The 1,153,433-nt window shown below is 36.8% G+C and overlaps 2 protein-coding genes, 2 non-coding genes and 4 pseudogenes across 5 annotated transcripts; 2 read left to right on the top strand and 6 right to left on the bottom strand.

Moving 5' to 3' along the window:
- Positions 1-68,377: 68,377 nt before the first annotated feature.
- WDR72 (WD repeat domain 72) lies at positions 68,378-271,977 on the bottom strand. Its single transcript, XM_047074452.1, has 19 exons — positions 271,825-271,977; positions 267,625-267,731; positions 261,699-261,777; positions 260,402-260,576; positions 259,652-259,728; positions 258,456-258,575; positions 257,460-257,605; positions 256,981-257,077; positions 251,777-251,918; positions 243,046-243,273; positions 240,528-240,748; positions 236,918-237,113; positions 206,135-206,337; positions 158,618-159,444; positions 155,910-156,001; positions 151,661-151,740; positions 145,972-146,170; positions 73,965-74,069; positions 68,378-68,433 (listed from the first exon to the last, which is right to left on the bottom strand). The coding sequence occupies exons 1-19, from the start codon at positions 271,975-271,977 to the stop codon at positions 68,378-68,380; spliced, it is 3,303 nt and encodes a 1,100-aa protein (XP_046930408.1).
- A 32,124-nt stretch (positions 271,978-304,101) lies between these two features.
- Positions 304,102-304,524, bottom strand: LOC124508235 (ATP synthase subunit d, mitochondrial-like; annotated as a pseudogene).
- A 21,665-nt stretch (positions 304,525-326,189) lies between these two features.
- LOC124508334 (epithelial cell adhesion molecule-like) lies at positions 326,190-327,132 on the bottom strand (annotated as a pseudogene).
- Positions 327,133-330,450: 3,318 nt separating this feature from the next.
- Positions 330,451-330,612, bottom strand: LOC124509059 (uncharacterized; annotated as a pseudogene).
- Positions 330,613-524,044: 193,432 nt separating this feature from the next.
- UNC13C (unc-13 homolog C) lies at positions 524,045-1,109,973 on the top strand. Of its 2 annotated transcripts, XM_047074451.1 has the most exons (32): positions 524,045-527,039; positions 641,743-641,765; positions 642,340-642,404; positions 732,276-732,354; positions 733,490-733,495; positions 734,629-734,700; positions 752,586-752,805; positions 764,368-764,595; positions 765,761-765,902; positions 798,622-798,791; positions 802,592-802,707; positions 804,557-804,720; positions 820,215-820,371; positions 833,130-833,198; positions 834,837-834,926; positions 838,879-839,007; positions 888,709-888,842; positions 918,656-918,741; positions 966,441-966,567; positions 975,346-975,442; positions 976,092-976,235; positions 982,543-982,620; positions 988,076-988,153; positions 1,001,928-1,002,016; positions 1,009,750-1,009,899; positions 1,014,550-1,014,673; positions 1,024,087-1,024,143; positions 1,029,799-1,029,879; positions 1,043,601-1,043,748; positions 1,102,333-1,102,425; positions 1,104,848-1,105,007; positions 1,108,136-1,109,973. In XM_047074451.1, the coding sequence occupies exons 1-32, from the start codon at positions 524,048-524,050 to the stop codon at positions 1,108,419-1,108,421; spliced, it is 6,654 nt and encodes a 2,217-aa protein (XP_046930407.1). In that variant the 5' UTR covers positions 524,045-524,047; the 3' UTR covers positions 1,108,422-1,109,973. The 2 variants fall into 2 exon arrangements, with proteins under 2 accessions (XP_046930407.1, XP_046930405.1); XM_047074449.1 differs by lacking the exon at positions 733,490-733,495 and having other exon boundaries at positions 524,048-527,039.
- On the bottom strand, positions 615,514-618,385 carry LOC124508941 (transcription elongation factor A protein-like 8; annotated as a pseudogene).
- On the bottom strand, positions 623,455-623,560 carry LOC124508996 (U6 spliceosomal RNA). Its single transcript, XR_006961362.1, has one exon. It is a non-coding gene; the product is annotated as a U6 spliceosomal RNA (small nuclear RNA).
- LOC124508983 (U6 spliceosomal RNA) lies at positions 791,356-791,462 on the top strand. The gene has a single exon (XR_006961350.1). It is a non-coding gene; the product is annotated as a U6 spliceosomal RNA (small nuclear RNA).
- Positions 1,109,974-1,153,433: the final 43,460 nt, after the last annotated feature.

The following is a 1,153,433-nucleotide window of genomic DNA, read 5'->3' as shown; positions in this document are numbered from 1 at the left end:
TCTATACATGTTATCCTTAATTATCTGCCATAGTAATATTTTCAAGATTATAATGATTTCTTTCCAGCTTAATCCAAAGCATGTCATTTGACCTTTATGTCTTTTCTTTGCAATTCTTAATATTATTCACCATTCTTTTCAATCTTGTGAAAAAATTTTCCCTAGTAAATGGTTTCCCTGTTTTTTTCCCCACCTCTCTGATTTTTTTTTCTCCTCATGTGGGGACATCAGTTTTGGGTTTGTTTTGTTTGTTTGTTTGTTTGTAAATAATTACTCAAATGTGGAGCATCCAGGTACCAGGACATATATGAAATCATACAGGGCTCTTCTTAGGCCTTGACACATAATGAAATTTGACATGCAAGATTTTAAATTTGCCTGGGGTCAGTGATACCTGTATTCCTTTTAATTTCTCCCTTTTGGAATGGTGATATCTATCTCATACCTGTCCACTTTGGAAGCAGAAATTTTTTGTTTCTAAAAAGTTTGTTACTAAGATGGATAGAGGAGATTTTTTTGCTTCAGAATGATCCATACCTAGAATTTTACCCTGCCTTAATTTAGATGATGAGACTGGGGACTTTTGAGCTTATGGTATTTAGGTAAGGTTTTTGAACATAAAATTAATGCTTTAAAAGCTTGAGACTTTGGGAGATTTTTGTATTGGGTGAATATGTTTTGCATGTGGGATGGATTTTAATTTGGGATGGCCAGTGAGAGGATTTCATTGTGTTTAATGGCGGCTCCCCAAAAATGCGCTCACGTGAAACCTATGAACATAGCCTTATTTGGAAAAAGTTTTTACAGATCTTATTAAATCTGATTAAATTATTTTTAGATAATATCATCCCATATTATGTGGCTGGGTCTAAATCCAATGACAAGTGTTCTTATAAGCAAAAATCATGAAGATATTTGAGAGACAGTGAGTAGAAGGCTTTGTGAAGAAGGAGGCAGCTTGAGAGCGCCTGGGTGGCTCAGTTGGTTGAGCATCCAACTTGGTTGAGCTCAGGTCATGATCTCACAGGCTGTGGATTCGAGACCCACATCGGACTTGCTGCTGTTAGCATGGAGCCCACTTCTGATCCTCTGTACCCCCTCTCTCTCTGCCCCTCCCCTACTCACAGCTCTCTCTCTGTTTCTCAAAAATGTATAAACATTAAAAAAAAAAAAGGAGGCAGCATGAAGTTATGTATTGCAGGAGCCAAGTATTGCCTGGAGCCTCTAAAAATCTGGATGAGGAAAGAAAGGATTCTCCACTAGAGACTTTGGAGAGAGTGTGGGCCCTGCCAACAACTTGATTTCAGATTTCTGACCTCCGAACTTTGAAAGAATCAATCTCCACTAGTTTTTTGTTTTTTGTAATTTTAAATTTTTATTATTGAAATATAATTGATATACAATGTCATATTAGTTTTAGGTGTACACCATAGGTTCAACAATTCTTTATGTTAAGCAATGCTCATCACAATGAGTGTAGTTATGATCTGGGGGACCTCAGTTCTTCCTCTTTTTTTTTTTTTTTTTTAGAAAGAAAGAGGGAGCACAAGCTGTAAAGGGAGATAGAATCTTAATCAGGCTTTGTGCCCAATGCGGAGCTTGATGCAGGGCTCAATCTCACAACCCTGAGACCATGACCTGGCCCAAAACCAACGGTCGAACACTTAACTGACTGAGTCACCCAAGTGCCCTGGGACCTCAGTTCTTGCTTATCAGCTTTAATTTCTCCAGAATCTCACCCTGAGATTTGGGAGTTTTGTACCATTGCTGTGTAGATGACTTTGTAATCTGCTTCTCCAACTTAGTTCTGTAGCCTTTATCCTGCTGTTTTCTTAACATCAGCATATACCAAATGTAACCCATCATTTCTCCACCCAGATTTTTGTTTTTGTTTAGATTTGTCCATTTCTTTTTTTTTTTTATGTTTATTTCTGAGAGGGGGCAGGGCAAAGAGAGTAGCAGTCTCTGTGTGAGAGCTCAAACTCATGAACGCTGAGATAATGACCTGAGCTGAAGTTGGATGCTTAACCAACTAAGCCACCCAGGCACCCCTTGATTTGTCCATTTCTGAGAAAAATTAAGATTAAAATTTAGGTTAATGTGGACTGATATGGTAGCTGACAAAATTAGAAGAAAGGAATGTACTTGCAAGAATTTTCCAAGGAATAAATGTAGGATTTAATGACTGGTGAGATATAAGGAATGATTCAAAGATAAAGACATTATTAGTAGCCTAAGCATCTCTTCAGTGTCCTGGAAATAGGCTCCACATCACTTTTGACTCCATAGTTTGTTCACACCTTACCTCCTTTCCCCAACCAGCCAATGTACTTTTAAAAAACAGCTCTGTTTTATTTTTATCTTCTACCAAGCCATCATAGCTGTAGAATTTTGTTAAAAGAATGAGTAAATGCAATGAATTGATCTCACTTTCAACTTTTCCTGAGGAGATTGATGTGAACTTCCAGTGGCTGCCAGCAGCTTTGAAAGCTCATTCTCTCAATTCAGGTCTCTGCTGACAACTTTTGGAGGCCATTGTTTCCAATTTGTGGTGAGAATATAAAATGCACATGATTCTTTCAGCAGCCCCCCATCTATATCAGAATGTTTGGAAACACAAACATTCCAGGTCTTGGTTAACCCCTGCTGAGAGGTCTGACCCTCTTCTGCCATTTCTAGCTCTGTTCATCCCTTCTTCACCAGGGGCACTATGTGGCCCCTGTGGTGGGCATAAACACAGCCCCCCAAAGATGTCTACACTCTCATCCCAGTAACCTGTGAATATTATAGGTTACATGGCAAAAAGACTTTGAAGATATGATTAATCCTTTGTTGTGGGAAATATCCTGGATTAACCAGGGTACCTAGTATAAGCACAAGTGTCTTTATAAGGGAAGAGGAAAGCACAAGAGTCAAAGGAGGAGATGTGATAATGGAAGCAGACAGCGGTCAGAATGGTATTGCTGGAAGGAGACCACAAGCCAAAGAATAAGGCCAAGCTTCTAGAATCTGGAAAAGGTAAGAAACAGATTTCCCACTGGAGCTTATGGGAGACATGTAGCCCTGTAAGACTGGTTTTTGGATTTCTGAAATCCAGAACTGTAAGATAATAAATTTGTGCTGTTTTAAGCCTGTAAGTTTGTGATAACTTGTTATAGCAGCTGTAAGAATCTACTAATCCCCTAAACCAATATTCTTCAGCACTGTTATCCTAGTCATTGCTTAAGACTCACCCTTCTGTTTATCCATTTTCCTTCAGACTCTCATCCTTTCACATTGCTTTGTACTTCCTCTGCTCATCTAACCTCCCACTGATTCTCTTCTTCTCAAAACTTTTCAAATCCTGTAAATTCTCTAGACTTTCTGTTATGTTGCACAAAACCTCCCCTGTGTTCTCAGGCTCTCCACCAAATATGTTCCCTAACTGCTAGCTTTAACTGTGAAATGCTCTTTCCTGAGGACACCAACATCCCTGAAATTCCCTCAAGAAGATGCCTTTATCTTTCTTACATTTCCAAGTATCTCACTTCCAAAAATGTATAGCTTGTCAAACATTACACTTCTATTCCGTGTAAAAATCCCTGGTCCTTTCAGACTACTCATGATATTTGGCCACATCACTCTTGATTTCTTGTCATTCTCATTTTCTAGCCTCATGGTTACTTCCTCCTCATTTATTGAAGATTTTAACCCTGGGTCAGTGAATTGTATCTCTGTCCCAAGCTCTGTTGTCATCTTGGGGATTTGAGAATTCTTAAGAACAATGTAGCCTCACCAATCCATTTCTTGATCTCTTATACTCCAGTAACCTTCATCTCCACTCTAGCCATTAATTTCCAAGGGCATATTCTGGGCCTTTTCATCACTTAGAATTTCTCCTCCTCTGAAATCCTGCATTCAAATATAGTACAAAAAACTAAGTCAAAAAATTAAACATACAAATAACCAGAATGTATTATCTAGCCCCACGACACCCCACCTCAAAGGAAATATCTGTTCTTCTCATGATGCCTGGTTTAGTAAATGGTAACACCCTTCACACATGTGTCTAAGATAGCACCTGGGTACTGTCTTTAATTCTTTTTAAGTGTATTTCTTTATTTTGAGAGAGAGAGAGTGAGCCAGCAGGGGAGAGGCAGAGAGAGAGAGGGAGAGAGAGAATCTCAAGCAGCCTCTCTGTGCTGTCAGCAAGGAGCCCGATGTGGGACTCCAACTCACGAATCATGAGATCATGACCTGAACCAAAACCAAGAGTTGAACGCTTAACTGACTGAGCCCCCCAAGCACCCAGGTACTGTCTTTAAGTCCACCTCTGTCTCCCAATTTTCACATCCAGTCAGTCACTATAAACTCCTACAGAGTTTAACTTTATCTCTGAAGCCTGTCCTTTAATCTCCAGCCCCATCATCATTACACTAAATAAACTTTCTTCTGGATCACTGCTGATTTCTAATTGTTCTCTCTCCAACTGACTCTCAATACCCCTTAAACTCAATTCTTTACAGAATTTGGGTGATCTTTCTGAAATATGTTACAGTCATGTTACTTCTCTGCTTAAAATGTTTCAAGAGTTTCCCATTGCCTTTGTAATAAAGTTCATCTTAATGTAGCTTTAATGACTGACTGCTGCTTACCCAGGTAGCTTCACCTGGTGTACCTGCCACGTACTGTCTTTTCTCCCCTACCACCCTTAAACAAAGTCATTCTAAAGTGGTGAATTACTTTAAGTTTACCAAACTAATGTTGCTGTTGGTGTCACTTTCAAGCTTTTCTACATGCTGTTCTCTCTAGCAATAACTCTGTTTCACACCTTTACTTATCTGATTGCATCATATGTCCTTTGGATCTTAGAGAGCCAGTTGCTTTTTCTGAAAAGCCTTACTTTATTTCACATCCGGCCTCCTCATCTCATCATTGAAAAAGGCTCCTTTTTCATGGAGCAACCTGTACATATATCTGCTGTAGCACTTGTCATTCTCTACAACAACTCTCTCTTGAATTATCTCTCCAACTAGTTCATAAACTTGAGGAAGCACTGTGTCCTTTTTGGTCATGAAGCCTCAATGCATGACATAGACAATCCGTAATTTTTACTGAAGTAACAGATTAACTAAGTATAGATTTGTGTTCCTAGATACACTATCTCTTATTTTCTTTATTAATTTGGGGCTTCTTGTATTTATCCTAATTGGAGCTAAACTTTACATCTAGATTAAATAATGTCTTTTTAAAAACTTTTTTTTTAATGTTTATTTATTCCTGAGAGACAGAGAGACAGAGCATGAGCAGAGGGGGAGCAGAGAGAGAGAGAGAGAGAGAGAGAGAGAGAGAGAGAGAGAATGTGAAGCAGTCTCCAGGCTCGGAGCTGTCAGCACAGAGCCTGATGCAGGACTCAAACTTGTGACTTGTGAGCAGTGAAGTCATGACCTGAGCTGAAGTCTGACACTTAACCAACTGATCCATCCAGGCACCCCCATTAGTGCTTTAAAATAAATTCATCACGGGCACCTAGGTTGCTCACTTGGTTAAGTATCTGGCTTCAGCTCAGGTCATGATCTCATAGTTCATGAGTTTGAGCCTGTGTCGGGCTCTGTGCTGACAGCTCAGAGTCTGGAGCCTGCTTCTGTCTCTCTCTCTCTCTCTCTCTCTCCCTCTGCCCCTCCCCAACTTGTGTTTTCTCTCAATCTCTCTCTCTCAAAAATAAATAAGATAAACATTTAAATAAACATTTAAATAAATAAATAAATACATAAACAAATTTATTCATTATTAGTCACAGGATCAATTTACCTGATTTTTGAAAAATTAGAGTACATACATTTGTAAGATATGTGAACACATAAACTTGCAATAACTGTAGTATCTTCTAGACTTGAGAACTGCTCATAGTTTGAGAACCTTTTGATAATCATTAAGATCCATTCTACCATTAACAGTCTCTGGTTTTATTAGTTTAGGTAATTTCCATTCACTAGTTAGACAAGAGCTTCTCCCTCTCCTTAATTCAGCATTTCCTAAATTTTGTACCATGGAAATCTAATGGTTGATTGAAAAAGGTATTTCAGAATAAGCAGTTTTTAGAAATGCACATTACATTAAATAAGCATTAAATTTTTTAATGTTTATTTATTTTTGAGAGAGAGAGAGAGAGATAGAGACAGAATGTGAGTGGGAGAGAGATAGAGAGAGAGGGAGACAAAGAATCCGAAGCAGCTTCCAGGCTCTGAGCTGTCAGCACAGAGTCTGACACGGTGCTTGAACTCACGAAATGTAAGATCATGACCTGAGTCAAAGTTGGACACTTAACTGACTGAGCCACCCAGGCGCCCTGGGAAATGCACATAGTATTATCCTCTTAGAGATGCTTCATGTGTATAAAGGCTCTGAAAAATACTACAGTAAAGAAATTTTTTACATGATTCAATCCAGCATTTCCCAATGTTATTTGTCAATGGAGCAGTTTTTTTCCCCAATGGAACACTATTAACATATCATATCTTGGAGCACTGATTTGAGAAAACATGATTTGCTACATGTTACATGTTACTACTGGGTGGGGCACTCTCGGCCAAGGGGACAAGAGATCCAAGAGCACCACATCCCACTGGTTTTTGTAGGCATTATGTATTTATCATCAGCTGGGGACCAATGCTGAGTAGATGTGCATGGCAGTATGAAAGATTTTGATCTGGAGACGTGGCCACCCATGCAAATCACATACTCACTGAACCAAATTCGGGGCATTGTAGAAATACTGAAAAATCCATTTGACCTCCCAGTGTAGTTGCAAGTCTTTCTGTCCTAAAGATATAACCATGCTTTGCAGTTTCTCAGATGCTGACCCTTAAGAAGTGCAGTTTGCACGAGGAGGCTGATTCTATGCCAGCAGAAAAACACTACTTTCCATGTGATGTGATGAGTTTTCTGCACAGATACCTCCGTAGTCTTTGGCATTCCAGCATGTACTAATCCACCACGTTTGCCAGAATAAGTGCAAAGGATCTCAGTAATGTCCCTGGTTCAGCACAGACATACTTAGTATCCAAGGCAGGCTCGAGAAGAGATGAGGAAATTCTTCTGGGCGTAGCCCTAAGGTCAACAAATTGGAAAAAGCCACAACTCACCCTTGGGAAGGATTAAATACGCTGACATCCTCCAAATTGATTTACCTAGATCAGACCACATGTTAATGAGGCAGGCAAGTTACTCTAATTCATCGTTACTATTCTAAATGCAGAGACCTTTTCACATTAAAGGGGTGGGACCACGGATTCAAATGAGCATTGCTTACTTAGGGCTTGTCACTCACCCTGCCTGGACCAGTGTCCTCAGAGCCATTTACAATCTTTGTCCTCTGAACTGCACCAAAAAGAACTGGACATTCAAAGAGCACAGCTCCCAAGAAGTGAAGTGCGTTTTCCTCCTCTGTTATCTGCACCTCTGAATAGAGATACATGAATGCTCTTAGCCAGCAAAGTGTGAGCATTTAGATTTCCTCTGGGTGCAGACATTTCTAAGTGCTCTCAGAATTTCTGTTATTTGAAGGATCCCTTGAAAATGTCTCAGTCACTTTTCAAGACTGATTCCTCAATGGCACTGAAACACTATTTATACCACAGATGCAATGTCTACAGATCTCAACTTTGTCCAAATTGTGAGTTGGGAAGGAAGGATTTCTTCATGGCTTCACACCTATCACTGAGCTTTATCCTCACAAAAAGGTAAAGTTCCTGCCTATATGACAGCAATATTTATCAGTATGTTATAATTCATACACATACAGTACTTTGGAAACTTAATAAATTATTAAGTTTCCCTAATAGGTAAATAAATACATAAGTTGAAGAGCCACGTAGTAAATATTTCAGGCCCTGTGCTCTATTGCAACTTTTCAACTCTGCTGTTAATAGTGTGAAAGCCACCATAAACAGTGTGTAAACAAATGTGTGTCACTATATTCCACTAAATTTTTATTTATGGACAACAATGAAATTGGATCTTTGTATTTTTTTATCTCAGAAAATATGATTCTTTAAAAAAATTTTATTCAGTGTGCCTTAGTGGCTCAGTTGGTTGAACGATTCGGTTTGGCTCAGGTCACGATCTCACAGTCTCTGCGTTTGAGCCCCTGTGTCAGGCTCTGTGCTGACAGCTTGGAGCCTGGAGCCTGATTCAGATTCTGTGTCTCCCTCTCTTTCTGCCCCTCTCCCTCTCTCTCTCTCTCTCTCTCTCTCTCTCTCAAAAATAAATAAATATTAAAAAAAAGAAAAGAAATTAAAAATATTTTTCAACAATTAAATAGTGTAAAAACCATTCTTTGCTAGTGGGGTCATACTAAAACAGGTGGCAGGCTTCATTTGGCCCATAATTTATTGAACCCTGCTTTAACCCATAGCTTTGAAAATAAATCATAAAACCTCTTTGCTTATGTTTCCTTCTTAAGTTTTTTATCAACATTAACTCATCCTACTTGATTTGGAGAGAAAATCAGTGGAACTATGAAAACACATACAGAACAATTATTGCAGCATATAAATATGAGGAATTTCACATTTTACTTTTACAGAGTTATAAAAGTAGTGAGAAGACAAAAAATCAAGAGACATCAAGACAATTTTCCTTGCAATATGTACTTTGAGAAAAATTGCTATAATTATTCATTTACTTTCACTACTTTTTGACTTATTTTTTTCCTAGAAAAATGTACTCCTAGATTCATAATGGATTGTGAATTTTGCTTTCTAACAAATGACTGTTCATTATTCATAGTCATAGAAAACCCCACAATAAAAATTACTTTTTCTGATTACAAAAGCTATATTTGTTTATTTTAGATTACATGGAAAATGCACAAGAGCACAGTTTACTTCTAGTTCAAAAAAGATGGGGTTTAAAATCAAGAGATTAAAAAAAATCTTTTCTCATGTGTCGATAGCCATTATATAAAAGTTTTTCTGTTGGCAAATCAAATGTCAAAACACTTGGGTAGGAGGCTTATAGTTTAACCCTGCGCCTAGACCCAGGGTGAAGCAAAGGTCTCTAATTCTAAATATTTGTTGGTAAATGTTGCTCCACTAGCTACTTGGAAATCAGTTTCCATCAGATTAGGTAAAGCCTGCTAACCAAACAAAGCAGCAGTTGTAACTGCAGTCAGAAAACAGCCTGTTTTTCTTCTTCCTGTGCCTATGCTGCATCAGTTTGTCCCTGGCCTCAGTCCTCTCCCCTCCACCTTCTTTGGTATAAAATGTCTTTGGCTTGCAAAGCAATATCAGTGAGTTTATTAGTACATTTTATGACAGGCTCACTATGAGCTGTGTGAGGCACAGGTGTTCATTCTTTCAGAAGGCCCCATCTGTGTGACTGGGCCTTCTTTGAGTAGGCTTACTTGTTGGCAGGTAGCTCAAAGCAACACCCCTGTAGCTTCCCTTTAATGGGAATATGAACATTGAGAGGGAAGCTGTGGACTTACAGGGCTTTCTTGAAGCAAATTCAGCTCTTTAAAGAAAAATAACAACAATTCTTTGCCTGCAAACCCCTCTTCCCTGCCCCCAGTGCACACCCCCAAATCAGACAGGCCAGATGTTTATGAAAACTGCAGTTTCCGCAATCAAAAGTACAACATTTACCATAGCTTTTATCAAAGATTTCAATTCCCCTCATCTTAAGGAAAATGACCCTTTTATTTTGTTGTGGACATAAAATTATGGCCCTGGGAAAATTGGAAGCATTTCTGTTGAGGGAAATCAATTTTCTCACTGCCATATATGATCAACATGTCACAGCCATCACCCAGATAATAATAGTAAAGTACAAGTAAAATGGCTGGTAATACTGGCTATAAAGATAGCAAAAGATAGAAGCAAGATAACACCCCCACCCTCCCCTACCCCTACCCTTTTTTAAAGCATGTTTGCAGAAAGGAAAGAAGAAGACGAAGATAAGCCTCTAAGGGTTATTTTTGTTCCCTAATTTTCTTCCTTCCCACCCCACTTTCTTCCTTTTGCTAGCGCTTTCTAGAGTGTAAGTATTTTATTTTGTGTACTAATCGGCCAAAGCATTAATGAAACTGTAGAGATATGTGTTCTTCCTGGAAAAGAGTAAGCACTTTATGTGTAAACCACTCTGGCTGCTTTTCAATCATCCTGTTAATGGGTGGCTAATTGTCAAAAGATGTGACCAGAGCGGGATGACCCAAGAGTGTGTTTAGGGGGGAGGCAATAGGGAAAGTACAGAAGCAGCTTCTTAATTTGGATCCAGCAAACAAAAGGAAACATCAAATCTGACCTCGCTGCTGGAGTGTTAATGGCTTTCTCCCATCGCGCCCCCTGCCACTTAGCATCTTTTGTGCCCCACCCTGGGAAGCTTCCCGGCAGAAGTGTGCATTAGCAGAACTCTACAGTTACAAAATGCTGCTTACTACAGACAAGGGAAAAAAAACCTTCAGAGTGATTAAATGTTCTTTGGACAAACACATCCATAGCTATAAAAGTACCATTTTTATTTCAGGCAAGCCTCTCAGTGATGTCCCTGCTGTGGCCACCAGCACAAAGGAGTGTTTTACCTAGAACGTCAGTGAAACCCTTCAAAGAAGATCCAGGTACTATCTCTCTTTATAGAAAAGTTGGCCCCACACATGAATATGGGAAGATAAAACTTCATTAATTCAGGCCAAGACCATAACTGAGAAAACAGCAGACAAGGTTTTAGCAAAACTCCAAATATTTTAAATAACTTAACCATTTACAAACAAAAAAGAATGAACAAAAATAATCATAAACAAATAAGCAATAGCAAAGACAAAAACCTAACTGCTTATTTTGGAATGAAAATGAGAATGGGAAGTAAGAATGAAAGGGAAAAATAATGACATCTAAGCTCAGGGAATCTCACCGATATAGTAAATATGTCTGCACAAAGATGTTCTTAGAAGTATTATTTAGAATTGAAAATAACCTATATGACTAGCAATAAAGAATTTAGAAAGACAAAGTGTGGCATATACATTGGATAACATGTTTCGCAGCTATTAGAAATATTGGTTTTGGAAAAAATAATACTTCAAAAAATATGAAAAAGCATATACTATAGTTTTAAGTAAAAAATAGTAAGTTATAGCCATTGGAAAAAAATGCAAGCTCAGGAAAACATACCAGAAGGATGTTATGGTTGTGTTAGGATGGTAGTATTATGGGTGAAATATGGTTCCCTTCTATTCCAATTGGTAATGATTTGGATATTGTATTGATTAAAAACGAAACAAAAGCACAGAAAAAAAAAAGCCCCAAGAAACTCTTTGATGGGGAAGAACATCATTCAAAAAGGAGCATTCTTTTTTCTCCACATTTTATTAGAATTTTTCCTGTTTTTAGGTGGTAAATTGAGAACAAATTGACACTTCAGGCTCTTTCTAGCCTAGAAGAAGCCATGTCACTCTGCTTCTAACAGCAAAGGCTCCAATGCCCTCCCAACTCAGACTTTAGAACGTCATATGCTTCTGTACTGCTGATTCCAGATGTGACAAGGAATTTGGAGATTTTAGACAATGCCTAATGTTAAATGACATTTAAGTAGATAATGTCTGTACTCCAAAATCAGCTTTTTCCCCCCATTTATTTTATACCATTTCCTCCAAAACCTGTTTTTCCTTATACAGTGAATGTGTGAATAGTTCATCTGAAAGTTTGTTTCTAGCTAAATCTCTTCTTTTTAAAAGACTAAGAGTTGGGGCACCTGAGTGGCTCAGTTGGTTGACTGTCCAATTCTTGATTTTGGCTCAGGTCATGATCTCATGATTCATGAGTTGGAGCCCTGCGTTGGGCTCTATGCTGACAGTGTGTAGCCTGCCTGGGATTCTCTCTCTCTGCCCCTCCCTGCTTGCATGCTCTATCTCCCTCTCAAAATAAATAAATAAACTAAAAAAAATAAATAAAATAAAAGACCAAGGCTTATCTGAGGTATCCATATCCCAGTCCATTTCCTGTTCACACTTCCACAAACGGGTGGACTATCTTCAGGTCACGATGCAAGTTCTGCATCAGGAAGCTACCGTCCTAATGGAGGAGACTGGTTGCCTGTTGGCCCACTTATCACTGTGGCTGGTCAGGCTCTCAACTCTCCAGACAGTGGGTGGACCATGTGTTGGAAAAGATCAAACTCAGTGGCTTATTGGAGTGGAATGGTTGGGAGAGAGGTGTTCAAAGAACACTTCCTGTCAGTTAGTAAAAGCACATCAATAAAAATAAATCAATGCCTACTTGTTTTCTAGGAATCTGCTTCATATTCAGCAAAGGCTCCCATTATGCTGCATTTCTAATCACGTAGCCTAGAAAAGATGTGGTTTAAGCTAGAGTAAAATATCCTGAAGAAAAGCATTACTCAGATGCTGAATCTTGCTTTGTGCACCAAAATATAAAGCAAAGATAGACTCAACGAAAAACAAATGAAAATGTTCTGTGACATATTTGGGAAATGGATTGTGAAAGAATTGCATTGGACTGGATAATTTAGGTTTGATTCCTGACTTGTTAATTTACCTTCTGTGTGGCTTTGATTCTTTCTTCCCCTCTTAGGGTGTTAGTTTTATTAATTGTAAAGCAAAAGGACTGAACTAGATCAGGGGACTCTAGGTGGAACATACACCACCACTCACCTTTGCAACACTTATAACAGACATTGTTAGTCAATTGTGGCTCTTTCTTGCTGAGCCAAGCTGAGGCCTCAGAATCCATTTGATGGTGCTCTTGGAAGCCATTACTAATCACTAAGTTTAGATATGATGGATAAAACTTTCCAATTACAGACAAAAATGAGTTCCTGAGTCTCTGACCCTCCATTACTCTATATATTTTTTCTCAGTCCTTAACAGAACAGAATTAAGATCTCCTCTTTTAGATATCTAGACCACAAGTACACTGACACTCTGTAGGCTGCAGATCAACAGTGGTCCCAATTTACATGCAAGTGGTACTGTGTTTCAAGAATAACTGTGCTAAAAGCATCAGTTTGTCCAAATTCTGTTTCCCTTTCTAGTAGCCAATTTGTACCAATGGCAGATAGCTAGTGTTTCTTTGTCTGGCTTGAGTTCCCTGGCAATCCATACTCCTACTATGTTATGTAGTACAGTAAAAAAGCAGCATTATTAATTCTTATAAGTGCAGGGTGATATTCATTCATAATTTTAATAGTTGACTTAAAATGTTATATATAATTTTATTTTCTTCCCAATCCATAAAAAAACAGAGCAATATTGACCCCTTATATAGATCAGCTGTTATGTGTTTCAGAATCCAGCTGAACTGTCACATTATATGCTCATGCTATGAAAATACTACCATGTCCCTTCTCCAAAACCTGAGCTTGCTCCACTGATTCATTGGGTCCAGACTCATGCTTTGTTCTTTGTAGCCTGTTATTAGTTGGATTTATCACTGTGCCCTCATGTCTCATTATTTATCTTTACAATGTTACTCTGGGCTTGCTGTCTCCTTTCACTGGCCTGGGATCAGGGTGAGGCAAGTGAGGAGATGAGGGTGCAAAATCTAAAAAAGCAAGATATCAGAGTTGTGCCTTCTTAAATTTTGCACCCTAGACAGGTCATGTGCCTTATTGTAGCTCTGGCCTCGCCTTGTGTGATCAATTAAAAATAGCAATTTTTATTTCTTTACTGGTTTTCAGCTCTTTAAAGTCAATTCACATGTGTGATCTGATTTTATTCTCTCAGTCCCTAAAAAGGCCAATGTAATTGATTTCCCCCATTCTACAAGGATACACATATTTTAGTTTGAGAAAAGTTAAAAGTCAGGAAGTATTAGAACTCACTATCATGTGTTCTGAATCTGAGCAGAATATTCTTTCTAGCAGAATGAAACTTCACCTCCTTTTCTGTGTTCTGTGACAGGGCATGCCTTTCTCTTCCTTCAAAATCCACACTTTCACTAACTTTTCAGTTCTAATTACTTCATTTATTCCAAGATTTTTCCCATTCCCATGTATTATTGTTCATTTGTTTTGCAAATGTGTATTATGTATTATTACCTCTTACCTTTTTGGAGGCATCCTCTTTCCTTAATAGGTTGAATATTTTTTGAGATGTGAATAATGTGTAATACATAAAATCCTTTATTTCTATAAAGTGTGAACTTGTAAATGGACTCTGTGAAGGATAGAAAGATTTGTATTTATAGTCAAGTTTTATAGATGAGGAAACTGAGTGATAAGGAAGGATGAGGACAGCTAGCAGTTATTAAGGACATCGATGTTGCAAGGACTGTGCTTAACAGTTAACATACAACATTTTCATGGATTTCACAAACCAATGAGGTAGTTGTTGGTATTCACATTTTAAAGATGAAAAAACAAAGCTTTAGAGAAAATAGCCAACTGCATACAATCATAGCACTTATAAATTCAGTGCCAGAATTCAATCCCAGGTCTGGCTCTATAATCCATGCATTTGAATGATCAGTCCAGGGCTGCAGAACCAGTGATGGTCAAGTTGGAATTTGGGCCTGAGACTTAGTTCCTTTTTTATTGCCATAGTCTGCTTCTGATTTTCTCAAAAGAGTATAGATATTTAATGCCTTTTTATTGTAAGTGAACTGATATTATATTAATTTTAGCTTATCTTTACTTTAATAATTTAAATGTCCCGTTACTCAAAATGAAAGCCTAAATAGAAACATTACCAATGTCTACATCTGCTACTTGGTTATGGGATGGATACAATGTCTTTGGAGAATGCAAATATAAAGATGGCTCAGTAGGATGTAGGCTTCATGTCTGTGTCTTGCAGGTTAAGAAGCATAAGAAAGTTTGTGATTATTAAGCACAGGTGGATCCCTAAAGGCATAAGAGAAGTGGGTTGTGGGAACAGTATGGCACAGGGATGGCAAATAAGCGGCATGACTAATCTATCCCAGCCTTCTTTCCAAAGGGGCTCTGCAGTGCCTTGCAATCCATCTCTGTACAGAACTCCAGGCAGCCACTACCCATAGACCAGGGCTGACTCTAGAAAGAAAAGTCAACTGTGAGGTGAAAGAGACTTAGTTACCAATCCAAAAATGCTACTTATTGGCTGAGTAGCCCTGGGCAGGTTATTTAACCTTGAAGATCCTCCATCATCTCATTATTAAGTAGAGGTAATGGTAGTACCTTCTTCCCCAGGTTGCTGGCAGGGTTAAAATGAGATACATATAGCACAGGCCCTGAACAGACATTAAAGAAAATAGAGAAAATGCCTCTTTTAACTTTCCTTTCTAATAGCAAGTAATCCACAAAATAAAAAAATAATAATGCAATATCTGGCCCCATCTTTTTTTGTTTTTTGATTTCTGAGCTTAATCAGAGTCATTTTGAGTTTTCATGATTTTTTTTGTTCCTTTTTAAAGGTGTAATGCCATGAGTTCATGGAATTTAGAGTCAGCCAGACCTAGGTTTGAGTTACAATTCTGTCATTGACTTGGAAACTAGGGATAAATTGCTAAACTTACCAAGCATCTGTCTCCTCATCTATAAAACAGGAATGACATTACCTATACCACAAAGCTATTGTGAGATTAAAAAAGACAAAACACATAAGCCATAAATCACTTGGTAAATATTCTTTGTACTCATTCCTGCAAGGCAGGTCTCTAAGGGGCACCTGTGCCCATTCCAGTGAAAGGAGCCATCTGGCCATGACACTGCACTTTGAGCTTGTCCTGTTTAGTGCGACCATTGTGCTAACTGCTGTTTACCCAACTCTGATGAAGTTACTCAGTTCTCGTCCTTGGCTGCTTCCTGGCCTTTGTGCAATATCTCCTGATTTGAGGCTGGATCCCTGCAGATCATATGACCTGGTCACAGCAGAGATGGTTACGCTTTAACTTGCGTTAGTAACCAGTGTTATGAACTATCAAGTGGAAAGAGACTGAAGGTGCTGGGGATCAGAGTTGGGGAATATCAAGGATGCTGTTCTACCTAATCGTTTGCATCTGATTCAATAATTATTGATTGCCTACCATGCACCAGGCTCCGAGGATATAAACAGGACATGGCCCTGCCTTGGGGAGCTCAGAGCCTGGTGAGATGCAGCAAGAATAAATTTTCCTTTATATGAACAGTTACACAAAAAGTAAGTTGGGTATAATAAGGTTCCTTCAAGAAATATGTGTAAGAGTACACATGCCCACTTCAAAGAGGGTACATTTCTTAAAAGATCCCTTTGAGATTGAAAGAAAGAGAATGCATATTTCTTTAAAGAAAAATAGAACTAAAAGCTACCAAGACATACGCAGACTTCAATGTATATGTATAATTTTTGTGGAATATATATTAAAAATGATATAATACATATAATATATAATAACTTTAAAACTCAGTGAACTTTCACAAACTGGACACACTTAAGTAAACAATAAGCAGACTGAGAAACAGAACCTTACCAGCACCCTAGAATCTGCCCCATCATGTCCTTTCTGATAGCATCAAATATAGTTTTGTATCTGTGCACCTTATATAAATAGAATCATATAGTATAGTATGCATATTTTAAGAACATTTTCCCATCAAATTTAAATGTATTATTTGATGCTTTCTTCATTAAATTAAACCAGGAAAGGTTGATTTACTGTGTAGCATAGGCTTGAAATAAAGTATTCTCAGGCTTACATAAACATTTCCAACTGTTTCTGCCCAGGATGATGTCTTAGTACCTGAATGTTCTGATTCTGGAGGTTACACTTCAGAATGTGAACTCATTCATTAGAAAAAGCTTTATTTGATGGAGGGCCAGGTACCTGCTTCCCAGCAACACAGCTTAAGTAAATGCCCAACTCAGACAGTCAACATTACTGTCTCAAAAATCTTTCATTCTGACATATTATCACACATTTGTCATTAGGGAACTGCATACTCACATATGTCCATAAATATTTGGTCTTAGTAGACCCAGGTTGACCTGCTTGAGAATCAGAACAGGGAAAAATCTTATCTCTGTCCTTGGAAAACATACAATTAAATGAAGGGAAAGTTTGAATGTGGCCTCTGAGAGACTCTGTTTCCCTGAAAACAAAATCATTTTGCTCTAGTCAATCAATAACTACATGGTAAATGTGAATCTTAGGCTCAGAAAGAGGTTATCGGCCACAACATTTCTTAACACTTTCATAATGTTATCAGGAATTAAAAGGTAACATTTATCAAATATTTACAAGTTGCGTGGGACACAGCACAGTGTAAACATATGAATCTGATAATATCCAAGCTACAGTTTTAAAACAGATCCAAAAAAATCTCAAAAATGTTTGCTCTTCAATGATACATTCTCCATCATGTAAAAATTTAACCATTGAGATGCTCTAATGACATGTGGAATGGGTCACACCAGGAAGAATGTATCTCAGGTGAAAGGTCAATATCAACAGAGATGAAAGAGATTGCATTAGGCAGGTTATGCCAACCAGGAAGGACAAACATTTTCTACATGAATGTAGGAAAAAACCTATTATATAATGGAAAATGTGAGGCAAATATTATTTTATTTCAGTTGATTACATATGAAAGGTGTGTGCTAAAGTACACAAAAAAGAAATAGTCCTGTCTTCCTGTGGTTAACTCCATTCTGTCTTTTGCTGTATGTGGTGGCATTTGTCCATATTTTGGGTGGACAGAAACCTCATTTATCTTTCTCCTTCCCCAGTCCCTTGACCACTTTGCCTCTGTATTAGGGCTTTGCCCAGTCCAGAGCCTCCATCACCACTTCCATTGTGGTGCATCTTTTATTGCATTAATTAGAGATGGTCTAGAAAAGTAAGGGGAGGAAAAGGAGCAGGAAGAGTGGAACATAAGCTGGTAGACAACAATCTTTAGAAAATATAAGATCATTAGCTGGAAAAAAAATAGAGTCACATAGCCCCAATACCTCAATCTCCGCACCCCCATCCTCCTAATGAACTTGAATGATTCAGGACATTGCTGTTCAGTTTGTACCTCGTATACTGCTGCCGTCTCTGTTGTGTTTCACCTCAGGGCCATGTGTGATGGCCACAGCTCAGACAGAAGTGGAGTGGGCCTGACTAGAGAGTAAGGTATATAGCTATAGTGCTCTGAAAGATTTAGGACAGTGAAATAACACTTTCCAGAAAAGAAAATTTCCTAAAGTAGATTTTATTGGTGGAGCATTTGTTTCTTTGCTTTCAGAGTTGAAAGTGCTTACATTGTGAATTTCTTAGCCTTTAAATCTGAGAAGTGTGTTAAGCTTTACAATGATGGTGGATGGCAGCTAGAAATTCAAGGTTGTATTACAATGGTAATTGGAAATAAGGCCCAAATGGCCTTGTAGAAATAAAACAACAACAACAACAACAACAACAACAACAACAACAACAAAATGTTTCTTTCTAAAACACAATAAGTGAAGATTTTTATCAAATATGGGAAGAGAAACTGGGGACAAAGAGAACCAGAACTTAAATATCATGAAACATTGGGCAACTACAGAACAGGCATACATACATACATTTTTTTTTATTTCAGCATTTTGCTGTGAATGAAATACTGCAAACTATAAAAGGTAATAATTTATTTTTATTTACATGCATGTAATCATAAGCTTTTTAAATTGGGCAATATAATGTAAACCAGACACCAGTTCATTAAATTGGAACTCTAATGGATATTCACCCTGTGTAAATATGGGTGGGAAAAAGGAGAGCTTTAGAACTAATTGACTTCCTGCCCCAGGCACCCAAACATCTTTCTGCAACTCTGGATTTGTCCCTCCAGGATACTACTGCCAAAATGATCAACACAAGGTCCCAAAATAACAATTTATTCTGCCCAAAGGACATTGTGCCCTCAGTCTCCTGGCCAGATGAATTGGCACAATTACATCCTTCTCTCTTGCTTTCCCCCTCAGGATATCCTAGGTGTCAGGGCTTTACATGTTGCGATGATTCAGAGCAAAAAGTCTGCTAAGAGGAAAGACGGTGCTACAAGCGTCTTCTTAGATTCTTAGGTCCAAACTAATGGAGCGAAACACAAATCCTCCAATGGTCTGTTTCCTTCAAAACTTCGCTGCCCCTCAGGCACATCCACAGATCAAGTGGAAAGTTAATCCTTTCCTGACTCCTGACACAAATATGTTGGCGTTAACCAACAACAGCCCCAAATTAGCCGATTTTAAGTCTTCTTTCCCTTCACCAAGAATTAGCAACTTAAAGACCATTGTGCAAATGCCAGTTAATCTGCTGATCTCCAGTTCTCTGTCTGAAGGAATCCAACAGAAAAATATACATTCATATCTGCTTTTGAAAAAAATTTTTTTTAACGTTTATTTATTTTTGAGACAGAGAGAGACAGAGCATGAACGGGGGAGGGGCAGAGAGAGAGGGAGACACAGAACCGGAAGCAGGCTCCAGGCTCTGAGCCATCAGCCCAGAGCCCGACGCGGGGCTCAAACTCACGGACCGCGAGATCGTGACCTGAGCTGAAGTCGGACGCTTAACCGACTGAGCCACCCAGGCGCCCCTCATATCTGCTTTTGGAAAGAAAACTCTGTTCAACATGGTTTTTGGATCATTTCCTCTTATTTGCTTTGCCTCTTTTGCCTTAAAACTCTCTTCTATCAGCACATTCTTTGGACAGAGCTGTGTTTTGGGGGGGGGGGGAAGTTCCTTTACTCATTTTTCTTTCTGAGTCAGACTCACTGAGCTCTGCATGAACAGACCCTTTCATGAGGAAACCCCACAGCTCACTCTCAGGTGTTCAGGAACAGGTGTGTGTCTGCTGAAAAAGCTTTTCTCAGTATAAATAAGCTCAAGGTAGGGTTCTTAACAAAGAGCTGGGAAGTTGGAAGAAGGTGGTCATTTCCTCAGAGGCTCAACATCTGACCCCACTGAGGTCCTCACTTTCAAGTATTAGGATGAGTGATTCTAAAACCCACACACAGGTGGGCACTTGAGCAGTGTTTTTGACCCTGAAGAGCTGCCTGCTAGGGAATTACTCACCAGCATTATTTCACTGCCATTTAAAGAAAATGGTTTGGTTACTTCCTAAAGTGAGGGATAGGGAGAAGAAAAGGGCCAGGTAGATTGTTCCCAGTGAAAATGAAAAAAGAGGAGACATTTACATAAGTCCTTAGTAGTTCTTTAAGACTAAACTCTTACTTATAAAAATTTTTTAACAAATTTAGAAGTAGATGGGATTCTTACCAAGAGGGACATAGCTTTCTATTGACTTTTCATTTTAATGAGGATTAGTTTGAAGGATCACCTTCATTCTCCATTTATTTGCTTATTTGTTCATTCATTCAGTCAATATTAATTATTAAGTGCCTACTTATGCCAGGTATGGTGGCAGGTATGGGGATACAACAGTGAGCCCAACTGGTCACCTCTACCTCTCCATGTAGGGGAAAAACAAGAAATGGATCAACTAATCACACAAATAAACATGAAATTACTTAGCTCTCCAAGGGCAGGGACATGGGACTATGCAAACCCATAAGAGTGTTGTTCATCCTAGTTAGGAAGGTCAGGAAATACTTACCAGAGGAAGTTATAATTGAGTCTGGATGTGGAGGGGGAGTAGTACTCAAAGAACTGAAGGTATGGCTGGACTGGGGAGAGCGAGGATGAATGGGAGATAAGATAGAACAGAAACAGACCTTTAGGGATGGGATCATGCAGGCTCTCATTACCGGCAATGTGAAGGCTTGGACGTTATCCTAAGAGCAATGGAAAGCTATCAGGGGGTTTTACACAGGAGAAATGATAGGATATGATCCAAGATGACATGACGTGACATAATACTATTAGGTTGGATTTCTGTGCCTGCAGCATGTTGGTGGTGGTAAGAACAGAAGGGCAGGCAGGCTATCAATAGACTGAAAGAGACCAGAAAGGTGAGTGGTACAGGTTATTTAATTTAGAAATCTTTACACATTAATTAAATCAATCTGATACAAGGTAAATCAGATTTCTTTTTTTTTTTTTTTTTTTTTTTGTCTAACACCTCATAAAATTCTTCTTTGGGACCTACTTACATTTTTCCACTCTCTTCCTAAGAGATCCTTCCCTCTGTTTATTCAACAGAAGATTTGCTTCTGCCATTTTATAAGCCAAAATCACTTAGCCAAACTGTCTAAGAATCTTTATTTGTAAAAGGGCTAATTATAGTCTCCAGGCTTTCCTTATGGAGTGAGTTATTATGAGTGTAATCTGCAGTTATAGGTATGAAAGTTACCTGTACACTAGAATACATGAGATCAATGTAGGTTGGCATTATTGCAATGCTTCTAATTATGTGTGATGTCTACCTTCTCTGGGAGTTAATGGAATGTTGATATGAATATTCTGGCAGGAAAAATAAGTTTAGGTGCTTTAATTATGATACTCATCAGATTCCTAGATAAGGCAACAATTAGTTCAGAATTAATGGAGCAAAACAGAGACAGACCCAGAGAGCAAATTGGGGCAACTTTGTAGCCACAGCCTCAGGTCTCTGGATATTATGAGACTATACTCCAACCCATTTACCATGGTGAAAAGGCATGTTTAATCCAGTAGGTGGCAACTGTGTCCTCAGAATGCATCCATTCACAACTGTGAGGAGTTGGAAAGGCTCTAAGAACTGAGAAATGAGGGTTGCCTGGGTGACTCAGCTGGTTAAGTGTCCGACTTCAGCTCAAGTCATGATCTCATGGTCCATGAGTTTGAGCCCCATGTCAGGCTCTGTGCTGACAGCTCAGAGCCTGGAACCTGCTTCGTATTCTGTGTCTCCCTCTCTGTCTTCTCCTCCCCCTGCTTACACTCTGTCTCAAAAATAAATAGACATTTTTAAAAAAGATTAAAAAAGAATGTAGAAATGATATCATTGTTGTCTTTGGGGGGCACTGGTAGAGAAGAGCCTCTGGTCTCCCCAGAAGAACAAATAGCTATGCTTAATTAACCTCCACCTTCTGTTTGTGTAAGCAGGCTTAGGATTTGATCAAACAAATCTACTTTAACAAGGGGGGGGGCACATCTCAGGGAGGGGAATAGGTAGCAGAACAGTCATAGGAGAGAAGAAAATAAAAACATATCAAACTTATTATAGAGCTTTCTATCCAAATTCCATGGAGGCTAAGCTACTGCAGGAATCTGGGTCTCTCAGATACTTCTGTTCTCTGTCCTCTTGCCCCTTTTTCATTAAATTTTGGCATAATCTCTGATGACTTTCAGAATAGAAAGAGCCTGTTCATTTTCCAGGGATGCACTAGGCAGTCATGAACTTGATTGTGTAGAGGAGGGCAGAAAAAAGAACTAAGGTGTTGGGGGCATCCTCTTCATCTGTGAGCATCACCTTCCACACATTGAGAATCAATTCTAACTTTATAACCTTCTGTGTTTCTCCTAAGGTCATCTCAAATTGTATTAGAAAAGTACTCCCCAAACTGAAGCAGTGAATTCTAATGTACGATAACCTTGTCTAGATATTTCTACTCTGTTTTGGTAAAGTAGTACTCCTTGGGGAAAGTTGTGAAGAGGTGCTGAAGAAATCCAAACCAGGCCTTATGAGATGTTTCCATTTGAGAGCAGAGAGGGCTCTTAGGGTCTGAGGAGGTAAGACCCTGAGAATCCCACTTCCTGTTCCTTAAGGAGCCTTTGGGATGCTATGTTGGTGACTATGTGTGTCTGTGTGTGCAGCAGAAAGTAGAGGAGTTGCACATTTACCTTTGTAAGAGATAGCGAATATAAAGGGGAGCCGAAGAATCTTCTGGAAGTTAGGATGGTCTATCAAATCTAATAAACGCTTACTAACATGAATGCAGTTTGAGATGCTCTTGAAGATGGGTAGGACTTAGGAGGCTGAGGTAGGTTGGGAATTGGCAAGACATTGCAAGTAGAAGAAATAGGTGGAACAAGGAAAATAAAATATGAAATGTAGGACTTAGACAAAAAAAAATATCTAGTCAGTCAATATAGCTATACATTTCTGAGTTGATTAGAAAGGGAAATAAGGCTGGAAAGCTTAAGTATGGTCAAATTATAGAGAGCTTGGAAAGCCAGTCAGAAAGGTGGGAGGACCATTGATTCAATCACTCTGAAATATTTATGTAGTGTGACTGTGCCAAACACAATTCCAGGTGCTTGAGATACACTGGGAAGCAAAAAAAAAAAAAAAAAAAAAAAAGAATGTTTCTGCTGTTACAGGATTTACATTCTAGGAATGACAATCTGCTATTTATCTGCCTTTCATTCAGAATGTCCATGAACTAAATTCATCTCTACAACAACCCTATATGGTTGGTATTATTAACCTGCTTTAAAGATGGGAAACTGAGAGACAGGGAGGTTAAACATATTGCCCAAGGTCACACAGTTGGTAAATGTCTAGAGTGGCTCTTAACAACTGCATAATACTAGTTGTAAGAGCTGAAGGAAGAGAATTTCAAGGTGGTATGTTTCACAAAAGGGGTAAGTGCAAGATTATACTGTAATAAAATACCATAGACGGACTAGGTGACTTAAACAACAGACATTTATTTCTCTCAGTTTTGCAAGGAAGCCTGAGATCCAGGTGCTAATATGGTCAGATTCTGGTGAGAGCTCTCTTCCTGGCTCACAGGCAACCACCTTCTTGCTGTGTGTTTACATGTCCTTTCCTTTGTGCTTGTGCTGTTCTTCTTCTTTCTTTTTTTAACCACTCTGTCATGGTGTGATTGACCACAAAGAGCTGTGCATATATGTACTAAATGTATACAACTTGATCGGTTTGGAAATAAGTATGCACCCATTAAACCACTACCACAATCTATACCATAAATCTGTTCATCACATCTAAAAGTTTCCTCCTGTTCTATTTATTATTATTGTTATTATTATGTATGTATGTATAATAAGAACTCTTAATTAAAATAGTCAAACTCAGAAGCAAAGAGTAGAATGGTGGTTGCCAGGACCTAGGAGGAGGGAGAATCAGGGAGGTATTAGTCAAAAGGTTTTAAGTTTCAGTTATGCAAGACAAAAAAGTCCTAGAGTTTTACCATCAGCATAGTGCCTATAGTTAACAATATCATATTGTATACTTAAACATTTCTAAGACAATAGATCTTATATTAAGTGTTTCCTTCCTCTTCTTACAAGGCCCCCAATCCTATAGGAGTAGGATCCTACTATTATGATCTTATTTAGCCTTAATTACTCCTAAAAGCTGTATCTCCAAATACAGTCACACTGGGTTGGGACTTCAGTATTTGAATTTGGGGGAGGGACACAATTCAGTCCATAGTACCAGGCAATACTAAGATTTTAAAAATCACCTAGTATTTGTCCAGGCTTACTGTCTACCTATGTTTTCTCATTTAATCCTAGTCATAACCCTAGGAAGTAGACAATATTCTTCCCATTTTACAGATTGTGGAAATATATAGTTACAAGAATTTAAAGAAGTTTTTTAACCACTTGTACATCTATTGATGGCCCCTGACCTAAAACCCCTAGTTCACTTTCTCTGTACCACACTCCACTGCTCAGCTGCCGGCCACAATTCTTACTCAGTGCATGGCTGGGTCCTAAAGGCTTTGTGACCACTGGAAAGGAAGCACTCATTTTACACAAGAGGCTTCTGCTGTGCACGGAAGCCCAATGGCTGCCGAGAACCTGGCAGAGCTTCCTGGGTACTCTGGGAAACAACTCTCTGCCCCAGGGAACCTAGTGTGGAGAGGAGATGCAGAAAAAGAGGGTTTGGATAGTGAATTTATCTGAGTCAGTTTAAGAAAAATGATTTTTTAAAAAGATTGTTTTATTTTTTTAAGGAGCTTTCAGAGGGAAAAATGGTACAACATTTCACAGGGTAGAATGACTTAATTTAGGGACTGGGGGAAATTAAAATGTGTTTTCTGCAAAAGGAAATCTGAACCTCCTTTTTTTATAGCCACCTTTCATGGACTTTCTTTTTTAAATGTCTTCATTTTCTCATTCATTTCTACATGGTTTGCTATTCGCATGGCTCTATGTAAGGCTGCCATGAAAAAGGAACCTGTGGCTAAAACCATGAGAAAGACATTAGTGAAATAGTTTGTTAATTTTCCCAAGACATCTATCTGATCTTCTAGGTAGAACCATGAAGAGTTGGGATGTCTAGAAACTGACTTGCCCCTCAGGTGATAAGAAGTGAGTATTAACGGCATTCTATCACTTGGATATTTTGTACCAATAGGTCTGTGGGAAAGGTAAATCAAAATAGGAGCTAAATTCAACAGCTTATATTTGAACAAGTTACTGTGTTTTCTCATAAACTCATAATAAGTAACATAGATACATGGGTTTCATACCAGATGTCTTCTATTAGTGAGCTAATATTTATCTCCTGAAATTCTGATAGCTCATCTTTGCTTTCAAACACTCTCAGATCCTACATTTAATTGAATAGTTGCTCTACCCTTGGAGAATTCACATATGTTAAATGATTTAATCTTCACAATGACCTACTGAAATGTGGCTATTTCCATGTTACAAGAGAGGAAACTGAGTGATGCCTGCCAGTTTTAGCTCCTGTAAGTTCACTGAGGACTGTGCCTGTTCATCATATATCCAGGCTCACACAAATATCTGCCACATGGTAGTGGTCAGTATTTATGAAATTCCTGAAGAAAAACATAGCCAATTTCAAACTCAGATTTTAGGCTCTTAACAGCAGTAAGAGTGACTTTTGACATCAGAATGACTTGTATGGTAATCCTCATAGAGAATTATTTTCCTAAGTATTGCAACATTATAGACACACTCTGCAAATACCCATTTCAATTTACTACTCTTTTTAATAATGTAAGGAACATATGTTTACTGTATAAGAATTCTGGAATACAAATGATCAGTAAGAACAACAAACAGGGCGCCTGGGTGGCTCAGTGAGTGAAGTGTCCGATTTCAGCTCAGGTCATGATCTTGTAGTTTGTGGGTTTGAGCCCTGCATCAGGCTCCATACTTTTTAGTGCAGAGCCTCTTGGGATTTTCTCTCTCTCTGCCCCTGCCTGACTCATACTCTCTTCTCTATCTCAAAATAAATAAAAGTTAAACAACAACAGCAAACAAATTTAAATCACTTGATACCAGGCCACTTAGAACACCTGCCTCTGTCTTGCAGCATCCTGTGCTCTGATAAAAATCTGTACCCTTTTTTTCAATTTTTTATTATTACTGAAGTATAGTTAATATATTAGTTTCAGGTTTATAACACTGTAATTCAAAAATTCTATACATTACTCCGTGCTCACTGTTGTAAGTATAATCACCATCTATCACCTTACAGCACTATTACAATATTATTGGCTATATTCCCTATGCTGTACTTTTCATTTCTGTGACTTATGCATTTTATAACTGGAAGTTTGTATCTGTTAGTCCCTGCACCTAGTTCACCCATCCTGCCTCCCCTTCTCCTTTGCCAACCGCCAGTTCTCTTGTATTTATGAGTCTGTTCCTGTTTTCCTGCTTATTTGTCATTTGTTTTGGTTTTGAGATTTCACACATTAGTGAAATCATATGGTATTTGTTTTTCTCTGACTTATTTTACTTAACATAATACCCTCTAGGTCTATCTATGTTGTCACAAATAACAAGATTTCATCCTATTTTAATGGCTGAGTAATATTCCATTGCATTCACATACCACATCTTCTTTATCTGTATTTTCTTTCTTAACAAAAGGAGTGTTCTGTTCTTCCCATCTACCTTCCTGAGTTCTCCTTGGAGTCAAAGACAAGATGGGTTCTCTCTTTATGATCACCCAACAGGATCTAATAGGACCATCCCTTAGGGCTGTGGACCAGAAACGGGGATAACAAAGCTCCCATTTCAAACAGTTTTATCCAATTGCTATCAGTTAAAAACAAGCACCAGGGACAGCCTGAAAAGAGCAATGACTTTGTCCTCAATCTCAGTTGCTCAGTGTAAAGAACAAATTTAGGTGATTTGGTATTAAATCCCCAGATAAAATCCAGATCTGTCATAGCGATTCTATCTCCCAGATCCTAGCTAGTGAGCTACCCACTATAACAAGCCTTTTGGTTTTCCAAATTCTTTTCTCCTGCAATCTAGGACTTAGACACATTGAATTATATATACTTGACTAACTAAAATGTATCCTTGGTTCTCTGACTTCATTTCACATAAGTGATAACTAAAAGGCTGATATGATTGGTAAGTATAAGGAAGAAGCTGCCTATTCCAGTAAAATTTGTTTAGCACTGTGAAACAGAGCTTTGTTTTTCCCTCAGCTCATACTTCTCCTTGGTTCCCTAAAGTCAGTGTGCTCAGCCTGACTGTGTCAGGTCCCTCTTTTCCAAGGTTTTTGCTAAAGGTATTGCCATCACTCTGACTCCACAAGAGTTTTCATTTCTTATTCTTTTATTATGATTTTTAAGATGTAAGTCTTGATTTTTGTGAGAGGTCAGGGAAGACTGGCAAATGTAGAGGGGAGAAAAAAGAGTAACATGATATTTTCTATAGAAAAATGCATTTTGGGTGTCAGGAGCTGACAGGGGAAAAACACACAGACATTCATGGCAAAATTGTTGATGGAAGCTTAGGGGACTAATCCTGATGCTTACTTTATTTTCTTTTTAATGGGATGTCAGTTCTGAAGAATAAACAGTCTTTCCTGAATCCAGAGTTATAAGCACTTATTTGTCTAGATAAAGTACAGAAAAGAAATATTGTGTGCTGTGGCCCATAAGTCATTTTCATGGCCTTTCAGGTAAACTACCAAGGATTTTTACTGTTCAACTCAGTGGAACACAAATTGGTAAACTGAGAGCTAACTGATCACAGCCATTGAAGCAGTTCATAGCTGACACCCAAAATTTCATCTTAATCTGAAGTGGCAACATCAATTACCTAAAAACGTGCCACGGTAGGGAATGCCCACATCCCCTATTATGGGCAAAAGGAGAAAGGAGCATGTATCAGATGCCTCAAAAAAAGGCCTATTTTATTCTGAGACTTCTTCCAAGTGTTCCCTACCAGAGGAGTAGAGTGTGGTCACCCTGCCCCTCATTCCCAACACTCCATAAGGCAGCACCTGTACAGAAATGTGGATCACAAAATACAAAGATGCAAAATGGGATTGTAGCACACGACAAACACAGAAATAAGGTTACTGTAGTCAGTATGTTTAACAGCCTGTCCCTCTGTTCTAGTATCATGAATTGTGGAGGCAGGAACACTAGCAGTCAGAGTGTGAATAGCTAAAAATCAATTTAAAATCTGAACGAGGCACAATTGCTGAAGGAAGGCTGAGAATTCTCTGCAATTGCTCTGAAAAGCTAATGACAAGAGGAAGCTGTAAGTGAAGTGCAGAATGGCATGAAGCAAAATCAAAGAGCATGTAACAAGCAGGCAATGTAAAACCTTAATGACAAAAGAAAATGTGAAATGATCTCACCAGGTTCTTACTGAGGAATGTTGGAAAGTTAATACCAGAGCCATATTATCCATTATAACATTAGAATACATTTAATTCCAATAGAGTTTCCTTCCTTGCAAATGGTTTACATAGTCCTTAAATTTGAACAATGGTGGTATAATGGGAAAACACTTGGAACCCAGAGCTGGCTCAAGCCCTACCTGAGCCTATTGCTAACTGCTCATTTAGTCCACTCAGTCATTCCAAGAAAACTTTTTGAAAACCTATATATTTTACACTCCATTTGTGTTGAAGCAACTGTCTAATACTTTTGGAACTCAGATTACACATATGGAAACAGGGATGGTAATTCATATACTGACAACCTTGTAAGGTCTACAGAGAATCAGATGAGAGAGTGTTAAAATTAACTGGACTATGGCTGTAACTTTTCCTTTTTTTTCTAGACAATTCTAGCTAATAAATAAGCTCATTTAAGTTATTTAAACCTGGTCTAAATAATGTGGTAATTAAGTTGGCACTATGACTGCAGAAACTATCTTTTGGTCTTCTGAGCTACCACTGAACCTCTAGACAGCACTGAGGCATCATTCTGAATGCTTTTAGCACTCCATATGTGGTTCAATTTTACTAGAAAACTGTCAAATATCAATTGGATTAATAAGATTCCATTGGTCTCTACACCTGGTTAGATAGAAAATATCGGATTTAGAAACTATCACATAAAAAAAAATAGTCCTCTGTTGTTCATAAACAGGTTGAGAAGTTAGTAGAGAAGACTTGAGTGAGCTGCAGCTTGGCACAGACACCTCCTCTTGTCTTCCAGAAAGCCTTCCCTTGTCAATTTGTGCTCAGGTCGATTCAAAGGACACATTGTACTGGTGCCAACATTCAACATGCTTATGCAAATGCCTCTCCATTCTTTCCTGTTTCCACAGAGGCTTGTCTTTAAAATGGCCCTGCTGAGTGTTGGTAAAGTCAATTGATAGAGTAGCCAGAACATTAGCATATGTATCTCTCTAGCTCAGGAATGGAAGAAAAGTTGGTTTCTCTTACTTTACTTTTATGTGGTTGCTCAATGAATGAGAGTTTAGACATAAAGCTTCTCCTTCTTTTCCGGCTTATTTTCTTACCAATGATCAAGCTTCTTCTGGTATGCAAATGGGCCATTTAAAAGGCAGAAAACAAAATCCTGTAATTATGTGGAGTAATTTTGACCTTATTACCAGGCTTTTAGTGTATATGTAAAGTCAGAAAAAGAACAAACGTCTCTCAAGACCTGCGCTAGGTAATGGTCAGCAATGTTACCAAATAGAGAACTTTTCCCCTGCCCGTAACCGTAAGAACACCATTGTAGCTGTCCCTGCTCTTCCTCTTGCATGGGGCGTGTTTGTCTGCATTGAGCTTTAGATTCCACACAGCATTGTCCCTGACACTCTCTAATTTCATAATCACAAGTCGGCAAAGTTTATTATCTCCAATTTATAGAGAATAATTCCAAAGTATGAATTGATCTTCAGGGCTTCAGTGAACTTGACTGAAATTCAGGTCTTCTGACTATAGGACTTTGCTGGTGAGTTTCTAAAACAGCTTGTATGCCTAGGAAAGGAGAACTAGCACTGGGTGAAAGACAGATTGTCACCATGTCTTAGGTCCTTTATGTGAGTCACCTTAATACCAATTTGTATACAAAAATTCACAAAGAAATTCAAACTTCACAATTTATGTTTTTACTACCCTAATCATTTTAGCATTCTGTCTACTTTGATAGGATGCACTACATATGTAGGTATGTTGTAAAACTTCTTCCATGTTCTCTTAACCCATCATATTAAAAACCATGCCTTCATACTCCTAGCATTTAACAGTGTAATGGGGCTGTTTTAAAAATAATGTATTTTGAGGCTGCATTGATAGAAATACACTATTTGGAATGTACAAGGGGATAGCACCATTCTGTGCTAGGTCGGGTCACATCTCAAACACAACTTTCAGTTCAGCACATTGATAAAATTAATATTGTGTATGTCCAGAGGATCATGCCTCCACCACCGGGAACTAGGGATTTGGGCCTGGGGATGAAAAAATGTAGGGTGAACATGATTGCTGTCTTCACATTTGCAAAGGCTGTCAGGGGAAGACAGATTAGACTCACTCCATGCCGCCCTCCAGGGCTGAACGAGATTCAGTGTGTGGCAGCCACAGGGTGGCTGATTGAGGCTCAATGGAAGGAAGAGTTTTCTAAATTATTAGATCAGTTCACATTGGACTGAGTTGCCTCAAGCTATAGGTTGCTCCCAGGTACCAGAAATGTGCTCACAAAGGCTGAGCCATCCTTTGGCAGAATTGCCAATGCAGGTATTCAAGAACTGGAAAGGGATGTAAGGAAATATCTCAGATACCTTGTATTCCAGATATTCTTGGGTCCTAGGATCCATGGCGAAGCAGCATGCTCAGAGCCTTCTCTCTTGTTTTCAGACCATTGAAACTAGTTTTGTTAGAAACACTTCCACCAACAGGAAAACAGGAATTTGTTGGTTTTGTATATCCCTTTGGGTTTATTCTCAATTCTTCCTTATTTTCTCTCATTTAGGGAGAAGATTTTATTCCGTAGTGGAAATATAGATATCATTGAATTTCTTTTTTTTTAATTAATTTGTTATTTTGAGAGAGGAAGAGACAATGCAAGTGGTGGAGGGGCAGAGAAAGAGCAGAGCGAGAATCCCAAGCAGGCTTCATGCTGCTAGCACAGAGCCTGATGCAGGGCTTGAACTCATGAAACCACAATATCATGACCTGAGCTGAAACCAAAAGCCAGACACTTAACTGACTGAGCCACTTAGGCACCCCAACATCATTGAATTTCTTATAAACTCCTGAAATTTAAAATAAATTGTCAATGTTTTTCTTTTCTAAAGACTTTGTGTTTTTAGAGCAGTTTTAGGTTCACAGCAAAATTAAGAGGAAGTACAGAGATTTCCTATATACCTTCTGCCCCTAAATATGCATAGCCCCTCCCATTATCAACATCCCCCACCAGAATGGTACATTTGTTATAATTGATGAACCTACATTGACACGTGATTATCAGCCGAAGTCCACAGCCTACATTAGGGTTCTCTCCTGGTAATGTACATTCAGTGGGTTTGGATGAATGTATAATGGCATGCATCAATCATTATATTTTTTCTATATTCATTTTCTGTGAAAGCATGGTTATCACTTGGTGGGGGATATTGATGATGGGGGAGGCTATGCATGGATGGGAACAGAGGATATATGAGAAATCTCTGTATCTTCCTCTCAATTTTGCACAAACCTAAAACTTTTATTAAACATGAAGTCTATATTTTTTAAAAGTTTGTGCTAAAGGACCTTGAGCCTGCCACATTTCTGAGAATGTGATTGTACTACTAGTTCATGAGCCCTCTGGTCTTTTTATCGGCAAGAAAGAAAAGGCACATTCAAACTTCATAATTGAGTTGAGTGTAGTATAGAAATGTTTCAAAGATAGAATGGGGCTTAGAAAAATAAATTGTACAGGACCTAGGGTCTAATAATAGTGGGCACAGTTACTACTCTGAAAAAGTAACAGGGAAGAACAGTTTCAAAAACCCACTGAGGGTCTCTGTGTAGAAAGAATTACTGTCTGGTATAGAGACTAGGCCAGCCCACCATGACCTGGCAGGGGTGGAGCTGAGAGAAAGCTCTCTCATTTTTATTTCTTCCCACCCTCTGTCAACTGCTAGTGCCTCTTATTGGTAGAACCAACTGAAAGCCTGTGGGCAAGGGCACCTGTCAGTGCTGTCCACATGTATCAGCCTTACAGGGCAGAGTAGGATAGGAGAAGAACTCAGAGTGGACATGGAGAGGTCAGAAGGAAATGATCAACACTGTCCTCTCTCATAGCACTCACTGAGTTGGTCATTTCCTATCTGCTGTCTTTGTAGCCTGGAATATACCTGTCAGCAGAGCCTATTTAATTGACTAAGACTTAGAATTGGCTTTAAAATAAGATTAAAAGCAGTCATTGTTTTAAAAGAAATGTTCTATCTTCGGATTATGAGAACTAAGTAATTTAACAATAAATATTTCAGTGTAAACCAAATATTTGGGTTCATTTAAGAAAGGGTTTTATAGTAGGAGATTTATAAAAATCCCATACTTCCCAAAATGCTTTATTGGAATTGAAATGCTCCTTCTCCCAAACTAGCCACGCTTCTTACTGTCTTTTCCTTCCAAAGCCATCTGGTATGGTCTTTGATGGGAAATCTGTGATATACCTTCTAATTTCATTCTAAACATTCATATTCAATACAACAGTGTATCATCATGTTTAGATAATTGAAATATTCAATATTTTTAGCTAGGTTAAATGAAAGGAAGATCATTTAAACATTACTCTTTGTTGTATGGCCTGTAACAACTTGCCAATAGAAGATACACATACTACTTATGGCATATAAAATGCCATAGTGTTGGGGAAATCAATAAGGTTATGACTGGAGAAAGAGGGATGGGCTAAATGGTCATCCCAGATTCCACGCACACATTTCCCTCTCTTCATCTATAAGGAATTATCAGAAAGCAAGTGAGTCTGGTATTTAAACATAAATTCATCTGTAATTTGGTGCTTTTCAATGGAGGTTTTCAGAGCTCAATTTCAGTTTCATCTCAAAGTGGAATTTCAGAGTTACTTGACAATAACAGGTTTGCTCTTGAAAAATGAAAGTGGAAAGTGAAGTCTGGACTCCCCACTCCCACTTACCATGTCATAGACTTTCACCTTCTTCCAGAGTGAAGAGCATGCTCAGTGTTGATGGAAACACAGTGAGCTACCTTGTGGGAACTACTTTAGTGCAGCTAAATGTTTACTGTAGCAGAAATGTTCAAATCTTGTTGAGAAATTCATAGCGCTAAAAGCAAAAGCGTTTCATAGCCTTATAGGTCTAGATATGTTATATCCTGTGAAATCTAATATGAATTTGGACTCCAATAAAATATATGCAAAAGGCCCATATTTTGATCCTGAATTCCTCTAGTTTTTCATATAGGAGAGTTTTCTATGTGATGCATCCAACTGGAGGAACCGATAAGATAATCAAGAACAAAGGTCTGTTGTGCTGCCCCAAGGAGTAGATCCAGGTGGTCTCCTGAAGAGAAATTGTCCCCTAACAATTACCATCTTTTGCTTTGGGGACCAGGTAGGAAGGAGGTGTTTAAGCTGAGTATTTGTACATATTCTTTGGAACTGTTTAGATTCTGATGAGGATGCAAGAGGTATTAGAAGTGTCTCAGATATAAAAACTATGGCTAATAAAAGCTAAAAATCAAATCTTCTGTTTAATACTTTGGAATTATTTCTGTTTAAATTTGGTAGAAAAACTATCAAACTATTAGTAGAATTTCTAAAAACTGGTGTAAATGATGGAAAGACAAAATATATATATAATTCATTGCCAGGAATTAGATTTAAGGGTATTAGCAAATTTGTTAACTTGTGGTCTGAGTTTAAAATTAGCAGGTTCTTAGGTAGCACTGCTCAATTACACCAGATATATTCTTAAGGATATAATAGGACTCCATTTAGGTCATTAATATGTGACTCTCTTAATAATTTACTTTTTGATAAATATTGTCCAAGTGAAAATTTTTTTCAGATTCAACATGTTGCTTTTCCTAGAAAAATACCCAAAGCAGATGACTTTCCTAAGTAAAGCTGAAACTTGTAGAAATTAATCAAAAGGACATATTTGTTCAAATAATTGGGGTTGGGCAGAGGGAGAACCCAGAACACACTGCATGTTATCCGAACCCTTGCACAAATATATCTTGGGAGACCAAGCTGGCTAGCTTGGTTCTTTTGCAATAGAGTTGGTTTAGAAAGCAACATAAAATCTTCACTATCTCATGTGTATTTAGTATACTTTACAGTGTTTTGGTAATAGAAATATTAGAAGAGTTTGTCAGAGTGTGAAAATGACAAGTGATTACATATAAATTTTGTCTTATGTTTCAGGTGGGAATAGAGGCAAAGAATGGTGTACAGTGGTCATACTTTTTCTTGAATGTTTGTACCATTTAACAAATAAGATCAGAAAGTGCTCTACCTACTGCCTTTTTCAAAAGTTATCCCTCACTGGAAGAAGAAAAAAAAAAGCAATAATATAGTTAGCAATTATCAAGAAGTAAGAAATGATTGCTGTGTTTAGGCCAATGGTAGAATAAAGCATTTTCTTTCAAAATCCTGCAGAAGTCCATAGAGAAGTGAGTGGCAATTGCTAAGCATTATTTGTTCCCAAGATCATATTTTCTTACATGGGTGACCTTGGACAAAACATTAAAACTTCATTATGTGTCAAGACACTCACTGCTCTATCATTCCTCAGCAGTTCCCCATCGTTTGAGGATGACGTTGTGACTACTCTGAATGGCATAAAAGATTCTTCACAACCTAACCCTTGGCTGCCTCTTCAATCTCATGTCCTAACACTCATACATCCCCCCAACACCACAAATGTATCACAATTAATTATTGTAGATCTTAAGTGGACTGTGTCTGCAAGCCCCCTTGCCTTCCTTTACTTATTTAATAAATATTTTGGGGGTATATACTGTGTGTCAGACACTGAGCCAAGGGCTAATAATAAATGGTGAGCAAGGCAACATGATCCAAGGCCTCATGCAATTAATGGTAGAGTGGGGATAACAAAAAAACAGAACACCCCCCCACACACACCAACAACAACAATAAATAAATAAATATAAATAAAATAATTATAGATTGTGATAGGTGCTGGGAAGGGAAAATAAACAGAGGGTTAACATAGAGACAAAAGGGAATGATGAGTGTGAGGTGGTGAAATTTGGTATGTGCCAGGTGAAGACCTGGGACAAAGACTTCCAGACCAAGAAAAAAACATATACAAGTTCTAAGTATGGAAGATTTTCTAAAGTTCGGTGAGTTAATAAAGGCCAGTGTGGCTGGAGTATGGTGTGGAGGACATAGCATGAGGTGAAGGTGAAGAGGTAGCTTCAGATCAAGCAGTCCTATAGCTCATAGCAAGGAGTTTTATTCCAAGTGCAATCAAAAGTTATCGGTTAGATTTAAGCAAAGTTGTAACATGGCTTAATTTATGTTTTAAAAAGATTGTTCTGGCTTTGTGTGATGAATGAATAAAAGAAAGACAATAGAGAAAGTGGGTGGAACTTAGGCTATTCTGGCAGACCAAAAAAAAGGGATAATAGCTGATGCATTCAAGAGATATAGGGGGGAAGAATTAGCAATGCAATTGAATTTTTCTGTTTTCTGACTTATTTCTATTACCTTAAAGTCCCAAGCCAAGCATCCCTTACAAAACTAAGCTACTTTGAAAGCCTCTTAATCCCACAGGGTTAGAGAACCCCTCTTGTTCTCTAAGCAGCCTGTCACATGGCTCTACAATGTGACATACCATAATATTGACTTCCTTGCCTGCCTTCTGTAAGACTGTGAACTATTTTTAGAATAATGGCTGTGTCTTGTCCATTTCTGTATCCTTGGCCTGAGAACAGAGCCCAGTGTGTAAGAGGTGCTCAGTAGATGTCAAATGTGTGTGTGAATCTTGCCTTCTAGATTGTTGGAGAGCTCTTCACATGACTTGCAACACTGAACGGAAGCCAGATCTAGGCACTTGGGATTGATTCTGATATTGAAAGGATTGTGGAAGAGCTTCTGCATACCAAAGACACCTACATGTATTAGAAGTGACCAACACATCCCAGACAGGAAGCCAAATTGATTTTCCAAAGCCACTTTGGGGGGAAGAGTTCTTGACTAAGGTAGACTTTCTCAAAAGTGTTTTGAGTTCCATTTCTAAACCTTGCTGTGACATTTACAGTTCAGAAAAGCTTGCAGCACATAGCTTACCAGACACTGTCATTTTTGACAAGGAGTTTGCATTTATCAGTCGTGTGTCTGGGAACTGTTGGGCAGAATCATAACCAAGCTGTCACCAGGGCCTCCTATTACCTTCAAGCAGATTCATTTTAATTCACCTCCATAAAGATTTAAGTGCCTAACATGAAACTTAAGGTGTTGTGCCTGGCTGTTAAAATAGAGATTGATGTCAGAATATTTCTAAAAGATCTCTATTCATAAGGAACTCACAGCCCTGTGGGGCAAACAACTGAACAGGCATTGCTGTTGAGGACGATAAGAAGTTACAGTGTGTACATATAACATTATATGTATGCACGTAGTAAGAGAAAACATAATAATTTATGTTTTCTTCTGGAAGGAGGAGTAGAATGTATATTTGGTCAAAAGGAGCTTAACTTGAACTGGATTAGTAGTTTACCTGTCTCTCTCTGTCAGCTTCCCAGATGCAGGGAAGCCAAAGACTTAAAGGCATTGGCTTCAGAGCTAGACTGTCTGGGTTCAAATCAATTACTTTATGCCCTGTATAACCTCTACCAAGTTATTCAACAATTATTCACCCCAGCTTACTCAACTGTTAAATGGGATAATAATAGTACATACCCTGTAGTGTTGCTATGAGGATTAAGTAAGTTTGTACGTAAGAACATGATAATGTCATTCCAGGCAGTGAAAATAGTATGACCAGAAGCAATGGGTGTCCATGGAATGTCAAGGAATTGCAAATCTCTGTGAACAGAGTATATGGTATATTTGAAGAGGGAGGTTGGAGAAGAGATTGGAAACACAGTCTGTGGCCCAGATCCTGAAGTGTTTGTAAAACATTTTAAGAAATTTGGATTTGATGCTATAGGTAATGAGGAGCTGCCAATGGTTTCAAACAAGGAAGTGGTGTGACCAGATCTATGTCTTAGAAAGACTCTTTTGTCAAGAGTAGAAGGATTGGACCAGAAAGGGAAAGAATGAAAGGCAGAGAGTCTTTCTCAGGTATTTTGACCATAGGATTCTTCTTTCCTTATATAATATTCCAAGAATTCCTCAGGATTCAGTTTGGGAATGCTAGCTTAACACCTGCTAATTAAAAAAATTTTTTTTTAATTTGCTCCCTTTACATTTTTCTGCATCTCAGATTTGCTATTCCTAGCACCCAGCAGGGAATCATGATCACAGACAGAGCTACTTGTACATTATCTGACATGGACAAGTTAGCAGATCAACGAATGAGCAAGTGTTTCATGGAAGCTGAGTTTATGCTGAGATCTTTGGATTTGCACATCAGCCAGTCCTCTGCCATAATGTTCTCTTCCCTTTGCCAGAGAAGCTTTGTGAGGAGAATAGTGTGATAAAAGTTGTATTTGAGGAATATTAATCTGTTGTTGGCCTATTTGGGGTGGTATAATGCTCTGGAAGCTTAGAATTCCCTTTCCAATGCATTTGGTGCAGTTCTCTCTGAATATAAAAATAACAAATCCTTAGAATGTGCTAGGTATACTTACCTATAGCAGTAATCCGTGAGAGATTATTCAAAACCCAGAATGGGGTATGAACAGTAGGGAATGCTAACCTGCTCAGTTTAAGGTTTCTCAGATTATTTTGACCATAGGATTCTAAGTGCTACATACTTGGACAATACACACACACACACACACACACACGCACATTTATTCTTCATGATAACCCTATAAGGCAGAACTGATATTTTCCCTATTTTATGGATGTGCTGAGTCACAGAGAAAGCCAAAATCACATCTAGTAAAAGGTAAAACAAGGAGTGTCAGTGGCAACAGCTGGTGTGTGAAAGAATGTGTGAGTGAATGAGTGAGGGAGTGAACAGAGTAAAAGAACAACAGATTATTAGTAAGCATTAGAAAAGTAAGAAGAAATTAAGGACAGTTTAAGGACAACATTAGAAGCCAAAACGGGAAAAGAGGCCCCTGGTTAACCTGGGCAGTATTCCAAAGAAATTACTCTTCAAATGAGAGAGTTTGAAGTAGTGGTAGTAAAGAAAAAAAAAGTGAAATTCACTCAAGATTACAGTAAATAGGGCACATTGGGAAAGTTAACACATTTCTCTGCTGTCAAGATCAAGCTCTTGTATTATTATTGGCTTCTATAAGTGGCATTTGAAACAGATACCATTTCAACTGCAAAGAGTTTACTGAGTAAGACCCAAGAAATGTTTTCAATTTGCTGGATTCCGTGACCTCGAGAATAGAAATGGCATCTGTGTATCTAGAAAGAGGTGCAGAATATGTCCTATGGAAGGCTTGCTGACACAGTTCTAAACAAGACATCAGTCCCTACCTGAACCTATCCATAAGCATGTACCTAGCCCTGTGTTAGGTGTTGTCAGGGACAAAAGCATAAATATTATCAATCAATAAACATTCCCAAAGTATACACTAGGTCTAAATGGATAAGATATAATCCCTAATCGCAAAAACCTCCTAATCAACTAGGAGAGAAATGGTACAAACACAGCGATACATTTAGATGACAGGTTTATAAAGACTCCTGTCCCAATAAAACATACCTAGTAAAGTGTACTATGAAAATAAAGTACAGAGTTATATAATAAGACCAAAACCACAAAATAAATTTAAATAAGAATGGCTCAATAAGGATTCAAGACAGGAGAAGGAATTTCAGGTGGGTCTAGGTTATTAAATAAATGATGATGAGGAGGAGAAAAATGTTTCAAGAAGGAAAGAGAGCAGCAGTACTTAATGCTGATTACAAATCAGGGACACTGAAATGGTTAAAAATATAATAATCATAATCATAACCATAATGTCTTTGGGCTTCCTCATTGAAGAAAGATTTCACTGACCTTATGACTTATATGCTCTCCAAAGCATATAATGCTAACTGCAAACGGTTATTTCTCCTGAAAGCAAGGTCCATTCTTGGATGTTTCTGATTTCACTCTCCCCATCTTTCTACATTGGGCTTTTGGTCTTCAGAGTCCTATAGACCTTCTCTAACACTTTCAATTCTTGTGTTTCCAAGGTTGGCATCAATAGGCATTATGAGTCATTTGTTCACACAACATAGAAATTCTGCCTTCTTACTAGTTTAGAATTCTGTCCTTCTCTGACCCGTCCTTGACCCCAAAAGAGGCACAGCTGAGCACTTATCCAATTAGGCTCATCCTTATGCTAAAGAGGTATGCCCAGGCCAGTATCATCTACACACTGTACTTTTATATGAGTGCACAGCTTATGTGTCATAGCAGGCAACCTGGTGCTGACATACAGCAAACCCTGATTACCATCAATCTGCTCCCAGAACCATGTACCCAACCATCACAAGATATCACTTTGGGGCTGACATCTTTGGGGCCTAGTCCCAGCCAGGATATGTGAGTCACCTAGGAATGACAGTCTGATCAAAATGCATGATGGATAGGGCCTAACCATCATCCCATCACTCATGAGCAAGGAGGCAAAAATTGTCAAGGTAGGGGTGTCAGGTGTGGGGAAGGTAATTTCTGACAGGTGATTAATGCCAGGAGCTAGCAATCATCCAGGTACTGCCAAGAGAAATGGGCAGTTGTATATATTTTTCTCTATGACAGTGCCTCCCTTCCCCCACTCTTGACCTCTGGTTTTACAATGTTGCAGAAAAGCCTCACAGATGATTTTTTTTCTTTCCCAAATTCTAAATATTCATGCCACTCAAAATCTAGAGCTTATATACCTTCTACATGCACACCTACCCCAATGTAATTGTAGTTAAGATTTGATAGCCCCATTGTCTTTTGAAAATCAACTGATATCTCCCTAGTTAATGTTACTCTGATGGTTATTAAGGAAGCGATAGGTCAGTCTGCCTTGGGCCAAATCTTGGTTTTGTCTAAGGCCCTGAGAAAATGATTGTACTTGTCTTTGTCTCAGCCTTCTCACCCTATAAAATAAGATTGATTTGAGGATTAAAGGAGGATCTCTCACCTTTATGGTTTATGATAAATGCTTAATAAATACTATGTACTATGGTTACTGTCCCTCTGCTGTGCTTGTTATGTATGAGAAAATTTTCAAAAACTGCATATTTTGTGAAACATGGGATACCTGAAGGAGACAGAAGGGTAGAGGGTACTTGGACACTTGAATTAAACCAAAATGAGTGTGGGTCCTTTGAGATAGGAATTAGAACAAAATAGCAAAAGACAGAGAAGAGAAGCCATGCTTGAAACTGCTGAGATCTGGTCCTTCTCTCCACTGAGCCCCAGATAGCGAAACCATCAGCTTATTCAATATGTGGAGGATTCTGTGGAGGTGGTACAGAACCAGAGGTGTTAATTACCCCAGGACTCATTGGTGCAGCAAGTGGTGAGGAGAAATCCCGTCTGAGGTCACAGCAGGAACAGGTGTAGATATGCTGAGCATGAACAGCTTCACCCAGGCTCCAGGCAAGAGACAGAAGCCACACTGGCTATTTTAACAGAGAGAATTTGATATAAAGGTTTGTTAGGTTTTGAAAAACTGAAAAGGCAAAGAAACTCTGAGGTATTACGAAGGTAGCAACTGCAAAGAGCAGCTTCAAGCCCTTTGGTCGAGGGAACCAAGGGGAGAGGCTATAATTATTCCAACTTAGAAGCTTGGAGCCCTGTGGAGCTGAGAGTCAGACCTCTGAGGAGGGGGTGCTACTCAGCTGAAGCCGGGGATTTTGAAAGATGTCATGTGCTGGTTTTTCGAGTATGGGAAAAACTAACAGGATTCAGCTGCTGTTACCAGAATATGGATGCTTACTGGGGTGAAGAAATGAGGCTGAGGGGCCACTGACAAGAACAGGAAACCTATAGGAAGGAAGGAGCAAGTCCCTTCTCTCCACAGCAGCCTTGCAGTCTCCCTCTGGCAACTGCTATTGGATGCACCCAGGAAGGAGCCACTGGCAAAGCAGAAATACGTCGTTTGCACCCTTCCACCCCACAGGGACCCAAAGTAGGGTAGAGAAGGGTGGATGTGGTGCTGAGAAACAGTAACTTACTAACTGGCACACTGTCTATGCCACCCATCCAGATGCAGGATAAACATGCCTACCATGTGCCAAAGACTAGAGACTAAGATGTACTATGTTACCCTCCAGGGACTCAGGCAAAGGAAGGAAAAAAAAAACAAAACAAAGAGAATATGACTTGGAAACATGACTAAGAAATGTAAACCAGTGTGGGGGAGAGAGGAAGGATGGGAAAGAAACTGCCCAGAGCGGCAAGTTAAAAATGAGATCTGCTGGATGAAGACAAAGAAAGTAGGTAGACACTGATATATGGAAGAACAAATCAGGAAGGGTCTTATATGCCACATATGGAATTGAGATTTTTTTTTCCTGAAGGCAATGAAAAAATAGTTTTCATCTGATGCAATAGGTTTATGTTTTGATCAAAAAGTTTTTGAAAGTGGTTAGGATGGCAGCAGACTGGTTGGATTTTAAAAATTGCAATAGTCTAGAAATAAATGTTTAATTGAGGTTTTTAAATAATTAATACATTTACAAAATAAAAATGATATGAAAGGCAGATATTAAGAAATCTCCCCTATAGATAACCATTTTCTTTTTTGTTCAACCTTTTGATGTTACTTTATCTAAATACAAGTGAACATGAACATGTATTTCACTTTTTCTCCCTGTCTTGCACAATCTTTTCTTATTTCAAGCAATGCCAGAATGAGAGTCTCCAAAGTAAGATTTCTGGTTCAGTGGGTAAATGCTTTTGTAATTTTGGTAGACATTGCCAAACGCAGTGAAGATTTTCCTTTTCTAGATGTATCATTCTGTACTCCCACCAGCATGACAGGAGAGCCCCTCTTTTCTCACGGTCTGGCCAACAATGTGTGCTGTGAACACTTTTGGAATTTTGGCCATATGGTAGTTGAGAGATAGAATGTCAATGTAGTCTCTCTAAGTGAAATCGTGCTCTTGTTTCATGCTTAGGGACCATTTGTATTTCTTCTTTTTCTTTTTTTTTGGGGGGGTCTCTATTTAGGTCTTTTAGCTGTTTTTCTTTTGGGTTCTTTGGAAATGTTACTCATTCCCCACCCCCACCCCCCATTTTCTAAGGGTTGCAAATGTTTTTCCCAGTTGCTGATTTCTTTTTGAATTGGCTTCTGGCTTTTGTTTTGTTTGCCATGCAAGACATAGTTTCCTAATCTCGGTTTATGAAAGAATTCACACATTCATTCTATAAATACGTTTATTATTTTATTTTTACATTTAAAATATTTCAGTGCAGGGAGCCTGGGTGGCTCAGTCGCTTAACTGTCCAAGTTTGGCACACGTCATGATCTTGCAGTCTGTGAGTTCGAGCCCCACATCAGGCTTGTGCTGGCAGCTCAGAGCCTGGAGCCTGCTTCTGATTCTGTGTCTCCCTCTCTCTCTGTCCCTCCCCTGCTCATACTCTGTCTTTCTCTGTCTCTCTCTCTCTCACTCTCAAAAATAAATAAACATTAAAAAAATTAAAATACTTCAGTACATTCAGAGTTTATACTGATATACAATATGAGGCACAGATAGAATATTATCTTTCCTAAATGGCTACCCAGTGATGCTAATGCCTTTTATTAAAATGTCCATTTTCACCTCACTGATTTGAGATATCATTATTATCATATTTTAAATCTCCCTATATACCTAGGCTTTCTTCTGGAGATTTGTTCCATTCCATTGATCAGTTTGTCTCATCCTGAGTCAATACCACCCTGTTTTAATTATTGATGCTTTAAAATATATAATATATGTTTTAGCTTGGTAAACATCAAGATGCCTCTTTTAGCTATTTTTTCAGCACTTGGATTTTTCTTTTCAATATGTGAAGTTTATTGTCAAATTGGTTTCCATACAACACCCAGTGCTCATCCCAAAAGGTGCCCTCCTCAATACCCATCACCCACCTTCCCCTCCCTCCCACCCCCCATCAACCCTCAGTTCTCAGTTTTTTTTTTTTTAATTTTTTTTTCAACGTTTATTTATTTTTGGGACAGAGAGAGACAGAGCATGAACGGGGGAGGGGCAGAGAGAGAGGGAGACACAGAATCGGAAACAGGCTCCAGGCTCTGAGCCATCAGCCCAGAGCCTGACGCGGGGCTCGAACTCACGGACTGCGAGATCGTGACCTGGCTGAAGTCGGACACTTAACCGACTGCGCCACCCAGGCGCCCCTGTTCTCAGTTTTTAAGAGTCTCTTATGCTTTGGCTCTCTTCCACTCTAACCTCTTTTTTTTTTTCCTTCCCCTCCCCCATGGGTTTCTGTCAAGTTTCTCAGGATCCACATAAAAGTGAAACCATATGGTATCTGTCTTTCTCTGTATGGCTTATTTCACTTAGCATAACACTCTCCAGTTCCTTCCATGTCGCTACAAAGGGCCATATTTCATTCTTTCTCATTGCCACGTAGTACTCCATTGTGTATATAAGCCACAATTTCTTTATTGATTCATCAGTTGATGGACATTTAGGCTCTTTCCATAATTTGGCTATTGTTGAGAGTGCTGCTATAAACATTGGGGTACAAGTGCCCCTATCAGCACTTGGATTTTTTAGAGGAGTTTTAGTTTTACAACAAAATTGAAAGGAAGGTCCATAGGTTTCCCATATATCCTCTGCCCTGACACAAACATAGCCTCCACTATCATCAGCATCCCCCACCAGAGTGGTACATTTGTTACAACTGATGGACCTGCACTGAGACATCATAATTACCAAGGTCCACATTTACCTTATGGTTCACTCTTGATGTTGTACATTTGGAAAAATGTATAATGACATGTATCCATTACTACAGTATCATACACAGAATTTTCTTTGTCCCACCAAATCCTCTATTTCTTGCCCACCCCACTACCCCTCCTTCTCCTGGCAATCACTGATTTTTTGTATTATTTCTATAGTTTTGCTTTTACCAGAATGTCATATAGTTGGAATCATATAGTAAGTCCCCTTTTCAGATTGGCTTCATTCACTTAGTGATACGCATTTAAGGTTCCTTATGTATTTTCATGGTTTGATAGTTCATTTCTTTCTAGCACTAAGTAATATTCCTTTGTTGGATATACCACAGTTTATCCATTCACCTACTGAAGGACTTCTTGATCATTTCCACGTTTTGGCAGACATCCTTGTGCAGCTATAGAGCTGCTATGAACATCTTTGCCCAGGTTTTTGTGTGGACCTTCAACTCCTTTGGCTAATACCAAGGAGGGTAACTGCTGGATAGTATGTTAAGAATTTGTTTAGTTTTGTAAGAAACTACCAAACTATCTTCCAAAGTGACTATTCCATTTTGCATTCCCAAAACCCATGAGTGAGAGTTCCTGTTATCAGTGTTCCAGATTTTGACCATTCTAATAGGTGTTTATAGTGGTTCCTTATTATTGTTTTAATTTTCATTTACCTGATCACCTATGATATGGAACATCTCTTCATGTGCTTATTTTTCATCTACATACCTTCCTTGGTGAGGTGTCTTGTTAATGTCTTTGGCCCATTTTCTAATAGCATTGTTTGTTTTCTTATTGTTGAGTTTTAAGAGATTTTGGTTTTTTTGTTCTTATATTTTTTTGGATAACAGTCCTTTACCAAATATGTCTTTTACAAATATTTACTCCCAGTCTATGGCTTGTCTTCTTACTCTCTTAATACTGTCTTTCATAGAGCAGACACTTTTAATTTTAATGAAGTCCAGCTTTACAATTATTTATTTCACAGATCTTATCTTTATTGTTGAATCTATACAGATATCATCATACCCAAAGTCGTGCAGATTTTCTCCTATGTTATCTTCTAGGAGTTTTATAGGTTTGCATTTTATATTTAGGTCTATGACCCATTTCAAGCTAGTTTTAGTGAATGCTGTAAGGTTTGTGTCTACATTCCCTTTTTTGCATGTGGATGTCCAGTTGTTCCAACACCATTTGTTGAAGACACTGCATTTGCTTCATTGTATTGCCTCTGGTTTTTTGTCAAAGATCAGTTGACTATGTTTATGTGGGTCTATATTTTGGGTCTTTTTCTTCTCTAGATTCAGTGTCTTATGTGTACTTTGTGCCTGTCTCCCTATGTCCTGCCCTATGCCACCACCAGCATCGTACCCCATTTCACTCTACCACCAACTCTAATTTTAAATACTGGGGCCTGTATCAGCTCACAGCAGAAGCCCAATATTTGCTGCCTTTGTACATTCTTAAGAAATGTGAATTTGAGAACTAATTATAATTAAACCTGCTGAATCTGATTACCTACTCTTCCAAAAGCACAATGAGTGGGTGAAAAGTCTCTAGACTGCAATACTTCGAGGAGTGGCTTAGTCCTACTGTCTCAGATGGCTGGGATGCTTGTCCTCTTCTGGGTGTATTCTAATGGCACTTAGGAATTACCTCTACGTTTACTCTCAATTTCCATGTACTACATACTAGGGCACTGGGCCCTGGGGAGAAACCTTATAATATAGATCACTTCTCCTTTGTCCAACACTCCTTAAATTAGCCAGATTTTTCTTCTATTCTGCAACCTTTTTCACTGTGGTTACACAAGACACAATCCACTGAGCCTGCTCCCTCCTTATACATTGACTCCCTTCCAGGTTAGACTCCACTGCACTCCCTCTGGCTCCTGGCTGCTTCCCTGGGCCTCCCTGTCCTCCCAAAGCAGACCTTTGGCTACCAGTTGTCTCACAGCCTCTCTACCTACCATCTGCCCCATGGGAGATATTGCATTGTTACATCTTTCTCTTTCTCACTCTCTATATCATAAAAGAATTATTTACTTGAATAGAAGCCCCATTCCCCAAGGAGACAGACCAGAAATTTTTTTCTATGGTTCTTCAGGTTTTCTCATTTTCCCTTTAGTAAAGCAGCAGGATCCTGAGGCTGGGTTTTAAACATGTCACTCTCCATATGAGTTTCCCTGGCCCTACTGGCCTCTGTTTTGACTCTTTCTTCTTTTTTTTTTCTTCCTTTTTTTTCCTGTTCTTCCTTCATGGCAGAGTAGCAAATATCACTAATATTGTTGCACTTTCCAGCAGCAATACCCTTATTTCTAAGCTTCATGTCTTAATAATAATGGACTTCAATTTTTGATCACCAGCAGTACCAAGATTTTTTCTGGATTTTATGTTCTGTTCTCACCCTCTAGGATTCAGATCTGTTCTGAACTTCACTTTAGAAGATGTAGTTTTCTTTTTATTTTCAATCAACCTAACAGCAATTAAATTAGTTTAGCTGACAAAACCACTTTTGACTGATAGAAACATGGATGAAAGCATAGATGATAGATAGATAGATGGATAGATAGATGGATAGATTCTTTTCTCTAAATCAGAGTTTCTTGACCTTGGGACTATTGACATTTGGGGCTGGATAATTCTTTATTGTGGAAGGCTGTCCTGTTTATTGCAGGATGTTTAACAGCATCCCTGGCCGTTTTCTATCTGCTAGACAGTAGTCTCCCTCCACCTCCCCAAGTTCTACAACTGAAAATATCTTCAGATATCACCAAAAGTCCTTAGGGGACAAAATCATCCCCCATTGGGAGTCCCTGCTTTAAATCCATTATGTTTCTAATTATTTGTACATAATAATGACAATATTTTATAGTATTTTTAAAGTTAATATACATTGTGTGAATACTGTAGGCCAAGCCAGACTTTCACATATAAATTTATCCTGTGCTTAAAACATCTCTGCAAATTAAGTATAAGGAAACAGAATTTAGAGAAAGTCAAATAGCTAATAAATAGTGAGGCTGTCTTTTAAGCAATTAGCCAATTTCAAAGCTCATGCTTTTTTACAATTATGTCATACATTTTACATCTTGCCTTGTATGACATAGCTGTATCTATCTATGGAAATCTTTTCTTTGAGGATGAAGTGCTTTGTTTTCTTTCCTTTTTTTTTTTTCCTTTTAGCTTATTAGTTCTAAATCTAAGCATGGTACTTGGCTCATAGCAGATATCAAGGAATATTAGTTGAGCTGAATATCTTTTAGTTTGGTCCGAGAATGAAATATTGCCATACTTTGCACATAATAGGTTCTTAATAAATATTTGCTTAATGAATATGCTACATAGTCTAGGAAAAGTAGGTGGCTTACCTTCTATTGGTTTTCTACATCCTTCTGAACTTTTACAGTGAGGGTAGGGAAGAGATGGGGATAATTTCAAGATAGGATATGTACTTCTTTTCATCTGTGACTTTAATATAACCTTTCTATTTTTTTAAAGTTTATTCTTTATTTTGGGAGAGAAAGAGAGTGTGTGCATGTGTGCGGGGGAAGGGGCAGAGAGAGAGGGGGGTGGTGAGAGAATCCTAAGCAGGCTCTGCGCTAACATGGGGCTCATCTCACAAACCAAAAGATCATGACCTGAGCCGAGATCAAGAGTCAGCTTAACTGACTGAGCAACCCCTGTGCTCCAATATAACCTTTCTAAATCTTTTCCTTTCTACTCATTAGTTCTTTCAAATCTGGTCTTGGTCAACAATCCTAATCAGAGTAATGTTGTGTTGTCTTTCCATGGCACCATTTTCTGAGGAAGAAGAGCTGTGTTGCAAACAGTATTCAATTTATCCTAAGTCTTCAGTGAGGAGAGTAGGGGATATTATGTTTTTCTTTTAAGTAGACAGAGTTATTTGGAGGCATCAAATAACTGACACAGCCAAAGATTATTAAATCAAATTCCTGACTCCTAATCTGTAGTATTACCATTACTAAAGTTAACTTTTTAAGAAATAATAGAGGGGCGCCTGGGTGGCGCAGTCGGTTAAGCGTCCGACTTCAGCCAGGTCACGATCTCGCGGTCCGTGAGTTCGAGCCCCGCATCAGGCTCTGGGCTGATGGCTCAGAGCCTGGAGCCTGTTTCCGATTCTGTGTCTCCCTCTCTCTCTGCCCCTCCCCCGTTCATGCTCTGTCTCTCTCTGTCCCTAAAATGAACGTTGAAAAAAAGAAATTAAAAAAAAAAAAGAAATAATAGAAACTTTGCTCTCTTTAACCCCCATGATTTAATCAGCAAACTTGGAATGTTTCCTATGGATATACATTGTGGAAATGAAGAAGACGACTTTTATTGTGTGCCTACACTATCCTGACTACTCTGACAGTCACTTTAAATTTGTAAGCTCATTTTGGAGTAGGTATTAGCATCTGCATTTTTAAAAATGAGGCTGAGAGAAATTAAGAAACTTTCCCCAAATCTACAGCTGGAAGTAACAGAAACTGGCATCAAACTGGCTCAGGCTTCAAACTATTTCTAATATTCTACTATTTCTACAATTGTTCTGTTTTAATTAATTTCCACAAACTCTGCTATAAATAAGGAGCAGTCAAAACAAATCTGCACTTACAAAAGGTTTCCTTAGGTCCCCAAGGTTTTCAAGAGTCAGCCTTCCCACTTTTTCCCACAGAAAAAGTAGAAATGGAGGAGTTTATCTCTGGGTCCACATGTTGTGCAAATGAAGCAAGAGTGTAAGGCATGTTGGTCTGGAGGGGCTAGAAGTGTAAAACATATGTACTCTTGCCATCTCCCCAAACCAAGACTGGGACCATTATGTGTATGGAAAGGTTGCTGCTTTGTACTCCAGAGATTGTTGTATTTCTCTAGTAGATGAAGTGATTCCAGGATACTCCACATGGCACTTTGGGATTCTTACAGATGAAAGGTGCTATATACATGTCAGGTATTACTATACAGCACTTATAAAAAGTGTTTCCACTTATTGGTGTGGACTCATTGTTGAAAAGCTTAGAGATGATAGTTATTGCTGGTAATAGCAGTCAGAATAGCAGTGTAAATGGCCTTTTTTGCTATAATTTGCTCCATATCTTACTGGGGGTTTTTTTTTGTGTGTGTTTTTTTTCTCCATAATCCAGGGTGGCCTAGAACAAAAGAGGAAGATATTTGCTGACAAGGCTTAAAAATAGAAGGATGACTGTTTTTCGTATTGTGATCAAGGTCAACAGCAAGGAAGAAATTTACATGAGTGCATCATAAATGAAGGTAGACCACAAGAAGTAGTTTTTAATTTTTTTTTTCAACGTTTATTTATTTTTGGGACAGAGAGAGACAGAGCATGAACGGGGGAGGGGCAGAGAGAGAAGGAGACACAGAATCGGAAACAGGCTCCAGGCTCTGAGCCATCAGCCCAGAGCCTGACGCGGGGCTCGAACTCACGGACCGCGAGATCGTGACCTGGCTGAAGTCGGACGCTTAACCGACTGTGCCACCCAGGCGCCCCAAGAAGTAGTTTTTAAAATTACTATATGTGACATTATTGCTTTTAAAACTCATAGTCTAAATGTTATTACCTTCTGACAGTGCATCCACTATAATTGGGAATTGTACACATTTTATTTGTAGAAAAGACAATATAATTTAATGTCTTTATATTTAGAAACTAATTTTAAAATATCCTTAGGCAGTCATCTAGGCTCTGCATCATTTGCTTGGCCAATTTTACTACCAACATGTGTCCATTGGCTTCCTATCTATTCTTTAACCATCTATAAGAAGCCACTACAGAGATATGCCCATCACCTTACCCTCGTGTCCCTGAACTCTTCACAGTCAGCTATTGTTCAGTCAAACAAATAGTGCTGTCTTGGGAAGCAAAACATCCCAATTTTTTTTTTATTTAATCTCCATTTGGCCTCAAATATCCACTTATATATCCACTTTAGTGCCAGGAAAACTTCAAAATGGCAGAGAAATGAGACTTTCCTTTGTCTTTTCTCTGAGACTTGACAAAACTACTCTTCATATTTATTATGCACTGGCTACAACTTTTGGATCACAAACCATTGTCATATACATTTGCTTATATAATTCTCAAGATTTCTTTTTAAATGTCTTTTATTTTTTCTTTCATTTTTTGAGGGAAGAGTGGAAGAGGGAGAGGGAGGGAGAGAATCTTAAGCAAGCCCCACGCCCAGCTCAAAGCCCAATGTACAGGCTCAGTCTCATGCCCATGAGATCATGACCTGGGCTGAAATCAGGAGTTGGGCTCAACTGACTGAGTCACCCAGGCACCCCTCAAAATTTCTTGAATTAGGCATGATTCTTACTTTTCAGAGAAGGAAACTGAATTTGGAAAGGTTAAATGAAATGCCCCAGAGTATACAACCACTAAATCTAGTCAGAATTAGATTTCAAATTCAGGTCTCTTGATTTCAAATTCTAAGAGTTTTCCTTTAGATGAGGGGTTGAGACACTTTCTATAAGGGGTTAGATAGTAAATATTTTCAGCTTTTCAGGTTATAGGATTTCTGTTGCAACTGTTTAGTTTTGCCTGTGTAGAGAGAAAGCAGTCACGGAAAAAAAAAAAGGTAAATAAGTGGCTGTGTTCCAATAAAACTTTATTTACAAACCAGGCAGCAGTTGGGCTGTAGTTTGCCAACCTCTGCTTTATAGTATGCTTCTCCTATAATTGTACTCCATTTGTGATTTATTTATGGAATCTCTTCTGATTAAGTTTTCACAAAGTTTATTTATAACAATTAGAAGAGAAAATAATAGTGCTGTCTCCTACCCTAAGCTGCTATGCTGACAAAATTTACTAGTTTAATATTCGATTAGTAGAGTAGAAATAGCACTGGACTTAGAGTAAAACACTTGGATTAGAAAATGGGCTCAGGGCATCTGGGTGGCTAAGTCAGTTGAGCAACCTACTCTTGATTTCAGCTCAGGTCATGATCCCAGAGGTGTGGGATCCAGCCCCGTGTCAGGTTCTGTGCTGAGCATGGAGCCTCTGCTCCTCTCCCCTGCTCAAACTCTCTCTCTCTCTCTCAAAAAAAAAAAAAAAAAAAAAAAAAGTAAATGGGCTCCATATAACCTCAAACAGGAATCACTAACTTCTTTAAGACCCAAGCTATTAGGGACATGATTTTAACAGTCATTTCAATTAGCTGAACCTGTTGTGGTCATTGTTTCACAATGTATATAAATCAAACCATCGTCCTGTTTGTCTTAAATTTATAGTGATGTATATCAATTATTTCTAAATAAAACTTGAAAAACTAAGTAAATTAATTACATTTAAAAATTTAAAAAAATCAAGGTTGAAAAAAAAAACAAAAAACAGTCCTTCCACTGGGTAGCCATAAAGATCAAACGTGGTACATGTGGCAATGACTAAACCAGTACCTGCTGCATACTAAGCCCTCAATAAAGACTTGTCAGATCTCTGGTTTAACATAACTAGAGCTTTCTTTCTTATAATTCTGGGGTTTGGGTTAAGAAATAGCAGCATGTCATTTCATGTGTGTTTGTTGAGCCATTAGTTTATTACATCAAAATGGAGTTTGGGGCTAAAAAAAAGACAGCTTTCTATAGAATTCTCGTGTTGTGAATATAACTATATTTTCACTATAATTGGTTTTTCAGCTATTCAGTTTAATCAGAGTTGTGGTAGCCATTGGTCTCCCCTTCCCAAATCCAATCTACTTTCAAATAAATCATCTAGAATTCTGTTAATCTTATTTATCTTGTTGGCGATTGGTTTTGGAATATGCATGTTTCCAGTCCCAGTCATTGAAACAAGAGAATTATTCTGTTTAGAAGCTTCTCAAAAAAGTTTACTCCCTCCTACAAAGGAGACATGAAAAGAGACAGTGCCTTTCACCCTTAACACATCTTTCTCACTGGAGATTTTGTCTGGAATTAATACAGCTAGCTTGAAACCATGAGGGGCCAGCTGAGGGCAAAGCTGCCACATAGAAGATGGCAGAGCAGAAAGGATGGAAAGAACTGGAACTTTTGATGACCCTGTGGAGCCTCTGAAGCAACCAAGGTAGGAATCTTGTTATGTTAGGTAACAAGATTATCTAAGATATTGTTTAAGCTCATTTGATTGGAGTATTTGATTGCTTGAAGCTATGATATAGCTTCCTATCATATATTGTTCTTTTAAAATTTTTATTTAATGGCTAATGATGAAAATAAGAAATTTTGGGTTGCTGTCTTCTTTCTGCCAGTCTGATTAACTGAATGATTTCCACATAATCATTTTACTTCTATGAGTTTTAGTTTTTTTATTTGTGTAATGGAGTCAAATCAAAGGATTAAACTTCAAATAAATTTACCTGTTCTAATAATCTCTAAATCCATGATAATGCACAAATGCCTCCTTAATTCTTTTTCATACGTGTTTTGGTCTAGATCTGCTCTGTCCTGTATGTTAGCCATTAGCCACATATAGCTAGTCCATATTGAGATGTCCCATACATGTAAAATATGAATAGACTTTTGAAGATTTGGTATGAAAAAAAGGACTATAAAATATCTCATACATTATTTTTATATAACTTACATGTTGCAATGATATTTTGGATTCATAGGGTTAAATAAAATTTATTATTAAAATTAATTTTACTTCTTTTTTTAGTGCTAAAATCTACTTTTTTTTTTTAACTGAAATCTGAAGGAAAGGGCAACAGACTGATAAGTCAGGCAGGGCTCTTATATTGCAGTCTTGAGAAGAATTCCTTCTCTTTCAGGAAATAGGTCTTCAACTGAAGAGTTGGTGCTCCCCCACATTATAGAGGGTAATAGGATTTACTCAAGGTCTACTGATTTAAATATCAATCACACCTAAACAATACCTTCACAGCAACACTGGTGTTTGACCAAATAACTGGTCACCATTGCCTAACCAAGGTGACATGTAAAATCAACCATCACAATTCCCATATTATTTTCCTCTGCTCTAAAATTCGTTTGCCTTCTGTAATTGAAAACATAATATGTTTTTATACTCATCAATAATTTGAGTTGTATTACTCTCTAGTTTCTTATACATTTTGCTCCCCCCCCCCCTTATTGCCAGCAGCATTTATTATGTTAGGAGAAAGATGACAAGACACACAAGCAAAGAAAATACCTTTGAGCTTCAGTAAGATTTGCATCTAGTGTATAATGTTTATTTCACAAACAACAGATCTGAGAAAATAGACAAGTTGGGCTATCTCACTGCAGAGGGGTAAAGAGTGCATGGGGAGGGCAAAGAGAAGACAAATAACTTAGATGTAGGTGGATTCCTAAAAAGCAATCCTGTGTCTCATCCACAGTCTGTTTCCTAGTTGGGGGTTGGGTGCACAATAGAAACTTGAGATAAAATTCAGAATTCAAGAACTCTGGATAACTCCATCTGGATTTTGAGGTAGAGCTCATGAGGATTGCAAGCTCGACAGAAGTTTCCTGCATGCAGTACAACGTAGACACGATTGAGTAGAAATGCCTGAGACAGTCACGTTCCATGTCAGTGAAGTGCAGGAGATTCAGGTCATTTTTGTCCATCTCCCTCAGTTTGGAGGGACCTGAAAGTGAGCCAGACAAGAGATGCCTATTGCTAGAAAAGAGGGTGGAAACAGCTGAGATACGTATGGACAGATGACAAAAGACCAGATAGGAATGAGGCAGAACATTTTTCCCCTCTGGACATTGTTGTATCCGGATATAATATTATCTGTCATCTAGTATAGACAGATGATTACTGAATAGTTCACAGATTCCAACAACCCTCAACTACTAGACCTACCTTACCTAAGTTGAAGGTGACCATATATCTCCATTTTTCTAGGATCTCCTTGATTTATATTAGTTGCCTCATGCAAAACTCTTAAATAGTGGTTCTTCTCACTAAAGAAATTAAAACTAAAAAACTAAAAATTATGTGGTCACCCAACTAAGCTCTCAAAACTTAGGTGTGATATATGGGAAAAAGTAGAAAGCCTGAACCAGTTGAGATTATGTTTCTTCTACCTGGAAAAATGAGGAGGAAAATGTAAAATAGAAATTAAATTCATTTATGGGGAAAATAAAATTGAGTTTTTGGCAGGCCTGAGAGTATGTGCTGAAATTCACCTTTTCTAATGTAAAAGGCACCTAAAGGAGCTTACATCTTCAAGTCCATTACACTATGCACAAACCATTACTTCAATATGATGGGATATATAATACATTTTATGTATTTAGTTTCTGGCTCAAGTTCTCAGAATGCCTTTATCCTAGCAGCAAATGGAATCCTCACTAATTTATTATAATAAGATGGTAGAAAGCAAGGGATGCTTTATAAAGGGCTTCACCAGCCCAGCTAAGGGGATTTGGACTGTATTTAAAGGAATAAAAGAATGAGATTTGTATTTTAGAGTGTTGGCTTGGGCAACAATGCAGATGATGGACTGGAGGAGGACTAGCCAGAAGGCTCCTGTGGCAATTTTAATGGTAAATAAGTCTGAGCTAACAGTGAGGATACCAGAAAACAGATAGGGAAGCCATTTAAAAAATCATAGAAAAAAAATATTTGGACATCAACTTTACACTGGGAATGAGAAACAAAGAGAACATTTGTAGAGGTGGAAAATGAGTTCAGTGTTGGACACATTGTCTTAAGTTTCCTTTGGGATGTTCAGGAGGAGATGGTGGTTTTTCAGGTGAATTTTTGGGTTTGGAGTTGACATGAAGTTGTGTATGAGGAACATGTGATTTGGAGGTACCAGCTTATAAGAGGGTAAGTAGTAAGCACTGAAAAAAAGAGAGAAAGAGAGAGAGAAAAGAGGAAAAAAATATAGTGGTTACTTTCTCTTAGTCTTTTAGTATATGTAAAAATAACCCAAGTAAATTTTATGTCAAAATCAGGCTAGAAGGTATTTTTCTGAAATAAAAATAAAGCTCAATAACATACTTTACGAACTTTTTGTTGGGAATTTCATAGGAAGAATTTTACCTTTGACCAGTGTTTCTCTACTGGGGGTATGTTGTCCCATAGGGGACATCTAACAATGTCTAGAAATGGGTTGTTATAACTACAGGGGGTCATGGGAAGGGACTGTTACTGGCATCTGGTGGTAGAGGCCAGGGATGCTACTAAATATCCTACAATTCACAAGACAGCCCTCACCAAACAAAGAATTAGCCAGCTCAAAATGTCAATAGTGCTGAGGTTGAGAAACCTCTGCCTTAGACAATTGAGCTAAGAATTTTGTTGAAAGAGCTGAAATCACCCTTAAATTGGTTTTCTGATCAAGAAACACCACAGAGAGACTTTGATGTAATGCATGAAAGTACCTTGATATCCTGGCTGAGAAGTCCATTCCAGTTAGCTTTTGTAACTCAAAAGGCCACTTACCTGCTCAAAAGCTCTTGTGTGCACAAGAGCACACTGGGTGCACGTCACATTGAGGGCTCCAAGGAAGTACAGAATTTTTACCTGTGGATCCCTCCAACATAGGTTAGCAGTTGATGCAAAGTTAAGTTCTATATGGGAGTGGATGGGAAAGCACATGCCACTAAAGACACCTAAAAAATAGAAGGTTGAAAATGGCCGCTAATTTTGGCTATTGCATTGTCATATATGAGGATAAAAGGTGGTGGAAGTGGTCAGCAATATAAGATAGTGGTTAAGAGCATGGGTTGCTGAATCCAGCTCTCTGAGCTTGCAAGACTCTTGGTCCTATAATTCACTAGTTGTATGAGCTCAAGCAAATTACTTATCCTCTCATTTGCTGCTCTCTTTTTCATCTGTAAAATAGGGATAAGATTAATACTTGCCTCAAAGAATTGTGTTTGAGAGTAAATCAAATATCATTCTTAGAGCTTAGTCAAGTGATTGAGGCCTCATGGGCTCTCAGTAAATGCCATCTACATGGCTTGAGGAGCCTAGCAAAGAGGGTCTTATCAATGGAGCAAAAGACGACCTAGCTCTAGCCTACTGCTTTGAAGCCCTTTCTCTAAGGGCTCTTAGGTAACTGACGCAAAGGTACTTGTAGTATTAATGCTGTGATTATGACAATACTTCTTGTTTCTTTTTAATCAAATTAACAATGTGCTGGTCAATATATTTTTTTTTATTTTTTTTTTAACGTTTATTTATTTTTGAGACAGAGAGAGACAGAGCATGAACGGGGGAGGGTCAGAGAGAGGGAGACACAGAATCTGAAATAGGCTCCAGGCTCTGAGCTGTCAGCCCAGAGCCCGACGCGGGGCTCGAACTCACGGACCGCGAGATCATGACCTGAGCCGAAGTCGGCCGCTTAACTGACTGAGCCACCCAGGCGCCCTGGTCAATATTTTTTAAAAGTGGTAACATTCTTGCTCTTGATTCAACTAGTTTTTACCATAATGAATGGAAGTAGATAAAATAGATTCATGCTTTTCAAATTGTAGTTCTCATAAGCCTAATGAAAAACTTGGGAACCACAGATAAGACAGGCAGTTATAAAAGACTCTAAATGATTCCAGGGTCTGAATGCAGTACCTGTGTGCATACAAACTACAGTGTCATATTTAGACACTTTTGTCACTGCTTATGAGCTGTGTGATCTTTGGGAAATTACTTAGCCCTTCTGTGTTTTTCCCCACCTATAAAATGAGCATTGAAACTATCCCATGAAATGGATGTGAAGATTGAGTGAGAAACAATATGTAAACTATTAGGCATAGCACACACAGAAAATGTTCAGTAAATGTTAGCTGTTAATATTTTATGTAATTAGCAAACACAAAAGTAAACGTGTACAAAATTCAAATGACTCTTTAAAGATAAACTTTGAGATGCCAGAGAAATTTCACATTTGCAGTGTGGTATTTTAAGGCCACTTTGTAAACTAGTTAGCTTTTCTTCTAAGAAGCCTGTAGTAAATTTTTGACAAGCATAGATGCAGAAGGTGACCTTCTAGTCCACTGGATAACTATGTAGCATAGAATATTTTGACCAATGTTCTTAGATGCTATCCAAAAAAAAAAAAAAACAAACAAACAAACAACAAACCTTATGAATAGCTACCTACTCAATATTATTTTCAGCTGTTTAAAGTTTCACTATCTCACACTCATTAATCACACATTACGCTCATTAATCATATTACAAAGGAGGATCATTAACAATTATGGCCAGATGTGCAGGAAAATCCCCTGCCTGGAAGCCATGCCTGCTGGGTCGCTCTGCAGACTGAGTCACAGCCAACTGTCAGAGAACTTGGAATGGGGGACATGGCTAGGGTTTACAAGAACTGTACAATCTGGGTAATTTCTTGAGCTATGATCCTAAACAACCAGAGAGATGCAAAGATAGAACTGCATATAGGGCAAGCAGAGGTAAGACACTCCAAGATTACAGATAACTCTTCTTGTTAATAAATTCAATATACAATCATTTGAATCTGTGAAGTGAGAATTTACCCACTCTTTCAGATTAATTGAATTCTCAGTTTTAGTGATTCCTTGGCTATTCTCCTCTTTCTCTGACTCTCTCCCTCTTTCTCTCATTAGAATAATAATTACTTTGTAATAATCATTATTGGTATTATTCACAATTGGACCATGTAATATACTATGATTACATTTCATCTCTTCTTTTGCTTAGTTTTCTGTCATACAAAATCCCTGTCACTAACTGATTACCAAGCTCATCAATAGAACCCTAAAATTGCTCTCCGTTTAGTAAGGCTTACTGGCGTTGTTATGGAGCCCTCCTTACTAGCGTCCGCACTTTCTGCTACAACTGGTGGGTTGCTTTCTAGGCCTGTATACAGCAGTTCACATGCCATTTATCTTCACCATCCTTTGGGGGTTTCGTCTTTCCTATGTTCCATGTGCTGCTCATTCTTGGTTTACTCCATTTTGTAGGTGAATTATATCCTCCAGTAATTGTATGAGAAACGGTGCATAGGATAGATGGAGTGGCTAAATACCAAATTCCAGGATGGAAATGGTTTTCGTGGGGATATTAAGGCACTGCCCATTTTCTTCTAGCATCTGGAATTGCATTTGAGAAGTCTAATGCCATTCTGATTGCCTATCATTCACATTGGGCTAAAGTTCTCTTCCTTTTTCTAAAGTTTTTGAAATCATCCCTTTGCCTCCAGTGTTCTGAACTTTCACTAGAATATGCTTTCAGGTGAATCATTTTCATTAATTTTTGAGGAGCACACTATGGATTCTTTCAATCTGGAATTTGTTTCATCATTTCTGGAAAATTAGCATGATTTTATTTTCCATGATTTTCTTCCCTCTAATTTCTCTGTTTACCTTTTCTGGATCTCTCATTAATATTTTTAATATTGGACCTCTAATTGAATTAATCTGTACATTTTTTAACTGTTTTTTCCTAGTTTCTTCCTGGGAGGTCTCCCCAATTATATCTTTTTTTTTTAATGTTTATTTATTTCTGAGAGAGAAAGACAGAGCGTGAGTGGGGGAGGGGCAGAAAGAGAGGAGGACACAGAATCTGAAGCAGGCTCCAGGCTCTGAGCTGTCAGCACAGAACCCGACACGGGGCTTGAACCCACTAACCGTGAGATCATGACCCCCGCCAAAGTCAGATGCTCAACCGACTGAGCCACCCAGGCGCCCCTCCCCAATTATATCTTGCAAACATTTTTTAGAGAAAAAAAAAGTGCTATCTTTTGAATGTGCATATGTATGTTTTATTTACTGCGGCATTCACAATGGCTAGAACAGTGCCTGGCACATAGTAGAAATTGGGGGAAAAAGGTGTGTTGAATTGAATAAGTCAATGGTACCACATATTTTTAAATTCTTGAATGTTCTTTTTTTATAGTCTCCTTTTTGTTTCTTTTTTTTTATTTTTTTAAACATTTATTTATTTTTGAGAGACAGAGAGAGAGAGAGCAGGAACAGGGGAGGGGCAGAGAGAGAGGGAGACACAGAATCCGAAACAGGCTCCAGGCTCTGAGCTGCCGGCACAGAGCCCGATGCGGGGCTCGAACTCACGAACTGTGAGATCATGACCTGAGGCGAAGTCACATGCTTAACCAACTGAGCCACCCAGGCGCCCCTCCTTTTTGTTTCTTGAAGGTAATTTCCTCACTTATCTCTCTGATTACATTAATTATAGATATTTTGGGATTTTTTTTTTACATTACCCTCTATCACCTGTTTCTCCTCTTTCTGCATGTTTGTTTTGGTTTCTCTCTTTTGAATTAAAAGCTTTATTCATATATTTGGTGATCTTTGGCTTTCCAGCTAGTGAAGCACAAAAATACTTTGTGTTTGGGAATAGGTCAGAGTGCTAGTCTTCCCTATGAGGTTTTCTGGTTATGATGTTTCACTGGAAGAGCCTGAGTAGTCAGCATCTGTAGGTCTTTTGTTCTCAGGCTGTATTTTTTTTTTTAATTTTTAGAATTGTGGTAAAATATACATAATATAAATTTTACCATTTTAACTATTTTTAAGTGTATACTTGAGTAGTGTTAAGTATATTCACATTGTTGTGCTGCCAATCTCTAGAACTCTTTCCTCTTGCAAAACTAAAACTCTATACCCATTAAACAACAACTCCTCAGTCCTCCCTTCCCTCCTTCTCTTCCCCCTCCCAGTAACCTCTCTTTTTCTTTCTGTCTGTATAATTTTACCCTAGTTTCCTCAGTAAGTGGAATTACACAGTATTTGTCATTTTATTGGACATTTTACCAGATTATTTCACTTAGGATAATGTCTTTAAGGTTAATCCATGTTGTAGCATGCATAAGATTTTCTTTCCTTTTTGAAGATGAACAATATTCTATTGTATGTATATACATCTTATCATTCATTCGTTGATGGACAGTTGAGTTGCTTCCACCGTTTTTGGCTATCATGAATAATGCTGCTGTGAACATGGGTGTACAAATATAATTTTGAGATCCTGCTTTTAGATATTCTTTTGGACATATATCCACTAGTAGAATTGCTGGATTATATTGGAATTCTATTATACATTTTTTGAGGCACTGCTATACTGTTTACCACAGCAGCTGCACCATTTGACATTCCCACCAATGTAGCACAAGAGTTCCAATTTCTCAGCATCCTCATCAATACTTGTCATTTTGCGTTTTTGTTTTGTTTTTTGATAGTAGCCATTCTAATGGGTGTGAGGTGGTAACTCATTGTGGGTTTGATTTACACTTCCCTAATGATTAGTGATGTTGAGCATCTTTTCAAGTGCTTATTGGACTCAGGCTTGTTATTTTATCATAAAAGAGTCATCTGTCTCTTGTCTAGTGTTAAGAAGAATGGTTATCAGCATCTTTGGAGCAAAACAGAAGGGAGCTAGGGTGAGGGTGTGGTCATCAGGGTACAGATTTTTACCCATCCTTTTTTTTTCAGGATGATGTCCTTGCTCTCAGCTAGTCTTACTGTCCTGAACCATAATCGTTCCTGTTCAGCCTAACCAGGGAGGGAACCCCCAGGTATTAACTGGGGTAAGAAGTCAGAGTGAGAATCAAGGTGATTAACTTTCTTTGAAACAGTTTTCCTGTCCCCCCACAAAAGTCACAGCTGACTCCGATTTTTGAGCCATTAGGACCCCTGCAACACCAAGCAGCTCATTTCTTGGCATCATCTTCTGTGGCATTTATTTGCTTTCTGGCTTTTAAAAATTTGCTGTTGTTATTCCTTTCCCCATTCTCTATTTTTTTGTTGGGTTCTTGTATTTTATCCCATTATTCCAGTGAAGCTTTAGGAGAGGATGGAGATAATTGTGTCTTTAATTTGCCATTTTAGTTGAAAATCCTCCTGGTCATTTTATTATTATTCCTGACCAACACCCTTTTTTTCCACTTAGAGAAGAGGGTGGAAGGGAACAGAAGTAATGAAATGTTGTAAGATGTTTCACCAAACGTTATTAAAGTAAAAATAAGGATGAGTATCCTTCTCTAGGTACATTCTTATGTTTGATGCTTCTGATGCCACTTCTGGTCAGCCCCACTTTAACCCTTCCTTGACTCAGGTTTTTTGATCTATTCATCAATTTTCAGATTTTTGCCTCATGGGAGAAATTTCTAATATATACCAACCTTAGCAGGAAGGTAGAATTTAATATATGCTGTTTGGTTATACCCATGATCTTTCAGGGGTTCATTGACTTTCTAAGTTGTGGTATACTTCTTTACAAGTACTTACATGTTTAGGTTTGGTCCATTCATCACATTCATGTAAAGCTATAGAAACATGTTTGCTAGTGTCATCTGATAATATGAAGACTGATAGAAGAGAAAAGCTACCTGTCATTTTATACAACCTTAGATGGACCATGGCCTATCCTACTCTGACACAAAACATTCTCAGAGGATTATCTTTCAGGACCCAGAAGAAAAACTATGAGCTATTTACTATTTATTATTATCCACTGAGCTTGGGAAAGCCTTGACCTTTAAATAAATTGTCAAAAACTGAAATTAGCCCTTGATCCTGGGAGTGCTAGTTAACATGAAACATTTTAAAAGAAGAAATTTTCATTAAACCAACCTGTTTAGCTTGTTTATGCCAAAATGCTCTCCCAATCTGAGTAAAAAGCTTGTTCAAGCATTATAGTGCCATGATGGTTGATGATAATTAATATTATTATAAAAATAGGCATTTTTGGCATGTGTACTGATTTCAATTATTTGTAATACTACATTCAATAATAACAATACGGGCATATGGTACCTGAGAAATTGAAATTATTAGTCTTAATGCAGAGTTAAGAGAACTGAGCTTCTGAGTATTATATAAATTACTTTTCTAATGTCACTCAGCTAGTAAGAAAGTGAAGGGGCTGAGACACAATGCCAGTACTTCACATTCCACGTTCAATGCCTGGTATAATGAAAAATACTTGCTTTGAATTACATAGATATTTGCAGAAAGTGATCAAGGTTATGAAGGACAAGAGAAGTTAGAAGTGATATTAATGAGATTGAAAAGTATTAGATACAGAACCCTTTCCTCACCTTCCTCAAACCCTTCAATGACCTCCTTATAGCCTGGGAATTTAATTATTATGAGCTTTATCTGAGCCTGGAGTTGTATATATGGATGGTACTTTGGACATGTTGACCAACCCTACATAAAAAGAACACTCTAAAGATTCCTTCACAAAAGCTACCAATATTTGCTATAACAGGTACTAATTTTTGCAAAATGCTAGAAATTGAAGAAATTCTTCCTGATAATCAGTTTCCAATACTAAAGAAGAACAGACTTATTAACATAGACATGGGCATCCTTGTTTCATTTCTGCCTAGGTACAGGAGCCACTGCCTTTCTCAAGGCAATGATCCATATCCATGCAATGACTCAACACCCTCACTGTTAGCCTGTAAATCCTGTTTGTCTTCTGGCCCCACATTCAGGTGCCATGGGCCTCTCTGCTTGGACATAGCCTTCATTTGATTTGCACACACCTAACTTGAATGCAATCTCCTCTATTTAGAATAATCAGAGGAAATAGCTTCATATGGAAGATGAAAGGAAAATCCACAATTACTAAATTCCCTGGCTTCATAGATGTTTACAAAGAATGAAAGGAGAGGCTTTTGCTATTTCCCAGAAAAGCCTAGGTGGTCATGGAATAAACCAGTTTTCTTCCTTTTTCTTGAGAGAAAAGCTTTAGCTTGAGAGAAGGTAAAGAATTAAGATCCTAGTAAATAAAGAAACAAAAGCCTAATACTACCAACATGTACGAGAGCAGAATATGACTTCTGTATTAAGGGAAATGATGAATGTTTTCACATTATGGGAACCGCTTTAGCACAAACTTAAAATAGTGTTTTAGAGATATGTGAGGACATAGAGAAATTTGTCTCTACACTTTAAACCTTTTCTCTTCCACAAGGGTTTTTAGTAAAAATGTGGTTTAGACTAGAGCTTGGAGAATGTGAAAGAAAATTTCTAGCCTTGAGTGTTGCTGCCACCTACATGGCAGGAAGCCTACAAACAAAACCTCATACCTTTGCAGACAGGAATCAACTGAAATATACTTTCTATGGAATCACACTTCAGAAATCCCCAAATTTGTTTCTTGACTATCTGAAAGACAACTGAAATGATAATATTTTATATATTTGCCTCACTTCCTGTCTGAAATTCTTCCATAAATTGGACCAGATGGTTTTGCTTAGATTGGCGAAAATACACTGATCATTTGAAATAGAGGCTGATCCAAGGAAATCTTCCTTATCATTAAAACGGTCCTAAGTGCAACCTGGTCCCTGTGGCTATGATTGTTTTAGGGACAGGATGAAGGCTCTTAATCTCACTGTTATAGGTTTGATCTTTCTTTCCTTCCCTCCCCTCCCTGGAACCCTCTAAAATACAAAAAGAAAAATTTAAATACTATTTCTCTTTTGATTATGATTGTAAATTGAAATAGAGATAACATAGATGGAAGAAGTCTTTTCATATAGATAAGAGAGTTTATTTCTGATAGGAAATGTAGTTGCCACTGCACAATTAACAGAAAATCTCTTTAAAAGTCTAGAGGAAACTTGTGATGTGTCAAGAACACGTCATAGACCGTCCTTTTATCTTAGATGGCATCATTCTAGGACATGATGCTCTGTTACGGAGGCTGTGTGAAAACACCTCCTCCCCTGAAAATACACATGCAAGATCGAAAAGCCAAGTGATGACTTTACAGATAATTGCAATTAAAATAATTGCTAAGTGAATAAATGATAGGTTTGCAAGCATGTACCAACCAATTATTCCTATTGCATAATGCTATGGATACTGGTGTTTTGCTGGCATTTGGCACTTTGCAGATTTAGGCAGGGCTATACTAAACAGGTACAAATTATCTTTGGTGTTAAAAACCTTGGATCCTTGAATGAAAAATTACTGCTACCTTTCCAATTAGTAGTGTGTTGACGACAGAAAGGATCCTTAAAATTGATGATAGGAAAACATGCTCTGTGCAATGAAAAAAAGGCATTTGGAGAAACATTGTCAAAAGGAAGAACCATAGGTGCCCAATATTTCCCCCTGTACACCACTAGAAGTAAGCCATTTCAAACATTCTCAATGGTTTATGGCTTTAGTTTTCACAGGGTTTGTATCATTATAATCTTTCTCACAGTGATGTGATTGTTCCAGTCTATTTACCTGTGGTATACTTTTTGGGATAAAGGTGTATCTATCCAGATTTAATAAACAGGGCCTAAGACTAGGGGGGTGGCAAAAGAACTCAGTACTCGGGATGAATGTATTTTAATACAAAATTTTAAAAAGTCAGATTAATGCCCCAAATCCATGATATCAAAATTTAAAATAAAATGGGATCTGAGAAAGTTGGTTGAAGGGTGGCAGGAGCGAAGGAATTGTGGCAAGGCAGTCTGTGCCCTGCCAATGAGATGAGATGAGGTGACACACGATGTCTTCCAGGGTTTCAGGCTGGATGGACCCCACCCCCCACCCCCACTGTGGTATGCGCACACTGAGAGACCTGTTCATTTCTTGTTTGCATGTTTCTCATACATGCCATCTGTAAGGTCCTTGATGAAATCACAGCACAAAGTGTCTTCGGGACAAGGCCACATAACTTCATCAGAAAGCAAGCCATTCCAGAAAGCTTTAACTTGGCAACTTTTTTAGTTGTGCTGTTTTGAAATTATTTTACGATGCTAACTACGTACATGTTTACAAAGCAAGGACTTTCATATTTAATTAGATACAACTTTGGGTCCTTGACATGTACAAAAAGACTTCATGGAGAATCACAGCATATATAGTACTGCTTTTAAATAACTGTATAATCAAATGTATGCAATATAAAATTTTAAAAATTATATGAATAAGTCCATTCTGTGAAAATAAGACTTCAGAATCAATTGGCATTAATGTACTCTGAGCCTTCATTTTAAACACATGGCATAACACAATTCTTGTTGTTTTTTTTTTAAACATTTATTTATTATTGATAGAGACAGAGCATGAGAATGGGAGGGGTAGAGAGAGGGGAAGACACAGAATCTGAAGCAGGCTCCGGGCTCTGAGCTGTCAGCACAGAGCCCGATGTGGGGCTGGAACCCACAAACCGTGAGATCATGACCTGAGCCCAAGTTGGATGCTTAACCGACTGAGCCACCCAGGTGCCCCGTCAATTCTTAAAATTTCAATTCTTGCATGTCCTCTAAAGATTGAAGAGAAACACTATCTTTTCTAAAATGTTCACTTGAATAATTATAAAAGTTTTTTTTTTTTTAAATACAGAACATCAGAGGAGAATGTGCAAGGAGGGAAATAAAAATCACCTCAAGTACTACTATCTAGGGATAGAATGTTAATTAATATTCAGCAAAATGTTTTCCTATCATTTTTCTAATAGTGACACATTCAAAGCAGCCTTAACTAGTTTCTAATACAGCAACAGAATGTTTCAGGTCTGAGGCCACCTCTCTAATTGTGTGTTTAGAATATTATAAATTTTACCTTATATTTGAAGTGTTTTACAGTGTTCAGATTGCTTTCCAGAGACCATCTTGTGGACTGCCTTTGCCCAAGCCTTGAGGGGATGTTCTCCACATCCAGGGGGAAGCAAGGCTCTCTGACAAGTACAGCAAAGACAAGCTACCTGAACATATGGTGGTGAGGCCTGGGCCCTTAAACTTTTCCCCAGCAATAGAGTAGCCTGTATGTAATTCCACAATTAGTAACAGAATCCCCACTTGGAAATTTGAAAATATGATACTCCTTGGAGGGAAATAGATAATCCTAAATATCACCAAGATTAACGACAAAAAAGAAACACAAGATGATTTTTTAATTAATTATTTATGACAACAACAAGGAAGACACTGGATACAAACAAATTAGCTGCTTGCTAATACAATTACTTCCCTTGCTAGGCCAACAAAGGATAAGCACCTATTCAAGAAGCAAAGAATTTTGAGTTTTTAGCTGTGGTACCAAGGGATTAGGGTCACCATGTGGCTGATCCAGTTAACTGGGTGGCAACTTGCTATTTCAAGTTCTCCTTATGAGAAACATTGCTGAAACATGCTGAACATAAGTCAATATAAGGAAATCATTTTTTAAAAATTTTTTTTAACGTTTATTTATTTTTGAGACAGAGAGAGACAAAGCATGAACGGGGGAGGGTCAGAGAGAGGGAGACACAGAATCCGAAGCAAGCTCCAGGCTCTGAGCCATCAGCACAGAGCCCGATGCGGGGCTCGAACTCACGGACCGTGAGATCATGACCTGAGCCGAAGTCGGCCGCTCAACCGACTGAGCCACCCAGGCGCCCCAGGAAATCATTTTTAAACAGACGGGTGGACTTGCCCACATTTGCACCTGGATATTGGAGAATGCTATTTAAATGTCTTTCTCTAAAACTTCATTTTTAGGAATTAAAAGCTTTAATAGTTAATGGTGTTGGCCTCCAGAATTCATATCGATAAAAGAAGATTATAATTAGTCATTTAATACAAATTATTAAATTTTAGCAACTGCAAAATGTGATTCCAAAAAATCTTAAAAACCTCATTTAGTAATGTCAGCGTTATGCCAATTCTAATTTCCTATATCTGGTGACATCATAAAATATTTATCAAGGATTCAATATTGGTTTCCTTAGTCCCGGAAAATGCTAAATATGGCAACTGCTTAAATTTATTTTTATTCTTCATTGAAAAGGGAATAATAGGACATAGCTATAAAAACAAAGCTTATTTTTAATAAATATAACAGAACTTAAGCATTCAAATAAGTTTTAACTATTAAAATTGCCCTCTTGAGAGAATATATACATATTTGAAAGTGCCATCATAAAAATATTTTTGGTAGACCTTCTTGTAATGACCTACAGAGCCAGGGCACAGCATGTAAGAAAATGGTTTCCATTGCCTAGCTTGCTACCTTCCTTTATTTTGAAACTTATTCCAAGTAGCTGTGGACTATTTCAATGTGTGTGTTTGGGGGGGGGGGAGTGTGTATATATGTTGATTTTCAAAAGATGACAATTTTCCATGATTATTCATATTGATAATATGTTACTCTTTGTGAAGTACAACTCAAAAACAATTTCAAGCAATGATGTCATATTACTAGGAGACAAAAAAATGAACACAGGTTTATGTCTGCTTTAAAGGAGTCACACTCATTGGATGTCTATGTTTTGGTATATTCATCCAGGTCAGTCATTACTTATAAGTTCCTTAAAGGTAGAGACCATTATATATAGCTATTCCAATATATAGTTCTCTTCTCTAATCTCCCACTGCATCCCAGCATAGGACCAGATGCCTGCCCTCAAGAATGTTTGTTGAATTGAAGTAACTGGAACTTCCCTATTAGATAGATAAATAGATAGACAGGTAGGTAGATAGGTAGGTAGGTAGGTAGGTAGATAATATCTTTAACATTTTTAACATTTTATTTCCATTTTTATGGATTAGGCAATATTTGTATTTATATGCACACTACTTTTCAATGATTTTCTATCAATCCAGGAATTATACAATATAAGGCACAGCAAATAAATCAGATCCCTAAGGGCTTTAATAGATGAGAACTTTGTTCCTATTTATATTGCTTTCATATTTTATTTTAAAAATTCCTGCTAGTCAAGCTTCTTTCTGGGAAAAGAACTACAAGAGTTTATACTTAATAAGGATCAATTGTGATGTGCCGTAAGTAGATGTATAGTTTACATGTGTATGGCCAACAAAATCAACCTTTGGCTGAAGACATTAGCTTCTATATCATTAGAAGTCCAAATGAACCTGACCACATAAGATTGGTCCCTGTTATACTGTCTATCACTTATTTGGGCTAATTGATGACTAAATGGAACTCACTATTTGTTGACAACATTTCATGCTTTGATGAGATTTACTGCAGGGTGACTGAGCCATATTAAAGCATATACTAAAACAAAATGTCCTAACCTAGCCAATCAAATAAATTTAGTAAAGTTTTAGATTAAATACATTGAAGCATCATTAAATTTAGAAGCATTGTATCTTATTTAAAAGCAATGTGGTTTTAATGTTGCCTGTATCATTTAGGAACTGAAAAGATAGAAGAAAATCTAAAACAGTGTTAAAATTTGTGTCTGCAGACTGGCATTGCTTGTTGTAAATTTTAAAGGAAAATAAGAAGCAAGAATATAGAATGATTTCCACAATGTTTTTCAAAAATTAGATCAATTTGGATATTTTTAATCAGTAATTACATTTTCAATACACTCTTTCTAAGGCATTAGCAAATCTACTTACAATCTAATAATGACCAATAACAGCATAGTTTTTAATACAACAATAAACAAATGGCATGTTTGGGTTTCATAGTTTGTCCAAATCCAATTCCTATAGATAAGATTCCATTTAGCACAGTTTACAGGAGCACACCTTTGCTATCCATGAATGATGCCTTGGCTTACCTAGAAAGGAAACAGATTATCAGGTTATATAGTAAATAAAGAAAGAAGTAAGAAAGAAGAAAGGAGGAAGAAGGTAAGAGGGGAATGCAAAAACAGGGAAGGATGAAAAGAAGGAAGGAATGAGAAAGGAAGTGAAGGAAGGAAAGAATTACCTATAATTTCTATATTTCTTTTCTATGCTATAATACAATATGTTACTATAATAAAAATATTTTTATAAACTAGGCTTCAGGCAAATGGATTGTACACATTATTATGACAGGTTGCAAGTTGTTTTTTTCTTTTAATTGCCAAGAAAGATGACAGTTTTCAACAAGATGAGTTGGATTTGAAATTAATGAATTTGCATAAATTTCAAGTAGGTCAGTTTCTCTCAAGGAAACCCACAACTGCAGTTTTAGGATCAAGTGTTACAAATGGTAGTTTATAAACTGGTTTGAATTCAAGAATCAAAAGAGCATTTATTTTTCAAACTACTTAGATGCTTGTCATTGTAGCCTAAAAACTATCACTTGTTTTAAATTATTTTGACTATCAAACATACTGGAGCATTGTGCCTTAGTTAACTATTTCTAAATACATTTATATTAATGACATGACCATGCAAACATAATAACTCCTACACCTACTGGCAAAGACTCAAAAAACTGGTTATTTGGCTTAGTTAAATATATATTATACATTTATATATATAGCTACATGTATAATTATGTGTGTGTGTGTGTGTTTATGTCTAGAATTTTATATCTTTTAAAAATTATTAGCTTAATGCTTAAATTTTTCCATTTGGGTAACTTTTTAAAAATGTTCATATTGTTAAACTCAACTAGAAGAAAGGGCTTATGTGTTTTTACTACTGAAATTGTTCTTACTTCTAGAACATTTTTTTTTTAGCACTAACCCTAAGAAGTGTGTTCTCGATAGCTATGATTGATGGGCTGCTCACACATTCCACATTTTTTCTGCTTCATGCATCATCATCAGCCATCTCCAACACTCCAGTCCTGAATCTGTCCTACTTTCTGTTACCTGATTTTTGCTGTTGATTCATGAGCTAGAATAGTAAAAGAAAAAAAAAAACCCTCCATCTTGGCTTTTCACAATGTAGTATCCCCTGGAAACTGTGAGAAACCTAGTTTTGTTCATCAGATTCATGCAAATGCAATATTGATTGACAATGATGTATATAGATCTATACACATAACGTGCTATATAAAAACCACTAAAATGTTCTATTAATGGCAGAATGCATAGTGATTATAAACTACTTCAGAATGACGTGAAAATGCTGATCTGAATGCCTTTTTTTGTACTTTCAAGCTCTCTCTTGTCACTGCTATTTTTCAGTTGAAGCTATGTTTAAGTGCCCTGTCCCTAGTGCACTAGGAAGTAAAATCCTTAATTTTCCAAGCCAATAAGGTGATAAAAGCTCAAGGTCTCTCATTAACACTTGGATAAAAATTGTGAATGTCACACTAAATTTTTTATCATCATGAGTGCAAAGATGAGGGACAAGGAACGCTTTTTATTATATTCTGGAGAATAGGAATTGAGCTTTAATCATTGTGTATGAAGCAGTCAACAAGAAGTTAACCAGCAAAAGACTGCACTAAACTATTTTTGTGATAGCATCTTTCAGATTCAGAAGTGATGGGGCTTTAAAGAGCCAAAGAAAGAAAGCCGTTATAATGGCCCTAAAATCTGAAAACAAAGGGAGCTGTAAGTTCACAACGTTATCTCAGTGCTTCTATTACTAGACATCAAGTTATTCCCACAGGTTTTGGGAATGTATAAATGCCAGTGAAGAAGCAAGTAGACTTCACAGAGTCTAAGCCAGAAACTTCAATCTGGGATTCACCTGTGAGTCAAAACTCTTTGCTAATGAATTATTCCAAAGGAAAGACACTGCTGAGGGAGACCTTAACCTAACAGACAAGACCTCCAGGTTCACTGACAGGGTCAGAGCAGTAAGAATGCTCTGGTCTAAAGTTGCTTTGCCAACCTTAATGGACTGCAGGCACTCACCTGGGTATACAGCATGAACCAATAAAGAGATCACAACGGCATGATGAATAGGTAGAGTGCTCCAGAGACCAGGTGAACAACCACTTCACCAGTCCTCTAAATTGTGACCTGTATGCACACTCCGGCCCATTTACAAATGGGTCATCCTAGTCACTTCACTCCTGAAGAAGCAGTGATGTCAGTGGGAAAGTAAACAATCTTCTGACTGAGTTCAAAACCCTTTGCGTTCAAAGATAATCAATTCATAAAGTCAATCTTATTTTTTACATAAATTAAAAAAATCGATTTTACCAATGGAATTTTAAAATATTATATCAATGTTTAAGAAACTTTGACTTTACCTTAAAGAATAAACTATTATAGTTTTTCTGTGCTTCAATATCCCTTTCCTCTCTGCAAATGCAAATGAATTGGTATCACAAATATGAAACTCTAAGGTTTAAAGTAAAATTATGTTTAGAGGATTTGCAAAGAAAAGACTTTATTTGGAAAGAACAATATATGAGGCAATATTCTTGAACTATGCTTGGATGGAAAAATGATTTTTGTTTTCATTTTATATGTGCTGTTTGAACAACTGGTTTGTTCATTAAAAATGATGTAATAAATATATTAGTCATTTAGAGTTGCATAGATAAAACCATGTAAGGTCAATATCCATTAAAGCTAGAAGGCTGACCACATTCAACTTTGTAACGGGGGGATTTTGCATGTACATGTATATTAGAAGGACTTTTAAATGAATGATGATATGCCAGGTGAAAACCGGTGAGAATGATGCATTCAGATTTAAATGCACTCCTTTCCATATAGGGAATAATGAATATACCAATGCAGTTATAAGCTTAGCTATGGAAGCACCTCTCTTGATTTGACAGCACCTTCCCAAAGCTTATCACTTAAAACCCCCAAATTTTGCCTTTTCTTCTAACAAAAGTGGTTAAATATACTTTCCAGAAGAACACCATTCATACGTGGTAAAAAGAGGTACCCAAACCACCAAAGTGATGTTTATAGTTTTGGAGCCCCTCCATCTGAATGCCTTGCTATTTTTTTAGTTAATTGTGGGACACTGAGAAGTGGACAGTCATATTTTCACAGTTCGAGGAAGTCCCTCTATGCCACCAATTTCTCATATCTTCCTTCGTGCTCAGTTTTAGGAATTTTCCCTCTCAAATGCTCATACTTCAAGGAAATGCACTCTCTCATCAAAATCTTTCTTACTAAACAAGCACCTCTGTCAGAAGTGTCTTAATTTCTTATCACAGAATTTTATCCACACAAGGAGCAATAAATAATTCATGTCATTGCCTCTTTGTTGTGTGTCCCTGAACTGCACAGAGCTGGAAGGCTGACAGCTGTGTCAGGACAAGCACCAAAGATCTGACATGACAAGTGACTAACAAGTTTCTTTCAGTTCATAGTGAAAGAAGACAATGGCCCAAAGTACAGAAAGAAATCCTGAAACAAAATAAAACTGCTTCTTTCTTTTTACCTAAGTGTTTGCTATGAGCTTATTTCCAACCCACAAGCCCTGGTCATTTTATAGGACTGCCCAGCCCCCTTTATTCCTCACACTCGCTTGGCCATTTACGCCTGGCCACGGATCAATATGAGCAATTCTTGGAGAAATACGATGTCTCCATGACAACCAAGCCACAAATTCTCAGTGGAAGGCAGTGAGACCAGTAGTGAACTCTCCAGAGGTTTCTAGGCCTATAAGGCAAGATGTCTTAAAATGCAGGAATGGACAGAGGAAAAAGCCAGAGTAATTCATTCTTTATTACCCGTTTAATGATGTCCGATGTATAGAACAGTACTCACTTTTTAAGTTAAGATTCTTTATCAGTACCTCTCTTTACTAATTAATCTTTGTTTTGATATATGCTTTTGTTTATATCAATCAGATGAACTATGTTATATTTGAATTTTACTACAATTCCACTCGTATTGAGGGATGACCGAAATTTATACTACTTTTGAAATGACATAAAGCCAATCTATTCTTGCCCAAAACAGTGAACAGTTGACACAAGTAAAAACTTGACTCATGGATTTAACTGCTTAGGGTTTATAGGAAACTATGTATTAAGACAGTTTAAAAATCTAGTCACTATTAGGCAATCTTTGTCAAAACTAAAAGCAATTTATAAATAATTTAATAGAAATTTAATGCTACCACTACTCTCTCCCTGTTAGAGTGGGACTAACCTGCATTTGTTTTTTTAGATACTGTGGCAGGGGGTGGGATTAACGTTCTGATTAAAATTTTCTGTCGTTGTGAAAGGTGCCATTTGTCAGTTCCACGGGATGCTAAAGCAGAAGTGTGGTTGAGAACAGACACACTGCAGCAGTTCATCTTTTGAGGAATCTTGGTGTAGTGGAGGGAACTGAAATACAATGCCATCGCCACTGGGCCTATTGGGGTTCCGAGATGACTTAGGGGACCTGACATAGATTGCAGGCTGCACCTTTCACTGAAAATTAAATCTCAGTAGCTCTCCTCGGGGAAGGATCAGGGGACTGTTTGCAGCTGCCCCCTGTCAGCGAAGGCTACAAGATTTGGAAATCTCTTAACTAAGCTGACAGGCCACAGAGAGGATGAATCAAAAATCTGATACAAGGATCAGCACACAAAGATGCAAGAGGGTCGAGGGTACCCAGCAGCCAGAGAAAACAGGGAAGAAAAACTGTTCGGTGGGGGGAGATAGTTAACTCTTTCACTCATGGTAATAAGGTACCTTCTAGCACCTTAAGGCTTTGCAGTGATCCAGGAATGTCATTCAACCTCCACAGGATTTTTTTTTCCTTTTAATTAGTTATCTGTTAAAGACTAGGCATGTTTTGAAACAAGACAGAAGCAGAAACAAAAATCCATGCATAAGTGTTTCTGGCTCTATCCTTCCAGTATATTTCTGTCTATTCTTTCTACAAAGAAAATACAAACATAAGCAACTTGGGATGTAGCACGAGGAAGGGTTATTACTTTCTTTTGTTCTGTTTGTTCCAAACAGTTGACATGTCCATGAGTCCATTACTGTTATGCTAAAATCGTCCAGATTAGAGCACTTTCGTCCAGGTGAGAGCATTGTTTGTATTTAGAAAGATAAATAGATTGTAATGGTGGCAATCTGTGTCTCTTTTGTCTCTAACTCTCTCCTTCCGCTTGATCCCATTATTTGAAATATTTAAAATGCTGCCACTTCTCCAGTTTTCAATCTCGGCCTCTATTCTCCAGTTTAGCTTAAAATTGATGATAATGAACTAATAGTGTCAGCTTCCCTTCTCAGTCATAAAGCCTTTGTACTTCCTCCAACTGAATTCCTGATGAAAGAGGAAAAGGTAACAGCTCCACACTGTGACCCCTGGAGGTGACCATTAATTTGACAGTGCAGCTGCTAAGAGAAAACAGCATTACAATGTCCTCCCCGCCACCCCCTTCCAAGGACCCCAAAGCTGTGTCAAATTTATCATTTTATACTTGACTATTTTTAAATGGCTTTCACCTGGACTCTCAGACTCTTCCAAGACACATCTGTCAGGCATGTCCTCAGTGTCTTGGAACTTTGCCGAGTTTGAGTCGCTGTCATGCTTGACCGGACTGACTGGAGCTATTAAAAGGGGAGAGAGAGAGAGAGAGAGAGAAGAAAGAGAGAACAGTGAAAAAGTAGTAATAAACACCACTGAAACATTTCCTTTAAGTTCCACAGATATTTCCAGGGACACACTATGTAAACACAAATAATAAATTGAAATAAAATGTATCCTCTAAGTATGTATTGGCAGACATGTAATTAGTTGCAAAATCTATAGATGAGACTTTATCTTACAAGAAAAATAAGTTCATGGCATCAGCTTAAAAGCTACAAAGTAACAAAGTGATCCCTTCAAAGTAGAAATCGTATTTTTAATGCATAAATCTAAAACGATATAGTCAATTAACAGCCACAGGACACAGACGGAACGTTGGGCTGGTTAGTTAGAAAGACAAGCTCTGTGTGGATGCAATGGTTCCTTTTGTCGCACAAATAATAGCTGGTGAACATTTTTTATGCATTTTGTTTCTCCTTCATCAAATTAAAAACTCTAAACACACAAAAAATAAAAGCCTTATACAAATAAAATTTAAAATAGAGAATAAATACTTCGCAAATGTTTAATAAGAAGGACTAATGTTTGAACGGTGATTTCACACAACTTGTCTCCAAACAACTTGTCATTATTATCTGGGTAGGAATTATGAACAGAAATAGAAATGAGCACAGAAATCTAAAATTTCTATAAACACATTATACCACTAGTTCATTAGAGAAACAGTCTCAAGTTTCCACATTTTTGCACAAGTTGTAATACTTGGTTTAACTTGTCTCCCTGAGTAATGTATTTCCATGTTATATTTGTTCAAGGAATCCCTTGTCAGGAAGAGTGGATATTGGCTTCATGAAAAAAACTCTGTGAATAACAAAACAGAGCAATTCCCCAATAATATAAATTGTCATACTTACTTGTTTGAAGCCAAACTACATAAATATGTATATTATTGACTACTGCTAATTTTATCTATCACAAATTGCTGCAATAAACACTACTACGGTCTCTTCAGATCTTGATAACACACACGACATATTATTTATAGGCCATAAAAACAAAAAAGAAAATATATAAGCCATTCATGAAATAATATGTTTGTTGGCACAGTGAGTAGGCCTGGCCACTGTTCCTAAACCTCCATTAGGAAATGATAGAGCAAACACAGAGGCTGGAGGCTGTGTCACTTCACACACATACTCAGTAAGTGACACAAAGGAACACAACCCAAGGTCTAAAGCAGCATGAGCAGAACTCACACCACCCACACTCCTCATCTTCTTTCCATGGAGTTTTTATTGCATTGGTGATCGTAACCTGAGGCCTACTGTATACACACCTTAAAGGAGACTAGTAACATAATTCTGATCCAAATATTCTCTTGAGTTTCACCAACCTCTCAGAACACAGTTCTCCTCTGTTCTGTCAAAGTGTGAGCATAGAGTTTGAGTCCAGTGCTTCTCTAAAACCTTTTATTAGAGAACAAAATATGGGAAACGTATGAAATTCTGGCATTTAAGTTTTCAAAAAAAATATGGAAGTACATAGCATGTCTGTTTTATTCATCTCTGTATGCCATGGGCCATCAGAGGTATTCTTAAAGGATTTGTGGAATGAATGAGTGAACAAATGAATGAAACAGAGGTACCATGCTAGATGTCCTCCTGGCCCACGAGGGTATGTGCTTTGAATTATCTTCAACTAGATCCATTCAGTTTCTTGTTTAGGCCCACTTGAGACAAAGGTTGCATATTTATAGAATGGCGGTGGGGTAGTGTGTAATTTGGAGGGGAGACACATATGGCCTAAGTAGTTATTGGTGTAATTCCCTTTAATTTAATTTTTCTCGGTTTAGATCATATTTACAGATTATTTTTTAACCCATCAATTTTTGTAATATGTTTAAGCAGATAATTAAATGTATCAAAGTTGCAGAAAACTATTACACTCGTCAAGATTTACTAGACTGTTTTAATTTTTTTATCCCTAAATATCTTGTTAATTTTCTGAAATATTTACATTGGTGTTTCTAATAGGGGATTACTAGGGGATTCATCATACAGCTAAATCTATTATTAACAGCCAATGAGTTAGCACCTGTGTTTATTTGGGCAAATGCATTCCACTTGTCATCCCATACATTGTTCTTTCATAATTTAAAACTTTCATTCATTGATTCATTCATTTATTCTTCCAGTAAGACTCTTTTCTAGATGTAAGGACTTCAAGGAGGAGAGCATGGTATTAGAACCACATAGCAAATGCCAGTAACAATTTTTAGTGACAATAAAGTGGTCCCAGGTTGAACTGACATCCCAAACCTCTCAAGAAAGTCAGAAAGTTAGGTATAGTTGTAGCTGCATGATCTTCATTAAACTCACACTAGTAGGTACCCTGCAGCTATTTTTGTCTCTACCTCTGATTCTGAAGGGTGTCTTTGTGAAGGGGTAGGAGAGTAGAAAGGGTATTATTCTTCAGATATTTTGCTTAATTACATTTCAGCTTCCAAATTTGAGATGGAACATGATTTGTCATTTTTACTGGCTAATTTATAGAGTACCTGGTTAAATTTACTATATAGGAAATACCTTCATTCTGTCAGTTGGGAACAGCAGACATTGGAGAAGTTAATTATTGCGATTTCACTTTTTTTTTTTTTTTGATAGGCTAATCTTTGCAATTGTTCTTTTGGGTGTTTTCTGTGATGTTTCATCATTAAACTCTGACATGATGTGTGACCAGAGCTTCCCTAATGAATCATTTCAAAAACAATGAAATCAACAAATATTGATCTAGCCCTTATTATGGGTAGAACTCTGTGCTAGACCATGGGAGGGGTAAAAAGAAAATAAAGGCATTTCAAATGTGCCCTCATACAACTTGTGATCTAGTTGAGGTATAATGAAAAGTAACTAGTAGGAGCATTAGAGACAATATTCCAAGAGTGACATACTTTTTAGGAATGCAGCAGTAATTCTCCTGTAATAGGAGGATTGGGGAGTGAATTTTGAATTCCTTGAAAAGGAGTATGGGTAGCCCAAAGGGAGCTCATTCAAGGCAAAAGAAAAAAAGGTGTGAACCCAGGCATGGTCAAAAAATACATTAGCCTAGTGTCACAAATGTATTTAACAGAATGTTGCTGCCTACTTTTATATGCATTTTTAATGAATTCTCTTAACATATCTCTTTGAGCTTTCCCTAAATTGCTGCTGTGGCTAATTCTTCTCACCTGTAGAAGTTAGCTATAGACAGGTTTTTCCTTGCCCTAGATAGTCAATAATTTGATCTTTACTGATGGTGGGCCCATTTATCACAGTAAGTTGTCCTTTCACTATACATATTGACTTTTATTTATCAATACCCAAGTCCATTTGTAGCTCATCACTAAAGTTCTCGGATATTTTCAGTAGTTTTTGAAGATGCATTTTAAAGCTTGTTAGAGAGATACTTTTGACATCAATATAGTGCAAATGATTGTTAGGTTCATCCTTAACTTAAAATCAACTGTTTATTTCCTCTGTAATGGATTCTGAAACAGTCCACATTTGGGGGAAGTGGGGCAAAAAAGACAAACTCTTCTTGACAGTTCTACCACCGAAAGATGTAAGGCTATTCCATTTACTCATCATGTACCTCAAAATGTTGACAGCGGAAACACCAGTGTTCTAAATATCTTTGTAATGTCTTTGGTAGTGAAACAGAGAAATCCATGTACTTTGTATGGATGTGTTTGACTATAATGTGTTTAACTATGAATATAATTCTAGATATTAAAGAAATGAATAGTTCAATGGTAGAAGAAACTCAGAAGATTGTATGACAAAGACACTATAGAAGGATTTACCATAAGACCATGTGGTGACAGGGTCACCGTGTGGTGACAGTGGTTATTGGTTATGCTCCTCCATCTCCCTCTATACTCTATTTTGGTTTCAGTTAACCTCCAAAAATTCCCTCCTTCCCTTTGCCATCATTTGCAGAAAGATGGTATTAGCTTTTAAAGGTGGCTAACTCTAGGCAGCAAATAATTCCAAGAATTATTCTCCCCACCCCCCAGTAAGACAAGAGAGTGACCACTGGAAAAATCTCCATTCATCTCCACTAACAGCAGCTGGTTCTTCCAAGCTAGGCCAGTTCTGTAGACTAAATAGAGCCCCTGTTAAAAATCCATGTCATTTACAATGTGAATAAAATCTGCACTACAAATAGTGTTTTCAATACAATGACTTATGAATGATTTAAAAATAGATCCCATCCATCATATGTATGGACTTTTTGGAAGTATTGAGGATATTTATAGAAAACCATTAATAAAAAGATATAACAGTTTGAAATGTTGGTCTGAGTAGAATAAACCACTGTAGTAGCAGATAAAACTCAGAAAAAATCTTAATGACATCTTACTCAAGGGGACAAAAATAATGTAAAGGTTGCAGAAGTCAGGAAAGACTAAAAGACCACTCAGATTTGTGGAATGAGCAGTGGAGAAGTCAAAGACCTGAGTTCAGATCTACTAGCTCAATATGGTGGCTAAGAGTTGATCACTTTCTTGGTTGATCGTTTAGGTCTCTTGGCAATCTTAAGGCATCCCTATGAATCAACTAAACAAACAAACAAACCACTTTCTGCAGGCTTAGAAGAAAGAAAAACTACGTTAAATTCAAGAAGTAAATACTAATGCAACAGTCACAGATCACCAAAGACTGTTATATATTTTAAATTAGAGGGAGACATAATCAGTGAAAAGATTTGAAGTGCTAACACCAAATTTGTAAACAAAGAGGATGCCATTTGAATAGACCCCTAATTCACTTTACAAAGTGGTTCTCTCAGGACAGATGTCCCATCAGGAAAACATATTTAGCTAAAGAACTATGTACTTATTACCCCTACTTTAAGAGTATCTACTGAGATAATCAAGTGATAGGACCTTTTAATTATATTTGCATAATAATAGCTTATTTTTACTGCATCCTGCATCAGGCTTCAGGCTTATTTTTGTCAGTGTGGACTGGAAACTGGGGAAAAAATCAGATAAAGATGCCCAGAATTAAATAAAATATCTAATGCTTCTTTATAACTAAGTAATAACTGTTTTATGGACAAGTTCAGTTAACATTAAACTTAGGTGTTTTTGCTATCTCTCTGAAATTCTAATCTGACATGGAATATTTTCTGGATGACATTTTCTAGTATGAATTGCTTTAAGGATGACATTTTCAACTGGTAGAAAAATGAATTTTCTAAAATGCTGGGAAGGGTAACTATTATTTTGGTATCTTTACTAGATGTATAGAATTAAAATTATATTTAATTTAAATATTTTGAATGTATGTATATTACACACACACACACACACACACACACACACACAGAGGATCAGATTTTTGACTACTTAGTCTAAGAGGAAAAAAAATCTCTCTATAGCTGACTTCTACAAGTGAAATGCATGAGTGGAACAGCCAACTAATTTGGAGGAAGGAAAATGTGAATGCTAAAAAAGACAATCAATTAATGAATCTTTTTAAACAATGCTTTATTCCTTTCAGATACAGAAATTCCTCTGTCATCCAAATGTTTGGGCAGTGGGATGCTTTGGTAAGGCTGATAAATAAGCACATACGTCTCTAGCCCTATGCGAGGCACAAGGCACATACTTAGAGTACTTATTAAATGACTGAGTGAAACTGCTAATGAGCTTTCCTAAAAATTGAAAACCAAAGGTTAATTTCACTTATAGTTTAAGGGGAAAATCTCAAGGTCAGGCCTAGAGTTTACAGCTCAAACATACCCAAACAACCCTGCAATCTATTATTAATGTCAATAGGCAGCCTGCATAAAGAAGGAGGCTCTATCTTCCTTATTTCTGAGTGCAAAATGAAATTCCTCATTTTTTGGCATCCAAATATATATATGAATTGGAACAAAAATGAGTATCAACAATTTCATTATAGGGATGAAATTCTGAGTTCCCGGGGAGATATAATATGTTGCACTGGACAAAAGTGAAATTAATAGGATTCAGAAGATCTGTTTTTTAATTCCACCTCTGGTCCTAATAGTGTGACCTTGTGATTTTGAGTATGTCATTTTATTCTCCTAGACTCAGGTCCTTTTATTAATAAAATAAGAGAAATGGACCGGACAACTTCCTTGACATCTTCTGGCTCGGAAACTCAAACACTCCTCCAGTTAACAATTCAAGACAATCAACTACTCAGTGTGTCATTGAACAAGATACCAAGATGGTAAATGGCTACTACATGAGCCTTAGAAATAATGACTTCTAAAGCTCTTTCAGAATTAAGTAAGATTGGTATTTTTCTGCAAGTGGCAATGTCCAGTCTGACTGAGGACATCAAGGCAGCTTCAGAGGGATACTTGGGTAGTTGCAATGCTAGGGTCAGGCAGCCCTATGGAAAGATGACCGAGAAATAACTGAGGCTGCACCATGGCTACTAGTGAGAACAAACAAGGTGACTCCTTGGCATAGAAAAGCATCTGTCAGATGTTTACCAATGGTGCAAAACACATCTTTAAAAACAAACCTTGAAAAAAAAATCAGTTATATCTTACCCTTCTTCGAATCGTACTTATTCAGTTCATTTATTTAAACAATCCCTCTCTTTATCAATCAATTTGGCAAATATGAACTTTGGTGCAAGATAAATCATCCTAAACTAACTTAACTGGGTCCATGTAATAATTGCAAGAAGCACAGATACAGCAGATGAGCCCTGGTCTGGATGTTACACGGTCTAAGTTAGGTTAGGCTTCATATGTGCTGGACTCCTCTGAGGCCTGGGTCCATCTTGGCTTTCAGGCCTTAGGCATGATGAGCTTCTCAGTTATTATTTGTGAAATGAATGCAGAGGTGTGGTGTTCTTGTGGAATTAATTGTGTTTTCCTCAAGTCAAATCTCTTAAAGGGCAACTATTTCTATTCCTTTTATATGTAAGGATGGGGCCAATGAAGTCATTTGTCTTAGTCAAGCCTGACATAAAAACCAACTCTAATCAAATTATCTAGACTCTCAGACTGAAACAGACTACAGAGACAGATTGGAGGTAGAGTGGGAGGGTATGACAAAGGAAATGTGTAAGGTAAGTTGGGAATTGGAAAGGAGCATAACAGGTAATGATGCAACTCTTTCTTCTCTTTCTGCTGTGTTTCCTCAGCCCCCAAAAGAGTAATTCTTGAGTTACCAGTGAGGGTTTTGCCTGAATTTCTTTATGTACTCCTTTATAGTACCATTTCCTTGGCAAGCAGTGCTCCCAGGAGAGAGGGGGTGAGCAGGTGAGCAGGCACCATTTTGAAAAACATCAAATCAAAATAATTTGCTCAACTTTGGTTCCTGAACATTAATGAATAAATTCAGAGTGGCAATAACTCAAGGAAACATTATTTGTTATTATTTTTTATATTTATGTATCATCATTGGGTAAAGAAGATAATTTCTAGATGCAAGAAATAAACTGGTCAAATCAGCAAGCTCAATCCCAGCTTGCCATGTTTTACTGAGAGATAATTATTCAAGACAAAGAGACTCAGGAACATCTTATCTGAAAGGACTCTGTCCTCACTAAAAGGAACTATAGGTGATGGATGGATTCTAAGAATATATAGAAATTAACTCACACTCTTCATGCCATTTTAGGTTCTGCAAAATTCATTTAACTTTTCTAGTAAGGACCACCAAATCCTATGGTAAATGCACAAATGCATTCATTTTGCTGTTCAGAAGTTCAAGAAGTTGAAAGCAGGAATAGATTTCAAAGCTGAAAACAAATATATCCCTACATATTGATAAATTGAAGAACAGTCAGTAAAGGAAGAATTATAGAGGAGATTTATAGTCAACTTCCCAGCTTGAATTTGAAAATTTAAAAGAAGGTCAGGAAAACAAAAGATACCCTTCAATCAAAAGAGCATCAAGCTAGCATTTGAGACTAGAGATAAATGTGATTTATATATGAACTTAAGATAAGGATTCCCAGCATAGGGCAATTTAAAACAGCAAAGTCTACAGTTATCCATGAGGAAAAATGCCAAAAACATTTTTCCTCTTGAATTGGTGGGAGAAGAAACTGTCAAATGGCCCGACCATTGGAATTCATAAGAGCAGCAACCCTTCCATAGGCTGAACCTAAGACGACACCATCAGCATGGGGAGGATAGTTGGCAGGCAGTCTCAAATTCCCAGCTGATAGTCATCTCTATCTCAGGGGAGAACGTTTGTCTCAGATGGTTAATCAAGTGTCAGAGCTCTTTCATCTCCTAGATAGGAAATGGAAAATAAGGAAATCAAATTATCTAGACTATGCCTTAGTTTTCTACTCCTTTGTCAACATTAAGAAGGATGCAAGGAAGAAAAGGTCTAAGTTACTGCATTTTGTATCATTAGGCTTCATTACTCTGAAGGTGATTTATTTTTATTTAAATGACATCAAATGCTATGTTAGTGGACTTGAGAACTTACTGAAATTGAATGTAAGATATGCTTGGATGCTAATAATGTGCTTAACCACTGTATTATAATACAATCAGTGGCAAGCATCACTCTCTTATACATGCCCTCATACCAGGCAGAGAAAGCATAGGTAGTCTGTTGGCATTGATTGTTTCTTATGGTTATGCATATAAAATGTAGCCACTCATTTCAAAATATTAATTTTGCTGGGGGATAAATCATTGAAGGATGCCTTCTCAAATCCTCAAGCTGAGTCACTGCATAACATCCAGTATTTGTACTAATATGTCTAAGAGATGGTTGTCCAAAATGTAGAAATGAGCTTGATAAGTAATACAAACTCTCATTTTCATACTAAGCAAGCCAGCGGCATCGCCAAATAAAGGGTAAGAGAAACATACCTAAAGAAAGTAACATTTTAAAGAGCAAACATGCATATGGATAAAGGGAAGCCAGTACCTATAATCTAGTGAGACTTTGAAAAAACTATGTTCAATACAAAAAAGATGTTTTTATAATGAAAGAACTAAGTAATAGGTAACAAAAGGTAAGGGACAGATATTTCTAGGTAAGACAGTATAAAACAGTGTCCTAGATCACTGTAAAATATCCCTCCTCCTAAATTTTTACAAATTGTTTGGAAGAATACATAGTAAATCTCTAGGACTATAGACCACACTAAGAGTTCCTGAGTTGTGAAATGTGAGACTAATTAGATTAGCTATGGAAAACAATTGTGAGGCTGAATCACTGGGAACACATGCTGTGTACACATTTCAGTATAGTAAATTCTGGGAACTATTTAAAGGAAACATGATCCAAGTAACAAGTATAAATAACAAGGACATGGCTCTGAGCTATCATTGACTATGACTCAAGGATATTAGGCCAATGTAAAAATGTAGGCAAATGGTTAACTAAAGGCTGGCACTTTAGGAAGGGGACAGCCAACACACACACAAAAAAAAAAACCATCCAGGGGCGCCTGGATGGCTCAGTTGTTTGAGAGTCTGACTTCAGTTCAGGTCGTGATTTCACTGCTTGTGAGTTCAAGCCCCATGTCAAGCTCTGTGCTGACAGCTCAGAGCCTGGAGCCTGCTTTGGATCCTGTGTCTCCCTCTCTCTCTGCCCCTCTCCTGCTTGTGCTCTCTCCTGCTTGTGCTCCTTGTTAAGGAAAAAAAATAAACCAACCACAAGAAAACCAACAAGTGAGCCCAGGAAGCCCCTGGATCTGAAACCCTGTATGTGCCTCCAGAGATTGTAGCCAATATAGCATATGGTGGAATTTAAAAAGCCAACCAAAGGTCTGGGAAGAATTATGAGGGAGGAGAGTCTATATCATATCAGAATATCTCAAGAAGAAATTAGGAGGACCAAAGACTCCAGCATGGAAGTAAATGTGAAGAAGGTGACTGATATTTGTAAACTTCCCAAGAAATTATATATGCCTACTACTGCCATTTTCTCTCCTCTAGTTCCTCCAACCCCTCAAGATGATTATGCTCTCACCCTACTTTCCAGTTCCAGGGTCATTCCTCTATTTTAATAGCCTGGTAAGAGATGTCTCTCCCTCCAGTAACTCTTTAAATTGAAGTGAGTCATATCCCTAAAACCAGGGTCTGATCATGTGGCTTCTGTGTAGAAAAACCTGCAAGCACTTCTGTTCAGTCAGCAATGAGGAATTCTAGAGCCATGGATTGAAGACCTTTCATAATACAGCCTCAATTCAAACTTAGAGGTTTCTCACTGGGTGCTGGCCTCCTCCGCTCCTCCCTATCTTAGACTCTGATATCATATATTATAGCTGAATGAGGCCACTCATTGTCCCATGGGTATGCCATTTATTTTCTACATCAGTGCCTGTGTGAAGATCCCCAACTTGAGATATCTTCTGTCACCCCATATGCAATTCCCCACTTGACAAAATGCTCCCCCCTTATTCAAGACTCAGTTCAAATGCAACCTTTTCCATGAAGTCTTTATCAACCTACCAGATAACATTAATTTTTCTCCCTTCTTCTGTGTTTCTTAGCACTGTATTTGGCCTGTGTTATTCTTCTTATCCCACTCATTGCTTATGTCTGACTACCTCACTGCATTACATTTAATAAGGAAGAAAGATATATAGACACATCTTAAAATTTTGAGACTGATGTCGTGAGAACAACTGTGCTTCTCTAGTGAGTTCAAGTGCTGCAATCAGAAGCCTGGGCCAGAAGAATTACAGGCCTGATTCAGTGTGCCTTTTTCTGTCCTCCATAGCTTGTCCCAGACAGCTGGATATTCATAGATTGTATTCTTGTTCCACAAATATTATGAGTCCAATGCATCCATTGGCAGTGAATGCTGAGTAAGTCACCTTGCTCTGTATGGAATAAGGCTATGTAGACAATGGGTGGACTATGTTGAGGGAGATCTCTAGTCAAAAGCATGATTTTTTTAAAATCTGTTTTTATTTTTACATTTATTTATTTTTGAAAGACAGAGCGTGAGCAGGGGAGGGGCAGAAAGAGAGGGAGACACAGAATCTGAAGCAGGCTCCAGACTCTGAGCTGTTACCACAGAGCCCGATGCGGGGCTCGAACCCACGAACTGTGAGTTCGTGACCTGAGCCAAGGTTGGACACTCAACCGACTGAGCCACCCAGGCGCTCCAAGCATGATTTTTACAATGGTCACTTCCCTTACCTTCAAAGAGCTTTATAAAGTAAAAGTCATCCATTGCAAAATATTGTACCTAGCTCCTACAACAGAAGGAAAATTCACCGATTTCCACTCTCTTTTCCTCACTCTCATAAATCATACAGTTAAATTTACACTAGGGATTTCATTTCTCTGAACTCAATGTACAGGCATAAAACAAATTTTGTTCTCACAGGACATCCCATTTTTGTTTCATTAGTTCAAGGAAAGGGTCACTCAATTTTTAAAGCATTTAGTTTGATCTTTGCTATGATTCATGCTATCTAACATCCACAGACACACTCTATATACTGAAATGTATCTTATATATGGAATGTGTCTCTATGGACCCCATAATGGTGGTACCTTCACATAAAGTACTCAAAAGCTACCTTACAGATACATGAGTCTGGGAAAGGTGACCAGAAGAAGAAAATACCAAAGAAAAAGAAAATTATTTGTTGAATATGTAAATAGTTTTTGTTTTACCCAAGTTATTATTCCAAGGTAATTTTGTCTCTCTCTCTCTGAAAGGCAAAATGCTTCCCTGGAGATGGAGGAGGGAAAGCTTTAAAAAATATTCCCCAAATATAAGGCCTAAATTTATTCTCATTCTATTTCATACGTTTGCATTCTACGATTAACCATCTCACTGATTCTACAGAGAGAAAGGTGATAAAAAATTTTATTAATATAATAAAGAAAAAAGAAATAAAGATGATTTGTCATAATTTAGCTAGATAAAATGAATTCTTGTGATCTTAATGTAAGAACAGACTATGATCTCTAAAGCAATACTGAATTATGGAAACATGATTTTTACATAATAGAACCATTTATACTTACCACTTAATCATATTAAATAATAATTCTTATGACTCTATTGGTTCATATGCTTTTTGTCTCTAAATTCTTCCCATGGAACAGTTAAGATATTTTAAAAGGTTTTCTCATTCTATTGCTATTAAGAGGCTTTCTCCCCCTCCTCTAATGGTGAAAATTTGATTTTCCATGCTGATTATCTACAGGGAACCATGATCATCAGGCTTTGCATAGAACCTCCCTTTCTTCATGAATTAAAGATCACATAGATTTATTCCTCAAAAGGCGAATAGGGAGAGGAGATTTGGATTAAACTCATTTTGCCAAATTATAGTTATTATTTTGTTTTAAAACCTAAAGATCTCAGATAGGAGGTTTGACCAACCAAGCACAGCACAGTTGGAGTCTGCAAAATGGCAGCTCGAACAGGGAGGCAGCTGTTCTCTCCAGGGCATTTCTCTCATATTTCCTATGGTAAAGAAGTCCAACTTAAAGACATTCGGTACAGTAAGAGTAGGGAGGTAAACACAAATGCTTCAGAGGTCCATTTCATTGACAAATCTATACACAGATCAAATTGGCCCTTCCAAGAATAAACAGCCCCGCATCCCCACTGCCCACCTTCCCCCATCCTGAGGAACAGAATCTCAGAGATTCCAACCCACATATGGCAGAAGACCCTGGCCTCCAGTCAGCCAGCTAGTTATCCATGGAAGTGGCTCAAGGCTGACACCCAGATTGACTGGTTCACACTAATTTACTTCACACAGATTCCATTTATCTCCTAGAAGATCCCCTGGCAGCAGCTTATAATGGCATATCCTAGGATGCCTGCCTACATGAGTTTTTAAAGCGGCAGCGCTTGATGAATCTGAGTCCAGAAAACAGTTCACAGATTGAGGAGTAGGTGCAATCAGAAAACATTAAGAGGCACAGCTGGGACTTGGTAGCTTGCTTGACTGGTCTGAGCAGCTGAGCATTAACTGTGTCTGCTTTTCTGCTGGCTGCTCACCGCCACTGGGGCAAATCAGAGAGCCACTCCCTTTTTCCTTTACTACTCACGCTCCAAAGGAAAAGAGGAAAGAAAGTGCATGACCATCCAAGTAGCATGTGCAGCTATAGGGAAAGCTAATTTGACCATTTAACCTTTACTCTTTAAATACTATGATATTGCTGATCTAGATAAAACTAGAGCTGATAGTTCTAAGATGCTGGATATTTGCACTAGGCAAAATGTTGCTAGGAAAAAAAAAAAAGTAAAAGAGAACTCCAAATTATTTTCTTTACTTTCAACACTGTGGAGCTAGTTGGTTACCATCTCAAAGCCTGCTCTCCTGTGTCTATGGTAGAGCTTGGGGAAAAGACACAAAAGGGTTAGATATTTATCAAAAGAATAAATGGGTGGGTAAATGTATGAGCAAACAAGTCACTATTATCGATTTGATAGTTTAGAAGTGTGGCGAACCACTGACTATTTTTAAATTAAGGCATAAAATGCTGAGAATCCTAATGGTAACATGGTCAGTTTCCAAAAGCAGAGAACTGAGAAGATGTTTTAATGGCAGTGAAGCTAACAGCATTAAACAATAACAATTCCGTGGCAAATCTAAAGCAGTGACAGAGCACATTTAGTACTTAGAAGGTTAAACACTGGGTTGCAGTAGCTGCTTGGTGGAAAAAAAGTAGGATTAAGGCTTTTGCATGAGCTTTGACATGATTGTGTTGTCTGCCTGCTGCCTTAAGCTTTGAAAAACAGCTGGGATCATCTTCTTATAAGCTCCAACCCAAAGATGTTTAAGCAGTCCCCAATCCAATTAAACAGTGGTAAATAGAAGAAAGAATTTTACTGAGCACCATCATCACATTTTTTCCTTAATGAAAAACAGCATAATTGCGGGTTACACAGATCCTTAATCTCACATTAAATCTAATAGATTGCTGATTTCTACAGAGCATGGCAGTCCCTGCTTTCTATGTTGGTGTGCTTAATTTTAGGTCATTATCCTTTATTATGTGACTTGTAATCCCTAAAGCCCATGATTGTGTCTGGATATTTGGCAAGGATTGTACTTGGCAATACAGGGATTCTACTTCTAAGAGTGATGATTTAATTGAAAGATATAGTATGATTAGATGTTGAAAGAATTACATATATTGCTTTTCTTTTGTAATTGCCTAGCTTTATAAGTGTTTCCAGTATTTAAGATCACCCTTCAGTTTTGGGACTCTGCTAAAAAAGACAGCTTTCACAACTGAAAGACAAGTAGCTTATTGTTATGGAAATGTATCCATATGCTGTTAAAATAGCCAATTCAAATAAAATCCTGGCTCATCCACAAACTGGGTAATTAGGCAAGTTGCTTAATCTTTCTATGTCTCAGTTTCCTCATCTACAAAATAGTAGTAGTAGTAATATGATTAACAGTAATAATTCTACCAGAAGTATAGATTTGTTGTTACAATTAAATGAGTTAAAACATGCAAAGTGATTGGACTAGTGGCTAGAAAGCAGAAACCTAAATTAATCCAATATTATTACTATTTCTAAATATGTCCTTGCTCAGAAATGTGTGTAAATGGCAGTAAGATATTCTTTCTTTCAGATCAAGGTTCTTTATTATACTAGCAATATAGTAATATTTAATTTCTCTGACCTAATAATAAAAGAAATATTTTAAATAGTTATATAATCTTGAACCTCACTTAGAATTGCAGAAACAAGAAGATAATGTTAGTGGCCCATTAAAAAAAAAAACATTTAAAGAGCATGTGGGTTTGTATCCATTTGATGATATCTATAACCAAATGAAATTCTGCTGAAGTCATCTGTAATTCTCCTTTTTCCTATCAAGAGTGCAGAATATGATAGAAGTAAAACTGGCTTCTGATAATGCAAGCAAACTAAACAGTCTTTCACCATCACTTATGTATGATCCTGGATTGCCAGTCTTTTTACTGGTTTCCATTCACATATAATATTTTAGGAATGTGCTAGGATTGAAATTGAAAGTCTAATCCAGCTCAGCCCCATCAAGACAAAAGCGTTCCTGAAGGGTGGTCATTGGATGGAGCACAAAACAAAAGATAGAAATAGTGGCTTACTTGTTACTGACTGACATTCCCTTTCTCATTCATTTCTAGGGTAGATCGCACCATATCAAATAATAACAATAAAACAATTCTTTTCCTTGGACATCAGGTTAAACCAAGAAAAAAAAAACATGTTTACATCTAAATTAATCACAAATTTGAAAAAAATTATATATTTCTGTTCATCATTATGTTTCATAAACATAAATCATACAGGTTTGTTTTTAGCCATGGCTAAAAACATGTCCAGTTTGATCCAGATATTTTTACTGCTGTTCCTCCTGTCTCCGTACATGTAGTTGGTCACAAAAATGGTCAGATCCCTACATGATTGATTCCTCTGTAAAAGCAGCTCAAATAACTGGATCAGAGTCTTAGTGATTGGCAAGCTGTTAGCAAGTACATTTAGGTATTAAGTAAGTATTGCCTTGCTTTTGGTCTTTTATACTCCATGAAATCCCATCAATATGAATTTATTAACAAGAGCAGTATCACAAACTTAAAATTCAAAATATAAACAGAATAAGAGGTGGGTCATATTACTCCTAAGAGAAAGAAAATCAGATTGTCCTAAGATTTTGATGAGAATTCTTTACCCCAGAAAATGGAATAACATGGTTTAAAAATCCAAGGAAGGAAAAATTTGAGCTAAGATTTTCTATCCAGCAAAACTGACCCTTAACCATAAAGGCTGTAAGCTGAGATGAGCATGCAATAGTTTAAGGAATTTTATTCAAATAATCCTTTGCTAAAGGATCTACTAGAGAATGAGTTCTAGACAACCAGCATAACGGAACAGACATCAGAGGTAAGGTAAAACATCAGAGCAGTAGGTAATCACCAAATATACATGTGTACCTATAAAACTAAGACTGAGTGCTTGTTTTAGAAATGACTATGTTCTGACAATGCAGGGATAGATCAACCATGAAAATAGAGAGAATTGGAAGGATAAGGAGAGTGCATAAAAAGCAAGATAAACTCACTGATTACATTATGGGTATTACCTGAGAGTTAAAGAATATTACTTCTTTTATTATTAAAGTATGTTTGACATATAATAGTATCTTAGTTTCAGGTATACAACATAGTGACATGACAGTTACATACATTACTAAATGCTAACCACAATAAGTGTGGTTACCATCTGTCACCATACAAAGTTATTACAATATTATTGACTATATTCCCTGTGCTGTACTTTTCATCCCATGACTTATTTAGTTTATAACTGGAAATTTGTACGTCTTATTCCTGTTCACCTATTTCATACATCCTCCCAACATCCCTCCATCTGTGGCAACCACCACTTTGTTCTCTGTATTTATGAGTCTGTTTCTGTTTCTGTTTGTTTGTTTAATTTAAAAGAATATTATTTCAAATTAGATGCTGGGAGAGAAGGAGCGGGCATGTTATTAGCAAAGTTATTTCAATATTGCTCATAGTTGAGAACCAATCAATAATGGCAAAATAAAAAAGTATTATATAAAGGTATTAGCATAAAGGTAAACATTGGAACAAAAAAATAAACTTTCCCAAATATTATCCCTGACCCTCCCCCCAACGAAAAAGCAGAGAGGGGAGAGATTTTGAAGAAAATAAAATGAAACAGACCATATAGTGATAGAATATGTACAATTTCATCTATTTGTGTATATGCACAAATTTACCAACATCATCAATAGATATTAATGGAGTTAATTAATCTGTCAGAAGAAAAGATGATCAGACTGGTTAACAAAGTAAAATCTAACACTGTGTTATATAAGAGAGACATACTAAAAACAGAGATTAGGAGAGATTAAAAATAAAAGGATGGACAGGATATAAACAAATTAAAAACAAAAAGTAGCAGTCATAGTTTTATTGAACACGATACATTGTAAACCAGAGCTCATTATATAAGGACACAAAGAAGGATATTTTATGATACTAAAAACTACAATTTACAATGAAGTTATTTCAATTACTAATATATGTGCACATAATAACCCAGCTACTTTAATAAAACGGAGACTACAGGAAGTACAAAGCAAAACAAAAACTAGTAACAGATAACTTTAACACATTTCTCCCAATCTAAGACAGACAATGGAGACAAAATATTGACAAGTATATAGAAAACTTACACAACTAAATCAATATGGTAGGTCTAATAATCAAACTCTGAATGCTAATAATAGACAGAATACCTGTTCTTAAGTGCACATAAATCATTCATGAAAATTGGCCACATTTTAAACTCCAAAGTAACTTCCCAATATTCCAAGGAATAGAACTAGCACAGACAATATTCTCTGATCATGATACATTGAAATTGGAAATTAATAAGTATCAAAAAAAGAAAACAAAAAATCTTTCCACCCAGAAATTTTTTTTTTTAAAAATTCTTTTTTTTTCAACGTTTATTTATTTTTGGGACAGAGAGAGACAGAGCATGAACGGGGGAGGGGCAGAGAGAGAGGGAGACACAGAACCGGAAGCAGGCTCCAGGCTCTGAGCCATCAGCCCAGAGCCCGACGCGGGGCTCGAACTCCCGGACCGCGAGATCGTGACCTGGCTGAAGTCGGACGCTTAACCGACTGCGCCACCCAGGCGCCCCCCACCCAGAAATTTAAAAAAGTATTAGTGAATAACTTTTGGCTCAAAATGGAAATCCAATACAAGTTGAATAACTTTTTCAAAATTACAGTAATTAACATAACATAAAACTTAACAGAATCTATGAAATTAATGCACAATTAATCCTGTTGTGAAAGGACATTTTATAGCATTAAAGAGCCAATTAATAAGAGTGAAAATGAATTAAATATCCAATTCAAAAAGGTACATAAAGAAAAATATGGTAAACCAAAAGAAACCAAAATGAAACAATTACTAAAGATACTGAGTTAGAGAAAAATAAAACAGAAAAACCAAGAAAGAAATCCAAAAGTTGTTTTTTAAAAAATAATCATAAAATAAGCACTAACAAATTTAACCAAGAAATATAGGGAAATTCATGATCACCCAATATAAATAATGAAAAAGGGGAAATAGCTATCAATAGAGAGGGAATTTTAAAAAGTCCTAAGAGATAAGAGGGTGCTCAACCCTATACAAATTATTTTAAAATCTAGATTAAGTAATTTTATGGAAAAGTTGTTACTGGTCAAAATGTCAAATAGACAACCACCAGAGCAGAAATGGGGAAAGAAAACTTACTTGATAAAATTTAATACTTATTTGTGTGAAAAAAACATAATAAAATATGGTTGTTGGCTATTTCCTTGATATGATAAAATATATATGCCTCAGCCCCAAAGCCAGCATCCTACTTACTAAAGAAAAACCACTGACTTTCCCACAAAAGTAAGGGAAACAACAGAATACTTACTTTTTCCATATAACATGTTAGCAATATTCATCAATGCAATTGGCCAAACAAAAACAATTGGAAACATAGTAACTGGAAATGGAGTTGTACACCCAATTTTTATTAGAAGATACAATTTCATATTTGGAAGCCCCAGAGAATCTATGAAAAAACTCCTTTGAGAAAAGAAAAAAAGAATTTAGTTAAGTAGTATGATATATATATTGATACTTTTCAAAAACGCAAACAAAACCAGTTAGAAGATATAACGAAAAAGATCTATTTATAATAATTAAAAAATAATAAGAAATATCCAAAATTTATATGACAAAACTTTTAATCACTCTTAAAAGACACAAAAGTAGATTTGAAGAAATAGAGTTGAATAAGATACAATTATTCTTGTAAGAAAAAGCTTTGAGCCAGTAATTGAATTATTTAACTATGTAAATCTAGTCCTATGGCATATTATTTAAAAAAATGTTCAGAGATGTTAAGTCACAGAGATGCTATTTTAGTGGAAGAGCATAGCCTTAGATCTGAATTTATAATTTGGTGTTTAATTGACTACACTCAGTTTCCTAAGAATTGTAATCAAAATATGAGAAAATATCCAAAAACATTTTTTTTAGAGAGAGAGTGCACATGCACAAGTGGGGGAGGGGCAAAGGGAGAAGGAAAGAGAATCTCAAGTAGGCTCTATGCCCAGCAGAGAGGCCAATGTGGGGCTCGATCTCATGACCCTGAGATCATGACCTAAGCTGAAATCAAGAATCAGCTGCTTAACTGACTAAACTGCCCAGGAGCCACCCAAAACAATTTTTAATTTTTTTTTAATCTTTCTATTTATTTTTGAGACAGAGAGAGGCAGAGCATGAGCAGGGGAGGGGCAGAGAGAGAGGGAGACACAGCATCCGAAGCAGGCTCCAGGCTCTGCGCTGTCAGCACAGAGCCCGACGCGGGGCTCGAACTCACGGACTGTGAGATCATGACCTGAGCCGAAGCTGGACGCTTAACCGACTGAGCCACCCAGGCGCCCCCCAAAACAATTTTTAAGCTTATTTATTTATTTTTGAGAGACGGTGGGGGGGGAGGTGGCGGGGGAGGGGCAGACCAAGAGGGAGAGAGAGAATCCCAAGCAGGCTCCACACTGTCAGTGCAAAGCCTGACACGGGGCTTGATCTCACGAACTGTGAGATCATGACCTGAGCCAAAATGAAAAGTCGGGTGCCTAACCTACTGCGCCACCCAGGTACCCCTGCAAAACCAATACTATAAAGATTTTAAACATAAAATTTAAACAAATAGAGTGAATATTTTTATCAAAATTTCTGGAAATGATTTCTGTTTGAAATGAATTGCATGAGTATTTCATGCTGTACTATTGCTGAGTGCCTAAAGCACTATTATAACATCATTAATTCTATGAACAGTAAGCACTGACTGGGTGCCAGGAACTGTGTGAGGAGTTGGGGTACCCAATGGTGATCAATCTCTGTATTTCATTGGTAATCTTTATATTTCAGATGTCATGATTCTACACAATAACCATCAACCGTTTGCTATACTCAATATAGGGTAAAAGGCAGACCAAGAAAACAGCCCAGAGTAGACAGGAACAGGGAACGCCCAAAATCTCCTCCTCACAAGAACTGTATTAGTCTCCACTGGATGTCATGCTTGGAATGAATGGTTTTCATCCATGTATTCTGTTCTTGCCTCGCCCAGCTTAAATTTCTGAGACTCAGAAGATTAACTGGTTGGTTGATCTACAGGCAACTGCCCACCCCTTGTCCATGCTGTAGTAATGGTAGAAGAACTGATCTGCCAGTAGGTGCTTCAGGCATGCTTATGCCATCTGAAGTGGGGGTACAAATGACTATGTTGTCTCTGCAGCAATGCACAAAGAAAATGGGGTGTTCTCATGGCAGCAATTAGTGTTGGGAAACAACAACAACAAAAAAACCCCACAAATGTCACTGATTTCAAAAGGCTGATATGATAAGCTGCATGACTGTGCAGTTGACCACTTGAATTTGTCTGCTGTATTAAGTCCATGCTGAATGTGAGACAGCCTTATTGAATGAAAAATGACACGTATAAAATTGATCATAGGGCATCCATCCACTCTGCTGAATCCCAACAGTAGTTTAGAGTTATGTGCTGATCACCTCCTACTTGAAACTTCCTTCCTTTAGGTAAAGTAGTGCATGCTAGCATTGTGTCATATTCCAGACCTTCCATCTAAATGTACCCATTGTACATGTCTTTCGGAGATAAGACTTTGCAAAGAGAAGAGGGAGGTGCAGCACCACCCTCCCCTATAGAGTAAACAGAGCGGGCCTGATTGAGGGTGTGAACACTACCTTGCTGCATGGTTTGTCTCCACCACACACTGGGCTTGAAATTCCTGTTGGGCATCTGCACCTTGTACAGAATTGTGGCCGACTTCAAAGAGAGTGATTTTGAGGAAAGAGAGTTAGCCACCAAAAGGAGAAAGGTAGGCATTAATCTTTAATAAGCTCCATTTACTAATTTATAGAGGCAACAGGAATTGGGGTGAGGAGAAAAAAGTAAGCACTGAGGGAACTCTCTGTAGTGAATGCTAATGATTTTCTGACCATGCCATGAACTGTGCTTTTGTGTGTGTGTGTGGGGGGGGGATGTATAGCTCGATTGTATAATATTACATATAGCTTTGTAGTTTAAAAGTGATTACAAGATTTTAAAAACCAGCTCCAGCCACGTAAAAATGGAAGAGCCATTTGCCAGATGGGGCTTGTAGGTCGTTAAGTAGTTAAGAAGACATTTTTAGAACACAGTCAACAGAGACAGATTAGTATAACCAGTAGTGCAAATAGTGCTCACATTTTTGTGGTCATCTTCTTAATGCCAATATAGAAAAGGTTGGGAATGACAGACAAGAAGCTTTAGAAACATCTTGGGGAAACTTAAAGGAGAGAAAGAACTAATACCTGTGCCCTGAGTATAAAGAATACAAACTTCTAAGTAAGAAGAGTTTGCATCAGTTAAGTATGGACAGCATTATGTATTCTTACAGATTTTTATTTCATTCAACAACCTTTTATTTATTCAACATTTTATTAATTCAACAACAAACATATTTTGGGGACCCTAATAAATCAGATACTGTCCAAGGTGAAGGCAAAGTAATACAAATAAAGGAAAAGCATAGTTGATGCCCTTATAGATCTCACAGTTTGACAAGGAAGGGATATTGGGCAAGGAATTACAATCACATGTGATGAATGTCATGTAAGGTGACCACAGAGTGCTTTTGGAATATGCAGCAAGGGGACATTAGACTATTTTGTTTCTTGAGAGAACTAGAAGGTAGAAAACTCTTTAAACTTTATTTATTTATTTATTTAAATTGAGACAAAGAGACAGTGTTTGAGCAGGGCAGGGACAGAGAAAGAGGGAGAGAGAGAATCCCAAGCAGGCTCTGCAGTGTCAGCGTAGTGCCAGAGGCAGGGCTCAATCCCACAAACCATGAGATCATGACCTGAGCCAAAACCAGAATCAAAAGCTTAACCAATTGAGCCACCCAGGTGCCCCAATAAACTCTTTAAAAATTAAGTCAGTCTTCAGAAGCTTTTGTTATTGAAGCTATTGTATATGTATATATATTTACACACTTCATGCCCTTTAATACTTAAAACAACCCTGCCAAGTAGATATATATTTCCCCATTTATCAATGAGGAAATTTAAACTCAAGGTAGTTAAAGTAATGTGTCCTACTCACACACATTTGGCTTCAAAAACAAGCCAATTTGAAGAGGTTTTTGTTGTTTATGTTAAAGGCATGAAGTACATAGACTGCAAAGAAAGGTCATCTTTGACAAGAGCACCTTAATGGTTAAGAAGTCCATTATTAAGGTGAAGTTTTACTCTTAAATTTGCCTAGGCTTTGGTTTTATAATCAGCAGTTTCCACCTTGCATGTGATGCCTTTCCTACCAAAGGAAATTATCTTGTCAGTATTCATGTTAGCCTGTTGCTCCTAGTAATGCAAGCCCCACAAGCAGGGAATGGCACAGCCCATCTGTCTTGTGGGGTGGTGATCATATGCTCCTATTCTAGCTGTGGCCTGGACTGAAATCAGGAGACCTCAGAACAAGCATGTATTTCATGTGGTTAGTGGGAAGGGATGAGATGGGGAAGGAGGCCCATCCAAGCCTTCATTGCTTTCACAGACTTCAGCACTCATCTTCAATGTGTAATCTCTGGACCAGCAGCATCAGCGTCACTGGGGGAACTTGTTAGACTTGCAGATCTCAAGTCTGATCCCAGACCTACTGACTCAACAACTGAGTGTGGGCACAGGAATATATTTTAACAAGTCTTTTAGGTGATTCTGACACATACTTGAATCTGAGAACCATTGAACCACACTACCCTCTTCCTTTGAACCATTTTTAACTGCTCATCTAGCTTTGTGCCTACAAGTATAAAGAGATATGAAGGCGGAGATCATTTAAAAGACTGATTTGTGCTTTCTTTCCACATAGAACAACATTTGAAGGATCAAGTTGTCTGCATTTCTCTCTTACCATGACGGATACTGAGTTAGGAAAAGGTAGTGTCTTGCACCCAAGGGAATTAAATAAGAGGTTAAGAGATATTCTGGAATGACTGCTTTTATAATTGAGTTGAATTGAATGACAAAGCTCTGATTACTCTGTTAAGGCCACATGAGTTCTGGTCTGAGGTCCCGACATACCCTTTATCTCCCTAGCTTCTCTCTTTCCTCCACAGTAAATGTTGGGGTCTCCACAGAAGCAGTGGCAAGAATCATACACATCAGGCAGAGGCTGCAAACCTGGCTCTACATTAGGATCACCTAGAACGATTTATGAACATACCTACAACTAGCCCAATTCAAAGCAATTAAATCAGAATCTTGAAGTGGGTGGGGGAGGGGAGTGAAGCCCAGGTGATTCCAATTAGCCCAGGTGATTCCAGCAATGGGAACTATTGACTGTAGCAAATTCATCTCTACTAAATTAGATAAACTACTTAGAGCGCCTTCGTCAGTACCAGGCATATACCACAAGTGTTTAATAAATGTCCCGTCCTTTATCTATTTCCCTTACTCTAAAAAAATGTTGTGGAAAGTAAAAGTACCAATTAACATATTTTTCTAAGCAGTTTGAGTCTATGTGCCTCCCTACTTCTTAATTTCTCATAATACTTTGCCTTTGCTAAAGAGTTTCTAAAACTCATTATATTTCATATTTTAATGTCTAAATGTTTCTTCCTTGTACGTCTTTTTTTTCTCAACCCAGATGTAAATTCCTTGAATGCAGGGAGTCTCCTGTTATAAGTTTCAGAATCCCTTTCCTTACAGGACCTGATGTTCATGATCATTCTGTCCTCTTATTGCTACTTCTCAACATCTACAATAGGTAACCACAGGGCTCCTGATGTAGAAGCCAGTTTGTTTCTCCTGACTGTGTTTTACCCTTGAACCATGATCTATTGCCCAGATTTTTGCCTTGTTCTTGTGCCCAACTCCATAATACATTTCAAAATTCAAGTATTTAAGCCCCAGATTTAGGTCTAGGATTTCCCACTTATCTCTGCCATCTGTCATTATTTGCTTTCCTTTTCATTCACATAGGTACTTTTCATTCATGAAGATACATAGTAATCTTCCTGGGTGAACCATTGGTGTCTTTCTTAGTAATACAAGTTCCACAAATCAGAAGTTCAGTTAAGCTAGAAAAATCTAAGTTTAATTAAATTCAATCACTATTTATGGAATACTCCTTGGTGACAAGTACTGTGAAAAGTATTGAGAAAATAGACATGATGAGCCATAATCTATGTTCTACAGTTGCTTCCCCCTGTCATGGGTCTTGTCCAGGGATCAACAAACTTTTCTTAAAGGGACAGATAGTAAGTAGTTTAGACTTGTGGCTATACATTCCCTATTCTAACTATTCAACTTTGCAGTTGTAGCACAAAAGCAGCCACAGCAAATACGTGAACTAATGGGTGTAGTTGTACTCCAATAACACCTTATTTACAAAAACAGACAGCAGGCTAGACTTGGAGTACAGGTTATCATTTGCAGACTCATGGTCTTGAACATTTCTGGTTGGCTCATCAAGCCCCAGTTGAGTTTCCACAGCATAATGATGGCAGTAATGTTAATTGAGAGCTCATCAGATCCTCTAAACCTAGGACTATAACATAGAATTCCCTCCATCCTTACACGTATTAAGCATTAAATTAAACATAAAAATTACTTTGTCTTCCCATTCAAAGCCCCATCCAACCACCACCAGGGTCCAGCAGAGAAAAAGATGTGTTTTGGTTTCTTCCATAGGAAATGGTTAGGGAAATGGTCAGTGACTTTCTGTAAATATATTGTCTCCCAGATAAATAGGACTCCATTCTAGAAGTGCTATAAATCAAGAAGAAGAGAGAATGAAAGCACCATTAATTCAAGGAATATTTACTGAGCACTGGCTATGTGACAGGTCCTGGAATATAGGTGTTGGGGATGGAGTGGCATATAAAACACGCATGATCTCCATCATCTATAAAGCTTAGAATCTTGCTAGGAGACCTACAATAAATATATAAATATAAAACAATGTAAATAGTCACTAATTACACATGAAAGCAAGTGATTTGAAAGACAATCACAGGGTGCTGTGAGAATGAATAATGAAGTGATAGGGAAGGCAGCAGCAGATACCTGTGCAGTGAGACCTGAAATGAGTAGAAATTACATGAAGAGTACCTGATGGGAAAGATCACAGGCTGAATGAGTGCCTTACAGAAGTTTGTGAAAGCCCTGAGGCAGGAAAGAGCTTGGTCCAGTCTGGGGACTGGAAGGCTATGTGGCTGGAGTCCAGAAAATGGGGAAGCAGCTGGCAGGGACTAAAGCTGGAGACACAGAAGGATCAGACCATAAACTTAATAGAACTCGTTAAGAATTTTGTACTGTATCCTAAATGCAATGAGAAGACACTGGAATAACTTATGCAGGGAGGGGCACGATTAGACTTTGACTTTTAAAAGAATATTGTGACTGCTGTGTAAAAAAAAAAAAAATGTCTTGGAAGGGAAATTTGATCAAGCCCATTCTCCACCTTCCTCCTTCCAGCACCTTCTCTGGAGGAAGTGCCTTTATGCATTTTAAGTACCGAGTAAGGGGATGGGTAAAGAGAGAAAGTCATCTCTTCCTTCCCCAGGGTATAAACTGGACACACTTATTACCATAAATTTGCTTCCCTGTGCTAACACACAATTACAATGCTATCTACAAATCAAATAAGAAAATCAGAATCCCACTTATGAATCATAAAGTCACCATATAAAACAATTTCACTTTAAGATTCAAACATTATGGTCTGGACAAAAAGCAGGGAACCAGGGACAAACACTCACTTGAAGAGGATTCTGCTAATGAAAGGCATCAAAGAAATAGTAAAAAGAGATGTAGAGGGATGACTCAGGTGTAGAAGATTTAGAATACACACACATGCACACACACACAGATGTGCATGCACATACACATGAGCATGCACACACAATCTGCTGAGCAGGAAGCTTCTGACCCTATCTAGCAGTTGGTCTCCATTTGGTATCAGAGTCCTGTAAGATCAGGGTCAGTGAGGGAGGAAGTGGAGTGACCACTTGGCCATCTGCTGCTGAGCATATGCAGAGAAAGGACAGAATGTGGTTGTTTGGAATGCCCCATAAGTGTCACCTGACATTTTTAGATTATCCCCAAATGAATTGTTTTACATTTGTGTGTGTGTGTGCGTGTGTGCATGTATATACTATTATGTATAAATACACAAAGACACAGATTCAGTGTCAGGTAATTTCATATTGGTAACAAAACCATATATCCATGATTAGAGTTGTAATGTTAGCTGTATGGTATATTAATGCCTCACTAGGCTCATGAATGCCACATAGTTTCCACTACTTGTTTACTAGCTTGTCAGAGTTATTCATCATATGCAGTGTCACAAAGCACATGGTCACATCTCATATGTCTGCTTCAAGGGCAGGACCAATGTGACCTTTGACTTTTTATTTTCCAAAAGATAAAATCATTCCTTAGGAAGATTGTCTATTTGCACAGCTATGCAATCTGCTATCGAAGGAGTCTCAATCTTTTGTAGTATTGCTTGTTAAATGTTTATAAATAATTTTCTATTATGAAGATGTCTGAATATTTTCAAATCTATTCTCTACTGGAATGGGTCTTAAACTGCTTCTCTTTCCTTATGTTTTATGATAAGAAACATAGAAAATAACAAGGTGGTTCAGAAAAGTCTTTTTATTGGATGATGAAAAATGTGTTTAATAAAAAGAATGCTCCCAAACATATTATATTATATCTTGTCATATTATATATTGGAGGACATATTATATGTTTATCACTTATTTCTCTTATTGAAGCAAATATTAACCAGTAAAATCTAATGCCATTTGAGTCCATCCTCTTTTGCCTTAGAAACCTATGACTACTGAAAGTCAGAGTCAGCATGGTGAGTATTAGTTTATGTGAAGTTCAGAAGACCTACAGGAAGTGGGCTGAAAGATTAAAATTATAGCCAAGAAAATCATTTCAACCATTGTCAACAGTCAATATCATTTAAATCTCTAGAACTCTTATAAAAAAAAATAAAGGAGAAATAAAGACTAATGCCTTTCTTTTGAGGATCTTTCCATAGCCAATGCTTCAGAATATTACATTTTTAGATAGGGGAGGAGAAAATAATAATGCCTGTAGAAAGGAGAAGTAATTTTATTATCTGGCAAGATAGTGGCTTCATCATTAAAAAATTCAACCAACTAGAATACACCGTCCTTTGACCTAGTAGATAAGAGGTCAGAAAGCAATTTTGAATAATAAATGAGACCTGTTGACCTCATGACCCAAATCTGGCAGGGTCAGTGTTTCCCCTTTCACCAGATGCTGATGGCAGACACACACACACAGACAGCTCAGCTAATGAGCTGCCTCAACCCAGGTTGTAGGTGCTGTAGTATTTTAGTGTTATGTAGCACAAGAGAGAAAAGGTTTTTAAAGCGGTTATGCTATGTAAAGAGATATTTATAGAAATATTTCTGTTCTCTTATGGAGGCTCCTTTCTTGCTTCTTAAATGTTTCTATTTAGTTGGTAAATTTAATGGAAACCTAAGGGTTGGCCAAGATCTTTCTTCTAATGCTGATTTCTTTTATTATTTTAGCATTGGCAAAAAGTAAAAATTTCTTTTGCTATATTTATTTCATTTATATGATGATGTTTATAAGGTGATGTTTATAAGAATTTTCCGAATACGGAAATGAACCTACTTATCTCTAAAGGTGTGACTTTTGCCCTTCATTTGACTGCAAATAGTCCTTGTATTTAGATAAGGGATTTAGATGTACATAGTATTAAGCTATATGGATATTTCTGATATAGTAATTAGTTAAAATGTTTAACCTTATTTGAATTACACAGTAATCTAATCTAGAATTTTTAATTTTCACTAAAACCAAAAACAGAAATACAGTTAAACTAAAGTATCTATCCTTACAATTTTAATCTTTAAAATTTTCATTATTGCTTTTGGGGAAAATCAGCTGTTGTAAAGCCAGTTTGGTAAATATTTTTAGTATTTTAATAAATATCTTTTAATATGTCTCATTTTGACATCTTTGATTAAGAATAGTACATTTAATTTGTGTTTTCTTGGTATTCTTTTAAATAAAAAATGTCAGGAGTCTGGCAAAATTCCAGTGTAGCTAATTACATTTATCTTATTAGGTCTCCTTTTAGCTTTCAACTGAAAATGATATTCTTTTTCACTCTTCACATTAAACTCTTGACAATTTGTGAATTGCAGAAGGACCACTTAGAAAAATAACATTATCTCCCCTTACAATAATATAACACATTTGAGTAGGGAATGTTTTGAACAAACTGTTTGTTGTGTACCGCAAACTGGGAAACAAAAAAAAGCTAACAGTGGAGGATTCGGAGAAAATGGCACCACCACACATTCATCACAATTTCCCATATCTGCCAAAATGAGAAAAGCAAAATGGCAGCCAAAGGTGGTTGTTCAACTGGTTTCAAGCTTATTCAACTTGATTCAACTAAATAAATATATATTGAACTTTTGGTGTGCAGGGTCTTGGTGAGTGTCATTTTGTTATATGAAAACATTGTGTCCTATGCATATTGAACTTTTCTACAAAGTCACAAGTTTTCAAAGTAAATGCACTTGACTTAGATTTATGGTAAGGTTACACTCTCCTTAATAATATGGAATTCTCCTGCTGTATTCACATATACCAGCTGAACTGTGAGACAGGAAAATAAAGAAAGTGAATTTACAGGCTTTAAGGAGAATAAAATGATACCTGACTGTGGGTACTGTGGAGCATTTCTTAGTCCGTTTTAAGTACTTCACATTTCCTTTCATTTTTATCTCATTATGACCTTAGTTGTTTGCTGGGGATTATTTAACAATCTGCACTAAGAAAAACAAAAACAAAACCCCTAAACCCTAATTTGAACTATTTGCTGATTTTCTTGGTATGAATTCTTCCACCATAACTAACTTCAAGCTACCAAGTGACATCCCTGAACATGGAACTGGGCAGAGAGGCATACAATTGGCTCTCATGAGGCAGTGCTAGCTGGCTCCATCATACCACTGGACAAAAGGCAGATATTAGTGTCTTCATTTTGGAGTTGGAAAACTGATATGGAGAGATTAGGGGACTGACCTTAGATGAAGAGGTAAGGAATAGTAGGGTTGAAACTAGATACCTTTTACTACCAGGTTCTAGGTTTTCTTCCCCTTTCTGTACTGTAAAGCCAGAAGGAGCACTGGAGATGGAACAAGAGGGCCTTACAGTAAAGAATAAAGCCAGCTGCCCCAGACATCGTTTTCCCTAAACCCCTTTGACTAGGTTTGCTTCTTTTTCCTAAATGAAGACTATTTTGCCCTTATGTAAGCAGGTGCTCATAAAAATGTATAGGCTGAGGATGCATTGGTCTCTCTCTGCATTTAAGTACTTTTACATTCCTGACCATCCAGTGGTAGGTGGTGGCCAGTAACAGTAAATAAACAGTAAATGAAGTCTGTTCTTTTCTGGAATCCTTTCTCATAATGTTCATCTGGGGTTATACACCAAATGAACCATTTTGGGGAGGGGGTAGGGGAGGGGAGGCAAATGTTCCAGTCCATTCACTCAAAAACAAAGCAAAATAAAACTAGTTTAACACGACAATAATTAAATTTGTTTTCATCTGGCAGAACTGTGAGACAAATCTGGTCCAAGGCTTTATTTAGTAGATTTTGAACTACTAAACAGAGCTCTGTTTAGATTTTGAAGACTAATGAAAAAACAAAAATCCATATCAAATATCTAGAGCAGGGGTGAGGAACCTCTGGTCTTTTTACTTCATTTCATCTAGGCAATAAGGCAGATTAAAGGCAATACCCTGATTTATTCTTATAAATAGTAAAAGGCAACATGTAATTGAGGGTCTTCAGCTATAATCTATTAAAATGTCACAAGTTGGGGCTATCATTCTTAACATTTTCATCTTATTAGTTTTTCTCCTGTTTGTTCATGTGCTTCTTTCTCACTTTTATCCCTTCTATCCATTATGCTGTAAAAATGTATTTATTTTTTTTTTGAATTTTTTATAACTTAAAAAAAATTAAGTTTATTTATTTTGAGAATGAGACAGCACAAGTGGGGGAGGGGCAGAGAGAGAGGGAGGGAGAGAGAATCCCAAGTAGGCTCCACACTGCAGCACAGAGCCTGACCTGGAGGCTTGAACCCATGAAGCTACAAGATCATGACCTGAGTGATACCAAGAGTCGGTCACTTAACTGAGCGACCCAGGCACTCCAAGTCTATTTCTTATTTGTGGTCTTCTTTGCCGTTTTCCAATCCCTATTAATGTAACAACAAACAATCTACTGTGTCATATTTCTCTCAACTCATCTGCCCCTCCCCTATCACCCACACTGCAAAGTAAATTAAAATGAGGTTTGGTTTATTTCTTTTAAATTAGGAGCACTTATTTGATTATTTTGCTGGATATATAGCTTGCAATGAAAAAAAAAAGTTTCCCAGCCCTGCATGATAGTATGGCCTTGCAAAGAATACAGTAGGTCTTACATCCATTACCTAAAAAGTCTTATAGTACTCCTTCAGAAAGGGGGGGCTATTATTTTCATTTTACAAAATAAAGATAGACGAAAGAAATGAGGTAATGTTTTTAAGCAAATAGCAAAATGAACTGACACTTGAATCTGTGTTTCTGCATTATTATTCTATGACATTTTCTACTATCCTACAGTATTCAAAATCAAAATATACACTAAATTTTTAAACACCTTTTCCTTGAAGATAAATGTTTGGGTGAAAATATATTCCAACATTTCCTTATGGAGAAAACAAGTAATAATGATCTCCTTTACTTGCCAATGTAAATGTTTAACCGACATAATGAAAAGGTAAATGTATAAATGGAGCTCATACAATATCCATCCCTTGGAGAAAACATGTTATCAGCAATTAAATAATGAGATTGAGTAAATTAACAGAGTATGAAGATATATGATGATGAAAACCATTTAAGATTTTCAACATAAGAAAAAATGATAAAGTATTGTGTTAAAAACTAAGGATTAGGGTTCCCTTCATTTTTAGTTTTCATTATGTTGCAAAGAAGTCACTTTTTTTCTAATCTGTTACCTCACAGAATTCACATAAGTGTTTCTAGAATCACTGCCTCTCGTAGGGTCTGGAAATCAGCAGGGTGACATCCAGCAGTGTTCCTGTACATGGATGGATGGAACTGACTTATCAACTGTCACCTATATCACCCAATCATCCATGTGAAGAAGGCTGACTTGGCACCGAGCTGGCAATTATCTGGTGAACCCAGCCCAGTGAACTGCCTAGACTGATAAAAGTTCAAAGAATAAATATAATTGCACTGGGAAATCATCAAGAATCCTTTCTGATGATTCAAAAATGCAATATCTTGACTAGATGCAATTTACAATAGCAGCCCAACCAAACCATCAAAAATAAGACAAAAAATACAGACTGCTATCACGGGTATTTTATAACCTAGTTCAAAGCATAACATAAATCTAGTCTTACAAAAATATAAAGTATATTATAAAACATGCCAAGTACATGTAGAAGTTACTAATGTCATACAACACACATTACACATACAACACAATACATCCACATACATTGCATATACGCATACAATAACTTGAATGAAGAATTCAGGTTATTAGAGCACCAATGAAAAGGTGTTTCATTCTGAATAGGTAAAAAAGAAAAGAGGAAAAAAGGTTTATTGACAACAGTAGGAATCTGTCTTCAACAATTAAACGATGGATACTTCCAGGGTTGCCTTGGCTAGAATAAGAAACTGCACTTTAAAAGGTAATTTACTTTATGAGCTCTTAATATATCAGGCTATCCAGAGAGCTTAGATACCAAGAGGCAGTGCCACAGCAGTCAGGACAAAGTGAATAGTTACAGTGTCATTACACTTAGTGATATAAGGTTAGGACGTTCTTTCCTGTTTTCTAAGTGAAGGGAGACGTTTGTATTCAGCATTTATTCAATTTTCTTGAACTGTCAGATAATCTTGTAGAAACAAGTTGACTGATGCCTTTAATACAGTAATAAGAGTACCAAGGTAAGGAGCACTATATGTAAACTTTTGTGTGAACTTCAGGGTCCCTTGGACATTAATATGGCTAAGAGTTTCATCTGACATGCCACATCCAAAGCAATTATACTAACTGCTAGCAAGAATATGTCCAGAAGATCTCTAATGCTTTATGTGGACCCAACAAGAAATAGTGCCTTGATTGATGAGCAATGTCTGCCATAAGCTAGGAATGAAGATGAAGAAACTCTCATGGTGCCTTTTGTGATCTTGTGTAATGAGATCTGGGCTGAGGTCAAGAGACACCCAACCAATGAACTTGGGAAAATGACCATCAAACATCGTGAGACTTAGTTCCTTTACCTTTAAATAAGGGGGGAGGCTACTACATAATTTCCAAGGTTCCTATTAGCCGTAAGATTATTTACTAACACCTAATATTTGTACAGTGAAATTAAAATTCAAAAAAATGTTTTACGTATGTAAATTTCTTGTATAATTACTATTAATTTATAGATAAAGAAACTAAAGCTCAAGGAGGCTAACCAAGGTGACACATACAGTGGTGCTAGAATTAAAACAGTTTTCATCCAACTAACACAATGCCTCACACATATACAAATGTACATTTTTAAAAACATGCCAACTATATTTCCTACTTTAGCACCTACCAAATTGTCAAGTGCCAATTCCCTGACTCCTCCCTCCTGGGATTCCCATATCTTGACCACAGTAGAGATTACTATTCTCTCTGAGCCCTGACATAGTATGAGACTCCTCAACACATCACTGCTAGAGCCACTACCAGTTGATGGGTCTCTCACAGGAGCAACTAGTCCCCTGGACTTCCTCCACAATGAAAAAGGTTTCCAGCTAGAGTCAACCCTTGAGGCCCAGAAGAGAGTGAAACAACAGATACTTTCCTCCTCCAGATCTTGCTATCTGCTTTGTGGGTCATGAAAACAAATGAGCCATAATGTTGTCCATGAAAAGCACTGGGGAAAGCTGTTTAGTACGTTTGCTGATATTGACTTGAAAAAAATCAACAACCCTGTTATACAAATCTGAAGAAAGAAAATGCTTCTAGTATCTTAACTGCTATATCTAGGTTATATGGAAAAGTGGGTAAAGAATGGCCTCTATTGTCAATGTCGAAATAGTAGCAATCATGGAACCATGGAGAGTGGGGTAGAGCTCAGGACAGGAGCCCAATCCTCTGTCTTTCCAGACATTGATTAACACAACTCCACTGCTACCGTAAATGTGTTTTGGAATCCAGCACTCATTTCATAATAGGAATTTATAGCCTCCAATATTAATTTTAATGTCTTATCCAATCTTAATAGCAAACAATTATCCTGTAATAGTATACCCTTAGTTGCCACATTTAAAACATTATCCTTGACATATTTGATTCCAGAGTACCTCTTCCTATCACCTAGCAGTTTTTTGGGGGATTGCTCCGGTAGATCACCTGTTCAAGACAAACTAAATTACAAGTCTAGCATCAGGTAGTCCTGATATTTTTTTTTAATGTTTATTTATTTTTGAGACAGAGAGAGACAGAGCATGAACGGGGGAGGGTCAGAGAGAGAGGGAGACACAGAATCCGAAGCAGGCTCCAGGCTCTGAGCTGTCAGCACAGAGCCTGACGCGGGGCTCGAACTCACGGACCGTGAGATCATGACCTGAGCCGAAGTCGGACGCTTAACCGACTGAGCCACCCAGGCGCCCCCTGATATTTTTTAAAAATGAGAAAAAAATTCTATGTATCAAATTTCATTAGATGAAACTTCATTAAATATTATTCTGTAGATACTACCCTCTGTCTTCGGTCTTTAGAGAAATGACTTAGGGGTGGAGTGAAGGAGGTACAAGGATTATTTGATTACCTCACAATGATGATTTAGCAACTCAACATTCCATTAAAGTATGTTTGATGCAATGTTGAATTGATTTCCTAATTTATAAATTCAAAAATTAAACTCCACCCATTAGGTTGCTATGTAAGAGAGTACCCTATATTGTATTCCAAAACATTATGTTAAGGATTTCTTGATTTTATGTGCAACTTCTTCCTTCAAATTGAGCCAACGAGTGAGGCTGGCTTATTCTGATTCACAACAGTAAATGGCACCTACCTTTTGTTTCCATTTGCTTGATAGGAGTTTTTATACGGACACAAGAAAACAGCCTTAGAATAAAAATCTCATAATGAAACTTTTCCTTTTTTTTTTCTTGGCTTTTCAAACAATGGGGCACTGTACTTTTTAACTTACTCTATTTGTATACTTAAAATGTGGATTTTAAAAATCAAATCCGCTTTCTTGGAGAGTAAAATCTCGGGCAGTTATCTCTTCAGATATCTTCAGGTATGAAGCAGAGCCAGCATTTAGTCAACAGAAAAAAAAAATCAAAAAGGAATAGCAACCTTAAATGGGTTACTTGTAACTTGGTATGGTGTTTTTCTGCTTGAGGTTTTTTTTGTTTGTTTTGTTTTGTTTTGTTTTGTTTTAATTGAAAGACATGGACTCTGCTACTGCCATAGTATTTTCACTTTCTTGTAGCCAGGGCTAGAAGAGATACTCTTCATTCTCAATACGAATGACATTTAATGTGTTAAATGTATGGATTCGTGGGATTTATTTTTCCCCAATACAATGAAAGTTTAAGAAAAAGCATGCAGATTTTCTTTTCATTTTAAAAAATATGTTTTTAAAGATTATGTGAAGATCAGCCTCCCCAATAGACTCTTATTTTCTCTTACAGTATCTGTAGGAAAACCTCATTTGCAGACAGCTGCAATATGAGCTTCCTTTTCTTGCCCTGTCATTGACCTCCAACCTGATCTGAAAGAACCACCTTCTTTCAAAGTGAGAAGTTATTCATTTACCATAATAGCTCTATTCCAGGCCTCCTTAGCAGAAACTGACAATTGTGCCCAAATAAGAAGGTTTTGTGATCCTGACTACTGTTCTTACACAAGAGGACAAAACCACTACGAAATTTCCGTTCTGACAGCCACAGTAGGTGGCCATAAAGTTGCTGTTTAAAACTATGGCTGATGTGCGGCGATCACAAAAAGAGAAAGAAAAAATCATTAGGAGTTTGCACTTGCTCGGACTATATACTGGGGTTTGCCAATTATGTTCTCTTAACTTGACAGCTTATTCATTGAGCAAAAGCTGCTACATTAGAAGTTAGCTGACAGTCTGCTGTATGCAACTTTAAAATAAAACCACTTCATGAAGAGAAGTGAGAAACATAAATGATAAGCCTATTGGATAATCATTACAAATAAATAAAAAGCCTTTGATACAAGCAATTAGTCACAAGCATTACAAGCTGAAATGCAGTCCAGTGTTAAAGAGACAGTTTAGAAGCACATGGCACATTTATCACAGCTCCACAGACAAGTTATTGAGCTGTCTGTGAAAAAACAGAGCCAAACAGGAAAGCTTTCAGCAGCGAGCAGCAGTTGAGGTCCTTGATTGATAGAGCTAGATGATGCAAAGCTGTCCAATGGCTTTCTGCAAAATAAAGTGAAGGAACTCAAGGTCTTTCATGGCGCTCTCTGACCACAGATGAACAGCTACTTTATTACGACCCAGATTGAGGTTGCGCTTTGCTCCATATTCTGCCACTTTCTGATGCACACGGTTGACTTGACCAACCAGCCATTGTGTTTAACATAAGGACCTGACATCCTCACATTGTTTTTTAAAGGTTTACTATAAAGGACTGAAGATCACACTGGTTAAAAGCTCAGATTCTTTACTTGTCCTTACCAGCAACTGTTTTAACTGCCATGAATTGTGTTATGGCAGGCTTCCCATGCTGATCCACTTCTTTCTTCCTGCCCATCTTGTAACTCCAAAGACTCCAAGCAAGGATGGTCAGTACCATGACCCTAATATGTAAGGTAGTTTTCCCCCAAGAGTCAAGGTGCTGTATTGATTCATATTTTAAGTTTGTGCTTTAAAATAGTGAATGAGTTTTAGATAGGGCAAGGACACTGTTCTGAGTATTGTTTAAGAAAACGCCATCAACTTTTCAGTTGCTTTTAGTAGGTTTCAAAAACTGAAATTTGTCTTGTTATGGAGTTTAACAGGAAATAATAAAATGCATTGATCATTTCTAGAGTTAATAAATTCTAACCAAATTTATTAATCTCAAAATAACCATGTTCCATTCTTCTTAAGTTATTCTTATGTGCCCTCTAAAGAAAGAGAGAGAGAGAGAAAGAGAGAGAGAGAATAAATGAGAAAGAAGAGAAAGACTTGCTTTAGAATCATTTTTAAAGGTTACAGTCTTCCATACTATCTTTTTATACATCATTTCCAAACAGAGCTCACGCTGTAAAAATATTCTTACCTTAATCCTTTGTGTGAGATTAGAAGATTAGAAATCTTCAAGTTCTACTCCTTTATTGACATTTTAGGGCCAAACATTTTACTGACCTTTAGACTATTTTATTTTGAGTATCATAAATTGCATTGTTCAGAACACTTGGATTTCTATCTTTCATAAATGAGTAAACTGATGTAGCACTTTGAACAAAAGGATTTCATCTTAAATTAATTATGATAAGGATATATTTATTTCTAAAACTTAAGTGTGTAACCGAAACCTAATATTAGACCTCCTCTCCCCCGCTACCAAAAAAATAGGAATTTTCTTCTATTTTTCAATTTCTTGAGAAGGAAACAAAGCTATTTAAAGCTATTAATCTGTCCAGAACCTATATTCATCTCCTGAATGTAGAAATATAAAGCAAAGTAGTTATAAAAAACATAGTCAAAGTATGACAGTTTTACTTTGTTCAAGCAATGAGAATATTCCTCTCCATAAAACAAGTACATGCCTTGCTGCATTTGGGCTCTATTTCTTTTCACAGCTGAAAAGGGGAAAATGGTTTGCTTCTCTCTAGGAACTCACATATTTCTCAATACCTCAGTTTCTTGCTAACTGAAGTAACTGGCACTTACTGGATTCTTAGACTTTTTAAGACCTCACCCCACAAAAGTAAGAACTCTGCATTTTACCAGGATCCCAGATGATTCATATAAATAATCAGGTTTGAAAAGCTCTGCTTTAATGAGGTAGTGCTTAGTCCTGCCTGTGTTTAGGTTCACCTGAGGACCTCTTTATTTTTTTAATATAATTTATTGTCAAATTGGTTTCCATACAACACCCAGTGCTCATCCCAACAAGTGCCCTCCTCAATGTGCATCACTCACTTTCCCCTCTCCCCCACCCCGCATTAACCCTCAGTTTGTTCTCAGTATTTAAGAGTCTCTTATGGTTTGCCTCCCTCCCTCTATGTAACTTTTTCCCCCCTCCCCTCCCCTCCATGGTCTTCTATTAAGTCTCTGAAGATCCACATATGAGTGAAAACATATGATATCTGTCTTTCTCTGACTGACTTATTTCACTTAGCATAATATCCTCCAGTTCCATCCACATTGCTGCAAATGGCCAGATTTCATTCTTTCTCATTGCCAAGTAGTATTCCATTGTATATATAAACCACATCTTCTTTATCCATTCGTCAGTTGATGGACATTTAGGTTCTTTCCATAATTTGGCTATTGTTGAAAGTGCTGCTATAAACATTGGGGTACATGTGCCCCTATGCATCAGCACTCCTGTATCCCTTGGGTAAATTTCTACCATTGCTATTGTTTGTTTTTAAAGCTCCCACGTGATTCGTATGTGCAACTGGAGGTAGGTACCACCATTCTGATCAAAGCTATGGATCCTGTTGTGTTTGTCTTTTTCCAGCAGCTGCTAGGAAGCTCAACTAGTCATATGTATCTTTTAGGTAGATTATAATATATACATATTTAAATTCCAGCTTTATTGAGGTATACTTGACAAGTAATAACAGAAAGATATTTAAAGTGTACATTGTAGTGGTTTGATATATGTATGCATTATGAAAGGACCCCCCCCCCATCTAGTTAATTGACACATCCATTACCTCACATATTTGTTTTTCCTTTTTTTCTTTTTTGAGAACATTTCAGTTCTACTTTCTTAGCAAGTTTCAATTATACAATACAGTGTTAGTAATTGTACTCACTGTGTTTTACATTAGGTCCTCAGACCTGATTCATCTTGTAGCTGAAAATCTGTAGGTACCCTTTTATCACCCTCTCCTCATTTTCCCGCTCCCACCACCAGCCCCTGGCAAACACTGCTACTCTGTTTTTATGAGTTTAATTTTTTTAAAGACTTCATATAAGCAATACCATGCAGTTTTGTATTTCTCTCTCTGGCTTATTTCATTTAGCACATGCCCTCAAGTTTCACTTGTGTTGTTCACAAATGGTGTAAATTATATTAATTACCATTTTATATTAAGAGCAACAAACAGTAAGTTAAAAACTAATATACATATATCTCATGCTAGTCATTGCACTAAATTTTTTTAATGTTTGTTTTTCTTGAGAGAGAGAGCCCACAAGCAGTTTGTGGGGCAGAGGGCGAGAGAGAGAGAGAGAGAGGGAGGGAGGGAGGGAGGGAGAGAGAGAGAGACAGAGAGAGAGAGAGAATCCCAAGCAAGCTCCATGCTCAGTGCAGAGCCCAACGCGGGATTCCATCTTATGACCAAGAGATCATGACCTAAGCCAAAATCAAAACTCAGATGCTTAACCACCTGAGCCACCCAGGAACTCTTAAATTTTTCTTACGTATTTTTTTCATTTAACCCTCAGAGGAATATTACCTTTCCTATTTTACATATCAGCCAACTGAGACTATGAGGGGTTGAATACACTGATCAAAGTCAGATAGCTTATTAGTAACAGAACACCCAGGAATCAAAAGCATTTGTGTCTGACTATAAACTTACACTTTTATATCTCTGTGTATTCAATTGTTACAGCTTCTTTCCACCTGTGAAATAATTTTCTCTAAATTTCTACCTCTATTCCTGACATACACATGTGCACGCGCGCGCACACACACACACACACACACACACACACACACACACTAATTTTTCAGTTCCTAGGTTTGGTTTAGATTCTGAAGTTATAGGTGGACCTCAAACTTTAGCATGGATTAGAATCACCTGGGTTTGTTTTTTTTTTTTTTTTTGGTTTTGGTTTTTTTAAACACAGGTCACTGATTCTAGGTCTTGGGTGGGCCCCAAGAATTTTTATTTCTGAAGAGATCCCAGGTGATGCTCAAACTGCTGGACTATGCTTTAAGAATCACTGGGCTGGATTAACTGTAATGGATGTTATTATATTAGCGGTCTTTATTATGAGTTTCCTCAAATCACTTATGTAAATAAGGTGCATATAAATACAAATAGGAAAGAAGGATGATGATATATAAACTATGTTCATTAGAACTAACATTAAAATAAAGCTTCAAATAAGAAGTGATTTCCTATGCACTGCTGCAACCCCTTCCTGAGAGATCAATGGACTTCAAAAGTCTCTTTTCTACAAAGCTAAAATTAGACCTGGTGTGGGTGGCAGGCAATGCCAGTACTTGAAAAGTCAAAGAAACTTACATTATGATATTGTTTATTTAGAAAATAAATTAGCAATTATGAACAATTTTAAGGTCTTCTATGCTTTGTGTTCCCTAAGTTACTTAAATCATATCAAGATACATCTAATTATTCCACGAAATGTTTTGCTTGAAGTTATAAATTATAGTACCTGAAACAATAAAAGCAACGGAATATTGTTGAGTTTATCTCAGTGATTTATGCTCTTAGTGCAAAATTGACAATTTAAGATATTCACTTGGTTTTTCTTCATCACTTTTGAAAAGAAATTTCCCACAAAACAGAATAGTAGCTAGGAAGATGCCCCTAATTATTTGTGTTAGATATTGGTCAGATAAGATTCAGAAAATAGTATTTGTATCCATCTCAGCAAAGGCAAATCTTTGCAACTTTATCATTAGAAGTTAACAAGACTGATTTATTACACTGGAAATCAGGCATAGAAAATATGAAACTATTTTAACAGCCTCTTTCTCTTCCTGGCCTGTGTCAAGTTTAAAAGAAACCAATATGTATCTTTTACTGATAACTTCAGTGGCACATGTACTTCGAGCTGTTAAGAAAAGCAAGATCTATGTGTTGTAACAAAGGAGTTTTGAAAATACTCATTAACACCCACATTTGAGGCGAAGCCGTTTGATCTAGTAATAGGAATGTCAGCTGGAACACAATTCTTAAGGTTTTTTTTTTTTTAATGTGAAATACTGTTCCTGCCGAAAGTTGGTTAAAGAGCATGGGCTTGCCTATCACACTGATTACTTGATGTAATAGTAAGCAAGCTTCAGTGAACTGTGTGTCTTCCATCTTCCCAATCACTTAGGGATGGGCATCAGAGCTTGCCATCCATCATCCCTGGCCTGAAACATAGGGTGCATCAGCAATCTTGGGCTGACCTAAATGATAGTAAATGCTGCTATGCTGTTCACAATAAGAAATTGTTGTCCACTGAATTACAGGTTTGTGATTAGATTGCTAACATGGCCAGCTTGATGTATAAGTGAAGTGTCCAGGGAAGATATTCTTTAGGATCTTCTGAAGATTAATTTATACCCTTGAAATGTAGACCAATCACAGAGTCAAAAAATATGTCAAGGTATTTTTCTTGTAACCAAGAAAGCCCAGCTGTTATAACAGTCATTAATTTATTTCCGGCACCTTTATCTGCAACAGAATTTAATAAACAAGTTGTCTAATGGCTATCACCTTGACATGTCTAAAATTACCCAATATGATAATTAATTTCTTTGAAGTCAAATTCACATGGGAGCAATGGTTATATACTATTAGATATATCAACCTGAAATCTTGCTTACAATTTAAATTTACACATTTAAAAATGTTTAAATATGTCCAAATTCCTATCTGAGATTTCTGGTTGTGTGCTGTGCTCTCATACCTCAAACTTTGTCTAAAGATATCATGTAAATTACTTGGTAGACATGCTATGTATTATTTCCTTTGCTTCCTTTCCTAAGATTAAAATAGGTGGAATTAAAAATTGAACATTAAAGAAATTCTCTCCAGGTCAACCACACAGCCCTAAAAGAAGAGTGGTTCAGGAAATTGGAGGCCTGGCTTTGACTCTGGGTTTTCTGTCTGAATTTGCTGTATCGCCTTAGATAAGCCACTTGACTGCTCTCACCATCAGCATCCACATTCAGCATCAAAAAATGATATTTGCTAGTCTAGCCAAAGTCTTATTCAGAAGGCTGGCATTCATTTCTTCAACATTTACTGAACACCCCTATTTTTCAGTCACATTGCTAAATACATGAAATGAGGAAGGCATAAGTCCAGCTGATAGCCTAGTGGAAAGGGACAGACTAGAAAACAGGCAAGTACAGTGGAAAGCTTAGTGTGCAGAAAAGCCAGCCAGGAACTTATGAAAAATGAAAATTCTGAGGATCCACAAGCCCAGATTCTGAGTCAACAAATCTAGCTTGGCTCAGATATATAACGTTTTAATTTGCATTCCAGATGATTCTAACAGATAACCAGTGGTCTACAAGATAATTTCCTAAGTGCAAAGAGTAAGTGTGGGTGCTTCTGAGTATATAGGAAAAACAACTGATCAATCTTAAAAGCCCAGAAAAGGTTTTGGAAAAAGGTAGTAGAGAAATGGAAACTTCACAGGCCTCATCTGGGCACAGTGGAAGGAAGAGAGGGGAAAGCGTTCCAAGCAAGGAAATTGCATGAGAAGGAGAGTTCTTGGGGACTTGAGATAGCTGAGTCAGAAGGCAAGAGGCAAAGAGAAGACAGCCATTTGAAGGAGTTGGAAGGAGCCTATCATGAAGGACATCTGTTTCTCTTTTTAATAATTTATTTTTTGAACACATGTGCATTGAACGAGATGTGTAAAAAGGATATACAATTAAAAATTCTTCTTCCATCCTTTCTCTGCCTACCCATTTCTCTTTCTGGAAGGAAAACATCATTAACAATATTATAGGTATTAAATGCATACACAATAATGTATTAACATATATTTCTAACACCCTGTCCCAAGAAATTAAAGAATAACCTATATTATGCATAGTTCTGTACCTTGCATTTTTGGCATGATAATATGTTGGAGATTGAACCACATCTTACTCTCTATAAACACTGCATATAGTATATGGTATATACATATAGCATGATTTATTTTGCCTTTCATCTGCTGGTAGACAATTAGCTTGTTTCCAATCTTTGGCTGTTACAATACTATAAAGAATAAACTTGTACCTAAGTCATTTCAAACATTTGCATTTACCTAAACTCCAAGAAACAGAATTTTGGAGTCAAGGGGTATTAGCACTTAACATGTTGGTATATTTTGCCAAATTGTTCTCCATGAGGCTGTACCAATCTGCAATCCCATTGGCAAGGTATGAGAGGATTGTTTCCTTATTCTCCATAAAGAAGTTTGACCTTTGTCTTGAGGGCACAGTGGGGTACATAGAGTTTTAAGAGGAAGAATGACCTGAGTAGGCTTATATTTTAGAAAGATACCCCTCACTGCAATGTGAAGAACGGATGCATTGGAGTAGGTAAGATAGGAAGAAAGAAGGGTGGTTAGAAGCTCAGCAGTTAGCCAAGAAGAGATAACCTGCTATGGATTAGGTGAACAGACAAGGATTTTCATCGAGTGTATATTATACGCCAGACTCTGTGCTGAGCATGTAAACTACTATCACATTTATTACTTACAACAACACTGATGGGTAGCTATTGTTATTTCTAGTTTCAGACACAGAAAAAATAAACAAACAAAACAAAGCTGCAGCTCATAAATTAATTAGTGGTCTATGTTTCTGCAGGTAGCTCATGGCAAAACTGGGACTGAAATCCACTGAAGTATGGTTCAGAGCAAGTACTTTGAACCACGATAATATCCTGTTTATGATGGAAAAAAGTAGATTCATTTGGGACTTACCAAAGAGGTAGAATTGACAGAATTTGGCAATTGATTATACACAGAAGATAAGGAAAAGGAATTGATCACTATTATCTGCCAAAACTGGGAACCCATAAAGATTTACAATTGGGAAGCAAGGGAGAGATGTAAGGGGAGAAATTGATTTTTCGTCTGCGGTGCCAGTGGGAGGTGAAGTCAAGAATGTCTCTACTGTCTGAGAACCAGGAGAGTGGTCTGGTCTGGAGATACAGTTGGGGGCATATGGCCACTGTGCTGGGGAGTCACGAGCATGGATGAGCTCACCCCGGGAGCAACATTAAAGGAACAGATGAGGAGAACATGAAAGAAACTAAGAATAAACCAGAGGTAAGAAAAAAGGTAAGAAAACCAGAAGAAAATGTTATCCCCAAGCCAAATAAAAACAAACTGAAACAAAAACACTTTGAATTACTTTACAAAGAAATTCTTAATAACTCTTTTTTTTTCATGTCTCAGATCTCTCATGTATTATGAAAGTAATGTTCGTAAAATGTTCCCTGAACACAAGGGAAAAATAGGTTACTAACACATCTCCACCAGTACCGTCTTGCGGAGGTGATAGTCCAGGGGAAAATCGCTTTCCCTAAGCTGGCTGAGAGTCCTGATACATTTCTTTAAAGCTCTAATAACCATGCAGAAAAGTGTCAAATTGAGGATTTAAAGGCAACGGCTGTAGTCTCGGGAGAATGTCTGGGAGTGATTCCTATGTACCTGACATAACTCAGAAGCAGGAGAGTCGTACTCAATGGCTAGGAGAATTCTCCTGCACCACCTCATATAAATCTACGGAGGGCTACCCGAAGGTTTATGTGAGCTGTGTGTCCAACATGTGTTAGAAAATCAGTCTCGTTATATTTTCCCTGTAAATCCTTCCAGGAGTCTTCGAGGTTTAAGGGGGACCTTCACATTTGGAATCGAGAAATGAGTATAGATTTTCTGAGACTGCCTGGATTGTGTAATATGCAGTTCATACGATATATTTGGGGGGAAGAATATGTAGGTGCTGTCAGTCAGTTGATGGATTCAGTCTCAAGAAGTTCCAACCTGCCTGCTCTCCCCAGTTCCCTTCTAAGAAAACAAAGCAAGACAAAACAAAACAAAATGAAACAAAAAAACAAAAAACCTCTTCTCAAAGGGAATACATTGTGTCTGAAAGTGGCTTGAACAATCTCAGTAGCATAACTAGTGTGTGGCATGACCTGGAGAGATGAGAATGATTTTCTTGTTTAACAGTTTATACAATCTATCTTGTAAATTACAAATAATATTCTCTTTGTTAGCAAATCACCTTCCACTCCTGAATACACCAAAGTTGAAAATTTAGGATTAGACTGAAATGCAGAATACACATTTTTTATGTGCCTAAACTGATTGTTTTAGGAACAGAAGCCCTGAAAATTATATAAATAAAATTGTGGTATTAGTAAATGATTCTAAAAAAACAAGTATCTAATATATACTGTTAATATTTAAATAAAATTAATAGCAAGATTTTTAATAAACGATTTTAAATTATTAGACCAGATTTTCTATTTTATAAGTAGAAAAAAAACCTGAAATAATTCTTTCTAAGCTTTATTAGAAATATCTTAAAATTAAAATTCCTCCATTCTATAAAATTTTATCTTCAAAGTCAATTGCTCATTATCCCAGACATAACAAACATAGTTGCCTTAAACAGAAAAAGAAAAAAATATTGTTTACTTAGAGTGTTCCAAATCAAGCTTTGATTTTAGACACTTTTTTCTCCTAAGTTTGTTTTCTTTAAGCAAACTCTACATATAATTCTAAATATTAGGCAATAAATAGCTGATTTTTGAACACAGGTGGGCGTATTTACATCAAATGTGAAAGAATTATTTACTGTTTAATATGTGAATCACATATGTGTGAATCACACATTTATGTAAACATTTAGAAGCAGCAGCTTTCTTTCTTTTCTTTCTTTTCTTTCTTTCCTTTCTTTCTTTCTTTCTTTCTTTCTTTCTTTCTTTCTTTCTTTCTTTCTTTTCAGTGCTGATACCCTGAAATAAACAGCTTTCAAGGGCATTTCCTCTTAAACACATAAACCTTTGTTTTTGCAGACTCTTAACATGTTCAGAAAAGTGAAATCAATTCCTATGCAGTAGAAAATAGGGATTTTCTAACCAATCTTGTACTCAAAGCAGTAACTCCGACTTCTTGATTGGCACTGTTTGAACAGTAACAGTGAGCTCATTACACCAGGAGGCCGACCAGTTCATCATTCAACAACAGATCTACATCGGAATATTTTTCCCTGAATACTGTACACAAACCTCCCTACATGTCTAGCAATGGTCCTTGCTCTGGCTTCTGGAACAATCCCAACAGACCTCCCTGCTTTCACTAGGGTGCTTACTAGTCATGTCCCTCGTACTAAGATTTTATCTTTTGAAGTAAATCATTCCTATTTGTCTAGTCAGTATTCCACTTCATAGTTTAGAAAGTTCTCCTCACTTCCTGCTCTAAAAGCGCTAACAATCCTCTCTAGCAGGACTATAGACCATCTCACTCAAATATCACACAATATTTAGGGTTATTATTTCCCAGAAGTTGGGCACTTAGCTTCTATCAAGGCAACTGATGTTATAAGCATATATAACTCAAAGATACTGTTGACACATACAAATTTCCATTGTCTTTGGGTTCTAGCGCAGAGTAGAGGACATTTTTAATTAAGATATAGTTAAATTATAAAATAATATTCAATTTACCAATTTGTCTGAGGGTAATTAGAAAAATTGGAAGAACTCAGAGTATTTCAGCACAGTAAGGAGTTCACTGAAACATACACACAAGTCCAAGGTTTTCCCTCCTCCTTACAGGACTTACAGTCCGCTCCTTTCTGCGCACGTGATCATTCCTCTTTCTCTCTGCAGATGAGGCTTCTATGCTTTGAATTCCTATAGCCATCCCATCCCTGCCTTTATGTGGTCATTCTGATTTATATCAAATAGAAGCCGTACTGGGCTTCTACATTCCCAGCTTCCAATTTTGGGGGCAGAAAAATTTCATTTTGTCCCAGATCTCTAGCCACTACTGGTCCAATTAGAGATAAGTGGGGTCATAAGGTTACATGACCAGTAAGTAGCTCATGTATCTGCACTGTAGGTGCAGGTTCTCTGAAAGGTCACAGGCAGGCTGTAAAGAAAAGGAAGCATCCACAGGCATCCTGAGTGTTGTCTACTATAATGCTATTGAAGCATGTGTCTGTTGGCTAAAACTCAGTATTAAACAGACAGCCAAGATTGATTTATCATCATAGAATAGTCAAACTTTTCTTGGGAAAGAATTTTTTAAAGTTTTTATTCACTTATTTGTTTAGAGAGAAAGAGAGTGTGTGCACAATGCATGCACACATCGGGGAGGAGCAGAGAGAGAGGGAGAGAGAGAATCCCAACCAGGCTCTGCACTGTCGGCACCAGAGTCCAATGTAGGGCTTGAACTCATGAACTGTAAGATCATGACCTCAGCTGAAATCAGGAGTCAAAAACTTAACTGACTGAGCCACCCAGGTGGCCCAAATAGTCACACTCTTAATCACCCTCTCAAGTCATGAGAATTTCATATGTCAGGAATTCCATTAAATATCTGCACTGGCTTATGAGGCATTTATTTGCATTCACCAGACCAATGTAGAATGTGAGTCCAAGGAATAAGCCACCTGGATATCCTAAAGAAATATAGTTGCTGTAGCTTTAATTAAGCCCCTCCTCACAGAGTACTCAGGTCTGCTCTCACAAGAGTAATGATCTCATTTATCATGTGCCCCATGCCCCAGGATGACATTATGTGAGTGAGTGAATATAATTGGTGCTGTTCCAGATGCCTTTACTTTTTTTGTTTTGGTTTACTTGTTTATCTTTATAGTAATGATTAATTAACCAAAAATGAACCAAAAAAGAAAAAAAAACAAACAATGAACATTTAAAGTAGGTAGACTTTCTGGTCTTCAGTAAAAGGTGTGCAAAGGTGATTCATACTCAATAATACAGTAGATATGAGTTGGTCTTCCACCAAGGACAATGCTTTTGTAGGTACATACTATCTCACTTTTTCTTTTTTTCTTATGATTTCTTTCTCTCACACTGAAGGATTATATTTTTTAAAAACTTTTTAATAAAAAAAAAACAAGAGACAATTTTTAGGATCTAGGGCTAGGCAGAATTTCTGTTAGCCTTGACTCCAAAAGTACAACCTCTCAAAGAAAATAATGATAAAATGGACTTCATCAAGATAAAAAAAAAATCTCTGCAGGAGAGAATGGGAGCACTTCTGCCAGAAACTCTTGACCTTTCTCTAGAAACTGTCCTCAGCCAGATAAGCCAACTTGACTAGAGATTCCCAGGAAGTTGCATGTCCCTCTGCGTAACAATGACTGATACTGGGGTAAAGAAAAGCCTTGGGTCTTTTATCACTATCCATGCTGTGCTCCCGGTATTGCTCTTTTGGAAATGCTCCTGACCTTCATCAGCATCCAGTAGCAAGTAGGGCTGTCCCTTCTGGACAAGCACATCTTTATCATTTCACCACAAATACTAATTTTCCACAATGACTGGAGTTGTTTTTTTTTTTTTTTTTTTTTTTTTTTTATTAATTGGAAATCCAACGAAAGGACAGCAGTATTATGTTGCTATATGGAATACCAGGGCTCATCGACTTGGGGCAGGTGGCAAAGTTTTGATCAGAGACTTTCTCCCATAGTTCATGGATTCCAAACAGTGAAAACCAACTCTGAGAACAAATGTTGTGCTAGAAAACTGTTTATTTTGGGGGTGCCTGGGTGGCTCAGTTGGTTAAGCGTCCTACTTTGGCTCAGGTCATGATCTCATAGTTCGTGGGTTCGAGCCCTGCGGTAGGCTCTGTGCTGACAGCTCAGAGCCTGGAGCCTGCCTGCTTCAGATTCTATGTCTCCCTCTCTCTCTGTCCTCCCCTGCTCACGCTCTATCTCTCTCCCTCTCTCTTAAAAATAAATAAAAAAATTTTAAAAATTTTAAAAAAGAAAACTTTATTTTTTCTTTCTGTGACATTCAAACATTAACTGAGTTAACTTTGTTCTTCATTTGCTAAGTACCTTATTTTGTCCCAAATGATATCCCCAAATGTGTTATGTGAATGTGTATGTATATTTCCTTTATAGTAAGATGCCATCAATTCCAAATGTGTCATGAATTGTATAACCCTTGTTAGGCTGAAAGAAATTCTACATTTACTGTCCACATTTTGTATCTCACAATGGCATGCTATTCTTATAATACAATTCCCTTTCTTTTCCAATATCCTAATAATGTTAGAGTCTAATACTGTGTGTGTTCAGAGGCTAGGATTTTTCTGATTCACTCTTGGCTGTTGTCTTTCCGTACAATATCATTTGATAAACTGCTTTTCACTATTCTTGCTTGCAATATTCACTGCTTTATCAATTTGGACATCAGTTATTTCACTTGCATTTCCTTTGTGTTAATGTCACAGTTTTTTATTTCTAAAATATTTTTAATTAAGTGACCTTTCCCAGGTATTAAGCAGATCCTCTTGAACACCATCTGGAAACTTCTTAGCCCTTTATAATGAGTGAGTCGATTGTAAGGATAGCTCCAGATTGAAAATTTGATGGTCTCTTATAAAAGATTTACCTATTTCTACTGTCTTCAATCATATCTCTTGGTGTGACAGGCATTCTTCTGTATATAAGGGCATTGCATTTCGGTTTTACATCAAAGTGTAATGCTTCTGAAGATACTTTAAGTGACAGTTAAAAATCCAAACTTACTTTAAAATTTAGCCAAAAGTAGTGCTGCTAATGCAAATAATTCAGCCAAGGTGAAAACTACATGAGGAGATCCCTTCTACACATGGCTAATTTCATGCATAGGCAATGACCTTAATTCTGTAGGTGACTGGTAACTGTCTTTAACTTAGATTCATGTATTCATTCAACAAATATTTATTTACAGCCTAATGTTGACAAGTGTTGACATAGGTATGAGGGAAATAGAATTAACAAACATAGATAAAATCTTTATTTTCATTGAACTTATGTTCTAAGATTTATAAGAGGCACCAGATTTCTGAAATGATAAAATGTGGAGAAAATGTATGAAATATGCCTCTCAGAATAGAGAAGAAAAAATTATGTTGCTTTAGTGTCTTTAAAATTAGATTTCTTATTCAACTGTTTCTAGCACCTTTAATCTTATTAAAACTTCTCCAAGAGTCTACTTTCATATTCACATATTTTCCTTGAAAAAAATTCTTTCATTATATAACTTGTAAACCAAAATATTAGTTTTATATAATAAATAAAACAAAACCCAGAACTTTTTCTCCTCCTTTTTTTATTTCTATAAAACAAATTAACAGAAAATTTCCATAGGATATATTCCAATTATTTTTTCTGTACTCAGATATGGAAATGTATATATGGAGAGGGAGATGGAGAACATAGGTATCCATGATGGCAGTGCTGCGTAGGATTTAAAATAACTCATACATTAGGCCCTCACTTCAATGCAAGGAAAACTTCCATTGGATACTGTCCTAGAATGTGTCTAACCAAGCTGCTGAAAATTAAACATAATATTGTACGTATGTATTTAAATTTATATGTACATATGTGTGTATATAATTTATGTATATATGGTATGCTTTGATACCTACATATTTCAAAAGCAATATAAAGAAATAAGTGGTAGTTTTTTTGTTTTGTTTTGTTTTGTTTTGATGTGAGTAGTAACGTGTTCCAAACTCAACAGGAGTATCACTACTAGCTGTATCGAAGTGAACATGCACTTCCATGTGTAAATGTGTTTTTTTGCTGTGCTTGTCTGTTTGTTTTTTGAGAGAGAGAGAGAGCGTAGAGCAGAGGAGAGGGGCAGAAGGAGAGAGAGAGAGAGAGAGAGAGAGAGAGAGAGAGAAAGAGAGCTAGTGAGAGAACCTTAGGCAGGCTCCACGCCCCTCACAGAGCTCTATACGTGACTTCATCTCACCGCCTTGAGATCATGACCTGAACTGAAATCAGGTGTCAGAGGCTTAACCAACTAAGCCACGCAGGCACCCAAAGATGTAAATGTTAACTTAATCTTTGATGTTCCTGGGAAGTGATTCGTGGCCAGTTTCTACAATATGCCAAGGAGGTGCCTTATATCTGGGTACTGACACTTTATGTATTAGGCTATAATCAATAGTACTTGTTACATGCTCTTTCAGTGAAATAAACTGTGCTTGTTCTACAAATAAAGTTTTAATTACTAACACAAACATCCTCATTTTGAAATCTAGTAGCCCTGTATATTCCCTAACACAGCTTCATTACCAGGTGTAAAAATTAACCTAGGGTTTAAAAGTCTTAAATGTTGATATTTTAAAAGTATAGCCTGAGCCTGTGTGTTGCTTTTTTTATGCAAAAAGATCTCTTATAAGGGAGACTGAACTCAGTTTTCTCATCTATAAAATGGAGATGATAGTTCTAGCTCACAAAGTGGTTATCGGAATCAAATTAGATAATGTGTGCAAAGCACAAAGAATTTTTGGGCTGCTACTAAAGTTGGGGAATGGTAAAAATTTGAATTTGAACATTGAGGCCCATAATTGGATTAATGTTAACCCTTTGCATTTTAATAGCTGCTGTAAATGCTCATGAGACACAGATATTTAATTACTAATGTTAAGCCTACACAATCATTTAGCCCATTCAACTATCTCAGAGGGTAGAACTGACAGCCAATAACTTCAGCAGGTTGGAAAAAGACATCTCCAGAGCCCAATGAGACAACTAGTCTCCCTGCTTTAGCCCCTTCAATCTTTGATCCATCTACCGTACTCAGAAATAACTAAATCATAAGCCTGACAACTTCCTACAGTATAACATACAAAACCATTCACAAACTGGCTCCACCCCAACATTAAGCCTGCTCCATTCACCCATGAGATTACATTGTAATTACACCCCTCAGATAGCTCTTAAGACATTGTGTAATTGTTAATTTGTCAGATTTTGCACCAAGGGCTGTACCTCAAATACAGTAGTTTGGCTAGGGTCAAGTCAATCAGTGCATGCCTCTCCACATCTCCCAAGATAATCACACTTGAAAGGAATCCCCATTGTTAGCATTTTTCACAGATTCCTTGAGATATCAGTAAGATAAACATTTTGAAATGAAAATTTAAGGTTATTCAGAAAAGAGAAGTAAGTAACTCTCCATAAGCAGGTGGGTTCAGGGCAGCCATTCCTAGTGACTTAAGCAAAGAACACACTTAATGTACTTCATGTCTCATTGCTTTTTGTATGTATGATAACTTGTGCAGTGCCCATTACTTATTAGGTGAAATTTAGATGCCCATTAAATGATGATTCCCTTCTTCTTCCCTTCCTCCTCTAACCCTACCAATGCATACACACACAGAATTTTTCAAGCTAACGCTGCCTCTTCATGGTATTGAGCAAGGCAAAAACTCAGTTCCTGTGAGAACCTAGTGAAAACTGAATACAGCAGTTTGGTGGGGACTGAGATGACCTGGAGCGCACACTCATTTGGAAAAGGTTGTTTCTTGGGGTGCCTAGGTGGCTCAGTCGGTTAAGCATTTGATTTTGGCTCAGGTCATGATCTTATGGTTCGTGGGTTCAAGCCCTGCATCAGGCTCTGTGCTAACAGCTCGGAGCCTCGACCCTGCTTTAGATTCTGTGTCTCCTTCTCTCTCTGCCCCTCCCTTGCTCATGGTCTCTCTCTGTCTCAAAAATAAGTAAACATTAAAAAAAAAATTAAAGGAAAGGTTGTTTCTCCTAGCCCTCTGCTACTCCTCTCCAACTTAACATCATCACGCTAAAATGACAACTCGATATGGCCTTTCTTGCTATTTTTCATGGGAAGCCCAGAAATCCAAAATATTTTGTGAAATCTCCTGGTTTTTAAATGTTGTCAATTAAATTATTTTTCTTTACCCCCACGAAGCACTGTGTAAATTAAACAAAATACACATACAGGGAAGCAGTTTGGACTTGTACTACAGATCTTGAAGACTTGGCAGTCTAGAAGTACTACTATATGCATGTGAGCATGAAAGATCCACTGTTCTTTCCAAAAGACTAGGATGTTACTTGTAAGCACCCAGGCTGTTCATGGCTGGGTTCCAATGTGCTGTCTTCTCTTATGTAAGGACTTTGGTCAGTACCTGACTCACAAAATTATGGCTCTCAGTTTAATCAGCAAGGAAGAATTTCTGCACTGTAAAATCTTATTAAGGGAATTTGATTGCAAATTGAATGTAGTCCAGCACCTCTCCAAAGCTCATTTAAGATATTTGATATTTGAAAGAAAAAGCCTAAATGGGCATGTTAACTATCCATTGACCTATACTATTCCAAATTCTATCCTGCACTCTCAGACCATCAGAATATAATGTCTTAGACTACATTATCTCAGTCAATCAAAGATATGGTTTCTGAGCTATGACTCAATATCATGTTCTTTGATTTTATAGATGGCTGATATAATAAATTACCATATTTGAGAGCATTTTTTCATAACTTTTGGAAAACTGGAGGTATATTCTACTGTGTGATGTAATACTACCTTATATTGGAATTCATGTGATAAATTCCAGGAAAAATAGTTCCAGGAAAGGATGTTTATCCTCACAGTTGCATCTGTATATGATTTCTTAATGGAAAATAATTTCTTTTCTTTAGTTGCCAAACCAAACTTCAAAGACATTAAGTGAAAATAAGAATCCTAGGCTTGTTTCTGAATTTTTGAAGCCCTTGTTGACCACTTTATTTTCCACTAATGTTAACATTGGCTTTAGATTTTAGAATAACCCAGTTATAATAGTTTGCTTTATTTTATTTGATTTGATTCTCAGTGGCCAACGTTAAAAAATATATTTGCTAAATTTTCTATATTATTCCTTTTCTTTTTAATTCATAAATACAATTTCTTGAAATAAAGATATTCCATATATATAACAGATTTTGGTGAGTATCTGCTTCCAAAATGTGTTCTTCAGTACTTATAACAGGCCTGAATTTTTTATTTTAGAAGTACATTATTTGTGGATTTAAATGCATATTGTATTTCTAGAATTCCTAGAATTTTCACATCTGCTTATCAAATATTTATTAAGAATCTGAAAAAAAAATCTGTTAAATGCCTTCCACTGACCTAAGCATTGGAAATATAATGGTGAGCACGTTATATTCTTTTCCAATCATGGAGCTCATAGTCTCATGGGAAGTAGACCAGAAACCAGGCAATGACAACTACAGGGCAGTCAGTGCAGTGACAGAAGTATAGGGTAGGCCACCCAACCTATTTCGGGGGAAGATAGAGTGCATCTCAGAGAATGTAATATTCCATTTGGAACATGAAGTTCTCAGGCAACAGTGGGAGAGGGGAAAGACTTTCAGGGAGGGGCTGTAGACTCCACAAGGCTGTCCTTTTCACCGTTGTATCCTCAGAGGCTTGCTCAATGCTTGGCTCATGAGAGGCACTGAAAAAATTTTTAAGTAAATAAATGAGTGATGAAATAGCATGTGTGAAGCCCGAGAGCCAAGTGGGGACAGGTCCTTTAGAGGAACCAAAAGGGCTTGGTTTGGCTACATTGTAAAGTTTGAGGTGGGTGGGAGTGCACAAGGTAGGACTAGAGAGGTATCCAGCAGCCAGGTAAAAATTATCCTTGTGAATCATTTAAATAATATGCACTTTACCCTAAAAGAAAAGGGAAGCCATGTGGGTTTAAAGAATTTTTTTAAGGATGCCTGGGTGGGTCAATAGGTTAAGCGTGCAGGTCATGATCTCATGGTATATGGGTTCGAGCCTCTTGTCAAGCTCTGTGCTGACAGCTCAGAGCTTGGAGCCTGCTTCCAATTCTGTGTCTCCTGCTCTCTCTGCCCCTCCCCAACTCATTCTCTCTCTCTGTCTCTCTCTGTCTCTGTCTCTGTCTCTCAAAAATAAACATTAAAAAAAGACTTTTTTAAAACACCACAAAAAAGTTTAAAAATAATAAAATAAATATATTTTTTTCCTTTTCTGCATAAGAACTTGACCTTTGGTTAGCTCTAGCTGAATTCCCTTGGCAACTTGATAAAGGTTGAATGTTAATTACATCTCAGGGTGACATTACTGATCATAAAACTGGCCCCTTATTGGTAAACTGTATCTGGACTATGAGGGACTATACATGAACCATAGAAGTGTTCATTATGATAACTTGAGGCTTCCCTGAGAGTGAACTTGGCAAGCCATGCCTAAGGAATTATTGCCAGAGTTATAAAGCTGTTTTGTGGGGTGACTCCCACAGGTGAGCCTCTGGACAACTGCAAGGAACCCCAGATGAGGAAGGCCCATTGCTGCCCTGAAGACAGCGGTGGTTCTTGATCTTTGTCCCTCTTAGTACACAAGGTGAGGTGTGGTGCATCATCCTCTTGTGAGTCTGAATGTTTGGTTGAGCCTAGAGAAGAAGGAGGGCACTAAACAACTGTAGGGTTGTAAATAGGAGAGTTAATATGAACAGATTTGTTTTTTATAGGACCACTTTAGCTGTTGGAAGCAATTTCCTCTAGGACATGTTACTCTAAGAATACATTGGCCAAAATTAGTTATAGTCTTGCTGAAATAAGATGGAAGCTTACAAGAAGGGAGAAAAGAGAAAAAAGTTCCATCCTGTAAGTTTCATCTAGACCTTGATGCTCTAAAGCCCACTAATTGGGATTTATAGGAATGCAAACTAGTTTCCATATCTTTTGTGTGTGTGGCTCCTCTACCACTTATTGGGGAAATATCAAACTTGACTGGCAAATGAGAGCATCTGGAGGGAAAGAGAAAACACTAAATGGCACCATTTAAAAAAAAATCAACAAATAATTGGGAAGAGTTAGGTTTGAATACTGTCTCACTCCTTAACTAGCTGTGTGACCTTAAGTAAGTCACTGGGCCTCTTTGATCTTCAAGTTTCTGGGCAGAAAAACAAAGGGCTTAGACTAAGTGACCTACAAAGAATCTTGACTCAAAGGTCCTGTGACTCCTATTATCTGAGTACCACTCATATGCTTTGTACTATACTAATCTCTAATCCCCTCCTTCCACCAAAAAAGACATTCAAAATCAAGTAAACACCAGATCCCTGTAACAGAAAGATCAAGGAGTAAGGGCCAGCAGCCGCAGTCAGTTCTTAGTCCAAAATAGAGTTGAGGACTCTGTTATTTTTCTACACCTGAATTTTACTCTGTGTAGCATGATGATCACCTCTATAGCTGAAGACCATTATTATGTGCTTTAGACTAAGACTGTGCTCTTTAGCCATCTTGAAGAAAGACATAAAAATCCAGTATAATTTAAGCCTGACATCTAAAGCAGATACGAAGTGAAAATAATTAATTTTAAAAAGCGCATCTCCAAGAGATCTAAGCACTTCCATATCTTAAGGGGACACTAAAATGTACTGACATATGGTTATGTGACATTAAAAATGCAAGGGAAATCTCCGTTTTTACAAAAAGTTTCAAATTAGGAATTTTAGTGAAAAGCATTGCGTTGTACTTCTAGGAAATCTCATCATGATCTCAGTGTAATAACCATTTGTAAAAGAACCCTTCACGGGGTCCATGCCAGGGAGCATTATTGGAAAATGGCCCGCTCCGACGACTTCCTGGAATTCGTCTCTGTGCAAGTCAGCAGCTTGCTTGGCACCAACTGGGCACTAAACTGAGACAGGAGAAGTGTAAGGGCACACTCCTAGGTGACAAAGTTTGTGGTTTATAGCTTGAGTCTTGAAACAAGGCAGCTAGACAACAGCTGAGGCTCTTCAAGCCACGAGGTCAGTCTTTATTTTTAATAAAACATAAAACTAAAAGTAGCCATTGAAAAAACAGAACAGGGGTCATTAGGCAAGTATGTGGCATTGCCACGCTGCAACATACTAGGTGCAGGGTGTACAGAAGAAATGACATAGCCTCTCCACATGATAGTGTCCAGCGGTTTCCAACCTGCATTTCATAGAATCTCAGCATTTCTCAGAGGGAACTACATAATCATCGGATTCAAACCATCTTTTAAAATAAGTACCCTAGCTATTATTAAAGAATTGTGATTTTAAAAGGCAAATTTTATACTAATTTTTAATACACTTTGAAACGATAAACACATTGATTTATGCTGCCAAATAACGGTTTCTGTGCAGATCCAAGATTTATCTATGTACTTATATTTAAATTTATAAACGCACCATTGATTAAAGAGGTTGCATGTGTGTTTCCATGTTTGTAGTAGGCAGTTTTACTCATGTAAAAACACACAAACAAGTGCTATTGAAGTACTAATCTGCTTACCAGGATGAATCATCATTTTTCACTATAGTGTATCCAAAGCAATATACCTAATAAATTGGATGGGGAGACAAAAATTTTATATGACTATCCTCTACCCATCTTAATTTCAAATCTCATAATTCATTGAAATATCCTTGAACTAAGTGTTTAACTTTGTAATATGTAAATTATTATAAATTAAACTAATAAGATAACATTTGTCTATTTGATTGATTGCTTTATATTTACAAAAGATTCAGATGCTTATGAAAGCTTTTAAACACCAACTTAGATCTTTTCTCAACAACAAGAAACTAGTCATTGATAAAAATCTTTACATATGTTCATGCTTTACATAGGAGATAGGAGCTTATTAGTGAAGCTTGGCTTTATTTTTCTAATATTTTGCCAAGTTTTAATTACAGATAATTGCATATAAAGATCAAAAGAATATAATTTTCTTTATAGTGTAGAAATTACTTTGTAGTAACTCTGTGATATTTCAACAACTATGTATATGGGGAGAGCGTATTTTCTCTTTCTCCAGGAATCAAAAATGGAATATTTTGGAAATTGTGTTTTAAAAAAGCACTTCATACTAGAAAAAGCCTATGGAGTTTTAATTGACTTTTTCATATCTGATTTGATAAAATGAATGAATAATTTTGAATTTCTGCTGTACATTAAAAGAATAGATTAAAAACACTAAAATGTATAATTATGGCTTGTAAATTTGGGAAAATGAAGATTGGGCATGGAGGAGACAGGGAAAATGAGACTACAGGCAATACCACGAGGAAGGGAAACCTGCCAGTTGTAATAAATAAGATGACTTATGATGCCTTCACCCTCTTCATATAGTTATAACTGGAGCATCTAAGTGCTTTATACCATTAGTCACTACTATATCAGTTTCATTTTTACATTTTTTCAATGCCTTTTATACGTATGATTTATGCCTACAGAATAACTACAGAAACCATACATCCCTTACATACAGATTCCAGAAGAAGACAGAACCCAGCTAAGTAAACTTTTAAGTCCAGTCTGTAATGGTGTTATAAGACACATGGTTTTCCAGGAAAACATACTCCTGTAGCTTCCCCTTTTCACGTATGGACTTCGTCCAGGGCGCTACCGCTTTCTTAAGCTATATTATGGTGGAATCTTATCCTTTATAATGTTTTGGAGAAAGCTGAGGGTGGCGCCTGCACAATTTGATTTGGTGTAAAAATACACACCAAATCTGATTTCTGTTACATTAAGGCGTTCTCTGACAAAATACACAGAACAAGAAATGAAGTGAATTGTGTTTTAGAAATATCTTGCAAGCTTGTTTCCCCGAATACCTGACCACTAATTTTTAAAAATGGATCAAAACCCACTTTAATTGAATATTTAATAGATGATTTAATGGTCAAGTTAAGATACATTTTAAATGCTAAATATAAAAATGATTTGTGTTTGCTTACTGGAAATATTTGTAATACAAGTAAACATATATAATAAACTAATATTTAAAGCAAATTTACTATGGAAGAAATGAAATGACTATCTTTAATTTATAAATATACTACATTCATCAAACTATATTTTTGACTAATAGTTGGCTTTTATAATATGAATATCATAACAGTAGATTACCATTAACGGTAGAAATAATTTAACTCATTTTTTAAAATGTGCAATATATTTTCCTCTAAAATGAGCCATTGGAAATATAAAAATGGTAATGTTCTCCTAGGGAAAGGCCTGAATTAATAAGCTAGAGGGAAACATATCAATTTTCATAAATAAATGAGCTTACTCTTTTATAAATTCCATTTCCACATGATGACCCATGATGTAGTACGATTTATAGAGAAGAATCTGAGATGTGCAAATTGGAGAATGTGATCTGGTCTAAGGCTGTTTTCTAATGAGTCATAACAACATAGCAAAGGTACTTAAGTCTGTCATGCTCTGGTTTTCCTCTCACTGAAATGGTCAAAGGCTCACCTCATTTGACATCTGCTAAGAGAAATAAAAATACATGCCAAAACCTTTTGAAAAACGTAAGGTGTTATTTAAGTCTAGGAAAATCATGCTAATAGTTTGAAAATAATCCAGCTAATTTTTTTTGTTTCTAAAAATAATGTTCAAATAGATATTTGGGGGGTCCTGAAATGGCCATTTATTCACAGTACAATGTAAATAGACTTTAGCTAATTTAGAGAGCTTGAAATGTGTGATCCCTAAGAAAATTCTAAAAACTCCTTTGTATCTCTCAATATTAAACACAGACACCTTATGTTATCTGAGTTGTACTATTACATAGATTCCCCTGACATCTTTACTACAGAAAAAAAGGACAATTAAAACTTTCTATTCCCTTCCGATATTACAAGAACAGACAAATGTTAACAGGTATGTTACTGATTCACACAGGTGTGAGTAGGCAGTGCTGTACTGTGTTACAGGTATTTTGCCATTACCTTCTGAAACACTGTTTCATAGTGCAGGGTATGTCATATAAAAAATAAATGATACTTCCCAATCTCAGCAGTTTGAAAGAAACATAAATCAATGGTGTAAGGGAAGCAGGTGATGTAATGACTCTAGACTTAAGTAGATGGCTTGAAGAGATGGATCATGAAGCTTAACCTGCGAAATTATTCATTGGATATTAATATAAACACATGGAAAAGCACATTTCAAAGTTACCTTGCTTTGCTAAAATTCTATTCATTAAATCAAGAGTTTTTAAATGGTAAAGAGAAATAACACATCCTATTCCTGGAAACTGTCTAATAGCAAACACTTAATAAGCCTGGTCTTACTTAATGTTTTAGTTAAGGATGTTTGTAGAAAAGGAGGTCAATAATGTCTACATAAATCCACATACACGAAAAAAAAATGGATGGTGAAACCCAAACTTGTCAATAAATGGTAATGATACAAATGCATCCAAAAGAGATGAGAAATCAGACCAAATTTTAATGCATAAAAATTGGGGAAAAAATAAGAACTGATTTAAGGAGGGTGGAGATTGAGATAATGGTCATATATAAAGGAAGATAAATACCTTTAAATTAGCAACAAGAACGATAGCAACTCAGGAGGTGTTACTGATGGGATCTGGACTCTGATGATCCTGATTGACATTTAGTGTTTGGTGTAAAAGCAGGGAGGCAAAATTTCCCTTTGTAATGTGAACATACCCTCTTTCTCCCTGTGAGACATGAAGCACTCATGTTCCACCTCAGTAACCTAGCTTCGTGAAGAGGCAATAAAAAGTTAAGAAAAGTAAGTTCTGCTTTACAAATAAAATTCTAAACAGAAACACGGGCTTTCTTTCTATCTCCTGCTTTACTCACTCTCTACACTAAACCATCTCACTTCTCCTCTTAAAAGCATTCTTAATGCTTCCCTTTATCTTTGAGGAAAAAGCCCCATACCAGAACCTTTACATTCTAGGTGCCTCAGCTTCCGAATCCAAACCAGAGCATCCTCATTTCCTGTTATCTTGCGAACACCAAATTTATCCCCATTTCCTCTGTGTTGTCCTCATGTTAAATATTTTGCCTGAGATATCCTCCACCAAGCTTCTTCTCAATGGTGTTACTTGGGTCCTTCCAGAAGCAGATGTTAAGATGGAGTTAGGAATGCAAAAGGTTTATTGGAGATTAAGACTTGTGAAAGAAAAAAAAGGGGGAGAGGCAAAAGCAGAATTGGGCAAGGAGCTCTCTATTCACTATGCAGATCTGACAAAAGTCTCCTTCATCCCAGTGGAAACTCCAAAGCAAAGACTGGCTGTTAGAGGAGGTCTGTATGGACTAAAAATAGCTAGGCTCTTGTACCACTACCTTCCTCAGTCATTGTCCCAAGAAGATTACCACGTCTGTTCCAAAACGGGGATGGATCCTGGAGATGCCAATAGCTGGAAGCTGTCAACTAGCCACATTCTTCACAGCTGGACAAGTAGACCTTTCTAGTAGAGTGATCTAAGCAGTTCATCTCTCCATGTCTGCAACACTGCTATTCTCCAAAGTACATGTGAATGTCTACTCCTGTGCAAAACCTACAAAAAAATCATTCTCAGGCACCTGGCGGCTCTCCATGCTTGCACAATAATGGGAACTTTAGTATCTCACACCACATCATGGTCTCACTATGTTTACAGGGCTTTGCCTTTTGGAAAGTAGAAACTGCATCATAGTCTGCTCAGATTCCTAGTAGATAGCTTGAGAAACACAATTCCTATCATATAACATATTCAAAAGAGACAGATCAAATTGATGAATGGATGGATGGACTGATCCAATTGGTTATTCCCTACTTTGGTGCAGAGACACCAAGGGATATATCTTGTATATATCAAGAGATATGAGCATTTCAAAATATAATTTTAATATACTTTAAGTATTAATGGCATGGATGAGACACATTAAAAATTAGTATATTCTAAGCCAAGGTTTTGGAATTATGTTCCTTATCATTTAAATGAACTTATGTATCTTTTTTCAACCATTTTTCTCATTTCCAGTTTTCTCAATTTACAAATTAGTAAATAGTTCATTTAGTTTAGTTTAGTTTAGTTTTTTTTTTTTAATTTTTAAGTAGCCTCTGTGCCCAATATGGATGGGGCTTGAACTCATGACCCCGAGATCAAGAGTCATATGCTCCACTGACTGAGCCAGCCAGGTGCTTCCAGTTTATCGAATTATTAAATTCTAAGATAAACCAGTTTTATTCTGTATTGTAAAATAATTTCAATTGAAAATTTTGGATTTTTCTTCGATGACTTCCATGGAGTATGCTTAGTAGCTTAGTAAGACACATTTTTCATTTAATCAGCCAACAAATTGACTCTATGCCAGGCCTGGAACTAAGCTTGTAGGACATATAGATAAAAGTGAAAAAATAGGACAAGAAAATCTTTTTCTAATGGAAGAGACAATTGCAATAAGATAATTTACTACATAGCCTGGGAAGTGCTATGACAGAAGTGTACACAAAGTGGGTGGAGCACAGAGGAAGTAACAAACACGAGAGATCCAAGAAAGGAACTCCTTGAATTAGTTGGAGGTTACTAATTAGATTTTTATCTCTCTGTGCATAAAAGAGGGGAGGGGCAGAAACAAGGAAAGCCTCAGAATGTAGAAGAATCAATCCCTTTCTTGAAGTCAGTAGTTCTCAGCAGGGTTGGTACTGCTCCCCTGGGGGAAGGCTTTGGAAACTGCTGGGCCAAGGAACACCAGTTTTCCCCAATGATTATGGAGACACTGGCATTTAGTGGTCAGGGACTAGAAATGCCAGATGCCTTGCAGTGTTCAGGATAGTCCTTCACAGTGAAAAATTGTCCTGACATTTCACATGTTTTTCACATATTCCAATGGACATTTATGAAAGTAAAAGCCCTGTGTATAATTTCCTGAGCCCAGAATCTAACTAGTTTACACAGACCTTTCAAAGTTTTAATATACCCCCAAATTTTTAAGAAGGCCTTTAACCCTGTATAAGAAGTGGCCAAATTTTTCTGCTGCTGTTGTCCATATCTTTGCCAATAAAATCCATTTGAACACCCACGTCACTGACAACACTACCACATGTGTGTGGGAGTCTGCATTAACAGCAATGGGATGTGTCCAGGCCAGCATTTTTATTATATATTTTAGTGTGGTCATGCCCAAACTTTTACCTACTGAGATCCATATTATTTCATTATAAATTACTTATTCTTTTGATTTTTCCTGTAAACTGTAGAGCAGTCATATTACTTAAGAACTTCATTTAGGCTTATAAGGGGACATCACATACTATTGGCTATGTAGTCTGTGCTAGGATTGAGAGAGTTGAAAACCATAATACTTAAACTTTTTCTAAGATTCCAAAACAGACCTCATTCAGATGAAAAGAAACATAGGAGGCTGGAAAAATGTCCACCATTACCATGCTCTTACGTATATTCCGCTAGGGAGTGCTTTTATGTTGCCCCCAGATAAGCAGGGCTGCCTGGCTGGCAGACAGGTGTTCCAGAATAGATATAAAAGGCCCATGTTCACCTGTAATGGGTAAAATATTTTTTTAAAAAAGGTAACAACTCTTCTTTGAACTGTCTCCATTTCTTGTAGCTTATTATTGAAAATGAAGTACTCTGCCTTGTTTTTTTTGTTTGTTTGTTTGCCTTCAGACATCTGTCAGCATTAATTTTTTTTTCTGGTGGCTCTCTAGACAGATAAATTACTCTTAAACTGAATAGATAAATTTGAAGAAATGCCTCTGAATTAACACTTTAGGAAAAAAAATCATCCCTATAATGATCTTTTCCATTCTCTTCCTACCTAGAGACCATTAACATATTGTTTAGCATTTCTTCCATTCTGCCTTATAGACTAGTTCTTTAATACATGTCTGCCACTGTCATTTATCATTCATCTGCTCACTCAGGCAACAAACATTTAATGAGCACCCATCATGCCCCACGTGGTGCATTAGCAGCTAGGAGCACAAGATTAATAAGTTCCAACTTTTGCCCTCAAGGAGTTTAGAGAGGTGGGAAAGAAAGCAAATAACAAACAATTAGAGTGCCAGATGATATACACTATTTTAGAAGGATATACAAGAAGTGTAAAAAGTGATGTAATTGAAAATTCCAGTACCTTCCATTGAACTTTAGATATAATAAGTACTAAATGAGAGATTTTGTGTGAAATTAATTCAAATTGTTCCAAGACTAAAAATTGGACAGATGCACTGATGAGTTAAAATGGAAAATAAAGCTCCTGCCAGAATGTCACAATGACATTCTTATTGAATGGGATATTCCAATGGCATGTGGAGATGAATGGATAATTTTTTTTTTCTTCAGCCACCATTCTTCAGCCAGATTGTCTTGGCATGTGCCAGACACTGTGCTATCTGCTGAGAATACAAAGCTGAATAAATCCCTGCTTTTTATCTCAAGGAGTTTAGTTGTACCAAAATTTCTAGAACTAGGGATGCACATCCATATTGGCTAAAGGGATTGGATTTGATGGAGGAACTAATATCACACCAAGTCCCAGGCTCAGGGATCAAATCAATGGGGAGGAGGCTGACCCGGTTGAGTAGGTTGTAAATAGAATTCCTAGTTAGCAGCATAAGGGCTACCGGCTACAAGAGATCACGAATGATCTAGAAGTCCAAAGAGAGGCAGATAAGTCAGAACCCAGCCTGTGAATCCAAATACTGAGGAAATAGTGTTTGATGCAGCAGTTCCTTAAATAGTCTCATGGAGAAGGTGTAGCAGCATGAGGAATAAGAAGACAAGTTTTAGGGGCGCCTGGGTGGCGCAGTCGGTTAAGCGTCCGACTTCAGCCAGGTCACGATCTCGCGGTCCGTGAGTTCGAGCCCCGCGTCGGGCTCTGGGCTGATGGCTCAGAGCCTGGAGCCTGTTTCCGATTCTGTGTCTCCCTCTCTCTCTGCCCCTCCCCCGTTCATGCTCTGTCTCTCTCTGTCTCAAAAATAAAATAAAAACGTTAAAAAAAAAAATTTAAAAAAGAAGACAAGTTTTAGGCAAGGCTTGGGGCTCTCTAAAAATGTCAGATGATTGAAATTAGATCATGACAAAATGACTAGTGACGAGCCAAACAATAAGCCATAAGGAAAGAGAAGATTTCTGGATGGTTACAAACTAGATCCATTCATGTGTCTATTTTTAAATTTTTGCAACCTGCTGTGTATAACATACGGTCCTAGGATGATGATGCTTAGAAAACACAATTTCAGTGAATATTCAAGACTATGTATATCTGGCTGCTAAAGAAATGCAATCAGCTGATTTTCCTTGTTTCCTCTTTCTGTCACTAATTAGGAGTTGGCTGAATCTTTAGTGCAAGCTTTTCCATGGCCCATCCATTTATCCATCCACTCAATAAATACTTATTACCAGCTACTAGGTAAAGGACCATCCAAGGGGATGGGAGGAAAAAAGATAAATAGACCCGACCTCTGTCCTTGAGGGGTCAGCGTTGGGAGACCAGTCTGAGCTCCGGAGAACAATAGTACAAAACACGTCGATTTCAGCGACAGAATCTAGATCACTTTTTCTTTGTCAATAAATTTAAATGGGTATGCAGACAATAATCAATAAAGTGGTGCCTGCACAACTGTTACCAAGGAAATATTTAAGTCAATTCCTTGATGCTACTGTCTCTGTGCAGTCGGGCCAGGTTGGCATTCTGATTGCTCATGAGGAAAAAAGACGATGAAATACTCTAGTTCATATGCCAAGATGAAAATCATCAATCTCAATCTCTGTGAAAGATGAAACTACTTTTGGAAAAAGAACAGTGAACTCTATCAGTCTTTCTAAGGCAATGCAATCTTTAAGATGATACAGAGAGGGCAGACACAGTGGAGAAGTTCATAAGAATTTATATGGGGGAAAAGGGAAGTGATGAAATTTCTCCATCAATTTTACAGGAAGCTAAAAATAATACAGGACATATATTAAACCCAAATGACAACCATGTTTTTTGAAAGGTATGTAATGTATTCTAGGTGCTAAATAATTTAATCGCTTATCACAAATAAATTCATCTTCATCTAACATATGAATACCTTGATATTTATGTAAGATTTTCTATTACATAATTCAAATTAATCTATAAAAATGAAATTTTATATTTCCTCTTCTCCTCCTCCCCTAACTGCCAACCCATACCCCTTTCAACTAATATGTTTATGCCAATTTTTTAAAAAATATTTTACTTTTAAGTAATCGCTACACCCAACGTGGGGCTTGAACTACAACCCCAAGATCAAGAGTTGCATGTTCTACTGACTGAGCCAGCCAGGAGTCCCTGTATATGCTAATTTTTTTTCTAGCATTTACCAGTTGGCATTTCTAGTTCCCAGATATAAAACCTTCTGTTTTTTAACCACTAAAACTTATGTAAATTTATATTCCAAATGAAAGTCTTTAGCATTAAGTATGTCTTTAATGGAATAGCTTAGAGTGCCATACCCAAAGGTTAGTAGAAATTAGGTGTTTTATATTTTCTGATGAATTTCTTCATGAGATTCTTCCCGTGTTGTTTTGCCAAATATCTGCCCCAACCCAGGTAATACCTATCTCTATAACTGTCCTACAGGAAGCACTTGGTAAATACTTGCCAAGTTTAGAGGCGGTGAAGGAGAATTGTGGTTAATTGGGACAAAGAGCCTACATTTTGAAACCAGACTGCTTGGTTTTGACTCCTGGTTCTGTCATTTGTTGGTAATGAGAACTTGGGCAAGATATTTAACTTCTTTATATATTTTTTTCATCAGTAAAATGGGGATAATGATACTACTTCTCCCCACAGAACTGTTGCCTGGATCAGATAATTTAAGGTATGTGAACACAGTAAGCTATTAATGTTAGTTGTTCGTCATGTCATTATTATTGTCCTTATTCTGGAAGGCTGAGACTTAGAAAAGGAAGGCATTGGCACAGTGTGATTCAAAGAGGACACAGATGTTTTCCAAAGCAGAAATTAAAGGCCTGTGGGTTTCTCTCTGATGTCCAGGCTCCTCATTCACACATGTATTAATCAGATGATTCTTGGGAGGAAGAAAAAGGCATACGTGTCTCTAGTACTCTTAGCAAACAGCTACCATCTCCCACTTCAACTTTTGACTTGGTTAAATCATGTTCATCTTTCAGGTCTTGGATTAGGCATCTTTTTTTTTCTAAGAAGCCTTTAAAACCTCAAAGACTGGGTTTGAGGCCTCTCTGATGTGCTCCTGCAGGCTCCTGTGGCCTTGGCTACCCTGATGTTAGTTTGTGTCTTCAACTGGAGATTTTCAATTGATTCACTGTGGCACCCCTTACTCTTGGATCGGTACATAGAGGCATAGAGGAGTGATACAGAGGAGATATGCATGGAAGCTTTATTCAAAGTTTTGGAGACAGCACAGTGTGCCATGTGGAATATCAGGTTACCCACCCTGAATAAGCAAAAGCTTATCACATCTGCCTTCTTCGCTTAATCCACCCAAGGGCTATGGTTGGGGTACTTTCATGAAGAAAATAACAAGGAGGATCTCTGAAGCATTTATTTAGTATATTAAATAAATATATTATATATGCATATATATATGCTTTTTATTATATATGCACACATATGCTTGTTTATGAATAATATACATGCTATTAGTATATCAACATTATGTGTATTATACGAAATACACAAAACTATAAATTTCAAAAAGAAGTCTTTAACACACACACAGCACACACACACACACACACACACACACACACACACACCTCCTGATAGAGCTTAAGATAAACTTGGCAATGCCACTTACATCTTATTTGCTTAAGCTTGCACTACCAGTATTATCTTCAGTCCATGGTTTCTTGGCAAGAAATTCTTGTCCATTTTCTGAGGGTTAGTTTAGTTAATACTAGAAAATAAAATCTGTGGGTCATCTAGGCAGGGACACTTGAAACTGAACACAGTAGGGACAGCCTTCTGTAAAGTAGGTCTTCCACTCTTCCTTCAGCACACCTGGAATACCACTTGTGAGTGACACTGCACTACCTGACATAAGAGTCAAGTCAGGATACCCAAGTCAACCCATATATCAAATATTTTTTGTTTGAAAAAAACGTAAGTATAGACTTTCATGATCTTATTCATCTGTATCTAACCCATCAGCAAATACTGTAAGTTATACTTCAATATACATTCATAATCTGATCACTTCTTCATCCAAGCCACCATATTTGTTCCAAGCTGCCATCATCTAGGTTATCATAATGGCCTCCCAACTGGTCTCCTTGCTTCTCTCCTTGGTCCTTGAACTGGAGACAACGTTAAAATATGTGTCCTTTGTTTGCTCAAATTGTTTCCTATCTCTCTCAGAGAGAAAGCCTAAGACCTTACTATGACACTCAAGGCCTTCAATGATATATCTCCCATTACATTTCTGCTTCTTGCTTATGCTCATCACACAGACCTATCCTAAATGGCTTCTGTAGCCTTAAAGAGGAATGCATTGGCCTTCTCACTGAGCCTGGGGAGTTCACAGAGGGTGGAAGTTGCATTTGCTATTAATAAAGATAGTCAAGAGGTGCCTGGGTGGCTCAGTTGGTTTGAGCATCAGACTTTGGCTCAGGTCATGATCTTATGGTTCGTGGGGTCAAGCCTGGCATCTGGTTCTGTGCTGACAGCTTAGAGCCTGGAGCCTGTGTCTCCCTCTTTCTCTGCCCTTCCCCCACTCATGCTCTGTCTCTTTGTCTCAAAAATAAATATTAAAAAAAATTTAATAAAATAAAATAAAGAAAGTCAAGAAAGTTTCCCTGTGAGGTAGTCAACTCTATTTCAAAGCCTTTCCACCACTAGACAGATTTCCTTCTGCGAAATTCAAAAGGCAGAAGGAAACCTGTCCTGATCCAGTCCTTTTGCTGATGGCCACCAGGACTAGAAAACTTTTCTGTTGAATTTATTTACCTTTATTTACCACAAATGCATGGTTTTATTTAAACAAAGAGCACATTTTCATTATTTAATTTTGTAGATAAGTCTTTGAAAATGATGCATGTAGTAAAGATTATTTGCAATACCCATATTTGATGCATCATTTTCACAACCACACAGTTTAACATGAATTTAAATTCAGCCAATAATTTCCAAGTGGCAGTTTTATCTACAAAGCCTCCATTTCTATTTCAACCAATTTATTTGATGGAACAATTTAGAGCACTTGTTTCAACTGATCCAGATAACATTAAAAACAATAAAAGGAAATAACTTTCAAATGCATTTTAATAATAGAAACCATTGCTGTTTTTAAAGCAATGAATCTTAGTTTCAAATGTGAGTGTTAATTCTGCGAATTCCTATTAAACAGATTAAGGAGGAGAGCAATGTAACTGTTGTAAAATGTAAACCCAGATAAAATCCAGCACTCTCCCATAAAATACTGATACACAAATATTAATATCTCAAATAAAATACCTGCTGTGAAATATAACAAGTGAAAACACTGAAAATAAATAAGATACAAAATTGTAAAGTTCAAACACACATTATACTTCAGTTCTCACTTCACTTGATTTCCATTGCTTTGTAGATGCATCTCATGTTCAAATAGTTCAAGAAACCTGGTGATTTTCTTTATTATGAGGGCTGAGATGGCAATGATTGAACACTCTGCATTTTCTTTGGTAATAGAAAGTATGATTTATGAGAGGAGAATAAAAATCTAAGAAAACCATTCAATAAATTATTTAATTTTCAGATCATGCTGATTTAGAGCAAATTTCCTTCATGCTGCCAGTATGGAAAATGCAGTTGACTGGATTAGAACACAGTGTTTAAGAGAATATCTGGGTTTGCCTCCCCATTTTTATTTTGTGATTCTAGACAAGGCACATAAACTCTTTTAAGCCCCACTTCATTCAGTTTTGAACAATGGGATCATAATATGAACAATGTCTCAAAGTACAAGATACACACCACCAGTGGCATTCAAGAAAGCTGGCATAGTGATAGACTTTTTTACAAATACTATTTATTTTAATGTATCTGCGAAAGATACATAATTAATATGTCATGAAACATACAGAGGTAATTTTTCAAGATAAGCTTAGGTAGCACCATGGGAATCTCTCTTTTTCAGTGAGTAGTTTCTTTTCAGAGCTACTCAGAAACTTCATTTCCCTGAACATGGACACTTAAAAAAAATGTAAAACTGTTTACATAAATGACTCAAATGTTGGAAAGAGAGACAGGGTTCATGTGAATTAGGTGAGAATTAAAGGAAAAAGTGAGTTAACATTCATAAAGTACTTAGCATAGTGTTGGAGTGTATTAAGAAAACAATAATTGGGGGCGCCTGGGTGGCGCAGTCGGTTAAGCGTCCGACTTCAGCCAGGTCACGATCTCGCGGTCCGTGAGTTCGAGCCCCGTGTCAGGCTCTGGGCTGATGGCTCAGAGCCTGGAGCCTGTTTCCGATTCTGTGTCTCCCTCTCTCTCTGCCCCTCCCCCATTCATGCTCTGTCTCTCTGTCCCAAAAATAAATAAACGTTGAAAAAAAATTAAAAAAAAAAAAGAAAACAATAATTGTTGCTATTTTTCCTTATAATATATTATTGCCATATTGCTATAATGCTAATAAACCCAATATACCCCACTTTGGCATAAAAGAAGTTTATGAGTATCTGTTCATAAGAAGGGCTTCATCTGTTAATTTCCAAATGATTTACAAATAAGATGCATTAAGAAATCAAGAAACCAAGAAAGAATAAAAGAAATTGGGGGGAGGGGGGTGGGCAGGTGGATGGGAGCTCACAGAGGACAAATGAGCAAGGACCTGAAAATAAAACAACATAAATCATTTATCATAAGAATATTTGGTGATAGGTGTGGTGACACTGGGTCAAAGTAAATCTGCCTATAAAATTCGAGGAATAATCACACCTGGTGAGTAGTTCCTACATCATTTCCTTAACCTTTGAATTAGAATATCTGAAATAAATAAAATAGCTTTTTCCTTACCTATTTTAAAAATTCCAACAAGTAATATATTATATACCACACAATAAAGGTCCAAAACTTTTCTTGTAATGTGACTAAGTTCCTCTGAATATTTTAAAACATAGGTGTTTTGTTTTGTTTTGTTTTGTTTTGTTCCAAAAAGAGAGAAAGAAAGGGAATGTTAATACCCAACATAATATTGCTTGGAAATGTTCCTCTTCAATGCATGTTATATGTTTCCATTAATTTCAATTATGGTTAGTATTTTCCAACAGACCCTATTTCCCAAGAAGATACATGCTCAGCATTTTGGGAATGTCTTATTTCTTTTAAATAAAACTTCCAAATTTCATCCACCAATTATCACGAACTAACTCTAATTTTTTTTAACATTGGCAAAGGATCATTCAATAATGATCAATAATATCTTAGATATTAAGATAATTATCTAACTTAAATTCCAGATGTCTTCAGTCATAATAAGACTAAATTCCACCGTATATTTCCAATACCCAAGAATTAGTTGGGGACAGAACAGGGCCCAATCTAGTGAAATTTCAAATAATGGATAAGCTATGTGACAGCAAAACTTATCAAAAGTTTGACCTTGATAACCTGCCATGAATTTCTCAACAAGAAAAGAGGGCTATGGGCCAAAGGATAAGTTAGACAGTCAAACTTAGGGACAAAGCATATAAATGCCACATAATGACAGTTAACACATGATGAATGATACTAGCTGTCTTTGGGGAGTTGGAAGAAGTGTATTAATGACCCTGTGGGTGCTTGCCGAATGAATCAAGAACCCACATGCACTCACTGAAAATTAATTTAGAAAGGAATTTTTCTCTTCTTGCTTGAAAGGTGTAATACAACTACAATTATGTGATATGATCAAAAAGGAGCTCCTGCAACTGGGTGAATTTATCAGATAATTAAAACTAATTTCTGGACAACAGACAAACAAATGACTTGAAATTGCCATTGAGCTTTATCAAATTGCTTATTGAATTGACCATCCTCAGTGCCTGTCTTGGCATTAGGAAATATTCTATCTATTTTGATATTTGGCCTTCCAGAAGAAGCCTCTCTCTGCTACATATCCTCTCTCACTACATAATGCTATCCAATCAGTAATCTTATAAAAATAATAAGAACTAAATGTAATATATTTTTAAGAATGTCACCTGTCCTAGGATTTAACATTTTAAATATGGTACCATTTCTCTGAGTCCCAAATGAATAAAAAGAAAATCTCTTTTTGAAAGCTAAAAGAAATACCTAATAATTTTTAATAACCTGTTTGTAACGTGTTTTCCCTGAAAAAATATATATATTTGATCATAAATTAATTTGTTAAGCAAAAGCTTACTGAGTTTGAAAATTATAATTATATTTTAAATTATACTTTTACTTTTAAAAATTGTTTTTTTTAATTTATTTTTTTAAGTCACAGTTAATGGACTGAAAAATCAGGTAACATTTTGCAGCAGAAATTGAGATTCAATTGCTATCCATGAACCATACACATTATCATCATGAAGTTACAATGACAAAATTTGTTATAAAATCAAGTGGTCCACCTATCAATGAGTTTAATTTCAGTTTGTACTACATTTCTTATTTTCTAAAAAGGAAAAGAAACCAGGCACATGGCTATTATCAAGGTATCAAATGAAAACAAATTTAGGATCCATTACTATCAAGGTATTCTTAAAATGTATATCCCATTAAGCCAATAGTGTTAATCCTGTTTTCATTTTTAATTACTTCATTTAAAAACATTTTAATAAACAATATAAATTTTTGTTCTGGGAAGTATTTATTGATTATAACAGAATTTAGAAATTTTTTAGAAACCTGAGAATTATAAGAAGAAATTGATAGCAGAATAGGTCAGAAGCAGGGCACTTGGCTCGGTCTTTGCAGAAATGATATATTGTGAACTCATATTCTCAATGCGCTCTAAGTAGTAGAAAAGTTCTGATGAAAGTGCATGTCCATAAATTTTGCACTTACTTTGCAGAGGCAAGGTGTCTGTAGTACAGTGTAACTCTACCTCCTCCCGGGTCCATTCCGTCTCCTGCAGAATCTGTCTCATCTCACAGTGAACATCCTCTATCATGGACACTGGTTGACTGTTGCCTGCTCTCTTACTCAAGGTCTTCATGTGCTGTTGAACTTCTGCCAAGAGAACAGCTTGTATTGCTTCAGTTACCTATAAAGATTTTTTTTAAATATATTTTTTAATATTATTACAAATGCTTGGAGTCTTATATAAAACTGACTTAAATAGGTTTCACATAAATTGTAATGCTCCATTCCACTACAATTAGCCTCTGAAACCATTGAAATGCAGATACTAAGCACTGGAACCGAAACCGTCACCCTTCAGCAAACATAAGAGATTCTGGATCCTGAGAAACTTAACAGAAGACCATGGGGGAGGGGAAGGGGGGGTATAGAGTTATAGAGAGGGAGGGAGGCAAACCATAAGAGACTCTTAAATACTGAGAACAAACTGAGGGCTGATGGGGGTGGGGGAAAGGGGAAAGTGGGTGATGGGCATTGAGGAGGGCGCCTGTTGGGATGAGCAATGGGTGTTGTATGGAAACCAATTTGACAATAAATTATATTTAATATAAAAAAATAAAAATAAATTTTTTACACATTGTGAAAAAAATAAATTGCACAGATTTTTAATGGGAAAAAAAAGAGATTCTGAAAGGAAAAGTTGGAAGCAGTTCTTTGTTCTTTCTCCTAAGGTATTTTCATTTCCACCAGAAGGCAAAGAAAATTAATGTGAATGTATTATACTGTTCTTAAAGACAAGTTTAGCTCCTCAAATAATGTCTAGCTCTAAAGCACTGTTTAGCTAAAAACACTTTAACTAGGTTTAATACAGAAAGCTAAAGGCAAGATTTTAAGAATAAATCTCACTAAACTGTGTATATGTGCACATGGTTTTGCACAGTTTAAAATTACTGCAAAGCTTGCCTTCCAGTTACTGTACATGTCCAGCGAAGGATCTGTGATTGGGTGAACCAGGAGGGGAATGCTTGTCACAGGGCATCTAATCCAATGTCTTCATTTTTTTCAATGAAAACCCTGAGACATGACATCCCAAGTTCCACAAAGATATGGTGGACAGGTCTTCTGACCCCTAATTCTGCATCCTTTGTAGTATATGTCCTCCCAAGGTTCTATACTCTCACTCCTCAGTAAAAAGCCAGTGACAATGTACCTTGGCCTCTTCCTGGCAAGATAGGTGACAAGGTCCAGCAGTTAGGTAGAACTCAAGGAAAGCCAAGAGCTGAGTCAGTGAGAGAATAGGAAGGACATCGTTGACCTAGGTGACCCTGGGACACTTTCCCATTATCTTCCTCTGGCTGACGGTTAAACCTTTCCTACAGCCACACCCCAATGCCTGCTCCTCTTCACCTCAAAAGCCTGACCTCTGTCAAGATTACTCATCCACCATTGCCACTGTCCCCTCTGCATTATCCCCAGTCTACCCACAGGATGCCTAGAGCTAGGGCTTTGGGACAGCACCAACTGAGCCTACTGATCTGGAGATGCCGACACCAAAAGCAGAAAAGGCATTCATCTAAATATTTGTTCAGTCTCTTGTAAGTGCTGTGGTAGCACGTGCTATCTCCAGGCTCCAGGGACACTCAGAGAACTTATGCTGATGGCACATGTTCACCGAACTGCCAGGGCAGGATAAAGGCACTTGACTTTTAAATATAGGGAGCTACACAAAAGTCTCAGGGCAGCTTCCTGATCCCTGACCACCCCCCCTGTTCTTGTCTCCTCAAATGCTCATACTCAAATGCTTGGTCAGGTTGTGGAAAAAAAGGCTAATGACAGATGTGATTTTACTATTGCCTATCAAGGCTACTAATACTGCAGTAACTCCTGTCACAGTATAGCCTGTGACATGATGCTTGCTCATGCACATCATGTGACGAAATACTCAACATGGTGATAGCCATTGCACACCATGGTTTCAGCATGCAGTTCTGTATATCACAATACTGGTGAGCCATGGCTGTTAATATCTACCGTGTGATGAGATATATATTAACTATTAGATATGATATTTACTAACATATTATTCCATATTATATTAAGAGAACCATGCTTATTAGGTATGTCATCTGATGGGACAGACAATTATTGATGAACAGTTTTACATCACTGAATTTTTTTCGTTTTAACTCTGTCACACATTTTATTTGATAGCACTGCCTCCAAGATGTGGCAGAAAGAGCTCTGAATCAGAAATGAGAAAGCTCGAGTTTCTGATCCAACTATGACAATTATCACAAAGGCAACTTTTGCCAAGTCATGTACTACTCTGGGACTTCATGTGCTCACTTATAAAACAAAGACTGTGATGGTGGGTGAGGCTATGATGAGAGCTTTCAATCACTGAAACCTGTATGGAATTTGCTTCTGTCTCCACCTATGAATCAGGAGGATACTGAAGGATATCCTGGAATAGATCTGGATTGTGGTCTATCCTTCAAAATGGGCAGTTTGGCCACATGCTCCCATGGGATCATGTCTCCCTTCTCACACTGGGATTACCATACCTGAGGAGCACTTACAATTGCAGTTAGAATGTCCTATACACTGGATATAATATCCTATCACAACTTGGGTCAATATTCTTTCCTAAAAATATACAGGGATGTATGCAATTTCACTGAATGTTCCTAATTACTTTATATAGATTTATATATCATGACCATATTTTTTAACTATTTAATTTGGGGGCTTTTTGACATATTTGTCACTACCAATGCATATTGCAAGAGTAAAGAGTATGAGTATCATTGAATAATAAGAGGAAGCATAAATAATCGAATAAAACATATTAAACCATAATCAGTAGGATACTCAGAACCATAAAACTTAAAAGTGAATACTGAATGGTGTACACCCAATTAGAAACAAACTCAAACACACACTTTGTGCTCAGTGTGAAATCAATACTCAGCATGCCTCCAATCCACAGACAGATGGTACATCTTATAAGCATGTAATAATGTTATCACAGTGGTGATATCTGTGTGTATCTGGTGTATATCTGGTATATCTGTGTGTATCTGGTGTATATCTGGTATACAGTGGGTACTAAATAAATGCCAATGGAATTGAAATAGATTCTGTATTCAAAAGTAGAAAGTGTGGAAAGTAGGCTTTATTGATAATTTCTGACTATCAATACTTAAATCCCTCTAGTATATAAATATAGTAGATACATTTTATAAATAGTAAAGACAGAATTTATTCCAACAAAATATAAAATTTTTAAACAACATTTTATGTAACTTTTTGATTTAAGTAATGAGAGAATTGAAAGCACTATGACTATAAAGCTGTCTTCTAAATGCATATAAATAATTTTCTCTGAAAAGACAGCTATGCAAAGTATTACACCTTTATGTACAGAGGTTTAAGAGAAGGTTTACAAATCCACTGGCTGGAAAGAGACAACCACAAATCTGGGCCACATACTTATTTCTAGAAATACTACTACGCCATAGGCAAGGTAAAAAATTTAATGGTTTTCTACTAAAACTTTGACTCAGTGAAGTTCTGTAAAATAGCAGAGCATCATGAAGACTCGTAAGAGCCCTTGTGTCCTGCTTATGGTTCCAATGTCCAGATTTTCCAGTAGAAAACCATTTTCTCAACACTCAGGTTGACACTGATTTTTCATGTGTTTGCAGCAGCTCCTGGAAAAGCAATACTCCCCAGAGGCCTGGATGTCATGATTTCCCCACTGGTGTTAGATTATAAAATCCAGAGAATTTAGAGAATATCAGCAAATTAGCAACTCTAAAACCTAACTGTTGCTTTTCCAGGATTTCTTTCTTTTTTAACAAAATTTTTAAATTTAATTATTTTATTTGAGAGAGAGAGAGAACATGAGTGGGATAAAGGGGCAGGGGGAAATAGAGAGAGAGAGAGAGAGAGAGAGAGAGAGAGAGAAAGAGAATCTCAAGCATAAAATAAATAATCAACAATTAAACCTATATCCCCGGGTTATTTATCAGGTTAGTGGCAGAGTCAAGAGGAGAGCTTTGAAGCTTAGACTTCCTATAGAGTGAGTAATAAATGTTCTAGTAACATTTGTCGCACTGCCAAACTTTTACACAAGGTCATAGAATCATAGAACCTTAAAGGTCCATTAGTCCAAACTTGTCCAAACCCTATTAAAATTTACTTGAAGGTCAAATGAGCTATTACAAAATATCTTTAGTTAGAGCAATTCAGGATAAATTTTCTGTTAAATTCTTTTCCTTAAGGTTTTTTTCCCCTTGTTGAGGAATTGTTAGGCTGGGGGTAGGAGTGGAAATCTCATCTTTAACAGAGACTCTTAGTGTGGTTACTAATATGCTGGTAAAGTCAACATGTACTAATGTTTATTTGATTGTCACAGAGGCTTTTTGAATAGCTATCCATTCATTCGTTAACTATTATTGACAGGCTGCTGTGACTACTGCTTTTCTGGGTATTGGTGAAGGAGGGGTGAGTGGGACACACCAAGTCCCTGCTCTCAGCAAGTTTCTAGAACAGCAAGAAGACAGAAGGTAAGCAAGCAAAAAAGCAAAGGGTATAATTTCCATTAAAAGCAATTGCAACAAAGAAAGTAAAACTGGGTAATGTGATGGTGACTGGAGGGAAGCATGGGTGGGGAGGGTATGGTGACATTTGGTGGGTAATCAGGGAGGACTTCTCTGAGCAGTTGGCTTTTGAGCAAAGACCTGAATAATGAATGAAAAAATGAGAATTGCTGCCCAAGAGAACAGGCTTGAGGTGGGAATGAGCTTTCTGTATTTTTAAAATAAAATGGTCAATGTGGCTACTTAGAGCATCGGGGGAATGATGAGCAAAGAGGTTAGGTTAGTGGCAAATCATGTATAAACCTGTAGGCCACGGTAAGAAGTTTCAATAGCCATTCCAACTGTGTTTATTTGGTTTTGTGGTGTCAATTCCACAGTGTGTTCTGAGTAACTTACTTGGTTTCCTATAACTAAGAATAAACACTTGTAATTGGAATTATTGCTATGCTTGTTTTGCAAATTTGACATTTCTTAAACTCATGAAGAATAAAGTTCCAATAAATATTCATCTAATCAATGCTCAGATTAGATTTATTGTACAATGTACAAAGCCACTTGGTAAGCTCTTAGGATCCCCAAAAGCCTTATAAGAGATGGAAGGGCTTAAATTGGGCCATGAGGAAGCCAGCTCTCTAAAGCAGCTTACAGATGAGGTACTCTCAAGATAGAAAAATGATTCCTAAGTACACACACCAAATTCTCAAGCTGAGGGACTTTTTTGTCATGGTACAGTTTGAAATCAAATAATAGACAATTCTGCCACAATATGACACTTCAATAGGCATTAAGTTACCTGTAACAACAGGAACATCCCCTCCTCAGGCCCCTCTATTCATACCTCCTAACCTGGTGCATCCTTGCATATGTCTTTTTCCACTTTTTCCCTCAATTATTAGTCTCTGTGTTAGTCCTGTTAAATGAAATGCCTGGGAGGAAATATTTTGTGAGGAGAGCAGTACCCATTTACTGGTTCTCTCAGGTTAAGAGGAGTATGAATGAACCACTCATTGGATAGAAAGGAATAGCAAAGAACTCTTCTAATAACTTCAGGAACATGCACTATATCATACCTGCACAGACTGGTCTCTCCAACAGGAAATTAGCTTCAAAAGTGAAATGTCAGCTTCAGGTATATGGGATTCACTTTTACCTAGAAATACATAGAATACATTTTATAGCTTGAGAGTATTAAAAAATGGATGCTACCCAATGATCTTCAATCCTGGCTGCATGTTAGAATCACCTGGGAAGCATTTTTTTCCACAAACACCAATGTCCAGGTTCCATCTTTCAGAGATTCTGATTTTAGGTCCCAGGGGGGAGAGAAGGGCAAGCATTGGTACTTTGTAAAAGTACCTCAGATGATTTTCATGTATAACCAGAGTCAAGAACCATTTATTAATTTATATGTATTTCTAATGATTATACTAATACATATTCATATCAAATCAAATTCATCTTTATACCTTAAACCCATCTTTGTAGTTTTTGCCAGCAGAATGCAATGACTAATACTCCCACCCAAAACAGATTGCCAAATTTTTACAATTCCTTTCTCATGCAAATAGGTCCTGAAATACTACCTTGCTATGAATCAGTATCTATCACACAGAAATCGTATAAAAGATTTCCTTTGATTTGTCCTTACCCAGTTATACTACTCTGATCAATAGATATAGCACTTATGTTTTAATTTGACTCATTTTGTTATGTATTGTTTCTTTTAAGTTTGCCCTTTTGAATGTCCTTTCTATCTATTTGCCTTAATGTTCAGTGTGAAATTTTAAGAGTGAGCTAGAGCTTGGTTTATTTAAATTGATCGGTAGAGTGTCCAGCAGCCCCCTACACAAAAGAGCACTTAATAAGTGCCTTTTCATTAATTGAAAATGTACATATTATCATCCAAATGAAAAATTGATCAATTAAGGCTTTCTGATGGCTAAAGTATATTATCTAGGTGCCAGATCCTAGGAGTGAGATAAGGAAAAATGATGATGGCTTGCATTGGAGGGAAAATTACTGTAATTGTCTATTTAAATTAATGTATTAATATGTGTTTGAAATTCTGGTATTAACTGTTTAAGTTAGTATTATTCCAGTATGGTTTTCATAGAATCACCATTTTACATATTAATATATGTGTCTGTGTATGTACAAATATCTAATTTATAAATATTTTGTATTTTATATATATTTTATATATCATATTAGTGGTCAATGGAAATGTGATAGAAAATATTGAACATATTTCTATCTTCAGTCAACTGAGAATATTAAAAAAATATATAAGAAACTTCTGACTCATTATTATCATTATTTTTCCCTAAAGGAACATATGATGTGAATTTTAAATGACCAAGATGGGCGCATAAAACATGTAAGTATGATAGAACACTATGATTTTGAAGTCATATTCTCCATTTCTTCAGGAGCACAGCAGGTAAGAGAAAATTTTCTTTTGATCTCTCTCCTTCCCCACCCCCCCTTATTCTGTTGACCTTGTGACTCCACCATCAAAGCTAAGTATGGGTCTCAACTGTAACTACTTACTGGCATCATGGGGTACTTCACAGTGCACTTTAATGTGATGTTAAAATTTTAATATGAGGTAGAAATGAGAGCCAACTTTTCTTGCCAATGTCAGTAAGCTAAAGAATTAATTGCAACATCAGGGGGAAAGATAAAAAGAAAACACCCCAGGCTTACCAATATTACTGAGTCACCATTTTTGCTGACAGAAGTGGGTATTGGTTCCTGTCAACCCTTTAGAATGAGCACCTCAAAGTATTATTTTATTCTCCAGGCTTTGACTGTATTGAATTAATAGCATAAAATGAATCCCTCCTTTCCCTTCACCTCCCATATTCCAGTTATTAAAACACAAAACCATGTTTCCTTAGGACCTAGGTGAATCTTAAATGCTATAAATACGACCTCTAAACACGAGGGAGATTATTTAATAATGACACTAGTTGCTCTTGGCTTTGGCTGGGGCACCTGGAGCCTCCATGGCTCTGGTTAGCAATTCTCTTGGTCTCTGCAGAAACCACTCATATTATGCCTTGAATTCTAATCCCTTTATTAATGTCATAAAAAATTAAAATGAGGATAAATGTCCTGTTAAGGGCTACAGTTTAAGGAGAAGGCAGGCAATCCAGACTGGGACCATTTGAAGGGGACACTGGTTGTAATCATAACTGAGAAGTATACTGACATAATGGAAAGAGCAAGTCATTGGGGTCAGAGTCCTGGCCTCTCTGCTGAACAGCTGTTTGCCTCTGAGTGAGTCATCTAACTTCCCTGAGCCCCAATTTTCCTGAGGGTAAAACAGAGATAGTCCCTCCTACTGTGTGAGATTGTTTATATATTGAGATAATATGTGTAAAATCATTAGCATAATTCTTTGAATATACTAGTTACTCAAAAATTGGAAGCTATTAATAAACTCTCACTTTAAAATATTCAAAATGTTCTTTTCAATAGATTTGAGAGGGCCCCTATGTACCATTGTTCAGGGCATCTTAATGTACTGATCATATACTGTACAACTTTGGAGGCAGAGTGCATGTCAAGTCCAGAATCTCATTCCCATTTTGCAAATGTAGCAAATAAACTTTTAAGGGAGTAAAAGAAATGCCCCAAATTGCATAAGTAGTAAGTGGCAGAACTAGATCTTAAACTTCAAGCATCTATTTTCAAAACCATTGTTCTATTTACTATTTACCCATGAATCCAAAGGTATTTAATTCCTTGAAGGCATTGCTCTGGGAACTGGAGACACAGCAGTGAAAAAAACTGTCATAAATAAATAATAACCCCCATGGAGCTTTCATTTTAGTAGCAGGATGTAGATGGCAAGTGAAAAAAAAAAATATATATATTACATCAGAAAATGAAAAGAATTTTGGAAAACAGTAAAATAGGGAATGGGGTAGAGTGTGCTGGGGAAAAAGGAGGGCACCTTTGTCGATGAGATGGCATTTGAGCAAGAAGGAAGGATGTAAGGTGGAGGTGGGGGGCAGCAGGTTGACCTCTGGAATCTGAGAAAAGAACATTCTAGGGAGTGGAAATAGCCAGTGCAAAGGCCCTATGTTTGGGTAAGAGTAAAAAGTCCAGTGTAGCTGGAGCACGCTCAGCAAGGGGAACCCCAAAGAGATGAAGTCAGGTGAGGGTGTGTGTGCAATGACAGAGGCAGAACAGCCAGGTTATATTGGGCCTTGTCTGCTGTCCTAGAGACTGGCTTTTATTCAGAGTGAAACAGAAGCCACTGAAATGTGTTGAACAAAAGCATGAGGTTCTGACTTAGTTTCTGATAGGTCGTTTTTGCTGCTTGATTGTGAACAGTGTGTGACGCAGGAATAGGAGCACAAGGGTGGTTAGGAGGCTTCTGTTACTGTAGTCCAGGCAGGAGGGGATGAAGTCTCAGGGGTGGTCATGCAGGTAGAGAGAAAGAGAATCTGGAATATATTCTGAAGGTAGAACTAACATGTTTATTATTAAAAGATTGGAATGTGGGGTATGAGAAAAAGGGGAAAGTCAAAACGACACCAAAGTTCTTGGCCTGAACAACTAGACGGGCAGATTTGCCACTTACTGAGATGTCAAAAATTTAGATGTGGCACGTGGGTGGCTCAGTAGGTTAAATGTTCAACTTCAGTTTAGGTTATGATCTCACAGTCTGTGGGTTCAAGCTCCATGTTGGGCTCTGTGCTGACAGCTCAGAGCCTAGGTTCTGCTTCTGATTCTGTGTCTTCCTCTCTCTATGCCCCTATCCCACCCCTGTCTCTCAAAAATAAATAAGCATTAAAATTTTTTTTTAATTTAGAAAAGCAGATTTTGAGGATAAATTAGCGATTTGGCATCAAAAGAAAATATAAGCACTAAGACTATTTCTCAGAAGAATTCGAAGACCACTATAACCTTCTGAAAAAGCTATAAAATTCTCTAATATAATAATCACTTATTTGCTAATAAAGATACTGATGTAATAATCTTTCCCATAAATCACATGTGACCTTAATTTAATAACCAAATATTTCTTTTGCTGAAAAGTTTCAGATTTTCAGGCATTTCAAAGATCATTTGATGAAATTCATCACACTGCATGTCTTATAATGTTATTTATTTTAACAAAAAATCATGTATATTTAAAATACAGGCAGAATATAAAAGTATAGCCATGTGAAATGAAGACTAAATCAAACAATAAATACACGTAATGCTCCTTCTAAATTGTTGAGTGCTATCCAGTTATGGATAGGCAAGTTATTTTATTTCATAGAAGAAAAAAAAATGAGGCTATATCTGTAACTCCCTTACCATTTCGTAAGTAACCATAGAAACTTGAAATATTCGAAATCTCATTCCCGGGAATTCTTGCCTTGTTGTGCACAGATTCCATTTTGAAAGACCTGTGGGGGAAAAAAACAAAGGATATTATTAAAGATGTATGAAAAGTATTTTTAGAAATCAATTGAAGAGTGCACGACCACTTCAAAAAATTCAGGAACTGAACACAGATTATTTTTACCAATGTTGTCCACATTAATGTCTTTGGTAAATCTTTATTTCCCCACTTTGTTCCTACCCGGAACCTTAATCCCTATTGAATTGTGAACCTTAGTTTATACCAGAATTACCTTGTGACTCACTTTTGTAGGAGTCCCACTATGTTAAATCCTGTAATTTGTGGCTAATGCAATGAATTTTTCAATCCTAAAATGTTGATATCTGCCAAAGAGTTCTCCCCAGGTACAGTAAGGACCTGATGGAGGCAGGCTTTACACTAGTGCCAGTGATTTAATCATAGGAACTTTGAGATACTCTTCAGGAATACTCTCATAGGCAGATGGCTCTTTCCTTAAAATGCATTTACGTCATGTACCCAGTTGTTAAGTACACAAGGATTTTCTCAACCTTTACAACCACAGTGAAATGTTAGCGAAACGGCCAAATCTGTTGGAAGGATTTGGTGTGACAAATCCAATACACGTTATTTTGATTTCCTAAAAAATGACATACAGTCCCTGACAGCAGATCAAAGTTGAAGTGACTATTTTACGGAGGCAGTCTCTAATCCTGACACCTCTACTCAATGATTTTTTTCTTAATGAAGAATTTTGTAAAGAATGAACTAATGTATGACAACAATTTTAAGGCCATTTAGTGGAAAGCATGCTGAAAGCCCTTAATTTCCCTTTAGGACACCAGACATATCCTCTACATTCTGTACTTCTTATCAGGAGCAAACTCAGAATGAAAACTTCCAGCAAACAGTAACTCATCAACTTAGTGGGGTCATGATTAAGCAAATATAATTTGTTAGCAGCCTAGTTTTTTAAGAATTTGAAGAAATCTTAGTAGTCACCTATCCCATCCACTTCATATCCTACATGAGGAAAGCCAGGCCCAGAGGGGCTAAGTGACTTGTCCAAAGCGACATGGCTAGTTAAACAACAAAACCAGGATTTATTCCCAGGTTTTCTGGCTTCAGGCTGACGGGATTTTTGTTAACCATATTTAAGTGCTTTGTAATTTTCTTAGTACTAGAAGGGAAAATAAAAGAAGCCTATTTGAAATTTAAATGTGTGTGTATATATTTATAAACAGAAAAAAAGAAAAGAGGAAAATTAAGTATGCAAATCACAGAAATTTACCAATCTGTTTCCTCCCTCTTAAGGCCACAGAACAGAAAATGGGAAATGCTATAGTATAGAATCATTATAATGGAAGGAAGCATAACACTGAATCCTATGTAATCCACATACACTTGCTACCCAACTTGCTAGGTCTACTGAGGGCAGAAACTGTGCCTATTATATAGTGCCTGGCACAGATACATGTTGAACTGAGCTCCTATCACATAACAGAAATGTCAAGGACCATTTACCACCATGTAGTAGGCACTTCAGACAATGTCTCTTCTGTGAAGGCTTTCTGTTGGTTTCATCTCACACTAATTATTCTCTTTACTCTGGCCACCAAAATACTTATCTATACTACAAATATTTTTCTTCATTCCTTTGCCCTACTTCAGTGTTTCTATTTATTTCATGTGTATTATTTGTATCATTTGAATTAGTTCCTATCCAAATAAGACATTTATTTATACTTCCTCTGTAGGCTAGTGCTAAGGATATATTCAGTAAGCACCTGAATTCAATCCTCTAACATCATACAATGAAAAGCTATACTAATTTTAGCAGTGGAAGAGGGTAAACACACAGAGTTAAGTTTAGTAATTAATGCGGCTCTGGAATTAGAATGGAGCTCTGCTTTGAATCAGCCTCTAAGGAGGTGAATTTGTCTTGAAGATAAATTCTCAAGACTCAATGCCCTCATCTTTACAAGGAGCAAATTAATAATACCTATATGCCAGCTTTGCATATTAAATGAAATCATGTAAGTGCTTACATGGTGACTAATAGATATTAAACATGCAAAAAACAATAGCTATTTTTACTAAACTGTACTTTTTGTAAATGAATTACTGATAGCTTCCTCTAGTTTAATACACCAAAGTATAAATTAAATGGTGGGATTTCAGGTATGAAATTTTAAAACTTTTTCTGATGATATATGAAATACATTATTATTGGCATTTACTTAAATGTTCTTTGTTCATATTTAATTCACAGCAAGTAAAATGGATTTCAACGTGTGTATGAATCAATCTATCTATCATCCACCTTTCTATCTACCTATCTATTATTTCATTCATCATCCAACACTATGATTTTACTGGCACATATTATGAAAGCAATATATATTTGTTGAATGAATAAATTTTAAAATATATAGATTTATTGCCAAGATTATCCTCTAATATCAATGAATTAATAGCAAGATTTTTCTTAAATGTGTTTTAAGCTAAAGGAGTTGCTGCATATTTAGTCTTCACTTAGGAGACTAAAAGAAAGGAGGATGGAAAGGAGGGCGGGAGGTTAGAGAGATGAATGAATACAGCAAATAATGATAATTTTTAATGTCCCAAATAACAATAGTCAAAATCTTTATGCATGTCTTACCTGTCAATTCCACATGCCAACTCTAAAGGTGTGTTAACTAACTTATTAACTGCAAATAGTCTGTTCAATAAATAAACTATAGTGTTTAGGGTGTTTGACTCTTGCGAAGAATCACAATTATTTTCCAGTCCTCTTGGCATCCCAACTTGGTTTGGAAGAGTGGATGTGTATTTATTTGACAAGTCCAAAACTTTTTTGGAAAATAAATTTACTTTTGAATAGTCTTTTTTCATTTCGGCATTGCATAAATCCCAACCCGGCAGCATCAATGAGAAGTGATCTTCATTTGAGGCAAGTCCTAAAGAAACAGAACCCTGAAGCTTTGAAATATCTAGATGCTTAATGCACAGATTATCAAATTCTTTATCTACTCCCCACGGCAAAAAGCAAGAGAGGAACAATTTAGCCGTGTCTATCGTGATGTTGGCATCCACTTTTCTTGATGGCTTGGGGTGCATCTTTTTGGAGTTCTTTATTTTCTTTTGCCTTTTAATGCCTTCATTATCTCCTAAGGATTTGGCAGTATTCTCTCCCTGGGCTGGGTTCTCACTGACAGGCTTGGCTTGTGCCTCTGCTGAGAGAGAACCAGAGGCAGTTTTATTTCTTTTCAGAGTCAGTGTTTTCTTCTCAACTGTGCTTTTGGCTCTTCTCAGGATCTCACTACCATAGAATGAATTGGAAGGGTCAACGTCACAGACTGGAGTTGGCAGCAAAAGTTCAACAAGGTTTTCCAGATCAAATAGAAGGATATGAAAGCCAATGTCACTCCATCTTGTCTTCACAGGCAAGACATTAAAAGGTCCTGAGAAAGGCTTGACATCAGCAACCTAAAGGAGATTTAAAAAAATATATGTGTGTCAAAGTTCTTATTTTTAAGTGATTTTATTAAAGTGTCTATGATATTAAAATGGCATAAAAAGAAAGTATTAAGTAGCAGTACAACTAAAGGCAAGTCATTTCAATTTTTTTTGTCTTAGCTCTAAACATTCCCCTCTAAATTAAACATTCTATATTCTAATATTTCATAAAAAGTTATTTTTTCTTCCTAAGACTTTTATTTTTCCTCTTAAAAAATGTGAATTAGGCCTATGGAGTAAGATGGCATCAGATTTATGTCCTCTAATATATGATTTCATGTTTTCTATCAGCATAGCCATGAATATACAACAGGGAAAAAGTGGGTTTGAAAATTAAGGAGAAAAATAGAACATCTGCAAGAATTTAGGAAGTCTTGACAAGAATTTTCTCACCAAATTTGTTTAAAATTTTAAATATTTGGAAGTAACCTAAATGTTAACCAACATCATATAACTATTTTTTTGTAAGCTTTGCCTAACAAACTTGCATTTATTATTTCTCTGCCTAAAATGATTTTGCCCAAAATATTGGCATGGTGGGCTCTCATACTTCAGTTATGTTTCTGTTCATTAAGAGGCCTTCCTTGAGTGCCCTCTCCCCTCACACCCATTAGTCTCCATCCTCTTCCTTGTTTTTTTTCTTCCTAGTACCTCTGGTTACCTTGTATAACATAAAATATTATTTGTTTACTGTATATTTTCCCCAGTAGCATTCAGACTCCACCTTTGCAGGAATTCTGTGCATTGTTTTGCCCCCAAGGCCTATAAAATGATGCTGCTATACAGTTACTAAGGGACTCAGTCAGTATGTGTTGAATGAATGATTAACGTATGTATGCAATGGAATACCATTAAAATATTTTAAATGTTTAAAAATTTTTATTTTAGAGAGAGAGAGAGAGAAAACAAATGGGGAGAGGGGAAGAGAGAGAGAGAGAGAGAGAGAGAGAGAGAGAGAGTATTAAGTAGGCTCTGCACTGAGCAGGGAGCCCAAAGTGGGGCTCTGTCTCACTACTGTGAGATCATGACCTGAAATCAAGAGTCGGATGCTTAACTGACTGAGCCACCCAAGTGCCTCAACATTAAAATATTTTAAAATGATGATGTAAAACTTTATTTATTGAGGAAAAAATGTGCTGTGTGCTCTGTTAAGCAGAAAAAATAATCCTCCTTTTGTAAAACTACGTGTGTGTGACTATATAATTGTATATATTGATATAAATATACATAAGTATATGTATATATACACATATATTTAAAACATATTTATATATTTTATATAATATATAAATAAATGTATGCATACATTATGTACAGTTAATATATATAGTCAACATATATATAATATGTAGTCACACACACGCTATATATATAAAATATATGTTTTATATACAGTCATAAAAGGCATGAACCAAAATTAACAATAGTTAATTGGAAAGAGAGAATTAAAAGGGTTTTTATACCTTAGGGGTTTTTTGCAATTTTTTGCAGTGATATCTTTAATTTATGACCATAAAAAAGAAAGCTTAAAAAACCAACCATTAAAACAATTTAAAGGTGAAAAAAATGGGACAAATTAAAAAAAATAAATGTATTTCCATTAATAAGTACAAAGTTTAGTATAATTATTAATAAACGATTTTTGCAAATCAAAATATAGTACCATACAGTTTGAAAAATGAGCAAGTAACATCAATAGCAATTCACAAAAATAACATCCAAATTAAAGTAGAAAAAGAAAAAAAAGATAAAACGTTTACTACCAGTAGTAACCAAAATGTGAAACTAAAATAGTAATAGCATTCATTACCTACTAATTTGGCAAAGAAGGCTTCTTACATTATTTATTATTATGTAATGTTTAGTACATACAAAATAACATGTAAGCCATTAATTTAGTTCTTTTAGGACCTAACATCAATGTTGTATATGAAGAAACATGGGCATAGCTATATAGCATCATTATTCATAATTGCCCCAGACTAGAAGCAACCTAAATGCCCACCGACAATGGAATGAATAGAGACATTGTGATGTATCCAGGCAATGAAAAAATAAGCAACAGTGAAAATGACAAAACTATAGACATTCAACAACGTGGAGAATGTGTGATTCTACCAGCATAATGTTGACCAAAGAAGCCAGACACAAAATAATTAACCGTATGACTTTATTCATGTTAAGTTTGAAGAAAACAGGGGCAGGGGCACCTGGGTGGCTCAGTCATTTAAGCAACCTACTTTTGATTTAGGCGCAGATCATGATCTGGAGACTGGTCATGAGATGAAGCCCCAAGTTGGGCTCCATGCTGGGCATGGAACTTGCTTAAGATTCTTTCTTTTGCCCCTCTGTCCACTGCCCCTCCCCCACTCTCTCAATAAACAAACAAAAAAAAATAGAGGAAAAACACCCTAGGGTTTAAGGATGTATGCACAGATATTAAATCTATAAGGATAGTAGTTACTTTTTGAGGATAAGAAGGACATAGTTTCTACAGTGCTGAATATTTTATTACTTAATCTACGTAGTGATTTACGTAGTGATTATGTAGGTGTCTGCTTTGAGGTAATTCATTGTGCTACATTTTTGTCCTATGTTATTTTTTCTATAGTTTATACGTTGCATAGTAAATAATGCTTATGAAATATTAAAGGAATGTTAACAAAGTGCCCCCATCCAACTAAAAAATAGAACCAGACCTGATTCTATACCCTTGACTACTTTCAGAGGTAACCAATATCTTGAATTTCATGTTTATGATTTCTTTGGTTTTATTTATTTATTCATTCATTCATTCATTCATTTATTTAATGTCTATTTATTTTTGAGAGAGGGGAGAGGTGGAGAGAGAGGAAGGCACAGAATCTGAAGCAGGCTCCAGGTTCTGAGCTGTCAACACAGAGCTAGATGCGGGGCTTGAACTCCCGGACCTTGAGATCATAACCTGAGCTGAAGTTGGACACTTAACCAACTGAGCCCCCCAGGCGTCCCTCTTTGGTTTCATTTAATGTCTTAACCTTAAATAGTCCAACTGACTATTTTTTTTTGGTTTTTTGAATTTTGATATAAATATTAACATTTTTTCCAATTTGCTTTATTATGCTGAAATTTATATTTCTAGGATTTGATGATTATAGCTGTAGTTCTTTCATTTTTGCTGCTGTAAAATATTATGCTATATGATAATACAGTTTATGTATCTATTGTTTTTAAGTGGCCATTTAAATTATTTGCAAGATTTACTATTGCAAAAAGAAAAAAAAAGCTACAGTGTGAATATTCTTCTGGTAAAGACTTCTGGTTCACATTTGCAAAAATTTCTAGAGTGACAGTGATAATTCATAAGACATGCACTTCTTTAACTAGGAGATTATCCCAAATTCTTCTTCCAAGTGATTTGTACCAATCTGTGAATCTCAGTACCATTGTATGATGAGTTTCCCTATGCCACATCATCATTAATACAGGATCTTATTTTTGTCAATATAGGGGGTATAATTTGGTATCCCTTGTAGTTTTAATTTTCATTTCTTTAATTATTACCATTAACTGAGTATCAAGGCAATAGTTCATTGGCCTTTTCATGATTGTTCTATAAAGTATCTACCTATGGCTTTTGTAAACCTTCTATTTATCATTTTCTTATTGATTTTAGGGTTATGTATTTATTCCAGAAGTTATCTTTTGCTGGTTATGTGATCCACATACCTTCTATTTGTGGCTTGTCTTTACATTATTTTTTAAAAGTGTTCTCTGATAAACATTGAGTTCCTATTTTACTACTGTCAAACTTAGGAAACATTTACTTTAAAGATTTTACTTTCTGTGTCTTCTTTACAAAGAAAAATGAAAACTTTCCCTATTCAGAGGAAATAAAAACATTCGCATATACTTATCCCAAAATTTAAAGTTTCACACACTTTTTGATTCTTTAATACTTTTTCATTTTTGTGGTGTGCTTACTCTAGGAAATTATTTTCATACTTTTTACCTTGATATCCAATATTCCAATATCATTTGTGAATCTCTTCTTTTCTCACTGATCTGCTGCCTGGGACTTGAATCAATTTACCTAGGACTCAGGACATTCCATAGTATCCATAGCTTTACAAAAAGACTTCAGATCGGGTGGATAGGTTCTCCTATCTTGTTCTTCCTATGATCTTTTATTCTTTCATATAAATTTGAGGATGCTTGTCAAGTTCCAGATTGTATCTCACGCTTACTTAGACCATGCTTAATTTCTTTTGCTCGTTTAATGATTGTTCAGAGGGATGTTTATATTATTTGCTTATCATTTTTTTAAAACTTTCTGTAGCTATGGGTCTGTTTTCATTTCTGATATTAGTTTGTTGCTTCTGTTGTTTTTTTTCTTGCCAGAAGTTTGTCAATTTTTTTTTGTTTTTTAAATATGAAATTTATAGTCAAATTGGTTTCCATACAACACCCAGTGCTCATCCCAACAGGTGCCCTCCTCAATGCTCATTGCCCACCCTCCCCTCCCTCCCACCCCCGTCAACCGTCAGTTTGTTCTCAGTTTTTAAGAGTCTCTTATGTTTTAGCTTCCTCCCTCTCTGACCTCTTTTTTTTTTTCCTTCCCCTCCCCCATGGTCTTCTGTTAGTTTCTCAGGATCCACAAAGAAGTTTGTCAATTTTGATATTCTTTTCAAAGAATCAAATTTTGACTTTGTAGATCATCTCAATGGAATAATGTTTTTCTTGGAAGGTCACTTCACTGAGTATACTATTTTAATTGGACTTGTTTTCTCACAGCATTTTTGAAGGCATTATTCTGTAGTCTTTTGGTTTCCTTTGATGCGGTTGAGGTGTCAGCTGGTAGTCACTCCATCTGTCTTTTCTCTGCTGCTTTTTAGATCTTTTTGTCTTTAATATTCTGCATAGAGTCATGGAATCACTAGAATTCTTTTTAGGTGGGGATGCTTTCCCCCAATCCTACATTGTATCTGAGTATTCCTATCTTTAATTTTGTTAAGTTCTCAGACTTACCTTTTTGCATATTTTTTCTATCCATCCCGTGAACTCTGTACAGGACTTTGATGAGCTGGCTGTTTGTCAGACACTCTATCTTTTTTCATTTTTTTTTAAATCTCTGTGTCTTTCTGTGCCACATGCTGAGCATCACTTCAGAATTCTCTTTTATCTTGCCTATTTTCTTCTTACCTGTCTCTACTATCACATTTAATTCCCCCTTGAGTTTTTAATTTTGATTTTTGCATTTTAATCTCTATAAGTTCTATTTGGTCCCTTTAAAAAACACATTTTTACAGTTATTTCTTACTCATATTTTTAAACCTTTATTTTTATTAATTTATTTTTTAATGTTTATTTCTTTATTTATTTTGAGAGAGAAAGAGAGAGAGAGAGCAAGCAGGGGAGGGGCAGAGAGAGAGGAAGAGAATCCCAAGCAGGCTCCACACTTTGTGTGGAGCCTGATGTGGGGCTCAAACCCACCAACTGTGAGATCATGACCTGAGCCGAAACCAAGAGTCGGACACTTAACAGAGCCACCCAGGAGCCCTGCTTTTTTTTTTTTTTTTTAAGTACTTATTTTTGTATGGTGTATCTGTAATTCCTATTTTTAAAATCTTTGTGTGACTCTGCTTTTTGATTTTGCTGGTGCTTTTCTGTTTCCTTATATTTTGTAACTGTGTGTATGCATGCGTGAAACGTTATCAGTGAGAATCCTTTGAGTCATGGGTTGAAGATGCATTCTTCAAAAGAGATTCTGTATCTGTGACTGTCAGATACCCAGGGAGTATAAATGTTTATTAGCCCCACTGATAGATAAAAATTGGGTTTGTAAATAGTGTCAAAAAATAAAATTCAGTAGCTCCTCCTTATCCATAGTGTATATGTTCCAAAGACTCCTAGTAGATGCCTGAAATCACAGATTGCACTGAAACCTGTATTTACTGTTTCCCTATGCATACATACCTATGATAAAGTTTAATTTGTAAGTTAGGCACAGGAAGAGATTAATGGTAATAACTAATAATAAAATAGAACTTTAGAAGAATATATTGCAATAAAAGTTATGTGAATGTGGTCCCTCTCTGAAAATCTCTTATTGTACAGTACTCACCCTACTTCTTGTGATAATGTGAAATGATAAAATGCCTAGAGAGGAAGTAAAATGAGGCAAATGACATAGGCACTGTGGCATAGTTTGAGGTTACCGTTGACTTTCTGATAATATGTCAGGAGAAGGATCATCTGCTTCTGAACCATGGGTAAGTGAAACCACGGATGAGGGAGGAAGTACTGTATTTCGTTTCAATAAGCAATAGAGAAAATGGGTGCTCTGTTACATTATACAATGGGTGTAAGTTGGTACCTCTTTTATGAAAGGCAATTGGTGCAGTGTATCAACAACTTTAAAATATATATACCATTTGGAGCACCTGGGTCCCTCAGTTGGTTAAGCATCTGACTCTTGATTTTGGCTCATGATCTCATGGTTCATGAGATCGAACTCTGTATCCAGCTATTTGCTGACACCATGGAGCTTGCTTGGGATTCTCTCTCTCCCTCTCTCTCTGACCCTCCCCTGCTCTTCTGTGTGCATGCATGCATGATCTCTCTTTCTCTCTCTCTCTCTCTCTCTCAAAATAAATAAACTTTTAAAAAACATATTATATACCACTGAATATAGAAATTCTTTTAAAAATGATTTATTCTAAGTGTCAAATTACAAAGATACACAAAATTACATGAGAAAGAATATTCATTGTAGAACTTTCTATAGCAATAAGCTGAAAATAAATGTCCCATAGTATAGATTTGGCTAAATATATTATGATATCTGCACACATTAAAATACTAAGCAGCTCTTAAAAAGAGTTTTTGTATATAATGCCATGGCAAGAAATTCACATATATTTTCTATGGAAAAATACCTAGATTTAAAAGGCACAATTCCATTTTTAATAAAATTGCAGAGATTTCTTAACATCTCCTTTTAATTTGTCTATTTTTTTAAAGATTTTATTTTTAAGTAATCTCTACACCCAACATGGGGCTTGAACTCACAACCTCGAGATTAAGAGCTGTATGCTCTACCAACTGAGCTAGCCAGGTGCCCCTTGATTATATAGATTTTTCAAATTTCTACAAAAACCTGCATTTTTACCATACTAAACAAAATTATATTTGAAAAGTAATAAGGCTACCTAGATGTTTTTAACATTGTGCTTTACTCCCCCCAAAATACATTAACCAGATTAAATTTAGAAGCGTAAGAAGATTTACTAGATAAATAATCAAAGGTTAATATTTTAGGTATATAAACAACTCATAAAAATTAATAGTAAAATACTAATATTTCAAGAAATAAAATGAGCAATAAAACCAAAAATATCACAGCGGGGCATAGTATTTAAGCCATTTGTCTCAATAAAAAGGAAACAAGTAGGGGCGCCTGGGTGGCGCAGTCGGTTAAGCGTCCGACTTCAGCCAGGTCACGATCTCGCGGTCCGTGAGTTCGAGCCCCGCGTCGGGCTCTGGGCTGATGGCTCGGAGCCTGGAGCCTGTTTCCGATTCTGTGTCTCCCTCTCCCTCTGCCCCTCCCCCGTTCATGCTCTGTCTCTCTCTGTCCCAAAAATAAATAAACGTTAAAAAAAATTTAAAAAAAAAAAAAAAAAAAAAAAAGGAAACAAGTATAAAATTTTACATATTATACTGGTTTTGAACCCTTAAATTTGCTAAAATTTTCTCAAACTTATAACAAACCAAAAGCAGAGTATCCCATGCTGTTCAGTGTTCATTTTAACAGGACTCTGATGACATCTAGATGGCCTTCTTCTTTTTCCAAAACATGATGACATGTATCAAGAGTCTTAAAAACATTCAGTATCATTTTCTCTAACTGAGATGCACGTGTTCTTGGAGGCTACCATTCCCAGATCCATGTTTTGGGTTTATTTCTGTTTCTGTTCATTCAGCAGACATTCAGGAGGTTCTTGCTGGGTGCCTACTGAGTAGAACCTGGTATGAGTAGCTGTCCACAGAATACAGAACAAGACTCAGCATCTGCAAAGATGCAGCTCCCACTTTTTACACTCAGAGGGGAGAGAGGTAGGTCCCAGCAAGAACGACATAGCTAGGATAAGGACAAAGTAAGGACAAATGTAGGAAACTACGAAGGTCTGGAGCAGGTACCTCACATCCGGCCTTGATAACACAAGGAGTCTAAGCAGAAGTGACAACAGACTGCAATCTGAAAGATTCAGAAGAAATGAACTAAAGAAAAATGCAAGACCAGGTACTCTAGGCAAAGAGAAAAACATGAGAGGACCCCTGGAGTGATGGCTGGAGGAGGGGTGAGGATACGTGTAGAGAGCATGCACTGTGGCAATTTTAGTACTCCTGGAGAGCAGAATGTGGGAGTGGTGGATGAGCCAGACAGGACAGGAGCCAGATTACATTAAAGCCTTGCAAACTCTGTTGAGTCTCAGATTTATTCTAATCGCAGTTATGAGCCTCAAAGGGGTGTTTAAGCGAAGAAGTCACCTATTAACAAACTGTAGCTATGATTACTTATGAATTATGGGTTAATCAAGCATGTGGAAGACAGACTGCCACACTCCTATGTAGCTCCACTTCCCCAAAGCTATAATCTCTGGCCAGTGTCTAGACTCCTCAATTACTAGGACAATCAAAATCGTAGCCATGATTCTAGCAATATGACATGTTCCCTGGTCTGGTCTTCTCCTTGTATTTTGTGATCCATACAGCCAAAATAGACCAATTGCACTGCTGTAAACAAAGATCCTACATTTCTGTCCCTAAATATGATCACCTTAAGCCTCAGAAGCAACTGGACACTTTAGAAAATTTTCAAATCATAAACATTATTCCAATTTTTTTTAACATACAACAAAGTTGGTTTTCATTTGGAAACAAGTCAATTTTGGGGCGCCTGGGTGGCGCAGTCGGTTAAGCGTCCGACTTCAGCCAGGTCACGATCTCGCGGTCCGTGAGTTCGAGCCCCGCGTCAGGCTCTGGGCTGATGGCTCAGAGCCTGGAGCCTGTTTCCGATTCTGTGTCTCCCTCTCTCTCTGCCCCTCCCCCGTTCATGCTCTGTCTCTCTCTGTCCCAAAAATAAATAAAAAAAAAAAACAAAAAAAAACCGTTGGAAACAAGTCAATTTAGATTATAAGTATAAAACGTTGCTATATTTTAAATTATTGAATATTATAATTCTATAATTATAATTCTATAATCATCATTGTTTAAAAATTTTTAAACCTTGGGGCACCTGGGCGGTTCATTCGGTTAAGTGTCCCAACTCCTGATTTCTGCTCAGGTCATGATCTCATGGTCCATGAGTTGGAGCCCCACATCTGGCTTCGCACTGTCAGTGCTTGGAATTCTCTCTCCCCCTCTGCCCCCTCCCCTGCTCATGCTGTCTCTCACTGCCTCAAAGTCATGTCACCAAAGGACTTTAAAAACAATATTAGCATCATTTTGAACCTAAGTAATATGGAGTGACAACAAATGCCAATAATAATAATTCTTGTTTTCACATTAATAGATTGGACATGCACAATTTTTAGTAATGTTTAGCAAAGGCTATAAAAAATGTTAACCTTATTTATATTCGTATTTGTATGGTAGTATATATACTATATATTCCACAAATGCAGATTCTATTCAAAGTAGAATGCTAAATCATGACTGAATATTGTGCAAAAATATAATTATGTTACTTTTAGAATGATAAAGTCTATATAAACTATCATTTTAACAGAACTGTTTTAGAGACATTCATCAGTCTGATTACAATTAAAAAGTCTAGAGCAAGTAACTACATATGAAAAGTATTTCATTCAATCTATGGCGCTGCAAAAATGTACGGGCTAAATATAAATTTTAAGTTATTAGTTCATGTATTGTTTATAGAATGCCTTGTGATTGCCTGACAGTTTCCCAAAATGTGTTGTCCAGGCTTTGCACACATGGAGAAGGTGCTAGTATTTTCCCAAACATCCCATCGCTTTTTGTTCCACTGTTTGAAGTTCCAGGTTGAAGCAGGACAGGTGTTGTTAACAATCAGGACAGTGAGAGGGTAGTACTAAGGGACAATGGTCCATTCCAACCTCTGAACTTTGTGAGCCTGGGGAGTAAAATGGTATTGATATATCTACATGTGAATGCTCTAAACAGCAGGTGGGGAGTAGGAAGAGGCACACAGAGCCCAGCTCTTTGTTTGAGTACACAGACTTTGGGAAAAGCTACTGAGTCAGAAAGTCTGCAAGTAGAATCCCAGATGGCCAGCGGAACACAAATTATTCTTCCACTACCCGCAAGAACCCAAATAAATGACAAGTAAAACTAAGGTCAACAACACAAATTCAAACTCTCAACAACCTAATATACACATAAAAAGGAGAAGCAAAAAGACCCAAAAGTTTAGGGGGAAAAAATGTAATAAATGTTAAGGTATAAGTCTAACATCTTTATTTTAAAAAGTCTACTCATTTATTTATTTTTTTTCCTGTGTCCTGCTGTGTTCAGCTTGTGCCTCATCTTTTTCTATCTGATTCAGAAAGACAAAATGGTTAAACAAGACTGGTTTTACCCCCTGCCTTTGAAGGTGGAAATGCACTGTCTGACAACATGTTCTGATAAAACTTCTCTCTGAAAACATATTGGATCCCCCACTGAGTTTGTTGTGAAAGAATCTGACCTGCCCAACCTACCACAACCACAAAATAAGTTTGGTAAAACTGATGCTTAGAACCACCTTCATCTTCTCACTTTTGTGACTTTGTGCAATAGTAATTAATTTAAATATTTAAACACTATGTGAAAAAACATATAGATGATAGCTGCAAAAATATTCTTGGAATCTGGCTGTGTTAGAGCCGGAAGAATTTAGAAATTATCTGATCTGAAACAAAGGGAAAATGAGGAATAGAGAAGTAAAGTGAGTTGCTCAGTTAACCTTTTGCTAAATAGCCAAGTCAGGGTTTCCAAGTACATATTTTCCCCCTGACTATTCTTCTGATGATATTATATGACTGAATTTCCCCAAGAATAGAATAATGTTTCTTATTTATGATTTCTAAGATGTACAAAGGGGTCTCATTAGCTAAGCATTCATCGTATGAAACACCATATTCATTGAAATGTATAAAAATGAAAAAGCCATCATTACATAAAAACATTCCCTAATGAACTGATCACTTATAAAACCAGGACCCAAACACGGCCTCCTTTCTAACATAAAGTCCCACCTCCACCCATTAGTCAGGCTGTCACTGATTATCAAATGATGCAATCCAATCACAGAGTAGATGGCAAATGCTGTTAAAAATCAAAGTAAATGATCCGGTTGCCTCAGTCGGTTAAGCCGTCTGACTTCAGCTCAGGTCATGATCTCACCATTCCTGGGTTGGAGCCCCACATTGGGATCTGTGCTGACAGCTTGGAGCCTGGAGCCTGCTTCAGATTGTGTCTCCCTCTATCTCTGCCCCTACCCTGCCCATGCTCGCTCTCTCTCTCTCTCTCTCAAAGATAAATAAACATTAAAAAAATTAAAAATAATAGAAATAAAAACAAAAATGAATGATTACACTGCATGCAAACAGGGAGGCCAGAACTATCTGCGTCACACCCAATGCCACTGACAAGGATGCAGCAGAGGAGACCAGTTAACAACTGAAGAAGAGAAAATTAATTCAGATGCTTCAAATGACAAATCTTTTAATATAAAGTATATAAGAGAGGCCTGTGGGAAACTTATCTTTTCAATACTTTTTATAAAATAACTCTATATTATGAAATTCAAAAATGAAGGGTGACATATTGTGTGCCATACAATTAAATTAGAAAAAAACATTACACAAGACAAATCACACAATTTGTTCTATAGTCATTTAAAGAATTAGTGTGTGGGGCACCTCAGTGGCTCATTCGGTTAAGCATCCGACTCTTGGTTTCAGCTTAGGTCATGATCTCACAGGTTTATGAGATTGAGCCCTGCTTCATTCAGGCTCTGTGCTGGGCAGTAAGGAATCTGCTTGGGATTCTCTCTCTCCCTCTCTCTTGCCCTCCACCTGTCCTCCTACACTCTCTTTCTCTCTCAAAAATAAATAAATTAATTAAAAAAAAAGAATTAGTGTATAATTGTAATCATAATCTAAACTTAGTTAATATAAAATAAATTACATTACTTTAACAATTTAATTTCATTTTTAAAGTTAAAAATAAAATTCTTTTTTAATTTTAATAGTTAACTCATCAGATGAACTTGTCATTTTCAATTCCTCTGACTACTGATAACGTTCTACTTTCTGTGTGCTAATCACAGGAACTAGAATATTTACTTTTCAGTAATTTCACCTCTTCTTGTTCTCAACCCTCTTTTCCCAGGTGTACTTATAACTTTAATTGCATATTTTAATAAGTTATGTAAACATTGAAGCACTCTGCATGTAAAATATAGTACCTAAAAAAAATAAAGTGTGGTAATCTGAAAGACTCTATGGTGAGGGGTTACTCTAAAAACTACTGGCTAATGAGATATGGATGAAGCCACTTTAATATATTTGAACCTAATCATAAAAATATATACAAGTACTCTGCTAGTTGCTCTGAAAATTTCTAAATTATTTCTATTCATCAAATAAACAAAAATTGGAAGTCACAGTTGATGTATTACAGGTGTAGCTTATGCAAGAAAAAAATATTAGGAATTTTACAAAATGTGTCTATCCTCAAGGGAAAGTATCCACATCAAAAGATTTATGACAATAAAAGTTTTTCAATAAAAGATGATAAAAGTTTTACTGAAAAGGTAACGTAATTTCCTGAAGTAGAAAATTTTCTGAGAAATAATTTTACAGTGTAGATGAATATATAATCTAACATATAAGAAGTTATCTTCAAAACTTATGCCACAAAAAGCAGAGGACATGGTACCTCTATAAAAAAAGAAATTATGCTACCTGCCTACATCTTTGCTACTAAAAATTTCAGGTAGTTTTTTTGCTTTTGCTTTATGAAAAAATGTAGAGGTTTTAAAAATATAAGTTGACTTTTTAAAAATAATTTATTGTCATTAGCTAACATACAGTGTATAGAGTGTAGTCTTGGCTTCGGAAGTTGATTCCCATGATTCATCACTCAATGTTCATCCCAGCAAGTGCCCTCCTCAATGCCCGTCACCCATTTTCCTCACCCTCCCAACCCCCCACCCCTATCAACCCTCAGTTTGTTCTCTGTATTTAAGAGTCTCTTATGGTTTGTCTCCCTGTTTGTAACTTATTTTTCCTTCCCTTCCCCCATGTTCTTCTGTTAAGTTTCTCAAATTCCACATATGAGTGAAAACATATGATATCTGTCTTTTTCTGACTGACTTATTTCACTTAGCGTAATACCCTCCAGTTCCATCCACGTTGTCGCAAATGGCCAGATTTCATTCTTTTTCATTGCCTAGCAGTATTCCAGTGTGTGTGTGTGTGTGTGTGTGTGTGTGTGTGTGTGTGTGTATAGAATTTGAAGCAAACTGTTTCTTCCAAAGGTATACCAATAATAGATGAAATATTTTTTTTAAAAGACACACAAGAAGGGTTAGCCAAGCTCAAAAAGAAAGTAAACATCTCTGAGGACCAAACACAGAACAGGAACACAAAATGCTGAATAGAGCTAAAGTCGTAGGTCTGCTAAGATCAGATCTACAAGCCGGTGATTGGGCTTTAGAATTTGACTCCTAAGGATAATGTCAGGTCTGGGGGCAGGGGTGGATGACCTAGAAAAATTGTGATATCACTTGTATCTGAATCAACCCAAAAGCTAGTTCAGTGATTAGACAGACATACACCCACTATCAGTATAGTTCAGGCCTCATTCTGAACTCAGGACCTTGAGGAAGTAGACAAAAGCAACAGTAAAACCAACAGAGACTATCAGCTGAGCACAGAGGGAGAGAGAGAAAAATAAAAAACATCAAAACACACAAAAAAAATCTCCTCTAGATATTAGCTTGTAAACCAAAATATCAAAGTGTAGGAAAACTAATAATCAGAAAGACAGCTAAAAAATAAAAGCTGCGACATATATCTACTCTAGGTGAAATCAATGCCATAGAATAAACTGACAAAAATGAACAAAAAAAATTAAAGAATTAATACAAAAATGAACAAGAAGATATGAAAGAAAAAAAGCAAAAGTAAAATGAATAAATGAAAAAGAATTTATTAGAAATATTAAGAAAATATGATAACTATATTAAAAATGCTGTAAAGGCAGATTATGAAACAGTTATGAATAATAAATATGCCAACAGTTTGTGAAACAACTATACCTATAAGACTATTTTTCAACTCAGATCTCAGCTTATGGAGCAAACTCAGGTAGATCCCTTCACTTAAGAAAATGTTAAATTAATGGTACCTTGGGGCAAGTTTTACCTAACCCTCTATAGCCCTACGTCCACACAGACAGGAAGGAAGTTTAATGAGCTGGCCTAGAAATTGAACACCCTTGATGCCATTGTTGCCTTTTTTTTTTTTTTGTAGAAAAAATGCAGTCAAAGCTCCAAGCAACCAATTTATAAACTTTGGGAATATAATCCATCCTCATGTTCAGGCTGCTTGCTTATTTCTTTTTTATTGTTTCAATGCATCCATTGATGTGGCCTGGCTTTAAGTTATGCTTTATTATTACTTAATTCGTATAAAAATTAAAGCCTCACATGCAGCACCATGGCATTTTAACTCCAAACTCATGTTTTAACAATCCCTTTTGTCTTTCTTAACACCTTTATTGAAGTGCTATATGCATACCATAAAATTCATCATTGTAAGTGTTCAATAATCTTTAGTAAATTTACAGAGCTGTGCCACCATTACCACAATCCAGTTCTAAAACATCTCCATTACCCCAAAAAGATCCCTTGGGACTATTTGCTGCCACAACCCATTCCTATCCCTTCTCCCAGGCAGCCGTTGATACACTTTCTGCCTCCAGAAAGGACTTTTCCTTTTCTGGACATGTTATGTGAATGGAATCATTCGATATGTGGACTTTTGCATCTGGCTTCTTTCACATTAGCATAATGCTGTGAGATTCATTCCTGTTGTAGTACGTATAAATACTGTACTCTTTTTTATTGCTGCATCCTTATTAGTTTTATACTGGACAAATTATCTTATAATTGAGGAGAAATAAAAGTGTTTTTACATGTCCATCTGAGATCTTCTTTATACTAATGAAAACGTGTTCTCTGCACAACATTTCTCTCCTTCCACATCTTTACCATATGAGTCTATGGACCTTCATCATTTTACGTGGCCTTTTCCCAGAACATCTTTACTTGTAGCCTGCCTCAAACCCAGCCTGCACAGCACTGCTGCAGTAATTCAGGGTAAACATAAATGAATAATAAAAAATAAAGAAAAGGAAAATTCTTGGAGCATATTAGTTTCAGAGTCTCAAAAGCTCCCAAATGCCTGTAGAATTAAGTCCAAACTCACTGGGTTGGTACACCCAGATTTCCAGTCAAGCCCTTTTCTCCCTCTCTTGTGAACCTTTGCTACCCCTCCTCCTTCAATTGGTCCCATTTCTCTGACTGATCCTCCTGCACGTTTGACTTATTTCTACACGTGAGAAAGAGAAGGGGAGGGGCAGAGACAGAGAGAATCTCAAGCAGGCTCTGAGCTGCTAGTGCAGAGCCCAACGTGGGGCTCAAACTCAGTAACTGTGAGATCATGACCTGAGCCAAAAACGAGAGTTGGATGCTTAAGCTCCTAAGCCACCCAGGCGCCCCTCTGCTTGTTCTTCAGTGGTGATCCTTGTCCTCTTCTTGAGCTCTACACCAAATCCTACCTCCCTCAGTGTTGTATCCTTGCTCACTGCAGCCCCATATTCTCTCTCTCCTCCCTCAACTCTTGAGCCATCACTCTCTGTACCACACTTTTTAAAAACAAATTTTTTTTGGTGTTTGTTTATTTTTGAGACAGAGAGAGACAGAGCATGAAAGGGGGAGGGGCAGAGTGGGAGGGAGACACAGAATTTGAACCAGGCTCCAGGCTCTGAGCTGTCAGCACAGAACCTGACACAGGGCTCGAACTCACAAACTGTGAGATCATGACCTGAGCCAAAGTCAGACGCTTAACCAACTGAGCCACCAGGCGCCCCTCTGTACCACGCTTTTATCCTCAGACAGTAGTCACAAAGTGTTCATGTGTGGAAGCTTAATTTTCCCCCCAAAGTGAAGCTCCTTGAACCCCAGAAACTGTATTTTCTGGTGTGAGCTATTTGAGAGCAGGATTCATGTCAGATTCTTCTTTTCCTTCTCTTTCTTCTTTCCTCTTCCTCCTTTTCCTACTTTGCAAATCAATATTTTGCAAATAGTATTCAAGAATATTCATCGAATGAAAAAATTATGTCTCTTACACAACCAGGAAAATGAATGCATGAAATAGTACTAACTGATCAATGAAAGCAGTTGGTTTCTCTTTCACTCTCAGACAAGAAGTGAACAAAAATTCAATTTTACTGTCAGGACTTCACCAACAAAGAGCCAGAGAAAGATCACAGGATAGGTGTGTGCAGTCTCTCACTGGAACATGAGACAGAGTCTTTTTTTCAGGGATGAGGGAAAAAGCCAAGTGCCACTTTGGTGGGTGCCCTCTAAAGGCAGGTCTGTCCCTGCCAAATATTCTTGGTGCTTTAGCAAAGTCAGAGATGCTCAGGTTTGCTTTCAATCTAGCAGAGCTTTGATTTCCTTTCAAGCAGACAACAGAGGATTACCCTGGGATAGAAAAATCACACCAGAAAGAACAATGACAGATTTCTACTCCACAGCAACATGGCAAAGGTTTATTTAAACATGGTCCTGGAAGTAAAAAAAAAAAAAAAAAAAAAAAAAAAAGACATTTGGTGAGTGGTATTTTTTTTATTTATTTACTTTTGAGAGAGAGGGAGAGAGAGAGAGGGTGAGAGAGAGTGTGGAGAGGAGGGGCAGAGAGAGGGGGAGAGAGAGAATCCCAAGCAGGCTCCACACTGTCAGTGCAAAGCCTGACTTGGGGCTTGAACTCACAAACTGTGAGATCATGATCTGAGCCGAAGTTGGACACTTAACCGACTGAACTACCCAGGTGCCCTTAGTGGTATTTTAACAAATGAAATACCCTTCTAGATTTGTAATCAAGGTTGTATACTTCCTCCTAATCACATTCTTTGGCATACACATTTCACCAAGTTTCAGGGAAGCATACTGAAAAGTCAGAAACTGTTTCTAACTTTAAAATATCACGGAGGTATTATTTGTTATCTAAAACATGTATTAAACCATAGTTCCTGCAACACCAGCCTCCTCAATAAAGAAAGTTGGCTTCATCTCCTGAACACGCTGGTGGCAACGTTCTTCTGCTGAACCAGGCTTTACATCAGAATACCATCTTTTCCTTCTCTTCTCTTAAATCCTCTCTTTCTTCAGTGTCTCTCACACTGTGTCCCCTCATTCATTTATTCATGTACCCATCAACTCTTCACTAAGCATGTACTGTGTGCCAGGCACTGGGCCATGTGAAGACTCAATGGTGAGCAGGACAGACACGGTCCTTGAAGCATGCACTTGAAGTCTGAGTGACCTCACTCAGATCCCTTCCAGCCTCCTCTTCTAATTGTGATGGGCACATGCCACTGCTGCCTGATTCTGCTGCTATTAATCATTTGTCTTGGCCTTTCAGTCTTTTCTGATTTCTCTGCCTCCGTGTGTCCTTATGCTGAAAATGCCCCAGTAGTCATCTACAGAAAATCTACTCCCAAAGAAAACTCACCTCCCTAAGAGACTTCCCCTTTTCTAATCTCCTTTTTTAATTGTAATCTTGCTTTCCTTCGGTGTTTCATGATGCTGTTATTTCTTTTACATCACACACACATACACACACACACACACACATCACTATTTTCATCCATTCCAATCTCTAAAAAAGCTGACCATGCCTCAGCCTCAGTGCATTCCACCAGCAGGAATTGGTTCTGTTAAGCATCATAAAACCTGAGATATTTTACAGAATACTTCACTGTACCTAAAAGAGTCAGACAAGCTGAGTCATATAACCGTGGAGGGTAAATGTACTGACTCCATGGCATTCTCCTTCTAGTAAATATTCAATACTGAAAAATAATACTTGAAAGTTTTATTCCAGGTCTTTTTGAAAAAAAGCAAAATCCAGAACATAAAAAAAATACATTAAGGATGCTTTTGTTTAGGGTAACTTGGGATTCAGCCCTTGGGTGTTAGTGATGCACGTTTCCATAAACCCATCTCTAACCTTTGTGTGACCAGAGAAATTCACTTAAGAAACTGTCGCCTAAGTGAAAAATAAGTGCCTCACAACACTAGCCCATTTAAGCACCTAATTACAGGGTCAGTCAAGAGTCAACCTGCCCCATAACAGATTGCCTTCGTCAGTGGGTTCCTGTCTACCCAGAGCTTCTGTTAGTGTGCCTCCACTCCTGGCTCCTGGTATACTTGGATGTCATTGCCCTGACTTTGGACTATAACTCTTCAAAAATTTTACTGATGCAGAATTTGGGGTAATTTGGAAAAGGACAAATGTGTTCCTTGAGTAAGCCATTTCCCTATAGATTACAAATGAAAACCACGGTTTTCTTTCACTTCTCTGAACATGTTTGTGCTTAAAGTCATAGAACGCTTTTCTAGGTCTTTTTATAAGTCTTTGAAATGAAATTTCAGATGGAAAACTATTTAAATTGTCGGTTAAATTCTTAGACTATGCTCCAGCAAGATTGTTTCAAAACATACTTTAACCAAAAGTGAATGTATCTAAGTTATTTTGTCATACCATTAAAGACTTTAGCACTTCTTTTAATATTTATTAATATGATAGGAAATTTGTATTGATGTTTTTCAGTGAGAAAAACTTAACGACTATTGGTATTTTTCTGTAGTTTAAGTGTTAATATTTGGCCTGTTTCCTAATTTACATTTATCTTTTCCTTATCAATTTGTAAGAGACCTTTTGTATGTAAAGATACTAATCCTCAAATATATTTAAATATTTTCAAGTCTCATTAGGCTTTAAATTTATAGATTTTGAGAATTTCCACAATTAAAAAAATGTAAATAGTAAAAACTACAACTTTTATTTCATGTATCTTTTGCGAATTTTGCTACTCTTAGGACCTTCACAATGCAATTACTAAAAATATCATTACCTATTTTCTCCTGGTAATCTATCTTCCTATATTAAAACTTTTATTCATCTGAAGTTTATTTTTGTGAAAGGTAGACAGTAGGGATATCACTCTATATTTTATCCAAGAATTACACTCAATTGTACAAAAGCTACTTATTAACTTTACACTTTTAAGTGGCACTTTTCCCAAAGGTCAGCTTATGATTTATATACATGCTTATTCCTAGACTTTTTTTTTCTTTCCCATTTATCTTTTGCTTGTTCTTGAGTTACTTCTGAACTCTACTGCAGATGATAGGTAGATAGATGGATAGATGATAGATAGATGTACTTAATATCTGAGAAGGAAACCCCATGCCCATCATTCCTTTTTTGCTAATTTTTCTTACCTCATTTTATACATTTATTCTTCCAGAAGAATTCTATAATCAAATCATTAAGGTCCTAAAAATTCACCAAGGAGATTTTGAAAGTTATTGTTATTAAATTTACAGATTTGTGACTATGGAAATCGTTAAAATACTGAGGTTTCCCTCTGGTATTCCACAATGTTATTGAATCAAGACTTTTTTTTGTCTTTGGGTGATTTTTAAAACATGTGTTCATATGGTTCTTACATATTTCTTATGAAATTTATCCCTGTTACTTTTTTTATTGCTATATCAATGGAATTTTTATATTCATTGTTATTTTCTAACTTTTGCTTTTTGTATTAGCACATAAATTTTGTTTCGGCACTATCATGCTTAACTTTATTTCTTGTTTCATTAGATTTTCTGTTCTATTCATTTTTATATTTTAAAAGTTTATTTATTTATTTATATATATATTTTTTAACATTTATTCATTTTTGAGAGTGAGAGAGACAGAGCATGAGCAAGGGAGGGGCAGAGAGAGAGGGAGACACAGAATTGGAAACAGGCTCCAGGCTCTGAGCTGTCTGCACAGAGCCGGATACCAGGCTCGAACTCCTGGAGTGTGAGATCATGACCTGAGCCGAAGTCGGATGCTCAACCGACTGAGCCACCCAGGTGCCCCTATTTATTTATTTTTGAGAGATAGAGAGAAAGTAGGGGAGAGGGAGACAAAGAATCAATCCCAAGCAGGCTCCACCCTGCCAGCTCAGAGCCTGAGGCGGGGCTGAAACTCACGAACTGTGAGATCACAACAAAATCAAGTCAGATGCTTAAGCGACTGAGCCACCCAGGCATTCCTGTTCTATTCATGTTTTATATAGATTATCCGCTATTATATTTGAATGAAGAGGATTCGTTTCATTCTTTCCATTCCTATTTTTTCTTTTTCTTTACCTGTGATATTTGCTAATATTGTCAGAAAAAAAGAAACACGTTAATAATAGTAGGGATGGCATATTATTATAAATTAAATTGGTATTATTATTGCTTTTTTTTTTTGAGACAGAGAGAGAGAAAGAGAGAGAGAGAGCATATGCACGCATGAATGGGGGAGGGACACTGGGAGAGGGAGAGAGAGAATCTTAAGCATGCTCCACCCCAGCCCAGAGCCTGACCAAGGGCTTGATCTCACAACTATGAGATCATGACCTGAGCCGAAATCAAAAGTTCGACTCTTAGCCAACTGAGCCACCCAGGCGCCCCTGAGTAACCACCCCACACTAATCCCTGTCTTTTAAATGTAATTTATGCCATAATAACAGATAATTGAAAAAAATACTGGGTCTGTTTTAACAACATAAACTAGTAAAGAGTGCACATTAATTTATAACCCTCAGTAGTTTTCCTCATCAAATAGTTTCTGAGAGAAAAAACTAAAATAGGATTTATCGGAGGGTCAGTAAAAATCTAACCAGGTCTGTATGTACATACTAATATAGGAGAATGTCTGCCAAATATTTTTGACATAATAAAGCAACTTGTAGAATAGTCTCTAATATAATTTCATATCTATGTGAAAGAGCAATTTATACACACAGACATACACACATGTTTCTGTTTTACGATCTAGAAAGGAGCAAAACAGCAGCATCATAATATGGAAGCTAACACAAGGGCTGTGGTTTGAAGAGTGAGAGAGGTTTCTTCACTATCCATAAATGTCAGGGTCCTCCCTGGACTGTCAAGCACTCATTTCCTAAAATTCAGCCTTGATCCATTAGTGATACATGAAAACCAATACTGCTACATTGTTTTTTGGAAAGTTTTAAATTACAACACAAACCATACCTGAAAAAGTCAAATTACCGTATATATTACTGACATGATATCCAGGAAAAAAAATGGTTTTATTTGTTCTCCCCCTCTCAAATATATCAAGACATGCCATCTACTTTAACTGATTTAATACACATTACCACATAAAAATTTCATGGAAAGTACAACTTAAATGCTATTTTACCTATGTTCTTGTCTCTGAGGCTGTTTACCATTGGGATTCAACTTATTCTGGGAACTCTGCTACCTCCCTTAATATACACATTTCCATTAGCTGATGGAGAGTCCCACATTGGTTTACCCTCTTTCCTAACATACTAGTTATTTTCCTAATAAGACACACATTCCTGATGAATGGGCTCCTCCCTGTGCCTGCTGCCTTGTCCTTAATTTGATTCGAAGGTGGAAAATACAAGTTAGAAAGAAAAATAAAGGAATTGTTTAATAAGTGTAATGATAAATTATCATTTATCCAGTATCAAAAGCTTTCACACATTTTCACTTTAGAAATACTTGGTGTAAAAAATTGAATTCAGAGCTAACCTCGATATGGACTTAGGACATTTTTTGGTTTATGAATCCGTAAGACATGGAGCATGATGAGTGCCTGGTCTCCATACCAGCAGCAAATTAATTACTTAATGTAATAATAACTTAGTGCTTATTGAGTAGAAGACTTTAATTTAGCAAGTCAAATCATCCTTCAAAGTGCAGAAACAGGATATTAGAATTATTTTTTTCCCCGAAATGCCTTCCTCGGGCCTTGAAAAGGTGGTAAAGCTCCATTCTAGCCTTCAAAGCTGAAGCTCCTAGTTCTTTCGAAGCACAAAGCATTTTGGTTTCTAAAATAGGTAGGAGCTGGCTTAGGGCATGCTTCCCATTAAATTGCCTTTGGGGCAGTCGAATACAGTGCTGAGAACCTGGTCAAAATAAAAGCAGCTGGTGGAGGACAGCCTGAATCTGGTCTGGAGCTTTCTAACTGCTCATGTGTCTAGTTTTAATTCAGAATAATCCTCAATAGTGTTTGCTTAAATTAAAAGCTGAAATGTGTATGTTTGCGTGTAGAAAGAAAGAAAAGAACACTTCAACAATTTAGTAATTTCCATGATCTAACCTAAAATGTCTAAACTTTAATTGAAAAGAAAGTTTCATGGAGAATTATAATAACATGCTGTTTAATTTTATACATGGAAGATAAATGTGGGAAAGACTACTTTATCCATTAAAAATATACACGGTAACAAACTTTTAATGCACTTACTTGGACCTTCAGTTATAAAAACATAATCAAGTTTAAGTGTTGTGTTTAACTTTAAATGTTAAGTTAATATTGCTTTCTATATAATTATTCCTGGAAGAAATTTTCTATCATAACCTGAGGAAAATGGGGTATATCTCAGTCATAAAATTAAGTGATCCTTGAAGTAAAATCAAGTATTTGAGGGAGGTAAGAGTATCCATATGCTTACTGATTTTTATTCATTCAATAAGGGTGAAGTAGACACTTTAAAGCAGACACAAAAAAAACAAACTAAAATACAAACTGCATCTCCCATATACAACTGGAAATGTGAGATAAGATTTATTTTATTATGTTTGTGCCTGCAATTAGAAATTTTTCTCCTTTAATCTATCTTTTCTCGATGCTATATATAGTTTATCTTAAGATATTTTTAAGGAAAAAAATCTAGATGTTCAAAAGAGCTCATTTATATTTCTCCATGGGAATTTTATCTTCATTGACAGAAACCAGTAACTATTTTTAAAAGGATTTTTTTATTGATTGACTAAATGAAAAAGATCTACACGGGGCTTTGCTCATATTGCACCAAACACATTTCAACGGTTATAACAAATGACTTCATTTTACAGAAAACCATAAGCAGGTAGGGATATACCAGTTACAAAATGCATAGATCTTACAAAAGTATGCAGAACCATTGGTGGAACAATAGGAAAGAACAAGCAACCCAACAACGCATAAATCAAACAACAAGGTGTAAATGAAAGTGCCAGCCATTCATTTTTAGATCCTTTGAGCCCTTGGTTGCTGGAGATAGTTGGTAGTAAAAACTGTCTCCCTCCAAAGGGTCGTGGAGAGCAGAGTGATTGGCAGCACAAATAGAAGACAAAGGAGAAAGCCTTCAATCTGCAGCTGATGCACAGGAAGAACATGGGGAGCTGAGTTTACAATAGAGCCAACATTACCAAGCTAATGGCATGGGCAATCATGGGGCCACCACACATCCCGGGTATCAGCAGGGCATCCATTTTCAGCTAAGTGTTAGAGTACCTTTTTGCTTTCTCTCACCACTGCAGGGGTAAAACAACCTGGTGGGGGAAACACACTGACTGGTAATAAATTACTATATTGGATACTTTTTGTTTTCTTTCAGCAATGACTTTACTGTGTATTCTTGCTATCATTACCAATTAAAGTGGAGCCTGCTTTAGCGAACTGTATCTAACGGTATATCAGTCCCGATGCTCCAATTGCTTTGGCAAGTATCACAGGGTCAAGAGGCTCTTTTGACCTTTATCATCTAAGTCTTTCTGACCACTCACTATTTGAAGCAATCTCAGCTGAACAGATGGACACTTTCTGCGACACTATAAAGCTTAGAATATAAAGATAAATGAAATTGTGTTTCAGGCTTCAAACTGGTTTATGAGTGTAAAATACTGTTAGTGTATCCTACAAAATCTCCAGGTTTAAAGTGCACACTCTGACTCTGGCTAATGGATAAAATTGCTTGCTTCTTTTTTAATTGTAGATTTTGTTTTTTCATCTGAGGAAGAGCAGAATTCTATAAGGGTGACTTGGTTATATTTTAATTAGTATCATAATAGCCTATTTAAAATGCAGGGTGTACTTTTCATTACTGTGCAATGGTATTACTACATGTTTTCTATTTTAAATTAATGATGCATCAAAACAATTATACCATACACAGAAAAAACTAAGACATAAGTGCTGCATGAAGTAAAAATGCAGATTTTAATTTGCCTTAGACATAATTTTTCTCTCTTTACATCATTCACTTGCTGGAAGAAGAGTCTAGTATTTTTACATATCTGGAGGTGGAAGAAAAATGATTAAGCAACAGCTTTATATTTCATCAGTCTGTTCATGTTAGCATATCATTATGGTTATTTGAATATTTGAAAATTTTTAGTTTAACCTAAAGTAGCAGATGTAGAAAATTTTCTTCACTTAAACAGAAGCCTAGTCTCCTTTACAAGTGACCATATAATTTATAGTTTATACCAAGCCACTTTTGAGAGTGAAAAGGTACACTATTAATTACATTGGAAAAATAAGCATGTACTAGAATGTCTCAGTGAAACTGGATGTGTGGTAATACTATCTTAAAGGAAACTGGCAACGGATATTTTTATTTTTTAAAAATCTATATTTCTGTATCATTCTTGAAATGTCATTATTTTTCTGTAAATCACAATTATAACTCTATAAGTCAACTTTTAAATTACTAAAAAAAAAGAAATGTTTTTGTTTTTGCTTTTTAACTTTCATGTTCAATTTATTAGTGCCAGCTCTTAAAAACTTCTAATTGTATGGGTAGCCTGGCTGGCTTAGTCAGTACAGCATGCAACTCTTCATCTTGGGGTTGTAAGTTTGAGCCCCACATTGAGTGCAGAGCTTACTTAAAAATAATAAAATCTTTAAAAAAATCCTTCTAACTGTAGTAAACAAACAAACAAAAAAATGACCAAAGCCCCAGTCATAAGAATATTACTGAATTCTTTAAAGCTTTTATTTCTGGGGCACCTGGGTAGCTCAGCCAGTTAAGCATCTGACTCTTGATCTTGGCTCAGGTCATGATCTCACAATCCTGAGACTGAGTCCCACGTTGGGCTCTGTGCTGACAGTGCAGATTCTGCTTGGGATTCTCTCTCTCCCTCTTCTGTATATCTCCCCTGCTCATGCTCTCTCTCTTTCCCTCTCTCTCTCACTCAAAATAAATAAACATTAGAAAGAAAGCTTTTTATTTCTATATTTTGTGCTTCTAAAGTCCATAAAGCTATTATTTTGTTATAGTATTTCCAAAATAACCTCTAAGCAATCAAATAAATTTCTGTAAGGTAAACAGATTTGGTTGCTGGCAAGTGAGAAATAATAGGTATACTTGATTTAGAGTTAAACCACCCAGCACTTTTGAAGAGCTAACAAGTTCAGGGAGAGAAGGAGTGATAGAGAAAGAAAAAGAAGATAAACAAAATCACCTGGGTGGGGGGTCAGAAAAAATGTTTCAGGGCACCCTAGATTGGGAACAGACTAACATAATAGAGACAAATATCAGGGACAAATGCATCCTCCCTACAAGGAACCACAATCACAGGTGTGTCCTCACCCTCTGAAAAGGGATAAAAACCAAATACGAGCTTTGAAGTTTCAGGGTTTTATAAGTAATTCTGAAAAGCAAATGCACAACACAATCGCCTTTCTAAACAGTGAAATACTTTAGTAACAGAAATCAACTTCCAGAAAGACTCTTAGAGAATTCAGGAAAAAAAAAAAAAGGCAAGATGAGGTATGGCCACATAGGAATTATGGAAACTAATTCACATAATCAAATGCTCTGGATTGAATATGTCACCCCAAAATTCATATGTTGAAATGCTAATTCAATACTATGGTATTGGGAGGTGGGGATGTTGACAGTAATTAGGTCATGAGGGTAGAGGGCTCGTGTATGGGATTAGTGCCCTTACAAGAACAGATCAGAGAGCCAGTTAGCTCTCTTTCCCCCACATGAGAATACAACAAAAAGAGAGCCATCTACAACCAGGAAGAGGGTTCTCACCAAAAATCGTATCAGCTGGTACCTTGACCTTGGACTTCCCAGCCTCCAGAACTATGAAAAATAAACTTCTGTTTTTGGCTTGTGTTTTTCACAAGCCACCCAGTCTATGGTATTTTGTGAGAGCAGCTCAAGCTAAGATATTAAATCAAAATCAAAAACAAAATCTAGAGATAATTAAGGGTCTTAGCTGATAAACCTATTTAATATTCTATTGAAGCCCCCAAATTCCCCTAAAATATAGAGCATCACATTATTAGAGACAAAATAGAAAGAATTGTTTATATTGGTGCAAAACTATAGCGAGGACTCGATTAGAATGCTGATAAATCTGACCAGATCCCAGGAACAAAATGTGAAGGAGCAGAATCATTTCTGCACACAAAAAGACTAAAAATAACATGACTCAGTCTGGAAACTTGAAAAGATATGTGTCACTATTATAAAATCATAATAATACAGAATATATCAAATGTTGACTCAGACATCAAATTCTGAATTACTGAAGAGGCTAAAGATATTTACATATATTCATAGATTTAAAAAATTAGTAAAATAAGGGTCATTCGAATAAGAACTTAACTGTGGAAAAATAACTTTTGCTATTCATATGACGTCACTCATATGAGGACTTTAAGACATAGAATAGATGAACACAGTGGAGGGAAACCAAAATAATATAAAAACAGGGAGGGGTACAAACCATAAGACACTCTGAAATATGGAGAACAAACAGGGGTTGCTGGAGGAATAGTGGGAGGGGGGATGGGCTAAATGGGTAAGGGGCACTAAGGATTCTACTCCTGAAATCATTGTTGCACTATATGCTAACTAACTTTGATGTAAATTTAAAAAATAAAAAAAAAAGAAATTCAACTTTTGCTATATTGTTTCTGCCTTTAATAAACAACAGTAATACTACTTACACAGTATTAAAAATACAGGTAAACAAAAAGAAAATTAACCTTATCCATAATCATAACATCCAAGGAGATTCTTAACTTTTTGAAGTATAAATCTGAAAAGAAACTGGTCTTTTCCATTCCATGCTCATGGATTAGAAAAACAAATATTGGTAAAATCTCTATCTACCCAAGCAGACTACACATTTAATGCAATCCCTATCAAATCCCTATCCCAGCATTTTTCATGAAGTACAACAAACAATCCTAAAATTTTTATGGAACTACAAAAGGCCCCAAAAAGCCAAAGCAATCTTGACAAAGAAAAGTAAAGCTGGCATAATTCCAGATTTGAAATTATATTACAAAACTGTAGTGATCAGAACAGTAGGGTACCAGCACAAAAATGGAAAAGACTAGAAAACCCAGAAATGGACCCACCTCTGTATGGTCAACTGATCTTCCACAAAGCCAGAAATACTATCCAATGGGAAAAAGACAGTCTCTTCAACAAATAGTGTTGGGAAAACTGGACAACAACATGCAGAAGAATGAAACTGGACCACTTTCTTACACCATACACAAAAATAAATTCAAAATGGATGAAAGACCTATATATGAGACAGGACACCATCAAAATCCTAGAGAACACAGGAAGCAGCCTCTTTGACCTCTTTGACCTCAGCCATAGCAACTTCTTACTAGACACGTGTCCTGAGGCCAGGGAAACAAAAGCAAAAATAAACAATTGGGACTTCATCAAAATAAAAAGCTTCTATACAGTGAAGGAAACAATCAACAAAACTAAAAGGTAACCTATGGAAAGGGAGAAGATATTTGCAAATGACAAAGGGTTAGTACACAAAATCTATAAAGAACTTATTAAACTCAACCCCCTAAAAACCAAATAATTCAGTTAAGAAATGGGCAGGAGACATGAATAGACATTTTTCCAAAGAAGACATCCAGATGGCTAACAGATACATGAAAAGAGGCCCAACATCACTCATTATCAGGGAAATACAAAACAAAACTACAATGGGATACCACCTCACACCTCTCAGAATGGCTAAAATTAATAACACAAGAAACAAGTGTTGACAAGGATGCAGAGAAAGAGGAACCCCCCCTGTACTACTGATAGGAATGCAAACTGATGCAGCCATGCTGGAGAATAGTATGGAGGTTCCTCAAAAAGTTAAGATAGAACTACCCTATGATCCAGCAATTGTACTACTAGGCATTTACCCAACGGATACAAAAATACTGATTTGAAGGGACACATGTACCCCAATGTTTATATCAGCACTATCAATAATAGCCAAATTATGAGAAGAGCCCAAATGTTTTATCGACTAAAGAAGATGTGAATTTTTGAAATAATGAAATTTTGCCATTTTTAATGACATGAATGGAGCTAGAGAGTATTATGCTAAGCAAAAAATAAGTCATTCAGAAAAAGATAAATGCCATATGATTTCACGTATATGTAGAATTTAAGAAACAAAACAGTGAACATAGAAGGGAAAAAGAGAGAGGCAAACCAGGAAATGGACTCTATATAGAGTGTGATGAGCATGTGATGAGCACTGGGTGTAGTATATGTCAGTGATGAATCATCACTGAATTCTATACCTGAAATTAATATTACACTGTAAGTTAAATAACTGGAATTTAAATAAAAAATTGAAAAAAAAAAGGAACTAGGCATTTCCACAAAACTTCTTATAATTTTACAGATAAAAGTGTCTTAGAAGTTAGCATCTGTGTAGCCATTAGTATAACTATTAAATAATTCAGTTATCTGTCTTTCCCAGTACATGGCTTCTGCTTCATTAGTTTGGTTATGACCATGAAGAGCAGAGAGACCCCCTTCTGATTTCAGATTGGTACATGGAGTAAATGAAGAAATAAACTTGGGTTGTTTTTAGCTAATGAGATTTGGGGCATTGTTGTTAGCCTATGTTGATTTAGACTGTATGCAACTTGATTTATTAATAGATGAATGAATAGATAGGTAACTACAAAGGAAAAACACTATCGTGTTTCTTCTCTACTCTTTTCTCTGCTACTATCATACTCAAACTTCTGTACTTTCAATAGTTCTGACACCCGATGTGTGAGAAGCTTTACCCATACCAAGCAATTCTCAGACACCAGATGGGACATGTGTCTTATAATTTAGTTCAATTTTGATACTACCTATCTGCACATAACATCACTATAAGTTAAGGGCTTGGTCCCACAAGACTGCCCCGCTTCAGATATCAATTAAAAATCCAGGTTGTCACTTGTATTTCTGACCAACCAGCTATCAACAGAGAGTTTTAATGACCATCCCTTCAAGTTTGATCATTTGCCAGTATAGCTCACAGAACTCAGGAAAACAGTTTACTTACTAGATTGCCAGTTTGTTATAAAGGATATTAAAGGATACAAATGAGGTGTCAAGTTGAAGAGCTATATAAGGACAAGATATGTAGGAAGGAGCAGGGTGCTTCCACTCCCTCTTTAAGAGCATCCGGCTCCCATATCTGTGTTCAACAATCCAGAAGTTCTCTGAAATCTGACCTTTAGGTTTTTATGGAGACAACATCGCATGGGCATGGTTGATTAAATCATTGACCGTTGGTGATTAATTCAACCTTCAACCTCTCTCCCTGTCCTGAGGTCATTGGGTGGGGCTGAAAATTCCAACCATCTAAGCACCTGCCTGGTTCCTGGCAACCAGCCCCCATCCAGGGCCTTTCCAAAACTGACCTCATTAACATAAACTCAGGTGTGTTTGAAAGGCTTGTTATGAATAACAAAAGACAGTTTTAGGACTCTCATTGCAGGAAACTCCATGGGTTTTGGGAGCTCTGTGCCAGGAACCTTGTAATCAACACAACTACTGAAGTGCCAAAGTTGAAATTAGAACACAAATTGACTATTCCACTCTGGTGCTCTTTCCGCCCTATAAAATGTGATCTCATTTGCTTATGTGCTGTATGCTTTTCTTAGAAACTACTAGAAGACATAAAACCATCCCTTAGCCCCCATTTCTGAAAGGTGTTCACAACTGTTTGAATAAATCCTTCATAATTCAACTTTGGTTTAATCTGCATCCTAGAAAAAAATTCAATGACACTGATTGAAAAAAAAAAAAAGTACTCAGTATTGAATTTAAAAGCAATTTAAGCAATTTCATTAAAAAGCTAAAATATATGAGGCAGGAAAAATATGCTCCCATATGTCCTATATGTTCTCTTTAAATAGCAATTGTTTCCTTCAATTTTTGTACCTCTCTCTGTATATAACTGTCAATTAAGACAACAAGTACGTGTTGCTAAATTACTCTGTACTTACCCCCTAGAGATGAAAACTAATTAAAAGAGATGTGCTGTAGATGTGCTGATTTGACTTACTCCAAACACCTTTGCTTCCCAACTATGACATGTAAGTCAGTGCTACCATGCTGATGCTTTCCAAACATCATGCTAATAAGCTTATTATTGGCCAAAAGGTCAGAAAAGGATGTAGGTTGAAGGAAACATAACTTAATCAGAATTGGTTTACCACTAAGTAGACCAAAGGGGGAAAAAGTGCTTCCTCTATTTGGAATGATTCTTATGTGTATTTACATAAAGAATAAATAACCAGTCGAACACTTATTTTAGGTGTATATCTCTGTGTGACCACTAGCTATTTTAGTCAATTCAATTTAACATATACTTATTAAATTGAAATCAATACCTACAGAATACACTCACTCAGAAATATATAATTTAAAGTTTATGGAAAAGAGTTCTTTCAAATGACCATTTCGCAATAAATAACTGCATTTCTAGTAATTGATTGACAAGATCAAATTTGTAGACTACCTTGAAGAAATAAGCATTAGGGGAAATACGACAAAAATGTTCAAAAAGCCAAAATGGATTTCACCACCCAGGGTTCCAAAATTGATTTAAAACTGTTATAACTTTTAGCAAAGAGGGAGCATTGTAAGAATATTTGTTAATGACAATAACCAAATACCGTTTTTCCAGTGGAAAGCTTCCATTTCTCTTCTTGTAGCCTATTACACTGAATTATAATAGAATCTAATCACAATATTGCCTACCGCAGGGGTTAGAAAATCATGACCAACAGGTCAAATATTGCCTACCACCTCTTTTTTGTAAATAAAATATAATTGGAACTCAAAAATAGTCATTCGTTTACGTATCCTATGTGGCTGTTTTAGTGTTGCAGAAGCACAGTTGTGTAGTTATGACAAACTCTAGGGCTCACAAAGATTTAACTATCTGGTCCTTTAAGAAAAAGTTTGCCTTGGGGCGCCTGGGTGGCGCAGTCTGTTAAGCGTCCGACTTCAGCCAGGTCACGATCTCGCGGTCCGTAAGTTCGAGCCCCGCGTCAGGCTCTGGGCTGATGGCTCAGAGCCTGAAGCCCGTTTCCGATTCTGTGTCTCCCTCTCTCTCTGCCCCTCCCCCGTTCATGCTCTGTCTCTCTCTGTCCCAAAAATAAATAAACGTTGAAAAAAAAATTTAAAAAAAAAAAAAAAAAAAAAAAGAAAAAGTTTGCCTGTCCCCGGACTATTCAAAATTTACAGGAATTTTAAATAGATAAAAAATATTTTTTGTAGGCAGTATGACGATATAAATATAAAGCAGGCAATTTAAGTTGTTAAATATCCTCAGTTCAGGTTAAGTTATACTTTAACAGAGGATTCTAAAGCTTGTATTGGTTGTTTTATGGGATTTTCCACTCCAAATATAAGTTGTTCTCAGAAGTCCAAGGCCAGGTTCAAAGACTTCTTTTTCTTTTCCTTCAGGACTCGAAGATACAGTCATCTTCCACCATTTCCTACTATGTATTCTATGTCCAGTCATGTCATTTCTCATCAGTCCCCTGTTCACCACCCCTCTTTATATTTTGGGGTTTGGATCTGCTGTTCCCCACAGCAAAATCTTATTCATCCATCAAGATTTAGAACTAATATCGCTTCCACATTCTGTGGCTAGCATTGGTCTCGCCATATAGAGAGGCTCCGGTAGCACTTTGGGCTGTAGGTGTACAAAACACACATGCTGTATCATGGCTTTTTCCCATTTGATGTTCAGAAACTCAGCGCTCATTAGTAATTTCCTTCTCTTGCTGCACCTATACAATAGTTTTCTCTTCTCTAAACCCCTATCCTCTAATCCAATTTTCCCCAAAGCAACCAAAGTGATCTATTCAAAACACAAATCAGAAGTGCCATGACAACCAGGACTTTGTTGAAAATTCCTAGTATCAGGAAAAGTGTCTGGCACGTGGTAGGTGTTCAATGAATATTTGCTGAATAAATATTTTCTTCTGTATTCTATGCTACAAAATTTAAGTTAACATACAAAGTAGTTCTTTGTTTTTAAGGATCTTAAGGCCTAATTGAGAAGCTAAGAAAAACAAATAGTTGCAAAATAACTAGGTAATCCATAGTTCATTTACAGGTGTTTAACTGGTAGGTGCATATTAAATAGTGCATGTATATGTTGTGCTATGGGTAGGATTTGACTAGGTAGAGAGAAGAACATCTCTTATACATGAGATAAGGCACATGGAGAGTGGAGTCAGCCAGGCAGCCATGTGGAGGGGAACTGGCTTGTCTGCATTTACTGACACGCTTTCCTCCCTGGAGGAAAGGAGACAGGGAAGAAGAGCAAATCTTAGGAGGCTTGGCATCTCTTGGGACTGCTAATCCAGCACGCTACCCCATGTTCCCACAAAAAAGAGTTAACCAAAAGCACTGACTGTCATACACATCACAGAGTGGAATCATCCCCCCTCACCAACCTCTCAGAGAGAGGGTTCAGCAATTTGCAAATAATCTAGGCAAGTAGGAAGCAATGTGTACCACTTGAAGGATGCAAGGTTGTGCCAGAGACTCTGCATCTGGGAAATGAAACATAAATCAGGCCTCTTCATATTTATTACACTTACATTTCTAAAAGTTATTACAAACCTGTTGATTAGATTGTTGTTGGCTTCAGGGGTTTTGTATTGAGGGGAGGGCTTAGCAAAGTAATTATTTGAGGGAAGCAGAGGGCCTATGATATACGCTACAATCCTCAGGCTATTTTTGAGTGCTTATTTTAGATAACTTTGTTACTAGAAAAAAGAGTCTGAGATTTAAGGGCAAGTGAACAGGGCAATAATATAAACTTTGGTGGTGTAAGAAACCATTTAACCACACTGCCTTTTAATCTTTCTGAATCTATATCAGCTCACCATTGTGCCCATCTTACCCACAGTGAATCATTCCTCCCAATGTGCTACACATCCTAAATTTCATCACCAGTATTTAATAAATCTTTTCTTATAAACTTTTGAATTGATTTGGACTGGTCTAAATATCAATATGCCTTATAAACTTTTGAATTGATTGGGGCTGGTGTTTAAATATTGGTGGGGTAGCTGTTGTGTTTCCACAGCCTCTTTCCTATGTTGTTATTGACAATTTTTTTTTGCTAGGTCAAATAATACGTAAGATCAAATAATACGTAAACCCAATTTGGACTTAAAGCAATTGTCTAGCAAAATAAATACATATTATATTTCTAGAAGTCATTTAAACTTTTTTTCTCTTACAATTCAAAAAAGGCTGTATCTTCCACCTTCTTACCATCTATTTTTCATGTTTATACTTTATCAGCTGTCAGTCCAGGTGTTCATTCAACAAATATTTCTGAATGCCTGCCTTGTGTTAGGTGATGAGGATACTGTACTAAACTAGCAGAGCAGGTCACCGCCCTTTTTGAGCTTATACTGTCGGGGGGCAGGGGTGGTGGTGCAGAAGACACAAAATGAAATAAGAAGGATGCTGAGAAAGAAAATAATGGAACGTGGGCTGATACTTACTTTAAAGGAAGTGATATTGAAGCTTACACTTCAAGGTAAAGAACCAGAGAGAAAAGATTCTGGCAGTTAACTAGCTGTCAGGGAAACAGGAACTGGGTGTTTTTGTTTGTTTGTTTGTTTGTTTGTTTGTTTTTCTTAAATAAGGCCAAGTAGCTTGCAATTAAATATTTGTGTTATGGTCCCAAATCTACAGGTGACATTTTTCAATATAATTTTGGATTTTATTCTGAGGATGAATATAACTGAGATTAATAATAATTGAATGTCCATTTCCAAAGCTCTTTTCTTCTCAAGGCTCTTGTTTTCCAAGACAAGGGTCAAAATCAAATTTAAAACTCAGAAGGTATTCTTGGCTAAGAAAAGAAAATATATAGTTCCCACCTTAAGAGATACAAGAAAAATTACATAATAATAACACTGATTAGCAGTGTGAATTCTATGAACATTTTGAAATGTTAAAGGGGATATTTTATAGGTTTTAATTATGTCCAGAATTTGGACACAAAATTTGGAAACAAAGTCACCAGAGGATAGCAAAAACTCGATTTAAATTCTTTCCCGAGTATCACTCAAGAACTACTGACTATACCTGCTCTAATTTTCAAGCAAGTGAAGTAAGTTTTGTTTTGTTTTGTTTTTTTCTTTTTAGGAGACTTTTAATTATAATATGGTGTTGAATGTTTACCCTTAATGAAAGTCAGCATATCCTGAAAATGGCAATTAAAAGCAATCATATTAAATGATTTATTAAAAAGACATCAGGAAACTGTAAGAGGGCTGTAAAAGTTTTAAAGGGGCATAATATATCATTTCTACATAATGAAGTACTGAATATCTTGTAGATTATATTGTTTAGTTCTGATATATTTCATGCTTTGCCTATGAATTAAGCACCATTTATAATTGTTTCTTTTCAGATAGATAAAATAAGGGCCAAAAATCCTCAGGCTTAATTAATTCATGAATTCTTATTCTGATAAAGAATTAGAACATATATTTTAAAATTCAAGAGCTTAGTCCTAGAATCAGTGGATATAGAATATTAGGTTAAGGCAAAAACCCATCAAGCTGTAGTCCCATAACTGGGCGGGAAGAACAGTGATGCAAACCATCATGTGGGTGCTGTTCATTATCTGCAAACTCATTTCTGGTGTAACTCATGAAATCTGTTCTATCTGATCCCAACTGTTTCCTTGAGTACCACAGAGGGGTTATCATTTAAGTCAGGTGTGTATTTCATGGCAGAATTTATCATGAATAAAAGAATTACCATAATAAGGAAAATTAAATTTTTGAATGTAATATACTCAAAACTGGTAGTTTTCTGCTACTGTCCTACTAATTCTAGGCATCCTTGATAACACCAGAAATTTAATACCTAAGGTAAAAAAATGTTCTAAAGATTGGTTAAGCTGATTATTAACATAGCTAAACATCAAAGGCAAAAAGGAAAATAATGCTTAAGAGACTGTAAAGACAACTTGTTATCATCTATAAATTTAATAGAGGACCAAGATAGGCCCTTGGTAATTAAAGATGTTAGACTGCTAATCATATGATAACAAATTTTGTGAAAATCTTCTTAGATTCAGAGAGTCATACCCACTGACAAATTATTTTCTTGTTTAAGCCTCATGATATAATCTTGTAGAAAGAGACAGGACCCATGTTATTCTCTCCATACTCTGCTGTATGATCACATGATCTCTGCCATGCTATGGTTTTGGTAAAACAGGGTTTGGCTTAAGAGACAGAAGAGACAGATCTCCTATAGCACAGGCCAACTCCCTGAAGGAACAGACAGGATGAAGAGGTCCTAAGAGTCTTGATTCAAATTTCAGAAATGATTAGTAATAGGACAGCTAATCAGGGCACTTAGGCAGGGGTTAAATGTTTCAGAATGAGGAGAAGGTAATAGTCCTAAAACAGCACCCACCCTGGGGCACCTGGGTGGCTCAGTTGATTGAGTGTCTGACTCTTGGGGTCGTGGGAATGAGCCCTGCATCAGGCTTCATGGAGCCTGCTTAAGGTTCTTTCTGTTTTTCCCTCTGTCCCTCTCCCCAGCTTGCGTGCGCTCTCTCTCTCTCTCTCTCTCTCTCTCTCTCTTTCTCTCTCATTCAAATGAATAAAATGAAAAAAGAAAATTTAAGCAAAAACAAAAACAGAAACAGCAGCCACCCTGAGTTAGAATTACTTTCCTTCTATAAGCAGAATTGTAAGACTGACCCCAAGATTCTCAGCACCTCATAAAATATACCTTCTTCCAGTTATTCAACCAAACACAAATCTAGGTACTGTTGTGAAGGGATTGTGCTGATGTAATTAAGGTTCCAAATCAGTTGACTTTAAAATAGGGAGATTATATGAGTCACCCTGATTTAATAACATAGATTTTTTGAAAGCAGAGAGGTTATTTTTGGCTGCTGGCAGAGGGAGAAGTAAGAGATTCAGACTATAAGGGGACTTGATACAAAACAATTTCTCCACTGTTGACTTCAAGATTAAGGGGGCAATCTGGCAAGGTATGTGTGGTCCCTGTTGACAGCCAGCAAGAAAACAGGGACCCAGTCCGACAACCACAAGGAACTGAATTCTTCCAATAACCTGAATGAGCTTGGAAGAGGGCCCCCAGCCTCAGGTGGCAGAGCAACCCCAGGTCACACCTAGATTTCAGCCATGGGAGACCCTGCACAGAGAATCCAACCAGGCCATGCCAGACTCCTGGGACATGGTAAATGTGTATGACTCTGAGCCTCTACGATTGTAGTAATTTGTTCCATGGCAATAGGAAACTAAAATGCCATCATTTTGAAGAGTTCAGGCAGAAGCCGGAGTGGTCATCTGTGAGAGCCGAGCCTGAGGTTTCTGGTTCCTGGAAAGGCAACTTGTAAGGAAGAGGTATACTAAGTAGGGTATTCGGAGAAAAGAAAAATCAGAGATCCAAGCAAAGCTTAAATCCTATCAACTAATCACAGCAAAAGCAGGGAACTCTAAAATTCAAGGCTATAGAAACAACCCCAAACTGACTTAGTATACCAGATGTCTGGCTTAGCTGTCAATGAACGTTCAAGGAAATGGGTAGGAAAGTAAAGACAGGATAACACAGGAGCCCGGCAGTGAGAGAAATTTGGCCAGTAAGAGCCTGGCTGCAGGGTCCATCCGTCAGCGCATTCAGCTACACTGGGACTAACGGAGCAGAGACAGGAACCAACAGGCCCAGTTCTATATCTAAACCTAATTTACTGTATAGTTCAATCGAGACTGGGCTCTAACATCCTCCTGGTAAAGAGAAGAAAAGAGAAAACAGCAACTTGATCACTTTTCGCTCTAACATGGCACAGTGCCGAAACCAGAAATAAAGGATCTGGTGAACTTGTGCTCCTCCATTACTACTCTTTATGCATTCAGATTAATATTTTACTTCAGGGGGCTAAAGGGAAAACAAAACTTTCGCTGCCAGAGTAAATGGAGAGGACCAACTTCTGTGTAATGACCAGAGACCTCTAGTGCAAACAGGAAGAAAGTAATAAAGGTGAGTATGACTTTATAGTTTGTGAGCTTTCCTAATGGCTCTCTAGAAACCAGAAGGTCTTGGACAACACATGAAGACCAAAAAAACTCAAAATTTACAAGTGTCATTCCTATGCGAATTTGCACGGAGTTCAGTATGTGCATAAGAAGCCACTGCTCTCACGGCAGTTTCTTTTTTTGTTTTCTTTTTTTAAATGTTTATTTATTTTTGAGAGAGAAAGGGAGAGAGAGAGATAGACAGATAGAGCTTGAGTGGGGGTGCGGCAGAGAGAGAGAGAGAGAGGGAGACACAGATTCTGAAGCAGACTCCAGGCTCTGAGCTGTCAGCACAGAGCCCAACATGGCTCAAATTCACGGCCTGCGAGATCATGACCTGAGTCAATGTCGGAAGCTTAACCGACTGAGCCACCCAGGTGCCCCTCACAGCAGTTTCTTATGACCATTTTTTTCTATGGAATGATCATACTTGGACACAAAGCTTATGCAGGATGTTTTAATTTAGTATCAAAACAGCTGTTTCCAGAGTAATATGAGCTTCATTGTATACAGAGAATTGCAAATAATGTCATTTATGTCATTATGTGAGTTTAATGACATAATTGCCATTTGGGGATGCAGAGAACTGGTTATGCCTTTAAGGATGTCACTATTAAAAATGCAATACAGAAAAATGGATGAGGATATTAGCAGGATATATTCCTCAATAAGTTCATGCTCTTTTAGTTCCAGTGAATAAAGCTAAAGTCTTAATACATTTTGTTTTTACTAACATAGGGGAAACATTCCATGAGAATAAATACTTTCTTTTCTGAGAACTGCTTCCTGTTACATTTTTGCCTTTGTAGCTCTCTCAGGACCAGTTTCAACATAAGTCATTGGTACAGAAGTAGTGTTCCTGTTGGGATTCCTTTAAATGGGTCCAGATGGTACTCTCAGTCAATAAGTGATATTACCAGCTTTCAAGAAGAAAGATTTTATTTCTCTTCTTTTCTTTCCTGTTATAAGCCACTAACCCTTTTAGTTAACTCAACATCTGAATTTCTAGAAACTTCATTTTTTACACCTGAAAATACCATCCATTGTGGTAGTCATAAAGAAGAGGATATAAACACAAGATATTCCTGATCTAGGACGATACCTTGGTCACTGAGGAAACTCCAAGTTTCTCCAAAAAGATAACATTTACCATCACTTTGTCATCAGAACTGGCAAATGGTCCAACAAGAGAACGTCCAAATCCACTGAGATGAATTTTGATCCCAGCAGATATAGACCTCTTTCAGTAGGCTGAAGACTTTTGGGTCCTACAAGAAGCAGGGTCTTAACAAATTTGGAAAAGTCACAGATTTTCAAAAAGCAAAAGCAATTTACAATTGAGAAGAAAGTAAGAAAGAAAAGAAGAAATGAGGGAGGAAAAAGTCCCTAAACAGTCATGGGGCAGTAATATGATATGGACAAGATTACAGAATTCATAGTTTCTATAACACCTATACAAAATTATTAATGTAAATGGAGGCAATTTAGAGTCATACTTTAATAAATTATGCCACGCTGTCCCAAGGTTAGGCTAAAAAATTACAATGCCTGATGTGTTTAACTTTTACTTACATTTCTATTCTGGAGTATCCACCCTGCAAGTGAACTGATAACAACAACTAGAATATTTAATTCAAAAAAGATCTATGATCTTAGATTTCTGTGTTTCTTACAGGGCTGATGAATACTTGGGGGAAGAGGACAGAGGAACTAAGCTAAATCTAAGAGAAAACTAGTACTGAAGAAATGATATAAACATTTATTCACTGAAAGGGTTTACTTTAGAATTAACAAAAGAGAGAACCTTTTTTTGGAACCAGCTAAAAGCAATGCAGAACAAATCCTTTCTCCCAGAAATCACGACTGCCTATCAGCAATTATAAAAACAATAACACTGACCTTGAATCAGCCTTAAAGGTCTTTGTATACAATTATATTATCAGCTTTATGAATTTTCAGTTGCTACCTCAGCCACAAATTCGATAAATGCAGAGTTGGTCAGTAATAGGAAGACAGCTATTTTAACAGCCTTCACTGGAAAAGACATTTGAGAAAGTATGTGGTATACCAGCATTTTTCATGTTAAAAATGACAGCTCTTTCAAGTCCTGCTCAGCATACCTTTGATGAAGGCTTATGACATCTCAGGTAAACAGCAATAAAAATTAAAATTATATTCACACAGAACTAGAAATGATTTAAATAAATAATACCTGCAATGCTAGGAAATCAACAGTCAGCTAAAAGCTTTTTATACCTAGGAAATTTTCCTTTTATTCAATATTAGAATTCAAAGTGAACTCTTGAAACATTTTTTTTCTCTTCTTGAGTTTATAATTTCACTTCCTCTTCTGTAATCTTAAACGTAACAGCTAGCAAGGGCAGAGAAACCCAATGCAAAAAGATTCCGCGAGCGTAGTTACTGAAATTAACAGATTCAGTATCTTTTACCAGCAGCCAGGTATCATAGCAACCTTGTATTGCTGAAAACTGCTAGAAGACTCTTCAAAACCAGCAAGACTATGCTTTAGGGAAATCTTTGACAACGCTGGGGACATTACTGGCTGTCAACATCTGTGGGTGTTGCTATGGGCACAGCCACAAAGAACCCTGCTGTCCACACAAAAAGGTATACACGCAGAGAAGGTGGGAGGGACACAGATAAATTGATAAGAAAATCAAAAAGAAGAAATAATTGCACTGGCAACATACAATAGGCACACAATTTTGAGACCATGTTTTACACTAATTCTCTTCCATTGAAGCTAGAGAATCCAAATTCAACTTAACTGTAATTGTGACTAAACATGAACCAGGGGGTGGAAATAATATCCTAAAACTCTGCACTTGTACCATTTATCACAAGTCTTAATTTAAAACTCGAAGTGAATTGCATTTAAAATAATATTTAAACTTCCACTTATAAGCCCTTGATAGTCGTTTATAAATCTACAGAAGAGAAAAGAACAGGTTACCATGAACAAGAACCCAATATTGATTTTTCGGCGGTGCAGTAAGGCATCTCCATTCTATTTGGCTGCTGTCAAAGCCACTCTTTAACAGCTGGAGTCAAATTGCACTATTTACAGCAAGAGCCCTTGTCAAGTGGACCATAAGTATCCTAACAATACACTATTCAAATGGCACTTTGCCACACAAATTGCTGACTTGATGAATAACCTATGTCAATGACTAAGGCCAATATAAAAGTTTCATTTTTATGAGAGGCTTTACATTCACACATTAAGTAAGCTTTCTTTGAAGAACCATTAGGCTATATATTTCAGGCCTTTGGACGCTGAAAATAATTAAAATCTGTTTAAATACATCAAGGGAACTTGACAACATTAATATGGATCTGGTGTTAACTACATTTGTCACACGAGTCAGAACAGTGCCCTTCTGTTCCTGGCACTCCCCACCGGCACGTGCAGCACAATGCGGGACTTAAACCAGCCACGCACCATGAAATACGAGCATTCTCCTTTTGTGCCTCTAATTTACATGGCCAACGAATGTTTAGATACAAGCAAGGCTTTGAAGTCCTGTGAGGAAATCCATGGTTGCTTCTGGGTGAAGAGAGACAGCTGGAGTCATTTAATGGCGTGTTTCCTACTTTTCACAGTGACTCAGAGACCTCCTAAATTAGTTTTGAAAGAAAGCTGTGCTATGCTTTTCATACTTTCCCTCACCATTGAGGTAACTTTGCATCGAAAAGTTTCAACTGATGCCTCAAAGTGAGAAAGTGACAGTCTTCATAAAGGAGCCATTAAAAAAGCTATTCAGTATTACAGAAATTTTTATTTAACTATTACATGTTATAGAAGTGGTTACACTGTCAAAAATTTGCATCTCTTCATGTATTCAAAGAGCGAATCAGTTTGGTATATTTCTCTGCTACTATTTCCCTATCTTACTAGGAAGTGTGTTGTCACTTAGGAGCTCAAATTTTATGCTGAGATTCACTAGATGAAAATACTCAGAACAAAAATCTTCGTCCAGAGAGAAATTCCTATATTTTAGTGAAGTGCCAGCATATCTAATAATAAAAATTTATTTTCTTTTAAAATTATACAAAACTGAATCAAAGTATTTTTTACATTAGAAAACAAATAGCTATACACTGTGTGTTATATTTAAAAAATATACCAAAAATCACTCTTCAAAAAAGTAAAAATTATCATTCTTTATTAAGGGTTTATCCCATTGCAATGCAATGAATTGTTTTCAAATACATACTATTTGTTCTTTTCTGTAGTGATTTAAATATTGGCAGTAAAATATAAATAATTCAATAAAACTGAGCTAATGTACAACATGTAATGTCACGTGAATTATTATTTCATATTTATAAATAAATTTGCAGGTGACGTTTTAAGGCATTATTTAAAAACTGCTCTAAATCTATTTTGGTTACGTTTTCATGTCATAAAATATGAAAGAACTAACATTTCATTTTGATAAAGTGATTAGTAGTGGGGTCCAGTTTTTTATTGGTGGCCTACCAGTGCAGCATCCCTGTTTTACGAGTTGTAGCAGGATAAAGTTCTAATAAGATTTTTCACCAAATGGAACAAAATAGACATCACTTAAGGTCAAGTAAAGGTTAAAAAAATACAAACATATTTCTAGAAAGCTCACTGGAATATAAACAAATGTAAATGCATTCTTTACAATCAATTTTCTATGTTTGGATAAAGATGTATGTGTAAGTACATCATTTAAAGGAAATGCCATTAAAAAATCTTCTTTGGGGGCGCCTGGGTGGCTCAGTCAGTTGAGCGACGGGCTTCGGCTCAGGTCATGATCTCACGGTTTGTGAATTCGAGCCCCGTATTGGCTCTGTGCTGAGATCTCAGAGCCTGGAGACTGCTTCTGATTCTGTCTCTCCCTCTCTCTCTGCCCCTCCCCCACTCATGCTCTGTCTCTCTCTGTCTCACTTCTCTCTTCTCTGTCTCAGAAGTAAATAAACATAAAAAAATTAAAAACAAAATCTTCTTTGGATTGGGAGCTATAATGGGCACGTTTGTTTTCCTAAAAAGGCAGATTTCCAAAACATATGCATGTCATGGTTTCTGTCAGGAAACAGACTCGATGCAAAGTCTTTTGGATTGCATTCCACATAGTGCGTAAGTTGGAATAAGTTGTTTTATTAAAAATCCAGATATCTAGGGAGAGGAGAAGTGTTGGCTGTTTTGTCAGTTCCTCCTAGTGCCTCATGACCTCTAACTGTAGAGAAGACTATCTAGATCATAAATTGGCCAACTATAAGCAGTGAGCATCAAATCTGGCCTGCTGCCTGTGTTTGTAAATAAAGTTTTATTGGAGCATAACCACACTCATTTGCTTAAGAATTGTTTAGCTTCTGTGCTTCAACAGCAGAGTTGAGTAATTACAACAGTGAAAATCTGGACCACAAAGCCTAAAATGTTTACCACCTGATTCTTTACAAAAAAGTTTGCTTATTCCTAGTGGAGTTCAACATTGTCCAATCCAAATAAAATACAAACCACATATATAACTGTAAATTGCCCAGTAGCCATATTACCCACCCCCCCCACACACACTCAGAAACAGGTGAAATTGATTTCACTACTATATTTTATTTAACCCTATATATACAAAGGTCATTTTTAACATGTGTGTTAGCCAGATTTCAAGTGTTCAATAGCCACATGTGATCAATGGCTACCATATTAAAGAGTGCAGCACTAAACAATCAACTAGGGGGAGCGCTTGGGGCCCCATTCTATAGCAAATCTTTTTTTTTTTTTTAAAGAAATTTCCTGGACACTACAATGGGTCTAAATTGTGACAGTTAAAATAATCCTGTTTATTACTCATTTATAGACAAGAAATGAAAAACAACAACAACAACCAAACAAAAAACAAAGGAGTTTAAAACCAACCGACAGACAAAACAGACCTTCTCTCTCCTTAAAATATGATGAAGCTACTAAGCTTTCTGCCATGTAGAGATGATTTTAGTAAGGTTGTTTATATCCTACTTTGAAGCTAAATTCCTCCCACTGCAATTTAAACAGTTTCTATCTTGTTTTATCCTCAGCAGACTCGGAGAAAAGCAGTTCCCCATCACTAATATGATATTGTATTCCTTTAAATCCTTTAAGACTCTGGTCCTCTCCTACCCCAAAGATTTTTCTTTGTCTAGCTGCACAAATTCAACTCCTCTAGCATTTCATTGGACCCATTTTCAAAGCGTCGTATTGTATTTGTTGTTCTCTGTAAAATCTGTTTCCAAATCTATATGCACTCTTCAAACGCAAGAAGAAAACTTGAATACAGAATTCAAATAAATCCCAAATATTTCAAAACACAAGTAGCTCACCACACAGATCTAACATGGTATTTTTCTGTTTAAACAGTCCACTGTACCCTTTGAAAAAACTTCAGTGCATGTCACAAAAATCCACATAAAAAAAGTTCTGAAACACAAAGTAACTTTTAGACATTTGTGCATTTCACAGGGTTACTCTCCCTCATTTTCCCACCTATAAAACAAGTGTGATTCAAATCCTCTTCTTCAAAACTAACTCATTCTCTTATGAAAATACACGAAGCATTTTATTATAGCAACAATAAGGAGAATGGGGAATTTATAAGCACTCCTGAAATTTCGTGCATATTCAATTTGTAAATAAGAGTAAGATACAATAATCTCAACAGCTTAAGTCAAAAAGGCTGAAAGGAAGATACGCAGCACTTAATTGACGAAGACATAACTTAGGGAAAGCATAAATAAAAAAAAAAAGCTCTAATTAGCAGTAAGCTCAATAATAATAGAAGCATGGTGTATAGAACAAAGGAGGAGATAGGCCTGTCTGATTAAGCTCTGAAGAAAACGAAAGTTGGAAATCACAGTCATCAAAGGCAAAGGGCAGTAGCAAGGAAATAAAGCCAGAACAAGCCTAAGAGTAGGAAAACAAGACCCTGGCATTTTATTGCTTCCTGGAGTCAAGAAAGAAACAAAATTACATAAAGAAAATGAAATCTATATATACTATTACCACTACCTAAACGGTAACTCTGAGGTCCTCCAAGAAACTGAAAGAAATAGTAATCAGTTTACCTTGTGGGAATTAAACTAGTAAAATAGGCACTTGATGAATGAGATTTGCTCCAGCAGACCCTAGGCATCTGACATGCACGAGTCCAGAGACATCCCCAAGTTCTCATCTACTATTCTAGCCTATAATTCCCACTATAAGATGCACAGTCTATTATGCATAGAAAGCCACAGAGCCACATTAAGATGGGAATGCTTGGTGGCCATCTGGGCTCACTCACTGGGCTTTTTTGACCTCAATCTTACAACACATATGATTCAGTTTCCCACCTTTGGAGACTAAGGCCTTATGACTGTAATTTTCATTTGTGAATGTTAAAGTTTCATCATATTGACATAACTTTCCTCATAAAATATGACCCCTTTCAAAAACATGAAAAGCACATTTGGCAATCTATAGCCAATTTGCCTAAATGAGAAAACAAACAACGAGGAGCTGTAAAGCCTGATGACTAGTTTTAACATCTGAAGGAGGAAAGTATAAACAAAAGTGGGTGGCCTAAATGGAGACTTTAAAAATCCAAAATTTAGGAATTTTTCAATGTTTATCAGCCTTGATATATCATTGTATATCAGATTATATCAATGTATACCAATTGTATATTTCCACGTATATCAGACTCTCAGAGCTCAGTGAATGAGCACCTCCTGCCTCTGACTCCATGCTCGTCAAGGAGCCCTGTGTGAAAACTTCATCTCCCTCTTCTCCCCGACTACCTGTAGCTTTGCTACAGTGAGAATATGCTGAGGGGTGAACAAAATGTCAATTATATTTATCATTGTAGATCGGACAGTTGTCATTCTACTTTATATATGTATTGCTTGGGTGTTTGGTTAGTGTGGTTCCGTTCTCAAAAGACTGATAAATCTAAATCAAAGCTCTGAACCCAAAAAGCACACTGGACCCCTGCCTCTCCCCCCTGTACTCTGAGGCATAGCTTCAGCAGCCCATGGATCTTTCTTGAAGATGACACATCCTTTTGCCTCTAACCATACACATGGATGTGAGATAAACAAAACCTTATTTAAAGTCTTTATTAATAATATTTTAGCAGTCTTCATAACACTACTAAAATAATCAAAAATGTTAATAATATTAGCTAAACTTTGATTTAGAGATCCCATTTTTAGAAATATATCCCATTAATACTGAATATGAAAAAAAGCTTTAAGGTTCATAGATATGTTATTCATGAAAGTGAAACATAAAAAAACAACCCATATATTAATCCATAGGAAAATAATCTAATCAGTAATAGTATACCCAAAGTATAGAGCATGATGTAGTCATTAAAAAGACATAGATAATGTTAGGAAAATATGTTTACATGAAAAATACTCCATTAGATATATACATATAAATGACATAATTACAACAACATGATGAAGGGATAACTTAGAAATGTAGATGACAAAAAAGATGGAAAAGTTCCTTAAAGAAATCAGATAAAATACTATATCATTTTAAAACTGAAAAGAAGAAAGCTGATCCAAATTTCAGTGAAGACTTGGTTTATGAAACTAAATGCAAACTCCATCACTGTGTATTAATTGAGGCTTGGAATTCTAAAGAGCTGGTGATCCTACAGGTGCTGAGTATATCAAAAAACTTGTCCATACAATGATCCAATTTTTGTAACACTGTTTTGGTTTATCTGTAATAACCATTTTAAAGAAGAGGTCATCTATACTCGACTGAAAAAATGGATGCAGAGCCCAGAATACAGCCCCTCCCCCAACTGAAAACCATGTGGAAGTCAAGAGTTAATATAAGATTGACTCAATTATGATAGCTGGAACCTATCTTTTCATAAAGAATGCTATACCAAGCATAATAATCACTTAAAATGATTCACCCAAGATCATTTGGTAGATATGTCTGTCTGGTACAATCATCTCTTAAGTTCTTGTTTTTGTGCTGATATTTAATTGCCTCATATTCATGAAGGCATATGATTTCTTACTCGAAGTTGATCATGTTTTCTGTGAGCAGCAATTTGGTTTGAACTTACCTTCCATGAAGACTCCACCTGCAGACCAGGGCAAGGTATTGGCCCAAATTGACAGGAGCTGGAGGGTCTCTGTTCTACACTTTTGTGCTTATGTGTCTCTGAGGTAACTGGAAGTGCAAATTCAGGCTTTAGAGGCTGTGAATCATCACAACAATTGAGAATTATTCTTGCTCTTTCTCCTGTTTCATGTCTTTCCAAAGTGCCTGGAAAAACAAGATTAGAAATTTTTTTAAAAATATGCATATTTTAAAAAATATGCAAAATATTTATCCCAAAAGGATGAAAAGAACAAAACACTTTTATCAGAAAAATCACAATTCTTTAAGTTATCATGCCTTCTTAACAACTGAAAAAGCAGCCTAGGAGCTTTCTTTAAATTATTCAAATCATCATCTTACAAAGGCTGAAATTATGGACTTGAAAGCTTATCTTCCCCTTTGTGCGTTTTTACCCACTGAAATCAACAGGGCATTCAATGTCTTTAACAGTAAAATCTCTTACTTATTATACAGTATGCAAGTGATCAATAACAACCAACTATGGAATATTTTAGTGCTGTCCCCTAGTGTTTCAACTCACAAACAACAGAGAACCACAGTGGTTTTTGCTTAAAAAAAGAGATTCTGTTGGTAATATATATATACAAAATTTAAGTGGATGGAACACGTAAGAACACAGATACTTTGTATTACTACCTCCTTCACTCAGGGGCCCTCACAACTTCAGGAATGCAGGCCACTCTAGAAATTCGTTGTTGTTGTTAGTGTTGCTATTACGTCCTTTGACGTTTATTTATGTTATTAGAAAAACAACAACAACAACAATTCTTTGCCCTCTTCTCTGCCATTCCTCCAGTTCCAGAATTTCAAGGTTCTGTAACTTCAATCTAAAGTTAAAAGGAACAAGTACAAAACAGAGCAAAAGTATCAGAACACAATTCACAAGGAGTTAGTGCTTTTATAAAATATGATGCCAAACTCTCACTGAAATAAATATGAATTAATCATGACCACTGTCTCTTCCTTTGCATTATTCATTCTATGTTAAATATATAACCTATATCCTACTAAGTAAAGATGCTAAAGAAAATTAACTTGACATACAATCTTAATACAGATTTTGTCTCATATTACTCCTTCCCTATCAGTAAGAAAGTAGCTGTACTAATTGTTAAGAAACAAAAAGGTAATTCTTACTAATAGTATTCAGAAAATATAAATTTAAGGGAATTACAATAAGAATATAGAAAGAATTCCATACCACCGTGTCTTTAGATAAGTAGAAGATTACAACTACCCAGTCTTTTCTCATTTTTCCTTCTCTCTTCCGTATCATTCCTTTATAGCAACTAAACTACCATTAGTTGGTACTTTGGATTCTAAATCACAACAGCTACAATGCTAAAATACTGGGTTGAAGTTTCATCTCTAGTCTCTTAACAATGATTTTTTTTTTCATTATAACATTTCTGCATTCATTAACTGACACATTTAGCATATAAACTCACAAGCATGTTATTTCTCTAGGCTTTTTGGTCCAGTCAAGATTGGTATATCTTGAACAAATAAAGCAGGCAGGAACAAGAAAACCCCTTCTCCCAAGGATGATAATAACAAAAGTTTCTCAAACCAAAGATAATACTTCTTACTCCTTTATGAAAAGGACTATGTTCCAGAACTTGTAACTGTGACACCTAACAAAATTCACTGACTTTCTGAGATATCTCTCTTTGCATATGGTATCACCATGGATATTTTCTCCTCATTGGTTTTCTGTGGCTTCTCAAACTATGATTTTTTAAAAATGATTTTGAAAATTCTTGGGAAAGAATTTACTGTACTTTGATACATATGATATGTGCCTATACTATACATTTTAGATACACACATTTATTACTCTATACCTAATGTCTTACACAAACATAACTATCTCTTGTATTTCTCAGTGATGAAAACAGTTTACCCATGAACTTGGGCAGTTGTAATCTATTTTCATTCATGGATAGATAAATAATCAACTTAGCATCTACTATGGGTCATTCACTGTGCCAGATGCTGGCAATTTATACTAAACAAGAATGGCTCAGTCCTGGCCCCTCTCTAGCTTACTTAACATCTAACGGTTGTGCAGAGGCAAGAAATATCTGAAAACTAATCTGCTATAATATTTAAAATAACACAAAGCTATTTTCACTGCAAACAAAAAATCTCGCATTCTAACAAAATGGTGGACACTTGGTTTTGTGAACAATAGTTTCCATCATGATTAACTGTAAAATATGTGAAGATAATTATGTGAGGCACAAATAAGACATAAGGAAGGACAATAGCTTTTAAAAGCCCTTGGTCAAAACCCTGAGAATGGATAGATAGGGATTCCCAGGTATGCCAGATATCAATGCATTGCTGCTTAGTCCCAGGTTCATCCTTCATTGCCTGCTGTGTGAAAATGGATATGTGTTCTTTTAAATGTTTTTCCTGGGGCACCTGGGTGGCTCAGTTGGTTGGGTTCAGGTCATGATCTCATGGTGTGTGGGTTCGAGTTCCACGTCAGGCTCAATGCTGACAGCACAGAGCTTGGAGCATGCTTCGGATTCTAGGTCTTCCTTGCTCTCCGCCCCTCCCCCGCTCATCCTTTGTATGTTTCTCTCTCTCAAAAATGAATAAACATTAGAAAAAAATTAAACATTTCTCCTTCAGCAGCTGGTACAATGTCAACCTTTGAGGATAAATCATCATAGAAAATCCTAGTAGAAGAAAAGGTTCTCCCCAGCGTGAGCGGCTTCCCCAGCACTAGGCCTGTAGTACTTGGCAGCCAGCAGCACCCAGCAGGCAGCAGCCCCCTTTGGCACACCCTTTGTGTGGTTGTATGACACAGTACTCCCAGTGAGACATCTCCCTGTGAACAGGTTGCCCTAGCACCCTAGGGAGCATATTTCTTGCAAGTTCCACCACACCACACTATACTATACCATACCACACCCCTCTCCTCCACACCACACCCCTCTCCTCCACACCACACCCCACCACACCACACCAGCTTCTCTACCTTCCAGTGACCACAGCTATGACCTCTCCAGTAAAATCAAGATCTTCACCCTAAGGAATCTCTTCCATGGGCAGCTTATCTCAGTTCTAGGAGTAGTGGTTGCCTCTTAAATCTTCTATTCCTGTATTCTTTAGAGTTTTCTTTAGCTGTTATCAACCAATTCCTCATCAAATTCTTTGTGATAGTTAATAATTCTTCATATTAAATGTTCTCTGTTCAAATTACTGGGTCATTTCTCCCTCTTGATTAGACAGATTAATATACCACGATAAAACATTCTTGATACAGAATGTTCTTTGTAATACATCCTGAAATTAAGGAATTCACATAACTCCAGGGACATATTTAAATTGTTAGAAGAGTCTATAGCAAAACGACTAACCTAGGAGGGATGGCGTGACCCTGAGAAGGTCCAACAGAGCATGCCTTTGTAACTCTGATAAGCTGTCTTTGGCAACAGACAGAATAGTCACTGCTTCCTGATATTAAAGAAATATCAGAAAGTGAAGGTTTACAAAATTGCTTAATTCAACATGCAATTTCAAGAGAACTTTTGCTTTCCAAAGTGAAATCAATGATTACTAGAACTTTCTTTTTTCTTTGCACTGTGCTACATCGAGAATACAAGCTAACTCACACTTAACTCTGCATCTGAATCAATCTGAACATGATAAGGACAGACATGTATGAATTCCATATTAACTTGCATGATAAGATCATTTCCTCTTTCAGGGTAGATGTTATGTGAAAAATACCATAAAATCTATTACAAGTAAAATCGCACTGTATTAAAATGCTTTCTAGGCAATTATGTATCTTGCATTTTTTTCTATTATTTTGTCATTAATGTATGAGTTTTAATACAACTTATTCTAATCCTAAACTAATAATAGTACCCTTGAGGATGGAATCAATCCTAAGACAGCTTACAACAATTAGCGTCCTAACAAAGTAAAGGAAAGATGACACCAGTAAGCATTAGAAACACTTTTACTGACCCCAAACTGCTTATTCCTTCGAAAAGCAAGTGCACAGAATTACAAGGAGTAGCAAGATCCTCCCGGCAGAGCCCTAGGCCCATACTGACAATATTTCCACTTGTATGTCCTGCTATTACCACCAATCCAACAGTGCATACCTAATCACTTTTTTTTTCCTAACCAAAACTTTCCCTGTGACCCCCCCCCCTTTTCAACCTGTCCAGCCATTGTCCTCTCTACTTGTCAAGGATGACAGCATGGAGACATCACTGCACGGTGGCTACGAGAAGACTCAGCACCAGATTGCCCTGCACGTGAATCCTGGTTTTCCTTTATCAGTTGTGTGGTTCTGGGCAAGTCATTTTACATTTCTGTGCCTCTGTTTCCTCACCTGTGCAATGGGCTTAAATAATAATTCTCACCTCACAGGGTTACTATGAGGATTATATTGAACAGATATTTTATTTTATTTTATTTTATTTTATTATTAATTTTTTGAGACAGAGAGATGGTGCACATGAGCGAGGGGCAATGAGACACACACACACAGAGAGAGAGAGAGAGAGAGAGAGAAAGAGAGAAAGAGAAGCAAGGCTCACCAGGGCTTGTGTTTTACCCAAAGAGGGGCTCGTGTTCACCCGAAGCAGGGCTCCAGCTCACCCAATGTGAGACTCAAACTGTGACACAAACTGCGAGATCACAACCCGAGCTGAAGTTAGAGGCTTAATGACTGAGCCACTCAGGTGCCCATTGAGTAGATATTTTATTTTTTTTTTTAAATTTTTTTTTAACGTTTATTTATTTTTGAGACAGAGAGAGACACAGCATGAACGGGGGAGGGGCAGAGAGAGAGGGAGACACAGAATCAGAAGCAGGCTCCAGGCTCTGAGCCATTAGCCCAGAGCCCGACGCAGGGCTCGAACTCACGGACCGCGAGATCGTGACCTGGCTGAAGTCGGACGCTTAACCGACTGCGCCACACAGGCGCCCCGAGTAGATATTTTAAAAGGCTTAGAAGGTTCTGGCACACAGTGTTTGCTGTGCTACATGATAGCCCCCCTCTGACACATGACAAGTTCTCATTCAGACCTTTGTGAGCAGTTTAACAAACTTTCTTGGCTCTGTGGCTCTGGGATCTGCCTGACACCCAGGCCTGAGGTCACTGGGCATACGACCACAGTGGGCCCCCACTGTCTCCTACCTGCGACTCAAATGTCTCTTCAATCAGCGTTGTTTCTCAGGCTAGGTTATAATCACAATCAGTAGGATTATATATTTGACTTATTTTTTAATCCTCTTTAGTAAACCAGGCTGAAGTCTGGCCTAAATTAAAGGATAGATAAATACTTCTTAATGGATTATATGACATCAGCAACCTGGCTAATGATTTTTTACTGTGGCTACACTTGGGATTAAATCCAAACTCCTTGACCTATAAGTCATATTCTTGCCTCTGATTCCTCCCATGTCATCCTCCCCTTGCTCACAAATCAGATCTTTTTAAAAACATCCTTGGAATAAACAAATCCTTGCCTGCTAGGTCTAGCCATTCTTTAAGTATTAGCTGAATATCTCACCTCCTCAGAGATGCCTTCTAAAGAAAATCCTTATCCTCTCTTGCATTGTTTTCTATGTCAGCTTCTTCCCTTTATTTTACAGAACTTAACACATTTGTAATTGGTGTATTTTATTAGCTTACTTAAATTCAGGGCTGCCTCCTTACCATAATAGGTAGATAGATAGATATTGATATAGATAGATAGATATGTCTATCTATATCAATATCTATCTATCTATCTATATCTAGATATCTATCTATCTATATCTAGATATCTATATATATCTATATATCGATATAGATAGATACATAGATACACATTTTGGCAAGTATATATTCTATGAGCGCTTGCAACAAAGCAGGGCTCAATACCTGTTCACCGAATGAATAAGTTAAATGTTACCCTTTCCCTATAGCAGTAGAAGGAGAAGGCTATGAAGGCATCAGAGCATAACAGGGTCCAGTGTGACAGGAGTTAATGCCAAACTATACTCATTATAAACGCTGACCCCAGCACCAAGAGATTGTCAGCCCTGGGAACAGTGTGTCATTCACATGCCTGGTACCTGCACTACCTCTCCACTATGTTGCCAGGTCCTTCCTGATGCCTCGAGAATTTGGAACTGGAAACAGCGAATCAGTCTCCAAATGCAACATGTTGACTTATGGAGTGGTCATTTCATGCTCCATGGACTAAGGAGCAGAATATGCTAGAATACAGAGAGAAAAAACTAAGAAAATGCACAGGAAGAGACAGAAAATGCACAGAGAGGGAAGAAAAGGGAGGCAGAGAGAGGGAGAGAGAGACAGACCCTCAACTTTCTAGTTCTGTGTTTAGTCCTTTCTAAGGACTATTGCCCCTCTGAAGTCTCTGCAGCACACCCCTGAGTCCTTACAATAAGTACTTCTTTCTGATAAAACCAACTTAATTCGGCTTCAAACTGCTTCCTAGCTACCTGAAGGACCTAATAAAGAGGGAACAGAGATGTTTCTTCTATGGTTGAAAAGGCCAAGTTGGAGAACATCCAAACAGATATGTAAAGTTAACAGTGTAGAGTTCCAGGTAGTGGTAGAAGCACAGAGACAAAGGCTGAGGCATGAGCAGCAACTGGGTGCGGACTAAATCTCAACGAAAGAATATCATCTCCAGGAGAGTTTGCAGTGAGATGTGTCAAGACACCAGCACAAAACCTTTAGAAATTTCTGTACACAAAGAGGAAAGAAGAGGAAAAGAGGAAGACTCAGAAACCGTTGTAAATCAGTATGTTTCTAAAGGACAGCCATATTTTAAATGCATTAGCATTGCAGGGGCACCTGGCTGGCTCAGTTGGTTAAGTGTCTGACTCTTGATTTCGGCTCAGGTCATGATCTCATGGTTCAGAAGCCTGAGCCCCACATCGGGCTCTACACTGACAATGCGGAGCCTGCTGGGGATTCTCTCTCTGCCCTCCCCTGCTCTCTCTCTCTCTCTCTCAAAATAAATAAATAAACTTAAAAAAATAAATAAATGCATTAGGATTCTCGATGCATATAGGATACCTATAGGGTTTCTTTTTTTCCCTGTTTTGATATATGAGTTTTAATATATGGCAACTAATCACTTTGTGATGTGCCTGTTATGAAATTTGATTTTGAAGTACCAAGCTATCTTAAAGCAAGATGTGTTACCATGAAGGATGCTGCTTTCAGTTGTGGGAGAAGAGCAAGGCAGAGTAAAGAGAATACTTTCAGATGATAAAATATGGCTTAAAGATGTAACAGACTTGAATGTCTACGTAAAGAAAGGGAAGAAGGAATAGTAATATTCCAACCGTTAATTCCTTTCCAAATAGCCAAAACTTGCTCCTTTGATTTTATGTCTCTTGTAATTGGCCCATATTTTTAATATTTGCTATCTTCTATCTAAACAGTTATTTCAGCTTTCACTAATAGTTACTTTCCAAGATCAACAAAATTATCGTGGCCTATTACCAATTAATGGATAGTTTTAAATTACTTATTTTAAATCTCCAACCAGCCAAATTCTATCCTAATACTTAATAATTAGACCCACTAAATCAGTGGGAAAAGGAATAGCTACTATCCCAAAAGAAACAGAAATCATTAAAAAAGAAATCATAGTCACCTGATGAATCTGTCTGCAAATGATCAGAAATAAATTGATTCAAAAATAATACCCAGATAGAGTAACATTGTATCACAATGTACAGAAACATTTTTTTTTTTTTGACTTCAATTTATGACTTCACGGGAACCCGTTGCAGTTTGTCAGCAAAAAGTACTTCAAACGATGGTCGATTTTGTTTCTCGCATACAGTGTTCGTGGGTGAATGTTGACAGGAGATAGGTTAAATACACAAAAAGGTTTACTCGTAAACCTTTAAATTTTTTTCCTTGTACCATTTATTTTTGAGAGAGAGAGAGAGAGAGAGAGAGAGAGAATGAGAATGAATGTCAGCGAGGGAGGGGCAGAGACAGAGGGAGACACAGAGTCCGAAGCAGGCTCCAGGCTCTGAGAGGTCAGCACAGAGCCCCACGCGGAGCTCGAACTCACGAGTTGTGAGATTGTGACCTGAGCCGAAGTCGGACGCTTAACCGACTCTGTACAGAAACATTTTATTTACTTAAAGTTACATGTAAATAAATGTGACACAGTGACTAACTTACTATAATCCATGGTGCTTTTCCTCAGAACAATGCAGGAGAACATCTTCCTCAGAATAAAATTACTACAGGAACATAAAATCCTCCCAGGCCACTAAAACCATATATATTGTAAACCTACAAATTTTATTGTGTTTTTTATTTTAATTCCAGAATAATTAACATATGTCGTTAAATTAGTTCATATTAGGTGTGCAATATAGTGATTTAACAATTGTGTGGATTACTCAGTGTTCATCAGAATAACTGTACTCATAATCCCCTTCATCTAAGTACCTCCACCCTCGGTAACCATCAGTTAAACCTACAAATCTTAAACAATTTGTTTCACCAAAAAATAAAAACTTTTTTTTCTTTTTGGTTAAATAGTCTCCACTTGTAGCACAGAACCCAGCATGAGGCTTGAACTCATGACCCCAAGATCAAAACCTGAGCCAAGATCAAGAGTCAGATGCTTAACTCACTGAGACACCCACGTACTCCTAAAAACATTTTCAATTAAATATTCAGCTTACTGTGGGATTGTGAAAAATCAAAATTTGGTAAATAATTCCTATTATGGAATTAGCAGTGAATATAAATTGTACTTATATGAAGAACGCTTACAACAAAAACAAAAAATATGTACGTGGACACATTATAGAATTAAGTCTCTTTTCAGGCCAGCATTTTATAACTGATTCCACCACGATATTGGGCTGTGAGAGAGAGGACAGAAATATTTCAGAGTACCTATCTCTAAAACAGAATATAGTAAAAAAAATAAAAAAGGCCTCATTATCAAATTTAGCAGTCAAATTCATGAAATCAGGTTTCAGCAAAACAGCTAACTGACAGCTGTCATCAAAATCCACTTATCAAGGAATTTGACCACTGGGTCTGTTGTAAGATTTATCATTTATCTTCTTACACACGAAGTTCATTGCCTTTCTTCACAGAAGAGTATGGAGATGGACTGGGTGTCCCCTTACTAACAAAACCATTTCACAATTATTGCATCTTATTCCAGAAAATGTATAACTGATGGAGATTCTGACCAGAGATGGAGAATCCTGAAGGTATCAAACGTAGCTAACTAGAAAGTAAAGGAAGGGTGGGGAAAAGGAAAGGACCTGAAAACATTAAATTAGGCATAAAGGTGCGTACGGCCACTCCTTAATATACTTGAATAAAATATATTCAGCTGTAAAATAGGTTGTCAAGGATGTGGCTCATTTTGTTCCATATAGAGTTCCTAATATGATAACAGACTTACAATTGGCTCGGAGTCAAACTTCTACACCTGAAGGGTATATACATTTTTACAAAGTCCCTGACCACCACGACCTTAACGCCAGCTCTGTCACTGCCTCCAGCATATTCAGAGCAATACTGGGACTTATCAGCTGGGCCACACTCAACTCTCACATTGAATCCTGACCGCTGACCTCCAGAAAAACAGAATAAAGGGGTGGGGGTGGGCTGAAAGAAAAAAAAGGCTTGACACACATAAGGGTGTATGGTTGCTGAGATGTATACAGAATACAAATAATGCATTCATTTTAAATAAATTTTAAACTAACATTCTCTTTACAAGGTATTTACTTAAACATGTGCTAACACCATAGAATCTCCTATGACTAACTGAATTTTTAACCTCACTCTAAACTTAATACAATTTACAATTTAAGAGGTGATAGTCACAGAAAAGTGTTTGTGTATTATGATGTGAAGAATGTATTTAATTAAGTTTATAATTACCCATCATATACAAAACATTAAAATTGCACTGCTTCTGAGTTTTGCAAAATGTCATTCACTCTGTTTTGTTTGATTTTTTTTAAAGCTGGTATGTGTATTTTTTAATTTTAAAATATTTCAAGAATAATTTTTTTCCCCCTCTCATGCTCTTGGTGGAAGGTTAAGTTAATTAGAGAATACAATATCCTTGATGAGATTTGATTCTATCATTTCTTCACTTAGGCAAATATCTTGCTGAGTTGATCTGGAATTTTGCCTGGATAGAGGAATTATATTGGGAAAGAAAAAAATGGGGTACAGTCTCCTGAAAAAGGTGCTGGATAATGGGTGAGGGCATATGAAAAGTCTCCTTTTTTAGGGGGGTGGGTACAGTGGAGCTGGGAGGCAAAAGCATTTAATTGCAATCAGTTTTCCCTTTGGGACATGGCAGTCTTTCCCTGAGGCAAATAATGGGTGATCAGAGCTCCAGCAGGCGTGTCAGGGTTTAGTTCGAAAGCACCAATGCTCTGTGTACCCTCACTATAGTCCTGGCTCCCCAGGCCATCTGTAAAATTTCATTCCCTGTTCCTTTACCCAATAATCTTTTCCATCTCTTCAATCTTCTATCCCATGGACTCACTCGGCCATGGGAACCTCCAGAAAGAATCCTACCTGAACACCAATATGACAGGCAGAATTCTAAGAATAATCCCCAGTGGCCAGATCTTCATGTGATGCCCTCCCTGGTGACTATGATGGAATAGCACTACAACGATTATGTCGTGACATGGCAAATAAAATTAAGGCTTCTAATCAGCTGACCTTAAAATAGGGAGATTATTCAGGTGGGTCAGGCCTATTTAGGTGAGCCTTTTAAAAGCAGAGAATTTTCTCTAGCTGGTGAATCGAGGGGGAAGTCAGAGAGATTTAAAGCATTAGAGGGATCCAAAGTGTCACTACTGGTTTGAAGATGGAGAAGGCCACATACAAAGGTCAGAGTGGCCTCTAGACAGTGACAGCTGGTGAACAACCAGCAAGGACCTCAGACCTACAGCCATAAAGAACTAAATTCTGCCAAGGATCTGAATGAGCTTGAAAGTGAGTGAGTTGTTCCCCAGGGCTTCCAGCTGATATCCCAGGTGGCTGAACCTTGAATTTGGCCTGTGACCAAGCAGAGAACCTAGCTGATCTCACTTGGGCTTCCTACTTATGAACCGAGACTGTAAATGGACGTTGCTTTAAGTGACTAAATTTGTGGAAATTTGTTACACGGCAACAGAAAGCTAATACAATTGGGATTTGCAGCAATGCTTTTACTTTGGACCAGATTTAGACCTCAAATTTGTTATTCTTTTTTCAATTATTTCATGTGAAATTTCCTGCTTCATAAACTAGTCACATAGAGTCATCAAGTCATAAAAACTAATAAATGTGAAGACTGGTTAGACATTTACTTCTTTTTTAATAACCCCTTCTCTCATCCTCATGCTCTATTAGGAGCCATGAAGATATTTGTTAAATAGCTGGTAATAAACAATAATATAACACATGAAAAAAAATGCCTTTTAGGGGTGCTTAGGTGACCCAGTCTATTAAATGTCTGACTCTTGATTTTGGCTTAGATCATGATCTCATGGTTCCTGAGTTTGAGCCCTGCACTGGGCTCTGCACAGACAATTGGAGCCTGCTTGGGATTCTCTCTCTGCCTGTCTCCTGCTCAGTCTTTCTCTCTCAAAAATAAATAAATAAACTTTAAAAAGCACTCAATTATTTTAGAAAAAATCATATGTAAGATACATATTTTTCCTCCTCTTTATCATCATTATCACCATAATTACTATTAGCTACCACTGAGGCTTTTTAAGTGCTAAAGCACTTTGCTTAGCACTTAATATACATCTTATTTAACTTCTATTTAATTTTATTTATTTTTATGTTTTTGTTTTATTTTTCAGAGAGAGAGTGTAAGCAGGAGAGGGGCAGAGAGAGAGGGAGACACAGACTCTGAAGCAGGCTCCAGGCTCCACCACAGACCATGAGCACTAGCATGTTCAGCATTGAGGGTTTTTTTTTAATGTTTTATTTTATTTATTTATTTATTTATTTTTGAGACAGAGACAGCATGAACAGAGGAGGGGCAGAGAGAGAGGGGGACAGAGGACCCAAAGCAGACTCTGTGCTGGCAGCAGAGAGCCCAATGAAAGTCTCAGCCTCACAAACCAGCAGATCATGACCTGAGCTGAAGTTGGACGTCAACCAACCAAGCTACCCAGGTGCCCTAACGCTGAGTTTAAAATAGTAGATAATGTTTGGGGCGCCTGGGGGTTCAGTCAATTGAGTGGCCAACTCTTGATTTCAGCTCATGTCATGATCCCAGGGATCCCAGGCCCTCTTTCTCTCTCTCTCTCTCTCTCTAAAATAATAATAATAATAATAATAATAATAATAAAGTAGGTAATGTTTGGCTGGCAATATGGAGAAGAGAATTCAAGAGTTTGACTGACAAGGTAATCAGTTAGGAAATTTTCAATAGTTTATGCAAAAGATAATAAAAACCCCAATCTAAATCTATGTCTAAATCTATGTCTCTAAACCATTTTATTTTTAAACGTTCTTGGCACCTCTGAAATATATAATTCCATGCTTTACTGGAGGCTTACAAAATAAAATGCACTATATAATTTATCTTTCAATGATCAAAGTTCATCACCAGACACTGTTGATAGTATTGGGCCCAGGAAACAGTACTTCCCTCTGAGATTACTGATCAGGACTGTCATCAAATGAACTGTTTAGGTTTCTTACATAGCCAGGGGCCTTTGGTGGATTCCTAACTACATAGAACCATTTCCTTATCCTTTAGCCAGAATATGTTTATTTTTTTTAATTTGAGTAGAGTTGACAGTGTCCAACATAGTGATTAGACAAATTTATAAGTCACGCTATGCTCACTGAATGTGTAGCTACCATCTGACACTACACATCACTATTAAAATATCACTGATTATATTTTTATGCTGTGGCTTTTTTCCCCATGACTTATTTATTCCATAACTGGAGGCCTGTATCTCCCACTCCCCTTCACCCATTTTGCTCATCTCCCTATCTCCCTCTCCTATGGCAAATGAATTTGTTCTGTATATTTATAGGTCTGATTCTGCTTTTTGTTTGTGTATTCAATTTCTTTTTTTAGAATTCACATATGAGTGAAATCATAAAGTATTTGTCTTTCTCAGTCTGACTCATTTCACTTAGCATAATACCCTATAGGTCCATCCATGCTGTCACAGATAGCATGATATCATCCTTTTTTATAGTTGTGTGATATTCCATTACATATAAATATATATATTTACATATTAAAGAATATAGATAGATCTTCTGGCATCAGCCATTATCTTACTCAGTGAATTAGAATTAGATTCTAAATTAGAAATTAACAATGGAACATTATTCAGCCTTAAAAATAGAGAGTGATCTGACACATGTTACAACACAGATGAACCTTGAAGACACTATGCTAAGTGAAATAAACCAGTCACAAAAAAACCCCACAAATATTGTATGATTCTACTTACATCTTATATCATATAAGTATGATTCTACTTATATGAGTAATCAAATTTATATATAGAGAAAGTAGAATGATGATGGTCAAGAGCTGAGGGGAGGAAGGAGTGGGAACTTATTTCTTAATGGGTACAGAATTTCACTTGGGGAAGATGAAAATGTTCCAGACGTGGATGGTGGTGATGGTTCCACAATGTGAATGCACTTAATGCCACTAAATGGTGCACTGAAAAACTGTTAAAATAGCAAATTTTATGTTATATATATTTCACCACACACACAAAAAGCAACTCTGTTGATGAGACAGCTCAAGGAAAATACAAACAAAAAGATAAGTACACTGAGAAGAGACAGAGGGAATGATAGAGAGGGCTTGAGGAATCAGCACAACCTGAGAAACAGGCGCTGTTGGTTATCAGGGGAAGGGGATGCCATGGAAGGCTGCGGGTGGAGAGAAAGAGACAAGAAGGACATTGGTGACAGTGACTGCAGAGAAGTCAAGTACCTGCCACCCAGAGGATGACAATGAACCTGGCAGTGAGGGAACCTCAAGAAGAGGAATAGTGTAGACAAAAGCCAGATTAAAATACGTTCAATAAAGGGGAGACAAGAAAGCAAAGACACAGGGTATAGATGGCAATTTGTAGGAAACTATCATTTACTTTGAGGAGAATGACAAAGATAATAGAAGCTCACAATTCCTTATCCAAAACATTTAGATCCACAAGGTTTTAGAATTCAGGATTTTTTTTTATTTTGGAGAGATAAGATAATGCACATAGGTTTATTGTTAAATAGCTGTAGGAGAGTCTTGTAGAGCAGACAGTAATCAAACAAGTCATTTATCTGCAGTGAAAAAGAATATTTACACTCAGTGGAATAAATAACCTCATGTGAGTTAAGATTTGGTTTTGTTGCTTTACCACAAACTAATAAAAAACACTTTTTTCAGAGCTTTTGAGATTTTAAATTGTGGCAAAAAGAATGTGAAGCTGTACTGAAAATAATCAGTAGCCAGGAGGCCAGAAGTAATGAAACAGATAATCTCTGAGATGAGATGCTAGGATATTCAGTTTACGATAACGTAGGATATCACATCATGCATTTGACTTCTCCTTCTATCTATACAGGTAAGCTAAGTCATCTAATTCCAAACCTCAGGTTGTACCGATTGTTTTTTCTCTGTCATCTAAATTAAATTGTGATATGCTAAAGATTCTTTTAAATCTAGTGCTTTAAAGAAAACACAACTTCCTTTATGAAATCAGTGATGATGGATAGCTTTGCTAATAGACCAATTTTGGGGGAATGATCATAGTTGTAAGAAATGGAGACAACAAAATTAATAAAAAATTATGGCCATAAAATAAGGAACATATTAACAATGGGGTTTTCAAACTAGACTTACAAATTATGCTTCTGGAAGTAAGAAAAATGTGATGATTAAAAAAAAAATTAAACCTCCAGTGCAAATCATGGCTTCAAAGTAAATTGTTTTATCAAATCTGTGTGTGTGTGTGTGTGTGTGTGTGTGTGTGTGTGTGAAATCTTCTTATTCCAGTTACTTTCCTAGAATCCTAAGCCCTAAATGTTCTCAGTTCTGATCTATCATTTAGTTAAATGATTTGGATAAAGTCTTTATCCAAATGGATAAATAAAAGACTTTATCCAAATCATTTAACTAAATTTGCAAAAATAATTTGCTATCCACTTAAATGATGAACTAACTATAAGATGACATCCTGTGTCCCTCAGTGGAGCTTCTGTTACTCTGATGCTTCCAAGTGGCTGCAAAAAGCTCTTTGTCTTCTCAGCACGTGGATGTAGAGGGGGAATGGAATCCACATGCACTTGAATGTGAAAAGGACTGGGGAAAATAGTGGACCAATCCATGCCCAGGACTTTTTGACAGGCTGAGATTAGCAACCAACCTTTTCTATAGCACACAAGAGAAAATCTGGCATTCCCACAGTCAAACTCTCTGCTCACCACTCCTAGTCAAGGATTTGACCTTTGGATTTCGTTTTCACCTGATTCATCCCTAGAAACATAAAAGGCTCTTCCCATCAAATCCTAACAAGTTAGTGGTAGAGGTTGGATATTATTGATACATTCAGATGAATAAAGTGCATCCAATATCCTTTATCTTTTAGCCAGATCAGAGAACCTACTTTCCCAGAGAATAACAATCATTACAGTCCACTGAGTCTTGCTTTCCAATCATTTCTGTGGCAGCTGGCTACTGGGAAGTTGCTAGGGAATTGAAAGGCAGCATGAGGAGGGGCAGATGGCTCCTTTGGGTTTATTTTGCCAAATATGGCAGCTGTGAAACCCACTAACGTTCCAGGTGTCCATATAAAATGCTTGCAGAAGGGGCCAAACTAAGGAGGAGCCACAGAGCAACCATCCCGATGTGTTCTGCTGCTGCGGAATAAGCTCCTGAGAACATTAAATTCAGATATGTAACAGAAGTATCCAACAAGCACTTGATCCAAAAGTGTAATTAGACTGCAGAAATCAGCTAAAAGTGGTAATAGCAAGTATTTTCTTTACCAAAGTAAAACCCAGGAAGATAGCAATTGACAAGGTAAACAATAAGGCAGTTAAGGGTACTACTTAATTGGTCAAAGTAACTTTAAGAGAAAAAAATATTTAGCTTTATCATTTGAATGAGACTGTATTGATTTTCATATAAGTTTCGGAGCATACAAAATGTTCCAAAGATATCCTGCAAATATCACAACAATATGCTTAATACATATTAACATGATAGGAGATTGAAAAAAAAAAGGTAGGTTGAATAATAGCTTAATTAAAAGGGACACACATATACATACACATAAACACCTGTGTATGTGTTTTACCAGATAACAATTCATCATATAATGTAGATTTTTAAAAATAAGTCAGGGATATCTAAAAATAATATAGAACCATGTTCATAGGAAGTATAATTCTGTAATAAAATGTAGATAATTGTTCAAATGTTTATAACTAGTAAGAATTGTCAAAGAAGCAAATCCAAATTTGGGGAAAAATTATTTGTGTTTATTTTAATAGCCTTTCAATGCAATATCTAGATTTTAAAGGGCACAGTAGAAACTACCTCATGTAGATAACATTTTTTCTTGAGTTTTTCTACATCTGTGGAATTTCCTCACTTTGAAAAGATTGTGAAATTATAAGATCAAATTAACATTTATATAATTTCACCAAACTAGAGATCTATGTTCACTAGCTAGAATTATAGAAGACTACTGTGTGTGTGCGTGTGTGTGTGTGTGTGTGTGTTTTGTGTAGGAGGTGTGAGCATGCATTCACGTGTGTTTGTGTGTGTATGCATTTACATGTGTCTAATAATGTAATGTAATAATTTATATCAATGTAAAAATATACAATGAGCCTTATATGCTACTCTTCAGTGATACAGTGTTCATTGTTGGATTTGATTTAATAAGGTTAAATTACTTATTATTGTATTTTTGCTCTGATATATGTATATGTGTCATACACATACAGAAACCTCTTAACTTCTTTTCATGCCATGGACCCCTTCAGCAGTCTGGGGAAAGGTGGTGAACCAGCCTTTTTTCACAATATTCGTTTAAAATGTCAAAAGTAAGGGGCCACTGGGTGGCTCAGTCGGTTAAGCATCCGATTTCAGGTCAGGCCATGACCTAACAGTCCATGAGTTCGAGCCCCACTTTGGGCTCTGTGCTGGCAGCTCAGAGCCTGGAGCCTGCTTCAGATTCTGTGTCTCCCTCTCTCTCTGCCCCTCCCCTGCTCATGCTTTGTCTCTCTCTGTCTCAAAAATAAATAAAACATTAAAAAATAAAAAAATAAGAAAGGAAAATGTCAAAAATAAAATACATAGTATTACAAAGGATATCAATTATGTTGAAACGCAATAATCAAAATATATTAAAAACCAAACTTATATGCTTCTTTATTAAAGCATGAAATGACAACAGCTAGTGGTATACCTAAAAGTTTATGGCAGTGGGAAACATAAATGGTACTTTGAGGTACTGGTGACAATTGTGGTGCAATATGAAAGTATCTGTGACATCTATTGTTTACAGTGTCACAGGTAATGCTAATATTGCTGTGAAGCATTTGCTACATTCAAAGTGGAAAGAAACACTTCATTTCATTTAGCATTCTCTTTAAAAAGGAATTTGTGGATCGTGGAGTCAGTGTAAGGTTAGGTTGTGTATCTGAGACCTTAATCCTTCTTTAGGAAGGCATGGATTGCTATATACTTCCCTCTTAGGACCGCTTTTGCTGCGTCCCAGAGGTTTTGGGCTGTGGTGTTATCATTTTCATTGGCTTCCATGTACCTTTTTTTAAATAATTTTTTTAAGTTTATTTATTTATTTTGAGAGAGACAAAAATAGTGCAAGTGGAGGAGGAGCAAAGAGAGGGAGACAGAGAATCCCAACCAGGCTCTGCACAGTCAGCTTGGAGTCTGATGTGGGGCTTGAACTCACAAAACTGTGAGATCATGACCTGAGCTGAAACCAAGAGTCAGGTACTTAATTGACTGAAGCACCCAGGCACCCCAGCTTCCATGTACTTTTTAATTTCCTCTCTAGCTTCTCGGTTATCCCATTCATTCTTTAGTAGGATGTTCTTTAGTCTCCAAGTATTTGTTATCTTTCCAAATTTTTTCTTGTGGTTGATTTCGAGTTTTATAATGTTATGGTCTGAAAATATGCACAGTATGATCTCAATCTTTTTGTACTTGTTGAGGGCTGATTTGTGTCCCAGTATGTGATCTTTTCTAGAGAATGTTCCATGTGCACTGGAGAAGAATGTATATTCTGCTGTTTTAGGATGAAATGTTCTGAATATATCTGTTAAGTCCATCTGGTCCAGTGTGTCATTCAAAGCCACTGTTTCCTTGTTGACTGTCCGTTTAGATGATCTCTCCATTGTTGTAAGTGGGGTGTTGAAGTCCCCTACTATGATGGTATTATTATCAATGAGTTACTTTATGTTTGTGATTAATTGATATATATATTTGGGTGCTCACACATTTGGAGCTTAAATGTTAACAATTGTTAGGTCTTCTTGGTGGATAGACCCCTTAATAATGATATAATGCCCTTCTTCATCTCTTGTTACACTCTTTATTTTAAATCTAGATTGTCAGATATAAGTATGGTTACTCTGGCTTTCCTTTGTCGACCATTAGCATGATCGATGTTCTCCATTCCCTTTCTTTTCAATCTGAAGGTGTCTTTAGGTCTAAAGTGGGTCTCTTGTAAACAGCATACAGATAGATCTTGTTTTCTTATCCATTCTGTTACCCTGTGTCTTTTGATTGGAGCATTTAGTCCATTGATATTTAGAGTGACTACTGAAAGATACAAATTTATTGCCATTATGTTTCTTGTAGAGTTGGAGTGTCTGGTGGTGTTCTCTGGTCCTTTCTAGTCTTTGTTGCTTTTGGTATTTATTCCTTCCTTCTTTCCTTCCTTCCTTCCTTCCTTCCTTCCTTCCTTCCTTCATTGCTTTTCTCCCCTCAGAGAGTCCCCCTTAAAATTTCTTGCAGGGCTGGTTTAGTGGTCATGAACTCCTTTAATCTTTGTTTGTCTGGGAAACTTTTAATCTCTCCTTCTATTTTGAATGACAGCCTTGCTGGATAAAAAATTCTTGGCTGCATATTTTTCCCGATTCAGCACAATGAATATATCTTGCCATTCCTTTCTGGCCTGTGAAGTTTCTGTGCATAGGTTTGCTGCAAACCTTATCTGTCTTCCCTCATAGGTTAAGAACTTTTTTTCCTTTGCTACTTTCATGATTCTCTCCTTGCCTGAGTATTTTGTGAATCTATCATATGCTTTGTCACTGGTCGGTTTTTGTTGAATCTAATGGGGGTCCTCTGTGCTTCCTGGATTTTGATGTCTGTATCATTTCCCAGGTTAGGAAAGTTTTCCACTATGATTTGCTCACATAACCCTTCTACCCCTTTTCTCTCTTTTCATCTTCTGGGAACCCTATGATTCTGATGTTGTTCCTTTTTAATGAGTCACTTATTTCTCTAATTCTTTTTTTTTAACTTTTTAAATTTATTTTTGAGACAGAGAGAGACAGAGCATGAACAGGGGAGGTTCAGAGAGAGAGGGAGACATAGAATCTGAAACAGGCTCCAGGCTCTGAGCCGTCAGCACAGAGCCCGATGTGGGGCTCAAACTCACGGACTATGAGATCATGACCTGAGCCAAAGTCGGACTCTCAACTGACTGAGCCACCCAGGCACCCCCTATTTATCTAATTCTTAAATCGTGCTCTTTTGCCTTATTCTCCCTCTTTTTTTCTGCTTCATTATTCTCCATAAGTTTGTCCTCTATATTGCTGATTTGCTGCTCTTCCTCCTCCACCTTGTTGCCTTGGCAAGCATTTGAGATTGCAGCTCAGTTATAGCATTTTTTATTTCATCCTGACTAGCTTTTACTTCTTTTATCTCTGAAGAAAGGGATTCTAATCTATGTTCAACCCCAGCTAGTATTCTTTTTTTTTTAATTTTTTTTAACGTTTATTTATTTATTTATTTATTTTTAATTTTTTTTTTCAACGTTTATTTATTTTGGGACAGAGAGAGACAGAGCATGAACTGGGGAGGGGCAGAGAGAGAGGGAGACACAGAATCGGAAACAGGCTCCAGGCTCTGAGCCATCAGCCCAGAGCCCGATGCGGGGCTCGAACTCACGGACCGCGAGATCGTGACCTGGCTGAAGTCGGACGCTTAACCGACTGCGCCACCCAGGCGCCCCACGTTTATTTATTTTTGAGACAGAGAGAGACAGAGCATGAACAGGGGGAGGGGCAGAGAGAGAGGGAGACACAGAATCTGAAACAGGCTCCAGGCTCTGAGCTGTCAGCACACAGCCCGACACAGGGCTCTAACTCACGGACCTTGAGATCATGACCTGAGCCGAAGTCAGCCGCTCAACCGACTGAGCCACCCAGGCACCCCCCCCCACCCCCCCCCCAGCTAGTAGTCTTATTACCATGACTCTAAATTCTGGTTCAGACATCTTGCTTGTTCTGTGTTGATTAAGTCCCTGGCTGTTGTTTCTTCCTGCTCTTTCTTTTGGGGTGAATTCCTTTGTTTCATCATTTTGAAGGGAGAAAAGGAATTAATGAGGTAAAAAAAATAAAAATTAAAAAAATAAAAATTAAAAAAACCTGCAAATTAAAAAATTAAAAACAACACACACACACACACACACACACACACACACACAAATCAAATAAATGATGCTAGATCCTAGGTGCGTTTTGGTCTGGGTGTTGAAAGGAGCTTGATAGATTAAAGTGGAGGGAGAAAAAAAAAAAGAAAAAAAGGAAAACGTTTGAAAATTTGAAATAATGAATAGAATGAAGTAGAATAAAATGAAATGATGTAAATAAAATAGAATTTGAAAATTTTACAAAAAGGTAAAAAAATATAGTAGAAAAAATTAAAGAAAATATTTTTAATAAAAATTGAAAATAAAAATAATTTTTTTCTCTTTCTGTATTCAAGAAAAAGAAAAACAAAAAAAAGAAAAAAAAAGAAAATTGAATAGATGGGTCAGTGAACACACTGAAATACGATTTAAATTACATCGTTTTCCCCTAGAAGTCAACCTTTGAAGTACTTTATAGTCCATAAACTAAGCAGGCAAAGAGACCTGTGTTCCTGAAGAACGAGCTTGGCCCCGCTAGGCAGGGCTTAGTGTAACGTCTCTGTTTTCCACTAGATGGCGCTGCTTAGCTTACCGGAGTGCGTTGTTGTGGCGCTTGTAGGTGTGTGCGCATGCACCAGAGGATTGAAAATGGCGTAACCCAGCTACCGGCCTCTAGTGTCAGACTCTGTTTTCCCTGCTCAGCATTGGCACACCTGTCCTTTGTCTTTGGCTTCTGTCCTTCCCGCTTTTACACTGTCCGTGACCAAGCCGTCAGGTTGCCAGGCAGCACCTACTTCCTGAGTTTTATCTCAGATGCGGCTGTTTTTCCTGACCCCTCACTTCTGAGGGACTGTGGTTTTGACCCGCTCAGACCTTCTGGAGGAGGGTCTCACCGAGCAATGGCTGGGTGCCCCCAGGCCCCCAGAAGCACTCGTGGGACTGCGCTACTGCCGATGCCAGAGACTGTGGTTGGGTGCAAGCCCACTCCAGAAAAAGTTCACACTATCGTGTAGCAGCAGCGTTTCAGGGATTATGGCAAATCACAACACACATCTGGCTCCAGGCTTCACTCTTAACCTTGTTCCAGCACGAGCAGGTGTGGTTGTTCTCCAGGATCCACTGGGATTTTTGCCTGTGGAGAGTCCTACCAGCAGGGGAACTGCCTTTCACCATGTGGCCCAAAGACCTCCTGGACTTCACTCTGCTCCTGGGGATTCGCCTTTCCCACCAGCACAGCCAGGTATCGAACTGCGGCGTTTCAGAGTCTGCACTCCCCCTGTTTATACAGTCTTAATGGAATTTAAACCCTCTCCTTTCTCCTTTCTCCCTTTTTAGTTCAGTCCCTGCAGCTGTTTCCACTTTTCCACTTTCTCTCCAGCTGCTTTTGGTGGGGGGGAGGGTACTTTTCCCGTATCCCCCCCACCCCCCATCCCTGTCCTCTCTCTGCAAGCAAAAATCGTTCTCTGCCCTCTGCGGCTTCTCTCTCCCCACCCCCCCCCACCCCGTTCACCTCTCCGTGTCGCGTACCTGCTTATTTCTGTGGTACAGGTTGTGCAGATTGTTGTGTTAATCCTCAAATCAGTTTTCTAGGTGTGCAGGATGGTTTATTTCATGGACACAAGATGCAAAAAAAAACTTCCATGCTGTTCTGCTATCTTGGCTCCTCCCCTCTTTCTTTTCCTGATTATAAGTATTCTAGTAAGTGTGAAGTGGTATCTCATCACGATTTTGATTTCCATTTCCCTGATGGCTAATGATGTTGAAATCTTTTCACGAGCTTGTCCGTCATTTGCATAGCTTCCTTGAAGAAGGAAATATTTGAGTTCTTTTTCCTTTGTAAAGTTGAGTTGCTTGTCTTTGTGTTGTAAGAGTTCTTTATATACACGCTTGATATTAAACCCTTATCAAATATATAATTTGCAGGGGTGCATGGGTGGCTCAGTCAGTTAAGCGTACAACTTCGGCTCACATCATGATCTCACGGTCTGTGGGTTTTGAGCTCTGCATCGGGCTCTGTGCTGACAGCTCAGAGCCTGGAACCCGCCTCAGATTTTGTGTCCCCTCTCTCTCTGCCCCTCCCCCACTCACTCTCTCTCTCTCTCTCTCTCTCTCTCTCTCTCAAAAGTAAATAAACATTAAAATATTAATATATATATATAATTTGAAAATAATTTCCTCCATTTTATGGGCTGTCTTTTCACATTCTGGATAATGTCATTTGATGCACAAAAGGTTTTAATTTTATGAAGTCTCATTTCTTATTTTTTATTTCTTGCTGTAGTTTCATTTTTATTAGAGCAACCATGTGGTGTATGTGTATGTAGATATATATGTATGTATGTGTGCATACATATATATACACACATACATACATGTGCTTATATGCATGCATGTGTTTGTGTATACACATATGTGTTTATATGTATGCACATATATGTGTATATGTATACACGTGTATGTATGTATATACGTGTATATATTTATAATACATAAACACATACATAATTAATAAAAATAAATTAGTAAATAAGTGACATTAATAAAAATAAATCCAGTATTCTTACATATAGTAATGTCCTACGTCTTTTCTGCAACATTGTGTTAAGTGTCGTCACATCAAGTAAGGCTCTGATCAATTTAATTTAATGATTTGCCAAAGAGTGAACAAATTAACAGAGGCAGAATCTACTGTATCTAAATATTAGGCAATAACATTCATTTGATACATTAGGAGTGAATAATGAGTCATAAATGCAAACTGCTATGGTAATATATGAAGGATTTATAGTAAGTCCAGTTAATATTTATTTAGTGCTAAATTCTATGAAGAGATGGTGAATCTTTGAGGAATTCAAAGTAGACTGGAGTAACACTGATTGGAAAGGGTAGAGAACAAGAATTCTAACCTAGCAGTCTAAATCCCAGGGCTCATGATCATAACTTCTCTGGATGCTAATTCCCACTTGAGACATTAAACTTTGACAATTGAGCAAATATTTTAGTAGTTAACCTGCAAAGTTCATATACTAAAGTGTGTACATACACATGAACATATACACACATGCACACACATACAATATTACATGAATCAAAATCTCAAATTATAGTGTAGCTGTGATAACAAGGGCCAGAGAGGAGGAAATAAGATTCAAAAAATAGGCAGCAAACTAAAAATACATGTTGAGTAAAAACATCAGTAATTATTATAATAAAGAAGAAAAGGGCATGGAAAAGGTGATGTAGGAAAAATCCCATCCTGCACTTTAATGTATCCTATTTTTCTTTTCTAAAAACAATCATCCCAAGAGGGTTCCATCTGTAATCTACCACAACAAAATAGCGTGGCTTTGAGAAAATAACATACTGGGGAGACAATTACCTGCCGGATGCTGCATACCCAAAATCTACCCTTAACACACACACATAATGAATGTCATCATCTGGTTGTGCTGACAAGGCACCTGTATCTGCAGAGGGGTGACCTTGATGAGAAAACCAAGCAAAACCGCCCATCAGAATGGTATGGTTGGTAACTAGTGGAATTAAAAAATATATATTTTATATGCTATACAACTATAAATAAAGGAAACAAGGTAATACTTGTGGGCTGGAAAATTACTTCTCCATGCAGTGACCTTGTATGATATTTTGGTGTGGCAAAGTAAGAATTTAACCACATGATTCTACTCTCTTGGGAATAATATGACTACACGTTTCTGGGAATTTGTGTCATCCATACAAGTATATATCCCTCACCCTAAACAATTAAAGCAAACTCAGATCTATAGTAGAAGATTAAATGCTAAATATTTTCTAAAATTATGGCCTATTAGCTATTACTTGACAAACCTTATCTTACCTTTATAAATAGTTTTATTTTTAATATTTTTAAGACTATGTATTTTGAAGCCACAAAATAATAAATTCTTCATGTATATGGTATCATAATAGACTAAATAATTTTCTAACTGGTACTAATTTCACTAAGAAAAAGAAATTAAGAAAGAAAATTTAACACCTGTGGTAAAAATAACTCTGAAATGTACTCTCTTCTTCCTGACTTCCTTAATTTCGTATGCATAGGCTTTGTTCCAATGGTCTGTTTATAAGATAGTTGTTTTAAGATTCAGAATGTGTTTTCCCACAGAAACCATGTCATAACCAGAGGCTGGGTCCTCAGGCCAGGCTCTTGGAGTAAAGCTTCCTGCTCAAGGTCACACAGCTCACATTACCTGAGCAAAAACAGGAATAAATGGACAAAAATAGACTCACATGGACCCTGAGTTCTACCCAGTCACTGGCAACAACTTCAGTCTCCCTTGAACTCTGGGCTGTAAGCCACTTCTCAGACTTCCTTAGGACTGCAGTCTACCATTGGTGGAATACCTTTCAATATTCTTCCTGAAGCAAGGAGCACTCACCTCACCAGCAGGAGTCATGGGAATGGACTGGCAGCTGCCCATAACCCGTGCAAGCGTATCTATGTGCTTCGCAAACAGGGGAAAACATTTCAGCATGTTTTGGGGTGACTATCCTCCCATGGGCACAGGAAAGACTGCCCTAAGCAGTGATACACATGTTTGCTTCTCCTTCCCTCCCATCAGCTGTCACTTGTGCTGTCAGAGTGCCTGCCACTAACACTCTCTGGACTTGCAATTTGCTGTTTCTAATCTGTCATCTGAGAAATCAGATGACCAGAGCTGTTAGAACAGTGTGTAAATTGAGAGCCAGCCTCTGTGAGAGATAGCCAGAGACCCTCTCCTTGAGGAGAGCATCAGCAGGTTTCCTGGAAGCCATTTCTTTTCTTCTTGGACCTTTCCTTATCTAATTCCCTGTTTGACAGTCTCAAAAAGCTGACCCACTTCTGCAAGAGGTGTTGCTGTGTACAGTACAGTGGGAAACAAACCCAAAGAGACACACATCCTAGTGCAGGTGCCCTATACCTAGTCAGGGGATCTTCAGACTCAAAAAAATCTCTCTGCATTCCATCTCCTCACTAGCAAAATGGGTATAAACATACAGAGTTAACATGGCATAATGGATTAAAAATTATAAGCTGCTTTAGAATGAGATATTATGAAAATCACGATCTTTAAAAAGAACTATCATCATTCTTAGAAGTCTATAAAGCACACTGCAGGGCAAATCCAGCCTGCTACCTGCTTTTGTAAATAAAGTTTTATTGGAACACAGCTTCACTGACACTTTTATATATTTTCTATGGCTTCTCTTGTGCCACAGGGCAGAGTTTGGTAGTTACAAAAGAGATCATATGGCCCACAAAACTGAAAAACTTTACTATCCAGTTCTTTGCAGAAGTTTTCCTGACATATCTTATCAAGAATTTTTTTTTTCATGCAAGTAAGTTTGGTTTCATTTTCACACACACACATGCACGCGCACGCACACACACACACACACACACATTGCTTAATATGGCATATTTTGCAACACAGACCATAAGCTTAACAGAAGACCTTCAAGAATAATAACAAGTGTTATATTAGTAACACATGAGAAATTCATGACACAAGTTTTCTATTATGTAAATCTAGTACAGTGAACAGTAAAGTCCTCAGAATTATTTTAAATTCAATTCTTAAAAGAATAATGAGCTCAGAGCTGAGATTTATTTCTGGTGTGTATTTTAGGGGAACAAAATCAGTATTACATTATCCCTATTGTGTCTCACAGCAACGAGGGTGACAAAGCCGCCCAGAGTTGTCAGTGCCAAACACATTGCGGGAGCTCAAATATTAATCAAAATGACATCTCCAATTTTTTCCCTTCCTAATCAGGCCTAAACATCATGGGACATCCGGCAAATCAATAAGAGAAACTAGATGCCCTCATCACTCCCAACCTGGCAGCGCTGCATTTTTAGCCAGAAGATGAGGGCCTTCACTGTTACATAAATACTTCCTTGCTTTGGTTGTTTGCCTCCCCCGGGGATGAACATGCCCACCTATGGCTCCAAACTTTACCCTGGCATGCATCCGACTATGCCACCTGTCACAGTAAGAAACACTTCTTAGGATTTCGAGATAAAATAGGAATGTGGACATATGGCTCTAGAGTATGCTTGTGCATCCTACCCCAGAGAATAAATAAATGAATACATAAATCTCATGAATAAAGTGAAAATAGGCTGTTTTAAAGGGTTGTGAAAAACTGACAAACTCTCATATTCTGTCCTCCACACCTGGGGAAGGTGGCACAGGGACTGACCTATGCCCCACCCTCGACCTTCTACCAAAGCGGGCTTCTGGCACAGTTGAGAATGAATTACTTTTAGCTTCAGTCCCCTTCCCCTGCCTTTTCTTTCTAGGCCCCTTTCCCGCAAATCTGTATCCCACTGACACCTCCTATTTTCTCTCTATGAGCTCTGGAGTGCTCTAATGCTGGAAGATCTGGAAAATGCTTTGTTGTCAGTTTATCCCTCCTTCATGTATTTAGAGGAGGCAGAGTACTGGGGAAATGGAGCAGGGAGTAAGTCTAGTCACACATGGAACTAAGTATGAACCTTCTAGCAAAGCTTAAAGGAAAAAAAACCCAGGAAAATTGCCTGGAGTAGAAAATACACAGACTTACACCTGAAGAGATGAGACAGGCCCCATAAACTCCAGAAATCTTAGGGGAGAGTTGGAGAAGAAAGCTACCTACAGTTGGGCAGCCATGATGTAAAAGCCGCTACATGGGTCAATGTTAAGGTAAACTCATTTTTACTCAATCTAAGGTCCAAGAAAATTTGTTAGTTAATTCATTCATTTACGTATCCATGTGCCAGGTAAATCAGTGAGCAAGCACATTCTATAGCCTCATAGGCCTCTTTCGAATTGTTTCGGCCTTAGCTGGTATTTTTCCACTAATTTTATGAAACTATAAACAGAAGAGCTTTCTGATCCTGAATTTTCTCACTTCTACAGAGAAATGATGCAACAGACATCTAGCACAGTGAATGTGATGGAAGTATTTTAGTCAGATGAAATCCAGCTAAGGAAAGAAAAAGTAGTTCATTACATTTTAAACAAAATTGGAATTGCAGAGGTTAAAGGCAACCCAAAATAAAGCCAATACCAAACACAGACTAAAAGGAACAACATAAACTTATCCAGAAAGGATGAGCATAGTGAGGAAATTTAGGGTGTCAGCCATGTGCACAGTGTTGGGGATTCAAATGAGATTGCTAATGGGAGGATATTTTGAAAAACTGAAGAGGCACATCACAAATATGAATGCATTTATGTAATTATTAGTAATATTTTCATCAGTTATACGTTCCGTCTAAGGTTGAGTTAAGCTTGTTTATGAAGTATTAATGTAGATAACCATGAGATAAATAGCCTCACAGTCTCATTTGAAACAAACATTTCATAGTTTTATTTGGCTCTAAACGTGTACACATTATTTGATATGGAAATTCTATTTTATTTATTTTTTATTTTGAGAGACAGAGTGAGTGGGTGAGGGGCAGAGAGAGAGAGAGGGAGAGAGAGAATCCCAAGTAGGCTCCATACTGTCAGTTCAGAGCCTGATGCGGGGCTCAAAACTCATGAACTGCGAGATCATGACCTGAGCCAAAACCAGGAGTCAGATGTTTAACTGGCTGAGCCCCCCAGGGGCTCCTGATATGGAAATTCTAAAACAAACCTTTTTTTTAAAGGAAAAAATATACATGACCAGCTATAGAAGATTCCCAAGCTAGAGTATGGTGGTCCATAGTGGCCACAATGCCAATTACTGTCCATTGACAACCTACTCCACCCTTTCCCTACTCCTCTGCATCTGCTCTGTGCCCCTGCCTAATGCCTAGAATTGAATGTCCCTCCTCTCCGACTTGCAGTTGGATCAAACTAATGAATGTGATTGCAGAGGGGGAGAGAAAATAATTTCTTCCAACTCTTTCTTTGTCTCAGTCCTGCATCTCTGGGAGGAGCTGTTTGTCTTCCATGACTTCAGGGAATGAATGACCACTCTTCCATAGCCTCGACTCTCACAGGGTTCCACTAACACTATTTTCTCTTCTTGTTGCTTCAGCCCTAGGGAAGTGATAAGAGCTTCCTGATACTACCAGTGTCTGGGTGATGGGAGCCTCACTATCCATTCCTTATCTGTTCCCTAAGTCCCATCCACACCCTTATAAATAGTCCTTTCATTAAAGTCTCTCCATTTGACCTACCCAGGTTAAATTCAATTTTCTGCCAGGACCATGACTGAAACACAATATACGCATCTATTTATTGACATAGAAAGATGTGTGACAAAGCAGATCAAAATATTAATAGCAGTTATCTTTAGGCAGTGGGATAGGATTATTTGCTTTTCTTTATTTTTTTCTGTAGTTTTCAAATGTTCTACAATATTTAGTTATGGATTGGGGAGTATAAAAATAATAAAATTAAAATGCGATGTGGGAATAAATACAGATTTAAGACGTACTAGTGGTTTGGCTTCCCCCCTTTACTGACCACCCCATCAAAAACTACATAAATAAAAAATTGCACAGGCCGAGAGGTATCCCGATGGGGCAATGGAAGTGTAAACACTTGTCAGTACCCAGAAATCTCTTTATTCTCACTAGATTCTATTTTCTAGGAAAAATAGGTTTGGTTAGCCAGTATTCACAATTTCACAACTGAAAACAATGCAATTGCACACATTTTTAAGTGCATGTGTTTTACAGACTTAGATTCCACAAGCAGAAATCAAGATTTTACCGCATTCTTTGATCATATTAATAATAGTTAACTATTACTAAGGCCTTAGCACCTATAGGCACTGTTTACAAGCATGGTGAGTATTAGTTAATTTAATCCTGACAGGAGGGTGGTATCATTACTCCCATTTCATAGATGAAGAAATTGACATGCAGTGAAGCCAAGTTATTGCCCAAGGCCAACCTTTGTTAGCAGGTCCTGGAAGCAAGCCCAGGCTTTAGAGCTCATTTTATCCATTATACTCCATTGTCACTCAGGTTGATAGATTACCTAAGAATTCTAAAACTCTCCTAATTTTGTGCATATTGTGCAAAGAAAGACAGGGCCCTCATACTGGTTCACCACTTATTAGCAATGTAATCTTGCACATGTACAAATCAGTTACAAATTCATCATCAATAGAATGGGGAATAAAACCTCCTCCACCTACACTAGAAGTTGTGATAATCTAATGGGAAATGAATATGGAAGGCCATCAAAGCTGTAAAGCAAGGTACAAACGTAAGACAGAATTATATTGCACCCTCCATACACCAGTACATTAGTCATCATCATTAACACATGAAAGTCAAATGTAAAGAAAATAGCAATTATTTTGGTGAAGTATGACTCTAAACTATAATATTATAAACTATCCAGTCTGTTAATAACCCCCAACATAAAACCACCACTGATTAATCAATAAATATCATGCTATGGTTTCAGTGAAATGTACTCTCAAGCACACTCCCCTGACTCCCGTTCATTAATTACCTTGCCTTATTTGATAAGTTCCCAGCATCTGCCTGAAATGTGTTACTCTCAATCTTAAGTTACACTGTAAAACTTTTTGTTTAAACTTTGAAGTTCAAACTGTACATTCTCCACACGACGACGTCAAAAGTTCAATTGAGCCACTCAGTTTTCAGTTTCCCTGACTCAACTTTTTGCAGTTTTGTAATTAATTATATTCCATTATTACTGATCATCAATTAGCTCAAAATGTTGCTGAGATCATGAGTATGCTGAAGAAGGCAGAATTTAATGATAATTTGAGACTAGTAGGACACTAAATTTCTCTCTTGTTAATAATTAAAGTAGATAACTTATGTTTTTATTTATAGCTTCCAGAAATATCCGGCTCATTCCTGTGCAATGCTCTGTCAGCTAATCATCAGTTGGTCAAGATCTGACTTGGGCCACTGTGTTTTATTTTCCATACATGCCTTCAACCAAAGCCATTAAACGCAGCCCAACCAAAGGTTAAAGCAGGTGAGGTGGTCACCATGTAGTCTCTGGAACTCTCCACCCAGCCAAATGCTTTGATGCATAAATATGTAAAGAATCAAAGGGGTAACGTTCCAATTTACCTGTTTCAATTTCCCAGATGTAAGCGGAGTCGTCAGCACATCCAACAATTAAAAAATTCTCAACTGGGTGCCATTTTATCATCCTCACAGGGAAAAGGTGCTTCCGGGCATGCAGGAGGCACCTCTTCCCCTCAAGGTGAAGGAGAGCCACAGAATGGTCACTGCACACACAGCAAATTACCTGATCACTTCTTAGCTATGGGAAAACAAAACAGAACAAAATAAAACAGAGTTATTTGTAAGTGAATAATCAAATGCTTTTCTTAAAATTAAATGAGATTTCCCCCCCTAGTGACATAAAAATATTTTGTTTAAACACCATTTACAAAATGACATTTTTGTTTTCTATAGGACCTCTTCACATAACACTATAAAGAGGGGTTTTAAACACCAAGTCGATTTTAAATTCAGCAACTTATTAGGAAAGTCAAGAGACACAGTGAAAAAGGAGAATTCCAAGCCAAATCTACTTATAAGATAAATGAAGGACTTGACCATCACTCAGCAAATTCAGGCAGCGAGGCAGACATCGGAAATAATGCAGAATAAAATAAACCCCAGAACTAATTTGTTGCCACAAAAAGAAGCTATTTGTAGACACAAGCTTAGGCCCAAGGGTATCATGAGCTGATATTTTCCACTTAGAGCCTCAGAATGTGATTTGGTGTTCCCAGAACTATTCAGATTCTAATCCAAACAGGAAACTCAGTGTAGACACAATCTAAAAGAGGTAAGCATTAGATAGTTCCAACTGAATGCACAGCTTCAAAGACACAAGGATCAAAAATAGGCTCACAGGACAAAGATTCTTAAGATACTTTTTAAAAAGTCAGCATGTGGTTACCTTGAACACAGTTTAGGACAAAGACCATCCATGCTGGTTGCTGTGAGGCTAATCTGGGAGGAGGGTTAGGGCAGGTCTGTGCCTCACCAAAGGGCCATGTGTTAGTCAGCCTGTGATGGGGGGTGGGTGGGATGGGGTGAGGGGGAGATGGGGAGTAGGTAGTGGTTCTTCTGCGTCTTTGTTTCCTTTCTAACCATTTTTTGCAATGTGGATGCTCCTACCTTCACTAGGGTACCTAGCCAGAGTTTCAGCTGCTGTGTTTAAAGCTCTCGTTGGGATCCCCTGAGAACTTCCCCATGCCCATTACTGATCTCTTTCTGTGGGGTGTTGGGGAGCAAGTTATTTTTCCTAATTCTTTCTAAGGAGACTACAAAAATCCCAAGGGGAAAAAAAATCACAAAATGACAGGTGTGATATATGGGGAACCCAGACTCGTAGAATAAGGCAGATGGCATTGCCTCCCTACTACTATTACCTGTTAGAGAACCAGCACAGCCCACAGCTTCTAGAATAGAGAGCCCAATGCACTTCAGGAAAATTATACTTACATATAACATGTGAACATACACACAACATGTGAACACAGATCCTATAGCCAGAGGTAGATATACACTAGAGACCCACACTAGGACAATCAGATTCTCTTTTCTACACATTTGAAATTGCTAAAAGAAGTTACAGGAACAAGCAAGAGAAAGGAGTCATCACAAGGGGCACCTGGGTGGCTCAGTGGATAAATGTCAGACTTAGGCTCAGGTCATGAGCTCATGGTTCACGTGTTTGAGTCAGCACGCAGAGCCCGCTTCGTATCCTCTGTCCCCCTCTCTCTGCCCCTCCCCTGTTCTCTCTCTCTCTCTCTCTCTCTCTCTCTCTCTCTCTCTCTCTCTCTCTCTCTCTCTCAAAAATAAACAAACATTAAAAAAGAAAAGGAGAAATCACAGAAAACAGACTCCTTTGGGATAGGAAACTTGAAGAGTAACCTTGGTTTCTGAATATAAGTTCAAACTGCACAGAGTCCTTGCTGTAGTGTTTTGTCTTGTATGTCTAAAATATTGCCTCTTAGGCCCTTTCAATAAACCTCCTTTTTATTTGGCTTGGTTTCAATGGATTATGGTCCTTGGAATTAAGTCATTTATGACTGAGGCAAAAGTAAAAGAGGTTAGGATTTGACTACTGTCCTGGAGCTTTGAGGAAAAAAAAAAAATGGTTAAAGGAGGGAACTTCAGAATAAAAGACATATCAAAGTATCCCAAATCACCATATATAAGTCTTTTTTTTAAATCCCTTAACTTTGTTTCACTGATTTATTTCTTTCATGATGCCTTACTACAAAAATACAGTGTAAGTTTGCTCTGAGTTTACTTTGAAGCTGAGTTTTTAAATATTATTACAGAGAAATAATTTTGGCAAGTCAATTGCCAATTTTGGCAAGTAATTGACAAACTCAGGAAACTCAAAAGTTAATCATTCATATTTTAACAAAGATGTCAGCTTTATGGAAACTGAAGTTAAATTCATATTGCATAAGAAAATATTATCTGTAAATAGTTCCTTTTGTCCTGCCCAAGGTAGATGCTCAGAAATTTGTTAAAACTCTGTATTTGTTAAACAAATGAAAGAGAGCAAACAAAAACCTATTTAAGAAAAGGAAAATAATAACTATAAATATTGTTATAAAAGTAAATTATTGAAGGCAAAAGTTATTTTCTAATGTATAGAATCCTATATATTTTAATTGCTTCCATATTGGGTGTCAATTACTTTTCTTAAAAAAAAATAATACGGGGCGCCCGGGTGGCTCAGTCAGTTAAGCGTGTCACTTTGGCTCAGGTCATGATCTCATGGTTCATGAGTTCCAGCCCTGCATTGGGCTCTCTGCTGTCACCCCAGAGCCCTGCTTTGGATCCTTTGTCCCCGTCTCTCTCTGCCCCTTCCCTGCTCACACACATGCCCACTCTGTCTCTCTCTCAAAAATACAATAAACATTAAAAAAATAATAACAAAAATTAAAAAAATAAAACTGTTAAAATTAAGACATAGAATTGGGGGGGGAAGAAAGTAAATTAACTGACTTTTGTAAAGCCAAGAATTGACAAAATCTTTAGAATCAAATTATTTGCATAAGCTGTAATCATAGTAAAATGCATATAAAAATTTAGAAAGGAATTCATAAAATTTACCCCGTTGTATTAAGAATATATAGAACTTTTCTTTTCTGTGGGAACATGGGTTCCCATTGTAAAAACCCATTGTTTTTAAACATTCTGCAATGTTATATAACTTTTATTTTTTTTTTATTTTTTTTAACGTTTATTTATTTTTGAGACAGAGAGAGACAGAGCATGAACGGGGGAGGGTCAGAGAGAGGGAGACACAGAATCCGAAACAGGTTCCAGGCTCCGAGCTGTCAGCACAGAGCCCGACGCGGGGCTCGAACTCACAGACTGCGAGATCATGACCTGAGCCTAAGTCGGCCGCTCAACCGACTGAGCCACCCAGGCGCCCCATGCAATGTTATATAACTTTTAAATTAGGGGCACCTGGGTGTCTCAGTTAAGCGTCTGACTTGATTTTGGCTCAGGTCAAGATCTTGTGGTTTGTGAGTTTGAACCCCACGTCGGACTCCATGCTAACAACATGGAGCCTGCTTGGGATTCTCCTTTTCCCTCTCTCTCTGTCCCTCCCCATCTCATGTTCTCTCTCTAAGTAAATTTTTAAAAAATTAAAAAAAAATTATGTTATGTTTTACTGTTTGTCTTAACTTACTCTGAAGTTCTCTGGTGACATCAAAAGACTTGTTACTGGACCAGCCTCCAAAAAGAATTTATGCAAAACTTCTTCAGTGAAGATATTCCACAAGATGACACATGAGTCCTGGTCCCCAGATAGAAGCCAACTTTGGTCTAATTTTGAAGAGAGACCATGTGGGTAAAGTAATGACGTAACGCTTTGGTGATGGCCTTTGAGAACTTTATGAGGAAGGGAATCTGGAAAACAACGAAACACCAAATAATGAAAAAATTATTTTTGCTCAAGAAATAGTGTTGAAATTTTCTTTTATAAAATTTTAATGTAAAGAAGATACACATAATTAAAGCGAGGCTGTTGGTTAAAAAAATGAATGACCAATCAGTGGACCATTTCAAAGGCAAGCGTCTCCTCATAAGTTATGTCATGCTTTTGATGAAGCATTAAAGCCGGTTGTTCGAAGTCTACCAATTCTTTAAGGATGTTAGCAGGTTACTAATTCCAGTGCCATCAAATAACAAAGGCTGTTCTAAAAGAGTGAACAATTCATCCATTTCGCTTCTACAAAAATTAATCTCAGAACATCACTGCTGCCCTTTCAATAAGCATAACCAAGTCTAGTATAAAAGAAAAGCAAAGTTTCACAGAACATTTTTGCCTCCAAAAATATTAGATTATCTGGTTCTACCTCTTCGTTTTACAGGTAAAGTCTCTGAGGCTCAAAGAAGTTATGTGCCTTGAATCCAAGTGTGAAAAAGCACAGCATAATGTTTAAGAGCATAGCTTTGCTATTACATGAATGCTTTGGTTTTCTAGGTATGTCACTTACTAGATGGGTCACCATGACAAGTTGCTTTTCCCCTCTAAGCCACAGGTACTGCATCTGAAAAACTTGGGACAATAATAGCCTTGTTTCACACAAGACTGTTGTGTAGAATAAATAAGATAATGTCCTTCGTTTCCTAGCACTAGCACTTGGTAGGAATGTGGGTATTTCATACCACAGATGTACTAGAACACAGGACTACTGACACTCAGTTTCCATACTGCCTCTTCATCATTAGTTAAAACTAAAAAAAAAAATTTTAAATACAAAAAAAATTAGAGAAGACCACAGACTACAAACCCTCTTTACACAAACTAAAAAAGAGTCCCAAAGAATCATTATTACTTCAGTTAAAGAATCATTAGTTATTTCACTTACAGGAGGCACATCCTCAGTTTATATCCCCTTAGCAAACCAATTAATGAATATTAATTCAGATATTCAAGTCCAATTTAGCTTTATGCTTGCTTTCTGGATGAGAAAAATCAGCCTACATAAAAAGTGCTAAGGTCTTAAGCTTTTTCACTAACTTTTAATCGTAGCTGTTGAGCTGTTGAGCAGTACTAACCTCTCCTAGGTTCATTGCTATCCCTCCTCTCTTTTAGGCAATCACTGAATACAAGTTAGTAACATTTAGTAAGTAGTCAAAGTAAGCTGAGAACAGGTGGTAGGCAAGGTAACAAGGTGTGTCTTAAAAATTGAGATTTGGCCTTAACTCTTAAGGACCTAACAGTCTAATAGGATCCATGCATTAAAAAATATTAGATATTATCTACACATCCCCAAATCTCAATCACTTCCTACATTTTCCTTCCTTTCCTTGTCTTATGTAAATAAGACAACTTCTGCATAACAGTCTTTATTTAATAGGTATTCACTTTTGATACACAAAAATGTGTAAGAACATATTTACGCTTCATTAACAGAGAAATAAAAATTAAAACAGGAAGATACCATTTTGTTCTGATCGGCAAATACTAAAAAGTTTAATAGCACACAAAGTAGGCTAAGGTATGGGGAAAAAGTCACTTTCATAGGCTGTTAGTGGACACACTTGTACACAGATGTTCTACGGAGAACATTTTTAGATAAATTTTCAAAATTAAAAATATTCCTAAGTGTTGATCCAGTAATTCTAGTCCTGCAACTAATACTATAGGTATGACCATATATATGTACAAAGATGGTTAATTCAGCATTTTCTGTTGTAGCCAAAGACTACAAAAACTGAAACACCCATTATTAAGAGATTTTTTAAATGAAAATTTAATTATTATTAGTCATTTAAAATGAACTCATAAAGAATGTGCTCCAAAATATTTTAAGTTATGTTTCAGGGTATTTCTGTAAAGTGTATAGTTTGTATAATATATAATATATTGTATAATATAATTAAAAGAATGCATATTGCTATGTTGCTATGTACTTGCATATGCAGAGAAAATTTCAAGAAGGGTATAAGGAAACTTAATAGCAGTTGCTTTTGGTGAAGGGCGCAGAAAGATCAAGGGAAAAAAGAAATATATTTCTCATTGTATCAATGACTTTAAAAAAAATCCAGACATGTGTTTTACTTTAACATTCAAATATGTACACATTAATTAGTAAATGTCAGCACATTTTTTAAGCTTCGGCAACCTTCTTAGTACAGCTTGTTAAAGTTGAAGCGTAAGTAAATTAAATAAATAAGGTTACATAAAATTCAATGACCTTTTAATAAAGAACCGCCTTCTAGAAGTCCTGCTTTGGCAGCATTCAAAGCCTGTGTAATCAAAATGGTCCCATCTTCACAGCCACATATTAGTTTATCAAGACTTGAAACATACTCTGATGAAGTGACTACCACCGTTCCAGCCCCAGGGACATGGTCGATAATACTCATGGTATGATGCTTATCAAAATTATCTTGAAGGGTCCAGGTGGCAGTTATTGGTATTTCTAAAGGGAAAACACACAAAAAGGGAAAATTTGGCTTTTAAATTCATCATAGACATGGAAACTGTTATCAAGGGACCATCCCTTGGGGTACACAGAGCTCTTTTGCCATCCGAACAGTGGCTATATGCAGAAAAGTTCTCCTGCCATGTATTGTCTTTACTCAAAATGCTATCTCTTTGGTCTTCTGTCCTTCAAGGAGCCTCAGAATAGATGTGTATTACTGCATTCATTTTAGACCTAGGTCAACTGAAAAGAACAGAGAAATTCTTGCAGTGATGTAAAGTGGTGGTCCAGTCTCATGAGTTCTCTATTTGTCTCAGCAGTGTTAAAAAGGAAAACTGAGGGTCTGTTAGTTGTGTGAGGAAAATGGAATAAATGTATTCTTTAAATATTAGGGGTATGGGTATCTCTAAATCATACCAAGCCCCCAATTATCTATGAATTACTAAGAGCACTGGTTACCATTCTATATAGTTCACCACCCAAGCATTTGAACTGGCTGTCAAGTAGGCTCAGGAAGGGAGAGAGGCTTGGATCTAGGAGCAAAGAGGGTGAGTTAAAGCCAACCTATTTCTCTATTAAAGGGCACCCTTGATCTTGCAGTACACGTGCCACAGTGACTGTGAAAAACCTAGAGCCCAAACCTTAGATGAGCATAAGAATTGTCATAGATATCTATGGTTCTAATTATTGTGGGGTTTTTTTTTACTGTTTATTTTTTTTTAATTTACATCCAACTTATTTAGTATATAGTGCAACAGTGATTTCAGGAGTAGATTCTTTAATGCCCCTTACCCATTTAGACCATCCCCTTCCCACAATCCCTCCAGCAACCCTCTGTTTGTTCTCCATATTTAAGAGTCTCTTATGTTTTGTTCCCCTTCCTGCTTTTATATTATTTTTGCTTCTGTTCCCTTGTGTTCATCTGTTCTGTGTCTTAAAGTCCTCATATGAGTGAAGTCATATGATATTTGTCTTTCTCTGACTAATTTCGCTTAGCCTAATACCCTCTAGTTCCATCAACATAGTTGCAAATGGCAAGATTTCACTCTTTTTGATTGCCAAGTAATAATCCATTGTGTGTGTGTGTGTGTGTGTGTGTGTGTGTGTGTGTGAAATCCATTGTGTGTGTGTGTGTGTGTGTGTGTGTGTGTGTGTGTGTGTGTGTGTATACCACATCTTCTTTATCCATTCATCCATCAGTGGATATTTGGGCTTTTCCATACTTTGGCTATTGTTGATATTGCTGCTATAAACATTGGGGTGCATATGCCCCTTTGAAACAGCATACCTGTATCCCTTGGATAAATACTAGTAGTGCAATTGCTGGATCATAGGGTAGTTCTATTTTTAACTTTTTGAGGAACATCCATACTGTTTTCCAGAGTGGCTGCACCAGCTTGCATTCCCACCAACAGTGCAAAAGAGATCCTCTTTCTCCACATCCTTGCCAACATCTGCTCTTGCCTGAGTTGTTAATGTTAGCCATTCTGACCGGTGTGAGGTGGTGCCTTATTGTGGTTTTGATTTGTATTTCCCTGATGATGAGTGATGTGGAGCATTTTTCATGTGGCAGATGGCCATCTGAATGTCCAACTTCTTTGGAGAATTGTCTATTCATGACTTTTGACCATTTCTTCACTGGATTATTTGTTTTTTTTGGGTGTTGAGTTTGATAAGTTCTTTATAGATTTTGGATACTAGCCCTTTATCTGATAGGTCGTTTGCAAATATCTTCTCCCATTCTGTCAGTTGCCTTTTAGTTTTGCTGATTGTTTCCTTCTCTGTACAGAAGATTTTTATTTTGATGAGGTCCCCATAGTTCATTTTTGCTTTTGTTTCCCTTGCCTCCAGAGATGTGTTGAGTATGAAGTTGCTGTGGCCAAGATCAAAGAGGTTTTGCCTGCTTTCTCCTTGAGGATTTTGATGGCTTCCTGTCTTACATTAAGGTCTTTCATCCATTTTGAGTTTCTTTTTGTGTATGGTGTAAGAAAGCAGTCCAGGTTAATTTTCTGCATGTCTCTGTCCAGTTTTCCCAGCACCACTTGCTGAAGAGACTGTCTTTATTCCACTGAATATTCTTTCCTGCTTTGTCAAAGATTAGTTGGCCATATGTTTGTGAGAACCCACTTCTGGGTTTTCTGTTCTGTTCCATTGATCTGAGTGTCTGTTATTGTGCCAGTACCATATTGTCTTGATGATTACAGCTTTGGAATACAGCTTGAAGTCTGGACTTGTGATGCCTCCTGCTTTGGTTTTCCTTTTCAAGATTGCTTTGGCTATTTGGGGTCTTTTCTGGTTCCATACAAATTTTAGGATTGTTTGTTCTAGCTCTGTGAAGAATGCTGGTGTTATTTTGATAGGGATTACATTGAATATGTAGATTGCTTTGGGTAGTATCGACATTTTAACAACATTTGTTCTTACTATTGAGGAGCATGGAATCTTTTTCCATTTATTTGTGTCTTCTTCAATTTCTTTCATAAGCTTTCTATAGTTTTCAGTGTGTAGATTGTTCACCTCTTTGGTTAGATTTATTCCTAGGTATTTTATGGTTTTTGGTGCAATTGTAAATGGAATCAATTCCTTGATTTCTCTTTCTATTGCTTCATTGTTGGTGAATAGGAATGCAACTGATTTCTGTGCATTGATTTTATATCCTGTCATTTTGCTGAATTCATGGACCAGTTCTAGCAGTTTTTTGCTGAAATCTTTGGGGTTTTCCATATTAAGTATCACGTCATCTTCAAAGAGTGAAAGTTTGACCTCCTCCTGGCTGATTTGTATGCCTTTTATTTCTTTGTGTTGTCTGATTGCAGAGGCTAAGACTTCCAACACTATGTTGAATAACACTGGCGAGAGTGGTCTTGTTCCTGACCTTAGGGGGAAAGCTCTCAGATATTCCCCACTGAGGATGATATTGGCATTCATATATAGCTTTTATGATCTCAAGGTATAATACTTTTTTCCTACTTTCTTTAGGGTTTTTGTCTAGAAAGGATGCTGTATTTTGTCAGATGCTTTCCTTGCATCTGTTGAGAGGATCATGTGGTTCTTGTCTTTTCTTTTATTAATGTGATGAATCAGCCCTGCATCCCAGGTAGGGATTCAGGTAGGATTCACCACTTCATTGTGGTGAATAATTTTTTTAATGTATTGTTGGATCTGGTTGGCTAATATCTTGTTGAGGATTTTTGCATCCATGTTTATCAGGGAAATTGGTCTTAGTTCTTCTTTGTAGTGGGGTCTTTGTCTGGTTTTGGAATCAAGGTAATGCTGGTTTCATAGAAAGAATTTGGAAGTTTTCCTCCCATCTCTATTTTTTAGGACAGCTTCAAAAGGATAGGTTTTAACTCTTCCTTAAATGTTTGGTAGAATTCCCTTGGAAAGCTATCTGGCCCTGGACTCTTGTTTTTTGGGGAGATTTTTTTATTACTAATTTGATTTCTTTACTGGTAATGGTCTGTTACAATTTTGTATTTCATCCTGTTTCAGTTTTGGTAGTTTATATGTTTCTAGGAACCTGTCCATTTCTTCCAGATTCCCCATTTTATTGGTGTATAATTGCTTATAATGTTGTCTTATTGTTTTTATTTCTGCTGTGTTGGTTGTGATCTCTCCTCTTTCTTGATTTTATTTATTTGGCTCCTTTCCTTTTTCTTTTTGATCAAACTGGCTAGTGGTTTATCAATTTTGTTAACTCTTTCAAAGAACCAGCTTCTGGTTTCATTGATCTGTTTTACTGTTTTTGTTTTGTTTTGGTTTGGTTTGGTTTGGTTTGGTTTTGATACCATTGATTTATGCTCTACTCTTTATTATTTCCTGTCTTCTGCTGGTTTTGGGTTTTGTTTGCTGTTCTTTTCCCAGATCTTTTAGGTGTAAGGTTACGTTGTGGATCTGAGACCTTTCTTCTTCCTGTACGAAGGCCTGGATTGCTATATACTTCCCTCTTAGGACTGCCTTTGCTGCATCCCAGAGGTTTTGGGCTGTGGTGTTATCATTTTCATTGGCTTCCATGTACTTTTTAATTTCCTCTTTAAGTTCTTGGTTAGGCCATTCATTCTTTAGTAGGATGTTCTTTAGTCTCCAAGTATTTGTTATCTTTCGAAATTTTTTCTTGTGGTTGATCTCGAGTTTCATATCATTGTGGTCTGAAAATATGCACGCTATGATCTCGATCTTTGGAACTTGTTGAGGGCTGATTTGTGTCCCAGCCAGTGATCTATTCTGCACAGCGTTCCATGTGCACTGGAGAAGAATGTATATTCCACTGTTTTAGGATAAAATGTTCTGAATATATATGTTAAGTCCATCTGGTCCAATGTGTCATTCAAAGCCATTGTTTCCTTGTTGACTGTCCGTTTAGATGATCTCTCCATTGTTGTAGGTGGGGTGTTGAAGTCCCCTACTATGATGGTATTATTATCATTGAGTTTCTTATGTTTGTGATTAACTGATTTATGTATTTGGGTGCTCACACATTTGGAGCTTAAATGTTTACAATTGTTAGGTCTTCTTGGTGGATAGACCCCTTCATTATGATATAACAGCCTTCTTCATCTCTTGTTACAGTCCTTATTTTAAAATCTAGATTGTCTGATATAAGTATGGCTACTCTGGCTTTGTCAACCATTAGCATGATAGATGTTCTCCATCCCCTTACTTTTCAATTTGAAGGTGTCTTTAGGTCTAAAGTGGGTCTCTTGTAAACAGCATATAGATAGCTCTTATTTTCTTATCCATTCTGTTACCCTATGTCTTTTGATTAGAGCATTTAGTCCATTGATATTTAGAGAGAGTACTGAAACATATGAATTTATTGCCATTATGTTTCCTGTAGAGTTGGGAGTGTCTGATGGTGTTCTCTGGTCCTTTCTAGTCTTTGTTGCTTTTGGTATTTATGTATGTATGTATGTATGTATGTATGTATGTATGTATGTATTTATAATTTGCACATTCATTCATTCATTTATTGCTTTTCTCCCCTCAGAGAGCCCCCCTTAAAATTTCTTGCAGGGCTGGTTTAGCGTTCATGAACTCCTTTATTTTTTGTCTGGGAAACTTTTAATCTCTCCTTCTATTTTGAATGACAGCCTTGCTGGATAAAGAATTCTTGGCTGCATATTTTTTCCGATTTAGCATATTGAATATATCCTGCCATTCCTTTCTGGCCTGTCAAGTTTCTGTGGATAGGTCTGCTGCAAACCTGATCTGTCTTCCCTCATAGGTTAAGGACTTTTTTCCCCTTGCTGCTTTCATGATTCTTTCTTTGCTTGAGTATTTTGTGATTTAGACTATGATGTGCTTTGTCGATGGTTGGTTTTTGTTGAATCTAATGGGAGTCCTCTGTGTTTCCTGGATTTTGATGTCTGTGTCATTTCCCAGGTTAGGAAAGTTTTCCACTATGATTTGCTCACATAACCCTTCTACGCCTATTTCTCTCTCTTCATCTTCTGGGACCCCTATGATTCTGATGTTGTTCCTTTTTAATGAATCACTGATTTCTCTAATTTTTAAATCATGTTCTTTTGCCTTAGTCTCCCTCTTTTTTTATGCTTCATTATTCTCCATACGTTTGTTGTCTATATCGCTGATTTGCTGCTCTTCCTCATCCACTCTTGCCGCCTTGGCAAGCACTTGAGATTGAAGCTCAGTTATAGCATTTTTTTATTTCATCTTGACTAGCTTTTACTTTGTTTTTATCTCTGAAGAAAGGGATTCTACTATATTTTCAACCCCAGCTAGTATTCTTAGTATCATGATTCTAAATTCTGGTTCAGATATCTTTGTTGATTAAGTCCCTGGCTGTTGTTTCTTTCTGCTTTTTCTTTTGAGTGAATTCCTTTGTTTCATAATTTTGAAGGAAGAAAAGGAATAAGGTAAAAACAAATTAAATTAAAAAATTAAAAACAACACACACACACACACACACAGAGAAATCAAATAAATGATGCTAGATCCTAGGTGTGTTTTGGTCTGGGTGTTGAAAGGAGCTTGATAGATTAGAGAAAAAGTGGGGGAGAAAAAAATAAAAGAAAAAGAAAAAAAAAGGAAAACGTTTGCAAATTTGAAATAATGAATAGAATAAAATAGAATAAAATGAAACGATGGGAGTAAAATAGAATTTGAAAAATTTACAAAAAAGTAAAAAATATAGTAGAAAAATTAAAGAAAAATATTTTTAATAAAAATTGAAAATAAAAATAATTTTTTCTTTCTGTATTCAAGAAAAAGAAAATAAATGAAAAGAAAAAGAAAATTGAATAGATGGACCAGTGAACAGACTGAAATATGATTGAAATTACATCATTTTCCCCTAGAAGTCAAACTATGAAGCAATTTATAGTCCATAAACTAAGCAGGCATGGAGACGTGTGGTATTCCTGAAGAGCAAGCTTGGCCCAGTTGGGCGGGGCTTAGTGAAATGGCTCCACTCTCCACTAGATGACACTGCTTAGCTTACTCAGGTGGATTGTTGTGGCCCATGTAGGTCTGTATGTACATGTGTGGAAGGGGTGAAAATGGCATCACCCAGCTACCCAGTCTTTAGTATCAGAACTCTCTTCTCCCTGATTAACAATGGCGCACCCATCCTTTGTCTCTGGCTTCTGTCTACTCCCTGCTTTTACACTGTCCATTACCAAGCCATCAGGTTGCCAGGTGGCACCTCCCTCCTGAGTTTTATCTCAGATGCGGCTGTGCTTCCTGACCCCTCATTTCTGGGGGACTGCAGCTTTGACCCGTTCTACCCCTCTGCAGGAGGGTCTCACCAAGTAAGGGCCAGGTGCTGGCTGTACCCAGGAAAGTTCACGGGACTGTGCTGCTGTTGATGCCCAGAAACTGCCGCTGGGTGACAGCCCAGCCCAGAAAAAGTTCACATGATCATGTAGCAGCAGCGTTTCAGGGATTATGGAAAATCACAACACACATCTGGCTCCAGGCTTCACTCTTCACAACCTTGTTCCAGCACCAGCGAATATGGTTGTTCTCCAGGGTCTGATGGGACCTTTGCCTGTGGGGAGTCCTCCCAGCAGGGGAACCGCCTCTCCTCATGTGGTCCAAAGACCTCCCAGACTTCACTCTGCTCCTGGGGATTCACCCTTCCCACCAGAGCACCTGCTGTTATCAAACTGCGGAGTTTCAGACTCTGCACTCCCCCTGTTTATACATTCTTAATGGAATTTAAACCCTCTCCTTTCTCCTTTCTCCCTTTTTAGTTCAGTCCCTGCGGCTGTTTCCACTTTTCCACTTTCTCTCCAGCTGCTTTTGGTGGTGGTGGTGGGGTGCTTTTCCCGTATTCTCCCCACCATCTCCGTCCTCCCTCCACAAGCAGAAACCACTCTCTTCCCTCCGCGGCTTCTGTCTCACCCAGTTCATCTCTCTGCGCCACTGTGTTCTGTGGTTCAGGTTGTGCAGATTGTTGTGTAATCTTCCCATCAGTTTTCTAGGTGTGCAGGATAGTTTAGTGTTTATCTGGCTCTATTTCATTCACACGAGACACAAAAAAAACTTCCATGCTGTTCCGCCATCTTGGCTTCTCTTCTCTATTGTTCTAATTATAAAGAAGGTTACGTAAATGCTTCCTTAAATTCCACTGCTGGCGGTGGAACATACATGAGAAATCCTAGGGCAACCATTAGGTGGCCTTAGCAGGGGCACGGTATACATTTTAATTCTTAAAATTGAACTTGTAAGAAACTTTCCATACACCGTACCAGGTTCTAAATCTTTTTTTTTTTTTTTTTGGCCATTTTCTTATTAACCTAGGACTATTAGGAACCGTTTTGAAAACATTTGGGACAAAGAACCTTAAAATTATGCCAGTGAATTTGTTAAGTAACAGAAACTTGTGCTTTGGAATTCAAATGTGGAGGGCTGTGTTTCTGCTGTGCCCAAGACAATGATTCACAGATGACTTAATGATTTGGGAGTAAGGGGAAAAGAGTAAGATGGGCTTCCTCATTTTGGAATACCTAAGTCTCAGGAGCTTGAAGGTTCTCCACAATAATGTTTCCTTTAATGACTTCAGTTTTGTATTCTAAGAAAAATGAAAATAAGCAAATGCTAAATCATCTAATCATTCAAAGAGCCAAATGGTTTAGTGGCCAAGTTTATATCTGTCCCTCCTGTTCCAAGCAGCTGTAATAATACCAATAGAGGAACTGGTTGTAAAGGGTACAGGATATGGGCATGACAAATTCAAAAACATGAGTATGGCATGTCAACCTATCCTACATCCATATATAAGCATCCATTTCATTTGAATAAAACATCATTCCTGTTAAATTGATGTTAATTTGAATTGTATCGGTTGTATTGTATAAGATCTAGAAACATCATGTTTATACCTCCTTTTATGTTGGCACCTAATGCATAGTGTGGTACACGAGAAAATTTGTCTTATTTGTAGCCTCATGTTACTCAAATGAGAAAAAACACTGAGTTAATTATAAACTAGTTCTCAGAAGACATGTGATTAGAAATAGATTAGAAACTGTCTTACCTCTAGGAGAGCCATCAAACTTGGATACAGGAACATCAGGAATGTGCCACAAAGTAATTCTTCCCGAGACTTCTCCAGAGAATAGTATCTTATAAAAAGGCTCTTTCCTTTCATTCATGTAGCCCATAACAAAGGAAAGTCCCTGGTCCAAAACAAAAAGTTAGCTTTTATGTAGAAAAAAATATCTGAATATAAAATGACAACCACTATTTTCAAATGGAGGAACAAGACTTCATAGATTAACTGAATTGTTTCCATTTGCTTCCTGATCTTTCAAAAATTTCAGGTAACTTAAGTGACATTACCTCTTACTCAAGACAAAAAAAATTTTATAAAATAAGCAAAGTCCACAGCTAGACTTCAGAGAGTTACTAAGACTATTTAACATGTACTTAATGTTCTGTGTCTGTATTACACATAATGTTAGAGGCTTTACATTTATTCTGCTAAATAATCCTCACATTAATTCTCTGAGGTTGGCACTATCATTGTCTCCATTTCCCAAATGAATAAACTGAGAGTGGAGAGGTTGATTTACCTAAAGTGTTATAGACAGCAAAGAGTCCGTGTCTTCATGACCATACCCTACTGTCCACTAAGGAGGCCTGATTTCTTTATGGTCCCTTAAGTTCCATTGTCAATTACAATAGCAACAAGTAATATATGTGTGGTAATTTTGTGTTACTAACATGCTTTCAACTTTCTGTTAACTACTTTTCATATTTAATATATTTGATTTTAAACATTCTAGGAGATCAGAAATAAAAATGAGTCCATAACATAAACAAGTAAATAAACAAATAAATACTAATATAATTAAGTATATAGTTATAGTTTATATTAATATATATTTATGTACATAAGGTTATAATTTTGCTGAGGCAGAGTATGAATATTAAGCACCAGAGTTCTGGAAGACATGCTTTTATCAGTGTAATGGGTCTAGAGTCTCTAGTGCCTGAGTGCAGTGCAGATGTTCTTTGGGCAGACTTGCATATAGAGATTATGAACAAGGCATCAAAAGGATTAAGAGATTATAAAAACAAAAACTTCTTTTGATGTACAAAGAAAAGTCACCCTGGAAAGAAAGCCAACTGCTGGTGCTAGAAGTAAAGAAGTCTAAGAAAGTGATAGATAGTTCCTCATTAGAAAATATGCTTGAAGGTCAGGACTTTGATGTATTATTGGAAAAGTTCTGTAATGTATCTGAGGAGTATTAAAGGCCAAAGCATTGCTATATTTATTCCTCACAACAAAGCTACAGAGTAAGTAAACACTGCCATTATTCCTGCTATGGAGAAAAGAAAACTAAGACAGGAAGAGAGGAAGAAAGGAATCCAAGAGCATACAACCAAGGTAGTCCTCCAACATGAGAGCACTGCAGAGGAGAAAACAGCTCCTAGGAAGTTGCTTCTACAGATTTAGAAGGCACTTTCAAGTCTTATACTTCTCAATCCATCACTTTTGTAGGTGTTAGAAACTGTGTCAATACAATTTGGGTAAACCAGCAAACTAGCTTCTCAAACTCTCTTGACCTTGAAGAACCTTAGAACTGACTAGTTCCACTCCCTCATGATTTTGATACAGAGAAGCTGAGCCGTTACTCGGTTCCTGTGGTTGATGGCAGGCAGCATGCCTCATTTCCCCCAACAGCATATGCTCCGGTGCTGCTGTTTTCCCTCTGTACCTACTATGCCACTGCCATTCATCACTTGCTCACACCCACACCTTGTCACCTCTGCCCTCGTCCTTTGCAGTATCCTTCTCTGATTCTGCTGTTCACTTGGACACTCCCCTCAGAGCCCCTTACCATATGAACTCTGATTTGTCACCACAGTACCCAGGGTGTATCACAAGGAACACCTGCCCTGCAGGAGGTAATAAAGTAGCCCTTAAGAGCGAATTCTTGGGGCACCTGTGTAGCTCAATTGGTTAAGCATTTGACTTTTGATTGTGGTTCAGGTCATGATCTCACAGTTCATGGGACTGAACCCCACATCAGGCTCTGTGCTGACAGCATGGAGCCTGTTTGGTGTTTGGGATCCTCCCTCTCCCTCTCTCCCTGCCCCTCCCCTGCTCCCTCTCTCTTTCTCTCTCTCAAAATAAATTAAGCATTAAAAAAACAAAAACAAAAACAACAAAAAAACCCAGCAAATTCTCTTGAGTTAACTGCCTGGGTTCAACTCCTGGTTTTAGCACATACTAACTCTATTAAAAGCACCAATTACTTGATTTAGACAATTTACTTAACCTCTCTGTGTCTCATTTTCCCTAAATGTGAAAGAAGGTCAGTAAAAACACCTACTCTATAGGATTGCTGTCAGGATTAATGAATTGATAAAGGTGAGGTGCTTAGAATGGTGCCTTGCATTTGGCACATACTCAGTACCTATGAACCATTCTTATTATCCACTTTTCGGAACAACTGAGAAACTTGCTCCAAAGTCCAACTGCCAGACTTGGGCCAAACTGCCCAGGTTCAAATCCTAGGAATTAACCTTTCTGAACATGATTTGCAAAGTGAGGCCATGGTGGGAATGCATGTAAATGGAGGAGTGTGTATATTTGATAATAACAAGGACTAAAAAAAAAAAATTACCCATCAGCATCATCGTTATTACTCTTAGTTCATGCACCTAAATTCCTTACATGCAATCCTCAGGCTATCTCTGCCTCAACTACCCCTTAATTCAGCACTGCAGAGTTACTCCACAGCTAAGACTCTGAAAGCCAGTACCTTATCTCAACAACCAGGACCCCTGCCACAGGCCTCAGTGATCATCATCTGTCATTAGAACCTTGGGAGACTCTCACGAAGCTACTGAAAGGAAGGGCGAGTCTCATTTTGCTACTACAACTCCATCAGCAGATATATTCCGAACATCACAAATGGTAACTGTGGGAACATGTTACTGTTACACACTGAGATTTATGTCTATTGGTGCCATTCCAAAAGAAGAATCTACTTAATACTACATATTTATAGAATACCCTTTTCTAAGCTCCTTGTACTCATCAAACTTATCTCCCACCCCATCAAAATGTTACCTTCTAACTTCAGGAGAGATTAAGACATCTTATAGTTAGTGAATATTGGCGATGTTTTGAATAAGGAAAACAATGTCAGACTAACTTCTGGCTGGACAAAGGGCAAGTAAGAGTGTGAGGGTGGGTAGACTAGCTTCTTTAAGTTTCCGATTATTCTATTCATATTTCACTGGCTTCCTAGTATTTCCCATGTTTAAGATAAATAACTGTCGTTGTCTAAACAAGAATTGTTGGCGGGGCATCTGGGTGGCTCAGTCGGTTAAGCAGCCACCTCCAGCTCAGGTCATGATCTCGTGGTTCGTGAGTTTGAGCCCTGCGTCAGGCTCTGTGCTGACAGCTTGGAGCCTGCTTCAGATTTTCTCTCTCTCTCTCTCCCCTTCCCTCAATAGCATGTGTCCTCTTTCTCTCTCTCAAAAATAAACTTAAAAAAAAGAATATTTAAAAATTATTGATAGACAATCCATAGACCTATGTCTTCATATTTTGAGGAACAAAATAAGGTGGCTTCCCCTAAGGTTAGTATCTTTTTAAGTTAATTTGCAATTGCTGTGTTTTTCTTCAGCACCAATATGTGGAATCAACTAGAAGATCTTAAAGGATACTACCTACATTTTAGCTTTTGGGGAAAACTGCTTTATAAAAAGTGCATTCTGGTGCTAAAGGAAAGAATGGGCAGGCAGGTCCTTTACAAAATAACTAAAAATGCTTTTCTAAGTAAGCCACACTACTGCTCTTATAATCAACAGTGAAGCAAGACTCCATTGCCACTCACAGATGACTTTAGAAATAGTGTTTGATGCCACAATTCTGAAGTTTGCCTGTGCCCCAGTGGCACTTAGATTTCTAATTTTGGGCTGGCAGTTTTTTAATCAAGTTTTTGCATCAAAACCCTATAGATATGTTAAAGGTACAATTACAGAACTATAGGTTCTCCAGTGGCTAAACTGCGAAATTAAGCAAACCATCAGTCCGTAAAAAAAATAACGTTTCCTTAGTTGACACGTCAGTAATCCAAAGTCCTTATTCTCCATGAAATACGTCCTTGGATAATTAACTGATGACTAAGTCCACAGGTTAATAATCATAACAGCAAGAACAAACCTCATTTTGGTTAGCACTACTAAAATAAAACAACGTTAAATGATCAGACTTCATAGAGTGTAAAGATAAAATTCAGTCAAGTAAAAACACACAATTATATCCTCAAGTCTGCCAGGACTCACAATTATACTTGTTTTACCAAGAAAATTTATTCAGAAGAATAGCTAAACATATGCAAAAATGATAATATTGAGATTAAAAAAGCAGGATAGGGGCGCCTGGGTGGCGCAGTCGGTTAAGCGTCCGACTTCAGCCAGGTCACGATCTCACGGTCCGTGAGTTCGAGCCCCGCGTCAGGCTCTGGGCTGATGGCTCAGAGCCTGGAGCCTGTTTCCGATTCTGTGTCTCCCTCTCTCTCTGCCCCTCCCCCGTTCATGCTCTGTCTCTCTCTGTCCCAAAAATAAATAAACGTTTAAAAAAAAAAAAAAAAAAAAAAAAAATAAAAAAGCAGGATATAAACCATTTGATAAAATTTAAAAACTGGAGTAGACACATCAAAATGTTAATAACTTCATATCAAATAATTTCTCCAAAGGGTCAGTGAACAATGTGTGTGTGTGGCAAGGTGGGGGGTGGGGGCGAGAGAGTGAGAGAGAATGAATATGGCAAAATGTTGACAATTGGTAGATGAGTGGTGGTAGATGATGGAGGGTAGATGAGCGATCATTGTACTATTCTTGAAACTTTTTAAATATTTGAAAATTTTCCCATTAAAATAAGTAAATACATAAAATATATTCCTTGTGAATATTTATGGTGGCAAAATTATGAATTTTAGTTCCTCCACTTTTAACTTTTAATTTTAATTTTAACTTTCATAATTTTTCTATAACAAATATATATCATTTAGTTACTCCTGCTTTAAAATATTTTTCGAAGGCAAAGTTTTCTCTTCAGTACCCATTAACAATTAGATTTGATTTTCTCGTTGACAACTTTCATGTGATTCTTCCATTCAATTTTTTCAAGTCTGACTCTCTGTTACAGACAAAGCAACACTTATCTAAGACGCAGAGTGAAGCAGCTTTGAGGCAGTCACTCTCTCCTTGCATTACCTTATTTTCCTGCACAGAAGTAGAGCACAGTAAATGAGGATAAATGGTCTCTTTAAGCACTCTTCCATCAGCAGGGTATATGCTTTTTGAAAGCCCACTGCATGGTGAAAAATAAAAAGCAGAGTTGAGAACTTTGAGGTTCTTTATTCGTTTTTTTCCTCCTCCCACTTTCAAAAGCCGGATGGTACCATTCAAGTTTCTAAACTCTAGTTAGAAATTGTTGGGTTAATAATTACAAGTGACTTTTTGAAAACCCAGCACCAGCTGTACAAGTTATACATGGTTAATCTCATTCCTTCATCCCCTGCTGTTTCATACAAAGGCTGAAGCCTCCCAAGCCCAGAGTAAATCTTCTAGTGCCAAAGTTGTTTTGTTCTGGTTTTTGATCATGGGCAGCATGCAGGGATTTTTCCATAATAAACCTCCCAAAGTTCATTTTCTACCTGAATGTTTCGTATGCCGCTCCCATCTGAGCCCACCTGTTCAGCAGCTGATAGATAAAACTGTGACCATCTTCTGTCCAGATGATGATTCTGTGAGCAGCAAGCACCTCTCCCCCAGCAAAACACTGCCCACTTCTGCTAACTTCGGTCCGCAGAAGGGAAAAATCACAATAGTCATAAACCTAAAATACAAAATTAATGATGTACATTAACAAAAGCTTCTAATCTAATCTGTCAATGAGATGAAAGATAAATTATGCTTATCAAGACTATTTAGATGGCAGTGTTAATGCAACAATATATTAAATATTAATAACAGGACACACTGTACTCATGCACCAAGATAATTTTTTACTAGTACTTATTTTTTTCATTTATCCTAAGGTAGGTTTAATGAATAAACTTTATACCATTCCAGAATGTGCCCATTAAGCACAGAAGCCAAAAATCCCAAAATTTATATGTTAATTTATTCCTTCTATATGGTAGTCCAACTTCAACTTTTAAAAATTTGTTACACAAAAAGTTTACACAGCAGAAACCTTTTGATACACTACATATTTTATATTTTTGTTCAAAAATATAGTATCAACATATAAGTAAGATACTGTAGTTTTGTTAGCTGGGCCAGTTATATGAAACATTAAAGAAAAAGGGATGCTATCAAATGATAATAACTTAACTCTTCTTTCTTGATGGAGAGATCAGTGAATATACTCATAAGAAAGTAGATTCTCTAAAAATGAATATAGCAACTATGCAGAAAAGGAACAAAGCCTATAAATAAAATCAATGTATGTAGATGAAAGGGTTTAGTTTGCTTTTTAATTTTAAAGTTCAGGCATCAAATTTTTAAAGTAATCCAGAGATAAATGCTCATTATTGTTATGGTCTGTTACTAATAAAATTGGGATCTACTTTATATATATAATAGCCTGAGAAGCAAAACAGCTGAGTGCAGGGAGAGGAAAATTGATACAAATGGGTCATAAAAGACAACTAATTCAATTTATCGTGTCATTTTTATAATACCTTCCAACATTTAGAAAATACCACCAATAAAAGTCTCTCCGTATATGTGCAAAATCGTATTGCCCGGCAGTTCAGTGAGTCCAGAAATTTGGATTCCTTCTCGTAGACATCTTGTTTTTCCTTCAGAAGGAATGAGAACACTTTAGTGCCGGTTCTAGGTAATTTATACATGACTTGCTCTGCTGTACACCTGAAGTAGATCAGACCATTTTTATAAAAAACAAACAAACAAACAAAAAAAAAAACAGAAAACAACTACCTGTTTCCTTTGAGTTCCCTGAACTAAGAAATCACTTCACAAGAGAAGCCATGAACAGGAAACCCACTTGGATTAAAGGATTCCTCATGTATAATCATTCCTACAAGCATTCTGTGGGGCACTGTGCTGGATGCTGAGAATGTAAAGATAGGAATAAGTTTCTCATTTTCAGATGTGGTGGAAAGACAAAACAAAAAAAAAAGTAACATATTAAAAAAAAACAACTGCAGTACCTTAACTGCTAAAAAAGAAAAATGAATAAGTACTTTGAAAAACAAAAGCATGGCCAACACAGAACATCTAGAATACCATATTCACAGTAAGTTTCTGATGATGCTGGTGTGTGTTTCTTGGGCTCATTATGGCAACACAATTCCTAGGCTTCCTCTAGGAATTTCCAAGAAATTCCAAAGAAGAGTTCAGAGCATGGGGCAGCTGAAACAATTTTATCATCAGCATATAGAATATGACTGTTTTTTTGCCCACCACCTCAAATTGTAGCCTGATGCAGGAACAGGTGAATATACTCGACTCCCAGTGCATGTGACCCCAGCTGTTCACAGTCATCTTCCTGCCACTGCTCACATACACTCAGAAGAAAGAGGGTCTTTCTGCTGTAAGGTCAGAAAGATATTCTTCTATGATGGACTTTATTTTTATTAAAATGTAATCAATGTGTGTGTGTGTGTGTGTGTGTGTGTGTACACGCACGTGCCCATAAAAACATTTGTATATGCCCTGAGAACAGGTTGGAAGGAGACAGTCTAATTGTTACCAATTAGAGGAGTGATGGGGGGAGTACACAGAGGTAAAATTTATATACTTCTACATTATTTGAACTCTTAACAATGAGCAGGTAACACCTTTATAATTAATTTAAAAAAACAATAAATATGCTTGAAATTGGAGAATAAAGAATAGAGTTTCACAAACCAACCTGAATGCTGTTGATAGATGAAGAGAGATCCCATACTTTGAGCTCACCAGCTACTGATACCACCAAGAGAGAATCTTCTGTAAAAACAATAAAGGTCACATAAAAGTTGACCACTGTTATAAGTGGTTGCTGTAGAGATCATTTCACAGTCATTTAAGGATTATATAGGGTTACGTAGGTGGAACATATTCAACTTTAGGGTTATTTTTCTGATAAAAAATAAACATTTTAGATCACATTTTAAGTTTGTTTCAAAATGTCAAAATGACCCCCATGTAATAGAGAGCCACTAAATAGAGAGCCACTAAAAGCAGAGCCACATTGCAAATGATTATGTTGTCAACATTACATCTTCTTATTTCAGAAATAAGTAAGGAGCCAACCTTCCCTCATTACAGAAATCGAATTATCTTCTTTACTACATCCAGAAGACACAGCAAAGCAAAAGTTCCAAGCGTCTTGCTAATCCACCACAAATGCCTGCTTGTCACTCCTGAAATTTACCGATGAACTGGGTCATGGAAACACGGTCTCCTCTTTTCATTTCATCTTGACCTCTTGCTGACTTTCTAACGACTTGAACCATTGGCTTGGGTGTTCTCAGTTTTTTGATTTGGCTTAGAGAACTATCCCCACCAACAGGTAAACATAAAGAAGTATTCTGAGCTCTTGCCCAGTAGCTCAACACATAGTTCAAAAGTGATCTTTTTATATGCATTCTCTTAGTGTTCTGTAAGACCCAACTATTACCTTGAATTCTCATGGAGTGTACAATGCACAGGCAGTTGATCCAATCAGGAGACTGAGATGATATAAAAGTGTGAATAACAGCCAAACTTTTAGCATCGATGATAAGAACATCTTGATATTCTCCACAACACAAAAGCCAGCCTTCCCCTGTCATCCGGAAGGAGCAGTGGTAATACTATGGAAATGGAATTCAAAGCCAGAGTTTAATTATCACAAGCAATTAACAGAATTTGGGCTATGGTGAAGACTCCTCTGATTTTAGTCTTATCATCTATTCAGTGAAGCTATTGAATGAATAGCAAATTAAATTTCTTTTAGTTCAATGATTCCACATTGCTAAAGTATTGATTTGGGGCTTGAGTCTCCTTTGTATTTCAGTATTTTTCCTGAGAAAGGGGGATCTTTTTAGGAAGAATGACTCTTATTCCAATCATAGAAAGTTCACAATTGTTTTATTTCTAGAATGCTATGTAGAAATAGCAACAAAAATCAGGTTCTTCTGGCAACATTGCTTCATGTTAATAAGAAACAAACATGTTTGAAGAGTGTGTGAGGAATTCTAGTGCCAAGAAAGTTTTGAGAACAGCTTTTATCAAAGATTGAGTAACACATTCTACTCCAGACAGACTCTCTCACTAAGATTTTGGCACCAGAAAGGAGTTTGTGAATATTGCAGTGCAAGTCCTCAATGCTAAAAGCAATGAGTAAAACATTAAAAAACACTGTCACCACCATTGGTATAATGCAACTGCCTTACCTGTATGCTGGGAGTCCATCTACCAAAAGGTAAAATCTCTTTTAAATACTAGGAAATAAAGGTATGGCTATACCTTTTGCTCTCTTTTCCTAAATAAGAAATTCAGAAATTAAGAACCTATCCACCTAAAAATAGTTAAAATTAAAGACAAGAAAACCTTTTTTGCTTTTATAAAATAATTTGTCATTAAAACCGAATCTTTCTACGTGTGTATCTGTGTGTGTGTGTGTGTGTGTGTGTGTGTGTGTGTGTGTGTGTGTTTGGAGTGTAACTAAGAAAAAAAAACTGTCTTTCAAATGTACCTATGTTAGAAAGACACAAAAATAAAGAAGAATCAGGAAAACAATTCTTGAATAGTTAACTTTGGGGGGAAAATGCCAAAGTAACAGATGATAACTGACAATGTTCTATTTCAGGGACAAAAGAAAAATTAAAGAAAAGAATATCCCCCCAAAGACATTTCTTTAAATGTGTGCCTAGAAAATGCTCTAAAGGAATTGTAGAATCCAGAAATGTTCTGAAGGGACTGAATGTACTTACACAGATTGCAGTGTGCCTGTAAGGAAGTGTGGCCTTCTCCACACGCTGTCCGTTCGTGACATTCCAAACACACATCTCCCTAGCAGAGATAACTTGGTATTATTCTCTGTCATTTCCAGTCAATTGGCTGAAATAATTTTTGTGCCACCAAGTTTTTCTGTAGTGCTGCACTTAAATGCAACCTGATCGTTTATGTGGCTTTTTGTTACAGATTACTGAGCAAGAAAATGTTGTGGTCATTAGCAGGGATGACATACTGTATCTGTGTCTTTTTGTTTGGGTAATTACACCCTGCCGCCAGCCTACAGACCTTACCTTAGCACCAACCTGACCTAAAACAAATTGTGTGGATACAGCTATCACAGTCTGTTAGAGTGACAGTACAACAATCTTTCCATGGAAACTGCATCCTGTTGAAAATGATTTATTTCACTGAACTTAAACTACATATTCTGAAAAGCATAACGCATCAAGGGCTGCATCTTCTGGAGCCGAGGTATCATTTTTATAAAAATAAACAGTGCCACCAAGAGGCTATATTTGGTCTATAATTGATAATGGTTTATTTCTTTGCTTACCCTGAAATGCTGAAATCACACTTGCTGCTGCATGTTTAGAAAATTCTAATTGTTTACAAAACTCTGACTTGGTTGCATATATGTTACAAAGATGTACATACCATTAGGAAACACAGTGATAAAATGCATCCAAGTACAGGGCAATTTAAATCTATGTGATTTCAGTTCACAAAAACCAGAATAGCTGTTTTAGAGTTGTTTGGTAATATTCTTCAGTTTTCACACTTCCAACACATAAGCAAAACTTTCCATGAAAAAATTAAGGATAGCTTTATTAGCTTTAAGGGAGAAGCTGCTATTAAGAAGCAAAAGATACGAATTAATCATAGTAAATGCTAGATGCATTTGGTGTTTGCCAGCCTTTTTGTTTTTCTGGCCAAACACTGGAAATCAATCTTTAAATCAGTGGTTCTCTACCTGGGGCGATTTTGTCTCCCAAAGGACATCCGACAATGATAAGAGATTTTTGGTTGTCACAACCAGGAACACACTACTGGCATCTAGTGGGGAAAGGCCAGGAATGCTGCTAAATATCCAGCAATGCACAGGAGGGCCCCACAACAAAGAATTCTCCCGGTGCTCCAAAATGTCCTTAGTATTGAGGCTGAGAAATCATGTTCTAGATATAAAAACAAAATATTCATAGTTTTTTCTCTCTGTTTATATCCAAACGTATTCCAAAAAGGATTTGAGGCAATATGAAAACTCATGTAACTCAATAAAACAAAGGGAAAATGTGCACACGTGTGTGTGTGTGTGTGTGAAATAAAACTAGGAAAAAAGGTAGAAATTGAAATAATATATCTCAAAGGTAAAAAAAAAGTGTCAAAGATAAAAATAAATAGAACTTTAAGTCACTATTAATATAAAAGTTTAGCTTCATAAGGAATTGGAGTTTATTAACATGGTTCTCAACTCTAGCTGTACATCGCCTGTGCATATTTCAAAAATTATACATAGAGATTCTAATTCCATGGCTCTGTGTTGGAGTCCCCACATATAGGTTTTGCAAAGCTCCTCATCATTAATCTGTTTCTAGATAAGGCTATCTCTAAACCAGTGGTTCTCAACTGGCTATACATGAGAGTTATCAGGGAACTTTTTAAAAATACTGGGGCTAGGACCCAGACATCAAGCCATGCTAATAAAATCCCATTTTCCAAGGTTGGAGCCTGTATCAGTAAAAGCTCTCTCCATGATACCAATGTTTCTCTTGGATTCTAATGTTTTCCCTATTTGTTTGCTTATTATCTTATTTTCTATCTTAAAGTAAGAAAATATATATACAAAAATACCACAAAGCAAAAATTGACTCTTATGCTTAGCAGTTCTTTTTAAGAAAAGAAAGCAAATGTGTTGTGTTTCAAAAATAGCATTGACATTTTAGCTGGAACAGTACAAGTTACATATTTAATAAGAACACAGGAAAATTAACTGTTAAAATGTGCATTCTTCTTTTCCTTTTGAAATACTGTTACCAAAGTTTCTACATAGATTAAATCATCTTCAATTAAAAAGGAAGGTTAACTCAAAAAAATTGTTTAACAATTGCCAAAATTTTTAAATTTTTGATTTTTTTAATTTCAGTTAAAAGAGGAACACAGAGGAAAGTATCTGCAACATATAAAATTAGAAAATTGTTAAATTCCCACTGATTTCCTTAAGAAAAGCCCCCCCCCCTTTTTACTCAATCTGTATCTCTACCTCAGCAGCTCAATAAAAATTCATCCAGTGGATAAGCAGATCAGTCACCACTCTTATATCCACTTTTCTACTTTCAGAAATAGACTATTTTCTTTGGTCCATGCTTATTCTTATATTTATTTGCCTATAAAGTTGTTACGATTATAATTTTAATAAAACATCTAGAGGGAGAGGAGATAAACATGGTTTGCCATCTTGAATCCAAGTCCCTTACGTTCTTCAAACTCTCTTTTATCTTCCATTATACTTTTAGGGTTTCATTGGCATTCTCAGGTTCCATTCTGCTTCTGGAATGCTGGTTTCCCTTAGTTTTGTCTTAGGCTTTCTTACCATCTAACATTTCGCACTCTCTCTGGGTGAATTATCTACTCCCATCACTTCAGGTAGCACCCATATGATGTTGGAATCCCAGACCAATTCACTGAGCTCTACATTTCCATACACAACTGGCTATTAGATGTCTCTACCTAAATGACTTGCAAGACTTCACACTCTTCATATTCACAATGAAGCAAAACATCTGCCTGCCTTAGTTTTCTATTCTCAGTGAATGGTATCATCACCAATGAGTTTCCCAAGTCATTCTTGACATCACACTTTCTCTCACTGCCCCCATGTTCAGTACTCACTATACCAGATGTGTTCTCTGAACAAGCAGCATCAGCATTGTCCAGGAAACGTGTTAGAAATGCAAGTTCTTGAACCTTAGCCTGGACCTGCTGAACCCATATCTCTGGAAGTGGGGCCAGAAGTCTGTTATTTAAACCAGCTCTGTAAGTGGTCCTACTGCAAGCTCAGGTTGGAGAAGCACTGCCCTGGAAGACTCTAAGACTGGGTACTTGCCCAACTTTCTTACTTCTCGCTTGTGATTAAAAGTTTCTTTTAATAAGTAATAACCCCCTTTATCAATGCCAAGGCTTTTTTTGCCTTAAGGTTTTATTAACTACATGTATTTATTAACATAAAATATTTACATAGCAAATATCAACATTTTGGTCATTATTCATCTGGTAAATCTTTTTTCCATCCATTTACTTTTAACCTTTCTATGTCCTTATGCTGTTTTTGTCTTTTAAATTGTATGACCATCTATGTGATTTAACTAGAGGGCTTGGTCTCAATTGAGATTATGGTTTTAGTCAGATTTATCTCAACTACATTATTCTGTGCTTTCTATTTGCCCCATTTATTTTGTCTCCTTTGGATTAAATAACATTATTTTTCTTTTCCAAATTGGAAGTTCTGTATTCTATTTCTTTTATTTTGATTTCTTCTATCTGTTCTTTTAGCAGCTACCCTGGAAATATGTACATCTAGCTTTTTTTTTTTTTTTTGTACATCTAGCTTAAAGCCTAAAGTTATTCAACATCTTTACCCACCTCTAGAACAAGAACATGTGGAATCTGATCACTACACTATCCTATGTGATTGTTGACTAGAATTGACATATTTATAGATTGTGTGTATATATGGCGGTGGGGGGGTGGGAGGTATATATAAACATTATTGTCTTCTAATCTATATTTATTTGCATTTTCTAAAACGTTGCTGGTTTTGTTCAATATTCCTTCTTCCATCTCAGCTCTTCTGTATGAAATCATTGTGTTTTCTACTGAAGAATGTCATTTACAATTCTGGTGCTTATAGAGGGTCTATGGGCAGTGAACATTCTTAGTATTTGTCTTAAATACTTTCTTAAATAGTTAGCATTATATTAATACTTATTAATACTTAGATACTTAAGTACTAATTACTTAAATACTTAATAAATGCTTAACATTTGTCTTAAATGCCTATTGTGACTTTATTTTTTTAAAAGACATTTTCGCTAGAGATACAATTCTAAGTTGGCAGTTATTTTCTCTCAGCTTTTTGAAGATATTTCACTGCTGTCTAGTTTCCATTTTACTGTTGAGAAGTCAGCTTAATTACATTCCTTTATAAATCTGCTTTCTCCCACTAACTCCTTTCAGGATTTTCTTTTTCTCTGGCATTCTCTGGCATTGTCTGTTTCAACATCAGGCCTCCAGGTATCTATTTCCTTTCATGTATCCTGGGATTCATTGGGATTCCTGAATCTTAGGATTTATGCCTATTGATGACATCATACTTTGGGGGAAAAATGAAATACTAAGTCAAAGCAATTTTGTGCCTCTTTGATCAACTTGGAAGCAGAAATGCTAAGTCCACAGTCATTCCCACGTCTACTCAAAGCTAAAGTCATTGTTTGAGGCATAATGGACCAAGCCTAGTACACTAATAACTTCCAGCAGATTAAACCAAGATTTGCTAAGTATGCAATAGCTGAAATATAGATACTACCTAAAAAGTATCTCACAGATGCAGGCTAAGTTTTGCATCTTGAAGGAACAGAATTCTAGAAAATTCAAATCATCTTGGAAAAGAAAGACCAAATCAGACTCTTTGGCTCTTTAATAATCATATTTGCAGGGTCATACAGCTAAATTCATCTATCATCAAGAATATGCCCATTAACCTTAGTTTCTTTTTTGGAGCTATACTACTATGGGCAAAAACCTCAAGCTGGAACTCAATTACTTTCCAGAGCTATTTCTCATTTAGCTATTAATTTTCTCAATTCTCCAAGTAGACTCAGAAAAATAAAAAATTGCCATCTCCCAAATTCTCTAGACTGGGAATGGGAGTCCTAGCATATGAAAGCTACTAGCAATTGTTAAAAAAAAGAATGTACCAGTGCATTTCACTTTAGCCTCATCCAAAGTTCAATCTCTCTAGGTTTAACAATTATGTCTTTGCTATAAGCTATGAGAACAGCTTTGATATCTGTTTCACTAGCATTTTGTTAAACTATTAAGTTTCTACAAGGTGGACACTCATTACTCTTTTCGTTCTCAGAATTCAGAGCCATGTAATTTCTTCTCAGATTAAAAACAAAAAGGAGGGGTTTCTCTTGTTTCAACCTGTAATCCAATCCCTGATTCACAAATGCATGCTGAATCGATTCTGCATTCCTGGGTTTACTTTGGCAAATAACTCATCAGCTGAGCCCAGTAGATCTTCCATCAGTGAGGTTTTTCTCTTACAGCTTAGTTCTATTTCATTGGAATAAAGCTTGCTTCCATGAAACTGCACCCAAATCACATTCTATTTCCCTTTTTTCCCATCATCCCACTTACCACTGAGTCCTCTCTTCTGTTTCTTCTATAGTGATATCAGATGAGTGTATTACATAAGGAGTATAACTATTGAGTTGTTGTACAAAACTATGAAGGCTTGGATAGTTTGCTTAAGAGCTCAAAGTGAGTTACAACTTGGAAAAAGACAAGCACCCAGACTTTTCCGTTTTCAGATTCTATAACAGGTGGCATTTGCCAGTATATTTTACACAGGGAGGCTGCCACAAGGCCTGATACACAAGTTGGGGTGTTTATTCTGATCTTAATCCGGAAAAAAAAGAGTATTAAATTGGGAAACATAGTACTGATCACATTCCTTGGGATCATGACACAAATTACCATTCAAGATCAAGATTTTCCTATATGTAAAAGGAACATGATAATCACTAAGATTTCCTTCAACTCCCGAATTCTGTACCCCATTAATTGGTTTTAAAAAGGTAGAGAGAATACAGATGGTTACAAAGTTGCACACATCTTACATACCCATTTTCAGCAGCACTAACGACATAGGGCTGTTTAGAGAAGTCTCTCGCTTTTGCCAAACATGTTACAGAAGCCGAATGACCAAACAGAAGTTCTTTAGCTGAAATCTGAAAATGATCAGGGTAAGCTTTTAAACAGTTGTAAACTTCTTAAGAATATAAACATCATTTTATGTGACTATTCATAATTCTGATTAGAAAATCCTGTTATGTTTTTGCTCTACATACATTTTAGGAAAACTGATTTATGCCACATGAAAATCCACAGAATAAAAAAAATCTATTTTTTAATGTTTATTTATTTTTGAGAAAGAGAGAGAAAGAGAGAGAGAGAGAGCACAGTTGGGGTTGGCGCAGTGAGAGAGGGAGACACAGAATCCGAAGCAGGCTCCAGGCTCTGAGCTGTCAGCACAGAGACCCATCCGGGGCCTAAACCCATGAACTGTGAGATCATGACCTGAACCTAAGTTGGCACTCAACCAACTGAGCCACCCAGGCACCCCTAAAAAAATACCCAGATACAGGAATTGTGTCGTACACATTTTTTTGGTTTTTGTTTTCGGTTTTATATCCATCTTGACAACTAAACAATCACCAGACCTGTTTTACAACATCTAGGTTTTGAATACAAGTAAGTCAGTGTTGATGTTTATTATGCACAAAATGTGCCTCAAATGATAGCAGCATGTTAATGTGCAAATTTCAGAATGCAGAAATGAGTTTACAAAATAATACAAAGAAAACATTACCCTTTTTGTAATCATTATAACCTTACTGTAACCTTATGTGGCTTCTTGCCTCAGAAATAAAAACTAATAAAAACTAATTTTTCCACTCTAAAAGTCAGATTTTAACTAAGCTCTTATTTAAAAACACCGATTTTTAAACATGAGTTTAAAAATATGGCATTGAAGGCTAATTCTTCCATTATCTCATGTGTGAAAGATGTCCAGTGCTCTTTGTTTTTATAAAACAAGATTGTGAAAATCAAATTACAAAACAGGAAACATGCAAGATCCCTTCAAATGGAGAAGAGGTTGTCAGTAGGGACCAAAAATTTAATTTGAATGACTAGAAAATTTGTAATAAAACTTGTCCTATGGGTAATAATCTATTTCCAAATTAATTCATATTCATTATGCTTTTTCTGAACTACGTAAACATATCCATAGATGATAACCAAATCATATCAATGAGTACAAATTATTTCAAAACACAATTGTTCTCTGCCTTCATCTTATTTCTATCATAATCAGCAATACTTCTCTAAAAGATGTTAGATTAAATTTCCAGTACTACAAAGAAGTTTTGTGGTTGGTTAGAACCATTTAAAACCCAAGTTCTTATTCCACCTTTTTCCTGGAAAATCCAGAAGGTCCCATCTCAGAAAATAACATACTGTCTTTCCCCATCATCACATTTGAGAACACATACCCCCAGGCATTTAACACCTTTCCATATATTACAGGCCAAATTAAGCAATGAATCGGGGCAAATCAAGGACATTCCCTCTCCTAGAGAAAATCCACTATGAATAAAACAGCATAAAGGAATTCCATTGCTTTGCATATGGAGTCCTCATTCTGCTACTAACTCCCCACATGTAGTTGAATAAGCTCTTACTCTTCGGTATAATCTCTTCATTTTATCATATTCTGGAACTGCTGTGAGGAATAACAACAACAAAAATCCACCATCATACCTGCTCATTGTCATGATGAAATCCACGGCACCTTTACTTCCATTCATGGGCTCTACCTGTATGAAGCGTTGCCAACCCCGCCCAATGCCAAGAGCTTCCAATAGCACAAATGGGAACACACAACTTGCTGAGCATCCACCATATCCAGGCACTAGTGCAACTATGAACAGGGTCTCATCCCCCATTTCACAGATGAAGAAATCAAGGCTCAATGAATATGTCATTTGTTTGACATCATAGTTGGTAAATATCAGAACTAGAACCTGATCAATCTCTCCATTCTCTTCCTATACACAATATTGCTACTCTTCAGTTTGTCATTGTTGTGTTTCTTTCTGAGTATTAAATAGGAAGAAAAATAGAACACAGCAACACTCTGGGAATATATCTGGAAGGATGTTCAACTCACCTTTCTCTATGCTTAAAAGTGTTAAAAATACCAGAAAACACAAGTGAAGTAGTTCTTAGCATGAAACCTTGGAGAAGCTCCTCACTGGGAGACCCCACGAAGAGGTCTTTGGGAGTCGGACCCTGAGCTTGGGATGCATGTGTTGAGAAGCCCAGGACAGGGAGGTACTTATTCTCTAGCTTCCCGGTACCCTACAGTCCCACCACCCATGGACAGGGAAAAACTGAGATGTGTTTCTAATCCCCTAATAAATACTTGGATGCTCCAAGATGTCCAGAACTTAAATCACCTCCTTTCCCTTCCTGTTCTTATTCTTTAATCATCTCTATTCCTTATACAAATACAGGACACCATCACACCACCAGTCCCACCCACCACTCAAACCCCAAATCTATAAGGTAACCTTGACTGTTCCTGTACATTTACCCACACTCCAATCATTTGCTCAGTTCCTCCCATTCTTTCTTCTTAGTATCTTCCCAGTTTTCATCTCCTTTTCTTCCCCTCTGTCACTGACTTTGTTCATACTCAAAAACTTTCTTGCCTAAATTAACATAGAGGCTCCTACCATAGTCACTGTCCTTTATCTCTTCTCCCTCTGCCGTCAGTATGCCCTTGACATTAATACCAAATGATAGTCTAAATCACAAATATAATAATATAGTATTATGTCATCTTCTTGCATAAATCATCTCAAAATCCCTTAATTTTGCCACTGCTTTTAATTAGCACATGGTGTTAGTTCTTGCTAGTTAATTTTTTAAATCTAAATCCCTCAGCCATCAAGGTACTCAGAGTACCTTGTATTATCACATAAATGCACAGCATTAGCCAATATCCTTCCTTTACTGCACTGCAGCCCCTTTGATGGCCAGCACCAAGGCTTCTCGTGTTTGAACCGAGGTACACAGCGTACTGCCTAACTTATATGTAGTCAATAAATGCATGTTGAATAAATGCTGAATAAATACAAGGAACGTATGTAAGAAGATACAAATGCTAAGATTCCAAATTTCTTAAGCTTATTGCATCCTACCTATTATATAACACAACTACTCCAGCCAGAAACCACTATACTGAAATATTAAAAACAGTAGCAAGACATTTGAAGCCATTTAGAAGTGTGAGTTTAAACTCTAAGAGATAATACATGTGGTGGGCCACTTTTTTCAAAGCTCAACTGTTGCAATAAGACCAGTTCCTTCTTTCTGGGATGTTCATAAACATTGAGCTGAGCTGCTCTGCTATGCAGTTCTTGGCAGTCCTGCAGTGTAACTCTTCCGTGATGGGAGATGTTAATTAATTACACTATAAAATAGAATTACAATTAATTGTTAATTTAGGTTTTAAAGTGACAAACTTTAAAGGCTAAAAATAGTCTTTGATCTTTAAAAGGCTTCTTAATGAGGGCAGTATACTTTAAGTACATCATTAGTTTAAATGTTCAAATTGGGTCTAGAGGCTGCTAGCACTAAGCAAATATCTATTCCAATATGTTAAATGTTTATGACTTGGAACAGGGACAATTAATTGCCAATCAATGGGCCAAAACCTAGGTGAGGTCAGGTTCTGAGATAGGAAGACGACAATAGTAAAGTGGATTTAGAGCTTTTTGATGTGATCTTTAAAAATCACATGCAAGCAGAGACTAAAAGAATAGCAAGAAGGCCAAACTGACAGAAACACCCAGATAATTAAGATATTACTCATTTAGTTAATAGCGGTTTTCAAGGGTGCCCTTTGTTTAGATTAACGAGCCATAATTTTTAGAATTATACTTCTAAGTCTGTAGTTCAGTTACTTAAACATATAATTCAGGATGTAAAATGGTAACACTCAGCACAGCTTCAAGGGTGATAACACTTAGCTGGTAGCTAAGATTAGCAATATTCATAATAAAATTTTCAAATAGGATCTTGATCCATCATATAGTACTTCATTTTCTCCAAATTCAGAAGTAAAACCAATTTATTACTTCAGTAATCACCTACTTAACAATCATGCAAAACGTCCACTGTCATTGCAGGAAGAATCAAATTGTGTTTATATTGGGAGTGCTTTCTGTTTCAATGTTAATCACTTTCACTAACCTTTAGTTCAGGTGAGAGATTCCAGAGACAGAGCTGACCTTCTTGACTTCCAGTCACAATGGTTTGCTGGTCATCAGTGATCATGATGGCAGTGATGCTGTGCGGAGGGGCCTTCTTCCCCCAGAGCGCCACTGCCTGCAGGGAGCACCTCATGCTGACAGAATCTTGAACAAACAGAGAAGGGAAGTGGACACAGTCATCATTCAAAAATTTGGGAAGACTGATCATGTCACAAAGTGGACTCACCATGATCTAAACTCTGGGATGTATTCTCCCAGAGATGGGGAAAAGGGTGCTTCCCTGTCAATTAGAGGAGAAGGCACTCATTAGGCATTGAAATTACCATGCTCAGTATTAATCCATCAAAGAGAAATGACTTTTATCCCAATTTGTGACTTTATTTATTTATTTTTTTTTAAAGTAGGATCTACACCCAGCAAGGAACCCAGTGCAGGGCTCAAACTCACAACCCTGAAATTAAGACCTGAGAGCCAAGATCAAACATCAGCCTTCTAACCAGCTGAGCCACCCAGGTGCCCTTCAGTTAGTAACTATTAATGCAGACAAAGAGAAGGATAGGAATAATCTACCCACTCCACACACAGCTCTGACTACGGGTGATCCTGACTTGCTCCAAAGCCCAGCTAGGCCTCTTAAGAAGAATAGAGCTGGCTACACACTATAATACGAAGACAGCTTTGCATACTTTTTCCCCCAAAACATCATCACTTCACCTAAGTAACAAATATCTGAACTTTGTAATTAAGAAGTAAATCTTTCCTATAAAAACAGTCTTTTCTAGTCTTCAAAGATTCATGCATGATTGTCCTGATTTCTGTCATATTCATGTTCTGTTTTTAGTTCACTTATTTTTGTATTTGATATCTTTCTCAATAAGAATTTTCATGAAATTACTACCTTCATGTACAGTTACAAGGGTTAAGATGAATAAGCAATTATCAAAAAAAGCTTGCCTGTATATCCCCCAAAATGATCTCAAATATCACCTAGGGATATGTGCATTACTGTTTGTGCCACACTGAGTTAAATGTTTCCCCCAAATAGGCATTCTTTTCTGAAATAACAAATAATTTGGTGATTAATCATGCTATAAATCTTTAGAGTAGATTAGTATGTTTCCTCTTATGACTTCATAGTATCTAACTAGTCTTATTAAAAATGTCAAAGATAAGAGAGGGAAAAAGATGCCAAACTTACTTCCCACATTTGGCTTAAGAAAGTTAACAAAATGAAAAACCTTCTGTCCTGCAGGACTTCTGGTACTGAAGCATAAACAGGACAACTGCCAATATAAGTTATTAAAATTTATGGTACATATTCTTTGTAATGTTTAATTACACATAGACTCACACACATATAAACAGGGGTATGCACTACACTATGAACACAAATTCAATGTAGGCAGTGCTTAACCCTTAAACTGGTTCCTTTCAAAAATTTACTTATAGTTCAGCTGTTTGGAATTCAATACCTACTTCCTGATGGTTCACTTCTTAGGTCAGTACACAAGTGGCCTGTACTATTCTTTTTTTTTTTTTTTTTTCAACGTTTATTTATTTTTGGGACAGAGAGAGACAGAGCATGAACGGGGGAGGGGCAGAGAGAGGGAGACACAGAATCGGAAACAGGCTCCAGGCTCTGAGCCATCAGCCCAGAGCCTGACGCGGGGCTCGAACTCCCGGACTGCGAGATCGTGACCTGGCTGAAGTCGGACGCTTAACCGACTGCGCCACCCAGGCGCCCCTGTACTATTCTTACCACAGGCCCCAGGCACCATGAAACTAAGATTTCTATGTGAAATATCTGGAACTTTGCAATTCAGACTACCAGAACCACACACATTAATCACATTACTAAGCTAACCAAAGAGTTCTGATTTCAATAACACTGTAATCTGAACTTGGACTTCTGCTTCAAACACAGAGAAAGAATGTTCTCTCTCTCTCTTTCTGTGTGTGTGTGTGTGTGTGTGTGTGTGTACATGTGTTTGTGTGTTTTAATTGTCGCTTAATAGTCATGCTTTTAAATAAGTCTAGGAAATGCCAGGCATTACAAGTCTAAGAGAAACCTGAAATGAGAGCTGAGTCTGTACATGGATCTGTTGGCTAGATATTTAAGTGTTAATCCCCACTTAAGGGCGAGAAGCCCTTCCTTGCTCAATGAAATGGAATCTAAAATAACTCCAACACTACTCAGAAAGATAAGGAAGCTGATTTCCAAAACTCCCAAGAAAAACATGCCAAACCTGAACCACAAAACAGGTTTAATAAAAAATATCATGACATACATATAATGCCAGAATCCCCACGTGCAGAAACCCATGTAAAAAAGTGTCCTCAGGTCAAAGGTACCAGTGGGAAGCCTTTCAAAAACACTACACACTTATTAGACAATCTCAAAACTTAAAAAACATCAGGCCAAGTATTAAGAATGTAGAAGAACCGAACACATACACTGCTGTTAGAAATGTACAATGGAAAATAGTTTGATAGTTTTTTTTTGTTTTACAAAGTGAAATGTGCTTACTACATGACCCAGTCAATTCATCCCTGGGTCTCACCCAAGAAGAAAAAAAAAAAAAAAAAAAAGCAAGTATTTATGCAAAGACTTCGACCAAGTAGGATTCTATTTGTAATAGCTAAAAACTGGAAACAACTGAAATGTCCACTATGGGATGAATGGATAAACAAATTCTGGGATAGCCACACAATAGAATACTATTCAGCAATAAAAAGGCATGAACTCTTAATCAGCACAACACAGATGAAACTGAAAATAATTATATTGAGTGAAAATAGTAGCTAAAAAGAATAAATACGGTATGACTCCATTTCTATAAAATTCTAGAAAATTCAAATTAATCCAGGACAACAGAAAGCAGGTCAGTGGTTGCCTATGGACAGGAGAAAGGGACAGGGATTAAAGAGTTTGCAAAGAAGAATGAAGAAACTTCTGAGGATGGTAGACATGCATTATTTTGACTGTACTGATTGTCTCATGAATGAATACATTATGTTAAAACATATACAATTGTACATTTTCAATACATATACGTAGACATATAAATATACTGCATGTCTATTACACTTTAATAAAACTATTTTTTAAAAAAGAAAGCATTTTAAAAGATACTTCACAACCACACTCCCAATTAAAAATTACAAAACATTCAAGAAAATAATACACCATAAGTAAACAGAAAGATCAGTACACCAGGAACTAATACTAACAGAAAAATATAAAACTTATTGCAAAAGAAGAACAAATGTATTAAGTTATTTTAAACTATTAAAGAGACAAAAGAAGAAATTTAAAACCCTAGGAAAAAAGACAGCCTACAAAAAAATAAACAGGTAGAATTTTAAAACAAACAGATACTACTTCTAGAAATAAAACATAATCATTGGACTATAACAAATGTCAAGAGAATAAATCAAAATAGACTCAAGTGAAGAGAGAATCAATGGACTTAAAGATAATTCTCAAGAAATTACCCAGAGGAAAAAAAGGCAAGGAGTAGTAAAGAAAGAGAACATTGAATGAAAGAAATCAGGGAGGTAAGATCAAACAGAGATATTGAGAGGTATAGATAACACAATGAAAACACCCAACATTTATCTAATATAAGCTCCAAGAAAAGGTAGAACCCTTTCTCTTCCTGGCTAGTTCACTCCTAAAACCACTGGACAGAGAAAACTTGAGTGTCAGAGCTCATATAGGGTGAGGAGGGCATCTGAGAACACATGAAATTGGAGCCCAGGAAGGATAAGTAAGATGCCCAAACATGGGGCAGGTCTGTGTGAGGTGCACAACCCAAGCAGAGTGAAGAGGGACAGTGTGTGCAAGGCTGTCTCATACTGGGTGTTGGGGCCTGAGCAAGAAGGAAAGAGTTGACACTGTGAGGGTGATGAAGGAAGTGGCCCTGATACGGGGTTCAGAAACCTGGGTAAGGTGAGAAGCGTATTTGTACTGAAGGCAGATCCAGTGAGGAGTGCTAAAACCCAAGCAGGGTGATGTGGTTTTCATGCTTGGTAAGGAGGTACTGGCACAGGGGAGTCAGAGGCTGGACAGGGTGATGTGAACTTCGATTTACAGGGATGGCCTGGCCTAGAGTGCAGGAGCCCAGGGAGGCTAAGGAAGGCAGGCATGCTGGGGGAGGTTCAGCATGTCTTGGCTGTATGAGAAGGAGCACTACCAGAAAGTGTAACCAGACACAGGGAATACAGTGGCTGAGCAGAGTATTCACATCTGGGGTTAGCAGACAGATCCTCCAGGGGTGATGAAGCCATCTAGTGATCAGGAGGACATCCGCACAGAAAGCAAGGCAGCAGCATTTACAGAAAATTGGTTATATTCAGAGTAATTGATCAAATAATGAATATGTTAATAAGATAACAGGAACCAGGTTTCTTATTACCAGAAAAGAGAGTTGGAAGTAGAAAAGGAAGAAAACTGGAACACTCTCTGTGATGTTGCAATGGAATCAGAGGTTTTGGTATGAAGACATGCACCACACGTACACACTTCCCATCTCTGTTCCCCAAGGGCCGAGGAGCAGCAACAACTCCCACAGCAACAACTCACTTAGCATCTTCTAAATACTATTCTTTTTTTTCCTTTTTAAAGTTTATTTATTTATTTTGAGAGAGGGAGAGAGAGAGAGAGAGAGAGAATGCAAGAGTGGGGCAGTGGCCGAGAGAGAGAGGGTGGGAGAGACTCCCATTCAGGGTTCGAACTCAGGAAGAGTGAGATCATGACCTGACTGGAATTCAAGAGTCTGATGCTTAACCAACAGAACCATCCAGGCACCCCCTCAATATGAATCTTTACTAAAAAGAGCTGGGTTTCTTGGGAAATTGGTTGATTCCAGGTGTGGAACAGGGAAAATCCAAAATGATACCGGCATATATTATTGTTGAGAGCAAGGAAGTGCTCAGAGAGTGACAGGATGTATCAAAGGGACACAGAAGCCAGGTTGAATGGACGCCCACCAGCCAAGTTATGGACAATATGGACATCAAAGTGAATCATGCTAGGAACAGATTGAAACTCATGGAATAAAATGGGAAGCCATGCGTTCACACTGATAATTACTAATTACAAAGGGGAAAAAAAGAGTAACTTTACAGAAGAGACTAGCAAATGATGGAAGTAAGCATCCGTGATGTGGCATATCAGAGTCACATGCCACTGGATAGGATGCTGTGAGGCGAATTCGGCACTACTTCTGTGGTGTTCCTGCCAAAGATGTGTGACTTGAATCTAATAGTGACAAATACAAACCGAAGGGCTCTGTGAAATAACTGAACTGTAATTTTCAAAAAGGCCAAAGAAGGTCATGAAAGTCAAAAACTAAGAAACCACTCCAACTAAAGACTCAAGAGACAGGACAACTAAATGCAAGACATGGGTCTCGCCTGGATCCTCTTACTACTGCAGACATTACTAGGATAACTGGCAATACTTGAGTGGGGTCTAGGACTGAATAGTAGGAATAGATCAATGCTAATTTTCTAATTTTCTAATTTTGAAGGGTGATTATATAGGAGATTATATAGGAGAACATCTTTGTTCTAAGAAATACAAATTAATTCTTCAAAGACGGAGTAATAGATTGGCAAATTACTCTTAAATAGTTTTCATGAAAATAGTTCTGTGTACTATACTTACTGCTCACCCCAATTTTGAAATATTTTATAAGCATTGTTTTCAAATTTTTGTTTATTTATTTTGAAAGAGAGAGAGAGACAGGGAGAGAGACAAAATCCTAAGTAGGCTCCAGGCTGTCAGCACAGAGCCTGATGCAGGACTCGAACTCATGAGCCCCAAGATCATGACCTGAGCTGAAATCAAGAGTCAGATGCTTAACTGACTGAGCCACTCGGGTGCCCCATAAGTTTGAAATATTTTTAAGGCATATTATTAATGGGTCTGCCACTTTCCAGACTATTTCAAAGATACAAAACTTAGATTTAAGAATCTAATGTGTTAAGGAGGATTAAACTAGAAATAAATGGACACCAAAGGACATCTTAGAGAAACCGTAGAGAAACGCTACATTAAAGGCAAAGCATGAAGGAAATAAAACAAAACAACCTAAAAAAGGAACATCAAGTATGCTCAAAGTAGATCTCTCCACAGCAACATTAAGGCCCAAAGCTACTGGAATATTACCTGTAAAATGCTGAGGGTCAATGTCAACCTAGGTTTTTATACTTAGCTATCACTCAAAGTGAGGGCTATATGAAGACATTTTCCTAACAAATAAGGCCTGAGAGAATACAGCATTCACAGATAAATCGTGGGCCCAAATCGCCATCACTCCCAAGGGCTCCATGGTATTTCAACCCAAGGCAATTATTATGCATCATGGCACTGACTGGCTGAGTAAAACACGATAAGATGGCCAACACACTGTTTAAGAAGGCAGAAAAGCAGAAAGTAATAGTTTTAACAACTTCGAAGACAGAGTTAAATAGTAAGTTTCACTTATCAGGAAAATTCACCTTGGGGGCATAAGTCATTCCTGTGAATACGAGGTAATATGATAGACGTGAAGATCACAAAGCTGGTAGTGAGAAGAACCGCTTGGGTGTGTTTTAACATTCTCCTCCTAAGAAACACTACTCCTAACTTTGTATTGGTCTTTTCAGCGTGGCTTCTAGTATTACAACAAAAATCACCATCTGGAAGTCATGTGCACTTTAGCCTCACTCTTCCCGTAGCTAACATGTGCTTCTCAGAACTAAGAAGTGGTAGAAAAGGGCGTGCTCAGGGTCACACTGTTCCAAAGGAAGCCAGGAATTTTTTGTCTATAGGCATTGTGCACTTGGCTCTTGTCTAAGGACTCTCCTGTCACCTTTTCAAGCTCACTTAGGAAACTGGAGTCAAGGAAATTTGTCTAGACTACCAAGAAGAAACTATAGCAGACATAAATTTGGGAAACATTTGCCAGGGAATTAGTACATTGTAATTATTAACTAACATTATGCTGAAGATAAATAATTCTTGAGGGGAGTTATTTATAGCCCCTTTACTCTGGAAAATCAACTTCTCTTGCTTGAATCATTGCAACATTGTCTACCCAATAATCAGCTACTTTGTATTATTCTGGTTTCCTATTTCCCCTAAAATTATCTGCTGTGCAATGATGTCTCCCTAATGAAATGAAACACTACTGCAAGGTTAGTGTAGTGCCTAGCCCACAATGGGTACTTGAAAAATATTACTTTAAATTTGAACAATATTATTGTATTATATGATTTTGATGCTTCTTCCTTCTATTCTTTATGAAGATGGGAATCATTCCTTAATCCTTATTATATTCTCTACAGTGACTGAAGCACAGTATTTTGAACATGAGAAAACAATGAGGTCTTGGTTGAATAAATTATCTTCTGTATTATTTTTCAGCTCTATATTCCAAAAGGAGGGAGCTAATTAAGATTATAGACTTTAAGTCAGGTTAGACTTAAATGTGAGTCATTTAATCACCCTGGCTCTTGTTTTCTCATCTCTAACCTGGAAATGATAATGATGCCTAAACCAGGGCTATTGTCAAGGTGAAATGAGATCATGTTTATAACGTGAAAGACATAGTGGTATTCAACAAATTACTATACTTTTTTTTTTTAGCTCCATACTTCTGGATCATAGCAACAGTTACCCATGTATCAAACTTTTCCACCATTACACTTTTGCTTTATTCTTAATTCAAATTAAATTCGTTTCAAATTCACTAGATTTTAAATCCTCCCAGGTCAGTGACTTCTGTCTGTTTTATCTATTGTTGTATTCTCCAGTCTCAGAAAACGGCTTAGGACCGGCAGGAACTCTGTAACTATTTACTGAATGAATAAACGAATGAATGGAAATGTACACTATACTCTGAAGACTCATGTCTAGGAAAGCATCCACCCATGCAAATGTTTACAAATGTTTAATACACAACAAAATACAGGGCACTTGGAATTTAGAAAATCAAGTAAGTCTAAGATACCATAGATTAAAATGCTTAAAAGTCATAGTATTCATAACATCCAAGTTAGAAAACAAAAAGCACCATGGCCAAAGCCACAGGAAATCAGATCTCAACCAGAATTCATCCTGGACAATCTGGATTGCTAAATAGAGTGAAAACATACCTGGAATTCAGAGACCTCATTCCAGGGCTTCTATAACCACTTACTAATTTATTTCCAGATTATAAAGTTGATACGTAATAAATGAGGACACTAACACCTGTGTTCCCTACTTTTCAGTATTCTTATTAGGTATACATTCAATGATATAAATAAAAGCACATGGGTATAAATATACAAATTATGTTATCATTATTTTATAAAGTTCCTTAAATTTAGAATTTATGGCAAGAAGTGGTTTTAGGGATCATTAATCTAATCCCTCTCTAATCTCTCTTATAAGAAAGTTAATAATGAAAAATGTGGTCTACATAACTCTTAAGGTCACTTCTAACCATGAGATTCTTAGAGACTAAGCAAATTGTACAGTGAGAGTTAGTAACTGATTAAAAGGTTGCATATCTCAGAAGTCACTTTTTCCCCAAACTATCTTTTTCTCTTTTTTTGAAAAAAATTTTAAAAATTAACTCCAGAAACTTAGCACCTTATTGTCAACAAAAAAGAGAGCAAATCCACAACTTGAGACCCTGTATACAGAAATTTCCCAGAAATCAGTAATCAAAAATAATCCTCAAAGGAAAAAACAGTCTATTGTAGAGTCTCTACAGGAAACTACGTGATATGATATGTTATGCCCCTGACAGAAGTATAATGTCCCCTTTCAAATAATTACGTGTCTAGACAAGTATTAAAAGCCTTGGAAAGGGCTTCCAAACCTCTATCACAGCCCTCAGTTTAAACCATTGTATTCCAAATGTGAGTGCCTGAATATTTCAGAATGTCTTAATCATGACTACAAGTAGATTATTACGGGTCCTTTAATGACTTTTAAATCTGGCCTATTTAAAGGCAATTGAATAAACACTTCCAATGGAGAAAAAAAAAAGTGAACCTTATAAATGAAACACTCCCATGGACAGGGATAAAGTTACAGACTCTAATACAAAGGGCAAATAAATGTCCTTCCTTTGGATCTAGTCACAGTACCAAGTACAATATTTTATAGTGTGATATTGTATCTTGCAATTTATGTAAGCAATGTGATCAATATTTTATCATATAATCAGTAAAGTGTTAAAATAATCACACACACACACACACACACATACACATGCAGATCTACTCTTAAGTGACTTTCAAATAATTTCTAGACAAATTTTTAACTGCAGCCTATCCAGTTATCACAATGGGTTCTCAAGATGAGAAGATGAATGGCCTTAGAAAAGCTCACAATCCATAGTTTTAAATTCTTTTTTAAAAAAATATATGAAATTTATTGTCAAATTGGTTTCCATACAACACCCAGTGCTCATCCCAAAATATGCCCTCTTCAATACTCATCACCCACCCTCCCCTCCCTCCTATCCCCCATCAGCCCTCATTTTGTTCTCATTTTTAAGAGTTTCTTATGCTTTGGCTCTCTCCCACTCTAGCCTCTTTTTTTTTCCTTCCCCTAGTTTTAAATTCTTTGGGCAAAAAAACCCATGTAAATGAATCACTCACTAGTTATATAGTTATATATATATATAGCAATATATATATAGCAATATATATATATATATATATATATATATATATATATATATTCCACAACTTGTCCCAAAGTGGCTTCAATAGTATGTAACAAGTGCTCTGGAAACATCCAGGTGCTATGAGAACACAGAGCCTATGTTGTTATCTATAGAAAGTAGGTGATGTTTCATCAACTTTTCCTTCCTTTGGATTTTTGTACCTTTCTTCAATAATATATAGTCCCTCAAAACCCTTTTCTTTCATATATATACATATACATACATGTATATACATATACATACATACATTCATATACATACATATATATACCTATATATATACCTATATATATACCTATATATATACCTATATATATACTATTTGGAAATGACAAAATAATAAATAAATAATAAATATATATACCTATATATATACCTATATATAGGTATATATATTTATTATTTATTTATTATTTTGTCATTTCCAAATAGTATAATAAAAATAATTTTGAGGAAAAAAGATTGTTATAGATCTAGTAATTTTCAAAGTGTGTAGTATAAAGCTGGTTTTAATACAGTTTAAATATATACAAAGACAAATTCAATTTATACGTAACTGAAAAAAAGAGCATAATATTAAATTTAAACATGTTATTTAAATATATGATATTTAATAGATTAAACATTAGGTATATGTCAAACAAGACCAAAACTACCTTTCTGATATGTTTAGATTTCCTACCTTTTACGGTTAACAAAGTCAATCTGTTCATTTATATAATTTCAACATTTTGTTGCCAAATAAGAGAGAAGATTTCAGACTGTTACTTACAAATAGTTTGTAGTCATTCAAAACACATTAAGTTTGTGAATATATTTACTCACTAGAAAAAACCATACTCAGTGAAATCATTATAATTTTCTCCTTTTAATATTTGTTAATTTTCATATTTAATATCAATTAATATTGATACAATATTAATTTTTAAAGTACTAGTGACAGCTTCATATTCCACATAAGAATACTTATCAGATGAATGCACCAACAGACTAAAGAAACACTTTGTAGTGAATATGCAGAATTGTTACTGTTTTCATTCTCATTGAAACAGGATTTCAACAGTAGAGTTCTCTGTGCTTGTTTTCTGTAACCATGTAGAAATTAAATAAATCAGAGCTTCCCAGCTGTATGCCATGACACATACTAGGTTGTGAAAAGCTGATAGGAGGGGGTAAGAGAAATTGAAACCCTCCACCCAGTATGTACAAAGATAATTGTTTTCTGTATTCATGCTTTGGCATGAAAAAGGGTGAGAAACAGTGAATTAAGTAAAATTTGTCAAGAAGCATAAATGATTTAAAGCTATAGAAGGTCCAAACCATTACAGAGTTTGGAAAACCATACTCACAATTAAGAAATAAGCCTCCTGGTGATGCAGCCATGCTGAAGCCACTAACTATTGCACAAACTCACATGATAGCACCTGGGAACTCCCAAGTTGTTTCATTTTCAAGGGAAAATGTCTTTAAGTAATGTATTTTTAGATAAAAATAGCAAAGGGCTACCTCCACCAACAATGTGAGCTTCCTGATCACCTCCCAAACTTATAGGGGCTCTTAAATCACCAGGGGGAAAACATCTGCAAAACTGTAAATTACAGCTCGCAAAGGATGGATATGTATTTTCATTGTTTGATCACTAGTCCCTTGCACACTCCCTGCCACATACAAAACACTCAGTAAATACTCCTCAAATGACTATATTTCACCTTGAATATGAGGCAGGATTTCAGTAGAAACTAGAAGAAACTTTATAAACATGGAGTTCAACTCCTATTCTGCTGATGAGAAAGTAGAGGAAAGGTGATGTGACTTTCTCAGAACCAGTGAATCTTCTTATTCTGGTAGAACTTATCTTTAGGGGGAAATAATCACCCCGGTGTCCCTCTCTGTGTGCCACACAAATGGATGGAAATAATAGTTTCTGAGTATACACTCATCATTAGGTTTATTTAGCACACCACTATCTCCATTAATTGGGCTTAAAATAGATTATTGTGAAGAAAAGAGGCAAGAAAATATAATAGAGTCACATAACTCTTGGTCTTTTTTCCCCCTTAATAGCTAGCAAATATTCTTTGAGCCTCAGTTTTCCCATCTACCAAATGAAGAAAATAGTTACCTTGGAGAATTGATGAGAAGATAGGTGATTCTGTATAGAATAGGTGATTTCTGTACAGAAAACACCTTCATAATTCCTTGTTCATAACTGGTACTCAGTAAATCTTTATTAAATAAATGAATAAGGCTATGGATCACTATAATTTTACATAATGGGCAGAGAATGTGACTATTACTTTCTAGCAATAGCTTTCTTAGTGTGAGATTCCCTATGCTACTTTTGCAATACTGGCAATTACAGTTTCTTTTCTAAAACTGTGGTTATATACTAGAACATTTGGCCATGAAAAAGTACAATTGTTATTATTCTAAACTCTATGATTATCTTAAAATTAATGACTCCTGATTCAATAAATAAAAATATAGGATATTCAATTAAATTGGAAATTCAGATAAGCAACAAATTTGTTTAATATAAGTGTGTCCGAGGCTATATTTTGGTTATGTTTACACCAAAAAAAAAACAACTTTAATTCCATAGGACATGCTTATAAAAATGGTTTGTTAATCTGAAATTCAAATTTAACTGGATGTGCCTGTAGGCATCCTAGGGCTGCTCGCAACTCTAGGCTACAGACACAAGGAAACCTTGAAGATCACAGTCACTGCCTTCCTTCCTTCCACAGATGAGGATATGAAAGCTCAGGGAAGTTGCTTACTTAGCCCACTTCAAAGAGAGTGGCTGAGAACCAGACCATGTCTCCCACCAACCCATCCAGCATTCTCTCCCTGCACACCATGACAACAGAGACTTCCCTTCCAGAAAGTCTTAGTAATCTGCTAAGCAAAATGTTTTATTACTTTGATAGTTCTTTGAAAAATAAGCAAACAAACAAAAAATAAAAAGTCAAGCAAAACAACAACAATAAAACCTCTTGTGCATCCAAGCTCCAACATGGCCTCCACTGCCTTGGGCTAGCACGCACCTGTTTTTTTCTCCATGAATACAATTACCTAGCAAGTGTAAGAAAAGAAGACACACCAATGCAGTCCCCATCCTTCTCACTGCCATCTTCTTCCCTGTAACAATTTGTTTTTGTCTCTCTGACTTGTCTGGGGTTAGCAAAATAATGAGTATGATGCAAATGTGGTTTTGTGACTGCTGTCTACTGGGCACTGGAATTGTTTACTTGTCATAAATAGCTTCAGAGACACGCCCAGACACCGAGTCTCTGCCTCACCAGCCTCAGAGACAGACACAAATCTCGAACCCCTTGACTGATGACAGCCAACCAAAGAATACAAATGGTAAAGTCCCCCATTACCATGCATGAATTCTGAATAAATCTGACCAAAGTAAATATATGTGAGGAAAATTAAAATAGTATAGCTGTTAACAATAGAAGCTTTAGTATAAAACAGACCTGGGTTTGAATCTCAGATCGGCCACTTATACCGTTGTATGACCTCTCAGAATCCCGTCCCCAGAGTGAAGGGAAACCCTAACTACTTTGTTCAAAACTCAATATACGGGTGCTGAGGAACCCAAATAAATTATTTCATGATTCCTTCCTTCATCTTGAAACCAGTGGGAATGTTTTCTTCTAATTTTTGAGTTTAGGTTAAAGTGCTAGGAGTATTAAAATGCATCAAATTGAACACTTGAAATGGGTGCAGTTTATTGTATGTAAAATTTTGCCTTAATAAAGCTGAAAAAAATAGAGATTGGAGATCTGAGTAAAGTAGTTTGGCTTATGTCACACAGCTAGCTAGTAAGGGACAACAAAAGGCAGAGAGCAAAGCAGGGCTTTGTGAAGGAAGAAGAAGACTGGAGAGAAAATGTCTGGGTGTCAGGGTAGGCCACAGTGAGAGCTACTTTTGCCCCAAGGAATATGAAGCAAGCTGCCTCAGGAGTCTGCAGGAACCCTTTGGTCTCCACAGCTGGTCTCCACAGAAGCCTTGTCTGCCCAAACCTGTCTGTTTGCAGATGTTCCCGAAGTAAAAGGTCTTATTTTATCAACAGATTGTAATCAGATCACTCCTTAGAAAAGGTTAAAGAAAAATGTTTCTACTAAGGCCAAGACTGCCCGTGGCATATTTGAATAACACATAAAATTCTACTTGGTCCACCCAGTGGAGCTTGACTGTTTCAGAATTAACCCCTAACCAACATCAAAACTAAAGTCCTCCATGAAAAATTTATACACTGAAAACCATAGAAACCTTATGAAAGAAATTGAAGAAGACACAAAAAAATGGAAAAAGATTCCATGCTCCTGGATAAGAACAAATATTGTTAAAATGTCAATACTACCCAAAGCAATCTACATATTCAATGTAATCCCTATCAAAATAACACGAGCATTCTTCACAGAGCTAGAACAAACAATCCTAAAATTTGTATGGAACCAGAAAAGACCCCGAATAGTCAAAGCAATCTTGAAAAAGAAAACCAAAGGAGGAGGCATCACAATCCCGGACTTCAAGCTATACTACAAAGCTGTAATCATCAAGACAGTATGGTACTGGCACAAAAAACAGACACTCAGATCAATGGAACAGGATAGAGAACCCAGCAATGGACCCACAAACATATGGCCAACTAATCTTTGACAAAGCAGGAAAAAATACCCGATGGAATAAAGACAGTCTCTTCAGCAAGTGAGAAAACTGGACAGCGACATGCAGAAGAATGAACCTGGACCACTTTCTTACACCATACACAAAAGTAAACTCAAAATGAATGAAAGACCTCAATGTAAGACAGGAAGCCATCAAAATCCTCGAGGAGAAAGCAAGCAAAAACCTCTTTGATCTTGGCTGCAGCAACTTCTTACTCAACACGTCTCTGGAGGCAAGGGAAACACAAGCAAAAATGAACTACTGGGTCCTCCTCAAAATAAAAATCTTCTGTACAGAGAAGGAAACAATCAGCAAAACTAAAAGGCAACAGACAGAATGGGAGAAGATACATGCAAACGACATATGAGATAAAGGGTTAGTACCCAAAATCTATAAAGAACTTATCAAACTCAACACCCAAAAAACAAATATTACAGTGAAAAAATGGGCAAAAGACATCAATAGACACTTCTCCAAAGAAGACATCCAGATGGCCAACTGACACGTGAAAAAATGCTCAGCATCCCTCATCATCAGGGAAATACAAATCAAAAGCACCATGAGATACCACCTTAACACCTGTCAGAATGGCTAACACTAACAACTCAGGCAACAACAGATGTTGGCGAGGATGCAGAGAAAGAGGCTCTCTTTTGCATTGTTGGTGGGAATGCAAGCTGGTGCAGCCACTCTGGAGAACAGTATGGATGTTCCTCAAAAAATAGAACTACCCTACGACCCAGCAATTGCACTACTAGGCATTTATCCACGGGATACAGGTGTGCTGTCTTGAAGGGACACATGCACCCCCATGTTTATAGCAGCACTATCAACAATAGCCAAAGTATGTAAAGAGCCCAAATTTCCATCAATGGATGAATGGATAAAGAAGATGTGGTATATATATACAATGGAGTATTACTCGGCAATCAAAAAGAATGAAATCTTGCCATTTGCAACTATGTGGATGGAACTGGAGGGTATTAGGCTAAGTGAAATTAGTCAGAGAAAGACAAATGTCGTATGACTTCATTCATATGAGGAATTTAAGAAACAAAACAGATGAACATAAGGGAAGAGAAACAAAAATAATATAAAAACAAGGAGGGGGAAAAACATAAGAGACTCTTAAATATGGAGAACAGACAGAAGGTTACTGGAAAGGTTCTGGGAGGGTGGATGGGCTAAATGGGTAAGGGGCATTAAGGAATCTGTTCCTGAAATCATTGTTGCACTATATGCTAACTAATTTGGATATAAATTAAAAAAAAGAAAGCTAAACTCCTCCAAAAATGCTATTATTGAGTGACTACTACTTAGGAAACTCTAGAAAGTAATGTGTCTTAGGTGTGGAATGTCTTAGCAGGTAAAGTAAATGGTAAAATAACTCAATGGTCAAGGAATGAATGAAACACACAATGCAGAGTAATCTCTGAATTCCACTCATGAGCTAGAACATATATAAACAAACCAGCCAAGGAATCACATACCTATCGCTATACAGATGAAATTTCCATCATAGCTTACAGCTCCCCCAGCCTTCTGTGTCAAAGATTTTCACAAAATAGTACCTCCAACTTCACCTCCTTGCTCAGTCAGCCGTAGTGCAACAAAGCTCACACAGCCAAATTAATGCAAAAGTGTTCCATTTACAGTTACTGTCAAAGACATGAGAGTTCGGCTTGTAAAAGAAATATGGGAAGGACAATTCATTTCTTTCTTGGTGGTCCCTTCACTTTTATTCATATTCAATCAGTAACAACTTCATGGAATTCCAATCCTCTTGTCTAAAACCTTAGTTTTAGGCTGTAAGATGTAGATTTTTCCCCCATTAGTTTATTCTATATTTAACTCTCTGAATATTTACAATCAAACTGTTGTTTTTAAACCTACAAGTATCTAACATGAACAAAATAATACCAGTTTATTAGACCACTCTTAAATAAATTCAACATATATTTATTGAGAACCACATATATTCAAAGTGATGGGCTGGGCTGCAGAGAATACAAAGAATAGGAAAACATAGTCCCTGATTTCAAAGTATTTACAACTGAGTCATTTTAGGATTAATTTTAACTAAGTATTCCTGCTATTAGAAGAGTGTGTGTGTGTGTGTGTGTGTGTGTGTGTGTGTGAGAATTCTGAAAACCTAATTCCAATCTTGACGCTTTTTTTTGTTTGTTTTTGCTAAGTATAATCTATAAAACTGTTTGGCTAATATATTTATTTAAATTAACTCAGTTCATTTTAGTATCAAATCAACTTATTTAAGAATAAATTAAGTGATTTAAGAGTCTCCTTTAAAGTTATTTTATCATTAATATCCATAAAATCAAGAAGTTTGATGAGCTGGTTAGATTTTCTATTTCAAAATGCACGTTAAAATAAATACTTGTCTATGACCATAAATGTTTGCTGTGTACCACCTAAAATCCCCGTGGGAAATATGACTCCTATCCATTACCATACTGAAGTCTTTTCTTCTACTCCGTGAAAACCTCACCCCAACTCAGGAAACTGTTTGCACCCCAATATTTTGGACTGATGATCTTTACTTCCAACTAACAAGAAAATCAAGGCACTTAAACATGAGCTTCCTCTCATCACATCAGCATTCTGCATCTTTTCCTTAGTTTTAGCCTAATTTTGTAAGATTCCCATACAAATCTCCTCTAATAACATTTTTATCCCTATCCCAAATTTCATCTTCTGTCACCTCAGTTACTCCTTTTATTAACCCTATTTCTTGTATCCTCAAGTGGTTTCCTTTTTTCTTGGCCCCTTTGCTTTTACTTTATATTCATTTAATTAACAAATATTTATTGAGTATCTGCTATGTGTCAGAAACTATGCAAGATTCTAAGGATACAGACAAGAAAAACAATGTCACATACCTCAAGATGCTCAATGGTGTCTAAGGGACACAGGCATGTCTGGCATCACCAAGAGTGTAATGAGTGCTATTTACGGTAAATGCAAGTGTGTTTGTGGGGGAAATACAAGTGGAGCTTGAACTCAAACATTGGAAGGATTTCCCCAAGGAGATAACACCTAAGCTCAAACCCTAAATCTTAGACACTTGATGGTTTTATGATCCAGGCAAGTACGTGGTAACTTCAAACTTTCTTCATCCATGAAATGGGAATAATGTCTACCTTACCAAGTTGTAATAAGACTGAGACAGCATGTGCCCAGTATTGAGGTCCTGTAATTAGTCAGCTTGGATTTGAATGCTAAATCTACTACTATATACCCTCAGGCAGATTAATTTACAATTTCATATTGGATTCCTCATCAGTAAAATGTAAATAAGTAATAATATCAATCCAATAGAATTCATACAAGAGTTAAATGTGATAATCCATGGGAATCATCAGATAGATAGTAAGCATTCAATAAATGTTAGCTGCTATTATTAGAAGGCTTTTTTTCAATCTCAAAATCTGTGTATAAATCCTGCTAAATTAATAGTAGAATGATAAGTGGAATCCTTGTCATTTGTAATCCTTCATTCTGTTATTCATAATTTACAGTGGATTCCATCTAGTAAGTAAACCAAGCAGGAACAATGGAGGTAAAACTCCAAAGTGCCAAAATGTCAAAGTAGAACAAAATCTACCATCTTTCCATCCACTAAGGGTTGAATTGAGCCCACCCCAAAATTCACATATTGAAGTCCTAACTCAGTACCTCAGAATGTGACCTTGTTTGGAGACAGGGTCAGAATTAATTAAGTGAAGAGATGAGGTCATACTGGATTGGGGTGTGGCCCAAACCCAATGAGACCGGCATCCCTTGTAAAACAAGAAAATTTGGTGACAGATGCACACAGGGAGAGAGACGTGAAGATGATTTCAGAAATGGGGGTCATACTTCTACAAGGTAAGGAAAAGCAAAGACTGCCAGCAAACCACCAGCAGCTAGTCTGAAACAGATTCTTCCTCACAGGCCTCAGAAGGAAAGAACCCTGACATCACCTTATTTCAGACACCTAGCCTCTCAAACCATGACATAATACATTTCTGTCACTTAAATCATGCAATTTGCCTTACTGTGTTATGACAGCCATAGCAACTAATATACCTAACCTGACTGATAGATTTTTTCTTTCTGTTTCTTTCTAGTCAGAATGTAGCCCTTAAAAACATAACTATTCTTGAGATAACACTTAAATTTTAGTCTGAATCACATAATCAGTCATTTACCAAAGTTTCTTTTCTACTTCTTTTGTATAAATCTCCTTTCCATCCATTTTATAGGTTCCCTAATATATTCATTTTATTCATTCCACAAGTATTTATTGAAAGCCCCAATAAATTAAAGAAAAAAAAACCCAAAGATTCTTGACCTCTAAGAATTTACAACCTATGAGTCAAGTCATAAGCATGTAAATATCTGATACAAAGTATGCCACGTCAAGTATTCCCCAGGTACAAGACCAAAGCATACCTCAATCCCATAGTGGTCAATGGCATAGGATTCTCTCTTAGAAAAGTTATGTGTTTTCCGTCAGGCCCATGCCTCCTTCCTTGGTGGTGATATTTACTTCACTTTCCCCAACTTCAGCACAAGCTGACATTGGAAGTCAGCTCACTGCCATTATGACAGTCCCTGCCTCCCAGAAAAACAGATGGAAGGCACTCCCACAGGCAGAAATACAGAGCTATGTAGACAAGTCCTGTTTGGAGAAGCCTCCTGAAATGCCCACGATTCTAGTGTTCTGTGATTTTGCCCACAAAACAGGAATTCCTCAGCCAGGGAACATTACAGACTCATCCTTTTGCACTCCAGGATCCCAGCAGAAGCTTGGCCAAAAGAGAACTATATCAAGAAGGATGTAATAAAAAGTAAATAATTTTATGAAAAGTAAAAAGATGACAGATAGATAGATAGATAGATAGATAGATAGATAGATAGATAAAAGAAGGCTTATGAATGCAGAATTCCATGGTGGTTTGGAGAGAGTGGTTGAGGAGGGACATGACTTGAAGGTCATAATGCAAAGGGACTTTAGCTTTACAAGAATATTGTTTTTCTTTGTTTTTTTTTTTTTAATTTATTTCCTGGATTACCAGCCCATTCTACCATTAATTCAAGATACAGGAGGTGAGCCATTTGCAGCCATTCTTTTCACTATTGTAGATTTTCTGTCACACTCACCATTTATGTTAATAGGAAAAGGAGGCCTGGTGAATCTAAATCCCTAGGCTAGAATTACATTACTGGATCTGTCTGACTACAAGGCCCATCCCACTTCTCACAAGGCTTGAGAGTGAGCTTAACCACAAAGGCACCATTACCAACTGATGCTTTACAGTTTATGGCTTTGTGTACAGACAAACCAGTCCTCCTATTTTTTTAAAAAAACAAAACAAAACAAAAACAACTTAGGTTCAACCACAGGAGTGGTTCAGGGGCCAAATCTCTCTTCAATTTAAAGGTAAATATGTGAGTAGATTTTCTGTGCTTCATCTACAAAACCTATTCATTACATGCGTGAGTACATGCACGGGCAAGTGTGTTTTCTAAGAATGAGGACTTAATACAAGAACAAACAAAAAATAAGCTCATCATAATACCAGTGTCATGGAAAAGGACGCTTTGTACAAAGTGAGATGTCCATACTGCCATGATTTCAATGCAGTGTATGTGACAAGAAGTGGCTGAGGGAGACAGGCAAGGGCTAGACCTTACGTCTGTGCAACTGTGGCACTTTCCAACATATCCTGGCCTCTGCTTACTCTCGTCATCTCTGCTCTGCTGGCTTTTTACTGACGAAACAAGTCACTGTCCAGTGGCATCAAGAAATTCTGTCCCTAGGCCATAAATAAATGCCCAACTCCTATAGTTCATGGGTGTATGAGAGCCCAAGAGGCCTAGAATCGATCCAACCCATTTTAACTAGCAAGAAAGTACCCAGTAATACCTTGTTTGTATTTCTTGGAGGAGGGACACCAGAAACACTTATTTCATTCTACACAATAATTCACCACAATCAGAGAGAGCACAGCAAGGGCAACACCATCTCCCAGCTGCTGATTACATCAAAGGCTTGCAGCACAAATTCAATTTTATGATGTTAATCTCGGCCTGCCACTCAGAAATTTTCTCTGAGGGATATGATTTTTCTCTGGATTTCATTTTAAGAATGATTTTTTTTTCGTCCACAATCAATAAAGATATGTTTTCATCAAAAGACTCTATCTTGGTAGAATTCAATTGGCTATTTCAATCCCTTTTGGTGACACAATATTAATTAAAATAGTTTATGTTGCACTTCAGCTGGAAAAAGAGGCAGTGAAAATAGAAGCTACTCAGAACACATGTTCTATACACATCAACATAGAGGGCAGAAAATAATTTTCTCTTTCTCCAGGCAGCAGACATTAGCTATTCAACAGAGTTGCTCTGACTTGGTTTATTTCTGTGATCTCACTGCAAAAACAACAAACAAACAAGAAAATTGAAGCTCTTTCTGTTTGTATTTTTTTGTTCAAAAGGAAATCAAAATGCACATCAAAAAGTTGCTTCAAATACTCAGGTTTCATTACCTCAAGAAGTGGAGAAATAAGTGTCTTTGTGCCTACGTGGAATGATGGGCTTTTAAGAATCACAGTCACTGTTTCTCCTAATTAAAAATAAATACATAAATAAAAATATAAATACATAAATACAATACTATTAAAATTTACTTTTATTTTCAATTTCTAAATAATGATTATAATCGAATACATTATATTTCTCAAAAGCAAACACACAGAATTAGCATAGAGGTTTTCACATTTAAAAGAGAGGAGAGGGGTGCCTGGATAGCTCAGTCAGTTAAACTTCCAACTCGGCTCAGGTCATGATCTCCTGGTTTGTGGGTTCGAGCCCCGTGTAGGGCTCTGTGCTGACAGTTCAGAGCCTGGAGCCTGCTTTGGATTCTGTGTTTCCCTCTTTCTCTGCTCCTCCCTGACTCGTGCTCTTTCTCTCAAAAAGTAAATAAACATTAAAAAATTTAAAAAAAAAACGACAACCAAAAGGTAAGTTGACTTGGTTAAAAGTGGGGGGAGTGGACTAGAGTTTGGAATTGTTTACACACTTGAATAATAATGGCAAGGCCTAGACAAATTATACTGTTCTCCAAAGAGTGCATGTAAATGTGTACATGAATGTGGAAAAACACTGGTTAAAAAAAGAAAAAGCATCCATCAATACCATCACTACCACAGGGCTTATTAAGATGCAGATTCCTGGGCCTCAGGCGGATATGATATATCTGAACCTCTAAGACATAGGGTCCAGAAATTTTAACTAGCTCTCCAAATGTTCTTATTACACTTGAGGCTAAAGAATTTGAATCAAATTCAGCACCCCTCATGCACAGCACAGCTAATGAAATAGTGAAATTAATTGATGAAAGTAAATTAACATTCACTAAATGAATGACTAAAAACAACAATTCCCTCAAAAAGTTCTTATTCAGGGCCTAGTCTACAGGGCCTAGTGAGAATGCCAATCCCTGGCCTGATGTGAGCCTTCCATAGCAAACAGGGCTGGCCTGACCCCAAAAACTATTTTCACTATAATGACTGAAACTGAAAGTAGTTAAATTCTTTTGTTGTCTATTACTGTCTAAATGGCTTGTGGAAAATTTTCCTGCTTTGTATGGCTTTGCAACAAAACAGTCTGATGTGTTCTTTTTGAAATCCTTGTGGGGAAAGGGTCTAAAGGGGGTTCACTCTAGATATTCAGTTGTTCAGTAAATTTGCCCAATGTTTGCAAGTGGGATGACTCATGCATGATCAAATTTGATTTTGAGGTGAAGTCTACCAAATTTAAAAGGATTTTAATGTTAACAATACCAAGAAAAAGTCAAAAGGGCTTTGGATGCAAAGATCATGACCTGAGCAGACAGAGTCACCCAGGTACCCCAGTTTACTTTTTATAATATGCCTGAAAGTCATAAATCCCATCTACACTCAAGGCTAGATTAGTGTTGTATTTTCTGCACTCAAGAGAAGGAGATGATAGAACCATATCAGTTGATTGTAAACTGCACATCAGACAGCCTCTTGTTTTATATGCAACTAAGTCTTCCAACAAAATTGTAAGGTAGAGAGACTCGAAGAGTAAATAAGTACCTGATAGTGTAAAATAATATATGATCCTCATTTTACGTTTGAGGAAACTAAAGCTCAGAGAGGCAAAATAATTTACCCATGTCCTATAGCCAGTAAAGGATGGGGCAACATGGGAACAGTGTGCCATGATTTATGTCTGTCATGCTCTCTCACCCTGTCAGACTTCCAAACAAATTTCTCCCTTGGCCCAGAAAGCTCTTTCTCAGCATTTCTACCTGGCAAACGCCTACAAAACTGGAATCTTCCAAATTGGAACTAAATTTTAACTCCTTTGAGTATCCTCTGGCTGATATTTAGCACTCCTCTTCCCCCAGCATTCCCTACGCTACATTTATCAGACCACTTACTACTCTGCTCTAATTATTGCTGTGTCTGTTTCCTAAAGTATATTATGAGTGCTTGGAAGGCAGAAACCTGTCTCTTTCCCACACATTCTGCTGGCAGGGAATTTTACATATACCAAGAAGTCCAAAACATGTTGAAGGAAAAGTCAAAGAATTAATGTACTAGTTATGAATGAATGTTATAAAGCCTCAAGAGTTGTCTCTCTTTTCTCCTTTGCCTCCCTCCCCCCTCACCCCACCCCCAGACAAGTCAGTGTGTTAAGTGACCATCTTGAGTGTAACTCTGATGTCTGCACAAAGAGCAAAAAGCAGATGTACAAAAATGTCCTTGGCAATAGCTGTTCATTCTAATTTCTACTAAAGCAGCCTAAAATCACATCAGTTTTCTGGGCCCTCACAACTCACCACTGACTCAGAGGAAACATAGTCAATTAACCATGAAGTTGACTGATTCAATTAATTATAATCCTCTCACCCCATACTTGCTTACTTGTTAAACACTCATGTGTAGGATCTTATGTTTTTCTAGGTTAAATTTCATCTTGTTAAAAGAAAAAGGGGAAATCAGTACTGAAAAAAAAAGTTCCTATCATTTATTGACTTTTAAGTTTAGACACTTTGCTACTTATATGATATACATCATTTCATTTGATCTTCATAATGATCCCAGACCTTATTATTATCTCTACTCTAAACACGAAGAAGATGAGGCTTGAAGAACATACGTAGTTTGCTCAGGATCAGAGCTAGAAAATAGAAACAGTCCCCAAAACTCATGCCGTCAAACACCACACCACACTGTTTAAGTGGGGCTGGGGGGTGGGGTCCAGCATGCTAGGACTTTTCCTGGAAATGTAAGCAAATTCTAGAAGAGATAGTCCTCTAGAGCAGGGATATCTTGCTCTAGAAATGAGGATTTGCCTTTTATAGAAGAGTTTGGGCACCTAAATGTCCTTTAAGACCAAAGACAATCTTATTTTGAAGATAAAAATGACACACATAAGTTAAAGGACTTGCTGACGACCCCAGAGTTAATTTGGCCCAGAGGGCTCTGGAGATGATCTGGTACTAGAAGTTACTGCACAAATTGTTTTAATCCTGATCCCCATCTCATCTCCCTGCCTCTAATTCAGTCTAGAGCAGGAATGAATCTAAAACTGTTAACAACTAGGAGAAAATAAGTATGTATTAAGAACAGGGTTCCAGAGATGTCCTTTAAAATGTACTGACAGAGTTATTAATAAGAGATGCCACATATTGTGAGTAACATTATTAAATAATAGAACAAATAAGTGAATTATCAAGCCACAAAGATAGCTGAATCCAGCAATCTTGAAAACCTTCAAATATTTAGAATACCATTATTTTCAAGGTTCCATGAAGTTATTTCATAAATACACCTCTATTCCCGTTGGCATGTATAAACTGGAAACACAGATTTCTATTGATTTTTATTGATAAAATAATTATAATTTAAAAATATCTTTCCCAAAAAGAGGTAAAAATACTGGAACTCAACACAGAGTCCCAATTTTTGTGGTTTAATAAAATAATAATCCCTTCACTAGATCACTTCAGGGACAGTTTGCTTTTCTCCTCTAGCCCTTCGTATTCTTCTTCTTTTTTTTTTTTAATCCCTTTGTATTCTTTACAGAAAACACTATGGGTGCATTTTAATACTGAAGGAAATAGAGGGCAAAGGAACAAGAAGTCACAAGACCAAACTAACCACAAGTACTTGCATGACAAAGTTGGTTGCTTTCTTCACCCCTGGTCTTTAAGTGGTAAGAATTAAGGAGAGGAGGGGGTTAGTGCATTTCATGTTGGGGTGACAGAGTTAGGGGGCTTAGGGAGGCTGGGAAAGGGAGGTGGGGATGGGGAGGGAAAGAGGATGAAAGGAACAAAAGTGTCCAACCCTTTCCTCAGGTTAAAGTATTTCTAACTGGTGACCTAGCCTCCAATAGTTGACCTTGAACTCATTTAGAATAAAACCTCGAGAGGAAGGAAGAAAAAGTTCATGCTCCTAATATAATAGTGTTCTATTTGTATTTAGTCAACTGTTTGGAAATGCACACAAAAATGCTGTAATGAATGAGGAGGGCGGAATGAGGAAGCACCCGTCCCCAAAGGGAATATTCCTACTACTTCAACTTTTCCAGATTTTTGTCAGTGCAGACATCTCCCCCCTCCCGCCGCTTTATTTTCCTGCCACATGTCCAACTTTGCAAGTGGCGAAGTCTTGGGTCCGCAGTCTTTACTACTGTCTCAGCCATCGGTGCACGGCAAGGAAGTTTTCGCCAGATGCCTGGAGCCCCCAAGGGGGCACTCCGCGCGACTCTCATCCACCGGATCTTTTTCCCCCGCCCGGACACTTTTTTTTTTTTTTTTTTTTTTTTATAACTGATTCAATCGACTCGCATTCCTTAGAAGTCCGACTTCCCAGCCCCAAGAAACTCTCTCAGTAGTGAATGGTGGGTCCCTAAAGGTCTCTAGGAGCAGACGCCTTCCAGGACCGCTTGTAGGGATACAGAGGCCCACACCAACCCAGCCCGTGCCCCTACCCTGGAGCGCGCGCGCACACACACACACACACACACACACACACACACACGAAAGGACCAATTTGAAGGATGAGTGGCTTCGGTCACCACTGATGCCACATCTGGACAAGAGTTTGAACAGAGAATTTTCCACGTGCAAGAAATTGGAGCAAAATAAGAGGTTCTAGCAAGTGCTAGGCGCGCTCACCTTTCTTCCCTGCCCCTCAGTATCCAGACTCAGGCTGCGCGGTCAGTTAGGGCGGGAAGCCGAGCAGCAGCACAAGCCCAAGCCGTGGGCAGTCAGAGACCCACCGCCTGGGACCCAGGAGCCTGAGCCGAGCCCAGAGGACGCCCAACTTACCCGAGCCACAGGGCGGCGAAGCAGCAGGTGTCTGGACAGCCAGGCAGCCGAGCGGCTGGACAGCGGGGAGGCCCTGGGGACTGACCGGCCCCGCCCCGTCCCGGCCCCGCCCCGGCCCCGGCCCCGTTCCCCTGCCCTGCTCCCGCCTCCGGCCCCCGGCTCCCGCCGGGCTCCGGCTCCCTCCGGCCGCAGCTGCCCGGCCGGCTCAGCGCACCCCGCCTGCGGTCCCGCCGGCCCTCCCCGTCGCGTTGGTGGCGGCGGCGACCGGAACAGGCCCGCCCGCAGACTCCGAGGTGCCCTGCCCTACAGCGCTGGAGGGAGTTCAGATAAACTGAGGAAAATCCAGGTGGGTCACGTGGTGTAGACCCCAGGCCCCAGCCCTGGCAGACCTTGGAGAAGGGGTGAAAGGAAGTCCGCTCAATACTGCATCCTCCCTGGGGCGCCTGGTGGGTCAGTGGGTTAAGTGTCTGACTTCGGCTCAGGTCATGGTCTCACCGTTAGTGAGTTTGAGCCCCGCGTGGGACTCTGCGCTGAAAGCTTGCTCAGAGCCCGGAGCCCAGAGCCTGGAGCCTGCTTGGGATTCTGTGTCTCCTTCTCTCTCTAACCCTCCCCTGCTCGCGCTCTGTCTCACTCTATCCCTCAAAAATAAATATATGTAATAAAAAATTAAAATACTGCATCCTCCCTTCCAGGGAGAGTGAATCTAGGTTTAGAGAATGGGTGCGGAATTCGGTTTTTCATTGAAAACCAGCAGTCAAGACTGAAACCAGCATTCTAACCAGCAATGAGATAGTGGACCAAGTACCACAACTGACTGGATGTTTTAGAAAAATGGGAGGGACGTTTTGTTTTTCTGAGGTTTCTCAGCTATTTTATTTTACTTACAAAATCCAGTGGGCAACTTAGTCCTGGATTGTTTTTTTTAAATATTTGTTTTTGATAGAGAAACAGAGTGTGAGTGGGAGAGACAGAGAAGGAGACACAGAATCCCAAGGAGGCTCCAGGCTCAGAGCTGCAGCCCAGGGTGAGGCTGGAACCCACTAACTCCTACTAACCCTTAGATCATGACCTGAGCTCAAGATCTGAGCTCATGACCTGAGGGAAATTCTGAAGCTTTCCGACTGAGCCACCCAGGTGCCCTTGCTTAGTCCTGGATTCTAAGGCTCCCGGAAGCTGGTGGGGAGAGATTTTAACCACACTCCCTTTTCAGGGATGGTCAGGTCTGTGTCAGATCACAACTTTTAGGTCTCCCCTCAGGGAAGACTTCACATATCCTGGACTTTACTGCATGAAGCCCCTTTAACTAGGACAGTCTTCCCACCTTCATCATCCTCTGTGCCTTGTTAGTTCCCAGTCTTAGTTCATCAGAATTGTCACTTCCCCGCTTGCAAGTTAGCTGTTCTGCTGTTCGTTCCCAAGATACCTCACTTCCTGTGTCATAACACTGGTCACAACTTACTGCAATTAATTATTTGTTGCATTGGCCTCCCCTGCTTGACTGTAAAGGTGAGGACAGTAGATAGGGACAGTGGGTGGGGACAGTAAAAGTGGTATAGCACATACATAATTAATAAAATAAGTCAGAAAGACAAATAGTGTATGATTTCACTTACATGTGAAATCTAAAAAACAAATGAACAAAACAAAACAGAAGCAGATTCACAGATATAGGAAACTGCTGGTTACCAGAGTAGGGAGGGATTGGGTGTTGGGTGAAATAGGTGAAGGAAATTAAGAGGTACAAACTTCCAGTTATAGATTAAGTGAGTCATGGGGATTTCATGTGCAGCATAGGGAATATAGTCAATAATATTGTAATAACTGTATGGTGCAGTTGGTGATTAGACTTGGGGGGATCATTTGCAATGTATAAAAATATTAGATATACGCCTGAAACTAGTAAGATATTAGTATGGCAATTATACTCTAATTAATTTTTTTTTAATTTAAAAATTGCTTAAAATAAATAAATCAATATTGTGGCATGATGATATGCATGTGGCAGTTGACTGGTAAGGTACCCCAGCCCCCACTTTTTTTTTAATCCAAGAATACATTTTTATTTATTTTTATTTTTTTTGAAATTTATTGTCAAATTGGTTTCCATACAACACCCAGTGCTCATCCCAAAAGATGCCCTCTTCAATACCCATCATCTACCCTCCCCTCCCTCCCACCCTCCATCAACCCTCAGTTTGTTCTCAGTTTTTAAGAGTCTCTTATGCTTTGGCTCTCTCCCACTCTAACCTCTTTTTTTTTTCCTTCCCCTCCCCCATGGGTTTCTGTTAAGTTTCTCAGGATCCACATAAAAGTGAAAACATATGATATCTGTCTTTCTCTGTATCAGCCCCCACTTCTTTAATGAACTTTTCTCACCTACTTTTCTCGCCTTCTAAGTCTGCAGAATTTTACTTCAGAGTTAATACCTCCATCCCTATCAACCATCCACAAGTCTTCATTTCATTTCTTGAACAGAGCCTTCTTCAGTCTTCACACACGTGCAAGTGTGGTTCCTCTGATCAGCTGTGCCATAACTTGCTTGGTGGTTATAAAGGCGCCCTCAACCATGCTATGTCTCAGATCAGGACCTTTGATATTTTTAAGACCTATGAAAATGGGGAGGAGGGAAGGAAAAAAAATTAAGTTGAAGAAAGTTTTAATAATAGTAATTTATTGGCTTTTATGCCAATACAGTCATTTTTTTTTTTTTTTTTTTTTTAAATTTTTTTTTCAACGTTTATTTATTTTTTTTGGGACAGAGAGAGACAGAGCATGAACGGGGGAGGGGCAGAGAGAGAGGGAGACACAGAATCGGAAACAGGCTCCAGGCTCCGAGCCATCAGCCCAGAGCCTGATGCGGGGCTTGAACTCCCGGACCGCGAGATCGTGACCTGGCTGAAGTAGGACGCTTAACCGACTGCGCCACCCAGGCGCCCCGCCAATACAGTCATTGACAGTGTTGGACTTTCCAAAATCTGTAATACTAGAAAACAGTAAAAGTACTCTTCCCACTTCTTTGTTTTCCAGAAAATGGGAAATGGTTTACTGGAATGAATCTTCCTTCCCCAATGACGTTTAAGACTTGCCTTACTGATAAGACTTACCTTGTTTATCTAAGACAAGGCTGGACACAGGTCCTCCAAATTCCCATTCTATGCATTGTAAGTGATTCCATGAACTGTATGTGCTCACAAACCAATCTAGACAAACTACCTGCCACCTCAACGTGACCAAACTTTGGTTAGGCTTCTCTTTTTCTCCCAGGCCCCAAACTTTGACCTCCTCTCAGCCTGAACCGGCATAAACCCCTCCTTATCAGATGAAAAGATGCTGATCTCTGGATAAAACTTTCTCTTCTCCACTGTAAGATTATGCCACTCTGGCTAATCCCACTTCTCCACTTCCCCTTCTTTCCAGAATTGTTTGTCCCTTCCTAGAACTGAAAACACATTTTTCACCTCACTTTTGAAAGGTTTGCCAATCTAAGGATTAAAGCTTTCTCCCTATTGCATTTGTCCCTTATAAAATCATTTTGGATCAAGTCTCTCCTTACCTTAGTTTATTGTTTTTATTTGACCTTGTAAAATATAATTTTTAATAGTCTTCATGGAGAAAGGGGTCCTGAAAGTAAAAGTACCCTTCCTCAGGTGTCTGTCTATAAAATGAAGAAGTACAACTAATGAATTCAGAAGCCGAATTTCCAAAGAAAGTCAGACCTTCTAGACTCTGCAGGGAGAGCAAGCTGGCAGCTGAAGAAAGCCAAGCCAAGGGCTTGAGGTGTTTCCTTTGGCTAGCCTGGTATTGCTGCTGTTTTGTTTGTGTGTTTGTTTTTAATTGAATTTGAATGTCACAGTTCTTACCACTCCCTATAGTCTTCACCATCTTATTACCTGTTTGACTACCAAAAACATTTACAACTTGTGTCACTAGAATTTTTTTGTGCTCTCAGCAAAGTGCCTTAAATTACAAAATTCCCTTTCCTTCCACCGCATCAATAAGGATACCCAGGCACTGATGTTTATTAATATTTATACTGTAGGATTCAGGTGTTTGAACAAAAGGACAAATATTTCATTTACAGTTGAAATGTGTTTCTTTGATGATAAGATGCCATCCAGCGTAATGCTGTCTCCTTTTTAAGCACTGAAAGATTTTTGCTAGATAAAATAAATAGCCCTGGAGGGTATGTGGTAATTTAACTTCAAATCAGAATGCATTCTCTGACATATTATAATATAAATATGAATAGAAAGAATGTAGGAGGGAAATGGTTTGGCCAGTTCTGTGAAATACCTTGTGGTGGTTTTAATGCATGTCCAAAACTTCTATGATTCTCCCCGCCCCCCCCCCCCCCACTTTGGTGGATCCTAATTACCCTCCCCTGGAGTCTGGGCTGTATTTAGTGAGGCTTCTAACAATAGAATGTGGTAGGAATGATGGAGAGTAAATATCAAATGTACATCATAAAATGACATAATTTTCCCCTTATTCTCACTGTCCCTTGGATCACTCTCTCAGCTAACATGTTGTTAGGATATTCAAGCAACTCTATGGAAAGGTCCACGTGATTAGGAGCTGAGGTCTTCTGCCAATAGCCCTTGAAGAGCTGGAGCCACCTCATTTGAGGATGCCATTTTAGAGATGGATCCTCCAGTCCCAGCTGACATCTTAACTGCACCCTCATGAGATACCCTGCAGCAGACCCATACAGTTCAGCCACTCTTGAATCCTGACTCACAGGTCCTCAGGCACAATAAATGCTTATTGTTCTTAAGCCACCAAGTTTTGTGATGATTTGTTACATAGCACCTGTCAAAATACATCCTGATGGAGGGAGGTGGCAACACCACAGCCACATCTGGTTTCCAGAGGCAGCAGTGCCTTGCTTCCAGCAGCAGCATCCAGTGGCGGGAAGCAGAGGGACCAAGCAAGGTCTGTGCCGGGTGCTGGTGGCAGTGGTGCCTCCATAGTAAAGTGCTGTGGTCTGATTTTGGATTTTGTCATGACTCCATAATATCTAAACTTAGTTTTCCATTTTCTGAGACAGATCTAGTATCCTTTTACAAAATCCTTTTCTGCTTAGATTACCAGTTAATTGCTTCCTCTTGCACACAAACTAAAAACCCTGACTGATGGCAGGCAGATACTACCTCTCTTTTATAGATGAGAACATTGAGGACCAAAGTTGCTAAATGATATGTCATTAGATTCAAGTAGCAAGTGATAGAATTGAAATAAATTGACTAGTACAGATTAAGTGAAGCAAACAAACATTTAAATTTAACATTTAAAAGATAAAGGGCTTAGGGGCCTCTGGGTGGCTCAGTCAATTAAGTGTCTGACTCTTGATTTTGGCTCAGGTCATGGTCTCATAGTTGGTTCAGTTCATGAGACTGAGCCTCAAATCAGGCTCTGTGCTGACAGCGCAGAGCCTGCTTGGGATTCCCTGTGTCCCTATCTCTCTGCTCCTCCCCCACTTGCTCTCTTTCTCTCTCAATCAAAATAAATAAATTAATTAAAAAAAAAAAGATAAGGGGCTGTATATACTAAAAAAAAAAAAAAGGGGGGGGGAGAAAGAAAAATATTTTTCAGCTGTTTCTCCCAGCGCTGTTGGATGCGGTGACAATGGTAGAGTCCCCTGAACGCACTTCTCAGTAGCAGAACCTGGAGGCATGTGTTCCCAGAGGAGGAACAACACCTGCTTCTTCCAGTGCAAACCTGCCCACCTTCAATAGTTCGAGGACTAATTGTTTAATGAGTTTATATATGTACAGTAGGTTAGGTAAACTAGATTATGTTTATGTGAAATTCTGCCCAGATAGTGAATCAAAATCCTGGCAGAGCAGCGTGCCGCTATTGATCTCATAGACGCCACAGCGTGTCCCCCCATGTTGGCTTTAGAGGGAGAACATGAGCTTTAGCAGGGCTTCTCTGCACATGCATGGTACGGAAAATCTTCTATACCTTCTGTAGTGCTTTTCAGGTTGTCCTTTAAAGAGGTTTTGATTAGACAGTTTTTTTTTTTTTCCTTGATAAGCTCTTCCCTCTAGACACACAGGCCTTGTCAAGGTCCAGGCCAGAAACCTGGGCCTCTCAGCCGTGTGCTGAGGGTGGCAGATCCCTCTGTCCCCAGTGTCCATAAGCACTAGACTTTGTCATTTTGGTGCTGCAGATTGATTGATCCAGTGGCTACATTTGCTAATTAACGTGAGTCTTTTCCCTTATTTAAAAGGAGTCCCTCTTGCTGAAAGTAGATGATTACTATCACTGTAGTGTTCTGAAAGTATTAAGTTTGTGCTGAAACCCATTGCCTTTTCATACAAATGACATTTGTTCTTTCTGTGAAAAAGCGTTACCCTGGAGAGTGTTTGTACAACAGACCCTTACAATGGTGAGGCGTTGTTTTTGTTTTTGTTTTTACCATATCATTATTTTTAATGTCCAGAATTTATAATACAAGGGCCAGAGATTTCTCCCCAATTCAAGTTTATAAATTTTTGATTGGTTTGTGAGGCCAGTAAGGATACTTCTTTTTGTCTAATTTGGTTTCTGGGAAGACTTCATTCAGGTCCTCAATGCTCATCTGATCAAATGGAATTTTGTTCTTCATCTTCTCCAGCTCTTTTTCATATTCTGCAATCCTGGCCTTTGAGAGAGACAAAAACTCAGCACAACTTTTTTTTCTTTTTCTTCAGCATCCACCTGGACAGTATATTTATCATATGGCACAGGAACCTTCAGGTCATTAAACTTCTTCTCAAAGTCCTCTACCAAGCCAGCCTTTGTCACATTGACCTTGTAGTCAATTGACCAGGTAGATAGCAGGTGGATAGGAGGTGAGGGTCTTATTCCAGGATTTCAGGGAGTTAGCAATGGCCTTCTGGCCTTTCTTTTTAAACCAGCTTTTCATGCTGGCTCTCTGCCCTGATCCAACATTATAGCAATGAGCCTCTATCTGCTACAAAATGGACCATGTTCTTCCAAACTTCCTTGATATTGTACAGACACTTCTTCCTGCAAATGCTTTTTTCTGTGCCATCTGTGCCTCCCACACATTTCAATCAATTTGCCTCTTCTTACTTTGAAATCCAGTTTTAGTGATGATTCCTCTTTGTGTCCTTATCTGAGCCCTCAGGAAGAGGTAATTATTCTCATCCACTCCTAATGCTCTCCCAGGGTTCTGTTTCTATCCATGATAAAATGCTTACTAAGTTTGTTTACCTTTCTGAACAATCCTACCCAAGGATTGACTCCAGACTCTGCCTAACTAATGGTGAGTACTGAAAAATGAGGGGCTTGGGACAAAATCTACTTAGTGAACAAGATCCCAGTGCTTCAATGCCATCAGCTGTACGAATAATGACAGCTAGGTATATAACCTCATGCAGGACATTAGAAACATTTCTCAAAATAAAATTGAATGTCCAAAATCTATAAAAAAACTTATCAGACTCAACACCCAAAAACCAAATATTCCAGTGAAGAAATGGGCAAAAGACATGAATAGACACTTCTCCAAAGAAGACATCCACATGGCCAACCAACACATGAAAAAATGCTCAATGTTGCTCATCATCATGGAAATAAAAATCAAAACCACAGTGAGATACCACCTCACACCTGTGAGAATGGCTAACATTAACAACTCAGGCAACAACAGATATTGGTGAAGATGCAGAGAAAGAGGATCTTTTGTGCACTGCTGGTGGGAATGCAAGCTGGTACAGCCACTCTGGAAAACAGTATGGAGGTTCCCCAAAAAATTACAATAGAACTACTCTATGACCCAGCAATTGCACTACTAGGCATTTATCCAAGGGATACAGGTATGCTGTTTCAAAGGGACATATGCACCCCAATGTTTATAGCAGCACTATCAACAATAGCCAAAGTATGGAAAGAGCCCAGATGTCCATTGATGGATGAATGGATAAAGAAGATGTGGTACATATATACAATGGAGTATTACTTGGCAATCAGAAAGAATGAAATCTTTCCATTTGCAATGTGGATGGAACTAGAGGATATTATGCTAAGTGAAATTAGTCAGTCAGAGAAAGACAAATGTCATATGACTTCACTCATATGAGGACTTTAAGACACAGAACAGATGAACATAAGGAAAGGGAAGCAAAAATAAAATAAAAACAAGGAGGGGGGATAAAGCATAAGAGACTCTTAAATATGGAGAACAAACAGAGGGTTACTGGAGGGGGTGTAGGAGGGGGGATGGGCTAAATGGGTAAGGGGCATTAGGGAATCTGTTCCTGAAATCATTGTTTCACTATATGCTAACTAATTTGGATGTAAATTAAAAAAATAAAATTTAAATAAAATAAAATTGAGTGATTCTAAAAAAGACCTCAGGAAAATGACATTTGCAAGTTTCTCAAGTAAATCGGTGAGTACTCATCTGACTGTGAATGCCACTACTGACAAATCCAACCCTTACACAAAGATTGTCCATTTAGTTTTTAGTATCTTTCATTTTTTAATGAAAAATAAAGGATTACCACAGTTTTGTAGAAAACCTCAAACATGAAAGAGATTAAAACATACCGATTAGAAAAGGGAAAAGGAAGAAGTAGAGACAATTCAGGGAACAGAATAAAATATCAATTCTCAGAGATAGGAAGAACTTAATCCATTAAGGAAGACTAAGAGTCTATATTTAAAAAAAGAAACAGAGAGAATGAAAACGTTCTTTTAAATTAAAACTGTACTAAAAGTATGCATATTAATTCCAGTATAGTTAGCATATAATGTTATATTAGTTTCAGGTGTGCAATATAGTGATTCAGCAGTCCTATACATTACTCACTACTCATCTTCTTAATTGTATTCTTAATCCTCATCACCTATTTTACCCATCTCTCCATTCACCTCCCCTCTGGCTACCATCAGTTTGCTTTCTGTAGTTAAGAGTCTGTTTCATGGTTTATCCCTTTTGTTTGTGTGTTTGTTTTGTTTTGTAAATTCCACCTATGAGTGAAATCATATGGTTGTTTGTCTTTCTGACTGGCTTGTTTCACTGATGTTTTGCAAATTTCATTCTTTTTTTAAGATTTTATTTTATTTTTTAATGTTTATTTAGTTTGGAGAGAGAGAGCAAGGGAGCTGGGGAGGGGCAGAGAGAGAGACTCCCAAGCAGGCTCCATGCCATCAGTGCAGAGTTCAATGTAGGGCTTAAACTGACAAACTGTGAGATCATGACCTGAGCCGAAATCAAGAATCAGATGCTCAACTGACTGAGCCATCCAGGTGCCCCAGATTTTATGTCTAAGTAATGCTATCCATATCTATATCTATATCTAATCTATATCTATATCTATATCTATATCTATATCTATATCTATATCTATCTATCTCAACATCTTTATTCAGTCATCTATCAATGCGCAGAGACTATTTCTACAATTTGGCTATGGTAAATAATGCTACAATACACATATGGGTGCATATATCTTTTTGAATTAGTGTTTTTGTCATCTTTAGGTAAATACGCAGTAGTGGAATTACTAGATCATAGAGTAGTTCTATTTTTATTTTTTTCGGTTACCTCCATACTGTTTTGTACAATGGCTATACCATTTTGCATTTACTAACAGTTCACAAGGGTTCTTTTTTCTCCACATCCTTTCCAACACTTTTTGGAACACAAGAGTGTTCTTAATTTAGCCATTTTAACAAGTATGATGTTATGTCTCATTGTGGTTTTGGTTTGCATTTCCCTGATGATGAGTGATATTGAGCATCTTTTCATGTGTCTGTTGGCCATCTGATTGTCTTTGGAGAAATGTCTGTTCATGTCTTCTGCCCATTTTTAATTAGATTATTATTATTATTATTATTATTATTATTTTGGTGTTGAGTTGTGTAAGTTTTTTATATATTTTGGATACTAAGCCTTTATTGGATATGTCATTTGAAAATATCTTCTCCCATTCCATTCTCCTCTCCCTCTAGTGTTTAGGTATATGGTGTCATACTTTATTTACATCCTTTTATTTTGTGAATCCCTGGACTTATTTTTACATATACACTTAATTTTATTGTGTTTGTGCTTCCAACTTTTCTTATTCCTACGTACCATCTCTCTTTTCTACTCAGAGTCCCTTTTAATATTTCTCATAGGGCTGGTCTAGTGGTAATGAAATCCTTTAACTTTTGTTTGTCTGGGAAACTCTTTGTCCTTCTATCTGAATGATAGCCTTGTTAGATAGAGTATTCTTATTCTTGATTGCAGGTGTTTTGTGTATGTGTGTGTATGAGTGTGTGTGTGTGCGTGCGTGTGTGTGTGTGTGTGTGTGTTTTCTTTCTTTTTTTCCTAGTGCTTTGAATATGTCAAGCCATTCTTTTCTGGCCTGCAAAGTTTCCAGTGAAAAATCAGCTGATGACCTTATGGGGTTTCCCTTGTATGTAACTGTTTTCTCTTGCTGCTTTTAAAATTCTCTTTATCACTACTTTTTGCCATTTTAATTACTTTGTGACTTGGTGTGAACCTCCTTGGGTTGATTTTGTTGGAGGCTGTCTGTGCCTCCTGGATCTGGATTTCTGTTTCTCTCCCCAGATTCAGGAAGTTTGCAGCTGTTATTTCTTCAAATAAATTTTCTTACTCCTTTTTTGTGTCTTCTCCTGGAAACCCTATAATGCAAATGTTATTGTGCTTGATGTTGGCACTGAGTTCCCTCGGTCTAATTTCATTTTTATTTTATTTGTTTCTCTCTCCTGTTCAGTTTGATGGTTTTCCATTACTTTGTCCTCAAGGTCTTGTATCTGTTCTTCTGCTTCTTTAGTCTACTATTTATTCCATCTAGTGTATCTTTAATTTGAGTTATTTACATATGATTGGCTATTTTTTGTTTTGTATCACTTTTTGAAGGTCTCACTGAAGTCTTCCACTCTTCTCCAGTCCAGTGAGTCTCTTTATAACCATTACTTTAAATTATATATCAGGCATATTACACTTCTCCATTTCATTTAGCTCTCTTGTTGTGATTTTGTCCTGTTCTTTGATTTGAGACATATTCCTGTTTCCTTATTTTGTCTAACCCTCTGTGCCTGTTTCTATGTGTTAGGAAAGTCAGATACATCTCCTCCTCTTGCAAGTAGTGGCATTATGAAGAAGAGGTCCTGTATTACCTTGCAGTCTTCTGTTCAACAGACCCTGGTTCTTCAGGGGTGTCCTCTATTTGTGATGTGTGCACTCTGATGTTTTGGCTGACCTGCTTTTGCCTTCAATCCAGTCATCTGCAATAACTTTCTTTGTATATTGTGGGCAGGGTTTGGTCCCTGTGTTGTTAGTTGGCCAGTTTGGAGCCACTTTGGGCTTGAGTTGAGTCAGACCAGGTGTTAACCAGAGATCCAATAATACTGGACTACAGCGCACTTTCCCTGTGTTATGCTGTGAGAAGCTTTCATTGGTGGGCAGGGCCTACAGTCAGACCAGACCAGATGTCTTCCCCCAGACCACTGCTGGGGCCACTGTTGGACTGGTGTGTGTGTGGTTATCCTCCCCTCACCCCAGAGCAGAAGTGTCTTCAGAGTGGTGCTGGCCCTTTTGGAGATACTTGCGCTCTGCCAGGCTTGTGACACCAATTTGGATAGGCTCTGGCCAAGGATGTATTAGAGCAGGCAGGTCCACTGGAGAGTATAGAGGTGGAGCATGTGTGTTAACAAGGTTTATGCATGTCTCTTGTGGGAGGAGATCTGGAGCTTCTTTAGAAAACTCTTGCTACAAGAATGTAGGGGGTGAGTCCCCAGTAGAATGCAGAGACCAGTTGTGGGATACCTGCAAGGTCCACGATGGTCTGCTGTGGGAGGGGTCTTACAGTCCCCCTGAGTGAAGTTTCCCATGTTGGAGTGGATGGGGTGCACTGTTAACAAATTAGGTGGATAGTATTGGTATTGTGCTTGTTCCTGCAGGTGTCCCTGTGTCTAGGCTGAGGCAAATGGAACTGGGGGAGGCAAATGGAACTGGCCAGCTCCTTTGTTCCTGGAGAAGAATCCTAAAGAGGCATGCCCCTTCAACATGTGCTCTGAGGTTAGTAAATAAATCTTCTTCCCATACACTCCTGGCATTTGTCAGATGGCTGATACTATGCTGTATCTTGGTGGGGCTGTTTATTGTGCTGTCTCTTTAAGGGCAGTAACTCAGATTCCTATTGATCTCCAACCTCTAGATAGCCAAGCTAACGGATATTTAAAGTTCCGGTTGTTAAGCCTTGCTGATTGTCAGAACTCACAAAATTAGGCCGTATGGTTTCAAAGCCAAATGTTATAAGGATTTGTCTCCCCTGTGCAGGTTCTCTGTGCCTGGCGCGCTTGGTGTGAGTGTCTCTCTCCCCTCTCTGTGCCTGCAATGACCCTACATCCTGTGGACAGTCACATAGCTCCTTTTAACTCCTGAATGTGTATCTCTGCCCTTCCTACTTTCTTTGATGTGGCCTCTTCTCTACATTTTGTTGTGGAGAATCTATTCTATTCTGCCAGTCTTCAGCTTGTTTTCTGACTTATTTACACTGATGTGGGTGTTGTTTAGTTGTATCTATGGGACAAGATGAGCTTAGGATCTTCCTACTCTGCCATCTTCCCCAGAAGTCCTAAAATGTATATGTTTTAATGGAAAGGTTGAAAAATAAAGCTAAGTCAATCTTTCTGAAAGTAAATGACAAAGATAAAGAGATTAACAATGGGAAAGAAAACTAGAAGTTAATCTAGGAGTTCCAACACACTACTAGTCATTCTGAAAAGAACAGTGGAAAGTTAGAGTGGAAATGATAGATCAAAGAAATAACAGAAGGAAATCTAACAGAAATAAAGGACATATCTCTTGAAGGGGGGGGAAGATAGGGAGGGAGGCAAACCATAAGAGACTCTTAAAAACTGAGAATAAACTGAGGGTTGATGGGGTGGGAGGGAGGGGAAAGTGGGTGATGGGCATTGAGGAGGGCACCTGTTGGGATCAGCACTGGGTGTTGTATGGAAACCAATTTGACAATAAATTTCATATTAAAAAAAAAGGACATATGTCTTATATCAAAAAGTCTACTGGCTGTGCGGGAAAGTAAAAATAAAATCCTGTATGTAAAGCTTTATTGCAGCTTTATTCATAAAAGGAAATAACTCAAATATCCTTCAACTAGTGAATATACAAACTCTGATATAGCCATATATACATCTAGGGAAACACTCAGTATTATAAACATTTTCCCAAACTACAGTATTGATGTAATCCCAATCAAATTTGCATAAGTATTTCCATGTATATTGGTAAACTGATTCTAAAAATTATGTAAAAAGACAAAGGAACTAGGATTCAGCAATTGTGAAAAAGAACAAATTTGGAGGATGCAGACTCTCTGGTTTCAAAACTTATTATCAAACTACAGTAACGTACTATACTATAATGGTAGTGGTGAAAAGAAAGACAGAGATATCAGTGAAATGAAGTAGAGGGTAGGGAAACAGACCTGTACATACACAGTCAATTGATTTGTTTTTAAAGGTACAAAGACAATTAAATGGAGAAATTAGACAAAAGATAATTAAATGGCTGACCTTCTTTTGCCTTCAGTCCAGTCATATCTTTCTCTATGTATTGTGGGCAGGGTTTGGTCCCTGTGTTGTTAGTTGGCCAGTTTGGAGCCACTTTGGGCTTGAGTTGAGTCAGACCAGGTGTTTACCAGAGATCCAATAGTAATGGACTACTTTTCATTAAATGGTCTTGGAATTATTGTCATCCATATGTTAAATGAATAAATGAATGAATGAGTGAATGTGTAGGTAAATGAATAGGTGAGTTAACTTCAACCCATGCTTTGTACTTTAAAGTTTCTAGATATGACACAAAAGCATGATCCAGAAAAGAAAAAAGATAGAAAAGTTGAATATCATCAAAATTAAGCACTTAATGGTTGGGAAAAAATCGTGTGAAAAAAGAAAATTGAACAGATAGCCAATTGTGTGTGGGGAGTGTGTATGTGTGGGGTGTATATGTGTGCATGCTTTTCTGAACTGAAATGAAGTTGAAGATCCTTGGGTGACTTTTAAAGAAGTTACAAGCCTGTGAAACTAGAAGCTTAAAAAAATGATGGCAGATTTTTGATTATAGTAGTGCCATTGCACAACCTTTAATATAATATTTTAGGTGAAAAGGTATTATTTAGACAGGTTATTTTTCTAACACTTGATTTCAAGGTCAAATATATTTTTTTCTTCCTGTTTTAGAAGTGCCTACAGTGTAAGAAAAATGAGAAAAGACAAGTAAATATATTTTTATGATAGAATTCTTGAGCTTAAAAATGGTAGATATTGAAGCAATTTGAAGTTCTTACTACAGCAGTGACCAAACCTAGTTATTTTCTAAGTTCTAAATGCTTCATGCAAAAGCAAAATAATTACCTGAGACAGTGTTATAGAATGAATGACCCAGATACAGTTTGGATTTTGCTGTCTCCTTGTGTATTCTGCTCATCTGTCTATATAAATGATTGTAACATTGTGTACTTAATCATCAGCAAATGGAAGTTTCCAGAAGAAAAACTGTCCCATAGATTTTAGCACACTCTGACATGAAAGGAAGGTTAAGTCTCAGAACTTAATTATATTAACATCCCAGGAAGGGTCAAGGAACAGAGTAATCTATAGTTAGTATCCTAGTACTATATATGTTATTTTGAGACCATCAATTCATAAACTGAACTCCAGTTTATAACAGCAACAATACCTTATGTTTGGATAGTGTTTCTTCAACAAACTCCATACATATATATATATTTTTTAATGTACCATTTTGTTATGCAATAGTTTTATTTTTTCTTCATTTTTAATTATTTTATGTGAGTTGGCACACAATGTTACATTAGCTTCAGGTGTACGACATAGTGATTTCACAACTCTGTATGTTATGCTCATCACAAATGTAGCTACCATCTGTCACCATACAACACTATTACAATGTCACTGACTATGTTCCCCATGCTGTGCCTTTTATTTCCATGACTTTTTCATTCCGTACCTGGAAGTCTGTATCTCCCAGTCTCCTTCACTCATTTTGCTCATCACCCTACCCTTCCTTCTGGCAACCATCAGGACTGATTCTGCTTTTTGTTTGTTTATTCATTTGTTTTGCTTTTTATTTTTTTTTAATGTAATTTATTGTCAAATTGGCTAACATACAGTGTTTACAGTGTGCTCTTGGTTTTGGGGGTAGATTCCTGTGGTTCATCGCTGATATACAACACCCAGTGCTCATCCCAACAAGTGCCTTCCTCAATACCATTTTGCTTTTTAGATTCCACATATGAATGAAATCATATGGTATTTGTCTGTCTCTGTATGATTTATATCTCTTAGCATAATACCCATAGGTCCATCCATTTTGTCACAAATAATAAGATCTCATTCTTTTCTAACACCATATCCAAAAATAAACTCAAAACAGATTAAAGATCTAAATGTGAGACCTGAAACCATAAAAATCTTGAGGAGAACACAGGCAGTAATTTCTTTGATATTGGCTGTAGCAACATTTTCCTAGATATTCATAAGGTAAGGAAAACAAAAGCATAAACTATTGGGACTACATCAGAATAAAAAGCTTTTATGCAATGAAGGAAGCCATCAACAAAACAAAAGGCAACCTACTGAACAGAAGATATTTGTAAATGATACATCACATGTGTATTTTAACTGATACGATGTAAGGTGATGTACAAATACCAGAGAAAGGATATGACTTTGAAATCATTTACTTTTGACTTTGCATTGCATTTGGCAATTCTGCATAATGTCATTTTGAAGTGAATCCTAGCTTTCATCCTAAACAGTTGTTTCCTTTGAATTGTCTTTCATGTTTTGATCCCTTTATTTGAATCCAGTTCAATCTATGGATAATATATACTTCCCTCAGTTCTCAACCTTCCATCCTCAGAAATAATCCAGATCACTTTCCATTTTCCCCACTCTCATTTGTTGATTAATTTCACTCTCTCTGGTTCGTCAGTCTTCTCTACTCCCACCTCATGATGATGCCCTGTTTTGTTCTAGGTTTCTCTTCCACTCTACTATTTACCTCTTTTTCCCCATTCTTTTCCCTTTAATGGCACATGTCAAAATTGTGATTACACATCATTTGCTTATTTACTTATTTTTCCCCATTGGGTTACTGTAAGATGCATGATGGTAGTGACTCAATCAGATTCTTCCACTACTATACCCAGAGTGCTTAGGACATAGTAGATGCTTAATAAAATTTGTTGAATAATAAAATAAATAACTAAACTTATCTTACCAGTTAACCATGTATAAAAAACATTAAAGTTAGTTCCTAATTCAAATCTTAAAAATAAATTCTAAATGAATTAAAAATTTAGAAGTTAATAGAATGAAACTGCAAAATTTTCTGAGTAAATATTAAAAAAATTTCTTAATGTTTATTTTTGAGAGAGAGAGAGACAGAGCATGAGTGGGGGGAGGGCCAGAGAGAAAGGGAGACCTAGAATCCAAAGCGGGCTCCAGGCTATGAGCTGTCAGCACAGTGCCTGACATGGGGCTCGAACCTATGGACCACAAGATTATGACCTGACCCAAAGTCAGATGCCCAACTGACTAAGCTGCTCAGGTGCCCCTCTGAGTAAGTATTTTAAAACTTTGGTGTGGCATTTCTTTGTCATATTTCTTCCTCCTCCACGTCTTCTACTTTTTCATCTCTTCCTCCTGTCTATACTTCTCCTTTTTTCTGTTCTGTTTTTGTAATAGAAACATACAAATCATACACAGTTATTGCCTTTAAAAAATACAAAAATACTATCAAGAAAATGAAAGGTCATTTGTATTCCATCCACCCATTTACCCCATACAAACCCTGTTTTTCATTTGAGAAAAGCAGTCTGTGTATGGGCCAGAAGCTGAAATCATCTACAAAAATACTGATAAATTTTACTGTGTATAATTTAAAATAAACTATGCATCAGACCCATTGTAAGCAAATTTAAAAGGCAAGTGACAAACTTAGAAAAATACTTTCAAGTCATGTTAAAACCATTATGATCTGTGGTGGACTAAATATGGCAGCATATTCTTTGTCACCCCTCCATTGAGAGATAGTTTATTTCTCACCATCTTGAATATGGCTCAACTCTGTGATTTCTTTTTTTTTTTATTTAAAAAAAATTTTTTTTTCAACGTTTATTTATTTCTGGGACAGAGAGAGACAGAGCATGAACGGGGGAGGGGCAGAGAGAGAGGGAGACACAGAATCGGAAACAGGCTCCAGGTTCTGAGCCATCAGCCCAGAGCCTGACGCGGGGCTCGAACTCACGGACCGCGAGATCGTGACCTGGCTGAAGTCGGACGCTTAACCGACTGCGCCTGACCTGGCTGAAGTCGGACGCTTAACCGACTGCGCCACCCAGGCGCCCCTGTGATTTCTTAACTAATAGAACATAGCAGAACTTTCGCTCTGCCATTTGGACCTAAGCCTATGAAGGTCTGATAGCTTCCACTTGTGCACTTTGGGGAGTACTGAGCTTCTATGGAAAAAGTGTAATTACTATGCCAGAGAGATGCATGAAGAGACCACCTGGAGAAACCATGTGGAAAGGAGAGGCTCTGAGATCTGATGCTACGATGAGAAGAAGAGAGGGCCAATTCCAGACTCTAAGTAAATGACTCCAACTTGGGACAACATCTGATGGCATCCTCATGAGGTATCCAAACCAAAGCAGTAGAATTATCCTGCTGAGCCCAGTCAACCTCGAAGTCACGGCCATAAAAAAATGATTGACATTTAAGGCAGTAATCAACAACTGAAATGGAATTAGTAGCCGTCTTAGTCTACTTGGGCTCCTATAAAAAATACCGTAGCCTGGGTGGCTTATAAACAATATTTATTTCTCACAGTTCTGGAGGCTGAGAGATCCAAGATCATGGTGCTAGCATATTTTGATGCCAGATGAGGGTGCACTTCCTGATTCGTAAACTGTGCCTTCTAGCTGTAACCTCATGTGGTGGAAAGTGTTAGCAAAGTGTGGGGTCTCTTTTATGAGGACAAATTCCATTCATGAATTGCACCCTTATGACCTAATCAACCTCCTGAAGACCACTGATTTGGGCATTAAGCTTCAGTGTATGAATTTTAGAAGGACACGAACATTCAGTCCATAGCAGTAGCTAAAAATACTATTGAATGAAAAATGTGAAATATGTGGCTTTCGCCTTGGGACTGGATTGGGGCCAAAGCTTTATTGACCTCAAGGATATTGTAAAAGTTAGTCTGATCATAAACTGAATTGTATCCTCACACACAGCACAGTGTTAAGAAAATGGTATAGTTGCTGAATAAATATCAGATGAGTAAACAAATGAGGTCTTATAAACAAGTAAAACAAATGGGCAAAATGAATAAATAGGCATTTTATCCAGAGCATAAATATCCAGTACATAAATAAAAACTTGCTCAGTGTCATGAATATTTAAAGAAATGAGAAGTGGAATAGTATCCTGGCTGGGTGTTTGTTTTGCCTATTAAATTGATCAAAATAAAATATAATGGTACTAGGAAGGCACATGCTGTTATATTTGCCAGTGTGAGTGAACGCTGATTAGATGTTTTTGGAGGGCAGTTAGCAATATGCATTAAATGCCTCAAAAATTCATATGCTCTTGGGGCACCTGGGTGGGTCATTTGGTTAAGTAAGCATCCGACTTCAGTTCAGATCATGATCTCGTGGTTTGTGGATTCAAGCCTGGCATCTGGCTCTGTGCTGATAGCTCGGAGCCTGGAGCCTGCTTTGGATTCTCTGTCTCCCTGTGGTTCTCTGCTCCTCCCCCACTCACGCTGTGTCTCTCTCTTTCTCACTCTCAAAAATAAAAATAAACATTAAAAAAGTAAATTAAATTAAAATAAGAAATTAAAAAAAATTTCATATAAGGACACCTGGGTGGCTCAGTTGATTCAGCTTCTGACTTTGGCTTATGTCACGATCTCATGGTTCATGGTTTGAGCCCCGTGTTGGATTCTGTGCTCTGTGCAGAGCCTGGAGCCTGCTTTGGATTCTGTGTCTTCCTCTCTTTCTGCTCCTACCCCACTTGCACTCTGTCTCTCTCTCTCTCTCAAAAAATAAATGAACATCAAAAAAGAAATTAAAAATGCTTATGCTCTTTGACTCAATAATTTAATTTTTTAAAAAATTTCCTGAGAGAAAAAGTAAGGATTACACAGATTTTTAGCCATAAAGATTATCTCAATGAAGGATTTTTTATCATAATTAAAACTTTATGATTATCTAACTTGAGGTGAATTAAGTTGTGGTATAGCAAAAATGGTGTTGTAAAATTATATTTATTGGCTTGAAAAGATGATCCTGGTACATTTCTGAGTAAAAAAAGCAGGCCACATAATGACGTGTTTGGCATGATCCCATTATTATTGAAATAATTATACAATATATAATATAAAGTAAATTATACTATTATATATAATTTTAAACTTTTTCATGTATATGAAGTAGATTATATCATATGCCACATATATGACATATGTATATGATACATCATGATATGCAATATATTTCATATATATATATATGAAAAAAGCCTGAGAAAGCATACAAGGGAGTGTTAGCAGGTAAACTGAGCAGTGTAAGTGAGACTAGAGAAGCATGCAGGTGTCATTCAGGGCCTTTAGTTCCTAATAGATATTTGGTTGTTTTCCCAACAGCAGGATGGAACCATGTAAAATTTTCAAGCATATTTACAGTAAGATCTGGTTGTAAAGATTGCAATGAGGAATATTTTGGAGGTGAGCAAAAGAAACAGCTGAAACATAGTGACTAAGAATTTGGACCCCAGAGCAAGACAGTCTGCAGTTGAACCTAAACTACCCAATTTAACAGCCATGTAACCTTGGGCAACATATGTAATCTCTCTGGGCCCCAAGTTTCCTCATCTATAAAATGACGATGATAATAGTGCTTACCTCCCAAGAAGGTTATGAGGATTAAGTAATGCAGTATAAAATGTTCAGAATAGGACGTCACACCTACTAAGCTCTATATGTTGTTGTAATCCTGCTTTTAAAATGAGGCTTGCGGAGATTAAGTAACTTGCTGAAGGCCATGCAACTGTAATTTTGAAGTAGTCATGTAGCTTCAGTTGAAGATAAGGTGGAATGATAGCATGTTCCCTGGGTTATAGTATGGCATACTACATCACCAGTTAGTATCCCAAAGGAAGAACAACTCTAGCTGTCAAAAATGTGATAATAAATAAATCATGATGGTACTTGCATATGCATAAGGTACGTAAAATGTGAGTGGAGTTATATTTTTTTTATTTGAGATGACTGTAAATATTATATATTTTTCATCAAGGTAAAAACTAAGTATAAAGACAAACTAAGTGTATCCTCGAGTGTTTTACCTAATCCATCTGACTAACTCCTTCCAATGCAATGCCTCTCCTCCTTAAGTAGGGGGGAGGATGGACGGATTTAAAATGGGGAAAGAAACAGAGTGATGCATACTACTCCCGGTGGATTTAACCCCTCATCTGCCTAACTTTAAAGTTTATGCTTAGTCTATTGATTTACAGGCTTTCACTTCTGTTAAAATGCATCGCTGTTGTCAATTTGCAACTCTGGAGATAACATTGATGAGGAGCTCAAATCTCCTTGGTTACCACAAAGTGACACTGCCAGGAATGGTTTATTAACATGTCTGGCTGCTGACAAACTTGTCATGTGGGAAAAGTTAGGGGAGACCTACCCTTTGGGAGCTTTCAACCAGTTTATTTGTTCTAGCTCCCACTTCAACTTGTTATCTCCCTGAGAGCATACTTATCCCTAACTTTCCCCCTCCTAAATCCCATTTCATCGAAAAGGGCATTGGACCCATTGTATCTCATTAACCTGTGCTGATGAGTCAGTAATGCTGATTGGTTATCCCATGTTGTTGTGCATTCAAATACAACAATCAAGAAATGTTTAGGCTCTCATTATTCACTCAACAAAAATATGTAGTGAACATTTATAATATAATATATGTTATATTTAGTGAACATCTTGAGGAAAAAAAAGCAGTAAACAGTCTATAAGACCTTAGTTCTATGTTGTAGAATTTGATACATTTTGTTTCAAACTGATAGTGTGAACACCTAGGAAGAATTCCTCCCCAGTCAACTTCTTGTTCTAGTGCTTCTTTTTTTCTTTCTCCCTTAGTACTTGTTCTCTCTCTTTATTTCCATATTTGTTATTAATTTTCCATTACGTGTCATAGGAAAGGCCAGAGGTATTGAAGTTTTCTGTATCTGTTAGCAGTGGATTCAGTGGATTAAGGTATTTTTATCTGGTACACTAATTGATCACTGTGCTCACTGCCTTTATCTCTCCTCCTTAGAGGGTAATATTTTAATTCCCAAAACTTTATCAAGATCTTCCCAATTTAGACTATATTTCATTATTGATTAGTCCTTTCTTCTCTACTCATTTCCATATAACAGCTAAGCCTCACATTAATTTGGGTCTTTTATGGATCTAATGTATGTGCAAGAGTGCTATACTGTCATTTTTTTAAAACCCAGATTAAGAATGTATTGATGAAATTTCAGATATCCTAAGCCGGCCAAATAATGAGAAAGGTTCACATTCAAGAAAAGGAGTTCTGGGATGCCTGGGTGGTTGACTTAAGCATCCAAGTCTTGATTTCAGCTCAGATCATGATCTCACGGTTCATGGGTTCGAGCCCCACGTCAGGCTCTGTACTGGCAGTGTAGAGCCTGCTTGGGATTCTTGCTCTGCCTCTTTCTGCTGCTACCCTATTTGCATGCTCATGTGCACACACTCTCTCTTTCTCAAAATAAATGAACTTAAAAAAATTTTTAAATGATAAAAAAAATAAAATGAATCCAAATGGTTGAACCTCCTATGACGTCTCTTGGAAACAAATAAAAGTAATGGTTGTAAAAGACTAGTGAAGTTAAGAAGCCCCTGCTTCTTTTGTAGGATGATAACACAGCAAAGGACCTGGAAAGATCGTAAGACAAAAGTAGCTCTCTGCTGAGGGCAGTACTGCCCCTCGGGGGCATTTTGGTTGTGACCCCTAATGCCTAGGGTTGCTCCTGGCATTTAGTGCCAGGGGCCCAGTATACCCACAGCACACTGCCTACCACTGCTTAGTATAAGCAACATAGTTGGTTGATTCATTTTCCAAGGGTAATGAAATGCATGGTGGAATAGTTTCCCCAAGGTCGTATGCCCAGTTGGTGCCTGAACTGGAGACAGAGCTTGGAACTCCATTCCAGGATTTTTCTCACCAGACTGACTTTTGTACATAAATGCTCTTTATACAGCCAAAGGAAAATTGTCCAATTCAAAAGATTCTTTAAGGTGTAATATTCTCATTCTCTTCAGATTATTCCCACACTCCGATTCTCAGTGACATTTCAAAAACTGCATAAGAAAATCACTCTCATTTTGCAGTTGTAACTTGTAAATTTTATTTTTGGAGGGAGGTGGTAAGTTTTGTTGTTATCCCTTCAAAAATGCTTTTATTAAACTTGATCTTTTGCTTTATTTCCCTACTCAATCCAAATAACTTTTGACCACTTTAGGAAATCAAACTTACTTTCAAATGCATATAATGTGCTGTTTTTAAGCATCGAAAGGAATGAACATGCAATTCTCATTCAGTATATTGAACTAACTCCAAGTGTATCATTTCCCAGGTGTTGTGTTGGGTTCATGGATGCAGAAGATATACTACCAAAAGAAAAGAAAAGCATGATCCTTCCTTTAGACATGTGAAAAAGTAAGTCCGATATACTGGTTATGGTGATATTATGGGATGCTATATGAATGTTGAGAAAGGCCACTTAAATCCCAATGTTGGCAGTCAGATAGGCCTTCTGGAAGATTGATGTCCCAGTTGAGAATTGAGGGGTAGCAGGTGATAATCATACACGTGGTAGTAAGACAGAGGTTGGGGTAAGCAGAATAGGAGATAGAAATCTAGACAAAGAACAGGTTGGGTTATACAGGGAAATGTGTCGCAACTGTAGAAGAGCAAATAGCTTACTTTGGCAGAAACATAGATAAGCTTGTCTGTCAGTTGAGAAATGGAATGGAAGGGATAAAGAGGCAAAGACGACACCCGACAAGACAGATAAGCCAGGCCAGAGAGTTTGGGTTCTATCTCGAGGAAAGTAAGTAACCATTGAATGGTTTTAAGAAGAGAATTGGTAATTACAGAAATAGAATTTTGAATAAACAGTTAGCTTCTAAAAATCAGAGCTTCATAGGATACACCCATTGGATGCAGTATATTCTTTTGACATTCTTGTTGAAATTCATCCTCACCACTCCCATCGATGTTGTATATGTGTTTCTGGTCCTAGAGTGAGTTTGGCTCAGATCCTGTCCTTTTACTGTCAGTGACAAGCCCCTGTTTCCAACCGATACTTTTAATTAGTGCTCATCATTGCTGGGGACAGATGTTGTCGTAGTAAAGAATGAGGAGATGTTAGTTCAGAGTGCACAAGGACAGTGTCAAAGAGGGAGGACTTAAGGCATTATTATACATACAACACAATTAAATATTAATGAAAAATGGTACTTTTCCTGTCATTACCAGGCTTTTGTTTTGCAAAGACAAACTACTAGATGAAATAGTGGAAGATATATAGCATTATTTCTGTCTGAATGAATGTTGGAGATGTAGGTAACAGTATTTTTTAAAAAATGTGCTTCCACAAATTGCCAAAGGGTAGGTAGGTAAAAAGTGTCCACTGGATATACGTGCAATAATTAAAGAGATATTTTGAGTGCTGACCAAGGAATGTTGTTTTATTTTTTTTTTAAATGTGTAACAATAATAGCACTTTATTGACTTCTTTTCACATTAGATTAAAGCACCATCCTTACTCACATGTTTACTTTGTAGGAGTTGTCGAATTTTGCATGCTGATATACAAGCGAAAACTCAGTTTGAGCCTCAATAAAGTAGAAGTAAAACATTCTTCAGAAGATTGACTATGAAAAAAGTAATAAACTTGGTAGGAGTGAAAGAGTAAAGGTTTTCTCAAGATAGAAGAGCTTTGTACTCATTTAAAATCAGATGGCAAGAAGACAGGTGGCAAGAGATTAAAGATATTGGAGAAGGGAAAAGAAATAGGACATTTGTTTTTTTCTGAGACAACATGAAGGAATGAAAGAAAATAAATTGAGACACGAGAACATAGAGGCAAATGGATGAGAAACAGAAAATCATTATTTATACCTCCTCTGTTTTCTAAAAGAATTTGATTTTGAGGCAGCTTATAAAAAATGACACAGGAATAATGAAGTTAATAAACAGGAGGGAAAAAAAAACCCTGAGGACTTAGGAGGAGGAAGCAAATATGATATCATGACGTCTAACATAGTTTGAAGGACAGAGGGTCAAATTTGTCTCTGAAGCTTTTGACAGTCAAGGAAAAGGGCAAAGGTGATATGTGTCCAGTTATCTCTTGCTGCATAACAAGCCACCTCACACCAGTGACTTATAACATTACCAATCATTTATGATTGTCTCTCATGGCTCTGTGAGGTGCTTGTAGTTCAGCAGGGATTTTCTGGCTCTTAGTCTCTCATGCATTTGTAGTCAGTGGCTGAGGTTTGAATCATCTAAAGACTTGCTCATTCACACATCTGGTGCCTGGGATAGGAAGACTCAACAACTGGGCTGGAATAGCTAAAGCTCCCCAGGTGTCTCCATCTCTGTGTGATCTCTGTAGCATGACAGCTTCAGGGTACTTGGCACATGGCACATGGTCCAAAATGAAGCCAGCAGAATCTCTCTTCCCTTTATGACCTGGCCTTGGAAGTCACTCGGCATCACTTCCTCTGAAGTTCTTTAGAAGCAAGTATCTAAGCTGATCTATGTTCAAGTAGAGGGGAATTATACTTACCTTTTTAAAGAGAGGAAATGCCAAATAATTTGCAGCACGTTTTAAAATGACCACATGATGCAATAGATTCTCATTGTCAAAAAGGCAGCAGTGTGTCAGTTGTCCACGTTCACACCTGATGTTGTCCGTCTTTTGTTTTAAACATAGTAAGGGGGAAGATCACCAATTGTAAGAGTAGAGATGAACAGAGCGTGACATTAAGGAGGAAGGTGTGTGTTTGGAATTTATCCAGATAGGAGCATGTGACCCCAACACAGTAGAGCTTTGCTTCTCAAAGCATGGTCTAGGACCAGTGGCATCTGCACACTTAGAGCTTGTTAGAAATGCAGAATCTTGGCCCCTGCCTCAGACCTACTGAATCAGAATTGCATCTTAGCAAGACCACAGGGGATTCCTATGCAGAATAAATTTTGAAAAGCACTGCTCAAGAGGTTAAATAGAGTTGTTGGGTCATGGGGGGAGGGACAGAATATTCCTGTGTTTGCACTTAGAGTGGGCCATGCGTCTTCCTTCATGGGACAGTAACAGAATATGAGTGGGATAAAAAATTACTAAATAGAAGTCATCTGAGTTTGAAAATTCCATGCATTCATTGACCTTTATAAATGGCATGGATGTGGGTGCCTGGGTGGCTCAGTTGATTAAGCGGCTGACTTCAGCTCAGGTCATGATCTCACGGTTCATGAGTTCGAGCCCCACATCGGGCTCTGTGCTGACTGCTTAGAGCCTGCAGCCTGCTTTGGATTCTGTGTCTCCCTCTCTCTCTGCCCCTCCCCTACTCATGCTCTGTCTCTCTTTCTCAAAATTGAATAAACATTAAAATTGAATAAACATTAAAAAATTAAAAATATATATAAATGGTATGGATGTGGGTATTTAGGTGGAATTGAAATGGAAATAAGATCTAAATAGATTGGGGGAGGAAGGGTGCAGTTATGGGGGATGAAGGCTGAAATAAGCCTTGGGAGCTGATATTACAGAAATACAAACAATGGTATCCAAATAAATGGCAGGCAGAAAGGGAAAATACCAAGTTAGTTTTCAGAGATAGATAAATATTATTTTGGTGCACTGGAATTGTGTTAGATGGAATATTACTTAAAGCAAGTAAATTATTGACTGAGTCATTAACTTTGTTTTATAGAAATATCTGCAGTAATGGTATTTATTATCCTGATAAATATCCTGTGTATAGTTAAGGGCAGACAACCAGCAGAACAGTATCAAATATTAGCAAATTTCAGTGCATCATCACTGATATTTCCAACTGTGGTTTGTATTAAGAGTGTAGAGCTTGGAGAGTGAGGAGATCTTTGGAGATATGGCTGATACCAATTCTAGGCCAGGAAATGCACTAAATGTGTCTAGAATATCTTGGCATATTGAAGGATAGGGGAGTTATTAGAGACAACTGGGTTCATGTCTAATGGACACCAGAGGCAATTTGCAGGGGTTTGCACTTGCCAAAGATGGGATAATATTGGCAACAAAAAGAATAATAATGATAATGGATTGAGACACATAAAATATATTAAAATCCATTAGTTCTTAATGATACTTGCACACAAAAATTCTCATTAGTCACCTTTGAATATGCTATGGAACCAACACTTTATTCTGAAAACTGGTAAATGAAGTGAAACAAGCAAGCATTTGTATCACATTTCTTGTATCAATAGTATTTAAGGGTGCCAAATAGTTAATTAGGGTAGACCTTCTAAAAGAATTCTAGTGAATAAATAGGGAAGCAATGGTAGAATTAGAATATCACCATCAAACTCCTAATGAAATAATGGATTTAGGCCATGATCATCAGTGGCTATTAAAACTATTAGGTGAATTTCTTATAGGGAGCTTTGTAATGGTAGAGCAGGCTGGTAACTGCAAACCCACTGCCCGTCCTTGATGTAACAAAAAGAGAAACAACTAGATATTATGTGCTTCCTAATGGAACTACCCAACACTCCTATAGAATAGTCATGCCATAAATCTGGGCTGAGTCTGATCAAGCCTTTAGCTTTCCAGAAAATATAAGAGCCAGGAGAATGTATGAAAAGTCCGCAGAGGGAAACAATCAGCAAAGTTTAAAAGGTGGAAATCTACAACAAATCTTCCACAAATAAAATTATGAGGGAAGAAAAACTGTGAGAGAAAATTTAAAGATTAAAAGATATGTAACAGACTTTGGGTTTCAGTTCTGACCAGGAAAGATCTAGGAAATCATCACTCTCATTCTTAAAATAAGAAAATAATGTTGAAAAAAGACCCATTAGAGAACTGAGGTTATGGGGCAACTGCCACCCCCAAATCTGGAGAGATAGGTGAATACAGAGAAACTTAGCCAAGATCAGCTGACATGGAGCAGAAAGCACTAAAGCCATAAGAAGTTAAAAGCATTTAAATAAGTTTGATGAATTCCTGAAGGCTTCTGTGGACAAGGTCAAGAGTGAGAAAGTGCCATGGTCCCAGGCTTAGAGGGTCCCCATACTTTTAGAAGTTTTACTTCCAGAATTCTACCAGAGTTTCTAGGTATAGGTCTGGGGGGGGGGGGGACACAACCTTTTGGGTAGGATAAGGAAAAATTAATAATTTTGAATTATGCTCCTGGGAAAAGCAACCATTTGAAATACTCCCAGAGTAGACTTCATGACAAAGGGCTGTCCTCCTTAATTGAAACAAAATAAAATACTCGACCCACGGGCAAGGAAATAATAAGCTAACTTTAGCCCCTCTGGCTTTTCTGCCTCACCTAAAAGGAGAAAAAAAAAGAAGCTAAGGGACATTTATGAAGGTCACAGCCCAGGGACATACACTGTTAAAAGACCCTTAAAGGAGTAAAAGCCTGACATATAAGATTATCGAACACTCCCCCTTCCCATACCTTATCATCACATCAACAGGATGTCAGTATAATAACAGTGGATTACAACTGAGAAAGCTGCAAGACACAGACTCGATTTAAGAAATTGTACTTAAAGAACCACCTCTCCCCCAAAAAAGAAGGGAACTTAGAAGACACGAGAAAAAATCAAAGCTTTGTCAGCTACAACTACAGCAAACCTTCAGCACAGTCCAACTTGCTAGATCAACGTAAAACCTCACACAACAGCCCTGTTTATTTCAATTTCCATTACTCAGGGTATCATGTCCTGCTTTCAACAAGAAATTGCAAGGCATTCTTTTTTTTCAGCTTTAAAATGTTTTAATTTCACAATTAAAAAAAAGTTTATATGTATAAGACTCAAAGTAAATAGAAAGGCAGCTTTCAATCACAAACGGATGAGAGGAGTCATTCAAACTGTATTGTGGAAGCATATTTAAGGCAATTTAAGCAATTTAAGGCAATACACCTCAATGTTAGACATAAATAATTTTAACTATGCTGTCCATTCTGGGTTTTCTATCAGATCTGCATATATATGACACTTGTGGTCAATTTTTAAGATTGGTAACGTTGATTTGAAACTCCTTATATTTTGAGTACAGGTTTTACTGTTATAAATACCGTTACAAATAGAAGATGTCAACTAACAAAACAGTAGTCCTCAAAGATCTCTTTGTCCTGTGCTCATACACGTGTAATCTGCTTGCTAATTTACCTTCTCGTAGTTACTCTTCAAATTATAGTCATTATGAATTGAGTTCCCTGTGCATCTCACCTGTCTTCTTTATCTCAGCCTTCTCATACTTTGCCATTCTGTTCTTTCTGAAAATAACCAGCACGAGTCCAGCAATAACTGCTAATATCACAATCACAGTGACGGCAATAATACCAGCTTGTAGTTCTTGCATTGAAAATTCAGGTGGTTTTTCATCCATATAGTAAATTTCAGTTTGACCAGGATCCAGATCCAATTGTTGCCCATTTACCCTCAGGCCCATTCTATTGGAATGGAACAAAGATTAATTTGTAACATTTTTTTCAAAATAATAAGCCATGTCAGCTATGAGATGAGAATGAGAAAACTCATTCTGAGTTTTCTGAGATGAATTTTGCATCAGATCAATAGTGATAAGATCATTCTCACACAGAATATTTTTGATGTATTTTGGATCCAGTAGATAGTGAGTTGGGATTGCTTCCTTAAGCATACATAGTCTTCAAACTTTGAACATCTTGAGGTGTTTCTCTTGTTTGTATTTTAGTTCAGTGATGATCCAGTAGGTCCTCACTCGTTCGGAGTAGAACTTCTCAGTTCTTCTGACCTCAACAGTGTTCACATTCCAGCACATGGTGGTGCCATTGTACTGCTTGGCTTTAAAGAGCTCCTTCTCATCACTGTCAGGATCATAGAGCCCATTGTTATTCTGGAAAGCCCTCTCAGGCCTTGCTCTTCTCCCAGACTTTGAGCCAGTCATTTCTGCCTTCATCACCAAACATTTCGTTGCCAGTTTTGAGCGAATAACGGAATTTTGTGTATCAGTTGAAGCACACTCACACTGACCATGTGTGTTCAAAGACCAGTCTGGGCAGTTTGTAGTTTTCACAGACACATTCTTTCTGAGCTGTGGCCACTGTCATGGTGGCCACTGTGAGTAGGAGTCCAAATGTGAGGACCTAGGGATGTGCCATACTGTGCGTGTGTGCAAGGCATTCTAAAAGGCAAGAAAAAGAACAGTCTAAAGAAACAAAGCAAGCATCAGAGCCAGGCTCCAATGTAGCACAAATTTTAGAAATATCAGATAGGGAATTTAAAACAACTATGATTCAGTGATTAATATGTGAAGTGGTCCAGTGGGAGAAGGACAGCATGAAAAAAAAAAAAGATGAGTAATGTAAGTAAAGAGAAACTAAGTAAAAATCAAAAAGGAATATTAAAAACCAAAAACACTGTGACAGAAATGAAGAATACCCTTTATGGCTTCACCTGACTGGACATAGCCAAGGAAAGAATCAGTGAGCTTGAAGATAAATCAGTAAAATTTTCCAAACTGAAATGCAAAGAAAAAAGTAATAAAAGAACAAAATATTCAAGAGCTATGGGAAAATTATAAGTCATATAACATATACATAATTGGAATACTAAAAGGAGAAGAGGGAAAAGAGCAGAAGAAATACTTGAAGGAATGGTTGAGGTTTTTGAAATTAATAACAAAAAACAACTACAGATCCAGGAAACTTAGAGAACACTAAGCAAGACACACACACACACACACACACACACACACGACAGATCATATTCACAAGGCCTAAAATCAAAGATGAGAAAATTTTGAAAGAAGTCAGAAGAAAGCAAATACCATTAAATAAACAGTAATAAAAATCACAGTGGCATGAGCCAGAATCCATACACGCAGAAAGAGATTAGAATAAAATATTTACCATGTTGAATGAATAAAAAACACCAACTTGAAATGCTGTGTTCAACAAATTTACCTTCAAAAGTGAAAGAGAAACCAGTACTTTCTCAGAAAACTAAAAGCTAAGGGAATTTGTCAATAGTATACCTGCCCTGTAAGAACTGTTAAAGAAGTCCTTCAGAGGAAAAGAAAATGATACAGGTCAGAAACTCAGATCTACATGAAGAAACAGTGCATTGGAAATGAAAAAACAGTAATTGAAAAAAATGTCTTATTCTTAATTGTGTTAACAATTGTTCAAAGTAATAATTGTAGCAACGTTAGATGATCATGGCATATGGGTAAGTAAAATGAATGACAGCAATGTTACAAGGGATGGAAGGGAGGACTTGGGAATACTTTTATATGGTACCTTCACAACCTGTGAAGTGGCATATTATTTGAAAAGTAAACTCAGATGAGCTGTAAGTATATGTATATTATACACTGTAGGGTAACCACTAAAAAAGGCGAAAAAAGAAGTGTAATTTATTTGCTAACAGAGCAGAGAAAATGGAATCATGTGAAATATTCAATTAAAAATAGAGAAATGAGAAAAAGAGATTTTAAAAAAGGAGCAAAGCACAATTGGGATGTATAGAAAACAGTTAAAAATATGGCATATATATTTTTTAATTTTTTGTATGTCTTTATTTTTGAGAGAAAGAAAGAGACAGAGTACTAGCAAGGGAGGGGCAGAGAGAGAGCGGGACACAGACTCTGAAGTGGACTCCAGGCTCTGAGCTGTCAGCACAGAGCCCGACGTGGGGCTTGAACTCATGAACTGTGAGATCATGACCTGAGCTGAAGTCAGAGGTTTAACCGACTGAGCCACCCAGGTGCCCCAAAACATGGCATATATTAATTCAATTGTATCAATAGTCATTTTAAATGTGAATGTTCTAAATACATCAATTAAATGACAGAGACTTTTGTGGTAGATAAAAACACAAGGCCCAACTATATGTTGTCTATAAGAAACTCACTTAATGAAAGAGGTACAGATAGGTTAAAAATAAAGAATGTGAAAGGACCTATCATGACAACACTAATCAAAAGAAAGATGGAATAGTTAGGTTAATTTCAGACAATCCAGACTTAAGAACAAGGAAAATTACCAGGAATAAAGAGGGCATTACATAATGATAAATCATTCAATTTTTCTAAGATGACATAATAATACTTAAAATGTTTGCTTCTTACAAAAGAGCATCAAAATACATAAGGCAAAATTGTTACAATTGCAAGCAAATATAGACATTCAAAATTCTATGAACAACTTCAACATCCTTTTTTCAGTAATTGATACATCCAACAGGCAGAAAATCAATAAGGGTAGGATTGAACTATACAACACCATCAATCAACTGCATCCAAATGATATTTATAGAGTATTTACTCTAATATCAGCATATACATATTCTCAAGCTCATGGAACATTCACCAAAATGGGTTATGTTCTAGACCATAATATACACTTTAAAATTTTAAATAATAGAAATTATCCAAAATGTGTTCTCAGACCAAATGGAATCAAACTGGAAATCAATTTAAAAAAATACAAATATAGGTTACACAATACATAAATAAATAACATATCAAAGAAATGTCTTAGAGATGGTAAAATATTTTGGACTAAATGAAAATAAAAATACAACTTATAAAAATTTGTGGGTTACAGGAAGAGCAATACTTAGAGGGAAATTATAGCACCAAATGCACATATACTAGAAAATAAGATATATCTAAAATCAATTTAAACTTCCACATTAAGAAAGTATAGAAAGAAGAATAATATAAGCCTAATCTAAGTAGAAGGCAAGAAATAATAAAAATTAAAGCAGATATCAAATTGAAATTGAAAATGTTAATTTAATAAAAATTTTTAAATAAACTAAAAGCTGCTTCTTTGGAAAAATTTCTTTGGAAAATTTATAAACCTCTAGCCATCCAGAGTAAACAAGAAAAAAAATGATACAAATTACTAATATCAGAATGAAAGAGGTGGTATCACTACTGATATCATGGACATTAAATGGATAATAAATATTATGAACAACTCTATGCCTACAATTTTGAATACTTAGATGAAATGGATCGATTACTTGAAAAATACTATAGGAGAGGAAAAAACTACTTCTTCCTCTACTCATTTGGGGTCTCAACTGGAGCTCTGTAACAAAACACAAGAGAAAAGCAGTAAGTTTTTGAACCTCTATACCTCATATTTACAAGGAAGAAACTCAGAGATGAGTAATTTAAAGAAATGGTTTAGAACTCCAACTTATATAGCATCTTATCCAAAAAACAATACAGTTTTTAGAAAAGTGACAAGACAAAGAAAAATAGTCTTATGCTTCCAGGGTGGCAAACCATAGGAAGGCAAATATATGAGGGGAAACTAATAGAGTAAGGTTTTTCTTCTGACTTCTTTGCTGCCATTCTGAGCTGATCAGAGTCTCTGTTCACCTTCAAAAAAAGAAAATATATATCCTACATTTAGGGAGAAAAAGAGAGCTTTTCCTGTTTACTGCTTAATTGCCTTTAGCTCAAAATAATTCTTAGGTCAAAGAGATATGTTTTAGGGTGACATATTCTGATTTTCTTCAACACAAACTACCAATATGCACACACCACAGAATAGATAATCTATTAGCAATAATCGCGCCTCGGATAAACCTCATTGGCTACGATACTGCCACTGCGCAAAGCTCAGAATAGATAATCTAAATAGGCCTATGTTGAAGTAATTGTATCGAGAATTTATAACCTTCAAAAAGGAAGGCACCAGGCCCAGTTGGTTTCACTGATGAATCATCCTACCAACTATTTAAGGAAGAAATGATACCAAGTCTCTACATTCTCTTTCAGAAATAAGCAGCAGAAGGAATAATTCTTAGTTCATTCTATAAGGCCAGCATTATCCTAATATCAAAACCACATAATGATATTACAAAAAGAAAATTGCAGACAAATATTTCTCATAATCGTAGATGTAAAAATCCTCAACAAAATATTAGCAAATTCAGGGCACCTGGGTGGCTCAGTCAGTTAAGCGGCTGAGGTCATGGCTGAGGTCAAGTTTGAGCCCCGCGATAGCTCTGTGCTGACAGCTCAGAGCCTGGGGCCTGCTTCGGAGTCTGTCTCCCTGTCTGTTCCCCTCCCCTGTTCTCTCTCTCTCTCTCTCTCTCTCTCTCTCTCTCTCCCTTTCTCTCTCTCTCTCTCTCTCTCTCTCTCTCAAAAATAAATAAATATTGAAAAAAAAATTTAACTAGAAAATTGGATCTAACAATGTATAAGGATAATTGTACATCATAACTAAGCAGGATGTATTCCAATTATTCAAGGCTAGTTCAACGTTCAAATATCAATTAATGCAATCCATCCTATCAGCAGGCAAAAGAAAAATGTTATTATCATATCGATGATCCAGAAGAAACATTTGACAAAATCTTATACCCATTCATGGTAAAACTTCTAAAACTAGCCTTGAGGGAGTTTTCTCAACTTGGTAAAGAATATCTAAAAACCCTGCATTTAACATCGCACTTATTGGTGATAATCTGAATGCTTTCCCCTAAAATTAGTAATAAGGCAAGCATGTCTCTTCTCACCACTCCTGTTCAACATTGTGCTGGAAGTCATAGCTAGTACGATAAGAAAAGGAAATAAGCACTATATAGAGTAGAAGGAATAAAACAGTTTTGGTTTGCAGATGATATAATTTTCTGCTTAAAAAGTCACAATGCATCAATGAAAAGATTAAAAAAATCCTAGAACTAAGTGATTACAGCAAGGTCATAGGACTCAAGACTAATAGATAAAAGTCAATTGCTTTCCCATATATGAGCAACAAATAGGTAGGATTTGAAATAAAAAATACAATGCTGTTTCCATTAGCACCAAAATAAATGAATAAAATTAAGTAATTGGCATACAAATAGCAAAATATGTATGAGATATAAATGAAAAAAATCTACAGAACTTTTATGAAAGACATCAAAGATCTAAATAAATGGAGAGATGTTTCATGTTTATTAATAGGAAAACAATATTGTTAAGATGTCAGTTCTTCTCAACTTGATCTATAGATTCAATTTAATCCCAACTAAAATTTTAGCAAGTTATTTTTGTGGACATTGGCAAACTGATTCTAAAGTTTATATTAAGAGGGAAGACCCAGAATAGTCAGTGCAATACTAAAGAAGAACAAAATTGGAGAACTGACACTATCCAACTTCAAGACTTATTATAAGCCTAGTAGTGTTAGTGAAAGCATAAATAAATAGATCAGTCGATGAGTATAGAGAGCCAAGAAATAGACCCACAAAATATTGTCAACTGATCTTTTACAAAGAGGCAAAGACAATTCAAGGGGTAAAGGATAATCTTTTCAACAAATGGTACTGGGGCAAGTCGACACTCACGTGCAAAATAAGCTAGACACAGACATTGCATGTTTCACAAAAAAATTAACTCAAAATGGATCATAGACCTAAATGTAAAACATAAAGCTAGAAAATTTCTGGAAAACCTTTTTTTCCTCAAAACGTATAACCCTTGCCTAATCATGATCAAAACTTACATAATTTCTAATAAAGGAGCATCCCACAATGTACCTGACCAGTACTCCTCAAAACTGGCAAGTTTGTAAAAACAAGGAAAGTCTGAGAAACTGTTACAGCCAAGAGAGGCAATTTTTATTCAAAGTTTCCTTTTATTTATGAGTTACTTCAAGAAAAATAAAAACACTTCTCTGCTGATGGTACCGTTTGTGTCATCTCAAAGTGGACTTGACCTTTGTTCTTGAGTATAGGTCACATGTTTCTGTTTTTTTTTTGCATGCCTACTGAGCTTTGACTGGATACTTTTATAGTAGACACGTGGAAGAGTGACTTTTATTTTGGGCAGCACTTAACTTAGCTTCATACTCAGACTCATACTCCTACTCTGTCCCCTCTGCAGTCAGTAACTGACATTTCCCTCAGATCTGTGATTTTCAGACTCTGGGATTTTGTTTTGTCTGGGGAGAGTTGTTTGGTTTTTTTTTTTTTTTTGTTTTGTTTTTACTAGTTCCTTCATGGTCTCCCCTGTGAATATTAGTTTAGTGGTCAGCCAACACTTCAGGTCAATATTGGTTGCTTATTTTGGGACTCATTCTCTATGTGATTCTTCCCTTCCAAGCTCTCTTCTGTAGCTTTCTGTTTGCCCTCCAAACCCTGAACTCTGGCCTCCTCTCCTTCAGATCAGTAAGGCTTTGGCATTTTGATGCCCCGAGCTGCTGTGCAGATTGGGAATTGTCCCCAGGCAAGAAGCTACAAATTCCCCAGTGTCACTAGGTACAATTCCTGTTTTGTCAGAGTAGATTTTCTTCCAGTTTCTACCTGCTTTTGATTGCTCTCCAGTGTCTCCAAATGGGCTTTCTACTTAAATAGTTTAAATTTTTTTTTCAACGTTTATTTATTTTTGGGACAGAGAGAGACAGAGCATGAGCGGGGGAGGGGCAGAGAGAGAGGGAGACACAGAATCGGAAACAGGCTCAAGGCTCCGAGCCATCAGCCCAGAGCCTGACGCGGGGCTCGAACTCACAGACCGCGAGATCGTGACCTGGCTGAAGTCGGACGCCCAACCGACTGCGCCACCCAGGCGCCCCATAAATAGTTTAGTTAAAATTTTAAACTTTAATCTGTGGACCTTTAATCTTTGGTCTATCCAAGCTACTCTACCATTATCAGATAAAAGAATCAGTCAATGAAGTCTTTCAGAAGTTCAGCAAAGTTTAGCCTACTTAAAAAAAATTTTTTTTTTTGCTTATTTATTTATTTTGAGACAGAAAGAGACAGCAAACAGAGGAAGAGCAGAGAGAGGGGGAGAAAGAGAATTCCCAAGTAGGCTCTGCACTGTCAGCACAGAACCTGATGGGGGCTCAAGCCGGCTAACCATGAGATCATGACCTGAGCCAAAACCAACAGTCAGTCACTTAACCGAGTGAGCCACCCAGGTGCCCCAAGTTTAGCCTACTTTAAAATGAGAATTCTGCCCTGTTTCTTACTCATTTTTTTTATTCCATAAGCACTTATTTACTGTTTATTAAGTACCAGGAACTTTTCTAAGTTATTTGCAAATACTAACTCATTTATTTCTTACAAACAGCCCCTATGGAAACTGCTATTATCATTTCCATTTGTCAACAGAAAAACTGACGTAAAGAGAGGTTGTTACTTGCCCATGTTTGCACAGCCAACAGAGGGGCTAATTGCTGGACACAGCACACTGTTTAGCCAGAGCTCATTTTTCTTCTCTAGTAAAAAACCAGAGGTTGATGCAGGGCTTCTGAATGCCCCTCAAATCATGCCATCATGTTGCCCTTTATAATTTATGGGAGTGAATAAAATAGAAGTCTCTATCAAGATATCCTGATTGTAGGGCTGAGTCTCCCATTAATTTTACACATGACTTTGATATATCATGTGTCTTATCTCTCACCTCCAGTTTCCTTATGTATAAAGTGGAGTGGTAGTAAATTTAACTCTAGAACTCTGTTCTCCAAAAGATCAGAAGAAGTGTCATCCACCTGTGTATATTCTCTTTGTCTTCACTAGAGGGGGAAGTGACACCAGACAGTTGTGGTTAAGAGAATTGAAAACAACTCCAGTGAAAAAAGTTTACTTTTCATTTTTTTTTTTCCTGACTGTGTAACACTATTCATTTGAAAAAATGTAGGACAGGGGTGCCTGGCTGGCTCAGTTGGTTAAACATCGACTCTTCATTTCAGCTCAGGTCATGATCTCAAGGTTCGTGAGATGTAGACCCGTGTGGGGCTCTGTGCTGACATTGCAGAGCCTGCTTGGGATTCTTTCTCTCCCTCTCTCTTCCCCTTCCCTACTACCTCTCTCTTTCTCTGTCTCTGTCAACATAAAAATAAAAGTAAACATTAAAAAAAAGTAGGACATATGGAAAAACATAAAGAAGAAAAAATCATATAAAGTACCCCTGTTTTGACCATTTTTTATTCCTGTTGGCTAACTTCTGGACCTCCTTCACTGTAGAGGTAGAAATGCTGGTTTCCCAATCTCCCCTTTCAGCTGGGGTGTGGACACAAGACTGAGGCTGTGCCCTAGATGGACATCTGAAGACACAAAAAAAGCAGAGATGGGAAAGAATCCACACTGGTAGGAGGTCCAGCCTCAGAGTTTCAGCTCCTTTTACTTCTGAGGCAAAAATGTCAGTGATACAGGGACACTGGTAAAGACAGCCCTCTGTCCACCATGAAGTTTAATGGGGTACTGGGGTTTACTGAGTGTCTCAGGTCTATACGTTGATATCTTGCATTACGTTGAGGGACTTTTCAGACAATGCCTGTGGTGTGGGGACTTCACCGAACTGGTTTCTGGGTGATTTTTAACACTGCTCCTGGCATCCTCAGTTCACCTCTAGGGCCCTATATACTCCCCACCCTTAAGATTCTGTGAACTAAGATCTTTTAAAATCAGTGTCTTTTTTGTTTAAAACAACCAGAATTTTTTTTCTAGAGCTTGAAACTACAAATCTTACCTGAAGCACCCTCTCCCAGAGACAACCCCTGTTGCTATTTTGGTGAATGTTATGAGGGCTTTTCAAAGATTAAAAACCATTAATTAATTAATTAATTAATAACAATATATTGAAATTCAATTAATAAGGCGATAGATATTTGCAAGTAAAGACCTCTCCTGTAAACCCCAAGTTACATTACCAAGTCAGCCAGCAGCTTTGCCAAAACAGAGTCAGCCTTCTAAGATATACAGTAAATGATTTTTCACTAAGGTCTCAGGACCTAACCAATGTTTCCCTAGAGGTTTTCCAGACTTCTGAATCATCTGAGGGAATCTATTAAAAAAAGAACTATCTGGCCCCTAGTACATGTTCCCCTGATGTACTTTTAAATGTTTCCCAATACATACAATGTGGTTGGAGGACTTTTTATCCTTTAGATGCCTCTGCTTAAATGTTCTGCTCCATAAAACATGTCCCAGACTGAGTCTGTCCTTTTTACATAAATATCTGCTTCTCCTGGATCCCCTATTTTTGTGTGTGAATGAGAGCTTTTAGATCTCTAAGTCAGATACCTCATAGTCATCCTTGCCTATTGTCTTTCCCTCCCATTCTACATTTGCTTGGTTACTGTATTATCTGGAATACAACTGGAATTTTAGCTGGATTGGAACTGGATTCTAATGTGGCTGGTGCATAGAGCTACTTCTTCCCTTGTCTCCTCAACCTCTAATTGTTCTGATTGCCAGATTTCCATGAGTGCTGAGAACTCTCCCCACATTAGGAGTTTATACAGTGTTACCGGATGGACAGAGTGCAGGTAGAGAGTACCTACAGAAAGAATTTATTCTAAGCAGAGAAGGTATCTAGCATGAGACTTTTGACTTAGCAACAGGGACTGAAGGTTGGAGTTGTGCAAGGCAGTGACTGCTTTGTGGAGTCATGGCAATCCAGCTATCTCAGTAGCAAGTACTTCCTGGGGAAAAATGGATGGCATGTGTCCTGGGGACCTCTCTCATACACCTATAGCACATCTTTGTTCAAAATACCCTGTTTTGGACACTCTGCAATTAAATACAACAAGAGTTGGAGGGATGTTCGTTGGACACCCCTTCTCATTTTGTAAGATATCGTGGGGCTTCTGCTGCACTTTAAGACTGAGAGCACTGGTGGTCAGGGAAAATGAGCAAGTTTCTGGATTTCAGAACAGAAGATGCTGGTGGCACATGGCACCCTGAAATGTTTGTTGTTCTCAAACTTTCAGAAATACTTTGGGAATACGTACAAGAAAAAGTGGAAGTCTTTGAGCAGGTGAGGCTTGGAGCAAGATTAGAATATGAGTTGGTGTGGCTCAATCTTTCCTCACAGGTTGGTGAGGTTTGGAGATATGCACCTTTTATAGAGGTCTCTAAGATTTGTCTCCTTCTCTCTCCCCCTCATGCCACTGCCTACTTCTTTTCTCACCTGGACTACCTTGCCAACTTCTTAACCTGGATCCTGTGTTCTGTGCTGTCTTCTCTAAGTTCCAATCCACACGTGTGCCAGATTGATTTTCTGTGGCAAAAATTTGATTATGTCCCTCTTCTGCTAAAAAAGCTCGTGGCTCCCCCCTTTTTTTTGAAAAGTATTCAATCTCCTGTAGTGATTAGGAAGATTTTTTTTCTGAATTGACATCAATCATCTTGCATAGACCTTTCATTCAGCCTTCCCATCTTGCACCTTGTGCTCTGGTCACATTTAACTGCTGGCAGTTTTATGAACTGGCCATGCATTTTATTTTTGTGCATTTCAATATCTTCCTTATCTTTAGATCTGCAGTGCTTAATGCACTGTCTGTGCATATGATAGTTGCTCAATTCACTGAAAAAATGAATGAATCAAACCTGTTCACATGAGATTGAATCAAGAGTGAAAAATTGCAAGACTCAATCATTTCCAAAAGGTGATGAAATTCGAAGTTGTAATAATACTAGTAACAATAGAAATATTATTACTAGGGGCACCTGGGTGGCTTAGTCGGTTGAGCATCCGACTTCGGCTCAGATCATGATCTCACAGCTCGTGACTTCGAGCCCAGCATCGGGCTCTGTGCTGACAGCTCAGAGCCTGGAGCCTGCTTCAGAATCTGTGTCTCCCTCTCTCTCTGCCCCTAACCCACTCACATTCTGTCTCTGTCTCTCTCAAAAATAAATAAACATTTTAAAAAAATTTTTTAAAAGAAATATTATTACTAAACACTATTGGTAACAATAGTATTGAGCACCGACTATGTATCAGGTACTCTTGACATAAGATATATTGTAATAACTCTTTAATTCTCATCACAATCCTGTGAAGTAAATACTACTATATCCATTTAACAGAAAGGAAAGCTGAGGCACAGTGTATTTCAGAAATTTGCTTAGATTAACCTGGCCAGCAAAAGATTGAGCCAAAATTTGAGCACAATCAAAATGACAGCAGAACCTGCATTATATTGCTCTGGAATACACCATAGGGGGAGAACTCCCATGGCATGAAGGTGAAGGTCTTTGGTTTTGAAAAGTTTCAAGAATTGTAATATCAAGGTGTTACAAGAAATATTGACGTGAATTTTTTGTTGCCTGTTAATTGTCTACCTTCCCTCACTAGAAAGAAAACGCCATTGGATAAAAGAACCTGTCTCTCTTTCACATTTCATACCTAGTGCCTAGAAAGTGCGTAGAAAGCATATATCAACAGTAGTTGCTCCATAAATATCTGTGGAAAGAGGTGAGGAAGAAAGGAATCTACAGTCTATCTATCTGATAGATACAAAGGATCTATCAGAATTACGAAAGGTCTGCTTTAGGCATTACCCTGATTTTATCAAATGTATTTTATATTGCTTAAGTGCATACGACTTTCCTTTCTCCTCAGTTTTCTGGTGTTGTGCATAATTGGTGTTTAATAAGTAATTATTGATTGAAGAATGTCAGAAAAATTAATGAAAGAGTTCGAAATGGACACTCATTCCAGTTGTCTCTGCCTTTCAATATATTTGACTGTTTTACAGCTCAATGGAGTTATATAAAATTAATAATAATACAGATGATATTGTCCACAGGAATGAAAATTAGTTGTATCTGGTGGAATGTAATTGTTGACCCATTTTATTTTGGCATTCCTTTTATGACTATACACATGTATCCTTTGAATTCTTCTTTGAATAGTTTACAAGAATTTACTGGTTTTCTCATTAGTGAATGAGTTAGGTAAAATCTTTGACCCAGGATCATTCTGTATCTGCATGAGTCCCAATTATACCCTCTTTTAACAACTATCCTTTAACAGGACAAAACACATACAAAATCATTTTTTTTTCATTCACAGCCATATTTCTTCATAGAAATGAACATTGATAGTATTTGTGAAATCTCTAGATCCAGCCATTCAATTATGAGGACCCATCTTGAATGGTTTGTATTGGGGGGTTAAACCTTGTATTTCTGCCCAGGTAAGGCACAACTTCCTTTTAAAATATCAACTCTTGGTTGATGGGGGGTGGGAGGGAGGGGGGGTGGGTGATGGGTATTGAGGAAGGCATATTTTGGGATGAGCACTGGGTGTTTTATGGAACCAATTTGACAATAAATTTAATATATTGAAAAAAAATTTTTTTAAATAAAATAAAATATCAATTCTTACACAACTTTGAGAAGCGGGGAGCCAGGTAGAAATTTACACTGCCTTCATAAACATGTTAGGACTCTGTCCACCAGATGTCACCCTGACATCTTAGGATCCATAGAAAATAAAATTAGCTTTCCTTTTATAAGTAGGTTATTTTGGGGGGCACCTGGGTGGCCGAGTCGGTTAAGCCTCTGACTTGGGCTCATGTCATGATCTCACGGTTCATGACCTCAAGCCCTGCATCGGGCTGTGTGCTGACAGCTCAGAGCATGGATCCTGCTTTGGATTCTGTCTCCCTTTCTCTCTGTTCCTCCCCCACTTGCACTCTGTCTCAGTGTCTCTCTCTCAAAAATAAATAAAGATTAAAAAAAATTATAAGTAGGATAATTTTCAATAGTGCAATATAAACTGGTGGTATCTAATTTCTTAAAATAGGGGCTGAGATTGGAGACAAAACTCAGGTCTTCATGTTTCTTCACATTCCTGCTTACCTGAGATGCTTTTCCATTTAACATTGCAAATTTTTCTCTCACTATTTAGTTTTGATGCACCTTTTCCTAAAAGTACTCTCTTAATTAAAATATGGTCATTCACAAATAAGTGTAAAATGCACGGTCATTTTCTGTATCACATAAGAGGCCTTAAATCTAGAGCAGTATCCATTCAGACATCATCCATAGTGACAGTCTTTGAGGATTATGACAAAGACTCTCTTCTGGATCAAACTTCAGTCAGGCTCCTCTGAGCTATCTTTTCAAGTAGGCTTTATCCTTAGGTCTTGTCTTTGTCCTGTCTACTCCAGTTGTAGTAAGAATCCTGCAAACTTAGTTTAGCAAGAATCCCCCACCCTTGATACCTTGGCTTGCCTTCAACAAGAATCTTGTTAGTTGGTTTAGCAAAAATCTCCCTACCCTTGATGTCTCCTCTTTGTAGTTTTATCCACTGACACCTCACTGTTCCTTTGCTACAAATATCCAGTTTTCTTTGCTATATTTGTAGTTGAGCCCAATCTCTCTGCTGTTTTGTTATAGTCTTGGCACCTATTACACTAGTGCTGAATAAAGTCTTGTTAAATTATATATTTTAACAAGTGTGTGTGCTCTATAATGAGAAACTAAGATTGACCTTCCTCACCAAAAGGTTTCCATCATTTTCCAAAATTTGTACTTTGATATTTTAATTTTTTACATTACTTTTCTGGCTTTTCAAGGTACATGATACCAAAAATCAAATAATCCACTTATTTATTACCGTTCGTTTTTATGGACCTGTACATATAGACAGAGAACCAAAGTTTCTGTAGCATATATTATATGTCAGGTTCTTTACATGTATAATTTATATGTTAGTTAAATTCTCTTGAGTTTTTTCAGGTTTACTTAAGATTATTAGAAAACTCCATGCCATGCATAGTAAAGAATGTCATCTGTCTGAGTCTTGATGGGGGAGAATCCTGGGTGTTTCACATTTCTTTTCATCACCTGTGGCTCCACTCTTCTGAATTTTTTTCTTAAGTTTTTATTTCAATCAAAGTTAGTTAACATACAGTATAATATTAGTTTCAAGTGTACAATTTAATGATTCAACACTTACATACAGCACCCAGTGCTCCTGAATTCTTGATCTCACTTGTATTTTTCTTTCTATGATTTTTTTCTCTATACTCTCTAAAGACCCAGTATGTGATGCAAGACATTTTATTTCCTTCCAAATGCTGGTCATACAGAGATTCAGGAAGTTTAATAATTTGTTTAAAACACAGTGATGGAGCAAAGACATAACTTTAAGTTTGCCTTCAAAACCAGAAATATTTCTAGTCACTTTTCTTCCTGACATATTTGCTAACTACATATGGTGGGCAGGGAACTAATAATATAAAATGGATTTGGCGTATGAAATAGGAAACCATGTGAAATAGTGAAAATTTGTAAATTTTTATTTCTTTTAAAACTTCTCTTTTTTTCCTTCAACGTTTATTTATTTTTGGGACAGAGAGAGACAGAGCGTGAAGGGGGGAGGGGCAGAGAGAGAGGGAGATACAGAATCGGAAACAGGCTCCAGGCTCTGAGCCATCAGCCCAGAGCCTGACGCTGGGCTCGAACTCACGGACCGCGAGATCGTGACCTGGCTGAAGTCGGACGCTTAACCGACTGCGCCACCCAGGCGCCCCATGTAAATTTTTATTTCAAAGGGAAACTTCTATTGTTTAAAGCAGTGATTCTCATATATCCATTAATTTATATGGCTATTCTTACCATAGGTTTTGTAATAGTTAATTATATATAAAGTAATCTAAAATTTAAATGTGCAAAGTAACGTAGTTCTCTAATTCTGTTAACAAGTGATTACCTCTCTACCAACGCCTATACCAGAATGGGCCACTAGGTGTCATTCTGGCACAGAAATTATCAAAAAAAGGCCCTCAGGAAACCAGTGAGCTCACTTTCAAGGTAGAAAGATACTGTTTTGCCCTTTCAAGTACAGTACATGAATTTTGTGTCCACTCAGCCCTCAATATCCATCTGCCCTAGGGAAAGATTAAAATTGTTTCATTGAGGTAAAAGTATTCTACTGCCAAGAGAAATGTAATAGGTGGCTTTTGATATTCAAAGTAGGGTGATTCCTAACAGATTTAATAATAAAGATAAATCTCTTTTAGAATAGTAACAAAAAAGACAATATACTAGGGAATAAACCTAACAAGAATATGCAAAACCCGTATGAGGAAAACTTCATAGCAGTCTTGAAAGACACAACAGACTTGAGCAAATTAAAAGGCATCCCTTCTTTATGGATAGAATGTGTCAATGACATGTAGATGTCAGTTCTCCTTAAGTTAGCACTTTCATTTAGTGCTATCTCAATTGCAATACCACAAGTATTTCTGGAGCAAGAGAAATTGATTCTAAGGTTCATATAAGAAAATAAGCTTGGGGCACCTGGGTGGCTCAGTAGGTTGAGCGTCCGACTTCGGCTCAGATCAGGATCTCACAGTTTGTGAGTTCGAGCCCCGCGTAGGGCTCTGTGCTGGCAGCTCAGAGCCTGGAGTCAGTTTCAGATTCTGTGTCTACCTCTCTCTGCCCCTTCCCTGCTCATGCTCTGTCTCTCTCTGTCTCTCAAAAATGAATAAACGTTAAAAAAATTTTTAAAAAAAAGAAAAGAAGCTTGTAAGAATAGCTGTGAAAGTCCTGTTTAAAGAAGAAAAATGAGGGTCCCTAGCCCTACCAGATATTAAAACATACTATACTGCCTCTGTAATTAAAACACCATGGTATTGCTGGATAATAGATTAGTGAAGAGATTCAAATCCAGAAATATACCGAAGTATATATAGAAATGTATTATATTTTACATGTGGCTACTCAAATCCCTGGGGGGAAAGGTGGGCTTTTAAATAAATGATAGGGTGGCAACTTGATGGTCATTGAATCACCCTATATCATACAAAGAATGAACTCCAAATAGATCAAAGATGTCAATGTAAAAATATCACATAACTTAAAAGAAAAGGATAAGTTCAAATAAATATAAGAAGAAAAGTACCCTGAAAATTTTACATTGAAGTGCTCATCTATTAATATGAAACAAAACACAGACATGGTTATTCGTTCCAGCATTACTTCTAAGCACGAAAGATTAGAAATAACCTTAATGCCCATCCATAGGAGGATGACTAAATAAACTGTGGCACATCCATACAATGGAGTTATTTGTGGCCAAAAATAGAACACGGTATTTAGAAATTGAAGATCTCTGATATGGAGTGTTTCCAGACATATTGTTAAGTTGGAAAAAGAAGTATAAAAGAATATAGCATACTAACTTTTGCATAAGAAAGAAGGGAGATAAATGCACCTATTTTTGTAAATGAATAAGGAGAAGAAGAAGAAAAAGAAGACAACAAAATAGAGTAGTTATAAACTAGAAATTATTTTTTTAATTAAAAAATTTTTTTTCTTAATGTTTTATTTATTTTTGAGACAGAGAGAGACAGAGCATGAGCAGGGGAGGGACAGAAAGAGAAGGAGACACAGAATCTGAATCAGGCTCCAGGCTCTGAGCTGTCAGCCCGGAGCCCGACTCAGGGCTCGAACTCAGGAACCGCGAGATCATGACCTCAGCCGAAGTTGGACGCTCAACTGACTGAGCCACCTAGGCGCCCCTTTTAATTATTTATTTATTTATTTATTTATTTATTTATTTATTTATTTATAATTTTTTATTTATTTTTAATATATGAAATTTATTGTCAAGTTGGTTTCCATACAACACCCAGTGCTCATCCCAAAAGATGCCCTCTTCAATACCCATCACCCACCCTCTCCTGCCTCCCACCCCCCATCAAACCTCAGTTTGTTCTCAGTTTTTAAGAGTCTCTTATGCTTTGGCTCTTTTCCACTGTAACCTCTTTTTTTTTTCTTCCCCTCCCCCATGGGTTTCTGTTAAGTTTCTCAGGATCCACATAAGAGTGAAAACATATGGTATCTGTCTTTCTCTGTATGGCTTCCTTTTAATTTTTTTTAATGTTTATTTATTTTTGAGAGAGAGAGACAGACAGAGCATGAGAGAGGAAGAATAGAACTTGAAGCAGGCTCCAGGCTCCGAGCTGTTAGCACAGAGCCCGAGGCGGGGCTCGAACTCACGAACCGTGAGATCATGACCTGAGCCGAAGTCAGATGCTTAACCAACTAAGCCACCCAGGTGCCCCATATAAACTAGAAATTCTTAAAAAATGGTCACCTAAATGGGAAGAGTGGTAACAGGATGAAGATGAAACTTCTGTTTATATCATTTAAAAAAAATAGTTTTGGCCTTTTTACCACATTTTGGCAAAACAATTGATCTGGACTCTAAAAATATTAATGGCATAAAAAACAAAACAGAGAAATATCCTAGCTTAAAGGAAACTAAAGAACTTTTTTTTAAGTGCACAAGTTACAAAGACACTTTCCTTGTGAAACTTCAATGAGATTTTAAAAGTTATAAAAAACAAATAAGTCTTTTATGATGCCCTCAGAGAGCACTGTTAAAGAGCACCAGTAACCTTTCTCTGTCCCACCTCATTTTGCTCATACTTTTGAGTAGTTAAAGTTCTGTATTAACATTAGGAGACATGGAGAATAATCATCCAATATGAAAAGTAAGGGGGAGAAAAGCCTGCTATTTAGGCTATGAGATGAGGGGTGTCCTCTTTTCAAATTTGTTCTTTTTTTTTTTTTAATTTACATCCAAGTTAGTTAGCATATAGTGCAACAATGATTTCAGGGGTAGATTCCTTAATGTCCCTTACCCATTTAGCTCATTCCCCCCCCCCACACCCCTCCAGAAACCCTATGTTTGTTCTCCATATTTAAGAGTCTCTCATGTTTTGTCCCCCTCCCTGTTCTTATATTATTTTTACTTCCCTTCCCTGTGTTCATCTGTTCTGTGTCTTAAAGCCCTCATATGAGTGAAGTCACATGATATTTGTCTTTCTCTGACTGACTAATTTTGCTTAGCATAATACCCTCTAGTTCCATTCACATATTTTCAAATGGCAAGACTTCATTCTTTTTGATTGCCGAGTAATACTCCATTGTATATATATACCACATTTTCTTTATTCATTCGTCTATCAATGGATATTTGGGGTCTTTCCATCTTTGGCTATTGTTGATATTGCTGCTATAAACATGGGGGTGCATGTGTCCCTTCGAAACAGCACACCTGTATCCCTTGGATAAATACCTAGTAGTGCAATTGCTGGATCATAGGGTAGTTCTATTTTTAATTTTTTGAGGAACCTCCATATTGTTTTCCAGAGTGGCTGCACCAGTTTGCATTCCCACCAAGAGTGCAAAAGAGATCCTCTTTCTCCACATCCTCGCCAACATCTGCTCTTGCCTGAGTTGTTAATGTTAGCCATTCTGACCGGTGTGAGGTGGTACCTCATTGTGATTTTGATTTGTATTTCCCTGATGATGAGTGATGTGGAGCATTTTTCATGTGGCAGATGGCCATCTGAATGTCCAACTTCTTTGGAGAATTGTCTATTCATGTCTTTTGCCCATTTCTTCACTGGATTATTTGCTTTTTTGGGTGTTGAGTTTGATAAGTTCTTTATAGATTTTGGATACTAACCCTTTATTTGATATGTGGTTTGCAAATATCTTCTCCCATTTCATCGGTTGTCTTTTAGTTTTGCTGATTATTTCCTTTGCTGTGCAAAAGCTTTTTATTTTGATGAGGTCCCAATAGTTCATTTTTGCTTTTGTTTCCCTTGCCTCCAGAGATGTGTTGAGTAAGAAGTTGCTGCAGCCAAGATCAAAGAGGTTTTGCCTGCTTTCTCCTCAAGGATTTTGATGGCTTCCTGTCTTACTTTGAGGTCTTTCATCCATTTTGAGTTTATTTTTGTGCATGGTGTAAGAAAGTGGTCCAGGTTCATTTTTCTGCATGTCGCTGTCCAGTTTTCCCAGCACCACTTGCTGAAGAGACTGTCTTTATTCCATTGGGTATTTTTTCCTGCTTTGTCAAAGATTAGTTGGGCATATGTTTTTGGGTCCACTTCTGGGTTCTCTATTCTTTTCCACTGAGCTGAGTGTCTGTTCTTGTGCCAGTACCATACTGTCTTGATGATTACAGCTTTGTAGTATAGCTTGAAGTCCGGGATTGTGATGCCTCCTGCTTTGGTTTTCTTTTTCAAGATTGCTTTGACTATTTGGGGTCTTTTCTGGTTCCATACAAATTTTAGGATTGTTTGTTCTAGCTCTGTGAAGAATGCTGGTGTTATTTTGATACGGATTGCATTGAATATGTAGATTGCTTTGCGTAGTATTGACATTTTAACAATATTTGTTCTTATTCAGGAACATGGAATCTTTTTCCATTTTTTTTGTCTCTTCTTCAATTTGCTTCATAAGCTTTCTATAGTTTTCAGTGTATAGATTCTTTACCTCTTAGGTTATATTTGTTCCTAGGTATTTTATGGTTTTTGGTGCAATTGTAAATTATATAGTTTCCTTGATTTCCCTTTCTGTTGCTTCATTTTGGTGTTTAGGAATGCAACCAATTTCTGTGCATTGATTTTATATCCTGCCACTTTTCTTAATTCATGGATCAGTTCTAGCAGTCTTTTGGTGGAATCTTTTGGGTTTTCCATATGAAGTATCATGTCATCTGCGAAGAATGAAAGTTTGACCTCCCCTTGGCTGCTTTGGATGCCTTTTATTTCTTTGTGTTGTCTGATTGCTCAGGCTAAGACTTCCAGTACTATGTTGAATAACAGTGGTGACTGTGGACATCCCTGTCTTATTCCTGACCTTAGGAGGAAAGCTTTCAGTTTTTCCCCATTGAGGATGATATTAACATTGGGTCTTTCGTAACGTTGGCCTTTTATGATCTCGAGGTATGATTCTTCTGTCCCTACTTTCTTGAGGGTTTTTATCAAGAAAGGATGTTGTATTTTGTCAGATGCTTTCTCTGCATCTATTGAGAAGATCATGTGGTTCTTGTCCTTTCTTTTATTGATGTGATGAATCACATTGATTGTTTTGCAGATATTGAACCAGCCCTGCATCCCAGGTATAAATCCCACTTGGTCGTGGTGAAAAATTTTTTTTAATATATTGTTGGATCTGGTTGGCTAATATCTTGTTGAGGATTTTTGCATCCATGTTCATCAGAGAAATTGGTCTATAGTTCTCCTTTGTAGTGGGGTCTTTGTCTGGTTTTGGAATCAAGGTAATGCTGGCTTCATAGAAAGAGTTGGGAAGTCTTCCTTCCATTTCTTTTTTTTTTGGAACACCTTCAAGAGAATAGGTGTTAACTCTTCCTTAAATGTTTGGTAAAATTCCCCCTGGAAATCCATCTGGCCCTGGACTCTTGTTTTTTGGGAGATTTTTGATTACTAATTCAATCTCTTCAGATATGGTCTTAAATCTTTGAAATTCAATAGGTAAATTAACCTAATTTTTAAATGAAAAGTTCCTTTCATTTAGACATGAAAATCACTTTGGAATTATTGCTTAAATTGAGAAAAAAAAAGAGAAGTCTGGGTTATAGGAAACAATACATTAATTAGTTTAACAAGAGCACCTGCAAAAATATTTTATTTTCCTCAAGTGAAAAAAATATATTCCTATGTAAATTTGTAAGTTAAAATCCAATACTGGAAAATAATTTGAACATTTATTAGGATACTTTGTTTGGTAAACTATAGGTAGAATTACCTGATATCTTTTGCCTGTGACCTGAGGTAAGGACTAAGCTTGTTAGATGATATTTGTGAAAGAAAATTGTTATTTTAGAAGAGTATGAGAAATCAATGTTAAGTACTCCTGTATAGTGCCAAATCATCGTAAGGTAGATCTTTTGTTAGTTGTGTAACCCGTCAAATTGAATTTAAAAAGTTTGGATCTTAATTAGTCATGTTATGATCCAAAAAAGAAAAGTAACTCCATTGAAGAGTTCAAGTTATATATTAATATTTATTTTGGCAAATTTCAAACATGAACTCAAGTAAAGGGAATAATATAATTAATAATAACTTTCCACCCATGTCTAATCTTGTTTTATCTATAATGACCTCCATGTCCCCTCCTTTTAATTATTTTGAAGCAAATCACAGACATCAGATCATTTTAAGATTATATTATTATGTATTATTAGGATCTTTATAGTCACTCCTATTATTATGAAGTGGGTACATCTAAGATACTAGCATTAGCAGACCTCAGCACATAAAATAATACATTGTGTTTTTACAGTTCTTTAGTTGATCAAACTGTACTAGTACCTTGTGGCGTATGTCACATGAACTTGACAGCTCCCCAAACCTCTTTTTTTATGATATCTTTTGCTATAACAGCAAATGTGATCTGTTTTATTATACAATAAAATGTCAGTTTGGGGACATCTGCAATAGTCTCATGAACAAATATTTTACAAATGATTAATGTATGATATTACAAAGTTGCACATCAGTAAAGGATCTGTTCAAAGTATAAAATAGATGAATGGGTTTTAACACAATATAGTATGAAAAATTCAGTGATATGGCTTTATATTCCATAGAGCAACTCACCTAAAAAGCTACACCTATTGAGTTTTGATATAGTGTCAAAGAAGAATATTCATAATTATCTGAAAGGCTATGAAAATACTACTTCTTTGTCCAACTACATGTCTGTGTGGGACCATATTTTCTTTATTATACTTCAACCAAAACAGCATATTAAAACAGATAAAGGCAGGGGTGTCTGGGTGGCTCAGTTGGTTGAGCATCTGACTTTGGCTCAGCTCATGATCTCACGGTCAATGAGTTTGAGCTCCATGTCAGGCTCTGTGCTGACAGCTGAGAACCTGGAGCCTGCTTTGGATTCTGTGTCTCCCTCTTTCTCTGCCCTTCCCCTTCTTGTGTCTTTTTCTCTCTCTCAAAAATAAATAAACACTAAAAAATTTTGAAAAAACCCAGATAAATGCAGGAGCAGATATGATAATTTAATTGTCTTCTATGAAGCCTGATATTAAAGGGTTTTCAAAATTGTAGGACAAAGTCACAATTCTTGTTACTATTTTTTGAAAATATAGACAATTTTTAAAGACTTTTTAATGTTAAAACATGTTTATTATTGTTATTTTAAAGTAAATAACATTTTTTTTAAAACTCTTAGTTTATTTCCTTAACAAGGTAAATATTAAGGAAATATAAAATAACCCATATCAACAAAAGTTCTTTCTGGTCCTCAATTATTTTTAGGTGTAGACAATTCTTGAGCCCAAAAAGATTCAGAATCACTTATTTAACTTCTTTCCTATTCAAGGAGATGGAAGGAAATATATAGAAGCATACCTTGTTTTATTTTGCTTTGCTTTATTGTACTTTGCAGATACTGCATATTTTACAAACTGAAGGTTTGTGAGTATTCTTCTTTGAGCAAGTCTGTCAGTGTAATTTTTCCAAAGCATTTGCTCATGTCGTGTCTCTGTGTCACATTTTGGTTAGTCCCCTAATATTTCAAACTTTTCCATTATTATTATATTTATTATGGTGATCTGTGATCAGAAATGTATTGTAATTGATTTGGAGTACAATGAACCATGACCATATAAGATGGCACACTTGGTCGGTAAATGTTGTTTGTGTTCTGATGGCTCTACCAATTGGCTGTTCCCCTGTGTCTCTCCCTCTCCTTGGGTCTCTCTTTTGCCTGAGACACAACAGTATTGAAACCAGACCAACTGATAACCCTACGATGGGCCCCTAAGTGTTTAAGTGAAAGAAGAGTTGCATGTCTCTCACTTTAAATTGAAAGCTAGAAATTATTAAGCTTAATGAGGAAGGAATGTTGAAAGCTGAGCTAGGCCAAAAACTAAACCTGTGCATCAAACACTTTGCCAAGTTGTGAAGGCAGAGGAAGAGTTCTTGAAGAAATTTACAAATGCTACTCTAGCGAACACACAAATGATAAGAAAGCCAAACAGCCTTGTTGATAATAGGGAGAAAGTCTGAGTGGTCTGGATAGAAGGTCAAACAAGCCACAAGTCCTCTTAAACCAAAGCCTAATTCAGAGTGAGGCCCTGTCTGTCGTCAATTTTACAAAGGCTGAGAGATGAGGAAGGTGCGGAAGAAAAGTCTGAAGCTAAGAGAGGTTGGTTCATGTGGTTTAAGAAAGAAGCCGTCTCCATAATGTAAAAGTACAAGATGAAACAGCAAGTGCTGATGTAGAAGCTGCATCAGAAGGTCTAGATAAGATAATTAATTATCCAGAAGGTCTAGATAAGATAATTAATGAAGGTGGGTACAGATTTTCAATGTAAGATGAAGCAGCTTTATATTGGAAGAAGATGCCATCTAGGACTTTTGTAACTGGGGAGAAGTCAATGCCTGGCTTCAAAGCTTCAGACGACAGGCTGACTGTCTTGTTAGGGGCTAATGCACCTGATGAATTCAATGCTTATTTATCATTCTGAAAGCCCTAGGGCCGTTAAGAATGATGCTAAATCTACTCGACTGATGCTCCTTAAATGGAACAACCAAACCTGGATGGCAACACATCTACAACAGTTGTCTACAACAGTTTACTGAATATTTTAAGCCCACGATGTCACCTACTGCAGAGCAAAAAAAAAAAAAAAAAAACTTCTTTCAAAACATTACTGCTTACTGACTGTGCATCTTGTCCTCTAAGAGCTCTGATAAGATGTACAATGAGGTTAGTGTTTTCATGCCTGCTAACACAACATCCACCCTGCAGCCCACGGATCAAGGAATAATTTTGACTTTTAAGCCTCATTATTTAAGAAATACATTTTATAAACTGTAGCTGCCACAGATGGTGATTCCCTTGGTGGATCTTGGCAAAGTGAATTGAAAACTTTCTAGAAAGCATTCATCATTCTATATGCTGTTAAGAACATTTATGATTCATAGAATGAGGTCAAAATATCAACATGAATGGGAGTTTGGAAGAAATTTATTATAACCCTCATGAATGAATTTGAGGGGTTCAAGACTTCAGTGGACAAAGTAACAATAGATTTGGTGGAAATAGCAAGAGAACTAGAATTGCAAGTGGAGCCTGAAGATATGACCGAATCGCTGCAAACTTATGATAAAACTTTAACTGATGAGGAGCTGTTACTTATGGCTGAACAAAGAAAGTGGTTTCTTGAGATGGCACCTGGTCCTGGGGAATATGCCATGAAGACTGTTGAAATGACAACAAAGGACTTAGAAGATTACATAAACTTAACTGATAAAGCAAGCGACAAGGTTTGTTGGAATTGACTCCGATTTTGAAACAAGTTCTACTGTAGGTAAAATGTTATCAAACAGCAACATATGCTACAGAGAAATTGTTCATGAAAGGAAGAGTCAGTCCACACAGTGAAGTTCATTGTTGTCTTCTTTTAAGAAATTGCCACAGCCATTCCAATCTTCAGCAACCACCACCCTGATCCGTCAGCAACTATTAACATCGAGGCAGGACCTCCAGCAGCCAAAACATTCTGACTCTGTGAAAGCTCACGTATTTTCAAATATGGCTCTATTCTTTTTTTTTTTTATCAATTTTTTAATTTAAATTCCAGCTAGTTAGCCTACAGTGTAATAGTAGTTTCAGGTGTAGAATTTAGTGATTCATTGCTTGCATACAATACCCAGTGCTCATCACAAGTGCTCTCCTCAATACCCATCACCCATTTAACCCATCTCTCCCCCCACCTCCCCTCCAGTAAACCTCAGTGTGTTCTCTGTAGTTAGGAGTCTGCTTTGTGGTTTTCCCTCTATGTTTGTTTGGTTTATTTCTTCAGTTCCACATATCAGTGAAATCGTATGGCATTTGTCTTTCTCTGACTGATGTACTTTGCTTAGCATAATACACTCTAGCTCCATCCACATCATTGCAAATGGCAAGATTTCATTATTTTTGATGGCTGAGTAATATTCTTTTGTATTTATATACCATATCTTCTTTATCCATTCTTCAGTCAATGAGTGAATTTGGGCTCTTTCCATAATTTGGCTATTGTTGATAACACTGCTATCAATACCAGCGTGCATGTGTCCCTTCGAGTCAGTATTTTTGTATCCTTTGGGTAAATGTGGTGCAATTTCTGGGTCATAGGGTAGTTCTATTCTTATTTTTGAAGAACCTCCATACTGTTTTCCAGAGTGGCTGCACTGGTTTTGCATTCTTGATTTTCAAAAAACCCTGTTTGGAATAGGAATTCAACTTGGATGGTTGCATTTTGTGGCCAGGAGGACAAATTGAAGACCCATATAGTACTTCTGTTTTCTTTCCTTCCATTTTCCACTATAATTTATGGGCTACAGATTGAATTTAACCTGCGTTGGAATTAAAGGTTTTTTTCATCCTTCCCATTAGGAAAACCTTGGTGATTCTTGTCCAAGATTGTCACTTATTAAAAAATATTGTCCTCCATAACTTAGACACATAGAAAATTTTACAGTTTATTTTTTTTCTAATTTTTTTAACGTTTATTTACTTTTGAGACAAAGAGAGACAGAGCATGAATGGGGGAGGGTCAGAGAGAGAGAGGGAGACACAGAATCTGAAACAGGCTCCAGGCTCTGAGCTGTCAGCACAGAGCCGGACGCGGGGCTCGAACTCACTAGCTGTGAGATCATGACCTGAGCTGAAGTCGGACGCTTAACCGACTGAGCCACCCAGGTGCCCCGAAAATTTTACATTTTAAATTCCTACTCACAGCTTAGTGTTTTGGCCTCCCATCTCATCATAATTGGAAAAAGAGTTAGAATATGAAATGAAAGCAAAATGACTGAAAGAATCTATAGATATAATTGGAAATTATCTATTTAGGGATGAAGACGTTTCTACTCGGAATTAAGACATTTCTACTTGTTACTATTTATGTATTCAAAATTAATTAAGGATGCAAGAGTCTCTTCCCAGCTAGACTCTGAGCACCTTCGGAACAGCAACTATCTCAGTCGGTTTGGTTAGCCCTCGCCTACTCAGCAAATGAAACACATAAAGTACTAAGTCTGTATTTGTTTAATTGTAGAATAAAATTGACTTATTTAAAGTGTACTTTTCCTCTAATTTAAAAACCTTTTATTCTTGCATATAATTTATCTCATTATATAGCATAGATGTTAATTACCATGTTACGTAATGTATCATTTTGGGGAAAAAAAAGTTAGGAAAGCTGTATGGTCAGGATTGGTGCGTTGAAAATCTGCAAAGTTTCCTTGTACACAATCCACCTACCAGTTTTTTTTCCTTTATCACTTGGTAGGAATAGGAGGATTTTTATTGTTAATTTTCATTAAGGAAGATGGTTAATTTAAATGGGAAATAGGTATTATAATATAAACACAATCTCCTCCAACCCAGAAATCCTCTCCACATAGTTGAGAAGGAAGACGCTTTACTGTTGAATAAGCATTAAAACAGAATGTGATGTGTATCTCAGGAGATCAACTAACAGATTGCAAAGACAGAGCATCCCCCACCCCCAAACCTTTTATATAACCAAGCAGGTACAACCCATTACTTACATGTTCTCAAAATAAAAAATAACTAGTTCTCAAATAAGCGGTCTTGACAACACCATTTGTCACATACAGTTCATCCCAACCTTACTTAGAAATTGGGGTGACCATCTGTGCTGTGTTTATCCAGAGGAAAACCAAACTTTTCATGTCTTTATAACATGAGACAGTTTTGCAACTGGAGCAAGCTGCACAGGGAAGTGACCCTCCCACAGAAAGTGGGAGATAGTGGCGTTACCTTCCTTGATGTTTACATTTCAAACAGATGGCTCTGAGTCCTTGAGAAAGAGTTTCCTAGATTATAAAGCTGACAAAATGTTGATCTAGTCTTCAAAGGGATTTACATACATTTCAAAGGAGATAGTACTTAAAGTTATAATTTTTCTAAGTAAATGCTCAAAGAAAAAGGAGGACAGGGAAATCTCTTCATTTATTTGCAAGAGAGAACATTAAGCCTCCTGTATTTCATTTGTATTTGTCCCTACAGTACCTACTATCTGGCTACTTCATGCAGTCCTTTACGGGAGATGAGTGGGGTGGCGAAGAGAGGGAGGGAGCACTGCTCTCATTGCTCTCATACCCTGCTTTGTTTGTCGTTTTCTCCTGTTTCTGAATGTTAACCTCAGCACTTGTTGGCCAAGCTGTGACTTGAAGTGACTACTGCCCTGCAAGTGGAAAAGACTCCTTTAAGTTTGTTCTTCCAGATACTGGCGTGGGGAGATGTCTGGGAACAGCTTTCTCAACTTCCTCTCCCCTTGGTCTCAGGTTGGCAAGCCCCCAGTTTAACCTGTAGTTAGTAAATGCCCCTTTTAGTCAATAAAGGGATTAAATTGTCTCTTTAATCGTGATCCAAATTATTTCTCTTTTTTTCCCCTGTTACAAAGTTAGTCTTTATGTTTCCTTTTTAAAACTTTTTTGCATTGCAGGTATGAGCCACTAAAAGGCCTGGTTCAAATAAGCACGTTAGTGAATGTGTCTGAAAAAGCTTTCTTCTCTCCCTCCTGGGATGTCACACTCTCCTGGCTTTCCTCCTGTGTCACTGGCTACTACTTCTTGGTCTCCTTACTTGCAACTTTTCCTCTACTTGACCCCCAAATGAAAGAGAGCATCTGAATAGAGTCAAATGTTATTTGTTCACTATCATCACTCCATACGTCATTTCTTCTAGTCCCATGGATTTAATACCATCTGATATTGATTAATCTATGTCTATATCTCCAGCTCTTATATCTCCTATCAGTTCCAAACTTTCATATCAATAGCTTACTTGAAAACTCAACTAAATAGCTGAACAGTAATGCAAACTGTACATGTAGAAGTAGAATCTTAATGTTCCCAGTTCTACCCTTCCTTCAGCCTTCTTAATTTAATGGCACCATTATTCATTTAACCAGTCAAGCAAAACACAAAACAAAACAAAGACCTAAGAGTCATTTCACTGACTTACATGATTTAACCTAAGTTCTGTTAATTCTACTTCTAAAATATATATCATATCCACTTCCTCTGTCAATTTTTTTTATTTTAAGAGGCAGAGAGAGAGAGAGAGAGAGAGAGACAGAGAGAGAGAATTCCAAGCAGACTCTGCCCTGTCAGCACAGAGCCTAATGCAGGGCTTGAACTCACGAACTGTGAAATCATGATCTGAGCTGAAACCAAGAGCCGAGGCTCCACCTGCTAAGCCACCCAGGTGCCCCCCTCTGTGAATTCTTACAGCCACCAACCCCAGTTCATATACCATCCTTTCCCAGGAAAGAAGGAGAAACTGCCTTTCAATCAGCTCTCAGCTTTCACTCTTAAACCTCTTTCTCCCTATACCAGTGGCCATGATCTTTTGATTGTAAATCTTATTCATTTGCTAATTTTATGATAACCCTTTAAGACCTTTCCACTGCATTTAAATTAAAATTCTTGTTTTTAAGTTTTTATTTAAATTCCAGTTAGGTAACATACAGTGTAATATTAGTTTCCAGGGTACAATATAGTGATTCACCACTTCCAAACTACACCTGGTGCTCAGCATAAGTGCACTCCTTAATCCCCATCACCTATTTAACTCAACCCCACACATACCTCCCCGCTAGTAACTTCTAGAATCAATTTGTTCCCAATAGTTAAGTGTCTGCTTCTTGGCTTGCCTCTCTCTTTCTTTTTTTTTCACCCTTGTCCTTTGTAAGTCAGAGAAAGACAGATACCATAGGATTTCATTCATATGTGGAATAGAAGAAACAAAACAAATTAAAATTATTTAAAAAAAAATTAATGTTTATTTCTCAGACAGAGACTGAGCATGAGTGAGGGAGGGGCAGAGAGAGAGAAGGAGACACAGAATCTGAAGCAGGCCCCTGGCTCTGAGCTGTCAGCATGGAGCCTGATGCGGGGCTCAAACTCACAAACCATGAGATCATGACCTGAGCCAAAGTCGGTTGCTCAACCGACTGAGCCACCCAGGCGCCCCACAAATTAAAATTCTTTATTGGAATGTCCTTCATAGTTTTTATTCAAATGCTCCTAGATTTGAAAGTGGACAACTAAAAGTAAATATTGGAGAAAAGTCCCTTGCATTAGAAAAATTAACATTTTGGGGCGCCTGGGTGGCGCAGTCGGTTAAGCGTCCGGCTTCAGCCAGGTCACGATCTCGCGGTCCGTGAGTTCGAGCCCCGCGTCGGGGTTGGCTGATGGCTGATGGCTCAGAGCCTGGAGCCTGTTTCTGATTCTGTGTCTCCCTCTCTCTCTGCCCCTCCCCCGTTCATGCTCTGTCTCTCTCTGTCCCAAAAATAAATAAACGTTGAAAAAAAAAATTAAAAAAAAAAAAAGAAAAATTAACATTTTAAAATTAAAAAAGTTACATCTTTCTCCTAAATATATTTAACTGTCCAGTTATTAAATATAATAAGCAAAATTATTTTGTAAAATCATCTTGTAGTGAGATGAGACATGGAAATTTTCTTTAATTAGATCATATTTCTGTGGATTGTAACAGTTTTTACAGCTAGAATAAGACAGGGTTCAAGATTCAGCATTAGTTCCATTTTTATTATATACTTTAGGATTTTTTTTTGCATAGACAAATTTTGACTGTACAGATCATTCAGATATGCCTTAATTAGTGTGATAGAGACATGTATCCCTCAGAAATATTATATATGGCTACATTAGTGATTTCATTTCATGGTTAAAACCATTAATTTGTAATTATGCATTTGATGGAACAGCCGTATTCTATCAACATCTGAGAGGGAGGAATCCATCCTAAGTGACCAAAGCTGACTCTCTATAGTTCAGAACATGTAATTTGGGAACATTTTGTTCTACGCTGGAACACACTTAAGTGGATGTTAAGAGTGCAATTTAATCAACTCTGTAGAAATTAACAGCAAAAAGAAGAAACAGTGTTAGTCATTATTAAGTGTGTACTTATAAAACATGTGCTCTTTACAGGAGAGTCTATAACATATTCCTGTTATTTTAAACTTAATAAATGAATCACGAAAATATATAGAATACTGGATAAGTGGCCGAGTGACAGCAAGCAGGGGGCTTTCAACCAAGTATGGTAAGTAATGGGTTTATAGCACTCAGTGATCTTTTGTCAAAAGTTAATGAGATGTATCTTTTCCAATTCTAAATAAATATTATTTGTCTTATTTCCCATATATGTATGTTTTTCTTTATAATGTAATATTGATTGGAAGTAAACTTAAAAAATCTTCGACCTCTTCCTAAGATCATGCAAAACATGCAGGTGAGACACTGGACTACCTCATGGATGGTAGCAGTGTACAATATCACTTTGGCTATATTACCAGAACTCACCCCAAATTATGGCCCTCCTTAGATCTGGATCTAAACTGATTCATGTGTAAAATGGAGCCTATAGTCACTGATTCTTCCAGATACCTCATATACAGATTTCAATATACTCCTTTCTCTGTAGATTTCTTTTTTTTTTTTTTAGGTTTTTTTTTTTGTTTTTTGTTTTTTTTTTTTTTTTTTTGAGAGAGAGAGAGATAGAGAATGAGTCGGAGAGGGGCAGAGAGAGAGGGAGACCCAGGATCCCAAGCAGCGATGTGGGGCTTGAACTCACGAGCCGTGAGATCATGACCTGACCCAAAGCCAAGAGTCGAACAATTAATCCAACTGAGCCACCCATGTGCCCCTCTGTAGCTTTCTTTCTAAAAAACCTCATAGTTGCTGAGTTTCAGTTGATACCACAATGCCTTATTTAATTTTTCCTACTTAAAGGGTCAATGTTTCTTTCAGAAAAATATAACATTTAAAAATCTATACTTTTTAAGTGATATATTTCCCCTAGAAAAATATTAAAAATTAAACAGAATCGATTAATTATTTTAAAAAGACAAACTGGTTTCACCATTATTATTTTTTTCAAATCACATACTTCATGAGACTCTGGTTTTCTTTTTCTAGTTTAATTCTTTTGAAAATCATGATTAGATTGCAGATGCAGTCACAGCAGGCCATCTTTCCAAGGTGAGGGCCATTCCATCAGGACTTATGCAGGTGTCTATTCTCTAAAAACAATCTCAGCAAGAAGTGGGCAATGGAATTTTATTTATGCAAGGCAGAATTCTATAAACAGGTTGTGATTTTAGTGTATATTTTGTCCATTGCCTTGAATTTTTTATATTGATCCTTTAATACTATTTTCTTTTTCTATACAACAGACAAGAAATACGGAGAATCCTATTTTTTTTCCACTGTAAAAGTAAACCCAAAGGAATAAAATACTGTATCTTTGACAGTATATGTATGGTAGGAACACAGATTTTAGTGTCAAATTGACTAGGTTCAAATCCCAACGGTGCCACCAAACTATATGATGTTGGGAATGGTACTGTACTTGTCTGTGCCTCAGTTTCTTTATTTGTAAAATAGACATAATGTTAATAGTAACTATACCATATGGTTCCTAAGAAATGAAATGAGCCATTCAGGTAAACCATCTGATCCCAAAAAGTGTTCAGTAAGCATTAGCTAACACCATCCAAGACAAACCACTGTTGGTGATTTGCTCTTAGGCTTTTTTCTCATGTATTTTCAACATTTGTTATAATAATAATAATAATAATCATCATCATCATCATGATAATGTATGTGTATATGTGTATCCTGCTTTTCTTTTGAAATTAACTTTTAATAATTTTTAATAATTTTTATGACTACAAAATTGTTACACACTCTTTGTTACAAAAAAATATACAGATAACACATTGCCTCAAATATTGCTTTGATCATGGAAGCCATTTAAAATGCTTTTTCTAGAGTATCTTAGAACACTGGTATAAACAGCTGAGGACAACTCTCCTCATCTGTGAGAAAGCATAATATAACTGAATATTGGTTACTTGTCCCAAGGGAAATTAGACATTCTTCCCACAATGAGTCTTCAGGGGGCACTTATAATGGGGTCCTTATGCTGGCTGCCTCATTGATAGATATGTGATTTAAAGCCAGTGTCTCCAAGAGAAACAGTCCATTTACTGCTCATCACCAGTTGCTATCTTATTTCATTCAGGATAGAGTTCCCAGAAGACTTCATCAGCAGGAAAGAAGCTCTAATAATGTGGAATAGAAATACCAGAAGACTCCTATCAGGTCAGCTTGCTGCAACAAAATACCACAAGCTGAGTGGCTTAAAGAGCAGAAATTTGTTTTTTACCTTTCTGAAGGCTGGAAGTCCAAGATTGAGGTTGTTGGCAGATTTGGTTTGTGGTGAAAGTTATTTTCCTGGCTGGCAGATGGCCACCTTTTTGCTGTGTCTTCACAAGATAAAGAAATAGAAACAGAGGGACAGAGAGAGATAGCTCTTCTTCTTCTTCTTTTTCTTCTCCCCCCTCCTCCTCCTCCTCCTCTTCCTCCACCTTCTTCCTCTTCTTGAGAGACAGAGCATGTGAGCTGAATAGAGGAGAAGAGGGAGAGGGAAGGAGGGAGAGAGGGGAGAGAGAGAGACAGAGAAAGAGAGAGACAGAGAGAGAGAGAGAGAGAGAGAGAGAGAGAGAGAATCCCAAGCAGGATTCTTGAGCCCCGATGCAGGACTCAGTCTCCCATCCCTGGGATCATGATCAGAGCTAACTTCAAGAGCTGGATGCTCAACTGACTGAGCCACCCAGGCATCGCTCTTCCTCTTGTTAAAAAGCCACATTTCTATCTGATTGGGGCTCTGCCATTATGATATTATTTAATTTTAATTACCTCCTAAAGACCTTATTTCCAAATATAGTTATATTGGGAGTTAGGGCTTCAACATATGAATTTTGGGAGGACAGCAATTCAGTTCGTAGTAGCTCCTATGTTCTGTGCAGGGGAATGTCAATCTTTCATTCTGGGTCAGTGCATTTTCCTTGTGCCATCATGTAACAGAAAAGGAATTTCTCTGTTTTCTTTAACATCTAACATCATCATGAAAACAATAAATGAACATCTTACTGTGTGCTAGGAACTATGATGGATCCTGGGGCTTAAACTCTGTTCTTCAGAAAATCCATTGCCTCCATTTTGTCAACTCATGCTATATTTCAAACCTTTTGATGGCTTTTACCTCATTCATTTGGCCAAACTTACCTTTCATATAATAGTCCACTATGAACCACTCACCATACTTCATTTCTTCATTCTACAAATGCTTCTGAGTGCTTACCACATGCTGGGTATGTTGCAGGCATTGCTGATACAGAGGCAATGTAAACAAAGTTTCTGCTTTCATGGAATTTAAAGCCAGTATGGGGTTCCGACAAGGAATGAACAAAATAACATGCTATCAGTTAGTAACCCTTATTGTGAAGACATAATAAGGAGGCAAGGAGGAGAGAGAGCAATTTAGGTGAGTATATGTGCTATTTTGGATAGAGTGGTTAAGGAAGCTTTCCTGGATAATGTGGGCATTTGAATACGGACTTGAATAATTGAAGGAGGAAGTTGTGTGACTATTTAGGGAAAGGGCATTTCAGGCAGAGGGCAGAGCAAATGCAGAGTTGTTGAAGTGGGAACATGCTTGAAGTATTTGTGAAATAGTAAGCTGACCAAAAGGGATGAGGGAAATAAACTAGGAGAAAGAAAGATTGAAGAGTGTAATTGAAGAGAGAGCCAGGGACCCGATCATGTAAGACTGGGTGGCATGGTAAGTCTTTGAGTTTCAAGTAGATAAGAAACTTTTTCTAAGTTTCTATTATCTTATCAGGAAACCTTTAGAATAGGGGACAGAGTTGGTGGCTGTGTTGAGACTAGGAGACTAGGTGGCAAGTGTGGAGAGAGGAGGCACTCCTGCTTATAGCAGTTGTCCAGTCTAGAAGACCCATCTCTGCCTCACTGATATATATCACTGAATTCCTGCTTCCTCATCTTTACTCTGAGCTCCTTGTTCAGCACCATTCCACTCCTCTCCACTTGTTCAATGCTTTGTGATCCCCAGCTCATCTCATAGGCTGATTTAATCCATGTCCAGTGTGTTTTATATTTTATTTAATATTGCAGGCAACTTCACATACATTAACATTCTTGGTTTCTCCCAACTAAATCCATTATTTTGAGAATGATTTCCTAATTTTGTATGATGCTGTCTTACTAAAGTAACACTTTTCTTACTTGAAGATATCTGACTCCAAAACCTTATCTAAATGGAATGCAGAGAATCCAGAAGAGGAAGCCTCTGCTAGAAAAGATGCCCCAAATCCATGAGCTCAAGTTCACATATTTTCTTCTTACAACTTCATCTCCACAAATGACTATTGGAAGAGATACAAGATAAATGTTCATGGTGCACTGTGGCAAGAAGGTTCCCTCTGTCCTTGTTTCTGGGGATTCCACTTATAATCCCACTGAGGGTGAAGGAGAATTCGTTTTTCCCCAGCTGACAGGATAGAGCATTCAGCTCACTCAACATGATGTAGGGTAAAGTCAGTCCAATATCTCTAAACCACTCTATCAGTAGGAAATAGTGGGGACACCCAAAGGAACAGAATAGGATATTTTGACCAGAAGAAGGAAGAATGTGTCTGATATTTTTTAAAGTTTTGTATTGAGAGGTCCTAGGAGGGCTATAGTTGACAAATTCGGAAGCATTTCTAACTCTTAAGCTTTCTGTTATTCTTGCCAGCTTCCATTTCTTTCCACTATCCACCTTCCACTTTGTCTAACTCATTTCCACCTCTCTATCTGGAGGAAAAGAGGGTGAATTTTGTATATCATTCTATCTAATCATCTTATTATTTAAGAACTAGAGAGAAATTTCTGGAAATAATGAAAAAATAGAACAAAATGCATAGAAGTGTCTCAGGAATGCCTGCTAAAGCATTACTATTTGTAATGGTGACTGCATAATACATTTATTTAAGTTTAGCAGCTATTTTTTATGTTGCAGAGTTGGCACCTGAATTAATCAAGATAAATGAGCTGGCCCTGAAAATAATGAGCAGTGTCTAAACAACTGTGGCATAGGTTTTCAATGAATGTCTCTTGAAATGAATTCAATTTCAATACTAATCTGCCCATTAAATTAATTATATAAATCCTGAGAAAGACAACTTGTATATCCATAATGTTAATTATGACAGCTGTGAAAAGATAGGAAGGCCCTCGGTAGACTCCTTAACGACAGTGGAGTGGATGTTTTACTCAGGTTTCCAATAGACCCCTAAACCCTGAGAGATCTGGCTTCATCGTTATCAGTTGCATATGAGGCATAATTTTTCTAAGTCTCTATTTTCCTATCTACAAAATGGTAATAATGATTGACACCTCCCCCACTTAGACTTTGACAAGAGAGACCCCTGGCCTGGGCGTCACCCTGGTCCTTTTCTGATTATGGCCCTCCACAAGATGTGAAGTTAACAGGGTCAAGGAGATGCATCCATTCAGAGGCTAAAGTGCCCCAACTCTGCCCCACAGCCCAGCTCTGAGCACTGAGGTCTCTAGAATTTCAAGTTTGTGGGGCTCTGAGGGGCTGTGTCAGAGATGAAAGGTATATGGACAGATGAAAGGGGTATGTTCCACTGAGGATCCACAGTGTGCATTTCAGTCATCTTGTGCAGTGCAGGTGCAGCCTCAGGTGAGAAAAGAGGGGTACACCAGGGATGGGTACCCTAGAGTATAAAACTCCAAGGGGTGAGAGAATATCAAAATGAAACCTTAAATTCTAGGTAGTTATGTGGCATATTTTAAAAGATGAGGATAGACTGTATTGTATTTAGCGTGTTGTTAGCTTGATTCATTATTATTATTTTTTAAATTTTTTTAACGTTTATTCATTTCTTAAGAGACAGAGAGACACAGTGCATGAATGGGGGAGGGGCAGAGAGAGAGGGAGACACAGAATCCGAAGCAGGCTCCACAAACTGACGGCATAGAGCCCGACGCAGGGCTTGAACTCACGGACCATGAGATCATGACCTGAGCAGAAGTCGGATGCTTAACTGACTGAGCCACCCAGGAACCCCTGATTCATTATTATTTGTAAATATTATTTGTAATCTGAGATCATTGCAGATTCACATGAAGATGTAAGAAATAATACGGAGGGATCTCTTGTACACTTTGCCTAATTTACCCCAAAGATAACATTTTGCAAAACATGACATGACATCACGACCAAGATACTGACATTTGTACAACCCAAAGATTATATTATGATTTCCCCAGTTTTACTTGTACTCATTGTTATTTATGTGTGTGTTAAGTTCTGTACATTTTATTACCTGCATAGATTCATGTATTTGCTACCACAGTCAAGACGCTTCTGATACCACAACGACTCCTTGTGGATTTATTACTTTTAAATATGTAGGCATATAGAATGTCCCAGCAAAGTACTTTTAAAATTAAATGTTTGGTCTAGGCTAAATTAAGAGTAAAGTAATAAATCAGAATGGGGAACATTTCCAAAAGGGAAAATGCTTCCTGAGACAAAATGCTACTATTAACCCCGTCATTCCATTATGAGAGGCTTTTCTCCCACCTATATTTAGAGATGGGGTTGTGGGAGGGTTGTAGTTGAAATTGCTGCCTCTGATTCCTAGGACAGGCTGTTTCTCCATATTCCTTATTGCTCAGCACCTCACCTCTACATATTGTTTCCTCAACACTCTTTTTGTTCTTTATTGCTCAATGCTCTGCATCTATGAACATAGGAAAGCTGACACTGTATAACCCTCATATTTCAGCAAAGGTCTTGGGCTTCCTAAGGAGCTCTGGTTTCTATAGAGTTTGTAGAAGGCTAATCTTATTGGGACCTATAAACTTCTCAGGCTTATGCTCTACCCTGGGTATAGACTTTTAGGGCAGCTAGTAAGGCATAACTAATAAAGTGAACTTATGTTCTGCTGGGGCCATTGAATAAGGCAGAAAGGAATTTTATTATCTGCTAATAGTGGGAGTTGTTGAAGGGTGTGGAAAAAGGAAAAAAAAAACACTATGAGAGGAAGAGTCAAAGTAAGAAACTCATGAAACATAATCAGATGAAAAGAATTGGAGTTAGATTACAGTCAGGAATCACGTTTGGAACAGTTCCACCCTTGAACTTCCGCAGCCTGTCCCAGATGTTCTGTGGTCTACTCTGGAATCCCTGTGATAGTTGGCAGGAGCCCCCCTCCACCAGTTACAGCCTGTTGGATCCTTGACAGGCTGGCTCGTTCTTCAAGCTCTTCTTTTCCAGTCCTTTGGCTTCTAAGTCTCTGCATTTTTAGCAGTTGGTTGACTCTTAGCAGGAGCCAAGACCTAATCTGGGAATGAAGCCAGGACCCAGGGCATCCAAAAGGCAAAAATTGGCTGTGAAAATAAACCTAGCACTTCCTCGGGGACTCTGGTATGTTAGCAATGTTGTGGAAGCAAACCTGCTATTTACTTTGGTGTCGGAATTTACACACACACACGCACACGCACACACACACACACGTATATAAATTTATATATATGTGAAGCTGAAGAAGTTTAAGAAAGATCATTTCTGATCTTCTAGAGAAGGAGCTCAATAGATAATGTCTAAAATTATGAAATTCTGAAGTAGCAACACTGCAAGTTATAAAATAGAGCCTCCCCTAAGGTATGTAGGATACAGGATAATACTTTTGTAGTGCCTTTTTTTTTTTACATGAACAATTCAGTTTAAGGTGTGTGATAAAGTTCATGGGCCCATGAAAGATATCAGGATTTGATTTATTTGCATATGTAGAGAAAAGAAGAGGTATTTACATTTGGGAAGTATCATAGTGTCCAGGAACACCTCTTCTAGTTCAGGCACAGAAACCATAGCATTGTGTTCTTTATTGTCAACAGTTCCATTTTTGGCTAATTTCATATCTCTTCACTGCCCTGAGAAAAAAGATAGCAGTACTGTTATTACTCATAAGGCACTATTTCTTCAGAATCTGTATTGAAATAATATAGATCTTACTTTACAGTTCCCTAATTCTACGTATTTAATGCTGGTTAAACCGTTACTTTCTGTGAATACTGTTTTCCAGTGACTCAGAAAAGCTGATGGGGTGTTACATTAACAGAGACTGTCTATCTCTTGTCTAGCACAGCTGAAGACTGACCCTGGAGATTGATATGTCTTCATGCACTGGAGGCAATTAGAGCAAATGGATGAGAAGGGCCTGTTGGTATTCAGGAGCAACAGTCTCAAGAACCCTGGGGTGGGGGGGGGCACAGCACTTCTGTAGGACTGCCTGACAGTGGATAGTGCCAGTGGCAGAGGGCATACAGGCGAAAGAATTTCCTCCATCACCACCAAAACCACACGTCCATGTTTGGATGCTGTAGACCTGAAGTAGCAGGATAAGTGGAACATGGATGGGTGAGATCCATTGCACAGGCTTCTAGGTGCAGCTCTAAGCCAAGGGTCAACAGTGGAAAGTTGGAAGTCCAGGGTCTGAACTTATCCTGTGTCTGATATAAATGAGTCATCCCACATCAGCAAGTAAGCACCATATTAATGGTTCAGTCTTAGAAGATCCCAAGAAAGAAATACTTGTGTTATCCAGCAGGAGTGATCTGATCTGCTAGAACCAGATCCGTGCCTAGATCTGAAACCATGCCTGGATCTGGTACCAGATCCGTGCCTGGTCTCTTGGTGGTACTGGTCTGAAACATGAAGGCAAATGCAAGAAGAAACAGTTAAAGAATTTAAATATTCTTTATCTCTGATTTATTCTTAGAGAAGGGCTACTGAGGAAGAAAAGTAGAGTCAAGGGATCACTGTTTCTTGTAACAAGCCTTGTACTAGTATGTTAGTTTTTAAGTTCTATACATGTATTACTTCCAAAAATAAAAATTAAAAAAATGAATATATCAAAACAAAACAAAATGTGCCATAGCCATAACTGACTTAACAATTTTCTTACTTTGGATATTTAAGTGATTTCCAGTTTGTCTTTGTGGAATGGAAATCAGCAGGAATTCGGCACTTCCACATTCGGTGTCCGATGGACTTGCTAAAAATGACTTTTCATTCTGTCTGTTGCTTCCAGCCCTTGTTGTTTCTGGAAACTTGCTGTATCAACCCTCTCCTCTAATAGATCTTATTATATGACAGTGTAGCTAAGAGTGAGGCTGCAGCAAGCCAGGTGGACCTGGGTTCAAATCATAAACCTCCCATTTTTCAGCTCTCAAAGACTCAGTGATCTTATATTTAAAAAAGGATTACTGTAAGGATTATATGAAACATTGTATCTAAATTTATGGAGATACCTAGTTGATAATGGTATTATCATTTATTGGCTCTTCTCTGACACCTATTTATTGAGTGTTTTCATGTGGCAGGCCTTGTGATGGGTGCTAAAGGTGCAAAGATGGGAGAAACAAGCAAGCCCTGATCTGTGACTATTACAGTGTCACATTATAGAAAATCATCAAGCTATCGCATTTTAAAAAATTCGGAATTGCAGCTATGCCAAATGCCAAAGAAGAGAGAGACCTTGTGCAATGCATACCTGTCATAGGAGATTTGATACAGTCATAGAGCGGCCCTGCGTTCTCATAGGGATATCAGTCTTTGCCTTATGATTCTGGACAAAAAGAGAGGGCAGCAAGAAGATTGGTATCCTCCACCAGAAAACACAGTATTTGGTTTAAGATGTTGGGGTTTTTTGTTTGGTTTTTTGTTTTGTTTTGTTTTGTTTTGTCTTCTGTGTTCATTCTCACAGAACAGAAACTGTATGCATGTGACCTTGCAATGAAACAGTGCAGACTGGGACCGGTGGGAAATATTTTTAACTCTTTCCTGCCCACTGTTCATGGCCTTCAGTCATCTTTCCTGTTTATAGCATCTGTGCTCTGAGAGCCTTTTCATGTGCCTCCAGGATGGACCATTGTAATGTGCTTCTTTGACTAAGGTCCGTTGTCTTCCAGCTTTACTATGCCACCCTGGCTGTCTTTGTATCTCTAGGGCTTAGCAGGGTACCTGACACAAAGCAGCTTCTCACAACATGCAAAGCAGGTTGACTGAAATCTAATATCGTATTTCAGGGCAGGGCAGACATCACCTGCCCAGGAAGATGTAGGGAGGAAGGAAGGGACTTCTGGTCCCTGAATATACTAGAGCCCTAAGACAATTCAGTGTGAAAAGGAGTGGAAGGAAAATATCAAGAGGCAGCTCCTAGAAAGGGTTCAATGTAAAGGTGGGGAGGGAATTCCAGACAGGGAGACATGAGGTACATGGGTAAAAAAGGATAGCAACCTTATCTGTAGTAGGAGTATCAGTGTATGGCTGTGCCAGGAGCAGGGAGAGGTTGGGGAGAGGCTGTTAGGGAGATCAATAGTAGATGGCACTGGGAAAGTACTCGGAGCTGAGTTGTGAAATACCTTCTGCCATTAATATTAGAGACACATTTAAAATAAAACGCATAGGCTGGAGAAAAGCAGAGAGCTTTAAAAAGATAGAATTTAAGTACTGCTAATTATCTGACAGCACAGAAAAATAATAGAGCAAAACAAATCCTCCCAGCTGTGATCAGCATGCTTAAGGATCTTGAACTTCACAAGCTGCCCAGGAACTAAAACCTCTGGGATCTGATATCCTTGCTCCTGACCTTGCAATTCCAGAGTTAATATTGTGTTCAGTGTCTGAAGGTAAAGGGATCTTCAGACCAGAAAAATATTGTATCTTATTTTTTTTCGTTAGTGATTAGTTTTTGTATCTTTATTTTTAAAATATGTAAACAGTAAGGTTTGTGACTTTACTTAATGAATAAACTCGTCATTAACAAATTCCTTCATACACCAGGAGCCTAGAAAGTTTATTTATATAAGCTTTTAAGTTTATGAAAGAAAGTTAAGAAATCTGTTACTGAGTAAATAGGGGCTTAATATGCTTTCTTCCATTCCATGGTGTATAGATTGCTTGTAAGAGTTGTGTGAACATATTGCTGTGTGTAGAATTGTGGTTCCCAGGAACTCGCTTCATTAGCTGTCATCCTAATTTCTAGAAACACACTTTCAAGTTTATGTTGGCTGGGCTCTGAGGCTGCTGGCTATCTAATTCTGGTCCCTTCTCTGAGGATTCAGAATCTGAGATCTTGGCCAGAACAGATGACACCGACCAGTGGACAGTCATAGAAATTTAGCCATCAAAGATTCTGATTTGGTGTGAAGCCTGTGGAAAAAGGTGTATGCATCAGAGTCCTAGAAAACAGAAGTCACAACTCAAGTTAGGATAATTTGAGAAGGGTTTATTGATGATGGCCTAATTACAAAAGTTCAAAGGACTGAAAGTCATATAGGAGTTTCTAAGAGCTGAGAAGTCCTTTCATACGCAGCCTTGCATATCATTGTCTGTTCGGAAAATAAAATGCAGTGTACCTGTGTGCATATGTCAGTCGTCTTACGTACAATTAAAACAAATCAGGAGGGGAAAATAAAAGACTAAAGAAAACCTAACATAGCAGAGTATCTTGGAACCAAATTGTGGTTCTTCAATTTAGAATACTTTGCCTTACATGGGAGCACAGTTCTGGAGAAAAGTAGTTGTTTCTTTCTGTTTAGCAGATACACCTGTCTGCTGCTGGGACACCCCACTGGCATCTTTATTCTCCATTTCCAGCTCTGCTCAGTATCTGCCCTATTGATTGGCTGCCCACCAAATCAAGAGCTGATCTGCCTTATTGAAAAACCCAGTTGTTCACAATATGTTTTCATTAGTGTACTAAGTGGTAAAAACATTTTAATCTTAAACAGCACTACAGTGCCTGCCCTGCCACTTTAAATTAACCTCATTTGTGTTCTCAGTCCTGAGACTGTACAATGGGCTTTTCATTGGCTGAGATGGATGCTATAGCTTTTTTAAAAATTTTTTAATATTATTTATTTATGGGAGACAGAGAGACAGAGTGCAAGCAGGGGAGGGGCAGAGAGAGAGGGAGACACAGAATCCAAAGCAGGCTTCAGGCTTTGAGCTGTCAGCACAGAGCTCGAGGTGGGGCTGGAACCCACAAACCACGAGGTCATGACCTGAGCAGAAGTCTGATGCTTAACCGACCGAGCCATCCAGGCACCCTGGATGCTATAGCTTTAGCAGCTGTTTTACAAAAGAGGTGCCAGGCTGCACCAGGTAGCACGCAGAGAACATTAGGAGACAGTGGGAGAGGGAGACAATCTTTTCTGAAAGTTGTCATGTTTTCCTTTGTAAAAAGCAAAGGTACATGTTTATGGTTACTGGTTTTTTTTGTGCATAATGTGAGGTAGGGATCTGATTTCACTTTTTTTTATTTGAAATTTTCCCTTAGTACCATTTATTGAAAGTCCACCCTTTCCCCACTGATTTATGATCCCATGAGATCATGACCTGAGGTGAAGTCTGACGCCCAACTGACTGAGCCATTCAGGCACCCCCTATTTTGTTAAATTTTTAAATCCAGGCTTTCCTATCATCTCTCCAAATGAATTTGGCTTAATAATCTTTGTTTGCTATTTTGTTGGGTAATGCTTCCTCCTTTAATTATGAGTTTTTTGTAATATTTTTTCCGTTTTTTTTCTGTTCTACAAAAATTTTTAAATTGATTTCTATTTTTCCATGAAAAATTTGTTTTAAGATTTTGATTGGAATTGCATAAATTTATGGGACAATTTGGAAAGATCAACATCTTTAAATATTATTTTGTTATTATATGCATAATATATTTATTCTTTAATTATCTAATTTAATACTTTCAAAAGTTTTGTAATTTTCCCCCCAAAAATTGTCCCACATATGTTATGTCATTCATTCATTTACTTGTTATTTTTTAGAAGGCTTACTTTTCAAGCCAGCAAACTTGCCAGCCTACTTGTATCATTCTTGATTTTAAAGAAATGTGTTTATTTTATTTTATTTTATTTTTGGTTTTTATTTTATATATATATATATGTGTGTGTGTGTGTGTGTATATATGTATGTATATAATATGTATATATAATATATATAATGTGTATAATATGTATATAATATACATAATGTATATAATATGTATAGATATGTATGTGCATGTGTATATGGGCATGTGTATATGTATACTTTGTGTGTGTGTGTGTGTGTGTGTGTGTGTGTGTGTGTGTGGTCCCTGTGTGTTCTTTCACTGTAAGAAACCTGGCTCCCCAAAATACCACATTTACTTATTTGTTCAATTCTATAATATATCTAATGTAATTTTAGAACTACTCCACTATAATCTTTAGTGACAATTTTTATTAGTAAGAATACTTTTATTCTTTTTTTTATATTTATTTATTTTTGGGAGGGCGCAAGTTGGGGAGGGGCAGACAAAGGGAGACAGAGGATCCAAAGCCAGCTCCATGCTGACAAGCTGGCAGCAGCAAGCCCAATATGGAGCTTGAACCCATGAACTGTGAGATCATGACCTGAGCCAAAGTCATATGTTCAACCCACTGAGTCTCTCAGGTGCCTCAAGAATACTTTCATTCTTAAAGAATATTTTCTGATAAAATATAGCTTCACCAGCTTTCATCCTTTTTTTCTCACCCTTTTAGTGTCTTTATGTTTCAGCTTTGACTACCATAAACAGCCTGCGAATTTTGTTACCTACTATGATAGTCTACTGGGAACTTGTTTTTTTTTTTAGCTCATTTACATTATTAAAATTACTGTGAGTCTGGGTCTATTTCTAACATCTTATATGGTGCTTATGGTGCTTCCTATTTGTTCTTTTTCTTTTCCTCCACTTTCCCCCTGTCTCACTTTCATTGAATTGATAAGTTTTTGGCTCTTTCTGTTTGGAAGTTATATACACTGTTTTTGCTTGTTTTTTTTTTTTTTTAATTTTTTTTTCAACGTTTATTTATTTTTTGGGACAGGGAGAGACAGAGCATGAACAGGGGAGGGGCAGAGAGAGAGGGAGACACAGAATCAGAAACAGGCTCCAGGCTCTGAGCCATCAGCCCAGAGCCCGACGCGGGGCTCGAACTCACGGACTGCAAGATCGTGACCTGGCTGAAGTCGGATGCTTAACCGACTGCGCCACCCAGCCGCCCCTGTTTTTGCTTGTTTTTTAAAGGTTGCTAGTCAAATTTTGATATGCATATATAGCTTAATAATGCTTAATATTAATTAATAACTCTATATGAGAATTTTAGAACGCTTAAGTCTAATCACCAGCTTCTTATTCTACGTGTTATTGCTACCAAGTATTTTATTTCTTCCCTGTCTTTTACTGTTTCCTCCTATCCATTAAGACTCATATCTCTGAGTTTATGAAAATTGCAAATATTTCCTGTGATTTGTGACTTGCAACCACACAAACTTTTAAAGGATTAAAGAGTAGCTTTTCCAACTTCATGTTGGGTGTCTCTACTAAGATTCCACTCCCTCAACACTATGTAATAACCAGCAATTGATATTATTATTTTTATTTTTAGGCATACAGAATTGCTTCTGCATAATGAAATTATACTCAGAGGAAGAAGATTGCATGTTCATATTTTAGCTATAAGGATAGATAGCAACTATATATGTCTGAGAACTTTTCCTCTTATTTTGAATTTCAGAGATTATCTCATTAGAATTTCAACTCCACCAAATAGAGATAATGTTGTAAACTAAGTAATTTATAGAGAGCTTGCTGTGAAGGAGTTTATCAGTATTCTGTGGAAAGGCATAAGGTGAAATCTGCTTCTAGCAAGTGAACTCTGGAAAGCCACACTGGGAAAGATCATGGAGAAAAAGCCTGTACTAGAAACTTGTGAGACTTGAGCTGTCATAAACCAAGGTACTTGGCACCAGAGGTGAACTCTGAGGACAAGGTTCAAAATGGTGATGAGCAGCAAATGGTTAACATAACCTCATTCTGCCCTGATGTCCAGGGCTTATAACACTTGTATTATTCTTCCATTAGCTTTATGGGTCCCATTTTGGCTATGAGCCAAGACACTGAGGAAGTGTCAGTGTGAGCCTTCAAGGCTGCAATGCGAAGGCAAAGAGGAACATATATGAATGAGCTGGATCCATCATCTGTGAGCAGAGAAGATTAGGGGGCACAGTCTGGCCCAGCAAAAGATATTTCTAGGTGCCAGTATTTCAGTGCGATAATCTTAAGTGTTAGATTCAGAGGGTCAGTCCAGGCTCAAGCTGTCAGGTGTATGCAAGAAATCCAGGAGCTCAGGTGTTGGTGAAAACAAAGTACAGATGGTCTCATAAATAGCAATAATTTGCTTTCCTTTGCCTTTTTTTTTGAACACCTACTGCATACCAAGCAATTCATATACATTATTTCTAATGTTCCCAAGGATCTTGAAAAATTGTGGTATTTTCAATCCCCATTTTACATGAAGAAACTGAGATTAAAAGGTATTAAGAGACTTGACCATTTTATATCTATACATCAGTAAAACTAGGGTCTAAATACTAGTTTATTTCACTCTGGAGTCTGATTTGTCCACTACCCCTAGCATCTCTCAATGAAATGAACTCATTGTTTTCAACTGGGTCTTGACAGTTCCAACCATAGGTTAGACTGAAAAATATGCGTTTTTCTTACTTTAAAATATATCTTGGATGGATTTTCTTATTCTGCACTCTTTTCACATCCTATTCCTCAAGTTGTTTTTATTATGCATAGATCTGGAGGCAACTAATAGACATTTAAAAAGTCAGGTCAAAAAACAAGATAGCTGAGAGCCAATATGTGGAAAGATTACCACTATATTCACTTAAAAAAAGTTTATAGTACATGTGATAAATGGGTACTTTCCACAAGATGCCCTAGGAATAGGTTTATGATTTTGATTTGGGGAAAATTGTTTACTTAATAAGATCTGTGGTCTTATTTAATGGAAACGAGTACTGGAAGATTGTCACAGGTCTTATGTAGATTTGTACTATTTGCCAGAGATAGTAAATAAGATTGTCACTGCAGCTGATTAATTTTCAGGACAAAATTTGCATCTCCTTTCTTCAGGGATATTGTTGCCATGGTGATATTGTGACATCAAGCTTTGCACAGAGGGTTGCTGCCTCTTACCTGTAGACTTTGGCTTGCACTGTGTAGGAAGAATTTCTGGACCACTTGGAGAAATTTATATATAAATTTAACATATATAATATGTCACAGCCAAGGTAAGGGTAGAGAAATGTCTATTAAGATGCTGACCCAGTGACTGTCATAATACCTCTTTCTATTTTAATGTCCATTTTAATATTCTGAAGATAAGTGAGAACATTAAACTATATATTTTCATTTGCATAAATTTAAGCTTCCAGTAAAGTGTTTTTCTTTTACACTCTGAAAATGTAGTCTCATTTGTAAAAGAATTGGAATCATTGAACACTGGAAAGAATATTGACTTTAGGGTGGGGAAATAGAAATTAAAGTCCAATATTACTTTTTACTATGTGACTTTGAATTTAATCCCCCTGAATTTGTTTTGCTTATTTATAAAGTGTTGAGGAGATAAAAAAAAAAAAAAAACATTTTCCAGGTATAAAGTACTCTGTTTCATTTTTGCTACCTTAATATTTCTATTCTAGAGAAATGGATTGGGTCAGTTATTTGGTCAATATAGCAGACTTTTTAGGATGGACTCTTTTTTTTTTCCTATGTTTGCTTGTATTTTACTTATTTTTTTTTTACAATAGATAATGAAACAATAAGACTAATGATATTGTTCACAGAGGGACCAATGGATGAGAAGAGGAAACCTGATCTCAATGTTATACGCCTATGGAAAAAGAAGATTCCATAAAGGAGAATGAAAATAAAGGCAAAATAAATAGTCTTAGAGTCAAGAGAGTAAATGAAAATTTATAGGAATTAGTTAAGAGACTGCACATTTAAATACAACAAAGAAGCCCAACAAAGAAGAGCTGAAAAGTTTCCCTTGGGATCAGCATTTAGGAAGTTAGTAATTAGAGCAATTCCCTGAGATCTGTTGAGAGGCTGTATTTCAGTGAAATGAGAAATGGGTGGATATCAAAAAATGGGAGTTGAAAGCGGAGATCACTCATTGAAGAATCATGGATAAAAAGAGGAGAGAAATCTGATGGCCTCAGGAGTAGTACATAGGATCAGGGAGAATTTAAAATCTTTTCAAAATGGAAGACCCTGAGTATGTTGATAGGCTCAGAAGAAGCAGCCTGTTTCAAGCTGTGATACATAAAAGGGGGAATTAAAAAGGTGGCTCCAGCTGAGGGAAAAATCAATGAACACAAGAGCTTTGAACAGGAAAGACATCACCTCTGAAATCAGAAGAAAGAAGGCAGAAGTATGTGTCAGTGTGCACTAGTGTGTTGACTGGGAATCAGAAAGATGAGTGAGGCCACTACTGATAATTTAAATTTTCTTTGTGAAGTAGAAGGCAAGGTTATACGTGAGACAGGGAAATTTGGCCGTTGTAAAAGAAAAACAACTGGCCTTTTGTTAAAGGTGGAAAGATTGATTTTATTCAGGCTATTGCAGTAGGATAGAGACTTCAGTGTAAACTGAGCTCATATCTGCTCAAACAGATTTTTAAATGTTGGGGTATACTAAAGGAAAAGTACTTAAAGGTGTTGGTTGGGGTTGGGGAGGTTTATCTATGTGACTAGGCCAGCTGTGTTTGCTAATCGGTACTTAATCAAAGTTAAGCTCCTACCCTCACACAGGTATTGGGAGACACAGATGGACGCTATCTTGTTGATTACATTTCAAAACGATGGCTCCCAGGTCTTCAAGAAAGACGTTCCTGGGTTATAGAAGATACATCTCAAAGGTATAGAGGAAAGGTTTACAGCTGCAAGTTTTCTAAAGCAAATGTTCCAGAAAAAGGAGATCGGGATCCTATAGTCAGATTTTGGCTAGAACAAACAGCAATTTCTTTTGGGAGCATTGGGCTTTCTTGGGCATTTTAAGGAGACTGGGATCATCATTGTAGGGACATGGGCTTGAACTGATAGAAGTCCTGCTAGAGTTTTGCCAATAAGGAATTCCGAGAAGAATGTTTGTCACCATATTAGTGTTTGACTTTTTCAAGATCATACTGATTTGGATCATTCAGGTGTGAAACCACAAGATGAGGCAGTGAGCCTGATATATAAAGTTTAAGCAATTTCAGAGAAAGCTCTTTAAACTGATCATATAGAAACTGATGCCAGAATGTTCAGTTTAGAGCAATATGGAAAACTCAAACAGACAAATAGGTTAAAGAGTACACAACTACAAAACCAACATGAAAGAAGGGGCTATGGAGCAGAGCTAGAAGACAGGCACAGTGACTGTGTATGTGAGCTAGCTCTAGAAAATTTAATCTCATAGGGTAGGGCCCAACTATAGTGCTGAGGGTTGTGAATAGTACTGATGGAAAGGTCTAAGCAGAGCTGTTGTCTTAGCCTACAGAAACTTATTTGAGTATAGTTTTGGACCATGATGTTAGGACCAAAGAAAGTTCCCAAGGAACTTGGTGTACCTGGACCCAAAGTATCTTTACAAAGAACAACTAGCTGAAGAGACCTCATGTGAAAAATTTTAATTTCTTAACTTTCCAGTGACCAAGTTCAAAATTAATTCTATAATTTGGAACAGAATTGGATTTGCAGGATTTTAACTTTTAGCAGTTATGAATTTGTGTCAAGAACTATGGAAAATGTCAACTGACCCTGCCTAGCAAAAAGAGAATGATCATGGAGCAAGAACTAGGCAAGATATCTCATTGGCTCATATTCTACATTTTCCCCTGGAGGAAGGTATAGAGAAATTGACTTAAAGGCAGGGACCATTCAATGGTACAAATGGCAAAGATGAAATAATATGGTTAAACATGAACCATGTGGTGAAGTAGATTTGTTTTCTTCACCTACTTGGTAAGTTCCTCTTTTGCATTCCTAACCCATGTAGTTTGAGTGAATCTGAATGAACCTCCAGTGAAAGAGGTAAACATACAACCAAAATTGGGCCAATCAAAGCACTTCATAAGGTTAAAGTGATTGATTGAGGCTGGGCACATGACATTTCATTTAAGTTTTCATATTAATGTTCATAAAATTATTTATAATTTATCACTCTTTTGGTGTCTGGACAGTCTCTAGTGATGTTCTCTCATTTCATCCCTGATGGTAATTTGTGTTGTCTCTCTCAATATCCTTCTGTCTGTCTGTCTGTCTCTCTCTGTCTGTCTCTTTGTCTCTCCCCCCTCCCCTCCCTTTCTCTCTCCTGCTTTGCTCCTCATTGCTTTTTCTTTTTTTTAAGTTTATTTATTTATTTTGAGAGGGAGAGAGAGAGGGAAGGGAGAGAATCGCAAGTACACTCCACGCTGTCAGTATAGAGCCCAACACAGGGCTCAAGCTCACAAACCATGAGATCATGACCTGAGCTGAAATCAAGAGTCACGTGCTTAACCTACTGAGCCACCCAGGCACCTCTCCCCTCATTCCTTTTTCTTGATCAGTCTAGTTAGAGGTTCTTCACTATGTTTTGGATTGATTTTCTCTATTTATCTCTAGTTTCTATCTCACTGGTTTCTGTTCTTTTTTTTTCATTCTAATTACCTTGGGTTTAATTTGTTCTTCTTTTACTAGCTTCTTCAAGTAGAAGCTTAGATTATTCTTTTTAGTCCATAGCAATGCCCCTGCCCACCAAATTATATTATATTGGGCTTTTATTTTCATTTGTTTAAAATATTTTCTTCTGGTACTCCTTTGTGATTGAGTGGAAACCAGGTTATCTGCTTTTTTGAGCAATTATTAGTAAAATAGAGAAAAGAGTATTATATATCTGAGTAAATTGTGAGAAAACTCATTGGAACTTTAAAAGACACTCTTAGTAACTGATATGCCCACAACCCAGTGGTTTAGCATATAAGGGAAAGGTAAGAATATTTGACTCAGATACACACACATACCCAAGCACATCCAGGCTCATGAACCTTGATTTCTGCTTATATGCCATGATTTGGCCTATGCCTCCAGCTCCCTCAGATATGTGTATTTGATAGAAGCTGCTTGCCTGAAGTCATTTTCAGAGAATATATTCCTCATCATGGTCATGCGACAGAGGATATTTGAATTACAGCAACTTAAGGTTTTATTAGTCCAAGTAATTTTGAATTTTAGATGGGAGACTTTAAACTGAGAAACACCTTTGAATCCTAAATGAATTACTTTGATGTTGGTTTTATAGTTACTGTCATGGGCAGTGTTAAGAGGAATTTGAGCTAATCTGCATTAAAAAATGATCTATTTCTATTTTACTTGCTTAAGGGTCAAAAAAGACAGGAAATAATAAAGAAGAGGGGAAAAGGAAGCTAGAATGGAAAATAAAATAGCATGCTGGGAGGCTGGAGCCCAGGTTATAGGTTTTTAAAATCCAGGAAGCGGTGATGAGGAGGAGAAGGAAGGAAGAGGGAAAGGTAAGGAAGGAGGAGGTATTTGAAAAGAAGACTCCCTAATACTGAATGTTAAGTTATTTGTGTTTCTGTGATGTAAACACTTCCAATACCTCAAATCTTGAGGAGAGAGACACAAAAGCAAGTGAGTTCTGTAAATTTTGCAGAATTAAGGAAGAATGTTGGTTTCCACATCTGCATTGGCACTGGGCAGAATAGAAATAGCCTGCAAGAGATGGAAACTGAGCTAAAATTAGGAGTAGAAGCTCGGAATCGGATTTGGGAATGTAAACTCCTGGGAATTTTCAGAAATATGAGAGAAGACATTAAACTTTTCAAACGCCATGGAAGAGATATCTAGCAAAATATTATTGTAGATTTATTGAGCAGAATGACCCTAAGTGACCCTGTGTTAACCTCAGGCCCTGTGCTGCCAAACACCAATAGTACTCTGTCACTGAGCATCTATTATTAACCTACCGCTCCTGGCAATGGCAGTCTGCTGGGGAAAAGCTGTGCAGAGAAATAGTTCCATTTCTTCCTCAGATTTTGGCGTAGGATTAGGAGGAAAATTATGTGAAAAATGAAATGATTTCATGTGAATGTTACATGATAAACCAGCTTTCTTGGTTGACATATTATCAGGCTGAAAGTGTGTGGCATGAAGGTTTTCCTCAAATTGTTTAAAATAATGTATGCAAAGTTATTTTTAAAACAACTTAGTCACCCAGAATTTATTTCATTCCCAAAGGCAGTTCATAAATTAAGATTTACACTTAACATGCTGCTTTCTTAATTTGGAGCATGTTAATATAAGAAAATGACACACGTTATTTTGGGGCTTCTAACTCAGCTCTTGCAGAAATGCTGTTTTTATGCTCTATATGAAAGTTATATATCATATTTTCATGTTTAATTTCTTAATTTTTGATATGTACATCTATAATATTGGTGGTTATATAGAAATGAGACTAGGAAATATATTATCTAGTATTCTGTCAATCCGAACTCTGTTTTATAGCATGTTTCCACAGTGAAAATTGAAGATAACAATGTAAATAAAACAGTATAAGGTTTTGATATGTGGTTTGAATCATTTGCCTGAGAATATTATTACATTAAATTATGCTTGATTTCATCTTAGTATTTTGACATGGCTGATAAATTCTTCAATGATAAAAACAACAGAGTTGTATGTCATTCATTGTCTCATTTTTTGCCTCATAATGAGATTTGGAAACAGGCTCAGAAAAATAATGCTTGTCTGTGGCATAATGGCTGATGCACTGCCTCTTAAATTCTACAAGTGTAAATATGCATAAAGTTCATATTCATGATTTATTTTAATCTTCAAAAGAATTGATACATTGGTTTGAATAAATACCCAGCAGGGTTCCATCATAGTTTCATGACTCAAGCTGTAATTTATGCCATATATATTTTTTATTTGAGATTGAAATATTATAAGAAGTTCTTATATGCATTTAGAAATATCCATTGGTAATTTTGTTTGATATTTGAAGTCTGCTGTATTCAATATCAAAAATTATTAACTTTGATTTTTCTTTTCTTTTGTTTGTACTTTGTAAACGAGCACATACTACTTACAGGGCAATAACGCTAATTATCATGCATTCACCAACACCGTTAATAAACAGACAAAAACAAAATAAAATAAAAAATAACTCTAGGTAGTCTTTATAATATTTTGAGTTATTTTAAAATGTTGAATATTTAAACATTAGTATGGTTGTGTGGTATGAAGGCATTAATTTGTATAGTTATTGATTGCATTTGCCAAAATGAATTAATTGTTTTCAAACTTTTTTTTTTTTCAAATCAAACACAGTTTATTACCCTAACTTGCCTCACAAAATCAAATTGCAAGCAGGAATGGATGGTCTGAGCTGATTGTTTCCAGATTTGTAAATTTCACAGACCAGTGAAATTAAAAGGAAAACAAATGAAGAAATTGGCATAGGTTTGTTAGTATTTCCTATTGCCAATGACTGTGTTAAACAAAACAAAATGAAATTATTTACAATTATCATTATTTCATAAAAGAGGATATATAAACAGCTCCCCCCAAAAGGAAAAAAAAAAACAGATGGTTATAATCTCATACGGAAGAAGTCTTTGAGAACAGTTTATAAAACAAATCCTCTCTCATATTTATTTTTCATTGTTTATGCCATGAATTCCAACCTCATGTTCAGAAAACTTTATCTAAATGGATATCAAGGGAACATATTTCTCAGCTATTACCCAGACACTCTTTTTATCTTCCTGTCCAGATTCTTGGCTCCACACCTCATTCCTGATCCCTGTTTGTGTTGTCTTCGCATTGCATAATCCTTCTAATTTCACACCTGGCTTTGGAGACCTAGGTTTTCTGTAAAGATTTTGGGCTATGCACACTCCCTTGGTTTTATCATTTCTGCTGATTTAGGGTGAAAAATCCCTGTGCTACCCTCCTGCCCCTTGGAATTCCCACCCTAGCTGTGATAGCCTCAGCTTTGATAAAAAATTCAGATATATTTTCCCCAACCTAAATCAAATTTCAGTTCTGCTAGTTATATCAGCATAGTCCATCTTCTCTTCCTGGATATTAATTATTCCTTTTCACCAGTGACATTTAAAATAAGAACACATTTTGTTCAGTTGTATAATATAGTTATCTTAAGCTTTGCAAATATGTGGGTTTTTTAATAATTATTATTTGTTTTTAATGTTTATTTATTTTTGAGAAAGACAGAGAGACAGAGTGCAAGCAGGGGAGGAGCAGAGAGAGAAGGAGATACACAATCTGAGGCAGGTTCCAGGCTCTGAACTATCAGCACAGAGCCCAATGTGGGGCTCCAACCCACGAACCGTGAGATCATGACCTGAGCTGAAGTTGGACACTTAACCCAGGTACTCCTATAATTATTTTTTTAAACACAATTTACTGAGGTGAGGTCACATGATGATATGTTTTAAATGATATTTTATAGATTGTAGGACCTGAAATTTTCAAGATTTCAAAATAAAAAAAGGGTGTTTTGAGGATCCTCAAGCAGGTAACCTCAAGGTGAAGGGAGCCATAGCAATCATGTTCCACTATGCCATCCATAATGCAGAATAATGGTGTCTGAATTAAATGCTCATCCAACCTCCATTTGGACACTCCTAGTCATGGAGAGTTCATTGCCATATAAGTTATCTCATTCTATCGTAGGGCATCATCATGGAAATTTCTCTCCTAGAATGACCTAAAATCTGCAACTCTGTATCTTTTTTCTAATAATAACCTTTCAAGTATTTGAAGATAGTTATCAACTCCCTCAGGAGTCTTTGCTTCTCTAGGGTAAACATTATTAGTCCTTTCATCTATTCACTTTTCATATGACATATTTTTTGGACCTTAATCTTTTAGACTGAATTTTCCTAAATATATTGACTATTTTCACAGTGTTTTTTTTAATTTTTTTTTAACGTTTATTTATTTTCTAGACAGAGAGAAACAGAGCATGAATGGGAGAGGGTCAGAGAGAGAGGCAGACACAGAATCTGAAACAGGCTCCAGGCTCTGAGCGATCAGCACAGACCCCGATGCGGGGCTCGAACTCACGGACCGCGAGGTCATGACCTGAGCCGAAGTCAGACGCTTAACCGACTGAGCCACCCAGGCGCCCCTACAGTGTTTTTTTTAATGTTTATTTATTTTGGAGAGAGAGAGAGGGGGGGGGCAAGGGGTAGAGAGGAGGGAGACACAGAATCCAAAGCAGGCTCCACGCTCTGAGCTGTCAGCCCAGAGCCTGACGTGGACTTGAACCCACGAACCCATGACCCAAGCCGATGTCAGAGACTTAACCGACTGAGCCACCCAGGAGCCCCCATTTTCACAGTGTTTTTATTCATGCCAGCTTCTGGCGGGTCGCCACATTCCTGAAAAAAATTCTACAAAACAGAGCATGGTTGACTATTTCTTTTGGATCATCTGAACAAAGTACTCCTATTAATTAATACAGCATAAGACTAGGTTAGATCCTCAAAGATGTTCACATGAATTTTGTAATACAAAAATCCCTAGATTTAATCTTTGTACTAAAATAGATTCTTTTTATCCAGTTTTTGTTTGAATTTCTGAACCAAAATGTAGGGCTTCAGATTTAACTTTGTGAAAATTAATGTTGCCAATACATTTTAGCACTCTCTGTAAGATGGAGATACTTTACATTATTTAAAGAAAGATCACTTTAAATCTTGTTGTATTATATAATATATGTATTTCTCCATCTCCTCTTATTTGCACATTCAGCTCAGTTATTTTAAAATAAATTTGTGTCAAAGATAAACAACAAAATGAATATGCTCAGAAACTCTACAGTTGAGACTTCTCATCAAGTTTATACTCTGGCATTAATTCACATTAATTGAATATAGTTTTGAATATAAGTCCAATTAAATATATTATTATTCAGCCCATGTTTTATTCAGAGGTATTATTGGAAACTTTATTGCTTCCTTTCTAAAAGATAATAATATCTGAATAGCCATCTCAAACATAAAATGACCCTATTCAATAGTTTTAGACATATTAGTTTTATTTTCTGGAAGTTTGTTGGACTTTTTTTTTCCACCAAAATGTAAAGTCTTTATAAGAAATGTGTTAGTTAACACAGATCCTTTAGAAAGGAGGGCCTGAGGAGCAGTCAAAGTGTTGCTGCCTAAAGAGGTACAAGCATGTGTGTGTGGTAAGATAAAGAGAAAAAAGGAACTGAGGCAAGGAACAGAGTGAGTGGAACAGAGCCAGTAGGTTTCTCAGTGGGCATGTTTGCTTAATATTTAGTACTTCCCAGAAGATTGTAAGGAGTAATCCCACCTCAGTGCATGGAAGAGAGTTAAAAGGGGGAAATATATCTGCCTTGGTCTGTGTTATCTCCTGCTTTGTATCAGTCAAGATTCACCCACACTTACTCCCCATATCCCACCAGCTCAACTACCTTGTCCTTCCAACTTTGTTCTCCCCTGGTATATCTGTGCCTGTCAGTACGTAGTTAGGAGGCAGCAAATCTCAAACCTGGAATTAAACCACATGTATTAGTCAGCTTAGGTTGCCATAACAAAATACCATAGGCTGGGTAGCCCAAACAACTGATTTCTAAAAGTTCTGGAGGCTGGAAAGTCCAAGGTCAGAGTGCCAACCTGGTCAGGTGGTGGTGACAGCTCTCTTGCTGGCATGCAGATAGCTACCTTCTTGCTGTGTCCTCACATGGTAGCGGAAGAGACAGAGTCTGAAGTCTCTTCTTCAAAGGGTGCTAATCTCATGCTGAAGATCCCACCCTCAGGGGTTCAATATGTGGGGACACAATTCACTCTATAGCACCCTCCCCCTCAAATTCATGTCCTTCTTACATGAAAAATACATTCATTCCATCTCAACAGCTCCAACACTTTTAGTTCATTCTATTATCAACTCTAAAGTCTATTAGAGTCCAAAGTCTTATCTGAGTGTCTTTTAAAGCAGATATGGGTGAGATTCAAGATTCAACTAATGCTAAGGCAAAATTCTAATCTAACTGTGAACCTGTGAAACCAGACAAGTGATATGCTTTCAAAACACAATGATATTCCTATTCCAAGAGGTAGAAATGGGGAGGAGAAAAGAGGCAACAGGCCCCAAGCAAGTCCAAGACCTAACAAGGCAAATTATATTAGATCTCAAGGCTGGAGAAAATCCTCTGGTTGGATGTTCTGTTGTCTACACCCAGTAGGGTGACAGCATACCCATCCCGCCATCACCACCATGGCCCTTTGGGGCAGCCCTGTCCCTTTTGGTCAATATTGGGCAGAAAACAATAGAAATACAACACATTGCTAATGTGTAAATTAATATAATCTTTCCAGAGAACAACTTTGCAATGCAAACCAAAAGCCATAAAATTTTGCATATCTTCTGGAGCAGTGACTTCAAGTGTAGCTATTTATAGTAATAATATTTCTATAGTTGCATAAAATATTATAATACAAGAATGTTTATCACAATAATTATATTAAAATGAAACATGTGGAAACCCCAAATGTCAACAGAGATTGATGTAGTTACTCAGTAGCCTAATGTGCAGACAAAAAGAATAACAATTAACATCTTACTCAGACTATTTAATGTCATATAAGAAATCCAATGTATAATATATAAATGAAGCAGGTTATCAAACAACATGTGAAATTGTGGTAGATGCTGTGTGTGTCACAACCATGTACCTTCACCCTCACTATTTCAGTCTATGCTTGCTCGACTTCTAATTGCTGGATTCTACTTCTGTTTGCCTGAGTTTTCTTTGTCCAGGTGCTTAGCAGGCCAGAATGCTAAAGAATAATGCTCCTGGATGCGTAATTGCCCAATAATTGATGGAGTTCATGTACAAATAGCCCAGGTCACACACTCTTTTGCTGAAGTGACTTTGAGAACAGTGCTCCATACTGACTCCCAGAGTTGCTCATTGGGATCAGATCCAAGAATCCACAGTGATGACTTCCCAGGTAATGTACCCTCTGTTGGCTGCTTTGTCTTCCCTGACTCACTTTTCTACCTTCCTACCTGTGTTTCCTGATGTCATCACTCAGGTGAATGACTAGCACTCAAATCCTTGTCTCAGGGTCTTCGTCTAGGTACATGCAACTTAAAATACAATTCAAACAATTTCAATTAAAAATAATATTTATGTCTCTATAAAACTGTTTGCATATATGTCCATTGAATTAGCAATTCTGGTTTTTACTGGGGCTGGTGAGATTATAGATGGACATTTTCTTCCTTTTTCCCTATTTGCATTATTTTGAACGGACGTGGAAGAAGCAAAAAAATAATAAAAGTTATTTTAAACAGGAAAAAACAACAAATGCCTTTTCTCTTGTTCACTCTTTCTCAATCCTATTCTCCTTTCAGTCCCTTCAAAGGAAAGCTACTTAATATGAGTTCTATTGATTTATAGTGCAAAGACAGTGTGTAATTATATAATGGCTTTTAGTCAAAGGAATATCAAAGGTAATACAGGCCTCAAGCTGTTCCTGTAGCAAGTGAATTTCAATTTTAAACTTTCAATGTTCTTTCTGCCTTGGCTATGTCTTTAAATATTTCAGAGCTAAGAAATTCTGTTTTTCACCAGAAGAGGATTGACCTGTATAAACCAATAGCATTTTCAGAATTGTAGGTACAGATATGCCTGAAAAGTACCCTTTTCCTAGATTGTGTTATTTTAAAGTAATCCTGATTCCTTTTATATGAAAAGGTATCAGACCTCAGGACTTCAGAAATGTTCATTTTCACAAAAGCTTGAGGGATAGTTGTTTGCTTATCATGCAATTCTATTTGTAGGGCTGGAGAGAAAAGTAAATTCTTTAGACAAATCTTTAAGTCTTTGAAATGAGTATTTCTGTGAGTGGAAAGGGTGTGGAGCCAAGAGTTAGGAGACTTGAATTCATAGCCTTGGACCAGCTAGTGACCTGTTTGTTCAGCTGTGGGGTTAATAAACTTCAGGCAGAGACAAAAGAATGAGCAAAGTAAAGGAATGTGTTAATATCTATTGGGAGCAGGCAAGTTGCATAATGAGTAAAGTGATCTATTTTGGACCATTTTTTTTAAAATGTTGATGAACACATGAGTACTGAGAGGTATTTCTTTACCCTAAGAAAAGCAATGGTGCAGGTTTGGCTGATAGTAACAAATGCACTTGGTCTCAGTTATAAAGGGTGTATGGGAACTGTGGTCTACGGATGATTGTATTAGTTTGCTAGGGCTACCATAATAAAATATCACAGAGTGGGTGACTTAAACAACAGAAACTGCTTTCTTCCAATTCTGCAGGCTGGAAGTCCAAGATCAAGGCTTCTGCAGGGGTAGTTTCTCCTGAAGGCACTCTCCTGGCCTTACAGATGCCCATCTTCTTAATGTGTCCTCTCATGGCCTCTTCTCTGTGCATACACTCCTGGTGTTTCTTCATGTAAGGACACCAGTCCTGTTGGATTAGGTCCCCGCTCTAAGACTGATTTTAACTTAATCATCTCTTTAAAGACCTTTTCTCCAAATAGGGCTACATTCTGAAGTACTAAGAACTGGGACTTCAACATATGAATTTTGGAGTACACTATTCAGTCCATAACAGTGACTTGGGTAGTAAGGACAATGAAGGCTCAGATCTGGGGACTGCTGAACTCCATAATTTAATGATCTATCAAAATCTATTTTGAATCTCAGGCTATATTTTTCTTGATATAGCTTTGAAAATCTGTTTCTAAAATTATATTTCTATGTGTCTCTTTTCTTTTGAATTGTAAATATAGAAAATTGCTAAAAATTGGCTCCACTTAAAAGTAAGTTGACTATGAAACATTCACACACACAAAAAATTGATTATATATTAGGCCAAAAGAAAAAAATGTCAATACATCCCCTAAGGTGGAAATCCTGAAACTACAGCAATAGAACAAGAAATCAATGACTAAAAGATGGTTAAAAAAAAACAAAAAACAAAGTAAAGGAAGATAGTAAAATAACTGCAAATAAAGCATTTAAAAAAAAACTCTTCTAAAAACTCAGGTTAACGAGGCAAGTAAAAACTATGTGGTAGCAAGGGTAGTAATGAAAACTTTTCAATTATTCCTATTCAGTACTCTGAAATTATGATGTTATTAAATCAAAGTTATAACAATAAATTAATCTTTATAAATAAATAGGAGTAAAAAAATAAAATGTATTAAAACTATATTTTTGGAAAGCAAAACAATTCAAAATGTATGTGCTATACATTCTGCCTCAGAAGGCAGATAAGTTGCAATACTGAAGAAATAAGAATAACCGAATTAATGAAGATGAGAGCATAAATTAATGAAACAGAAAAGAAAATATTTATCTTCAGAGTGATTTCTTTTTCTTTCCAGAGCTATTTCTTTAAAAAGACCATCTAAACAACACAGATACACAACATCCATGATGGGAAATTATTTACTTAGATTTTGAAGAAATTTAACTATTTTAAATGAGTACTAACTGTATACATTTATATCGATAAATTTGACAATATAGCTCAAATGAATACCCTTCCTGAAAAAATTAGCAATTTGTACTCAAGAATAGTTAGAAACTATAACTAAAGAAACTCTAAAGAATAGTTAGAAACTATAAATCAAAGAGCTCTTTCCCCTCTTCACCCCTGACCCATAGGTATCAGATCCAAATGTTTGGACAGCAAATCCAATTCAATTTGTAAGGCACAAAAATTTGAGATATTAAAGCTATTGAAAAACATAGATAAATATATACAAATTAATAATTGATACTATGAAAATGGTATGTTTTAGTTCTAAAAATGTTGGAAGAGAGCACCAAAAAAAAGGAAATTTGTGGACTTCTCCTATATATGAACATAGAAACAAAAATATTAATGACAGCTATCTAATATAATCTAGCACAATATTAAAACAACACTGTGCTATATTTCAGAAATACAAAGATGGCTCAGCATTTAGAAATCTATTAAAGTAATTCACTACATCAGTAATTAAGGAGAGAAAGTACATGATAGATGCTAGAAAGGTCCTCTGATGAAGTTTAACATCCATTTCTGAGGAACATCTTTAGTAACTTGTAAATCAAAGGAAATATGCTTAGTTTTAAAAGTTTTTTTTTTAAATCAGTAGTTAACAGCAGAAATCATACTCATTAAGAAACACTAGAGGAATTTCCCATAAATTTAGGAAAAAGACAAGGATGCCCACTCATTACTATTATTTAACATCAGGCTGGAAACCCAAAGATATGAATGGGCAGTTACAGAAGACTGCAAATGAACAATAAACATGAGAAAATATGCTCATCTCTAGTAATAATAGCAATGAAAACTAAAACTACAATAAAATGTAATTTTTACTTATTGGATAAAAGATTAACAGTGCTTGATTTTGATGCAATTGCTCTCATTACCTAAGCCCTTCTTATGTTCCTTCCTGTCTCAGTGCCCCTACCTCTCTATGGATTAATGAAAATCACTTTCATTAGAACTAGTTCTAGAACTAGAACTAGTTCTTTCATAATTCCAGAACCTTAAGGCATCCACTGACAGTTGATGGCTTTCTCTTCTGAAAAAAAAAAAAAAAAAAAAAAAAAAAAAACTGCAGATGGGAAAGATCTGAGTAGTTGAGGGAGGGTTGGGATGGAATGGGGGGAGAGCTTTGGTCCTGTGGATGGTGGTGGTTTTTTCTTTCTTTATTTTTTTTTTTTGTAATTTTTAACGTGTATTTATTTTTGAGGGAGAGAGAGAGAGAGAGAAAAAGACCACGAGTGAGGTGGGAGTGGGGGTGGGGGTGGACAGAGAGCAAGGGAGACACAGAATCCAAAGCAGGGTCCAGGCTCTGGGCTGTCAGCACAGAGCCTGACGTGGGGCTCAAACTCACTAACCATGAGATCATGACCTGAGAAGTCAGCCACCTGACTGACTTAGCCACCCAGGCGCCCTGGTGGTTGTTATTTTTTTTTTAAGTGTCTGAGAATAAATACACCTTGCCACTGTAAGGATTGATTTCCTTCCTGCCCATTAACATGACTTAAATCCTATTTCCTGAAAATAGTAACCATTACAGTCTTTTGCTATGGTGCAATCTTTTCCTTGTTCAAGGTTATACTACAAACCTCTATCACATTAATCTACCTATGAATAGAAAATGGCCAATTTGCTGATTTCTAATCCCCAGAAATCTCCACTGACCACTTGACTGTATTTGCAGTAGGCAGGGAAGGGTGGAGGACATTTCAATGCACTCTCACTTTGGTAGCAATGGGCAGAAAAATTGTATTACATGATTGGACTTCAACAAAAAAAGCAGCCAGAGGCCATTTGGACTGGCAGTCTAGTTCTTAATCACAAAAGAATTAATGAAGAATTAATGATTCATCTAAGCCCTGTGCTATCTTTCCTGGATCTGGAGGCTAAATGTTGGGAATGTCTTGTTAACTGTGCTGAGGGGTCAGAAGAGGGACTCTCAGGGAGACCTTATAGCTTGCGCAGGCTGCCCCAGTAGGGTCCTTCTCTTTGCCTAATGTACAAGGTATTCTTGCTTGGGAAAGTGCCCTATCCACAAAAAGTCATATATCTTATCTTGTTGAGACCACAGGCAGTTAGGATGGTTGATTTTTGCTTCTGGCCAAACCATAAAGAGCTAAAAATGACCCATATAGTCTGGAGGGATGAAAATAAGATAGATTCTGAGTAATAGATTCAATTCCATTACTCAGGGATGTATAAACAGTGAAGTTTTCTATAGAGACTTCACTGAGACCAAGATTTAATAACAAGAATAATCCTAAGGACAGAAAGGTAACTGTTAGTCCACCATATTGGATCAGAGATAAAGATCTTGGGTCAGAGTTGGGGTTTGAAAAGTATAAATCTTTAGTGCAGTGGATGACCAATGGTTCCTGCAGTCACAGAGGACCACCACATGGGGGTGGCAAACCTTTGCAATCATGAAGGAGCCAGCGCAACTTGTTTCTGGGTTGTGAGTCTCAGGTGAGATATCACACAGGTCATGAACTACCTAAAAGCAATTGTTCACACATGGGTATAATCATTCATGATTTTGTTTTCTTGTGAAGATATTTAGTAATAAGAAGAAAATCATTATTTTTCTCCATGCTGTCATACATTGCTTTATAAAAAGAGGAATCCATAATGACTCCCTTGTGAGCTTATTCATTTTTACTTGAATATCAGATATATTTCTCCTCTCCTGGAAAACAGTTCATTAATCAAATTTGAGGGTTCCTTTATCTTTGTTCCAAATACATTAACTAATTCTATCAATATCCTTATTACATGGAGATCAAATATTTTGAGTTCCTCATTATCCTTCTATAGCACAGTTTTGTCTAAATCCTTCTCCTTCAGTGAAACATTGGAGATATTTTATGTCTTAACTTCACCAAGTCTCATGCACTAGAAATTCTTTTTTCCAGTTTTTCTTCTCATTCAAACAGTTATTTTCTATCTTTATATAATGTTGATATACATTGGATGTTGCTAGCTGTTCACTGTCCCCTGATTTCATCCTCTTCTTTTCTATAGTGACACAACTCCTGAATTTTAGCTGTGCATGCTGTTCCTTTAAACCTTTTTTTCTTTTCTTTTTTTCCCCCCACTAGCTGGAATGGAGATTTCATGGGCCATGTGCATGAATGATCTCACTGATGGCAGAGCAACAAAATCAAGGGCCTGTGGCCATCAGTGAGATGGCTCAGTAGCAAGTGAGTCTATATACTAATACAAGCATCTAATATGTGCCAGGTGATAGTTGAGCACATTATGTGCATTACCATGTTTAATCTTCGTAACCACTCTGTAACACAAGTCTTGTCATTATTGCCATTTTACAAATGAGTGAATCAAGGGACTTAAGAAGTTTGGCCAAAGCCACACAGCTAATAAGTGGGAGACCTAGAGCCTCTGCTCTGAACCATCATGCCATATATCTACTCAAGGATGACTCTATTCCTTCCCTCATTTCTCACGTATAATTAGGACCATGGCCTGCAAATCATTCTTGATGCTAGTGTTGGAATCTATTCCTTTCTTCCAGTTCTGCTACCATAAGCCACCCCTGTTCTCCCCCGGTAGTTTCCCAGCTGCCAATCATATTGTCTTTAATTCGTTTTCTTTTAACGTCCAAAGTTACCTGCCTCCCCAAATAGATTTGATGGCTTGGATTCCTTGTCAAATTCTTTAACAAAGGCCCTTGTTTATGATATGGCTCCTGACATGTCTTTTTGACCTCCTAATTTTTGCCCCACTTCCTCTGTCAACCCCCACACCATCTTCTCTCTAGTCCCCACTAATACTAATTGACCTTTGCTCATGCCGTGTTCAGCCATGTGTATTCCTGCCTTGGAGCATTTGCACGTGCCTGGAATATTAATTCATGACTCTTCCTCGCTGACTCCTCCTCCTCCCTTAGGTTCAGCTTATGTCTGAATTTTGGAAAGCATTCTCTGACTCTTTGAATCTGTGCTGGCTGATAACTCCAAGAAGCAGCTCTGGTCATTTGAATCAGGTATAACATTTGCCTTTATGTCTCTGATATATTCTTGACAAGCCTATCAACTCCTTGAGGGCAGATCTCTTTTGTTTATTGCTATATCCAGTTGAGATCACAGGGCCTGGCATAAACTAGGCATTTAATAAATATATTTGGAATGACTGAATAAATGGATGAAACTGGGAGGTGGCAGCAGATGGCCATGAGGCTCCCTAGGTCTGTGCTTGTGACCTTGGTTCAGGTCTGAAATTATGAATTCTGGAATTGGAAACATTGATTTTGTGTGGTTTCTTCTTCACCAAGCATCTTGATTATAGCAAGCACTTAAAATGGCCTACCCCAACATCATCCTACTAAGTTAGGATTATTACAAAGGTGAGTGCTTATGCTTTAACTCTTCAACTTGTAGTTGTTGTACCCCTTTACCCGCCAAAAATATGTGAGGGGAATATTCCTCTGCTGCTGGTTTCTGCAGCTGGTGGTGTTGGAAATGTCCATATACTGGATGTGTGAAGTGGATGAAGCCAAAAATTTTCAAGGGAACCCACAGAGAGCAGCTATTGTGATGTGTCGCAGTGTCCTCTGATCTAAGCTTCAGGAAATCTGGCTCATTGTTCATGTTTCTGGACTCACAGTCAAATGCCCTAGCGAGCCATGTATCTTCTTTATCTCTGCCTCAGCATTCGGCAAGTTCTGCCATACTACACCAGCTTTATTCTCAGAGCAGGGAGAACAAGGGGGTGATGGTCACAGCATCTTTCACAGGAAGTTGTGGGGTTAGGAGTGAAGATTTTATGAGTTGGAAAGGAGAAATCACTCTAGGCCAGCCACCTTGATCTCTTCATATTTTCTCTTAAAATGACTACCATCCATAGCTTATTTTTTCTCTTTCCAGTACAAGATGCGGGGAGGTGGGGCTGTTAGTAGTGGACAATGGTAATCATGATCTAAGTTCAAAAACATTAAATCAAGTTGGCTATCCTTTATTGTTATCTCCAGATTTGGATGGTTGCCAAGATCTTTAAATTCTGCGTGCCAAACGCCAGTGCTGTCTGTCCTTTCTATTCCATTTCAGTAGTCATCACATGGGTGTAAAAGCCTCAGTGACTATGAGTCATCAGACTAAGTGTAACAACTTCCTCTCCAGGCTCCATGTCTGTAGGCTCTGCATCTTTAATTTACCGTACACACTACAACTCAATTAATCCTCATGAAGGTCTGTACTGACCTGGTCCCAAACCTTGGCTATTCTCCATGACCTTCAGGATAAATTTCAAATGCTAATAATTCAAGATGCTCATAATCTGGGCTCAATTTACCTGTGCAGTATAACATCTTACTGTTTCTCTAGGTTGATTATACCTATAACTGACCTTGTTGGGGAGAAATCATATTTTCTCCATTTTCTTCAGCAAGCTAAAGCTCTTTAAATGACAAATCCATCAGGTTCCATGGCTTTTTGGTCAGTCTAGTTCTTAAAAACTCCCCTCTCGTGCAATTTTTAAATTCTACTTTTTAAAAAAATTTTTTTAATGTTTGTTTATTTTTAACAGAGAGAGAGAGAGAGAGAGAGAGAGATTCAGAGACAGAGCATGAGTGGGGGAAGGGGCAGAGAGCGAGGGAGACACAGAATCCGAAGCAGGCTCCAGGCTCCAAGCTGTCAGCACAGACACCTAATGGAGCACCTGGGTGGCTCAGTTGGTCGAGCGTCCAACTTTGGCTCAGGTCATGATCTCTCGATCTGTGAGTTCGAGCCCTGCGTGGCGCTCTGTGCTGACAGCTTGGAGCCTGGAGCCTGCTTCGAATTCTTTGTCTCTCTCGCTCTCTGCCCCTCTTCCTCACACACACACTCTCTCTCTCTCTCTCTCTCTCTCTTTCTCTCTTTTTCTCTGTGTCTTTCTCTCAAAACATAAACATTAAAAAACTTAAAAATGAATAAAACTCTACTTTTATCTCCTCCCTTCCATTTAATAGGCTTCATCTGTGTCCTGGAGATCTTTAGGATGTTCTTGCCCTCCTCTTTATCTTCTTTCCCTGGTTCTAGATCCTTTGGTGTGTTAAGGAGGGGGAGGAAATCCCTTTTTCTTTGATGGTCATTGTAATCTTTCCGGGGTTGTACCTGTTTCTCTACTATCAACTCATTGTCAATGCCTTCTGTGTTTTCCTTACCGAATTGTGGGATTGTTAGCTGCTCTACAGCTACCTCCCTTCCTTATCCCCATGTCCCCCTTGTCCTCTTCCTCAGCTCAAAGAGGTTCCAAAGGCAAATCATCTTATATGCTGATATATTCCAAACATGAAATGAAAGACCAGTTACCCTTGTGTACTGAGTAAATCTCTTGGAGATGACATCACTTGGCTTTGGGGGAGGATTAAGCACTCCTCCCCCTTTTATGGAGAGGAGAGGGGAAAATAATATGAAACTCTTGCCCTGGCAGATGACTTATATTTTTGAAATTTCCTCCACTCCCATACCCCCACCATTGCACATTCCTCTGCTAGTGTAGACTGTCATGAGGTAATGGTTGTAGGATAGATAACATAGCTTAGTTACCTCTAAAGAGCCTTAAAGGAGCGTCTAACGTTTCAAGGGTTTTCAGAATGTGCTTTTTTTGGCTGTTGGTCCTTAGCTTTAAGTTCTGGGAAATTAGGAAAAGTCTAACTCAGTGTTCTTATAGATTCCCAAATAAGCATATTTCTCATAATAAAAATAATAGCTGGATTTTACTATGCATTTAAAAGGCTAACTATTGTACAAAGTACTTTGTTGCATTATCCCATTTAATCCTCTAACCACCTAATAGAGTATGTATTATTGGCATCATTCTCATTTGATAGATGAAGCACTTGAAGTGTAAATAAGTTATACAACTTTTCTAAGGTCATATATGCAGGAAGTGGCAGTACCAGGACAAACCCAGGTCTGTCTGACTTCTGTACCCACACTCAACTTCTATGACATATTGTCTCCAAATACACCATGCACTTTGCCTTTATCCATATTGTTGAAATTAGACTTTAGAGATTATCCACTTAGATATTTCCATCATGCAGATCAGAGCCTTCACTGAGAGAGGATAGGTGAATTTGTCAAGGTCACATATCAGAACTTCCTCTCCTGAAATACCTCCTTTGCTATCCTATATATCTAGACCCTCTGTGGCCTTCAGTACCTAGCTCAGGTCCTGTCTCATCCCACCTCCTAAAGCCTTTCCTGTCCAGCCCAGTCCTCAGTGGTCTCACTTTCCTCTGAAACTGACACTATGTCCTGCTGGTATACCATTTACTTGGCATTTCCACATAGACTGTCTTGCCATTTATTTAATTCCCATGTGACTAATTTAAAAAATCATTCCACGTGCGCATGCCTTTCTGCATCATATAGATTGTAAGTAACATGAGCAGTACTTTAAAAACTATTTTCTCAGGTTGCATTTTCATTTTAGATTATTGTAAATGTGTTGAGCACCTAACAAGGTTAACGCAATGTACCTGGAGATGAGTAAGAAATTCTCTAATCTCAAGGAACTTTCTGCTTTGTAAAGAAAATAGTTTAGGTGCATACATTATTGTTTTTAAAAGAACAAGTAATGTAAATGCCAAAGGTATGAAACTTGGAAGGACAGATCATATCAGGTTTGAGAAGATTTGGGAGGCTTCTTAGAGGAAGCAGATGAAAGATCAGCCCTGAAGGTGAAGATGTGGGTTTATGAGCATTGAAGGCCAAGGAAAACCAAAAGGAAAGAAATGGTGCTCAGGGAAAAGGGCTCATTATGTCCTCTTTTGCAGTGTGGAGGACCCACAGGCTGACTGCAGATTACAGACTTTGTTTGACCAGTACAATATTTCTTTACCAATTATAATCTGAATGTCCTTAGGTAGTCACGCCTACTCTTCATACTCTGTGTTGTTTTGCAACAGGCTTGCCTAGACTCTGAAGCTTTTGGAGTGAGGAGATAACAGGAGGATGCTGGTAAGATGGCTGGAAGACCAATGTAATACCAGGGTAGAGATTTTCAACCAAACGAGTCATTGGGGAAGACCCAAGTTTTGGAGGGAAAGAGTAATGTGATAGGAGCTGCACTTTGAGGTGGTAAGTCTGGCAGTGATGTATAAGATTGATTTAGAAGAAGGAAGTGGGGATCAAGAATTCAATGCTCCCTATGTTCCCTTGCAGCCTATGGCACAGGTAGGTGTAGGTCTCCAACAGTTCTTGTGGCCCGTGTCACAATGTTGGCCTTGTCCTGTGTTCCCTAATGTTTTCTGTTGTAGCACTCTTTACTCACGCACTAGAGATCTGGAGTTGTGCCTTGCATCTTTTGCATGTCACATCATGTTGGCACACGGCAGGCAGTCCATGGACAGTTGTTTGACTAGCAATTCTGTGTTACTTCCCTGGAGACAACTAGAGTGGTGAGGAAGGACATTAGTTGATATGCTCTATCAGTTTATGTTATTAAAGAATTTCTTTCAGATAGATACTCAAGCACAGAGTGTGTGTTCTAAAATGCTTTTGTTTTGTTCTAGTCCCAACATAATGACATTTTATGCTAGAATCTTTCACGTTCAAGATAAAATATCTTCCTTTTGTAGTCTGACATACATGATATGATCTGAATTATTCAGGATTGTTTTAGCTCATGTTGCATTTTGAAGTCTAATATGCAGAGAAATTTTGACATAATGTGGTGCTAAACTCACTCATTAATACATGGGAGGCTTTTCCTAATTCAATGGAAATTTAAAGCCTATAACGTCAAGTACCGAAGCTACTGAGTTTCAGGGAGGCACCTTCTCACTTGAGTTCTTCTCAAAATCAAACCTTCCTATTTCAATATTGTAATTAAAAATGTAGGCTTGAAGGATTGGCTCGGTGATCTGTTGATCTTTGTAGGGAAAGTGGACAGGGCTCACAGGACAGCTGCCACATGTTATCTACCACACTATAAAACAAGAATGTGGTGATTTAACAAAAATGCTAGAGATGTATTGGTTTCTTCTATAAAAAGCCTCAAGTCTCATGGTGCTCACACACCTGGTCTTGGAAACCAAATAAGCAGTGCAGGAACTGCTGTCTGGACCAGGGGTTTTTGTTCCAAATAGTTTTTGTAACATTATCTTTAGACAGTTCTCTCCAGGTTTATGTTTCATTATCTTATGTTTTTGTTTGTTTGTTTTTTACAAAATATGGGCAAAAAGTTGTAATTACACATTCAACTGTTTCATCTTAGAAGTATTTTTTGTTGTATCTTTAGACTTTTTTTGTGATTATAAAAACAATATAATTTTAAAAACAAAACAACAGAGGTGAATGAGATAGAGTAGACTTCCTATGATTCCTCTCCCCAGACAACAACCACTGCCAACTATTTCACCTTTTGATGTCAAATGTCATAGCCAGCTAGATAGGAGGGATTCTTGGTGGTTAGACCAAAAGAGTAAGTAATGGTGTTTCTGTAAGTCCAACTGTGAAATATTCTTTGAAAGTCAGTGAGGCAGTTTGCTTCATGTTTGAATTTTATCTCCATCTAAGATCTTACAAATTAACATCTTAACTCTGTGGCTGTGGAAGGACTGCTTGCTGACTACAGTTTAGATCTATTAAACTCTTCTGTGCTATAATTTAAATCAGTGGCTGAATTAACCTGGTGGATAACTTACTGGATCCTAGAGATACTGCAAGTGGTTTCCCTGGGTTATTTAGGAAGTTGTCCAGATAAATTCCCTCTGGGGTAACATAGTAATGTGCCAAACAGTCTAGGTTGAAAAAGTCATTTTAAGATAATTATTCAACTTGATTATATTAATCATGAAAATGTTTCAGTGGTCCACAGGTAGTTTGTAGCAGAGGTAGAAAAGACTCCTGTTCTCCTTTACTTTACCCTTCCCAATGTCTCCTGCCCCATCGATCCTTTCAATCCAATGTAGTTCTGAAATCATTTCATCATTACAACTTTTGTATAAGTCCCTTTGCACTGTTGAAAAACTGCTACTATTTTGTCCATGGAATCAGCCAATAAACGTACCTCTGAAGCAATTAATATGCTTATGCAAACTGTTTGACATTTTAAGTAATGATATCCTTTAGAATATTTGTAATATTATGTTATGACCTCTTTGACTTTCATTTTAAAATAATTTTTGCTTTTGAACAATTAAAAATTAAATCAAACCTAGAGATGGTTCTCATGTAAGAGTCATCTCCAAATACTATAAAAAAGACATACCATGCACATTTTGATTGCCTTATAAAAGTGACAATTATAAAAGCATATTAAAAAGTAAAAAAAAATAGCAAAGAAAATATTCTTCCATGATTTTAAGTAGGTTTAATTTTTTTATTTTTTAATTTTTAAAAAATTTTTAATTCTAGTGTTATTTAACATACAATGTTACATTTGTTTCGGGTGTGCAATACAGTGATTCAACAATTCTGTACATTACTCAGTGCTCATTAGGAGAACTGTGTGCTTAATCCCCTTAACCTATTTCACCCATCCCCCCAACCCACCTCCCCTCAGGTGACCATCAGTTTGTTCTGTAAATTTAAGAATATGTTATTTTGTTTGTTTGTCCCTCTATTTTTTTAAATGTTTGTTTATTTTTGAGAGAGAGAGAGAGAGAGAGAGAGTAGGAGAGAGGTAGAGAGAGAGGGAGAGGCTCTAGGCTCTGAGCTGTCAGCATGGAACCCAATGTGGGGCTCTAACTGGCAAACCTTGACATTATGACCTGAACCGAAGTCAGACACTTAACTGACTGAGCCACCCAGGCACCCCTGTTTGTCTCTTTTTTTCTTTGTTTGTTTTGCCTCTTAAATTGCAGATATGAATGAAATCATGTTATATTTGTGTTTCTCTTGAGTTATTTCACTTAGCATTAGATCCATCCATGTTGTTGAACTTGGCAGGATTTCACTCTTTTTTATGGCTGAGTAATATTCTTTTATATCGCATTTTCTTTATCCATTCTTCTATAGATGGACACTTGAGTTGCTTCCATGTCTTGGCTGTTGTAAATAATGCTGCAGTAAATGTAGGGGTACCTATATCTTTTTTAATTAATGGTTTCATTTTCTTTGGGTAAATACCCAATAATGGAATTACTTGATCATAGGATAGACCTATTTTTAACTTTTTGAGGAACCTCCATACTGTTTTCCACATTGGCTACACCAGTTTGTGTTTTTACCAGCAGTGCACCAGTGTTCTTTTTCTTCACATCCTTGTCAATGCTTTTGTTTCTTGTGTCTTTGATCTTAGACATTCTGACAGGTGTCAGGTGATTTCTCATTATAGTTTTGATTTGTGTTTCTCTGATGATGAGTGATGTTGAGCACCTTTTCATGTGTCTGTTGGCCATCTGGATGTCTTCTTTGGAGAAATGTCTGTTCATGTCCTCTGCCCATTTTAATTGGATTAATTTTATTAAAAGAATATGTAGGAATAGTCTTTATGTTAATAGCTATTTATAGAATTTGAGTAAATCAGGAACTTTGTTCTTGTAGTTCTTTCAAATATACCAATGACTTTTTTGAAGTAAATCCTGATTTTTTTTAAATAAAAAAGATACATACAGGTCACGTAATCTAATGTATAAAGTATGACAGAAAAATTTAAATTTCTTATGATACACGTGTGTATGTGTATAATTTTTCTTTTTGGATTTTTTTAGGCAACACATTTTATCAAGGGTGACTGGCATTTTTGTTTAAACCATACAGTTACCCTACAAAACTGAAATAGGGTTACTGTTAGAAAAAAAAATAAACAGGACAAGTACTGTGCCCATTTTACAGATGGGGAAGTGACCCTTCGATCATAAATTGCTAGAAAGTGGTGAGGCTAGAAGTAAATTTCAGCCTCCACTGAGAGATTTTCCAGTGCTCTCCCTGCTACATTTTTTTTTTGCTCATCTTTTTCAGTTTTGGTTCAGCCACCCAAGGAAATAACCAGGAACAAAGCCAAGAACAAAAAGAGTCTGCAAATGTCATAATGAGAGCTCTGGATGAACAGTAATTTTACTCAGATCTGAGAATTAGAAAGCTGGCTGGAAAACCGTATTATGAAGATTGAGGAAACTAGATGGCAAATCACTGTTCATTCAGAATAAACTTTATTGACCAGTTACTTAAATTGCAAAGAAGTTAATTTGTGTTGCAGCAGCACCTTTGCAAGTATTTTCTGAAGAGCTGAAGAAAAAGCCCAAAAGTGTTGGAACTGCATGTTTAGTTTTCAGAGAATTGTGGGCACAGCTTCAGAGGACACCTGCAGGTCAGCATTTTGGTGACAGCATGAAAGGGCTTTAGCTTCAGGAAGCTTCAGTGAGGTCAGCTGGGGGCTCTCCTGGGACCAAATCCTGATCTCTGATTAGGATAACCCACTCTGCTCATGAAATGAGATTTCTAATGGGAATTAACCACAGCTTCTTTTTCCTGTCTTTAAAAGCAAGCTGCTTTGTCATGCTTCCTTTACTGAAATCATCACACAAAAAAAGGGTTTTGAGAATTTTCTGCTTAAGACACTACAACAGATAATAGACGAAATAAGATGTAGGCGATTGCTCACTGGCCCCCTCCCAACACCATTGCTTCTTACTCCCCTTAGAGATTACCCAAATGTGTTTTAGGATAACAATGGCTTAGCTTTAATGTTCATGAATAAAACAACGACCCTGTAAGAGTCTGAATTTGGAAGGTAATAAAGAAACATATCAAGAGAGAAAAGAAACTTGGGGCTGAATTAGAAGTGCAATAGGAAAGAAGCAATCTTTCTTCTGTATAGCCCCAAGTAATGTTGGCCTTGTCAAATGCATCACAGGTTTTAAGTCACACTTCAGCAGCATCTGAGCCACAGTGAGGATTAAGCCCATCCTTTAAGGGCTGCGTTAACTTCTCCAAACCAGCTGGAGAAGTTGTGTGTGTGTGCAAATTTACATCTAATTGGTTTTGTTTGTTTTGCTCTGTGAAGGGGGAGAAGTAATACTTATTAAGTGTCTCAGTTCTTTTGAGCCTCAAAATAGCCAGGCCAGTTGGAGAGATTGCTGCTTACCCAAGTTTCCGTGGATAGGGAATGTTAAGAGTTGAAAATTGTGTCCTGTCTGTACAGCTGTGTGCCATCCCTATCTCCATTGTCAAAGTGGTGATTTTAAATACCTGAAAATTTAAAAAGTTTCATCTTATACTGGGATCATAACTTCTGATTTGAAGACATTTGAAGTGGAATGCATGTAAATTTTGAAGAAGTTTTGCTCAGCCATCCATCACTTTCGGTCACCTTAAGCCAGATTCACATGAAGGAGAAATGATGTAGAGTGTCCTTGAGAGGATGAATAGAGGCTGCCAACTTCTTCATCGTCTTCCTTGGTCACAGTTTAATTATCCAGTGGTGGGCATCTGCCTTAAGCTGCCAAATGGAGCTTTTAACCACCGGATTAGAACTTCTATAGTCAGTTTTCTCTGGTCATGGACATTGTGAGGTTTGAAAGTTAATTTTTGTCAACTTGAGATTAGAGTTCTGATCAATACATTCATTCATTTGGAAAGTATTCAGAAGACTTACGTTCTCAAAAAATCTTTCAGTAGCTTCCAATAAGCAGAGTATTCTGCATTTGTTACATAAAATCATAAAGGGACCCTGTTAAAATACAAATATTATTGAGAAGGACTGTACATCTAGTCTCTAACGTCTGTGATTTCTTTAACATTTACGATCTTTCCGTTATCCATTCAGCCACCTCTTTGAGTCTTGTTAGAAAAGTCAGCACAGATCAATGTCGAAGGTAAAGAAAGTCCAGAAACAAACATTATAGGAGGTAGGGATAAGACACCTTTGGTGTGAAGATGCCCAGAATGTGTAAAACTGTGGGAAGTTAACCTTTGTAAAATGGGTATAAATAGTACTTAGCTTTGAGGGTTATATGAAGATTATTTGGGATAATACATTTTAAGGTATTGAATATGGCATCTAGTTCTTATTTTATGTTCAGCTAATATCAGCTATTACTATTATAATAAAATATTAAAATATTTAACATAATTGAATATGTTTTATTTATGAACTGCTTGAAAATTTTCCATTGTCTCATTGCTATTTTTTTATTATACAGATCTATATAATATGTTATTATCTTTGAGATTTGCAAGTCTGGAGATTATCTTTTCTATACTACTTTTGTTTATAATAGTTTTGTATATACCTAAGGTTATCATATTGCAGTTCATTACTCTTGTGATCCAGAGTTATTACTTCTATTTGTGTTTGTATGTTTGTGTAACGATTAATTTTTTACTGTGTCAGACATATTTTATATCTCATGACAGGGAATCAGAATTACTCATGCTGACAAGCCTTGATGACTTGTATGGTTCTTCGAAAAAAGACATGTCCACGCTTTTTTTCACATTTCTACACTTTTCCACCATTTGATAATATAACGGAGTTAGCTGAGGCATAATTTATACTTGTTAAAAATCAATTTGGTGGTGATGGGCCACTCTTGTCCTCAAACTTTGTCCAGTCAAAATGTCCAAGAAATAGTTTTGGTGGAGAGGTGAGTGTAACATTTCTAAGGTCCCGATTTATGTACTAGTATGATCTTTACAAAGGTTATTAAGCATTAAATAGTTTGGGCAACCTTTTCTCTACTCATGATGATATTACTATTGTAGTAATATAGTAGTAATGCAGATGACTTCCAGCCATTTTTAGTAGATGGCTTCTCATCTTCTTTTTTTTTTTTTTTTTGGAATACCCAGAGCATCTGGGAAGAACTATGCGTCTACAGCATCTTAGAAAACCCGTGTTATAAGAAAAGATGTAATGAAGAACCAGCAATTGACTTTTTTTAATGTAAAATGATGCAAATTTATTATCTTACCATAGGTGAATGCCAGCCTTGGGAAAGGGCAGGGCCGCTGGTGGTAGATCTGGGTTGCAGGCTGTAACTTTGGGACCCTCAAAAATGAGGAATTTATTTCTTTTCACTTCTGACACCAACTATTATTGCTGTTTGCTTTGAAATACTCCCTCTTGGTATCAGTCAGAGCCCTGCAAAAGCTGACAAGTACAGCATATTTCTCAGTTTTTTGGGTGGACTCACAAGCAAAACTCTCAAAAGATAACTGCCTTTTTTGCATGAGATTCAAGAGTTACTTTAATTTTCTTAAACCAAAAAGAGAGAGCCAAATGCCAGTTCACGTCTATCATATGCCCTTTCATAGAGCTGTTGGTAAAGCAATTAAATGCATAAATGACAGAAATGATAGATATTGGTTCCATTATTGCTATTTCATGCAGACAGAGTTATATTTCCCCAAGATTAGATTTTTATGACAAGAATTTTTTTTTGTAGTCATAATACAGAACTGTTATTTGTCAAAGAAGTAATATTTGTTTTTGGCTGTTGGTGAAATCTCAGAGGAAAAATTTCCAGACTCCATTTTACTTTTAAGAAGTACATAAACCTGAAGAGTAAGTTTTTTCTTTCAAAATAGGTTTTGTTTTGACTTTGAAAACCTCAGACTTCCACGAAGCATTGTAATATTTGGAATAAGCATATAAAATATTTCAGGGTACTGGGATTTATCTTTTTTCGTAACTCTAGGCAAAAATTCCTAGGGCAAGTCTGAGGATAGATTTTTTTTTTTTTCACTCTCCAACTTGCCTCGATGCTGAGGTCTGGGGGAAATGCTTTGGGTCCCCTGCATAGCCAAGGTTAAGTGTGCACAAGGACAGCGGAGACCCTCATTGTTGTTACAGTGGGTAACAAAAGAGATTCACAGAGTGCTGAATTCTGGAAGGGACTATCCAAATCAACTACATAACGCTGTCATTTCTCAAATGGGAAACTGAAGTACAGGGAGATGAAGGGACCTGTCAAGGTCATCTGATCAGCTAGTGTCACGGTTGTGATCCAGGGAGACTCCCCATTTAGTGATTTTGTTTCTCAGTAATTTCCCAGGATCCTTTTTTACTTCAATTTTGATTTGCTTCCATTCCAGTCCATTCCAGTCCATTCCAGCTGGTCCCTGATATTGACGTGGGTGCTGTTTTGGCCTCAGTCCTGCCCTCTGCCTGTATTCACTGAGTGGGATTTCCCCACCAGAAACCTTCGCATTCTCTGAGTCATTTGGACTTGGACTTACTTGTCCAGAAGTTTTAGTTCCTGGAGAACTTGAGAAGGACTCCTTCTCCAGTTGTTGGACTTTATTCCCCCTGCTGCTGCTCCACACCACCACAGCTTATTCAGGTACTACTTTCTGTCAGGCCTCATGCTTGGCACTTTATACAACTAGTTCATGTACTCCACACAACAGCCCTTTAATGTGGGCATTTTACCACCTTGAAGCTGAGGAGTCAAAGCTCAGGAATCAAATCTCATCCCCATCACCTTACAGTGGTAAGTGCAGAACGAGACTAAAACCGAGGAATATCCAAATCCCATTCTCTTTCCATGGCATTGTTCAGTTCCAGTCTGAAATGCTTAAGGCTCAGACTTTGAGTAACAAATTGTTGTAACTTGCACTGCCTCGGGGACTCTGTCTCCCATTTATCTGCTCTGTAAAACATCTTTATGTATTAACGCATGAGCCTTCTCTGTGTGGGCCCGTCTGATGCTAGGACTTCCTAGCTTTCTGATCTTAGAGCTCTGCCTTCCATATTCTCACTTGTTATATGTTCTGGATGTGGGAATGGGAACAGTTAAATGTCACTCTACTGGCTGAAACAGTAACTTCCTGATTGAAACTCCAGTGGAAATTAGACCTTCCAAATGGCAAGATCATAGAATGCTCTGATGTGTTTGATGAAACACTGTTGGATATTTCCACCCACTTCCCTACCTCCCACTTCTGCAGCTTAAGGGACAAATTCCATTTTTAACCATTTCACTTTCAAGAAGGTATCATGGTCAGAAAGGGTCTGTGGCAGGACTGGTTCTAAGAGCTGCCAAAGGACTTCCGCTGCCTTGGCAAGTTGTATCTACCTAGTGTGTGCCCTGCCTTGTTGCAGCTCCTTAGATTTAAAGATGCTTAGAAGGCGCTCATGTGATAGCCTTACATTAAGTATATCCAGGGAGGATACAATACTGCATGAATACAAAGGAGGGGAAAATATTCATTGAGTGCTTATTAGGTGCATAAAACTATGCCATAAATTTTCACATGTATTACCAATTGATCCCTACAATAAGTGTATGAAGTATGGAATTTATTCACATTTTAGACAGACATTAAAAGTCTTATTTAGGCTCACATAACTAGAAATGGGTACCATTGGCATTTGAAGCTAGATGAGACTAACTTTATGTATATTACAAGGCTACCCTAAATACTCTAGAAGCTGGGCCCCAGGCTCCTGTCATCCTATCCACCATTACTCTCATTCTATGTGGGTTAGATGGGGACTCTGGCTTCGGAAATCCTAATAAGAATCTTCACTAATCTTTGAAATTTTGATTTCCATTCATCAAAGAACGACAATTTACATTGTTACACAGAGACTAAATTATAACTCTATCGTTCTCATTTTCCCCACCCCACTCAGTCACTGGACAGTTCTTGGTGAAGAATGATACTCCTTATTGCAGCGTGCCCCTTCTGCCTTGGCAAAGACCCAGCACATTCTTCCACCTGATGGTTTGATGAAAAACCAAGGTAATATCTGTTTTGTTTATATGTTGAGTCCCTAATGGAGAAGAATCCAACTGACTAGTGTAGCTGTCAAATCCTTCTTTTTCTGGATTGATAACTACAAACCTGAACTTGAAAAGAAAGTGAATCTATTACTAACCATTGTGCACTCACTTGCTTGCTCTTTTTCTTTCTTTCTTTTTTCTTTCTCACACTCTCCCTGTCTCTCTCTCTCCCGTCTTCCCCAGCTGCTCATGCTTTCATCTCCTATGGCCAGCTCTACCCAACTCAGCAACATCTTGGCTGAATACATGGCCAGTATGCACTCAGTCTTCTTTTTAAAAGACATTCCTTCCTATGAGGCTGAAGACAGATTATTTATGTAATTTTATTGTTATAATTCAGGTCAACTTTCTAAACTTGAATTTGTTTCTTTCTGAAAAACAAGGAGATTAAACTGGCAATATTTTAAGATTCAATGTCAAACTGGTTAAAATGAATGAATCTTTTTTTTAGTAAGTAGTGCTGTCTTTCTTTTTGTGATATTTATTTATTTTTGAGAGAGAGAGAGAGAGAGAGAGAGAGAGAGAGAGGCCATGAGTGGGGGAGAGGCAGAGAGAAGAGGGAGACACAGAATCTGAAGCAGACTCCAGGCTCTAAGCTGTCAGCACAGAGCTCGATGCAGCGCTCGAACCCATGAATCCTGAGCTGGTCAGACGTTTAACGGACTGAGCCACCCACATGCCCCATAAAATGAATGAATCTTAATGAGCATTTTTTAATTATCCTGCATAAGGTTTTAGTAATGGCCCTCACAAGCCACAGGTGACTTCTGTCCAGTACTATGAGGCAGGGATTTATTGCCATTTCTCTCTGATTCAATCAGGGCAGAGCCTCCTTCTTTCCACCCCCTCCTTATGGACATCTCATTCTTTCTATAGTTCCCTTATTTGTTTCTCAGTCACCCACTACTTTACCTTCCCTCTGTCTTTAGGGTCTTACTAGGCAGGGGTTTCTGTCCCCAATTTTCCCTAACTCCCCAACTAAGACTGGTTCTGTCCATACTTGTTACAGATTTCATCAGACCATATTCAATTCAACAAATGTTTTTCTAGTGCCAGTCATGTGCAAGCCTGTGATGGTTGCTATGCTTTCATTCTAGGGATACAGCCTCACCAAGGAGCAAGTTTTGTAGAAAGAAAAGTCTGGAGTAATTTTATTTTATTTATTTTAACTTTTATTTAAATATAATTTATTGTCAAATTAGCTAACATGCAGTGTATATTGTGTGCTCTTGGCTTTGGGAGTAGATTCCCATGATTCATTGCTTACATAAAACACTCAGTGCTCATCCCAAGTGCCCTCCTCAATGCCCATCACCCATTTTCCCCTCCCCCTCCCCCATCAGCCCTTAGTTTGTTCCCTATTTAAGAGTCTCTTGGGGTGCCTGGTTGGCTCTGTTGGTTAAGTACCCCACTTCAGCTCAGGTCATGATCTTACTGTTCAGAATTCGAGCCCAGCATCAAGCTCTGTGCTGAGAGCTCAGAGCCTGGAGTCTGTTTCAGATTCTGTGTCTCCCTCTCTCTTCCTCTGCCCCTCCCACTCTCATGCTCTCTGTCTCTCTGTCTCTCAAAAATACATAAACATTTAAAAAATTTTTTAAAAGTCTCTTATGGTTTGCCTCCTTCTCTGTTTGAAACTATTTTTTTTCTCCTTCCCTTCCCCTGTGGTCTTCTGTTAAGTTTCTCAAATTCTACATATGAGTGAAAACATATGATATCTCTCTTTCTTGGACTGACTTATTTCACTCAGCATAATACCCTCCAGTTCCATCCACGTTGTTGCAAATGGCAGGATTTCGTTCTTTCTCATTGTCGAGTAGTATTCCATTATATATATATATATATATATATATATATATATATATATATATTGTGAATTATGAAAGTATTTATTAATATATTTTATGCTTATTAAAATAACAGGGTAAAAGCAGCCTTTTAAATAAAGAGAATGTAATAGTTTACATATTTTAAATTAGTAGTAATGGACAATGTACCACTCCTTGCTCAAAGAAACTCACTTTAGGATTTTATTCTTCCAAGTTTTAATGAGATACTTACTAGTTTATTTAGTGTTGCTGTGTATTATGTGGGCTTATCCCCCTGAATTTGTTCCAAAAGAAATTGGAGTGGAAGTGTTAATTCTTGCCTTCTGGGTCCCCACAGTGATTGCAGAAACACAGAGTAATTAATGAATGAGAAGAAACAAATAAATAAAGCACTGGGGATTCTTTAGCATAGTTATGGAAGCATTTCTCAGCCCTGAGAAATTTTCTTTTCTTTTCTTTCTTTCCTTTTCTATTCAAAGACCCTTACAACACAGCTTTAAAGCTCAGTGTTAATCTCCCTCAGATTTCTTTATGTCTCATTGGAAGTATTCCAGCTCCTTCATCCCTCCCGCTGAATGTCACTTTTTGCATGAAAACATTCTTTAACTTGGAAATTTGGAAATTTCCTTTTTGGAATCCCACTCGCTCTAACTTCCAGTGCAATTACTTTGGTACTCATTCTATTCATCTTCATTATATTGTAAGCTTGTCAAGCTCTATATTCCCTCATCTTTGTTTATCCAGCAGCATCTATCAGGGACCTTGCTGAGAATGAAAACTCGACAAATATTGGCTGAAATGAATTATTGAGTTACTGTTTGGTACCACTGTATGGGCAGTGGAAAGTTAATATTTATTTTCTGAACAGAAAAGAATGACCAAAACATGCCCTTTGTCTAATGTGTGATTGTTTCTTTGCAACTTTATTATATGTTAGATTGGACCATATTTAATTGCTATTTTGTAGTTCAAAATTGATGAAAGTTGAAAATATTGACAATTTCATATAGTTTAATTTATATTATTAATTTATTTTCAAATGTTTCAGAAGTACTTGTATGGCTTTTGGACACTCAGATAGCAACCATTAATTTTTCAGATCCCAAGGAGGTTTTTATAGTATAGAATATAATTTGTGACCAGTCAGTCCACTCTATCTGAATACTGTCCATTTTTTTCCTTTAGTTTTTTTTTGCAAACAAGCTCTATCTCTTTATAGTGATAAAGCTAATTAGTTCTCAAATTTTCAAAAGCATTTAGAATATTATGTGAATAGAAGCATTTTTTTTTTCTGAAGAGTTTCAAAGCCAGTGATCTTTATTTTGTTTTTCTTTTTTTTTAATTTTTTTTAATGTTTATTTATTTTTGAAGGAGAGAGAGACAGAGTGTGAGTGGGGGAGGGGCAGAGAGAGAGAGAGAGAGAGGGAGACACAGAATCTGAAGGAGGCCCCAGGCTCTGAGCTGTCAGCACAGAGCCCGATGCAGGGCTCAAACCCACAAACCACGAGATCATGACCTGACCTGAAGTCAGATGCTCAGCCAACTGAGCCACCCAGGCGCCCCAATTTTGTTTTTCTTTTTATTCATATTTTTATTATTTAGAAAACAATATTTAGAAAGAATGGATTTGTTGCCATTCAGTTATGGGTCCCCCCCCCTTTTTTTTTGCCTACAGTAGAGATTTATGTGGAAAAAATTTATAGGTATTGGGCTTTTGTGCCTATCCAGTTCAACATACAATCTGTTTTAGGGATCTTAAGATGCACATATCAAAAACTGAACTGGTGATTTGCTCCCCCTCAAAACCTTCTTCATGTCAACTAATGGCAACTTCATCATTACAACAGAACAGGTTGAAATGCATAGGATCACTGCTGGGTCTTGTTTTCACACTCCACATCCAATCAGTCAGAAATTCCCTTTTGAGTTTACCTTTACTTCCACTTCTCTCACTGTGGCTCAGACTACCATTACCTCTTATCTACAATACTGCATTGACCTCCAAAAAATTCTCCTTGCTTCTCTTCTTTTTCTTTTATTTTCCATTTTCAAAGAGTAGTCAAAATGACACTCTTAAAACATGAGTCAAATCATCTTGCTCTTCTGCTGAAAACTTTACCATGGTTCTCCATTTCCCTCAGAGAGAAAGCCAGAGGGTTTACAAGTGTCTACAAGCCTCTATATGATCTGCCTCCTCCCCCTATAACCACTCCCAATCCTGCCCCATCATCTCTCTGACTTCCTCCCCTCTCTCATTCTGACTCTTCCACTTAACCTTCTGACTTGAACCTGCCAGGTACTTTCCCATTGAGAGAACAACTCAAACAAGTGTACTGCACATAAGCAGGTGCTCAGTAAATATTTATTGGGTTAAATTGAACTGAAGTTAGCTCACAATTGGTAACCATTATGATAAGATTTAGTACTTGGGATTACCATCTTTCTTTTACTTGAGTTGTATCTCATAGTATCCACCAATGCACAAGCTCCTTTCCTCTTTCAGTAATGTGGGCTTGGGAGAATTTCCATGGTATATTTTTAAGAGATAAATAAGATTTAGAACAGTATAAGTGTCTTAATTATTCAAATTATGGATAAGCATAGTGTTTGGAGAATTGACCAATGTAGGAGGGCTTTTCTAATTCTGTGAAATGATGTGGCATAATTGTCCAATTGTCCATGATCAAATCAGAGATTTATAAGGATGTTGTCTCCAGGATACCACCTGCCTAATTTAAATTTAGTAGAGAATGAAAAATATAAATTGTTAGGTAAATACATAGCTACAAGCTTTAATTTTTGTAATTTATTCACAAACATGATAGTATTGGCAAATAGCCTGAATGGTAAGACCTTTATTCTGATCATAAATTATACCACTGTTTACAAAAATTTACGAATGGTTGTCTAATTTTTTTGAGATGACCTTTCATAGCAATAAGTAATTTTGTTTTTCAAAGGAATTATATAATGAAACATCCTCTTGGACTCTCTGATAGCCAGTGTAAGAATATATGTTATTTTTGCCTCTGCTCACGGTACTTCACATAGAACATTAAATTTCTTTATTTATGAAGTCAGTGTTCCCTAAGGATAATATGAGTAATATGCAGAAATGAATTTCTTTTGAAGTTTTTATTGTGTTGACTAACAATTTGTTTATAATAAGTATGTTAAGGTGAACAAATTCATTTTTTGAGTAAAAATTTTCATTTGCAGTGTAAAAGATTTTTTTTTAAATACAATCTCTGTTAGGCTCAAGCAAGATTTCTGTACTGAAGTTAGGAATATTACTAGTGACTAAAATATTTGGTAAATAGCTTTTGAATTTGTGAATAAAATTTGCCAGTAAACACATCTAATTCTATATCTTATTATTTTTAGAATAATTGGTATTTTGTAGGCTTCAAGAAACCTTAAGGATCTAATGATTTTTGAGAAAAGTTAAAATATAGGCATTAATCTTATTTAAGTATATGCCATACATACCAAGATTTTAAAATTACAGCAACAAAAAGTTGGCATATTGATTTAAATGCATCCCAAATAAGGTTTAAGAGACCTATTTAGGAATTGTGGCTAGAAAAAGTAATGAAATTTGATAAAGCTCAGGTGCTGTAATGCTCTGTATGGTAAGTGAGTGATCAAGTTCTGGTCTTCACTTTGACATATGAAAAGTTTGGAAGTCATCACTCCCCATGTTCACAAGAGAAAAGTTGAACGCAGTAAAAAATAAATGACTATTTTTGGATCCATCAGATAATTTAGTTTACAGGGCACACCACACCTTGAAATCTGTAGGTACAGGTGAAAACAGAAAATCACAGAAACATTCAGTTTATCTGGGGCAGAAGCCACTGGAGCCATAAACGTATACCCTACCAGTTTCTCCTGGTGAAGATCCAAGAAAAGTCCTCTCTTGTTTCTGAGGGAGAAAGTAACCATTTTGAAATATAACCAGAGGTAAGAAACACTTGTCAAGGTCACAGCCCAAGGACACAGGCCCATTAAAAGTCTGAGATTGAGTCCTAAGACTACAGAAAACCCTTCCTCCCCGGCACCTTAACACTGCATCAACAGGGCTCCAGTATAACAGCAGTGGATTACAACTGAGAGCTGCAAGATGCAGATGCTGTTTAAGAAGGAGTTATTGGGGAAATGAAATCAACAGAAGAGACAAAAATAGTCACCAGACCAAACAGAAGCCTCTGGCACCTCTAGCAACATTAAACACAGACCAACTCCTATCCAGATTAACAGGAAACATCATTGTATTAGTCTGCTTGGGCTGCCATAACAAAATACCTTAAGAGTGACTTAAACAACAAAAATTTCTTTCTGCACAGTTCTGGAGGCTGGAAAGTCTGAGATCTGAGTGCCAGCAAGGTCCATGTTTAGTTTCTGATGAGAGTTATTTTCTTGGCCTGTAGAGGGCTGCCTTATTGCTGTGCCCTCACTTGGTCTTTCCTCTGTGTGTGCACAGAAGTGCAAGTGGAGGGAGAGAGAAACAGGGAAGGGTAGAGTGAGGGGGAGGGGCCGACCGAAAGGGAGGGAGACAGACAGAGACAAAGAGAGATATCTCATAAGGACAGTAAGCCTCAATCCTATCAGATTAAGACATTACCCTATGACCTCATTTAACATTAATTGCCTCCTTAAAGCCCCTATTCCCAAATATAGTCAGATCGGAGGTTAGAGTTTCAACATATAAATTTGGGGTGCGGGGCACAATTTAGCACCTAGCAGTCATGATAAAGGCACATTTATATTATATTCTATTATCCAATGTGTTATGTCTGATATTCACTAAAATACTTCAAGGCATATTAAAAGGCAAGAAACTTCACAGACTGAAGAGATAAAGCAAGTATCAAAACCAAACTCAGAGATGACACAGATTTTGGAATTATCAGATAAGGCATTTAAAATAACTATCATTCATATGTCAAAGGTTCTAATGAAAAAAAAGAAACAGTACACCTTAATAGATGGGTAATGTAAGCAGAGAAATGGGAACTGTAAGAAAGAACCAAAGGAAATGCTAGAAATTAAAAACAAATTCAGAATGTCTTGATGGGCTCATCAGTAGAATGGACAAAGTCAAGGCAAGAATCAATGAGCTTGAAGATACATGAATAGAAACCTACACAACTAAAATGTAAAGAGAAAAGCCCAGAACAGAGTATCTAAGAACTAAGGACAAGAGACCAACTATAACAAAAGATGTTCCCATTGCTCTTATGAGTTAGGAAAGGTTTTGGGAGCTGCGAGCCAGAAAACATGGACAAGAGCCAAAATATATAAATCACAACATCATAAAAAATATACGGATTTAGGAGGAAGAAACAAAACTGTCTTTGTTTGCAGATTACAAGATGTAACGAAGAATGTCATACGACTAACAAAACAAAGCATCTTTGAACTAAGTAACAAGTATTGGCAATATCACAGGATATAAGGCTGATATACAAAAGCCAATTGCTTTTCTATATGTCAGCAATGAATAGTTGCATTTTTAAGTCAAAAGTATACTATTTGTATTAGCACCAAAAAAATGGACATACTTAACTATAAATCCAACAAAATATGTGAAGGGTCTATATGTAGAAAAAACTCAAAATTCTGATGAAAGAAATCAAAGAAGACCTAAGTCAATGAATAGATTTTCATTTTCAGGTATTGGACATGTCACTTTTTCCCAACTTGATCTATGGATTCAGCACAATCCCAATCAAAATCCCAACAAGCTACTTTGTGGATATTTACAAATTGATATTTAAGTTTTTACAGAAAGGCAAAAGGCCCAGAATAGCCAACAGAAGACTGAGGAAGAATGAAGTTGGCAGACTGATGTTACCTGACTTTAAGACTTACTTATCCCAAGACTACACTGCAGTAATCAAGAAAGTGTAATTTCAGGATAACAATAGACACAAAGATCAACAGAAGACCGTATGTCGGAAAATTAGATGACCTTGAGTTTGGTGATGGGTTTTTAGATACAGCACCAAAAGCACAATCCATGAAAGAAAAATATTGGTAAGTTGAATATTATTATAATTCAGAAATTCTGCTCTGTGAAAAGACACTACTAACAAATTAAACTAATAAGTCATGGACTATGATAAAATATTTTAAGACATACATCTTATGAAGAAGTTATATCCAAAACATACAAAGAATTTCTAAAACTCAAAAAACAAAACAAACCAAAAAACAACCCAATTAAACATCTAAAAGATCTCAATAAACATCTCACCAAAGAAGATATACAGATAGCAAGTAAGCATACAAAAAGACTATCAACATCACTCCTCACTAGTGAATATAAATTAAAACAGCAACAGATATCACTAAGCACCTATTAAAATGGCTAAATTCCCCAAACTGACAATATCAAATGCTAGTAAGGATGCAGACAAACAGGAACTCTCATCCATTGCCAGTAGGAATGCAAAAATGATACAGCTACTTCAGAAGACAGGCAGTTTCAGGGGCACCTGGTTGAGTATCTGACTTTGGCCCAGGTCATGTTCTCACACCTCATGAGTTCGAGCCCCACATCAGGTTCTGTGCTGATAGCTTGGAGCCTGGAGCCTGCTTCAAATTCTGTCTCAGTCTCTCTGCCCCCCACCTGCTTGTGCGCGCGCGCTCTCTCTCTCTCAAATATAAATAAACATAAAAAAAAGGACAGGCAGTTTCTTACAAAGCTAAACATAGTGTTATCATATAACCCAGTTATTGTGCTCCTAGGTACTTCTCTAACTGAATTGAAAACTTATATCCACACAAAAACCTACAGGCAAATGTTTACAGCAGCTTTATTAATAATCACCAAAAATTGGCAACAATCAAGATATCCTTCAATTTGGTGAATGTATAAAGAAATTCTCCTATATTCCTATGATAAAATATTACTTACCAATAAAAACTGGTAAGCTATCAAGCCATGAAAAGATATGGATAAACTTTTAATGCAATTCTAAGTGAAATAAGCTAATTTTAACAGTTTATATACTGTAAGATCACAATTATATTGCATTCTGAAAAACTATAGAAAAAAAGATCAGTGGTTGCCAGGAGTTCAGGAAGAGACAGAGTCGGGATAAGTAGGTGAAGTTAGTTGGTTTTTGTTTGTTTGTTTGTTTGTTTGTTTGTTTTTAAACCACAGTACTATTCATGTGTGATGCTGTAATGATGGAGTTGTGAGATTATAGATCTGTCAAAACCTATAGACCTTTATAACACCAAGAGTGCACTTTAATATATAGGCAAATTATTTTTATTAACAAATCATTTAGAAGATCATGGGATTTCAGGAAGCAATGTAGACTGTGACAAAAGAATAGAAATTTACCATAATTGTATGAAACAGTCTCTCTGATAGGGATTGGAAAAAGGTGCTAATACAAGTAAATTTGGAAATTAGTGGATTCTAACACCAAAGACACAAGGAAAAATACATAAGCACTGGACTCTCATCAATAAAGTTTCTTTTTTCCCCATCAAATTCACGTTAAGAATTTGTGCAGTCCAAGTTCTTAAAAGGTTTGAGAAATCACTGTTCTTTAATGAGCATTGAAAGCATAACCTAAGATTAATGTTAATATATTGTTTAATGTTAATATCTTTAACAAAGATAGGGTTCCTGTAAGGTGCAAAGACATTAAGAATGTCTGAGTCTGGGGGCGCCTGGGTGACTCTGTCTGTTAAGCAATATGATATTTCTGTATCTGTATATTGGAATTGAATGATATGTGAATTAATTATAAGGGAGAGAAGCCAAGTTTCTGACTGGTGGATTGGCAATTTATAGATTACTGAGGAAAGGAGGCTAGAATGATCCGTATGGTAATGGATAAGAGTTGGAGACATTAGTAAGCATTCATGTGTAGGCAATTATGTATGGAAACATTGTAGATCTGTGTATATACATATATTTGCTCTGTCAGCTGAGAAGGCCTAAAAACAGAAAAGACAGCCTAGCACTAATTAGTACATCTAACACCCAATCTTGATTTATTCTTTTTTCTTTTTAACGTTTTATTTTATTTTTGAGAGAGAGAGAGTGTGAACGGGGTGGCGGGGGGAGAGAAGGAGACGCAGAATCTGAAGCAGGCTTCAGGGTAGGAGCTGTCAGCACAGAAACCTGACAAGGGCTTGAACCCACCAGCTGTGAGATCGTGATCTGAGCCAAGCTTAACTGACTGAGCCACTCAAGCACCCCCCAATCTTGATTTCTAATGCCATTCAATACTTGATATTTTCTAATACCAAAGCTCCTTGGAGACATAGGTGTTTCTAGAACTAGAGAAGGAACTATTCAAGATGAGTTTGAAGTTCATCTTTATATTCTAGAAAGTAAGGGAGTGCTTGAAGACACACACACAAAGAAACAAAAAATTAGCAAACCCAAACCCACATTGATGGGGGAATGGCAGAGGGGCATGGGAGCCAACTGAAAGATCTCCTAAATGGGCAGAGCTAGAAAAAATTGACAACAAAATATAGTATTATTTGACTATAACTTAAAGTATAAAGAAAGTATCTATGAGTTTATACTGATATAAGTAAATAATTGAATAAATTAATAAATGGGGAGAAAAAAAGAAAAATCTCTAATGCAGAAATTTTATAAATAATTTATGAAGATGTTCCACCCTAAAGGAGAGGCAGTGTGATTATTCCTTAAGTATGGCTGTGCATATTAGTCACATTCTTACAAAGAATACTTAAAAAGTGAGAGGTAAGTAACCTTACAGTAAACTAATAAACATTATTTGAGCCAAATGATCAAGTTCAACATCACCAGTCATAAATCAGATTGATAGTATGTATGTACCTCTGATATGCTGTGATGAAATTGACATTGTACCTCTGATTTTTCTCTCAAAACCCATAACTCTAGTCTAATCGTGAGAAAAACATCAGACAAATTACATACGAGAACTGTTTGTATGATCTCAATTTTCTAAATCTAAAGCTGTTCTAAAATAAAAGTTAGTTAAAACTTGACTACATTTAAAAATGCCCAATATAATCCACACCCTTCTAATCCTTTATTATTTAATGTTTATTTTTCACTCTGTTCTGTACTGTATTATAGTGATAATTATAACGCTTCCAAATTAAATATGTATAATTATCCAGTGAAATTTTTCATGAAAAAAGCCTTTTCTATTATGAGGACTATTTCTTTAAGGTATTTCCTTAGAAATGAAATTATCGGGGTGCCTGGGTGGCTCAGTCGGTTAAGCGGCCGACTTCGGCTCAGGTCATGATCTCGCGGTCCATGAGTTCGAGCCCCGTGTCGGGCTCTGTGCTGACAGCTCAGAGCCTGGACCCTGTTTTGGATTCTGTGTCTCCCTCTCTCTGACCCTCCCCTGTTCATGCTCTGTCTCTCCCTGTCTCAAAAATAAATAAAACGTTAAAAAAAATTAAAAAAAAAAGAAATGAAATTATCAAGTCAGTAGGTAATGTCTTTGTCTTTTGAAAGATAGTTTGTAGAAGATTTGGGCATGATAAGATTTAAATCTTAGAAGAAGTAATTGAATATTCATAAATTGATAAAATAAAAGCATTTTGTATAAACTATATTTTAGAATGCTTCTATAAACATAATTAAAATATATCCTAGCATAACTAAGCAGTATGTCTAACTAATAATACATATAATCCCTTGTAGATGAGTTTTGTATTCTCCAGCTGTCTGTGAGATTAGAATGTGTACAGACAGCTGAAGAATGAATACTGCTTTTTGTGTTCCTTAGGAGTTTCTTAGGAGTTATAGATGAGAAGGATTTACCCATCTCTGGATTTATTATATTATTATTAATATTTCCACTAGTTTTATGCTGAATAACAGTATGAATATTGTTTTGCAATATTCAATATTATTATTATTACGAGAGTACTTTGGATGCTGAAGTAGACATACATTTGTCCCCTAAGCAATACAGCATACTAGTTGCTTATTCAATTTCTACTCAGTCCTGTTCAGGGTAGCTGAATATTTTTCAGCAGAGGCACTCAGTCAGCTGAAAAATATTCATGTTTCCCAGCCTCCCTAAAGATGAAAGGGGTTTCTCCTGGGGATTTCTAAGGAAGTCACTTTCCTACTGCAGACACTACTCTTCATTCCTTCTTCTTTCTTTGCTATGCCTGGAACATGAATGTGAAACAGCTGTTTTGCATAATGGCCATGAGCATAAAAGCTATACCCTAAGCACAGTGAGTGAAACACTGAAAGTACCCAGGATTGTAGTGACATCATTAAACATTCTACCAATCCTAAACTGCCTCCCTCTTACCTTCTTGTTAAATAAGAATGATAAACTTTATTTGGGAAAGTTGAAAAGTTAATTTGTTTGGTCTTTGTTACATGTAATTAAAAACTGTGAAAGTTACTAGTGGAGTTCAGCCTCCTCATTTTGTAGAGAAAGTAACTAACCCTTACTCCCCTCTTTCACTTTGTAACACCTTATCCAACATTATTCTTCATGTTGTCTAAAATCAGCTGAAATATTTACAGCCTGTAAACAATATATATATAATATAAATGTATACAATAAATAAATATAATATAAATTATAAATATATATTTACTGTCTGTCTTCCATACTAAAATGTAAGTTATATGATGTTAAGGACTTGATCTTTCTTGTTCATTGCTATATCCCTAGCAGCTAGAACAATGTTTCTTATAACAGAGACATTCAGTGTTCCCTGAAGTAATGAATGAATCAGTGAGACCTCAGAGGTGTTCTGTGATTAGATCAAGAAGATGATTAAAATAGGAATTAAAATTCAATCTCCTCATAACCAGCTCAGTAATCCCTTATTATATTACTTGGTGCTGTGAGGGTCTTTTAAGTCATTGGATAGCAATGATAATTCTATACACAAAAACACAAATTTAAATAGCAACATATTACAATTCATTTGAATCTATTCTTCATGTCATCAAATTCTTGTAACATTTCTTCAGCCTTGTCCCTCACATAATGCTATTTTTGCCACTTTTCCTGGATTGCCTTGACTAGAAGTTCTAGTCAAGGGCTCTAGTTAAAGGGCTGTATACACAGATCTCTTTCTTGGAAAATCACAAAGCATATTAGCATATTAGAGATTCCTATATGTACTATAATTTAAAAGTCCCTTTAACTTTACCTTAACACTTTCCATGTTTATTTTCTTTCATAATGCCCTGCCTATCTTCATTTTGTGGCTAACCTCTACTAAAACTTTGAAGGAATTACTGTTACACTTTAAAAAACTATGGGTCTTGACCACTGTAGTTGTAGTTGGGTATTTTATGTCCTTCAATTGCTTATGATAAAAACTTTGATGAGGGACACTTGGGTGGCTCAGTTGGTTAAGCATCTGACTTTGGCTTAGGTCATGATCTCATGGTTCCTGAGTTCAAGCCCCGTGTTGGTCTCTGTAGTGACAGCTCAGAGCCTAGAGACTGCTTCAGATTCTGTGTCTCCCCTCAGTCTGCCCCTCTCCTGCTCATGCACTGTCTCTGTCTCTCTCTCTCTCTCAAAAATAAATAAACATTAAACAAATTTTAAAAAGAGGGCACCTGGGTGGCTCAGTTGGTTAAGTGTCTGACTTCAGCTCAGCCTCAGGTCATGATCTCACAGTTCGTCAATTCAAGCCTTGTGTCAGGCTCTGTGCTGACAGCTCAGAGCCTGTAGCCTGCTCCAAATTCTTTGTCTCCCTCTCTTGCTGCCCCTCCCCTGCTCATGTTCTGTCTCTCTTTCTCTCTCAAAAATAAACATTAAAACATTTTTTTTAACTTTGATGTGCATTGGTATCTGAGGATAAAAAAATCTTACTCCTTATAAGTGTTTTCTTATTGGGCTAACTCTCCCAGCTATTTGATTCATGCTGGTCAGCTCAATGCAGGAACTTCTGGATCACTTTCTCCTGCTAGTAGAGACAGTACTAAAAATACAGCCTATTTTCCTTTTACACAAAGATTATGACCACGACTACCACCACCACATCATTACCATCACCATCACCATCATCATCACCATCACCATCATCACCATCACCATCACCATCATCACCATCATCACCATCACCATCATCACCATCACCATCACCATCATCACCATCACCACCATCATCATCATCACCACCATCATCATCATCATCACTACCATCACCATCACCATCATCACCATCACCACCATCATCATCATCATCATCATCACTACCATCACCATCATCACCATCACCATCACCACCATCATCATCATCACCATCATCACCACCATCATCATCATCATCATCATTTTTGAGTATTAAAGTTGGAATTACACTAGTATTTTTAAGCCAATAGTATTTTTAAACTAGTATTTAAACAAATAAACATATTTGTCTTTTAAACAGGGTTCTAATAAAATTATTTTAAATGATCAGGGTGAAATTTAAGGTTATAAAGTACAATTTTTCTTGACTTCAGTGATTCTAAAAGTCTATTTAAATTCTTGCCCACAGACACAAATACCCATATACTCAGACACACACATTTCCCCCCCCCCCCCATAGCTGTATGTATTCTTTAAAAAAAATCAAACTTTTCCCTAATTGGTTTGCTACATCACAGCCTAAAATAGGAAGTCACTATGGCTTCTTCTTATTCCCTTGTAAATGAGAAAAGATTTAAAAGGCATCAGCTTATTGAGGGAGCAGACTGTTGACTAGGCCACTTTAAAGTTTACAGGTCTTAAGAAGTAGGTAGTCAATACGTTTTAAAAGAACATAGAAGCATTTTTTTTTGGCCAGCCAATAATGACTTAGAGAATATTATATATGTAAGTGATGAATCATTAAATTCTGCTCCTGAAACCAATATTACCTATTACACTATATTTTAAGTAACTAGAATTTAAATACTTTTCTGAAACAAAAATAAAATAAATAGAATCAAATAATAAGACTCAGCATTTCTCATATATATATGTATACACACACACACATACACACATATATATCACTTCTATACTATCATGAAGGAAAAAATAAAAAAATAAAGAAAACCTTATCCTTCATCTTCATAAAATCCTAGATGCACCCTACCTTGCTCTCTGTACTAGTCTGCAAATTGTCTTCCATTCTATATTATTTAGGAAGTTGTGTGTATGCTGTAACATCATATAGAGTGAAAGAAGAAAAATAATACAATTTATATAACTTTGTTTCAAACAAATAAATACATTTCTACTGTCTGGAAAAAAAGAATATTGTTGATCTTTAAATTAGCATTTAAATGAGAATCTCCAGAGATTTATTTTCTAGGATATTGTTAAAAGGATCTGATTTAATTAGACATATCTGAGCTTTAATCCACCACTTTGCCAAATTCAAAATGGTGAGTTATGTTAGGACTTTCTTCTTGGCTTTTCTTTGTTCTGGTGATTCTGCTCAGAAACCATGGCTTTAAATACCACCAGATTACTCCTAAGTGCGCATCTCCATTCTTAACCTCTGTTGAGCTCCAGACTTATATATCTAAGGGCTTCCTTGTACATTTGTCTCTCTTTGGAAATATAATGGACATATCAAGCTTAAGATTTTCTAAATAGAAATCTTACTTCTATATACTGCCACAACACTGTTTTCCCTTGTTTTCATTATTTCAGAAATGCCCGAACTCAGTTGCTCAGAACCACAACCAATTAAAAATTTCCCTTTCTTCTTATATTCCATTTCCAATCTATTACTAAGTCCTTTGAGTGCTTCTTCCTAAATATATTCAAACCTGACAACTTGAAACCGCTTGTACTGATAAACCGTGATCTAAGCCACTTTAACTTCTCTTTTGTTCTATTGCTTGTTGCCCTTCTTACGGGTCGCCTCAGTCCATTCTTGTCCTCTTGTGGTCCCTTCTTCATATTACCAAAGTACTCTTTCCAAAGAGTAAGTCCTATTGTGTCATTCTGCTCTTTAGTGGCTTCACAGGTCAATGAGAAGACTGTCCAAGTCCTTACCATGGCCAGCAAGTCCCTACATAATCTGGTTCTTGCTTACCTCTCTCACCCTTTCTCCTATCCTAATGTACTTACTGACTACATTTCTGCAGCCTTATTTTTTTGTTTTTTGGGTTTTTTTTTCTTTTTTGGTCCCTTAAACACACCATGCTCATTTCCTCTTGGGACCTTTGTGTTTGTTATTTCTTCTGACTCTAATACTATTCTCACGTACAGTCTCATGGTCATCACTGAAGACTCAAATCATTGGCGCTTCTCAGAGAGGTTTCCTCTGATCACATTAACTCCAGTAGGATCCTGTCCACACAAATCCCTTTATTCTGTTGCAATGCTGTACCTACTTATATACATGTTCAGTATCTATGTCCATTTGAATATATCTTTGAGGTCAAGGAATTTGATGATTGTGTATCCCTAGGGCCTAACAGAGAGCCTCTTGTAACAGGTGCTCTATAAGAACTTGTTGACTGTGAATAAATATAGATTGTTTCACTTAATTCTCATCTTTCTCTAATCTCTTCCTTCAAATCACTTTCTTTCCAAATTAGACTTCTAGAAACACTGACTTCTTGTGTTCAAGAGCACAATAGCTTCCTCAAAGAATAAACTTCCACATTCCTCTTCCTGAATTTCAAGATACTAACTTCCTTAACCCACTTTTCTGGAACTTTTAGTCACTCTTCTCCAAAATGAACCTAGGCAGTAACACTAATTCCCCTGTCCCTGAGAAAGTCTCCAGTCTCTCATCTTTGCTATCCCCCTCTCATTCGGGATTCTCACCCAATTCCACATGGTTCAATTTTCCTTCTTTCACTAAGCACTACTCCAACCTATAGAAAGCTCTTCCTTTTCTGCCATATGTAACTTATTTTTTATATTGTCATGATGTTGCTAGAACATATCCTTATCCTATTTTATATATGTGTGGGTAATCCCCTGAAAGTAAAGACTGAATCTGAATATTAAAATGTACCCTTAATCTCTTAGCTCAATGTTCCACAGATAGTACATCTATTTGATTCTAGTTTCAATAGACATAGTACCAAAATTATTTATTTGCTGTCAACACTTATTTACTGTAAAAAAAAATACACATATAGAAAAGCACAGTGATGAACAAAAGGCAACTGACATTTAATCTCATTGTCAGGAAAACAATGGAGTATAATGGTGAAGATTGTGGATAACTGGAGTCACATAATTCACCTAAGGAGGACAGCCATAGCACATGTCCAGGGCCTATTACTGTATAAATATGGAGGCCCAGTGTTCGCTGAACTTGCATTTTATTTTTTTTTCAAGAAGAACCAGAAATGCAAATGTATAGCTTTTATCTGAAATCACACATTTTTAAATGTTTAACATATCTGAGGCCCAAATTTGCAATCTTCATTTTGTACTTCTGCAATGCTGACTCAGAGAATATCCAATGTTGTTAATTAGCTGAATTCCAGGAGTCCACAATTTATTTTGCCCACTTTATCTTCATTTTTATTTTTACTTAGAAACTATTCCTCTTGTGTCTCCTCTCCCATACTATTCTAAACAATTTACCAAAGTTTTAAAAAAAATATTTAATATCTGTTTTTTGATGATAAAGATAGAAAAATTAGAAAATACTGGAAAGTATAAATAAAAATGTAAGAATAATTCTACATATTGCTATCTTTTTATTCATTTTCTTTTTATATTTAGTCTATGGCATATTTAATTAACATAGAAAAGTCACTAGATTTATTTTTCATGACAGAAATTCTCCATGAAATTAAATACTCTTGATAAACATTATTTAAATGTCTGCATAGATTTCTATTGTGTGGACATACCATAATTATTTAATTAATAATTATTTTGATTTATGTATTTATAAGTAATTAATTATGATTCATTTCCTTATAGAGCTACATGTCTATCATTGGACAATTAGGTTGTTTCCAGTTTTTCTCCCCATGAGCAACTTTGCAATGAACCTCTTTGTACCTAAACTGTATTTTCAATTATTTTATTAGAAGCAAGTTAATAGATCCCAATATATGAATATTTTTGAGGTCAAATTTATTTCCAAAAACATTTTGCCAATTTACAATGCTGCCGGCGATGAGGGTATATATTTTACTATATCCAGAATATTTGGATAATCTCATTAAAAAAAAAAAAAAAGAAAAAGGTAACTGATGATTCTATGTCTCTGTCCTCTCCTCCGGTCTTCTCTTTGCTACTGACTTATTTTGGCGGATGACCTTTATTCCTATTTAAAATGAAAATTGAGGATTCTTATCTCTCTCTCTACAGTTACCCATACTCATTCTTATTCCTTTCCACTTGCCTCAATAAAAGAAATTACTTTTGTTTTCAGCTAATACTTCCACTTATACTTTAGCACTCATGTTTTTCCAAATCCTCCAACACTGTGCTTGATTTCAAGGCCACACCTCTGCCTGCAGTGTTTTCAATATCTTCCTCTCTTAGGTTCTTTCCTCACAGCTTATAACAGTATTTGAATTTATTTTATTAAAAAAGCCTTTTGTCATACTTGTTTTCCCTTCTAGTTGCACTCTTATTTTCTTTTCTTTTACAGCCAAGTTTCTTTGAGTGGTTTTAACTCCCCACCTTTTTTTCCACTTCTAAGACTTTCCTGAACATGGATATCCCTACTTTTCTGGAACAAATTTTGCTCAGATCACCAGGGATCTACTGTATGTAAATGCCATCTAGGTGTACTTTTCTAGAGATAGGAGACAGACAGATCTAAGGAAGTCACAGCCGAATTTCAACCTCAACAGGATTACCAGTTGTGGCCAAGGATTGATAGAAATGGGAGAGAAAGAAGACTGATATAGTCAGAAAGTGCACTGAAGAAAGTAATAATAACGACGTAACATGAGTAGTTTTAGGAAGCAGAAACCAAACGTAGTAGCAGGAAAACTAATCAGGGAGAGAAGAGACCACTGCAATCACAGGTAGGGGACCAGAAAATAGCTGAGATTAACAAATGTGATGTATTTATTCATTCAGTTATTTAATTAACTCATGTCAAACACTTCCTACACATTAAGCACAGGGAATATAGCATTTTAAGGGGTAGATAATTCATTGTCAATATCAGTAGAAGCAAGAAATTTGTAGTTTGCAAAAACTGCAGAAACAGTTTGATCAGGAGTCTTCAAGGGGACTTAGGGGACAAAGATGCCTAGTGACTGGGGCATAAATGGATCCCAGTATCATCAACAACAGAAAAGGCAACTGGAACTCATTTTGGAACAATATAAAGCATGGAGGAAGGAAATAATGATGTTAAAAGGAATAAGGAATTGTAAGAAAGGGAAAATCAGAATCAGTAGATGTTTCAAAGGTGGTAGTGATGAGGCTGGAATGCTGGGACATTTATTCTAATAAAACTTCCTTTGGAAAGCCAATGGAAATCACAGTCAATCTGAAATTTTATTCTGTTTTAAATAAAGACTAGATAATGCCAATACAATCATTTGTTTGCTTTAAAAGTATTCTCTAATACAGGGGATAAAGCCTTCATAAAATATTCAAATAAGTTATGTTGGTATATAGATATTAGTTTCCATTTTGGGACTGTAAAGCTAATGCAGACTGCATGACATCAGATCCACTCAGATTTCAAGATTTCTTTGACCCCAACAGATGTAACACATTAGAATATCCTAGTGTAAATAAAAGGGTCCAGACATATTGTTCTACATCAAAAGATTTCTTGATGGAGCCTATCGAAATAAATCAGAAGCAGATCCATCAAATGTCACTTGAAATATTTCAGAGTATAATCTCTCAAGAGAAAATAATTTCCATTCTAATTAAGCTTCCTGAATTTGAAATCCAGCCAGAACAAGACAAATCCGGTCAGAGTCTTCTTCATTAACTTAAGATCCTAATGATATGCCCATGTGAAACTGGATGGCTGCAAGGCTGACCAGATAATTTTCCTTTCTTCAGTCCCATTGCCCCCAGCTAAATCAATAGAGTGGCAATTCCCACCAATCTCCAAGCTATCCACAATGGTCAGACCAGGTACACTGGTGTCCAGTAACTTTGTTCCGTAATCTGAGAGCAGGCTTAGGGAATCAGGCAGTAGGCATGATCTGGTATTGGGAAACTGGAAATTGAGGGGCTGTGTTGAAATCTAGGTCAGGCAGGAAGTCATATGTGCAACATAATTGGCTGTGAATGAGAAGGCATTTAGTGACCAAAGATCTCTCTGAGAACTGTTTTGGTGGTTGGGGGTAGTGAAAAAAGTTAGATAATGCAGTTTCAGTCTGAGATAGGGAATGCTTAGTTTTAGACCTTGGAAGCACATAAGTAAGGAAAGATAATGTGAAGTAGAGATGACCTTGAGCAGTGACATAAAAGGTCAAAACAATCTTTGAACCTCAGTGGGTCCTTAACATGAATATCCACATACCTAATAATTCTTAATGGATTGGCTAACAGATTGACTGGTTTACATGCCAAATGCAACCCTTACAATTATTATTTTAAATCTTACAGGTTCAATAAGAAGCCTTTGTCTTGGGGAAACTGAATTTTCCTGCTGAGATGGTAGACCATACTTGGTTCTGTTTCCAGTTCGAAATAGTGCCATATTTATCAAACAACACTTTTAAATATCATTTGAGAAATTTATGGGATCTTCACTTTTCTTATTTGTAAATGATGTAGTGTTTAATATATCCAAATGAATTTATACAAATAAATGCACATTATAAAGCATAATAATTTGGAATACAAATATAATGGGAAATCTCATTTTAATTTTTATCCATATGAACTGTCCTGTTGCAATGTATAAATGCAAGAATATATCTTCATGTAAATATTTTCAATAAAAAATGAGCAAAACCATCCTTTCAGTGTTCGCTGGATTAACTCTAAATTATTTTGTTTGCCTTCAGGTCATTAGGGATATTACCACATTACTTTAACAAAGTAACATTCGATTTTGCAGAATTTAAAATGTATTCATAAAATATGTTATTCTAAGGTTTATAGAAGAATCTTAAAGTCTTGAAATCTGAGGTTCTTGTTCTTTTTTGTTTGTCTGTTTGTTTACTTATTTATTCTGTGAGAGAGAGAGACAGAGAGGGAGAGGAAGCAGAGCTGGGGAGGGGCAGAAAGGGAGAGAGAGAAAGGATCCCAAGTAGGCTCTGCACTGTCAGCACAGAGCCTGACTTGGAGCTTGAAATCACAAACTGTGAGATCATGACTTGAGCCAAAATCAGGAGTCAGACGCTTAACTGACTTAGCCACCCAAATGCTGCTCTCAGGTTCTTAAAGCAAATGTTCTTCTCACATACCTCAAATTATATCAATGAGAAGAGACCCTATATTTTCATGGTTCTGAGCATAAATTTTGAATTAATCAGTTTGCTGGGCTTATGCTCTAGTTTTACTACTCGTTAACTACACATCACTGAACCTTTATGATGCCTCGTTTTGTTCATGTGAAGACTAGTTATAATAGTAATTACAACCTATAAGTGTGGTGAGGATTAATGAAATTAGGAAATCGTTAAAACAGTAACCTACAGGGGTGCCTGAGTAGTTCAGTCGGTTAAGTGTCCGACTCTTGATTTCAGCTCAGGTCACAAGATTGAGGCCAGTGTTGTAGGACCCTATGCTAGGCCTGGATTGCTAAGATTTTCTCTTCCTCTTTCTCTGCCCCTCCCCTGCTCTTGTGCACACAGACGCCTGTGAATGGCTCTCAAAAAACAAAATAAAAATGAAGCAAGACAAAAAGAAAACAGTAACTTACATAGTAAGTGTTAGATAGTATCATAAAAATCTCTCTAGAGTAAATAGGTATTCCAAGGGGCTTGGAAGTGAGGTATGCCTGGAGTGGAAATCATAAGAGAAATGATTCATATGTGTTGGGCAATGAGTGTATGACACATAAAACTGTCTGCTTCAGCGTAGAGATATTAAAAATAGAGTGTGTGCTGCTACCCTTGACACATTAAGCAGATTGAAATTGCACATAATATAATACATGTAAGTGATGAGGGAGCATAAGGCAAGCTGACAGGCTCCCAACCCACCCAGGTGGGATTTGTGTGCTATTCCTCAGGCACTCCTGGCTGCCCAAGAACAAAGGAAAGGGGAAAAACAAATGGTTAACTGATAGAGATCATGGTCCTGCAGGACCCGAGCCTCTGTCTATTTACAAATATCTTAGTAAATCCCAAGAAAAGGGCAATCTTATCAATAGCCTAATCTCTAGCAACCTATAGACTTCGTTTCCTGGAGCCCCAACATCACCCATAGTCATGTGGGAAACATAGTGATGTGGGAAACATAGTGATGTGGGAAACACAGGCAGAAGGAAATGGCAGATAGAACTAAATTTCCTTATGACCTGCAGCGCCTAGACAAAAACCTGAGGCTGGCAGAGTAAAACATTTATCCTGAATTTCCCTACTGTCTTAATGCTAATGTGTTGCTAGAGGGAAAACAACCTTGTCTGGACAATAGCTAGGCCTCCAGTATCCAATGAGTCTTCTTTAGCATATGAAAATCCCATTGGAAAGTTCCCCTGGACTTTACCTCCCCCAACTCCTTAGTATTTAACCAGTCTCTCCTCCTGGTCCCAGGGCAGCTTTTTTTGTTGGATCCTGTCCCCATGCTTTATAATAAGATCACCTTTTTGCATCAAAGACATCTTCAAGAATTCTCTCTTGGCTGTTGGCTCCGGACCCTGTGAACCTCACTATCACCCCAAAAACCTCATCCGTAAGTATCCACCTTCCCAATTTCTCGCTAAAGTGAAATGTTCAGAGGCTGAGAGAACCCTGGGAGACCATCGAAAGTCTCCATAACGGAGTTATATAAATAGCCCTATGCCTACTCCAGGTCTGTCAATCCAACACAGACTATTTACATTGCTGCATCTGAAATTCCACAGATTTCTGATGTTCAACATTCGCTTTAACAAACATCCATGTAGGTGGCATCTGATGATCCTTCTGACAAGTATTCTCCATTCTTCTAGCAATGACCTCCTCCCTTCTGCTTGGCATGTAGCTGGACTAGTGACTCAAGGTGTCCTATTCTTCTTTAGCCAAGAGATCAGCCAGGACTTCTTGGAGTAGCTTGATCAAATTTGAAGTGGGGTTCATGAGCAAACAGCTAAGAAAGAATTCTTGAGATATTTTTGGTACAAAAAGGTGGTTTTGTTCTAGCACAGGGACAGGACCCCTGGGCAGAAAAAGCTACATACAGGGATTGTGAGGAGTGACTGTTTATGTACTTTTAAGTTTGTGGAGGGAAGAGGGTTAAAGATAAACTAAGTTTCTAAGAAATTTCTGTCTGCTGAAAGCAGGGTCATACAGGACCCTGAAGATTTAGCTATTGTGAAGATGAGGTTGCTTTTAGTTTTTAATGAAATGTAAGCTTTAAGGCATTAAGGCAGCCATAAAATTCTGGAGGAATGTTACACGCTGCATGTCTCTGATATCTACCAGTGGGCTGCAAGCTATAAGGAGATTTAATTTAAACTGCATTTTTCTTCCCTTTGTTTCCCTCATCATTTCTGACTTAGTTACAAATAAAACCCCAAAGCGTAAATTTAGAGCCCTCTGGAATTTTGCCATGGTTCGGACCTGAGTAAAATAGCTTTCTGCTGGCTGTTCCCAAAGAAGAGGGACTCGTCCTCCCTCCTCTCTATCCCCACTTCCTGGTTGTGCCAGTGTGTCAGCCTCAGACCCACATGAGTCCAAGGGAGCAGCACTAGAGACTGTGGAGATTCCAGGCCAACTCTGCTCCAGGTTGTTCAGTTCTGGGCCTGATCCCTGGGGCCCAGGTCAGCTCAATTCACCAATCAGAGGGCCAGGGGCACTTTTCACAGAAACACTCTACTCAGTTAGGCAAGATATTTTATAAGCTGAAAAATCTGTGGGGATATTGCTTTTTCCCCACAGAAAACATGTTGGGGAGACAATTGTGTGTGTGTGTGTGTGTGTGTGTGTATTTTCACACTTCTTTTCCTTCTAGGCCAAATCAATTCACCCACGACCCATGTCATAAGTTCTGTCTGAAAGCTGCATCTATCTGCTTCCCACAAAACTGTCACACTTCTTGATGGAGACTTTTCTGGGTATCTTTAGCAAAACACCACTTAAATTTACATGTAACTGAATTTAGAGGTATACCATATTTCCATTAGAGTACTACAGTTTATCAATTAGAATTAAAAAAAAATGAAAATATTTAGTAAAGCCAAAGGCTCCTGACTTTTGATTCATTCTGTAAATATAATTTTGAGCACATTCTTGTGCTTGAAATTAGGGCAGGCAGGGTGGCTGGGCAGGGCGAATGATTAATATAAGAGTTTCTACCCCAAGGAGTTAATACTCAAGCAGAGAGTCTAACCCATGCATGATTAGCTGTAATACAGAGGACACCCTTTAATGCTTACTTAGTCCTACTGGGTTTTAAAAGAGGAATACAGTAACCATGTTGTAGAGAAGACAGTGTCTTGGGTATCATAAAGGCCTAAAGAGAAACTGTGAGACAAATGAGAACCTTACCCAAATTCTAGTAGATTAAATGAAAATTAGAGAAAAACAACTGTATGTTTATCAAACATCTGGAGAAGAAATAACTTTTTATGTCAAGGAAAAAAAGTAGATCATAAATGAAAACATTTACAAATGGAACTACTTATTGTGATTTTTAAAATAGTTCAGTCAGGAGAACCTGGGTGGCTCAGTCGGCTAAGTATCCGACATCAGGTCATGATCTCACAGTTTGTGAGTTTGAGCCTCACACTGGGCTCTCTGCTGTCAGTGAGGAGCCTGCTTGGGATCCTCTGTCCCCTTCCCTCTCTACCCTTTACCCACTCTCTTCCAAAAAATAAACATTAAAAAATTAAAAAATAAAATATTTCAATCATACGAAAAATTTTAAACAACCAAAATAAAAATATAGAATATAGACTGAGAAAACAATGTAGCTATTATGACCAAGAGAGGATTAACAATTTTTATATATAAAGTGTTCATACAAACAAATGTCACAAAGGCCTCAAAAGACAAATGAACAAAGGATTTACGTGGATGTTTGATAAATGATGGAATTCAATTAATAAACACCTATTTGAGAATCATGTTCAACTTTACTAGCAAGCAAAATAAAAATTAAAACACAAAGTATCACATTTTGCTTATTACGTCAGTAAAAGTTTAAAACAAAAATAAATCAGTAGTGTCACACTGTAGTACATTAAATATTCGTTAATGAAAAAATAAAAGAGCTATACTGATGTGTGGGGAAATAGCTTATACTTACATAAATTGTTTAGAATAAAAGCTTAGGGCAGAAAGCGCCACCACGGGGCGAAAACACCCAAGGTTAGCTAATGAGATATTATAATGGGACCAGGAGTAACTTGTTACATCACCTGCAGGAAATTACTTTCCATCTGGAGCCAATGTATCTTGATCACAAACTCCACTTGCTCCCTACCCGTTGCTTCTTACTCACACAAGTTACTAATTACTGTCTGATTGTTTTCCTCACATTCACCACGTGGTAATAGCTTGTGAGCTCAATAAATACGGAGACGAAATGCTTGTTTGGGGCTTCTGTCTTTTCCTTGACGTTCGCTTCTCTCTTAATTCAAGTTTGTGTCCGCTCTCTTACGGGACAAGAGAGAAGACTAGACTGCTAGTTTGCAACATTGACGAATGCTGGTGGAAATACAAGATATAATCTATCCATGTGAATCAAGGTACTGTTTGAATTCTGTTCATTAGTCTTTATCTCAGTTTTCTAATCTGTAAAATGGAGGGAAAGGCATGCACTACCTTGAGTATTCCTTCCTTATTTAATTTTCTTAGCGGAGGGAAGAGAAAGAATGGCAGGGTTTTCATAAAATATTGTGTAGTTTCACGTGTTTCGGGAGAGTCAGATCTTCCTGGGGCTGGGCGTTCTGGTAGCAGTAGGATCAAAAGAAGAGCACCCAGAAGGAGAAGTGAGACTCTAAGAGAAAAAGTTGTGCATGCTTGTGTAATATGTTCTGAACCTGCCTCTAGTGAGAGGCTTCTGCTAGGATTTTCCTTGCTCAAAACTTGGATGGCTTTTAAATTCTGTTTTAGTAAGGTTGACTGGTTATCCACTTTCCATCCTAATTCACTGTTTATGTGCTTGTCTTCTGTTTTTGATTTTAAAGGCACTCATTTGCAGAAGCAAGAGGGATTCAAATCCACGGTCCCCTGAGGCCCTGCTCCCCACTCACCTCCCGACCTGGCACCCAGGCTGCAACTGCCTGAAAGAAGCAGGTATTTGGCTTCAGGCCCAGTTGCTTTCCTCTGTGGCCCACAACTGTTTACTTCCCTCCTAAAGGTCTTTTATTTTCCTCCCCTCTTGTCACCTGTCACACTCATCCACGGTCTTTTTGGCTAAGGCCGAGGTGAAAATAATACCTCAACGTTGAACCTTTCATAGCTTGTAAATGATCTTCCCTCTTCCTTAGAGGACCATTGGTCTGTGACATTGATCTTTTTGTCCCTGTCTAGGGAGTCTTTACTATGTGGGTCCCCTGCTATCAATCTAAGTCAGGGTTGAGCATTGGGACTGTCCCAGTCCTTGTAGCTGAAAGTACATGCTGTCTGGGGCTTCTGGAGATGGCACGCTCCCATTGCCTGGTGACGGTTGGACCCACAGGGACCCGGAAACTGGCTGTTTTCCAAACGAAAGACTAGTAGTAAAGTAAGGATCCTCAGCCAGATGCTTCTTCCTGCCAGCGCCTGTCATCAGAGAGCCTCTAGCCCACATACCATGGAATTTATCTGGTAGTATAAATTATGTGCTTGTGAATCTGGGGTGTTACCTAGTGCTTTAGAGTACTTTCTAGAAAGATGGGGACACAAGGGATTTTCCTACAGGCACAGTGTTTGTGTGTCTCTGACTGCAGGAGGGAGGAGTGAACAGTGGGATGTCTTCTCCAATCTTAAGTGGAGGTATAAGCAGCTTTAAAATTCATGTGACTGTAATAATACAGAATTGGAGCAGTCATTATCTAACATATTTTTACCCCCTGAAGTTTTGCAAATCTCTCATTGTCATGGTAATACGGTGTAATAATTAAATGTGTGGGCTCTGGGCTCACTTTGTGGCTTGGACACTTACTGCATTTGTGACGTTGCACAGGTTATGTAAGCATTATGATGTCTCTTTTCCTTTTGTTAAAAAGCGGGGGGTTAAGAATAATGCTTACTCTGGAGTTGGGAGAATGAAATGAGTAGAATGGTTGGCGAGCCAGAGACCAGTCTGGTGCATCACAAACATACTGGCGCGCGTATCAGGAGAGTCTACTTGTTTTCCTAGGAGACCGACCATGCATGCTTCAGCGAATCGGTGCTCTTAGGATACTGCCTCCCATGTTGAATAATAAATTAGTTCCCTGGCTGTAATCAGAAGGATTCTCAGAGGACAGGTCCTTGGAGCTGCTTGGGTGCTGATTTCTAAACAAAATGTAAAAAAGCTCATGTAAATTCCTGGCCGCACATGTCCATCTCCAATATCCTCGTGTGATTGTAGGCACGCTCTAATGTTACAAGAAGCTGACACAGTCTTTGGTTGGAACAGTGTGAATTTTAGATTGTAGCCAAGTATAGGCAATAATTGTAAATCAATTTCCAAGGGTAAGACTAGATGTCAGTGGGTATTTAAGTCTTCATTAAAAGGCATAAATCAGTTGTCCTTTATACTGGAAAACGTGCCACATATAACATGATACAGTATTTTCAAGGTAAGTATCTAAAGTTTTGGTGAAAAATGCTCTGCAACCAGCCTCTGAGTATTATTAAATGGATGCTTTGAAATTAGTATCTTGATATGTCTTATAAAAAATAAAATCCTTCATTAAAATCTCTCCACACTGATGATGATACTCACATACCCTATTGATTTCCATGTTCTTTGTCAATCTTTATACATGAATACAGGCTTCTGTATATTAGAACATAATGTATAATTTTGCATTTCATCCTTATTTAGCCCTTTCTGTGAGCAGTTTGTTCCTTGTATAACAAAATCCTTGCAATTACTCATTTTAAGGTATAGACAGTCTTCTGCTGGATAAGTACTGTTTTACCATTTTTTTTTCTTGTGGACGTTACAATTGTTTTCATACTTATGTTAAGATAACCCTATAGCACATTAATTTGTACATAACCTCTTTCTCTTTGTGGGATTTTTTTCTCTAGGCATCAATTTAAAAAATGGCATACTCGTAATATTAACTAGACTGTCTTCTTCTTACAAACTATTAGCTTCTTTGTGTATAAGGCCCTCTTGTGAATAAACCCCAGACATAGAGTTGGAGGGTATGCAGCATGAAGGCAGAGTAGATGAAGTTTTCTCTAGGGAGAACCACTTGTTGTCTCTCAAAAACAAAACCAAACCCCCAAAAACAAAACCTGAGTACTTTACATGTTTCAAACACTCTTCTTGGCCCTGAGTATCTGGTGAGCAAAAAGCCATGGTCCTTGTCCTCCTCGAGATTGAATCTAGTGAGGGAGCCGTCTTAAATAATTGCAGTTACTGTTGGAAGTCTTATTTGTACAACAATGAAATGTATATTTCATAAGAGTTGTTTTTTGTTGTCGTTTTTGTTTTTTTCAGGACTGAATAAGTCAAGAGACTCAGTAATTTTTTGAAAAAGTAACATGGGAGCTTTGTTGTGAAGGATGAATAGAAATTAGATTAGGGCACCAGGGTGTTTTCAAGGTAGTGGGTAAAGCATTTGAACCAGCCCTGTGGCAGGAGGAAAAAGGATCATTGGAGATAGGAAAGCCAGGCCCAGGTAGCTGGAACACCGATCTTGACGCATCCTCTGTTTTCTGGGACAAGAAGGCACATCATTCTAGAATATGTTTCTCTGGGTGAGAATGGGGGAATGGATGGATTGCTTTTATTGTTTAATTATTTATTGATTAAAAAAATTTTTTTTAAGGTTTATTCATTTTTCAGAGACTGAGTGTGAGGTGGGGAGAGGCAGAGAGAGAGGGCGACACAGAATCTGAAGCAGGCTCCGGGCTCCAAGCTGTCAGCACAGAGCCTGACGAGGGGCCTGAACTCCGGTATGGTGAGATCATGACCTGAGCTGAAGTCAGATGCTTAACGGACTGAGCCACCCAGACACCCCTTTTTATTACTTTGTTATGCTGCAAACTCCTCATTGCTGTGGTAAAAACTGTTTCTAATGTTGGTAAAAGCCTTCAAAGTTGGTTGGTGGTTGCTATATGCTTATTAAAAATACTGCGTTTATAATTCATAAGAAAGTTGTCATTGATATAGCTCATTGTAAGAAAGGAAATTTACGTCTGCAACCTTAGGTTAATAAAAAACATTTCATTTTTAAGCTGACTTCTGAGTCAAGCAAAGCAAAAATAAATACTCTGGTTGACATTAAAGTTAGCCAAATGTCTGTAGAGATTATATATTGCATGTGAAAGGAAGTCAAATTGTTTAAATATCATTCTTCTAGCTCTCCAATCTAATAACTTCTTCAGTGGTGTATCAAGTTTCTAAATGTCACGACAAATTATGGCTATTTATTACTTTATCTTGGGGCTATAAAAGACTCAGAATACTTATACTTTGACTTTGGCGTGTAGGTGGAGATGGGTGGAGCTTGCAGTGCTTTGGATCCAGCTGTGTGAATGAATGTTGTGTTATGGCCACCTTCTATTTTCATGCCATTTTACATTTTCTAGAAGCATCCTAATATCTCTTACTGTATTAAAAATCCAGTTTTAGAACCAGAATGGACTTTAAGAGTTAGTTGAAAGGAGTTTTCAACAGAAAAAGCAATGGCCTTAGAGCAATGTGTTCAAACTAAAGCTCTGTGATCTACTAGGTAATTGGTGTTGGATCAATCACATAAACTCTTGGCAACAAGGTGTCCTCATTTCTACACTGGTGTTACTAGTACCACATTTGGGAGACTGCCTTGAGCAATAATAGACATCATAAATGAGAAAGGTTCCTAGGAGATGTTTATATAAATACTTTTAGCAATACAACACACGTTCACACCCCAACTAATTAATACAGGCAAACCTACAAGTACACGGTTCCCAGCCAGGTACTATTGACTCAGTTTTACAGGTGATGAAACGGAATCGGATGGGGACAAGCCGCTTGTTAAAGACGAGTTATCAAGAATGAATTACAACAAAATGCAGGTCTCCTGACTCTTGGTCTTGGCTATTTACCTCCATTCCTGTCCTTCACCTTTGGAACTTCTTACCCTGCCACATGTTCTCTTCTTTGGGGATTTATTCCTTCTTGTATTAGGTGGAAAATAAATAGCAACTTCAATGGGTTTTATTAACATGACCCTCTGACCTCAAACTACTACTGTTTTATATCTTATAAAAGACCCCTCTTACCATGAACTATGAAATTACAATAATAGAGAATGCAATATGGTAGAAAGAAACTAACCTGGACAGTGCAGTGACTAGCTATATGATTTTTTTTTTGAAATAAGACACTTAAGGCATAGAAAGGTTATCAAAAAAATGATACTAGACTGGAATATAGATGTAGACTTTTCTGCCCTTAATATTTTTGAGAATCTATGCATAGAAATAATAATTGAAGGGCTTATTACTTACCAGAGCAATTATTAGCAGTGAAATGCATGAGGTGTATTTCCGTAGTTGGTGCTTACTAAGCCATTCTATACATTATCCTAGAGGGTTTTTCTACTAAATTATTTCAGCACTTGGTTGGTAAGGACTTCCCATGGGAATTGATGTATTCATTTTGTATTTGTATGTTTATGAACCGCAGCAGGAATACAATACTACCTTTTGCACTCGTTTACTGAACTACTTAACATACAAGCAGATCAAATGTGTAATTTTTGTGATGCCTTCCATTCACCCAAGTGGAAACAATTACACTCAAAGCAGATATTTATAGCACCTACTAGGAAGCTATGTAACCATTGGTTTGTATGTCTGTTTTCTGTATTAAGACTAATGTATTTTCAGGATCTAGTCTAGAACCTGGCACATGATAGATGTTCAATAATTTTTTATTATAGAGACTTTGGAAAAACTTAATCTCCATGTGTCTGTCATTGAGTGTACTAAAAACAAGTTTTATATTCTATTCTAGGGGTTTCTTCATTGCATACTTGATACGTTATGGTGTTTACGGTAGAAACAATGATGGTGATTGGGACAACTCAAGTCACCAAAAGCCCAATGATTTGCAGGAAACTGCTCTTGTGACCTTTGAGTGATACTCGGAAGTGATTCTGCGACTCCATGTGTCCCTTCTTTCTTCAGTATTAGCTTCCCTTACTGAGGTGACCTGATTTGTTTGCTGCTGGAAACTGTTAAAAGGTGGAGCTGCGGAGAATAGGATGCTGTTGGAAAGAGATGAGCATGCAGAAAGCTGGGGGCATACTGAGGGAGAGTTGGGTTCTTCCTTGGTGTGGAAATACCACCCTGAAAGTCTTCTCTTGGTTTGTAGGTACTCCACAGCTGTTTCTCGGGAACACTGCAACCACGGGACCAGATTTGCAGAACTAGTGCTAGAGTTAATTGACAGCAGATTGGCCATCAGTGGTAGTTTGGGTGCTGACTGGATTATTGTAGACAACAGTAAAGGTTATTCAGTGCCAATACACTGGATTGGTTTCTAGTTCTGCCATTTACCAGCTGGATGACCTTGCAGAAACCATGTCCTCTATCTGAGACTTTAAAAGGAATTAATAATACTTTCCTTCTCTTTCATAGAATTGTTGTGAGACTCCATTTAGAAAAAAAGATTAGTGTTGGGAAGATGTAAGATGTTGTTACTTACCTCGTCCATTTATATTTTACTTTCATGAATTAAAAAATGACAGACCACACTATATTCTTAGCTTGTGGTTAGGGGTAAATTTTAGCTTGGAGATAAGTTGGGCAATTACACTGGTTTATGATCTTGGGCAAATTTAGAAGACTTGATGTGCCCTAATACAGGTTTTTAGTAGAAAATGAAAAAGCAGATCTCCTTTCCTAATCCCGAAGAAAGGTTTTGTTCCTTTTGAGTAAATCGTAGGCTTTTGAACATCGAATCATCTGAGTATACCACAATCAACGTATGTCTTTAAGCACAAGTATATAAACACTGTTGATTTCAAAAATGAATGTTTCCCCTTGAAGATGCAATGTTGTTTGTAAACTGTGTTGATGATATATGGCTTATGTGTTTGTGAGCCTACTTAGAACTAAGAATCCCCAGGTGAGATGGGAATTAGCAATCAGGAGAAAACTGTGCTTTCACAGCTGTTGTATACCAAATATTGAATCAGAGTATTGTTTCAGTCAATGAGTTTTATAAAGACAAAGTAGCATTTTGTTTCATGGAGTATATTCCAGAACAAAGAGAATTTGTTGGCATTATTTCGTTTTTCAACGGAGGGGGTAAAGGTCACTTAGTGATTTGATTGGTTATTATTCATGGACTTTTATAGCAATTACCTTAGATTCTTATTTCACAGAGTATCTCAAAGAGCAGGACATTTTCCTTAAAAATAATAAACCACATCATATTATATCTTTAATCTTTCATAATATAAAAACACTTTAATTTAGGAAGAGGACACAAAAAACAAGATGATTTTGTTTGGGGCCTGTCAAGATCTCAAACCCCAAAGGATCTGTGTTTGGCAATACAGCCTCTCGTCCCCAGGAGAGAAGCTTACTTTCTCTGTAGCAATTAGCATTTGCCACACACCTGAAATTGGAAGGACTTCTGAGGTGAGGAAAAAAATCCTTTCAGAGTCTTGATATTGGTATAAATAAAGCCCCTTAGTCAAGCAGGATAGGCATGTTTTTATTTTGTAAATTCTGGCTTTTCTTAAACTCCTTCAAAAGGTAGCCTAGCCCTTTTGTTTGGACTTTAAACATAAGGCTCTCCTGGTAAAACTGTAAGCTCTAGGAGTCTGGCTGCCTCATTTAATTTGTAGTGTCATGAGAAACAATCCCCAGTGAAAATAGAAACACCAGACTATTATTTACCAGTGACACTGGCTCTGAGCCTAATCTTGAGGTGTGTCAAAACTATTTTTTAAAGAAAGATCCTTTTTGTTTAGATCTGATGAAAAATTTCCATGCCTGACGAGATGCTTTGTTTTTGTGACCATTCCTGCCTGGGTCTGTAATATATGAAATGACTTTGCAGACCAGGCCTCATGTGGCTTCAAGGACTTGGTGCCCTTGGATAAGTCCTATGGATTTTAGTGTCCTCTTCCTTTGAACACAAAGTATTTTAAGTGAAACCCATCTGGGAATTTATTTTTTTTTTTTTTTTTTTTTTTTTTTTTTTTTTTTTTTATGAAGTTTATTGACAAATTGGTTTCCATACAACACCCAGTGCTCATCCCAAAAGGTGCCCTCCTCAATACCCATCACCCACCCGCCCCTCCCTCCCACCCCCCATCAACCCTCAGTTTGTTCTCAGTTTTTTAACAGTCTCTTATGCTTTGGCTCTCTCCCACTCTAACGTCTTTTTTTTTTCTCCCTTCCCCTCCCCCATGGGTTCCTGTTGAGTTTCTCAGGATCCACATAAGAGTGAAACCATATGGTATCTGTCTTTCTCTGTATGGCTTATTTCACTTAGCATCACACTCTCCAGTTCCATCCACGTTGCTACAAAAGGCCATATTTCATTTTTTCTCATTGCCACGTAGTATTCCATTGTGTATATAAACCACAATTTCTTTATCCATTCATCAGTTGATGGACATTTAGGCTCTTTCCATAATTTGGCTATTGTTGAGAGTGCTGCTATGAACATTGGGGTACAAGTGCCCCTATGCATCAGTACTCCTGTATCCCTTGGGTAGATTCCTAGCAGTGCTATTGCTGGGTCATAGGGTAGGTCTATTTTTAATTTTCTGAGGAACCTCCACACTGTTTTCCAGAGCGGCTGCACCAATTTGCATTCCCACCAACAGTGCAAGAGGGTTCCCGTTTCTCCACATCCTCTCCAGCATCTATAGTCTCCTGATTTGTTCATTTTGGCCACTCTGACTGGCGTGAGGTGATACCTGAGTGTGGTTTTGATTTGTATTTCCCTGATAAGGAGCGACGCTGAACATCTTTTCATGTGCCTGTTGGCCATCTGGATGTCTTCTTTAGAGAAGTGTCTATTCATGTTTTCTGCCCATTTCTTCACTGGGTTATTTGTTTTTCGGGTGTGGAGTTTGGTGAGCTCTTTATAGATTTTAGATACTAGCCCTTTGTCCGATATGTCATTTGCAAATATCTTTTCCCATTCCGTTGGTTGTCTTTTAGTTTTGTTGGTTGTTTCCTTTGCTGTGCAGAAGCTTTTTATCTTCATAAGGTCCCAGTAATTCACTTTTGCTTTTAATTCCCTTGCCTTTGGGGATGTGTCGAGTAAGAGATTGCTACGGCTGAGGTCAGAGAGGTCTTTTCCTGCTTTCTCCTCTAAGGTTCTGATGGTTTCCTGTCTCACATTTAGGTCCTTTATCCATTTTGAGTTTATTTTTGTAAATGGTGTGAGAAAGTGGTCTAGTTTCAACCTTCTGCATGTTGCTGTCCAGTTCTCCCAGCACCATTTGTTAAAGAGGCTGTCTTTTTTCCATTGGATGTTCTTTCCTGCTTTGTCAAAGATGAGTTGGCCATATGTTTGTGGGTCTAGTTCTGGGGTTTCTATTCTATTCCATTGGTCTGTGTGTCTGTTTTTGTGCCAATACCATGCTGTCTTGATGATGACAGCTTTGTAGTAGAGGCTGAAGTCTGGGATTGTGATGCCTCCTGCTTTGGTCTTCTTCTTCAAAATTCCTTTGGCTATTCGGGGCCTTTTGTGGTTCCATATGAATTTTAGGATTGCTTGTTCTAGTTTCGAGAAGAATGCTGGTGCAATTTTGATTGGGATTGCATTGAATGTGTAGATAGCTTTGGGTAGTATTGACATTTTGACAATATTTATTTTTCCAATCCATGAGCAGGGAATGTCTTTCCATTTCTTTAAATCTTCTTCAATTACCTTCATAAGCTTTCTATAATTTTCAGCATACAGATCCTTTACATCTTTGGTTAGATTTATTCCTAGGTATTTTATGCTTTTTGGTGCAATTGTGAATGGGATCAGTTTCTTTATTTGTCTTTCTGTTGCTTCATTGTTAGTGTATAAGAATGCAACTGATTTCTGTACATTGATTTTGTATCCTGCAACTTTGCTGAATTCATGTATCAGTTCTAGCAGACTTTTGGTGGAGTCTATCGGATTTTCCATGTATAATATCATGTCATCTGCAAAAAGCGAAAGCTTGACTTCATCTTTGCCAATTTTGATGCCTTTGATTTCCTTTTGTTGTCTGATTGCTGATGCTAGAACTTCCAGCACTATGTTAAATAACAACGGTGAGAGTGGGCATCCCTGTCGTGTTCCTGATCTCAGGGAAAAAGCTCTCAGTTTTTCCCCGTTGAGGATGATGTTAGCTGTGGGCTTTTCATAAATGGCTTTTATGATCTTTAAGTATGTTCCTTCTATCCCGACTTTCTCAAGGGTTTTTATTAAGAAAGGGTGCTGGATTTTATCAAAGGCCTTTTCTGCATCGATTGACAGGATCATATGGTTCTTCTCTTTTTTTTTGTTAATGTGATGTATCACGTTGATTGATTTGCGAATGTTGAACCAGCCCTGCATCCCAGGAATGAATCCCACTTGATCATGGTGAATAATTCTTTTTATATGCTGTTGAATTCGATTTGCTAGTATCTTATTGAGAATTTTGGCATCCATATTCATCAGGGATATTGGCCTGTAGTTCTCTTTTTTTACTGGGTCTCTGTCTGGTTTAGGAATCAAAGTAATACTGGCTTCATAGAATGAGTCTGGAAGTTTTCCTTCCCTTTCTATTTCTTGGAATAGCTTGAGAAGGATAGGTATTATCTCTGCTTTAAACGTCTGGTAGAACTCCCCTGGGAAGCCATCTGGTCCTGGACTCTTATTTGTTGGGAGATTTTTGATAACCGATTCAATTTCTTCGCTGGTTATGGGTCTGTTCAAGCTTTCTATTTCCTCCTGATTGAGTTTTGGAAGAGTGTGGGTGTTCAGGAATTTGTCCATTTCTTCCAGGTTGTCCAATTTGTTGGCATATAATTTTTCATAGTATTCCCTGATAATTGTTTGTATCTCTGAGGGATTGGTTGTAATAATTCCATTTTCATTCATGATTTTATCTATTTGGGTCATCTCCCTTTTCTTTTTGAGAAGCCTGGCTAGAGGTTTGTCAATTTTGTTTATTTTTTCAAAAAACCAACTCTTGGTTTCGTTGATCTGCTCTACAGTTTTTTTAGATTCTATATTGTTTATTTCTGCTCTGATCTTTATTATTTCTCTTCTTCTGCTGGGTTTAGGCTGCCTTTGCTGTTCTGCTTCTATTTCCTTTAGGTGTGCTGTTAGATTTTGTATTTGGGATTTTTCTTGTTTCTTGAGATAGGCCTGGATTGCGATGTATTTTCCTCTCAGGACTGCCTTCGCTGCGTCCCAAAGCGTTTGGATTGTTGTATTTTCATTTTCGTTTGTTTCCATATATTTTTTGATTTCTTCTCTAATTGCCTGGTTGACCCACTCATTCGTGAGTAGGGTGTTCTTTAACCTCCATGCTTTTGGAGGTTTTCCAGACTTTTTCCTGTGGTTGACTTCAAGCTTCATAGCATTGTGGTCTGAAAGTATGCATGGTATAATTTCAATTCTTGTAAACTTATGAAGGGCTGATTTGTGACCCAGTATATGATCTATCTTGGAGAATGTTCCATGTGCACTCGAGAAGAAAGTATATTCTGTTGCTTTGGGATGCAGAGTTCTAAATATATCTGTCAAGTCCATCTGATCCAGTGTCTCATTCAGGGCCCTTGTTTCTTTATTGACCGTGTGTCTAGATGATCTATCCATTTCTGTAAGTGGGGTGTTAAAGTCCCCAGCAATTACCACATTCTTATCAATAAGGTTGCTTATGTTTATGAGTAATTGTTTTATATATTTGGGGGCTCCGGTATTCGGCGCATAGACATTTATAATTGTTAGCTCTTCCTGATGGATAGACCCTGTAACTATTATATAATGTCCTTCTTCATCTCTTGTTACAGCCTTTAATTTAAAGTCTAGTTTGTCTGATATAAGTATGGCTACTCCAGCTTTCTTCTGGCTTCCAGTAGCATGATAAATAGTTCTCCATCCCCTCACTCTCAATCTAAAGGTGTCCTCAGGTCTAAAATGAGTCTCTTGTAGACAGCAAATAGATGGGTCTTGTTTTTTTATCCATGCTGATACCCTATGTCTTTTGGTTGGCGCATTTAATCCATTTACATTCAGTGTTATTATAGAAAGATACGGGTTTAGAGTCATTGTGATGTCTGTATGTTTTATGCTTGTAGTGATGTCTCTGGTACTTTGTCTCACAGGGTCCCCCTTAGGATCTCTTGTAGGGCTGGTTTAGTGGTGACAAATTCCTTCAGTTTTTGTTTGTTTGGGAAGACCTTTATCTCTCCTTCTATTCTAAATGACAGACTTGCTGGATAAAGGATTCTTGGCTGCATATTTTTGCTGTCTAGCACCCTGAAAATCTCGTGCCAATTCTTTCTGGCCTGCCAAGTTTCAAAAGAGAGATCAGTCACGAGTCTTATAGGTCTCCCTTTATATGTGAGGGCACGTTTACCCCTTGCTGCTTTCAGAATTTTCTCTTTATCCTTGTATTTTGCCAGTTTCACTATGATATGTCGTGCAGAAGATCGATTCAAGTTACGTCTGAAGGGAGTTCTCTGTGCCTCTTGGATTTCAATGCCTTTTTCCTTCCCCAGTTCAGGGAAGTTCTCAGCTATGATTTCTTCAAGTACCCCTTCAGCACCTTTCCCTCTCTCTTCCTCCTCTGGGATACCAATTATGCGTAAATTATTTCTTTTTAGTGTATCACTTAGTTCTCTAATTTTCCCCTCATACTCCTGGATTTTTTTATCTCTCTTTTTCTCAGCTTCCTCTTTTTCCATAACTTTATCTTCTAGTTCACCTATTCTCTCCTCTGCCTCTTCCATCCGAGCTGTGGCGGTTTGCATTTTGTTTTCCATTTCCTTTAAAGCGTTTTTCAGCTCCTCGTGCCTGTTCATTAGTCCCCTGATGTCTGTAGCAAGAGATTCTCTGCTGTCCTGTATGCTGTTTTCCAGCCCAGCGATTAATTTTATGACTATTATTCTAAATTCACTTTCTGTTATATTATTTAAATCCTTTTTGATCAGCTCATTAGCTGTTGTTATTTCCTGGAGATTCTTCTGGGGGGAATTCTTCCGCTTGGTCATTTTGGATAGTCCCTGGTGTGGTGAGGGCCTGCAGGGCACTTCCCCTGTGCTGTGGTGTATAACTGGAGTTGGTGGGCGGGGCCGCAGTCCGACCTGATGTCTGCCCCCAGCCCACCGCTGGGGCCACAGTCAGACTGGTGTGTGCCTTCTCTTCCCCTCTCCTAGGGGCGGGATTCACTGTGGGGTGGCGTGGCCCGTCTGGGCTACTTGCACACTGCCAGGCTTGTGATGCTGGGGATCTGGCGTATTAGCTGGGGTGGGAAGGCAAGGTGCACGGCGGCAGGGGGGGGGCAGGCTTAGCTCGCTTCTCCTTAGGTGATCCACTTCAGGAGGGGCCCTGTGCAGCCGGAGGGAGTCAGATCGCTGCCGGAGGTTTGGCTCCGCAGAAGCACAGAGTTGGGTGTTCGCGCGGAGCGAGCAGTTTCCCTGGCCGGAGCCGGTTCCCTTTGGGATTTTGGCTGGGGGATGGGCGGGGGAGATGGCGCTGGCGAGCGCCTTTGTTCCCCGCCAAACTGAGCTCTGTCGTCCGGGGGCTCCGCAGCTCACCCTCCCTTTGTCCTCCAGCCTTCCCGCTTTCTGAGCAGAGCTGTTAACTTATGCCCTCCCAGACGCTAAGTCGCGCTTGCTGTCGGAACACAGTCCGTCAGGCCCCTCCGCTTTTGCAGGCCGGACTCGGGGGCTCTGCTTGGCCGGCGAGCCGCCCCTCCGCCCCGGCTCCCTCCCGCCAGTCCGTGGAGCGCGCACCGCCTCGCCGCCCTTCCTACCCTCTTCCGTGGGCCTCTCGTCTGCACTTGGGTCCGGTGACTCTGTTCTGCTAATCCTCTGGCGGTTTTCTGGGTTATTTAGGCAGGTGTAGGTGGAATCTAAGTGATCAGCAGGACGCGCGGTGAGCCCAGCGTCCTCCTACGCCGCCATCTTCCTAGTATCCCTCCCATCTGGGAATTTATAAGACCTATTTGTCAGAGATGAATGCATTTATCCAGGAACAATACTATTTTTGCTGATTAAAACAAGATACCTCTTTTTGGTGCGAGTGTGTGAATCTCAAAGCATAGGTGTTTGGTGAAGGAGGTGGATAGGATGATAGTCTGTTGATTTTTTTTTAATTTTTTTTAACATATATTTATTTTTGAGACAGAGATCATGAACAGGGGAGGGTCAGAGAAAGAAGGAGACACAGAATCTGAAACAGGCTCCAGGCTCTGAGCTGTCAGCACAGAGCCCGACTCAGGGCTTGAACTCACAGACTGTGAGATCATGACCTGAGCCGAAGTCAGACGCCCAACCAACTGAGCCACCCAGGGGCCCCCTGTTGATTTTTTTTTTTAACGTTTATTTGTCTTAGAGCATGAGCAGGAGAGGGGCAGAGAAAGAGGAAGACACAGAATCTGAAGCAGGTTCCAGGCTCTGAGCTATCAGCACAGAGCCCGATGTGGGGCTTGCACTCATCAACTGCCAGATTATGACCTGAGTGTACCCGGAGGATGCTTACTGTCCTGAGGCACCTGGGTGCTTAGTTGGTTATTTTTAATTTCCCAGTGTAACTAGTAAAAAATGATCATCTAGACGGTAGAGTCTGTGATTGTGAATGGTGGGAGGGGAATGTAAGATTTGGAATTTGTAAGCCCTGGATGAGTAATGGCTGTATCATCGGAGGGAACCCACAGAACTCCTGAGATGTCAGTTTTCTCAGCAGTAAAGTGGGTACATACATATACATACATATATACATATATGTGTACATATATATACACACGTGTACCTATATATGTATATACATATATGTATATATATACACAAATGTGTAAACATACATGTGTATATACATAAATTGTATATGCTGTGGATCAAAATAAAATGTGTTTCAAAGTGTTTCATGAATGTTAGAGCAGTTAGGTATTATTACTATTAGTACTACTACTGTTGTTAGTATTAAAAACTAAAATTCAATGTGTAAACTTGAAGATCCAATTGGCTTTATTAAATAATTGAGCAATATCGCATGTACCAAGTAGGGGGCTCCCAAGAGTTGTACAAAATGGAAGATTTTTATTTTTATGTATTTATTTATTTTCACGTTTATTTTTGAGAGCGGAACAGAGCACAAGGTGAGGAGGGGCAGAGGGAGAGGGAGACACAATCTGAAGCAGGCTCCAGCCTCTGAGCTGTCTGCACAGAGCCTGATGCGGGGCTCGAACCCACAAACTGTGAGATCATGAACTGAACCAAAGGCATTCACTCAACCAACTGAGCCACCCAGGTGCCCAAAATGGAAAATTTTTATATGATGGAGGGTGGAGTAAGAACATTATTAGCAAAAGAAAAGGATTATTATGGGCAAGCTTGCTTTCTCTTAGGGAGAAGGGAAAGGGTCTTATCATGTAGGTGACTCATCTTGCTTTTGGGAATGGAGAGGGCCAGGGTGGCAGATTACTTCATCATTCATCAGGGCTATTGAAACTGTTTCTGGGGGAGGTAGAAACCACAGTTAGATTAGGTATTAATCCCCTCTTTGGGGACTCTCCCTAAGTGGCACCATTTTGGGCATATGGTGGTTTTGTCTAGATCAACCACAATGACTCCATAGAGTCACTCTTACATAGAGTAGTAGATGCTCACTAAACTCAATACATGTGGATGACACTATTGGGAAAATATTCTCAGAAGCAATGAATCTATGTCTAGATTATTAAAACCTTGTGGGCAGGAACCATCTATTCTTTCTCTTGGACCTTATATATTTATATGAGCCCCGTGCAAACTAGAGATGCTATGTTCTTTTTTTCTTGCATCTTTTCTAGATTTTTATTTTTTTTCATTTAGTTACAATTAATATATAATGTTATATTCATGTATACAGCATATTGATTCGATGATTACTTAGAGCTCACCACAATAAGTATAGTCATCATCTGTTATTCATTATTAGAATATTATTATTTATAATCTCCTTTTCAGAGATGAAAAGTATACCACTCCACCTCCCCTCTGGCAATCATCAGTTTGTTTCCTATATTTAAGAGTCTGTTTCTTTGTTTTGTGTTTTATTATTTTTTTTTCAACGTTTATTTATTTTTGGGACAGAGAGAGACAGAGCACGAACGGGGGAGGGGCAGAGAGAGAGGGAGACACAGAATCGGAAACAGGCTGTTTTGTGTTTTAGATTACACTTAAAGTGAAGTTCTGTGGTACATCTTATTTTACTTAGTATAATACCCTCTAGGTCTATTTGTGTTTTTGCAAATGGCAAGATACCATTCTTTTTTTGGCTGAGTAACATTCTATTGTGCGTATATATCACATCTTCTCTCTTCATTCATCTATTGGCAGATAATTAGGTTGTTTCTCTATCTTGGTTATTGTAAATAATACTGCAGTGAACATAATGGTGTATGTATATTTTTAAATTGGGTTTTGATTTTATTTGGGTAAATATCCAGCTGAGAAATCACTGGATTGTGTGTTCTATTTTTAATTTTTTGACTAACTTCCATATTGTTTTCTACAGTGGTTGCTCTGATTTACATTCCCACCAGTAGTGCACCAGGGTTCCCTTTTTTCTACATCCTTGCCAACACTTGTTATTTCTTGTCTTTGTGATTTTAGCTATTATGACAGGTGTAATGTGATCTCTTTTATGGTTTGGGTTTGCATTTCCCTGATGATTAGTGATGTTCAGCCTCTCTTCTTGTGTCTGTTGGCCATCTGTATGTCTTGACAAAAATGTCTTTTCAGATTGCCCATTTTTAATTAGATTGTTTTTTTTGGTGCTGAGTTGTGTAAGTTCTTCATATGATTTTATAGGAACCCTTTATTGTGTGTGTGTGTGTGTGTGTGTGTGTGTATGTTGTGTGTATATATAGAGAGTGCGTGTGTGTGTGTGTGTGTATATATATATATGTATATAAATTGTAAATATCTTCTGTTTAGTAGGTTGACTTTTTGTTTTGATGATGGTTTCCTGTCCTGTGCAAAAGATTTTGCTTATGGTGTAGTTTTAATAGTTTATTTTTGCTTTTGTTTCCCTTGCCTGAAGAGACATACATAGAAAAATACTGTTAAGGGCAACGTCTAATATGTTATTGCCTTTGTTTTCTTTGAGGGATTTAGGTCTCACATTTAGGTCTGGTTTCACATTTAGGGATTTAGGTCTCACATTTAGGTCTCACATTTAGACCTGGTTTCAGGTCTCACATTTAGGTCTTTAATCCATTTTGAGTTTATTTTTGTACAGGTTGTAAGAAAGTGTTCTAGTTTCATCCTTTTACATGCAGCTGGACAGTTTTCCTAGCAGTGTGGTTTTCTTTTTAACAATACTATTGGGAGAGGCAAGAGAAAGCCTAGAAAATCAAATATTTGTTTAATCTTATATTCTGTAATATTGTGCTATTCATTATAGATTCGAGAACACATGATACTGTCTGTGATCTGAAAGAACATGCCTGGTGTGGGAAGTAAGTTTGTGAAAAGGATAATTGTAAGGCAATGTGGTAAATGAAACAGTAGAGATAGCTACTAGATCCCAGAATAGAACTAAAGAAGTGAGAAGTTTGGCTTGAGTGATTTTGGAAGAGCTTTCAATGGAAAAAGACATCCAGTCTTTTGATGCCTCAAGGATTGGTAGGAGTTGACTCTTCTGCCGTCGAGAAGAAGGTACTCCAGAGAGAAGGGCATGGGAGAATGAAATAGGAGGGCAAGTTCAGGGATATGCCAGTAGCTTCCTATGCCTGGCACCCTGCTCTGACATGGGATAAATGGAGTGAGCTGAGTTCAGACAGGTAACCCAAGTGGCACATATGGAGTGTAACTTTCTAAGAGTAAGACTATACTCTAGGAAAATGTTTTAAGCAGAAAAATGGTATACATTTATTTAACAAATACTTACATTGCACTTTCTGTGTGCTGGGCACTGTTCTAAAAGCTTTATAAATGTTCATTTCTTCATAAGAATCAGATGAAGTAGATATTTTTATTTCTGTTTAACTTCTGAGGAAAGTGAGATATAAACAGGTTAAGTCACATTTCCAAGATGACACAGCCAGTAAGTGATGGAAAGAAGATTCCACTCAGCCTCTGGATTCCACATTCTTGACCACTCCATTATTCTGCCACTCAGGATTAGTTACATGTTTTAGAAAGATCAGTTTGGCTCCTGGGTACAGGTACAAAGTCCAGGGAAGAAATCATGTATTAATGAGGTAAAAGGGAGGAAATTGGTGGTTTAAAAGGGTATGTTGGGAAGTAGAATTGACAGTAATTACTGGGCTGAATGTGTCTTATAAGGAAGTTAAGCATCTCAGGATTTGGGGTAGGTGGTAATTAAGTTAACAAGATAGGAAGTACTGGATTAAGAACGGGAGGAAAGAGACAATTGTTCGTGTGCATTCTGAAGCAGCAGTGGAATATGCAGGTGATTGTGTAGAATTAGAATTCAAATGAAAGTTCTAAGTCTGAAATTTAGCTTTGGAAGTCATCATTGGAAACTATAGGTATATATGTGATTGCCCAAGGAAATTATAAACAGATCCTTACTGATTTGATCTGGCTTGGAGATGTAGATACTTAAGTTTGCCCTTTTTTTGGGGGGGGGTGCATAAAATGAGAAGGGCAAAGAGTTTGGAATAGAACTCTAGGGAGAGGTGGCTATTGTGATATCTTCAAGAATGGTAGAATAAGCAAAATTGTATTGGTGTATTCTGCCAGCTATTAGTTGAAATAGGCATTTGTAACTGCTCAACTAGAATATCTGACTATTCAAAGGACTCTGTTTAGATTCCCTTGAGAAGACACTTGAGTATATCTGCTTTTAGCTTTGTTAAGAGAAAATTTCAACGCAGGTTCTTGTAGTTGGGATTTATAATGTAGGGTGATTTACAGTGAATAGCCTTCCAGGGGCTGGCTAGGGTACATTCCCAGAGGCACTGCTGCTTTCACAGCGTACTGGGAGGTCTAACTTAATATTTTATTCCTTGTACAAGCAATCTTAATATACAAAAGATTATTTATGTTGGTGGAAGAACTGATTTCAGGAGTGGGACATGCCTTTTATTTTCTCTTCACTGATAATTAGGAGAAAGGGATGAAGATTACATCATGTCAGAAATCATTGAAAAAAAGGATCACACTTAGTGTTCACTAAGATGTTTTATAGAGAGTTTACCTCATTGTGCCATATGATCTTAAAATGCCATTAATTAAAAAATGATGATGTCAGAGACTTTTGATGAATGGATCAACTCTAAATAGTTTTAAAGCACTTAGTGAAATTTAAACTGATTGGAAAAAACTTCATATTTAGATATGTAGTTGTCTATATAAAAAAATAGGTTAGACCTAAAAATGACTTTTTCAGGTGCATGTACTGGGGACAGGCTACATTAAATACAAGGATTTGCTCTTGTACTAACTGCTTAAATACAAGCAGAATTTAAAGAGCAAAACTTCTGAGCACTTGCATATTTCAAGTACAGTGAATTTGATTATAAACCCCTTAGGGGCAGACTATTATAATAAAAGTCCTATCATCTGGCATTTTACCCACTGGAAAATTATAGAAAACAGCATTTTCCAAGTATAGATTTTATTCTAGAAAATGGCTTCAACACTACAGTTAAAGGAAACAGTAGAATTTCCATGAGAACAGTATGAAAAAGCAAAAAGAATGACCTACTAATACTGACATAAAAGGGGAGGACTGCGATGTCATTGGTTTTAGTTATATGATACAATGGAACAAGCCACCAAAAACATAGGGACTTAACAATGGTTTCTTTAAGATTTGGTAAAATTTTCCAGTGAAACCCTATGTGCCTGGAGATTAGTATTTTTTTATACTTTTTAAAATTAATTTAAGTTCTTAGATAGTGTAGGGCTATTAAAATTATTTCCTTTTTAGATGTGGTAGCTTGTGTTTTTTCAGGAATGGGTATATTTCACTAAAGTTGGCAAATTTACAGTGAAAAGTGGTTCATAATATACTTGAATTATTTTTTGGTGTTTGTAGAATCTATAATGATATCCCCAGTTTTATTCCTAATGTTGGTAATTTGTGTCTCCTCTTTCTCTGTCAGTATTGCTTGAGGTTTGTCAATTTTATTGTTATTTTTAAAGAACACTTGGGTTCACTGATTTTTCTGTTTTTCTGTTGTCAATTTTATCAGTTCTACTGTATTGTCTACTATTTCCATCTTTCTGCTGGCTCTCAGCTTATTTTGCTCTTCTTATTCTAGGTGCATGACATGAGAGCTTAAATTATTGATTTGAGCCTTGGTTTTGATTGTATGCATTTAGTGCTTTAAATTCCTTGCTCAACACTACTCTAGCTATTTCCTGCAAATGTGGATATGTTGTGTTTTCATTTTTACTCTGTTTAATGTGCTTTTTAAACTTCCTTTGAGACTTCTTTGACTCCCTATTTACGAGTGTGTGGTTTTGTCTCCAAGTGTATGAAGATGGTTATCTTTCTGTTATTGATTTTGAGTTTGGATTCATTGCAGATGGGAAATATATAATTTCAATTCTTTTAAATTCCTTGAGGTTTACTCTACTGCCCATAATATGGCCAATTTTGGCATATGTTTTGTGGATGCTTGAAAAGAATGTGTATTCTATTACCGGGGGATTGTTGTACAAATGTCAACTAAATTCTATTGGTTGGTGCTATTGTTGAATTCTTCTGTATCTTTGCTAATATTTTGCCTAGTTGTTCTATCTGCTGTTGATAGAGGGTTGATGAAAGTTCGCACTATAAATGTGAATGTATCTATTTCTGTTTTCAATTTTAACAGTTCTTGAGTGACATACTATGCAGATCTCTATTTGGTGTGAATATGTTTAGTTCTGGTAGGTTTTCTTGGTGGACTGACCCTTTTATCTTTATATAATGGTTCTCTCAGTGTCTGATAACTTTCTTTGCTCTAAAGTCACTAGTCTTATTTGATAATAGCTATTCTTTTTTTTTAATTTTTTTTTTTTTGAAAGAGAAGAGAGAGCGGGTGAGAGGGGGAGGGGCAGAAAAAGAGAGGAGTCACAGGATCCAAAACAGGCTCCAGGCTCTGTTCTGTCAGCATAGAGCCCAACGCAGGGCTCAAACTCATGAACTGGGAGATCATGACCTGAGCCGAAGTTGGCGTTCAATCTACTGAGCCACCCAGCACCCCTCTTACTTTTTTAAACTAACATTTACACGTTATCTTTGTCTACCCTTTTACTTTCAACATGCTTATATTGTTATATTGGTATTAAACTTCTTACAGACAGCATATGATGGGCTCATGCTTTACTGCACTTTTAATTGATCTGTTTAAAGGATTTACATTTAATAGATTTATTTGAATATATATATTAATATAATCATATCTATATATGACTATATTTATATCTTTTTTATTGAAATACAAAATGGCTTATCCTAAGATGGCTCCAGGCTTCTAATTGTTCTTGTTTCTTAAAGCTCTAAAAATACAGTTATTTTATTAGGTTGATAATTTAATTTGTTTGGCTCAATTTATAAGTATCTTTAGCACAGAGCCTGGCAAGTTGTAATAAAAGTTCTAACTTGTTATACTTGGATTGTGGGCAAATAAATGGAATAGTCAATTTTTTGTCTTTTGTTCCCTGTATTTGCCAATGTAAACAGAAAACTTGTCCTCAACCTTACAGTGATGACTTAGGTGCAGTCAGTTAACAACAACATATATGGCCTGCTCTGGACTCTTGAATCTATCCTCTGATGAGTTCCAGGATTGTACACTGCCCCAGACTTGGGGAGGGAAAAAAACAAGATAATAAAGTAGCTGGGGGATTTTAAACTCTTAGCTCCATTAAGACAGTGTTGTATCTTTTTTGTTCACCACTTTATACTTAAAGCATAGTTACGGGCCACAGAAAACATTTGGCTAATGTTTGTCAAATGAATGAATTAATGAAATGGAGAACTGATTTATTCATCCTCAGGTCAAGAATACTCCTCAGTTGTTAGAATATCCTTTCTTGAGTTTTACTTTATTTTTAAAATTTTAATTCCAGCACAGTTTATATACATGCTATATTAGTTTCAGGTATACAACACAGTGATTCACCAATTCTATACATTACTCAGTGCTTATCATGAAAGTGTACTCAATGTCCTTCACCTATTTCACCCACTCCTCCACCTACCTCTGCTTTGGTAACCATCAGTTTGTTCTCTGTAGTAGAGTGTTTTTGGTTTTTCTCTTGTTTTCTTTGTTTCTTAAATTCCCCATTTGAGTGAAATCAAATGGTATTTGTCTTTCTATGACTGGTTTATTTAACATTATACCTTCTAGATCCATGTAGATGACTTTATCATCACCAAGTAATATTCTACTGTATATATTACCACATATTTGTCACCCATTGATGGGTCGATGACATTTAAGTTGTATCCATAATTTGACTGTTGTATACATGCTTCAGTGAACCTAAAGGTGCATATATCTTTTCAAATTGGTGTTTTGCTATTTGTTGGGTATATATCTAGGGGTGGATATACTGTTTTCTTCATTGGTTGTACCAGCTTGCATTCCCACCAACAGTGCATGAGCGTTCCTTTTTCTCCACATCCTCACCAACACTTGTTTCTTGTGTTTTGATTTTAACCATTCTGACACGTGTGAGATGATATCTCATTGTAGTCTTGATCTGCATTTCGCTGATTATTAGTGATGAACAACTTTTCATGTGTCTGTTGGCCATCAGTAGGTTGCCTTTGAAGAAATGTCTGTCCGTGTTTTATGTCCTTTTAAAAATTGGATTATTTGTCTCTATGGTGTTGAGTTGTATAAATTCTTTGTGTATTTTGGATACTAACCCATTATTGGACATAGCATTTGAAAATACCTTCTCCCATTCAGTAGATTGTCTTTTAGTTTTGTTATTTCCTTAACTGTGCAAAAGGTTTTTATTTTGATACAGTCCTAGAAATTTATTTTTGCCTTTATTTCCCTTGCTTCAGAAGACATATATAGACACATTTAGTTCATTTTGAATTTGTGTATGGTATAAGAAACTGGTCTAGTTTCATTTTTTTCCATGGGGCGGTCCCGCTTTCATAACAACAGTTGTTAAAGAAACCGTCTTTTTCTCATCCCATATTGCTTCCTCCTTTGTTGAAGATTAAGTGATGATATAATTGTGGGTTTATTTCTCAGCTCTATTTTGTTCTATTGATATGTGTCTATTTTTGTGCCAGATCATACTGTTTTACTTCACTTCAGTAGTGTATCTTGATATTTAGGATTCTGATGCCTCCCGTTTTGTTTTTCACAAGATTGTTTTGTTCTTCTATTTCAAGTTTTGTGGTGTCGTGCACATTTAAAGGTTATTCTAATTTGTGAATAATCCTGTTGGTATTTTGATAAGGATTGCATTAAATCTGTAGAGTGCTTTGGGTATAATGGGCATTTTAATAATCTTTTATTCCATAAGCATGGAGTATCTTTCCATTTATGTCATCTTCAATTTCTTTCATCAATGTTACATAGTTTTTAGGTATAAATCTTTTACCTTCTTGGTTAAGTACATTCCAGGGCATTTTGTTATTATTGATGCCATTATAAAATGGATTATTAATTTTTCTTTTGGCTACTTTATTATTAGTATATAGAAATGCAACAGATTTTTTTGTATTCTTCAATCATACCGGATTCATTTATCCGCTCTCCTGGTAATTTTTTTATTTCTGGTAGTTTTTTGATGGAGTCTTAGTATAATATCATTTGCAAATAGTGAAAATTTTACTTTTTCCTTACCAATTTGGATGCCTTTTATTTCTTTTCTGATTGCTGTGGCTAGGACTTCCAAATCTATGTTGAATAATAGTGGTGAGAGTGGACATCCTTGTCTGGTTCCTGCTCTTAGGGGAAAAGTTCTGGTTTTCCACTATTTAATAGGTTTAGCTGTAGGTTTTTTATGTATGGGCTTTATTATGTTGAGGTCTGTTGCCTTTAAACCTACTCTGTTGAGGTTTTTATTTTGAGTGGCTGCTGTACTTTGTCAAAAGCTTTTTCTTCATCTATTGAAATGATCATAAGGTTTTTATCTCTTATTGATGTGATATATCACATTGACTGAATCAGAAATATTGAGCCACCTTTGCATCCCAGGAATAAATCTCACTTGGTCATGGTGAATGATTTTTTAAACATACTGTTGGATTCAGTTTGCTAATATTTTATTGAGGATTTTACATGTATATTCATTAGAGTTACTGGCCTATAGTTTTCATTTTTGTAGTGTGTTTTATTTGTTTTTTTGTATCAGAGTAATGCTAGCCTCATAGAATGAATTTGAAAGCTTTCTTTCCTTTGCTATTTTTTGGATACTTGAGGAAGAATAGGGATTAAGTCTTCTTTAAATGTTGGGTAGAATTCACCTGCATAGCTGTCTGGTCCTGGACCTTGGCTCCTTGGAACTTTTGATGACAGACTCAATTTCATTGCTGGTAATTGGTCTGTTCAAATTTTCTATTTCTCCTTGATTCAGTTTTGGAAGGTTATGTGTTTCTAGGAATCAACCTATTTCTTCTAGGCTGTCAAATTTGTTGGCATATAATTTTTCATAAGTCTTTTGTAATTATTTGTATTTTTGTGGCGGTGTTTGCTATTTCTCTTCTTATGATTGTGTTTAAATCCTCTCTTTTGAGGAGTCTGGCTAAAGGTTTATCAATTTTGTAGATCTTTTCAAAGATCCAGCTCTTGATTTCATTGATCTGTTCTATTTTTTTTCTGTTGAGTTTGTATTTTTCTTTTTTTTTAATATGAAATTTATTGTCAAATTGGTTTCCATACAACACCCAGTGCTCATGCCAACAGGTGCCCTCCTCAGTACCGATCACCCACCCTCCACTTCTTCCTCTCACCCCCCATCAACCCTCAGATGGTTCTCAGTTTTTAAGAATCTCTTATGGAGGAAAAAAAAAAGGGGGAGGGAGGAAGCCAAACCATAGTTTCTATTTTTCTATTTTATTTATATTTAGTTTCTATTTTTCTGTTTCATTTATTTCTGCTGTCATCTTTATATAATCTTTATTTTCCTTCTGTTTTTGGGCTTTGCTCTTTTTCTAGCTTCCGTATGTATAAGTTTAGGTGATTTATTTGAAGTTTTTCTGCTGCTTGAGGTAGACCTGTATTGCTACAAACTATCCTTTTAGGACAGCTTTTTCTGCATCCCAAAGATTTTGGACTGTTGTGTTTTCATTTTCATTTGTCTCCATGTATTTTTTCATTTCTTCTTTCATTTCTTGGTTCACCCATTCGTTGTTTGGTAGCATGTTATTTAACCTGTATGTGTGTTCTTTCCAGATTTTTCGTGAGGTTGATTTATAGTTTTCCTAACATTATGGTCAGAAAAGATCCATGGTATCCCTTGGATTTTTAAAAAATGTGTTGGCATTTGTTGTGGCCTAATGTGTGATCTATTTTGGAGAATATGCCTTGTGCACTTGAAATGAATGTGCATTCTGGTCCTTCAGGATGGAATTTCTGAATATTTCTGCTAGATCCATCTGGCTTCGTGTGTTATTCAAAGGCATTATTTCCTTGTTGATAACCCTGTCTGGATGATCTATCTCTTGATATAATTTGAGTGTTAAAGCCCCTATGATTATTGTATTTCTATCAATTACTTTTTTTGTTAATAACTGACTTATGTATTTGGGTGCTCAGATGTGGGGTGCATAAATATTTACAATTGTCATACCTTCTTTTTGGATTGTTCCCTTTTTGATTTTACAGTGTTCTTCTGTGTCTCATATTACTGTCTTTTACTTTTATTTATTTTTTATTTATTTTATTTTTGAGAGTGGGAGAGAGAGTCCATGCGTGTAATAACGGGAGGTGGGGCAGAAAGAGATCGAGTCACCGAATCCAAAACAGGCTCCAGGTTCTGAGTTGTCAGCACAGAGCCTGATATGAGGCTTGAACCCGTGAATGGCAAGATCATGACCTGAGCAAAAGTCGGATACTTAACTGACTGACTGAGCCATCCAGGTACCCTGCCGTCTTTGTTTTAAAGTTTGTTTTGTCCACTACAAGTACTGCTACCTTGGCTTTCTTTACACTTCCATTTGTGCAATAAATGCTTTTCCATCTTTTCACTTTGAGTCTGCATGTGTCTTTAGGTCTGAAATAAGTTTCTTTTCTTTTTTATTTTTTTTAACATTTATTTATTTTTGAGACAGAGAGAGACAGAGCATCAACGGGGGAGGGTCAGAGAGAGAGGGAGACACAGAATCTGAAACAGGCTTCAGGCTCTGAGTGGTCAGCACAGAGCCCGACGCGGGGCTCGAACTCACAGACCGGGAGATCATGACCTGAGCCGAAGTTGGACCCTTAACCGACTGAGCCACCCAGGTGCCCCTGAAATGAGTTTCTTGTAGCTAGCATATAGGTGGGTCTTGCTTTTTTAATTTATCCCATTTCCCTGTGTGTTTTGAGTGGAGCATTTAGTCCATTTACATTCCAAGTAATTATTGATAGGTATGTAGTTATTGTCATTTTGTTGCTTGTTTGATAGTTCGTTTTTTCAGTTCTATTTCTGCTCTTGCTCTCTTGTCTCACAGTTTGGTGGCTTTCTTTACTGATACACTTAGATTCCTTTATTTTTCACATATATATTACTGGGTTTTGATTTGTGATTACTATTGGGTTTATATATAACATTTTATGCATATAGCAGTCCATAGTAAGTTCATGGTTGCTTAAGTTTGAAGACATGTACCACTCTCCCTCCTGCTTTTTAGATTTTAGGTATATGATGTCATAATTTACATCCCTTTTTGAAAATGTTTATTTTGAGAGAAAGCCAGAGGGAGCAAGTGGAGGAGGAACAGAAAGATAGGGAGAGAATTCCAAGCATGTGCTGCACTGTCAGCACAGAGCCCTATGTAGGTAGGGCTTGAACTCCTAACCATAAAATCATGACCTGAGTTGAAATTAAGAGTAGGATACTTAACCGACTGAGCCACCAAGGCAGCCCACCCCATACTTTACATTATTTTATTTTCTGAATCCCTTGACTGATTTTGATACATACACTTAATTTTACTATTTCTGTGCTTCCTACTTTCCTTATTCCTGCTTATGGTCTTCTTCCCCCTCAAAGAATCCATTATAACATTTCTTATAGGGCTGGTTTAGTGGTCATGAATTCATTTCACTTCTGTTTGTCTGGGAATCTCTATGTATCCTTTTATGCTGAATAAAAGCCTTGCTGGATAGAGTCTTCTTGGTTGCAGGGTTCCCTCCCACCCCGCCCTTTTCAGCACTTTGAGTATGTCTTGGCACTTCCTTCTGACCTGCAGTATTTCTGCTGAAAAGTCTGTTGGTAGCCTATGGGGTTTCCCTTGTATGTGACTGTTTTCTTTTGCTGCTTTTAAATTCTCTCAGTGTCACTACTTTTTGCCGTTTTCATTATTTTATGTCTTTCTGTGGAGTTCCTTGTCTTTGTTGGGGGCTCTGTGTGCCTCCTGGATCTGGTTTTCTGTTTTCCTCTTCAGATTTGCAAAGTTTTTAGCTATTATTTCTTCAAATAACTTCTATGTCCCCCTTGTTTTCTCTGTTCTCCTTCTGGGATACCTATAATGGAAATTGTATTATGCTTGATGATGTTCCTGAATTCCCTATGTCTATTTTGATTTTTTGTTACTATGTTTTTCTCCTTTTCAGGTTGATTACTTTCCATTTCTTGATCTTCCAGGTTGCAGATTCATTCCTTTGTTTCCTCTAGTTTACTATTTATTCCTTTTTTTTTTTTAGTGTGTCTTAGTTACTGAGGTGTGTGTGTGTATTTATTTATTTATTTATTTATTTATTTATTTATTTATTTAGTTGAGAGTCTCGCTGAGTTCCACCACTCTCTATTCAAGTCTGTGGAGTATCTTTATGACCATTACTTTAAATTCTCTATCAGGCCTATTACTTGCCTACATTTTATTTGGCTCTCCTGCTGTGACTTTGTCCTTTTCTTTCATTAGAGACATATTCTTGTCTCCTCATTTTATCTAAGTCTATGTTTGTATGTGTTAGGAAAGTCTGCTTTTGCCCCTGTTCTTGAAAGTAGTGACCTTAAGAAGAAGACATCCTGTAGGGCTCTGTAGTCCAATGTTCCATTTCACCAGCCCCTGGTGCTTCGGGGGTGTCTCCTATGTATGTTGTGTGTCCTTAACTATGTGGCTGAGCCACATTTGCCTTCTATCTGGTCATCTTGAATCATTTTATTTGTGAGTTGTGGGTAGGATTTGGTCCCTGTGTTGTTAGTGGGCCAGTCTGGGGCTGCCTTGGGTTTGAGTTGAATTAGACCAGGCATTTGCCAGAGATGTAGTAGTTCTGAATTACAGGGTGCTTTCCTTGAGTTGTCCCCTGAGAAGCTTTCATTGCGGAGTGAGACCTGCGGTCATACCAAATGTCTGACCCCAGCCCACTGCTGGGGTGTAGTTGGATTGGTATGTGTGGTTATCTACCCCATTCCTCAGGTCAAAAGTCACTTTGAAGCAGTGCTGGCCCCTGCTGACACTGCTTACATACTGCATGGCTTGTGGCAGTGCTTTGAATGTGCTGTGGACAAGGGCATATTGGAGAGAGTGTCAGCAGCAGACCCCAGGAGTGGCGTGCAGTACCAACAAGGTCTCTACTGGTCTGCTTTGAGAGGGAACCAAGTAGCTATCTGGGAAAACTCCTATAGACTCCTGGAAGGGTTGGAGGGGTTGGGGTAGTGCATGGGGTGGGACATGCTGTTAGCAAGTAAGTGGAGAATTTTGGTATTGAGCCGGTTTCCACTCTTCTCTGTGCATGTAGGCTGGTGTGTGGGAGGGAAATGGTGCCAGCCAGCTCTTTTGTTTTTTGAGAAGTCTCCTGAACATCCTTGCCCCTCCAGCACATACTGGGAGATTGGTAAATAGATCTCCTTCCCATATACCCCAAGCATTTTTCAAACTGTTGATTTTATGTTGTATCTCAGTGGGGCTGTTTATTGTGCTGTCCCTTTAAGGGATAGGACTGTATGCTTGTAGCTATCCCAGAGCTGAGCCTGCTGATTTTTAAAGTTCTATGTGGTAAGCCTCTCCATTAGGCCCCTCTGGTTTTCAAAGCCAAATGTTACGCAGATTCATCTTCTCCATGTAGCTTCCCTGTGTCTGAGGTGCCTGGTGGGATCTGTTCCTCTCCTCTGTCTGAACCTGTCCTTCCGTCTCCTGGACAGTCCTTGGGTCTCTTTAGTTCTGGACTGCACCTTTGCCCTTCCTACCCTCTTTGATGTGGCCTCTTCTTTACATTTAGCTGTGAAGAGTCTGTTGTGCCAATCTTTGGGTTGTTTTCTGTGTTGTTTATACTGATGTGGGTGTTATCTAGTTGTGTACAAGGGGCAAAGTTTAGGATCTTCTTACTCTGTCATGTTCCCCAGAAGTCCAGATTATCCTTTCTTGAATCTTCTCCTGTCCATATCAAACCCCCATCCTCCAAGGCAGAGTTTAAAATTTAATTCCTTCACAACATTTCCTGAATCCTCTTTCCAATGGAAGCAGTCTCTCCTTTGCTTTAAATTCTATAGTCCTTTATAATGGTACTGATCACTTTCTACCTCTTTCTAGAGATACTTATTCACATATCTGAATATCTCTACAGCTCTCTTTATTTCTTGAAAGGGGCATCAATATCTCCTTGGTCTGGTCACCACAGCCCTTGATACAGGGTTTTGTACTTAATAGAGGCCCTTGTTGAAGGTCTACTGCAGAAAGTTTTGAGTACAGGAGGTGGTTGTTGGTATTGTCTGGGAGTCCTTCAATCATGATGGTGAAGGACTGGCGAGGTTGGAAGATGACCCTTCAGGGTTTACTGCAGAGAAACAGATGGGCAGAAAAACACCAAGAACCAAAACTCATGCATGGTATCAAAATGATTTTGTTTTTAGAACTATATTATGACATAATTTTGGAAAGTGACAGCAGTATCTTCTGAATAAACATTTTAACTTGTCACTAGTATTGATCGGTTGTGTAATTCAATAATGAAACTAGGTGAATATATTGTAAAGGTAAATGAGTAAGAATTTAAAGTAACAAAAAGAGTAGGCTGAGAGTATAGTTCAAAACCAAAATGTTGATTTAAATTCCACATCTCAAAAAACTATCCATAAAAGAAGTACTTAGACTTTCTAACACAATAATTTTTCTTTACCTTTTATTTTCAATTTAAGTGCCAGTTTACTGAATGTTATTTTTTGAAGGTGGTTCTCATAGAGATTTTGAAGACAGAGGAAAAAAGATCCTGCTTTCAGAAGAAAGTACTTTATTGAGAAATCTTTACCACAAGAAAGAGCTTTCATAGGTGGTAAAGACCAACATTCTACATTCTAGCAGTCTAGGACCAGGGTCCTTATATTTTTGATTCTTAAAAATAGAAGAAGGAAATGAAATGATTCTAGAAGGACGTGTAGGAATTAGCCAGTTGAGAAAATAGACTTTCAAGTAAAGGAAATGGGAGTGAAGCCATATAGTGGATTCACAGTATGATGTATAGAGGGAGCTTAGGCTGAAGTAAAAGGCAGGGAAATAGTAAGAAACGAGATTAGACATAGTTAGAGCCTTAGATATTGGGCTTAAAGAGCTTGGAATTATTCTTGATGTGAGATAAACAGCTAACAGTATTACCCATTAATCCATTCACAACTATTTATCACCCTAGGCAGTATTTTAGGCATTGGGGTGATGGCATTATACAAGACACAGTGCCTTCTTTCAGGGGAATTATAGTTGAGGGGTGCAGAGAAATGGATAGGCAATTAAAATCTAATGCTTTATCTTTGTCTGCAGTAGACATGCTTGACACCTTGTTAAGGATATAGGGATATTTTAGATTGCTTATTTTAGATTGCAGTCTGACAACATGTAAGCTACTTATTTAGGTAAAGTATCTGCTGCTATTTGATAGTTAATGTCCTAAATCCTAGGCCACTTCCTACTTGTTGCAAGGGAGATTGGCTTGTTGTTGTTGTTAAATTTTTTTTAGTGTTTTTTTTTTTTGTGTGTGAGAGAGAGAAAGAGAAAGAGGATGAGCAGGGGAGAGGCAGAGGGAGAAGGAGACACAGAATCTGAAGCAGGCTCCAGGCTCCGAGCTGTCAGCACCAAGCCTGACCTGGGGCTTGAACTCACAAACTGCGAGATCATGACCTGAGCCAAAGTCAGATACTTTACTGACTGAGCCACCCAGGTGCCCTTGTTTTTTTAAACAGCACTTGATAGGAATCATTCATCGAAGTACCCCACGAAATCCATGCATTTTTGTTTGTTTGTTTTGTGTTGTTTGTTGTTTTAAAGGAAATAAGAAAGAAAGTATAAGTCTTCCAAAGTAATCTGTATAGAATAATTTCTTGATAATTTACCTAATTATGATCTACAGTACATCATCATTTTCATTTTCTTTCCCCATAGCACTCTGTGTAGACCTTCACTGGTATTTACAGCAGTACTGTAATACATGTTCTGATTACATATCCCAGGATTGGAGGTTTGTGAGCACCCCAGGACTCTAAACGGAGTCCTAAGCAGAGTATCTGGAATGTCAAAGTGATAGTTTTCTCAAAGCATCGTGCCAGGACCATTTTAGGGACATGAAAAAAAAAAAAAAAAAAAGGTTTCTCCGAGTCCTGATTCAGATTTACTGAATCAGATTCTATTAGAAGGGTTTGGGAGTTTGTATTTTAAATTAAGTTCTCAGAAGATTCTTATGCATACTGAAGTCTGAAAATCATTTAATAAAGAGAGTAAAATGTTGGTTGTTGAACTGATACTCAAGTACTTACTGTCTTTGAAGAAAGCATCTTACAATAAATTTGGGTTTAACTAAAATTATATTTCACCTTAAAAATGTCCACTATTAGGGGCGCCTGGGTGGTGCAGTCGGTTAAGCGTCCGACTTCAGCCAGGTCATGATCTCGCGGTCCGTGAGTTCGAGCCCCGTGTCAGGCTCTGGGCTGATGGCTCAGAGCCTGGAGCCTGTTTCCGATTGTGTCTCCCTCTCTCTCTGCCCCTCCCCCGTTCATGCTCTGTCTCTCTTTGTCCCAAAAATAAATAAACGTTGAAAAAAAATTTAAAAAAAAATGTCCACTATTTTTGTTCCTTTTCATATTGTTGGAATTACTACCCACAATGTCAGAAGCACATGCAGGAAGAAGATAAATGTTAATACACAGAAAATTTTCTAAAACAAGATCTGTGACACTTTTACCTCTGTATATTCTATCAGTACATATATGGAGAAAAATCACATTAATCCCTGTCAGGCAACTGAAGGTCATTTCTATGGCAGCTTCTAAACTTAAAGGGCAAGGTCAAGATAATCAGGTAGGTATTGAGAGACCACCATATGGGACATGCCTCACATTTATGAATTTGTTTTTCACAACAGCCATGTAGACTATTTTATTTCCATTTTATAGACAGAAAATTAACACTTGGAGAAGTCAAGTAATTTTCCAGAGAATATCTCTTTGGTTTTTTAATTTTATTAAATAGGTTGCAATTTTTTTCAACCTTTGCCTGTTTAAAAAAGGTTCACTAATGACAGAAAGAGAAGCTGATAAATACTTTGGCCTCTGTAGGGCTTGAGGTTTAGCAGCTAATTTGATGCTAGCCTTTTCTGATATAAATTTGCAGTACCCTAATTTTGTAGTAACTTTTCATCTTTGGCAACAGAAGACAATTGTCGGGAGAGCAAAGGTTTCAACTGAGATTCTTATTTTTAATGTTTACATATGGATTACAGTCAGTAGGTCTACTTCTGGCATCTGTCCATATTAGCAATCCTGATGCTTCTGTAAGATAGGAAACTTGGGACCTAAGACACAGCAACAGAATAGCAGCCAGTGATTATGTATTTTTCTCTCAGCTGAGAGAACAAGCTCAGGGTTAGCATTAGGTTACAATACTTTGTTACGCTTAGCTTAGGCATGTTTGTGTTCAAAAAGGGTTTTAGGAAACTAGCTAAGGCAAGAATACTACCTTCATAAACATATTCCCAAAAGTTTTAGTTCTTTAGGTAACAACATTTTTTGATACATTGCGATGAGAAGTATAATAATTGGATGGAAAGAACTCTAGAGTTTATTCCATTTTCTAATACTCGTTGAGAGAGGAATATGGGAAGATTTTTCTCTGAATCTCTTACCTAAATTGTAAGCTATGGGCAGTGGGTTGTATAATTTCTAAAGTCTCTTTTTGAAACTATTTAATGATGGTTTATACACGTCAGTAACATTGTGAAAATCTCTTTTGTCTTAATCCTAATTCAACTCAATGTAACTCAATAAACTGACATTCATAGATGACTAGGCACAAGAAATGACCCATCAAAGAGTCAACATGCAAGCTGAATTGGGAAGACTGAATTCCAACTTGACTCATTTCAACACTTTACCCTGGTTTCACATCTTTCTTACCTGTAGAGGCTTTCGATGATACTTGACATGGTAATGTGAATAGGCAAGTCATTTTTGTGATGCCCACTAACTGGGTTGACTGTGTATCCAGGTTTGACAGGACAGACCTTGTTTAACTTGACTGCAGATTAATTAAAACTCATTAATTATTGTAGTGACCTCTTTTCATTTTTAGAAATACCCTAGTTTGAGTGATAAATTATGTAGTCACTTTTTCCCTCACGACATTTTTCTAAAGTATGTATTGGTCTTTTAATCCCACAGATCACAAAAGGGTAGCCAGCTTTGAGAGATTAAGCAATTTGTTTAAACTTGCAAGTAGTAGAGGCAGGATGAAAATTCAGTTTTGTCTGATGCCAAAATCAGGGTTCTTAATCACTATCCTGCAAGGATTACTTTTTCTACCAAATGCTAGGAAAGGTTACCTAAAATGTAACGCAGAAAAGAGTATTTCATCATTTATTTTTATTTAAGTGCAAATAACCTTCACTCTTGGGACACCTTATATTAAATCCATCTTGTTGCAAGTTCAAGTGATTCCTTTGGCTCTGTCCCAGCAGAGCTGGAGACCAGCTGGACATGAGGATTTGGTCTTTGTTCAAGGTGTATTCATCCCTTAAGCCACAATAAATGGAAAAGTTTGGCTGCAAAGAACAAAAGAAAGAGGTCACACAGGAAGATATGCCTCTTTGGGTCTCACATCTACTGTAGGACCATGTGGGGAGGCTTGGGCAATGTTGAGGCTTGTAGTGGTAGGCTAAGGTGATATTCTGAAAGCAAATGGTAAAGTAAACCATTCCTTGAGCAGTCATTGTCCTGAGAAGAAAAGAATAATCTTTTCTAGAAAGTAGGGATTCTGAAGACCTTGGACACGTGACTTGCAGCAGCATGGTCACTGCCCTAAATTTGTGTAAATGTGAACCAAAGTGGGAGATTCATAAGGTGGTTGAGAAGTAAACATGGTAATGATGGTTAATAGGATGATGTTACTCATTGGGACAATATTATCATTTTGCTAACATGAAAAAGAAAAAAGAAAATAAGCTGTATGGATTTAGGAGTTACTTGCGCAACATTACACAGAAATAAGCTAGATCTTGTAATGAAGACTTCTAAGTCTGTATCATTCTCCCACTCATTCTCTTTCTTCCTCAGTCCACCCTCCCACTCAACAATTCTTGAATATCATGTTATTATCAAGTATTGATCGAATACCAACTTGGTGCTAGGCTAGTGGTTCTAAACGTTGATGCCTATTTAACACCTTGGGATCCTTTAAAACAAAACAAAACAAAAAACTTGTTTCTGACTGGCTACCAACCTAGACATTGATTTAGTTTGTGAGCTGTAACCTGGGCATCAGGATTGTTAAGAGTTGCCCAGGGGCGCCTGGGTGGCCCAGTTGGTTAAGCGTCCGACTTCTGCTCAGATCATGATCTCTCAGTCCATGAGTTCGAGCCCCGTGTCCAGCTCTGCTGACCGCTCAGAGCCTGGAGCCTGTTTTGGATTCTGTGTCTCCCTCTCTCTCTGACCCTCCCCCATTCATGCTCTGTCTCTCTTTGTCTCAAAAATAAATAAACGTTAAAAAAAAGAAAAAAGTTTCCCAGATAATCCTAATATGTAGCCAGATTGGGAATCCACTGTTCAAGTCACTTGGTTAGGAGCTAGGAATAAAAGGTAGGCAAACTGAAACCCTTAAAAAATTTGCAATGAAATAAGGGATTCAAAGCTTAAATTTCTTCACATTTACAAAGAAACCACTAAAGCCCTGTGACCAACAATGTTCCTAATATTCAGGGCATATATAATAAAAATGGTGAAATTTTACAATCTCTTAAAATGTCTGTTTTTTTGTTTTTTATTTTGAGAGGTTGTTGAAAATCAGATTGAAGTGCCTTGTATTTATGTGAAGTGCTAAATGTGAAATATGTGACTTCTATGTTTGAAACATTAAGTAAAATAGATGTGAATAGAGCCAATTGTTACTGAATTAACACCTCACAACAGCTACTCTCAAGGGATAATTTAGCCTTCATTTTATATTGTGCTTCAGACTTTGATGTGATGAGAGGATTTTGAAATGCATTTTGAGAATTCTTCTTTTCCTTAGGTTCATATGGTTAAATGATCAGAGATTACATTTTGTTTCTATGTGGAAAACCTCTATTAATTTCATGCAAAGCAGGCACTCTTGAATCCTGAGGGAAATGAGAAATTGATGGTTTTTCTTCTAAAAGCATGACAGGTAGGTAGGAGCTAGGCTATGTGTGCTCTAGGGGCTTCACCTTAGGAGGGCCCCGAAAGTCAAGGCGCATTAGCAATGATTCTACAGCTCCTGTCCACCTCAACCTGGAGGAATCCTTAGACTCTAGCATATTTCTGAAATAGCAGTATTATGGCATCACCCAGGAGTATCATAGGACAAGCAAAATACAGATTGTCCATTCTGGATTTGGCTAAAGCTGAGGAAGTTTGCTCTAAAAATGGATGCATTACAAATGAGGGGCAGTTGCTCTGTGGCAGGGACTGTAGGCAATGACTCAGAGTCAGAACAGATACATAGATATAACTGACATGTCCCATAGCATTTAGGATTACACTTATTAACACGTCAGTTATTGAGTTTGCTTGTGAAATCGTAAGATTGAAAAGGATATGGAAAGATCTTAGGGTTTTCTGGTTTCCTGAGAAATTGCCTCTAAGCCATCTAGGAATGATAGATTTCCTCATCACAAATCTCTCCTTGCTCTTACATCCCCTGGAAGCAATGTCAGAGCAGAATCCGGAGGTTCTTGTTAACGAACCATTAGCTGCCATATGCAATAGAGTGTGAACAGACACATGCTGTGACTTCAAAGGGATATACACGAGCCAGGAAAGTATGCATGGCTCTGAGCTTCAAATAGAAGAGGCAGCAGAGGGGTGCCTGGGTGGCTCAGTTGGTTAAGAGTCTGACTATGGCTCAGGTCATGATCTCACGGTTTGTGGGTTTAGCCCGGCATTGGGCACTGTGCTGAATGGCTCAGAGCCTGGAGCCTGCTTTGGATCCTGTGTCTCCCTCTCTCTCTGCCCCTCCCCTGTTGGTGTGCATCTGCTCGCTCTCGCTTGCTCGCTCTCTCTCAAAAAGAAGTAAACATTAAAAAAAAAAAAGGCAACAGAAGAAGCAATTCTTCTTTGGTCTACCATTGTCTCCTTTCTTTCTCATTCAAAATTTTCTACATATTGTTAAAAGAGCCTGAATTTTTGTAGTGATAGGTTGTAGGAGGAATAACTACTCTGTGCCTGTCATTTTATGTCTGCCATCTCATTTAACTCAAATAGCCTGTCAGAAGCTATCTTCATCATCGCCTCAGTCAGTCTGGTAAGGTGTTTCTCTGCTGCATTCCTATGGTACTCTAGGTCTAAATCTTTATTGGCAAAATGTCTATTTGCCTCACTACAGTGTGTGCTTGAGGGTAGAGGCATTGTTTCTCTTTGAACCATAGCTGCTTAGCATAGTAATTTCACATAATAGATGTTTGAATAATTAAAATTTATTTTTAAATTAGTGACTGATACTTGCCAAGGAAATATTAATGGAATGAATAAAGAAAACTAAAGTCAACAAGTAGTTTGCTCAATGTTACATAAAGCTATAAATTGATCAACTTGAAATGCAAACCCCAAAGCTCCAACTTCAGGGCAGGGCTTTTCTTGCTATCATAAGTCTCTTCAGATGAAGATGAAATCCAAAAGTAGAGGTCATTGTACATTTTTACAACTTGCCATTGAATGAGCTTTCTGGATATTGTCTTCTAACTTCAAGGAAATGAAAGTTAGGCTTCAAATGGAAGTTGTGAGTTAACTTTGTTACAGAGCTGTAAATTTAAATGGCTCTTAGGACAAGCTTATGAAAGAATCGTCAGATTTCTACTCAATGTTTTGGTTTATGTTGAAGGGATAAGGCATTCTCTCTTTTTCAAACCCAAGGGAGAAAATTTCTATAAATGATAAAATGCTATGGCTAAGTTTATATTTCAGTAAAGCATATAATAAGTGACCTCTTAAGGTGCTTGAGTGGCTCAGTCAGTTGGGTGTCCGACTCTTGATTTTGGCTCAGGTCATGATCCCAGGGTTGTGTGATCGAGCCCTGCTTTGGGCTGTGTGCTGAGCATGGAGCCTGCTTAAAGTTCTTTCTCTTTATCCTTCTGCCTGTCCCCTGCTTCTGTCTCACTCACATTCTCTCTCTAAAAATAAAGAAAAATAAGAGACCTCTTCTAACCTTATGTGGAGTGCCAGCATACTATCATTTTGTTACTTGAACACTCTCCCAACTTCTGGGGATACCAGAGTCCAGGTGAAAGGTTAATGCTATGGTCAAAAAGATCAAGAAATCAACATAACTTCACCGTCCACCTATAATACTTAGATGAGCTGGCTAGGGTATTGGAAATTCAACTTTTTGTTTCTACGTCTGATATTTTGGCAAATATATGCTGAGAATTGGAGCATATATGTTCAGTCACAGAAGCACCAAAATATGGTGCCATTAAGTGCAAGACAATTACAGGTGGATATATGTTTTGAGTTTTAATTATCTAGATGATATCTTTTATCTATAGTATCCTCTGTAGAGAGAGATTCTGAACTGCTCTCTAAAGGCTTTTTATACAATGGAATCAAAATTATGTGTTTCTTTTGTTTTTTTCCTCCTAAGAGTCTTATATATCAAGCCTAGGGAAAAAAGTCATTATGAGAAAAGAGAAAGCTAGAAATAATCTTTAATGCTGAACATGTGGAATTAAGGAATACAAAATTGTAAGAGACAAGGTTAGTAAGATACATGATTTTTCCCTTGCTGTATTCGTGTCATTTCATTAGAATGAAAGAAACTAGGAAATGAGAAAAATTGAAATTGCTCCAGCTAAATAATGTGGGTAATTAGAGCAATCTACAGTTGGCTGAAATACAATCAAAGTGACAGGGCTTTTGAAATTCCATCCCCAAAACATTAAAATACAGTTAGAGTATTCTCTACAGAAATGAGGGGCAGGCATGATGTGGTAGGGTGGAAGTAGATGGGGGCGGAAGCTCAAGAATCCATGGAAAGTATAGTGTACCTAGAGAAGCAGTTGGTACTAAGCATCCTGAGGCTTCATACATGCACAGTCAGCTGGGTGGTCTCACAGTATCACAAAAACCTACCTGCCCCATCTTGCTGCTGCCTCGTGCTGGTCAATCTAGTTATATTTCTTCCATTTAAGCATATTAAGGAATGGAGTGTTCACACAGCAAACACGTGTTTATTGCCTACAACCTGTGGGCACTAGTCTAGGTGCTCAGAATGCTCAGTGATCGAACACAGACATCTACCATCTAGCTCCAGATTCCTATTCTTAGCTGTCAGGCAATCTTGTCTTAGATGGCCTTTGTCTACAAGACAAAACAAAAGAGAGGGCAAAGGAGTTTGGGATATTAGCAAGGATGTTACTGAAACCATGGATCTTGGGATTTTATTTGCATATGCTGGCAATTGAAAAAAGTGTGTGAAATGGGATAAAATTGGGGGCTCAGAGGGAAGGATAGCTCATGGATTTTGCAGATTGGTCACACTGGGAGAAATTGAACAAGAAAAGTAACAGAAATTTTGAGCAGGGAATCATTGTGTAGTTGAATGAAGTATGGGTGATGACAATGTCCTATGGTCCAAGGAATGGATGGTAGAAGAGGAATGGAGGAAAAGATCACTGGAGTTGAGCAGGTCATGTAACTGAGACCGTATTGTTGGCTAGATATTCGTGGGGCTGGTAAAGTATGTTGTGTAGTGTGCGTGTGTGTGTGTGAAACATGGACACTCTTCACCTCTGTTTATAAAGTCATTTAGGAGCTATTGAGTACTACCCATAAGGCTGAAAACAGTTTGATATTGCCTTCACAGGAATACTTTATTGCTAAAATAGATTCTGAAATCTAGATACTATTAGTATATGTATATTAGTTATGACAGTACTTAGAGCTTCAGAGTAATATATACAAAGTGGGAAATGACAGAAATGGGAATGTTCTCAAAGTTGTGTTTTTATTTTATTTTACTATTATTATTTTTAATGTATTTTTTTTTGAGAGAGAGAGGGGGCATGCGCGAGCGAGCAGGAGATGGGCAAAGGGAGAGGGAGTCACAGAATCTGAAGCAGGCTCCAGGCTCTGAGCTGTCAGCACAGAGCCAGCTGAGGGGCTCAAACCCACAGACCGTGAGATCACGACCTGAGCTGAAGTCGGATGCTTAACTAACTGAACCACCCAGGCACCTTACAAGGTTGTGTTTTTAGAGGGGGTAGTTTTTGTTAATACTTTGTTTATTATGCTTTAAATATAAAATCCTCACAACACTGTGACTGTACTAAATGTAGTTAATGGTAAATTTTATGTTATGTGTATTGTACTACGATTAAGAAAAAATTTCTTCCCACTCCAAGCTAATCACTTTTACAGCCCAATGATTTTGACTAGCTTGATATAAATACCGATTACTTTCTGTGGTTATTGTTCAACATTCAATTATAGGATATTAAATGAGTAAGGGAAAGGGAGGAATTTGGCCTTATTTTAAATTTGGTTCAAGTCAGCACACATTTATTGGACTTCCTAGTATATGCCAGAAACAGTGCTCAGCCTTGTGTGGAAGGCAGTGGCAAACACTCAGTAGTCCTTGGAGCTCATAGTTTAGCAGGAAAGAAAGAAGCATCAATAAACAAATCTCTGGGTGTTCCTGGGTGGCTCAGTTGGTTAAGCATCTGACTCTTGATTTTGGCTCAGATTGTGATCTCAGGATCTATGAGTTCAAACACCGTGTTGGGCTCTGTGCAGCCCAAGTGGAGGCTGCTTGGGATTCTCTCTTTAACCCCCTCTCTCTCTCTGCCTCTCACCTGCTCATGCTTGTACATGTGCACACATGCGTGGTCTCTCAAAATAAATAAAAATAAACCCCTATCTCTTATGAAACAAACTGATCAAAGATTACAACACAAGCTTAGACTGTTTTGGTGGGTGTAGAAGGAGACTGAGGGTGATTTTGTTCCTTATTTTCAGACCACTTACAAAGTAGTCAAACAATTCTAAGATACGTTTCTTGTGTAAATTAGTTGCAACATGAAAATCTATAGAGCCACTACTTAAAGAGAGCTGATGGGCTATGCAGAATTTTTGCACAGGGTTTGTCATTCAGTCCCTTCCATCACCCTAGCAATAACAAAGTGTTTTAAACAATTGGGTTTAAGTTTCTAGAGTCAGAACCACCTCAAACTTGGACAGCTCTAGAGACACCTCACAATGTCTTTTTGCCCCCAAAAGTTTGATCTAAATTTCAAATGCATTCAGTCTCAGGGTCCCACATGACTGCCTAATTTAGAGAATTAATTTTGTCTCCTTGTTCCTCTACTGCCAAGATCAGTGTGAAATGAATGCCTGTGCTTGCTGTTTGCACCTGGTCCTAAAGCCTTTGTACTGCCTAATTTTCGGAGACAGATCTCATATTCAGGGAAATCAGAATGCATCTGATGCTGGTGTCTCAACTTAATGATGAGGAAACATAATTCCTGGCTTGTCTGAAGTTATACAGCCTTGTGATTAGTTAGAAGACTGGCTTTTTGATCCCCATCACATGCTCCCCCTACTGCCTCTGCCTGGCATCTTCTTTTTTACCCTGTTTGTACTCAAACTGGTGACCATCTTCATTTAATCTTCCTACACCTCATAGCTTCCCCACAGTTTTGTAAGGCTGGGAATACACCTTTTGGGTTTCAGGGCTCAAAGGGTTTCTAACCTAGTGTGATAAGTTATCATATGTATTGTTACTTGAGAGATTTCATGGCAATGTTTTCTGTATTAACTCTCACAATCTACAGGAGATCCAGGCTGCAATATTAAAGTAGAAACTCAGTGTGGGATATATGATCTGTGTTGATCAGAATACATCTTATGGCAAAGTTTTTCATAAAGTGAATTTCTATTTACATTTTCTATGGACTTTATTACAAAATCTGAGCTGGGTATCACTGTAATAGAATTAAATAGAAAAAGCAAATCTTGAAAGATCACATTATAGAAGGAAAAATTATGACATTTTAATGTAGTGAGGTGGCTAGGAGGCAACATTTAAAACTGCCTGCAAAAGCCTCCCCACCCCCCTCCCCTTTTTTAAACCTTTTTATAGCTTCTATTTACAGAGAACATTGAGGTCACTCCCTTACTCTGGCTAATTGCAGGCACTAAGGAGATGAACTATCCTAAATAGTTGTATCATTTTCACCCATTTCATGCAGTTATTACAGGGCCATTTGCTTTTGAGTAGAATTAGATCTGGGCGGAGATCCCTACCTTGCCATTTTCATGTCAGGCAAATAAGTAACCCTTGTAAGTTTTAGTTTCCTTATCTGTGTAATGGGGTAAAAACTACCTTATTGAGTGTTTGTAAGATCTGTATGGGATGCTCTAGTAGACTACCATGTATGGAGCCCCTCACATTATACCTCTTCCCTGTAAATGGTAGTTGGGTTTTACAGGATCACATGAATGGCACCAGAGTGTTCATATCCTCCCTTGGTTAAAGTTTGACTTTCTTAGTCCACTAGTGCACACTTAAAAAAACAAAACAGAACAACAAAAAACCTTTCTAAATAAGAGAAGCCTGCAGAGCTATTCCCTGGATGTAAGAATAAACTGTGACAAAAATAAAACTTTGACTTGAGATTACCATGAGCATGTTTCCATTCAGTGTGAAGTAAAGATGTGGTTTGGAAACGACTCCATTTGCTACTTCAATCGTAATTGGCCACCTATACAACTTGGATTCCAAAGTAAATTATTTTTGGATGGTGGGGCATAATTTGTCCAATCTTATCATTTTAATAGTCAACACTTTCATATCCATTTTAACTAATCCTAATGGCAAATACACACTCTCAACTTGTGTGCAGCCAACTACTCATCCTCTTCCCAACTCTGCACATACTAAGTTGTTTTCCTTTGTCACACATCTCCGGAGTTTTTGTTGGTGTTTTCAGTGTCTTTCTGGCTTTAGTGACCTATTGCTCACACATAATGTATATAAGTTTAAGTTACACAACATGATGATTTGATACACATATATATTATGAAAGCCTTATTACCACAATAAGGTTGGTTGATACTTTCCTCTTCTCATATAATTATGATTTTGTGCATTTGTGTGTTTGTGTGTATGGTGATAGTGTTTAAGATCTACTCTCACTATCAATATAAAATGAAGTATTTAGTCACCTGAACTTACTCTAGTTGGAAGTCGATACTTTTGACCAATATTTCCCCATTTTCTCGACCTCTAACCCCCAACAACTACCATTCTCTGTTTCTATGAGGTCCACTTGATTAGTTTCCACATATAAGTGATCTACTCTAGTTTTGTATATTCTATAACAGGCAAAGAAAATGATGCATTTATTTTAAATTATCCTTAGAGATGGGTAAATTACAAAATTATAAAAAAGCTCAAAAGTGTGTGTGTGTGTGTGTGTGTGTGTGTGTGTGTGTGTGTATGTATGTATGTATGTATGTATTCTTTGCCTAAATATATGGATGAGCAAAATTCCACAATTGAGTGAATGCCTGCTTTCTGACTGCCCCCAGATCTTCTGTGCTTCCCTTTGCTTTACCCCTGAGGTTTTGTTGCAGCCAACAGCCACTAAACAATGTCCTGGAGCATTCTGGGGCACTCCAGACAAAGGAGCATGGCTCAGCAGAGGGATACTAGTCTTTGCCAAGTCCTGCCCACTTACCCAACACGTGGCCATGTGTCCTTGGGTGCTTTGGTGCTATTCTGCCACCCTTCCCCCGCCCCCCAACAAGTTTACTCTGGAAGCCTTCCCCTCTGAATCATTTGTCCTCCATAAATTGACCTGTTAGCTAAGAGTTGCTGCAGTTACTGAGCTTTGTCTGAGAAAACCTGCCCTTAATCTCTTCATAATGAAGGATGAATACATAAATGAACATGGGGATGTTTTTATCACTGGGATCAGGGAAATGGCATACAAGTGTTAAAAGCAAGTTAGAAAGTACATTTGAATCTTGATTTTGATACTGTGTGACCTCTGTAAGCCTTCATTTCCCTAATAGTAAAACAGGAAAAAAAATGAGATTATTGGAAGTATTAAATTGGTTAATGTCTGCAAGTGACTAGCATAAGAACTAGTTTTACAAATGGGTAATGTTACTGCTGTAACATAATAGGTGTTACTGAATACCTCCTACCCTGCATCCTCTTCACTCCAAACATATGAGATAATGTTCCTTATACAAATAAGTACTATAGCAGAATAAATTCAACCTCAAAATGTCAAGAATTTGGGGGAAAGTGAGATGGCATGGAAATTATGAACTCCTTTCCTATTCTCCATTTATTCCTCTTGTCTTTGTGTCTTCTTGACTTGTGTTTCTATAATCAAACTTGAGGAACAGTCTTACACTCGTTTGTTTTTTGTCTAAATAATAGTATCAAGCTCATATCTCACAATGCTAAGCATTTTGCTGGATTAAGGAATATTATTTTCTACACTGGCAACTTTAATGAAGAGATCGTATAAATAAATGTACGGATCATTATATGACCAATGGAATGTGAAACACAGATTGAAAGCTAATCAGCTAATGCTTTTTAGATATTACTCCTTAAAAATATGATCTTTGAGCAAATACTCTGATATATTTATCATTTCACTATAAATGTGGTTTATTTCAAGTGTGTGATTTGACTTTCAGTTTTACTTTCAAATGTCTATGTGTGTTTGAGTCTGAGTTGATTACACTCTGAGTCTATCCCAATTTTTTGGTAGAGCATGTGTCTGACGGATTCTCTTAGTTCCATTGGAGACTTGAGCAAACTTACCTGCCTCAAGACACAGGGAAACCTGTAAGATGCTGACTGCTCCTTTTCAGTGTTTCAGCATTCGTCAGGTAACTGGCTGCAAAAAAGAATACTGCATTATTAAAGAGAGGAGAGGAATGGATTGAAGCATGGTTTTTAGTATCTTTTTTTTTCTTCTGCAGACATAAAATGGAATCACAAAGGAGAGCTTCTGCTCTAATTAATTTTTCCCTTGGTTAGAATATCAGCCTTCTCATCTCTGCTGCCCTCATCAGAACCACCTGAAGGTAATAACTAATAAGGGTTCATCTGCCATCTTTTGTACATGACAAAATTCTGACTGCCTAGAAATCATAGGTGGTAGTAAGTTTTCGCTGTCTGAAAAAGTCATAACAAAGCCTTTTGTATAGTTGCTTCCATCATATGATTTTTCATCTTACTTTATGAAAGTCAGAAGGCTGCTGTTACTGTCCTAATTCTAAATTGACACAGAAGGTAGGTTATGTTTTTTTTTAAAAAATGAAATCTATTGTCAAGTTGCTTTCCATATAACACCCAGTGCTCATCCCAACAGGTGCCCTCCTCAGTACCTATCACCCACCCTCCCCTCCCCCCCCCACCCCCCATCAACCCTCAGTTTGTTCTCAGTTTTTAAGAGTCTCTTATGGTTGGGCGTCCTCTCTCTCTCTAACCTTTTTTTTTTCCTTCCTCTCCCCCATGGTCTTCTGTTAAGTTTGTCAGGATCCACATAAGACTGAAAACATATGGTATCTGTCTTTCTCTGTGTGACTTATTTCACTTAGCATAACACTTTCCAGTTCCATCCATGGTGCTACAAAAGGCCATATTTCATTCTTTCTCCTTGCCACATTCCATTGTGTATATAAACCACAATTTCTTTATGCATTCATCAGTTGATGGACATTTAGGCTCTTTCCATAATTTGGCTATAGTTGAAAGTGCTGCTATAAACATTGGGGTACAAATGCCCCTATGCATCAGCACTCCTGTATCCCTTGGGTAAATTCCTAGCAGTGTTATTCTGGGTCATAGGGTAGATCTATTTTTAATTTTTTGAGGAATCTCCACACTGTTTTCCAGAGTGGCTGCACCAGTTTATGTTTTAATGACTTTACAGAAGGGTTCTGGCATTGAGTGCTTTTGAAACACAAATTAGATTTACCAGCAGGGGGCGAGCATTAGCCATGAGAAAGGCTCAGTGTTAACCACCATTTATAGAGGTTAACACTCCCCTTTTATGCACTCACATGCTTGTGCTTAATTGTTTGGGGGATTTTAAAAGCTTTAAAATTTAAATTATATGACCTCTGTTACAAGAAGACCCTCAACTGCTGTTTTTATAGTTTACCAAATTATACCCAGACTTTTGTGATTAAAAAAAATGCTTTCTGTTTTGGTGAAGATAGTATGGAATTGCAGGATGTATCAAGCTTTGAGTTAAATCAAACATTTCTAGGTTTAAACCTCTGAGAGCTGTGTGACCTGAAGCAAATACTGTGACTTGTCTGAATTTCAGTTTCCTCATAAGAGAAATGGGGATGATAAGGTTATTTACCTCCTGTGTGGAGATAGATATATGAGATAATATATGTAAAGGATTTAGCTCTATCTGCCATTTGGTAAAATCCTGGTAAGTATTATATATCACCAGGATTGAGTACAGATTCTGGGAAAGAGTAGACCCACAAAAATAGGAATAATACCCATTGGAGAAGCCCTGCTAAGAGTAGATTTGGAAAGGCTTATGACAGGATGAGTTGGCAGAACTGAAGGGCGGACAAAATGCTCAAGGAAGTCTGATGTGTGTTTCAGCTAGCAGAGGTGAATCCACACAAGAGTACCTAGCCAATGACTAAAGTTCACGGTTCACAAACCTAAAATAACTAAGAAATTGTCAGGGGAATTGAGTGCTACACATGGAAATGGAAATAAAACAGCCCGGATGGTTTTATATCCAGAAACATAATTTACAGTTAAGCAATTGTATCAGGACAGAGGGATTTTCTGCATCTATTTCAACACCCTAGCCCTTTCTGGCAGGATCCAGGGAAGAACATATCTTTTGGAGTTTGGCAAATCGCAAACAGGCCCATCTGTTGTGGAAGGAAATAGTCTTTACCCATTGCTCTTTTATAGTTTGGAGTCTTGACAGATGAAAGATGTGAGCTTGGGAATCAAAAATGGGTTACAATTGCAGGAAATAAAATCAGAAAGGACCAACATGTTTGTGGAGTAGAATGAGCACTGAGAGGTCTCCCAGGAAAGACTGTATCTACCTCTTTATACTGAACTATGTATTCAGGGGACAGCTAAATCAAACAGCTTGATAAAACGAGTTTGGCAACAAATTGACAATTTTGCAGGGATGTTCATCTCCTTGCTGAAAAGAGAAGTTGAAGAGGATTGATCTGTCTCCCTAAATCCTAAACGCTCTGTGGATGTAGTATTTTAAGTCTAAGAATTATATTTAGTGCAACACAATATTTTTACAGTTATTTTACAGAGCTATCCCTATGGTATCCATGAAAAGTAGATAAAAATGATCTTTCTTCAAATAATTACTGGGTATTATCCCATATTTCTCTACACTCTGAGGTATGCAATGATCTCACTCAGGCAAAATAAATTCTGAAGTGATGCTTAGGTATTATTCTGGGGTATTTAAATACACATCTAAATAAAACAGGTCTGAGTACTTCCCTGACCTAGAAATCTATTAAACAAAGGCTTGGCTTACATTATTGAAACGTCATATATATGAAATACATATTCATATATACGTGAAATGTCATATTTTTCTAAAACTCTCTTTTAGAAATAGACTCTTATCCAGGGTCAGCTCCAGGTGACGATTTGACAAGCAGGAAGCAAATTTACAACACTTTGGGTCCTCAGAGGCTGTGACAGCAGCCAGTATCACTGAAGGGAGATGGGAGCTCAGCTTAAAGCCATGTTACGTTGTCAGCCACAATCCTACGTGTATGTCACATGCTAAGGTGATTTCTGCATTTCCATACTTTCTGTGAAGGTAGCAGCTTAGCAAGACTTTCCCCCCCCAAAGGTGGAGGTACATTTGTCTTTTGCAGTGCTGTTGTCATAATAGAGATTACCATCAAGATCTCTCATGTGAAGTTAGGTAGTGCACCAGGATCCTCCAAAGTCACGTCTCATAGTATTTAGAAGTGGTCTGTGACATTCTTGAGGCTGAAATAGTTTGGGCTATGGTCAGCTTCCAGTTCTACATCTGTTAAGTAAGAAAATGTGATTGTGCAAGAAAGGAATGGTAATGATCTATATTTTTCTCTTTGTGCTAATAAACACCAAATTTTGATTTATAAAGGTATAGAGCTATTGGCACATCATATTCACACAGGCCAAATAAACTTATTCTTTTGCAACCTGATCATTAGGCATAAGATGACTTTAACTATGTTTTATTATATAAAATTTTTAAACCTAGTAAGTGGGAAGATTATAATGAACTCCCATGTGTCTGTCAACTGGCTTCAGTGATGATTAACCCAAGACCAGTCTTTCATCTATACCCCATCCACTTCTCCTCAGCCTAATTTGAAGCAAATCTCAGATATTTTATCATTTCATCCTTAAATATTTCAGGATGCATCTTTAAAATATTTAAACACTTTTAACATAGCCTTGTATAACATTGCTTCTCTAACATTATTAAATCAACTTTAGGATGTTTAAATTCTCAATTATCTCAAAGATTTTGTCTTTCCTCCTCTTTCCCCTCTTCCTCTTCCTTCCTCCTTCTTTCTCTCCTTCTCTCCCCTACTAATTAGAATCTGAATAAAATCTAAATATTGAATTTATTTGTTGTCTTTTAAATGTGCTTCAATGTATATTTCCTTCCTTTATTTTTTCTTTCAAAGTTTACTGCTTAAAGAAACTGTTTTAGAAGGAGTTTTACAGAGTTCTCACATTCTGGATTCTGTTGATTAGATCCCTGTGGCATACTTAACACATTCTATGATTTATATTTTATGTAAATCAGTAGTTGATCTACTGGCTTGATTAGGCTCAGGTTCAAGCATCTTTGATAGGATTATTTCATAAGTAGCTGCATATACCTTTCCATAAAAGACACATTATATTTTTCTCTTTTATAATGTTAACAACTGATGTTCAATATGACCAATTTTTTATGCCATATCCCCATTCATTTGGATTATCTGAAGTTCTGTCTATAGTGTACTTCTCAAGGTGAGAACACAAGAATATTGTTTGATTTTTGTATGTTTAAAGAACTTTGTACAGCAGAAAAACACGGGCGCCTGGGTGGCTCAGTCGTTTAAGTGTCCGACTTCGGCACAGGTCGTGATCTCACAGTTTGTGAGTTCGAGCCTCACATCGGGCTCTGTGCTGACAGCTTAGAGCCTGGAGCCTGCTTCAGATTCTGTGTCTCCCTCTCTCTCTGCTCCTCTCCTGCTCATGCTCTCTCTCTGTCTCCTTAAAAAAAAAATTTAAAAAAAATCAGTATTGCACTAGTTTCAGGTGTACAATGTAGTGATTCAGTAGTTGTATACATTTTACTTACATCATCCATTTCCCCCCACCCACCTCCCCTCTGATAAATATCAATTTGTTTTCTGTATTTAAGAGTATGTTTTTTTTCTTTGTTTTGTTTATTTTCTTTGTTTCTTAAATTCCATATATGAGAGAAATCCTGTGGTATTTGTCTTTATCTCAGTTATTGCACATAGTATTGTACCCTCTAGATCCATCCATGTTGTTGCAAATGGCAAGATTTAATTCTTTTTTATGGCTGAGTAATACTCCATTTATCTACCTCTTCTTTATCCATTCGCCTAACAGTAGACACTTGGGTTGCTTCCATAATTTGGCTATTATAAATAATGCCATAATAAACATAGGGGTATATACATTTTTTGAAATGGTATATTCATATTCTTTGGGTAAATACCCAGTGGTGGAATTAGTGGACCATATGTTCTATTTTTAAATTTTTGAGTGATCTCTCTGTTTTCCACAGTGGATATATCACCTTCTACCAACCGTGTGCGAAGGTTCCTTTTTTCTACTTCCTTGCCAACACTTGTTATTTCTTGTGTTTTGATTTTAGCCTTTCTGAAAAATGAGGTGATGTCTAATTGTGATTTTTATTTGCATTTCCCTGATGATTAGTGATATTGAGCATCTTTTCATAAGCCTATTGGCTATCTGTATGTCTTCTTTGGAGAAATGTCTATTCAAGTCTTCTGCCCATTTTTAATTATTGTGTGTGTGTGTGTGTGTGTGTTGAGTTGTATAAGTTCTTTATATATTTTGGATATCAACCCATTATTGGATACATCATTTACAAATGATTTTCTCTCATTTGGTAGGTTGTCTTTTGGTTGATGGTTTTCTTTGCTACGCAAAAGGTTGTTATTTTGGTGTAGTGCTAACAGTTTAATTTTGCTTTTGTTTCCCTTGCCTCACGAGCCATATCTAGAAAAATGTTTCTATGGCTTATGTCAAAAAGTTTACTACCTGTATTTTCTTCTGGGAATTTTATGATTTCAGGTCTCAAATTTAGATCTTTAATCACATTTTGAGTTTATTTTCTGTGTACTGTAAGAAGGTGGTTCAATTTCATTCTTTTACATGTAGCTCTTCAGTTTTCCCATAATTTGTTGAAGAGACTTTTTCCAATTGTATATTCTTGCCTCCTTTGTCATAGATTAACTGACCATGCAAGTGTGGCTGTATTTCTGGGTTCTCGGTTCTGGTGATCTGTGTGTCTGTTTTTGTGCCTGTACCCCACTGTTTTGATTACTACAGCTTTGTAGTATAATGTTGAATTCTGGGATTGTGTTAGCTCAAGTTTTATCTTTTTCAAGGTTGCTTTGGCTATTCAGGGTCTCTGTAGTTCCCACAAATCTTAGGATTATTCCAGTTCTCTGAAAAAAGGTGTGTTTTTTTTTTTTCCCTTTTTCCTTATAAGTAACTTGGTCTTTTGTTCTGGATGTGAAATCATTAGCAGAATACTGCTGGTATTGATTTTTATGGATTAACTTTTCCAGGTATGCAATGTGTCTTCTGAAACAACACATTTCAATTTTTTTTTGTTTTAAATTTGAAGAAATTTTCCTTCATTTAAATTTTTCCTTTTTCCCCCTGTTCAGATCCTTCTATTACATGCCTGTTAGATTTTCTTTGCCTAGCTTTTATAGCTGTAATTTTTTCTTGAGTTACTTTTACTATTTTAAATATTTTTAATTAAAAAAATTACTCCTCTTGCTTGTAGTTCTCAAAGTATTATCAGTTGTGTTTATGCATATTGTGTTCTTTCATTTCTAAAATAATTTTTCTGTTTTTTTCTTTTATAACCTTCTTTATTGGTTTTCTCAAAAAAATTTTTTTTACTGTTTGTTTATTTTTGAGAGAGAGACACAGAGCACAAGCAGGGGAGGGGCAGAGACTGAGAGGAAGACACAATCTGAAACAGTCTCCAGGCTCTGAGCTGTCAGCACAGAGCCCAATGTCTGGGCTTACTCTTGGGAACAGTGAGATCATGACTTGAGCCAAAGTTGCATGCTTAACCAACTGAACCACCCAGGCACCCTGTGGTTTTTCTAATTGTAACTTGCATTACTCTTTCATAGCTTATATCATTATGTTAAATTGTAGCTCTTTTGAAATACTACCTTTTTTATTTTTTAAATTTTTATTTATTTTTAAGTTACTTTTTAAAATCTGTTTTGTGGGGTTTTATGTCATGTTTTTACTTTCTAGGGAGATATTTTTGTTTTTGAAAATTTGCATATGGGAGCTGTATTTTTCTACTCACTTTTCCACAAAATTAGTTTGTAAGAACATCGATTTTTTGCAGTCATTGTGAGCTGAAGTATGTAGTTGCTGATCTCAAATGACTGACTGTGTTTTTGAGTGCCTTTGTTTTTGGGTTCTCCTGTTCTCAAGTCATTTATATATCTTATTGCTTCCTTCTATTTCTTCTCATATAAAAGTTGAAAGTAGGAGGGTCTTGTAGCTGTTTATATTTGGGGATGAAAATATCTTATCAACTATTTTTGATTATTGGCTGTTTCTGGGATTTTGATTTTGGTATTTAGTTACTGTCTAGTTTTAAGTGGTATTCCCTTGAACTAGTCTTATAGGACAGCTCATCCTAAAGATTAAGGTGCCGGTAGGAAGGAAAGGAGAAGCAGAAATTATGTTAAATTCTATTGCTCTATCAAGTATTTGTCTTTCTGTTTGGCACAAGCCAGTTTGTGGAAATTGGTTTGGTGGTTCCATGTAGATAGTAATGAACAGTGTCAATTGTGATGAGTTACTTAAAGAAAATTTATCCTGAGATCAGTAGATTCTAGAAAGCCTTTGTTCTTAAATAGGTAGCTTCATTTTTTTTCCTTTGACCTCTGTGTCTCAGTATATTTTGCTTATTTAACTTGGAGAATTTCTGAGAACCAATGAACATAACTGGGTTTTGATTCATACATGCATTCTGTGCACAATGGGGACTAACCCTGATGGTAAAATGGGATTGTTTTCATGGCTTTGGAAACTTGGCTTTAGGTACTAAAAGAAAAAGTATCCTTACACTCTGGGCCAGAGGGAAATGTGGCCCAACTCTTTGTATATTAGAGCATTCTTTAGAGAGGAGTTAAGAGACTGTATGATACATTATAAAAGCTCATTTCTCCAGGCAGTCCCAGTGGGTTTTGACTTTTGCTGTGAGAACTAGTTCCTCAGTTTTAAGATTCAGCTCATAGTTGCCTTTAGTGAATTAAGCAGGGGCCCCTGATATTGGAAGGCTTCTATCAGTCTAAGAGTATGACACTGGTAAGGACAGTGGAAACTTGTAAGATATCATATACTTCTCCGGATAAGGAAGAACTTAAGGAAAATAGTGTGAGGAAGCAGAGACGCTCAGGACATTGAGTGACCAAGGAAAGAGGGTTTCAGTATAATCACTGAAACTCTGGGAGGAACTTTTGGAATCAAACCTATCAACTAACAATAGCTTGTGGAAGCCACTTGTGGAAGCCAAGAAGTATCAGAAACAATGTTGGGCTAAGGAAAGATCTTAAGTCCTAAGGTATAATAAAGTTCCCATATTTGGGGTTCTCTATAAGAAAAGTGGAGTTAGTATTGTTTTTGTGTGTCATCTTGGGAAAAGATCCGATTTTCTTATCTCTTTGAGCTTTATAGCAAGAATCAAAAGCTGATGTCCAGTAAGCAAAGAACCCATGGTATTACTGCATTTCATTTTTACATGAAGATGGTTTTAAACATCACAAGTATTTGCCTAAGTTTCCAGATTTCTAGTCTGTTTTGAAAAACAAGCAGATTTCTTTGGTGCTACTGTCATTAGGCAGCTATTCCTTTCATATAGGCCCTATCCTTTGTGGTGTACTATAGTCCCTACATCTTTGAATTTTACCACACTCAACTGACTCAAACCATTGACACGACCTGGTTCATTAGATCATTAGATCCATGTTAGATTATTAGGGCCATTTGTGATTCCAACCTGTGTCTTGCAAGAGAAAGAGAAAAATCATATTCTGAATACTTGGATTGAGTTTGCCGTCCAGAAACTCTGGAGTTCTAGAGATCTCAGACTCACAGATTATATAGAAGGCATAGTCCAGGGAAAATGACCGTAGGCTGAAAAAGAAGTGAAGAAGAGTCAGAGCAGAATGTCATTGGATATAAGCCTAAGAGAGACAAGAGTGAGGATGGAAAGCGCCTGAGAAATGTGAGGCACCTGAGTACAGTCCCCATTCATTCTTTTAAGGAGCTTGAGTTGGAGACAGTTCCAACATTCTCTTCTCTACCTCAAACAAGAACTTGATAAATTATTTCTGAATGTTAATACATAGTTCAACATAATAACCCTTTCAGATAGAAATGTTTTTAAAATAAAAATTGTGGTAAAAAAAACCCATAACATAAAATATGTCTTCTTAATCTTTTTTAAGTATATAGTTCAGGAGTGATAAGTATATTCATATTGTCTAACAGGTACGTAGAACTTTATCTCATGAAACTAAAACTCTATTCCCATTGAACGACATCTCACTTTTCTTTCCCCAGTCCCAGACAATGACCATTCTAATACTTTACAATTCTATAAAGTAATTTGACTACTTTATGTACCTCATATAAGTGGCATCACACAGTATTTGTCTTTTTGTGACTACTTTATTTCACTTAGCATAATGTTCCATAGCTTTATCCGTGTTGTGACATGTGACAGGATTTCCTTTTTTAGGTTGGATGATAATCTATTGTTTGTATCTATTATGTTTTCTTCATCTGTTTGTCCATTGATGGACTTTGGGTTTGCTTCTATCTCATGGTTATTATGAATAATGCTGCAGTGAACATGGGTACACAAATACCTCTTTGAGATCTTGCTTTCAACTCATCTGGGTTTATATCCAGAAGTGGGATTGCTGGGTTATATGGTAATTCTATTTTTAATTTGTTGAGGAAACTCCCTACTGTTGGTGATGAAACTGCATGGTGGCTGCACCATTTTATATTCCCACCAACAGTGCAGAAGAGTTACGATTTCTCCATATCTTTGTTCATATTTGTTCTTTATTTAATTTTTGGATAGTGGCCATCCTAATAAATGGGAGGTGATATCTCATTGTGGTTGTGATTTGCGTTTCTCTAATGATTAGTGACCTTGAGTATATTTTCATAGGCTTGCTATTTGTATATGTCTCATATATTTGCCATTTTTATATGTTGGGCACTTGTATATCTTCTTGGAGTATTCAAGTCTTTTCCCATTTTTTAAAAATTTATTTATTTGACAGAAAGAGCTGGGGAAGAGTAGAGACAGGGAGAAAGGGAGAGGGAGGGAGGGAGAGAGAGAGAGAGAGAAAGAATATATCCCAAGCAGGCCCCACACTGTCAGTGCAGAGCCCGAAGCGGGGCTCAAACTCATGAAACATGAATTCATGACCTGAGCCAAAATTTAGAGTCAGATGCTTAATTGATGGAGCCACCCAGGCACTACATCCTTTGCCCATTTTTAAATTGGGTTATTTGTTTTGGGTTGCTGAGTTGTTAAAAGTTCCTTACAGATTCTGAATATTAACCTTTTATCAGATCAAGACCTATAGAACAATGGAATAGAATACAGAGCTCAGAAATAACTTCCTGTATCTGGTCAGATGATCTTTGACAACAGTGCCAAGATCACACAGTGGAGAAACAATAGTCTTCGACAAATGGTGTCAGGAAAACTAGATAACCACGTGCAAAAGAATGAACCTGGACCTTTACACCATATACAAAAATTAACTAAAAGTGGATTAAAGGCCTTAAGTGTGAAGACTAAAATTATAAAAATCCTAGAAGAAAATATGGGGGGAAATCTTCAAGACATTGGATTTGGCAATGCCTTCTTGGATATGACATCTTAAAGCACAGGCAACAAAAGCAAAAGTAGGCCAATGAAACTACATCAAACTTAAAAATTTCACATCAGGGGCGCCTGGGTGGCGCAGTCGGTTAAGCGTCCGACTTCAGCCAGGTCACGATCTCGCGGTCCGTGAGTTCGAGCCCCGCGTCAGGCTCTGGGCTGATGGCTCGGAGCCTGGAGCCTGTTTCTGATTCTGTGTCTCCCTCTCTCTCTGCCCCTCCCCCGTTCATGCTGTGTCTCTCTCTGTCCCAAAAATAAAATAAAAACGTTGAAAAAAAAAAATTAAAAAAAAAAAAAATTTCACATCAAAGGAAACAATCAAGGGTGAAAAGGCAACATACAGAATGGGAGAAAGTATTTACGGGCAGCTGTATTTTTAATTTAGTATAGGATGATCTATTAGTGCCAAAAAAAGTGTCTACTGGCTGTTGAAATTATAGGTGTTAAGAAGACCATGTTTTTTAAGCAGAATACCTTTCCAGAGTTGTTAAAAATGCTTATTTTGGGGGCGCCTGGATGGCTCAGTTGGTTAAGCATCCGACTTCAGCTCAGGTCATGATCTCACAGTCTGCGAGTTCGAGCCCCATGTCAGGCTCTGTCCTGACAGCTCAGAGCCTGGAGCCTGCTTCTGATTCTGTGTCTCCCTCTCTCTCTGCCCCTCTCCTGCTCATGCTCTGTCTCTCTCTGTCTCAAAAATAAATAAAAACATTTAAAAAATTTAAAAATGCTTACTTTATTTCGAGGTATATGTTGGAAAACTGGTAAATTCATCTGCATGGGGGAAACTTTGATGATCTCCCTTTTAATTTTTATAAGATGCTGTAAGATACTACTTTCTTCTCCCACCTTCCAAAGGTACAGCATTTCCTCTTCCAAGCACTTTTAAATTAATGATAATGATGATGATAACAATAATGGCTGATACTCTGTCAAACTCTTTATATTTTTCAGGTATTTAATCTATAAAACAAACACATAAATTTATAGGTGCTCTTCATTTCACCTCATTTTATAGACGCCCCATAAATCAAAATTACCAACTGTATCTACGTGCTATGATGTCTGAATTACCCTAAAAAGACTATGGTTTCATTGCTTTAACTTTCTCTTCCTCCAAGTGACATACTTGATTAATTTAAAACATAGCCTTGGTTAGTTACAGAGTCTTTCTCAGTAGAATAGCCAAAGTAACCAAAGAAGTGCCGAAGAATAAATAAAGGGCAAAGACATGGAAAGTGAAAAGCTCTAAAGACAAAGTTAATATAGTTCACAGTTAAGCTAGAGCCAACACTTCTGATGATAGTTAACAGAGGGTCTTTCTCCCTGGCTCCAAACCAGAAATCAGGGTTTTGTTTTTGCTTTTTTTGTTCCAGGACTGCAGAGTGTGTAGATGTGTTCTCTGGAGAAAAACAACTAGGAAACTGAGCAGAATATGAATGTAATGTAAAAGAAAAAATGTCCAATTACATTAAATAAAATGCTCTAAGTGAATATATTTTTGATGAAAGTATTTTAGACCATTTCAATGAAATCTGTTCTTTATGGTTTGTATGCATCCTAGACCATTATTAATTTAGGTGGAAAACACTATTAGTATGAGTCATTAATCATTGCTTACAACAGAAACTGGGCAATTAAAATCACTTTAATCCAAAAATGGTTTTAAGACACCTGTTGGACAAAGCATATATCTTCATGAATTTTGAATCTATGAGTTTCTGGGCAATAATGATTCTCACTCAGTCATCATGGAGCTCCTATTGAGGTCATTTTCATTGCTCTTGGAATGATTAGCATGTATTAAATAACTCCTGAAATACTGGCAGGTAATATGATTCAAAATTATACTCCTTAATTTTCACAAGAAAAGAAATCATTACTGTTCTTGGAAGGAAAATATAAGAATCATTGGTTTATTACTGTGTATATAAATGTTTTATCGGAGACATTTCTTCTAATATTCTGCAAGATCAAATTATGTATGAACTTTGTTGTCAAGCATATGAAAATGTCTAGTGGGCATAAAACATTTAGCAAGCAAATATAAATCATTAAAATAATAATTTTTACTTTGCTCAAAGTTGAAATAAGCATTCGAGAATCCATAAAGCTAAAAAAAGGAAACATGTAACATAATGACTGAACTCATAGTACATACAAACACAGGAAACTAAGGCTCCGAGGAATAGAACAAAGCTAATTGGCTACACAGGGACTCAACCCATGTCCTTAGCCTCATTAGCTCTGCTCTACTAACTAAACTCAACCTACCTTTCATGAGTCTTTCAACTGGACATTGGTGATACAAAAATGAATGAACCAAGGTCTCTGGCAGTCAAGCCCATAAAGGCTTAGGGTAAAGAGTCAATTAATTGTTAACATACCTTATACTAAGCTACTACCACCACAGAGGCTTATAAATTGCTAAGAGGGCACAGAGAAGAGAGCCAGCAATACTGACTAGGGAAGTGTGACATTCTCCTCTTGTTCCTGAATTTGTTGAACCCCACACTTCCACATCTTTTTCTTTTAAGTTGTATTTTATTTCTAGATAGGTAACATACGGTGTTACATTAGTTTCAGGTGTACAATATGCTGATTCAACAATTCCATACATCAGCTGTTGCACATGATGACAAGTGCACTCCTTAATCCCCATCACCTGTTTCACCCATCCTCCAACCACCTCCCCTCTGGTAACCATCATTTTGTTCTGTATACTTAAGAGTCTTTGTCTTGGTTTGTTTCTTTTTGCCTTTGCTCATTTGTTTCTTAAATTCCACAAGTGAAATCGTATGATACTTGTCTTTCTCTGACTTATTTCATTTAGGATTATACTCTTTAGCTCCATCATGTCATTGCAAACAGTAAGATATCAATCTTTTATGGCTGAATAATAACCTATTGTACGTGTGTGTATAGCACATCTTTATCCATTTGTCAATCACTGGATACTTCGGTTGCTTCCATATCTTGGCTCTTGTAAATAATGCTATAAACCTAGGGGTGCATGTACTCTTTTGAATTAGTAAAAGTTTTGCATCTTAAGACCCTATAGTGTACTTAAATCCACAAGTTGAAGAATAGTCAATCTAATTTCTCTTTGGAAATTCTAACAGTATATTTCTTCCTTTTTTTTTTAATGAACATTATTTCATGGGTGAAAAATTCTAGAAGAGCCTAACTGTGTGTTTGTGCTTTAGGGGTTCTTAGGTAGTTTCATTCAACATGTAAGCAGGAGCTGGAGTCCTCTTAAAGCTTGAATGTGGGTAGAAGGTCAGCTTCTAAAATGGCTTTTTCACATGACTGTTGGTAGGGAGTCTCAGTTCCTATCTGGCAATGGGGAGGGGACTTTAGGTACTAGTCCTACGGGCTTCCTTCTAGGCTGCTTGAGTGTCCTTAGGACATGGCAGCGAATTTTACTCAGAGTGAGCAAACCAAGAGAGAGTGGGCAAAAAGAAAGCTGCAGTACTTGTATGACCTGGTCTCCAAAGTTACACAGTGTTACTTCATTTCAAAGGTACAATTTTTACATGACTTCTAATTTAATGGAAAACTTCAAGAATAGAACTTAGTGTGTGCTTTACTATCCTGAAATGAACATTTTGCAAATCTTTCCAGTCTGTGTGATGGCTTATTCCCAACTATTTGTTTGCCTATACATTATTCAGTTATACAAAGCTAGAAACAACTTAATAATTTTGATGTAAACATGTTTTTGTCTTGACTATGTTGATTATTTTAACGTTAATCCAATTCACCAATTCATCTAAATGGAAACAGGGAACCAATGACTGTTGAGTGTTTTTTTTTTAATAGGTCCAGTGATTGGTTACCATCTCCCTAAAATAAAGAGCAAGGTTTTCTAGAAAACAGAAAATGGAATTCAATACATAAAAGGTTGATTCCTGCTTTTTCAAGAATTCTCTGTTGCTTAAAGCCAAATGAACAGGCAGTAACAGAATTCTATAAGAACAGGTCTTTAACTTGATCTTTTTGGTTTAGTTAGGCTTTATTACCAATAAAAAAAAATGACCAGTGACCCAGAATGGTTCTTCTCCCACCTGAACCATAAATGAGACAAATGATCTGGCCCACCTTATGTCTTGGGACATGGGAGATGAGTACCTCATGGGTACCCCAGAGGTTTTCGCCTCCTGAAATTACTGTTGAAAGATTTAAAGCAGAAATTATCTTACAGTTTCAATCAATCCATCTGTGAGTAAGTTTTGGGGCATGTACGTATCTCTAGAGGTGTTAAGTATATAAATGGAAATCGCTCATTTCCTATCCTGTGTTTTATGTTACTAATTCAAGAATTTGATAAGTTCTTGCAAAAGTGGAATGTGTCTTACTGATAAGAATGTGTAGAACTCTAACAGATTGCAGTATTCATATGATGGTGATTATATATTATTCAAATCAAGTATTTAGATGAAAACTAGCCATCAAGAGCCAAGGAAATACTGTTACAGATTTTGATGTCCCTGCAGGTCAATAAAGTTGTAAAGCTCTGTCATTCTCTCCAGTAGTGACATACTTTATTAGCATCTGGTGTCCCTCAGATACATGATTCCTGCCACTCTCAGAGATGTAAATAGTTTCCATTTGGAAATACATAACCACGATCCTGATGATAACAGCTAAGCAGTGCATCTATCAGAACACACACACTAACTTTGGAACGTTCTTGAAAGATATATTCTTAAAAAACAGACTGATGATCACCATCCCTGTTGTTGTTTCCTCTACGAGATTATTTGAATTAGAGCAATACTTGGACTCCTCTTTCATCCCAGTACATACAACACATTCTGACAACCGCACAGGAATAGGATCACCTTACCTGTATTTGCTTCTATAGGTTAGGTTTTAACATTTAATCCACTGACATTATACCCTACTTGACTGAGGTCTCCTCTACATTGCACTATTCCGGGTGCTGGGGCTCTCCACTGAGCATAGCTTCAGCACTTTGTTCTGGGTATTGTACACCCAAAAAAGAAGAAAAAGCCTCTATAAGTAGGTGTTCTTTCCTCTGTGTATTGAAGGGCATTCTTCAAAACAGTATATTGGCTAGCCTGAATTTTTCTATCTAAAAAAGTCAAGTTTTGCCCTACCTACTTTGAGATCTGACAGTTTTCCTTTGCTCCTCTTGTGTGCTTACAGCCAGGGGCAGCAAAGCTTTGTCCTGCCTACCACTCTGGAGCTGTTGAAGGCAGGGATCATGCTGCCCTAGTGTTTGCCCCCCTGATGCAGCTCATTAGACCTCGAGCAGATGCTCAAGTCCATTAACAGTCACTTGAGCAGCCGGTTGAGGAAGCTGTGTGGCTGTGAGCTAAAGGTGGGGCTGAGAGCCAGGAGTGGGGAGAGCTCAGCTCCTGGCACCTGGCACATACATTGTGTTGAATTGGGGGCAGTTATTTTTAATTGTAGAGGTGTTATTGGTTGTCACCTGTAGTGGGTGGAATGGGTTTGGCACAGGTTTTGACAAAAATGATCTGTCAAGCTTAGCTGTTGGGTTTGCTGTCAATGAGGGAATATTACATGTTCAGGTAAGGTAGAGTCCATTCTAAAGTTGGTCAGACCCATGTATCCTTACGTGTACTGAAAAATGCCACACAAATCTATACGTTCTACTGTCTAATCTGTTAATCATTGACTATTCTTCCGTCCTGGAAACACCCATCTATTTTCTAAAATGTGAGGGAAAGTAGATAGAAGAAAGATAACAGACCAGATGCAGCCTCAAATCTATAAATTATTCCAGGACTTGAGCTTCTTGAAGGCTCTATTTTAAGAGCCAGTACTTTTTTTTGTTTGTTTCAACAGGAGGGTTAGAGGATAGAAAATGCTTTATTGATGGAAAGTGGGAGCTGTTACTCCCTCCACCTCCTCGACTCAGCAAAACTAAAAAAGAAAGCAAGTCTGTCCAATTCCCAGCCAGATCTTTAGAACATTAACATCAAATGGAAAGACGGTCTAAGTGAGAAGCAAAACCTTTGTATTACTCTAAGTTTCCACCATTTCCCACTTTGATTTGTGTACGTGTCTTTAATTCAGATTTTTAAAGAATCACCTTCAAATGGCTTTCCACACATTAAGAAGAAGAAAAGCATCTGGGATGGGATCCCAGCATCTATTCCCTTTAAATACGGGGTCCGGTCAGCTGCCTCTCAGTGGCTATTTGGGAATTAGACTGTGTGCAGTGTACTTTTCATGATTCCAAGCACAGCCAATTACATCTGAACCAGTAATTTTTGAATTATTCTCGTTATCAAAGAGGCTGCAAACACAGCTAGCTAGCAGAATTGGCCGCACAGTTGTCTCCTAGGTCATCTCTCCGTGATTTAAAAAAAAAAAAAAAAAAAAAAAAAAAAAAAAAAAGCTGAGGAAGCTCTGGCACCCAGGCGTTTTCCCCAGCGATGAAGCTGCGTCCCACAGTTAGTTGTCAGTGTGGTGGTGACGCCGGCCACCCCTGGCAGCGGCCACGGTGCTTTTCCGTGAGCAGGGGCTGTGGCTCAGCCTGGAGGAGCTGCTCTGTACAGCAGCAGGGGCGACAGCAGAGGGAGCCGAGGCGCTCTGGGCAGAGGAGGCTGGGGGATCGCAGTGTCTGTGCTGCATTCCCCAAAGCAGCCGTGGCCCGCGCTGTGTGAAGTTCCCTGCACGCACTCAGCCGAGATGCTCCTCACCCTCAATTGTTGATGAACCTTGGCGCTCGTCAACGCACGGGAGACAACCTGGTTTGCTTTCTTAGAGACAGGGATGAGAAATGAGCTGCCGAAGCAATTTGGCAATGAGGAGAGTGAAAGGCAGTTTCATGCCAGCAGCTAAGTTGTAAAATTGCTTTGGAGGCTGCTGCCTGGGGAGCACGATAGAATTGACAAGAACAGACACCGTTGCAGACCAAAGGCATGCCTGATTGCACTTGAGTCGGATCGCTGGGATGCAGCCTCCTCTCCTGCTCTAACTATTTGTGGCTGAATAAAGGAAAGGAGACTAGAAACACGATTCCAAGTGGTATTCCTGAAGGGAAAACACATACACTCCAAAAGGAGGGGAGAAACAGCCCAGCTGGTGTGTACATTTTTTTTTTTTAAAAGGAGAATCCCTCAGGTATGTTCTTTTCCCTGTATGCGCTGCCTCATCTGCATGTGATTTTGTTTCTGTATTTTCTTGTTGTTTCTTTTTGTTTGCACTTTGAATCACAGCCATGAGGGTTCTCCTAGTGTAGTAGATACATTTGTAAATGTTCAGCTCTTCTGTGTTAATGATATGGGTGGCTCTATGTAGGATCATGGACTTCTCAATCATTGCTTTATTTGAAATGCAGAATGATAAATGATTGCTTAGTTTTCACTCAACTTTCAGGGGAATATCTGCTTAGGGACAAACAAGGCTGAGATAAAAGGCTGAGATGTTTCCTAATCCTGTGGGCTTTGGGGGGCAACAGTAGACCCAATCATAAAAGTTGAAGGCTTCTAGGAAGGGGTTAAAAGCCAAAATGCCATACACTAGCACTGTGTTGCTCAAGTGTTTTTCCAGCTCAGCATTGGTCTGGAGCAAATTGAGCTTTACCAGTGGTTCTGCATTTCGACCTCTTGATCAGTCCTTCAAGACGAAGATCCTGCGGATTTGCTTTCAAGAGACGAATTGCTTAAATTGTATACTTGGTTCTGTTTTACAATTGTTCTGTGGTGCTGAAGGAGGCAGTCTTAAAAAAATCCTTTTGCTTCAACAGCTCGAGTAAACCCTAACTTCTGCAATTACATCATCGATATACTTGTATAATAAAGAGAAAGGGCAACAATAGTAACGTTGGCTGCCTTTTAGTACCTTAGGCTGAAATGACAAAGCTTAAAGTCAATTTTCTTTATTAGGCTTAAAGGGAAAAAGGAAAGAGGTGGGTGGGTAACTCACATAAAAATGAGATTTTGGAAATACTCTGCATTTCTTTAAAAAGTAAGAATATAAGTTTATCTTATTTTTAAATTAATAGTAAATATAGTGCTTTTAAAAATCTTGCAGTCTTTTATACTTGAGTACATTATTTTCATAAAAGTGGGTACAACTGGTAATACATTAAAACATACATGTATTCAAATTCAATGAGCTTTACTGGAGGGGAGAAATAAAAGAATGGGAAAGTTTGGTACCTTTTTATAAATATCAAAATAATTACAGATTTTTGACTTAATACAAAGAGTTAATGCCAAAGCTCTAGAAACTGACTTTATTGTTACTAGTATTTTCTTAAGATTTCAAACTCCAAATGGAGTAGAAATAAATGAGATTTAAACTGTAATTTATGCATACTGTAAAGTAAATAACCATCTTGCTCTTTTAAAATTAAAACCTCTTTTTTGCCACATGATAGCAATACAGAGCACTGATTTGGGCCATACAAAGAAAAAATGGGTAAATCAGGTATTTCAAAATTTCACCCTTGATATCGTTTCACAACGATATCAAAATATGGTAAATAATCACAAGCAGTTACTGGGCCAGAAGGGTGATTTGAAAGATGGGCATAAGTTGAGTTTGCATTCATTAGTATGGTATGGAAAAAATTGTGTATTTCTTTTATGTTGACATCTTGTATGAAAAACATTATAACATCTGTAGATGAAACACAATAGCAATGACACTACAGTAATCTCACTGAATCCATTAAATGATTATTTTTCAAACTGATGAATGAACTGAGCTGAGATAATTTAAAAGAATATTCAAAACTCTCACATACAAAGTTACCAGTTCAGACCACAATGGAATTCTAAGTATAATTTCAGTCGAACTGTGAACTTGAATTTGAAAGTGAATAAACAGGTACAGGTTTATTTCCTAGCATTTGATTATTTGTTGTGAGGCTTCCACTACAGGGATTTGGAAAGTTCTTCTAGAAATTGTCATCACCATGTGCTCATCTGAAATATGAGATGAACATGTTAGATAAGCCTAGAAAATTCACTTACCATGTACTTATTATTAACAAGGTAAACTATTTCCCTTCCTTGGCTGTCTATCACCTTTCTATGGTAGCTAGTCTTTACAAAGCTATGAAGTATGTGGTACACAGAACTACTTGTTTGAGAACCAATGCTCTTTTTCCCATACTCCATGCACTTCCAGTCCCATTGACCTATTCGGCTAATGCATTGTAAAGTCCCTAGCGTAAGTTTTTTGAGACATAATGCCACCTGTATATCATCTTCTAGTTTTCATACCATTAGCTTTTGTTTTTCATTCTTTCCATCTCATAGTCTTTACTCTTGGAAGGACTTTCTCCAGATTTTTTGAAACGGGAATCACCTTTCTACCTGAGAAAAACATACCTGTTGTTCAGCTGGAAATTTTCGGAATTTTAAATATATGCCAAATTTGTTTCTAAACCACCCTCTTACAGATAAAAAGCCACGTTCTAATGTTGTTACAGTTTATATATAATATCAACTTATTCGATAATACCTTTAAGATAATACCACACAAGCCATAATGCAAATTGAAGGAATGAAACTTGCATCCTTTGTTGTAATGTTATTGTTACAAGTCTTTTCTGGATCTTAAGTGTTCTCTTCTGTGCTTGGATGGCTAAACTCCAGTTCCCTTCCAACCTATAAAAGGGGGGTGGTACTTATTAATAGCCCTCTCAGTTAGTAGCTTTTGAGCCTGCAGAAGACTGAGCCCTCAGTTCTATAATCTCTGTAGAGATAATGGCTATGACACCACTGTTTGCTTCATGTGGTGTATTTGACAACATAGGAGGAAAGGTCATCTTCTAACCTCTAGATCACAAGTTCTCTGGAGAAGTAGAAGTGAAGTCAATCATTTCTCCTTCTCTTGTGAAAATGGTTGTGATCCAAGAGGGATAAATGTTTCCTATCTCTTGCATATCCTAGTTACATCATTTAGCCCCAGCCTATAGAAAATATGATGATCTTGATATGGCAAGTATTTTATATTATTTTCCCTGCATAGTAAATTAAAGTATTTTCTGGAAATAAATACTGGTTAGCAAGATATAAACTCAACTTAATAAATTATACTCACGGTTTGCAAAGTATGTTTAAAAAGTGATCCCAGGAGATGGGTTTTCCTCTAAAATATTTTCTTGTCTCCTTTAGACTTTTACAACTTCACCTTCAGATGGTCTCTATTCCCAACAGCCAGTCTCCATTGGTCTAAGTCCTATGTTCAAGGTAAAATACACTTTTTTTTCCTCTGAGCATTCTGGCTCTTAAGAAGCTAAGTGCAATATGTCTTTTTGATAGACAAAAACATGTTTTAAATGAAAATATTTTGCCTCATTTGTTTCATAAATTGAAATAAGACATGCCAGAGCTAGCTTTTCCAGGTATGTTAAAACTAAGGGAAAGAAAAGAAAAAGAGTACTTTTCAGATAGGGATGACTATTTCTGTTTCATAGATGGAAGAACTGATGACTTGGGCACAATCACTGAGGCATGTTTCTGAGCAGGGACACTGCTGATGTGATCCTAGAAACATTGGAAGAGAGGACATGTTTTAAATCCTGTCTTTATTCAGTGGCACATAACAAAACAACCCCACCCCCCCCGAAAAAAACCCTAAGCAAATGCTTTATCAGTGAGAACTATTTAGTAAAAATTGTCAATCAGATAAAAATAGAGAATCTGCACATTTAGGCCAGAGTCCCTTGCATTTTGCTGTCTAGTAGAAAAATGCTATAGGTAGTCAAATCCTGGTTCAGTCTCCAACTGCCTGGGTAAACTGGGGCTGTCCTTTTATAAGCATTGGTTTTCTCATCTGTAAAAGACTTTGATGCTCATGAAGACTCAGTTCTTAGACTCAAATTCTGTGAAATTTACATAGTGCAGACTCTATGGAGTTGACTTTATTTGAAATGTAGTCACAGAATTACTTGATTCTGTTTTGCTTCTCCAAAGGTGAGAGGTTAATAAATATCAGTTCCTGCCTGACAAACTGAAGAAGCAGAATTAATGCTTTCAGGACTTGTACACAATTGGTCAACGTGTTTTCTTTGACATACGAGACAATGATAAGTATTAGCTTAATCGTATTCCAGATAACTGCATATTGTGTATACAGCCCTGTGTTGGTGAGGCATAAAATATTTGCTGCAGCTCTGATAGATTTTGAGGTGCTGCCATTTTGTTGCAAGAAACAGATGGTATTCAGGTGCTTACCTGCTCACTTTATTAGAGTCATTCATAAAACATTTTATTGAGAGGATTTAAAATTATGGGCGCCTGGGTGGCTCAGTTGGTTGAGTGTCCAACTTAGACTCAGGTCATGATCTCATGGTCCATGAGTTCGAGTCCTGCATCGGTCTCTGTGCTGACAGCACGGAGCCTGGAGCCTACTTCGATTCTGTGTTCCCCCACCCCCCTTCCTCCTCTACTCACATTCTGTCTCTCTATCAAAAATAAACAATAAAAAAATTTACAATTAAAGTGTATGTGTATTTAGTCATGAGTAGATTTGTCCTCTCTATCCAGCTGTCTTTCCTTCCGGATGGGCACACTTGTAAGAATATGCTAGAAGGCAATTGCAGGGCCCTCTCATTGCTGAAGGGGCAAACTTGGGAAACTTCTCAAACCTATTTATGTCTTAATTTCAAAGAAGGTTAGTTGACGGGCAAAATATGTATATTAAACTCCAACTTGTAAAAATTAAAATTTAATTTTAGTTCTTGGACAATAATTGATAGGATTAGAAGATAATGCTTAAGTACCCAATAAATTGTCACAATATTACTGGACAGTAGAAGAACATCTTTTTTTAAAAAATAAAGCTTGATAAATAAATAAAAGAAATTACAATAAATTCCCACATCAATTGCTTTTTTCCTCCATTTAGCCTTGAGTTAGGAGCAATTTTTTGTTCCTCTGTCTCTCTGTCCTGCTGAACTGAACTTCTTTAGTGGCCTATACTAAGTCATTAAGGGGATTTGCATTACATGTCTCCCCAAAGTAAAGCCATTGCATTCTAGTCTCCTCCAAACTGCTCTTTTTCCTAATTTCCTGTCTCCCACGCTCAAATCTCAAGTTATTTTCCCTTCCTTTTTCTTCCTCATGATCTGTATTGATGACCAAATCTTGTTTCTTTTTGGTACATCATTTCTAGCCATGCTTTCTTTCCTCTTCCTATTGTACCACCTTAGTTCACGTTCTTGTCTCTTTATGACTAAAATACTGCTTCGATCTTCCAATTGTTCTATCTTTATGAGCCTCTATTCCTAGCATCTGTTCTGCCTGCTATTGCCAGATTCATTGTCCTAAAAAATGCCTTGATCATTGCATATGTCACTCTCTGTGCAAAAACTTTCAAGGACACCACTTTGTATACAACATTCTAAACTACTTAGTATGGAAAAACAACTAACTCTTTTACAGCAAGATTTCAGACTGCCTTTCCAGCTTTGTTTTACTTCCAGTTTCTTACCCAGTCTCTGACCCAATTAAACACAATACTCAGTTTCCAAACACTGAGATTTTATACAATCCTACAAACTGAATTAGTTGCAGGATTCATTTGCTAATGCATCATGGGCTTTCTTATGAGATTTCGCTTTTGGGCTTGATGTATAGTTTAGATATTTATTATTCCACCTAATATTAAAAAAAATTTTTTTAGCAATACTATAAGGCAATTAAGTACACGATCTGTGTAAACTTTGACAAATTGTTCAAAATTTCTGTTTTCTCAATCAGAAGATGATGGCATCATAAAGAGCACTGCTTCAAAGTGTTTTTACAAGAATAAAATTAATATAGATTAGGTGTCCAAAGAATACTAGCTATTATTAATTTTAATTATGTTCATATTCTTCACTACTTTATACATAGAGAGTGAGTAATCAGTAAATCTGTTTGCTTTTATATTTAATTTAAAGTCTATAATATTACTAGTTAATAGGGGAAAAGACAAGTAAGGGAAGGAGAGAGACTAGTATACAAAGAAATAACAAAAAGAAAAACAATGTCAGAAGAAAAAACCTAAGCCTCTCTTGTGACCTAAGTTAGTAATTACCTTAGCAACTACTTTTAGAACAAATTGGAATAGGTTTGAACACCTTTTTTTTTTTTTTGATGAAATCAATGGCCCTGGGATTCCAATGTTCTTATACGTGTTCTTCATGTATGACTTTCAGTATTACAGATCACTGAGGCTTTGTGAGGAGTCTGCCACTACAAAATGCTTCTGGGAACAAGCAGAGAGATTAGGGTATGATCAGTAACCCTGATTTATTCTCAGTTTTCAGAATTTTGACTTCATGAGGCCCTCAGTAGCTCTATGGCAGATGTCAGGATCTAGCGCCCGCCCACGTAGCTCATGAACAGAACCACTGAAAGGCAGAAGTGTAGCTTCAAGAGAGGTGGAAGATGAATAAAAAGGGACGTTCCTGCCTGACTTTTCCTAGGTCGGAGCCATGTCACATTACAGATCCATGTCCGATTTCTCTGGTGTGTGTCTTCCTGTTCTTGACCAAGGGCTCTAGACTAAGTACTACCTTTTTTCAGTTAGGGGTCCTATATCTTCCCTCATTTCTTTTGATGTGAATCTTGCCTGATAATCTAGCATGTGATTTATGGCTATCCAATTTACTGTTGCAGCACATCCAACTTCCATCCACTTTATTGGTCTTAATCACCCTGATTCCTGCTTTGTGGTATCTAGTTTCCAAAGGATTCAGCAATAACCACAATTATGGAAAGAAATCCAGGGAATTTCCAATGGTGTTTTTTTAGTTTTCGAAAGGAATTCTTAGAGCATCTGTTTTTTTCTGACAGAGGAGGCAATCTGGCTAATTATAGACATGCTTTACACCTGCAATATTTGATTTTGGAGGAGAATTTCCCCAAAAAGAGTGAATGAGGAGTCTGAGCCAAAATATGCTCAAATTCCTTGGCTGAGCTTGAAATCTTTAAATTCCTCAGTAATGATAGTAAGGAAAGAGGCTGCCCAATAGGGGAAAAGTATCATAAACTCTAGAACTTAAAGTAAATTTGAGCCTGACTTTGTAAGTGTTCTTTGTGAGTTTTGTGTTCGTTGGTGAACTTTCACTTAATGTACTTGACACTATAAGCTTTGATGAGTTTCTCTCAGTTGGTTCCAGTTGTCTGTACTTGAGGCCTTATGTGCAAAATATAATTTGCTGATTGTTGTGTTTGGAATATAGAGCTTCCTTCCATGAGAATGAAGATGTGTCTCAGAATGCAGAAAAATTATAAAGTTCACAAGATATGACACAAATTTCAAGTGTCAAATTAGAATTATAAAATTCCAGATGTAGTTTTAAAAAAAGTATAGGAGCACCTGGGAGGTAGGAGCATCTGGGAGGTACATATCAAAGTAGTTATAGTTTCTGCATGCCTGGTTTTCAACTATTTCTTAGTTAACCCATATCGTGTTTCCCTTTTTATTGTGAACTCAGTCTCTCAGTTTGGTTATCTAAAATGCCTACAAGACAGATAATTTACTGGACTGTTTAGTGCCAGATGAAAACATTCTAAAAAGTAAAGCTTATTCATATTTTTATGCAAAGAAATTTGTTACTGTATGTCTCTAAATATTAATGAGAAAACCAAGCAATTTGGAGTCTAATGGAAAGGTCTTGTGAATTCCTATTTATCATGAATTAAAATATTTTTAAACAATTAATTGGTGCCAGTAACTTTGGAACAAGAATAAATATAATAGGGGCGCCTGGGTGGCGCAGTCGGTTAAGCGTCCGACTTCAGCCAGGTCACGATCTCGCGGTCCGTGAGTTCGAGCCCCGCGTCGGGCTCTGGGCTGATAGCTCAGAGCCTGGAGCCTGTTTCCGATTCTGTGTCTCCCTCTCTCTCTGCCCCTCCCCCGTTCATGCTCTGTCTCTCTCTGTCCCAAAAATAAATAAACATTGAAAAAAAAAAAAGAATAAATATAATAGATATTTGTAGGTGATGATACTACTTAAAGATTAAAAAACCCTCTTGTGTCTGCAGTACTGTATAATAATGATACATACTCATTATGATAGCTTGGGAGATTTCTAAGGGTTCCCCTTAGTGCTTTATACATTATAAAATATTAAGTTATGTTTAGCACAAATGGTGTTTACTTAATACTTTCTAATTGGTAAGTAGATGTTTGGGATAAATAGGCATTTCCTATTTAGTTAAATAACACAGTGTTAATGGTGAGAGGTGGCTGGGTAATTAGAATTCTTTTTGCTTTGAGATGTAGTAGAAATAACCTTTAGAAAGTAAGTTAACTCTTACATGGATCGATTATTAGTATTGAGGAAAATATTCTGTACCAAGATCACAGACCTGACTCCTAACACCTCATATCATAAGAGAAAAACAATTGGTCATAAAGAACAAGGGGAAAAATTAATGTGAAGCAAAATCCATCTCTCTTCCCAAAAGAGCAATTCAAAGCCAGAATCCTACTGGAGGAAAACATGAATAAACTCTGTCTGAAAAAGAGTACATTTTTTAATATTTATGGATACTAGGTTTATATTAATAATTTTGTTGAGATCACTACTGAAATTCATCTTAGGGTCCTGAGGCTTCTGCAGATAGCTACATAAGATGGGGCATGAGTGTCACAAACAATAGGAGAAAGTCAAGTTTGGGTTTGAACCATGTCCATAAAATTGCTTTTTCAGAAACCCCAGCACACCAAAATGACCATGTGCACATTTTCTGTTCTTGCTGTATGCCTTAGGCTGCCTGAGGGACCTCTCCTGTACCTTTCTGACTGGGAGGTATACATCCTGCCTCTTGAGCTGCTGCCTTTGTCCTAATTAGATGAGCTTTAAAACATTGGCAGTCTAGGGGATTCCTTCTGGGTTAATTACAGAGCTGTAAGCAGCTTTTGCAGGAGAAGTGAAGCAAGTTCAGTTTTAGACAAGATGTGTCTGTGTGGCTTTAATGTGTGATTGCCTGTGCAGGGGCCAGAAGATTTGGCTTTCCTGACACCTGTCTCCCTCACCATCTAGTCTGGTCTTAATTGCTAGTGCCTATAACTGTCTTCTTTTCTATTCTTCATGAGACTGTGAGTTCCTTGACAGTAAGGCGTGTGCCGTTATCATTGCCAAACCGATGGAATGCTTACATATATTAAAGAGAAAGACAGAAAACCCTGGTGAATTAAAATGATTCTGATGGATACAGTACAACAATTTCCTGTGTTTGACATTGTTAATAACAAAAGATAAAGCTTAAACAAATTTTATTGATATTTTATTTTATTAAAATTGTTTTTTAATGTTTATTAAGAGAGACGCAGAGTGTGAGTGGGGGAGGGGCAGAGAGAGGGAGACACAGAATCCGAAGCAGGCTCCAGGCTCCAGGCTGTCAGCACAGAGCCCAACACCGGGCTTGAACTCAGGAACCATGAGATCATGACCTGAGCCGAAGTCGGCCGCTTAACCAATTGAACCACCCAGGCGCCCCAGCTTTTTTTTTCTTCTGCTATTACAAATACAGCCAGATACAAACCAGAGGGAGGATTATTTCTGATTATGCATTCAAGTATTTGTTAGTTTGGAAACATGGATGGTATATAGATCATCTGCAAGCTAATGTCAATGTTAAATTCTCTAGAGAAGTGGCTTTTTCTTTTTTTTTTGGCAAAATTTGCTCAATACTTTTGTAATGTAAGTATCACTCCATTGATTATACCTGTTTTTTTAATGTAAAGTTGCTTATACTGATGCATAATAGAGTTTTTGTTGGTTTGTTTTAAACAACAGGCAGTATGGTCATTCTGTCTTCCACATTTAAAAAGACCTGTGCTAGGTGCTAACATGTAACACTGCAGTCGTCCTTCGTCTCAGTTTTGGCAGAGATCTCTAGCACTGTCATAATACAGAAATCAGAGGAAGTATTGGATTGAAAAGTCTAAGCTTATATTCCTGTTTATTTCAGTCGTCCTTCCCACCATCCTTAAGCAGGATAATGAGATAATGTCCCCCTTTAATGGGGGACAAATCAGAAAGGGAGAATAGGCCAGTTTGTCCAAAAGGTAAATGAGCCATGACAACTATGAATATCTGTTTCCTCACCTTAACCCAGTCACTTATTCTGGGGTGTGTGTGTGTGTGTGTGTGTGTGTGTGTGTGTGTGTGCGCGCGCAGAATCTTCTCCCTATTAAAACACAGCTGTTTTGTGTCGCATTCCCTTACTACTTTGTAATTCTTTGATCCATACATTCAGATAATTATCCCATGTATACACAGGGCCATATATGAAAGAGAGACCATAAGTAAAGAATAAACAGTTACAAAACTATCAAGATAATGCAACAAACGATTAGGAAGATTAAATGCAGGAGTGTGGGGGAATGTCTTGCTCTCTGCTGGCCAAAAAACTAGCTTCAATTGGTTTATTCCCATCTGTATATAAAGGACATATTAGAGTCATGCTTTAATGCTGTGTGATAAAAATTTTAAATCTTTCATTAAAATGTTTAGAAGTTTATTATTTACTTATTTATAAAGGCAGAGAGAGAGGGAAAGAGAATCCCAAGCAGGCTCCACACTGTCAGCCTAGAACCTGAAGCAGGGCTCAAACTCATGAACCATGAGATCATGGCCTGAGCTGAAATTAAGAGTCAGGCGTTTAGCCGACTGAACTACTCAGGATCCCCTTAAATCTTACATTTTTAAAAGTTTCAGTGGTAGTATATGCACATATACTTCCTACATCACACTCCTTTCTAAAAATTAGAAATTGTCTTTACACTTTCCTTTTTATTGTGTGTGTGGATTTACTTTTTACTACTAGTGAAGTTGGAACCTGTAGAGAATGACAAAATAGTTTCAAGGAAAAGAAACTGTTAGAAGTACAAAAGTACTATTTGTTTATTTGGTAAGATTTCAGGGCCATGAAGTTGTCACATTTGGAAATGAGAACAAAAACAACTCTACTTTTCTCCCCCCAGACTACTGATGCTTTGTTATTCTAAAATTCTTCCAAATATCCCAGATGAGTAAATGAGTTAAGCTGCGCCAGTTATCAACATCTAGTTATCAGATTCTTTCCTGAAAGTTATGGTAGGTAAGGTAAGACTTGAGTAATTGGACACGTGAGGCAGAGAAAGGATTCATCATTTGGTAGCACAGAAAAGATGAACAGAGAAGAGGCCAGGTTGTTGGAAACAAAATTTGTTTACCTTACAAACTTTGTGTTTTAAGCGCTAAGCATTTCTGTGCTCCTCAGCTACAAGGCTCAGACCAACTAGCTGAAAGCATTATTAGATGCTAGGAAACCTTTGATTTATTACTGAAAGTTTGAACCTCTTGACCCCTTTCACCTGTTGTGCTCATCCTCCCAACCCCACTCCCTTCTGGCAACCACCAATTTGTTGTTGGTATCTATGAGGTTGGTTCATTTGTTTTGGTTTTTAGATTCCACATATAAGTGAAATCATACGGTATTTATCTTTCTCTGTCTGACCTATTTTATTTCACTTAGCATAATTTTCCCAAGGTCCATCCATGTGGTTGCAAATGGCAAGATTTCATTCTTTTTATGGCTGAGTAGTGTTCCGTTGTGTGTGTGTGTGTGTGTGTGTGTGTGCACGCACATGTGTGCACACGTGCATATATGTGCACGCACCTCTTTATTTACTCCTCCATTGATAGACACTTAGGTTGTTGCTGTATCTTGGCCATTATAATGTGATAAAGATAGGAGCACATGTATTTTTTAAAAAATACTCAGAAGTAGATACACTAGATCATAAAGTAGTTCTATTTTTAATTTTTTGAGGATCCTCCACACTATTGTCCACAGTGGCTTCACGAATTTACATTCTCACCAACAGTACACAAGGGTCCTATTTTTCTCCACATCCTCACCAACACTTGTTATTTCTTGTCTTTTTGATAATAGCCATTCTAACAAGTGTGAGGTGATAACTCATTGTGGTTTTGATTTTCATTTCCCTGATGATTAATGATATTGAACAAATTTTCATGTCACTATTGGCCATCTTTAGGTCTTCTTTGGAAAAAATTCTGCTCAGGTCTTCTGTCCATTTTTTAAATCAAATTGCTATATATACTACATAGTTTCATGTGTTATTTATGTAGTTTTGGTATTATTCTTTTATCAGATATATGATTTGCAAATACATTCTCTCATTCAGTAGGTTGTCTTTTCATTTTGTTGATGGTTTCCTTTGCTGTACAAAAGCATTTTATTCATATTATTTATTTATTACAATATTTATTTTTGAGAGGGACAGGGGCAGAGAGAGAGGCAGACAGAGAATCCAGAGTAGATTCTGCACTGACAGCACCAAGCCTGATGTGGGGCTCAAATTCACAAACCATGAGATCATGACCTGAATCAAAGTCAGACACTTAACCGACTGAGCCACCAAGGTGCCCCATGTGCAGAAGAATTTCAGTTTGATGTAGACCCACTTATTTTTGCTTTTGTTGGCTTTACTTTGGGTGTCAATCCAAATATTTGTCACTAAGACCAATGTCAAGTAGCTTACCACCCATGTTTTCTTCTAGGTGTTTTATGACTTTGGGTCTTTCATTCAAGTCTTTAATCATTTTGAGTTAATTTTTGTGTAATGGTGTAAGATAGTGATCTAGCTTCAATCTTTTATACGTGGCTGTCTCTTTTCCCAGCACCATTTACTGAAGATACTATCCTTTCCCACTATGTATTTTTGCCTTTTTTGTTGTAAATTAATTGATCATATATGTGTGGGTTTATTTCTGGGCTCTCTCTTCTGTTTCATTGTTCTATGTGTCTTATTTTATGCCAATACTATATTGTCATGATTACTCTAGATTTGTGATATAGTTTGAAATCAGGGATCATGATGCCTGCAGCTTTGTATCTTTATCAAGATTTCTTTGGCTATTTGGAGTGTTGTGGTTCCATACAAATATTAAGATATTTCTATGAAAAATGCCATTGAAATTTTGAAAGGGATTGCATTAAATCTGTATATTTATTTGGATAATATAGACATGTTAATAATATTATTACAAACCATGAGCATGGAATACCTTTTTATTTATGTGTGTCTTCTTTAGTTTTTTTTCATCAGTGACTTTTAGTTTTCAGTGTACAGGTCTTTCACCTTTTTGGTTAAGTTTATTCTTAGATGGTTTATTCTTTTTGATGCAATTGTAAATGTGATTGTTTTCTTGATTTCTATTTCTAATAGTTTGTTGCTAGTTTACATATACAACTAATTTTTGTATATTGATTTTGTACCCTGCCACTTTATTGAATTTATTTATACTAACAGGTGTGTGTGTGTGTGTGTGTGTGTGTGTGTGTGTGTGTGTGTGTAGTCCTTAGAATTTTCTCTATACTACACAAAGTAATGTCATTCTCAAAATAACAATTTTACTTGTCCATTTTTTTCAATTTGGATGCCTTTTTTTTTTTCCTAATTGCTCTGGCAAGGACTTCCAATACTATGAATACTATGTTGAATAAAGGTGGAGAGAGTGGGCATCCTTGTCTTGTTCCTGTTACCCTTGTTATTCTGTTGAGGTTCATTCCATCTACACTTTGTTGAGAATTGTTACCATAAACGGATGTGGAATATTGTCAAATGATTTTTATGCAGCTACTGAGACAATCATATAATTTTTATACCTTTTTATTTAATAGAGTAATTTTTAATTAATTTTTATGTATTATATTTATGTGGTACATCATGTTGATTGATTTTCAGATCTTGAATCATCTTTGCATCCCTAGGATAAATGTTACTTGATTATATTGTATGATCCTTTTAATACATTGTTGAATTCAGTTTGCTAATGTTTTGTTGAGATTTTGGAATATATGTTAATCCAGAAATATGGACCTGTAATTTTTTGTGAGTCTATGATGTCTGTCTGCTTTTGATATTAGGGTAATGATGGCCTTGTAAAATGAGTTTGCAAGTGTTGCCCCTCTTCAGTTTTTTGGAATCTTGAGAAGGGTAGATAATAAAAGGTTTGGTAGAATTCATCAGTAAAGCCTTTCAGTCTCCTTACTAGTAATTGGTCTATTCAAAATTTCTATTTCTTCCTAATTATCTTGGAATATTGTATGATTGCAAAAATTTATCCATTTCTTCTAGGTTGTCCAATTTTTTTTGGCGTATAATTGTTGATAATAATCTCTTATGATCCTTTGCATTGTAACTTCTCCTTCATTGCTGATTTTATTTTTTTGAGTACTCTCTTTTTATCTTGGTGAGTCTAGCTAAAGGTTTATCAATTTTTCTTACCTTTTCAAAAAACTAGTGTTTACTTTTATTGATCTTTTCTATTTTATTAATTTCTACTCCAATCTTTACTATGTATTTCCCTCTGCTTACTCAGGGCTTCTTTTATTCTTATTTCTCTAGTTCCCTTAGGTGTAAAGTTAGATTGAGATTTTTCTTGTTTTTTTGGGGTAGGCCTGTATGGTTAAGACTGCAACACATCATCTCTCTCCTTTACCTTGTATTATAGATAAACCTTCCCTGGCTAGCACCTCTGATTGTATAATGTAGGTGACTTAACTGGTGGGGTGACCCCTCCTTGAGGGGTCTGAGCCTTTGGTCATTTTGCCATGCTTAACCGTTTCCCATCAAATTAGGCAGGGCATTATGAGGAGTTTCCTTAGTGGCTTATTTGGGTGCCAGACATACTCTTTCTTGTCCTCATAGTGTAATTTCAGCCCTATATTCTAATGATCAGAATCAGTTCTTCCTGGCATAAGTTAAAGTGACCAGGTAGCAACCATATTTTAAGATTCACAGTTCTTTCACTGTGTCCTTATAGAAGCAGTCCTTCTCTGGGAACCAAGTGCTCCATAATTACAGAAAACAAAATTGTAGGGATGTAAAGTACAAATACTCCAAGCAGAACATTGAGAGTGATAATAAGTAGGGCCACTACTTGCTTCCCAAATATGTATTTTGTCTGCTGGGGACACAATATCATGTGATGATCATGGATTTAGAACGTATATTACATTCTGAAGTGTCCCATCCTATCAAGGTATCATTTCTAAACTGGCACTACAAATATTTCTTCAAAGGCTATTTTTAAATTTTATCAGCCTAGAAGCTTCTGGGATTTGATGCAGTATGTCATAGAACTAGTGAAATGCATAGTCATGAGCCCACTGCTGCATATCCACTACTGTGAAGTAATCCTTTTGGTCTAAGATGAAATTATGTGGGTGGGAAAAGCAAATTAATATCTGCAATTGTGTTGATTTCAGTTAAAATGAAGCATTTCCCTTTCTAGAATAGAAATTCAATGTAATTAATTGTTACCAACTGGCAAGTTGATCTTAAAAGATGAATTAGGTGCTCGGCATTATTTTCTCTTGCTGTGATTTTGAACATTCATCAGCGTTAGTACGTGGATCAACATTGGTGAATGACAGCCCATGCTGTTGAGTCCACGCGTTATCTCCATTTCAACTACAATTGACCAAATAATTGTGTTTACTTGGTTATATATTGCTTCTTCCATGGCGGATGCTCTCTGATGAGCATCAACATGCAAAACCGAAGTTTTCACACTTCATGCCCATTTCCTTAAATCTATCTACATGTTTCTTACCTGGCTCTCTTTGACTTTGGTATTCCAATTTTTCTTTTTACAGGCTCCTGAGAAATAATCCAAGTGATCTCCGTTGCTCATGAGTTCTCATACATTCTTCCCGTGGACCATTCTCTTTCCACACAAAGTGGATGATCAGGTAACCCACCTCAAATTCTGCCTATTGGGAGGATTTTCCTGCACTGCTGTCATTCAGTGCCATATTAAGTGGGACTGTGTAGCAGTAGTCCATTTTCATGGACTTCCCATGTTAAGATAACCACATTCAGAGACAACCCCTCCATACACTAAGGTCAGATCCTTTTCTTCTTCCCTTAGACTTCCTTAAGGGTTATCTTCCAATGAGGGTGTGTGTGTGTGTGTGTGTGTGTGTGTGTGTGTACACACCCACACACACTCTGAGGGAGAGGCATTGGTGCAATAGTAATGGATGACAAAGATCTAGACTACATACTCATACAGCTTACTTGTGCCCTGTGACACTGTTCATGTCTGATAATCCCAGGTATACCATTTCCATTTTATACTGAATTGCTATTGGGTCCATCTAATCATATGATTTTGTGAGTCGAATAGAACTAACCTTCTGATAAGCAGTTTTGGTAGCATGCCACATACTCAAGTGCTCTGCATGTATTTGGGCCCAGTTGCAGATTGGGAAATACTTTTTTTTGAATAGTGTATAGGTCCCCACCGCAGATGGCATAAAGTTTCCAGAATTGGGGGGGGGGTCAGATTGTGACTGTCCTATGGGATCTGACCATAATTTCACAAAGTGACTTTTTTTTTTTTTTTTTATTTTTCAACGTTTTTTATTTATTTTTGGGACAGAGAGAGACAGAGCATGAACGGGGGAGGGGCAGAGAGAGAGGGAGACACAGAATCGGAAACAGGCTCCAGGCTCTGAGCCGTCAGCCCAGAGCCCGATGCGGGGCTCGAACCCACGGACTGCGAGATCGTGACCTGGCTGAAGTCGGACGCTTAACCGACTGCGCCACCCAGGCGCCCCCACAAAGTGACTTTTTTCACCACAGATATCTCTGTCCATAGTGTCTGAACTGTATCAGCCTTTGATGTTAGTAGCATATGGGCTATAGTAATACTACCAAGGATAGATTGTTACTTCCAGAACCTGCAGAGGCTACTACATTTTGAGGCAGTGATTTATTTTTTTATTTTGGTGGGGATATCTGGGTATCCTATAGACCACTTATTCTGAAAAGCTGCACTAGTGTTGACCTTTGAATCATAGGATTGATCTTCCTCTAGAGCACATATGTCTTATTAAGGCTGTCTTTTTCACCTTCCTGCCATGTTTTTCTCACTGGATCCAACTAACAAGATATCGTCAGTGTAGTGGTTAAATGTAATGTTCTTCTAAATATTCAGATGATCTAGGTCCCAGTGGGAGAATTAATACAGTCCCTGGGCAAGACTGTATATTCTTGTCTGCCCCATTTGAATGTGGTCTGCTTCTGATCTATTTTCCTGACAAGTATAAAAAAGAATGAATTTGCCAATTCAGTGGCCACATACCATGTATCTGAGGCTATGTTAATCTGCTCTAGCAAAGATAGCACATCTGTGAACAAGCTGCAATTGAAGTGACTACTATGTTGAGTTTATGGTAGTTCACTATCATCCTCTAGGATCTATTTTGCTTTTGTAAGGGCAAATCTGGTGAACCAAATGAGATGAATGAAGTATGATTATGATGGGAAACAACAGCTCTGCATCATCTAAAAAATCTTTATGTGTTGTACTGATCTCTGCATTCCCCAAAATAAGGTAGTTTTTTTAATTTACTTTCTTGGCCTCCACTATGATAGCTCTTATCCCACAGGCAAAAGAATCAATGTGGAGGTTTGGCTAACTATCACATATATTCATTCCAATTAAACATTTGAAGACTGAAGAAATTACCAGTGTGTGATCCCAGATAGACTGAGTGGATCACCAAGAGTTCTATCTGAGCTACGACTGTTAATATCTGCTCTTATATACCCCCACTCTAAAAGAAGGTTATAATGGTGTTCTAGTCACTTAGTGTCAGTGTCAGCTCAGACTTAGCTGTCCCAGTCCTCACCCCAAAATATTTGGATATTCTCTTCCCTAGAATACGATTATACAAGTAGGCCTTTTTGGTGAAGGTCTATGGGAATTATTACTGTTTTTATTTGTTATGATGTAGTGAGGTCCAAACCTCATTGAGACCTGGCCTCTCCTTCAGTCAATAAGTTCTGGGTGACAGTCTTCAATCTCCTGATCATCTATCCATGATTTCTTTTGCATTTCTAAATTAAACATTATTTTGGAGGAGTGTGTATCTGTACCTCTAGGAGCTGCATTCTACTAATGATATCTTTATCTCTAAGTTGCCTCGTGGCTGCAATTCCAACATTGCATCTTATTGTGATAATTGCACCTACCATGTTCCTGATAGAAAAATACTACTGCCTAACTTCAGTTGTTCTGTGACTCTGTCATTGCCATTGTTATTAGAGCCTAGTTCTATAACATTCCTATCCTATAGAGGGTAGCCACCACTGAGATAGTCAATGATGCCACTGAGAAACTTAACACATTACTTACCTCATTGTTAAATGACGTGCCCTGCTATGGAACATTTTTGCCTGATGAGTTTTCTGGCTTTATGTAGTATAGCCACTCTAGAACATCAACTTCTCTGAGACTTATGATCTCTTTCTGTACTGTTTGTCATATTATTTCTACTTAGTGCAGACAATAATTTTTTCCCCAAGCTTCCAAGACACATTATAGCATTGTGTTATATTGTCTTCTATGGTCCTGCCAGATGATAAATTCAGGATCATAAGAGAGTGTTTCCATAGCAATACATTCTTCCCTATTTAACCTCATATACCTCTCCATTAATGCAGCACTGACAGATTCTAGTTAACAAGTATTCTCTCAGTTCCTGTGAGTACATATGAGTACATGTATTTTGGTGAGGTCCTACAGTTTCTTTGGCATATAGTCTCTTTCCTCTCTTAATGGACCCTACATTTACTCAGCTGGATTAGGTTGTGACTTTACCCTAGTTCTTGATCTGAAGGTTCATGGGGGTGTTTGTGGTAGATCTTGTTGGAAACTGCACAGATTTTCTTCTAAGTTAGAGACCTATGCATTGTCTTCACACAAAGATAGAGCACTAGCTGCCAATAGGGAGTGGACCACTTTTGGGGTCTTAGAAGGTTCCAGGGAATATGAAGATTCAAGAGTTACAAGTGAATTGACCCAGATGTCCCCATCTCATGACTCACAGTCCAATTTTTTCCCCCCAGTTAAGGCCCTGACCTTGGAATAGCCAACCTAAGTTGAGAATTAGAACTTCTCTGGAGCTCTGCTGCTCTTCTGATTAATTCCTGGGTCTAGTGCTCAGCTTTTTCTGCATCTGCTACAAGAGGTGAGAATTTATCTGATGACATGAACGTCCATTGTATTTACACTTAGCCTTAAGTTGGTGATTAATTATGTTTAGCCTTTAATTATCTTTCTCTACTGTATCCAGAGCCCCAGCAACAGCTATTCTATTCCATAGTGCTAATTACTTCCTCTCCTCAACTTCTCAAGTACCTGGAAATACTGTACCCACGGGTTCATTCCCTTCTACTGGTATTGCACCTCAGCCCACCCCTAGTAAATATTTTAACAATTGAATTGCTGCCACAGACGATTCTCAGAGTGACTTAACTATGTGCTTTAGCAATGAACACAAGATTCTTGACAGTTCGTAGAATGAATTATTTAGTTCTGAAGGGGGTATCTCTGTGGTACACCACACTGTGCACACTTATCTTTCCATTAATTTTGGGAGTAGATTCAGATGGGAGGCTGTAGTGCAAATATTATGATTGAGATTACATTGATTTTAATTTCAAAAGTACACAGAGTGTATGTTCTCTGGGATATCTTTTTTATGTCCTTCTTTCTCTGAAGGCATAGAAATTTACTCAGAAGGCTTTCTCACTGATTATTTTTTAAATTATTTTTAAACTTCTATTTCTAAAATGTATTTTAAAATACCAGATTTTGGTTCCTGGATATCAAAGATTGTCTAATTTGGCATGCCATTCCTTTGGGTCTTGGCTTTGTAGTTGTCATCCAAGCCTAAAAGAAGGGTATGGACTGAGTCAGGAGGGGACAGACAAACACAGGGACATTCAGAGCCTGAATCTTAGGGTGATTTTGTGGGAGAGAGAGAGGGCTTACCTTCCTTTGTGAGAGCAATCTTTGGAACTCTTGAATTTGGATAGATAGACATTATATATGTTAACTGCTGTGGTTATTAGAGATGTATTTTTGTACTGCCTTTTTAATTTCTTTCTTTTTTCTTATTTCCACTACACCAGCATCTAGACGTCCTATAGATCAAGTTACCAACTGCTTTCATTGTGATTGCTTATTCCCAGATGCTGTTTGAGGTAAGAGCTGGCTAATGATAAGCATGTTTTAGTTTTAAACTGAAGAGATTTTACATGTATAATTTAGTAATCCTTAGTAAAAATGTAAGATATTTTTAAAGAACTGCCTTGATATTTTGAGTTCTTCATTGGAAGCATGTATTATTATATGGATCATGCTATATCTTTACTGAAGAAGCTAAAACATATTTTGCTCTTAGGAATTATAAGTTCTTTATGGATTTACTTAAAAAGCACCTTGTGATATAGGAAGAGGATGAAATTGCAGCTTTGTTGAGTGAGAAACTAATTTTAATTTTAGTTGTAAGTGCCACACCCAGTTTGCTTGCATCCTGTGAAGCATAAGTAATTGACTTTCACCCAAGAGTTAGAATCAAATGAAGTTTCATTGTGTGAAGAGAACTGCACTGCACCTAATACTTTAAAGGGGAAAGGAGTGAAGATGCTAATTATGTAAGCATCTAAATTTTGGTCTGTTGCCATGCTATGCAACATTCATTCAAATTTAAAATTCTCACTTTTACTGCAGGACAAAGATATATCTAGAGTTAAGCACAATTGGTGAGGTGAGAACAGCTAGGAAGTCCTGGTAATAGTCAAGTGCAGAAGCCTATGGTGAAGAGTAAGTGAATTTATGTTTTTTAATGTGTGTGATACATGGTATGTGACTGGAATGTATTAAGACCTACAACGTTAGTCATTATGTTTTCTAAAAGAAGATACTGACCTAAAGTGTACACTGATGAAGGCCTGACCAAGATGATGGCTCTGGAAGTAGAAAAGAGGTATGGGGAATGAAATTGTAAAGTTGAGAACAATAATATTTAGAAGTGGCTAGAAGTTTATGGCAGAGAAAGAGAGGAGTTAAAAGTGAACCTGGAGAACCAGTCTGTGTAACTAAGAGGATGTTGATTTTGTTAATTAGTACTATATGAAAAATTTATATAATATTGTTATGGATGTGAAGATGAATTGAAAAATGTTGAATTTGAGATATTAATGGTCATTCAGACCAGACTGGCCAATACACAATGAGGAATTAGTGCAAAGAAGAGAAGGTAGATGCAGATATTAATACTTTGGTAGTTAGAAAAAAGAGGAGTAACAGTCTCAAAATAGAAAGGCCAGTAGAGAACCTCATTAGGGTCTCTTTGTAAAGGATAACACTTATGGAAACTGGATCTCATACTGTAGACAAAACTCATAGGCCTAGAAAGTGGTCAGAAATAAAGGCATTTTCTCCCTTTGTGGCCGTATGTTGTCTCATTTTTGCTTTTGGCTTCTTGTCTACATTGTTTGATTTTTCTGAAAATAGGTTTTCACCACTCAATTTTTACAAAGTTCAAAAGTTGACCATTCAGGTCACAACTTTATGTCACTTTCTTATTGAAATGACCAAAAAGATCTCATGAACTCCATGTTCCAACTCCCAGTTCCCAAAAGAGAGGAACTGATTAGACCAGTTTCTATCATGTGATGACTCTGGTCAAAATAGCTGTGTCCAGAGAGAGACTCCAGTAGGTCATGTTGTCATGTAGGTATATAGAATGATTTAAAGAAAGGCCAAGTGGTTAATGGCTTCAGATGCAGCAGACAGTTGGAGAAGGTTTGGTTTATACACATATTATTCATGCCCAATAAAAGAGGAATGTGGTAGAGTTCTGGGGCTAGAATCAAATAGTAGGAAGTTGGGACGCCTGGGTGGCTCAGCCGGTTAAGTGTCGGACTTCAGCTCAGGTCATGAACTTGCAGTTTGTGAGTTCGAGCCCCGCATTGGGCTTTGTGCTGACAGCTCAGAGGCTGGAGCCTGCTTCGGACTCTGTGTCTGCCTCTCTCTGTCCCTCCCCTGCTCATGCTCTGTCTTTCTCTGTCTCAAAAATAAATAAAAACATTAAAAAAAAATTTTAAAAATACCCAAATAGTAGGAAGTTGAAGATGAATGGACTCCTGAGGAAGCTGAGACCACAGGTGTCCTCTGTGCTTCAGAAGACTTTGGTAGGAGGTACAGTAACTTGAGGAGGTAACAGCATTCAGGGAAAGCTGAAAACTGTCTTTTATTCCTTTGTTTCTAATAAGGGAAGATGTAAACATGCTTATTGTTAGGTTGGATGGACCCAGTATAGACAGACTAAGCTAAGACCCAGTATAGACAAACTAAGACACTTGCTTAAGTGAACACATAATTGTTGGAGCATTATCCCAGCGGTGGTGAGTGGTGATTCAACCAATAGCACAAGAGGAAACAGGACCTTTGGAAAGAAGATTCTTGTATCTTAGACAGATGCAGTGACCTAAGGGCTGAAATAAATGTTTCTCTGGATAGTTATTATAGTTTTCCAACTGGATGTCATTGAACCTCTGGACAACTTCAGTCTGTCCTTAGTCAAGGGGGCTTTTTTGGTGTCAGCTAGAAGATTTCCAAATTGGTATGAAAATTGAGGCCTGGCCTTGGTGATTAGCCTGGCTGTCAATAGAACCTTTTGTTTCCTAACCATGCTGTCTTTCTACTTAGACTTGTATATTTTTGAGTGTGTAACTCTTTTTGTGTGCTGCGTGCTCTGAAATAACACTAAATGGTGGAACTAAAAGAAGACCTAATTTTCAAAAAAAGTCCATTAAACCAGTGTCCACCATTCCAGGGAATTTCTTCTCATGGGCTACTTCCATTATCAAAGTACACATTATATTTATATTTATTTATTTATACATCTTTATTGGAATAAGATCTTTCAACAGTGAAGTACATCGATAACAATTTTACAGTTTGAAGATTTTTAAAAATAAACACACCTAGTACCCCTGTTGAGTTACAGAGAATCTCTATCATCCCCAAAGTTGTCTCATGTTTCCTTCAAGTCCATTTTCTTTCTTCATAGGCAACAATTTTTGGATTGCTATTATCATAGGATAGTCTTGCTTGGTACTTAACATAAATTAAATAGAGTATTTACTCTTATACCTGACTTTTCTCAACTTAATGTTTTAGAGATTCATGTGACATTTTGGCTCATTCTTTTTGCTTATTAGTGCCCCATTATTTTAATATAATGTAATTGGTGTATCCACTCTCCTGATGGGTAGTTTTCCACTGTTTGGCTTTCATTAATAAAGGTATCTTAGAAATTCTTCTATAAGTTTGGGAAAACATATCTTAATTTCTCTCAGGTAAATACTTAGGAATGCATTTCTGGGTCATAGTATAAGTATTAGGTTTAACTTTATAAGAAACTACCACACAGTTTCTAGAGTAATTATATTACATTGTCTTCTGTAATGCATAAGAGTTCCAGTTGCTCCACATTCTTTCCAGCACTTGAAATGGTTGATCTTTTTAAATTTGAGCCATTTTTGTCTCTACAAAATAGTATCTCCTATTTTCTTTTAATTTACATTTTTCTGATGTAGAACAAATTGCATATCCTCATTGGCCAATTAGAAATCATTTTGAAATGGTTGCTATTTATTAGGCCATTGTATTACTTTTAAGGATGTATTCTTGGCACTAGATGAATTTTTGGACAGATCAAAAGTAATAAAACTGAGTAAAATGAGCTAGAAATACCTAATCATCTATGACGAGTACTTGGTGAACAGATTTTTATTGAGACACTCAAGGTGCAGAGATCTTTAGATTTCATTAATTAGACATGTGGACATCTAATCAATGTACCACTTAGCATAAGACTTTTTTTTTTTTTGGCTGAAATACTTTATTGTATAGACGGTTCTTGTAGAAATACACTAATAACTTAGAAATGTGAACTTTACTCGTGCAGAATGTGTGATAATTACTTCTTCCAGGAAAGGATTAAACTTAAATCAAGAAGAGTATAACTCCTTTCCTCTTCTGTCTTATTAACATTAGGTTGACTTCTATTCATGGTTGAGGAGATTAATGATAATAAATGAATTTATTTTATTTCCAATGAAAATTAAATACCTACTAAATATCAGGTACCTTCATATATTCCATTAAGAAGAACGTGAGGGATTATATTACCTCCCAATATGTGCTATAATATACGTAATACAGTTTACTAAGATTGTGCATATACTTCAGAGAATGTATCCATTATGTCCAAATGAGCTTATGACGCAGATGGAGAAACACATTAGTTCTTTCCTGGGCCATCAGTGAGACCTCTGCAGGGAGATGTTGCTTGACCTGAATGTAGAATCCAACTACCTAAGTAAGAAATTCAAGACACTCCAGCTGTCTTCATGAGTTTTGGTTTAAATAGCATTTTGTTGGGGGTAACAGAGGGGTGATAAGGAACAAAATGGAGATTAAAGAACCAACCAGTGCATCCCACCAAGAAATAAGATAGATGTGTTATTATAAAATTATCTCAGACATCTTGCAAACATTCAAAGGAAATCAGTCATATCATTTGTGGTCCATACGTGAAGAACACAAAGAATTTCTGTGGTCCCAATCCCAATTTCAGAAATGTTAAATTGTGAAAATGTATGTCTTAGGATTAATAAAATACAGTAAAACCACTGTGCATTTCTTAGCTATCCCTTTAGAATATGTAACATTTTAAAGACTTAACTTTTAACTAGGTAGGACACTACAAATTATTATCTTCTTCGTAAGCCTTTAGAGCTAGTATGACTCTTACTCTACCTTGAAAAAAATATTGGCCAATTTTCATTAGTTGAAGTTAACAGAGAAGAGAGGTTATGTTACCATGGAGCTTTCTTGACTGCCCTACAGTTGGGCAAGGAGTGGGAGGGGAGAAAAGGTCTCCTCAGATGGAAATCTTATTTTTACTTAATAAAAAAATTTAAGTTTATTTATTTTGAGAGAGAGCACGTGTGCAAGCAGGGGAGGGGCAGAGAGAGAGAATTCCAAGCAGGCTCCACGCTATCAGAGTGGAGTCCAGTGCTGGGCTCTAACTCATTAACTGTGAGATCATGACCTGAGCTGAAACCAAGAGTCAGATGTTTAACCGACTGAACCACCCAGTTGCCCTATTTTTACTTATTAATGACAATAATATTTTGAGCACTTCTGATATTACAAGAACTACTGTAATTTTTATTTAGTCATTATGCACCATGAGGAAGTTGGTACCATTATCTCATTTATCAGGTGAGGAAGCTGAGGAACAGAGAGGTTAAACTCTGTTTATTGTGTTCAGCTTGTATGTAGCAGAGCTGTGGTTCAGAGCAGACTGGCTTAAGCCTCCACCCTATGCTCCCCTCCTAAATTAATGAATGGTGTACACTGGAATTCAACTGGGCACCAAGTAGAATATACCTCTTCCTCAGCAAAGATGGAGGTGCTCTAATAGAACTGATGGCATTTTGCTTTGAACAATGTGGAGGAATATGGTTTCAAATCATGCAGAAATTGTTAAATTTCTAGCCCTCTCACTTGAGTAGTGTTGAGTAAATTAGGATCTCTGAAACTTGGTGTTCTTATTTTTAAAAAGAGAGTAATATTTTACCTTGTGAGGTTCTTTGGAGCACAAAGTAATTATTTTAACATACTGAAGACCAAGTAGACATTGCGCATTTGGATAGAAACAACCAAAAAGTGTTGAGGAAGCACGTGTGTCTGTGTGTGTGTGAGGTGATTTGTCTTACAGGAGTCGGGGACCCTGCCTAGGCATTGGACGACACTAGGCTGATAATGTGTCCATCTAACCTGGTGGGACACAGATGTGAAAAACATGAGAAGTAGTAATGGCTTTTTTTCCAGAATGGGTATTCTTCCTCAATGGCCTTACTTTACACAGCTTAAATCTCTAATAGAATTCCAACATGTCGAAATTGCTCACAAGATTTCCTTTTAGAAATCTCTTTTAACATCAAAGGATTTCTAGTTCCAGAAAATTACAGACTTGACTATAGAGAATCAAGGTAAAAGTCAAATTATTTAGGAGTCAGATTATCATATCAGAGAACATTGGGCACAGTAGGAAGTTGCCAGCCCCTTGGATGAGATTCCTTTAGAGGAAGGCAAAACAGCACAGGGAGAAAAACAAAACACTGAAGTTGAGGCAGGAGACCTGCATTTTTGTTCCATCTCTGCTGTGTGAACTTAGGTTAGTATTTTGACCTTTCTGGGTTTTCATTTCATGCTGTGCCTAATTTGAGGATTAGCACTTCTCAAACTGTATTCCCCAAGCCCTAGGATCCTGTAGAGAGGCTATATGGGCTGTAGCTGATGTGGAAGCAGCAGGTAACATGGGGCTCCAGTTGTATTCCCTTAATTCAACCCAAGGAGCTCTGCTTTACTAATTGTATCATTGGGTTTCCACATCTGCTTTTGTCTGGGAGGGGGCGAAGGATGGATTTTTTGAAGCGAAAACAAAAAAAACGCACTTATCTCTGGGATGATAGCATTCCAAGTTGCACATCTGTAAGCCAGGATACTTATGCTCTACTATCCATGCATGTATGTGGGCAGAAGTTGCAAAGACTAAAATAAACATAGTTTTTATCCTCAAGTGATGTGCAGCATAGCTGGGAAGAGGGCAAGGCCATGCACGAGAGAGTAAGAGGGCAAAGCTTATTGCAACGTTCTCAGTCTCTCATCTCTGACCTACCCTTCTACTTCCCTCCTTTGGTAGAAGACTCATTCCATCCCCAAGCTTCTTTGTTGTCTCCCCCTTTGTGATATCCCTCACACGCTTTGTTTTTTAATTTTTAATGTTTGTTTATTTTTGAGAGGAGGGGGAGGGGCAGAGGGAGAGGGAGACACAGAATCTGAAGCAGGCTCCAGGCTCTGAGCTGTCAGCACAAGAGCCTGATGTGGGGCTCAAACTCAAGAACTGATATCATGGCCTGAGTTGAGGTTGGATGTGAACTGACTGAGCCACCCAGGCACCCCAATCTCCCTCCTATTCTTGAGGAATATTCTAATAAGCCATTTATACCAAGATACAGAATGGCTGATAAGCCTCAAAACGTAGAGTCCAAAACGAAGTCGGATGCTCAACTGACTGAGCCACCCAGGTGCCCCTAAGAACCAAAATCTTAAGTAAAGGGAATAAAGCTCTAATATAAGAAACTAGAGTAGATTCTTCTTGACAGGGAAGTTCTTCAAGCATAATACATAGGTAATTGCCTTTTTCTCTAACTTTGGTTCTGATCAGCTTTACAGTATAGTGGTGTTTATGACTAAGGACTGAAGCCAGTCAGTTTGGTTTGCAATCTATCTACATAACTTGCTAGCTGTGTGGCTTTGGGCTAGCTACTCAAGTTCCCAGTTTCTCAGTTTCTTCATCTGTAAAATGGGGGTTAATAACACTACCTCTTGCAGAGCTTACAATCAAACATTAATGTAGTAATATATACAAAGCCCTCAGGATGGAGTATGACCTAAAATAAGCATTAAAAATGGAAAACGTGTAAAAGAGCTATGTGATGAATAGTTTAGAAGAATAAGTAAAGACTGAATATCATGATTCAGGTCATAAAAATTATATGAAAAATAAAGAAGATGATCAAATAAAGAAAATTTTGTGGAAAAGATGAGTTTTGATCTATCCTTTAAATGATTGAGATCAGTAAAACTGGAGGACGTTCTAGGCAAGGTGAAGAACACGAATAAAAGAAACAATGAAAGAATACTTTAGTGCATCCATGGAGCCATAAAGTGGCCTAGTGTAGAGTTGGTATAGTCTGTAGTTGGAGACAAAGAAGAAAAAAATAGCATTTAAGGAAGTTTAGATGGAAATCAGCATGTGGCATGGTTTAGAAAGGAGTGAAATATTACTGTAGGAGGTCAGTAAGCTATTGCTGTATTAATTGTCTGAAGTAAGAATAATGTATGTCACTCTAGTGAAGGAAGCAAGTTTTTGAGTCCAGAGACTCAAGCACCTACCTTAGCAACTCTGAGATTTACCACCTTCAAACATAAACTGCAGATAATAACTTTATTAGGTTACCATGCAAATCATATGAGTTGATACACACAGAAGTACTTTGTAGGTTCCAAAGTTCTTAAAGAAGGATTAATACTAGATGTCATCATTTTACTCAGAAAATAGCAATGGGAGTAAGTAAAAAATATAAATGGGCTATAGTTTGGTGAAGAAATCACATATCTAATTATCAAAAATTAAGAAGACACAGGGGAGTCTGGGTGGCTCAGTGGGTTGGGTGTCTGACTTCGGCCCAGGTCATGATCTCAGGGTTTGTTGGTTCTAGCCCCGTGTCAGGCTTTGTGGTGACAGCTCAGAGCCTGGAGACTGCTTTGAATTCTATGTCTCCCTCTGTCTCTGCCCCTTCCTACTCAAACTCTCTCAAAAATAAACAAACATTGAAAGAAAAATTTAAAGAAGACACAATTCATTTGACTTTCATTCTTGGGAAAATAGGTCTTTCGGTTTATTTTTTTAAAGATAATTTATTAGCTTAGGGTAAACCTCTTAATCACTTTATGGTTTTAACATTTTTATTGAAAAAAATTTTGATACATAAATACCCAGTTCACCTACTTTCATGTGTTTGGTAAGAAACTAAATTGTTTATTGATCTGAAAATGCTTTAACTTAATTCTGGTAAGGATTTAGCAATACATTACTGTTTAAAGGTTCATTAGCTCTTTTAGCCCAGTAGCGTACCTAGCTTTATAGTCATAGTAAATAGCTCTCTAACAAAATGAATTTAACATACCTGCAAAAATATTTTACTTTATATTCTATCCTAGTATTACTTTCAGAGCTTATATACTTGGAACCCAAATCTGGGGTTGGAGTCAGGTTGTGTTTCTTGTTAATTGCATGGCCTAAGCAAATTTCCTAAAAAAACTTGAAACTTTAGCTTTCTTACCTGGAAAATAATAATACATATTTCACACAATTATGGAAATGAAATGAGGTAAATTTTAGAAAATTATACACATGTGGTGCTTGGCACATAGTAAGTAACAATTAAATATTCTTATTATTTTTCCATAACAGCCTACTCTGGTATTTCAATGTCCCTCAAAGATCTCCTCAAAACCTTTAATCTTAACCCTAGAATTTATTACCAAAATTAATATGTGGCTGTGTTACTGAAGTTAACACAATTGGAGGGTAAGTATAAGATTTTGAATTCAAGTAGTTGAGAATCCTATGATATCCTGGTCTCTCCCCATCTCCTTGACCTCCTTCTCCTTTCCTCATAAATGGAACTTCTCAACCTAAGTTTCAAAACTTGTCACATTCTGTCAGCATTTTGTCCATCCAGACTCCTCTCCCTCTTTTCCCTATCTTTCTTCAGGATGGATCTTTCTCCCTCTTCAGACAGGACATGAATGTTTGTGATAAATGACCTCTGCTCACACTGCTTGTCTTTCTCTGGATTAAGTCCAGCTCAGCCATCTCAGGCTTCTTGGATCTCTATTATTCATCTATTAACTCATGGACTTATTATTTGTCTATTCATTCATTTATATACTTATATGCCCAACAAACATTATGAGTCTACTACATATCCGGCAAAATGGATATTTAAAGTTAAATAAAACATAACTTCACATCTCCAAGAGTTCACGGTTCTGGGAGAGATGCAGTTAACACATTTTACATAAATAATTGCTGTAAGAGTTACCATAACAAAGGTACATTCAAGGCCCTGTGGGAGCACACCAGAGGAGCCACTGACTCCAAGGAGGTCAAACAGGGTGATGTTGATCCTTGTTGGGTCTGGGATATGTAGATTTTTTAGAGATGTTCATGAGAGAGACATGTGGAGGTGAAGTAAAGAAGAAAGGATGGGAGGCAGAATGAACAGCATAGACAAAGCACACTGGTGAGTTAATGGTATGGTAATCAAGGAATTGTTACTACCTCATCATGAATGGGGCAAATGTGCTTGTGGTAGTGACAGGAAATATACTAGTTAAAACTGTCAGCATTTTAGGTAGGAGGATTTATATATTAATCTTAGGAAAATTGGAGAGAAGGGCCAAGTTCGAGTCAGGAAGACCATATAGTATACAATGGTAATAGTTCAGATGAGAAATTGTGGAGTTCAGAACTAAGGTATTACTCAAAGGATGAGATGATACATTCCATCAATGTGGACATGGGATGAACCATAGGGGAGCTAGAATGACTCCTGAGTATATGTCTCAAGGAAGTAGTAATTATGATAATAATTGAGATTAATAATTCATGAAAACAACTAGGTTAGATGGAGTGTAATTTTGGGCAACCAGGTGAAGATATTTAAGTGGCTAAAATGAAGGCCAATTCTTTTTCTTTAAAATGAGTTTTAGGGGCGCCTGGGTGGCTCAGTTGGTTAAGCGTCCGACTTCAGCTCAGGTCACAATCTCGCGGTCCTTGAGTTTGAACCCCGTGTCGGGCTCTGGGCTGATGGCTCAGAGCCTGGAGCCTGCTTCCGATTCTGTGTCTCCCTCTCTCTCTGCCCCTCCCCCGTTCATGCTCTGTCTCTCTCTGTCTTAAAAATAAATAAACGTTAAAAAAAAAATTTAAAAAAATGAGTTTTAAATAAGTTCACACCTGTGAAGCCATCATCACAATCTATGCCATAAACCTATTCATCATCTGTATCCACTTTTTTTAAAATTGTATTTTGTGATATGAACACTTAATGCAGATCCACCTGTTGAGCAAAAATTGTAAGTATACAATACAGTATTAATTATTGGCACTATGCTGTATAGCTGATATCTAGGATTTATTCATCTTTCGTAACTGGAACTTTGTACCCTTAAGCCAGTTCTTTTTTTTTTTTTAATTTTTTTAATGTTTATTTTTGAGAGACACAGATCATGAGCGGGGGAGGGGCAGAGAGAGAGAGAGGGAGACACAGACTCCAAAGCAGGCTCCAGTCTCTGAGCTGTCAGCACAGAGCTTGCCACAGGGCTCAAACTCACGAACCACAAGGTATGACTTGAGCAGAAGTCAGATGTTTAACCGACTTAGCCATCCAGGTGCCCCTAGGCCAGTTCTTCAGTAAGCATTTATTGAGTGCTTATCATGTGTGCTGAATACAGGATGTTTACAATAGGACAAGTTACAGTTTTTACCCTTAAACAAGTTACAGTTTTTACCCTTAAGGAAGATCTACTGAATGGAGAAAGAAATAAGACTGTAATACAGAAGAATTCTAATTGCCTATGAACTGGGTTGTGGGTGTGTGGCAGAGAGAGTGAAACACTCAGTTTGGGACACTGGCGAGGTCTTCACAGGACAAATGATTCTGGACTTTATAGTTTTTACAGACAGGGTGGGCAAGATACTAGTGATATGTTAGGTAGAGAATAGAAAAGTTACTAAGGTGTGAAAGATCATAGAGCCCTTAGTGAATACTAAGTCACTCTATGTGGTCGGAATATAGAGCAAGTAGGTATGTAGGTACAACAGTGGATGCATGCCCTTGGGTTCATGTTTTTTGAGGCACGGCTTCAATTCAGGTTGAATTTTCCTGATTAAAAAATTTCCAACAATTATTGCCTAGAACAATAGTTCTGAACAAATAATGCAGGTCAGGAAATGTATAATGATTTCATGAAATGTCAGAAGCATTAACAAAATTGTTGCTCTCATTTAAACAAAGAGTAAGCACTTTTTTGAGGTATGATAGACTCAGGATCATGAGTTGAATGCTGATTAGAGTAGATTATTCTGTGAAAGCTAGTTTTAAAATAATTTACCTACCCTACTGCCAATTGCCAAAGTCTTCTCTCCACAAGAAAAGTTTGTCAAGGGGTACAAAAAGTATTTTCTTTTCAAATTTTAATTTAGTAGTCAATTTCTTGACACTTACAGAAGTGGAAAGCAGGTCCTGGCTTATAATTATGAATGAATACCAAACTGGTTCAGACAAGAGGAATTAGACTCTTAATAGTTTATGAGACCCAGAAGACAAGGACTTCTTTAGAATCTGTCTCTCCTCCATCTTTATGCTTCCCATTCTCATTTACATTGCCTTGCTTCTTCTTGTGAAGCTTGTCTCCTGGCCAGAGCATTTTTCCCTTCAAGTCCCTGCAGAATGTCAGTGAGGTAAAAATGGAAGATTTCTAAGGAGAGGGAGCTGATAGCCAGCCAGCTCCTAGAACAATATGCAGTTGGTGATGTATTCTTTAAAGAATTACATAGATTATTTGTCCACTCAAATATGTAGTTCAATGTTAGGAAAGGCTTTTTGGCTGTTAACAGTATTTTTGTGGTTTCTTTCAGCTGTAAAATAGTTAAGCTCAATTCCACAAAATTTTGTTTAGAACCTACCGCATACAAGGTGTGGTACTATTGAACCAGGAAAATTAATGTAAACTTTTTCTCTCTTTTTCTCTTCTTTTACTTCATGTAATTCACGAAATTAATCATCGTAAATATAAGTTACTGGTGTGGTCATTTACATTATAAAGTATCAACTCATTGGACGAGTTCTACCTAACCAATTTTTGATTATCAGTAGGTAACTTTTATTTGTGACACAATTTCCTTTTGTAATTTGGTACTCTATCTCCAGTCAGAGTTCTGCCCTGGGGATGGGTTCCCTGCCATTTGCCACAAGCCTGTACCAGTTGATTGGGATGGCTCAACTCTTTCAAGTCATGTCCTCTCAAAACTTGGATATATTAAATCCAAGCATGTTTTCAAATATGTTTTCTCTTGGTATTTATTTCATTATATGAAATATTTCTCAATTGGATGACTTTATTATTTAAGAAATTCCCACTCTATCTAGAAAAGTAAAATGTTATTTGAACAAGAAAAGGGCTTACACATATGAATAATATGAATTTGATGAGTTTTAAATGTCTAGATTGGAGGAAAATTTAAATTTAAATGCTGAGGTTTGTGTAAATAAACGGAATTTTAGAAAAGGAAACAAAGTGGAAATGATAATATGTCATTAATATAGCTTTTTAAATTGGCCTATAATCTTATACAGCCTTTTCTAAATAGCCATTATTACCTTTTATTACTGTGTGAGTTGTGTCCCCTAATTAATGATTTAAAAAGAAAAATATAACTTTAATGTAGTTATTGGTACCAATTTGCCTTATAGTTATTTTAAAAATAACTCTGTACTGAAATTCACGTACTCCCCTGCTCCCCTCAGCAATGTTTCATACATTGTGTATCTTGACTACTTCAGAAATATGTTAGAAGTGGGATTAATCTAGAATTGAATTCTGATAATCATTTCAACATTTCTTTCTTTTAGACACTATATGAAGTTATGTGGAAATGAGAGAGATTCATGAAACCCCTTCTCCGGGAGAGAATGTCTTTCATAAATGGAGCTTTGCTTATCGTTGTCACAGGACATTGACACTGCAGCAGAACCATGGCTGCCATTCTTGGTAGTTTCAGTAATTCACAGAACATCTGAACAGAGATGCTTGCCTTGGATTTACAGATTTTCATCCTGATACTTTGTTTACTACTTTGGGGCAGGAAGACTTGCACTAATTGCTCTCCATGGTGGCTAATCTTTTCAAGAGCCTGATTTTACCTTACATACATAAGCTTTGCAAAGGAATGTTTACAAAGAAACTGGGAAATACAACCAAAAAAAAAGAGAATCGTCAGCACAAAAAGGATCAAGACTTTCCTACTGCTGGCCAGACCAAAACCCCTAAATTTTCTAATACCTTAAAAAGCACTGTAAAGAAGTTTGCGAAGTGTTCATCTACTCGCAACTTATCCACTGAAGAAGACGAGACTAATAAAGAATTTTCCCTCTCACCAACATTCAGTTACCGAGTAGCTATCGCCAATGGCCTACAAAAGAATATTAATGTAACTAACAGTGATAATGAGGATCTGCTTCAAGAGTTATCTTCAATTGAGAGTTCCTATTCAGAATCACTCAACGAACTGAGGAGTAGTACAGAAAACCAGGCACAGTCAACATACACAATGCCAGTTAGACGCAATAGAAAGAGTTCAAGCAGCCTGGCCCCCTCTGAGGGCAGTTCTGATGGAGAACGCACTTTACATAGCTTAAAGCTAGGAGCTTTACGCAAACTGAGAAAATGGAAAAAGAGTCAGGAATGTGTTTCATCAGATTCAGAGTTGAGCACAATGAAGAAAACCTGGGGAATAAGAAGTAAATCTTTGGACAGAACTGCACGAAACCCAAAGACAAATGCCCTCGAGCCAGGATTCAGTTCCTCTGGCTGCATTAGCCAAACACATGATGTCATGGAAATGATCTTTAAGGAACTTCAGGGGATAAGTCAGATCGAAACGGAACTCTCTGAACTACGAGGGCATGTCAATGCTCTCAAGCATTCTATAGATGAGATCTCCAGCAGTGTGGAGGTTGTACAAAGTGAAATTGAGCAGCTACGTACAGGGTTTGTCCAATCTCGGAGGGAAACCAGAGACATTCATGATTATATTAAACATTTAGGTCATATGGGTAGCAAGGCAAGCCTGAGGTTTCTAAATGTGCCTGAAGAAAGATTTGAATACATTGAAAGTGTGGTGTATCAAATTCTAGTAGATAAAATGGGCTTTTCAGATGTACCAAATGCAATTAAAATTGAATTTGCTCAAAGGATAGGACACCAGAGGGACTGCCCAAATGCAAAGCCTCGACCCATACTCGTGTACTTTGAAACCCCTCAGCAAAGAGATTCTGTATTAAAAAAATCATACAAACTCAAAGGAACAGGCATTGGAATCTCAACAGATATTCTTACTCATGACATAAGAGAAAGAAAAGAAAGAGGGATACCATCCTCCCAGACATATGAAAGCATGGATATAAAGCTGTCTACTCCAGAGCCCAAAAGCAAGAAGAATAATTGGCAGTCACCTGATGACAGTGATGGAGAGCTGGAATCTGACCTCAATAGAAATAGTTACGCTGTGCTTTCCAAGTCAGAGTTTCCAACAAAAGGAAGTACTTCCAAGTCAAGTTCAAAATCACACAATTCAAGAGCCAAGAATAAAACTGCTAGTGGCAGCAGAATTTCAAGTAAGTCTGATTATGATAAAATTTCCTCACAATTGCCAGAATCAGATAATTTGGAAAAACAAACTACAACCCATTATGCAGATGCTACACCCCTCTGGCATTCACAGAGTGATTTTTTCACTGCTAAACTTAGTCGTTCTGAATCAGATTTTTCCAAGTTGTGTCAATCTTACTCAGAGGATTTTTCAGAAAATCAGTTTTTCACTAGAACTAATGGAAGCTCCCTCCTGTCATCTTCAGACCGAGAACTTTGGCAGAGGAAGCAGGAGGGCACAGCCACCTTGTATGACAGTCCTCAGAATCAACATTTGAAAGGGGCACTTCAGGGTGTCCAAGGGCAGAGTGAAATTGAGAACACAGAAACTGTGGATAGTGGAATGAGTAATGGTATGGTATGTGCATCTGGGGACCGAAGTCATTACAGTGATTCTCAGCTCTCTTTACATGAGGATCTTTCTCCGTGGAAGGAATGGAATCAAGTAGAGCAAGGCACTGATTTAGGTTTAGATTCATCCACCCAGGAAGCTTTTGACTATGACACAAACAGTCTATCTGATCAACAACTAGATGTTTACAATAAAGACCTAGAAGACTTGGGAAAGGGCCACAGTGACTTTCAGGATGACTCTGAGAGCTATGATTTAACCCAAGATGACAATTCATCTCCATGCCCTGGGTTGGATAATGAACCACAAGGCCAATGGGTTGGCCAATATGATTCTTACCAGGAAGCAAATTCTAATGATCTGTACCAAAATCAAAACCAATTGTCCATGATGTATCGAAGTCAAAGTGAATTGCAAAGCGATGATTCAGAGGATGCCCCACCCAAATCTTGGCATAGTCGATTAAGTATTGACCTTTCTGATAAGTCTTTCAGTTTCCCAAAATTTGGATCTACATTACAGAGAGCTAAATCAGCATTGGAAGTGGTATGGAACAAAAGCACACAGAGTCTCAGTGGGTATGAAGATAGTGGCTCTTCCTTAATGGGGAGATTTCGGACATTATCCCAATCAACTGCAAATGAGTCAAGTACCACCCTTGATTCTGATGTCTACACAGAGCCTTTTTACTACAAAGCAGAGGATGAGGAGGACTATAGTGAACCAGTGGCTGATAATGAGACAGATTATGTTGAAGTGATGGAGCAAGTCCTTGCAAAGCTAGAAAACAGGACTAGTATGACTGAAACAGATGAACAAATGCAGGTATACGATCATCCTTCATATGAAACACCTTATGAAACCCCACAAGATGAGGGTTATGACGTGCAGGCAGATGATATGGTTAGTGAAGGAGGATTGGAGCCATTAAATGAAACATCAGCTGAAATGGAAATAAAAGAAGATGAAAACCAAAACATCCCTGAACAGCCCATGGAAATCATAAAGCCAAAGAGAATTCGTCCTTCTTTCAAAGAAGCAGCTTTAAAAGCCTATAAGAAACAAATGGCAGAATTAGAAGAGAAGATCCTGGCTGGAGGTACTCATGTTTACATGCTACATTTTGAGCTAGTTGTATTTTAACGTTGGGTGGTGCTTCTTTAGAGTATGTTCTGTATTTACTCTTGGGAGAAAGAATGTATTTGCAAGAAATTTGCATGTTTATTCTGAGAAGGGTATTATTTTACTCTGCTCCCCCCACAAGTTGGGCTTGATGATTTAAAATCAGGGTGTTTTCAAATAGGTCATACTAAAATGAGCCCAGATTTCTCTGCTAGGGTTAGGAACAAACCCCATTTCATATTAACTAACTTTGTGGCATCAGTCATCAAAAGGAAAAAAAAAGAGGGGGGCAAGTGAAATCGAACAGCAACCCGGAATTACTTTTTGGTTCTGTTAGGTTTATAAGGATGAGGGGAATGCTATAATTTTAAAGAATTAGAAACCATAGACTCCAGTTTTACCCCTCCCATCAAATCTATACTTTGAAGCCTGCCTTAAGGGGGAGGTGGATATGCATAGCCAACCCTAGCCAGTCCCGTGGAGGACCATTGCCTCCATCACTGCTTACTGATGAAGCTGAGGGAGTACAGTATAGCCAAAACCCTAGGCCATGACTGAATGGTCACAAAGCACTCTTTGAAGAGGAGTCAGTAATGAGTCAAGTTCTCTCCTAAAGAGAAGTCTCTTCCCCCCTTAGGATATTGAAAAGAGTTATTCTTATAAAATTCTTATTTAAGAATTTTACTTGGTTTTTCCGAGGGAACAATTTTGGTTCATCCACTTTTGAAAACTAGCCACTTGTAAATAGGTGTTTTTGACTTTTTATTTTCTACCAAACTTCACCTGCACTTACCCCAATCTCTTACCATTTATGTTATTTGCATGCTTATCACTTTTATCTTTAGGGTAGTTTGATATTATCTCAGTTGTAATGAATTTTATATTGTTAAAGTTGTCCTTATTTATGGCATTGTAGTCTTTAATGTATTTACATAACATTTCTTAAAGGTATATATTAAGATGATCAACTGTCCTTGCCATTATGAAATAATATAACAATTTCCTCAGCCAGTAGCTGATGACAGCATCTTTGTCTTGAACAAATTTGTTGTTAGACATTCCTTGAAACTGGTGATTTTCTTGTTGATAGGGCTAGATTATTGAATAGTCAGATACCTTTATTGTTAAACTGTTTCAGGCCCTAAGGCAATCGAAATAACAATTAGGATAATGTAACTTATTTAAAGAACAACATGAGTTAAAGGGATCTTGGGTGCCTTGGCTGTGACTTTGTTGTTTTCAGGAGGCAGTTCTCAACTATATTTAAAGCCAACGTGAATGTGCAGAGTAATCAAAATTTTAGGCAAATAATAATTCATACTGGAATAATAACTATCTTATTTAAGAGTGATGTTTAATATTTAGATATCCTTATTACTGAAACTCAGTTAATAGTTTCTTGGGATAAAGGCCAACATGTGGATTCAGGTAAGTCTACTTAAGGGCATCTTAAGACTAACCAGTGTGGTTGAGTATGTGTCTATTGAGATTTAATAGATGTTTTAATGCCAGGTGGTTAAAGTATCTGAAATGTTAGGCAATATTATAAAAATTCCAAAACTATAAATTTCAAAAAGTTGATCTTCATTAACTTTTAAAAATTCCAAATTAGCTTATGTTTTCACTCATATGTGGATCTTCAGAAAATTAACAGAAGACCATGGGGGAGGGGGAGGGGAAGGGTAAAAAAAAGTTACAGAGAGGGAGGGAGACAAACCATAAGAGACTCTTGGATACTGAGAACAAACTGAGGGTTGATGGGGGGTGGGGGAGAGGGGAAAGTGGGTGATGGGCATTGAGGAGGGCACTTGTTAGGATGAACACTGGGTGTTGTATAGAAACCAATTTGACCATAAATTATATTAAAAACAAAAAATTCCAAAGTAGCAAATATCTACAAAGTAGATTGTTAGGAGTATTGACCCTTCGAGTAGTTAACAACCTTAATAGTCCAGTGTCACTTTTCCTTAGAGAACAGAAATACACTTAGTTAACTGCACATCACCAATTTAAGAATCTGAAAATAGGTAAAACAATGTTGTGCCATATACCTGATATCTTGGGCCTTGCTATAGAGCGCCTAGACCCCTCCGCCATCTTGGAGCTTGACGTGTTATCCTTGAGCTAGCTTTGAATGGAATCTGTTGGGTGTCATTTATCCTGAAGGAAATCAGACACACATCTTTAAGATGCGCTCTGGTTGCTTGAAAGGCACCAGATTGACTACCCAGGAGGCTGCAGTAGCCTAGATTTTAAAGGCCATCTTTTCTTCCTTTGGCAGCAGTCAGGCAGTTGTCTCCCTCCTGTGCCACCAATATGCCTCAGGAGGAAGGGCAGCCAAAAAAGGGCATTTTTCAGGCCCCTTGACTGCTCAGAGCATTCCAGTGAGGTGCCAATTGTCGTGATGGATTTTGTGCTCATGGCCATCTGCTTACTGGGCTTTGGGCAGATGCCAATAGATTTTTCTCTCCATGACTACCATGGAGAGGCTCTCCATCATTAGGTAGCAGAGCTGTTTTTTTTTTTTTCTTTTTCCATTACTAATCTGCCAAGATTAGACTGTAGAGTTCTTGCTATAAAACTCCATAGGATGCTGTTGCCCTGATAGAGCTTTATGGAATTAGAAGTTCATAAATTTAATTGATTTCAACTTCTGTCCTCAGGGTCCTGGTAAAGAGGAATTTTAAAGACCCCAATGTTTATATGCACGGATATTTGGTCATAGTGTTTTTGAGAACTTTCACCTTGAATAGTGTGCCAGTGGGGAAAGGATTTTGTAATGTGTGTAGCCAAAAACTCGATGAGGTCATATTCTTCCCTTGTTGCTGAACCCTGCTGAGTGGTACCTTTTGTGTAGCTGGCCTGAACCCCACACCATGGTAGTGACTCTTGGATCCCCTTACCTCCAGTCCTGCGGGAATTAACTATTGTCTCCTCTGAATTCTCAGATACCTGCCTTTTATGGCACTAGCTTCTACCTTACATACTGACAGTTTCTCATTTTCTCTTCTAAATTGTCTTCTAAAGGTGAGAGGTTTGTTGTTTTCATTCTTTCATTTGCACTGTGCCTAGACCAATGCTTTATATGGAGTAGTCACTGAGTTAATATGTGTTGGATGAATGCTGAATCAAGGGGAACAGTATACTAAATAGAAAGCACAACAAGTTTCAAAGTCAAATCCAAAGTGTGGCCCATAAGACTATGACTTTATGTTTTGAGAGTTTAGAAGTATGGTTTGAAATAAAAGCTTGTTATTACTATTTAAAATTTATTTAAAAGTTCTTACATTTAAAAAAATTATAAATTTGGGTATAGTTGATACATGATGTTACATTAATTTCAGGTGTTCAACATAGTAATTTGACAAGTTTATACATTATACTGTGCTCACCCCAAGTGTAGCTACCATCTGTCACCATACAATGTTATTATGGTACTGTTGACTATATCCCCTATGTTGTACCTTTTATTCCCATAACTTATTCATTCCATAACTTGAAGCTAGTATCTCCCATTCCCCTTTACCCAATTTGTCTATTCCTCCAACTCCTTCCCTCTGGCAAGCATCAGTTTGTTGTCTGTATTTACAAGTCTGATTCTGTTTTTTGTTTGTTCATTTATTCATTTATTTATATTTTTTAGATTACACTAATGAGTGGAATTGTATGGTACTTATCTTTCTTAGTCTGACTTATTTCATTTAGCATAATACCCTCTAGGTCCATCCATGTTGTCACAAATGGCAAGAACTCATCCTTTTTATGGCTGTGTAGTATTCCTGTATACTGTGTGTGAGTGTGTGTCCCCACTCACACCCCCCCACCCACACCCCACATCTTCCTTATCTATTCATCAGTTGTATTGTTTCTATAACTTGACTATTATCAATAATGCTGCAGTAAGCATAGGAGTGCATATATCTTTTTGAATTAGTAAAAGCTTATTATTGAGTACTAGTACATACCAGATACTTTCCAGGAGGTTTATTTGTTTATTTCTTACAACACCACTAGGAATTATTCTGTTATGATTCTGTTTTACAGGTAAGGAAACTGAGATGGTGAAAACCTGCATAACTTACTCAATGTCATACAGATAGTAAGAGGAGGGTCCAGAGTTAAATAGATGGTTATTTTGATTATTTAGAGCAGCCATATGCTAACTCACTTCAGAGATTAGGTATTCATGGTTTAAGGTGGAAAAACATGATCAAAAAGGAAGGACAGCATTAGTCACAGTTTTATTACAACTAAAGGATTTTCATTAAAAAACAGTAATAATATGAAAGGCACTGAGGTTTTGATATAAAATAGTTCATTCTTAGTTTTTCTGTTACAAGTCCTTGGTACATCGTATAAATCAAGGCTTGTAGAGCCCAATAAATACTGTATGACAGCAGCTTGAGGGATGATTTATTTGAAGTCTGAGTACACTTGACGTGGAATTAGAGTCTAACATCAGTTGGAAGTAAATTTTTTTAGCAGAACAAAAATCTCATTTTGTTTTGAAATGCCATTCCCAGGCTGTGTGTAGATTCTGAAAGAGACTGTGACATCTGTGATTAGCATAATTAATGATATTTTTACCATGGTGTGCATTTTGTTTTCTAATAGCTATAGAGTTTTGTGGAAATATTTTGGCTTCCAACAAAGATATGCAGTTGAATGTAAAATATTTTCCTAAGATTGAGACTTTATTACGTTGGACGGGTGGTTCCCAACCTGGCTGGTTGTTAGAATCATCTGGGGAGCTTTTGTAGTACTTGTTGTTCCCAACAAGTGTTGTACAATTATAGATTTTTAGGATTATGTCATAAACATTTGATTTTGTGGTTCTGTATTTGGGACCATGGATATTTATCCAAAATTGTATGTGTTAATAATGAATTATATGTGCACTTGTAAATAAAACTCACACACACACACACACACACACACACACACACACACACACACAAAATCATAATAAAAGAAAATCCAGAAAATCCCAAGGTTAAAAGTAAAATTAACATCTCCTTCTATTCTTCAGAGAAAGATGATTTGTTTGACACTCTATAAACATATATATATATACCTCCTTTATTTTTAAATTTAATATAAATGATATTACATGTCATATACGCATGTTCTGCATCTTGCTGTTTTCTTAAATATATTTGAAAGATGTTCCATATGGTTCCACCATAGTTCTACAAATGGTGGAGAATGCATAGAATATAAATTTACTTAAGTTTCTTTTTCTTTAAATCAAAAGGACATTTTTAAAATTCTGTATATTTTAACATGATGAAATAGGCATGATCAAAATAGGCAAGAATAAAAACATGATTTTTTCCCCTTTAGGTCAATCACATTTGTGAGAAGGCTAGTTATTCTTTCTATGTTGATGTAACCTATACATCTCCAAGATTAAATCTCTGGAATTGACTTAAATTCTGGGATTAATGTTTAAGAAGAATAATATTTCAACTATGTTTTCGGGCTTTTCTGGCCCAAATCCTATCAAGAAACAAATACTTCTCAAACTTTAGAGTCCAGGCCAGGAGGGATGGGATGTGCCTTTTTAATATACTCCCTAAGTGCTTCTGATGTAGGTGATCATCAGAACACATTAAAGAGTACTGTGTAGCAAACATGTCACCTACCCATTTATTTAGAGTTGTTTTCTCTCTTCTTCTTTTTTTTTAAATTAGAAGAGATAGAATCAGTCTAAGGAAATACAGGTATACTTTTCTTAACTTAAAAACAAATACAGAATTATTTCCTAGTTCTCCAGAGCAGTAGGTTATCACATTTATGGAAAGATTTTGGTAGTATCTACTCATTAAAGCATAGGCAAGAAACAGATATATTCCTTGAAAGGTGTATGTAAACTGAAAATTTTAGAAAGTAGCTATTTGAAAAATTCTAGGAGATTTTGCAATAGAAAATATTCAGCGAATCACCCATCATCCTACATATCCCACATTTTATGTTTTTTTGTTTGTTTTTACATTTTACTGTTTTTGCATGTTTGAGACTTGAGTAGTAGTAGTAGTAGTAGTAGTAGTAGTAGTAGTAGAAGATCTTTCCTTAAAGTAAGTATAGCAGTACTGGTCATGGTAGAAGGCAACCCATGTATAAAATGTTCCATTAAAATACAATGTATAGTAATAAACTTGTGGTTTAGTATGGTTTGATTTTTAATATTCTAGAATTACCTATAATACGAAGGGATTGTTTTGAGTTTTGAAACAGAAGATCTAGAAAGAATACCTGTGAAGAGTGAAGTGGCCAAGGTCCCCTAGGGGGAGCAGAAACAGCTGGCATCTTTACTTCTTGCTAGACATAAAGCCCAAATGCACAGGTACAGATGTCCTTCTAGGATACAGGACTGGAAGTCAAAGGGAGTTCCCTTTGAGTAGGGAGACAAGTAATGGTGGTATATATGAGGAGATTAGGTCAAAGTGGAGCCAAAGGTTTCCTTTTCTTTTGGTTTTCTTTCCTTGTTCCTTTTCTTATTTGTTTAGTTTTTGGTTTTATTTTGTTCTTGTTTTTGTTGTTTAAGTGAAGCCAAGTTTTAAAATATACTCTGGTATGAGGTAGAACTAAGAGAAAGAGTTAAGAAGTCAATACATATTTAATACTTTCCTATCAGATTTGGTTCTAGATACTTTAAGATGTTCAATTCTTGCTATAAACTTGGGATGATTTTCTATTTATTAACATATAATTTATATATATAATCTCTGTGATTGATTGATTTTTGTAATCTCTGCACTTTAAAAATGAGATGGCTGAGTCTCGGAGAAGCAAAAGTGAGTCTAGGTCATACAGCTATAATAAGAGTATTGATGTAATGTGATGTCCATCTGACAAAATCCGAAGACTGATGCTATTTCTGTGACATCCTATTGTAACTGTCTTATCATGAAAGGGCATGGCTCATGTGCTTCATGGTCAGCCAGTTTTGTGTTAGCTGCTGTAGTAGTGATCTCTTTTAACAAAAAAATGAGTAATAATGATTTGGGCTAAGAGATACATCACCTTTTTAGGAAGTTGAGATAATCTGGAAGGGTGACACTTGTCACATTGAAAAAAGTTTATTAGGGATAAAGAGTTGTTAATAACAGTAGTTTTTGAGGAATTAAAGCCTTCTATAGAAGGCAGGAAAGAAATTCACAAAGATATACAAAGGCCCTCTTAAAAATAAAAACGTAGAGTCCAAATTGTTTATTTATAACTATTAATGGCTCCCAAACTAAAGTACTTTGTAGAAAAAGCTAAAATGGAACACATTTTTCAAGAAAATATTTACTGCCAATGAAATGTGATACTTTACAGATTGTACTGGGGGTGTTGCTTCAAATACTGCAGTACAAATTTCCAAATTCCAGAGATTCAAGAGTTTTATGTCAAATTCTCAGATAAATAGGTTTCTTTTTTGGTTTGTTCTACTAATGTCATTATTCATGTTCTTCATGTAAGTTCAGAACAAGATTCTATAGAAATTATGACTCACTTGAGAATTTTCTTCTTGGAATAAAGCTCTGAACTCTGACATAAGACAGAGAAAAGTATAGCTTAATCAGTTGTTATTGATTATATTAAAATGGGAGATACTAGGACCTGGAACAGTTATACCCAATGGTGTAATTCTGGATGTGAGATAAAGCTCAGCAAGTGAAGTTAGAAAGTCCAATGTAGAAGAGAAAATCTTCCAGCTGGAGATAATATTTTGGACTATGGATAACTATTAAACCATCTGGGAGTCTAGCTCTGGGTGTCAACTGAGTGAATAGAGAAGAGTTGGGCACAAAGAGTATTGAGGACTGAGCTGGGCTGGAAGTTGTTTTCGCTGATAGGGCCTTGGTTACTTTTGGTTGGGAACTAAGGAAGGCTCTAAACATCCCAGAGTGGGAGCTGTTAAGAGAAAAACAAATCCCAGAGGGATTGATACACTAGAAAGTTATCAGGAGGTGACCTAGTTACCTGAACTAGGGTCCAAAGTCAGGAATGAGTCTCTAAAACAGATAAAAAAGTCAAATTGTTCCACTAGCATCCAGAAACTGAGTCTCCTTAAGGGCAGAATGATTTGATGCTGAGGCACAGGTTGCTGGGATGCCCTGACCCCAAATAGGACTATTCCTCATATTTAAGATATTAACTTAGGTTGCCTCCATAGACTACAAGACCAGATAGAACTGAATGCAGTAATGAACTTCTTTAGTATGTCTTATTTCAATTTAGAAGTATGCTTCTGCTTGTCCTTTTTATTTTTTAAAGTGTAGTTGTTTATTTTGAGACAGAGCAGGGGGGAGGGGGAGAGAGAGGATCCCAAGCAGGTGCTGCGCTGTGACTGTGCAGCCTGATGCAAAGCTCGAACTCACAAACCGTGAAATCATGATCCTTGCTGAAACCGAGTCAGATGCTTAACCAACTGAGCCACCCAGGCTCTCCCCATCCTTCTTTTTAAAGGTAAATATGTTATGGAATCTTGTCAAGTACACCGTTCATCAAACTTCGTTCATGCCAGCTCTCAGCTAGTCACCCAAATAAAAGAAATATTCAGAGGCTAAAGTGGCTACCATTCAGCAGATTCAAACAACTGTGATAGGACTCATTTGGCAATCCCAAAGGGTCCTAAAATTAAAGAGAGAAATGCCATTTTAGTTTTATTTAGAATAAATGCATGTCCCCACTCATTCCAACAATCCTCATTGCTCTCAACTTATCCCTCACTTTTACCCCAGTTCAACAATGGTAACACTTTAAAAAGGATGGTACTTATTTTGACAAAAGCACACATATTAATTTTCTTAAGAACTCTATAAGGTGGGTAGCTTAATATTGTATAACATTTGTTGAGTATTTTTTTGGGTGCTAGACACTATTCTAAATATATTACACTATATTTACATAATCCTCCAAATAACCCTATTAGATGAGTACTATTATCTCTATTTTATAAATGAGAAACAGAGATAGGGTAACTTAATTAAGGGGATAAACTACTTTAAAAAGTGGAAGAACCAAGATTTAGAATTAGGTGTTTCTCTTCTAGATTCTTTGTGCCTAACTACTACAGTGTAGTTGAGGACTTTGGAAATTAAATGTTGGTATTCAACTTTACACGATGGAGACCTGATAAGGCAAGATGTCGATTTACCTGACAGCACTGATTTGTCAGCAGACCTATAATTACAAACTATTCTCTCAAATCATAGGCAAGCATTCAAGCTATCATATCATTCTCCCATTTTACATAATGTTATTACAGGCAACATGATTATCCAGGTGTCATTTCTGTGTAACTTGTGATAAAAGAAATTGTTGATGGCATGTAATAGTGGCAATAAGAAATGACAGTTGAATATGATCATTTTTCTCAGAGAGGTAGGTTAAGGTTCCCCTTAATGCCTTTTCTGATGCTCTGTGAAGTCTTGTGGAAAGCTGATGATTTTAGTTTTCTATTTCTGTTCTTTAGTGATTACAATTAAAAATATACATACTCAGGGTGCCTGGGTGGCTCAGTCGGTTGAGCGTCTTGATTTCGACTCAGGTCATGATCTCGCAGTCTGTGAGTTCGAGCCCCACGTCACGCTCTGTGCTGACAGCTTGGAGCCTGGAGCCTGCTTCGGATTCTGTGTCTCCCTCTCACTCTGCCCCTCCCCGCTCATGCTCTGTCTCTGTCAAAAATAAACATTTAAAAAAATTAAAAAAAATACATACTCTCCTGGGCAACCACACACATAGAAAATTGAATTCACTGAGTGCTTTAATAGGGGTATTCTACTATTTGAAGGAAACCAATAGGAAATTCTCAAGGTTGTCAATATTCCCATTGCATTCTGAGCACATAAAACAATTTTAATATTTTAAAAAGTTAATTATCACATATATTTAAACCTTATAAAACATCAATGAGATAGACTATAGCCAATCTCCCCAAGTCTCTGACCTCAAGGTAATTACTGGTAGTTATATAGATTGTAAAACCAACAAGTCATGGGACCAGTATCAATCCAGGACTTTTGTATCCTACTCTGGTACTCTTTGCACAACAACATGTTTTAGCTACTTGCACATATTTATGCTTTTTTACCTGGACATTAGAGCCTCTGGTCTGTAACAAACTTCTGGGGGCTGTGTTGAGGTATTGCTCTGCTGAGTTTAGTGGTTCTCAGAATTTAGAGTGCATAAAAATCACCTGAGAGTACTTGGTTAAAAATATAAGTTATTTGATCCAATCTCCAGTTGGTTCCAATGTGGGATGATCCATGAATCATATTAAGAAATGCCTGGGGCGCCTGGGTGGCGCAGTCGGTTAAGCGTCCGGCCTCAGCCAGGTCACGATCTCGCGGTCCGTGAGTTCGAGCCCCGCGTCGGGCTCTGGGCTGATGGCTCAGAGCCTGGAGCCTGTTTCTGATTCTGTGTCTCCCTCTCTCTCTGCCCCTCCCCCGTTCATGCTCTGTCTCTCTCTGTCCCAAAAATGGATAAACGTTGAAAAAAAAATTAAAAAAAAAAAAAAAAAGAAATGCCTAATGGCTATTAGTTAATAGATCCTAAGTGCTTTTCTCCCTTCATTCTTTCTTGAGTGATTTCATTTGATTTTTTGGCTTAAGTTCCCATCTGTGTGCTGATGGCTCTAAATCAGTGTCTTTGGGCTAATTCTCCAAGCTTAGTCCATTATATACATTTATTCTTTCCATCATTAATTGACCCACTCGTGAACTCATTCTTCAGTAAATATTGAATCATCTGCCTGGGCATTGGGATCAAGTGGTGATAAATCTTATTTGGCCTTTGTACTTGTTAAGTGGGTGAGATGAACTTAAAATTTTAAAGTTACACTATATCATTTTAACCATTTATAGCTGCTGTAGAAGTAAATACAAAGTGTTAAAAGAATATTCTAGTTTGGAAGTTAGAGAAGACACTTCTGATAGTAATGAAATTTGATCTGAGATCTGAAGATTAAATACACTGAACTAAGAGGAAGGAAAAAGAGCATTCGAGGAAGAGGAAAGAGCATGGACCAGGGTCTTAAGGCAGAAAATGACTTGACATATTTGAGGAACCTAAAGAAAGCCAGGTGCACCTGACCTACATCAAGCAAGGCAGAGAAGGGTGTGAAACAAATCTGGTGTAGTAATCAGAAGCCAGATTTTTCTCAGTCTTGTGGATCACTTGGGGATTTTGCTGCTGTTGTTTTTTCCTCTTAGTAATCATGGAAAGCTATGAAAGGGATTACTATAATGAGTTGTAGGACTTCTATAAAATAGGAGACCGCTCATGCCTCAGATACGTCATGCCTAGCACTGAACTCTTTTCTTTGTCTCCTAATCCTGCTTCTCCTTCTGGGTTTCCTGTCTCAATAAATGACACCGCAATCCTCTTGTTTGCTTGGGTCAGAGAATCATCCTCTTTGGCAACTTCACTGTCAGGCTAGTGGACATTTGCATCCTTTCTGGCCATCCGGCACCTGAATTCCTTTCCTGTTCGTGTTCCTGAGTGTGGGAGCCCTTGGAGGGAAGGAGTGCCCGTATCTTGATGCGGGAAGAAGCTGAAGGGACTGGACATTACTTCTCCCCATGCCCAGCAGCCTTGGCTTGAACACATGACTCAGAACTGGCAGATGGGAAGCTTCTGCCCAGGACTTTGAGTTTGAATCTGTCATTTCATAAGCTCTGACATTTTTACCACATAATGATCTCTCAAATACAGTCTTCTCAGTCACCATTGTCTCCACCCTTGTTCTAGAAGCTGCCTTCTCTTGTGTGGACTATGTTAGAGCTTCCGAACTAGTCTTCCTCTTTGTCCTATTACCCCTGCCCCTTCCCCTATCTGTCATGTCTCTGCATACAAATATGCAAAACTACAAAAAAAAAATTCTTTGTAGTTACTTCTTGCATGAGGTCCAAACGAGCAGTGAATCCATTGTGCTGAAGATGCCTGCTTGCTTGCTGTACCCCCTCATGAGGCTGTAAACTCGCAGGAAGCAGGGGCTGTGCTGTACCCTGACATCTCTCATACTGCCCACTGTGACCAGCAATGAGACAGTGGAAGATTGTGTATAGGAGCATGGGCTGTGGAGTCAGCCTACAATTGTGCAATCTTAAACAAGTTGTTTACTTTCTCTGTAGTTCACTTTCCTCACTGAAAAAATAAAGAGATCACAAGAATATGTGAGAATAAAACAAACATAAGATGGACTTTGAGCCCAACCAGTAGGTAATCAGTAGGGAGCCAATTTACTTAAGAAGCACCAAGACTTCTTTTGATCTTAAATAATTTCTGAGAAGTATGCACCAAAGCCAAATGGTACAATTGCTTTCCTATATATTTTTTAACTGAAGTAAAATTACCATACATAATGCATTTTGGGAAGTGATCAATTAGGTGACTATTTTTGTGGTTTGAATCCTTGAAAAACTCTGGGCACAAGCTGCTTGAGGGACTATTAATAGCTAGTTATTGATGTTTTCCTAAAAGACAAAGAAATGCAACAGCCTCAACTCCCTGGCTTGTTAACTTCTTTGCCTTGGGGAAGTTTCGATCTAGAGAACCAAGTAAGTCCATCAACATTTATTGAATACTTAGAAGTGTGATGAGCTCAGGATGAGGGCCTTGGGAAGAGAGAAAACAGAGGATGCAAAGACATACATTCTTTCCTTGATGAGGTTACAGTCTCATTCAGGTCAATTCAGCGTTATTTCCTGAGTGAACTGTTGTGAGAATCATCATGGCTTATAGCCAAATATTATTATTAAGTTGTTGATTTAAAAAATACTGATTAGTATGTACCTGAATGTGCAGGTCATCAGAGTTAGAAGAGTAGACACAGGAAAGATAATTGATAACTAGAGAATGAATGACAGTTATGTTTTACTTAGTAATTATTATCTAATTCATAGTAGTTATTACTACTAATGAACTTTAGAAGATAAAAAGGAGTCCTAACATCAAAACTACTGACATTTATTCAACCCAAACTACATATCAGAAGTAAGTATTTCATGTGCATTTATTTAGCTTAAGTGTCTACACACACTTGAGAGGTACACCAGATGTTTCTGGAACTCCATGTTACACTCCTGAGCCTTCCTCTGATCTCAGATGCAGCTGTGGTGGACCACAGCATGGAAGTTCGGCCTCATCCTTCACTGATAGCTTCCAACCTTCTGTTCTTTCAGATTTCTGCCTTGAAGTCTCCCTGGTGTTCAGGGATTCCTTCAGCAATCTTCAACAAGGGCCTTCAGTGGTTATTAGGTAAATGCTGCAGACTTCCATTCTTTATGAGACCACACCTCTGGAGGTACTCGCTGGGTCAAAGCCCTATTGTCTGCAGCAGCAACTTCAGTAATGTACCCTTACATTGGTGTCTCTTCCTCCTATCCGTCATCCTCCCTGTTCCTCATTCCTACTTCCAGATTACCTCTCAGAGAAACTTCCTACCCTCATGTCTTTGCCCCAGACTCTGCTGGGGGAATGCAAACCAAGACCTGAGGTCAAGACTAGTTATGTCTTTATTTTATCCATGGGATAACAGAGCTTTGGACCAGTAAGCTGAGTATCACTTACCTTGCTGACTCACCTTAAGCAGAACCAGGGTTTGAATGTCTGTTCTTAAATGAGTTACCCAAAATTTTGTGAACAATATGAAGGTACTTGTGAAAAGAGGCCTAACCAATCACAGTAAGAATGCTTAGGTTTGAGGGGCCTTCAAACTGATCTCAGGCAGTGAGGTGAATTGGGTTAGAACCTATTGTTAACGATACCAGTAAGTGAGCAAAAACACTTTGGTATACATTGGAAAACACCAGGACAAAATTGTATAGAAGTCAGTAGGGCTTCTATCATCCTGTTCCCCTACTCATTCCAGTCCCTTTCCACCCCAATCTTCTGGGTTGGCAGTGCTGGGTCTTTTGATTGTTAAGTGTCCTGTGGCCACCTGCTCTTTGCTTCATCATCTCCTGCCCTTCTTAACATTCCTTTGTACAATGACTCTGATATTTATTGTTATTAATTTTTAGTTAATAAGCTACATCTCCTGGGAATGTTTGCATTTTTATGCCTTTTCTGTTACACAGTGGCAGGTTTTTCTGCTGACGAAGGCATTTTAGGCAGTTGCAAACAGGTGGGGTATAGTTTTTGGAAAGCATAGCTTGTCCAGATATCCTGACACCATACCATTTTAGCAACTAAACACACATAAGGCTGAGCTTGAATGAAATCACCTTTGAACAATTTGGATTTTCTACATTGAGGTGGACAGACTGATAGAAATAAATGGAAAGAAACAGCATTATTTCTGTCCATTTGGGAAGGTGCACACATGTATGTATTTGCCTGTGTGAACGTTCATGTGTGCATAAAGACTGAGGAAGATTACATCAAATTTATAGTTCGGGATCCAATGATTGCTTTGTGCTGAGTGGTATTGAGTTATGAGTGTATTCATTTATTTCTGTAATTTGATTCTGTTGGTGGCTTTGATTTCTTTGGCATTGTTCAATGTGAGTATATGAATTAGAAAAGTAGTTTGTGGGGAAGGGAGTCATTTCCACAACAAGGTAAATCAAATCGCATTGATAAGAAAACACTTTGATTATAAGGCTGAGTAAACATGGGGAATGGTTGGACCATCGTAGAAGATAACTCTCCAGAGAAACTTTGTCCACCCTGTTGTCCTTACCCATTGCATAAGGGGATGATTACTGAAGTATTAAGTGTGAATAACTATTAGAGAATTTTTTGTCCTATTCCATTTAGCACAAGATCAGATGTTTTGAAAACTCAGATTCACACTTTTAAAGTGCAACAATTGGGGTGCCTGGGTGGCTCAGTCAGCTGAGTGTCTGACTCTTGATTTCAATTTAGGATCTGATCTCCGGGTCATGGGATCAAGCCCCATGTCAGGGTCTGTGCTGAGTGTGGAGCCTGCTTAAGATTCTCTCTCTATCCCTCTGCTCTTCTCACCCTCTTCCCACCCCCCTCATGCTTTCTTTTCTCAAATTAATGAAATAAAGTGCAACAGTGGAAAACAAAGGAAGGCATGTAGATTTAATGTGGCATTTATTAGATTCATGGCTTTCTATGCTATCAAGAACATTTAAAATCATTTAAACCAATTCTGTCATTTAATAGTTGAGGGAAATGAGGGTCTAGAGGTTAAGTGGGGTTTTTTTTTTCTTTTTGTCCAAAATCACACACTAATTGTACTGAAGAACTTACTAGAAACTGGTTCTTCTCATGTAGTCAATTGTAAAACTACATGCTGAATTGCAATAGAAGGATGCTGCTGTTGAAATAGCTCTTGTCTTAGTGATAGCATAGATGTAATTGTCTCAGAGCCCAGTACCTAATTTATAGAAAGAAATACAAATGCAAAATACTTGATGCACTACTATTTACCAATATTAGAACAAAAATCTGAAAATAACAGAAATAAAAATAGAAGGAAATCTTAAAACCTTTGTGAATGTTAGAGAAACATCATTACTTGAGATAATATCTTTTTTAAAAAATTTAATATTTACTTTTTGAGAGGGAGAATGCAAGTGGGGCAGGGGCAGAGAGAGGGGGACAGAGGATCCAAAGTGGGCTCAGCGCTGACAGCAGCAAGCCCAGTGAACCTGTGAACCATGAGATCATGACCTGAGCTGAAGTTGAACGCTCAACTGAGCCACCCAGGTGCCCCAATTTTGGTATATGTTAATCCTATTTTTCTCTATTAGAGGATAAGAAAAATGATTGTTTTGCTCACCTTTCTAACTTTGTTATTGTCATCAAATTTAGGGGCTGGAATGGGTATTGTAGAATTTGAGTACAGTTGTTCCCAAGCTCAATGCATGCCAACATCACCTGGGTGAATTTTACATTCAGCGGTTCCAGGCTTTCAGTCGTAAGGATTCTGACTTACTAGGCCTGGAGAAGGACCTGGGAATTTGTATTGCCACTAGGATTCCCTAAGTTTGTGAGGAACAGCAGGTTGGAGAACAAACCCGATCCCCCTGGTTCACAGATGAGAAAAGCTTAACCCAGGTATTAAATTCCTGGGCCTTTTTGGGGGGATGAGGGGTCAGCACAGTGAGTAATGGGAGGAGCCAGGTCTTCAGGAAGTTGTTCCAAGCTTCAGCTTCCTGAAAGCTCTCACACTGAGCTGCTTGAGTACATGTGACCTATATGTTCTTTTACTGTGTATTTTTGTGGGCTAGAAAAAGCATCCAACAGTAACTCTCTAGTAAAATCTCCTATTATGTATACTGCAGTGTCATCATAGGGTCATTGAATGTGTTCAACTCCATGGGGAGAGCCGGAGGGAGGGTGGGAGGAAGGCAGGTTGGGAGAGAGAAATTTAAATAGTGTCAGTGATTATTCTTGCCAATTCATTCAAAGAGAATTTGCTCCTGAGTGGACTTCTCTGGTTTGCTTTCTGCCCCAGGAGGCTGACCTGTGCCTACTGCATCCAGTCTTCTTTGCCAGCAGGCTTCTGGTCAGCTTTGTAGAAGGTCAGATGCAAGAAGGGGAAAGAGGTCAGGGTATCTCTTCTCACTTCCTGCTTCGATGTCTTAGCTCTGGCTGTAGCTGTGTCTCTCTAGTTCATGGCCCTGTTGGCCACCATAGTGCCTCTCACCCAGCACTGGGTGTACTGTTTTTGTCCCTTTGTCCTTAGGCCCCAGGCACAGTAACTGTTTCCCACAACATCTAGGCTCTAAGACCTTGCCATTCACTTTTTATTCCCTTAACCTAATTCTCATTCTGTAACTGCCCCTTTTCTTTTTCATTTGAACTACTGGCATTCTGTTTCCTGTGAACACTTAGATTAATACAAGATGGGAATAGAATTATGTAGTCATTCTAAAATTCCTTTATAGTGCCAGTATCCCCTTCAGCCAAAGTGATTTATCTTTAAGCATACAGTGATGTGAAATTATCTTTTGCACAATTACTTGATTTACATTGCACATTGCTGTACATTTTATCATTTTGAATACTACTAATGTACAAATTTTACACAAAACTATGCACATTGTACTTTGTGAGCTATTTAAGATGTTTTCAGAGGTGATTTGACTACACAGCCTTTCCTCCTTAGACACTGATTTCAGAACCTCCTTTCTATGGTTTAGTGCAACTTTATAGTACATATCATAAATAGCTGCAGGGCATCTGGATGGCACAGTCAGTTAAACATCTGACTCTTGATTTTGGCTCAGGTCATGATCTTACAGTTTGTGAGTTGGACCCTTGCGTCGGGCTCTGTGCTGATACTCTAGAGCCTGCTTGAGATTCATTTTCTCTCTCTCTCTCTCTCTCTGCTTGTATCCCTCTTGCGCTCTCTCTGAAAATAAACTTAAGGAAAAAAGTTTAAAACTGGGAGGGAGATTATAGAACCAACCTAGAAAACAATTCATCTAATTCCCCAAACATACAATTTACTGTGTTCCAGAAGTCTCAACAAACCCTTCAAAATGCCCCATAGATGAATGTAAATTGGTACATTCACCTTCAAGGACAATTTGGCAATATCTACCAAAGTTTTAAATAAATGTATCCTTTTTCCATCATTTTTTTCTTTTATGAAAGATGCTTTGGATATATGTAAGACTGTTCATCTCAGCACTGTCGTACGTGACACAGTATACAACCTAAACATCTGTTGTCACAAATAACTTAGTATACCACCTAAACATTCATTGGCATATGAAACAGTATTATATGGATTAGAGATCCATTAAAAGAGACTTGTTAAAAACGTATAATGTGTTCAGAAAATACATTGTAGAGATGTAGAGATGCTTGAGATATACCAAGATATACTAAAGTGAAAAAATCCCAGATGCAGAAAGCATGTTTTGTCACCCTGTTTGTGAAGTATATCCGTATGTTTTTCTTTTTTTGTTTTTTTAAATTTTTTTAACATTTATTTATTATTGAGAGACAGAGACAGAGAGTGAGCAGGGAGGGGCAGAGGGAGAGGGAGACACAGAGTCTAAAGCAGGCTCCAGGCTCTGAGCTGTCAGCACAGAGCCCAACGCGGGGCTGAAACTCATGAATTGTTGAGATCATGACCTGAGCCGAAGGCGGATGCTTAACTGACTGAGCCACCCAGGTGCCCTTGTTTTTCTTTGTTTTTTGTTTTTTTAAATCATAAGCATGTATTATTTGTATAATAAAACCATGTGCCATGGTGATAATAGTGAAAAATTAGACATGCCTAACAGATACCTACTACTGATTAACTTACTGACTTTGTAGGAACTCATTATCTCCAATTAGGAGATGCCCCATATGGGCAGCCACGTTCAAATTGCACTGCCTTCATTCCAACCACTTTCAATCTACAACCCATTGCTGGGTGCCTGCACCTTTGTCACAGGGAGGGGACTCCGGCTCTGACAAATTCCTGTGTGCACCATCACTGGGGAATGTGGAAGCTGATTTTGGTAGGTGATGAGAAGGTTTTCATCATCAAAAATGTCAGTGACACAAATGAGAATGTACGAGAGCATTATGCCAGGAAACGGGGAAGGCCAGGGCAAGACTCCAAAAGCCTGAGCAACTCACAGATTTCACACAGAAGGAAGGTGTTAAATCAAAGAGAGCAGGGTTTACATTCTTAGATGAAGCCATTGGCTGCCAGAAAGAGATGGAAAAGATGAATATGTGCTCATAAATTCCTCTATCTTAAAAGGCAGTTTGGGTAGTAATACTTCAGCGATTTTGTAGGCTGGCCATATGGAACTTGAGGTTGTGAAGAATTATTGCCATTCTAGGGCCTTGCAAGCCAAGTTGAGAGGTTTTTCTTCAGACCACAACCCTTTCCTTCCCAGGGACACTTGTATCTATCCACCTTTAGTCTTTTATTCATTCCTGAAGAAACTTAGAACCCTAAGCATTTGTCTGTAGATGCTAAGTGAATAGTGATAGAACACTTACAGGGGAAGTCATGGGAATGTCTTGTATAAGTTGGACAATTAGCTTTTAAACTGAACACTACATCCCAAAACAGGCCAAACTAATTTCTAGTGTTAGAAATCAGGTTAGTTGTTACTCTAGCAAATAGACGATCTGCTTCTATATTTCAAATGTTTATAGATGCTAGCATAATTAATACATTATAAACTCATTTCAATGTGTAAGTGAATTAAAAGTTTCTATTGCTGTGATCAGTAGATGCTAAGGTAGCAAAAAAATGATTGACATTTTCTGATTGCTTACCCAATGGCAAGTATTGTCATTATCCTTTTGGATATATATTGAGTTACATACTTTTTTTTTTTTTTTTTTTTTTGCATGATGACCCGGTGAGGAAAATACAATTATTCCCTTAACTTTATAGCTGAGGAGGGCAGGGAATAGAGAGTTTAAACTGTTTGCCTAGAGCACATTATGAAGAAACTCAGAGTGGAACACCTTGGTCTTTTTGAATCTAAAATGCTTTTATCCACTTCACCCCAGTGTCTAAAAATACAACTACTATTGAAGGGGAAACCTGCAAAATTATGTGAAAGCTAAAGAGAGTCTCCAGTACTCAAAATAGCTGGAAAAGGTGATGTTAAACTTGAGCCAGCAATTTCTCTTTCAAGAAGCATTCCAGGATTAGGAACACTTTTAAATGGAAAGCACAGAGAGTACTAGGCCAGGTCTGCATTGAATGCTGGATCCTTTGGTTAGCCAAGCAATATAAAAGAAATCACATTGTTTTCACACCAGGCTCAACTTCTTGGCAGTTCTGCCTTTTCATGTGGGCAGGGTGGTCGTTTCTGGTGACCTAAGTGAAGCAAGGGCAGAAGGTTCATTAGTTTAGTGATTCTCTTTACTGTACCCGGGATCCTCTGATCTGAGTCATTGAAATTTTTCCAAGTTTGTGCAATTATAGAGATTCAGAGGTAAAATCTGAAAAAACTTTGGAAGTTCTCCATTTTGTTGTAGTCTTCTAACACCTCACGCTACCACTTGGAAAAATATTTTGGGGGAGTACATCTAGCATTTTGTTTCACTCATGGTTTTTTGTGTGTCCTATTTTTTTCCAAAAAAAGTCACTTATATTTATTGTATGAAATTTGACAAATGTAAGAGAATCTCTATTCTTTGGCCAAAAAGTGGGACATATAAAAGTGAGCCAGTTTGTGTGTGTGTGAAGACAACTTTTGAGCAAGAAAATTCTATTTATATATATTGTTTGACATTAATATTCAATTTATTAAATTTTTTTAAAATATAGTTTTTCTTGTGCTTGTAAGTTCAACCTGTATATATTATTCTATTTAGGGATATAGTAAAAATCACTTGTCAAAAGCAAGAAGGTTTTGAATTAATGTTATGTTCCATTTACAAATGAAGCTAACTATATAATTTTAAACTTTTTGAATTGCATTTCTACATTAAAATATTTGGTTTTCTCTTTGAGAATTTTAATTGACTGGTAAACAGAAGCTTCCCAAGTGATTAAGTAGTTCTTTAAAATGTAATAAGTTAAACTTATAAATAAGGTGAAGATTAAGTTTTCTTACACATCCCAACAAGGTTTAGAAACTTAAATTCTCTTTGAATAACTGAGATCACACTTCCAATATCGATTGTTTAAATTTAGAATCCTGAGGCTTATGTTAGCTTGATTAATGGTCTTAAATATTTCTAAAAGTTTTGTGGCCAAACCCTTTGTTTCCATTTTTACAAAATCATTTTCCTAAACTTAATACATTATTTTCTATTTATAGATTTGATGTATCATCTCCATGCTAAGTTCCAAGCATTCCCCTTTAAGGCCAATTGAGGTTACAAATCAGTGGCCAGTTGTGGGCCTGGATGTGGTCTTTGATTCTCCCTGTATGTCTTACGTACAAACTGACTGCTTGTAATAGTTGCTGTAACAACAGAGACTCCGTGTCCTTGAGAGGACATTGTCATCTCCTAGGTTCAGACTATTATTATTTATATTTCTGTCTACTCCTATTGGGATTGCTTATAATTCTCTTCATGGCTGGCTTAGGTTTTATATTTAATTCTCTTACTATATTTTAATGGTTTCCCATCTGGCTCAAAACATATTTTCTTTGTATGCCATCAAATATTTCACACACAGAGGTAATACATTTGAAATCTCATTTCACTTTATTGCCCATTTGTACTGTTGAAATCCGGCATACTTTTCATATTGTTCTCACTGGCAGAGCCACAATGAGATAGAATGTCATGGCATTAGATACTGTATGTCCTTCGGTCTTCAGCTCCACAGACATACCACTGAAGTCAAATAAATGACAGTAAGAAAAATAATCACCGTCTAGAATCCTTTCACACAGACATTGCTGTTTTTGACTTTAAGCATATTCCCTTCCATTACTCCTAAGGTTAAATTGTTTCAAGGTTCAGTTCTTGTACTCTTTTTTTTTTCTATTTACACTTGCTTTTTAAGCAATCCCATTTTGTTCACTGATTTTAAATGCTACATATGTGCTGATGACAGCCACTTTTATATCTTCAACTACAGACCTTCTTCCCAAACTTGAGACTGTTATGATCCAACTGTTATTTGATTGCTGGAATCTAACTAGAATCTAGTGTAGAATCTAACTTCTTCTCACATACCTGCTGCCCGCCATCCTTGCCTCTACTGTGCCTCCATCATCTCTGCCCTGGGTAACTGCAGTAGCCTCCAAACTCCCCTCATTGCTTCTACCTTTGACCCTTACTGTCTTAGAGGATGTCATCTTATCATTCTCTGCTACAATGTTCCCTCACTTTATTCTGGGTAAGAACCAATCCCCTTACAGTGTCCCTATATCTTCTTTTCCTGTTACCTCTCCAAACTCTTTGCCTGTTGCTGAGCCCCTTACTTGGTCTGCTTCAGCCACCCTGGTTTCTTTGTGTTCCTCTAGCTCACCTGGAGCCCTCCCGCCTCAGAGTATAGTATAGGCTTATCTTCTCAGACCTTAAGACAAAGTGAATGCAGTGAGATTAATTAATTTGCAACGAGTTTATTTTAAAAATGATGCCAGGCTAACACTGTGAAAGAGAAGAAATGAGTTAGAGATGGGAAGGAAGCCAATAAAGGGTGTGGTACTGCTGTGGCCAAGTGTATCCAAACCCTCTGAGTAACTTTAGAACCTAACCACTTAAGGTATGGGCTGTGAACCAGCAGCACTAGCATCACCTACGAGTTTGTCGAAATGATAATCTCAGACTCCAGACATGCTGGATCAGAATCTGCATTTGAACAAGGACTGCAGGTGATTGATAGGTCCTAATTGATGTCTGAAAAACACTGCTCTAGGAACTAATGTAGAACATGCCTCAGAGTTATCCCACTGAAGGGTAGGGAATCTGGAGGTGTTTATTCATCAATTCCTTGACTGTCATTGGTCAAGTCCTGATTTCAAATTAATTTTGCGATTGTTGCATGCACTCACTGAGCATGCTACCAAGACTTTGCTCTAGCTCTCCTGTCAGCATGCAATGCTCTTCCTTCAGGTCTTCGCATGGCTACATCTTCTATTTCCTCGAGGTCCTTGCTCAAATCTTACTCTCAGTGAGCCTTTCTTCCGTTTAATTTTGCAAACTGCATGCACCAAAATGGAATTCCCACTTCCCATTGTTCTGTCTTCCCCTTAAAAAAAAATTCAATTGTACTTATCTTTCTAATTCACTGTATAAGCCATTTACTTACTATGTTCAATGTTTTCCTATTCCACTAGAAAGTTAGCTTTATCATAGCAGGAAAGTTTGTCTGTTTTGCTTGCTTATCTGAAAAAATAAGTTTCTGTATTTTTAAATATAAATAAAAGTATACATAAAACTTTATATTCTACACTTTGTTTAGCATTATATCATAAATATTTCTAAAACCATGAAAACTCTTAGTAAATGTCATTTTTATTGGATGTCAAATAGTCCATTGCTTCTATAAGATACAACTTCTTAAAACATTTGGCATTTAGTTTGTTTCCTGTTTTGGTGATTATAAATGATGCTCTCATGAGCTTCTCTGTGCATAAATCTGTTACATTAGAAATATTATTTCTTTACAATAGATTCTTGGAGGTCAGAATATTGAGACAGAGGCTAAAAATGACTGTCAAGACTCTTGATAAATGCATACAAAATACGTCTAACCATCAATGAATAAATTTACGTGAATCACCGTACCCTTTCTATCAACCTGAGGCAGCATAGCATAGTGACTAAGAACGTGTTTGGAGATAAGCTGGCTTGGCTTGAATGTCAATCATAAGCCAGTTCTCTGACTTATGAGTTGTGTGATTTGGACAAGTTACTTCATTTATCTGCACCTCACTTTTTTCATTTGTTAAGTGGGAATGATGAAAACAATATTACTTACCAAATAGGGTTGTTGTGAAGATGAAATTACTTAGCATAGGTAAAGCACTTACATGAGTAGCTGGTACATGATAAGTACTATGTAACTGTTAGCTATTATCATACGGAACCCTTTTTAAATTGTTAACATAAGTACTATGTAACTGTTAGTTATTAATTGGAACTCTTTTTAAATTTTTAAGTGAGTGAAGGGTACTTTACTTTTACCTTATTTGCATTTGAAGTTGTATCCTGAAGAAGTTGAACATTTTTCTTTATATTTGGCATTTATATTTTCTCCTTTGAGAATTTTATGTTCTCCTAGTGTTTTCTTAATTGGCTTACATAAGTAAGGATATTATTCTGTTATATTTGGGGCAAACACTTTCTAACTAAATGTTTGCTGTTTGTTTATCTTTGATATCCATAAATTATGTGATATATATATATGTATATGTATATATATATGTTATTTTCCTTAATCATATCTTCATTTTTAAGTGTAGATTTTCCTTATTCAGAAATCAGAGATGTTTGCCCACATTTTAGATTTTATTTGTATTATTTTTGTTTTACTTTTCACTTCTTTTATCTCCCTAAAATGCATTTTAGGTTTTTTTTGTTTGTTTTGTTTTTGTTTTTGTTTTTTTTTTTTGGAGCTAAATTCCAACTTAGCTTTTATTTCCAAATTAGCCTACTATTTCTGTGGAAATTTGAATAAGAAATTGGGCCAATTCACTAATTCTTGCACCAGAAGCTGTGGTGACTTGAACTTTCAAAGGAGAGGTCCTTTTCAACATTTTTACAAGAGTCCCCCCATAGTTGCTTTGCAAAATCCTCCCATAGCATTGCTAACTAGCAGGGGGATTAAGTTTCTAGTAATTGATAGTTGACTTTCTGATAGTTGAGACAGTAGTGTTCAGAGAGTTTGAACTTGAGGGCAGGTTCTGAAAGAGTCTATGGAGCAAGTGATCTCTAATACACACAAAACATCTGGCTTCATATTTGTTTGAAGATATTGGTGTCATTTGAAGTCATTTATCAAAGGAGGCTACTGCTGGACACAGTTTTGGGTAATGGAATATTTCTAACACTTCATCCCTATTGAAGTTGTCTGTCCTGGGAGGGTAGTGCTGTCATTGGTAAAGGGGATTATTTGGTAAGATTTACGGAGACTTTAATGTTTCAAAATCTGGTTCTGTACTTTTCAATTTAGCATGATTGAGTTGGGGCTTGGCATTATAAGAATTCACAATACTACAGAATAAGGCATTTGAGCCCTAGACCCAAAAAGTTGCTAGAAAGTTTTTTATTTTCTAAAACTTTCACCCTTGATATAAAAAGTTGCATGAAAATACATTGGAACCTACTGATGAATTGTGAAGTTACCACTGAAAATGCAAGTCTGTAGGTGAAGCCTTAACCATGATTTTTCACCAGTAACATATGAGGATGCATATTTTGTCAGAGCCTTGCCAATAAGGTGTGCTGTCAAACATATTTTGTTTGACATAGGTGTGCCAATCCTTAGGTATGACTTATTTAATTGTCATTTTAATTTATATTTCAATGCCATTTAAATTTATATTTCTTATTGTGAATAAACTCAAGCATATTTTCACATATTTAAAAGTTATTTTTAAGTCTGTTTTTGTAAACTGCCTGTTCATGCATTTCGTCCTTTTTTTTTTTTCTACTGCCTTTTTCCTTCAATCTTTAAGAGTATTCCAAATGTTGATTTTTAGTTCTTCAGCTGTGGTATATGTTGCAAATTTTGTCTCCTAGTTTTTCACTTTATTTTGCTTACTATGATTTCTTTTTTCATGTCAGGATTTCATGTTTAGTCACATTTATCAATCTTCTGTTACATCTGGATTTCAATTATAGTTAGAAAAGTTTTCCTCATACCCAGGTTCTAAAGGAATAGACTCATGTTTTCTTGAAGTTTTATGATTGTACATATTTCATTCATATTTTTGACTCAGAGTTTATTCTGGTATGTGGTATGAAGAATGGGTCCGATTTTATCATTTTCCAAATCACTATTCAGCGTCCTAATACTAATTATTTAAGAGTGTATATATATTTTTACTTAGTGGATTGAGTTGACATCTTTATATTATACCATATTAAATTTTTTTTGTATTGGGACTTACTCTCTCCTACTGTTTAGTTTGTCTACTTATGTGCTGTCTTTTAACCATACAGGTTTTAGAACAAGTGATCTCTGGCCGGGTAGCTGTGTACTCCATGGTTTAACATTTTTATGGCTTTCTATTTCTATTCCTGCATGTTCTCCCCACCCATAGGAACTTTATATCCACCTTGTTGATTGATCTATTGAGAGATGATAAATGATACGTTAATGGTATTGAGATGTACTATTGAAAAAGAAGGGATGCTTTTCTGTTTGTTAAACTCTATCTTAAATTTTTATATGTAACTCTTGACATGCTAAATTTTATTTTAGGGGAAATTTCCTTTCCTGGATTGTAAATGTTATGCTTTATTACCACCTCCTCTGCCATCCCCCACTTTTTTTCTTTTTGATTTATTTTCACATAACATTTAGGACATGTCTTCAATGTAATTGCTTATTTAATGTTACAGTTATCCAGTGATAGAAATTGGATGCTCAGTCAAGTGGTTACTGTCTAAATGAAAGGATACAGAATGAAATTTTGAAATCCAGTTGACTTTTAAACTTTCTCCTCCTTAAGCTGGACTGTGTTTTAGAAATTTCAGAGTGGTACAAAATGCTAATATGAACCCCACAGGAATATTTAGCTTGAGTGTCACATTCTTTATAAAACTTACAGAAACATAAGCTTCCCTGCCCACCTATGATTTGATGGCTCCCTTATCTGCACCTCCTCTTACCTTACAGATATTTCCCTCAGAGTACCCACCCACTCTTGTTTTCTTGTCAGTCACTCCCTGTTAAACGGTAAGCTCCTGGATATCAATGACTGTGATTTATTTGTTTGTGTGTTTTCCTATCACAATACCTGTCTTAGGACTGGACCTGTGTCCAGTGTTAATTGTGTGATTTGCTGCAAACAGAATTTTATTTTGTGAATAGATTTAAATGTTATGAGTCTAAGGCTTTGTACCTTAAAAGTTTTTATACTTTTGCAGAATCAAAAAGCTAAGTCATTAAATTGAATGTTCAGCATTCACTCACTCTTTATAATTTAAATAAGGATGTGTGATTCAAATTTGAGAGATTTTCTTCACTCCTTATTAACTTTCCATTTACTCTGCCAGTTTTACAATGTACTAAGTAAACTATTTTCAATCATAGAGGCATATCACAATATAAATTATTTACTTCAAATATGTATTTTTCTTTTATACACTGCCAACAAGATGAGAGTCCAAATGAGATTTTCACAACGATATTTATTTCTCAGTTTTTATTTTCTCTTGTTGGCTCTTGATGAATGCTAGGCTTAAATTCAATTGACTTTTGCACATTTGACTTTTATTTTTCTTTAATGCTCATGATGTCTGCTGCCCAGTGATTTGGATCAACTATTGCAACATCTGAACCAACTTGGCCTGCACTGTTTGATCAAAATAACTGGATTGTTTTATTTATTTTCTTGTTTTATAATTACAGTCTACAGAGAAACAGGAATAATTTTAGGGGTAGAACCTGTCTTTTCCACATTGCAAGAATCACTCTGCCTACAAAGGCACATTGACTTGATTAAATTCATTAAAATATGATACCATATCATTAATTTATTATAAAAAATATTCTTACCTTGCTTCTAAGTTGGTTAAACCAACTCATTGGTAGTATATGAGCAAAAGACAGAGGGGAAAAATCACAGTTTTGTATATTTGGGTTTCCTTGAACACTAAATTAGCTTCTTAGGAGTTGGTCCTAACCAACTTATTATATTTTGTCCTTTCTTTTTCCTGTCATTTCTCTAGTACAGTTATACAAAACTAATCATTAAATTATATTTAGAGAAGTATTTACCTTGGGGAAATATATTTCTGAAGATTTTATTTTTTATGTTCCTTTTTTGATATGTACTGGTATGAAACACACAAGTGAGTACTATTGTATTGATGACAGAGATTTATTTCGGGCTTCAAGCTGATCAACTGAGGTATTTGAGTCTGTAACCATGTCTAGACAAAATGCAAATGGGGTATTTAATTTTTTTTTTTTTTTTACTGTCAGTAAGCATTTGGAAAGTGCTAAGCATACTTCTCTGAGTTAATTGTTTTATAGAATTAATTTTCGGGGCGCCTGGGTGGCGCAGTCGGTTAAGCGTCCGACTTCAGCCAGGTCACGATCTCGCAGTCCGTGAGTTCGAGCCCCGCGTCAGGCTCTGGGCTGATGGCTCAGAGCCTGGAGCCTGTTTCCGATTCTGTGTCTCCCTCTCTCTCTGCCCCTCCCCCGTTCATGCTCTGTCTCTCTCTGTCCCAAAATAAATAAACGTTGAAAAAAAAAATTTAAAAAAAAAAGAATTAATTTTCATGGCTGTTAACACATCTTTGCATTAGGTGGTGTTTCATTTCTCAGGATGAATTTATTCCTACATACATTTTATAGGAAACATTGACAGAGTCAATCAAATAACAGAAAGGGACAGAATTAAGGTGACACTAATAGGAGCCACAAGGATATGAAACTGAAATACATGCTTTGCTTCCAGTAAGTACAATTTATAACTGACCCCAAGGAATTTTAGGATAGCTGAATGATGCAAGAGGAGAAATCTACAAAATAACTATAGGAGAGCTATTGGTGCTCTCCTCCACCCACTGAATACCTTTAATCATCTTCTGTGAATCTCTGTATTATTTCTTTAGTTGAAGGAGTAAGCAGGGTCCATCTGAGGACAAGCTAGAAAAGTCAGGGAGTTCACATCTGGGGAGCAGCTCTTAACTAATGACTAGAGGGAGTTGGCAAATACATCCCCCAACTTCCACATACTTGGGTGGAATTCTGAGTTGTGCTCTGTATCATTGCCTGGAGTTCCCAGAAGGAATGAGCCCTAGTTGGGTATGGGGCTAGCTAGTTTTTCTGTGTTGAGTTTTTTCCTTTCCCTTTCTTACTTTGCCAGTCCTCTGCCATTGCTTTCTAGGATTGCCTCCTAAGTAAACTGCTGATGCTTGCACAGCCTACCTCAGGGTCTGATTTTGAGAGAAATCAATTTAAAATGGTGACTGATAACTGCATTCCCTCAGAAGGAAGAAAAGTAATACTCTCGACTAAGTACATGTTGGTTGTATAAACAGAAGAAATACTTTGTTTTTGCTCTAAAAACCTTGCTTTTTCCCTAGGTAAAAGTTTTTTTCTCCCCACTAATTGGACCACTGCCTAATTTCCCTTAATACCAGATCTCTCTCTCATTCTCTCTCTCTCTCTCTCTCTCTCTCTCTCTCTCTCTCTCTCTCTGTCTCTCTCTCATAAGCTGGGTTAAAGCACAAAGACCAGCCTAAAAGCCTCTAATGAAGTATACAGTCCTGCCTTAGAGGCAGGAGGAATCAAGAAGGAAGAAGGGAGTGGGAAGTGAATGAAGAAGGGAGTGGGACGTATGCTTAGCACTTTCCAAATGCTTACTTACAAATGCAGAGACCTTCTCATCCTTCCCTCTTACCACAGGTGCCAGTGAAATCAAGTTCATGAATGTGTATACATTTAAAACACACACACACACACACACACACACACACACACACACACACACACCTCAGAATTTAGGCCACTTTTACTTGATGCCAGTGACTTGATTCTTAGTTTATGTCAAGGTGGGGAATGACTCAAGATAACTCCATATGCCTTTTAACAGTTTTCGTTCTTGTGCTACTCTCCTAACAACTTAGAGATCACAGGTTTCTAAAATGATATGGTACTTCACTCCTAGCCCCCAACTCCATTTTCCTTCTACTTTCCCTGAAGCTCAACTTCCATAAAAAGCAAAATGCCACTATTACTAATCGATTCATGCTCTGACACATCTCTATGTTGTTGAGTATGTCCTTCCTTCTTATGTACTATTCTTTCTCTTGTATGTGGAAGTCAAGTTTAGTACAAGGAGGTTCTTGTCCTTGGGCCAGCAGCATCAGCATCATCAGGGAGCCTGTTACAAATGGAAAATTTTGCCGCCACCCAAACATACTGAAATAGAAATTCTGGAGATGGAGCCTAGCAATATGTTGTTGTTGTTGTTTTGCAATTTGTGTTTTAACCAGTCTTTCAGGTGATTCTGATCCACCATAAAATTTGAGAACTACTTTTATAACGATTGGCAACTACAAATATTATGAACTGAAACAAGGCAGTCCTGCTGTAGTTTGATATAAGGCTAGACATCCCACTTATTCTACTCCAAACTCCTTTAAAAGAGACAAAATTAAATTGGGAAAGCTCACTAGTCTTGATTCAGGAAGTTAGTGAGAGGGAGAGAAGGGATACACATACACACATTCCTATCAGGGATAGGCATGGGGAATTGTAGTAGCGATAGATTAAAAGAAAATGTGTGGTTTTGTTTTTGTTTTTGTTTTCTCCTTCCTGGAAAAGAGAGAACGCCTTCCTATCCCCAAATATCTCTTCCACACCGATTGAAATTTTACCAATTAGAGTTAATAAGAAAACATTCCTGAGTAGGTTTATACAGGGGAAATGATTAGTCATAAACTTAATGTGAATTAGCTTAATTAGCTTTCATTTTAATCTGGCTGAGATGCCTAAAGAAAATGGGAGTTTTGATATAGGGGAAAGGTAATTGCAAAAAAAAGACCTACATGAAGATAAGTAGGAGGTGTAGGCCTTCATAAGGAGGAGGAAAGGTGATGGGGAAGGATTTAGTCAGTTAGAGGCTTTGCTGATTTTGCACAGGGCACCCAGGGGGAGAAGGGAGGTGCTGAAGGTATACGGCAAAATAAATACTGTCTGTTTCTCACTTTTATTTTAGATTCCTCCTAGAATCCATTAGCTCTCAGTCAAGGATAGCTGTTTTTTTTGTTTTTTTTTTTTGCTGTTGTTTTTTTGTTTTGTTTTTTTTGTTGTTGTTTTTTGTTTTTTTTTTTGCTTTTTTTTAAACATCCCTATTTACTTTACCATCAGTCGTCTTTGTTATCCTGGACTCAGGAGATGGGAGTATACGGGAACAAACTCGTATTTTCCTGGCAGCAGCGTGGATGAAAAAATGTTAAAGGGCAGTCTCTCATGAATGAATTCTAGGTACCTAATAAATGCTCCAAGAATAACTTGACCTTTGCAAAATGACCACTCTTGGTATTAAGTATGTGAAAGAAATGCTATGTTTCCATTGAGTTCCATAAACATTTTTTTGTGTGTATGCAGAAAAATACTAATGGGATCCACCAGAGATAACACAGGGAATGCCAACATGGAAGACACAGGGCAGCCTGAGAGGCTGTCATTGAGGAAAAGGGGGAAAGGGAGGTAGACGAGTAACTGTACTACAATCTGAAAATAAGGGAATTTAGGGGGAACAAAGGACAATCAGAGTTTAATGGAGAGAACAATCACTTTTGCCTTCCATAAATTTCTGATATGGGATCCAGAGCCTGGTGCAAAAGGAGCTGGATGGAGAGGACTTGATGGCTTTTATGTCTAACTTTTCACCGTCTCCCTGTCTCAGTTTCTCTCCTTCCTTTAGATTCTTAAGGTATATGACTTTTTGTGTCTAACTTTTGGTGAAATTGCTCTGAAAATAGATTCTTAGCCTACAAAGGTAAGGGACACAGAATTATTTAGGGATGCTACCTCAAGGTCACAGTGCTGTTTCACAGAGATCCATGGTTCCACGATCTTACCATAATTTCATTTCCATTATTTCTACCTGCAAGTAGACCTACTAGCTGTACCTAAATGTAGTCAATTTGTTGCTAGAAATATTTTGTAATTTTTATTTTTATTTTTTATAATTTTTAAAGTTTATTTTTTGAGACAGAGTGAGAGAGAGCATGAATGGGAGTGGGGCAGAGAGAAGAAGAAGGAGAGAGAGAATACTAAACAGGCTCCACCATTGTCAGTGCAGAGCCAGATGTGGGGCTCAATCTCAAGAACCGTGAGATCATGACCTGAGCTGAAATCAAGAGTCAGATGCATAACGACTGAGCCACCCAGGCATCCTACTCAAAAAATTTTAAAGCAATGTTAACATCCTTGAAGCTTCAAAAAAATGTCTGTGGTTCACTTATGTAGACTCTGGTGAGTCTTCTCCTCACTTTAGAATTTAGTGTAGGGGGCTGGGGCTGGCAGGTCAGTACCTCAAATTTTCATTGTTCTCTGCTTAGTTAAGATGGGCAGAGGATGGCTTGGTATTGAGACTGCACAGTTTCATTCAATATGCAGGTGGGAACAGTGAAACACATTCAGTGTGGCTGATTTCCCAAGAGATGATGCTAACATGAACCAGAAGCTCATTCACAGGAATGAAATGGAAATCTTCCAAATACATATTTACTCACATCCTTCACTTCCTTCTCTTATTTCCTGTGCTTCTCGCTCCTGTGCACTCAGTCTATCAGCAGGAACCACCACCTAAAAATCTTGTTAGGAGAAGTTAAATAGGAACATCTAGAGGTACTGTTTAATTTACTTTCAGGAAGCAGCCTGTAATTGAGGAGTCTCCATCTCTTTGGATGTTCTTGCCAGAACCTTTGAGGTTTTAATTTGCTGTTGTAGACCATCACCAGATTAAAAAGCTTTCATTGAAGAAAGTCTTGTATTTAGTTCTCCAAATTTGAGAGGGGTGAGAATTTTTGAAAAGTGAAATATGTAAATAAATTCATTCTGCAAGGGTTTCTAGCTGACTAATACTACTCTTATAATAGAAAACTGCCTGGATGTATGATTCATTCACTCCAGTTTTGTAGTACCCTTGGAATTTCGAGCTAATATTTAGGCCTCCAAAATAGATGTGCAAACCACAGTGTCTTTCTTCAAGCTCTGGACTGACTGCAATATGCATGTCAATTGGCATGGTTATACAGGAGTTCACCTTCCTAGCCTGGATCAGAGAGAGAAACACCAGGTAAGGTCAGGAAAATCCCTAGGGGCTCTCCTCCCCATTGGTGGCTTGCCTTCCTGGTCCTAGCCAGGACACCGGCTCCAAGATCACTTTTCCAGCCCTTCTTAGTCCTCTGCTGTTTCTGCCTTTGAGTTTGCAACAGTCTTGTCTACCCTAGGTTCCCACACTGTTCCCTGTTTTGTTTTTTCTGCATTACATGATTTATGTTTCCACCCCTCACTGTTTACCATTTCTTCACTGCTCCCTTTTGATCTAAGACTATTTTTCTATAAAGATGAGTCATGCTAGTATGGCTCTGAATATTGGGTTTGAGCGAGCCCCTTCCTCACTGGGTAATGCTGGTAAGCTGCTGTAACAAACAATGCCACCATTCCAGTAGCTTACGTTTTTTTTTTTTTTGTTTCCTCTTGTTCAGATGACAGCTCAATACACATGCGGAGGCTATCTTCCAAGTTGGACACAAGCATCTGGGCACTTTCTGTAGGGTAGCTTCACCATCTTGGAGTCCTTTACTTCTAGGTAGTGAGGGAAAGTCAGGGGCCTCACAGGAACTTTCAGGGGCCAGTCTATTCACTGGCCAGAGCTAATCCCAAAGCCCCAATCTAATTGGAAATGCTACTTCCTGTGTGCCTAGTAACAGAATCGATGAACATCAACTACTCTCTACTATACCTGTTACTGAATGATTCATTGACTTCCAATAAGAGAAGTAATATTAAGTGATTATAATACCAACCAAGGGGAAAAATGTAAACACAGTTTGAAATTATTTTCTCTTGAATGATTAATTAACCATACCCACAAATTTTACTCTCTATTTGTATGAACACCTATGCAAAGTTCTGAAGATCGGAATTTCCTTATCTGTAATTATAACTTTATTATGCTCAAGTCCATCTCAAGCATACAGAAAAAAAAGTCAAAAAAAGCTTAGCCCGGTCAGCAAAGTCAACCCCAGAGTATTTTTGGGAATAGTTTATTCCACTTTTATGGTTAGAGTCAGTAAACGATATGGATCATCTAATTGAAAAAGTAGTTGTAGATTTATTAAGGTTCTATCTAAAGCTTTTCTGGTCTCTTGTCACTAGATGGAAGTTAATTTCTTTCCCTTCCTCTGATGATTCCTAAACCTGAGGTAGTCTTTTGAAATCCTTTCCCAGTAGCGTTGGGGTTTATGTTTGTTTAGAACCAGCTCATCTTGCAGGGAGTCTTCAAATCTTTTTTTAGGCTTGAAAGTTTCTCTTCACATGCAACGTTATCTGCACACTTATTATGGTAATTAGCCACCTAGAGAAGTGTTGTGAGCCAAGGATCCCATTCAGTCTCCTAACTGCAGACATACCCCAGAGCACTCAGTGGAAACAGAGGCCCACTGCACTGAGGTTTGAGATGTTGAGGGGATCTTGCTCTGTACACCTTCATTTCCAGGCAGTTAATGCCCAAATCAACAGGTCATTTCTTTCCTCTGAGAAGAAAACCAGAAATGAAGCCAATGGGGGTATTTGAACACTTGAAATTAAGGAATAGGAAAAGAAGTCCTAGACCTGTTAAGGTCAGGACATCCAGCACCGTATGCCAGAAGGCATAGCCTCTCGCACAGAAATATCTAAATTTGATCTTTGGCATCTAGGCATTAATGTTGAAGAGGAACATAGAAGTTTGTGTTTAGTTGTTTTAAATCTAGGCAAAAGAGGTTTTGCTGTGCTAATTCAAGGTGTTCCCATAGTCACTCCATCTAATGCTTGCTTGTTTTGACAGTCTTTTTAAGCTTATAGTCCTGGCTGATGCTGATATGTCTCAAGGTAAATGGGTTTCTAAGATTAAGACAGTAATTCTTCCCCATGCCCCTGTTTAATTCAATTTGATGACTATTCTCTTAATCGTGGCTGAGTATTCCTGAAAGTGATGTTGTCTCAAGCAATTACTTTTACCTCCAGGAAAATTGGATTGTCTTCACATAAACATTATTGAGTATTTATATCAATGCCATATTTAAAATGCCTTTCTGTCATTTACTTTATCTTGTGAGAGAAGAAGTGTATCTGTTAGGTTGTCTTTTTTTTTTCAACGTTTATTTATTTTTGGGACAGAGAGAGACAGAGCATGAACGGGGGAGGGGCAGAGAGAGAGGGAGACACAGAATCGGAAACAGGCTCCAGGCTCTGAGCCATCAGCCCAGAGCCCGACGCGGGGCTCGAACTCACGGACCGTGAGATCGTGACCTGGCTGAAGTCGGACGCTTAACTGACTGCGCCACCCAGGCGCCCCTAGGTTGTCTTTTAAGGCAAAACACTCCACAACTAATTTTGGATTCTCTATTCTCCGATTTAATTAGCATGTTATAAAATTGTTAAATATTTGACTTTCTTCAATTGATTAAAAAAATTGCCCTTTGTCCCAGAGAAGGAGAATTCATTACTTCATCAATAAGTTCTGCTGTGACAAGTAAAGTTTGATCCTGTGAGGACTCGTTTAAATTTTGTGTTAGGAAGTAGCTGTAAACTATGTAGACACAACAAGACAAAAGAGAAACTGAGGTTTTATGTTTGATAGGTATGTCTTTATGAAAGTTGATAGTAATTTGATAGTGAATTCAATGTGTGTGTCTGGAGTTACTAGGGGATATTCACTGTTACTAACCCTCTGATCACTAACCCTCTGTCACTAACCCACTTACTGATCTTGAGTAACTCGTAAGTCCTTGCACCTCATCTTTTCCTGATGAGAATGATGACACTAATCCCTATAACCAACAGGTGGAGGGCTGTGAGACATAATAAAATTGATCCATGTAAACATACATCTGTAAGAGCACCTACAGTCTGGTTCCTTTCTCAAATTAAGGGATTAGGGTAATGTTGCCACGTGAAATACAGGATGTTTAGTTGAATTGTGCATAGAAAACACATAATTGATGCTTGCTAAATCAGCTTTCCCTAGATTGAGGTTCTTGTGAAACTCCAAAGGCAGTCTCTATTACTTTCCAAGGGGAAGAGAACTTTCCTGTCCCACACCCCACCCCCCTCTGTTACCTGCATTGGTGACTAAAATTCTGGGGGAGAACCTTCAGGAACTTATTTAGTCAGCCTTTAAAGAATGCCTTGATAAACCATTCTGAATGGAGCGGCAGTGAAACTTGAAGAATTTAATAGCCACAGCTGTTTGAGAGATTTTGACAAATGGTTCATAGATATTTTAAAGTTGAAGTCCAACTAAAAATCACCTGATATGCTCCATTTAGAGGTGAAGACTCAAGCCCAAAGTGGTAAAGTGACTGCTCACCATCATGCAGGTAGCCAGAGGAGGGGCCACAGCTAAAATTCCATCCTCCTGACTCCTGGGCTACTGTTCTTCCTGCTCCAACATGCTGTGCCAAGGGGCTAAATCCAGGTACCTACCTGTTTTTGTAAATAAAGCTTTATTTGGAACACAGCCATGACCATTTGTGACATACTGGTTGTGGTTCCTTTCACTCTGCAATGGCAGAATTGAGTAGTTGTGACGGAGACTGTATGGCCATAAAAACCTATCATTTTTCTTACCTTGCTTTTGGCAAAAAGTCTGTTGAAAGTTGCTGAAGTAGAAAGTGTTGTCTTCCCCTCATGGTTGTAAGTATGTAACTGGGTTTGCTTTTCTAATTATCACAGGCAGACCATACTAAATGTGTAATTTTCTTTTTAGAAATGACAAACCATAAGCTGCACATAGCCATGAACGAATATGTGAATTGTTGTAACTGGAGTAGTCACTGAATTTCAGTTAGGTGCTCTAGAATTGTCAGAACTGACATGTTTTTTTCCCCTATGATTTTGATTCCATAATTAATGGCCAAATGATTAGCGAATAATAATATTGAAAGGTCATTGTGCACAAGGCATTAGATCTGTTTTAGGCATCCTAAAGTAAGGCACACCACATGGGGTTTTGCCATTAAGAAGGTAACATGTAAAAATGTAATACAGAATAGAGTTATTCTGTCTGTATTATTATTGAAGATGTCATTATTATGCAAGATATCATTATCCATGACATCTTAAATAATTCCAGGAATACACTGGGATATGCAATATATATGCATGCCAAAGTGGGTGCTTACACATTAAAGTATCCTGTATATCTGTAAGACCAGAGTAGGGGACAATAGGAAGCAGCTCTAAGGAAGCTAATCTTGTCTCTCAAGGTGACAAAGGTTATCATGGGAAACAGCACGTTACCCTTCAGGTTGTATGTATGTGTAAGCAGATCGGGATGACCCTAAGAAAGTTGTAGAGCTAAGAGCTGGATCAGATGGTTAGTAAAGTCTCTTTCTGTGTTGAGATTCTGTGGTTAACAGTCTGACATTTTAGGAGTCGTATTTACAATCTCCTTTTTATCAGTTACTGGCAATGTTGTGTTCATGCAGCCCACTTGGATAGACATTAATAACATTCCAGGTGTGTCTATGAATACTGAACCACTGCACATGTTTTCCTAATGAGACTGTTTATTTTACAAATTTATTGCCTTCTGCAAAAATAATGCCAGGGACCACATCCTGGACTAAACTATCTGATGTGTATCTTGAAAATCACATATGGCTTTATGCTTTGCCAATTTTGCTTCAAAAAAAATTTTTTTTGAAACTATGAATATCTTTTTTAAAATTTTTTTTAACGTTTATTTATTTTTGAGAGAGAATGCAAGCGAGGGAAGGGCAGAGAGAGAGAGGGAGACACAAGATCTGAATGAAGCAGGCTCCAGGCTCTGAGCTGTCAGCACAGAGCCTGATGTGGGGCTCAAACTCCTGAACTGCGAGATCACGATCTGAGTGGAAGTCAGATGCTTAATTGACTGAGGCATCCAGGTGCCCCATCTATGAATATCTTCTTGCTAAAGGCCTTGCACTTGAAGAGGTATTTTGATTGCTTTGATAGAAAAGAATGATTTTTTTAAGGCAACTCAGAAAATTATAGCTCATTTGAAATCACAAGGATATACTGTGATGTTAGATCACATCTTGAGCTACTGTGAGGTGTACCTAGCCCTTGGGGATTCTACAGCAATTGTTGGACCTGGTTTTCTGTGGAGGGTGAAGAGCCATGTGAGGAGTAATCTTCACTCTCTTATAAGAATCTTTTCCTTTCCTTGGCTACATAAGAAAGAGAATCAATAATTACATCTGTTCCATGCTGCGTACGTTACATACATTATTTCATTGAACCCACAGAAGTGTCATTAACCTTCCAACTTAAAAATGAAGTTGATGCTCAGAGAAATGTGATGAGCTCAAGGTCATCTAGCTTGAATTAAATATGCTGGCACTCTGGCTAGGGTGGCTAGGTTTCAAAGCCCCTGTTAAGTGATTTTACCAGTGTCCCCCACTAGCAGTGGGGAATCTAACTCAGACTTGGGGCTGTTCTGATTTAGCACTAGCTATTTATAGCCTGTTTTAACATCAGTCCAGATGATTTCATTAAACCCTTGCTGTGTCCAAGGCACTATGCCAATTGTTATGGAAATTCAGAGATACATTGCCACCCTCAAGGACCCTCAAGGATCTTATAATCTAGTTAAGGATAAAAGACATGACAATATGAAAAGATAACTGAAAATGGAAGGTGACTCATATCAATAGCTGCCTGAGTGGAATATGTAAGTTGCTACAGGGTTAGAGAAGGGCAGGTCACTTCCAGCTGCAGGTGAAACCACAGGAAAAGGACTTGGGAGCCTCAGTATAGTAAAAGACATTATCACTGTTCATTAGTCACTGCAGGCTTGCAGCAGAGACGTCACATTTTTAGCCTACGGACCCATTTTGTTGTGCATATTTTTTTTACACATGAGGTTAAAATCATAAAAATCTGGTTTTTGGTGTTTCTCAAAGATTTTCAGAAGATTTGAGTCATGCATGTTTTCATAGCAAAGGTCAGAGCCTGTGCTGTCCCCTTTGCTGCAGCTCCGCTCTTCCAGGAGCCAAGCTGCTCGGTTTCTCCCCTGCATGTCTTACTTGGCCTGATGAGTGTGTGTGCATTTATAACTGCTGGTCAAGATGAGGAAAATGAGACCCAGAGGGGTGAGAGGTAAATTCCCTTAGATCTCAAGTAATTGGTGACAGGATTGATTAGCCTCAAAACTTTCAACTATCAATCTAGTTTTCTGTTTTTTTCTTGTAATTTTTTTAACGTTTTCATTTTATTTTTGAGAAAGTGTGTGTGTGAGCTGGAGAGAGACAGAGAAGGAGACACAATCCGAAGCAGGCTCCAGGCTCTGAGCCGTCAGCACAGAACCTGATGCAGGTCTTGAACTCCCGTGAAATCATGACCTGCGCCAAAGTCGGACACCCAACCAACTGAGCCACCCAGGTGCCCCTATCAATCTAGTTTTCTTTTTACTAGACCACACTATCATTTAGGAGAATCCGTTCATACTTTTTAGTAGATAATATGGATTTAAAGCAGCTATATAATTCATCATCTAACATTTGTGGACCACATATGTTTGAGAAGTCAGAATTTTTTTTTTTAAACCTTCAGGAAGAACTTCAGCTGGGTCTGTGGCAAGAACCTAAATTAAAGTAATGTTTCTTCGGGGTGCCTGGGTGGCTCAGTCGGTTAAGCGTCAGACTTCAGCTCAGGTCATGATCTCACTGTTAGTGGGTTCAAGCCCTGCCCTGGGCTCTGTGCTGACAGCTCAGAGCCTGGAGCCTGTTTCAGATTCTGTGTCTCCCTCTCTCTCTGCCCCTCCCCTATTCACGCTCTGTCTCTCTCTGTCTCAAAAATAAATAAATGTTAAAAAAAATTTTTAAAAATCTTAAAAAAAAAGTAATGTTTCGTCTATGAAATGTATAAATGTTAACCTTAAACGGGAGAAATAAAGACTATGTGGAACTACAAGCCAATTCAAGGCAGAATTTGATATCAGTTCAGGTCAGGTTTTGCAATGCATTTTTTTTTTCTATTTCTAAACATTAGGCTTTTAGAGTCCCAGTTAAAGGCTTATGGATAGCAATAGCTATCTTAATACTCTTGTATTTATGGTATCAGTTTTCACATTTATAAAATGGGGATAATACCATTTCCTACTTTATGAAAGATTTAACATACGTCAAGAACAGTGCCTACCTACAACATAGTAAGATGTATATAAGTAATCGTTGTTGTTATTTTTTAGTATTTTTGTTTAAAATGTTTTTTAATAAAATTCTTGATTTGTCTTTCTATTACTGTATCGTAAGTGTCCACTTTTAAGCATACCGAGGCACTCTGTACAGTCAATTCTGAATGGACCCAGGGAGCAGGAAGCAATGACCCATGGACCAGATGTAGACGTGCTGCTTTATAGGGCCCATTACCTAAGAATGCTTTTTTTATGCTTTAAAATGGATTTAAAAAAATTAAAGGGAGAACGGTATTTTGTAACATGTGAAAATTATATAAAATTCAAATTTCAGTGTACATGCTTAAAGTTTAATAGAAACACAGACGACAAATTCATTTATTTTCATGTTTTTCATTTAGTTTTAATTTTTTAAAAAGTATTTATTTTTGAGAGAGAGAGAGTGCGCGCGCATGAACGTGGGAGGGGCAGAAAGAGAGGGAGACAGAATCCAAAGCAGGCTCCAGGCTCTGAGCTGTCAGCACAGAGCTTGACATGGGGCTCCAACTCACCATCTTTGAGATAATGACCTGAACCAAAGTTGGACACTCAACCGACTGAGCCACCCAGGTGCCCCTCATGTTTTTTTTTTTTTAAATTACTGTTAACAATGGCAGAGTTGAGTAGTTGGAGCAGAGACCATATGTCTTGCAAAGCCTGGAATATTTATAATACTACAGATTACAGGAAAAGTTTGCTAATCTTTGTTCTGACCTATTCGTGGTCACAAATTTTCTGCTGCTTGCAGTTTCTCAGGCTCCTGACTTGGTTGCCCTTCTCCCTCATCTCACCTTGCCCGGTGAACCCAGACCACTGGACCTGGTTATATAAGATGGCCTGGGACTTGTTTCTGTTGTGATTTGAGGTGTCTCTCTTCCCTTTTGCAGAATTTGACCCTCACCTTTGTTCCATTACCACTTCTCTCAGGAACTTTGTATCCCCCTGCTTTTCCTGTTTGTTCTAAGAATAGAAACCAGGAGCCTGAACTATGGCTGATTTATGACTGATCTGTGGAAGCAGAGGGTGGAGAGCAGAGGTATATTTGTTCTGGAATGAGGCAGTCTGCATTTGCCGTTGTTATTTCAAGCATGTCAAAACCTAAGCCCAAAGAAAGCTTGCTAGATCACTTTTTGAAAATCAGCACTTTCCACACTCTAGGTGTTTTGCCCCCTAGTCTATGTGTAGAAAAAAGAAATGATGGTAAAGAGAAATCCAGGGCAACCTGAAATCTCCATCAGAATGACTAGAAAAAGCCTTGGTAACACTCACTTGAGGTTGTTACTTGGGTTGTCACCCATTTCTTACTTAAATGGAGCCAAGAGAGCATGAGAAGGGGAAAATTTTGCATACCACCTGAGCAGCTTGGGTGTTTGCCATGGTGTCACTGTTACATGGGTCTTGATTTGCATGGATAACATAAGGCCTTCTTCTCCCTTTCTTTCGAGCCCGTACATTTCCTTTTTTATTACTGCTGTGATTTTAATGAAAAGTTCAGCTTGGAGTAGGCAGAGGTAAATTGAGAAGGGATTTGAATATCTAGGAACTCTTAACAAGAGAGCTTTGTCCTCATTTCTCTTGGGTAATATGCACTTTCGAGTCTTTCAGGCTGATCTGTATAAGAGAACATTCTACTACTTGTAGGTGTAATTATGTAACTGAATAATGAATTTACTAACCAAACCTTAAGAGCTTGCCAACAAATTAAACTGCAGTAGGTCCAAAGCCTCTTCCTATTCACAGTTATTTAAGAATTGATCACCTTAAAAGACTGTCTTGTTTGTTGGGGATGTAAGTTTGCCGGATCATCCATATTGTGTAGTTGCAATCAGGCAGACCTCTGCTCCCAACATTTAGTAGTGGCGAGACTCCATTTCCTCATCTGTAAATGTGTTAATACCACTCCCTGAGGAATCAAAGGATTAGGAATAGGGTATACATAAACTGCTTTGCCCGGTATCTCAGATTTAGTCAGCTTTCCATAAATGATGGTTAGTGCTATTGGAAGTATTGACCAGCCATTATGGATTTGTCTGACCACTTGTATGGTAATTTATTATTTCGAATAACTTGTGGGTAATTTAATCAATTAAAAGAATCATTGCTGTATATTTCATGGTTTCATTGTGCACATATTTAAAACCATTTTCTGTATAACTACCATATACAGATATAATATTGTCAGACAACAATTGACAAATATTAGATACATAAACAAGCAAATTAGAATGATTTTTAAATCCAAAAACTGAAAAGGATCTTAGAAACCATCTAGTTAGTGGCTTCATATTATAGTTGGGGGTGCTTAATAATTTTCTCAAATCACATAGCTAGCTCCTGACAGAGCCCAGTTTGGAGTATGGTCTTTGAAAGTTCTAAGGCAACTCTTTCCACTTCCTCTCTTAGATTCTTGCACTTAATTTCATTTTCTTTTGTTTTTATTTATTTATTTTTTTTGAGTTTATTTATTTTGAGAGAGGGAGAGAGCAAGAGTGGGGGTGGGGCAGAAAGAGAGAGAGAGAGAGAGAGAGAGAGAGAGAGAGAGAGAGAGAATCCCAGGCAGGCTCTGCACCTTCAGTGCTGAGTCCCATGTGGGACTTGAACTCATGAACCATGCAGTCATGATCTGAGCAGAAATGAAGAGTCGGATACTTAACCGACTGAGCCACCCAGGCACCTCTTCATTTCTTTTTAAATGCTTCCCCTTCTTTAATTTATAAATGTAGAAAATATTTAGACAAATTATTTTTTCAATGTTTACATTTCTCTAGAAAATACCACATATCCTGAGTCGTAGAAATAGAAAGAGTTCAGTTTTCTACCAGGAGCCCAGAAGGCTGCCAGCAGTAGAGGGAGAGTCTCTGTTTTTAATTCAAAATGAGTTTGCTTCAATATTAGGAAACTAGGAGCTGAAATTGTTGTCATTACCTCCCACTCAAACACATACACAAATGCCCACATAACTTTAACTTCACCATCATTCTGTTTTAGGTCAAATCATGTGAGGATGTTTTTTGCTGTGAAGTAGGGATGAAGTGGAAAGAGATGGTTGTAGCTAAGCAAACATTTCTACTTTATTTCTATGAACACTGAACTTATTAGAGTGATTTAGATAAGTTATTATGAAAACTTTTTTATTTTTTAATTTTTTTAAAGTTTATTTTTGAGAGAGAGTGAGTGTGAGTGGGGGAGGGGTAGAGTGAGGGGGAGACACAGAATCTGAAATAGGCTCCAGGCTCTGAGCTGTCAGCCCAGAACCTGACACAGGGCTCAAACTCACAAACTGTGAGATCATGACCTGAGCTGGAGTTAGTCAGTCACTTAACTGACTGAGCCACTCAGGTGCCCCTTTAAAAACTTATTTTGTATAGTGATCTTTACAAATTATTGTAATACATTTTTCTAATATGTACAATAAACATTTTATCCCTATATGTATGCATAAGAAAACAACATTTGAGAGATGAATGGTTTATCAAGGTCGCATGCCTAGTCAGGGTTAAACAGGGTCTCAGGTTTTGATCTTTATGCATTAAGTCAAGGGTCATTCTGAAAAGACCATGAGTCTTTTTCTTCCTTTTAGTCATGCATCTTAGCCTTGGTGGTAAATGGAAAGAAAGAAAAGACTGCCAAGTATAAAGAGGCTATTTCCCACTGAATACCTTACTCTAATATGCATTCTTAAGTCAGATTGTTAAATATTTTCTTTCTTATTGTGCATTTTTCATGTATATTTTGTGTGTAAATTATATTTCTTCAGCAAGACTTAATCTTAAAACAGCCAGTTCACTAAATGGCAAAAATATTACTGCTTTATTTGTTTCATGGTATCTAATTAAGTTTAATAAGAGTAATTACAAATCAACTTGCTAAACAAGAAATTATTACCTATATTAGCCTTGTAATTTTCTTCCTTCATCACCTCTTTTCTTTATGTACTCTGCATATTCCATTATTCTATTTCCTTTATTTTTTTATTAAAAAAATTAATGTTTATTCTTGAGAGAGACAGAGCATGATCAGGGGAGAGGCAGAGAGGGAGGGAGGCACAGAATCTGAAGCAGGGTCCAGGGTCTGAGCTGTCAACACAGAGCCTGATGCGGGGCTCGAACTCACTAACCACAAGATCATGATCTGAGTCAAAGTCACACGCTTAACCAACTAAGCTACCCAGGCACCCCTATTCTATTTCTTTTAGTCAGGTGGATCTAAGTTCCTCATATGCAACAGAATGAGTGGGCTTTATGTCTCTGGAAGATCTGTTTTTCTATCACATTTTATGGGTTCATGAATTATCCTTCTGGGTCAGAAGTGATAAATGTGGAGGCATACCCCTTTTTCCTTTCTTCGTAAATTAAATATTTCATTTTAACTATTGATTTCTGGGTTTATACATTCCCAGTCTCATGTCTAGATCATTTCCCACCTAATTTTCCACTTTTGGGGTCATGGACCTGAACCTATCTTCTCTACTGCCATTGATCATCTCTTAAGCATGTAACCTAGGGTGTGCATTGTTGACTTCTCTGAATTTTAGTTTTCTTGATAAAAAAAGTGTTAATAATACCTACTTCAAATATATATAATTTATATGAAACAAAATGATATTCAAAAAAACATATCACACATTCAGGTCATATACTATGGAATCCATTATCTTCTCTTTTGGAAGAAATCTTCCCTCAAACCCATGGATGCTAATACCATTTAATCACTCTTTTTTTGTTACTCAAAATCAGGATCTTTGAGTTCCAATATCACATTTACAAGAATTAAGAAGAAAAGGTGATGCTTTGTTTTGGGTCCAAAACAGTGGTATTTTTGAATAATAGCAGAACATGATTTTTGTTTAGGGATAATTTTGATACATGGACAGTATATTTATATTATAGATAACTTTATTAAAATTGATTTATTTCTTATAAAACTGAACAATTTAGTTTTAATTATTATTATAAGTACACTTTGGGGTCTCAGTTATGGAGATTTCTGGTACCATTATTGGTGAATTAGTAATTTGGATTAATTCTCCCTATGAGCGTAAATAGAAGTCTGGGCAAAATTGTTCAAAGACATTAGAGAACCAACCAGGCAGTGGAGATTTACAGGGCTAAGATCCCAGAGAAGACAGAAATCCACAGAGATGTACCCAAAATTTGGTGCCATTTTCTTTTGGTACATTTGCTTGATTTCAGAAGAATCAGCCCAAGGTGAGGTATAATTGTGCTTTTGACAGGCTCCTGAAGGACAGGGATTTAAAAATTGGAGTTCACTGTGTTATAAACAGGGACCTCATGTAGGTCCTCAGCTTTTTAGGTTGGGATCCCTCAGAATTTGGCTCAGAACAAACTTCCAAATGAGTACACCTATGCTTTAAATCATCTCAATCACTGAATTTGGATTAAGAAGATTCTGGATAGCCAGTGCCCAGATGCCTAGAAAAAATAAATATTCTCTAAAAGAAGATATGTCATCCTTGGCCTCAAATTGTTTCTACAATTTTTTTTCAAATGCAGTGTTTAGCACACAATAAAAAATAACTAGGCACATGAGGAAATAAGGCAATATGAACCAATAGGTGAAAAAAATCAATAAAATAAACATTATAATTTCAGATACTGGAATTATTAGACATAGATTTAGATAGGTTTTTATGTTCAAGAAAATAAAAGACAGGATTGAGAACTGGAGACCATAACAAAGTAATAAATACTAAAAAATACACCAAATGGAAAATCTAGTGTTGAAAATATATGAAATTAATGATATAATGCATGGTTTTTGAGAAGATTAGACATAATTGAAAGAAGAATTTATGCACCAAGGGTAGTTATTAGAATTTTAATCAGACAAAATAGCCAAAATGAATATTAAAATATTTAAGATTTTAAAAAGATAAAAAATTCAGAATTACAGATAAAATATGTTAAAGATTCATGGAGTAATCCTAATAGATGCTGTAGAGTGTCAGGAGACAAAAAGAATGTGGCAGTAGTCATATTGGAAGAGATAATGACTGAGAATTTTCACCAGGTATTTAGCAGTTTTATTAGTGTTTCCAAGAAACAACTGCTGGCTTTGTTCATCTTATTTTTATATTTGTTTTCTTGACATCAATTTCTACTCATTTCTATTTTCTGTGTGTGTGTGTTTCTGTATCTTCAAAGAAATGCTTCTGTCAGTGATTTGCAGCGTTTTCTTCCTAATGTATCAATTAAAGACCATAGACTTCTCACAAACCTTACTTTATTGCATAATACATTCCACAGTTTTAGCATGGTATTTTAAATTATCATTTAGTTTAAAATATTTTACAAGTTTGTTGGAATTCCTTTTTTGATTCAGGGATTATGTCATAAGGAAATAAAAACAATAAAATAAGAAAATAAAAATATAATTGTTTTCATTCATGGGAGATACTGTTACATATAGAAAATACAAAACATACCATATGATTTGCCCATTTAAAGTATATAATTCAGTGGCTTTTAGTTAACAACTCTTTTTTTAAATGCAAGGGCAAGGAATATTCAATACATTCTTTTGGTCAAATAGAGAATAGATTTCTAATTTTGTAGTTTTTTTTTATTATAAACACTTGCTTTTTCCTAAGTATTTAAGATGATATCTTTGATAAATGCTGCTGGTTGAATTAAATATATGGGAAAAATAAAACTCAATTCCATTTTCACATTACCCACACAGATCAATTTTATTAGACTGTAGATCTGAATGTAAAGCTAAAAATATAAAACTGTAAAAGATAATACAAAAAATCTAAGACATTTGGTTATAAAAAGATTAAAATACAAAGGAGCGCTAATTACAAAGGAAAAGATGATAAATGGAACTACCACTAAAATGAAGACATTTATCTATTTATCAAAAGTTAGCATTAAGAAGGTGGGGCAAAAGAGGCACCTGGGTGGCTCAGTCGGTTGAGCATCCGACTTCGGCTCAGGTCATGGTCTCACGTTATGTGGGGTTGAGCCCCGCGTCATGCTCTGTGCTGACAGCTCAGAGCCCGGAGCCTGCTTTGGATTCTGTGTCACCCTCTCTGTCTGCCCCTTCCTACTCAGGCTCTGTCTATCTTTGTCTCAAAAATAAATATAAACATTAAAAAAAATTTAAGAAGGTGGGGAAAAAAGCCACAAAGGGACAGAAAATATTTGCTGTGCATGTTATGGACTGAGTTGTGTTCCTCTAAAATCTGTAGGTTTAAGTCTTAACCTGCAAAGTGACTCTATTTGGAGATGGGGGCTTTAAGAAAGTAATTACATTTGGGGCGCCTGGGTGGCGCAGTCGGTTAAGCGTCCGACTTCAGCCAGGTCACGATCTCGCGGTCCGTGAGTTCGAGCCCCGCGTCGGGCTCTGGGCTGATGGCTCAGAGCCTGGAGCCTGTTTCCGATTCTGTCTCCCTCTCTCTCTGCCCCTCCCCCGTTCATGCTCTGTCTCTCTCTGTCCCAAAAATAAATAAACGTTGAAAAAAAAAAAAAATTTTAAAAGAAAGTAATTACATTTGAATGAGGTCATAAAGGTGGGACCTAATCCAATAGGACTGATGTCATAAGAAGAAAAGACACTAGGAGTACATACACAGAAATACCATGTAAGGACTTAGTAGGAAGACATTTGTCTGTCGGAAGACAGGAAGATAGGTCTCCCCGGAAACCAGCCCTGCTGCGATCTTCATCTTGGACTTCTAGCCTCCAGAGCTATGAGAAAATAAGTTTCTGTTGTTTAAGCAACATAGTCTGTAATATTCTGTTATGGTGGCCCTAACTGACAAATAGAGCTTAATGTTGACAAAGAGCTTATATTAAAAATATATAATTAATTTCTACAAATCAGACAACCTAAAACAAAAATGTGCAAAACGCACTGAACAGGCACTGTACACAAAGCATAGACAATGCACCAATAAATATACAAGTAAAGTCATTCAACCTCAGTAATCAATAATACACTAATTAAAACTCCAAGTTAAGTAGCGGTGCCTAGATGGCTCAGTTAAGCATCTGACTCTTGGTTTCTTCTCAGGTCATGATGTCATGGTTTGTGAGTTTGAGCCCCACATGGGGGTCTGTGCTGCCAGTGTGAGGTCTGCTTGGGATTCTTTCTCTCTCCCTCTCTCTCTGCCCCATGCCCTGCTCACACTCTCTCCCTCTCCTTCCTCTCTCTCTCTCTTTGTCAAATAAACTTTCAAAAAAACCCCTAAAAACAAAAGTCCAAATTAAATATATTTGTATACTAGCAGGAGAGTTAGAATAAAAGTGATTGCCAATGACAGATGTTGGTGATGGTGCAGAGCAGTGGAAACATTAATGTGCTGCTGATAAGCTTGCCTGTAGGTTGAACCACTTTAGAAAAAGTTAGGCTTTATCAAAGTTAAAAGACTTGTACCCTATGACCTCATAATTCTGCTCTTGGATCTGCCTACATACATTTAAAGGAATATCCATGAATAAGAATATTCAGAACAGTATCATTTATAACAGCTTCAAGCTGGTAACATCCCAATGTTCACCAACAGGAGAATGAATAAATTATGGTACAGTCATACAGTGAAATGCTCTACAGCCGTGGTTCTCGATAGAGGGCAGTTTAGACTCCTTGAGAACATTTGGCAATGTCTAAACACATTTTTGGTTGTCACAACCAAGTGTTGGGAGGATGCCACTGGCTTGTAATGAGTAGAGGCTAACATTACTGCACAATATTCTGTGATAAACAGAATAGCTCCTCATAACAAAGAATCATCTGGCCTCAAATGTCAGTAGGGCCGAGGTTTGTTTTTTTTTTTTTTCATATATGAAATTTATTGTCAAATTGGTTTCCATACAACACCCAGTGCTCATCCCAAAAGGTGCCCTCCTCAATACCCATCACCCACCCTCCCCTCCCTCGCACCCCCCATCAACCCTCAGTTTGTTCTCAGTTTTTAACAGTCTCTTATGCTTTGGCTCTCTCCCACTCTAACCTCTTTTTTTTTCCTTCCCCTCCCCCATGGGTTTCTGTTAAGTTTCTCAGGATCCACATAAGAGTGAAACCATATGGTATCTGTCTTTCTCTGTATGGCTTATTTCACTTAGCATCACACTCTCCAGTTCCATCCACGTTGCTACAAAAGGCCATATTTCATTCTTTCTCATTGCCACGTAGTACTCCATTGTGTATATAAACCACAATTTCTTTATTCATTCATCAGTTGATGGACATTTAGGCTCTTTCCATAATTTGACTATTGTTGAGAGTGCTGCTATAAACTTTGGGGTACAAGTGCCCCTATGCATCGGTACTTCTGTATCCCTTGGGTAAATTCCTAGCAGTGCTATTGCTGGGTCATAGGGTAGGTCTAGTTTTAATTTTTTGAGGAACCTCCACAGTGTTTTCCAGAGTGGCTGCACCAATTTGCATTCCCACCAACAGTGCAAGAGGGTTCCCATTTCTCCACATCCTCTCCAGCATCTATAGTCTCCTGATTTGTTCATTTTGCCCACTCTGACTGGCGTGAGGTGATATCTGAGTGTGGTTTTGATTTGTATTTCCCTGATGAGGAGCGACGTTGAGCATCTTTCCATGTGCCTGTTGGCCATCTGGATGTCTTCTTTAGAGAAGTGTCTATTCATGTTTTCTGCCCATTTCTTCACTGGGTTATTTGTTTTTCGGGTGTGGAGTTTGGTGAGCTCTTTATAGATTTTGGATACTAGTCCTTTGTCCGGTATGTCATTTGCAAATATCTTTTCCCATTCCGTTGGTTTTTTGTTGGTTGTTTCCTTTGCTGTGCAGAAGCTTTTTATCGTCATAAGGTCCCAGTAGTTCATTTTTGCTTTTAATTCCCTTGCCTTTGGGGATGTGTCGAGTAAGAGATTGCTACGGCTGAGGTCAGAGAGGTCTTTTCCTGCTTTCTCCTCTAGGGTTTGGATGATTTCCTGTCTCACATTCAGGTCCTTACTCCATTTTGGGTTTACTTTTGTGAATGGTGTGAGAAAGTGGTCTAGTTTCATTCTTCTGCGTGTTGCTGTCCAGTTCTCCCAGCACCCTTTGTTAAAGAGACTGTCTTTTTTCCATTGGATGTTTTGTCCTGCTTTGTCAAAGATGAGTTGGCCATACGTTTGTGGGTCTAGTTCTGGGGTTTCTATTCTATTCCATTGGTCTATGTGTCTGTTTTTGTGCCAATACCATGCTGTCTTGATGATGACAGCTTTGTAGTAGAGGCTAAAGTCTGGGATTGTGATGCCTCCTGCTTTGGTCTTCTTCTTCAAAATTCCTTTGGCTATTTGGGGCCTTTTGTGGTTCCATATGAATTTTAGGATTGCTTGTTCTAATTTCGAGAAGAATGCTGGTGCAATTTTGATTGGGATTGCATTGAATGTGTAGATAGCTTTGGGTAGTATTGACATTTTGACAATATTTATTCTTCCAATCCATGAGCACGGAATGTTTTTCCATTTCTTTATATCTTCTTCAATTTCCTTCATAAGCTTTCTATAGTTTTCAGCATACAGATGTTTTACATCTTTGGTTAGATTTTTCCCTAGGTATTTTATGCTTCTTGGTGCAATTGTGAATGGGATCGGTTTCTTTATTTGTCTTTCTGTTGCTTCAGTATTAGTGTGTAAGAATGCAACTGATTTCTGTACATTGATTTTGTATCCTGCAACTTTGCCGAGTTCATGTATCAGTTCTAGCAGACTTTTGGTGGAGTCTGTTGGGTTCTCCATGTATATTATCATGTCATCTGCAAAAAGTGAAAGCTTGACTTCATCTTTGCCAATTTTGGTGCCTTTGATTTCCTTTTGTTGTCTGATTGCTGATGCTAGCACTTCCAACACTGTTAAACAACAGTGGTGAGAGTGGACATCCCTGTCGTGTTCCTGATCTCAGGGAAAAAGCTCTGTTTTTCCCCATTGAGGATGATGTTAGCTGTGGGCTTTTCATAAATGGCTTTTATGATGTTTAAGTATGTTCCTTCTATCCCGACTTTCTCGAGGGTTTTTATTTTTATTTTTAAAAAAAATTTTTTTTTCAACGTTTTTATTTATTTTTGGGACAGAGAGAGACAGAGCATGAACGGGGGAGGGGCAGAGAGAGAGAGGGAGACACAGAATCGGAAACAGGCTCCAGGCTCTGAGCCATCAGCCCAGAGCCTGACGCGGGGCTCGAACTCCCGGACCGCGAGATCGTGACCTGGCTGAAGTTGGACGCTTAACCGACTGCGCCACCCAGGCGCCCCACTCGAGGGTTTTTATTAAGAAACGTTGCTGAATTTTGTCAAAGGCCTTTTCTACATCGATTGACAGGATCATATGGTTCTTATCTTTTCTTTTATTGTGATGTATCACATTGATTGATTTGCGAATGTTGAACTAGCCCTGAAGCCCAGGAATGAATCCCACTTGATCATGGTGAATAATTCTTTTTATATGCTGTTGAATTCGATTTGCTAGTATCTTATTGAGAATTTTTGCATCCGTATTCATCAGGGATATTGGCCTGTAGTTCTCTTTTTTTAGTGGGTCTCTGTCTGGTTTAGGAATCAAAGTAATACTGGCTTCATAAAATGAGTCTGGGAAGTTTTCCTTCCCTTTCTATTTCTTGGAATAGCTTGAGAAGGATAGGTATTATCTCTGCTTTAAACGTCTGGTAGAACTCCCCTGGGAAGCCATCTGGTCCTGGACTCTTATTTGTTGGGAGATTTTTGATGACTGATTCAATTTCTTCATTGGTTATGGGTCTGCTCAAGCTTTCTATTTCCTCCTGATTGAGTTTTGGAAGTGTGTGGGTGTTGAGGAATTTGTCCATTTCTTCCAGGTTGTCCAGTTTGTTGGCATATAATGTTTCATAGTATTCCCTGATAATTGCTTGTATCTCTGACTGATTGGTTGTAATAATTCCATTTTCATTCATGATTTTATCTATTTGGGTCATCTCCCTTTCCTTTTTGAGAAGCCTGGCTAGAGGTTTGTCAATTTTGTTTATTTTTTCAAAAAACCAACTCTTGGTTTCGTTGATCTGCTCTACAGTTTTTTAGATTCTATCTTGTTTATTTCTGCTCTGATCTTTAATATTTCTCTTTTTCTGCTGGATTTAGGCTGCCTTTGCTGTTCTGCTTCTATTTCCTTTAGGTGTGCTGTTAGATTTTGTATTTGGGATTTTTCTTGTTTCTTGAGATAGGCCTGGATTGCAATGTATTTTCCTCTCAGGACTGCCTTCGCTGCGTCCCAAAGCGTTTGGATTGTTGTATTTTCATTTTCATTTGTTTCCATATATTTCTTAATTTCTTCTCTAATTGCCTGGTTGACCCATTCATTCTTTAGTAGGGTGTTCTTTAGCCTCCATGCTTTTGGAGGTTTTCCAGACTTTTTCCTGTGGTTGATTTCAAGCTTCATAGCATTGTGGTCTGAAAGTATGCATGGTATGATTTCAATTCTTGTAAACTTATGAAGGGCTATTTTGTGACCCAGTATGTGATCTATCTTGGAGAATGTTCCATGTGCACTCGAGAAGAAAGTATATTCTGTTGCTTTGGGATGCAGAGTTCTAAATATATCTGTCAAGTCCATTTGATCCAATGTATCATTCAGGGCCCTTGTTTCTTTATTGACCGCGTGTCTAGATGATCTATCCATTTCTGTAAGTGGAGTGTTAAAGTCCCCTGCAATGACCACATTCTTATCAATAAGGTTGCTTATGTTTGTGAGTAATTGTTTTATATATTTGGGGGCTCCCGTATTCGGCGCATAGACATTTATAATTGTTAGCTCTTCCTGATGGATAGACCCTGTGTTATTATATAATGCCCTTCTTCATCTCTTGTTACAGCCTTTAATTTAAAGTCTAGTTTGTCTGATATAAGTATGGCTACTCCAGCTTTCTTTTGACTTCCAGTGGCATGATAAATAGTTCTCCATCCCCTCACTCTCAATCTGAAGGTGTCCTCAGGGCTAAAATGAGTCTCTTATAAACAGCAAATAGATGGGTCTTGTTTTTTTTTTTTTTATCCATTCTGATACCCTATGTCTTTTGGTGGCACATTTAGTCCATTTACATTCAGTGTTATTATAGAAAGATATGGGTTTAGAGTCATTGTGATGTCTATATGTTTTATGCTTGTAGCGATGTCTTTGGTACTTTGTCTCACAGGAGCCCCCTTAGGATCTCTTGTAGGGCTGGTTTAGTGGTGACGAATTCCTTCAGTTTTTGTTTGTTTGGGAAGACATTTATCTCTCCTTCTATTCTAAATGACAGACTTGCTGGGTAAAGGATTCTCAGCTGCACATCTTTTCTGTTCATCACATTGAAGATCTCCTGCCATTCCTTTCTGGCTTGCCAAGTTTCAGTAGAGGGATAGGTCACGAGTCTTATAGGTCTCCCTTTATATGTTAGAGCACGTTTATCTCTAGCTGCTTTCAGAATTTTCTCTTTATCCTTGTATTTTGCCGGTTTCACTATGATATGTCATGCAGAAGATCAATTCATGTTACGTCTGAAGGGAGTTCTCTGTGCCTCTTGGATTTCAATGCCTTTTTCCTTCCCCAGATCCGGGAAGTTCTCAGCTATTATTTCTTCAAGTACACCTTCAGTATCTTTCCCTCTCTCTTCCTCCTCTGGAATACCAGTTATGCATATATTATTTCTCTTTAGTGCATCACTTAGTTCTCTAATTTTCCCCTCATACTCCTGGATTTTTTCATCTCTCTTTTTCTCAGCTTCTTCTTTTTCCATAATTTTATCTTCTAGTTCACCTATTCTCTCCTCTGCCTCTTCAATCCGAGATGTAGTTGTCTCCATTTTATTTTGCAGTTCATTGATAGCATTTTTTAGCTCCTCCTGGCTGTTCCTTAGTCCCTTGATCTCTGTAGCAAGAGATTCTCTGCTGTCCTTTATACTGTTTTCAAGCCCAGCAATTAATTTTATGACTATTATTCTAAATTCACTTTCTGTTAAATTGTTTCAATCATTTTTGATCAGTTCGTTAGCTCTTGTTATTTTCTGGACATTTTTCTGAGGGGAATTCTTCTGTTTCATCATTTTGGATAGTCTGGAGTGGTGCGGGACTTCGGGGCACTTCCCCTGTGCTGTCTTGAATAACTTGTGTTGGTGGGCGGGCCGCAGTCAGACCTGATGTCTGCCCCCAGCCCACCGCTGGGGCCACAGTCAGACTGGTGTGTGCCTTCTCTTCCCCTCTCCTAGGGGCGGGATTCACTGTGGGGTGGCATGGCCCGTTTGGGCTACTTGCACACTGCCAGGCTTGTGGTGCTGGGGATCTGGGGTATTAGCTGGGGTGGATCTGCAAGGTGCACAGGGGCGGGAGGGGCAGGCTCAGCTCGCTCTTCCTTTGGAGATCCGCTTCAGGAGGGGCCATGTGGCACCGGGAGGGAGTCAGACCCTCAGGAGGGATGGATCCGCAGAAGCACGGCATTGGGTGTTTGCTCTGTGCAAGCAAGTTCCCTGGCAGGAACTGGTTCCTTTTGGGATTTTGGCTGGGGATGGGCAAGGGAGATGGCGCTGGCGAGCCCCTTTGTTCCCCGCCAAGCTGAGCTCTGTCCTCCGGGGGCTCAACAACTTTCCCTCCCATTGTCCTCCAACCCTCCTGTTCTCTGAGCAGAGCTGTTAGCTTATAATCTTCCAGATGTCAAGTCCCGCTTGCTGTCGGAACACACTCCATCCGGCCCCTCCGCTTTTGCCAGCCAGACTCCAGGGCTCTGCTTGGCCAGCAGGCTGCCCCTCCGCCCCGGCTCCCTCCCGCCAGTCCGTGGAGCGCGTACCGCCTCGCCGCCCTTCCTACCCTCTTCCGTGGGCCTCTCCTCTGCGCTTGGCTCTGGAGACTCCGTTCTGCTAGTCTTCTGGCAGTTTTCTGGGTTATTTAGGCAGGTGTACGTGGAATCTAAGTGATCAGCAGGACGCGCGGTGAGCCCAATGTCCTCCTACGCCGCCATCTTCCCAGGATCCTTCTGATCCAGTAGTGCCTAGGTTAAGAAAACTAGTACTATGGTAATGAAATTGAAAAGCAATTCTACAAATAACCTGGGTAAATTTCATAAACATAATTTTGACAGGAAAAAAAATGCCAATCTCAAAAGATAACTGTATGGTTTCATTTATAGGCATTCAAAAAAACAATCTAAAATATAGGACTTAGGGTTAACAGCTCATGCAGTAAAACTAAAAAGCAAGGAAGTGATTAACATAGAAGTTAATGCTAGTTACCTTTGGGGGAATGGAAGGAGATAATAATTTACACAAGGCAAAAGATGAATTTCAAGAGCACTTGCAATATTGTATTTTCTGATCTGTGTGAGGGTTACATGAGTATTCACGCTATGATCATTTTTCAATTCCATATTTTGTACAGTGCACTTTTCCATTTGCATAATTAAAAATGGTTAAAAAGAAAATAAGTATTATGAGATTATTCTTGGAGAGCTCTGGAAAGTAGTTTTGCATGCTCTGTCTCTCTTGGTTTTGCATCCCAAACAAAAAGATTTTTGCAGAGGGAAGGAAACCGTCAACAAAACAAAAAGACAACTTGCTTAATGGTAGAAGAGTCTTGCAAATAATACATATGATAAGGAGTTACTATCCAAAATATAAAAAGAACTTCTATAATCAGCATCAAAAAAGAACAAATGATCCAATAAAAAAAAATGGGCATTTTTTCCAAAAAGACATACAGATGGCCAACAGACACCAAAAAAAGATGCTCACCATCACTAATCATCAGGGACATGTAAATCAAAACAACCATAAGGTGTCACCTTACACCTGTCAGAATGGATAGAATCAAGACAAAAAGAACTAAGTGTGGTTGAAGATGTGGAGAAAAAGGAACACTTGTGTACTATTCATCTAAATAAGATGATTTCTTTTAAGAGATATGCATGGAGAAAGATGTGTTGATAGTATGGAACATCCAAAACCATTTTTTAAGAGATCTGTGTAAGAATTTCAGAAATGATACTTATCTCCCTAAGGGTCACATAACGTAACCAAAAATTTATCAGGAAGATGACAAAATCAAGGGTGCTAGACCACTCAAAATGTTAAAGGGCCTGGAGATGAGATGGGTTTGGTACTTCTCTAGCAAAAAAACATAAATCCCTTCTCAGCTCTTCTGTTTGTTTTGTGACCACCTTAAAATGAGAGTTCAGAGGAGAGAAAGGTTAAAAAAGTACAAAAAGGAATCATGTCTGTTTAAATGAAGCAGTATGCTGCCATGGAAATGGTCTTCTTTGTTGTAAGTTTGAAACATTACCATTGACTTCACATGTACCATAGGAGCTGCTATTTTCTATCCCTGTGCTTGTCAGTTGCTGTAAGCACTATTTCTCCTTCTCCTAGCAACATAAATTGAACTTACCAAATTCAGACAAATGTCATTCACCTCCTCTGATATATTTTTCTTATTGTCCCCATTTCAAGTACTATTTTTATAAATTCTGCTCCAGACAGCAGGCTTAGTCTTGTTGTCTCTGTGCTAAATATTGTAACGTTAATTCTAACGTTTGGAGGTGGATCATTTGTCTAAGCATGTGCTATGCTTTGGGGAAAGAGGAAAAAATCATATACATACATATTTTAATAGAATCAAAGAATCTTAAATTTTAGAGAGCCCATGAAAATCCTCTAGTTCGTCAGATATGGCAGATGGATTTGTAGTCTGTACTTGAGCGCTACTGGTGTCCGGGAGCTCGTTATTTTATGAAACTCTCTCTTTGCATTTTTGCAAAGCTCTATTTATGAGATAGTTATCTTCTGTATTGGATTGAAATATGCAACCCTGAGTTTTCTACTCCATTTTTACCTCCTTTGTTGTATCCTTATTGTAATACTTGTGATAATTTTTATTTCTGCTTTTCTCAGTAATAAGTGTATGCTAACTAGTGTATACAGATTGTCAAAGATTCCTTTAAGTCTGCAACTGTGCAGGCCACATACTTAAATTAGTGTGATGACTTTTACCACCACAAGTGAATTTCCTGTGCCCCACTGTTTCAACTAAGAGATGTCTACAGAGAAGTTGCTTTAGGCAAAGCTCTGCCTAGGCACAGATGAGCCTAAGTACCTAAGATGCTTTCTGTTTCATATTGTTCAAGTTCATTTTCTCTAAGGCCAAAATCCTTTCTCTGTACCAGGGACTTCCCTAATCGGGGAAATAATCAAATAATTTCTGAATATGATCAATTCTGGAACTTAGATATTGAGAGGGAAGGAACTGAGAGATAATTTCCAATAGTATTAGAACAAACCTAGTCAAAATGTAGACCAAATGGAAAGAATGCAATTTCATTGACTTAAAACTGCATCCAGTATTGAAGAATACATCTACTGTTCTAAAGACACTGCTAAAATGAATACAGATGAAACCCATTTAGATTAGGAATGCAGAACATTACATCTCTTGATTTTTTAAATCCCCTTAAATTGGGCTCCTACTGAATTGTCCTTAAACATCCGTGCACATGCACACGTACACACACACACACACACACACCACATAGCTGTAGAGGCACATGCAAGCTCCTTTTTTCTTGTTTCCTTGATTCAATCACTAAAACTCTCACTTTCCCAGCCCTAATTCTTAGGACCTAGGCACCAGGGGTGACCTCCCACCCCTATCATTTCCTGCTTCCCTGACCTTCAGTTTGAGGGAAGTCAGTCTTTCACTCTTTGGAAAAGTTGGTCAGAGAAAAAGTAGGACATGTGGTCCTGACTGCGGGGGGAGGGTAGTGTTCTTAGCACCATTTAGAATGTGACTGTGGATGTAGTTCCAAACAATAAATGCTTTTTAGGTTTTTTTTTTTTTTTGTATTGTGTGTGTTTTGTTTTGTTTTAGAGAGCTGGGGAGCCGCAGAGAGAGAGGGATAGAGAGAGAATCTTAAGCAGGTTCCATGTGGAGCCGAATGCAGGGCCTAACATCGGGCTCGATCTCCGATCTCATGACCCTGAGATCATGACCTGAAACAAACTCAAGGGTCCAATACTTAACCAACTGAGCCATCCAGGTACCCCAATAAATGCTCTTAAATGAATAGGATGTTGTGCCAATTCATTGAAATTTGAACTTTTTCTCACAAAACATTATTATTGTCATTATTGTTTTGTGTTGTTGTTGATATTATTTAAATCAGAGTTCAGCTACAAACAGGTTTTCCTATTCCTGGACTTTAGCTCTTACCAGTGCATACTACTTACTCTTGTTTCCGAAATATTCTCTTAAGGTTAAATTAGTTAGGATCATGGGTTGAAAGAGAATAAATTTCCTCAGTTTCTCTTTAATTTCTAAGCATACAGAGAGTGGAGACAGTCATGTATACTTTGACTCAGCATTCCTATTGCAAGTAACAAAAGAGGATTTAAACATTTTCTGCTTTTTCCATGATTAATTTACTCATCCTTCTTCCAGTGCTGGCGAGAAGAGAAGAAGGAACAAGAGAAAAATTGAGATTGATCCCTACGTGACTTTGGGGCCAGATAGCTAGGGAGAGAAACATCACAGAAGCTCCAGAAAGCTTATGCGGGGTTTGGCAATATGGTTGCATTGTATACCACACCTCCATGCTCTGGAACATTCACAATGGCTTTGCTCCACCTTCTCCTATGCTTCATTAAAATGTCTGCGTTTCCCACATCCTTCCTCTTTCTGTGGGCGTGGGGCTATCACAGGCAATAGGACTACTAAATGCAGTGCTTCGGTTCTGAGTGGAATGTAGGAGAGAAAACACGGATTACAGCAGAGCTCTGACCTGTATTACTGGGAAGGGCTTTGGCCCAGACACAAACAGCCTGGGGCTCACATGTGTTTCCTTTGCTTTGTACAGGAGAAGTCTGACATTGGTTAAAGTTCTTTCTCTGAGGATATGTATCACCTCCAAATGTCAAGTGATAATTTTGTGCTAGCCAAAGGTAATCAGCTCACTGAAAATAGAACCAATTCAGGATTGCAGGGCAAGAATACATTCTATATGGGCCTTCTATTGGGGCCTTGCAGGCCATTCTGAAAAATTTCTTTAGGTACTGTTTTGAAATATTATTTGTCATTTGTCAGTTATGATGCTGCCATTTCTGTAGGAAAAAAAGTGTTGTCAGAAAGGCTTATGGATGAAGGGACTAGAAGCTCTGTCTACCCGATACTAAATGCCCTATTTAAAATAAGCAAATGATTTTATAGGACTTTATGTAATAAGTATACTTCTAAATGCTTTCTGTATTTGATTATGATAATCATGGCATTATTACAAGATATTAACCCTAGTTTCCCCAAGATAGACCTGAAGAAATTGTTACTATCCACAAGTAGAAAGTTGTAGAGTTAGGATTCAAACGCATACCCTCTGTTTCAAGTTCATGCTCTTAACAAATTAGGCTTTACTTAGCCAATCATTGAGAAGTTTATTCTGCACACTGGCAAATATTGAAATGCTTCAAAGCATCTGAAGGATAGGAGTTACAGCCTCCCTTTTTTTCATCTGGATGCTGATAGTCTATAGAGATGGTAGACAACACAACTTTTGGTGGCTCCTTCTGGAGAGGCTTTCAGCCTGGAAGCCTCCATTGCAGGGTTAAGCTGCCCAGGATTTGGGCAGGTGTACCAGCTCTGGGAGGCATCAGCTTGCTTCTGGGCCTTCACGATGGAGAGCGTGTGATGTAACTGGTACATGTTGATAGGGACTTGGCGCATGTTGGTAGGTAGACTGAAGAGTACTCAGAATTTGGAGCCTATGTACAGGGGTATGAGGGTGCTGCTGGTGCCCACTTAGCCTCAGTTCTGTCAGCGCCAACAGAAGTCATCCTCAAATGCCCCAGAAGCACACACCTTCCTCAAAGGCCAGTAGGGCTTGCCCCAGAAGCCTCCTGCAACCCTTCTCCAGTGGGTCTCTGACTTCCTCTGACTCACTCTGAACTCTTGCATTGTGGCACTGGTTTGATCCAGCTTCCGTATTTCAGTTTAGAGTGTACACCTGGCCCTCCTGCACTTAGAATCTCCTTTTTCCTTAAATGACCCTCCCATGATGTGTCTTTCCAGCTCTTTTTACCTTGTACTGTCTCAGGGAAAATCTTTTCCTAGTTGTGTCTTTGTACAGCCTCAGCACTATTTTTTCTTGACTATTTTTCCCATTTATTCTTCCAGATGAATTTTAGAGTATTTTCGTACGTTCTAAATGAGCCATTGCAATTTATATTGGAGCTGCTTTAAAGTAATGGATTAATTTGACAAGAGTGGATATATTTTATAATGGTTAATCCTCCCATGTCTGTCATTTTGTATTTTTATCTAACTTTTTCAAGGTTTATTTTATACCTCTCTAAATTTTTATAGTTTCTACATGTAGTTTGTCTATATTAATTTGATATGTTTATTCCTATAGATTTTATATTTTGATTGCTTCTTTAAATGGGGATTTTTTTTAGTATCTTTTCTGGTACCTTCAGTACTTTTCCTGGATATTGCTAGCATTTGGAGAAACTACCAATTTCTGAATTTTTTTGTAAGTTGTTTTTCAGGGGATAGGATTTCCATTCCCTTGGTTTCTTATACTAGCATTTTCCTGTAGAGATTATTCCTTAATTTTTTAGTGTTCTCATTACTGGCAAGTTTTGCTTATTATACATCCATGTTTCTTCCCTTAGCTATTAGAAATTTGATGTCAACACTGCCTTGTATTGGGTACAAGCTTACTGTACATCAGAGATTTAGGAATTTGGATCGGGAGCCTCTCTTTTAGAAGCTGGGGCAGGGTTGCTATGTCTTTTAAAATTCTTCCTCCTATATTGCCACCCTTAGAGGTCTTGGCTGTAATTTGCTTGCCTCACTGGAAGGACCTGAGATCCCAGAAAGCCTTTGCCTCAGCCTGTGCAACTTAGGAGACTCCCTGAACAAATGACTGAGGGATGATAGGATATGGTAACCTGGATTCAAGTATTTAACATCACTTATGCTCATGGTTAACCTCTGTAATGTGTAAAATTAAGGACTATTACTGGGCTGATGGGGTCACAGAACACATTGATTAAAAAAATGGTCCTACAGCACCTGCTGTATTTAAGTATATATACTAAGTAAGTACACACACACCCCCACACACATACGATAGTGTTAAGCTATCAACATTTTATAATGTAGCTGGTACTATATAAATCTTTACATATATTATTCCATTTATGCTCTCACTACAAGTGAGATAGTGTTACAATCCTTCTTTTAAATTGAGTCTTGAAGAGTTTTACTAACCTGCTCAAAGAATCACATTTAATCTTGGAGCCAAGGTTTGATCCTAGAAAATATTTGCTCATATTTACCAAGAACACTGCTAGTTACTAGTGCTGTAAAGAATTTGAAAAGAAATGCTTAATTATTTCAATATATTTAGAAGGAGATAGGTACATAAATATATAACATGTAAAATGTAAATATACTAGAAACAGAAGTATGTATAAGATGTAATGGGATTATAGGGGTGATATTTCTAATATCACAGATTTGTTGATTAATGCAGATTTTGACATTACTTCTTTGGAGACTTCAATGAAAATCGTTTTTAAATTTCCAGTTATTCAATGAGAAACAGGAAAATTTTTTCTTTACTTACAGAATAATTGTCTGACAATATATTTCTCTCTGAGAAAGATGCAGTGGTCTTGGACAAAACCCCTGGCTTGTGAGATTAAAGTGTTCCAGTTCCTTTTTGCCTCTACTCATTCATGCCCCATGATACTAGGTTCCTTAAATGATTCTGTTCTTATTTGACATCTCTTGTTGATTTCCAGATGTACTCCAACTTATATTTATGCTGCCATTATTCATCCCTAAAGCTATGTTTACAGGATGCTAAAACTTGTGAGTAAAATATTTAAAAGTATGTCAATCTTGGCTATTTTGACAATACAATCGAAGGCAGTTTCCAAACAAATAGTTGAGTCAGTAAAATGTGTTTAACTTATGTATTTCTTATTGCATAGAAAATGAATTATTTTTTTACTTTCCCCAGAGCCTTTTAGTTTTATATCGATTCATGCAGATATGGCTAAAGAGTTATACTAGGTGTGTTTGCTTTACCTCAGTCTTCTTGAATTGATTTTTGCTTTTATGTAGAGGTATAATTTGATGGTTAGCAACTAATAAAAAGCATGGGTCATAACCTTTGCCAAGCTGGATTTTAATGGTGCTCTCTCAAACAGTTTAATGAGAAAACCTTGTGTTTTTAAATGAGTTCTTATGTTGAGATATTATATCAGTAAATAATTATCAAATGCTACAGAAAGTGCTGCAGTGATCTGACTTAGCACGATCTGAGAGTCCTTGGATATCCATATCAAGATTATTCCCGATATTATTTGCATATATTCTGGACTCAGTGTGACTGCCTCTTGCTGCTGTTGGTTATATGTCCATGCTAATAAAACCTTTTTGATTCTCATGAAGGGAACTAGTCACATTCAGCTTTTTAAATAAATTGTACAAGAGTAGTCACTAACTCTGAAAATGACACTTCTGAAAACGACATTATGAACCATAGCTCATCCTCAAATGCTATTTTCTCAGTTTAAGTTCTCATGGCAAAAATAAGTAAATAAATGAAATGTCTGTATAATTATTCTAGAAGTTATGAGAATACACCTCCCAGATCCCTGACAGTTAGGAACATAACTGACCCACAGCCCCAGCTGCTGTGCTCTGAAATTCATTACTGCATTTCTACTGAGGCCATGCTTCCTGTTGTCTATGCCAGCCAATGACAGGGCAGGGCAGGGCAGAGATGAAAAAGCAGACCTGCTTACTGGGCAACACAGGACTCCTCTAACAAGTGACTTTGATATAAGAACTCTTCAAAGTCTCTGCCAAACTCTCAGAACGACATTGCTATCTAAGACACTTCCTCCCAAACTTCCTTTTCTTCTTTCTCCTTCATCCATGGTCAGGGTCAGTTCTGCATCTCCAGCTCTCCCAGCTTTGTCCTCTTTCCCTGTTTATTTTTCCTATTTTTCTGTGGCTAATCAATCCTATCTTGACATGTGCTTCTTGGAGTACCTGGTTAACGCCATCACCTATCAAGTTACAGTAATACTACTGTCTTAATTTTAAGGCCACCTGGAACTCATGAGTTTGGATTTTATATCCTGCTTTGAGATTACTGTGTAAGTATGTCTCCCAAATCCCACTCGACCACTCTAACCTTTCTTGCACACTTGAGGTGCATTTTCTGCTCCATGCTACTAAAAACTACAGTTAAGTAACCTTCTCTGCTTTTGGGGTCCCACTTTGGAAAGAGGGAATAGTTGGTACTATTCAACAGATTGATGTTCAAAGGGTGGTACAAATACCAATAGCATCCTCACCTGGGGACTTGTATGAATGCTGAAGCTCAAATCCTATCTCAGGGCTATGGAATCAGAATCTGCATTTTAATCTGGTCCCCAGTGATTTATATTTACAGTAACTTCTGAGAAGCACTAGCCCTAAAGTATTCAGCTAAAACAGAGGTAGGAAGTTTCTATTTTAACATTCAGGTACAGCTGCAGTTCTGTCTCAGCAGAAATGCGATTGGAAGGAAGCTGGAACGTGCTTATATATAAACAAAATGCAAACAATAAAATTAAAATGTTAAGAGAGGAATAAAATTTTGTAAAATTTTAGAAGAGGATAGGTCACACTTTGGCTGGATGTTTTGAAAGGAAATCACTTGAATTGAGCCTTGAAAGATAGCATTTGGCCAAATGGAGTTGAGAAATTGATATTTTATGTGGAGAGATTTGAGTAAATAAAGGTACAGGGGCAAATTATAGGCAAATATATGGAGGAGACTGGAGAAGAGGGTATGTGAAGGCAATACTGGGGCCACACTAAGGAAAATACGTGGGGGCCTTGAATGCCAAGTTGGAGTTTATACTTCATTTAGAAATGAAGTGAAGGGGTTACTCTCATGGTATAAGACATGATTCTCCTAAGCTGCTACTCTCTTCAGCAGCTACTAGTGTGTTCGAGGAATAGTGTAAAGCTTTAATTCAGTTTTGAAGTTAAAATCTGGCTGGGGTAGAAAATATAAGTCTGGAGATGGAGGTTGGATGGTGCTACATCAGTGATTGCAGGGGTGGTCATGTGATCTTTTGATGCTGCTCAGTTCTCTGTATGAAAGAAATAATCTGTGATAGATCAAGAGCTATGTATGGTCTCAAGTACTCCCAGAGGAATTTTAAGAAGGGGACAAGCTGGATACCGTTTTGGGAGCCTGCTTATAGAAGTGTCATTTTCTGCTCCTCTTCAGAGGAAAACTTCTCTAGTTGTCTATATTTACTGTCTCCAATTCTTCAGCTCTTTCTTTCTTCAGTATGGATCAAGTTGAATTCTGGACAAGCCCAGATGTCCTAAGTAGAGATAATTGGATCCTTCCTCTTCTCTGTACTCTTGGTTGTAGCTCTAGTCTAACATTACATTTATTCTGATACAGTTGTCACTCAGCTGCTAGAATTGTCTTTAGATATAGTTTGATTATGACGATTTCCTGCCTTAAGCATTTAAGTGCAACGTAGAATAAAGACTGGTTCCTTACTATTGCCAAAAATGCAACATGGTGTGGCTCCTGCCTTCTGCTTCAACCTTGTCTCATACTCTCCCGCCCCTCAGTCACTACATTCTAGTCTCCAGGTCAGAGGTAGAACAAAACATAGTAAGAAAAATTTAGGCTAAAAGAAAAGGGAAATCATGTTTATTTCTCTATGTACATATATGTATGTAAATGTATTTTAGCATGCGCAAGGATATATGAAAAATGTATAATTATATTTTATGGGGGAGAGAGATTAAGATTGAGAGGGGAAACTTTTTATCTATTATCTGTAATGTTTGAATCTAATTCTTCACCTGCACAGGAAAGCACACTCCTGTGTTTCTCCTTCCCTCTCAGACTGCCACAATTCACATCTGGTCACCATATACAAGAATTTTTCTGCACGTGAAGCAATTTTCTGCAATATCATCTGAGTGCCCTGTAATTCAAATAAGTTCTGACACTCTCTACCTGGAGTTAGCATCAGACCCCACAGGGTAAAGCTCAGTCCTACAAGATTGATCCCACTTCAGATACCATTCACAAGTTCCAGATTGTCACCTGTACTTCTGACAGACCAGCTATAAATTCGGGTTCCCACCCCCCCGCCTTGGGTTCAATAATTTGCTAAAATGGCCCACAGAACATAGGCAAACATGTTTACTGGTTTATTATAAAGGATATAATAAGGGATAAGAATGAACAGCCACATGTCCCAAGCAGAGATAATTGGATCCTTCCTCTTCTGTGTTCTCGTACTAGTTTGGTTATAGCTCTATTCTAACATTGTATTTATTCTACAAATATATATGAAAGACCCATTATACATATAAATGGCTAAGATAGTCACTGCCCTTTCCCTGAAGATCACTTTGCCTGCTTTTTTAGTGTCTATTTCTCTTTTAAAATGATCTATTTTACAATGTATACTATTAGTTTGCTTTTTTTTTTCATTTTAACAATATACTCAAAGTTCTTCCTGTTACAGATCTACCTTATTTTTATCAATATGTAAGAAAATCTGTTGTTTTAATGAGGAACTTGGAACAACTCTTTCTAAGAAAATTTTGAGATGCTGACAAATTACTATGCCTGGTGTTACGTGTTGTTTATGACTTTGAGACACTTGTTTATTTATTCCTTAGGTAACTTGTAAAGGAAACTTGGTTCCAAAATAATGAATTGCTTTTTAGGCAGAAAACCTTGGAGAACCAGAAATTTAAGTAACTCATTCATTCTGATAGCAAATTCTGGGAGTAGATGCATTGGGAACTGTGGCCCTGAGTCTATCTGTAACTCATCTAGTGCTTTGATCTACCTGTTCACCTATCCAAACTTCTGTATCTACAAAGGATTTGAAACTGTTAATTGTGTCTAGTAATGAGACTGATAGTCTTAGATGATGGATAAACCATCTCCAGGAGGAATTCATCAAAATAACATTGAGATCATTGCTTGCAAAATGAATGCCGTAAAGGGACCGGAACTTATTTGTATGTAGAGACACTGGAATTTTAAGAAAATATGTCTTTTCTATAGAACCACATTGCATATATGCTAAATAGATATGAAAGTTTTTCTACAATAATTGGTTTAAATTTGCAGTAGCTGTTAGAGAACAATACAGTTGAGTGTGTTAGAGGTCCGTAATAAGTCATGGCAGATTTGGTGGTCTCAGCCAGATAAAGTGGCCTGGGAATGTCCTTTTACGGATAGCTGGACCTCGTGACTCCCACTATGCTTTTATTTCTGTCCTTCCAACTTCCTAGAAGTGCAAGAAACATAAGATCCCCAGTCTTGAACATGCCTTCATGTTTTTTTCCAAACAATGTACACTATTGAGCCTTTCCATAGAAACATTGTAAAAAAGACGTTTTACCAGAAAAAATCTTTAACAAAGATTTCAGTGTTTTCTTTTTGATAGTTTGCAATTAATGGTCTTTCTAATAGAGATTTCCATCTTCATCAAATGTCCATGAATGTCTAAAGGACAGTATTATTCTGCAATATATTGCTAAAATGGGCCAGCAGAATTTGACAAAGTTGAGGATATGGGTATGATGACAATTGCCTCTTTCACTCAGGGCTAGAAAATGTATTTCATTTATGTAACTTGGCACTTTGTGACTCTCTTAAATATTTTATTGACCTAAATAATTGTTCTGATAGAAGACTTACCACAGCTTGGCAGTCAATTTGCTTTAACCAAACGTCCAAAGATTTTGATAGCCACTCAATGAACTTCTAGATATTTTTACTTGGAAAAAGACAGTTATGTCAGAATAGACTCATGAAAACTGACAGCAAATTCAGATATCCCATCCATGGCTTCTTTGCATCTTGGGTGACAGAACTTGCCTGGATGTTCCATTGTAAGAGGCTGTGGCATCTAAGAAGGATAAGATGCTCCCTTTTCTTTTACATGCCTCTTACAGAAAAATCTAAGCCATGGCTAAATCCAATATTCCTCCTGTTCCCATACTCTGTTCCATGCCTGTACTACTGATCTTTGCTTGAGAAAAGAACAAAGCCTGATGTATTGTATTACTATAAATCTGTGCTCATGCGTCAAAGGAACCCTTTCTAGCACCTTGGTTTTTTTTTTTCATTTTTTTTTTAACGTTTATTTATTATTGAGACAGCGTGAGCTTGGGAGGGGCAGAGAGAGGGGGAAACACAGAATCTGAAGCAGGCTCCAGGCTCTTAGCTGTCAGCACAGAGCCCGACACGGGGCTCAAACTCACAAGCCACAAGATCATGACCTGAGCAGAAGTCTAATGCTTAACTGACTGAGCCACCCAGGTGCCCCTCTAGCACCTTGTTATATTTCCTCAATAAATTTGTGTCCTCATTCCCTATGATGACCATTTCATACCTTCTTTCTTTCAACCTGTAATATTTATGTCCCAGCAATGATGAAAATTTCTAAACCTTAATGAGAAAAGAGAAGGCCTCAAATAAACAAATTCATCTTTCCGTTATTGAATTCTTAAACCTATGTGTATCTGCACCCAATTATTTCCCTTTCAATAAAACAAAAGAAAAACCTTTCTTTCCTGTATACCTTAAGCCTTCCAGCATTCTCTCAGGGTTTTTTTTTTCAAGTATATTGTTATAAAGTAGAAGTATGTTTAAATATACCCTGTATTAAAAACACAAAACAAAACAAGCAAAACAAAACATTCTTCTTACCCTTTTACAAATACCACCCAATTTCCTTTCTCCCTTCCACATAATGGAAAGATTGTCTCTCTTTGTTGGGTCTACTTTCTCACCTTTTATTCACTTTTTGACTCACTTCTTTCAGGTTTTTGCACCATTACCCACTAAAATGATCTCATCAACGTAAACAATGAACTTGCTCAATTAAATATCAACCTGTATCTTTCTCAGTGTATTTCAATCTGATTGATCATTCTTTCCTTATTAACACATTCTCCACTCTTGACTTTTTTGACACCACATTCACCTGGCTTTTCTCCTGTCTCACTTGGCCTTTCCTTTTTATTTTAAATTGATTTATTGGTTTTTTTTTTAGAATTAAGCCACTTAATTGAGTTATGGCTGACATGTAAGATGCTGTACATGTTTAATATACACAAGTCAATGCATTTGTGGATAAGTATACAGTTAGGAAATGATAACCACCCAAAAGCCTTAAACATATCCACCACTTCTCAAAGTACACCCCTTAGTTATTATTTTATGTGTGTAGTGAGAACACTTAACATAAGGTCTAACCCATTAACAAATATATAGTACAGTATTGTTAGCTATAGACACTATGTATAATCTCCAGAAGATATTTATTTTGCGTAACTGAAACTTTGTACCTTTTAATCATTACCTCTGCATTTCCCTTTCCTTCCAGCCCCCTGGCAACCACCATTCTAATCTTTTTTTCTATTAAGTTTGACTGTTTTATATTTCCATATTTAAATGAGATTATACGTTTGTCTGTATTTGGCATATTTCACTTAGCATAATGTCCTCCTGGTACATCTGTGTCATTATAAATGGCAATTCCTTTCTTTTTTAAAGCTAAGTAATATTCCTTCATATACCACATTTTCTTTAGCCATTTCACCTGTACATGGGCATTTAGATTGCTTCTACCTCTTGACTATTGTGAATAATGTTGCAATGAACCTGAGAGTGCAGGTATACATTGAGGTTCTGATTTCAATTCCTTTGGATAAATATCCAGAGGTAGGACTACTGGATCAGATAGTAGTTCCATTTTTAATTTAAGAGTATACCTCAACATAATAAAGGCTATATATGACAATCCCACAGCTAAAGTCATTCTCAATGGTGAAAAGCTGAGAGCTTTTCATCTCAGATCAGGAATAAAACAAGGGTGTCCATTCTCAATATTTATATTCAAAATAGTACTGGAAATCCTGGCCAGAGCAATTAGTCAAGGAAAGGAAATAAGGGGCTGTACATCAGAAATGAAGAAATGAACTTGTGTCCATTTGCAGATGACATTATGTATATACATATATATATATATATGTATATATATATGATTCATATATATCATGTCATCTGCAGATTGACACAATTTCATTTCTTTCATATATATATATATATTTATATTTATATATATATATATATATATATATATATATATATATATATATATATATCTAAAACCCCTAAAGGATCAAAAATCTCTTAGAATAAACAAATTCAGTAAAGTTGCAGGATACCAAATCAACATACAAAAATGAGTGGTGATTCTAAATACTAACAAATTATCTGAAAAATTAAGACAAAAATTCCTTTTATAGTAGCATTAATAAGAATAAAATAGTTAGGAATAAATTTAGCCGAGGAGGTGAAAGATAGATACACTGAAAAGTATAAAACACTGCTGAGAAAAAAATGGAGGAAGACACAAATAAATGGAAAGATACCCCATGTTAGTGAACTAGAATTCATATTGTTAAAATGTCCAAACTACTCAAAGTCATTTCCAGATTCAATGGAATCCCTTTCAATTTCAATAGCATTTTTTTTCACAGAAATAGAAAAAAAAACCTAAAATTCATATAGAACCACAAAAGATATTGAATAGCCAAAGTAATCTTGAGTGAGAAGAATAAAGCTGGAGGCATCACATTCCTGATTTAAATTATATTACAAAGCTATAGTAATCAAAAGAGAATGGTATTGGCATATTAACAGACACAGACCAATGGAACGGAACAGAGAGCTCAGTTTCTTTTGCTCTCCCTGGTTCCTACATCCAAATGCTAAATGTTGGTATATTTCAGGGCTCAGGTGTGAGTCCTCTTTTTTTATTCACTTATTACTCATTACATTCCCTGTGTGATTTAACTCAGTTTTATGGTTGTCTTTAAATACATTTTTTGGGGTTTTTGTTTTGCTTTTGTAAACTTACTTTGTATCTTTAGCCAAGATCTTCACTCTAAGTTTAGTACCTGTGTATGCAATTGCCTAGGTAGCAGATATTTCACAGACATCTGAAACTTAACGGGCCAAAAACCAAATACGAAAAAAGTCTCAAAACTTGAAAATCCATTAGCAGTCACTTTCTCCATCACTACTGCTGAATCCATGCCATCATCTCTTTTAGGGACTAACTATGTATCTTGTAAACTAGTCTCCCTAATTTTACTTTTGTCTGTCCCTCTCATCACCACCTCCAAGTCCCTTTTCCACACAGCAAGAGGAATAAGCTAAAAATACATTATTACAATATAACATATGATATGCATAAAGAGTGTACACATTAAGTGCACACCCAAACAATTAGCATTCAGATTGAAAATAGAACATTTTCCGGTACCTCGGTGGCTTGGTTGGTGAAGTGGTTGACTGTTGGTCCAGCTAAAGTCATGTTGCCATAGTTTGTGGGATTGAGTCCTGTGTCAGGCTCTGCTTTGACAGTGTGGAGCCTTCTTTGGATTCTTTCTCTCCCTCCCTCTCTCTGCCCCTCCTCTGCTTTCTCTCTCTCAAATAAACTTTTAAAAAATTAAAAATAGAACATTATTAGCCCTCCAAATGCTGATATCTGTTGTTAAATTCACCTGTAATTTTCAATTGTAGGATTTCATTTGATTTAATATAGATTCATGTTTTATTGTGAAATTCTCCATCTCATCATGTATTTCTTTGAACATATTTATTATGTTTTTTAAAAAATCATTTTGATAGCTCCAGTCCTTGAATAGCCTGTTGATTTGTTCCTGTTGTTTTGTTTTTGTTTTTGTTTTTTCTTGATTTTTAGTTATTTGGTCATGTCTCCTGACATGTTTGGTTGTTTTTGATGGAAGCATTGTTACTATGTATGAAAGACTGTACAGGTTCTAGATCTTATCTTTGTCTACCAGTAATCCATTTTTTTCCAGAAAACAAAGTAGGCTCAGGTAATTTTACTGTATTAGAAATTGGTCTATTTCCAACTTTACTCTGTTTATAAGAGTAGATTTCTTCAGGGATTTCAGTAGAAAGCCTGGGGCTCTTAGCAGTTGACTTAGTAAGATTGGGCTGCTATAACAAATTACTGTAGACTAGGTGATTAAACAACAAACAATCATTTCCCAAATTTCAGGAGGGTAGAAGCCCAAGATCAGGACACTGGCATTTTTGGTGTCTGTGAAGGGGGTATATTTCCTGGTTCGTAGATGACCATTTTTTTTTTCTGTGTCCCCACATGATGGAAAGCAAAGAGCAGAAGCAAATTGTTTCTTGACTTTTATGAAGACATCAATCTCATCTATAGGGCTCCACCCTTATGACCTCATCTAATCCCAATTACCTTCCAAAAACTCCATCTCCTAATACCAGAACATTGGGGAATAGGGTTTAACATATGAACGTTGAGGGGACACTCACAAATTCCCTTCTTTTGAAGGGTCCTGAATTTTAATTTTTATATACCCAGGATCACAGGAAGGCTAATATCTGCTTAGCTTTTTAGTCTCTTTGCAGTAGCTTTCTGTTTGGTTTCTTGGTGTATCGCTCACAGATGTGCAACTCATAAATTGGCAGATGCCTCTAGAGGAAATTGCATTTAGAATTTTGGGCTTCTTATGATGTTTCTCCTTTTGTTTGGAATCTTGTTCCCTTGAATCCCAACATTTTGGCCATTTTCTAATGCCTTCATGAAGCTCTTCATTTTTTAAAACCCAGATTTTATATTTGTTCCTGGGGAGTGTGTTAATCTGATATTAGCTACTCTGTCATAGGCAGAGACAACACTTACCTGTTTTAAATGCAAAAATCAAACCACGTCACTCCTTTGTTTTAAGCTTTCCAACAACTGTCCACTGTACTTAGCATAATCAGTATGGGTCGATACCGTGACCTAAAATACTATAAACAGTCTGCTGAAAGGCAGTGAATAATAGAATTAGATAAAACTCTAGGGACTTTTGATTCTCAGTTCAGGGTTGTAACAATTTTGCCTCTTGAGGGTGCTTTGCCATTGTGAAAAGCCAAATTTTAATTTCAGTGGGTTGAATGGTGTTCCCCCTGGTTAATTTGATGGAAACATACAGGATTTAGTTATGTATTATTTGTATTCCTACTGCTATCATAGTGCCTACACCATAGTTGGCCTTCAGTATTTATGAAACTGAGCTAAATAAGAAGCTTTTATATTACTTCTTCAGAATTCATATCACTGCCAAAATTTCTGAAAAGGCTTCAGTCTTTGAATTTAATAATTATTTAAAGAGAAATTTATTGGTATATTTTATTTTATATATACTAAATTTTATAATATTGTAACTAGAGAATACTTCCTCCATGTTACATATATGGAAACGGTGGTTTGTACAGGTTAAATGATTTGCTTAAGGTCATACACTTGGCTGGTAGTATAGGAGGAAAATAGAATCCCAGTTTCCTGATTCACAATTACTTATTATCTTTACTGCCTTTCTTTGCCATGTTGTTGTATCAGAATAGAGTTTTTTCCCTCTCATCCCTGTTCTCCGAGAGTCCCCTATTCCTTTCCCCATTTTTAAGGTTATACTTCATAAATACTTTTAAAGCAGAACAACCTATAATTTTTACTAAATGTAGGAAAACTAAACATAACTAAAAGCTTATTCATAATTCTAGACAAGATAAAAGTACAGTTCCTTGAGATCAAGTACAGGTGCAACATGGATTCCTTGCCATTTGTTCCTCCTCAGTCTCTTCCCAACTATTATACTTGTTGGTAACCTAGGGAACCAAAGAACAGAATTTGAAAACTGCTGGTAGAGTGAATCAGTTAAGTTACTAAACCACCTGCCTTTGCTTAGTACTTTTGCATTACGGAATTTTTGTGCATATCTCATCTGATGCCCATAGCATCCTGTGTGAGGTATCTAAGACATGGAATTAAAAAAAATTTTAATGTTTATTTTTCAGAGAGAGTGAGAAACAGAGTGAGAGTGGGGGGGGGCGGTGCAGAGAGAGAGGAAGACACAGAATCTGAAGCAGGCTCCAGGCTCTGAGCTCTCAGCACAGGGCTTGACGTGGGGCTTGAGCTCACAAACCTTGAAATCATGGCCTGAGCTGAAGTCGGACACAACGGACTGAGCCACCCAGGTGCCCCTTTAAGACATGGAATTTTAATATCCATATGAATAGGTGAGAAAATCAAGACTCAGGTTAAGCAAATTTCTGTAAATTATGGAAATAAAGAAATGAATGAAGTGAATCCAAAATTTTATGGCTCGGAATCCAGTGTTCTTCCTTCCACATATATGTGGAATACATATAAACTTTTACCAGATCCTTCTTAAATAATTCTTTGGAAATTAGAGACCAAGTTCAAATAAAGTTTGTTATTATATAGGATTTTTATTAAAACTCGGTTTTCCAACTTTCAAAGAAGATGTCAAAGGGTGTCCAGAAGTACCTTGAGAGCCTCATGTTCTGGCTGAAGAATTTTCAAGTTTAAAACTTGAGTGCTATTGTGGAACTTGCTCTTATACATCACCCTCATGATGCACAGAGCCATTACTCGCCCGCTTGCTTCCTGTTACCTCTTGAAGCATGTCTGCACACCTCCGAATATGCTGCCATGAAGAAAGACACTAACCTCCTTTTGTGAGTGCGAGAGCAAAACAAATACTTAAAAAAATTATAGGTACCTTTTTGTTTCTTTTTTCAGAAAGACTGAAGCAACATTGTCTTTATTTAAAGAAGACACAATAATGTATGTTGGAAATCCTACACAACCAATTAAAATAATTTAAATAACTAATAAGTGAAGATAATATGGCCTCAGAATATAAAGCCAACATACAAAAACCAATTTTATTTCTATATAGTAGAAACAAATAACTAGAAAATAAACTTCAAAAACATTTAAAGTAGTACTATAATATTTAGGAATACATTTTTATTTTTTAATTTAATCTATTTTATAGATACAGGTTGCTTTATATTTTATATTTTACTTATTTGAGTATAGTTGACATACAATGCTGTAAAAAGAACTTAAAAAAAGAGGGGCACCTGGCTGGCTCAGTTGGTGGAACATGTGGCTCTTGATCTCAGGGTTGTGAGTTTGGGCCCCAGACTGGGCGTAGAGATTACTTAAAAATAAAATCTTAAGAAAAAAAAAGAAAACATATGATCTGATTAAAAAATGTATAGGGGACCTGAATAGACATTTTCCCAAAGAAGACCTGTAGTTGACCAAACAGACAAATGAAAAGTCGCTCACCATCACTCATCTTGAGGGAAATGCAAGTCAAAACCACAATAAGATCTCACCTTACACCTGTGAGAATAGCTATCAAAAAAAGGCAAGAGATAACAAGTTCTAGCAAGGATAGGGGAAAAAGAAACACCCATGTACTGTTCGCGGGAATGTAAGTTGGTACAGCCACAGTGGAAAATGATACTGAGGTTCCTCAAAAAATTATAAATAGAAACACCATATGATCCAATAAATCTACTGGATATCTACCCAAAGAAAATGAAAGCACTACTTTATTTATTTTTTTTCAACGTTTTTTTAAATTTACTTTTGGGACAGAGAGAGACAGAGCATGAACGGGGGAGGGGCAGAGAGAGAGGGAGACACAGAATCGGAAACAGGCTCCAGGCTCCGAGCCATCAGCCCAGAGCCTGACGCGGGGCTCGAACTCACGGACCGCGAGATCGTGACCTGGCTGAAGTCGGACGCTTAACCGACTGCGCCACCCAGGCGTCCCTGAAAGCACTACTTTAAAAAGATAAGTGAACCTCTGTGTCTATTGCAGCATTATTTACAATAGCCAAATATAGAAGCTATCTATGTCCACTGATATATAAATGGATAAAGAATATGTGATGCAATATTACATAGCCATGAAAAGGTCTTTCCATTTATGACAACATGGATGGACCCAGAGGGTATTGTGCTAAGTTAAATAAGTCATTCAGAAAAAGGCAAATAAACATGACTTCACTCATATGTGGGATCTAAAAAACAAATGAATAAACAAAAAAAGAGAATCAGATCTATAAATACAGAGAACAAACGAAGGGTGGGGTATGGGTAAATGGGTGAAGGGGAATAGGAAATACAGGCTTCCAATTAAGGAATGAATAAGTGATGGAAATAAAAGGCACAACATAGGACATATAATGAATGATATGGTGATGTTATGGTGACAGATGATAGCTACACTTGTGGTGAGCACAGCAGAACATACAGATTTATTGAACCAGTCACTACCTTATACACTTGTAACATTGTGCGTCAACTATAATACATTTTCTGTGTATATCTAATATTCTCTACTTTCTCAGCTTGGAACATTAAATAAAGGCACATCGTTTTCAATGTTTAAATTCAATACTTCTGATTGCCCCTTCTGTTAAGAACATATCTTGCCTTCTCCACGTGTCTCTACCTTACTCTCTTCATATACTTAGAACAAGAATCACAGGAGTGTTCATTCAGTCCTGGTGATTTTGCCTCATGGGAAAAAAAATCTGGTTTTCCTGAAGAACAGTATTCTCTGCTGCTATTGTTGCCATAGTATTTGGTCACTACTGGAAATAAGTGATCCCTTGCCAGATGCACTACTAGTATCTTGTTGGAAGCCCGTTGATGGTTTTAGCACATCCGTTCTCCTAGCCATGCCACCTGTTGTTCTGGAAGGAAGGCAGATGCTGTGTTCTGTGACTTAAGTGCATGGTCTGGCAGTTTCTCAAGGTACCAGTCTGAGGAAGACCTTCCTTCTACCAGTGTTTTGTTTAGCAGTGATTGTTTCATGCCTGTCCCAGACCTGGGGTTCATCCATGATGACTATTTGATGACTCACTCACTCACACACACACAGACACACACTAATTTAACACATTCACATAGAGACATACACATGCACTTGTGCACATATATCCCCACCCCTGACACATACTTTGCCCTATGGGTGCACCAGCTTAACTGAACATAGCTTAATTTCATCACTTTAATATTTAGTCCCTTTCAAAGCCGACATCTTACCTTTTTAGACCCAAAGCCAACTCTGTTTCCTGACCAAAGTGACTAAGTTTTCTTCCAAGAAAAAGCGGTACCTGGTACTTAGATAGAGAACATTTTATATTTATGATTATATTTAGTGTCTTATTTGAAACATAATATCTTTTGTAGAGTAAAAACAAAAACAAAAACTCAGGGACATTAAAGGACATTGCCCAAGAATTTGCCACTTTTATATGACAAACCTCTCCCTCTTTATTATATTTCCTCTAATTTAGGGTTGTATAATTTAAAAATATTACAAATTATTCTAATGTGAAAATCAGACATAAAAACATAAAAGAATACTGTAATGAGTATCCATGTACTCACTGCCCAGTTTAAGCAATGAAATAACTGCAAATAGAATTGAACCCTGTGTGTGTGTGTCTCTCCATCCACTTTGATCTTTTTCCTCCTGGTAAGCAACCATTATTCTGTATCTGATGCTTATCAGTTCCTTATGTTTCTTTAATTTTTTTTTACTACATGTGTATGTATTCTATAAACATTCTTATACATGTCTCCATTAAAGAGAGCCTTTAAGGAATACATGGAAGAATGTGACTGTTCAGTCATGGAAATTCACATCTTCCACCTAGCCTGATATTGTCAAATTGCACCCTAAAATTATTTTACCCTCTTACACTTCACTGGCAGTGTATGAAAATTTATAGGTAGATACAATATCCCTGATGACTTTTTATATAATTTTCTTCTGCCAGTTTTATCAAATTATTAATTCATATGTTTTGTCCTTTTTCTAACAGGCAACAGACTAGTCCTTTTATCTGAGTTGAAGAAATTCTTCATATACCTTGAATTTAGAATCCTTTGTCATTTAAATTGACTAATTATATCTTCTCTCAGATTGTGGCATTTTCTTCCACCCTTTTTGGGTGACTTTTACAAAGTTTTACATTTAGTGTAGTATAATTCAACTTCTTTATAGGCTGTATTTTGGGGGTTTTGTTGAAGAAATTTATCCCTACCCTAAGGTCATATAATCAATTAAAATTTCTTCTAAAAGTTTTAGAATTGTAATGTTTATACTTCTCCAATTTTTCTAAAAATTGAAAGGAATAACGTGAGATGGAAACTCAATTTTATTTTTTTTTCATATGTGTATATAATTATCTCGGCATAGTTTATTCAATCTTCATTCTTTGCCCCACTGATTTGTGATGCTCCCATGCAGGGTCTATTGGAGCTATCTCTTCTGTTCCATTGGTTATTGTTTGTCTCTAAACCAAATCCACAATCTTAATTACTTTGTCTTAACTATTACATGAAGTAATATTTCTTACAGTTTTTGTTGCTTTGTCAGATATTTTTTAGCCCTTTGGTTTTTCATAGAATTTTGAGAATCTGCTCAAATTCAATGAAGAAAACCATGGATATTTTGATTTGATTTGATTTGCTTTGCTCTCTGTTGCCCTTTTTGTACAATAACTGTACATTATCTTTATATTTTCCCTGATTTATGATAATAAATCCTCGAGGAAGTCCATTTTGGATCTAGATTTTTGTGTATGTCGAGGTGAGGTAAGGTATCCAATAAATGATGGGGCCAATGATACCTGTCTTAAGATGCAGGGTATGGGTTTCAGAATTCGGGTAACTAAAAATGACGACTCCCATCAGCACTTTAAAATTAACTAAAAAGCGAAAGACATAATTACACTTCAGTGGATAAATGTCAGGAGGCGGTACTGGTTAAGTTACATCCTAAGAACTGTTATCCTCTTTGCATCATTCAGACTGTCTTTGCTTCAGTAGCACACAGTGGGATGCAGTTGAAAGAACACTGACATAATTACTTGCATCTTCTTCAGATACAAACTTTGCAACTTAAGGTTAATGGGGAATCACTTATTTGAACTTGTGTTTCCCATCTGTACATGAAGATAATAATGTGCAGCTTATAAAGTCTGGGAAAAAATAAATGAGATAATAAATGTGAAATGCTATCTTCTATGTCATAGATGTATAACAAAACATTATTTTTTCCTCCTTATAAAAACTAAATTCAGGATATTATATCCAAACCTTTGCTGAGAAGCAAAAAGAAACATTATTTGTAGGTGATTTAACTACTTGCTGAGGTTATGACAGTTGTGGCTCAACTAATTTTGAACGACTAAAGGATGATTTCTTTTATATTATGTAAAACTTTAAATGAAATAAGAAAGGCTTTGGAATGAGATATTTCTAGAATCCCGACTTTGCTCTTTACTAGCTATATGATCCGGAGAAGTCAGGTTTCTTATTAAAGGTATTGAGATAATTCCTTTAAGGTCTTTATAAAAATTAAAGATGTTTATAAAAAAAGTAGATTCAACTTTGCCCTGCACTCTGCTATAGAGTAAATGCTTAATAATTAGTAGCTGCTATTTTTATCATTTTATAGGACTGAGCTTTCAAATGCATTGTAATAGAGGAGGAACTTCTTAATCTTCCTGCCTGCCTGAGAATAATCTCATTGAGATATGTGCCAATAAACAATAACTCATCTTTTGCTTTGTAATAAATTGAGCCTTAACACCTGAAATTTTTCATGGTCCCTTTCACAGAATCATCATTCAATAACTACAAATAGGATAAATGGGATAATGGAAAATGGATATTCATTTATGTCAATTATTGCTGTCAGAGGTATAGTTGACAAACTATCCTCTCATCAGGACACCTGAAAAGATTAGCAAATAAATCATTGAAAAAACTCTTTCAACTCTGGGATTCTAACGGCATAGAACAAAGGAAAAGGGACCCTATTCATCCTCAGCGTTAAGTTGGGGGAGAATTCTGATGGACAAAGCACCATCAGAAGAAACTCAAGAAAGGACATGGACAAGTATTCAAGATTTTTTCCATAAAGAAACAAAGGGATTTAAAAATTTAAAAATCTGTCAAGAATGTTCCCTTTTTGGCAAAGCACAGGAAACATGAAGAAAGCTACATCAAAGCACATCATAAGCAAATTGTTCAAAAAAATGAGAAATGTTTTACAAGTTAATTTTATTGTATTTTTTATTTAATAGAGTGTGTGGTGATTTGGGGAAGATTATAAACCATATAATAGGTAGTGTTTTTCTAGCCAACCAAGTTTTATATCTTTCTTCCTTCTTTGTTAGGTATCCTTGACCTGTAATCATTGCCAACAGCTTCTCTTTTCATGCAAACCTGCCCCGTCCACGCCCCCTGCCGACCCACCCACACGCACATCATTGCACACACCTGCAGCCTGATGCCTGTTGATGACCAGGCTCCCAATTTTCCCTGTGCCAGGCCAGATTTCAATTTGCTCCCTCCCATCTGAGACCCTCTCTGTGCTTCCCCCTCCCCAGTCTTCTTCACTTTAGCATCCAGGGGCTGGCAGGCTAACGCTGCCGTGGCACTCCAGCCCCAGCAACTGTGAGTAACTGCTGACTGGGGAAAGCTCTAGAAAGTCCATGATGAAGCAGGGGTTGGTGGAGAAGCTGAAACAGACCAGGGGGCCCTGAGGAGGGAGGTGAGGATGGGCTCTGAGACCTTGGGAGCGAATTGGGGGAAAGGAAGTGGAGGCTGGAGACGAGTTGAGGAGCCTAGAACAGCACAGAGGAGGTGGCGAACAGGCTGGCTGGCAGGAAGAGGATCGGAGCCTGTGTTGTCCCAAGAGCTACGTGGATGAAGCCTTGACAACTCCAGGAGGGGGAGCAGGTAAGGTGGCAAGCCCTTCGGGCAGGCATTAAAGCCCCTCCTCTCTACCTGCATACCCCCAAATGACCCTCAAGTACCTAAATGATTACATTTAGTTCCCTCTGGGGGACTGCCTCCCCATCAGGAGTGGTGAGATTCAAGGGCAATCGGACATGACCCCCACACCCATTTGCTGATGACTGAAATTGTCTTTATAGGAAATAAGACCTTTCACTTCTATATTTAGGAGGTTGGAATTATAATACAAAGGAAAAGATCACTGACCCCAAATGGATTCATAGTAATGTGTAAGTGACTGAGGTAAGAGCTGTTCCAATACTGATAGAGTAGGAAAAGGGACACCCTCCCTAGTTTGGAAAAGGGTCCTGAAACGGGAGGCTCTGGTCCTGTAAAGACCCATATCCCATCTCTGCAATTTCTCCTGGGCTCTGTTTACCTGAAATCAATCTCAGACCAAGAGATATGGCCAGGGCAGAGTTCCCGGTGTGAGCGGTGGTGGTGGTGGTGTTAGCTGCAGTGTGGCACGCTGAATTATTTCATCTGCCTGAGATTTCACTTTAGACTTTTGTGTTGATGTATGTCGCAGATCTCTGTGTTGCAACATACTTCCACGTATTGAGTTACTCAAAAGATAATATTTATGGCCATGAACTCCCAACAGATAGGTCCTAAAAGGGACAGATATAAACATGAGGTCTTTAATTATATTGGTTCTTTAGTTAAATATAACACACTATTTTTCTGAGCCTACAGGTTCCTTTCCAGAGTAACACTAACTTTTTCCCTCTGACTCAACCTCTTTCTTCATCTCAGCCTCCTCTGCCAGCACTGTGGGGATGGCCTCATTCTGAAGTCTCTTTGCCAGATTTATAGGGACTTGGAAGTCTGTTCAACTGGTAGAACAGTTTTGTTTTTTATTTTTTTAGATGTTTAAAAATGGTCTAACATACATATAGCCATGGTCAGAATAGTGACTCAGCCACTAAAAGAGTATTTTTGGTCCATGACAAATATGTTTGAAAGCTATCTAATTGTTCCTACTCTTCCTAATTAAGACTGGAAAATGCTGGAACAGAGAGTGCACCAACCCATTCTGGAGTCCCATGTATTTATAGTGCTTTGAATTCTCTGATGTATTTTCATGTTGTCTCACTTTATTCAATGCTAGTAGAGTAGGTAGCACAGGTGTTAATATTTTCTTTCTCTTTCTCTCTCTCTCTTTTTCTCTCTCTCTTTCTTTCTCTCTCTCTCTTCTTTCTTAGAAAGCACACCAGCAGGGTTGGGGCAGAGAGAAAGGGAGAGAGAGCATCTAAAGCAGGCTCCATGCTGAGAGTGGAGCCCAATGAGGGCTGGATCTCACAATAGTGAGATCAAGACCTGAGATGAAATCAGGAGTGAGACACCTAACTGAGCCACCCAGGTGCTCCCAAATGTCATCATTTTTTTTTTAATTTTTTTTTTCAATGTTTATTTATTTTTGGGACAGAGAGAGACAGAGCATGAATGGGGGAGGGGCAGAGAGAGAGGGAGACACAGAATCGGAAACAGGCTCCAGGCTCTGAGCCATCAGCCCAGAGCCTGACGCAGGGCTCGAACTCACGGACCGCGAGATCGTGACCTGGCTGAAGTCGGACGCTTAACCGACTGCGCCACCCAGGCGCCCCATCAAATGTCATCATTTTTATTTGACAGATCAAAAAAGTAAAACAAGACACATCAAGGGTTTATCCTGTGTCACAGAGTAAATTGGGAGCTGACTTGGATCTAGAAGTGAGGTCAGCCTGGTGGTCTTTATGCAAGTTTTATACAATCTCAGAACTTGGTATCTAGACCTGCTGAGCTCACCTGAATCTAACCATGCCTCACTTGCAGGTGAGGTTTGAGGCACTCCATTGTCCATCAGGAGTATCAGCCAAAGAGAAGGTAGAATGGGTGTAGATAGATGAGATGTCTGTTCCTAAACCAAGAGCTAATGGACAGTAGGAGCTAACCAAATTTGCATTTTTTTCATATAACCATTTTAGATTCTCAATCCGGTACTTGTAGTAAACAGTATTCTCAAAATAAGTATCAGCAATGGACAAAATCTTCTAAATAAATATTACAACTAATTACAATTCTATCTATTCAGGTGTTTTGGGCTTAAAACACCACCCTTCACTTACAGGGGGCTTGCTTAAAGATACCCTAACAAGGGTGGCTGTGCCAGGGTCTTTGTTCTACTTGTTCTGTGTCTTGATTAATTCTTTTCTGTCATCCTCTGTACTCTGTATGTGCATGAGAGCAGAAAGGTTGGGTGTATGTGTGTGAATTTTCTGCAGTATATCCAGTGTCTGATTATTCCGTTGCAAGGGCTACAAAACTTACACTTTTTTCTTCTCCACTCTATCCTGAAAGATTTTTGTGTCAGATCATTTACTCCACTGCTTATATCAGCCTCTCTCTCCCCCTCTTCAAGAAGAGATAAGCGGTTTCCCTTTCAAGAAATTTCATGGTTTAGGTGGGAAAGATCTGACTCCCTGCAGAGCCCTAAGAGAAAGATCCAAGAAAGAAAATAATCCTGTATTTCTGGCATTTTCTGGCTGCCCAAGGCATCTCTCTACAGCTGACATTGATAAAATTTCATCAAAGGCATTGGTCAGTCAGGCTGCAGGTTTTTGGGTCATATTAGCATTTAAGATACTGTTCTTTTTTTCTGCAAAGAATATGGTGTAGATTATCTCCATTTGGCATGTTATTACTAAAAGCTCATACAGTCCGTAAGATAATTGAAAATAAATTTGAAAATGTAGTTTGATACTCCTGACAGACACAAAAGAATTTTTGAACAAGAAAGCATTTTGAAGAAAAAGACACTTCCCATTCTTGCATAGTATAACTATAAAGATTTCATTTTTCCTAAGTTAATATTTTTGATTTCTTGAAAGGTTTTTGAGATAAAACTGATATATAGCACTGTATGTATTTAAGATGTATAGCATAATAACAGCTTTTATACAGTGTGAAATACCATGATAAGTTAACATCCAGGATTTCACGTATGTACAAAAAAAGAACTCGTAGGGTTTCCTCTTAATAACTTACCATATAGTGGTGTTAACTATAGTCATCATTATATATTACACCCTTTGTACTTACTTATCTTAAAACTGAAAGCTTGTACCTTGTGACCACCTGCATCCAGTTTCTCCTCTGGTAACTACAAATGTGATCTCTTTTTCTACGAGTTTGGGTTTGTTTTTTAGGTTCCACAGATAAGTGAGATCATAGAGTATTTGTCTTTCTCTGACCTATTTGACTTAGCATAATGCCCTCAAGGTCCATCTATGTTGTCACAAATGACAGGACAGACACACACACACATGTATGTGTGTGTGTATGTATGTGTATATATACATGTGTGTATGTGTGTGTGTTGTTTCCATGTCTTGGCTATAGGAAGTAATGCTGCTATGAATATGGGGGTACAGATACCTTTTCAACATAGTATTTCCATTTCCTTTGGAAATATTCCCAGAAGTGAAATTTCTAGGTCATATGGTAGCTCTATTTTTATTTTTTGAGTAACTTCCATATGTTTTCCATAGTGGCTGTTCAAATTTACATCCCTTCCCAACAGTGCACAAGGGTTCTTCTTCCTCCATATTGTCACCGGTGTTGGCTATCTCTTATCTTTTTGTTATCCATTATAACAGATGTGAGGTAATACCTCGTTAGGATTTTGATTTGCATTTCCCTAATGGTTAGTGATGTTGAACACCTCTTGATGTACCTGTTAGCCATCTGTATATCGTCTTTGGAAAAAAAATCTTTTCAGGTCCTTTAATCTTTTTTTCTTAAGCATAGTTGACATACACAATAACTGTATTTCAGGTGTAAAGAATAGAAATTCAACATTTATATACATTATGAATTATTTACCAGGGTAAATCCAGTTACCATTTGTCAACATACATAGTTGTTATATATTAACTAAATTCCTTATGTTCCTTTTATTTTATAACTGGAATTTTGTACCTTTTAATCCCTTTCTCCTATTTTTCTCAGACTTCCACCACCCTCCCTTTTGGCAACCACCAGATTATTTTTTGTATTTATGAGTATATTTAAGGTTTGGTTTGTTTCTTTTGTAGATTCCACACACAAGTCAAGTCATAACACATTTATCTTGGTCTGACCCATTTTACTTAGCATTACACTATGTTGTTGTTAATGGTAAGCTTTCCTTCTTTTTTATGTTCTTCCTTTATAAAGATTAATTGACCGTATAAGCATGGGTTTCTTTCAGGGCTTTTTCTTTTGCTTTATTGATCTGTGTGTCTATTTTTGTGTCACTACCATACTGTTTTGATTACTGTATTTTGTGTTAGGGTTTGAAATCAGGGAGCATGACACCTTCAGCTTTGTTCTTCTTTTTCAAGATTACTTTGCTATTCAGGACCTGTTGGGGCTTTATACAAATCTTAGAATTATTCTGGTTCTGTGGAAAATGCCATTGGTATTTTGATAGGGAATGTATGAGTCTTTAGATGGCTTTGGGTAGTATGGAAATTTTAATGATCTTGTAATCTATGAACATGGTATATCCAACTGTTTGAGTTGTCTTCAATCTTTTATCACTGTCCTATAGTTTTCAGAACTTGTACCTCCTTAAATTTATTTCTGGGTATTCCTTTTTAGCATAAATGGATGTGAAATTTTAACGGATTTTTTCTGCATCTGTTGACACAATGATATTAATCTTCCTCTTTGTTAATGTGGTATATCTTATTGATTGACTTCTAGATATCGAACCATCTTTGCATCCCTGGAATAAGTCCCACTTGATCATGGTGTATGATTCTTTTAATGTATTTTTGAATTTAGTTTGCTAATATCGTGAAGATTTTTACATTAGTGTTCATAAGATGTATTGGCCTATAATTTTCTTTATTTTCTTTTTTCTTCCTTATGGTGTCTTTGTCTGGTTTTGGTATCAGGGTAATGCTCATCTCATAGAATGAATTTAGAAGTGTTAATTCCTCTTGAGATTTTTGGAATAGTTTAAGAAGTATATATATTAATTGTTTAAAAAATGTATCTATGAAGCCACCTGGTCCTGGACTTCTGGTAGTTTTTGGATTACTGATTCAATTTTATTATTAATCATTTTGTTCAGACTTTTTGATTCGTTCTTGGAAGACCATATGTTTCTAGGAATTTATTCGCTTCTAGGTTGTCCCATTGGTTGACATACAGTTGTAGTAGTATCTTATTACCCTTTGTATTTCTGTGGTATCAGTTTTAAATTTTTTCAGTTTTGATTTTATTAATTTGAGACCTTTCTTATTTTGATGAGTCTGGCTATAAGTTTGTCAATTTTGTTTTCAAAAGTAAAAACCTCTTTTTGTTTTATTGATACTTGCATTTTCTTTTAGTCTCTATTTCATTTCTGATCTGGTCTTTGTTATTTTCTTCTACTAACTTCAGATTTTTTTGCTCTTTTTCTGGTTCCTTAAGGTGTAACAGTAGATTGAGATTTTTCTTGTTTCTTGAGGTAATCGTGTGTAACACTATAAACTCTCTTAGAACTGCTTTTGCTGAGTCCCATAGATTTTGGACAGTTGTGTTCTCATTTTCATTTGTCTCAGTATTTTTGATTTAATGTTTGATGTCTTTGACTTAGTGGGTGTTTCATAGTATGTTGTTTATCCTTCATGAGTTTCCTAGCTTTTATTTTTCTTGTAATAGACTCCTACTTTCATATCATTATAGTCAGAAAAGATGCCTGATGTGAGTTTAGTTTCCTTCAATTTATCAAGATCTCTTCTGTGACCTAACATGATCTATCCTGGAGAATGTCACACGTACACTTGAAAGAATGTTGGGGCGCCTGGGTGGCGCAGTCGGTTAAGCGTCCGACTTCAGCCAGGTCACGATCTCGCGGTCCGTGAGTTCGAGCCCCGCATCAGGCTCTGGGCTGATGGCTCAGAGCCTGGAGCCTGTTTCCGATTCTGTGTCTCCCTCTCTCTCTGCCCCTCCCCCATTCATGCTCTGTCTCTCTCTGTCCCAAAAATAAATAAAAAACGTTGAAAAAAAATTAAAAAAAAAAACAAAACAACAACAAAAAAAGAAAGAATGTGTATCCTGCTGTTTTTGGATGCAATGTTCTGTACATATTGAGTCCATCTAGTTTACTGTGTCATTGAAGTCCACTGTTTACTGATTTTATGTCTGGATGATCTATCCATTGGTGGAAGTAGGTGCTAAAGTCCCCAACTATTCTTTACTGCCCATTTCTCTCTCTCTTTTTTTTTTTTTAAATTTAACGTTTATTAATTTTTGAGAGAGACAGAGCATGAGCAGGTGAGGGGCAAAATGAGAGGGAGAGAGATTCTGAAGCATGCTCCAGGCTCTGAACTGTTAGCACAGAGCCTGGTGCAGGACTTGAACCCACTTACTGTGAGATCATGACCTGAGCCAAAGTTGGACACTCAGCTGACTGAGCCACCCAGGTGCCCCTGTCCATTTCTCCTTATGTGAATATTTTCTTTATGTATTTATATTCTCCTATGTTGTATACATAGATAATTGTGTGTTATATCTTCTTGGATTGATTGATCATTAGTAATGCACTTCTTGTTTCTTATTAGTCTTTGTTTTATTTTTTTTTATTTTTTATTTTTTTAACGTTTATTTATTTTTGAGACAGAGAGAGACAGAGCATGAACGGGGGAGGGGCAGAGAGAGAGGGAGACACAGAATCGGAAACAGGCTCCAGTCTCTGAGCTGTCAGCACAGAGCCTGATGCGGGGCTCAAACTCACAGACTATAAGATCATGACCTGAGCTGAAGCCCGACGCTTAACCGACCAACCCACCCAGGCGCCCCATTAGTCTTTGTTTTAAAGTCTGTTCTGTCATGTGTATAACTGCTTCAGCTTTCTTTTGGTTTCCATAACTTTTTTCATATCTTTACTTTCATTCTGTATGTGTCCTTAGATCTGAAGTGAATCTCTTTTAGGTGGCGTAAATGGGTCTTTTTTTTTTTTATAATTAAGCTACTCTGTGTCTTTTGATGGGAACATTTAGTCCATTTCCATCTAAAGTAGTTATTAATAGATACATACTTAATGCCATTTTGTTGATTATGTTCTGTTTGTTTTTGTAGTTCTGTTTCTTTCTCTCCTCTCATAATTTAGTGACATATTGTTATTTTTGTACTCCTTTCTCTTCATGGTTTTGTGTATTTATTACTGGTATTTGGTTTGTGGTCATCGTGAGGTTTATATGTAATATCCTATATATAGCAGTCTATTACAAGTTGATGGTTGCTTAAGTCAAAGTGCATTCTAAAAGCACTGTTTTACCACCCCCCTGCCATGCTTTACAATTTTGTTGTCATATTTTATATATTATTTTGTGCATCCCTTAACTATTATACATCTGGATGATTTTTACTACTTTTGACTTTCAAACTTCATAGTAGGTTGTCACACCAGAGGTATGGGTCCTGGCAAAACTGTCTTTGCCCCTTCTGCCCGTTTCAGTGTGACGTTTTCTTTATATCCTTAATTGTGTTTAATCTGTTTTGCTAGTCTTCATTTGTTCTCAGAGCTAGTTCTATGTGTAATTTTAGGTTTTGGTGTGTGCCTGTGAGCTCAGTATCCTCCCTCTCCATCATCTTGATTCCATTTGCCCATTTTTAAATTGGATTGGATTTTTTTGCTATTGAGAAGTAGGAGGTTTTTTTTTAATGTATTTTGGATATTAACCCTTTATCAGATAAATTGTTAGCAAATATTTTCTCACATTCCCTAGGTTGTCTTTTCATTTTGTTGATAGTTTCTTAGTGCAAAAGCTTTTCAGTTTGATGTATACTTGGTTACTTGTGCTTTGAGTGTCCTATCCAAAAAAAGCCTTGCCAAGAACCATGTCAAGGAGCTTTATTCTTTTGTTTTCTTTTAGATATTTTATGGTTTCTGGTCTTACATTTAAGTCTTTAATGACTTTTGAGATCATTTTTATGGGTGACATATGATAGGGGTCTAGTTTCATTGTCTTACATGTGAATATCCCATTTTTCCAGCACCATTTATTGAAGAAACTGTCTTCCCCATTAAGTATTCTTGGCTTTCTTGTTATATATGGTCAACTAATACGGACCATTTATGCATGGGTTTATTTCTGGGTTTTTGATACTGTTCTATCAGTCTATTTGTGCTTATGCCAGTACCATACTATTTTAATTACTCTAGCATTATGATAATAGCTTGAAATCTTATTTTTCAGGGTTGAATTGGTTATTTGGGGTCTTTTATGATTACACTTAAGTTAGATAGTTTTTTTATACCTCTTGAAAAAAAAATCTTAAAAGTGGCTAGAGCATAAAAGATCTTAGCAGACCTCATTCCAAGAAATGTTAAGGGGACTCTGTCAGGAAGCAGCAAAATCATACCAGACAGAAATAGAAATCCACACAAAGGCATGAAGAATACTGGAAATATCAACTACACGGGAAACATGTAAGATGTTGTCTCTGCTCACAAACGGTGGAAATTTGTTAGGAAGGTAAAAATACTGGGTGAAGAATTCATCATTAAACAAGATTGACCTAATTTATCATTAAAATTACATATTAAGAGAAGGTATTCCTTTTCCCCCCTGTAATGTCAGTTTTATTCCTCTGGCTAAGAGATCCAGAGGTAATTTGAGTTTTACATTTTTTAAATAGTTACTCCATCATGATTTTAGGTGCCCCTATTGCCCTTAGAAGCCGGTTGCACATTATTTGGCTCTTACAAAACTTTAACTCTTTGTGTGTGTGTGTGTGACATATACTCATGAAAAAAATACATATAAGCAAAAAGGAAACTAATACCACACAGAAATAAGCAGTTAAAATTTTTATGTATGTGTATATACAGACGTGCATGTACACACACAGTGTAGGATTTAATCCTACATATGTGAGCTGATAATAAACATACTGCTTTGTAACCTGTTATGTTTTACTTTACAATGTAGAATGAACATCTTTTCATGCATATGTGTGAAACTTTCCATTCAAAAAACAGACTGGGAAAAGGGGTCAAAATACAAAATCTAGTGAGATGCTGGTAACAAGGAAGCTACCTAAAAAAAAAAAAAAAAAATTCACCAGAAGATTAAAAGCAAACCGAAGGTCAAAGATAGGTCAGAAAATGCTAAAATGCTAACAGAAAGAAAACAGGGACCAGATTTTAATATCAGACAAAAAAAAAAAAAATCAAGGCCTAAAGCACACAGGATAAGGATGACTGCGTGAATGTCTTTGCTTCCAATGCATCATCACAAACTTGTTTCTTATTCTTCTTAACTCTTCTCTAAGCCTTTCCAACTCCTCTATTCCTCTTATCATTTCTTCAGGGTCCAAATGCCTTATGGGAGTGTCCTCTTAAAAGCCATGACCAGGTTGAGTTAGCCCTCCTTTGACATTTCCTTTTTCTTCCTGGCTTACACCTTCTTGGGAAGGTTGGGGACTTTCTTCCTGCCTCCTCTGGTACATCTTCTGAAGGGTGGTCTGCATAAGCTGTTGGCAAACATGGGTTTCCTTCATTTTCTTCAAGAATTTTACATGTTGAGTATTTTTCTGTTATCTATTTTAAATAAATTAATCCTGCAGCGATCCAGGAGATTTTCCTCTTTCTTCTCCCATTGAATTTGTGTCATGCCCAAAAGACCACAAGTCCTGAAAGGATGTGGGCACTTTTCTCCTTCTCCATCAATACAGAGCTCAAGAATGTATTGTTTTAATCCGTGATCTAAAAGACGTTTAATGAAATTACAATAGGCCTTCTCTCTTTTCTTCTAAGAACTTTACTTCATAGCAACTTCTCAAAAGTATCTTGGCTTCCACATATCAAAATAATGGCTTATAATGCTATCCCATGGTTCTCAATATTCGTAACCATCTAATAGATTTTATAGTAGATATGTATTAAACTCTTCAACATATTTCTCCTCTATTCACCCTCCTAATGCTGTATATTTCACATCTTTATTAAAATAGTTCTCATTTATATTTACTATAATATGAACATAGTTTTTGCCACAAACCCAAGTGAATCCTTCTATTAAATTTACTTACTTGAACATCTTTCATTTTACCTAGAGTTATCAATCACCTTGTTCATTTATTGGCTTAAATTTCCATGCCTCAATCATTTCTTCCCTACATGCACCATCATATCTATTAGACAACTATCAATATTACTGGTCCTGGGCTTATTGCTGTGCATCTCTGTTTGATCACTCTTCTTAGGGTTTCTATTGGCAACCATCCTGGGAATTCCCTTTATTTTTCTCATATACTGCCTGGATTCTATCTATTTTTGGAATCACTTTTTTTACCTTCTGGGGGAAGGGGGAGGAGAGGGAGCATATTTATATTTGAAAATGTTTTTGTCTGTAGGAACTTTTTTTTTCAAGTTTTTGGATTGATTTTTTGTTGACAAATTTCTTTGTTCTCTAAGGAATTTTTTAAACTTGAGAGTGGACGTCTAAGATTGGTCTCTAAGTTTCTTATCTTTTCCTTGGCTTTTTCTTCCTGTTCTGACTTGTGAGAATTTTTCTAACCTACATTTCTCAACACTTTAATTGAATAGTTGTGTAAGCTATTATATTTTAATGTACAAGAGTTCTTTCTGATAGTTATTTTTATAGCATGTTATTTTTATTTTATGATGCCATATAGTTGCTTATCTCTCTAAAGAAGTTATATTGGCAGTTTAAGTTATACTTTCTGCCTTTTCCGTATATTGACTATGGATCATTTGTGCTCCTCTTTTGGTTTGTTTGTGTTCCTCTTTTGGTTTATTCGTGTCTGTTTTTCTATTAACTGTTTGTTCTTTATTGCCTCCTAGTCATTTTATATTGGCTTATATGTAAGAATGAGGCACTGGAAGATGACTGTAAGCTTTGTTCACTTGGGTGGGGTTTGATAACTGCTGGGTTACAATACAGGGTAGTATGGTGGCAAGGCTGAATTTTCACTGGTGTGTGTGTGTGTGTCTGAAAAGTGTTGCAAATGTCACTTTGTGGGAGTCTTCTTTCTAAGTCTATTTACTTTGCCCAGAGAAAGGTTCTAGCTCTGAGAAACATATGCCTGCTTTTGTGGCTCTAGGAGTAGATTGAGCAGGGGAGTCTGATAGTTCAGTAGTTCATATATAGGATTTTATATAAGTTTCCTGTTTTTATCTCATTCCTATAATTTACCAGGAGTTTCTGGATCCATACATCTCAAATTTAATGTCTCATGAGGATAAATCTTGAATCTCATTCCTGAGGCAGAGACAGCTTGACTGTGCATGGTGGTGAACAGAACCTAGGGATCCAAATACTGTATTCGGATGGGCAATTATTCTCTTGTTTTCAGCTCCTTTCTTTTGGTCTATGTTGCTTGCCCACCCCTGTTGATTTGCAGTTTGGAATCTGTGAAGGGTTCTTCAGGGTAAGTTTAGTTTCTTTGCTTTCTTTCATGTTGCTGCTTTCATTCTGAAGGTTTTATGTGTTTTAATCTTTTATTGTCACTTTTAGTGAATTGACAAAAGGCAGAAGAGATCCACGTTTTTTAAACAATTCATTTTTAAACACAAGTTCAGTGTTGTATTATAAAGCCCTCATGTGATTAGGAAAGAGCTTTAAATCAAACAACACCTTCTACAAATGACAAAAGACACATATACCAGTTTGTTAAGAAAATCTAGAGGCAGGAAAACTATACTGACTGTTGAAGAAATCATGAGAATCTGAACTATGGCAGTGATAAGATTGGGTGGAAGAGTGTGAATGTGAAAAGGAAATTAGGAGATGATTCAACCTGATTCGGTGACTAGTTGAATTTGGGGGTGAAAGGAATAAAAGGAATAGAAAGTTGAGGATGATTTCAAGGCTTTTGACTTTCATGACAGGATGAAATCCATTATCATCTTTTATGCAAAGAGAATGCAGGAGTAAGATTAGCAGAAAAATAGATTAGTTCTGTTTTTAAACTTCTTGAATTTGAGATGCCTGGGACTCACCGAAGTAGAGATGATCACCAGGTAGATACTTTGTTCTTTAGCACATGCCGCAGTCGTTGCATTTGAATCATCCTTCATAGTGTAGTTGTAGTGAGCTATAATAATTCTATTTGTTGGTATAGCAGTATTTTCAGTTCCCTTGACTCAGCAGTTATAAGTAATGTAGTGAATCCATTTCAGAAGCATTTGCCTTTCATTTGAAATGAGAAAGAATTATAAGACCTCTGAGATTCATGTTTATAGAACTAGGAGATGATATATTGAGAGCAGGATCTGAAGCCTAGAATTTAGATTTGTCAGAGTGGATAATTTGCTTTCCTATAAAAATGAATTATTATTGGTCCTCAAATCATTTGGAACTGAATAAATGTTAAAACAAGAACTTGAAATACCTCCAACGACCACCTAAACTCTTCTAACCCTTGAAAAATACATTAAGTAAAAATAGTTTCAGGTTTTCTGCTGAAGTGTTTGAGATTTAAAAGTTCATACAGAATGGCATGTAATGAGCTTTCTTAGAATAAAAGTAGCATGTAAGCATCATGTCACACGCATTTTTTCTCTTCCTTAGTTTTAGCAGAAAAATCATCCTTTATCCTTACAAATGAAGTTAATCCTTTCTGTTTTATGTGATATGTCCTCATATTTTCTTACCCAACAAATTTCATTCTCCAGTCATTCTTTTCTTCCATTCATCCTGTGAAAAGACATTTTATAGATAACTACCATATGACTCTGGGTTAGGCTGGCCAGAATGTTCAATCAGCCTGTGTGCTATTGGTTAGCAACCCAGTTGGGAACTTCCCTGATTTAATCTGAAACTGGCCCCTGTATTCAGGGCAGGGAGAGACTGAAGAAAGAGGCAAGCAACTCCAGATTGGTAGGTGGGAGTTTGAATAAACAAAAGGAACTTACATAGGAGGTTTGTCTTGTGTGGTAGCAAGACAAATGGACTCCCACATCCACCCTCAAATCTTAAAAGTTTAGAAAGAGGCCCTAAAAACTGTGCTCAGTCATGTATACGATACAGGTATTTTCAACACCACATCACCATCTGAAGGCTATGTCCTTGGAGTGGCCTCAGGGAGTGGGAAAGGGAAGTGGAACCCACATTCTAAGGACAGGGAAGAGTGTTAGGAGCCTCTGAGTGCCGTGGTCCAGCTCACAGTTCAGGCAGCATTCATGGTTTTTTGATAACATACCCCAACATGTGTTTAATGGCAATTAGACAGTAAAGAATGTTCAATCAAGGGTGGTGCTGACAGTGGCAGTCAGGCAAGATAAAAAAAAAGATTAAAAAAATTACTTTCCTTGATTTTTTTTTCTCATTTACTGTATAATGAAAGATAATTTTAGAATGATGTTGCATTCCTGGAAGAATAAATTCTCCAAGGTAGGTTCACAGGTTAGTATGCAGTAGACATCAACTAGCTATGTTGAAATAAAATATGTATTTTTTGAGAAAAGTCAGAAAGTTAACAAATATCTTACTAACATGACTATTTTTATTGGTATGAAAATTGTGACTAATATTTTTGACAGTTTCCTTTTTTAAGTACTTCTAATATCACAATTAAATGCCTAAGCCATTGTTGGATTTTTAGTTTTGTAATATACCAGTAATTGAACAGAAAAAAGCTGAAACTAAGGACTACCTAGTACAAGGGTAGGGGAAGGCTTTAACAAAAAAGAACTTGTATTTTAAATGATAATCATTCAAATATCAATATAAACATTTCTAAACCACTTTAACTTGGTTTCTGACATACTTGCCACACTTACATGTATTGCTTGATACACATAAGTATGTGCCAGGCATGGAGTTAGAATGTAGAGTTGGTCATAAAGATGATCACCTGGTTCCCATTTCTGAAGGAGCTCACAATCTGCAGAGAGGCAGTAAAATAAGGCAGTCTTTAAAATTTATGGTGTTACTCCAACTTTGGAAACAGGCTGAGTATTGAAGCAGAATTGGCTTTCATTGGCACTGCTTGCCTACAGAATGAACCCAACTATTAAAGGGTATTAGAGTGATATACAACACTTAAGGGAAGTAGTCTTCTCTCAAGCTTTTATATTAAATAGCCTTATTCCCATTACTTTGGGATGGTTTTGCTGTCCACTTTTAAGGAAACAGAATAGATTAGATCATAAAGGCTTCTTTATTTTCATTCTAGGATTACATAAAAAGAGCAAAACATTGTTCGTAATGCAACTTCCCATTAGAAGATGTGAGTTGAGTCTTGAGAAGATTGAAATTTTAGTCCTTTATACTAAGTTACTGAAAACTGCTATAAGTAAAAGAAACATGGTTTCTGTAACTGTGTGTGTGTGTGTGTGTGTGTGTGTGTGTGTGTGTGTATGATCCCACACATTGTAAGACAGTAGAATAAACTTCAGAGATGATTTTTCAAGCATCTTTGGTTTTCGGTTCTGTAACAAATTTTTGATGATAATGGTTTGACAATAGTTTTTCTGTTATTTCTACAAACATGTGTTTTAGTAAATCCTTTAAAATCTCAAACGATGTAGGTCAAGAAAAAGTTATCTAGTATTAACAGTCATAGTACTGTAGTAGATTTGATATCAGGTCTCACATTAAACCAAATTTCTTCCTTCCCCCCTTAGAATATAGATTTACCTTCAAAGCTAGGTAAAAATTATTGATGATAAAAAAAAAGTGGCTTGCCTTTCACTTAGTTGCAACTTGTTTTCTCTCCATTTCTATTTTGACTAAAAACTAGGGTTAGTAGATTGAAGAGGTAAAAATACGGTCAGCTGGATTTCTTTTCCTAGTTTGACTTAGTGATTACAGAAGAATGAGTCTGCTATGGGGAATACTACAGACTTAAGTAACTCTGTAGATAGAGACACTCCTCAGCAAATTCAGAAGAAGCAGCATTCCATGTGGATCCTGGGGTGGTTTGCTTTTATATAGTCGGCTGGGAGGAATTCGGATACCTGGCCTGAGTCAGAACCTGGAATATGGGTGCAAGCCTCCAGTTCTTTACCTGGAGTGCGATTACTCTCCTCTCAATGTGTTTATGGGGATACCCCAGACACCTTTTCTATCTTCTGTACCTCTGTATTGACAGATGTTTCCTAGGATTAAAAATGTTTTCCATGTGTGGCTGTCTCAGCCTCCAGCTAATGATTTACAAAACTGAAAGTTAAGAATCTCAACTTCTCTGCCAGCAATGACAAAACTTTTACAAACTATATTTTCTAAGAGAAGTAATTTTGTATTTAATCTTCACTCAGCATAATCCATACCTCATGAGCTCTGTGTGCACAGGCACTCCTTGATAAGAGGTAGATTCATGAAATAATGTGGATTGTAAGTTGCAGGGATGGAGATGGAGATACTTTGGGTGAATATTCCTTCTCTCCCTGCCATATCTGTTAAGACAGAATGTGACAACTATTCCCTATCAAAGTCACTCTGCTTTGTGGCTATCCCTTCTTCCTTAGACATTAGCAATCAAGAAGAGGTCTGATATAAACATCAGTTCTAAGTATGGTTGCAGGTCTTCTGTTTAAAGTAGAAGTATTAGTAGATAATTATGAATCTTGGAAATGGTGCGAGAGGCAAATAGTACTTTGCAAAAATTCCATACCTGGAGGAGTAGAAAAAAAATGTTATTATTCTATTTGTTAGGTCGAATGAGACCTGAATGCAAAATTAACTTCTGTGTTCTCAGTGTGTATCCTGGGAAGTGAAATTGCTGTCGTATTTTGAAGACTAGGAGGGAAGATTTTACAAGAATAAAATAATGCATTTTGTGGTAATTGGTTTCAAAATGATTAAAAGGGCTTTAACTTGATAGAAAAATATAATTTAATATTATTTGAACATTATAGCTCTAGCCATATGACATCTTTTGTGAAAATTAATGATTATTAGTTTTCTGGACCATTAAGCAGAGCCTGGAGCAAAGATCAAAGTTGTTTTGTTGTGAATTTTCTTGCTCATGAACTTTGGTGCCTTAATATAATTACCCCCTTTTTAGTGATTCCTTGAAGAGAATTTATTAGCTTCATGAATGACTTTCAGTAGAGATTACCAAACTAACGGGCAGGGATGGAAAGCTGATGACTTAGTTCTTCCTCCTGCAATTTCATATTAAACAGTTGCTTTCTGAAAGCTCACACCCTATTGCATGTTTTTAACACATAATGCTTACTTCTAGGGATATCACTAGGTTAAATGCATCAAAGAGTTCTGCCCAAGCCAGTTGATGATGAATCTTTGTCTTCACGCCGAATGAGCAGGGTGTGATGCGCACTGCAAAATTTGAGGGAGTGAATTCTACCTTCCCCTCTCTCCCTGAATTTATTTCAGAATTGCTGTGTTGGTAAATTAAACATAATTATTTCATTCCTGACTTGACACTTGGAAAAGCATCCTTCTGTTTATATATGATGAGGTAGATATTAGAAACCAAAGGTTCCCACATACCTTAACAGTTTCCCATTGTACCAAGGGTTCCATAAACATCAAATCTGTTGAACATAGAAGAGTTGTGTGACCTTGCTAGGAAATGGCATTAACTTATTATTTTCTTGGAAAAAATAACACCTAAACTCAGTGGTTTTCATATGCTTTTTTAAGAGAACTGTTTTTGGAAACAAAATCTTTAGAACCTAGTTATAAAGCAGATAAAGTCAGTATTGCTGTTCTTCAATCAGAGGCAGTGGGTGCAGAGTCCTACCTGCCAAGCCCTTCCTTGCCCAGTGAAGCCTCTGTCGGAACTCCAGCGCTTTTCAGAACACAGTTTGAAGCCCACTAGGCAACATGATTCTCTAAAAGCCTTTTGTTCTGAGATCCTATGATCCCAACAAGCAATTATATTTGCATGTTATTTGCTCTATAGTCTGCTTTACCCCATGGGTAATGGATGGGATATCATCAAAGTATGGTAAGATTTGGTAAATGGAAAAACCAAAGAATATTTGAGGGAACATAGGGCCAGTCATGGAAGGCAGAGAGGAATGTTTGCTGGTAAACAGACGTGAAAGGAGCTACTGCTCCTCTTTGAAGGTTATTTCACTCTCTAGTCGCCATTCCTTCATTCCCTAGGGACAATCACTGTAAAAAATCTTATGTACTCTTCCAGTATATGTTAAAGTTTTCCTATCCCTTAATATAATAAAATGATGCCATATTAGATAATTCTGTCATCCTTAGCAGGGGCCATGCTAGTCTTGTCTGTATCATTCCAATTTTAGTATATGTGCTGACAAAGCGAGCGCCCCATACTAGATGATTCTGCAACTTTTTAAACTCCATGGTATGTTCTTAAAACAACTCGCATTGATGCCAATTGATCTAATTAATTCATTTTAATGTATTTCACCATATAAACATATCAAAATTCTCTATTAATAGGGAATACTATGTAATATTTTTTCCTATTACAAATAATGTTGTAGTAAACATCTTTTAATATGCAATCTGCTACCTAAGTGTAAGAGTTTGTTCATGTCACATACCTAAAAGATTTGTTGGGCAATAAGGTGAGCAAATTTCAACCTTCCTAGAAACTGCGATTTCATTTTCAAAAGTGGTCATATAAATTTTTAACCCAGTACTTCTTGAAAGTTTCAGTCCATAACAACATGACAGTCTGAGATATTTCATTTTCTTTTCCATTCCAGTGGTTGTGAAGTGATATATCAGTGCTTAATATTAACTTGAACAATGCTCGTAGTTGAAGAGTTTGAGCACCTTTTCCTATGTTAATTTCCTGTTAGGAAGTGCATTTCAACATGCAGTTTTTCTACTGGGTTGTTTTTCTTCAAATTCTTCAATGGAGGCCAAGCTAATCCTCTGTTGTATGTTGGAAATGTATTTTCCTGTTCTGTTGTTTCTTTACTTCCAATGTGATACATGTATTTTCCTATTCTTGACAATTTATGCTTTCTGTGTCTTATGACAATATATAAATAGAATAATATAACACACCACACACATATATATGTATATATGTATGTATATATATGTGTGTATATGTATGTATATATGTGCATATATATATTTGTGTGTATATATATATTTTTTTCAGTTTGTTTACATTTAGGTTTGGATGCACTATATTTAAATTTTTAAGAAATAAGTACCTGATTTCCAATGTGATCATAGCATTTTACATTCTTAGGGTAGCAGGTTTGAGTTGCTTCACATAATTACCGACACTTGTTATTGTCAGTCTTTAATTTCAACCATTTTGCAGTATATGTCATAGTATCTAATTGTGGTTTTAAGTTTTATTTCCCCAATTACTAATGATGACAAGCATCTTTATTGTACTTTTTGACTGTTAATGCATTTTTTGTGTGTGAAGTATCTGTTCAGATTTTTGGTCCAACTTTAAATTGGGTTTCTACTTAATATTTTAGTAACAATTTAATAAATACAGTATACTTTTATAATGATATGTGTACATATGTATATGCATAAGTGCATGTATATGTATAAATGAAATTCATATTGTAATGTTTTTTTAAAATTTTTTAATGTTTATTTCTGAGACAGAGACGGAGCATGAGTGGGGGAGGGGGAGAGAGAGAGGGAGACACAGAATCAGAAGCAGGCTCCAGGCTCTGGGCTGTCAGCACAGAGCCTGATGCAGGGCTTAAAACCACAAATCGTGAGATCATGACCTAGCCGAAGTAGGTCACTAAACCAACTGAGCCACCCAGGCGCCCCTCACATTTTAGTGTTTTTGCTCAGTTTGTGCCGTTTCTTTTCATTTTTTATGGTGTCTTTTGAACAGCAGAATTTTTAAGTTTTGATTAAATACAATTCATTTTTTAGCAGATTTTTTAAACTGCTTAATTAAAAAAATGATAGGTTAACAGGATATTGAAAGATACTATAGAGATCAAATGTACCCTTCACTCAGTTTCCCCCAATAGTTATATGTTACATAATCAGAGTACAATATAAAAACCAAGAATTCGGCACTGGTACAATGTGGGTACGTATCTGTCATTATATCACATGTGTAGATTATATAACTGTCACTGCAATCCAAATGCAGAACTATTCCATCATGCTCTGTGCTATCCCTTTGTACTCTCTCTGACCTCTCCCTTCCCTGTTTAACCATGCATAGCACCCTTAGTAACCACTAACCTGTTAACAGTATAATTTTACATGCATGTAATCATATAATACCTTTCATCTGGATACCTTTTTTCTTTTCAATTAATACACTTAAGATCTAAGTTGCTGTGGATATTAGCATATTGTTATTGCTGATTAGTGTTCCTTGATAGGGAGGTATCACAGTTTAACTTTTTGCCTCTTGAAGGACATTTTTGTTGTTTCCAGTTTGGGGCTAAGATGTTAAGGACAGTCATTTGTAAGTTTTTGTGTGGATGTTTCATTTTTTTTTTTTTTTTTAGGATAAATGCCTGAGAGCAACATTGTTGGCTATATTGTAGAGGTACATTTAATTCTATAAGAAATGATCAAACTACTTGAGAGTTACTGTATTTTATATTCCTACTGACAATGTATCAGAGACCTGGCTTTATTGCATCCTTTCTACATTTTGGTATTGTCAATGTTTTTACGTAACTGTTCTAGTAGGTGCATGGACATATTTTATCATGCCTCCAATTTGCATTTCCTGAATATTTAGTGCTACTAACCATCTTTTGATGCACTTGTTTATCATTCATATGTCCTTCTTAGTGAAATGTCTGTACATCTTTTGCCCATTTTCTAATTGTGTATATATGCTGGTGGTTTGCTGTTGAGATTTTAGAGTTCTTTAGAAATCGCAGGAAGTAATTCTTTGTTGAGTATATAGTTTGCAAACATTTTCCTCCAATGTATAGCTTTTCCTTACATCCTTTTCACAGGGGCTTTCCAAGAGCAAAATTTTTAAGGTCAAATTATTGACTTTTCTTTTTTGCTGTCATGATTAAAAACTCTTCTCCAAGCTGTGTGTCTTAAAGACGTTGTCCTGAGTTAAGATTTTTTAATCTTATGCTTTATATTTAAATGCATGGTTAATTTTGAGATAATTTTTGCATAAAATGTGAGGTTTAGGTTGAGAATGGTGTTTTTGCTCGTAAATATCCAGTTACTCGAGGATCTGTTGTTGAAAAGTCTATCCTCTGGTAAGTTGCTTTTGTATCCTTATGGGAAAAAAAAAGAGTTGTGTGGATCTTTAACTGGGTTCTCTATTTTGTTGCATTGATCAATATTTCATTCTATCTACTGATACCACACAGTCTTAACTGTAAAATAAGTCTTGAAAAAATATATATATATAATTGGAGACAATTGGCATTTTGGTGTCTCAAGGCTTCCAATTCATGGTATACCTTTGCATGTATTAATATTTTGATTACTCTCATCACTGTAGGGTGGGGATTTAAGTTTCTGACAATAACTGGATTTGTTTACTTTCGCTTTCAGTAACATCAGCTTTTGCCCCACATGCTTTGAAGCTCTGCGTTTTCTTAATATTTTTTAGATTGTTGTATCTTCCTGGTGGTGGATTTACTTTTATATTCTTATACAGTGTGTGTCTGTTAGTGTTTTGTTTTGTTTTTGCTCTGAAGTCTATGTTGTCAGATGTTAGTTTATCTACTACTGTATTCTTTTGGTCGTTTGTATAGTATATCTTTTTCCATTCATTTACTTTTAGCCTGCCTCTATCATTATATTTGAATTGAATCCCTAAGCCTGTAGTTAGGTCATGGTGTTTTTTATCCATTCTATTAAGTTTTTTATTTGATAAATTTATTTTTTTAGTTTATGTACTTTGAGAGACAGTGCACACAAATGGGGGAGGGGCAGTGAGAGAGGGAGAGAACAAGAATCCTAAGTAGTCTCTGTGCTGTCAGTGCAGAGGCCAACACAGGGATCAATCCCACAAACTGTGAGATTGTGACCTGAGCTGAAATCAAGTCAGATGCTTAACCAACTGAGCAACCTAGGTGCCCTGTCTATTTGATAAATTTAGATCATTTACATTTAATACAATTATTAATTTTTTTAATGTTTATTTGTTTATTTTTGAGAGAGAGCATGCCGTGCACAAGCAGGGGAGGGGTAGAGAGAGAGAGACAGATGACCCAAAGTGGGCTCTGTGCTGACAGCAAGAGAGCCTGATGTGGGGCTTGAACTCATGAACTGTGAGATCATGACCTCAGCCATAGTCATACACTCAACTGACTGAACCACCCAGGTACCCCTGATGCAATTATTGATAAGGCTTAAATGTGCCACTTTATTCTTTGTCTTCTGTTTGTTTTCTTTGGTTTCATTCTCTAACTTTTCTGCATTTCTGTAGGTTACTTGTAAATATTAAATTTTTGAGTGTATTTCTTTATATAGCTTTTTTAGTGGCTGCTCTAGGTATTGAATTATGTTTAAGTTTTTTATTGCTTCCTTAAAACATTGCCACAAACACAAATTTTTATCTTAAAATTCTGAAAGTGAAAGGTCTGTTATAGGTTCGCTGGAATAACGTTAAGATATCAGTACAGCTATATTCCTTTCTGGAGGCTTAGGAAAGAATCTTGTTTCAATTACTTTGCCAGCTTTTAGATGTACTTATACATTTTTTTTAGCTCATAAAGGTTTAGCTCTTTTCAAAACCAACGACTCCGTATTGAGCTTTATAATACTGAATCACTCTGACCTCACTCTTCTACCTACTTCCATATTAAGGGTCTTTCTGATTACATTGCATCCACCAGATAACTCTCCATATTTCAATATTATGGTCAGTTGATTAGCAAACTTAATTCTATCTACAACTTTAATTTCCCTTTTCCATGTTAAGTAATAAATTAAGTTTCCGAGAACTATAACATGGCTGTCTCTGGGGGCCATTAATTTGCCTAATACACATTATATACATATACAATTGATCAAGTTGGTTGCTGTATACATTTTACCAATTAAAGTGAAGTGCAGAAACCTTATCTAACACTATTTCCCTTTATTCTCTCACATTTAAAGTAAAATTGTCTTAAATATTTCCTCTGTATACAACCAAATCAGATAGTGTTAAATTTTTATTTCATCCATCAAACATAATGCAGAAAACTCAAGAGGAAAAGGAAAGCATATTACATATACCCACAGTTTTGCGCTTATCCTTCATTTTCCTTTCTGGATGTTTCAAGATTTCTTCTTTTGTCATTTCCTTTCTGTTGAGAAATATATTTTAGCCATTCATTTAAAGTGAGTTGGCTTGTTATAAAGTCTCATATTTTTCCTTCATCTGAGAATGTCTTGATTTCCACTGAATTCCTAAAGATATATTTGCCCTGAATATGGAATCTTGGGTTGATCATTTTCTTCTCTCAACGTTTGAAAAGTGTTCTACCATCTCTTTCTGCCCCTATGGTTTCTGCTAAGAAATCCTTTCTCATTCAAACTGTTTATTCCCTATGGATCATGTACCACTGCTCTCAGTGCCTTTAACATTTTTTCTTTGCTCTTGGCTTTCAGGAGTTCGTGATGTGTCTTGACATGAATTTTTCATTTTGTCCTGTTTATGGTTTGCTCAGCTTATTCTGCAGATTTGTGTTTTAATTTTTGCCAAACTTGGAGAAATTTTTAGTCATCTTTTTTATTGAATACATTTCAGCTCTGTTACGGTCTGTCTGAAAGTTGGTGTCCTCTCAAAATTAAAATGTTGAAGCTCTAAGTCCTAATGTGATTGTATTTGAAAGTGGGGCCTTTGAGAGTTAATTAGGTTTTGATGCGGTACTGAGGATATGGCCCAATGGTGGGATCAGTGTTCTTATCAGAATAGGAAGAAAGGTCACACCTCACTCTGTCATGTGAAGGTACAGTAAGAAGGTGGACCTCTGCAAGCCAGGAAAAGAGCCCTTATCAAGAATAAAATTTTAGGGGCGCCTGGGTGGCACAGTCGGTTAAGCGTCCGACTTCAGCCAGGTCACGATCTCGCGGTCCGGGAGTTCGAGCCCCGCGTCGGGCTCTGGGCTGATGGCTCAGAGCCTGGAGCCTGTTTCCAATTCTGTGTCTCCCTCTCTCTCTGCCCCTCCCCCGTTCATGCTCTGTCTCTCTCTGTCCCAAAAATAAATAAACGTTGAAAAAAAAATTAAAAAAAAAAAAAAAAAGAATAAAATTTTATAGCACCTTGATCCTGGGCTTTCCACTCTCCAGAACTCTGAGAAGTAAATCTCTTGCTTAAGCTACTCACTCTGTGGTATTTTGTTACAGCAGTTTGAGTAGACTCAGAATTCTATTCCTCTTTCTGTTGTTTTCTGGAACTCCAATGAGATGAATATTATCTATATATATATTTTTTTTTCCAGAATTATGTATGTCCCTAAAACTTTTCTCAGGCTCTGTAGTTCAGACTGTATAATTTCTACTGTTTTATATTCAAGTTCATTAATTTTTCTCTCAATTGGATGTTGAGTCTATCCACTTAGTAATATTTCAGTTGCTGTATTTTTTATTTCTAAAATTTCCATTTTTTTATATATTTGATTTCTTTGAGACTATCTACTCCTTCAGTAAAACTTGCTATTGATTGGTTCCAGACATATTTATAATTGTTGAAACATTTCTTATTAGCTGCTTTAAAATTTTTGTCAGATATTTCTAACATCTGTGTTATCACATTGGCATCTGTTGTTTTTATTCATTCAGTTAGAGGTACCTCGCATGACAAGTGATTTTAATATGGACATTTGGGTGTTATGTTGTATGACTTTGGGTGTTACTTAAATCTTGTATTTTATCTTGTCTGACAGTGCTCCAATTTTTGAGAACTAGACTCCTTTCTTCTAGGTGGAGATGAGGTTTTCTACTTCATTTACATAGATACTGAGGAGGGGGAACTTTTTTGTTCCTGCTGTGGGCATGACTGGGTGTTGAGGCTTCCCACTGGGTTTCTGCTGATACCACCCTAACTAAGATGGGAACAGGTGTCTAATTGCTGCTTCCTATGTAGACACCACTGACATCGAGTGGGTGACTTTATTATGGCTGAGCAGTGATGAAAGTCCTGACTTTCCACTAGACCTCTTCTAATACCACTCCATTGAGGAGGGAAGGGGTGCCTCATGACTACTTATGTAGGGGAGAAGTTGAGGCTGTTGTTGATGTGATTTCCAACTCTCTAATTTGGCCTTCTCTGAAAGCACTTCAGCCAATATGGGGGACTGGAGTACCTCTTTACAGCCTGGCAATTGTAGATGTCTAAGCACTCCTTTTGACCTTCACTGACAGTGGAAATGGGGGCCACAGATTTTCTGTGTGTGTGGTGTTTGGCTAGAGTGGGTTAATTATTGTCAAAAGGTTTGTCTTGCTGGCCTGTCCCTATCTTGGTTTCCCTGTTAGAGTAGGCTTTCCTTTAAGCCTTTCATGTCTGCACCATTGATATCCTTGGGTTGTCGTGTTTGGAAGCAAACAGAACATCCATCACTGTATTCTACTTTGAGGCCACAGTCACTGGCCAGTATGTCTTCTCCCCAAACTTCAGAGCTTTATATGTGTTTATTTGATATAGTATGTCCTAAGATTTTAGTTGTATTTAGTGGGAATAATAGGGAAAGTAAGTCTATCCATTTTTTTTTTCTGGAAGCAAAAGTCTGATAGATTTTTATATTGTTAAAGCACTATTTTATTTTGGGGATAAACCCAATTTGGGTAAATGTGTACACCCATGCTGGATCAAATGCAAAAGTTTTTTTAGGATTTTTCTTATGAGCTCTCCTATATGATACTGATATATAATCTTATTTTGTACTATCCTTTTCTGATTTTAATAGCAAGCTTATACTAGCTTTGGAAAATGTACATTTCTTCCTGTTTACATCCTATGTGTTCACTTTACTTCTCTAGTCAAATTTATATATAATTAGTATTATCTCTTTCATACAGACTTGATAAAACTTTAAAAAATCATCTGGCATTCTTTTGCAGGGCTATTTTCCTATTGATTAAAGTTCTTTAGGAATAGTTTTAGTTTTCTATATTTTTGTATAAATGTTAGTAATATCTTTTAGAAATTTTATACTTTGTTAATACTTTTAGAAAATTACCTTCAGGTTTTATCATTAATTTACTTGAAGGTGCTTATAGCATACTTTTAAATTTTTAAAATTTTCCACTGAATCTTCAGTTAATATCCTTTTTACATAATGATATTTTTCATATATACATTCCCTCTTTTTAACCAGTCTTGCTAAAGAATTGTACTTTGATTTAATGCTTTAAAGAAGTGTTCTTCTTTCCTAACTTTTTTGCGTATACTTCATAATTTTACATCAGTTTCAGGTGTACAACATAGTGATTGAACAACTCTCTATGCTATGCTCAGCGCAAGAATAGCTACCATCTGTCACCATACAATGCTATGAAAACATCATTGAATATATTCCCTGTGCCATACGTTTTATTCCCATAACTTATGCATTCCATGACTGGAATCCTGTGTCAGCTACTCTCCTTCATTCATATTCCCCATCCCCTCACCTTTCTCCCTTCTGGCAACCATCAGTTTGCTCTCTGTATTTATAGGTCGGATTCTGCTTTCTGTTCATTTGTGTGTGTGTGTATTTGTGTGTGTATTTCAGATTCTACATAAGATGAAATCATATTTCTCTTTCTTAGGCTAATTCGTTTCACTTAGACCCTCTAGGTCCATCTTTGTTGTCACAAATGACAATGTCTCATCCTATTATATGGCTGAGTAATATTCCTGTGTGTGTGTGTGTGTGTGTGTGTGTGTGTGTGTGTGTGAATATCTTTGTCCATTCATGTGTCTATGGGCACTTCAGTTGTCTATATTATTCTAAATAATACTGCAGTAAACATAAGGATGCATGTATCTTTTCATTTTCTTGTGGTCAACACCTAGAGGTAGAATTACTAACTCATATGGTACTTTAAATTTTTTGAGGAATTTCTGTACTGTTTTCCCCAGCAGCTGTACCAGTTTACATTCCCACCAATAGTACTCAAGGGTTCCTTTTTCTTCACATCCTCACCAACACTTGTTATCTCTTGTCTCTTTGATTCTGGCATAAAATACACACATACATCAATGGAACAGAATAGAGAGCTCAGAAGTAAACCCATGCCTACATGGTCAATCTATGGCTAAGGAAGCAAGAATATATCATTGGAAAAAGACAATCTCTTCAAAAAATGGTATTGGGAAAACTGGACAGCCGCATGAAAAATAATGAAAATGAACCACTTTCTCACACCATACAAAAAAAGAAAAAAAAATCGAAATGGATTAAAAACCTAAACGTGAGGCCCGAAACCATAAAACTCCTAGAAGAGAACACAGGCAGTAATTTCTTTGACATTAGCCATAGTAGCATTTTTTAAAAAATCTGTGTCTTAAGACCAGGGAAACCAAAGCAAATATAAATTAACGGGACTACATCAAAATAAAAAGCTTTTGCACAGCAAAGGAAACCATCAGCAAAACACAAACATAGCCTACTAAATGAGGAGAAGATATTTGCAAGTTATATGTCTGCTGAGGGTTAATATCCAAAAAATATAAAGAACTTCTATAATTAGGGGTGTCTGAGTGGCTCAGTCGGTTAAGCATCCAACTTCGGCTCAGGTCATGATCTCATGGTTTGTGAGTTTGAACTTTGTGTTGGGCTCTCTACTGTCAGCACAAGCTTGCTTGGATCCTCTGTGTCCCCCTCTCTCTTGTACTTCCCCTGCTTGATTGCTCTCTCACTTCCTCAAAAATAAACATTAAAAAAATTCTTAAATTCAACACCAAAAAAAGTCCAATTAAAAAATGGGCAGAGGACCTGAAAGACATTTCTTCAAAGCAGGTATACAGATGGCCAACAACACATGAAAAGATGCTCAGCATCACTAATGATCAAGGAAATGCAAGTCAAAGCCACAATGAGATAGCATTTCACACTTGTCATATTTTTCAGAAAACAATTTTACAAAATTAATTTGCATCTTTATTATCCTGATTTTTTTTTTTTTTAATTTTTTTTTCAACGTTTATTTATTTTTGGGACAGCGAGAGACAGAGCATGAACGGGGGAGGGGCAGAGAGAGAGGGAGACACAGAATCGGAAACAGGCTCCAGGCTCCGAGCCATCAGCCCAGAGCCTGACGCGGGGCTCGAACTCACGGACTGCGAGATCGTGACCTGGCTGAAGTCGGACGCTTAACCGACTGCGCCACCCAGGCGCCCCTATTATCCTGATTTTTATTCTATGATTCTTGTTTGTACCTTCTTGAATTGAATTTTTATCTTGTCTATTTTAATTTTTAAATTATATTTAAAACATTTAAGGCTGTGAACTTCCTTTTAAAACAGATTTATCTTAGAAGTTAATATTCATCTACATGTATGTGTAGATGTATGTTTAATATTAGTTTAGGTATAAATATTTCATAATTTCCACTGTTTCTGTTTTTCCTACCCATATCATATTAGGGAATGTTTATGTCTCCATAGTTTTTTGTTGCTGGTGGTGGTGGTTTTAAATTGCCAACCCGCTGTTGATTTCTTACTTAATTGCTCTTGATGATACCACTTTTATAGAATATATTGAGGTTTCTTTTGTGGCCAGATGCATTATCAGGCTTTAATAGTATTTAATGTGAAAAGAGAAAACATATTGCAGTTTGATGTGAATTCTGAACCCACACTTGGTATTGGCCTGAGGTATCTTTAATGACGAGTAAACTTTTTCCATTTATGTTTTTAGGTAGATGGAAAATTTCCTCATTGTTTCTCCATTCTCCTAGTGTTTATCTCATACATTTACATTCTAAGTGTTGACATTGTGTTCACTCACTCTTTTATTCAGGTAGCTGTAAAAGTTTTAGCTTTGGGGCATCTGGGTGGCTCAGTCAGTTAAGCATCTGACTTTGGCTCAGGTCTTGATCTCACGGTTGGTGGCTTCATGGCTTCAAGTCTTGCATCGGGCTCTGTGCTGACAGCGCAGAGCCTGGAGCCTGCTTCAAGTTCTGTGTCTCCCCCTCTCTCTGCCCCGCCCCTGTTTGTGCTCTCTGAAAACTAAATATTAAAAATATTTTTAAATTATAAAAAAATAAAAGTTTTAGCTTTAATTGTGCACAGATTATGCAATGTGGGTTTGCCATAGTTCTATAGTTCTATGAGAAATGGTGATATTTATCTTTATTTTCAAGTATTCTATCCATAGTCCCTAGCACAGTGCCTAGCACGTAGGGGTCACTGGATCAATATTTGCTGAATAAATAAATTGTTCCAGTGCTCCTGAGAGCAATTTTGGCCTTGACTTCATTCACCATTAGTTTTGAGTTGCTACTTCATATGTGGTGATTGGGAGATTATGTTTGTTTTTGTTTTAAGCTTAGACAGTTTTTAAAGTTTTGTAAATAATATTTTGAGTATAGTTGACACATAGTGTTACATTATTTTCAGGTATACAACATATTAAAATTACTATATAGTTGTGGTACCTGGCTGGCGTAGTTGGTGAAATATGTGACTCTTGATCTCAGGGTCGTGAGTTCAAGCCCCATGTTGGGTGTAGAGATGACTTTAAAAAATTGTTACATAGCATTTGTGCATGTGTGTAGAATTGTGGTATAGGTGGGCCAGAGAGCAGACTCTTTCTCATATCATCTTATTCTGCCTTATTGTCCAGAGGACTGGCCTAGATTTTTAAAGAACCAAATAAAATTCTGATCATGTCACATGTCAGTGTCTTGCTTGAAAACAATCTGTGACTGTACATTACAATTTGAGTATAATTTAAATTGCTTAATGGAATATATCAAGATTTTTATGCAATAAATCCTATCCACCTATGCTTTATTTCTTACAATTCTTTACTTTTACACTCCCGCGTTTCAGTTCCTAATGCCCCACAGTCCTTAAAGCTTCAAAGCCTCTGCAAAACTTTTTCCCTCTAAGAATGCCTTTGTTCAACCGACAAACACCATTCTAAATCATTATCCCCATGAATTGTTTACAAGCCTAATGTCCTCTCTGGCTGCTGAGTTAGATCTTTTCTTCATGCTCCCATATCAACATGTTCATATCTTTCATATATCCTTAACATAGCATGTTCTTGTTGTGACTCAGTTTCTCAGGTTATGCCCCCTGCCGCCAGCCCTTAACTGAACAAAAAAAGTGTTTGAGATATGAATGTGAATCTCTCACTCAGCACCCCTTCCATTATATCCAGAATTGCACCTGAAATGAGAGCCAGAACAAAGGATTTCCTCTGCTCTGGCAAGATCTAATGAATATTGATAGCCTCACAAGACAGTTGCCAAGATTCAATAAAAGAGCAGATAAAGTGCTCTGCAGAATATCTAGCACATAGTAAGTACTCTGTAAAGGTTAATGACAACTCAGCAATCCCCTAATTACAATATAGGTTTTTCTCTGGACGGTTCAGCTCCCATCTCATGACTTTCAGGCATAGTATACATGTTTTAAAAGTCATGTATTTTGATATGCTGGCAAATAATGCAAGCCTGTTTCCAAAATGAATAGTGAACAATATTATCACTAGTGGGGGATTTACATTATCCTTGAAGGCTCTGAGGGCAAAGAAGGACGTTGGAACAAAGAGTTTAGGAAAATTGCTAAGCTAGCTAGGCCTCCAGAACTCAGATTCTTGATACATTTTGAAATCTCTTACATTCAAATTTTCTTCAAAAAGTGCCATATAACAAGGATAAAATACCAAGAGAGAAAACACGATTTTTACTTTTATTCTAAATTGTGAAATAATTATAAATATCTCAAATTTAGGTGGTAGATATTAATATTTTGGTGATAATTGGCGAGTAAATATTTCTTGTTAAACTGAAAATAAATTACACATAGAGAAACAAAATCATAGAATTTAGAGCTAGAAGCTTTAGCTACATACTGGGCAAACCCCTTTATTTCATCTACATATGAAGGGAAAGTGAATGCTCAGGAGGTCGTATGTCGACTTAAGTCACATTTAAATTCCCTTCTCAGGGATGTTCACATGAGAAACGGTGGTGGGTTAGTAGTCATGAGGCACACTTAAATTATGGATTTTCCTATAAGCTTAAGATTTATATTTTTTTAGGTTCCTATGCAGCGTGGTTGAACACAAGAGCGATATTCACCTAGTAAATATTTTATAAGTTTAAAATTTCTTAAAATAACTAGTTCATGGAATATTGAGACATTAAAAACTGTACAGTCACTGGAACTTCACCGATATGCTATTTATAGAGGAGGTTTCATTATAAAGTAGATGGATGCATTGTGGCCTTATGTTAACATCATTAAGTCACTAAAGTATAAAATGACCTTGTTGTGGCAATGATGAGACTTTTGAGACAAGGAGCATTGGGAACACCCTTATAAGGAGTATTCAGCATATAATTACAGAATTTGTTACATTTTTTGTATGTTTTTGTAATTACAGAGGTTTGATCAGACTAAGCAAAAACAACTACATGTGTAACAAAAGACAACTGACAGGGAACAAAGCTATTCTTATTGAGAGTGTATGGGTATACTGATAAAAATACATAACATGTATAATTAATATTTACTTATATATGATGTATATTATACCTGTATTATACATGTATATATGTATATACACCATAAACATTTCCTATATTTTTATATAGTATTTTAAATGTGTTTATTTTAATGGTCTCAAATTACTGAGTCAAGGTCAGAGAACATTATTTTCAACCCATATTTCTGTACTTGATCATGTATGTTTTTCCAGTTTGTAAATAATAAAAGAATACAGATCTTTACACATTAATTTTTTCTTTATGACTTAAAGTTACATTAGTTTGCTAGGACTGAATTAACAAAGTACCATAAACTGAGTGACTTAGGACGACAGAAATCTGTTGTCTCACAGCCCTGGAAGGTGGATGTCTGAGATCAAGGTACGCTGAGACGGCAATGCTCCCTGTGAAAATGCTAGTCAAGGGTGTGTCCAGCCTCTCTCCCAGTGTCTGTTCGATAGTTCCTTGACTTGTAGCAGCAGAGCTGCAATCTTCAGATGGCATTTGTCTTGTGTGTGCACCTGTCTCCAAATGTTTTTTTGTTTTCAATTTTTTTAAATGTTTGTTTATTTTTGAGAGAGACAGAATGTGAGAGGGGGAGGGGCAGAGACAAAGGGAGACACAGAATCTGAAGCAGGCTCCAGGTTCTGAGCCATCAGCACAGAGCCAGCCGGGTGCGAGGCTCGAACCCACAAACCATGAGATCATGACCTGAGCCGAAGTCGGACACTTAAGTGACTGAGCCACCCAGGTGCCCCCAAATGTATCCTTCTTATAAAGACCCCAGTCATATTGGATTGGGAACAACCCTACTCCAGTATGATGACTTTATCTTAACTAATGATAGCTGTAACAATTGTATTTCCAAAGAAGTCTACCTTCTGAGGTACTGTGGGTTAGGACCTTAACATTAATTTGGGGGTGGGGGCATAATCCATAACAAAAATAATTTCTTGAGCATCAACTTAAAAAAAAAGTTCTCTTCAAAACAGAGTCTACTGTTAGACATCACTAAAATTTTTCTAAAAATTCTATTAGTTTTCACTATCATCAACCATGCATCACTATTAGATTAATGACCATCAACCATCTTTGGTATTATTTTTAATACCATTAAAATATTCTGATCTTTAGTAATTTTATAATCTGAAGCATAGTTTTAATAAGTTTATCATTGTTCATGCATTCTACTTTGTGAATCATCCAGTCACATTCTTGACCAGTTTGGGGGGATATTAGGCTCAAATTTTTAGAGACCTGTAAGAGTTCTTTATATTCTGAACATACTAACATGTGTTTTTAGTAAATACGTTTCATTTTCTTTTTGGTTTTATTTTTTTTAATGTTTATTTTGAGAGAGAGCATGCAAGCACTAGCAGGGAGGGGCAGAGACAGAGGTGGAGAGAATACCAAGCAGGCTCCACACTCAGCATAGAGCCCCATGTGGGGGTTTGATCTCATGAACCATGAGATCATGACTGGAGCCAAAATCAAGATCCAGTCAGATGCTTAACTGACCAAGCCACCCAGGAACCCCTCTTTTTGTTTTTATATACAAAAATACTAAATAGGCATAACAAAGCCTCTAACTGTAAATGTATCTTCTCATTCCTAGGGTTAGTTAATATTCTTTTCCAGTTTTACTTATTTACTTATTTAATACATCCGTAACTTCATGGGCTATGTGTAAGATAAGGATATAAATAAATAATACAGATATTTGACCTATGTTCTAAGTGTCATTTATTGACCAGTATGTCTCTTTGCCTTTGATAACAATCCATCCTTCCTTATTTGTTGAACTCTTAGGTACAAGGGTTTGTTACTTAGCTAATTTTGTTGAACTTCTTCATCTATTTTGCCAGGACAATAATGCTTTAATTAGTATAGATCTTTAATATTCTTACAGATTTTCCTCTTAATTCTCCTTTTAAAAAGTCTTATGTATTTTGACTTATTAATCCAGTTATACTTGAAATACTTTTTTTTTGGGGGGGGGGAGAGTGTGCACACACATGTGTGCCAATGAGTGGGGTGAGAGGCAGAGGGAAATAGAGAATTTTAAGCAGGCTCCACGCTCCCTGAGCCAAAATCAAGAGTCAGACACTTAACCGAGTCACTTAGGCACCCCCGTACTCGAAATATTAATTCTATAACAACTTGCTGTTAGGATTTTAACTATAATATCTTATAAATCTGTTATAAAAGAATTTATCTTTTCTCTATCCAGGAAGATGAAATAAATTTTATTTGGAGTTTTAGGTACTTCCATAATGTATTGTAGTTTTTTTAAGGTTGTTCACTCAATGCTCAGCAAACATTTATTGGTGTCTACTATACTTCAGAAAGTAGTAGAAACTAGAAAGAGAAGATTAAAAATAGATAAAATCAAGGAACTTGTATCTAGTAGAATTGCTGATAAGGAAACTGACAAAAGGTAAGGGTTAGCCAGGAGGAGTGCAGCATGCAGTGCTCATTCACACAGCCGTTGATCCTTGATATGTTACAATTTTCCAGGAGAGAGTGTTAAGCTTTAAGTGAGTTTTGGAGGCTGACAGACAGCTAGGTGAAGGGGAGCACCTGTCTTAAGGGAAGGAAACGGAACATACAAAGGCACACAGATTTAAAAGAGCATGGCATAAAGATGAAGTGACAGGAATTTAATTGTGGCCAAAGTGCAGTATGTGAATGAGGACTCATGAGCCTGCAGTAGATGCATATCTGTTTTCTCTGGTTTGGGCATTGTGTAACATTGGTGGGTTTAATGAGGGAAGGGAAGTGATGTGATTTTATCTGTATTGAGAAAGATTTCAAAGGGGATAGTATGGCAGGTGGACAAGAAAGGAGTAGGAGTGAGCAAAAAAGGTTTGTTGATAATTAATAAAAATATGTATTCAATGAAGGAATGAATGAAACACTGAAGAATGAATGAAAAAGTTGAAATGTATTAGATTTAACAGCTGAAGAATAATTGATGACTCTAATATTACCATGACTCAGTGGAATGGTTGATGTACAAGTCCGTTATTAATAGGAGACAATGTCAAAGTTATGAGTATTTGAAATCAGATCTCATGTCATTATTTATCAAGCTAATTACTGGGAGTTTGTAGAAAATAACTTACTTTTGTTTACGTGTTGGTTAAATGTTCACTTTGCTACCTGTTTTAGTTTGCTACCTGTTTGTTTCACTTTGCTGCCTGTTAATAGTTTTCCAGGTGATTTGTCTTTTGGGTTTAAAATTATAATGCCTGAAAGTAACAACTTTGTGTCCTGCCTTATAACATTTACATTGTTTAATTTTGCTTAAATTGGTCTGCTTTTAATATATTGATCAGAATTTCAAGAAATAAGTTAAAATGATGGTTGTGGACATTTTTCTTTTTCTTTTAATGATAATGGGAATGACCTAATATTTCACACTTAAGATTATGTCTCTGGAAATAAATTTTTTAACATATTAAATTCAAATAAGATTCATTCCAATATGATTTATGTTTAAAATTTTTGAAATTTTATGACAGAACTTTTTGGTACTTATTGAAATGTAGATGTATATTTTCTGACCAGTTGATATCTCATATTAAATTAGTTATTCTATGATTTAAAATTATGCTTGTGACAATTTCCATGGATATGGTATATTATTTTTACTTAATGCTGAATTTTCTATATTGTATGCAGTATCTTAAAATGTTGATGGCTATTCATAAGATGGGTTTTTTTACTACTTGTGCTGTTATCTTGTTTTATATTCAAAGATCTAACTCTGAGGTTTGTGAAATATCTAAAATACTGCACACAAATAGTTACAATAATTAAGCATACGTAATTAGTCAAGAAAACAAATGCATTTCAGATTTTTATCAATAAAAGTTGTCAATGAGCTACATGACCTAGATAAATCTTTATATTGCTGGGGCTCATCCATAAAAATGAAAGGTTTTGACTACATGAACCCCAAGGACATTCTAGCTCTAGATTTCTGCCAACTTGTATTTGTTGAGAAGTTCTTGCTTCATGCTAATAAGCAAAAATTAATTAATAGGTTTAAGAGCAATATTACTGTGTGAGATAGAAATGGACCATGCCATGATGACCCTGGCAGATTCAGACTTGAGTTAAAAACAGAAAGAGTCCATTGTTCGTCTCCTTGGGCCCAAGAGGAATGCTGACCCTTCAATGTCTCTTAAATTGCACTGGAGAACTGTGGCCCATCCACCCCTCTCTGTTTTGTTCAATTTACCTGGAACATGGGATTTAAAGGGCAGCAGATAGGGGGTCAGGAGCCCTCGATTTGTGTCCCACTTCTGCCATTGACTTGCTTTGTGATCTTAATCATGTCAGTTAACTGCTTTGGGCATCAGTTCTTTTATTTGCAAAGTGGAGTGTATCTGTTAACTCTTGAGCTCTATGACAAGCCATAAATAATAATCCCTTACTAAGACCTAATTAATTTATGTAGTCATCTGAGGTTGACGTTCACATATTTTGATCTCAATTGATTGAACATTATTTGTAGGCCAATAGGCAAAGTAATTCATGACTTTTTGCAGAGTTGGGTCTAGACTCTAGACTCCAGAGAATTTGGTAGTTTGCCCAATGTGCTTAGTAAGTGGCAGAGCACTTCTGAAGACTTCTGATTCAACAGCGTTCTTTTCTCTATATGACACATTGTCTCATTAAATCCTGTAATCACTCTTCGATACTTTTCAAGCATTCGGGCACATTTTTCAGCTCTTTCAAATAAGAGGACAAACTATCCTTTTTCCCTCCGGGTTCAGCCTTGCAATTCTGTTTTGTTTATGGTTTTAAACAATGTAAAATAGTAACACTTTGTTCATGTATATGTTTAAATGATTTCTTAAAGTACTCTGTCTAACATTTATTCCTTCTTTTCCTGATTCTCTTTCAGATAGCAGTTCTGTGGATGAAAAGGTTTTAAATCATACTTTTTCTTCTCTCCGGAGGGATCTTGTCTTTTGTACATGTTTGTTTGTGACATATTAGACCTATTTTGGTTCCTCTGTTTTAGTTGTGAAATGTGCATGTTATCCCAGCTTTCCATCCTTTGGTTGTCCTTTAAGTGTGCCCCCAATATGTTGCATTTATGAAGAGGTTACACCTTGCCAGCTGCGCTTACTTAGCTTATACTTGCCAACCTAGGGGTCTGCTACGGTCAAACTCAGCATCTGTTCTCAAGTCTGGCTAATCATGATCTCCCTGACTGATTCGTGTTCACTGCACATAGCAAGTTTTAAGGGCAAAGAGTATTAGTAATATGTTTTCCTGGACTGTGCCAGTGCTTTTGTTGAAATGCTGACAGCTAATTTCAAAACCTCCACTCACAAAAACATGGTAGCTTTGACTTGGAGCTGACCCTGCTTAGCATCTGTCATACTAGGTGTTACATGTCTAGTGCAGTTGATGCGTGTCCCCAATTCATGTGTGTGCAGCTATAGTATGCTAAATGTTTCTTTCTCTTTTGTGTTTCTCTTGTTTTTCATTTAAGGCTCGAATAGTAAGTGGCAATGGTTTGGAGGCTGCCAAATTCTCTGGACTCCAGGCGATTGGTGGGTGAGTACATTCATAATCTTCTTAATTCATTCCATTTATCAATGGTACTTGGCTGTGCTCTTGCCATAAGCATATTGAATGCAGGCTGTTGCATGATGGTATAATTAACTAGCTTTACTATTGTTTTCTTGTTTCACAAAAAGGTAGCTTTTATAGTTTGTTTTTAATGGGTAGATGTGTGTGCATATATGTAATTATACTAAATGTGTCTATATATAAAGAAGGTCAAAATGACCTAAGTGGATTAGCTATTAATGTTATCACTCTATACACAAATATAAACACATAATTTTATGTAAATGAGTTTACAGTAATACAATTAAGACTATATTTTGATCTGCTTGTTTGCAGTTAATGAAATGTGCATGAATATGTCAATAAGTAGATGAATGTAAACTTTATTACTTTTTATAGTTACTTCATGGTTGGATGGAAATATTTAAGATTGAATCACAAAATAATGTATGCATTGTATTTTGCATGTAAAATACTCAAAAAACAAAGGATCTTCTTTAATGCCTATAGCTACACATTGCTATCAGTTTGGCACGTAGGTTCACAGGCATTTTTCTGATGCTTGCATACATGTTTATGTTCCTATAGAATAAGTAAGTTTGTGTATCTCTGTACATGCAACATAAACTAAGCCATTCTACATAGAAATAAACACTAATTTAGTCATGACATTTTAGCAATTATTGTTACAATTCTTTCCTATATAATGACTGATCTGATCCTTAAGATGGCCCTGTGAGGTAAGTACTAATCTGACCACCATGCAGATTAGGGAATTGTTGTATGAAACAATTGTAAAAATCGTTTCCCTCCATACAGCTACTGAACGGCAAAACGAGTATCCAAACCCAGCTAGTCTAGCTTTAGAATCTGTGACCTTATTTAATAGGCTATTCTGCCTCTGCAACTTGGGGTTCTTCCCCCTGCTTTTCTCTTTTCCATATAAAAGCATGTCTTGGAAAACTTTCCACTTCATTATTTCTAAGTGATGCAAATATTTCAAAACATTACTATTTATTCATCTTCTGTTAATAGATTTTCAAGAATATTTCTAGGTTCCAGTATTGCAAATGATACAACAGCAAATACATTAGATTTTTAAGTGAAATTATTGACCAAAGCTTATGCACAGTATAGACATATAGAAAGATAGATTCATTTTAAAAGTTTTGACCTTTGAACACATGTGTGTATGTGTGAACATATGTGTGTGCCCCATGGGGCACCTGGGTGGCTCAGTTAAGTGTCCTACTCTTGATTTCAGCTCAGGTCATGATCCCAGGGTTGTGGAATTGAGCCCCATCAGGCTCTGTGCTGACAGTGTAGAGCATGCTTGGGATTCTTTCCCTCCATCTGTCTCTGCCCCTCCCCTGCACTTACTCATTCTGTCTCTCTATTTCTTTCTTTCTCTCTAAATTAATAGTAAAGAATACACGAACATATGTATGTATGATAGAAATATAAGCAAATTTTAGATACATGTATTAAGGTTTTTCAGGCAAAGAAATAGTTTTATGGTTAGGTTTCATAATACTTTCACTCTTTAAGTATATCCACATGTTACTTGATTTAAATTAAACATGTAAAATTTAAAATTTTAAATATGGAGCTCCTGAAAAATAACATATATCACATATAGTTGGATTTTTTTCAAAAGTCTGATATTTGTCAAATAATAAGTCAAATCTTAATTACTTAATTTTATGTGTATAAACTCTTCAGTGTTCTTTAAATATGTGAAGAACTACTCATATCCCTATTGCAATGTCACAATGGTTTAAATGCATTAGGAAACCAGCTGCAATGAAAGATCACTATGAATGATTCTTAGAAAATTTAAGTAATAAATGGATGACTTTCTCTCCCCTACCCCACACATATGGACTCTTTAAGTTTACTAGAAAGTGATAACTTGACGAAATGAAAGTTTATCTTAGAAAATAATTAAGATGAACTCCAATTTGATTACAAAATCATGTATATCATGATCTTGGAGACTTATCTGACTATTTGATCTAGAGTTTCTGTAACTCTTCTTGCTTGTGGCATCCAATACCTGATAACATCTTGCTTTCCTAACTCATTGCTGAATATGGAGTTTTATCAATGTCAAAGCAACAGTTAATCTAAACCCTTGTTCTAAGTGCAAGCTGTGTAAATGGTTACCTAAAACAGATTATCTTGGCAGTTTGAATTCCCTTCCATTTCATTTTTCCAGAAATTTCTTTTCAAAGAGTTCCCAAAGGATTTTAGTGTTATGATGATAAGGGAAAGGGGTGATAATTTTCAGTACTCAAGAGAATCTGCCATTATCTGAATGCTTATTTCCTCTTGAAGAACCCAAAGAGTACATTTAAGTATGGCCTTCAATGACAATCTCTTTTAACAGGATTTACTTATTTTACTTTTCTATAAATATTTTAAAATACACTTTTTGTAGAATGAAACATTACTACAATTCTTACAAATATTACAACTTCTTTTGTCCTGGAAAACAGATGAGAGCTAACTTTCAGAATGGAGTCCCCGCTTCATGATAATTCTCCATCCCTCACTCTTGTACTTTCAACATTCCTAACCAGTTTAGAGCCAAACCGCATTGATCCTTCCCTCCCCTTTCTCAGGTGCTAATGAAGGAATGATGTATGCACTGAAACCAGATTATTGTTAACCTGCTGCTCTGATCTCTGCTTATCTCTCTGTACATCTCATGTCAATTTTCCTAGAAAATACATGGCAAACTTGACTCCATTTTACCTCTCTTAGTCAAAATAAAATATAGACAGTCTCTGGCAAAAGAATAGAGAGATAGAGAGAGAGAGAGAGAGAGAGAGAGAGAGAGAGAGAAACGATCCAGAAGAAAGGAAAAGAGAAATCTGGAAAAATGCATGTTTCGGTGATGGTGTTAAATTTAACAGTTTACTTATCTCAGTGGTTTTAAAAGAACTTGTTAACTTTCTACATATATGTACACCAAGAGTCATACTAGAAGCACAACTCAAGATGTTAGAAGTACAAGAGCTTTTAGGGGGAGAAACACCTCCCAGTTAAAGTGGAGAGACAGCAAGAGTAGATGAAAAAAGCCTTTGGACCATGACATGGGTCTGACTTCTGTGAGAGGAGATGGGGAAGGAATAACTGGGCATAAAAAGGTTTAAACTGACAAATGAGGCTACAAAAAAAGTGCCAGACCAATAGGGAGTCTGAGATAAAAGATACACTGTTAGAAGAGTCCCACGTTGCGCATATGTGACCCATGTGCAGACTTATTATCTCCACCATGTCCAGTCATTGGTTTGGATCAGCTTGGTGAGTGTGGCCTTGGGATGAATGCTTTAGTGGATTCTGGAAGGGTGGTGGCTGAAGGCGGTCATCCAACTCCACTTTTCTCAGAAGATCTACCCTGAGGAATTTCGTGTGACTCATGTCCATGGCTACTCAGCTTTGATAAGTCATATTGATGAAAGTACTTTAATAAATGATAGTGAATGAAATCAAACAAGTACCTTCTCCAAATATAAATCACTTTTTAAAATTAGAATTATACTCCTTTGGTTTTATGGTTGCATAAAACTTAAGTTCACCGTTCACTGGACTTTGGTAGTCACAGTTACATTGTTTGCAAGATGAGCATTGCAAAGCTTTTATATATTATCTTTTTAGTCTTAAGGTACTAAACTGTCTGCACCAGAGTCCATAAAACAGTGGTGAGAATGAGGGGAAAGACAGTTTGGGAGGGGAGATTCTGATCTTCTTTGTTTGTTTTCTTCTCTAGTTATCCAAATTTTCTGCAGGATAGCTCTCATGAAAGTTCCTCAAAAGTTTGTAAAGGATGGTTTATTCCCTGTTATGGTTCTGAACCACACTATAGCTACCTTTCCAAACTCTAGGAATCTGGTGATGACTTGGAAACCACTACCAGGATTATTGAAACTTGGCAGGAAATAGTTGATCTTGAGAGACGTGAGAAGAAGAGATTGTTGAAATGTAGGATACTAAGAGATGGCCAAATAGAAAAAGACAAACTTCCATTTTGACCTCACTCTCCAAGAGGTACAAATGAAGAAAAAAAGTTGTATGTGTATTTGTGTGTGTGTGGGGGGGTACATGTGCATGTATAACAATACTTGCTGAGATTTTGAAGGTAGTTCAATTATTGCCATGAATGCATAATGTGGTGAGTATGCACAAGCAATTATCAGCCAATGTTCTGAATAATTTCTTTGCTTTTAAACTTACCTTGATTAAAATAGTGATTTTTGTTATTGTTAAAAAATCTGACATGAGTTAGGTTGTACAATATGTGGTTTAATATACTCTTGATATTTGTCATACTTCTGACATTGCTTTTGTATTTCTCCCTAAAGTTGGAGAGGCCATATGCTGTCCTCATGAACTATTTCCCACTCATAGTCTTGATCTTCATGTTTGGTCAGTGCCTAAAATTATTTAAGATGGAAGCTAAGGTTGTTCTTAGTCTCTAGAGGCTCTTAATTCATTTTTTCTAATAGGAGAAGTATCCTCTTGGGTGGCTGAGAATTTGTTTGATTTATTTCCCATCTAGTCTATAAATGAGATTTGCCCTTATTTCCTCAGTTAACTTCCTTATTTTGCAAAGAAAGGCTCACAAATTCTCCTAAACCTAGAAAATTTCTGTTTCTATTTCTATAATCCCTTCCTTGGGTCAGTGGTTCATGCTACACAAATATTCTTGCCTGCTTTGAACCGTGTTTGCAAAGTATTAAGAAAATGACAGGCTCCACATAAGTTTGGTTCAATAACAGTGGCAGGTTACTCTTTGCAGGGAAATGGGAGCCTTTGTCTTTCTTTTACTCTGCAGTTAGTTGTTTTTATGTAAGAGTTCCTTTCCCTCCAAGGGCATCAGTGCAGAAGGAGTTCACTATAGATTTAGGTAAAATAAATTTGGATTAGAGCATATTAATTGTTATAAGAGCTATCAGATGCAGTCAGGTCTGCATTCTTAATTCATTATTGAATAGCAATTCGAATCATCATGCTCATAATTTTTGAAACTTTTAAATTCATATTGCCATTAATCTAGTTTTGATCCTCAATACCTTTTACCTAGGTGAATACAAACTGATCTTCCTTCATTAATTGCTCTACATTAAGTTCAATCTATACACTGTTAAAGATTAATCTTCTTAAAGCACAGTCCTTTCTACTTAAATATGTTTAATGGCTCCTTATTTCTGCAGTGCAGAGTATGGATCTTTCTACATGGCTTTGAATATCTTGATTTCTATTTCTTCTTGATTTCTATTTCTTTATAATAAGGAATTCTTAGTCTCCTTTTTTTGTTCCTATTTGTGTCACTCCCATGGTACATAAGAATTTAATTTCATAAACTAACAAAACATGTATCTTTCAATCTGATTTTAAACTCTTTAAAGACATAGAGTTGGTGTTTTTCACTTAGGTTTTCCTCCCTAAAGCTTATGATAGTGCCTTGCCCATATGAGGACCTCACTCATAAATTAATATTGTTTTAGATTGTCAGTTTCTTCAATAAGTTGGTTAGAATTCTTTCATAAAAGATTCCAGGTCTGCTGCATTTTAGGAAAAAAAATTCTAAAACAATCATGGATTCATGATGAGACATATATGAAAAGTAGTGGGAGTATTAAAAACAGCTGGATCCACCCCCCCCCCACCAACTCAGTGTTTCTAAATCCCTACAGGTAAAACAAAATCAAGGATCTTTTCTCACACTAGATTTAACCCCAATTGATCAGAGGCCAATTTGCTTTTGATCTTGAATCCTTGTTTCTGTACTTGGGAGAAACATGTGAAGGTTGTGTTGAATGAATCCATAAAAATATTACTCTATTCATGCTTAGATATAAAATTTACCTTTTTATTCTCGCATCTGAAAACCCTAGCACTTTAGAATACCCTAGATATAAATTCACAGTGTATTAAAATTTCCCTTTAATCAGTTCCATTATTACTTCAAGAAAGACACCTTTTGTAATTAATAATTGAATGACCCTTTTCACCTTGCTCTTTATAAAAGTAATAAAAGGAGTTGTCTTGCTTAATCCATTAAAGGTTGAATAAAACCTGGCATCTTTTAGCTGATGTCAGATGCACTCAAGTCACAGGATAGTTATATCAGCCAGAAAAGAATCTACTGTGAGGCTAGGGCAAGTCTCAGCCCTTTCATAGACCCTTGATGGTACCAGACCCACTAGACCTCAGCACTCTGCCTACAGTCCTCCTGCAAACACTTTATATCTTTTAATACAAAGGGTTGGCCTAGATAAAGAACCTCTTAATTGAGAAAGGTGGCAGCAATAAGGCCACCAACTTTTGAAAACCCTTGTGTTAAGAATTGATTGCTAAGCTGGCATTGGCTTCCTATGCCATCTTCTCCCTCTGCTTCTCTCCCAAAAATTCCTTATCTAATTTTGGCCTACTACCAGCAATAAGTTCTCTAGTTCAGGGTCAGCTGCATGCTTCCAGGAATGCTTCCTGTAAATTACTCAGGAAGCATCTTTTCTGTTGATCTTTTATCCATTTAGAAAATCATGTGGTCAATAGAGTACATTTTGACACCAGCCACAGAAACCAGGTGCTAGGCTGACTCTTTCAATGTGTAGACCTATGAGACCCAAGGACCACAACCAAGGACCCTTTGGCAACCATGGAACACATACCTGGACATGGGATCTATGGATCTACAATCTAAATCAGTCATTTTCTTTAGGAATATTGGTTTTCCTACACAGTAGCAGAGAATTTGTAGTACTCAATGAAAAGATTAAGAAAATGAAGCTGTTAAGCTCAAACAACTAATAGCTTATAGTTGACAGAGTTAGAAATTGACAGCTTTTTCATCATCTCCTATTCAGGCCTGAGTTTGTGCCTTAACATTCTATCTTACTTAGTAATAGACTGCAAAACAGAAAGGACATTTGAGTATTAGACACAGTCAATCCAGGGTTACTGTATAAGACCCCCTACTCCCAATCCCCAATGAGATTGTTGAACAGATTCTTCCATCTTTACACACCTACAAGAAACCTGATTTGTATCATCATAGAAGCCCTTTTATGTGCTTAAATGGCTTTACATAAAAAAAATTTTCCAAATCCATTTTTACTTTCACTATTTAATATTTAAGAATAATAACAATAATAAAAGAATACCTCAGGATCATCCTCAGTTGCAGACAAGGACAACCACAAATTTTACTCATTGTATAATTCCCCCTTATTCTTTAAAAAATTTTAATGCTTTGAATTTATTTTTGAGAGAGAGAGAGAATGAGCAGGGGATGGGCAGAGAAAAAGGGAGACAGAGGACCTGAAGCAGACTCCTGAAGCAGAGAACCCGACACGGAGCTCAGACACATGAATCCTATGATGAACCTGAGCTGAATTCCGATGCTTAATCAACTGAGCCACCCAGGTGCCACAAGGCTATTCTTACCCTTAAAGATAGGTGTATGTTTTAGATTTAGAGTACACATATGACCCCTCTTGTGTATCAACCCAAGATACAGATAATGTCTTCATTTCAGAGAAGGAAACCACAGCCACCATGAACTCTGACAACTTTTCTTTAGCTAGTTCATTGCACCGGAGCCTTATGTAGTTGTGCACAGCCCTGGTTGGCTTCTCAGAAATGGCCTGATTTTCCTTTTATCTTTAAGTGACCGCCAGTTGAAAATACACCCAACAAGGAGTCTGTGCCTTTCCTTAGTTTCTGAGATCATGAACTTCATAGTATTTGAGATGCACTTTAAAGGAATCCCAAATTGAGTGATAGAAGTTGTGTTCTACTCCCAGCTCCTGAGGCCACATGTTTGCTCTGCTGGAACAATTAAGGCATCCAACATAAGCTTAGATATGGTGCTACTTCTGTCTTCTCATCTTCGTGATTCTTATCAAAGATTTATGTCACTATTCTGAGCTGCACCTCGAAAAAACATGTCTCAAGCCATTGTTTGCCATACTTTCTTTGGATTCTAAACATCATGTGAGGATCCTTCAATGTAATGTAGCATCTACTGAGGACAGTCCAGTCTCAGAAAAATAAAATTCCTAGTTAAACTAGAGGAGAGCAAATTTGTTGGGGGGAAAGGAAGGCTTTGTAGAAGCACATTTTTCTGAAGCCTTCTGTGTTCAATTTGCTTATTGAACATTTACATGTTATTAATTTACTGTTCTTTAAAACAAATCTTTAATTATGACTTCAAAGTCTCTGGCTTGGCTTAAGTTTATTAGAAAACCAATAAATCTTTAGGGATACACCATACAGAACCAACTTTAATTCTTGAATGCCTTCCAGGTATTTTATGTGTTTGAGGAGTAGCAAATTAAAATCATGGAGATCCTTTATGAAGATAATATTCAAGTAGTCAGTCTTAAAAGAGTGCCAGTTCAGTAACTATGGAAAATATCTGTTATATTGAGAATAATCCCTTGTGTTAGAAAATCACCATTTTTAGTAAAAAAAAAAAAAATTGAAAATAACCCTACTAGATGAGATGAAAATTATAATGAACATCATGGTTCCTAAACCTGCTCGTTCTTTCCAAAATGTAATTGATATGGCTATTGAGTGTATCTAACATATATAAAGCACCTTAGGAAAAGAGAAGCACTGAGCTTGATTATTGTATTTCCCAATAAAGAATATATTGAGTATGTTTTTACTTAATTCATTTACTTTTGATAAATGATCATGACTCAGGTCATGATCTCATGGTTCGTGAGTTTGAGCTCCGTGTCGGGCTCAGTGCTGACAGCTTGGAGCCTGGAGCCTGCTTTGGATACTGTATCTCTCTCTCTCTCTGTTCCCCTCCCCGACTTGTGTGCTCTCGCTTGCTCGCTCTCTCTGTATCTCTCGCTCTCGCTCTCTCTCTCCAAAATAAACAAACATTAAAAAATTACAAAGAAAAAATAACAAGTTTGTTTAATCTACAATGCTTTATTAAATAATAGCTTGCTGTCAGAACCATGCCATAATGCTCAGCTACTGTTTTTCAGTCTCCTTAGTTATTTTTTTTAATGTTTATTTTTGAGAGAGAGCGAGTGAGTGCTGGCACAAGCAGGGGAGGGTCAGAGAGACAGGGAGATACAGAATCTGAAGCAGGCTCTAGGTTCCAAGCTGTCAACACAGAGCCTGGCTGAGATCATGACCTGAGTTGAAGTCGGATGCTTAACCGATTGAGCCTCTCAGGCAAATCATAGTTTTCCTTAGCATTTAGAAACAGTACAAAGTAGAGAGGTAAAAATAAACATTGTCGATGTTATTTAAAAAATAGGATACTATCTTAAATTCATAATGATTATAAAAACATAATAAATAATACCTTTTGAAATGTTACAGTATAACAGGCCTGCATCTAAGGTTTCTTGTGCATTACCTCCTGTAATACTTATCACAACCTTGTAAACTAAATGTTACAGTTGTTCCATTTTTCATGCATCATAAATGATGAGGCTTAGAGACATTGACATATGGTGAAAGTCCGTCAGTAACTAAGTTTTAGAGCTGAGGGTTGAACTGTGTCTATCTACTTGGCTCCATAGCCTGGATGCTTCACCATTTGGCCAAATTGATGTAATTTGCAAATAAATTATGCTTGTTTCTGGTTTAGTTCTTTGGAATAACATATTTTGTTTTCAATTCAATGTGTCATTATGTATTGGTATTAAAAGACTTTTCAGTAGGTATATCAACTAAGTGTTGTAGAAATATTTCTACCTAGATCCTAGAAAGGCATTTGCTAAGGATTTTCTGAATATACACTAAAATAATAACACCTAGATGAATTAATAATGAGTTTAACGATTAGACCCAAAGTATGATAATTTGTAAATAATTTTGTATCCAGGGAAGCTCTTATGGAGTGCTTCAGGAATTGCCTGTAGACAGATTACTTTTAATTAAACAAGATAGAAATATAAAGGATCTCATTGTAGGCTTTCAGGGTAACATAAGGCTGGGCAAAATAACTAGTGTATTAAGATGATGCAATTAATACCCAAAAGATCTTAGTATACCACAAACATCTGAATCTAACCAGAAATATAAGTACTGTACCAACCAGGATAAGCTCGGTTATGATATAGTAACATCTACCAAATCTCTGTGTATTAATTAAATAAAGGTTTATTTCTCACCCATTCTACATTTTCAATGCCTATAAATACAGGGGAGGAGGAGACACTTTTCTCTTTATAGCTGCTGGATGTACTAGGCTGGTAGATTTTTGTTTCAATGCATGCTTTCATGGTTGCACTGCAGAGAAATGAGAATGTGACAAACAGGGGTCAAACTCTTAAGACTTAACGTACAGATGTGACCTGCCTCCCTTCTGCTTATATTGCAATGGACAGAGCAAAGAACCATGTTTAAAGGGAAGGTTGAGGTGCAATTCTACCACGTGTCTGAAAGAAAAAAAAACTGGAACGTTTCTGAACCACCCTAACACAATTATGGATAAATGGAAGTTTTAGAGTCTGTAGAAGAAAGGAAAATGATGTTTAATGTCAACACATGAAAAGATTCACAATATTCATTGCATCTGGTGATGAATCACATAAGATTCTGGTGACAGTCTGACAAGGAAAACAGCCTTACAGAGGTAAGAGAGTAGGACCAGAAGTTCTGCTGTGTATAGAATCCTGCTACCTATCAGGACCTCTGAACTTGGGTCAGGGAACAATAATTTAACAGGTGTAGACAAAAGAGAAAGATAAAAAAAAAAAAAATAAGCAGATTGAAGAAGGGTCCTGAATCGTACCATAGGAAAAAACACCAAAGATTTTGGGGTTGCTGAATCTGGAAAAGAGAAAGTTTAGGTAAAAGTATGTTACAGGCTGTCAAATGTTTAAGAAAGTAGGTGTGGAAGGGGTATTAAATTGTCGTGAGCTTTCCATGGGGCAAAATACACTAGGCAGACTTGTGCTCAATATAAGGAGAAATTTGCAAAGTAAGACCTTTCTTTGTGAAAACTAAGTTCCCCATTTCTAGAGCTATTTAAATAGCTTGAGTGATTACTTGTTTGAAATTTGCAAAGGAAATTTACATATCAGATGTTTGTATCTCTGAGGGATTGGTTGTAATAATTCCATTTTCATTCATGATTTTATCTATTTGGGTCATCTCCCTTTTCTTTTTGAGAAGCCTGGCTAGAGGTTTGTCAATTTTGTTTATTTTTTCAAAAAACCAACTCTTGGTTTCGTTGATCTGCTCTACAGTTTTTTTTAGATTCCATATTGTTTATTTCTGCTCTGATCTTTATTATTTCTCTTCTTCTGCTGGGTTTAGGCTGCCTTTGCTGTTCTGCTTCTATTTCCTTTAGGTGTGCTGTTAGATTTTGTATTTGGGATTTTTCTTGTTTCTTGAGATATGCCTGGATTGCAATGTATTTTCCTCTCAGGACTGCCTTCGCTGCGTCCCAAAGCGTTTGGATTGTTGTATTTTCATTTTCGTTTGTTTCCATATATTTTTTGATTTCTTCTCTAATTGCCTGGTTGACCCACTCATTTGTTAGTAGGGTGTTCTTTAACCTCCATGCTTTTGGAGGTTTTCCAGACTTTTTCCTGTGGTTGATTTCAAGCTTCATAGCATTGTGGTCTGAAAGTATGCATGGTATAATTTCAATTCTTGTATACTTATGAAGGGCTGTTTTGTGACCCAGTATATGATCTATCTTGGAGAATGTTCCATGTGCACTCGAGAAGAAAGTATATTCTGTTGCTTTGGGATGCAGAGTTCTAAATATATCTGTCAAGTCCATCTGATCCAATGTCTCATTCAGGGCCCTTGTTTCTTTATTGACCGTGTGTCTAGATGATCTATCCATTTCTGTAAGTGGGGTGTTAAAGTCCCCTGCAATGACCACATTCTTATCAATAAGGTTGCTTATGTTTATGAGTAATTGTTTTATGTATTTGGGGGCTCCGGTATTCAGCGCATAGACATTTATAATTGTTAGCTCTTCCTGATGGATAGACCCTGTAACTATTATATAATGTCCTTCTTCATCTCTTGTTACAGCCTTTAATTTAAAGTCTAGTTTGTCTGATATAAGTATGGCTACTCCAGCTTTCTTCTGGCTTCCAGTAGCATGATAAATAGTTCTCCATCCCCTCACTCTCAATCTAAAGGTGTCCTCAGGTCTAAAATGAGTCTCTTGTAGACAGCAAATAGATGGGTCTTGTTTTTTTATCCATTCTGATACCCTATGTCTTTTGGTTGGTGCATTTAATCCATTTACATTCAGTGTTATTATAGAAAGATACGGGTTTAGAGTCATTGTGATGTCTGTATGTTTTATGCTTGTAGTGATGTCTCTGGTACTTTGTCTCACAGGGTCCCCCTTAGGATCTCTTGTAGGGCTGGTTTAGTGGTGACAAATTCCTTCAGTTTTTGTTTGTTTGGGAAGACCTTTATCTCTCCTTCTATTCTAAATGACAGACTTGCTGGATAAAGGATTCTCGGCTGCATATTTTTGCTGTCTAGCACCCTGAAAATCTCGTGCCAAGTCTTTCTGGCCTGCCAAGTTTCAAAAGAGAGATCTGTCACGAGTCTTATAGGTCTCCCTTTATATGTGAGGGCACGTTTACCCCTTGCTGCTTTCAGAATTTTCTCTTTATCCTTGTATTTTGCCAGTTTCACTATGATATGTCGTGCAGAAGATCGATTCAAGTTACGTCTGAAGGGAGTTCTCTGTGCCTCTTGGATTTCAATGCCTTTTTCCTTCCCCAGTTCAGGGAAGTTCTCAGCTATTATTTCTTCAAGTACCCCTTCAGCACCTTTCCCTCTCTCTTCCTCCTCTGGGATACCAATTATGCGTATATTATTTCTTTTTAGTGTATCACTTAGTTCTCTAATTTTCCCCTCATACTCCTGGATTTTTTTATCTCTCTTTTTCTCAGCTTCCTCTTTTTCCATAACTTTATCTTCTAGTTCACCTATTCTCTCCTCTGCCTCTTCCATCCGAGCCGTGGTGGTTTGCATTTTGTTTTGCATTTCCTTTAAAGCGTTTTTCAGCTCCTCGTGACTGTTCTTTAGTCCCCTGATGTCTGTAGCAAGAGATTCTCTGCTGTCCTGTATGCTGTTTTCCAGCCCAGCGATTAATTTTATGACTATTATTCTAAATTCACTTTCTGTTATATTATTTAAATCCTTTTTGATCAGCTCATTAGCTGTTGTTATTTCCTGGAGATTCTTCTGAGGGGAATTCTTCCGCTTGGTCATTTTGGATAGTCCCTGGTGTGGTGAGGGCCTGCAGGGCACTTCCCCTGTGCTGTGGTGTATAACTGGAGTTGGTGGGCGGGGCCGCAGTCCGACCTGATGTCTGCCCCCAGCCCACCGCTGGGGCCACAGTCAGACTGGTGTGTGCCTTCTCTTCCCCCCTCCTAGGGGCGGGATTCACTGTGGGGTGGCGTGGCCTGTCTGGGCTACTTGCACACTGCCAGGCTTGTGATGCTGGGGATCTGGCGTATTAGCTGGGGTGGGAAGGCAAGGTGCACGGCGGCAGGGGGGCAGGCTTAGCTCGCTTCTCCTTAGGTGATCCACTTCAGGAGGGGCCCTGTGGCAGCGGGAGGGAGTCAGATCCGCTGCCGGAGGTTTGGCTCCGCAGAAGCACAGAGTTGGGTGTTTGCTCTGTGCAAGCAATTTCCCTGGCCGGAACCGGTTCCCTTTGGGATTTTGGCTGGGGGATGGGCGGGGGAGATGGCGCTGGCGAGCGCCTTTGTTCCCCACCAAACTGAGCTCTGTCGTCCGGGGGCTCCGCAGCTCACCCTCCCTTTGTCCTCCAGCCTTCCCGCTTTCCGAGCAGAGCTGTTAACTTATGACCTCCCAGACGCTAAGTCGCGCTTGCTGTCGGAACACAGTCCGTCAGGCCCCTCCGCTTTTGCAAGCCGGACTCGGGGGCTCTGCTTGGCTGGCGAGCCGCCCCTCCGCCCCGGCTCCCTCCCGCCAGTCCGTGGAGCGCGCACCGCCTCGCCACCCTTCATACCCTCTTCCGTGGGCCTCTCGTCTGCACTTGGGTCCGGTGACTCCGTTCTGCTAATCCTCTGGCGGTTTTCTGGGTTATTTAGGCAGGTGTAGGTGGAATCTAAGTGATCAGCAGGACGCGCGGTGAGCCCAGCGTTCTCCTACGCTGCCATCTTCCTCTCAGATGTGTGATTCTTTAAAGCTTCTTCTAATCTGAAGATTCTATTACATCTCATACTAATGTTATATCCCAATGAGATCACTGTATCAGATAGATATTGCTGTGTAACAAACCATCCTAAACTCAGTGACTTAAAACAATGAATCCACAGATCTTGTCTGCCTTCGCTTAACACATGTATGGTCAGCTGGATAGGGGCTACTTCTCACATGTCTGTGGGTGTTTGGCTACTGTCTGGGCAATAGAGGGAATTGGACTATGTGCTACTCATTGTCTAGCTGAACAGACCAAGTTTGTTCATAAGGCAGAAACAAGATTCTAAGGGAAACAACTAGAAGCTTACAAGACCACTTGAAGCCAAGGTAATAACTGACAACCATCATTTTAGCTACATTTTATTGTTCAAAACAATTCATAAATCCATATTCAAGGAACATGGACATAGACCCTAACTCTTAATCGGAGGAATGAGAACCGAGGCCATTTTTTATGATCAACCATACCCACGTGTACCTACAATGAAATGCTTTTCAAAATTACCTGTTACTCATAATTTGAAGAACATAGACTGATACTTCATATATTTACCTGTACTTATAATGTGACATCCTCTGTACTTGGAATAATTAAAAAAAAATCAACTGCTATGAAAGCATCAGAATCTTATTTCTGCTATTTACCCAGTTATCTCAGCTGCAGTACAGGGTGATTTACTTTCTGGTGGATGGAGTGCTGTGGAAACTTAAGAGAGGAAGAGATTTCTGATTTGGAATTACCAAGGCAGACTTTATGGAGGAGATGACATTGAATTGAAATTTGAAGTTTGGGTAGAATTTTGATACGTTGTTATGTAAAAGCAGGAAGCAGTATAAAAACTTGAATAGTGTCACAGGCAAGAAACTGTGTTGGAGAATAATGTGTCAGTATGTTAGGGGAGAAATGGAAGGTATATTTAGACAAGTAAGCTGAAACTTTGAATGCCTGACTAAAGATATTAAATATATTAACCTTTTGAATGATACATCTATAATTTTGAATACCTGCATCTTGCGAAAATGACTCAGGTGCTGAGGAACATAGCAGTTGAACAATAACTACTGGATCATGACAATAAGAAGAAGGAAGCTGTGAATTCATTTTCAAAAGATAGTACTTTTCATTAACTAGAGTAGAGTCATCTGTCAAAAGTACGAGAAACTTAATTTTTAGAAAGACATTAGTGTCCATGAGCAAGTGCACTCAGGCATAGCAGACACCCCTTTTGCTTTGAGTACTTCTGCATAACTCTGTCAACCATGATAAACATCACTGTAACTCTTGCTCATTATCTTGATGTTCAGTTTCTAAGGTCGCAGGTAGGAAAGGCCAAAGCATGAGATTGGTAAAAGCCATCACTGCTGGGAACAATCTGAATCGATTTTTTTTCACGCAAGATGATACCATCTGCCACATAATCTTTACATACAAAGATCCCTTCAGGAAACAATCCTTGACTTGGTGGTTTCAGAGTCATAGTGGCAACTACAAAAACTGATGTTTCAGAAAATTCCCAAAGCATAACAATAAGATGAATTTATTTTTATCAAGTGTGGGAAGTACCAAAGCTATCTAGTGAATAAAACCTTGGATTAGCACATAACAGTTTCCTATCTGGGTCAGGGTGGAGACTCTGATTTGTTCTATGTCCTGAGGTCTGTGAAAACTCTCTCTTGTGTATATGCCTCCGATTGATGCAGAATCTGAAGAGAGTACTTGGACAGTATCACAATTGGAGTTTAGATCAAGACCTATTTTATGGATGGCTGGGTTAGCAGTCATGAAATTGATGGGCCGCAGAATTCAGGAAGGACAGTGGAGTTCTTGTGAGAAGCTTTATCATGAGGGAACAAAGAACCTGACATGTCAATTCAAATTCAGTTGTGAGAACTTGAACATCAGGGGAAAAGAATTCTGGTGTGTGTGTGTGTGTGTGTGTGTGCGCACGCGCACATCTCTGAGTGTGTGTGTGTGTATTTGTATTTGTATTGTGCCGAATGACTAACTTTTTTTTTTTTTTAATTTTTTTTTTCAACGTTTATTTATTTTTGGGACAGAGAGAGAGCATGAACGGGCGAGGGGCAGAGAGAGAGGGAGACACAGAATCAGAAACAGGCTCCAGGCTCTGAGCCATCAGCCCAGAGCCCGACGCGGGGCTCGAACTCACGGGACGCGAGATCGTGACCTGGCTGAAGTCGGACGCTCAACCGACTGCGCCACCCAGGCGCCCCAGAATGACTAACTTTTAAGGAGAAACAAAAAGCTATGTGAAGTTGAGCTGTTTCTTTGGGAAATAGTTTTGAAATTCTCCCTTGCCAACTGGGTACAAACAATTCACAGGACACAAACTAGAGACAAAACACGAAGTGAGGACAGATGATATCTTCACTTCTTCCACTTGGTCAGTGGGACCTAAGCAGCAGAATATTCTATATAATCTCTGAAGAAGACAGACAAACCACATGTTATAATGGCAAATACAGATAATTTGGAATTAGAAGGCTAAGTTTTAAGTCAACTCTATCACATATTAGTTGGGTGAACTTGGACAAGTCATTTAACCTGTGAAACATAATGTCTCATTTGAAATATGGATTATGATCATAATTAGCTCATAGCTCTCAGCTCTTGGACTTAGCACACATAAAAGTAACTGTATTATGATACAGTATAGAAAATAAAACTTTGCTCTTGGTGGCCAGTGGTAGGCTTTCCTGTGACCGAGGGGTTTCACAGGAAACCCGGGGTTTCACATGCTAAACCTGGGAAAGTCCTGAGCACACCAGGATTAGTTGGCCACCTGACGGGAACTGGGGGACTTGAGTGCCCCAGTTGGCAACGAGAGAGTTTCTCTTGGATGACTAGCACACCTATCATCATGTAGCTCACAGTACGCTATTGGTTAAAGATTTAAATTAGGCAGTATAAGGGGTGCCTGGATGGCTCAGTCAGTTAAGCATCCAACTTCGGCTCAGGTCATGATCTCGAGGTTTGTGGGTTTGAGCCCTGCATTGGGCTCTGTGCTGACAGCTCAGAGCTTGGATGCTGCTTCAGATTCTGTCTCCCTCTCTCTCTGGCCCTCTCCTGCTCATGCCCTCTCTCTCTCTCTCTCTCTCTCTCTCTCTCTCTCTCTCTCAAAAATAAACAAACATTAAAAAAATTAGGCAGTATACCTCATCTCTGTAGCTCTACTTTTCTGGGCTTCTGCCTTAGAAAATGCTTAGAATCAAGCTCGGAAAAGTAATTGTTTATACCAGTTTCCTACTTGGCATATTTCACTAGACTTGATTATTTGCCTCTTGAAAACATATCTTGAGAAACCAAAGTAGAACCCATCCTCAGAAAGACAAAGGAACATGGAAGAGAGGGACCTGGGGGCCCATTTTTATTTCAACAATGAGGAGAAACTTGGGTAGAACAGAAATCTGTTCTTTTCCTCCTTAAAGGAAATTATAGTAAATAGAATTCAGGTCTGTGTCATTAAAAAAAAATTTATGTTTGAAGACATAGCAAATACTGACAGACTTACCTTTCATTGTGTCTTGCAGTGTAATTGTGTGCTTTTATTAGCTAGATATTTGTCTCAACTGAGATAAGTCGTCGTCTTCTATTATTGCAAGCTGGGGCATGGGCAGGGTTTATTTTACTATGTTGGCCAGAAGGGCCAACTTCTTGGAGTCAAAGTTGAAAACAGGTCTTATTTATTACTGCTTAGAAACTTAACGTTTCCTGAAACTCACCATTAGACATCTCCCTAATGGAAGTGTGACTTACTTATACTTCAGCTATTTCACGCTCACTATTGAGCTGCCTACAGTATAATTATCTAGCTAATAAATATTCTGATATAATAATTCCCAAGTTTCTCTAGTATCCAAATTCTATTGAAACCACTGGTCCAGGCAGAATGAACACAGTAAACACACACACACACATATATGTGAATATAAATGAATATATATGTTCATGTATACATGAATATATACATGAATATGTATGAACATATATGAATATATATATGAATATTTATGAATATATGAACATATATAAATATATACATTCATATATATGAATAGAGAAGGGAAAACTAAAGAAGCAGAACTGTAAAATTTCAAAGTGAAATCGACGCATTTACTGAGTGCACTGGAGGTCCAAAGGCACTGTTTATTCAATGGGTCATTCTAATTAGAGGATGCAGAAGCATGAGGCTATCTCTCTCCTTGTGCATGTTATATTGATCATGTAAGAAGATCATTGATGGGATAAGACAGCCGTGTGAGTTAGGGGGAACCATAGGAAGCAGGAAAGAAAAACTAGGTGGTCTTGAAGCCAAAATAAACATAAATGATTTCTTATTATTTAAGGCTATATGGGCATGGGTAATGACGTGGAAATTAGTGATTGAGTGTGGTAGATGAATAAGGTTCACAAGGGATTTTTATGGGACATTAAGGATTTTGAAGATAGGAAAGTGCTAGGTTGAGAAGGACCTTAAATATCAGCTAAGAAGCATGGGGTTTTGGTTTGTGTTTTCTAACCTACTTTTATAACTCCAATTATCCAAAGAATATGTTGACTCACCATTGTGGCAGTGGTGCACTGGAGAAAGTGTCCAAATGATACTGGATGCAGAAGAGCCATGTATACCTTCCTCGTGCTTTGGCTATTAAATCATTTGCATAATTTGTCCCGCCAGTTTTAGGGAATCAGGAGCCAGAGGAGGCATCTGAACAGTAAGTTAAAAATATTTTTATATAAAATCAGATAGGAGTTATATATAATATATTCTAGATATCAGACAATTAAAAGACTTTTGTAATATTGATAAACAGATATCATAGAGACTACTTTCTCAGAGTAATCGATACCTTTAGCTTTAAGCATCTTCAGCTTGGAGAAAATATAAAATGGATGGTTAAACAGAAATATTGGGTGGACCAGTAGGAGTGAGGAGCTAGACCTTAGGTGACAGTTTAACACTGGTAGAGCTTTGAGATTCAACTCCATGGAAGTGCTAGCTAGATGGAAAGCAAGACTATAGAAACTTAGGTTAAATGCCAAGAAAAAAGGATGTTGAAAAACCCTCGTAACCGTGAGTACAACTTCTTTTTCCCGTGTATCAAGTGGCAAAGATTTATGGCACTTTCTTGGGTCTTAAAAACTGTGATAAGCTGATGATCACTCCTGGATATCATTGACTTACACTTATTTGTGTTTCAAGACTAACTTACAAAGATAGAGAGTCATTCATCTTATTTTTTGATTGAACAGTGAGAATCCTGAACTTTACATCTGGTATAAGATTCTGATGTCTAGGTTTCAATTTTAGCTAAATAGTTTCTTATCAGTGTAACCATGGGCAAGTTACCTAATTTCTGTAAAACTATTTTTCACCAGTATTGGGGAATAAGTCCCATTTTTATCTCATTCTCTTTTACTAAATGAGTCAACATAGGTAAACATTTCATACAATGTATAGCTCACAGAAAATGCTCATTACAAGCTGGTCATTAATAATTCCATGTTTTCAAATATGCCTCACTAGTTATATCTCTGGTAGTTTTTGAATATATTTTAAAGATAAAATTATATTTTTATAAGAATTTAAGTGTTCACATCAGTGGAAACCCTTTTTCAATGTGAAAACTCCCCACATCTGCACAGTTAGATTGGACTATGATGCATCAGTCTGAGATGGGCTAAGAAAAGCCATTGAGGGTAACAGGACAGCCCCACAATTAAAGAGCTCATTTGGTCCACCCTCAGTGGGTTGTTATAAATAGTTGTTTGGTCTATATTTAATCTCAGTATCATTCTATAAGTTGAATAATAAAAATAAGCTGGTCAATTTGGGCGCAGGATGGAGGTGTAAGCTAGCCTTGGTCATAAAGCCATGATTTGCTACCTGGCACACACACCTGGCTGGACAGTGGCACAAGGCCTTTTGAGGCCATCGGTTTTGTCCAGAGAGACTGCAGTGGACTGATTTTTTTATTAATATTTAGAGAACTGGGAGAATTAATAACACTGCCACAATTTTTCTTACGATGGGAATAAACACCTCAATATTTTTAGAAGTTCAAAGTTTTCCTTTGTTTTGGTATTTTTATGTTTTGTTTTATACTAGATACAGTAGGCCTTTTGTAAGTTAGCAAGCAAATTGTTTTTTCCAAGCAGCTCCATGTCCATGCCATAGATGGATTTGTGATTTTGTTGAAAAACAGATTTTATGTTGGTCATCTAAAATTCTCATTTCCATTCTGCCTTGCCCTCGAGTTATTAGGAAATGACATTTGATAGAGTCACGGTGTTACATGTGAATCTGTGTGTGTAAGAGAGAGAGAGAGAGAATGACAAATGTCTACTGCTAAAGATGTGTTTTATTTTTTTTCCCCCTCATGTAATCTGCTATGATTACAACCTATGGACTAAGGTGCTCCCAGATAAGGGCTTAACTATAATACTTGATAATTTCGTTAGAAAGGTAGACATGCATCCATTTCTGTTTTGTTCATTGTAGGCCTTATCCCCTGTAGTTGCATAATTTAGGGACCCAACTCCCTTGGCATCTGCCATTATGAGTTAATGGATGAACAAACCAAAAGACAGATCACCTGGGCCAGCCTTTGCAATCAGAGATATTTGAACTATTGTGGCCCCATGCTAGAAGATACCCTAGTAAGGATATTTCAAAACCTCTCTCCCTTTAAAACATCGTGTCATATTTTACCACCTTCACTATCTTAGTAAGGGTCTTTTTGTCAAAACCAGAGTCCTGCTTTTATATCAATTTCTCTCATCATGTCCTCTGACCTTTTAGACCAGTTCCACAAAGCTGACGTTTCCCTGGCTATTAGTGAGAAAGGTCTCTTGGTCTCCACTGAGGAGACCTCAGGTCTCCACTGAGGTCTGTGGACTCAGGAATCTTCCCCCATGTCTTTGCATTGCATCTAAATTAGACAAGTTTACATTATGTTTAATAGGTTTTTTAGTTTCCACTTAATTCATTAATTCTGTAATCTTTTACACAGCAGTGTTTTAAATTCTACTCTGAGTTTAAAATAATTGCCTAAATAATCCCTTTTCAAATCCAACTAGATAAAGCATGAGGAGAAAATCTAAAGAAAGCATACGTTGAACAATCCAAATCATTGAGTTTGATTTCAACTTTCCAACCTATGTTCCCTGAACAGGTGAGAGAAGAGATCTCTAGATAACATAAAATTATGCCACATTTTTGGATTTTTTTCTTTCTTTCTCTCTGTGATAGAATAACAGCCCTACAAATAACCTCCACATCTTAATTCCTGAAATCTGTGAATATATTACTCCATTTGGCAAAAGGAACACTGTAGACATGATCCTTAAATGGGGAGATTATTCTGGGTTATCCATAATTACGTAATTATAATATTTTTTTTACAAGAGAAGTAGAAGGGTTACGGAAAGAGATGTGATGGACAGCAGCAGAGGTCTAAGTGATGCAACAAAAGGGGCCACAAGCTAAGGAATGCAGACGACTTGAGCCCCTAGAATCTGGAAAAGGCAAAGAAATGGATTCTCCCCTAAGGCCACCAGTAGGAACAAAGCTCTGCTGATGCCTTTGTTTTGGGACTTCTTACCAGAATGTGACGATAATAAGCTTCACATTTTAAGCCACTACATTTGTGGTAGTTTGTTATAGCGGCCAATAGGAAACTAACACCCTCTATCTCTAGGTTTTTTTGTTTTCCTTTTTTTTCCCCAATGGGTCTAAATCATCTTTAAACCTTACTGTTAGAGCACTTTGCATCTTCTGGAACATCTATTACTGTTTTCAGTCTATCATTTATTCACTGTGTGGCCTTGGACTTAATGTTTACCCTTCAATTGTTTCATCTGTAAGATGGTAATCACCTGATACAGTGAGAATTAAATGAGAAAGTGGGATAAACAATAGTAGTAGCTGGCACATAGTGCTTGTTTATTTTTTGTACGTGCCTCCAGAAATATTCTAAATATATGCATACAATTGTTACACATTTAAAAATTTTTTTTTAATTTTATTTATTCTTGAGAGAGAGAGAGAGAGAGAGAGCGTGCGCATGAGTGGGGGAGGAGCAGAGTGAGAGAGGGACACAGAATCCAAAGCAGGCTCCAGGCTCTGAGCCGTCATTAGAGGGCCCGATGTGGGCCTCAAACTCACAGACCGTGAGATCATGACCCAAGATGAAGCCGGACACTCAACCTACTGAGCCACCCAGGCACCCCTATTGTTACACATTTAAGAACAAATAATTTATAAATTACACACTAAACATAATCACATTCTTGTTAAAAATCTTATTAATACAAAACAAGGGGTGCCTGGGTGGCTCAGTTGGTTAAGCATCCGACTTCATTTTGGCTTAGGTGAAAATCTCATGACTCAAGACTGAGCCCTGCATGGGCTCTGTGCTGACAGCGCAGAGCCTGCTTGGGATTGTCTCTCCCCTGCACTACTTTCTCTCCCCCTCTGCTCTCCCCCTCTCATGTATGCACACATTCTCTGTCTCATACACAAACAAACATTGTGTGGGTGTGTGTGTATATGTGTATATATATGTATGTGTATACATATATGTATATATGTATACACAACGTGTGTGTGTATATATACACACACAACATATACAATTAATATATAATTAATAAAACAGTACAGATGCTTCTTTGTTCAAGAGTTTTCAACTTCCATCTTGCATATACTGTACAGCAAAAGTATGTCACTGCCCATTACCATCAAATAGAATTTATGCTCACATTTTGCTCTTGGGCAGCTCAGGCTATGGCTTGCTTTCTGTGCTTAGCTATTTTTGAGGTAGTTCTTGAATACTATAATCTCAACATGTCTATTATATTCAACAACAGTGAGAGTGCCAAAACATTAAGAAATTCAGAAAGTATAGTTCTAGGTTTAAATTGGAAATTTAAGAGAAAATAAATAAAATATGTGCATATGGAATAAATTGCCAAGCCAAACATTTGAAGGACATGAATAAATCTTGCGACACAGCAAGAGCCTAAGCAATCAACATTGATCATGGATTTGAAGAATAAACATTGTTAAAATGTCTATACTACCCAAAGCAATCTACACACTTACTGCAATCCCTTTCAAAATACCACTAATATTTTAAACAGAGCTAGAACAAACAATCCTAAAATTTGTGTGGAACCACAGGAGACCCTGAATAGCCAAAGGAATCCTGAAAAAGAAAAGCAAAGCTGGAGGCAACACGATTCCAGACTTCAAGCTATATTAAGTTGTAATTTCATTAAGATAGTATGGTACTGGCACAAAAATAGACACATAGATCAATGGAACAGAATAGAAAACCCAGAAATGGACCTATAACTATATGGCCAACTCATCTTCAACAAAGTGGAACCACTGTTTTACACCATACACAAAAATAAAATCAAAATGGATGAATGACCTAAATGTGACACAGGAACCCATCAAAACCTGGAGGAGAAAATAGGCAGCAGCCTCTTTGATCTCAACAGTAATAACTTATTGCTAGACAGGTCAGTGTAGGCAAGGGAAACAAAAGCAAATGTGAACTGAGACCTCATCAAGATAGAAAGCTTGTGCACAGTGAAGAAAACTATGAACAAAACTAAAAGCCTACAGAATGGGAGAAGATACTTGCAAATGACATGTCTGATAAAGGGTTAGTATCCAAAATCTATAAAGAACTTATCAAATTCAATACCCCAAAAATAATCCAGTGAAGAAATGGGCAGAAGACATGGATAGACACTTCTCCAAAGAAGACATCCAGATAGCTAACAGGAATATAAAAAGAGGCTCAGTATCATTCATTATCAGGGAAACAATTCAAAACTACAATGAGATCCACCTGACCGTCAGAATGACAAATCTAACACAGGGAACAACAGATGTTGATGAGTATATGGAGAAAGGGGAACTGTCCTACACTGTTGGTGGGAATGCAAACTGGTGCACTCTGGAAAGCAGTATGGAAGTTACTCAAAAAGTTAAAAATAGAACTCTCGTATGATCCAGCAATTGCACGACTATGTATTTACCCAAGCAATACAAAAATACTCACTGAAAGGGGTACATGCACCCTCATGTTTATAACAGCATTATCAACAATAGGCAGGCTATCTGAGTGGTTCAGTTGGTTAAGCTTCTGACTCTTGATTTCAGCTCAGGTCATGATCTCATGTTTTTGTGAGTTAGAGCTCCATATCCGGCTCTACACTGACTCTGTCAGCCTGCCTGGGATATTCATTCTCTCTCTCTCTCTCTCTCTCTCTCTCTCTCTCTCTGACCCTCCCTAGTTTGCACTGTCTCTGTCTCTCTCTAAATGAGTAGGACAAATTAAAAAGTTATTTAAAGGGAAATTTATTAACAAGATCCAAACAATGGAGAGAGCCCAAATGTCCACCAACTAATGACTGGATAAAGAAGATGTAGTATATATGTACACTGGAATATTACTCAGCTATAAAAAGAATGAAATCTTGGCATTTGCCAATGATGTGGATGGAGCTAGAGTGTATTATAGTAAGTGTAATAAGTCAGAGAAAGACAAATATCATATGATTTCACTCATGTGGAATTTAACAAACACAACAGGGGCACCTGGGTGGCTTAGTCATTTGATTTTGGCCTACGTCTTGATCTTGTGCCTTGTGAGATTGAGCCCTGAGTCAAGCTTCATGCTGACAGTGGGGAACCTGCTTGGGATACTGTCTCTCCTCTCTCTCTGCCCTTCCCCTACTCATGTTCTCCTGTCTCTCTCCGAATAAATACGCTTAAAAAATAAGTACATATGGAAAGACAAAAAATGAGGGAAATGAACCATAAGGGACTTAACAATAGAAAACAGAGTTGATGGAAGAAGGTGGGTGAGAGGATGAACTAAATGAATGATGGGTATTAAGAAGGGCACTTGTGATGATCATTGAATGTTTTCTGTAAGTGATGAATCACTAAATTCTTTTCCTTAAATGAAAAAAAAAAGGAATCAATAAAAGTGATTAGTGAAATGGAAACATACTAAAGGTGTGGCTGGAACATTTATATCAATTTGGTTATCCATTAATCAAAAATTGATTCAAAAGAAGGTGAAGCATAGTAGATTCCTGCTCATGAAACAAACTTTGGCCACAGGTTGGGTAGGCAAAAGGCCCATCCAGATGGGCACAACATCAAAATGAAAGGCAGCAAGGAAGCTGTTATAGGTAACCTAGCTATTACAGTAGAACCTGGCAAAAACCATCAAAGGGGGTGGGCATTTGCTTAAAATTTTTTCAATATAGATGAAAATCATCCTTGTAAAAAAAAAACCTGGGAAAATGTTTAGAAGACTGTATCTGTTTAAATAGCTTTTTTTTCATTATTTTTTTTAATTCCAGTGTAATTAGCATACATTGTTAGTTTCTGCTGTACAATATAGTGATTCCACAATTCAGTACACTACTCAGTGCTCATCGTGATACGTATTTTCTTAATCCCCATCGCCTATTTAACCCACCCCCCATCCACCTCGCCTCTGGTAACCACCACTTTGTTCCCTATATTTAAGAGTCTATTGTTTTTGTTTGTCTCTGTTTTCTTTTTTCATTTGTTTTGTTTCTTAAATTCCCTTTTAAATTCCACATATGAATAAAACCATATGGTATTTGTCTTTCTCTGACTGACTTACTGCACTTAGCATTAAACAGCTTTTTTTTTCTAATGTTTATTTATTTTTGAGACAGAGACAGAGCATTAATGGGGGAGGGGCAGAGAGAGAGGGAAACACAGAATCGGAAGCAGGCTCCAGGCTCTGAGCATCAGCCCAGAGCCCGACGCGGGGCTCGAACTCACGGACCGCGAGATCATGACCTGAGCTGAAGTTGGATGCTTAACCAACTGAGCCACCCAGGCGCCACAACAGCTTTGATTCTTAATTCACAAGTTGTTTGGTGGAAATACATCTAAGGGACATAAGCTTAAATTTCTATTAGTCATTTTGCATTTATGCTAATAGAATTATGAACAACTTGTCAGAACCCACCTCTTTCTAAGTATAGGATTTTTTCTATTGTGAAAAAACTATTGATTTTTTTTTTTTTAGCACTTTGCATGTTACTGGCCACCTTACTAAGCTCTCTTGTCAATTTTGATAGTTAGTCAATTGACTTCTAGTGTTTCCAGGGTTATTCTCTGCAAATAATAGCACTCCATTGTACTTAGAATTAAAGTTTAATATGCTGAACATGACCTAGAGGGCCCAGGCTCCCTTCCAGCCTCTCATACTCCCTTTTTCTCCCTTAACTCCACTGCCCACCATTTTTTTTGTTTGACCTTTTTTGTTTCCTTGAATGTCCTGATTCTACTTTGTAGTGTCAGTGCTTTAAACTTGTTGTTCTCATTACCTGGAATGTCTTTGACATACTTCTATTCCTCCTCACCAACTCCTGTCCATACATTAGATCTCTGCTTATGGGACTGTTCTTCTAAGAAGCTTTCCCCTGCTCTGTAGTTTTCATTAGGTCACCCTGTTCTTTTTTTATCATGGCAGTGCTTTTCCTTCAAGGAACAGTTTATGTCTTTTATGTGATGTGTTTGATATCTATCTCCTCTCCCAAAAGGTTGTAAGCTTCAGATCAGCAAAAAAGCGATTTTTTTTTTGTCAATAACTATACTCCTACACATAGCACGGTACATGTTATATAGTAGGAGCTCCATAAATACTGTTTAAAAATTGAATGCTATCAAAATGGATTCCTGTTTCTTTCAGATAAGAACTTGCTCTCACTTATCTGTTTAGAAAGAAAGAAGAAAAGCTTGTCACTAACATAATATGCATGTCAGATAGTGACTTAATAGATTTACACTTGAGGAAATTGTATTTGAGAAACATACAACCTGTTAGTAGAATAGAGAGTTTTTGTGATGATAGAAATCTCAGACATAAAACTACAGGGTGCTAAAAGAAGAAAAATAGGGAAAACCAAATCATTTAGTTCTAAGCCACACAAGTGACTGTTAATTTTAGGTTTCACATTTGGCAAAAGATAAGATCTCCTAATATATAAATAGTATACAGGGAGTATAAATATATGAAAGAATATGACCTATATATTTTGGGACATCTCAAGAAATGCCATTGTTATATATGGTTCTTCATTATTAATTATTATCATTATCATTATTATTATTACTTATTGTCAAGTTAGCTAACATACAGTGTAGTCTTGGCTTCAGGAGTAGATTCCCGTGATTCATCACTTACGTATAATGCCCAGTGCTCATGTCAACAAGTGCCTTCCTCAATGCCCATCACTCATTTTCCCCACTCCCATCAACCTTCAGTTTCTGTATTTAAGAGTCTCCTATGGTTTGCCTCCCTCTCTGTTTGTATCTTAATTTTCCTTCCCTTCCCTTTCCTTCCCTTTCCTTACAGTTTTCTGTTAAGCTTCTCAAATTCCACATTCATGAAATCATACGATATCTGACTGACTTAATTCACTTAGCATTACACCCTCCAGTTCCATTCACATTGTTGCAAATGGCAAGATTTCATTCTTTTTCATCGCTGAGTAGTATTCCATTGTAAGTATATATCACATCTTCTTTTTTTTTTTTATATGAAATTTATTGACAAATTGGTTTCCATACAACACCCAGTGCTCATCCCAAAAGGTGCCCTCCTCAATACCCATCACCCACCCTCCCCTCCCTCCCACCCCCCATCAACCCTCAGTTTGTTCTCAGTTTTTAACAGTCTCTTATGCTTTGGCTCTCTCCCACTCTAACCTCTCTTTTTTTTTTTTTTTCCCTTCCCCTCCCCCATGGGTTCCTGTTAAGTTTCTCAGGATCCACATAAGAGTGAAACCATATGGTATCTGTCTTTCTCTGTATGGCTTATTTCACTTAGCATCACACTCTCCAGTTCCATCCACGTTGCTACAAAAGGCCATATTTCATTTTTTCTCATTGCCACGTAGTATTCCATTGTGTATATAAACCACAATTTCTTTATCCATTCATCAGTTGATGGACATTTAGGCTCTTTCCATAATTTGGCTATTGTTGAGAGTGCTGCTATGAACATTGGGGTACAAGTGCCCCTATGCATCAGTACTCCTGTATCCCTTGGGTAAATTCCTAGCAGTGCTATTGCTGGGTCATAGGGTAGGTCTATTTTTAATTTTCTGAGGAACCTCCAACGGAATGGGAAAAGATATTTGCAAATGACATATCGGACAAAGGGCTAGTATCTAAAATCTATAAAGAGCTCACCAAACTCCACACCCGAAAAACAAATAACCCAGTGAAGAAATGGGCAGAAAACATGAATAGACACTTCTCTAAAGAAGACATCCAGATGGCCAACAGGCACATGAAAAGATATCACATCTTCTTTATCCATCATTTGATGGACATTTGGACTCTTTCTGTAATTTGGCTATTGTTGATAGTGCTACTATAAACACAGGGGTACATGTGCCCCTACAAATCAACACTCCTGTATCCTTTGAATAAATTCCTTGTAATGCTATGAATTACTGAATCGCAGGGTAATTTTGTTTCTCATTTTTTGAGAAACAGTGTTTTCCAGAGTAGCTAAACCAGTTTTTACTCCCACCAACAGTGAAAGATATGGTTCTGAGAGACTGTTTTTAGATTAAATACATGGGTAAATGTTTTTTAAATTGCGTTTTTTGGTAAAATGTCTTATTTTTTTGAGAAAGACATATCATTTGAAGAAGTTATAGAATTATATATGTGTTATATGCATCCTGTACATTAAGTTCTTTGGACATTATTAATGATGTTTGGAAGACTCAGGCTAGAGGGAACTCCACAAACAATACTTATTTTATTTTATTTTATTTATTACAAAAAAAGATACTTATTTTCAGGAGTCTCAGTTTTTTCACAAATATAGCTAACTAGTAAACTGACCTAGGTTTTTTGTAAAAAACATGAGAGGATACCTGAAGAACGTTAGCCTAAATGTATAAGCCACTATTTTAGTCAGTGTCTGGGCAGGAAACAGATGGCTTTGCCAAAGAGGAGAATTAAAGAAGTTTGTTTACAAAAGAGACTACTTACAAAGTGTGAATTTAGGAAAACCACAAGGATGGGCATATACATTATATACAGTAGAATAAACATGATTTAAGTGTACACTTCAGTGAATTTTGTCAAATGCACACACTTGTGTAACCAACTTAAAAAATATGTAGGATATTTCCATCATTGTAAAACATTATCTCTTGTCCCTTTATAATCTGTCCCTAACCCTAGGTTTTGGGCAGTCACTGAGCAACCTTCAATCACTATGGATGAATTGTACCTGTTCTTGATATTTTTTATATATAAATGGAGTAATACAGTGAGTACTCTTTGACTATGGCTTCTTTGGCTCAGCATAATGTTGTTGATTACATCAGTGGCAATTCCTGTTTATTGCAGAGTAGTATTTTTTATTTTTTCATATTTTTAAGTTTATTGATTTTGAGAGAGAGAGAGAGAGCGCGAGCATGAGTGGGGTAGGGGCAGGGAGAGAGGGAGAGAGAATTCCAAGCAAGCGCTGAGCTGTCAGCACCAGAGCCTGATGTGGGGCTCAAACCCACAAACTGTGGGATCACGACCCGAGCGTAAGTCGGAGGCTCAACCAACTGAGCCACCCAGGTGCCCTGAAAGTTATTCTAGGTCCTTTGAATTTCCACGTAAATCTCTGCAAGTTCTAAAATAAATTCTTCTGGAATTATGCATGTTAACATATTAAATTGCTTGATCAGTTGCTGGTTAGTGATTCTCTTAACAATAAGACTTCTCACAAAAGGCCAATGAATATCTCTCCATTTAGGTTTTCTTTGATGTCCCAGTGCATTTATTTATTTTAGCTTTTGTAGCTTGCAATGTGTAGTTTTTCCAAGTATGTGTTAGATTCATTACTAAGTGTTCCATGTTTTTGAATACTGTTGTAAATTGTACTTAAAAATTTTTACTTTAAATTTTTGGTTTCTCTGCAAAATTAGAGATGAAACTTATTTTTGAAACATTGATCCTGAATTCAGATTTGCCAGTCACTAGTTTGCGTATCTGCAGCTTGCTTAGGATTTTCTAGATATAACCTTGTTATTTAAATCTATAGACACTTTTATTCTTCCTTTCCATATATGGCTGTTACATACAGGATGAAGAAATATTATTCTTATTTCTGTGACCTTATTTTATATATTTGAGTTATTATAGTTAAAAAATAAATAAAAGGAAGGTAAATAATAGCAACACAAAATAGAATTTTCTTTTATACAAATTACATCTTCTTCAGGAATATTGGTGTTCCTACTAGTGAGCTTGCTCATTTATATAGTCAACTCTCATTTATTTGTGTATGGATTACACATAGAAAATCTTGCTTTTAATTTGTAATCATACCTTTGCTATTTTAATTCATATCAAAATTCAGCAAATTGTTTGACTCAGGTGTAATATAATCGTATGCTGTAATGTATAACATCAAGAATAAAACTAAAACACTAGGATTACAAGTGACTTGCACTTACAAAAAATTAACATATTTTTTGAAGTTTATTTATATTGAGAGAGAGTGCACGCACACATACAAATGTGGGCAGAGGAGGAACAGAGAGTGACAGAGAGGGAGAGAGAGAAAGAATCCCAAGCATGCTCCATGCTGTCAATGCAGAACCTGACCTGAGGATCAATCCCATGAACCTGAGTGAAAATCAGGAATCAGATGCTTAACCAGCTGAGCCACCCAGGCAACCCGACAAATCATCTTCTTAAAACAGTATAAATAAAGTATGCATCTACCTTAGTTTCAAATTCTTAAAGCCTGGACCATACATTAATTCCATAATTAACTTTTGATCTGGGTCTCAAGGAGCTAATAGATTAATAGGGGCGATGGACTTCCAAGCAAGTAATGAAAATAAGAGCTTTAATAAAAGAGTGGACCTAAGAAAAGAGGGGAACAGGGCTATATCCACAAAGTAGTACTAAAGGTGTCTTCTTCTAAGCTGGGTCTAGAGGAATGAATAGGTATTTCCACACAGAAAGTTTTCACTGCCAAGAACACAGGAATTTTAAAAGAAATAGGTATAAATTGACACAGTAAATCTGGGAAACTATAAGACTTTCAATATGGAGATAATAAAGCTAATGTGGACATGCACAAAGGGTGGGATGTAAGCAAGATCTACATTGTGAAGGGTAATTATGCTAAGGAGCATGGGTTTATACAGAAAGCTTTTAAACACTCGTGGGATTTTACTCAATAGAATTGATAACAGTAGATTGAATTGTTAGCTTGTAAGCATGAAGATTGGGAAACCAGTTGGAATACTGTTGTAAAAAACAGGATGACAATAAATGAGGATCTGAAAATAGAAGTAGCAGTGAGAATTAAAAAAGGATAGATTTCTACTTATTTAGGTGGTAAAATTTAAAGGACCTGTGACCAACTAGGTATATTTGAGGGACATGGCATTGACAGATGGAGGGGCAAAATCAGGTTTAAATTCCATGTGGCCATTAATGAAGAAAGGAAGAGAACAATTAACATAAGTGTAGAAGAGTATCAGCCGCTAATGTCAAAATCAAATACCCTGGAAATATGTGCTCACTCAAGGAGTTTGAGAAGTTCTTCATAGATTTTGGATACTAACCCTTTATACAATATTCAATTTGCAAATATCTTATTCCTTTCCCTTGGTTGCCTTCTAGTTTTGTTGATTGTTTCCTTTGCTATACAGAAACTTTTTATCTCGATGAGGTCCCAATACTTCATGTTTGCTTTTGTTGCCCTTATCTCTGGAGACATGGCCAGTGAGAAGTTGCTGCCTATTTTCTCCTGTAGGATTTTGATTCTTGTTTGTTTCTTCTCTTACATTTTAAATTTATTTTTGTGTATGGTATAGGAAAATGGTCTAGTTTCATTCTTCATGTTGCTGTCTAGTTTTCCCAGCACCATTTCTGAAGGGACTGTCTTTATTCCATTAGATATTCTTTCCTGCTTTGTCAAAGATTAGTTGGCCGTATACTTGTGGGTCCATTTCTGGGTTCTCTATTTTGTTCCATTGATCAGTGTGTGTCTTTGTGCAGTACCACTCTGTCTTGATGATTACAGCTTTGTGATACAGCTTGAAGTCTGGAATTGTGATGTCTCCAGCTTTGTTTTTCTTTTTCAACATTACTTTGGCTATTTGGGGTCTTTTGTGGTTCTGCACAAATTTTAGGATTGTTCTAGCTCTGTGAAGAATGTGAGTGTCATTTTGCTAGGGACTGCATTGAACGTGTGGATTGCTTTTGGTAGTATAGAAATTTTAACAATATTTTTTCCAATCCATGGAGGTTGAATGTTTCTCCATTTCTTTGTGTTGTCTTCAGTTTCTTTCATAATCATTCTATACTTTTCACTGTACAGATCTTTTACCTCTTTGGTTAGGTTTGTTCTTAGTTATCTTACGGTTTTTGGTGCAGTTATAATGGGATTGATTCATTATTTGTATATAGAAATGCAACTGATTTCTGTATGTTAAATACAGAGATCTTTACAATGGCAGAAAAGATAGCTAAGAATCTTCAGGTGTCAGTGTATACCATATACTACAGTGCCTGTAGAACATGTAATCTCATCACTAACGTATCAGTCCTGTGAGCCGAATATTATCTCCAACACCTAAAAGGAGTTTCTCAGAGATGTTAATTACCTACCCAAAGCCACTCAGCTAGTAGACAGAAGAACCCAAATGTGAACCCAAGTCTGCTGAAATCCATGTAATTCATAGGATTCAAAAAGAGATACAACGATATCAGAATTGAGGAGGAAAAAATAACAACTGTGCTGTGCTTATAATATTAGAGATAAAATGATACCTTGAGATCATCACGGTTTGGGTTCTGTCCTCTGATATTTCCATGAATATAATGAAATCACCCCAAACTGGAGCTAGAATCTTGTTATGAAGTTAGTAGTATAAACCTTTATTCCTAAAGGCTATCTCTAAACAGAAACATTTGTGCAAAGCATGATATATATGTGAAGAAGACACTCATAAGTATCACTTATGAGAGAGATTATTAACTAGTATGATTTATGCATTATTAATTATACATTCAATCTCAGAAGAATTTCCAATTTAGGTCCTATATTATGTAGTTATCTTAAAAGATTTATTTCCAAGACTTAGAAATTTGGTTTCCCATCGTTTTTCAATATGTGACTTGTAGTAATAGACTTAACATAGATTTCCTTAAGGTGGTTTGAATTTTAAGTAAAGTAAGTCTATTTCCTCAAATTTAAGATTTAATGTAATTTTCTGTAATCATACACTTCACAGCTAATAAACTTCCTGCTGTGGTGCAACTAAATTATTGAGTGAATGCAAAGTTGATAAATCTCCTTAGACTTCAGGGTGAAATTTAAATTACATTTACTTTTAATAACTAATTCCAACAAGTGTTCATTTAGGAATTTGTGTGGAGCTAGATGTCAGATACTGTTGTAAATCTGAGGGGTATTGATTATGCAAAATTGTTCTTGCCACTTTGTAAGTTTGTAACAGTAAGGGGAGCTTATTTAGGGAAGCTTGGTTTCTATGATAACTGGATCACTATACATAAACTTATTTGAAACGGACTTATTCTAGAAAATTGGAGTATAGTTTTAATTAAACTACTTAGGTCATCAACTTTCTCACATCATAGGATACAGAATACTGAATTAATAGTCAAAAGATGGATTATAAAACATGAAATGAATAAAATGAGGTGGATGGCCTGGATCTTTTTGTTAAATACAGTAGCCACTAGCCACAAATGAGTATCAAGCACTTGAAATGTTCCTAGTCCAACTACAGATGTGCTATAAATATAAAATATGGATTGAATTTCAAATAATAAGTATAAAATGCAAAATATCTTATTAACTTCTATGTTAATTATGTGTTAAATATTTTAAATACATTGGGTTAACTAAAATTTTACTTTATTAATACAGCTACTGCCTTGTATTTCTCTTGCACAATGCTGATGTCTAGAGATAAGATCATTAGCTTTTGTTAAAGCCTGGTTAATTATCTTTGTCAAGTGAGGGGTAGAGGTGAAATTTTAATGATATCTGAGGATGCCAACCATCCCTCTTTGCTCCCTCCTCTATTTACAATACTGAAACAACAATTAAGAATTAAATTTTGCAGACCTTTTAGTCAAAAGCTCAGTTAGGGAACATTGCTTTGGGCTTGATGCCAAATGAGGCTATATAAAAACAGTGATGATTACCATTTATAGAAAGACTTTCCTAAGAGCTTTATATATATCAAATCATTTTTTTTCAACTTCACAATGACCCAACAAGAGAAGTACTATGACTATCCCCATTTGACAGTTGTGTAAAATGAGGCACAGGGAAGTTAAGTTGGCCAAGCTTACCAAGTAGTGTCAGAGTTGGGGATATGAATCCAGGAAGGTTGACTCCAACCTCTGATCTTTTAACCTATATATTATATTTCCTCTAAAGGCCAAACGTGAAATTTTAGGCCTATGCTAAGGCCAGACTTCAAGGAATCCAATGAAAAAAACAGAAGAAATTGTGCCATTTGCTCCTGGAGGCTAGACCTAGGTGAATTAATCCAGCAAGCTACATGGAGAGATTTGGGAAGTTATTAGAACATGATTCTTGGCTTTTTGTACATGTTGACTATGCCCACTGGTACACATGGCCAAATAAATGTCTTAAACTCTAACCAGTCTAATCGAATTAGTAACCACTCCTACCAAAGTGGAACAGTGTGCATGGGCTCAGAGACGGTTTATAATAGAGGAAATAGCCTGATATTCTAAAGGGAGGAAAAAGGTCTCTTTTCCCTGCATTCTTCCACTCTTTTTTTGTTTTAATCCAGTGGATGAAAGTCTGAGTTTACAGTTAGTTAGGGTGTCCAGCTTTTAATTTTTTGAGGTTATTCTCCCACTATATACTCTGGCTTTAATATATCCTAATAAACCAGTGTGATTGGTTATACTCAGTTAACTTCATGGCTATTCTGTTTAGTAGACCAACAGTTCATTCATATCAATAACTCCCAATTATGTTATCTGTGTTATTAACCAGAGTATGACATAATAAAGACTGACTAATAACTCAAATCCAAATATAGCAATATAAAAACATTCCACATTTGAATAGTATAAATTTATTATTCTATCAGAGATTTAAATCAAAACCATCTTATACAAACGGAATTCTCCACATTATTAGAATTCAAAATTCTTTGGTTTTCTATTTCATACTTTTCACCGTTTGGTTATTCAGTGCTGATTCTTAGATACTTTAGTATAGTCTTGATTCCTGATTTCAGGATCAATAGCCCAGGACCTTGTTCATGGGAATGGGTTAGCTCCTTTAGCATCTGCAGCATTCAGTTAATCCAAGATTCAGTCCATCTAGCATCCCACTTGTCCAAAGCACTAATGACTCAACAGGACACATAAGAAAATCAAACCACTAACACTTCTTCACTAACATGCTTCTTGTCCAAGGTTCACACTTTGAATTTAAATTCATTTAGAGGAAATCTCACATGAGATTAAATTTGCCAAATGTTGAAAAATTATTTTGCCAAGCTCAAGCCTATTGACCCCATATGCTTCTACTTGTACTTTGCAAGCTGTAAGTCTAGTGGTAGAGAGAAGCAGGCTTATCTGTGCATTTATCTTTGCTTACCTCCTCAATACCCCAGGCCTTAGCTGACTTTCATTATCTCAATTGAGCCGAAATATTTCCTTTCTACAACTTGTTTTCTAGCAGAAGAAACTAACTTACCATGAAAAAGCAAACTATTGATCATCCCTGAATGAGAAAACAGACTAAAGGAGGGAAGAAGTTTCAACACAAACACAAGAGAAACAGAATCCATAGTGGCTAATATAACATCAACAGCTACATCTTACTTACCCTGCTAGCACCGATGAAGACAGTAAACCAAAGATCTGTAGTTTTGAGATGAGTCTTTCCTGGTATCAAAGCAGTTCTTTTTCCTGTGCATCTATTAGCAGCTGTAGTCATGACTTGCTTAACTTAGAGCCCAGTTGTCTCAATGAGACACTGTGCTCTCAAATGCTACTTCACCAAATAAGCTATCAAAACTCTCCCTTTATTTTACTCTAAAATTAGATTTGATGGCATAATGACTATATTATGGTTGTCCAACTATTTGAAATATTTGAAATTCCTAAATCCCATCTCTCCATCAGCTTCCTTTTACGTGTGGAGTTCTAAGTTGCCAATACAAACAAAAAAGTACTTAACATCTAGATTCATATTTGATACCTTAATGTAGGATTCTCTGGAAAATCTGATACACAGAATGTAGCTTAGGCCAGAGACCTAAGTGCATCTGATGTTCTTTGTAAAGTCTGAATAAAAACATCAAAATTCTGTTATTGGCCTCAGCAGACAGGTTGGGTATTCAAGTGAAGAGAGGGTGATAGCACCACCTGGGTAGGACTTAAGTTTACCAACCTACCAGTTTTCATGAAGTAGAAATTTCGGGGTGAGCAGAGGGCAGAGGCAGATGGAGAAGGGAAGGGAGAATAAGATGATTACCTGAATATATAACCACTACATGGCAGCCGTATTTTAATGTGAAATGATCCTAGGATGTTATAAATTTAGCCAACCTGACATCTGGAACTTAATCAATTAGAGTAAGATTCCTCTTGTGAAGAAATGAGGATAGAGTTGAACAGAGATTAGGTCAAAGGAAAATAGGCAGCTTGTTCCCCAAAACACTGTGGTGGCCCATGAACTCTTACTATTCCACAAGAAGATGTACATAGGCTGAGAGTAAGGGTTTAGAAAATGCTATAGGGATTTGAAATGACTACAGTAGTCAAATCCATCATCATCAGTGGACTCATTTGATTAAACAGGGGTAGGAATCATCTGGTGTGAACTGCATAGTACTTATGAGAAGGCAGGCCACATGGTGGTCTACAATGGATAGAAAACTTTAAAAAAGAAATCTTGCCCTTATCATAGTTTGAGAAGCATTACTACAGAACATATTTTTTTGTGCCTAACACAATGTGTCTGCCATGTAGAGTTTCTCTTTCCCTACCCCTTAGACAATCTTCCCTTTAGATTCAGTGTAGATGTTCATTCTTGACTTAAATTTGTATAATATCCTTCTTCATTTCAACCTCATAGTATTATAGATGAATCCTATCATAGATCAACCCTGGATCATCCTAAAAAGAATCTGAAAGGATAGGCAGTCCAATACTCTTTTTCAGCCACAATCTTCAAAGTGGTAGATTTTTTTTCCCTCCAATAAATTTTATGATGGCTTTTCCAATGTTTTATTAGAAAGTATTCCCCACTTTTTAGTAGTATTTCTAAATCACACAGTGGAACAGTGGCTTCTGGAAGATAAGAGCTAATTCCAGTCAAGGTAGTAGGATTATTACCTTTCATTGAAGAAACTATATGCCATTCCACTTGGGTTGTCCTGGCTTTCTGCCTCAATCTTTTTAAGTGTTGAATCTGGCTTACCTTAGCTCTATAACCTACTATTACCTTTTTTATTATCTCCTATAAGCCCTACTTAGCCTTTATAATAATGTTTCTATAAATATTGTATATCAAAAATGCAATTGGTACAGCTATTGAAAGACTTAAGCTCTTCAAAAGTTTTAGGGAGAAAATGAAAATTATAATATTCATATCCATAGTAATACCAGAGAGAATAAAAAAATTAAGCCTATAGAGCTGTCTTTCATAAAAGTTTAACATTGAATAATAGATTTAATTTAAACAGATTTAATATTTAATATTCAAGTAGTACCTTAAAAGCACAAATATGATATGGGTTTAATATTTGAGGGCTAAGATATCAAATCTAAAATTACATTTTTGATTCACCATGCAGTCATGATTTCTACCTTGCTCTTTGGAGCAAAAAAAAAAAAAAAAAAAGAAAAAAGAAAAAAGAATAGTTTATAGGAGATGTCTGAAAGTGCTGTAAAAGAAACATAAATGCTGCCAATACAGAGTCATCAAGTTAAGGTGATTAGAGGTTAATATTCTTTATCAAGTGAAGACCAGTAGCATTGAGATTGATATTACGAAACTATCTTTAAACTGGCAGGTTGAATATGATTGGATTGCCTAACTCTAACCTCCCAAATGAATACTTTTCTCTCTGGTTATAGCCTAGAAATCTGAAAACCTAAAATGTTTCAAAGGTATTCTGAAGGATGATCTAAAAAATCATCTATATCTAGCAATGTGGACACATATTTTTAGAATCATGCCACTCATGTGTCTAAAGGTTAACACAGTTAAAGGGAATCAATTTTATGAAGTTATTGTTCTATAAAACACTGCGGCTACTAGCACTGACACCAATAGTAATAAAAAATGAAAGTGATGGTAATAGTTATTAGAGGTACTGTATGTATAGAATGGGATAATGACTACATCAGTCTATCGGGTTCCACTTTAATATGTGAACAGACTCTTTCCAATTCAGGGTTTCATAATACACAAATGGGTTAAGGCACCTTCCCATACTCTAGAAAAGGACTATATGCTGCTACTTCTATTAATAGAAACATAGATATAGTAATCAAATAAATACAGATAAAACTACATTTAAGTTACAGCATGAGTCACCAGTCTGTCCTCACTAAGAGGCTGAAGAAAGTCTGTAAATGAATTTAGACGCAAATCAGGACAAAACAAGCAGAACTGTATTTTCCCATTTTGCTCCAGTATGTACTCTCTTCTGTAATTATGTTTCCTGATAAATTAACTCAGAAATAAGTTTTTATTTAAACATCTTAGGTATAAACTCTGACATGGTAAATTATTAAATCTTGGAAATAATGTTGCCCACCCTATCTATCCATTCCCCTGGAGTTACTGAGTGTTTTGTTCATCAGAGATCCTGGCTAGAATTCACTTTAGAGAGTCTTACACTTCTATTTTTTAGGGCTCTTGACATCATAGAGGCAGCAAAAGCAGAAGTGGTTTCTCTTTTGAGAAAGCTTAAAGACCACTTACATATCTCACGACCCTGTGAAGGTGTACAAATGTGGTCTTCCTCTGAAAATATTTCCTTTTTACCTTGCAAAGTTCAGACCTGTAGAAGCATTTTTATATTCAGAATAGATTCATATTTTAAAATTTTATATTACAGAGTTGATTATATGACAAAGATTATCCAAACAATTACTGTATATTTATCCTCTTCTTGAGTTAATAAAACATACTAGCTGTTACTTCATTACCAAGAGAATAAGTTATTATCATCAATAAGGAGAGCTAAAATGGCATATTAGGAAGACCCTAGGCTTCCCTTGTCTCTCAAACACAGCTAGATAAATATCAAATCATTCTGAACACCCAAGAAATCAATATGAGGACTGACAGAACAAATTGTACAACTAGAGGGAAAGAAGAACCCACATCATGGAAGGAGGCAGTTCAGAGATGTTATTTGGGGAGAAAAGGATCATGAGTGCTGTGTAAGAGAGAGAGTCCTGATCATGGGAGGTGTGTGGGGAGAGAGAGAGAGAGAGAGTGAGAGAGAGTGAATTGTACAAGGGAATGCGCAAGGAAAACACTTTCCTAAAGCAATTGAATGGGAAAATGGGAGGGGCTGATCATTGTGAGTTCTTAGAACCATCAGAGCTCAAAGACTAGAGTTTTGGAGGTCCGTGCCACAGCTGGTGTTGAGACTGGTGGGTGCTGCAGTGCTCCTGTGGAGAAAGAGGGCAGAAGCCTGGGAGCAGATGGCATGAACTGAGGATCCCCCGGATGCATTGGAAGAGGCGGTTCCCTGTTCGAGGCGCTCATCTGAGAGAGGTCGCATGGCCTCTTCAGGGACAAAAGAGCCAGCAGGTGCCATTATGCTCCCCAACCCATCATCATAGGTGCAGAGGCACCTGGTGATGGAGGCTAACCTGGATATTAGCTTTTTGCTTTGTTTTACTCAAAACTCCCAAGCTCCTGTGTGTTGGTGCAACTGCCCTTCTAGGTCAAACCTGCATCAGCCCCGCACAGCAAGACTCTCCACCAGAGGACCAATGTGGGTCTGTACCATGCCAGCTCCCTAAAGTTTAGAGTTTTAAAACTCATCATGTTTGCCTGAGATAAAATACAGGTGCACTGTGTTGTCAGGTGAGCAAATGGTCCAGGCCCAGACAGAGTGAAGGCAGAGATCTGAGGGATGCCTGCGACACATGTAGGGAGATGCTTTGCTTTTTCTGTAAGGGCTTTCTGGAAAGCAGTGGCTGTGAACTCCTCTTGCTGGGGTACAAGGGAGATGTCTGGTGCTATTTCCCTCCCCCATCCTTCAGCATAAACTAACTCTAGTAAGCAGCACAGCATCAGCATTGGTGGCCTAAACTGCTTACACCAGTCCCCAACCTCCCATGCTCTGCAGGTGCTTTAGAACAAGAATAGTGTGTGTCTCCCCCAGAAGATCAGCACAAAACCTTCACAAGTGCCAAGTTTATTGACCATAGAGTGCTGCAAAGCTTGAGCTCTAGTGGAAATAACATCAAGCCTCTTTTAGTGGGAAGACCAGAGCAGACCTAGTTAAAACTCATCACATTCTCACCAAGGTCCAAACACTCCCCACTGCAGGCAAGGAGAAATTCTGCAGAGGACTGACCTAAGGGAAGGACAATAAAAACATAGCACAGAGTGTACACAGCATACACCAGAAACACTTGGTGAAGCGCCAGGCACTGGACAATATATGACCTCTTCTTAAGCCATTATTTTCAGGAGCAAGAAACATAATAGGCTTTCTTAACACAGAAAAGACAGAAATTTAGACAAAATGCCAAGACAGGAGTTCATCCCCCAATAAAGGACAAGAACAGGTCATGGTCAGGGATCTAATCAAAACAGATTTGAGTAATATGCCTGAACTAGAATTTAAAACAATAAACATAAGGATATTAGCTGGGCTAGAGAAAAGCATAGAAGAAACCAGGGAGTCCCTTACCACAGAGCTACTAGACCCCCAAACTAGTCAATCTGAAATTTAAAAAAATGCTGTAATTGGTGTGTGAAACTGGATGTATTGACCAAAAAGATGGGAGAAGCAGATGAATAAATAAATGATATAGAAGACAAAATTATGGAAAATAATAAAGCTGAACAGAAGAAGGAAAGAAAAATATTGGAACTTGAATGTAGACTTAGGGAATTCAGTGACTTCATAAAATGTAATATTCATTATCATAGGAGGACCAGAAGAAGAAGAGCAAGAGAAAAGGGCTGAAGGTTTATTTGAGCAAATTATAGCTGAAAACTTCCCTAATCTAGGGAAGGAAACAGACCTCCAATTCCAAAAGGCACACAGAACTTCTATCAAAATCAACAAAAGCAAGCCAACACCAAGACATAGCATAGTAAAATTTGCAAAATACAAAGATAAGGAAAGAATCACGAAAGTGGCATGGAAAAGAAATCCCTAACCTACAAGGGAAGACAAATAAGGTTAGCAGCAGATGTCCCTACAGAAACTTGACAGGTCAAAAGGTAATGGCATGATACATTCAGCATGCTAAAAATAGGCAACCGGGAATACTTTATCCAGCAAGGCTATCATTCAGAATAGAAGGAGAGAGAGAATTTCCCAAACAAAAATTAAAGGAGTTTGTGACCATTAAACCAGCCTGTGAGAAATACTAAAGGGAATTCTGAGTGGGAAGGAAAAACCAAAAGCAACAAAGACTAGAAAGGAACAAAGAAAATCTCCAGAAACAATGACTCTACAGGTAATTCAATGGCACCAAATTCATATCTGTCAATAATCACTCTGAATGTAAATGGCCTAAATGCTCCAATCGAAAGACATAGGGTGTTGGAATGGATAAGAAACAAAAACAAAAAACAATAACCATCTATATGCTACCTATAAGAGACTCATTTTAGACCTAAAGACACCTGCAGATTAAACGTCAGGGGATGAAGGACTGTTTATCATGCTATTGGACATCAAAAAGCCAGAGGAGCCATACTTACATCAGGTAAACTAGATTTTAAAACCAAAGACTGTAACAAGAGATGAAGAAGGGCATTATATCATAATAAAAGGGTATAACCAGCAAGAATATTCTAAAAGTTTTTAATACTTATGCCCCCAAATTAAAGGAACCCAAATATATAAAACAATAACAAACATAAAGGAACTCATTGATGACAATACAACAAATAGTACGCAAGGACTTTAACACACCACTTACAACAATGGACAGATCATCTAAGAAAATTAACAAGGAAACAATGGCTTTGAATGACTCACTGGACCAGATGGAATCAACTATAAATTCATAACATTTCAGCCTAAAACAGCAGAATACACATTCTTTTCATGTGCACATGGGACATTGTCTGGAATAGATAATGTACTGAGTAACAAATCAGGCCTCAGTAAGTACAGAAAGATTGAGATCACACCATGCATATTTTCCAACCACAATGCTATGAGACTTGAAGTCAGTTATAAGAAAAATTTTGGAAAGCCCTCAAATACATGGAGATTAAAGAACATTCTACTAAAGAATGAATGGGTTAACCAGGAAGTTAAGAAATTTAAAAAAAAAATACATGGAAACAAATGAAAATGAAAACATGATGGTTCCAAACCTCTGGAATGCAGCAAAGGCAGTCATAAGAGGGGAGTATATAGCAATTTATTCCTGGGCTGCAAGAGTGGTTTAATATTTGCAAATCAATGAACACGATACTCCATGTTAATAAAAGAAATAAAATATTGTTGAAATGTGTATACTACCCAAAGCAATCTACACATTTAATGCAATTCTTATCAAAATACCATTATCATTTTTCAAATTCTACAATCCTAAAATTTGTATAGAACCACAAACGACCCCAAATAGCCAAAGCAATTTTGAAAAAGAAAAACAAAGCTGGAGGCATAACAATTTCAGACTTTAAAGTATATTACAAAGCTGCAATCATCCAGATGGTATGGTACGTGCACAAAAACAGACACATAGATCAGTGAAAGCGAATAGTAAGCCCATAAATGGATCTACATTTATATGGTCAACTAATTAAAAAAAAATTTAATCTTTACTTATTTTTGAGAGAGAGAGAGACAGCGAGCAGGGGAGGACACAGAAAGGGAGACAGAATCTGAAGCAGGCTTCAGGCTCCAAGCTGTCAGCACAGAGCCCAATGTGGAGCTTGAATTCAGAAACTGTGAGATCATGACCTGAGCTGAAGTTGGACACTTAACCAACTGAGCCACCCAGGCGCCGCATATGGTCAGCTAATTTTTGACAAAGCAGAAAAGAATATCCAATAAAAGAGACCATGTCTTCAACAAATGGTGTTGGGAAAATTGGACCACTTTCTTATACCATACACAAATATAAGTTCAAAATGGATGAGAGACCTAATTATGAGATAGGAAACAATAAAAAAACAAAAAACAAAAAACCTAAAGGAGAATACAGGCAGCAACCTCATTGACCTCAGCTGCAGCAACTTCTTGCTAGACAAGTAGCTAGAGGCAAGGGAAACAAAAGCAAACGTGAACTTTTGGGACCTCATCAAGCTAAAAAGCTTCTTCACAGTGAAGGAAACAATCAACAAAACTAAAAGGCAGCCTACCGAATAGGATAAAATCTTTGCAGGTGACTTAACAGATAAAGGGTTAGTATCCAAAATCTATAAAGAACTTATCAAACTCAATACTCAAAAAAAACCCCAAGTAATCCAGTTAAGAAATGGGCAGAAGACATGAATAGACATTTTTCCATAGAAGACATTCAGATGGCTTATAGGCACATGAAAAGATGCTCAACATCACTCATCATCAGGGAAATAGAAATCAAAACCACAGTGAAATACCACCTAACATCTGTAAGAATGGCTAAAATCAACAACAGAGGAAACAACAGATGTTGGCAAGGATGTGGAGAAGGGGAACTCTCTTGCACTCTTGGTGGGAATGCAAACTGGTGCTCTCACTCTGGAAAACAGAATGGAGCTTCCTCAAAAAGTTAAAAATATAACCACCCTATAACCCACCAATTGCATTGCTAGCTATTTACCCAAAGGATACAAAAATACTTATTAAAAGGGGCACAAGTACCCCGATTTTCATAGCAGCATTGTCAACAGTAGCTAAATTATGGGAAGATCCCAAATGTCCATCGACTGATGAATGAATAAAGAAGTAATGGTTGTGTAGTGGTATGTGTGTGTAATGGAATCATTCATATATATATATATATATATATATATATGTGTATATATATGAAATATATACATATATATTTGAATACATATATTTAATGTATATATATATAATGTATATATATATGTGTGTGTGTATATATATATATATATATAAAATGGAAATTAGAAATATTACTCAGAGAGCAAAAAGAATGAAATCTTGGTATTTGTAGTGACATGGTTGGAGCTAGAGTTTATTATGTTAAGCTGAACAAATAGAGAAAGAAATACCATATGATTTCACTCATGTGTAACTTAAGAAACAAAACTGATGAACTTGGGAGAAGGAGGGGAAATGGAGGCAAATCATAAGAGACTTTTCACTAGAAAGAACAAACTGAGGGTTGATGGAGGCAGGTGGGTGGTGGATGGGCTAAATGGGTGATAAGTATTATGGAGGGTGCTTGTGATGAGCACTTGGTGTTACACGTATTGATGAATCATGAAATTCTACTTCTGAAACTAATATTACACTATATGTTCCCTACCTAGAATTTAAATAAAAAGTTGAAAGAAAGCAAAAAAGAATTGGTAATATTAATATACTTCACAATAAAATGCTAACATGCAAATGTTCCAAAAAAAAGATAAATCTTGTTTCATTCATTGTATATAAGTAGTATTAAATATATTTTGTCTTTTTTTTGCCATTTTTTAAAATGCTTCATCTTTCATGTTAAATTCTACCATAATTTTGTTCCTTTAAGAAGTAAAATTATATTAATTGTGAGTTATGTTGTACTAATGACTTTGTCATCGGGCATGGTTTTCAAGGTATAGAATACTGTATTAAGTGGCTCATTTTGGATCTAAATTGAAAAAAATAAAACCACTTAGCAAAGAAAATCTGTTTTGTTTCAAGTGGGATTTAGAAACCCCCTTTAGGGATATAGGAACTCCTTTCTCCCCATTGTCAGGATAGCCTTGATAAGCATCTAAAGCAACTCAGAAATAGGTTAGAAGTTGTTGGATTTGAGGTGTCCCCAAATTCCAAAACGAAAGGTATCCATAGATACAGAGGAGAATAACTCTAGAGAGATTTAAATAACCTGTGTTTAATAAGTAGTTCCTAAAAAGAGAGATCTGTGGAAACAAAGAGAATTAGGTGGACAAAAAATCCGTGAGGCTGAGGTCTTTCTAATGTGCAAAGTTGAACACCTGTTGTTTTCTTCCATGGAAACAATTAACAGTTCTCAGTATGGGTTAAGGATTTGGCCAAGTTCACACAAAGAGGAAAGTGAAATTAACAAATCTGTGCAGAACTTGAACATTTTAGAAAGTCTGGGAATCTTTAAATTCTACCTGTTTTCCTATGGCCTGTTGGCTGAATTTGAGGTCATGCTGAAGCTTAGGAAGCTTCACAGGGATGTATGGCATTTTCCCATAGTTGCACAAAATTGAGGAAACCAAGTTCCACTTGAGGAATAGGTCTTCCTCAAACGTATAGTTTGTCTTCTTAAGACATTTTCAAAATTTGGAGGTAGCATGGAGTGGAAGGCCAAACAGCAAAACTCAAAACCTACAAAGGCTGACTGAATCATCCTTAATCTTTTAGAGATAAGGTTGTAGAGATGTGCTAGTCTCTTGGACAGTAGCCTGGGACATGCCTTAAAAAGAAGGAAGAATCAGAAATAAACAAATTTTTACTAAAATACCAACTTAGCCAACTACCTATTTCAATGTATCATTGAATGGAAGTGATTAACCACTCCCCCGACCTTATCTCCCTTACAGAAGAAAAGTAAAACAGGACAACACACACACACACACACACACACACACACACACACACACACTAACCAGAGTATGCTTCCTTTGTATGTAATATACACATATAATAAAAAGCCATTAGACATGTGAATAGGCAGGAAAATGTGAACAGTAACAAGAAACAAAAAATAAGTAGATCAACAAATAATCCAATATTAGATTGAGTAAACAGACTTTAAAATAATTATTTTTTATATATTAAAGAATAGAAGAACAGGTATACTAAAGATGTGACTAGATGGTGACTTTCACTAGAGAATTAAAATTTTTAAAAATGAAACAAGTTGACATTTTAGAGATACACAGCGTAATATATTAAATCATTCGATGCTTTTTTTTTTTAAATTTTTTTTCAACGTTTTTTTTTTTTTTTTATTTTTGGGACAGAGAGAGACAGAGCATGAATGGGGGAGGGGCAGAGAGAGAGGGAGACACAGAATCGGAAACAGGCTCCAGGCTCCGAGCCGTCAGCCCAGAGCCTGACGCGGGGCTCGAACTCGCGGACCGCAAGATCGTGACCTGGCTGAAGTCGGACGCTTAACCGACTGCACCACCCAGGCGCCCCCATTCGATGCTTTTAAGAAATGGAAGGACATGGCGAAGATACTATTATGTATGTATTCAAAGACTAGCTGATTGAAAAGGTTTAAATGAAACTTTGAGAAAAAAATAAAACCATAAGAAGAACATAAGTGACAAGTTCAAGCATATTTGCAATTAGAATCCCAGGAGAGAGATGTTCAACAGTGGAAAATCAATATTTAAAAAGAAAAAAAAACCCACATTTCCAAAAATGATAAATGGCATCAAATCACAAAATCCAAAAGCACCAAGGCAGGTTAAATAGAAAATCTAACCAAGGTACATTTTAGTTAAAATGTTCAATACTAAAGAAAGGTATAATTTTTAAAATAGTTTGATAACATTATCTGAAAAAGAGAAGAAATAAGATTTCACCTGACTTTTCAACAGAGACCATGGACATTAGAAGAAAATAAAATGGCATCTTTAAGTGTTTAAATTGTTTTAAATGTCAACCTAGAATTCTCTTCTGTATAAATGTATAACCATGGAAAATATCATTTAACAAAAACTAAAAGAATTCAGCAGCATACTTTTATTTCAAGAAATACAAAATCTGAAGAACTTCTTTAGAAGGAAGGAAAGAAGATGATTCCAAATAGAAGCATGGCAACTTAGGAAAGACTAAAGAACACCAGGAAGAGAAATTATGTGCATAGATGTAAGAGGCAAATAAAGTACATTGTGTGGTCCATAACACATATAACAAATGCCATATATATTGTGTAATAGGCTTAAAATATTGTGTTTCATTCATTGTTCAAGATACAGAATTACTAATTGGAAGTTGACTTTAATAAACAAAGGTAAAATTTTAAGATCTAGAATAATCACTAAAATAGCAGATAACACAAATAAACTAGTGGAGAAAAATGAAATAGCAGAATAAAAAATATTTTATCTAGAAGTAGGCAAAGATTGTGGAATAAAGGAACAAAAGAGATATGGCAAAGAATATCACATATGAATACATAGTAGAAAAATAGTGTTTTTCCATTTATTCTATCAATATAAATACTATTTTATAAATACATTTAAACCAAATTAAGTGTGGGGCTCCTGGGTGCCTCAGTCGGTTAAGTGTCCAACTTTGGCTCAGGTCATGATCTCACGGTTTGTGAGTTCAAGCCTCGCATTGGGCTCTGTGGGGACAGCTCAGAGCCTGGACCCTGCTTCAGATTCTGTCTCTGTCTCTCTGCCCCTCCCCTACTCGCTCTCTGTCTCTCTCTCAAATATAAAAAATAAAACATAAAAAACCCCACAAATTAAGTTTGATTTAAAGAAAAATATTAAATAAAAAGTGGTACTGATTGTGTATAGATGATACAAATCTGGAAAACACTAACATTCGATATTATAGGGAGCTAGAGAGAATACCTTCTGAATTTAGGCAAAATGGATCCAGTACTGACTATGCTATTGACTATTTGTGTAACCAGGGGATAGCAAACTGTTTTTACAAAACAAAAGATAATTTTTAAAAAGTTTTCTTTAATACTTAATGATTCTTAAATCATTTTTCCTGAGGAAATGAGTACTATTATTTTACTCACCTACATAATTTCCATATTAAATGATAAGGTTATTGAGGATCAAAATATGTGCTAAAAATAAATGTATTTACAGAGAGCATTTTTGAAATGGAGGGATTGAGTTATCAAAATGAAATTCTGGAGAACATGAGTAATGAACTTGAAATTCAGTCATTCATGCAATGAGTATTTGTTGAGCACATAAAACATGCTAGTTTTGTCATAGGCACTAGACATAGATTAAAAGCATTTCAGTCTTTTCCTCTGGGAGGCATCACTACAGACAGTGATAGGTACTAAAGTACAAGTGAATCCCAGATTGAGCAGGGATACAAAGAGTGGAATTGAATTTGTTAGAGCAAGACATGAAAGTTATTACAGAGGACCAGGCACATTAGCTGTTTTTTAAATAAATTTAATTTAGTTGAGGAAGGGGTATTTACTCACTTTTGGGAAAGAAATTGCAAGTAGGTTCATAGCTTTCAAAGAGTATAAAAATTCTCTTAAACTGTATGATAATTTTTCAGCATTATAGTCTGAAATACAGACTATGCATTTCCATCACATTGCATTAACAAAGTATTGATGTCTGACTTAGTTTTTCTTTTCTTTTTTTTTTGTCTTGTTTCTTAAGTAAAAGATGCTAATAAGAAAGTGAACAAGAAAGCAAGGCAAGGTGCTTTCCTATGTTGAATTTTAATTTTTTTTAATGTTTATTTGATTTTGAGTGAGATAGAGACAAAGCACAAACAGGGGAAGGGAAAAGAGAAAGGGAGACACGGAATCCAAAGCAGGCTGCAGCCTCTGAGCTGTCAGCACAGAGCCCGATGCGGGACTCAAACTCTTGACCTGTGAGACCATGAACTGAGACAAAGTCAAACATTTAACCAACTAAGCCACCCAGGTGCCCCGCTTTGTTGCATTTGTAAACATTTCTGTATTTGATTCAGTATGCATTTGCTCTGTGGCTTAAATTTCTTTCACTGGAAATAGATGGAGAAAATAAAATAAATTCCAACATACACTTGATGCTTGAAAAATTACGTCTTAAGCCACAGAATGATTGTGTGGGATCAGTCAAGTAGAGCAATACTAAAATATTCTCTCCTCAATTATACACTGTATTTTAGGATTCTAAAAACAAATTTATCTCTTAACTTCATATCATACAATGTAACTTTTTCTCAAAGTGAATAATTTATGTTAGGATATTTACATTGTAACTGAGAATAAATCCATACCCACTGTGGGGAAAAATTTTGTTATGAATTACTGATAAGAATGGATCAATACCATCTCAATGTAAGAACAACTTACTAATTTTTGGAGAAAATATCAGGTAGTTGAGAAAAAAAGAGTGTGCCTTTGACTGAAAAAATATTGCATGCACATTGCCCTTAATCACTAAACTATTGTAATCTGTAGCACACACAAAATACTTAGCTGGTGTGGTATTTATACATTTAAAGTAAATATATAAAATGATACATATCTGTTTCTGAGAATAGTTTTCACATTAAGGCAAAATTCTAATGATCTTCTAAATGTCTTTTTCTCTCCATCACCACTGTCTTACTCTGACCTAGACTATTCTCAGTGTTCTCTGTGTGTCTTCCCTGCATCCATTCTTGCTCCACACTCAGATGTTTCCCTTATGATGGCTTGAGTTAACTGTTTCCAAATACAGTTGGGAACCTGTCATCCTACTGTTTAAAATTCCTTACTGACTTTCCATTGCTCTTAAAGATCAAAACTGTCCATAAACTGGCCTTACATGTAGCTTTCCAGTCACGCTGAATTTTCAGTTTCTAAAATGTATCTAGCTCCCTCTACCACTGGTACTTTGTATCTGATGCCCTCTCTGCTTAGAGGAGTCTGACTGTCTGTTTGCACAGTTAATTCCTATTCATCCCTCAAATCTCTGCATGTCCTCAAGGAAGACTTTCTGGCCACTGTGAAAAGATTTTCTTCAATAATAATTTCCGATGCCACCACATAGGTCTTACATCATCCAGCCAGCGATAATTGTCCCTTTATCAGTATAGTGATTTGATAAATCTCTCTCCACTACACAGAGAGGGCCACAAGAATTCAGACGACGTGTTTTTATCTTCCACTAGCTCCCCAGGATGTAGGCATTCTGCCTGGTGCATAGTAGGACTCAGTAAACAACTGTTTGATGTTCTTACATTGTTTAAACCAAGTAGGAAGTCATTACAATTGATGTTAATTCCGGTAGCATAAAAAAGCATAAACTGAACTTCTCTTGGGTAAACCCCAAATTTAAGTAATTTTCCAGTTGTGATGCATATAAAAGTAAAATACTTAAGCTTTTTTTCTCATTCATGTACTGGAAACAGAAAAATCATAATTGTATAAGAAGGTATTTTATTAATCATTGTCAAAAACTATGCAGTTTTAATAGAATTAGATAAAATAATTTTATGATGACGAGATGAAATACATTCATTTTGAATTCATTATATGAGTGGAATCTGCCAATTTTCATGCACTTGTTTATTTACTTCTTACAGTGCAACTGTAAATGAATCAGTTCACCTGACTCCATAGTTTATGTTGTTAATTGTACTACTGCTTTGCTGTGGCAATTATATGTATATAATATTTTTCATATTCTTTTACACATCTATTATGTGCCAGTCACTCTGCTAAGGGCTTTATGTACATGATCTCACTTGAGCCTCATTGCTAGATAGGTATGTATACATTATCCCTATTTATTAGATGCCCTCTTTATGTAGTTACACATACTAGAAATTTAAGATTGACTATCCCAAATAGGGGAAATCACTAATGCTTAAATATTACTCCCTTTTCCACGTAGGAGTTTTTATCAGGAAGCAATGAAAGTTTACCCTGCCGTTGTTACAGTTTCCAAATTGTCTAGCAACAAGGGATATATTTACATAATATACTATTTTGATAAAACTACATTAAAGATCAGGACTGTGGTTGATCTGTAAGTTTGTTGTGGCTAAACGATATTCCAAAAAAAGTCAATCATTACTAGAAAAGTTAGAGATGTTTATACCAAAAATATATATGTAAAATATCAGGGACATCCCATTGGTTAGTATGAGTACTGGTCATCTCTTTTTTCCATATGAAAAGCTTATTTTCTTTGGCCTACAGGTCAGTGTCTGGATTCAGGGTACAATGTAAAAAAGTGACTCAGGAAATTTTCTCTTCTCCTCACCCAGAAAATAAACATTCCCTCAGCACACAGGGGAGAAATGAGTTGGAAGATGTGGGAGTTCAGTTTGCCTGTTCATATTCTATTTAGAATTTCTTTTTTTATAAAGTGAGCTCTTTGGATGTTACCATTTTTAAAAACTCAATTTATTTTAATAGCAATTTCACGAAAAACAGTGCCTTCATAGCACCAGTTGCCTGCTGAATCTTTTATAAGTATTAGGAAAATGAGCTCCATAAGTAGTGACTGCTTGAACAGAAGTTACTAGGATATTTTTAAGAGTATCTTAGGGTGTGGAACTGTGTCAACGGAGGCAGAAAGAAGAAGACAATTGAAGCAATATTCTAGATATTTTGAGCAAATAGAAGCAAGATAATTAAGAGAAAATTGCATTATTTAACTCAAGGGCTTTCTTTGTCAAGAGTCAATATTAGTTGCAGCAAAGTTTATAAGACCACAGGAAGATTGAGTTTTAAGGGTCCCCGTAGCTGCCTTGTTACATTATGTTTATTCTTTGATGCTACTATATACCCATTTCAGTTTAAACAAAAACAAAACACAAAGCACAAAAAAACCCTTCTATTTGGGAAAAGATTCTACTACAAAGATAGAATTGATTTTGATACTTTGAGAAACATAAATGTGATGTAATGCTCCAGATAAAATGTGTTTTGGTCACTGTTGTTAATGTTTTTGCATTTGTAAGAAGGCTTTAGGGGGCAGAACTGATTCTACAAAATTCTGTGAAAATATGCAGTGTAGCAAGGCCTTACCTCCTTATGGGGGAATGTGTAAGGTCAATAAGGCTAAAGTGTCTAGTATTCTGGTCCCTGAAGTTGTCAAAACAACTGTATTTATGAATGTATGTTTATATATATAGACACAAATACTGAGGTTAACCAACTTCATGTGTTAATACTATTGTGCTCTGCTATAGACTGAATGTTTGTGTTCCCCCCTACCTCCAAATTCCATATGTTGAAACCTCACCCCCATTCTGAGGGTGTTTGGAAGTGGAGATTTAGGGAGGGGATTAGATTATGAGGGCAGAGCCCTTATGAATAAGATCAGTGCCCTTATAAAAGAGACCCCAAAGAGAACCCTCACCATGTACAGTTATGGCAAAAACATAGCTGTTTATGAACTCAAAATCTGCTGGTGCTTTGATCTTGGGCTCACCAACCTCCAGAACTGTTTGAAATAAATTTCAGTTGTTTATAAACCACCCAGGGTGTGTTATATTGTTGTAGCAGCCCAAGCTTACTAAGATATCTCCCTTGCGGTGATATACTGCTGTACGAGTAAGTGCCCGAGACAAGACTCCAATTCAAAACCTACCAACTTGAAAGCTTTTGCTTTTAAAAAAAAGTTTACTTAAAAATATCTAGTTCACAAACACAGAAATTCTTTTTTTTTTTAATTTTTTTTAACGTTTATTTATTTTTGAGACAGAGAGAGACAGAGCATGAACGGGGGAGGGTCAGAGAGAGAGGGAGACACAGAATCTGAAACAGGCTCCAGGCTCTGAGCAGTCAGCACAGAGCCTGACACGGGGCTCGAACTCACGGACCGCGAGATCATGACCTGAGCCGAAGTTGGACGCTTAACCGACTGAGCCACCCAGGCACCCCCACAAACACAGAAATTCAAATGGCATCAAAAGTACATAGCAACAAGTAAATCTCTTAAATCCCTAATTCGGGCCACCTTTTTGTTTCCCTTACATACAACCACTGTTACTCATTTATTTGCATTTACTTCTTGTGATAGTCCGTGCACTACAAGCATTTTTATGTATGTCATTATGTGTATAAAAATAAGGTAACATACCATATAAGTTATCGTACATGCTTTGTTTTTTAACTTCCCGTATGATAGAGGTTCTTTATACTAATGGATAGAGAGATGCCTTATATTTTCTAGAAGCTATGTAGTATTCCATTCTACAATATGTAATATACATGAGGGACATTTAAGTTTTTTCCAGTCTTGTTTTATTACTAACAATGCTGCAAAAACTTTTTTTTATGTATACCGTTTAGTAATTTTATTTTAGGTGTATCTTTCTGCATGCAATAGAGATGAATTCTGCTTTTTGACTTAATGTTACAATATTGAAACCATTTACATTTATTGGTATAACTGGCTTAGTAGTTTTTATCTTTTATCATTTTGTTTTCTCTCTTTGTAACCTATGATTTATTTCTACTGGCAGTCAGTTTAAATATTTTTTAGTAACCCCTTTTATTTTGGGGGGTTATAGTTAGTACACAGTGTTACTTTAGTTTCAAGTGTGTAACTTGGTGATTTGACAAGTTTATTCATTCTGGTATGTTCACCACAAGTATAGCTTTACATTATCACTATTAGAATATCATTGACTATATTCTTCATATTCCTTTGCTTTTTATTCCCATTACTGACTCATTCTATAACTGGAGGCCTGTATTTCCCTTTCCCCTTCACTGATTTTGCCCTAATCTGCCACTGCCCTCTCCTCTGGTCACTATCAGTTTGTTCTCAGTATTTATAATTCTGAATCTGCTTTTTGTTTGTTAATTAGTTGTTTAGATTCCATTTATGAGTGGAATCATATTGTAGGTTTTTTTTTCTCTCAGTCTGACTTGTTTTACTTAGCGTAATACCCTCTGATTCATCCATGCTGTCTCAAGTGGTACGATCTCATCCTTTTTATGGCTGTGGAATATTCCATTGTATATCTACACCACATTTTCTTATCCATTGATCTGTTGATACTTAGGTTGGTTCTGTTCGTTCTGTATCTTGGCTATTGCAAACAATGCTGCAGTAAATGTAGGGATGCATATATCTTTTCAAGTTAGTGTTTTCATTTTCTCTGGGTTAGATACCCAATAGTGGAATTATTGGATCATACGGTATTTCCATTTTTAATTTTTTTGGGAAACTCCATACTGTTTTCCACAATGGCAGTACCATTTTACTTTCCTGCCAGCAGTGCCCAAGGGTTCCTTTTTCTCCACATCCTTGCTAAACTTGGATTAAACTTGGATGAGAAACTTGTTGTTTCTCATGTTTATTTTTTTTAATCTGTAATAGGTCCTCTGGTTTTTGAGACATTATTATATGTATTTCTCATGATAAGCAATGATAGAATTGGTTTAGACCACACTACTTTAATTTTTCAATTTTCTTTTCTCCACCTCCCAAATATATTATTCATTTGTTTTAAATATACTTCTGAACTTACACTTAGCTTTAAATGCTAGCCTTGCCCATGATTATAAACACAATGAGTTCCTAACTAAACTTCTTGTCACCTTCTGTTTCCCTTCCCCTTGCAACTTGTGTCAGTTATACCCATTTTGCTTCATCAGGGCTTCTGTTTACATTCCTTTTTGCAATTTTAATGTGTATACCTATTGTTGTTGCCTTTATATAAATGACTCAATGTTCCTTCCTATTCCTTTTGTCATAGTTTCTCCACTTACCTCTTGGTTAGTTAAAATTCATCCTTTACTACTATTTCCATGAAGAGTTCATGGTTTAACTGTATTCTCTGAATTCTCAATACTTAAAAAAATACTTAGTGTCTTTATAATTGAACAATAATTTAACTGTTTAATTAATCAGAGCTCAGTGCTTGAAAAAAAAAAAAAACCTGTGTGTATTGTAAGTGTCCTTCAGAAATGTCTTGCAGAACAATTCATACTTTATCCAACAGCAGAGTTATCACCACTGAGGCAACTGCTGCAAATGCTGAATTCAATCCTTAAATGTATAGTTGTCACTGAGGGTTTAGGAAGCCAGAATTAAGAAGGTTCCACTGCTGCTCATATCATCACACCTCCTTTTTAACCTGGAAAACTGGAGAAATAAAAATGGAATATTGTTGGGGTGCCTGGGTGGCTCAGTTGGGTAAGTGTCCGACTTCAGCTCAGGTCATAATCTCACTGCTTGTGAGTTCAAGCCCCATGTCAGGCTCTGTGCTGACAGCTCAGAGCCTGGAGCCTGCTTCCAATTCTGTCTCCCTCTCTCTCTGCTCCTCTCCCACTTACACTTTGTCTCTTTCTCTCAAAAATAAATAAACATTAAAAAAAATTAAAAATAGGAAGAAAATGGAATATTGCACAGAAAAACCTGTTACACTTTGTCTCTTTCAAAAATAAATGAACAGTAAAAAAATTTTTTAAATAGGAAAAAAATGGAATATTGCACAGAAAAACCTGTTACCATGTGTGATAAAAAGAAGCAGAGAATGAACCCTATAGCACTTCTGCCTTCCAAATCTCACCTGAGTGCCTGTGATTGATGGGTCCTAATTTAATGGTCGTTTCTGCTCTGAATCTGGGAGACAGAGCTTTTACCTCCCTGATTTACAGTTCTAGAATACATACTAAACATAAGATGGTATGGAGATTAAATTAACCATCTCACAGTACCCAGTATCTGGGTAATAAAACATATTTGGGTCATATTTTATTCTCTTGAGAAACTTATAAACAATTCCATGTTCTGAATGTTGCTGTGAAGGAATCTAAGGATAACTTCTTTCCCCCCTTTATCGGTAATATAGTATCCTTGCCTAATTACTCCTAGTATTCTTTATCATGAAAGTTCAGTAATTTTAATACAATATACCTTGATATCTATCCTTCTGAATTTTTTAAAATTTGGAACATAACTTACTTTCAACATGTTTTAAAACTTGACTTATTTCTGGAATATTCAATTTATCTTAAAGTGTGTAATTGTGTTACTATTTAATCCTTTTGGAGCATTGAACATGCATGAATGGGATCTCTTCTTATTGTGCCCTCTATCTTTTTATACATTTTTATGTCGAATTTATTTCCACCATAATTTGCTCATGCTCAATCTTATCTTCCTTGTCTATTTTCAACAGTGTCTGTTCTCCTTTTGTTCTAGTTCATTTCTATAATGTTTTTTCTTTCCATCTTTATATCTTCTAATGGTTTATTGCTAGATGCTATCTAAGTGTATATTCTCTCAGCTTGTGTATGTTTCCTGTGAAGTCTCATTTTAGAGGGGCAATTGTTTTATTACATTTCTTAAATTATTTCTTACATGCAGAATAGTGTGCTTGTCTCCAGTTTTCATTTCTTCAAGGGAAATCTTCTATGTCTTGGTAGCATTCTTCCCTGAGATTTTGTTTTCCTGTTCCTCTTCATCATTTTTCTGGTATCTTTGTGTCAATCTTCTGTTTTCTACTGCTGTTCTTGTTATTCAGTTATTTTTAAAAAGAGATGAATTTTGGGGCGCCTGGGTTGCTCAGTCGTTGAGCGTCCGACTTCGGCTCAGGTCACGATCTCGAGGTCCGTGAGTTCGAGCCCCGCGTCAGGCTCTGGGCTGATGGCTCAGAGCCTGGAGCCTGCTTCCGATTCTGTGTCTCGCTCTCTCTCTGCCCCTCCCCCGTTCATGCTCTGTCTCTCTCTGTCTCAAAAATAAATAAACGTTAAAAAAAATTATTAAAAAAAAAAGAGATGAATTTTTCTTGACTCATCTAACCAGTAGAGAAGTATCCCAGGAAAGAAATGAATTCCACATGATTTAGAGAAGTACCTGGTGACACGGAATTGTGTATACATACATGAGTTCTTTTAGCTTTTACCTCTCTCCCACCAACTGAGACTAACAGCTGCCATACTACTCACAATGCAGCCCTGTTCACCAACATTTTATTCCTCATTATTACATCTGGATAATTCCTCTTTTTATTTGTTCTTCCTTGATTTACTTGACTACCCTAAAGCATCTAAGGTGTATCTTTTTCACGATTACAAAATATCGTTGGTTTTATTATTTGTAGTGGGAAGTCTAATTTTGCCCAGTGTGTTATGTTAGTTTCATCTGAGAGCTGTAGCTATGGGACTGCTCTCTCAGCTTCTTCCTGTACCTTATTTGACCTTCACTGCATTTGGCAGCCCTTTCTCATATATTGTGGTCTGGATTACAGATATCTTCTAGTTTTATCTAAGATCAAATTTGCTTCTCTTTCTTTCTCTCATTAATTTCAGATGAAAGGAGAAAACAGGCACTGCTCTTTATTTTTTTATCCACTTTCAAAATAGAAATCGTGCAACTCAAATCTAATAGTCTCAATTACTTGACTACACTACATGCCCCACAGCTATTTTTCTAAATGTTCTACCATCTTACATTCATCATCATTAAAATTGGGGCTCCAGGTACTTACACATTTTTTAAATCTCTTGTATAAAGTACTGAGTGATACTTAATATGTGGCAAATGAAAAAGAACTTGAGGTTTGGGGATTTGTAGGGACAATTGCTTTTTGAAAAGTTCTGATCAGTCTTCACATTATCCCCCTTGTCACTAATGACCATGTGATATACTTGTCATGATAACCTACACATCATGACTCTGTTCTCTACGAAGCCCGAATATATAAGAAATACGTTTCCTACTGTTACCCAGTGCATGTTGACAACTCATTGAGCAAATCACTCCTTTCTTTCAAAGGCTTATGCTTTTTCCTTTAATCTGCAGCCCATCACTTCTCACTACCTTCTTACCTCTCTCCTTTTTTTCCCCATCTACTTCTATCCTAGAAGCTTCCATCTGTATTGAGGTGACTTTTTAATGTTTTCTCTTGTCCCAACTACCAAAAATCCCTGTACTCATGTCCTCTGACCATTAAATGTATACTGCCTTTTCTATATTACCCTTTAAAAATAAATGGTTGAAAAGCTAAGGGAACAGAGGGAGGAAGAGGTAAAGTGACCTAGCCTTAACTCAATACAAAGCTTTATCTTAAGGAAAATTCATTATCCCATGAAGATTTCTCAATTACCTGTATAATATCAATTCCTCAGTGTACATATCTGGGCTTGATTTGTCCTTTCCACTTAGGTCTCCTTTATTTTTAATGAATTAAAAATGAGATTTTTACATGAATGAAATTGAATGTTTAAAAATGAATTTAGTTTTCTTCTTATTTGCTCTATTTCCATACAGAAAATATTTTTTATAGTTTTTCTCTAGCAGTTATAATCCTGCTTATCCGTTTCCTAAGAGTTGAAATTATGGTAATACTGTTAGACTCTTGCATATTCGGCTCCCTGACAGTATACATTCTCTGAATGGTCTGTCTTCATTTAAATTCAGTTCAACAATTTAATTCACCATGGATTTCTGCTAGCCATCATATTTTGAATCTCCATTAAGTCTAACATATTTTTACACAAGTGCTATGTATGGATGAACAATTTATTATTAGTCCCTTGCTCAGAAGTTATGGTTGCTCTCTACTAAACACTGAAGAATATTCTTTAATTCATTCAACTAATAGTTATTTACCTCCTACAATGTTTCATGCATGGTTTTAGGCTCTGGTTCTAACAGAAGACAAGATCTCAAGTTCATGGAACTTAATTCTAATGTAGAGGGAGAAGTAAGTATACAAACCTGGAGTTACCTGATAATGCCCAATGCTTTGGAAGAAATAAAACAAGATAATGTGCTAGAGAGTGCCAGGCTAGCCTTTTGCATTGCATTAATTCATAACATATGAATTAATACCTGGATAATGAGATCTGGAGCCAAAAGGCCCTGGTGAAGGGAAGAGAGGTGAGATGAGCCTAGACAAATAGGAGAACAAAAAGAAGACTAATGTGGCCCAAGTACAGTAAACCAAGAGGATGAGTGGTTAAAGATGGGTTTGAAAAGGCAGACTAGAACACCGAGGGCTAAACTACAACATACGGGGTGTGGACGTTATTCTAAGTTCAGTGGGAAGTATTAAGGGGATTTTAATTAGGGAATCTGACATGTGTAGAGATCACTCTGACAGCTCTCTGTAGAATAGTTAAGACACTGTGCAATAATCCACATTAGAGGGAATGATGGTTTAGACTGGAGCAGTGATAAATGTAGATGATCATATTTTGAAAGTACTTTAAGGTGGTAAGTCAAATCCTGCTTTATGAAGGTCACTTCATGTTGTCCCTGACATGCTCTTAATTTTCACTCTTATGCACAGGGATGGCTTCTTTCTTATGATAATGACATCATCTTCCTTTGGTGAAATGTTTATTTTTCAAAGTTCTTTGACATTTTTTTGTGGCAAGAATAATATTTATCCATAATTTAATCATAACATTTTTAGTGTTAAAACACAGAAGCTTTAAAAACAAAGCTTTTATAATGTCACTTGTAATGAAGAGTGAAGCTTTAATGTAGTTTTATACATCAGCTGCCATATAAAAATTTGATCATTTTTTTTTCAGTTCTGTGCATTAAAACAAAATGATGAAAAACTCCTTGAATTCAAATAGTTTGAAAGCTAGTTTATGAAATTACAATGTGAAGTCTGTGTAAAATCCATGAGGTGCATTTATCATTGTACTGGGAGTTAGGTATCGGGTGTGGAGTAGGACACTGTCTGGGAACAGAAGCCATCCATATTCTCCCATATTTTCGAAAAAGGACATTCTTGCTTAGTAAGCCCCAAACTATCTCCATTGACATGGTTGTCCTCATGGATATGGAGGGCTTCTGAGTGTGGTTCTTTTCCTGAGATTAGGTAAAATATTTTTAAAGTAACTTTATCATTTAACATATTTATTGAGGAAAAAGTATGAAAGAAGAAACCATTAAAGAAAAATCTTCAATGAAAGACAAATAGGAAATGTTTGAATTCATAACTTAAAGCTCCTCTCCATGTAATCTGTTACCCTTAATCAAAAAGTATAATTCACTATGGGCATTGCATGTATAGAATATTGAGTTTAGTCTATTAGGATAAGAGAGAGTTTTGTGTGTATATGTTTATGATTTTTTCATTCTTTTCTGAAAATTTCTGAAACTGACCTTATAAGGAAAGTAGAATTTCAATCTTGATTATTCTCCAGTTTTTAACTACTCCATAAACAACTCTACTGGAAAATGAAGAAGCCTCTGCCCACAGTAAGAAGCCAGTTCATGTTCTATATTACTGTCTAAGTAAAAGCCTGGCTAGCAGACAAGATGTAGGTGTGAAGAATAGTCATGTGATAATTTTTAATAATCCAAACATCATCATTCCAAGCTACCATTCCACTGTAGCTTTAATATTGAACCAGTGTATTAATAAATGACAATGATTTTGAAGAGAGCCATGAGCATACCAGTTCATTTGGTGAATATTATTGAGTAGCCAACTTTTTGACCAGAGAAAGAATATTGGAAGGAGAAGAGAAGTATTCATATGTATACCACAGATAGGTCAACAGATACAGCATTAATATCATGGAGATTCGGGGCGCCTGGGTGGCTCAGTCGGTTAAGCGTCCGACTTCAGCCAGGTCACGATCTCGCGGTCCGGGAGTTCGAGCCCCGCGTCAGGCTCTGGGCTGATGGCTCAGAGCCTGGAGCCTGCTTCCGATTCTGTGTCTCCCTCTCTTTCTGCCCCTCCCCCGTTCATGCTCTGTCTCTCTCTGTCCCCAAAATAAATAAACATTAAAAAAAAATTAAAAAAAAATATCATGGAGATTCACAGGTACAAAATAAGTCAAACGTTGCATAACCCAAACTCCTCTGACTATTGAAGATTATCTACCACTTGCTCTTCAGTCTCCATACTCCTAGTGAATCAGTCTCATTATCATTGTATTTCTACTTTCTTTTCAGGGATGTTTATAAATGATGTTTTAAGTGGCAACGTATGAGAAGGTTTCAGGGAAGTAAAGCCAAAGGATAAGGTACTGATGGTCACAGAGAGTGCAACTTGCTGCAGTTGGTTAAAATTGCTAAAATTAGCCTGTTGCTCTATAATACACTGAAGTTGATTTTTTTTGCTATTTTTTTAAACATTTATTTTTGAGAGAGAGTGTGTGTGGATGAGGATAGGGGCAGAGAGACAGGGGGACAGAGGACCTGAAGCAGGCTCTGTGCTGAAAGCAGAGAGCCTGATATGGGGCTCAAATTCATGAACTGTGAGATCATGACCTGAGCTGAAGTCAGACACTTAACCTACTGTGCCAACCAGGAGTGTGATTTTTTTTTCTTTTAAGGGAGGTATCATTTTACTACATTAAAATAGAATCAAGGACATCATTTAGGTTTCATTTCATATCACTTCCTGAAATTACTCCCCTACTCTTGACTCCCAAAATCATTCTGGAGGATTGTCCAGAATTCTGAGGCCATGGAAACTTTTCATCTTAATCTATAGCCATTTTTTTTCCTCAATGCTAAAAGAATATATAATGGGGAAAGGATGGTGTCTTCAGTAAATGGTGCTGGAAAAATCATACAGCCCCATGCAAAAGTATAAAACGTGACCACATCTTATACAATACACACAAACTCAGTGGATTAAAGGCCTAAATGTGAGACCTGGAACCATAAGACTCCTAGAAGAGAACATAGTAATTTTTTTGACATCAGCCATAGCAATGTTTTTCTAGATATTGTCTCCTAAGGCAATAAAAACAAAAGCAAAATTAAACTATCGGGATGACAGCAAAGTAAAAGGCTTTTACACAGCAAAGGAAACCATCAATGAAACACAAGAGCAATCTACTGAATGGGACAAGATATTTGCTAATGATTTACCTGATAAGAGGTTAATATCCAAAATATATAAAGAATTTGTACAATTCAACTCCAAAAAAATTCAGCTAAAAAATTAGCAGAGGACCTGAATAGACATTTTCCCAAAGAGATAATACAGATTGTCATCAGATACATGAAAAGATGCTCAACATCACTCACCACAAGGGAAATGCAAATCAATACTATGATGAGATAGCACCTCACACTTGTCAGAATGGTTAGAATCACAAAACAAGAAATAACAAGTGTTGGCAAGGATGTGGAGAAAATGAACTCTGATGCACTGTTGATGGGAATGTAACCTGGTACAGCCACTGTGGAAACCAGCATGGAGGTTCCTCAAAAAATTAAAAATTGAAGTGCCATATGATCCAGTAATTCCTCCAGTGGGTATTTACCTAAAGAAAACAAAAACACTAATTCAGAAAGATGTATATACTTCTATGTTTACTGTAGCATTATATAATAGCCAAGATGTGGAAACAGATCACGTGTCCATAGATAGATGGATAAAGAAGATGTGGTATGTATATATATACATATATACATACATACACACATTCAATGGCATATAATTCAGCCATAAAAAGAATGAGATGTTGCCATTTACAACATGGATGGACCTAGAGGGTGTTATGTTTAGAGAAATAAGCCAGAAACTGAATTAATTTAAAATGGCCTACAGACTTTTCTATACCACAGCTGCATCCTATTTTGTCTAATTATTGCCACCATGCTCTCCCTCTTTCCCCCATTACTGCATGGGCATCACCATGGCTGCCATCTTTGTTTCCTCCCAAGGTCACACCAATTCTTTGAATGTTTCCCTGTAGTCATTCAAACAGATTATGTTTCAAGGTTGGAAGAAAGCTCTCCTATAAATGAGAAAAGGTTTATCTTTCTCTCAACTAAAGGTATGACGCACACTCATTTCCTAAATAAAACATAAAAATAAACCTCTATTTAAGAGGTTAGTATGGCTGAGCTTGCAAGAAAGTAAGAAAAATCCTCATAATGACCTGGAGTGCAAATCCAGACAGACAAGCAAACATAAAGTATCCGCTGCCCTGTGGACATCTGCTAATCTCCAAAAATGAGATTTTTAATTTTAGTGGTATGCAGGCCACAAGAGAAAAAGATCAGGGACCTCCAAAAATGAGACTTTGTAGTGGAGCTTCCTACAAAACATGAACCCTAGGAAGATCTATCCTGTATTCATTTTTGCAGGTAACAGAAAAAGAGGATACACTCTTCAACCTCTTTATGGAACTGGTATAACCTCAATATCCAAATCAGACCAGGGAAATCAGAAGCAAGAAAGTTATAGGCCATGCTCACTTATGTGTGTAGATTGAAATCACTAAATATAATATTAAATAGCATCCAGTAACATATTAAAAGAATATATCATGAATAAGTTAAGTTTATCCCAGGAATGCAAGTATGACTTAACAGTAGGTAATCTAGTCTATCTGAGCAGATTATACGACCATTTCAATAAATGGGGAAAAATCAGTAAGATGGAAAACCCATTAGTGTTTTTTTGAAAAAAAAAATCCTAGTGAATTCAGAAAAAAAAAAAAAAAACCCTTAACCTGAAGAATTTTTATAACAAAACCTTATAGGAAATGTAATGTTCAATAGTAAAAAAATCTCACTTTAAGACCAGAAATGAGAAAAAATCTGTTCTGCCACTACCTCTATTCATCATTGTTTTGGAGATTCTAAAAAGCACCATAAGAAAAGCAAAAGAAACAAAAGCTGTAAGATTTGGACATGTAAAACAAAACTTGCATTACTTGCAGGTTATACAGTGGTTTTAATAGAAAACTAAAATTTTAAACAAATTATTACTTTCAATTAGCCTGTTTAGAAAGAACAGGAAACTTAATATTCAAAGTTGCATTTCTCTATATTGGCAACAAAGAATTAAGAATACAGTTTAGGAAGGACTCACCATGTTAATGACAGTATAAGGACTATAGGAACACTCCAGTAGATACTTGTGCCATTTTTGGAAAAATACAAACTTTAAACACTTAAAAATGTGTAAATAAATGGAAAGATATACCACGTTTATGGATAGGATGACTCAATGTAAAGATAATGAACTCTCAGTAAATTGATCTATAGATTTTATATAATTCAAATTTCAACAAGTTTTATTTTTATTTGAGAAAGAGCACATGAATGGGGGGGGGAGGTGCAGAGCAGGAGAAACAGAAAGGGAGGGAAGGTAGGAGGAAATCTTAAGCAGCCTCTGTGCTCAGCTGGGGATGGAACCTGATGTGGGGCTGGATCTGATGACTCTGGGATCATGACCTGAGCTGAAATCAAGAGTTGGAGGCTTAACTCACTGAGCCACCCAGGCACCCCTCAACAGGTTTTTAAATTTAATTGAAAAGGTGATCTAAAACTTTTATGGAAAACAAAGGGATAAATCACTAACACAGTTCGTTAAGAAAATGAACAAGACAGAGGCACTTATCTTACCAGATAAATAATGTTTAAACTCTAACAATTGAAATAATAATGTTGAGGAAAGCAAGGGAATTATTTTCAGAAAATTGAGAATAAATGTTTCCGGAGGAGAGGAATAAAACTAAGGAGGTTGAATATTACTGGAAATATTTTTTGAACTAAGTAAATACCAAAGTGTTTATATCATATATATGTCACCTACATTATTACATAAATTATTTCATAATAAAACAGCTTAAGTCCTCATTTTATTTTAATCCACTTATTTTAATCCTAAAATAGACTTTATTCTTTTAAGATAACTCTCTCAGACTGGAAAATATTTGAAGTGATATTTCCTAATTCTGATTCATCAGAATACTAAAGTGTTTTTTAAAACATAGATACATTGTTCTCTGTAGATCTCCTTCCCTCCCTCCTTCTCTCTCTCTCTCTCTCTCTCTCTCTCTCTCTCTTTTTTTGTTTGTTAGAAAGGCATTTAGTTCATTCTCCTCATCAGTGTCTAGACGTACATGTCTTTAATCAGCATCTTGCTAAATCAGATCTTGGGTCAGGACAATATGGTAAAAAGGAGTGGAGATTGATAGTATAGTACTCTTTTAAAGCCAAACACCTACTTTCCTCTATTTTTTTTTGAATTCTCTAGATTATGATGATAATCAGCCACTTAAAAGAACTATTAGTTTTTTATTTTATCCTTTCCCTCCAACATTATGATAATAGACCATCAAAATGTCTCAGTTTGTATATTTCCATTGGTGAGGAACTTATGAAGCAATTCTTCCAAGAACATTGGGTCATTTTTCAAAAGCATTAATGAGAAAACAGTGAGTTGCCTTTCTTTTGTATAGCTCTTAGTATTATGCTTCATACCTGGCATACAGAGAAGGTTCTATGTTGATTGTTTCCATGTTTATTGCAGTTGTACTTATTGGTGATGATTCACTTCCTAATTCCCTGTTATTTCTACCAGTATGTCCTAGTTATGCTTTCTAGGGTAACTGAGAACAGGTCCCTTTTGTCTCCCATTGAACTTGTTCTTTAAACATTTAAAATGTCATGTCACCTTTGAATCTTCTGTTTTGCAAATTATTTGTAGCTCTTGCTGTCAGGAACTCAGCTGGGAGAGGGAGCTGAGCTGCCAGGTGCTCAGAACAGCTGATTAAAATAAACCAAAAATGAAAGAGTTAAGCCTTTAATCACCTACTGTTAGGGTATAAGTGAGAGTCTAAAACCAGAGGAAGTACCTACTTCTCCTAATCCATTTTCCCTACAGATCAAGTATAGAGGGCCATGAGCATCAGTGCAGACATGTGAGCTCTTTTTACTGTTCAGGGAACACAGAATAAAGTGATCCAATAGTTTTAGAGGGGGATGCAAGAGGGAAGGGTTGGGAGTGGCAAGCACTGAGTACTGGATCAGAGTGGGGAGAGGAGTCTTCCAGGTTTCCCTCTCCAATCCCTATAAAGATACTTTAAATAAGCCACTTAAAGACCTCTACCAAAGGCCTCAGATAAGGAGACTTGCTATGCTTCTGAGACTTTATGATTGGTGTAGGATTAAATTATGCATATCTGAGAACACACTTCTCTAGCAGAACTATTAAGTTCTTACTTTGACAGATCAGGGTGTAATTTAATTACAAGCATTTACTGTCATCTAAGATAACAAAATACAAAATCAAGAATATTGGGGCACATGGGTGACTCAGTTGTTTCAGCATCTGACTCGATTTCAGCCTAGGTCGTGATCCCAGAGTCATGGGATTGAGCTCTGTGCTGGATGTCGAGACTGCTTGGGATTCTCTCTCTCTCTCTCTCTCTCTCTCTCTCTGCCCCTCTTCCACTTATACTCTTCCTCCCTCTCTCTCAAAATAAATAAAGTATAGATGGTGATTTTCCCCCCTGCAATAGTGTCTCTTCTCTTTGCACTATTCATTTATCACCCACTTGCCATGCCTAAATCAATCTTCATCAGGTTCCTACCCCTCATCCTCCAATCAACTTAAATGCTCATTTACATGAATAGAGTTTGGTTTCCATAACATCAAAAAATATTTCTGCCATTGGAAAACAATTATTCCAAACTCAGGTCTACCTTCTTAAAGCAGTTCAGTGTAGCTTCGCATTCCTACCCGAGGAATGGTTAACAAATTAGAATATTGTCTCTGTTTAGATATTTAAATGGTTGATGGCTATTAAAGTATAGGCCATGAATCAATGTTCACAGTATTTAAAGACTCTATCACTTTGCTTATACTTCCTAAGGCAAAGCAGATCATCCTCACAGTTGAGCAGTAAATAGGGAGCAGTTGAAGGAAATGCCTGTCAGATATGATTCTGTATAGATCAGAGAGTAAATTTTGTTAAAGGTATTTTGTGGCACTTTGCAGCAAGTATAATGTAAAAGTAGAAACCTCATGGTGCTTCTAACAGATACAGTGAGTATAAGGAGTCAACTGTTAGTGTGGTCAAACGATCATAATCTGGAAAATTACAACAAAGTGAAACTGCAAGGCAAGGGCTCTTGGCTTATGAAATTGCCCTGGCAAGAACACAATTCACGAATGTCAGAAGTCTATAATGTTGTGACCTCCAGTTATGTTTATAACTCCCAATGTATAAAGCATTGTGTTGGGGTTGTTAAAATATAACCCACTTCCAGTGGGAAATAAGTAGCAAGAATAACCTGGACCTCAATAAAAGTTTTGACTAAAATTCTGCATTGCACAATGTCAGAGAGCAAGTGTTCTCATACAATGCAATGAGCCAATTTATAATAGCAGTGACACCTGGGTGTTGGTGATAATGGTGATGATAATGATCAAGTATTAGAGAAGAGGAGGGGCAGAAGTGGAGCAGGAAAAAGAAGGGGAAGGATAGAGAAGAAATTAAGGAAACAAATATGCCCACTGGAATTCCACAATTAACCAATTATTTGAGGGGCTGGGATAACCCACATAAATTAATTACCTAAATAATTGAAGTGCCCATTAAAGATACCTAAACAATATTTTATTAGCATAGTTTTGAATAAGTTTCCTTCCAAAAAGCAATTCATACGTTTCTGCCTTCTTAAAATACTCAGAACGTATTTGTTGTTTTTGGAGATAGCTCAGGTCACTGTAATGGATATTCATCACTTATATAGTAGTTAGGAAGATTAGCTCTGAAACCAGACTCCCTGGGTTTAAATTCAGCTCTGTAATTGTTAATGGTGTGATTTTGTAGAAAGATACCTAACATCGTTGTATTTCAGATTGCTAACTTATAAGGATAATGATAGTTATCTCACAGATTTATTGTTTGCATTAAATGAGTTAATGTGTGGAAAGCAGCTGTAACAGTGCTTGACACATACTGAGAGCTCAAAAGATAATATCGAACAGTTAGTGGTTGTTTATTCATTTGTTCCCATAATATATATTGAGCACTTATGTGCCAAGCACCATTCACACCATAAGGAAACGAAAGTGTTGTGCCCTTTGTGAAGCTTGAATTCTAGTAGGAATGGCAGGTAATAAAAAATAAACACAAGTAAACTATTAAATGTATAAGATGGTCGTAAGAACTATGGAAATAGAAAAACGTAGAGCAGGAAAAAGGAGATTGGAAGCACTGAAGTTTCAGTGGGGGAGTAGGGGCAGTCTGCATGTTGTAGTCTACATTAGTGCAGTAGAGTGGTAAAGTTAAGTTAGTCTCATTGACAAGATGAGATTTAAACAAAACCATAGTTCATATTCAATTAATAGCTCCAGACTATATAGTATTTTTCAGTTCTTGTGTTTGAGTTATATATTTTTTTCAAAGAAAAAGTAAAATCACTCCTTGGTTCTTGTGTATTATTTTGGCCCCAATGTATTTATGCTTACCAGTATTTGTCTATATGGTCAACCCAAGAACTCTTGCTTTGTGTGATTTCTCATGCAAGGTGAATCCATGGTTAATTAATCAAGTCCCTGGACCTTGAACACCTTGCCCTTGTTCGTCATATGGCTCAGGGCTCCGGTACTGAAAGCAAGTGTCCCTGGGATACTGAACACTGCTCTTCAACCTTTGTCCTTACTTCCTCTGCCCTGACCCAATTCATTCATACGGTTAGATATATGGAGATATAAGTGCCTAAGAAGGAAGGGTTTCAGGGTAGCATTAGAAGAATGGTGGGGTCAATGTCCTAGAAACCCAAAGGAAAAAAAAAAGCTATTTGGTAGTTCTCCCATTTTTAGTTCCTTATTTACTTTATTTGATATCCGAGAGGAGATTATGGACAACTGGGAGCTCCAAGTTGTAACTGGGAGCTCCAATTAGTAATTATCCTAAATGCTACAGAGAAAGAGAAGAGAGACGAGAGAAGAGAGTAGAGAGTCTAGCACGTGTTAATTGATATGTTTATTCTATTAAAAGTATATATAAGACATTGTATTTCCTAACTACTTGATTAACATTTGAATCAATTTCCTGCTGCTTAGTAACTATATTAATTTTGAACAAATTATTTAACTTCTCTGAACCACAATTTCCTTTTCTATGAAACAAAAATAATAATTTCTACTTGAAAAGTTATTGTGAATATGATAAAGAACATATTAGAGGAGTCTGGTGTACTATGACATATAGTTGATATTCAATAAATTGATGAAACATTTAATATAATTTATTTTATTAGGAAAAAAACTATTTTTTTTTGGTCTGGCAAAATAAGTGTTAATTTTTCTAATCAGTGATTTTGTTGAAAGTCATTTCTATCTTGGTTCTTTTTTTTTTTTTTTTTTTTAGTTTTTAGGGAACTTATATTTCAAATACTTTAGGTATTAAGGTGTGAATTATGATCAAAGTTTTTCTACATTTGGCCAAGTTATTATTTTTTACACTTATTATTATTTTTGCTTACTATTTTTCTTTGAGGCAGTCTAGTCATTTTTCAAAAATGGAAATTCTTATTAGTTTAAGCTCATTTTATTTCTTCAGTATCTATGTATATTTATTTATATATTTATCTTGGTTCTTTAAATTAGTTGTTTTGTCATTAGATGATTAATGCTCTTATTTAGCAATCATCATGAATAAGGGTTGTGGCATAAAATAGTTATTTTGTAGAGTGAAATGCAATGCTATACCATAAATTTCTTCATGATGAGAAATTCAAACATTTGTAGTACAAATCTTTTCTTTTTAAACTACTTGATATAGCTTTATATATTTAGGTTATATGCAATTCAGTGCTTTATAATTACATGTATTCATACATCATCACATATTTCAAGTTTTTATGTCCCTTTAAGGCCACAAATAAACTTAATGTATATCCTCCATGTCAGAAACTTTGAAGTGTGTAATATTTTACCCTAGGTAGTCTATCACATTTTCATGGATGCTGGCAGAAGACATGAGATCGCCTGGTCAGAGACAGGGCGTTATTACATAAGACACAGCAAGTAGTATGAACTTCACGTCTGCATCTGTTTCTATTGTCCATTAGGCCCAGGGGGGCAATGTGGAGGCAGACCTAGATAGATGCAAGGTACACAGTAGATTTGCATCAGTTTCTGGGCTTAGGACACCTCAGTCTTTTAAAAGCAAACCAAATCAAATGTTACCTCAAAAGGAGACAGTACATTTACTTTACTGGCAAGGGCATGGATCTGTCCTTTACTCCAGAGTAGGACACTATCTCCATGTGGACTTTATGTATATCTGTGAGAAGTTAGTCTACAATAAAGGTTCATGCCTCCATTCACAAGTTGTACAGAAAAGCGAAAGACCCATGAAAAATTGTCTCTCAGCGCTACATGGCAGTTAGTACTCTAGATATATACTAGGAGGTCAGTAATGCTAAGGTGAATTAATTTGACCAGAGAATCATGAAATCACTGCTATAAATTACATGACTCTTTATGTGTATTCTCTACTGACTTCCTGTTCAATTGAGTCCCTGAGGAAGACATTGATTACAAACTCAATCATTTGTACAAAGATGATATAGAAAGATACTAAGGGTCCACATCAACCAAAAATAGAGATGAAGGGGAACAAAGGAGTTCAGTTACTCAAGTAACAAATTAGAGGAGTTTCTTATTGGGAATATTAACAAGAGTTGCGATTAGTGATATGCTGGTAAATGTTTTACAACTGGCTTTCCATTAACAATAGCAATAAAAACAAAGCCCCCAAACTAATTTGTAGTGTTTATCTATTTTCCTGGTCTACATTGTCCTATTAAGGCCAATTTCAAGCTATCAATGTGACAACTCTAAATGTGCAATTCAGGAAAGATGTGCACAATCTGTTCTCCAGAATCATGAGGCGAGCTTAAGTACACCATTGCTTGCATTGGACAAAACGGAAGTAATAGTAACAAATGCCCATTTCCCCAATTCCCCCTTTTTGTCTTAGTGTTCTCTGTCACATTACATAGGGTAATAAGTGCAAGCTGGTGGGACTTCTTGGGATATACCATATTTCACATATCTAGTCTTTTACTAGAGTCATATCTAGTTGCTTTTATTAGAGAAAATAAAAGGGAATGAATTTGTGTGACAGTTGCCTCACCTGTAAGCAAGCAGGACTCAGGTCAGGATGCAGCCTTAGCTCCCATCTCCTGCAACACTCTTATCAGTGGCAAAATTCTGCTCTTCCCTCATATATTACCCCCAGGATACAAGTTAAGAGCCACTTGATTACTTCTCATTGGCTTACTTGTACAACCTGTTTATTTTATATGGGGTCCTAATTGTCATTGGCTCAAATGCTTTAGCTTGCATAGGGAGACTAAATGACCAACTTATGATAACAGGAACTAATGTATATTGTGGCTAGCACTTGCTAACTGGTAGAAAGTTGCTATCTTTGTTCTGTTATATTGTTTGCATTTTATGAACAAAGTTGACATGTATTCTCTTTACCTCATCTCCCATGGTGAAATCATCACCCTAAGGTTACTAGCTAAGTTGTCATTGTGCCAGACCGTAGAGGAGAGATCCACATGATGGACAGATGCCAGGCAGGCATGCACCCAAAAGAAAAATCCAGGTAGAAATTTGTATCGTTGCTGCATTAATGATCTTATCAGAAACACGCCCATTTTCAAGTAACTCTGCTTATATACCACCAGGCAGATGATTCTTTCCCAAATCCAGAGAATCATATGCTGTCATTGAAAGCCAGCTCCAATATCACCATGAGTTGAGAGACTACTAATTATACACATAAGGCGCTCCTCATAGGAATCCAGCAGTTTTTCCTCTTCCCGCTTCTCAAGTCTGCACAGCCAAATCCCCCAAATCTGCATAGTTTGGTTCCTTTCTTCTCCTTTCCATCCTAATTAGATCTTTGTTTGTTTGTTTTAAATACTGGGTTTAAAATGTATTTCTAGAAAACTAGTTTTGACAATCTGCTTGCAGAGTTGATTACACATTAAGCTAAATATAGATGGATTTGTCTTTGTTAAAATAACTATAATTACTTTTTGGTTGGGAGTGTTTTTAAAGCTCCGTTTCAGCTCCAGTAACTACACCTGTAATTGTGAGGCATGTTCATTGGGAACAAACAATACTTAGTCTCTATTTAACCCCTGATTGCATTGAGTAGGCAAAATATTCCTATGTTAAGAATAGTAAGAACAACATTATCAGTTAGATAAGTGATGAATTGATTTGTTCTTCAGTTTTCAGAGAAGCATACCAGTTACAATAATGAACTTTGTTCCAAATTCCAAGGTGGATGAAAAATCTAGAACAGTTTTAAAATTTCTATAATTACTTGAGATTCTAAATGTGTGTTTATTTTCCTTTGAAAGGAGTACCTAAAAAAAGAACTGAAAGGAATTCTTCCAATCATTAATTTTCCTTTTATTTACTAAGTAATACATTTACTGATACTAATAAGTGTCAAGTTCCTATACTAAATACCAGATATCAAAAATAAATTGTATATGTTTCCTAATTTGAGGATTCTATAATTAAGGAGAAAGTCAGATATGGGCAAAGAATGATAACACAGTGCTTAATGTGTGTTATAAATAGAATAAATTGAATATGAAGGTAGCATAGTCATATTGGTCCTAGGCTACTCAATGAAGTTTCTGAAGATCATGCAGTTGAGTTTTGTTAAAACTTTTGAGTTTGTGATCACTTGCACAACCCTCAGCCATCACTCCTCTGAGTACCTTCATGGGTTGCAGAGAAGTGATTTTGCAGCAGATGGACAGATAAGGGAAGCCACTTCTCAACCTGCCAAGAATAACTGGTAGTTATGCTTAAAACTTTCAGAGATGTGAAAATGCTCTCTAGTCCAATGGTACCAGAAGTCTGTCACCCATAGGACTTGAGGTCATATAATGCAGAGAGAGCACAGATAGAGCTGCTGAGGGAGAGAAGTAATGGACTGTGAATTAGTGGTCAGAGAAACATTTCCTTAAAAGTATAATTGATAGTATAATATTATTATATCCTAGCATGTGTGATTCAGTTGGAATTCCTTTAACACCTACCCTCCTTGTTGGCAATTCATCCAAAATAGTACCTTATATTTATTGTTTTTCTGAAATTAGACTTTAATTCTATTTTAAGAATTCCATAAATTTCTTAAAGTAAGACAACCATGGGATAACGTACAACCAGGGCCTGACTCCTTTGCTTTGTCTGTGACTGGGTTACTTCGATGTGTATAACATGGATTTTCTTCTCTGCTTTATTTTTTTTATCCTTTGAGGTGAACAGGGTTTCAAAACCTTTCTTGGTACCACCTGTCAAAGCTAGACCACTGGGCTGAATGTGTCTTTATTGAGCTAAAGTTTGAGTCATGTTTGTGCTTCTATTTGTATGGTACAGGGAAACTGTAAAAAAAGAATACAGAAAATATTGTCTGTAATAAGAGGGACCTGGGCTATGAAAGTCAGGCAACCACCTAATGACATTAGTCTCTGCCATCAGGGACTACTAATTTTCATTAGTGACAGGAGAGGGATTGCAAAAAATTTCAGGCTATTAAATTTGAGGCATATGTATAAAGAAAATTATAATTAAAAGAAATCTTAGATTTCTAAGATATCAGCTTTGATAAATATAGTTACTTTGCTATTGGATATTTGATTCTATTTAATGGCATTTAAGTAAAGCATATTAAGAAGCTGTGTCTCATTAGCTTATGAATGACTGTGGTTTAGAAACTATGTATAAATCGATGCTGAGATTTTTCAGAGAGAGATGGCTAAGAAAATTAGCTTCAACGGGAATACACACAATGTCATATTTACTACGGCTTTGAGCCACAGAAGCATGGTTTAGGAATGTAAAAACTTACACTCTAAATTAGACCCTTTGTAGGATGAATTTTAATTAAATGGAAATGTTTTCAAACAATAATGGGTGCTTAACTGTAAGAACATTTCAGGCTGAATTTTTTATTTTCTGTGTTGTAGCCTGTCATAATGTCTGAGGTTAATTTAGCTTCAGTCAATGTTTCAGAAGGAGAAGAAATGTTTCTGTTATAGGGAATTAAAAGCCCTAAAAATGCTATATTGTCCACTCGATAATCAATCTGTTAAGGAAATGAGCCCTAGAAGGTACATGTTGTAATTGAGTTGTTAGAAGTCAGTCCCCAATACCAGAAATTGGTCCCTCAAGCCTAACAATGAGAAAACTTTAAGGGAAATGTTTTAGCAGCAGCATTTTACGTTTTAACTTCTGCAACTCATTGTAATAAAACCTACGACCATTTCATTGTTCTTGCTATGAAAAAAAAAAATATTTTTAGTCACTGGAAACACAAAATGTAGCACCAGGATAGTAAATCTTTCACATCCCCTTTATCTCTTTAAAAACTTAAAAATGGCATTAGCTTAAAAAAAAAAAAGTAATGATAAAAAATGAGGTAGTCAGCACTTCTAAAACCGTGTGTCAAAGGAACAAGGGCTGGAAAGAAAGAGCCTGCCTAAAGTGTTAAAGAGCATTATGGAGCATTAAGAGGTCAAATGCCTAGGAAAGGAGAAAGTAATTTAGTGGAATACAAAGGCTCTCCTTCACAAGGAGGCCATTTGCTCTTTAAAATATTATAGCAGTTTCAATTGGGAATTCTACCAGAGTTCATAAAGTGGAATGAAGGGGTTGAAAAAGAAAGTAGTGAAGCCACCTCTGTCAAGACCCTCATTAAGGAATCCATTAAAGAACCGAGGATTACTTCAACAATCTTTTTAGACCACCTCTCTGTCCCCTTTATCCCTCCTCTAATAAATACATCTTGAACAACACTGCCAAACTGGTCTTACAACATGGCTTTCATCATGTTAGACCCATGGCCATGCACTACAGGAAGGTGGAAGCAGCTGTTTTGTTCAAGGTGAACGGAAGATGGGAGAAAATGGAGATGGGGAAATCGGTAATTACAGAGTTAGTGAGAAGAATTCTTGGCCTAATGATAAGATATACAGCAAGATTGTGATGATCCATATATAAAGGAAGATGCAAAAGAGAAGACAATGTGAGCGATAAAAGAGAGAACAAGACAGAGACCAGAAAGAAAACAGACAAAGCTTGGTGTCTTTTGGATATTAGAAGCATAGAAGAAGGGAGGGCTGCAGTAATTGTCTGGATCTCCCAAGTATTTCCAGCTTGCTGCCGGTCATCTGGGTATCTTGTACAAGCGTTTACATTCTTTGCAGCTTACTTTCCACATCCCTAAAATACAAGAATGGGGGAGGAGGTCATTTCTTAGCCTGCTTGAGTTTTACAATCTGGATTAGCTGTTATTTAGGATGGTAAACCTCTGCGATTCGCCAAATAGTGATAGTATAAAAAACAGTGAAATCAAAAAAGAGACATGCAAAAGGAAATTTGCAGGCAGAATAATTGTTTCTAAAATGGATGTCTTGGCTTAAAAGTGCTGACAGGTTTGTGGAAATAACGAGAACATTTAAGAACTATTTGTTGATACCTACTGCCTGGAGTGATCCAGGCACTCAGCAGAACAAACGTGCTTCTTGCCTGCTTCAGTGGAATTACTGCGGATACAAATTTACTGGATGAACTAGAGAAAGAGCAAAAGAGACAAAGCAAGCCGGAGAACGTATTTAAAAATGGTCGGCAAGTCAAGATGCCAGTTCACTATTATTAACACGTTCTTATTATTAATGTATTAATACATTAATATTATTAATACATGCCAGAATAAGCAAGAGATGGAAGATAGGAATATTCTATTCCCTATTTAAGTCTCATTTTCCTCTTCAGATGTTAGCAGCATTGTGCAAGTGTACATAATTTTATATCTTTGTTGTACAACCATGCCCTCTAAACTCAAGCCAATTATTTCATCTCTTGCTCAACCAAAGAATTAGTGATCACTCAAGGTAAGAGGAAATATGGCTACAGTGGTCTTACTGAGAGAGAGCATGTTGGTGTCTAACATAGATCCTTCCAAAGAGTCCATCAGTGGTAGTTTAGAGGACTGTAAGTGATTTCCAATAACGACAAACATTGTACTTTATGGCCACAGTTAAGAGAATCCAGGAGGTAAAGAAGAGGCGATGGAGGAGTCTGGAATGATTAGTACTGAGGAGGAGCTTAATGCTTTGAATTTTATTTCCATTTTGAGACAAGGCTTGGAAAATTGAGAAGATAAAAGCAGTGTTTTTCAGAGATTAGAGTTAAGAGGAAAAAAAATGAACTTGGTTGGGCTATCTCTGAGACCCTTGTCTGACAGGAAGTTAAATAGCTGGGACCAGGATTGTAGATAAGTGTGAGATAAGGAATAATCTCACTCAACATGTATCATTGTCAAAGCTGGGGTGTTAAAAATGGGAGAAGCAGAGGAAAAAGGTCTAGACCAAAACTGAGTCAGAAGAGAAAGTTAATAGAGCTCAGAGTACAGCATAGACTATACCCACTACTTGGGCTTTCTGCCCTTCTTTTTCTTTCATTCTTCAAGTAGAGAGCTACCTACAACTTCCTGTCTGCCAGGAACAGTGGTACTAATCTATGCTTTAGTTTGGAGGAATATTAATAGCCCTAGGGCAGCAGTGAGGCGGCACCTATTTGATCTACTTCAATAACATTCCTGCCTACAGAAGTCTATAATAAATTAATTACTACCAGTAATGTATAATCTACTCATATATATCATCTCAATGCTCCCAACACTGCTACAAGGAGGGTAATTATTCCATTTTCTGTATGAGATCACTGAGATTCATATAAGTTAAAAAATAATTACTGGTCTAGTAACGAGGCTCTTATCTTCCTGTGACAAAAACCTTGCCTGCAAACTCACTTCATTGTGAGGTCATTGACTTTCTCCCTGGTCCTCAGGCTTTGCTCTTGCTCTTTCCAGGAGTTATTTCAAAGATAAGAATCTTACTTTTTAAAACTGAGACTATGGTTAATTTAATATCTAATCTCTTTGTTGTCAAGACCTGTTCACTTGAACCTCTACTTTTTATTTTTCCCTGTTACATGCCAGAGTTGGCTCTAGAGAGGTAGATACAAGTGAGATTTGTCATTTTTTGAAACATGTATTCTAGTGGGTACATCTGTATAAACAACCAAACAATGTAGTTATACAGGGGTTATGACAGAAGACTTAGAACAACTGTTCTCAGAAGTGTTTCTGCTTGACCCTTATCTTTATAGCAGCATTATTTACGATAGTTAAATTATGGAAGCAGCCAGAGTATCCACTGATAGATGAATGGATAAGGAAAATGTGAGATAGATACATATATGTGTGTGTGTGTATGTATATACACACGTGTATACACACACCACAATGGGATATTATCCAAGCATAAAAAGGAATGAAATCTTGCCATTTGCAACAACATAGATGGAGCTAGAGAATATAATGCTAAGCCAAATAAGCCCGGCAGAGAAAGACAAATACCATATGAATTCACTCATATGTGGAATTTAAGAAGCAAATCAAGCAAGCAAGTTGGGGGAGAAAAGACACAAGCCAAAAAAACCCCACAAGAAAAACAAAACAAAAAAAAACCCACAAAAAAACAGACTCCTAACTATAGAGAACAAACTAGTGGCTACCAAAAGGGAGGTGGGGGTGGGTGGGTGAAATAGATGAAGGGGATTAAGAGTACCCTTATCTTGATGGCACTGAATAATAGATGGAACTTGAAATTCTATATTGTACATCTGAAACTAATATATAACACTGTATGTTAACTGTACTGGAATTAAAATTTAAAAAATGTTTTTCTGCTCCAGTTCAACCAATAAGTAGGCTGTTCTCTATTAGCAACAAATATTTATTTACCTTTGAACCCACACAACTGCTGATAAGCCCATCTTTGAAGCCAGGAGTCATGATTTTCCCCTCTCCTCTCCTACTCACTGCCCAGCCCCTCCCACTGAGAATCTCTGATGTTGAGGTTACAGAGAAGTGCAGTTGTTTGAGATGGGGAGGAGGTAGGTACCTTCAAAGTCCATGAGTGTTAGGTTCAAATTTCATTTGGGAGGTAGATAAGTGTGAGCCTATGCCACTCAGCAAGGAGGCCAGTACCAGTAGAGGAAGTACTGGAGTGAAAATAGATGAGTGGGGAAATAGTGTGTTGACCCTGGGGATCTATAAAGGAGTTCAGGATGGCCAGAACAAGAAGGTAGAGGGAAAAGTCAAAGAAGATGAGACCAGAGGGACAATCATACCTTACTGGGATATAAAGACATTTGTTCTATATCTTGTATCCAATAAGGGATATTGAATATGAAAACTGTATCTTTGTATTAATAGTCTAGAAAAAAAAACTGTTGGCAATGTAAAAAATGGGCTGGATAACAAACAGACAAAGAAAAACAATGAAAAGATGAGCTAAAATAGTAAGACCTGGCGTAGAACACTATCAGTATGGGCGTTCAGGAGGGAGATGCCAAAAATACCATATTTTATCAAATCTACATGTTTTTGATTTTATTTTATATACGTGTGTAAGTTTGTTGGTTTATTTATTTATTTTGAGAGGGGGCAGAGTGAGAGAGAGAAACTCATGCAGACTCTGTGCTGTCAGTACAGAGCCCATCGTGGGGCTTGAACCCACAAACTGTGAGATCATGACCTGAGCTGAAATCAACAGTTGGGCACTCAGTTGAGTCACCCAGACGCCCCTACAACATCTGTTTTTACACATTATAACAAACCAAGATGCATTTAACTAATGGTGTCTTGCAGTCATTGGTAAGTAAGCAGCAATTATAAGAATTTTACTGTCTATACATTTATATATCTAGTAAAAGTGCTCTGCGGAAGTGTTGTAATTTTATTGTTATTGCTAGCGGTATGAGCTGGACATTTGCAATTTCTTAACGTTTTAGTTGAGAAAAATTGGGATGATTTAAGGAAGGATAGGATGATGATTTGAAGCTTTGGGTGAGGTTGAGAGCCCACCAACATCACTGTCTGCAGTGCCCACTTCTTGAAACAAGAGAGACAATAATGAAGCGCTATTTTATATAATGCCACATCCCCATTGCTCTTGATAGCTTAAAAGACAATAATTTGGAAAAAGTCCAAGACATTGATCATTTTGAGTTGAAGAGTAATTCTCAAAAGCTGGACTCTGAATGAGAAACTTAAGGAATAACAATTCACTTTGTTTATATTTTTCTTTTCAGATATAGAAAAATATGATACATGACAAATCTGTGTCATTGATGAAGTTGGTTTAAGAGGGCCCTTAATGTTATTTTAAATTTTTTAAAATGCTTATTTACTTTTGGGAGAAGAAAGAGAGAGGGAGAGGGAGGGAGGCGTGAGCAGGGGAGGGGCAGAGAGAGGGAGACACAGAATCTGAAGCAGATTCCAGGCTCCAAACAGTCAGCACAGAGCCCAAAGCGGCTCGAAACCACAAACTGTGCGTTCATGACCACCCAGGTGCCGCAAGAAGGCCTTTTAATAAACGCACAATTTAAATTCTACTTGCTAAGAAAGCATATCAGAGATTAATTTGATTTTTCCCCTAATGTAGAAATATATAATGCTGTATCTTATAACAGGTGGTGTGTTAATTATGATGAAATATAGAATCAAAATATCTTTAGGAATGGTGATTAATTGGATGTGGAGAATGAATCATCCAATTACACAGACAAATATCATTCAGTGTTGACAATAATAAAAATAAAAAGGTGAAAAAAGAGGAAGGGAAAATATCCTGAATAACATATTCTAATAAGCAGCAGTTGAATAATTAAAGTTGATAATGATCATCTGGAAAATTGTGTTAAAATGTATGTAAAATATAAAATATTAAGCAAATGAAAATGATTATTGTATGTTTACCATTAAGTAACTAAATACAAAGAGTTGTTTTTAAAAGTCTGTAAGAGGGGTGCCTGGGTGGCGCAGTCGGTTAAGCGTCCGACTTCAGCCAGGTCACGATCTCACAGTCCGTGAGTTCGAGCCCTGCGTCAGGCTCTGGGCTGATGGCTCGGAGCCTGGAGCCTGTTTCCGATTCTGTGTCTCCCTCTCTCTCTGCCCCTCCCCCGTTCATGCTCTGTCTCTCTCTGTCCCAAAAATGAAAAAAATAAATAAACGTTGAAAAAAAAATTAAAAAAAAAAAAGTCTGTAAGAGAATACAGCTATATTATAGGAGAGGGATTTAGAATGATTCATTATTAATCTTTTACATTGCCTTAGTGTTCCATAATGCTAAAAAAGATTAATTATACAGCCCTGCCCAATAATTGTCTTGGAAACATAGAAAAAAACAGAAGCACTGTGATCTGTTTTTTTGTTGTTGTTTTCTTTTTTAGGCTTATAGTCTTCAATTAATTTAACAACTCCTTGTCATATAAATAGAGTCTACTAATTTTATGATTTCTAATGGAAATTATCCAGCCCGTGAATATTACCAATTAATCCTCAACCACCCACTTGTGGAAACAGCACACCTTTATCTCATAATCAGAAAGTACTACCTTTGGTAAAACTGCTTGATAGTTTCCACAGGATAGTCTCTTGGTACCTTCTCTGAGATTTTTTCCAATCTATATACATTTAGTATGTTATCAGATCAATTCTGGGATAAGATAATAATATATATTAAAATCAGCTTTCAGTGGTGCCTGGGTGACTCGGTTAAATGTCTGACTTTGGCTCAGGTCATGATCTCGCAGTCATGAGTTTGAGCCCCGTGTCGGGCTCTGTGCTGACAGCTCAGAGCCTGGAGCTTGTTTTGGATGCTGTGTCTCCCCCTCTCTCTGTCCCTCCCATGCTCATGCTGTCTCTCGCCATTTCTCAATAATAAATAAATGTTAAAAAATTTAAAATAAGCTTTCACATCTTTAATCTTAGATATCAGAGTCTTTAACAATTTCAGGATGTATATCCTTTAGGTAATGTGTATTGGTTTGTTCTGTAACAAGATGATTAACTGAATCTGAGTCAACACAGACAGCAATATAATTTCATACCTCAGATTTTATTAAACTCTGTAAATTCCCTTTATTTAAGAAATTTTTTTAATGTTCATTTCTTTTGAGAAAGAAAGTAAGAGACTGAGGAGGAGTAGGGGCAGAGAGAGAGAGAGAGAGGGAGAGAGAGAATCCCAAGCAGGCTCCACACTGTCAGTGCAAAACCGGATATGAGGCTCCATCCAATGAACCATGAGATCATGACCTGAGCCAAAATCAAGAGATGGTTTCTCAACCAACTGAGCCACCAACGCACCCCAGTAAATTCCTTTTATAGTAATGCAAAGAACTAAGAAGTAAAATTATGAAAAATAATGACTATGTAGTGTAGAACAAATATTGAATCAAATATAGAAGACACCATAATTTATGGAATTTTATCCATTTTGTAAATTTTATGTGATGATTGACTTTCCACATATTTCCTTAGGTCTCATGTTTTCATCCCATTTGTAATGCCTATAGTCTAAAAGCCTCCTTTTTTCCTGGAGAGAACTCTTGAATGGCTGAAGAGGGGCTGTTTGGGGAGGATTGGGACTATTTTATACACTGATACAGGATTTCTGATCTAAAGATAATACTGTCTTGGAATACACTTAAAGTGTTTCAAATAATAGTAAGAACTCTAGATCAATTGGGATAGACTTCTTACATCTTCCAAAAAAAGAAAAAAAAAAAAAAAAAGAAAAATGTGTGTGTATAAAGAACATGGGGTTTGAGGTAAGAGTCCTTCAGTGGAAAACAAGCTCTGCCATAGACTTGTAGGCCTGGATAAGTTGCTTAACTTTCGTTTCATTAAAAGTAAAGTAGGGTTATTTGTAAGCCTCAGTTCATATTATTGTTGTAAATATGCAATAATCCAATCATATGAACAGTGGAATATGATAAGCCCTTGAGCTTGTGTTCAAATCCAATCACTGCTATCTATGACTTAGTGATTTTGGGAATAATTCTAAACAATTCTGTGCATTGATATCCTCATTTATAATATTATGGAAATAATTGTACCTATACTTTATTGGATTTTTTGAGAATAAAATGTGGTAATATATGTCAAGGTTGGCTGTAAGTATTAGCATTATACCTGGCTGCTGGTAAACACAATATAAATATTAACTCTTGTAAGCTAGTTTGCTGGCAATGGTTAGCAATAGCTTAATCAAATCAGCTGTACCGAAAAGGACTGAAATTAGACTGCTGCTTCCCTAGAATCAGATAGCACCTTCAGAGTTTCTTGTCTGCTGTTGCCTGTTTTGATGATTCTCCCTGACCTCTTCATCATTGAGCCTAGGTAGTTTCTTACAGATTTTAACTGGTATCCTTGAACTTGACTTCTTGCCTGGAAAGTCAATGATTTCTTTATCTACATATAATTCCAGTCTTCACCATTTTTAGTTTTAATCTCTCCCAGATCTCTCTATTGGGAACATACTTACTTTTTATTTTTTTTTAATTTAAACTTAACATATGGTGCAATATTGGGTTCAGGAGTAAAATTCAGTGATTCATTCACTTAAATAAAATACCCAGTGGTCACCATAACAAGTGCCCTCCTTAGTATTTATCACCCATCTAGCCCATCTCCCCACCCCCCTTCCTCCATCAACCCATAGTTCTTTAAGTGTCTTGTGGTTTGTTTCCTTCTCTTCTGTCCCTCCTGCCACTTCCCATATGTCCATTCATTTTGTTTGTTAAATTCCACATATGAGTGAAATCAAATGGTATTTGTCTTTCTCTGATTGACCTATTTTGCTTAGCATAATACAGTGTAGTTCCATCCACATCATGGCAAATGGCTAGATTCCATTCTTTTCGGTGGCTAGTATTCCAGTGTGTGTGTGTGTGTGTGTGTGTGTGTGTGTGTGTGTGTGTGTATGCATATGTGTATGTATGTGTGTGTATATATATAAATATATATATATATATGTATGTGTAGGATAAAGAATATATACATATGTACACACACCCACATACATTACATATTCTTTATCCATTCATCAGTTGATGGATATTTGGGTACTGTCCATAGCTTGGCTGTTGTTGATAATGCTGCTATGAACATTGGAGCCCTGTACCTCCTTGAATATGTATTTTTGTATCCTTTGGGAAAATACCTGATAGTGCAGTTGCTGGATTGCAGGGTTGTTATATTTTTAGTTTCTTTTTTTAAATTTTTTTAAAAATGTTTTATTTATTTTTGAGACAGAGAGAGACAGAGCATGAACAGGGGAGGGTCAGAGAGAGAGGGAGACACAGAATCCGAAGCAGGCTCCAGGCTCTGAGCTGTCAGCACACAGCCCAACGCGGGGCTCAAACTCACAGACCATGAAATCATGACCTGAGCTGGAGTCGGACGTTCAACCTACTAAGCCACCGAGGCGCCCCACCACCAACCTCTATTTTTAGTTTCTTGAAGAACTTCCATAGTGGTCTCCAGAGTAGCTAGCTGCACCAGTGTGCATTTTCTCCAACAGTGCAAGAGGGTTCTCCACTCCTGCCCTGCATCCTTGCCAAATCCTATTGTTTCTTGTATTGTTAATTTTAGGCATTCTGACAAGTATGAGGTGGTATCTCATTGTGGTTTTGATTTCTATTTCCCTGATGATGAATGACGTTGAGCATCTTTTCATGTGCCTCTAAGCCATCTGGATGTCTTCTCTGGCAAAGTGTCTGTTCAAGTCTTCTGCCATTGTTTCACTGGATTATTTGGTTTTGGGGTGTTGGGTTTGATAAGTTCTTTATAAATTTTGGATACTAACCCTTTATCAGATATGTTACTTGCAAAAATCTTCTCCCATTCTGTAAGCCACCTTTTAGTGTTGTTGGTTATTTCCTCCACTGTGCAGCAGGTTTTTATCTTGATGAAGTCCCAATAGTTCTTGTTTGCTTTTGTTACCCTTGCCTTTGGTGATGTGTCTAGTAAGAAGTTGTGGCTCTGAAGTCAAAGAGGTTGCTACCTGTGTTCTCTAGGATTTTGATGGTTTGCTGTCTCACATTTAGGTCTTTCATCCATTTTGAATTTATTCTTGTGTATGGTGTTAGAAAGTGGTCCAGTTTTATTCTGCTTGTCACCGTCCAGTTTTCCCAACATCATTTGTTGAAGAGACTGTCTTTTTTCCATTGGATATTCTTTCCTGATTTGTTGAAGATGAGGTAACCCTATAGTTCTGGGCCCATTTCTGGGTTTTCCATTCTGTTCGATTGTTCTATGTGTCTCTTTTCATGCCAGTATCATACTGTCTTGATGACTAAAGCTTTGTAATACAGCTTGAAATCTGGAATCATGATGCCTCCAGTTTTGTCTTTTTCAAGATTGCTTTGGCTTTTTGGGGCCTTTTGTGGTTACAAAAAAACTTTAGGACTGTTTATTCTAGCTCTGTGAAAAATGCTGGTGGCATTTTGATAGGGATTGCATTAAATGTGTAGGTTGCTTTGGGTAGCATAGATATTTTAACAATGTTTGTTCTTCTAATCCATAGGCAGGGAATGCTTTTCCATTTCTTTGTGTCCTCTTCAATTTCTTCCATAAGCATTCTATAATTTTCAAACTATAGATCTTTTACCTCTTTAGTTAGGTTTATTCTTAACCAGGAAATCAACAAGGAAACAATGACTTCTAATGACAAACTGGACTATATGGACTTAACAGATAGATTCAGAATATTTCATCTTGAAGCAGCAGAATACACATTCTTCTCAAGTGCACATGGAGCATTCTCCAGAACTGATCACATACTGGGTCAGAAATCAGCCCTCAACAAGTACAAAGAGATCAAGATCATACCATGCATATTTTCAGAATACAACAGTATGAAACTTGAAGTCAACCACAATGAAAAGTTTGGAAAGCCCTCAAATACGTGGAGGTTAAAGGACATCCTAACAAAGAATGAATGGGTTAACCAGGAAATTAAAGAAGAAATTTTAAAGTATATGGAAGCAAATGAAAATGGAAACATGAAAATTGAAAGCTTTGGGTTGCAGCAAACGTGATCCTAAGAGGCAAGTGTATTGCAATTCAGGCCCAACTCAAGAAGCAGGAAGGGTCCCAAATACACAACCTAACCTTATACCTAAAGGAGCTAGAAAAGGAGCAAGCCTTCAGAAGAAGGGAAATTATAGAGATTAGAGTAAAAATAAATAATACAGACACAACAACAACAAAAACAGTAGAACAGATCAATATAACTAAGAATTGGCTTTTTCACAGAATTAACAAAATTGATAAACCTCTAGCCAGACTTACCAAAAAGAAAAGAGAAAGGATCCAAATAGTTAAAATCATGAATGAGACAGGAGAGATCATGACCAACACCACAGAAATACAAACACTTACAAGAGAATACCAAGAAAACCTATATGCCAACAAATGGGGCAATCTGGAAGAGATGGACAAATTTCTAGAAACTCACAAAGTAACAAAACTGAAACAGAATGAAAAATGGAAAATTTACACACACCCATAACCAGCAAAGACATTGAATCAGTAATCAAAAATCTACCAAAAAACCAGAGTCCTGGGCCAGATGGCTTCCTAGGGGAATTCTACTAGACATTTAAAGAAGAGTTAATACCTATTCTCAAATTGTTCCAAAATACAGAAATAGAAGAAAACTTCCAAACTAATTTTACAAAACCAGCATTACCTTGATTCCAAAACCAGACAAAGACTCCACTCAAAAGGAGAATTAAACTTGGGCTCCTGGGTAGCTCAGTTGGTTAAGTGACCAACTTTGGCTCAGGTCATAATCTCCCCACTTGTGAGTTTGAGCCTGCTTTGAATTCTGTGAATTCCTTGAATTCTCTCTCTTCCCCTTCCCTGCTCACATTCTGTCTTGCTCTCAAAAATAATACATAAACATTAAAAAGATTTTTTTAAAAAACAGAATTACAGGGCAATGTCCTTGATGAACATGGATGCAAAAATTCTCAACAAGATTTTAGCAAATCAAATCCAGTAGTACATTAAAAGAATTATTCACCATGATCAAGTGGGATTTATTCCTGGGCTGCAGGTGTGGTTCAGTATTCACAAATCAATGTGAGAGACCACATTAATAAAATAAAGGATAAGAACCATATGATCTTGCAGAAAAGGCTTTTGACAAAATACAGCATCCATTCTTGATTAAAAACCCTCAACAAAGTAGGGATAGCTGGAACATACCTCAACATCATAAAGGCCATATATGAAAGACCCACAGCTAACATCATCCTCAATGGGGAAAAACCAGGAGCCTTTTCTTCATGGTCAGGAAAAGACAAGAAATTCCACTCTAACAATTACTATTTAACATAGTACTGGAAGTCTTAGCGTCAGCAATCAGACAGCAAAAAGAAATAAAAGGCATCCAAATCAGCAAGGAAGAAGTCAAACTTTCACTATTGGCAGATGACATGACACTTCATAGAAAATCTAAAAGACTCCACCAAAAAATTGTTAAGAGATAATACATGAACTCAGCAAAGTCGCAGGACATAAAATCAATGAGCAGAAATCTGTTGCATTTCTATATACCAATAATGCAGCAGAAAAAGAAATCAGGGAATCAATTCCATTTGTAATTGCACCAAAACAATAAGGAACACTTTCAATAAATGTTACAAAGGTGCCTGGGTGGGTCATTTGCTTAATTGTTCCTTGATTTCAACTCACATCATGATCTCATGGTCTTGAGATTGAGCCCCATGTTGGGCTCTGGGCTGGGTGTGGAGCCTGCTTAAGATTCTCTCTCTCTTCCTCTCTCCCCTGCTTGCTCTCTCTCTTTCTCTCAAAAATAAATAAATAAATTAAATATTTAAAAAATATCTTACATTTTTATAGAGCTTTACAGTATTTACCAAACACTTATCCACTCTTGAGGTAAGGCCATTAGGGAAACTTCTTTTTCTTCTTTTTTTTAATACTCAGATTTACAATAAAAGTTTTATTATTACTTGATGAATAATCCATTGAAAGTTTATGTTTATGCAAACATCTTACAGTAATAATGAAAATGTAAAACTCTAAGGAAGTACAACGTGATTTTGAGCATTTTTTTAAAACGGTAAAGATTAAGAGAAAATTTCTATTGCAATTACAAATTTTACGAATTTCAAAATATGAATTTAATGAAACTAAACTCAAGGCAGATAGAAATTTTGGATTCATGTCTGTAACTTGGGCTCATTATTCCATAATGTTCAGGTTTGGCCTGGGTCCTTGGCTGTCTCTGTTATAATGAGACAAGCAAAGGAGTGAAATTTAAGACCCAAGAAAATATGTGTGTGACACTGATTCTTGAACTTGTGAGTAGATAACTTTGCTCAAAATTCTAGGTGCTCTTGGGAATTTGAATTAAGTTCTATGAGCAGGAAAACATGAAGAAATCATTAGTGTAAAAAACCACACAACCCATGTATATATTACACTTTGTAGTTTATAAATCACTTTCTCAAGCATTGTCACAATTGAATGTGTTTCTTTACATAGTTATTTAAGTCACATTATTTAGCAGTCAAAACATTTCAAAACATTCAGACGCAGCTAGTTAGTGTGATTGCCATGTAGTGTGATGGCAAGACATTTATTAATTATACTTTATGTCACTATTAATTCTCTTCACAGGAGGTGGAAAATAGAAACCACTAGGAATCCAAGCCTTAGATTGGAGCAAACAAAACTCAAAAGATCCTTCTAGAAACACACTTATATACCCTTTTCCCATAAATGTGTTATTTGGGATGTGTCAGAATCAAGAATGAACTAGCAGTGAGAGGGGAAGAATATGGAAAGAGAATAGGAGGGAAGTGAAAAGTTACACTGATGGAGGAGTTGGTTCACTTTCTGAAGACAGGTGTTGAGAAGGAAAAAAAGAAGATTTAATTGCCCTTTTCCCTTGCTTGATACTGCCGTTTCTTGCAGTCCATAAGAGCATGCTGCCAATGATGTGTGTGTGTGTGTGTGTGTGTGTGTGTGTGTGTGTGTGTGTGTGTGTGTTAACCTAATCTTGGTTTTTGACTGGCGTTGTGCCATTGGCCTAGAGAGTATCAACTGGCATTGTTCTGGGTAATGATGGAAACTGTATGAACTCTTTTCTCATACAGTCATTGCTGAACAGGCTCTCAAATGTCATTTTCCCCACACGTACTATCTTCCCTCCTATTGCTTCTCCTTTTCCTTTTCATTCATGTGTGTTGATCTCTGCCCTATTATCCTTTTCCTGTATTCTATGATCTAAACAAAAACTTTTAGTTGAAATTCATGAACTTAAATATAATTTGCTCAGAATTGACAGACTTCTTCCTCATGTGCAGTGGTATTAATATTCACATTTATTACTGAATAAACATATAAGTTATAACCTTGCTATTTATTGACGTTCTATCTTTATTAACACTTTCTTTTAGTACTATTTCACATAACGAGTTGTGTGATAACTTAGTGAATTATTCAAGATCATCAAGCTAGTGATTGATACAACTAGAAGTGTTGGAGTTAAGACCACGGCTACTATAAAAAAAATCCAGTAAGGCAAAATTTTCCCTTCATTAAGCTAAGAGCAAAGAGGCCATCTCTGTGTCAGTGAAAATGGGGCTGTGAGATGCTGATAATCTATTATCAGCTTTTGTGGCCTGTTCAGGGGCAGAGGTGCATAGCTAACACCCTTGCCTTTGAATTGTGTGTGCCTGGTGAAAAAGGTGATTCTAATAAGCTGGAGTTTAGCAAGAGTTTTATAGGTCAGGTGAGCATAAGGGAAGCTCTCCTCAGTGACTTGAGCACATTTGTGGTTGTATAAAATCACTAGCTTAGATGCAACAAAAAACAATTCAATGTATTCCGTTATTTTAATAAAGAATATATTTCAAGAATATTTTTAATTGCAAACATGGTAACGCTTATTATGGAGCATTGACTCTTACCAAATTTATAACAGTGAGAATCTTTGCTTTTTCTTTGACCCAGTATCACTCCACAGAAGTAACTCTCGCTATCAATTTAATGAATATCTTTCTAGGTATTTTTCTGTGTATATATAAGCACATGTAATACAGTATCATACTAAACTTACTAAAATGCAAACTTACTTTTTTCACATAACATGATTTTTTTTCATTTATACACATATGTATTTAACTCGTTTACTTTATTGTGTTCTCATTGGATAGATAATATAATTCATTCCATAAATATTTAGGTTACCTAGCTTGTATTGCTATTACAAAAAGAAATGGTGCAGTGAATATCCTTGGATAACAAATTAATTTCTTGTTGTATTTTTCTGTGCGGTAGATTCCAAAAAAGGAAAAATTCTGATATAAGGGTTATTACAAATACTCTAAATGCAACTATGGCTCTTTGAGATACCAGTTTGGAGTTTCATCTATGAAGATGAAACACATCAAAAAAGAATGATATTTTTTTACAAATACAGGTATTTCTTATATCGTTGCAGACAAAAGTTGCAGCAAAAATGGTTTACTTCTATCTCTCCAGAAATACAAAGTTACATGTAACTAACAATTTTTATTATCTTCCTTGTGATGCTGACAGAAAACCAAGGTGTCAGCCAAGCCAGGCTAAAGTTTCAATGTATGGAACTATCCAAGAATACAAGTGATCACTTTGGTAGCTAGAGTCTCCTTTTCACTGGGTGAGGGTTGGTGAGTTCACTGGGTGAGGTCTTAAGAAGCTTGGATTTTTCCTATTTTGTGAACCAGTTGAAAATCATGGTATACATTTAATCTTTTTTACAGCCTTTTTCTTAAAGGAAGTCCTTATCCCATTGAAATCATTCCTCTTTCTCCTCTTTCAGGGCTGGGCGAGGGCTTTATGGTATTGACAGTATGCCAGATCTCCGTAGGAAGAAAACTTTGCCCATTGTACGAGATGTGGTAAGGAACTCCTGTTTCATTCTCTTCAGTTGTATGTGTTGCCTTTTTCTTTATCATTAAGTGCCATGCCTATCTGTATTTCATAGAATAATACATATAAGAAGTTGGATTCTACCAAGTGTTGCATTTATCATTTCTTTAAAATCTATTAAATAAATGAAATAATTCTAACCTTTTGACAGCGTTTTTTTTTTAAGCCTTCTTTCTTTTTCTCCAACATGGGGCTTGAACTCCTGGCCTTGAGATCAAGAGTTGTATGTTCTACTGACAGAGACAGCCATGTACCCCTTAGCCCCCTTTTTTTATTGGTTAAAATTACAAACCAGTTTAAAATGGCATAACAATTGGGCAAATAGAAGTCACAGGGCATGCTAACTGAGCTGCTGCAACTGGGCTTTGATAGGTGCAATGTTGCAAAGGACCACAAGTTTAATGGGCACTTGGAGGCTTGTTTTGGACTTCCTCACCTTATGTCACTGGATTCTACTACTTTATAAAGCAGCAGATACTATTAACCAATTCTTTATTTAATTAAGATCAAATTTAATCACATTAATAAGTGATTCCACTCTCTGAAGAAAATTACAACTCTAAACTCATTAAAACCTCATTAAACCTAAACATAACTCTGAATAACTCAAGCTCTCCTATAACAAAATACGCACAGGACCACCTAAAGATGCAAAGGATTGATAATGGTCCACATTAGACTATTAAAAACAAATAGCTTAACTTCCAGAAAGCAAAGTGTTTTGTTCTATCATCCAAATTGTCTCCAGTTTCCTGGAGGCAAATTCTTAACAGTTTATGACATGAAAATATGTTTTATCCCACAGAAATAGAAATTTCCCTTTTAGCGGCAATTTATACTATTTCTTATATCAGTAATTTTTAATTTTACTATGAAAACCTTCATCTGAAAACCATCACTTGTGTTCGAAATTAGGAAAGATAAAATCTTGATTGGAAAGATCTACTGAACAGCATGCTGTGTCTCTGTAGCCCAGATTTCTGCCATTGTAGTGTGGATATTATTTTAAAGTGTTCAGTTTATTTAACATCATTATACTCTTTTCTCACCATTCTTATGTCTAATTATTTACACTTTGTTTCCTCTGACACTTGGGATCTTCAGGCCATGGTAAGTGATTTTCAATTTAATATTTTCTATATTTCTGAATGTACGTTGCGCTTACTCATGGGATAAAAGAGGGCAAGATGGGGAAATAAAAAGAGACAGAAGACTGAGAAATTTGGGTTCTGTAAGAATTTAACATCTAGTTCTATTCTGAAAGATACACAAAATTATATACACAACAGGTATGAATACAGACTGAAATAGAATGCAAACATAATTTTAGAGACAATAGTTGTCAGAAATGGAAGATCATCTTGGCTAATTCCTTGGACGTAATCTCTCTATAGGTTTACACAGAAGGGGTGGTGATGGATGGATAGTGACTTCCTCACTAAGGATTGCTAAGCTTTTATCTGAGTTTATGGCTTTGTAGCTCCAAGGAGATAGATTTAAGACCAGGTGCAAAATCCCATTGTGACTTCCCTTTGTTCCTAATGAGATAACATATTAAACATTCCCATCTAAAACTTCGGGTTTCCAAAGTTCTCTACAGTTCTGCTGAGTGTATTATATCACACACATTTCAGGTAGGAGATATAATGGTTCTGTTTTATGGTAGGGAAACAAAAGGGACTTGACTTTTATTTAAAATTACTTATGTTACCAAGATTGAGTTAAGAAAACCAATCTGGGTATAATGGTTCTCACCTGATAAAGTGAACACTTAGGAAAAATATACTGCTTAGATATGAAAGAATATTCCAGGGAACTGTGAACAACTCAAGGATCATCTAACACCTGTGATTTGGGGCCGTCACACAGATCATCTGGCTCTGTGCCAGTGGCCATGTTTTATGAAGAAATGTGATCATGATCACCTTGAGGAAAAACAAAGTTAGAGAAGTCTCTTGCTAACATGGAAACCTGGGGCTGATCAATCTGCCTTGCTGGACCTCAGTTTTCTCATCAGTTAAATGTAAGGGTTGGGTCTGATTATATAAGGGGATTGTATCAGCTTTAATGTTCCATGATTTCACATTCTGGATGAACTAGCTGACTACTGAAAATGGCAGGTGCCTATTGACTAAAACATGAACCGTGATAGGTTATATTCTTACATTTTCACATGTTGTTGAACAATATGTACTTAGCATCCACCTCATGTGCCAATAACTCCTAAATTCTGTTTATTTTAGACTCTGGCTGCCCGGAAATCTGGACTCTCCCTGGCTATGGTCATTAGGACATCTCTAAACAATGAGGAACTGGTAGGTGCAGAGTCTATTACTATGTATTGATATAGTCCAGGGGAAGGCAATTCTGATCAAACCACTCAGTTGTAATGTTGATTCCAAAATTCCAGAAATAACTGGCAACACGGGGAAAGTCTGGCCCTAAACAAATTTCATCCAGACCTCAACTTCACTATCATACAGATTATCCTCTGTTGATCAAATATGCATGCGCCTCTCTGTCTTTACAAATGTTATTCCGTCCTAATGCATTTTACCTGTAATTCTCCCCTTGAGAAAAATCCTGCTACATTTTTATATGATTCAAATTTTGCCTCCCTTCTGAGGCTGTCCCAAACATCTTTCTCCCCTTGTGGCTGAATTTTCAGCTTCCTCCTTTGAGCTCTTTCTAGCATTTAATCACAACCTCCATACTGTAGTATAGCAAAAGTGAAGGTTGCTTGGGGTGAGTCCCATCTGTACCAGTAAATTAGCATTGTTACACCTGGCATTTTATCTAACTTCTCTGAGTCGATTTCTCTCATCTGTATAGTGAGGTAATAAGACAAATTATTAAAGGAGTGGATACATTTTTAACACTTGGCACTGCTTAGAGTATAGTAAAACATAAATGCAAGCTGCTGGTTTTATTATTTTTATAAGCAATTAACTTTATTATTTTGCATAAACCTTTGCTTTTAGACTGCTTTCTTGAGGGTAGCATTGTGTCCTGTTTTTTTTGCTCTTGTTAAATACTTTGACCCCTTTTGCTTAGTACATTATCTGACATGAGGTATGTACTTTGTAAATTCTTGTTGAATGAAAGAACCAACTGGTTAGAAAATACAAGTAGACTCCAATATCTAGGTCAAGAATTCTTGAATTTGGCTCATTAGAGTCACCTGTGGTAGCTTTAAACCATGCAGATGCCTGGGTCTAGCTCCCAGTGATTCTGATTTAATTGGCTTCAGATGTGGCTTGGGTCTAAAGGGATTTAAAAAAAATTTTAGGCGATTCTAACGTGCAGTGGATGTTGTGCTGTGGTAACTCCTTCCTGCCCAGCCAGTCTGTTGGGTTTTTACTAGAGACAATTTGTGTGTCCTCCCTTAGGTGAACTAATACATTCTATAGGAGTGACACTCCCATAGTCCTATAGAATGTAAAGGACTTTGTCATTCCTATAGAAGAAAAAATTTGCCACTGATAATACTTGTTTTAAATCTCTATAGACTTGGCATTTAACACCATTATTTATATGTATATTTCACAGTTTCTTCTTCTTGTCACTGTGTCTTAAACCCAGAAACCAACCTTTACTAGATCTCTATCCCAAACTCTTCCCAGCCTAGTGCATATCAGAAAAAACAAAACAAAACAAAACAAAAATAAAAAACAAAAAACGTCCATTTGAATATTTGGGTGCTACAGTAAATAAAAACATTTTCTCTTGTGCCAAAGTATTAAAAAAATGTGGCTGATTTTCAAGGATCTTATTCTTATCTATTAGATTTATGATGACACGTAATATTTGAGTGTAGTTTGGATACAAATGAAATTAAACATCCTCTGGTACATGAAAATGCACCATATTGCTTGCTGAATCTTGAAGTGTCTAGTCTTGGGCTTTTGAGGGAGTAAGCAAGGTTGAGCGTTTTTATCATTAAACTCCTACACTATTTCTTTTTTGTAAATATTGTATTTGGTCTGAACCACAAATATTCATTCATATGAAAAGTTAATAGGAAAGCGATAGAAATGAGAAGAATGTTATTACATCTTCTGCGGCCCTGGATAGGGAACACACCTTCACTTTATGGTGAAATTAGTTATTGATCTTCTCATCCACTTAAACATACATTTATTTCTTTAGTTTCAGAAAACCTATGTAAAAGACTTTTCTGTGTAGGTGTTGGGTGGATGAATAGAGTTCATCAGCTCTCCATGGAATTCATAAAGCCCATTTCCCTGGGGCCCATATCTCAAAAAGTAAATGAAATATGACTTGTGCACAACAGGCATATTAAATGTCACTCTTGACAAGCTGTCACATTAAGTCATTACATCGGCAACTAACATAAATGCTGAAGCAAATAATTCCCACTTTTGGGTGTTGAAAACCTTCCTAGGCACCTTTAATGTGAAAGCATGAAATATGTGTCCTTTACATAAAGGAAAATGGCTTTGCCATGTGGAAAATATCACATGCTGGCACATCCGTTTTAATTAAAGAGATACATGGTAAAAAGTTCAGTCATCTCTTCCAAAGCATGAAAGGGCTCTCAAGTTTGATGTGAGATGACAGTGGGTCAGCCAGCACCACCTCTGTGGTCTCCCTGTGAGCAGTGGGTAAAGCAATGGCAGGTGCCCCCATCTATCACCATTTCCATCTTGCCCACAGAGACCTATTGGGGCTGATTGGAAATCTCAGTCTAAAAAGCCCTTAAGGACCATAGTTTCTGAACATTTCGATCTAACCTAATAACACAAGAAGGGGTAACACTCTAGTATCCCTGTATCACAACAGTAGTGTTCCTGATGCTGTACTGTTCTGCTTTGTGCTTGTTTTCACAGACTCAGTTTCCTGGGTGTGGCCCCAACAGTGAGGAATCAAATTAAAACCATTCAATAAATCACTGATTTGAGTGTCTATTATGTGTCAGGCATTGTTGCAGATTCTGAAATATGACAGTGAATAACTCTACTAAAACTCCCTGCCATCATGAGGTTTATAATACAGCGAGAAGGGAGCTGAGATAGCATGTTTTACTCCCACTATTGCTACAGGTTGTAGTGAAAGTTTCTTAACAGGTGGGAGTATTTAAATTGACAGTGTCTGATGAGGGTTATGGGACACTCAAGTTGGGTAAGGGATGCAAATCACCAAGCCTGGAAGGGATTCTAGTACCCTCTTTATTCTGTCCCAGGTATTCACATCTAACTATGGTTAGGGGGCTGGTCTATTGGCTTGCTTCCAGAAGTGTCAATTCTCATGAAGTTTGGTTTATCTAGGTGAGTGGAGGTCCTTTCAATGACAAGATCCATGCCCAATGAAAGGGACTTATAAGAACTAGGTATGGGAATAATTAGATCAGATCTGGGCCCTATTTTTAGCATAATACTGGAAAGATGACATAGAAGCCGGAAGCAGGCCAGAATACCTGTGTGGTGCCTGAGGTTCAGTCAGGAAGCTGCAGGCTCACACTATGCCCAGGTACACTGACTCGGGACAGGAACAATTTCAAACCAGATAATTGAGAACTGAAGTGACAAGGGTCTGAATTTGAATTTCAGCTCTACCTCTATTATCTTTGTGAACTCATTTCTTTTCAGTACTTTTTGCCTCCCTAAGATGTGTTCACCTCGTTTGTAAAATAAAAGTAATAATACTTACTCTCCACAGTTTGTGAGAATTAAAAGAAAACATTGTCTTGCCAGCCAGAGCAGGTGGCAGAGAGGGAAGAGGAGTCGCAATGAAGTCTCTAGAGTATATGCTTTATCCCATGCCTCCCTGTAACCTCCGCAGCTGCAGGTCAGATTCCAGGGTGTACTGATATGGAAATCCATGGTAATCACAAATTTAAAGGTGTTCGCTTGTTTGCAAGTCTTGTTATTGGTCCTGCGTCTCTCCTTCAAGAACACAGTCTTTGGTTTGAGAGAGATAGAGCTCCACTATTTACTAGTTGTAGGAACATGGGCAAGTTACTGAAACTTTCTTGGCCTTGACTTTCTTATGTTTGCTAGTTACATAAGATTTTTCATCTGTGTTTATAAATAAAATGCCCTGTGGTTTACTGTGTCTTTAAGCAATTTTGGCGTCAATAACCTAGCTTTGTAAAATAAGTTGGGAAGCTGTCTCTTTTCTTACTTCTCTTGAATAGTTTGTGCACAGTACGTGTTGCTATGCCTTGAAAGATGGACAAACTTGCCTCTAAAACCATTGTGTAATTTTTTTGAGAATGGTTATTTGACTACTGAATCAATTTAATGTAGTAGTTCCATCCATGTTCTTTAAACATTTGTTCTTGATTCAGTTTTGATCATTTATATTTTTTCCAGAAAGTTGTCCTTTTTTTTATCACCTAAAATTTCAAATTGCATCAAATTGTTCATATAATTATATGACATAAAACTTGTGCTGGAGTGCCTGGGTGGCTCAGTCGGTTGAATGTCTGACTTTAGCTCAGGTCATCATCTCATGGTGATGTGAATTTGAGCCCCACATCCGGGCTCTCTGCTGTCAACACACGGCCCAATTTAGATCCTCTGTACCCTTCTCTCTGCCCCTCCCCTGCTCACACAGTCTGTCTAAAAAATAAACAAACATTCAAAAAAAAAAAAGATTATGCCATTTCCCCTTATTTGTATTTTCTCTCTTTTTAAATCAATACTGCAAGAGATTTCTCTGGTGTTTGTTTTGTTGACTCCATATTGTTGTTTTTTTTTTCTATTTCATTTATTTTCTTATTTAGATTCATATTCTATTCTCTGTATTTACCATGAACCTACTTTTCTGCATAGTTCACTAATTTTGACTTTATTATTAACTATTGCATACACACAAAAGAATAATTACAAAATAATTGAAGAACAGTATATATACTTGTGTATCCATGACAGCTTAGGAAGAGAAAAAGAAATATTTAATAAATGATGCAATGATTAATATTTAAGTCAATTTAGAGTGTTTATTCTCCCAAAGACAAGCCGTATGAACTATTATTGTTACTACATTGTATTATTTTCAGAGGACATGGAATACAAATTTGGTGATTTGCATTTAATTGACTATTTTATAGTTTGGCTCATAATTTTGTAGGTATACCATATGAGCTCTTTTTGTTGGGTACATAAGTTTTGGGACTTCTGTATTCCTGAATAATTTTCTTTCAACTTTGTTGGTAATCTTATTAATGTCTTAAATGTTTTTTCTTTAAAATATTTTCTCTATGCTATTAATACAGCTATACCAAATTGATAGATTCAGTATTTGCTTGATAGAACTTTTTTAGTCATTCTTTAAGTCTTAACATGTTTTCTGTGTATCTCACATAGCTTAATTTTCTTTTTTTTTTGAATTTTTAATGTTTATGTATTTATATTAGAGACAGAGTGTGAGCAGGCAAGGGGCAGAGAGAGAGTGAGACACAGAATCTGAAGCAGGCTCCAGCCTCTCAGCTATCAGCACAGAGCCTGATGTGGGGCTATGAACCCATGAACTGTGAGATCATGACCAGAAATGAAGTCACAAGCTTAACCGACTGAGCCACCCAAGCGCCCCTCACAGAGCTTAGTTTCAATTCAATTCAAGAATTTGTCTTTTTACAGGTGAACTCAATCAATTTACATTTATGATAGTGTATTTGAGCTTAGTTCTATTCCTCTTTAAAAATATACTGTGTCGGGGCGCCTGGGTGGCGCAGTCGGTTAAGCGTCCGACTTCAGCCAGGTCACGATCTCGCGCTCCGTGAGTTCGAGCCCCGCGTCGGGCTCTGGGCTGATGGCTCAGAGCCTGGAGCCTGTTTCCGATGCTGTGTCTCCCTCTCTCTCTGCCCCTCCCCCGTTCATGCTCTGTCTCTCTCTGTCCCAAAAATAAATAAAAAACGTTGAAAAAAAAGTTTTTTTTTAAATAAAAAAAATAAAAAAAAAATATATACTGTGTCTTTCTTAATTGCTTTTCTAAGGTTCTTTTGTGGAGGTTGAGTTTTACTTTCCCTCTCCTCAACAGATGAATTAAAATGATCTATACTGTTTATTTTAATATAGCAGATGTTTCCTAAATGTATCATAAATATACTTTACAATTTCTTTTATTGAAGTATAATTAACATATATTGCTATGTTAGTTTCAGGTGTATAATATTGATTTGACAATTCTGTACATTAGTCAGTGTTTACCGTGATTAAGTGTCGTCACCATCTGTTCCCATACAATGTTATTACAATATTATTGACTATATTCCTTGTGCTATATTTTTTCATTGCTGTGATTAGTTTATTTTATAGCCAGAAGTTTGTATCTCTTAATACCCTTTATTTCACCCATCTCCCCACCCACCTCCACTTGGAATCATCAGTTTCTTCTCTTTAAGAGGAACAAGGTTGGGGTGTCTGGGTGATTCAGTCAATTAAGCCTCTGACCGCAGCTCAGGATGGTCTCCTCCCTCATGAGTCTGAGCCTCACATTGGGCTCTCTGCTGTCAGCACAGATCCTGCTTCATATACTCTATCCCCCTCTGCTCCTCCCCTGCTCTCGCTTTCTCTCCCTCTCTTAAAAATAAATAAATAATTAAAAAAATTTTAAAGAGAAACAATGTGTGGTTTTGTTTTAGTATGTTCATTTGTGTTTTTTTGTCATCATTTTTTTAAAAAGTTTTTAAATTCTAGTTAACCTACAGTGTAATATTCGTTTCAGATGTGTAATACAGTATTCAACACTTCCCTGCATCACCTGGTGTTCATCACAGGTGCACTCCTTAATCCCCATCACCTATTTAACCCATCGCCTCCACTACCCCAGTTAACTGTCAGTTCTCTACAGTTAAGAGTCGGTTTCTTGGTTTGCCTCTCTCTCTCTCTCTTTTATATTTTTGAAATACAGAGAGAGACAGAGTATGAGTGTGGGAGGGGCAAAGAGAGAGGGAGACAGAGAATCTGAAGCAGGCTCCAGGCTCTGAGCTGTCAGCACAGAGCCCAATATGGGGCTGGAACCCACACACCATGAGATCATGATCTGAGCCAAAGTCGGACACTTAACCAACTGAGCCACCCAGGTGTCCCATGCCTCTCTTTCTTCTTTTGTTCCTTTGCTTGTTTATTTTTGTAAATTCCACGTATGAATGAAATGATACGGTATTTGTCTTTCTTTGACTTATTTCACTTAGTACAAAGTCTTATAAGTCCATTCATGCTGTTGCAAATGGCTAGATATCATTCTTTTTTATGGACAAGTAATCCCTTATGTGTGTGGGTGTACATATCTGTCTGTGTATACCACTCTTTTGTCCATTTATTAAAGTTGCTTTCATTCCTTGACTATGGTAATAATGCTGTAATGAATATAAGGGTGTATATATCTTTTCAAATTAGTGTTTTCTTTCTTTCTTTCTTTCTTTTGTTTTGTGAATATCCAGTAGTGGAATTACTGGATCATATGAATAGTTTCATTTTTAAATTTTGAGGAATCTCCATACTGTTTTCCACAGTGGCTCCACCAACTTATGTTCCCACCAATAGTGCATGAGGGTTCTCTTTTCTCCACATCCTCACCAACACTCATTTCTTGTTTTTGATACAAGCCATTCTGACTTGTGTGAAGTGATCTCACATTATGATTTTGATTAGCCCTGATGGATGGTGACATAAGGCATCTTTTCATGTGTCTGTTAGCCATCTGTATGTCTTTTTTGGAAGAATGTCTATTCGGATCCTCTGCTCATTTTTTAAATTGGATCATTTGGTTTTGGTATTGAATTATAGAAGTTCTTTATAGACTTTGGATATTAACCGCTTGGATATATCATTTGCAAATATCTTCTCTCATTCAGTAGGTCATCATTTTGTTCTGTCAATGGTTTCCTTTGCTGTGCAAAACCTCTTTATTTGGGTGCAGTCCCAATAGTTTATTTTTACTTTTTTTCCCCTTGTCTCAAGAAACAGATACATAAACATATCGTTAAAGTTGATGTCCAAGATAATACTGCCTGTGTTTTCTTTCAGGAGGCTTATGGGTTCAAGTCTCAAATTAGGTCTTTTTGTTTGTTTGTTTGTTTACTTCTGAGAAAGAGAGAGAGAGGATCCCAAGCAGGCTCTGTGCTGTCATCGCAGATCCCAGTGTATGGCTCAAACTCATGAACCATGAGATCATGACCAATTGAGTCACCCATGCACTACTAGGTCTTTTTTTTAATATTATTTTTTAACATTTATTTATTTTGAGGGAGAGAGAGACCGAGTGTGAGCAGGGAAGGGGCAGAGAGAGGGAGACGCAGAATCTGAAGCAGGCTCCAGTCTTTGAGCTTTCAGCACAGAGCCCAACGTGGGCCTTGAACTCACTAACCCTGAGACCATGACCTGAGCCAAAGTTGGATGCTTAACCGACTGAGCCACTCAGGCACCCCTTAATGTTTATGTTAAGAGGAAGAGTGTACACGTACATGTGTGGAGAGGCAGAGAGGTTGACAGAGAATCCCAAACAGGTTCCTCCTCACTGTCAGTGCGGAACCTCACAAGCCCTGAGATCATGACCTGAAATAAAACTTAGACGCTTAACCCACTGAGCCACCCAGGTGCCCCTCACGTTCAGGTCTTTAAATTGGTTGTGTGCATGATATAAAAAAGTGGTCCAGTTTTCATTCTTTACATGTAGCTGTCCAGTTTTCCCATCATCTCTTACTCAAGAGATTTTTTTTTCCCATGGTATATTCTTTCTTTCTTTGTCATAGATTGCGTTTATAGTTGTGGGTTTATTTTAGAGCATTTTTCCTGTTGTATTGTTCTAGGTGTATGTTTTTGTTCCAGTACCATACTGTGTTGATTACTAGTTTTGTAGTGTATCTCAAACTTTGTTCTTCTTTCTCAAGATTGCTTTGGCTATGTGAGGTCTTTTGTATTTCCATACAAATTTTAGGATTATTTTTTCTAGTTCTGTGAAGAATGCTATTGCTATTTTGATAGAGATTGTACTGCATCTGTAGTCTGCCTTGGGTAGTGTGGACATTTTAAAAATATTCCAATCTATGAGCATGATACATCTTTCCATTTGTGTCATCTTCAAATTCTTTCAACAATATCTTGTAGTTTTCAGAGTATGGGCTTTTCACCTTCTTGGTTAAATTTATTCTTGGTGCAATTGTAAATGAGATTGTTTTCTTAATTTCTCTTTTTGATATTTCATTATTAGTGTATAGAAACACAACAGACTTCTGTATGTTAATTTTGTGTAACCTTTACCAAATTATAAGTGTTAATATTTTTTTTGATGGAGACTTGAGGATTTTTTATATATAGTATCATGTTATCTGTCAATAGTGACAGTTTTACTTCTTTCTTACCAATTTGGATGCTTATTTATTTATTTATTTTTCTTTTCTTTTCTTTTTTTTTCTGATTGCTGCAGCTAGAACTTCCAGTACTATGTTGAATAAAAGTGGCAAAAGTGGACATCCTTATCTTATTCCTGATCTTAGAGGAAAAGTTTTCAGTTTCCCACCATTGAGTATGATGTTAGCTGTGGGTTTTTCATATATGGCCTTTATTGTGTTGAGGTATGTTCCCTCTAAACCCACTTTGAGAGTTTTTATCATGAATAGATTTTGTATTTTGTAAAATGTTTTTTCTGTATCTATTGAGATTATATAATTTTTTTTTTACTATTCCTCTTGTTAATGTGATGTATCACATTGATGGATTTATAAATATTATACCCTTGCATCCCTGGAATAAATCTTACTTAACCATGGTGAATCATTTTTTTAATGTATTGTTGAATTCAGGTTGCTAAAATTCTGTGAGGATATTTGTATCTATGTTCATTAGAGATACTGGCCTGCCATTTTCTTTTCTTTTTCTTCCTTTGTTTCTTTCTTTTTTTTGTTTGTTTGTTTGTTTTTGTTTGTTTGGTTTTTTTTTTTTTTTTGGTAATATCTTTGTCTTCAAACTTTAAAGTTAATAACTCTGTCCTGGAAAAAAAAAATCCAAAAATTCTTAAACTATCATTACTAGCCTCAATGATAACATTAAATAAAAGGTAAGTCGAAATGTCATATCAGAAAATGGTCAAAAAACCGCAAGTTTGTAGCCCATAGAGTTTAACTTGGATCATCCTTTGGGCTTCCGTGGAATCAGCTTTCATAATTCTGGTAGTAAGTTCCTTTTTTTTCCCTCAAGCACCTGGAGAATCTATTTCATTTTAACCCTTTTACATATTAAACTATTTTTTCTCAACGCTTCACTATATCAACTCAATCTGCCACATTGACAGATCAGTTTTCCAGCATGTAAAACAAATACATTATTGATGCTAGAGTACTATTGGGAGTATCATTGAGATAACAAATGGAAAGCACTTCAACCATTTTAAACATATAAGTGTGTAGTAAATATTGTAGTTTTTATCATAATCTGCGTTTACCATACCACTTTCCATGGCTCCATGACTGGCTTTGCTTGGTTACACAAGAGGACAGTGAAAAGGATTCCTTTTAACAGAGATGACCTCCTTTCCTCTCTTATTTCTACAATATCCTAGCCCATCTTTCTAATTTCATGGTCTCTGTCAAAAGATTATCTGTATCTATCCCAAGTGGTAAAAAAAAAAAAAATAGACTTTCCATCTTAAAATGGTAAAATTTACTCTCCAGTGAATGAATTCATAATTGTTTTAGTCTCTTATATTTAATAAATTACTCATCTCATACTACCTTTATTATTGTATACACTTGTTTATTGAGGTATATATGACCTATAAGATATTAGTTTCCAGTGTACAACATAATGAATTAATATTTTTACATATGTAAAATAATCACCACAGTAAGTTTAGTTAACTTCCGTCACCCAGTTTCATTTTTTTTCTTTCTTGTGACAATTTTTATGATCAGCATTTTCAAATGCACAGCACAGTATTAACTATGGTCACCATAGTGTATATTATAATCCCATGACTTACTTGTTTCATAACTAGAAATTTACACCTTTTGGCCCCATTCACAAATTTTACCTACCATCCTCTGCCTCTGGCAATCACCAATCAGTTCTCTGTATCTGTGAGCTTGGCTTTTTGTTTTTGCTTTTGTTTTTGTTTCTGTTTTCTTAGATTCTACGTGTAAGTAAGATCATACAGTATTCATCTTCCTGTGATCTAGTTCACTTAGCATAATGTTCTCAAGATCCAACCATGTTGTTGCATATGGCAAGATTTTACTCTTTTAAAGCTGAATTACATTCTATTATACATACACACACACACACATTTTCTTACCCATTCTAATGACACTTAGGTTGTTTCTGTGTCTTTACTGTTGAAACTAATGCTTCTGTTAACATGGAGGTATATGTTCAAATTAATACTTTTATTCTCTTTGGATAATTACCCAGAAGTGGGATTTCTGGGTCATATGGTAGTTCTATTTTTAATTTTTAATTTTTTGTGGTAATTCCATACTGTTTTCCATTTAAATTCCCACCAACAGTGCAGAAGTGTTCCCTTTTCTCCAAATCCTTGCCAACACTTGTTATTGTTTGTGGTTTTAATACTGCCTTTCTAACAGATGTAAGGTGTTATCTCTTGGTTTTGATTTGCATCTCTCTGAAGATTGGTGATAAAGAATATATTTTCATGTACCTTTTAGCCATACGTATGTCTTATTTGGACAAATATCTGTTCAGGTCCTCTGCCCATTTTTAAGTCAGTTTGTTTTCTAGATATTGAGTTGTATGAGTTCTTTATATATTTTGGATATTATTCCCTTGTCAGATACATGATTTGCAAATATATTCTTCTGTTCAGCATATTGTCTTTTCATTTTTTTATGGTTTCTTTTACTGTGAAGAAATTTTTTAGTTTAATGTTTTTAGTTTAATGTAGCTCCACTTATTTTTGCTTTTTGTGTCAAATCCAAAATACATCATCACCAAAACCAATGTCAAGGAGCTTATCCCCTATGTTTTCTTCTAGGAGCCTATGGTTTCAGGTCTTATATTTAAGTATTTAATTAATTTCTTATTAATTTTTTTGTGTATCTTATAAGATCATGGTTCAGTTTGATTCCTTTGCATGTGGCTGTTCAGTTTTCCCAGCACATCTCTTAAAGAGAGACTGTCCTTTCCCTATTGTATATTCTTGGCTCCTTTGTCATGAATTAATAGAACATATATGTGTGGGTTTATTTTGAGGCTCTGTTCTGTTCTTTTGATCTGTGTGTCTGTTTTTATGCAGTACAATGCTGTTTTGATTATGGTATCTTTGTAATATAGTTTGGAATCAGGGAGAGTGTTGCCTCTAGTTTTTTTTTTTTTTTCCTTGAGATTGTTTTCTCTGTTCATGATTTTGTGGTTCCATGCAAATTTTAAGTTTGCTGGTTCTATTTCTGTGAAAATTGCCATTGAAATTTTCATAGGGATTGTGGGGAGCCTATGTATTGCTTTGGATAATATGAACATTTTAATGATATTTTTCCAACCCATGAGCATGGAGTATCTTTCATTTATTTGTGTCTTCTCTGATTCTTTCGCTAATATTTTATACTTTTAAATGTATAGATCTTTCATCTCCTTGGTTATATTTACTTTTAGGTATTTTATTATTTTTGATGCAAGTGTAAGTTAAATTCATTTCTTCGTTTCCCTGACGATTTGTTATTTATGCATAGAAATGAAGCACATCTTAGTGTATTGATTTTATATTCTACAAATTTACTGAGTTTATTTATTCTAACAGTTTTTGGGTGGAGTCTTTAGAACTTTATATAATTACATTCACAATTTCATTGAAAGTTTGAATTGAAGAAAAGTGATACAGTACATGACAAATCTGTCCTAATTTGTTTCCAGGTTGTGTTTTCTGTCATAATAGGTCTGTGTTATTTTGAACTCTTCTTTAATTATTGTATCCTCTTCTTTATCATTATTCACTCTATTTGGACTTACTAAGTCACTTAGCTCAATGATAATTAGTGTCTGTTAAAAAACAATATAAGTAATACAAATTATTCACACTTTTCCAAGGATAGGCACATAACTTTTGGTGTCTATACTTTTCTGGTACAAAATTTTACCTGAATAACTTTAACTTCTACAGTCAGTCTTATGTGATGATTGTCCTTGTGAGTAAATCAGACCTGAAATTAGGCTGTTTTTATACTCACAAACTTCTTATGCTATTGTTCTGTCTTCTTGTTTATAACAAATTTCAAAGGTCACATTGTACATAATATTTGCTCTGCAAATATTTCTGATGCTTTTGTACAGAAAGAGTGAAATGATACCTACAGGACAGCAAATAGATTTTTCCCCCAAGGTACATGAATAATGCTTCAAAACAAGAAGCATATTTTTTCTTGTAGTTATCAAAATATGATTTTTTTTTTGAGAATAGGAAAATCATGGTTTACATAATCCCATGAGGAAACCCACAGGATGATGAGAAGATTAGAACTTTATTAGTTCAGTCACTGGTTAACATGGTAGAGGAAAAAGAGAACAGGTGTATGGCAAAAGGAGATAGACATGCTTTGTTCCTATTGTATTAACATTTGGTTGATTAGAATATTGATTGTCTAAAAACACTAGTCATTGCCTTTGGCAGGAAGCCTGAATGCTTTATTTATTGGGCTCATTTTAATTTTCTCATATAGTTATGTAGAAAAGACAATTCATTTTTTTGTGTGTCCTAATTGTTCAGAAAGTGATATATTATAGCATTTCACCCAAGATTATAGTTTATTAGAGGACGGATTTTTAACAAAATCATTGTTTAGGATATGAGCATCCTTTCCTTTGTAATCTGTAATCTGTATTTGGCTAAAGAGGTTTATCAGAGCCAAAGCATTTCCTACCCTCATTTCTACAGATAAAACAGTGTCTTCACAAAGTAAGTCACCTTCTTTTTTCTTCAGTCAGTTCAGTAATATAAAACTGATGTTTACAGGTTTTATTCCTAATTGCATAAGTCTTACATTCTGTATATAAATAGAAAAAAATCCTCGGAGAACACAAATAAAACCATGACTAACTTTCAAATATTAAATTGAGTAACTTTTTGTTTGTTTTTTTAGTGCTTTTTTGTTTTATAAATTGTTTCCACAGTGAGCATGCATTTTGATATAATTAGAAAATACATACTGGAAAGTGACATCTGAGATTGATGGTTGTTGTTGTTGCTGCTTTGTTTTGTTTTTATTTAGAATGGAGGAAAAGCCAGCAATGTTGTTTGCCAGTGAGAATTATTTTATTTTGTAAGTAACTTCCATGAAGTATTGAGCATGATTTACAAAAGCTTTGTGACTTTTAAAAGAGGGGGAAATAAAGAACATATATACACATCCATAAATACCAGCATCCTTTGTCTTTTGTCATATAGAAACAAGAGTCTTCTCTTGGATGTAAAATGCAACTTGATCATACAGTGAATGAAAGAATATTTTAAAAAATGAAAATATATTTTAGAAAGTATTAAATGTTTATTGTGGAAGATTTGGAAATTTTAGAAACCTTTATAATAGATTAACAGCAAGTCTTCTCTTTTGCTGAATTCATTCTGTCCTTGTTTCCTAATCCCATTAGATTAGGGCTCTGCTTGTTCTTGGCATCATCTTCTCTACATATCTGGATTTACGTAGGCCAGAAACTCTCCCCAGATAACATACGCAGTCTCATCCTTTCATATTAGTGAGGATCCTGTTTATTAACTGTACTTAATTATCTTTCTATCTGTTTAATGTACTACATAAAAAAAATCTCTTCCTTTTAAGGCAACTTCTAATAGTTACAAACTCCCATCTGTCATGTTCAGTGGCTAATTCTGGGGCTTCTCCTTGTTTTATTCAGTTTTTCATACCCTATCTTTTTTGTCTTATTCCACAGAACTCTTTTATTTTTGGTCCTTTTTATAATCTTGTTTGGTCTGGTCGGTCTTTGCTAACTAAGAAAGTACCTTATTTTCCCAGGATGCAGTATTCTTGTGAGAGTAAGAATCCCTTATGAGGTATATTTGTACATGCTTTCCTAGCTAATCATTTCCTGAGTTTCTGAACTGACCATCCTTACATCTTATACTTTGCTTCAGTAAGAACTGTTTCCATATGTCATTTATTTTAATTTTCAGCTTTGATAGACATGCTCATATCCCCAAAATCACAAGTGAAAAAGATACATATTATCATTTCTGTCAGACCGAGGATATATACCTTGTAGTGAAGTATACAATATTTTCTCCAGCTTCTCCATCTTTTAAATGTTCAATTTGTTTTAATGCCCCATTCAGTTGATTTTCAGTGTGTTATCTAGTAAATTTTCTTTTTTTTTAAATTTTTTTAACGTTTATTTATTTTTGAGACAGAGAGAGACACAGCATGAGTGGGGGAGGGGCAGAGAGAGAGGGAGACACAGAATCAGAAGCAGGCTCCAGGCTCCGAGCCATCAGCCCAGAGCCCGACGCGGGGCTCCAACTCGCGGACCGCGAGATCATGACCTGAGCTGAAGTTGGACGCTCAACCGACTGAGCCACCCAGGAGCCCCTATCTAGTAAATTTTCAATGTTACTATCGTTTTTTTTTTTTTTTTTTTAATTAGCTTCATTCTCTTTTTATGAAATGGATCATGGCTCTTTAAACCCAACCAAACAAAACATTTCAATGAAAACTTCTCATCTGTTTATTTAGAACTGTCTTTTATTTGGTTTTCTCCAGTATGTTTAATTTTTTAGGAACTCTTCCTTAAATTTATTACTCCTGCTATAGCTTAAGAATGTAGAGGACTGACTATATATAATTTGAATTCAATGAAAAAGATAATAGTCACAGGGTATTAGATAAAATGTATGAACCATTTACTTAACCTTAAAACATGTAGATAAGTTCATGTTCAAAACAACCCTTTACCCAACCCTACTTTCTAAGTTGGTATGTTTTTCTCTACTTGTATTCATTAGCAGACTATTCCCACCTAGTGTTCTATTTAGTTAGAATTACTTTCCCCTACTAAGGGAACAACAAATTACCTGATGTGATTGCAAATATAACTAAATTCCGCACTTGTTTTTTAGCTAAACCAAAAAGCTACATTATATGCGCGCGCGCACACACACACACACACACACACACACACACCCTGAGCCCAGCTAGAACAGGAAACTGTCTATGGATGGCTGATTGAAAATCTGTTATGCCAAAGTGAATTGTTCAATTCAGTTTAATGATATTGATAATAATACTCTGCTAAGCTGTGCAGGGGAAGCAAAGATGAATTATACATCGTTTTAATTCTAAAAGAACTCTTAACAGTTATTTTGCAAGACGACATCTTCATTATGAAATGAGGCCAAAGATTACTTGGGTGAGGCTCTATTGAAAGGATGGATCCAGTTGTTTGTATAAACCCTAATATGGGGGTCCCCCACTTGAATAATTCCTCTATTTGATCACACTGCTGTTCTCTAGACTCACATGAAGTATAAAAAGCTTCAGCCAGACCCTCATGTAGCAGCAAGGCTGGATCTTGCTGTTCAAAAGTTAGAAAAAAATTTAGTGAAGCTTAACTCCCTGCAGGGAATATTCCAGTACCATTACCAAACATATTCTGGGAAAACACACCATGAGGGGAATATACTAATAAAGGGAAATATGCTGTTACCATACTGTGGAATTGAGGAATAATGGAAAGTTGCCCATTTCAACACTGTGGGAAGGTATTCTGAAATGAGATTTAAAGATTATTAATGCAAAATATAAATGTTTCATGTAAATGCTAGGCTCCTACTGGACTTATGTAAATATCCATTCATTATGTATCAGGAAGTTTTGTGAAATTATTTGTAAATGTAACTTCAGAGTGATAGTCTTTCTTTTAAGAAGATACCTGCATTGTTATATATGAAAAGCACAGAGAAGTACTGATCCAAATAGGTCTTTTTCCTATCAACCTAGGATGGTTTCTGGAAAATCCAGTATCAATACTAACACTTATTATTTATTTAGTATTTTGAAGTCTGTGGAACACATTTGTTACTGTCATACAATTTGATCTTCAAAATAATATTGCAGATAGGTAGATAGGGGAGGAAAGTAAGGTTTGTAAGTCTCTGTGGATTACCATACTTCTAAGTGAAAGAACATTCCCACAAAATATGTGTCATATCCCTACTATGTGTCAGAGACAATGATTGGCACTAAGGAGAGAAATATCGAAGACTGGCCCTAAATATGTCCTGAAGAAGCCCATATTAAATTTCATTGAATGGCCCTATGCTGGGGAACTCAGGTCTCCTCTGTCTACTCATTCAGTGAATTTTTCTACCCCACCAGTGGCTTGTCACTGAGAGTCCTTCCATGTGTTGTAAAAACTTATCTTCCCTTAAAATATTACCATTACCATGGGAGAGTCGCATATAAGTTTTACCTGCTACTAGTGCTCTCTTATTAATTAGTTGGTGACCTTGTTCTTAAAGGATAGGCAATGAAAACAGTCCCTTGTAGAAGGAATTATAGAATGAGAATTCTTTGGAGCTGGGAAGGGTTGAAAGGTCTGGGAGAGTACAGAGTCATGGAAGAGATACCGCTGTAGGATGCAAAAGAGGGGTGGGGATGTTTCTGGATCATTAAGTCAGCATTTAGAATGCTTTGAATCTACTTAACAATCTTACCAAGAACCAGTTTAGACCAAGGATAGCTATTTAAAGATGTGTGTGCATGTGTACACGCTCACACATATATATGCGCGTGTGTATGTGTATATATGTATACTATATATATTATACATATGTTATATATGTATATACAATATATATGTATATATTAATATTTCTTAGGCACCAATATTAGACAGGGACTAGGTTATGCTCCAATGACTGATAATAGCAATGAGCAAGAATTTCATAATCCTTCACCTCATGGAGTCCACAGTATAGCAGGGGTGTGGATATTATCAAGTAATTAGAGCTTCTTGCTGCTATGAAAGAAGCTTGCACAACAGTGGAACCCAGTCCAGTCTGGGATGTAAGGGAGTTCTTTGTGTTCACATGACAAATTGGACCCTAGAACACTGAGAAAAGAATAGTGAGCAGAGTTCTTGTCATTACTTAAATCAATAATTAAGGGGCTCTTTCAAAACAATGTTTTCAGGGAAAAATGATAAAATAGTTTGTTATTTGTTGAAATCCTTGAAATACACTGACTTGGCTGACATTGAAACTTATCTCATCTTTACAGAAAATACATGTCTTCAAGAAGACCTTGCAGGCACTGATCTACCCCATGTCCTCCACCACCCCTCACAATTTTGAGGTCTGGACGGCAACAACACCCACCTACTGTTACGAGTGTGAAGGGCTCCTGTGGGGCATTGCCCGGCAAGGCATGAAGTGTTTGGAGTGTGGAGTGAAATGCCATGAAAAGTGTCAGGACCTCCTAAATGCTGACTGTTTGCAGAGTGAGTACCTACTTAGGCTAAAGACACGTATGCATAACCTACATGCTTTCATATTAGGCCTCTGCAGTTCTTGCTGGTTTTCAGTAATTCCACCCCCTACCCCTCCTACTTCACAAAGATTCACGTACCACCCATGGCATTATATTGTTGATGCTGTGTTCCCATAGTGCCAGGCTCTGACTTAGATTGCTCAGAATGACCAATTGTATGCTTGTCCAGTAGAAAACTTGAAAGTGGGTTCTGATCTGTTTGGTTACTTCCGTCTCTTAATAGCCCTGTGTGGAAAGTGGGAGCGTGTCAAGTTATGTTCCTCAAACAAGGACTAAGGCACACCCTTGTAAAATATATTTTTAATATTTATTTATTTTTGAGAGATTGAGAGAGAGAGAGAGAGAGAGAGAGAGAAGGGCACAGAGAGAGGGAGACACAGAATCCAAAGCAGGCTCCGGGCTCTGAGGTGTCCTCACAGAGCCCGATGCAAGGCTCAAACTCATGAACAGTGAGATCATGACCTGAACCAAAGTCAGTTGCTTAACCGACTGAGCTATCCAGGAACCCCAGAAGGCACACCCTTGTGATTACAATAATCTGAATTCTTTTCCAAGCCTATTTGGTATCTTGGAACCAAAGGCTTCATTTTTCTCCACCAAATGAACAGGAATAATAAAATTTATCTCAGAGGTTTATAGGGAAGACAAAATGAAATAGTCTTTGCTAAGAAGTTGGCGAATAGGAGATGCTCAGTGAATATTAATGGCTTCCTCATCCTTTTACACTTCTGTATAGATACATATCACTTCAACCTTTATTAAAAGTTATCTTAAATTTTCCATCTCCAAAAGAAATTATTTATACTAATATTTTATATTAGGTCCAGTAATGCCAAAACATCACAGTCTAAGATATATATTATTGACTTCACTCCTGCATTGATTTGGTTGTGGCTGCTGGCCTTAAATTACTAAAACAAAAAACAAAACAAACAAAACACATCACCAAAGAAATGTACTTAAACATGTACTTTCATTTGCAAACGTTTTTTTTTCATGACTAAATATTGTCCCCTCTGTTTACTGTTTATATGAATATAACCAATAGATAGAGTTCATGGGCTTCTTAAACTTGAGGGGGATCAGAGAAAAATGTCAAAATAAAGATTAAATCACAAATGCTGTCACTTTTGGTTTTGTAGTAAGTCATACTCATTCTACAGTTTTCTCTCCTTTATTAGTATTCTTCCTACACAGTCAAAACTATCAGATCAAATGGAGGCTGTTAATGGTAATGAATGCATTTTTTTTTTTTTTTTCAGAATAGGTAGTGTGTCTTTGAAAAAAAAAATCTAGGAATAACTGCTTAAAAGGAAGGGGTATGGACTCAGTACTAAGCTAACTTTCATAATCTCATAATCCAATTAGAATTGAGTCTACTTATTTAAAAAGTGAATTGTAAACAGGCATCTTAAGAAATAAGCCTATTAGGGTAGTGACGTTTGAGAAAACAGGAGAAATATTGTCATCCAGAAACAAATGGCTTGAGGGGCACCTGGGTAGCTCAATTGGTTTAAGCATCTGACTCTTGATTTTGGCTCAGGTCATGATCTCAAGGTTCATGAGATCGAGCCCCATGTTGGCCTCTGTGCTGACAGCAGAGATCCTGCTTGGGATTGTCTCTTTCCCTCTTTCTGCCCCTTGCCAGCTCTCTCTCTCTCTCTACCAAAATAAATAAATAAATTTATAAAAACAAAGGACTTGAATATATTAATGAAAAGAAAAGGTGTATATTATACCTCAGAAATTAGCTGATTTTTCTTTCAGTGTTTTAGAGACTAAACATGTCACCCATTCTTTAGATTTTAGAAGCATCTTTATAATCTATATCCATTTCTTAAGATGTGTTGGTGGATATTGGTTAAATTAAGCAAATTTTTCTATGTGGTTATATATTAAACTCATTATACATTGTAAATTTGAAGATACTTTAAAATGTACATGTAAAATAAAAAATATTTGTGAAAAATTAGGGTGGGTATGAATGGCCCAGGAAGGCAATATTTTCTTTAGTAATACCTCCATACTGTTTCCCTAAAATCCACACTCGCATTGAACAGAAAGAGACTTTGCCAAGTATATGAATTCAACGTCACACCTTTCCACAATAACTATCAATATAATTTGAAAATTTCTCTACAGAATCTGTGACATTTCCTTAAGAAATTTCTATTTTCATTGTGTTAAGCAAGAATTTTGCGCTGGTGGCACACCCTGTGTAAAATATTTCCATGTATGCCTACAATGGAAGAAAAGGACAGAGTTAAAAGAAAAAAAAAAAGGAAATCAGAGTTGGAAGGTCTAGTCTAACTAATATAGCCTCCTATAAAAATGAGGATGTTCTATGATTTCTTTCTCAAAATGGTCAATCTGTTTGAACACCTCTAAGAAGAATTTAACACCTTGGCAGGAGCTTAATTCATCACTAGAAAATTCCTGTGTATAAATTACAGCTTGAATCAGGCCCTGCCTCCTGGTATCTTTTACTCTTTAAACTCCTATTCTTTAATCTTACCAATGGAGGGGAAATATTTAATATATGTACTTCAATTGTATATGACAATTTTTCAAATACTTGTCTTTTTCAAATAATAGTCTTCTTCAGGTTTGTAGACCCTTATTATTTTGCTAGTTTTTTTTTTTCTGAAGACATTGAGTCTGTCAACATAGACACACACAAATACTCAGAATGAAAACCAAACAAAACAAAAAAACACTTTACATGTGGTCTGACTAGTGATCCATGCCAAGGAGAGGATATGCAAAGTTACTTCAAATTCATTTGAGTTGGGTGTTTCATTCCTATCCAGTCTTGTGTCCATGATTTATACGCTTGCAGTCAAGTGGAATGAGACCAGGTGATTGAAAACCCTGCTCACTGCTCCAGTATTTTCTCACAGAGAAGCATGGAAATGTCAGATAAGTTCCCCCAAACAGCCTCACCTCCATTCCTGTCTAGCTGATTTTATTGGTGGTTCCTTCACTTTACCTCCTTCTTGGCCCAAAGCTGGAAACCATGCATAGTGGTAGACAGAAACAGGAGACCAAAGGGAAGTGGGTCTGTCTTTCAAAGAAGAGAACTGATTCATTCTTGCTCCTTCAGTTTCAGCCAGTGTCGGTAGCCAGAGTCCACCTGTTTTTTCCTTAATAACTTGTTAGTGGCCTGCTATTTAAAAAAAGTTATTTAATTCTTATTTTGGAAACAGAATTTGGTGGTAAAAGAACTGTAGCTAATCAAGAAGCTGTTTGTCACCTGCATGAACTGAATATAACCCATAAGGAACTTGACGTGACAGTTACAGTGGTAGTTTTAGATAAAGAACCAAAAAGACAAAATGTATGTTTGCTGGGGTGAGGTTGTGTGCAGAGTGAGACGTAAGTAGAAGAGAAATCATATATAAAATACTTTCCTTGATTATTGTTTTGAAGTAGAAAAGAGACAACTCAAAAAATTGGAAAAAATATACAAATAATCACAGTATGTAACCCAACTGGCTTATACTTCTTTTTCACATCTCCAGAGAAGGAATCCCAAAGTCCTATGGAATAAGCATTCTGCCTAATTTTAATTCTTAACTGGAAAATATAAGTACCTGCATAAGTACAGAAAATATTTTGCCAAAAGTTCAGGAAACTAGCATCTTGTGAGATGATCTTTCATTCTGTGTGTTTTCCACTGACATGATATTAAGCTTCTGTGTTCTGTTAGCCATTGCAAATTGATAGCATTAACAAAATTTGGCTAGGACACTCCTTTCTGCAAACTAGATATTGATTCTGTTTCTTTTGTATTCGTATTACCACATTTTGCAACTGTGATATCTTAAGACATTTATTTATATATACTAAATAGCTACTGTGGGTGGGAGCTTTATTCTGGGCTTTCAGAGCTCAAGAGAACATAACCACTGCTGTCCCTGGATTCAAGCATATTTTCAAAAACTTACATGAGTGGATTTGAACACATATCTTGGAATCTTTTAACCTTCTACTCTTTTATCTATCTATCTATCTATCTATCTATCTATCTTTAAATTCAACTTAGTTAACATACAATGTAATCTTGGTTTCAGGAGTAGAACCCCATGATTCACCTCTTACATGTGGCACCCAGTGCTCATTCCAAGTAGTGCCCTTCTTTAATGAGTACTTAGGAGGCTTAGAAGTAGGATTCTGTGTATCCACTGCTCTAGGGTGGAGATTTTCTTTATGTCTCCAGAACCTAGTAGATGTTTTAGCATAGTTAGATGCCAATAAGTGTTGGTTAAACAACAAATGAGGGCATGGGAACTGCAGTAAGAAATAGCATGTTATGGTTTAAAGATCATTCTTCCATAGAATCATAGATGGTTAGGGGAGCCTTTGAGATCAGTGGATTGGAGAACCCAGTCTACTGATCTTACTGAATTAACACATAAGCTTGGAGTATATGCCAATCACAACATACCTACTGCATTGACTTTTCAGCAACACTAAAGAGAAAATAATAAATTAACATGGGTAAAAGTGGAACTAGTAGTTGAGTTACTTTCACACAATGGTCATGAACCTCAAGGAATAAACTAATAATGGAGCATTTTCAAGTGTGGGGTAGGCTGCTGTAGGGAGATAAAAATGGTAAATAAGCCTTATATGATGCCATATGTTCAACATAACAGAAGCATTGGATATCTGTATATCCATATCTATATCTATATTTCATAGTTCTGAGTTAGTTGAGAAAGATCTGGCTTTTATTCTTGCTGCTACCGGAATTTTTCAAAACTCTCTGAGCATCACTTTCTACATATGTGAAAAGAGTTAATAATACTGGCTAACGCTCTTTGGCTGAACACCACCAGAAACGTGTCTGTAGTTTTAAAAGTTCACTTTATTATCCATTGCTGCAATGGAGAATACGCATCAGGATAAACAATAGCGCATCTCAGTAAGAGGCTATTAGAAAGCAGACATTGCTCTGGATCAGTTGTTGTCTTGAAATGCAGACAATTCGATGATTATGTGGGTTAAAAAACCTTATCTCCAAGCAGTATAGACAAGAGTGCGTCTAATCGCTGTACTTAGCAAAGAAACAGTGGTTACTCATTAGGAGAAAGAATGTTTGGTATTTTGTGATCTGTACAGTGACCTTGTTTTCCTTTGTGCTTAGACAAACTTGTGAGATGGCCTTGTTTGTCTCACATTAACACTGTCACAGAGTGACCGTGTGTGAAGTTGGTGTCCTGTGAGTTTGCTCGTGTCCAACGGGAGAACAACATGGCATAGCTTTGAGTGCCAGACCAGCTTCCAGCAACATTGTGAACTAGCTGTGTCAGCCAACTTCATTTCAAAGGCTATTTAAGAAAAGAGAAATAGAAAGAAATCTTGTGTTTAATATTATCTTTGTTTTCCTTTTCCTTTTTTTTTTTTTTTTGACAGAGACATGAGAAAAATCTGTTACTAAGAGTGATAAGAACAAAAAAGATCTTTGCTCTATCTCTCCCTTGATTTCTTCTTTTCCTTACATAGTAAAGAGACTTTTGAAATTGCGGACTTTTTTCTTTTTTTCTTAGTTTTAACCCTGATCTATGTAATTTGTGATGCTGCAGTAACTGGAAAAATTATAGAAAGTTAGTATTGAAACAATGCTCATGAGGAGAGCCTGGATGGTTCAGTCAGTTGGGCGTTTGAGTATTGATTTGGGCTCAGGTCATGATCCCAGCCAGAGTCCTGGGATTGAGCCCCCTCATCCATGCTCAGTGCGGAGCCACTTAATATTCTCCCTCCCCTGTCCCCACTAGTCCTCTCCCCTGTTCCTGCTCTCTTTCTCTCTAAAATAAATAAATGAATAAGTAAATAATAAATGAATCTCATGAAATGTAGTAACTTTGACACACAATTTTGAGTGAGCCTTCCTGATTTTATCATCTTTAATATGCAAATCTTTCTTGACTTGTTCTACAAGTTTGCATTCACCAATAATGGTACTATTGAATATGGTAGAAGTTGGGGGTGGGGGCAGGGAAGAAAGGCTGAATTTTGGTTTTGGGCCCAAGCTCAATAAAGTAAAATTACTTTATGGATGGTGGCAGTTCCATGAAAGGGGACCCCCCTGCCCACATTCTCCCATTGTCGGCGATGGGGCACCAATGAGAGTGGGAGATGATGATCTCCCAGTAGCTCTGTGATCTTCCAATTATTCTTCTGTTAAATGTCAGTCCTTTGTTGTGTTTGCGAAATAGAGTGGAGTGTGTGGCTTTGATTAAGAGTAGAGGTTACGGCTGATTTGAAGACTAGGGGTGTTGTGGGTCTTCTCCTTGGAAAGATTCAAGGCATATTAAAAGAGGAGGGTTAAGATTATCTTGGATGTAAAGCCGCTAAAGAGAAAAGATAGAAAATACTAGCCACCAGCCAAGTGCCCACCTACATGATTTCATGGGAAAGAAAAACAGAAGCACCATGAGCAGGCCACCTACAGGATTATACTGGGAAAGGAAAGAAAAACTATGAAGTTTCTTATGTTAGGGACTCCTAGAGAACCACCTCAGTATCAGACCACCTGCATGCATTTCATGCATATTAACCACCTGCCTACTCTGAGTTCACCAGCTTCAAATGCAGGTAAAAATTGTTGGGTATGAAAAATAAAAATATTGTAATAATAATATCTTTTTGTTTCTCTGAACTTTAAATTTTCTTAAATCTTTAAGTGCTTCATTGGCTCCAATCAAGCAAATAGTTACAGAGCATTTAGCACATGGCTGATATTGGGTATGGCACTGTTCATGGGGAGACTTTGCAAGTTGTTCCACAGGCCAAGTAATCATATAGCTAAAACCCCCAAATTCCATTTTAATGTATAATTCTTTAATTAGCATTTGTATCTTCACCTTGTGACATCTAGATGTTATACTTGCTTAATTATTAGAATTGAAACTTAAACATTATTTCATTTAATCCTTATCATGATACTGTTAAGAAAGATACTATTATTTCCTTTTGTTTTTCAGATGAGAAAACTAAGGTTTACAGAGATAAATAAAGTAGCCCAATTTCAAATGGGTAGTAAGTGGCAAGTCAGGATTCACACGTGTCTGCCTTCTTCTAGCATACGAGCATCACGAGCCACTCTGCTCCTTTGCCTTATTTAAAAGTGATTTCCTTGATGTATTTCTTCCATTTACATCTGGACTTATGCCCTTGTTTTACGCTCACTATAAGTGCATGAGGTATATAGGCCAACCAATTGCTGCTTTCTAGTGATGGGCACACAGCCTTTGTTTTCTGAAAATTCCAAACCCGAAGCCAAATGCCCAGTGTATTTTGTCTCTTCGTAAGATTCCACAGCACACATAACATTTTACACTGAATTTTTGTTTCTTCCGGGATCATGACCTCAGGGTAAGAGTGTATACAAAATTCCTAACACATAAAATTGAACCTGTAGCCAAATTAAGTACTCAATATGGCAATCATTTTAGGTTTCCCCAAGAAATATTCTGTCTTCTCTATTTTTTGACTGTATCCTATTTTGTAAGCAGCATGCGTGATACTTGGAATACATATTTAGTTGAGATTGGCCTTATAGGCTAGCATGTAAGATAAATGAATACACAGGGAATTGGGTCAGTGATGATAGTTAAGAATTTTGCAAGGTAGTGGCTTGAAATCAGCTGTGGTAGGAGTATTTACACCACAGAAATCTGCTAATATTACAGGTCAGGTTTTGTTTTGTTGTTGCTTTTGTTGTTGTTGTTTTCCCATAGGGGAGGGGAAAATGTGACCACTGTGTTAGGGAAGCCTCTATTTCTGTTAAGGAAGAGATAAAATCATACATTAAGAATGGAGGTTAGTGGAGTGAGGTAAGTGACTTGAAGAAAGTAGAAATGTTTTGTAATAGCTATTGAGAAAAATAAGAAAGAGAAGAGATTGAGACCAAGAGAGAATATTGCAGTTATTATATGTATGTATCTGAAAGAAACACTGAAATTATCAATTGCTGTGTAAAGGTGGTAAAATTGTGAATTTCACATGAAATTTATATGTTTTGGGTAATAATAAAAATTATAGAGACAACTAACGGTTCTGATTTGCTGTCCCTTTAAATTTTGTAGAAGGAAACCATGTGGGATAAGTTTGCCTCTGTCTAAGGATGAAATCTCTTGCAGTTTTGTTGTGCATAATTGTATCGTCTGGTTGTCAATTAAGTGTTTTTAAAAGTAACAATGATAGGGGCACCTGGGTGGCTCAGTCCCACTTCAGCTCAGGTCACGATCTCGCGGTCCGTGTCGGGCTCTGGGCTGATGGCTCAGAGCCTGGAGCCTGCTTCCAATCCTGTGTCTCCCTCATCTCTCTGCCCCTCCCCCATTCATGCTCTGTCTCTCTCTGTCTCAAAAATAAATAAACGTTAAAAAAAATTTAAAAAGTAACAATGATGCATTCCATTTGGATAATGTATTACACTTTATAAAGTGCTTTCCTTTACATTATCTCTTTTGATCTCATTTACGGTTCATCCTTTGTTGACATATTATTTACTGTATTTCTGTGCAGTTACCAGATCTTCTATAATACACTTTGAAGGAAGAGTCATATAAATGCAAATTTGTTTATATCTGATGACTTTGAGATAAGCAGACTAAGTCTGAATGAAAACAATAGACCCAAAGGGTTAGAAATTCATGGCAAATCGCAGCTATTTCAGAAACAGTTTCATTAGAAAACTCAGAGGAGGTATGTGGGTTTGAAAAACAGTAGGGCAATGTAAAGTACTTGTAGATCAGCGACAAAAATTAATTACAGATTTGTCTTTATATGGCCAAAGTAGATAGACTTAAGTTGAATCACTTCCCTCAGACCAAACATGTAAGAGTGAAAGTAGAAGTTTTAAAATTCCACATATCTTTTCTAGGAATAACAGAGAAAAGGTTTAAATAGAAGTCTCCGATCCTCTGCTCTCCCCAGAATAGTGGTTTCAAAGTTTATGACTGGTCTCTTTTCTACATATTACAGTGTTCTACTCCAACATCAAGGGCATTGGTGAAGGATTTCACAGATAATTGTCAAGCTTACCTAATTTACTTCTTTAAAAAAAATTCAAGAGGCAGTTGTTGAGTTTAGAAATTTGATTCCTTTAGATAAAAAATTGCTTGATATTCTACCTTTGAATTTGGCACTTGTTGCTTGAATGGGCATTATTTTGTGGGTAGTGGTCAGCTGGCTCTTCCTGAATTTAGAGAAATAATTTAAAATACACTTAACTCTCAAGAACGTTAACACTTTTTTCCTATAGTCTTTTGGGAACACTAATAGCCAAAACAATAATAGTTACTTAGAAATTGGAGGAGAGTTACGGTTTATGGCACTTTTAACCTGTTGAACATTCATTCTTAGGATGGCTGTCACATACCAAACTTTTGGGGTATTTTGAATCTTGCGGTAACTTTTTCAGGTCTCCACTGTCTTTCTATTTAATGAATATTTCAGTACTTGAAGTACAATATGCCTCTTGGGTAGCTGGAACTATTAAATGTAGCCTAAACTAATTTCATTGTATAAGAATTATGCACTGTGCAGTTAAATCATTACTGATAAATTACAAGCATGGTTAATTGTTTAAGGATGTGTAATCTACTAATGTGTAGCTGTTCCAGGGCCTGTTTAAACAGATGACTGGGACATTTATAATGTCCTTTCAAATTACCTTAAATGCAATGCTTTCATTTTTAGTATTTTTTAATGTGGTTTAAGACTCAAAGGTTTATTTTGTTTTTTAATGATAAAGACAGGGAATATGCTCTATCATTAAAATATTCATCCCTCTAACTTTCTCTAATTACATCTTGGTTATTAGGAATGTATTTTTCCCACATTAGGAAACAAATGTTATACTTTTAAATAAATGCAGTTTTTCACTAAAGTACTCCTGTTAAATTGATTATGAATTTATTATAAGGCAAGTTAACAGCTGACCTCTTCCTCTTTGTCTTAGATTCTATGCCTAAATTGGGCTTAACATGCAAAGACTTATATTCAAAGAACATTACTGAAGCTATCCTTTGTGGTAGAAATGGTGCAGATAAATTATCCCATTTAGGGATGCCTGCACGGCTCAGTCTGTTAAGTGTCTGACTTCGGTTCAGATCCTGATATCAAAGTTCATGAGTTTGAGCCCTGCGTCTGGCTCTGTGCTGACAGCTCAGAGCCTGGAGTCTGCTTTGGATTCTGTGTTCCTCTCCCTCTCTGCTCCTCCTCCTCCTCCTCCTCCTCCTCCTTCTTCTTCTTCTTCTTCTTCTTCTTCTTCTTCTTTCTTCTTCTCTCTGTCTCTCTCTCTGTCTCTCTCTCTGTCTCTCTCTCTGTCTCTCTCTCTCAAAAGTAAACATTAAAAATTTTTTTTAATTAAATTATACCACTTAGTCTCTAAATGTTTCACTAGATATTAGTATGCCTAATTCAGGAATATAATATTTCAAAAAATTGTAAGTTGGATAATACAGTCATTTAGATGAAAATTGGAATTGTTGCTAGCTATGAACATGAGTTTTGTTGTTTTGTTTTTATTCTTTTCAAAACATCTCAGTTGTTCTGATCCAAAAAATATTTGGTTTCAGCAGTGGCAATTCCTGCAGTATTGGTACCTGGGGTTTTGCATTCTCATTTCATTCTCACTAAGGAACCATGAGAGTTGGAATCATGGTTTGCTGTTTACCTGTTGTATAATATTGTGCAACCCACAGGCCACACAGAACATTGAGAGTATCTTGCTGGTAGTTGGAGAATGTGAGGGACCCAAGAACTGACTTTTGGAGATCCTTCACTGCCAAAAGGATTGGCGTTATAAATAAAAATGCCCAGAAAGTTGAGACCAATCACCAAAGTACTAGAAATCAAAAAGGGTTTTAAGTAGAAATAATTCAGCCTGTTGACAAGTGTGGCCATATCACAGAATGAGCGTTCAAGCCTGTGGTCTGTCAGGTATTTAGAGATCACCTAGCCCAGTGGTTTCCAATTTAGTTCCAAGTAAAATCTAACACTATATTTCAATATATAAGAGAGAGTGGTAGTGTTTATTTTATAAGAAGAATTTAAGCACTCAATTATAATAAATTCCATCATTAAAAGTAAGCACTTTGAACACAAGTATTTGAAATTCTGATTTTTGAATGACACTTGCCTTACATATACAATCTATTTCTCACATTTGTGTGTGGTATATATGTGGAGTATATAATATCATTATTGTGTGCATTCTGTTTGTTTTGAAAATTTGGATGACATATTTCTACAACCCCTGATTTCATCAAATAACAACAGAAAAATACTGGGAATCATGCAAGCCCATTTATTTGCCATTAACTCAAAAGACTAGTTCTGAATATTGTCCAGCAATATTTGTTTGTCCTGATTTTGTCCTGATCTCTCCTTAAAACTAAAGCATTTATTCATTCTCATATTCCTTCTTTTTCTCCCTCCCTCGGGCTATCACAGAGTAACTTTACATACATGTACATCACCATTGATTTTTCCATTATAGGAGCAGCAGAAAAGAGTTCTAAGCATGGTGCTGAAGACAAGACACAGACCATCATTACAGCTATGAAAGAAAGAATGAAGATTAGGGAGAAAAACAGGCCAGAGGTGTTTGAAGTAATTCAGGAAATGTTTCAGATTTCTAAAGAAGATTTCGTGCAGTACACAAAAGCGGCCAAGCAGAGTGTACTGGATGGGACATCTAAGTGGTCAGCAAAAATAACCATTACAGGTAAAAGTAGTTATCTTTAAAATTTCGATTCCACACTGAGATTTTCACATGTCTTAGAAATCACTGCTAATAATAAGAATAATAGGTAAAGTAAGTAGAATTTTTCTTTCTTGTCAGTATTGACCAGTGTAGTTGTATTTCAAAGTTCTCATGTATATACTAGATAATTGAAGTAATTTCAGTCTGTTGGTTGTTCTAATCAAAAGCTCTTCCAGAGGAAGAAGGTAGTCTTTTACAATAGACTCATCAATGCCCTACAATTCCCAAGAGATTAGCTTTGTAGCTGTTTGCCACTGATAAATTACAAGAGTAGCTAAAGATCTCTTTAGTCAGTTTTTCTTAATGAGAAAACACACATTATTTTACTTAATCCGTGATCGATACCCCTCAAACAATTGATCCTAGAGTCAAGGCAATTTGAGCTTAGTGATGTCTGAAAATATGAACTCCTGAAGTTGCTTACAACATTAACAACAAGCTCATGCATGTTGTGTTAATGTTACCAAGCGTCTTAACTTACTCATATGGCACTTATAAGATAAAGAAGCTTTTTATTTACTAGGTTGACTTGATCAATAGTGATAGCAAACTTGGGGTGATATGACTCTTGGTTTGGGTTCAGGTAATAATCTCATGGTCTATGAGATCAAGCCCCGAATCAGGCTCTCCGCTGACAGTGCGGAGCCTGTTTGGGATTCTCTCTCTCCCTCTCCCTCCACCCCTTCCACGCTCATGCTGTCTCAAAATAAATAAACAAACTAAAAAAAAAATAGTAACAGCAAGCTCATAAATAGAAGTACAGTTTAAATTACAGACATTTGGATTATGTTGGATAAACTTTTGCATACTGTATGTGCATCATTATTTCTCTATGTGTGTATGCAGTAATCTATATATAAGTATATAGCTGATGTGTATATGAAAGTGTATGTATATAGTTAATATTCATTTCAAGCAAAAGCAAATATTCAAGGAAGGGTTTAATACTTAGCATTTTAATTATTACATTAAGTATTTTTTAAAGTCCTAATGTTCATAATAGAAGCCCTGGAAGTGCATCTGGAAACCCAGTGTACAATGTGTTAGAAAATGCTTCATTATAAATAGTCCCTTTTTTTGTTTGAGGAAATCTTTATATTAAAATGTCCATTTTGGCTTATTTCAGTGGTTTCCGCACAAGGCTTGCAGGCAAAAGACAAAACAGGGTCTAGTGACCCATATGTTACTGTTCAAGTTGGAAAGAACAAAAGAAGAACTAAAACCATTTTTGGAAACTTGAATCCAGTATGGGATGAGAAGTTTTATTTGTAAGTACATAGTGTGAAAATATTATGCTTGTTAATGCATTTGGGAATAAATTTAGTGGAGGCATGCTAAATATAGAAGCAATAAGTATCTCATACTATCTATGCAAAAAATATAAAAAGTAAGATTGTTATGAAGTCACTTAATACTCTTATATTCTTTATTCTTTATCTTTGGAAGCAAGTGAGTAGAAAGAGTATTTCAAACAAAAGGTGGCAATAAGTATATAGAAGCAATAAGTATCTCATACTATCTATGCAAAAAAATATAAAAAGTAAGATTGTTATGAAGTCACTTAATACTCACATTCTTTATTCTTTATCTTTGGAAGCAAGTGAGTAAAAAGAGTATTTCAAACAAAAGGTGGCATGGTTGGGGTGACTTTACAGGAGAAAAAGGAATAAATAATTTTGTAACTTGGGTTGACCCAACGCAATGAGGAATTTACTGGCTTGATTGACCAATATTTTGACGTCTGAAGATTTATATCTAAAGGCAATAGGTTTGGGCAGGATCTGGCCCATCCCACCTACACCATGATGAAATGGTTGATGATAACTTTTACAACCTCTCATTATCTTTGAGGTCATTTATTTTTAAGCGTCTTATATTTTACACTAAACAGCAAAAAGTTATTTTTCTGACATGGGTTCTTTTCTTTCTAGAGACATAAAATTACTTCCACTTAGCATTTGGTAGAAATGAAAATTCCTAACCCTGAATTTAAGGACAGTCATTTCATTTTCTTTCCTCCTTTCTGTGCTGATGGTTTAAACATGGATCTTGTTAACATGCTAAGTAAGTGAACTTAACACCTCCAGCTTGTTTGGGAATATAGGCAATAGTGAGTAAGAAATGAAAAGCTCTTCTTGTGTATATGGGCTGATGAGGGAAATGTTGAGAAATAGACTTGGGAAGTTTGTTGGGACTAAATAACAGTGGGTGCTATAGAATGAGTTTGGATGGTTCCTCCCTTCACACTGATAGAAGGAACCATTTTTATATTCCTTCATTTGTTAACAGAAGGCAAAAATCAATTGACAGTCATAATTTCAAGCCTCGAAAGCAGTAAAATAATGAATCAAGCAGGATAAGGGCAACAAAAAAGGACAGGACTATGGCAAACTTAGAGCAACTGACTCTTGGAAAAATAGTCTAATTCTAGAGTACTTTGCATTAAAAATCCTTTTCATCCCCCTATTGCACCTATTCCACCTATTCAGCCCCCTTTATCCCAGAATTCCAGACAACCAGTGATCTTTTTACTGTCTCCATAGTTTTGTCTTTTGAAGAACGTCAAAGGGTTGGAATCACACAGTATGTAACCTTTTCATGTTGGCTTTTTTCTCTTAGTAATAGACATTCAATTTCCTCCATGTCTTTTATATGGTTTGATAGTTCATTTCTTTTTAGCACTGAATTTTATTCCATTGTCTAGCTGTGTCACAGTTTATTTATCTGTTGACCTACTGAGGAACATCTTGGTTGCTTCCAAATTTTGGCAATTAAGAATAAAGCTGCTATAAACTTTCATATGCAAGTTTTGGTGTGAACATAAGTTTTCAATTCCTTTGCGCAAATGCCAAGAGGCATAATTGCTGGATTGTATGGTAAGAATATGTTTAGTTTTGTAAGAAAACCAGCAAACTGTCTTTTAAAGTGAGTGTACCATTTGGCATTCCCACCAGCAATGAATGACGGTTCCTGTTCATCTGAATCTTCTTTAGCATTTGGTATTGTTTGTGTTCCAGGCTTTGGCCATTATGATAGGTGCATCGTGGTATATTGTATTCACTGTCATTTCTCTGATGACATATGATATGCAGCATTCTTTCAAATGCTTATTTGCCGTCTGTATATCTTCTTTGGTGAGGTTTTTATAAGAATTTTTAAAGAAGAGGTGTTGTTTTTTTTTTCTAATTGTTGAGTTTTAAAAGTCTTTGAATGTTTTGGATAATAGTCCTTTATCACATGTGCTTTTTGAAAATATTCACTTCTTATTCCCTTTAAATTGTCTTTCTCTACTTCACTTTTTAACACATGCACAACTTAAAACTGTTTTGATGTCCTTGACTGCCAATTCTAACATCTCTTTCCATTCTTAGTAAGTTTTGCCTGATAGATTTTTCTCTTCATTATGTGTCATATTTTCCTGCTGCTTCACATGCCTGGTAACTTTATATAGGATGCCAGATTGCAAAAATTACCTTGCTGGTTGATGGATATTTCTGGCATCCTATAAATATTTCTGAGCTTTGCTGTGAAAAATAATTAAGTTACATGGAAACAGTTTGGGGTTTTTTTTGGATGTTGCTTTTAGAATTTGTTAAGTTGAAATGAAATAGTGCTCAACTTTGGGCTAATTATTCCTCAATACTGAAGCAAGACTCTACTGTGTAGTTTCCCCACTGACTCATGAATGATAAATTTTTCAAGTCTTCCAGGTAGAAACAAGCACTATTTCTGGTGTTGGTCAGTGCTGGGCACTGTTATTTGTAATTCTTTTGATGCCTCTTACCTGGGCCTTGAGTGGTTTCAATATGTCTTATCATGACTTACTTGATTACTCAAGAGGAACCCTCTGCAGATTGTCAAACTTTTCCTTCTGTTCAGTTCTTTTTGACATTATGCCTGTGGCCTTTAGCTGCCTTGGTCTTCCTGGATTTTGGCTCTGTGTTTTTCACTCAGAGTCCAGTGGACTCCACCTGAGTTCCTTCTCCTTGCACAGTGACCTGAAAACCACCTCAAGGCAGTTAACTGAAGTAATCATAAGGCTCACCTTATTTGTTTTTTGTTTCCTTGGGATCACTGTCCTTTCCTGGCACATCTCCAGTATATTAAAAACCATTCACTTTGTCCACTTTTTGGTTTTTTGTGTGGGAAGGTATCTCAAGTCCATTATTCCCTCTTGACTAGAATTAGAAAGTCTGGAAATCTGAATTTAATTGATAAGTAGAATTAAATAAAACAGTATGAGAGTCAACACAAGACATGTCAAGCAACAGCCAAGTTCTAGAGATGTTTTGTCCATAGATTGCCAGTTATGTGTGTGAAATAAAGCATCCATACAAAGGAATACAATAGTATAAATACTTATTGTAATATTTTAATACTGCAAGGGGTTCCCTTGAGAAATCAGCTGAAGAATGTAATGATAAGTGCATACATGTGAGGACACTACCCAAGAACAAGATAAGGACTATCCAGAAGGTCTAGGTGTGCCTGCCTGATGCTCATCCAGGTCAGGAATTGAGTTTGTTCCCACCAGACAAGATAGAAAGCCTCATAATTGATGTGGCATGTATACAGAAGAGTATACTGGAATAGACAGTTGAGACAAGAATTATCTGTATTTGGGGGAAGTTTTTATATAATTCACTGTACTGTATGCCTTTGGTTTTTATTTTGAGAAGATGCATTATCTACAATGGCAATAACAATATATCTATTTTTTAAGCAACACTATTTTCAAGGAAGGAGAAATTCAAATTCAAACCCATTGCGCTCTGCTGTTCATATCATATATATATATATATATATATATATATATGTATATATATATGGATATATATACACACACACATATATATAATTTGCATAATATTTTCACAATATTTTTTGCTCTACAGACCATGTGTGAGTGTTAAGTTATACTCACACATGTTTTCTATTTGTCCCATCTAGAATACCAAAAACAAATGCCTAAATTTTCAGCAGTAAGTCTTTTTGTTGCTGGTTTCTAGAACTCCACCATTCCATCCATAATAGTGAGTTTCTACATTGCTGGTTCCAGAAAATATTATTTTGAATCTACCTGTGCATGCTTTCATTTTACCATGAAAGGCATGAGAATTTCAAATTTATCTTCTTTTATAAGGAGTTTTCTTTTGCAGAAGAAAATGAGTTCATATTGAATTTATGTGAAGATTTTGAAAAATGCATACAAATCATAGATGAGCTCATCCATGCCTCCCACTACCTTGACAGTTCTGCCCTGTGAACTGGAGTGTAAAAACGTGTCCTGACATTCTGAAAATAGGATATCTTATGAATAGTATGGCTATAGTTTGCATTTTGGGTAATTAAATTCTAAGCTTTAGCTTTTTCACTATGAAAAATAGTAACAATCTATACCTCACAGGATTGTCCTATTGAGATTATGTGTATAGATTTCATGGCACTTGGTAAGCATTAAAAATGGCAGTATCATTATTAATTGTAATTATTAGCATTAATAACATAATCACATCCCTTGTGGTAAGATTCAGGACTTTATAGCAAACACGGCAATAATGTTTTCATGTCAAAAAAATCTCTTCTGAATAGTGAGGCCAAGAGAAGACTAATGAACAAAATGCTGTAAAAGGAAAGTATTACTGAAAAGAATTAGAGAACTAAAATTAGCACAGATCTGAGAGATTGTTTTATTCAACTCCCTCATTTTAGTGAAAAGACTATTAGGTAGGTAGAGCCAAGACTACAAAGCAGTCCCCTGTTCTGAAGCCACAAAGAAGATGCAAGTAAAAATAAAGAGGAGTATTTTTTCTGACACCTAAACTATTCTCTTGGGAAAAGTCCTTTGACCTGAAGAAGGCAGGCACTCACAAGGCTGATAAGATGAAAATGAAAATGAAGTAATTTTTCAAACTTTTTTTGTTTGAAAGTTTAATAACCCCTCATTAATGGCAATCTGATACTCTCAAGAGATTAATGCTAAGTAATTTCTATTTTAATTTTACCTCTCTTACCTTGAGTTAAAAAAAGAAGTTTAAAATTTTAATCTTCATAAGACTATGGATGTTGTATGAGTTAAGAATGGGGCACTCTAGAAGGTTTCTGCCAAGAACAGAGGCATGACCATTTGAGCCCTTGCAGAAATACAGGTTAGGAGGGGTTGTAAACACATACAAGTTTTAAAGCATCATATGGCTATTTATTAAAATAACCTATATGAAAGTGCTTTGAAATGATAAAGTATTACATAAATCTAAGGTGCTTGTTATCTTTGCTCTTTGATCCTAGTAAGTTGTATATTTGATCATTTCATAATTAATTATGACATTCGATATTATTTTCCTATGCTATAGTTAATGAAATGTTTTATGCTTATCACAAATAATTTCCCCAGGAGGAAAAGGTGTAAGTTTCTTCCGGTGGGTTTTAGAGAGAAAATGGCAGTATAATCTGCCTATTTGAATAAAATTTTGGAGTTAAGAGGCTTACATTTATGTTATGTAGATACTATTCTTTCAAGACTCTATGGTTGATAGTTGGTGCTTTGTTTTTGCTAAATTATAAAATGAAAACAAAACTTCATGCTGACTCCCTCCTATAGGGAAGCTGGCAGACATGTGTTATTTTTTAATTAAAGTTTTTATTTAATTTTTAGTTAGCATATAATGTAATATTAATTTCAGGTGTATAATATAGTGATTCACCATTTTCATATATCACCTGGTGCTCACCACAAGTACTCTCCTTAATCCTCATCATCTATTTTACCCATCCCCCATCCACTTCCCCTCTGGTAACCATCAATTCTCTATGGTTAAGAATCTGTTGCTTGGTTTCCCTCTCTCTTTCTTTTTTCCCCTTTCTTCATTTCTTAAATTCTACATATGAGTGAAATCATATGGTATTTATCTTTCTCTGATTTATTTCACTTATCGTATTACCCTCTAGCTCCATCCATGTCATTTGCAAATGGCAAGATTTCATTCTTTTTCATGGTTGAATAATATTCCATTGTGTGTATGTCTCACATCTTTATCCATTCATCAGTCATCGGACACTTGGGCTCTTTTCTTATTTGGCTATTGTATAGATTGTTATAAACATCAGGAAACATGTATCATTTTGAGTTAGTATTTTTGTATTATTTTGGTAAACACCTAGTAGTGCAAATCCTGGATCATAGGATAATTCTATATTTAACTTTTTAGGAAACTCCATACTATTTTCCAGAGTGGCTGTACCTGTTTGTGTTTCTACAAACAGAGCAAGAAGGTTCCCCTTTGTTAGTTATTTTTTTAATTTGTATTAAAGAATTATTGTAATTTTTAAAAAATGATTATTATTTACTTTTGAGAGAGAGAGAGAGAGAGAGAGAGAGTCAGAGTGTGAGCAGGGGAGGGGTAGAGAGAGGGAGACATAAAATCTGAAGCAGGCTCCAGGCTCTGAGCTGTCAGCCCAGAGCCCAAGGTGGGACTCAAACCCACCATTCGTGAGATGATGACCTGAGCTGAAGTCCAATGCTGAACCAACTGAGCCACCCATGTGCCCCTAAAAAATTATTTTAATAACATAGTCTAGTCAACACAATGCCTGTGGTAGGAGTACAAACATATTCCCATTATTTAGGGTGGTGTTGAACAGGCACAGCAATGGTGTTTAAACACCTTACTTATGTAATTGACTAGACAACCACCTCCACTTGCTTAGTGGATATCAAATTCCACCCACATTTCCTAAGTGCCCATTTATGCAAATCGCTGTACTTACAAGGCCAGTGGAAAGTACTGACTTGAAGAGTGACTTCACATTATACCAAAAATCCATCTAGACTACAACTTGATAAACTTAAGTTCCAGAACTTTTCTGGATAAACATGCCTCTTGACATCCAGAAGCCCTTTAGCCCCTGTGAATCTGTTTCACCATGGACAGTGTGCAAAAAAATTACTCCCTACCTTTAGTCAATAAAATTTCTTTTAAGAGACACTGTACATGCAGACTCTTAACATGTAAGCACTAGAAACTCATAAAATTGTTGTTTAGAAAGGCGTAATTGCCTTGATCCATTTGAAGAATGTCAGCCATGTTCAATTTACAGCTAACCAGATACGGGACACACAGGGTGCCTCAGGCTCATGGCTCCCCACCTTTTCATGTGCTGCTCAGCTGAGGGCTGAGTAGGAATTAAGCATAAACCAAGCTCTATAGGAGATAGCTTATTTAAATGCTACAATTAAATACAAATATCTCCATAGCACAGCAGATCAATATTTTAAAATGACAACCTGCATGTGATCAGTGATTTGATTTATTGCCTAGATCACTAGCACAGGCCTTTTCTGGGCTACTTGGGAAAGGAATATTTCCTCAGTTGTCTGTGCTAGCTTACAACAATGGTGTTAACATCAAGAAGTCATTTGTCAGGAAGATTGTTCCATAACTGTCTAAAGCAAAGAGTTTAGTCACACTTTGTGGGATTAGAAATTCGTTTACTAATCATTGTCTGTATTGTGAGTATGCCTGGTAGTAGGGAGATATAATAACCAGTACTGCCTTTTACTTAGTACATGAGATGGAGCCATTACCCATCCACAGAGCAGAGTCTGTAGAAAAGCTTTACTTTATCACTGCTTCATACCAGAAACTAAGGGTTTTGTAATAAGGAGAGGAAGAGTATGTGGAAACAGATTTGGGCTGAAGTCACTGAAGTGTGAACTTAAGGTCTCCAAAGAGAGTTGATTGCCAGTCAACAATCACTAAAATTTCAGATCAGGACAGATACTTGGAGATAGCACTGTGATAGTCCATAGGCCAAGGTATAAAAGGCCTTGTACTTAGTTGCAAACTGAGAATTAAATAGAATTTAAACACAATCCCCCAAATCTTGAGGAAGCAGTTGGATTAAAAACAGCAAACCCTTGGGGGCAGTGAGGACTATTCTATAAGGGTGCTATACTTAAACTAGTCTATGGAAAAGGGATTATTTTGAAACAGATTTTATTACACAGACACAGAAAGCCCCTGCAGGAATCCAGGAAAAGGCAAACAAGAACTCCAAAATGGCAGCAGTCAATATGCTCTTTTTTTCCTCTCTGTTCTCTGACAGTTTGTTCATCTGTATCTGTTTTTCCCTGTCTCCACTTCTTATTTCTCTTTTCCCTCCATCTATCCTGCCACTCTATCCCTCCTGCTCTCCCTCCCACTTCTCTTTCTTCTTCCTTCTATCCTCTCTACTCTGGTCTGATTCCTGATCACTATTAAATAGCTTTTCATATCATTAACTTCGATGTGGTCCATAATGGCCTTGGCCCTGTGGCCATGTGTCTCTCAACTCTAGCACTCAAGAGTTTTTGCCAGGAAGGTTCCTTGCATTTTAACCAATTAGTCCAATTCATCTTTATAAAATAAAGCATACAAGTTATGTGTTATTGGTCATTATGTGATAAGAACACCTTACACCCATCAGTTGTGCTTTGTGTGAGGAAGGGAAGGAGGAAAATCCTGGTGGTCTCCTGGTGATTAATTTGGCTTTGTAGGTTAAAGCAATTGCCCCTAAGTAGACTATATCTAGTCAAGGCACCAGAACCATCTGGATCTTTCAAGTGTTTTTGAGACCCAAAGATTACAATTCCAGTCAACCTCTACTTGGTTCTTCCTCCTACTTCTTGGGTGTACCCCATGTGTAGACCAACCATTTTGAAGGCAGGAAAAGAAGATCACCATGATAGTCATATTTTGCCAAAATGGAAGTTTGCAGATCTCTAATGACCCAGAACAATAAAGTGAAAATTTGATTTCCTGGGCATTTTTTTTTCAGTACCATATCTGACAATCTTTAGGGAAATAATTCACTCTTGATACTACAGACACTGAGGTAAATATGAAAGATGATTACTTCCCCTTAAGAGTCCCCCACCCCTCCCCTTATCAGCTGGGGACAGAGAGAGTCCATCCTTAGAAGTTAGGAGAGAATGGGCAAGTCTGCCTGGTGTTGCCGCTTTGGCTAGCTTTGACAATAGAAGAGTTATTTTTTTCTAAATAAAGGGTATTTAAGTATGATAATATTTGAAAGCTGAACAAAAGAAGTTCTAATAGAGGGGTGCCTGGGTGGCTCAGTCAGTTGCGCATCTCACTTCAGCTCAGGTCATGATCTCACAGCTCGTGAGTTGGAGCCTCATGTCGGGCTCTGTGCTGACAGCTCGGAGCCTGGAGCTTGCTTCGGGTTCTGTGTCTCCCTCTCTATCTGCCCCTAACCCACTTGCATCCTGTCTCTGTCTTTCTCAAAAATAAACAAACATTAAAAAAAATTTAAATGTATCTCACCACAGGACATTAAAAAAAAAAAGTTCTAATAGGCAAGTGCCTTGTTGAAGAAATCTTAATGTTTAGGAAGGAGAATCTAAAACTCAAATCATTGAAAATATCATAATTATAGGCATTTATATTTGTTTAGCTATTTACTCTGTCTCCCTTCCTGTCACATATATTACACTTCACAATGCTTTACAAAGCATTGTCGTTATTGTCATTTTACAGATGAGAGGTCAATAGATAATTTCTAACGATTTTATCTAGCAAGTTGAGTAAAAGAACCAACACTCATTTTCTTCTATGACCACAGTAAAGGCCCTTTCCACGCTATTTCATTCAGTTATGAGGATCATTTGTTCAAACCAATCACACAAAGAGAACCATGGAAAAGTCAGTATAAAACAATCCCATATGAGAACAAGATATGGAAATGGAGATATGGAAGCTATATAAAACAAAAACAAAAAAAAGACAAACCTAACTTCTATAAACTAAACATACAATGTACAAAATGAAAAGTACACTGATTAGGAATGATAAATTAAGTATTACAGAAGAAAAGACTATTAAGGATATAATGATAGCAAAATAGAAACACAGAAAAAGTAAAAAATATATACAGCAATGAGACCATTTAAAGCACCCAAAACCATGTAATTGGAGTATTCTAAAGGACAAAGAAGAAAGATCGGTACAGTAAAAAAAAAAATTGAGGAGATAATAGCCATTTGTTACCAAGTTAGATCAAAAGTAGAAACCCATAGACTCAAGAAGCTTAACCTCTAGCATAAGAAAATGAAAACAAAAATTACACTAAGATGCATCATCATCACATTATTCAAAACCAGGGGAGAAGAGAAAATCTTGAAGGCTTCTAGAGAAAAAAGACACATTATATGCAGAGTAAGATAAATAAAGATGGCAGCATACTTCTCATAAGAAATGATGTTAGTAATAATTGAGTAGGACAAAAACTGTCAAAGTAGAATTCTATACCCAGGGAAAATACCTTTCAAAACCAGATGTGACAAAATAATTTCTAGGGCAAAATAAAGGCTTTTTCAGACATAGGAAAGCTGAAAGAATTCCTTTCTTTCTGACCTGCGCTGTAAGAAGTGTTAATGAAAGTTATTCAAACAGAAGAAAAGTAATACTAGATGGAAATGTAGATTTATATAAATGCATAAAAAGAAATAAAGAACATTGGCCAATATTAACTATATTGACAAATATAATAAACCATTATGATATTTTGATTTATTGAAAAGATTACTCTGTATTTAAATAACTATTACTTGCTCATGTAATAATTAAAATATATGGTAATTGCAGAAATATTAAAGGGATATGACACTGATTGTAGATTGTGATAATTTATTTTATTTTTTTTCCTAAATTTATTTATTTATTTTTAGAGAGTTGGGGATGGGCAGAGACAATCCCAGGCAGGCTCTGTGCTGTTAGTACAGAGACTGACATGAGGCTTGATCTCAGGTAGTGTGAGATCAAAAGTCAGAAACTTAACTGACTGAGCCACTAAAGCACCCCTATTTGATGATAAATTAAAGATGTGTACACTGAAGTCTGTCCACTAAAATTATAGAACAAACATAATATAGTTAATACACCAACAAAATAGATAAATTTTAATTATAAAAACTACTCAAAATCCAAAACAGAAAAAAACTAACAGGAAAATTAAAAAATAGCAAGATGATAGATTAAAACCTAACCATTTCATTGATCAAATTCAATGTGAAAAGTCTAAACACTAGGTTTAAAAGGCAGAGATTATCATATCGAACAAAAAAGCAAAGCCCAACAATATCCAGCCTATAAGAAATACATTTTAGATATATGAAGACACGAATAGGTCTATTTCTTGTGGGTCTGCTGCTTAAAACACTTCACCCAAGAACAACAGAATACATATTATTTTGAAAGGCGCACAGAACATTTGCAGGGATAGGAAATAAATATATGAAAACATGCTCAATGTCATTAATCATTCAGGAAGGCAAAACCACAATGAAACACCATTCCATAATTAGTAGAAGAATAAGTTGTCTCCTTTTTTCTCTGCCTTTTTAAAAAATATATACCTTATTGTCAAGTTAGCTAACATACAGTGCATACAGGGTGCCATTGGTTTCGAGAGTACAGTCCCATTATTCATTGCTTACGTACAACACTCACCCACTGCTCATCCCAACAAGTGCTTCCTCATTGCCCATCACCCATTCCCTCCCTCACCCTGCGTCAACCCTCAGTTTGTTCTGTGTATTTAAGAGACTCTTATGTTTTGCCTACCTCTCTGTTTGAAGCTATTTTTCCCCTTATCTTCCCCATGGCCTTCTATAAAGTTTCTCATATTCCACATATGAGTGAAAACATATGATATCTGTCTTACTCTGACTGAATTATATCACTTAGCATGGTACCATCCAGTTCCAACCACATTTTTGCAAGTGGCAAGATTTCGTTCTTTCTCATTGCCAAGTGTATATAAAACACATCTTCTTTATCCATTCGTCCGTTGATAGGGTATCATGTGCCCTATGAATCAGCACTTCTTTATCTTTTGGAAAGATTCCTAATAGTGCTATTACTCAGGTGTATGGTAATTCTATTTTCAATTTTTTGAGGACTTCCACACTGTTATCAGAGTGGCTGCACCAGTTTGCATGCCCACCAACAGTGCAAGAGGGTTCCCATTTCTCCATGGCCAGGTCAACCTCTGTTGTTGCCTGAGTTGTTAATTTTAACCACTCTCACTGCTGCTAGGTGGTATCTCATTGTGGTTTTGATTTGTATTTCCCTGATGATGCACGATGTTGAGCGTATTTTCATGTGTCTGTTGGCCATTTGGATGTTTGCTTTGGAAAAGTGTCTATTCATGTCTTCTGCCCATTTCTCCACTGGATTATTTGTTTTTCAGGTGTTGAGTTTGGTAAGTTCTTTATAGATTTTGGATACTAACCCTTTATCTGATATGTCATTTGCAAATATCTTCTTCCATTCCATTGGTTGCCTTTTAGTTTTGTTGATTGTTTCCTTTGCTCTGCAGAAGTATGTACGTATGTATGTATGTATGTATGTATGTATGTATTTTGATGAGGACCCCAGTATCTCATTTTCACTTTTATTTCCCTTGCCTTCGGAGATAGTTCAAGTAAGAAGTTGCTGTATTGAAGGTCAAAGAGGTTGTTGCCTGTTTTCTTCTCTAGGATTTTGATGATTTCTTATCTCACATTTAGGTCTTTGATCCATTTTGAGTTTATTTTTGTGCATGGTGTAAGAAAGTGGTCCAGATTCATTGTTATGCATGTTGCTGTCCAGTTCTCCCAGCACCATTTGCTAAAAAGACTGTCTTTTTTCCATTGGATACTGTTTCCTGCTTTGTCAAAGATTAGTTGGCCATACATTTGTGGGCCCAATTCTGGGTTCTCTATTCTATTCCATTGGTCTATGTGTCTGTTTATGTGCCAATGCCATATTGTCTTGGTGATTACAGCTTTGTAATACACGCTAAAGTCTGGAATTGTGAGGCCTCCAGCTTTGGTTTTCTTTTTCAATGTTACTTTGGCTAATTAGAGTCTTTGGTGGTCCCATACAAACTTTAGGATTATTTGTTGTAGCTCTGAGAAGAATGCCAGTGCAATTTTGATTGGGATTGCATTGAATGTGTAGATTGCTTTGGGTAGTATCGACATTTTAACGATATTTGTTCTTCCAATCCATGAGTATGGAATGTTTTCCCATTTCTTAGTGTCTTCTTCAATTTCTTTTATAATTTTTCTATAGCTTCCAGCATACAGATCTTTTACCTTTTGGGCTAGGTTTATTCTTAGGTATTTTATGGTTCTTGTTGTAATTGTAAATGGGATCGATTTCTTGATTTCCCTTTCTCTTGCTTCATTATTGGTGTACAGAAATGTAACTGATCTCCGTACATTGATTTTATATCCTGTGACTTTGCTGAATTCATATATCAGTTCTAGCCTTTTTCTTTTTCTTTTTTTTTTTCTTTTGGACCTGTCAACTTTATGACTGCATCTGATCTACTTGGAGTTGTATCTCATTTTCTTATTTTAGCAGTTGCTTTAGGATGTATAGTATATATCTTTAAATTATCACAATTAACTTATCAGTGATATTATACTTCACATGCAGTATAAAAACCTTATAATAGTACACTTCCAGTAGTCTACTTTAGACCTTATGCTTCTGTTGCCCAGTATTGTCATGGATGAGGAGGAGCTGGAAATCTTTGGCAGGTGAGAATCTAAGGTGGTACAACCACTTGGGAAAAAACATTAGTTTCTTAAAAAGAAAGATTCATGGACAAATATTTATAGCAGATTTCTTTGTAATAGATAAAGACTAAAAAACCAAATTTTCATTAACAAGTGAACAGGAAAGCAAGTTGTGGCATATATACTTTGGCTGTAATACTACTTAGTACTGGAAAGAATTGAACTATTGGTATACACCATGAATAAATCTTAAGTTAACTGAAGGAATTTAAAAAAAAGTGTACAGTTTTATTCATTTTTATATAGTTATAGAAAAATAAAAATAGAAACTAATACCAAACTAGCACTATAAGACATTAGGTTAGTGGTTGCCTGGGGAGTCAGAAAGGGAAAGGATAAGAGGAATTGACTTCAAGAAGTCCAAGAAAGCTTTTGGAGGTGATGGATATGTTTTTGGTTTTTTTTTGTTTTTTGTTTTTTGTTTTTTTTAAGAGAGAGTGAGAGAGAGAATCTTAAGCAGGCTCCACCCTGAACAGAGAGTCTCTGAGTCCAAGAGCCCAGATATGGGGCTGAATCTCCTACAACCCTGGGATCATGACCTGAGCTGAAAAGTGGGAGACTTAACCAACTGAGCCACCCAGCTTCACCAGATGTGTTAATTCTCTTGACTGTGGTTGTGGTTACGTGGGCAAATACATTTGCCAAGATCTGGTAAATTATACATTTTAACTGCCAGTTTTACCTCAACAAGCTAAAAATCCAGTGACAAAAATTAATTTCATCCTTCTGTTAATCAGTACTCCAGGGGCACCTGGGTGGCTCAGTCCGTTAAGTGTCTGACTTCAGCTCAGGTCATGATCTCGCAGTTCATGGGTTTGAGCCCTGCGTCGGGCTCTGTGCTGTCAACTCAGAGCCTGGAGCCTGCTTCAGAATCCGTATTTCCCTTTTTCTCTGCCCCTCCCCTGCTCACACTCTGTGTCTCTCTCTGTTTCAAAAATAAACATTAAAAAAAATTTTTTTTAATAAAAATCAGTACTCCATTAATTATGCATTTACACTCTACAATTGATGATACAGAATTTTTCTTCTATGATGATGGTGATGACGACGATGATGTCTGTGACTGCCATCACTACCATTCCTTGTGTTCTGCCTGTTTATCGTTTACAGTGTTCTACACGTTTAATAGCATTTTAATTCTAGAGGCAACTCCGGGTCATTAGGCATTTCTACACATTTGCAGCTGAAAACAATGAGTCTCAGACTTTGTTGAAGTTATAACTTGTACAGCCAGCCTCTGCCTTTTTCTCTAAGTACTTGACTCTTTCACTAGAGGTTCCTGGAGGGGCTAAATTGGTACATATTACTGTTGTAAATTTTTCATAGCTTATTGATTTTTATATATAATAAGTCATTACCCAAAAATTGTGACATCTTAGGCACATCCACTTGCACTGATGGTATTTTCCTAGTAGTTACACAACATTTTAGATCATTTTTGTTTTAGTCCATAATGATTTTCATGTCTTTTATGTACATTAGTGTTCTCTTCGCACTTATATTTTGAGCTCCTTGAGGGAGAGGATCTCCTAAAATGATGTTGGGTAAAAATAAGCCTAAAAATATTTTTTTCTAAAGAATATACTTAATAATTGTTTTCAAATGATAATTTCTGAAGTTAATTTCTTACCAATGAAAGTGTCTTTTATAAACTTTTTTCATTTTCACTATTTCTTAACCCCAACTTCTTCCTTCTTACTGTTCCTTCAGTGACATTTTTTCCCCAAGAAGTTCCAAAGATCTTTCTTCTCTGTGTATGCTCCTTGAGAATTATTTAGTGAACTTAGACATTTCTTTTTTTTTTTTTTAGTATTTGCGGTGTCTGTTTTCCTGCCTGATGAAAATTCTGTAAATGTCCTTAGCCTTCATAATAAGCTTGTTATTTTCTTTCAGTTATGTGTCTATCTGACAAACTTTGCTGCTTTTGAGTTGAATTGGACCTGAAGGAACAAAAAGTACAAAATGAATTTTTATTTGGTTAGAGTGAAATAAGCAGTGAAAGTAATCTCTTGGGCTTTTGTTTTGACTAGATCATGTTATCCTTTTTCACTCTTTCCACACAGAAGTAAGGATAAAAAAAAACACAGGGTGGAAAATTACCACAAATTCTGTGGGAACATTTAGCATACCTCAAGATGATATCCAGGGATCTTTCTGACATCATACATTTATTACTTTATGAAAGTTTACTATTGACAGATAATTAAGTATGTGTGTTTGGAAAATTCCATCAAAAAAGGAGACAGTGACTTTATTTTTTTTAACACTACTAACATAATATTTATATTTAAAGTGATTTAAAGCCTTATTCTTTAATGCTTAACTATTTAATGCTTAATTAAATATTTAATTGTAAACTATTGCTCATTTATACCTTGCTTTGTTCCAAGGAGAAATTGAAGCAACTAATCCAGTTTTATTTTTCAGTTGTGTATTCAGTCATTAGGATTGAAAAGAAACTAAATGATTTGAACACAAAATATTTTGCAATATAGGAGTAAAGTTGTGGAGAAAATGGTAAATTGAGGGAAAATTAAGTTGATACATTTGTGCACTGGCTTTTCCGAGAGCTCAGAAGATAGAAAGTATTTCTAAAAACAGCTAGTAGCCATGTACAATCAGGAATAGTGAGTCCTTCTAGAAGACTTTATATGTACGTACCAGGAATTTGTGCAACATGCAAGTCAAGAGTAACACATATTTGTGAATGCTATCTGCCAACCTGGCTAACTCCTCACTGACTTTCTCATCTGGCGGTGACCTTACATCTGTGACTGTTGTGCCTAGCTTTTACTATTCACCCCCTCCTTTTTTTTTTTTTTAATTTTGAAAGTCTATTCTTTTTCACCCCTTATTTAAAATCTAATTTTTAAAAAATTTACTGCCCCTTAAGAGTATGTATCTTACCTTTCTAGAACCCACTAAACTCCTTAACAGCCAGAAGTTTTGAAGGTCTTCCACTTTGGGGTCAAATGTCAGGACAATAAAATTCTCACATGAGCTTAAAATCTTTGTATTTTTTGACTAGACAAAATTAATCTACTGTTGCATTGGAGGAGTGGGATGGGAAAATCCTTGAAGAGTAGATGAGTTGCTTGTAAAGCATTTATGATAATATTTTAGTGATCTCCTCTGGGATCGATGCCATTCTCAAGGGAATCAAATTTAGTAAATCTTGAAGATCTCCACAGCTTTCTCAACTGCATTGTTAAATTATCTGGTAATTAATTTGCCCTTCCAGGAGCACCTGGCTGGCTCTGCTGGTAGAGCATTGGACTCATAATCTTGGGATTGTGAGTTCAATCCTGTGTTGGGTATGGAGCCTATTAAATAAATACATACATACACAGTACCCTCCCATACCTCTCCTAATTGCTTCAGTATCTTGATTAATAATCGGGCAAGTTTTTGTGAAAGCACTAGTTGTTTTTATTTGTTTTTTATTTCTTTAATCTTACCAAGTACAAACTAGGATACAAACAAAACTTCATTATATAAAACTGTTTATTACTAGGTTGGGTCATATGAAATTGCTGATAGTCAACCCTTCTGACCTGTAGAAATGGCAACTTCATATGATTCAATTTAAAGTATCTTATACTAAAATTTTACCTGAATAATCAGTCTTAACTTTGTATCTGGTTGATAATGTTTTTGCATACTTTTGTTAACTTAAATTGTGTGTACAGTTGATGAAATTGGATTGTTTTATGTTTGTTATACAAACTTTTGGAAGTTTGAAAACAGTCAAACATTTGGCTAAATTTTTCTTCTAGCTGTTCATAATTACAAACATTCAACTTAAATTTTCAAGACACTTTGAGTTTTCATTTTAGTGATAAAGTTTAGCTAATGTAGATGCCCAAATATCACAGATGCTATCAGTTGCTTTGTTGTGTTTGTGCAGTGGCTTGTTATTTTTTTTTTCTTTTTGGATTCCATCTCTTGGTATTTTTTGTAGCATCCACCTCAAAAGAGTCCAGGGAGGACTAAAATATAACCAATGTTACTATTTATGAATTCGTAAATGCAGTTACTCCATTCCAGATAGTTGGTTGAAGCTTAGATTTAAGTGGAAAAGCTAATTGGAATGTATGATTCCCAGACATTGCTTCTCTTCTTTTGCAATTCCTTAATGATCACTGCTGAAGTCTTCCTTAAGCTGTGCCGTGTTGCCGATATTGGGAATGAGATGGCTGTTAGCTAATAGTATTTACCTAATTAGCTAATAGCAATTACCTGATTGCTGCTCCTGATTCAAGTGTAGTGTTCACATAAAGTCTGATCAGACGGTTGTTGTAACTGCAACTTGTTGCTGACCTTTCCATCATTGCTTTACAGTTTTGTGGGAGAACTCATCTTTTCTAATAAAGGGTGTTGGGGAGAATCTAAGAGAAAGGCAAGTTAGGTGCCATAGAAACTAATGCTCACTGATTCTGTTCTCCCCCGAGATAAATTCTGCCTATTTAGTTGAACCCTTTTTCTCTGGCCAGAAATAGTCATAAGCTCTGTAGAGGTCTCTTGGATATACAGGGTGTGAGAGGGGTGCAGAGAAGGGTACTTTTTATTAGTTTTTTTCCACCTTTTCAGACATTTAATAAATAATGCACTGAATACAAATATATAATAACATGAATTATGCTCATTGCAGTGAAAATTGGTAAAAGGATGCTCAATCTTTTTTTTTAATTTTTAAAAATGTTTTATTTATTTATTTGTTTATTTATTTATTTTTGAGAGAGAGAGAGACAGAGACAGAGACAGAGTACAAGTTGGGGAGAGGCAGAGAGAGAGGGAGACACAGAATCCAAAGCTGGTTCTGGTCTCTGAGCTGTTAGTTGAATAAGATTTTATTGCATTAGTATACATTGATTATTTAATAAATTTCCTATTCTGATAACCAGACTAATTATATGTTTTCCTGTTTCCTGTATCTGCAGTAACTTGTTCTTCTCTGTTAGAGGCAAATGATATTTATATGTTTGAGTCATAAAAGTAGCTGCATTCATTCCTTAGCTGTACTTAAAAACCTACTAAATGCCCAATATCATTCTAAGTGTTATATAAATAATCATCTTTAACAGATAATTATTGATATTCTAACTTTATAGATTGGACATGGAGACTCAATGTAACTGCATAATTTGACCCAAATCATATTTCTAGTAAGTGGCTCAAATGAAATTTGTATCAGGTAGATATTTTTCCAAGCCTTTTTTATTATTCCACCAAGCCTAATACACTTTGGCCTTGAAAGTAAAATGAAAATGGCATAACTTGTCTGCATCACAGACCTTGGGGTATTGGAGCTATAATAAGATAACCACAAAACAATGGCAACATACACTCTTCCAGGACCTTTATAGTTGTATTATATTTTGCTTTACAAGTCGTTGACATACAGCTTCTTTATTTCAGGGAGAAGTAAGTTTAAGAAAAAAATGCATGTCACCACTTAAAGTCAGACTTGGGAAGATAATGTCTGTATTCAAATGGCAAATAAATGTCAAGCACACATCTAAAGTGGACTTTATTTCTAACTTCAAACAAATGGTTCGATTTCAACTACATAATTGTGCCACAAATTTAAACATGAATATATTTGTAATGTTTAATGAGCTATCACAAGAGTATGATTACTCTTAACTGATATTTTATTTATTTAAGTATAGTTGACACACAATGGTACCTTAGTTTCAAGTGTCTACCATAGTGATTCAACAACTCTGTGTGTTATGCTGTGCTCACCGGAAATGTTGCCATCATGTGTCACCATGCAACACTATTACAACATTACTGACTATATTCCCTATGCTGTGCTTTTTATTCCCATGACTTACTCCTTCCTTAAGTGGATGCCTGTATGTTCCACTCCCCTTCACCCATTTTGCCTATCTTCCCACAACCCTTTCCTCTAGTAGCCATCACTTTTCTTTATTTATAAGTCTGATTCTTACCATTTGTTTGTTCATTTGATATTTAGACTCCACATATGTGTGAAACCATACGGTATTTGTCTTTCTCAGTCTGATTTATTTCGCTTAGTGTAATACCCTCTCCATCTATCCATGTTATCTGCATAGCATCTATGCATGTTATCTCAAGTGGCATGATCTCATCCTTTTTAAGGATTGTGTAATATCCCATTGTGATATATGTGCATATGTGTGTGTACATCTTCTTTTACCCATTCATCTATCAGTGGACACTTCGGTTGCTTTCATATCTTGGCTATTATAAATAAGGCTGCAGTGAACATAGGGGTCATGTATCTTTTTGAATTTGTGTTTGTTTTCTTTGGGTAAACACCAAGTAGTGGAATTATTAGATAGTAGAGTATTTCTATTTTTAATTTTTTGAGGAACCTCCGTACTGTTTTCCACAGTGGCTATATCAATTTACATTCCCACCAACAGTGTCCCTTTTCTCCACATAGTTAACAACACAGAAGAAAAAGCTTTTGCATTGTAAGGGAAACTATGAACAAAAGCAACCTACTGAATAGGAGAAGGTATTTGCAAATGATATATATGATAAGGGGTTGATATCCAAAGTAGATAAAGAACTTATAAAACTCAACTGCAAACCCCACAAACAATTATGTTAAAAAATGGTCAGAGGAATTAAATGGACAATTTTCCAAAGAAAATACACAGATATCCAATAGACCCATGCAAAGGTGCTCAGCATCACTAATCATCAGGGAAATGTAAATCAAATCCACAATGAGATATACCTTGCACCTGTCAGAATGGCAAATAAAAAAGACCAGAACTAATAATTGTTGGTGAGAATGTGGAGAAACAGGAACTCTGTGATATTTCTTTTTTTTTTCTTTCTCCAGTAAGCAATTTTGAGTATCTATTTGCTACAGGTATGAGGGATTAAAATATGAGAAAAAAAAAGCCACAGAAACTCTCAGGGAAGTTTCATTCACAGATGATATTTCATCTGAGTTTTGAAAGACAGGTAATTGTTTATCAGGTACAGGAGTAGGGAAAGGAAATACTTGTCCTAAGAAAAACAATGAATAAAGTGAGCTTGGAAAAATACATGGTGCACCAAAAAATGGTGAGTAGAAACCACACCCGTCTTAGATACCCATTCTTATGCACATAAACATTTCTCCTATTTTTGAGAGTGCCATTTGGGCCTCCAGTTTTATACCTGCTATTTTTACTTGAAATACATTTGAGGTGTAACATTGTATGGATTTATGATGTTGAGCTATGTTCCTTCTATCCCTCCTTTCTTGAGGGTTTTTATCAAGAAAAGATGCTGTATTTTGTCAAGTGCTTTTTCTGTATTTATTGAAAGGATGATATGGTCCTTATCCTTTCTTTTATTAATGTGGTGTGTCTCACTAATGGATTTGAGAATATTGAACAAGTCCTGCAGCCCAGGAATAAATCCCACTTGATCTGAGTGAATAATTGTTTTAATGTACAGTTGAATGTGATTTGCTAGTATCTTGTTGAGAATTTTTGCATCCAGTTTCATGAGGGATATTGGCCTGAAATTCTTATTTTTAGTGGGGTTTTTATCTGGTTTGGGATCAAAAAGAATGAAATCTTGCCGTTTGCAACAATGTGGATGGATCTAGAGTGTACTATGCTAAGCAAAATAAGTCAGGCAGGGAAAGAAAAATATTATATGATTTCACTCATATGTGGAATTGAAGAAACACGACAGATGAACATAGGGGAAGGGAGGGAAAATAAGATAAAGCAAATAGAGAGGCAAACCACAAGAGACTCATAAATACAGAGAACAAACTTAGGGGTGCTGGTGGGGTATTGGGTGGGGTTGGGATAAATGGGTGATGGGTATTAAGGAGGGCACTTGTTGGGATGAGCACTGAGTGTGACATATAAGTTATGAATCACTGGGTTCTACTCCTGAAACCAATACTACACTGTATGTTAACCTGCTTACATTTAAATAAATTTAAAAAAACACATTATGTGAATTTAAGGTGTATAATACCTTAATTTCATACATTTATATCTTGTAATATTACTAATATGGTGTTAGTGCCTCTATCATATCACATAGTTATTTCTTTTTTTGTGGTGGGAATAATTATGATCTAGTCTCTAAGTACATTTGATGATTGTAATGTTGTCTGTATTCAGTCTACCACGCATTAGCTCTCCAGGACTCATTTATCTACTAGTTACAAGTTTGTACCCTTAAACAAAACCTCTCTTACTCTCCCAAACTCAGTCCCTGAATATCACAATTTTACTCTTTGTTTTTACTAGTTTATACTTTCAGCCTCCACATATACATATCATATATATCTTTCTATTTTCTGATCTCTGTCTTCCTAATCTCTCTTTCCACAGCAAAATGGGCAGTAACGTATTTGTCTAAAGTTTTTTTTTTTTGCCTTTATTAGCCATTTATTTATTTATTTATTTATTTATTTATTTATTTATTTTTGAGAGAGAGAATGAATAGGAAAGGGGCAGAGAAAGAGAGAAGGAGAGAGGGAGGGAGAATCCCAAGCAGGCTCCATGCTGTCAGCACAGAGCCGGATGTGGGGCTCAAACCCACAAACTCCAAGAACGTGACCTGAGCCTCAAGAGTGGGATGCTTAACCCACTGAGCCACCCAGTAGTGCCCTTCTTTTATTATCTTAACATCATTAGTTTTGATTAATTAATGCAAAATTTTAATAGTATTTAATAATTCTTAAGCTAGCTATCAAAATAATTTTATTCTGCAAAATAGTATCTGTGGAGAAAACACTAGATATAAAATTAGAATACAAGACTTTGAGGTATTTATGATCTAATTGTGAGGCTTGAAGGTAGGGCAGGCAAATGGGTGTATCTTACCAGGTAATCCTTTGCCTTTTGGTTCTGCGATCTGTGATATTTCAAGGGCTCTTTCAGCCAGTGCATGAATCCCTCTTCACCTCCTGTCCTTTTTTGGAAGTGCCACTAAGAATATAATTCATTTCTTGTTATTTTTATCATCTGCTTTGTCATTAATTTATAGAATGGATCTCCAATGCTCTATTACTACAAAGAAAAACCTCATGAAAACTTCAGAGTAAAATATTAGGGGCTGTTATTTTGATCCTGATACCCATAACTTGTCCTTAATAAATGCAGGTGAGAAAAGTCGCTGTGCACTGTCCCTGGGTTTTGAACTTAGAATTTGTTCCTGTGCTATAACACACTTCAGAGGTAATAGGGTTGGGATCTTCCTTCAGTAACAAATGAGACATCAATATTGCAGTGAAAGTGGGCTACATAATTCATAATAAATCACTAAAAGGAAATGTGAACACTGAGTGTCTCACATTATTTCCATTTGGTGGGTCAGGGTTTAAAGAATTAAGCTGTAACTAGAGAATTTAATTACTGTTTAAAAGGCTGCTGCTGCTTTGCCTCGGGATGGCTCTTGCTGGTTTCTGGCTGATGATTTTCTCAGCCAATGTTCTGCCTTCCACCCTGAGTTGAAGTGGGATTATTTACAATTACGAGATATTTTAAAGTACACTTTTGTTGATTGTAAGAGATAAATATGAAAATAAAATACAAATTTTTATGAATTCTACCACCTACATTTTGATATATACCCTTATAATTTGTTAGTGCATACGCCCACACATATTTACTCATATATATTTAGTCTCTTTTATTAAATGTTTCTATTAACCAAACTCAGTACAATACCATTTAAAATATAGAAATCTCATTTGCTACACTTAAAAGGTATGGCTATAATTTTATATAATTTTAATATACATGATTTTTAATGTAACATCACTTCCTGTTGGCTTTTTATGTGATATAATTGCCTCGAGATGTGTATTTTACTTTCTTCATTAGATCCAGCGCCATTATAGGTGCGGTTTCCGTTTAACAACTATTTGCTGATAAACTACATTAGTAATGACTTCCCATCAAAGTATGATTACTTGAGCAAGGGTGTGTTTTTCTTTGCATTGAATTTAGGCTTTATTGACTTTATAAAATCATGGGCATCTGTGTAGGTAAAGCAGGTTTTCTCAGAATGGGTTAAACTCTGATAATTTGAGTACGGAGTGGGTTTTGTTTTTGTTTTTGTTTTGCTTTAGCCATTAGAGATGGATATTGGGCCATCTCCAGGAAACTCTAAATCTAAACATATTTGCACTGAAACCATTTGCAAAATTGGAATAAATAATTATAAAGAAATTAGTCATTTGGATGGCAGCCAAAAAAAAAAATTGGCAAAACATTGATTGGCTCTATAGAGATATGGTACCTATGAATTAAAAACAAAACACACACACACACACACACACAAAATAGAGGTTAGAGTGGGGGATCCAAAGCATAAGAGACTCTTAAAAACTGAACAAACTGAGGGCTGATGGGGAGTGGGAGGGAGGGGATGGTGGGTGATGGGTATTGAAGAGGGCATCTTTTGGGATGGGCACTGGGTGTTGTATAGAAACCAATTTGACAATAAATTTCGTATATTTAAAAACAAAAACAAAAACACAGACACACACAAAAATTCTGAGTCCCGGGAGGGGATGTTTTCTTTTAATTTGGGAAGAAATAAAATATTGTATTCCCATGGAAACAAAACCAGTCTTTAACAATGAAAAACCATAAAATTAGACATATCCACTCTTTAAGAAGGGAATTATTTTTAGTTAAAGGAAAACCACAAAGCAAATGGCTCTAACAATATTCATTTTATTTTTCAAGTGTTTGTGCAGTAAAATATCTTATTCTTTGCTGATAAAAAAGCCAAATTCACAAACTGGTAAACTAAACTAGAAGTCTGGGTTAGATAAATAATCAGGTTGGATATGGTCTAGTGGAGAAAGATTTAATCAGACTATGGTTTTTCTATTATATGTGACAGATTTTTTTTTCTTGTATGTAAAGATATTTCTCTTGCTGTCAAATTTTGTTTTCTTATGTGAGCCTGCCATTTCCCATCTTAAATGCAAAACTTTGTGTTTTCATAAAAGTCAGAGTTTGGGAAACACATTAAGTAGTTAAGAAATGGCATAAAACACAGCAAGTATAAAAATTAATTGTTTTAAATTGTATCCGAGGCAATCAAGCAAAAATGAACTTTATAGTTTTTTTAAATAATTTTCCTACTTAATTTGATTAGAATTTCATTTACTTTCACATTAAACCACAACTGTAGCTTAGTAAAAAGTGGTTTATTTCATGCAGTAGGAATTCCAGGTACAGGGATTTGAGGGCTAATACAGTAACTGAATTATATTCCATCAAAGAACAAAGCTTATCCATTTTTTTTGTTTTATCATCTTTAGTGAAAGCTATTCTATATCCACATTCCAGAATAGTAAAAGAAGAAAATATAATAGACAAGACCAGAAGACTTGGGCTTATATTGGATTAAAAGGACTATGTCAAGTGGTCATTTCCAGTGACTAGGGAGGCTGAAGTACTTGCATAAAAGTAGAAAAAGAAAAGGAGGGGTTGAAAGGTTGTTGAGTGAACATGTTTATAGTATCTGCCACCTTCTACTTCTCTGACTATTTAACATTTATATACAACCTTTCTATCTCTTTATTTAATTTGAATAAAATGAATTCATCCTCACCCTTCGCAAGTAGGCAATCCCAAAATTGTATCCAGTTTCTGCAGTTAACTTGAAGTCCATGATGTCTGGGTAGTCTCTCCATCAGCTCCAGATTTGGAAATTTGTGATGCTACGTCTTACAAATTAAAGTTCTCGTCATCCAAAATTACCAATGTATTCTTGTGGTGAGAAAAGGAGATAAGGTAATACTAATTTAGAAGTCTCATTCAGTAATAGGGAAAGTAGGAAAGGTAAGACCTTTGTTGGTACATCAGCAAATACAGAGTCCTACTGGCCAGGTACACTCAGGACTTGGTAATCCTAGTGTCGGAAGTAGTGCTTGGCTAACCAATCTGGCAGGCCCTTGTACTTTCCAGATGAATTTCTTTCATCCATTTTCCTCCAGGTTCTTGGTTCTACATTTGGGGATACCTTCCTTGTCCAATTTGTCAATGCCTATGCTCTAAGCAGGTACTATGGAAATTTGAAAGCAAATGAAAGTGGGCTCTAAAAATAATTAAAAAGTGCTCATTTTGGCAGCACATATACTAAAATCAGAACAATACAGAGAAGATTAGCAGGGCTCTTGCATGAGGATGACATAAAAATCAGTGAAACTTTAAATGATGATGATAATCATTATCATGACGACCATGATGATGATATGAAGAGCAACGCATTTGCTTTAAGTACAGCTGTAGCCAGGCTGAGGCACATTTGGCAATACTCTTCCCTGGAAAATATTTACCAGGATTCCAGAAGATGGGCTTCAGCACAATTTTACGAGTAACCACATAGGTCTGGAAATTTTAACTCTTCGCTACTGGCTCCTCTGCTCTAATTCCTTTCTCTTAACCTGATAGCTGCTGCCTCACCCTCTGCAAAACAGTAAGTAAGCCAGGGTGAGAATGCAACACCAGGAATCTCAGCTTTGCCTCTCAGTTCTCTTCACTGTCACTCAGAGACCTCCGGAAGGAAAGTGTTTGAAAAGCCCAGAGACAGCAGTTTTATCTTTCTGAAGTTGCACTTAGAGACCCCTGCTTGTTAAATACGCATCACATTTTTATGTACAGAAACAGCTGGCTTTTCTCAACCTTGCAGGGTTCCAAATTATGATATCCTCAATTTATATTGCAGGACACAAGCAGAGTGAGACTCTTTGGGCATAGCTCTGCTTCTTGGCATCTCTGCTTACAGACTGTCTAGATTTAGTTTGAGTGCACCTCCACTGTAGTGCATTTTTTTTTTAAATTTTTTTTTCAACGTTTATTTATTTTTGGGACAGAGAGAGACAGAGCATGAACAGGGGAGGGGCAGAGAGAGAGGGAGACACAGAATCGGGAACAGGCTCCAGGCTCCGAGCCATCAGCCCAGAGCCTGACGCGGGGCTCGAACCCACGGACTGTGAGATCGTGACCTGGCTGAAGTCGGACGCTTAACCGACTGCGCCACCCAGGCGCCCCTGTAGTGCATTTTGAAAGCAGCAAAATTTAATAAGCACAAGGAGACATTCTAAATTTTATTCCTACCACTCACGTAATAAAAAAGCTTTGCTTGCCATGTCGTCAGAGTTCCAGGGCATAGCAAGCAACAGTTTGACCAGTTGTTTTGCTACTGCATTTCAAAATGAATTCGCTTTCCAGACTGAGGTCATTAAATCTTCACTGTCTGTCCCCATCATGTTCTCCATGACCAATTCCACACACTCTGTTATTGAAGCTCCCTTCATTGTTTAAAAATTACTACATTACTCAGTATTCTTTTGCAAGCAACAGAGTTCACTCTAGTTTATGAAGAAGAAAGATTATTTCTTACATTGTTAAGTTGCTCAAGGCTTTTGGAGAGGTCAAGTGCCTGCTTTTGAAGCTACTGTGGAGAAACAGTGTCCAATTATATCATAGGGTTTCTTTGGAGAAAGCAACATTGCCATCTTTAACCAGTACTTTTGCTCCTCATAACTAAATACCAGAAACTCTATGTCAAAATATTAAAGCCCCCACCACCTCTGTTTCCAAAAGAGCAAATCCTCAGAAGAGAGCCACTGCTTCACTTTGTTCAATTTTGAGTTCGGATCTTGCTGGAATGCGGGTCAAATATCTGGGTCATAGCTACAGAGGAATCTAGGAATATGAGTTATCTAGCTTCAGTCTTTCTTGAGAAGATGAGGAACATAAAGGAGGAATGTAGTCAAAATGGAAAGCGCATATTCAGAGATGCCAAGCATCCATCTGTGATGATTCTTTGCCACATTGCCTTAAACTAAATCTCTGATTTTATATGCATTGCAAAATCCTCCTCTTATTTCCAGCATTTGCAACGGTAATCCCACCAGTCTTTACTCTGCGGAGATTAAAATGTAAGTTTCTGATGGCTTAAACCCAAACCATAATAGCAAACATTGTTTATTTTTTAATATTCTTTAAAAAAAAAAACTCTGGGAAAGATAAAGTAGGAACTGGCATGTCTTCCTGAGAAAAAAAATAGAAACAATGTTGGTAGTGTAAGATGTTAATAATAGAGGAATCTGTCTGGGGGACATGCAGAGCTCTCTGTATTCTCTTTGCAACTTTTCTCTCAATTTATAATTATTCTAAATTTAAAGGTTTACTTAATTAAAAAATGGAAAAAATAGAATCAATGAGACACACAGAGATATTTAAATTCCTTTCAGCAAAATCACAAGAATAGGGGCCCATCACTGATTATATTTGTTCTGAATCCATTAATATCACATGCAATTCATTTTGACATTAAGAAAGGAAGAGTATGGTTGGGTGAATTAACCTCACAAAGTCTCACTTGTGTCTGTAGATTAAAAGGTACTCAATAAATAACTGCTAAATGGGTGAATGAGCACTTGGGTATATGGGGTGAGGGAATGTTGAACTCTTGATGTTATAATAAAAAATACAAACTAAATTAATGGAGAAAATAATGGAAATGTGAGCAATCATTTAGAAGGTGTACTTACATCTGGTACAAAACAGAGAAGCTATTTCTAAATAGGAATTTGAAAATAAAGATATTACAGTGTTGTCTCTCCACTTGGCATATTTATACACACATACACACTTAGAAAAACAAAATATATATGTATACGTATACATTTATGAAGTATGTACAAGAAAAAAGAAAAGTTATACATATGTGTGTTTATTTGTATACACATATATGTGTTATTACTCTTGTATATGGATTATTTTTTGTGTGTGTTGTATATATATAATAAGCTAAAAATCTTTACCTTAAATTTATAACAAAGCCTAGGGCCTCAAAAATTTATTCCTAGAAACAAGACAGGATGGTTTGATCTTGTTAAATAATAGGTTCTAGAAATGTTTACCAATCTTTATTATCCAGAGTTTGCTATTTATCGTGCCTATTATTTGCAGGTAAAAATTATATTTGATGTCTGTTTCCTAGGATGTATGTGAACTCTGAGATTTATTTTATCAAAAGGTGACAAGAAGGATTTCTTTCTGCCTTGGTAACATCTTGAGTTTTAAGTTTATGGCAATGATAACTATTTTTACTGATATTCTAAGTTTTCTTTTGTTTTTCTAAGAATGAGACAAATGGGTTGGGAGCTGGGTTGTTTTTTTTTTTTTTTGTTTTGTTTTTTTCCTACATTGACTTTATTTTCTTTGTGATTTTCTTTGTTTATTTTCTTTGTGTTATCTCTGGGATCCTGAGTGAATAGGCCACACCTGTGCTATCATCTCTTCCAACTGTGGTTGAAAGTGGTTTTGTTAGTTGCAGTAGATACAGTTTCATTGATTTAATTCTTCTTCTTCTTTTCCTGTTATTTAACCATATTATTATAGGAAAATAGTTATCAAAATTAGAGAATTTCTTTGATAAAAATGATCTAAGAAGGATGACATTATTTTTCCTTCAAGTATAATAACATTTTATTTTGCCAAAACTTTGCAGATCTGTAATGAATATGTTTTTTAATGCTAGATGCATGCTAGAAACCATGTCAAGAATATAGATATTAATAAACATAGGTACTACAAAAATAACTCATGAAATAAGGACATTATATTAGTGCCAACTATAGAACAAACACTTAAGTGTCTGTCACTGTACTAGCTGTTATAGAATATTATTTTAATTTCCAAAAATATCTTCTAAGATAGGTATTACCCCCTTTTTATAGATAAATAAACTGAGGTTCATAAGTCAGGTAGAAGTAGTTAGTAGTTCTCAACAGTATTAGTCCTAATGACCCCTTTTATATGATATAATTCATGGTGACATTTTTATGTTGAAACAAAATAATATGCAATTTTATCAATATACTGTCAAAAAATAAGCATAATATTCCAACTATGATATAAAGAAAAATGTATTTTAATATATAAGGATCGGACACAAGTACCCTGGAACACATAATGTAGTAGATGTATGCTTTCATCTGTTGGTAGAATTAGCATATATGTGACTATTTCAACTGCAGACTGATACAAATACTTTGATTCAAATACTTGAATTGATTTTGACACCGGTAATATAATTTCTCAAAGCAGAAAACAACTCTTGGTAAAGTTCAGAACAGCAACAACAATAAACTTGGCCTTTGGTGATTTACATACTAGCTGTTTTCTAGGAAATTTTAAAACTTTTTTTAAAGTTTATTTGTATATTTTGGGGCACCTGGGTGACTCAGTCGGTTAACCATCCGACTTCAGCTCAGGTCATGATCTCTCAGTTCGTGGATTCAAGCCCCATGTCAAGCTCTGTGCTGACAGCTCAGAGCCTGGAGCCTGCTTCGGCTTCTCTGTATCCCTCTCTTTCTTCCCCTCCTCCACTCATGGTATATCTTTCTGTCTGTCTGTCTGTCTCTCTCTCTCTCTGTCAAAAATTAAAATAAACATTAAAAAAAAAGTTGATGTAATTTGAGAGAGAGAGGTTGCTAGTAGGGGAGGAGCAGAGAGAGAGAGAGTCCCAGTCAAGCTCTGCACCTGACCATGAGCCTCAAATTTACAAACCATGAAATGGTGACCTGTGCTGGAGTCTGATGCTTAACTGAATGAGTCACCCAGGTGCACTGGAAATTTCAATATCTTAAAATGTGCAAAAGAGTTGGTGCTTTTATATAAAAAATAAAATCTCAAACTGAGGTGATCTTCAATGGATTTTGCATTTTAATTAATACTTTTGTATCATTTCAAATCATGCAGGCTGTCCAGTAGATGGTAAGGTGTCCAAATCCCTGGCCAAACCCATCTTATGCCATTAGTGCCCCTAAACATTAGTTAACAATAAAAAAAATTCCAGAAATTTCCAGAGTGCTCTCTGTAAAAAAACTCTTACTTTACATAGAAATAGTGTGGCTATAATTTTCACATTGCCATGTCGTATTCCAAACTTTATTCTTAAATGTACAGTATGATTTTGCCTCATAGGTTAATGGAAGAGAGAGCATACTGTCAAGAGTCCTTAAGTATGTTTTATGCCATTAGTCCATTTGGCAATCTGGTGAAAACTACGGACTGTTTTCAAAATCATGTATTTGTAAATGCCTGAAATAAAATACATGGAATTGAAAAGAAAATCAATTACTTTGAAGAATACTTTTAGTAGGGGAAATAATAGTTACAAATAATATTACAGTCATTACTCGTGATGCTACATGTAAATATCTGTGGTTTTATTAGTGATAAAATCTTACAGGTATTGATGACACTGCTCTGATTTGTTGTTTATGCTCATAGTTGAAAGAAAATAAAGATGAAGTCATTTTATTATTCTTTTTTTCTTTCTTCAAGTTTTATTGAAATTTCATTTAGTTAAATACAGTGTAATATTAGTTTCGGGTGTAGAGTTTAGTGATTCATCACTTACATACAATACCCACTGCTCATCGCATGTTCCCTCCTTAATATACATCACCCATTTGACCTATCCCCTCTGCCCACCTCCCCTTCAGCAACCCTCAGTTTGTTCTCTACAGTTAAGAGTCTATTTTCTGATTTTCCTCTTTTTTTTATCCCCTATATTCATTTGTTTTGTTTCTTAAATTCCACATATGAGTGAAATCATATGGTATTTGTCTTTCTCTGACTTATTTTTATTAGCATAATACTCTCTGGTTCTATCCATATCATTGCAAATGGCAAGATTTCATTATTTTTAGTGGCTGAGTCATATTCCATTGTATGTATATATATTCCACATCTTCTTTATCTGTTCATTAGTTGATGGACATTTGGGCTCTTCCCGTAATTTGGCTCTTGTTGATAATGCTACTATAAACATCAGGGTGTATGTGCCCCCTTGGATCAGCATTTTTGTACCCTTTGGGTAAATACCTACTAGTGCATTTGCTGGATCTTAGTAGGGTAGTTCTATTTTTAACTTTTTGAGAAACCACCATACTGTTTTCCAGGGTAGCTGCACCAGTTCACATTCCCACCAACAGTGTAAGAGGGTTCCCATTCCTCCATATCCTTGCCAACATTGTTGTTTCCTGTGTTGTTAATTTTAGCCATTCTGACAGATGTGAGGTGATAGCTCATTATGGTTTTGATTTGCATTTGCCTGATGATGAGTGGTGTTGGGTATCTTTTCATGTGTCTCTTGGCCATCTGTATATCTTCTTTGGAAAAATGCCTGTTCATGTCTTCTGCCCATTTTTAACTAGATTATTTGTTTTTGAGGTTTTGGGATTTATAAGCTCTTTATATATTTTGTATGTTAAGAATTCATTCACTGACCCCAGGTTGAAGATCCTTATGCTACAGTGAATGCATGTGTAGAACAAATTGGAGCTCATCATTGATGATCCTAACTGGATCAATAGCTACAAAAACAGTTATAGAGAACAGGTGACTAGCTGCTGATGCTTAAAGATTGATTGGTTAGCAGGCAGAGAAGCATAGGGAAAAGTGTATACAAAGGCCATAGGGTCAGGAAACACCATGATATGTGTTGGCAACACTAACATAGTATGTGTGGGCTTCAACAAGAGTAGGTAGAGGAAACCTGAAAATGAGGAATGGATTAAAGTGTGCAGTTTCATCTTAAAAACAGAAGGATTTTGCTTTAATGCTAATTGGTTTAATAATATCTTATACACTTATTGGGATTTTTAGTTTATTAAGTACTTGCACATAACAGTAGTCTCATTTTTACTCTGTGACATCCATTTTCTTCACATCTATAACAATGGCTTTATGTTGATGGTGCAGTATTTTCTGAGCATGCCTATGTTGTTCTAGACGACCATTGCAAACAGGAAATATAGAGAAAATACACCAAAGATTTTTGACCCATATTTGATTATATCTAGTTCAGTGAAAGGAAATATGATGGAATAGGATGTGATTTCCCCTTATTAACATTGCTTAGCTAATGCAATATTTTTCAATATCCTTGACACCCACAACATCCTCTAGATGGACTATGTCGGTGGGAAATCTCCTTTATTAGATAATATGCAATGCCTTTCTGGATTAGACAGATTTAAAATGAGTTGCAGGGCACCTGGGTGGCTCAGTCAGTTAAGCATCCAACTTTGGTTCAGGTCATGATCTCACCATTAGTGAGTTTGAGCCCCCAGTTGGGCTCTGTGTTAACAACTCAGAGCCTGCTTCGGATCCTCTGTCTCTGTCTCTCTCTGTCTCTCTCTGCCCCTTTCCAGCCCATTCCTTCTCTCTCTCTCTCTCTCTCTCTCTCTCTCTCTCAAAACTAAACATTAAGAAATTATATATAAAATAAGTTGCTAACATCAAATGCCATTTAGAGCAGTTACTAATGGTTAACTTATCCACATTTATTTTCAGTGAGTGCCATAACTCCACAGATCGAATCAAAGTCAGAGTGTGGGATGAAGATGATGACATTAAATCCAGAGTCAAGCAGCATTTCAAAAAGGAGTCAGATGATTTTTTGGGACAAACAATTGTAGAAGTGAGGACCCTGAGTGGAGAGATGGATGTCTGGTACAACTTAGGTGACTATTTTTAAATCTACTTGAAAAACAGTTAAATAAAATTTCAGAATACCTGTGGCATGTGTTATCTTCCCATTTAAGTAAAAATAATCAATGTTCTTCAACATTCTGTTGAAATATTTATTTCAGTCCAGTATTATTGAAAGTTGTTGGTAAATTTGAGATAAAGAGAGAAAGGCTTTCAAAAAATCAATTGGGTGTCTTTTAGGGGGAAAATCTCCCATTCTAGATTTTAATTCATAAATAGAGCTTCAAAACCTTTGCCAAATGTACAGGAAAAAGATACATATGACTTTTTGCTGTTTGGTTTATTTCTTTTTGTTCCCTTAATGAAATTTCAGTAATAAATAAAAAGTATATTTTGGTTATCTTTTGAATGATGATATAAAAGTAGTCTCTAGTTGGCAAAGCCAAATTATGTGTGGACTTATATTTCCTTGGTTGATCAAGATATTGAGAATATGTTTAGTTGGCATGACTTTTTAAGTGAAATTTTATTATGGAACCAAAAATTAAATGAAGTTTTAATTTGAATTTTACAGTAATTGAATAATAACCGAGAATCATCAGTGCTGATTTAATAATAATAAAAATATATGCATCAGCTCAGTTTCTATAGAGGATATGATCCTTAATATGTGTTTTAAAAATTTTTGCCTGTAGTCAATACTTAATGCTACATTAGTTTCCCGTGTACAACATAGTGATTCAACAATTCTGTATGTTATGCTACACTCACAGAAATGTAGCTACCATCCATCACCGTGCAACACTATTACAATATCATTGATTATATTCCCTGTGCTGTACCTTTTATTCCCATGATTTAGTCATTCCTTAACTAGAAACCTGTTTCTCCCGCTCCCCTTCACCTATTTTGCCCATACCCACAACCCCATTTACTCATATATAGAATGTAAAGAAACAAAAGAATTGGGGTGCCTGAGTGACTCAGTCAGTTAAGCTTCCGACTTCAGCTCGGGTCATGATCTCATGGTTGCTGAGTTCGAGCCCCGAGTCAGGCTCTGCTCTGACAGCTCAGAGCCTGGAGCCTGCTTTGGATTCTGTGTCTTCCTCTGTCTGCCCCTCTGCCGCTTGCACTCTGCTTCTCGCATTATCTCAAAAATAAATAAAAAATAAATTAAAAAAAATAAAAAAACACAAAAGAATACACAAAAAAGTAGATTCAGATCTATAAATATAGAGAACAAACTGGTGGTTGCCAGATTCAAAATGTTTTAGTCGTATCATCTGAAATGTTTTAATTAAATTTTTAAGGTCTGGTTGTGAATCCAAGAAGACTTTACACAGTCCCCGATTACAGAGTTTCCATTCAGGATATCAATATATTGTAGAAAATCAGAGTGCTTTTGGTTTTTTGAAAACACATACACTTCAAGAAATGTAAAATTTGAAAAAGTAAAGGGATAAAGTCATACAATTAATGAAACTAAATTATATAATAATTTTAAAGAAAGAAATATATATAATATATCTGGACACAAATTACTCAAGCTAGACTAAGAACCCAATATCAAAATACATTTTAAAGAAATCTTTCTTTTTAAAAAAAATTGTTTAACATTTATTCATTTTTGAGAAACAGAGACAAAGTATGAGTGGGGGAAGGTCAGAGAGAGAGGGAGACACAGAATCTGAAGCAGGCTCCAGGCTCTGAGCTGTCAGCACAGAGCCCAACGCGGGGCTCAAACTCATGGACAGCAAGATCCTGACCTGACCTGAGCTGAAGTAGGCTGCTCAACAGATTGAGCTACCCAGGTGCCCCTTAAGAAATCTTTTGTAAAGAAACTCATTGCTTCTACATTATTGATGCAATTTTTAACTCAGTTACAGTGCTCATCCTCCTGTATCTTGTTTATACTATAAGACAACTTTCTATATGAAAACAGAGATGTTAGGCAAGAGTAACCTTCAGGCCGTTAGCTCTATGCAATACTCACAACTTGTGTTGTAAAGTAGTTTACCTATACATAGCCTTTTTTTGTTTTGTAGTACATAAACATGACCTTATGAAGCAGTTCGAATTCAAAACAAATTCCTTAAATTGTTCTTTTGACAAAAGAGCAATTCTTTTGATGTTCTTTTCTTCCTGTCAAATGTCTTTTGATGTGAATATATATAGTTTGCCAAGGAGCTTGAATGAGCTATTGTAAAATCGGTAAAAATCAGCTATTTAAGCTCTTACGCTGGAACTGTCCTCCCATTGGTGGGGAGGAAAATATGATGCAACAGGACAGGGAAGTCTTTGCGTGTTTACCGTCAGTTTGTATGTTTGTGCCCTCATTGCTGATGGGAGTTTTAGGAGAGGAAGAAGAAGAAAGGGAGGGAAGCTGAGGACAGGTTTTGAATTTGTGTAAAATCCTTCAGTAGGTTCAATCCACCTAAGTACCGTATTTGTTCTTTTTGTACAATGTTCCTTTTTCTTCACATGGAATTGATTCTACCATGCATGGGAGGACTTGACCAAAAGCTCTGGGCATCTAAGCAGAACCTGTGTCCCGTGATCTGTTGGAATGATTATAGTTAAAATCAAAGAACCAGGGGTGCCTCGTGGCTCAGTTGGTTAAGCGTCCAACTTCACCTCAGGTCATGATCTCTCAGTCTGTGAGTTCCAGTCCCGCATCAGGCTCTGTGCTGACAGCTCAGAGCCTGGAATCTGCTTTGGATTCTGTGTCTCCCTCTCTCTCTCTGCCATTCCCCCACTCACGCTCTGTCTCTCAAAAATGAATAAATAGTTAAAAAATTATTTTAAAGGAGAAGAAAAAAAAATCAAAGAACCAGAATTGCTCCCCTGGCTGGGACTTTGGACAGAGGTCTGTGACTAAAAGATTCCAGGATTTAGATTTCTTTTGGCCTAGCAGGCAACTTTAATATTTATTGAGAATCAACTATCTCCTAGTCAATCAGAGAAACTCTCATGATCCTGGCACTTCTAAGAGAAGAATCTTTATAACATAATGACTATTGAATATTAACAATGAAAAGTCAGCAGATATTCCACTATAAGAAAACAGGCTTTGTGGGTTAACTGTGTCTTTTATGACTAAAAACCGTTATGCTTAGAAAGAGGGTCAGGAAGTCTTTACCTTTCTCTGTCACTCTACCTCTTTATGTTTTATTTGTGAAATGGATCAGCTTGCCTCTTTTTATTTCATGTATAAAGTAGATGTCAAACGTAGGTCCCCTGTATACATTTACCTTCTAGGAATTTTGTGATTGTGCTTTTTTTCTCTTAAATCTACTGATCAGTTCATATCGAACATACATGTACATTATTGGACTGAATTGACTTCATATTGATTCCATCCAAATAAATAGGAGGCCTTTAGGAATTAGTAAGTCTTTATGAATCAATGATGAGAAAACTATTAATAAACTTTTTGTTAGAGCTTTGACTCATCTTTTCAAGCATAGAGAAGAGAAAGCTTTTAGAAAAAATAGTTTTCTGGTTAATTGTACTTTAAATTATCTTGCTTTTAATTGCCAAATAATTAATTTCATTGTATAAACTGATTGAGTACACAGAAATTTGTATCAGAATGGTAGAGTTTTCTGATTAAGCTTTTTTGTTTGAAGATCTATAACACCATTTGACAATTAGTCACATAATAGGCACATTATTTTAAATTGTGTTTCCAAGAATCATAATGGGTTGTTAATAATCAAACCTGACCTAGAAAAGTGGCTTTTAGAAATGGAAGCCTTTTTTAAGCTTTTGAAAAGTTCTATGAAAAATATGATATTTCCAAAAGTCACCGATTACTTTTTTGCTTTATCAGAGAAACGGACAGATAAGTCAGCTGTATCTGGGGCCATAAGATTGAAAATCAATGTGGAGATAAAAGGAGAGGAGAAGGTTGCCCCATATCATATACAATATACATGTTTACATGAGGTAAGTCAATTTAATTGTGTTAATAATAAAATCTAGAAAAGAAATAGTACTTTATGGATCATACAACAAGGTATTTTGTTTAAAAATATAATTGAATTAGGTTTGTGAAGTTGTTCCTGGAGTTCTGACCCTGTATAATAACATGTGATGTGGAAGGGTATCATATGTCCCATGTATTGCTCTCTGAAGGGTGAGAAGATATCCTCTAATAAGAGTTAGAACAAACACATGAGGCAGGTATTAACAAATAAGACAATAAGATAATGATGAATAAGTAGACCAAGGAAGAAGAAAAATACTAAAAGTATTCATTAAAAAAATAAGTAATGATAAATATTTTGGAAGCATTAAACATATAGTACTTTAGTAATGCAAGAGAGGACCCAAATATGATTATTTTTGAGAATGCTGAGTTAATGTGCAGATTTTGTTAAAGATTTAATTGGAAGTATTAGAAATACAAAATGCTAATACTACATTGCATCAATGGTTTTTGGTAGCCAATGTAATCAATGATTTTTTTTCTTTTTCTGAGTATTACATAAAGGCTTCAATATATATTGAACCATCCTCCATTTTAATTACCCATTCCACAGACAAGTCGGCAATGGAGAATATCAAATGTAGTTACCACCCAAGGGTAGTAGAGAATATACCCATCCAAACAGTAAGGCTTGGTTGACTTAGAGGTTGATACAACCCAGTTTGAATCCAAAGGGCAGATTGACCTCAGTATAGATATACAGACATATAATCTTGGGCTTCTCTTGGATGCTTTGTGTCTGAGAGCCTAAAACTGTCCCCAGAGCCTTTCTCTGATACAAATGGCACTTGTCCCGTGTATCGAAAAGTATGAGGTAAAACTGAGGAATGTACTTTTCCCATGTTCAGAGAGGTAGAGAGGAAAGTACCTTCCTAAGATAGAAAAGATAAGTGAAAGAATCTTTGCTCTTTGCTAATAACTTTTCCTAAATGTATCTATGAAAATTTATATGTGTAATTATTTGCACCTCCATTTTACCAAAGAAGGAATGGGGAGCAGTATTTAAGTCATTTACATATTACACATAATTATATAAAGGGCCTAGGCTTAATTTCCTGATTACCACCTGGCTATGGATATTCCTTCAAAAAAGGTGGTTCAGTTTTCAAACCAGTGAAACTGGCAAGATGGAGAGCCAACTCTAGCCTGAAAGATTGGATAGAGAATTTTTGGGATATGAGGAATAGCATTGTACTTTGCTTTTCACAGTCTTTTTCTGCTAGTCCACGAACCGAAAAGACCTGAAATCCAAGAAAGGGTCCTTTAGTGACCTAAGCTGCATCTATGTAGCAGGTAGTTCCCAAAACTTGTTAGAAGCAAAAAGAAAATATGTATAGTGATTTTTATTTCATTAAAAAATTCTCATTCATTTTTAACCTCAATTCCTTGCTCTGACTCCAACCATTTCATAGTCAAAGCCCTTTACATACTAAAATTCTGTATCAACAGCCAAAATCATGTTATTCATCCAGGGCTCTATAATTTATTTGGAGCCCATGAGTGTAAAATATGCTCTAGCATGTAGAAATGTTTACATGCAAAACTTTTACTTCCTCCTAAAATGAATTGGTATGTATGAAAAACATTTGAATCATTGATTCCGTGTAGGCTTAGGCAGAAATAAAATCAATTTGCATAAACACGAGGTGAGCTAGGATAAAAACTCAATATATTCCTATTGCTTATATATGCTAATGAAACATTAGATGCCATCACAATGCAAATATAAATTACTGAAAGTTACAGTTACATATTTATGGTCTATTCTGAGGAATTACTGAACAATTGAAAACCACTTACTTTTAGAATCTGTTCCATTACTTGACTGAAGTGAAGTCTAATGGTGGAGTGAAAATACCAGAGGTCAAAGGGGAGGAAGCCTGGAAGGTTTTCTTTGATGATGCTTCCCAAGAAATAGTCGATGAATTTGCCATGCGTTACGGGATTGAATCCATTTATCAAGCTATGACGTAAGTACTACAGAACAGGTACATGTTCGAAAATCTCTGAAATCTAAAAAGAAAGAAAAACATTCATTTCTTTTCTTCTCATTCAAATGAAATTTTGATTCTAAAGACAATTACATTTGAATGTGCCCATTTGATGCTGGCCACTCTCTCATAGCTGTAAAGTGTTAAGGATTTGATAATTCACTACCACCATCTTCCCAAACCTTATTTTGTGCTCCAAGTGTAGTCCATTGATGAACATTGTTAGCACAATCTGGGAACTTAGCCCTCCTGATACTTCTCATCAATTCTAAAGTTGAAGAACCAATGCCTTATTTGATATCTGAGGAAGTTAAAGCCTTATGATTGTAGTGCATTGTCCAACTTTACAAAGTCTGTTAGTGTCAAAGCCACATCCAGAGCCATTACAGTGTCTTGACCCAAACAGTAGGCTATATATACTTCCTTTCTATATTTATATCAGTGCTACTAGTTCAGCCAAATGAAGATTTATTGAGAACACCCGCACACTGCAATAAATGTTGTTCTACAGAAGTGACCCACACAGACACATAACCCTTACTGAGGAGTTTCAGTAAGCATTCAGAATTGGGTTTCTTGCCCACAGTTCACCTTTTGAAACCTGATCTAAGTGTATAAATGCATCTTGTTCAGATATATACCGTATATATAGGTATTTATGTATAGACATTAAAAAACTGTTCTTTTATGTTATTGATTAGATCATATTTTCACAACAATCAAATTGATGTGGGCCCAAATAATCAGTCATTTTCACCCATCTGAATGATGAAGGTAGACTGGACCAAAATCAGTGGTCTTCTTCAAGGTTTACTATTCCTAGCATTTAATCACCAGTCATAATTATAGAACAGCATGTGTAAGAATACATTTAAAAATTTTTTTGAATAAAGTATGCTTTTTTATTTGACAGAATGTCATCATGTTAAATAATAAAGACTTAAAGATTATAGAGGTGAAAAGGAAGTAGGAGGTCATGCAATTGAACCTCTCTCCAAACCAGAAGACCTGCTACTGAATCTGTTACTGATGGTCATCATCCCTGTGCTTGTTCACATAGAGTGACAGCACACTCCTTTTGAGGCAACCTATTTTGTATTTGGGCAGCCGTAATGGAGTCTATGAGTTTGTCATCTGCTCTGTCCCATGTCAATGGGTATAATTCAGAATAACTTACTAGGTAAGGTAATATGAGCACAATAAAAATGCAACTTTGATAGTTTAAAAGAGGAGAATCATCCTTTATTCATTTTATCACTTTTATTTTTTAACCTAAGTAAACAGTAACAATAAAATATTTTTGGGTACCTTATGTTGTATCAAGTGACCCGTACTTTAGCTCATAATTATGAAGAGCCACAGGGTAAGTATTTTTAGCTTTGTGGGTCCTACAATCTCTGTCACAACTGCTCCATTATGTAGTCCAGATGCAAAAGCAGCCATAGATCTTAAACAAATGGACATGGCCATGTTCTGATAAAACTTTATTTTAAAAACAAAAACTATGGGCTGGGTTTGGCTGTGGCCTTAGATTGCCAACTGCTAGTCTAAAGTGAGAAAGCAAGGCAGAGAGGCATAAGGAAAAAAAAATGTCTTATTTTGGTAATAAATTGACAAATGCACTTAGATGATAACACAATGCTATAGATTATACAGTTGACCCTCAAATAACAAAAGTTCAAATTTTGTAGGTCTCCTTATTGATTATTGATTTTTTATAGTACTGTAAATATACTTTCTCTTCCTTATGATTTTCTTAATAATTTCTCTTCTCTGGCTTACTTTATTCCAAGAATGTAGTATTTAATGCATATATTACACAGAATATGTGTTTATGATGGTTTATGTGATCAGTAAAGCTTCCAGTCACAGTAGACTATTAGATCAGTTTTTTGGAAGTCAAAAGTTATATGCTGTCAGTGTCCCTGACCCTTGCATTTTTCAGGGATCAACTGTATCTACTTCTAGTTACACATTTGATTTGATAATGATACTTTTATTTATTAAATGTTTTCTTCTGCTTTCACTACTGACCAAGATTGCCTTAACATTTCCCTCAACTTGATAGAACTTTGGACAAACTTCTTTCTTGCCTGTAGGCCTTTGACCTCCTTCACACCTTGGCCCTTACTAAATGCTTAAAACCGAGAGTCCCCTGACCTTCCTTTCCTTACAGTACTCTCTTTAGAAAACTTATAATTCACTTTAGAACACTTACAATTCTTTGGATTGTAAATTTTTTAAAAGTCTCTTGCCAGTCTTACACCCCAGGACTAGTTTTCTCAAGAACCTGGAGAAGTGTCTCTCAAATGTGATCATCAAGGAGTATAGGCCCCTCTCTCCCAGTCTTTGTGGGAAGGTAGCAGCCTCATTTGGGTAGGTTCCTTACTCCAAGATGTAATACTATCTTCAGTCATGAGGATAAGTCATGAGGATAAGAGATAGTTTATTTTGGATAAGGCCAATTTGCAAACACAGGTGGCTAGGATTCCCCCAACTCCAGCTCTTAAAAACTCCCCTCCATCCTTCCTCCCAAGTCAGCCCTTAAAAACATTCCCATATGATATTTCAGTGGAGCTGAGTTCAGACTGAGCTCTGGTTTCTCTTCTCTATTGCATACCCTTGAATAAAATTTTCCTGGCCTATTTAATTTTGTCCAGTGTAATTTTGCTTTGACAGTACAAATTTTACCATCTGACCAGAATAAAAAAATAGATATATTCATGTCGTTTGACATTCCACTAACTCCTAAAAATCTTGACTGCCAGTGTAAATATGATCACTTCATTTACTGTTCATTGATTATCATTAATTATTGAAATAGTTTTATAGAAAAACACCCCATCCCCATTTTATATCAATGTGTGAATGTTATAATTACATGTGTAATCAAGTTTAAGAGAGATAATAGAATGGTGGCATTTAGAGGGGTACTTGGATTATTTGCAAAGGTTTACAAATTGAAATCTTGGATTCAACAGTCATATGTTTTATTACTGCTTTATAAGAAATTCTGGATGCATGATAGAAGGCTGTACATATTTCGAATTGAATGCATCAGAAGTACATGTTGTTTGTTCTCAACTTCTCCTGATATGTCTCTTCATGTCAGAAATTCACAGTTGCCAAAAGCATGCAAAGTGGAATTGGAAAGACTAAGCTGGTGTGGGTATCTGTTTTACCTTACATGTTGCACTTAAGTGTTTTAGAGCATCCCATATTGATTAATTATAATAATTTGGAGAAGTGTCAGACATTCTTCTGTTAGGTGTTGAAATAGAACAGAGATGTTTTTTTACTGTGTTTTCCAAATGATACTTCATTTGGATATTGAAATATTGATATTTCAGAGATATTTTTTACTGTATTTTCCAAATGATAGTTATTGGGCAATGAATAAAACAACTTTAAAAAGAAAGAGTTTATGAATAACCAACTACATGTTCATATTTGAATTGGTTGCCCATTGAATCAGTCGTATTTTTCTGTTGTCTTGAAACAATGCTTCAGGGGACCCAGAAAACCAACTAACCAACAGCAGCAAAACCTAGAAATAACTACCCGTGTTAAATTTAACTCAGTAGTGTTTCCCTTAATTACAAAAAAAAAAAAGTTTATTTATTTTGAGAGAGAGACAGAGAGTGAGCAGGGGAGGGGCAAAGAGAGAGGGAGAGAGAGAATCCCAAGCAGGCTCTGTGCTGTTAGCTTGAAGTGGGATGTGGCGGGGGGGAGGGTCGAACTCACGAACCGTGAGATCATGACCTGGACTGAAATCAAGAATTGAACACTTAACCAGCCGAGCTACCCAGGCACCCCGCCCCTTCCCTTAATTTTTAAAACACAAAGTTGGGGAACTCAGCTTCAAGGAAGAAACAAATGTCCTGTCTGTATAGTAAGGACATGTACAAGTTTGGGAAAGGACAAAACTGTTTAATTATTCTGGGCTTTCCTAGACACCATTTGATAAGAAATAAAAATCAAATCTTAGCTTCTTTTGATATTTAAAATCTCCTTATGCTGATCCAAATCCCCAGGTAACCTCATAATCCTTCTCTTTTAAGTAACATTGTCTGGTTTCTTTTAAGCATACTCCCATTTCTTTGAAGATGGATTTGAAGCAGAAATACAGGAGAAGTGTGTATTAAGTCAGAGAGTCTGGTTGTACATTATTAAATTTTCCTCTTGTGTATTTCCCTTCATAAGAAGGAGGCTGGATCTATTTTGCTGGTAAATAATCTGAACATTAATACTGAATTTCCCATTCCTCTAAGGTACCTCCTGCTTATTGTAAATGCTCTCTCCTAATAGCACAAAACATTCTGTGAGGGCACAAATTATTAGCCCTATGTGTTTCATAAAAATATACCCTTTGTTTTGGAGCATTCATCAGGGAAGAAGAAAGGGATTACAATTTTCCTGTTTGGACAAGCAGTTGGTCAAGTACCCAGAGGATATATTCCCACATGGTAAATGCATCTAAAAAGAAAAAGGAAATTTTCCAACATATGACAGTAAGAATTAGAGTACCTTTCCTTCCAAAGAAGCACACTATTTTACATATTCTGCATCATGATGTTGGGCATAGAGCCTGTTTTCATGATGAGAATTTTGGGAGTTCTTGATGCTTTACATCAATCTATGCAAACGTACATGCTCTTAAAAATGTTCTGACAGACTTGCTGTTCACTCATAAACACACTCAGGGAATTCCATGTCAGCATCAGGGATTAAATTGCCCTCTGGAGGTGATTTCTGTCAAACATATTTTAACTGAGTGTTTAAGGAGTCTCATTTCCAGGGTGTGTCACAAAATCTGAGCTTTTGTGAACCGTGGTCATGCTTCTGTAACACCAAATGAGAAAAGCATTAAGTCAGTGTTTTTTACCTTGGTATCCTTAACAACCTTGGCTTTGGCACTAGCCATATTAATCTAATTGATATTTGAACCAGAACTCTTGGGATACCATTTTTTTTAAAGGCACTAGTCTATTTTAGCTGTTTGAGGCATAAGCCTAGTTTCTAAATAGAGTGCTGCTTAATTGAATCATTCATTCCTGTAAGATGTATTTATTGAGAGCCTACCATGGAAGTTTTCTAGGCACTAAGAATATATTAGCAAACAAGAAGTCAAGATCCAGTCTTCAATGGAGTCCACATTCCAGAAGATAAAATTCATTTATTTGATAAACACATTCTCAGGATTTAAGTATGAGGACTTAGTTATACAGGGCAGTGGGATACAGCGATAAAAGATATCTTTTGCTTCAGTGAGCTCCTACTCTAGAGCAAAGAGGAAGAAATTAAATAACAACAAGACAGTATAATTGAAGTATATGTGAGTACTATAACAGCATAGACATGAAGGGACTAAATCCAGGTGCAGATGAAAAGAGATGTCAGAGAAAGCTGATGGTCAGCCTGAGGGTCCCAGCCTGACTTGCTCTTCAACTTCTGTGGTTCCTCTAAATCCTACACATTTCATTACTTTCCTGTCTCCCACCACTGCCCTCATACTTACTCAAAACCTCCGTAATGGAGTTTGAGCAATATCTAGCATCTATGAAAAGTTATGATGCATTTCGCCAAAGGAAAAGCGATCCTTAAATGTTTGACCCCCTCTTTAGTGACAAGGATGCATACAATCACTGACATGCATACTAATTTGAATGTTAGGGAGCAAAGGTGACAAATACTATTTTAGTGTATTTCTAGCATTAGAAATACAGGTAGTCTTTTCTTTCATCTTGTATTGTTTCTCTGAAATCTTCTAAGGGTCTAAAACTCATTGTCATCTTTATGGTGCTTTTTCTAATCACCCTGCTCTTATTCTTATTAAAAAAGAATTGATCTTTAGATCTTTTGAATCAAAGGCATTTCGATCCCTTGAAAACCACAAGATGATGTGATTAGGGACAATTATCCATGAAAAGGCAGGTAAGTTAGATGATTGTCCTTTTTTTTTTTACTTTTTCTATCGTGATAGCTACAAAACAATAGCAAGTGAATTGAATACAGATGTGCTATTTGAAATACACATAACTTCCCAACATTTTACCAGTAATGTTTGAGAATTAATGGATCATAATGTTGTAGCAATCACTTTAACTGAAAACGTTCCATAAAGTATCTCATTATTGGCAATTTAAGCATCACTTTTTGAGTTTGTCTATCTAACTTTTCCCATGAAACTGAAATTTCATTTGTTTAATTGGTTTGACACTAACCCTGTTTTCTTAGAAAAGCAAATTCAGGTGATTTAAACATTGTTAATCCATTGTTTTCAATCATGTCTGTGTGGGGAAATATTAGCATTTTCAGACAATACAGTAGTACTTTTTGACCTATTTTATTTGACGGTGTGCTTTTTGAAGGGGTGGTTTGCTGCAAGGATATATTCAGTCATTTTAAGTGGCCAATTGTCCTTTTAATTCTGTTTTCCCTCTCCCTCCTAGAATAATGTAAGTAGCATTGAAACTACAGCCTTTAAAAGGAGTTGATTTTTAAGGAGATGGTTAGAAGCAAGAAGCTTCGCCTTGGCAGTAACCACACATAAAGAAGGGGCATACAGAAAGTCAGAGTCAGACTCCTGGCAAATTGAAGTTTGCCTAGAAGCCTTTTAGCTGAAAATTCCCGAAGAGCAAAGGATGCTTCAAAACGACTTCCTTGTCCCTTTCTTTCTGGCCATCCCTATTAACCATGGGTTCCAATAGAATCAAATGTTGATAGTAGGAAGAAGTAATATATGACTGGACATAACCTATTATTTGTATTCAGAAATCCAAAACATGGTAAAGCTTAGAAAGATCAGATCTTTTAACTGCTCTTTCATTATAAAGATGGAAAAACTGAATCTAGGGGTGATAAAGTTACTTTTCTAGGGTCACAGATCAGAACTAGTATTAGAATGAATCATGCCTATGCCATGGTATCTCTAAACTGGCCAGCCATAATCCCTCTATCTTCCCCACATACTAAAAAGCAATATGCTGACCATTTCTTTAAGGTTTCCAAGAAGTATAGCCATTAACCCTGATTAACACTTTTCCTTCTTTGAAATTTAAGTCTCTTTTTCTTTTTTTCCTTCAACCATCTAAGAAATATGTACCTTGATGCATATGATTTTCTTGGTTAAACTGACTGTCTAATCACTTACCAGTTAGGTTAAAAGTGAATGTGAAGAGGCAAGTTGAGTGTAGGCTATTGTTTTGGTACCAAAATGTACCATCTGTAATTTACCATAATCCTAGTTACAGTTTCTAGAAAAAGACAGGTATTTTTACCAACCAGGGAAAAAATTTACTCCTAAGAGTAACCTGGAAATTCTGAGTTTTAGTGTTTTAAATTTTTTAAAATTAATATAAATTCTTAAACTTTTTTTTCAAATGCTTAAACTTTTTTTTTTGTGGAAGTGATTTTTTATATGTAATTTATTGTAAAATTTGTTTCCATACAACACCCAGTGCTCATCCCAACAGGTGCCCTCCTCAAGGGCCATCACCCACCTTCCCTCTCACCAACCCCCTAATCAACCCTCAGCTTGTGCTCAGTATTTAAGAGTCTCTTATGGTTTGCCTGCTTCCCTCTCTGTAACTTTTTTTTCCCCCTTCCCCTCCCCCTGGTCTTCTGTTGAGTTTCTCAGGATTCGCATATGGAGTGAAAACATACGGTATCTGTCTTTCTCAGGCTGACTTACTTCACTTAACATATCATTCTCCAGTTCCAACCACGTTGCTACAAATAGCCAGATTTCATTCTTTCTTGTTGCTAAGTAGTATTCCATTGTATATGTAAACCACATCTTCTTTATTCATTTGTCAGTTGATGGACATTTAGGCTCTTTCCATAATTTGGCTATTGTTGAAAGTGTTGTTATAAACACTGGGGTACAAGTGCCCCTATGCATCAGCACTCCTGTATCCCTTGGGTAAATTCCTAGCAATGCTATTGCTGGGTCATAGGGTAGATCAAATGCTTAAACTTTTAATCTTAGTATTCTGACTGATGAACTCTCGAGTCACCAGTTTTAAGAAGAACATTTTCATGTAAGTTCTAAGAGATGGCAATTACTGTATCTTTAATTTTTAGAAATAGTGAGACTTGTTCAATGTAATTCTGATCAAATTAAAAAGGATCATATTCATGACCTTAATCTATTTACCTTTTTCCTTTTACCAAACAATGAAAATTTTGTTGCTTATAATTTTAGTTAAGAAAAACTATTACAATTTGATATTAAAACTGATGTAAAGGACTAATGGGAGGAAAAGTAGCATTAAGTGAAATACTAGGTTTTTCTCATTGTCCTGCTTTGATGTCCAGTCTTCACCATTCTCATCTTTGTATTTTGCCTTAGGAAGTTATGAGCAACTATCATTCCATTAATACCTTCAAAAGTAAGTCTTGCTATATTTTATTTAGTGAAATCAAAGTAGTATCTATTTTACAGTAATTTTGTAGTAATTCTTTTGCATCTACTCATTCACCAGAAACCAGTAAGGTCTATGATAAACTTTGAAAGAAAAAACATTTTACTGGTGATTTGTTGCTGACTTCTTTTGTAAAAATCTTATTCAATAGTACTTTAAAGAGTGATACAGATTATACACTTTTACATTATATATAGTACTTTAAATTTTATGTATTTTTAGAAAAGAAAAATATAAAGAATTTTTACTTAAGTCAATCAAATAAAAATTTTAAGAAGTATTGGGTTGCTTTGTTTCATGCTAAGTTACAAAAAGACTTGTGAAATCAATAATAGGATAAAAGTTGAATTAACATTTAAAATATATGTTTTATATATATGCTTTTCTGATAAGGGTAATAAAACATGTTAATGGTAAATGATTTTTAAAATACAAAATGTATTTTTTAAAAAGACAAAATTTTATAGCTCTATCTGGACATAACATTGTACCATTTTGATTAATACTGTTTCCTGCCAGGATTTTGGTTGTTTTTTGCCTATACCTATGTGTGCATGTGTGTACATGCATGTGTGAATGTGAAAATAATATACAAAGGTGTTTGCCTCTTGCCCATTTGGCAACTTACAGGGTTCCTTCGGAATCAGTATTTGTTAACCACCTGGGTATTGTCAGCATTCATCTGCAGACCTTGAACTGCAAGTCAAGCCTCTAAAAATGTTGTACTCTTTCCCATAACTTTATTTAAATGCAGCTCTCCTTTAGATTGGTGAAAGATACTTACCTGCTCTTATTGGTGGACTCTCCAACTAGTAGAGTTGGATTTTTCCCCCCCTGGATGATCTAAATAACCTGTGAATTCTTGCTGGAAGCAAAATGTAAAAGATTTTATATAATTCCCAGGATATACTGTTCCCAGTGTTCTTCCAGCCCTGTTTTTCTAACTAGCTTCAAATCCCATTACCTATTTCCTATTGCACAAGCTGTATTACAATCTTGGGAGTTGTGTACCCTTTAATGGATGTAGAGGGAGTAGGTGTGGGAAACAGAGACAGCTCTTTCCTGCCTGGGGAAGCCATCACCTTGGAATAGTGAAGTGATTGATAGCCTTGCTGGCCAGCAGCCGAGGCCCCAATCTCTTACAGGGTATATGCTGTATGGTTGTTAGAAACATCCTCCTGTTATCTGTCTTGTCAGGTTAACACTTCAGGAGTTTAGACTTTAGTCATCTGCTGAATATCTCTCAATCTAGCCAGCTGCCCTAATGTTAGGCAGAGTCCTCCCAGGTATTGGGAAATCTTAGATGGGTACCCTAATTTCTAGTGCTTTTATGACTTCACATTCTTTTTTGGGTTTCTTGGATATTTCCATGGGAAGTTTCAAGGGATGAATCATATGCAGCTAGCTACTTCCAGTTGTTCCCCAGAAATTATCTCAATTAAATTTAAATCAGAAAGCAAAATATTTCTGTTGCCAAAGACGAATACATGCCTAATGCTCTGGAAAGTTTAAAATATATAGCAGTTATAAGCAGAATGCTATTAACCTTCATAGTTATTGTCATCATCATGGCACTAACTGCCAGGCACTTCAAGAAATGTTTACAAAGCAGTTAGATGTTTTGGTAAACTGTCACACTCAAGGTAATCAACCACATACAATGTACACTCTAACTCTACACAGCCAATACCTTTGGCTCACTTTGCTTTTGTTTTCATTAATAAATATTGGTCAACTCCTCTGTACAAGAAAAACAGTAGGCTAGAGGAGGGCTGAATAAGATGATAACCAAGCATGAACTAAACATATTCTGAAAGAAACAGATGCATGTACAAGTAATACGCAACATTGAAGAGAGAAGGAAGAGGATAAATTATGAGAAAGCTACACTCTAGTAGTTAAGAGATACGTATTTGAACTTACATTGCCTGAATTCCAATCCTGAATCACCTTACTTTCTCTATGACCTTAAGAAGGAAAACAAAATTAGAAAAGGAAAGAAATGTTTAATTACAGCAAACGCACAGAGGGAGTCAGGCTTCAAAAGCACTGGCAAAACGAAACAAAACAAAGTAACACAACATTTCTAAGGTTCTCTAGTTTACATGGTATTCTTGTGCTGTTCTTGGTGGGACACAAACCTGGCTTTCATACTTTCAGAAGTCATAATCTTTCAGATATAACATGGGTAAAATCAGGTTCAAAGCTGTTTTGTTAGAAAGTTTAGGTTTCATAGAAGAATTATTCAAGTTTTATATCTTGGAGATTCGAAAATGTGGTTTTGTGAGTTTTAGATTATCTCAAGGTACAAAATATTTTGTTACTTCTTAGTGTGGTATGTGAATGGCTTCGTCATATTGCAAGCAGGGTGAAAATGTCATTTTTTTGCTTCTATGTCTTCCTAAATTGTTTTTTCTGCATCTAATACCTACTCGTTTCAATTTATCTTTACACCACTTCAGAGTCACCTTTCCAAATTTGTCTGATAATGTCAGTTCCCTTGGCAAAAATCTCTGCCAACTTCATATAGTCCACATGAGATTGTGAAAATTCCTTAGCTTGAGACCAACAGAATCTGTCCTTGACCCACTTTACCTTGGTCACCCCTGGCACCTCCCCACTTTTCATCCTGTTTCCTCTTGGTGCATCCTGTCTCTCCACTAACGTTGATCTTGTTAAGGTTACAATTAAGTGTGTTTGTCAAGTCCAATAGTCTATTTTCTGTCCTTGTAAGACTTCCTCACTGAACCTAACAGCATCAATCGTCCTTCACCTGCAAAGAAACTTCCCATTCCCATGGTTTCCCTGATTCCAGTGTCCTGACTTTCCTTAAATCCATCTGTTTTTTTTCCTTTGGCCTGTCATAGAATTCACTTATTTTTTTTTTTCCTTTCACAAGTTCCTTACATGTTGGTGTTTCTCAAGTTCCACACTTTGACATTTCTCTTTTTATGTTGCACAATCCTCCTGGATGACCTTATCCTTTCTCATGGTTTTGACTGGTTCCAATATACTTAGTGACCCTTAAATCTAACTGTCCAGTTCAAGTATCCAATAAGCTGGTGGGCATTCCTATGTGAAACCTCTACAAGTATCTTAAGGTCAAACTCAACACATAATTCCCACCTTACAATTCCTTTGTCCTGTTTTGTTCTCAGCCCACTTAGCAAAAGTACCCATTACCCGCACTGAAACCTTGGAGTGTAACCATTTCTCTTCCCTACCTCTCAGCCCTCCTCAATCACCATGCCCTGACCATTTGTCTTCTTTCAGTGTTTTTCAAATTCATTCTCTGCTCCATATTTCTATAGCTACTACCCTAGCTCAGACACCCACCCTCCCTTCCCTGTACAGCCTCCTAATTGAGCTCTCTTCTCTAGTCTCACCTTCTTTAAATCCATCCTAAAGTTTCACCAAAGCCAAGATCATCTATTTAAAATTCAACAATCATGGGGCAGCTGGGTGGGTGAGTCAGTTAAGCACCTGACTCTCAATTTTGGCTTAGGTCATGATCTCATGGTTTGTGAATTCGAACCTCACATCAGGGTCTGTGCTGACAGCTCAGAGCCTTTGGGATTCTTTCTCCCTCTCTCTCTCTGTCCCCTCCCCCTGCTTGTGCTCTCTCTCTCAAAATAGAAAATAACCTAAAAAAATTCACTTTCTATCCATGTGAACAGCTAGAGTTCCGTGGTGATTTGATTTTTTTTTAATTTTTTACTTACACTGACTCTAAGATTTTGAATTTTAGTTTGAAAAAGTCCTTTGATCTATAAATTAGATCCAACTTGCCTAACATATTTCATGAGACTGTCCTACACACACCCTCACTTTGGTTTTGGTCAAACCTAGCAGAGAATATTCTCTTGGAAATTTAGGATCTACCAACCTAAAATTTCTAGGGTTCACTGTACATGGTATTTTTTTCCCTATTATGCCTTAGTTTATACTATTCCATTCCCCTGGAATACATCCTTTACCTATCAGTGATAGCAAGCCCTATGCTTGATTTGGCTGTCTCCTAGTTATGCATTAACTCTTAGCCCAGTCTCATTTCAAAGAGTCTTCCTTGACCTTTCCCTGACCCACCAGACCACAATATGCACACTCTAACATACTGTCCCTTAGCACTCTGTTAGGCTTTTCTTTCTCATAACATTTACATAGTTGTATTATATTTCTTATAGGACTGATTCTCCCATTCGTCTGCAAGTGGATTCATTACTATATATCCAGTGCCTCACATGGTACTTCACCTTTAGATATGTCGAATAAATATTTATTGAACCAAATTCTAGGGACACTAAACTCTTCACTCTTTCATGGCCATTACATGAACTCTAATCCCCTAGACCTTGGCTCAGGCATTTCCCTCTCACTTATCCTCTGTGGGCTCACCACTAGTGGGCTCAACTCAGCCTTTGAAGCTTTGTCCTCCATCAGGCTTTGTACCTTCCTCTAGCCTGTGGATACCTCAGTAATAGCACCCAAACTTTAGATACTCTGGAACAGCACTTTCTCTTAGATGAGAAAATTAGTGTTTAAGGTGTGTGCCTCTCAATTAGGGTATGCATATTTTATACCAGGAGCATGTTTTAATCACCTCTAGATTCCTGTCATGAAGAATCATTCCAGAGCTACAGTAAGTGTGTAGTTATTGAAGGGAGAGTAGTCTGGACAGATGCCTTTAATATAAAAAATGGAGGAAAGATTAAAGGATGGAAAAACACTAGAATCCATTTTTTTTCTAATCACTTCTAATAAGAGAAAGTATTATAACCCTACCTTTTAACTATAAATTGAAGTTGTTTTCTAAGAAAACTTTAAAGTGTAAAAAAACATTTATTTTTACTGTTTTTATAATTGTATGAATAATATGTATTAACATCAATGATAGGTACATAGCAAGGATTGTATTAAATTATATAACTCAAAATCACTCTCTCATTGTGGTGTTAAAACTGCTTTGGGGCCCCAAAAGCAATGAGAATCTTCATCACTAAAACATTGGCTTACCAACTCAAAGTATAAAATAGGAAAACTTGGTTGTTTGTATCCTCCATCTTCCCATATTACACTCATTTTTCCCTCAGATGGCTTATAGCGGTGAACGACGTTCAATAATTGTGTCATCTTCATTATAAAACTTTCCATTTCACCTACAAAATTCTCACTCTGAATGCCTTCAGCAGGATATTTATTATGTTTCTCCTTTATTTCTGCTCAAAGTCTCTGCCAAACTGCTGCCACCCTAATTGAGCCCCAAAAATGAGAGGGTAGCAGCTACCACAAATAAATACTAAGTAACTCAGCTGGATTAGGAGGCATGGATCCATTTTTCAAAGCCACGAACAAGATTATTCATCCTGGTGACCTCCAGTATCCTTTTAAATATATAATGCATGTTTAGGGGTGCCTGGTTGGCTCAGTTGATTAAGCATCTGACTCTCGATTTCTGCTCAGGTCATAATCTCAAGTTTACTGAGTTCAAGCCCTGCCTTGGGATCTGCGCTCACCATGCGGAGCCTTGCTTGGGATTCTGTCTCCCTCTCTGTCTCCCTCTTTCTCTGTCTCCCAAAGAATAAATGGACATTAAAAAAAAAATAAGTAATGCATGTTCAGGATAATAAAGTTCTGGTCTTTGAGTTTCTTACTGTTTCCCTTAGGTATGGATATTTACCTCATGCCATCCATGTAGCATTGTATTTACGTATTGCATATTCCACAACTCTTGACCTCTAACTTGATCTAACAAATTTAATTGTTTGTAAATCGCTCAAAAGAACATACAGTGTTAGGAATTTTTTAATTTTATTAATATTTACCACTGGTATACTTAATAGATAGGCATTATAATTAACTTAGTGTATAATACAGTCAAAATATGTATCATTTACCTAAAAGAAGCAATCAGTATTAATCTTTCTAGGGTTAAATTGCAAAACCTCATGTAACAACTGTGGCGTACTTTGTTTTTCATAATCCTCAAAGATCCATGTTTAAAACTTTAACCTACTTTGATCAGCCAGTATCCTGAGGAGTTCAGTGAGTAGCCTGACTGAAATTTAAGAGAAGCCACCATTTCTAGGACCATCCATTTGTTTGGAGGTGCCATTCAGGGCATTTCATTTATGCATGTACACTCTGTGTTTGTGTTCAATAATACAGACCTCAGAGATGCTTAAGTGGAGGATAAATTGCTGAGGCATGAGAACAAAATAGGATCAGATAACAAACTGAAAATTTCTTCCTTCCATGAGTACTTTATCTGTGCATTTTTATCTTAAGCTGTGTTTTCAGTTTTCACGTCTTTTGTTATAGTTCAAATGAAACAGTTTTTCTTGAGAGAAGTAACAGAATTGAACACTTGGTGCTTCTGATGTCTGTGAATGATACTATTATTCAGGGTTTAAAAGGAATGGTCTTTAAGCCTAAAGCTGGCATAATTCAATCTGCCCTCACCATTCTTCTGTTTGCTTTATTAGATCCTGGCTGTAACAAAATGCTAAGAAAACAGAAATGCTTATGGAAGGTATTCCTTTATGACAAAAGCCCAGAAACTGGACTCAAGTCAGATGTTGAATTCACTTACTCAGTAGATAGGCGGTGAAAGGGGAGACCTTGCTTCTTCAATATGATAGAAATACAAGTATAAAGGACATTCAGGTTAAAATGCAGCATTTCGGGAACTGAAGTAAATGAGGGCATAGTTGCTGAAGAAGGGGAGGATCCTGTATAATGGCTTTCCCACCGTGCTGGATTCCCCTGGAAAGTGCACTTTGCATGTGTACACACAAAACTCCCACAGTTGAAAGGAATTATGCACTCATCCCCGTGGCAAATCACATTCTAATTAAACCACTTCACATTTGTGAATGAGAAATTTTTAAAAGCCGAAATTGCTTTCTCTTTCGTTTAGTAGAGATCGTGGGAGTGTTCTCTTTTTTTCATAGATATAGTTGGGGAATTAATTGCTGACGTTAGAGGGTATGCCGTTATGTGAATTAATTGCTTTACGTTTTAAAAGTGCTTAATGTTTTTGTCTTATAGGCACTTTTCATGTCTGTCTTCTAAATACATGTGCCCTGGTGTCCCTGCTGTCATGAGCACCTTGCTGGCGAATATAAATGCTTTCTATGCTCACACAACAGTTGCAACAAATGTACAGGTTTCTGCCTCAGATCGATTTGCTGCTACCAACTTTGGTGTAAGTATTTTTTGGACTTTAAAATTTTTACTAGTTTATAGGAGTTACATTTTCAAGGGACTAGGGATTCCAGATATTCTTGGAATCTTATTGCAGGAGGCACTTCTTAGGGACTCTTAGTGTAGTGGGGAGAAGCTAAAAGTTCATTAAAATAATATTCTGCTAAATAATTTTGGCAGCCAATTGGCATCTTCACTGGATTAAATCTCCCTATCTGGAATGACCTTTTCCAAGAAGGAAACACATAAATTTTGTGATAGAGTACTGGGATTTTATAGAACTTTCTCCATGTATGCAAATTTAGGATTCATCATTTCAGATGCTATTCCCTGGTAAAAGTGAGTTTGGTTGACTTTTCTGGAATCTGTTAGTCTCCATTTATAATTCCTCTTGGCTCTTACTGGTATTGATAGTTATTAGCATGTCTTCTGAGTAAATCATAGTAGGTGTATAGAGTTGAAGAACTCTCTGTACCTAATTAAGATGTCCACCTGAAATATTCAAATGCAGCAAGGACTCATTGAAAAGCAGAAGTGCAGGAATCCTAAGGAAATTCAAATATTTTTTTTAATTTTTTTTAACGTTTACTTATTTTTGAAACAGAGAGAGACAGAGCATGAATGGGGGAGGGTCAGAGAGAGAGAGAGAGAGACAGAATCTGAAACAGGCTCCAGGCTCTGAGCTGTCAGCACAGAGCCTGACGCAGGGCTCAAACTCACGGACCGCGAGATCGTGACCTGAGCCGAAGTCGGACGCTTAACCGACTGAGCCACTCAGGCGCCCAGGAAACTCAAATATTTATCTGTTGCACCTGTCACTGGAACTCATTCTCTATAAGCCTTGTGGAACTGAAATTGACAAGACATAAATTAATAGTAACCAGAGTAACATGGTGAAGATCTAAACTAAGACAAAACTAGTGAAAATGGAGAATGAAGGACATGTTGCAGAGCTTTTCATGGCATCGAATCAATACCACATAGTGTCTTTGGGGATATGGACAGTGGAGGAAAGGGAAAGCTTTCTGGAGAGATTCCCAAGGTTTTGAGTATGGCAACTGGTAGTTAGTAGCTCTGTTCAATAACCCTATGAGACAGGTAGTTTTATTCTCACGTGCGTATGTGTGTATACATGAAATCAAGCTCCACTATAGCAAAATGATTTTCATGACACCATAATTTTTCCACCGCAATTCCAAATTGGTTCACTGAATAGATTTTGTTATTGATTATGTTGTTAGAAATTAAATTTGGGGGTATGTGTCATAGAGTAGAAACAAATGAGACTCAGCAAATAAAAATGTGTGAAGCCAGTAGGGGAAAAAATGTGCTGCTGTGTATACTCTTCCTGTCCTTTTCATCTAAAAGAAAATGCATGTTGGCACAAAAACAGACACACAGACCAATGGAATAGAATAGAAACCCCAGAACTAGACCCACAAACATATGGCCAACTCATCTTTGACAAAGCAGGAAAGAACATCCAATGGAAAAAAGACAGCCTCTTTAACAAATGGTGCTGGGAGAACTGGACAGCAACATGCAGAAGGTTGAAACTAGACCACTTTCTCACACCATTTACAAAAATAAACTCAAAATGGATAAAGGACCTAAATGTGAGACAGGAAACCATCAGAACCTTAGAGGAGAAAGCAGGAAAAGACCTCTCTGACCTCAGCCGTAGCAATCTCTTACTCGACACATCCCCAAAGGCAAGGGAATTAAAAGCAAAAGTGAATTACTGGGACCTCATGAAGATAAAAAGCTTCTGCACAGCAAAGGAAACAACCAACAAAACTAAAAGACAACCAACGGAATGGGAAAAGATATTTGCAAATGACATATCGGACAAAGGGCTAGTATCTAAAATCTATAAAGAGCTCACCAAACTCCACACACGAAAAACAAATAACCCAGTGAAGAAATGGGCAGAAAACATGAATAGACACTTCTCTAAAGAAGACATCCAGATGGCCAACAGGCACATGAAAAGATGTTCAGCGTCGCTCCTTATCAGGGAAATACAAATCAAAACCACACTCAGGTATCACCTCACGCCAGTCAGAGTGGCCAAAATGAACAAATCAGGAGACTATAGGTGCTGGAGAGGATGTGGAGAAACGGGAACCCTCTTGCACTGTTGGTGGGAATGCAAATTGGTGCAGCCGCTCTGGAAAACAGTGTGGAGGTTCCTCAGAAAATTAAAAATAGACCTACCCTATGACCCAGCAATAGCACTGCTAGGAATCTACCCAAGGGATACAGGAGTACTGATGCATAGGGGCACTTGTACCCCAATGTTCATAGCAGCACTCTCAACAATAGCCAAATTATGGAAAGAGCCTAAGTGTCCATCAACTGATGAATGGATAAAGAAATTGTGGTTTATATACACAATGGAATACTACGTGGCAATGAGAAAAAATGAAATATGGCCTTTTGTAGCAACGTGGATGGAACTGGAGAGTGTGATGCTAAGTGAAATAAGCCATACAGAGAAAGACAGATACCATATGGTTTCACTCTTATGTGGATCCTGAGAAACTCAACAGGAACCCATGGGGGAGGGGAAGGGAGGAAAAAAAAAGACGTTAGAGTGGGAGAGAGCCAAAGCATAAGAGACTGTTAAAAACTGAGAACAAACTGAGGGTTGATGGGGGGTGGGAGGGAGGGGCGGGTGGGTGATGGGTATTGAGGAGGGCACCTTTTGGGATGAGCACTGGGTGTTGTATGGAAACCAATTTGTCAATAAACTTCATAAAAAAAAAAAAAAAAAAAAAGAAAAAAAAAAAAAAAGAAAATGCATGTGAGGCATGTGAGATGAGTTGGAATGAATCACAGGAAAAAATAGTTGTTATTTAATGACAGATCAAATTAAGCACTAGTAGAAAAAAGCAGTCTGTGTTAGGAGTCACGGAATTTGAGTTTGTAGTCAAATTTAGCAAGCCAGTCCATTCATTCAAGCTTCAGTTTCTCAGTCTGCTCAATGAAGGTAACTACTGCTCTAATGTGTTTCTTAAACCGAAGATGAGAATCAAATGACGTTAAAGATAGAGAAGCCAGCTCATAAAAGCTGAAAATGGTCTATAAATATAAGTTTTGAAAATTTCATCTCTCTTGCCCTTACCTACAGTGTAAAACAGTGTACTAGCAGCTACTTCTGTTAGACACATTGACTCTTGTAAAAGTCAGGACCAAAGAACATTCCCTGGTCAGCTCAATAAAATACTGTTATGACTAATAACAGATGATTAGAACAGTTTTGTCATAAAAACCTCATCTTGGGGTGCCTGTGTGACTCAGTTAAGCATCTGACTCTTCATTTTGGCTCAGGTCATGATCTCTTGGTTCATGAGATCAAGCCTGGTATTCGGCTCTGTGCTGACACCACAGCTCCTGCTTGGGATTCTCCCTTCCTCTCTCTCTGCCTCTCTCTCTCTTTCTCTGCCTCTCTCTCACACGCTCTCTCTCTCTCTTTCTCTCTCTCTCTCTTTCTTTCTCTTTCTCTGTCTCCTCTCTCTCTTCTCTCTCTTTCTCTGCCTCTCTCTCTCTTTCTCTCTCTATCTCTCTCTCTTCTCTCTCTCCTCTCTCTCTCTCTCTTCTCTCTCTCTCTTTCTCTCTCTCTCTCTCTCTCTCTCTCTCTCTCTCTTCTCTCTCTCTCTCTTCTCTCTCTCTCTCTCTCATAAATAAGGAAACATTTTTTAAAAGTGTAAGAAAACAAAACCAAAAACCTCATCTTGGTAACAGGATTGTCTTGAGATTTCACCTGTAACATAAAGCACTCTGTTATGAAATTGTTTTGCTCTTAATATTCTGCCTGGATACACTGTAGAGAATAAGCCAGTCTTGTGGAACACTGAGCTTTTCTATCTCTGAAATAGAAGATGTGTCTTTGTGATTAATATGTATCCTAAAAGCTACCTGGAGGAAAAGAGATAGAACTTCATGCCGACCCAAAGAGGAGAAACCAAATTGATTTCATTACTTTTCAGTGACAACATGATTATAAAAACTTTATTTTGTGAGTCAAATAACTTATTTTAGAAGAGGGCCATAAAAAAGAATGTTTTTTCAAAGTACATTTTCATAAATTGTAAATTTGGTGTGTAAATGTGACTATATATTTCTCGACCTATTGAAAGTAATGCAATTTGTTTAGTCAGATATATCTAAGTATAAAGTCTCCCACCTCCAATTTATGGTCCCAAGTTCTTCTTTACCTCAATTCTGAATTTGATCTGTTGCTTGTGACTCAGGAACATCATTACGTTGACCCTTTTTTATCCTTCTCAAAAGTGTAACTCCGACATTTGATTTTCCAAATAATAAACCAGTGGAGAAAGCTTTCTTATGACAATTGTAAACAAATATATACTTAAGAAAAAATATCAGTCTTACAATTCAGATATTTTTGTGTACAGTTGCTATTTCTCATCATGGTTTGGGTGAAAAATGATCAGGAATGAAGTGAAAAGGACAGAACGCTTGGGTGTGAAGAAGAGGAACAAGCAAAGTTTGTTGAGGAAAATCGTTAGAGAAATTGAATGACAATGATAATAAAAGAATGTAATATTATAAAAAGACAAAGGAAAACTATTTTGAGAAAAGAGAAGTATATAACATTTTCAACTGTTGCTAAAGTTAAAGTAAGATGGGGAAATAAACGACCTCTTTGTATTTGGCAAGTAGGAGGTGATTATTGACTGAAGCAGTTGATATTGAAGCCTAATTTCACAGGGTCCTTCAGTGAATGACATAGATGAATGCTTGTGTAAATTAGGTTACTCTATTCACTAAAATGTAATGCAGTCACTAAAAATCATGTTTTTAAAGAAAAGTACATAAAAATGAGTAATGTCCATGATAGAATGCCAAGTGAAAAAAAACCCACAAAATTCTTTATACAGTCTAATTCCAACACTGAAAAAACAACATACACACTGGTTTAGAAATAAGACTAGATGGAAATGTGCCAAAATGCCAATGATACAGCCACCTGGTAGGATGACAGCTGATATTTTGTGGTTTTGCTTTCTATTCATCTTTATACTAAAATTGTAAAACTTTCCTATATTATCATTATATTTTATAATAAACATGTGAATCAAAGGGTGAATATGGCTAAGGAGATAGAGACTCTTCTGTTAAGTGAAATGAAAAGGGAGAAGATTGGGCAAGGGAAGATTTTACTATGAATAAAGAGATTTTATTTTTCCTGTCTTGTTGAGTCAGAATTTTTTTTATTTAAAAAGGTAAATTTACACATGTTTATAGATTATTAGGAAAGGGAGTAGTTGTGAGAGTCAAGTTGCAGATTTATCTGATGGAAAACAGGTGATGCAGTGAGTTCCCAGAGGAGAAAGAAGAAAGGTAGTGAAAGAGACAAAAGGAGAGACGTTCTTTGGAATGAGAAAGGACAAGTTCTGTTCTGAAATTTCGGGAATAGTATCCGTGTTCTTGCAGAGAATGCTGAATTTTTGATATAGGAGTGAAAAGCTGGGGTGTCATACCCCATTTCCCTAATCCCTGTGGTTGTCTACAAGAACAGGAAATGCTCATCTGCAAGGCAAAGGCTATAATACAGAGGCAGGTGAAGGATGCTGTGCAAGGTTTGGATAAGTTACCAAAGGGAGTAGAAAGAGAAATGCTTCAGGGCCATGGAAGAGGAATTCCTAGTAAAGCGGAAGGTATCTTTTGATGTTGAGGAGCATAAACTTACTGTCACAACAATATAGTGGCTTTGAGATTTTCTCAGAAGTTTTCAGCATTCTGATGCTCATGTAACAGATTTGGGAAGTTGATTATATTGACTCTAGGTTGAAATTTTGTAGAAGAGAGGCAATGGAGGGGCATCTGGGTGGCTCAGTTGGTTAAAAGTCTGACTTCAGGTCTTAATCTCATGGTTTGTTAGTTCAAGCCTCACATCTGCATGGTCAGTGCAGAGCCTGCTTTTGGGATTCTCTCTCTCTCTTTCTCTCTCTGCCCACCCCTGCTTGCTCACTGGCTCGCACTCTCTCTCAAAATTAATAAATAAACTTTATTAAAAAAAATCAATTGAAGGGTGAGTGAAGCTGTCAACAGAGACATTGAGATGATGCAGCATGGGGTCTTGTTTTGAGAAGTTGTAGCAGGTGAGCCAGAGTCAAAGGATTTTGATAGGAACATGATACATTTCAGTTAAAATTACAAAGGGGAGTCTTGGGTCCAAGATGTGGCTCTGGGATATGCTGTTGAAAATTGAGTGTAAAACTCAATAGCTTAAGTTAGAGCTTACATCTTCTCACAGGCACTGATTGGTGAATTTTCAAGAATAATGCAAGCTAGTTATGTAGCATAGCCATTTTTTGAAACCAGAAGTATTGAGAATATTAACATCACAGACATTGGCAAATACTAAACATGAAGGCATTTTTCATTTGAAGAGATGATTTAGCAGCATATCATTGAGTGTGAAGGTTGCTCGCAGTCAAGAAGATTAAAGAAGTTTATTGGATGAAACATCCCCATGGCTATTGAAAACACCATGGGTAGATCAAGGGTTAGAAAGGAAGAAAACTCTGAGTTTGGGCTCAGTATCTCAACCTGACAGGAGAGTCTTTAGAAAACTTATTTAGTGAGTTATTTTAAAGTACACGTAACAAATTATTAGTTATATTGGTGTTTATTCAGCTCATTTTTTTCCCTGGGTCTCTGATCCAGCCATTGTTGGGCAAAAATAAATAAGCTAGTAAATACTTCTTCCCCATTCCATATGTTCTTTTATTTGTCCACTTGTTCATTTGATATGTATTTATGTGTTCCCTATAGCAGTAGGCACTGTGGCAAGTAGTAAAGGGATTGAATGATAAACGTTGACGTCTACTTTCTGAGGTTTATGTTCTAATGGGATAGTCACTTAACCATCTGTAACAATAACCCTAAGTCACTCCCAAAGTGTGATTAGTATCAAAGGAGGCTTTGATATTGAGAGATTGAAGAGGATCAAGTGATTGATACTTTTCAGGGACTGATGAAAGTGTGATAAAAGGAGCCGGGCTTTTAGGGATGAGTAATATTTTTCCAATGTCCAAGAAGTAGTTGGGAAGCTACCTTGGGTCTGGGAAGACATTTGAGTAAAGACCAAAGTAAAGATACAAAATAAGTTCAAAGTGTGTGTAAGGTAGCCTGCCTACTAAGTAGGGCAAATAGAATGAAGGATGGTAGAGGGGCGCCTGGGTGGCACAGTCAGTTAAGCCTGCGACTTTGGCTCAGGTCTCACTCACGGTTCCTGGGTTTGATCCCCGTGTTGGGCTCTGTGCTGACAGCTGAGACCCTGGAGCCTGCTTCAGATTCTGTGTCTCCCTCCCTCTCTGCCCCTCCCCTGCTCATGCTCTGTCTCTCTCTTAAAAATAAATAAACATTAAAAAACATTAAAACAAAAAGAATAAAGGTAGGTAGTATAAGAAGAAACTGTGCTATTGGGTTGACATTAGATTGTTGAGGGCCTTTAAAACCTACGGAGATGTTTGGATGTCATTCTTGAAGCTTGGGGTATAATCTTTGATTTAGAAAGATAACTAACTGTAAGGAAATGTTGCAGAAGGGGGAGAGAGGATATATATCAGACACAGTTCAGTTGTAGTAATAGACACCATGTTAGAAACTTTAAGTAGAAAGGGATTTGGCACAGGGAATTAAATGCTTATAGTATCATTTGGGACTCAAGGAAGATCTTTCTGTAATAATCCTCAAAATATCACTGATATTTGAAACTGATTTTAAGAGAAGTGGTGAGTTTTCTTATAGTTGGGGAGGTGAGGAATCAGAAGGCTGCTTCTGTTAATGCAGCAGAATGTCTGAGACCACAAAGCTAGTGACCAGAGACTGGGAAATGAATGTCTCCAGGACTTAGCAGCCCAAGTAAACCAAGAAGCAGGAACTAGGCCTCCATCACTCGTCTGCTTTCCAAATGTAGCAGTGCACATGTATCTAATAGGCAGAAACTAAGATAATTGCATAAGCCTAGCTGCAAAGGAGTTTGGGAAATATGATGTTTAGTTTTCCAGTCTCAGAACTACTGGAAGCCACACTGAAAGAAGGTGAAATGAGTAAAACAGTTCTGGTGTTGAATACAGGAGGACTAGATGGAAATTAGTGATAGGGCTGATATGCTAGTCCTGACAAGGCAAAGCAATGCTGCACTAATGGCTTAGAGAAAATGAAGGTTGTGGCAAAGGAGAAAATGAGTGTGGGAAACATTTTCGAAGTCATTTTTTAATGACTTGACAAATGATTAGTTCTGGGGAGAGGTAGATCTAGGTTTTGTGCTTTCCTAAACATTATATAATTTGATGAGATTCTTTTTTAATATTTTTAAAAGTTTATTTATTTATTTTGAGAGAGAAAGAGAGCACACGAGAGAGATCGAGCTCTCAAGCAGGTGAAGGGCAGAGAGAATGAAAGACAGAACCCCAGGCAGGCTCTGTGCCATCAGTGCAGAGCCTGATGTGGGGCTTGAACTCACAAACTGTGAGATCGTGACCTGAGCTGAGATTAAGAGCCAGAAGTTTAACTGACTGAGCCACTCAGGTGCCCCTGATAAGACTGTTTTTAAGAAAAATACAAATTGTCAATAGAAAACAGAAAATTATTCATTTTTAATGAAAAAAATGAACGCCAATGAATTATAAATTATAATATAACAGACACTACAAATATTATAGAGTCCAGAAAAACAGCATAATATTTTAATTAACTTCCTGATACATCTCTTTAAGAGTTTTTCTAGAGTTTTTGACTGCAGATTCTTTGATCACTTCTTCATATGATGAAAATCCTGAAATACCATTCTTATTGAAAAAAGATAATCCAGTGTTTAGGAGAAAAAAAAATATCTGAGGCTCTCAAGGGGAAGGTTGATCATTGGCATGTGTCCAGCACACTCAATTATATTTGGGTGTGCACATATCTTTTTCTGTGATGAGGCTATCTGTGTTTACTAATGGACACCCAACAAAATTAGTCTCCTACCCTCTCATAGATCCTGGGTGATACGGGTACTATCTCTTTGATGATTACCTTTCAGAGGGATAGCTCCCAAGTACTTGAGGAAGACTTCTCTGGGTTGTAAAGCAACCTGGCAAGAGGCTTTGAAACACATTCACATTTCCCAGGGACAGAGGAAGAATTACAGTTAGGTTTTTTAAAGAGAATGCTCAAAAATTAAGACATCAGGGCCTAGAGTCAGGAAAAACTTTTCTAAAGTTTAGTCAAAGTGAGGGAAACATTGAGAGTCTCTAGGTCAGTGAATGATTCCATCTCAGGGCTTTTCAAACTTGCCTGTGAAGGGACTCCTTGAATACTTTTCAGTTGATGACATTTGTTAGTCACTGACACCATCACTGTAGCCCCCAGTGCTGAAGCATCATTAGATTCAAGTTAAATCAACCCCTGCTGCGGGAGTGAGATAATAAGAAACAAAGAAAGGGAAAAGAGCAGCTGAGAATGAGGCAGAGGCTTTTACACCCCTTCCTCAGAAGAACATTTCCTTCTACAACTCCCAGGATACTAGGGTGATATGTTTACATTTCTTGTTGATTTTAATGCACTTGTGAGGTAGCGACCACTGTCCCCTACTCAAAATCTCCCCTGTGCTCATGGGCCAAAACTGGCCCACCAGCTGGTTTTGTTTGCATGGCCCACATGCGAGGTGAGAATAGTTTCCACATTTTAAATGGCTTTTAAATATCAAAAGAATACTATTATTTTGCGACACATGAAAATTATATGAAATTCAAATTTCACTGTCCAAAAAACCAAAATTTTGCTGGAGAACAGCCATGCCCATTTGTTTGTATATTGTTTCTGGGAGCACTGTGCTACAGTGGCAGAGTTTAATAGAAAGGTGAAAAGAGTTACTACCTGGTTCTTTAGAGGCAGTTTCCTGACCCCTGGTCTAGAGTTACTTTTTTTTTTTTTTAAGTTTATTTATTTTGTGAAAGAGAGAGCATGCACAAGAGAGAGCATGTGTGAGCAGGGGAGGGACACAGAAAGAGGGAGAGAGAGAGAATCCCAAGCAGGCTCCATGAGGCCCAGCTGGGGCTCCACCTCATGACCATGAGATCATGACTCACGGGGAAATCCAGAGTCAGATGCTTAACCAACTGAGCCACCCAGGCACCCCTAGAATTATTCTTATCAACTAATTAAACCTAAGTTTTTGCTAACTGGTAACAGTGAGTATTGTGATTGATTTGGCCTGCTACTAAATACCAGGCATGTGTAGACATTACCTAATGTGAAGAACAGAGTATCACAGAGGCTTCAGATGTTGTGGCATGCCCCTCAGGAGAATCATTTTTTAATCACCCAGTCTTTTGTTACTCCTCAAATTATACCGTGCAGGAAATAGGCCTCCTCAGCTCTTGCAAATGTGGTCTCACTATAGTTAAATAGAATTATAATAAATACAATTAAATTTCAAGCTGTTCTTCTGTTTAAAGAATCTCTGTGAAGATGTAATCAGTAGCACACTTTTAATTTCATATCATCTGATATTGTCTGGGATTTAGCGACAACAAGCCTGGCAGTTTTCTCCACAGTTTTCTGTGTTCCTCGAATGTAAATTTTCCAGCTGGGCACTGAAGACTGAGGTAGGAAGACCACACGTGTGATCTGTGTCAGTCAGAATTCTGTTTGGCTGCATGAAATACAATTTTTTTTTTCTCCGTAGATCCCAAGTCCAGAAGTAATAAGGAATTCAGGATGAGGGTAGCTGCTCAGGATGGTAATTTTTTGAAAGGGTGGGCAGACAGGGCTAAGGTGAGGTATGGGGGCGTCCTGCTCCACCACACCTAATTGCTTGTTTAGCTTTTTATCTGAAGGTAACATGACTGTTTTACCTTCACGTGTCTAGTCTGAGTTTCAGGTGGAAGAAAGGAGAGAGACACAGGGCAGATGGAGAAAAAGCCTGACAAGGAGTTACATAGTGAACACTAATACAACAACAGTGCCTGCCAAGCATTCTTTTAGAATCTTTCCAAATAATAATTCATGGTAATGTGCTAACTGGGTCCATCCCCTTTAATAAACTATATATATCTCATTAGCCAAAATCATACTGCATGACCATTCCTGCAGGAAAAGAGGTCATGAAGTTAGGTATTTCAGAATGGCCACATTTTAATTACAAGGTTCTAGTAGTAAGGAAGAATGGAAAAGGATATCAAGCACACAGCCAGAACAGTCACTACCCATGTATATAACAGGGCTAGTGACTTGGGCATTAATGTGACTTACTAGGGCCGTGTCAGCTGTCTTGATGATTTATACCAATCACAGAGGTCAGATAAAGCATCTTAAGACATGACATGAGCACATTAACTTTTACCATTATTGAATGGTTAACTTTACTGTGGCCTAAACTGATGATGGTAGTGCTTCTTAGGGTTTTCTCTTTTGATTGAGAGCTACTGACCCACGTGGTTGGGGGATGAGGGTTAATAAAAGGACAATATAGTTCACCTCTTTCCCTGGGAAAGCCTGAGGGAAAGTGGGAAAGGAAAATCTAAGACCTTTAACTCATCAGCAGTTTTGAGTAGCTTTACTGAAGAGTCTTCTCTGCCTAATAAGATGGCAAGCATCTTGAAGGCAAGTTTCATTTCTTAGGCTCTGTCAGTCTCCACAAGGGGTTAACACAGAAAATAATATCAAGTTTGATTGTCTGACATATGAACCAGATAAAGGTAGTTTATTCAGAAAATTGGAGTTTCAACTTAGGAACAGTTCATCAACTTCTGTTAATAGCTCACTTCATCAAAATCAGTGACTTCAAAGAATGAGTTATAACCCCATAAATCTACCTTTTATGTGAAAGTGTTAGGAAGTTTCTACTTCGGCCAGTATCTTCCAAAGTACAGTTTGTTATTTACAGAATACTCATGTAGGCAGAGACCTTTGCTCTTACTTCCACTCTCTTATTTCTTTTTATTTTTTATTAAAATCTGAGACTCAGAATGGGGGATCGTCTACCTATAAACTTCGTGTGACTTTGATGTTTTCATTTTATCTAATTTATTTACTTTATTTAATCAACATAACTTCATCTTTAGACTTATAAGCAAACTCATTATTTTCAGATCCTACGAAGAGGTCAGTCCAACACTGAGATAGCCTCAGAGGGAAGTATTAGTTTTTTGTGTGTGTTGTTTTGTTTTTTTGCTTAATGTTTTATATATATGTTTTTTTAAACACTAAATCATAAACATACTGGAAAGGCAATCAGTACTTTCAGATTATGAAGTCTATACTTGTTACCAAAGAGAAAGTGCTTTTTGAAATTGTTCTTGATGAGAACAAGAGCTATTCCCCCTTCCACAGGTAGGAGAAATTTCAAAATAATAATAATTTATTTCTGAGGAGGTACAGTGGTGTGTGGGGTGGTTGATGTTTTATCTTGCTGACTCATATTGTTGTGAATTAGTACCGTGGTGATTCAGTTCTCTGGACTCTTTCCCCTGAAAGCAACTTTTTGGATACTTTCTTATTCATCACAGAGAGTCTATGTGGCTTATTGGCAAGAGATTGGTTTTGTTGTGAAATATATCTGCATTTGAATCACTGTTTTGTCACATACTAGCTCTATCACCTTAGATAAATTTTTTATATCTTTGAACCTTCCTTTCTGTAAAATGAGGAAAATAACTCCTAGAGTTGTTTTGAGGGTTACTTTTAGAATGACCATTTATTTCTGTTCTCCTATTTTGTTTTTGCTCTGTACAGAGGGAAAAATTCATAAAACTGTTGGATCAGTTGCATAACTCTTTAAGGATTGACCTGTCAAAGTATAGGGTATGTACAAAATTATTTTCCTGAAGGTAAGATACCATGTTTGGCTGAGATGCTTTCTTGTCATATTATAAAAAATCATCCACTGTGTAATGGAAAAGTAAAAATACTGATCTTGGGATCTCAGGTTCTATCACACTGGAAAAGTCCAGTCAGTAAGCAAGCAGATGTCCCTCGTTCAGAGACCTTGCCCCACACAAGCCTATACTAATAAAGTGTGTGTGTGTGTGTGTGTGTGTGTGTGTGTGTGTGTGTTTAATTTTACAACTATTTTAATAACTTTCAGACTGAGAGGCAATCAGCTAATTCTTGAGGTAAACATGTGGCGTAGACCTCATCTTGAAAGCTCACCCCTTGTTGCTGAGATATCCTGCTGATAGTTCCTCAGCTTTTAAGATTCTTACTTGGACTCACCACTTAATTCACTTTTTCTAGATCACTATAATATGCTTTTTGAAGTTGTCCAAAGTTTTTGTCAACTATTCTATACTTCACCTCCAGGTGAAACATACAAATACATACACACACAAATGTATTCATGTACTTTTGGGTGTAAATATATATATTATTTTAATTATAAAGATCTTAGATACAAAATATTCAGTTATAAATTATATTTCTAGAAAAAATTTGTAGCAATAACTCTTGCATTCTTTATTTAATAATTTATTCTAAAAATCATACCTGCAAATATGTGTATCTACTACATTCATGTTTTAGTTCATTATTGATGGATCTCTTAATTGTATATTTCTGGAAATTATACCACATTTTGTCAAATTCAACCTTCCTGTTGGAACTGGGGCCAACACTGTTAGAAGATAACTGCTATTAACTAGGCAATAAAAAAAAAGATAATTGGGGGCAAAGGGGCCTTGAGGCCACATTATTTGTCATCATTTTGACACCTTAACTCTGCTGACGTTCATGAATATCTAAAGGTTACGTGTGGTTTTTCAGGTCACTCTTTAAAAAGCCAATCTGAAAGCATGGTAAATGAGAAATTCCTCAATGCTACAATGTTAAAATCTGATATCAAACATTTTCATGATCACACCTTTACTTCAAAGTTCTGAACTTCTTTATTTTTATATGACGTTTTCACCCAACATCACTAACAAACTTTTTGTTGAAATCCACAGTACTTGAGGGAGAGACTTGGCAGTGCAGTCTTACTCTTTTTTTTTTTAACTTTTAAAAGTTTCTTTGTGACTAAAAGTAAATGTAGCATATGTAAAAGTTCCCACAGGTATTTTTGGAAAAAATTACTCATCTTGAGAAAGTTATTAAAAATATTTCCAACTACATGCTGTCCACTCCACTTTTAGTAGCAAAATTATTATAGCAACAAAGACGAATAATAACGCTGCATGAATTGTATAATTATATCTACATAATATATGATAAAAATTAAATTTTTATTGCAATGTGGAAATAGAAGCATATGGCTTTGTAAGACTAGCAGTATTTCCATATTGTTTACTTTTTGTAATATTTTATGATAAAATATTTTGGGAATACTCTAGGGATATTTTTTATAATTTTACACAGTTCATTTCCCATTTCCTTTACCAGAAAGCTAGTTTTAATTTGTTTTCCCACTCTGAAAATTTACCCATTTTCTGTTTATTAATTAACCAGGAAAACTTCCCAGCCAGCAATGCTGAACGACTGCAAGACCTGAAATCAACTGTTGACCTACTAACAAGTATCACCTTCTTCAGGATGAAGGTACCTCATCTTACCTGTCACCATCTTGTTGTGACATACCACATGTATTCCCTGCTAAAGTCTGGCTTTTACTCCTCTCTTGACCAGTGCGGTCCAACCCTTGCAGTTACGCCATGATGCCTTTTCCTTTGCTAAGTGAATCCTCCAGTATGAGGTCTGTTGAAAAAGAATTATGCTAGACACCTAAAATATTCTGATACATTCGGCTTAAATTTAGTTTTAAATTAAATCCATCTTAAATACGGCTCTTACTAAAAAAGAAATCTCTAAGAATGCTAAATGGAAATGAGTTACTTCTTACTTTAGTTTTAACTCCCATGGCTTGCTAACCTTTTCATCCCAACAGAGTAGCTGATTCTTTTAAGTTTGCCCCAGTTGTGACAACTTCCATTTTCAGCCCTGGAAATGTCTACATAGGGATATATTTGATTGTTGAATCCTTTTGTATAGTTAACTATCTACAAAACTATGCAGGCATTTCTTTTTAGGTAGATCTCTGCTTTAACATCAAGTTCTTTGCACTCATAATTTGGCTATCAAGACTATTCATGTCAAGTGTTTCCTAAAACTATTTGTCAGGCTATGGGCTAAAAAATTTTGCTCTCTGAAAGAGTTTTATGATGTTTATTCAGAAAATTCCTCTACAGAAAAAAGCAAAACAATTTTCAGTTGCTCATGATTGTTTTCACTAGAAGCACTAAAAATGGTACTATATGAGAGACAGAAAACAAAACCATGCCATATCAGCAGTCATTTAGAGTTTTTCAAGTCCAAAGAAAATTCATTTGGCTTCAAATCACAGTGTAATTGGGTGACTGGGATAAATAGAATTTATATCCATTCTTATCCTCTGGCAGCAGCTGTTGGAACAGTGTATAGGGAAGGATAGTGAGCTTCCAACCAGGCTCACGAGGAGAAGTTACTTTATTGACAGGCGATGGGTGCCATTAACACTGAGGCAGGGGGGACATGGGAGTGAGGGTAGGGGGTGCCTGCACAAGTGCTACGTATCTGCCATTTCTCAGTCACCAGCCTTGATGTGTTTAGAAACAAAATCTCAAACTTCCAGCACCTCCTCCTCCATCCTCACTACCAGCCGATGACCTTGCTTCACACTGCACTGAAAAAAATGGGAGCAAATGCTGGAGAGCTTCCTCAAGCTCAGACCACATGCTCCTCCCACCCACCCCATCTATCTACTTACCTGCATCTGTGTCCATATACTCTTCCTTCCTTTATTACTATTGATTAGCTGTCTCTTCTCCTAGAAAAGGCCATCTCTTCCAGCTGTGCAATTGATTTCATGCCCTTCTGAACACTAAAGCCTTGGTGCTGCAGTGGCTCCTGCTCTCCTCAAAGATGGACTCCACTTTCTTCTCCATCTACAACACCCGAATTCCCCCTGTCCTTTAATACCAAAACACCTTAGAATCAGCTTCATTATGTTTTCTTGCCCATCTCTATTCTTTCAGTATCTTTTGAACAAATTTCCTCCTCCCGTTTTCTTTTTTTCTCATTACACGCAGTCAAATTCATTCCTCTGGTGTACAGATCGATTCTTTTTGACAAACGTGTAGTTGTGTCACCACCACGGCAATTAACCAATGAAACGGTCCCATAATCCTCCAGAATTCCCTCTTGCTGCTTTTTAATACTCACTGCCTCTCCCACCCCTTGGCAACTACCCATCCATTGCTGTTTCCTTATAGGCTTACTTTTTCCAGAATATCCTGTGGATGAAATAATACGCTATATAGCATGACACATTGGCTGTTCATCCATCTTGTTGAGTGTTATCAACAGTTCATTCCTTTTTATTGAGTAGCCATTCTTGGTTATGCAGGTAGCCATTCTGAGTAGCCATTTACTGAGTAGCCATTCTTGGTTATGCATGTACTACAGGCATTTGGGTTGTTAATAAAACTGTTAAAAAATATTTATGTAGAAATTATTAGTGTAAACATAAGCTTTCACTTTCCTTGGAGTGAGGTTCCTGGGTTTGCCTTCTTAGCAGCTATGTCTGAGAATCCTAATTGCGCTATATCTTGTGGTAAAGCTCTTGGTATTTTCCGTGGTTTTAAATATTACTATTTTGTTAGCCATTCTAATAGGAGTGAAACTGTATCATATTACATCTTAATTTTATTTATTATTGATAATGTTGGTCATCATTTCTTGGGCTGATTTGTTATCTGAATTTTTCTTTTAGGAACAATCTATTGAAATATTTGCCCATTTTTTATTAGTTTGTTTTGTTTTGTTTTAGTATCAAGAGTTCTTTGGGACCCTTGGCGGGCTCAGTTGGAAGAGTATGTGGCTATTGATTTCGGGGTCATGAGCTCCAGCTCCAATTTAGGCAAAGAGATTACTAAAAATAAATTTTAAAAACTTAGGGGAAAAAAAAGAGTTCTTTATATAGTCTAGATACAAGTCTTTTGTCAGGTGCTTTATTTGCTAGGAGTTTCTCCCTGTCTGTACTTTTTCTTTTCATTCTCTAACAGTACCTTTTGTACAGCAAAAGGGTTTAATTTGGATGAAGTCTACTTTAGCAATTTTTGATTTATAGATAGTGCTCTGGGCTAAAGCAAGGTCGCAAAGAGATTTTCCTGTTTCTTCTAAAAGTTTTATTTTATCTTGTATGTTTAGTCCTGTGTTTTATTTTGAAAGTTTTTTTGTTGTTGTTGTTGTTTTTAATGTTATGAGGTATGGGTCAAAGATAACTTTTTTTTTTTTTTTTTTGCATACTACATGTTCAATCATTCTAACACCATTATCCAGGGTTAATTTTTGGACTTCTTCTCTTTTGTATCCATACTCATCTAGTCCTGTTCCTTTGAATTCTTATTTAAGCTAATAATTTCTAAATTTGTATCTCTAGCCCCAGGCATCTCCATGAGTCCAGACTCATACACAAATGTCTACTTCCATGCGTAAGTCCAGACTCATACACAAATGTCTACTTCCATGCGTAACAACCTTCTCAATCTTAACCTGCCTGAAACCGAACTCTTCATCACCTGTGTACAGCTTTATTTGTCTAGTTAACCTACCTTCATTGTATCAGTTATCATGCTAGAACCATGGGGTCCTAACTCCTCTCTTTCTCTCACACCAATTATCCAATCATTGAGCAGATCCTGTTAGCTCTTCCTTCCCAAATTAAACAGCTCCTAGCTTAACACCATAGTCCAAGCACTATATTGACTAAATTACTATAGTGTTCTCATCCCTGGTCTTTCTACATTTTCCATAGCCTGCCTTAAAGCAGCCTAAGGGAGCCGTTTGTTTGTTTGTTGTGTTCATTCATTCTTTTTTCTTAAGCCTTTTAAATGACAGTTGAGTTACATCACTTGGCCCTTCTGCTGCAAGAGTCTGATTCCTTCCCACCTTACTCAAAGTTAAGGTTCTTAAAATAGTCTGTATATAGATTTTTCCCCTGGCTCCATCCTTTTACTTCTCTGAATTCATCTAGTGTTGCATCCTCTTTGTTAGTTCTATTCTGCTGAAACGTTTTCTATCTCCTCTGCTTTATTTTACTTTTCAATGTGCACCATCATGGAATATATTTTACTGATTTCTTTTATTATCTGCTAGAATTTAGCTCCATGAGGAAAGGGATTTTTCTTCCTTTGTTCACTGGGGTATCCTATTGTCATGCACACAGTAGGTGATAAATGTTGAATGATTGAAAAGAATGAATGGATGAATAATGTTGTGATTGGTCCTTTACGTGTTTCTATTTGAATATTTACAACTATGATCATTTTCACTGCATCGTCATATGAGAAAATTAAACATTTACACTAAAATGGTTTTAAAAGGTTTTAAAATAAACCTTTTTTCCTGAATGTAGAAATATCAACTAAAAACATTTATTGAACATTATTTGAGTTGTTGATACTGGATTACAATGTTATATTTTTTGACTTTAAGAAAATAATTTGTCTCTCAGGTTCTGGAGCTGCAAAGTCCCCCAAAGGCCAGCATGGTGGTGAAGGACTGTGTTAGGGCATGCCTGGATTCTACATACAAGTATATTTTTGACAATTGCCATGAACTCTATTCCCAACTAATTGATCCGGTAAGAAAAGATGTATGTCTCCTTTGTTTCTAATGTCTGTTTCTATATGTCTAGAATGACACTAAATGAGAATATATGTTCACTTAATTTCACATTAACTGTGGGTTTTGAGAATTCTTAATCTTTTCTTCACATATGAACATCACTTTCATTTACATGAAATAATTCACTCCTTAAAACAACCTTATGTAATAAAGGTAGATACTATGTTTTAGGCTTCTCAGATGACGAATCAGTTTCACAACAATTAAGTGATTTGCTCAAGGTCACGCAGTGGTCAAGTGGCAGATTTGGGACTAGAATTTAGGATTCCAACTCACCTCTTATGTTCTTCCTCTAACACATAACTTCCTCCCTTATCACTTTACCTAATAAAAGTGATAGATGGGGAAACATATAACAGGACGGTAAAATCATCCTATATGTAAATTAACTGTTAAGGAATATTTCAAAAATACAAAAGAAAATATAGAAAGCACACCAAACATATATACACTTACCACCTAGATGACCAAATGTTAACATTTAGTAATATTTGCTCTGTTCTTTATTGTCTAAAGGCATTAAATGAATATTACACCTGCAGAAAGCAGCATCTCCCTTTGTGCTTTTTCCAAAGTGAATTCTCCTCCCTTTCTCTTCCTTCAGAGATAAACACTAATAGTAGACAGTTTGAGCATATTTTCACATATGCTCAATGAATGCTTCAGTTTTATTATCTGTGAATTAGCTATTGATCCTCTGTTGATTTTTCTGTGGGCTTGTCTTTTACTTATTAATTTGTAAAAAAAAAAATTCTAAAATATATTCTGGATACTAATCCTTTGTTGGTTATGTGATTTAATATATATTACTTCCCTCTTTATATGTGATGTATCTTTTTGTTGTGTTGAAGTTTTCCTCATACTAGGCATCATGCATACTATGATTTATGCATTGCTATCACTTCTATAAAACTGGTGTTTGGAGATGACTTTTTAATATGTGTCTACTGTCCACTTTCCTGAAGAAAGTAGGCACTCCACTAGATACTGGAAATTGTGCAATCACTCTGGACCTTCTTGGTTACTTGAGTGGGGCAAATTCTAGATAATTATATTGAATGAGAAAAGTGGGACTCTTTCATTTTAGGTTTCAGGCTGAGCTTCTTATAGTATTAAAACTTTCTGGTGTCCTTAGCCTAGTAGGAGAAAAAAATTAAAGCTGGAGTTTGTCATTGTATAAGAAAATAATGTATAACCACATAATTGTTCATAACTTTATTATTCCTGCTAGAAGTGTTCTAGTTTAAAAACTTAGTTCTCTGGGATTTTTAAAGATTAAATTGTCTCTCACTATGTTCTTCCATTGGGTGGCTTTCTCATAGCTTCTTTTTGTCTATTTTCTACCATCTTTCTCCCATAAGGCCCTTCAATACTTTTACATTTTCAACTTCATTGTATTTATTTTAACTAAAAGGTAAAATTGAAACTTTTTGTTACACCAGGTATGTTATCCATACATAACTTCATAATCAATTTACCAAACCTCCCCAGCTTCAATTTCTTATTCCTTGAAACTTCACACACACTGTCCCCTCTTATGATCCCTAAATTCTATTATTTTCATGAATTGTCCATCCTCTTTCATATCCATGCATTTATGTATCCTGTTCTATTTGTCTATAATGTTTTTCCCCTCTTTCCTGCCTTCATCAAAATTGAACTTAAATATGACATGCTATTCTACTAATTTATACCCAGTGGATGAATCATATCACCAAAATGTCTTATTTAGTGTCTTTCTACTTACTATATTACTAATAATAATAACTCACAAATAGCATAAACAGTTTTATTTTCCTAAGAGATACAGAGATATGGGCGGTTCCCATAAAGCAAACATGCTCCTAACAAATAGTAAATGAAGTGTCACCTCAAGATGAATCTAACATGGCTTAATATTTGCTAACCTGGCTTTAAAAACAAAGACATTTACATAGTTTTCCAACTGTGTAGTTATTCTTTTTGGTGAAGAGATCTATATAGATAAAATTTATAAGAAATCTTATCAATGTAGAGAAGTAGAAAATTTGGAGCTATGTTTTCCATCAAAGAAAAAGACTTTTCCATAAGCATTGTTATCATTTGAAATTCTAAAGGAAGTACCTATTGGATCTGAGTAATTTAGGAAAATAATATTCTCTAGAGCCCTTCTGAAGCCATCTTGGAAAAGTTTTAATGATTAAGGTTTATCTCCCCTTAGTTGATTGGAATGGTCTTCTCCCGTGAGCTCAAGACCTTTTTTTCTCATACCACATGTCTAAATTGTCCTAAAATTCTGATGACTTTATCTTCAAAACTAAATACCTTATCTTCACAGTATTTCCAGAATCTGACCACTTTTTTTTTTAATGTTTATTTACTTTTTGAGAGAGAGAGAAAAAGAGCTTGAGCAGGGGAGGGACAGAGAGAGACAGACAGACAGACAGACAGACAGAGAATGTGAAGCAGGCTCCAGGCTCTGCACTGTCAGCACAGAGCCAGATGGGGGTCTCGAACCCATGAACCATGAGATCATGACATGAGCTGAAGTTAGACACTTAACTGAGCCACACAGGAGCCCTGAATCTGACCACTTTTTACCAACTCCATCCTTCCATCCTGATCTGAGCCACCATCATTGCTCATTTGCATTACTATATAATTTCCTAATAGAGAACAGTGGTTGCATCCTACCATCCTCTATTCTCAATAAAACAGTAAGAATGATTGTTTTAAAAAGTAAATCAGACCATGTCCTTCTGTTGCACAGAATGTTATAAAGTCCCTTCATTTCAGTCTAATTTGAAGTCCTTAAAATTGCCTATAAGGCATAGAATCTGGCTCATATTACACCTTCCACCCCACTTACTCTGTCCTGCGCACATACCATTGTGTAAGTGGAGAGTCAAATAAGGGTTTACCCACAAGAACAGTGTTGAACCCCCTGATACTTACGTGAGTGCATAGATCATAGTAGGTGCTCAGGAAAGCATTTGAGTGAATTGAATAAGTGAATAAACAATATTTTTTCTCAAACCAAATGATGATAATTTATAGGTATATTTGGCCTACTATAAACAGGAGTGAAAGGAGTGCTCTATTCTGTGGTAGACACTCAACTGCTTGCCTAAAGCCTCTTGGAGTTGTATTGGGTCATGCCACAGGGTCCTGAATGATGAGATAGGGGAGAAATTGATGAACACCCCATCCAGTCCCAACACTTAAAAATACCTCGCAGTATTCTCCAGCCCTCTCTTCTGTGCTGCAGTGACCTTGATATACACCCATTCTAAATGGTATAGCTATTAGGTGGAGGAGGGCTATCCAGCCAGCTTCAGACTTTGGATATTTAATAAATAATTATTTACTACATTAACTCATTGAGATTTGGAGATTTATTTGTTACCACAGCATAACTTGGCTTATTTTGACTAACATACCTTCATATCAGATTCCATCCTGCCACCCAAACTATTTAAAATACATCTGTGTTTCTGGGGCGCCTGGGTGGCGCAGTCGGTTAAGCGTCCGACTTCAGCCAGGTCACGATCTCGCGGTCCGTGAGTTCGAGCCCCGCGTCGGGCTCTGGGCTGATGGCTCAGAGCCTGGAGCATGTTTCCGATTCTGTGTCTCCCTCTCTCTCTGCCCCTCCCCCGTTCATGCTCTGTCTCTCTCTGTCCCAAAAATAAATAAACATTGAAAAAAAAATTAAAAAATAAAATAAAATAAAATACATCTGTGTTTATGTGACTCCTATCTATAACTCTATACTCCCCATTCACTTATGGGATTAAGTCTGAACACTGCCGTTATCCAAAGGCCCTCCAAGGTCTAAGCTCTATCTTTCCTTATTTTAACCTCATTTCTACTTTGCATTCTGTGATTCAACACACTAAAGTCCATGATGACTTTGTCTGCATTTTTTTTCCTGTTTGGAGTTGTTTTACCTCCCCAAACCCCCTTCATGACTAACTCTAGCTCATCTGGCCATTTCTTCAGAAAGCTTTTAGGATCTCTCCTACCTATATTAGGTATTCCTGCTCTCTGCTCTTATAATACCATGACATGTTATCACCAGTGCACTTACTATGCTGAATTTATTAAGCACAGAATAATGTAATACCTGTTTGGCCTGTCTTTCCCATTAGGCTGCAATGTAGCCCCAGTGTTCAGTGCTGTGCCTGACAAAGAGTAGGGTTGATAAGGTAATCAATTAATAAAAAACACATTTTATAAAAGCACTGTGATACTTAGCTATTTATAGTCTCTTTCAATGACTCCACTTCTAAGTATGTGGTCAAGAACATGGTCTCTGATGTCAGAACCCTTGAGTTCAAATCCTGGCATTCCTGCCTATTATTTTTGTAATCTTGGATGCACTACTGAGTCTCTTCATGTCTTAGTTTCTTCATCAAGACCTATTTTTTAATATTCATGCTACTTGTCTTTTATCTGAGTTCTCTTTAGATGAAGTAATGCCTGAAACCAAAACCAAGAATTTCAGGGTTGTTAGACACAGTATAATTCTGATTATTTAAATGTGGAAGCATACTTTCTCTCTCCAAAGGGGTTTTAAAGAATCATGTAAAAATAGTGATTGGAATAAAAATGGAAAGTAGATTTAAGAGAAAAATCAAAGTAACTGTAGTTAGAACAACAAAATAGAGTGTGTTTTCTAAAGGCTGGCTGCACACTCAGAGAACAGCATTCACCTTGGCTGAATCACCAAGTTCTATGTTTGTCCTTCAATTTAGCATAACTAAGAACTCAAATGTTGTAGTGTGGACATAGGTGATTGATCTCTTGCATAAAGACACATGAGATAATCTAGAAACTAGGCCAATGTTCTAATTATATTTCTTTAATAATTAGTAATGAGTTTAAGAAACTTCTCATAAGTTTTTTAACTATTTGAGTAACGATTTTTATAAATTACCTGTTTGTATCTTGTGCCTATTTTTAAAAACAGAGTTTTTGTATTTTTCTGGTCTATATTATGGCGTTTCTGAGTCCTTTTGACACTGCAGAGATTTTTCACAATCTGTAATCTTTATTTATCTTTGTCACAGTGTACACTAATAAGAAATTCTCAGCTTTGATATAATCAAATTGATGTTTTTCTGTTTAAATTTGAGATTTGGAGTTTTTTGAAGAGTCTGTTCTACCCATCCCACAAAAAGAAGGCCTCCTTATGTCAACTTTAATAAAATGGATATTTTCTAGCTTGGTAATAATTATTGTTAATTACGATCATCCAATTCCCCTTGCTGTTGTTCCATGCTCCTCAGGCAGTCTTCAGATTATAGGTTGGCTTTTTATATAGATGTCCTTCTAGGAAAGGATAGGCCAAAAATTGTCAAGTCTGTTTGAAATGTTTGTATTTTTTTTAAAAAACTATAATTTGTTCCCTGAAGTGAGCTTAAATTTATACTTGTGCCTAACATACCTAGGAATGAATATCTACCTACCCAACCATGTACCCACCCAACCACCTACCTACCTCTATATGGAAAATCACATGCGGATTGTCTCCAACTCACAATGGTTTTGTGTACAATTTCTTGACTTTATGATGGTGTGAAAGTGATAGGCATTCAGTGGAAGCCATACTTGAGGTTTTGAATTTTGATCTCTTCTTGAAGTAACAATATATATTGTGATCCTCTCTCATCGATGCTAGGCAGTGGCTGTGAGCCACAGCTCCTTCCCCCACACGACCACAAGGGTAAACAACTGATTCAACCATTCTGTACCCCTACAGCCGTTCTGTTTTCCACTTTCAGTACACTATTCAACAAATTTCATGAGACATTCAATACTTTAGTATAAAATAAGCTTTGTGTTAGGTGATTTTGCCTAACTGTAAGATTTTTAAGTATTCTGAGCACATTTAAGGTAGGCTAGGCTATCCTGAAATGTGTGGTTGGTTAAGTGTATTAAAGGCACTTTTGATTGATAATATTTTAATTTATGGTGGATTCTTTGGGACATAACTCCATCATAAATTGAAGAAAACATGTATATATGCTTTGGGCTTCTTTGTTTCCCTCCCAAATCCAGTTATTCTGCCTCTTGCTTCTGAGGAAATCTCTGTTATGAATTTGGCATTAGCTTTCTGATTCCTCGTTATGTATATTTATTATACATGCCTGTTATCTATTTGTAGCACCATGTATATCTCCATCAATCTCTTATATACTACATTGTATAAAATATGCCATACCATGGTGTGGTTACATATGTTAGTTCCAGAACCAGGCAGCCTAAGTGTTGTTTGGTAGGGATTCTGCAATTTTTAAAGCTCATTACTTTTTAGAGAACTATCTATGCTGATACATTTAGGAACAGCTTATTGATTTTTTTTTACAGCTACCTGTCACATAAATGTACCACAATATACATATCAATTTTAACATTTCACTTTTACCAATAATACTGTAATGAAATTTTGTGGTGAAAATTATATTTGCAACTTCCAGTCTGTGGTCTTTTTATGCTTATATATTTTGAGAGGGTGGAGAGGGGCAGAGAGAGAGTGAGAATCTGTGCTGACAGCACAGTCTCATGTGGGACTCAAATTCATGTACCATGAGATCATGACTTGACATGTAATCACAAGTAGAATACTTAACCGAATGAGCCACCCAGGCATCCCATCCAGTCTTTGGTCTTAAAGAACAAAAGCATGCCCTCCTTTGCTCTATTTTTCCAATTCTACTAGAAATAATATAAGCTTGTACAATGTGGTCAAAAGTACTCTTTTTTTCACGTGTTTAAATGTTTTTTTACTTGTCTGATTCCCATAGTACACACTGAGTTTAATGAGAACAAAAAGTCTGTCTTATTTATTATTGAATTTACAGTACATAATACCATGCATCACATAGAGAAGCAAAAATCAACAAATACTTGCTTACTTAATGGAACTTCTATGCAGAAACATCTGTTTGTACGCAACCTGTGATAAGTAGCCTGCTATTTATTTAAAAATGTTGACCAAGAGATCTTCTGAAAACCTCCTGGGAAAGAAAATACCTTCCAAGAATACTTCAGTTTGGCAACTTAAATGAACTTAAAGCTATAAGATTTCAAAAAGTCTACTCTTGAGCTGTAGGTATGTGCTTCTTTAGTTATTTTAGCGAAAGAAGTTGCTTTAGTTACTTTTCTTTAGTTTTGTTCTTTTGCTTTTATTTTTGCTTTAGCTAATTCTAAATAATTCAGTAATAAAAGGATCCTTAAAAATAAAATATGACTTTGAAATTTACAAATAGAAAAATTCTAATTCTTTAACTTTTTATTTGAGATGCTACTTAAACAGTAATTATTAAGGAACTGGCTTGAAAGCATTCCTGACTTCTCCTAAGGTTTTTTGTTTTTTGTTTTTTTGTTTTTTGTTTTTTTTTCTTTAAGCAATGGGCTTTCTTATACAACTGGTAGCTTTAGTATGGGGAATGATGTCCATGTGCACTTATAGTGCCTTTTCAGTACCTCATGTAATTATTGTCTTAGCACTAGATCTAAGTAAATACCCATTTAAAAATTAATTTTCTTTTAAATTTTTTTTTCAACGTTTATTTTATTTTTGGGACAGAGAGAGACAGAGCATGAACGGGGGAGGGGCAGAGAGAGAGGGAGACACAGAATCGGAAACAGGCTCCAGGCTCTGAGCCATCAGCCCAGAGCCTGACGCGGGGCTCGAACTCACGGACCGCGAGATCGTGACCTGGCTGAAGTCGGACGCTTAACCGACTGCGCCACCCAGGCGCCCCTTAATTTTCTTTTAAAGTTTGTTGCAAAATGTGTAGAAGAAAGTTATGAATATGAAATTTCTTCTTAAATATCAGTTTCATAAGCAATATATAAATTGTTATGAAAAAGAATTGCTCAAAATAAATGGTATAATGACATTTTCTATATTGATGAGAAAGATGAAAATCCAAAGCATAATACATTATGAGATCTTTGTTTTCCTCAATGTGTATTTCAATTTTTCTAAGAAAGTAAAATACGTTAAGCTGAAATAAATTCTAAAATCACAAAAGTATGCCGTGTTAGTGAAACTAGTATAATCTTGATTTTAAAATGGATTAGGAGAGTGCATGCAAAGAAAGTGATAAACTCATTATGTTTAATAAACACTGATGAACAATTTCAAAATAAAATATCAAATGGCATATTTAAAATGTAACCAGATCATTAAATTTGATCTCAGGAATACAAGGGTGGTTCAGCATTGAAAACCTATGAATATATTTTATTCTAATACTTAACTAAAAATATCATACGTTTATTCAATATAAGTAGAAAGAGCGATGTGATGAAATTTGATGACTCTTTATGATTAAAAATAAACTCAGAACATTAGGATGGAACACATCTTTTTTTTTTTTTTATTTGGTTAAGGCTATGTTAGAAAACCTATACCTAATATTAAAGCTTAACAGATGAAGTCTGGGTGGATTTATTTAAGAAATATAGATAATTGTCCTATTAACACTGCTCTATAACATAATATTTGAAGAAGCAAGACAATAAATATTAGAAAGGAAAAGAAAAAAACTTTAATTGATGGATGATATGACCATATACATGTAAAAAGTAACAGGATCTACCTGAGATATTGGTTCAAATAAGAATAAATCTCAAAAAATATAGAATTTTTTACATGAGAAATTGTGCACACGTTACTAGGGAAAGGAGAAATAGTTTAGTATGCTGTGTTAAGAAAATCATATGGAGTCTCATCATATGAAGATGGGGAAAAAGGAGTGGACTCTTGCCTAACACCATATACAATGCGAACTCAAAAGGATGAAAGAGATGAGTCTAAGTGGTAAAAATTATGGTAGTATAGGAGAATACCTTTCTAGTGCAGTATAAGAAAGGCTTCATAAAACTCAAAGCACAAATTTTAGTCATTCTTTCATTCATTAATTCATGTATAATTAACATACAATGTTATATGAGTTTCAGGTATACATCTTAATGATTCAACAATTCTGTGCATTACTCAGTGTTCAAAACAATAAGTGGAGTCACCATCTGCCACAATAAAACATTATTAAAATACTATTGACTATATTCCCCAAGCTACACTTTTTATTTCTATGACCTATTTTATAACTGGAGGTTTGTACTTCTTAATACTCTTTATTTCGTGCACCTCCCTCTCCCACATCTTCTCTGGCAACCACCATTTTGTTCTCTGTATTTGAGTCTGTCTTTCTGTTTGTTTTGATATATTTAGATTTGACCTACAAATAAAAACATATGCTATTTGTCTTTCTCTGACTTACTGTACTCAGCATAACACTCTCTAGGAACATCCTTGTTGTCAAAAATGGCAAGATCTCATTATTTTTTTTATGTCTATTCCACTGAATATATGTACCACATCTTCTGTATCCATTCATTAATCATTGGTCACTTGGGTTGCTTTCATGTCTTTCCTATTGTAAATAATGCTACAAACACCAAGGGGGTACATATATCTTTTCAAAGTAGTATTTTTATTTGGGGGTGGGTAAATATGCAGTAGTGGAATTACTGATCATATATCTATTTTTAATTTTTTGAGGAACCTTCATATTGTTTTCCACAGTATTGTACTAATTTAAATTCCTACAAATGCACACGGGTTCCCTTTTCTCCACATCCTCACCAATAATTGTTATGTCTTCTCCCTTTGATTCTAGCCATTGTCACTGGTGTGAGATACGAGGTGATACCTCACTGTACTTTTGATTTGGATTTTCCTGATGATCAGTGATATTGAGCATCTTTTCATGTATCTGTGGGACATCTGTCTTTTTTGGAGAAGTATCTGTTGCTGGTGTTAAGTTGATAAATTCTTTATATATTTTGAATACTAACCCTTTATCAGATATCATTTGAAAATATCTCCTCCCATTTAATAGGTTGTGTTCTAGTTTTGTTGATGGTTTCCTTCTCTGTGGAGAATATTTTTTTTTGGTCTAGTTCCAATAGTTTATTTTTGCTTTTGTTTCCTTTACCTCAGGGGACATATCTAGAGAATGTTGCTAAAGCTTATCAGAGACATAACTGCCTGTTTACTCTTCTAAGATTTTTATGGCTTCGGGAGTCACATTTAGGGCTTTATCTATTTGGAGGTTGTTGTTGTTGTTTTTGGTACGGTGTAAAAAAGCGTTTCAGACATTTCATTCTCTTGAATGTAGCACCATTTGTTGAAGAGACTGTCTTTTCCCCATTGTGTATTTTTGCCTCCTTTTCATAAATTAATTGGCCATATAATCAAAGTTTTCTTTCTGGGCTTTCAGTCCTGTTATATTGATCTATGTGACTGTGTTTATGCCAATATCATACTGTTTTAATTACTACAGCTTTGTAGTATATTCTGAACTCTGGGATTCTAATACCTCTAGCTTTGTTTTTTCTTTTTCAAGATTGTTTTGGCTATCCAAGGTCTTTTGTGGTTTCATACAAATTTTAGGATTGTTTGTGCTAGTTCTGTGAAAAATGCTATTGGTATTTTGGTAGGAGTTGCATTAAATCTGTAGTTTGCTCTAGGTACAATAGAAATTTTAACACTTTTTGTTCTTTCAATATATGAGCATAGAATATCTCTCCATTTATTTGTGCTGTCTTCAATTTCTTTCATAAATGTTCTATAGTTTTCAGAATATAGGTCTTTTTAAGTTTATTCCTAGGTATTTTATTATTTTTGGTGTAACTGTAAATTGGGATTTCTTAATTTCTATTTCTTCTACTTTATTATTAGTGTATAGACACGTAGCAGATTTTTGTATATTAATTTTGTATCCTGAAACCTGACTGAATTCATTTACAATTTCTCATAGTTTCTTTGATCCAGTCTTTAGAGTCTTCTATATATACTATCATGTCATTTGAAAATAGTGTTTCACTTCTTCCTTACCAATTTGGATGCCTTTTATTCCTTTCTCTTGTATGATTGCTACAGCTAGGACTCCCAGTACTGTGTTGAATAAAAGTGGTGAGAGTGGACATCCTTGTCTTGTTCCTGATATTAGAAGAAAATCTTTCACTTTTCACTATTGAGTATGATGCCAGCTGTGGGTTTTTCATATATGGCCTTTATTATGTTGAGGTAGGTTTCCTCTAAACCTACTTTGTTGAGGGTTTTTGTCACGACTGGATGTTGTATTTTGTCAAATGCTTTTTCTGCATCTATTGAAGTGATAATATAGTTTTTATCCTTTCTCTTCTTAATGTGATGTATCATATTGATTGATTTGTAAATAGTGAATCATCTTTGTATCCCAGGAATAAATCCCACTTGATATTGGTGAATGAATTTTTAAATATATTGTAGGATTTGGTTTGCTAATATTTTGTTGATGATTTTTGCATCCATGTTCTTCAGAGATGACCTATAATTCTTTTTTTTTTTTTTTTGTAGTGTCTTTATCAGGTTTTGATATAAGGGTAATGTAGGCCTCTTAGAATGAATTTGGAAGCTTTCCCTCCTCTTCTTTTTTTGCAATAATTTGAAAAGAATTGTTATTAACTCTGCTTTTAATGTTTGGCAAAATTCTCCTGTGAAGCTATTCAATCCTGGACTTCTGTTTGTTGGGAGTTTTTTGATTATTGATTCAATTTCATTGCTAGTAATTGGTCTATTCAAGTTTTCTATTTCTTCCTGATTCAGTTTTGATAATTTATATCTTTCTATGAATTTATGCATTTATTCTAGGTTGTTCAATTTTTTTGGTATATATGTTTCATAATATTGTTTTATAATCCTTTGTACCTCTATGGTTTCAGTTGTTATTTCTTCTCTTTCGTTTCTGATTTTGTGTTTTTGAGGCTTTTTTTTTTTTTAATCTGGCTAAAGCTTTACCAATTTTGTTCTTTTCTAAGAGCATGCTCCTGGCTTCATGATCTGGTCTATTCTTTTATAGTGTCTATGTCATTTACTTCTGTTCTAATCTTTATTATTTCCATTCGTCTACTGGTTTGGGTTTTCTATCTCCTTTTTCTACCTCCTTTATGTGTAAGGTTAGTTGTTCAGTTGAGATTTTTCTTATTTGAGGCTGTGCTGTATTGCTATGAACTGACCTCTTAGAAGCAATGCAGTTAAGTTTTTCAAATACCACATATGAGTGAGAATATACAATATCTGTCTTTCTCTGACTTATTTTACTTAGCATAATACCCTACAGTTCCATCCACATTGTTACAAATGACAAGATTTCATTATTTTTCATCACTGAGTGTTTGAGAAACTTAACAGAAGATCATGGAGAAAGGCAAGGAAAAAAAATTGTTATAAACAGAAAGGGAGGAAACCATTAGAGACTCTTAAATACAGAGAACAAACTGGGTGTTGATGGGTATAGGGTTTTGGGGGGGGGGTTGGGACAATGGGTGGTGGGCATTGAGGAGGGCACTTGTTGCGATGAACACTGGGTGATGTATGTAAATAATGAATCACAGAAATTTACTCCTGAGCCGAAGAGTGCACTGTATATACTGTATGTTAGCTAACTTGACTATAAATTATATTCAAAAAAGAAAAAAATACACACACTTTAGTTTCATCCCAAAGATTTAAAAAAAAATTTTTTAACGTTTATTTATTTTTGAGACAGAGAGACACAGAGCATGAACAGGGGAGGATCAAAGAGAGAGGGAAACACAGAATCTGAAACAGGCTCCAGGCTCTGAGCTGTCAACACAGAGGCCGACGTGGGACTCGAACTCACGGACTGTGAGATCATGACCTGAGCCAAAGTCAGACCCTTAACTGACTGAGCCACCCAGGCACCCCCATCCCAAAGATTTTAGACCAATGTGTTGTCATTTTCCAGAATTTTTCTCCATGTATTTTTTATTTCCTCTGTGGTTTCTTGGTTTGCCCATTGGTTGTTTAGTAATATGTTGTTTAGCCTCCATGTGTTGGTGTTTTTTTCCAGCTTTTTCTTATAATTAATTTCTAGTTTCATATTACTGTATGTGGGAAAATGCTTGATATGTCAATCTTACTAAATTTATTGAGGGTTTTTTGTTTTGTTGTTTGTTTTGCAACTTTAAGTGATCTGTAGTGGAGAATGTTCCATGTGCACTTGAAAACAAGGTCTATTCTATTTTTTTAAATTCAACTTAGTTAACATACAGGTAGTATTGGTTTCAGCAGTAGAACCCAGTGATTCATCATTTAAATATTATACTAGTGCTCATCTCAACAAGTGCCCTCCTTAATGTCCATTACCCATTTAGTACAACCCCCACCTACCTTCCCTCTAGTAATCCCCAGTCTGTTCCCTGTATTTAAGAGTCTCTTATGGCTTGCTTCCATCTCTGTTTTTATCTAATTTTTTCTTCCCTTCCCCTATGTTCATCTTTTGTGTTTCTTAAATGCCACGTATGAGTGAAATCATACAATATTTGTCTTTCTCTGCCTGATTTTATTTAGCATAATACACTCTATCTTTGCAAATAGAAGGATTTCATTCTTTTTAATTACCAAGTAGTAAACCATTGTATGTATGTGTGTGTGTATATATACATTGTATGTATACATTGTATGTATGCATTGTATGTATACATCGTATGTATACATTGTATGTATACATTGTGTGTGTGTGTATATATATAAAGAAGATGTGTGTGTGTATATATATATGTATGTATATATACACACACACCATTCATCAGCCAGTGGACTTATGGGCTCTTTCTATAATTTGGCTATTGTTGATAGTGCTGCTATAAATATTGGGGAACATGTGCACCTTTGAATTGGCATTTTTGTATCCTTTGTGCAATTGCTGAGTCATGGGATAATTCTATTTTTAATTTTTTGAAGAAACTCCACATTGTTTTCCAGGGTGGCTGTACCACTTTGCATTCCCACCAAGAGTGCAAAAGGGTTCACCTTTCTCTGTATTCTCGCCAACATCTGTTGTTTACTGAGGTGTTAATTTTAACCATTCTGACAGGTGTGAGGTGGTATCTCATTATGGTTTTGATTTGTATTTCCCTGATGATGAATGATGTTGGGCATCTTTTCATATGTCTGTGAGCCTTCTGGATGTCTTCTTTGGAAAAGTGTCTATTCGTGTCATCTGCCCATTTCTCTACTGATTTGTTTTTTGGATGTTGAGTTTCATAAGTTCCTGATAGATTTTGGATACTAACTCTTTATCAGATATGTCATTTGCACATATCTTCTCCTATTCCAAAGGTTGCCTTTTAGTTTCGTTGATTGTTTCCTTCACTGCGCAGAAGGTTTTTTATCTTGATGAGGTCCAAATTATTCATATTTGCTTCTTTCCCTTGCCTCCTGAGACCTATCTAGTAACAAGTTGCTGCTTTGATCTTTGAGATCAAAGAAGTTGTTGCCTCTTTTCTCCTCTGGGATTTTGATGGTTTCGTGTCTCACATTTAGATCTCTCATCCATTTTGAATTTTTGTGGATGGTGTAAGAAAGTAATCCAGTTTCGTTCTTCTGTATGTTGCTGTCCAGTTCTCCAGAACCATTTGCTGAAGAGACTGTCTTTTTTCCATTGGATATTCTTTTCTGCTTTGTCAAAGATTAGTTAACCATACATTTGTTTGTCCATTTCTTCTTTCTTTATTCTGTTCCATTGATTTATGTGTCTGTTTTTGTGACAGTACGTACTATCTTGATGATTACAGCTTTGTAACACATCTGCTACTTTTGAATGGAATGTTCAGTGTATATCTGTTAGGTTTATCTGGTCTCATATGTCGCTCAAAGCCATTATTTCCTTGTTGATTTTGTGTCTGGATGATCTATCTATTGAAGTAAATTGGGTGTTAAAGTCTATTATTATTATAATATTACTGTCACTTTCTCCCTTTAGTATTGCCTTGTTTTGGTCTCCTATGTTTGGTACACGGATATTTACAATTGTTATATCCTCTTGTTGGATGGATTCCTCTTGTTGACTGATTTATGCCCTTCTTTGTCTCTTGCTCCAGTCTTTGTTTTAAAGTCTGTTTTGTGTGATAAAAGTATGCAACCCCAGGCTTTCCGCCCCCACCCACTTCCATTTTCAGTATATATTTTTTTCTCATCCTTTCACATTAAGTCTGTGTGGGGCTTGAGTCTGAAATGAATGTATTATAGGCAAGATATAAATTGTTGTTGTGTTGTTGTTTGGTTTTTGCTTGTTTTTTTTAATCCATTAGTCATTGTTTATCTTTTGGTTGAAGCATTTAGTCCATTTGTATTTAAAGCAACTGTTGATATGTACTATATGCCATTTTGTCATTAATTTTCTAATTGTTTTTGTAGTTCTCCTTCTCTCCTCCCTTGTGATTTGATGGCTTTTTTTTTTTTTTTAGTAATATGCTTGGACTCTTTTCTCTTTCTCTCTCTCTCTCTTTTTTTTTTTTTTTTTTTTGTATGGTACGTTTTTGATTTGCAGTTACCATTAGGCTCATATATAACATCTTATGTGTGTAGTAGTCTATATTAAGCTGATGGTTGCTTAGAGGCCCCTGTGTGGCTCATTTGGTTAAGGGTCTGACTTCGGCTCAGGTCATGATCTCAAGGTTTGTGGGTTTGAGCCCTGCCTTGGGCTCTGTGCTGACAGCTCTGAGCCTGGAGCCTGTTTCAGATTCTGTCTCCCTCTTTCTCTGCTTCTCACCTGCTCATGCTCTCTCTATCAAAAAATAAAAATAAATACTAAAATTTTTTTCACAAAGCTGATGGTTGCTTAAATTCAAACCCATTCTATAAGCATGATATTTTTACACCCCTGTCCAAATTTTATTTATCTGACATATTTTCCTTTTTTTGTTTATTCCTTCAGTAATGTTGGTTGATATTATTGATTTCACTAGTTTGATATTTTAACTTCCATAATGGATTTATAAATGATTAATCTTCTACCTTTAGTATAGGTTTGCTTTTACCTGTGCAATTTTTAAAAATAATTTTATTTCTACTTACGGTCTTTTCCCTCTCTTAAGTAATCTCCTTTAACATTTCTCACAAGGCTAGTGTAGCAGTGAAGAACTCCTTTAACTTTTATTTTTTGGGAAACTTTCTCTCCTGTTTTGAGTGATAACCTTGCTGAGTATTCTAGGTTGTAGGCTTTTTTTCTTTCAGCACTTTGAAAATATCATGCCATTCCCATCAGGCATGCCTAGCTTTTTCTGAAAAATCAGCTGATAGCCCTATGGGGTTTCCTTTGTGTGTTACTGTTTCCACCTGCTGCTTTTAAAGTTCTCTCTTTATCAGTACATTTTGCCATTTTATTTTTTCAAATCTTTATTTAAATTCTGGTTAGTTAATATATAGTGTAATATTGCTTTTCGGAGTTGAATTTAACGATTCATACCTTAGATAAAACACCCAGTGCTCAACACAGGTTCCCTCCATAATACCCATCACAATTTAGCCCATCCCCTACCTACCTTCCTTCCATCAACGCTCAGTTATCTATGTTTTGCCATTTTAAGTCTTATTTAATTTTTTTTTAATGTTTATTATTTTTGAGACAGAGAGACAGGAAGAAAGCAAGCAGTGGGGGGAGGGGCAGAGACAGAGGGAGACATAGAATCCGAAGCAGATTCCAGGCTCTGAGCTATCAACACAGAGCTGGACAAGGGGCTCAAACTCACAAACTGGTGAGATCATGACCTGAGCCAAAGTTGGATATTTAACTGACTGAGCCATCCAGATGCCCCTTGCCATTTTAATTCTTAACCAACTGAGCCCCCCAAGTGCCCCTTCCCTTGTCATTTTAATTCTTTCGTGTCTTGGCATAGATATCCTTAGGTTACTCTTGTTGGAGTCTCTCTGTGTTTCTTGAACCCAGATGTCTATCCCTTCCCTGATTAGGAAAGTTTTCAGCAATTATTTCTTGAAATAAGTTTCTGCTCCCTTTTCTTTCTCTTCTTTGTCTAAGATCCCTATAATGCAAATGTTATTAGACTTGACCATGTCACTGAGTTCCCTTAACCTATTCTCATTTATTTATTTTTTCTTTTAGCCGTTCAACTTGATTGCTTTCCATTGTCCTGTCTTTCAGATTGCTGCTTCTTTGTTCTATATCTTCTAATCCGTTGATTCCCTCTAGTGTATGTTTCATTTTAGCTGCTGAGTTATTCAGCTCTGATTGGTTCTTTTTAATATTTTCTAACTCTTTTTTTAAATTTCTCACAGAGTTCACCCAATGTTTTCTCAAGTCCAGTGGATATCTTTATGACCATTACTTTGAATTCTTTTCAGGCATGTTGCTTATTTCTGTTTTATTTAGCACTTTTACTGTGATCTTGTCTTATTTCATTCAGGACATATTCCTCTGTCTCTTCTTTTGTCAAACTCTCTGTGTTGCTATATGTTAGGTAGGATAGCTACATGTCCCGGTCTTGGAAGTGGTGGCCTTGTGTACAAGAGGTCCTGTAGTGTCATATAGTACAATCCCCTGCCCCTAGTCACCAGAAGCAGGCACTCTGGAGTATCCCCAGTGTGGACTACAGGTACCTTACTTTTGAGGCTGATTTGTATTTTTACCTTTAACCAAACCAACTGCAATGTTGTGGGTGCACAACATTGCCTGTTGTGGGTGCACTGGACAGAGTTGGCTCCCATTGATGTTGACAGGAATGGCAGAGGCCACTGAAGACTAGTTGGTGGGCAGAGCTGGCAATTAGCCTAACTGTCATAGCTGCAGTCACACCAAAGAGCAGGGCTTGCTCCCTGCACAGCCAGCTAAGAGGCACAGCTGTAGGAATTGTGGGTGCACTACTTTGTGGGTTGTCTCCTCTCTTCCCTAGAATAGGAGTCACTTTGTGTGGTGCCTGTGCTGGCTGAGCCTACCTGCCTGTTACGGCAGTTCATGAGTTGCTTTGGAGGAATACCTCCCTAGATGGGCTGTTTAGACGGTTTGGGTCCACAAGGAAATGCTGGAGTGGGGCACACTGTGCTAGCAAGGTAGATGGAAAATGTTAGATCTGGCTCCTGCAAGCCTCTGGCTCTCTAAGCTGGGACGGGGGAGGGAAGAGAAATGTGGCTCCCTAGCATTTTGTTCCCAGTGAAATCTGTTTCAGATCCCTGCCCATTTGGAACCTGTTGAAGATAAGTTAATAAATCTCCTTCACATATAGCCTAGGCACTTTTCAAACTTATGCTTCTGTGTTGCATCCGGGGCTGAGTTATTTAGTATGCTGACTCTTTAAGGGTAAGTACTTCATTTCCTATGACCTTTCCAGAGTTAAGCCTAGCTGATTTTTAAAGCTCCGTGAGTTAACACCCCTGGTTTTCAAAAGTAGATGTTAAGGGAACTCATCTTCCCGATGTGGGTCCCCAGTGCCAGAGTTGCCTCTGTGTGGTCTGATCCCCTCCCTTTTCCTTGTGGAAAGGGAACCCATTTGTGGTTACTCACACTGAGAGTTTAGGTTCCATCTGAGTCTCTGACCTCCTAGCCTTTTTAGTGTGATTTTTCTCACCAACATTAGCTGTAGAATATCTGTTCTGCCTATATTCAGGTCATTTCCAGAATGCATAAAGGTAGTTTTCACGTTAGTGTGTTCATGGGTCAAAGGGAGCTTAGGATGCTCTTACTCTGCCATCTTCCTTGAGTCTTCGCTGTTTTCTAAACATTTTTCTTTTTGACAAGTATCTATATAAGAATAAAATAAACTTCTGAAAATAAAATTTCAAAGAGCTATAGTATGTAAGAAATCTTAAATCTTGCCTAATTGTCTATATTATTTTTCAAGGATTAGGCAACTCTTTCCTAGATTCCCAGAATTTACTGAATTCTTAATATTAGTTTTAGAGAGAAAAATAGGTAGATGTTAGTGACACTACTGAATCATTAGTAAAATAATAAAACAATTAAGATCATAGAGGAGAAAAGATAGTGGAACAGATTGTAAACTCATCAGAGTAGGAATTTTGTCTCTCTTGCTCACTAATGAATTCTTCATACGTGGTATAGCGTTCACATACAATAGGCTTTCCAAAAATAGTGTATAATAGTTGTGATTTCTGTTTACAATGCATTCACATTAAAACCCTAATACTTTTGTTTCCATTTGTGATGCTAGTGCTCACCAGCTAGATGTATCAAAGAAATTACTCAGTGGTGTAACTTTTTTCATCTCTAAAACAAATGCAGTATTTTTACTTTCTAGTCTAGAACCAAGCAACTTTAATTAATATATATTTGTGAATGAATGAGTAACTTTAAAATCCTTAAATCAGAAAGAGATGTTTGTAAGTATCTGGTAAATTAGAGAACAGTGCAGAGGGGCGCCTGGGTGGCGCAGTCGGTTAAGCGTCCGACTTCAGCCAGGTCATGATCTCGTGGTCTGTGAGTTCGAGCCCCGCGTCGGGCTCTGGGCTGATGGCTCAGAGCCTGGAGCCTGTTTCCGATTCTGTGTCTCCTTCTCTCTCTGCCCCTCCCCCGTTCATGCTCTGTCTCTCTCTGTCCCAAAAATAAATAAACGTTGAAAAAAAAATTAAAAAAAAAAAAGATTGTTTAGAGAACAGTGCAGAAATATAATTAAAAGAGAGACATATACTGAAGATAGAATTCAAGTCAGAATATCATTTACTCAGTAATTTTACTGAAATACAAATGTTAGGTTAAAGGCAAATTTGGAATTCTAAAGGAGGATATCAGGAACTCTGAACCATTTTAAAAGTCCACATATATGGTTATGTCTGATGCACTTAAAAAATATCAGTATTTGCAGCCTTCCAGGAAACTTGCTTTAGTGTTCTATATTATAAATAGGAATATATATTTATATAAATATATGAATTTATGTATTTCCTTTATGGAGCATGTGTGTGTGTGTGTGTGTGTCCATTTATAGGCAGGGTAAACACTCTTAAATATATTTTGGATCATATTGTTTTGGTTTATCATCAGCAAAAATAAACTCATGTGAATAAAATGATACCACATTAATAAAATGGGATATAATGTGTTCATTAGACATAATTTCCTTTATGAGAAAGAGCCTTATTCTTAGTAGTAGATTTCTTTTAAAGCTCCTAGCACTTCTGAATAGCATCAAAGAGAAGGTATAAAACAAATATACAATAATCAAATTTACTAATTTCTACAGTACTCATGTTGTTTAACCATCACCTCTAAGTGGTGTCTCTATACATTCTCTAATTCATGATTAGCAAAGCAGTGTAGAGTGTCATAATCCAGTAATCCAATCTCTCTTGCTGTCCCTAGAACAGGTTAAAAGATAATAGAATCTCATAAAGAAATGAATTGGTGTCTTTCTCTATTTCTTCGCTGAATTTTTTTTTCCTCAAATAGGCTACGTGGCTCTCCATAGAAAGGTTTAGTTTGCTTATCATTCTTTAAAATCTATTATTAAAAATTCTGTTTGTACTGTGTTTTATTACTTTTAAAATTTCATTTAGTGAGGGGTGCCTGGGTGGCTCAGTCAGTTAAGCATCCACCTCTTGATTTCACCTTAGGTCGTCATTCATGGCTCATTAGATCGAGCCCCACATCCGGCTCTTTGCTGACAGCATAGGGCCTGCTTGGGATTCTCTCTCCTTCTCTCTGTCACTTTTTTTCTTTTTTCTTTTTCTTTTCTCTCTCTCTTTTTTTTTTTTTTTTTTTTTTTGCACCAGTATAAGTTACCAGAGGGAAGCATCCCAAAACCTATAGGAAGATGGCTATGAGTTCTCTGTGCCATATGGGGAAAAAATATAAAAAAGTAACTCATTCATTCACAAATGTACAGTAGTTAAAATTTGTTGAGTTCTTGTCATGTGCCAACACTATAAGCAGTTTTAGTTTTTGTCTCAGCAAAAGAGGTAAAGTAAATTCAACTCAGTTGTGCTTCGGTTACCCTCTATGTAACTATCTTAACGAGATCACGAGTTATTTAGATTTTACCTAAACCAATGATCAGTTCTCTGTCCTCATTTTACTCAACCTCTCAGTAGCATTTGTAACTCTTGACCACTCCATGATTCCTGAAAAAAGTTTATTTTCTAAGTGTTTGCCATCTTTGTCTGGTGTCCTCCAACTTTGCTGGCCATTCCTTTTTGGACGTTTTGGCAGCCTCTCTCCTCTACAGGCCTTTAAATGTTGGAGTTCCCAGGGCTCTGTTCTTGGTTCTTACCCTAGCTACGCTATTGATTCAGTCCAATGCTTCAAACACAAGGCAGCCTCATAAAAAATCCTGGGAGAATATCACCCTATTGGAAAACTGGGGTGGTGTCTGGGCCAGGATGAAGGAGCCAGATCATATATGGCTTTCTTTTATGTCAGCAGAGAAGATTGTTCCATTTTTGGCAAGCAGTAGCCATGTCTTAAGAAAAGATAAAGTTTTGATGTCAAATGCGTCTGGATTCAAATAGACTCCTCCCCACCCCTGTTAGCACTACCAATCAACTATGAAGATAGTGAATCTTGGACAAGTTATTAATTTCTCTAAGCCTTGATTTCTTCATTTGGCCAAAGGGGATAAAGAACCTGCTTGTAGGATTGCTGTACAGATTAAATTAGATTGTATTTGTGAATCACCTTACTCATAAATATTCAGAAACTTCTCCTTTTCTTTAATACTTGTTTTGGGCTAAATTCACTCCTGGTTGCAGGGGTTTGTGCTAAAAGACCATGAACACCATGCACTAAAACAGTATTTTGATTCAGTGCTCCTTATAGTGATTCTAACTGTTAGCCCAATAAGGAAGGAAGAGATTATAATGCACAAAATACACAGGTGTTTTGTGTTTTTTTTTTTTTTGCCCCATTAGGCTTACTATGCAATGTATATACTGTTTCTCTTCATCTGCTCACAGACCATCTTCCAGGTATTTGAAAACATTGGGATATGCTCTGTAATTAAACTGGGCATTGGAACTCCATCATAATTGCTACTGCTTGAAATGTACTTCACTATCTGTTCCTTCTTTTGGTGACATAGCTGCAGTATAGGTTTCTCTCAGAAGTGGTAGAAGGATCAAGGTTGTACAAGTCAAAAAAGCATTCTCAACTCAAGGAAAATCTGAACTCTGCTGTTATTCAAGAGAAACAACTCAAAGATCAATGATGGAAATTTTTGTATAAGATATAACTTAAAATAAAAAAATATATGGGAATTGTTACTTAGGTATCAAAGAGAGGAAACAATTGAAACTATTTTCACCATCATGCAGCCAAGGAATCATGCTTGGTTATCACTGAATCGAACTTGATTTCTGATTTCATTTTGCTTTTCATTCAAATTCTATTTATTTTTATTCAGTAATATATTCATTAGCTACATAATTGGAAGGGTATTTTATTTTATTTTATTTTATCTGTCTTCTTATTTTTTATTTTTTTTTATATTGTACTTCTTTTTTTTTTTCAATATATGAAGTTTATTGTCAAATTGGTTTCCATGGAAGGGTATTTTAAAAAAAGAGTATACACGAAAATTATCTTGTTCATCCTGTTCTCAAATACTCAGTTCCCTACTTTCCCTCCCTGGAAATAAACAATACTATCACTTTGCTATGTATCCTTTCAAAGATGGTATACTCACATACAAGTATATATGCTTTCCAGGTAACCATAGTTATTGTGTTTATATACAGATATGCACATATACATATATATGCATTATCCACTTTTTTCCACAAATAGCATATAAACTATACTGTACTTTCACTGCACAATGTATCTTTGAGATGGCTTTATATCAATGCATAAAATACTCACTTTTTTATGTACAGAATTCCATTGGATTGCTATTTCATAATTTCATTAATCTTCCCCACTGATAGAAATTCAGGTTTTTCCCCTCATGTTGTATTATTACAAACAATGCTGGAAAAGAACCTTAGACACATCACTTTGTAATTTGTGAAAGTTCAAGAGGTGTAATTGATAGAACAAAGACATACAGATTTGTAATGTTTAATAGATACTGGAATATTATTCTCCAAAGAGGTTTTAATAATTTTCAGTTTCTCTAGTAATATATAAAAAGACTTTTCCTCCACATCTCCCTAATACATTGTTCTACTAAAGTTGGTTTTTTTTTCATTTGCTTCTTGATATGATAAATATAATAAATTATCACTGAGGACTTTTAACTTGAATTTACCTTATTAGCGATGAGTTTAAACACTTTTCATGTGTTAAAAAGCCAATTCATGCCTCATCAAAGTTTTGTTCATTTTTTTTATTGGTTTATGGATTTTTGATCTATAGGATATCATTCTCTATTAAGTAAATTGATGTTTGTCTTGATAAGTGCTGCCAACATAATTTCTGTCCTGTCCTCTCTTATTTAGCTTTTAGCATTTTCCATGTGTATACTTTTTAAATTACTTTGTTAGGTGTTTCATTTTATAGCTTCTAGAGTTTATATCCTATTGAGCACTACTTTCCCTATTTTGCGACGATTGTAAAAATCTGATCCCATTTTTTTTTAATCTAGAATTTTGATAGTTTCTTCATGTTTAAATTTGTGCCTCATCTGGAGTTTGTTATGATGTAAGTTGTCATGGAAACATTGTTTTACAGTAATGTTTTACAGCAACTTTGGAAAAAAAGTGAAGTATGAATTACAGTGCAGAATCAAATCAACCAATAGTGCTTTGCTTTGTATTCCATTTCTTTTTAAAATATAGTGTGGAATACTGTAAGAAAAAAAAGGCTTATTATAGTATCTAACAAATATTTCTGTAAATTGCTTTCGTGACATAGCAAATGTGAAAAGAATTATTAAATTAGGCTTAGGAATAAAATTTTTTATTTCTATTCTTCCCTCATTATCTGAAATTCTAAAAACAAAAACAAAACAAAACACCCAAGCCCTAAATTTTACTAGTTAATACTATGCAATTCCTCATAGATTTTTGTACACTAATAAATGTTTTAAAAGACAAAGAAGACATTAAAAGAGGTTTCCTCAAGTTCATATACTTTAAAAAATTTGAAGCCTCCAAAGTTACTTTAAAAATAGATAAATTAGGGGCGCCTGGGTGGCGCAGTTGGTTAAGCGTCCGACTTCAGCCAGGTCACGATCTCGCGGTCTGTGAGTTCGAGCCCCGCGTCAGGCTCTGGGCTGATGGCTCAGAGCCTGGAGCCTGTTTCCCATTCTGTGTCTCCCTCTCTCTCTGGCCCTCCCCCATTCATGCTCTGTCTCTCTCTCTGTCCCAAAAATAAATAAACGTTGAAAAAAAAAATTAAAAAAAAAATAGATAAATTAGTAGGTGTAAACTTTTTAGGGAAAAATGACTACGGGAATAACTGGGGAAGCTGAGGAGTGGGGAGTACAAACAAACACAAATGCGTTAATCCTTTCAAGAAACTATGCTGTGGTTTTCCACATAAATTGTATTTGTTCTTAGCATAGCACTTTCTAAAAAAAAAAACATATTTTGCCTTTTAGAAATAATTTTAATGTTTTTTCAGTTATTATCAAAAGCCATATAGGATTGGCTATGCTAATTATGGTGTTGTTCAAAGATACTTGACTCTTTTAGTTAAAAAAAAAAAGGGGGAAGACATTCTATTTGAACAATGTGCACTCTAGATTATTCTCCTAATCAATTTAAATGTTGAAAATTTGTGTGAAAACATAGTAGTGACCATGGTAGATGTTGAAATACTAGGAAATCTGGGGGCGCCTGGGTGGCTCAGTCGGTTAAGCGGCCAACTTCGGCTCAGGTCATGATCTCAAGGTCCGTGAGTTCGAGCCCAGCGTCGGGCTCTGTGCTGACAGCTCAGAGCCTGGAGCCTGTTTCGGATTCTGTGTCTCCCTCTCTCTCTGCCCCTCCCCCACTCGCACTCTGTCTTCTCTTTCAAAAATAAAGAAACCTTAAAAAAATTAAAAAAAAAAAGAACGAAATACTAGGAAATCTGGTAAATATTGAGCAAGGGAAGCCCCAAAGATAAATTTTTTCTTCACCATTATCTCTATGTGTGAGGTGGTTTAAGCCCTCCAAATTTGTCAATCCATGCAATGAAAAATTTGTGTATAAGACACTAAGATAGATGCTAGGATGCCAAGGTGAATAACTCAAAGCCTCGCTTTTGAAGTTCATTTTCCACTGCGCAGTTAACAAAGTTTAGTCATAGACCGGTAACATCAACATTATTTGGGAACTTAGAAATGCACATCAGAGCCCCCCACCCAGCCCCTACACACACACACACACACACACACACACACACACACACACACGCATGCACGCACACGAGCTATTGAATCAGAAACTCTAAGGCTGGGATCTAGCATTCTGTATTTTCATTTACAGGTGATTCTGATACTCAGGTTTGAGAATCGCTGATGTACCCAAAACTCAAAGGGTAATTATGATACAGTGTAGAAAGAACTGTCAGAAAGAAAAGATGGAGTGTTTTGTGAACACAGAGGAGGTTCAAATACTGCCCTGCAAGGGATTAAAGGGGATCATTGGAGGCTTTCATGAAGAAGTGACTTCCAAGAACACATATAAAAAGTAAGAAAGAATATAAAGAATAAGTAAGAGTTAAGCAGCAGGGTGTATTAGGAAAAAGAAGGATGGCATATGGCGGGGGAAAAGAGTCAAGAGAGATCATTACAAAATGAAGGAGGGCTGCACATATGCAAAACCTCAGAGGCTTATGAGGGGGTTTCATCCTTCCCCAAACCGAAAGCTGGAACAACATTGACCAGCCACAGTGCCAATCTGGTCATGAGGCTTAATCACAAATCTTTTAATGGTAATAATAGTGAAAGCTGTACTGGTGAAATCAGATGAGACTGAAGAGAAAAGCAGATGCTTTGTAAGCTAAATTAAGGAGTTTGGATTTATTCTGAAGGAAATGCAGTGCTTCTAAAATATTAAGTAGAAACATGGCATGATCAGATTTGTGTTCTATAAAGAAGGGTCTGGCTGCAGAATAGAGAATTAATCGGAGGGTTGAGACTATAAGCAAGGAGAGCAGCTAATGGGCTATTTGGGTAATCCAGCTTAAGTTCATTTTCTAATAGATCCTGACTTGTTCTTGATGAAATAATTTATTTATGAAAATATATCCTAGGTCTTCAGTGTATGTTGAGTAAGAATAATGCATACGGAAAGATTAAAGTCTTATCTTTTATTTTTTTAATGTTTATTTATTTTTGAGAGAGAGAGAGAGACACGCAGAGAGAGATCATGCACACAAGTGGGGGAGGTGCAGAGAGAGAGAGAGAGAGAGAGAGAGAGAGAGAGAGAGAGAATCCCAAGCAGGCTCCACACTGTCAGCGCAGAGCCCAACGTGGGTCTCAAACCCACAAACTGTGAGATCAGGACCTGAGCTGAAGTCAGACACTTAACTGACTGAGCCACCCAGGTGCCTCAAACCTCATCTTTTAAATAAGGTTTTCTAACTTGGGGATCCTGGATAACTGTAGGTGTTCGTAAAAAGTAAGGGAAAATCAAATGCATTTTCAGGTATTAAAAAATCCAGCAGGAATCATACCTTTTTGTAAAGGAAAATTAAAAAAAAAATTTTTGTTTCTTTCATTTTGGCTGAAGTTACATCAATTTAGTATCCGTACTCTGAGCCCTGAATGCTGATTAAAAACTCCATCTTGATCTTTACGTATCACTGGAGAGCAAAACATGAGAAAGAGATTTTTGCTTAACTGATGTGGTGTGAAAGAAGAAGTGATAGGATCTATGGGAGAAAATTGAATACATGTATCTTGATACGTAAAGATTATAAACCATGACGTTATCTATTTGATATAGCTGGACCTAAGTGAATTAGGTGGCTCCTTGAGTATTAGAAAACTGACCTGAAATGAAAAAAATTAAACTGCCTGAAAATGGTTCAGTTTTTGAGATGAAAATCATATTTTATTTGTAATTAATTATCCTCAGAGCTGCTGTGAGAGGGAAAGGCATCAGCTTCCATGAAAGCCCTGTGCTCTTGGTATTTGAGCAGGGCCCTATTTCAGTGTTCATTTTTCTCAAGCGTAGGGAGCCTACTGAGGTTTAATGCTATTTTGTTCACATTCAGATTCATTTCCTTTCATCTTCTGAGTGGCAGATGCTCTTGTAATCTGACTGACCTGATAACAGTTTGTACTTTTAGTGACGGACAGTATAAATTCAATTTAGTAACTTCTTTTATGGAAGCAAACTGATAAGAATCTAAATAAAAAAGTCTAAAACTTTTATGGAAAATAGAGGTACCAGATCTAAGGTTCACCTCAAGACATTGGAAATGTAATGTAGTACTGATTGTCCTAAGTGTGTCCCTCCTTAGGTGACTTCATGGACCTTATTTAATGTAATTTGTTTCTAGAAAGTGCTGGTAGCACACTTGTCTAGTGATTGATTCTTGCTGATCAGTAGTGGTGTGAACTAGAAAACTATGTGAACTAGAAAATGTGTTCACACATACCAGAAATGCGTTCTAGCATACTAGGACCACTTTTGGCTGGATGTAAGACCAATCCAACTGGGTCATAACCACTATGCAGGCTACTCCAATTCCACATGCCATTGCTGTTCCTAGCACCACATCTGGAGCAGTAGTTTTGATTGAATTGCAAAGAATCTAGCTACTGAGATGGTGCAGCCTCTCCATTCTAAATTTGGCTGACATTTCTTTTTTGCCTGACAGAGGAGATCCCATCCCGAGCATTAAACTGTTCTCTGTCACAGCCCTAGACTGTTTCAATGACCCTCTCAGTCTTAGCTGTCCCTGCTCTGTCCCTGACTTAACTAAATTCAGTGACCTCACTGAGCTGCTTCCTCTATACCCTTCTCCCCACTTTAGTCTGCTCACCTCCAGAAGCTAAGTTCACTGTGCCCACCAGAAATCTCTTCATCATCTTCATAATACCTTGGGGGAAGGGTGATTCTCTGGGCACTGCCCATGAGCACTGCACTGAAGTATTCTTCATTTATTCAAATTTATTTCTTCTATTTGCAAGATATCCTTTGCATTACATAGTAATCTGCATAGAAATCCATATTAATTTACAATTTTACATGTCAGCTATAAGTACTGGGAGACTCAGCCTTTATGAGAAGAGTGTCTTTCTGGTCATTACTCATGTGACAAATTTCTTAAGCTCCCCTTTGTCCCGTTGCTCACACTGGACTCCCAGAAGCAGCTCCATCCTTGTGACCACAGTGAAACATTCTTTAGGACTTGTTCTGTTACACTGTGTTTTATGAAGGATTAGCACTTAGACTGCTCATCTTATTCAGTTGTAAAAATACTGTTTTTTTCTAAAGGATGAAAAATGTACCAGTTTTCTGCACTTTGAAGGTATTTAGAATTATGTTAACTTGTATGACCTTTGAAGCATTATAGGTAAAAGTAGTCTAGGAGGATTTGGTTAGTCGTTCCATAGTAGAAAAGCACTTTAGGACATTGCCTGTGTGTTATTTCCTATTGTTATTAATGGCTCCATTTGAGATCAAGCATCACTCCCTCAGTTACAAAGACCTTATTTTTACTTTAAAAGCATCTTTTAATTATGACTATCCTATTATTCAGAATTAATTACTGATGTTCATCTACATATAATTTTATTGATGCATTTCCTACCTGCTGTACAACAGATTTCGTTCCATAACATGGCAAAATGTTATAAAGAAGCTGACAGCTTAGGGTACTTATGTTTAGCCCTTCCAGATTTCCCTTATGGCTTTACAGATGTGGATTTTAATCCTGCTTTGTATTTTCCCTGAGATTTATCCCCTAGCCCAAAGTTAGATCCCTGAGGTAAAAAGCATTCTTGTCTGAAAACATTTTATTATTTTACTTATGTGCACACAGACACACACACACATCTCTACCTTGTACCTGTAGTTTTTTGTTGTTCTTTTTGGTATCTTGGTTCTACATGGTTGTGTGCTAGAATCATAAATATTATCTGTTAATTGGTTTGAAAATGACTAATTGTTTGACTCAGGATATAGGCAGCAATTCTAATTCCAGTTTGCTTCAAGAAACAAGTCTGACACATTGATAAGAAGAGGAAGTCTCTCAGTGATATCTCTGTTAACCATCAACTTGCAAACGGATGGTGTTTTATTGTGGCATAGTGCCTCAGTGCTCACAAACACTGTACAGAAAATCCATAGAAGATATTTTTCTTCATTTCTCTGAAAAATAACCAACCTGTCTTTATGATGTATTCGGAAAGCACTCGATTGTATGTGTTTGATACACTCAGTTATCTAAGTGCTGCAAGGCACTAAAGTTAACAGAAAGCGAAGCAGGACATTAGTCCCTAAGACCCACTTAGATCAAGAATTATTGCACTCTAGTGTTGCTGTTTTCTCATGAACCTTAGGAGCTAAAAATGACCTTACAATCATGGAAGTTGATTATGCATGAGATGAGCTATTAATAACATAATGATTACTTATTAAGTTCAAGCTTTGATAGTGAATCTTTATATTAAAACTCTTAAAAGTTATCAGAAGTTACCAAGAAAACATAACAAAGCATACCAACTCCCATACATCTTATATTCAAAGCAAACCAAACAGATCCTCTCCTATATGGTTCACATTTTCTTCCTTTTCTGCCTTTTTTTTTCAATAAAGCTTTCCTGTTACTATATTCACATGTTCCAGCTCTACCTACGCTGACAGTCTCAATTTAAATACTATTTATCTATAAAGATGTCTTTTTATTTTTTTATTCATTTATTTTTCAAACATAAAATTTATTGTCAAATTGGTTCCCCTACAACACCCAGTGCTCATTCCAACAGGTGCCCTCCTCAATACCCATCACCCACCCTCCCCTCCCTTCCACGCCCCATCAACCCTCAGTTTGTTCTCAGTTTTTTTTTAATTTTTTTTAATGTTTATTCATTGAGAGACAGAGAGAGACAGAGCATGAGCAGGGGAGGGGCCGAGAGAGACGGGGAGACACAGAATGTGAAGCAGGCTCCAGGCTCTGAGCTGTCAGCACAGAGCCTGATGCGGGGCTCGAACTCATAAACTGTGAGATCATGACCCGAGCCGAAGTCGGACGCTCAACTGACTGAGCCACCCAGGTGCCCCTGTTCTCAGTTTTTAAGAGGCTCTTATGTTTTGGCTCCCTCCCTCTCTAACCTTTTTTTGTCTTTCCCTCCCGCATGGTCTTCTGTTAAGTTTCTCAGGATCCACATAAGAATGAAAACATGGTATCTGTCTTTCTCTGTATGACTTATTTCACTTAGCATCACACTCTCCAGTTCCATCCACGTTGCTACAAAGGGCCATATTTCATTCTTTCTCCTTGCCACATAGTATTCCATTTTGTATATAAACCACAATTTCTTTATCCATTCATCAGTTGATGGACATTTAGGCTCTTTCCATAATTTGGCTATTGTTGAAAGTGCTGCTATAAACATTGGGATACAAGTGCCCCTATGCATCAGTACTCCTGTATCCCTTGGGTAAATTCCTAGCAATGCTATTGCTGGGTCATAGGGTAGATAAACAATCAACAAAACTAAAAGGCAAACAATGGAATGGGAAAAGATATTTGCAAATGACATATCAGACAAAGGGCTAGTATCCAAAATCTATAAAGAACTCACCAAACTCCACACCCGAAAAACAAATAATCCGGTGAAGAAATGGGCAGAAAACATGAATAGACACTTCTCTAAAGAAGACATCCAGATGGCCAACAGGCACATGGAAAGATGCTCAACGTCGCTCCTCATCAGGGAAATACAAATCAAAACCACACTCAGATATCACCTCACGCCAGTCAGAGTGTCTAAAATGAACAAATCAGGAGACTATAGATGCTGAAGAGGATATGGAGAAACGGGAACCCTCTTTCACTGTTGGTGGGAATGCAAACTGGTGTAGCCGCTCTGGAAAACAGTGTGGAGGTTCCTCAAAAAATTAAAAGTATAGGGGCGCCTGGGTGGCGCAGTCGGTTAAGCGTCCGACTTCAGCCAGGTCACGATCTCGTGGTCCGTGAGTTCAAGCCCCGCGTTGGGCTCTGGGCTGATGGCTCAGAGCCTGGAGCTTGTTTCCGATTCTGTGTCTCCCTCTCTCTCTGCCCCTCCCCCGTTCATGCTCTGTCTCTCTCTGTCCCAAAAATAAATAAACGTTGAAAAAAATTAAAAGTATAAAGATTTCTTGATAGATCTCACAGTAAATAATTTCTCCTCAGTCTGACTTCTTACTTGGGAATAGTTTCACTTCCTATTATTGTTATTTTTTGCAAGTCTTAGCTTACCTATTACACCATAGGCCCTTTGGAAGAAGGATTTGCATCAGATTCATTTCTGAGAATACCTTTCTTCTTCTTCCCCACCTATATGCAGTGCCTTATACTTGTTATATGTTCAATAATACTGGTGGAATGAATGAATGAATTCAAAATAAATATTGAAAAGTTTCTAAAGGGAAAATGCAAGTGATTCAAGAAATTATAGGTACTGTGGCTAGAGAAGTTGAGAAACCAAATTTTAATTTTATTTAAATTTAAATGGCCACATTTGACTAGTGGCTTCATGTTGAAAAACACAGCTCTGGAACTTAGAGCGACTATTGAAAATTCACACTGTTTACAACACTTGAGTTGGACCGGCTCCACTAGGATAAGATCCCCTGGATTGTACAAGTGTAGGATTGACTCTTAAGTTTTCCACTCAAGGCTTATTTCACCCTAGTTCCAGACCTGCATTCCAGTAAATATTAACAAGTGTTTCTTACCACTGATTCTTTGCCTTATATTGTTTTATCCCCATTAAGCCACAGATGGCCCATTACTTGAAACTTTTATTACTTGAAACTCATTATTCAAGAACAGTGTTATCTATAGAATGGATTGTTCACAGATCTAAGAAATGTCCTTTTTACTATTGTGAGAGTCACGATGTGTTTGCTTTTACCCTGTCCCTGTGCCTTGGTAGTTTGTTCACTATCAGACCTTCTTTATATAACCAAGTCAAATGTAATCTCTTCTGGGAAACAATACATGGTACTTTGTGTATTTACTTCTCCTGACAAAATGGGATTTGAGTACTGGTTAAGCAGTGTTACCTAAACAAGTTGTTTAACTTGCCTAAGCCTCACTTCTTCTCCCAACACCTGCTCCTAAAACATAATGATTTTGACAACCAATTCCTGTTTGTTATCTTAAAAACTCCTCAATGAGTGCCTGCTGTATGCCTGGTATTTACATTCAATGCAGATAATTTTTGCAGCAAGGGAGATTTGGTTTTCTGTTATATAAAATAGATCTAGGTCAATAATTACATAAGCAATTGTGTTAAATGTCTGTCATGACTGCAAAGCTCCTGTTTTAGAAACTGAAACAGAGTAGGCATTTGTTAAACAGAACTTTTTAATATGATTCTTCTATTATTATTAAGGTTGAGCAGTCTTTTTCATTAAGTCCAGAGAATAAATGAGTCAGTATGGCATTACTGTGCTGAACAACTATAAATTTATTTCAACTATAGTTTTTTAATTAAAAATAACAGCACAACAACTATAATCCTCTCTTCCATTTGTCATTAGAATCATCTCTTTCATGAAATAATGATTTGTTCAAATATACCTTATAAGGACCTACCAGAGCTACAAATGAAGGAAAAAAAGGGTTTTGTCTAATTACAAGTGATAAAGTTGTGTTTTTACATCCACAAGAAAATTACATAAATAGACAGTGTAGGTTAAAGGATTATGAACCAAAGAAAAGTTGAATTTTGAATGTTGGTTCCACCAGTTGAACGGTGGGGTATTACCTTTTTATTTCATTTTAATGTTGTTAGTTTTGAACTGCAGTAATTTCAGGCAAGGTTAATTTGGAGATTTTTCTCCCTCAACAGAAATAATGCCTTTGCTGAATCCCTTTCTTTTCTTTACTTGCTTATTGCAAGCCACATTTACAACTAAATTGGTAATTGACTATTTGGATCACTGTTCCCTATGCAACAGTAAATTTGTAAGTAACGATTCAGGCATTAATAAGAAGCCATATAATTTTAAAAAATGCACCACCAATTTTATGTTTACCAATGAATTGATAAGTCCAGAAGGAAATACTAGATGGGTGCTATCAGCTGTAAAATTAAAGATAGGATATGGAGAAAGCATAGCATTCCTTTGGTTATTTGCTGATGAGTTAATCTAGTTTGAGATTCTTAGATTTTCCTTTTCTATTTTTTATTGATTAAATTTTCACTGATTTATATTTCCTCTATTGGGTGAATGAGCAATGAAGAAAAGTGCCCCTTGGATCAGTCAACTTGCATGCCTCAAAGAGGAAATAAAGGGGAAAACCAAAAGGATATGAGGGCCTGTCCTTTTCTAGTTATCGATCTTAACATTTTCTACTATTTTAACGAAAATGATAGTTGGTTGTATTAGAATCTCTGATTAGTCAGAGATCCTCAGCGTTGACTGCATACTCTACTCATGTTTTTAATGGTGATAAGAAATAATAGACAACATTTGTTTCTTATGAACTCATTGGTTGTATTGAATGCCATTGAATTTTTCTATGTCATTATCACTGGTATATTATGGCAATGCTATAGAGCTAACACATGGCATTTCTATAAACAGCATTTATTTAGTGCTTTCATCAACTACTTGAATCTCCCTCTATGCACAGATAAAAAAAAAAACCAGTAGGAGATGGAAGTCAACTGATACCTGATCCTTTTACTGACCCCATTTAGCATGGTTGTTAAACATTGATAAATAATCAGCTTTAGAAAAACAGCACCCTAGTGACTGTCTATTTTTGCTAAGTCTCACATAAATTTTGGAAACTTGAATTACCCTCAAGCAATTTAGCTCACTACATATAATCAATAAATTCCTCACAAGGAAATACAGACATTTAGGCATACACTTTGCTTACTTGCATTAAGCCTAGAGAAAAAATAGCCCTTGAAATCTCTAAGGCTCCTTTCAGTTCTACAACTCTTGGACTGTGAGCAGTCTCACAGTTATATCGTATCATGACAACATTTGCAGGTACCTCAATGCTAATTCTTCTCAAATTACCCCTGACTCTATCTTGACTTTTAATCTACTTTTGACAAAATAGGAATTTAGTGTTTTCTAGTTGATCCTTCTGATATCTAAAATGACATTTGTCATCTTTTTATTTATAGATTTCATTTTACAAGCCAGTACTCCAAAGACTATTTACAGCTTTTGATCTATACTAAGAATCTTTCACCTTAGTATCTGGATAAGGTATAAGCATGTAAATTTCTTATAAGTAGCAAAATAAATCTAAATTTAAAAAAATACAATTGACACAAGCTTAAAAAACAAAATATCAATCTTCATTAGAATGTAAATGTCCATTAATTATTTTTTTACTTGGAATGATTATCAACCATTTGTAGGAAATGTATAGAACAGATGCCCTTAGGTCCAGTAAAAACACTACCCATCCTCCCTTCTTGTCATCAACATGGCACTCTGTTAAGTTCCCAAGTTGAATAAACATATCCAACTCATCTCAAAATTCTTTTGATGGTCTGAGGCTTGTCAGTAGTTCTTAGTTAACTAGTCTCTTGTGGATAAGACATCTTACAGAAAGTTTCAATGTGATGTAATGAAATTATAGGTCTTACAACTCTGCTTGGTATCTCTAATCTTACTTCCATGGGAAATTACTGGATTCTCATGATTTACCTATGGTTTTTACTCCAGTTTTTTACTCCTTAATAATGGTCATATGTCATATTGGTGGGTTTTATCTTATTTGTACCTGTTCTCAATAATCTCCTTTTATTAAGAGCCCAGAGTACTTCTTAAATTCTTATTTTGAAAAATATCTTAAGAAAAACTCATAAACACTTAGGCTTTAAAAAATAATGAGGGACACCTGGGTGGCTCAGTCAGTTAAACATCCAATTCTTGATTTAAGCTCAGGCCATGATCTTACAGTTCATGACAGCACAGAGCGTGCTTAGGTTCCTCTCTCTCTCTCTCTCTCTCTCTCTCTCTCTCTCTCTCTCTCCCCTGATCCTGCTCTCTCTGTCTCTCTCTTTTTGTTTCTCTCTCACAAATAAACTTTATCCATTCATCAGTTGATGGACATTTAGGCTCTTTCCATAATTTGGCTATTGTTGAAAGTGTTGTTGTTTATATACACAGTGGAATACTACTTGGCAATGAGAAAGAATGAAATATGGCCTTTTGTAGCAATGTGGATGGAACTGGACAGTGTTATGCTAAGTGAAAAAAGCCCTACAGAGAAAGACAGATACCATATGTTTTCACTCTTATGTGGATCCTGAGAAACTTAACAGAAGACCATGGGGAGGGGAAGAAAAAAAAAAAAAGGTTAGAGAGGGAGGGAGTCAAAACATAAGAGACTCTTAAAAACTGAGATTAAACTGAGGGTTGATGGGGGTGGGAGGGAGAATAAACTGAGGTGATGGGCATTGAGGAGGGTACCTGTTGGGATGAGCACTGGATGTTGTATGGAAACCAATTTGGCAATAAATTTCATTTTTAAATAATAATAAATAAATAAACTTTAATAAATAAGTTATTTACTTAAAGCTATTTAATTTTACTTGTTTTTAAATTGATGTAAGTGGAATCATACTGAATATGCTCTTCTGTGTCATGGTCTTTTTCCTTGGCATTATGTATTTCAGATTTATATGTGCTGTATGTCACAGTTTATTTTAGGTTGAGTCCCTAGAAATAGATTCCAAGGTGGAGAATCACATGCAGTTCTACCTAAGAGTGCTCTAAAGCAGTGCTGTCCAATGGAAATTTATGTAATAGTGAAAGTGTTCTATATCTACACTGCCTTATATAGTGGCCATAGCCTATAGCCACATATGACTATTGACTATTTGAATTAATTTAACTTTTTAAATGTTTTATCCATTTACTTTTGAAAGAGAGAGAGTGTGCAAGCAGGGGAGGGGCAGAGAGAGAGAGAGAAGAAGACAGAGAATCCGAAGCAGGTTCCAGGCTCCGAGCCATCATTGCAGAGCCTGACACAGGGCTCGAACTCACTAACTGTGAGATCATGACCTGAGCTGAAATCAGATGCTTGACTGACTGAGCCACCCAGACTCCCCTTGAGTGAATTTAAATATAAATTTAAAGATCTTCATGTAGCTAATGGGCTATGGTATTTGACGACACAACTCTAGAGAGACATCTATAAGGAAGCAAGAAAGGCAGGATCCAACAGGTGGAGAAGCTGACTTACAATATGATTATATATGCGAGTTCAGTTAATCCTACAGGAAGGCCTGGAGGTGGGATTGCTCTTTAGAACTGACCCCAGTAGAGGCAAAGTAACAGAGCTATGGTATCACAGCATAAGCTGATCATTAGTACTGCATTTTAGAAGAGAGAGTAACTTGGGTGAATCAGTTCCTTGCTTCTGAGTGCAATTCCCAGTAAAGAACACATCTATACTCTTTCAGCAGCTGCTATTACCAGCAGCAAGGGAATTGTGCTTGGCCCTAAAGAGGGAATCTGAGCAGAACACCACAGTATCTACTGCACAGTTGGCCATTCACTTTCAGTACTCTATGGAAATTCCATTATACAAATAAATCACAATTTATATATTCTGCAGATGATAGAGAGTTGGGTTGTTTCCAGTTTGAGGAAGTGTGGCTATTGTAGACAGTGCTTCTCTAGACATTTCTGTAGATGGCTCCTGGTGAATGAATGGAAAAGTGTCTCTAGGGTATATACCTATAAGTGGAATTATTAGGAGTTAGCATATCTTTATAATTGATTTTATAAGATAATGTAAAGCTGCGTTATAAAATGATTGTGTGTTTTACAAATCACAACTCTTCATTCAGCATCTCAGTTGTGTCAGCTGAGAGGCTTACTCAGAATATCTATTCAACCATTCAGCAGGTTGGACTTTGTAACATCATCTCCCTCCCCCAAGCTCCTGAATAAAGTGTTAAAATAACTTTTACCCAGCAGTGGTTAGCAGAGTTCTAAGACAACTCTCAATGAGTCATGCTCCTGTATAATGCTTTTCTCTGAAGTGTGGGAAGAATCTGTGACTTGCTTCTAGCCAACAGAATATGGCAAAACAAACAAACAAAACACATAAACCTAAAACAGAAATTTAAACCCATGATTAGATTATGTTATGTAGTAAATGCAAAAGGGTTTTACAGATTAATTAAGGTCGTTAATCAGTTTGGCTGTGAATTAATGAAAAGAGGGATTAAACTGGGTAGACCTCCTAATTGGTGACGCTTTAAAATGAAACTTGGCCCTTTTCTGCATTTGGAGGACAAGTTTCTCTGGGTTCTACAGATAGAAGGAAATGAATTCTGCCAACAGTCACATAGACATGCTTCAGATGTGATCCCATCCTGAGGACCCTGAGCCTCAGATGAGATCCCATTCCTGGCTGACACCTTGGTTACAGCCTTGTGGGACACTGAGCAGAGTACCCAGCTATGCCAAGCCTGGATGCCTGACCCATAGAAACTGTCAGACAATAAATGTCTGCTATTTAAAGCTGCTAAAACTAGGGTAATTTGTCACAAAGCAACAGAAAATAAATACACCTGCTTAGCAGCAAAATTTCTGTGACTTTCTAATTCCCTCTATTTCATTTCCTTGGGTTCTTCATATTTGGAGAGAGAGACATTACTATTTCTTTTTTTAAAAAAAGTTTATTTATGTATTTTGAGAGAGAGAGAAGGTGGGGTGGTGGGGGGGGGAGAGAGAGAGAGAGAGAGAGAGAGAGAGAGAGAGTCTCAAGAAAGCTCCACACTGCCCAATGTGGAGCTCGAACTCATGAAACGTGAGATCATGACCCTGAGCCAAAATCAAGAGTCAGATGCTTAACCAACTGAGCAACCCAGGCCCACTATTATTTCTTAGGAGAATTTTTAATCCATTGAAAAGAGACAGTATACTTCAAATTGTTGCAGTGTAATATCCAGTTGTAACTGCTTCTTTTAACAGTTATATTCCCTTTTTGAAAGAAATTATCAATTTGAAGGATAAAATATTTAAAAATCACTTTCCTGAAACTTCTAAGAATAGCTAAGCTTGAGAAGATAAAATGTAAGGATTTTCACTGTGCTTTGAGATTCCTTTAATGACAGAAAGGGTTTTAGAAGATAATGACAGAAACAAAAGGAAAATGTGGATGATACCTAAAACATATCCAGAAAAGCCTACAGAGAGTTCACATTTATAAAGAGCAATGGGGTTGTATTAATTCAGATAAAACCATCTGCTTAGAAAAATAAACTCAAATATGAGTCATGTTTTATTCTTACTCATGTAAAATCTGTAAAACTGGATGCTCTTGAATATACAAGTGGTTCTTCCTGTCACACTTTGGATTCTCTGAAAGCAGAGCCTACAAAAGGAACTTGTCATAGTTTATTTGAGACGTGACCCTAGAAAGAGAAGTTTAATAGGTGGAGAAACAGAAGATGTGGAAATCAGAAAAGCAATAAAAGGTGCTAGAATGAGCTTTTGTCTATGTTGTCAGTTGAGGCTCTGTTCCCTTGGGAGCCTAGTGGGAAACCACATAGAACATACCTCACAATTATTCCAATGGAGGGTGGGAGTGTAGTGGGTTGAATAGTGTCTCCCCAAAAGATATGTCCACCCAGAACCTCAGAGTGTGACCTTATATGGAGCAAAGACCTTTGCAGATATAATTAAAATAAGCATCTAGAGATAAGAGTAAGGTTTTAAATCCAATTACAGATGTTTTAATAAGAGGCAGGAAAGAAGACAACAGACACAGAAAGAAAGAACATATAAATATAGAGGCAAAGGTTGGAATTATGCATATGCAGACCAAAGACTGTCATAGGTTGGCCAGTCATCAAAAGTTAGGAGAAGGACATGGAAGAAATTCAACCTTTAGAAAGAGGCAACCCAGCCAACATCCTGATTTTGGACTTCTCAGCTCCAGAACTGTGAAAGAACACAGTTCTGTTTAAACCTGCCAAGTCTGTGGTATTTTGTCATGGTAGCCCTAGGAAGCTAATACAGGAGACTGGGCTATTGACCCTTTTCACACCTCTGGGCCACTTGAATGTGCACAGAATGGCTACCTGTGATTTTATAAGAGGCCCCAAGCAGCAAAGCAGAGAGACATTGCAGGAAGTGCTTCATTTGGTACTCTGGCAACGTACATGGAATTGCTCACAAGAGATGCATTGATATCAGGTGTGCTGAAGGAATATGACCCTGTATCCACAAACACCTTATTCAGTCTTCCAGCAGCGTTTTAGAGAACCAAGTCCCTTTCTTATGATTCTACCATCTTAAACATGATAGTAAAGTGGCTGTGCTTTTGCACAGCAAACTAGAAGAAAAGAACATAGAGGATTATGTGTGCAAGGTTAGTATGCTATAGCACTTCTGCTCACATTCTACTGGCTAGCACTCGGTTACATTTCCACAACTACCTGCAAAGGAGGCTGGGAAATAAAGCTGTTCTGCTTACCTGTTGCTGTGTAACAATACCAAATCTCAGTAGCTAAAAAAATTATCTTGTTTATTAATCTATGTCTGCTATTTGGACAGGACCCAGTTGGGATGGCTTATCTCTGCTCCATGAAGCACTAACTGAGATGGCTCTATTAGAGCTCAGGGTTGGGGGTGGGGGGGGTGGCGGCAGAGGTCCACTTCCAAGATGGCTTACACACATGGCTGGAAAGTTGGAAACAGCTGTCATCTTTTAGATGAAAGCTTCTGAAGGCTTAGCTGAAGGTGATATCAAGGAACCTTAGTGTATTTCCTTGTGGGCCTCTCCATAGATTGATTACATTTGTCTCAAGTGTAAATTGCACTCACTCCCAACACCTTACAAAATTATTTTCCTATTATAGTATCTGGTTCATGCTTGAGTTTCAAAATCACTCTAAATTATGTCCAGATGCAAATGAAGCTCTGTTGGTTCCATTTCTGAAGTGTGGTTCCTCTTGATCTAAATATCTGTAAACTACACAGCCATGTTGTCTGCCCCCCCCCCACATGCCCGATATACAGTGGTGACATGGAAATAGTATAACAGAAACAGATATTTCTGTTCAAAAATAGGCACATGACAGTCACTTGTCCATAGAAATTCTGAAATGTAGCTAGGAACACGTTGTCAGTTCTTACTTGGAGCTTAGTCCTGCTGTCTGGAAATTATTCTCTTTGACTCTTGGCTCCATTTTCTGGGCTTTTAGCCTTGACCCTACGTCATTTATCCTTCTTCATTGTTGCAACTGAGTAGCCTTCTAGTCTACTTCTTGCCCATAGAAGTTTAGAGATTCAAAATCCTCTTTTCATTTTATACTAACTTAATTCCTTTCTGTCCAGACTGATACAATTTATTTCAAATATCTGTAAGCATTCCATTAGACAAAAATAGCACTCATGTTTCTTTCTGAGACAGACCTTCTCTATCTTGGATGGAAAATTATGGGCTATAGGACAATGAACTTAAGATTCATAGAAGTCTTTCTGTCTAGTGGAAATGAACTATAAGGCACAACTTCCTTAAGATTCTTAGAAACTCTACTAGGTATACCTTAAATATTCATAAAGCTCTCAGAAAACTTGCTTTGGACCTAGATATTTTTCATGATCTTAGAGTCATACCAGTAAAGCATCCTGGATTTGATATGTTCCCTGAAGCTATCTCTCACATTGAAAGCCTTGCGTTCTGGAGGGGTTAAGGATGAAAAAGTTTTATTTTTGAACCCAAGAAATCCTGGTTTCTTTATATTTCCTATAAATTCTGCTTGGAAAATGATGTATTTGGTTTTTAGCTCCCTTCTTTTTTCCAGCTATTATCTTACTCTACATGGTTGTAAGAAACCACTTGGCATGTTCATTCTACTAAATCCACCAGCTCACATTATATTTTCTACTTCCTGCATTTATTGTAGGTAACAATGTTGAAAATTTTCCCCACTAAATAATAGGAGTCACCTTCTAGCTGGCCTAAACAATTTCCTCACTGACCTTCAAGTTCTCATAGGCAAGTCCTCTGATTTCGTTAATAACCTTCTTGAAATTCTTCTAGCTTCTGCCTACCACCACTTAGTCCCAGATCACTGCCTCATGTTTTAAGTTTGTGTTACATTAATGACCCACTTCGAGTATCAAATTCTGTTCCAGTTATCTATCTTGAGTACCAAACCTCCCCAAAACTTAATGGTTTAAGACAATAACAATAGCTTACTTCAGTCACAAATAAGCAATTTGAGCAGGGCTGGGTGGTAAAGTCTCATTTCTGCTCTATGTGGAGATGGAAGGTCTACTTCTCACATGCTTACTCATATGGCTAGCAAGTTGGTGCTGGCTGTCAGCTGGGAACTATACCACATCTGCCGGTTGGTTCTTCTCCATGTGGACCTCTCCAAAGAGTACTTTAGCATTTTCACAGTTCACTGACTGGATTTCAGGAGCAGGTGGTCCAAAAGACAGGAATTGGGAATTGCCAGCTTCTTAAAACCATCCTGAAAACAGGTCACTTCTGTCATATTCTATTGGTAAAAGTCACCCATATTCAAGGGAAGGAAATATAGACATACCTTTTAATGGAAAAAATGTCAAATAATTTAAAGTCCTCTTTAATCCTCCACTGTAATGTAACTCTGTACTCAAGGAAAAGGGGAAACTGATTTAGGGAACCGCTATCCAATTTCTGCCACAATGTATTCCAGTCATTTAAAACAATACCCATATGTTCAGTGGGTATGAAGTTACAGTTACACAAATGAATTAAGATCTAGAGATCTGCTGTACAAAACATAGTGTCTATGGTTAACAATATAATTTGCATTTAAAAATCATTAAGAGGTTAGATCTCATATTAAATGCCTTATCACATGTGGGGTAGGGGAAGAAAGCAAAGGGACATAAGGAAACTTTGGGGAATGATGGATAGGTTTATTACCTTGTTAGTGGTGGTATCATGGAGGTATGCATATGTCCAAACTTATCAAACTGTATATATTAAATATCTGAAGTTTTTGTATATTAATTATACCTCAGTAGAGCTCTTAAAAACAATAACCATATATTTTTAATCAATATCATATCAAATGCTTAAAGCTTATGGGTTATGTTTTCTCTGTAATTATAGTTATAGGCATATAATCAAAGTATATTAAAAAGACACTTGGCATGTGGTTAATTTTTAGGTACAATGTAGACAAGGGATTTTTGTACATGCCTCTTAATTTCCAGGGATTTATGACATTTGGAGAGATATTATATTTAGAAAGTTTTCCTTATGCTGTAATAAAATCTTCTGTATTGAAAATTTTACTCGCAAGAACTAGGTTTTTCTTAATCACACAAGACAAATCTAATTGATCTTTTAATCTCTTCCTATACCACAGCCCATCATGTATTTGAAGTCAGCTATCTTGGTTCTCTTGAGTTTTGTCTAAGCACTACTAGTTCTTTTATAGGTGTAGTATCTTCAATGGAAAATAAGTGCCAGCCAAATGTGACCGGATGCATTTTTCCTTTTTGATGTAAGTTTAATTTATATAAAGAGAAGAGGGAAAAACTATTAGTTTACCCACTAAAATAGTTTCATATTCAAGAAAGTTTCTTATGTATCTCTCTAGGGATTCTAATAAGAGTGTTATCAGTTGGGTAAACCATATACCATATGCTATGAATTTAATTAAAGGCAAGTATTCACCTGTTACAATAATAAACATCCTCTTATTGAATATATTCTGCCTATAGACTTGCTAGAAGGATCAGAAACAGAATTGGGTATGTGTGATCCCATTTCAATATTTGAAATGTGAAGTTGAAAAAATTAAATCCTTTTCCAAATTGTACAAGTTAATATCAACTTAAGAGCAAAATATAAGTTTCTGATTCTATGTTCAATGTTTTTTTCTATTACACCATGCTGTTAAGTAATTTGTATATTTAAATCTACATTTAGAGCTATGATACTTTATAGTTATGTATTTATGGATCACTTAACTGTGTATAATCTGTTCAAATTCAAGGAGCCATTTAGTGCTGTTAAAAGCCATTGAGAATGTCCAAACATTTTGATATGCAGTTTTGGCAATTTAAAGGTCAAGATATTTTGGACTTGTTGAAATTGAAAGGACCTAGTAAAGATTATTCAAATATTTTGCTGCAGTAAAGATGAATTATTCTAATATATGCATTTTTTTCTTTCTAGCTAGATTAGCATAGTGTTAATTTTCAGTAATTAATCTTATTTAAGACCACTAGTTGCTCGATTTTTGCTCTCAGCAACATATATTTAGTTATTTCCGTAGATCAGTAATTTCCTAATGACTGTTAATTTAGAAAGTAATGTTTTAGAAATGGATCTAACAGAGGAGTTTATCAACACTTGGAAGAGGGACCACATAAACATCCAGAAAGATATTCCATCTCCTCTTAAAATTAGGGAACTATATGTAGTTGAAAATTTCTCAGATGTAAAGGTAAAACAGAAGTCTTTTGTTATCATGACAAAATGTAAAATCTAGCAAATCCCTAACTGATATTGATACCTAAAAGGAATTCTATCACTCTTCTTCCTAAGCAAATAAGGCCTATTTTTACCTGACTCAATTACAAGTCAGTACTTGGGTCCTGACTCTTCCTATGAATATGAGGATTTCAGAAGAATATATCTGTATGTTTAAGTCCAGATTCCCAGGCTATACCTCCATTTACTCTGATTTTATAGCTCTGCACCAGAGGCTCTAAAGTCATATGTATTTCTTATAAGTAACCCAGATGATTCTGATGTACATGATGTATGGACAGACTTAGAAAACATTGGTCAGTAGCTTCTTTGAATATAGTTTCATATTTCACTCCTTAGTGTGTTTCTTATAGATTCTCAGTGTTGCAGTTTACATGGCCCTGGATTTAAAAAGCCAATTACACAACAGTTCATGGAATCAGAATATATGCTCTGCCCCAGCTGTCCCAGAAAGGCAAAGGTAGCACAACTTTATTTGCACTGAAAGATTAGTTTTCTGATCCATGGTATGGCCAGAATACTAAAGGCTATTCATTAAATGTATGATCAAAATCCATCTCATTCATCCCAATTTTCCAAAATCTCTCCAATTCATTTCCAGAGTTTAAGTTACTTAATATATATCAGTAAAATTTGGTGAGAGAAGAAGGCATCTCTGATAGTGACATTTAAGAGTACTAGCAGAAAATACTTTTAAAGTCGGTAGATCAAAGATGATAAACTTGGAAATGGTTGAAGTAAGTGATGAACTGAACTTTGCCAGAGGCAAAAAAGAAAAATAATAATGGGAAGTATTGATACCATCTTTAAAAGGATGCCCCTTTATATAGATATAGAGACTTAGATCATCAATTAAAATTACTAATGTTTCCATTTAGCATTGGCTCTCAAACTTTTTAAATTATAAACCCTGTCATAAGCTCTATTAATCAGTAACTTAATTTGCTTCTTTATGACTTAGCAAACAAAATCCAACTCTATCTTCTTTTTAACTGGAATAATTTTTAACTCATTGAGAAAGGGGTCAGAGCAAAGTAGGCTCCCTGGAGAACATGAAGTTTATAATGTTTGGGTGTTCTGATTTTTAGGACCTTACATGACCTCAAATGGGCCACTTTTAATTTTTTTAATGTTTATTTTTGAGAGAGACAGAGGACGAGCCAGGGAGGGGCAGAGAGAGAGGGAGACACAGAATCCGAAGCAGGCTCCAGGCTCCGAACTGCCAGCACAGAGCCTGACACGGGGCTCAAACTCATGAACTGTGAGATCATGACCTGAGCTGAAGTTGGACACTTAACTGACTGAGCCACCCAGGTGCCCCTTGGATGGACCACTTTAAACCATGTCAGCCTTAGTTTTCTCATCTCTAGAATGCAGAAATTACAATAGTTGTCTGTAGCCTTTTCAGTAGTACAATGTAATTAAAGAACAAAGGAAAGAGGTACAGTGGTGGTCTATGAGCTCTTGGCAAAAGCTGAGAAGTGAGACAAAATATTTGCATTTACTTAGGGCTTTCTGTTTCTGTTTCACCTTCCTCTGGACCAAAATCAATGTTTGTTCCAGCACTTCTAGCACTCTGACCAGATATTTAAATCTCTATTCCTGCTTTTACTGTGCCTCAGTAACACATCCAACACCATTTCCTTGATTTCCTTTTTTTCCCTAAGTTTTATTTATTTATTTATTTATTTATTTATTTATTTATTTAGAGAGAGAGAAAGAGAGCAAGTAGGGGAGGGCTAGAGAGAGAATCCCAAGCAGGGTCTGCACTGTCAGTGCAGAGCCCAACACGGGGCTCAAACTCATCCTTAGATCATGACTTGAGCCGAGGTTGGAGTCCTTATCCCACTGAGCCACACAGCTGCCCCCAAGTCTTTATTACTTACTCCTCCTCTTCCCTCAGGGTAGAAATTCCTAGCTATTCTTTCTCACTTATCTGCAAGACTCTATGGCCTGACTTGGAAGAAGCCATGTTCTTCATTCGTTTGACGCCATTTGTCCCCACATACACTGAATTCCATTCTCTCCCATTTCAACAGGGGCCTCACTACCCCATCTAGGTCTATCTTTCATAAAATTGTATTATTTTCCTTTTTTTGATTTATTTTCCCCAGTGTCTTCCTTCTTGCCAAATATTCTTCCTCTCTTTGAGGAATCTTATTTACTCCATAATTTCAGCTACCACATATATCCTGGAATTCTTCTAGCTACATCAGCAGTCCAGAATATTGCTTTAAATTCCAGACTGATCTACATAATTACTTTCTGGATAGTTCCACTTGATTTTTCCCTCTCTCTCTTCTTTCTCACCACTTAGGCAATGAATTCTATCAACTTATTAATCATTTCATAAGTAGTTTCATAAATCTACAATTTTCCTTAGTACCTATTTCATAAGTTTAACTTCTCTTAAACTTCCTGCGACTGCCAAATCATTTAAACATAAATGTAGTTAAGTAAGTAGACTCAAGTTTGAAATCTTCTAATGGTCCTCATCTAATATGGTTTAAATGTTAATTCCTTGATGTGACACACAAGATCCTAAAAGATTTAACCCATATCTCTGTAGACTTTTGTTTCCCAAAGTATGTTCGGAGGAAGATTTATTCTGTGGAAAGTTTTACAAGATGGGATATTGGGAGTACAAGGGGAATAGAGAGCTTTGTAAATTGCAAATATATTTGAGAAACTCATGTTCCATTGTTAGCCCTCAGCGTAGCGGTTTTCAATCTAGTCTCTGAACTAGGAGCACCAGCATTACTAGAAACTTCATTATGTATGCACATCCTCAGGTCTCACCCTACACTTGGTGAATCAGCAACTCTGGGAAAGGGACCAACAGTCTGTGTATTAGCAAGCCTTCCTAACAATGCTGATAAAACACTAAAGTTTGAGTACCACCATCTTAGAGAATCACAATGCACATTAGCATGTTACTCCAGGATATCTAGAAATAATCTGTTTAACTTTGTTTTAAGCAAGTATTTTCTCAATTTGTTTGAGCATGGACTGTGTTTATGTGTGTGTATAACTAATACTAACTTCCAATAGAATGAATGTTAGAGAAACACCCTTTGTCAGAAGCTTGTAGCCTCAGATTACTAATAATTGCCTAATTATGTATCTGTTGTGTAGTTTTGCATTTAAATATCCCCTTACTTTACTAAATTTCTTCCCCCAACTTTTGTCTAGCCAACTCCTTAGAGGAAATATTTCAAAATTTTATGCTTATTAAACAAATACATGGAATGCCACAGCCATATTTTATAACAAGCTTAGAAGTGTTGTGCAAGTTCCACATTAATATGAAGATGGCATCTGTTATTTCAACACTTTCTTTTTTGCATGTAATGGTTATCTCTATGTTGATCTCTTCATGAAATATTTTCATATTTTCTCATTTGATACTATAAAAATATAGTGTATATCTTATCAGCTTGTCTATTAAAGCTTTTCTGTATTGAAATATTCTTTATAAAAGTGACCATTGGAGGGGCACATGGGTAGCTCAGTCTATTAAGTGTCTGACTTCTGCTTAGGTCATGGTTCATAGGTTTGAGCTCTGTGCTGGGCTCTTCACTGAAGATATGGAGCCTGATTGGGATTCTCTCTCTCCCTTTCTCTGTGCCTGTCCCCTGCTCACTCTTTGTCTGTCAAATAAGCAGACTTAAAAAAGTGACCATTGGAAACGGTGACCCCACATGCTGGCTACTTTCCATTTTCACAAATTCTCTCCCATTATACTCTCACAGTCTTTCAAGTCTCTTTCCTCAATAATCTATTAAGAAAATAGTACTTAGTCACTGTAATTCTAATTATCATAATTAAAATTGATCTGTTCAGTTATATTTTTATAAACTGATTATATTCTCATTTGTTCATTGTCGTTAATGAGTTTATCATTATATATTATCTTACATAGTATAAATATTATAAAATATATTTTATTATGAGAAATATTAATTTGTAAGGGTTTCAGTAAATATTAGCGTACTTATTACCAGATTCCTGAATTTCCACTACATTACCTTAATTTTTCTGATCATAAGCTCAAATGTAATAGATTTCTAAGATATTAATAATATGCTTCTTAGAAAAAAATAATTCTTAAGAAATCTGGTAAATATTCCAGTATACATGATTCTGCCCCATCCTTTCAAACATGCAGTCTTTTAAAGTGCATTATTAAATTAGGGAAAGCTTGGTTTCTTATAATGTCGTGTGATTTGTAAAAACTTAATGGTTCAACATCCAGTTTGGTTTATTCTGGTTCAACATAAAGAATTTGATGAAAAATGGTACCATCTATAATCTTCTGATGTCATAATAAAAAGTGATGAGAGTATAATGTGTGACAGCTAAGGAACTTTGGAATTAATGCCTATTCAACTATGTTATTTTTTCCTTCTTTCCATATTATTCTTTGCAGAATGACAAATGTTGGACAGGTCATCTATAGTCATTTCATTTAATCATATTACTTGAAAAAAATGAGACATATAGTTGGGCTAAATATGCATCATGATGATTAATTACAGTATTAATCAAGTTAAAATACATTTGACAAACAAATGCTGTGGCCATCAGAACTAATTTCATTTAAAACCTTTATAAATATCTACCAGGTTCTCCCAACTTCTAAATACATCATAGAGGAAGAAATCTATTGAGCTTAATGTAATAAGTAAATAATCACATTATTGTGACATTAATAAAATCTTGTTCACAAAATAAAGATGAATTTAAACAGAAAATGGAACTTGAAAGTACAAAGCTGGATATTTTTAAGCCTGTATTTCTGACTAATTTTCTTCTTGAAGATCTTCTGATGTACTTTGATGTACCTCCGGGATTGAAAGAGGAAGGCTGCCAAGAAGTTTCAAGTGGTTATTAGGGACCAGATATACAAGGTTCTTAAGAACCTTTGGAGAGTACTTATAGTTTATTTTGGAAATTTGAAGTAATTTGTGCCAGCCACTAATTTTGGACTAATTGAGCACTCCAACATTTAATATCTGTTGCATTTTGAGCATAAAGGTAAATCAGCAGCACTTGGAAGTACCTTAGGAAAATATATGTCCCTAAAGGTACATTATAGTCTGTGTACAGAGGTCTCTAATAGTAAGTGGATTCAATATAGGGCTGTATTTTAACTTCAGGGAGAACAATAACGTGGTGATGACTCGTTCAGATCTGGTTGCAAGTCTTGGGCAGCATTAGAAAGTATGCATACAACCATTTGGCAGAGGGTGGCTGATCTTTGGATGAGATGTTGGAAATGGCAGTAGTTTGGGCCAAATAAAATCTGATATACCTTTTATACCAGAGAACCCATGAATTTCCTGAGCCACAAATTGAAGTTTTCAGATATCCTGGACCTATAAGCTTACAAATCATTTGATAAAAATAATTAGGGAAGCCCTATGCTTCCTATGATCTCTATGGTCTGTGTCTTTGTCTTTTTTGCCTAATTATTTAAAGTAAATGTAGAAGAAGTGCTCAAAGAATACCCACCAAACAAAAGAATTTTATGTGTTGAGTATGAAGTTGATATGTGAAACATTCAAGATTGTTATTGTACTTTGTTCATCTCAGTGTAAATTTAGATCATCCTGGACAACACTCTCTAGAGCTTGAGAATTCATGAAGCACGATAAATCAAGGATTCAAATATGATTTAAACACACACATACACGAAAGATAGACTTACATACTTTTCATTTAACTAAATGCATTTGTGGGTGGAATAAGAGTGTTCCAGACCATTCATGGAACATTTATATACTGTAGAATTTAACGGTACTGGCTTGAGTTCTGCCCACTTACCACCAATGTTAACTGTGAACAAAATATTTAGGCAGGATAAATTTCACACATATGCACATGCACACACCCCCCCACACCTTTGTACACACGGAAAACAACCTCCCTCCTTGGAAGAAGCCACATTAAAGGGATAATTTCTATAATAATAATTCCTAAGAATATGAGTTACAATTGAGAAAGAGCAACTTCCAGTCTAGAGCCAAAGAACTTAGAAATACAAGCCTACGCTCGCCGTTGTGATTTTATCCAATGGGATGTCATTCAATGAAGAAAGGAAACCTGACTTTAAAAGCTTTGGTTCACATGACCTAAGAATTTTTCTGTAACCACTTTTCTCTGATCTGTCCATTTGACACTGATAAACTAAAGTCATACCATTTAACCTTTTTTTTTTTTTTTTTTTTTTTAATGTTGCATGACCTTGTGAGCAGAGTAAGAAACAGGACATTCCTCGGGAAGATCAGGGACCAACCACCAAGAATTTGGATTTTTGGCCCCAGCTTATTACACTGATGGTCACTATTATTGATGAGGATAAAACTGCCTACACACCTGTCCTGAATCAGTAAGTATGCTGTCTTGGAAATGAATGGATTTTATTCCACTAATGTTACGAAAACATAAAATATTTGAAGCATGGTTTATACTCTCAATGGAAAAGTTTGTTTTCCAAAATTAAATTTTCTAAAATTAAGCTATATAAAGCAGCATTTTTTATTTTTATTAGTAAATATCAATTCAGAGATATTTTAAATTTTTAGTTCAAGACCGTTAGAATGAGATTCTTTGGATAGAGAGACAAATATTTCCCAGAATTTATTTTTATTTGATGTAGAAAAGTTTCTTCTTTCCTTTGATTCCTTTCATGACTATCTCATTATCTCAAAAAAGAAAAAAAAAACCACAAAACTATCTCACTGCACTTCCCCCAAAACTAAAAAGAATGTCAAAATTATTAATTATATTTCATTGTGACTTGTAATAATAAAAATTTTTCAAAAGAAAGCTTGCTTTCAAAATAGTTAGATAACATGGATTTAATGCAATATTTAATGCTGTTTTTTTAAAGTTTATTTATTTATTTTGGGAGACTGAGAATGCTCACCCTAGTGGAGGAGGAGAAGAGAGAGTGAGAGAGAGAATCCTAAGTAGGCTCTGTGCTTGGCAGCGCAGAACCCCATGTAGTCCTCAGTCTCAGAAACCATGAGATCATGACCTGAGCTGAGATCTGGAGTCAGAATCTTAACTGACTGACCCAGGTGCCCCAATGCAATATTTAGTAGAGTAAGTCCATTTTCTCAAATAACAATGCAAGCCTATGCCTCTATACATAGAATTTGTAAATTATGACCAGACAGACAAGGCGGATGAATTAAAACTCATGACTATTCTAGAATAGCAGATTCTAGAGGAGTCTAAAATTATCAACTCTTCAAAATGTCACTTGCTAGGAGACCTTGGGCAAATTATCTAATTTCCCTGAGTCTCAGTTTGCTCATATGTGAAATAAGGATGTACTACTAGATAATATCCAAGATGCTGTCCAACTTTAATGTTGCACATTTAGGATTTATTTTATGCCCACATATTGAGGGCTATACAGAAAAAGCAAAGTAACGGCTAAGTCTACCAACAAGGCACTTGCAATATGATTAATGGAGAGTGTATACTGACATTTTGGTAATACCTGAAATGCTATGGGTAGCAGGAGTAGCAGAAATAGACAAATCATGAAGTAGAACATGAAGTAGAGTCAGACTTACTATAGAGAACTGGATTTATTGTTTCTCTATAATGGTCAAGACAGGGTCAAAAAGCATATGTCGAATCCAATTGAAATTTCAATTACAGAAGAAATAAATTCATCCCAATTTTCATCTTTTCCTTGCTTCTTAACCACTGATTTTCATCTGTCCCACATTCCTCCTAATTGTGAAGAAATTGGTCCTCTTTGATATGCAACCATTATAGCATCATTAGGTTTGTCTTTATACTTCCTTCCCCCGTTCCCTATTATATTCTACCTGAAGACCACAGTGTTTGCTGCTCAAAATCTATAGAGACTCTGTTTTATTTTCTTCTGATAGCTCAAGACTAGATCTTGTCTTTTAATATATGACATACCCTCTGCTCATCCTGGGGGCTTTATGGAACAGATATGTTTTCTCCTTTATTCTTTGGACTTTTTTTTTTAAATATGAAATTTATTGTCAAATTGGTTTCCATACAACACCCAGTGCTCATCCCAACAGGAGTCCTCCTCAATGCCCATCACCCACCCTCCCCACCCTCCCACGCCCCCACCCCACCCACCCACCCCCCCCCATCAACCCTTAGTTTATTTTCCATTTTTAAAAGTCTCTTATGGTTTGGCTCTCTCCCTTTCTAACTTTTTTTTTTCCTTCCCCTCCTCCATGGTCTTCTGTTAAGTTTCTCAGGATCCACATAAGAGTGAAAGCATATGGTATCTGTCTTTCTCTGTATGACTTATTTCACTTAGCATAACACTGTCCAGTTCCATCCACGTTGCTACAAAAGGCCATATTTCATTCTTTCTCATTGCCATGTAGTATTCCATTGTGTATATAAACCACAATTTCTTTATCCATTCATCAGTTGATGGACATTTAGGCTCTTTCCATAATTTGGCTATTGTTGAGAGTGCTGCTATAAACATTGGGGTACAAGTGCCCCTATGCATCAGCACTCCTATATCCCTTGGGTAAATTCCTAGCAGTGCTACTGCTGGGTCATAGGGTAGATCTATTTTTAATTTTTTGAGGAACCTCCACACTGTTTTTCAGAGCAGCTGCACCAGTTTGCATTCCCATCTTTGGGCCTTTTTTAAGACAGAGGGAGATCTATTTCCTAAAGGTAGGGAGATCAATACTTGTTTTATGCCCTTTAGTTGGGATATGCCATTTGGTAAATGAGTATTGAATAAAGAGAAACATCTGAGAAATGCTAATGAAAAGTTATATGAAAGATTCTATTTTTAATCAAAGAAATTCTTTACATTCACCAAATATCAGATATCCAGACATGACTAGTAAAAGATGCATCATAAAATCATAGAATTAATTAAAATTTTCCAGAATTATTTTTAATCATGTACTAAGAAACATATTACAAATTTTTATTTGACTTTTTGAAACTGTATTAGAAGTAATGGAGGAAATACATTTAGTTATGGCACAAATAAATTTTAAATTATGAACTAAACAGTCTACTCAGTATAAAAAGGAGTAATGATACAAGGAAAGGAATGTCTTTCTTTTCCTTTATGTTTTTAATGTAGGGGTTTGGAATCAGTTTTTTTTTTTCTCCTATGAGACCCTAATCCTAAAAAACCTGAATGCCTTCCTATATTAGTAATCGATGTTTTATGGTTGTAATTGTTCAGATTTTGAGGACGTTTTAAAGATTTTTTGTTTACTAAGGATCATTCCATTTTGCTTCTTGTTTAACGTTTTAAGTGAACTTCTAATGAGTGAGATGTGGTCTTGGTGGCCAATGAGTTTGTATAATTTGGTGAGATTTTCATTCACACCTGTTTCTTGATTTGCACAGGGTGTCATCACATTTAGGCTTCACTAATTATCTCCTTTGTTGGTTAAGGCTAGCATTGTTTCAGAAAGTGATGAGTCCAGACCACCTGGGTCAGGATCATGTGGTCTGCTAGTCAGGTATGCAGATTCTGAGCCTTATCTCAAATCTATGGATTCAAAATCTGAAGTTGGCACACAAGTCTGTAATATAAATAATATACCCTCATGTGCTCTATAGACACTAAAGTTTGAAGGCACAGTCAAATCTGAGACAGATGTTTCAGGCTAAAACAAGTTTCAGTTTTATTTTGAAGGCAAAGGTAAGTGAATACATGATATAAAAATATAGGGATATTTTTTGTCATTCATTGTAATCTAAGGTTATTGATACAAATTTATAGAATGAAGCATTGTTATGACTTTGAAAAAAATCATTGTAAGCTTTGGCTCATTCAAATTTTATGACAATTTATAATAATTATAGGATGAAACTTGAGAATAGGGTTGTATTTTGTATACTAATATAATTCCAGGCATGTATATTGGTTGAATGAATGAAGAAATTAAAGCAAGCCTGTATATGTAGTTGGCATATGTTCTCTCTGTTCCTACTTTATTATTAATTGATGCACTGGAGTATTTGAGCAATATTTATTCACATTTTTAATTTATTTTTTTATTTTTTTAATGTTTTTATTTTTGAGAGAGAGAGAGAACATGAGCAGAAGAGGGACAGAGAGAGGGAGATACAGAATCTGTAGCAGGCTACAGGCTCTGAACTGTCAGCCCTGAGCCTGATATGGGGCTCGAACCCATGAACAACAACCACCCAGGCACCCTGAGCCACCCAGGCACCCCATATTTATTCACATTTTAAATTTTTATAGGGGTGCCTGGGTGGCTCAGTCAGTTAAGTGTCCGACTTCGTGTCAGGTCATGATCTCGCGGTCTGTGAGTTCCAGCCCCACATCGGGCTCTGTGCTGACAGATCAGAGCCTGGAGCCTGTTTCAGATTCTGTGCCTCTCTCTGTCTCTGCCCCTCCCCTGTTTATTCTCTGTTTCTCTCTGTCTCAAAAAGAAATAAACATTAATTTTTTTTTTTAATTTATGAAGTGGCTTTCTGAATGCTTATAGAAATTTCACTACTTTATTGAAACAGGAAACCATTAAGCAAAATATTTTCAGATCTTCTGGTGTGGTTCTCTTGCTCCCTTATTAACATATTTTTGAAGTATAACTGAATACAGTAAAACTGCACATGTTTGAAGTATACAGTTTGATAAGTTTTGACATATATGTCTAGCCAAAACACCCTCACCACAATCAAGATAATGAAGATATCTATCACCCTAATAAGTTTCCATGTGACGTTTGTGACAAAGTAGCAATACTTTGTCTCCTTTTATTTATGAGTAATTTTCAACTATATTGATGTACCTCAAAATGCTCACCCATCCATTCATTTTTTAAGATTAGGGTTAGGGTCGCAATTTGAGATTTTTTTCCAGAATAGGTTGCTATGAATATTTGTTTACAAGTCTCTACAGAGACATCATCTTATCTTTATTTTAGGTCATGTGGTAGGTATATGTTTAGTATTTCTTAAAGTTGCCAAACTACTTGCCCAAGTGGTTGTACATTGCCAAAACTTAATATGGTTAGAATTTATATTTTAGCCATTCAGATAGGTGTATAGTAGTGTCTCATCGTGGTTTTAATTTACACTTTCCTAAATACTGTGCTGACCATCATTTAATGTGCTTAATTGCAGTCTATGTATTTTTGATGAAGATCAAAGATTTTTGAAGATGTTCAAAATATTTTTGCCCTTTCCAAATTGGGATGTTTATCCTTTTATTATTGAGTTATAGTGGGTCTTTACACGGAGTAAATAAGGGTCTACTGTCAGGTATAAATGTTGCAATATTTTTTCCTAGTTGGTGACTTTCTTTCCATTTTCTTACTAGTATCTTTTGAAGAAATTTTGAAAAATTTTGATGGGATATTCCAGTTTATAGATTTATCATTTGAGATTTTTGTGTCCTATTTAAAACATCTTACAACACCCACAGGTCAAGCTGTAATACCACAGTTTTCTTCTAGATGTCTTACATTCAGGTCTATAATTCATTTCAGGTTATTTTTCGTATATGGTATGATATAGAGTTCAAGATTCTTTGGGATTTTGTTTTGTATGCTTATCTTTCCAACTCCAAATGTTGTAGAATTTATCCTTTCTCCATTGAATTAATTTGGCAACTTTGTCCAAGATCAATTAAATATACTTGTGAGAGTCTAATTCTGTACTCCTATTGCATTGGTTTATTGATCCATATATCAGTTTAGTGATGATGAACTTCAGCTTTTGTTTATCTGGAAAACTCATTCAGTTCTGAAGGACAACATTGCCAAGTAGAGTATTCTTGTTTGGCTGCTGTATTTTTTTTTCCTTTCAGCATTTTGGATATATCATCTTCCTCCCTTCTGGGATTCAAAGTTTCCTCTGAAAATCCATTGATAGTCTTAGGGGTATCCTCCCTGTATAACAAGCTGTTTCTTTCTTCCTGCTTTTAAACTCTCTCTTGGTTTTTTTTTTTCCTCTTTGTTTAAATTCTCACTTTGTTCATGCATTGATATCCTGACTTCAGTAAGCATCTTTAAACAATTATTTTGAACTCTGTATTAAGTAAATCACTTGCCGCCATTTTATTAAAATCATTTTCTGGTGATTTCTCTTGCTTTTTGTGTGTTTCAAACATTCCCATTTCTTCATTTTCTTTCACTTTCTGTGTTGGTTTCTGCACATTAGATAAAATAGCAACCAGTCCCAGTCTTGACAGACTGGTCTCATTAGTCACCCCAGCCTGAGCTTCAGGTTGTCTCTCAAATTTTTATGAATGTCCAAGCCACCATCTTTGTTCTTTGTGGTTTCCATAGTTGAGAGTTTGCCAAGACTTGTCAATTTCCCAAAGGGAGGGGATAGCAAATGAAGGCTAATTAGAAGCTCGACTCTCAGGCAACTACTGGGAAAAAAATTTAATTAAGCCCTTTCAGAGAGAAACTGGAAAGTGGACATTTTTGCCTATTCCCTCTGCACTGAGCCCCGGTGTATAGCCGTGGAGTTGGGGGAGGGGGTGTTCCTGCACCTGTTGTAAAGCTGCTTCTTTGTTTGCTATAGTCCTGCTATAGTCCTGCTTCTTTGTTTGCTATAGTCACTAATGCAAGCCCCGTTAGCTATCAGATATAGGTGATTTGAGGACCCATTCCTCTGGTGGCAGCCATAACTTTGGGCACCAGTGGTACATACAAACTCATTTTGGAGAAATACTGGTAATTTGGTCTTGTTGTTATAGCCAGCCAGAGGGATAACATCGGAGAAATGCCCACCAGCTCCACCAAACTCTGGGAAGGATCTCAGCCAACTCCTAGATGCATGCTAAGTTAAAGCTAGACCCCTAGGCTCATAAAATATGCAGTCTAGCCCTTTCCAGGAGAAGACTGGGAGATGGGCATTTTTGTGTTTTCTTTCTGGGCTGAACCTTGAGGGGATATCCACAGGGAGTGCTCACAAGCCCATTAATAACTACTTATTTATTTACTATAATCCTGTGAGTCTTGAAGACATAAGCCCTCATTGGCTTTCAGAGCTAGGTGTTTTGAGGACCCATCCCACAGGTAGGAGTCCTTTTTTTAAAAAAAATTTTTTTAAAGAATTTATTTACTTTTTTTGAGAGAGATAGAGCAAGCTGGGGAGGCGCAGAGAGAGAGAGAATCCCAAGCAGGCTCCACACTGACAGCACAGTGCCTGATGTGGCGCTCAAACTCATGAACCATGAGATCGTGACCTGAGCCAAAATCTAGAGTAAGGTTTAACCTACCAAGCCACCCAGGAGTGCCATCAGGTGGGAGTCTTAAAAGTTGAACTAGGTATGCATTTCAAACCCTTTGCTCCTTTGGAGAAGATGACAGTTGGGAGTTCCCTCTTGATTATATGGTACTGTATCATGGGTGCAGTTTATGGCAACACTGCATCTAACCCTTTCCTACCCATTACAGACATGTTTGCTGCAGAAAAGGCGGGTGGGGGAAATAGGCAAAATGGATGAAGGGAGTGGAAAGTACAAGCTTCCTGTTTCAGAATGAATAAGTCATAGGAATAAAAGGCATAGCATAGAGAATATAGTCAGTAATATTTTAATAATGTTGTATGGTGATAGATGGTAGCTACACTTGTGAACATAGCATAATATGTAGAGATGTTGAATCACCATGTTGTACACCTGAAACTAATGTAACATTGTGTGTCAACTATACTCAAGTAAAAAAATCAAACAATAAAAAATTTAAATTCTTACAAAAGTGTTTATCATTCTAAAAAGTAGAGAGACTATACAATGCTGCCTTGTACCATCACTCACATTCAGGAATAGCAAAGATTTTGTCATATTTTCTTCATATATACATGGAGGTTTTTTTTTTCTTTGCTGAGTTATCTTAAGCAAATGTCAAACATTATATCATTTCATCCCTACATACTTCACTATTCATCCCTAAAAATGATGGCTATTTTTTTTTGCATATCATAATGTCATTGTCACAACTAATAATATTACCAGTAATGCCAATATTACCTAAAAAAAGGCCTTTGGGGGGTGGGGGAATAGGTGGCTTAGTTGGTTTACTGACTCGATTTCAGCTCATATCATAATCTCACAGTTGTGAGATCAAGCCCAATCTCTCTCTCTCTCTCTCTCTCTCTCTCTCTCTCTCTCTCCAATCCCCCACCTCCTGCCTATGCCCCTCTCCCACTCACACACATGTACTCACTCTCTGTCTCTCAAAAAAATGCCTTTTTACATTTGATTTATTTTCTTCAGGATCCCAATGAGGCTCACACACTACTTTTGGTAGTTAAGTGGCACAAATCTCTTTTATTTCAGCTCAGCTCAGCTCCATTCACTTTTTGTTTATCCATGCCACTAATTTTTTACAGAAGCTAGCTGTTCTTTAGAATATTGCAAGTTATGGATCATTGTTTTTGCTTTTTTGTTATATTTAGCTTGTTCCTCCATATTTGATACTCCCCATCTTTGAACATTATCAGCTCTAAAAGCTCTTTAATCTTCTGTTTATTTTTTTTTCAAGATACCTAACAGGTAACTCTGTGTACTTCATACCCCATCATATCAAGGATCCCATTAAGTCTGGTTGTTTCCCTTTTGGTGATGCTAAGACTTGTCTGTACTGGCAGTCTGATCCCTTCATTCCAAAGTTCTCTGTTGACCTCTCCTCTAATCCTTTTAATTATTTATGATGATTTCAGAATCAACTATTCTAGTAGGACTGTAAAATTGTGGTGTTATAATGTTATTCTTTCAATATTTATTATTTAGAATTCCTCTGTGAAGAACTTGCCTTCATTAACTAGGGCTATACTTACTTCTCTGAAATAGAGTAAGGACAGGGAATATAATGCAAATACTTATTTTTTTCTTTTAGCTTAAAGATTTTTATTCCCATCTTTTATTTCCTGCTCTTTTTATTTTTATCATTTTCCATTAACATTCTCATTTAAATTTAACAAATATATATTGAGTACTCAATATTCATCAGGCACTATGCAAAGTTGGAGCCCCAAAAATTTAATTGGAAAGAGATATGTACAAAACTAAACATTGGTCTTCAATTGGCTAATCAACGTGCCTGCCATGTTAGAAGTCCTGGGATTAAATTCTTTCCCTCATTGTCCCTTGTTGAAATAATCTAATGAGAAAAACTTGGTTTGCTCTTTGTATTTTGACTTTGAGAAATGCAGAGAATGAGACAATTGACAAGGAGAATAGATATTAAAAGGTTACAGGTTTGGTGATATGTGTCGTAAGTGATCTAAAATTAAGAATAAATCAAAATGAGGTATAAGCAGAAGCCAGGAGATAAACATTGATGAAAGGGAAGGAGGCAGATTTCAGCAAAAGAAGAGAAGGGATACCTGGAAAGAAAAGCAGAAATGATGAGAGTAGCAGAACCATGCTCTTGGTGGATCTCTTGAGTGAAGATCCCATCTGTGGTCACCTATTGCACTCCCCTGACTGCCTTCAACTCTGAAGCAGGTGCTTGTCCATGGTTCTACTGGTCATCGCTCCATCTTTCCCGAGTTCATCTTTCCTGAGGTTTTTGTATAATATGCCAGTGTACATTATTAGTCTCATTTCTCATTATGAAAATTAGGCTTCTAAAAATTACCTGTTAATTATTGGTAGTTGACTTAGGTCGATGATCTGCATAAGCAAAGTAGCATAACCTGTTATGATATGACATGGAACAACACATGTATTCCAGTGTAGTTGCAGTTACATTGCTGTTGAAGTGTAAACGAATGCTTTGGCTTGAATTGTCAGAATATGAACAAACGCAAGCAGTCATTTCTGCAGACTAGGGTTTACAGTGGGAAGAATAGTCAGAAAATCCAAAAGTCTGAGCTCAAAGTACCTGACTAAAGGTCCAAAAGGAAACAAGCAATTTTGATAGTTTTTACCCATGGTAATTACAGCCAGTTGAAGTTTTTGTTGTTGTTGTTGTTATTGTTGTGTTTTTTTTTAATGTCTCACTTATTTTGGAGAGATAGAAAGAGAAAGACAGAGAATGAGTGGTGGAGGGGCAGAGACAGAGGGAGACACAGAATCCAAAACAGGCTCCAGGTTCTGAGATGTCAGCACAGAGCCTGATGCAGGCTGGAACTCCTGAACCTCAAGATCATGACCAGAGTCAAAGTCAGATACTTAACCCAATGAGCCACCCAGGCACCCCTGTAGCCAGCTGGAATTTTAAAGCAGATCAGGTATTTCTCTGCAAATTTCCAAAATAAGACATCTCCTGGAAAAATTAAGAATATTTTTCTAAGACGGGGTACTTGGGGGGCTCGGTCAAGCATCAGATTCTTCATTTCAGCTCAGGTCATGATCTCACAGTTTGTGAGATTGAGCAGTGGGTCACTTATAGCACAGAGTATGCTTGTGATTCTCCCTCCCCCTCTATCTCTGCCTCTGTCCTGCTCATGCTCTCTCCCCTGTCTCTTTGAGTTTCTCAAAATAAATAAACATCAAAAAAAATTAAGAATATTTTTCTTTTTTAATTTTTTTAACATTTACTTTTGAAAGAGAGAGAGAAAGTTGCAGGCTCCACGCCCTGAACCGTCAGCACAGAGCCCGATGTGGGGCTTGAGCTCATGACTTGTGAGATCATGATCTGAGCGAAAGTCAGGTGATTATCTGACTGAGCCACCCAGGTGCCCCTAAATACAATTTTTCTAAGAGCACTATTATATAGATGCTTACTAAGAATTGTATTACTTCGATCTCTCATGAAGATTTCAATTTTCTTTCTCCCTTCCTGCACATCATAAAGGAAAGAAAGGTTCATCTTGGATTTCCAAGGTTTATTATGCTTGCCAGATGATTTAGGTACCACTAGATATCTATATGTTTTAAGTACTATCATATAGGGAACTATAGGGAATTAACCGGAGCCAGGCACTATACTAATCATTTTTACAGTTTAATGTTTGAATTAATCCTAAACTCAATTCTAATGACATCAGTACTATTATCATCCCCAAATTACAGATGACACTGAAGCCCACAGAGGATAAGTAACTTTCTAGATCACACATCTAGTAAATGGCAGAACCAGAATGTAAGCACCTCTTTGATTCACAACAGGATGAACTTTAAGGAAAAGATGCTAGGAATAAAATGATGGGCATTAATCCTTTAATCCAACCCAAACATATCTGATGTTTTCATGATTAATCCAGATCTGGTCATGATAAACCTGTAACAATAATGACTCAATGATTCACAAAAAGTTTAAAGTGCAGGATATGCCATTTGGTACCAATTGCAATTGTGTATAAACCAATAAATAATGTATGCAATCTGTTATGTATCAGAGGAAAAATAATTAATAAATAGTTTGTACTTAGTGGCATCCTCAGGAGAAATCATGATTTTTTTCCCCCTCAGAATTCACGGTTTTAAAGAATTTTACTTCCTGAACAATTGAGATAGGTAAAAATGATCAATTTTTCTTTGTTGATTAGGTGCCAGAAATGTCAGAACTGAGGTCCACATTTAATAACTCTATAGAATAAAAAATAATACATTTTTTCAAGTTTATTTATTTTGAGAAAGAGACAGCGTGCACACATGTAAGTGGGGGAGGGGCAGAGAGGGAGAGAATCCCAAGCAGGCTCCACGCTGCCAGCTTACAGCCCAATTCATGGCTCAAACCCAGAAACCGTGAGATCATGACCTGACCCAAAGTTGGACACCCAACTGACTGAGCCATCCAGGTGCCCCTAAGAACATACATTTTGGTGGCTCAGTCAATTAAATGTCTGACTTTGGCTTAGGTCATGATCTCATGGTTTGTGAGTTCAGGCCCCACATCAGGCTCTATGCTGGCAGCTCAGAGCCTGGAGCCTTTTTCAAATTCTGTGTCTCCCTCTCTCGCTGCCCCTACCCCACCCATGTGTGCTCTCTCTCTCTCAAAAAGAAGTAAACGCTAAAAGAAAAAGAACATATATTTCTATGTCTAATCTCATTTTATTTTATAACTTAATTTTTCCTTTAACTTGTCTACTTTCAAGTCAAATCTCATTGTATGTAGTGATTGTGTAAACTATCTTAATAGTTTTGAATAAGATGAATACATTAAAAGTAATAAGTAAAAATAAAAAGGACTATGTTTTAAGTATGCAAAGATAAAGGTGGTTTGAGTGGTTTAGAGATATAATATTTTTGAGTGAGACAGACTGAGTCATGAGAACTTAGAAAAGTTTTGTAACATCTTTCAGACTGATATCCACATTTAAAAATTTGGGAGGGAAAAATTAAGACCTAGCACCAATATCAGGATTCAGGAGATAAGGCATATAAGGTAGTTAGCCCAGGGCAGGGCATTGCCTAGATGCTCTACAGTGTGAATTCCCATCTCTTTTCTTCTGCCTCAGTCTCCTTGCCCCACAACTTGAATATGAGAACTTGCTCCCCTTCAGGTCTCTAACCTGGAGTCTTAGGTGTCGCTTGAGAAACAATTATCTGAACTCGGTGAATCCCATTTATTACTTCCCCGTGCCCATAGCCCAAGGTTGTAGGCGATTCTGACCATCTTCACCTCCTCTGCTGCTGCCAGGTGACATTTTCATTGCCTTACAAAATCTTGAGTTTAATCGTTAACCTCGATCCATCTCTGATTTTTATTTTTCCTGTTTAAATTAAATATGTATATAAAGACCTGAGTTTAGAAAAATAATGCCTTAGGTTGTAAATGTAAATAAAGAGAAAACAAAAACATGAAAGGGTAATTGGGTTTAAACGACATTGGTTATCTACTTGGTTTTGGTGCAGGAGAGTTTACAAAGGAAAAATTATCACCAAAGGAAAGGTTCAATTAGATGAGTTTGCACTCTGAATATTTAAGCTGGTTTTGATCCCTAACCACAGTGCTATGATATGCTTTAGTTCCTCTTTAATACAGCTTTAACTTGTAAGGCTACTTTATAATTTACTAGTAGAGTCTTGCTTAATCAGGTTCATTCTTCTTGGCTATTCCTTCAAGATAATGGCAGTTAATTGCACTAATGCATGTCAAGTATTCTTTTTTTTTCAATTTATTTAAATTCAAGTTAGTTAATATACAGTGTAGTATTGCTTTCAGGAGTAGAACCCAGTGATTCATCACTTTATATAATACCCAGTGCTCATCCCAACAAGCGCCCTCTTTAAGGTGGTCGCCCATTTAGCCCATCCCCAACTCAACACCCCTCTAGCAATCCTCAGTTTGTTCTCTGTATTTAGAAGTCTCTTCTCATTTGCCTCCCTCTATGTTTTTATCTTACTTTTGTTTCCCTTACTCTATGTTCATCTGTTTTGTTTCTTAAACTCCACATATGAGTGAAATTATATGATATTTGTCTTTCTCTGACTTATTTCACTTAGCCTAATATACTTGTTGGTTCCATCCACATTGTTGCAAATGGCAAGATTTTGTTCTTGTGGATCACCGTAAGTAGTATCCCATTGTATATATACCATATGTATTCTTAAATGGAAAACATATTAACAAAAGCTGAATTATTAGGATTTTTTTATAATGTGAAAAGAGCCCAGCAAACTAAATGTCTCTTAAATTATGAAGGTGATAATGAAGTTTCAGTTGTGTGCATGGCATGCAATAACAGAACCATTGCTTACTCATTGTGACAAAGAATACTTTTTTTCAAAGACAAACTTTGCATATCAAAATAATACTTCACATTTAATGGATTCTAATCATATCTGTTGTGACTAATGAATGAATCCATATTATCCAATTTGGCAGCAGTAAATTGTTTTTCTTATTTCACTAAGAGATTTGCAGATAATAAATTGGGTTATTAAATTGCTGTGTCTCATGGGATTCAAGATTTAAAGCATTTATGCTTTGTATTAATTGCTACAAATTAAAAACAGGAGACATTCACATAACATTGGAATAGATCAGTTATTTCATCAAACCTCCTTTTAGAAATAATAGACTAAGTTGAGCTGTAACTGCACTTAAAATTAAGAAGTAGAGCTGTACATTAGAGAATTGAATCTGCATACAGCAAAATCTCACAGATGCAGACAGGTATGAGGAGGGCCAATTTTATTTTTAAAATATGAATAATGAAATATAAAAATGTAATGTGTCATCTTCTATATATGTTTAACTTTCAAATGCATGTAATACTCACGAGCTTAGGAAATGGTTGTGGAAGTGAAAACCTCTTCCATACTGTTTGTTTCATAGTTTGGAATTTGTTTATAATTAGCATTTAAATCGTTAGAGTCCCCTTGTGATTTCTGAAGTTTATGAAACCAGATTACTCCTGTGAGTACATAAAAATTTCCCTCTGCAATCAAGTTCATTGCTATTAATCTTATTAACAACTTTTTTTTTTCCTGGAGACTAAAAAGCACAAATTCAAATTTAAACTTCCATTCGGTTTCTATGATAATTTTGTTCACATTAGAAATCAGTGGAACTTAAATAATATTTTCCTTTATATCTCATTTACAGTTAAAATTTCATTACCATCAGCAAACATTTATTGAGTGTTTATGATGAGTCAGTGGCTGTACAAATTATTTACATGTAAAATATCATTTAATCTTCACCACATCCCTAGAAAAAGCCCTAAATTGTACATTTATTATTATCCCCATTTGACAGATGAGGACATTGAGTTTTAGAGATTATGCAATACTCCACTGGGTGAATTAGTCAAGTAGTAGAAGAGAAATCAAATATGTATCTTTTGGATTGTATTGAGGTATAACCACTACATTTTGTTGTTGTGGATTGTGCAGAGGAAATAGCAAGAGCTGTGTTAAATTGTGGAAAAGAAGGCTCCAGATTGCATAGACTTCTTAGCCAGCCTTAAGAAAGGGCAGAAATTTTCAACTGTGAAGTTTGTTGGAAGAAAACAGCTCTGCCTTTTGAATAATGGTCTGGTACTGGGGATACAGCACAGTAAAGCATATAAAATTTACCAACATGAGAGTATGTAGTTGCATATGTGGACAGAGTGGAAAAAAAAAGCATTTGGGGGAATATGATTATTTTGTGCCCCCTGGAAATAAAATCTAACCAGCAGTTACTTAGACCTCAATAAAATCTATTAGGAGACATCTGAGATGTCTCTTCTTTCACGCCAACAACAGATTTGCTTCTTCTGTCATATTTTGCTGATAGTTGGGAATTTTTCATCCTTTTTTTCTCTAGGTAGGTAAGAGCAAAGAAGTTGTTGTAGAAACTATTAGCTTTGCAGATTTTTTTCACCAGGTTATATCTTGGCTTCTAGAAGTGTTTATATCATGTTAAATCATGTGGAGAGAATATATAATATACATACATGTGGTATATATACATAAACATATATTATATAAATTAATATATATTATATTTAGAAGATTGTATAATATTGGGTAGTGAAGAGATTCTAAATGGAGAGGAATTGTCTTCTAATGCTAAACAAAATTAATCAAAGAAAACATAAATACTTTCTATCAGTTTTGAACTATAAAACAAATGTCAATAAAATTATACTAAGTTAAATCTTATGTTATCAGTAAAATTATAGAATTTATATAGTAAAAGCACCATTCCTAATAGTAAGCGAGCTATGATGCAGTTTATAGTCATTGTACCCTTTGTCCTTGTCCTTCATAGCTAATTAGTCAGTGTTAATTCTGCCTTGAGTACAACAGAGGACTTTAGCAAGAGGTGATATTTGAACTATGGTTTGAAGGAAGAAGGGGAAGTTATGATCAAATGGAAATTCAGGAGGAAAGAGAATAGATGGAGAAAATAGTCAGAAGATGCGGGATATCACTAATGTTGAGAAATTGTAAGTAATCTTGGCGGGTAGAGCATGGGAAATATTGGAGAGTAGAGATAGAAGTTGGGATGAAATCGTCACTGGCCAAGAAAATAACTTTAAATGAATTGATACTTTTCTATGCTAATGAAGTGTAACAAGCAATTGATGATTTTAAAACAGTGGTTTGAAATATTACAGTCTGTGTTCTTAAAGGTAACTGAGGTGGTAAATGTAGAAGTGTACTGGAAGAGGGGGAAATGGAGGCAAATAGATAAACTAGTACAATTCTTGAGGCAAGTGAAGGTTAAGACTTGAATAAGGAATGTGACAGTAGGAATGGGGGTGGGACAGCAGATTTCACTGGTGTATCAAAGGAAGAATCCACAGAATTGTGGAAGGGAAAAGATGCTATAGATTGTGGCAGAGGTTGATGATGTAGTTTGCTATCTAGATTCAGGACTAAATAGTGTTGGGTTTTTTTTATTATTATTTAACTAGATTATATATAATAAAAAGCCATAGAGGGGCCCCTGGGTGGCTCAGTGGGTTAAGTGTGATTTTGGCTCTTGATTTCACTCAGGTCATGATCTCATGGTTTGTGAGTTTGAGCTCTGCTTCGGGCTCTGTGTGGAGCCTGCTTCGAGTTCTCTGTCTCCTTCTCTCTCTGCCTCTCCCCTGCTCATGTGCGTGCACTCTCTCTCAAAATAAATGAACTTTAAAAATTAAAAGGAAGAGCCAGAGAAATATTTTGAAATGCACCATAGAGAAGTAGCAAAGTAAAATAAAAAAATATGGACATCAGAAGAACCTGTGTAACTATTAAATAAATAAACAAGCTTTGAGGTTTTGTTTGTTGTTGTTTCTAGCATAGGATATCCATTATCGCCTTAGGTAATGGTAAGTACAACCAAATTTGAAACCAGTATATCATAATACACTGTTTAGTAAAACAACTTCTAGAACAGATATCAGAAAATATGTCATACCTCAAAGATTGTTTTCTGCATAAAAATGGAGCTTAGCAAGGAGTACATCTTGAGATTTAAATTTAAAGAGGGACTGTTGTATAAAATATGAAGCTAATAATTTGAATTATAAATAATTTTAGGCAAAATTAATAGACTAATACAAAAAAGTCAAAATTAGCTATGAAGACATTTTCAATACTTAGGAATTTTTGTTACTGTCATAAAAAAAAATGAAAAATATGGTTGAGAAGCTAAGTTTTATTTCTGACTCTGCCATTCATTTGTTTCGTGTTTTAGGACATATTTTTAAATCTCTAATGTTCTTGAGTCTAAAATGAATGTAATCAAAGCTAGCTTAGTATCTCTTAGTATAAAAATTTGTTGAATGTCTTCTCTTTATTGGAGAGATCATGAACTTGGGGTAGTAGCTTCAGGCTCAAATCCTGACCACCAATCCCTCATTTTTTAAATAAGAATGTGAGAAAAAAAATGTTAATTACATATTTGGTAAAATTCCCATTAATTTTATTTCAAAAGAGAAATAATTAAAAAAATTTTAGGATTACAAAAATAATCTTATTTAGCTTCATAGGATGGTGTAAAGCAGAAAATAAAAGTTGTCATCTTTATGCATCATTTTTTGAAGATAATAAATGAACATAAGAACCCCCTCACCTAAACCTTACCAATTTTCAATAGCTGGGTGTATTTTTTTCCAACTAATGTTTTCTGCGCATATAAGCATAGGTATTCATTTAATAGTGTTTATTATATGCATATGACATATACAGGCATCAATATATTTTTACAATATATGGAATCATATTATGTATACTAATCTGTAATTTGCTTTGTTCACATAACACTACCTGCTAGGCATCTTTTTTGTCTCAATACAAGCAGATCTGTCTTATTCTTTTTGATAGTTACATAATGTTCTGTCATTTCATACAATATCAGGATGATGCATCCCATAGTGGGGACTCCTGGGGTACAGGACAAAAGGGAATGGGAGTAACACAGATGTTGGAATTGCATACGATTTGGAAGCCTGTACAGAGTCATGAGATGACTTTTGAAAAACAGATTCAAACACGTCCTAAGTTTTTTACCATTGTTTAATGTTTTCTAATCTGAATGTTTTCAATAAAAATTTTTCACTATTTTAATGAAAATTTCATTATTAGAAAGGTTGGACATCTCTTTTCCTAGGTTTAATAAGCTTTTGTGTTTTTCTTTTTAAATTGACCATTCATCCCATTAGCCACTTTTTTCTAATATTCATCTTTTTCCTGTAGATTTGTACCAGTTATCCCTTTGCTCTTAATACATCTTGCATATATTTTTCTAATGTGTTGTTTTTATTTTAAATGGTTGTTTGGTTGGTTTAAGTGTTGCATCATTGAGGATTTAATACTAATGATTTAATACTAATGATTAATGAAAAACACAAAGTTTTTCAACAGTGAAAATCAAACTTGACATAGATTGGTTCTACACTTGAGAAAATTCTGAGACAGTTTTTAGAATTTTTGTTTTGAAGTTATTTCATTGAAGCTTCCAAATTAAATGAAAATATATTTTAGAAATCACTTTTAGGGTTATTTCATGTGGTAATTATAACCATTAACTGGGGTATACAACTTCTTTCTTCCATTAACTGATATGTTTTCTCTCCATGAATTTCTTATGATGTATGCACATGTTTAGTAGGAAAGTGTGTTGGGTATGTGATGACTCTCTCTCCTACAAGCATCAACTGATACACCGAGAGACAAAGACTGAGAACTTGAGAAGCTAGACAAAGAGTAGCAGCTGAAAAACAGAAAGGTAAACACAAGAACAGGAGAATAATTGAAATTCAGGCCCTATGAAGTAGCGGGTCGAGGTGAACATCCAAGTCATACATATGGGGCTAGGAAGGGATACATGCTAGGAGTGAGCATGAATAAAATACAGATCCAGTTTGAGTGAATTCAGTTCGTGAATGGAGAAAGGTCATCTCTCTCAAACCCTAAAATACAGCTGCCAGAAGAAACATGAATCCTTTCTGAAAAATACTAACATCATCCACAGACTTAAATTGTATAGACATCTTTCACAAGCAATGTCTTTCATTCAATCAAAAATAAGCAGGTATTATAAGAGATTAATATAATAGAATTTAGAGACTCATATATTATAATTTTGATTGATATATTAAGAAATTAACACAATGAAAAAGTTCAGCTCTGACCTTGAAACTACTGAAAGGATCAGAAAGAAATTCTAGAACTAAAAACTACACCAATGAAATTAATAATAATTTAGACCTAAGGAAAGAATTAGTAAACATGAAGATAGTACAGAAGAAAATAACCACAATGAAGTTCAAGGACACAAAAGATGTAAAATAAAGATGGTTTATAAAAGTTAACTATATGATGGGGTATAAAGTAAATCTCAACAAATTTCAAAAGAATTGAATCATTCAAAATGTGCTCTTTGACCTTAGTTTAATTAAGGAGAAAACAGCAACAAAAAGATATTAGGAAATCCAAATAGCTGAAGTTAAGAAATCAAGATTAGATAAATAACATATGGTTTCACTTACATGTGGAATCTAAAAAAACAAAATGAACAAGCAAAAAGCAGAAACAGACCTATAAATACAGAGAATAAAAGGATGGTTGCCAGAGGGGAGGAGTATGGGGCAATGGGCAAAATTGGTGATAGGGTGTGGGAGGCACAGACTTCCAGTTAGTGAGTGTATAAGTCACAGGGATGAAAGGTAAAGTATATGAAATATAGTCAGTGATACTGGAATAGGGTTGTCTGGTGAACGTTGTGATCCATAGTGACAGTGAGCAGAGCAGAGCATAATGTAGGGAGATACTGAATCATTATGTTGTACACCTGAACATAACATAACATTATGTCAACAATACTTCAATAAAAAAAAGATAATAGAACATTAAAATTGCATACATTCCAAAATAGAAAAAAATCAAAATTAAAAATGTGAAATATTTTGATTGGATTAATATGAATATATAACATAATATTATTAGGATACAGCTAAATGCAGTTCCTGAAAGAAATTTATACCTTAAATACACATTAGATTGGAAAAAATCTCCCAAATTACTTATTTAAGTATCATTCTTTTTTTTTTTTTTTTTCAACGTTTATTTATTTTTGGGACAGAGAGAGACAGAGCATGAACGGGGGAGGGGCAGAGAGAGAGGGAGACACAGAATCGGAAACAGGCTCCAGGCTCTGAACCATCAGCCCAGAGCCCGACGCGGGGCTCGAACTCACGGACCGCGAGATCGTGACCTGGCTGAAGTCGGATGCTTAACCGACTGCGCCACCCAGGCGCCCCTAAGTATCATTCTTAAGAATTTAAACAAGAAACAATTTATTAAACCTAAAGAAAATGGATGTTAGGAAATAATGAGCAGAAATTGATGAAATAAAAAACACATAGTGATGTAACTACTAACATTAAAATATAAAATATATTTATCACCCCCAAATTTCTTCACACTCCTTTATAGTCAACCCGTCTTTACACCCCAAGTCACTGGCAACCACTCATAAGTTTTCTCTGTATTTTTGCCTTTTCGATAATGTATTGGAATCATGGTATGTAGGCCTTTGACTATAGCTTTTTTCATTGAACATAATTCAATTGGTACTCATGTGCATTGTTACATGTATTGGTACTTTATTCCTTTTTTTGCTTAAAAAATTCCATTCTGTGAATCTGTCTCCATTGATTTATCCTTTCATTAGTTGAAGAACGTTGATGTTGCAGTTTTAGGTGATTAAGAATTAAGCAACATGTACACGTTTTGTTGCAAATATAGTTGCATTTCTCTTTGATAAATACCTAGAAGGAGACTATTAGTTAAACATATATCTACCTTTATAAGAAATTGCCAAATTGTTTTCCAATCTGATTCTAACATTTTGTCAGCCAAAATGTATCCACATTCTAGCTCCTCTACAACGTTGCTAGCCTTTGGTATTGTCAGCTTTTGTTCTGTTTCTTTTGTTTTCAAGCTGTCCTAGTAGACATATAGTGGTATCACATAAAGTACCTAAAGGCTAATGTTGAGCACATTGTCATGTGCTTATTTTTCATCTAATTACCTTCCTTGCTGAAGTGTCTTTGAAATCCTTTGCCCATTTTTTTAAATTATTGATATTAGAGAGTAATTTATATATTCTCGGTAAAATTCCTTTATCATATATGTGTCTTGCAAACTATTTTCTCCTATATTGTTGCATATCTTTTTATTTTCTCAACAGTACCTTCTAAAAACAGATTTTAATTTTCATGAAGTCTAATTTATGAGTATGCTTTGAATTTTTTGCCTCACATCTAAGCAACCACTGCCTAATGCAAACTCATAAAGATTTTTTACTATCTCTTTTAGAAGTTTTATAGTTTAAGGTTTTATATTTAGGTAGGTGGTCCATTTTGAGGTAATTTTTTATATGTTGTGAAGTATGGGTCGAGGTCTCTTTATTTTTTTTGTATATGGATATCCAGTTACCCTAGCACAACTTGTTGAAGCTACCCTTTCCCTATTTAATTACCATAATATCTTATTGAAAATTAATTAACCTTGTATTTGAAGATGGACTGTCTTAATTACTATATTTCACTGTAAGCTGTGAAGACATGGAGATGTAAATGTTCTGGGTTTTTTTAAATTATTTTTTAATATGAAATTTATTGTCAAATTGGTTTCCATACAACACCCAGTGCTCATCCCAACAGGTGCCCTCCTCAATGCCCATCACCGACCTTCCCCTCCCTCCTAACCCCCCCCCCATCAACCCTCAGTTTATTCTCATTTTTTAAGAGTCTCTTATGGTTTGGCTCTCTCCCTCTCTAACTTTTTTTACAGCCTTTCCCTCCCCCATGGTCTTCTGTTAAGTTTCTCAGGATCCACATAAGAGTGAAAACATATGGTATCTGTCTTTCTCCATATAACTTATTTCACATAGCATAACACTGTCCAGTTCCACCCATGTTGCTACAAAAGGCCATATTTCATTCTTATTGCCACGTAGTATTCCATAGTGTATATAAACCACAATTTCTTTATCCATTCATCAGTTGATGGACATTTAGGCTCTTTCCATAATTTGGCTATTGTTAAAAGTGCCGCTGTAAACATTGGGGTACAAATGCCCCCATGCATCAGCACTTCTGTATCCCTTGGGTAAATTCCTAGAAGTGCTATTGCTGGGTCATAGGGTAGATCTATTTTTAATTTTTTGAGGAACCTCCACACTGTTTTCCAGAGCGGCTACACCAGTTTGCATTCCCATCAACAGTGCAAGAGGGTTCCTGTTTCTTCATATCCTCTCCAGCATCTGTAGTCTCCTGATTTGTTCATTTTAGCCACTCTGACTGGCATGAGGTGGTATCTCAGTGTGGTTTTGATTTGTATTTCCCTGATGAGCGACATTGAGCATCTTTTCATGTGCCTGTTGGCCATCTGGATGTCTTCTTTAGAGAAGTGTCTATTCATGTTTTCTGCCCATTTCTTCACTGGATTCTTTGTTTTTCGGGTGTGGAGTTTGGTGAGCTCTTTATAGATTTTGGATACTAGCCCTTTGTCCGATATGTCATTTGCAAATATCTTTTCCCATTCCGTTGGTTGCCTTTTAGTTTTGTTGATTGTTTCCTTTGCATTGCAGAAGCTTTTTATCTTGAGGAGGTCCCAATAGTTCATTTTTGCTTTTAATTCCCTTGCCTTTGGGGATGTGTCAAGTAAGAAATTGTTGCAGCTGAATCAGAGAGGTTTTTTTTCTTCTTTCTCCTCTAGGGTTTTGGTGGTTTCCTGTCTCACATTCAGATCCTTTATCCATTTTTTTTTTAAAGATTTTTTTTTCAACGTTTATTTATTTTGGGGACAGAGAGAGACAGAGCATGAACGGGGGAGGGGCAGAGAGAGAGGGAGACACAGATTCTTTTCTTTTTTTTTTTTTTTTTAAAGATTTTTTTTTCAACGTTTATTTATTTTGGGCCTGTATCCATTTTTGAGTTTATTTTTGTGAATGGTGTAAGAAAGTCGTCTAGTTTCATTCTTCTGCATGTTGCTGTCAGTTCTCCCACCACCATGTGTTAAAGAGTCTCTTTTTTCCATTGGATGTTATTTCCTGCTTTGTCAAAGATTAGTTGGCCATACTTCTGTGGGTCCAATTCTGGAGTCTCTATTCTATTCCATTGGTCTATGTGTCTGTTTTTGTGCCAATACCATGCTGTCTTGATTATTACATCTTTGTAGTAGAGGCTAAAATCTGGGATCATGATGCCTCCCACTTTGGTCTTCTTTGATATTACTTTGGCTATTCGGGATCTTTTGTGGTTCCATACAAATTTTAGGATTGCTGGTTCTAGCTTTGAGAAGAATGCTGGTGCAATTTTGATTGGGATTGCATTGCATGCATAGATTGCTTTGGGTAGTATTGACATTTTAACAATATTCTTCCAATCCATGAGCAGGGAATGTTTTTCTATTTCTTTGTATCTTCTTCAATTTCTTTCATAAGCTTCCTATAGTTTTCAGCATACAGATCTTTTACATCTTTGCTTAGGTTTATTCCTAGGTATTTTATGATTCTTGGTGCAATTGTGAATAGGACCAGTTTCTTTATTTGTCTTTCTGTTACTTCATTATTAGTCTGTAAGAATGCAACTGATTTCTGTACATTGATTTTGTATCCTGCGACTTTGCTGAATTCATGTATCAGTTCTAGCAGACTTTTGGTGGAGTCTATCAGGTTTTCCATGTATAATATCATGCCATCTGCAAAAAGTGAAAGCTTGACTTCATCTTTGCCAATTTTGATGCCTTTGATTTCCTTTTGTTGTCTGATTGCTGTTGCTAGAACTTCCAACCCTATATTAAACAACAGTGGTGAGAGTGGACATCCCTGTCATGTTCCTGATCTCAGGGGGAAAGCTCTCAGTTTTTCCCCATTGAGGATGATGTTAGCTGTGGGCTTTTCATAAATGGTTTTTATGATGTTTAAGTATGTTCCTTCTGTCCTGACTTTCTCGAGGGTTTTTATTAAGAAAGAGTGCTGAATTTTGTCAAATGCTTTTTCTGCATCGATTGACAGGATCGTATGATTCTTATCTTTTCTTTTATTAATGTGATGTGTCACATTGATTGCTTTGCAAATGTTGAACCAGCCCTTTAGCCCAGGAATGAATCCCACTTGATCATAGTGAATAATTCTTTTTATATGCTATTGAATTTAATTTGCTAGTATCTTGTTGAGAATTTTTGCAGGCATATTCATCAGAGATATTGGCCTGTAGTTCTGTTTTTTTGTTGGGTCTCTGTCTGGTTTGGGAATCAAAGTAATACTGGCTTCATAGAATGAGTCTGGAAGTTTTCCTTCCCTTTCTATTTTTTGGAACAGCTTGAGGATAGGTATTATGTCTGCTTTAAATGTCTCATAGCATTCCCCAGGGAAGCCATCTGGTCCTGGACTCTTATTTGTTGGGAGATTTTTGATAACTGATTCAATTTATTTGCTGGTTATAGGTCTGTTCTAGTTTTCTATTTATTCCCGTTTGAGTTTTGGAAGTGTGTGGATGCTTAGGAATTTGTCCATTTCTTCCAAGTTGTCCAGTTTGTTGGCATATAATTTTTCATAGTATTCCCTGATAATTGCTTGTGTTTCTGAGGGATTGGTTGTAATAATTCCATTTTCATTCATGATTTTATCTATTTGGGTCATCTCCCTTTTCTTTTTGAGAAGCCTGGCTAGAGGTTTATCAATTTTGTTTATTTTTTTCAAAAAACCAACTCTTGGTTTCATTGATCTGCTCTACAGTTTTTTTAGATTCTATATTGTTTATTTCTGCTCTGATCTTTATTATTTCTCTTCTTCTGCTGGGTTTGGGGTGTCTTTGCTGTTCTGCTTCTATTTCCTTTAGGTGTGCTGTTAGATTTTGTATTTGGGATTTTTCTTGTTTCTTGAGATAGGCCTGGATTGCAATGTATTTTCCTCTCAGGACTGCCTTCGCTGCGTCCCAAAGCATTTGGATTGCTGTATTTTCATTTTCATTTGTTTCCATATATTTTTTTAATTTCTTCTCTAATTGCCTGGTTGACCCATTCCTTCTTTAGTAGGGTGTTCTTTAATCTCCATGCTTTTGGAGGTTTTCCAGACTTTTTCCTGTGGTTGGTTTCAAGTTTCATAGCATTGTGGTCTGAAAGTGTGCATGGTATGATCTCACTTCTTTTACACTTATGAAGGGCTGTTTTGTGACCCAGTATGTGATCTATCTTGGAGAATGTTCCATGTGCACTTGAGGAGAAAGTATATTCTGTTGCTTTGGGATGCAGAGTTCTAAATATATCTGTCAAGTCCATCTGATCCAATGTATCATTCAGGGCCCTTGTTTCTTTATTGATCCTTTGTCTAGATGATCTATCTATTGTTGTAAGTGGGGTATTAAAGTCCCCTGCAATGACCACATTCTTATCAGTAAGGTTGCTTATGTTTGTGATTAATTGTTTTATATATTTGGGGGCTCCCATATTCGGCACATAGACATTTATAATTGTTAGCTCTTCCTGATGGATAGAGCCTGTAATTATTATACAGTGCCCTTCTTCATCTCTTGTTACAACCTTTAAAGTCTAGTTTGTCTGATATAAATATGGCTACTCCAGCTTTCTTTTGACTTCCACTAGCATGATAGATAGTTCTCCATCCCCTCACTTTCAATCTAAAGGTGTCCTCAGGTGTAAAATGAGTCTCTGTAGACAGCAAATAGATGGGTCTTGTTTTTTTATCCATTCTGGTACCCTGTATCTTTTGGTTGGAGCATTTAGTCCCTTTACATTCAGTGTTATTATAGAAAGATATGGGTTTAGAGTCATTGTGAAGTCTGTAGGTTTCATGCTTGTAGTGATGGCTCTGGTACTTTGTGGTCCTTTTCACATTTCACTCACAGAATCCCCCTTAGGATCTCTTGTAGGGCTGGTTTAGTGGTAACAAATTCCTTCAGTTTTTGTTTGTTTGGGAAGACCTGTATCTCTCCTTCTATTCTGAATGACAGACTTGCTGGGTAAAGGATTCTCAGCTGCATATTTTTTCTGTTCATCACATGAACAGAAGATTTCCTGCCATTCCTTTTTGGCCTACCAAGTTTCAGTAGATAGGTCTGCTACCACTTTTATGTGTCTACCTTTGTAAGTTAGGGTTTTTTATCCCTAGCTGCTTTCAGAATTTTCTCTTTATCCTTGTATTTTGCCAGTTTCACTATGACATGCCATGCAGAAGATTGATTCAAGTTATGTCTGAAGGGAGTTCTCTGTGCCTCTTGGATTTCCATGCCTTTTTTGTTCCCCAGATCAGGGAAGTTCTCAGCTATGATTTGTTCAAGTACACCTTCAGCCCCTTTCTCTCTCTTCTTCTTCTTTTGGAATTCCTATGATACGGATATTGTTCCCTTTGATTGCATCACTTAGTTCTCTAATTCTCCCCTTATACTCCTGGATTTTTTTTATCTCTCTTTTTCTCAGCTTCCTCTTTTTCCATAATTTTATCTTCTAATTGACCTATTATCTTCTCTGCCTCTCCAATCCGTGGTGTGGCTGCCTCCGTTTTATTTTGCTCCTCATTTATAGCATTTTTTTAGCTCCTCGTGATTATTTCTTAGTCCCTTGATCTCTGTAGCAATAGATTCTCTGATGTCCTGTATGCTTTTTTCAAGCCCAGTGTTTAATTTTATGACTATTCTAAATCCTTGTTCTGTTATATTGCTTAAATCATTTTAAATCAATTTGTTAGCTGTTGATATTTCCTGGAGTTTCTTTTGAGGACAGTTCTTCCATTTTATCATTTTGGTAGTCCCTGCAGTAGCTCCAAACTGCAGGGCACTTCCCCTGTGTTGTCTGGAGTAACTTGTGTTGGTGGGCAGGGCTGCAGTCAGACCTGAAATCTACCCCCAGCCCACCACTGGGGCCACAGTCAGACTGGTGTGTACCTTATCTTCCCCTTTCTCAGAGGCAGGACTCACTGTGGAGTGGGATGGCCCCTGTCTGGGCTACTTGCACACTGCCAGGCTTGTGGTGCTGCTTCTATGGGATCTGGCGTATTAGCCGGGGTGGATGCACAAGGTGCACAGGGATGGGAGGGGCAGGCTTAGCTGGCTTTGCTGTATGTGGTCCCCTGCGGGAGGGGCCCTACAGCACCCAGAGGGAAGCAGGCCCATCAGAGGGATGGATCCACAGAAGCACAGCGTTGGGCGTTTGTGCGGTTGCAAGCAAGCTCGGTGAGGGGAACTGGTTCCCTTTGGAATTTTGGCTAGGGGATGGGAGAGGGAAATGGTGCTTGCCAGTGCCTTTGTTCCCCACTGAGCTGAGCTCTGCCTTCCAGGGTTCACCACCTCTCCCTCCTGGTGTCCTCTCGCTCTCCCCGCACTCCAAGAGCAGAAGTGTTGACTTTTAACATTCCAGATGTTAAGTCCCTCTGGCTGTCAGAACTCACGCAGTCCAGCCCCTCCACTTTTGCCAGCCAGAATTTTGGGGCTCTGCCTTGCCAGGAGGGCTGCCCCTCCACTGCCCCAGTTCCCTCCCACCAGTCCGTGTAGCTCGCACTGCCTCTCCGCCCTTCCTACCCTCTTCCATGGGCCTCTTGTCTATGCTTGGCTCCAGGGAGTCCCTTCAGCTAGTCTCCTGGCAGTTTTCTGGGTTGTTTAGGCAGATATGGGTGGAATCAAAGCGATCAGCAGGACGAGGTGAGCCCGGCGTCCTCCTATGCCACCATCTTCCTAATCCTATCTCCCAAAGGCTTTGTCTTGAAATCTATATTATTTTTTGTTCTTCTTAGTCTTTTGCTTTACCAAGTAAATTTTACAGTCGCTTTGTCAGTTTCCACATAAAAAAAAAATCCTGCTGGAATTCTGATTGAGATTCATTGAATCTATAAATCAATTTGGAAAAAAATGACATTCTAACAATATCTAGTATATCCATCCTTAAGTATAATATATTTCTCCATTTAGGTTTTATTTGGTGTCTCTCCTCAGTACTTTGTAGTTTTCTTCTTATAAATCTTGTTCATATGTTTTTACATTTATACCTAAGTATTTAATAAATTTTTCTGCTATTTTGAATGATGCCATTATTTTAATTTCAATTTCCAGTGGTTCATTGCTAGTATGTAGAAATAATTTTGTGTATTGACTTTACATTCCGTGACCCTCTGAACCAAATTAGTAGCTTTTTTCTAGGTTATTTTTAGTATTCTTCACATAGATTATCATGTGTCTGCCCTAGAATTTTATTTCTTCCTTTGCTATAGGTCTATTTTCCTCTTGTCTTATTTCTTTTTCTTGCCTTTTTCAATCTTTAGGAACACTAGTATAATGTTTAATAGAAGTAATGAATGTAAATATCACTGCTTTGATTCTGATCTTAGCTTGAGACTATTAACTAAAATGTTAGTTGTAGGTTTTTGCAGATTCTCTTTATGAGGTTGAGTTCCCTCTACTTTCTAATTTTCAGAGCTTTTGTTTATTTATCACGAATGAATGTTGAGCTTTGTCAGATACTTTTTCTGGATCTATTGAGATAATAAGTTTTTCTCTTTAGTCTGTTGATATAATAAATTACATTGATTCATTTTTTAATGTAGAACTGACATTGCATTTTGGACATTAACTTCTCTCGATCATGATGTATTACCCTTTTTATATATTGAAGGATTGAATTTGCCATTTTTTACTGAGAATTTTGCAAGTATTTTTGTGAGAGATATTATTTGTTAGTTTTATTTTTGTATTATGTCTTTTTTTAAATATCAGAACACTATAAAGTGAATTAATATGTTCTTTGTTCTTGATTCAAAAAATTAATTTCCTCCTTTTATGAGTTTAAAGCATTCTCATTATGTCATATTACTTACAATTTTGTTACTGCATAATTGTTACATAAAAATTAATATGCCACAAATTGTGATGTTAGTAGCTATCCACGAATGAAAACTGTTGAAATAAATTACTCGCCCAAAGTTATTTTTATATCAATAGAGTAAAATTTAATATTGAAAACCAATTTGTATACATTTAGGTTATATATTCTTGTATCATAGGTGTTCTGAGTTTACTTGATAAATGTACAGATTCTGCATGTTAGTTTTAAAATATCAATTGACATGGGGCGCCTGGGTGGCGCAGTCGGTTAAGCGTCCGACTTCAGCCAGGTCACGATCTCGCGGTCCGTGAGTTCGAGCCCCGCGTCGGGCTCTGGGCTGATGGCTCGGAGCCTGGAGCCTGTTTCCGATTCTGTGTCTCCCTCTCTCTCTGCCCCTCCCCCGTTCATGCTCTGTCTCTCTCTGTCCCAAAAATAAATAAAAAAATAAATAAATAAAATAAAATATCAATTGACATTATTAGGCAAATTGATAGATGGCAGTCGGTAAGGAATATGTGATGAAACATGCCTACTTTTGGTGGCAAGTGGGGCTAGAATAGTCTTATGTAGTGTCAGTGTTGTTGGTGGTGGTGTTTTTCTTATTTGAGGTCATATTGAGGTCATATTAACTTAGATAACACTTTCTATCCCATTCAGGAATGTTACTCTGTTTTGATTTAAACTCAAAAATATATTGAATGTGAGAGCTATTTTTGTTCCTTAACGTATTTTTTGTCTCTTAGTATATATTATTTTTGTATGCGTGTATATATTAAATATTTGTGAGAAAAGAAAGTACTTTCAGTCTTAACATATTGGCATGTGGTGTTTTCAGTATAATGAAAAGACTTGGTCATTATCTTTGTTGGGCTTATATTACTAGGAGCTTTATCATAAGATTGAAAACCCATCCAAACAGAATGGATATTTAGCAGCCATAGTAATCTTAGTCCTAAAGTTTATTTGATCTAAAACACAGAGCTGCTTGGAAATTCTGGAGTCCTGATTAATGGGTTCACAGTGGGACATTTTACAAGAAGTGAGGAGCCTTTCTGGAAATAATTTATTTTCAGCAAAGAGAGAGTGGAAGCACTCAAGCTTGCTTTAAGGAAAATGGCTAACAGATGAATGCAAGGTGTTGTTTTGTTGTTATGCAGTACCAGGGACTCAGAATCATATGCCCTATCTTCAGAATTGAATTATATGAAAATAGAGTGCTTGACCAAACTAAAGGGCTTTTTAGAGCAAACAAACACATAGCCTAAGACATCCATCACGAGCCCCAAGCATCACTTTGGTACTAATGCTACGGAGTCTGTTTTCCCAGCACCAAATAATTGTGTTTATTTCTGTACTCTGGTATGTGGCTTTTTCCCTATGAAAGTTTATAAAGAAAAACCTCATAAATAAAAGTATTTATGAGGTATATAACAATTACTGTGGCATATATGTAAAGCTGTTTTTAGGCACATTTCTCTTTCCGATGCACTAATATATGTGTTTGGTTTTAGGTTTCCTCAAGAGCTGAACATGGGAAAAATAAGCGCTGAAATTATGTGGACCCTTTTTGCTCAGGATATGAAATATGCATTAGAAGGTAATTATGAATATTTATACCTCTTTGAACACATGTTTTAAGTAAATTGTGATGTTAATTTCTTGATCTTAAATGTAAAGAACTGATGGAATAGAACATTGTAATGATTAGTTCTAAAACGTATTTCTACATTATTGGGAAATATAGATCTCAAAGTCTTTTAAAAGCCCTAAAAGCATACATTTTTAATCAAGTTGTCTACGTTGCAGGATCATAATAAGTATTTCACTTGTAGGACAATGCTCAGATGCAGGAATACCTTATGGCAGTTGATTTACCAAAGCAGACCATATTGAAGGCGTGAGTGAGTAGTATTAGTCCAGCAATTTGTCTAGGTAGACTTGGAAATTGTACCCATGGTTATGAAAGTTAGAATCTGACCAGTTTTTAAAAAGACCATGGCAAAGCCATTTATCATGAACTCTGCTCTCAGTCAGTCTAAATCTTCTAAGGGAAATAGAGCTCTTTAAAATAGAACTCTAAGTTTAAAAATTCTATCCATATCCTTTGAGCACTCACACTATGGTTAGAGTTAGAGCACTGGAAACCAGACTAGAGTTCCTGTCCTCTAGGAACTTATAGTCGAGTAGCAAATTTTCTTTGCATTTGTTCAACAGTATATTTTGAACTCCTAGATGCTAAATGTCCATCACTATACTCAGTGTGGAGTATATAGCAGTGAACAAGACAGCCACGGTCCCTGCCCTCAACAAAATTATGGAGGGTAGCCACAAGAAGTATGGGGTGGTCAAGTCTAATGATGATAGAATGTTTAGAGGAAAAGCACCTAAATCAGATTTGGGACATGGGAGCAAGGTAGGCTTTCTAGAGGCACTTAGTCTGAGGAAGTGTTATCTTGACCAAAACCTGAAGTATAAGTAGGCGTTAGTTCTGGGAAGAGATGAGCAAGAAACATCTCTTTCATGTCCTGGCAGAGGACAGACTGTTAGCAGTTAGAGTGAGTACAAGGTACGTTCATGAAAATCGCACTCAGCAGGCCCTATGAACAAGACATAGCAAGAAGAGAGTCTGGAAAAAGTAGCAGGGACCAGCATACAGGACCTGGTGGGATGTGGTGAGAAGTTTAACTCTCTGCGAAGACAAATAAGAGATAATGAAAGGATTTCAGAAGTACATGTCTTGTTCAGATTTGCAACTTAGAAAAAGCATTTTGGCTGTGATATGAAGAACAGATTACTAGGTTAAGACTGGTACAGAGTTCATGCTCATTGTATCATGTTGTTGTTTTTATTTTTGTTTTTTTAGCATTGCTAAAATGTAAGCATGTTGCTGGGGGACACAGAGGGAACATACAGACGTTTTTGTTATTTGAAAAAGAAGGCACACAGTAGATTTTAATATCCAGTTTTCTGGTAAAGTCCAGCTCTCCCACCCACAAATAGAGAGGTTTTCTGTCTTTAAAATTAAACCAGACTGTTGAGAGGCACAAACTCCTTATTCTTCAATAAGGTGTTTCTTCTCCATTGTATTAGTCAGCCTTGTTCTCTCTACTTCTGCGCCTGCCTCCCACCAACTACATCCTTTCCTACCAATCTCCTTCAGTTTTCTCTTTGAAATTCAAGAGTCTCTTAAGTCAAATGGGGAGCACCAGTACACTAGGCCACTAAGGTTCCTCAGCTAGCATGTACTCCCTTCTTTTATTCTTTACACTCTTCCACTCTCCTCCAATGTCTGTCAGGCATCTCAAACTTTGTAAGATCACTAAAGAATTCTTAATGTGTCCTATAAAAACCTGCGTCTTCCCATTGTACCCTGTTGCAATATTGGCATAACCATTCACCCAGTTCCTCAAGTCATGTGTGGGGTTTTTGTGGGTTCTTTTCTTTTCCTCAGCACATTCTAAGTTCATTCCTGTCTTTGGGCTTTTCCACCATCTTGTCTATTGCCTTGACTTCTCTCCCCACCAGTCTGTCTTCGTAAGCAGCCATGTGTGGCTCACTTTAACATCATTCTCTTGGGATCTAAAGTCACTGCCAAGAATAACCTTATTTTAATTGTCTGTATAGGAACTAATTACTATCTTTTATTTGTGTATTTATGGATGTTCACTTGATTCCTTCTTAACAGTCTGTCTTCCTTACCACAATGCAATTTTTTTTTTGCCTAAGGTGATGCCTACAAAATAGAAGCTACTCAGTAACTACTTGTTGGGTAATCCCAACTCACTAGATTAGTGAGCAGAGGAGGAGACTTCCACTTGCGACCTCTTTTACCATGTGGTCTTGGGAACATTCCAACAAGTCAACATCTTTGTGTGTTTTTCATGATGTGAAAAGTTCACACTGGATCACAGTGCCCAGCAATGCACAGGGAGACTCCTGCCCACATTTCAGAAGAATTTGATTATTAGGAACCATTCCCAGATGGCACTACTTGCTAGGACACATTTTGTTTAGGCAGGTTCTCTCTTTGCTTATGTAGTAACATTTGTGTAACTATCGGATATTTTATGTTATATTTACTTTAAAAAACAAGCAGTTGCTTTAGAGAACTAAGCATAATGTTTATGTTAAAGAATTTAAAATACCAAAAATTTGGTGTTTGTTTGCAACAACATTGAAAATAGGAATGCTAAAGGAGAGCATCTGTAACTTTGATTAGAGGCTTGGTTAATAATTTTGTGTAGGAACAGTATCCCCAAATGCTGAGATTGTATCATCAAAAATCATCTCCAAGATCATTCACACATATTTTTAAGAAGGCATGGTAAATATAGTAAGGGAATACGTTGGGTTGCAATTAATGATTTATGCAACTTCTTCTTCTACCAGATGAGAAGACTTTTGAGTGCAAAGATTTTTTTTTCAACCTTTGTATGCATTGAACATCAAGAGAAAGTCACTGTGTGTTTGTTTTCTTGAAATGAATCACAAAGGAGATAATCCTATAGAAACAACCTTGGAGACAAGAATAACTACCATGTTCAAAGTTAACATTTGTGGTATTGTTAGTTGGGAGGCAACAAGATACCTGAGACTGGGAAACCCACCTTTAGAAAGCTTTATCACTCATGGGCTGAGCAACCCTGGAAATTAGTGCTTCTTCAAACCTTGATTTTCTTTTCAATAAAAAAGGTGATAAGAGTCCCCAGGTTGGTGTGAGTATTGCATGATAGGTTAAATGTGCTTGGCAAACTTGAAAGCACTGTGCTAACGGGAGGGGACCATTATTATTCTATACAGGGGAAAAGATCTGTCAGAGTCTCAAAGCAATCTCCTTTATGGGTCATTCAAAGTTTAAACCTCTAGGAAAGTGTTCACAAATGCATGTGAATCTGTCCACTTTCTCTCCCTTTTTCCTTTACACTCTTTCAGTCTAATAAGTGCTTCAAGAAAAAGACTGTACCTTTTTAAAAATGTGGCATGAATAATAATCACTAGAGAAAATGAAGACTAACAGCCCCTCGCAGAGTAGAGGGCATGTACTTAAAAACATTCATCTGGCAGGCTTTTTGCACATTGATAGTAATGTTCTTACTTGCCCTACTTCCCTTCTAAAATGTTAAACTTTACTGACTATGGAGTAGTGCTTCCAGCTCTTGACCTAGAAAGACTCTGTGTTGGCATTAAATAATTTGGGCTACATAGTTCGACTTGTGACTAAAGCATCAGAGCCCAACTTGTGAGCAACCTGTGATGAAGTCAGGTCAACAGAGAAGAGCCAGTTAGATAGAACTTTTTAACCTGTAGCTGTTTGCAGCATTTTGCTTTTCTTCATGAACTCGTCACCTGCTGTAAAAGAATTAATCTAATTTAAAATCAAATATCTTTTCTCCAACTTCACTCAATCTATATGAGCCAAGTTATTTTGTTTTTTAACCCTTGACATTAATCACCTTACAAGCTTGATAAACAGTAATTCATTTGATCACTATGGTGATAATTCATTGAATGAACCCAGAATAAATGATTTTACCAATTAAAAAGAAAAAAAAGATGAACTTTCTGTGGAAAAGAGAGCATAGGAAGGGGGAACATGGTGAAACAAAGTTGGTTTTGTGGAATTGTTTCTTTTTTTTTTTAATTTTTTTTTTCAACGTTTATTTATTTTTGGGACAGAGAGAGACAGAGCATGAACGGGGGAGGGGCAGAGAGAGAGGGAGACACAGAATCGGAAACAGGCTCCAGGCTCTGAGCCATCAGCCCAGAGCCCGACGCGGGGCTCGAACTCACGGACCGCGAGATCGTGACCTGGCTGAAGTCGGACGCTTAACCGACTGCGCCACCCAGGCGCCCCTGTGGAATTGTTTCTAAATAATTTATTCTAAAAACTCTTGGAGTCTTTACCCTGGCAGGTACAAAATGTAGGTTTTGTAGTAATTTAGACCTAGGTTTGGGTTCAGACTCTGCTACTTTCCATTAACTTCTTAGCTCTGATTTTGGACAATTTATTAAACTCAATAAGCCTCACTTTCCATCTTTGTAAACAAGTGGCAAAAATACCTACCCCATAAATTATTGTAAGAAGAAATAAAAAGACACAGAGGTATGGAGATAAGGGGAATAATTTCCTACAAAATAATACTCAACAAATACTAGCCATAATGACAACCTTAAGGATTATAATTTAGTAAACAAGAACTTGGAAATGATTTATAATACCACCAAAGTGTTTAGATGACTATTAGTGACTAAAATGTTTAATTGGTAATTCCTATTGACTGCAGACATTGTGTTTGTCATGTTGATATGCACAGATTTGGTTGCCTGCCAATTCTTAAATCAGGACAGTCCTGTTCAGGGTACTGATTGTATAACATATGTCTGTGTCTTCACAGCCTTTATTAAGAGCAAACCCTGCTAGGCCCCAAGATAACAGCCAGATGGTAGATTGGGTCCACAAGGATTCAGGTGGTTTCTAATTAATAGCTCTGTAAAAGAATGTTTGGGATTCTTTTAAACACTCAGTCTTAAATTGGGGTTTGTGGCTGGTCTTCAAGTCATGTTCTGAAATTTGCATCCACATTTAGGAGGGGGTAGGATAGGAGAGGGGTGCCTAAGGCATTGGTCACATTCTCAGATGAATCGTTGAATAGAAAAAAATCACTGAAAATAAATTGGTTAAAAATTACTGTTTTACTTTAATAACTTAGGCCAAGATAAAATTAATTATAATATGTAACACAGAATCATCTTTCACCTGGCATTAGTAAAGTCTCTCATATCAATGCTCCTCAAACTTTAGTTTGCCCAGTAGTTACCTGGGAATCTTGTGAAAACACAGACTTTGACTGAGTAGATCTTTTACGGGAGGCAGGATTCTCTTCATTTCTAATGTAATCTGAGCTGATACCCAGCTGGTTGGTGTACCACACACTGAATATGGCCAGGATTAAATGCTGTAGTTAAAGTAAAGCAATAGTTCTGGATATTTTGCCTTTTTATTACTGACCTTGGTTGTCTGCTACTAAGTTACGTTGAATCTCACCAATGGGTGAAGATTCTCAAACCTGTTTTTGTAATTTTTCAGCAGCTCATCGTCCTAGTAAGCCGAACTATTGCTGCTAATTCTTCCTCAAACTTTCCGTTCACCACCTTGTCTTAACTTATAAATTAAAATATTTGCCTGTTGAGTACCTTCTGAAAGTTCTTTACTCCCTTCATATTTATTGTTATGATCTTCTCTCGAAAAAAGTATGATCTCTCTTGCTCTTCACCCAAATGTCAGGCCACCCTGTGCATTTAAGGGCATTGCCCTTGACATTGTAGCCACAAAGACAAGGAGAACACAAAGGCATGGTTACATCGTTACTGGTCTTGTTGACTACCTTGACTATACCAGAAGAACTGACTTGCCCCATGAATTTTGCTAACCTCTCTTAGGGTATTCTCATACTTAACATCTTTCTGCTCTACCTCATGCTTAGTCTACTTCAAACCATTATTTCACACTTATCACCTTTCTGGTACACTTGTCAGCAGTTTTCTGCCGATTTTCAAGTCTACCCTCACAAGCCACTGGTTGTCAATTTATCTTGATCTTCATTTTTTTAGTAGAGAAGAGTAGTTTCATACTAATTTCTACATTGAATAAAATCTCTCTAGAAACAATGGATTTCTTTTTTCCACTACTTCCTACTTTGAATCTTCCTGAATGTTATTTGAATGACAGAGATTAAAACTATACCTAGGGGCACCTGGGTGGCTCAGTCGGTTAAGCGTCTGACTTCAGCTCAGGTCATGATCTAACGGTCCGTGAGTTCGAGCCCCGCGTCGGGCTCTGGGCTGATGACTCAGAGCCTGGAGCCTGCTTCCGATTCTGTGTCTCCCTCTCTCTCTGCCCCTCCCCCGTTCATACTCTGTCTCTCTCTGTGTCAAAAATAAATAAACGTTAAAAAAAAAGTCATTAAAAAAAAACAAAAAAACTATACCTATACACTATGCCCGTATATACTGTACCTATACACTTCAAAGACTCTGGATGGAGCAGAAATGGAAAGCACTTTGTAAAGGATCTCTCTGGCCTCCTTTTCTTACAGCAATAATAGTCAACCTATTTGTTGTTGTTGTTGTTTTCCATTATCTAACATTCTTCAAAGGTCCATGAGTAACAGGGATGCGAGTGTTTCTTAACAAAGGAGAGAGAGCACATGTCTTTCCCTCATCCTGTTGAAAATTTTCAGTATTACTCTTTTCAAGAAGCCAATGACTTTTGGGGTGACTGGGTGGCTTAGTCAGTTAAGTGTCCAACTTCAGCTCAGGTCATGATCTCAAGGTTCGTGGGTTCAAGCCCTGCGCTGGTGTTTGTACTGACAGCTCAGTGCCTGGAGCCTCCTTCAGATTGTGTCACAGTCTCTCTGTGCCCCTCCCCTGCTCACACTCTGTCTCTCTGTCAAAAATAAATAAATATTAAAAAAAATTTAATTAAAAAAAAGAAACATATGACTTTTGAATGATTCAAAAAAATAACATAATACTTATTTGTGAAAATATTAGCTTGGAACAGACAATGTCTTGTACCTAGAAAAAAAAAATTCTATCCTCTATTTCATATGACTGACAAGTCATTTTCCTATTCTAAAAGCTATTTGTTAAGATTTAGGTACTTTAAGAATGACTACCAGAATACCACAGAGACAGTTAAACAGTACTGGAGGACACTTTCACTTTCCTGATATTATAAAATAGCATTAGTATCATTCCATTTGCCTAAGCTAAAAATTGGGTAGTCAAGGTTGACTTCTTTCTCTCCTCTGCATCTGATTAGCAAATAGATACTATAAATTCTATGTCTAAATTCTCCTCCATAATCTTCTTCTCTATGCTTCTCACTATTGTCCTTGTTTAGATACACATATTTTCTGCTTTCACTTTCATTGATAGGGTTCTTCCTTTCTAGATGCCTCCCTGACCACTGGATAAAGGTCACATTCCTTAGCATAGCCTGAACCAGTACCTTACTCTTTTTTCTGTACCTAGTTTTAGCCCTAGTGTTTTATGCTATAGCTACATCCACATGTTTGAAATTTCTCTGAAATCCTCTTAAAAGTTCCTGCCTCAGGACATTGTGCCTAATGCCCCCCCATCCCTACCCAAGCTTTTCCCTAATCGCCATCCCTAACAAAGACTCATGTAGTCTTCTGGGTTAAGTTCAGAATTTCTTATTATGTTAAGTTTTCCCTGGCATTCTCAGAGAGAAATAAGTACTTGGTCCCTATTCTCCCATAATACTTCCAATTATAACATTTGTTCATGTGTTACACTTCATAAATACATGACTCACTATGCCCTGAGCTCTTATTCATTTTTTGCTCTCCCCTTCCTCTGACACATAATAGAAATTTTCTGAACCAATGAATGCACACAGGAGTATAAGCCTGTGTCTACAAACAGGCAAAAGCATAGTTGTATGTTCCACTCTCAAAATGCTGATTTCCATTGACAATTCAGTACAGTCACACAAACCTCATACAATCTCATATAAAAAAGAACATTTCCCAACAATTATTTTCACCACATTGTTGTGACAGTTCTAGAAGTGTTTAATAATCATAGCTGTGAAAAAAAACCTAAATACTTTGGTTTACCCACAGAAACTCAGTGTGTGTGTACATGTGTATGTTGCTCATGCATTTGCATGTGGTAAGAAAAGATGGTACATTTACCATAAAGTACAAGCTATACTTCCTTAATTAATTATAAACAATTTCTTCCAGTTATACCCTATTTATTAGCCCCACCTCCATTTCTGTGACATCCTACCAATTTGTATTAATCTATATTCACGCTGAATTCCAAATCTAGATTACTGAACAACAAGTGAAAACAAAACTGAAATCACTAATTCTCAGTACTCATTACTGCAAATAAACAGTTCTATTCATTTGAATTTTCAGTGGCAGTTCACATCAGTCCTCTGTAAACTGAAATAAGATTTCTGGATTAATGTATCAGTGTAGATGGGACAGTTTATTTGAGAGATCATGTGTTACATCTGTACCTCAATCCCCCCAAATAAAGGCAAGAACAAGATATGTTTTATATTTGCCCCCACTCTCCCAAAAAATAAAGGCAAGAGCAAAGTGTATTTATTTGTATTTAAGTTTTCCTGATCCACTAGGCCAGGTGGTTCCGAAAAGGTGGGGCCCAGCAGTGTGTTTTCTTATTTATTTTTTATTTTTTAATTTACGTTTTGAGAGAGAGAGAGAGAGAGCGAGCGAGCAAGAGCATGCACACAACCAGGGGGCAGGGGAAAACAGAGAGAGAGAGACAGAGAAGATCTTAAGCAGGCTCCACACTCAGTGTGAGATCATGACCTGAGCTGAAATCAAGAGTCAGATGCTTAAGCCACCCACGGGCCCCCTAGCAGCCTGTTTTTAAAACAAGACCTCCAGGTGGTTCTGTTGCATGCTAAATTTTGAGATTATCATTGTTTTAATTTATAAGAAAAGAAGAATAGAAGAAAAATTAAAATAATAAGAAAAAGAAGAAAATTTAAAAAATCATAATTTTCAAGGAAATAAAAGGAGGAAGTCAAGTCCAGTAGCATGAAACTCAATAGGATAAAAATGACAGGGAAGATATTGATGACTCAGCCAAGAAGGAATATAACTGTTAGGTTAAGGAAAGTCCATGGAGTATTCAATAATATAATTGAAAATGAACCTCTGTTACAAAAGAATGAAAAATTGCTTATTTTGTTTAATCTCCTGTTCAAAAGAAAAATACAAACACATATTGCATTCATGTCAAGCCATTTTCATTTTTTTTTGCCTTGGAGTCATAATCCAATAAAAGCAAATAAGTTTCCTCTAATATTTATATCTTTATTTAACTATTTCTTTGAGTAGGACAAAATTCAATGCATTCTGAAACAGCTAATGCTCTGTTGTTGTTGTTGTTGTTGTTTTAATGTTTTTCATTTATTTTGAGAGAGAGTGTAGGACAGGGGTAGAGAGAGAATCCCAAGCAGGCTCTGTGCTGTCATCACAGAGACTGACACAGGGCCTGATCCCATGAACTGTGAGACCATGACCTGAGCTGAAATCTAGTCAGAGGCTTAACCAACTGAGCCACCCAGGTGCTCCAATGCTTCTTTGTACCATAAAATGCTGCAAAGCCAAATACTATAGAAGGTGGATAACTAGCTTTACCATTTACTTATGTTTTATTAATCTTATCAGTATGACTTTAACTGGTGATTTCAACAAAACTTTGACATATTTAACTGTTGACCATGTTTGATATAAGTTTTACAGAATAAACATTTTCATTGTTTTTAAGTAGAATGAGTGGTCTTACTAGTGACGTTCTCAATTATATGACATTATGAACTCTTTGGAGGAAGGGACCATATCGACCATGTTCAATCCTTAGCACAAACGTAGCAGGTATAGGTTCTCAGTAAATAATCATTGGATGAAAATCCAAGGTGGACAGAACTCTGTACATATGCATTTGTGTGTAGGTTAACTACATAATTCAGAATGAGTTTCATCTTCATTAGGACCAAAGGTTGCACTTTGTCAAAACTTTCTATATGGTTTCCAGAACATTCTATATTGAAGTATATTGCTCGTCAGTTTACTTGTTTATATTAGTATTTGGAAAATAGCATAGTAAAGCTTCAGTTGATCAGGATGCCTTTTATTAGATAAGCCTTTGAGATTCGGTTGTTAACCAAATAATATATATAATAACCTAATCTTATATATAATGATCTATTTTACATTAGCAAGCATAGCACACAAAACATATGGCAAAACTCTCAGAACCAAATTTTAGCCATCAGATTTCACAGGCTGATTAATAAAAATTAACTTTCAAGCTACATAATCAAAAATCTAAAAACATTACATTAAGTCTCCCATGGCATTTATTGTGGAAATAGAGATCATTGAGAGTAACCGTTGAAAACGAGGACAAGACTGTGATGGACACACGTCCCTCTGTTCTGTTCTTTCCTTCCTACTGCTGCCTGCCCCTCCCCCCTCTTTATCATCCTCTTGAAAATTGGTACACTCAGGGCTTTCCAGCAGATTGAATTCACTAAGGTATTTGGGACATGTTAGATATCTCTTACAAAAATCTGAAATCAAGGGGTGCCTGGGTAGCTCAGTCGGTTAAGCGGCCGACTTCGGCTCAGGTCATGATCTCACGGTCCATGGGTTCGAGCCCCACGTCAGGCTCTGTGCTGACAGCTCAGAGCCTGGAGCCTGTTTCAGATTCTGTGTCTCCCTCTATCTGACCCTCCCCCGTTCATGCTCTGTCTCTCTCTGTCTCAAAAATAAATAAACGTTGAAAAAAATACTTTATTACAAAAATCTGAAATCAAAATAAGAAAGGAAAAGCATTAAAATTAAAAACTGGGCTAGGTGGGGATGGTGAATAAATCCTCCTTACACGGTGAACTGGCAGTGGGCATGTGGGCACAAACATAAAGGAAAATAAAATGGAAACTAGAAATGAGCTTATTACCCTTTGCTTTTCACCTTCTAAACATAGTATTTTTTAGACGTTTAGGGGATTCTTGCCTCCTTTCATCTTCACTGTGAAGGAAAGTATCAGTGTTAGTTCAAATGACCTAAACTTGGAAGCAAAGAACCCTTTTCACATTTACACTAAATGCATTTCGTAGTTTCCTCCTCTCTGGTAGCACCTCTCCCCCTGCAAATTAAGTTGTAACTACTTATTTTGTATTTCTGGAGTAGATCTAGAGGGTAAACTGTGTGTAATTAATCTAGAACAAGCTGACTAAAATATTTAGCTTCAAAATAACAGGAAGGAAAAATAGGCATTCAGGAGTGTTTTTGATGCTATTATTCACCTTAACCTTTAACCATCTACTAACTCACCTTATAATCTATTTCAGTAAAAGATAATTAAAATATGTTGACCTGAGTAATATACTGTGTTCCTTTGACATAAATGAGTGTATTCGAGTAAAATCTAATTAAATAGCCTGCCACTTTCTCTGGGTTCCCAAATCTCTGACTCAAAAAGTAATCACACAGCAGAAACAGGTCTAAATTAACTTACACTGTGGATGCGGCCTCACTAGCAGCACAAGCAGATCCATTTGTCAAACACACCCCATGTGTGTTCTGAAATTAAGTCCAGTGGTTTTTAAGTCTGTCTTTTAACTTTAGCAGAATCCTAGGTAAATGGAAATGATTTCCCAAAAGCCCAGTGACCTGGTTTTTTAGAACCAAGAGATGGAGCATCACTTATGCAAATATTTTAAATTGTTACATGGCTATTTATAAATAGAAATAAAGATTTTTGTGGTCATTTTCTCTCTACCCAGACTCAAGCTCTAGCAAGAAAATTCTAGCAGTATTTGACATAGTCCTGTTATTGATTTGGTATTGAAATAAAAAACCGTGAGCAGTGCGTGCCAATAATCCAAGGGTTCAGATGGGCAACCTGACCATCTGACCTCCTGTGAAATACTGAGCTTTGTCACATTTTTCTTTTAAGATACTCTCTGAATTGAAATTCTTTGTTGACTTAATTCAGGGTCCCTGCTGTCATGAGCATAGCTGGCCTTTAACTGTTGAGATTGGTACAGCTCGAGTCTTGTGATTTTTCTTTTTTCCTGTTTGAACGTGAGTCCTCTGGAAAATATAAGGCAGGAGATTGGATTCTCTTTCTCTCCCTCATAAAGCATGCCTACTTCACTAGCTGATCATTTCTTTATATCTTAGATGGGCATAAAGAATAAAATGAAGAAATCACCTGCAATAACACCAAAATAGCAAAAGGGAAACTTTCAGGCAGTTACCCAAAAAGTATAAAGTTTAGGATTAGCGTATCAGTTATTTATTGCTTTGTAACAAATTATGTCAAAACTTTGTGTTTTAAACCATAAATAAATGCATAGTATCTCTTATGGTTTCTATGAGAGAGGAGTTCCTTGGTTGGGATTTCCTATGAGGTCATGTTAGGATATTGGCCAGGGCTGCAGTTGCTGAAGGCTTGCTGGGCTGGAGAATCTGTTTCCCCAGTGGCTCACTCACATGGCTATCCCAAGCCTTTTCAGGCTTTTGGTGGGAGGCCTCACTTATTCTCAGTGTAGACCTCCTCACAAACTGTTTGACTGTTCTCACATGTAGCAGCTACCTCTTCCCAGAGCAAGCCCTGCAAGGGGAAGGGTAGAAACTGCAGTATCTTTTCTTTCCTAGCCTGAGAAGTTATGCTCCATCACTTGTACAGTGTCTTATTGGTCACACAGTTCAGTTTATTGAGTGTGGGAGGGAGTGCTCACGGACATAAATTCCAAGAAGCAAGGACTCCTGGTGTCCTCTTGAAGCCTGGCTAGCACAGTTAATGTGCGCTTCTCTGACCAGTTCTTTATGTTAGCGTAGTCTTGTATTAGGATGGGTTTTTAATATTTGTTTGATTTTATTTATTTATTTTTAATGTTTGTTTATTTTTGAGAGAGAGACAGAGACCAAGTGGGGAAGAAATAGAGAGAGAGGGAAACACAGAATCTGAGGCGGGCTCCAGGCCCTGAGCTGTCAGCACAGAGCCTGACATGGGACTTGAACTCATGAACTGTGAGATCATGACCTGAGCCAAAGTTAGACACACTCAACCAACTGAGCCACCCAGGCGCCCCAATATTTGTTTGATTTCAAACAAAAGTGACAATCAACATGGTTAAAACCAATTTTCTTCTTTCCTTCAGCCCCTCTCACTACCACAAGAAGGGAGGACAACATGAACAAACTCTTGAAATCTTCTGAAGACAAATTTATTTCCAAGATGCCAGGGCTCTTGTTAGCCCTCTCTAGTGTCTTAGCTAAACTCTTTTGGGAAGGGAAGTCTGGTTCACTGAGAGGAAATTAACCTCACTGATGAGTTGGGGTTAGCAGTTTACAAACACTGCTCTTAAAATTAAGCTCCGAGGAGTCAGAAAATGCTTAATCCCGTTTACAGTTGAACCCTCATTCCTAGTCAATGTTGGATAGTAAAATAATAATATTTCAATCATTTAAAAATGCTCTATTCACCAATTTGCATTCTGGAAAGCAGTATGGAGGTTCCTCAGAAAATTAAAAATAGACCTACCCTATGACCCAGCAATAGCACTGCTAGGAATCTACCCAAGGGATACAGGAGTACTGATGCATAGGGGCACTTGTACCCCAATGTTCATAGCAGCACTCTCAACAATAGCCAAAGTATGGAAAGAGCCTAAATGTCCATCAACTGATGAATGGATAAAGAAATTGTGGTTTATATACACAATGGAATACTACGTGGCAATGAGAAAAAATGAAATATGGCCTTTTGTAGCAACGTGGATGGAACTGGAGAGTGTGATGCTAAGTGAAATAAGCCATACAGAGAAAGACAGATACCATATGGTTTCACTCTTATGTGGATCCTGAGAAACTTAACAGGAACCCATGGGGGAGGGGAAGGAAAAAAAAAAAAAAAAAAAAAAAAAAAAGGACGTTAGAGTGGGAGAGAGCCAAAGCATAAGAGACTGTTGAAGACTGAGAGCAAACTGAGGGTTGATGGGGGGTGGGAGGGAGGGGCGGGTGGGTGATGGGTATTGAGGAGGGCACCTTTTGGGATGAGCACTGGGTGTTGTATGGAAACCAATTTGTCAATAAACTTCATATAAAAAAATAAAATAAAATAAAATAATTCTAAAAGGAAAAAAAAAATAAAAAAATAAAAATGCTCTATTCAGTAGGCCTTAAGTTCCACAAAAGAACATCAGCTATAATTTCTAATTAATGACTTCAAATACCAGTAGATCATATACGTAATTTCCCGAGTACTATTTGGGAATTTGACACAACTTGGGGCTGACTTTTGTGTACCTAGTTCTCTCAAATATCTATAATGAGAATGATATACTTAAGCATATATTTTTTCCCCTTAAGACTAATTAATATATTCCTGGCCAATTATCACATCTCTTGGGGAAATTTTTGAATGGAGTATTTGAAAGTGGAAATCTGTAGTAGGTCATAATTACCTTGAGGAAAATGTAGTAAGAGTACAATCAAGAAAATAAAGTTAAAGTGGAATTTTCTAAAAATAAAGAAATGAGTTTGTATATGTCAATATCATAATAGGGTAAATTATCTACTTATATGAAAAGTATATATTTAGTTCTTAATTTTTTCACTTAATGTCTTCCTACTATAAATCCTTAAGCCATATCTCATTTGGGAAAAAGGGGAAAATGAAAGCAAAGAAGAAGTGATAAAACCTTGATTAGATTTTTCTTATTTTTTAATTTAATTTATTTATTTTGGGGGGGAGGGGAAGAGAGAGAGAAAGAGAGAAAATCTCAGGCTGACAGCCCAGAGCCCAATGCAGGGTTCAAACTCCTGAACAGAGAGATCATGGCCTGAGCCAAAGTCAAGAGTCTAAGCCTTAACCAACTGAGCCACTCAGGTGCCCCTTTTCTTCCTTATCACTAGCATTTGGGGAAAAAAAAGTTTAGAGAAATAAATTTAAAGTAATTGTTAAAATTAGTTTAGCAAAACTTAATTCAAATAGCAAATACAAATATTTAAATAGCACCACCCTAGATGCTGATTTCTGCCTTGCTGCCCCTGGTAAGTATTAAAGAAGACAAAATGATTTAATGAATGGATATTATCTAAACTGGTTGACTTTAATTATAGAATTTGTAAATTTAATCTTCTCATTAAATCATATCAAATCAGTCACAAGTACAGCCATGCATGCATACATACAGATGGAACCAAAGAATGCAAATATCTGTGATCCTTTTGGTAATATTTTGGCCAAGAATCTGTCTTGTTTGGAGATGGCCAATACTCAGTAATTAAAAATGTTTTGGCAGCAAAAGAAACCTGGAGAGTAGATGACAATTGGTATAAAATCAGGTCCAGAAACTTTCCTGTTGAGGATCCCTAAAAACCCTGCTTTTGCCATGTTTTTATTTGAAGACCTTCCAGAGAAATATGTGAAGGCATGACCTCCTGTGGGCTCTCTTGGGGTGACTACCAATCATATGGACTATGAATGCTATGTATAGATGTGAACCGATATATACAACTTGAGGAAAAGGGGAAAGGCTCTGGCTAAAACCCTTTTATTCTTAAAATCAGAGCTTTGCAAGCATGTCAAACAACATATACATATTTTACCCTGTTAGGAAACTACTTGTGGGTGGCGTGATGGTGATGGAACTTCAGACTCATTTCAGTCCCATAACAGTACTCAAGATGGCAAAAAGAGATGCATTAAGAGGCAAGAAGAGGACATTTTTAGAAGCTTAACAGGAAAGGAAGACAGAGGTTATACCTGATGACAGTCTGATGTTAGAACAGAGCAGGCTGGAGCATGAAAGCAATTTGGAAGGAGAACAGAAATATTTAATGGGGAAAGTGAGTACATTCTGCTGTGCAGTATGATAATCCTCTCCTCTTTCTCCCCAAAAGACTTCAGTGCACTGTAAGCTACTTGTCATTGGAAATGTTCTTTAGGAATGCTCCAGAATACTAAATCCTCACTTCAGAATAGGTCTGACTAGAGCTGAGTCTGACAAGCTAACACATGAGTGCCATGTGCCACAGGAAATTCCAGCCCTTTATCTCCCAGCAGGGACCACTTTAACACATAACAGAGTGTGAGTGGCATTATTTTGTTATATATTAACATAATATATTATTTATTTCAATATTATAACACAATATCTTAAATAATAGTTTTTTCTTTAATAAAAACAGGAAATTATCTATAAGCTCCAGTACCATCGCTATGATGAACAAAAACTTCATTGTGGCACAACTCATAACTCACTGTGTAGATGGCAGTGTGCCATAACACCATGGTCAAGATCCACTGCTGTGGCTTAGAGGAATACAAAGGCAAAAAGTTAAAGAAAAAAAAATGAAAGCTGGGCACAAGGTGGAAATATGTGTGAAGATTCTGTAGAGGCAGAAGAGAGGCCTCTAGCGATAAGTAGTTTGCAATCAGGAAAACTCCAGCACAGGAGAATTACGATTCAGGTATAAAGCTGAGGTACCATCGCATGCTCCACGTAAGAAAAACTGACAGGTACAACTAAGCACAAGAGATTGTCTTAATAGACTCAAATGCAAATGAGGCCTAGAATACTTGTGTATTCTTTTTTCAATAATTGTAATCCCTCTTAGTGATACAGTTCAGAGGAGTTTCTCCATGTCGTGAGAAGTTAGTGTAGATCAGTTGCCTTCTCATTTGCTTTATAGAACACTATCGAAAAATTATGGATTACTTTGGTGGTAAGTGAAATGTTAATAAAGACTCCAAAGCAGCTAATTTTTCCTCTCTGTGACAAAGTATGTTTATTATATATCTGTTTCTGTAAAAAATATTTCCCCAAGTTAGTGCTTACAACAAGGAAAATTTATTGTTTTAGGCAATTCTGTAGGTCAGAAGTCTAACATGAGTCTCTTAGCTAAATCAAGGTATTGGAAGGATTGCCTTTCGTTTGGAAGGCTGTATGGGAGAATACATTTCCTTGTCTATTAGAGGCATATAGCTTTTAGAGGGTTCCCACATTTCCTGGCTTATGGCCACCTTCCATCTAAAAAGCCATCAATATTTATTCAAGTCTGTCTCACACTGAATCACTCTTACACTGACTCTTCTGCCTCCTTTCCTACATTTAAGTACCCTGGAAATTACATTAAGCCTATCTTTAAATCCAAGATAACGTCCCTACCCTACGGTCAGCCTATTAGCCAGCTTAATTCCAACTACAAACTTAATTTTCGTTTGCCATGTAACAGAAGATATAGGTTCTGAGGATTAGGATATGAACTTTTTTGAGAGGGGGGGAGTGTCTGGAATTATTTTGCTGAACATAGTCATCTGAGCCTGTCTTAGCTGAGTCCTGTAGCTTAGGGTCTCTTATGAGGCTGCAATCAAGGTATCATCCAAGACTGTGGTCTCGTCTGATTGCTCAGCTGTGAAGGAACTGCTTTCAAGCTCTATCATGTGGTTGTTGGCAGAATTTAGTTTTTCAAACGTTGTTAGGTTGATGGTCTAACTTCTTCCTTGGCAGTTGGCCAATGACCATTCTTAGTTCCTGGTCAGGTGGGCCTCTCCAACATGGCCTCTTCATCAAGTTGTGGAAGCCAAGAAAACAAGAGAGAGTCTATTAACAAGTGGAATTCATAATCTCTTGTAACCCAATCACAAACCTGTTACCTCACAGCTTTCATTGTATTCTGCTATACAAATGAGTAGGTCAATAGGTCCAAACTAGAGTCAAGGGGAAAAGGATTACCCCTTAAATACCGGAAGGTGGGGATCATTTGGGGTTGTTTTAGAGGATGTCTTACACAGAGTGCTTACCAACAAAGAATACTGGCTTTAATCAGACAGGCTGAGTACAAACTCTGTCACCACTTACCATCCACTTGATATTGAGAAACTGTCATGTCATTTTCTATGCTTCAACTTCTTTACCTGAGAAATTACATTGTTTTGAGGATTAAATGAGATAAGCAATGGGGTTGGACAATTGCTTGGCACCTGTGAATCAGTGCTTGATGAACGTTAGCTTTGGTGATGTTTATTTAAGTCTTTTTTAAATAAAAAGTTCAGTGTGAAAACATGAGTTCAAAATTTTTGAACCAGATATATTCTAAAGCCTTATGTAAATTAAGAATCTTTGTATTTCATTAAAGACCCAAAATCTCAGTTTTTCCTCCTATTAAAATGCATGAAAAATATGGAACATGACATTTTATTTAACATCAGAGGATATTACAGAGTGATTTATTCTTTGTTTAAAAATTTAGTGTTATTTTTTTGAAAAAAAAGAAATTATGGGAAATTTGCAAGATATAAAGAAACACCAAAAATAATATTAACATGGGATGCCTGTGTGGCTCAGTCGGTTGAGCGTCCAACTACAGCTCAGGTCATGATCTTGTGGTCAGTGGCTTCGAACCCCACATCAGGTTCTGTGCTGACAGTTCTGAGCCTGGAGCATGCGTTGGATTCTGTCTCTCTCTCTCTCTTTCTGCCCCTCCCCCACTCTCGCTCTGTCTCTGTCTCTCAAAAATGAATAAATGTTAAAAAAAATTAAAAATAATATTAACATTACCTAGTCTTATCCAGAAATTATATATATAAACATATATAATACATATATATACACTTATGCATATGTTTTCACAAATTTGTCATATTACAAATATACTTTTCTATCTTTAGCTTTTATATTATAACTACCCAAGTTACTTTTTAAGTGAAAATATCCTATTATGGTTTTATTTTTTTACTTTTTTACAATGTCATCCCTGATCTTAGTTATTTGTCCAGCATATATCTGCAAGTCTTATTAGAAAGTGTACATGGTTAGGGGCGCCTGGGTGGCGCAGTCGGTTAAGCGTCCGACTTCAGCCAGGTCACGATCTCGCGGTCCGTGAGTTCGAGCCCCGCGTCAGGCTCTGGGCTGATGGCTCGGAGCCTGGAGCCTATTTCCGATTCTGTGTCTCCCTCTCTCTCTCTGCCCCTCCCCCATTCATGCTCTGTCTCTCTCTGTCCCAAAAATAAATAAACGTTGAAAAAAAAATTAAAAAAAAAGTGTACATGGTTATATATTCTAAGCCCTGCATGTTTGAAAATGTCTCTTTGTTGAACTTGAATGACAGCTTGGCTAGGGGTGTAATTATTGGGTCATACTTGTTTTCCTTCAAAACTCTGTAGACATTTCTCTATTAGCTCATGGTGTTCAGGGTTATAGCAAAGGAATGTAAGACCAGAATAGTTTTTTTGTTTTTTTTTTAAACAATCTGTTGTGTTTTGTCTTAGCCTAGATGCTAATTAGACTTTAAAAATTTATTTTAAAGATTGAAAATATGTTGAAGAGCTGCTTTCATTGTTAATTTTTCCTGGTACTCAATGAGATCTTAAAATTTCTTAGTTATTTCTTCAATTCACAAACCATCTTTATATTGTGTCTTTGCTTTGAATTGACAAAAATCAAATCACATCATTCGTATGCTCATAACCCTCATCACACTTAGAATGAAATCCTGAAAGTCTCTACCCTAGACCATAAGGCTCTCACATTTTGCTGGTGGCTTGTCTCTGAACTCATCTCCTTCCATTCTCAGCTCATTTATTTGCCTCAGCCACTCTGACCACCTTGCCCTTCCCAATCATACGAAACACATCTCTCCCTCAGGTTCTTGGCACATACTGTTCATTCTGCCTGTAAAGCTTGCATCCTTATCCACTTGAGGTATCTGAAAACGAAGTCTTTGCCACCTTACGAAACAGGAAAACAGAACCACCTCCAGTCTATCACCTTAACGTACTTATCTGTTTATTGCCCATTTCCCCTGTGGACTGTAAGCTCCATGAGAGCAGAGAGATTTCTGTTTTGTTGACTGCTATAACTGCAGCATCTGCAAAAGTACCTTGACACATGGATGCTAGTAGTTAACAAATCTTTGTTGCATGAGTGACTTCCTCAAGTGAGTTTCCTGGCATTCTGTCTATGCCAGCTCTAAAGGGACATAACCAAGCATAGCTGCTGAATCCCCGGGCAGTGTATCTTTTAGCCTCTGTGGTGTTTATCAAAAGGTTGATATACCCTTACTACTCCTTCTTGCTCTTTGTTCCTGCCCCACTGTTCTGGGTTGTGTACTGGTGGGTTTCTACCTCTTTGTTAACAGTTGTTTCCTCATATGCCTCCTTCCTTTCCTTTGGTCCCATGTTTCTCAAGTCTTGCGTAATTTCTTAAAGTTTTTGGCATATGAATACCATCTTTCCCTGGAGCCTTGGCTCATAGAGGCTTTTGAAAGCATGGAACGAAACAGTGCTCAAAGTCCTTTAGTATATTTACAGGGTTGGGCAACCATCCTCATAATCTAATTAGAACATTTTCATCATTGCAAAAAGAAACCTTGTATTGCTTAGCAGTAATGTTGCTTTTCCCCCACCCCCTTTGAACTGTACACATTAAATAGATGAACTTTGTGCTAGGTCAATTATATCTCCATAAAGTTGCATTTAAAAAGTGATTTATAAGCAAGAGTGTTATATAGATGTTTTCAATTCTGATGATGAAAACAGGCATAGAGAATCCTCTGAGGTTAACTGGTTAAAGCCTTCTTTTATGAACTTCCCATATGTTCCATCCTTTTACCTTTTAAAGAAATGCAATGGTTTTTAACTTTAACACATCCATTATATTTTTCAAATCATAACAGTTATTCCTTATGAACCATAATAGGTGGTTACATGTAAATAAATATGGAAACATATAGTTATAATTAGGCTTAATATATTAACTATAACTAGTAGTTTTTCCATTATTTCTCTAAAATTCATTCACATAGAGATATAAATTTCCTTTTCTAATAGGTATCAGTATTATTCATGAATATTTATTCACTTGTAATTTCATTAGTTTTTTTTTCTGAGTTGAATTTTACCCAAGTTTATTAATTTCAGGTTTTATCATCTATTAGTTATTATACTTTATGGGAAATTAATATTGAAACTGCAGTGACAATGTTGTCATTTTGATATTCCTTTATTTCTCTTTGCCTAAGGTGAAATATGTCATGTGACTTAAAAAGTAAGGATCAGAAAATAAAGAGCAATACACCTCTGAATCAAATGTATGAGATTGGATTGAGATAGTAAAAACTTATTTTTAATCCTGTTTTATCTTTGATAGTTAAAGGCATATGATATACTGAGATGTATACTTGTCACTAAAATACTTTATTATAATGCAATTTGAGAAAATTAACCTATGAACAAATATGTAATTGGCTACCACTTTATTTTTTAGAGTTTACTTCATATTCAGGCATATCTTTAACCATAAAACTGTCTCTAATAGTATGTTGAAATATTGGATAAGTGAAAGTCTCAGATTCCATACTCAATTTTCATGGAAACAAGGAAAAATAAACTACCTTTTTACCCTCTTAAGTTATGATTTATCAGCTCTTACTCCATTTAACTTCTGGTGAGAAAGCATTATTACATTTAGTTTTATACCCTTCAAAGTATTATACCTTAAACATTTTGGTTACTACTTGATAACCAAATGCAACTGGCATCACCTACTATTTGTAGTAAAATATAAAGCAATCCTAAAATTATTACTAATCTTTGCATGTTTCTTTCATGGTTAATTCTGCTTTTCATTTATAACGTTCAACATTTTTTTTTAATGTTTGCTTATTTATTCTTTGAGAGAGAAAGAGAGAGCATGAGCAGGGTAGGGGCAGAGACAGAGGGAGATACAGAATCTGAAGCAGGCTCCAGACTCTGAGCGGTCAGCACAGAGCCTGATGCGGGGATCGAACTCACGAACTGGGAGATCATGACCTGAGCTGAAGTCAGAAACTCAACCGACTGAGCCACCCAGGCGCCCCAAGTTTCAACATTTTTTAATTTAATTTATTTAAGTTTATGTGTTTGAGAGGAGAGAACATGAGCAGGGGAGGGGCAGAGAGAGAGAGGAGAGAAAGAATACCAAGCAGGCTTTGTGCTGTTAGCATGGAGCCCGATGTGGGGCTTGATCTCAGGTATCATGAGATCATGATATGAACCAAAACAAAGAGTTGGAAGCTTAACCGACTGAGTCACCCAGCTGCCCCTCAACATTTTTTAAATGTGCTACTTGCTCATACTCATTAATGTATTATACTCCTCAACATCCTATAAGGTAAATCAGTATTAAGTACTATTAATAGAAATTAATATAAACAGAGGTTAAATGACTTGCCAAATCATATTTCCTATGCCATTGCTTTTAAAAGAGTTATCTTGCTTAAATTGCTACTAACTGAATAGAACTGTTTGCATGGGAATTTGAATCACATTTTCTTTCCACTACATGGAAGAGGGGCCTTGTGAGATTGGTAACTACACTAAATACGATCTCAGGAAGGTTCAATAGGCAGAATGAGCCTGCTGGTAATGGAGGTCTTTCATTCATTTATTCCTCTGAGAGGTTCTGGAATTTGGCAACTATATTCAATAGCTAATGTAACCAAGGGAACAGTTGGTGTGGGGGTTTGGGCAGATTTTGCCTATTTTGTGAACCAAGTCTTCCTGTGGGAAATTTCAGAGATCATGAACCATGTTGCAAATTCTCTTTAAAGAAAACCTGGACAGGAGATGATAACACTCAAAGCAGTAGCATTAACATTTTTGTTTCCCATTGCCCTTGCAAACAAAGTAATTTGTTAACTCACTGCTCAGGAAGGAGCATTCAGAATAATTATTGTTAACAGAGTACTGGATTTGAAGTTTTATTTTGGTGAATGTTTGATTTTGTTAAATTACATCTTCAAGAAAAGTAATGTATAAAGCTGATTACAGTCAGCTTTACAACATGAGAATTTCCTGGAATAATTGAAATTTTTAAAACTGAAATCTCCTCAAATTTTGTGTCATCATATTGAGGAACCACCTCTGCTAATTTTACTTCTCTGAATAACAAGACTTTGTCCTACCTAAGGATCCACTACTTTTCCTCTGTCTTTATAGCAGTCTCAGAACTTATGCCTCTTTCTATAATGTCTATTTAAAATGTATAATGGAGCATTGAATATGCAATGTCACATCTTGTCAGCACATGCCACTATATTAAAACGTACACCCAGCTGGCTTTATTTATTTTAAACTTTAAAGTTTGATGAAATGAATTCTGATTGTTTCACCATTCTTGTAAGATCCACATTCTGTAAAACACATCTATTTAAAACATGTGCTGTAATCTTACGTAATATGAATTGATTGCAACTGAGGAAGTACTTTTGAAGATTGTTGGTTTTATGCAAATCACTTTCTTACTATTTTCCGGAATTCAGAATATCCTATAGTTATGTTGACTACGTCTTCTAACCAAAATAACAAGACACACAGTCTGACAGGTAAGGGATTGTTTTCATATAATGTAGAACAACATATTGGAAATAGGAACAATGTCAAAGAACCCTGACGATGTAGTCTCCATAGTTATAATATTAGGAGTTACCAAATAATCATTCTGAAAAGTCATTCAAATCATTTTAAAAAGTCTACTACAAAAATATTCTAAGATGTGAGTTGGCCTATAATTTTTATTTAAATGTGTTCCATAATCCATAGAAAAACGTTACTCATTTATTTGACCACTTAAAGAGCTAATATTTAAAAGTCTATTCTTTATCAGGCACTGTGTTAGGTATTTTGGACCAAAAAGAGGGAGTCTCTGTCCTTATGGAGCTCATAATCGTGTCAAGGAGATAAGTATTTATCAAATATTCATGCTTATTTAAGTAAAAGTGACCGATATCTTCTTTAAAGGATGAGTATATTGTGCTTTAAGAACATTTGAGAGGGCATTTTATTTTATCGCGTGATTCAGAAAAATGTTCCTTAAGGAAGTGATTTTTCATACTGAGATCTCGAGAACAAACAGAAGTTAACCAGTTGAAAGGAATGGCAAGATCTGTTGTAATGAAAAAACATTTTAAGCCAGTAAATATAGAGCAAAATATTTTCCTTTAAAATACTGATTATAAATAGCACCACTGACCCTGTAAGTTGATATTTTCTGAAATTAAAAATTTACATTTCTCTGTTGACTGCCTGCAATGGGAGTATTTGGTTTATATGCATACACATTCACCAATTTGGCATGTCTGGTCACAAATCTGCTTCTTCCCATTGTAGAATTAGACTCCCTTTGGATAATTGCTCTCATTGGTTACCACTTAGCCTCAACTCTTTTTTGTGCTGGCAAGTCCCCAGAAAGTTCCAAAAGAGGAAATGTGTGTCCATCTTTAGCTATTTGATTATGTGTATGGTATTTTAGTCATGAAATAATTTCCAGCTGGCAAGCTTGACATACATATTCAACAGCAAGCATCTAAATATTGTTGTTGCATCTATTACATAAACTGCAAAGAAACTCAACAGATGCTTTGAAATTTATAAAACTTGTAATTCTCAAAACAGTTGGTGTTTCTATCATAAAGCTGGAGTCTTATCTATGATTGATTTGATTGTTCACATTACAACCCTTCACTTCCCCGAATCTATAGAGTGTTTATTTTCTGGGCTCTCATATGTTCTCTTACTTCAGAGGTAGGCCATTTTCCCAGCAGTCAGGCTGTGGGTGAAGTTGAATTGGTAGGGAAGCTTTTATGAAGAGAATCATGCCTGTTAGAATTTAAGACATGTCAGAGGGAGCTCAGATAGGTCAACTCAGCTCTCTTGCAAACAAGAACACTGGTAACAAGGAACATCAAATAATTGCTCAAGGTCACACAGATGGTTAAAACTGAGGGATATGAGCCCCCTTTTCCGGGATCTGTCTACTTTAGTTTGTATTACACATTTTATAGGCTAATGGTTAAAATCAACTTTTGAACCCCATGAAATAAGAAATAGCTTTTAACTAAGGTACTTATAGGGAGCACAAGATATTGCTACATATTGGCTGTATGATGAAAGTTATTATTCCTATGCCCTTATATTTCTTATAGTCTTTGATTATCTCAAATCCTTAAATTTATCCAAGTAGCAGGGGTGGATCTGTTCATAAGAGGAAATAGGGTAAAATAAATCTTTTTAACATTTTTTTTAAAGAGAGACAGAGTGTGAGCAGGTGAGAGACTGGGAGATGGGGAGACACAGAATTGGAAGCAGTTTCCAGGCTCTGAGCTGTCAGCACAGAGCCCAACACGGGGCTTGAACTCACAAGCTGTGAGATCATGACCTGAACTGAAGTCAAATACCTAAGCAACTGAGCCACCCAGGCACCCTAGGGTAAAATAAATTTTAAGCAGTCACAAGCTTAGTGCCTTAACAAAATATTTGGTGGTATCTGCTCTTAAGGAAAGCCTATAGACATTCCTGGTGGGCCCACATTACAAGACATTCCTGGTGGGCCCACAGTTTTTCAAGTCAAGTCAACTCAGCCAGCAGCTAGGTGAATCCTAAACTGCATGAAACTTGTGACTAAATACTTACAAATTCAAATGATTCCCCAGAGTGTCTTCTAATGGCCATGGTTCTCCTACTGAAAGATGGACAGAAGGTGATGACAAAGTAAAGATGCTCATTTGTTTGCTTTTCTTCTTAGAAAATTCTATGTCTACAAAATAGCTGTATTTTAAACATTCAGTTCCCTTGTTTCCATAGCTTTGTGTTCACTTGTTAACACATACATTTTTAAAATGTAAATTTAGAGGTACTAAATTGGTACTAAATGGTTGGCTCAGTTGGTTGAGAGTCCGACTTCAGCTCAGGTCATGATCTCACGGTCCATGAGTTCAAGCCCCTTGTTGGGCTCTGTGCTGACAGCTCAGAGCCTGGAGCTTGCTCCAGATTCTGTCTCTCCCTCTCTCTCTGCCCCTCCCCCCACTTGCACTCTATCTCTCTCAAAGATAAACATTAAAAAAAATTTTTTTAAATGTAAATTTAAGTGTGGTTGATGCCTCTACTCTGGTCAACATAAGTCCTCTTTAAGTCCTGGTTTCATATAACCAGAATTTTCTCAACTCTAAAATGACAAATGTACCATACTTTAATGCTTATGCCTTTGCCATAAAGGCATACAATCTCTGATTTGATATCTAGTTACAGTCTTTCAATTTTTTTTTTTTGTTTTTTTTAAATGTTTATTTATTTATTTTGAGAGAGAGAAAGCACACATGGGGGAAGGGCAGAGAGAGAAGGAGAGAGAGAATCCCATGGGGATTGAGCCCATGGGGCTCAAACACATGAACTGTGAGATCATGACCTGAGCCAAAGTCAGATGCTTAACCAACTGAGCCAGCCAGGTACCCCCATAATTGTATATTTTTAAAGAACCAGCTGTTGTTTTCATTGATCATTTCTGGGTTTTTTTTTTTAGTGTCTATTTTATTTATTTCTGCTCTCATGTTTAATATCTCCTTTCTACTAGCTTTAGGCTTTTTTCTTTCTCTAGTTCCTTTAGGTGTAAAGTTAGGTAGTTTATTTGCAAGTGATTTTTCTTGTGTTTTTTGTTTGTTTGTTTTGTTTTCTTTTGTTTTTTTAAGGTAGGCCTGTATTGCTATAAACTTCCCTTGTGAAACTGCTTTTGTCATGTCCCTTGGATTTTGGACTGTTGTGTTTTCATTTTCCTTTATGTATTTTTTAATTTTCTCTATCATTTCTTTGCTGACCCACTGGTCTACCACTCCATACTCTATAGCTACATATGCATACAGAATTTTATACAATTGTAATGCTAGTATAGATGCAGTTCTGTATTTTTCAGTTTTATTTTGCATTTTGGAATATTCATGCAGAGTTTCAGCATCATATTAATAGTTGCATAAAAATCCACCAAATCCATTAGCCTCAGCTTTTAAACCAACACCCTATTTTTGGATAATCAGATTCTTAGCAGTCCTTAAAGTATTATGAATAATGCTACAATGAAAATATATTATGCTTTTTCCACATTTTGTTTATGTCCTTGCGGCACATTATCAGTAGAATTATGGAGTCAAAGATGATTATATGCCTAAATTGTATTCCCAAATTATGTCACAACATTTTTAACAGTGGACACTGTCACCAGTGATGGGTGGGTGCTCTTGTTTCAGTACAACTTTGACAGAATATTATAATGATTTTAAATCTGTTATTATAATAGTTGTAATTATAATTATTATAATAGTTGTAATAGTGGTGCCTCATTGTTTACACCTTGAATTTCTTTAATAACTAATGAGATTTTAAAATAATTGTGTTGAGGGGCGCCTGGGTGGCTCAGTCGGTTGAGCATCCGACTTCAGCTCAGGTTACGATCTCACAGGTTGTGAGTTCGAGCCCCGCATCAGGCTCTGTGCTGACAGCTTAAAGCCTGGAGCCTGCTTCAGATTCTGTGCCTCCCTCTCTCTGTCCCAACCCACTCACATTCTGTCTGTCTCTCTCAAAAATAAATAAACATTTAAAAAAATTAAAAATAAAATAAAATAATTGCATTGACTAATTTTACTTACATATTATTTTTATTCTTGTCCCTGCCCTTTAAATATTGGTCTTTAATTCATTGAATAGTTTTAATTTTTTATCTAAATGGCTTCTTTATAAATGTTAATTTTTAAAACAGTAATGCAGATTTTTTTTTTGTTTTGGTGTTTTCCATATAAATTACATTGTTTTGTTGTAAGACACTATTATATAATTTTTGTGGCTTCCTTTCATTTCAGTGTTACCCAGCAAAATAGTCTTTGATTTAAAAATTTTTTAATCTCTTTGGTCTTTATTTAAGTAGTAAAAATCCATTTAAAAATAGGAAATGTCAGGGCACCTGAGTGGCTCAGTAACTTAAGCATCCAGCTCTTGGTTTGGCACAGGTCATGATCTCACATTTTGTGAGTTTGAACCCTGCATTAGGCTCCGTACTTGACAGTGCAGAGCCTGCTTGGAATTCTCTCTCCCTTTTTCTCTGACCCTTACCCCCATCCAAATAAACAAAATTTAAAAAAATAGGAAAATGTCATATGTTTTTATAATTATGGGAATAATTCAGTTGGACAGAGAAAAAATGATAAGAAGAGAGAGAGACAATAGCAAAGTCTTTGGGGGGAAATAATGTATAAATCAGTTCTCTGTGGACTAGTTAGCTTAAATAGTAGTATGGGTACTTAAGCCATAGTAGTAGGAGGGACAGGCAAAGTATATAGCTTTAAAAGAAGGCAGGTTGGTAAATGTGGCAGAGGGAACTGTCAAATCTAAGTGATTCGACACAATTGAGAGTGACGAGAAGACAGGGTTTCTTGGATGTTTGTGGAAAAAGAACACTAGTATGAAATAATTTCATAGCATAGGAGGCAAAGAACTTTGCAAAATTTAGAGATCACTTTCAGTACTGAGGGCCCTTTTGAACTTCGTGGCAATCATTTCAGAAAACAATAATTAGGATGGTCATATTTTTTCCAGTCATATTAAGTCACTAAGATAAAGGCACAGAATAGATAAGTAATTGGATTTCCCTGGTTAGGCCTTTGCCAGGTGAGTATGATAAAGACAAAGAGAGGCCAAGTATAATAGAGAGTGTGTATGTAAAAGAGAGATTATAATCCTGGATCATTGACTGTCAATTAGATAAGGAGAAAGTAAAGCAATGAAGGAGGTCATTTATAGAGAAAATGTGTGGCTAAGTGGATACAAAAGGGAGTGAGATGATGTAGTAGTCAAAGAGCAGGATGCCTTTGCAAGAAAAGGCTGCTTGAAATTGAGATTTTGGAGGAATGTCCTTGCTGGTGATGATAAGACCTAGGGTAGGTCCATGGAAAGGGATAGCTGTGGTGTAGGGGGGAACAAGCCCAGTGAAATGGAGTTTAGAGGCTGAGAACCAGGACACTAAATAGGCCATAAATAACCATCTAAATAGTTATTAATATCATGAAAAATGACAGGAGTGATGGTGAGGGGAAAGAAATAGTGGGTTAAGGAATGTAAATCCAATACTGATAGCAGTTTTCAATAACTTTGTGTAATTAAAGATTCCCATTAACGGTATTTGAAAGTGCTTGATTTCCCATATCTTGTCAACACCAGTATCAGAAATATCCTTAATCTTTATCAATCTCTTAGGTGAAAAACAATGTCTTGGAATTGGATTTTCCTTGTGTAGTGATGAATAAAATTGATCATCTTTTTACATTTAGTCATTTGTGTTTTCTTTTCCATTCATGTCCTTTTACCCATTTTTCTAAGCTATTATTTTTTATTAGCGATTTGAAAGAGAGAAACTCCCTCTGAGTTTTCCAATTATTTTTATATTGAGATTTTAGTGAAGTGTTAGTAATTTTTCCATTTTTGAAAATAAATATTACAATTAAATATTTGTTAATATTGTAGATAAAGCATCAGGTTGAGGTGCTTGGTTGTTTTTTTTTTGTTTGATTTAATGTTATTTTTTTCTTCTAAAAGAATGAAAACTTATTGTATATGAGTAAAACGTAGTTTTGAAAAGTCTTTAGTGTCTGTATTCAGCACAAGGGAGTGGACATGTCTTAAGTTTAAAAGCGATTTAACCAAAATTTTCATTTGATTACCTTAGGCTCTCAATAGCAACCATACACAGGTTATAAGGTAGTACTGCTTCAGATAAATTTGTTGGATTTTTCAGTATAAAATGAAAGTAAATCACTGTAATGCTAAGGGTAATACAACTTGATTGACCATATTCCTGAGTGATGAAAAGATATTAAGGACTCACAAATGGAGCTCTTTTTATTTTTATTTTTTTTTCAATATATGAAGTTTATTGTCATATTGGTTTCCATACAACACCCAGTGCTCATCCCAAAAGGTGCCCTCCTCAATACCCATCACCCACCCACCCCTCCCTCCCACCCCCCATCAACCCTCAGTTTGTTCTCAGTTTTTAACAGTCTCTTATGCTTTGGCTCTCTTCCACTCTAACCTCTTTTTTTTTTTTTGCCTTCCCCTCCCCCATGGGTTTCTGTTAAGTTTCTCAGGATCCACATAAGAGTGAAACCATATGGTGTCTGTCTTTCTCTGTATGGCTTATTTCACTTAGCATCACACTCTCCAGTTCCATCCACGTTGCTACAAAGGGCTATATTTCATTCTTTCTCATTGCCACGTAGTACTCCATTGTGTATATAAACCACTATTTCTTTATCCATTCATCAGTTGATGGACATTTAGGCTCTTTCCATAATTTGGCTATTGTTGAGAGTGCTGCTATAAACATTGGGGTACAAGTGCCCCTATGCATCAGTACTCCTGTATCCCTTGGGTAAATTCCTAGCAGTGCTATTGCTGGGTCATAGGGTAGGTCTATTTTTAATTGTTTGAGGAACTTCCACACTGTTTTCCAGAGTGGCTGCACCAATTTGCATTCCCACCAACAGTGCAAGAGGGTTAAATGGAGGTCTTTTTAAAAATAAATAATTTCAGAGGTATTCACACATTGATTTTCTCTATATCTTGGAACACCTGCAATAACGTGCTTTACTAAAATTTTCATTTATTGTCATCTTCAAGGGTAATGAAAGCTGACGTGGTATACAGAATTTTTCTGTGTATTAAATTGATAATATGGATCTGATGGGCAGCTTTCAGTACCTTACGATTTCAGTATGTATTGACGCAATTGTTACCTGCTTTGTGGATTTGTCTTTGAAGTACTTCAACTTGAAAGAAGCAATAAATGAGCCAAAAGAATGTCTAATGAGATCATGACAATAGGGTAAATCCCAGATTTCAAAGGAATTGTACTATTTTGTGACTCCACTAATCTTCTAATCATCCTATATATTCTGTCACCAAGAATACATCAGAAGATATTCTATGGTGTGCTATACATAGTTTACTTAGCCAATCCCTTGGCCCTTAAATGAAGTTTTTTGAGCTCCTCCTTTTTGCAAAAACTCATGTATACAAGTTGGCATGATCAAAATAGGGATCCAAGCATTAGAGTTTGCTTAGGGTAAGAGTTAATAAGAAAATACAAGGAGTCATTAACATGACTCCCCAGCTGAGCAGAGGTCAGTATGGAATAGTACTAGCAAGTGATAATTTCTAACATGTATAATTAGTGTCCCTGAAAAAAAGAAAACAAAACAAAGAAACAGAACTTATATTTAAAACTGTAATAAAAGAAAATTTTATGGTAACAAAAGAAGACTCCATGGTATGTACTGACAAGGACCACTTGATACTAGAAAAATCCACCTGGAGTTGGAAACTCTGAAACAGATCCTGTTAAGTTATTAGATTTCAAAGATAAACTATCAAGAGAGTGTCTGGGCATAATGAACAAATGAAAAGGGAAAAAAAATCGGTTGCCATCAGATGCCTCAAGAAACACAAAAGGCCAAAGTTAGTAAAGCAATGTTTTGCAGAAACTCAAGGGAAGAAACTGTAAACAAAGGATTGTATATCCATGAACCCTTTATGAGTAATATATTAGTAAGAGACCTTTATCCATCAAAGATGACTGAGGAAACTCCAGCTAAAGAATTTATGGTAAGCACTTAGTTGATTTAGCTATAAAGCTAAGACTAAAACAAAGATGAACAAGATAGGGTCAAGGGGAAAAACAACATATAAATGTCATATAGATAGATAGATAGATAGATAGATAGATAGATAGATAGGTAGATAGATAGAGGTATACAGATAGATGATATAGATATAGATAGATATAGATATAGATATACATAAATGTGTGTGTGTTCTGACAACGAAAAATACAATTGATATATGTGATCAATTGTTAGATCACAAAAAAGCATTACAAGTTCCATATGGTAGAAATATAAAAAAGTACCCTAAAATGCAATAAATTAGGTATCAGTAATGAAGAAAGGTCCTAACTGAAAATTAAAACACATATTCTCTATTATTAGATGAAAGAAGAAATAAAAACTCAAATTACAGAATTTAGAAAAAATAATGATAATAAAAATACTACATGGATTTATAGGCTATATTTTCAGCACTGATCAGAGAAAATAGTTATAATCACTTGGATCAATAAAAATGTAAAGTAGAAAATAAATGAGTTGTATTCTTAAAAATCTAGAAGAAAAACAACAAAGTAAACCAAAATAATTAATAAGGAAGAAGATAATAAAGGTAAAAACAAATAAGGTACAGACAATAACTAAAAATTCTAGTTTTTGAAAAATTAGAATAACTTTCAGCTAATTTAGTCAAGAAAAGAGGATAAAAAGCACAAATATATCAAATGAAATATTTTAAGTGAAAAATAGTCGCTGAAAATTCCTTTAAATAGAAATTTTAAAAATTCAGAAGAGACTATTATACAAAACCGTATACAAATAAATTTGAAAAACTAAATGAAGTTGATAATTTCCTAGAAAAATACAATATTTCTTTGGAAATAGACCAATTTAAGCCTTTTCTTTTTTTAGTGATCAAATTTAACATATTGATGCAACAGCATTAAATGAAATATTAGCAGGCAAAATCCAAATCCAGACTGCAAAAATAATTCTTCATGGTAAAATGGCATTTAGTTCAAGAATGAAAGGTGTTATGGTCTGAATGTTTGTGTCCCTCAAATTTCATATCTTGAAACATCATGCCTAATGTGATGGTATTGGGAGGTGGGACTTTGGGTAGGTAATTAGGTCATGAGTGTGAAGTCCTATCGAATGTGGTTTTTGCCTTTATTTAAAAAATACATACATACATACATACATACATACATACATACATACATACATAAAAATTTTAAAAAAGCAACCTCTGGCGGGGTGCCTGAGTGGCTCTGTTGGTTAAGCATCCAACTCTTGACGTTGGCTCAGGTTATTATCTCACAGTTCATGAGTTCGAGCCCTGCATCAGGCTCTGTGCAGCACAGAGCCTGCTTGGGATTCTGTCTCCCTGTCTTTCTGCCCCTCCACAGCTTGTTCTCTCTCTCTCTCTCTCTCTCTGTCTCTCTCTCTCTCAAAAAAAAAAAAAAGTCTAAGAAACCCCCTTGCTCCTTCAACCCTTCAAATATAGAAAAATCAGCAGTCCGCAAACTGGAAAGGGACTTTACCAAAAACATGACCTTGTTGGTGCCTTGATCTTGGACTTCCCAGCCTCCAGAAAAGTGAGAAATGTCTGTTGTTTTATAAGCCACCCAAACTATGGTATTTTGTTCTAGCAACCTAAACAAAGACAAAAAGCTAGTTTAATATTAGGAAACCTGTTAATATTTTAGAATATATTAATAGATAAAAGAATAAAAAGCATAAGATAATCTCCATAGATGCTAAAAAAAAGAATACAACAAAATTTAGTATACATAGCTGAAAACATTAAAATAGAAGCTAATATTTTCTTAATGTATTTCATGAACTAGATATGATGGTGGCAGGGAATGACATTGTTTAGTCCATTCTTTGTCTCCATTTTTCAGAAGTAATGAAATTTGTAATATTTTACTTCACATAAAATATACTTTATATAAGTATATATATTCAACATAAATATATATATAACTTATATATACTTTATATAAAAGTTGCACAAAAGTGGGGCACCTGGGTGTCTCAGTTGGTTAAGCGTCCAACTTCAGCTCAGGTCATGATCTTACCGTCTGTGAGTTCGAGCCCTGTGTCGGGCTCTGTGCTGACCTCTCAGAGCCTGGAGTCTACTTCAGATTCTGTGTCTCCCTCTCTCTCTGCCCCTCCCTTACTCATGCTCTGTCTCTCTCTGTCTCTCAAAAATGAATACACATTAAAATTTTTTTTTTAAAGTGGCACAAAAGTATAATGGACTCTCATATATTCTTTACTCAAACACAACAGTGGTTAATATTTTCCAAAATTTGCATTATGTCTTTATTTCACATTTATATCATACGTTCCATATATTTCATATATGCACACTAACATCCATAGACAAACATAATTCTCATTATGAGAATTACAGTAATAGCCTTCTCACGTGATTGTGGTTCTTAAAACCACAAAAACTATTACTGCCATTTATAAAGTATATTTCAGCGATAGCATTTATATAATGTTATATCACTGGATTTCCCCCCTCAAGCCCCAAAACACTGAAAGGAAGGTGTAGTTATAGTCCCCTTTACTGTAAAAGGAAACAGACTTGTCAGGGCATAATGGCTTGCCCAAACTGACAAGACCAGCAATTGCTATAGCCAAGACTGAAGTCCATGTCTTCAGGCTTCCATGCTCTCTGGAATTGGCTAATGTATCCATAACCCAAAGGACAGATTAGTCTTTCTATACACTGTTGGGGGCCTGTCCTAGGCTTCCTTTGTATCCTCACAGCATGAAGAATAGTTGGTTTGCACATCAGAATCAATAGGACTTGTTGAGTTGAATTAAATTACAATGTAGCATGAACAAATAGAGTGAGAAAGAAGAAAAGTCTGTGCTTAATTAGTCTCTAAATATATTGATTCTATTCGTCTGAACTTTCACCTAAAGAGTAAAATTTGTTAGCTTACACAATGATAAAGGTAGATAAATGAATACAAGTGGAAGATGGATTATATAAAAGTAATGTTTAAAATGTAATTAAAAGATACGATGTGTTTTACTAGTTTGTATATTTGTTCTCACCAGTCATCATTATTGAATGTTAATTCTCAGTTAGGATATGATAGGATTCAAGGATGCCAGGATTCAGGAATGCAGCATGTGCCTCCACACTGGGCCCTCCTCAGTGGTACTTGGGTAGATGCTCATGTTTGAGTTCTTTGTAAAAACGACAGTAGTTGAAAAGCACATAAGCTGCCAGAATCATAGAAATTCCAGTGACATCCCCTTTCTTCACACTGACATACTTGTGAAACCAGTTGTAACCTTTTTGAAACGTTCCAACCATCTCTTTAGGGGTGAAATCCCAAATTGATATCCAGCTTGGTCATTCTCCTAGTTTCACATCCATGAGCTTCTCCTTCACTGGGTGACGCCATCCTGGAATCCTGAATGTCCATTACGCTGAGCCAAGTGAGGACTCTTTACTAGTATTTTTAACTTTCAGGTGGTAATTCTATTGATGTTAAGTTTTAAGGACAGGAAATATGCCAAAGTATTTGTTGTGTCTTTCACACTGCCTAGTGTGACATTGTCTAGACATAGTGCAATTGACATCGTGCAACTTCTATGTTCATAAATCTTCAAGTACATGAAATACTTTGAATTACTGACCATTGCCTAAAATAGAGTTTATTTTTACTAAGTAAACATTTTAATGAACTACAGGATACATAAAGTGCACAAAACATGGGTATCCATCTGGATAAATTTTCACACACTGAAGTTACCTGTTAACTGAACCTCAGAAGTCCCCACCATCTTCTTTCCAGTCAATACCTAATCCCCCTAATAATATACACTTCATTGACTTCTAACACCATAGAGTAGTTTTGCCTATTCTGGGACTGCATTTAGATCAAATCATAGGGCATATTCCATTTTGTGCGCTAAGCATTATTGGAAAGGGGGCAGATTTTACACATAAAGTGGTTTGATGCATATGGTTGCAAATATTTGTTTTTTTCATTCTTGTTACTGTATTGCATTCTAGTGAACAAATATGCAGCTGTACATACATTTTATTGTTGAGGTATATTTGGATAGTTTCTGATCTTAGGCTATTATAAAGGCTATGAAGGTTATTTGTGCTGCTGTGAATGTTCTTTCAGTGAATACATGTGTACATATATCTGTCATGGATATACCTAAGGAGTGAACTTACTAGGTGATAGGGATGCATATGTTCAGTTTAGCAGATATTGCAAAATAGTTTTCCACAGTTGTTATAATAATTACCTCTCCCACCAAAAGTGTATAAAAGTTTCAATTACTCTACATCTTTACCAGCTTGGTATTGTCGTTTTCTTTTTCATTCCAGCCATTTTGGTAGATATGTAATGGCTCTTAATTCAAATTGTGGTTTAATTTCCACTTCCCTGGTGATGAATAAAGTGGATCATTTTTTCATAGGCGTATTGGCCATTTGGATATTTATTTGATGAACTATCTTTTCAATATTTTGCCCATGTTTTCACTGAGTTGTCTGACATATTCTTAATATTAAAAAAATTATGTATCGTAGATGTTATCCTTTTGTTGGATATTTGTATTCCAAATATTTTCTCTCAGTCTGTGACTTTTTTACTCTCTTCATGTCTTTAGATAAATAGAAATTCTTAATTGTAACTATAATGCCTTTCTTGTTAATGCTATTTTTGTCCTATTTAGGTAATCTTTGTCTACCCAAGAACATGAAAATAATCTCCCCTATTTTCTTCTAAAAGCTTATTACTTTACTTTAAAATTTTAGATCTACAGTCCACCTAAAAGTTGTTTTTTCTGCTTGAAACCACCCTTGATTAGGTTGTATGACACAGCAGAAAGAGCTTAGACCCTGAAGTCAGACCAAAAAATAATCACAGAAATAGGTAAAGTTCATGCCCAAGAATAGACAAACCATAGTTTCTTGGAAATAATTTTCAATAATGATGCAAATCTAATTTCATTGACATGGAAAAATGTTGAGTGAAAGGAGTGGGTTATATAACAAAGTATTTACACAAATTGTACACCTATATTTAGAGATACATAATTTGCAGAGCATTATCTTGAAGGGTATTGAGTCATAGTTTAATAACAAATCTGTGAATAATGATATTTCTGGTAATCCTTATTTCTTCTGTGAACTTTCCTCTACTGTTTGAGGAAATATTTCAAATTATTTTGGAATTATTTCCAAAATAAACATGAAAAATAATTCTTATTAAAACACAAATACTTCGAGGAAGAGAGTTATCCAGAGATAACCACAATAACTTTTTGGATCTCTCCATTCAACATTTTTCTTGGCATAGGTTGGTGGTAGCTCTTTCATCTTTTAATAAAAATTGTAATTCCTGTGTAATTAGATTTCTGAATCTGACATAAGTCTGGTCTAAGAGAGAGGCTTTAACATAGAAACTCCTTGGGTCCAATAGATTTATTTCTATAATGAAAAATAATGATTCATGATAAAAATGTATGGCTTTTCAGCTTTATCCCCATGCTGTTAGGAAAGAAGGAACCAATCCCTCCACATCCAATAAACCACATATCGTTTATTAGTGGAACCAGACGGTTTAACTATTGTACTTTGCCTTCCTGTCAAAAATAAGACTGAATATATAATTATTTAGTCCTTGGCAGGTCTTCCTCTCATGACTCTGTAGATGTTGTTTCATTATCACATTCTACTGAATGGAAGAGACACAGCCAACCTATTTTAATTTTATGTTTGTTTTTTCTGTTTAAAAGCCTGTAAGATTTTTTTCTGTATTTTGTCCTTCGGACATTTTGGCAAATGTATCTATTCACTAATATCTAGATGGGAGTATCTTTTCATTAGTGGAGAATTCCTTAACTTCATACTTGTTTTCCTGTCTCTTTCCCACTGCAAGATGGTTTTCTTTACTTGTGCCTTTTATTATTGATTCTCCCATTTGTTTGACTTTTTTCTATCATGTTGGATCTCTAATAGAAGTCTCTCTGATTTCTTTGTCATTCATTCTGTAATTTTCTGCTCTAACAATTAGCCCTGCATTCTGGAAGATTTTATTAAGCTTTTCTTGAAATTACTGATTTGTTTTCCTAAATTTTCTATTTTGCTCATTACTGTTTCGAGTTGTATTTTTTTTTAATTTTTCTTTCTTTCTTTTTTATTTTGTTTGAGAGAGAGACAGAGCACGAGCAGGGGAGGGGCAGAGACAGAGAGAGCGACACAGAATCTGAAACAGGCTCCAGCCTCTGAGCTGTCAACAGAGCTCCATGCGAGGCTCCAACTCGGGAACAGTGAGATCATGACCTGAGCCAAAGTCGGATGCTTAACTGACTGAGCGACCCAGGCGCCCCTCTAGTTGAATTTAAAAAAAAAAAAATTTTTTTAATGTTTATTTATTTTTGAGAGAGACAGAGACAGAATGTGAGTGGGTTAGGGGCAGAAAAAGAGGGAGACACAGAATCCGAAGCAGGCTCCAGGCTCCGAACTGTCAGCACAGAGCCCAACGCAGGGCTCGAACTCGCAACCTGTGAGATCATAACCTGAGCCAAAGTTGGACGCTCAACAGACTGAGCCACCCAGGCGACCCTCTAATTGTATTTTTTAAATCAAGTATTTGTTTTTGAAAATGTAAGATGCACATGGTTAAAATAATAAGTGCAAAAGAATAGTGTATGAAAAACTTCTCTTTGCTATCAGACCAGTCTTCCCTAAAGATGATCACTGTTTTCAATTTCTTGTGTAATTGCAGAAATGTTCTAAGCCTACATATGTATATGTGTACATATCTTTTTCCATTTCATACCAGTGGTAGAATACATTCATACTCTCCCACTCCTTCTATTTTACTTAAGAGTATAATTTGGGACTAGTACTATATAAACATTTAAATTTACCTCATTTTTTGTTAGAATTGTATTGTTTTCAGTAGAATGGGTATATAAAACATACTTTTTTCTCTATCAGTATATATTTAGACTATTTTTAATATTTTGCTAATACCTATAAACCCCTAGTTTTTGTTTACATGTGCCCATACATTTGTAAGTAGAATTCTAAGAAAAAGAATTGCCAGAAAAATACATGCATTTAAAATTTTGACATATATTGTCAATTTTTCCCTAAAAATCAAAACTTCATATATTATATATGAATATGCATCGTACATAAATATATAAATTCATATATATGTTACATATATGAATCTGTATATTTTTTATTTTTTGTACACTGGTAAGTACCATCTCATTAAATGTTTATACCTTTAAGTATAAATGAAGTTAGGCATTTTTTATATGTTTAAAGACTATTGTCTCTTTTGAGAATTACCAAAAAATTATTAATAAAATTAAAATTACCACCAATAATAAAATGAAAAGTAATCACATATTTAGGATGTTGTAACAACTTTTGGCTAAAATATAAATTAACTGATTTTTTCACCTATAATAATGAATTATCAATTAGTTACTTTTCCTTTATAAGTAATAAAGAGATCATGGCAACTCAGAAAGCAAAGAAAAAAATAGCTTAGTTGAAATCTACCAAAAAGAGAAATCTTTGTATATTTATAGAAATTGATAGAAGTCAATTATATCCTAAAAAAGAATCTCAACTACAAGTTACATTTAAATAAGTGATGAGAAAAAGTACAGGGAGCTATGAGAAGTAAAATTCATAAATATTTGAGTCTTTCAAGAAAAAGGTACAAGCAGTGTTATTGCAATAAAAGATATAAACTTCTGAGAACTACATGAAACTGATTATTTGTAAGTGGCTTCTATGATCTATGTATGTGGGAGTAACATTGTCTATATTTCATTGACAATACTTAATTTAAAAACTTACTGACCTAAGTAATCAGGGCCTTTTATTTTAATACAGATGATTGGACCTTTTAAGACAAAGAAAGCAGTGGCTTTTCCCCCCATGAGAAGCTAATAAACTACCGCACTTATAGACCAAGTCCAATGTTGAGCAGGTACTCTACCAGTCTGCTTGATGATCTACTCTATCCTCAGCAAGACTGAGGAGAAAATGATGGAAGAGACGTGGCAAAAGAGCCAGATACAGTCTTTCCATCCTTTTATCTATCAGTCTATCCATCCATCTATGGTTCTAAGCAGAGAAGGTAGTGTGGGGAAATAAAAATTTTATTAAGTCGCCCTATTTGTTCTAAGAGAGTTTATCTAGGAACGGAAGAGGTTACAGGCATGGTTATGTGACAGAAATACAGACAGCCAAGAATAGATCCCATGCCTCACCCCTTCCACCAGAATCATCACTATTACCACCCATGTCTAAGATGCCTCACCCATTGCTTGTTCTGCATAGTCTCTTTTATACCCTCCTACTGTCTCCAGACGGCATCCAAAATGATATTTTACAAATGTAAATTACCCCAGAATCCTCCAGTGTTACTGTATAACTCTTAGGAGAAGAAGTCCTTACTCACAGGTTACAAGATCCTGTGTGATTTGGCCTTGGCTTTTCTCTGAAATTAGCTGTCACCACTCTTGCCCACTCAACTCTGTGTTAGTCACACTAACCTTCTTGTATCTGAACTTGTCAGCCACACACTCTTGCTCCATGACTTGTCAATTAATTCCAGTAGCTGTTCAGGGTGCCTGTATTTTACTATTATATTCCAGTCTTTTCGCCATCTCTGATTTTGAATGCTCTTTCTCATCCCATCCCACTTTTTCCTTTACAACTATCCATCTCTAGGTTTCTAGCACCAGATTATGTGGTCTTGCCTCCATACTACTTCCTTATTTTCCCAGCTCATGAACTGGTATGTTTCCCCTTCTGGGTGTTCTGGAGCTCAGTAACTCTACATACTGAGTTGGCTTCAGAACACATCAGAAGTATAGGAATTTGTGTCATCGATGAAGATTATAGAGAAAGTGTTGGTATGGTGCTACTTAAATTTGGCAAAGAAAGTTTTAAAGTAAAAGGTGACCAAATCACAGCTCATTTGTGAATAACTTTTTTCTCAGAAATAGAGAAAGTTCAAGTTTTGGATGACAATGAGATGGGTTGAGGAGGTTTGAGTTCCATTGGAAAGCACTGTTCTTATTCTAAACCCGCCAGTGTAGGTTTGTGGGTTGATATATGTCTAAACTCACCACAGATGTATCAGAGTGTGTTTATGAAGTAAGTCTGATTCCACATCATTCCTGGTTTAATGAACCTCGAGAGCCTAGATGCATTCTGGGATTCTGCTGAGAGATTGATTGCATTTATGGTGAGGACTGTCAGCTACTCCTTCTCAAAGGTAAAACTGCTTCTAGCATCAGTTTTAGTGGTCATGGAGTAAGGCAGATTTTATTGGCTTTTCTTTTTCCTAGTGTTTTGCTAAGGCTGGGTTATCAGAAATGTGTCATGAAAGAAACTGGTATTTTTTTCTTACCCTACAAAAATTAATGATATTTGTTGCTTTGTAGTCATTGAACCTAAGAAAGTTGATTACAGTAATTTACTATTGTACTTAATCTTTTCTCTTGTTGGCTGATTTTCCTCCCTGGAAGCTTCCCATTGGTACAAATTACTTTTTGCTAACATGTTATATATATATATTTTTTTCATTTTTATTTTATTATTTCAAGCTATATAGCTTCTTAATACCAGCTTACTTTGGCAGCCAGAAATTTATATGATTCTCACCCCAAGATGTATGGATATTATAAGCCCTTTATAGAGCTATTTTAAAATAGAAACCTATAACTTGTATTCTCTTTTTCTTTTTTACTTCTAACTACATGGTTTAGCACTTTCAGTGTATAAAAAGGAGCCCATGATCCCCACCTATATATAGTTAATAAAAATTTATGGTTATCTTTTATAAATGTTTATATGTATCTATTATATATAAAAGTTTGATACCTATTTATTTTTAGAACCAAAGTTTCTAGGTGATGTAGTTTTAGATTTGTGAGTACACAATATGTCACAAAACATCATGTCCTTGGGCCCCTAATACCAATTTATTATTTGATATTCCTTCCAGAACTTCCATATCATCACCAGTATAAAATACAGGGATGTTTAAGATAGTCCTAAAAAAATGTACACTACCAACTATAGGGCAACACAGTGTTTATGCAATAAAAGTAAGAACTAAGAACTAGAAAATCACACTGTGATGGTTGATGGCAGCACATTTGTTTTTGGCGTGAGAATAGATTGAGTGTATACCACCCCATCCTATATACTAATACATAATTGTACATTACTGCATTATACATAAAATCCCATGCATAAACATCAACTTTCAAAAAAAATATATTCTTTTCAATTAAATGCTTGTAAATGCCATCTAAAGGAAAATAGGCATATACTTTCAAATTAACAAGTGTCTTTGCACAACTTAAGCAAAGCAGTTTTATACTGGTAGTAAAATATTCATATTTAGCATTGAAAGTCAAAGATTAAATTTTGTGCAAAATTATTGTATGGCAATTTGGAAAACTAATTAAATGTTTTACTTGATAAATGTAATGAGCTAGTTAAATCTTTGTTGCCAAAATTAAAAATGTAGGAGGATTGATGGCTAAATAAATTCTAAGAGTCATTTATCTTCTATGAGATAAATATAACTCTGTCAGTGTGGTCTAGCACTAAGCAGGAGATAATTTGAATGGAATTAAAGATAATTTGAAGAATATTTTGAATTTGATATTATTTCTTACATTGATATTTGGTAGGTGGCAGTTAGGATGTAATTGTAGTTTACTTGAACTGTCCTTTTATAATATATAATTACACATTATGGGAGGGATATCTAAAGACCCAAGAAAAACAGGCATGTGGATTTTGGAACAATAACAGCTCACTTTTTATACAGTCACGTAAGTGGTGATAATAACTCCTCAGAATATAGCAGAAAGCCCACAAGTATGAAATAAGGCTGACAGAAAAATAAAAAGTGGCATTAATCTATTTTACCTCTATGATTGTTCCTTTCTCAGAGCCTATTTATTGTTTTCTTAACATAAACTTAACAAGTTTGATTAACTGATTTCCTGTGTGATGGTGGATGAATTCATAGTGAGGTCTGATAGACATAGCTTTACTAACACAGTTTCGCAAAGCAAGGGAATAGCCTGAATATCTATATCCATATATACAGATAAATGCATATACACATATAAAAGAAATAAGAACGTAGAAAACAATTTGGAGGTTAATTAGCAAGTGGGTCTCAATCTTAAAACTTTTTGTAATGCAATAGAATATAATTCCAGGTAGCCCAACTCTGTAACAAACTATTTAATACATTATCGGTTTGTTTATTTCTCACTTGTATATGTCCAAGTAGGTACTTCTGATTCGGCAACTCTCTTCTGAGAATTGGTTGAGGGGCCCAGACTTCTACCCTTTAGTGGCTCTTTGATTCCACGGAGCCTTGAAATCCTCATTTGGATCTTCAGCATCTGGCTAACAAATGAGGGAAAAGAGGATTATTTCAGAGTAGGTGTTTCAGGGCAAGTCTGGAAATGGCATACATTGCTTTGGCCCAAAATTTAGTCACAGGCCAGGCCTACTGCAAGAAATGTTGGGAAATATGGTTTGGTTGTATGCCTATGAAGAAAAGGACATGGTTTGGTAGCAAAATAGTTAAATTCACCACTAATACTGATTATAATCACTAATAATGATTACAAGTCACTGCTAAAAAATGTTTAAATTATAATTAATATTTTCTACTTAAAGACAAACATCACAAGTGGGCCTTATTATACAGGAGCATACCCTTTCCAGTTTTGTTTGCATTTTCCTCAAGATCAAGCTTACATCACCAACTAACTCAATAAACTGAAAACCTCTTGCTGTATCAGCTGAAGTGCATAATACATGTAAAGATGTCCATTATTCTTGTTGAATTGGCAGAAAATGAAAACAGATGGTACTGGTCTCCTGTTTCAGTCCACAGACAGCAGTAAATATTGGTTGATAGTACATGAGAAATATGACTTCAAGAAATGGGAAAGAATTCATAGGGAGGGAAAGCATTTCTGTAAGGAGGAAGCTAATAGTAATCTTCTAAGTTTATTTTCTGCAAAGAGGCTGGTAAAACCCTGATAGTTTGAGCTATTCTGTCAGATATATTCCTAGGAACTAGAGTATGGTCTCTAGACTAGAGCAGTATTAGATTTCATTTTGCAAAAGGATCATTGGTATCCTTCCTATCTCCTTTCCCATACTGATCCACAATGGAGAGACTTGGGAGGTGGGGAAGAAGGGAAAGTAGCCTGGCTACTCTGTGGCTACAGAAGATTCAACATCTAGAGGTGATTCCTTTCTGAAAGTGTAGGAACAGCAGGAATGAGGGGAATGTAGGAATTGAGGAAGCTTTCAGAGTCCAAGTGAATGAGTCGGGGATGTTCTGTATGTTCTGAACAGAGTACCCAAATAGGGATGGAGAAAAGACTTTTGTAATTATGGAGAAGTGAAGTGTACATGGATTATGAAAATAAATTGAAATTCTTTCCTGAAAAACTGACAGGGACACTGCCTACAGCTGGCTTTTACCTGCTTTCCAAAGTACAGAGTTAACTTCATTGTAAGGAACAAAGATTGGTAAACTTTTTCTTTTTATGGTACAATATAAATTTAAGGTTCACTCACACTACTAAAACATCTAAAAACCTGAAAGAAGGGATAAAAACCCACAGTCTTAATTGGAGACATAGAGCTTCATGAAAAAGACACATATATATTAAATAGTACTTCAAAGAAAAATGTCTTGTTTTATATGACATGTGTCCTTTGATTCAAATTCCTCTTTGTGCAATGAACGACTAATCACAAATCATTTCTCTATTTAAGTGTTCACCTAAAGCACAAAGGTGGGGCTAAATTCGTGTCCTCTGAGAAACAGTATTCCCCTCTGCATATCAAATAATGGCACTTGCCATGTTGTATTACATGTAGTATTATATGTCACCCTTCCTGAGCTCTATGCACATGGATCTTCATCTTTACATCCACAGTCCCTCCTACATGACCTAGCAGAAGATAAATGCTAAATATACATTCCTGGTATTAGCTGGAACTGGCTTACCCTTACCTTCAGGATTCTGTTAATGTGCAAACACTCTTGGAAGAGGTAACACATCAAGTCAGGCTCACTGATAACATTTGCAAAGTCAAGAGCACACATGGAGCCCCACTTACCGTAGACCTAAATATTTATAATTTCTAAATCAAGCTAACAAACTGTTGAATGCAATGTAGTTCTATATTCCTACCTCAACAAATAAATGTCCTTGTATATTGATGAGATTAAAAACAACATTTCTTTTTTAATAGGCTGCATATTGGCAAAATGTCAAAGATAATACAACTTAATTATCACTGTGTATATTTAGGTGTTCTGGGTGGCAGTGTTTAGGTTTTCAAAGTAAACATCTAAGTGTCATAAATTATATTTTTCAGAAAAATGTATTTTCATCTTTATTTCAGCACAGTTACAAATTAGGCAGTTATAATAAAATATTTTAAATGTTTTGCATTCTATTTACAGTCATGCTAAGTCACATGATGTCTGCTCTCTTTAATTTTTTCCTGATATAAAACTTTCAAGTATAGAGGTGCCTGAGTGGCTTGGTTGAGCGTCTGACTATTGATTTTGGCTCAGGTCCTGATCCCAGGGTCATGACATCCAACCCCTCATCAAACTCTGCACTGAGTATGGAGTCTACTCAAGATTCTCTCTCTCTCTGTAAAATTAAAAAAAATTATATCTTGTCACTGAACTTTTTTTCTATTTCTTTTTCTATTCCTTTTTTTTTCTTTTCTGAGATGCACTTATATTTTTCCCATCCAATCTAAGTTTACACACAATCTTAATATTAAAGGATTAAAACATAAAATATTATTACATTCAAAATAGACATGAACTGAATGTAATTTATGTAATTTCATGTAATTTAACATAAACTATACAAAAAATTTTAAATTATTTCCAAATGTACTTTCAGATATAGTTCGTATATAGTTTGCAGAAAACTCTTTTTCTTTGAAGATACTTAAAAATATTTATTAAAATGAGGACACAATGCAAATTATCTAAGTTTTTATGTAAATCATTTGAATAAAGCTAAAATTTAATAAGTCAAACCTTGTAAATTTAAATTCCAAAAATAAAACTATTGATAATTCTAGAAGTCAGTAGATAGCTAGTTGCCAAAGAATTTCAGGTTTCATGTATATTACATCTAGAACCACACATATACAAATTTTGAGAGTCATATGAATGATTTAGTATTCAAAATATTCCCCAGCCAGCAGGTGCACCTGTTTTGCATGCCTCATTGATTCATGAGTGCCTTCAAATGCATAAATTGAAACCAAAGAAAATGGGTACTTCTTAAAACTTGGAAATAATACTTTGTTAGGCAGTAATCTGTTGGATTTATGCCATCCAGAGAAAGAACTGGTGAGTTAGTTTGCCCTTTCTCTTAAATGCTTCCATAGCTCAAATTTCTTCCCATACTCCAAAGCAGTATCTATTTCTTTGTCAGCAATGGCAGTCTACAAACATTAGTAGCATCTGGAAGTAGTCACCTCTTGTTTTTAGAATATAGAACAAAAGATAGTCCAAAGTGTTTCTGTGAGCTTATAGGGTGTTAATCATAAGAGCAGGTGGTGTCAGTCACAAGAGCAGATGTTTAGGGTTCTGGCTCACTCTGTGGGTACCACGTATGAGATCCCGAGTGACCACAATCTATTTAAGTTTTGAGTTTGTGACGAGTAGAGTCTTCTTAATGTGTGGGTGTTAAGACAAAGGTCTTATTTTATCTGGGTTTGAGGGTAGTGTTGCATTAAATTCCTAACTATGAGTTTATCAAATAAATGTCTCCTCTTATGGTGTGGAGGGATACTAGACATCTGAGGAGAAGGGTTGGGGAGAATTAACATTAAAAGAAAGAAAGAATGAAATAAATTTGGAGAGAGTTGAAGCAAAATGTTACCTAGTTCATAATTTTGTTTGGGAGTTTAGTCTATAAGTACTAGTTTATTCTTGTGTCTATGCATAACATTAGATTACAATTATAATCTCTACAAATTGTCTTGAATGAATAGTTTAGATAATTTGAAAATGTTTGATTGGGGGTTGTGTTCCCTCCTGTGTTTATCATTGGTATTTAAATCCCTCTATAGTCACATTTTGGAAAACAAAGATGCCCTCAATTTGTGTTTAGCAATTTAATTGCTTCAGTTAGTATTTTCAGTCTGAAATGTAAAGTATGGGATGTCTCCAATATGAATCAAATAACTTTGCTTAAGAAACATTCACAGACCTCATGCAGAACTTGTAAGAGGACACTTCAACTTATAGTCTGGAATATTTGGGGTTTGGTTATATCTATATTTGTAGCCAGAATTGGCAGAGATATTAATATTGGAGGGAGGGGAGAAGCAGCGATAAATATGTTCAGTAATACTATTATTTGTCACTGTTCCCCAGTGCTATATATCCAGATTTTAAAAGAAGAAAAAGAAACAGTCTTAAGCTATACTTTCTAAGCTAGAGCAAAAAAAAAAAAAAAAAAGAAAAAGAAAAAGAAAGAAAGAAAGAAAAGAAAAAAAAAAGTCACGTATTCGGAAATCCTGCTAAAGAAATGTCAAAAGAGCCACAGGGTACAAAATAATTTTAGCTGAGCTTAAAAGGGGAAGAAGAAATCATCTGGCTTAGAAGTTTGATATATTTCCTCTCCTTTTCAACTCTTAATTCTTTCAATGTTAAATATCCAGGCCAGAAATGTGATCTACTCATTCACATTGCCAGTATTTATCAAGGATTATGTCTCCTAGTTTGATTCATGTTTTATCCATGCTTAGAGTTTTAATTCTCCCTAGAACTTTGCATCAGGCTAAAAGTAGTCAAAATATGAAAGCATGCAAATAAATAGAAAAGGTTTGGTAGGTTCTAACACTTTACATCAGAATCCTCACCTTTTTCGGGCAAGCACATTAGAACATTCAAGTTACTTTTCATTATTACTTCCCCTATTCCACAGAGGACCTAGGATGCTTTTGTGCATTTTGTGAAATTTCAGGTCTGTCTTTAACAATTCACTTAGCTTTTACCTCAAATATGCTATTCTCTTCCTTTTTAAAATACCACTAATAAAAGTAGATTAGAATACAGCAGCATTGTTGGCAAACCAAACTTTATTAAATGTTTGATTTTATCTGTTATAGAACATGAGAAGCAGCGGTTATGCAAGAGCACCGATTATATGAATTTGCATTTCAAAGTGAAATGGTTTTATAATGAATACGTGCGAGAGCTTCCTGCCTTCAAGGATGCTGTCCCTGAATATTCCTTGTAAGTAGTGATTTTCACCCCCAAGTCTTCAATTCATAGTCTTGTAAAAATTATACCTGAATTATGCAGCCCTAAAATTTCTTCTCATGGTCTCTGCGTGGATGCAGACATTTCTATTATAAAATTAACATTAAATGACTTGCATTTCTTTCGGACCATATTTAATTGAATTGTGTTGCATTTTTCAGCTACATATTTAATTGAATTGTGTTGCATTCACTTGGATATTCAACTCAAAGGAAAAGAAATACAAAACAAATATGGCTTACATAATGAGGTTATTTTCTGTGAAAGTGCTCAAACTCAGATTTTATTGGGAAAATGAAGGTATTTGTATACTGAGCATTATATTCAGATTTTTCCCTTTAATTTAAACTGAAAAAATGTCTTAGAAATGCATATTTCTAAAATAGAAATTATAATTAAACAGGTAATATTTTCATAAATATGCCTGTATCAAATACATTTCTAAGCACACAGACCTGTAATACTCTGCATCTGACATTTATCAGAATTCTATTTAATTCTATTGACGAGGGTCTTCCATATGCCAGGCACCATGTCAAGTGCTATAGGACAATAGTGAATAGGATAAAGACTGCAACCTGGAAGAAGCTTGTGCTTGATGAGATACTAATAAGTATAAAATTCCTGACAAAGCAAGGCAAAATTTAATAAGCACTAATTCAAGAAGCACAAGCAAAGTGCAGTGGGTTCTCACAGAAGAGAGACATTACCCTATGGAGGACTCTACATAATCTTTATGTATGGAGTAGCATTTGATATAGACTTTGAAAATTTGGCCAGTTTATGGCAAGAAAAGCATTTAGATTAAAAGGTAAGTTATGAGCATTATTATGGAATTAGGAATATATAGGCTAGGGTCCACAGGAAATAATGCCATTCTAGTGGGGTATAGGATATGTTTACAAAATGAGTAGATAGGAAATGTAGTTTTGAACTAGATTATTATAAATAAATGCTGTGAAGCTTGCCCCACATTCTTAGGCATTGTGGGCATTGGAAGAGACAGAGAATGGGGGACAAGGAAGAGATTTAGAAGGTAGGGAGTAATGTAATGAATTTCCTTTTAGTATGACTTTTCTCATAGAAGTTTATAGGGTACAGTGAGATACTGGGATAAGTTAAAAGTCTATACACATTAGACAGTGATTGTAGCAAGGATGTCAAAGATGAGTATGTGTGGGAGAGAGATTTCAAAGATAGAATTTACATAATTTGTCAACTAAATACAAATGAGGATAAAAGAAATAGGGAAGAGTTAAACATGAAATATATGTGCCTAAGCAGCTGATAGTATCATTGGCTTGTAAAAAAGAGATGCTGTTAGCTGGACACTTTTGTTTGGCTCTGTCTCGAAGAAACTACACTAAAATCAGACTGGCATGCATACTGAAGACCATTATAAAAGCTGAATAAAATTAAATAGCATCAGAGAAAAATCAAGGCAACCAGGATTTAAGAAGTTATGGTCCTGAGAAAAGAGAAATGCATTGAGGTGATTCCTGTATTTGCTACAAGGTTTTTTTGTTTTTTGTTTTTGTTTGTGTGTTTGTTTTGTTTTTTTCTCTCCATCCTCCCTGCTCCCATGTATTTGACAATTAGCAGTGCAGGTCTTGGTGGCCAAACAGAGAATAGCAGCCTAGTTTATAGCAATCTCCCTAGGCTGGAGAAATAAAAATTGGTGTTCAGTACTATGAAGGCTGCTTGGACTTGCAGGGTCAATTCCTAAAGAGATGGGAACCCCAGAGAAGTAAACATAACATCCTGCATACAGTTTCTCCCTGAGGTATTTTCTGATTTTTTTTTTAATTTTTTTTTCAACGTTTATTTATTTTTGCGACAGAGAGAGACAGAGCATGAACGGGGGAGGGGCAGAGAGAGAGGGAGACACAGAATCGGAAACAGGCTCCAGGCTCTGAGCCATCAGCCCAGAGCCCGACGCGGGGCTCGAACTCACGGATCGCGAGATCGTGACCTGGCTGAAGTCGGACGCTTAACCGACTGCGCCACCCAGGCGCCCTGGTATTTTCTGATTTTTAATCTGCCCTTGTGTGGAGACTGAGGCAGAAATAAGCAAGTAGAAAGCAGGGACTGAGAGGTTAAAAATTGAGTAGATACGTCAGCAGCCTCATAATACTAGGGAGACAAAAATGAGAGGTCAAGACTTCCTAAGAAATAAGACTTTCCAGACTTTCAGGTGAGATCCTTCAGGGCTCTGAAGAACTAGAAATGGCCCAGCCTAAAATTCAGCCTTGTCTCCATTATGATCCTGTAAATACAAGGACAAATTTAGATTTTCTCAGGAGAAAATGACCAATCAAAGGTTCCATAATTTTTCATAGATAATATGTAATATTCAACAAAAAATTAGACTGTCAGGCAACAGCACCAAGTGACTAGACTCCAAGAAAAAGCAGACATTATACTTACCAGACATAGGCTTTGATGTATCTTCAAAATGTGAGAGAATTTCAACATTCTATCAGAAGAATACAATGAAAATTGCAGAACTGAAAAAGGATGAAATTAGGAATGTAATAAATGGGTTTAAAGGCAGGTTATATATAGCAGAAGAGGGGACTGAAAATGGAAAATAAATTTGGAGAAATTTTCCATATAAAATAGAGGGAGAGACAAAAAATACAAAATATAGAAGAAAGAATAGAACAAAGAGTACATGGGACAAATTGCAAAGGTCTAATGTACAAAGAAATGAGTCCCAGAAAAGGAGAAGAGAGAAGGCACAGTGTATGGATTTTGTAAGATGGATGAAAAAAACATGAAACCACAGCTCAAGAATTTCTATCAGTCCTAAGCAGAATATTTAAATGCAAGAAAAACTACCTGTCATTGCATCATAGAAAATTGCTTAAAACCAAAAAAGAATTTAAAAAAACTTTCCATTTATTGAAGTCAAGGAAGGGAAGACACTTTACCTTCAAAGGAGCTACAGTAATACTCATGGATGATTGTTCAGTAGGAGTGACTGAAACCAGAATACACTGCAATGATACCTTTTAAGTGCTGAAAGAAAACAACTAACAAGCTTAGAGTTCTATAAGCATCAAAAATATCCTTCCAAAAATAATATATATCCTTTCAAAACAAAGTGACATAAGTATATTTATATAACTGAGAAGCTGAAAGAATCCATTTCCAGCAGACCTTCACCAAAAATATATAAGCCATACGTCAGATAGAATGAAAATGACTAAGATAAAAATATAGTAATGTAGCAAATAATGCACTACAAAATGTATGCAAAGAATAAAATTTAAAATATGTTAACTGTTTAAAAATTAAAAATCTGTAGAAGAAAATATACATAGAAGTAAAGTACAAGACACTTGGATAAACACATGCAGTTAATATGTTGTATGATCCTTGAATTGTTCACAAAGTGTAAAACACTCCAATTTAAAAATCCTCTAGGGGCGTCTGGGTGGCTCAATCAGTTGAAGTTCGACTTTGGCTCAGGTCATGATCTCACAGCTCATGGGTTCGAGCCCTGCATCGGCCTCTTTGCTGACAGCTCGGAGCCTGGAGCCTGCTTCAGATTCTGTCTTCCTCTCTCTCTGCCCCTAACCTACTCTCATTCTGTCTCTGTCTCTCTCAAAAATAAATAAACTTTAAAAAAATATAAAAATCCTCTAATATATCATGGATATGTCATGGATATATGTTATAATTTATAGGGTAACCCCATAAGGTACAATATTGTGTATTCATAACACAGTAGGGTGGAGGGTAATAAAACATACCTAAGGGTAAGAAAGGAAAATGCAAAGAATAAAGAGCAGGCAGGAAATTTGGGGGGGGGGGGCAAGATGATATTTTTAAGACTAAATATATCAGAAAATTGAATGTAATCATTAAATATTAATGGATTAATACTGGCCTACCAGATAAAATAGTAAGACCAAACTGTCTTGCTCATAATTCATGCATCTAGAAAGGTTAAATAAAAGGATGAAAATAATAATTGAGATAAAATTTTCACAAGATACTAATATTAAAAGAGACTTCAAGGTAAGAAATATAATAAAATAATTTTGAGAAATAGAAATATTTCGTGATGATTGAAGAAGCAATTTAACAAAAGATATATCAGTTAGAAATGTAAATGTATCTCATAACATGTTAACAAAATATATAAAGCAAAAATTGTCAGAAATAAAAGGAAAAAATGAATCTACAATGCTACTTGGAGATTACATTTTTCAGCAACTGACTAAACATTCAGACAAAAAAGTCAGTAAAAATACAGAAGTTCCAACAACACAAATAACATACTTAAATATATTTATTCTTCTGTATCTATATCTGTACCTGGTCACCTAGAGGTTCCATAATTTTTTGTGGGAATTGTTTACAAACACACACACACACACACACACACCTATCTACAATTTATCACAAATGATGACAAAACACACATTGTTATCATATGCACTTAGTGCATTTACCAAAATAGACTATTTGTTCGACCATAAAGGAGGTCTAATGGATTTTCAAAGATTGAAATATATACTGTATATTCTAGTACCACTGTGGAATTAAGCCAGAAATCAACTCTAAGATAACTAGAAAATGACCAGATAGGGAAATTAAGCAGAAAACTCTAATTCATGAGTTAAAAAAGAAATCACAGTGTGAATTACAAAATATTTTGAACTGTGATAATAAAATATGACATATTGAAACTTGTGGATTGCAGCTAAAACAGGAAATAGAATGATATTCTATAATTCCATAGACAGAAATTCTATAGAATTCTATGATTCTGTAGTGAGAGGGAGAAAGGTATAAAATCAATAGTGTAACTGTCAGAAGAATAGTTTAAAAACCAAATTATGTCAAAAGAAAGTAGAAGGAAGAAAATGATCAACATGACCAGAAACAAAAATAAATTTTAAAATGGAAGAAATTGCAAAGCCAAATTTGATGTTTTAAAAATATGATAAAGATAAAAGAAGACTTAGCAAGACCAATGGGAAGTGAAAAGGAAAAACCGATGTCACAAATTGTTATCTGAAAAGGACATTACTAAAGGTAATGTAAAACATAAAAAGACATTATTTATGCCAGCACATTTAGAAGTTAGACAAAATCTCCAATTCCTTTATATAACTTACTAGGCTAATGTAAAAAAAAATTAAATAGGCCCATAAGTTTTAAAATTTGAATCCATAGTTTAAAATCACACAACAAAAACTCCAGGTGCAGAAGGCTCCAAATGGAATTCTTCCAACTATTTAAAGAAGAATGTCACCACTCTTACACAAACTCTTCCAGAAAAGGCAGGAAAACTTCTCAAATAATTTGTTGAGTTCAGCATATTTTTACCTACTAAAACTTATTGAAAATATGACATATAATTAAAGAACAATTTCTCTCTGAGCATACATTTAAAAAATAAATAAATAAATAGCATAGCCAATAGAATGCAGTAGTTTATAAAAAGACTAATATAGCATGACCAAGAAGTATTTATTCCTGAAATACAAGATTGGTTTCACATTTTAAAAGTAATGAATGCAATTCACCACATTTAAGGAATGAAAGAGAAAATCCCTACAGTCCTTACACTGGACACAAAATAATAATTTAATAAAATACAAGACCGGTTTATTATAAAGTTCTCCTGGAAGTTAAAAATAGAAGGGAACTATCTTAATATAATAAAGACACACTCTTTCAAAAGAGAAACAACTATACAAACATTGTGCCTATTTTTCAATTGAAATGTAGTCGACAAACAGGAGTACAACGTACTTGTTCAACATTATATACATTACAAATTGATCATCCTATATCTAGCTACTATCTGTCACCATGCAAAATTGTTACAATATTATTATGTTTCCTATACAGTATATTGTATTTCCATGTGTTACTTAGTTTATAACTTAAAGTTTGTACCTCTCAATCCCCTTCCTCTATTTCACACATCCCTCCCCTTTCCTCACTTCTGGCAACTGCAAGATTGTTCTCTGTATCAGTGAATTGATTTCTCTTTTGCATGTTGGTTTGGTGTTTTTACATTTCACACATAAGTGAAATCATATGGCGTCTGTGTTTTTTCATCTAACTTATTTCACTTAGTATTACACCCTCTGGGGGTGTTGTTACAAGTGGCAAGATTTCATTTTTTTATTATGGCTGATAATATTGCATTATATATCTGTACCACATCTTTATCTGTTCATTTATCCATGGACACTTAGGTTGCTTCCATATCTGGTCTCCTGTGGTGTGGCTGACTGAGGTCTGACTGGCTATGAGGTCTGGCTACTACTGTCTCAGGTGCTCTATTGCATTGGCATGCACCCAAACCTAGGCAGCATTGCTTGAGGGAACCCCAGTGCTGGCCACCATGTGTGGTGGGGCAGGGGGTTGCTTGGAAGGGGCCCCACAACTGGTTGAAGTCTCCTGCCATATGCGGCAGTGTGGGAAACCACTTGGGAGGAGAGCCAGGCCAGGGCAGGGGATTAGGCGGGGATTCTGCAGGGTCGGGCACTGGGTGCAGTAGATGGAGAGTGTCAGAAAAGGTGCCCACCAGGGCTAGGTCAACTAAATAGAAGAGAAGTGAAAAGGAAATGGTGTCCGCCAGGCTTCTCTTCCCAGAGAATATTCCAACACATCCTCACTCTTCTGTCACATGCTGTAAAATTAGTCAGTGAAACTCCTTCACAGGTAGCCCAGGTGCTTTTCAAAGTGCTGCCTCTGTGCTGGGACTCAAAGTAAGTGAGATTGAGTGCATGTCCTTTAAGAGTAGAGTTTCCATTTTCTGTTGCTCTCTGGCTTTTCTGGATATAAGCCCTGCTGGTTTCCAAAGACATATTCTGGGTGCTCATTTTCCTGGTGAGGTTGTCTGGGCTATGGAGCCTAATGTGGGTCTCAGACCCCTTATTCCTCAGGGAGGGACAGTTACAGTATCCCTCTCTCTTGTGGGTCATTACACTGACAGGCATCAGTCCTGACTAGATCACCTCTCCACCTGTCTTAGCTGTCTCCTTGTGGCTAACAGATAATATCTGTTCTGTTATTCTTCACTTCATTCTCTGAGATAGTTGTATACATAATTACAGATTTTGGTGTGCCTGTGAGAGGACAAAAGCTCAGGATCTTCCTACTCTGTCATCTTGATCCCCTTCCTCTCCAAACATTATGCTTATTGACAATATTTTGAAAGTTTCCCCCTGAGATAAAAAAAAAAAATGACACTGAGAGCTGATAACATCACCTTTATTTAACATTGTACTAAAAGTGCTATATAATACAATAAGACAAGAAAGAAATAGAAAAAATAGAATGATTGCAAAAGCATATATTAATGCTGTCAATATCTGTGTATGACATAATTGTGCATCTAGAAAACCCAAAAGAAACTACAGGGTAACTAATAGAATTAAAAAGAGAACAAGTCTATGTAAAAGTTAATTAAGTTTCTATATAATACCCACAGGCAATTAAAAAATTACATATAAACCTTACCATTTAAATATCATTAAAATCATGAGAAACAAATGGTGATGAAAGATGTGCAAGACTTCTACTTCTAGAATGTGTTACTTAGAGACATGTTACTAAGAGACATTTAAGATGAACTTAAATAATATACACAATGTTCCTAAAAGGTGTATTACCGTACAGATAGTAATTCTCCCCCCATTGACTTATAGACTTATTGACTTAATGCAATCCCACTAAAAATTTCAGCAGATATTTTTGTGCAAATTGACAAATTCAATCAAAAAATGAGTACAGAAATACAAAGGACTAGGAATAGCCAAGATAATCTTGAAGACGAAGGAAGAAAAAAAAAAAAACCTTGAGAGCTGCACTATTAGTTATGAAGACTTAATCAAAATACACAGCTATTAAATGAAGTGGTGTTAGTGTATGACAAATAGACCAATAGGACAATGTAGTCTAGAGACAAACCCACATACGCCATTACCTGATATGCACCAATGATGCCAATTAAAGGCAGCAGGGAGAAGGATTATCTTCTAAAATAAAAGATGCTTTGCACTTGCACCTCCACATGGAAAAAAGAACTTTGAAACTTTGACCATTCACAAAACCCAACTGCGGATGGATTACAGATCACAAGTCAGAGGTGAGCACCTAAGATGAGTTAAAGGAAAATAAATCGGGGCGCCTGGGTGGCTCAGTCGGTTGAGCGTCCAACTTCGGCCTAGGTCATGATCTCACAGTTTGTGAGTTTGAGCCCCGCGTCGGGCTCTGTGCTGACAGCTCAGAGCCTGGAGCCTGTTTCCCATTCTGTGTCTCCCTCTCTCTCTCTGACCCTCCCCCGTTCATGCTCTGTCTCAAAAATAAATAAACGTTTAAAAAAAAAAAAGGAAAAAAAAAATAGTATGGGCGGAAGCCCAACAGTAAAGTACTAAAAAGTGAGAGAATGGCATAATAGGGGACACAGCACACATGACTGACATTTTATAAAATTTTGAATTATAAAGGGAATTGTAGGGTGGGGATTGGGAACTAAGCTTGTTTTAAAAACCATGGGAAGAGCTAAGAAAGAGATAGACAATGAAAGTAAATAAACAGGGATGTATGTGTTTGATGACGTAAAGCTAAAGGTCTCCAGGAAACAGAACTACAAAAAAGGGAATGAAAAGAGATTTTAGGTCCTGAATTACTCTCATGTAAGGAAAGAGCAGTATTCACTGTTAATTATGTGCAAATGACATCTTTTATGGTATGTAACATTATTATTTTTTTTAGGTGGTTTGAGCCTTTTGTCATGCAGTGGCTAGATGAAAATGAAGATGTATCAATGGAGTTTCTTCATGGAGCACTAGGAAGAGACAAAAAAGATGGAGTAAGTTTAAATTAGTTTAAGATGACTTTTTGTCAATACTCTTTCACACTATTCACTTGTAACATAACGGGGATTGTTAGGCTCATTGTTATTAATTAATTTTATTTTAATCCTCTAATGACCAAAATAAATGTAAAACACAACTTTTAAGGGCTGCTAGAAACTCTAGGGAATTGTTTAAATTAAAAAAAAAATTACCCTTTTGCTTCCAGGATTCCTTTACCTCTTGAATTGATCTGGGTCTACAAGTTCACCAAGCTTAAACAAAACTTCCTGGTCCTGAAAGCTTTCCAGGATTTCAAGATTAGGAGGAGACACCCTCCAAATCCCTCTGGAACAACTTAAAAGTCTTGAGCCACAATAGGCTTGCTAACCCATCTTTGTATCTATGGGGAATGAGAGAACTAGTCCCTCAATGTAGAAATGGAAAAACCAATTAATAGGAGCCTGTCTCTAATATTAGTTCTAATACTTTTCCAGGAAAGGAGATGAATGATTTTGAAATGGGTAAGCATTTTATTAAATGGGAAATGAAGGCATATGAGATGAAGGTACATGGTATAGGAGATTCACTTATTTACGTGATTTGACTCTTTCCACAGTCCCTCTAATGTGCTTATTGGAATGGTATCGCCTTCTCTCCCTTCAGTTCCAGCAGACGTCTGATCATGCCCTCTTCTCTTGTTCTGTGGTTGATGTCTTTGCTCAGCTTAACCAGAGCTTTGAGATTATTAAGAAACTGGAGTGCCCTAATCCTGAAGCGTTATCTCACTTAATGAGAAGATTTGCAAAGGTGGGTTAAATGGAGTGCATCCTTTCTTTTCTGAGATGGTGGCATTTATTATTTTCTCACATAGAATTTGACAAATGCTATTGTTGTTTGTAGTATTACTCTTCTTTGACACCACTACCCCAATTGAATTTCTAATTCTAGTACCAATAGGTTCTGTTTCCAGGCTTGTCATCTGACTTTCTTTCTGCCCTTTTTGTTTATTAAATATGAATTTATCATCTTTAAAAATCTGTTATTCACATTAGTGATTCAGTTGTTCATACCATTGAGGGAACTACTATGGATGGCAAAATCATTCCAGATATGGTGCTTCTTAGCTGAAAATGAGCCTTGGCATTTCATATTTAAATTGCAAGTATTTTTAACGGACCCTATACTACAATGAAAAGTCTATAAGACTTGGAGTCATGAAAACAGAGTTCTCATTTCAAATCAGCCAATAACCGTGGTATGAGTCTGAGCCATTCATTCCATTTTTATGAAATGTAGTTTTCTTAGTTGACAGATTGATTTTGATCAGATTACATAGTCTTAAGATTTCTTTCTCCACATATATATAAAAACAAATATACAGCTTTGACATGTTAAAAAATAAAGGAATGCCAAAACTCAGTTAAATTATATAATATTTAAGATGTATTAATTTGTAAGGGCTGCCATAATTAAATACCACAGAATCATGGCTTAAAAAGAGAAACGTTATTTTTTTACAGTTCTGGAGGCTAGAGGCCTGACTGAGATCAAGGTATCAGCAGATTTAATTTCTTCTGAAGCTTCTCTCCTTGGCTCAGGGATGTCAGCCTTCTTAATGGGTCCTCATGTGATCCTTCTTCTGTACACATGCACCCCTGGTGTTTATTTGTGTACCCAAATTTGCTTTTCTTATAAAGACACTAGCTAGTTTTCTCAGGTAGGCACTTCAAGGGGCCCTCGGATCATCCCAGAGAGGTGCCTTTGAACTGCTAGAAACAGTTACTGTTCTGTTCAAGTCTTGATGCCAAGGTTGAGGGCTGGTTGAGAAGAGGGCTCAGAGGAGTCTGGCTGGAGTTTGGTCAAGGACAGAGTCTTTGTCACCCTCTGTCATTCTGTGATTGGGATTCTAGCCTGAGAGATCCCAAAGAAGAGAGAACATAGGACTCAGAGAGAGCTGATGGAACTAGAATTGGAAGCTTAGGTCCTCATTGTAAGAAGTCTTGAAGAACAGGCAAAGTGGCCAAACTTCTTTTAGTAGAAAGTAGGAGCTGTGAGATATATAGGTATGTAGGTAGGTAGGTAGATAGATAGATGCAAGAAAGAAAGGAAGGAAGGAACGAGAAAGAGTAGAAGAAAGGATGGAAGGAAGGAAGGAAAGAAAATGAGATGCCAGTGAAGACTTTTAGGTAGATAAACTGTCAGCCTAAACTGTATTACATTATTTGTGTCCCATCAAGTATTTTGAACTCTAGTCTTCATCTGTTAATTAGGTAGGCTAAAGTAATCTCCTGCTTTTAACGATAATACCTAAAAATCATTTCTCTTCATCATCTCTAGAGGAAACTGTTGGTAGCAGCTGATTTCAACCTCCCAGCGTGGTAAAATCTGCAGTAAGCTCTGCGGGAGAATTACTCTAAAAAAAATTCTCTAAGAAAGTCCTTTCTCGATGAACAGCTGCATTTTGGGTGCCTGCCAAGAGAAGAATGAAAGGGGGTCATTAGGGATACTGTAGAAAAAAGTGTGTCACATGCTATTCTTGGAAATCTGTGGGACTTGTGGTAGAAGGGTCATTTGAGAGTTTAATAATCTCAGAGCTAATATATTTGGTAACATGCTATTGTAATTGTGCACTCTATGAGAAAGGTAACTAGGATTCACCCTCAGAGTGATCATGTAGCAGGTTGTGTAAGCCAGAAGCATGTAAGTATCAAGAGCAGAATGAAAGCTCCACTAGGGGTCAAGGCCTTGGGCCTCAGACCACCCTCCGCTCCGTGGTAGTTTTGACCTTTCTGCAGCTGTGAAGCTGCACTCAGCCGTGTTTAGACTGCCCAAGGTATAAGCAAGTGGGCTGGAGGAAAGTATAAAGAAGTGGGAGATTACAAAGAGAGTTATGTTAGAATCACACACAGGAAAACACATTCTCTGAAGTGAGGAGAAAAGAATTAGGCTCCATGTGTCACTGAGGAAATGTGAGGTTTTTTTGGCACAATAAAAAAAAATTTTACATAACTAAAATTTGTTCAATCCATGTAAATTCAATACTACCCAATTATTATCATGAGGAAATAATGTGAGAAAATAAACCTTTTCTGGGAAAGTATAAATGGGTAATTTCATTGAAAAATAAATTCTATTTTGTTGGAATGATTTTTAAAAATCATAAAAATGAAAACTGGGACTTTATGGTTAATATAATTAGGTATTTCACAGCCATGTCAGACTATTAGAATTGGTGTTCTTCCATTACATGTGACCATTGGTCTTAAAAACCCTATCCTTCTTAGAATTAGGATCCTTGTGTCAGAATATTGAAATCATATTCTCTTCCTGGAACTTATATTGATTTAAACCTCCCAGAGAAAAGACATCAAAAATGATAACAGCAAACATTTGGGAAGACTGAGCCTTCTAAAGTGGGATTTAAAGGAATGATTTGTTCTTATGAAAGCATATGTAAAACTGAATATACCAAAGAGATGCTTCACATTTCATAGCTCTGATGACAGGCAAAGAGTGCATGTGGGCAGTGAACATTTCTATGGCTATATTGCTGCTCTTGGTAAATATGAGCAGTTTAATTAAAAAAAGAGATATGAAGCAATGATATCTTCATTATTAAAAACAAACCAACGAATGTTGACTTTTGGCTATGATTCTGGCTGGTTTTTGTTTTTGTTTTTGTTTTTATTGAGTTTCCAGGGACTGGGGACACTATGGTGAATGAGACACACGTATTCCTTGTTCTTGGGGAATGTAATCCTAATTTTCAAACTTACTGATGATAATTAATTGACCATCACTATGTACTTATCACTTTACATATTTTGTCTTGCTTATTCTTCACTACAACCCCATGACACAGATACTATTATTTTTCCTAATCATTCCACTGATGAAACAAGCTTAGAAAGTTTCAGTAACTCAAACAAGGCACCCACCTAGAAATGGTATGGATAAAGTGCTTGTAACCACTGAGCAATACTACCTCCACAATCTGGTATCATCACAAATCAATTGATAAGTTGGAAAGCAGCAACTCACCATTTATTTTCAACCTTTGAGCCAAACCTAGGCAACTCTCTGGATTCTATCTTACGCTGCATGCATTAAAATACAGTACTGTAAATCACTGAAGTGACATTTCTGATGTCACTTACTAGATAGCATACTTCTTATCCTCCATGCATTGTTCTAATCCTGAATGTTCCATAACTAAAGTGGGGCTGAAAAGATGGATTTTGAACCAGGGCTCTTATCTTACTGATTGCAAGAGTAATACCCTAGATGGACCTACTGGTGGTGTTGACAGGATATTTAGCCCATTTCAAGAGCATGCCATTAGCTCAGGAGATCATAATGACTTTGGGTAATTGATCACTATCTCACTTAGTAATACCAGTAGCTGCATGTCAAATGAGAGCAGATTGCAGATGGGAGATATTTGGATAATCCTGTCTGATCCTTTAAATGTAGAGAATCCCTAGCTTCATTGCCACAATCCTATTAGAATTTCATTTTATTTCATCTGGAGCTCTTTGAATGGCAATTCCTTTACTGCATCCATAAGAGAATCATCTACACCTCGTGACTCTGTCTTCATATAAACTGTATTTTATTATAGAACAGAATGGAAACAGCTTCTGTTAGACTCTTGCCTCTCTCTCTCTCTCTCTGCTGTCCCCATTTCTGAAGCCGCAAGAGTCCCATAAAGATAAAATCCTGAACTAAATTCACACAGTCAGAAGGAAGTTCTGTCTTCCAGGCTTTGCTAGGTACACCTTCCATCAACAGGTTCTCTCTGAAGAGTTCACCTACACCCTACTCTATGTTAGTTAGGACTGTGGTTTTCAAACTTTAGCTTGCAGCAGAATCACCTTGGAGGCTTATTAACAAACACCAGAATTGCTGATTCAGTAGACCTGGAGTAGTACCAGAGAACTGGCACTTCCAGCAAGCTCCTAGGCAAAGCTTGTGATACAGCTGGAGATGTGTCTTAGGAAGGTATGTCTCATGTAACTGCTTACTAGTATTAAACAATTAATACGTGATAAGGTTTTATTTTGTTGAATGAATTAGAATGAAATTTAAGTTGCCTCTAAAATGTACGTGAAGCCTGTCCTTCAGGTATACTTTGTACATTAGTAAAGAAGTAAATATTGTTATAGCCAGTGTATCTACAACTCCTATGGGCACAAGGCCCTACACCATATACTACATGGCTGAGCTCTTGGCCTTACCCACAACTCCTTGTCATTTGCTAACCATTGGCATCTGTAGGTTAGTAGATATAAGATCCTAGGATCAGTTGTCCCCAAGTGGGAATTCAACAGACTAGGGCTTTCCTATAGAGAAGAGTCAAATGTCAGACCATGGGAGATACCTTGAGAATAATCTGAATTGAATATCTGGATTCCCCTCTCCAAACTTTATCTGGAGCAAGTTATAGTCTCTGAGTTGCAACAAGATCCTCAATTCAGACTTTGCTTTGTTTTTATATCACAGTGAAATGATTCTTAGCGCTTGTACAATCATTAGAACCTGCAAATTGAAAGCAGTGTTCGTATGTACAAGAGAATTAGTACTTTTTAGGTAAGTCCCAAAGTCATTTTCAGCATTATATATAGAGTAAAATTTGAACAGCTGCATTTGGAAGATGCTTCAGTCTGATCAGCCATCTGTTTTCCTAGATCTATTGGTCTCCCACTTCGTAAGATTTTATATTTTCCAAGACCAACTGTCTATTTAAATTGACGCTTATTATCAACATGCTTTGTACTTCCACAAAATATCAATTTTCTTTCTGCATGTTTCCCCTAATTTCAGGTTTTCACTATGGTCTTAAACATCTGTAAAACAAGTTCATAGTTCCATTTGAATTCAGGTTTATAGATTAAGGAGTTGAGTTGAAGGAGAGACGTTTAGGGTGTTTCCTGAGTTATTTTGAGCCATGCAAAGAAAATTCAGATTAATATATTGCACAAAAAAGAAAAGCTGTCCTTTTCTATAAGAAGAGATAGTATATATCTATAATTATTATTGCATTCTCTCCTAAGAAAATCATGTCCACATTTGGCTTAGGATAATTCAAGCTATGTGAGTAAAAGTAGGATACAAATGCATCAATATATCTTTGAGTAACTGAAATAAAATTTAACAAAATGTGTTTGTTTTTCCTTATTTTTGCATAATTAGTGGAAGCAGAGGGCATCCTTAAGCTGAGAAACATTTATTAAATGGAGAAGGAAAATGTGGAATTAGGATGAAGAGGACAGAAAGAAGGCAAAAATGGGACATTTTTTAGAAAATAATTTGTCAATAAATAATTTAGTAAATTAAGTTAAATGTATTGAAATAGTGTGATACAACAAAAGCTGAAGTTTTAGGTTTCCATAGGTGGTCTTTGATATTAGTAAGGCTCCTTATAGAAAATTACTGAAAATATCCATTGCTAAGTGACTTGCACAGGAATGCTCTGATCCCACTTATAATTGTAGAAGGTATTTAGGAACATGGTAGAAAGTTGAGAAAATGACCAGCACAGAGACTTTGGGCATGGTATATGTATGTGTGATAAGAGTGAGAGGGGTGTAGGAACTAGAAACCATGAGGAAGGAGTCAAAGCATAAGGCAGGTTGTTTGGGGCCTGAGGGGAGGAGTGTTATTGTCATTAAGTAATAAGCATCCAATCATAGAGGAGGTTGTCACAAAATCGTATATCTTTGGAGTATTTAGTTAAGTTACAAATAAAGAATTTTATGGGGCACCTGGCTGGCTCAGTCAGTGGAGCATGTGATTCTTGGTCTCAGGTCATGAGTTTGAGCCCCACAATGGGTATAGAGATTACTTAAAAATAAAATCTTTAAGAAAAAAGAATTTTATGCTAGAGAGATTATATTACAATTGAATTAATTCATGTGGATTATCTTTCACAGGTACTCAGAAATACCACAAATTCTCATCTAAACGTAAAAGTTTGAGATGCTTCTTTTGTCAAGGGCATAGATTTAATCACTGCTTATGGCCCCCTTGTAGCTGAAAAAGAAAGGTTGGCCTGATTAGCAGTAAACTGGGTAGTGTGTGCATAACTGGATACATTTTAAAATTCTTTCCCCAGACTATCAATAAAGTACTGCTTCAGTATGCTGCGATTGTATCGAGTGATTTCAGTTCATACTGCGATAAGGAAAATGTGGTAAGTAAAACCCTGCTTTCATGTTATCCCATTGAGATGTACTTTTTTAAACTAATAAGTAAGCAGGAGAAATTCCTGTTTTCTTTCTGTTTTCAAGGATAATAGGGAATAAGGGATCTCTAGAAACAGTTTGAAAACTTCTCTAGGAGTCCTGAACTGGTTACATTACAGAATCAGAGAAAGGTTAAGAGCATCTCAAGGTCAGCCAACTTGTGGTTTTCCATGATCGTGAGGAACAAGATTCACATAAACAATTAAAAACCCACATAATCATAAGACATTAAACTAGGAATTAAAAAGTTGTTTAGATCGACACAAACAGAGTAGTTTGGCCTCCAGTACCAAAGTGAGTATAATTTATCTTTTGGTTTTCAAATAAATTGAGAAAGATAGTTAAAGTAAGAAATGATTCTGATTTCTACTCCAAGTTATTAACTTAGCCTTTTATTTTTTGGATGATTGAGAAAATCTTTATAAATTCAAACCAGCAATGCACCTTAATAAAAAGCACAAAGGGAAGTAAGATAAACTAAAGTGATTTAGAGGATAATCTGTGTTTATTCTATGGTGGAAGGTGAAATCTTTCCTATTCACCATATGTAATATTAGGAGAAATATATTGGCAACATTATAGGAATTTTTTTGAACACTGAAAAAATATATTACAAAAGTTAGTACTATATTTTTAAAGAGGAAAACCAGTCCACCCCCTTAAAAAATTAGTTCCCACTATCAGGCGAACCTAAAATAGAATTCCCACTGAAACCTCATTGATCTCTGGCTGACAGCTCATTAATATGTCAGTCTTAATGGTTCTTGAGGGTCCCAGAAGATACTTCTTTCTCTTAAATTTTTATGCTGCCTAGAAATTTTATGAAAATTCCCACATATCCAGCAGTGATTTCTAACTGCCATTGATTATAAATGGGCAAGATATTGATTTACTCAAGGCATATATTTATAATTAAATTTATAATGCATTTGAAATATATTATGATGAAAATCAAAAACAGTGCCAGGTAATTTCACTTGATCTTGGCCAAAGGGCCGAGAAGCGATAGTGCCAGGTAATTTCAGAAAAAAATTCTGATTATATTAGGATAGCCAGTTGAACATTTTGAAAGGTAGCTATGAATTACCAAGGATAATTCTTGTCATTCAGAACAGAAAATTAGCCTTAAGGACTCCTGCAGACTTTCACTGTATTATGAGGTAACGTTCTATAGTATATTTTATTTTTAAAAAACATTGGAGAAAAAAATCATAAATCAATGTTTATTATTACTTGTATTTTGTCTGTATATTTTCTACTTTTCAAAATCAAGTATTTATAAAGAAAGAGAATAAATACTCTTGCAAATATTACAGCACAAGAACTTTTTTCCTCAATGCTTCTCTTTCCTAGTTCCTGGTATCTTAATAAGTCTTAGACTCTCATTCAAATGCCAAACATCATTTTCGCTTTTCCGTGAAAGAACGGCAATTACCTGCTTAGTTATGCTTTCAGCTGAGATAAATTGAAGAGGTTCATTTGTACATTTATGCATGTGCATAGAACTATTATAGGTTTCTTTCAATATCAAGAACATCATAAGTTGTTTTTTCCCCCCCTCAGTATATTTATGCCCATATACCTATTTCTTCTGCAAATTGATCTAGAAACTTTTAAAGAGGGACATCCAGGAGCACCTCAGTGGCTTAGTTGAGTGTCTGACTCTTCATTTTTGTTCAAGTCATGATCCCAGGGTCTTGGAATCAAGCCCCGTGTCAGGCTCAGCACAGAGCATGGAGACTGCTTAAGATTCTTTCAATCTCTCTCTCTCTCTCCTTCTGCCCTCTTCCCTGCTTGCTCTCTCTCTCTCTCTAAAAAATAAAAAAAAAAAAATAGAGACATCCTTTAAGAGATAACCATAACATGCTTTCCCAGGGGTCAGAATTAAAGACGATAGTTAAAATGTTAGAATGTTAGATAGTTAAAATGACAGAATAATTTTTTCTAAATTTTTTTAAGTTAGAACTTTGTTTTAAATTGAAAATGGATCACAAGTTTTTTAATCTGTTGTCCCTGTACTCCAAAATACAGCAACACAACATATATAAATCAGAATTACTTTATTTTGAATATTTTTGAAAATCTTTTTCAGCTCAGAAACACCCTTTAAGTGATGTAGAAATGGCCATAGTCCCAACATAACTAACTTTCATATTCACTGTAGTTAAGGTTCCTAACTTTGTTCTAGATGAAATGCATTATGATATTTTTAGGGGAAAAGCCAAATTATATACAAATAAAAAGATTACAACTTGAACATAGGTTCTTTTATCTAACTAAACTCATCAACAAATGATACCTCTGAATTGGGTTAATGTTCCCTTTCCTGTACATGTTAGCTGTTTTGTTTTGTTTTCAGTGACCATGGAGGTGCTTAAAATAAAAGCTGTTTCCAGATTAGCTGTAAATTAGATTCAGGTCTCAGTAGTGATTTGGTAAATTGATTCAATAAAATTGATAATTGGACATTTCAAAGTCAGAGAAAGCTTAATGAAAGAGGAGAGTCTCATATTTATTTTTATCTCTCTCTGAATAACTGAATCTTTTTTTTTTAATGTAGCCTTACCTGACGCCAATAGCAATCCATGCTAAGTGAGCACACAGTCCATTTTGTTTCTTAGTTGTTCTTTTCCATTGGAAATGGTCATATAAAAAGGCTTGGAGGTTGGTTTGTGCTCATACAACTATTACTAAAGTACTGTTATATGTGCCAAAAAAGATAAGCTTGAATGCCAATATCAAATAATCATAGGAGAGACCACCTAGTTAACTTAGACCCATGGGGAGCAGGGTGATACAACCTTTTGCCCATCTACTCTTCCTGCTTCTCAATAAGAGTCATGGTCTTTTTTTTTTTTTTGACCTTCATTTCCTCCCTGGTAAGATGGCCAGATTCAAGCCAAATCTTCCCCCTCTGCAATTAAAAAAAAAAAAAAAAAAAAAAAAGAAAGGAAGGGAAAAGAAAAGAAAAAAAGAAAATCCCAATGACTCTGGCCCTAAGTGGAGATTCAGTTTGTTGCCTTAGGGTCAAGATGCTGAATCCCCGAAAAATTTTGACTATGCATGTAGTGGAAAGGATAAGCCTAGATCAAGTGGCTCTCAGTCACAGCTGGGGATCAGAATCATTGGTGGAACATTGTGGTTCAGCTTACTGAACAGAATATATGGCACATGTATCTCAAATATCTGTGTTAGAGACATACAATTCTTATGTGACCAGAATCAAGGGAAGAGAATCAAAGTTTAAAATTGTTTTCATAAATTGAAGTTAGAATGTGGTCACTTTAAGAATCAAGTAGAAAGTTTTTCAAAGGTCAGTAATGTGGTTACAGCATTAATAAAATCTTTCCACTGAGGAGTGCTAACACCTCTCTGATGTCCTGTAAGTCCTTTATATGCGTCTAATTCTTTATTGGCTCATTTCCCAGCAACTTGGAAGATATATCCACTTTCCTTTCTTTCACTGTTTTCCTCCCCCCAGTCAACTGGCTTTTCAGAATCAGTATGCAACAAACATTAAATTATTCTATAACTATTCTGAATTCTATTTTCCAATTATAAATTAACTCCTATTATTCTAAGGCCACATCTAGTCCTGTCACAGGGCCCTCCATCTTTATGTTATTGTATATTTCTGCCTCCCTGGAAACATGGAGTCAAAAACATTTTTAAACATATATTTTGTGTAAGGCTCTGTGTGGTACTTTGGGAGTAAGAAAAAGCAGAGGACACAGCAGCATGTACGGTGCATTTAAGGTCAGTGGGTGAGACAGTGAAAAGCAATATAAAGTTAAATAAAACAAATGTCAAGTGAGTGACAACAGGATATAGTGTGGGAAAGAGAAAGCTCAAATCTGGAATGATGGATATGATTCAAATAGGCAAAGAGGTGGAAGTGAAGAGGCCACATGCTAAGCCAAGTTGGAGTCTGGAAAGCACAGGTGTTTTGGGGGGAAAAGCTGCTTAGAGGGGAAAGTTACCTGTGGTAGACAGAGATGGGAAGGAAAACCCAATTTGGAGCCAGATAACTAAGGGCCTTGAATACCAATGTGTGGACTTTGTCTATAGCCAAAGAAAATCTATTAAAGGTGTCTTTTTTTTTTCTTTTTCCCCCTTGGATTTTTTTTAACTTTTTTTTTAACGTTTATTTTTGAGACAGACAGAGCATGAACGGGGGAGGGTCAGAGAGAGGGAGACACAGAATCTGAAACAGGCTCCAGGCTCTGAGCTGTCAGCACAGAGCCCGACGCGGGGCTCGAACTCACGGACCGTGAGATCATGACCTGAGCCGAAGTCAGCCGCTTAACCGGCTGAACCACCCAGGCACCCCTCCCCCTTGGATTTTTAAAATTCAGATGGTGATTTTGTTTTTTAAATGGCGAAATAATGGAAACGTTAAACTGATTATCTTTTTTTTTTTAGAGTGTCAGAATTTGAGAATAAGGTGTTTTTTTATTATTTATTTATTTTATTTATTTATTTTTTTAATATGAAATTTATTGTCAAATTGGTTTCCATACAACACCCAGTGCTCATTCCAACAGGTGCCCTCCTCAATACCCATCACCCACCCTCTCTTCCTTCCCACCCTCTATCAACCCTCGGTTTGTTCTCAGTTTTTAAGAGTCTCTTATGGTTTGGCTCCCTCCCTCTCTAAACTTTTTTTTCCTTCCCCTCCCCCATGGTCTTAAGTTTCTCAGGATCCACATAAGAGTGAAAACATATGGTATCTGTCTTTCTCTGTATGACTTATTTCACTTAGCATAACACTCTCCAGTTCTGTCCACATTGCTACAAAAGGCCATATTTCATTCTTTCTCATTGCCACGTAGTATTCCATTGGGTATATAAACCACAATTTCGATACCTTTTCTTAAAGTAAATCTTTAAAAGAGAATTTGGCTCAATATTAAGAGGAAAAGAGGGGCGCCTGCGTGGCGCAGTCAGTTAAGCGTCCGACTTCAGCCAGGTCACGATCTCTCGGTCAGTGAGTTCAAGCCCTGCGTCAGGTTCTGGGCTGATGGCTCAGAGCCTGGAGCCTGTTTCCGATTCTGTGTCTCCCTCTCTCTGCCCCTCCCCCGTTCATGCTCTGTCTCTCTCTGTCCCAAAAATAAATAAACGTTGAAAAAAAAAAAAAGAGGAAAAGAAAGATTAGTAATTAAGTCCCCAATAGTTTATTGTCTGATATATTATTAAATTGCATTCCCCAAAGTGGTAATATTTCCCTCTTCCATTCTTGACTCTTAAGAAGTATAATCAAAATAGCAGAATTATTCTCTTTGCCAGATATAATACGACTTCAGTGATCATTGTATATTTATCACATTTAAGGTAAATTCATTCAATAATTTCATGTATAAAAGATTCTCACACCATCTTTTTTGTTGTTTGCTTTACTTCAAGCCCTGTATATTGATGAACAATATTCAACAATTGCGGGTCCAGCTGGAAAAAATGTTTGAATCCATGGGAGGGAAAGAGGTGGGTATATTTTTATGCCTGCATTTGCCAAGTATCTATTTAGAGATCATTAGCAGCCCAGCTCTTTGCTATGGAAAATGTCATAATCAAGTTTTTTTACATGGGTTAAGAACAGAAGAGGACATGGCCGGTAATCTAAAATATCATTAACAATAAGGTGACCATTATACACAACAGAATATTTGAGTGATGCATTAGAAGTGTGAATGGGAGGGGGGAGATGGTCAGTAGCCTTTTGTAGTGTGTATACAAAGAGAGTGCTATACACACAAATCTATATATGCTAATGATCTGTAAAATTCTACAAACTGCGGATTTTTTTTCACCATATTGCACAATGTCAACCTGATATCAATGTTTGCTCTGAAATGTGCTTTGTGGCCCTAGTGGTTTTGATGCATCAGTTTATTGTTCACATCTAAAAATCTGTCAAAATGTGTTGTGTGCTGTGTCTGTAATGTGTCGTGTCTTTGTCCAACATCTTTGACTTGCATTTCCCTGAGCAGAAGAAGGAAGGAGAAAGATTCTTTTATGAGGTTTGTGATAGTAAGCATCTTACCCTTTTCTGGCTGTTTCCCCCCAGACCTAAAGACCATCGCACTTCTTATTTACTCTCATTCGCTCATTTGGATCAAGCAGACAGTGAAATAGTAGTTGTGCACCTGCCTCCTGCTTTTGCCACGGTCTTTCCTTTCACACACCGACATGAGCATCCAGGGACTTGGGGACCAGAGTTGGTGCTGAGAGGGAAAGGTTCATGCAGCTGGCATTCTCCCACCACTCCCCCACCCTAAAACAACCCCAAGGGCCACTAGAATGTAGAGATATTTCTGTTGAGGATTTTAGTTACAGTGTTCCTTATTGAGGTAAGGGTCAGAGATGTACGTGAAGCAAGTTTGGACTTCAAAGCAAAGATCCCTTTTATTTCTAAATGTACAAGGCTGAAAATGCTTCTTTTAACATTGGGCTTCTTCACATGTGATGTTGCTTTTAACCACATGGAGACATCTGTACGTTTCCCTCCCTTTTTTTGCTATCTTAGACACTCAGTCTTTTGAAAACTGAACTTGCTGCTTAGCAGCCTACAAATCAGAAGCACTAGGATATGCATGCAGAGATGGAATAGTTCAAAAATGAACTCTGATTTTTAAACCACAGTATCAGTTTATTTTGTATAAAATAAGACTCCATTCCCTATCGTGTGTTAGTGCCTTTTGCACAGTATGAGGGCATCCATCTCGCTTTTGAATTATTTTGCTGAATTAGGTGAACACAAGCAATTGAGGATCGTAGCTGGAGACTGCCGTTTTAATTTTAGTGATGTTTTATATTCAGAGTTTAAGTTCACTTACTGTTAGAAGCATTGTGAAGAAATGACTGATTTCTTGCGGGGGGGGGCGGAATTCTGTCGTCTTTTACTGAATTTTTAAGACCACATATCATGTAAGGATAAAGTTATATTTAAAATGCCATATTTCCAGGAATTTATCCTAATGCTACTTCTATTTCCTTACTATTCCATGGTTGGATTCTAATGTGAGTCATATACTGCTGACTGAATATTAACAAGACAGATCAGACCTGTACTTAAGGAAGCTATGTGGGCCAAGCCACGTGCTAACCAAAAATGTTATGGGGCACCTTGTACACCAAACAAGAATGGATTCTTTACTCCACATAAAATTGCCAATTTGAAATGTACCGGTTTCACATTATAAATTTAGCTACAACTCTATAGCTAAATCACACAACTCTTCTTACTGGAGAACATAATGAAGATGGAAATACTGAGGTTGGTGCCTTCTACCTTTATCACTCTTGCAAGGCCAGTTGCTAAACTCCTCATACATAATTTAAAGGGAAAAATCAATTAAGTGAATGGAATGAATATCTAGTTTCTAACAATGTAATTTTTTAGGAGAACAGCATGGACCCTAGTTCTTTTCTTTTCCTGCATTTAAATATCATTCATCCCTTCCCTCCCTCTCCTTATCATCTTTTGATATTCTGTCTCCTTTCTAAGAACAATTTCTTATTATGTTATTATTTTCCATTTTCACCTCATCATCTGTCACAAAAAAAAAAAAAAACTGTTAGCATTGCCATTGGTATTGATGAGATGTCAGGAGGGAGCAAGACCTCAACCCAAGTGTGGGTGTAACATTCAGCCTCCAGAGAGAAAGGAGAGAAAGAATCGTCATTCTGCAGATTTATGTTAGAGTTGCTAGTTGCTACACTCAGCCTCCTTTGGGCACCAGAATCTCAAAATTATAGGCAGAGCCCTTCCAATCCAGTTAGCTACATAGGGCACTATCTAAATGGGCTCCTTAACTTGGAGCTGTTATAAAGATAAAGAGGATTTTATTGAGAATGACAATTTACCCTTCACATTGAGAAGTTTATACAGCACTTAATATGGGCATGCTCGGTGGCCTTTAAAGGTAATGCATTGTGTACTGACGCCAGTCTTCTCTCACAGTGGAACTGGTCATAACACCGGGACTGGTCTTGCTAAGGGAAGCTTCCCTGTCTAGTTTTTCTTTTAAGGAGTTTCTTATAGTTTGTCCCCTACCACCTGTGCTAGGATGTGCACTTCTTGCTACAAAAACTCTTAATTAGCAAATGATTAATGATGGTGCACTTGCTCAAAATGGTTTACTCTGTGTTCATTAGCTGGCTCCTAGCAGCGGCATGGCTTGCGTCTCATACCGTCTGCAAAGTGCCCGCCGCCCGCACGCCCCGCTGCATGATGCTGCAGCTCTCTGCCGCTTTAGCCCCACCACTGTAGGGGCAGCGCAGCTGCTCTCTCTGTCCAGGATCAGCCTCTTTTCCCTCTGGAGATGGAAATAATGTTTAAAACCTTTTTCTAGGTGTAAAAAAACATTGGCTTAATGGAGTCCCAGTTTGAAACATGACCTGACATTCTGACAGTCTTGGCATGATGCTGTTGTCAGTGGCTCCAAAAGCAGTCCTTGTGTAGACACCATTACTGCCTGCCTGCACGACAGCCCAGAGACCATGTGGGCACATCGGGTTTTTTTTTTCCTAGTGCCCTACTTAGAAAGAAAAAGAAAAGCAAACCGCTAAATTTTTTCTCCTCTATTGTGACTTTCTGACATGCTTCCTTGCATAAAAATTAAGAGCATGTTTTGGCATAACAACTTTGTGATTACTGTAGAGAATATAAAAAATATAGTAACTCACACAAGCCATGAAGCAAACATAACCTTAAGAATGAGGCCCAGAGTCTGTTTTCTTTTTAATAAAGCATGCCATGTGATTCTTTCATGTGCATATTGTTTTGGGACACACTATACTAAAATAGAGTAGCCAACCCGCAGTATGGATTGACTTGAGCTAGAAGTTAAATTATGTGCACCACAATCCCCATACTGCATTATCGGTCCCTTTGTAACACAGTAACAGCAAAATGATTATCAGAATGTCAGGTACTTATTTTCATTATTGGTGAATGATCATTTTATTATTCTCTAATAGCTGAAATACCTCAAAAGAAAAACACATATACTTTGGTTTACATTATTTTAATAGCTTAATTATTTTATGAGTATAACTCAGCTCAGAGCAATTTGAAATAAATACAGACCCTGTATTTATTTTTTCATAAAAATATATTGCCCTCACCTACAAAAAGGACTCGGTTGCATTTCCTTGCCCTGCAATCTAATTTGTATAAATACATGAAAAAGAAAATCAGATGATCTGAAATTTCATTTCATTTCAGGAAGCCATAAGATATGGGTTATGAAACTCTGGAGAACTTGTAGTAATTGATTTAGAAAATTATGACTGTGCTGTGTAAGCAGAAGAGGCATTACTCCTTCATGATATTGCATTGGTGCAATTGTCCGGAGTGGTAGAATCCATAATTATCCATAAGCCTGCTAACTTACTGACAGTACTTCAGATGCTAGAAGTCAGCCATCATTAAGAGAGGGGAATAAAGGCATTTGTTTCCTTAGCTATATTCTCTTACTCTGCTGGCCACAAAGCAGACTAATTAGATACATTGGTAATATTTTCATTGCTACGTCTCAAAAATAACTGAATCTCTTGACTCATTTCACTGTGGTAAACTTTCCTGAACAGGGCCATGGAATCTGAAACATAACGCCACCTATCCTAAACATGTGTGTATTTTAATGAGCAATGTAACTATTCTTTTGTTTCAGGAAAGCCTTATCTATATCCTTTTCCACTGTTTAATGATGAATTTGATGAGTTAGAAACTGCATCCGACTCAAAGTATAATGCATGTCGCTGATTGAAATTCACTGTCAAACCGATTAGCTGTAAGGACTTAGTCTTCAGCTAAGCAAATCCCCACCAGAGAGGACGGAAATTAACCCCTATCATATTTTACTTAGCATTATCCTTTCAAAATTATACTTGCTGGCAACAGGGGATTGAATAGCACTGCTTTAAAGGAAATAATGCTTCACACTAGTACTTCTGTAACTTCAGCATGCATCAGAACTACCTGGGTAGCTGGTTAAAACACATGTTGCTGAATTCCATCCCCAGACTTTTTGATTCTGAAGGTCTTGGGTGGAGCCTGATGACCTGCCTTCCTAACAGATTCCCAGCTGATGCTAATGCTTCTGCTCAGGGGACCACATTTTGAGAATTATGGCTCTGTGCTCTTAGAACAGCAACCAAGTAATTAGGAAATGGCTCAGAGCCTCCTTTGCCTTATCTGTGCCACACACCTCACTGACCTACTTAATATGTTTTGAATCTGGAGAACACAGAGGACTCGACATGTTGGAATGGATCCAGACACAGCATGCAGTGGTACAGGCAAATGTTTGTATTAAGGAATGCAATGATCCAAAAACATAGGTGACCAATTTGCAATAATAAACAAATACTCAGAATTTTTTAAAACATTCTAGACTTCATGCTTACATTTTATATGTAACCCTATCGAAAGGTGTGGTTGTACGGAGGCTAAGCTTTATGTTCAGGTTTCTGATGTGTCTCACCTTTTGTCCTTAATGTAAATAGAGATACCACTCACTAGTTAATACATTAGTGAGAATCGGTGTACTGTTTTCATCTCTTTTCCAGCCATTACAAAGTAAATTATAAAATATGTATCAGACGTCTTAGATAGTAAAATAAACAATTTACATTAGTCATCTCTTCCTTTTAGTTCTAAAATTGTTTTCTAAAGCAATTTGCAAAGATTTTTTTTTTCTATTTGGTAGAAGCGTCTATTGTTGCCACTTATAGTTACTGAATCTGTAGGGCAGTAGTTGAGACAGGAAGTTTATTAGTGAAGTCAGAACAATTAAAAGTAATAAAGTTTGGGAGTGGAACCTCCTCCCCAACACTTTGCAAATGTGAAAATATGCTTTAAATGAAAGCTGTAATTGTTAAATCTTATCCTGCAACAATTAAAAAGAATAAAGTGAAACTTCTAGTCTGTTCATGTGTAAATAGAGCTCCAAGGTGGGATGTCATTTGGCTGAATTCGGTAAAAGCAAGCAGCTATTTTCAGTGTTATGGCAGCAGATAACAAGGGGAACTGAATGTTTGAAGTAGTGGCCTTTTATTTTGGTGGCATGCAGCTCTTGCCTGCTTTCTTTCTCCTCTGAACCATCTCTATGATTGCAGTTAACAAATTGGACTTAATAGAAAATTAAAAGACTAATGAGGGCCAGAGGGGCAAATTGCATTGAGGTGATTTAGTAAGTATGATTAAGAATCTAGCACTGCTACCAAGTAAAATTCAGCTAACTGCTAAGCTTGTGAAATGAAGAAAAGGTGCCATCTATTAGGTTGAGAAGTTTCTGGGTGGGTGACCCATGTCAGGATGAAATAAAAACTCAGGCGGGTACTGCTTGTTAACCTCATTCCCCAGAGCATTCCCAAGAAATCATAGGGTCGCCTCTGTGCCATCAAGTCTTTATTTAAACTAACCTGTCTCTGAACCTTAAGAGAACTTGAGAGAGAATTCAAGCCACAGCCAGGAGGGAGAAAAAAAATAGAGCTTAACTGCCAGTTTCTATAATAGACCTATTTTATTGTCTTGTGATCCTCTTTGTTTATGCTTGCCTTCACAACCCATAAATCAATGCAAACTAGGAAAATTTACTTCTCTAACCCAGCCAATCCCCCTTCTTCTCCTACTTGATTGAAAGGGACCTCAGGCACTTCATGCAAATGGCTCACTGAGGGAATTCTGTCTCCGTGGACTGATGTTCAACAGGTACTCCGTTCAGTTGATTGAACAGACTGTGTTCACAGTGCCTAATGGGTGAATGGATTCCCTAATGTGAGTAGCAGAATGGGAAAGACAGAGTGAAACAGGGCAAAAAGGCATTTTTTATAGAATAAATTCTGACCATAAATTTTGTGCCTCCTTTCTTCTCCTGACTTAATCTTACTCTGTCCATATTCATGGTTAGTCAGCCAATAGATGGAGCTAATAAGCCCAATGTTCCTTCTCAATCAAGTTATTGTACTTGTTTAATTTTTAATGAGCATTTGCAGAAGAGAATTTCTTTAAAAAAATATGGCTTCTTAGACTGCTGCTTCTCCGTCCTCATATGTCCCCAAAATATATCATGAAGCATGGCACATTGTCCATGCCTTGGTTTTTCCACTTGTAAAAGGGAATTGTACTATATGGCTTCTGAAGTTCATTCTAGTTCTAAAATTCTGCAGTTATAAGGACACTTGTTATAAACCCATGGAGTAGAGGTTTAGTCTATGTGTTGTAGGTGAAGAGGAAAAAAATGTTTAAGAGAAAAGAATGGATCTTGTCACTCATATGAGGTCTGAAGGTATCATTTTTTCTTAAACGTACAGGGATAAAGGAAAGGCTTTTTTCCCCTTCAGTTGTCTAGGCTGAAGAACCTAACTTAACATATCTCAAAGGCATTCAGTTGATTTGAAGCACAATGACAGTTGGATTTACTGCATACTCTCTAATTAGGATGCGAGACAGCTACTGATGTTCAACTTTCGAAGCGAAGAAGTTAGAGGCATGAATTTATATAACTAATGATACTCTAGCATAACAGTTCATGCAAATCTGAATGGCATAAAGAAAATGTCATAGTCTATCTCTTAAAATGGTCTTATAAGTTCTTGGGGAGCTTCTTTCCTAACAGGAATAAAAAAGGAAACAAAAGACAGTGTAGCATTGGTGGACCTGGGGCACAATTCTTTTTTCTTCCTTCCTTCCTTCCTTCCTTCCTTCCTTCCTTCCTTCCTTCTTTTCTTTCTTTCTTTCTTTCTTTCTTTCTTTCTTCTTTCTTTTTTTTCAATACAGAACACCATACATGTTTTTAAATTTCACACAGCATTCCACAATACCCATGCTGAATACCATAGCTCAGCAAGGTGATTTAGGACATTCCAAGGAGAGTAATTTCCTGCTGGGTTCAGTAAGGAATGTTCAGTGATTTCTCAATCATATATTTTAAGTTGAGCTAGCCATTTTAGGATGTATAAATTCTGGCCAAATAGGAGGGTTGGGGAGAAATGATATTTAACAACAACAAAAAAAACATAGCCCATATAAGATTGTGATAAATTACTTGAAGCACTTGCCTTGTTGAAGCCAACTAGTGGGGCCAGCAGATTTGGTCTTTATTATAACCACTCTAGGAATAGTTAGGAAGATGGAATAAAAGAGAAAACAAGAACACAATGTGGAAATGATTGCATTCGAGTCTACGTAAGGATAATTCTGCATCAAAAATTGAAGAGGATAGGACAGATGGAGAAAATATTTGAGATGTTATCAGTCATATTTGGTATCCAAGTGAATATGGGAAGGTAGAAGGCAAAGAAGGGTCAAAGATGATTTTCGCATTTCTGCCTTAATGGTATGGTATCAATAAAATTTGAGACATAAGTTAAGGATGGACAGGTAATACGTTCATTTTTGATATGCTGACATTTAGGTCATCCAAGTAGAAAAGGCCAAATAGGTATGTGGGAATGTAGACATGATGCTCAGGCATCCTGTTAAAGCTGTAGGTAGAGATTTGGGGGGTTGTTAACACAGGCGTGGGAATTGAAGACATAGGCATGGATGTGATTGCTCAAGAGAGATTGAGTGGGAAAAAAAAAAGGAGACGAGGAAGGGAGAATTGAAGGACACTTATTTCTAAGGAGTATATAGAGGAAGAAAAGTCATCAAAAGAGAGACAAATGATAGGCAGAAAAATAGGAGAGCTAAGAGAAGGTAGTCTCTAGAGAAATAAGGAAAAAGAGCTTGAGAAAGCAAGAGTGAATGCAGGCTGAGTAGGCTGAATAGTCATTGGAGATCACTATTAAGAAACCACTGGTGATGTATACATGAACATTTCAGTGGAGCGTCCAGAGCAGAAGCTACACTAGAGGAGATCAATATTTAAGAAATAAGGAAGCTATAAGTTTTACATTTATGCTGTGAACAGTTTGATGGTCAAGAGAAGAAAAGATATTAGCAAGCTATCAATGAGAAGCTAGTACTAAATAAGTTGGTCTTTGTATTCTATTTTTTATTTTAACAAAGTGTTGTTTGAGTACATTTATAGAATGGGGTCATGAAGATAATGATGAAGGGGAATGAAGACAGAAAGGGATATTTAAGCAGAATCCAAAACAAGGAACCAAGAGCTCAAGTTGAACTGTTTTCCTTGGAAATGAAGCTTGCTTGCTTTCTTTCTTTCTTTCTTTCTTTCTTTCTTTCTTTTCATAGATATAGTGATGGTGTTTGCATTTATTAAAAGATTGTTCTGGGGCGCCTGGGTGGCGCAGTCGGTTAAGCGTCCGACTTCAGCCAGGTCACGATCTCGCAGTCCGTGAGTTCGAGCCCCGCGTCAGGCTCTGGGCTGATGGCTCGGAGCCTGGAGCCTGTTTCCGATTCTGTGTCTCCCTCTCTCTCTGCCCCTCCCCCGTTCATGCTCTGTCTCTCTCTGTCCGAAAAATAAATAAACGTTGAAAAAAAAATTAAAAAAAAAAAAAAGATTGTTCTGAAAAAACCTTCAGGACATGAAACCCACCAGTCCAATGACCAAAATTTGGGACCTGTGTAGATGAAGGCCAGGGACTGATCATCCTCCCTGATCTGCACTTGTTTAGATAAGCAAATAATGGAACTCTAACACTGATGAGTTGAACAGGAGGAAAAACAGCCTAGTAATGTGTATACAACAGAAAGGAGATGAGGTAGTATTGAACACTGGGGAACAGGAATACAATTCACACAAAATTTCTTCCTGCACAGCCTTAAGTCTTTTAAAGAGTTTGTATTGAGCTGTTGAAAGAGTTTAAAGCCACTTTCCAACTGACTAGTTCTATCTCCAGCAACAGCTTGATGGTTGGATTAACCATTCCTGTTTTAAGAGGCTGAAATAACATAGATTCCCTTCACATTCCTTGGGGAAATAATGTGTGCTGGTAAAACACAAACAAACCAAAACATGCAGAGTGGGTATGGTAACCATATTTTTGGAACTAAACAAATATCAGGACATAATCTGATAACGGGCTGACAGTGAGACAAAAATTTGAAATAAGGACTAAGTTTGTAACTCCAGAATATATGGTTGCTAAGGAATGAAAGATTTCAAATGCAAAAGTATTCTATTAATAGTCAATGCAAATTATCACTCCAAGGAGAAGGAGCACTCTGGGTATCAAGATTTCCTTTGAGGGATAATTTCCATGCTTCTTTCTGCCCTCACCTCCTTCCTCAAATATTTGGTAAATGCCTAGGCATACAGGGACAGACACTCAGGGTGGACAGTTAACTAAGACAGAAATCAGTGGAAGAGATAGATTAATAAGAGAACAATTAGAAGAAAGATTTGTACAGATGTTGTAGTAAACCGCATAGGTAGTGCAGGAGTTAGAGCTACTAACAGCACAGCGCCGGCAGCATGGAGAGCAAGAATTGCTAAAGTAAGTGATGGATGCATTGTCTTTTAAAGGAAAAGCAGAAGTGGGCCTTAGGGAAGAAGAACTTAGCAGATAGCTTGCATGCTGGCTCTCTCTTCCAGACAAGTCTTTTTTATTATCACAGCTCAGTGGTGTAAAATATGTCAGTGGTGTGAAATCTCAAGAGAGTACCTATGTATGACGATAGTTCATTCTGACCATTAGAAAATCATACCCTTCCAGCCTTGATTTTGGAATTCTAAAACCTATCACGGAGTGTGGATAAAATCTGTTTCAAAAGCTTTACTATAAATTCAGAATTTTACTCTGTATATTTAAATTCTCATTGAGTATATTCCTCTTTACATGGAGGCATTTATTTTTTATTTTTTGCCAGCCAAGTTGTTTACATACACACGCTAATTCAGTTTGTAATTTTTAAAAAATTTTTAAAATGTTTTTATTTATTTTTGAGAGAGACAGAGATAGGGTGCCAGCTGGGGAGGGGTAGAGAAAGATGGAGACACAGAATCTGAAGCAGGTTCCAGGCTCTGAGCCATCAGCACAGAGCCTGACCTGGGGCTCGAACTCATGAACTGTGAGATCATGACCTGAGCCGAAGTCAGATGCTCAACTGACTAAGCCACTCAGGCACCCCTCAGTTTGTAATTTAAAATAAATTTATTAACTGTGACTTTTGAATGCTTGGTTTTTTTCCTTTTAATAATAACTCTAAATAACGATATAAAAAATGCAAGTTGATATTTGATACTACATTTAGAACAAGTCTAAGTTTTAAATCTTTGGGAAAAAGATTTACATCAGGTAGTCTTTCACCTTTCCAAAGTAGCCAATAATTTGTAAAACGTGCTGTCGGTAATTTAGGCAATGAAGTCTAAAAGCCCAAGTTATTGTTTCTTACAAACTTAAGGAAGTTTGTAGTAGTAAGGAAAATTTCTTCTAAATGTACGAATAAAGAAATGCAGAACTCAAGAACTGGTTAATTTGCTGCCTAAAGGGATTGTTTTATAACTAGATGAGTGTGATATTTATAATCATTATTATTGCAAAAGACCTGCAATTCGGCCTCATAATTACTGCTTCTGTTTTAATGTTATAATGGTATGATTTTGATCAGATGAACAACATGTACTTAACTGAAATTATAATTTTTTTTTTTTGCCTGGTTCCATGACAGAGGCGTTAGTTTGCACCCACTTGGAAACTTAAGCTTCTATGAGGAAATGAAAACTGTCATCCAATGTTTAAATTGCTATAGATTTGACAGGTTCACAGTTTCAAGCCAAAGCCAGCTATTTGATAGAAATCTCCATTCACAAAATACCAAAGGTAGACTAAAATAATTTATGGGAAAATAGCATAATTTCATCCAACTGATCTAACCATTTTTATATGACTTTAAAGTCATTATCTTAACAGGTGAAAAAAACCTCAATGTGTATATTAAACTAATTTGAAAACAAAATACACATTTTAAATAAGAAGCAATCCCAGGGTGCCCTGGTGGCTCGGTCGGTTAAGCATCTGACTATTGGTTTCAGCTCAGGTCATGATTTCACAGGTTCCTGAGTTTGAGCCATGTGTGGGACTCTGAGCTGATGGGGCAGAGCCTGCTTGGGATTCTCTCTCTCCCTCCCATGCCAGCCCTCTCTGTCTCCCTCCCCCCCCCCCCGCCCCCACTCCATCCCTCCCTCAAAATAAGTAAATAAACTTTAAAAGAAAAAAAAGAAGCAATCCAATTTCCTGGTTAAAACTCTACTCTCATAGCCATTTCCTTAGAGATGACAGGTATATGGGCAGGAAACTAACACCTATCTACCCAAGCGGTTTACCAAAGAGTCAGAAGCATGAAGAAACCCATGGAAGGGCTTCTCTCTCATTCCTGTTGCCCAAAAATCTTATCCAAATGAAATAAAATTGGTATTGGGTCAATAGCAAGAAAATACAATAAAAAATGTTCAGCCTGAATGGTGCCTTGGGAGTGGGGCAGACAACCCACAAATATTTTCTTGGTTAAAGTTTGGTGAATTACAGTTTATTAGGCTATTTTTGTTTCAATGCCTATCAGTGTCTTTTTAACTTAAGTGCTGTCTAATTATCTTTCTGAATCACTGCCTTATGACCAGCTATAGCTTAATGGAACTCTCAGAAATTATGAGGCTCAAGGATATTCTAATTTTCTAACTCCAAAAGAAGTTTGTAACAGTAGCCTATGTATCTGTGGGTAAGAGCTGTGAGCTTGTCTGTTGATGGAGACAGAAAAAAGATAAAGTCCAGAAGAATCACATTGGCTCTGTAGAGGGGCAGCAGAAACTAACCAATGTTGAAACCACCTGAATTTGAGTCAAAATTGACATCAAGGATTGGTTTCATAAAATCAGTAGTCACATGCCAAGTGCAACTTTTTATTTCCATTCCAGTGTGTTTAATCATGGTAATATAAGCTAGAGCCACACAGTGTGCTGAGATATATAAATAATACTTCTTCCTAACAGTATCTTAGTACTAGAAAATATTCTTGGATGATTACGGTACTAAATGACCAGTGTATACTATCAGGGATATTATTTGGTCCTGGGCTGGCTTCCTGGAGTTGAAATTTGATATTGGGTCCTGTATTTTTTGGTGTCCATCTTAGGTCCTCCTATTTACTATAAGTCCTCCTTTAATTTGTTCTACCCCCAAAAGTTGGCTTTATCCTATCCCTTGTTTTCAATAGTAGATCTGCTTGCATAATAATTATAGCTACTAAAGGCAAGAAACTAATTTCTAAAGCATCAAAGGAAGGTTGACTTAATTACAGAGAATATTCTAGATTGCCCTTTACATGAATTCCTATCAACTTGAGATAATACATCTGTTACAAGTCATTCTTTTTTGACAGTTTGTGAAAACTTAACAAAAAGATTAGAAGTTTCTAAAGTGCTAATGAAACTTGTGTTGATCCTGAACTTTAATTACAAAAATATTCTGTCAAGAGATCGATAGGTTTATAGTTACGTTTATTTATAGTATAGTTTTTTCTTGTAATGGTTAACATTATTTTAAGAACTGAAACCAAATAAAAAGAATAGTTGACTTTTAACATTTGCATTGTAAAAACATCTTCAAATATGTTATCTTGATTTAATTATTTTTTATTTGACCCTAAATGTGCTCAGTAGCTTAACTTCAAGCTATAAATATTTGAAAACTTAAAGAATAATAAAAATAAAATGAGGAACATTGGATCTTGAACTCTGAATTTCTAATTGGCATCTAGGAAGAGAAGTCAGGCCTATCACCTCAGAGAAACATTGCAGTGCTTGGATAATTTATTTTTCCTATTTTTAATTCTCTAGTTTATAATTTAATTTTTAACTATTCTATAGTTATAAAAAATATATAAATACAGTCAAGTCACAGTACAACACTCACAAATTAATTTTTCTAACTATTTTTTTATTTTTATGGGCCTATTTATTTACAAGGATAGTAAAAACTGAACTATATTTTGAAGCAACATGTATATTCAACTAATGCATAACACAATCGATTTCTAAGTTATGAAGTTACCGTGTTCTGAAGGTTACTTTCTCATGCCTTGCATCCCATTGCTGTAACCAACAAAGGCTTTGCTGTCCAGCTCTCATCTGTATGCATGCCATGCATTTCGATCAATTTTTTTCACACATATTTAGAATTTCCTAAATTTTGCACTTAATTTCAAAGATTAAAAAAAGGAAAGGAAAGAGGATATGTGTGTTGTATTGTTTGAAGTTTACCTTGTAATAAGCAAAATGCCTGTAAGAGAAACAAAAGTGTACTTTCTCACAACTCCAAAGTAATATCGTTTATGGTCTTTCTGCAGCTAGATCCTGAAGCTAGTGCTATTCTAAAAGAACTTCAGGTTAAACTCAATGGGGTTCTGGATGAGCTCAGCATCACTTATGGTGAAAGGTAAGTGGCTAAGTAGTTATTATCCAAATGTGTTGGGTTTCCGCTAATAGTAATCATGCTTTCAATGCTATTTCTCTCCTCTGGTTAAATTCATTTAACTTCAATAATCAAACCATGCACTATCTCCTCTCAACAACCCCACAATCTATCAGTGAAGTCTTGATACATGTTCCCTGGAACTTTGCATGATCCTTCAGTTGGGTAGTACTTATAACACTGTACTCTAAATTCTGTTTTACTTGCCTATCTTCCGGACTTTACTAGTGTGCTTCTTAAGGTCAGAAACCGCATATCTCATTCCTACCTGAAATTCTAGTGTGTCGAGCTTAGTAATTATTGAAAGAATGAAGGGAGGGAGAGACGCTTCACATACAAAAGAAGAGTGAGTTGCATTCATGCCATTTATATCATTGTGACTGCACTTCCAAAGAACTGAATTCCAACCCCATAAGCTAATAAAGCCAGGGCTCTAGGTTTTAAGGTTTAGGAATCTTGATGTAATTACCCATAGGAGAGTACTGGCACATCTATATTTTTTCTATGTTTTTAAAAGTTTATTTATTTATTTTTGAGAGAGGTACAGCCCAAGTGGGGCAGAGGTAGAGAGAAAAGGAGACAGAAAATCCCAAGCAGGCTCCATGCTGTCAGCACAGAGCCCAACATGGGGCTTAAACCCAAGAAATCATGAGATCACAGCCTGAGCCAAAACCAAGAGTCTGATGCTTAATGGACTGAGCCACCCAGTTGCCTCTATTTTTAAACAATAAATTTTCCTTCTCTATAGTGTGGCTCTAAAGAGAGAAAAATCCATCCTAGATAAACTTCATTTTGACCCTATAGGAAAAATCCATTAGATCATCATCAAATGTTAAAATAGAAAAGCAAAAACATCTTTAAAGAGGTTCATTAACTTCATACAGATTTGCTTTAAAAATTTTTTAATGTTTATTCATTTTTTGAGAGAGAAAGAGATAGTGCATGAGTTGGGGAGGGGCAGGGACAGAGGGAGACACTGAATCCGAAGCAGGATCCAGGTTCTGAGCTGTCAGCACAGAGCCTCATGAGGGGCTCAAACTCATGAACCCTGAGATCATGACCTGAACCAAAGTCAGTTGTTTAAGACTGAGCCACCCAGTCACCCCCCAGAATTTGCTTTAAATATTAGTTGGATAAATGTTCACTTACTGTGTTCTGTTATCAGATGGCACTATCAAAATTACTCTAATGAAGGTTATCTATCTCTTTGAACCCCACTCATCAATTATTATTGGGTTCTAGAAAGATATATGCTTAATAAATATTGATTAGATATGCTACTTTCAAATCAGAAAGACTAAAAAGAAAAAGACACTAAAATCATCATTTTTTCCCCCAAATATAGCAATGATGAAAAGTAAAGAAGAATCCCATATTGGCCTTCTCTTCATTTTTTTAAATTTTTTTTTTTAATTTTTTTTCAACGTTATTTATTTATTTTTGGGACAGAGAGAAACAGAGCATGAACGGGGGAGGGGCAGAGAGAGAGGGAGACACAGAATCGGAAACAGGCTCCAGGCTCCGAGCCATCAGCCCAGAGCCTGACGCGGGGCTCGAACTCACGGACCGCGAGATCGTGACCTGGCTGAAGTCGGACGCTTAACCGACTGCGCCACCCAGGCGCCCCTTAAATTTTTTTAATGTTTGTTTATTTGTGAGGAAGAGAGAGAGAGAGACAGAACATAAGTGGGGAAGGGGCAGAGAGAGAGGGAGATAGAATCTGAGGCAGGCTCCAGGCTCTGGGCTGTCAGCACAGAGCCTGACGCAGGGCATAAAACGACAAACTGTGAGATCATGACCTGAGCTGAAGTCGGATGCTTAACCCACTGAGCCACCAAGGTGCTCCGGCCTTCTCTTTATTATTCATGGTCTTTATGTAGCCCACCTTCACAGCTCAGGTGCTGAACAAGAGACAGCCTTGCTGTATTGAGCCCAAGGTGATTGCTCTGCCTTCTGTTTTGTGTTGTTAGCTGACCTGGATGATTGTGCTTACTTGACCTAGATATTCATAAGCAATTTGAAGATTCTGTGTGCCTGGAGTTGGAGATGCCGACATTGTCCCAGAGACGTTCGGGCTTACTGGCTCTGACTTGAGTGACACTTAGTTGATGGAGGCCTTTGGTCAGTCAATTTGGGCCTACCTCTCTTCAGTGCAGTTGTGAATTATTAATATGTGGTTAGCAAAAAAAAAACTGTTGCATTAAGCTAGGAAGACAAAAATAGAGATTATTTAGCAAAGTCAGGGAAAACAAAGAGGTGTCTGGGATAGCAAGGGGTGTTCAGAACCTAATGGGAAATAAGATGACTAAACAGAATAGAAATTAGAATATAAATAGAAAACATATATTCAAATTACTTTCTGGAATATAGCCAAATCATCCTTATGAATAAATACTTTTTATTTTGTTCTGTTTTGTTTCGTGGGAGGAATATTCAGTTTACAAAGGCTGAATTTATGATTTGAAAAAAATTGAGCGAACTTCAGTTATGAAATAAGGAGTGATGCTTGCTGTTAGAAGAGCACTGGAAGTATTTTGTTCATGTGAAGCCAGCTATTTTCACCTAGATATTGAAACTCCTGGTTACCCAGCACTATTTCTTCATTATTTTATTAAATATAGTGAAGAATTTAGTATTGTGTGCAACTATGGCTAAGATTATTGGAATAAACAACCCACATGCCATGCTTTTCTTATAAAAAGAATAATTATTATATACCTGTTGGTATGAATTTATTTCCCACACAACTGATCAGATTATCATACCAGGTGGATGGGATGGCTATAATGATCAGCGTGACCACACTGTAAAGTCAAACTGGATCATTTTAGTCTGAATCAACCTTCTTTAGAGTCAAAATTAGCAGTCTAGAGCCTTAATATTAAGTGTATAATTAATTGCCCCGAATCTGTTTTGTTTGGTGTTCTCAAAACCCACAATCAGGGGCGCCGGGGTGGCTCAGTCGGTTAAGTGTCCGACTTCAGCTCAGGTCATGATCTCACACTCCATGAGTTCAAGCCCCGCGTCGGGCTCTGTGCTGACAGCTCAGAGCCTGGAGCCCCCTTCGGATTCTGTGTCTCCCCCTCTCACTGCCCTTCCCCTGCTCTGTCTCTCTCTGTCTCAAAAATAAAAATAAAAACATTAAAAAATTAAAAAAAAATAAAACCCACAATCACATAATTTTTGTATATGGAACTGGTAGGATGATTTCACAGTAAAGCCAGGGCAGAGCCAAACCACACATCTGAAGCCCAGGTTCCTGGGACTTTGACATGCTTACAGGAATCAATTCTTTTTATTTTGTCATGTTCTGTTTTGTTTGTTGGGAGGAAACTAAGTGATATAGTTTCAGTGATATCTTAAAGATGTTCTTACAGATGTTCTTACAGTTGTCAAAACTCGTGCCACTTAGGTTTCTGCTTATATTTTGGAGTTTGGCTTTTGGCTTACTACATTTCTTTTAATGATGCCTTTGGTACCAGTGGCTAGCTGGATTAAGAAAGGAATTCATGAACATTTCCTAGGAATTCTCCTGTTAGTATTTGACTTCACGGGTACTTATAAAATCTGTCATTATTAACTGGTACCACTTTTATTCAAGCTGATTGCTACAGACTTCTCCAACTAAAAAATTCACACAGAAAAAATATTTTAGGTGAACTTACCAAAAATTAATAGAGACAAAAAATTTTAGGTGAAATGCAGGTGTTGGTTTATCCTGGATTAATGTTAAGGTAAAATGTAACTGTCTCTGATACACTGATAACCCTTCTTCCATATGCCTGATCTCACACACGGAGCTGGCTTCTGGTGGGAGTTCACCATATGGGTCTATTGTAGGAGAACTCATTTAAACATTTTTATAAATAACTATCATAACTTCTTCTGCTCAATCTATCCTCCACTCCAATACACTGATTTGAGAAACAGTGCAAAAGGAAGCGGCTATTTCAAGGGTGATTATTACTACAGTCAGCAGGATCACTGATGACCCAGTGGTAAATCAACTAATTCATATTTTCCAACATTATCTACCTTGCTTTTCTATTGTCCCAAATATTTGCCACTGTACCCTCACTAAATACACACACCACCACTATCAGCACTTACTTTCTCACATTCTGCACCATGCCTACCCCCACCTTCCTCCACAACAACTACCTAACAAAAGTCTAAAGGCAGGTCTGGCCAGGTAAAAGCCAAAATACACATACCTGGATTCTTCTGGACCTGAGTTTAATTCAGTGAGACATCCTCTTTTAGATAAATATGCAGGGAGCTAAGAAATGAGCTACATGCATAGGGGCAAGCTGAGGTTCAAGGATCCAGAAACCAAATACAGATACCAAGTCCAGAGAGGCAGGAATGGTATTGTCAACAGTAAAGCAAGTCCAGGAGAAGTCGGGAGCCAAAGATGGATGATGGTAAAAGTAGATTCAGGTCTTGACTCTATGCTCAAAATTACAGAACAGTTTACTTATAAATCTGCTATATAAAGTCTAGGAGGCGGGCACCTGGTTAGCTCTGTCCATTAAGTGGCTGACTCTTGATTTGGGCTTAGGTCATGATCTCACGATTTGCGAGATCGAGCCCTGTGTTGGGCTCTGTGCTGACAGCATGGAACCTGCTTGGTATTCTCTCCTCTCTCCCTGCCTCTCCTCCTGCCCACTGTCCCTCTCTCTCTCAAAATAAATAAATAAACATTTTTTTAAAGGTCCAGGAGGAAGGAAAACATCCAAGTTGTGACAGCTTAAAATATATCAAAGATTTCCAATATTTGGTAGCAAAACCAAAAATTAGAAAAATAAAATATTGGATAACAGGCTAAGTAAAATATTTTCATGATGTAAATTCTAAAATAAATTCTCACATGTGCCACAAGAACAAGACATTCTGTGTTTTGTTCATTGATACATCTTCAGCACCTATGAACTGAGATTGGCACATAAGTGTTCTAAAATACTGGTAGAATGCATGCAATGATAAATACTTATATTTTCTACTTAATGGTAGCATTATATGGTGAAAATTCCTAAACTTCTATATAAAATTTTAGAAATTAGCACATTTGGAAACGACTCAAATAATATGAACTCTATAACCTTTGTGTGTGGGGGAAGAAGAGGGAATGGACTGACGTGATTACAGTACTTTCTTTTTTTTTTTTAGTGTTCATTTATTTTGAGAGAAAGAGAGTGTATAAGCTGGGGGAGGGGAGAGATAGAGGGAGAGAGATTCCCAGGAGGCGTCTACACTGTTAACATAGAGCCTGACATAGGGCTCGATCTCATGAATCGTGAGATCATGACCTGAGCAGAAATCAAAAGTCAGATGCTCAATCGGGCCTGACCCACTCAGGCACCCCAACTGTGATACTTTTTTAAATAGACTTTTTCCTTCTAATCATCACCATTCTAGTGATGGGACCATTTTACAGGTTGTCATTTATCCCCATTCTCCTAATTTTTTTTTTCTTGCCTGCCGGTACATCTCTAATAATTACTCCTGTTGTTAGAAGTGTGAAAGTAATAGACACTATAGAAGAATGATAGTGATGATGAGTCTCCATTATTTAAATGTCCTTTGTGCCAATTATTTCAGTAAAAGATAGAAAGAATGAAGAAATAATGCTAAAGATTACTTTTCACATACTTATTTAAATCCTTGGAGTGGTGAGGCATCTGGGTGGCTCAGTTGGTTAAGCATCTGACTTCAGCTCAGGTCAGAATCACGCAGTTTGTGGGTTTGAGCCCTGCATCAGGCTCTGTGCTGACAGGTCGAGGCTGGCACCTGCTTCGGATTCTCTCTCTCTCTCTCTCTCTCTCTCTCTCTCTCTCTCTCTGCCCCTCCCCTGCTCGCTCTATTTCTCAAAAATAAATAAACATTAACAAAAATTTTAAAAAGTCCTTGGAGTGGTGAGGTAATAGAAGTGGGTGGATGGAGAGGGTCCACTGATACATTCAGCCACTTGATCTTGAGCAACTTCTTTGTGCAAAGTGTGACATCTGGTTCTGTGGTGTGGATAAGTAGCACCAAAAAAAAAAAAAAAAAAAAGTTCTTGCCTTCATAGAGCTTACATTCTAGTTGGGGCAACAGGCAATAAACAAATTAAAAGTATGCAATGTGTCAAATAATAACAATATATAGAGAATAATAAAGCAATTAAGAAAAAAAAACTGTGAGGAAATGGAGAATGATAGAAATGTCATTTCAGATTGAGTGTTCAAGAAGAATTTTCAATGGACATGGCATCTGGTGTATGACTAAGAGTGAGGGACCAAAAGACCCATGAGAAATTTCATGGGAGAGGGAACATAACAGTGTCTATGAGATAAGAGTGTCCTCAGAGAATTCTAAGAACACTAAGAGTTAGGATACTTTATGATGACTTCCTGATGGATTGGATATTGGTATGAGAGAAACACATTGGACTTCTAAGTGGAAAGGTTTCATAGGCAGTTTAACAAAGTGGTCTGGAGCTCACATTAGAAGTCAGGTCTGCAGGGGTGCCTGGGTGTCTCAGTTGGTTAAGCCTCTGACTTCAGTTCAGGTCATGATCTTGTGGTTCATGAGTTCATGCTCTGCATAGGGCTCTGTGCTGACAGCTCAGAGCCTGGAGCCTGCTTCGGATTCTGTGTCTCCCTCTCTCTCTGCCGCTCCCCAGCTCACACTCTGTCTCTATCTCTCAAAAATAAATAAACATTAAAAAATTTTTAAAAAGAGGAAGTCAGGTCTGCAGATGTGTATTTGGGAATCACCAGTATATTGACATTGTGAAAGCCATGGAACTAGATACAATTGCCAAAAAAAGCTATATTTGACAAAGAAATGGAGTGGTCCAATGATCAAGCCTAGTGGATTACAATGTAGGGTTGCCAGATAAAATATAGGATATACACAATTAAATTTGAATTTTAGGTAAAGAATGGATATATTTAGTATACATATGCCTGAAATATTGCATGGGGTGTACTTATCCTAAAAAATATTCACTATCTGAAATTCAAATTACCTGGGTATCCTGTTTTTTTTTTAAGTTTCTTTATCATTTATTATTTTTGACAGAGAGAGAGACAGCAAGCAGGGAAGGGGCAGAGAGAGAGGGAGACACAGAATTGGAAGCAGGCCCCAGGCTCTAAGCTCTCAGCACAGAGCCTGACGCGGAGCTCGAACTCAAAGAGGGAGAGATCATGACCTGAGCCATAGTCGACTGAGCCACCTGGTTGCCACATATCCTGTCTTTTTATTTGCTAAATCTGGTAACCCTACTCCAATGCTTAGAGGTCAGGTAACTGAGAACAGAGCATAGCCAGTGAGATTAGAGGAAAGCCAAGAGGGTGTGGAGTACCAGATGCCTAGTGAAGAAGGTGAATCCCATGCCGAGAGTCTTTCAAAAACATTTTTCCAGTGCTCAGAGAAATGCTCAGCTATTTCTGTGAGAGATGGGGCCAAATAAACCCCCACTCAAATTAATTCAACCTGAAGAGCATTACTTTTTATCTGCTTATATGGGTCCCAAGTAAGCTTTGATTGCAACAAAATTTTTTGCAGCTGAACAAGAAGTTTGAAGACTGATGAGCATGGGAATTCACACCACTTGAAACAGATCAAACTCCTTGGAGTTGAATTAAACAGACAAAGACAAAGGAATCATAAATGCTTGTTTTTATTTCGGAATTTATATTCCTTATTTTCAGTTTCCAGCTTATCATTGAAGACTGTATAAAACAGATGAGTTTTGAACTAAATCAAATGAGAACAAATGGAAATACTGCATCTAATAAGAACAGTGCAGCAATGGATGCAGAGATTGTGTTAAGACCCCTCATGGACTTCTTGGACAAAACGTAAGTTTCCTACCTAGTTTTCTCTTTAACCACCGCCCTAAATTTGACTGATACGGTTTTTAAGAGAAAAAAATTGTTTTCCTCTACATAAGATAGTTTTAAAAAGTCTTCTGGAGAAATACGCTAATTCATCACAAAGGAAAAGACTTTTAGTTCATTACTAGATACGAAAAAAGCAGGCATGACTTTGTGCAGGAAAGGAAATAAATAATGATAACTAAGGAATTTGCTGTTCTGAGGGGAGAAAACATTAGGATTTGATGCTTCTCAGATAAGATACTGTTTTGCATCCTCTTGGACATCAAAAAAGACTGGATTGAGTCCAGAATGTCTGATTTCATGTCAGAAAACTGAAGAAGAGAATAGCACAAGTATGAGCAGAATTAGTTCAGAGGCAAGTAGACTGCCTGACTCAACCTTCAGTAATTTATTGAGCACCTATCTGTATCAGACTTTTTATTTTAGGCACTAGATAGTGACAAAAAAGAGAGTCAAAGTCCATGACTCCATGGACTTATGGCCTAGTAGTAGTGCGAGTGGGTGGAAATGGAGGCCTTTGTGACCAACTAAGACTGTGTTCTTAACCAAAAAGGCTTGATTTTTTTAATGCTTCTCAGTTCCTACTCTTAGAAATTCTAATTTCATAAGTTTGGAGTAAGGTCAAGGCATCTATATTTTAAAATAAGTCCACAATGGGGAACCATTGATCTAAAGCAACCAGAGACATGATTTCTTAAATAGTGGAACTTAACACCAAACTGAAGGTAGAAAAGTAAAAAATAATTTTGAATGCCTACGAAGGGAACAGTGTTATACCTGGTGGTTTCATATGTTACCTCATTTAATATTGTTGCAGCAAATCAATTGATACCAAAGGGACCAAGATAAATAAGCACATAATAGCTTTCTTTAAAGATAAGGATAACAAAGAAAGAATTAGTAAAGAGGACCTCTTCTATATATTTATGACATATTTTATTCATTTTTCAAAATATTTATTTATTTTTGGAGAGAGAGAACATGAGAGAGCACAAGTGGGGAAAGGGCGGAGAGAGAGAGAGAGAGAGAGAGAGAGAATCCTAAGCAGTCTCCATACCATCAGTGCAGAGCCTAAAGCAGGACTCAATCTCATGAACCATGAGATCATGACGTGAGTGGAAATCAAGATTCGGAAGCTTAAACGACTGAGCCACCTAGGTGCTCCTTTGATGTAAATTTTAATTCTATTTCCCTTTGTTTATAGCTTACTGCATAACCAAGACTTACTGCAGAACCAAGTGTTCATTATCACTTTAATTTCAGTTTTGGTAGACAAATTGTCTATTCTGTTTGTATGAGGAAATATCTAGGATATAACTTAGCAAGAGGGAGGTGGGCATGTAGTTGTAGAAGAAAGGGAGAAAAATCATCTTCATTTCTTGAGTTTCTTAATGTAGACTTTTACCATTTAATTTCCTGTATAACCCCTTGACATTTTTATCTTATTAGATGGCTCTTTCTATGACCAATACAGAATCATATCACATAAACACACTACCATTTGGTTGTGAATGTGATGGTGAATAGAGAGCAGGACAAAGCAATCCTCTTCAAACTCCTATGGAGTGCCTTATGGTTTTAGACTTCCAGCCAGTCATTTATCCAAATGTTGTGGAACATAGAGAAAGTTCTAAGTTATCCTAATCCTTTTAACTACTAGCTGAGAGACATTGAATCCATTTCACCATCTGTAAAATGAGGCCAAAACATAAAGTCAGTGGACCCTCCTTTTCAGCATATTTAGATTATTTTACTGTCTTAATTTTATTAGAATTATACAACATTATATAATTTATATATATATTTTTCTAATTCTTAGTAGAAAGGGACAGTATATAAAGATACAAAAAAACATCTATGAGCTTTAAAAATTTGTCAAAGATTTAAAATTTTTGGAAAGAGATATGAGGCATGAAGAGTTGCACAAATTCTCAAGGCTAATAAAAATGTGTAACCATAAAGCCATTTGTTAGGAGAGATTTTTAAAAGTCAGGTATTCTGTTCTTAGGGAGCCAACAGGTTAGGAAAAATACAAAAATAAACACAATAAGGTATAAGTTAATAATTCCTTGTTCAAACTATCATTAGAAATTCTGTTTGCATTAGATCTTTCTAGGTGGGTAGGACTTAGAGGTATGGAAATGAGGGATAGGAATTCTGGAGGAGGGAGAACAGCTGGATACTGTCTTCATGAAAATCCGATCAAGTGTATGACAGCAAATCTCTCTTGCCAGGTGGAATACATGATATTTGAAAATTGTTTGGTTAATTGGTCTGTGGTTAACCAATCTAGATAGCTCAGTTTCCAAAATATATGTTTTTCAGTTTGCATTATAGAGTGGGTTAACTCTAAATTAAGGAAGCAGTTGCTAGATCTCCTGTTTGTTCATTTAAAATGAACAATGGAGGGCTTAAAGTCTTTAAGGTAGCTTTGAGAAAAATCCCCTTAGAAATCGTGTTATATTATAAATGTATAGGCTCTCTTTGTGTAGCCTCTTTAAATAAAACATGTCTGTATGTTTCATTTTCTTCACCAAGACCTCACCACTCTATAAAATGAACTGTAAACTCTATTTCCAGCTGGCAGAAATCCCATGCAGAGCTACAAACATGTCAAGGGTTTTATACCTATTCATTCATTTCCAGTCTGAGCAGAATTAGTTGGCATGCCAAGTGTATGAGCTGACCCTAAAGACAAGGTCAATGCTTAAACCCAGACCTTTTGAAAATGGAAATTACACATCTGCTACAAAAATGGCAGATTGGTTTTGTCTCAAATTACCCTAGGAATATCTCCGAGGTTAGGTACTTTGGTTCTGCTGTGACACATCTGCTGGTTTCTACCCTGTGTCCCTATCATGAATGCTACTCTCCAACAGTGGTTTCCAAATAGTGGGGCTACAGATTCCATAACTATGCACAGGGGTCCCAACACCCACTCCCACCATCTAAAGGAGGTTATTTTCATATGTTTTCCTGTATTAGGTATCTGCATACAGTAGAGTTCGGAGAAATAATTCTACATAAATAGATATTTTGGAAATCTTTCCCTTAGCCTCTCATATGTCACCTGCATTTAGATATTAATTATATATATTTAAAATAGTCAACTCTATCTCAGAACCAGAATTGAAATTATAATTTCTGAGTCTAAAAGCATACAGAGAACTTAGGAGCACTGTAGGGAGTTGATGAAGCTATCCTGAAATACATGACCCACCTCTAGCCCTCTGTGAAACAGGTGTAATGAACTCTTATTAAAGTAGCCTTAAAGAGTTGAGTGTCCTATTGCAGCACATTCAGTAAATATCGATACAGCACTGTGAATTGACAGAATGTTGGGCCTTCATATGGTAGCGTGTTTGTCCAGGGCATTATGGCACATTGGATAACACTGGATTTAGAGGACTTTTCAGCCCTCACTTAATAGCTTCACTTCCTTGAACAAGTTCCCTAACTTCTCTGAAACTGATGTCTGTTTGTTTTTTTAAGTTTCATTTATTTATTTTGAGAGAGAGTGTGTGTGTGCATGCACAAATGGGGGAGGGGCAGAGACAAAGAATCCTAAGCAGGCTCAACACTGTCAGTGCAGAGCCGAACCCAAGGCTCAATCTCATGAACCACGAGATCATGACCTGAGTCAAAACCTAGAGTCAGACTCTTAACCAACTAGCCACCCAGGAACCCCTCTGAACCTGTTTTTGATTTATAAAGTGAATGTAGTAATAAACAAAAAGCATTTGCAGAAGAGTTTTCTAAATTTAGGTGTTACATAAATACCAGATGATGTTATCATCATTCTCACCATGAGAAGAATTTATAAGAAATATAAATATAAACCTATTCACATTGGTAAATTTGGCATCTTAAAAAGCTGATCTTAGAAAAACAGAACAGATTGGTAACTGCCAGAAGCTGGGGGATTGGGAGAGTGGGTAAAGTGGTCAAAAGGTACAAACTTCCAGTTATAGGATAAGTAAGTCCTAGGGATTAACATATAGCATTGTAACTATAGTTAACAATATTTCACTGCATATTTAAAAATTACTGAGGGTAGAGTAGATCTTAAAAGAATTTTTAACTGCCTGAGGTAATGGATGTTAACTTATTATGGTAATCATTTCGTAATATATATGCATATCACATCATTATGTTATACACTTGAAACTTACACAATGTGATATGTTAATTGTATCTCAATAAAACTGAAAACTTTTGACTCTTGAGTAAAATTATATGCATCTTTGTTGTTATGTTGGAGCAGTTACAGATAGTGATAAAAATGTGTTTCTTTAATGTTTGGCCTGCATCATGAACATGGGGTATGTAGTAAATATGAATTAGGAATGTGGGTAAAAATCATCCACTTTGGGAGCCTTGATGTCAATATAGGAAACAATTTAAGGGAAGTGATATGCTCAGTATATTTTCTACCAGTAGTGAATCATCTAATATGTAATATGCTGAAATGTATTTTTTTTCAGTAAACAAAATTTAGCATTAAGGCCTATTTATATATTTAAATCTCAGTATTGAAAAATGTGAATTTCTGATCAATAAAAAAGTTGATACCTTGATATGAGGCTTATAAGTGACTGTGTTTTATTTCAGATTAAGTCTCTCAGCAAAAATCTGTGAGAAAACCGTCCTAAAGCGAGTTTTAAAGGAGTTATGGAAGCTAGTTCTTAACAAAATAGAAAAACAAATTGTCCTCCCTCCTCTGACAGATCAAACAGTAAGTATTTAAAACCAAAATTTGAGTATACTTTTTTTTTAATTTTTGAGATATAGTTGACATACAAAGTTAAATTATCTTTAGGGGTGCAACAGTGATTTGACAGTTATGTACTTTATTTAATACTCACCACCATAAATGTAGTCACCATCTGCTACTGTACAAGGTTATTAAAATAATATTGATTATATTCCCTCTGCTGTACTTCTCATTTCCATGATTTATTTCATAAGTGGAACTTTGTACCTCTTAATCCCCTTCATCTTTGTTGCCCATTCTCCCATACACCTCTCCTCTGGCAAACACTACTTTGTTCTCTGTATTTATGAGTCTATTTCTGTGTTTTGATTTATTTGATTTGTTTTTTAGATTCCACATATAAGTGAAGTCATATGGTATTTGTCTTTCTCTTTCTGACTTATTTCACTCGGCATAATACCCACAAGTTCCATCCATGTTGTCATGAATGGCAAGATCTCATTTTTTTTTAATGGTTGAGTAATATTCAATTGTGTGTGTGTACATATGTATGTCTACATGTATACACATATGTACATACATACATTAATTCATGGTGCAGACCAAAAACCAAAGAAACACATTTTCATACACACACACACACACACACACACACACATCTTTTTCCATTCATTAGTTGATAGACCCTTGGGCTGCTTCCTTACCTTAGCTATTATAAATAATGCTGTAATAAATAAAGAAGTGCATATATCCCTTTGAATTTGTACTTTCATTTTCCTTGGGTAAATACTCAGGAGTAAAATTACTGTATCATATAGTTTATCTGTTTTTAGTTTTTTGAGGAACTTCCATAATTTTTTCCACAGTGGTTCCACCAATTTACATTGCCACCAAGGAAAATGAAGTGCATGAGGGTTCCCTTTTCTCCAGATCCTCACCAACACTTGTTATATCTTGTCTTTTTGATTCTAGCCAGTGTGACTAGTGTGAGGTGATATTTCATTATGGTTTAATTTGAATTTCCCTGATGATTAGTGATGTTGAGCATCTTTTCATGTGTCTGTTGGCCATCTATATGTCTTCTTTCAAAAAAGGTCTATTCATGTCCTCTGACCATTTTTTAATCAGATTATGTGGGGGGTTTTCTGTTTTCGTTTGGAGTTTTTTGGTGTTGAGGTGTGGAAGTTCTTGATATGTTTTAGATATTAACCCCTTATCAGATATATCATTTGCAAATAGCTTCTCCCATTCAGTAGGTTGCCTTTGCATTTTGTTGATTACATTGCTGTGCAAAAGCTTTTTAATATACTATAGTCCCAGTAGTTTGCTTTTGTTTTATTTCCCTTGCCTGAAGAGACAGATCCATACATATGTTTCTAAGGACAATTCCCAAGAGATTACTGCCTATGTTTTCTTTCAGGAATTTTATGGATTTAGATCTCACATTTATGTCTTTAATCCATTTTGAGTTTATTTTTGTGTGTGCTGTTAAGAAAGTGGTCACGTTTCATTCTTTTGCATGTAGCTGTCCAATTTTCCCACTACCTTTTGTTAAAGACACTGTCTTTTCCCCATTTTTCATAATTGACTCTTTGTTGTAGATTAATTAACCACATAAGCATGGGTTTATTTCTGGGATCTCTATTCTGTTCTTTTGATCTATGAGTCCATTTTAATGCCAGTATAATCCTGTTTTGATTACTATGGCTTTGTAGTTTCTTAAAATCTGGGACTGTGATACTTCAAACTTTGTTCTTTCTCAAGATTGCTTTGGCCTTTCCAGTCTTCCATATAAATTTCAGGATTATCTGTTCTGTTTCTGTGAAAATGCTATTATTATTTTGACAGGGATTGCATTGAATCTATAGATTTCCTTGGGTAGTATGGACATTCTATCTTCAAATCCTTGAGCGTGTTGTGTTTTTTCATTTGTTTGTGTCATCTTCAGAATAGAAGTCTTTCACCTCTTTGGTTAAATTTATTCCTAAGTATTCTATTCCTTTGGTACAATTTTAAATTGAATTGTTTTCTTAATTTCTCTTTTTGGTACTTCATTATTAGCATATAGAAATGCAAAATATTTCTGTGTGTTAATTTCATATCCTGTAACTTTACTGAATTCACTTATCAGTTCCCATTTTTTTGGTGATGTCCTTAGGCTTTACTATATATAGTATCATGTCATTTGCAAAGAGTGATAGTTTTATGTCTTCCTCGGCAATTTGGATGTCTTTTCTTTCTTTTTCTTGTCTCATTATGAAGCCAGGTCTTCCTGGCTTCCTGTGCTGAATAAAATTGAGAGTAGACATTTTTTTCTTGTTCCTAATCTGAGAGGAAAAGCTTTTATTTTCTTCCCCATTGAGGATGATGTTAGCTATGGGCTTTTACATGTACAGCCTTTATTATGTTATATTTTCTCAGATGCATTTTCTACATCTATTGAGATGATCAAATGAGCTGAGCTGAAATCAAGAGTCAGATGCTTAACTGACTGAGGCACCCAGGCCCCCCTAGTTGAGGGTGTTTATATGCATCTTCATCAGGGATGTTAGCCTGTAGTTCCTTTTTGTAGTGCCTTTATCTGGTTTTGGAATCAGTGTAATGCTGGCCTCATACAATGAATTTGGAATTTCTCTTTACTCTTATTTTTTGGAGTACTTTGAGAAGAATAGGTATTAACTCTTCTTTAAATGTCTGTTGAATTCATCTGTGAAGACATCTGGTCCTGGACTTTTGCTTGATGTGAGTTTCTTTATTACCACTTCAATTTCATTACTAGTACATATCTGTTCAATTTTTCTATTTCTTCCTGATTCAATTTTGGAAGATTGGATGTGTCTAGGGATTTATCCGTTTCTAGTTTTTCTCAGTATTCTTATAATCCTTCGTATTTCTGTAGTGTCTGTTATTTCCCCATCTTCATTTCTGATTTTGAGTACTTTCTTTTTTTTTCTTTTTGAATCTGGCTAAAGGTTTACCAATTTTGTGGGACATCTGGGTGGTTCAGTTGGTTGAGTGTCTAACTTCAGCTGTGGTCATGATCTCGTGGTTTGTGAGTTTGAGCCCCACGTTAGGCTCCGTGCTGACATGTCAGAGCCAGAAGCCTGCTTCAGATTCTGTGTCTCCCCTCTCTGCCCCTCCCCCACTTGTACCTCTCTCTCTCTCTGTCTCTCTCTCTCTCAAAAATAAATAAACATTTAAAAATATTAAAGGATTATCAATTTTGTTTATCTTTTAAGGAAATAGCTTTTGGTTTTGGTGGTTATTTGTTAGTCTCTATTTCTTTTATTTCTATTCTGATACTTATTTCAATCCTACTGTGGGCTTTGTTCTTTTTCTAGTTTCTTCAGGTGTGATGTTCGATCATTTATTTGACATTATCCTTGATTCTTGTTGTAGGTTTGTATTGCTATAAATTTAGAACTGCTTTTGTTGAGTCCCAAAGATTTTGGAGTGATATATTTCCTTTTTCATTTGTTTCCATGGATTTTTTAAATTTCTTCTTTGATTTTTTTTGATACATTGATACATTGTTAAGTAATATGTTGTTTAGCCTTCATGGGTTTTTTTTTTCTTTCATTTGTTTGAATTGTAAATAATTTCTAGTTTCATACTAATGTGATTTGCAAAGATGCTTAATAATGATATCAATCTTAAATTTATTGAGACTTGCTTTGTGGCCTAACACGTGATCTATTTGTCCTGGAAAATATTCCATGTGCACTTGAAAAAAAAAGTGGGTATTCTGCTGTTTTGAGATGGAATGTTTTGTACATCTCTGTTAAATCCATCTAGTCTAATGGGTCCTTCAAAACTGTTTCCTTTTGATTTTATGTCTGGATGATTTGTCTATTGATGTAAGTGGGGTGTTAAAGTCCCCTAAAATTATCGTATTATTGTTAATTTATTTCTTTATGTTAATGTTTGCTTTATGTATTTACACGCTCCTATGCTGGAGGCATGGATATTTACAAGTTTTACATCCTCTTGTTGGGTTGATCCCTCTGTCATTATATAATGCCCTTCTTTCAATCTTCTGCAGTCTTTGTTTAAAAGTCCATTCCATCTTACATAAGTATTGCTACTCTACCTTTCTTTTTATTTCTATTTGCATAGAGTGTTTTTTTTTATCCCTCCCCTTTCAGTCTCTATGTGTCTTTAGGTATGAAGCACATCTTGCAGGCAGCATATAGATGGGTCTTTTTTAATCTATTTGAGTCATTCTGTATCATTTGATTGGAGCATTTAGTCCATTTACGTTTAAAGTAATTATTGATAGGTATGTACTAACTGCCATTTTGTTGCTTTCTGGTTTCTGTATTTCTTCTCGGTTCCTTTTTTCTTTTGCTCTCTTGTGGTTCAGTGGCTTTCTTTAGTGTTAGGCTTAAATTTCTTTGTATTTTTTGTACATCCATTATGGGCTTTTGATTTGTGGTTACCATTAGGTTAATATATCATATCCTATGTATATAGCTAAGGACCCGGACATTTATGAACAACTTATTTCTTTCTTTTTTTTATATGAAATTTATTGTCAAATTGGTTTCCATACAACACTCAGTGCTCATCCCAACAGGTGCCCTCCTCAATGCCCGTCACCCACTTTCCCCTCTCCCCTACCCCCCCATCAACGCTCAGTTTGTTCTCAGTATTTAAGAGTCTCTTATGGTTTACTTTCTTCCCTCCCTAACTTTTTCCCCCCTCCCCTTCCCCTATGGTCTTCTGTTAGTTTCTCAGGATCCACATATGAGTGAAAACATATGGTACCTTTCTCTGCCTGACTTATTTCACTTAGCATAATACTCTCCAATAAGTTTGAACACTTTCTAAAAGCACTAAATTTTTACTCCCACATTCACATTTTTTGTTTGTCATATTTTAAGTATTTTTATTTTGTGTATTCTTTGACCAATTTCTGTACATATAATTGATTTTATATTTTTGTGTTTTAACTTCCATACTGGTTTTATAGGTAATTAGTCTGTTACCTTTACTATATGTTTGCTTTTACCTGTGAAATTTTTTCCTTTCATAATTTTCTTCTAGTTATATGTCTTTTCTTTCCACTTAAATAATTCCCTTCAATATTTATTATAAGGCTGGTTTTGTGGTAATAAACTCCTTTAACTTTTATTTGCTGGGAACTTCTCTCCTTCAGTTTTAACTGATAACCTTATCAGGCATAATATTTTTCATTGTAGGTGTGTTCCTTTCAGCATGTTGGCTTGCAGTTTCTGCTGAAAAATCAGCTGACAGCCTTACAGTGTTTCCCTTATATGTAGCTGTTTTCTCCTGGTGCCTTTAAGATTCTCTCTATATCATTACATTTTGCCATTTAATTATTATGTGTCTTGGTGTGAACTTCTTGGTTTCATCTTGTTAGGTGAAAGCACTCTGTGCTTTCTCAAGCTGGATGTCTGTTTTCAGATTAGGAAAGTTTTCAGCCTCCTTCTCTCTCTCTTCTCTTTCTTGGATTTCTAAAATTCACATGTTACTCTTGGTGATATTATAGAGGTCCTTGACCTATTCTCAGTTTTTACTTTTTGCTGTGCAGCTAGGTTGCTTTCTTTGACCCTGTCTTTCATATTGCTAATCCATTCTTCTAGTTTATTTTTCATTTCAGTTAATGTATTCTTCAGCTCTGACTGGTTATTTTTTATATTTTCTATCTCCTTGTTGAAGTCCTCACTGAGTTCACTCTTTTCTCAAATCTGGTAACAATCTTTATGACCATTACTTTGAACACTTTATTAGGCATATTGCTTATCTCCATTCATTTAGCTCTTTTCCTATGATTTTGTCTTGTCATATTTTTCTGTTGCCTCATTTTGTATGATTCTGTGTTTGTTTTTATGTATTATGAAGTCATCTGCATTTCATGGTCTTCATAGTAATGACCTTGTGTAGAAGAGCTCCTGCCTGTTGTGTCCTTGCAGCTTAGTCTCTTCTGGTCACCAGAACCAGCTGCTCCAAGGTTGTTCCCTGTGTGTACCCATCTGTTGTGGCTAAGCTGTGACTCCTGTGGGCTCATTGGTGGGTGGGGCCAGTACTCATTCTAGCTATCTACAGTTGGACAGTGACAGTTGTTTGTATACCGAAGGGCAGTGCCTGCTCCCCATGCAGTCATTTAGAGGCCCAGTGACAGAAACTGTGGACATGCTGGGATGTGGAGTTATCTGTCATTTTGATGGCAAGAGTCACTCTAGAGAGGCACTTGATCAGGGCATGTATTGATGGCAAAGTAGATGGAGACTACTTTGCCCACAATAGCCCACAAGTGTCCAGGTATTTAGGCTGAGGAGGACAAGAAAAATTGGACCTGCCAGTACTTTGTTCCCAGAGAAAACTCCTGCAGATTGCAGACCCTCTGGCATACATCTTAAAATTAGCCGATCAATTTCACATATAACCCAGGCATTTTTCAAACTATTGCTTCTGTGGTTCTGGCCAAGTTATTTAGTTTTCTGCCTTTATAGGGGCAGGGACTTGGTTTTCTATAGTCATCCAGCTCTCCCAGAGTGGGTCCCCAGGGCCAGGGGTACCCACTGTAGGGTCTGATCCCCTCACTTCTCTGTGCTTATGATGTCCCTACTGTTTGCATCTCTGCTTCTCCTACCCTTTTTGATATGGACTTCTCTTTACAACTAGCTGTGGAAGGTCTGTTCTGCCAGCCTTCAGTTGTTTACAGAGTTAATTGTATAGATATACCTGTTTCCTTGGTGTGACTATGGGATGAAGTGAGCGCAGGATCCTCCTGTTCCATCATCCTCCCCCTCTCTCTTGATTATACTTTTAGTAACCCATCTAATTGTACTTTAAGTGAATGGTTTTCATCCAGCTGAAATGATAATTAAATCTATTTTGGGAAAACATCTTTGGTAAAGACTATCTAGACAATGATCATTCAAATGTATTTTAACATACAAATCAGTTTTAAATAATGTCAATAGCAGTCAAACTTCATACTTGACATTCAGAACCTCATTTTTTGAAGGAAAAGAAAGTATGAAAGTTCAACTCATAGAATTATCTGCTATACACATAATTTTTAAATTTAATTTCACTGTGAGAACCCAGGAAAATAAATTAAGGATAGAATATCCCCAGTTTGTTTTTTTCCTTAAAACTTTATAGTTTAATAAGATAAATCTAACCCTGCTATAGAGAATTTTTTTCTATTTTCCATTTTACTTTCATCTATTCCAACATGGAGATTAACAGAGGAGACACCTTCTAGTGGATCCTTCTAGTGGATTAGAAGAATGTGATTGTATCATACACAGTGAAATAAAAAGGAATAAGAAAGATCATTTGGCAGCAAAGTTAGACAACGGTCAAGTGGATACACAGTACCAGATATCTCAGTTCACAAACCCTGAGTCAAGCAAGAGAAGAAATAACCATAACATGTACCTGTTATGGAGCAAACAATTTTCTTTCTGTGACTGGGGAAGGCAAGTTGATGCAAATAAGGAGTAATTACAAACTAAACTGTTTTCACCATTAACAATGCACAGCCAGTCCATATTTATCCAATGAAATTATATAGAAAATGTTTTCTTGGGGCGCCTGGGTGGCGCAGTCGGTTAAGCGTCCGACTTCAGCCAGGTCACGATCTCGCGGTCCGTGAGTTCGAGCCCCGCGTCAGGCTCTGGGCTGATGGCTCGGAGCCTGGAGCCTGTTTCCGATTCTGTATCTCCCTCTCTCTCTGCCCCTCCCCCGTTCATGCTCTGTCTCTCTCTGTCCCAAAAATAAATAAACGTTGAAAAAAAAAAATTAAAAAAAGAAAATGTTTTCTTATAAAATGTTCCAAGAAGCAAAGATTCATGTTTTTATTGATTTTCTGCCAGCAAGTGATAAAATACTTTAGGTATGTAATTTGGCTCTCCATATACATAGGCTATAAACACACACTTTATTCTGCTAAAACACATAATACATTTCTATAACACCAGTTAGCTATGGTGTGATTGGTAAATAGGGGAATGATGTCAGTATAATCTGGAAGTTAAGCTGGTTTATATATAAATTTTCCTAGGTGGGAGATTCTGGAATGTAATAGAAGACCTATAAATTCAGCAGAAGGAAAGAGCATTCAACTGAGCTACTGCATAGGGGTGGTGGATACACTTGTACATAGTTCTTCTATCCAAAAAGATGAAGCTTGCATGGCTCTCACAAATGGCAGCCTACCCTCCCCCTGTGCTAAGAGCTCCACTTGCATGGGTACTTCCCCATCCCACACTTGTATTCTATTGTTTTGTTGATTTTTGTTTGGGTTATTTATTATTTTGCATTTTTAATGCCCTTTATAGCAGCCACCAGCCTCACTGAGCTCCCTGTGAACTACACAAGCTACCTCTCAAAGTAGCACTTAATGTTTTTGATAGTTGGTAATAAAATTGCGTGAGTTTCACTGTGCTGCCCATTTGCTGTTTTCCCCATGAGCCCTACTATTTCTAGTGCTCAGTTTTGTAGAATGAGGTTTTTCAAAATTACATACATCATGTTATTGCAGAAACTCTATATATGACATTTCATTTTTCTAAAAGTCTTCCCTAGCAAAGCTTACTATCACATCAATTTTCTCTAGCATTGAGATCTCAAAGTATGAAGCAATATCGATCATTCATTCATTCACTATGTGTTCTTTGAGCTTCTGGTATGTTCTTTGCCCTGTGGTGGGGATAAAAAATATTAGACACAGTTGCTGTTCTCATAAACTTTGTAGTCCTTAATTTCCAAATAAATTCACAGGATCCACTAAAAAATGAAGAACAGTACTTCAGAATAGTTGATTGTTCTCTCCTGAGGCAATACTCTAGGGCACTAATGAACTTAGTACCAAATTTAGTTCTTTCCTGTCACTTATGCCAACAGCCAAGTCTCTAGTTTTTCAATCTGGTAGTGCTGTGTATGGTTTATTCCTGTGTTTTTCAAACTCTTCCCACTTTTCAAACTCTTGTCCTAGGAAGATCCTCTGGCTTAGGGAGGAGCTAGGAGGGCAGGTCTCTGATAGGCTGCACAGCATTGGAGGAGAGGCAGCTTCGTCTTCCTCAGCTCTGTATCTTGAAAGTTTGCATAGATCTAATTTGGTGCCACATAGAGTGAGAGAGCTACCTCTAATATAAACAAACAAATGTTAAAGATCATTGATTTAATCCATATGTTACATAAAAATGGCTACATTAGTAGTAACCCATGCAGTAACTCAGCCTTCAGGAGTGGGATGCCTATGAGGACAATTATATTGCCAGCAGTACGAGATCTCTTTGGCCCAATCTGTAAAATAGACCAATTAAGTATGTATGGTATAAATGTCACAAATGTAATAAGGGAAATAAAGCAAATTGTCTATTGACCACCTTTCTACTGGGTACTGAAGATTTAAGACTGACCGAATATTCTCTCTCCTTTTCTGTGTGTGTCTCTAGGGACCTCAGATGATTTTCATTGCAGCTAAAGATCTTGGACAATTATCCAAACTGAAGGTAATAGATCTCTGTGTTGATTTGAGGGGGCAGGGGCTGGAATGTGTGGCTATTCTGTATTTAAAGTACTCACATTGTAAGTCTTAAATGCTTTAAATTATGGCATGAAATCTCATCTCAGAGCCCAAAGTGTCATGAATTGAGATGTCCTAAGTGCAGAGTGTGGTCATCCTTGACCACTTGCCTATATTCAGTGAGTCACGTGTGAAGCATATAGTGATGTAATTGGACCTTTGAAAAATTGCAAAGTGTTTCTATTGCTGTGATGAGATTTAAGATTTCTATATTTACCTCTGTTCACAGAATCTGTAGTTTTATACAGGTGCCGACCAATATTGTGATGTAGGTGCTGTGCACGTTGAGATGCTGAGTAAATGGAAACATTTATCGTGTATCAAAAAAAAAAAAAAATCAAGCACTTAGGTAGTTCAGTTTGTTAAGTGTCTGACTTCGGCTCAGGTCATGATCTCACAGCTTGTGAGTTCAAGCCCCACGCCGGGCTCTGTGCTGACAGCTCAGAGCCTGGAGCCTGCTTCAGATTCTGTGTCTCCCTCTCTGCCCTTCCCCAACTATCACTCTGTCTCTCTCTGTCTCTCTTAAAAATAAACATGTTTTAAAATTTTTAAGGAAAGAATAAAGGGATTATTGGTTGTCTGTGAAAAGTAATGAGCTAACTACAATTCAGCAAGAAACTGTCCTCCTACTAGTAATGATATCTAGCATGGCAGGACTAAGATGTATGAATGTACTCTCACAATCTGCTTTAAGGATGAATCAGGCTGGGGCACTTGAAGGGCTCAATCGGGTAAGTGAACCACTCTTCATTTTTGGCTCAGGTTATGATCCCAGGGTTATGGGATCAAGCCCTGTCTTGGGCTTGGTGCTAAGGGTGGAGCCTGCTTAAAATTCTCTCTCCCTCTGCCACTCTCCCCTGCTCGTGCTCTTTCCCTCTCTCAAAACAAAAACAAAATTCAGGTCAAAATTTAGGGACTGAATTGTACGGTTTTCTTTTTTCCTTCATATGTCTAATATTTCAAATTAGAAGGGCAACTAGGAATTTTTTATTTTGTGTTCTAGTTTTCAGCATTACTTCTTTTGGGGTAAATTAGATAACATATTTTCTTTCTTATACTAATCAGGCTTTGTATGAATAAAGGCAAAGTTGAGTGCTTCACAGAAATCCATTAAAGTCTACACAAATCTTAAAGGCAACAAAGCTAGTGTGGGAAAATGAAACTCATCAAAGCAGCTATTGAACTTGTCAATATATTCAAGCATATTATAAATGAGGATTTGCTGACTAAATAACCCTACCCTTTATTATTGCTGAAATTCACAGGACTGTGCAGGGAACCTCAGGTTCTGTCCTTCAAGGATAGGAACTTCACTGGCTAAAATACATACTGTGCTTCTGTGACTGACTTTTTTACTTAGAATAATGTCCTTCAAGTTCTTCCATTTTGTTGTATATGGGTAGATTTCCTTCTTTTTAGGAGCCAAATAAGATTCCATTGTATGTACATACCATACTTTCTTTATCCAGTCATGCATCAATAGATGACATATAGGCCAACATTGTGCCTATCGTAGAAATACATGATGTTTTAATTCCTTTTTTGTCTCTTAGTATATAGTGTGTATCATGGGGATGGGTTCCAGATGCGAAACTCCTTGGTTCAAATTCTACTTCAATTGTTTCCAAATTGGCCAAAGTATCCAACCTTTTTACTCTTCAGATTTGGCATTTGTAAAGTGTAAAAAAAAAAAAAAAAAAAAAAAAAAAAAAAGTTAACACTTGGATTACTGTGAGGATAAATTAGATAATGCATACCTTATCTTTGCATGGTAATTGCAAAAACTATGCCACCTCCCACTCACAGAAGGTGGCAGCTCAGTTAGGTATTGCTGGAATTGTTTTGTGTATATAACACAGGAGAAGGATAATCTATTTGAATGCATAATTACTTACTGAGATGAGGTAGGTGTCCTATAATTTCAGTACCCTAAAGTATATACTTGCTCAGAAAGTAACATTAAAAGCTAATAATCCACTTAAAATACTGCATTGTCATCTACAATTGCTTCCCACAGGTATTCAGTTACGTTGATGGTTTGGAGGAAAGGTAAAAGGTAGAAATTACTGCCACGCACATCTTGCTCCCTTGCTTTATCCCCCTTATTTTCTTCGTGGGATTTCTATTCCCTTCTTTGAAAAATACGTTTATACAGGGTTGAAATTTCTTATATAAAGCCATGAAGGTGAAACAGCATAGTATCTCATTACAAAAGAAATGGCCCTGGCCCTGCTTCTAGCATCTGTGTGATACCAGGAAACATACTCTATCTCCCATGGCTACTGTTTCCTGAGTTAGAAGTTATATCAGCCAGAACTGTTTTCAGTTCCAAGTGCTAGAAAGCCAGACTAACATAAACAAGGGAGGAATTTATTGCTACATGAAATTTTATAGTCCTAGCTAACTCTGCTTTCCATCGCTGCTTGATTAGGAACTCAAAGATGTTACAGAACCCAGTTAGTATCTCTCAACTATGTTCTTTCCTTGTTTGATATATGGCCATAACAAACCTACCTTTCTATTTTCTATTACCAATAGCATCATTCAAACTTGAATTGTGTAGAGGAGAACACCCAAATTGATGTGGGAAATTCCAGCAAATACCACCAGCACATCATGGGCTCTGATATGAAGCCAGCCATTGTGACATAGGCCATTTGGCTTAACTCACAGACCAACCCCTGAGCTGGGGGTTTAATCCACGCTGTTCAAATCTTATGAACTTTTAGTGGACTAGAGACAGCTCCCTAGAGGGGAGCTATTAGTGGGGGGAAATTGGAGTTCACAAAAAACATAACACTTTAGGACTTTAGGTCCCTTTGCAACTTGCAAACTTCTTCAAGAATATACTAAACTAAAAACAAAATTTTAATAAGGTGTCCTAAAAGGATTATATCATCAGCACTGAAATAATCCAAAGGACTAAAAATAGAATCTTGTATACATAGGTGATAGAAAAATAACATAGTTCTAAATTATATTTTTCTATTATTGGTCCTTGATTTTTTTTAATTTTTAATTATTAATCTATTTGGTCATTATTATTTGAATTACAGAAAAAGACCTTTAAAATATTATGCAAAATTCAAATTTTTGTCAGAATAAAGAACTTCAAATTTTACAAAGTCATTTTCCCTTATTTTATACTAAAATGTCACTTCCATTTTTTTTTTCATTTTAAACAATGGGCCTTTACATTTTTCATATATTAGTTTGAAAGCATATTTGGATAAATTCAGAAGTCCTGTATGGAAATATGAACAAATAACTTGGGTGCCTGGGTGGCTCAGTGAGTTAAGCATCCAACTTTGGCTCAGGTCATGATCTCTCAGTTCGTGAGTTTGAGCCCCGCATCGGGCTCTGTGCTGACAACTCAGAGCCTGCTTCAGATTCTGTGTCTCTCTCTCTCCTCCCCTCCGTTGCTTGCCTTCTGTCTCTCTTTCTCTCAAAAAAATAAACAAACATTAAAACATTTAAATCAAAAAACACAAGTAACCAACTTATTTTAAAGAATACAAGGTCAAGAAAAATAAAACAAGGAGGGAAATTGTTTTTCTGCATTTGATTATGATTTAATAATAATCCATTAAAGAACTATTCAGCCATTTGACATATTCTATATTACTTCCTGGTCTGGAGCTTCATAATGTATGTTTACTATGTATGCCCAAATTATTGCTGTTTAATAGGATCAGATTTATTTGGCATGTTTTTTAATGTTTATTTTAAACATTAAAGAGAAGCAGAGAGAGGCAGAGGACCCAAAGCAGGCTCCGCACTGTCAGCACAGAACTCAATGCAGGGCTTGAACTCACAAACCTTGAGATCATGACCTGAGACGAAGTTGGACCCTTACCTGACTGAGCCACCCAGGCTGGCATAATTTTTTTAAAACATAAATTTTCATGGAGAGGTGATGCAATGTTAAAACCAATTAATACATCAAAGACTGTAAGTTTACTTACTGCAAGCAAGCAGTAACTCATTGGGCAATAACTCATTGCCAGCCCCTTTCAGAGATTCCCTTACTTGAAAGAACTATTTTTAAATCCCAGAAAATTATTTCTTACAAAAAATATTTTTTCTATAATATAGAAGGAGTTGAAGCCAGAGATTTAATATGAAATACTTATATTTACTTACTCTAAAGCATTTCCCCCCTATAATTTAGTAAACATTTCCCATTAATGTTTGAGTCTCAATGGGTAGTTAATACTCATATTTTTAAAATATTAAATAGACTTATATGTTTGAGTTTAAAACTCTATCAGAGAAAGATGTAGTAAGATGCAGAATTGTATGTGATGGGTCCATGAAGCATTATATCATTTTTTCAAAACTACCCAAAAGAATATGCTTTCATTCAAGCGTATTGAACCCTACAAGATATGCTGAAAGAAGTACAGTTCAGCTACCAAAAATATACTGAATGCCTAACAGGTTATAATTGCCAAGATAGGCCCTGAAAGACTGCAGACAAGATGTAGATCAAGATTATCTTCAGGAAGTCATGGTATCTACCAAATAACAGAATAAGAAAAGGGCTACAATAGGATGAGTCACTGGGCATGATTGCACAATTTGTGCATTGCACACAAGTGCCTGTCTGAGGGAGCAAATAAACTGCTCTAATAGAGCCCATGCTCCACTTGCCAAACCATATGTGTTGTTGTAGAGCTGTGCCCTGTAGAAAAAGAGGCACCTGTTATTACTGACAAAAGGCACTGGCTGATCATTAAGTCATTCATTCTCAGAGCTGTGTCCACCCACATGGCCTTTCCTTTAATTAGCATAGAGGCACCTAGGTAAGTTAGAATTTAAGCTCCAGGAGGACAAAACTCTTTCTTTTACTGAACAGCATATCACAATCACTAGGACAGCACTGGCATATGATACGTTGTTGGCTAGAATAGTGGCTGCTCTGGGGATATTATCAATTTGGGGAGTGAGGAATTTTTAACATTTTTCTCTTAGATTTCTATTTCTTGTATTATTGTCTTCAACTTTATACCATGATTTCCCTAAAAACTTTGAATGATGGGTTGAGACAGGCCATAGTGAACAATGAGGAATATCCATTGTAAGTATGGAAATCAGCTCTAAAATATTGAAAAATATTTTAAAATATTGAAAATCTGCAGAGCCAAATGCAGTTAACTCTTGGGGGCTTTCATTACTAATGACAAAGCATTAAGGGAATGCAAGAAAGAGACTAAATTGGGGGCATTATATTTAAAGTAGACTTTAACAGTAGTGATTGAAAGAAGCCAAAATTACCTTCTAACTCCCGGTCATGACTAATCTTCCTCAGTGTGACAGACATTGAAAAAACTTTGGCACATTTTTCCAGGTCTCTCTTTTTTTTCCTAACATCAACTTGTAAGTGAAAAGTAAAGCCCCACATGGATCAAAGTTCAGTATTTCTTTTTTTTTTTTTTTTGAAGAGTAGCTATTGATTAGATATATGACAAAATAATCATCTAAAATGTGTCCCTGTGGTCATTATGCAGATTTCGTTTGAAAATAGTTGTTAAATGAATGAACTGGTTAATTTATAAGTAATCGTTACCCTGTTTTCTAGGAGCACATGATTCGGGAGGATGCCAAGGGTCTGACACCAAGACAGTGTGCTGTGATGGAGGTGGTCCTGGCTACTATCAAGGTAAGGTTACAGGACTCCTGAATCACGCATCCAGAGTCCTCTGTTTACCCTCAGAGAAAGTTTTCCCACATGCCTATCTATAGTGCTGTGCCATCCATAGATACAGAAGATAGTTGTATGGGCATATTCCCATACGGATTGTGTCAGATTGAGTGCATACTGTCTCCACAGGATCCACCTTACTCTGTCCTTATGCTTGCTTCCTTTGTCTCTAGAAAATGTGTGTGAAACTTTTGCTGTAACATGTGTTTGCAAAGAAAGACATATACCCCCCACCAAAGTTCAATTAAATAGACGCTTCAGGAGGTTTGGGGTTAACAGAATTTCTTTTTATGTTTTCTATGCTTGTTGAAATGGCCTTTAAGAGATCAATCTTCTCCTCTCTCTTAGTAAGTGCAATAATTTAATTTTCTGCAGAAAACCCAAAGGCATTGTGTTGTGTGCATCAATTTTTCATAGCCAAAGGTTGACAAAAGTTACTGTGGTATGGGCTAAATATGGACAGACCTCAAAATGTAACTTAGAAGCTCTTTGTTTCCACATAATTCCTTTTCTGTTTATGTACATATATTTCATATTTATATACATGCATTTTATATTTATATGTGAAAGCTTATCGAAGAGTGAAAATTTATTGTCTAAATTTAAACCCTGTCCATTGTCGCCATGCTTCACTGGGGAAAGCATGTGTGACCAGTGTAGCAAAAACTGCTAGCTACAATGAACCCTTTTCAGAGCACAGAATGGTCTCACAGGATAGAAACAGACATTACTATGGAATTCATTAAAAGAGACTTGTGCAACAATTGGGCACCTTAACAAAACTGTTAACTCACAGCTTTTATTTTGCAGTTTCAGCATTTAATAAGATGCCATCTTTTCCTGCTTCAATGTCAAAAACTGCAAAATAAAAGTTGTGAGGTGAGAATTTTGTGACACCTGGTGGGAACTGGAGAGTATGAATTTAGGCAGTGAGAGTACAGCAATGGAGTTTCTAAAGCTGCAGCTAGAGAGTTACCTGGAAGTATGGAAATTTTGCACAGTCATTTTGAGGGGAAAACATGGAAAACATGAAAAAAAACAGAGAAAATAGCAAAAACAGCTGTTTTTAAAAAATTATTTTCAGAGCACCTGGGTGGCTTAATCGGTTGAGCGTCCAGCCTGGGCTCAGGTCATGATCTCGCGGTTCCTCAGCTCAAGCCCCACATTGGGCTCAATGTTGTCAGTGCAAAGCCAGTTTCAGATCCTCTGTCTCTCTCAAAAATAAACAAAAAACATTTTAAATAAATAAATAGTATTTTCAACAAATGAATAAGAAATGACTGACCTTTGGAGTTAGAGCAGAACTAATAGCCATTAGTTCCTACAAATTAGGAAATGCTAGTAGAAAATAATAAGAGCTTTGAAGTGAACCATGAACACGGGGAAAAAAGTAAGAGTTTTAGAAACTGAATACAGCCCTTCATGGATTTTATTAAGTCACTGTAGGACTTTGAGAGAGAAGGGGAAATATGTGCTATGAAAAGAGAATAGCATTCAGACCTGGCTCTTATCCCTAACATCAATATTTCTACCTGCAGGCTTAGTTATGCCCAAAGTCTGGGACATTCCTGATCTCCAGCCAAGTTCCCTTGTTCTACATCTTGACAGTTCAACTACCCCATCTTCCAGCCAAGTTCCCTTGTTCTACATCTTGACAGTTCAACTACCCCATCTTCCTGTCATGTCATCTGGGATGATGTTTTAATTCAGTCTCAGACACTTCCACCAGCTGGTGTCCAAGATCCAGTAGTAAATGGGTCCATGTCATTATCTTGTTTCTCTAGGACTCAGGTCTGACCCTGATCCTCCTGAACCTCAGAGCCTGAGGTCAGGCATCTATGCTACACCTACTGGGCCTATTATGAGACTCTTTTGGTCTGTAGTCTGCCTATCTGCCAACACATGTACCTGGGCATTCATTTCTATGGCCCTGTAGTCAGTTTGCCAAAGCTGGGACTCCCGTTATCTTGTCTGATTCTGAGATTTTACCCAACTGATTATCCTACCAAACACTAATTCTGTTGTTGACTACAAAGGAATTCAGGAAAAAGAGGAATACTACTTAAAAGAATTGCAGCTCTAATAGCTAGCGATTCAAGGTCGGCTTGAAGCCCAGCAGAGGGACCCCTGTAATACTAGCAGAGACCTCATGAGAGAGATGTTCTTCTGCAGAAGCACCAGATGCTACCCATGCTAACTCACAAAGGCTGCCAAAGACATGATCCTGGTTCTTCTTTAACTCAGTTTATGCACATAAGCTAGAAATAAAAAATGAAGAAGGAAAATGCTATCGAGTTTGTAGACGATAGACTGAAATAGTGGTTTACATTCTTTCAAATATCTTCCATTTATGTACATCTTCTTGCCTGATCTTTAAAAACATCTGGCTGTTAGGTACGTCAAGAGTTATCATTCACATCTTATAGATTAAACAATGGAGGCTGAGCAGGTTTAAGTTACCATCAAAGGCCAGAAAGCTGCTAGTAATTGGCAGAGCTGAGAAAGGACTCCTACCTCTAATGTCATTGTCCTTGCTTCTGTGTCACATTATTTCCCTGTTAACAGAGTATTGGTAAAATGCCACAGGCCAAAATGGATAATATTTCTTTAGAGAAATTAGTTATTTCTAGATTAAATACCAGATTTCAATTATTTATATTATTTTCTAAAGAGGATTTAAAATCTTTCAAGCTCTAAAAATATTAACTCTCTTAAATAGTAAAACTTTGGGGTGCCTGGATGGCTCAACCGGTTAAGAGTCTGACTTCGTCTCAGGTCATGATCTTGCAGTTTGTGAGTTTGAGCCCCATGTCAGGCTCTGTGCTGACAGCTCAGAGCCTGCCTCTGATTCTGTGCCTCCCTTTCTCTCTCTCTGCTCTTCCCTCACTTGTGCTCTGTCTCTCTCTCTCAAAAAAAAATAAATAAATTTTAAATACTAAAATTTTAACTGGACTATTTTGTCATACCAGTCACAGGTTTCAGTTATGAGTCAAAAGGAGAGAATGTGGCATAAGTTCCAAAAATCCCTTATGTCAGGAAGACTTAGGACTGCTATGAAATTCCCTGAAATGTGGATTTCTTTCAAAAAAAAAAAAAAAACAGACCTTTTTCTCAACAATAGGTACTCTTGACCTGGGCATGAATCCCAAGAACTTAAGGAAATTCCTGTCTTGAACAAACCTCAGGTTATTTTCTGATAAATCCGAAAATCAAAAAACCCAGAAAATAAGCTGGCTGGTTTTATTTTTGTCCAACCCTCCAGATTTCCCTGGAACAACTTGTTCTTTGTACACAAACATGATACTCTACAATGTATGTTGCAGATGTTTGACATCATGTAGGGACAATACAGAGACTTCCCTAAAAATAATAACCATGTGAATTAGGGCCCTCTAGAAATGTTAATTTTTTTGGATATAAAGGAGAGAATTTGTACTAAATGTGAATATCTATTCAAATATAGCTTTGGAATTTACTTATTACATATTTAATCCGAGATAACACCATTTCTGAAAATTTGGATTTCAGACAAATAGCAAGACATATGATATTATGCCTCTGAGGCTGTTACCCTGACTGAGGTCCTACACTATCCTGCTATCCATTATTCATGAGGCAATTTTGGTGGCTGCTTCTCTGTATCTTTTTTATCGTAAGTTTAGTTTTTGCATTATTTAAAATTCAGCTGCTCATGAGAAGTACAAAATCACTTACCTAGTTTGGACTATTGCAATTCAAAAAACATTACTTGAGAGCTTACTAGTATGTAGGAAATATGGTAAGCAAGGAGGAGGCTAAACCAAGGAGAGATCTTGCTCTAGACTTAAGAACACCAACCTCTACAATTGATCAAATAAGAGGTGTGGACAAAGTGCTGGGGACTGTAGACAGGGTAATATATTCTCTGTGACTCACTAGGGGAAAGAGAGGGAAGCTTTGGGATTGAGAGGCTGAAATGGGGGAAAGTCATTGCAGGCCTAGAGAAAAGCTTGAATAGAATGTGAGAAGGGGTGAATCAGTCTGAGAACTTCAAATAGTCCAGTGTAGAGGAACAGATCATGACTGGTTGAATACTGTAGGGAAAAAAAGAGGAACACTGGATGGGAACCAAAATGCTGACGCTTACATCGAGGTAAATGGGAAAGAGTAGCATATTCTGATCTGATGTATACACGAGGACTCCAGTTGTGGTAGAAAATAATTTCTAAAATATCTATCAAATAATTCCTTAAAAAAGAAATAAATCTTAGTTGTTAAAGGCAGGTTATATCTGAGTTTGCAAAATGAATTGTCTGCATGGATTTTCCAAAAATATGTGATGATGGGTAAGTGCTATCAAAATAGTGTATGAAACCAGGAAGAAAATTCTTCCTGCAAACTTGTAAAGAAACATTAGCATGTTCCCATCAATCAGTAAAAATAGATCATAAAAAATCTTCAAATTATATGACAAATTTAATGAATTAGAGGAATTGAGAATTTTTACTGGGCTTATAAAAGGAATGGCTTGTTAAGGGTACAGACCGTATTTATCCTGATTTAATTTCAGCAGTACTATTTTTTTTCTCAGAAATAACAACCAGGTCTTCAGTGCTTTATGTTTTGTAGCTTTATGAAGAATATTATAAACAGAACAAAATCTATCTGGTTTTTCTTTAATATAAGAAAATGATATTTACACATAGCTCTTTCAATCTCCATTCAGATGGAATAATAGTTTTCCTCCCCACCCACCCTTAAATTACTAAATCCCATTACTGTATTAAGGTGGAAGCCTTTGCAAATATCAGAATATGGATGTAAATACAAATGTAAATAAAATATTTGGAACCACCTGAGGAATTATATCACTGGCAATGATCAGAGTATCAGGACAGTAAGTAATTAAGAGAGAAAACACTGCAGTGTGTAAGTCACTGTCCACTCCAATGGGAAAAATAATAGGGCTGAAGAAATTATTGTCAGCAAATTAAATGAGTTATCACATGGAAAACAATTAAAATAGCTCCTGCCATATAGAAAGTTCCTTATAAATGTGACTATCAAATCACCTGAAAACTGGTTTATTTTGGATGAGCCTCTTTCTACTGTTTTACTCAAGATCTCACATAGTGTACTACAATTGTTTTTTTTTCCTCCTTCCTTAATAGGCCCTTCATTCTCTCTCAATGAAACTAAGTATTAAATCTGACTCTCTGCTCCAAGCAATGGTCCAAGTCCTTATGGCTTTACCCTCTGGCCTTTTGGTTTTCTATGCTCAGCATCTTTTCTCTCTAAGGGTACAAACCCCATAAGATTCTTGAGTGCTCCCTGAGACTCCCCTCTGGGAAGCAGTGCTGCTTTTTGTTGTTGTTGTTGTTGTTGTGGTTTTCTTTTCAAGGAGTTTCTTTTCAAGTACATTAAAAATTAAATAATGATACATGTTAACTTATAAGAAAACAGCAATTGCACTACTAGGTTTTTTTTTTTTTAATTTTTTAACGCTTATTCATCCTTGAGACAGAGAGAGACAGAGCATGAACAGGGGAGGAGCAGAGAGAGAGGGAGACACAGATTCTGAAACAGGCTCCAAGCTCTGAGCTGTTGGCACAGAGCCTGACGCGGGGCTCGAACTCACGGACCGTGAGATCATGACCTGAGCCGAAGTCGGACGCTCAACCGACCAAGCCACCCAGGCGCCCCAACTACTAGGTATTTATCCAAGGGATACAGGTGTGCTGTTTCGAAGGGACACATGCACTGCAATGTTTATAGCAGCACTATCAACAATAGCCAAAGTATGGAAAGAGCCCAAATGTCCAGTGATGAATGAGTGGATAAAGAAGATGTGGGATATATATACAATGGAGTATTACTCGGCAATCAAAAAGAATGAAATCTTGCCATTTGTAACTATGCGGGTGGAACTAGAGGGTACTATGCTAAGTGAAATTAGAGAAAGACAAATATATGACTTCACTCATATGAGGACTTTAAGACACAGAACAGATGACACAAGGGAAGGGAAGCAAAAATAACATAAAAACAGTGAGGGGGACAAAACAGAAGAGACTCTTAAATATGGAGAACAAACAGAGGGTTGCTGGAGGGGTTGTGGGAGGGGGGATGGGCTAAATGAGTAAGGGACATTAAGGAATGTACTCCTGAAATCATTGTTGCACTATGTGGTAACTAACTTGGATGCAAATTAAAATATAAAAGGAAGGAAGGAAGGAAGAGAGAGAGAGAGAGAGAGAAAGAAAGAAAGAAAGAAAGAAAGAGGAAAGAAAAAAGAAAAAGAAAACAGTATAAGATATGTAACAGGTGATACAGATGCCAATTGAGGGGCCCAGATTAAAAAGTGGTAAGGATTGAGAAGAGGGAGCAACCAGTGTGAGCTCAGGGGATCAGGAAAAGCTGGAGGAGGATCTTGAAGGACAGATGGGAGTCCACGGGCTGGATTGGAAAGACAGTAGTTTTTCCTGAAGGAAGATTCATGACTTGAACATAATCAGAGGAAAGGGACTTCATCATGGAAAGGCACAAGACCAGAGGACTGGCTGTCAGTGACTGAACTATGCTATGGGACTGGTCTAGATAATAACTGGAGGTTTGGATAGTAACGCCATGTAAAATGAGGATTCAGGAAATGTTAGGGTTGAAAGAACAGAGATGCTTTTGCACCTTCAGTGTATTCTATAAAAGAGGAGCCATTGATGATTTCATAAATATATGGCATACTAGATATGGCATTTTAGCAATGGAAATCTTACAGACATGTGCAAAATGCATGGAATAGTTCAAGATTTAGTCACAGAGATCATTTACAGTTATTTAATGCATAAAATGATGATGGCTATCGATAGGTTACTACCCTTCGGAGTAGGAGTGAAAGATGGATTTGATTGACACTTGAAGGGGAGACTCACTGGAACTTGGCAACAGTTGACTCAGCCCAGAGGATGAGAAAGCATGGTTCCACTGGGGAAAAAAAAAAATCAGGCAGGAGGGCTGTTTTTCTACTGCCACAATGAAGTTAGATATGGTAGCAGGAGCATAGAAATAAATATCTAGTAAATGCTGGCAAGAGGGGCTGGTGCTTAGGAAACAAAGCAAGGCTCAAGTTTCAGGAGTTATTCTGCTAATTAAGCATGTCTTCTTCTAAGTAAAAAGAACTCCACAGTTCACAAATCTCTTCCAGATTGAAAAATTCATTTCATCCCTACAATACCACAGTCAGGCAGGGTGCATGTTTCTGCTCCCATTCAACAAAGGAAAAAATGATACTCTCTGAGGTTACATAATCTATGCATGGAGTACGCTGCAAAGAGAAAAAATGATGAATTTACATTTTCTCACACATTTTAAAGTAAAAAGCAGAGAGTCAAAGAGGTGGAAAAGATCCTAAAATCTCAGAATAGAAACAGAATCCAACATCTCCTTCCCTACTCATATAGATGTCATCTACAATGTTGTTGGCTCATAGTCAAATGGCCACCACTTAATGGCCAGTGATGGGACCTCACTCACAGGTAGCAGCTTCAATTTTTAAGATACACTTATTATTAAAAAGGTATCAAGCCAATAACTGTTTAGTACTTTTAGCTCTACATTGGTCCGTCTGTCCTTATTTCTACTTCCTTTTCCATTTGATAGCCTCTCATACACTGAAGGAAACTGTCATGTCTCCCCAATTTATCAACAGCCATTTATTAAATGACATGCCTTCCGGACCTTACAAAATTCTGGCAGTCTACCACCTTTGGATGCCCTCCACTTTTTCATATTTCTTATAAATGATGAGGCCTAGGGATAAATTTATAATGACCCAAATATTTCAAATATGTTCTAATAAGCAGAGAATGCTGTTGCTCTATCACAGCCTTTGTCTTGATCGGTCTACCTATATTAATGCATGATCAGAATTCATTATCTTTGATAGCTTCCCCATCACTTATTAAATCATGTTAAACCTGAAAGAAAATAAAGCTTTATGGCTTTTAAAATTTTACTGGTATTGTCTACAGCCATACCACCCTGAACACACCCAATCTCGTCTGAAATTTTACTGGTATTAAAGCCAGATCACCCCCATTCCATACTTTGCAGTAAACTTTTTATTATAAATATAGGTCTTTTCCTTTTTTATTTTTTTTCAGCCCATTCTGTAAATGTTGAACCACGATTCCAGGCTGCCAAGACCTTTCTGAAACCACTTCCTGTCATTTGAAGCAATAACATCAAGCCTGGCTGAACTGTACATTTTAAAAGCATGCTTTCTGCTTTTGTCCAAGTCCATGGTGAAAATATCAGCCAGGACAGGGCCAAGGGTAGAGAGAATGACATCCAGCTGACATCCTTATCCTTCACAACTGTGAATAGCCATCTGTCCTCAGCTCTCTAATTAAAAATCCCTTTCTTCAATGAGGAGAAAATAACCTGTCCCAACTTACTTTTGCCAATTATTTTCTGCAAATTCATGTTATTCTAAGTAAACGTCTGAATAGATTAAGCTGGAGGTTCTTTGTTTATACCACTGGTTGCAGAGGAACAACATGAAGCTGAGTCCCCATTTTTTCTTTGTTTAGAACCAATGGAGAAAAATCCACTTTTTACATGCATAAGGGAAACATCTAGCAGGCTTTAAAACCCCATATACACAAATTCTTCTCTAGCATATAATCCCACCCCCCCCCCAAAAATGCTTACTATAATGGAGGTCAACTAAGCTGCACTGAGCTGTGGATAGTGGAGTTTGTTTAATAACTAAGACATTCACTCCCACACATCAGCCTCACTTTTATATCCTTCAAACCCAAGCCTCAGCAAAACCCAAACTCTACTTTTCCTGCTTCTTCCAGGAGCTCTCACAGAGTCAAACTGAATGTGAAATCTCCAGATGCCAAGGTGTATGCAATAATTGCAGCTCCCTTTCTTATTATCTGTGCCAGTGAGATAAACAGACCCATGTTCTCAGGAACAGTCACCCAGGTTCTGAACACTCTGTGAAAGGCTTCTATAAAGTAGTATTTTCATTGAGTTTGCATTTGCATAACCATAAAAATCATTTCCTCTGCCCTTTGAGTTAGGAGCCTGTGGCACATGTTATTTATCTGTACTCACTGAATAGAAGCAACTTGTTTTTTCTCCTAAAATTGCTACCTTCTGTCCAGGGTTTGTATTGCAACATCTCTTATTATACCATGCACTCAAAAGACAAAAGCATCATTTCTGCCCTTACACATCTTGTACTGTTTCCTTACAATCCTGCTAGAGCCTTTAAAAGAATGACTCATAATACCCTATGTCTACAAAGGAGGAAGTCAAGTCAGTTCAGTATCATAACCAAAAACTCTAGGGGACCCTTAGGCAGGAACAAACTCATTCCTTGTTTATGTTTTCGTTTGATGGTTAGTTCCCCATGTCCCAGAGGCCTACAAGATAATGTATTCATGCTAAAAATAGGTCTTCCTATACAATTATGAGGGGGTCAAGAAAAAGGACACAGTAGGGGAGCCTGAGTGGCTCAGTCAGTCAAGTGTGCAATCCTTGATATTGACTCAGGTCCATGATCTCATGGTTGGTGAGTTCGAGCCCTGCATGGGCTCTGTGCTGACATTCCAGAGTCTGCTTGGGTTTCTCTCTCCCTCTCTTGCTTCTCCCCAACTTGCATGTGCATACTCCCTCTCTCTCAAAAATAAACATTAAAAAAGAAAAAGAACAAATACACAATCTATGCCTTCAGAGCCTAACTCTTCAGACTTCCCTTCTTCTATGAAACCTTCTAGACCCTTAGAAATATCTTGCATTCTATGAAGTCTAGTCACCTGATTCTCTCCTAGGGTTCCCTAAATCATATCCCATGGCACATATCAGTCCCCATGAGTGTTAATAGATGCCCTGTGTGATAGGTGTCCTAAAGCCAAATAATTTTAAAAGGCAGGTATGTTAATGAAAGGTCAAACAGATTTCCTTACAACAGTGGGTCTCAGAGCCTTTCACATGTTGATGAGCATTGTGAATCTTTAAGGGTACAATGTCATCTCAAGTTCTCCATGCCCTCTACTGCCTAGAGGCAACATGTGGCTCGCAGGCAGCACAAGTTTAAGGATGAGCACAGATTAACAGTAGCAACCAGTGTATTTTATTTTTTTTTATATATGAAATTTATTGACAAATTGGTTTCCATACAACACCCAGTGCTCATCCCAAAAGGTGCCCTCCTCAATACCCATCACCCATCCTCCCCTCCCTCCCACCCCCCATCAACCCTCAGTTTGTTCTCAGTTTTTTAACAGTCTCTTATGCTTTGGCTCTCTCCCACTCTAACCTCTTTTTTTTTTTTTTCCTTCCCCTCCCCCATGGGTTCCTGTTAAGTTTCTCAGGATCCACATAAGCAACCAGTGTATTTTAAATGATACCAAGGAACTGTATTATGAGAACTATTATTTCTTTCCTCTTAAGTAATACTGTGATTGCCATGGTTTCCCTTGGTTATCTAAAATAAATGGGAGTGTCCTTTTTCTCTCCTCCACCGCAATGAATGATCTAGTTGCTGCTGAATGTACAAATGGCAGTGCTAAAAGACTGACAAACACCGAAGATGTCACCTCTTTGGAAACCTTTCCTGACTCCTTCCCCAATGGAAATGATTGCTACCTCCATTATCTGTATTTTCAAATTATTTTTCTTACATCTGTAACATTATAGGAGTCATTCATTGACCGTTTGGTTACATTTCCTACTAAACTATCATCCCTTTAAGAACAACTTCTGTACCTCTACTGCTTTCTATCCTTGGCGTTCAGCACAAGGTCTGGTTTATGATACAAGTTTAATAAGTATTTGTTAAGGGATAGAAGCAGAGAGAACAGGCAGGAAGGCAAACACCACCACTGATACTGTCAGTGCGAGCCCATAGTTTTGTCCTCACAAACTGTCAGTGTGAAAACTATGGCCACCCTTGTGAATGCTGTCACCACACTGCCTTATATACACAAGGAAGTTTTTAAAACAGAGGATTGTGGGGGCACCTGGGTGGCTCAGTCAGTTAAGCATCAGACTCTTGGTTTCAGCTCAGGTCATGATCTCAGTTTTGTGAATTTGAGCCCTGTGTCTGGCTCTATGCTGTCAGTGTGGAGCCTGCTTGAGATTCACTCTCTCCCCCTCTCACTGCCCCTCCCCGACTCTCGCTACCTCTTTCTCCCAAAATAAATGAAATTAAAAAAAAAATTGGGATATTCACGCACAATAAATAAATAAATAAATAAAACTTGTCAAACATGTTATTTGACTTATCATTAATGGGGGAACCAGTAAGATCTTACAACTAGCTTATAGAATTCCAAGAACCACAGGATGAGCAATAAGGAAGGCTGGAATCAATTTACAAATAGAGGCTAAGAAGGTCTATTCACAGAACAATAATCAGTTGCATCCCACCAGAAATAATTAATTTGCGTTTCGATGGACAAGAGTCATTTACATGATTATCCATTTTCTATCGTTTACAGAGTTTTAAATAGCTCAAAGACAATGAAAAGCATAGATAACCCGATGGTACACAAGGTAGAACATCCACTGATCTTTTTGTCCATTTCAAAGTCTTTCACAATTTTTCCTGATAACTCTCAATAGTCCCAAGAGGTGGCAAAACATCATTTCAGATGGTACTCCTTGCTTTTCTTTTTATCATAATCTCCTGGCACTTGTGCTCAGGTTTGATAACTATGAGGCTTGTCTGAAAAAGTCTGAGAAGCTGAATGTGTTCCCCACATTCCCAGAGAGCTTGCCTATTCTTGGTTCCATTTATCCAACTGCTCTTTACATTGAGGGTGAGTTGTTTCATATGATGGCTCTTTGCTTCATTATATAAATACAACTCCAGAGAGCACCCCTCCACTGCTCTGGGGAAATAGTCAAATCCAAGCTGAACCTTCCCTTCTCAATACATCCATTTAATATTTTCCACCTTAAATATTATATTTCCTGAAATAAGGAACAATCACAATTTTTGATCCATCAAGGCACCTGAAATAATTCTGGACTCATAATCCTCAATAAATACTTTCTGCATGGGAAAGTATTTTAACATTTTTAAAAGTTTTTTTTTAGTTTTTATTTTTGAAAGAGCACAGCAGGGGAGGGGCAGAGAGATGGGGGGACAGAGGATCTGAAGCAGGCTCTGCACTGACAGCAGCCAGCCCAATGTGGGGCTTGAACTCACAAACCATGAGATCATGACCAAAGTTGGATGCTCAACCAACTGACCACCCAGATGCCCCATTTTAACATTTTTATAGGAAGATTAGGGTTAGGATGATTTTAAGTATTGTATCTCATCATCTCTTAAAAGGAAAAGGCTTTTGTCACTTTTCTGTACCTCCTTTACATGAACATAGGTGGCTTTTGGCACAGCTTGGGTTTTTACAACACACCCAGCTAGAATCAGTAAATGCAGTTTTAAGTGGCTATAATTTTTTCTCCCTGGGAGGGACAGTATCTGCAGTGGAAGCAATCTTTCTTTAAATTCTACTCCCATTGCCTACTTTCTCTGGCTTATGCCCTAAATCTTCTCTTCATCACACTCTTTGAAAGTGCACTCAGCTGCCTACAAATGCCCAGAATACTTTTCTCCATCCCCCTCAAATAAGGGAGAATACTAAGATAATTACGATTTTTCATTTAATTGAATTGTTTTACCTCAGAAATGTGTGAGTATTGGGATAAAGAGATGATACATACCCATTTAGGAGAGAGTATCAGAATCATTTGTTGATCTTTCTCAAAATATGTCATTCTGTGAGAATCATAGATCAAAGCAAGTCAGGTTGCAGTGAGTGTATAGTTTAGTACAGTCCGTACAGGGAGAGAGAAATATTTAACCTTAACAGTTCACTGTAAATATGTTATCATCTATAAATGGGTAGGAAAAATATCCTTAGTTCTATCATGTATTTGTATATATTCTGCCTTCCAAAGTGATTTCTGCACGTAATATTTGCAGTATGAAAAATGCTAACATCCCTCAATGACTATATTTATTCTTCAAGAGCATATATCTCTTCTATTATCTTAGCTATAGATTCGTAGTGGTTTGAGTTTATTGGATGTTGTATTACATTTATCAAACACAAGGTTCAGGGGACCTTGAAGACCACTCTGCATCCTCAGGTCAGACTGTATTTGCACTATTGTGTGTTTAGAGCAAAGGAAGATAGAGCAGTGGACACCTGGTCTAGAATCACAAACTAGTATCTGGAAAATATGTGACCAGGTACTACCCTCTTTGTGAAATTTTGACAACCTCAGATATTTTTTTATGTCCTGGAAACCAACTAATAACCAAGTTGACAACTGTCATCTCAACCTGTCATTCTATAAGCCTTCTGATCAGTGTATCTTCATTATCCCATATGCTTACCTCAAGTTTTGAATGAGAGGAAAAATCTTAAGCTTCAAGGATCTGGGGTCTGTGATATAAAGCAACTGTTCAGAGATATTGAGGGAATCTGAATTACAGGGTTAATCCTTAGCAATGGGAAAGTGGTAGGACTATCCCTTTGTTGATATTTTACATTGATCATACAGTATTATTCCATTTGAGCATCACTATTACAGCCAAAAAAAAAAAAAAATCCTTCCATGAATACTTTTTTCTAAATCCTTCTGCTTATGTTATATATTTTTTTTCTTTTTAGCAATACTTTCATGCAGGAGGAAATGGCCTGAAAAAGAATTTCTTGGAGAAAAGCCCAGATCTTCAGTCTCTGAGATATGCTCTCAGTCTTTATACCCAGACAACTGATGCCTTGATAAAGAAATTCATAGACACTCAGACCTCACAGAGTAAGTAACAAATTGGATGTGAGAATAAAGTAGGCTGAACACAACTAAAATTCAACATAAAAATTATTATAAATTATTATAAATAGTATTAATAGTTTTTACTACTGTAAATTAAACCAGCAATAAGAATTGAGGATTATGTTTAATAGAAAATTATCAACATGTTTTGGCCTTCATGATTCATAATTTTATATTTCATAATACTAGGATGTGCTTAATACTAAAACTGTATGGAGTGGTTGACTGTGATTCTGACATCATACAATTTAGTAAAACTTAGTTTTGAATACCCATGGCTGTGATAGTCTTTTCAATTCAGTAGATAGATGTAGTGTTTGCTGCTCTCGGTAACTTCCAAATTATGATGATAACTCCCCAAATCTTGACTTTAAATGTAAAATCTCGTGTTCTGGGGTTTCAGGAAGGAAAATCTCATTTTACTCTAACTTTATCTGAGAGAAATTTTAACTTTTACTTTATTTTTTTTTATTTTTTATTTATTTTTTTTTATATGAAGTTTATTGACAAATTGGTTTCCATACAACACCCAGTGCTCATCCCAAAAGGTGCCCTCCTCAATACCCATCACCCACCCTTCCCTCCCTCCCACCCCCCATCAACCCTAAGTTTGTTCTCAGTTTTTAACAGTCTCTTATGCTTTGGCTCTCTCCCACTCTAACGTCCTTTTTTTTTTTTTTTTCTTCCCCTCCCCCATGGGTTCCTGTTAAGTTTCTCAGGATCCACATAAGAGTGAAACCATATGGTATCTGTCTTTCTCTGTATGGCTTATTTCACTTAGCATCACACTCTCCAGTTCCATCCACGTTGCTACAAAAGGCCATATTTCATTTTTTCTCATTGCCACGTAGTATTCCATTGTGTATATAAACCACAATTTCTTTATCCATTCATCAGTTGATGGACATTTAGGCTCTTTCCATAATTTGGCTATTGTTGAGAGTGCTGCTATTAACTTTTACTTTAAAATGGACCAAGAGGTAAGAATTTCACTGGAAACTTAGGTCTGTTTCATGTGGCCAACTTCCACCTCCTAAGCTTTTAGGATATTACTAGTAAGCAGCCTTTCTTTCAAGTTGCTTTGTGATTTATTGTATTTTAGTAATTATATGCGTTTAAGATCAGGCATTTCTGAGAGATTATTGAAAATGTCAGTATGAGTCACAAAAAGCCAAATGCGGGCTCAAACTCTAGAACATAACAAATTGTACCACAGAAATAATAAAAATGAATATGAGGACACTGTCTTCATTCATGAGGGATCCTAAGAAAGTGTACGCTTTTTTTTTTGTTCCTGTGATGAAAATGCTCCAGATTTCTATGTGTTTCTTAATGGGTATTTGAACTTTTTGAACTACATCAAAGGTGGGTGCTTTGCCTGTAGTACCAAGGTAGGTGTTAGGTAGGTCCTTCGCTTGTCTTTAACACTGTGGTTTCTGATAGTGTTCAATTAAATGCTACAAATACTCCCTTTAATGTACTATGCTAACCCAGGTTATATCTTGGGATAATTCGAGAAAGGAAAAAAGAGTTGAGCCCATGAGGGATTGTCAAGAGATAAAGAAATATTCAAAACATTATTCCCTTGAATCCATCATCCCTCAAGATTTTCTGAACCTTATAAATATGAATGTAATTTTAATGCATCATATAGTGTTGCAGTTTTGTTCCCAGAAAATTTGAGTGTATGAAACCTTTGCTTTTGTAGGCACATAGCCCATCTTCCAGCATAGATGTCACAGCACACAAAGTTACCCATGTATATCAATTTTGGTGTGACTATAAACTGGAAAAGAGTTTGGTATTTTTTAAATTTTTTTAATGTTTATTTATTTTTGAGAGAGAGAGACAGAGACAGAGTGTGAGTGGGAGAGTGGCAGAAGGACATAGAGGGAGACACAGAATCTGAAACAGGCTCCAGGCTCTGAGCAGTCAGCACAGAGCCCAATGCGGGGCTCGAACTCAAGAACAGCAAAATCATGACCTGAGCCAAAGTTGGATGCTTAGTCGACTGAGCCACCTAGGTGCCCCAGGAGTTTGGTATTATTTACTAAGGTTGAAGATTTGCCTTCCCTATGACATAGCAATTCAACTCCTAGGCACAAATCTGAAAGATATATGTATGCATGTGCACCAAAAGAGACACATATAAGAAAATTCACAGGAAAAAAAAAAAAACCTGTCCATTAACAGTTGAACAGTAAAATAAATCGTGGCATATTCATACAGTGAAAACCTATACAGCCCTAACACACAACATGGATGAATAAGGAGAAACAAAATGTTCAATAAAAGCAACCAGATAACTAAGGAATATATATTGCATGATTAAATTTAAAAATATTCCAAAAACTTTAGTATTCAGGAATACACAGTATAATGACAACACATAGCAAGGAAAGGACTTATGTGAAGTCAAGAGAGCAGCTCTCTCTGGGGAGTAGGGACTAAGGACTTCTGAGGGGCTGGCAGTTTGTTCTTCCTTGACCTGGTGGTGGTTAGCCAGCTTTTCTCTCTGATACCTGACTGACAGCATACTTTGTTTTGCCTGTGCTTCAAAATTATTTACAGAAATAGGAAAGTCAAAAAAAAATGTCAAAATTGTTTCTTTTCTTTTCTTTTTCTTATTTATTTTGAAAGAGAGAGAAAACGAGCATGAGCAGGGGCAGAGAGAGAGAGAGAGAGAGAGAATCCCAAGTAGTCTCTGCCCCGTCAGCACAGAGCTAGATGTGGGGTTCAAACTCACAAACCATGAGATCACGACCCAAGCGAAAATCCAGAACTGGACATTTAACCGAATGAGCAACCCAGGCACCCCTAAATTTATTTATTTTAATTCAGTTTTTTCATAAATAGATTATAAGTGTAGAAAAACATACTGTATCTTTCTTGCTCATGTATTTCTTTTCCTTCTGTTTTTTTTTTTTCTTTGCTCCTTTCTCTCCCATTTTCACCTTGATTTCTTTGTTTTGGAATAAATTTAGATATCATCTTTCTCTAGCAGTAAAAAAGAGAAAAAAATAAAAAACCTGCTAGGGATTGAGTCCCATTAGGAATTTGGGAACCACAGAGTTCAAGTGAGAACAATCTATTTGGAAAAATCTTATTTTTTCTTTCTGTTCCAAATATTGGAAATAAACCAGTCCAAGACAGATATAGAAGTATTAAGTCCTCAAGTAAAACTGATAGTTCCTTTTATAAGAATAACATATTTATTATTCTAGCTATGAACTGCAGTAATAAAACACCATCTTATTCTGCATTAACTTTATAAAGATTTACTGAATATCACCTCTGAAGTTTCCTACATTGAGGCATATAGTCAAAACTGAACATGATGTTACATACACCGTTGCTTTAATAAGGCAGTTCCTCAGCAGGAAATAAGGTAACAAATAAGGTAATTTTGTTCCCCTAAGGGCATTTGGCAATATCCTGAGAGTTTTGATTGCGCATCTGGGAGTGGTGGTCATGTTACTGGTATCTAGTGAGTGGAGACACGGAAAGTTGTTAAATACCTTATGGTGCACGTATTTCTCTGTCTCCAAATCGCAGTAATGCCGAGATTGGGACACCCTGCTCTTATTAGACTGAAAACTGGTAAGTGTTGTAACACAGTTCATGTCAGAAGAAGGAAAGGTTTTTTTTAAGTTTATTTGTTTTGAGAGAGAAAGAGTAAAAGCAGGGAGGGGGCAGATAGAGAATCCCAAGTAGTCTCCATGCTGTCAGCGCAGAATCTGATAAAGGGCACGATCCCACAAGCCTGTGAGATCATGATTTGAGCTGAAATCAAGATTCGAATGCTTCACTGACGGAGCCACCCTGGCACCCCAGAGGAAGGAATGTTTAGACTTGAGAAGACAGGAAAAGTAGAAAGTCCAGTGGGTAAACTGAGTCATGAGGTGGTACTAAGAGGAGGGTATTCTGGATATACAAACTGTCCAGGAAAGTATATATGTGTGCTCTTAAAAACCCCACTGTGTCAAGAATATCCAGAGTTTATTTTTATTAGGAAAAAAATGTTTATTTTGCTTTTACCACAAAATTCACATCACCACCTATTTGGGATCAATAATTCTAGTTGAAGGCATCTTAGATTTCTCTACACCATTAAAATATACAGAAATACTGTAGGTATTGTGTAATAATATTAAAAATTATTTTAGCATTTCTAATAATTATCATCTATTCTTCCTTAAAGCTAATCCAATAGTTTAGATTGGGTAGTTAGCTTTAAAAATTATACTTTTGTTGTTGTTTTTCAGGGATGTATTATATTGTTAGAAGCTGGTACAAAATTTTCTTCATCTTGATTATAATATTCATTAAAAAACTTTTCTAACTGCTATTTCATTATATCAAGGGCTTTTTTTTTTTTAATTTTTTTTTCAACGTTTATTTATTTTTGGGACAGAGAGAGACAGAGCATGAACGGGGGAGGGGCAGAGAGAGAGGGAGACACAGAATCGGAAACAGGCTCTGAGCCATCAGCCCAGAGCCCGACGCGGGGCTCGATCTCACGGACCGCGAGATCGTGACCTGGCTGAAGTCGGACGCTTAACCGACTGCGCCACCCAGGCGCCCCTCAAGGGCTTTTTGAATATTTCATGGAGTAGCAGACAGTGGAAAATGTATAAAAGTTTAACATAGTAAGTAGAATTTTTTTCAGTGGATAACACAATTTGGAATGAAGTACAGAATGATTAATTGCTGAGCTACTCTGTGTCATATTGTTTCCTTATCTGAGCTTTTATAATAGCTTGAGTAATCTGAATCTCAAAAGCTTTACAGACAAAGGGATATTTATGTCTAAGTTACAACTGACTCATAAAGAAATATATATGTAATTAAATATATGTATATATTTAATGAGTATGTGAATTAAAATTATGAGATAAAATGTTTTATTCAATGATCTGTCCTCTTACTAACTTTTTATGAGCAATATCTTTGAGTCCTTGCTTATTTAAAAAAATCAGATACTTTTGGTCATTTTAATGACCTGTTTCCTACTAAAGGAGAGAATAACGTATTTTAATTTGAAATGGAAATCAGATCACCACTGATTCACATTTGGAATCTGTGAATATACTTTACTATACACATTATGTATAAAGCAATAATTATCTCCAATTAGGTTCTAAAACTATAGAAGTTATGTCCATAAGTAGAAAAAAACCCTTCTGATATTGCTCACTGTAGAAAAGATCTCTTCTTACATTTTTTTTAGTGCTTATTTAGTTTTGAGAGAGAGAAAGAGACAGGTGCAAGCAGGAGAGGGGCAGAGAGAGGGGGAGACAGAATCCGAAGCAGGCTCCAGGGTCTGAGCTGTCAGCACAGACCCGATGCGGGGCTCAAACTCACAAACCGTGGGATCATGACCTGAGCCGAAGTCGGACATTCAACTGAGGGAGCCACCCAGGCACCCCAAGGATCTCTTCTTTTCAGAAATGTAGGAGAACTTACATTAACAATATTTACATGACAAAAGAACTGACATCAAAATAAAGAAATGACTTACTGCATGTCACTAATTGGTGAAAACACCAAGGAATATTCTCAGCTTACATGGGGAAGTAATATTAAGATCCAGTTGGTTATCTTCAGTTTAATACTGATTGGAAAGCAGAGTCAGAAGTGGTTTCTCATTTTAGCTGATAAGCCTTTCAGGGGTAACCAGAGATCCAGAATCCCATCCAAAAGATTTATGTCACTGTTTTATCCCTGGAACAGTGAAATTTAACTAGCTAGCACTGCCTTCCAAGACATTAGAATGTTTTAGCAGTGCAAGGGAAAATGGAGAATTTATGATATTTGGCTCTTCAAATGTTGCAGTTGGTCTGATAACATTTAAAGCTGGATGAGGCTCTTCAGTCCAGTCAAAAAGTTGTACACAAATAACTGTAATAGGAGTGGTGATGTGATACGGTTCTGAGTTTGTTGAATCCTTTCCCAAAGTAGAAATGGCAGGTGTCAGACAAGGTTACTGTAATGCTGAGCAATACTTTGTAGCAAGTAAGTTGTCTACAACTATGCAGTTCCTCCCAATAATCCTGTGAGGCCAGTAACAGAATCCATACCTCTCAGATTAAGAAATGGAGTCACATGGGGCACCTGGGTAGCTCAGTTGGTTAAGAATCTGACTCTTGGTTTTGGCTCTGGACGTGATCTCAACTCAAGCCCTGAGTTAAGCCCCTCCCCCCACCCCACCTCCTCCACCGTGTTGGCAGAACTGGGCTCTGGCAGTGCAGAGCCTGCTTGGAATTCTCTCTTTCTCTCTCTGTCCCACCCCCACTCATGCTCGCTCTCTCTCTCTCTCAACTAAATAATAAAATGGAGTCACAAATAAATTAAGAAATTTGCAAAAGTCATGTAGGTAAGTGGTAGAGACAATGCCCTTGCTACTATCTCATACTTATTTTTTTATTTTTGAGAGACAGGCAGAGTACAAGTGGGAGGTAGGCAGCAGAGAGAGAAGGGGACAGAGGATCTGAAGTGGGCTCTGTGCTGACAGCAGTGAACCTGATATGAGGCTCGAACTCAGGAATCATGAGATAAAAGTTGGACCTGAGTCAAAGTTAGATGCTCAACCAACTAAGCCACCCCAGGTGCCCCTATCTCATACTTATTTTAATCAGAAAAGAAATCAGAATGTATTCTTATTTCCTACAGCCTATGCTTTCTTCTCTTGAGTTTGAATAACTGAGTTTACTTCAGGTTCCTTACTTTTCATTTTAGTATGACTAAATCTTTCATGTCAGCAACAAACTATATCCCCAAACTTCTAACTTCTTCCTCCACTTTTCAGTTTCCCCTCATTCTGGTTGCAGTTACTGGGCATGCTCAGTATCCAGGATACCTTTTAAATATTAATTGGGAATGGGGCGACTGGGTGGCTCAGTCAGTTAAGCATCTGACTTTGTCTCAGGTCATGATCTCACTGTTCAGAGTCTGAGCCCCGCCCCAGGCTCTGTGCTGACAGCTTAGAGCCTGGAGCCTGTTTCAGATTCTGTCTCTCTCTCTCTCTCTCCCTCCCCCCCCCCCCCACCACTTGGACACATGCTGGCTCTCTCTCTCTCAAAAATAAACATTTTAAAAAATTAAATATTAATGGAGAATAATTACATTATAGAAAGTCAAGCTGAATGTAAGGAAATGCATACTGCTTTCAGAAAACCTTTTCTAATATAGCCTGATTTCATTCCTCTGCAATCTATTGTGTCTGTGTATAGGATATTGCTGCTTTGGACTACCCTCCCTCTTCTACTGTTCACCACCCTTGTTCTTCACCATCATAAGTACCATTTTGTAACTCTCCTTAGCACACTGAATCATAGAATGATTGCTGGTTTATATTTCTCTCCTATCCCAATGTAAGCCATAGGAGGACAGAGACCTTGCTTACTCATCGTTGAAATCTATGTGCTAGATGCAAAGTAGATGATCAGTGAATTTTAGAACAAATGAATGGTAGAAAATTAAATGCAGGAAATTAAAAATTATACAGTATGACCATAGTCCTTATATTTGAATTTATACAATTACAAATCCTTCGACAAACCTTTATTCAAAGTAAATACGTTCACAGCCCTGGGCTAGACATTGCAGAGCACCCAAAGAGTGTGTGTGTGTGTGTGTGTGTGTGTGTGTGTTCCCTTAGGAAGAAAGCTTACAATTTGATGGCTGATGCTATTCAGTTTTCGTACAAGGTAAAATATACTGAATGCCAATGGAGAAATACAAACAGATGTATAAAGGTAGATTAAAAGAATACGATTAGAGATTTTTTTATCAAACTCTTAAAATCATGTTTTATTTAATCTATTAACATAAAACTCAAAAGCAATGAGGACAAAAAATGGAATACATAACTGTTTTCAGTTTAGGCCCCTGGGTGATTCATCTATGCTTTCATCTGATGCATTTTTAGGAGGATTTACCATGTGACAGCCTTTGTGCTAGATGCTAGATAAACTACAGTGCAAGGCTGGGCTAAATGTCTTCCATTTGCTGCTCCTAATGGACCCTTTTCTTCCCAGGAGGCTGGGCTGTACGGGTTACAGCTATGGACTCTCTTACTCCTTATTTCCTTATTGGGTCAGCCAGTAGAGGGCTCCTCTGAAGCTCCATGCGAGGAGAGACTAGGTCAGTTATTCCTACCCCAGGCTCCCTCTGGGCTTGGTCCATTCAGTTTACTGTCCTTTCAAAGTACCTTTCTTCCCTAGAAAACTCTCTCCTTCTGGATCCCAGTAGCTACTTCTGCCCCTCATATTTTACAGACTGTGGGTGTTAACAGATCCACTACCCCTTCTGTTTTTCCCTAAATCCCCATCTAAACCTTCACAGGCAGTCACTTTATTAAACCATCCAAAATTACTGCAATTTGAGTTTCTGTTTGCTATTGATACCCTGGCTGATACAAAGGCAAATCTTCATGACTTTCCTAGGTTTTTCTTTCATACCGACTCTCATTTGGGTTGTCAAAAATTAATACATTAAAATAAGCAAGTCAAGCATCAGAATAATTCTCTCTGGAGTGAGGTAAAACATCACATTTTGATGACTGAGCTGTCCAGAATGAAAAAAAAAATGTTTTAGCGTTTCATTCACAGAATATTTCCATTATATTCTGGCCAGAGCATCAAAATCCCAGATCTCCATTTCTCATAATGCAATTTATCTTGCTCAGCATCTCAACTTCACCGGAAACCTGAAGCCAAACTGAGACAACTGGGAGTCATTGGTAAAATCATTTGCAAGATTAGTCCTCACAGCACAGATGAAGCAGATATTTGTTGTATGTCACGCAAGGGGGAAGTTATTATTATTAGTGCAGTATTCTAAGTATACATATTTATAGGTCAGAATAGACATACTTTTATTATTTTTTCATTTTTTTAACATAAATATTTGAAAGATTTTTTCCTGACACTACTCATGTAAAATCAACAATTATGTTGCTCTGTGTAAGAGGTCCATCTTTTGATTTCTTAGTCGGGTGAGAACCAGATCTCATTCCAAGGCCATGAAGAATATCAGTGGTATTAGAACCTTGTTTTCTAATATTAAGTGTTCTCTGTTACTTGCCTCTCACTGGCTGATATTATTTAAAATAAATCTGGAAGTAATGTATATTTTTCTAAAATTAATTACTTTTGTTTTGCTATTGGAAACTAAACACTTGGCATTTGGCATTGCATTCAAAGATCTAAGTAAAAGCACTCACACCTGGCGTTTACTGCAGGTTACAGGCATCTTCAAATACCTTTTTCTCACTTGAGTCTCAGAACACTGAGAAGTCAAAGATCTTCAAATTATTGTTCTGATATTCCATACTGCCTCTGGGTGTTCTTTTGAGACAGTCATTTCACCCAAGAGCAGTAGACGCCATGGAAGTAATTTGAGCAAGGGTGCAGTGTGAAAAAGTAGAATGTTTTTCTGACATCTCAGAAAAAAGATTGAAGGGAGATAAGAAGGGCTCAGGCTGATACTTTGGCAGCTGGGCTGGCAACAGTGATGGAGAGATGTGGGCAGATTGACGCTGCAGTTTAGCAGTACAAAAGGCATGGGCTAGTGAAATAACTCTTGTTAAAGGAATAAAGATTTAGGATAATAAATTTCTTTTAGAAGATTTCAAAATAAAGCCACGTTGACTTCTGTGTGGCGAAATTATGGTAGATTTTTTTCTACCTACTTACAATGTTTTGCCCTTTGAAATTATCCCAAAACGTCCCAGTATTTCTTTTTGAATCATATAAAGAACACGTAACACTCACCACTCAAATAATCCAATTAAAAAATGGGCAGAAGACATGAACGGACATTTCTCCAAAAGAGACTTACAGATGGCTAACAGACATATGAAAAGATGCTCAACATCATTCATCATCAGGGAAATGCAAATCAAAACTACAATGAGACACCACCTCACACCTGTCAGAATGGCTAAAATCAACAAAACAAGAAACAACAGGTGTTGGCGAGGATACCGAGAAAGGAGAACCCCCCTTGCACTGTTGGTGAGAATGCTATCTGGTGCAGCCACTCTGGAAAACAGCATGGTTCCTCAAAAGTGGAAAACAGAACTACCCTACTATCCAGCAATTGCAGTACTAGGTATTTATCCAAATAATATAAAAATATTAATTTGAAAGGATATATGCACCCCAAAATTTATAGCAGCATTATCTATGATAGCCAAATTATGGAAAAAGCCCAAGTGTCCATTGCCATAAAAAAGAATTAAATCTTTCCATTTGCAACAACATGGATAGAGCTAGAGAGTATTAAGCTAAGGGAAATAAGTCAGGTAAGACAAATGTCATATGATATCACTTATAAATGAAATTTAAGGAACAAAACAAGCAAAGGAAAAAACCAGGGAGGCAAACCAAGAAACAGACTCTTAACCTTAGAGAACAAACTTAGTTAGTTACCAGAGGGGAGGTGAATGGGGGGATGGGTAAAATAGGTGATGGGGATTAAGGAGCACACTTGTTGTGATGAGCACTGGGTGTTGTATGAAGTGCTGAATCACTATATTGTACACCTGAAATTAATATTAGATTGTATGTTAACTAACTAGAATTGAAATAAAAACTTTCAAAAAAAGAAATATGAAGAGCATACTTTGTTATGCAAAGTAAATTAGTTTAATTGAATTCCAAAGTATAATTAACCCAAAGCAGTTCATTTTGAAGTCCTTCAGGGCTTTAGATTTAAATCTGTGGGCTAGAATAAACAGCTCAATTAAAGTTCCTCTGAAGGATTCAAAAGATCTCAAAATTGCTCTGGAGGTAGGAGAATTGTCTGGAATGGGAACTATACACACACACACACACACACACACACACACACACACAAACACACACGCACTTTATATTTGTACATAGATATGATATATATAATAGATATAATTGATATAATATGTGTATCTGTAATTGAATAATTTTAAATCTTATTTAATGAAAAATATCAGAGTCATTATGTAAAGCATTAAAATTAAGTAAATGCTAAGTCAATGATAAAACAGGTATTTCCAAAATCATATAATACTTTCTTACTGTGGGTAATTATGGTATTTTTTCATGTTTTTGTTACTGCTGTTATTTTGGCCTTAGATCTGATTGGAAAGTGAAACAGAGGTTAGAATCAGTTATTTGAAAATTCAATGGAAATGCTGACAAACTGAGATGTCAGAAAAACATTCTACAAATCACTGAGTCAAGAAAGCAAAATGCAATACAGTATCTCTGTACCTACTGAGCCATAATGTCTGTTTTTTATTCACTGAGAGCAGGTTTTGTGACCAATGAGGTCAGTGGCATTAATTGAAAAACCACAGACTATTGCCTCACAACCTCCATATGCCCTTTATAACTAATTTCTGAAAAAAAGACGGGATGTTTTCTCCTTCAGTTACCCCTTAGCGGTAGACATTAAGCCTTGTTATTAAGTGCTTGATTTATCTTAGAAAAAGAAATATGAACTATGTCACGTGGCATGGAAATAGTGACTCTAAATCTCTAAAGATTGGAAGTCAACCTTGTATAAACCTCTGGCATAACGTGCTCTCATTTAGGAGAAGGGACAAGGAACTGATATTTTGGTTAAGACGGGAACGGGTAACCATACAGTCACAGCTTAAACATCTCCACTACCTCTGCCTGGCTCTGTGACCTTGGGATCAATCACTTACCCTCTCTAAGCTTCAGTTTTCCCGTCTGTAAAGCAACTAGCGTAGTATTCCTAAGTCCATTGTGTGGCTGGGAGGATCACAAGTAGTAATACATGTGAGACAGTGCACAGCAATCTCTCATTGCCAATTCTTATTGCACCATCATTATTACTAGATGCACTATCAAAAAAGTACCCCTTTCTTCTACAAACATGAAGAACTCTCTTCAAATACAGCTAAGCAAGGAAACCAACAAGCACATTTGCCTGTAAACTAACTTCATAATGCCAAGAGGCTCTCAGAGTGATGGAGAAACCTATGATACTGACACCTGAAGGAATCACACCTGCAGTTTTTATGAACTTCTTCTCCATACACGCCATGGTTGTCAAATAACAACATGTCTCATTCTTGCTATTGCAAAGCACTATGCTGGGTGTAAGACATGAGAAAAATTATCTGTTCCAAGGAGCTTACAGTGAAGCTATAACAACTATGTAAAGTGAAAAATAATCATACAAGGTAGTCTATGCTAAATATCAGGTGGATCCAAAAGGGAGGGAGAAAATAACTATGGGCAGGAGAGCTGAGAGTCTTCAGATAACAAGTGTGGCCCATGGTAGGCTTTGAAGGATGTGTGAGGTTTGAGTAAGGGAGGAAGAGGAAAGCCAGTCAGCATGGTATAGAGGCTAACTTGACAAGGGACCCATCAGGAGGCTGGAGAAATGCTTCTCAAAGTGTAGTCCCTGGAGCATCAGCATCAGGGTCTCCTGGTATGTCGGTAAGCTCAGACCACTAAAACAGAGTACCATAGACTGGGTGGCATAAATAACAGAAATTTATTTTCTTACAGTCTGGAGGCTGGAGGTACTGATTGATTCAGTTTCTGGTGAAAACCCTCTTCCTAGCTTACAGGTGGCTGCCATCTCATGATGTCCTCACAGAGTAGAAAGGGAAATCTCTGCTGGCTGTTTCATAGGGACATATCCTATTAGGTCAGGACCCAACTCTTATGACCTCATTTGACCTTGATTACTTCCTCAGAGGCCCCATCTCCAAATAGAGTCATATTGGAAGTTAGGTTTTCAATAAATGAATATAAGCAATAAGCAGTTTATCCATTAATAGTTGAGAACTCATTAGTAATGCAAAATCTTGGGCCTTACCCCCCAAAGACCTACTGAGTTCAGGGGTAGGTTCCAAAAATCTGTTTTAACCAGCCCTCCAGCTGACTTTAAGAGTCACCAGGGTGTGGGGTGCCTGGGTGTCTCAGTTGTTTAAACATCTGACTTTAGCTCACAGCTCATGGATTTGAGCCCCATGTTGGGCTTTGTGCTGATAGCACAGAGGCTGCTTCAGATTCTCTGTCTCCCTCTCCCTCTGTCCCTCCACTGCTTGTGCTGTCTTTCAAAAATAAACATTAAAAAAAGAACCACTAGAGTAAAGAATATGTAGGAAGGAATGAATGAAGGAGAGTTGAAAGAAATTGGTTGTGATCAGAACTTGGAGAGCTGTGAATGTTAGGCCCAGGTGTGTGGAGATTGACCTGTAGTCAGTGGGAGGTACGAAAGCAGGAGAGGTCAAACAGGTTAATTTGGAACACTCATGCTATGGTTTTGCTTTTGCATAGAAGGGAAAGGGAAAGGGAAGGAATGAAGGAAGGAAAGAAAGGAAATCTTTAGAAAAACAATTTTGTACTTTAAATGCTTACAATCTAAATATAGCAACAGCAGAAATAGATGAAGGATGAATATGAGAAATATTGTGAAGGAAGAATCTAGAGCTCATCACAAGATAAAGCAAGCAAAGGACAAAGAGTCGTAAACTTAAGTGATGTAGGTCTGTGCCACCTACCACGGACCAAAATGTGGAAATGTAGATGGAGAGCGGTTTTGAGTCATATGATAAATTCCATGGTATTTATTTCTGTAAGAATTAACAATAGGACATAAGGTGACTATATTCACTGGCAAGTTGGAAGATACAGTGAAGAGAGCAGTCGGTTCGGAAACTACATTCAGGAGGTAATTATTGAATCCTTGGGAGTAGGTGCAAGCTCTTAGAAAAGGCACACAGCAAGGGGAAATGAGCAAAGTCATGGAGTAAGCCACCATTCAAAAGAAAGGAATGGCCTGGAAATACAGGCTGAATATCAGAGCAGGGTAAATATCAATACCATTAAAACACTTTTGCTACTAGCACCTCAAAAGGTCTCTAATGGAGTCTGAGCATTTCAGAATATGTTGTTTATAACTCATTGTGAGTCCTCTGGGTAAATCATCAGTCTTGTGAATTGGGCCAACAAGGAGAAATGTGAATTATGACTGTCAGTGCTATTAGCTTGACCTGTTGTTAAACAGGATAATGGCCATGAGCACCATCTGAAGGATCTAAGGATGTTAACCACTTATATGTATGTAAGAGATATGTTCCCTCATGAAAGATCTTCACTCTGAAACCTGGAAGACACTGATGAGAGAAACTGAAGAAGACAAACGTCAACGGAAGAGTATGTCATGTTCATGGAATGGAAGAATTAATATTGTTAAAATGCCAATACTACCAAACTCCATCCTAAGATCAATGCAGTCTCTATCAAGACTTCAGTAGCATTTTTGACAGAAGTAGAAAAAACACTCCTAAAATCTATATGGAACCACAAAAGACTCTTAATAGCCAAAGACATCCTGAGCAAAAACAAAAAAGAAGGCATCACCCTCCATGATTTCAAGCTTATGCTATAAACCCACAGTAAGCAAAACAGTATGGCACTGGCATAAAAACAGATATACAGACCAATGGAACAGAATCAAGAGCCCAGAAATGAATCTGAGCATGTACAGTCAGCTTATATTTGACAAGAAAACCAAAAAATACACATTGGAGAAAAGATGGTCTCTTTAATAAATGATGCTAGGATAATTAGATATTCACATGTAAAAAAATGAAAGTGGAGCCCTTTCTTACACAACCCAAAATTAACTCAAAATGTATTAGAGACTAAAATGTAAAACCTGAAACCATGAAATGCCTAAAAGAAAGCATAGGAATGAAACTTCTTGACATGGGCCTTGAAGAGAAATATGATACCTAAACCACAAGAAACAAAATAAAAAATAAGTGGGACTACATCAAACTAAAAAAACTCCTGGACAGCAAAAGAAACCATCAACAAAATGAAAAGACAACTAGAATGGGGAAAAAAAGTATCTGCAAGCCACATATCTGATAAGTTAATTTTCAAGATATATAAAGAACTCATACAATTGAATAGCAAAACAAAAAAACAAAAACAACTGGGCAAAGGACTTGAATAAAGATTTTTCCAAAGATGGTAAGGCCAACATGAAAAAATACTCAACATCATTAGGGAAACACAAATTCAAACCACAATGAATATTACCTCAGGCCTTTTAGAATGGCCATCATCAAAAACACAAAAGGCAACAAATTCTGGCATAGATGTGGAAGAAAGAGAAGCTTAGTGTACTCTTGATGGGAATGTAAGTTGGTACAGCCACTGTGGAAAATAGTACGGAGGATCCTCAAAAAGTTAAAAATAGAAATACCATATGATCCAGCAATACCCCTTCTGGGAATACATACAAAGAAAACAAAAACACAAAGTTGAAAAGATATACACACTCCCATTTTCATAGCAGCATTATATACAACAGGCGAAGCATGGAAACAGCCGAGATGTCTATCCATGGATGAATGGATAAAGAACTTGTGAATACAATGGAATATTATGCAGCCATAAAAATGAGGAAATACTACCATTTGCAACAATATGGATAGACCTTGAAAGCACTTATGCTACAAAAAATATGTCAGAGAAAGACAAATACTGTATGATGTACTTTTATGTGGAATTTAAAACAAAATGCTTAAAAAAAGAGATCAGACTTGTGCTTACCAGAGACTGGTGTGGGGAAACTGAGGTAGGTGGTCAAAGGCACAAACTTCCAGTTGTAAGATAAATGCTGGCAATGTAATGCACAACATTTTGACAGTAGCTAACACTGCTGTAAGATATAGAGGAAAGGTGTTAAGAGAGCAGATCCTAAGAGTTTTCATCACAAGGAGGAACTTTTTCTTTAATCTTCTTTTCTTTGTATTGTATCTATATGAGATGATGGATATTAGCTGAACCTATTGTATCATTTCACATTATATATAAGTCAAGCTGTCATGCTATATACCTTAAACTTATACAGTATTACATGTCAATTATCTCAATGAAACTGGGGTGAGGCAAGAAATGTGTCACCTCATTTAGGGTTTCCGTAACCACAAGCTTGTGGTTCTCAAACTTTAGTGTACGTCGTAATTACTTGTGGACCCCACTCAGAGATGTTCATTCATTAGGTCTGGGGTGGATAGAGTCTGAGAATTTGCATTTATGCAAGTACCCAGGAGCTGTGCATGCTGCTGGTCCAGAAACCACACTTTGAGAACCACTGTTAAGTCTTACACAAGGGGCACTCCCTATGATAAGAGCTACGTGTAGCCAATTCATGGTGTTGGCTATAAACTATAATTGCAGACATTTTCTTCTGCTAGTAATGTGTTTCCAGGCTGAAACCTCTAGATAAAAGGAGTACTTCAAAAGCATTAGAGCAAAGTATGGAGTCAATAAAAATGTTCTTTTCCAAATGAAAGCATGTGTTTTACAGCCTTATAGGAGGATCTTCATGTAGACTGCACCAAAGCCAAACAAAACTGAAAGCTAAAATAAAGGAAACCCTTTATGAGAGAAAAACAAAAGCACTTTCATTCTTGCCAAAGTTGACATTCAGGCCTACGTATTTTCCTCAGGTTTTTCTCATATTTTAGCTTTCAGTTAAAATGACTTTTGCCTTTTTTTTTTATTTTTTTTTATTTTATTTTTTTTATTTTTTTTTTTTTGAATTTTATTTTTTTTTTATATATGAAGTTTATTGACAAATTGGTTTCCATACAACACCCAGTGCTCATCCCAAAAGGTGCCCTCCTCAATACCCATCACCCACCCGCCCCTCCCTCCCACCCCCCATTAACCTATAACAGAAGGACCTGAAAATTTGATCCCTGCCTGTTATCCCCGCAAAAGAGGGTTATTTTAATTACTTTCAGTTTCGTTTTTGTTCACAAACAATATTATGTAAGTGATTTCAAGTCAGTTTCTGTGGGACAGCTTGGCTGTTTACATGTATGTTTACAGTGTAAAATTTTATGATTTTGAACACATTAGATCCATTTTAGCTTTAAATGGCATTACTATCTTGCAGGATTCACTTATGCCTCGTTTCATTTTATTTTCCACCTGAAGTCATTTCATTCCCTTGGTTTATAAACACCTTCAAATCTCTTTAACTGAAAAGGCAAGGTAACTTGATAGAGCATCCCCCTAGCAGTAATAACCCCTGAGGCAGAACCACATTAAACAGAGCAAAACTATAAGCAACATGTCCTATATCATTAAAGAAAGGAAATAAAATGGTGCTGTCAAAAGGCAGGAAAGTCACTGTGAAGAAACTCTAAAGTGGGGAAGAAGAGCCAGATGCCCTGGAAATGGAAAATGGAGTCAATTTTTCTTGTCTTTCGGAGTCAGCCAATTTGGAGATTAGCAGGTGAATGTTACAGCTATTTTAATGGCAAGGTTAGTGAATTCTAAGCAAACATGGTGTAAATTTCCATTATAGAAAGCATACCCGGGTAGGCCACTTGATCTTCTCAGTGACCCTATGAGGAACATGAGACTATACCCACTTCCAGATGAGGGGACAGGGTTCAGGATGAGATTGGTGACTTATAAGAGCCACATCGAGAGGGTTGGAATTGGGCTCAAATCTAAATTCTTGCAAGTACAAACACAGGACATTTTCCACTATGCAAAGCTTTCATCAGAAAGCTAATTTTCCAAACACTTAGAGCAATTCTGTGGACATGTGAGTAAAACCAATTATGGTCTACAGTCGTTATTCTTTCTCATCAGCCTGCGGCTGGTTATTTGATATGAGTAGCAGCATTAAGATATAATAAAGTCTAATAGAACCTCTTATTCTTTGTGTGGATATATTAGTAACAGAGATAGGAAACTAAGGATATTAATTCAACAGATGTTTATACATTGCTTAATATTTGCCCTAGCATTGGGGAATGCTTGGAAAAATACAGCTAACAACAGTATTTGCTCCCAATCTTAGGGAAGAAAAGAACTGCAAAAGTGGATGTATAGAAGTAGAATCACATCGATACTCGGAGATATAACTAGGTTGTACAGAATATTAAAGTCATCAATCAATAATAATTCACCAGCAGCCCAGTTATTCATTCCTTAATTCACTTATTCCTTCACTCAACGCTTAGTCATTCGTAGATTCATTTTACACACGAGCATGGCTAAAGGCTACCCAGATAATGTATATCCCTCCAGAAATCATTTACTACCATTATAGATTTATAAGTCTACTGATTGGAATTCAAACTTAGATTTCAATTTCAGACTGTTGCATCATGTTGATTTGACACAACTATCCATGACATGATGTGATAGAACATCAATGGCAGACTTTTCCTCTTAGTACAATTCAAAATCTCATGAAACATTTGTACAGCCTAAAGCTTCTTCTATGCTCAGAGCCTATTATGGGAAACAGAATTTTCTACCTCCCTTCCCAATTCTTAAAAACAACCACCAAGCAATTAATATAACTTAATCAAAATGGTATCAAAGTCCATCCAGAGTTTGAATTTATAGTATTTTTAGAGATTATATAGTTTTATAACTTCCACATTTAAGGAATACAACTTCCACAACTAAGGAGTTTGGCATCAGTCCCCAAGGCCTCTGTACCACCCCTTTCCTCAATTTATAGGCATTTGTGTTAGAGTGGAGTCATCCCTGGAGTCAATGATACCTTGCCCGTCTCCTCAGACAATCAAGCTTGGAGGGAGCTTAAGTAAAGGTAAGATGATACTAAGCCTCCTCCCCAAGTCTTCCCACCTTTTACTTCTTTATTCTGCACAACCCCTGTATATGCATTGGAAAACATCTTTTTATTTTAGTCAGGTAAAAATGTAGACCACTTCATGAAAAATATTAATATGTTTAATAATAAAATCCTAAAAGGAGAGTCCAGTTGGACATGTTTTCATGACTGAGTCACCATATTTTTAAGGAAAAAAAAAGATTCATCGTGCATTTGCTATACTAAGTTTCAGAAGGTAATAAAATTGGTCCTGGTCCTGACTCTGGGTAATACACTTTAATCTCAGAAAGATGGACTTTGTACCAATTCCTGGATGAGACAGAATCAAAAGGTAGGAAGTAGAGATCGCTAGGTATGATGGATCATCCAATTACCCTAGAATCCAAAGAGTTATGTGCTCAAATACAAAGGAAATGCTAATATATTTTAAATGTGTTTAATTTTTTTGAACAAATTGAACTTTCATTTGTAAATATGGTCATATTTCCTCAAATCCTGAGTCTGTCACTTACTAACTATGTAACATTGGGTATGGTATTTACTCCTCAATGTCTCAATTCGCTCATCTGTAAAATGAGGATAATAGTATCCCCAAGTGTGCATGGGGAGAAGATTAAATGAACATATGTAAAGCTCATAGGACAATGCCTAGTAAGTACTTTATAACTGGATTCTTAATTATGGAATTACTGATATTTTATTGTTTTTGTTTACATTAACTAAGGTAACCGTGTTTTCCCCTCTTACTTTGCTATGAAAACTAAATGGAAATACATTTCCATCCATTCAAGCTAAGAGTGGTTTTAGTGATGTGAGCACATAACATTGTTCTCCAGAAATAATTTAAAATTCTTGTCCAGCTTCTATTTGATTCATTCTTTGGCTCATTTTAACAGACTCACTTTTTGAATGACTTACTTGATATTGTACAGAAATGTAGCTAATTGAAAAAGAATCTTTTACTCATTTTTTAAATCACCTGATCTCTTGAAAAATAAAGATAAAATGAAGTAACCAGGAGATTTCCTCACAGTATAATGAATGTTAAATATGAAAATGACCAAGAACTTTCAATGAATAAAATTCTTTCAGTACCAGTTATAACTGTCTATTTAGTCAATGTGTTTGAATATTTTGATTGTACTAACAAGTAATTTTGGCCAAACATCCAACATGACTAAATCTAGCTGAATCGGATGGGATTTGAGCTAGTCTAAAAATACTTGTAAGTTCTATTTTACAGATTATATCTACCAAAAAGTCATATTTTTAATGGCATATAAGTATGAAATACTGGCTGGAGGACAAACCCTCCTCCACCTTTAGGACCCAGGATCCTCTGGTAGAAAGATACTCCACAGTACCTCCAGGCCACAGTTGTTGCTGCATTAGTCTCTCCACTTTTACAGGGCTGTCTTAGCCCAGGGCTTGGAGTCCTCTGTTTTTGGATCCCACAGATAAATCTGGGAGATCCATTTGATATGGAAGGGGAGTGGGAATTATTAAGCCTGGAGAAACATCTCATCCCAGAGACATTATACAAGGGGGCAGGAAAGCCCCAGATGTGTGAAATGTAATAACGACAACAAAAAATTGAACTTTGATCTTCTCAGAACTGATAACCTATTGCCTAAAACACAGTAGCTCAGAATATTATCTGAGGGGCACCTGGGTGGCTCAGTCAATTAAGTGTTGGAGTCTTTGTTTCAGCTTAGGTCATGATCTCACAGTCCCTAAGTTCGAACCCTACATCAGGCTATGACAGTGCAGAGTCTGCTTAGAATTGTCTCCCCCTCTCTCTGCCCTTCCCTCACTCTCTCTCTCTCAAATAAAAATAAACTTAAAAAAAGGGTACTATTTGAGTAAATAAATTAGTGAATAAAGTATTAATACACTGTACCAGAGATATCACAGGGGGATGATTTCAGGTGTTAGAAATACAAATACATTACACATAATTTTTATTCTGATTATATAAAACTCCTGTTAAGTCCAGCTAATAATGAAAGTCATTTTCCACTGTATCTAATTTTCATGGAGCATGATGACTTTCAAAAAAAAATGAGGTGTTAGATATATTCCAGAGAGTTTGGCTTAATAGTAGGAAAAAGTACTAATCATGGCAGCTATACAGTAAAGGATGGGATGCCTTTTTAGAGAGTGATGTCCAAATGGTAGAATGCAGTTAAGCTGAGACTGGTCAAAACTTTCCAGGCTTGTTGTAGAAAGGACTCCTGCAATGAGTGGAATATTTTGACTTCTAAGGTCCTTTTCAATTCTAAGATTATATGACATTGCTTTAGGATTCTACAACTTCAGAGTAAAAACCCCATGCAAATCCTGAGGATAATCCCACAGTTTTATTCCATCTGGAGACCGGTGCACGTACAGTATGTATGATTTGGATGGATTCAAGTTCTGTTGACTCAAGCAGAAGGAAGGAGCATTAGAAAAGGTTTATTGAAGTTTTCCTAAAAGAATTGTTTAATTTTTGCTGATTTAGCCCAAGAACTATAAACTTCAAGTTCTAAAAATTGAGTTTTTGTTGATTTGCTATAATTTTTACTACATTTCCTAAATTCTCCCTTCTCTTTTTAGAAAGATTTGGTCACTCCCCTGTCAGACTCTATTTTAAACATCAAGATCAAGCTCCTAAACTTCATGTCCGTTTAGAGGACACCAGGATATATGTCCATACATCACCAGAAGTTAGCGACTGTTAGGCTAAATAGAATGGCAAAGTCCTTCTACTTAAGAAGTACAAGGTAAAGAAGAGAGCATTGTTTCCCATTTGTTTTATGGGTGATGATCAAAGATATCGAGGGGGCTGGGGGGCTTCTGGGTGGCTCAGCCAGCTGAGCTTCCATTCAGCTCACGTCATGATCTCACAGTTGCTGAGTTCAAGCCCCGCATCAGGTTCTGTGCTGACAGCTCAGAGCCTGGAGCCTGCTTCAAATTCTATGTCTCCCTCTCTCTCTTTGCTCCTCCCCTGCTCATGCTCAGTGTCTCTCTCCTTCAAAAATAAATAAAAAACATTAAAAAAAAAAGATAAAAGGGGAAAAAATACAGAACCAAAATCTAGGCTGTGAAGTCAAATTTGTTTAGGGACGTTGGGCTTAAAATTGTCAGTTAAGCAGTCTCCTCTAATTTTTACTTTTCAAATGTGCCTTATGAGGAGGACCTAGCGTACAATATTTCCACATATATTTGTTCATGGAAATCCTTTATAAAACTCCTTTGGTATAGAGGATTCATAATACCATTTATAATTTTGATTAGTGTAAAACATATACACGTAAGAGTTTGTTTTCCTTTGAAAATGACAGTAGGAGTATTTACCTGTTTTGTTCATTTCTGTACCCTTGGTGTCTGGTGCTCGATAAATATTTAATGAAAAAAATTAGCAATTGTGCTATTGCCAAAAAAAAATCCAAATGGTCTCCTCTATTAGTCTTCTTACCTCCCCACTTCTTCCTGATTTACCCCCTCATAATAAGCTTTAGACCTTACAGTAATAGGAGATTTTAGCATTTATCAAATATATATGTATTCATGATCTTACCTGATCCTCACAGAAACATAGGTAGAGAAATATTATCATTCCTATCTCATCAATAGAGAAAATAGAGGTTCAGAAAGGTTAAAGAGTCACTCAAAGTCTAGTCACTACTGACTAAAACACAAATCCCTTTTTCAAGATTCCACATCCAGGATGTCCTCTACTAAACATGAGCATTTATGCCAGCTTTGCAGTTACAATCAGGAAAAGATAAAGCCTGAGTAGTTTCCGCTACATTTGACTTTTTTTGGCTTTGACTTGTATCTTTTGTAAATCTGTGATGTAATTTCTATTTCCTCAGCATCTCCTTGCAAACATTGTTACTATTTTTATCTATAATAGCATAAAAGGTAAGAACCTTTCCTCTAACCCTGGCAACACTGTCCAAGTTTTGAAAAATAAGATTCTCATGGGGCGCCTGGGTGGCTCAGTTAGTTAAGTGTCCAAGTTCGGCTCAGGTCATCATCTTGCAGTTTGTGGTTCAACGCCCACGTCAGGTTTGTGCTGACAGCTCAGAGCCTGGAGCCTGTTTCGGATTCTGTGTCTTTCTCTTTCTCTGCCCCTCCCCTGCTCGCGCTGTGTCCTTCTCTCAAAAAATGAACATTAAAAACATGTTTTAATAAAAAAAAAAAGAAAAGAAAAATAAGATTCTCCAATTATATTTGATGAGTGTGGATCCAGGATCCTGGAAGAACCTCGAGAAAGCAATTGTCCTTACAGTAGTCAAATGTTTAAACCACCCAAAACACATAGTTGTATATACTGCTTTTTAAAATCTCCTTTAGGTGGCCAGTGTTTCATCATTTAGACAGTAAGAACTTCTTCCCTACTTCTAGTCAAATTCTCTGGGCATGTGTTAAGTCTATTTTATCTATGTTTCTGACTCTTTGGAAATGAAGGACCTCTGGTGTTTTCTTCCTGAGTCTTACCTATAGAGTAAGGAAAAATACGGTCTTCTCATTCTTTCTTTCTTGCCTATCCCTAACCATTGCAAATAAATCTGAAGAGAACAACAATTAGCTATACTATTTAAATTAAAGACACTGAAAAGATTAACTTCCTCCTCTGCTTTTAACATGATTGAGTGATTTTTTTTTAAAAAAATTTACTGTTCATTTATTTTTGAGAGACAGAGTATGAGTGGGGGAGGGGCAGACAGAGACCGAGCCACAGAATCTGAAGCAGGCTCTGAGCTGTCAGCACAGAGCCCAACATGAGGCTTGAACCCACAAGCCATGAGATTATGACCTGAGCCAAAATCAGATGCTTAACTGACTGAACCACCCAGGTGCCCCTTGAGTGATTATTTTTGTTTTTAAAAACGGATTTCATAGGTGTAACCTAGCAAGCATATGGTCATTTATTAACCCCTTGTTCTACTAAGTGCTTTACCCAAAAAGAATAATGGGTACCATTCCTATTTCAAAGTAGTCTTAATTCACCAGAGCATAGTAGGTAAGCATGGGACTAGAAGAGTGTCATTTCAACGTTTATTTATTTTTGGGACAGAGAGAGACAGAGCATGAACGGGGGAGGGGCAGAGAGAGAGGGAGACACAGAGTCGGAAACAGGCTCCAGGCTCTGAGCCATCAGCCCAGAGCCCGACGCGGGGCTCGAACTCACGGACCGCGAGATCGTGACCTGGCTGAAGTCGGACGCTTAACCGACTGCGCCACCCAGGCGCCCCTAGAAGAGTGTCATTTCAAAGTAGCACATATTAGTGTGGGAACACAGTAAGCCCCGGACTGTTCCTTGGTCTTGTTAGAGTGAGGTCTCTCTAAATCCCAAAAGAATAGAGTTGTTATCCAGGGAACACTGTGTAGTAAAGCAAAGTCTAGGGAGGGATATTCATGGAGGCCTATGATTTAGAGAAGAAAAGGGGATCTTCTATGAACACAAAATGGTATCACCAAAGGCAAAGAGATAGTAACAAGCAGGCTATGTTCAGGGTAATAGGCAGCAAGCCAGATAGGCTGGAGCAGAAGGTCTATTTGGAGAGCTCAGGTAGATGAGATTACATAATAGGAGGCCCTTTGCATTTCTTTTCCATATAGTACTTTCATATTGCTGAAGGCAGAGTAATTATAACACCTGAATACTCACTACAATTCACTTTTTTGGCGGCTTATTTTTTCAGGTGTTTATTGATAAACAATAAAATATACTGAGTTATGGAACATCTAATCATGTTTTTATCTATTATATAAAAGAAGCATTTTTTTCTCTTAAAAATCATCTATTTTATAACTTAAGAGAATTCATAGTTTGATCATTTATTCATTCTTGGGACTGATGTAAGGTAAGTTTTTATCATGGATCAAGCACTATACTAGATGTTGGTGACACAGTATTGAATACTTCAGCCCCTACTGTCAGGTAATCTATGCTCTAATAGGTTAGATTAGATTAAACTACTGCTTTCTTTCTAGCAATTAATTCTTCAATTCCAAAGAACACCTGGCATGTCATGCAATGGATAGGAGTAAAATCAGTCAAATAAGTGACAAGCATATTTGATGATTTCTATGCCAGGAACCCTGCTAGATGTTACAGAAAATCCAAAGGATAGTATAATTGGGTTTCTGACATCAAGAAGAAAATCTCCTGGGAGAACTGGCCACACACAAAATTACTGGATAGTCCACACCCAGGACTAGCAGATCATTACAGGACAGGAAGAAAACAAAGACAAAAAGCAGGCAAAGTGGTGTAGCAACAGTCTTATTTGCATCAGTGTCTCCTACAGGCTACTCATAAAAAGTAACTTTGACATTCATTGACTAGGTCAACAGGAAAAAGTGTCTAAGTTTTAGTGATCACAGAGAAAATGAGACATCCCCCCTGATCATTACCAGTATGTGCTTTCCTTCTGGGGACGTGTGTGAACGATCCAGATATTCATCTCACTTCCCTCCTACCTCTACTCCCTAAAGGAGTTTTATCAGTGCTGTTGAATTTAACAAATCACCCAGGTGTCAGCCTTGGGCCTCCACCATTCATCTAAGACCTGATCTCCCTGAAAATGAAGAAGTGGAAGTAGAAAAAGGCAAGGAAAGAGTGAAGGTGAGAATGGCCTAGTCTTTACAATCTATCGCAGTGATTTCTAGTCATCCCCCTCCCACTGTCCCACCTGAGAAGAACAAAAGGACTGACTTGTATACTCCCCCCCCCCACTTCACTCTTCTTGTGATCCCCTAGTCAGCCCCCCACTCTTCTATTTCTGCCCTCCTCACTAGCATCTTCCGTCACTGGTTCACCCTGGCTTAGACTCAATAGGAAACCCTTTTCCCATCAATTAACAGCTATTGAGAAGAGATCAGCTTCTTCACTGCCTTCAAAGGACCAAGAAAGCATCCAAAGAAAGCAAAGCTCTAAGTGGTTTCCATGGAGCTTTGCAGCCTAGAAATATAGGAGATAGCTTTCTTTCTAAACACCTTAATTATCATAATAGCTCTTTAACACACTACTCAGAATAATAAACACAAATGTTTCTAGTTTTTTACAAGAATAGATTAATTTCACCAGGCTGAAAGGGAGAAGGTTAAGACTAAGGAGGTTAAGAGTAGGAAGAGACTCCTACCATCCCAAAGCAATCTCATAGAAATGAGACACTAAGAATATAGGTTAAGTGGGCACCATCATTCTAACATCAAGTGAGTATTTTAATATTTTTATTTTTAGATGTATTATCAATGGATCTCATGGTTTTTAAGTATTTTTTTTACCTTCTAACTGTAAAATAGATATAAAGAACTTCATAAAAAAATATAAAGACAAAAATCAAGATCAACACAGAGGGAAAAACTGAGAGCTTTCCCACTTAGGTCAGGAACAAGACAGGGATGTCCACTCTCACCACTGTTAATTCAACATAGTGTTGGAAGTCTTAGCTTCAGCAATCAGACAACACAAAGAAATAAAAGGCATCCAAATCGGCCAGGAGGAGGTCAAACCTTCACTCTTCGCAGATGACATGATACTCTATATGGAAAACCCTGAAGATTCCACCAAAAAAACTGCTAGAACTGATTCATGAATTCAGCAAAGTTGCAAGATATAAAATCAACACACAGAAATCGGTTGCATTCCTATACACCAGCAATGAAGTGACAGAAAGAGAAATCAAGGAATCAATCCCATTTACAATTACACCAAAAACCATAAAATACCTAGGAATAAATCTAACCAGAGAGGTGAAAAATCTATACACTGAAAACTATACAAAGATTTTGAAAGAACATGAAGAAGACACACAAAAAATGGAAAAAGACTCCATGCTCCCAGATAGAAGAACAAATATTGTCAAAATGTCAAATGTCAATGCAAAAGCAATCTACATATTCCATGCAATCCCTATCAAAATAACACCAGCATTTTTCACAGAGCTAGAACAAACAATCCTAAAATTTGTATGGAACCAGAAAAGACCCTGAATAGCCAAAGCAATCTTGAAAAAGAAAACCAAAGCAGGAGGCATTACAATCCCAGACTTCAAGCTGTACTACAAAGCTGTAATCATCAAGACAGCATGGTACTGGCACAAGAACAGACACTCAGATCAATGGAACAGAGTAGAAAACCCAGAAATGGACTCACAAATGTAGGGCCACCTAATTTTTGACAAAGCAGAAAAGAATATCCATTGGAATAAAGACAGTCTCTTCAGCAAGTGGTGCTGGGAAAACTGGACAGCAACATGCAAAAGAATGAACCTAGACCACTTTCTTACACCATACACAAAAATAAACTCAAAATGGATGAGAGACCTCAATGTAAGACAGGAAGCCACAAAAATCCTCGAGGAGAAAGCAGGCAAAAACCTCTTTGATCTTGGCCGCAGCAACTTCTTACTCAACACGTCTCCAGAGGCAAGAGAAACAAAAGCAAAAATGAACTACTGGGACCTCATCAAAATAAGAAACTTCTGTATGGTGAAGGAAACAATCAGCAAAACTAAAAGGCAAACGACAGAATGGGAGAAGATATTTGCAAATTGACATATCAGATAAAGGGTTAGTATCTAAAATCTATAAGAACTTATCAAACATAACACCCAAAAAACAAATAATCCAGTGAAGAAATGGGCAAAAGACATGAATAGACACTTCTCCAAGGAAGACATCCAGATGGCCAACCGACATATGAAAAAATACTCAATATCACCCATTATCAGGGAAATACAAATCAAAATCACAATGAGATACCACCTCACAGCTGTCAGAATGGCTAACATTAACAACTCAGGCAACAACAGATGTTGGACAGGATGAGGAGAAAGAGGATCTCTTTTGCATTGTTGGTGGCAAGACAAGCTGGTGCAGCCACTCTGGAAAACATTATGGAGGTTCCTCAAAAAATTAAGAACTACCCTACGACCCAGCAATTGCACTACTAGAAATTTATCCAAGGGATACGGGTGTGCTGTTTCAAAGGGACACATGCACCCCCATGTTTATAGCAGCATTATCAACAATAGCCGAAGTATGGAAAGAGCCTAAATGTCCATCATTGGATGAATGGATAAAGAAGATGTGGTATACACACACACACACACACACACACACACACACACACACACACAACAGGGTATTACTTGGCAATCAAAAAGAATGAAATCTTGCCATTTGCAACTATGTGGATGGAACTAGAGGGTTTTATGCTAAGTGAAATTAGTCAAAGACAAATATTACTTCACTCATTTGAGGACTTTAAGACACAGAACAGGTGAACACAAGGGAAGGGAATCAAAAATGATATAAAGACAGGAAGGGGGACAAAACATAAGAGACTCTTAAATATGGAGAACAGAGGGTTACTGGAGGGTTTGTGGGAGGGGGATGGGCTAAATGGGTAAGGGGCATTAAGGAATGAACCCCTGAATCATCGTTGTACTGTATGTTAAGTAACTTGGATGTAAATTAAAATAAATAAATAAATAAATCTCTTGGCTAGGATTGGAAAAAAAAATCAACAAAGAGAACTTTCCAGACACTGCAGAAGCTTCTCCATATGCCCTGTGTCAATTACACACCCATCATCCTTCCAAAGGAACCACTGTCCTTATTTTTGTAATTAATTCCCTTGCATGACTTAATAGTTTTATACTAAAGAGTATCTTTAGACCTTAGAGTTTCATCTCGTCATTCCTTTTAATTTGATGGCTTTTAAATTCCTTTAATTTATGAGTTCCTCCTCCATCTCTTTCTTGCCTTTACAATTTATCTTTTGAAGAATATGGATTGCTAGATTGTAGAATCTCCCAGTCTAGATTTTCTTGATTGAGGATGTAGCAGGTGATTCAGCATATCCTCCTATATTCCTGCAAATTGGCCACTGGGTCCAGAGGCAAGGCTGGACTTCAGTTCCATTCCTTAGGCCAAAGGACAGGTAGAAGCAGTGTGGAGGGTGCATGGGGCTAGGTTGCTCCTACCCTTAGGTCCTTACTCTGTTCCTCATGTACTCACCTGTTCTCAGATTGGGCAAATCCCCTCCAAATTCCAGTTGCTATCTCAAGTTGGCCCTCAGGACCTTCCAGTAAGTACCTGCTGGCTGTATTGGGGTTTTCTTGTTCTCAAGTCTGTCAGATGTCCCCATCTCCAGTTATTCAAAGGCCTCATGGCTGTTGGTGGTGCCTCCTGCATCCATCCTCATATTTAGGGGTTCATAGGGCTACCTTGGCACCTGTTTCATAGTAAATACTTTTCTTAGGTATTTGATTTCAGTGAGTAGCTTCCCTTATGTCTTTTGTGTATTTAGGAAGACCCCAAAATTAGACTGCCACTATTTCAGCCATCTTCCCAGAATTCTGTTAGTGATATTTTTTTTTATTATATAGGAATAGAATCTTGAATTTTTAATGAGAAAAATATTTCATATTCAGAAAACTGCTTTACTGGAAACTTTGGAAGAACATACTTATTATATGTATTAAGAGATGCTTATCAGGTTGTTTATCATTCCAAAGTTACACTGCTGTCAAAATCCTGTTTGTAGCATTGCACTCTTTTTTAGGCATTTACAGGAAATACTTTTGTTGCTAATATTCCAGTCCTTATCTGTAGATATTGCTACTCCAAACTCTTTCACACACAGATGGTAAAGATACAAAGGACTTTTCTGTTTAAATAAACCTCTTGAAAGCTCACTCCTGAGCATGACTTTTCTCTGACTTCCTGAATACAGCATTTCCACTGTCTTTATTACCAAATCTAAGTGCTCATTCCTACTTATTCTAAATAGGTACTATGATCTCCCCTGGCCACAGAGGTTCATACCCAGATTTCCAGACCTTTGATCTACTTCTGATGCTTTAACTCTCTCAGCTTATTTATCTGAGACCTGGAGCCCTGCCCATGTCTTTATGGAGTTGGCTTTGTCTTGATCCTACACTGGACTGGCCAGCCCCCATTGTCATCAATGTCCTGGCATTGTATACACCATGTGGTATATTATAATGTGGTCTGATTTTTTCCAGTATTATATAATATTTTCATGTGTTCTTTAAACATCTCTAAAAGTAAAAGTGTTAAAGAATGCATAGTTTCCCATCACATAGTTAGGCTACACTGTATTTAACCATGCGCCTAACATGAGTAGTAGAATGTTTTCAATTATTTTTCAAGAAAAGCAACTACAAGTTTGAAATTGTATTAATTTTTAAACAAGAAAAAAAGTCACAGCTGCATCACCTCCAAATTTAGGCCCAGATTTGCTTGTAGACACTTTGACTAGGGCAGTATAAGTCTTTTGGAATCACTACTATCTCTATCCTTAAGGGGTTCCCCTGACTCTCTGATTCTCTGGAAGCTCTAGTTGCAAATCTTGATTCCAGAAAATAAGAAGCCATTCCTGTGAGGGAAGAGTTCTCTCTGATCTTTCATCTCTAAAGCCCACCTTAGAACACATTGCTTCTCATTCAATACCTCCTCTTCCAGTGCCAACACAGGGCAGTCCTATGGCAGCAATGTCCTGGAAGACAATGAGTTGCTAAATCTAAAACAGCTTTTTTTCTCTATGTTGAGATGAGTAATGTCCTTCAAAAGATGTTGCATCAGCAGGGAAACTTGGCATGGGTTAGGATTCACTGCCTGAGACACAGGTCACAACACCTGCTGGGTAGTGAAGCTGGAGGGGGAGGCCATGAGACAGGTCACAGAGACTCAGGTCAACAGAGATTCCAAAGGAAGAGTCAAACAATCTGCCTCCAGTGCCTGTCAGGAAGACATCATATTCCATCCTTAGGCTGAATTAGATGCTTGAGATCTAAGAGGAGTCACTGTTGGAGGAAGGGCAGCTGAATGGTACAGAGTAGAATCACTGAAATTGGGCCTCAAGGTTCAGCTTCTGAACCAGATGCTAGAGGAAGCCTTCCCTCTTTGAGCCAGTTTACACCTAGTCTCAGTGAAGTGTCCTCTTGTGTGTTCCCCAAGTCCCCTATCTTTCCTGTCATCATAAAAATACCACTAGTTTGTGAGTGCCTGTCTACTTTTCCATTTCTCCTTGAGCCTATGAGCTCCTACAAAGGTTTGTGTGCCTCACTTAGGAGCTGCTATACCTGTAGTTCCCAACCTTGGCAAACCTAAACCACCTGCAGAACTTTTAAAAAATACAAATGCTGGAGCTCTACCCCAAAGATTCTACGGGCTTGGAATGAAGTCCATATCTATGCTTTATAAGTCCCCAGATGTTTCTAATGTACAACGTGAGGGGTGGGAATCACAGACTTAAACCACTTTTAGTGTCTAAGATATAGATGCCCAGTAAATGTTTGATAGATTAATGAATGAAAAAATGAATGACTCAATGCCAGTTTCAGTCAGTTAGGATGCAGCTAGAACAAGGCAGGAACTCATCTGACCCATGTAACTCCAAGGCTTAAATACTTTGCAAGCAACAAGCTCCTTCTCTTTCCCCTGATTGAGGGGCAAAATTCAAGAACATTTCTGCTGAGTGTAAACATTATTCATGGACAGTGGATCACTGTTGCCTGAAACTGCTAATAATGAGTTTTTGAAGATAGGGAGAATAAACCAGAGCTGGTTGCCATACCATGGGCAGAGTTTGGTCTCTCTCTTCTTTGGAAAGCAAAGGGCATCTGCCTATAAGACCATTGCATGTCATTGCTGGGCTACCTGTTTCCCCTGTTCTGAGATTTTTTTAATTTTATTCTACTATAAAAAGTACATTTATTAAGCAAATATATTCTATAGTTATGGGGTATTGTAACAGAAAATGCAGCAGATTATATTTCTCTGATTCTCTCTCACACAGTGTGGTTGAACCATCTTGCTTTTCAGCACAGATTTGAGCAAGGATTTAAGGCTTAGAGTTTTATTCAGAATGAGACTACCTTATGACAAACCTTATAAAGTTTTGCAAGTGTTCACAAGAGACATTATAATTTGAAAGAGTCTGTTTACAAATTTAAGAATGTGTGTGCTCCGTATTCAGTCAGTAGCTCATGTCCAACTTTGCATGTCACTCAAATATTACCATAGGAATTACCTTAGGAATCTCATCAACAATCGGGGGAACCTAGAGAGTCACTCTTATCATTTTGTCAGCTTTAATTTAAAAAAAAAAGTAAACTTTACTAAAATGCCTTACCTAGACACAGAGTTCTGAATGCATATGCTTTTGGAGAGACTGAACTTTAGAGATGTTAGCCACTAGCATTTATTATGTGCTAGGCACACTACTAAGTTCTTTACACTGTTCAACCTTTGAAATAACACTATGAAGTTAATACTATTACTGTCCCATTTTTTCATATAAGGAACCAAGGATGGAGAGATTAAGGAAATACTCAAGAATCACACCCTGAGTTAGGAGCTGGATTGCTCTGGCATCTGACTCCAGACCCTGTGTTCTTGCACCTTCTCTGTATTCCATTACTGAGCCCCTAATAAGTTCATGCACTGGGGAAGGCATAGCAGTTTTAGAGTAGAATCTATTAAAGTCCTTTGTCTTTAGAAAGTTTATAGTTTACTGAATTGGAAATATAAGCATTTTGTATGTAAATAACTTTAAAAAATATTAAAAACTTTAAAAGAATTATAAATGAAGTTGTGTAAGAGGAGAGAGTTTCCTGGTGGAAGGGTCAAGGAGGGCCTCATGAAGAACATGGCATTTGACTTCAGCCTCAGATCCTGGATGGATGAATGGATGGATTTTTAGGGCAGTGGTATCCAATTTTATGGCAAATTCTGCATTATGAATGCAACCAGTGGTTGGCTCTGACAGAGATCTAATCCTAAATAGTTTAAACAAAAATGGGAATGAATTATAAGAATGCTGGCAAGTCTCAAGTTGGATCCAAACCACAGGGCATAGGGATGTACTGGGCCATGGAAATTACTAGAAGCCAGTATTTACACTCCAGAACACTGTCTCTTATCTGTGTTTCTCCATGCATGTTTGCCCTTTATCAGAGTCAGATTTAATGTTTTCTTTAGAAAGATAAATAATTTTTAATGTTGTACACAGCCTGGGAGTTCCTCAGCATTGTTTGAACTTACAAAGTTTTTAGAATGATATAATTGTAAAGAATACAGTTTGGGGGAATTATTTCTGAGGCCCTTTCCTTTTTGTTTTTTTTCCTGATAGCTTCAGGCAAAGAGTTGATTTGGTAGTTTTATGTGTGTTTACTTCAGAATTTAAAATCCCCTCAAAAATATGTATTCTCCCTTCTTTAGAAAAAAATTATCTTCACTTGTCAGACGAAGTTCATAGTTTCTGCAAGAAAATAAGTATTACCGAAGAGTAGATGTTTAATACTGCTTCAACAAATCTAAGGCTTAAGTTAAAGCTAAAATAAAATCAATATATTCCAGATATAGTAAAATCTTGGATTGAGAGTAATTTATTCTGCACATGTTCCACAGGAGGAGCAAATATTTCTAATAAATTTTAATTTGATAAATGAGAGAAGTCTTGCAATACGAGTAGTACATGACACTGAACATCACATGATCACAACTGAGCCAATGGTTCTTCTTTCACTCTCTGTGAGATTACGGGTGATTGTCTCCCATGCTTAGATGCTTGGTCTCAGGTCATGGTATTTGGCAGAAATCAGTGATTTTTCAGTATGTTGGAAGGTGCCCTGAACTGGCACTAGTATATTTTTTGTCACCCCAAAGCACCTACAGACAATCCTTCACTTTTTCCACCAAAGAGTAAGCTTAGGAATGCTTTGCTTTGTTATGGGTCAGGCTGCCTGCAGATATAGACCCTTTCTTCTGCTGCCTTTATTGCCTCTTAAATTAGATACAGTATATGACAAGAGTTTATTAATACTGTACTGTAGTCAACATCCATGTGAGGGTATATAATGGCCCCCATGCAGAAAAGATTCCATTGAGCCAATAGATAGCAGTGATTCTGCAGTGATAGTGAAAGTGGTCCTACACAATAACCCTCCTCTCTCTTGTCTCCCTCACACCAGCCACAAAGGTTTTCAAAGGTAAGTGCAGATTAACTTGTTTATTTACCTTTATTTGTATTTTCTTTATTATTTTGTATTATAGTATTGTAATCATTTTTATATGAATATTTTTGGGTTGTAGAATGCATCATCTGAGTTTCCATTATTTCTTATTGGGAAATTCACTTTGATATTCAAGTGCTTTGGATTACAAGCATGTTTCTGGAACAAATTATGCTCATAAACCAAGGTTTTACTATATTTGCCTTTATAACAACTCATTTTTTTTGCTTTAAATATGAATTTTTACAACAAAAAATAAATAGATCATCTCACCCAAATTAAAATGAAAGAATATAGAGGAATTAATGTTCATAAGCACCTAATACATGGTAGACAGTGACTTCAGTTAGGTTACCTTTTATCCTCCTAGTATTATAAAATACATGTGATTACTTGACTTCCACAGATAAACTAAGTTACAGAGGTGGTAAAATGATTGCCAAGACCACAGCTAATAAATGCCGCAGCTAGGATTCAAACCCAATCATTCAGATTACCAAAATAGTATCTTCAAATACAGTTATTTATGTTAATATTTTATTCCACTTATCTGAAGGTAGGGAATGCAGTAACATCTAGAAGACTGGCAGGTTTTACATATTAATTATTACCAAATGAAGAAATTATTATTTTTAAAATCTGTACAGTAACCCAGTTTTTACATATTCCAGATTTCAAAGTTTTATTCAGTGCTGTGTAATGATCAATAAGCAAAAAAGAAAAAAAAAGAAGAGGAGGAGGAGAGAAGTCACAGGGGTGTTCTTGCATTAAGTTCCTTGTGTTCACTCTATCTGCTGAAAGTGGAACCATATGTATTCTCTGTTTCTCTTCTGACAAATGTTATTTATTCTGTCCATTACATTTCCTTCTGTCTTGTTATATTATCCTTGCTGCACTACATTAGATTAGACCACTTCTTGATGAAAAGGTCAGGGCCATGTATTACCGACTCTTGTCGCCTTCTCTGTAGAGGAGTTAATTTGTGTAGGCACGCCTCCTGCAGCGTAGCTGCTCCAAAGTAATGGTGAAGTTATGTTTTACTATTTCAACACTAGTCTCTATTTCTTCCATTTTTGGCCTGCAATAAAGTCTTCAATATGAAATGAACCTTCACCCTGTGAGCTATTCTTGGTAACTGTGGTCATCTCTTGGGTCTTTGCACTGTTATACCTAAGAAAGCTGATTTTTTAATGGCTTTTACTGCTGCTTGAGAATATTCTGCTGGGTGAGCATTCTTGACTGATTACCGTGAGGAAGTGAGCTCTGTCTTCTGCTGTCATCCAGGTATCTATTACCAGATCACTGTGAACACGGGTCTGTCTACCCATCAATGCATATTACTAATTTTCCTCTCAACACTGTTCAATTACTTGCTCACAGGCTGCATTCAGCAATTTGTTCATGATATCTGCTTGGTGGGATAGATAATGTCCTGGTCAAAATGACAGCCATGTCTGCAAAGTGTGTACTCTCATTGTTAGGGAAAGCACAGGATTCTAAGTCTGTGAACTGAACTCATCATGTACATTTTCCTACTCTAAGCTTCTGGTTCTTTTTATATATGGAAACATTTTAATTAACAAGTGGTAGATGCTCACTAAAAACAAATCAGGTAATATGAAAGTGTTTCCAGTCCTATCATGGGTACTTGTATGTTTATTCCCCAAGACTTTAAATCATACACATATGAAACTTACATTCTACTTTCTTCCCCCACTCCCCCCGCATAATTGAATAATGTGCATCCTGTTAGGCTATTTCTCATACACATATTTTCATAACTTATATATAGATTTCTTTCCCTCTTTTAGTGTGGCTTCATATTTCATAATAAAATATGATTCATTTGCTATTTTACAATTTATAAACATATAGGTTGTATCTAATTTTTTAACCATTATAAAAATGTTGCCATTAACATCTTTAGTCATATACATCTTTATATAGAAATAGATATAGATATACACACACATATATATTTAATTCTGTACAACAGGTTCATAGAAAATGGAGATGACTAGTGTAATATTTTAAGAAACAACCACAATAATAGGAAGGACTTTGTATATGCCACATACTTTTGTTAAGTCTCTTACAGGTAATAACACATTGAATCTTTACAACATTTGAATGAGGCAAGTGCTACTATTATTTCTGTTTTACAAATGAGGTAATTAAAGCACAGAGAGATTAAGTAACTTGCCCAAGGTCACCCAGCTAATAGATGGTGGAGGCTGCATGCAAATCCAGGTAATATGGCTCAGAGACTGAGGTCTTATCTTCTAGGCACACTGCATCGTAACAATGTTGCATCTCCAAAACTTACTTTCCAAATATTTTCTTTTTACATCAGTTATCCTACCTGCTTTTCAATAGTGGATATTGTCAAACATTTTAGACAATTATAGTTGAAACTATTTTAATATTGGTGTAACTTCATGATGAAATAAAGTTTGGTAGGAGAAAACACGGGAATACAGGATGAGGCAGAATATTATTAATCGCCAAAATGGGCGGTATAAATAAAAATGCAGAAGTGGCTCCAAGTGACATTGAACAACATAGACTGGACTGACGGGGAAGCCGTGGAGGGGTGGCAGAGCTTGGAGGGGGTAGTACTCGAATACATGGAATAAAGGCTTGTGAAAAGGGATATTGCTGGGTGTGGTGAGAGAGAAATTTGATTATAATTAAGGCAGAATTTCTAAGGCCACGAGTTACCTAGGGAATCTAGAATTTCCTGTCAAAGCACCAAGAGCCCTTGATTTTAAGAGGAGAAGAGTAACAGGATGGAATCCGTATCTGGAGAAGCTTAGCCCTACTAAGTTGTATAAAATATAATTGAAGTACATGAAAACAAAGTGACATCGTGGAAGGTGACATAGCTATCTAGATATGGTGATAAGGTCCTAAACTAAAAGAGTAGAAAGTCGAAGTAGAAAGTGAATCAAACAAACTATGTGAAGAGTAATGCAAAACATTTAGTTATTATTAGGATCAGCAAATAAAGCAGAAGGAAAGTTCCATACAGTTATCAATGATTTCAGCTTGGATGGAAGGAAGAATGGTGTTATCAAGGTTGGTTGGAAATGTACAGGTTGCCAGCTGGAGAGGTGTGAGAACACCTTAAATTAATTTTTGGATTTAATGAGGTTAAGTGAGGGAGAAAACATCAAACAGGAGATTCATTAGACAATTGGCAAAGGAGTTCAGCTGAAAGATCAGGATAAGGACTAGAAACGTACGTTTAAAAATTAATGAAGATGACAGTTGGTGGGGGGCGGGGGTGGTGCCTGTGTAGCTCAGTCAATTAAGTGTCTGACTCTTGATTTCGGCTCAGGTCATGATCTTGTGGTCTTGGAATGGAGCCCCATGCTGGGTTCTGCACTGACAGTGCAGAGCCTGCTTAGGATTCTCTTTCTGCCCCTCCCCTGTTCACAATCTCTCTCTCTCTCTCTCATAATAAATAAATATTTTTTTAGAAAGATTACAGTTGAAACTATAAAACCAAGTATTAGGACAAGAGAGGAGAGAGCCAAGGACTGATATGGGGAGTATCACACAACAAAGAGCTGAAATAAGAAAAAGGAGGCTCCAAAGAAGAGTAAGAGTAAACAAGAAGCAAACAGTGAACCAAGAAGGTAGACAGTGAAGAAGGCCAAGTGAGAAAGGACTGCAAGGAGGTAGCCAACTGTATCAAGGTCAAAGACATAGCAAACAGCAAGGAACTGGAAAAAAAATATATATGGTTAATAAAGAGATCATTACAATTCCCAAAATTTCTGTGGAATTATGCTGCAAGATGAGATGACAGGAAACTAAATGAGAAATAAGTGAGAAAATGGACAGTACAGTCAAGAAATTTGAGAATAAAATATGAGAAATAACATATAAAGAAGTCAGAAGACCAGTATAGAGGCTGGTTGAGTTTTTTAAAAATTTGTGAATTAATCTCTGGAGGAATTTATAAGAATCCTGAAAGACTCAGCTATTTATAATCTTTATCAAACTTTTCTGCAAAAATGTATGGATGTATTATTTCAAACCCCTGTAATCAGGAGTTTAAAATTCCTATTTATTGAAAAACTTTGTGTTTCAATCAATATTAAATCATATTCCCCTGACACAAGTTTTAAAACCTTGTTTTAATAAGCTTATTTTATTTTGATTATAAAGGTAACATATGCATATTGGAAAACAATAGAAAATACAAAATAGTAGGGGCTCCTGGGTGGCTCAGTCTGCTGAGCATCTGACTTTGGCTCAGGTCATCAGTTCAAGTTCCACTTGGGCTCTGTGCTGACAGCTCAGAGCCTGGATCCTACTTCAGATTCTATGTCTTCCTCTCTCTCTGCCCCTCTCCCATTCACACACTGCCTCTCTCTCTCAAAAATAAACAAACATTTAAAAAAATATTTTAAAAAATACAAAATGGTATAAAAAGGAAAAGATTACCTAGAAATTATTAAACTTATGATATTCGTCTTATATTTTAAGTACTTCAAAAGCTTTATATGCATTTATGTGTCCCTTTCATATCGTATTTCAAGCTAAGGATTTTACATGATATTATCAGCTTTGTCACTATTTCATGCTTATCTCCAATCCCATAGATATTTCATAATTTATTGTTTATTCTCGTTACAATATACTTAATTTTATTTTTCAAATTTCAATTAATATTTTAAACAGTTAACTATTTTTTATAAGTGTAAATCATTATGTATTTAGAATTACATTTTGAATAGAATTCCATCATGGAAATACTAAACCCAAAGTTGTGAATATCTAAAAAACATGTAATACCCAAGTATTTCTCCAACAAACATTTGTTCCAACTTCCACTCCCATCAAAATCAGATTCGAATTTGATTTTTTCACTAAAGCTCTAGCATTAGGTGGTTGTATTTGCTTAACATGTTTGCTAGTGTAATAGGTAATATGAGATATTTCATTGTATATTAATTTGATTACAAAAAAGTTAAACATTTTCAATACTAAGTGAACTTCTCTTAGTGAATTGTCTGGTTATGACCTATATTCACTTATTTACTGGCATCTTAAAGTTTGTCGATTTGTATGATTGCTGTACAAATTAAGGGTAGTAACTCTCTATAACATTGCTGCCAACATTTTCTTGATCAATTGCTGAAGATGTCTTTTGACCTACAAATGTTTTCAATGTATTTTCCTTTGTGATTTATTCTTTAAGTCCCAGGAGTCTTTCCACATGCAAATATCAAATTAAAATTTGTCTATATTATATTCTTCTTTTAGTTTGATTTTTTTAACTTTTTAATGTACCAGAATTTATCTTTAGTATGTGATATATGATGAGAATGTAAACTTTTTATCCCAATAGTAGCCAATTCTTCCACCAATTATTAAGTAATCTTTCCCTTTCCTACTAATGATCCTTTTGCCATTGATATCTTAGTTATATTGGAATTCTGTTTCTGGACCTTTTATCCTTTCTCCCTGACCATGTACAGTCCAGAATTAGACCAATTTAATTACTGCTGCCTGATAAAATGTTTTAACAGTTTATAATAATAAATTTTCATTTTTCTTTTTACATATGTTCTTAGTTACTATTCATTTAATAAGTTGTGATAAAATGATATTTCTCTTTAATAAGTTCTGCTTTTAATAAGTTCTTAGTTTCTATTAGAATTACATTTTCCAAATGGGCTTTGGATTCTGTTAAAAAAAAAAATTAAGCCTTTGGGATTCTAATTAGAATTGCAATAAACCTGTAACTAAATATGCAAATAAGTGACATCCTTAATATATTTTATCTTAATGTTAGAGATATTTTTCTTTATAGCTATCTTTTTATGCCTGAAACAAATTCCATGGTTTTATCACATTTTTAATTAGATTTCAGGATATATATTTATGACATATATACACATACACATTTATTTTGCTGCTTTGATAATAATATATATTGTCATCCAAAATCATATAACTACTTGTTTCTTATGATTTTTATATCTCAAGTTAATTAAAGAAATTCAAGGCAAATAATTTTTGAATTATATTGGTTTTTTTATAAGCATAGTTTTGCAAAAAAAATTAATGTTGCCATTTCAAAGAGCCACACTGTATTTTCTATTTTGAAATCACCGCCTTCATATAAATTTTTAGACCACTGTATTCTTATTTTGCTACCAATTTAAAAGTAGATTTCTAATAATTAACATGTGGGTATCATACTGGTTATTGTTTTAAAATGAATATTCTTTATCACATTTAGAAACCATCCTCAAAATCTGAATTATGTAAGAGTTGTTATCATGAATGGGCAGTGAAATTTATCAAATGTTTTTTTGTTTTTTTCTTCAGAATTTATGAGATAATTTTCAGTTATATTTATTAGGATTATAGTTTGAACAAAGTTTTTCTAGTTAAAATAAACTGTACTTGCTGAGTTGCATTTTATCAATATTTCTTTCAGATTTTTATAGTTATATGTACAAACTAGTTTGGTGGGGTTCTCTTTTCATACTCTCCATGTTAGGTTTTTATCTCAAGGTTACATACACATAAAATTAATTAGGGAGACTATGCTTTCTCTACTCAAAAAGTGAATTGAAAAAGAAAAAAAAAGCCTTATAAGCAGACATTATTTACCTAGAAGGCATAAGCAAATCTATAAACTATTAGAATAAGAAGTTTTAGTAACATTGCTGCTTACAAAATCAACATGAAACCTCAACAGCATTCCTTTGCACAATTAATAGACAATTAGGAAGTAAGGAAAAAACCATTTAAAATAGCAATAAGACAATAAAATACCTACAAATAAATTCAGTAAAATATTAATTTTATTCAAGGTAGTACATAAATAAATAACTGAATAAATGGAGAGAAGTACCGTGCTAATGTACTGTGCAACAGTATCATCAAAGTCCCAATTTCCAAATTAATCTATAAATTAAATGCAATGCCAATCAAAATCTCAACAAGAGACATAATAAAAAATGGCTATCGAAATGGTGCTGCTATTTTATTCTCTATTTGCTATAGCAAAATATTGGAAACAATCATTAATAGGGGAGTGTATGAATAAATAATGATCTATTCATAAAATGACATAGTAGTTAAAAATGAGTGAACTATAGCAACATCTATTAAACCTCTGAAACCATGTTGACTGAAATAAAGATGTAGAATCATACTGATAACACCATTTATAAAAATTTTTAAACCTATTAATGTATATAATTATAAATGCATAATATTTGTGGATTGATCAATAAAAATATAAAACATTTAAGGAATAAGTTCTTAATTTTCTTTAACATTTATTAATTTTCGAGAGACAGAGCAGGGGAGGGGCAGAGAGAGAGGGAGACAGAATCTGAAGCAGGCTCCAAACTCTGAGCTGTCAGCACAGAGTCTGAGGCAAGGCACAAACCCTCAAACTTCTATTTTAAGTGTTATTCTTAACCTTTCTCTAACATTTTGTCACTGTGTATATTTGGCAAAAACTTAGAGTACCTCCTACATATTGTGTCAGGCACTAAACATTTGTGACCATGGCAAAGATCTTTTCCTCACAGAGCTTATATTTTGGTGGGCAAGACAGACTAGAAGCACATAAATAATGTATTGCAACATCAAAGAAGTGCTGTGATAAAATAAAAAGGGTAAAAACTCCATCGCCATTTCCTAGTGTTCCAGCTGTTGTAACAAGGAAAGCAGTTCCCCAGAGGGACTAGGTGGGGAGAGGTTCTTAATTAATTATCAAGTTTCTCTCCTTATTTCTTATATTTAATAATTTTCTTGTTTTTCCTTTTATGAATCTTTACATAGTATAAAAACTTCAGGTGAACTTCATATCTAGTTTTGTAGACTTCCTCTATAATTTTAATTTTTTTCTCCCCAGGATTTATCTTTTTATTCTTCTTTCATTATTGCTAGTGTTGTGTCATTTTAACAAAATATTAAATAGAACCTGTGCCATTGCTAATACCCACAACCCCAAACTCCCAAAATCTCTATAATTAAGAAACTGCCATGAGTATCTTTAAGCTGCTACAAAGCAAATTCTTCATAATCACCTGTTCACACAATAGTTTTTAACTATTTGAATTCACAGATTTCCTGGAAAGATGGTAACTTGCCTCTCTGTAGCTATTACATTACAAGAAGAGAGTACTTCTGTGTAGAAGCCAGGCATAGTCACTACCTATTTAATTTGATAAGGAAAATCTCCATTGAGTATGTCCATAATTTCATTATTTCACCACTGACTCACCCAGTATTCCAACATGAGAACCAAGAGACAAACCTTTGAAAGTTATATTGCCATTAAAGACTTCATTCCTTTTTTTTTCAAACGTTTAATTTTGAGAGAGAGAGAGAGAGAGAGAGAGAGAGAGAGAGAGAGAGAGAGAAAGCATGCACAAGTGGGAAAGGGACAGAGAGAAGGGGACAGAGGATCCGAAGTGGGCTCCCTGCTGATACGGGCTCCCTACTGATGGGAGCCAGCCTGATGTGGGCTTGAACTCAAGAACCTGAGATCACAACCCGAGCCAAAGTCCAACACTCAACCGACTCATCCACCCAGGCACCCCCCAGTTCATCCCTTCTTACTATCTGCCCTCCTGTTCACACATCATCCAAACTTCTGTTCTTTCATCCCTTTATGGAGCTGCTTCATTGTGTGAGGCACAGAGATAGGCGTTCAGAATATAAAACTAAGAAGACTATGCCTGCCCTCATAAATTCAAATCTAATAAGGGATATGTATCTATTTGATATCCATCTGATAGTTACAATAAAATATATTCTTGTATTTAAATGGTACCAATACTCATTGCCATGCTTTATACAACACAACTTCTCCAGTCTTCTCTGAAAAAATATGTATCTATATATAAAATATAAAAAAGGTTCTTAGCTCTTGAATTTTTGCACATTAATTTGTTTCTTTCACACCTGAGAAACAACTTGGCTAGATTTAAAATTCTAGGATCATAGACTCCTTCATAACTTTGTAGGCATTGTTCCATTTCCTTCTGAATTTTATTTTGTGAGGAAAAATAAAGGCCAGCTGAAATTCTCTCCCATTTCTTCTTGGATATATTTCTTTACCCCCTCTTCCTCCTTTCTTCCTCTCGCTTTTCTTTATCCTCTTCTTTTTACTCGTCTTCTCCTTTCTTCTCCTTTTTTTACCTTTATATATTTTTTTGCTTTATTTTTCTGAAACAAACTGAATTGTTTAAAAATTTAGAATCTTTTAGCTCCAAAAATTTACTTTTTATTATGGCTCCACTTTTTATTCTGGTTTCTTCAGGAACATCATTTCTAGTGATAGGCTTTCTCCTTTGAGTCCTTGAGATATTGTTACCCTTTTCTTATGCTATAGATTTTGTTCTTCAGAAACCCCTTACTAAGTTTTGTATGTTTATTCATTCTCAAAGAAAATGATCTATTCAGGTAATACATTCAGGTAAACCAGTAAGATAAATAGCCACTTCTCAGCACTATTTGGTCACTGATACATCCAACATTTGCAGCTAGGGTGCATAGATCAAATAGTCCCTAAGGCCCTGTTTAGATCTAACATCCTTTTATTTTAAAAACTATTCATATTTTTCCATCTCAAAATGTATCTTTTTTTATTTTAGAGAGAAAGAGATAGAGCATGCATGCGAGCAAGTAGAGGAGGGGCAGAGGGAGAGAGAGAATCTCAAGCAGGCTCTACACTCAGCACAGAGCCTGACAGGGCTCGATCCCAAGAACTGTGGGATCATGATTTAAGCAGAAATCAAGAGTCAGATGCTCAAGTAACTGATCTACGCAGGTGCCCCTCAGTCCTAAAATATTTCAAGTTAAAATAACTAAACTTTCCAAAACAATTTTTTTTCCAAAACAATTCTAAAAGGCTACCCGGCTAGCACAGTGACTTAATTCAAAGATTTGACACTTATTTCAAAACTTATTAATCACTGATGAATTTCACAGCAACACACTTCAGCATGTTTTAGCTATGGAAACTCACTGAAGTAAAGCAGGAATATATTTTGATCAGTAATAAGTTTAAAGATAAAGCACAAAGATCTAAGAAACCATATTGTTCCAAGAAGCAAAATTAATTTAAATATACATTTGAATGATTACTATGAAGTTTAATGGGTAAAATACTGGGGAGTTTAAAATAAAAAGTTACCAATGCAAGCTAAATGCTATCACATAAAAACATATAATCTTACATACACATTTGCTATCCATCTATGTAGTATGGTGTTTATCTTTCATTTCACATCTTTACTGCATTTTAGTTCAGCAAGATTTTAAATGCCATAAAACAAAACAAAACAAAACAAAAAACAAAACACCAAGACAGAGTTTGCTGTTTCCTTTTTGACGTGACAGAGCTGGGAGGGAAGAAAAGAAGCTATTTAATAAGCATGGGATATACTGTACCCTATTAGCCAGAGATCTGAAATCAAATCCCAATTTTTCCATTTAGTGATTTGGACAAGGAACACCTAGGCCCCAGTTTTACTATCTGTAAAATATATACATTACCTGTATCTAATATCAAAGCAAGATCTTATACCTAAAGCACTTAATACAATGTCTGCCAAACATAAATGGTTATATATTATAACCATTATAATTACCCATTATAATTATCATGAACTTCGTCAAATATATATTAAACACTGTGGAGTTAATGAGCAAAGAACAGGGAATAAACAGGAGGAAAGCCCAGGAAGGGGTAAGAGAAGGATACAGGTTCAAGTCAATAAGCCACTTCCTGGTTTATTCAACCCCCATCTTTTTTTTTTAAAAAAACATATCCTAAAGGTTTTATTTACCATCTTTTATCTACCATCTTTATTTACCATCTTTGATGATGTCTAACAACTTAAGGGAAGTAGGCTACTCTCCCACCTGGAGTCACAAACCTGCCAGCTCTGATATTCAACTGTGACATTGCCAGAATGGATGTCCCTCATGAAGTCCTCATGCCCCTCCCCCTTTGAGAGTTCCACCCAAAATCCATGGGAACAGATTCAACCCCACCTCTGAGAGGCTTAGGTGGTTTGGCTAACATATAGGAGTCACTTGAGAAGCTATAATATTTTTCATCTAATATTTTACAAGATGCTTACTGAGGACATAGGGGTAATTATCAACTTAAAATATCACATGAATAATCATTATTAAATGTTTACAGTATTATTTATTCCCTCCCAGAATATGCAAAAACTATGGAGGATGAGAAGCTACCTCTTTTAGAGTTGTAATGGTATATCACAATCTGATAGTAATTAGGATCTTTTATCCTCAAAAGCTGCTCTTCTAAAAAGGACTTCAAATAAAGCAAGCAGTTCTTTCATCCTCCACCATGCCAATGTTTATTCACATAAGCTGTACTCATTCCTGAAGTGGAAAGCTTGGTAATCATGACCTACTAATGTTGGTGACAAAGGACACATTTCAGAAGCCCAGGTGTTGGTTTGAGACACAATCGTCTAATTCCTATGGATTTTGAATAGTCAGGATTATGTAACAGGCATAGCCTGTATTTAAATTCTCATTCAGTGCTCATAAAAATTGTTAAATAAATGAATAAAAACCACCATATTAGGTAATTTTTATATTCCGTTCCATGGGAAATGGGATCTCTTATATGCTGCCTTTCCCTCTTTGAGAAATAACTGCCTGATCAATATATATTTTCTTCAACTTGAAAATGCTTTTGTTTAATTCCTTTCTTTTATCCTGGGATAGGCAATCAACAGATTTCACTGAGTACAAGTGCTAGACAATCAGATTCAAGGCTATAGCAAACCAAACCTGCCAGATGGGAGGAAAAGTGTATTGCAAAGTATAACACACATGTAACTTACATCTCACTTAAGTAAGCAACTTCTATAGTTTCAGCACCTGCAAAAGTAGTAAGTGAATCAATTCAACCATATGTACACAGTCCCCACTTTACTGAGCAAACTGCAACTCTGCAAAGCAATTTTGCTAATTAATTGAGAAAATTGGGATTTATTCATAAGTTCTGAAAACATTTTGTCAAAAGACACAAAACCTTTTACTGTCAGTTATAAATGTATAGGAAAATGAATAGTAGAACACTTAATACACTGTAATTGGAAATACTAGAAACATTGAGAATTAAAGTGTTTTATTTCTTTTTAAGATCTTATCAAGACTAGTTTGAATAAATCTCACTAGTCTTATCAAGACTAGTGAGAACTAGTTTCTTTTCACCACGTGCCTCGGTGGAATGTCCTCCTCCTTCCAAAGTCCGGATCCATTAATGATCATTTATCCTTTCTACTTGCAATGTCATAACATCCCAGAGTTCCTTTAATATGAAGTTTTTCCTCTAGTGTCACTTCCACCAGGACATCTTCATCTCCTTGTTCATTTATGTCATTAAGTTCACTTTCACTGAGTTCCCAGCTGCTTCTCTAGTCTCCCCATTGGTGGTAGTGTCAACATTCCCAAGCTCTGTAATCTTGTCAACTAACTCGTTTACATTCTATGCAAATTCCACTCCAGGGTTACCACTTTTTCTTTCTTTGCTGCACTTTTATCTTTGCTGTCCGATTCCCTCTTTTGATCATCCATGTTTGTAAAATATGACATGGGTTTATCACTGGGAATCAAGGCAGCAACACACCTACACCCCTTGCTGTGTGTAAACTGAATGGATGAACACTACCAGACTTTGTTTTTTTTTTTTTTAATTTTTTTAACGTTTTTTTTTTATTTATTTTTGAGACAGAGCATGAATGGGGGAGGGGCAGAGAGAGAGGGAGACACAGAATCGGAAGCAGGCTCCAGGCTCTGAGCCATCAGCCCAGAGCCCGACGTGGGGCTAGAACTCACGGACCGCGAGATCTGACCTGAGCTGAAGTCGGCCGCCTAACCGACTGAGCCACCCTGGCGCCCCGAACACTACCAGACTTTGAAAGAAGCAACGTAGTTGATTACTGATGACAGATCTGTTATTTATGTTGTGATTTGTGGACTAAAATACTAGCAAGAATATTTGTTCCCTATGCAGTGATACACATTTTCTATACCATGGTAGCTGAAATCTGAACCTGTTTGTTGGGAGAGGGAGGTTATTTAATTAAACCCTGGGAAATGAAATCTGGGCATATCACACTGCAAAGTGAGGACTGCTTCCACATTTAATCAAGGAATTGGTCATTAGTACCTATCAAAAGAATACCATAAATTTATTATATAATTGGAGATAAAAGGTATGAATTATTCATAGAGGTTTCCTGCCCCTATGGAATGTAGTTAGGAAGGAAAAAATCTGCATAATTAACTACATTACCAGGTATAACCTGGTTGCTAGGGAGTGGTATCAACACCTGGCCACGGATGCAGGACATGGAGTCCTAAAGTGACAATCGTGAATAGCCTAACTATTAAAGCAATAATGGCAATAATGAAAAACCCTTTTAAATTAGTTCCTTCCTAATTCCATTTGTTTAGGGCTGTGACACTAATGTGACACTTGTATTTTTCATGCCTATGTTTGACTTAACTGAGCAGTAAATTTCACATTTTGTGTAAGAAAAGGAAATGTGTATTTTTAGAGTTTAGTAAATGTTTCCACCCAGGCAGTTTCACAGAAGTGTTCAGGTACTGCTGAGTATATAATTATGATTTTTATTATTATTTTTCTTCCCAATGCAACTGTCCCTATCTCCTTAGGAAACACACACACACACACACACACACACACACACACACACACACACAGCATGTACAAGAAGACTGAAGAAAAGCAGTTTGTAAAAGGGGATAACTTGTATCTGTGCATTTAAACAGTACCTTTTAAGAGGTTTTAGGCAAGTTTCTTAAGCTGTTGTTTTAAAAGAGTATAAAAATTTTGCTCCAAATAAGGACAGCAGACAGAAACCCAGTTTCCTTGCTAGAATTTTCTATTTTCTACCATAGAAATCTCTCAAATTCTATAACAACACAATTAAAGACTTTAAATTACTTGGTGATTAGAAACTCAGACAAAGAAATGACACCTCCTGTTGAGTGCTTTGATGGAAGGCTTTTGCACTTACAAATACATTAAATCAGTAACTTGCCTGACCATCCCAGCCACTGCTGCATCACTGCTCTAGAATACATAGAAGATGATCCGTAAAAGTTTTAACCACAAACCCAGACACTGATCAGGCTCTGATCCTTAGTGAAACAAGAGGCAAATATGCAACTTGGATGAATTTTCCATGTTGCTCAGAGGCCTTTTCTCATCGACTGTGATTTCAACAATAGTGAAAAAAACAGACAAAAAATTTTTATTAATCAAGAAAACTCATTTCACCAGATTCTCGGTTAATAAAACATTTCACATTATAAAGAGGGAATTTTCCCTATTAGACATTTGAGGGCTCTACATATCTGCTGTCTCTATTCTATTCAACCCAGAAAGTCTTAGTGAAGAAAGGAGAATTCCAAAGTTTTTGGGCAGAATGTCCATCACTCTGGAGTTCTTTACTTAGAGTCCTTGATCTAGATAATCATAATATCCATGGATTTTTTTCCATAATTTTTGTATGTGGGCATTATACATGAATCTTCAAGGAATTTAACAACTTTGAAATATTCTCTTATTAAGAATTGAATTATTACCATAATAAACTTGAAACCATTTACTAGCAGCTGTTAAATGCAAGACTCAATATAGTCTATATACATTTTTTAATTATCTCTTTTTAACCTCATCGCAATGCTGCCAGGTAAGTGGTTTTATCCCTGCTTTAAAAATAAGAAAATGAAAGTCCATGGAATTTTAATTAAGTGTTATCTCAGTGACTGAGAGCATCTTCATAATCAAAGCAGTCTGATTCCATTGCCCAGGATTTTATACTATTTGAGGAAATCACAATTGCAGATTATTTATAGGACAAAAAATGAAAATATTTTTGTAGTAGAGGTGTTTGGACAGGGCTTCATAAGATAATGGATAAAGGGTATTACCAACATGTGGTTTGTCTTGGTGAAAACATGAAGAAAGTTTTCAAGAATTAGGCTCATGAGAACAGCATGGACCAACAACACAGATTAACTACAAGATCATCATAAGCATCCTAGGAGGGGTGCCTGGGTAGCTCAGCTAAGCGTCTGACTCTTGATTTCAGCTCAGGTCATGATCTTAATGGTTTGTAAGTTCAAACCCCACATGGCGTTCTGCACTGACAGTGCAGGACCCGCTTGGGATTCTCTCCCTCTCTCTCCCCCTCCCCTGCTCACATGTAGTCTCTCTCTCTCAAAATAAATTAAAAAAAAAAAAAAGCATCCTAGGAAAGCACTGGGTTTTTAGGACTCGATACATGGTACAGTGAGAAGTAGGCATGAGTCTTTCCACAGAATGTAGTGATGAGAATGATCCATCTTTTACTCAAATGAGAAGAATTATTTCTAAAAATAAATCTGATTGTGCCACTCATGGCCAAAAACTTAAGAGACTTCCACATGTGTGCTCATGCTATCTCCTTTAGCCCCTTTGTCTAAAAGATGAATTTCAACTCAGCCTTCAGGACCCTCCTTCAGGATTTTCTCCCTTGTAAAATCCATAACAATAATAGTGGTTAAGTAGTGTCTTTATTTTAAGCTCTACTCCTCCTCCCAAAGACTGTCTCATTGTTCCACAAAACAAACTATTGGGAAAATACCAGAAGCATTTTCATTTAAATTATGAGCAAATCAAAAACGTTAACTCTGTTAACCAAAGTCCCAGCAGGAACTGAGGGACTGAGGTTAACTGAGATTTTTTGGAAAGGATTTAATAAAGAAAGTATGTAGAAAGGTATGGGCAAGGGATATAAAGAAACCAAAAGGAATAGTGAACTATTGAACTACCCCTTGCATTAACAGTAACAAGAGAGGAAGCAGCAGCTAGAACCAGGAAAAATATTGTCACATAGTGAGAGCAGATGGAGGGGAACTGTGATATTTGGTTGTGGGATTTCGCCAGCACAAGGTGAACCCACAGGAAGGAGACTAAAGAAAAAAATACCTGAACTCTCTTCCCTCCTTTTCATGTCTTGCCAGCACTTCCCATTGGCCAGACCCAAATAGACACTAGAGTGTAGAGACATCAGTGAAATTGTCAGCCTCTGAGGGCAGAGGGCAGTGTGGAGAAGGGTGGAAAATGAATTTGGAGAGTCAAATGAAAGATGACAAGCACATCTACTTTTAACATTATCATGGAACCGTGAATTTAAAGAGATAGTCCTGGCACACTCTGTGGCTGGTTGTCCCCCCATTTTGGTCAGGTCATACTGTCTGCTAAGGAAACCACTAATTCAAAAATGAAATGACCAGCTTGCTAGAACTTCCTAGGTTTAGGAGTATTTGTCTTGGAGTTTTCTTCCCTTTACCAGGTAAAGAAAGCATTTCTTATCCTCCCCTCCCTTTCTTTGTTTCAATCCTTTTATTATCAGAGGAATGGGATGGGCGGGGGCAGGGAGTGAAGTCCTTGTGGTGAACTAGCTCTTAGCAGGTCCTGTTGAGAGGTTCTGGACTGAAAGTGATTCTCTGAAGGTAGAAATTGGAAGTCTCTTAGAACTTTTATTTCCAGCTTTGGTCATTAGCCATTTATTTTTACAAAAAGTTAAGATTCTGTTAATCTCATATATTGCATATGAGAGGATAAATTGTTAAGATCTCTATGGGATAGTTCATGGATTGGAAGAACAAGTATTATATGCATACTACACAAAGCAATCTAATGATTTAATGCAATCTCTATCAAAATACCAACAGCATTTTTCACAGAACTAGAATAATCCTAAAATGTATATGGAATCACAAAAGACCCTGAATAGCCAAAACAATCTTGAAAAAGAAGAACAAAACTGGAGGCATCATAATCCCAGATTTCAAGATATACTACTAAGCTATAGTCATCTTAACAGTATGGCACTAGAACAAAAATAAACACATAGATCAATGGAAAAGAATAGAAAACCCAGAAATAAACCACAGCTATATGGTCAATATTTGACAAAGCAGAAAGAATATCCAATGGGAAAAAGACAATTACTTCAACAAATGGTGTTGGAAACACTGGACAGCTACATGCAAAAGAATAAAATGAGACCACTTTCTTATACAATATACAAAAGTAAACTCAAAATGGATTAAAGACCTACATGTGTGACCCGAAACTGTAAACATCCTAGAAGACAGCACAGGCAGTAATTGCTCTGATGTTGATTCTATTAACACTTTTCCAAATATGTCTCCTGGGGCAAGGGAAAGAAAGCCAAAATAAACTATCAGGACTACACCATAATAAAAATTTCTTCAGAGTGAAGGAAATGATCAACAAAACGCAAGAGCAAGCTAGTAAATGGGAGAAGATATTTGCAAATGTCATAGCTGATAAAGGGTTAGTACCCAAAATATATAAAGAACTTACACAACTCAATACCAAAAGATAATAATAATAATCCAATTAAAAAATGAGAAGAGGGGCGCCTGGGTGGCGCAGTCAGTTAAGCGTCCGACTTCAGCCAGGTCACGATCTCGCGGTCCGTGAGTTCGACCCCCGCGTCGGGCTCTGGGCTGATGGCTCAGAGCCTGGAGCCTGTTTCCGATTCTGTGTCTCCCTCTCTCTCTGCCCCTCCCCCGTTCATGCTCTGTCTCTCTCTGTCCCAAAAATAAATAAAAAACGTTGAAAAAAAATAAAAAAATAAAAAATAAAAAAAAATGAGAAGATATGAATAGACATTTTCCCAAAGAAGACATATAAACTTATGAATAATAAGTATTCTTTATAGTTTGGTTATAATAGCAAAAGATTGGAAACCAAATTATGTTTAACTAAATTATGTTATATTCATATAATGGAATAAAGGTCAAACATTATTTTAAATGTTTTAAATATTTTAATGTTTTAATTATTTGTAAACCTTTCAGTGATTTATTTTCATGCAAGTACTCATTGAACAATTACATCATAGTTAGTGCTGTAATATCCGAGGGTATATTAAAGAACAAAGGATAGCTTTATACATACTGAAATGGAATCATCTTTTTTTTTTTAAATCATAAAACAACTTTATTTTTTTTTATATATATATGAAATTTATTGACAAATTGGTTTCCATACAACACCCAGTGCTCATCCCAAAAGGTGCCCTCCTCAATACCCATCACCCACCCTCCCCTCCCTCCCACCCCCATCAACCCTCAGTTTGTTCTCAGTTTTTAACAGTCTCTTATGCTTTGGCTCTCTCCCACTCTAACCTCTTTTTTTTTTTTTTTTCCTTCCCCTCCCCCGTGGGTTCCTGTTAAGTTTCTCAGGATCCACATAAGAGTGAAACCATATGGTATCTGTCTTTCTCTGTATGGCTTATTTCACTTAGCATCACACTCTCCAGTTCCATCCACGTTGCTACAAAAGGCCATATTTCATTTTTTCTCATTGCCACGTAGTATTCCATTGTGTATATAAACCACAATTTCTTTATCCATTCATCAGTTGATGGACATTTAGGCTCTTTCCATAATTTGGCTATTGTTGAGAGTGCTGCTATGAACATTGGGGTACAAGTGCCCCTATGCATCAGTACTCCTGTATCCCTTGGATAAATTCCTAGCAGTGCTATTGCTGGGTCATAGGGTAGGTCTAGTTTTAATTTTCTGAGGAACCTCCACACTGCTTTCCAGGGCAGCTGCACCAATTTGCATTCCCACCAACAGTGCAAGAGGGTTCCCGTTTCTCCACATCCTCTCCAGCATCTATAGTCTCCTGATTTGTTCATTTTGGCCACTCTGACTGGCGTGAGGTGATACCTGAGTGTGGTTTTGATTTGTATTTCCCTGATGAGGAGCGACGCTGAACATCTTTTCATGTGCCTGTTGGCCATCTGGATGTCTTCTTTAGAGAAGTGTCTATTCATGTTTTCTGCCCATTTCTTCACTGGGTTATTTGTTTTTCGGGTGTGGAGTTTGGTGAGCTCTTTATAGATTTTAGATACTAGACCTTTGTCCGATATGTCATTTGCAAATATCTTTTCCCATTCCGTTGGTTGCCTTTTAGTTTTGTTGGTTGTTTCCTTTGCTGTGCAGAAGCTTTTTATCTTCATAAGGTCCCAGTAATTCACTTTTGCTTTTAATTCCCTTGCCTTTGGGGATGTGTCGAGTAAGAGATTGCTACGGCTGAGGTCAGAGAGGTCTTTTCCTGCTTTCTCCTCTAAGGTTTTGATGGTTTCCTGTCTCACATTTAGGTCCTTTATCCATTTTGAGTTTATTTTTGTAAATGGTGTGAGAAAGTGGTCTAGTTTCAACCTTCTGTATGTTGCTGTCCAGTTCTCCCAGCACCATTTGTTAAAGAGACTGTCTTTTTTCCATTGGATGTTCTTTCCTGCTTTGTCAAAGATGAGTTGGCCATACGTTTGTGGGTCTAGTTCTGGGGTTTCTATTCTATTCCATTGGTCTGTGTGTCTGTTTTTGTGCCAATACCATGCTGTCTTGATGATGACAGCTTTGTAGTAGAGGCTAAAGTCTGGGATTGTGATGCCTCCTGCTTTGGTCTTCTTCTTCAAAATTCCTTTGGCTATTCGGGGCCTTTTGTGGTTCCAGATGAATTTTAGGATTGCTTGTTCTAGTTTCGAGAAGAATGCTGGTGCAATTTTGATTGGGATTGCATTGAATGTGTAGATAGCTTTGGGTAGTATTGACATTTTGACAATATTTATTCTTCCAATCCATGAGCAGGGAATGTCTTTCCATTTCTTTAAATCTTCTTCAATTACCTTCATAAGCTTTCTATAGTTTTCAGCATACAGATCCTTTACATCTTTGGTTAGATTGATTCCTAGGTATTTTATGCTTCTTGGTGCAATTGTGAATGGGATCAGTTTCTTTATTTGTCTTTCTGTTGCTTCATTGTTAGTGTATAAGAATGCAACTGATTTCTGTACATTTCTGTACGTTGTATCCTGCAACTTTGCTGAATTCATGTATCAGTTCTAGCAGACTTTTGGTGGAGTCTATCAGGTTTTCCATATATAATATCATGCCATCTGCAAAAAGTGAAAGCTTGACTTCCTCTTTGCCAATTTTGATGCCTTTGATTTCCTTTTGTTGTCTGATTGCTGATGCTAGAACTTCCAGCACTATGTTAAACAACAGCGGTGAGAGTGGGCATCCCTGTCGTGTTCCTGATCTCAGGGAAAAAGCTCTCAGGTTTTCCCCGTTGAGGATGATGCTAGCTGTGGGCTTTTCATAAATGGCTTTTATGATCTTTAAGTATGTTCCTTCTATCCCGACTTTCTCAAGGGTTTTTATTAAGAAAGGGTGCTGGATTTTGTCAAAGGCCTTTTCTGCATTGATTGACAGGATCATATGGTTCTTCTCTTTTTTTTTTGTTAATGTGATGTATCACGTTGATTGATTTGCAAATGTTGAACCAGCCCTGCATCCCAGGAATGAATCCCACTTGATCATGATGAATAATTCTTTTTATATGCTGTTGAATTCGATTTGCTAGTATCTTATTGAGAATTTTTGCATCCATATTCATCAGGGATATTGGCCTGTAGTTCTCTTTTTTTACTGGGTCTCTGTCTGGTTTAGGAATCAAAGTAATACTGGCTTCATAGAATGAGTCTGGAAGTTTTCCTTCCCTTTCTATTTCTTGGAATAGCTTGAGAAGGATAGGTATTATCTCTGCTTTAAACGTCTGGTAGAACTCCCCTGGGAAGCCATCTGGTCCTGGACTCTTATTTGTTGGGAGATTTTTGATAACCGATTCAATTTCTTCGCTGGTTATGGGTCTGTTCAAGCTTTCTCTTTCCTCCTGATTGAGTTTTGGAAGAGTGTGGGTGTTCAGGAATTTGTCCATTTCTTCCAGGTTGTCCAATTTGTTGGCATATAATTTTTCATAGTATTCCCTGATAATTGTTTGTATCTCTGAGGGATTGGTTGTAATAATTCCATTTTCATTCATGATTTTATCTATTTGGGTCATCTCCCTTTCCTTTTTGAGAAGCCTGGCTAGAGGTTTGTCAATTTTGTTTATTTTTTCAAAAAACCAACTCTTGGTTTCGTTGATCTGCTCTACAGTTTTTTTAGATTCTATATTGTTTATTTCTGCTCTGATCTTTATTATTTCTCTTCTTCTGCTGGGTTTAGGCTGCCTTTGCTGTTCTGCTTCTATTTCCTTTAGGTGTGCTGTTAGATTTTGTATTTGGGATTTTTCTTGTTTCTTGAGATAGGCCTGGATTGCAATGTATTTTCCTCTCAGGACTGCCTTCGCTGCGTCCCAAAGCGTTTGGATTGTTGTATTTTCATTTTCGTTTGTTTCCATATATTTTTTGATTTCTTCTCTAATTGCCTGGTTGACCCACTCATTCGTTAGTAGGGTGTTCTTTAACCTCCATGCTTTTGGAGGTTTTCCAGACTTTTTCCTGTGGTTGATTTCAAGCTTCATAGCATTGTGGTCTGAAAGTATGCATGGTATCATTTCAATTCTTGTATACTTATGAAGGGCTGTTTTGTGACCCAGTATATGATCTATCTTGGAGAATGTTCCATGCACACTCGAGAAGAAAGTATATTCTGTTGCTTTGGGATGCAGAGTTCTAAATATATCTGTCAAGTCCATCTGATCCAATGTATCATTCAGGGCCCTTGTTTCTTTATTGACCGTGTATCTAGATGATCTATCCATTTCTGTAAGTGGAGTGTTAAAGTCCCCTGCAATGACCACATTCTTATCAATAAGGTTGCTTATGTTTATGAGTAATTGTTTTATATATTTGGGGGCTCCGGTATTCGGCGCATAGACATTTATAATTGTTAGCTCTTCCTGATGGATAGACCCTGTAACTATTATATAATGCCCTTCTTCATCTCTTGTTACAGCCTTTAATTTAAAGTCTAGTTTGTCTGATATAAGTATGGCTACTCCAGCTTTCTTCTGGCTTCCAGTAGCATGATAAATAGTTCTCCATCCCCTCACTCTCAATCTAAAGGTGTCCTCAGGTCTGAAATGAGTCTCTTGTAGACAGCAAATAGATGGGTCTTGTTTTTTTATCCATTCTGATACCCTATGTCTTTTGGTTGGCGCATTTAATCCATTTACATTCAGTGTTATTATAGAAAGATACGGGTTTAGAGTCATTGTGATGTCTGTGTTTTATGCTTGTAGTGATGTCTCTGGTACTTTGTCTCACAGGGTCCCCCTTAGGATCTCTTGTAGGGCTGGTTTAGTGGTGACAAATTCCTTCAGTTTTTGTTTGTTTGGGAAGACCTTTATCTCTCCTTCTATTCTAAATGACAGACTTGCTGGATAAAGGATTCTCGGCTGCATATTTTTTCTGTCTAGCACCCTGAAAATCTCGTGCCAATTCTTTCTGGCCTGCCAAGTTTCAAAAGAGAGATCAGTCACGAGTCTTATAGGTCTCCCTTTATATGTGAGGGCACGTTTACCCCTTGCTGCTTTCAGAATTTTCTCTTTATCCTTGTATTTTGCCAGTTTCACTATGATATGGCGTGCAGAAGATCGATTCAAGTTACGTCTGAAGGGAGTTCTCTGTGCCTCTTGGTTTTCAATGCCTTTTTCCTTCCCCAGTTCAGGGAAGTTCTCAGCTATTATTTCTTCAAGTACCCCTTCAGCACCTTTCCCTCTCTCTTCCTCCTCTGGGATACCAATTATGCGTATATTATTTCTTTTTAGTGTATTTCTTAGTTCTCTAATTTTCCCCTCATACTCCTGGATTTTTTTATCTCTCTTTTTCTCAGCTTCCTCTTTTTCCATAACTTTATCTTCTAGTTCACCTATTCTCTCCTCTGCCTCTTCCATCCGAGCCGTGGTGGTTTCCATTTTGTTTTGCATTTCATTTAAAGCGTTTTTCAGCTCCTCGTGACTGTTCCTTAGTCCCTTGATCTCTGTAGCAAGAGATCCTCTGCTGTCCTGTATACTGTTTTCCAGCCCAGCGATTAATTTTATGACTATTATTCTAAATTCACTTTCTGTTATATTATTTAAATCCTTTTTAATCAGCTCATTAGCTGTTGTTATTTCCTGGAGATTCTTCTGAGGGGAATTCTTCCGCTTGGTCATTTTGGATAGTCCCTGGCGTGGTGAGGACCTGCAGGGCACTTCCCCTGTGCTGTGGTGTATAACTGGAGTTGGTGGGCGGGGCTGCAGTCAGTCCTGATGTCTGCCCCAGCCCACCGCTGGGGCCACAGTCAGACTGGTGTGTGCCTTCTCTTCCCCTCTCCTAGGGGTGGGATTCACTGTGGGGTGGCGTGGCACAATGCCAGGCTTGTGATGCTGGGGATCTGGCGTATTAGCTGGGGTGGGTAGGCAAGGTGCATAGCAGCAGGGGGGGCAGGCTTAGCTTGCTTCTCCTTAGGTGATCCACTTCAGGAGGGGCCCTGTGGCAGCCGGAGGGAGTCAGATCCGCTGCCAGAGGTTTGGCTCCGCAGAAGCACAGAGTTGGGTGTTTGCGCGGAGCGAGCAATTTCCCTGGCAGGAACCGGTTCCCTTTGGGATTTTGGCTGGGGGATGGGCAGGGGAGATGGCGCTGGCGAGCGCCTTTGTTCCCCACCAAACTGAGCTCTGTCGTCCGGGGGCTCCGCAGCTCTCCCTCCCTTTGTCCTCCAGCCTTCCCGCTTTCCGAGCAGAGCTGTTAACTTTTGACCTCCCAGACGCTAAGTCGCGCTTGCTGTCGGAACACAGTCCGTCAGGCCCCTCCGCTTTTGCAAGCCAGACTCAGGGACTCTGCTTGGCTGGTGAGCCGCCCCTCCGCCCTGGCTCCCTCCCGCCAGTCCGTGGAGCACGCACCGCCTCGCGGCCCTTCCTACCCTCTTCCGTGGGCCTCTCGTCTGTGCTTGGGTCTGGCGACTCCGTTCTGCTATTCCTCTGGCGGTTTTCTGGGTTATTTAGGCAGGTGTAGGTGGAATCTAAGTGATCAGCAGGACGCGCGGTGAGCCCAGCGTCCTCCTACGCCGCCATCTTCCCCTCCTCCTGGAATCATCTTAATAACATAGTTTTAGGTGAAAAAATAGGGGTAATCCTAAGGATAGAACATGTGCTCCTATTTGTGGGGAAAAATAGGTATGTTCACATATGTTAATAGATGTGTATATATTAAGAGGTTGGTGTTATTATCCCTTTTTTACAAATAAAAAAACAGACTGGAGAAAGTGTCACATTCTGATCAGCGAATCAGTAGTGATATAATTATGATTTGAATTCAAATGTATCTGACACCAAATCACAGGCACTTTCCAGTACAGCATGTTAACCCTTCACTAACCTTTACCAGGGGAGATAGACTATGCGTTTTTATTCCATGAATAGACCTTGCAAATATACATTATAGAATTTATCACACTATATTGCAGCAATGTGTTCATAGGTTGGTCTCTCCTGGACTGCTTCGGACTTCATGAAAGCAGGTGTTCTACAGAGCCATCTTGGTGGCCCCAGTGCTTTGGCATGGCATTTTGTAGAAAAGCTCTTACAGGAATGAAAAGCAATAATACATCTTTGTCCATAAGCAACAAACAGAGCTTAATTAAGTGCTTAGTAAGGCAACTGCAAGTTCTTTTAATGGTAATACTACTATACTAACAAGGTATCTTATGATATCTGTGGACCATATGAAAGTTTAGCTCAGTGGGCTCAAAATGATTATACCAAAGCCTCACATCTCCATAGCAAGTTAGTGAACATTTATCAATACCTATTATGTGCTATTAATGAAAAGAACCATTCATTTCCATGAACACACTTTAAAGTCCCTAATGCAGAAAATGTGCATGTCTATTATTAAAGTAGCCTGAAAGTTCAAGCCAGTAAATATCTGTTTGTTTGCAGGTCGCCCCTCCAAAGATTCAGTGGGTCAGATTTCTGTTCATGTGGACATCACCACTACCCCAGGAACTGGAGAGCATAAAGTCACTGTAAAAGGTATATATTGAGTCCAGATACATCAGTCTAGTAGATTTTAACCTTTGTAATAATATAAAAAATACAATTTTTTCTGAGATTTATTTTTAAAAATATTTAATGATTTTAGGACATGCTCACAATTTTTTCCTGAAACCAGAACTTTTGATCTAAAACTGAAAAAAATCAATGGCACAGATATTTAGCCTATATTATCTGAAATATCTAAATGGTTTAAATACACTGTTGATTACATGTCAAAACTATATACATTGAACATTGTCTCTAGTTGATGCTAGAATATACATTGAAGATTGCTGCTATGGTTGGCTCCTTAACCTGTGAAATTTTATATGTTAGGTCAGTTTATGCTTACTGATGAGGTTTTGGGGAGATAGGGGTTTGTGGGGTCCAGAGGCAAAGACCAAGAAAGAATTCTTGAAGAGGTCTTTGGTGTAAAAAGGTGATTTTATTAAAGCACAAGGACAGGGCCTATGGGCAGAAAGAGCTGCACTGCAAGTGTGGGGGTGATCTCTTTATGGAGTTGTGGGAGATAAAGTCAAGTAGGAGTTTCCAAAGAGACTTTCACATGCTAAAGACTTACTGCAGGCCTGGCTATTGTCAAGCTAAGGTTGTTTTTCCCTCTAGCAAGGCATTAACATTAAGACAGTAGGGAGTTCCTAGACTTGGGCCTATTGATGGGATTGCATTTTTCTGGTTAACTAGTGGAGATGCCCATCAGTTTAACCATTTGTGGGTTTTTTTTGTTTTGGATTGTTTGTTTGTTTGTTTATGTCCTTTCTTGTTTTGGTGTAGCTGGGAGTGTCCAGGAATGTCATACGTGTCCCACCTGGGGAAGGGGTTCTGTTAGCCTGCACTTTGCCCTCGACTTTCCTCAAGCTCCCTCATCATTACTATTCACATTACTTACCTATTTACTTCTTTTTCTACGTGATTTCCAAAACTGTTTTTTTTGTTTTTTGTTTTTTGTTTTTTGTTTTTAATGACTAGCTCAGTCTATTGGTTTTACACTGCAAAAATACAATCTGAACGCTGGGTCATTTTTAAGGTGAAATTTAATGGTTAATATTTTGCTCAATAGAACCATATTCTCTATTTTATATCATTATAGACTTAGTCACATTATCCACCTTACTAAGAACCATGTCCTTCTAAACACATTTAAAACTGCATTACCTAGTGTATGTTTGCATTATAAAAGTAACACTGCTATAGTCTATAAAAGATTATGTACGGTATTGGTAAGTGGGAATGCCTACCTACACATGTCTTTAAATATTTTTCAAAAATATTTTGACTCTATTTATCAAATGCCCAAAGTTTTATGAAGCTTCTACTTAACTATTTTAATTATAATATACTTTTTTAAAAGATTTTCAAAGGATGAACAAAAGTATACATATGAGAATCTACACTGAAGAATTATGATGCCTGAAATTAGGAAACAGCCATAACATTTACAATAGGTGACTGGTTAAATACAGAATGGAATATCCATATAGTTAATTGGAACATATATAATTAACGAGAAAGCTATCCATGATAGACTTTAAATATATATATGTATTACATGAATATATAAACTATAAAATATTATAATATATATGTATACATATATATACATATATGTATACATATATATATACACACACACATACACACACACATATATAGGACTATATTACATTGATCCCATTCTGTATATAAAGTAATTAAATACTGAAAGTATACGTACCAATGTATTAAGTCATTTACTCTTACTGATAAAATTATAGACTTTATCTTTTTTTTTTTTAATTTTTTTTCAACGTTTATTTATTTTTGGGACAGAGAGAGACAGAGCATGAACAGGCGAGGGGCAGAGAGAGAGGGAGACACAGAATCGGAAGCAGGTTCCAGGCTCTGAGCCATCAGCCCAGAGCCCGACGCGGGGCTCGAACTCACGGACCGCGAGATCGTGACCTGGCTGAAGTCGGACGCTTAACCGACTGCGCCACCCAGGCGCCCCTATAGACTTTATCTTAAACTATTTTTTATTTTCTGTATATTTTCTAGGTAGTTCATGAACATGTCTTCATTTTTCATATGAAAAACATCACATTTTTACTTAACCAATAGAGCTTAATTGAGAGGAATGATAACATTTCAGTAGTAACAAATGACATTTGAATTACAACTAACTTTTTACCATACCAATGCCACACAGCTTAGAGCTTAAAGCTAAATCAAGTACATTCCAGAGAGCAAATTGTTTGTTCTTCAAGGATATTTTCTTATCAATGGAGTAAGGGCACTATCAAGTTCAAGTTATGGTTTGATACATCATTTTTTTAAAAGTTTACTCTGAGGACCAAAGGGGAGGCTAAGATTCCACACATTTGTTTGCTAACATTTAATATTCCTTTCCTCTTTTGGTTTTTAGTGATTGCTATTAATGATCTTAACTGGCAGACCACTGCAATGTTCAGGCCCTTTGTGGAAGTTTGTATACTGGGACCCAACCTTGGAGATAAGAAGAGAAAACAAGGCACAAAGACAAAAAGCAACACATGGTCACCCAAGTACAATGAAACATTTCAATTGTAAGTCCTCACCCGACTCATCTATTCAGCCAGGCAATAGCTATTGTACATCTTAAACGTATTGAGGGGTTTAGGGTGGGAATGGCACTGGGCTTTGCTAAGGAAAGCAAAACGTATAGTTTTAAGTATTCCTGTTGATCTCTCATCCCTGGCAAATTAAGACAGCTATGATTTTACTTTCCTCCCACTGCTCAACAGCTGTTCAGTGTCTACCATGCATCAGGCCAAATTCTAGGAGTTTGGTATATATAACAGGAGGTCTCTGTTCTCATGGAAGTTACTCTCTAGAAGTGAGGAACACATGGTAAACAAATCACAAATAAACAAAAAGTTATCACTTGATAGTGACTACTACATAGAGAATTGAAACAGGCTGATGTAATAGATTGGTTGATTGGGTGCTTAGATTGGATGTTTGCAAAAGCCCCTCTGAGCATGTGGTGTTTAAATTAAAACTTGTAGGGGGAAAAAGAAAGAACCAATCATGCAAGGATGTGGGTTGAGAGCATCTCAGGCCAAACACAATTGCTAGTGCAGAGACTAAGGTGGGAGCACACCTGGCATATTTAAGAAATAGTATATGGTAGGCAAGGGAATGAGATGAAATGAGTTTGAAGACTTGACCAGAGTACAGGGACACAGGACTTTGCAGTCAGGGTAAAGAAGACTAGATTACATTACAAGTTTAATAGGAGGCCTTGAAGAATTTTCAGATAAGAAAATGAATGATCTCATTTATATCTTTAAATGATTATTCTGTTTGCTGTATAAAAATAATAATTATAGGGAAACAAGACCAAACATGTGAAGAGAAGTTCGAAGTCTATTGCAGTAGTTCTGGCAAGAGGTAATACTGACCCACCAGATGGTAGTAGGAAAGTGAAGTAAATAGTAGAGAGATGGAAAGAAGAGGAAAGATTCTAGGTATGTACTGGAAGTAGAATCTATAGAACTTCCAGTCGACTCGAGGTAGCACATAAAAGAAAGAATATATGATTAGGTTCCTGAAAACATTTAATTTAGGATAATTAAAGATAGTCTTATTACAAAGGAATTTACTAGGATATGAGAATGGAAGGGCTATAAGCAATAGTGATGTAATCTGAGGCCAGGAGTGGCCAGGTTATTCCCCCTACTGTACGTGAAGGAGAGGAAGACTGGTTACTAAAACTGGGAAAACAAAAATTTCCTATGTCATCAGCCACCTCAAAAAGAGTAATGGCCTTCTAGGGATGGACAGTATCCTAGAGGCAGCATCAAACAAAAGGAGCCAGGGAAATAGACTCTGACCTTATTCTCATCATTACTTCTGATTAGTAATGCCTTCCTTGTGGCCAAAACCAACTAGAAGCCTCAGTATGAAGAAACTTCATTGATATAATCCTTACAGGTCAGCATTCTATTGCAAAGTACAACGAGAAGGATGAAAAATATATCCAGTTGAGGCAAATGCAAGTATCTGGCACTGAATGAAATCAAAGATGACCTCTAGGTTTTTTGCATAAGCAGTGGATAGACAGTGATTTACTGAGATGAGGGAATCAGGACAAGAGATGAGGAGATCAAGTGCTGTTTTAAGTCTACTAATTTGAAAATGCCTGTAGTACATTCCAGAAGAGGTATCACATATATTGTTGGATACAACTTGAGAATCATCTGCATGTAGATGTAATTGCATGAATCTAGATGAGCTGAGCTACAATCAAAGAGAGGACATCGCACCAAACCTTGGGGTTTACATACACATGCACACATGCTTACCGAAATACTTTCTCACTGGTTTGGTCCTCTTTGCTTGTTTGTTTCACATTCTTAGTTTCCCAGAGACTTTTCAGCACACTGAATTCTGAATACTAAACTCTGTTACCACTCATTAAACTTAGCTAACCTACCACATCTATTAAAATGGCTCTAATAGATTAATCATATCCATAATACTTCCTAATAAACCAGCTCACAAGATTCCACATATCAATCTCTCTAAATTATATGCAAATTTTGATTAAATTAAGTTTCTAGGAATTACTTGAATCACACAACATTCAGATATAACACTGTGAGGTACCAAGACCATGATTCCGGGAAAAAGACAGCATTATGATACATTTTAATTCTTCAGAAGATCTGGTTCCTATCATATTCTGCACTTCTATACTTACTCATCAGGCTTCCAGTTTCTTTCACATTATTTCGGTTGTGTCTAAAGTACATACACACTTCAGTTATCAGCGTTGCCAAGAAACAAAAGTTTGACTCTGCAAATGTTTGATCTAAAAAAAGTCACCTAGAAAAGGAAGGGATTTGGAAGCTTCTACTGCTGAGGAACAGATGTGCATTCATTAGAAAGTCAAGGATATCTGAGAATGAAGTAAAATAAGGGGCAGGGGAGGATTATTCTCAGTGTATTACCTCTCAGCCTTCTTCATTATGTTCAGTTCTGCACTGCCAAGTTGTTATCAGTGGAGGACACCCTCAGCCCCACACTTGACAGGTGCCTAACTGTTGCCATCAGAAAGAACTGGCATTGAAGCATCACGCTCCACTGGAACTGATTTACTCTGGAGATTTGTATCTAATTTGGCATCTTGTGAATAATCTTGTTGTCTGTGTTAGCTTGATAGTCTGTGTTGTTTATTCCCCAGAGAAAAGGCTCCTAGATATAATAGTATATCCAGGAGCCTGAGGTAAAGAAAAGAAAATATAACTCATGTTGAAATGGCATAGAAATTCTTGCAAGAACTACCCTTTACCTTGGCCAAGCCCCCTAGTAACCCCATCCTACCCCTCTATCAGTGAGAAGACCATGCCTCCAAGAATTAAGTATAACAGATTTTAATTAAAGTTTATATTAATATGTTCAATATCAAGATAGTAAAGTATATTCATACTGACTTCCTATTTTTATCTAGGGAAAGAAATTTTTAAATTAGACTGCTAAGTAATATCTATGTAAAAACAATCTACATAAAATGTAAATGATATTTACATCAGAATTAAAACACCATGATACTCTATTTGCCAAATAGTATTCTGAGGAATGTATAAAATTTTCAACAATATTTAGAACCTTATTGATCCCTAGGTGAAGTAAAATTTTTGCTCAAAATTCTCTTTTTTAATCTACATAGCATTCTAGGTAATGAAAACCGGCCAGGGGCTTATGAACTTCATCTATCAGTTAAAGATTACTGCTTTGCCCGAGAAGACAGAATTATCGGAATGACGGTAATTCGGCTACAGAACATAGCAGAAAAAGGAAGCTACGGGGCATGGTATCCCCTTCTGAAAAATGTCTCCCTGGATGAAACTGGTTTGACTATCCTTAGAATACTCTCTCAGAGGACCAACGATGACGTGGCTAAAGAATTTGTAAGACTGAAATCTGAAACAAGATCTGCTGAAGAGACTGCTTAAACAAATACTGCAAGATATCATCTTCAAGAATTCATAAACTATAACTGTTTGACTACTGCATGCATGTGCAAATACATGGGAATGTTTAATAGTTCACTATGTTTCAGTGTTTGCCAGTACTCAGTGTCCACAAAGTATGTGGAAAACTTGCTGAACTTTTTATACCAATTCTGGTCTTTGGGAAATAAATGTTCCATGAAGTGCCAAAATTATGATGTAAAGTGAAATATCCAGCATATCTTTTAAAATGTTTCATTTCATTACCAGTTCTCATCCTTTAAACATACTAAAACACAACTAGGTGTTTTGTTTTGTTTTGGTTTTGGTTTGTCCATTGTCTTTTAAATTAGCTTATATTGCCCATAGATCAGAAGGCATTTGTTACCCACATTCTGTTTTATTTAGACTTACCTCATTGTAGATGTCATACAAAGAACTTTTTCTATCATAACTAGAAATACAGTCACTTCTAGAAAGTGTTTGTAATTTTATAGTTGCAGATCTATTGTGATGATTTTTGCATACAAATTAAAATAGAAAAGGTGGGAAATATTTTATGCTGACCAGTTTCCAACCTTTCTGAAATATCACTGTGAAGAAATGCTATTAAAGCAAACTTATACAAAGCAATGCTAAATAGAGTTTGTTAACAATGTTTGATATATTGACAAAACTTTGTTCTTTAAAACTGCCAAGGTCACATCACATTTGTAAAAAAGGTAAGTTGATGCATTTGCCATCTAGCACTATGTCTTGGCTTTACCAAATTTCATTCTTTAGAAAGTCATTGGATTAAGGGTTTAGAAATGCAATGGAAGGTTTGTTTCTTCAAATTACCTATAATAAGTAACTATACTGTTAGTGTTTTCCCTCTGACAGTTATGACTATCTCCTTATTTATTTAGCACTATAATCATTTAATTGCTTTTTTCTGTTTAAAACTAGTCAACAATTTGTACTGAATGCAGCATTACTATATATTGCACTGGAGCAAAAATACATGTCTTCATCTATTTAATGAAAAATGTAAAATAAGGTCTGAAGAAATTGCTTATAATTTTGTAATTTATGTTATTTATGAGCACAAAGGCATAAGATACAATAAGAAAACAACTTAGTACAGCTTGGTACATAAAAAATAACTAGATTGGATTTTCATTATGAAATAGTTTATGAATATTTGCATTTTCTGTGTTTTTATGGTTTGACTTTTTAGAGTCTGTATCTAAATACTTGGCTGTACAACAGTACTTCGTAATTGTACTTATGGTCATAACTGTTAGTGGATAACATACACATGCAGAAACAAGAATCTGTTACAATGATTGTGTTTTGTGAATAAGCTGGTCTGATATGCTAAGGACGGAAATGAATAGTATCATGACTCTCAGAACCATTCTGTTACTGGATGTGAAAACACATACGGGAGACATCCACTATTTCATGTTAAATTGTTAGGCAATTGCTTTGTTAATGACTTCTTCAAACGCATAGTACAATACTATCCTCTGGCATATGCATTAATAAATGGATGTTTATTGAGCACACATAACACTGTTGTATTTTCTGCCTTTTTATTTCATTTATACAGCATAATTTCATTCCTTAGGAAGAAAAACCCCAGACCCTTTTTGCTGGATATAACATAACACTTTTCACATTATATGGTTCTACTCTCTCATTAAAATTTGAGAAACTTTTTCCAGGAGTTGTATTCATGGGAACAGCTACATATTACAAGATCATGACACTGAAAATAAGGAAAAACTTAGGTATCTATCTACCTCCGTGTCTCCGAATATTGTTAAGTCCCATGAGAAGAATACAACATCCAACATAAAAACAAGCCACATTCTTAAAAACTTATTATAAACTGTTTTATTATTTTGAATGATTAATTCTAGATTTATCTTACAGTGATTTTACAGAACACTGACCTGAGCTTTTCAGGAGTGCACTGTTATAAAGCACGATACTCCTGAAGAAATGGCAGTCTGAGTTCATATGGATCACTTTAAAAAATTATGAGCTTATTATTTTTCCCTAGTATTTGTTTAATTGAACCTATTCATTCTGTCTTTTAAAAATATATACATATATATCAAATGCTAATGGTGACATTGTGAATTGAGTCTATTTATTTATTTATTTATTTTTTTTTCAACGTTTATTTATTTTTGGGACAGAGAGAGACAGAGCATGAACGGGGGAGGGGCAGAGAGAGAGGGAGACACAGAATCGGAAACAGGCTCCAGGCTCTGAGCCATCAGCCCATAGCCCGACGCGGGGCTCAAACTCACGGACCGCGAGATCGTGACCTGGCTGAAGTCGGACGCTTAACCGACTGCGCCACCCAGGCGCCCCGAGTCTATTTATTAATACACAAAGTACAGGTAGTAATTTAGAAATAGTTCTAAATTCTGCAGGCTTTGTTGTTTCTCCCAAAACACCAAGCCTGTTGTGTTTACATACCCAAAAACACTGAAGTTCTTAGCGACCACTGTCAACTGTAGGATCCATTAAAATGTGTGGCAATTTATTTTTCTTATTGTAGATAAGAGACAAAGCTCTGTTACTCATCTACAGTTAAACTTCACATTAGAAGTTCTTAAAGAAAGACATGAAAATCAAATTTGGCCAAAATGAAGTACTTAAAACCATAACAGAGCACTTACTATTTAAAGGAGTTCTGATGAATGATCATTTAAGTAATCAGATGTCCCCATCACTACCTGCTCTAATTCATCTCTTTCTAGGATAATTTATATATTGAATTTCCCTTAAATGAGGTACATTTATAAATGACAATTCTAGCTTAATGTTTTTCATCTGGCCTTTTTTAAAAAAATGTTTGATGCGAGCATTATTTTCTCCTTTTCATTTCTCTAGCTTATACAAAGGCATGACTACACTATCTTTTTCATGAAGTAATGGAATAACATTAATCTTTACACTTAAATAATAAAAGAACAATCATTTATACGGGATTCAGCAACTATCCCTGGACGGCTGTCTGATTCCCTTGTTAACCACATGCAGTACTCTTGGACACACCAGGAAAGAGACTGTCTTGCGTGGCACTACCTGTGTTTATCCTCACTCCAGCTCTTTGTCTGAAATAGCTGGCCCTTCCTTGCTCTCCGACTCCCAGCCCTCACAGATTGATGATGTCTCTGTTTGAGGCTTCCTCTGTTTTCTTAAAATCAAAAAGGCTGCTGCTGTTTGTTTTCTTAAAATAAAAAATAGGATATATGGCTTAATGGGGGATAAATTCCAGTTTGTAAATATCCCATTAAATGTATTCTCAATTATCCTTTTTTTCACATTATGACAACTCTGAAATCAACATACATTTTATAAGCAATGGCACATTATATTTCACTTGATGTTTTCCTCCTTCAATAGTTTATAAAATAATGCATAATGAGATGAATAACTTCTTAGAAACAGGAAGTATATTTACAAAGATTTATAAATGGAGAGAAAGAAAGTAATGATTAGTTACTGATTAAAAAAAACACATCGTGTATGTTTTAAATTGCATATACTCTGTGGGTATACATTTGTGTTTTGACATATTCATAGAATCATGCTTGTTGAATATTTTTCCATTATATTCAGGAGCTATATTGATCTCTAGTTATCTTTTCTGGTAAAGTCTATGTCTTGTTTTGGTATCAGGCTGTGTATGGCCTCCTCAAATGAACTGGGAGTTGTTCCCTCCATTTCTACTTCCTGGAAGAGATTACATAGAACTGATTTAAATGCTCCCTTAAAATTTGGTACAACTCAACACTAAAAACATGTGGATCTGGATTTCTTCTTTATTGAAGTTTTAAACAACAAATTCAACTACCTTAATGGATATAAAACTATTAATGTTATCTATTTCTTCTTGAGTGAGTTTAAATTTGTCTTTTAGGGAACTGCTCCATTTTACTCTATCAAATTTATGAACGTAAAGTTCCTAGAGTATCTTTAATTATCCTTTAATATTTGTAGGATCTATACTGATTTTCCCTCTTTAAATCTTTATATTGATATTTTATATCTTGTCTCTTAATTTCTTGTTCAATCTGGCTAAGGATTTACCTATTTTATTCACCTTTTAATAGGAACAGCTTTGAATTCATTGATTTTTCTTGTTTTTCTGCTCTGAATTCCACTTTCTTCTGTTTTTATCTATATTATTTTCCTACATCTGCTTGATGAGGACTTTTTTCTTCTTATTAAAGTGAGATATCCAATTATTAATCTGGTACCATGTGTCTTTTAAAATGTAAGCACTAGGGGCGCCTGGGTGGCGCAGTCGGTTAAGCATCCGACTTCAGCCAGGTCACGATCTCGCGGTCCGTGAGTTCGAGCCCCGCGTCAGGCTCTGGGCTGATGGCTCGGAGCCTGGAGCCTGTTTCCGATTCTGTGTCTCCTTTTCTCTCTGCCCCTCCCCCGTTCATGCTCTGTCTCTCTCTGTCCCAAAAATAAAAATAAACGTTGAAAAAAAAATATTTAAAAAAAAATTAAATGTAAGCACTATACAACAAACTTTCTTCTAAGCACTGCTTTAGATTTATTTCACGATGTTGATATGTTTTATTTTTTTAGGTTTAAAAATATTATCTAAATTCCCTTCTACCTTCTTTGATCTATGGGTTACATTTTAAATGTCTTATTAAATTTCCAAATATTTGAGAAATTTTCCAAATATTTTTCTGTTATTCATTCTAGTTTGATTCCACTCTAGTTAAAAAATAAATAATTTTATGATTTCACTTTTTTAAAGTTTAATACTATTTGTTTTATTACCCAAGATATGCCTGGTGAGTGTTCCACATGCACTAGAAAAGAATGTATTTTGCTGCTATTGGGAGGAAGTTCTACAATCAAGTCTAATTTATTGGGAGTGTTCTTCAAACCTTCAATATTCTACTGATTTTCTGCCTCTTCATTCTATTAGTTACTGTGAGAGAAGTGAAGTCTTCAAATATAATTATGAATCTTTCTACTCATCTTTTCATTTCTCTTTTAATCTGTATATTTTGAAACTCTGTTGTTAGGTATATACACATTGTGATGTCTTCTTGGTGAATTTACCCTATTACATAATGTCACTGTTTTCTCCTGGTAGTTTTCCTTGATTTAAAGTCTATAATAACTGATATTAGAATAGCTTTATTTTAATTAGGGTTTAAGAGGTATACGTTTTTTCCACTGTTTTTCTCTTAAACTGTCTGCATCACTATATTTATAGTGTGACACTTATAGACAGCATATGTGTGCATCATTTTTTATTCCAATTTGACAATCTATTAATTGGTATATCTACCACTTTACAGAGATAATTAATTGGATTTTTTAAATTGCAAAAATCCTGAGCTGAGAAAGCTGAAATAAAAAGACTTAAGATGCACTGGTCTTTTGCCTTCTTTACAGAAAGGCATTTAGGCTACAACTTTGAAAGATTATTACACATTAAAGCCATAACTATCTACATTGTTATTTCCTGGAAAAAATCATAAAGTTTAAGAGCTAAGAGGAATTGTGCAGATCATTTAATCAAAATTCTTCACTTAAGATTAAGCAACTGAAAGAGAAATGTAATGACTAGTCTAATATCAGCCAGCTAATAGCCTAATGGGAACACGGAACACAGATGAGCTAATTCTCCTAAAGCTATTTTCTCTTCTCCACCCCAGTAAATTGTCTGGGGCACTTCTTATTTCTCTAAGACTGGTCCTCATGGGTGCTCCTCAGAAAGCAAAGGGATCAATTTGGTCCAAATTATGATTATATATCAAAGTGGTACCCAAATTAGTTAATTTTCATATTTTTTGTAGCTATGGTATTTGATGGTTGAGTCGTCTATTAAAATGTAACATTATGGGGTGCCTGGGTGGCTCAGTTGGTTGAGCATCCGAGTTTGGCTCAGGTCATGATATCCTGGTTCTTTAGGTTGAGCTCTGCATTAGGATCTGTGCTGACAGCTCAGACCTTGGAGCCTGCTTCAGATTGTGTCTCTCTCTCTTTGCCCTCCCCTGCTCATGCTCTCTTTCTCTCTCAAAAATAAATAAACATTTTTAAAAAATTTTAGTGTAACATTATAGGATCATATGGTACTTCTATTTTTAGTTTTTTGAGGAACATCCTGTTTTCCACAGTGACTACACCAAGTTACGTTCCTGCCAACAGTGTGACGGTTCTTTTTTCTCCATATTCTCATGAGCACTTGCCATTTCTTGGTTTTTTATTTTAGCTATTCAGACAGGTGTGAGGTGTTATCTCATTGTTGTTTTGATTTGTATTTTCCCTGATGAATACTGATGTTGCGGACTTTTCATGTGTCTATTTGCCATTGGTATGTCTTCTTTACAAAAATGTCACCAGGTACTCTGCCCATTTCTAATTGGATAATTTGTTTCTTTGGTGTTGAATTGCGTAAGTTCTTTCCATATTTTTTGATGTTAATCCCTTATCAGATATATCACTTGCAAATATCTTCTTTCATTCAGAAGATTGTCTTTTTGTTTTGTTGATGGTTTCCTTTGCTGTGTAAAACCTTTTTATTTTGGTGTAGCTCCAATGATTTATTTTTGTATTTGTTCCCCTTACCTCAGGAGACCTATCTAGAAAAAATATTGCTACAGCCAATGGCAGAGAAATTACTACATATGTTCTAGGAGTTTTATGGTTTTAGTTCTCACATTTAGGTCTTTATTTGGGGCTTAATTCTGTGGATAGTGAACTCATGTAGGAAAGTGGTCCAGTTTCATTCTTTTGCATGTGGCTGTCCAGTTTTCCAAGCACCATTTGACGAGACTGTCTTTTCCCTATTATATATTCTTGCCTGCTTTGTCATAGATTAATAGACCATTATAAGTATGGGTTTATTTCTGGGCCATCTATTTTTCCCATTGATCTATGAATATTTTTGTGTGGCAGTACCATATTGTTTTAACTACTACTGCTTTGTAGTGTATCTTGAAATCTAGAATTGTGATACCTCTGTCTTTATTTTTCTACTTGGTATTTACCCAAAGACAATGAAAACATTAATTTGAAAAGATATATGCACCCCTATGTTTATTGCAGCATTATTTACAATAGCCAAGATATAGAAGCAGCTCAAGTGTCCATCAACAGATAAATGGATAAAGAAAATGTGTACACACATACACACATACACACAAATATTGCTCAACCATAAAAAAGAATGAAATCTTACCACTTCTAATAATGTGAATGGATCCAAAGGGTATTATACAAGCGAAATAAGTCAGATTGAGAAAGACAACATCACATGGTATCATTAAATGTGTAATCAAAAAAACAAATAAATAAACAAAAAGTAGAATCAGACCTATAAATTCAGTGAGCAAACACTGATGGTTGTCAGAGGGAAGAGAGGTGAGGGATTGAGAAACGTGGGTGAAGGGGAGTTGGAGACACAGGCTCCCAGTTATGGAATGATTAAGTCATAGGAGAAAAGGTACAGCATAGGAAATATAGTCAATAGTATTAGAATAGCACTGTGTGGTGACAGATGGTAGCTACACCTGTGGTGAGTGTAGCATAACGTATAGAGTTATTGAATCAATATGTTGTATAACTGAAACTAATGTAACATTATGTGCCAGCTATACTCCCCCCCAAATTTAGTACTGTATAAAGAAAAGGTTAAAAATATTACCACATGCTAATCATTTTCTTTACTTATAAACTTCAATAAATTCTTTTTATTATTTAATTTTTTTTAATTATTTATCTTTTGAGAGACAGAAAGAGACAGAGTGTGAGCAGAGAAGGGGCAGAGAGAAAGGGAGACACAGAATCCAAAGCAGGCTCCACGCTCTGAGCTGTCGGCACAGAGCCCAACGCAGGGCTTGAACTCATGAACCGTGAGATCATGACCTGAACCAAAGTCAGACACTTAAACTGACTGAGCCACCCAAGTGCCCCTATACTGGCTAAATTCTAAAGATTCATATTCTGTGAAATATGTTTTTATTCTCAATTTTATATTTGAGAAAACTGAGCTTTGAAGAGTTGAAATGATGTGGCCAGATTCATACACATTCTTATTTGTTTATCCTCATGTAAAGATAGATGTACATGTTCATAACCAATTAAAAAATATATTAAGAAAAAGGGAAAAAATATCCTATTCATAACAGCAACAAAGTTCTAAGAAACCAAGGAATAAATCTAACACACAAGGCATAAGACTTTTTAAGGAAATTCTAAAACTCTATTAAAGAGCATAGAAGATAACACAAAGAAAACCAGGTTTTCTTTATGGATGACAAAACTCAATATAATGATGACAATTTTCTCCAGATTAATCTACAAGTTTCATTATGTCCAATGAAAACCCAATAGATTTTCTTGGTAATATATTACAAGTTCATATAAAAATTCATAAATGTGAAACAATAGCCAAGGCAATTCTGAAGAATAATCAAGCATTCCACCAGTTGCACACCTCTACTTGATATCAAGATGTGTCATATGACTGTAGTAAATAAAATAGTGTAGATTTTATATAAACATAGATAAACAATGAAATTAGTTTCTTAGAAATATATCTATGAATATGTGAGATATTGGTATCATGTGGGATAGAATAGACTTACAACTAATGTAGACATTCAGATAGATTTAATAAATTTATATATTCTATATCCATATAGAAATAGATACAACCATGTCTCAATGCACAACACAACAAAAACAAAATGAAATTAAGTTGAATTTCACATCTAATAATTAAAAGTCAAAGAGTAATATTTTAGAAGGAAACAACCTTCACAATATAGGAATTAGAAATAATTTCTTAAGCAGGAATTTAAAAAGCATAAAAGAGAAGAAGGAAGAAATGATTAATAAATTTAAACATATTAAAATGTAAAACTTTTCTATGATGGAAGGAGTAAAGTTAAGTGAATAGCCAATACAGAAAAGATCTATTTTAATATGGTTACTCAATAATGGATTCAACTACATTTTGGCTAGTACATACAAATCATTTAAAACTCCAATAGAAAAGTGGGGGAGATAATCAATGAGTAATCCACAGAAGAGAAACCACTAATGAATGAGAAGAAATATATTTAGAAATGCTTACTTTCCATGCAAATAATAAGATTGTAAAGTATTTCTCACTCATCAAGTTGGCAAAAAAGAATCTGTGTAACATTTTGAACAATACCTCATCAATGTCATTAAACAAGATCTAAGAAGATACTGCATATACGAACTTCATGAGTCAAACCCAAAATAAAATATGCATGATATGCAATAAATAGCCTACACTGTAATGATGATGGCAGCAAAGAGAAGTAAATAATGGTAAAAAATATTGTGTAAGGGCAGGATCATCCTTTGTTGTCAAAGCAGTCCTATACATTGTAGGAGGCTTAGTAGCATCAGTGGCCTCTACCCTAAGTCAATATAATTATGGCCTTCACTTTGGAAACTGCCCAAAACCACTCAACACTGTGAATGCTCTGTTAAAGCATAAACAGGTTGGCTGCATAACAATTCTCTCCTCTGTCCCCACCCTTCTCAACTCCCAGGGCTTAAAAAGTGTAACCTAAGCCAACTGTGTCCCTCCAGTGCTCCTTTCTGAGAGTTTATAGATAAAGCTCTGACAAGCAGATGTTTCCTAGTGATGCAGTGCCCTGTAGAACTTGGTAATGATGTCTCTTTAGTGCCAAAGACTCTATCCTGGGGCTCATCTTCCTTAACACACAGGGAGATAGTGACTATGTTTTGTTAGGGTTTATCTTCTGTAATAATTTGCAAGAAAATACTCAAGTTAAAATTCTACTAGTGACTAATGTATAGTTCTTTTCACAAATATAGTCATTATCTTCATATGTGCCTAAAATAACTTCTATCTTACACCTACCAGTCAAGAAATGTAACACACTTATTTCTTGGGGATTTTGTTTTGTTTGTTGGTTTGGTGTATTTTTCAAAGATCAGTTTATTTCCTTTATTTATTTATTTTTCTGGAGAAATGAACCCTGTTGTTTAAAATATGAAAAATTTCAGGTCAAAATATTTTTATACTTGTCATTATAATCCTACTTAATCAATTACTCATATTTGCTGTATCAGTATTTTTCCTTTGAGTGATTCATTATTTTATTCAATATTCCTTTCTGCTTTCTTGGCCTCAGTACTTAATAACTAATCAATACCATTCAATGAGCACTAGAATATGCCAGTCACCGCTCTGAATGCTTTAAATGCACCAACTTATTTAATCTTCACAATATTATTATGAGGTTGGTATTATAGTAACCATTGTAAAGATAAGAAAATTCTCCTATGTCATGAAGCTATTCAGGAAACAAGATTTAAACTTGGTCCAATTCCAATTTTAAATTCAAGGTCAAAAAAAAAATCTCTAAGAGGGACAATGACATACCTATCATGAACATTTACTTAGAAGTACATATGTATATCAAAATGTATTTAAACAAAAACCTACAAATCTAGAGGAAAAAAAAGAGAAACCAGAAAAAATAGTTGGAGAACTTAATATGATACCATCTCAAAAATTCATAAAGCCTTCCCAAATAGTCTTAGACATTAATGATCTAAACAATGTAACTAATGAGTCTATGCTATCATATATATATTTCTGTATTCTGCAAATGGGAAATATAAATTGCTCTCCAGCAGAAGGAGAATATTTACAAAAATAGCTAATAGTCTACAAAGGATCAATAACACAATGACTGTGTTCCCTAACCGTAAAAATGTAGGTATAAATTAATAACAGAAATAATGCTGAAAATCACGTTTGAAAACTAGTATATTATCAAATAACGTATTTATGCCTTATGGAAGAGATAATAATAACAATAATAAATTAACAAATACTTCAAGGTGAATTATCATATAAACACAAGTATGTGTTAAAGCAATAGCCTTAAATATATTTATTTTTAAAACAAGAAACGATAGAAAATATTAGTATCCAACTCATGATGATGGAATACAAGCAGAAGAGTAGTCCAAAGACATAATAAAAAAAGAAAGTACCAAAATTAAGGTTAAAAAAAAAATGAGACCTAGGAGGTATCCTGCAAAAGAAAGTCTATATAGTTTAACAAAATCAAAACCTAGTTCCTGAAATTTATAAGATAGATAAATCTTTGACAAGACTAACAAAGAAAAATAAGAGAGAATATATTACTGTGTGAAAAACAGAATGAAAAGGGGAACTATAGACATAATACAAATATAGTAATAATAAAGGTAATAATAAAAATAATAAAAATAATCCAATAAATAGATGCAGTGGATAAATTCTTAGAAAAAATATAAAATGTCAAAACTGGATAAAACATATATAAAATCTCAAACTCTTAAGTATTTGTTGATTTTCAAAAATTTATCAAGAAATTCACCTGTCCAAAATACCAGTGAGTGTGTAAATTGGCACAGCCCCTCAGGAAAGCAATACAACAGCACTTAGTGGTCCTATTCCATGGGCTTTATATCCCAAAGAAGCTCTCACACAGGTCTAAGTATTGAGATGAATTATACAAACACATGACACAGGGACAGAGCCTAAAATGCATTATGGTTTTTCCGAAGTATAAAACAACAAAGTCTAGAGCTTGTTATTTAAGTGTTTAGTTATTTATTCTGAGAGAAATGGAGAGAGAGGGGCAGGAGTAAAGAGAATGGGAGAGAGTCCTAAGCAGCCTCTGTACTGTCAGTGCAGAGTCTGACATGGGGATTGATCCTACGAACCCACGAGATCACGACCTCAGCCTAGAACAAGAGTCAGTTGCTTAACCAACTGAGCCACCCAGGCACCCCCAGAGTTTGTTAGTTACATTAATAAAAAAAAATACATGCAGTTCATGAAAAATATGTATTTTAAAATAGCACGTGTGTGGGAGTGGGGGGAGGAACAAATACCTTGCGATGGTTGCAATCCAGGGGATTGAGGTACATAATGGGAATGGGGATTCGGGATTAAGAAAAACTTTTTATCTTTTAAAAGGTAAACATGTTTGGGGAAAAATTTACAGATACTCTTCTTTCTGTTAATTTTTTTTAATTTTAATTTTTCTACCCCATTAATTCCTTTTCTCCCTTTAAAGTGAGAAAACAAAGGAATTCACCACAAAAGAAAGAGCATGAAGAAACGACAGCCAGGGATTTAACCAACACAGATAGAACCAAGATGTCTGAACCAGAGTTCAGAATCACGATAACAAGAATACTAGTTGGAGTCAAAAATAGATTAGAATCCCTTTCTGCAGAGATAAAAGAAGTAAAAAATAGAATGAAATTAAAAATGCTCTAACTGAGCTGTAATCATGGATGGATGCAGCGGCGGCAAGGATGGATGAGGCAGAACAGAGAATCAGCAATATACAGGACAAACTTAAAGAGAATAATGAAGCAGAAAACAAGAGGGAGATTAAGGCAAAAGAGCACAATTTAAGGATTAGAGAAGTCAGTGACTCATTAAAAAAGAACAGCATCAGAATCATAGGGGTCCCAGAAAAGGAAGAGAGAGAAATAGAGGTAGAAGCGTTATGTGAGCAAATCATAGTGGAAACTTTCCTAACCTGGAGAAAGACACAGACATCAAAATCCAGGAAGCACAGAGGACCCCCATTAGATTCAACAAAAACTGACCATCAATAAGGCATATCATAGTCAAACTCACAAAATACTCAGGCAAGGAGAGAATCATGAAAGCAGCAAGGGAAAAAAAGTCCCTAACATACAAGGGAAGACAGATCAGGTTTGCAGCAGACCTATCCACAGAAATATGGGAGGCCAAAAGGAGTGGCGGGATATATTCAGAGTGCTGAATCAGAAAAATATGCAGCCAAGAATTCTTTATCCAGCAAGGCTGTCATTCAAAATAGAAGGAGAGATAAAAAGTTTCCCAGACAAACAAAAATTAAAGAAGTTTGTGACCACTAAACCAGCCCTGCAAGAAATTTTAAGGGGGACTTTCTGAGGGAAGAAAACATGAAAATATATATACAAAAATAAATAAATACCAAAAGCAACAAAGATTAGAAAGGACCAGAGAACACCACCAGAAACTCCAACTCTACAAGCATCATAATGGCAATAAATTCATATCTTTCAGTACTCACTCTAAACGTCAATGGACTCAATGCTCCAATCAAAAGACATAGGGTAACAGAATGGATAAGAAAACAAGATCCATCTATACGCTGTTTACAGGAGACCCACTTTAGACCTAAAGACAACTTCAGATTGAAAATAAGGGGATGGAGAACCATCTATCATGCTGATGGTCAACAAAAGAAAGCCGGAGTAGCCATACTTATATCAGATAATCTAGACTTTAAAATAAAGACTGTAGGAAGAGATGCAAAAGGGCATTATATCATAATCAAGGTGTCTATAGACCAAGAAGACCTAACAATTGTAAACATTTATGTGCCAAATGTGAGAGCACCCAAATATATAAATCAATTAATCACAAACAAAAAGAAACTCATCAAAAGTAATACCATAATAGTAGGAGACTTCAACACCCCACCCACAGCAATGGACAGATCATCTAATTAAAAATTCAACAAGGAAACAATGGCTTTGAACGACACACTGGACCAGATGGACTTAACAGATATATTCAGAACATTTCACCCTAAAGCAGCAGAATATACATTCTTCTCCAGCGCACATAGAACATTTTCCAGAATAGACCATATACTGGGACACAAATCAGCCCTAAGTAAGTACAAAAAGATCGAGATCATACCATGCATATTTTTAGACCACAACACTATGAAACTCGAAATCAACCACAAGAAAAAATTTGGAAAAGGTAACAAATATTTGGAGACTGAAGACATCCTACTAAAGAATGAATTGGCTAACAAAGCAGTTAAAGAGGAAATTAAAAAGTATATGGAAGTCAATGAAAATGGTAACACCACCACCCAAAACCTCTGGGACGCAGCAAAGGTGGTCATAAGAGGAAAGTATATAGCAATCCAGGCCTTCCTAAAGAAGGAAGATCTCAGATACACAACCTAACCTTACGCCATAAGGAGCTGGAAAAAGAACAGCAAATAAAACCCAAAACCAGCAGAGGATAGGAAATAATAAAAATTAGAGCAGAAATTAATGCTATCCACACCAAAAAAAAAAAAAAAAAAAAAAAAAAAAAAAAAAAAAAAACAGTAGAACAGAACAATGAAACCAGAAGCTGGTTCTTTGAAAGAATTAACAAAATTGATGAACCACTAGCCAGTTTGATCAAAAAGAAAAAGTACCCAAATAAATAAAATCAATAATGAAAGAAGAGAGATCACAACCAACACAGCAGAAATAAAAACAATAAGAGAATATTATGAGCAATTATATGCCAATAAAAAGGGCAATCTGGAAGAAATGGACAAATTCCTAGAAACATATACACTACCAAAACTGAAACAGGAAGAAATAGAAAATTGGAACAGACTGATAACCAGCAAGGAAATTGAATTAGTAATAAAAAAATCTGCCAAAAAACAAGAGTCCAGGGCCAGATGGCTTTCCAGGGGAATTCTACCAAACATTTAAGGAAGACTTAATACCTATTATCTTGAAGCTGTTCCAAAAAGAAGAAATGGAAGGAAAACTTCCAAACTCTTTCTATGAAGCCAGCATTACCTTGTATCCAAAACCAGACAGAGACACTACTAAAAAGGAGAACTATAGACCAATTTCCCTGATGAACATGGATGCAAAAATACTCAACAAGACATTAGCCAACAGGTTCCAACAATACATTAAAAAAATTATTCACCACAACCAAGTGGGATTTATACCTGGGATGCAGGACTGGTTCAATATCTGCAAAAACAAGTAATGTGATTATCACATCAATAAAAGAAAGGACAAGAACCATATGATCCTCTCAACAGAAGCAGAGAAAGCTTTTGACAAAATAAAGCATCCTTTCTTGATAAAAATCCTCAAGAACATAGGGATAGAAGGAGCATACCTCGAGATCATAAAAGCCATGTATGAATGATCCAATGCTAATATCATCTTCAATGGGGAAAAATTGAGAGCCTTCCCCCTAAGGTCAGGAACAAGACAGGGATGTCCACTCTCGCCACTGTTATTCAACATAGTATTGAAAGTCTTAGCCTCTGCAATCAGACAACACAAAGAAATAAAAGGCATTGAAATCGGCCAGGAGGAGGTCAAACTTTCACTCTTCGCAGATGACATGATACTCTATGTGGAAAACCCAAAAGATTTCACCAAAAAACTGCTAGAATTGATTCATGAATTCAGCAAACTTGCAGGATATAAAATCAACACACAGAAATTCGTTGCATTCCTATACACCAGCAATGAAGCGACAGAAAGAGGAATCAAGGAATCAATCCCATTTACAGGTGCACAAAAAAAACATAAAATACCTAGGAATAAATCTAACCAAAGAGGTGAAAAACCTGTACACTGAAAACTATAGAAAGCTTTTGAAAGAAATTGAAAAAGACACAAAAAAATGGAAAAAGATTCCATGCTCCTGGATAGGAAGAACAAATATTGTTAAAATGTTGATAATACCCAATGTAATCTATATATTCGATGCAATCCCTATCAAAATAACACCAGCATTCTTCACAGAGCTAGAACAAACAATCCTAAACTTTGTATGGAACCAGAAAAGACCCCGAATAGCCAAAGCAATCTTGAAAAAGAAAACCAAAGCAGGAGGCATTACAATCCCAGACTCCAGCTGTACCACAAAGCTGTAATCATCAAGACAGTATGGTACTGGCACAAGAACAGACACTCAGATCAATGGAACAGAATAAAGAACCCAGAAATGGACTCATAAACATAGGGCCACCTAATCTTTGACAAAGCAGGAAAGAATATCCATTGGAATAAAAACAGTCTCTTCAGCAAGTGGTACTGGGAAAACTGGACAGCGACATGCAGAAGAATGAACCTGGACCACTTTCTTACACCATACACAAAAATAAACTCAAAATGGATGAGAGACCTCAATGTAAGACAGGAAGCCACAAAAATCCTCGAGGAGAAAGCAGGCAAAAACCTCTTTGATCTTGGCCGCAGCAACTTCTTACTCAACACGTCTCCAGAGGCAAGGGAAACAAAAGCAAAAATGAACTACTGGGACCTCATCAAAATAAAAACTCCTGCACAGTGAAGGAAACAATCAGCAAAACTAAAAGGCAACCGACAGAATGGGAGAAGATATTTGCAAACGACATATCAGATAAAGTGTTAGTATCTAAAATCTATAAGAACTTATCAAACATAACACCCAAAAAACAAATAATCCAGTGAAGAAATGGGCAAAAGACATGAAGAGACACTTCTCCAAGGAAGACATCCAGATGGCCAACCGACACATGAAAAAATGCTCAACACACTCATCATTAGGGAAATACAAATCAAAATCACAATGAGATACCACCTCACCCATGTCAGAATGGCTAAAATAAACAACTCAGGCAACAACAGATGTTGGCGAGGCTGTGGAGAAAGAAGATCTCTTTTGCACTGCTGGTGGGAATGCAAACTGGTGCAGCCACTCTGCAAAACAATATGGAGGTTCTTCTAAAAATTAAAAATAGAACTACCCTACGACCCAGCAATTGCACTACTACATATTTATCGAAGGGATACAGGTGTGCTGTTTCGAAGGGACACATTAGCACCCCCCACGTTTATAGCAGCACTATCAACAATAGCCAAAGTATGGAAAGAGCCCAAATGTCCATCGATGGATGAATGGATAAAGAAGATGTGGTATATATATACAATGGAGTATTACTTGGCAATCAAAAAGAATGAAATCTTGCCATTTGCAACTATGTGAATGGAACTGGAAGGTATTATGCTAAGTGAAATTAGAGAAAGACAAAAATCATATGACATCACTCATATGAGGACTTTAAGAGACAAAACCAATGAACATAAGGGAAGGGAAACAAAAATAATATAAAAACAGGGAGGGGGACAAAACAGAAGATACTCATAAATATGGAGAACAAACTGAGGGTTACAGGAGGGGTTGTAGGAGGGAGGATGGGCTAAATGGGCAAGGGGCACTAAGGAATCTACTCCTGAAATCATTGTTGCACTATATGCTAACTAATTTGGATGTAAATTTTAAAAAACAAAAAAATAAAACAAGTTTAAAAAAAGTGATTCAAACAAAAATGTATAGCCATTTAAAATTTCAATTTAGAAAAGTTAAAACATAAAGACTAAATATAAGAAAATATCTTAAATCATGCTGAATATTTCTAAACCCATTCATGTAAGCTAATCATTTTCTATGCAGAGATTTAATAATGGCAAAAGGTTTAATGCTGGGTAGTTTTGTGGTAACATGAAAATAACAACTAATATAAAAATAACATTTCTTTTTACCTATTAAAATATAATTATTACAAATTTTTTTTAAAAAGATACTCTTCTTTCTAACCATATCTTTCTTTTTGAATCACAATATATACCTTGGGTATGAAATCTTCATCAAAAGAAAAATCAAGTTATACTAGTATTTACATTTTAGGATTAATTCCCTTAAAAAAATGCTTCAATTTTGGTAAAATGCTATTAGTCTTATATCTGCAAATAGTTTTGCTCTCAAACATCAATCAATTCCAAGCAACATAAATGTTAATAGGTTTCCTAACCACATTTTCATTATATGGCAAACTTTCAAATGTCACAGAACTACATTACTGGACTTCAGACTTCCCCTATTCCTCACCCATGCACTCCTCTTTTAAAATGCAAAAAGTCTAGGCACACAGTTAGATCATTGCTATTAATGCAGTCTTACTGTTATAATAGCTTACATGTCAGAGATAAATATTATTAATTTACATTACTTTTTGAATCAAGTATCACTAAAGACATTGGGTTTTTTTATTATTGTTTGTTCATGAAAGAATAACACATTTATTTTGAGGCACTCAACTATTGTTTCTCTAGTTTCTATTTATTTTCACTCTGATCTTTATTTCTTTCCTTCTGCCAACTTTGGATTTAGCCAAAGCAATTATGAGAAAGAAGAACGAAGCCAAAAGTATCATACTTCATGATTTCAAACTATACCACCAGGGTATAGCATCTAAAACAGTATGGTATTGGGATAAAAATAGTCATGTAGATCAATGGAACAGAATAGATAGTTAAAGCCCCACATATATGGTCAGTTAATAATCAACAAGAAATCCAAGAACATCCAATATAGAAAAATTTGTCCCTTCAACAGATACCAGCTGAAAAAAATTGGAAAAACACATACAGAAAAATGACATTGGATTCCTATCTTTCACTACTTGCAAAATTTAACTTGAAATGGATCAAAGATGTAAACATAAACCTGATACCATAAAATTCCTAGAAGAAAATGTAGAAAGAAGCCTCTTAAAATTGGTCTCAACATTGATTATTTGGATATAACACCAAAACACTAATCAGCAAAAGTAAAACTCAACAAATAGCACTGTATCAAACGTAAAAGCTTCCGTACTAAAAAAGAAACAATCAACAAAATGAGAAGGAAACCTACTGAAAGGGAGAAAATATTTGCAAATCATCTATCAGATAAAGGGCTAACATTTAAAATATATAAAGTATTTTTTCAACTCAATAAAAAGAAAAAAAAATCCAATTTGAAAAATAGGCAGAGAAAGTAAATAGACATTTTTCCAAGTGAGCCTCCAAATGGCCAACAGATGCATTAAAAGGTGCTCAGTATTAGTAATCATCAGTGTAATGCAAATCAAAACCATGAGATACCACTTCATATGGTTAGAATGGCTATCCTCAAAAAGACAAGAGATAAGTACAGGCAAGGATGTGGAGAAAAGGGAACCCTGGTGGGAATGTAATTGGTACAGCCACTAAGGAAAACAATGTGCAAATTCTTCAAAAAGTTAAAAATAGGACTACTATATGACCAAGTAATTCCACTTCTGGGTATATACCCAAAGTACATGAAAACAAGATATTGAAGAAAGATATACATTTCCATGTCTACTGTACAATCACTTACAATGGCCCAGATAAGAAAATAGCCTAAATGCCCAAAAGCAGATGAAGAGATAGAAAAGATATTTATGTGTATATGTACATAGGTGTGTGTGTACATCATACACACACACACACACACTCACACACTGAAGTATTATTTGACCATGAGCAAGAAGGAATTCCTGCCATTTACAACAACATGGATGGTCCTTGAGGACTCTATGCTAAATGAGAGAAAAACAAATACTGTAAGGTATTACTTACATTTGATTTGGAATCTAAAAAATGCTAAACTCATAAAAATATAGAATAAAAAGGTGGTTAACAGGAGGTGGAGAATGGGATAATAGGGAAACAGAAGTGCTGTTTAAGGGTACAAATTTTCCAACAATAGGTAAATAAGTCTTTGAGATTTAATGCACAGTATAGTGATTATAGACAAGAATATTGTATTATACATATCAAACTTGTTGAGAGACTAAATCTTAACTATTCCCACCACAAAAGGGAAATGATAATTACATGATAGAGGTACTAACTAATGCTACAATGACAATCATACTGCAATACATGGGTGTATCAACCCAATATGTTGTACACTTTCAACTAACACAGTGTTGTATGTCAAATACGTGTGGGGGCGCCTGGGTGGCGCAGTCGGTTAAGCGTCCGACTTCAGCCAGGTCATGATCTCGCGGTCCGTGAGTTCGAGCCCCGCGTCAGGTTCTGGGCTGATGGCTCAGAGCCTGGAGCCTGTTTCCGATTCTGTGTCTCCCTCTCTCTCTGCCCCTCCCCCGTTCGTGCTCTGTCTCTCTCTGTCCCAAAAATAAATAAATGTTGAAAAAAAAAATTCAAATACGTGTGAATTAAAATTATTATTTGAGGGGCACTTGGGTGGCTCCATTGATTAAGCTTCTGACTCTTGGTTTCAGCTAGGGTCATGATCTCATGGTTCATGAGATTGAGCCCCACATCAGGCTCTGTGCTGACAGCATAGAACATGCTTGGGATTTTCTCCTGCCCTCTCTCTCACTCCCTCTCGCAATAAATAAATAAAATTTAAAATATATATATTATTTGAGTGAATATAAAGTAAATCCAAGACACAAGAGTAAGGACTAAAAGCAAACACTAGTTGAAATTTAAAAAGATATTGGCACACCAAATAGAATGGAAAATACATAATCAGTTGAATAATATACTTAATTAGAATTGATAAGTCACTCTGAAATTTATAAATATTATAAATAGTGGATATATTTTCTCAAGCCTAAATAGAACATTTACAAGTATTAATCAAATATGCTGCCATGAAGGAAATATTAAATAGGTAGGAAGGGAAGGAGGGAGGACAAAGAGTCCCAGTGAAACTAGACCCACACTAAAGGGTAGTAAAATAAGTAATGAAGTTAACTTACCTTTAGCAAAGTGAAAGATGAAAAGACAGGCAAAATTGGGAATTAAGAAGGTACTTTTTTTTAAAGGAAAACAACAGAAAGACAAAATTTTAAGAAATGTATAACCCCATGCTAATAAAATTAAAGTATGAATAAAATACCTACCTTTCTGGAAAACTTTCACTTACCAAATATATTAATCAGTAAATAATGTTAGCTTCTGTAGCAAGCAATCTCAGTGGTTCAGAATAATAAAGCTTGATTTCTTACTCACCACAGACCCAATGTGGGTTGGTTGATTCCTGGGTAACTTTTCTTTAAGCAGTGACTTTGGCATTCTTCCTCTACTTCAGCCATCTAGACAAAAGGGAAGATAACCATGGAAGTCACATGGGCCATTTTAAGGCAGTGTAGGAAGCTGCATACATCATTTCCACATACACATTCCACTGGCCTCATTGCAAGTCTGCCTAAGTGCAAGGCAGGATGAGGACGGAGACTAAGGCATCCTGTGTTACCTGAAATAAAACCAGCATCCCTGAGAGTGTAGCCAATTTCTGCCATATCAACAATGATTCAAAATGAAGGAGCAAAGATGAACTGTAACTATGAATACATTAAAATTATTATAGAGAATCTTCTCCCCAAAAGTTCTGGAGGAATTTGGTTTTATTGGTGAATTCATTGAAATATTCAGGAAGCAGTTCATCTCCATACCCTATGAAAAAAAAGAAACTACTGAAAAAAATTTTTTTGGAACCCACTCAATTTAGTTTATGAAGGTAATTTAACACTGATTTCCAGTGTGATAGAAATACTGTCTCTCATCTAGCTCATCTGCAAAGTAGGGATAATAATATTCCCAATGTTGAAGTTATTTAGATGATTAGATGAATTATGTAAGATGGCACATGGTAAAAATCATATGTTCCTCTTATTACTCCCCAAGTAAATAATACATCAATCTCCATTTTAAATAAAGTATCAATTGTAAGTAAAATTATTTCAAACTGTATTCATTACCATTATAAGAAATTATCAGGGTAAATTTCTTCTAGGAATACAAATATCTAACATTAGGAAACCCATGAATAAAATGTTTCATTGATATATAACATTTAAATCCTCTCTTTAGATGCTAAAATTGTAAAATTTAACAAATATACTAGATGAAAGTTTAGAAATAATAAAGAGGTAAATCAATAGCTCTCATACAAGAAACTACCCCTTTACAATGAGAGTAAAGACAAAATTATTTAACACTTTTCTAAAATTTTAAAATAATTCAATAAAGCACGAATCAAAGCAAGAAAAAGCAAGCTTTCTGCTTCACTCATAAAAATTACTGAAATGGCAGATTTATAAAATAATGATTTTGTTGTTTTATACTGCCACTAAAATTGACGGTTATGAGTATTACATGCGAACATGGAACAATTCCTAGAATGCAATATTAATGGGAAAGCAAGATACAAAATTGTATTTCGGTAGAGCTACAGAAAAGGAATACTCATACATTTAAAAGAGTAACCTTTATATCTGGAGTCATACTTTTGAAATCCAAGTAGTCTTTCAATATAACAAAAATTGAGCTACTTTTCAAATACCCACAGAGCTAATTAATCACTTTAGAAATTCCAACAATAGCTAACTAATGTGTAACATTGACAAAACACCTTTTTCACATACAGTATACCATTTATTCTTCACAAAGAGGTTTTTTTTTTTTTCAATTTTTTATTTAAATTCCAGCTAGTTAACATACAGGCTAATATTAGTTTCAGGTGGACAATATAGCAATTCGACATTTATTCTTCCCAAAAGGTATTTAAATATAGCAAAACTTATTAACAGCAAGACTTGGAATTAGACCTAATATTCACATGTTCTATGGCAGAGGGATCTAGTTTCCTGCCCATATTCTTTCTCCTTTTCTTCTTCACTAACAGAGGAGGAGAAAAGACATCATTACAAGTGGTAAAGTGCCCTTTTAAAAGAGGACATTTCTCAGTTTCTCTTGTAGCTGTGGGTGAACGGTGCCCTTCTCTTCAACTTTATATTTGCTTCAGGAATGCAGGTTTAAAGATTAGAGATGTAGCAGCCATCTTGGATCATGAGGCAACCTTAAGGTCTTAACTCATGTTCTAAGCTTGGAAACCTGATAACTGTGGAGCCAATACACTGGCTCCCAGACAGCATGAAGAAAAATAGTCCCTTAGGTTTTAGTCACTGTTGTAGACTAGAACCTAATTCTAACTAATACATGCTGTTTCCTCTGTACCAAAGGGGAGATCATCAAATTTAAGTGTAAGCATAGGATGAAAGTATTTTAAAATACTTAAAACAACCTTAATCACCTTGGTCCTATACCCAAACTTTCGTGTTTGAGGAAGAGTTATATCTCTTCAAAAACACCTATGGGAAAAAAATTAAACTTCATATGATCAGAAGCTTATTAGACAGTCTTCTTTTGGCACCATCACTTTGAGGAATTCACTTTTTAAAATAAAGAAGAAAAATCGCCAACATTCAGCTATACCCATAGCTTCAACTACCATTTGGCCCCAAGCCACCAAATACATTTTATTAGCATACACCATGCCTATGGATCCTCAACATCCACACCCAACTGCTTACTGGTATTTCAACATAAGCATCTGAAGCACTGAACTCAACGTAATCAGAGCTGATTTCAGAAACTTCTGTTCAAAGCTGGATACCTTAACTCTTTCCAATCACAGTGACTAACTTCTATTGAGTTGTGCCAGTCATAACTTAGGCGTCAGCTTAAGTGATCTCCCTAAATTCCTACACCCAATTTGTGAGCAAGTACTATCTGTTTAAGTTCCTAGATATTTCTCAAATTTGCCTGCCTCTGATTTTTCTTCACTGTACCCAGGTATATGCAACTATCATAGCTCTTATATTCTACCACCACAACTACCAAAGCTTTCTACCTGAATCTATTTTGGCCTCCCCTTTTATCTCTTTGGAACCAGTGTGACTTTTTAAAAAGTTGATTTCATCATGCCAGTTCTTTGCTTAAAACAATATAACGGTTCCCCATTGTTTTTATGATAAAGACCAAAATTAATTCTAATCTAAAAGAAACTATTGTCTGGCTCCTGGTACTTCTTCAACATCATGTTTTATGCTCCAGTTTCTCTGGCCTTCTTTTATTTTTTTATAATTCAGGTATAGTTGACATGTATTAGTTTCAGATATGTAACATAATGATTTGACAATTCTATAGATTACTCAATGCTCACAAGTATAGTCTACATTATTCTATTATTGACTAAATTTTCTATGCTGCTCTTTTCATCCCCATGACTTGTTTTATAACTGTAAATTTGTACCTCTTAATCCCCTTCACCTATTTTACCCATTCCCCTGTCCACCTCCCCTCTGGCAACCAACAATTTGTTCTTTGTTTTTAGGAATCTTTATCTGGTTTTGGTTCATTTGCTTTTAAGATTCCACAGGTAGGTGATATCATTTGGTATTTGCCTTTCTTTAACATTTCATTTAGAATGATACTCTGTAGGTCCATCAATGTTGTCCCAAATGGCAAAATGTCATCCTTTTTATGGCTGAGTAATATTCTATCATGTATATGTGCACATCTTCTTTATCCATTCACTATCAGTAATACTTAGCTTGCTCTCAATCCTTGGCTATTGTAAATAATACTGCAAAACACATAGATGTGCCATCAAATTATTTTTTCCAGAGGGGCTGCACCAATTTACATTCCCATCAATAGTGCAGAAGGGTCCGTTTTCTCTACATCCTTGCCAACACTTGGTATTTATTGTCCTCTTGATACTGATACTAGCTGTTGTGACTAGTGTAAGGAGATATCTCATTGTGGTTTTGATTTGCATTTTCCTGATGATTAGTGATGTTGGGCATTTTTTCATGTGTCTGTTGGACATCTGTATGTCTTATTTGGAAAACTGTCTATTCAGATCCACTGTCCTTTTTTAAATCAGGTTTTTTATTTTTGTGTTTGTTTGTTTTTAGTGTTGAGTTGTACAGTTCTTTATATATTTTGGATATTAATCCATATCAGATATATAGCTTGGAAATATCTTCTCCCATTCGGGTTTATTTTTCATTTATCAATGAGATAACAGACCTACACTCTGGCGTGCCTGGGTGGTTCAGTCAGTTAAGTGTCTGACTTTTGATTTTGGCTGAAGTCATGATCTCATGGTGCATGAGTTCAAGCTCTGTGTTAGGCTTTGAGCTGACAGTGCAGAAAATGCTTCGAATTCTTTGTCTCCTTCTCTCTCTGACCCTCCCTCACTCTCTCTCTCTCAAAAATAAATAAACCTTTAAAAAAAGACCTACACCCTGAAAACTGTAAAACAGTGATGTAATAAATTGAAGATGACACAAACAAATGGAAGGACATTTCATGTTCATGGATTTTAATTATTTGTTAAAATCCTCATACTACCCAAAGCAATCTACAAATTCAAGGCAATCCCTATCAAAGTATCCATAGTATTTTTCAGAGAACTAGAACAAAAAATTCTAAAATTTGTATGGAACCACAAAAGACCCCAAACAACCAAAAGCAACTTTAGAAAAAGGAACAAAACTAGAGGTATGATAATCCCAGATTTCAAGATATACTATAAGACTATACTACTCAAAACAGTATGGTACTAACACAGAAACAGACACATAGATCAAAAGAATAGAATTGAGAGCTCAGAAATAAACTCAAGATTATATGGTCCATTAATCTATGACAAAGGAGGCAAAAATACGTAATGGGGAAAAGACAGTCTCTCCAATAAATGGTGTTGGGAAAACTGGACAGCAATATGCAAAAGAATAAAAGTGATCCACTTTCTTACACCATACACAAAAATAAATTCAAAATGGATTAAAAACCTGAATGTAAGACCTGAAACTATAAAACTTCTAGAAGAAAACAAAGACATCAATCTCTTGGACATCAACCTTAGCAATATTTTTCTGGGTATTTCTCCCCAGGCAAAGACAACAAAAATAAAAACAAACAATTGGGATTATATCAAACTAAAAGGCTTTTGCACAGCAAAAGAAACCATCAACAAAACAGAAATAGAACCTACTGAATGGAGAAGATATTTGCAAATGACATATCCAGTAAGAGGTTAATACCTGACCTTCCTTATGTTCATCAGATGCAGCCTCTGTGTTCCCCCTCAGACTCTTGGATATTTCATTTGCCTGATATTTCTTTCCCTCCCTCTCTCCTTACTTTGTATTTCTTATTTTCTACTCAGCCTTAAGATCTTTTCTTAAATCTTCTTTATTGAAGAACTTTATTGAAGAACTGGTAAGATAGTTTCCTTATACCTCATTTATTCATTATGTTATTTATTTTTGTTTCTAGTTAACTGATAATTTTCTCTTAGGATATCTCATTCTGTCATATACTTTTCTCCACAGCACTACATCAGTGGCAATTACATATCTGTGTGATTATTTGATTAATATTTGTATCCTCTCTCAAAATACACATTAGATGCTGTGAAAGCTTCAATCATATTTGTTTTACTCATTATTGCATTCCTATGCAGTACTTTGCACAAAGTAGATGTTGACAGAGGTGTGTATGTGGAGGGAGATACAGACAAAATAGATACAATAAATATATAGATATTCCAAAATATTAATAAATATTCTAAAATATTCGTAATGAATGATAGGGTTATGATATTTTCCATATTTTATTCATCTGTGTTTCTTGTTTCCTACAACTAGTATTAGTAGTTTGTAGGGCGCCTGGGTGGCTCAGTTGGTTAAGTGTCCAACTTTGGCTCAGGTCATTCATGATCTTGCAGTTTGTGAGCTCAAGCCCTGCATCAGGCTCTCTGCTGACAGCTCAGAGCCTGGAGCCTGCTTCAGATTCTGTGTCTCCCTTTCTCTCTGCCCCTCCACTGCTCACGCTCTGTCTCACTCTCTTTCAAAAATAAATAAACCTTAAAAAAAACTTTTAAAAATAATTTTTAAAGACACTTTGTGGGTTTTTTTTTAATCTTAAAAATAGACAGTTGAATTCTGTCAATTCTGACAATTGAATTCTGTCACCTTTAATTAAGAGGTCTTAATTAAATCAATGGCACTATCTCTTATTCCATAGTAGCTGTAGTTTAGGCAAAGGCTAAGGCTTTCACAGAATAACTGAACAGTCAAGTCCACAGAAACCTATTTTCCCAGGATAAAAAAACATATCTTAGCCTAGTCCTGAGCTGGAAATAGAGAACCCTAATTTTTCATAAGCAAGACCTCCAGCATCTACACAGGTCCCATAAGTCCATCTTCATCCAACATTACTAAAAGAAAAAAAGAAAAGAAAAAGAACTCTCTCAAAAATAAGAGAACCATGCAATGCTTCAACATAGTACCTAGTGATGTTTCAAGATCCTATCTAAACATATAGTATTATGCCTCCTTACTTAACCCTTCTTCAGGCAATTTTCTTACTTCATTAAACTTTCTTCTACATTTAAAGTCAAACAGCTTTTTCTCTTTGCAGGTATATGCTAAGATTTTTTTTTTTTTTCTTATTTTGACCTTTGCTTTTCTCTTCTCAGCCTTCACCTTACTAACTACAGTGTGGTCTTGCCATAAAAATCACCTATCTTAGATACTCAGTAAATGCTTTTCAAGCACTTATTAGCACAATATTCAGTCATTCATTTAAGAGGGGGAAGGGGCGCCTGGGTGGCGCAGTCGGTTAAGCGTCCGACTTCAACCAGGTCACGATCTCGCGGTCTGTGAGTTCGAGCCCCGCGTCAGGCTCTGGGCTGATGGCTCGGAGCCTGGAGCCTGTTTCCGATTCTGTGTCTCCCTCTCTCTCTGCCCCTCCCCCGTTCATGCTCTGTCTCTCTCTGTCCCAAAAATAAATAAACGTTGAAAAAAAAAATTAAAAAAAAAAAAATAAGAGGGGGAAAAAAGCATCCTTCAAGGGTGCTTAGTTTTCCTATGTGTGCATAATCACTTTGAGGATTTTCATCATTTCTGATTCTTATAAAACATGATGTGAGTTACTAGAAATGTTATAATGCCCAATAATTATATAAGTCATGGTGAAGAAAACTAATTGATTTGAAAAACTCCTCCCTTTTTTGATTTTGGGTGTGGGTATTATTTGTTTTAACAATTTTTTGTTTCTAAAATTTGGTAAAGTCCTATCACTTGTTGGTATTCTAAAAACTGGAGAAAATATTTCAAAGCTCATACTTTGTCAGAAGAGATGAGAATTTACGTTAGGATGGGTTTTTATTGTTTATTTTGTGTTTGATTTCAGTGATTTTGAGGTGCTAGAGACTAAGTTAGTGGTTTCCTGAAAATATATATATTAGCACTTCTCTTTGCTTTTGGAGGCTCCATGACACCTTAATGTTTTGGGATGCTCTCTTATAGATGGAGTATAAGAGAATGAGGAAAGACTTCAGCCTCAAGCAAATTCGGCTTATATCCTTGCTCAATGTTAACTATGTGACCATGAACAACTGTTTTACCTCTGAATTCCAACTTTCACTTTTGTAAAGAGAACATAATACTTGCCTCATGAATGTGTTTTGAGAACTGACTAGAAAAATACAGGGGCACCTGGGTGGCTCAGTTGGTTAAGTGTCCAACTTTGGCTCAGGTCATGGTCTCGTGGGTCAGGAGTTCCAGTCTTGCTTCGGGCTCTGTGCTGGTGGTTCAGAGCGTGCTTGGGATTTTCCCTCTCCCTCTCTCTCTGTCCTTTCCCCACTTATGTGCACGCACGCTCTCTCTGTGTCTCAAAATATATAAATAAACTTAAAAAAAAAAGAACTAAAAATACATATCATGCCCAGCACAAAACAGGCACTCAATAAATACTAGCTTCCGTTCCCCCTTTTTCAGAAACTGTATTACACTTTGAATCACATTTAAATAAAGGATTTTATGAGGTGTTTAGAGATTCCGACAAGTTTCTGGTTTTTGTTTCATGAAAAAATGTTTGGGTTAAACTCTAACAGAAGATGACAAAATAGAAATGTTAGAACAGGAGCAGCATTTAAAGAACATTCTGTGATTGGAGACATGCCACCAATAGCAGAGAGCTACATGTGGAGGATATATGATGTAATCAGACCTACAACTTCTAAAGAGCACCCATTAAAGGTCATCTCAGGGAAAAAATATCACACAGCACTTCGAAGATGGCTTTTCATTTAATATCATGTAGACAGACACTCGCTGTCAATGTTTTGCTGTGTCTTCTACTGCTGAACAAACATGGACAAGGTTTAACAAAACTTTAACAGCTAATAAAGTTATTAGTTATTAGCTCATCAGCTAATAAGTTATGCATTAAAAATTACAGACATACCCATATCCTCAGATTGGAAATATTAAGCCTTTTTTAAATGGCTCTGAATGCCAGTCAGTGTGTGGCTCTGATGTATTTTTCCACATATAATTATGACTTAGAGGATAAGTTATCCTGAAATTTGACACTATGCAAGGAAAAGCATATGAAGTCCTAAGACAGATGTCTTTTTTTTTTTAATCGAGGATTACCTTTTCTGACTCTGATTGCCTAGTGAAGATACTTTGTTTAGAAGATAGAATCACCTGTACTTCTCACTGGACAGCCAACTCTGTCAGCATGTGTGCCTCCTGCGGGGTGAGGAATGCCACTTATCCTCACCAAACAAACACTGTCTCTTTTCAAACCTATAAAACAAGGCTGATTTAAGAGATCCCCAGAAGGCACTCTTTAAGCCCTTCCTCCCCCTTCAAGAAAGTCCTCCATTACTATTAATGAACCTAATGATGCTTCAGATTCACCAATTTCTCCAGTTTCCTGGAGGGTATAGTCACCCGAAGTGTTTCAAGGAGTTTTTCTCCTTCAGGCAGTTTCTGGCACTGTCAGCCGTCTCCTGAAGTCACAACTCACCTATTTTTGAATGAAAGAAAAAGAAAGCTTTCAGGGAACAAAATGCCTTTCAAATGTACTGATGATAAAGTAAACATCTCTCTGAAGTGATAAAACAAAATGTCCAAGTAGGAATTGACGTCAAGCTCTGTCCTCAGCCTAGAATGCCCTTGCCTTCATCCTTTTCTCATTTGGCTAAACTCCTCCAGGCCTTCCTTTAACTTAAGTACAGAGGTCACATTTTAATAAGCATGTATCCCTCTTTGCACCTCCCTTCCCATCTGACACACGGATGTCCCCTTCCTGTCCTATGCATGTTACTTTTCTATTTCCACAAAGAAACCTTTATTTCTGCATCCTGAAGGCATGAAAGTTCAAAGCTTCTTAAATGTATGGGCAAACAAATAGCAAATGAACAAACCAGAAACTCTGCTTACCTACATCTGCACAGAGGACAGGACCCAGAAAGCCCCAGAGATTCACACTTGCCCTTGTCTAAGTACAGCATCCAGAGGTGACCTGACAAATGTCCTCTCTCTGAAAAATGTCCGAAGACTATTTGGCAGCCAGTTATACAAAGCTCTAATATGAGTCATATGTTTCAAGTTTTATCTCTTTATTATATCCATGGTCTTTAGCCAAGTCTAGTTCATTCAAATCCCCCGCTACCAATTTACATTTTGATTCCAAGTGTGTGACCTACAGTCCTTCAGGATGATTGCTCTCATCAGAGTGAGAAATCTGAGAGCTAAGGAGATCTTTGGCATCTGAAGTTGAGCTGGAGTGAAGGAACAAGTAGGGAAATAAAGAAAAACCTGCCTTCCTTCCTTCCTTCTTTCCTTCCTTCCTTCTTCAAAGTCACACGTAGGCTGCCGTGTCTGTGGTTTGCATAGGGTATGATAATCCATCTCCCGTGGACTAGCCATTTCCCCAATAACAGCTCATTTATCATGTTGGTGTTTAATCTCCAAATCAAAATAACTATCTTATTGATATTTGATATCGGTATTGATATCCAATAAGTACAATGGAGTACATGGAGTACATGGTACATATTGATTATGACTTTGGTAATATATGAACTATTGTTTTTTTCTTTTTATTAGTGGCTTTAAAGTTAGCTTTTTCTTAAGTCCCATCCTCATTACTTCTAGCTTAGAATATGATAATAGTACTACACTTGTCTCCACATGTTATGTTTCATTTCCATTCCATCCTGAGAGACCACCTGCAACTCCATATTGAAACTCTGCCTACAATCCAATGATGGCAGATTTCTGGCACTCCTTGGTTGGAAGTCCATTTTTTATACATTGTTTGCTTTAACCAGGATGATTTCATTGTTCTCCACCACTATCTGTAAGTCATGACACTTAGGCCCATCTCTGAGCCTTTGTTCAAAATACTGTCTCAGCTGGTAACATCATCAATTTATGTGGATCAAGTTCCCACCCACTCTGCTTAACCCAATTCAACTATGTTCAAGCTAAGTGTACAGATTCCATAGTAGTGGTAAGTAGGATAAAGTTAGAAGATTCTGAGAAGCTGCAACAGAGCCCAGAGGACAATCTGTGTGCCTGTGTGCACAAAGGATATTGATAGGCTTGGCCTGTCATGGTTGTGGAAACTCATTTTGGCATTGAAAGGAAGAAGTCAAATTTGCTCCCTTATGTAACAGTTTCAAACTATACATTGCATTCTCATCTAACAGTAACAATTAATGCCAAAGGGAAAAATAATCAATGTCTAAAACAAGTGCAGAACAAGTATTACAAATCTACACAGCCTGATAGAAATGGGTTTGAAAGGAGGTAATGTCATTAGGGCAGGTGGATACCACAAAGGTCTAAGGCAGACCTGCTTCTGTTAACTAGCAGCTACCATCTACGGAGTCAGATCAAACCCAAGGGAGCCCAACCATTCCCATGGGAGACTGTCCAGGAAACCACATCTAGCTGATTAATATAATGTTCTCCACCAAAGAAATAATGTGTTCTATGGCTGCCAGTTTCATTTGTAAATCCAATAAAAGTCAAGAATCTTGAGGATTTTTATTGTGTTATTATGTCAAGGACATTTTTGTTCTGGCTATGCTTCTCAAAAGCTATATACCTTGGGCAAGTTATTTACTTTCTCTCCACATCAATTTTCCTGTCACCTCTGACTTGAAACATACGGTAATGGGATATAGTCCCCTCAGGAGCAAAAATGCTGTTCCTTTTCTTATCTTGGATTGTTACATTAACTAACATCAACTCAATGAAATCACATCCAATCACAAAGCATGATGGAAGCTCCCTACATGTCACACCTTTGCAAAAGACTCCCTCAATCACCTGAATGACTCAGTTAACTAGTCTGCCTAATAAGGATGTTCTATAATATTCCATTTTAACTCACAGTAAAGACATGATCTTAACATTACACTCATGTATAAAAAAAGTCACCTTAGTCTTTTTTTTTTAAGTTTATTTACTTACTTTGAGAGAAAAAGATAGCAAGCATGGGAGGGGCAGAGAGAGGGAGACAGAGAATCCCAAACAGGCTCAACAGTGTGGGGCTCAAACCCACAAACTGAGACCATTACCTGAGCTGAAATCAAGAGTCAGATTTTTTTTTAATTTTTTTAACGTTTTATTTATTTTTGAGACAGGGAGAGACAGAGCATGAACAGGGGAGGGTCAGAGAGAGGGAGATACAGAATCTGAAACAGGCTCCAGGCTCCAAGCTGTCAGCACAGAGCCCAACGCGAGACTTGAACTCACGGACTGAGAGATCGTGACCTGAGCTGAAGTTGGCCGCTCAACCGACTGAGCCACCCAGGCGCCCCAAGAGTCAGATGTTTAACCAACTGAGCCATCTGGGCATCTCCACCTTAGTTTTATTTTTTAATGAGTAATAGCTGACATTTTATAAATGTGATCTTTTATTTTTTTATAGTAAACCATGCCAATTATCTTGACCTTCCCACAAAAACAAAACAAAAAGGACCCCCCAAAAATTGTGTAATGAGTTTCTTTTACTCTTTCCAATACAATACTTGGTGTACTGATTCCATGTTTATCTTATCTCTAAAGCTCTTAAGCCTACATCTTAATTTTCTATTTTGGAAACTCACCATTCCAGTAATTTTCCCACAAAATAATCATATTCACAACTTCTTGAATGAACATACTATTTCACAGAAACTCCAAGAGTATGAAGTTAAATGCCAAGTTAAAAAAATTAATCAGTCAATTAAGCATCCAACTCTTGATTTCAGCTCAGGTCATGATCTCAGCATTTATGGGATTGAGCCCCCCATCATGCTCTGTGCTGACAGTGTGAAGCCTGCTTGGGATTCTCTCTCCCTCTCTCTCTGCCCCTCCCCCACTCATGCTCTCTTTCTCTCAAACTAAAGTAAAATAAATAAATAAATAAATAAATAAATAGTTAATCCTAATGAGAAATTGAAGTTCTACATCATAACCTAGTATTCCCCAAATTTTGCAAATTTTTGTCTACATCTCAAACCAACGCATTTTCATAGTAAACAATGGTAAGGGAAGTCCTGACAGCCTAGACCAAAATAATGTCAATTAGAAATTATTTTATCTGGAAGAATCAGTCCTTAAATTTTGACTGGTGAATTCTAAAAATTAAATGCATGTATCATCTTCAGAAATATCCCTCTGCTTCTACACACACACACACACACACACACACACACTCAGAGTTTGATTTATGATAGGAAGCAACACTAGTATACTCCTCTATAATACATCTGTCACATTTTCACACAGCTATTGAAATAAGTTAATGTTCTCATCTTGATGAATTCTTTGCTAAAGAAAGGGCACAATGTGAATTGATCTATATAACCCTTCCATTAAAAAGTAAAGCATATCATGTTTGGGCCATTGAACTGGCAAGTTCATTTTCATTCTTGTTTTATTATCATTATTGTTGTTTCAAATAACACCATCCATTGAATTGTAGCTGACATTTTGTATACCATGGTGACTAAAATTTTAAAGGGAAAAGGAGTTCATTTTTACTGAGTGCATTTGGTATACAATAAGGTTAGATGCATTATCGTACTGAAACCTAAAAACCAGCCTATGTGATAGGTATTAGTTCCATTTCACAGATTTATTCATTCTTTCACTTACAAAATATTCGTGTGTTTTTGACATGGGAGGCATTGTTCTAGTTTCTACATCAGTGAACTGAATAGATAAAAACTACTCACCCTGGTAGATTTTACATTCTAAAGCTTGTTTATTTTTATTATTATTATTTTCTTAGTAATCTCTACACAAATGTGAGGCTTGATTCATGACCATGAGATCAAGAGTCACAGGTAACAGCTGAGCCAGCCAGGTGCCCCAGATTTTACATTCTAGTGTGACAAAAGGACAATATTGAAACTCAAAAGCACTGTGCGACCTGCCCAGGATAATTAGTTTTTAATAGTGTTTGGTAAAATGTCAGCACATGAGTATCTGTTTCAAAGGCATGGAGGGTGCTTGTTTAAAGGGAGCAAGTATTAGGTTCCATTTCTGAATCATGAGAGGTGGGTAAGCCCCAAGAATTTGCCTTTTTAAAAAAGAACCTGTATTTCCTTATCCACAGGAACTTTTCAAAGCCATGAGCAAACAAATGAAGGTGCTTAGGACCAAGCTCGGGTCTGTCTAGATTTCTGTCTCAACGAAATGAAAGCCCGAGTGTATAAAATATATGTAGAAAGATATCTAAAGCAGCATAGTATGTTGAAAAAGAGAAGACCAAAACAAAGTGAATACTCATTAAGGGCAAATGTTTGAATAAATTGTGGTTCATGGGTACTATTAAATACTCTGTAGCCATGAGAAACAATTATACACACACACATGTACGCACAAACACATGTGAGGAAGATGTTTACTTCATATTGTTAAATAAAAAAGCAAATCGCAGAATACTACATACCATATGACTGCCTATTAACCTACCAAATGGACAATATATTATGTGTTTATGTTTCTATAGGCATAGGAAAAAAAATACATAGTAAACTGTTAATGGTGTTTACTTCATCAAGGAAAACAGGAAGAAGAAAACTATTATTATTTTTTTATTTCTTAATTGTAATAAGCACACATTATTTTTATAGTAAAAACAGATAAAGGATGGTTTTTCCAAAGAAAAATATTTAAAATATGGATGCAAAAACAGTTACATCAAAGGAAAATGATGCTTTTCGTAGAAGGGCAACTTTTGAGTGACATAGATAGGTGAAGAAAGAGACCTGAATCACAGGTGAGAGGTACAAATAAATGCTAACCACAAGATTTCGAGCATCAGGAACATATGAACAAAGAAGACCAAATAATTGGTCTGTAAAGCCCATCGAAATCTAAGGAGGACTGCATCTAGTTATTTTAACTTATTGGTATCTCTTCACATCATGAAAATATACTTTTTTTTTTTTTTACTATTCAGTATCCCCTAAAAAAACAAAAACAACAGATAAACAAAAACCCAAAACTACCCTAAAGCTACGTTTTAAGGTAAACTCAGTTGATTAGCAAAATCTATGAAGGATGCAAAAAGAGTTTATTTTTCTTGGAAGGGCAAAGCCTTTCTCAATTTAAAAGAAAAATGTGTGCTTTCACCACAGTGTGGCTTATTCTCTAGACATAAATTTATTGTAATGTTTCTTTTCTTATTCACTGGTAACAAAATAAACAATAGAAGGACTTACATGTATTTATTTTTAATCAACTTTGTTAAGGTATAATTTATATTAAATAAAATGTACCCATTTTAAGGGTACAATATGATGGGTTTCAACAAATGTATACAGTCTTGTAACCAAGACCACAATAAAGACATCAAACACTTTCATCCACCCAAAAAAGTTACCTTGTACCTTTCCCTAGGCAATCCTGTCATTCCTGCCTCTGAACCCAAATCTATTTATATGCTCTTTTTACCTATCAATTAGATTTATCTTTGCTAAAATTTTACATGAATGGAATATACAGTATGTAACTTTTATGTTGACTTTTTTCACTCAACTCAGTATTTTTGAAATTCATCCACAGTTTTGAATGTATCCATACTTTGCTCATTTTCATTATTCAGTAGTATTTCCATCAAGTGGAACTCATTTATCCTTACACTTGCTGACCACTTAACTTACTTCTAGTTTTGGCTACTGTAAGTCATGCTGCTGTGAGTAAGAGTGTACACATTTTGCCTAGTTACATGTTTTGCTCTCTTTTGAATAAATCCCTACAAGTGGAATGACTAGGGTTTATGGTAAATAAGTACATTTATTTAACTGTCTTAAGAATTTCAAGAAGTGGGTGATGGGCACTGAGAAGGGCACCTGTTGGGATGAGCACTGGGTGTTGTATGGACACCAATTTGACAATAAATTTCATATTAAAAAAAATTTCCAGAATGTTTTCTCAAGTGATTGTTTCATTTGGCATTTTTCAAAACAATGTATAAGCATTCCAGTTGGTCCATATCCCTTCCAACATTTATTAGTATCAGTATTTCTAATTTCAATCATTCTAAAGGGTATGTATTCATATGGTATTGAAGATTTACTTTGCATTTCCCTAATGGTAAATTATAGTGAGCATATTTACATGTGTGTATTAGCCATTTGTATACCCCAATATGTGAATGGTCTAGTCAAATATTTTGCCCACTTTTATTTTAAAGTTTTTTTTTAATGTTTATTTATTTTTTTTTTTTAATTTTTTTTTTCAAAGTTTATTTATTTTTGGGACAGAGAGAGACAGAGCATGAACGGGGGAGGGGCAGAGAGAGAGGGAGACACAGAATCGGAAACAGGCTCCAGGCTCTGAGCCATCAGCCCAGAGCCCGACGCGGGGCTCGAACTCACGGACCGCGAGATCGTGACCTGGCCGAAGTCGGACGCTTAACCGACTGCGCCACCCAGGCGCCCCAATGTTTATTTATTTTTGAGAGACAGAGTACAAACAGGGGAAAAGCAAAGAGATAAGGAGACACAGAATGTGAAGCAGGCTTCAGGCTATGAGCTGTAAGCATGGAGCTCAATGTGGAGCTTGAACTGGAGAACTGAGAAATCATGACCTGAGCCTAAGTCGGACACTCAACTGACTGAACCACCCAGGTGCCCTGCCCATTTTTAATTGGGTTGTCTCATAAAGGGTTGAATAGACACACACATACACATACAGATCTATACACACATACAATTTCATCCTAGTCTTCAATGTCATGCCTATTCATTTTCTCAAGGTTATTTTTTTGATGAGCAAAATTTTTAAATTTCAAACTAGTACAATTATCCCCTTTTTCTTTCAAATTCATACTTTTTGCATCCTGACAGATCTTCTATGTCAAGAATAAAAGATTTTATTATTTCTGTCATATGCTTTCTTTGGGAAATTTTATAATTTTAAATTTCATGTTTAAGTCTTTGATTCATTTCCAATTAATTTTTTTGAGTATAGTATAAGGTAAGAATTGAGGTACTTTTTAAATGTGTGTATCCATTCCTGGACTTCCTATTCTGTTTTTGATAGAGTCGACAGTTAACCAGACATAAGCAGGGAACAAGTGTTTCTCACTGTTAAAAATGGCAAGGGTACCTGGGTGACTCAGTTAAGCATCTGACTTTGGCTCAGGTCATGATCTCACAGCTCTTGAGTTTGAGGCCAGCATCAGGCTCTGTGCTGACAACGTGGAGCTTGCTTCAGATTTTGTGTCTCCCTCACTCTTTGCCCCTCCCTGCTCACACTCTCTCAAAAAAAAAAAAAAAGAGAAAAAAGAACAGCAGAAACCAAGTTTCAAACAGCCAGGAAAAGCCATGGGGCTCAAGCGTGTGTTCTTCCCCATAACCGCTGCCCTACACTAACCTATATACCTTCATTATAATACAGTTACCTTGCAGTTTTGAGCCCCCTTGCAAGGGATAGCTGCCATGACAGTTCCAGTAAGGACCATAAAGGACCAAAAACTTGCCTCCTGGACCGGTAGGAGGAGACCCTTATGATGGGAGGCAACCCCAGTCAGAGACAGCTCTACCTGCGAACCAGAACCCTTGTAAACAGAAAGAGAAAAAACAACCCGCCACCTCCGGGCTTGCCCACTGTCCCACCTTGAGAGAGCACTTTCCCTTTAATTGCTCTTAAACTCTTGCTCACTGGAGAGTTTGGCTCTGAATTCTTTCTCCTACTAACTCAAAAACAGAGGCAGAGGTCAGGAGAACAGGGACAGGACACTGACATTTCTGTTTTGGTTTTTTGTTTGTTTGTTTGTTTATTCTTAGGCTAACTCTACAGTGTCTTGATTATCATAACTATATAAATCCTTAAAATCAAGTAATCCATGTCTTCCAACCTTGTTTTTCATTTTAGAAATGATTTAGAATATTCTGATTCCCTTATATTTTCTCCTTATATTTTCATGTAAGTTTCAGAAGCAGCTAAATTTCAAAAAAAAAAAAAAAAGGACTATAGGCGTTGTAATTGGCATTGTGGTGAACCTGAATTCTTTTTTTTTTTTAACATTTATTTATTATTCAGAGACAGAGCAAGAGCAGGGGAGGGGCAGGGAGAGGAGGAGACACAGAATCCGAAATAGGCGCCAGGCTCCGAGCTGTCAGCACAGAGCCCAAAGCAGGCTGGAACCCACAAACCATGAGATCATGACCTGAGCAGAAGTTGGGGGACACTCAACCGACTAAGCCACTCAGGCGCCCCAAGAACCTATATTTTAAAGAGGAGAACTAACATCTTAACATATTTAATCTTCTGATTCATGAACATTTATGTAAGTCTTTAATTTCTCTCAACATTGTTTTGTAGTTTTCAGGATATATGTCAAAAATATACTTTATCAAATGAATCCCTGTTTCTTGTTTGCTGATGCCGCTTTAAATGGGAACTTTAAAAATTTTATTTTCCAATTGTTCTTTGCTAGAATATAGAATATAATTAATTTTTATATATTAAATTTGCATCCTGCAAAAATGGTATCCTAAATTTTATGTTTTGCTGTCATTTTAATTCGGTGTAAGATATTTTCTCAATTTTCCTGTTTTCTTTCTTGTACCAGGGGTTGTTTCAAAATGTATTAATTTCCAATTGGTATTCCAGAGGAGGAAGAGAGAGGGAAAGGTGCTGAAGGTGTACTTGAAGAAATAATGGCTGAGACTTCCTGGATCTGGGGAAGGAAAAAGGCATTGAAATCCAAGAGGCACAGAGAACTCCCTTCAGACGTAACTTGAATCGATCTTCTGCACGACATATCATAGTGAAACTGGCAAAATACAAGGATAAAGAGAAAATTCTGAAAGCAGCTAGAGATAAACGTGCTCTAACATATAAAGGGAGACCTATAAGACTCGTGACCTATCCCTCTACTGAAACTTGGCAGGCCAGAAAGGAATGGCAGGAGATCTTCAATGTGATGAACAGAAAAAAAATGCAGCAGAGAATCCTTACCCAGCAAGTCTGTCATTTAGAATAGAAGGAGAGATAAAAGTCCTCCCAAACAAACAAAAACTGAAGGAATTCGTCACCACTAAACCAGCCCTACAAGAGATCCTAAGGGGGACCCTGTGAGACAAAGTACCAGAGACACTGCTACAAGCATGAAACCTACGGACATCACAATGACTCTAAACCCATATCTTTCTATAATAACACTGAATGTAAATGGACTAAATGCACCAACCAAAAGACATAGGGTATCAGAATGGATAAAAAAACAAGACCTATCTATTTGCTGTCTACAAGAGACTCATTTTACACCTGAGGACACCTTCAAATTGAGAGTGAGGGGATGGAGAACTATTTATCATGCCACTGGAAGTCAAAAGAAAGCTGGAGTAGCCATACTTCTATCAGAAAAACTAGACTTTAGATTACAGGCTGTAACAAGAGATGAAGAAGGGCATTATATAATAATCACGGGGTCTATCCATCAGGAGAGCTAACAATTATAAATGTCTATGTGCTGAATACGGGAGCCCCCAAATATATAAAACAATTACTCATAAACATAAGCAACCTTATTGATAAGAATGTGGTCATTGTAGGGGACTTTAACACTCCACTTACAGAAATGGATAGATCATCTAGATACACGGTCAATAAAGAAACAAGGGCCCTGAATGATACATTGGATCAGATGGACTTGACAGATATATTTAGAACTCTGCATCCCAAAGCAACAGAATATAGTTTCTTCTCAAGTGCGCATGGAACATTCTCCAAGATAGATCACATACTGGGTCACAAAATAGCCCTTCATAAGTATACAAGAATTGAAATCATACCATGCATACTTGCAGACCACAATGCTATGAAGCTTGAAATCAACCACAGAAAATAGTCTGGAAAACCTCCAAAAGCATGGAGGTTAAAGAACACCCTACTAACGAATGAGTGGGTCAACCAGGCAATTAGAGAAGAAATTTAAAAATATATGGAAACAAATGAAAATGAAAATACAACAATCCAAATGCTTTGGGATGCAGCGAAGGCAGTCCTGAGAGGAAAATACATTGCAATCCAGGCCTATCTCAAGAAACAAGAAAAATCCCAAATACAAAATCTAACAGCACACCTAAAGGAAATAGAGGCAGAACAGCAAAGGCAGCCTAAACCCAGCAGAAGAAGAGAAATATTAAAGATCAGAGCAGAAATAAACAAGATAGAATCTAAAAAACTGTAGAGCAGTTCAAGGAAACCAAGAGTTGGTTTTTTGAAAAAATACACAAAACTGATAAACCTCTAGCCAGGCTTCTCAAAAAGAAAAGGGAGATGACCCAAATAGATAAAATCATGAATGAAAATGGAATTATTACAACCAATCCCTCAGAGATACAAGCAATTATCAGGGAATACTATGAAAAATTATATGCCAACAAACTGGACAACCTGGAAGAAATGGACAAATTCCTAAACACCCACACTCTTCCAAAACTCAAACAGGAGGAAATAGAAAGCTTGAGCAGACCCGTAACCAGCGAAGAAATTGAATCAGTCATCAAAAATCTCCCAACAAATAAGAGTCCAGGACCAGATGGCTTCCCAGGGGAGTTCTACCAGACGTTGAAAGCAGAGATAATACCTATCCTTCTCAAGCTATTCCAAAAAATAGAAAGGGAAGGAAAACTTCCAGACTCATTTTATGAAGCCAGTATTACTTTGGTTCCTAAACCAGACAGAGACCCAGTAAAAACCAATATCCCTGATGAATATGGATGCAAAAATTCTCAATAAGATACTAGCAAATCGAATTCAACAGCATATAAAAAGAATTATTCACCATGATCAAGTGGGATTCATTCCTGGGCTAAAGGGCTGGTTCAACATTTGCAAAGCAATCAATGTGATAAATCACATTAATAAAAGAAAAGATAAGAACCATATGATCCTGTCAATCGATGCAGAAAAGGCCTTTGACAAAATTCAGCAACACTTCTTAATAAAAACCCTCGAGAAAGTCGGGATAGAAGGAACATACTTAAACTTCATAAAAGCCATTTATGAAAAGCCCACAGCTAACATCATCCTCAATGGGGAAAAACTGAGAGCTTTTTCCCTGAGATCAGGAACACGAAAGGGATGTCCACTCTCACCACTGTTGTTTAACATAGTGTTGGAAGTTCTAGCATCAGCAATCAGACAACAAAAGGAAATCAAAGGCATCAAAATTGGCAAAGATGAAGTCAAGCTTTCGCTTTTTGCAGATGACATGATATTATACATGGAAAATCCAATAGACTCTACCAAAAGTCTGCTAGAACTGATACATGAATTCAGCAAAGTTGCAGGATACAAAATCAATGTACAGAAATCAGTTGCATTCTTATACACTAACAATGAAGCAACAGAAAGACAAATAAAGAAACTGATCCCATTCACAATTGCACCAAGAAGCATAAAATGCCTAGGAATCAATCTAACCAAAGATGTAAAAGATCTGTATGCTGAAAACTATAGAAAGCTTATGAAGGTAATTGAAGAAGATATAAAGAAATGGAAAAACATTCCGTGCTCATGGACTGGAAGAATAAATATTGTCAAAATGTCAATACTACCCAAAGCTATCTACACATTCAATGCAATCCCAATCAAAATTGCACCAGCATTCTTCTCGAAATTAGAACAAGCAATCCTAAAATTCATATGGAACCACAAAAGGCCCCAAATAGCCAAAGTAATTTTGAAGAAGAAGACCAAAGCAGGAGGCATCACAATCCCAGACTTTAGCCTCTACTACAAAGCTGTAATCATCAAGACACCATGGTATTGGCACAAAAACAGACACATAGACTAATGGAATAGAATAGAAACCCCAGAACTAGACCCACAAACGTATGGCCAACTAATCTTGGACAAAGCAGGAAAGAACATCCAATGGAAAAAAGACAGTCTGTTTAACAAATGGTGCTGGGAGAACTGGACAGCAACATGCAGAAGATTGAAACTAGACCACTTTCTCACACCATTCACAAAAGTAAACTCAAAATGGATAAAGGACCTGAATGTGAGACAGGAAACCATCAAAACCCTCGAGGAGACAGCAGGAAAAGACCTCTCTGACCTCAGCCATAGCAATTTCTTACTTGACACATCCCCAAAGGCAAGGGAATTAAAAGCAAAAATGAACTATTGGGACCTCATGAAGATAAAAGCTTCTGCACAGCAAAGGAAACAATCAACAAAACTACAAGGCAACCAACGGAATGGGAAATGATATTTGCAAATGACATATCGGACAAAGGGCTAGTATCCAAAATCTATACAGAGCTCACCAAACTCCACACCCGAAAAACAAATAACCCAGTGAAGACATGGGCAGAAAACATGAATAGACACTTCTCTAAAGAAGACATCCGGATGGCCAACAGGCACATGAAAAGCTGCTCAATGTCGCTCCTCATCAGGGAAATACAAATCAAAACCATACTGAGATATCACCTCACGCCAGTCAGAGTGGCCAAAATGAACAAATCAGGAGACTATAGATGCTGGAGAGGATGTGGAGAAACGGGAACTCTCTTGCACTGTTGGTGGGAATGCAAACTGGTGCAGCCACTCTGGAAAACAGTGTGGAGGTCCCTCAAAAAATTAAAAATAGACCTACCCTATGACCCAGCAATAGCACTGCTAGGAATTTATCCAAGGGATACAGGAGTGCTGATGCATAGGGGCACTTGTACCCCAATGTTTATAGCAGCACTCTCAACAATAGCCAAATTATGGAAAGAGCCTAAATGTCCATCAACGGATGAATGGATAAAGAAATTGTGGTATATATACACAATGGAGTACTACGTGGCAATGAGAAAGAATGAAATATGGCCCTTTGTAGCAACGTGGATGGAACTAGACAGTGTGATGCTAAGTGAAATAAGCCATACAAAGAAAGATACCATATGGTTTCACTCTTATGTGTATCCTGAGAAACTTAACAGAAACCCCTGGGGGGAGGGGAAGGAAAAAAAAGAGGTTAGAGTGGAAGAGAGGCAAAACATAAGAGACTCTTAAAAACTGAGAACAAACTGAGGGTTGATGGGGGGTGGGAGGGAGGGGAGGGTGGGTGATGGGTATTGAGGAGGGCACCTTTTGGGATGAGCACTGGGTGTTGAATGGAAACCAATTTGACAGTAAACTTCATATATTAAAAAAAATGTATTAATTTCCAAATATGTACAGTCTTTCTCAAGTCTACATTTTGCATGGGGCCGAATACTTGAGTTCTCAACCTTCTCAGACTGTGAGACAATAGTTAGGGATATAGAGGCTGAGGTTACTAAATTCCAATTTCTAATAACCATTTAGTGAAAGCTGCTAGCAATCTATGATTTTGCTAAGCCACCCTTTCTTCCTCTCCAGCTCTTTTAGAAATGAGGTCAAAGTGGGAAACAGCCTACTCAAAAGGGATGACTGCATAGAGTACAATAAAGGGACTATTCACATAGGCAGACACAGGTAAGGGAAACCTCAAAGGATGGGGAGGCATCCTGGGGCAAGCAACAGCAGAAAACCAATGCTGGGAATGGTTAATGGAAACCACTGAAACTTCCAAGAAAGATCCATCCATCCAACCGGAACTGTGGTCTCAATTGGCAAGATACAGAGAGGGAACCAAAGACAAATACTCCAAACTTTTTTTTTTCCCATACTCCAATCTCCTTTGATTCCTCCCATTGGCTATTCCAACCAAAAGCTTAAAGGTAAGAGACTGTTTTAGACAATACTTGGGGGTCAACCTCCTGGAATACAGAGTGAGGTAAAGCTGGAGAGTAAACCCCGAGAAAAGTTGAAAATATTCAGGAGAGACAGCATGCTATCAATACCCATGAACCAAGTTCCAATTCTTATCAGTGAAGTCACCAGCTTTGAAATGACAAAATAAGATCTCTTCCTTTTTCACTATGATAGAACCTACAAACAAAAGATACTATTTCTCCTAGCAGGCACACACACACACACACACACACACACACACACACACACACACACAAACAAAAAACAAGAAGAAAACGAAACAAAACTAAACAAAACACATCTATTTTTCCTGCCCGACTTGTTCTCAGGGTCCTATTGAGTCTGGCTGATTGACACACATCTGGAAATTAATCTTAAATAACATTTACTCTTCCTTTAAAAGCTGCCTAGCTCTAGTCTGTAGAGCTATTAGCTCATTCTGGGTTTACTAAAGAAAAAAATGCCAGACGATAGCCAAACTTCTAAAAAACAACCGCATAACTGTATCTAGGTGTTTTTCAGGACATCAGGAAACCACAATTGAGTATCAGTGGAGATGTGGCCTTTAATATGGCTTTATGTATTCTACAAGTGGAGAATTTCCAGGCAACTGTCAGCACATATTCAGCAAATACTGGTCTGTGGTCTCAGTACCTCCTTTAGGATCATCTAACCACTGACTAGTCTAGTATTATGTCTAATCATCTGACTACTGACAATTAAATTTCTTTCTGGGGGCCACTGGGTAGCGGTATAATGAGCAGAGGTATATTTGTAACTGCTATAAATCAAGTTTTTCCAGTAATGAGTGTTGATCAACCCCAGCTTTTCTTTAAGATGGATGGGTATTAATTGACTACCATGAGTGAATCTAGTTATACCTTGGGATACTCCCTTTCCAAATATTTCACTACTCCCATCACCATTAGCAACTTTTGAAAAAATAATTATTTGGGATTTGGGAAATATTTTCTTTATAGCTATCAACATCATTTACTGGAATGGAAGACTGTGTGTAATTATTTTACAAGCCACTATAAACACAGAGTCTGGGAAATCTTTTAGAGGACAGGTATTTTCTTTCCTTAACGATAGTTGCTCCTGTTTAAGGAACATCTACCATATGCCAAAAATTGTGCTCAGTTTTTAGGTACTTTATATTATTAATTCTCATGTATCTGTCATGAGAATTGCCATCCTCCATCAGATGAGATTCAGAGATTTGTAACTTGTCCATGGTTACATATCCAGTAAGTGGGAGACCCTGATGGAATTCAGATGCTGGTTAGCCTGATTCTGACATCCATGTTCCTACCTATCCTGGTATTTGTTTACCTAGCAAAACATCTGAGAGAGCACCAATCTCAGCCTCACAGGACTGGATTAGCTGTGCATATAG

This window comes from Lynx rufus, unplaced genomic scaffold, assembly GCF_022079265.1.
Source record: "Lynx rufus isolate CCGP_SWC_20201006 ecotype Redwood Valley unplaced genomic scaffold, mLynRuf1.p SCAF_13, whole genome shotgun sequence".
Taxonomy (NCBI): Eukaryota; Metazoa; Chordata; class Mammalia; order Carnivora; family Felidae; genus Lynx; species Lynx rufus.
The sequence above is the reverse complement of the archived record's forward strand: the minus strand, read 5'-3'. Positions and strand labels throughout refer to the sequence as shown.

Bases quoted from the DNA above. Each gene is read 5' to 3' on its own strand.
- WDR72 (XM_047074452.1), bottom strand. From the start codon at position 271,977: ATGAGGTGCTCCCTGCAGGCAGTGGCGCTCTGGGGGAAGAAGGCCCCT. The intron at 259,729-260,401 runs GTAATAGTTGGG...TTGTTTTTACAG, and splicing joins ACACTCCATGAGAATTCAAG to AAGATTCTCTCTTGGTGGTA. The intron at 257,078-257,459 runs GTGGGCTCAGAT...TTCACCATGCAG, and splicing joins ATCTATCAGCTGCTGAACAG to TGGGCTTTCAAAAAGCATAT.
- UNC13C (XM_047074451.1), top strand. From the start codon at position 524,048: ATGGTGGCTAATCTTTTCAAGAGCCTGATTTTACCTTACATACATAAG. The intron at 798,792-802,591 runs GTGACTATTTTT...TTGCTTTATCAG, and splicing joins GGATGTCTGGTACAACTTAG to AGAAACGGACAGATAAGTCA. The intron at 839,008-888,708 runs GTAAGAAAAGAT...CCTTGTGAGCAG, and splicing joins ATTCCCAACTAATTGATCCG to AGTAAGAAACAGGACATTCC.